The following is a 1065888-nucleotide window of genomic DNA, read 5'->3' as shown; positions in this document are numbered from 1 at the left end:
CCCTCCCCCCCATTGAGGTTAATTCCTTTTTTCTTGTGAAATATTTCCTTTTTTTTTTTTTTTTATGTAAATACCGATTTTTCCTCCCTGATTCCTCCCATCTGATGACTTATTTTAACATACTCTGCATTGCATCTTCAAGAGTGTAGATGGAGAAACTGGAGGAGAAAAAAAAAAAAGCTGTGAAAAGAACTTGTGAAAACTGTAATCCCAAACCTTCCCTTTTGAATGAACACAAGCTTGTTTCTGTGTAAAACTTAGAAAATCTGAAACAACACTGAACATTTTCACTCTGTTTCCCAGTTTAGAAATTATATGGAAAATAATTTCTCATTTAGTCCTTTGCAGCAGCTCACAAAAGCAGTCCCTCAAATCCTAATGATCAACAAAGACTGAGATCAGCCCACAGTTTAGCTCAAGGCCCACAGGACCATTGTTTATGTACATCCCTCCCATCTATGTCTAAATGGGAAGCTATGACCTTGCACTAACACTGTTATTACCAGATTGGGCCATTACTGTAAACTACTTTGGTGTTTCAGTAGAACAGAGACAGTAGCAACAGTTTATGCGCATGTGATGGATGGAAACTTAAGTTTAAATAGAAAAACACAGCCATCACTCTCCAGCTTATGTTTGAAACTAGAGCAGAAAAGTGAGGGAGCAAAGAAAAAAAGAATTCTTTTTAAACCACAAAAGGCCCACAAACCTTACTGAAATGGAGGAGCAGAAGAAGTGAGAATATTTAGCTTTACTATTTCACACAAAAAATAGTTTGCTACATTTTGGTTTTATAATTTTAAACTTGAAATACCCCCCCCATTCTTTCAGCAAAACTATGCTTAGCCACTGTTTTTCTCCCCTTTGAAGAGATATCAGCATTAGGATACTGAAAAGACCTTCCAGCCCTTAACGGAATGGACAGGTGGAGCTGAGGCTAATTTGTAGCCAGCATGTTGCAATGAAGAGAGGTAGCAAGAAAGGACTAAAGTCTACTCATCTTCCCATTTCAGTCCACCCACACCAATGTCCTGTATTCAGATTGGCACCTGACCTTGTTTCTGCCTGCTCTTGCAACTCTACCAGCTCTCCAATCTTCCTTCCACTCTGATTAGGCCTTATAACTTATCACTCCGCTGAATAAAGTCCACTTTTAGCATCACCAACTCATGAAAGGTGGATAAAAGCTACTCACCACTAAGCCACTTGCATCAAAACCCCATCACTATTGGGGCTATCCTCAACTCAGTTAGGTGAGAGACGGATCCTTTACGAGCTTTTTTTACTAACATTTTTCTTCGTGAACCTCCCTGTACTGATCAGAAACGATCGACCAATCCAGCACACAAAAATTACTCCAACAGCATTTCCATCCAGAACTGGATGCAGCCATTCTGCAGCACTCACAAGACCTTTCCTTACTCAGATCAGACTACACATCCTCTTAGCCAGAGTAGTCCCTAAACACGTCTTGTTCAGCTAAAATCTCTTACACATCCTGAAAAGCATTTACTTCACCAGCTTAACTCTTAAATATATGACATCACTGGAAATAAATGTACTGCAGACAGACCCACTGTTGAGGTGATGTTACACAAGGAGGTGTAAACACAATGATGTTTGTGCACAATGTTATTGTGATCATTTTCTGTTTGTTTTCCTCATCTTCCCCAGCTGATGTCATCAAGAGCCTTCTCAGAAGTGAACAACAGTGATAGAGGTGAGTAGATGATGAACATCATTAAAATATTCATGACAGACTCACAGTCTGTCCTGATAAAGTCTTTTTCTGCTCCATCATAAGAAATGATAATCTTTAAAAAAAAAAAAAAAAGATTTGCAGTTATACACAAAGAAATAAATGGTACTGATTGAAATACGACAGACAACTGGAACACACTTGGAACCAAAGTGTGATTTAAGTGCTCACCACAGTCCCTGTTTGGGTGGGGTGTGTGTGTTCATGTGTGTGTGTGGTTCAGGTTTTGTTTTAAACATATCTTCCTTTACTAAACATTAAATTATCTCCTAAGAAATAAAAAGCTATGTACATCGTAATTATCTACAGTAGGCCTTCGGCATCCTTGCTATTCACATGCATGGCGTTTGAGCTGCATTCATAAACTCAAGCATGTTTCTTCATTGCTTGTGGTGCTGTCCCCTCCAGCCAATCCACAGTCCAAGGAATACTGATGTGCATGCTCTGAATTTATTTTTCCCCTTTCTCAGCAGTCAACAATGCCAGAGGGTGACTGAAATTAAAAGCAATTACAAAAAGGCAGGATCCTGCAAAAAGCTGAGACATGCACGTCACTGGAATGTGAGGGCTGTTGGCAGGTTGCAGACTGTGGTCCAACAGCCCAGCCTAAGCCTTCTGGCAGGATGAATCAGATGATTCATGACTCACAAAAAGATCAGAAAAGGGATCATTTACCTACATTTACCTTGCCTAAGGTACCATATCTTCCTACCGTATTTGAATACTTAATTCCTATTCTGTATTTAAGAGGAGTCGAGCATTCAAATCCCATTGCACACTTCTCTCATTCTTTGCTTTTTATTTCTGATCCAATGGGCATTTCCCAAGTATGAAGAAACCTGCTATTTATGAATGCAGCCCTGGTAAACAGAAAAAGCCCACCCCCAACCCCTCCCAAATGATAATAATGACATATAACTCTCTTTTTTCATAATAATAATAATAATTATAACAATAATAATTACAAATAAAAAGTCAGAAATTTTGTAGACCAAGAGGATTCTCAGTATTAAACACTAGTGCAGTTGGGGATTTCCTTTGTGCTTTCACTGTTGGCAATAGTTGAGATACTTCCTGTGGAGGAGAAAATGGAGAAGAAAAGAGAGTCAGTGCAGCAGCTTCAACAGTTGGGTCTATACTGCATCTTACTTCTTAGGATGTGATTGTGTAAGTGTTGAGACAGAAAAGGTGCTTAAAAGTAACACATTCTGCTTTGCACTTGCAGTAAGCACAGAACATGCAGAAAATCTGTTATTAGAGTTCCGTTGGCTACCAGTAAACTTGTTAAGCCATTAGCGACATATTCATCTGTAAAGACAGCACATCAACAGTGTAAGCTTGGCTCAGTTGATTCTTCTGAGGCTTCAGTGAATTTGGGAGCCCTCCACAGGAGAGAAAGGGTCATGAACAGACCTAAGTGTGAGTCACAGCTGTTACTTCTTTATATCTACTACTATTGCCAGTTTCCTGCTTTAGTCATAGAACAACAGGAAAAAGGCTGGAAAACTGTAGGAAAAAACTCCCTTTTACTATGCTATTGATAGAATTTTTCCCTGTCTCAGTGTCTCAGCATCTGCTTGTACATGGGATCACAGTCAGTGCCTCACTTAACACCCACATCCTCACCCAATATACAGAGAAAAAGTTTCAGCCAAGGGCTGTGTCTCACCCATCACTCGCGTATCCAGCTCTTTGTCCATCAGCTCTTCAGGGTCTGTGAACTCACTCAGAGTGATTTTGGGTGCATTTTCACTTTGGCTGACAGAACCAATCATTTCCTGCTCCTTGTCATGCTGAACTTGGGCATAGATATTAATCCAAGGGATTTTCCTACACAGAAAGAAAAATAGGTTATATTTTGCCAAGGGATCCTTGGTACGTCACTGATTAATCAGACCAGTTAAACTGAGACCAGTCTCAAAAACACAGCAGTGGCAGTGATGCAGAACATCATCTATCAGATGGTGATGGCACCAGAGTGATATTCAGCCCTAAGCATGCCATTAGCATCCACTAATAACTACACCAACCTAAAGCTGCCCCAAGTCTCAGGCCACTGCCTCCCTACTCTGCCCAGAGGCTCTTCCAGCAGTAAACCAGATGTTCTGGTGCTGCCCTTCTAAACAAGGTGTGTGCACAGTGGACACTGCACACCCAGCTCAGACAGCAGCAGTCAACTCAGTATAATCAGTTGCAATTGCCAACTCCCTCAGTATTTATTATATGATCAGTGGTGCATTGGAAACCAAAAGTAAAAATCAATTGAAGCACTACTATTAACTGAGAAAAAATTGCTAGGTTTGTTTCTATTGACAGGCCCACAGTGACACAGTAGAAAATGCCACTTCAGAAAGAGTTATAAAGAATTGATCCTGCATCAGAGAACGACAAGGACTTGAACCTCATAAAACTTACCCAAAGCCTATTTGTTACCATTTCATTGCAAAACATGGTTTGTCATGCTAAGGATCGTGACAGTTTGCAGGGACTGCTTGGGGAACTGAGAAAGCGAAAGCATTGTTTCTTCTTCCTAACTCCAAGAGAAGTTAATTTGGACTATTGGAATAATATCCCTGAAAATCAGATATCAGATAGACAGATGGAAAGGCCCCCAGGCACAGTTCCGGGGGGAATATTTAAAATAAGAGAAGTGACAAGTAATGTCTTAAGCATCCTAGGGGTCACTAGGATTATTTGTGTGCAGTGGACTGTTGAAAGGTGACCAATTGTTTTTTCTACCTGCTGAGCCTATGGCTTGATGGACTCAATAATAAGGAGCCTGTGTGCAAACCAGCAAGGCACTGATTCTATAAATCTGTGGAATTAAAAATTCATGCAGGCCCATGCTCTTCCCAGAACATTTTCCTGTTAGCAACAGTTCTGTATTCAGGCCAGGACCACTGTTAATCAGAAAAGTACATATTGCTAATGGACCTCTGCATCACTAACAGCTAGAGGAAAGCTTTTGTTTTCAACTCCTTTTAGCTTTCCATTCATAACTGTTGCCTGCTCTCACTGAGATCAAGCATTTGCTTTCTGTTCCAAAAAAATCAAGCTGAAGTAACTCTGGGTATCTAACTTCTAAATTTTGGCAGTTCCACATGCTTGGAACAAAGCAGATTAAGAACTGGTAAGTTGAAGAGCTTTGGACTAAGCAAAATTCACACTTTCAGCCATCTATTCTCTCTTCCTCCCTCCCTATCCAATTTCTAATACATTACATTCTCAGATATGTTTTAAAAGGACAGGGTTTTTTCAGCCCTGGAGCACAGCACGAGGCAGATGGATGCTACACTCAAGGTTTCATTAAGGCTCAGGATCCTCAGGTAGTATGAGAGTTTGTTTTATGAGATGTAGAAGCATAACATGATGTGGACTCTGGCAGTCAAAATATGCAGATCCTTCTTCTTGACTGATCCCAGACCATAGATCCAAAGATGTTAGCACAAACGTAAGAAACTGGCTCACCAAGATGAAAAGGAAAACTCACCTTACTCTGGCCCATAGAAAAGATAGCAGAGGGAACAAAGTAGTTGAAATTCGGACAGGAAAAGATGTAATTCCCCAGTTTGGAGTTTTACAAACTATTAATGCCCAGATTTTTATTTTTAAGATTCTAATATGATGTTTTGTCACTAGGCAGGTCATGAGTACATAGACCATTTAATGCAGTAAGTTGTGTATTGAACACAAAGTTCTTGACAAGAAGCTCCATCTGCCTAAAACATACTCTCATAAGGTAGTCCCTCGGCTAACAGGTTGTTCTTATCCCACATTTTGTTTGATAGCTTGCAGCAGCAGAGCATCATAGGCCAGCACATGTCCTGTTTACTGTTGAAGCAAAAGGTATATTTTAATATCTGGTGAAGTACATCTCAGCAAAGAATCCCAGACATTTTGATGCATAACACAAACTTTTCTGGCATCAGGTCTCCTTCTCTTAATATAATGACACCTGCTTCTTTGCTCTTGCAAAAGCTATTCACTTTGCAAGATACAAATTAGATCCTACGGCACTAAGGGAGCTGGCAAGACGGATGTAGACTCTATGAAGACATCAGTCATGTTTTTGACTAGGTGAGCACACAGGCTTCCCTCATTTTCTGGTCTCTGGTTCAAACAAATCTGCTGAAGCAGGAAACAGCTCGACTTCTGAGCTCTTGGTGATGTGGAAGAGCAAGAGGTGGATTTCTGTCTGTACTCAAGAACTACGGAGTTATACCTGTCTAAGCCTTAGGCCAGTACAACTTATTCTAAGCACTGCTCTGCCTAAATTTCCTGTAAACCACCCAGCATCTCCTCCTATCCTCCAGTTTTTCAACTTACCTCTTAAACTTGTAGATTAAAAAAACAGCCAAGCCTACAAACACCACAGACAACAACATCAGCATCGCCGAACTGCTGTGACCTGTGCTGGAATCAACAAGGGGTGCTGCAGGAGGAAAGGCAGAGCATTACATTTGCAAGATATTAGCAAACACATAACTGCCAGAGAATTGAGCTCACTTCTGTCTTTGTCACATCTGCTTTATTATCACCACTGCATGGTGCATGCTGTTTCCATTAAGGCCAATCAGGAGAAAATTAATTGACTCTCTTATCCTTTGAAAGCCACATTCCTTTTTCAAGGCAACGCAGTCTAACATCTCCTAGCGAAAAGGCACAGCAAGCCATGCTCAGCTGAATGGCTGATCATTCCTGCATTAACACTGAGCTATTTCTTTTTAGGTTTGTCCAGGGACAGAAGTGGAAATGAAATTTATGAAGTTTGACTTAATACACATCTTGGAGAAGTAATCTCAGAGTGGTTCCTGTCTTCCAGTGACATGTCTGCCTCACGTGTGAAAGAGTCCTGGTCTTTTGAGAAGCCCCAGGGCTCATCTTTCTAACAAGACCTAAACACTATCTTTTAATTTCAGTCATTTTTGTTTTGTAAAGGAGCTCAAATCAATAAAACTGGACCCAAGCAGTCACTACACTTTGAATCTTTGATCCACCCATCCTTGGCATTTTTGGTAGGGCAAATAAAGTGTATTATAAAACCTTGTTTGTGCAGCTATTTCCACAGCTCATTGGAACACACTGTCTTAATGGACTGAGAGCTATTAAAGTCTGATGAGAACACTCTAACAATGTGCAAATGATTGTAAGTAGCATCTGAACATTTCTCACTGCATAAATGTTATTTGGTACTTCTTTTTCCTTCTTTTTCTTTTTTTTTTTTTTTCTCTATTATTCTCTGTTCTTATTCTGTCACTTAAGATAATGGGGACAAATTCTCTGCAAATAATCCTCTGGTTCCAGTTGCAACTTTGCACATTTAGGAGCCTGATCCTACTAGTATTCTGCTTCCACCTCTTCTATGAACTCTTTCTTGGAAAATAGCTGACTCTTATTTCACTCAACACACAAAAAACCCCAACCCTACAGGAATACTCATGAAAAAAAAGCAGATGCAGCACTCCCACTTATGGTGCTTACTAGAACATACCCAGAAACAAACCTGAAGACTGCAGAAATTTGGATCTCATTCTGTTTCATAAATTAATTCCTTTCAGACTAAGGCCTGACTCTCACCTCCAAACAACAATCAGAAAGCAAAGGTACAAAGGCGTTATCTGCTGGACAGAATATGAGCCTTGGTTTTGCCCAAGTCTTGGCTCTCTGAGAGTCTCTAGTAAAAGGAAGCTAACATGCTTTATCCCAGGACATGAACCTCACTTTTTCAGAGAGGCTATCACCCATAAAAAGCAAAGGCAAAATAAATCCTTCATCTCCTCCACAGCCATCACTGTCTCGGCAATAACCAAGAGCTTCATTCTAGGCTGGCCAAAATTCTCAGCTGTAGCTGACAGCTTCAAACCAGGGCAGTCTAAAGCAACTGCGATGATGAATTTTAAAGCAACTACTTGCTATTATGTGAAAATGTAGATAGGCAAGAGTGAAACAGTGATTTGTGTAAGTTAATATTTGGATATAGATCTTTTCATGACTGTTGCATACATAAAACTTCTTGGCTAGTCATAACATTAACAAACCCTCTACAACAATGATACAATCTATGAAAGTTAGTAAGAATACTCCCACTTCATTCTACAGGTGCCCCGTGAAAGTTTAATAGAAGATCATTAACCTGATGTTCTATAACAACTGATAAGCATCAACACACAAGTTAATTACACCACAAATGACTCTTAAATGATACTTTTAATACTTGTACAAACTGGTGCATGAAGACATCACTGCTCGACTCTGCTTGCAATACTTCCTTCTTCTGTCTCAGAATGACAAGCCCTAAGTAACCCAGTAACATACACCAAACTATCGAGCACTACAGTTTAAGCCCATTCACCTGCAGCTGTATGAATCCTAAAAAGAACCGCAGTTGTGCCTTTTACTCCACACTCACCTAATGTTAACTGAGTGACATACACAATGACTTCAACACCAGGTTTCAGTTCAAACTGGACCAGGTTCTGATTGAGAGCGTTGAAAAGGATTTCAACAACCTGAGAAAATAGTAACAAATACAGTTACAATACAGAAGAGAACCAGCTGAGGAGACTGATTAGGAATGTTAGTCACCATTTGTAGGCTACATATATCTCTTACTGTCTTCAGGAAGAGAAGGAAGAAAGCAGGGAAGAGAAAGGGATGCAAAAAAACTGAGGAAGTGAAGAGAGATATGCACATGCTTCAGAGGGAACTGAGTGTTACTGAATTCAAGTCTCCCTAGAGGACAGATGCTTTTGAAGCTCAGAGTGCTATTATAATTCTCCTGGGAATACAAGGCAAAAAATGGGAATGTGGTGTGGAAGAGAAATTAAGGATCTCCTCATCCTCTACTACATCCTGTGAGTTTGATCTAACTCGCTAATTACTGAGATATTCTCATTAGTTGATGATGGAACTGAACTAGGCAGTCCAGCCTAGTAACAACTCATTGTTCCCTTTGATCCAGGACAAGCCTAGTCACATAGCTCCTGTTCAAATACAATGTTGGTATGTTGCTATACAGTGATATCAAACTTGCTATATTTCTCCTTCATTTAGATGAGGGGCCTTGAAATGCAGGCTATTCACAACTCAGCAAGCCAGTTAGGATGTATTATTTGACTGCCTCACAGCATACATTTTTCATGTCAACTGGAGCCTGAGCTTGTTAGTGCCTGGTCTCCACCTAGTAATTCTGATGGTAGGGGAAGACTTCCACAAGTAGGAGACGTTAACAGCTTCCAAAGTACAACTGAATATACTGTCAAATAAAGTTAGACCACTAGACCTACAGCTCATGGACAACTAGGTGCCTCTCCTTTGCACACAATTAGAAGTGTTAAGAGTTCTGCTTTCTACAAAAACATACCACCCCGAATGGGCTAACATTGCTCAGCGGGTGAAAACAACTTCCACGGAATTTAGGAATCCTTTGAGTGATTCAGTGTTTGATCACAGAAGAGTTTCTCCCTTTGGCGCTTTCAGATGGACTCACCCATAGCTCCCACAGTGGGAATGGTACATACAGTAATATTAGCTAAAGCAAAGCAGCTTTTTCAGCACTACTTCACTCCTTTGCTTTCATTTCTTTTGCTTGATGTAATCACTTGGTAATTCCAGCAAAAATAAAAAGCTTCAGCAGACTAGTGCTCTTGTTCCTAGCTCTTCCCTTGCCTGTATATCACTTCAGCTATTCATCACTGTAATTACCTATTTATCTAAATGGATGGATATTGTAACTTTCAAATACAGTTTGCACACACCATGTGCTGCTTCAGAATAAAGAGATCTTGTATCTGTGATATATGAGCTGAAGAGCTTGATTTATTTTTAGTAAACCTAAGTATATTATGTTGCTGCTTTGGCCTTTGTCTATTAGCATTTCTCCAAGGAGTGGAGGGAGTACATATTCAAGGTTCCTTTGGCCATAACTACTGTAATGAGGGCACACTACTGATCTAGGTTGAACCACTGCTGGTCAACTGTGACACACCTCGGTGAGGAGCGTGGGAAGCCAATTTTCCCTGTGAAAGTCATTCTCTTTAACAGCATAAACTATACTTCCACAGTTCAAAGTGCATCCAGTTACATCACACTTATTGCAAGCCATTTCCAGTACTGAAAAGGTTAAGGGATACAACTGTGAATGTTACAATGAGAATAAATGATGTGTAAATCCTTTTTTCCTTACCTGCTCCAGATCAGCTTCGCTGCTTTTCCTCCTCTCTGTTGAGTTTTTACGGGGTAGCACAAAGAGCTCAGCAGAAGTAGGCAACCCAGGAAATACAGCTACCAAGATTTGTTCATCAGGAATACCAGTCACCTTAAAAAAGGTAGAAAGGTGGTCTCTAGTTGCTCTTCTACTGCTGATGTTTCCATTCACTATGGGATACTACACTCCCATCAAACTGTAATTTGTCAGTTCTGCTATAGCTGTTGAAGCCCTCATGAACTGTTGTACCCACTGAGTGAGTCTTTAAGTAGAGGTTCTGATAATGATGCACTCTGTCATTTTTAGAAGTAAATGTAGTGTTGACAACATTAATGTGCCTGAAGATCACAACCCAGTGTTCAAAGTAAAAACCTATGATCTGTTCATATCTGAATTTTCCATGTAGTCCCTCGCTACAAAAGAATAATCCAAAGTCAGATCCAGAGAGTCAAGGAGACAGATAAGCATGCAGCTAATGGAGATATAAGATGAAAATTACTTGCTAAATATAAAGCAAACGAAACACATCAATGGGGCAGCCTATTCCTAGTGGTTTGTCCTATAAGAACAGATTGTAAGTTGCAGCCAAACAGTCAAAAAGCACTATATAAACAAGCATTTCTATGTGCTTTCTATTGTTTAGGCTACTGTTATTACAATATAACTCATTTATTCTTTCTGCAAACTTGACTTGAATGCATTACAAGAGAAGACCAGCTAAAACAAATGAAGTAAGTGTTTTCTCAGGGTGGGAAAACAATCAAGGAAACTCTCATAAACTGTGAATTTCGAGTAGGCTGCAGATGAGGAAAGCTGAGCAGGAATGCACTTTCCTCATAAAAATAATCAGTCACCATTTCTAAGAGCAGATGTAGCTAAAGAAAAAAAACAAAACAAAAAAGAAAGATATATTTTTGGTATAAAGTAAAAAACACAAAGGCTTGCTCAAATCTATTTCTTGGTTTCACACAAAATCCCTGGCTATTTGATACCATAAATTATTCTGTCCGCTTTCCTGCAAGAATTCGAGAACTAGTTTACATATTCTAATTAATCCCAAAGGAAGATTCAGTATCTTCCACCCCTGGCAGCTTCTCTTTGCCCTGTGTTTTTAAGAGGTAATTTTTTTTTCCTTCTGAATCTTCATTTTCTGCCCCAGTTGGAAAGGGAATAGACCTTTATAACATTCACTGGTTGCTACACTTAGTTCCGCTGGAAGACTGAGTATTAGGAATAGATAAAAATATCCTCACACACCTAACATTACTACATCTGTCTGTCTTCTGGGATGGAGTGGATCACCTGTCAACCTGCACACAGAAACACTACCCAAATGTTTGCAGCAAAACCAGTGCAACTTGTAACATCGGTTTTGGCAAAATAAGAATAATAGCAATGCTATTATAATCAGGAATTTTTAAAGTCCTCGGGGATATTAAAAGCTGAAAAATGCCATAGAAACATTAATAAAAGTAATTACAATATTTCCACAGAACTCCCAATATAGTTTGCCTCTATAAAAAGATTCAGCATATTAAGAAGCAGTCTATTTAAAATGATAGCTTCATTACTGCGTTCTTCCCACTCTTTTAAGCTAGTATGTTGAAAAAGTCTGCATACTTTACCAGCCTAGTCTACATCAAGCAGAAGAGGTGGAAACAGAAACGCACCTGTGCTAAAGCTCTCCTGATGACTTTGCCAATATCTTGTCTCCACTCAGGGATGTCAGGGTTGTGGTAGTCCAAGTTAGGAGAAAATGAGAGGAGCTGAGATTGGAAATACTCTGGAATAGAAGAACAGTACGGATGAGAAGATTAAATGGGTAGCACTTAGGATAAAGCCAAAAGTGGGGATTCGGTAATGTCCTCTATTTATTTCCATGGAAACTACAACAGATACAAAGAGCCCAGTAACACTATTTGATATAGCAAATTCTCAGCTACAAAACACTGTATTTCAACACAGTCATGATGATTAGCTGGACATTTTTATCAGCAATGAACAAGAGTCTGAATGCTGTGCTCATAGAAAATCTGCACAGTGGATGTGACCCACTGTCACTGTTTTCACTGCTGAAACACTGCACCCACTCCCTCACCATTCTCACATTCACTGTTTGGTCCCAATAAATGTCCAGCAAGCATTGGTAAATGCCAGTGGGTGCTTATTTTGATGCACGGAGGAATTCAGTAACACGCCGTTACTTCTTAAGCACTTGCACGTCAGACACCATTCTCTGTCCTTCCACTGCCATCACATACCAACACGTAACAGAACATTGATGGAAGGTTCAACCCCTGTGGGTGTACCACCAATATCCACATCTGACACTACAGGCCAACAAAATGAAATAGAAGGCATTACTTTTAGAGCAGTCCTTGTATTAAAGTGACTTAAAACAGAAGAGAGATGAAAGAGTGACGGAAGAGCCAGGCTAACACCAAGCAGGACAGAAAACTTGCAAATAACTTAAAAAGGAAATCTTGTTCTAATGCCAGCTTGTGGCTTTTCCCAGAAGAAACTGAAGTAAAATACAAGGGAAATAGGATGATGCCTTCCTTTCATGTCAGCTTTAGGCCACCCAAGCCCAAGTAATTTTGCCACTCAATTTTCTGTTCTGCTTACAAGAAAGTTAGCTAGTAAATAAGACAGCATCTGCCTGAAATTTAGAAAGTCTATGTAATTACATGCACTATGGTCTGCAGAGAAAACACATACTGTAAGTAATATGTTTTCAAAAGCAGGCATTATCTGTTTGCTCTCCTGGAGGGAAGCCACGAACGGTTAATTCCCCAACAAATCAGAGCCCAGTGGTGCTAATGACAGGGTAATCAAGCGACGGCTATTCATGAAATGCTTTGAAATTACTTCCTAATTGACTGATTGCAGGAGGAAGAAAAACTTCCTAGACTTCAAATTTAGACCAATTTAAAATCTTTTCCTACTCCATCTCACCCCTCTGGTGTCACTACAGTCCATGCCTAACATTTATGACAAACACACACAATGAATTTAGGAGAGTGGGAGACACAAGTTCAGGATGGGAATCACACTCAGATATGGATTCTCAGGGAAGAAGACTGTCCTTCCTGTTTCTAGAGATGTGCTACGTCACACCTTGAAGCACCTGATCTTCCAGCCACTTAAATAAGTACCATTAATCATTTTAAGAAGGTATCAGTTTTAGATCAAGCTAAACCAGCAAGTGTATAAATGAGAAATCCACAGAATAGAAGGGATGTGCCAGCACAGCATTTGTTTGCATCTTTTGCAAATTCTGTTCTTCTTTTTAGACACTGCAATGTATTTTTTAATAACACAAGCATAGAAGAGTAGGCAATCTCTCTCATGTTCTTTCTGAAGGCATAATCCAGAGCTTGATGTATAAAGCTTTTGATATTTGAACGTAGTAAAACATCCAATTTATTAGTATTATTTTACTAAATTCTGCACTCTTAGCTACAATTGTTGAAAACCCTCAATAAATCTCCTCCACTGCTAACACCACAAAGAGTGAACTCACACTTAGAGCCATAATAATTAAACAAAGGGCACAGATTAGCACTGGTAATGTAACTTTACCAGAGCACATGTTTACCAAAGATGTCTCTTGTTTACATATTTGGACTTGCACCAATCACCAGATTTGGGTTCAGGAAGGACACCTTCCTTCAGACAGCTCAGTTTACAACATAGCCTTGTGTACAGAACTGTTTGGATGTTCCAACTGCAGGAATTACTCTGTGATAAAGTCCAAAGTTTTGAGTATTTTACAGAGTGCAGCAAAATTTCTTACAGGGCATTTTGAAATAGAGTGAGAAACACATTATGGATCTTCTGGGACCTTCTCAATAAAACTTGCTGCCTAGAGAGAAGCTTGTCCTTGAATGCTGGATGCCAAAAACTAGGTAAGTAGAATGAAGGCTAGCCTAGGAGAAAATTCTTCTATGTACAGGTACAGCACAAACATACCAAATGTGATGCATAGAGAAGCCCAGTGAACACACAGTGAAAGTCCCACTGTGGTATGGAATATGGGCAGAAATACCAACAAGAGAGCCATTTCTGTCCCATTTCTTCCAAACTCTTCACCTTTATACAACAACTATGTGAAAAGAAATCCTGGCTGTATACAGCCCACTTCACAAATTATAATAAATCTGATCCACTTTGTTCAGAGTTAACAAACATTTTACTTTGTAGGTCCCTCCAGGCAACAGGGAGTTCAGAGTTCATTTTGGCTCAATGACAACTGCCTGTTCTTCACTTCTATATGCTCCCTGATCTTATTGTAAGTGGATGAAGTTACCGTGTACTGCGATCTCCTTGGTGTCTTGAATGAGGGTGTTGCCTGCAGCAACCTGCACAGTGACAGTGTTCATCCCCTCCTCACTGAAGATGTAGGAGATGCTGCTCTCCAGAGTGATGAGGGGCTGCAAAGGGGAAACAATGACAACAATATCAAAATCAGGATGCAATTAACTCAAGTACAACAGTCAGCTGAATAATCCACCAGGCCAAAGTATCCTTTCACCCCTGGCTGATACGGGGTGCACAGCTCTGCATGTTCTGCTAAGTTCAAAAAGCATGTGATCCAAGCACCACCCACTGAGACCAATCCACAGGCTAAGCTTACTCTCACTTCACTAAATTCCTCCTGAAAATTATTTCCACTGAACTGCAACTCATTACGGTATGAATACCTCAGCAGAACACAGTCAGTGACTGCAGAATTAATGCTGCAGAATGCAGAGCTGTAAACATGCAAGCATGAACACTCAGCATAGTTGCTTTCTCTGCTGTCCAAAACAGAAGGTCCAACTCAAATCAGTATTCGACTGTAATCCAGAGACAGAATACTTTTTCAAACAACTCCTATTTGTCAGATTCAGGACCAACCCCACTCTTTAGAATCACAGAATCATATAAAGCTTTTGTCCTCTAAAATCATGTCCAACCATCAACCTGTCAGCACTATGACCACTCAGATAATTGTAGTATTACTAAGAATGGAAAAAAACCCCAAGATCATAAAGTCCTGCCATCAACTCATCACCACTTTGTCCACTGAACCATGTCCCCTAAATGCCAATTCTCCACAGTTCCTAAACACCTCCAGGGATGGGGACTCCACCACTTCCCTGAGCTTCCTGTTCCAATGCCTTAACACTCTTTCTGATGAGAGAACTGTCCTAATATTCAACTCTTGCTAGTCCCACTACACCTGCTTAGGAAAATAACTGGACAGGGAGACCACACCACTGTGGTTTGGAGGTGCCACCATGCAGTCACTTGAGGTGAGGATGCGGCCAGTAACCCTGTCCGAAGCCATCTTTGGATGCATGAGGGGCTCCCCAAAACCTCAAGGTCTCAAGCAGCTCAGCAAGGTTTGCTCTCACTTATAAGTGCAAATCCATGCATCTATCTCATAGCAGCTTTGATCAGGACAGTACAATGACAACAAATATTGTCTTGCCCATGTTTCAAGTCTGTAAGGCAAAAGTCAGCTTCAGTTATAAAACTAGCAAGTTATGTTAAGACCTGGCATAACTCCTATAGACACTACTATCTGAACACAGCTGGATGGCTTCCAGAATAAAGTTGAGCAGCATTTGGCTAGTTCCAAATTGTGGCTGAGAAGTCTGACTTTATCTACATCTTCTCAAATACATTCCTGATAGCATTACAGCTCTCCCCTTTGCACAGGAAATTCTTACACTGATTCACACCTAGAGGAGAAAAGTGCACCACATTTAGGAAAGAGATTCATTTATTGAAAATCAAAGGTCTTGCCCTAATAGTTCCTTTGAGCTGACAGCTGGTCTATTGACAAGTCTCTTGGTTTGGATTAAACCATTACAATAGAAACAGTGATACATTCTCCTTTGCAAAAGCACTTAGAGGTCTAAGAGCACAGATAAAACAATTGTGCCATTACAGCTGTTCCCTCTCCAAACTGATAGTTTGTTTCCAAAGAAAAATATCCTAAACATTCACTTTCCAGCTCTAACACTTAATCCCATCAGACTGATAATTTGCCTGCATTTCAAAACAATGGCTATACATGCCATTTTCATAGACATATCAGTTTTCACTGGCATAAGCCCAGGCTGGCAAAGAGATTTTTCACCTGTAGAATGCCACCTACTTTTGACCCTCTCATTCATTACCTAAAAAAGCAACGAAAGAAAAGCCTGTCTGATATCTGGGAACTCAAGGATGGCAGCCTGGGATAGCCCTGGAGTTGCAGCTAACATATACTAAGATGCACATCCTGGGCAAGCAGAATAGTCCTAAATTAAAATGCAGTGATATTAGCAATATACTTGGAGGTTACAGGGTATGATTATGTGCAAAGGCAGATAAGAGGAACCAATCTGGTCTTTAAAATTACTATTTCCCTTTTGTGTGCGTGTGCATGCAGGACATTCCATTATCATGGCTGATTTCACCTCCATCATGGAGTTTTAACATTCAGCCAACTCCTTAATTTTAATTCAGGCACCAAGACCTGGAAATCAACTCTAAATTAAATCAAGTAGTTTAAGGTTCATTTGCTCAACCTATTAGACAGCTGGACACATTTATTAAACTGGACCTGTGTTAATCCAAGCAAATTGCCCTTTGGGTATACTGCAAAAATTAGTACAGTAGAAATTCAGTACAATGATTCCAGCAAGATGTTGAGGGCAACAGAAGGATCTCAGCCAGGCTATTGGAGTGTAAGACAACATTTTCCTGTGTAGGAGCACAGAATACCTCTGTGAGAATGTGCAGTGACACGAGACACATGGTTCTGCTTGGGATGCCTATGGGCTGATCAGACATAGAAGTTGCTATCAGGGTGTAACAATGCCAGATAGTTACTGTGCACAATATTACACACCACATCCCACAGTTCACAAACAAATCAGTGTGCCCAGATTTGACCAGTACTAAAAGTGCCACAGTTTGTCCATGAGACATATATCAAACATCCCAGAAGGAGTTTTGATTTGATTCAGACTACTGTTCTGGGGGCAGAAAAATATATCAAAAAGCAGCTACTGCTGTATCTACACATATTGCTATACACTGTCAGTGGCTAAGCAGCACAATGAAATACATGAGGTTGCTGGAGAGAACAGTAAGAATGAATGGTGCTCTGGATCTTTGATTATCTGCAGATAAGAGGAACCATCTCATCTGATCTCTAACTCAGTGTAATTCAATAACAATAAAACCACTCCAAGGAATTAAAATTTTAGCTGCTCCACATACAGCAACGTCCAAATCGTTGACACATCTACACCTGTCTATATTCTACTGAAATTTGAACTAGATGATAGTTTAAGTAACAGATCCTATTTACAAGACAGATCCAAACACCACGACAGATGGATGAAAATCTTTAGCAAACAAAACTGTTTTTCTCTCTCTATACTAATTTCTATTTCAAAAACTCTTCTACATTAAGGACAAAAGTTGTGGCAGAATAACTATGACACTTAGATTGCTTTCAATATAGTGGAAAATGGCATGACTTAATCTGCTTTTCGTAAGTAAAAGCAGATACTAAATTGAAAAATAGGGGTGGTACAATTCAGTGCTGCCACTGTTTTTCATGGAGGATAGTGCCTGTGTCAGCTGTCTCACACCTGAAGCCTGCATCAAAATCTGTCACTAATAAGCAGTTCTGCTCTCTCCACAATCGCAACTTGTAGATTCACGTGCTTTAATTATTGATAGAAAAAGTATTTCTTGGTAACTTTTTGCCAGCAACTTCAACATTCTCTATAAAAAAGTCTCCTCTCTATCTATCTATTCCAGTATATATCCAGCCTATGAACAATAGTCACAAACAGAGCTTCTTGAGCTTCTCACTTGAAATTCTAGATGCAACTGGTTATTTCTGTGATTCTGTTTGAACACCAACAGCTTTAAAGTATTGTGTTGGAATGCAGTGTTATATACAGCATTCTGGTACATAATGGAAACACCCATGGTTATTTGAACACTGGCAGTTTTTAAACAGTGTTGAAAGCCAGTGTTATCCTATACATAGAGATATAATTCAGTTACATTGCAAGCCAACTCTGGTAATAACAGTGGTCTTCATAGCTCAGTGGGGCAGATAACAGCCAGATGTAAAAAAAAAGTAACTACTTCTAAGAGCAATATGAGTGAGGGGGAAAAAGATACACAGAGCTGAAGTTTAAAGTAATGACAACCTATTTTTTAGAAAGTAAAAAGAAGAAAATGACACAAAATAAGCAATGACATGAAGTTTTCATTGGGGTTAAGGGAGTTCCCTGCCTGGTACAAGCTTAGCAAATAAATGTGAATCAAAGGGCAACCGTACCTTGGTGCTGTTACCAAACCACCAGAAGTAGGTAAGTGTGCCTGCTTGACTGGGCCAAACTACTGCAGTAATGTTGACATCCTTATTCCTGATTGCAACAAAAGGGACACTCAGATGGACATGCTCCACTGGACCTGAGGGAAGAGACAGATGATTATTAAAGGCTCAGAGTTAAATCTTCCCAGCTTAGTTGTAAACAGCAAGGATTTTTCCCTTAAACAAATCAAATTACTGTCAGCAGTGAGTCCCTGTTATAGACATACAAGAGAATTTCTGAAGCCAGTAAGTGAAAGATACTAAATACAGGCTAAGGGAGAACAATGAACTTGCTTCTCACAGGATAGGGCAGGCTGCTATTGAAGTCTTGATGGAGTTGGAGATGTCCCTGTTCACTGCAGGGGCACTGGACCAAATGACCTTTAAATGTCCGTTCCAACTCAAAAGATTCTACGATTCTATAACAGGACACTAGAGAGAAAGAAATTGTTTCATTGAAAATCTATCCAGAGAGCTAATATTAGTGGGCAAAACACGTTAACTAAGTTGACTTAAAGCTGATTATGTAAGAGGTATTTATGGCTTGAATAAATATGCCCTCCAAGTTCCTCTTTAGAAAGTATTTTAAAAAAAGTTTTATGATTTTGAGCAATAGTAAATCTTAGTATTATTTTGACTTTGGCCTTACTTCGAATAGCTGATGGGAAGCCTGTTAACACCAGCAAAGAAAGGCAGGAACAGATTAAAAGGTATGTGCATTGACATATAGAGGTTTTTTTTTACAGGGTCATACAAATTTGCTTTCAAAAACATCAACGTAAATTATATCTAATAAGATCAAACGTCCACAGTGAGTCCAGTGCAAGAAGTCCAGAATTAAGAAGAAAATTCCTCTTGCCAACCCCAACAAAAAGTGTAAATAATTCTAAGGTTTTTGGTTTTTTTTCCTCCTATCTCAATTTCTTCCTTCTCATAAAATATGCCAGTTTTGCTTATACTGAATTCCAGCTGGTAACTGGTGCATTACTGAGCCCTTATTGAATGGTACCTTTTAATACAGAGCAAACTGATAGATTATCACTATGAAAAGGAAAGAATGAGTAAGAAAGGAAGAAAGGAGGTTTTTTGTTTTTTTTTTTAATGTAAAATATTAAGTTGAGGAAGCACAAAATTGCTGATTTTAACTGAGATTATCTTGTTACATTGCCTCTCAGCTTTTCAAATACGAAATGGGGACATTAATTAATTCACCTACTTGGATGACAAGAATTCTGCAAAGCAAGAGCTGTTCTTTTACCACCAGAACACAGAGCTCCAAAGACAGAACCATATTCTAGGTTTTGGCTCTCAGTTTATTTCCCCTTTTCCTAATGGGTCTACCAGCAAGTCATTTCTGAAATGTGCCCATAGGAAGAACACAGGATTCCCATGAAGAGCAGGTTCCCCCAAATATTTCCTGACAGGGAAGGAAGAAGAAAAATCTTCCCTTCCTTTAAATGAGGGGATGAGTAGATTCCACAAAGGTGAAAAGGTGAATGCTCTCTGTTAAGGCTGACATAGAGAAACCTACTGTTGCTTGAAGCTCAGGAGCTCCTACCTCTCTCTTTTTTTTTTTTTTTCTTTTTTTTTTTTTTTCTTTTTTTTTTTCTTTTTTTTTTTTTCTTTTTTTTTTTTTTCTTTCTTTAAAGCAAAAAGTTCCAGCACCAGACAAACATTAACCTGAAGGTGATTAATGTAACTGCTATTTTGTCCATACAGTTGAGCTTCAAGGGCAAACCTCCAATATTGATAAGCACATCAAAACATACTAAAAATCTAGTACTAAGATGTGGATTTTAATTTCTTTATTCCCACTGTTAGTGTGAATGTAAATGTCTGGAAAATACTTCTCTAGAGATAATAGTAACAAGCTGGCCATCTAAGAAGTCTAAAAAAGTCAATGGAGAGAGATCTAAGAAGCTGAGGGAGAAGTGGACACAAATAAGCCAAGCAATTGCCCCTCTTTTGCATTCTGTTCCAAAATCCTCAGCATGGAACAGCAGTTCCTGGGAGAAAAATCAGATAATCCTTACAAAGTTCATTGTTATTACCAGGTAACCATCACTTTTGTCAGCTAATGGCCCAAGGTGAAGGAAAAAACAGTTAATGCTCTAATAACAGGTTGTAAAATGCAGCCATGATTGACTTTGAGGGAATTATGAGCATAATAAAAGCTTCAAGGAACATTTATTCTTTCAAACGGGGAGCTTGAGATTTAAAAGAAGAAAATAGTTCTTGCATTTTGGAATTATCTGACTTGTTTCCAGTGGAAAAGCTCAAGCACAAGACTGGCAGAATAGAATACTTTCTGACAGGCTATGGAAAAAGATGGACATGGCTGAGTGCACCATTAGGACCACAACCAAAGAAGTACATATGAACACAGACTCAATTGCCTTTTCAAGAGAATAACAGAACAAAGAACCAAGACCCTCCTGGTCTCATCCTGGGTTCTCTCCTCCCTTTTGAGTGCTTTGAAAAGGTCAGTCAGGGGCTCTACAATTCTGCTTGTGTGTCAGGTGGAAAGAAATTGGACCCATCTCTGTAACAGCAATAAAAAGTCAGGAGTGTGTGTCAAATGCATGAAGCATGAACAAATAGCACAGCAGTTCTCAGTACATCCATATACCAGGAAATACACTTATCACAATGATTTCTGTCTTATTTAATATCTGTGTTGAAAACATCTAAATACTGAGTAAAAACGCACTAGATTAATCTAAACCTCTTGGTATCAGAAGCTAAAAATACATATCTGGATTTTGTTTCATATGCTGTTTCACCTCTGAACTTTTCAAAATCCTTCTTAAGCTTTTCTCTGCATGTGCAGACTGTAAATACACTATCATTAAAAGATGCTTCCTCTTTATTAAATAAGCCACAAATTGCATATATGTGTGTGGTTGTATGCATTCCTAGGCCCCACTGAAGCTGCAGGGATTTTCAATGAGGCTAGGATTTCACCCAAGGAATCTAGCAGGAGGAAGTACTTACAAACCACGTGCAGGAAGAGGACAGCAGTGTCAGAGCCCAGGCTGTTTTCTGCATATGCTGTCACCTGGAAGATTCCAGCACTCTTATATACATGCCGGATGCCATCCTCAACAGGGCTGAAATTTGCATAGGATACCGCGATGCCATCCCCAAAATCAAGTTGAATATTAGTCCTCTGGAGATCACCCTGCAACAAATAAAGTTGGATTAGGGAACTGGGCTGATAAGAGTGATTTATATTACCCTCTATCCCACTGCTCAGCTCCACTTCGTCAGTGTGGACACAAACTCATGACTTTACTTAAAAAGTCAAGCTTCATCCTGCCAGATCCAAAAGGGGCCAGATTCAAATCAGTGCCAGCTAACTACTTAATATTAATGCTTGGAGTATCTGAACATTTGCAGCTGTTATTCTGTCATCTTGGATTTAGAGATTTTGAGAAAGTAGAATGTCAAAGATGTATATATCAAGGGGATCATATTTGATTCTTCTGGTACAATGCATGGTTGGGGATTATGTGTCACTGCAAAGGGCAAGGACTTTGCACAGCCCTTTGCTAAATGGGTGACATCCAACAAGCACTTTTGGCAGAAGCAGCAAGATGGGAGGCACTACAGTGATGGGAGGCTATATGTTAATTGCTAGATGCAATTCCCAGGAGTAAATGGAAGCCTTGGGAACATTTTAGAGACAGGTTAATAATTGATGATACTGACATACTCAGGTCCAGCCTAACCTAGTTTTCAGGCTTCCTGAATAGTCTATGGAAAAGGAAAAAAAAAAAAAAGGAAAAAAAAAAAAAAAAGAAAGAGACCAATACATTCTATTCTAAGATAACCAAGACAGGTGACACAAACTACCTTCTGCAAATATCCATCTCTGTACCCTTATGATAAAAAGCCTAGATAACTAATTTCAGCTAGACACCTAAGGTCTGGATGGAAGAATTTATAAAGGTTGAGTTCCACACAGATGACTGACAGCTGTTATCTAATGCCAGAGATCAGGCCTGGCGATACGCAGGAGAATGCAATAGATGATGAGAAAATCCCTACTAAGATTATTGTCAATGACAGCTATTAAATGAAGGAGGGAACAGCAGACAAGAGATTCCAGCATTGCAGGTATTGTCTAGAAGAAGCAGCTGCACTGTTTTAGTTTAAATTACTTTTTAAACCACTGTAGTTGAACTATAGAAGTGTCTGTTATTTCAGCTTCTTGGAGTCTTGCTATGTATTTGTTCTCAGCTGACTAAAAGTAACACAAAACAAGTCTAATTTAAATAGATCTAAAGCCCACCACAGTGATTTACTAAAGTGAAATAAAATTACACCCTGATAATACCTGTGCAGCTTTCTGTATATATGTAAGCTGTATTAGTTCAAATCATTTATCGGGAAAAGGGTACCACTGTATTTACCACGGGTGAAAAAGATGCCGCTACCTTTTAGAGATGATCCCAGCTGTACTGACGATGAGTTCTCACTCATCAGCTACAGAGTAACAGGTCAGGTCAGACCCTGCACAGTCCTCCATTTGCTGGAAAAGACCACTGAACTCAAAATTCACAAAAGTCTCAGGGCCAGTTGCACAAAAGAAAGCACGGCTTCATAGAATCACAGAATGGCTGAACTGGAAGGGACCCCAAGTATCATGATGTTCCAACCCTCCTGTCACAGGCAGGGCCACCAACCTCCAGATCTGGTACTAGACCAGGCTGCCTGGGGCCCCATCCAACCTGGGTTGAACACCTCCAGGGATGGAGTATCCACAGCCTCTCTGGGCAGCCTGTGCCAGCACTTCACTTTCCAAGTAAAGAACTTCCCTCATACAACCAACCTAAATCTTCCCTCCTTCAGCTTAAAACCATTCCCCTGTGTCCTATCACTATCTTCCCAAGTAGGCTTCCTACAAAACTGTACAGATTAGATGAAGTGAAGATACTGACAAGGACAATCACATTGTGACAGTCCCCAAGAGTTTTAGATCTGACAGTACCAGATTTCTACTAAGTGGTACTTTTCAAGTACCTGGGTATGGAAAAACACATAGTTTTCAGTCTAGATTCAGACTGTGAATCCCTCTGTCATAAATGATTTTTTCTATAGAAACAGTAATGGCAGCCCTGGCAGAAGCAGGATGCAGTGCTTTACTACTGATTCCAGTTTCAAAAGTGCACCTGATCTTATACTCTGGAACCTGCATTGGCAGGCAGGTTGGACTCGATGATCTCTAGAAGTCCCTTCCAACCCCTACAATGCTGTGATTTTGTGATTCTGTGAACACAGACTATAGACCAGACTACACTGCAGTAGGTCTTTGAGATCACAGCGTGCCCCACAAACTTTGTCTTGCCTGCATTAACAAATCAGGCTGGAGAAATGATATTTTCAGGGATGGTTCTGCCTTGAGAGTATATCTGGATTTCTCAAGCACACATCCATAAAGTCTAGCTTATTATGTAGGTTACAAAATATGGGCATTTGATTACAGGTGCTAGATATCTCTTCTTTCTTTCTCCATCACTCCCATTTCACACAGGTTAGGGCAATATTGCTATTGACTTTGTTAGGAACCATATATTTTCACCTCTGTCCTATTAGGACACTGAAGTTATAGTAGAAAACTAAAAGAAAAAAAAAAAACAAACCAACAGAAATAGAGCAGAAATAACAGCAAAACCTATATCTATAATACTGAGTAGCCAATAACGTTGTTTCAATAGAGAGGTTTCTTTTTAAGTCATTCAACAGAAGTCTCTAACAGGGACAAAATTACACTCTTGGGATATGCAGTTATTTGATAGAAATGCTCACACAGCTTGTTAAGCCCTTCAAAACTACTTCTCAAGGGAATGTACTAAGACCACAAGCTCATCTCATATGGAAGACACTGAACAGAAGATAAAAGTCAGATCTGGGCTGGATTCATCACTGGTGACCTCGGGCTGTCACTCCTGTACCTATCACAGGAGCTCTCCTCTCTTGCTTTACAATTCTATTTTCTCCTTGCTTCTCCAATTTGATTCTGTTTGAAAGGAGAAGGTTTGAAGCAGAGAAATAGGAAGAGACTTCTTGTGGCTAAGAACCACCTAATTATGAGTGTTTGGCCTTCAATGAAAAGCCAGCCCATCACACTAATCTTTTCTTTCTCTTTTCCACACCTCTGTATCCAGTATATAAAATAATAAAAGAAGTGTTAGCCCCTCATACAATGTCAGACATTCTAGAATTTATAAATTTAAATTAAAATAGAAGATGCTGGAGACATTTCAAATGGATAAAGTTAATTGCTTTCTATATATAATCAAGAGGCACGTTTTATTGCTTTAAGCCCTGTAAGCTACCAAAAGCTCTGAGCTAAGGGCTGTCACAAAGACTGGAGCTCTGCATGCAGGCATCAGTGGGCAGGCAAATGGCAGTGAAATAGGTGGAGAAGAGTATTACCATGTAATGGCCTTTCAAAGTTATCACCCCAACATGACCACCCTGGAGAAGTTTTCACATCTGTGTACATATATATTTTGATCATGAAACCTCAAATAACCCACATAAAGGAAAAGCTCAGGGAATAGCAGGCAGAGTACTGGAATCAGAAACAAAGCAAAGCAGGCAGAGAAGAGGCTTGGGAGGAAACTTTTTTTCCCATTGCATTCAGAAGCACACAATCTCATTTCTGCAGAACCTAAAGGTGTTTCTCTAATGAAGCTCAAACAGTGTAAAAAATATGGCACAGCTGTGACTATCTTTTTCTATAAACATGGTTCAGTAAACTACTAATAGATGTTCAGAGCTCTAATACTTGCTCAGACTTGTACTTTGAATAGTCACTGCCTGCTTTCTCAGCTCACTTGCATTTACAAACCTGTTATCAAGCTTTGCCATCAGCTTGTAATTACTGAAAGAGGGAAGCTGTGTGATGGCATAAACAGAAGACAATAGAATCACACAGTTCACTATTTGGAGCTGCCACCTAAACAATCATTTAAGCTTGAGAGGCAGGCTTTCAGAGAGAAGCTGAGGATATACAGGAAAGATCAAGTACAAAAATAAATTCACTGATCTGGTCAAGAACACAACTCCTTAACAGCATACTGGCAGTCTCAACTCTTTGTGCTGAAGCTCAAAAAGCAGAAAAAGCTCTTATTTCCTCATGTTTCTTTGCATATACATGCAACTCAAGTCCCCACACCTCTAAAAACAAAGCAAGATCATCTGTCAGTGCATCTTTGTCACTGCCACACATATCCTGAATTAACACTGTGAACAATACTAAGATTGAATCTGCAAATCCTGTGAAATATCATTTTCCAGTAACTATAGTAAAACATTATTTTATCACTGGATGATGTTAAGGTCAGTCACTCACACCAGTATACTGTGGGTGCATGTCTTTCTAGGAGATAGAAAGGAACTGATGGCTAAACACAAAGTTGTTGGTCAGGATTAGTCAGGAGGAGTAGAAGGGCTGAACAGAGGTCACAGAGAAAGACTCAGCAGCAACAAAACCCACAGCAGACTGAGCAGAGGAAGTGAAGCGAGGAAGGAATTAACCTGCATGACAGTAAGGTTTGCAATAATAAATATTTCAATTAATAAAGAAATCATAAAAATTATTTCTTCCAATTACTGAGGGATAGTTTGATGACAACTCATTTGTTTTGCTGATTTTTCTTTCATTCTCAGGTTGACACTGAAAGACTGAAATACTTCTCCCCAAAATGTCAGGCTGTTTTATATCTCCCCCTTTTAAAATGACCTTTTATTTTAAGAAACAAACTCAACATAACAGCTCTCTGTGGAGTAAGCTGTTCACCCACAGAAACATGTTCTTGCAAATACCCTTTCCTTAGGATAAAAATTGTTCCATTGAAATATTTTTCAACAAAGGACAGAGTCAACACCCTCACATATTTATTCAGCAGCCTCTTCATTCTCTGAAGCCTTGTAAAGGCTCCACTTTTCAGCTACTTTGACTGCTGCCTTATTCCCCATCTGTTTATCATTCTTTGTACACAACAGTTCCGCTTGAGTTGCTTAATAAATTACTACTAGATTCCTAATTTTTAGATTATGTCTGTTCGTTTCTGAACTCCCACTCACTAGTGTCTATACAAATCATCTTACCATGTCAAGTCTGCAGAATATAAAGGAACCAGCCATGTAGACAAGAAATTCCCTTTCTGTAAAACCAGAGCAAGCATGAATCTCTGAGGAAGTACGTAAAGAAGCCCTGTCAGATTAGCATGGTTCCAATGTAACATCTAGTTACTGGACAAGTCTTTAAATAAATAGAAGTGTACACATTTAAAAAAAAAATAATAATAAGCTATCACAAGAAAAAATATTTCTCCATGGCAGCATGCTCAGACTTAAGAGTACATTATATTCTTGAAGGCATAAGTGGCCCAATGTAGCCTACTCTCCTCCCTGTAGGGGAGTGCAGTAGCTGCAAAGAGCCACCACATGTGCCCCTAAACATTAAATTACAGACCAAAAAAGGCGAAAATAGTTTGAAGAAAACAGCCCAAAGGCATACAAACTGTTTTAGCTATCTGTCCACTGGGCCACAAGACTTCAGTGGCAAGGGTTGTAATGTATGTGTTCACCAAGCAGAGGGATACCTGATTCAGACCTCTGGAACTACCTCAGTATTTTGATGCTTCAATATAGCATGGCACTGTACTGTTTATGCTACTGTTAGCTAAAGAGGGAATCCTACCGCATTAAAAATAAAACAAATATACACCGGGGAACTCAGAGGTGGGTTGAGGAGGCTCCGTTCCTACTGCAAAAGCAATAATGTTTGAACATCCCTCACTGCTTCCCATGAGCCTGAAAACACTTCCCAGCATTCTTAACCTTTCCTAATTATGCTTCAGCTAAGATGGAACTAAAGGTTAGCAACCCAGAAACTGGGAAATGGTAAGCATAAAGACTTCATCTCTGACTCACAGACTCCCTAAACCACAGCTCGCTAGAAGCACCAAGAACCTTCTGGGGAAATATGATTTTGACCAGATCTCCTGTCATTCTTCAGCAGCATCCTTCACTGGTAGGCAAGATAACCAGGCAAACACATATATGAATTGACATAATATTACTTGCTTCTACGTTTCACGTGCAACTCGCTCTCATGAATTCCCCCCAGATCACAGTAACATTCAACATTTTGTAACCTTGCCTGATTGCTCTTTTCCTCTTAGCTGCCTGATAGATGAAGGGAAAAGAGTACCAGTCCTGCCATGATGTGAAAGACTTGCCGAGTCTGGAAACGCACCTCTTCCATAAGGATGATGAAGGTGGCATTGTGCCCCAGCTCTGTGACCAACTTTCCATCACTGGTGAGGATATGCAGTCCTCGCGGTGCTTTTCCAGGGCACTTCTCCACCTTGGCCTTATACTTCTCCCGCAAGCCATCTGTGCAGTTGTTGGACACAATCCTTCGGTATCTGGGGTACAGAAATGAAAAGAAATTGGGCTCAGGCAATGGGTGGAAAGGTTTCTATTTTTGTTTTTGTTTTATTTGCCCATAATATTGCACACATTTTCTCAAAGGCTAACTGTCAGTGTGACTCCCTGACTGAAAGGAATAATCACATTACCTTATTAAACCAGAGAAAACCAAACAAATCACAATCCAGCCTTCTCCAGAGATTCTCAGCAGCACCACTGAGAACAGACACTCATTATGGAGGTCAATTAGTCTGTGTTTCTAGAAGGCCGAGAATTCCCCCAATTTCATGACTGCAGAATTTACGCCCCACATCCCAGCTTTTTATTATGCTTTTTATTACATTGTGCCTGCATCCATTCTGCCAGTAAGCACTTGGAAGGATCTGGTAATGGCTTTGTCCAGTTCAATTTTAAAATTATTCATGGAAAAAATCTGCTTGGAAGATATTGGCAAATTTGCAAGATGCCTGACTATTTCCATTGCTGTTGATTGGGATTAACACTTTCTGGTAATTCCAAACTAAAACACAAGGTTGGCTAAGAATGTCCAGATTCCAGCAATTTTCTTGCCCTCTGTCAAGAAGGCTGCAAACAGTCACACTGGCCAGGGCTGTCATTACATCCCGTACATGTCGCAACCTTTGAGATGAAAGAGGATAAGAGGAATGTTGTCTCTGAAGCAAAATGACTCCAGACTCGCAGCGGCCACATTTTCTTCAGCTACTCCCAACTATCAACCTCAAATGACCCTGTCCATAATAAACAGGCATGCAGAATCCATGATTTAGAAGCAGCCCTGTGAAGTCTTCAGGGCCTGCAGTGCCTGAGAAGGAACACCACAATTTTGCATCAAGTGCAACCAGCATTTAGAGTATCACCCACACAACAGAATAGCATTTTCAAATGATACTACTATAATAGACCAACATTTGCTGTATGTTCTGGGTATAACCAAGAGAAACCAGCATGTGTCTTATCTGAAATTTCACTGCACTGAGTACACAACATGAAAATGGCAGGAGAAAAAAATAAAATAAAATCACAAGGTGAAAATTGTCCATTTTAGCCTTACCAGAAGCTATAATAAGAGCTTTAAAAAAAGAAAGAGGTTCAATGAAAAACAGGGTTAAATACCATGAATCTGTTCTGTTAAATGTTCAGCTTTCTCTCAGATTCACCTTCTTGATTCGTGTTTTAATTTTGCAGCAAAGAGGAGCTTCAAGTCTAAGCTCCAGAGATTACACATCACTTGATAGCAATACGATATCTACATGTCACTTATGTTAATGTGCTTCTCCCTGTCTCTGAAGAATGAGGCAATGTTCCATACAGATGTGGCTGCAAACATTACCACACGAATGAGATTGGACAATAGCCAAGCAGGATGTGGAGGAAAAGGTCAGAGCAGGTTCTCTTGTCTACCAAAATCAGGGAGCTGTCAATGTTCACTTACCCAGTGCTGTTCAGATAGCTTTGACCAATGTTGCACTCCTTGGACAGGGAGGACGGACTGAACCAGAAGGCTGGGATACACTGGTTGTTGTTGTGCCTCTCATAGCCGTAGTCACTATGGAGACAGTAAGTCGTGAGTGTATTTCTGTTCCTATTCACTGGATTTAGCTCACCTTTAAGCAATGCTTTTGCTCCCCAATGTGTGTGTTGGCAGCTCTTGATGGCATGGCATTGTGGATTAGGATCATTCTGAGACAAAGTGCCTGCTTAGTCTGTGAAACCTGACAACACCAGAACTACCAACCCTGCAGAACACCAGAGAACTCCTGTTTCATTTGACAACAAAACATGGACAAAGATTCAGAAGAAAAATAATATTGTTAATTTCTTTTTTTTCCTATTAATTAATAATCACTGTATTTGTTGGGTTCTTTTGGCTCACATCCCTTTTACAAGCTTTACTTTTAGAATAGTTCAGACAACAATTCCACAATAATTATACTTTTTCAGAAGGAAGTGCTTTGGAATATGAAATGGTAGGAACACTTCTTGAACAACTAGCTTAGGTATGTCTATAAACATGTAGGTTAATGGCTCTTTGACCAAGCTAAGGCTGACCTATAAAAAAACAGCCTATGCTTTTCCAACCCTAAACTAAAGCAGCACAGTCAATGTGGTATCAAAAGATTACACAGTACTGAGTAAAGTGAAAAAGGTAATCCAGAGTACTGATGCTTCCGTAGATCACCAAAGAGTAGAAGTACACGTAATTGCATTTAAGACTATTTTTACAGTTTCCTTTGCATGCCAATACAGTGATGAAGCAATAGGATTAATCCAAAGCTTTCCACATTTTTTGTATGCATACTCTTTATTGGCAGGCTAGATTTGAGGGGTAAATAAAAATGGAATCTGGATTTTTGCCTGAAGCAGGTTAACAAATGCCAACAAATTAAACCTATGTGGAAACGCAGACATTGCAGAAGTTACTGCCTTGAAAACACTCTATGCCCTTTAGGACACACTGGGCTTTATCCTTTCCCCTGTTCAGAGCCTGAATTGCCAGCAGAATGTCTCCAGGAGGAGCTTTGGTGAGACAAAATTGTGTTATGTCTCCAGTGACCCCAGATGCTACTTTCTTTTTCGGAGGGCAAAAATTCTGCAAGCTACTTTAAAAGGTTCAGAAATTCCCTAATGTTATTTCCCTCAACATTCAATTTAATCATTCTCAGTGGGTTCGACCTGCACAGTCAAAAACGCCTGGCAGTGACTTGGTAATTAAAAATATTCAGGAGGAGCTGTACTTTGCCCCAAAGAAGAAAAGGACTGCATAAATATTTAATAAAATTAAAGACAACATTGCTGTATGCCCTTAAGGTTCTGCGCTTGTTCATTAACTTCTGGTAAATGTATATTAAAACCTTGCGTGCTGCCCACCTTCCTTCTCATGAGCCCCAGGGTTTGCATAAGTTAAAGAAATAATCAAGTCCAGCTGCTGTGCTGTCGTTCTCAGGAAAACTATCTTGACAGAGTAAATAAAGAAGCAGGAAGAGGGAAAAGAAAGATCAGTAAGCATTTTAATAACACTTCTGAGCTCATTCTGCCATTCTCTCTGTAACGAAATGACCAAGGTTTTCTTTTTAAAATGACTGCGAGGGTTGGAAGAAATCACCCTTGACCTTGACTTGTGAGTATTTGTTGAATTGTGACCCTGGATTACAGTTAATGCCCCTGAAATTCAAATTAGACTCATATCTAACAGCAGCAAACTGATATCACTGCAAGATGAGGCAGACAGGGGCAAAGGCTCCATGACCAAATGCGAAGGAGAACAGTTGTCACAGTTTGTGCTGTAGGGCTCTTACAGACATTCGTTCCTTCCTCACAGCTCTCAAAAACAGGTGTGATCAAACCTTGTAGCATGGGATGCTCTGAAAACAGAACAAGCCTACAAAATTACTTACTGGAGAAGACTGGTGTCAGTCTTTTAAGACCTGCTGGTCACTGTACTCACAAAAACAAAGGCTGCCAGCTCCTTAATTTCTCTGGCTCTCCATGGATGTGCTCAGTTCACAAATAAGAGAGACCAGCTGGTGTTTCCAAGAACAACTGATGATTGCAAACCTAGCCAGACAAGTTTAGTAGATATCTTCCTTTTCAAAAGCACCAAATGAAAGAGTAGGGGTGGTATCTCCAACTGCAGGTATGTACATACAGTGAAGGCATATCTCAATCAGATCCCCCATATAGAGCCACCTTCTAGTCAGCAAAGAGAAGAGGTGTTCCTCAGTACCTCTTATTCACATGTGAACATCCAAAAGAAGACTGATGAATCATATCCTAGAACAACATGTATCTTGCCATGTACTAAAGGACTATGCCTTCCTTTTGAAGTCAAAAGTCAGAGCAGACAAGTATGGCTCTCCTCTTCGAAAATCACCTTTAAGATAAACTGAGTTTAACACTCCATTAACAACACTGTTAGCAGTTTTGGGTTGATTTTTTTCACTTTTATTTTTTAATTATAGTTGCTCCATACCTTCTCCCAGTCAGCCCTGAAAACTAGCATCAAACCTTACCCTTAATGTGAAGCTAGTCCTTCTGATTCTCCATTAGCAATGGAGACAAGTCCATTAGCAAATGAAGAAGTTAGTCCGCAGTGCAAAGCCTGAAACAAAAAGCAGCTTGCTGTCCTCTAACTGCATCTCCTCTGCACGACTGGCAAGGTTAACAGCAATATTCTCTCATGTTAGTAGGAAAATTAAGCAAAAATGATACCAAACGCATGCAAGGAGCAGGTCAATTAAAAGAAAAGGGGCATTCTGATGCAAACACTTTTTGAGGCAGAACAGCATTTAAGGCCAATTTAGCTATTGCAGTTTTACACTTATGGCTTAGAAAATACAAGCTTCACTGTGAAATTATAAAGCTGGTGAGGCACAAAGCAAAGAGCAAACTCATAAGCCTCTCCAGAGATTAGGCCTTGGTGCAGCTCAGAGGCATATGCCAGTGTCAAGGGCAGATACTGCAGAGCAAGATACTTTGTTCATCCTGTATGTCCTCATGATGAGAACAAAGAGAAAGATCTCCTGAGTCAAGCTAAGGAGTCTCAGATGTAATTTTGGCATTAGGAACAAATTAAGCATCCATCCAGATAAGATGAAAATCTCTGCTCTATTTCCCTGAACATCTTACAGTGACAAACTACTCCAATATTCAATAAATCACTCTTGTCTATATTTTTATTCATTTTTTTCTGTATTTCACTGTGCTCACAATCTGAAAAGAATGGAGTCTCAGCTAGCCTAGGTTTAAATAAGTGTGCAGATGTTGTGCCTCACATTTCTTCAGGCTGAATTCAAAGATAAGTGAAGTTTTCATGAATCACACTGATATTAAATCAGACACTGATCCTGATAAACTGCTATAAAAATGAAAATCAGTTTTCTCAGGGTTATTTTCAACCTCATTTAAATGATGTTCTGATCACGCAGGCTCAAACATCACAGCTACTGACAGTCTTAAATCCTTCAAGTATTGCCTATCATGGGTTCCCCATAGGATATCCTTGTGCAGAAATCGTGGACTGTTATATATTTCTCTAACTCTTGTCCCTGAGCATACAAGCAATATCAAAGAGCTGTTCATTCTTTCTGTTTATATTTTTAAGCCGCTTTCAAAATGACCTTACAGCAGTTCAGAAATAAAAGCCCCATTAAATTAGAAATACCAGTATTTATGCAAAACAAGAGGCTACATTTAACAAGAGTGTCCTGCACAGTCCCATCACTGAGGCATTTTCTGAGAGTTATCAATAAAACACTGCTAAAAAATCAACTAATGGTTCCCCGGAACTCAATGAAATAATAATCTAAAATGTTTAAGTTTTGCTAGCTTGCTCCCAAGGTATTCAATGACCTTTGAAGTGAATATAGAGAAAATTCCCTTTTCCTACTGTAAAGGACATGCTTTGGACCAAAGAGAATAGTCCTGTCTGTCACTCTTTTAAAAACGATGGATGTGAGAATGTCAGTCAGCACTTGCATTTTTCTACTAATTCCAGGCTTGGATTTCTCACAGAGATTAACAGAACTCCCCTGCAAACAATAAGGACACACCTCTCACATGGCAGATATGAGAATCACATTTATGCTACGTGGTACAGTCAAATTCACAAAGCTGCATGAGACCCAGTTTCCCCATAGGTTCTTTGTCCAAGCAGTAGTTCAAACACTGCCAGTGCTACAAGAAGAGGCTCTGCATAATTTACCAAAATCACACACTCACCATTCAAAGTCCCCTTGACCACAGACGCATGGTTCAGATACCACAGTTCGGGAATAGTCTCGACCCAGGGAACACTGAGATCCAGGCTTGCGTTTTTTATAGATCTTCCTCTCTCCCATGACACAAGGTTCCCCCTTTGGCAAAAATAAGGGGGAGAAAGAAAAACAGAGAGTTGTAGTAGCACCTGAGTCCCAAACCATGCATTTTAACAAGGAAACAAAAGACAACAAAAGCATATTTCCCACAGGGAGAGTTGAGAGCTTAGAGTCCAGATGCCTTTTGTGACTCTGCAAACTCCAAAAGAATCTTGGCAGTACCCACAAGTACACTGTGTTCAGTAATTGAGTCAGAATGCTGGCCACAGTGTGTCCATAATGCTTGAATATGCAAGCCATCACCTGGCCATGTCATATTTTAGAAGACACCCACTATGGTTCTAGTCCTATGAATTATCCTGAGAAGACAATGAGGAACAAACCTCTAGGTTTCTTCTACATGTCAGACAACACTGATAATGGGAAGAACTGCTTGAGCCTGAAAACAAAAATCAAGTTGTCAGTCCCAGGAGTCCTGGCTCCCCTCTTCTTTCTCTGATAGAACTGGCTTCACTACAGGCTTCAAATAATTTTGATGGCACGTTACATTTGGCTTTGTGCACAGAAAGTTTTTCAAGAGCACTACTGTGAGTAGCTTATCTAAAAGAAACGTTTGACATTTTGGTGAGTTGTTATAAGCAGAATTTTCTCTGAGGCAGAAATAATTTATCTACATAAAAGTAAGAATGAAAAGACAGCATCTAATTGAAATATTTCTCTTTCCCATTAATAGTGATTCCCAAGATGGCTGCCTGGCCTCACACATCCTCCCTGTTCTTTCATTTAAATTTCTTTCATGTATTCCCTTCTATAACTTTAGTCATCTGATACATCCTTGCCTTATTAACGTTCATTTCTAATTCATGGGTTTCATACAGGAAAATCACAGTGCCAATAGTTCTGGCTCCCATTTTGTTCCCCTGCAGGGAGTGGGACTTCATACTGGTGGCCCATAACCTATAACTAATCTACAGAGAGTATTGAACTCCTTCAGTTCTAGTGGCTTCAGGATCTAAGTATAACAAGGATGAAAATAAGCCAGAATGTATGAAAAGAAAAGTATGTATTGTTGAATAAAATAAAATAATTTGGTTTTCTCTAGTGGCTTTTATTCAAGGACTCCCCAGAGTTTTACAGACACCTGCAGGACCTGAAAGATGAATAAATGTTTTTATTTTCATTTTTGTGCATGGAAAATAGAGGCAAAGTGAAAGAAAAGATTTTTTCTGAGTCACTGATAGAGCTACAAAGAGTTCAGTGTCTCCTACAATTCAATCACAAGGTGAGGTTTTACATTGCTGTGAGCACCAAGGGCAGAAAGATTCATCTGGTAAAATGGAATATTTTCATACAAAGAGAAGTTAACAATTTCCCCAACTTGCCTGGAGAAGACAGACCCCATATTTGTTTCTATGTATATTTCAGGGGAAATAAAGCATCAACAGGTTAGAATGGTGACTCAACGTATGTAAAAAACACGCTCTGCAGAAAAGAATATATATATTCCTACCAGGAAATACAGAGTATCAGAAAAGGACTCCCCCTCATCTCCTCCCTGTACAGTCAGAATACCTGATTGTGCAAATGCCAGGTTTGGTAATCATCTTTGTTACACCTTCGGTTGAAGATAGGCTTGTAGTCCACCTTGACCAGCTGCCATTCAGAACGGAGACTGAAGTGCCCAAAAATTCTGAGCAAGAGAGAGGGGAAAAGAAAGAACCAGAATCAGGCTGGGATATTCATCCACTAAGCACAATGAGCTCTGAGTCTAATGCAAACATCTAGGTATTGCTCGGAACTGTAAAGAACCAAACTAGAAAGTTATGCATCTAAAAACAAGGGAAGTTCTCTGATGAATATATCAATTTTGTCCGAGTCAAAATTAAGCCTTTCCTTAGTGTAATCAGTCTCTTCACTGCTCAGCTGCCTGGTTGCACAATCTTATTACTTCAGAACTGTAAAAGATACACCTGAAATAACATTTAGGACATGGACTGTAGGCAAACAACCTGCAAAGATGGCAGTCTCCCTTATAACTTGGAAAAGCTGACTGCAACTAGTAGGAGTGAGATTATAAAGTGTCACCACTGTAAGGTTACCAGCTGAGTTTCTTCTTAATTCTTCTGAGTAGGTCACACATCATCAGCAGTCACTGATCACAGTCTACAGTTCAACAAAGTAAGTAATAAGTTTATTTTCAGGATGAAAATAACATCTTCCTCAGACAACTCCAGGAGACCTCAAGGCTCGTACTGAGTAAAGCTGTTGGGAGCTGAAATGTCAGCACTCAGAAACAAAGGGGAAAGGACTCACTGTAATTTGTAACCAAAGCACAGACCAGTTACAAATAGGATCATGACAGTGACCATATAAAATTCAATAGCACCAGAGGCTTCTGCCCAAGCTTGGATCTTGCTTGCATGTTGTCAGTAGAGACAGTTATCAAACACAGATTGCCCTAAATCCCTTCCTACCCATACAATCCTCCTTCATCTGCAGGGGAAACTATACCTATTTTAAGTATCTAGAAAAGTATCTTGAGTATCTAGAAAAGAAGGATCAAAGCAATGATGAGCACTGGTGGAACACATCACCAAACCACCACCATCCCAAAGACCATGGGAATTTTCCTACTCCCTTGCTCAGCCATGCTTTTCTCAGTAAGCAGTAGTTTTTCAGTCAGCTGCAGCTGTATTTCCAGAGAAGTGTGTAACAGGAGGATATCAGGGCAGGGATGCAGGCGACCAGATTTTAAAAGTCATATACAATAGTACACACACTCATGGGGGAGCACATTAAGAAAAGAACAACAACAATGACAAAATCCCCACAACAACGATGTTGATTTGTCATTAAAACAAAGCTTCTTGTTCATGTCCAGTGAATACATAAAAGAACCTAAAAACTCATTGTCATTATTTATCCAAAATATGAATTCCAGATTAAAAGATTCCGTATGTAATGAAACTGAAATCTTTTCTGATAGTCATTCAGCAATGGCATCATATCACTCTTACAGCAAAATTCAGAAGGCAGAGAAAAAGCATTTTTTTTCATTACATATATTCCCACGTGTTATTTCATATATCTTCCACTAATCTATGTTTTCAACAGAGCCACTTATGAGAATTAAAGTTTATATTATTTTGATTATTCCAGGCTAGAAAAGAAAGATCGAGAGATACAGATTATTTATGAAATTCCCTATGAAAGTAAAGCAAAGGAAAAAATTTATCTTGAGTTTCCTGATCTGCTATCCAGATCCTGCTTTGACCCCAGTTTTACACTACTTACCCTCAGTTTTCACTGTAATCACTCAGTGTTGCTGCCTTTGCTATCATCTCTCTACCCAGACTACTACCGTCAGGCCAGATCATGACTTTGTCTTGCCACTGGTTAAATCCCACCTTACAGGTTGCTCATCTGGTCATGGTATTATTGCACAACTGGGCAGCTCTGCCATGAATCTTGTTTGTCCTGGATTTGAGGCATGACTAAAATGTCATTCCTGCAAAGCAACAACTCAGCAAACAGAAATCATCTAGTCCAGCAGATTTATATCAGTTCAGGATTTGACCTATGTGTATGTAACACAGAAGGCAGAACAAGAGGAAGGGAGGACACACACACAAACACTTGCCAACCCAAAAGATAATAGGGTTAGAGAAAACCAATGCTTTGTCAGCATCTGAAGGACAATGTTGTTCCTCAGAGTGAACATTAACTAAGTGTTCAAGAAAGAGAGCAAAATGCTTCTTTGTGCTACAAAAATGAAGCTACCAAAATCACCGGAACCCTTGCTTTTTAAATCTGTTAGTGCAAGCTAAAAAGCCTCTGCCACTGAAATTTCTCCATGATAACAATAATTAATGATAAAAAAACAAGGATTCCTGAGTGGAAGGCTATATATTAGCATTCCAAAAGCACAGAGCATTAGCTACTCTTTAATTAAATGATTTCAAAGAAGATCTTTGTATATAATTGCTATAATTTAGATGGAAACAATACTACTCTAAATGTAATTAGAGGAGTGTGAACAGAGAAGGATGTTTTTCTCTGTGCTGCAGAGATGGTTCTGGGTCACTTGATTCCTGAAGTGGCAACTTTTTCCTCTCCTGCTAATAACAAGCTTTTTAAGCCCGATCTATCACTGCAGTGCAGCCTTCAGAGTGAAAAGCTGCACATATACAGAGCACCTAGCAAGCAGCTGTACTCTGTGAACACGGCTCACTGGTCAAACACAACCCAGATGTCTAGAGTACTTCTGGGTTGGAGAGATGAGCCAATGACAAAGGTTACATCATATTTCAAAACTGAAATTAAGAAAGTTTGAAACTTCCATAAAAGTAAGCAAATTTAACAAATGGAAGGGAGATCTGTGTTATCTGTGGAGCTCCACTGAACTCCCAATCAGCTTTTTCAGGGAAGCGATGAAAACTTTCATCTTTTTTTGGCATTAGAACTAAGATAAACAAACCATCAAAGGGAACAAATTCTGACTGCATATTACAGCAGTCTACAGTCTACTTTTATCAGTTTGGTGAACTATATCATTAGATATTTTACCACAGTGACTCAAGGTGCATCCACCTGTTCCCCTCCACAATTTCTGTTTTGAGGTCACCAAGCCCATCCAAGAAGTCTGGGTAGATAGCAGAGAGCTCAAACATCTTAAACTGCCTGTGTTAACATGTCAAAAATGCTCAGCTTTAAGTGTTTTGGTAAGTAGATTTGGATTTCTTTATGCAGCACAGATGATTCAGGAAGAACTGTAAAAGACAGGACAGAAGACAGCATACTTCTCATTAGCCACTTCTCATTGGCTGAGGAAAGAAAAATCTTACACACTCATTACCTCAGCAGTGTGGTGTGTTTTTTCTCATTTTTGAACCTCTTGCTTTTAGAAAGAGTCACTCAAGGACAGTGACTGAAAAAGGGGCTGCTAGGAATTTATCCTTCCCCCCCGCCCCCCCAGTGGTAAATCATCACATTGCTTTGAAGATAGAATTTCATTTATATTACCCAATTCCTTATGTATCTTAGTTTCTCATTTGCTTTGTTTACTAAATTAGGTTGTTTTTGGCTTTTTTTGTGGCTTTTTTTTTCTTTTTTTTTTTTTTTTTCCCTTAAAAATAACCAAACTATCAGGATGACAAACAGGAAGAGCAGACATAATGTACTATGATTTTTGCCTCAATAACCTTGCCTACTATGGTCTGATTGGAAGCTCTTAAAAGCCCATTGCAAGAGCAGAAGACAAAAGAAAGGAGCTGGGTTTTCAAGGTCTTACACTGCAAAGCCAACACAAAGATAATGGCTTGACTTTTTCCAGTATTTGTAGTCTGATCTGGAAGCCCTTGAGAAGCAGCAAATACAAGAACCCAGATGGTATTTAGACAGTCAGTTTTCTGAGTAAGCTCAGTTTAAAAAAGGTTCTCCAAATTAAGCCATAGAATGGCAGTTTACTGACATTAGGGAGGGTAGGTTTTGTTCTGTCCCTCAGAGTAAGCAGTTAAAACCCCACATAAAATCTCAGCTAACAGGACAGGCATCTTCTCAACTGGATCTATGCAACTGCTTGCAGTGGAGCCATTGCTAGGAGACCAGAAAATTCTTCCCAATCTCTTCTTTTGAGAAACAAGGCAAAGCTTTTATTGCCAGAGCTTGATGTCATTCATTTGCAGCAAAATTACTAAGAACATGAAAAACAATTCTGAAATGCTTACAGATTCATGATGGAGTCATTTTGGAAAAGGTCACTGGTAACACTGTTATAATTATATCTTTCATTAATTTTTTAAACACACAGTAACTTACAAGTGTGGAATATAGTAACTGGATAACCTCGAACAGAAACTATTCAAGAGGGTTTTATATTTATATAGTATACTATTGATGAACTGTAATGCTTCTGCTTTATTATTCCCTGCATCGTTGACAGCTTTTTATGTCATTGAATATTGCTCATTCCTGACAGGTCAATGGGAAAATTGGATGATCTGAGGGTCACAAGATAACAACTCGCCCACCTCAAGACCATAGACTCCATCCCTGTCCCTGCCTAGATATAAGAAATATATCTTCTCACTTAATAGTTTCTGCATCGATCTCAGGAGAACTGTCACCTGTATCCATCTGGATCTGTTCCTTCTGGCAGTGTCAGATGAGCTGTCCAAGCACAGAAACAAAAATATCTTTTCATGGCTAAACCAAGTTGTCTTCTACCATTTTCACAGTAAATTGGTAAGGCATTATGTGAGGCATGCATTAAAGCTGTCTATGTTTGGCTGGTCTAGATATAGAGGTCGGACTTTTCAGTAGTCAGCTCTAATTCCTTCACATGTAATGGGAGACAACTGTCAGGATTCCCTGCTAGTGCCTTCTGTTCTCAGTTGTACCCATCTGTGAGATGACTGAAGATACAAACCGAGGAAGCAATTGCTAAGGTCATCTTCACTACACAAAACATCAAATGTATATTACTTTCTGGAGCGTTCTTCCTTCACTGGATATCACCAGTGTGAGAGGGATCAAAAGGTACCTCATTATGCTTCTCACAAAGTACCCTGGCAGCCTCTGAAGTCAAGTTTTAACAAGATTAGCCTCCGCAGAATAGGCTGCTTATGTTTTAAGCATTTCAAATATCTAAAAATAAAATGAAAGCAAAAAACACTCTCAGTAGATAGCACATTTGTAGATAACCCACACAAAGAGACAGAAGGATCAACAGAAGACTAGATAGAGAGCAAGCCAAATATACACTTTAATTAATAATAGTGAAGGAAAAGCTGATTGCAGTGTCAACACAAATAATTTAGGACAACCTGAAATCAAGCTTGTTGCTTCTTTTTAAATAACTAATATTGTAAAAGAAAAAAATGGTTGAGAATGAAGCACCCTAGCAAGCAAAAGAAAACTGTAAAATTACCTGGAATAGTAAATGTTTCAGCTGACCAGAAATTGTGCTTTCACTGTGGGAAACGGGAAAGGGAGAAAACAAAGCAAGACTGTTCTCTGGTTCCAGTTAAAATTTCTTTTTAGTTACATCTGTGCCTCTAATGGGTAATTACTAGAACAATACTGGAATGGGAGAATCCAAGAAATGTTACTATGCACAAACTGGAAGAACCACCTCCTGGAACTGAAATGTGATTGTTCCAGTTCCCTGGAGGGAATGAAGCTCTCTCAAACCACAGTGAGACCCAGATCTAAGCAGTCTGAACTGCAGGAGCACTGAGTGGTGAATCCATCACAACTGAAGCTGCTCACATTCTTTGTTGACCAGCAAGTGCAAGCATGCCCTGCTGTTGATGGATTTCTAAGAGCTAGCCAGGCACAGAAGACCACCCTCACCTTCCAGCAAGCATCAACAGTGTGGTTTCACAAGCAGGAAATGAGGGGACACTCGATAAACTGTCAGCCTTGGTATAGGGAACACCAACCAACCACAAGGGGTGGACTAGCATAAAAAGCCAAGATCCAGTCAGATATATGAGCTCTAGCTGAGAGGTGACTGTGTCTCTGCATAAGGTCCTCTCAGTCCCATACTGCCTAGATTTGGTTTCCATTTCTGTCCCCATTAACCAGGCTGCACTCATACTACACTACCTGAGAGACAAGGGTGAGCCTGCTTTCTTATTGCACACACATATAGACTCAGTAAATAAACACACTTCAATCACTAACTGAAATTTGTAGTTTTCAAGACAATAGAAAAATATGTTAACAATTTTGCACACAGATGAGAGCCCATTATGAAGTCTGGACCTGAAGCATCTATGTGCAAGAAAGTAGTAGGAAAGCAAGACTAGCTCTTGTGTGCAGGCTGTGCTGCTAGGGCTCAAAACACACAAACAGCCACAGAACAATTGCAAATAATGCTGGAGGGGTTAGATTTTATGAATGGGGAGTAAGAGATGAGCCATTTCCCCATGAATTAAACATAAATCATGACTTTAGAGAAATCCAAATGGGCTGTGTAACCTCCTGATTGTATTTTATTAAGGTTTGGATGGAATTAGCATTAAAGGAGGTCACTAGTTATGTGGAAATTGAATGGAGAGGGACTGAGACAAGGAAGTAGAATCTAATTGAGAGAGACACAGATCAGCAATTAGGGACAGTGGAAGAGGAGCCAGAGTTATACTGTCTCACGACTGGCAAGATGATGCAGGGACCAAGAGACTGGAAATGAAGGAAACATAAAAGATGAAATATGGCACTGGAAAGGCATGCAATTGCCAGCAAAAAACACTTTTTTCCTAAACAATAAATACAGTCTTTAAGAGCCACTTTGGAGCTTTTAATTCAGTTGCTTTTGGCTGACCTGTTAACTACGAGCAGCAGCCCGAGGGCAACTGGGTGTTAATTCAGGGTTGCTATACTTCTGCCTGGGAATGGGAAACAGAATAAGAAAAATTTCAGACCTTTTAGAAAATCAAGATTAGTTTTCTTCCAATCAAAATATACTGACTATTTAGATCTAGATTTTCAGCTGGTGCAAATCAGTGTATCTTCTATAGAGGATTACAGATATAAGGCCCTATTCTACTGCTGCTAATCAGAGGAGAAAAATTTGCTCTAAGAAACTTCTAAGAATATATTAAAATCTGACAGAGGCTCCCATGATGACAAGTTTGGAAATAAATATGCTCAATAAAATCTTGGTCTGTATTCTATTTCCCAAAGGAAAAGGTCAAACAAAATTTTCACAGAATTGCTCACATAGACAAAATTTGAAGGAAATGGTCTATTTCCAGATCCAAGTGACAGTGATTGCCACGACATGGAGATTTTCTGCAGAGGAGAAATTCTAAATGTTGGCCAGATTCACTGACTAGCAATCCATATCAATGCAATCATGCTCGTGGAAAGCTGAAACACCGCCAGATTCCAGGTCAGGAGAGAGAGGATGGTACAAGGGAAGAGTTTCTACAAATACAAAGAAAAACAAAATCCTCCCCATAAAAATCCTGCATGGTAGACCCTTTTCTCTCAGCTCTGGAAAACAGTTCTGGGATTATTCATCACCCTGATGGGCACTTCCTTTAAAGCACAAGAGGAAAACTACTGCAAATGATATGGTACAACACAGTCAGCAAGTAATGCCAAGTATTATTAGCAAGTAATCTGCAGAACATATAATTATGAAGCAAGCCTACTGCTTGGGCTCGATTTCTCCATTAGCTGCACAAATACTGTGCAAGGCAATAGGAGATGAAGGGAACTTTTTTAATTTTTATTTTCTAATACAAACTGCTATCAAAATAAGAGCTCACAGTATGACAAACCAAACCTTTTGAAATCTGGTCTCTAAGAAAATTATTGCCAGTGCACCCAATACACTTTACATGACAATTGCTTCAAAAGAAATCCCAGCAACATGAAAGGGAGTGTAAGACACTTAGAAAGGGGGATAGGAAAGCATGTTAATTTTTAATGCTGTTTTTTGGGTTTTTTTTTGTTTTTTGTTTTTTTTTTAAAATAGTGTTATCTCTCTTCTTCAAAGTAGTCATGAAAGGCAACCAGTTTCTGACAGCTATGAAACTTGAAGATGCTGCCTCCTCTTCTAGAAAAGATACAGGCAACTATCAGTGATCTGAGCATTTCCTAATAGGTCTGTGGTCCCAACAGAAGCTGGATAACAGAACATGTTCAGTCAGTTCAATCAGCCATCCTATGAAACTGCAGATTTCCAACTAGAGATGCTCAACGCATGTGGAAGACAATGCTCAGAACACAAAAGACCCAAATACATAAAGTAGGTACTTCTTGTGGTGCGTCAGGATTACAAGCTTTTCCTGGCATAGACTATCAGAGAACAGGACACAGAATGACTCAGAAGAGGAGATCACAGAATAATTAGCGTTGGAAGGGACATTTAAAGGGCATCCAGTCCAACTCCCCTGCACCGAACACATACAGATCCATCAGGTGCTCAGAGCCTGATCAGTGGTCCAGCTCGACCTTGGGTATCTCTGGGGATGGGGTATCCACCACCTCGATGGACAACTTGTGCCAGCACCTCACCACCCTTATGGTAAAAAATATTTTCCTTACATCCAATCTAGTTCTATCCTCTTTTAGTTTGAAAGTAGGATGAGAGCTGTACATAGCCAAGAGACAGTGTGAGGTGGTCGATCAGCTATAGAGGGAGAAGTTTCACAGGTATGAATCAAGGGGATCATTAAACAGGGAAACCATGTACAGTGAACATTAGAGGACAGGCTCTCCTTGGTAACAGGCTTGTAGCACCACCAGAGTGATGTGAAATACCTCAAAGTATAGCACTGCTGCTCTGGAAAGCGGTTTTCAACCACTCACTGCAGACAAACAGTGAAAAATCTGTTAGAGTGAACTCTGCAGCCAAGACAGGGCTGAGCTTGTCCAGCTGCCAGAGAAGCTGTGAGCTGTACCACCCTCTGCCCCATATGGGATCGGGGTCAGGCTGAGCAGAATGGTGTTGAGGCCATACAGTTTCTCAATCCGCCTGAGGCTGCTGGGATATTTTGGAATATTTTATGGCTTGCCCTAACAGAAAGGTGAAAGAATCTCAGGAAAAAGCATGTGCACGGCACCTCATCCCTGACTGTGCACCCCAGGGTTAGTATGGGTAGTTAGTACAGATCATCCTGCCTGCCTGCAGAAGGACATCACAAGATCTATAATCCATCCATCATTTTTTGAAAATACAAGAAGTGTGTTCCATCCCTTGGACTGTTTTTATGGCCTTCCTCAGGGCATGCTTTAACAGGTCCACGCCTCTCCTGTATGGAGGACTCCAGATCTGGACACAGCACTCCAAGCAAGGTCTCACAGACCTCGCAGAGCAGAGCAGTGGGATCACCTCTCTCACCCTGCTGGCCATGATGCTTTGAGTGCAGCCCAGGATACAGTTGACTTTTTGGGCTGCAAGGAAACATTGCTGGCTTATGTCCAGCTACCATCCACCAGTATGTCCCAAGTCCTCGGCAGACTTGTGCTCTATCCTCTCATCCCCCAGCTTGTACTGATAGCAGGGACTGCCAGAACAATACGTGCCCAAGAGCCTTCTATGCATATCATGGCTTCTATCAGGAATCTTCTGAGTACATGGTGCAGCTGCTGGGAACTGATCTCAGGTCACAGCCATCCTTCTCCTAAGGCCCTATAAATCACATGATTCTGTCTGAGAAACATTTCTCTGAACAGTTGCTCTCTTCAGCTGATTTGTCAGTTCAGGTACCACCATAACACCTCAGCTCACGCTGCAGCTATCAGCAGTATAATCAATACTGTGTCTCTGCAAGCTGCTTAGGTGAATTCATGCAGCAATTCAACAGCTAATGAATGTAGCACTCCTTTGGCAGGGAGATGGGAGAAGGAAGCGACACTGATTAATCTGTGATCACTAATAATGTTTTTAAGTCTTGCAAACGAAGATAATGATATGGGTAATCAACTGTCTTTCTTCAGGGTATAAACTGATCATCTACTAGGATAAAATGAGAATTCCTATAATACACGTTTTCTTGTCCATTGTAAAATCGCTTGATGGCATTAGCAGATTGATCATCTTCTCTCTAAGTTCCAACTATTCATCACTTCCAGATGGTTTTGAAATTAGATTAGCTGATCCAGGAGTGCAGCTCACTATAGCAAATGCCAATATCCTCTCAATCATTTTGCTTTCCTAACTTAATAACCACACCTGCAATTTTTCTTTGAATATCAAATTTTAAATTTCCCATTTCTGTGTGCAGAGTTCTCATCAGAGCCTTTCTAATTTCATGGATCCTATTCTAAAGAACATATATACAGGTTTTCACACTGCAGTCTGAGCAGCCCCATGAGTGAGGAAAGTACAACAAACTCACAGGGCCACATCAAAGTCCTGCAATAAAATTCACAGCCAAAAATAAAGCCAGCTGCACCACAAATGGTTAATGCAATATTCATTAAAAGACACAAAGAAAAAACATACAAGAATGAAAGTCTGCAATGCAAATAATAATTTCAAAATCACAGTCCTCTCTAAGGTGCCTAGCCAATACAGATAAATTAAATCTTGAAATCTTCCCCTTGATTTCTCTTAAAAACTCCTATTCTGGTAGACCTTAGAGTATGCTCAGGCTGGATATTCTATATTCAAGCCCTGTTTTGCAAAATCAGAGAAGATTTTGAAGGATAGAGCTGGGCATCCTTAATCACAATAGCCCCTATGCAAGATCCTTTCAGGAATCTCTTCCCAATGGAAACAGCATGTCAGACTTAATTTTTTACAGAACTCATGAAATCTTCCCTCCAGTTTCCCTCCTAATCAAATCCTCTGTTCAGCCCAGTAGCAACAGTAAAGGTTACAAAAATAAATAAATAAATAAATAAATAAATAAATAAATAAATAAATAAAGTCTGGGTTTTCTCAGATCACTTCTTATCCATTTTTTCAAGCAGAGTGCACCTAACATACCTGACTGATAGTCTCTGTCCTCTGCAGGGCCACAGGAACTGAGCTACAACCTGTGTCTTTTCTTTGAGAATGTTAGGAAAAAACCTCAGTTACATCCATGAAGAGTGATCTCTCAGTGCTTCTGCCATCCACTCATCTCTTCTCTCATCTGCTGAGATGGCAAACAAGGGTTCCGGCTCTGAAGGGAATCAACTCTGTGGGGTGACAGCTTACCCAGAAAGAAAGCTGTCTCCTCCAACTGTATCCCAGCAAAGGCACTATTTTCTACCATGTCTTTTTTCACCTTACTTTTCTCAGCAAAACCACACAGAGGTGGCAGATCCACAACTCCCTACCCCTAAGCAAGGGGCAGAATCATTCAAGGACATTGTGTCAGCTTGTAATTTTCTTTTCCATACCAGCTTTTAAATGTGACAGAAAGACTTGAGCAGAAGGCAATGAATGTTGCCCTGCTTAAAGAGGAAAGATGATAATCACCTTATCAGAAAGTGACAGAAAAATGACTCTTGACTCCTATGTAATTTTGAACTCAGTAGGAGCTTGGTCCTTGGAGCTGTTGTCCCCCTCATATTCAATCTGCTGGACTTCTGCCAAGTGCTAATCAAGATCTGACCACATTGCCTTAGTACCTACACATACTTCATTGATATATTCCATAAGTCAGTCTGCTCTTCACAATAAGAGTTAACTCATAGAATTCCCAGCTGTGATGTGACTGCTAAACTTTTTAAAGGATTTAGGGAAAAAGATGCTCAAAACTTAGAAAAAGAAATCCTGACAGTCTTTGAAATACATAGGATACTGTGTCTGGCAAAGAAAGACTCTTATTTGCAAATATCTGTTTATTGGCAAAGTGTACAAGGGAATTTTTTTATTTTTAAATACTTTCAACATCCTCTGCTTGCTGTTGTTGGAAAAGGCAACTGAGCAAGAAGGACTTCTGGATTCATTCAATACTTCCCATGCTCTTAATATTCTCTTTCTCATCTCAGAAGTCTCCTAGCCTCCACCTCACCTTTTCCAGTGTTTTACAACTTAGTTATTCTGCCCTACTCTCCTGCCACCCTGTGATGGGTTGCCAGTAAAAAGTGCTCCCACTTCACCCTCTGGTAAAGCTGTATAGCCAGGTAAATGAGAAGGTGTTGGAAAGAGCCAGGGCTCATAAACTATTCATTTACAATTGGGAACTTTTTCACATGTACACATAGCAACAGTAAAGAAAAACAGCTACACTGGACTGGCTTATATCAAAACCTCCCAATGAAAATGTTAATACTCAATCTTGCATACACAGGTATATATGGATCATTAAGTATATGTACCTAGAAACCCATACATATTTATGTACACATACATAGGTGTGTCTACATAAATATATATTGATCAGCAGAGACAAAATTAATGAACCCCATCTATATATGTGTCTTCACCCACGCATGTATAATGAGTCTATTAAAATAATAGCAAAACTTTGCAAGGCTATGAAGTAAAAAGGTTATTTCTGTTTATGCAGGTCTTCAGAGATGCTTAGCTCAGTAGATGAAGTGGTAGAGATTATAATTAATAGTAAGAGCTGGAACAGCATAAAGAACTTCACTAGATACAGAAAAATCTCTTCTTTGATTTAAATGAGAACACTGTTTCTTTTTTGATATCACAACCCACTAGAACAGGAATACAGCTGAATTCCTTTCCATTTTGTAGACTACCTCAGACAAGTAACATCTTGCACCTCTGACTTGTCAACATGGAAAAGTTAGACCCAACCTACAAGAACAAAAAAAATCATGAAAAGACATACAGTTCACCAGTGAGGGATACATTCATTGGGTCACCTGAAAATGCACCAAACCCACTGCCCTTATCCATCCCAGTTATTTTCCTAAAAGATCCTTTGTACAGTTGCTTTCCTCACAGCTAAACCAAACAAATTCACATATTTTAGCATACTGCTAAGTTCTGCAGGACTGTTTTAGGACAAATATACAGAGTACAAAGCACAGGATCCCAAAGCCTAGGATGGTCCTACAACACAATTACTGCAATTGCTCACATAACATCCATGAAGTGACACAAAATTATTGGATAAAACTATTACTGCTTCCTATAACCCAGAAAGCTCACTCACAGTATGTGCCACAAAATTAAAGTTGGGAATAATAGTCATCCTACTGATATACTGATTTTAATAAAATAGCATTATGGTAACATTGTTAATAATGCAACATGGTAATAATAGAATCATAGGCTCTTTTGAGTTGGAAGGGACCTTTAAATATCATCTAGTCCAATTTCCCTCTAGAGACACCTGGAGCTCCATCAGGTGCTCTAAGCCCCATCCAGCTTGACCTTGGGTATCTCCAGAGATGGGGTAACCCCTCCCCACCCCCCTCTGGGCAATTTATGCCAGTGCCTCACTGTCCTCATCATTAAAACTATATTCAGTCAAAAATTTCCCTCTTTATTTTGAAACCATTCCCCCTTGTCCTATCACCCTGCTAAAGAGTCTGTACCCTTCTTCTTGCAGCCCCTCTTCAGATACTGAAAGGCCACAATCAGGTTTCCCCAGAGCCTTCTCTTCTCCAGGCTGAACAGCCTTCTCAGCCTGTCTTCATAGGACAGGTTATTATAACAACTGGGCTATAATTATTATTTAGTGCACATCCTCCAAAGAATATATTTATTTTTTTCAGTAGTAGTTGACTGTAAACCACTTTGATGCAAATGAATGGCAGAAATTTTCTTTCACAGGAATCAGTCAAGACCTGTAAATTGAGAATCTCACCTATTCCAGGATGAGAGACAAATCTTTAAAAGCTCCCTATTCAGTTTGGCAGTACTCTAATATGACCACAGTCGTCACCTATATGTCCACTCTGCTTCTACTTTAAGAGTTCACAACGATCCTGTCCTCAATTAGAGGACACTGATCACAAACCATAGTGCTGTACCCATCAGTTTCTTGAAATCACTGTAATCTCTACCTGCAAACGCGAATTACACGCATCTGCAAACACCAGAGGTTGCGTAGAATATTCTGACATAGAAAATGGCCAGTAGCAATAGTAGCAATCACTGTGGTAAATACTTAAGCAAATGGAATGGAAGTGACTTTAAGATAAACTTTAAAAATGGACTGTTTTCGAAGTGCATTCCTTGAACACTGCAGACTGGAATTATTTTAAGTATTTGTGGCAGTTTTAATGGGAAATTACTTTTTCTGACTTTTATGGATTCTTATGAATTATTTTTAAAGTTTTTAATGATGGCTAATCATAATAATAAAATGACAGCATAGATCTCAGAAGTCAGAAGCCAATGCAATATTTAGCAAGATAACACATAATCTACATTCCCCATCAGAAGACTATGAACATACAAGAAACAATAACATTAGATATAAAATACATCTTCCACTTCAAAATAAAACTACACTGATTTACAAAGTAAATGAGCTAAATCCATAGCTAGTCAAAACTGATTAGCTCCATTGATTTCAGCGAAGTTGCTGATGCGCAGATTTATTTGAGCTCAGATCTGGCTGCATGCACAGTTGGAAAGTGACACCTGCAGCGCATGAAGAATGTCATGGAAAACCATCACATTAGCCAGCACAGAAGGCTGAACATTATCACTGCATTTGGAGAAAAACATGTAGACTGAACAGAATGCAGGCTCTTATCTTTAGTCAGGGATTGGCATGCATTTTCCCAATAAGATGCTTCAAAGCTGCCTTGCAAAGAAGTTCACAGGTATTTGATGCATTGTTCTGTTTTGTTCTTGGTAGTGTTTGCCACTGAGAAGCAGCAGATGTACAAGTATATCGTCTTCTATGTTAACAGGTACTCCAGTGAAGAAAAAGCTGAAGCTGAGGCATGGTTTTGGAGGAAAGAAAAAAACTAGCATCCCTACCAAAAATGATACAACCTTTATGCCAGTAATAAACTCAGTAACTCTCAGCAACAGAAGCATGGAGGCTGCATTGTGCTGCCCCAGCACTGTTTGTAAACAAACTCCATATCCCTTAAGAGTGCCACTCCTATGCTTTACAGGCACAAATTGTAACCACAATTACTTACTCCAGCTTCCCTAGGACAGTTTAGAGCAGAAGATGGCCTAGAGTTAGCTACAACTTCCCAATCCTCTAGCTATCTAGAAATACAGCACCATGACATGTCACTGGTCTTGGCACAGAGAGCCAAAAAAAAGCCAGTTCAAACGAACCTTTGCTATTAGACGTTTTCTCCCAGTCACCTTTAGCTAAAGTGGCTCCATGATTCCATGTAAATAAACTGTTAAACCATTCACAGTCACTTCTGTTCTTGTAAGGCTGATATATGTCAAATTTTAGAAATGCATACAACACAAATCACGCAATCTAGTTGGAACAAATTCAATTCACTAGCAGAAATGCCCAAGACAACTGTTATCTTAACCAAGCTTTCTCAAGAAACTGCTGACAAGCATACACAGCAGTCTACTCTCAGTCTGTCACTACCTGTGACAACAGCAATGAGATCCACCTACACTTTCCTTCCACGTATAGTAAGCAGATGGACTGAAGCCTAGAAGAAAACATACCAGGTCTGCTCCTCTTTCCTGTGGCAACTATTGAAAATCTGGAGCACTTTGCAGGGTAGGGTGCAGAAAGCACGGTGAGCAAAAGGTGAAATTTATCCTACATTTCCTATCCCTGAATTGGGGCAGGAATGACACATTATCAGATGTGCAACAATGTCTGATGTGAATAACCAAAGGCACCACTTCTTGACACAGCAGATATGCTTTGCAGGCATGTCTCAGTTTAAGTACAGCCTTGTAGCCAACTTGCTTTCTGATTCTTTTCAGAAATCTGTTCCAGTCAGACCAGATAAAACACAGGTAAAGTAGGCATCTCTGTAAGAAAGGCAGCACATCTAGTCCTTGATTTGTTAGGAATCCCAGAGCTGAGTGCTCTGATCAGCTTTGCAAGAGAAGTCGGGTGACTCTTTGGGGTGCCTTTGAATTTTAAAAGTTCCCCCTCTTCCTTCACTGTTAAATTCAGAACCTTGCCTGCTCTTGGGGCCAGGATCTCTTCACCCTTATCTAGAGCTACAGCACTGTTGGGAGGAGGAAGGTCCAAGCACCTTTGCTACCAGCCCAGGCTCCTCTTTCCAAAGCATGGGTAAATTATAACTCCATTCAGGAAGGCTATTCCAAGTTCAGCTTTGCATCTGCACAGTAAGAATGCCTTTACCTTGATTTAAAACCAGATATAAAACCCACAACGTAAATAGTAAGCAACAAAGCTAAGGAATATTCATATCCAGCAGCAAACTTAAACAACAGTGAAGCAGCACATCTGGAGTAAGCACAGAACTGACATTAGGTGCAACCACCTACACTGCTGGCCTCCAAAGAGCATTCACAGTCCCTGGGACATCAAATCTAAGGAACAGCGTCAAACTAGTCTTTATGAGAAGGGACAGCTGAATGTAAGTAGTTCAACTCCATACTCCAAGTCTGCCACTATCTACATATCAGGGCAGATGCATCTTCATCTAAGTCAAGGCCTGAAAACATCCAGAGTTGATAACGCAAATTCTCAGCAACCTGACCATAGCTTGCCACCCTAATGAGAAGAAGATTTTCCTTCTGTCCCATCTGAACCCACAAGTCACAGCCTGGGATCAGGGACCACCTCTCCTTGTCATACCTCTCTGTTCCAACTGGGAAGAGTTTCAGTGCATCATCTGTTTACCACATGAGATAAATGGACACTTCACCCAAGTCTGTGGTCATCAAAATAAAACACAAATCAACACCACGCATTCACGCAATACTACATGTGCAGCTACACAATGCTACACTGCACAGCAGAGAGGCTCACCATGCACTGCAGGATCTCCATACATTCCTTCTTGCACCACATTTTAAGAAAGTTAAGAGCTGCTATACTTACGTCATTATCTGAGTCTCTATGCCAGGATCTACAAGGGATCCATCCACAAAAAGTGGGGTTGATGTGAAACTGTATTTACTCCAGGATCTTCCCTCATCAAAACTCACCCTGGAATAGATGCAGACAAGATTCATACACATAAAAAGACTTACTCTAGAGCAGCCATTTCAAATGAATATTGGCTGAGGTCTGCAAGACCCAGCAGCTAGATTTATAGACAGGCACCAATCTTTGCCATCTCCTAGCCACCTAATTCACATTCTTGGTGTGTTCTGAATGAAAACTTATAAACACAGGCAATAGGGTATGGTTTTTCTTGATCCAGCTGTACATCAGACCTCAGAGGATAAAGGAGGCATTTCAGAGTCCTGTTTCTGGATCTACAAGAGTACCTGGCATGGGGCAGGGCTCAGAGCATAAGCAGCCCTTGCCTGAATGCATGAAAATTGTTGTCAATACCATAGGATTTTTCAGCCCATGTGTGTAGCAATGCCATGCATTAGCTACAATCTCTCTATCCCTACTTGCAGTTACCCCTGTTCCAAGAAAGGTGCCCAGTACCCAGGGCTAATTAATGGGAACAAGGTCCCAGTTCACAGGTCCTGTCCCATTATCCCCTTTGTTCCTGTCTTCCTGGTCTTAGGAGAGCTGCCAGCCTTCATGTCACCCTGTTTCAGAGAGTGCAAAAAGCAGCCAGAGGAAGGTACGCATACCCCCTGTGGTATCTGACTGTTAGCCTGGCAGTCAGCATCCAGCTCCCACAGCTGCCACACAGCAACTCTGAGATCTGTGAGGTTTCCCTCTGCCCAAGGCTTCCTACAATTGCTTCTGTAAATATCTGCCCAGAATTTTATCCCCAAGTTCTACTGGTAAAGGGAGAATAAACAGAGAAACACAGAGGTTTATTGGCTCTGAAATTATTTGATCTCTCCCAGAAGGGTCATTTAAGAGTTCTCTGTAATATTCCAAAGTACCTGAGCTACGAAAACTGACAGATTACCTTAAAAGGACATTACCAGAGAGACAGTCATGGTCTAAACATCTTCTCCAAGCAACAGGAAATACTTTCCATTTTAAAGTGAGTATAAAAGAGAATTTTGTCTTATTTTCCAGGCAAGGAAAGTTTATGGGTGCATGTAGGTGTGAATGTACCTGAGTAGGTGGATTTGCATTAGAGGGTCCTACTGGAAACTGAGCCTTATTCACTCCAAGTAGGCAGCATCAGGGACACAAAGATACCACCTGAGGACTGGGAGGCCAGTGCAAACAGCAAGTTACACTAACCTGAGCTAAGTAATGTAGAAAGGCAAAGTCTTTTTTGCAGTGTTGTCATCATTCCCTAAATAACTGCCTCTAGCAGCACTTAGTAAAACCTTCACCCAATTCACAACGCACATCTGCCAGAAAGGGAAGCCGACTATACACCAAAGACAGAAAGCTGGAAGAACAGTAGCATACAAAAAGCTTATCTGTCCTAAATCTATTTATTTAAATGTATGTATCTTCCTCTACACCTGTGCATTTGTATGCTGTTCTGCCTGTATGCTTATCTGTCTAAATAGTATTTCAATTTCAGGGGAACAGCACACTTCATTAGGTTAGCTAAAGTTCTCTCAGCTTTTCAATTATCTGCACCTCTTTTCTCTGGGATGAAACTTATTGTACAATGTCTCAGTCTGAGAACTAATAGATATACATATACCCTTTAATTTATTCCGCTCCTGTTCATAAAATGGGTGCCTACTGAGGTAATATAAGGCAAATTCCAAATCCCTTAAAGGCACAGTTTTGGAAGAAATCTATTGGAGCTTACTGGTAACAGCTCTAAATCACTCCTTATTTAATAGATTGGTTGAGGCGCTCATAGTACAGCACACAGCATTTCACAGGATTAGGTAGAGAGGAAGAATATCTAAAAGGAAACTTTCCAAGGCAGACAAAGGTAAACTGGGTTCTCAGCTTCTGTACAAATTTAACCTGTGACCAAATCTTTCCTGAAATCTAAGCACTTGACCATATATATAGTGCACTTGTAGATCCAAAGAGCCTCCACAAGGACAGTCAATTAAACCAGTCACACTTTGGTTGAAGAATTTAGCTATAAATGGTTAACACATGACTCAGAACTCTTTCAAAAATTGGCTCACCTTTCACTTTTCCAGAGCTCAACTTGCCACAGCCTACTGCACCTACTGCTGGTGACTCCTAACCTTGACTAACACATAAGTCTCCTGCCTTGGTTCCTGCTTGACTTGGTTTAAGGGCTTGCACATGGTCTTCATGTCCTCTTTCCTGAAGGAACTTCAAGTATGACCATGATTATCGAATTACCTATCATAGGCAAATGCTTCTAGTCACACAAAAACACACACTAACCACAGACAGAAAGATCCTGAGCAGAAAATAGCTGGAGTCTGCTGAGAGCATCATTAGATACCTGCTCTGCTACTATTCTCCTGTATATATTCCAGTTATGGAGGCTGTTGGCAAGGGGTCGGTGGCCTAGACTGACTAGTTTAGTGGTCCTGACTCAGAATGGTTATTCCTACATTATGACTGCTGCAAGTTTGCTAATGATAAAACAGTTGTGACATACTTTAGGGATCAGTAACATTTAGCAACACTATATAAAGCACAATAATCATAGTATTAAGTAATAAAGGCAAAGAAATATTAGAGCACTTATAAGAATGATCTCATTTTCTCATTTTGTAGGCACCAGAAGACACTGACCAAGAGATCATAGCACCACTATCATCTCAGTCCCATCAGAAAAACTTGTCAAAGTAACAAGCTTCCTTACCACAAGTGTCGGACGGGCATTGATGTGTGTTTCAGGGCCACTAGTGCCCCTCCCCAGTCCAGAAACCACACGTTATACTCCTCCTCAAAGATCTGCAAGCAAAGCAAATACTGCATGAGTGTTCCTCTCCACTGAAAAAGAAAGACTAAGAAGAGAAAGAATAACAAAAGTCTCTATTCTATCCATCTCTCTGCAAATCATACCTGTCTCCAGGAATTCCCACCGTCAGAAGAGATGAACATGCCAACATCAGTGTAGGAAAGCTCAGAGCCAATATTGCCTGCAAAACAGGCAATAATGTTAGAAATTCTTGTGTGGATGAACACAAAACTGCATATGAAATCACATACACATTTGGTGCGTGTAAATTGGAGCAGTGGCCCAATAGTGGCTAAAGATCCTGGCTACCAGATATTCCACTGCACATACATTTTTCCATGAACTTTTCATCTCTGCACTCTGGCTAGCAAGTTGGATCTCTGTAATATGCCAGTCTTCATCATGCATAATGAAATCACATCTGTCTCTCTCCCCTTCTTGTGTAAAGGACAGAATCCAAAGGGAAGTTACTTACACAACTGAGTTTAAAGGTGAAAAATAGGTCCCCACTGAAGTTCACAATTACGGGGCTAGGAAGCCCATTTGAAATTCTGTTAAAATGCTTAAAAACTTAATGAATCTCAGAACCTGCAGTTAAACAAGCAAAGCTTCTTTCTAAGTCTGTTGATGGTTTGTGATTAATGAGGACTGGGGTGTAATGAAATATCAGTTCTCTTAAAAAGAAATATTGATTGTTTAAGTCTGAGGCTCAGCCACGGACAGAAGCACTGCAAGGAACTATGTTGGGTCAAAATAAATTAGCAGAGATAGAGACCAGGCTAAGCACCATTCTAGGTAATACTGACCATTCTCATTGACCTAACAAATTGTAGGGTTTTTAATTTTAATCTTGTAATTTCCATTATGATGGAGCATTCTGCAAACAGTTTTATAGAGTGAAATGTGCCTTCACCACGTGTTAGGGAATGGATATGCCACATATCAAAGTAATGCGAAGTTCAAACATCAGCCTGAACTGTCTACACAGCCCAGCAAAATGTCATTTGGGGATGCCATCTCAGAGCTTGAAACAGATTTTTTCAAAGGTTCATCATACAAGATGGCAGACAGAACCCCATCTCTCACAGTGATACATCTTAATGCAGAGTACATAATGAATTTGTACTAAATCCTCAGCACTCTAGAATTTTGAGCATCATCTGAAAGTACCACAAGTGATGTCCAATAGCTGAAAAACTTGCAAATGGTCTGAACAAACCTCATTCACTTACCCCACATTACCCTGAGGTGAGCCTCTTGGTTCTGTTTCCAGAATTAAACTGTCTACAAGCAGTAGGGTTCACCAAACAATGAACACAGGCCTGTACTAAGTTAGTTCGCTCAGATATCCCTGCTTCCCAAAGCACCCAATGGTTAACAGAAAAGCTAGCACAGTCACCATGTTTTTCCTGACAGCCTGTAAACAACATATTCTGTCAGTGCTAGGTGTGATTCTGATTATATGAAAACCTGTCCCACAGTAAGCAGGCAGATGAAGCACTGACACACTCTACCAGAAAGTCTCCCAGTCATAAGAGCCAACAGTTATAAGACTGTGGTCAAACCCATAATTCTTTCCAACACTGAGCCACTCAAACACCTTCCAAGAAAGACTGGTTTTACAACAATTGTGATTTCAATGAAAGGAAGGGAAGACTAATATTTTTTCCTCAAAAACAGCAAAGGGAGAGGTGGCACTGCAACATCACATCTGTAGCATCGACAAGAGCATAATAAAAGCACCCTAATGAAAATGTTAATTGAATTTCTGACATTTAATGCTGGAAAATGAGAAATTAAAACCCAGATGTGGGTTGATGCATTCCCAGCAGCATCATGGATTCCAGCTAGCTCTATTGTTGCGACAACAATATTTCCAAAAATGAAACTTCTAGCTCTGGGAGGAAGGGTAATTCAAAAATGACTTTTCTATTAGTGCTCATGATACAGAAAATGAAACGTTGCCCACCTACCTAATCTTCCCTCTGTGACACCAGCAAGAATAATAAACTATTGTAGATGAAGGTACTAGAAAACTCTACCATGAGAAAGCATATAAAAGGTTAGTCTTTAGGGACATCCAGGTTAACAAGAACAAATCTACAGTAGTTCAAAGGTATCTTTAGCCCAGTGTATTATCATGACTGGAAGTTATCAAGAATTACCTGCTGGCTTAAACAGAAAAGTGTAAATTTTGTACAGTGATCTTTTAAATATTAAAACTGGAAGATGAACATTCCAAAAAGGGATTTCCCAATTGTGGCAGGAAAAGAGTAACATGGTGAGGCTCTGCTGATGCCATTTCTCTCTCTCTCTCTCTCTCTTTTTTTGGTGTGCATGTAAAGCTTTTCCATACTTTTCTTCATTCTTTCCATCTAGCTTCATTCATTTATATGGATTCAAACCTTACAAAACATATCTGATTCCCAGACAAGTGAAGGGGATTTGGCAGCTGTAGAATTAGATATTAAAACATAATTCTTCCTTCTGCAATAATCTAAACTCTGTATGACTTTCCCATCATTGTTGGCAATGCACCATTGTAATTCAAATAGTAAGACATTGCTTAACAGAGAGTTTGAGCAGTGCTTATTCTGGAACATACTTGCTAACACAGTGATACATTGTTGTTATTGTGAAACTAGTTTGTGGACACAGATGTGTATATTTCCAACTGGTTAAAGTTCTTTATTATACAAAACAGTAAGGCAGAAATTATATTCTGCCTCTTAAAGGTTAACTGTTAGACTGGGAAAGCATTAATCCTACCTACTATCAGCTTGAAAAGAACTGCATTTACTAACAATATTGACCAATACCAAGAATCTCACTGTCCAACTTCCTCTATTTGCTTCCTTCATGGCTAAAGAAAACTAAGTCTGTAATCACAGTATTGTGAGTCCTATGCATCTATCTAGCAAGTGTGGTCTTCCAGGAGTGATGACTCCACTTGGTTAAGCATAAGAAGATCTGGAGGTTTAAACCAAATTATCTCGCCCTGTTTGGCCTGGATCAGTGAACTGGAAATCACACAGTATTTCCCTTGTGGAGCTATAAATGCCATGAAGGGAACCTGTCTTTTAGGTTCTGGCTTAGTCCAGCAGACACGTGGAAGTACAAAAGAACTGGTGAAGGGAAATGGCTGTAAGAAACAATGTAAATTCATACAGGCAGTATGCTAAAATGACAGAATTGCAAGTCACTGATGGGCTGAACAGGACAAATGAGATACAGTGACAAAGAAATCAAGTTAAAATGAGCCATGGAAAGAACAGTTAAGTTACTTAAATATATTCAAACTGACAAAGGAACCTCCCTGAGAAAAGGTAGGACAGCCTGCCTGCTTCAGAAGCCAGTTTTCAATAGCAACAGCCACTTAGAGAGTACTTTGTTACCCTAGTAAATAAGGTAACAAACTAATTAACTAGCAACTACCCTGTTACCTGTGGGAGCTCTGAGCATGGCTGAGATTAACCTGATTAGGGTGGACACTGTATGCAAGCAATAGAGGACAAAAGCGCCCATGATAGTTGTCAGATTAATTACAGTGGGTCAGCCATTATCACTGTTCAAGCAATGTAGCAGATTGTCATTAAAACACCATTTTGCAGAATGACACACAACAACAATGACCCATGAAGTGCCGATGAAATGCTGCCAGTCTTGGGTCAACACCACATAAAAAAACAGCTGCCACACAAAAGACAGGCATTCATGAAGGCCAGGCTTCACCCAACAGGCTTTGGAGACCACTCTGTGCTTGTTGCTCAACAGGTGGAACTTGTTGGTAGCCCTAAGTTCTCACTCATAGTTAACTTCAGCCCTGTTCTCATTCACAGTTAACTTCAGTAAATGAGTATAACTACAATAGTGAATGTAAGGTAGTCAAGTCAGAGGAGTTAATCATGACAATTGGTAATGATCACACAAAGATTTAGGCTTAGACCTGCATAAGGGTTCTTGCACAGCAACAAAGCTATGACACCAAGCTGAGTGGTGCAGTCGATACGGTGGAGGGAACAGATGCCATTCAGAGGGACCTTGACAGGCTGGAAAGCTGGGCTCGGGTGAACCTAATGAGGTTCAACACGGCAAAGTGCAAGGTTTTGCACTTGGGCCGGAAGAACCCCAGGCACCTGTACAGGCTGGGAGGAGTTGTCCTTGAGAGCAGCTCGGCTGAAAAAGACCTAGGGGTCCTGATAGATGAGAAACTTAACATGAGCCAGCAGTGCGCTCTGGCAGCCCGGAAAGCAAATGGGATCCTGGGCTCCATCAGGAGAGGGGTGGTCAGCAGGGATAGGGAGGTGATCGTCCCTCTCTACTCTGCTCTTGTGAGGCCCCATCTGGAGTACTGTGTCCAGGTGTGGAGCCCTCAGTACAAAAAAGATATGGAGATTTTGGAAAGGGTCCAGAGGAGGGCCACAAAGATGATCAGGGGGCTGGAGCACCTCCCCTATGAGGACAGGCTGAGGGAGCTGGGTTTGTTCAGCCTGGAGAAGAGAAGGTTGCGGGGTGACCTCATTGCAGCCTTTCAGTACCTGAAGGGAACTTACTCCCAGGAGGGGAGTAAACTCTTCGAAAGGGCTGATAATAGCAGGACTAGGGGAAATGGTTTTAAGTTGAAGGAGGGAAGATTTAGGTTGGATGTTAGGGGAAAGTTCTTTACTAGAAGGGTGGTTAGGTCCTGGAACAGGCTGCCCAGTGAGGTTGTGGATGCCCCGTCCTTGGAGGTGTTCAAGACCAGGTTGGACAGGGCCCTGGGCAACCTGATCTAGTAAATGTGTATTTTTGGTGGCCCTGCTAGGCAGGGGGGTTGGAACTACATGATCCTTGAGGTCCCTTCCAACCCGGGTAATTCTGTGATTCTGTGATTCTGTGAAATACCTGTCAAATATTACGCTTTTATTGAAGGGGCCACCTGTCCTCTCCTAGTCCACAGCAGGTAGGAGTTGATCTGAAATAGCTTAAGCACTACCTGAAACAGAGCTAAAAACTTACACCAACACCAAACATCTCAAAACACATTCAGACTCCCAAGTAAACATGTGTAAGCATTGAGAAGCACAGAAATTCTTACCTGCTGCCACCATCAGCCCAGGAGCTGTCTCCTTACTGGAAATACTTCCTGAAGTATATGGATTCTCTGAGAGTTGCAGATGCAAGTGCAATGAGCAAAAGGGCTGTTGACAGAAAACAAACAAAAGGCAGAAGTTTCAGTATTCAGCAAGTCAAATAACAGAGGAACCCTTGTTGACTGCAGACAGATGCTCCAGTCCTCCTGAAAATGACCCCTCTACTCTTAGCCCTGTCACAAGTATACATTCATTTTCTGAATAAGCACCACAGAAGCAGCTGAGAGCACGAAGCAGAAATGAGCATATGATACCTGCATTTGTTTGTACCATCAATCTGATCTACAGCACTAATATTTCCACTAAAAACTTTTTTATTCTAATTTAAGTTCCATTAAAAAACGTGAAGCAAGACGGTGAAAATTTTCAATTTGGATAGCTTCACAGAATTTAAGGCAAATATACTTAAGGGAACTCTCTTAACATCTAGCAAATCAGGAGGAAAACACACAGAAAAAGTCATCAGTAAAACACTACTCCTTCGAAACAAGGGGGCTACAGTCTACAGTAAAATTGCTGTTCACTGAATGTTGATGAACTATGTTGTGAATTCAACCTAAAGTTATCATCTGTAAACTGTGCCCCACTGCAGAGCCCCTGACTCTGCACTTCTCTGGCAGGCAAGAATCTCTCCTACCCCACTTCATTTGAAGCTTTTTAAACCCAGTGACTTATGTAAAAAGCTCAAAAGGAGTCATCTGTTCTTTGAAAAGGTCTGTCACTCACCAGTTGGCAGACTACAGGATCGCCTCTCAGATTGGTGTCTGGTGCCTTCAGCAGACGCCAGTCTCTGCCCTTGTTGTAGGTAATGAATGTCTTGACTTGGTCATCTATTTTTTTGTTAGCCAGAAATATGCCTTTGATCCCTGCTACCTAGGAAAAATGGAGAGAGATGAAAAAAATACATCGGAAGATCAGGCCAATGGAAAGGCCCATCTGAGCACTCTCAGCAGCCAAAGATCTATGCAAAAGCAATAAAGCTATCTCAGTCCAGCCTTAGAAGATTGTGAATGACATTACAAGTACACCTTGATCCTTCCTACACAGTTGAAAGTACCTTGTGCCACTCCTCTCTCTTTAAGAAAAAGACAAGTGTGTTCATAAAGCAAATCCCTATCAAACAGCCCACTTACATATTTCCCTAAGTAGCTGTGGGCTACTTGGGATGTGGTCCACTTCACTCCCTCATCAGATTTCTGTGCCACGGAAGGCAGGTCACACCAGAAGCAGATGGAATCTGTTTGTTTGGGTTTTTTTCTTTTTTTCTTTTTAACAGAAAAGATGGAAAACGGGAATATATCTAAACACTGATGTTTTGCAAACTCAATGTTTCCCCATTCACAAATTCTGTCAAAATCAACCCAGTTGTTCCAAATGTTTTGATTTTTGTCAGCAGAACCAATTCCAACAGAAAACAGTCCTGCCAATATGTTCCCAAGCACATTTCATGCTCAGTTTGGTCTCTGCTGCACAGCTCTGAAAGTGAGACAGGAAGCAGGATCTTGCTGCAAATCTGGAACTTCCTGGCAAAAGCCAAGATGCAAATCCTTCTAGTTCTAAAGGCCTTTGAGTGACACTACCCTTGGAAAGACACCATGAAAATCTCCTTTGTCACTTATCAATAAAGAATAGTACACATGTGGAGAGTACTGACTTTGCTCAGGAATAGGAGATAATGCATGTTTACTTCATCTGGCTCATCACAATACAGAAGTACATCTTTTTTAAAAGGCAGAAAAACATATTTAAGTAAGCAAGAATAAAATGTAAAGCCTGTCCTTTGTATTGATCCATGTGTTACCTGTGAGATTTTCCTCACTGCCTTAAACCAATTGGATTTTTATAAATGAATTAATGATGTTGTTAAACTGGCATTATTCTGGCTGAAATAAATTCTTACATAACCCTGACTTATATGTAAACCTGGAAACATATTTCTCAGTGTTATAGTAAAACTTTCTCAAGTTAGTATGCAACCACTATTAATATTACCAGTAACTTAATATTACTGTTTCTTGCTGCCAGAGCACTGAGCTCTGAATCTCAGCAGATCTTTCAGCCAGTAAGATAAAACCACCAAAGCCAGGATGCTTTGACTAAACCACTATCTGGAGTAACTACTTCGAATGGACTGTTCTTGGCCATGGCTGAAAGGCCTAGCAAGAGAATGTGAACAGAAGATAACTAAGAGTAAACATTATAATAAACATTATTTCTTTGTTATCTCTAAACAAACGACACCTGTAAGCTTTGTCCTACAATTCATGAACTGATCAGTGCTTACAAGGGTGGAATTTATATTTCCTGCCTGTGACCATATGTCTTTTGCTATCCAAGGAGAGCACCTGTATTTCTAGACCTTCTCTAGACATCTAGGTTAGGATGAAAGGGGATAACAAGTTTTCCCTTTTGGAAATGTCACAGAGCATAACTAGACAATGACTTGGAAAAAAACAAAAAAACAAAAAACAAAAAAAAAAAAACAACCAAAAAACAACAACAAAAAGAAAAAAAAAAAAAAAAAAGAAAAAAAAGAAAAAAAATGAAAAAAACCCACAACAATTATTATCCTCATAGCAGAACACTCTGCATCTATTCCCACGTGAGTAAGCTCAACATCAAATTCAGTAAGTGCCTCTGGGCTGATTTCAAAACAAATGAAGATCTTGGAAATATGGTAAGCGATTTACACTTGCCTGAATGGTTGTAGTTCTTGTAGGATGACCTTTACTACATACCTCATAAAGGTCAATCATGACATTCCCCTCCAGTCCTCTACTGCTTTTCACATTTTCCAAGGCCAGAGTGAAATAAATCCCTCGGGTGTCTGAAACATACAGGTTGTATGTATCATTCTGGTTCCACTCTTGGACAGCTGCAAACACCTGATTCTCAGCTGTGCTGATAATATGCATGTCCTGTTAAAAGAAGAAAAAAGGTCTATTACTAGGACCTCTATATTTCTTTGCCCTATGGAACATGTAGTAATTATCATGACTTATGGAAGAATGAAGATGGAGCATGAATTATAGGTATGCTAAACAATTTTCTGTTAAAGGAAGTCAATAAATTATCACCACTGCAACTTTTCTGCATTCTTTTTTTAAAGACCACCAGCTGGGCAAAGGGTTTTTGCTTTCTGCATTTTTGGTAGCTTCAAGGAATTTCATCCAGCTTCATTTTTTATTTATAAATTTGAAAGCGAGTTTTAACATTCATGGAAGATTCACAGTCTTGGAGCCAGGAGTTCTCGCATAGGCAGTAGATTCACTGTAGCTAAATCAGTGACGATTTCCATCCATGTGCTTACCTAACAGACTTCGTTTCCAACAGGAAAATAATTAGTTGCAAAAAATAATAACAATTAAAAAGAAGAGACTACCAAGCCACCAGACCACCCACCAACCTTCACTGTATTCCTGTCAGTGATGGAGACATGGTCTGACAATATTTTAAAATCACAGAATTGTTTGAGTTGAAAGGGACTGTTAAAGGCCATCTGGTCCAACTGCCCTGCAGTGAATAGGGACAACTACAGCTCCATCAGGTGCTCAGAGCCCCTCAAGCCTGACCTTGGGTGTCTGCAAGGACAGGGCATCCACCACCTCTCTGGGCAGCCTGTTTTAAGTGCTCCACTAGAAACTTTTTCTATTTAGTTTTAATATCAAAGATTTGACAGCATGTTTCCTTAATATTTCCTTAAAGCAAGTTCAAAACATGTGTAGTGAAGAGTACTGAAACACTTCATCCCTGCCATCCTTGTTGAATGAACTAACATTGGATCCACTAGAATCAGAAGCACAACAGCTATGTGTGTCTTCATTTATCAATCCATTCAAAATTTTCCCAGGATGCCAAGGAGCCCTCATTAATATTTGCCTCTTGCACAACAGTTCTGATTTCTTGAAGACTAAACACATACATAACCTAGTCTAGCAGCATGAAAATAAAGCAAATTTCTCAATGACTTCAATCTGTTTTGGTCAGTTGCAGTGGAAATATTGCATTACCCCATTACCAGCCACACAAATGCACAACTCAGACAGAACTCACTAATGTACAACCAATAGGAGAATTATTACTGTACAGCAAAAGTTTCCTGACAACGAACAGAAAGATAAAGAAGCTTCTTTTACATGGCTAAATGACTTTGCCATGAAATCTTGCTTAAAACTAGTTTTGATTTTTGAATAACAAAAACAATCTGTATTTTTTCCTAAGCATCTGTTACAAACCAGGGCCACCAAAAAAAATAAAACATTTCATAGCAGGCTGGCAACCTATGACATCAGTCAGACCAGGCACAGGGCACTCATTCTCTCCATTCACTTGTCTTCTTTTTAATGAGCTGCTTTCAATACTCAGTAAGTTGGAAGCATAAATACCACTTTTCACCTGAAAAAGGCAGCGGTGTTTTCAAAAGTGGTCGGACATTTGACAATAGTGCAGAAGGACAAAGAAAATAAACTATTTCTGTGCTATGCAGGTGTCAAAACATCACTATCATCAACCCAAACGTGAAGAAGTCATGGTACAGTACTAGGAGCTCAGTATACAAATTTCTCACAACTAGTAAAAGTTCACAGCTACAAGTTGAAGCAAGAATCCAATATATGCTAGACTGAACATACATTACTGGCAATATCCAATGCACCATTCAACTCTTTGCAAGAATTTCAGAATTACCCCACAAAAATTTTCACTTATGGAAAAAAAGGGAAGGTCATTACTGCAGTACCAGCCCTATAGGACAGTAGTCTCAGTAGCCATTCTGCACTTACAAAGAGCAGGAATGGTCTGAGCTGCCCAGTAACTTGTATCAGTCAAGGCAGTGTAAAGATTGGTCCCTTCTATTCTGCACAACCCTAAGCAAGGACTGCACTAGGGAATTTGAGTATCATTTCATGGATGTGTTCTCACTGAGGTTTGACACATTCCATCTGGTAGATAGCTAAACCCTAAGTGAGGAAAGACAGCACAGCTGTATGAGAAATGCTAGCTTCCCTCCTTCCCAGCTTTGCCAGTAACTGCTCATCTTAGGCACTGCCATCCAAGTCATCTCATAAGCAGCATCACAAAGTGCTTTTATGCATCCAAAGTATCACTAAGACACAACTTTTAAGGGAGTCAAGTTTTCTCCATGTTTTATTGACAATTTCCAAACATTGATGGGGACAGTGGGTCTGCTGTGCCTTGTGCTGAATGGAGCACATTACAGAGACTGCAGTAATTTTAAGCATCCTAAGTATTTTCCAGTACCCCCAGTGCTTTGGAAAGGCTTACCAGAGAAATCTTTAGTAGAAAGTAAGACAAGACTGGGAAAAACAGTTCACAGCAAATCTGTCCAGGAGGAGTCGGTTCAACCTGTTTATTTTCTGAGGTATTTGTTCATTCCCATTTGCTCTTTACAGTGGAAAAAAGGAATCCACTTTTTCTGAAACATTCACTGATCAAAGGCAGATAAAGATCCTAACTTTGTATTTAAGAAAGATCATTCAGGAAGCACAACAAATGTAGTTCCCCAGAGAGGAACTCCACTGAGATGCTTCACCATTGGGCAGGCTATGCTATTAAAGGTATTATTTGCTTGTGTTCATAAATGGTGCACTCACCTTAGGAAGAGAGTATTTGGGCAATTTAATCTGTGCAAAAGGCTCCCGTCTGTATGACACATAGTAATTTGCTCTTCCACCAGCTGTCACCTGTGGAAACATCAAAGAAAGTGAGTGATGGCTCTTGCAAGACACCCTACGCTGACACCTGTAAGAGGGTTTAACAACTATTTTTTTCAGGTATCTTTTCTATGACCTGCACAGCTGTCCTTGAAAGCCTCTGTATAATTCCATCAAAGAAATCCCAGACTTGGGAGGGTTGGACAATTATTACTTAAAATGGAAAGTACAATGGCACAGCTTATCTCTTATGCTTCAGTTCCAGCATGACTTCAATATTAGGTATCTCACAAAAAAGTGAAAAGTGTGAAGCTTAAGGTCTTGTGTGGAAGAAGGAAAATGACCTGGTTTTTATCACATGGTTTGCTAAGCAATTTAAGTTCTCTCCATTTGTCTTCCAACAATCATTTGCAGTGACTAATATGAGAGCTGAACACAAGCACTATTTAATACAAACAGTAAATGCAGTGTTCTCATAGAAAGCTGGAGCTAAGCTCTTAGATGCTCTCTGTCCCTATAAAACTAGTTTCTCTGAAATCATATCATCCCTGAATGAGACTGTGAGGGAAACTAATAGATGTCCAAGTCTGTGGTATTATGGAATGGATGAGGTGCAAAGACTGCATACAAATGCCACACATCAATGAAATCTGGCTCTGATAATGTGCAATATATGGGATTTTGAACTTGTCACTAGTCCTTTACTCTTGTCAGGGGTGTTTTTTGGCATCATTTCAGATCTCACTACAATAAGGTTTACACTGGCGAGCTTTCTATATCCTGCTGTTCTGGCAAGCTTGTAGTTTTTGAGAAAGAACAATACCACAAAGCATTTATTATATGCACTTGTTGGCTTTTATGGTTTCCAATAAAGCTAACAAAGGTCCAAGATTCTTTTCTAGATATACTCCTTTTTGTCTGATAGTTATATTTCAGAATGAGCTAACGTGGAATATTTCTATAGCATCAATTATGTTCTCAGTAACAATATCACATCTAGATAGCAGCATTCTTCCCTAGAGAAGTTGTCATTTGAAGGACGCTGTCAGTGGTCATGAAATTTGGTACCTAATCAACTCAAGATAAGGTTTTTCTATTAACAGCTGGAAGAACTGTAAAGAAAATAAGGTTCAGTAATAGGATAGGCTGTACACAGAGAGATTTCTCCTTCTGCCTGTTTGCCATTCTTACTAGTAATATTATTACAGTCACATTTATTGCTCCCAAAATAACAAATAAAACATAAAAAAACAATCATTATGCCATATACCACATATGAAGCCAGGAAAAAAAGCCCATATCATAGTGAACTGAAACTACAGACAACATATAGCTAAAACCAAGGTGAGACAAATGAAAGTGAAAAGCAATTTGCCTGTAATGTCAAAACAAGCCAGAAACAGAGAGAGAAGTGTCATTTGATGCTCACTGTGGGTAGAGTGCACTGTGGACTGGCACAGCCACATCTGTGGGCTCTGCCCTCCAGGTGTGAAGATGGTAAAAGGGCTCTAAGTGTCATTTGAAAGGAAATCTTTCCCATCTAGTATTACCACATCAAAATCAAGTTCTCATAGCAAAGAAGAGACAAAGCAGTTGATACACACTCAGTACAACTTAGAGGATAGAACTCATATTTGCAGTAACTGTATCTCTCTAACAACCGTAAATACATTGCACAAAGTATCCCTCGCTTCTAGGTGATTCTATGTAAACAGCACAAGGAATATTTCAATATCCCCTATTATCTCGGGAGTATTTCTGACCTCCAGAGGAAGACCCACATTCCCAAGTGAGATAACTGTGCAACATCAACTCATTTTACAGTTCTCGTGATTTCAGTTCCAGCTCAGTGTATCTAACAGAGTAAAGACTGGAATTAATTTGTCCTATGACTACTTGGCTAGGTCCTTGTACTCAGTATCTACCTCTTCTGATGGACTGCAACATAGGCTTTGATTCTGCTTTAAGATACAGATAAGAATGTTTACATACTTCACCAGGATGCTATAATGATTAATTAACATAGGGAACAACCCACGATCCAAGATCAAGGGGAGATCAGATTCCTCAAGCTCTGCGCCAAAAGCAGGTTCTATTCCAAACCTGCCACATCCATTACATAGTTAAGTGTTTTATACTACTGCAAGCATATGCTATTTGATTCACTTTAAGGCAGAAACTTTAGGATTCAAACACCATTCACATTCACTGTAGATCAGATGCACTCTCTTTCAACACTCTACCTAGCAATAAGGTCACCTTGACAAAGGTTTAGAAGTAAAAATCTTTGTGGTCTGTGATCTTTCTGAGCCAGTTAATAGGAAGCCACCCACAAATTCTATTGGCAGGAGTTGCATGAAGATTATCTCAGCCAAGACTTCATCTTTGCATGATTTACATCCAGGGTTATAACTGTTCCCAAAAAAAAAAAAAAAGAAAAAAAAGAAAAAAAAAGATCAAGCCTTCAATAAAACTTTGGCAAGCATTCTGGTAGAAAATGAATTTTGGAAGGACCAACTTAATTTATTTTGATGAACTTTTCCTATGAGCAAAATCTCAGGCATTGTAAATCCCAGAGATTATGATAGTGTTATCCCCTCTAATGCCTCCTCTTAGTTTACATTTGATGAATGTCACTGAATTATTTGCTGTGAGCTCATCTGTCATGTTCTGTACAGAATTAGCTGGGTTTGTCTTTTTCCTTCTCCTTTGCTAATGACTGGTTAATCTGTTTTTCTGGATTTCTACTTTATGTGTTTAATTGGCTTCTGGTCAGTGGAAAATATTCCTTTGGACAAACATGTTTGCCATTAAACACATTTGTCTTTCCTAACCCATGTTCTTCCTTCTTCCTTCCCTCTTTCACAATCTACTAATTCTTTTTTAATACTTGCATGTTTTGTTACAAGATGAAAGGCTGGTCTCACATTAGTTGTCACCTAAGAGAAACATGAGAAGTTTCTCTTTAGGAGACTCTTTAAGATACACCAGATCATCATCCACCCCGATCTGCAAAAGACAGTACATTAAACACAGAAGAAAACAGAAGTGTGTTCACAAGACTCCAGAAGAGTAAAAAATATGTCACAGAATCCATTCATCTCTATAATTTCTGAGACATACTTAGAAACATTGTTATGGTTCTTTAAAAGTAGATTTGGATTTTATCTAATGAAAAAATATATCATTTAAAAAAGTTAGGAAGGCAAGTGGAATGAGTTATAAGGAGGTTAAATAACATGAAGACACCCAAAATGATGTCAGAAAAATGAATGCAGCCCAGTGAGCTTCATTCTTATCTTCCTGGCTTCCAGTATAAGACAAGTATCGCTGTAACCAGCGTGGAACAACTAGATCTCTAAAATGACTCTGGGCTCAGCAAGACTACATTTTCTTCCTGCTGCTCAAAGAACTCATAGAAAGGATTAATGTCTGTGTACTGATGTAGATGCACACATACTACATGTCAGAGGTACAGTCTTGTCATGAAACATTTACAGCGTACAGCTAGCACAGAAGAAGACAACAGAGAACTCTTCTCTATATACTTTATATGCTTGAGTAGTTTATGAGGAAAACAATCACTTGCCCTGCACAGTCATTGTAACAGGACATCTATTTTATTTTTTTGCATTGTTGATAATGTTCATATGAAAAGAGAATTGGTAATAGCACAGTTCAACCTACAATCATTAAACATGTTTAGACATTTGTAATTCCTGTAATTTTCCTCCCACATCAACTATAGTAAATAGCAACTCAGTCGATTACAGAACCAAATTTTAAACTTCCATGCTGACAGTAGTTCTTTGGATGTTATTTCCAATACATTTCTCAGATGATGAAACATCTATGTTGGCTTGTAGAGTTCTCTCCTTCCCAGTAACATAAAATAAGTTGGTAGAAATTAAAATATGAGAAATGATGTATCAAAATTGTAATGGAATCCTTGATCTGTGCTCTTCACCTGCACAGGGTGCCCAGGCATCTCTTCTTACTGTTTTACTATTAGTTACCTTTTCTCCTTCTTGCAGGCATAAAATCTCCTAAATCAATTTGAGGATTAAAGTATGGAAGAGTTATGACAAGTAGATTTGTTCCTTAGCAAACAATTTTGGTTGTTTCAGAGTCAGAACCAGTCACAACAGATTCAGAGGATACAGAGAAATCAACACCTGAATGAGCCCCAAGTAACAGTCTTCTTTCTTGACTAGTCATCATGGCCAGGACTAATCATCTTCCAGATGTTTCTGTGTGCTGAGCTTACCCACTGCCATACATAAGCCACACTGTGATAGGTACAATCTAGCCTAAAATATCTCCCTGCTTTTCATTAGCATCCTACCTTTTGTGCAGTCATCAAGGCAACACACAATGACCTGAGTGTGAGAAGATAGAGCTCCATGCTGTAGAAATACTACTGTACTAATGCATCTCTGGGTAAGCACACTCAAGCTGCCCAGTAGATTTGGCAGGCTTTTAACACATGCCACACTTAAGAGTGTCAGACTCATCAGCAAACTTTTGTTAAGACAAAGCCGTATTAATTATATTGGCCCCGTACCCATTCATTCATGTCCCTCTCCCATTAGAGCTGTGATGGCTCATGATAGAATGAAAACAGTCTTTAGTGAAAATACTGGAATAATTTTAAAAGCAACTCCTGCAGGAAACATGCACAACTATACAAAGTAAAAGCCAAATTAGAGCTGCAAACGTACACTACCCACACAGTAACCAACTTAAGAGAGGTGAATAATTCTACACATTCAATCTCCTGAGGGATTTCAGAGGAAACATGAGTCTGCCATGGTAATCCTTTACACCTCCAGCTGCAGACACTGCTGATAAATCATATAAGATGTGAGGAGGGTAGAGAGTGATAAAAAGTACAGCTCAAAAAGCCGGAGAAAGAAAATATACTGAAGTAAATAAATAAATACGGAAAGAAGAATGCTAATCTACTATTTCAACAGATGTTCAGCTTCACGTTCCAAATCCAGTAACATTTGGCACAGCAAAGATGAAACAGTGCAAGAAATGGATGAAAAATACCCAGAAGTGAATAGGAAAGTAGCTAACTCCTCAGCGCCTATCTTGCCTTAAGAAGAGCTTTTAACTAGCACCTGGCATGCACTTTCTTTTGTCTGTATGGATTAATTTCCCCCACTGGAGCGATGTTCAGCATTTTAAATAGGGGCAAGAGAAGATCAGCTGTGGCAGGCATTATTCACCAGTAAAACAGGTGTAATCATGTTCATCATTTAAACATCTTCATCCTATTAGTTTCATAATAAGCTTTTAATGATTTCTTCAATAAAAGACTCAATGACCAAACCCTACAAGTTGGAGAGTGCTCCATTGTCCCGTCAAGCCATTCCCTCCGCCATCGATCGCAAAGATAAAAATCAATCAGAACTAAGCAGGCTGAAGTTAAAAATAAATTGCACTGATTGATTTCTGTTAAGACCTTTGGCTCCTAGTTAAAAAATTGAGGAAAGAAAGATATATTTGAACGTGGTGCATTTAGCTTCTATGAAAATAATGAGAAGGCTTCAGACCAGGAAATCAAAGTTTAATTTCTCCTCTTCTATCCCATTTCACTAGAGGTGAACAACAAAAAAAAGTCCTACTTAAGTTATTAAATTGACAGCTCAAGAGCTGAAGTTGGGTATCCATATGAATTAATACTGTCTTAGCTGTGGCTGGTGATCAACATCTACTCACCTACGATTTGATTCAAAGCATGATCATTCAGCCCAGCTCTAAATACTTCATAAACCTGAAACATACACTCATGTCTTACTACTCAATTTTTCTAAATAACCATAGCTAGAAGCAGTATTAGTAATAAACTATTTATCTGAGCTAAGCTTAAAACAGAACCATGGAATTATTATGGTTGGAAAAAACACTAAGATTATCTACAGTCCAACTGCCAAACCACTAAATCCTGTCACTCAGTGTAGCATTTATGCTTTTCTTGAGCATCTCCAGAGACGGTGACTCTACCACCTCCTCGGGCAGCCTATTCCAATGCATCACCACTATTTCTTTGAAGTTTTTCGTAATATCCAACCTGAACCTCCCCTGGCACAACTTAAATCCATTACATCTCATCCTATGTTGTTTTCCTATGAGGTACATGTAGCTTATACAATAATTATGAACTTCTTCTACACTATGAAATCTTAAAGAGAAATTTTCCCCCATCTAAGATCTTAAGCTAGAAACGATCAATATTTTTCTTTCTCTTAAGAGCAGGGAAAAAAGAAGAAAAAAAAAAAAGTACTCATAAAGATATCAGTTTGGATTAAAATAGAATTTGATTCAGCTATGATTTTTGGGCACACACAGATGAGATGCCAAGCATTCAGAAAACATTATATCATTGATAGGTGCCATAAGAAGCTACCAGTAATTATGGGCAAATGCTGACATCTGTGTGTTCTAAGGAGACTTTCTGATGAGAAAGAACACTGATTTGCTTCAACAGCTTTTGGCAGAAATGTTCGCTCCTGTGAGCCAGAGGAATTATTTGGATCTGTATTATGAGAGTTGCACTAAGCTGCATCACATAGGAACATCTGGGGAAATTCTGGGTTTGCTTGTTCTTACTCATCTGAGTGAGCAGACTGAGACACTGCTCTGCTGTACATTTCTCTGAATTAAGCAAAAAACTTCCAAGTACAAAATTATTTCAGAGGGTGAATAAGAACCTTATAACTTAAACTCTTCACATGGAATTCTTGCTGCATATGTAAGCTGTGAGTGACCACCATCCTCTGGCTCCTAAACGTTCATGCTGCCATCCCATCCCATTCAGGAGAGTTATTAATACTAGCCAAGACACCTCTTCCATGCTACCTAACTCTTCTGCCTTTATCGTATCTCTCTCAAAAGAAAGGACAACCACAGGAGTAGCTTGGCCTTATGGAATGAAACCTTCATGTATCTCAGGACAAACTAAACCAGAGGAATCAAGAGTCAAGAGACAGCTGTGGCACCTGGGATTCCCAGAAGGCCAAATCACAGATGAAATAGCACAAAAAGCTGCCAAGTAATCATTCCAAGAGAAAGGGCCAGGAAAGAGACAATAGCAGTGATTAATATGGGAATGCCTTGCAAGTACATGGAAACCAGGCACATAAGACCCTCTTATGAATTTCAGCCTACAGTTAAACACCTTGATAAATTATGCTATGGGAGTAGGAAAGGAAAGAGGCTCCCATGTTCTCACTCTAAAAAGGCCTTGGAAAGTGATAATGTAGTGCCTCTCAGCATGCCTCTCTGGTTAATGGTGCAAGGAACTTCTCATCTAAACTGGAAATGGAGCAGAGCCTGATGTACACAAGAGGTCCATTTCAACCAGTGCTTGCAGATGCCATTCCTTGTTCTTACAAGGTGAGGCCACCAGCCTCTAGCCCTAAAGGCAGATTTGAGTGTCCATCTCTGTCCTGGATTCAGCTGGGACAGATCTGACTGTGGCTGGTATGATGCCATGTTTTGGCTTTAGAAGAAAAACAATGTTGATAACACACTGATGATGTTAGTTGTTGCTGAGCAGTGATGTATAGAATCAAGGATGTTTCAGCTTTTCAGTTTCTCATACTGTTCCACCAGTGAGGGGAGTTGGGGGGCATGAAGACCTGGGAAAAGACAGAACCAGGACAACTGACCTAAACTGGCCAAAGGTATACTCCATGCCATATGATATAATGTGAAAAAGGTATAAATCTTGAGAGTTGGCCAGTGCAGGGGCAGCTGCTGCTCAGGGACTGGCTGAGCATCAGTTGGTGATGAGCAATTGCTTTGTGCATCACTTGTTTTTTATATATAGTTATCATTACTGTTATTTCTCTCTTCCTTTTCTGTCTCAGTAAATAGTTTTTATCTCAACCTACAAGTTCTACCTTTTTTTCCTATTTTCTCCCCCATTCAGCTGGGAGGTGGGTAAACAAAACACTGTGTGGCATTTTGCTGATAGCTGGGTTAAACCACAACAATCTCCAAAACTATTTGTTTAGACTTCCAGAGAAAGCTGGCAAATTCAAACCAGATATAAGATTCTTCTAAAACTCGCAAGACAGAAGCAGTGAAAGTCTGAGCTATGCTTCAAATGGACTTCAGCAAAGGTGGTACAGATTTCCTATACCAACCCAGAGGAAAATAAAGACATAAAAAACAGTTGTGATGGATATTGATTGCCCATCTGCACATCTCCGCACTGACCTACAGCCAGCTCAAATCAAACAGGCCAAAGTTACCTTGAGGGTCTCTAAGCACTCACAGAGACAAAAACCTAAGGGAGAAATGGGGACTGAATTAACTGGCATAACCTCTGGGATGAAAGCCACACACTGATGAGTTTACACAGGGGGAACACAAAAAGATTAATAGGGAGGAGAAGCATGTTCTATGAGACTGACATCTATAGCTGAGGGGTGGGAGTTGGGGGGAGATATTTTTCACATACCAAATCCTTCCTCAAGTCTCTTAAGATCTCAGGAGTATGCCCAATAGTTTATCTGTGCATTTTCTACCTCCATCAATTCTGATCTCATAAAAAATATTGCCTATCTCTGTAAACCTCATCTCACTCGCATCCTCAGGCCACCAGCACTGTAACGTCAGTACTGCCATCAACCTTCACGCTACACATCGTGGAGAGTTTCATCTTTATTACTGTCCCTCACCTGACACCTAGGGATCTGTGGGAAAATCCAGTCCTCAGTGAGTTCTGCACTGAGTTGGGAAGTGTTCTCAAACATTGACAGTCAGACCTGTCCAGCGCAGGACTCCATGCAACCACTGACATATCACACTTGAGATAACTACATTACCCTTATGTAATTGTGAGTGACTTGGCAATAATTAGCTCCCTCTGCCAGCTTTAGGTCTGCCCACATAAATATTGCTTTCTAAAAAAGAGCTTTAAAGCACAGTTGATTCCTAGCAATTGCAATGCCATTTCTAATACCTCCATTTCTCAGACCATCACAAATAAGCAACACCATACTTAAAAGTTTTTCATCCCAGACTTTTCCACTCCCTGCAATAAGTGAGGACATTTCTCATGTTTTCTTGCATTTTCGGTGGAAATTTTTCATTTGTTGGCAAGGAAACTTACACAGAATGTTTCTGCTCTTCCTTTTCATAGCTACTCTAAAAAGCTATGACACTGACATTATTTTCTTACTTAGAGAAAAATAAGTTTTCCCTCCAAACAACGCTTCTCATTCAAAATACAATTTTCTGCAAAATAATCCCCATTTTCATTAAAGCATATTGCATTCTAGTTTCTTTTCAGCAACTTGAGCATTTCCTTTAGAAACCCTGATACGTGACTTGGATGAAAAATCTTTTCCCCACAACAATACTCATTTATTTTTACTGTAGAAATTCTATAAGCCATCAATAAACTAGGTACATACATAAAACGAAAGCCAATCCCTGACCCCTGAGTCCTGTAACATAGGCTGTGCATGTGAGAATACCATAGCAGTTCAGGTAATTGTCAGGAAGTCAACTCTTACAGACAGTTCTCAGGTTGTCTCTGTGCCTGAGTTTAGGAAGTGATACAAATTCTGCAGCAACTATACAACAACACTTATAAGGAAAGGCATGGCACAATCATGGAGAAATTACTGGCTCCTCTATCACACAGCTATATAATTGAACATCACTGATGTTGCCCTTAATGGCAAAGTTGCAGCTAATATTTCCTTTACTTTCACGACATTGACTCCTTTTTGGTACTGTAAACAAATTCACACTTTATATCATGTTCCAAGGTTTTCTTACAACTACACAATTCACACTGCAAGCTCTATGAATTTTAAGTACTACCTATGAAAAAAGGAGCTGATAGTGGCTCTGGCGGAACCAGAGCAATTCTGGGAACAGAAAAATCTCAACACATAACAGAGGGCACAATTTTCTCTTAATGGATCAACTTATACAGAATTACCCAATCTTAGAGCTGTGCTGGGCATCCTTCAACAACTATTGATCAATCCAATAGAAAGTCAGTCAATAAGAGTAATCGTTTACCTCTCTATTCATAAGGATTCTTCCTACTCTCTCCTCATAGATATCTCTTTGCTCTTTCTTCATTCCTTTTTACATTTTTCATCATGTACTATGTTATTTACCTACGTTATATGCCCAGTAAGTAAGCCTGAGTTTTTTCAGCTTCTCTTTAAAAGCAAGTTTCTTTCAAGCATTCTCATTTTCTTTCTTTGCACTGTGATTCTGGACGATCCTTGTAGAAGTGCTACACAACAACACTTCACATACAGTAATCATTTATTTTTAAGGGCTCTATAACATTTTCCATATTCTTCCTTCCCTGTGCATTATGCATCATAATATTTTACTTGCTTTGGGTATAAAGTTATACAGGTTCACGACACCCAGGAATCTACAGGCTTGCTTATCAATTTGATTAGAAGGGATATGTTCTAGTGAATAAATGCATACAGATAATCTAAAATGATATAAATAGCTGGGATACACCTGCCTTAATTTTAGCTGTTGAAAAGTTGGGGTCTCTAAGCTATAATTAGGCATTTTCTACCATTGATGAGAAAAGCACATTCAGAGAGAGATCTTTTGCATTCTGCAGTAAGTCTCTGGGAGAAAATCAATTGCTTCTGATGGTTTTCATCTGTCTATTCAACTTTAGAGGAACACAGACTACCAGTTTAGACTGAAATGGAATGCTTTCAAGATGAACATTACAAGAAATGTTCTACTCTCTATTTTAAGACGTTTCTTCTGATTTGCTCCAGCACAGACAGGTTGAAACTCATACACCTACAATTTATGCAGCTCTTAAGCCTCACCAGGTTCTTAATACTTAAACTGATATTTATTTATTCACCTGTCTAATATTTGAAATTCAGAAGAGATGGCCCCCATATTCCTGTTCAAGATTATCCAGACAGAATGACACACATGAGATACTGTGTACAGCAAATCTAACACATCCCATAATAGGCAGCAATCTCACACAGTTTGTGAGACTAATACATCCAGGACACATCGCTCCTACATATGTACCAGGCAAAGACTGCATAGCCCATTGACCACATGCTGAACATAATGGATTTAACACACCTTTAGTACAGCAAGCTGTGTGCAGCTAATCTGAAGTGTTAGTAGAGTACTCCACAGACTCAATCAGCATCCAGTTTCTACAGCCAGTACAGGCTGACAGATGGCTGGAAATCCCACAAGTGGGATGTAGAACAGGAAGGAAAAGCGATAGAAAACCTGTGAAAGGGAAAGCCTTTTCCCCAAACCTGCAGAAATATTCAGTTTGTGCATTTAAAAATTTTGAGAAGTGTTGGTATATGATTTTCACTTTGAATATCCACTATGCTGAACTAAAACAGTGATAAAGATATTCAAGGTACTTGAAGTATTATATATATATACACATGCATGATTGTTTACAAACATGCTTATTTATGTTTTTAACTTGAAGCAATTAGCAGCTATTAGTGAGCCTGGAGGACTGTTTCCATCCTTGTTAACTTGAGGCAGAGGCATGCACACACCAGGCATATATCCTTACTATGAGCCCAGGCTTCTGAACAGATCAGCCTTCTTTTAACACAGGTGAGAGCTATGAAATGAGAGACACCTGTGAGGCCTTGTGCTCACCATAAAGGATTGGATATTATGCAACACCCGCAGCCAAGGGTATAAAATGCCAGATAAATCCAATCTCTCAAAAATACTCCTTGGAGAGTATGTCCAATTGGAAAGACATTGCCTTTAGTGAAACTGTGACTTGCTAAGTTGCAGCAGCTACATTCCCAGTATATTCTAACAGTAATCAGTTTTTTCCAGGACAGCTTGCTCCTCTGCACACAAGGAGGAGATCCCCAGTGCTATTCATATGCATGCAGTTTCCATACTGAAGTCTTCCCAGATCATATGGATGCAATCCTCCACCTAATCCCACCACAGAATTTATCAGCCATCCCAGTAAACTCACAATTTCACAATAAGTGGAGCAGAACTTCCAATTTGGATGCATTCAAGAAAAATGCTCCCTCAAGAATGAGGAACAGGAGCTTAGTTTAAGCCAGTCTTAGTCAAAAAGGAAATATGTATCTTTCCTTTACTACCTGGCTCAAAGGTTCATCTCATTTCATTTACCCTATTCAGGAAGGGGGACAGCTGGTTACCATCAGCACACGTATAATCCCTGTCTCCAGAGTTTTCTATATCCTAGAATTACTGCAACATAGAGTACAGTCTTCACTTTCAGCACATCTTCGGGAATTACTCTTTCATATCATATGATTCATTTTCACAACTGCATAGGTAAGAAATAGGGAAAGATGGCCACATTCCATTCAGCCCACGTTTTTTTTTTCAGAAAATCTCATAAACAGGCAGTTTCTCATTTAAGTTCTGTCACTTTCTCCTCGTCTACAAAACTATCATCAACTGGCTGGCAAATTTACAGCCATCTTCTACTTTGAAGGTGCCCTGTAACATCTTTTTCCAATCTCTCTGCTGTTTACCTCCCACAGCAAATCTTTGTTCAATCCATTAGCATTACTTGTCTGTCAAATTAGCATAAAACTTTCCATTTGTTAAAATGATCACTCACTCCTATCCTTTGCTCTTCTCTGTTCTTTTCAGTTCATCAATAGCTTATTTGCATTTTCCAAGTAGACACAACAATAGCAAGTCAGAGTTTCTGTGACACACATGGGCCCTCATGATTATTGATGAGTGAACTTTCAAAATATATCAGATTCAACATGAGACAAGTGAGTAACAGAGACATCAATTGTTTTGCTTCACACCGCACAGTCAATCTGCAGCAGGCAGGTACACACTCACTCCCTGCTCTCGTGATTTGTGATCACACGCACTTGTCCTAAAAATATGCCTCCTCTCTTGCACAGAACAAATATCTTGTGCAGGCAGAATTCATGTCATGTTTTTACCAAGTCAACGTACCTGGATGAAGATATATTCATCCTGAACAACAAGGGAGTTGATGTCAATGGAGCGTGAAAATGGCCCACTCCTTTTGGTCTCTGAGCATTCCTGGATCCGACAGGTCAAATAGTGGGTGTCTGTAATAGGAGAATATGAACACATGAGAAATGGCCATATAAGAGCCTGCTGTCTGAAAATGTCATCAGCAGTTCAGAAGGAAGTCTCTAATGGGAAGTCTCAATCTCATCTCCAGCTCCCTAAACATTAGCATAAGTTCTACTTACATCTTTTAAAACCATAGGTGCTCACTGGAAACAGGAATTTATTACAATTCCACACCCACTGTTCTCCTCCCCATTATGCAGACATTCCTGAGGCAAGTAGATTTCGAACTAAAAATGGTGGATACAAATAATTAATGCAGCAGAAAACTGATGAATGCTTCTGTCTGGAGAGAAGACAGGAAGACCCTCACAGTAATGGCATGCCCTGACAGTCCTTGGCACTGCTTGAGAGAAGGAATGAGACTGGAAGTAGAATATGAAGGAAAAAAAAAGACATAAGGAAGACAAGGTGCTACAAGAAAGAGGCCTGTGTAAGAAGGAAGTCATATAGCCAGATGCTCAGTGGTTAAGCAGAGACAGGATCACCTCCAACAGTTTGGCAGGGGTTAGAGGGGATTAAGCACTGTTTCACTCAAGCTAAGAAAAAAAACCTGTGAAACAGAACAATCACAGCACAGCACTGTGTCTCTGGATGTATGTAATCTAAATATGTCATCTCTGCCTTTCAACTGTTTTTCTGAGAAGTGCAAATTAGGAAGAAAATGAAAATACAACTAAAATGATGGCTGCAGTGATAAAAGGGTCATATCTTTTACACTGCAGCACTTTTACAGACTTCTTAGCTTCAAGCACTTGTTGACTTTTCTACAAAGGGTGAGAACATACCATCCAGGAAGAAAACTGAGCTTATAATGGCTGAGGTGAGATTGATGCAGCGCTTTTAGTTCCCATGATGGCACCTATTAGTAAGGATCTTGCTGAACTGTGCCCAAAAAGATAAAAGAGAACTTCAAAAGAGGAGTAGCCTAGCAAAGCTGCTTACAGGATTCTCCATCCCATAAAACTTGTTATTGTTCTTTGTCTGTGTCTCTGGAAACAGCAAAATGTGTTTAACTGAAAAGCAGTGGGGGGCACAACTGAGATTCTCTGACACTCCTAACTACCTTCTTGGGTTCAAAAACAAAATTGTCCATGTTTGGCAGTTTTGCTTTCCACTGACAAGTCCCACCTACTGATTCGAAGAATGCAAGGCAAAAAACAAAGCAAGTCAAAGGCATTGACTGTAAAAAAACCACCACAGCCATTAAGCTTTAATCTAATTAAGGTTCACGCCTAGCTTCAAGCACTGAAGCTCCATGGTTCAAAGCTGCAGACCTGTTAGAGGCATTGGGAATTCCAGGTTAATAAAGGCTACACAGCTGATTTAAAGCAGTTGCATACATCTGGTGCTGAAATGAAAGGTGGTCCCACTGATGATGCTGAAGCAGCAGCAATGGTTGCCAGTTCCAGCTCAGACTATCTAGGGATAATTAATGCATATGGCAAACACTAGAATATTTCTGACCTAGAGACAGTGTCAAATAACTGGAGTATCAGAGGTGTTGTGCTTTTTTCCAACACAAAACTCCAGCAGCAGCAGAGAAGTCAGATTTTCAGATGGGATAAATTGAAGCTCTTCATCAACTGACATGTACAGACTTAGTCTGGAGTTGCAGTTTATGTCCTGCATGTAGAATCTAAGGCGTTGAAGCAACTTCTCAGAAAACAAGAGGGTTCCCCAAATCTCCATTCAACCCAAAGAGCTCAGCAGCCCTGATTTGTTCTTTGAGGTAGCACTAAAATTAGGCAGAACAAGGAGGAAAGGTCAGGAGCTGTATTTTTAGAAGCTCATTCCCTCCAGTGTGTTCTCCCACACAGTCGCCTGGATATTCTTATCCCACTGGAAAAGAGGATAATTTGCTGCTGCTGAGTGACAGAATGGGAGGAGGAATAAAAACCTGTCACAAATAAATGCAAATAAACCACAAGTGTTGACATGACAACTAGCTTCCTGCCTACTGAGAAATGTGTCATTTTGAGTGTGCTACACCAGCAATCAAATACACTCAAAAAATGGCACCTGATTAATATTCATGGGAATCTGGTGGTGGAGAAGGTGAGTTGTGCCCTACCCATTTTCTGCTTAGTCTCTTCTTTAATTATTTTCATGTATTTTACAACACAAAACCTGCAAAAGAAAACAAGAGCACAAAGAATTGTCTTAAAACCTGTCTGCCTTTTGCTTCAAAATTAAGCTCAGTCTTGAGATTCTTCCTGATGTCCCACAGTAAATGAAAAATGATTCCTTTAAAAGCACCTCAAAAATCAGGTAAAAATATGTCAGAGTATAACAAATAGTAACTTCTGGGCAAGAAAAAAAAGTCATCCAGCATAATGAATATCCAAGTGGACATTTTACAAGGCCAGAGGATCAAACTAGAGAAAAAATCCAAACCAATAACTCAGAAAATGCAAAGGCAAAAATTTCCAGGCCAGGAAGACTGGTTTTCTCAAGTGAACAGAAACTGAGGAGCCAAATTCCGATGCAGTAATGTCAGAAGATGAACAACAAAAAAGAAAGGAACATCCTACTATCAAAGCTGTTATGCCCCTCTTCTCTGAAGTAAGCTCATTTTTCATCCCTATTTTGCAGAGCCACAAGGAAGAAGTATGGCACATGCCAAAGCTAGGCACTAACCACGTACGTATGCCTTATAAAAAGTTGGCTTTGATTTGAGGGTTATTTCCATTTTGTATAATGTTCCAGACAATGCCAGAATTAGATACTTTTTTTTTGTCCCCACCTTTTCAGGGCATAAAGAGTTGAGACTTCCTAACTGGCCTCAACAGCTTCTTTTGCTTATAACCCAATATCCAGTCACTTTCTCAGCCCATCTGCTAATGAGGCAACATGAACAGACGTTTTGCTGCAGCTCCAATCCCAACATCCCCACCTCTGCACAACCCTTCCTGCAAACTTATCACACTCCAGATTAGGGAATAGTTTTTCAGAGGTAAATCCATTTCCCAGTTAAGGAGCTCAAAACACTCCCTCCTTGCAAATTAATATAGTCCCCCATCTTAAGACTTCAGAGTGTATTTATACTGGTTTTGGAAGTGATAAAGCTGAAGTATATTCTTGAAATTTGCAGTGAAATGTGCAAGTTGAGACAGCCGTAAAGTCTCTTCTTTGCCCACCAGCCATGACTGGGTAACTCCAGGGGGAAGCAGGTGCCCATGAGGCTCTGTTGTGGGTGAAACCCAAGGATGTGATCCCTTAAGGGAGACACTGGAAGTCAAATCTGCCACTGTGATGAAGGCTTGTTAAGGGTAGGTCTGTGTGGCAGGTTACTGTGACTTGTGGTGACACGGGGCAGCGCAGGCTCATAGCAGGGACTGCTCCTCCAGGCAGCATTAACAAGGAAACTGGAGCAGGCATGGCTAGACAGCATGGCTAATGGGAAGAAGGGTAGCTGAAGGAAACAAGTTGTTCTGGCAGACTGGCTCAGAATAAAATCAATCTGACAGGGAAGCTTACCAAAGAAAGGGTGAAAAAATGACTGGAAAAGAGGATGTGGAAATGTAGACAATAATGGAAATTATTCCCTAGGAATTAGTTACCACTGCCTTCTTTAATTTTTCAAGGGTTTTTGTTGTTGTTTATTTGTTTTTTCCCAAATTAACTCTTTTCCCTTTAATTGAAATATTGTTTTTTGCATCTTACCTGTGAGCAGAGAAATTATCACAGCGCACATCAGGAAGTTTAACTGAACTTTCCTCAGGAGCACCAGTGGGTGACTGTGTCCCTGTATCTGTGATAGTTCCCTTGCTTTCAGCCCTGACCTTCCTGCTATTACACCCAGACCAAAGGTACAGTATCCAAGGCTCCTACTCATTATTACAATTGTCAGGGATAGGAATGGGAATTCTAGTAACCATTTTGAGCTGAGCAATGGGAATAATCAAATCTGCATCTCTTAATGCATCAAATAAGTGACTGAACCACAGACCAACTTGAGAGGAATTAAAAGAAGCCTCATCTTCCTTCTGCCAACCACAGAGGAAAACTTTATTCACAAACTTTTTGATCAAGAGGAGATAATTGCAGAGACCCATTTTCCAGCAGGTGTAAGTGCCTCAGCCACTTCACTGAGAGTGTGAAGTACCACTTTTGTTACAGAGCCAGCTAGGAGAAAAGCTCAGCCTGCAGTTCCTAAGCACGCAGAGCTGCACCATATCACACCAGGTGAGACCATAGCTCTGAGGCAGTCAGTGTTTTCTAACACAAGCTAATATTGTTTTAAGCCTTAAAAACTCTAATTAGAGCAACATAGTTCTTTTGTGCTACGCCTGGCTGGGAGAGAAGCTTTTTTGCTGCTGTCCCACAGCAGGACACACCAGCAGGGCAAGCACAGCCCACTGGTGCCCTCCTAAAGGGACAATGCCTTGCTATGGGCCTATATTGCTGACACTACTGTTCACGTCTGACTCTCAGGGAAACCCTCCATGCCATCAACTGCCAATTTCAAAATGCTGAATTTATACATTAAAACAAGAACAAACAGCACGCCCCAAGCAAACAAGGCCCGAAGGAAGAGAGCTGTCTGGGAACTGGGGAAGCATCTTTCAAATGAAGCACGTTCAGCCTTGACGCATCCAGTATTCAAATAGCTGGCTGAGCTAGTTTAAACTTAGTTTGAAAACAGACTTCATCAGCATTTTGTTTACTTACTTGCTTACTTTTTCACTCGCTTTATGCCACTTCTCCTAGCATCTCTACAACAACATATGCAGCAGCAAAAGCACTGAAGAAGCCTCCCTACCTTGCCCACCCACCTGCAAGCTTGTTTTGCTCTTTCCCCATACTCAACAAACAGCTGTCACCCCTAAGCTTTATTGCCTGGTTATTTATTCAGCTGCCATCACTAAATAGCAGTGGGAGGTCCATGAATGATTTTGGAAGATCCACAGCCTCAGAGAAGTCACCCTGACAGACAGGAGCTTGTTCTCACAGCATCTAGCCTATGCAGTGTTCAACTAAGACAGAAAATTTGTAACCAACAAAAATGAAACCCTTTTCCTCTTAGAAACAGACAACCTCAGTCCTATGCTTCTTTTCTACACTGTCCCTGTAGCATAAAAGGGACGCATCCCATAGCTGGAGAGCACTGAGCTGGAATATCACTGGCTCTGCTACAGGAGATGCATTACCATGCTAAAATTCCTGCATGAAATGCCTAAAACGCTGTAAACAGTGGTGGAAAAATTCAACTTCAATACACATTTTATTTGCTGGAGGTTTGTTCATCAGGAATCTACAGCTATATTCATTTCAGCAAGGGTTTATGATTTGTTTTGTTTTCACGTTCATTATTTCAAATACAGGCATTTGTTCTGGTCAGGTTTCCAATACGAAGGACCTGTTCACACATCCTACGCAAAACTAACAGGTTCTTTCAAAATGAGTCAAAGGGTACCTGGGACATAGGGAGATCCTAGGTAGATTCTAGTCTGACTGTAAGCAATTTTTCAGATTCCTTGATAAAACCAAGCTGTTGTGAACACTTCTGGAAACACACAGTGGCTGTACTGCATAGCACTGGCAGCACAGCTGTTTATGAATTCATATGTGTATCACATAAAATATGTGATACTGAAAACAGCTAAATAGTGAACAGCACAGACTGCTCCTCAGCCCAACAGATTGTGCTTCCACCCGGGTTCTCCACAGACACACACCCTGCAGCCTCTGAATTCCCCCCAGGTTTGAAGGATAAGAATAAGCCTCACATCAAACCCCATGATACACATTTTTCCTATCAATTAAAATGTAAATGGAAAGACAAAATGAGCAAAGTGAATTTCAATTCCCACTCCTTTCTTGACTCAAAGTACAATTTTTCAACATCAACTGCAGGCACTCACGTCCATCAGCTGTCCGGGCTTCCATATGTACAAGGTCTGGTTCTTTATCCAAACCCATCACAGACCTGGGAGAAAAACAGAAAAAAAGAAGTAAAGAGGTGAGCTAAAAGGCTGTAATCAGATGGACCAGAGAGAAAGGGATAGCAGAACCAATTCAACTTTGTGATACCAGGCACGTAGATCCCTGCCTTCTGCCCTCTTTGTAGTCTCCTCTGTTTCTATGTAACCCACTCTCAGAAGCCAACTGCTAATCTTAACCTACCTTCCCAGAATGAATAAGCCCACCTGTCCCTTGCCTACAAGATCAAGACTACAGCAGCCGTTACTGTGGTGGCAAAGCTAGATAGCACGAGATTCAGTAAAGAGAAAGCTCTATTTTCATACTGCAAGAAAGATGAAGACACAGCAGACAAACACTTATAGACAGCAAATTAAAAAGGGGTTTTACTGAGTTGGGTAGTGTGATGAGATCTGTCCCTTGTTTGCTGGGCAATCTTGCAACTGTTTGTCTCAGTTTACCCATCTTCAAATCAGGTGCACATGCATGGTGAAGTTCAGCCAACAAATTGCAAGACAGTATTCATTACTCACTCCAAGTCATAGCCCCTGATAATCATGAAATAAGGCATGAGTTTCTCTAAACCTTAGGGGCTGAGCACCTCAAGTCAAAACTTCAAGTGCATTTTTCTTTTACTCCCTAAAAACGTTTCACAAGACACACTAAAAAGACAGTTTTACTCTTGGCAAAGGGAAAGTCAAGCCCAGAACAGAAATGTTATTCTTAGTGTTCTGGCTGATAAGAATCACTAGGAGATGAACATTTAGTCCTAGCAATGGCTGGCAGGGGAAAAGAAATCCATAGATGTCCACGTGATTTATAGAGCTGCTTCTCCTGAGTTAACCAAGAGGTTAGATTAAAAAGGGACAATGACAAAAATCAGTTTCTAATTTGGTGGAAGCTGAATTTGATACAGTAGATTGTAAATAATAGATTCCCTCCGAGCCAACCAACATTCACAATTCCCCAATGCTATGAAGCACTTCCATCACAGTCTTTTGCTGCTGAAGTATTGGGGTGGGGGGTTGGGGAGCATCAACAGCTAAAACATTTTGAAAGAAAAAAAATTAAAAATGGGCATACAAAATACAGATGCTCTGATGAATTTTTGTGGAGCTGAAAAAACAAAGCAATTAAAACAACAAGCATACATACGTCCCAGAATTTGGCTAAGATCAGCCAGTGCTGCAAATGCCAAAGCAACTGCACTGTGACCCAGAGTGGAGATAACTCAAAGTGGCTTATCTCGTTAACCAGAGCTTCATGTTAACAGTTAACCCACTCTCAGCACACTGTGAACTATAGCAAAAACCAGCAACAGAAAAACAAAACCACACAGGCACAGGCAGAGTTTTCATCACTGCACTCCCAGTGAGAAATAGCCTGTTCCTTAATCACGTCCATCAGTTTCAAGGTGGTGCCACAAGGAAGAAAATGCTGTTCATTATCAGTAAGAATGTCAGAAAAGGCCAGAGTCCCTATGACCACATAATTGTTGAGGTCAAATCTTCTGAAAGATTTGGTGCACAGTTAAAAGTGGCAGTAGGACAGGTAGGACATTCCTTAAAATGTCAATGAAAAATGTTACAGGATACAGCAAAATACATTACCAATGCACAGAAGAGCACATCTTTGCGGTCCACAGAAAAATTCTTCTGCCTTTTTGCCTTAAGTACCTATAAATGCTATAATCTCAGTTGTTCATCAATCACAACTCTCATTTATGGCATGCCAAATGGGATGGAGGTATATGCTCACCAGTGTATCTGTGCATCACAACTTCATCAAAGGGGCCAGTAATTTCAGCACTTTTTGATACAGGCTGAGAGCACATCAAGAATCAACCCAATAGTCCTTCCTAGAAGGCTTTCTAGTAAATTTAGCCATCACCCTAGAGGCTACACACTACAGTGTTTTTTTTCTGGAAGCCAGATGCCAGCCTTTTACAGAGAACCACTGGCCATGTCAGCAATGCCAAGCTGTCACCATTCCCCCTTGGCACCTCCTGGGTTCCTCCCACTCCTGGCCCAGAAAAAAAGCATCAATATGAGGCCACCAGATTGTTATCCATTTTAGAAGTGACTGGAAGTAGGGGAACCTAAAGATTTCTGAATATAAGCCAAAATTCTTATTACCATTGCATGTTTGTAAACCCACACTCTGTGGATTCCCTGCACTTAAAATTCCTATTATGAAAGCACCAAGGGAGGATAGGAATCTCTTGAAGTATGTCAGTCTAGCTTGAATTTCCTTCCCAATGCCATCTACTTCTTTTTCCTTAATTAGTTTTGACAAGCCCAATGGTTCTTTTCAGAGCCACAACAAAGAGACCAGCATAAAGCACCTCCCAGTATTTCTCTGCTCACTGAACACTGTACTTCGAGTGGAAAAGCTCACAAACCAATCTCTTGCTATCCAAAAGCAAAACAATCTCCTGTTATCTGTGGGTAGATAACAAGCCTGTAAAGTAATGCTTCAGTTGTCCTTTCTTATCCCAAACCAAGTATCTCCCTTCCATTCAAAGCTTCTGACTGCAAAGCGAATCCACTATCAATGCCATTTAGTTATGTCTGCTACCACCTGCAATGAGGATGGCTGTGCTTTGCAGTGCATCTACCTTCAGAACACAAGTGTTTTCAGTAAACATCCTCAAGTCCTTTCTGTCTGGAAAAGCTTTATGTGAAGAATGCAAAAGAAGTCAGGTAATGGAAAAAGCAAGATGTGAACATAGGTCTTAGAGCAACTGTAAAGCTATTCCTCATCCCGTGCGGTAACTCTGCTGGTCTTGAGATCACACTGCAACAACCACTCAGGTGTAGCAATACAAGAAGGAAACCAGACACCTTTACAGTTGTATATTTTCTCATGCCTTCTGTCTTTCAAGGACATTTGGAGAATGCACTTTGCAAAACAACTTAGCAACGTAAACATGATGACAAGGATGTCAGCATTCTGTGACTTACAGTTTCCTTGCGTGTTCTGTACAATCAAGTGGAGCTCACAAAGCAGACTTCTTGGGAAGGAGTTTCATTGCTCTCTGACTTATGAACACCTCTATTTTAGAGGGTTACAAAGGAAAGAGTATTTAACAATCCTCAGATTCCCTAGCCATAGCTTGAAAACATTTTTCCTGCTACGTGGTCATACCTCAGGCTCTAGGAACAGCTCAGCTCTGTTTGGGATGTGCACAAGCTTCAATGGCACAAACCAAACCAAGTTCCACAAATATAACATGTATGCTGCTGCCCTGGATGGCCCTGTGCTGAATAAATAAATAAATAGGTGGCAGTTGCACTGTGACAAACAATGCTAAATCAACACCCTTCACCATCTCTATTCATTTATCACTACTCGGATGAAAAAGCGCTGAGAAAAGAGGATGCAGCCAGAAGTGACAGGAAAGGTCATTTTTTCCTGCTGACATGTTCCCTGACTGCTGCAAAGGCAGTTTTTGTAATGGGGAGCCTGCAGCTAATGTTGCAGCTGACACGGGATCATTGGCCAATTAAGAATTCAAACTACCTCTGAATGCCATTAGGAAGGATGCAGTGGTTACACAGTCCCTATCTTCTGCTGCTTTTCTTTTCTTGCTTTCACAGTAATTCTTCATTTTCACAAGATCTTTACTCCCTTCATTTCAGGAGAACACTCTGTGATCTTGAAAGGTGAAGGACAGAAAAGAGCCTCACAATATCTTTATCTTTAGGGGAAAGCATTGTGCATGGATGCATATTTATTATGCTGTTCTGATAATATTTCATGTCTGACCTGGAGGAAGAGCAAGCAAGAAGAGCAAGGAAAGCACAGTACTTTGCATTGTAAGTAGATATTCCTATAAGACACTGCATAGTTCAAAATTAAATATGCAAAGAAAAGGAAAAAGAAATACACAGACTCTCACCCTGGGCTCCATGCCCTACTGAACATCACAGCTCACTGATACTACCAACTCCATTGCCTCTCCTCGGAACAAGCCACATTTTTCTACCCATTTTCCAGACATCAGGCTTTAATGATGAAGAACAGCACTGAGATTTAACTACTCTCATATCTTAGACCAAAAATGCTGAGGAATTCAGACTGCCTGCCATAGATCCCAGTTTCCTAAACCATAAGCAGAGAATAAGAGATACTCTCCTCCTCCATCTCCTGGACCCATTCATATAGGGGGTGGAAAGGAGTTACCACTAGAACTCAGGAACATTAAGAGTCAAGGGTTTATAATAAGGTCAAAAAACAGATCACGGGGTTCAGGTTTTCAAACTTGGTCTGGAAACTGCTACACTGAGCATGTGGCACAGGAGCATGCATTGTTCTGAACCAGCCAAGACAGCATTCAGCAACTCTGGCTTTGAAAACAACAACAAAACTTTTAAAATGAATTGAAACTTCCCCAAGACGACAACTTGGTGACACTCTTGGAGTCTGGGATTTCACATGAAATGCACCTGTGACCGCTCATATCCAGAGAAGGAGGAAACAGATGGAGACTGCTTAGCAGGATATTGTGCATCAGGACTGGAAATAGGAAGGAACAAAGTGCATTTATTCTGTAATAATATGTAAAGTGGGAAAAACACATCCTTTTGCTTTAGGCAAATGCAGTCAAATAAGTGGATGCTGCCAATTAGCCTGCTTCAGTTTTAATTGTATCCTGCTCCAGAAGGGAGTAAACTACTGGGAGGTGCCAGGCAAGCAGCACTTGTGACCACCTCACCCAAGCAATAAAAAGGACAGGAGGGAGCAGAAACTGATGCAGACCATTCCTGTTCAGCTGATGCAAATCTTCTAACATATAGTGCCATTGGTGAATTATAAATGCTGTTTCAACATGGCTCAATTGATTACCTTCTCCACCATGTTGTCAAGGTATCGATAAGTGACATCAGATTTTCCTCAGCATCAATAACTGGGGTTGTCTTCAGATGATCAAGGAGATTCTGTCTGTTTCCCTGCTACTTACTGGAGTCAAGCCTAGAACTAGATCCAACAAGTACTGACTGTGCACAAGTAACAGCCAATGCACACAAAAGCTACATACACTCAGGCTAACAACATGAAATAAACAAATACAGTTGGGGAAACCATACATACAGTTGAAGAAAGAATGCATTCATTAAACACAAAAATACAGCATTAATCTCTGCGGCTGAACAGGGGAGACACTGCTGAATGGGGTAGAATGTGAAAAGGCTCTGAAGAGTTGTGGATAAAGTATCTCCTTGCGTAGCATATTTGAAACAAAACTTAGAAAAAGAGCTTGGCAGGAAGATACCATAAGAAAATGTCTGATCCGGGTCCTTGGAGCTTCCTACGTCTTTTCCATTGCTAATTTCTGTAATGCTACAGTTCTGGACATTGGTAAAACTAGTTGTTGTGAGACTTAGCTCATCTTGAGAAGGCGTTCTGTCTGCTATATCAAAGGAAACAAACTTGAGTATTCACAGTTTTGCTTGTGTGTCCATACATGCATACACGCACCTGACAACCTGCATTCCACCCCCACTACCTGCTGGACATCTAAACCAGTTTTTTACCAACACAAAATCTATTAGAGGTCCTAAAACTAAGAAGTTGCTACAAGTTCTACAGACATAACAGTGCAGCAATAGGAAAGAGGACTGTGTCAATCTGTTCACTGAGGAACAGGCTGATATTTAAACTCAGACCCCTTGCAGATCAGTGGAGAAACCACACAAGACAGAAGGCTTTGTTACACACAAACTATTTTCCCCCTCCTCTCATAGCATAAAGAAGGTGACTCTTTATGTCACAGAAATTAACAGAAACTCAAAAGACATGTCACTGAACCTGAGAATGCCTTTAAAGGATATTAATCAACCGAACAAAGCCACTGCTGGATTACATTCTTCTTTATTCTGTATGCTAATACCAAAACCTAAGGAAGTGCAAATATTCCTCTCTAATTCTCATCTAGCTAATAGGTCTTAGCTCTTTCAAATCCCCTGGCATTTCTTACCTTGCCTACACTATGAATCCCAATAAACATAACTGAAGTTTGTGATAAAATCATGAAAAAGTGTGTGGGCAGGAGGGTGAAGAACCTTACCAGAAGCCTTGTCAATGTTTGAAAGCTCCAGCAGCACCGGCAGAACATATGCCGGAGGTGGCATCTTAATTTCCCAGCGGTGCCAGAAATAACTTCTCCTGGGGTCTGAGGCTCACACGGGGAGCTGATCTGTCAGCTATGTCAAGGCAGCACTCGTAGCGGGTGTGCTCCCAGGTGTAGTCACAGTCCTGCTGCTAACTTACAAACTAAATAAGCTGCTTCCATGAAGCTTGCTGCTTCTCTGCTTGGACCCATCAGCATACACCTGAACCAGGATATGTAAAAGCAGATATGGTGGAAGTAAAGCAGCAGCAGCTCACTGATTTAAGATGTTGTCTTTGTGAAGATCTCAAAGCTCCAGCACACAGTATACTATCCTGCTCTAGGTGCATCTAATACAGACAGCAAAGCTCTGAGAAAAGTGTCTGTAGAAAGTAGAGAGGGGATTCACCTGGGATTAGACGTCTGTAAAATTAACAGTATACAAGTTTGAAACACTTTCCAACAAAAGGATGTGGTGATTTGATTCAGTTTTGCATGCAAAATGATGGGACGCCCCCAGTATTTCAGATTTCAAGTCTTTTGAGGAGACAAGAATAAAATTTGATTTTTGAAACATTAAAAAAGGACATATTTTCAGCTTTGTCTTCATTCTGCCCGTCCTTTTTGTTTTGGAATAGAATAGCATAGGAAGGGGAAAATGAAAATACAGAAAACACCTTGAAAAATATCACAAAATACAGAAAAAAAGCCATTTCAGCAATCAAAGTCTAAATTTGGGGGGGATGTTGTAGTTTGCAGCTTCTGGGGGAAAGAAAAACATACACACACACACACATCTATAAATCAGGGAAATCCCATTTCCTAGCCAGCTGTGCTTTGGACAAGTTTGTGAAACTCAATCAGAGTTTTTGTTTCTGTTCTCAGACTGATCATTGATATTGAGTGACTTTCAGCTCTCCCTCTGCATTTGGTTTAAAATGAGGTTAGTGCCTACTACATTATGAAGTCCAGTTAATTAATGTTTGCTCAGTGCTTGGCTGTCTTCCTTTGAAAGTCATGCAGGTTGGGAATCACTATAGATTATGGCTTTGGTTTTTCAGGAAACATGAATCAACCATGTTTACATTCAATTTAGAAAAGCAAAACACATGATCAACAAAACCATCAGCCAGTCCTACAGACAGGATTTTGCTGAAGTTATTGTTTCCCTCCATGGAAGTGAATGCTTAGAAGACTCCTTGCTCTCAGTTTGTCTCCAATCAAATGTATCCTAAATGCGATCTGCTCAAGCAAGGTTTAACACCAGAATAAGGATTCTCAATTTACTGTGTGTTTAATTCCCCTCATTTGTATGAACATTTTCTAACTGCAAATAAAACATGCCTGAAATGCTAAGGCTCAGTGATTCTGCTATTAACAGAGTCCAAGGCAGAACACAGTGCTTCTGAAATGCTTCAGTGTGAGCGCATCATTTAATAAATGAATGCAGCATTAGATGAATAAAAATAAAACTTAAATTGTCCAAAGAGGGGATGCCAGTATGAAACTTGGCACAGGCAGAATGTATAAGTTATGCTGATGAGTGCCATATGCCTATGGGCATTGTACGTTGTATTAATTAAGGAAGGATGAATCTTCACATTCCCTGTTGCAGAATATTGCAAAGAATCACCATGGGATAACGTCTAACATTTCAGAAATAATTTTGTTGTTCAGTTCATGCATTTTGAAAAAAGGCATAGTGGAAAAACAGATTTGCACAGCAAACCTTTTCTGACCATTATTGTGCTGTATTTCAAACACAAGCCTGAAGAGAACAAATGTCTTATTTCATTCTTTGACTTTTACAAATCAGCCAGGAAAGGCAGAGAAGAGGGAGAGGTGGGGCAGGAGGAGAAAGACAAAGGAGGAGAATAAAATACTCGTTCAGAACCAGCAAGCATAACTGCATCAATGCACTTCCTTGCCCCAAAAATCACACTCAATTAGCTGCTGAGAGTGAGATACGCATTTGTCCCAACATCAACAACAGGGGAAGACAAGACAAAAAAGGAGGAAGCAAAAAGCATTCTGGCAGCAGTCAGATGTGCAAAGACAGGCTCTTTCTATAGAAACAATATGCCTATGTGGCTATGATGGGTAAAAGAAAGCATGACGGGAAGTCTGTAGACAATCCAGTATCTCATGACAAGATTGGTATGCATTTAAGATACAGGCATCCTCACATATGGCATGGAGAGAAGAAGAATGAAAAGGACTGGGCTATTTGCACGTCTGTCCATCAATGGTAGAATGACATTGTAGTAGGAGAGATCTGTGAAATCATGGAGCTTTTGTGGGTTCCTTTACTTCAGGCTGGACTGATGTCCAGCATCCTGGCAGTTTGAGTACAAAATACACTCCCAGCTCCTCTGAACAGTATAGTTCCAAAGTGTCACCATTCCCAAAGCATTCTCCCCTTTACAAGGAAGAAAGCACACTGCAAAGTGCTACAACAGGAGTATGCGCTGCCAACGTGACAAGAAGTGAAGATATATGGCCAAACTGTAGGTGGACAAAGAGCTTCTCTTTGTCAAGTTCTTAATCTGTTGTTATCGATGAGCAATAAGAGGAAAGAAAAGTACAAGGCCAAATGAAGTTTAATACTCTGCTGTTTTCTAGCTTTAGGGCAAATTCTGAAGTGTCAACGCATTGCTCAAATCTAATGATTTGGAGAAAGAAAAAGAATTCTGGAGAAAAGATGGCAGATCTAGAAATGGCTTTAGGGAGACACTATTACATATTGTCCCTAGAATCAATATTATAATGGAACATGTCTCTTTTCCTCAATGATTTTCAATCAAAACCTGAAAACCAAAAATATTGTGAGTAAAACCCAAGAATCTTTCCATACTTTTTGGCTAAAGACTTGGCAGGGTTTCTGGTTTGTTTTACTTCACCTTTTTCTCCCCAGTAAAAAACAAGATGTCATCCTGTGGGAGAAAACACAGATCTACTGCAATCAGCTCTGAAGACTGCTGGTATTATTTATTATTTCCTCAAGTTTTTTCCAGTAGTCACAATTTAGTACCTTCCTCTGAGACTCAGCCACAGAAATTCTGATGTTTCACTAAACATGAAGATGTATCTACAATCTGATTTTATTTCCTTCTGCCCAATGGAGAACAATTACCCATAAGATAATTACAGAGCTACGATAACCACTGCTATCTCCTATTCCAATTAGCTTGCTACAAATATGCAAGTAAAACAGCCTCACTCACTGCCTTCTCATCCTTGTTCTATATATGATCAGCAAGAGACAAGTTGCTGGATCAACATTATTTAAAAGAACCTGTGGCGTAGCTAATAAGATACTCCTTCCTGCTCTTACGTTCTGATGTAGCTTTTGTGCTTGTTACACTGAACAATAGCAAAATTAAACTCATCTCATTCTACAGAGGAGACTCGGGGGAATGCCGAGGATCGAAAGGATGGGAGTTTCAATTTCTTCTCTTGCCGAGAATGAATTCAGCCTCATATAACTGCTGATGAATTGTCGTTTTAAGAGGGTTTGTTAATTTCCAACAGGCAGAAGGCATAAAGAGGGACCTCCTTATCTTTAATGGATGTTATTGAGCAACACAAATGGCTCACATTTAAATGAATGCAGAAGCATCTTGTCTGTTTTGCCACGATAAGACTGTTCTTCTTGCACAGCATGGGTTCAGCTCCTTCTGTTAAATAAAACAACTGTTTTTGTTCAACTTAATGGCAGGCAAACTTCCAAAGGTTGAGAGGCTGAAGTCAGTTCAGATAAATGAACTGGAATTTATCTCGGTCTTTTCTGATTCTTTTTGAGAAAATTACCTGAGAAGTTGAGATATGACTGAAATTCAAGTTTCAAGCAAAAATGGCCTATATGAGTGTGAAACACTTACTAAGAATAAGTTCTCCATTAGAATGCATCCTTCTCCAATGCAAAAATGCTTCCAGACTCAGCTGCTGCAAAGAGGCAGGAGTTGTAAGGATTCACACCAAAGCATATCTCTGGAAATCCAAGTGGGACACCTGGGATGAGGCCTAGGGCAGTGAGGAGGCTATGCCTGGGAAAGCTGCTTGGCTCTTTGCTGTCGGCAGATGTTTTGCTGCTGAATTAAATGCCTGAGAATTTATGTCCATAATCAAAGCACGTAAAAAGATCATTCCAAATCTTCTCAGAACTGTAGTGGTTTTAAAAACAAATCCCACGGGTTTCTCTGTCAGTCATCTGAAAGCAGAAGCACACGCTCCCTCCCACAGTGGAAACCAGCCCATTTACCCAAAAACAAAGAGATTAGCATGGTATGAGCCAAAGGCCAAAACCTAAGCCAAATTGCACATGAAAAACTAGGAGGATATTCCTCGCTAGCCAAAGAGCACAAAATATGATAATACCATCAGTCTGGCAGCCTAGCTTTCAATTTGCTTTGCCAAGCCATGACAGTATGGGAGATCCCCATATGCCTGAGGGAAATGCATTATTCAATATATTAATTAGAGGGAGCTGGCTTTCATCATTACTTCCTACAAAGTATCAAACAGAATTACTCTGGGACTCTTACTGACAGGCTGAAATTAACTTATGTTTGAGTTCACATGCATTAGGGAGAGGCAGAATAAAGTCAGCCCATGCAAGCCACTCTAATCTACTTCACAACTTTTAGGCTTCCAATGCTGATCATGAGGTTCTTATCACATCTTATTTGGTGTCCTGTTGCATGAGAAGGAAATAGATCCTTCCACCACAAGCTGTCTGGAATGACATTGTCCTGGGATCCAGCCCAGATATCAGCCTTAACTGGGAGAGGCTCTGAACCACCTCCTCAGACTTTTCTTGCAGGGTGGTTTATCTGGTCTGCTCCAATCTTGGACAGTTAGTCCTGAGAGAGTGGGGGATTACAAATAGATCCAAGATTTACAATTCAGAAATAAGAGAAGATACTGGCCCCGGGGACATGGAGAAACCTGATGGATAAGAGGCTGAATCATGAGGCTTTTAGACAGCAGAAAGCTTGAACTCCAAAACAAAGTGTGACAAAGTGTGCCCCGGTGGTGCAAGTGGTAGGAATGCCGCCTTGCAACACCGGAGGCCCTGGGTTCGAATCCCCGCTGTGGCGCAAGTGGTAGAAGTGCCGCTCTGCTACACAGGAGGCTCGAATCCCGGAGGTTGGACTCGATGATCTCTAAGGTCCCTTCCAACCCGCACAAGACTATGATACTATGATACTATGATGACACTTTATAATAGGCAGCAAATACAAAACCAATGAACACAAATATTTCAGCCTTTCCTTTTAGAGTCTTAAAGTAAAATAGGACACTGCAAGATGTTTTATATTAATGCAAAAAATATATATATAAATATATTTAAAAAATCATAAATTATACTAAAACTACAAGTCACAAACTTTAAAAGCCAAATCAAGTTCATGTAAGGGCATCCTCGGTTGCATTAGTGGAGAACGGTAGTCCCTCCTTTTCCAGTTTGTGCCATCTCTCTAAAGAAAATGGAAATTAAGAATAAAAAGCTTTTTCAAAAGCAATGTATTCTTAAAAAATGTCTCTCCTAGAGATTACTGCATCACCTTTGAAAGAACTCACTCTGGCTGCATTCTATCAGAGCCAGAATTCCAGAGGTGCTACATAGACTTCTAAGCCTGCTGTCACCTGATCTCTTATTTTGCTTCATTTGTTACGTAATTCATGGGATTTAAAAGTATTTCACATTATTTCCCCTCATGATTACAGACATTCCTTACAGCCAGTATGCTTTTCTCTAGAATAGCTTTGAGCCCAGGGAGCCTGGCAGCATAGCAACCACAAGATTTCATCCAAAAGTCAAATGCTTGTTTTCCACAGAAAGCAAGCAGCAAGGAGAGGAACGCCACCAAATAAATAAGTAAATAAATAAAAATGAATAATTAAAAAAGGCAATGAATATACTTCACAAGTTCCTCCAAAGTATCAGACACTGTTTAGAGCTACAATTCACAATGTAAGAGACTAATTGTACCAAATGGCTTTTGTTAGCTTAAGTCATTAGAACCAGTGGGGTTCATGGGATCTCTGTAGAACAGTCCTGAGGGAATTTCCAAAAACAGAATCCACACAATTTTCATTTTCTTAGGGCCATTTAGGAATTAAGGCTCTCTTAACTCTCCATGAAATCTATCACAGGGTCCCTGGAAGAACACTAAGCAATCTATAGTGAAAGAAAGGGGGGGGAGGGGGGGGGGAAATACATTCATAGAAAAAAGCAACTTACAAAACTTTCAAAGGTTTCCAAAACCTTGCTAGTCACTCCTTTAAGCTAACAATCATAATGATGAAGTACTTTCTGAGTGTGCTGACCATTTAGTTTGGATATCAGGAACCAATATCTGCTTTGCATCACAAAAAAAAAAACAAACACAGGTGCTGAAATAAGATTGTATTTCAAATTTAAAAATCACATAAAAAAAAAAAAAACAAACAAAAAACACCACTCAAAAAGTCAACAACTCAAAGAGGATTCTTTTTGTTGGTGTTTGTTTTTGACAAATATTTTACACAGATTGCTAAAATATTGGTATTTGAAACTTAAAACAAACAAACAAAAAGCCACAACATGCTTCAGCCAATAAAATGTATCCAACTCCAAGTTTCTTTTCTATCTGTGCCACTGACATACTGGGTAATCACAAGCCAGTCAGCTGCTATGTAATATTTGGAAACATTGAATATCTATATTGCCAACTGCACTAACTGTAGCACACAGAATGAAAAGAAAATCACATAGTTTCCCCATTTATTCATCTTTTGAATGAAGGTGAAAATAAAATTGCTCTTATTATCACCACAATGTTGTGATCTTTAATTAAGTAATGTGTCCTTGCAAGAAATCTTTCAATATATGCCAAGACCTTTTAAGAAGGTCTGTCTCCTCAACCCTAATTATAGAGCTTGAGACAAGAATTTTAAAATTATCCTACCTAGTGAAGTTAGCGGTCACGATGGCTTGAAAAGCACATTCTGAATTTATGTTAGCATCACCCTCTGGGATGAAAACCTTTCCCAGGTGTTCCCACCTACAGGACATGGTAAATGAGTCCCTTAACACAGGCAAATGAGTCATCAACCCACAGCAGCTTACAGAAGTGATAGGTCCCTGTTCAGTCCTCAAAGCATGATGTATGTGAAAAAGCACTCTGTGTATGCCTCCATGAGGTTACAGGTAGTGTTAGCTGTGTCTGCAAAACTGGAATTATTTTGTTCACAGCTCCAAGTCCAGTATAGTTTTAACTACAAAAAAACACTAATGCAGGATCACTTCATAATCAATTTGACATCTACAAAACTGTCCTTTCTTACCACTAAATTTGGCTGTAAAAACTTCTGAGATGTTTCCCAAGCACTATGCAATGACGCCATCTGATAGTTAATGATTAGTGGGATTTACAGAAGAGACAGGCACATGTTTGACTAACCATTTAATCACTGGCAAAAAAGTGAAGTAAAGCTAACCTTAGCTGTATCCAAAGATCTGGAACTGCCCCTGAAACTTTCCAGTTAGACCCAAATTGGCACTGAGATTAGGAAATATTTGTGCTCCAACAGAGTTGAGGAATAAAAATAAACCTCTGCCCATCTGCAGATCTGTAACCTTTTGAAACATGGATACAACTTCCTTATCTCCTGCTACTTTGCTCTCAGATAACCACGTCAGCCTCTGCCACAATCTTCACAAAATTCAAGCTGCAAACACATAAAAATACACAATCTAACTTTATCACTGTTTCTATCCAAAGCATAATGAAAAGGACTGAAAACATTGCCTTCAAGCTTGCTGGCCTGTAACCTGACCAACTATGACAGAAAACTCACAAGTCCAAAACATGATCCAAGGTGAAACACAATCTCTTTCCTTCTCCTTGTTTCTAATCCCGGTGTTCAAAACAACTGAGACTGGCACTCACAGGTACAAAACATCCAGAGACTTCATTTGTTAGCACATAGAATGGCAGGACAGGATGACATCCAAACAGGCTGGTGGCCACTGCATCTGCTCAGCAAACATATGCAGGGACTCAAAAGACAGATGCAACAGCATATGATATTGACAGCCATTTAGCTGATCAGCCAGAAAACACAGCTCACCTTGTTGAACTCTGCATTTTAGAGAATAACATAATAGGACAATAAAATGACTTTATAAGACACTGAAGTATCTTTTAAATCTCTAGTGTCACTGAGTATTTATGATTAATGCATGGATATGCAATGATGCAGCACTTGATATGACAGTACTTGAATACTTCAACCATTACAGCCAGCAAGGAAAAGACATGCTCTCTGATCTTGATCTTACCTAAGGGATAAGAAGGCAAAGGTATCTCGAGTCACCCAACAGGATATGGAAAAGCCATGGTCCAGCTAAGTACTCAACAAGGCTTGGCAAACGCTCCATTAATCAAGTTATCTTGCCATCGGGTTAGTTCTACTGTCCCACCCAAAGGGAGAGACAGAGGTGGCAAAGCAGCTTAAGAACTCAAAGGACTTGACTGTCCTTATCTGAACAGATACAGAATTAGTCAGTACAGAACCAATGCGTTTTTCAGTCAGGGAACTTCCCCAGAGTTCCTACAGTACAAAATATGGACTCCACTTTTATAATGTTCCACACATCAGCACAAGTGTCTACATTACAGTGAGAGGAAAAAAAGCCCAGAGGCAACTGAAGGAATAAGTATTGAAAAAATAACACTGAGTATGCCTCTAACTGGAATCAGCATGAGTGCAAAGTTCTTTAACTTGAGTCATTTAATTGCGTGATAAAAGATTTTGGAATTTCTGTATCACATTAACGTAAGCTCCTATTTCCAGCCTTACAGAATCCTAAATTATTAAAATATCCAAGGCCAAGGCACACAGGAACCAAATTTGGATTGTTGTGATCATATCAAGTAACACATTCTGTTCAAGCTGTGCCATTGCCATCAGTGGGTGTAGCTAACAAATGAATCATTACTACAGAAGTAGAGAACTCAAATCTTAGTTTTTATAGCTACAAGTGGCCCAGATAAGAATTTCAGCATATGGACAAACTCAGAGCTGGGTGCAGGAAGTGGTGGGAAATGTCCCACAAGCTGCAGTACATGTGATATCCATATGGAATGAGAACACAGTGATCAGCACCGAAATCTGAGACTAAGGAGAGAGAAAAAAAAGTCAAAAGTAAGTGCGCCAGGATAAAACGCCACAGGCCACTATTGCTTTTGACCAGCATGGAGCCATTGCAAGTGCAGCCTTATAGAACTACAGCAAAATGCACAGGATGACTTGTGTGTCCGTGACTACCGAAGAGCACTTGCTCACTAGACTGAGTGAAAATTCACATTCCATCTTCAACAGTTCTGATACAATTGTAATTTCCTCCTGGCCTTAAAGTCTCTCTATTTGAGTTCTTTCAGGGAAGGTATAATTATTTGGAGAGGTCTTAGAGAGAAAAATAAGACCTCTTCCCGTCAGGTTGACTGATCCTATGAACCAGGTAAGGATTACAGCCTTCACAAAATTATTCTTACAGTCTGACAGATGAAAAACACGTTTTGAGGGGGAAAAAAACAATAGTAGACAGAAGACGCCTTAGACAAGACCAACTGCATTTACATCTGATGATTAACACATTTGATGGAGGAGGTTCACATGAGGCTCTGATAATAAGTAAACACATAGCACCACAAGTAAGCAAATAACCACTGATTTTGCTATCTTCCCATCATTAGTTAACCTTTCCTGGAAAATTTAATTAACAGGTTTGATAATGAGTAGTTTACAGGCTGATGGAGGCCACTGACTAGTGGCTGTGAAACTTCTAACATCTCCTTTCTCTTTCTTGCACAATCTAATAAAAGAGCAAAAGTGCTCTTGCATTTCTTTTTTGGTACACTTATATGTCAGAGCTTGCAAGTCATCACAGTTTGCAGTTTTAAAAAGAAAGGACAAAAGAAAGAAAAATAAAAAATAAAAAAAAATCAGACAGCTAAAGGGAGTTATTATGTTCCAAAGTTTCAACATTTCTGACCCCTGTACTATGAACTGGTTCAAATCTGTATCACTCTGGGAAAAACCTAATTCACTCTCTTGGAAAGTATATCGTCAGTGGGATTCTATTGTTTCTGTGTGGAATAAAGATTTCTAGATCTATGCTATATCAGCTTTAGCAACAGAAGACCTTTATGTTTTCTAAAAGAAGGAGATAATTGAAACAGAGGCTTTTTTTCCATGCAGTGATAAAAAAGAGCATTTAAACTACACATTGATGAGACTGCATGAAAACCAAAGTAAATTGTAGAAAAATCTACATTTTTAGGATATAGGAGGACAGAGGTAATCCATTAACCATTATTATTAAGGACAAACAGCAACAACAACAAAACACACACAACACACACACACACAAATAAAACCACAACATCACAGAATCACCTTTAGAAAGAGATTGTTTTGTTCACAGGTCAGGTCAGCCCTTGTGTGTTGTCTTCCACGAAAGTCACTCCTCTAAGATCAGTTGTGTTATTTGAAGGGTATGGTACATTTATTCCATAGGACCAGCTTATCCTATTCCACAGAAGCATATACCTGAGAGGTTCTACGCTCAGCTATATTAAGTGCCCCTAAGCATGAATGATGAAATCAAAAGATTTTTGATAGGTCACCTGTCACCAGAATCAGGAGAATATAACCACCTTTCCTTCGCTATCAAAATACCAATGGTGACATGGCCAGAAAAGAGCATAGGTATCTGATATATTTTGCAGGTCTGTGAGACTTACGATCCTTACAAATTCCTTTCCCACATGGTCAAACATCTCCTTTCACTGTCCAAAATCCAAAGGCACACTGAGGTAAATCAGATATGGTATGAAAAAGCCATCTTTCAAATGTGGGAAACTAGAGCTGTTTAAAGGAACTAGCAGAAGGACCTAAACAATTTGAAAAACCTGAGAGACATTATCCTCCATTGCAAGGTGCAGAAATACTGCAGATTCCATCTGTAGACATTTTGGCATGGATTCCAGGCAAGAATGCAGATTTGACTTGAAAATATTTACATTTTTCTTTGCAATAAGGAGTCAATACCTAAATCATACAAGTCCTTTTTAATTACTGACTCTTCAAAATAAAGGCCTCTGGTTCCTTAATAATCACATCTTTCCAGCTTTAAGTACAAGGCACTTATTTAACTGTTCATAGATTAAGTAAATCAGCACTTTCACACTCACACACACTGCATTACCTATCATGTAGTACAATATTAAGACTGATATAAGCTCCAAATCTTAGATTCAACTACAGAAGAATACTACTGGTTTCTTTTCTTTCTCCAGAGTCAATTATTGAGCCTTCAACTGCCGGAGAAGTTTGGAAAAGCAGCGTGAGAAATAGAGGAGCCTGGAGATAGGATCTAAGTATATTTCATCTACTGCTTTTAAGACATTCTTCCAATTTTGGATACGAACAGTTGGGAAGAGGAAAGAAAGATAGTCACAAAGCAATTTTTTAGCAAGCACTTTGCACATCCTGGGTTCTCACTAGTCAGTAGAAAGAAACTGGCTCCTCAGAGGGAGTGATTCAAAGCAGAGTCTGAGTCATTCTCCCAAAGGTTTGCATAAGGAGACTGGTCAGAGTGCCTGGTTCTGTGCAAAGATTGTGTTACAGGATAAAGGAGCTCTCATAAGAATGGAAAAAGAAATGGATCATGGATTTGCCACTGAAGTACTGGGACAGTTTTTCTGTTAGTGTAAGAAGCTATACGAAAGAAGAAGTAGGAGTTCTACAACTACCAAAAGACTTGTGTTAACCTCCAGAAGACACCAGCTGATCCTGGGCAAGAAAGAAATAAAAACATGGAGACATTCACCTATAGCTGCACAAGATGCATACTGTGGAATGAGCATATAATGTTAGTCACAACCAAAATCAAGAACATATTTAGTGTTCTGGTAAAAAAAAAAAAAAAATCTCTTCAAATTAAATATGCTTCACCTCTCTATGATATGCTGAAAGAAAGCAAATTCAGAAGGCAATACTCACCAGTAAAATCTGCTTGGAGTGACTCTCTCATGCATGAGCTGCCATTTTCTTCCAAAGTCAGTAGAGCTGTACAGCTGAAAGACAGACAAAGAGAGAGAGAAGTATAAACTTTGAGCAAGAAGAGGAAGAGCTGCTGCTTCATAAAGGATTAAAATCTGTTCAGGTTAAAGAATAGGAAAGGACTCTCCTGCATAGTTATCTACCAACCTTACTCCTAGGGATGGCTAATAAGACAATATCCTCCTCTCATATTTAACCTAAACTGCACTACTGAGACTAAAAACAGGTTGGCTCTTCCAAAACATTTTCAAACAATTTTGTGTCAACATGTTCGCTTTGGCTGCCATTTGAGAAAGCTGGCAGCCCCCCAGCTTTTTCATCCCAACAGGAAGCAGGTGATGGATGACATGTAAATTCCTATCATTGGTTAGAATGAAAGATAAATGAGATTAGTTAACATTCTTATGATGAGGTAGATAGTGACTCTATACTCAGCACCATGCTGTGATTTGTTTTTATGGTGAGGATTACATCCCTCTCCAGAGTAAGAAAGAATAATTTACAGCTTCTATGTACAGAACAAGCGAAGTCTACATTTTGAGGCAGGCTAGGAATCAATCTGCTCAAGTAGTTAAACATTCAGAACAGTGAAGTAGAAACTTCCTGAAAGCCAGATTTTCCATCTAATAATTGTTCTGCGTCTTTCTGGCTAGCAAAAGGTGCAGCAATCAAATTCTAATGTAATTCCATACTGTCTCAGACATAGGTTTACTTCACATGTACTCTGCTTAACATTACAAACACCATCCTCCACAATTTATAAACCTCAATTGATTCACTCGTAATCAATTCACATGTAAGCTGTATACCTGCAACTTTGAGATTTTTTTTTTCTTTTTAGAAATAAATTACACTTTCAGAGATACCTGCTCTGCTTTACAACCACAGAGAAATTATAGTACTTTGAGCTTCAAATAAATTCCATTTGAAATAAATTCTTGTTTAATAGAATAAGGGTTGATTTCAGGCTAAGCAGGTAGATAACAGAGACAAGAAATGTATATGTTTGTAACATTTAAACTTTAAGTTCTTAATAGCAAAATGATAACATCTGAGTTAAGGTTATGCATTTGATTTGCAGTAACTGAATTTACAAATAGGAGGCAGGACCATGTTCAGATTAAAAGGGCTCACGACCTCACGATTTGAACTATGGTTATGCTATGATGGATGACTTAGCGTATCTGGGGAGATAAACTACACGTGCTTGCACTGAACATTGAAATTTCCTGAATGATCAATATCTTTGACCACAAGGATCCAGCAGACACATCAGAGTAGGTCCCTAAAACAATTTACCAAAGGAGATAGGGAAGGACTGTTAAAGGAGTGTCTGCACCTTGAGGCAACTAATTCTTACTGTTTTCACATGACCACATAATCAAGCCTCTGCACGGTATAACTAGCAAAAGAAAACTCAAAAAGAGACCCCATCAAACATCTAATACAACTAGTTCTGCAAAGACAAAATAATCAGATATTTGCTTTTTTTGCAAATGGAGAAAATTTCTGGCACTGACATCTCAAGCTGCCAGTGAATAAAGCATGTCAGGGAGAAGGGTAGAAGCAGGTGTCCTCCAATCTTCATGTCAGGATGAGCTCCACTTCTGTAGACTTCAGCCAATGTTGTTGGGCTTGCGGTAAAAATTATTAAGAAAGATTTTCTGATTTCTGTTCTACAGGAGATCAGACTTCCTATCTGGCTTTATTTCTTTGGCACTGTCACCAGATAAGATACAGCACTATATAACTACTCTTATCTGGACCTCCTCTCCTTTTCTGGTCACCCATCACAGTGATTGTTTAAAAAATAAAATAAAAAAAAATTTTTAAATGTGTGGAAAAACCTCTTCTCCCAAAATAATAATCCTTAGACACAAAATAAAGCACTGCTTATCTGTTTTTGTTTTCCTTCTTTTTTTTTTTTTTTAATTAAAGGAACCAGGAAAAGAAAATTCCTTATCTGAACCCAATAACAGACTTACGAATTCAACTTCGTTATTAAGATAAGTACCTTCTAAGGGAACACCCTGATTGAGATTGTCCTTATAGAGAATTATTGAAAATCCACACTTCAGAAGAAGATTGGACAGTGCTATAACTCTGTCTCAGCATTAGTCTGGTACTGGCCAGTAATATTCCTTGAGTCATTTAACATGGTTTCACATATACAAGGACTTGTACACAAAGACTTGGTCACATCAATCACATGAAACAACTTCTTCTCCCTATCTTGACTGCATGTACAATTTGCAAACTGATCCATAATGCTTTACAAATCATTGCCTCACTATCTCCTGTTCATAAGTGGGACCAGCAACCTTATTGTATTCCGCAACAGATTAACCATTCTCACCAGGATCACAAAGGATTAGCAAACTATATCCATTTCCTCAGATTCTCTTTTATCTTTTGCCCCTAGCATTTCTTTTTCTTTCACAGCTCCTTAACAGCAGTAGTTACAGACAGCTCAGTGGCAGGAGGCACAAACTCTTTCTAGCTACTCTTCTCTCCCACTGTGCCTCATTCAGGAAACATCGTTCTCTTTATCAAGCTAAAAACCAGAGACCAACTACTGAGTATTTTTTCTCTTCTTTCTATTAAATCTCAGACAGACTGATGGTAGAGAGATTAAATTGAACCTGCAGCCTTTAGGTGATTTTGGACAGAGAGATAAGGAGGATACTTATTCATTGAACCTTCTAGTACCTGGCATGGCCTTTATGTCCACCCACCACATCCACTCTGCCCCTAGGTACCCCTTCCTGCTTCATGGATCTCCTTTCTCATATTCTGTCCGTTTGCCTTGGAAAAAGTCTTTGACCAGATACCCTTAAAGAAGCAGACACTCTCCTTCTATGTATTATTATACTATTAATTTGAATAACTTGTATTTATCTACTTATTTTAGGCTTCCACTTTGAATTCTCACCAGATGACTGAGTCTCAAAGCTGTTTGTTGTATGACAACAAACTCCTGAAGGGTATACCCAGACCAGTTCACTTGCGTAGTATTAGATACATATGCAAAAGTTAATATTGAATAAATACTCACTGAGTATTTAATACAATACTGAATAAAACTCACAATAAAGACCTTTCTGGTTTGCATCAAAATTTATTGTATATATACTTTCCATTCTTCTCCTTTCATGGGAGAAAAGATACATTTTAGATGAGACAACAAATTTAGTGGCTAGTACAGCAGATTCCAATAGAGATTAATTTGACCTAAGGCTGAATACCAAGTGATGGAAGGAAATGAGGTTTGCATGGTGCCAAGATTTTCATTTTTTAAAGCTCTGCCCTGGCTCCTCAGTGATAAATAACTTTTGGCATTTCCACCTCCCAGACTATTCCAACACATCAACTCACAAGACAGATGGATTTCAGCATACCATGAGCGTATACCCTTTTGCAACTATCTTGTATTATTTGACCTGTGCTGATTAATGGAAAATTAAGCCAATTACAGGTCATAATGTTTGGATGGTCTGATCCTCATTAAAACTTGGTTCTTATGCCTTGGCACAGTTGAAGAGGGCCATGAAAAGGCCTTGACTAAGGAGCAATTCAGAAGGAGAACGCAAAGCAGAAGGATTAGGTCTTGGTCTATGGCAAGTGTGACAAAATTGAATTTTTAACGCAAAGGTAAACTCACCATCCTACACCTACTGCAGATGAACCTCAGTAACCACCACTACAGCACTTGGCCCATCCCAGCAACTGCTATTTGAATAAGCAGCTGCCAAAAGCAGACTCCTTCAAATTCCAGTAACTCTCACAACATTTCATTTAATAGAGACATTATTTCTTTTTCCTGAGATAAGCAGCAAGACCCTTAATAAGGGAGTTTTATCCCTGATGTCCCGTTCTAGTCCATAAACGCATACAACATGCCAGAAACAGTCAGAACAACTCAGCTGGAAAGATTTATACATGCACACAGTGTTGCATATGAAAAGAGTTTCCACATTCTAGTTCCCCAGTAGAAACTCTCAGGGCGGAACACAACTTTTGCTTACACGATCTACTTTGAGGCTGGGATCATTTGTTTTGGGTGTTTTCTTTTCTCGGTAATAGCTAGAAAAAGTATATAATTTTGCTCAAGCCTAGCTTCTCAAAACTGAAGCAGTGTGAGCAAACGGCTGATTTAACCACCACTTGAAGAGAAGGGGAAAAAATGAGCAAAGAAAGAAAAGCCTGCAAATAAACGGAGGAGATATATCCCCTGAAAGTAGATGCCCATATGCTAGTCATCCATGAACTAGTCATCAAGGGTCATTTTGAGACAAAAAACAGATACAACCAAAGCTCAATTCCTAAGCCAAGATGGCTGCCTTAGAAACCCTCATTTCTCTCCACAGACACTAAAAGTAGTCCACACTGACTAGTGGAGACAGAGGTACCCCCACTGCAGATTGCATATTAGGTTTCTTGTGCCCATGTTGACTTGCCTGGTACTCAGTGAGGAAGCATGCAGAAGACTGAAGAGTAAGTAGAAGGTAGGGAAGGGCCTCTTACCACAATAAAAACACTGACAACATCACGTCTATTGCCTTCTCAATTAACAAATTTAGTCAAAGACTAAATCCATAGAAATTTGATATTGATATGCTTTCTTGCTCAAACATAGAAGAATTAGGGCATCAGGAACATATATAAAAAGCAAATATCCAAATAAAATCACTGTGTTACTATGAAATGAGGACTACTGACCTGAGCAAGCATCTGGAAAGAATCTCCATAGCTCCATGCCTGCCAGCCAACCATGGAGTGCATTTGGAGCTTGCAAATAATGGTGCCAGATAGAGTGAGCAAGAACAGCTGGACTATATGTACTTACAAGAATAATTCATTTACTATGCACAAAATGATGCTTCCTCAAGACAATACATCCAGCTGATGATGGCATGTTATATTCATATATTCACCCTGAATCCAGCAGGGTGAATGTCAGCCTAGGGGTAATTACTGGGCAGCAGCTGACATGCGGTAACATGATGAAAGAGAAGGGGAAGACCAGACAGGCCAGCCATGTGCATGATCCCGAACAGTAGCTTGGGTTGCTTTGTGAAAAGATGGCTCTGACACCAGAATAGCACAAAAGCAAGCTAACACCTCCTCAGCCAGAGCTGGCGGGAAATATCTACAGAATGTGTGGAGGATTCCTGCCAAAAAATCAAACTGGGACAGATGAAAAATAAAATCAGGTCAACATTTCTGTAGGAAATTGGACTGCGTGCAAGTGATCTACAAAAATGAACTCAGAAAACTAAGTCTGTGGCAGGGTCTTAAATTCTCACACCAGAAAGAAAAAGATCACATTTACTGGCAAAGATTTAAAGGCTCAGAAATAGAGAGAAAAAAAAAATAAAAAATGTTAACTACTCAGAAAATTGCAAGACCTGTTTTCTGTCTACGCAGTGTTAGATATTAAATTACAAAAGGGGAAGAAGGGACTATCATTAATATGTCAGGAAGCTCATTTCTAGAAGGAAAATGAGCTTTTTGCAAGAAAAAGTCACAGTACTTTTCAGCTTTTGTAGTATAGAACAGAAAAGCTCTGCCTAAAAGCAGCCAAAGACTCACCATGTGGGCAAATGTACATAATAAACTCAAACTGTTCAGTACTAGGTACTTCAGGAGGAGAAACATTTTGAAACACCTTGGGATAATATTCTGTATATGATAGATGGATGATTCTCACTTCATCCACTGCAAAGGTGTTTTTTTTTCACCCCTAAAATTAGACATAGAAATTAACTAATATGGCTGCCCTTACTTGGGAAAAGTAAATGAATGAAGGGGTCTGTACTGTCAGAGGTAACTGCTCCAGCAAGTAAAAGGAGATGAGGTATAGTTACAGTTCCACTACCTCTTATTTCTTTCATCTTTAAAATTATGCCCAACTCTAGTCACCAAATGTAAGACTGCTCTTGAAGATCAAATCCATATAGACAACATGCTATGTTGGATTTACCACTGACTCTCCAAGCTGACAAAATATTATTTCTTTCTTGTTTCATCATTTGAAAATGGTGTCCTTTTCATTCAGTTCCAGCTGAATCCCTGAGACAATCTCTATTACTTCTCATTCATGACCTTTCATGAGGCACCTCCACAAAATCAAGAAGAAACCATAATGAGATATGAAGGATTCTGTCACGTTTGAGCTGATGTCCAACTGAAGAATAATACCTGTTCCATAACACCTGGTTTTGATAGGGCTGCAGAGAAGATCTAAAAAGCTGGGAAGTTCTTCAGGACCTTCAGAGAAGGTAAATGAAAGCTTCTCATTCTCTTCTCTTGGCACAAGCTTTCCAGCAAAACATCCTTGTCAGCTCCACACTAAAAAAATGCAATAAATATATCCTGCATTCCTGAGCCAAAACATTCATGTAGCAGTTGGAGGAACTGAGTTTAGGTGAAAGAAATCTACCAGCACCATATTTATGGACTTTGTTTATGTAGAATTGTAAAAACTAGTAATTGTAATAAAAACAAATGGACCAGTTTATCTCTACTCTTTGATTTCTTTTCCAGGTGATTAGGGGTTGCATGAAGACAACTCATTAGAGCCCGAGGCTTCACTCTAGCACAGAGCAATCAGACTTTGTAAGGCATGGATGAAGAATACATCCACAGAGTGCTGTGTGCACAAGACCCACCCAGCGCTGCTCATTTTGCTATAGATGTTATACAGGAAAAGGGGCAATGCAAACAGGCTCTTTTCATGAAAATGTGGTCTAGAGGGAAATTAAATATTAGATGCATTTGTATCATCTCTCTCATACAGAAAAAGTATCAGAATATGGGTAATTTTCTTCACACTTAAAATCTTTCACTGATATATTTCATGATCTGACTGGCAAAAGTGGCTCTTAGGGAAAAAAAAAGCAACAACCTTCAGACTACACCAGTATAAAAAATTGGTCAAGGATCTTCTGTGCAAAGCCACAAAACTTTGGAAATCATAGAATCACTCAGGTTGGAAAAGACCTTAAGTATCATCCAGCCCAACCGTAGTGTTTAACTTCACATTGTAATTGTACTGCTCAATCCAGACCTGGCTTATAAAGCAACCAGGTCTTGCACCAGCATTAAATTTTGTAGTTTTACAGGTAAATAAACAAGTGCTTTTGTCTAATGGGTCCACTCACAGTAGTTGAATTTGCTCAAAGCAATACCTCCCTCTCTGCTTCTCCCCTTCACTTCCAAGATAAAGTGGAAGAAAAAAAAAATGTCTCCTCAAAAGCCTTCCCACTGCAATTTCTCTTAAGCCTAATTGATACTGAGTACGCTCAGCCAAATAAATAAATAAATAAAATAAATGCAATTTCTGCTGAGAGCACAGCATATCTTGTGCTTTTACACTGCATGACTGGTTTGCAGTGGAACAAGTAGACCAGATACAGCTTCAAGAGGAGTGATGAAGTAAGTGTGTGTTACTAAAGACATTAAGGCATGCTTCAGTCCTGGGTGAAAAGAACCTCTTCTTTCCTCTCATTGCTCTCCCAGCCCCAAAAATGCTGGACTTGTCCAGAACCAAGATGAAAAGCATACTTTCAGATTTCTTCTCTAACTGAAGAACTGGATGAAAAATTGGTCACTCAAAGTACATTTCAATCATGTATAAATAATTTAGTTTTAACAACGTGCAAACGGTACTATAAATAGAATTACCATTTTGAATGAAAGTTCACTTTTTTGACCGCTTTACTATTCCTTAATTCCTGTCATTTCAAATACTCCAGAATTAATTCTACAGTCCAGGGGAGGGCAAAGGCTGAATAAGTTGCTGCCAACAATCCCTTTGTGATTAAAGTTTAGTTAATAAACGTTATTGCAAACTACAGATATTAAAGGGGGGTGGATGGAGGGGGAACCCCGAAACTGATAAAGAACCCTATCAGAATATGAGAGCAGGGATAAACCTAGTAGATGAAGCAAGCAAGGTGTGATGTGTGGGAACATGATTTCCCACATCAGTGATACAGAGTGCAAGACTAGACAGTGAAGGGGCAGGGATGCAAGGGAAGGGAAGGACAATACTGAGACTATGAGATCATAATGGAATGGAGGTGACAGAGGGGCCACCTGCTGCCAGGGTCCACATCTAGTGACCTAGATGATGTTTTTGCTAGTATTTCTTCTACTGGCATCCAGAGGCAGAGAAAGGCCTGTTCCAGCTGCTGCTTCACTCCCTTTTTCCCTATGATCAGCTCTTCAATAGTGGCAAAAGACTGAGTCAGCTCTCTGGCTACGGACTTTTCTCCCCCTGAGCTGAGCTGGTCCCTCTGAATACCAGTTTATACTCAGCTTAAAAACCATCATCAAGAAGATACCAGACTGAGGTCTGTGATAACCAGATCCACCAGCTGTTCCACAAGGGAGCTCTGTGCTCTTCCTATCCTGGAAAATCTTATTTGCTCCAGGGGCATTCACACTGTACCTCTTTAGGAGCTCATTCAGTCCTTATATTCCAAAAGTTTAACAATAAGAGGAACTGAATGGGAGCCGCATGTCCAATGGGAAGATTTTTCTTTTAAATGTGCTCTATTGCATGATGTATGCCTTTAATTAAAATGCAAGCATCTGGGTACATTCATTGCTATTACAGACCAATCTTTCATGTTTATTAAATGTAATACTACAGCAGGAAAGCAGTTGAGGCTCAGACATTAGCCTGAGCAAGACATAAAAGCTACAATCACACACTTGATCCTTCCTTTCCTGCTTTCTTCTCAACCCCTGCAGCACTTTCTGTAGAGTAACCTCCATATTATGCAAAACAAGGTTTAATGAAAAGCTTTTGTTGTTGTTGTTGTTTTTTTTCCCCAGGATAGTGAGGTAGATTTCACACCACCAAAATACCTTCCAAATTCTTAAGATTTTGCTGAGTTATTTCTTTTAGTGGAAGAAAAACCTATAATTTCTTGGTGTTAAGGAAAAGGGTTTGAATGGATTTTTGTTCTGAGATGTAACTGTTGTTCACATAAAAAAAGTTCACACGGCTAGAAAGAAAGAAACATTAATCTGAGCTCAATCAAAAAGTGCCATTTTAGCAAAATTAGAGCTATGCATTTTGCTTGGGGTTAAACTGTGTGTTATTTAACACACATCCTGCCAGACAACTCAGCTTCAGTTTTCCTTCCATTTGCATTTTCACATGTCAGAGAGGCTACTCTGAGTGGGGCTCATCACCCCACAGTCACTGAGCCGAGATGCACCCGACACAGCCTAACTCACACACACACACAGAATGAGTTAAATAAGACCGTTCTCCTTGCTGAGGCTATCACCTCCTTGGCAGCAATCACACAGAACAGAAAATAAAGTTCTCCTATTTGAAAGCTCTAGTTAATCCTGCTCTGATCCCACATTTCTCCACTGCCAGAGATCACTGCAGCCTCTCTGCAAGCAAAAGTGATACCAAAGTTGAGAAGCTTGAGGGGTTTACTGTGCTCAGCAACATTAAAACATCAGCCCAAATGCGTATTCATAACAGTAAGCACTTTGCTCTCCTTGGCATGGGTTTCACTCTCTCTGAGGCGAAGTAGCATGCACCAAGAAATGCATGGCAAGTACAGGTGTCAAACAACTTGGAGAGAAGTCGGACAAAGGTAATAAAAAGTGACCCAAGAAGATAGATTCTGAGAGTTGAATGCACAGTTTCTCCAGAGAATGTAAAAAGAAAGCGCAGAATTGCCTATCCACATGTAAATAGCATAACACCAAGCAAATGGGAAATTAACAGGATTTAAACTGGATGACTCACAAAAAGAGGTAAAATTAAGAAGTTAGTACAAAGAAGAGGCTGGTATGAGTGAAAGGCAACGACTGTTATTACCAACCCTTAGAGAACATTCTTAGATAGAGTTCCAAGAATTGCGAATACTAATTTTTAATAATTTCCAGTTTGCAGCTAGTCTTACTATTTCAAATGGCAATACAGTCTGCAAAGGAACAAGAGAGACATATTCTCCCCTCTTCCAATTAAAAGACCCATAAGCCAGGAAGGGTGGCACAACTGGTGTCTCCCTGCACTCCCCTCCAGCTGCATTCTGCTGGTTGGGCCTCATAGCACACATCTACAGACGCCCACAACACACTGTGCTATGCCTTTTGGTCATAGATATGCCCCAAATGCAATTCAAGAAGGTTTCTAGAAAACTATAAAGAATGAATGGGCATTACATAGGAGGTGGACAGGTCCTGCACTAGGACCTTACTTTTATGGAAAATTCTGGTCCCCACACAAACCTTGACCTTGATCCCATGCAGCATAGTGAGCAGAGCAAAGTCCACTATAGCCAATGGGAGTCTGGTGCCCCTCAAAACTGAACACAAATGCTGCCTGTAGGACAACTGTGTCTGTGAAATCACTTCTGTCAGTAAGAAGGCTACAAAAGATAGAAAACTTCAGCTTCTGATCATGCTGAAGGTGCAAGTTTAGTCCAGCAACTACCATCTCCTACTCAAACATCCCAGCTCTTGCACCAACTTCTACAGTTCCTCTAGGCCATCTTTGTTACCTCTTGTTATATCCCATCCTACAATAAATCAGGAGAACTAAAATTTAAGATGAATTGGCCCATTAAGACTTGCTTTGTTGAATGCATCAAGTGCCAAAGAAAACTTTCTTCATTATGTAAGTTATTCAAACTCATAGAAGCAACAGTTCCTCAACTTCACCCTCCTTCTACTCAATCAGCTCCGGTCTCTGCCAGATGATCTGCTGGCTTGGAAATGCTCTTAAGTGTTCTTAATGTAACCGTCTTAAAATGTGGTGGAGAAATTCTTACACCCTGAACATCAAATGGTCTCATAGAATACAACAGACAGTCCCTGGGCCTCACAGTGCATCAGTTCATCCTCATCCAAACATGCAGAGATGGATAAATACCACCCATGCACAAGCATGAAGGACAGCATATAGATGTTTAAAGGAGGAACCCAAATGAACAGCATCATTGCAAATGCCAACCACCGTCAGGAAAAATTTAGCTTGACAGCTGTAGCTGAAACTGTCACTGCACTGAGGCATCACTGCCAGAAAAATCACCAAATGAGAAACTTGCATGTTTCAGGGATCTCCTAGGGCTATTGGGCATACACCATTTACACTGTCATCTCTGATTCATCCATCATCCAGTTCCTGCAGTCAAACAGTGGAAAATTGTACCTTTGGAATAAGTGAATCTGCAATGGCAAATCATGCAACAAAAAGGACGTTCCTACCTAACCTCTGTCTGTATTTTATGTGATGACTATACTTAAACTCAACCCCATTTAATTCAAACTCTAGGTACCTTCAATACACTTCAAAGAGCAGGGGCAATGAGGGAGCATAGAAAGCAAGCCTGATCCAAGCCAACAAGCATAGTCTACAATGAGTTAATCAATATAAAGCAACATTAACTCCTGAAGGTAGCCGGACATTTCAGTGATTATACAGCATAATTCTTAGGATAAGGGAAAGCTACAGAAGAAGAACAAAGCAGCCTTGTCTGTGCTGTCAGTGGAGAAAAACACAGGTCAGCTGGATAGGGAACAACAGACTTGATTTTGCAGCAGGCCTCTTTCAGGTTTGTAACATCCATGCCGCTGGGTATGCATGCATAGCTCTCATGGACTTATGCTGAGATCTAAGGAAATCAACTGGCCTGCAGCTAGAGCTGTGTTTTTAAGAGGACAAAAATAGAGCCCTGATTTGACAGCAAAACTTTTGATGACACTGTTGTGCTACTACTATATGGCAGGAAAGCCCCCTTGGGTACACTGTATTCTGCTAATGTATTATTTGTACGTGCTGTTTACTCTTCAATGCTACAAATATAAAGTGCTACCAGATTTAGATGGTTTATGATGACTGAATCTCTGGCAAAAAATGAGATGCCCAAGTTAGGAGGTGGTGGGAAGAATCAGGTTTTCTTCCTTTGCTGTAAAGAAACTGAAGGATTTTCTATAAAGTTTTGAGTTTTATTGCTTGTTTCATTGTTTGTTTTTTTCCACTTGTCCTTTTCTCAAAAATTTCATTCCTCATCTTGGTCCCCCAGCTCCTCCTTTTATCACACCCACTACACTTTGGACGTACCAAAATATTACTGCAACATGTCCTAACTTTCCTTTTATAGCCACCCATGGTCCTATAAAAATCAATTGAACACAAACCCACAGGATTTTATGACAGTGGAAGAACATCTTGTAAGTGCCACAAAAATGCTGTGGGGCTTCTACTGCAGGAGTCCAAACTTGCACATAGATATGCACACCTGCTAATAAGCAATCCATTAGTCTTCTCCCAGACAGACTATATGAAAGACCAGGTTCAAATGCAGACCAAAATGGAACTGAAAGCAAACAGTATTTGGAATGATGAATAAAGAGCTCTCTTGAAAGAATAAATGGACCACAGCAGAATAATGCTGGAATCAATTTATGGAAATCTTGGCCTTTTCTTGTTTATTTGTTTTTCTTTGGAGATAGAACTTCCAGCCTTCATAACTGTGAGGAAGCATTTGAAAAATATCATTTCCAACCTGTCCTTAGTCACAGAAGCATCAGAAGAAATCTAAGAGAGAACAACCAATTACTCAAACACATTCCAGTTATTCTTTCTGCCCAACTCATTACCAGTTCATGACTTCTAAGATCATGATATTAGTAACCGAACAGTGCTAGACCAGAAGCTGAAACCCACACTGAATTACCAAAGGCAGCACGAGACTTTGAAACAACCCTGCTTACCGAGGGTCAAAAGACTTCAGGCTGTGCCCCTGGTAAGTTTATGCTCCAGAATAGCATTGGTTACATGCAGCTACTATCAGAAGGAAAAAAAACAAATAGCTGAGGTAAATTTCCATGTGTCAAGCTTCAGCAATGGAAACAGTCACCTTTGCATAAGCAGCAACTTAACACACAGGCAGATGAGCCCACCAGAGATTCTGTATGTCTCAGCAGGAAGATTTTTGGAAGAAAAAAGAGAAATGAAAAAAAAAACATTGCACACTGGAAGGAGTAAACTACATTCATCTTGTTTTCTCAAGGGAACAAAATACGATGCAAGTTTTCAGGCCAGATCTTCCAGACTTAAATCAGCATTTTCCTGCTAAAATCAATGGACCCACATTCAATTTCAGCTGCTACATATGTGACTGCATGCGTCTTTTGTAAACCAGCTCAGGTGTGCTATTAGATCAGGTCATGGTCCATTTACCTGCTGAAACCAAACACTGGAGGCAGAGATGTTTTGGAGTGATTCACTACGAGGAGAGAGATAGAGAAACCTATTTGTGCAGAAAAATCTGAAACAGAACTGGGGCCACATACCAGCTTTCTGTATTACAGAGATGTGCTTCACACAATAGCAACTAAATTATTTGAAATGAAATGTGTGAGCTCTTCAGTATACCCTTTCTGCCCTGTCGTACATTTATACTTACAGCATGCTGGCATGAAATTCCCACACAGAGTTCTTACCTCAACTGCGTTGGAAATTCTGCCAGTGTATGAAGCCTGGGGAGAAATGAAGTTGCAAGAGGGACTCCTATAACTTTTCTACAGGGTCATCCATGCCAGTGGAAAGGAAAACAACATGATTTAAGAAGCCTGGGTAAACTGACAGCTCTGCTACTGGTTAGCTGGCTAAGTTTACACAACTCACTACACCTTTCTGTGCTTTATTATCCCTCTAAATTTCTCACTGCCTTACCTACTATGCCTCTGTATTGGCAGTGATAAGGCCGTGCATCCTGAGCCATTCAGGCTTCCATCTCCTGACAGTGGAAGGCAACATTACATACGCAGGACAGTGATAACACAGGCAACTCCTGGATAAACCAGATGATTCCTTCTGGTCATGGAATGAAGGGAGCTGTTAAGGACTGTGTGGTGCAATGCTCACCAGGGCATCTCAGGGTTTAGTAATTCCAGTTGCATTTCAGAGAAGAGCGGTCAAGAGGAAATGTCAGCTCCTGTCTGTAAACTTTTTGCTGAGTTTGTTTTGTTGTCTGTCAGATATGCATGTTCCAGCTGTATAAACAGACTTACAGAAGATAGTGATACAGATAAGGTACAGTAAGAGTTGTGTGTTAAATGGATGTGCCATGCCCAGCAGCAAAGCACTAGGCAGGTACTACCATTATAGCAATAGACTCCCAAAAGAAATAAAATCAGAGATTTCTGTGTGCTCTATGGTGAACTTGTAAGATCTGGTGGCTAGGCTGGGTCCTGTGCAACCTTACCGGCTTTCAAATCAATTGTGACTTAAAGGTACTATAGCAGCTAGAAGCAACATAGTAGTAAGGACTTTGGTTCTCAGTACTGCTGACTACAGTCAAGGTTCTGCATTGGGCTCAAGACTGTATATATACTAATGGTTCCCATCATTGGACAGTTCACTTAACTGTTTTCCCCGGTGCTAACACTGTTTTTATGTTCTACAAATATGTCAAGGGTTTAGCAGTTGTTATTAAGAAGCTGAAACAGCTCTGAGTTAGACAAAATTGAGAGCAAAGGAAAGCCTGCTATTCCCACTCCTGACTGAAAGTTCCTAGTCTGGCACATAGAAATGCACCCTAACAGACTGCTCCATTTCTTGGTCACTAATCATGTAGAAAATAACAATGTGCAGGTACATGCATGGTGGGGAAGGACACCATCTTCTCCCCACAGCATTATTCATCCAGTAACCACCCAAGGGCACTGGTCTATCCTATCCCAGTCATCTATCTTGTGTAAAATTAAAAATGAAAGTATTGTCTTTATTAAGTGGCCCACTGACATCCTAATGCACAGTACTTCTAAAATAGAGAGGTCTTGTATTGTCAAGGCAATGTGCAAATACTAATTAATGCCACCATTATCCAGACAGAAAGAATTGGCCCTGTTGGGCAGACTTCCCATAGTTCTCAGACATCTGAATCACTGACAGTAATGGGAGCTTCTGGGCCCCTGATCCTTCTGGGTAACACATGACCCTTTCCTGTTTAACAAACCATAACAGCTTTCCAACTGTCACCTTCAAAAAAGCATGCTTGGTTGGAGGGAATTAAATAGTGTCCCTGTGTATACAATTCTACATGCCTCCAGTCATACTTTCAGTTGCTCCCGGACACATCTTCCCCCAGGCTATGGCTTTAATGTCCTGAACTGTTAAAGAAACATGAGAGTATAGCAAAATCCATGAAAGAGAAACTACTTAAAATGCCAACAGTAAAAGCCCTTATGCCCACCTTACTTCTGTGCCTTTGCAGGCTCTTCGCAGTAGTGGAAGACTGTCTTTATAACCACTTTACACCCTGATTTGTAAAGGCTGCCTCATTTACTGGCATTAATCCAGGAAAGCACTTATGCAAACTTCTTAAATGTAGGTCCAAGCTAAAGCATTTGACTGCTCTGACATCAGGCAGGATCACCTTTTTTAATACTAAATTCTACATTTTATAGGTAGTGCTATTCAAAGTGAAATTTTGATGACAATTCACAGAAGTCTATGTTCATTCTCATGAGCACATTTCTATTGCTTTATTTGCAGTATTTTTGGTAAAATTAATCTTCTTGTTCCTGGGCCTGGAACAGTCAATAGCATTTCTAAACTCAAGCATCACATTGAGCCAATTCAGTGACAGAAAAGGATACCAGACTAAAGGTTCCCATGGTCAGCATCAGCAGACATTTAAGTGCAGTTGACAGTTGAATTGTGCTCTTTCTGCAGCTGGAAGTAATATCCCTAATTGTGCTCACTGAGTTTTAGAGGAGACTTATTGGTGCCACCAGACCAGGCAAAAATAGGAAAATAGGAAGAAATAAAGAAATAATAGGAAAAATACAAAGGTCGGGGAAATCTGACTGAATTAATCTCATTCCATTGAAGCAATCTAGTAGGCAATCTATACCTACACAAATTAATCCCAGTACAGAGGAATAAAATTTGAAAGATTTTCATAATTATTTCCATATCTTGTTTACTTTCTCTTCCAAGGAAGGACATCAGCATATCCTATAAGCACAATAGAAGGAAATGGAAAACTCGATTTTTTGTTGCTTTGTTTGTATTAGAATCATATTCCATGTAACCCAGACATCTGGGTTGGTTTCATATCCCTTAATCTCAGGTATCTATATGGCAAATATTTCCATCTCAGCAATATGGAGTTACCTCCTTAACAGTCGGTTGAATTCTAGCCAATACAATTTGGCCTAAGGTACCATATTCTACAATAGTCACCTACATTTGGTCCCAGAAATCAGTGAACACCATGCAGTAGATCACCAACTATTACACACAGCCCTGACACCCAATTCAGGTGTACGCTGCTACATTTTAGATCTCTACAGTAAGGTAAAAATATGTCATATCCTGATGTTCTTATTCTTCTACCTACTCCATTACCTCATATTTATTCCCATCTTCTGTATTTATAGCCACCCTTGCCACACTTAGGCTTCAGATAAAATCAATATACAGTTATGATTTAGCATTGTCCAGGAATAAAACATTGGATCCTTCTCTTTTATACAATAAACTGGGTTCCTTCAGCAGCAGAGCACATTTAAGCATCGAATGTGTCTCACTCCATTTATCTCTATATTTTCCTTTCCAAAGTAAAACCTGTTCGTGAAGTATCTATAACATAAATAAAAAGCAATAAGAAAGTCTGCTCTAGCTAAATCAAGTTTCACGAGCAGTTACTTTCTTTTTGCCACCACAAATCATCACAAGCCCAAAGTTCACTATTTTGCTAGGACAAAATTCATCGAGCATTTCTGAAGTGGAGCCAACGTTGCATAATTTAATTTCTCATCTCCTATTAAAACTGCCAGGCCTACCATAATCAGAGAGATAAATGAAGACTCATACATCTTCTTTCTGACAGTAATGCCCATCAATGCTTCAAACGCAAACAATTGTAACATTTGACTTTATAAAAATTACCTGGTGCACCAACATCACTTAATTAAATCATTTAAAAACTACTTTTGTTACATTTAATGAATGATATATTATACTGCAATGAAACACGCAGCAATACAAATACTTCACAATGCTAACAATTAAGGCTCACTTCACTTATGGCAATTGACAACACAAGTGCTCCTCATTTCATTCAGTTTGTGCATTCCAAATGAACTGGTTAGCGAAAAGGGTGCTTCTTTGCTAATGAGTTTTGTAATCAAGGCATCTATTTTAATTTCAAATTGGCTAGATTGGGGGAAATTGCTGAACTAAATGGTTGGTTCTAATTAGGATTATAAAAATATTCATCATGCAGTAGAATTAGTGCGAGGTCTTGATTTCCCTAAATTTGCATATAGCTTTGGTTTAAGAGTGAAGAAAAAAACTCCTGATAAATTGTCTTCCTTCTAATGAATTGAACAAACACTATATCTGTTTTAGTCGTCCTTTCATTTAAAGGCACTGATACATATTCATGATTTGTAAATGAAGTTAAGTGATTTCAATTCTTCAGTTCATTACCATATTGAAGAAGAGACTTCTGCAAATTGCCTTTAAATATTCCCAATCTCAAGGGTTTCGTGCCTTTAAAAAAAAAAAAAAAAAAAAAAAAAAAAAAAAAAAAGAAGAAAAAAGAAAAAGAAAAAAAAATAGAAAAAAAAAAGAAAGAAAGAGAAAAAAGAAAAAGAACAAAACTTGGCTAACATTTCAGTTTATCTGTTTGATGGAGTTCTGCCTGCCTGGGAGAGCTGCTGGCAGGTGTCTTGTCCAGCGAAGGACACACGATGCGTTTGTAGAACCTGATGTTCTCAGAAGAGCATTCAAAAGGCAAAGAGATGAAAGGCGTATTTGTGGTTAAGTCATGGGAACAGGACTCAATCTGGATTCAATCTCTGACTTTGTTATAACCCTCGGTAGTAGTTAGGCAATGAAACACTTTAATGACCTGTGCCTGAATACACTATAGATACTCTGGGGACAATGCTTTGTCTGTCAGCTTTATGTTTAATTGCAAGTTCTCTGGGGCAGGGATTGCTTTACTCCGAGTGTGTAATACAATGGATCAGTCAGCACAGTAGGAATTTCTAAGAGCAGTAACTGTAACGCGACTTGTATTAACTATGTAATACTAACTGTTACTTGACAGAAGAGCCACATACATTATTTCACTCCTCAGTAACTAGGCCTGTAGGAGTAATTGTTATTATGGCAGTTTCCTCAATGCCTTTCCCCTTTGGGTGAAGAGAAGAATGTGGTAGGTGTGCCTCCAGCTTCACTCTGCAGGATGCTCAAATGCCAGTGTGATTGGTACAATATAAATTGGAAAGCAGAGTATTGTATCCAAAGGACTGGAACCACAGTCATCATGCTCTTCAGTTGTCAATGAGCCATGATGAGAAATTAGCCCCAGTGTGTTCTCTCACATCATATAGTGAAATGGTGATTCTAACGAGAGTTCATGCAAGAGCAGAGAGAGTTTATTTTCCTTGTTAAATATAATGTTCACATCTTGCTAAGAAAAACTGAGTTATACCCAAGAGAATCAGTCTCGAGACATTGCTGATAAAAAGAGAGATAGTTCACACCTCTGACAACTGCAGTTACATCTACATTTCAGTTCTGGTATTGCTGCTGAGGACCCAGTGACAGTTGTGGGTGCCTGCTGATTTAAATCACAATGACATGTGGTACAGCCACCAATCCAGATTTCTTCATCATCTCCACACCTCAGTTCCCAAGGAAAGAAAACGTGAAGGGTTTGATCTGGAGCTGCATCTGATTTTGGACATGCAGCAGCACAGACAGCTCAATCTCAGTGTGCAGCTGTTAGCCTAGAAACACACTTCAGCTTCAAGTGCAATACTCTCCCCTGAACACAACCCTGAGGCCTCCTGGGGCAAGGAGTCAGGGCACCCTCTGGAAATAAAGCAGGATACAGCACCCAAACCTCTGTGCTTGTGAAGCTGAGCTGAGCAGGTGGATTGGGAGATAACCCCCAAACCCTGCAATGCAGGCAGGGAGAGGGGCTTAGGGTCCTTTAATGGGACTGAGTGCTCTTTATATGTACCAGCTCAGTGATCTACTGTAACAGGGAAAGAGGAGATGAGAAATTGTCTCACAGTGTGGGCATACTTATAAAAATATGTATATATTTCTTTATAGGACTCCACAAAGCAGAATACCTGGAATAAGGTGCCTAAATTTTGGGAAGTATGTAATTGCAGCCAAACCTTCCTCTCAGCAAGTTGCATTGGATTTCTGGCAAAAACAAAGAGACAAACAAATAAAAACCCCTTACCTGTCCCATGTTTTTTCTGGAGTCTGGGCTCAAACTCCAGGGGAGAATTTCACCTGGCAGCAGGGAGGTGCTGCCTTAGTGGCCCTGGGGCTGTGTGGGTAATTAAAACTCTCCCACATAGTGCCAGCATTATCTGTGATTCTTTTTGATAGATTCAGCACCATCTGATCAAGATAGTCAGAGCTCTAACATGCACCACATCTAATTTTTTAGATCATAACTTGCCAGATGTCAAATACTGAAGACGTCTCCCCAGCCAGACTGATATTGTCTGCCAGGTGCAATTCGTTGATACAGCAGAGCGTTATCTTACCCGTGTTATTTATCATCTCATTCAAAGTGATATAAAGACACCCACTTTCTTTCACTCACTTCCTCCTGAAGATTAAACACTATGGAGCAATAAGTCATTGCTTGCCTAACTCCTTGCTTATCCAGTTCTCTCAAACAGGGAATTTCAGATGACGTGGCATTGAACTTGGCAGTCTCCCACCTATTCCCAATAGATTGTCAATCACACTTTGGCATTTTAGTCTGCATGAGACAGAGAAAGGTCTATCTCTTTGCAGTTTTCTTCTCTTAACAATACTGATTTGAAACATTTTTAATTTCCCTCTAAATCCCTGGTATTATTTCTTTCTCTTTAAAAAATTCCTTTCACACATATTTATGCATGCGGGCTGTGAAGGCCACTCTGAAAGAAGTGTCAGAGTAATTCTGAGTTTGATTTCCTGAAACTGGAAACTCCTCTGCCTGTTACCACCTCCAGATTCATTCCCCAGAAGGGAATGCGTGAGGTTAGAAAGTTGATGTTACTGAGCATTAATTGATTCCATGAGTAAGTGAAACAAACTGTGAGACATCTGAAATCCTAATGTTAGAAATGTAAATTGCTTTTCATCAAGAAATGATGCAAACAGGACAACATGGCCTGAACAAATTATTAAAAAGCAAGGTAAAGGAGTAACCAGATTCCACACAACATGGGGCAAACATATAACAACCCTTCTAAAGGGACACAAAGTTCTTTATTATTCCACATATTCACTGGTATCTTAGACTAGTGAATACACTTTCAAAACTGACAGAAAACATCAGTTTGGAAGGGACAGTACATCTGTTAGAGAATTGAATTCAAAATGTGTTGGGGTTTATTTGGTTGATTGGGTTTTATCAACTAGAGAAATAGTCTAATATTGTTGTCAAATATGCAGAGGGTTAGCTGAAACTAGGGAGGTCTGCTTAGGACAAAGAACTAAAAAAGCGGCTTGAATTGTTTTGATAGAGCTGTAGGTGAGAAAATGTTGGGAAAATCTTCTAACAGGAAAGCGCAAAATATTGAGCAATTTTACTTCACACAGAAGCAATGTTTTCTATTTTAATACACAATTTTAAAATCTAATCTAAACAGTGACCGAACAGATTGTAGGGCACCAGCTGTAGATTTTTCATTGTATTATATATAGAATAAGTTACTAGGGAAAATGTATTTTCAGATCCATTCTGTTGAATTTATGAGTTGATCAGAGCTTTCTTACAACACCACATTACTTTAAATTGAAAGAAAATAAAAATAATATTAATTTCAAAGTTATCTCTAAGCTGAGAAGTGAAATGAAATTTGCAAACTTGTTTAAACAGTCACTAGAGGATGGATTAGTTCCTCCCTTAGTGATTCCTAATGTTGGGAGTCAAATTGTTTTTGGTGTGTTTTCAGATTTATTTGGTGTGTTTTAATTCTGCCTCCAAAGCAATCATTATAAATAGACTTTTAAAGGTCAAGCACGCTTCTAAAGCTGAGAGGGGGGAGGATTCTGTAGGAGTGCCTACAACAGTGAACTTAAAGCAATCCAATGACTTTCGTTAGCATCTTCCTGATCACACTATCTGTGGATGAGCATTAGCTGCAGGTTCTAGGCTAATGATAAGCTTCGTATTTTTTAATTCCTTGCACATATTTAAATCAAAAGTTATCTATGGCTTTCTCAGCAAAGGGCTGCCCCTGGAAGTAAGAGGTATGCTTTAGAGCAGTTGTATTCACACCAGCTGAGTTCACAAAGTAAGAAACCAAGCAGAACCTAGTCTGCCAGGAAGCAATCCAGTCTCTATCAGGCAACTTCAATCTGCCTCATTTGATGCATCTTCCTGAACACCTAGGAAAAGTATCACAAATTGGGTCAGCATCATGTGTGACTGGTAGGTCAATGGACATTATTCTCTCCCTCTAATCTACCCTGGAGAGGCCATGTCTGGAGTACTGTGTCCTGGTCTGTACTCCTGTTTGAGAAAGACAAGCAACTTCCACAGATAGTCCAGCAGAGGGCCACAAAGATGACGTGAGGGACTTGGAGCATCTCCCTTATGATGAAAGATTGAGATATGTGGGACTGTTCAGTCTGGAGAAGACAAGGCTGAAGGGGGATCTTACCAATGCTTATAAATCTCTATTGGACAGGAGCCAAGTAGATGGGATCAGGCTCTTTCCACTGGTGCCCAGTGAGAAGATAAGAGGTAACAGGCACAAACCGGAACGTAAGAAGTTCCATACAATCATGAGAAAAAACTTTTTTTACTTTGAGGGTGATAGAGTGCTGGAACAAAGTGCTCAGAGAGGTTTTAGAATCTCCTTCCCTGGAGATATTCAAAATCCATCTGCACACCTTCCTGTGTAGGGAACCTGCTTCAGCAAAAGGCAAGACTAGATGATTTCAAGAGGTCCCTTCCAACCCCCTGTATGAATATCAATGAATACAAAGACAAACATAAAGACTAAGTCTGAACTTCATGCTGCTTCATTTCACTTTGACCACTTCCACCACCTTTGTGCTTTTACATTGTGAACAAACTTCTTCAGTCCCCAGCATAAAACACAAGCAACCTTGGGGACATTCTAACTTGCACTTGATTTTTCTTCTCTCTCTTCTGAGCGTATGAGAACAACTGAGGTGAACTACACTCTCCAGACATGAGTTACTTTGAAGGAGCAGGACCAAAATGCTCTCAGGCCATTAGTGCAGTAATTAACACCTCAGAGGAAAGCATGTGTATTCAAACACACATGCTTTGTATTTTGATTTATTTTTCCAGTGGATAATATGGAGGGAGAAAAAAAAAAACCACCAAAAACACAGAGCACTGGAAATAGAAGTACAGTGTTAAAACCAAGGAACAGATGCTTCTCATTCGCTACAGCTGGATCTCTTTGCAAACACATACTCAGCATGTCATATCTGGCTTCTCACATCCGTGTGCGCCTCACCAGCTGTCTGTTTCTTTCAGCACAAACAACCATACCATTTAAAATCTTTACATCCAGTTTAAAAATGGCATCAAATCATTCCATGACATCAAACAAATAGAATGGTCATTCTAGCTTCCTTCAAAATCCCAGCTCCACTGAACATCTGAATGCAGAAAACTATTTGACATTTGACTAACTCCTTCTTATAGTTAGCATTTGATAGTATGAAAGGAGTCTATTTACAATAGCTTTGTGTTTGCAAATGTCACTCAAGCATCATCAGTAGCCCAGCAGCAAACCACCTGCTGCCTGCCACAGCATTCTGTTTACAAGGGGATGGAAAGGTTACATTGGGAAGTACGGCACCAGTACATGATTTGATTGTACTCTCAATCTTCAGTAAAGATTTGTGGTAAGTAGCCTTTCAAAGGAAGTACTACCAAATACAGGAGGCACAAAAATTCAGGAGTTTTGCTCTATACCAGGGATGCGAGATTGGCTATTGAAAAAGCCTCACAAATAGCTGTAAGAATTGAAGATCCCATCCAAAACATGCACACATACTTGGCAGATTAATGCAAAAAACTTAAATAGGCTCCTCAGCATGTTTTTACTTCTTTCCACAGCTTAAAGATAACAGAAACTGAAGAGAGAAAAGAAAAACTTGACAGGTTTAAGCCTTCTAAAACTTATAGTTTGGTAATCTGGCCTATGCTGTAGCGGGGACTAGTGTTCTAGAAGTAGAGCCACATATACAAGTCACACTGCACTCACATTGCTCAGCATCTTTCAAGACAGTTGAGTACCATATAAGTACAGTCTAAGGTTGAAGTAGCAGACATAAGAGTTGTCTCCCTAACACAGCACTGTAAAGTGACCTAAGAGGCACAGCAGAATACTTCATCTGTTGCTGCTCACTGATTTCCAGATAAACCAACTTCAGCATGTAAGCAGAATAAGCATCCCTTCATACACAACAGAATCTGACCATTAACACTACTGAAGTTTTCATACCCATTGTGATTGCCATACAGTTCCTTTTAGCAAGCTGATTTTGTCACTGGGTGACTTTTGAACATATCTAAAACTGCAAGGTGAGTGCGCCAAAGAACATTATTTCTTCACAATCTCTGGAAACGTGGTTCTAGACACTATTCCTTTAAGTGTCTGGCTCAAGTATTACTGAAATATTAAATCAATTGCTCACCTTTTGATCCAGACTGTAGGCCAGGATCCACTCCTCCTGCTTGGGATGAAAGAGCAGACTTTGGATATAGAAGTTCAGACGGTACTTCTGGTATGTAGCTCCTTCATCAGAGCTGATGAGAATGCTGCTCTCAATGTCTGGATCACTGAGAAGCATGATCTAAAGAGGAAAATAGAAGGAAAAATATGTGAGTGGAAAAGCAAAGCTGAAGGTCATTTGACAGCTCTAATCCCTGTTACTCATATTCAGAACATTACATTGTTCAGTGGTGTCAAAGACCTACAGGATTTCACAAATAACTTATGTTTTCTAAGTGTTTGGTTTCTATCCTGTTTGGTGATTCATTCACTGGTGATACTCTAATTTCAATTTTTGTCCAAAAAAAAATCAGAAAATCCAAGAATGAAAATGCCATGACATTAGTTGGGCAGAGCAACTTCAGAGAGTCACATCTGGCTCTTCCTGGACCCTTTTTTAGTCCATTGCTTCCCTTCAGAAATGTGGAAATCTCTCCTCAAAAGTAGACAACAGGGAACTCCTGAGGCTTCAGGCTCATTATTCAGCAGTTTGCAGAGCTACAAATGAGAATATCACTTCACTGGAAATAGAATGGCTATGTGGATCATCTGCTGACACCTAAAATTAGTCCACAGGTGTGTGTGCAAACACTGATGCATGATCTTATACATCACATTTACAATCCATACAGTAGGAGAATTATATTTATTCATAAAACATATAATTTCCCCCAAGTACAGCAAAGTGTATGACCTCAATTTGTACAAGGAGAAAAACACTTTTGAGCGTTTGATTTTAATTAGAAAATTATTAGCGATATTTTAAAATGGGTTGATTCCACATTATCAGATGCCACGCTCTATGTAAATGTTACCAAGAAAAATGTCGTGGATACATTAACACCATCTTATTAACATCTGGAGAAAACAGCATCACATTAAAGCAAATGCCAACACCATAAAATAAAGGCAAACAGCGGGAAATAAATTAGAGCCATGCTAACCACAGCAGGTCATTGATACACTAGCTGAAACAAATAAAGAAACTGCTTTTCAACAGAAAAGCAGATTCAGGAGCAGCCATTTCTAGCTAGCTGTGAAATGATCAGCTAAATGCAATCCAACTCTTCTCATTCAACTTCAAGACAATGTTTTGTAGATGCATGAATTTTGACAGCAATTATTTAATTACAGGAAGTTAGTTAAAAGGAATGTTAACATCTTTGTCTGTTAGATCCTTCAGCACCTCACATATTGACAATTAGCAGCCTCACAAAGCAATCCACACTTGCTCCCAGAGAAGAGAGAACTGTAATGTACTTTAGTGGCAATTGCTTTCACCTACAGAATGAAAGAACATAAGACTGCCAGCACAAGTAGTAAAAAGTTATTCTAGAGAGATTCTGCATTTGAGGAGAAGATAGCTTGGGAATAAAGATTTTTCCACCTGATATCACAAAAGGTTACAAGGTTAATAACAAAGATTAAAAGGTCACTGTTAGCTGTCCTATGCTCCATATCTGAGGACAGAACTCTTAGCACAAACCTCATTTAGTAGAGATGCAAAACATCCAATCTGCCCTTTCATACACGACCCTCAAGACACAGTTGGGAAATTCAAGAAATTGGTCAGATGAAGTGAAAAAAGCAAGTTTTCCATTAGATGGAACAAACTGTTGGACTTTGTTAAACTTGGAAGCATAATAGTGGTTGCAAGATCATGTAATAAAACCACTAAGTTAGGAAAATTAACAATCAACCATACTAGAAGATTGAAGTAAAAGCTAGAATAGATTAACAGATCTTGTTGCAGGTGCCATCACATTAGTCACAAACCATCCCTCAGATAGTGCTTGATATCAACACTGCAAAAATACTCCTCCAATGTTTTCAAATGGAAAGACAACGTGCACAACAACTCTGCTAGCACTCATTCTTCCAGGCAAGGCTAATTCAACACAAAGCAGGAGGTTCAAAGTGAGAAATAAAAGGCCACTGGTTGTGAAGCCAGAACTGGCTCACAGTTTTGTTCTTCTGGCTGAAGCAAGGGAGTTGTGGCAAACAAGATTTGCCTTTATATTACTATTGCTCCTCTGTGCTGAAAGTAGGGGGGGATGGGAAAACTTCTGGAAGGGGAAATAGCAGATATTTGTCAAAGGCCCAAAACTGTCACTTCTTATTATGGAAACAAGGTGAAGGATCCACCCCATGTGAGATTTAGATTAATTGCATTTCATTAAGAACCAATAAACAAACTCCGGTCAGAATGAGCATTTCTGCCAGCACCCTGTGTTGCCATTTATAATTGCCATAAGGAACAGCAAAGGAGCACCAGAGAGTTGTCAAATGTAATTTATAGGTTTCTAAGACCTAATTATTTTTTATAGTATTAAATTAAATTGCAGCCTTTATTAAAAAGGAAATTACATTTCAACTTGCCATGTTATAGAATATATGCATATGCACATATTAAAAGTATTTTAATACATAAATAATAATATTAGCATTACCTTCAGATACTGTCTTCTCTGGTTTTAGCAGAGAGGAGATGGCGAGGCAGAAAGGGGTGAAGGGGAAGTCCTTGAAAACATATTTGAGATGAGAGGGTTCATACTACATAGGTTTTTCTCTGCAGCCTATAGTTTGGCCTCCGAAACTCAGTGAGCAATGGCAAGCACCACAGACAAAACAAACCAGACCAAAAATCAGGCTACACCTCAAGTAGTTCCCACCTCAAGTAGTTCCCATAGGACGTGAAAGCCAAGGAAGAGAGCTGCCTGGCGGGTGGTATGTCTCTGTTTAAAGCAGGAGCTTAAAGGACATAAGGAGCTGTTCTGAACGAACTCCAAAACAACAGACACTGGTGGAGGAAGTGCAAAAAAAAGTGATATTCTTCAGGTAAATCACCTTGCCTGAACAACAAAACCTACAATAAGACTTTCAGCACGTGATTAGGAGAAACATCTACTCTGAATTTGCCATGTTATATTTGATACTGAAATTACAGAAGGAACTAAGAGCCACTGGCATTCACCAGAGAGCACATAAGACTCTCAAAGAAGCTGTGAATGAATTCCAAAGTGAATATGAAGTAAAGTGAAACCACACCACAAATCCACTATGTGGGAATGTCCCATTAATGGACCTGATACAATAAAAACTAAGGCAAAATTTGTAACTAGAAGTTCCCGCTACTCTGATTAAAATTCCAGCTGTATCACTTAGTTAACACAAATGTCTTCCTCAGGCCTGGTTTCACATAGATGGTATCACAGTCCTCTCCCTCTGCTCCAACCTCACCAGGCACAAAACAGCTGTGACATGGAATACTGAACCACACTATTAATGAGCTAGCACATTTCTCATGGGTACAACACTGCAATGAGCCCAGACTACTGGCTTGGAGTTATAAGTAACAGAGCTTGTATCTGCCTAAATCTGTCTAACATAGCTATACTTAGCACTTCCCTATAGCATGGCATTAAGTTCTCCCAGCACCGTTCATTGCTCTGCCCTCACTCTGAAGTACTGCTTGGCACATCAACTCTATCCTTCTCCTATACACAAAGCACAAGAATAACCACCCCAACCCTTCATCTTGTTACATATTATAGGCAAATATCAGCAGCAATAGTGTCAATGGGTTACATTAGCAGGAAGCCTCCCAGCAAGTGAACAAAGAAGACAGGTTCAAGATGAATGACTTTTGTTCCCAGAAATAAGTAGAAATCATTAAAACATGATGTACTGCCTCCTGATTTTCCTCTGCATTTTCAATGTGCTTTTGTGGCTCTTTTCACAGTTTCTAGTCAAATTCTCATCTCCCTACAGAAAGTGCTATTTTGAAAAGAAATAAACAAAACTGACCAAAAAAACACCCCAAGAATTGGGGGGTTGTTGTATTTTTGGACTTATGATGTCTATTGCACTTCTTGAAATTAAAAAATAAATATGAAATTACATTTAAGGGTGCAAAGACATTTTATTCCTACAGAACATCAGTTCACCACACATACACAGTATGAACGATTTGGAAACTTCTTATGGGAAAACTAATGTAAAATGCTTCAGTAGCAACACTGAAGTCTGACCATATGAAAAGTCTCACTGGAAAACATTTGTTGCCCATTCTTCTCTTATCCTTTCTACCTCCTACATTATTACTTCAATCTACTTGTGCCAACGCTAAATTATGCCCACAGAGAGATATATATATACACAACTATCTTTAGAACATAGCTACAAACTATACCAAGTGCCCTTCTATGCCAATGCCATGGATAACAGGTGAAACCCACCCTGTTACCATTCTATTGAAAAACTTCAGTTTAATTTAGTTAGCCTAAATGTCTCCAAGGCAAAAATATATGCAAATACCCATTTCTTACCAGAAAATGTGGCACACGCTATCTTTACACAAAGCTGTATACAGGTTGCTCAGAGAGTTCTAGATCCCTGCTCACTGCTCTATAGTTAAATCAAGTCCTGTAACAACCTAAAGAAAAGGCAGCCAACCTCTACTTTCCAAAGCTAAGACAAGGATTATCAGGAAAAATAGAAGATGTCAGTGATAAAAATCTGCCCTCAAGAGAAGCCCTGTTTAGACAACATGCAAATAGAGCAAAGAAAGCTTCCCTCAGGCTTTAGTGTAATACATCAGTACTGTTTGGAGGACAGTATGTGCATGGATGAGAAGGTTGCCAGCTTTCATACACCCAACCCATTTCTTAGTCATCAATAGCTGTGATAAGAGGGACTGTGGTACTCTAGGAAGCCAAACAAGACAGCCATGAGAGGGGTGATAAGCTTTAATATCATCACTATTGCTGAGTCCCAAGAAAAGTCTTTGCAACCCCTTGTGTTATATGCTAGATTTGGATTTCAAGCTCATACTTGCTTCATGTGGCTCAAAAACTTCTTTAGTTTTAAGGGAAACCTGTAGGCATCAAAGCAGGCAAGTAAGATGCACTGAGCTTTCATGACAGATAAACTGCCTGGACCTAACCCCCTTCAACTTCTTGTAACTTAACTTCTTATTACCTGAAATCTAACATTAATAACAGATTTAATTAATGAATATAGCATCAGATTACCATCTCTCAGAACCATAACACTGTAATCTTAAAGGATGAAGTGCACTGCACTCACTTTATAAGGGTTTATGAAGCATGTGTTATAAAAGTACCTCAACCATAAGGCTTTTATACCTTGGCATTCACTTCAATACAATCCCATAAAATTCAAGCAATCTGTAAGTGTTAAAGGTGACTTTCACTACTGTATTTATTATTGGATAATGAAAAATGAGTCAGACAACCATAGAAAATGAGCAATGAAATAGAGTTTCCTGAGACTTTTATGCTGGATATGCATTACATGAACCATGACCAAATAACCAAATAGCCCTCTTAAGACCAAAAGGCACTTGATGCTTGCCTCTCTACAGAACTTCCTTTCCATGAGGATTTCTATATAATCACAAACCAGTATCTACTCAGCAGAATTACGTTGCTCATCACTGAACCTTCCGGATCTCAGCAGCTGTTTGGGAGCATCTAACACCTGAGAAGATGGCACAGATCTGCAACTTAAGGTAGGGAGGGCCCATCATAGAGTTCCCCACCTTAACAACACTGAGAGAAAAAAATGAGAGCAAATTCTGCAGTTTGGCTACATGCAGGTCCCATGCTTTCTCTGCAGGACATTTTCCATTTAGCAGAAGGTACATGAAAGATGAGCACAATGACACAAGAGAATAATAATCAATGAATATATGTATATTTTAACCTAAGAGAGTATGGTGGTCTTGCAATATGGCAACACAAAACAGGGCACAACTTGGAGGCTTATTCATAACTTTATACATATACATAACTTTTCTGTTCTATCTTTGCTATATATGCATTTAGACAAACCATCTGCGGAAGTAAGAGTTAGCAAGTTTCATTGTAAGTTTCCTACATTATTCTGCCTAAGTATCAGTAGCATTTTGTCAATCAGGAACTTGAGCATATAACTCCTGTTCAAACAGTACACCAGGATCAAATTCGCTTCTAACTTGAACAGGAATCCTGTTATCATCAGAAATAAAACTATGAATTATGACTACAATCAACCTAACTTAAGATTTGATTTGACGCAACTTGGGACAGTAGTTCAAGGGAATTTAAGTTTAGTCCACGAGGATGAATAACATATGTGTCTGAATGTAATAGCAGCATCTCATACACTGCATATGAAACACGAATGTGCAGTCCTAGCTTATGCTACATACAGTTTGGCTAAGTCAAGTAGGACTGTACATTCAAGCATTTCATAAATTCTTTCATTTCCTTCTCATGAAGACTAAAAAGAAGAAATGCCAAAATACTTTGGGGAAAGTCTGAGATTGAGCATTTTTGTGGTAAAAGAATAATTATCTATCACCCTCCTGTCTGAAGATCCACAGGAATTATATCAGCCCAGAGCTTACATGATTAACTTTGAAGAAAAAGATTAGTAAAAACATGTACACAAAACAAGGTTCAGCATCACCTTACCTTTCCAAAAGAGGGACACAACAGCCTACAAAGTTTGTTTACAGTGAAGAGCACTGGTTGATATTTCTGACCTCTGTCGTTTTTCATATCTAATTATATCTAGATTACAAGTAATTCATGTTTGTACAAAAACTAAACAATCTCTTGGAATTGCAGCCATACCTGCCTTAAATTGCCAAATCAAAACAAAGCACTTGAACAGAATGCCAAACTCATACACTCCAATCCCTATGGAAAGAAAACTTCATTTAATTACCATCTCCAGCAGCTGTGCAAGAGCACAGATGCACCTTGCAAGGATGCCCTGAGGATCAGGAGCAAATCAAGGTTAAATTGGATACAGAGAAAGAACCCCTGAAGGAAAACCACTCTACCATCCTCCTTGGCAGGTGTGAAAATGAAAATATATCATGACTCCAATGCTTAGGCCAAGTCAGAGTTGAGAATAGAACACTAAGACTGCTGTCCTAATCCACCCGTAATACCAGTCCTAGGCTGGACCGAATTTGCATGCAGGATAAGCTATCACAGTAGACCCAATAAAGCAGAATATCTCAAATTTGTTTTACTGCTAAGCAGGTCAGAACAACATGTCTCTCTGCTTTCTCTTGTATTTTTGGCACTGGACACATGTACTTTTCACTTTTAATTACAAGGCACAGAGAGCATTTGCTTGTTAAATTCCAGGTGCCAGTAGGGATGGAAACCATCCAAAAAGCATGTGTTTGACCTGGTGAAGAGTGACTGATTGGCAACAGCTATGTGCTTGGTTGTAAAACCTTTTCATTGTCACAGCAAGGCAGAGTTTATTCAAAGTTAGTTTATCTCATTATTCTCTTGTTATAGCTGCACATCCATGGGCTCCCCACAGCTCATCAGGGCAAAGTCCTCTGACACAATAACCCCACCTTTCTGTTGCTATTTTAGTGTTACATGCTGTTCACAGAGAGTTCCCGTTCAGCTGTTTTGCCAAAGGCATTTCCATATCGCAGCATGTTTAAGCACAGTGCCCCTCTGTGAACTGCCAAATGATTATAAGCATCACCACTTAAAGCCAGGTTTATACGGATTCAGTTTGGCCACTGTTTCCATATTTGGACCTAGATAAGAAGTCACCTGGTGGGTGACTTGAGGCAAGAACCCACTCCACTTTTCCCAGTGCTTCCATTGTTAAAAGCGGACATTGTATCAGGAGGTAGACGTAAAGCTACGGATCTATGTGTGCTTTGCTCTCAAGTCTGATTTTCTTCATACCATAGCTATGTATGATGCCTTTTTGCTCTTCTCAGTTTTGCATAGGAAACTGTTGCAACATCCAACACACTGCTTTGTGGTCACCAGCTTTTTCTAGTAGCACAGAACAGCTCTGATCCCAAACTATATAAAGAGAAAAAGCAAAAGTGGTATTTACTGTTATAATTATATGCTATTTGAGTAAATGCATGGTTGTACTATTCTCCACAGAACTACAAAGTAATTTTCACCATTATGATAACTTACTGTGTAAGCAAAAATAGTTACAGAAAATAACGTTATCAGTGGGGAGAGGCTGTGTACACCAAAACTGCTGAAAATGAGAATATCGTTTATATAAAAACACTCCACTGATTATAGGCCTAACCTGGGAGAACACTTCACATGTGGGAATAAGTTTACTCACAATGGTTGCCACATTACAGAAAACAAAGAGATGTGCATGGATAGTTCCTCATGGGGTAAACTTTTGTAGCCCATATACAGCAGTCTGTTTTGTTTGAGGACAATAGAGTGTTTTCTGAATCTTTACAAAATAAAAACTGTGTTATCTATCTCCCTTGAGGCCATTAAACCTGAATGCAATTTTAAATGCATCATTGCTTCCATACTGCTTACACATTTAATTTTTCTGCTTTTTAGTCAGATTGCAGAGAGAACATAGACAACAGCCAGATTTATCAATGTTCACATCCAGATGCTAATTATCTATCTCAATTTACTTACCTTGTATAACTGTGCTATTCTAAATGCACTTATTTTCCTAACTTTCCCTCACTGTTTTAAGTCAAAGAGGTGTGAAAAGGTCTGTTTTCTGGATAGAAAGTTGATGAAAACAAAAAATTAAGGCTTAAAATTACAAAACATGATGGCATTGCACTGCTCTGCACAGTAGCATTCAGTTTACTAACATCTAGGAAGATTCAGAACAAAGGAACAGGATTTATAACTGCCAGCTCACTGGCTTTCACATTTCTCATTGTATTTGCAAAAGTAATTCCCAATGATACAGTTCCAGCATGTTTATTCTGAAAGTCTTGGCTCTGATTACACACTGAGAAAGAGAGGGGCTGCCTCAGTGAGTGAAAACTGTGGCCATTATGTCTTGTTCCAACATGGTCACTGATACTTTGCAGTCTTGGGAAAAATCACACACTTTGCTTTCAACATACTTTTCCACACACATACACAATCCCTGGACTAGTTCTCAAAAGCAGAAGAGGAGAGGTAGCTGGTAAAAGAAATACAGCTTTTACTTCAACACAACCTTAGTACTTTGGTTTAAAAATGTACTGGCAAAGATTGTAAAATTACTGAGTTGACTCCATCTTTCCATCCATTCCCAAGTCCCAAGATCTGTGTTCATCACCTCCGCCTTATCGGTGTATCTCTGGACATTAACACTAAAGATTTGCTGCTTCATTGCAATCACTTTTAAGGATCACACTGCCTGCCATTGTATGGTTCCAAAGGAGCCAACAAATGTCAGATAAGACCTTTTGTTTGAAAAAAGTAGAATTGGTTTTTGTTACAACAGAGAACTAAAAAATTATGGAACCCACTGCAAAGGAGCACCAGCCTATCCTCAGACAGAAATGTAAGGCTTAACAAAGTGTTGATTTCCCAAACTTACTGAAAAACAACAGTTCGATTTTCCTCCCACTGCCTCTGTGCTCCACTTAGGAAATCTCTGTCATTACTCTGAGTTCACCAACATCTGCCTGTGTTCAAAGACATGGGGCATTTGAGGATGGGTAGGGCCAAGGGCAAGGAACCCTGGCTAGTGCAAAAAGAAACCTCAAACATTCTGAGATGTGCTGAAATGTTTCTCTGAAATCCAGTCCAGCTAAGCTCCATGAAGAAAAACTGTTCCTAAAGCATCCAGGATTCACTGCTTCTTGAGGTAACAGATTATAATGGAGCCTTGCTGAGCTGAAGTTAGTTATTACCCTTACACTGTAAGAGGAAATGTGGATATCTGGGGAGCACAGGTGTGTAAGGGGAGTAACAGACAGTGATGCCAAAGATCTGGACTCACTGCTTAACTTGCAGAGGCCACGGCACTGTGGAGCTCAGGTGAAAGCATGGTGCTGAAATAGTAAGATACTCTCCTCGGGAAGTCCCATTTAACAAGCTTAATCTCATTTTATGATGAGGTTACCTATCAAGTTGACTAAGGGAAGCCAGTAGAAGCAATCTTCTTGAATTTTAGGAAACATTTTGATGCTGTTTTTCACAGCGTACTTCTAGACCAAAAAGTCCAAAATACAGCTTGACAGACACACAATACAATGAGTAAACAATTGATGGGTTGGGCTCAAAAGGGCATAGTAAATGGTATTATATCATACCAGCAGCCAGTCACTAGTGGAGTTCCCTGGGCTCCATTTAATAGTAAGTTCTCTTCTATAAATGATCTTGATTCAGGACTTGAATCTATATTAAGTTTGCAGAAGACAATAAATTAGGAGGAGATTTGATTCCCTCAAGGATGGAGAGGCCCTTGACAATTTAGAAAGTTGAGCAACCTATTGTATGCAATTTAACAAGAACAAGTGTTAGATCCTGCACCTAGGGCAGAACCCTGGATATATCTGCAGACAGGGTTACAAGTGGCAGGAGTGCAAAATCTCAGAAAGGGATCTGGAGTTCTGGCTAACAGCAGAAGCTGAATCTGAGTTGGCAATGTACTCTGGCAACTAAAAAGGCCAGCCTGGGGTACTCTAGGGTGCATCGATTCCAGCATTGCAGGCTGGTTGAAGGAAGGGATTGTTCCACTCTGCTCTGAATGAGTGCTTTCTCATTGAGTGCAGTTTAGGGCACACAATTGTAAGGACATAAACGATTAAAGTGTCCAGAGGAGGGCAACAAAGATAGCAAGGGGTCCAAAGAGCAATATGTAAGAGGAATGGCTGAAATCACTGGGTTCACTCAGCCTAGAGGAGACTAAGGGGAGGCCCCGTGGGCTAGTGGTAGGACCTAAGGGAACAGAATGGAATTACACCACGGGAGGGGAAGGTGTTCTTCACTATGAAGGTGTGAGCAGGCATCCCAGTGCAGAGATCACAACACCAGGCTGATAGAGCTCAGGAAGAGTTGGGCAATGCTCTCAGAATTATGGTTCAAATTTTGGGCATCTCAGCAGAGTCAAGAGGTGGATTCAATGATCCTTGTGAGTCTCTCCCAGCTCAGGATATTCTATGATTTTGTGATCCTTCTAATCTGCTCACTGAAAAATCACTCAATGAGAAGTACTGATTTTTTATATTCATTACTTTGGAAAAATTGAAATAAAAAGATATTTTACCGTGGATTGTCAGGTTTTAGGGTTATGGCTTTGAAGGGTTGGACTTGTTTGTTGTTTTGTTTATCTCAAAGAAAAATAACTGTCTCCCAGTGAACCAGATCTAATCACTAACAACTGAGGTCACAATATTATTGTGTCTCACAAGGACCTAGATGCCCCTTTTCCAAGGGCTTCTCTCCACTCATTCTGTTATTTCTCTTTGTTTTTTAATAACAGAGCATGCTGACTCATTATTATTGATTGATTATCATGCTGTCTGTGAAGCACTATTTCCCTCCTCGTTAATTCAAAACTACCTCATTTTTCATACTTCATAAATTAATATATTATTGGAGCTGCAGCTGTAAAGGAGATGGCAGTGTTTCATAGAGAGGCAGGGAGGGTGGTGAAAGGGTGGAGGTCTCAGAAACCAGCCTCATGTCAGGATCTGCAGCTCAGCCTGCCCTGCTGAAAGGTTGGATACAGGCAGCCCCTACAAGGTGATGCATCCTGACAGTCCCACTTTGTACCTGTAACCAAGGCAGGACACTCAAACTCCTACAAGTCTGCTCTGCTTCGCTTCACAAAAGCAATGACTGTGCTAAGTGACAAAACCGCAGCTTTATTTTAGTGGATATTATAACTTCTGATCCGTCCTTTAACGCTTGCTGGGTAAATTAGAACAAACTGCCTCTACTAAATACTGTCAGCCAACTCTGGAAAGTCCATATCTAAATGTGGATATGACCTTTCCAGTTTTACCCCATCTTTACAACCATCCCTAAGGCTCTGCAGCAGCCTGACTCTAGCAATATGAGGTGAAGTAGGCAGAAAGTAGCACGAGAAACCATCTGACTGCTAAGCAGCCAGACAAGGCAGCCCTGTCATAGATCTGCACCACAAGCCAAGCCTTACCTGAAAACCGGCCCTTTCTTCTCCCTGAAAAATCAGCTTGGCTTTCTCCCGTTCTTCTGTTTTCTCCCCCCACAGCCTGACTCACCACCAACTCCAGTAGACAACAAGGTACAGTAACACCCTCCTTAACCACTTTCAGGGTTTTTTCATTCATCATCTGAGGACAACAGGAAAGCAAACTGCATGTTTAAAGCTGCAGATAGCTACATTTACTGTCCACAAGCTTTGCCAAAGGAACACTATTCCTTCATTTGGTTCTTGCGCATAAAACAAACTCAGGAAAGCACGTACAGTAAGTCAGGTCTAAAGCATTTAAGTTCTGTTTTGCTTTTCCATTAAATCTGTATCTGCTTTCGTTCAGATAGTCAGTTTTTTCTATTATTCAGAAGTATCCCTCATAGCAAAAGCTCCAGACAGCAGCTAAGCTGAGATTTCAAGATCACAATTCCCATCCTTGGTAGACAAAAGATACAGCAGGTGTCTGGCTACTTTTTTCTTATTTTCCTTAAACATCTCATGTTGATGCAGTTACTTTTATCAGCTGGACTTGCTACATCTGTGAAGACTAAAATGATACTTATTTAACAAGATACCTTCCATAAAGCCAACATAGGCCCCATTTTACTCTCTGTCTTTATTAGCTGAATCTTATATTAGGTTCCCATTTGCTTTCAATACCTAAATCAGCACTACTCAAATACATATTAAATGAGTTCAGATACCTATAAAAAAGTGAGTAAAAGTTATTGTAATGGATAAGCACAAAGCTGTGAAATACAGATACATAAAAGTATATACAGGCAACTCAGATTATGTGGTTTCATAATATATGGGTTTTTTTCCTCTTCCTGAGCACCTAAACAATAACTTTCAATGCAGTATCATTAAGATACGTATGAACAGACACACACCCATCTCTCTTCTAATCCTTTTATCTCCATTCCCATTAAATAATGCTGTATGTAACTATTTTGTGAATTATCTCAACTGTGTTTATTTTTAGAAACAGCTGACATTTTAACGCACCTCTTTTTTTCCAGAGAAATGACTGTTAAAGACCCAGTTTTCATGTTCATATACACTGAAGGGAAGTCTTTTTCAAGTACAACTATCAGATTGCCTCTATTTAAGAAAGAGGAAAGCTTTCAACAAGACATCTCATAAGCTTGGGTCTCTTTGATACCTGTGCTGACAAATGGTTGCATCTTAGACAACAGTCGCTATAAGAACTCCATTTATCTCTGTGATTTATGTTAGGTCAGAGAAAGCAAAATTAAATTCTGCATGCAAACCGAGCAGTTTCTTCCTTCTTGAAGTACCAAAGCCTACAGGTCAGGCCAGGTCCTAATAGGGAATTCAACAAGCCAGGCCCTACAGTTCAGACTGCAGCAGAACAAGGCACTCAGAAATTCTGACAGGATCCCCTTGGCTATTAGGGCTCACAAGGAGGCACAAGAAAACAACAACAAAACAATACAGGTTTGGGGCTACTGAAAAAGACCTACCCAGACACTTTCCTCTGCTATCTACTGCTCTAGCAGGGAGACGAACTAGATCATTTCCAGAGGTCCCTTCCAATCCCTATGATTTTGTGACCCTTTATTTTAAGAGTATCCTACTAACATTTGTATTTTGCTTTTATTCATCAATATTTTTCATTCTCCTATACTCTCAAGAAGAAGAAACTACTCTCTGTTTGTATGCAGATTTTAATTCTGAACCACATATAAAACAGTAATAAATTAAGTCTAATAGCATAGGGAAACTATATTTCTTACTTAGGAAAGGTCAGAGAAAGCTACAGAGAAAATGAGTCTTCTCTGAATTCAAAAGAGACAGTAAAAATCCTTTTAAAAGGAAAAACTCTTCAAGTCCTCTTCTCCAAGTATTACAACATCTGTAACTCAAATGAGCTCTTTTACAGTTTCAGGTCATGGTTCTGCAAACATTTACAAAAATTTTCTCTCCTCCTAGGTGACAAATTCAAGCTGAATTAATCAGACAAGTAGAGAGAAGCCCGTTCAGAAGAGCTCACAAGACTGAACCTCGTAGGTAAAACACACCATGTCACACATTCTCTGACTCTGCCACAGAAATTATGTGTGACCTTGAGGAAATCATCCTTGCTTCATCAATAAGTAAAGGGAAATAATATTACTTCATTCCCTATTTAAATCGTCGTAACTGGCAACCGATGGCAACTGCCCCTGAAGTATATTTACCAGACAGAATGTACTGCAATGTTAATGAGATCAGTCACATTTGTGCAGCCCACTGGTAAAATCAGAGAAGACTGAGTTCATCTGATCCAGATGCTGGATCTTTTCCTGCACAGCAATGGGCAGCTTCTTACCACAAAGGCTCCTGGCTAGGTACCATGTGCTTTGAAGCACTGAGAACACCCTAGACTGCTCAGTGGGTCTGGAGAAGGGTGCAGAAAAAGATAACTGCAACTCAGTTTGCAGCTCAGGTAGATAGCCCTGTTAATGGCAGCTGCAAAGCCAAGAGCTATTTAGTAACTGTATTTCACTGGACTGAGAAAAAGATTAGGGATAAAAGACTGTAGAAAACCTGTTCTATCACTCTTGCCCTGTGGCTCTAACTAAGAGCCTGTATGCATCATAAATACGTCCTGTAAGACTACACCAGCAAGTGCCAATTTGCAGTACATGCTGTTTATCACAGTATCAGAATAATAAAGGGGTACCAAGAACCCTTTCATTTGCCATATGACTTTAGAGTACTCCAGAGTGCAAGAGTACACACTAATATCCTCAGGGATATCCTGATATTCCTCACTGATAGCCAGGGATTCAATCTTAGGGGAGAAAAAACAAAACAAAAACAACAGCAAATGATTAATGGGAGCTGTGGCAAAGGATAGCAGCTCAGTTGAAGATGGCTTAGTAAGCACCAGGTGCATGCTGGAACCACTGCTTCATCAGCCTATCACACATTCGATGAGTAGAAAAAAAATAAATGCTGAGCAATTCCCTTTGGGACAAATTGGGCAGAAAACTCAAGACAAAATCAAAGTGACTTCAGATCATGGGTCTGCCCCGAGGTTCCATCAAAGCTCAGGAATTCCCCTAGGAGATGCGTGAGGCCAGCACAGGGTTTGCTCTCAATTACTCTCCAAGTGAGAAGGAAGAAATAAAAAGGAGGTCAGTATGACTCACACTCACTTAGGATCTCCAACTCCTACACAAGGCAATGTCACTCCCAACACACTCTCTAGTTTCCAGTCAGGTAGGTACATTCCTCTGTGATTCCAATATAACAGTCACAATTTACTTCTTCCTTCATTAACCTAAACTGCAACACAGCAGTTTAGTTGCTCTCTTCCAGCTCATAAACAGTTGCCTCACTTCACCCCCCAGTAGCAGCACAGAAACAAACCGACCTAATTAGATTTAGCTTTTAGAGCTTTTAACTCTGCAAATATATCTAAGCATTTCTCATTCCGATGGGCCAAGTCCAGAGGCACTAATAGGTATGAGAGGTGTCACACATCCTTGGCTTTTATAGTTTCAGTCATTTGGCCCTTCCATTTTGACTATATGACAACTGGGAAGCTGGCCTGTAAAACCATTTACTCAAGGCTCTTTAGCTGAGCACTGTGAATTGATTCCTTTTTTATGCTGCTTGCAACTACAGTTCAAATTCCTTAGCTAGAAGGTCTACCTATAAATAAAATCCCAAATGTTTCAGTTCTGCTATGAGGAAAGAACTAGGGAATCCTCATTTCAGTCACTGTAGCTGAGTGATATTTATATGCTGACTTTCTGCACAGATAGAAAGACTACAGACCTTTTAATTTTTCAAGCTATCGCCTACAACAGTGATGGTAAGAGCACAGGAAAAAAGCTAAAGATGACTGATTCCAATTGAATTGCAAAGCAAATTCAAAGAAAGGTATTTCTAAGACATCAGAACTGTCATCACAGATCTTAAATGCAATCAGGGCTTTACATTTATCCATGTCTCATCTCAGCAATGCAATGCTATATACAGGCAAGTACATTTTGGTTTGATTTTGTCAGTTAAAGTTGTCATTCTCTTCCTTTTTTTCCCCTCTTTTTCTTCTTTTTTTTTTTTTTTTTTTTTTTCTTTAATGCTTTTTAACTTCATCCTCTCAACCTCCACAAGGATCCCAAGGGTAGAGATAAAATTTTCTCAGTGGAAACTGGGTTTTCAGCTAAAAACCTTCACCAATAATATTCACTTTACAGAACATTTCATGGAGGAAAAAAAAAATATATATATATATATATATATATAAGAAATCTGTAGATCAACAACAGTTCCTCAGGATTCAAAATGGTACCTTGGTGCCCAAAAGGAGCAGTGTTTCAGATGCATAGCAGTTCTATTCTCATCTTCCTTATGCACCCTTTGGAAAGAGTCTGTGTCCACCTGTGACAGATCACTTTCAAAATCACAAGAAGAAAGGAGATGTTCACGAGATTAAGTGATCTTACTCAACAGAAGAACCCAAGATGGAGAAGAGGGACTTGGAGCACTTTAGCTCCAAGATGTGCCATTTCAAAGTGTACATATATAAGGAACCTAAGGCTCAGCTATGGAACTTATCCATTTTTCTAACAGAAAACTTTCAAGAATAATTTTAAAAGGACAGGAAAAAAAAACCCTGAAATTAAAATTCAAGGGAAATATTCTTATTAAAGAGTGTTTTCCCCCTCTGGTGCTTTGGAAGACAAACTCTGCTGTGAAAATCTGCCTCTAGTAAAATGTAACTAACGCCCAAACTACAGCATTAAATTAAAGGTCAGCGGAGAACTGAGATCTCTGCCCAGCCAACAGCAAGGAGCATTTTGTCATATCCCTTAAAGACAGAAAAGAGGCTGTGGGGTAAAATAGCCAAAGCTGTGCATTTTGCAAGCCCCAGCTTTTCAGGGCACACAGCCACCTGACCTTCAAACTGCAAGGAAAGTATATTGCCAAACATACACGAACATTTCCCCTTTCTGAAGTTCACAGCAGAATTACCGGGCTTGTTAAAATGTGTATGTCAGCTGGGCCAAAGCAGATGCTTTTTCATGCAGCCTTTGAGGCAAACAACTGGGGGGTGGATGCACTGAGGGAAAAGATGCGTCCTGGAATACACTCTGCCAATTAGAGCATCTTCATGGGTGTGGAAGTGTCACAAATACAGACAACCTGACTTCTCATCAGGGCTCAAAGCAGCAATTCATAAGAAAGCCTCAGTCTTCATGACTACAGAGACTGCTAGGTCTGACAGTCACCTGGAAATCAAGGTAATTTTTCTTCATCTATGGAAAATTCCTTTTCACTTCCCCAACAAGGAGGAACAAACAAAGCAAACATCTCCCAGAAGAGCAGGTACAAATCTTGCACTTTTGGTCACCAACATGGGCACACTGGCCAGCTGCAAAGAGGTCTGAACCCTGAGCTCCTTCATTCTCAGAAGGAAATTAACAGTACAAACAATCTATAGGAGATGAAGTCATCCTTGTTGGGAGCAAGAAGCATTTCTGCTCTGCTAAAGCCAGTGGTTACAGATTCACATGGGCAGCAGCCCAGCCTGCCTCCTTATGTCAGTGCTTCAGAATGATCCCATTTGTAATGGTGGGTCAGGTCAGATCAACAGGCTGGCTCTGATTACTAACAATGGTATGTGAGAGGCAAATGAAATTGTAGCTGGGAAGTGTTCTCAACAGCTTAACTTCTGGTTAGCCCTTAATTATAACTGCAAAGCCTCAAATTACACAATGGAAAAGTCCATTTTCCAAATATCTTCATGTGGTTTCTGGGAAGTAACTTGCATGGACATCACCACCCCAGATTCAAACCAGTCATCAAGTAAGAGCTGGGATCCAGTGCTGCCAGTGCCCAGCACCACACAAGGATGCAGTGAAAGCTCTTGGCTATGATGCTCTGTGCACTGATTAATTCTGAGCCTGGGAAGGGTTGATATCTCCCAGCGGCAACATGTAAAACCAAGGAACATCAACATACTCAGCCTGGCCTCTAAGTGCAACAAGCCAGCAGAGCTAGGTAATGCCCAGCAAGAACTAAGGCCATCTCAATTTATCACTGTGATATAACTACAGAGTGTGTTTCTTCACCTTTTCCCCCCCATCTACTGCATCTTTCCTCTTCAGACACAAACACATCATCTCTCCACTGTGATTTTTCCCACGGATAAACAACAGTGGCTGATATGTTTCACAGATGATCAAAGGGCAGGATGGAGAGGACCGTCTGCTTTCAGGCTGCTCCAGCATTTTTCAGTCTTCTGTGCCAGGAAAGATGTTTCAGAACATGACAGGACACCAAATATTGACAGAGGTAATATTCAACAACATCCTGAGGCTATCTAGTATGAAGATGGGAGAAATACACAGGAGCAGCCTAGAAGAAAGTTCCAAAATGAACATGAAATGAATAAATTTGACTAAAGAGATAAACTAAACTGAAACAAACTTTTAGACTAGAAGATAAAGGCCAAATACACATGAAGCTAACTGAGGACATGTTTTTGCCATTGGTGTTACGTAGCACATGGTCAGATACAGTCTTTGTGGGGGACAGAATAAAACCCACAGTGAATTAAATATTTTGAGGCCAGAGGTGCCTTTAGGTCATCAAGTCGGATCTCCCTGTGCAATGTGTTCCAGAATTTGGCCAAATCATTCCTGCTTTAAGCTTGGTATTTCCTCCAGAAAGGAATCTATTTTGTAGGAAAAGCATAAATGCTTGAAGTATTATAATTCAAAATAAATCCTGAGGACTTTATGCCCTCCCATATGGGTAAGGCAAGCATCAGATGTGGCTTTCTGGAAGCCAAGAGAAGGGGAATGATACCAGCTCTCAGCCCACAGGCTGTAACTGTACCTCATTCATCTCCTCCACCCCGCATTTCAACTCCAGCCCCAATTGATCTCCCAGTACTGCAATAATAGTGATGTTGGTACTGAGAAATTGGTGTTCCACCATCATTTGGCAGCACAAAGCAGTGAAATACAGCAGGAGCTGCCAAAAATAATTACCATGTTCCCACCAAAAACTAAAAAAAAGCTTTTATTTTAAAAGAAGAAGAAAGAAAAAAAGCTAGTCTTTAAATCCTCTTTCCTCACACTTTAATTGAGCCCAGGGTTATGCCACAATTCAGGTAAATGATGTTTATATAACTGGCATTTGGCTGAATGCATAATTCCTATTTAACAGCTGAAGAGAGGCATTTTGGGGCTTCAAAGAAATCTGACAGGTAATTCCCACTGTTGTTCTGCAGGGTAGCTGAGAGGTAATTATCCTTCTCACTAGTAAATCAATTAGGAATGAATGTATAGAAAGCTCTCCCCCTCCTCCAAGTAACTGCTAATCCTCTAAGCGCTAATGAGCAGACACTGCTAGCAACCCATCAAAAATCGACAGGAGCTGTGAGGGACACAGGGTCCTATCAGTATGTGAAAGCTAACGCCTAATGAGAGAACATCTTGCGTGGAAAGGGTCTTTTCAGATCCCTGTATACACGTCTGATGCTTTTGGTATCCTTTTCCCTACTATTTATTGCCTCAAAGTGTTATTTTTGAGGCTCACAACAAATCACTGCATCGCATTCAACTCAGCAGCACTGTGCTCTTACGGGTGAAACACAAGGGATCTAGATATTCTCTACTGGGGTACCACTGCTTTTCAAACTGCTCTCCGATTCATTATTGATGGTCATCCTCAGGAGCTCAATAAAAATGTGATACTTACTCTTCAAGCCATTTATGGATGAACAATATTTACCCAGATACATTTGGAGGAGATTACAACCTAAGTGTATTTTCTGCAGCACACAACCTTGTGAATCTGTAAGGGGTAGGTACACAGTAAGCCTGATAATGAATTCGACAAATCCTGATGCTCAAATCCATTGACATCTTCTCCAAGCATTTTTCAGATTCTGAATCAATGCTTGGGATTGCTTTGCTGGTCAACAAGGTAGAGACAGCTCCAGACTAGGACAAACCACCTGTTTAATCATGCACAGTAAATATATTTAGCAGAGGTAGAAAGAATGAAAACAAGCTGTTCCCACAGCAACCACACTAAAGCTGGTTTCCTAAGGCTTTTCCTTACAGTTTGTCTCTACATTTCAAAAGATTTTTTTTTTTTGGAAGGGAAGAGAGGAGGGAAGACAGACAGACAGATGAAAAAGAAGATGGAGAAAAAAAGATCACTAATCTGTAAAGCCCAATAGCTTGAAAAATTGCTGGAAGATAATCATATATCCTAGTACTGTGATTTATGAAGGAGACTTTACATCAGTGATGTAGATTTGTAACTGAGCATATTGCCTCCAATTTTGGGTGGGCAGTTGCTTTGGAAACAGAATGAAGAAGCATTAACTCTTCAGTGCCCACCGTGTTCGTTCTGGCAGAGGGTGTGAAGGCCAGGAGAGCTTATTAGGAAACATCTTCTTTTCATTTTGCTCAAAACAAAGAAGTCAAAGAAGTTTTAATCTTTTGCACTGGAAAATATATAAGCTTCACCCTGTCCATCATCTTTTCCTTCCCTTCTTAAAACTCAAAGGCATACATTTTCTCCTATAATAATCAGAGCTATGACTGCCTTAAGGTTGCACACACTGAAATAAGCATCAATCTTGAAACCTCTGTGGATTGACCAGTGATGGAAAAAACAATAGCAGTAATAATGATACTAGGAGCAGCAGAATACAAATTTGGAAATCTACTGAGGGAGACAAGAGCTATGCAGTTTGGATGTGATGAGACAGAATTTACCACACCCCATTCTAACCACTTCAACTACTGCCAGCATTTTGCTATGAGCTACAGCCCTCCCACATTGATTTCTGTGGGCAGCTAAGTGTACCTTTGTCACATTACCACCCTTGAATCCACATAGGACATAATTTTAAACCAAGAATGCATTGAATAGCAACTCCCAGGCCAAGAAACAACTCAGACAGCCAGAGCCCTTATAGCATCACATGGAAAGCATGAACAGGTGAGTGAAAGTCATGACTTCATCTTCTCTTCTACACCTCCGAATTACATCTTAGGTTCCCCACCCACTTGCTTGAGCATACTCTCCTTTTGGCTCCTTGATGTGACATAACCAATCAAAATGTCAATTACATTTCTACCTCCAACTTTGTCACAAAGCCAGGAAATATATAAACACTGAATGCAAGAAGAAATGCCCTTTACCTTGCTATTTCTACTAATAAAGAGACAGAGAAGGCAAACAGAGGTGTATTAGCTAAAGTCAGGGTGAGCAAGAAGCATTTGTGTGCATTCGGCTTCTTTAAAGGTGTAAAGTCAAAAGCAAATAAAAGCAACCCTTTCACTCCTTTAATTTATTCAGCAGGAGATTAAGGACTCCATCCCCACAGCGAGCAAAACAGGCATAATTCTACTGAAATCCAGGGAATTACACTAGTGTAACTTAGACAGCAAAATCAAGCTCCCGTGAATTGCCAGTGGATTTCACTTCAGGATCATAATTTCTCTCAGAAGGAACTAAAAGTCATTATTTTGTTTCTACATCTACCAGCTTGATGACTCTCCCTTACCTTCCTCTTGTTAGTGGGACACACATAAAAGTAGCTCAGCACAGTCTTCAGGCCTACTTTGTCATTTAGCTTTTCATAGGTAGTGCCATAGTCTGTTGACCTGGAGAAAAGAGGAGACAAAAAGAGTGTATGTGGTTATTATGGGAAGGAAAATGACTGTGTGAACAGACACTTGGGGTTGTAGCTTGAACGCTGTTAACCTTAAAATAGAAGCTTTTGAGTTTCATTCAGGATTGCAAGTGGAAAAGAAGATACGTGGGTCCTTTGGGACAGGGTCTGTCGCTGCATCAGTTCATCCTACAGCACGTGGGGAATTGCAATGTACCCACAAAGATTTTTGTGGACTCTGGTCTAACATGCTAGTGTGGAGTTGTAAATGACACCTATGTTAAGACTCTGATCTCAGCAGCATCCTTAGCACAAATTCCCTTTTCAGACAAATCCAGCAGAAGAATCCAAATTAAACTCATCAACAACAATTTTAAGTAGGCTGATTTTTGACTTTGAGATGGGGATACAAATGTGGCTCATAATTATAAGAGCTGAATTCGTGTCTAGATAAAAATGTATCTAAACCAGCATCTTGAGTCTTTAGTCACCCCCATCCTACTCTGTGCCAGGAACTGAGTTTTTCTGGGTTGCAGAGACAGATTCAGGCCTTTACACTAGCAAACCCCACTCAGAAGAGCAGATGATCTGGGGGTGGCATTTCTTGTTCGTGACTGGGGAAAAAAAGAAAAAAAAAAAAAAAAGAGTTGCTTAGTCACAGAGGGTTTTCTGTAGTTTCCTCCTCCTCATTTGTGGGCATGTTTGAAACCTCACTTTGCCCTGCTTGTTTCTTTTCTGCTTTCACACACTGCTTTTCCTAACAAACAAGATTTTTCCCACCAGAACAAATTGACAACTATGTAAGGCCAGGATCCTACACCTGAACAGAGGCCAACACCAGGTGCTTTAGAAGGGTATAAAAATGCACAAACAGCCAACTTATCACACTTGAACTGTGCACAGAGCCCAGCTCCTGACCCTATGCAGCTTCTATTGTATAGACAGAGCAAATACAAATCTCACAGGGTGAACAAGAAAAGCTTCATTGGAAGACTGCCTGGATCTATCTATGATGTTATTAGGACCAGAATTCAGAGCCCCTACTCTCCTTTCCCCACTCACTCTTTCTATTTACTAAACAAGTTATTAGAGAACATCCAGTACCTTACCTAACAACTAGCTTCTGCTGGCCTGCAGTGTTTTGTTCTTCCTGAAACCAGTCCCATGCTTTTTGTCTGGCAGAGCAATGGCCTGTATTACACTTCTGGCATCCATATGAACAGTGCCACAGTGCCCAGGAGCTTCACATTCCCATTCTGGTGGCTGCAGAACTGAGTGTTACCTGGACCCTCACCTGGCTCCGTCAGTCTCCTGGTCGCTGCTGCAGGCCAGAACGGCACCAAAATACTAAAACAGAGCCACTACAACATTAATGCTTAATATTCTTTTATGTTAATGTATAGTGTTGATATTCACTGGGTCCACATAAGTATCTTAAAGGTAATCACAATAACATACTGCATTTCTGTAGAAGTTTCCTACAGAAAGCACTGGAAGCTTCTGTCTCACTAGGTGTCAATACAACACAGATTACATAGAAGATTTCCCCCTCCAAAAAGACTTCAAACTGAAGCAACTTGATTAATAAAACAAAATAATCCAAGCCAATCAATTCCACTACACAAGGCCCACATTACACATTAATTCAACAGGTCAGGAATCTTTAAGCAACAGCAGGCCCAAATCAGTGTGTAACAGACAGAGAGCGCATACTAAGTTTTCTCTCTCGTTGCACTCTTCCAACTGCTCTGAAGCTCCAATTAAGCCACATCTGTGGCCACACATGTACAAGGCACCATTCAGAGAAAGAGATCACTGGTTTCAATCATCATTCAAAGAAAATACAAATAATAAATTAATATTTTCACAGAGCTGCTTTGGTTTTGTTCTCCTAGTCTTTCTCAGATCTCCCAAAATGCCTTGCACTTCTAAAGATGCAGGCTGGATGCCCTAATGACTCTTTCTCATTAAACCATTATCACTCGTTGCATTTGCCCTTTGAAAGAATAGATAGAAAGGAAGTAGGATCATTATTTCATTAGCTTCTCTAAGGTTTTCTTTATTATCATGACAGTCACCACTGGCTTCATAGAAATGTCTCGAAGGATATCACAATTAATATACTGTATTTTCATAGCTCTTTCCCATCCTAAGAAGCTGAAGCTTTTGTTTTGTATTAATCCATTCAAACTAACAAAATCCCAAAGGGCCATACTGGGAAATATCATCTCCGTTCTAGAGATGAAGGAACTGAAAGCCTGCATAGGTAATGGTGCATTTTTTCAAAGGCAGGCATCTACAAATAGCCTTTTCAGGTTCTTTAATCACCAGGTACAGAACTTGATAAACAAACCTGCTAACTCCTAACACTACCTAATTCTCTAATATGAAAACAAGTATTTATCAAGGCAACAAACAAACAAACAAATAAATAAAAAGAAACTTGGAAACTCAGCTGTTTAAACAACCCAGGCCTGAACACTTCAGGAGGTGTGACCCACAGGTGGAACTGAATAGCCTGGGCTCTGACAGACAGACCTGAGCCAGCCAACTCAAGTATCATTATAAGTGTTAATCACAGCCATAGGGATGTGAAGCAGAGGTGTGGAATCCTCTCCTCAGATGGGTTCTATCTCAGAGCTCTGTCAGGCCGAGCAAAGGAGACAGTTTGTTTTCAGCCTTAGCTATTAAGTGATAAAGACAAGCTATAAAATACGTAATCAATCTCCTAGAAGCAAAAGAGCTACAAATGCTGGGAGGGACAAGCCATCCTCCTGGAGCACATTTGACTGTCCTGTGAGGGGGCTTCTCTGTGCCTGTGACTTTGCTGTATGTGAAGAAAGAACAGCCACAGTATTGCCTTCAGATTATCAGTGTTTTACGTATAGTAAAAAACCTTATGCATCCTCTTCCAGATCAGATTCCCAGCATGCACACACTGAAGCCCCACACTGAGAACCATGTGGATGCACAGCTCCATGCACCTCACACAGCACCAGGAGCATACACAGCCCAGATTAACATTTTCTTCCCACCACCTGTGCCTGCAAACTACCTGCCGGCAGTTGCCTTTCTCCCAATGCCCCCTTCTTGTTTTCACCCATTGGCCAATTTTCTCCCAGTCAGACAGAGAAACAGAAACCCTGGAGTAATGAAATTTCTACAAATCCCATGAAAAAAGCAAACATCAAAAAGAGAGCAAACATATTCACACTCAGAAAGAAGCGGTAGAATGAAACCAAATCCCATGAGACACAAGAGCAGGCACAGATCCGAACATCCAGCTGCAGGAAAACATTCAAACACAGCTCACATATTAATGCACTACAAAGAATCCATCAGCACAACACAAAGAGACAGGCTGCTGAGCTTCCATTGCTTTCGAAAATTTGTTTCTTTCTCTGTCTTGCCTGTCCTCTCCCTCAAGCTACCCTCCCTGAGATAAAGGCCTTCCTCAAATCAAGGTCCAGGTGGCCCATCCCCTGGGGCAGCCCCTTTCAGCATGTCTTCGGGTGGCTTAGAACTCACACAAAAGCCAATTTAGCACTAACTCCATTACCCCACTTTACACCACAGTAGCAGAAGGGTTGCAGAGTCCTAAATCAGGAATAAGGCTGCCTACACAACAATTTTTAATACTGACAGGGCAGAGGACTGCTCCTCAAGAAGCTACCAGTCACCTAGCAGCAAACATGGAGATTTTCCTGGGGACCGTAGGTTCATTTACTGTAAAACAAGGGTGGAAGAATGAGATGCTGGTCAAACAGCAGTCCTTAGGAATGGGTACTCGCTGCTTGAGAGAGCAGTGCTGCCATGTTCTGTCTCTGCCTTGCTGAAGCTTTTGAAATAAAATGAAATTATTTCTTTTCCCTCTTGTTTAAGGTTTTTGACTTGTTCCTGTCTTTAGGTGACAGTGACCACTTACAGCTGAGCATCCTTCACTCCCAAAGACTTTTTCATATTTAGAAACAACAGAGATAAGTAATCTTTCCTCTCCTAGGGTTGCGTATGAGCCTACACAAAGTCAGAGTTGGGGCAGTCAGAGACTCAGGCAACCAAAGTCCTGGAACAGAAACATGAGGTTAACTCCCGAATAGACCTATTTTTTTCTTTATTAGGTCACAAAAATGGCTCTACCAGGTCAGCTCAAAAGATCATCTAACCCCATGGGCAGGATGCTATGAGTCCTATTACTTAATACTATCAAAATCAGCTGTGATGGAGCTAACCATCAGAATTCAGTCCTTTGCCCTTCCCTCTCTGCAGCTGATGAATCTGGATCTGGACACTGTACAATGAAAGTACCCACAGAAGCCCTGTTGGTTTACACTTGATACTTAACAGACAAAAATCCATGTATCAGTACTCTGTGAATCTTTCCTTTTTCAGAGCTTCTCCTTTACCCAGACTTGATTACCGAGTGGCTGTAATAAATGTCATATTGCAATACTGTACATCTACAAAAAGAAACTACTATCTCTTTTTGTCTCCATCCCACTAAAGAAAACAAAAGACAGTAATGAATGTCTGTAAAAAAGAACAGAAAAGCAAGAAGATGGTGCTGCTTCCTGATGTAGGTTCTCAGCCTATAGCAAACTGTAGATCACAGATTTCCTAAATTGAAGATGATGCCTTTGTGTGCAAAAGCCATCAGTGGGCTTTTAGTTCCATAAATCTGTCTAACCTCCCACAGGGAAACTTTTGGCAACTTCACTATCCTGTGGTAATAAACGCCCACAATGTACCCACATGCATTATATTAAGGGATGATCTCCCTTGTTTTAACTTGATAACATAATTCAAAGCCCACCGGCACAGCTTAATGAGAATGAAACCATGGAACCACATCTGCCATTTGTGATTTCACCGAATCTTGTCACATTCCCTGCAGATTCAGCAGTCTGGAAACTCCCCATTCATTTAGCCACTCCTGGCAGAAATTATTTCTCCCTCTAATCATCCTGTAACTATTCTTTCTAGTCCAATTACATCTTTTGTTATGAAGTCCTTGGAGAGCAAGCTCTGTGATTTTTTTATCTTGGTAGAAAGAAAATAAAAATAAAAAAGCTATTCATATATATCAACAAAAATGAAGCGTGTTTAAAAACATCCTAAATCAATTCACTTTCCACCTTTATACCAAAGGTGGCTTCCCTTATAGTTCTAGAACCCAGCAATTCTGGTCTCTTACTTTCAAAAAGTAACTTATCAGTTTCATAACTACCTACAACCACAGGTGTTAGTGGGGAGAAAAGTTCAAGGAGATCATAGTTTTGGTGTTTCCTCTTGGAAATATATTTTTTTCCCTTTTCATGCCATTCAATTACTCCTTCCTCAATTTTTTTAATTAATGAACTATTTCTATCAACAAACTTCTGAATGACTTGAAGATGACCTTTGTTGATAAATTTCTATTTATAATGTATGGTAAAGATTGGCAAGGCAAAATGATCTTTCATGATGCTTTAGTCATCCTGATTCACAGCTCTAAATAAAGGAGATAAGATACTCCCAAGTAGCAACAATGGCCTCCTCCTTTTTTTTTTCCCCCTCCAGATTCTTCCTTTTTTTCCCTTACTCTTTTCCAGTTCTCACTTTAACTCTCACAGGGAAACGTTTACACCAAACAGTCATTCCTTTGTAGAAATGACTGCTCAGAATGGCATTGACCCAATCTTTGGAGATGCCATGAGCATGGCATGCAGGCTCTTGTTCCTCAGTGGTGAAAATGCATTTTAAGTGGTGGTGACTATGTTGAAAAACAGTGCTCTGTAACTAAGAATTTGCTCTATCAAATAGTGTTAGTGTGGTCGTTGCATCTGTTGTAGCTTCCATGGAAATAAACAGGAGGTTTTACTTTCAGAGATACCTACATATATTAGAGGCACTACACTTTTACTGCGGGACACAGATTTGTTTAAAGGCAGCTCTAAAGTTCCCACCATTTTGCTTCAACTAAAAATGGCATTATTTTTTTTTCCTGAAGTTGAGAAAACTAACCAAACTAATGGATCCTTATAACTCATGGCAGGCAAGCATCTGAACTATAACACCCAGATCAGTCTAAAAGCCTGCTGCAAAGTATGCTCTGCATTTAGCAAAACTCAGATTCTGATCAAAGCAAGCAGGCCGCTTCAGGTTTGCAGTGGTTCCTAAGCATTGCTTTATATTCTGCTGCAGAATAACCCACAATAAGGAAGCAGAAAAGAAACAAAGACTGGTGTCTCCTACTGTGATGCTAAAATAAGTACTTCCACAGCAAGAATCCAAATTTCCTTTACCTTAGATGTTTGCCTGAACATCTTAGCTGCCTATGAGCTGGTTATTTAACCCTAGCTCCCAAAACTATCCATATGTATTGGGTTAACATGGCAGGGTTTTGGTAGCTGGGGTTTGCTGGGGTGGTAAGTTAAGAGCCAGCTCCACCTGCTCTGAAAGAGATCAGCCACTGACCAGAGATGAGTCACAAGCAACACTGATTGTACCTGTTGGAGAGCGGATTTAAGAAAGGGAAAAAAAGCCTGCTGTTCAACAGTAGCTGGGAGTGAGAATCATCTGTTTGTCAAGTCTGACCTGAGACAAGGACATCACATCCTTGCAAACACCACCCAGAAAGTTCAATTCCCAGGAAATGAATGACTGGAACTAAGGTATTCTAGCTTCACAAAGTTCTCTTTTTCTTGTCACGCTGATCACTTTAGTACTGTGAAATGTATGGAAAAGCATTACTGTTATACAGCTCTAAAGTACCTCATCATTACTCACTTCCCATTTGTTCTAAAAAATCTGACATATTTATCATGTTCTTCATTCCAGTGTATTCTAATTTTCCAAAGAAGTGTCACTTCTGACATAACGAGGTGTGTTAACTTTTCCAAACTGTGAATCATTCAAAAACTGAAGTAGTTGAAAAGAGAGCAGCATGGAGGTGGTACAGTCCAGTGCTTCACTCATAGATATTAGAAGTTCAGTCATAGATATTAGAAGTCAGACAACTTCCAAACAACATACACAGTCAGCCTGCAACACTTTCCACTTCCTACCTCAGCCAACCGCACAAGCCTGACACTTCACTGCAGCTCTCAGCACCGCGCCCACACAGCCAGAACGGAACTACAGGATCCTATTTGACCTGAGGCAGGGCTCCTTAGTCCTACAGTTTTTCTCCCATTTAATTAACTTAGCTCCATGGGACAAGATTGTTTCTTACTGTATCTAAAACAATAAGAACTAAAAAGGAAAAAAATGTTCAAGAGATACAACTACCTGAGGTAATAGTGGGCTGATAGACAATGCAAGAAGATCCTCCTGGTTGTAAGAACATGTTTACCTTCAGTCACAACACAAGTGAGAGTCCCTACTTAGTACTGTTTTACAAGTAGTATGACAGATTCTCAGCTAAATCATCACAACTCTAGAAGACTCAGGTTAATGGCAGATCTGCACTAATCTAGCACTGACAGGCCTACGCTAATTTACACAATAGAGGTCAGTATACCTGAGTTTCTAAAGAGGTATGTTTGCTGTTTACATCAATGTTGATAAATGATTGTGATCCATAAGGTAGATTCTCAACATGGAAACCTACCCAACTCAACTGCTTGTGAGTTTGAGGCAGCTCAGATCGCGCACACCTGAACATTCCTGTACTCTTGTGCCTTAAGTCCCCACTGTTCAAAATATTTTCAAGCCACAGTTGGCTCAAGCTAAATTTTGCCCCAGAAAAGCCTCCTTTTTCTGCCATCCTTCTTTCTCAGCACTCAGACGCTTATCTAACGCAAAACGCTTCGCCTTGGGAGAATAAAGCAGTTGAATTTTTTTTCAGACAGAAGATCAATAAAGTGGAAACAGCTTGAAAAGTCAATCTGCTCCAGCAGTCCCCCAGGAGATGACTTGATGATTGTCATTTTAATGAAGGAATAGTAAACGGAGCACAAGGAAATGCACATCCCCTCCAAATTCACAAGGGGGGATACCTTAGGCTGAAAAGCAGGGAAAGAAGAAGCACACTAAGAGACCAGACATCTCTCCAGCTTGATAGGCCACATCAAACAGCAGTTGGGCTAGTAAGAGCTAACAAATTTCCTAAAACCGAGAATACAACTCTAGTAATACACTGCAGAGTGATATTTCCTCTAGGTATTAGATGAGAAATATTTTTGTTCAGGCCCTGAAGCACAAAGATTAATAGCCCTGATGCTGTTGCTCCTAAGTAGTGTGCTAGAAATGTGTTTCTTACTCATGCTGAAGTCACAACTTGTATCTAAATGGGTTTCTGGGGAGCTAAGCATCCTGCATATCATCAAAGCAAATAGAAAGGGAAACCTGACTGTGATGCTAGATGCCACGATCCTTTTTTTTCTAGGCATGCCATGGAGTTTCTTTGTCTTTGCTTTTAGTCATCATTCATGGAAAGAATCAAGTTCACAAGCAGGTAGAATGCAGACTGTGAGAGTCACTGAATTAAAAATTATGTTGTACTAAGTATACTGGACGACTTGGAGATCTGCAAGCTTCTGACTCCACCAGACTTCCAACATGATTGTGATCTTTCTTCCAGAGTCACACACAGTGACATATTTTGCTGTGACAACTACACAGGTTGGATGATGGCAGTTACCTCAAAGATTCGCACAGATGTGGACAGTTCAGCTATAAACTGAGATCAACACTTCGCTAGCCATGACAGGTGAACTGGAATTACTGTGTGAAGTCCCATGCCCTGTGCCATGCCAGAGGTCAGAATACATCAACATAACTGCCTATTCCAGCTTTCAAGTCAATGACTCAGTATGTCTGGGGCCTTTGGCCATGCTTTCTACTTGAAATTGTGCTGTAGTTCCACTCAGAATTTCTGTCTGTTTATGGACCATTACTCACATTTCTGCTTCCACAGATCCATGCTTTCAAGTAAATCAGAGCAAAAGCACAATACAACGTGTCTCTAATTGCATTTTCTCTCTGCATAGTTCCTTCAGAACTCTTGGACAGCTTTAAAGCAGTGGCACTGAAGTTCTTTCAGTCATGTTACATAGTATAGGAGAGAAACTGCTTTATTCCTTCATTCCCGCTGATGCTCTATTTAACACAGTGCTTCAAAAGGCAATGAGAAAATGAATCATGATGCTACATTCCTGAAGGGCACCATTAAGACCCCAGGGATAATGTCAGCATAAAGGGTCACTCATCTTTCCGCAGGTAGATTGCAATAGCCTGTGATTAATTAGGAAGTAGTGGCAGCTCATCATTAGCCATTTCCTAATCCTTTTTAGTTGCCTTACGAGAAAGCACGTGGTTTGTTTTAACATCAGCTTTAACATTCTGGGAATGAACCTTCCTGCAGGCTGAACAATCCTAGTCCTAATCAACCACCCATAGCAGGGGCAGTTTGCAGGCTGGTCTCTGCACATCTCTAAAGGTTTTATTCTGCAGACAGTTAGGAAAATAAAATATGGGTACTATAGAGGAAGGTACACACAATGCCACAATTATTTTTAACCTTTGTCACAACTGATATCAGTGCAGGAGCATGCTGAGCATGCAAAGATGTAAGGAAAACAGTGCATCTCTGTGACTTATTGCAAAGAGTCATGTCAGTGATGGGTGGCCATAAATCCAGGGTGGATGAAATTCCTTCCAGTGCTTCATCCCTACAGGAGGTCTCTGGGAGTAGGTTCAGACAAGAAATCTACTGGATTCATACAGTCATCTGAAATCCAGGAACTTCTATCAACACCACTGCCTTGAGTACACTCCTTGACTGCGCATGCTTTAGCATTAGAAACTACCCATCACATTCAAAACTGGAAGCTTCAGTACATTACAGTATGCTCCTCACAGCCTTCACTACATGTATATCACCCACTCTTAACTAAGTTCCAGAGCGGACCTACATCATTTAGCTAAATGAAAATAAAAATAAATAGATAAGTAGTATCATCTTCCACTAAAGAATAAAGGCCAAGAGTCAACAAAACTTTCCCCAACCCATTCCTTCTCTTTCCTTCATACTTCTCTAACTACTCTGGTTTGTGTTTACCTTAACCTTTGTTCATGCAGTCAGGAAGTGCCTTTTCCCAGACTCCATAGACTTGCTTATTTATTTGTTCTTGACTCAGAGGTAAAGGATTGTTTCCATGTTAATGAGCTAAAATCATGGATCAATACAGTTCACACTGAGACTTAAGTGCTGTGATTATTGAAAGCGGGAACACAGAAAGCGATGCTACATCATGTACAAGTGCATCTATTACACAGTTGCTAAGCTTTAAACAATGCATTTGTAACAATCCGACCAGCATGGTAAAATAACAGCTGTCTCTTCAAGACAACAGTAAATGCATTGGGGTGTGCTATCTGAAAGAGTTATTTCTTTGACCATACTTTCTTATACAACTGATGCCAAAGATGGAGCAAGTAAATAATGATGAGTTTTTCCTACAAGTAATTATTTTGCAGAGATTACACTCTAATAGCTCTAGTACACAAAATATTTACAGGAATTAATCTCCCTTCCTCACGGATAAGGGCAAATGACAAACACAGACTTCTTTGCCCACCCAACCTCTCCTCCCTCCCCCCGATCTTTTTATTTTTAAACCATATTCTGCCACCACTTATCAGGGTCCCTGCAGCAAAAATGGGAAAAAATGTTAAATGCACTGCTGGGAATGGGATCTCATCCTTAATGACACCATCAATAATTGCTGTCACCAGCTAATATCAGAGTTGCAACCTTACAGGGAAGATAAAGAGGCAGGGTTTTTCAGACTGTGCTTTCTAGACAGACTCTAAATGTGATTTTGCTACATGCTCTTAAATGCTGCCTGAATAGCTCATAGGAAAGCAAAAGCTAAAAGCAGATTGAAACTATACAGTGAGTAATAAAACTAGGATTGTCCTGTGGATGTCCCGGAACTGTGTTGGTCTCAGTAAACAGGAAGAAAACACAGTAAAGGCTGTTCTACAGCAAAGCTTACACCTTTGATGGCACTTCCTTGGCACTAAGGGCATCCCCAGACAGCTGCTTCTTCATGCAAACATATTCCTGTAATTCCCCAGCCATCAGGGCCCAGATGTCCCTTATGACTTTTCTAAATTGAGGCTACATTGTAAACCACTGAAAAGTTACTTAGAAACTCAGACCTTGTCATCGCAATCCAGACACCATTAAGAAAAGGTGCACTACAAGATTCTTTTAAGAAGAGGCTGAACAGTTCCTGGTTATAGCCTGAGGCTGGAGACTCGAAATCAGTGCCTCTACAAATACCTGCATCTTGGGAGCCTTGACACTACCTGCAATGAGCACAGACCTTCCCTCACACCAAGCTGTAGACCAGAACACTGCTCCCATTCTGTAAGATACACTGGAGGACAGATACTGACAATCTCCATGCTTTTGTACAACAAACCAAGAACAGACCAGTTGTTTGAATGCTTCTCTGTTCCTTCCCAGTGCAACCAAACATGCTCTTCAGATGAACAGAGGAGGAGACTGGCATACCCTGCCAGCCCTGGTTTCAGCTGGGAAGTAGCAGCTCCTCAAGCCCAGATGTATGGAGTCACAGTGTCTTCCCAGGTGATTCAATGATTAAGTCCCAGTCAGAATTAATATTTTAATCAACAGATAACAACTGAGAGATAAGCAGCATGCTGGGAAATCACCCTGAATTTCAGATTTTAGAGTCTCCACATAATAAATATTCAACACATCACAAATTTGTTTCTCCAAACCTTGCACCTTCTCCTTTTACTGCTCATGTCTTTCCACAAAAACACAATGTTTTGGCTCATTTTTTTTTAAAAGGTATGTATGTGACCTAAGAGGCAAAAGATCAGTGTTCAATTGATGGCAATCTAAACTACATGTCTCTTTAGTTACATGCATGAAACCTAAGAACACATTTTCATTGGTGAAAATGCTCATCGTTCTGGAACTATTTGGACCCCATCACCTGACAGTTTGGTCCATGCTCATGTCAGAATAGTCAATTCCAAGACTCTAAGCAAGAGCACGTCACAGAAACGAGGTGTAATGTGCCCCTTGCATGTAGCTGGGAGATGTGATCTGCTCCCAGCTCTGCCCTATGGCTCATCTCCGCACTCCTTACAATCATTGCAATCTCTGTTCACAAACACCACATAAACATGATAAATAATAGAACAAGAAAGACTTCTGCTGTGCTGCGAGCAGTGGTTCTCTTCAGCCACTTCTCTTCAAAAACAAAGACACACAGTATTTGATGTGTCATGCAGCTCTCCACTGATGGTTCCAAGACCATCACACGGATGAACAGTACCTTCTCCAGTCTCATTGTCTCACTGAGCGAGACAGGCAGAGCAGATTCTATCATCTTAACAAATAAGGGAATGGAAAAGTACAATGGTTTCATCCCTAATAACAATTGCTTTGGTTGTGCAAGCTAAACCTTTTGGACTGCATTAGCCCTACACCACAGCCATGCATACCCAATGCAAATCGAGATCTGTATTTATACTGTAGTAATAACTTGGAAGAACTTGTTTAATATCGGAAGACTTAGCGGAGCAGATGAATGGCTCTGACATGATATCCATGGGATAGAAATTCAATTAAAAACTGCAAGTGGCACGGAAGTAGTAGTTATTGTTCAACATGTATCGTGGGGCCTTTGTTGAAATACAGCTATTAGCTGTGCTGGTTGAGAAATTCTGTTTTCCTTTATGGCAATCTGTTAGCTTGTAGAAAATTAAATTAATAAAAACACAGAATTACTCTCACACTATTAGAACATAGCAAAGCCAAGGGCTAGTTATGTATTTTATAATTATGGATTAAGTACATTATGCCAAGAAAATTAAAGGGATGCCAGAATTATAATAAAAATGAAAGATTACTTGCTTCTAAAGGCTGACAATGTGACTATCACATGTAGTACATGCTGGTTTGTCAGCCGTTATCTTTCCCCATCACAGCTCTCCAGAATGTTAACAATTAATCCTAATGCTACAGCTACAGATGTGTTTAGCCCATAGTGGATGCACACTTGCATAGGAAGGCTACCTTATGCAAGCAGCATCTCAAATCCATCTTCTATCTTGGAAAATTAACTTTACTTCCTGAGAACAATGAAAAGGAGAATGGAGGAAGAATTATTTTCAGGTAGATGGAAGACAGAGCTCACTAGGAAAGAACTCCCCAGTCCACACCAACCTTTACCAAGTTCCAAAGACAGAAGAAACAGGAACAACTGGGATCTCACTGATTTTGAAATGCTGCATCATGATGAAACTATTTCAATTTTCTCCTCCACTCACAGGGTTTCCTGACCTCATTTCTAGGAGTAGATAGCTATATTCACATTGTAAGACTCCAGATGGAACTAGGGATCTCATGCTAGTCATTTGGGCCTATCCAGCTTTAGAAAACTAGTTCAAGACACCAGTCTCTGACCGAACACATCTCAGCTAGAGCAGATATGAGCACAGTGCATGGCAAAGTAGCAAGCAGCATAGGTACTCTACAAGCTCTTCTGCCTCCAGGTCAGAATTAAGGGGTTATTTTACTAGATTGTTGTATGTTTTTTGCTGTTGTTGTTTTGTTTTGGTTTTTTTTGGTGGTTTTTTTTTTTTCCGTTGTTGCTGAGTTGAGGATTTTAGCAACCAGTCTCCAAACAGTGATTTCTGTTGCTTCCAAGAGCTGTATTTATTACCTATGCTGTGTAAACACAACACTCTCTGCTCTAGGGAATGACCTAGCAGAAGATACCATGTTTCTCCAGTACAAGAACTCCAAGTCTAACACCTTAATAAATGTTTTACAGGTCAGACAGAGAGAGGTTAGTGACAGTTAAGGGCTCTCTGCTCCCTCTCCTTCCACATAGCTCAGCAGATGGACTGTGCTGAGTGGGCAAGGGGAAGCAGGTTACCACTGGCAAGCTTTCAGAGGTGTCAGCTCTACAGGTACAGAGGTACAGGTTGAGGACATGGCAAAAGGCTGCACTGTGCTGAGTTGGAGAACTATGAAATTATCAGGGTAATATAAAGAGCACACTGTTCTGCCAGCAGCCATTAAGTGGGCCACAAGCACCTGTACTTCTCTTTCCCCACCCCTCAAGAGTTATCATCTCTGGCTAGAAGCACTCACTAGGATCATGAAAATGTTTTGTTGTCAACTCCTCTGCTTCACTTTCCCCACTGAAAAGAAGAGATGAGCACACTGGATGACTTCCATCTTGTCTTTTTTAAAGGCATCTTCTGAGTATTTTTTCCATGAACAAAATACCTAGTGTGACCAACATGATTAAATAAGCATAGAGAAAAAAAAAAAAAAAAGAACAGCAAAATTCAGTTAATTTCTTGGGTTACATTCAAAAAACATCCAATACAGGTTCTTAGCTGAAAAATCATAACCTTAACTTAAATAGCATGAAGAGATATTGACCACCTGCTGCCAAAGTATGCCAAGGCATCGCTCTCTTCATAGGCCAAAAATTGAAACCATAGCATTTCCACTGCAGACAACTAACAGCATAATCACCAGTATGCCTGTGAATCTCCAGTGTCCTCCACATTTGCTGCAGCCCCAGGCTAGCAAAAGCAGGAGATTCTGCACAAGCTGTCTGTTTGCAGCATTGCCTGGGCTGCCTTTATACAGTGGGATGAACAAAAAAAAGACATCAGCCACGTTTGCTATTATCTGTGCTCACCAGCACCCACACTCTGTATCTGCCATATCAGCTGGGCAGCATCCTAACAAAGGGAGAAGAGAGAGAAATCTTCCCCTTGTTCCTGCCACATGCTCACCTCACCTTCAATTCCCAAACATTGATAGAAAGGATTAAAGAGAGTGCTACTTAAAACAAAATGGATATAGGATTCAAAAACCAATTACCAAAGTATAATCTTGCTCAGATGAGCGTGCTAAGAATAATTACTATCCACAAGATGAATGTTTGTTGAAGATGCATTACAGAAGACTGTGTAATTAAACATCACAACCAATCCTAATTTATTTACCAAACAATTCACATTTCAAAGCTCACCTGAACGCATTCAGGCAAAAGCTACTTGGGAATTTTTGTAGTCAAAAGTTTGGGAAACAGCAAAAGCAGGAAAATAAAAAGTAACAGGAGAAGTAACCAACTTATCACCACTAAAAAGGAGAAGGGTCAATATTGTCCTGCTCCTGACATCATTTATCCTTTAAAAAACATCATTTGGTAGAATAGAAAGAATCTCTGATATCAGCACATGCTTGGTCCAAGCAAGTCATTTCTAGGAAGGATCAAACTGATGCAGAACAAGACGGGGCACTGTGCCAGGTAAAGATTTTTGAAAGGCTGTTTGTAGAATCTGTGGGGTGGAGGAAGACAGCAAATGTAGCCTCTGTCAGTATCCCCCTAAAGTCCTTTCACTTCCCTTATTCTCACAGCTGAGGGAGAGCTTACATCAAAGATACGTGTGACAGGGCTATTATCAACCCACACATAACTTTATTCTTCTGCATCCATACTGTTCCCATCTCAGGTTGAAGCTGTTTTCAGAAAGAAAAAAAAAAAAAATGAAAGGCATCCTTATCTTGGCTCCTCTACAGTCTGGAGGACAACATAACACCCTACCTCCCAAGCAATCCAAGAGGCCCACAACCAGGTTCCAAGTGCCACAAGCCCTGAAGCCCAAGTCCTGAAGCAACAACACTAAGGTCTCCCCTTACCACATATCCCTCCAGCACTACTTACACCCTGACTCTCCACAGCTGCCCTTTGACAGCTTTGAGGTTTTCATGGAAGCATGCTGCCGATTCTTGAGTATTATCACACTGCTGAGCAAGTGATTTAGAATCCAGAGAAGGACCTCTAACAACCGCTAACAGCAAAATAAGATGCAGAACCCTACCTTCCTACTGACTGCATTCCCAGGCAACAACACATGTATTTCTGGAGAAACTCTAAGCCTCCGATAAGAACAACTCTTCTCTGTCTCGTTACTCTCTCATAAACACACATTCTGTCTCCAGCAGTCATTTTTCAGGTATTTGCAAGATGTGAGTATGAAAGCTTGGAAGGGAGATAATATTACTGTTAATCAAATATTCCCACGCAAGAAATGTAGTGTCCCAGAATGAGAATATCAGAACCACAATGTTCATTTTATTAACTGATTTATAAAAATGCAATTAACAGCTGAATAGGGTAAAGATCTACTCTATTCTATAAATAAAGTTTTTATCTGCCTTCTTCCTTATTTAAAAAAAAAAAAAAAAAAAGTTTTAAAATGTATAGGCCAGGTGTATTTCAAAGAATATTCTCTGTGCATACTAGAAATGGTTGTATGCAAATGGAAAGATTTTCAAAGCTACCTACCTAATACAGATGCCCAATTAAACTTAATGAGAGTTGGTCTTCTGCTTAAGTACACAACTTCACCAATCTCAAAACAGCCTAAGATTTCTCATATCTAGCTTTGCCCTGAAGCATTTTTCTTCTTTAAGTACATTTAACTTGCCTCCAGGTCATTCTCTCAGCATCATCTTCCCTCCAGCCATCGAATCTCATGACAGAAGCTATCCTATGTGGTCTCTCCAGCCAACCACACAACTTGAACAATAAACTCTGAATACTAAATATGCAAAGAGCTCTTACTGTTGATAATCTGTGAAAGAATCATAGGCCATCCCTTCATACCTGAGAGAGCAAAAAAGCATGAAAACCTTGCAGATATTAACTGAAAGAATAACGCTTTACTGGCCCTAACTTGGAATTTGAAGAGCAAGTTTGGGGCTTTTTATAACAAATGCTTTTGATGAGCCCATGTCTAATATTGTATTGAGGGAAAAAAAAAAAAAAAGTCATGGATAAAATTTGTCCATTAGAGATCTGTAACTTGCAGAATCACCAGCAGTCCTGACTGCAAATTCTTCATTGAGATATCTTGATGGACAAAAAGAAAAGTTGGAACATCACACTCCTGCCAAACAGAACATATCTAGATAGAACAATTTTGGATCTACTCTGGCATTTCAGCCACTGAAACGTCTCCCAGGTAAGGTGACAGAAATGTCATAGCTCAACAGAAAACCTTTCAGGGCATGCAGCACCTATGCAGCAAAAGGAGAGCATAAGTATGCAAAGAAGGCCATTACCTGCAGAGTAATTTGTCATAGTGGCCTCTCATTTGAGCCCTCCCTTAGCAGACAGCAGCAGACACATAAGCCCCAGGCTCACTTGTATGCCACAGCAATCAGCTACAGCCGCCGCACCATCATTTATGTTATTTCAGAGTGAATGGAAGTGAGGGATATCTCACAATTTGCTGCATAAAAAGACTCTGGCAGAATAAAGCCGTATTTGCAGAACATAAACAGGGATTTCACAGTGCCAAGTCTTCATTTTTATCACATCAGATAGCTCTTCTTCTAAAGGGAACTCTGAGGAAGGATAACTAAAGGTTGTTAAAACTTGCTGCAGCTTTGAGTTTATGACGGCAAACCATTTATTTTTTTTCCCCTCAACTACTTGCAACAAATGTTGCTAGGCAGAAAAAGCCAATATAAACACTTGTAAATGCTCTACTGAGAGGCAGAAGGGAAAGAGGTACACCATGCTGAAAGGGCTAGATGAGGTTTTGATTTTAAGACCCTATATACAACATAACAAGTATTTAATGGCAGTGAAACAGAGGCAGCTTTCTTTCAGTACTGCATAAGGATCTACAGTCCAATACAAATATAGTCCATGTCTTATTTTGTGCAACGCACATCCTACCACTGCTCCTGAAAATGTTCAAACTCTTTTTGCACTGCAGCAAATTTCCCAGTAACTAGAGAACCGATTTTTGAGAGGGAGAGGGGAAATGATCATGTTACATACGTTTAAAGGGCTGCTGTAAGAACCTTTTTGTTCCTTTAGCTGAACAAATGCAACCTGGCACCTCTTTACAAAAACTAGCTCCAAATACAAGACATTACCACGTTATTCAGTGCACCCCTCGTAGGTACAAGATATAATTTACCTGCAGAGGAGGCATGCAGCAGCACCTCATAGATATCAACCAGTCCTGAGACTTGCACATTTGCTCAAGTGTACCTCTAGAAAAGCTCACACAGTTTATGTGCTATTGGAGGAAGAAAAATCCCTGCCTGAGCTTTGTAGTGCAGCATCTGCATCCAGAAGCCTTGGCACCAATCCATACAACCTCTCTTACCAGCTTCTCCTGAGGCCCAGACTTCCACTAGTCTGTTCCAGGAGCTGTTTTTTTACAGGCTAACCATTTGATACAGAACAGAGTGCTTCCTTTTGTTACTTTTACAAAGCCTGATGGTAAATCTGGAAAAGTGTTTTGAAAAGCTCAGCCTTATTCAAATTTGGATCCTATGTTAACAGCCTATGTCTAAATACATATTTCCTCTCTTTAAGGTTGTATATTCACTGTGCAATCACCAACAGTTCACAGTTTTTTGACAGCTCTTCTAAGTTTCCCTGAGAAGTATTTGCAGATCAAGTAAACCTTAGTCCTTCGTTTTGCAATAATCTTTAAATTTAAAGATTATTTTGCAATAATCTTTAAAAAACATTAACATAGTAACAATTTATGAGCCTTTTCCCAATACATGTGCACTTCAGAACAACCCTTCTTTGAACTTTAAGAAGTATATATACAAAACATACCTACTATTCATAAGCAACCAAAGTGAAGACAAGGACTGAGACAGCCCTTTCCCAAACTAGACGTCTGTCCTGCTATTAGCCCAGATATCTGGGATATTCCACCGGGGCAAGCAGCGCTTTGTAGAGTTTTAGAAACAAACTTCATAGAAGGCAGACATGTTATGATCCTGGGTGGCTTATTCCTGCCCCCACTTCTTACTGCTTCTGGAATCAGAGGGATGGGAAAGTAGTTTTTTTGCACTAGTCACACAACTAGAGCTTTCTGACAAGATTTTTTTTGTGTGTTCACCTTCTCTCAAGACCCCTCACAGATTTTCTCTAAGAGCAGAGGCAAAAGTTCTGACATACAGAAAAAATTCAACGTACTTCTGACTTCAGGCAGCCCCAAAGTGCGCTCTCAGATTCCTGTTCCACAAAATCACAAAGCATCCAGCCTTTAAGATTATAACCAGATTTTTTTTTTCTGGATCATTTGCCCACAGTGAAGAATCACAGACAAAATGCAGCAAGAGAAAGATAGAGGTTAAAAACACAATCCAGAACAGTCACAACAATACATTTTTCCTTATCCTAAAGAGACAAAGGCCCTGGGTCTAATTCCAAAGGAGAAATTAAGCACAACTCCCCATTCCTGGCCCTTTAACCTTCACAAGTTTCTCACAGAAACACATATCGGGTATTTTCTCACAGAATCCTGAACTAACATTGCATTCCAATATGTTGTTGATAATATTCCCACTCTATCTAGATGTAGGCAACACTGTGTGAACTTACATGTATTACAGATAGTATCTTGAACATTTTAAAGACAGAACTGTGGTAGCAAAGCAATAAAGAGTAGAGAACAACACCCCAACATTTATCCTCTCTACGCATTTTCCAAACAGAGATCTGGAAAATCTTCATACACTGGGCTACAGACACCATCCTTACCTTGTGTGGGCCACACATCACTGCACACCTTTCTGACCAGGCACAAACAACAGATGGTTTTCATAAGAGATGCATGCACTGCACACACTCAAGTTGGGAAGAGCGACTGGCTAGAATCCCATAATCATTCTACACCGCAGTCATGCCTGCACCCTCTGTGCCTTAAGCCGGCACAAAAAGCAGAGACTCCACACTTCTGAGTTTCTGAGAGAGCACAAGGCACACGATGTTTAGATTAATTCATTGATTATGACCATTTTATGCAACACTCCTAAAGGGAAATCCCATGTCTCACAGTCTTGTTCACATTTTCCTTAACTTAAGAATTATTCATCGCATAAACGAAGAGGAAAACAAGGGGAGGGGGGGGGGGAGAAAAGTACACAGCAGCAGTTTTCCAGGAAACTTCAAAGTCATCACATTAAAGTAAATTCACTAAACCACTAAAAACTTTTCTCCCCAAATCAGCTTTCTCCCATGACTCCCCCAGTATTTCAAATGGCGGGCAGAGTCAACCAGGCCATGAATTACAGCTACACAAGGAGATGATGCCCTCTTTCTTAAGTTTGATAGCAGTTTTGCACTACCTGGATGGGCATCTGTCTACCCCAAACAGGTACGCAACTCTGGTCACTCAAACCATACCTTCCCAGCAGCCTGACCATTGTACTGTAGTCAGATCCCCTTCTTGCTCTCACAAAGGCACCTTATGCAAACTTTAGAGAAGTACTTTCCGAGATCAATGATAATTGACTGATTAAGTATGCCTAGTGCTGCCAGAATGTGAGCTGATTGTGTAATAGTGCTAATTAGTAACTGCCAGAGCTCATTCCAATTATTAACCTTTATGAATGTCATTTTTAAAGATAAGAGTTTGCAACACAGCCTACTGCAGCATTTGTAATGATTTTTGTCACTTGGATGAGAGAAAACCGTGACCACTGATGCTGGGATAAAGGTAACACAAGAAAAAAGCCCTAGGAATAAAGGATTTTACCCTTGCTTCCTGGAAACTGTACAGAGACTTCACAACAGAAATGTGGATTGTCTGTACTAACCATGTTACACAGTGAGCCACAAGGCAAGACATGAACTTCTCATGTGTTGTGAATAACACTCCTCTGACCCAACACGAGATGGTGTTGATACAAACCACCCTGTACTTCCTCAGAGAGTCACATGGACCAGCACAGACTCCTCTACAATGCACTCTTCTCAAAAACAACAAAGTTGATCTTGGTTTGTTTCCTGTGCCTTGCACAAAATAGAAAACAGGCTCTTGTGGGTACAAAGCTAAATGTGCCGTGTTAACTCTGCAGTCCTTATAGATGTCTCTTTCACTTTTATTGGTTACAGATAATAGAACCAATGGGATTTTAATCTTCCATGGGACATTTATTCTCTACTCTGCTAGAGGCACACTGAACGATGTACCACGGTCCACTGATTACTCTGTATTTTTAACTACTCCATGGCAGTAAAAGATTATATCTGAAACTGTGTGTTTTAATGGATGATCTTCCTGCCTTGGCTCTTAGCCATGCTTACAGCTACAAGTAGCCCAAGGAAAGTACATGCCCTCTCATATGCTGGCTTTACGAAGAACTGTACCTGGGGCACATCAAGGTCTACAGCTTGCCTTTGATCCCTGAAATAATTGTCTGAGACTCATGGATATATCGTGGCTTGCTGAAGTCATCAGGAAATTTATGCATGCTCTGCACCTGAGTTGTGTGACCACTACACGGTTGTCCTGCTCCCACACCAGGCCCCACGGCCTAAACTCTGTGTGCAGAAAACTCTTCCTCATGCTCTTCTGAAGAATCTGATGCTCTTCTCACTCCAGGACCAACAGACAATCAAAAACAACAAACAATGTTCCTTCTTTAGAGCAAAGCACTGTTATTTCTAGCATTTCTGAGAAAGAGAAACAAGAGGTTAAACACTAAGTGCATTTTTCTTTCTATGGGACTAATTACTCGTTGAGAACTTCAGACTTGAAGTCTTGACCCCATGTTCTAGTCATGGATTGCTCTTCCCTTCTCTGTAGCTCTTCAGGTACCTTTTGAACTTCTCAGGGCTTATATTAACTTGTACCACCAGACTCTCCATTGGAAATAAGATAGTGGCTAAGAGCCAAGGTGCTAGTCTTGCCCTATTTAGACAACAGTGACTTAGCTCAGGCCACCTCCAGGTTTGTGAGTTGCTGTCAAGACCCTGGGCAGCAAAGGGGCACAGCTGAGCTCCTCCAAAACAACTCTGCTGTCAAGCACCTCATCCCTGGCTGCGTGTACAAAGAGCTGCAAATATTCACATAATAAACACACCAAATCTCACTCAGGAAAGTACACAGCACCCATCTCACCCCCACAAACAACTATGTCATGGTTTTGTAATTTTGTAATTTTGCTATCAGTATTCCACATCATAACATCATGTCAAGTATGGATACTTCTGTTGAATGTGCAGTCCACAGAAGAAGACTACATATCCCAGAGAACAACAGGAGTAACAATAAGTCACGGGACCAGGACTCTATATAATCTCGTTCCCAGGCTGGAGTGCCCTCCTTCTTCTCTCGAACTGCTCGGAGAGTGGGAAGCGTTCCAGCCGTGTCGCCTAGAGTTCACAGTAGGCCTCTCGGTTTTCGGAGACTCTCTCTCTCTGTTTCGTTCGATTTGTTAGCCTTAATTATATTATATTGTGTTATCTTGTATTTCGATATCATATTTAGTAAAATAAGTTTTTCCTCCTTAGATTGTCGCTGTTTTATCCCACTCCCCTTTTCCCCCTCCTTTCCGGGCCCCGGGGGGGGGCGTGGGGTGGCTTCCCCTGTCACGGGCATAGGTAAATCTAACTAACCCGTGACAAACTACTACCTGATTTGGGGTAAGACTTGGCAGTAATGGCATTAACAACAGCCCAACCTCTTCCCTTTAACCAGTCTCTTATTATCATTTTCCTCACAGATCTCTGAGCTAGACTGCAAGATACATACAAGAAAATTAAACGCCCCTTTACAGAGCTCAAGATTTATGGGGCTATGCCCCTGAACTATTACAATGCAGCACCATATCTTCATCTTTGATCAGACTTGCAGGATGCTGAACAACCAGTTCCTGCAGACAGCTTGTTGTTGGACTCGGGCACCTGAGCAATAAGTTCTGGGATAACTGGAAACAAGCAACTTCTAATATTTACAGATAACTGGTCCTAATAATCCATTTATAGAGTTGTTTCAAATATTTTACAGTTTTTATTCTGAAGCAGAAAAACAGCATGTAAAAATGAACCAGAATCCTATGATCTAGCATTTTACAGGAGCTTTTTAAAGGAACTTCCATTTTTACTTCTTGTTCAGGCTAATACTGTTAAAAGGTCAACTAACAGATTGTTACAGATGAAGAAAATATAATAAATACATAAATCAAAGGCTACCTTCTAGGCTGGGAAAATGCAGCCCTTTGTAAATATTGCTTGGAGAAGTGACTGCTTGATATTGTGTACTTATTAACTTCATTAGAATCCTAATGAGTGTAACATGGAGATAATGAGAGACAGACCAGATTAAAAGAAAGATGGAAATATTTCTTGAACCTTTTGTTTTTTTAAACAGTGTTTCTCTATCCTTCATATTATTTATAGCCATTATAAAATGGCAGTACATTAGGGGGAAAAAGAATAACATAATAAAACACCAATATAAACAGACACAACCCATGTTAAAGCACTAAATTCTACCAGCCACTGTACAAAGCATCAAAGATTTATATGACTTGGTTCAAAGCCTAATTGGAAGGAAGAGTCAGGGGAGGAAAGAAAGGGGAAGAGAAAGGAAAAGAACAGCTCAGTCACAGAGAAATAAATCACGTACACTGATGTACAGCTTGGGCTTAACATGGGGGAACTGCATCCCCCAGCCACCATGAGGTGGCATCAACACAGAAAGTACACTGTGAGTACCTGCTGGGTCCTGATCTAGCCCTGAGTGTCTGAAGAGCAAGGGAAAGCATATCTGTGACTCAGAAAGTTCCCTGAAGTGTTTGCATGTACTACAATTCTTGACAGATTTTTGCTTCTAGCAACCTGTCTAGACGCCACTTGAACCCATGTGAACTTTAGCTTCCAAATTATCCTCCAGCAAGGAGATCCATAGATCAAGTACATGTTGCTGTAACATTAAGTCTTCCACTTGTCCTGAAGCTCACTCTGATGCTCCTTTATTCTTCACACAGACACAGAATGCCTGAGATTGGAAGGGATGTCTAGAGCTCAGCTGATCCAACCATTCCCAGCTCAAGTAGTGCTACCTAGCAGACTTCCAATTGCCATGTCCAGACAGCTTTGGAATATCTCTAAGGATGGAGGCTCCATAATCCCTCTGGACAACCTCTGACACTTAATCACAGTCACCCCTACACTAAGAAGGATCTCCTGATGTTCAGACAGGACCTCTTGTGTTTTAGTTCATGCTCACTGTCTCTTGTCCTGCTACTGGAAGCAAACGAAAAGAGGCTATTCCTCCATTTATACTGTACACTCCCCCATCATGCTTTTGCACACAAGATGAGATCCCCCTGAGCCTCCTCTTTTCCAGAGTGAACAGTCCTAGGTTGCTCAGCCTTTCCTCAAGTAAGAGATGCTTCCTCCCTTGCTTTACTATCCGCACAATCTAATTTTATAAGATTTGTATCATTTTCTTTTCCAGGCATCACTTTTCAAGTTTTCCAACTCCTACCAGATCTGATCTAATATGAACATTCTTATATGATTTATTACGGAAGTCTTTATTTTGCAATTATCTATTTGGTTATAAGTGAATTCAATGTGCAGTTTTCATTAATAATGGCACACATCTATGTTAAAAGTATCTGCTACTATCTGTGCCAATGAAAATCCTCAGCATGGTAAAAAGTGATCACAAAAAGACGTTAGTAAGGTCCAAACAAATTCATCTTCAAGTGAGGCTTCCTGCAAAAAAAAAGTTTTGCAGTTGGCATCCAAATCTAATTAGAATGTAAGATGAGATAACTCAACAAAGGAGCTGCTTTCTAATGAGAGCAATGGAATTGCTGTTCCAAATGATAAAGAAGAGATGGAATAGCCAATTCCTGTTAACAGATGTAGCTCTGCTGATGCAGCAACAGTCACAACACCCACAGGATCTGCAACAGCAGGTTCTTGGCTACAAAATCCCTCCTGATTGCTGCCTTGCTACTTTTCCAAACAAGTAGGCAAAGCACTACAAACACATTTAACCTGTCAGAGACAAGATCCTAACAATATGACTGCATGCCAGCTGCAGTACTTTGAGAACACACTCAGTTTTGGCATAGTTTCCTCTGGCCTTCCCCACCAAAACTGCAGAACTGGGTGCCCAGGAAGATTACCTAAACCCAAAAATACATTTCTGACGAGACAAGACATCTCTATTCTTGAAGAAATCATTATCAGAGAATTTCACTAACAAAGGCAGAAAAGATACATTATATAGATCATATGAAAACAGCAAAATCAGGGGCAACCATATGGTTTGAACACTTACCCAGACTCCAGACTCAAATTTCATTAAAACAGAGACCTTCAGATTTGTAGGAAAATTAATGTCAAAAGTTATTCCTAGTGTTGATACATCTGCTATACCACCACCTAGCTATTTGGAATTGAAAGATACGAGATGTGCACAGAATCTGACTGAAAGGACTGTCTAGAAAATTAAGTTACATCAAAGTCACCAGCTGGGTAATGGACGGAGAATTTACCCATGATGTGGAAGATTCAAATCCCTTGGTTACTTGAGACAGCCACAGTAAGTCAAATAAAAAATGTGTACTGGCCACTAACCTGTCACACAGAATGTTCTGGGAAATTACAAGAAATAGCCAAGAGAGCACGATTCCTCTCAACACAATCTCCATCATCTCTCTTGATTTGGAGAGTCAAACCACTAATCCCTTAAAATGCCACAGCATAACATGTATACGGTACAATCTTAGGCTGCTCCATCAGAAGCATGAATAGCTCTTGCTGAAGAACAGATAACAAAGAAGGGATAACAGTTTTGCAACGCTGATCCAAAGGCTGCAGACCCGTCTGTTCCCTGAATGCCATATCATAAAATAATTACTGTAAGCCAGAGGCTACAGCCACACTATCAGGTTTAATAGCCACCAGCAGAAATATCCTCCATTAATTCACTAAGTTCCTCTCTGAAATCCATTTATGCTTTTATTATTCTGCCTCACAACATCCTGTAGCAATGAGTTACACAATTTAATTACTTGTGGAATAAAAAAGCACTTCCTTTTATGCTCATTCAGAGCAAGGGCTTGAACTTGGATCTTCCATGTGTAAGATTAGTATCACTCTTCTCCCTGGAGAGATTCATAGCTTCTCCTGATGGAGCTCTCTTGTGGAATATTAATAATTCAATAGTTACAAAGGAGAGAGGAAAAGAAAGATGGCTGCTCACCTAAAGAGTAAGAAAGTGAAATCAAAACAAAACCCACTTTTGCCCTCTTCATCATTTAACCTGGAATTGTCTTCGCCCTAAGAATATTCCTTCAAAAAGTTTGGAATTTTGATAAAATCTTTTCCTCTTGACCCCTCTGTTTCTACCCAGAAAATCAAAGGTAACCTCAAACTACCAAGCCTACCTATTAACAGGAACAAACTAATAACCCAGTAGTCTACAAGAGCAAAACTAATACACAATGAAGTGACCTTCCTAGATCTATTTAACCAAAAATGTTCCTCACACAAAGATACCTGAAACATTCACAATTTCTGACAAGCACATACAATCCCAGAGGCCCATATTTGGAGGTTAATGAGTTCAGCAAAGCAGCCCTGCTTTGAAACTGCAGCAGAGATGAAACAGTCTAGAAGGTTGTAGAAATGCATGGAAGATAAATCCCTGACACGGCTAGTAAGAGAGCCTACCAGGGAAGGTGCTCCACTAGATCTGCTGCTTAAAAACCAGGCTGCTGGGCAATGCAGTGGTTAGATGCCATTTTGGGCACAATCACTATGAAATAGAGTTCTCAAAATTCAGTACTGAGACCAGTCCTGTTTAATATCTTTATTGATGACTTGGACAAGGGGATTGAGGGCACCCTCAGTAAGTTTGCAGATGACATCAAGCTGGGAGGAAGTGTTGATCTGCTTGAAGGTAACAAGGACCTACAGAGGGATTGGGATAGGCTGGATCAATGGGATGAGGTTCAACAAGACCGAGCTGCCAAGTCCCGCACTTCACTCACACAATCCCATGTCATGCTACAGGCTTGGGGCAGTACCTAAAAAACTAAACAGTGGGAAAGGATCTGAGAGTGCTGAACACAAGCCAGCAGTGTGCCCAGGTGGCCAAGATGATTGGTGGTATCCTGGTTTGTATCAGAAATACTGTAGACACCGGGACCAGGGAGATGATTGTCCCTCTGCACTCAGCTCTGGTGAGGTTGCACCTCAAGTATTGTGTTCAGTGTTGGACCCCTCACTACAAGACAGACACTGAAGCCCTGGAGCTTATCCAGAGAAAGACAACAAAGCTGTGAAGGATCTGGAGCACAAATCTTGTGAGGAGCAGCTAAGGGAATTGGGATTGTTTAGTCTGGAGAAAAGCAAACCTGGGAGATATTTTCACACTCTCTACAACTACTGCAGAGGTGGGACTTGGTTCAGGTAACAAGCAATAGGATGGAATGACCTTAATATGAACTAGGGTAAGCTCAGGTTGGGTACTAGAAAAATATTCTCTAAAAGACTGGTAATGCATTGAAACAGTCAGCCCAGGGAAGTGGTACAGTCCCTGCCCCAGAGGTGTTCAAGAAACATGTAATTGTGGTATCTGATCATATTAGAGGTCTTTTCCAACCTTAATGATAGATTCTATTCTAGTCTATGATTTGTGAATGAAAGAGAAAACATGTTTTGTACTCCATGAGCCACTCACACACGTAACTGTGAACCTCTGTGCTATCATTGCTGACATATATGTAACACCCTTACCAAACCTGAGATTCCATGGCAGAAAGTTGTCAAAGCCAAGACTTACCTGTGTCTTCAGAGAATCAGAGATATTAATAAAACACTCTGAATATTACTAAAAGTTTTTAATTAAGAGCCTTGCTAAAACACCATTACAATCTGCAGTTTTGTTTTTATTAATTCTCTCTGATTCAGCAGGAATCCCACCAAGGAATAGGGATGAGCAGATGCAGGGAGAAGCACATTAATAAATCATAAGTGTCATTAAAATTTGTAAACTAATATCTTCTGGGAAGTCTTGACAATTAGACTCGGAGCTTTTTTGACAAACAAAAGATTAACAAATCCAGAAGGTCCCATGCCTGATGAAATTACCACCCCACAGAAAGGTCATTGATGGAGCAATTAAGAGAAACAACAAATGGGCCATCCAGAAGACTGGTTCACAGCAGGTAAGCTCCATAAAGTAGGACAACTAAGGCATTTTAATAAACAAAAGTGGGACTTGCACCTGTACACCACCCAAAGAAAGGCTTTTAGACTCAAATGTTGGGCTACTGCTTTTTGCATGACCTTGCAGCGTCCCCTTAGTTCCCTACATCTCTGAGGCAATATTTTTATTACTTATAAAAAAAATAAGAAAATAAAAAATAAAGAGACAAATGAAACTTCCCCCCAGCAGTCTAAGAATGAAATAACACATCATTTCTTATTACCTATTACTAAGAATGCCTAACTCCATAACATCTTAAATTTCATACTATTAATTTTCATTATTGGTTCCCACAGCAAATGTTTAAAACAGTCTTAGAGCAGGTTTAACTGATTTTTATCCACTTGTTGCAATGCCAGAAATTATTTAAATTATGAACTACAAGGAACATATGCTCTGAACAATCCCTGGAGTATTCAAGGAGGAAGAAATCTGCAGTTTCCTCCATTTCACTCTTTGAATTTTATTCTCTCCTTTCCCCTCCCTTTTTTTTATCCCATGTATGCATATATCCATACAACATCATATACTCATTTCCAGAAGTCCATTTAAGTAAGAGATCTGTTTAAGTCTCCCAGATACCACAACTGGAATGATAATGAATCACCAGAAGATCTGAAATAGGTCATAATCAGTTACTTCAAATGGCTTCAATTGTACAATGGGATACAGAGGTGAATGGCTATCACTATCTAATGATCTGCAATTTGTAACCCTCTCATCACAGATGCCCTCTAAAGGAGGGAACACAGGAAGGCTAAGCCACCCCTTCATCATTGTTAACAGTTACTAAAAGAGCACTGAAAAGCCTTTATATGCAGTCTTTCATGAACATTTAGTATCCCCACAGCATTCCTATGGCAATGCCCTTTACCCATTAATTTCTCTCTTGGCTGATACTCAACAACTCTTTCCAGCTGCCAAAGCTTTCTCTCTGAGCTAGGACCCACTTTCTGATGCTTGTTACAACACATGTGCAGCTGGACAAACAGATGTCACGTGTCTCTGCCAAGCCTGATAAGACAGCTTAAGCAATAGAATTACTATTGCTTAATATAAATATTTTTATATTATATATATAATATAATATTATAATATTATATATATATAATATATATATATTATAATATTATATATATAATATAATATTTTTTATATTATTTATATAAATAGAAGACCTGAATCTGCAAAATAAGCAAGCACTTAACCATGAGAGCAAAGAAAAAATTTCCTGCTTGGTTCAGGAACACTGTGTTCTTCTGTTCTTCACAGGTAGTAACTACATAGCTATTTGGGCCAAGGAATTTTCTACATTCAACAGAAATGATCTACACAGGGCTGTGGAAAAGGAGGATGAGGGGAGACCTTGTTGCTCTCTTCCAACATCCGAAATGTGCTTACAGTGAGAGCGGGGCTGGTCTCTTCTCACTGGTGACAGGACAGGGGGAAATGGCCTCAAGTTGCATGAAGGTAAGTTTAGGTTGGACAAAAGGAATAACTTCTTTACAGAAAGGGTTGTTAAGCACGGGAATAGGCTCCCCAGAGAGATGGTTGAGTCACCATCCCTGGATGTGTTTAAAAACCCGTAGGATATGGTGCTCAGGGACATGATTTAGTGGAGGGTTGTTAGTTAGGGTAGTTTGATTAAGTCATGGTTGGACTCGATGATCTTTAAGGTCTTTTCCAGCCTAAGCAATTCCATGATTCATTTTGTAGCAGCTAGCTCAGCAACAGACCAACACACAGCTACTGTGCACCTCCCCAGTAGCTCAAGCATGGCTCCCATGCGTGCCATAGTTTCCAACAACTCACAGAGAAGCTGCACTGAGCCAAGGTAACCTAAATCATTCACTGCAGGCAAAGTATAAGTCAGCAGGAGTACCAGAGATAAAGAACTGAATTATCCAGGGATACTGCTCTATTTCTACACTAATCTCAACTCAAGGTGCTGAGAAGCCTGTTGAACAGCCCTTATCACATTGCATCTCCTCCAGTTTCCCATTCCAGTAAACAGCCTGAACCTAGCAGCTTGCAACCCCTGAAATGACAAGTGGCTCTTACAGTCTGAGAAAAGTAACAACACACACACACCAGAAACAACAACAAAAAAGTTTTTGGACACCCTGCTTTTCTGTATCCAAGAGAGGTCATGGATGTGCCTGAATATCCAAGCCAGCTCCTTCCCTCCTTGCATAGACAGTTGATTGCAGATACAATGAAACCTTTCTTTTAATCAGCAGTTTAATTCTTCACTTTGCTACTTTGTTAAAAATCTCAAATAAGATGCAGCAATGGGTAGCATTATTACTCTGAAAACCAGCTCTATTAATTTTATGCCTCAATACAGTGCTCCAAAAAACAGCAAATACCTGAGATGCATATTATCAGCTTAATACTGAAAAACAATAGATACAATCATACTGAAAAACAATAGATACAATCAAATCCGACAATACTGCAGGGAGATGCCAGCTGGCCGTAGTGGCTGTTTGGAGAATATTTCACTACAGAAAATATCAGTGAAATCACACTGCCCCATTTCAAGACGTGTGACATTGAGTAAGAGGTGGTGGCAAAAGATGGGAATTGCCTATCTCAGCTCTGCAGTCTAAATAACGCATCACCTGTGAGGAAGAATCCCTTTCAATGAAGTTCTCATCCATGACCTGGTTCAAGATTAGCTTCTTTGCAGAGGATGGCATGGAAATTTCAGACATGTTCATTGAATCTCCCAAGTTCTGCCTTCATCCTCACCTGTCTTGTAGAAAGGTAAATTTGGAGCAGGGATATTAAACCCCAGCTCTTAAAGGCAAGCCAAAGCTTATCACTCTATTTCACACCTGCAGGGCAGAGCTATCTGAAGCCAGCTCCACTTGTACACTTAAGGCACAGAAAGCAGCGTGAACAAATGCTAGACGTACACCAAAAGATGCCGATGGTCTCTGAAGACAGAGTGGGAGAGTAAAATGCAAGGATATAATATGAAATACCATATAAGCTTGTGGTAATTCAAATGGAATTGAATGAGAGAACAGTGCAAGATATGAGACAGCTTGCAACCAAGTTGAGTGGTTTTATTTCTCTCAGCTCCAAGCTTGGAGTTGTAGCTGATCTGTTTTGCAGCTGTCTCTCATAAAAAGCTGAAAGTTTGTTCTAACTCTACACAGCTCTAAGATGACAGAACAATCCCTTGGGGAACAGCCACAAGAGTAAAAAATAAACAAAAAAAATCCACAAAGTGGGGATTTTTATTGCCATGGAAACACAATTTCTTAGTTAATAAGCAAGAAAACAAAAATAAATATATGTAAGATATCTTTAGTAACATTTTAGAATCACAAGAAAAAGTCAGTTATGATTTTCAGTATGGGTTAATGTATGGGCCAGCATTATATGCCATCAGATGATTTAGCCTGGGACCACAGCCAGAGGATGGAAACTCCAGGGAACTCATCAAAGGTGGGTAAAATGGCAGCAGGGACTCAGAGCTGACACATGCAAGTGCTCATACTTTGGAAGAAAATCTGAACTACTCCCCACTGCCTAATTAGCTGATGTGCTGCATTCATGGCTATCACATTGAGCATAAATAACTCCCTGGTAACTTGGGCTTTTTGTCTGTTGTATCACCCTGTTGTCTCTTCGCCTTCATCTGAGATTGAAAGTTCCCTTGGGACAAACTGCCTTTTTAGCTACCACAAGCAGAACAATTAGAAGTTCTAATAATTAGAGCTCCTGGATGCTAAATAAGGTGACAACAAAAGAAAAATAACAAAAACAAAGAAAGTAACAAAAACAAACAAAAAACCAACACATTTATTCCAGTTAACTTACAAGAAAAACTGTTCATCGTACACTGGCAAAAACAGATGATAACACTTTATATGATACAATAACTTTAAGTACCTTAAACAGAAAGTCTTGTTTGTGCACCTCAGAACCGTATAGACTAAATAGGAGTCAGGATTAGCAGCACGCAAGGAAATTTTCATAAGACTCCTCCTTTGCTTGTAAAAAATTCTGAATTCTAGAAGTCCACAGAATAAGAAAAGGACCTCAATACATTCCTGATCATTCATACTCATAAAACGAAAAGGAAATAACTGGATAGCAATAAGATTAACTAATGAAAGGACTTTATGCCTTGTGTCTAACCTACAGAGCACCCCATATATTACATCTGAGCACAGCATTCATTTGAAAGCATACACAATCTATCACAGTCACAACACCTGGAAGCATTGTGAACATGCATTTGAAGAAATAAACCACTGCACAGACTTTTTCTTTCCTAATGAAATTTGTTTGAAATTTTCCACAGAAAAACAAGCTAAAAACTCAGCCTTAAACTTTTGGTTGTAAATTGTATTTTGCATATCTAAACCCCTGGGTTTGACAGACGCATTCTGAGACCACAGTTCCATGAAGGAGCCTGATTGCTACTCTTTGCAGACAGTTCATATTTCATGACTGATGAGTGTTGCATGATCACATTCATTGTGGGAGCTGAAGTTGAGCGCAGGGATCCTGGCCGACAAAGGGTTTGGGAACTGGAGGTTCTCCAATAGCACTTCAAATGAAAATCATTCTAGATTATAGATTAAGAGGGAGGACTGTTTTCCACTTATTAATAATGAAGCATTCACTAAAAAGAAAATGTCGCAGAAAACATAGTTCTATTTCTTAATACAACTTTTAAATAAAAGCAGACTGATAGCTGATTCTCAAAAAGACCAGCAGTGTAGGTGTTTTTGTTTTTTGTTTTTTTAGAGAAGCAATGAAATGTTGCTATACCTTAAAAGCTTACCTAATTTTTACAACTATATATCCTGCTCTACAAAAAGATCTCTCAGTAAATTTTAATGTCTCACACTGTCACAAGTATAATCACAATAAGGTAGCTTTATTTCATTGGAGAAAAAAAAAGAAAAAAAAAAAAGAAAAAAAAATCTCCTCTACTCTTTCAGTGAGAAAAACAAAACTACAAACCACAACTGACAGATATTCCTTGTTACCAAGAAGAGATGCAACATTCACAATATGGAAGGATGTGTGCTTTTCCTTGAAACTGACTGCCTCAAGGCTGGCTGTTTCAGGAGCAACTGAGGCTTTTTCTGTGATATTTTCGGGCCTCAGAAACATGGATTTACTTACTAGAGCCACATCCGTGCTCCTGCATTCAAATGCTGACTATCATTTCCTGTGCCTAAATTCTTATCAGCCTGATAGAGGAGCAGTATCCAATATAACTTTTATTCTTTCCTGCTCTGGCTCTCTTTTTTAATTACATTCAGGATGTTTTCATATCGATTTACTTGTCCTTATATTTAAATGCAGGGATTAGAAATTTCTCTTATATAGCATTTTCCATTAAAAGAAGTGTCTCACGCTATAACCCAGGGGGAAAAACAGAGCAAAAGCTTTTGATGCATGAAGCAGGCAGAGGCATGATGGTATTTGAAGATTGCATTCCACTGTGCACTATCTTCACATCCTTTGAAGCACTGCTGTGCAATTCTTTTCTTTCTGCCACAAAAGCCACTCCTTTCTTATGGCATCAACTGTTTGCCAAGTGCTTAAACCATGCATCACAGCACTACTGTTCAGCTGGTCAGGGTACTTGGTTAGTAGAAAAAACAAGCAATAGTCCCAGAAAATAGGAAGAGGAAAAAAGAATTTTAAAAATGGAAATTTTACAACCTCTTGCTGAAGACAACATGTTTTATGATATGGGTTGATAGTGATAGGACCAAGGGGAATGGTTTAAACTAAGACAGGGGAGATTTAGATTAGATATGAGGAGGAAGTTTTTTATATAGAGGGTGGTCGTGAACTGGAACTGGATGCCCAAGGATGTTGTGGATGCCCCATCCCCGGAGGCACTCAAGGTCATGCTGGATGTGGCTCTGGGCAGACTGGTCTATTGGTTGGTGATCCTGCCCACGGCAGGGGGGTTGAAGCTGGATGATCGTTGAGGTCCTTTTCAACCCAGGCTGTTATATGTGTCTATGCTATTTGCATTCAATGGAGCATACCATGCTCCTGAGGCTTAAAGATGGTTTTGAAGGAGTCTACAGAAAAGTAAATACTGAAAGCAATTATATGGTCAGAAGACTAAAATTTTCTCCAAGACAAATCCTCCTTGTGAAATTTTCAGGTTCTCAGAAATTGAGAAAGCATTAAAAAGCATCTTCTTAAATAATACAAAGTTTCAGACACCTTAATGCATAAATGGAACAGAATATCCTGAATGAAAAGTCCTCTCAGCTTATTGCATCCACATAGTATCTGCTTCTATTGCTACAGTATCCTTTCTAGAGGAAGTCCAAGCTGTTCTTTAAGAACCCACCCTTCCCTCTGAGGTGTTCAATGGTTTCATCCTGAATTTTCCAGGATGTTGCAGATGTTACCTTTGTGCAGAGATCAGGTGCTGTCGTAAGATCAGCATTAGGACAGAATTTGTCTGCTCGTTACATTATTTATGCAGAGCAGATTGCTAAGCAATTACATTTAAAGTACAATCACAGCACCATTTGTACTTGTTAGGTAAAGAGGCAAAAGTTTTTTAAGGCTTAAATATCTTGAAAAGTACCAGAGTAAGTGGAAATTACTGTGTTCTCTTTCATTAGATGCATGGTTATTTATACCTTTGCAGATTACCATGGTACAGTGCAATTAGGCTTTGGAATAGCTGCGCAAACTGAGAGGTTTCAAGAGCTCTACTGAACAATTAACCCTTCAGTGTATTAATGGAGACAATCCCACAACTTACTCCCAAAGCAGGGGCTTTTAAATTCACTTGGAAGAAAGGACAGTAGACCACCTGGCCAGAAGCTGCATGCTTACACCTGGAGCAATGGTTACAACACAACAACAGCTTTCGCCAACAACAATTTCTAGAGGTTGAGTAACATCCATAATAGAAAAGGTAAATCTAATACAAAGTGCCTGTGATTCCTCCAATGCCTCCGCCCCCTTCCTCCTCCTCTCCTTTTTTGTTCTTACAGTGAAAACCACCTAATAACAATTCTACTAAAGCTGTACCCCTTCTACACCACAGGTGGGCAATTAGAAGGAAAAGCAAATCCCAGCAGATAGAAACTATTGCTGATTTGGAGAGATTAAGGAATTGGTCTGTTTGGTTTGGGTTTTTTTTTGTTTGGTTGGCTGTTGTTGTCTTTTAACAGGGGTGTTCTGTGTGTTTGGGCTTTTTTTCTTTCTTTTAACACATATACACTCTGTCCAGCAGTGAGCTTTCCCAAGTCAGGACATTCCATCTCCTGCACACGATCAGAAACACGATAACAGATGACAGGTATGTGACAATATCTGAGTTTATCCACAGTGTGGGAGATGCCAGTACCTCACTGTGATCTTTGTAGTAATTTGATGACTACTGCCCTCAGACATCACCAATTCACTGCTAAGGTGATTTTCTCAGCTCACAAGCCTGAGGAACGTGGCTGAGAATAGCTAAGCTCATACCAGAAAATCAGTTGTAAATCATCTTGGACATTTGCTCCAGCAAGTACAGTGCCATCTACAGAGAACACTCTCATTACCATCATGGTAGCAGAGGTTCTGAGAAATGAAAAAGGACACCTGTAAGGACTGCATGAAACCAGTCTCCACTGGGAATCAAGGAAATGCCTTACATAAAGAAAGCCTCACATATGCAGACCTCACTCTGTTAAATCAATGTTTTCTCAATCATGTGTCCACTTTCAAAAAGCAACTTCACATTTACCTCATATTCCCTTCCCTCTCCTCCCCAGATAAGCTCCAATCCCCTTCGCTCACCCACCAGTTTTACAAGGGGCAAAGTGCACACACCCACACCAGTAACGTGTTCTGCATGATCTGCTTACCTCCACAGTGAGCTCTCAGTTACACTTCCCAAGTTGAAGTCATAGAGCTTTGTCAGAATGAGTATCACCTAGAAGAGAAGGGGAAAAGAAAAAAGTTTCCTTTAGACTGTGTAACAATATATAAGGAATCTGAAACCACCCAAAGGAGAGCTTAGCACTTATCCATTAAAGTTGCAGTATTATGAGAATCATTCCCTTAATGCATCACGTAACCAGTAACATTTATTCTAATCCTAGAGACGTTTTCCATTTGAAATAAAACCTGACAACAGGAATTAACTGAACATTGTGAGTTGCCCTCTCTACATCTATGTTATTCAAGGTCAGGAATGGAATTGGGTGTACCCTTGTTAATCCAGCAGCCCAATCAGAAATCACATTTGACATTTTCCCTTTTCTCTCAAGATGCTGATTTGAACTACCTAGTCACCACAGATAGTAATGACAAGTTTGTTTATGAAGATCCCTATCCAGCAAAGCAGTCCATTTTGCCCAAAAATACCTTTGCTACAACAAGGACCTTTCTACCTCCTTTTTTTAAAAGACTTGTTCTCCCTCCCTTTTCCTCCTCCCACAGCAGTGGGACTTGTCGCTCATATTGTTTGAGTTTCCCAGCCTAAAGGCTGCTGGGTGAAGACTGGGTGAGGAGTTTTAAAGCTCTGCAGAAAGGAAAAATACTGAAGAATTAATCAATATCACAAAGGCTGCAGCAGTCTGTTACTGTCAGCACAATACCAGGAAGAGACCTGTTCAAATTGTAAGGACCTTGATACGTGACTATGCAGTCAGTGCCCAACTTAATGGCTTTCAAAAAGATGCTCTGAGCATCCATCTCTCTACTGGATTCACAGCCCCCACCCCGATTGCATTTTTCCCTTTATTTCCCCACGCAGAGACCTTTAGGAGGGAGATAAAAGCCAAGCTGCTTCCAGCAGGGTGTGAAGAGAAAACTGCCAGGAAGATTTGAGTCAGCATATGCAAGTCCATGTCAGCCTAAACTGTTTCTGTGCAGTGGAGAAATAAGGACAATGTCTTTTCTTATTTGAACTTAAACCCTGAACACACTTTCCCATACAAATGGAGAAGAACCAGCTGCCAGTCACAGTCATCGAGGCACATACACACAGCATCCCCTTACACCAACTAATGGAAGCAGTACAGCCTGCAACTAACCTGACAAATTATGTTTTTTAGGATGCAACCCCACAGAAATTCTCTTAAGAAGCTCTCAAAAGTCATGCTCCACAGCACAAGCACAGCCTTGCCAGAAGTGACTCCCTTCTTATTGCTCACAGCTCCGGAGAAGTTTCACAAAGGTAGTTTCCCTCTTTTGACAACTAATCACTATGAAACCAGAAGGACTTCCAATGAAGCCAGCAGATATTGGATCCCTGAACTTCTTAAATGAAGCCTTTCTTCCCTATCCTGTTGAAGTTTGATCAGGATAATTCTTCCTGAAGTTGCAGTTCCAAATGGAGGTAGCAAACATAATCCTCCAGCATCCTGTATGCCTCTCCTCACATCCACTATGCTCTGAATTTTTGAAGATGTCAGTGGTCTGCTGTAAACCCTGCAAATAGCAGGATAATGCCAGCTCTGCAGGAGGAGGTTGAATCCTACTCAGCTTCTAGGTATAAATCCAAAGTAAAGGCATGTTCTTGGAATTTCCACCCAGGATGCCTAACAAATCCAGCTCTACCTGTCGTCAAGGTGTGGAGAACAAAAAAAAAAACATAATAATCCCTTTGCACTTTAATCTCACAGGGGTTACCAGGAAGCAACAGGAGTTTCTTGAGGCCCTGGTAACACAGGGCAGCCGCAGGCAGCACACTGCCCATAGAACTACTCACCTCATGGGCCCCAAAAGCCTCTATCCCATCTCACTGGCTTTTGAGATAATATCGTTCAAATTCAATACATGCAATGTTCACAAAACCAGAGAAGACTGGAGAGGCTTTAATACAGCCTACCTGACAAATACTGCAAGGGCACATTTTCTACAGCCTCACAGTGGGAGACTGCAGGCACAAATGGTACTACTAGAGAGGCAGCTCACATGAGATTAAGGCACAAACCAGAGCCCAGTTATATCTGCTTACTGACCTGTTTTCACAGGGTGCTTTTGACACAGCCTTGAAAAGGAAACCAACCTCAAAGCATTTCAAGAAGCTGTTCTGAGACCTCCATGCTATGCTGGAGACAGCCACGCTGGTAAGTGGCTACCAGCATGGTCAGGCTGCAGGGGCTTCAAGCATCTGATGGAGCTGGATGTGTTCCTGTTCATTGCAGGGGAGTTAGACTGGGTGACCTTCAAGGGTCCCCTCCTGCAAACATTCTATGATGGTGCAATTCTAAGGGTGAAGTGGGCAGCTCAAAGCAAATACCCAGTTTCCTAGCACGTTTATATACATGACTATTTTAGCAGAAACAGAATGGAGGAAAATTATATATTTTTTCTTAAATCCAAAATTGAATTCTGACAGTCGAAAGAAGGAAGAAAAGCCCTCAATGGTTCAAGTAAAGACATTTGATTCCAATGTTCACTCTCTAAAGAAGCTTGGCCTGTTTTTGTCAGTGCTAACAAATAACCATGGCTTTTCTGTGTCATAGTAATTTTGTATTAAAATCTTGACAGTTTTCATTTTAAAAGCTGAATTCAATTGAAAATTGGGGTTTTCACATTTAACGTACTGCTTAAAAAATACATATATATTTCGTTCTCCCCTTGAAGTGTGGGAAATCTAGTATTTCCACCCCACAGCCCAGGTTTCCACTTAAATTAAGATGAAAACATCTTGCTCTGGGGAAAAGAAATAAAAAAGTTTCAAGTGATATTGATTCGGAAACAACAAAAACTTTCACTTAAGCAATTTTTTTAATAAAAATGAAGAAAACACCTTTATAGCCCCAAATGAAACTGTCTTGTCTGTTCATGAAATCAACCCCCCAAAAATTAATTTCAAGTCAGTTGAATGCTGAACTGCGTTTTTCTCCAGGCTTATAATGCTGGCTCCAGGGAGCATAGCTCAGATGGGAAGAGTCCCTCCCTCCTCCCACAGGGCAGGCTGCAGCACTTCCCTGGACACCCCAGAGGCAGGTATCCCTGGGGGCACCAAGTAGCTCAGCTGGCAGAAAAAGAAAACAGGAGGACCAGGCTGCAGGAAAGCTGGGAAATAGGTCAGGCTGAATTACAGCTCCCTCAAGGCAACACAAACCCTCTGGAAAATGCAATTTAAAGCTGAGCTTACACAAAACTAAATGACCTGAAAATTCAATAAACTGTTTCAGTTTTCAAGACAGAAGTGGAGATGGGAGAAAGATAATCAGAAAAATTATTCTTTTTCCTTCGGAAATAAATGACATCCTAGTCCTGCAATAACTTTCTTTGTGCACTGTGTTTTACACACACATCCCATATGGCTTTTTTTTTTTGTTCTTTTATTCACAGAAACTTCACTGTTGGCTGAATATCCTGCTATAACATCTCTGTCTAATTGACAGGAGTTGGCATTTTTCTTAACCTAAGTGACTTATTCACTAATACAGGTTAAGATTCTCTGGTATTTTCAAATGCAGACTTTCCACTGTAAAAGTGTATTAACCCACTGAATTTAGGTCTGATGTGATGCACCTCTTTTCTATACTGCAGCCAGCAGGTCTTCAAGACTGCCCAATCCAGCAACCTCAATCTTGACACAGTTTGACTGATGTAAAAGTAGAGAAAAATATAAACAGAAAGGGGAAGAGAAGTCTCTTTCCATGTTGAAAACAGGTCCCTGAAGGGGCTCCTATTGTTCAGAAAATTATTAGAAATCTCTGAGCCCATAAATCACAAGAGTGCTCTGCAGCTCTCCGGAGTATTTGTCGGTATAGCAATCTTTTGTGCTGATAAAATTTTACTACAAAGGAAATTTACTTTAGTTCATTAAACCCTCCTCCAGATCTTGCCAATTCCAAGGTGGCAGAGTGCTTTGCACATACCCTCCAGTAGACAAGTTACTCTGTTATCCACAAATTAAAGTGAAAAGGCATTGCAGTTTCTTCAGTAGGTTGACGGTGAACTTCAGAACAAGCGAGAAACACCAAGTCAGTGACAGTCATGCTCCTCTATCAGGAGATATCCAGATTGGAGAAGAGGAGCAGCGGCCAGAGAAAACAGTGATCATTTCAAATAGATGTCTGAAAGGCTAGCACTGATCCATTTCATGCAATTCATCTCCCCTCTAAGTGATCCTGCTTTATCAGCACAGAGATTTACACAGCTCATCAGCAGCCCTGTCCACATATTTACAGAAAGTAATTAATAACCAGCAAAGGGATGAGCACCGGGCAGCACACAGCAGAACAAAAGAAAAACCAACAAAAAAAAAAACACCTGTGGACAGATTTACACATGAAAAATGAGAGCTCTCTGCTAGCTTCTGCTGGTATGCTGGGGTCACAGACTCCATTTCCTGCATACAAACCTAAATCCACAATCTTTGAAACCTTTTCTGTCCCACTCACCAACCATAGGAAGCTTGCCCACAATTTTCAGCCACCTTTCCCCAAGCCAAAGAGACCAATACATACATTAAAAATGGGAACAAACATCTCCTGGGAACCAGTATCAGGGAATTGCTCACAGATGAAGGGAAATTGGCTTAAAATGCTTGAGGACTTGCGCTGTGCTATTGGAGGTCCCTAGCTGCTTGTTCTTTTCTTCTCTTTATTTATTAATTTTGACCCTTTAAAAAATGAGCTAACCAACAAGCTAATGGAATTACTCAGGGTGGTGAATTTGCTAAGTAAAATCTTTCTTCCATTCTCTGCATTTAAAACCAGTTCAGGCAAAAGACACCAATATCTGTCTTCCTCTAAACAAATGTGGAAACATATCTGTGTTCAATATATGTTAGTGCTGATGTGTGGGGTGGCTTGAATTCAGGCAGCAGCTGAGCACCCACCCAGACCGTCACTCACACCCTACTTCAGTGCACTGAGGATGAGAATCATAAGAACAAAAGGAAGAAAGGTTTCCAATTGAGAGAAAGATAGCTGAATAAGTGGGGGGATGAAGAAAAAAAAGCAATCACTGACTACCTGCCATAGCCAGACCAACATCCAGCAAGCCTCTCACAAGTGGATACTTTGGAAAGACTACTCTCTGATTTTCATCACTGCACACAATACTAAATGGGATGAAATACCCCTTTTGACAGCTTGGATCAGGTGTCCTCATTGCATCCCTTCCCCACGCCCTGAGAGCAGAATAAAAAACAGAAAACCTTGACACTATGCAATGACTGTTCAGCAACAGCTAAAACTCTATTGTGTGAACACTGCTTTAGTCAAAAATTCAAGCTGATATGTGAAAAAGATTATATATATAAACTCCATCCCATATTAAGAAAAAGCATTTTTCTACATCAAGGACTAGCAATTCTCAAAAATTATCACTGCATAATCCTGATCCCACCAGAATTCCCCCCAACACGTGCATGTGCACACATGATCACCCACATCACCATCCTCATTTAACCTGGAGGACTAAATGCTAAATTGCTAATACCTGGGAGTGCAAGAAGCTTACAGCACCATTACAAAGCTCCCATGTGAAGAACATAAATTTCACAGGTGTTAACACATTCAGCAATCACCACAATTATGAGAAAAGGCCAGTAATGTCATCTTCGTTTTACCAGTGAAGAAGCAGAGGCAGGGAGAAATTGTTTCTCTACATAGAAACACTCAGGAAGAGGAATCCAAATCAATGTTTTGAGTTTGCTTCAATTCTTTTTTCAAGTTCAATGGAAAAAATCAAATTAAAGACTATTTCATTCTAAAGAAGGATTTCCATCCAGAAATTTTACATGGTTGAAATAAATAATCCACCTAAAAAGATTTAGTTAACTAACTAACAAGCATCTCCTGAAAGACAGAGCTGCAATCTGAGCTCATACAAAGGAACAGCAATTAGTGAAAGACCATCTACACCTTCAACACTGAACTTTTCCCCAGCCTGCTACATGCAGCTGAAGGAAACAACTCCAGATACTAAAACGTGCAAGCAATAGCATATCCTAAGACACAAGAGAAAAGCAACAAAGGTGCTAACAACAAATGCAGGCCAAATTCCGCTCTCTGGAAATCAGAGCAACATTTCTGCATGAACAAAGTGATGTCATCTTAAGCAAAGGACATTTGGAAAAAAAAAAAAAAGTCTCTAGAGAAGAGATAAATGATCTGTGGGTGGCTTCAGGCAGTGCTGGCAAAAGAGCCCTTTGAAATTGAAAGAGACAAATCCCCAAGATCACACACAAAAGCAAAACATGTTCCAGTGAACCTATGATCTCCGAATGGCTGAGGCTGTCAAATTTGTCCTCAGAACAAGAACTAGTAACTAAAAGAATGATATTTTTCCTTAATCCCTCCCTCGCCTGTGTCGCTTTTCACTTTCTAGTATGAAAGGTGCCAGAGTACACTCTTTCTTCCCCTGTACTTCTCCCTTTCCATACAAAGCAGACAGCAGAATAAGCTGGAGCCAGACCTCAAGAACTCTTCCACTGGATTCCCCCAAAGACACCAGCAGCAAATCACGTTACCTACATAAAAAATGCACTCTGGATGAAAGCAGCAGCCTGAAATTCCTATTTCTAGACATTCGGGTAAATGAACAGAATCCGCAGAAAAGCACCACTGCAGCACTTCATAGAAAAAGACAGGAAAACACAACTCCCTCCTCCTGCATGATTCCCAGTGGCAGCAGGACAGGATCCAAGCACACTGGGTCCCTGCTTTGGCAACTCAGTTGTGAGCACAGCCTATCAGAGAAGAAGAACCTGTTGGCTCTAGAAGAGGCAGATGCCTCCCCAGTGCCATGTGTTTCCCTATTAAGAAAGGATTCTGAATTGAACGTGGTAGGCCCTCATGGTTTTGGATTTAAGCATCAGGAAATTATTCAGATTTCCCTCCCAAAGCATAGATCCCAGTGTTTAGTCAAATGAGAGGTATCTGTAGCCACTAGCAGTATAATGGTCTGCTAGTCAGCCACACTGCTCTTCTATCTCTCTAGCGCATGTTAAAACATGCACAGTATCCCCCATATAAATATATATGGGGAATATATTATTCACCCACCCCCAAGAAACATTAAAAACCCACACTGGTAAATCCTAAGTTTCAGCAAATACCTTCTGCCTACTACCTACTTACACTTAGCATGCACGCACAAAGTATAATCACTTTCTTAATATCTCCTTCCTAAAGAAATAAAAGAAAGACCTCCAGCATGGTTTATCAGCCCTTAGAGAGAAGCTGGATTCTGTCCCAGAGGCTGCAGTGCAGCCCTAAACATAGCTACCAGGTCAGATCGTAAAGCATTTGTCCTCTTTGTAGGGGAAAAGTACTCCATAAAAGCTAAGTATTGGTAGATTTATTAGCCCCCCAGGAGAGAGCCTCTGAGAAAGGCATGGTGAATTAGCTGCCTTTTTAAGGACAGCAATAAAACACAGGAGACATTTAAGAATTCCAGACTATCATGAATAAACACACCAACACTATTAGCAGCTTACAAGTAGCACCAGTTGTTGAAGGCAGATGAAAAAGCCTCCTCTGAATTACACAATCCACACCTCTGATGAGACGCAGTTGTGCTCCACAAAAATTATTCCCAGCTCCTCTGGATGGCCTTGCTGCACACAAACACACGTTCCCACCAGAAAAGACATCTAGATTGCTTAAAATAACAGAAGCCTGAGCTTTATCTCTGTGTAAGTCAGTTAGACATAAATATAATCTCTCCTGGCAGGAGGTGATATGATTTAAGGTCCCCCTATCATACATTATAAGAGCTGATAGCAAAGAAGTCATAATTTATTTTTATTGATTCAGCAACCTATGCTGGATCATATCTCCCAATTCTTCCCCTTTGCTAAGAAACTTCCACTGAAGCCTTGGGAAATTTAATTTATCTTTTTTTCACTTTCTTCTTCTTCTTCCTTTTAAAGTTGCTGTGTGCACACCTCTGTTTAAGTTCAAGAAGAAAATGAAAAAAGGCCCCAGTTACTTTGCCAGCTCTGTTCTCCTTCCAATTATCTTCTGATACCATCTGTGAGCCAGCAGATTTTGCGCAGCATTTTAACTGTGTGGAGTCACATACGTACTGAAGGGCAATTTAAAGCTTCTGACAGGGGGATCTCGAAAGGAAGAATGACTTGAACTCTGGGCATATTACCTTCAGAGGACAGCTCACAATTAAAGAAAAAAAAGTACTAAAAAGTTGACAGAAGTTAAGACAGAGCAGCCCTTTGAGACATTATAAACTGCCAGGACAGGTGAAGGTTTTCCTTGAGGACTGAAGACTGACTGATTTCATAAAGAAAACTAAACTAGGTGAGGAATTTTATCTGAGGCATTTCTAAAAGCAAGAGAGAAAAACAGCTCCTATAAAGATGATTTCTTTCCCCTAAAAAAAAAAAAAAAAATAAATTCTCTTTGTTCTTTCATTTCAGGCTTCAGGCTCTACCCTAGAACTCCTACTCTGTGCATATATAGAAAGATCACTGATTGTCCTTAGTTAGACTTCAATGAACCATTCTGACTGATGCTGGATGGAACACAAGCAGGACTTTCTCTCTCCCTCAGAACAGTGATGATTTAACCTCTTGAAGCCCTTTCCAGACTGACCCATAGATTTACTTGTTTGTGTGAAAATGCTTCACTGCTAGATAAGGAGAATTAGCTACTATGCCAAAGAACAGAAAGTCACACCTGTTGTGCTCCCAAAGGGCAGAGCCTTGCTTCTGACATGACAGCAAGAGATGGACAAGTCACCAGATCTGCAGCGTGGGCTGCTCACAGATCCAGCAGTCAAGAGAGGCAATGGGTGTTGCAGCCTCCCTGCTCCATTTCCAGCTCCGATGCCAGGCTGCTTTGCTTGAGCTCCGTCAGGGTGATGACAATATTACTGTTCAGAATTGAATACTATTGTCTCAGAACATAACTCTGAGAAAACATTCTTCTCCCTCCAGGAGAACTAGTCCAGAAGTTCAGTGCCATGGATGCTACCATGAAGCGGAAGGACATACCTGTTGGAAAAAAGCCCTCGTTTCTGCTTTTAATGGCCAATTAGAAGAGCCTCCATGCCCACTGCATGATCATTGTTAGCATCAAATCTAAGCACCTTTGACTTTTGCATATTCCCTTGCTTGCAACAGACCAGGGATTGCTGCGTTTTCCAGATAAAAACTATGAGCATAGAGGAGATATTGGTAAAACACACAGATTGTTCTGTCATGGTAAATTCTGCATTTAGATTTTCCCATGTTTACTGCCTGACCTTGTATGCATGTATCATTATTAGTACAAAAATGTTAATTACAATTCTTTAAATAAGTCTAGGTAAAGCATTCATAAGTGTAATTAAAACAAGGTATGAGAATCATTACAGAAAAAAAAGAAACAAAAATAAAAGTGATAGCTTAGAATATATGAGTGACTACCACAGTCAACGTGGGTCAGTCAAGACTAACAAGGACATGGGATCAGAAAGAGCTGGAGGTAAAATAAAAGCACAAGCCAGAGCTCTCCATAGATAAAAGGTCAGAAGCAACAGTTTGAGTGCTAACCAGCCAATTAACATATTTTTTACATTATTACAGATTCAACAAAGATGAAACGATCTGATTATCTTATATATTAAGGTAATAAAAAAGCATTCTGTCAAATTGACAGCACTCTTCTGACCTTGAACCTATGTTTATACTGCAGTTCTTCTCTGCAGATGCCCACAGCTGCTTTGAAACTTACTGGCTCAACTGCGGTAAGGTCAAATTCTGCCTTAGCAACTCCCGTTTCTACTTGCATTTCTTGCACATCAAGAGTGAAGATCAGTTCAGCCATCTTTATTACATTATGTTTGATTTCATTGTAATTCTGAACTCAAGTATCTGTCACACACATACATTTCATGATCACTACAATACTCCAGACCCATTCACCACAGCTACATTGTTTGGGTTGTGGTTTTTTTCTTATTCTTTGTGATGAATAATTAGGTAGATAAGCAAAAATGTTTTCATCCATTGCTGTGAAAGCACTCGCCCTGCACAATTTCCTTTCTTTGTTACAGTGCAAAGCAGATTGTCACTCAAGCCAAACACCCCTGGATCTCTAGCACTATCTCCTCCAAAGGTCTCAAGCAAGTAGACTTTCATGAAATCTGCTTCTTGAGATTTTTCCAGAATCCATGCTGGAACACCAATCACACTGAGATAGCTGTTTGCAATGTCAGCAGCACAAAGCACCACAGTGCCAAAGCTGTTTGCATTTTGCCCGATAAACCTAACAACTGTAGGAGCTGGTTGGTGGATATTCACATTAGGCATATGCTGTGGAGCTTGGCTCTTGGATATTTCAGTATTTCAGACTGCAGCTACACCATCCATACCACCACAGCTTATAAATAGCCTCACCTAGAGATCAAGCAGCCTTCTAAGCATATTGAAAAGGAAACGTGAGCAAATAGTGCACTACCTGGCTAACACAGGGAACACAGCACGATTGTTGCTTCATCGTGCTTGGCCACAGGAAGGTTTAAGTGGTGAATTCAAGGGTTTGATGGGTTGCCTGTTTCCCCAGCAAACTAAATGAGTGAGCCTCTAAGATGTCCTGCCAGGGGAACCTAACCTGAGGCTAAGGATTATAAGGCACCAAAAGGATGGTGTACCCCCACAGCACTGCCCTAGCCCAGGGGATACAATCCACAACAGAGTGATGGCAGTGCAGGTTTGAACCTGCAGTTCACACAACTCATCCTCCACAGCAGCTATTCACCAGCTCTCTGCCTACCAAAAAACATAAAAATTTGGAAGAAAAGCATAGATAATACAGAGTGAACAGTTTTCCCCAGATGAGTATTTCCTAAAGAAAGTAAAATATACTGACATAAAACCTGACCCCAAAGGAAGGAAAAGAAAAAAAATGCACCTTTCTCCCAAAGAAGTCCATCATTTGAAGGACTGACACCAGCTTTGCAGTGGGGGAAAGAATGAAAGAGTATGTAAAGAACCTCAGTAAAAATCTTCTGGCATCAGCCAGTATTAAATCTGGGGGGCTTAAAAAATATATTCATCTGTTTCTGAGCTCTGAAAGATATAAAGAAAAAATATATATATTTTTCCCACTTTAGAAATATCTTGTGCTAATGTCTACATGGGGAGATGTGGAACAACGCAGTTAAAGCTGTCAAGGGCAATTTTTCTTGCAGACTTAAGTGTTCCATTACTTTAAAAAAAAAAAAAAGAGAGAGAGAGAGAGAGAAAATAGAGGAACTTGAATCCAGATATCCTTTAATTCAGATCTCCTTTAATGCAACATTATGGCTAAGAATTTCAAAGCCATAAAAGTTAGGGAGTTAAGAAGCACAGATTCTACACTGTGCACATGGATAGTATAAAAGCAGCAGCAAGACAGAATTGCAGAAATCCAAAGCACCACCAGCTTCTGCAGCTGGTAGTTGGTTGGGGTTCAGGGGCAGCTGATCAGATAAAAATATCTACTTGCCCTTTATTACAACCTCTCTGCAGCAGAAAACTTTCAGAAAGGTCTGAACACGAGATCATTCTCCTCTTACACAATGGATCCAAAGATCTGGAAAAATTCTTTCCTGCTGGCCGTGGGAGAAATTGAATCATAGTCTTCGTTTCAAACCATTGCCTATATCCCTCTTCACAGAGAAAATAGGAATCATGGACAAACTGAGGCTGATCGTCATTTGAACTGGGATCACTATTAAAAAATTGGATATAGGATACTGTAACCTAAGGGTAAGAACCCTTTCAAGTCTCTCATAGCAAACATTAGATTTAAGCAGAAGAGTCATTAATTTGCCCTCCAAGAACCACAAGAGTTGTCTTGTACCTTACACTGAAAAACCAAGAATCACCCACCACCAAGGGTTCTAAACAGCAGTAACAGTCCCACTGACTATCCCAGCACTGCTACATGCTCAGCATATGAAATTCCTCAAAACTCATGAAAATCCTTCCGCCTTTGGGGAACATAAGAGGGAATGGCTAAGATACAAAGAAACAGTACAGATTGACCAAATGTAATGGCCATTACAGGTCTGGTAAGATCTGACAGCTTTGTTCTCCTCTTTGCTGTTTCAAGAGCCCTAGATTTCTGTGGGAATAATCTCTTCTCTCTGTAATCAATCACACCACAGCATCCTGCCCCCTTAAACACCATGAAGTCCCAAGAGAAGAACTGCACACTGACCTGCCACCCTACAGTCTCTCTAGCATCATCCACACAATAAAACAAGATTGACGCTTGCTGTGAAATGAAGACATGGATTGGAGAATGGCCAGGCACACCAGACACATCATTCTGTTTTATTAGAGCCTAGATTAGAAAGAATCAATAGTGTCCAGATGTCTACAGATGGCAGTAAGGACAGATGGGTAACAAAGTTTAACTGAAGGCAAAATCCAATCCTATTGATACATGATATGTGAGTACAAAACCCTAAAGAATGTACTAAGGAATAAAATTGCCAGTTCCTCATCAGGTAAAGCAGGGTCACCTCCAGAAGTTATAGTGCAAGCTCTGTGTGCTCTGTTCCTTCAGTGAACCACCCCAAACTCCTAAAGCTCACGTATCAGCTGCAAACCCATTGTTCAGAGTAACTGAAATAATCACAACACCCCACAAGACAAAGGACAAGCAAGCTAGATCCAAAAGTGATGATCAAGCTTTTTAAGAAGCAGTAGTCAAGAACAAGTCCAAAGATCAACCTTCCCTTTAATTTTTTATGAGTGCCCCTTTCATAAGGGTTATCATCACCAACTACTTCTTACTAAGCATTTTCCAAACCAGAAGCATTTCTCTAAGCCCCTTTACAGCAGGACCAAATGCTCCAAAGATCATCATCAGCATCCCCAGTTGCTGCAACAAAGGTATTCTCCACACCATCCTTTCAACAAGTAATTGATATGATTCTCTGCATCAACTATACCAGCACAAGACCAATTCCATCAGCTCACACAAAAACATAAAGACCCCAGCAATAACAGCTGCTCCCAATAGGAATATGTTGCTACAACGAACATCAGGGGCTCAGCTTTGAACCAAACTGTCAGAGCAGCATACTGCCATCCACTGCACAGCTCAAGTCATCTCTCTTGGACTGCTGCACTTCATTTCTTTGTAGAGCCCTGGCTCTTGGACACCAGTGAAGATTCAAAACAAAAATTCAACAACAACACAATAACCAAACTGCCCTCAGTTCCCACTTCTCTGAATTCAGGAGATAAGTTGTAAAATATGCTCAGAAGTCCATTTAAAGTCTGTAATTTCTCCCTTATAGAGCACCACATACTTCCCAGAACATCTCATACTTTTTCTCCCCACACACGCGTACAAAAAGTTGGTTTTAACTGTAAATACAGCTACATAATGTCTCTAAACTACACTGCATTGCTTTTTTTCTCCAAACATAAAAGAGGTGAGAAAATTGACACAGGATGTTTTGAATGCCTCAAATTAGCAATACTGAAGTCAGAATAGCACAGAGCAGTCTTGAACAGTTATTGCTAATACTTGCAGGTGCCACGAGCCCTTCACATTCAAGAATATTGAATTTACATTCAAACATAAATGAGAAATAAAACCAACTTGATTCAAGCACTCTTACATCAAGAGAACAACGGGTAATTTTAGAGTAACAGCTTAGCATTCACATCACACATTACATTCTTGATTAAACAAGAGATCCGCATAAACATAATAAACCTGTAATTTTATTGGTCAAGCACTGTGGAAACAATTTAGAATACATGGGTTGCAATGTTAAGCAAACTGCAGCCCATGCGTAACACCCATAAATTACAGCAGTTCAGCAATAAGCTGACCGGTTGCTTCTCACGGCCTTTAATAACAATCATCCACATCTTCACAGTGCAACAGAAATTAGAGATTCAAGAGACCTATTAGCTCATCCAGAAAATAGAGGATTGTTCCCTATGGGATAATTGCTAATTCTCTGTCCAGTGCAGATTTAAAGCTGTAAAGCAAGGTAGCCACTTTAGTAAGATTACAGAGAGTGGCTGAAAATTCTGTTCCACACAGCTTTTTTCTAAACATTAAATTTCAACATTTCCTGTCTTTAAAAAGGTTAAAGCAAATCTAAGGAGTGTGGTCTTCACTGAATTCCACTCTGCTCAGTCTCTTTTTGTTTCCTGTAAATCAGCAGCACATAGAGACTGACCCTAGGCTAGCAGCCTTCACCAACAGTCTTCCCCATTACCCAGCTCATCCGTGCCAACTCTTGCTTACCATAATGCCTTCACCACTTACTCCTACTCTTACTCTCAATACAAGATTATTTGCTGTTTGCCTAGCTGTTGCTATTATTGGTTATATTCTTCTTGTTTTATATGAACATTTATGGTGTGCTTTTCTAAAACAAGCCCTGACCTCTACTGCCTTTGATATCCAGATACATTTGCCAAGTACTTCTGCAAGCAGGATTTCCATCAGTCACCTGTGGACACTGACTCCATGAACTTACTGCACTTAGGAAAGCAGGACTAGAAGGGACAGCATTTAGTCTACAGCAATTGACAGAACATCACGTGTCCCCAGAATACTTCCCAACCCCACTGAACAATCTTCAGACCTTCACTTCAAAAGACAAACCAATAAAAACAACACACTGTAATGTACCACAATAAGACATGGAAAGTCAAGGGCACTGCCAGTGTCCTCCATCCTCCAGTAAAAGGAATCTAAGAAATGCCAAGATGAGTGTCTGAAGTGGACCACAGAGAGGAATAAACCATGTGAGATACACAGCAACTCTATACTTCTCGAAGGAGAAGACACTTACTAAATATTCTCTTACTGTAATATTTTTCAAAGTCTATTTTTGAATGAGAATTGTGAAATATCTGGCTTGTATTAGCACTTTGTGGTAAAGATCACAGCATCTAAAGAAATAACGCATACAGTGAACAAGAGCAGCACAATTCTCTATTATAAAATTCCCCCATTCCATCTGAAAAGTGACGACATTACAGTGAAGAGCGATGTTTATGTATCTAATACAGTAATTCAGAATCCTTCAGAGTGAAGAAAATCACAAAGAAACAGCAAGTGATTATTTCTGCCACAAGAGAGGGGAATAAAAAAGGGAAATAAAACTGTTTGAGGATGTAAGATAAAGTTCTTTTCAACCTGAAGAATTACCTTCCTTTTGGGAAAGACAAACCACCCATAATGACAGAGGAAAATCTTTAGAAATAGTAGCAGAAAGACATTAGAGGTGGCAATCATCATGTCAGACACACTACACTACAGGGAAAGGGAAGAATGACCAGATAATGAAATTACAGAGCATTGAAAATGTCAAAGAGCGACAGTGCACTACCATCATTCATGGGTTATATGAGGCATTAACATGCTGATATCCCATTCCAATGACAAAGATGGCGACAAGAACAGTAAATAGTCCAAAATGAATCTGTTGCCAAGACCAGGAATTTAATGAAACAGGGAGACTGGCAGAAAATGAATCTTACTTTCACTGTGAAGCTTTTGAATGGGAAACTGCCAGCTCTGTTCAGAAATAGGTATAGATCAGAGGTTCCTAATTTGACCTTCCTTATTTATGATCCACCTCACTTATGGGACATTGCCACAAAAAGATGTACCAGGTCTCACTAGCAAACACTAACCTTACTGGCAAGCAACAACAGAAGCTTCACCAAGGAAATTTCCAGTGAAATATATGAGATCACATTTTCAAGGTAGACATCCTTCATGACAAAGGAGATCAAATCTTCACCAGGAACCTAAGGAGTCTGAGTTTTCTGTTCTTGAAGGTATTCAGAACACGGTTTTGAGCAACTTTACCTAACCTCACAGCTGGACACAACATTGAAGCTGAACTGTGCAAAAACTGGACCAGACAATCTGCAGAATTCTGCCCTCAAACCCAAACAATTCTGTAATTTAACAGGTTCTGATGCCTTATAATAGAAACTCAATTTACGCAATGTGAGTTTGAGTAAGGAAACCCTGTCTCTATGATGTAATATCCTTTTTAATGTTAGGATAGCTCTAAGTGTATACATATGTATACAAACACATACGTATGTGCATACACACACCCATTTATGACCATTCTTCCTAAAAGAAGACAACTTGAGGTGGCTTAAAACATACAGTTTATGTGTATATGCTATACAAGCCACTCTTGGAGACTAGAGGGCTGTTACACAGCCTGGGACACTTCTGAATCAGATCTCAAACTGCTCCACATGGAGCCAATGCGTACCTTTTCAAGCCCTCTCCAGATGGAGCAGCAGCCCAGCAGAGTAAGGTAACACACCCATCAGTATCACACAAGGCAGCCAAGGTTTTGCTAGGACCATTTCATTTGCATTGTAAAATTGGAGTGGGAATTCTGCACTGTAACCCAAAACTCCAAATTCTGAGGTTTTTCCTAGGTCTGGTATGGGCCTGCTTACTTTCAGCTCAGCCCAGCAACCACTCCTGTCAAAAGGGTGAGAGCAAGATGATTTCCAAAGGCACTGCAGTATTCAGCCAAGGTTTGATAAGATCAGAACAGAACAGTTGTTGATAAGGCTATCCAGCCTCCACACTGGTTTCTTACAGAGCCTAGATTTTCTGTTTCTAAATAGTATTTGAAAATCAAGTTCACCTAAAAAGCAAAATGAACAAAAATAATGTTCACTTAATTTAATCTGGAAAACGTAAATAAAGTGGTTCCCTCATTTCATCATGCAAATGCAAATTCAATTTCAGATAGCTTACAGGAAAAAAGAAGATCTAACAAAAAATCAGGCACAGAAAATTTTCGAAAACAATACCTTTTATCACATGCATTGTGCAACCCTTCCTTCTCCCTGGCTAAAGGTGTGCAAAAAACAAAGCTTTGCAAAGTGCATATATGTTCAACAAGCCCTGGTGTCTGGACAAAAGACTCTCATTTTTATCGGGTTGGAAGGACAGGTTGTCTCCAGAGTTCATTGTCAGCTGTTCTACCAGAAAACTATCATAACCAGCCTGTGAATCTAAAGACTTTTCACCCACAAGTCCATCCTTCTCTGCTAGACAAGTGAGTTTTGTACTATGCCCAGAAAATTCAGTTGCTGCCCAATTGAGGTATGAATAAGATCTATCACATCTGGTCATTCTTGAATATGACAACAATATTTGTTACAAGGGCATAATGTTCTTCTGCCTCTACTGAGCAGTATCAGTGGATCACAATATGTGAAAAGAGGCAGCCTTGGAGGTAGGCAGATGGATGTTCCACTGTTGTAAGCTTCATGGTCGTATAACCAACACCTCATGGAGATCTATGGATGGATAGTACAGACCTTGGCAATGTCTCTGTGACTCAAAGCCCATCTGCCCCAGCAGCAGAACAAATGAACGACAGCAGGCTTTGAACTGTTGCCTACGCTCTTAATTCTTGAGGCGTCTCCTGGAAGCATCTGAGAGTGATGGAGAGTGCACTGCCTTGTCAAAACACATCAGAAATAGCAAGTTGCAACTTCGGAATTCAGAAGCACTTTCATATTCCACCTAACAGGTGAAACGACTCTGCTGCACTTAAAGGAGTTGCTTCTAAGCCCTTGGCAACACGTGGGTTGGTCTGTATCTTGCATTTCTAGAGCTAGTGAATCAACTGTCCAACACAGACACTGCTACACGGGAAGAGGAAACTGTTCTGAGATGGAGTAAAGCAAGTTTGTTTTAAAGTCAGATTGTACCTTCTTTGCCACCCTGTACTCAAAGACAGCAGGATGCTGTACAACTCAGGATTACTCCAGGGTTATCATATAAGGTTATCTATACTTCCATAATCTAAAAGTGCAGAGTCTGAATGGTCCAAGAACATGTGAAGACAATACATTGACAATTTCAGTCTATTTCTAATAGTTATCATGACAAGGCAAATACAAAATCTTCCCTGTCATATAATCTCGATCATCTTCTAAATGAGATGCAGCATGGTTCTCCTGCTAGTTAGTTGTACTGTCACACTTTGGGATGTCCAGCTCACCAGTGGCTGGCTGACATCACAGGAATGTCATAACAATAATGCAACCTGGACAACATGGAATAATAACCCTAAGACAGAATGCAGCATGGACAGACAAAAGAAGTCACAGAGAAAGGGAGGATTTCGTGGTACGCTATCACTGATCCAACTTAATTACATCTGGATGTCAGGAGTGGGTATTGGCGACAAGCTCCTGAGCAAAACTGAGTCTGTCAGCTTAGAGAGTTACCTCCAACCAGCTACACTGTTACAGTTAAGACACTTATTACTTGCAATTACCTTTTACCAATCCCAACTGCATGACAATAAAATGAGTTAGCCTTTATCACTAAGCCTGGACTACAGTATTGTTCTCCTGAAGTGGAGATACTTGAAAACGACCAGTCGTCTAGTAGTTACCTGCTCTAAACAGAAGCACCGCTGGGAGGGCAGGAAGCAGAATCCCACTTTAGTCCATCTCCGAGCTGTGGTCCACTAAGGTCAACTGAAGTCCTGCACTGCTCTCCCACCTACAGCTGGCTCAACACTGCCCAGCTTTCTACCCCAATTGGAAGCTGCCTCCTGCCTCTGCCGCACCACAGTCCCTGTTGCCACCTTCAGTGCAGCAGGAGAAAAGTTTCCATTTCTGCCCTTGCTGTACAAAGCTTAATCCTATCCTCACTGCAGCTTGTCCTGCACAGCCTACTTGTGCTTGTATTTCTTATCGTTCTTCCTGCACACTCAAGTTAAGATGTAATCACCACAGTTGCAGTGTTATCCTTCAGAAATTACTTTGTCACAGGAAAAAGAGCAAAAATACAATTACGTGCTCTAGCTACACTAGCTTAGAGGGATCCAACTATTTTTCAGGGTAAGACTGAAAGCTGGTATCTGTATGTACAGAAGGAGGTATGTGCTTGAACATTTCCTTAAAGAAAACCCAGGAAAATGATAGTACGGTTTATCTGCCGGAATTATACAGCATTTCCATCTCAAAAGCCTACAGGTAGCTATGTTGGAGAGGGAGAAAAAAAGAAGGAAAAAAAAATAAAGTGAAGCATGAAGTCACTTCAAAAGCTCATGTTATAAGCCTGAAGAAGAGGCCAAGACAACACCTGTACACCAATTATGGTAAACCAAGATGCCATCAACATTGTTGGAGGAATTCAACTGGAATTTAAGCCCACTTCCACTACCATAACCAGTGGCAAACCTGAAGGACAGGGTTGGAAACACAGAAAACTTAAGCTAATAACACCTGGAGAGGTCATCCAGTCAATCCCCATCCACTGTCTTCTCTGAATCACTCCTAAGAGGCATTTGTCTAGTCTGTTCTTACCACAGTATCCAAGGGATCTGTACCAGGTTTTATTCACTTTACCATTATAAACCTCATATATAAACTAATCTCATCTTACCTGCTGCATTAGAAGCATATCATTTCTCACCCAACCCTCCAGGGGGAAAATATCATTACGTTTAACAACTGCTTCTTACATTTATATTAATTTCTCTCTTCAGGATCCCGTTTATGCTAAGCAGTCACTGTTCATTCATGCTTTTCTTACAAGCCTGATTTCCTTGTGGTTCAGCATCTTCACTGTTTGATCACAGGTTCTTTCCTAATGATCTTCATCTTTTCATGAGCTTAGGCTGCCTACACAGCTGACACCAAGATCTTACTGAGTGTACTTGGATTATTTCACGTATCTTGCAGGCTATAATCCTGCTCACTGGAGTGTGAAGGGATTTGCCTCCTGGAAACACTTTCCGCCTGCAAGACCTGTCCTCAGCATGCCTTGTTACAGCAGAAGCTGTCATGAGTGAGAGCAAGCCAGGAAAGAGAGCTCATAAGTTGCCTGTCTGTGAGCAAGAATCCAGTCCAGCCCAACTTTGTAAACTAAGGACAGAGAAGGAACAAATCAGCTAAGACACCATGTCACAAGGAAACCCTCTAAGGAAAAGGAAAATCAAGCATGTTGCATACTGAAAAAGGGCCTGGAGCCACCAGCTTCAAAGCTGGAAGTTCATGGTTACAGTCAGGGTATTAAATAGGGTCCTAATACTGAGCCTCTTCTAAAACAAGAAGGTTGGATTACTCTCTGACTTGCTTTGGTTCAGATAAAAAAAAAAAAAAAAAAAAGTTACATGTTAAAATCTGTCCAGAACAGAAGGAAAAAAAGGAAGCAAAGAAGCTTTCAGATTCCCATGCAGGTAATTGAGAGCTCAGTCTAGACTTTACTTCTTTCCTCCTTCCTGCAGCTCAGCCCATCCAATGCTCAAGAAAATATTTCAGTAAATGTATCCAGAGCTACACAGTTGTACAGCTGGCTCAGCAATGGGATGAAAGCCATCCCTGACAAATTTGGCAGTTTTCAAGAATCACTGTCACCCTGTTCTCATAATGAAAGAGAAAAGAAGCAAGAAGGCAGGAAGTGTCAGAAAAACACAGCAACTGGGCAGACAAAGCAACCCAAGACAAAACACCCATGTTACAGAAAGAGTAGAAAGAGGAGAGTATAATCCAATATGCCAAGCACTGGTAAAGCCAAAGTAATGTTGTCAGTAGGAGAGGAGACAGTGCTTTCTGATATACAGCCCTAACAAATTTGTGTGGTGTAAATGCAATTTATGTGGGCTATAATGTAGTTAATCTATCCCCATAACGGAAGGCAACATTGTAACTCACCAGACAGGTTCTGGTTCCTACTGTCATTTGTGGTGATAAATTTAACAATATAGCACAAGCTTCTGTACACGATTTTTCAGTTCTAGGTAGCTTAAGCTAGTTAGACACAAACTCAAATGTGAATGTCTCAATACGAATCCCGAAACCACACATAACTGAGCCACATTTTTAATTATTTTTGTCATTTTTGCTTTTTTTTTTTTTTTTTTTTTTTTTTTTCCCCTTTTGCTGCTATCACAACACAGTGCTCCCTAGAGGTCAGACTGGCAGGACTGGAGACTGAGTCATTTAGTTGCCATCACAACTGACAAGCAACACAAAGCAAGTTACCTATGTGTTGTTCGTTTTGCAGAACACATCCGCCCTGGCTGAGGAGAGCACATCTCCAAAAAATAAGAGCATAAATTAGTCTTCCATGATTGTTCAGAGATGGCTGTTCTGGTGATATCAACCATTTCTACCAATAGTGCAGGTAGGTTCTGGCACAGGAATGTCTACCTACAAGAAAAATGCACTCCTCACGTATTTCCTTATTTCAGCTGGTCTAAGAAAGTCCTTTATTTCCATCCACACAACAAGTGTTTGAGGTTTTTTTTCCTTCTGCATGACCCCCCAGACTGCAGTGACCCAGAGAACACAAGTACAGAGAATATGAGTCCTTTCAGCAACAGAGGTACACAAGAACAGCACTTGTATTAACTTCTATGCACACATCAGGGGATTTACAATTTGGGGGTGTTTTAATTGGGTTTTGTGTCTGTTTTTTTTATTGTTATTTGTTTTGTTGTTGTTTTTATTTTAAACAATTTGTTATATCAATAATATTTCTACTGTAGCTACACATCCATCTAGTAGAAGAGCCCAGGGTTACACAGCTCAAGAACAGTAGTTTCAGGGTTTTTTAATAGATTTACTTATATATCTGCCAAATAAGGCTGTTAAGGAAAGCAGAAAAGCCATATTAGTAAATTTAAAGAAGAGCAGAAAGGAAAGTAATGTAAGAAAGAGATTCAAATGAATAGTTTCTAGTTATCTTTTCCCAGGCTTTATGGCGTATTCAAGCTTCAGTGCAGGTATTTCTTTTTTCTTGACAAAAGCTAGAAAAATGGAACCACATAAATCCAAAACATTAACAAGCCTGAAAATTGATATCATTACAATATTCTCATTACCTATTTAAGAGTTTAATTCCACAAGATATTTCCTGAATGTTCTTTCTCTCCCTATGCTGCAACTTTCCCAAAGGCACAAGATAGCATAGCTGACAGCTTCTCAAAAGCTCCTGTTTTTCTGAGCTATCAGAATCCCACCTCACACATAAAGCTATCACACATAAAAACATGTGGATAAACTACCATTTCCATCACGTGAATGTATGCATCTTCATGCCAAAGTAAACTGGGATTTTTTAAGCAAAGGGCTGCTGTAAGTAGATTATGAAAAAGAAAATGCCTCATTTTTTAACTTCTGGCTTTGCACAGACATGGAGAACAGATCTACCAACAGTTCAAGCTGCTCAAAACCCCAAGGTTCTGACTCCACATCTATGCACTAAATTCAGCATATATATGGCATGTGTTTGATGCCTGGGTCGGTAAGAAATAGAAGCTGTTTGCAGAACAGGCTGGTGGGCAGCAGGCAGCAATAAGAAGTATTTGCAACAGCTGTGCCATAATGCCTACAAACATAACAGCAGGGTTACAGAAACTAGATAAGTCCCTGATCATTAGCTATCTTACTCCTTTTTCGCTTTTCCTATCTCACACTGCTTCTATTATACCTAGGCTATGAGCCACTGGAAACAACAATCATCCTCTCAGTCCCTGTGCTGTCTATCAATTGTTCAGGCAAAAAATATCCTATCTATGACTTCTAAGGTGTACAAGAAGGAACCCTTAAATGCCATCTAGCCCAGCTCCCCTGCAATGGACAAGGACACCTACAGCTCAGTCAGGACACTTAGAGCCTGGCCTAGCCTGACCTTGCATGTGTTCAGGAACGGAGCATCCACTACCTCTCTAGGCAAGATGGAAAAACAAACTAAGAGACACACTGCATCACCATAAATCCAAGTAGTGAGATGTCAGACATTTTTTTGCAGGTGTTTTATGCTATTGGCACATGCCAGCCAATGGAAGGTGCAGATTTTGCATGAGTTTGTAGCCACTTCCTTCATAGGCACCATCACTGTGGGTGGCAAAGACAGTACAATTACCACTGGAGAGAAGGTGAAGAGACAACCAAGCATTTGTTCTGCTGAGTAAGGGATGAGCCCAATTTCTTTACTCATAAGGGATTGAAAGGTCATGGATATCAGGTATGTCAGTCTTACTGTAAATATCCTGTTTCTTTTTGCCTTCAGAGGAAAAAAAAAAAAAAAAAAAAACAACAAAAAAAAAACAAAAAACATTTTCAAATAGCTACTTGCAGCACTTGACCAGAATAACTCCTCTCCATTCTGATACAAAAGGATAAACTCACGTTCCACCTTAAAACATTAAGAGTTAATTTCCTGCCTAAAATGTCTGGCTGTGCCTCAGGTCACTAGTCAAACACATACCTAGAACAAGGAGGGGACTGCCAGCATGACTCATAGCCACTAAGTTCGTGGCTGTTTTTTTTCTGTGCTCTCTCACATTATCTGCAGACTCTTAGCTTATGCATCCATTTCATTTTTTCTGTACTTTCTTTTTGGCAGTTAAAATAACCTGTCTAGGGGAAAGCTTTAAAATTAACCGTCATAATTTGGTAAATAGGTCTTGAGTTACCCCGTCAAGAGATTTTCTCATAAGCCTGGAAATACTACAGGTTCTTGCATGCAGCCTTGGCTCCTTAAGTCAAAAGATTCCATAGAAAAATTCTTTTCTTGGATTTCAGTTGTTTCTTTAAGTGAACGTGCCAACTCTTTACCAGTACAAAACAAAAACAGATAGGTAGAACTTAAGTCAGATAAATGTTTAAAATATCAAACAAATAATTTATAAGATGTTGCAACTGAGTGCTTGATGCCAATAATAATGGATTCATCCCATTCACCTCAATTTCCCCTCTCTTCACAGCACTGTATCTTCCCACTGTTCTCATAAAGCTGGAGAGATACCACAGCACAGCCCAGAGTCACACAGTGCCTCTCCTGTGCCCAGCCATGTGGCCCACTGAGACTGCCCAGCCTCACCATTTGTGTGTCATTCCATCCCCACTTATGCCTAATGCAAAGAGAAGGACAACAAAGAAAGAGATACAGAAGTGTTGGACAGAGGCAACCACAAAAATCTTCCCATTCCAGATGCTGTTCACAAATTGATCAAAGCCTGCTTAGTGGCAACAGCCTCAGCTCCTCACAGTTTTGATCTTATGGAGACATGTCACAGAATAAAGAAACCCAGTTCCAGATGGTCCAAGGCAGACACCACTAGCAGTTCTGCAACTACAATGGGCAGAAGTAGCAGCACAACAGTCCTCCTCATCCATTCTCAAGAAAACAGATTTTCCAGTCCCACAAAACAGAAACAGCAAAACACAACTGTGTAAATCTATCAGCCAGGCCTGAATTAGGTTTTTATCATAGCCACAGCTAGCCCTGCTCCAATATACTTTAAACAAAGGTGGGGACAAGGCTGATTCACAATCAAGTGGCCACACACATAACCAAGACAAGTCCATCCCTAGGTAGACAATTCAGAGCAAAGATACAATAATACAGAAGATTATTTCACACCCCACAGCAAGATAAACCAATGCTCTCTGACAAAAGCCCTGGAATTTTTCATGCATCATCCAATTAATTTAATTTACCTAATTAGTTGGGATTTAAGACCATGAATGATCATCATCATTTATATTCACAGTACGTTCTAAATAGGCTTCTTTTTTCCCCCTAAATGTTCTGTTTTCACTGTGCCAAATATACATGCAAAGATGGGAAAGAGATATCTAAAGACAACTTTCATGTCATGCTGCACAGGGCTCACAACAGGACAAGTTTTCTACCAGACAAGTTAAATGGGTGTTTTCACTGAAACCATCTCTTGTGAATCATATTGGGTGTTAACTGGTCAACTGCAAATTCCACAAAGTTAACACCTCATTTAATGAGCTAAGATGTTAAAACCTCTGAAAATTATTCCTCCTGGCTGCCTGAACTCCTGGGGAGACAGCTAATACTTCAGTTCACATTCTGACATTTCCAGCCTAACCACAAAGGCAAGGGAGACATATTTATGTGTGTGGGCAGGTGAATAAAAACGCATATAAAATGATGAAGAGAACACAAGCACACACGCAACACAAGTTGGGTGGCAAGTGATGCCTGCATAGGACCTTGGCTGTGAAGCAAACACTTTAGCTGAGGTAATGCACTTCTTGTCAGAATTTCTCCCCCAGAAGTATCATTTGGGCATGAACTTTGAGACGTGTCTGCCACAGGTACAACTGCCTGAACTCCAGACAGTGTGATATCAGCATCCCCAGCTTAATAACAAGAGTAGCTCTATTGCCAGCATAGCTAATAATCTTAGTATTTGCTTTCCATAAGCCGGATATTTCATAAGCAGGGCTGATTTCTCACCTAATCCAGGCTTGCTGCCGTACCGAAAAATGTATTTTTGCCATTATTTTTTTCTCCCCTCCCTCCTTTAGGTATTTTACTTTCTTCTTAGGAAAGTCAGCTCTGTTCTTACACTCTTCTTTCAGAAAAGGTCACCATTTGGAGAACAGAAAGCTTCAAATAATGAATCAGGAGCTGACAGGTAGATTGAAACCCCAAAAGAAATGAATAGATCAGGCAGTGGAAATAGCATCAAATGCAGAGCTCATCAGCAAGTTCCTAACCTGCTCTAGTCACAATAGTCCAATCCCCCTAAGCAGAGGCAGCACTGCTCTAGCTATTAACACACAGTGTGCCATAAGGTGTTGTGGAAGAAGAAAAAAAAGAAAAAAAGGGGAGAAAAAAAAAAAAAGCCTAGCTGTTCTTCAACCACATTGTGAAGGATTACTTAAAAAAAAAAAAAAAAAAAAAAAAGAAAAAAAAATGCATCTCAGGTCCTGCAGGATATCTCAAAGGAAACCAGTTCTACCTGCAACACTAGATGCCTTGAAGTCTTCAGTTTGCTTCCACCTCATCTCTGAAATTAACCCAGTGGTTTAACATAGTCCTGTGCTCTAGGAAGCACCTGACACAGGGATACTATGGTCAGCAGAAGGAACTCTAAGCAATTCTAAAGTTTGAGAAAGCCACAGTTAGTGTCTTGCAATGTGATGAACACATGCAACGTGCGCTAAGGATGGACTGCTGGTTCCTAATTACAAGGAAGGGATATAATAGCAAGGACGGATGCTGCCCTGGAGCATACAAAGGAAGAGTGCACAAGAGATAGGTTAGGTGCCCTTCCATTGTTGCCAGCTGGTGTTATATACAGTCAGCACCTTGAGAGCCAGATCTTTTAGCACATGTGATCACCTCATAAACAAAATCTTAAGTGCAAACAAAGTATCACAGCCAAATCACACTACACACGTACCTGATATTACAATGATTTGCCACTAGGAGAAAAATGTAGTCCCAATTACAGGTAGTGGTAGGGAAGATGAAACGAGTGGTTCCCTTGAGTATATTCCTTTCTCTCTTCCCCTAGATCTCAGATTGACCTTTGCAATTCAAGACACACTGTGGTCATTAAAGTAATCAAGTGCATTTTATTACTTCTGTTCCTACTTGTAGTAAACTCAGCCTGAACTTCACACCTTAATGTCCAGTTCTCCTTGATGTCACAAATCTTACTAGATCTCTAAGCAATCTTCCTGCTGACCAATCCCCACCCTTTCTCCTGCAAGAAAACAGTAGCTTGAATGAGGTTAATATACCTGTCAAACTTTGCTGTGATGAATGATGTGTTAATGATGTGCATGGAGTTAAATAATTCACTATCCTAACAATAAGGTCACTCAGCTCTTGCACCATTTATTTTTGCTTTTCAATGAAGGAACTTCCTGTTCCCGAACACGATCTTGTCTAGGTCAAGAGTGTGTGTGCCCAGGGAAGAGGCAGAAGACAATATGTTTTCCCAGCAAAAATTTCAAATGCAAAGTGCTGCATAAATGCAAAAATCACCTCATAGAAAGATCAAGTTAGGCATCTTGAACATCATACTGTTAAGGCCGACACTACAGGCATTTCATGCACACATGTAAATTCAGCAGCTGCTCCAGCAAACTCTTTGTCCTATATACAGTTACCTGTCAACTCATATAAACCAGTATTACTCCAGCAAAATAAAAACAAAGAGACTTACAGCTAGCTACTACAGATCAGTGACAGCCAATATTCTAAAGTTCGCTGGCCTGAAGGAACAAACAATTGGTAATCTGACATCAACCAACAGAATTGCAAGTTCAAAATGACTGCAACTATGGAGGCAATGTCTCTGCAAAACAAAATCAGGGTCTGGAGAAACAGACCATCCACTTTAACTGTGCTACAAGAGGTGGAAATGAAATGTACAGCCGGAACAGTGAACAGCTTCTCCTGACTTCATTCACAGTCTTCCAGCAAACAGGAGAGGGGATAACATTAGCTGAAACAGGAGGATCTTTCCTTGGAAGTCTCAATGAATAAAAACCCCATACAGGACACAAACAGGGACTGCTTCTTCTTGCACAGGGCTGCACTGCACCTCAGCACCTTAGATTAGGCAGCATTACCTGTCCCAGATCTTTGTCCATAGCCACGAGATAGCATAGTTCAGTAGCTGACTGTCACAACCATTTGTTCCACCACACTGTTTCTTGCCTACCTGCAATACAACTTTACATCCAGCCCTGGAGACAACATTGCTGTAGAAGGCTGACATCACTAAAATCATGTTTTAAATGGACATCCAACATGTAGCAAGAAAGTTCCATGCAGAAAGTGCTGTCTTCGTTTACGCAGAAAAGGGCCTAATTTCACTCTCCTCTAAGAAACAACTGGTGTATTTCACACCTAGACACAAATATCTGTCCTCCTTCCACCCCCCACCTTGGGAAAGAGGAAAGGGCTTATTAATATCAAAAAGCCAGAGCAAGAACTGGTCTGAGTCTGCATTGTTTGCTAGCATCAAGAGACATGAAAAATTTACATCCTTGGAAATTGGGTCACATATTGCACTGCTACAATGAAAATTAGCTCATCAGTCCAAAAGACGTATAACACTCATGAAGTCTGAACTTGTTTTTTCCTGCTCCAAGGGAAAACTAAGGCCTCAGTTCCCCTGTGATGAAGGCTATAAAGTCATCTCCAGTGTGGTTTTAATATATGGACTATTATAACACAGGGCTTATGACCATTTGCTTTTTTGCCTTCCAGTGATCACTGTAGAGCAAATCTGGTCCCCAGGGAACAGTATGACTGATACAACATGGCAGTGGGTCAGCAGCAGCAAGACAGAAAGCACTGTAAATGACTCTGCACAACCCCTTGCAAAAATCTTACACAGCCCATAGTAAGCAGGTTGCGTTTTTTCCATAAAGTCAGTTTTATCCCATTTAATGGAACAAGAAATCCTGTCACAGAAGAGAATGCTAGCTACTCTAAAAGCCTCATCATGGTCTTCAGATGCCTTTACCCTTCCAATTCACAGAAGATAACTAAGTTTCAAAGTCTCCAGGAAGTCTAAGACACCCAACAATGCTGTTAGACACCAGTCCCATCCTCAGAACTGGAAGCTTCACCAAACCTAACCAAAAGGCAAAAAAAACAGCCTTCATTTTTTCTCCCAGACCTTGTGGGATGGCTGTTTAACAGAGGTAGTGCATAGCAGTCACTGTTTTCAAACAAGAGACAGCCAATTCCTCAGCTGGACTGAAAAAATTGTTATTCCTCACACCACATAGGAAACACAGACTCAGCCACATCAGAGAGACAGTCTCCAAAAGGGTCAAAGTAAGTTACTGTATGATAATAATTACTTCATCAATAATTAAATGATAATAATCACATCTGGGATGAGCCAAAAGACTACTTCAAACAGCATCAGTGCATTAGGCATAAGAAGGGATTATACAAAGCAGAAAAAATGCAGACCTAAGATGACTTATCCCAGCCTCAACTTTTCTTTGGGTTCAGAATAAAAGCAGCAATGAGGTTTTTTTTTGTTGCTGTTTTTTTTAAAAGGAGGAAGAAGCCCTTCTGTAAGTCTACAACTCCACTGAAGATACTCTGGTACTTGAAGCATTCAAGGTTATAGATCTTTGTGAAATACTCTTCTCAGGTGTGGACTTGCCATAGACATCATATAGGCCATGCAGAGATGCTTCTCATCATGCTACACAGAAGAGAAAGAAAAACAGCCTTTTTTTTCCCCACCTCTAGAATGCTGTAATATGTCACTTTAAGGACTGATCTACAAAGCTTCTACAGCCCTGAATCATCAGGATATAGAGATTATCAGCCACAAAATATTTAATGGCACCTGTCAGTACAAGTGATTCTGCACAGTTTTGCCAATGGAGAGACAGTGGTCAGGTGCTGGCAGGCAAAACCTGAGACCATGTTGAAGTTTGTGGTGTTGGGGGAAAAAAAAGAAAAAAGACTTGAAAATATTTTCTTATTGTTATTTTAAGCAACAGAAAACTATTAAGATAAAACAGATAACAAGGTAAGAAGCATTAAATGCTAATATCCCACAAATCTGATATGCTTCAGCTGATATGACATCCAAAGGCCAGAAAACGATAACCAGGTGTTGTTGCCTTTAGAGAAGAGTTTATCAGCTCAAAACTAGACCCACTTGTGCAGATAAATATTTGCTCAAGCTATATTCTGTTTACAGCTGTGTACAGTTTCACACATGCTTTCTCAGGAGATGGTGCCTAATGCTTGAAACTCTGTAGATATTTCTATTCTGATTCAAGAACGAATGCTTGCCCTTGCTGACAACACAGAGTTGAGTATTTCTATGAGTGTTTATCATCATATCTATACTCCTTTTATATTCATGCATTTGTTCTCAACTGTTCCAAGCATCCTGAAAGATATGATCTTTTTAGTTCCTCACTGGTAAGAAAAAACACAGCATTTAGAGACCATAGGACAGAGACACAGGGGACTGGAATTGTCACCTGGTGCTCAGATCTGCAAATGTCAGACCCCTTTTGAACACCTGCCCAAAGTCGCACGGAAAGCTTCTGCCCAAACAAGATTTAACCTAACATCTCCTATATACCACAGGAAAACTGAATAGTGCTCAAGCACACGCCACATTTCTGATCACTTGGATTTCACCTCCCATATCTCTGTCTCTCTTCAACATGCATCTGCCATTCATTAAGCCCTCACCCTTCCCAGACACATGCACTGTAGCCAATACTACTGCCTACTGTTGGTACCAGCCCTCCTGGATCAAGGTGGGAGAAGCACTTCTGTGCCATGTCAGATCATCTTTTTTTATTATTATTATTTACAGTGAAAAAAAGTTCTGCAGTAGAGGCCACTTGGGACACAAGAGAAAGCTCATGAAGTAGCAGGAGGTGAGCATTTCCCAGTTACCTGCAAAATGCGACCAGAAAAAGGCATTTGTGTACTCCCTCAGGAACTTCCTCCCCCATTGCTAATCTGCAGCTCATACACTTTGTGCCACGGCCCAAATGTAGCATCAAGCTCTCCACTATCAAAGCAAGCTTCTACCAGCTGTAGCTCAGTAATCTAGCAGCAGTTTCTTCACTTTGTATTTCTGTAGTCTAAAGAATAACACTGCCTCTGGAAACAAAAAACAGCTCGGAAAAATTAAGACCTGCTCTCAGCTTCCAGGGCTCACTTTAATTGGTTCCAGTGAGCCATCCCTCAGAGAATCTTATGCAAGGAAAAAGTATTAGTAGTTCCATTCAATCTGCAACAGTTTGGCTGAGGAGATCTAGAATGATAGTTACAACAGGTTCTCAGAAGATTTAATACTCAGTGGCAAATTGAAAGACAGTTAAGTTTAAAGCCTCGAAGTATCCAAGTGCTTGATTTGGCCATAACCAAGTGTACAGACCAATGATCCATAGCACAAGAGGGGCTAAAGGACGGTGCTTTAGCATAATTGGCTCCCCTTATGCTGAGCAGCTCAGTGCAAGGGGACAGACAGATGCTGTACTGCACCACTGCAATTAATTACCCACATATAAAACACTTTTAAGTTCCAAACAGAACAAAGCCTATGTATTGTCAAATCTTTCATAGGAACACTGCCAAACTCTGCCCTCAAGAAGATCACACCACTTGAGGGGGGGAAAAAAAATGGTGGGTAATATCTCTATTCTAAAGGTGGATAATTAAGCTGCAGAGAGACCAAGGGCTGCTGTAAAGAGACACATAAATGCAAGAAACTGAAATAGGTGTGACAACATCCCACAGGAATGAGTTCATTCTGAAACTGTTAGATCCACTGAAAACAATTTCCCTTTGCACAACACCTCTGCTTTTGCTGAGCAACTTTCCCAGGGCCTATGACACTGATTTCATACAGTTCCAACTCCCCTGCAAGCACTTGGCAGCCTCTGTAATTAAGCTGGCATCAGAGACCTTCCTCTCCTTGAGGATTTGAGATCTGTGCCTTGCACTGTAACACAAAGGAAGTCCTGGCAAAGCCGGGATTTAAAGGAAAATCATCTTCATCTTCTCTTAATGAAATCAGTCCTGCAACCCAATAAAACATTGATCCTTCTTCTTCACCACCTGTATTGGAGTTCCTTCCCAAGTCACAGCACTCAGACAGTAGATCCTGCCCTCTACAGAAATCCTTAGCAGCCAAGCACATCCTTCTGACATCTGGTATTAGCAATATATACCTAAAGCACCCTGCAACCCAGACTGCACAGCCTACAGCAACCTCAGACTGACTCACTCTCTGGACAGTTTGAAACTATATTCAAGCTCACCCACCAACGTGAGAAATCAGAATTGAGTTGTCCTCCAAGTACTCCTCTTGAGGTAGAGCTGAGCAATTTTATAAAGCTTCAATGCTTTACAGAACACAGATGACCTTGCTATCCAATGAAATAAGCTGTATTGATTCAATATGGTACAAGCTGCTGTCCACAGTGAAGTCTGATCAGTATGAAGCACCCACTGTTAATGGCCAAAGAATGTCTTGTATATACTAGGTTAAATTCACTAAATTCAAGGAATTAAAACTGAGCAACTCTACAACCACATAGAGAAAGCCAAGTGCATGATTAAATGCACCTATCTGTGTCTTGTGGGTTACTGTCTCGTTCAAATCATCCACTCAGCCACTTTTGCTCTCAACAGCAGTGTGTGTACAAAGAAGTGCTGTTTTGGGAAAACCATGTCAGAGAGAAGATATCAGCAGAAATGCAACCCTCTATTCCAACCCCCACTTGGATGCCACTGTATCACTAATCAGTGGAAGGTGATCCTTCCACTTTCACTTCCACTTCCAAATTAATGATTAATTTAATCATTAAATTAATGATAGATAAATTCAGAACAAGTCTAGGCTTAAAAATAAATAAATAAAAATAAAAAGCTGGTTAATTTTATTGTCAATAACAACTGCAGAGGTAAAGATAATAGTAATCAAATCTCATGCTCCAGAATGTGTGTTAACTGCCTTATGGCCCAGAAAGGTACCAGTGATGCCCCAGGATATCACTGAAGAACTAACATAGAAGATATGACACAAAAAAATAACACCCATTTCTTGCTCAGTGCCATAGGCAGAGTACCATATTTAGTGGGTAGAATAAACTTGTGCAGTCAAATCTTTGCTACAAGTTAACATGAAATTTTACTTCCCACTCAGTAACATGGCTGTGTTCTGCAGAAGGTCAAATTTTGTTTTCTTAGCCGCTCTGCAACAAACTCACACAGAATTACCTAAGGGCACTTCAAACACGCTTTGATAATTTTTGTTTTAATTGGGCCAGCTATCTATTATCAACATTAACACTAAGAGAATTTTGAAAACTACAGCTAAAACACTGATTAGCTGCTGTTCAGGTCCTTAATTCCTTAGAAATAGCCAATAGAGCAAGCATTTCCTCTGCTCACAGCATCCCTGCTGCGCCCCAGTGCAACAGAAGAGACAGGCAAAGGGAAATTAAGCAATTAATTGGTTCTTAAAAAAAAAAAAAAAATTAAATCATTTACTACATAGGAAAATTAATAGCAGCAACAAAAGACAGGCACAAGGGAAGTATCCTGAAGCTGTCTGTTGCCCTCTACTGTTCCTCTATAGCTCCCTACACAACTCCCTCAAAATCTTCTGCTTCCACCCACCACCAACCTTGAACTCCACAGCAGTTCATCCAGGACCCTACAGGTTATCCTCCCACTCACCCAGAGAATAAACGCAGCCTTTTTTCTAGGGTCTTTTTGGTTGAGCCATTGGTCAACTGTGAACAACACGTCCTGCCTTACACAACTGATGGGAATTGTTAGTTTGTGGAGTACTTTCATGCTGCCAGAAAAGAGCCAGGCAACTACTGGTAACTATCACAAGTGTCACCAACTTCATGGGCATAAACATGAAATTCAGACAGCTCATACTACACTGGACAGAAGTCATGCATCATTAGCTTGTTTTCCCATATGGGGGACACTATGTTGTCCTGGTATCATGTTAATTAGCAGCAACATATGCTATTGGGAAGTCTGCTTCCAAACACAGAATGAGCAGCGCACAGGTTGCAACACAGGTATGAGGATGAGCACAGCTGCGCTCATCCCTTGCTGTGCCCTCCTGCTTAAAGCAGTAACCAAGCTAAAGTGCTCAGTGACAATCCCTGTAAGTCAGGCTTCATGAAATCATCATTATGCATAGGAGCCACTGAAGCACTGACAGTGTACCTTGAAAGAACACACACACCAGTGGAAGAATGTAAATGAGATGTTCACCTGACAGAGTATAAGGAAAAACCGAGTACAAATGAACAGACCCACTCCCTAGTGCTGCTTTCCATAGTTTTTAGACAACAAAATCTGGCAGCTTGCCTCATTTTCAACCTTTTACTGATCTGTAAACATTCCAGGAAGAAAAGATCTTTCTGTCACGATCTCCTTGTCTGTAATACAATGATCATGATGCCTACCAGCCATTTTTTGGACACTCGTAGAGTTAAAAAGCATAATGCAGGAGCCAGCCCATAGAATTTTTCTGCTGATGGGGTTATAGAGATACTGGTAGTTATTTTAAGAAAATCTTGACATAAGAATGAGGACAATAATGAATGACTCACAGCACCTTCCTTTGTGGAGAGAAATTTTTGGTTCCAGCTCAGTCCAACCTCAGACAAGTCACTAAATGTGAATCTGTTGGCAGACAAATGGGATACCATTCCTGACACAACTGATACACTGAAAGGGCAAACACCTGCTGTGAGGTTCCCAAAAGGGCTGCGTAGTCACCAAGTTAAAACAACCACTCAGAGCAATATACTGCAGCCAGAATGTGAGCAAAAGCTCAGGGAGGGGAGCTGATTGACGAGGTCCACATTTGTGCCACAGTCTCTCAAGGTCAAGGAGCTGCCCACACCATCTTCCTTTCACCATTACCACTGAGGGACATTGGTGTCATGCAGCTCATTTCTCCACTAATAATGTGTGGAAACAATTGGAAAGGTGGGAAGGAGGAAAGAACAGGGCAGTCAAACCAGCTGTCATGACTACAAAGGACAGCAGTGTGAGGCTGCTCTAACCTTACTAAAGCTTTCACGATCCTGTTTGAATAGTGACATTAAAACAGCTGCACTCCCACTACTGTGTTGCCTCCCTCCCTCTCCCATTTTTACCACAAACACCCAGCAGTATCTGCAGAGGTTTCCATGTGTTCACAGATCAGACACTGCCACAAGCACAAAATAATGTACAGCATTTCTAATTATGTAAAGAATATAGACATTGAAACTTCCCTTAGAAGACATCAGAGGATGGATCTGAATCAAGATTGTTTCTGTTGCTTAATAACAATGACTAAGCCATCTTGCCCCTTAGGAACACATTTAGTTGAATACATAAAGGAATGCAAGGAGAAGGAATCTAACATCATCCTCCTTACAGTGTTTTCTGGACTTTCTTGAAGCAATGACCTTTCAGTGATAAAGAAATAGACATCAGCAACAAAAAACCTCTCAGCTACCAGCAGTGCTACTTGGCTCTTCATGCATAAATGAAAACTGTACCAAGGATGAGGATTAGACAAATAAAGACGTAGGTTTTGTTTCTGTGGGAAGGACTGGTTTCTTGTACTAAAAGTGTATGCGAATGTCACTCCTTCTGAGGACGGGCTAGGAGCATGCATTAGAGGCCAGCTTTCCTACCACTTTCTTGCTATAACAGCTCTCAAAAGCAACATGCTGAAGTTCACCTGCACCTCGACTCCAAGCTTACAAAAGCCCACTGAAAGTATTCTTTATGCTGCTTAACCAGCAAATGCAGGCACTCTTTATGTGCTGCTAGGAAAGTGTGACACCAAGACACAACAGCAAGAGCCAGCTCACCTGCAAAGCACCACTCAGGTCAAAGGCAAGATTCAACATGACCAGATAGGACACCACCTGAGTGCTTCCTCCTGCAGTTCTTTATCTTCTGCCCCCCCCCTTGAACAAGACCACTCAAAAGAAAAAGCAGAAGCAACTCAGCCCAGCAGATCCAGGTGGAGTGAGTTCATCACCTCGTTCTCATGCTTTTGGCTAGAGTGACCCTCAATCTGACACACTTCCTTGCTGTGTTCCCTCTTGTACACAGCGTTGCATCTCAGGAGTGCATACCCAGTGTATCCATTCCTGCTGCTTGCTACCAGCAAAAGCTGGAACATGGAACAGTACTTATCCGCACTGCAGTGCTAACAAGTACCCTGACGAGTTGCAGCCAATATTGCTCGCAGCCAATACCACTGAAGTTATTTTTTTTCCTCCCATATCTTTATCATTTCTACTTATTAGTGTTGGTATCAACATTTCACTTTTTAGGTTGCAAACCAGAGAACGAAGTGGATAGGTAAAGTGATAGTCATCCTTTCAGAAAATTATGTAGAAAAACACTCATCAAAGGAATGCAATGCTAACCAAGCTCTGAAGCCAGCAGACACAATACTTCATTTTTCTATTGTTGCTGGAATAGAGCTCCCCCTGAAATAATGGCACTACAGAAGTAGCTTGTTAGGCTGGTTCGATGGGCCAAGGTTAACTGTATGAGTTTCAATAGGGCCAAGTGTCAGGTCCTTCATTTTGGTCACAACCACCCCAGGCAACCCCACAGGTTTGGGTAAGAGTGGCTGGAAAACTGCCTGATGGAAAGGGACCTTGGTGTACTGATGGACAGTCAGCTGAATATGAGCCAGCAGTGTGCCCAGGTGGCCAAGGCCAATAGCATCCTGGCTTGTATCAGGAATGATGTGGTGAGCAGGAGTAGAGAAGTAATTCTGCCCCCGCATTCAGCATCGGTGAGGCCTCACCTCAAGTACTGTGTTCAGTTTTGGGCACCTCAGTACAGAAAGGACATTGAGGTGCTGGACCATGTCCAGCAAAGGGCAAAGAGGCTTGTGAAGGGCTTGGAGGATATGCCCTATGAGGAGAGGCTGAAGGAACTGGGGCTGTTTAGCCTGGGGAAAAGGAGGATGAGTGGAGACCTTAATTCTCTATTCCAATATCTAAAAGGTGCTTACAGCAAGAGCAGGGTTGGTCTCTTCTCACTGACAAAATGAGAGGAAACAGCCTAAGTTGCAACAGGGTAAGTTTAGGTTGGATATCAGGAAACATTTCTTTACAGAAAGGGTTGTTTAACACTGGAATAGGCTCCCCGGGGAGGTGGTTGAGTCACCACCCCTGAATGTGTTGTAAAACCATTTGGATGTGGTGTTCAAGGACATGATTTAGTGGAGGGTTGTTAGAGTCAGGGTAGTTTGGTTAGGTTGTGGTTGGACTTGACAATCATTGAGGTCATTTCCAAGCTGAGCAATTCTATGGAAACCAAGCAGAACTCAAAGCTGGGTGGTATGTGTCTCACCTAAGTTACACCACCTCTTCTCTAAACTACACCAAATTCCAGGCTCCAAAAAGCTCAAATAAATCTCAGCTTTATAAACAAAACTATAGAAGAACTAGTTTGCACACACATTGACAAGAGTAAGAGCAAGCTTCATTCAAGTGGGTTCAAAAGCTGTAAGGATTCAGGCCCCTGCATCCCCATTCTGAAATCTCACACTTAGCATGGCAGCTGGAAGCCTCTCACAGCATTAATAACCAAGAACTTTTAAATTCCTTTACATTTTAATATGTACATATTTATATACAATATATATATTACAAATATATATATGTTATAAATAATGCAATTAATGCACAATTTTTACTACAAAAATATTTTCTATTCAGTTACCATAGACCATTAAAATTCTTCCTTTTCAGAAGTGAAAACAAGCTAAAGCATTTCCCAATACCTCCATATTCCACTTACTTTTAAAATGGATTTTCCCAGTACTTTTCAGAGATAGAAGCTGAAACCACTTTCACAAAACATTTGAGCTTTGGTAAAAACATGTTTATCCTCCTCTCTACCCCACATCAAAATACTTCATCCCAGTTTATCATCTGAATGCAGTAGAACACAGATACAATTGATTGCCATTTAGAAACAGCCTTCTTTGGACCCAAGTTATTCATTATGCTGCTGGTTTCTCTGCCTCACCTTCCGTAGATTCATTCCATTCTTCCACTTTATCCTTTAACAGTATTCAAGAACTCTTTCTGAGGCCAGGCTACAGCAACAGCATTAGTTGCTGAGATTCACTCTCAGCAGAGCAGGCTGGCCTTTCCAGTATGCTGAATTGCTGACACTTTGCAAATGTCACCTCTAGTGCTGCAGTACAACATGGCACAGGCAGGAATGATGGAGCATTACTCAAGAGCACCCACACAAGAAGAAAAAAATAAAAAATAAAAAATAAATCAATCATTTGAAAAGACTAATAAGGGAGGTGAGATCATAGAATGCCAGAAATCCTAAGAGCTGAAGTGCTGAGGAGTATCTGACAGCTTCTGTGAATCCTGCCTATGATCTTTTCCTTGACACATTCACCAGCAGGAGCCTAGCATCTGATGCCAATCATACTCTGCTCTGTTTTCCTACACAGTAAAGTACACACGCTACACAACCAGAGATTGGAAAGTTTGCCAAATACAGTACTGCCTTAACAATGCACTCTTCCTTTACTCATTCTATTCCCACTCTATCCTTAGTTTTATCACCAAATATTAAAATTTCCATGTTTCGTGGTCTCCTATTATGCAGCAGAGCATGGCAATGTGTGGGTGGGTTACTGAATCCTCTAGAGAACATTAATAATGCCAGAAGAGAGTTAGCTTTTATGAGGTCAAGCAACAATGGGACAAAGAATCATATTTTTAAAGTGAAAGGTTAGACTCAGATTAGATATAAAAAAAGAAATTCTTCACTACAAGAACAGTGAGGCAATAGCACAGACTGCCCAGGGGAGTTGGAGATGTCCCATCCCTAGAGGCATACAAAGTCATTTTGACAGTGGCTTCTAGTGGAATGTGACCCTGTCTATAGCTTGGGGATTGGAACTGGATAGTCCTTAAGGTCCCTTCCAACCAAAACCATAATATGGTTCTATGAACACCACTTGAGAGCAAACACTGTGACATTCCATCACAGCAGGACGAGGCTCAAGAGGAGAATGAGGACAATACATCAAAAGCAGCACCTCTGTAATGCAGGGGACAATACATACCTGGACTCAGGGAGACTAAAAGGCAAATGGTGCCTTAAAGTTCTGTGCTCCAGCCAGCTCAAGAGCAGCTCTGCACTGGATGCTGTTACTAGAAGTTACTCGTCTCCAGCTCACAAGTCAAGTGCTGACAAATTTTCCAGCCACCTGAAGATTAATCAGCACCAGAGATCTGCAAGTCTCTACAGCTTTCTTGCAGATATCAGTAGCAGTGACAAAAAGTAAGACCAAAGTGCTCCTTGGCCTACCCACCCCACTGACAGTACCATGGCTATAGTGCCAGCTCTGCACCAATTTACCACACCCCACGCTCTCTGTTATGGGGCTTACCTATAGAGAGACTTGCAATAATGAGGAGACCTGGAGGCACAAGTCTCTGTCAATAACAGGAGCAGCAGGACACAGTACATAGAGAAGCAAGTATCCACCAGCAGAGCAGCATGATCTCGTGCTCGCTCTTCACATTTAACCAGTCAATTACTGTGAACTTGGAACAGCAGGATCTTGAATTAATGTCAGTCAAGGGCTGGAACAGAGAAGGGCCTAAAGGGAAAACAGCAGGAAGGTAGACAGAGTCCTTTGTTCCAAGTCACTGGAAATCCCTCCAAAAGATAAGCACAGGCCTCAGAGAGGGAATGGGCACATAGCATCTGTGAAGCAATCTGGGTGCTCCTCCTGATTACAGATCTATGGGTTTATACAGAGAGGCAGAGTTCCCCCTTTGGGTATAACCATCTGTAAAAGCTCTACTGTTGTAGCATTCATTTTCTCCGGCAGTGGTCCTTCAAGAAACTGGGAAGGGAAGGAGCCATGAGGTTTTCCTTCAATACCTTATTTTGTCCTCAAGCAGGAGAGAGAGCACTGTAGAAGAGTGAGGTTAAAGAGAGATAAAGTTAAGAGACTATGGAGAAGTTGTTCCCCAGACAAATGGACTGAATCCTAGGTGTGAAAATTAGTGGGTTTTTTTTTGTTGTTGTTGTTTGTTTTTTTCAAATGTAGATAAAATAAAACTTGTTTATCACTCCAAAAAAGGTCAGTGTTGCCTCTTAGGCAAAGCTTTAGGTGCCATTTCTGTATGCTTCATGGACCCTGAACTCTAGATCTGGAAGTTTTCAACCTTTTGTATGAGAGCAAAGACAAAACATGAATATTTCATGTGTTGCTTTCGCTTACTTGTGAATTCTCTGGAAACTATTAAAGTACAAGCATAATAATGTCATCATTTACTTGTCATCTTCCACCTGCTCTTTGCAAAGAAAAGAGGAAATGAATATCTGGGCTCCCATTCAAAGTCAGTGCCAACACCATGCCCTATGCCTTAAGAAACAAATTGAAGGTTCTTCTGCAGAGAGATGGTCTAATAATGCAAATAGCCTAGATCACCTTCTCAACATCCAAAATTAACTTTCTCTTCTGGAGGAAAGATAATTTTACGCTGTAGGCAAGAAAACTGTTTCATTCTTCATTTCTGTCTTTGCCAGCAAGCATCTTCTCCCCATTTTCAGCAGTACCATTCAGTCCTCAACACCTTAAAATCAAGGCTGATACACAGAATTATCTGCAAAAACTACATGCACCTTCAATAGGTTTACATCTTCTGGACTGAAACGCAGCAGCCAACTACTCACAAGAGCTGCAAGTGCAGACAAAGTCTTCCAATAGTATTATTAACAACTACCCCTCAGTAATAAAATACTCCATTTCCTTCATGGTACCCCTGAGAAAGTCATCGTACATCCTCACTACCTCTGTACAGTATTGTCTTCTGTTTTACCTTCAGTTTCTTCACTATAATTAACACCTGCCAGTTTCCAAGCCAACGCTGCCCTCTATTTTCGATAGCTCTTCTCCCCACCTAGTAATTTGTGACATTAATGCACTTGCAGAGAACAAACACTCCCCATCTCTGGCTCCCTTCTCACCAGCTTTACAAGCTTTTAGCCTCCTCTCATGAAAGATCTTTTTTCCCAAGTCATCTTAGAATTCCATCTTTGCCTACCCTGTTCCATTTTCAACATCATCGTTGAAGATAACTGACAAGAATCAAACATTTTCTAGATGAGATCTTCCCAGTGCTTCTAAATTGACAGGGCTTAGTTTTGCATAAGGCACAAATGCAAACAGACTTGCTCAAGCACTGAATTCCAGTAATTTACCTCCCTATCTGTGCTGAACACTCATACAAGATTTGGGAGATGAAGATAATTATATGAGACTGGTAAGCAGACAGTGACAGTAGCACAGGACTGTCCCGGGCACAGAACTTTTTGCATTAACCTGGCTAAGGACAACTGAATACAGAAATAAATAATCAAAACTAAAAATAGCAAGGCATCTCCTTCCTCAAGCCACAGCCATGTTGAACATCACAAGACAACTTCAGTTCCCAGACAAGATTTTCTAAACACAAAGATACCTAAACAGGAAGGGACTGGGCCAGACCTTGAATGAAGCCATGTGCCTATGCCTCCGGGTTTCAATGGGAAGCAAGTCTTGCCAAACTGAATGCTACAGTTTGCTACCACACTCCTCAGTCAGTCAAGATTTATCACTGATCTCAGGGAGATGCAGAACACCCTGTGTTCCTACAGAAGCATAGCCCCTTTACCCCAACACACACAGCACACTTTGTGGTCTTCCCATCTCACTGACTTTGATTCCAACTGACTGTTCCTAACAAGAGGCAAAACTGTTTTTCTGAGTGCTGTCACAGCCTGACAACCCAACTTCATGTGCTTTGGGAATAAACAAAAGACAGGCCCAACTAAGTGGATGTAATAAAGAACTAACGTAACTTTAAGCACAGATGCTTCTTCCTGCAAGCCAGACAACAACATCAATATTCAGCAAGGAAAATTCAATAGACAGGGGACTCCGAGGCACTCAGAGATTTGTCCCAAGATTCAGACTTCTCAGAGAGATGATTGCGGCGACTTTCCAGTTTAAGACAAGGGAAATTTCTTAAAAAAATAAAAAGTAAAAATATGCCTTGTGCCCTGTCCCTTCCACCTGGCCTCCCTTTCCAGACACTCTCCAAAGTGGGGAAAAAAAATAAATAAGAGGAAGTCTTATTCTGAAAGAATAAGCCATTAAAAAGCCATTAAAAAGGAGTGGTAGAAGCACTTCTCCAAAGAAAACCAGTGTTTGACAAGGGAGTTGCATAATTTGAGGTGCAACATCACACAGGTGCCAAGTATATCTCTGAGCATCTGGTACTTGTCACAAGGCATGGTACTGCATACTTCACTCTCCTGATGCCCCACCACGGTCTCTGTCTAAGCATTCTATACTCTGAACCATGCATCACTATAAGATGACAGGGGATGCTCAGAGCACAGCTTCCTTCCAAGACAGCACACCAGCAGCGTATCCTTACCAGCCAGGATATCTGCAATAAAGGGCAGCACATCAGAGTGACAATGTTGATGATGATAGATGAGCTGAGTAGAATCCATCATCTTGGTTTTGCAGAGCTTGTGGGGGCAAGCAGTACATTTTCACAGCATGTGACACAGACTGAAGGGCAAAGCTAGGAAAGTGTGCCTATTGATTATGAGAATGGTGTGGGCACTTCAGAATTCTGCTGCAGACAAGCCAAACTAAATGTAGACACAGAGCAAAATTCAGTATATTCCAATGAAAAAGGCATCTGGTAACCTGGACACTTGGATTTAAAACTCCCACCTGCCATCACTGACATGAAGATATTAATTCACTTTCCTGTGAATTTATTATTCTTATCTATAGATTGTGCTCATTTTATTGTATGAGCCTCAGATCCAGTGATTTCTGTGAATAGAAAGGAAGTCCAAAAATGCAGCTACAGAACTCAATTTGCTCTGTTCACACCACTTTTGTCCCTGTCGCTCCAGAACCAGGATGTGACATTAGATCCAAGTCTTCAGGTTGATCCCAAATGGCAGTTCTCACATTCAGCCCTTGTCAGTCAACCCACTGTGAATGGGTCTCTTGTAACGACAAGCAGCAAAACATGGAAGAAATTCTTATAATCTAACTTGCCATTCCTTGAAAATGATACTATCTGGTCCTCTCCCAAGAAGTGGTGGGAAAAGAAGCATGTTACCTCCAAACCATCTCTCTTAAGCAGCCTGATGCTTGGATTGGCCAAGGTATATCAGGCACTGCATCTAATTGGAATTAAGCCAGTTAACAAACAGTACTGCAGAGAGTTACCTCTGCACAAGTGCCTCATTACTACATAGAGCTTAATGAAGTTTCAAAAGACCTAAAGCCCTCGTTACTATAAATTAGGAACTGGATTTGTTATTCTGCCACCATGATTCAATTAGAAGGTGTTCTCTTCAGGTGCCTTCAAGTCTCACCACTGCATGCTAAAGAACATTCTATTGATTTGCATCTGTGCTGCTGTTAGAAAGAAAGCACTGCTAGATCACCACCATGATCCTATCCCCACACTGTCGGCTGTTTGCTACAAGAAGCTTTAATATCATGCTGCAGATCTCTTTTCCGCTTTTACAAAGAAACCAGATGTCTCCCAAAATAATTAAAATCAATACTGGCAGCCACAAGGACCAGCAATGGTATCAGCTTCTCCAGTTGTGCCCTACCTGTACGTCCAATACCAAACCTACAGAAGCAATTCATAGTGGTTAGAGGGCTATTCTGTGCTAAGCCTGATTTTTCCTTCCCTTCACTGAACATGTTCATGATCTTTGAGATCTTTTCCAACCTTAATGAGTCTATGTCAACTGCTAGTTTTGGGTCTCTTTTTCTCCTTTTTTTTTAAAGGCTCCTGACTACTGGGATGAAGATATTCAAATTGATGCATCATTTGCTCAACTTGGCAGCTCTCTTTATCTACCTACAATGATAACAGCACCTGTTTGCAATGTCATAGATTCCTTCCTGCTGCTCCTGCTGCAAAGCCCCCTCCTCACCTTGCCAAGAGTTTATACTTAGCTTTTGCCAAAGCCCAGAATGTAAGCCTTCAGAACAGCAATGTGAACAGGTTGTTTAGGTTTTTGTTGTTGTTGCTCTTTAAATTATTATTATTTTCTAAAAGATTATTCATTGCTATGCAGTCCTATTACAGAAGCTGCAGTGGTAGAAAAGGCAAAGATACAGGATCTGATTGTGCCATTTACATTTCTACAACTCTCACTCAGCTCTCATTAGGAGAAAGAGCCCAGCAGTTAGCTAACAATGTGGACTGATGCATTCAATAACTGATGAAAATCCCCAAGCAAGTAAAGGTCTGCATTTTTCAGTTCTCTTGACAGCATAGCACATGCTTATTTAGATTGAATCAGGTATGATTTGTTCAATACACAATTTCAGATCACATTGTAGGCTTGTTTCCCTTTTGCCTATTGCCCATCATATTTAAGACATAGGGGACTTGACGCACTAAAGTTTTCAGGAGACAGGGGTTTCCCTTTAACATTTCCTTACATTTCCTTTCATTCCACAGTAAGCTGCATTTTATTTGTGTTATGTGTTCACCTCAGATATAGAACAACTAAGTGGTTAATTTGCCCACAGAAATTATACAGGAAACCTGACAAAAAGGTGAAGAAAATAATAAGAAAGAAAAGAAGAAAAAGAAAAAATCCCTGCAGTCTTTTGTGAAATAGGACCAAAAAAAATTAGTAGGAAAAGAAACGTAATTCACAAACCTCTGGGGGGTATATTGCAAAGAGCAAGAAAGAAATTAAAAGCAATAAATAAATAGTTGACAATGTCCATTTAAAAGACAAAAAGCAGTTTTACTATGTCCCATGTGAACATTAACTACTGCTATGTTATCTCAATAGCCATAAAAAGAGTCAGCCTCTGTGAAACGAAATCTCACATTATTAGGCTTCCCCCCAACCCAACAAAAAAGTCCATTTGTGAACTAGTTACATACCATGGCAATAGAGGAATCTGGCAGAAGCAGATCACAGACTTATATTTTCAGGTTCCCTACTGGTCAATTATGAATCATGCAACATGCTGTTAGTATTCTAAAGATTGAAACTAAAAGCCAAAAGCTACTCTTTAGCAGTAGAGCAAGTCACTAGGTAGACAAAACACACACCCCACTGTAAGTTGGACTATGTTGCTCTTCAAAGCACAGAGCGCTCCTACTTCAGTCTTGTGCCAGTATTTCAAACTATCGGTAACCTAGCAATGGGTGCTTCTTGGGGCTAGCACTTGCACCCTCTGCTGCTTAACTCTCCCACCCAGACTGAAGGACATCTTTTATTGCAAACCACTTCCTCCATCACAGATTTGCTGCATGACACTTGCACATGTGTTTGAGGCCGCTACTTCCTACTCATTGGATAAACCCTTTTACTATGGGTGTAGAGCTGGTAGTCATCTCTGGGAATGTGCCAAACAGGCTAAAACTCAAGTAACAGCAGGCCCTTCCCTGGCTTCTACATAGTACTTACAGGACGTAGACAGTATGACCTTGTTGTCACGCTGAGGACAGTAGACCATCCTAAGGAAGTTCATGCCCTAGTCCAACCATTCACTATGTTGAAGCAGGCAAACAGAGGTTTATTTTGCAGCTAAATCAGTAGAGCCTTTGTCAGTCAAAAACCTCTGGCACCAGAACACAGGTCTCAGAAGGCAGGATCCAGCCATTTACATGCATACTCAGCACCAACTGCAGTTCGAGTCACCTTAATGCAGCAAGCAGCAATATATACCAGCAACAGCCTCCTCTGTTCCAGTATGTTATATGCAGGGGTAATATATTAAATCTACCAGAAGAATGTCCCCAGAAGGCGAGCAGATTTACCATTGCTCAAATATGAGTTGTAGGCAGTTTTAGCAGTAGGCAGAGAAAAATTGGTTCAAGGGTCTTTAAGTTTCCCCCAGGAAACCTGAACAGACCAAGCAAACCCCAGAATGAAGGAAGCAGTTCTGCTGGGATGCTGAAGGTAAGGGATCATAAACAAGCAGATGTAAAGGATTTGTGGACAGTTCTGTTTTCCAATAGCATCACGCTGACATTAAATGGATTTCCCACTCATCAGCTTTTCACACGAGCTCTTAATAATTGAGAGCTGAAAGGTTGGTCATCATGCACAAATACCTTCCAAAATTAGGACACTGAAGTTCAGAAAGCCAAAACGTTGACCAGACTATTTATACTGTTGTAAAGCACATTCCCAACAATCTACCCCTTAGCATAAGCAAGGATCTCAGCGTGTGACCGAAACAAACACGCGTTCCCATGTGACAGCGGCCCTGATAAAACCATACACTGTCACTGGTTTGTACTACAAATAAAACCTAACAAGATGCTATAGGTACAGAGACCTGTGAAGTCCTCTTGCTTCCACAAAGGAAATCAGGATTGACAATCCTGAAAATGTCTCTGCCTTTGAGATCTGAAGAGACAGGCTAGTTCAAATATGTGTTCTCAAAACGCGTCTTCCTTTTCCTCTCAACAGGCTGCAGAGAGCATTGTGGGAATTCCACCTAAAAGCAAACAGCAGGCTCTTAGGCTAATTAAACTGCAGGGTGCAATTCCAAAGACCTTTACCCAATAGACAGCCACTGGAGATTTCCTAGGGCTTCTCTCAAATTGCCCATTACTTTGCCATCATTCCATTAATGAAAACAAACAGAGATGCAACAGAAAATACACTTTTTTTTTTTTTTTAAAAGAGCTGCCCTTCCACCACCCTTCGCACAATTAGGCAGAAAAAAATACTGGCACATATTTATCCATAGTTTTAGTTTATTTTTAAATCAGAGTTGAACAATGTTCATTTCACCTTTTTCTTCCCCCCATTCCCTTCCCCCTTTTTGTGGGGTGAGGGGAGGGGGAAGAAGTTGTGGTAGTGAGCATAGCAAGGACAGGCCCAGCCATTAAGTTCAGGACACTGCTGCATCCTTTCAGATGTTGCTGAGAAACTCCATGACTGCCTTCCAGCTGCCCAGTACATGAACAGGATACAAACTCACATACCAAAAGTACCCGGACTACAGCAGGCGCAGTGTGCCAAAAAAAACTCCCTACAGCTTCACTATGACCTCTCTACACCAGCACCAACACAGCTTGCAGCTACCAGTTCCTCCTTCCAGAACTAGCTCCCTGAATACAACATGTATGCCCAGAAATACATTCAGCCTTTGTAGAAGCCAGAAGAATTTTACAGAGAGGAAGAAGAAAGATCAAAGCTCTATTAGTTAAATAACAGCAAACTACAGCTATACTGCAAATCCAGCTTCTGCACAGCAGGCAAACAAGGCTCTCTAATCTTTCTTAATTTCTTCAGCTGTTCTTCCTCTCTGGAAGAAAGGCTGATCTACTTACAGACCTATGATTACATAACCACACTGAAGTGGTAGTGAATGTTATTGGTGTATTTATTATTAACCAGGTGGACTAGAGAAACCTTCAGTTAGAAAGCACTTTTCTAGGATGAGGATGCATCAGCAGAACTGAATTTATGCAAGCAGTATTGGTTAAAAGAGAAGAGGAAGGATATATTGAGTCACCAGCAACAGCTATATGGAATTAAGTTTCTGCTAGACCTCTACATCAGGTTTTTACTTTTCCTTCCCCTAATCCGTTGAGTTAATCAAGACCAGACAGGCTACTGAGGGTATGGAACACCCCCCTTTTGGATCTAGCAGAAGATGTAGTTTACATCCCGCTCCAAGCAGACTGCCAGGAACAGAAAACAAGACAAGTAATCTTAGTCTCCCGGTCTGCTGGTTTGGCCCTAGCTCTGTTCACAGCAGTAATGGGCTCACATACCCTTTTCTTGGACTAGCAGCCACCAGTAAACATCAGAGTGAGAAGAAAAAAAGTCACCTCCAGCAGGATACTCCAGACAACACCTCTGGTAAGTACAGTTGAAGCTTCAGACTTTTCAGCTACCCTTTATCCCACTACAATCACATCACTGAGACTATGTATTATCATAGAACCACAGGATGATTAGATTGGAAGGGACCTTAAGGATCATCAAGTTCCACCTTCCCCAACACACACAGGGTCGCCAGCTGCTAGATCACATAAGTAACAGATCAGATTGCCAGGGCTCCATCCAACCTGGCCTTAAACACCTCCAGGGGCAGAATATATACAACCTCTCCAGGCAACCTGTTTCAGCATTTCACCAGTCTCTCAGTAAAAAGAATTACTGGAACACACCCTAATTCTGCATGACACCAGAGCAGGGCTCCCTCCTTTGGGGCTTCTTTTTTTTGTTTTTATTTTTTAAACACAAGGTCCAGCTGTGTGGTACCCTCCCCTCCAACCATGTCACACTCCAGTCCCATGCAGGGCCCATAGAACCAGGATTAAAGAGAGATGACATCACTAAGCAGAAGAGAAGTTTCTGAACCACAAACTTTTTAGGCCCACATTAGAAGTTTTAACCAGGCAGAAAATAGTAAAGAAAAGTCACCTGAATGAGGAAGAGTGTGAAACCATGAACCAGACTGGACACCCAGAAAAGTTTCTTTACTGTGAGAAAAGACAAACACTGGAACAAGCTTCCTAGAGGGAAGGTTGATGCCCCATCAAAAGGTGCTTACATAATGCCCTCAATAACATGCTTCAACTTTTGATTAGCACTCAAACTCTAACAGTTTCTTCCAACTAAACTACTCTATTGCATGCTAGCCCTCATCAGGAAATAACACTCAAATGCATCTCTTCATGACTTCCCCCTCTTATCAACAAGCAACATTTTGATTGTCTCATTTTAAAGCTGAACTTTTAAAACAAGTTATAACAAAGCTTGCATGAGTCTAATCACTCCCTGATTCCTTTGGCATTCATTGTAATAGCACTAATTACAATAAACACATTTAAAATTAACGTGCATGCCATATGCATATATCAATTGCATTCTAATTTACTATTGATTAACGTTCACAGGATGAACGTGCATTCAATAATAAAGAGCTCAAACCACCTCTCCCAGCCAGACTGCTCACACAGCCAAGCAGGTGAGATGGAAGAGAAAGCATCCAAGCCACCAGCAGCAAATTACTATCCAGGCTCTGACACATGGTAATAGCAGCTCTTCTGTCTACAGTAAAGCATCCCTAATAACTGGCACTTCTGAAAGTGATCAAGGAAGCACATTTAAGTTGGATCTCTAAATCTTCAGGTAGGAGCAGCCTATCCCACACTCAGTTCGTGCATCAGCTAAAGGAGACCTTTGCCGCTCTGTTTCAATCACAGAAAAGTTGAGAAAGGGGTTGTAAAGAAGAGCTTGAACAGATTTTGCAACTTTAAGACAGTTTCTTGTCCAAGATGCTCTTTCTGCCCCTCTGACAGAGGACAAACATTACAGCAAAACTCCAAAACCAAAAATCCAAAACTAGAGCCACACAGAGCTATCTATAAAGCAAAATCAGTTTTATATTAACACGCCATATGAGGCGCCACAGGGCTACATTTGCAGCTGACAGCACATGCCACATCTTTCAGAGCACATCATCAACCTAGACTGAGTGAAGTGCAGCTGAGGATGATGACACATTTCTGCCCTCTCAGCACAACTCTCTGCTGAAGGATGGTGCAGAAGTTACCAGCTTCAGCTGACATGGTGCTCTCATCTCCAAAGTTTAGCTGTAGCAGACTAAAAGGATGAACATCAATCAGCATTAAAGGCTCAGATGTGAGGTGAGCAAGTGATTGCTGCAGTGTAACTTGACAGCATCCAGTTCCATGCACATACCTACAGTTAGACTTGCTTGGCAGCAAAGCAGAAGATTGAATGAGCTATTTCTAAATAACAGTTTTTACAGATCTTCACGTATCCATACCACAACAGGCTGCCAAAGTTTAGCCCAATAGCATTCACCTTTCTCAGGCAGCCTGAAAGATCTGGTCCAGATCCTGTGACAGCTTTTATTTTTTTTTTTTTTAAATGTAATCTTTCCTCAGATACTTCCAGTGAGCACATTCCAATTTAGAAGATCATAGGAGGAACACATTTCACATGAGTATTTACAGATGTGCACAAATGGATCAAAATCATTCTAAGGCTCTAAACTTGATGTTTGGATATGTTCACTCAGACACTGAACCAATTTTAATGACCTACAAAGATAATTCAAATTAATCAGCATGTCAAATGCTTGTATGAAAGATCTCATGAGTCATCTATGGACAAAGAATGAGTCATAGGAGATACATAAGAGATAATTTTGAAGAATGAGTAAACCTGAGAAAATCCCAAATTGCCAATGAACTACAAGCAAGTAGAAAAACATTTTCAATTTACCAAGTAAGTTAATTGCTATGAATTAGTCAGATGGCTCTAGATACATCAACATATCTATCATGGGCTGCTGTTGTATTCTATGTCACAGGTAAGCAACTTCAATCCATTAAAGATGACTCTGAATTTAATGAGTTACTGCAATGTGCATCAGCAACATATTCCGAAGACGCATTCCAAAGTAAAGCCTAGGGACACAGAAATAAAGCTACACTGATTTCTCCTATGGAGGACATTTTCTGAGCACTCTTAGCTCACAGATTTGTTCCACTAAAGTTTGGGGAGACCAGACATTTACACACACCCTTCCAGCAGAAAATTAACTGCTGATACCTCTTAGCCACTACCCACAGACTCATCAAAAACTAAAGAAAAGAGCCAAGAAGAGCAAAGGCACTTGCTAGCACAGAATACACGAGCTATCTCTTCCCTCATTCCTACAGATGCTGAAGTACCCTGAGTCCATAGAGGTACCTCACAACACCAAAATAAAACCACCATGAGACTCATCCTTTAATCCACTAATCATCAGCTTTTAAATTAGAAATGAGTACCAAAGACAGCTAGCTGAATCCTCCTACGATTCACAGGCAGGGAACGTATTCAGCATTCAACAGCCTACATCTGCTAAAGGATAAAACCAAATGGATCAGTTTTCACGGCACTGCTTGAAAGGCAAAACACTCAGTCTGCAAAGGACTTCATAGTTACCAACACACAGGAGGAAAGAGTTAAAACATTTTTGGACTAGGTGCTCCAACTCTCCTACGTGATCACCGTATTGCTCCAGAAGGACCAGGCCTCCATTCAGAGCCAAGCTAAAATTTAGGCATCCTGTCCCCCCTTGCTGCCCCAGCACAGTCTGGATGTAGACCTTATTGAGGGTGGGAAACCTAGAAAATGCAAAAAGTATTTTGGCTAAAAAGCCAAAGAAAAGCAAGGAAAACTCACCACCCCCATCACAGACACCAAAGAAGAAGTAGATCCACAATCAGCAAGTGCTCATTTAAGTGCAGAGCAACAATTACTAAGTCAGAAGAGCCAATCTGCACTTAAACAGCTCAGAATCAGGCTGGAAGTAAAGCATAGCTGCTAAATTATTACCCTTAAACTCCCAAGCTCTCTACTTCATTTCCTCACAGCATGCTGAGTCACGACAGGCAGGGTAACAAAAACCACCTGTGGTGGACAGAGCTCCAATAAATGACTTCCAAATTACTTGTAACTATTTCTTGAGAGTGCAAAGCTTCAAATAAGACATTCTTATAAGCATAAATTCAAACAAGCATGAATTCAAATAAGCACACACAATGCAGCAGTGCTGTTTCAACTGGAAAGACCTGGATCCTCCCAGCCAATGCTGCAACTCAGATGAATAGAAACAGCAGGAAACGCTTGCTTTTTGATTTCTTCCCACATTCTGATCAACTCTCAGCTAGTTGTGAGTTTACCTAATAATCTCTGAGAAAGAAGCAGTTTTGTTTCAAATTCTCTGAGAAGAATGCTACCTTTTGAGAGATGTCATGAGACACAGAACACATCCCATCATTGGGGAACACCAGGGCAACTTCATCCTGAGATGCTTCCATAGGAAAGATATAAGTGAAACATCTGTACACGTAAACACGGTAGATTGAGCTTAAGCTAAAAGTAACACCTTGAAACATAACTAAACAGCACACTTGTCAGATCAGCATAGAAAGGTCTTAATTATGCAGCCATTTTGATGCAACATAAGCACATGATATCACTGGAAGCAACAGCTGTTACTCACCCTGTTATTCATCCCCACTGAAGCCCTTGTACCCAGCCTGGTTAAGAGGGATGACAGATTCATAGGGAGGAAAACTTAACAGAAAACTGAACAAAGAAGTTTGGGGGTTTTGAGTCCATCACACAAGGGATCAACTCCCGAGCCAGGCTGACCCCACAGCAGCACTGTCCCAAGGGGAGCATGGGAACAGAACTGCAGCAGAATCCAGAGCCACAGCCTCTGCTGGCAGTAATCCGATGGCATTAGATGGAAAACCTCCATAGCCACAGTCAGTCTTTGCCATTTCCACTCGAGAGGTGTTCCTGTTACAGAGCCTTTGATTAGCATTCATTTCTGAAAGCACAATTCTGCAAGACAGCAAATGCTAATACTGCTGTGCCACTGGCATGCAATCAACAGCACTAAAATTTGCCCCACATAGAAAAAAATACCAAAACAAATGAACAACAACAAAAAACAACACCACAAATGGGTAAACAATTGTGGGTAAACAATGAATTCAGATAATCTGAGTTTTGCTGAAGTTCAGTAAATAAGTGACTTCGACTCCCTGGTAAAAAAAATAAATAAATAATGGAGTGATAAAGGACAACATTATTCATTCCAGTTTCAGGTCCTTCACCAAAATGCTTTATTGCATTCACCCAAATCTAAGATGTTTTATGCAATCTATTTTTAAAGAGGATATACATGTAACGTACCACTGAAGGAGCTGCTGGAAGGTCCAAGGTTAGAGAAAGTTTAAATGATCAATAAATATGAGGAGTTAAAGCACAAAAAAAAAAAAAAAAAAAAGCCACAAAAACATTTCAGTACCAAAATACTGTCAATAATTTTCCTTACAAACATCTAATAGCTTATGTATCTAACCAAAAGCAAGTATTTCTCTGACCTCTTGATATAAAAAATTGTCCTTTTCCCAACTACAATAAAAAGTGAAGTGGTTTCTCCCTAGCTTAATAAAAAAAGATACTCTTGTGAAGCATTATTAAGTAGGAAAAAAACAAAAGATAGCAAAACAGCATTTTGAGCAAACTTTTGCCTCCTTCAACTTTCTTTCCCAAACTAACTTCAGTAGAACTGGTCAAAGAAGTTAAGGAAGAGATTTAGGAAGAAGCAAATAACTAACTCATGGGAATAACCAACAGCTTGTGAAACAAGCATGGGAGGGGGGTGGGGGGCTGGAGGGGAAACACCAAAAAACCTCAATGGAATTTCCTGTGCCTGACTTTTTAAAAGAAAAAGAAAACAATCACTAGAAAGCAAAAGCAGTTAAAAAGAGCCCCACAGTCAAATACTCATGAGGATTACAAAGCAAAAGGCTTCCTCCATAAGTCATTGGGCACCTTGGAATGTGTCTTGAAAAAAAAAAAATCAAAGTCATACGTGGCTGATACCTAACAATCAAAGTATACAGCTTCCCAGAGCAGCAAGATGACAAAATTCATTTGTTTTCTTCCTCCTTTCAAAAGGGGAAGATGAGTAGGAAGTGGCAAAACCTGCACCTGACTGCATGACAGGACAACAGCAATAAGCAAAATAAATGAATATTCACAAGCCTTCAAGAAAACAGTTCATATTCCTGGCTGCTCCCATTCTAGGTCACTACACAGGGCCTCATACAAAGTTACCTCCACAGACAAGAGCATCAATTCCCTCAAAGCTTTCAACACCAAGACTCCAGGTGGCCTTACAAAGCTTCCTGGGAGAAGACAATCTTTCTAAGGCAGAAAACTGATTTGTTTCCATTATACCTTACCATCTTTTTCCAAGGCTTGTGGTGCTCAGTGGGGAAAATGCATAAAAGGCTGAGGTTGAAAGGAAAAGGGCAGGAAATAATCATCCTCTCTAGCTCATTTTCTGCTGTCACTCCATTAGGCAAGGATGATTTAGGCCTGTAACCCTACCTCTGCTCTAAAAAAAAAAATATAGCTCTGCTGGATAAAAAGAGCCAGGTAATGGAAGACCATTAGTTTTAGCCTCCAAGTAGCGTACAGCCAGGAACACGCGCACAGCAAGTCACTGCCATGTCCTCAAGAATCTGCTGCCTCATGCATGGACAAAGAGCAGGAATCCAGCTGTTTCTTTAACTTTGCTTCCACCAACCATAACCAAGGGAGAGAATACGAAAAGCACAAGGTATGGTTAGGTGCCACCTAGTGGGGGCTCAAATATTTCTTTTCACCTGGGGGCTTTGATATCTGAACCCATGATCTGCTTAAATGTGAATTTAGAATCCTAGCTTTCAGCAGTTAATTGATCCAGAACCATCTGTTTCTGGGGACAAGAATCTCCTACTTGCCTCATGGTTCAAGCCTTCCTCCAAAGCTCACCCTGAAGACAAACCAACCTCTACTTTTCTCCATGTAGTAAAAGCTGTCCCACAACAAGCTGCCATTTCTACACACACAAAACCAGCAAGATTAGGCAGAAATTGCTGAGAGCTCCCAGAAAACATTTTAATCCATTTTCCATGCAATGCAAAGCATATGTGTTATTCAGCATGGAACCATAATAGAGAAAACAGCACCGACTCAAGAGCACTGGAGCAAGCAAAGAAGAAAAGATATAAATAAAGATATATAGAGATATTTATATATGTATTTATATCAGAGATGCCTGAGCCCAAAAGGAGACAGACAGTAGAATTGCTGCAATCTCCAGTCATCTGTATCGGTCACATAGAACAATCATCTCATTGTTTTCTACAAATCGCCAGTTCTACAATGCACTGAGGTTAACAAGACTCCTGCCGATACCAGCAGTTTCACATATAGGAATTCAATGCTATGAGAATCAATGTCCATCAGTATTATCCAGAGGAAAAAAAAAAAAAAAAAGAAAAAAAAAGAAAAAAAACAAACAGGAGTGGCTTTTGTTCCTTCAACTCCTACCACCAGGAAATCTCTAATCCTAATTGCAAGCTGCAACTACAGCTGCTCAGAAGCTTGCAACAATCTCCTTCCACCAACTCAGCAAGGTTTGCAGAACTACATCCATCTCTGTGCACCTCTGCTGAAACATAAGCTTCCCCCTAGTCCCCAGTCAACTGCCAGGGTAAGGTGATTGTCATATGGCAAGCGTGCAAAGTGCAAAGCAAAACTTAGAATGGAGCTAAGTCCTTGGAGGTTAAACTATTTGGGTTTCCAACAATCAAAGCTCCAAGACAGCACTGTTATGCACTTTGCAAAACCCCAGCATGTTAAAGGCTTGGGAGATTCACATATTCCAGCCCCTTAACCCTTGGAAGCCTGGGCAGGTAAGAAGTTATGCCAGTCCTCACAGAATTACATGGCAAGGCTTTCCATTTTTTCCTTTTTTTTCCCCTGTGAAATTAACACCAACATTATCACAAAACAAAGTACAATCCAGGGCTGTTCTGAAGTCTGTTAATTCACTAACAGTTGCACCTACTTGTCAAGATAATCCCAAAATTGGGAGCTGGTTTAAAGAAACACTCAGTCATCTTCATGTAGCCACATCCAATAGACACAGTCATTCAGCTGATCAGCTGGGTTTCATGGGGTTAAGTTAGCATTTCTTGGAGACATAGTGTTAGCTACTACTGTTAGCATTGTTTGGAAGACAGAAAGAAAAGTCAGCTAAGAACAACATCAAATTTACTTAGCAAACACAAGAACCTGTTCAACCTCACACTGAGGTGAGGTAAGGCAAGGTTTTTCCAACAACAATCATTTGTGTTGTTAAAGCTCTCTTAATCATTAAAATCTGTTCGTAAGACCACAACTTACAAACCTTCTGCATTCAATAACCCAGTCCTTTACACAAAGATCAGAAAAACTGAACATCATAATGAATCAGCAAGAACCATCTTCTGGAGTAGAGGAATTCAGAACTATTTGACCACTGTCACTGAGACTCCCTTTTATGCTAAACATCTTCTCACAGCTGTTTGATCCCTGTGGGCACACTGGAATCAAAACTGTCATAGAGAACAAGATAATGACAGTAGTAGGCAGCCATCAATTTGAGGTAGCATTCATGTCCCAAAACCCTTGTTACCAGCAAAGAGACAAAAGGAAAGCAGCATTCAGTACTATAGAGAAGTTGCCTGGTTTGAGGTATTGCTTTTCCTTTTTTGTTTGTTTTTTAATTGAATAAGAGTGCTATGTTGCTACAGCCACCAGTGTTCAGGAGAGCAACAGAACTTGGCTCATCAGAAACATCTCAAACAGATATTAAGAAACATTTTGAAAAAGAAAACAGAAAGAAAAAAAAAGAAAAAAAAAAGAAATAACATTAGCACCTCCAGGAATCCGGGGTATGAACAGGCCACTTACAAGCAATTATGCTGCAGCAAAAAAAAAGAATTGCTGCTTCTCAGCTGACCACACTCTTAGCTTATTCCCAAAGGCCAAGCAAATTGGTTGGCTGAATTCTGTGAGAATGCATTTTGCTACCTCTCTGCAAGGGGGTAATGAACAACCAGTCAGCTACTACAGTTCAGGGAACCTGTAGGTATCTTCAGATAACAACGGGCAATCAGTCCACTCTCATGATGTTGTCTTTAGAGTTGCTCAGTTTTACCTCAGAAGAAAAAAGTAAGCCACAAAAAAAATCCACCTCATTCTTAAGAGCAAAACAGGTTTTGCTTCCGGACAAAAGATTTTGTTATGTATTTAGAGAAGGGAGAAATGCAGCAGGAAAAGAAATAAAACACAGAAGTACTTGCTAATTATTCCTTCTCCAGATAATTAACCAAGACACATACTTGCAGGTTTGCATTTTCCTTTCAAAGACATAGAAACTGAGTAAATGAATACTTTAGTATTATGCCAAGTGGTTTACAGCCTCCCTTGCTTCCATTGAATTATTGGAGGAAAAAAAACCCTGCTGCTGAGGAAAATAACCATAAAAAAAATGCACACTGCTTGGTTAAGAGAGCAAATGGATGGGAGCAAGGAAAAACATCCACAAAAATATCAAATTTGCATTACTTTAGGGTAGGCTCTAATCCTAGGAGGGCGAATGGGACACAGTAGTGTATGAGAAGTTCAGACTCTACAAAATTCATCACTTGATCACATCCAGCCTTTGGTACACTACAATTGGGATGCAATGAGAGATGTGGAAGAGGCCAACATTCACATGTGGTTGCTATGGAGTTAAAGGCTTGAAGGGGATGCAAAGAATCAGCACAACTGTCTAGATGAAGGAATAGAATTAAAGTTTAAAGTGCCTCAGCACCTCCCTAACCATCCAAATTCATGAACACCTATAGCAAGATAATCCCTTTCAATACCCAATCGACCGTCAGAGGAATTAAACCCTCTGAGACTCCAAGGTCTATGGGATGCTTAGCTGGCTGCGGGTCTTAACTCTTTGCCCCCATGCTCACAGAACAGATTTAATTTTGAGTGCTAACAATGACAAAGTTTTGCTAAACTGAAAGCTATTTCTGAAAACTCCAAGCACATACAGCACTTAGTGAGGCCTTGAAGATCTCAGCACTTTGCTGAGCACTTCATCAAAACCCAAACCCACCAACTGCCCTCTCTTTATCCCACAGATGCTTCCCAGTATTATCTGGGGAGTCCTGTCTGACCATAGCACCAAGACTGAACTCCCTGACACATATCTTACCCTTTAGCTCCTGAGCAGAGTATGATGCTGGTAACTGCTGATTTTTGCCAGTCCCCAACAAATGACATCATACGAGGACAACCAAGTTAGGGTTACATTGTTTGTTTTGTTGGTTTTAAGTCCTTTTCCAGAATCCATACATCAGAATTTCAGATTGGCTGGTGGGAGCTGGCAGTATCTGCTTGGGATGAGATTTATCAGTTTGCCAAGTAATGAGTAAAGCAAGAAGGGAGTGGAGATGTGCCATGCAGACAGACAGCCAAGACTAACAAACAACAGCCAGCTGCTAAGGAAGGTAAATGAGAACTGAAGGTATTAGAGGATGGAAGTGGACATGGGTGAAGGTTCATACATTGCAGCATATAATCTCCACAAACTGTACTTACAGCTCAGTATTCTGCCAGGTACCCAGGAGAAAAAGCAGTTGATAAAGATCCATTAAGAAGTTTATGACAAATAGGGTCAGTCAACAAAGAATTTTAACATGTGAACAGCAGACATTTCATCTGAAACATTTAAAATTTGAAAAGCACACCGAAATCCTAAGAATCCCAAGTACAACCCTTCCTCAATGCCACACATCTTCTGACTTCTGTCCAATAGCATCATTAAATAGCCATCACACTTGATGCAAGAACACTAGACTCATTTAGGTAAGGACAGGGATGAGGTTGGCACAGGACATGCTACTCGGTTTGCTTCCAAGACTAGACAAGGAACAGCTTCTTGGAAAAGGATCTCCAGAAGTAAAGACTTTAAAGGTGGGAAAAGGTTCTGGCAGAGCAGACGGATGGGGGTGGGGACAAACAAACAAACTACGGAAGACTGAGCCAGACATACTGGGGATGATGACTGAAGTTGTAAAGCACATTTCACAGACCAACCCACCAGTACTTTGAGGGGATCACCAAAGGCTGATGCATTTTTCAACTCTCTGCAGAGTTTCCCAGCATCATTTGTGCATGTGTAGATAATCAACAAAGTTTCTATTTTCTCCTGCCTACCTAAGGCAGACTTTCAGCATGAATCCTCCTACACTGATATTTTTACCTACTTCTAATCAGTGTGTTCTCAAACATCTAGGCTCAGAGAAGAGCAGTTCAACTCCTTCACAGTACAGCCCACAACATGCTGAGTAACACCTCAACAATAGTTCTTCTCCCAACACCCAAAGCATCATGCCTCACAGAGTACTAGTGAGATAGAGGAGACAAGCCTGGGGGATTCCATCCTTAGGATGCTGACCTTAAACTCTTTGTGCAAAGATTATTAGGTCCATACAGGAGTCAAGCAACAAAAGCTCTCAGTGGGCATTAACCTGTGGGCAAAAGCCCCAAAAGAGTAAGATGCCTCAGTATTTGTGGGCAGCCCCCATTTCCATCCTATTGGTATCCCAGCTTTGCAGTAGGAACCTTCAGTGTGTATTATTTTGCAGCCTGAATTAAGGAAGGACTTGTTGCAGACATTGATTAATAAATATATCTAAATACAAGAAAAGCTAAGGAAGGAAAACAAACCAAACTCACTAAGGATTAACAGGCTGGAGATTTGGCTCACACAGTACAGATTTGTCCCAGAAGTTATGAACTGTGGTCCATAAGAGGAATATTCCAAGATCTGCCTCAAAATTATTCAAACAATTACGTTTTTTCAGGAGCCACTTGAAAAAGAGAGGATTTCCAGTCTCTCTAGGAAAGCACAGACTAAGAGCTGTGTTATCCCTCAGTCTCGTTCAAAGCCCTGGCTAGCATTTTAAACACACTGGTGGCAGCCTGGAGCCAGGTGTCCCCCAACCTTCCCATCATCATCACCAGCTGCATGAGTCTGAGCTCAGATGCTTCACCGTGGGCCATGGGAAAAAAAAAAAAATAAATCCTACTGCAGTTTGGTCAAGTTAGGCCACAGAGGCTGAGAAATCAGCATGACAGCAGTTTGCTTTTAAGTTCAAGATCAGAGCCTGGAAGATCCTGCAGAGCTTTCCAATCCCATGTTTCACCACTGTGCACCCTTGCTCTGAAAGCACATTAAATTCCTTTCCAATTTTTCAAGGCTAGACAGAACTTCACTTGAAATAGTCATCACTTCACCTGATTTTGCAAACTCTCTCTTCTCTTTCATCAGCATAAAAGAAAATAATTTCCATTGTACTGAGGCCCAAAGCATCCAGCAGATGCATTAGTAACAAAAAATTGGCTCCAGTGCTCCACACCCAACCATGCTGAAGTCTTTGAAGACAGCTCTAAATACCTTAAGAGATGCTGCCAGCAAGGACCAGGTATCAGATTTGCCACACGCATCACACTTGAGGAAAGTGGCATCTGTGTCTGTGTATGAATGCTCTGAGCAAATCACAGCTTCCTGTCAACACACACTATTCAAACCTCTGACATTTTCAAAGTTGACCCTACAGATTGATTGCAAGCAGTTCAGTATAAACATTCAGCACATGATACTTGATATTTAAACTTCCTAGCTCAGATTATAGAAGTTGACAGATTTATTTATGGCTGTAGGAGACTGGTAAGTATTTTGTGCTTCCATTTAAAGTTTCAACACTTCCCCTATTTTTAAAAACACAATTTTAAGAAGTGCTCAAAATATTTGAAACATCTTCCAGTAGTGAGCAATCAAAAGCCAAACCAATTTCCTAAGAAAACGCCACAAAGAATTCTGCTATAAACTGAGACTTTCCAAGAAATTTTGTATTTTCTTAGAAAACCAACCATGGTGAGAAATACATCAATAGGAATTCTGTAATCACTCTCCAAAAGACTTGCAGCTTTGGTTCCAGTTCTAGTTTTGAAATGAGAATAGGTATGGCTTAACTGTTTAAATAAAAAATCTCTCATTTAATATTTGCCATAAAAACTATTAAACAGTAATGTGAACTTTTTCATAGGACTAATATTTTTTTAATATTTTTCCAGTGATGCCACCTAAAAATGAAAAATACCAGAAGTGCAGTCACTTTAGATTATATATTAATAAAACATTTTAATATCTTTTCATTGCACCTTCCTTCTTTTTTCTTCCTCTGTCTAGCTGCAGAAAGAATGAAGCAATTTGGGGAAGATACTTCAGCATGAATTTTTCATATGTAGTTTCCTAACAAAATACCCATTCCCCTTACTGCTATTTGCTTCTGTATGAACACCAACATCAGAGCAAAGGAACATGCCCCCAGATCATTCCAGAAATTCATTCTGCTTTATTCAGCTTCTGCCTTGCCCAAAATCCAGACCAACACTTGACTTTCCCCAAGGAAGGCTGAAATCTCCCAGTGCTTTCTTGAGAGCCAAAACAAAGACTCGTCAGGTTGCGTACTTCTAACTCTTTACAGACAGCATTAAAATAGAATTTACTTAAGTAACATCAGGATAACACCACTAAAGGACAATGCTTAACTTGCAGAACAACAGCTTAGAAGTAGCATGGATCACACTGCAGTTCCCACTCACCTTTTCATAGTTCCTTTCTGCACTTAGGGCTTGCTGGAGCTGTAACATCTGAAAGGAGTTGCACACTCCCAGCATCTGATGCAAATCAGACCCAGCTGGCTGCATCTCATTTAGGGGCAATCAGTAATCCATGCCTGGAAGCAGACTATTCCCTGCGTCCATAACTTTGTAGTGTAGAACAGGGAAAGACAACGAAGCATCGCTTGATTCCATCGTATTTTCAGTAACGTGAATATAAATACATATAACTAGACATCTGGAAATTCAGAAGAGATGGGTAATATCTGTGCAGAGACAATCAGCCCATGAGAGCGTTTCACAGCCTAAGACTACAATGAAAGTGAAAGCTAAAGAAAGATGAGTCAACTCCCATTTATTTTTTCAGTAAGCAAAGCTTCATACCAAGCCTTGGGTGGTTGCAATTACATCATACCCTGTTGCAGCGATGAGCAAAATCTGTTTTATAGCAAGTGGAAGCAGGCTGCTAATGTCTGATGGCAAAACAGAAGCAGTAACCACCAGAAGCAGGCATTACAGATAAGCAACACAGAGGTGTCGCTACCAGGATAGATCTGCTACAAGTAGATAGACAGATCAGGATGGTGTATCCATTCAACATATCATCTGCTTATAGTCCATAACTGCCACAGACAACTTTCTACACCTGCGATCCAGTTCATCTATTTATTACCATCAGTTCTCTCTGATAAACCCCTACACACAAGTGAAAATTGTTTTATTGCCAAGCTTTACCTCTGTGCTGAAGTAGTTTTATTCACTCTGTGAAGCCAATGACAAAGCCAAGTATCCTCCCTATGTAGTCATTGTGGCAAGTTTGTTACCATCAGAGAAACATCTTTGTGGTTATAAAACAAGCTTCAAGACTTCTCCCACGGTAAATTCATTGTCAAAATAGTTCTCTGAGCTTCTCAGTGAACTCTAGTGCTTCAGTGTCAGCATAATCAATGGGAGCTTGGCACCTAACGAGTTTAGGGGACCACTGGCTCAGCATGAGGAAGCATTTAGCCATGCTGGCCTAAAATAAGTCACAAGTCCATACACCTCCCTCAAGCATGAGAAACAGATTGAAGTCAGCTCCAGCCCCACAGTGCCTGGTTCTTATGCAGGCTGTTCAAAGCTAACTGAATAATCAGCTGGCCCTGTGAAGCACCTGCCTCTCCTGCCCCCTGCAGCATACTACTAATTTCACTCAGACCTCCCTGTAACTTGAGGGACTGCTCCTACCATCAGCAAGGGAACCCAGTGAGACCTCTGATTTCCCCATACACTGCCCTGAGGCTGAAGAACTAATAAGGCTGTGAAAAGCCCCAGGGAAGCTAAGAGTTATCCCTGGAGAATGCTTGCCTTTTCCCCCTCACTGCTGGCTACCCACAGGCATAGACAACTCAACAGAAACAGAGAAGGGGCCTAGATTAAAGAGGATGTAGGGATGGACAGGAGCCACTGGATGCCACATATCTGTATATGTGTTGCTACACAGACCCCATTAGAGCTTTTACACTGCTTGATTATATGGCACATGCACTCGCTTGCTCCTACTTCAGCATTAGTCACCCCACTCCAGGTGACTTCAGACACGATCAAAGCTCTCTTTGCATCTTAGCTTTTCTGCTCTGAGATATCTGGCTAGGAGTTCATCCTCAAGCTTTGCACCCCATAAAGCACAGGATACTAACAGTTCTTTTCCCTTTCCTACTTGAATCTCCTTATCAAAGAGTTTCTAATTTATTATCAAACAGGGTATAGATGTGTATTATGCACATCTCCAGGTGCAGACTCATGAATTAAATCTTTCAAAGTGCCTCAAGAGAGGCACAAATATTCATCAAAGTCTTCCTTTAGACAGTTTCAGTTGGAAAATTAAATAAAATAGCAAAGATGCTGGAAGGATACTTGGAAGAAATCATGCAGATTGCCAGTAACAAAGAAGCATGCCTCAATCTTTTCCGAGTTGCAAGAGGCACCCCAGAGAGCAAGGGGGTAGTTGGACAAGTAGCTTAACTGGGTACTTCCAGAGCAGTAGTTTTAAGCAGATACAGGGAACCTTTGGTACATTCTCACATCTTTACTTCCCTTTACTGGTAATATCTGCCCTGTAGAAAACCCAGGAGACTTCAGACAACTTCTAATCTAACTAAAAGGATTCGTAGAAAAACAATTTCTGAGATGAAGAGAGACCTTTACCTTCATAACATATTTGCTCCATCCTTAAAACCAGGCTGGTTAGAGTCTGTCCTAGCTGAAGGAAATCTGGTCCACAGAGATTCAAGTGCCCTGAACAGATTTCTTTGACAAGGACCACCAAGCGATGAACAAAGAAAATTAAAAAGCCAGTTGCAATAAAGAAAATAGCAGCAAGACAAGGGTGCTTTGCTCAAGCAACAGTAGTCTAAGTCAGCCCTCTGCCTGGCTTTCCCACCAATCTTTCCCTTTAAATGCAATGTTTCCAATGCAAGGAATTTGTCTCTAAAGAAGAGAAATAACCTTTCATCCCTTTTCTAGGTGTGCTTCAATACAGAGAGGAGGAGTTGAGCTAAGCATGACAAGACCCTATCATCCTTCCTGCTTCCATTTTGTCCCTCAAATTAACAAAAATAATTTGAAAAGCTATCAAAAAGAGCAAAACAATGCCTCATGTCAATCTTCAGATAAAAATAAATTTGGAGTCTGACACATAGTTCTGCAGGCACAGCAGATATTAATAATTCAACAAAATATTGTAGTCACTACTATATTTTGCAATACCACAACAGCACACTTTAGCAGAATTCCTCTCCAAATCTCATTGTAACAGCCATCAATAAGTAAAATGTAATTCGCTACTCTAAATGTGTTGTTTAAGAGCTAAATATTTCATTTGAACTAATTCATTGCAAATAATCAGACTAGGACTCCCCTTGCAGCACCAGGACAAATGCAGTTCCATGCACTCCACATTGAGAAATGAAATTGTTTCAAAAAACAAATCAGAAATTGAATTCAACTGGAATATCTTTAGACTACAACCCCGTTTAGACTGATGGGACCACAACTACACAGGCGACTGGCACACAGCTTTCTTATGTTACTTATATCATATGGAAAGATTAAAATGCAACAGAACATGCAACAGAAAGGCTCAAATTTATTTTTCTGCCTGCCTTAAACAGTGGCCAAATCCTCAGCAGGAAGATGAAATAGAGAAAGAATCTCAGCCCAAACCTCAACTGCTATTATTTGTAAACAACATTGCTTCAGCCAGTTTTTCCACCAACCAGTCTCAGAAAGCTTTGTAGAGGGAGGTCAGTTCTCTCTCATGAACAGGGAAACTGAAGAACACCCAGAAACAGCTTATCAGTGGTTAATATAACAGAGAAGCTCAAATGTCTTCGTTTGTACAAGTGGAAATGAAAGCACCTGCCAAAATATTTTCTTGGATCCCAAAAATGGGACCAAGTCATCTAGACTTGACAAGTAACTCCTCTTCACTCTTGAACACAACACCTCCCAGCCCTGAAGTGGTGTGATTCCAACCAGACCTAAGAAGAGGAGGGACATTCTCTTTTTGCCAACAGCTATTATTAGTGAAAAATGCTACCAAATCCATGAAAAAAACAACAAAAAGCACACCATAACCACTGCCAAGTATAACTTATACACTGGGACCACCTTCAAAACCACAGGTAAGCATCTGCCCTGCTGCCTCATCAGCAAGTAATTCCTATAATTAAGTAAAGCAAGTCTTACTATGATGGCCTTCATCAGGTGATAATAATGCCAGTTTTTAATCCATGAAGCTCACTGCTTCCATCCAACAAGAGGCTACCTTCTTTTCACCAACTTCATACCAAAATACAGCATAATGCAGAAAATCAGAGTGGGTAGAGACAACTAGCATGACATTTTACATTAAAACAGCAGTAAAAAGGCCTGCATATCAATATCTCCACTGAATCGTACCAAATTTATTTCTATATGATTATATTTCATTTAAAACATTTAAATGAAACTTTTCTACACACAAAAAATACTTTAAATGATTATTTTTAAATAGGATGGCTTTAATTTGCATCAGAATGCAAATCTATGCTGAATCTGAGTCAGATTTGGGGAAGTCATCAGGATGGAGATGGGGGTTGGGGATTAAGCTCATGGTATTTGCCTTCTGTCAGCTACTTTGTGCACATTCAAAAGTACCAAGCTGAGCAGCAAGTTATTGGCAATGCGGAGTGCTGTAAGCAAGATTTCAAATGCTAGATGTGCTAGACAATTGAATGCCAGAAACAGCCATGCTACTGAGCAATGTTAGATACGACACTGGGAATAGATGGACTTTTGGTCTTGTCCAGCACATCTGATCTTATGTTCCTGGGCACGTATCCAAAGCCTATTAAACTTGACAGAAATGCAAAGAAACCTCTGGCTTTTAATCTGATCTTGTATGACAAGGGACAGAAATGTCTACAGATATTTAACCTGTCAAGGAGAAGAGTTAATGGGAACTCACTCTAATAAATAGACCACCTTCACCGCACTGCCGTTTTGCGCCATGAAGTCATTTGACCTTAAGAGCTACTTTCACCTTACTGCACAGCACAATTCTTAAGGATTTTTTTCTTGCTAACTTGTTACAAACTGTCCACTCCTTGGACTTCCATTCAGCAAGCTGGGTGGGACCGCCTCAAAACAGCAGCCCTCTGTGAGCAGTGAACTGGGAGCACACCATTGCCTGAAAGACTAGGCAGAATGCCATGCACAGTAGGAACTGACATGTATCTCAACATAGAACTATGGCCAGCATGCAGATGTTTAAAATCTATTTTCACATTTGGGTTTCCATTAGAAGTAGCCCAAAAAACACTGAGATTTGGCAAGATAACTCAATAGTTCTCATCTTACAGCACTCAAATCCCTGGTAGCCAGAGAATATCCATGTTTGCATTGCAAATATATGCAACACAGGTGCATGTCAATACACTCCAGATGACTTACACACGAACGTTCCACCAATCAATTTCCCACCAGCGCAACACAGGGAGAGCAAAACTAGTTCATCTTGTGGTAATATCTTGGTAACCCTCCCTCGAGCTACAGATGGAGTCATGGTTCTCACAGTCAAGCAACATATTTCCACTGTCCCAAGCTCAGGAGAACGGAAAACAAAACTCCAGAAGAATGAAAAATTAATGACAAGAAGCAAAAGACGTGCACAGAGACCTGCTTGGGCAAAACAAAGGCTGCATACGTAAATACTTGCATTAGAATCCTATTGGCACTAGCATAAATCAAGCTGTGTCAGTCCAACACCAGCATAAAATTGCCATGAGCATGAGCTGAACAGCATCTCTTGTATGTGTTTACTGACATCCTTTCTCTCCCTTCAACTAATGGCAGGGCAGACCATTTAAATAGTGGTCTAAAGCTTCAGCTTGTATGACAGCAATTTATACACCCTGGCAGGTGAGAGTGAACCATTCAACTATTTTGACCTAAGTAAGTCAGAGAACAGACTTCTGACAGCATTGCTCTGCCCAGCTCCTGTCTGAGACACCTCCAAACATCATTCAGCCATGGCACATCTAACCTGAATTGACCACATCCCAGCACTAACACAATGACTCCACATAATCTCTCTCCTCCCTTCTTTCCCAGAGGGGGTTTTGACTTAGCCACAAAGAAGCACAGCATCAAAATACTACATAGGCTGCCAGTAGTAGTGCCTGCCTCACTCAGGAGATTTTCCCCCCACACCACTTTCGGTGCTAATTCCTTCTGTGAGGTTTCTTCTTCTTCCCTGCCCAGGGCAAAAGCTGCCATAGCAGAAGGATGCACAAAGAAAACACATCCATACAAGTCAAGCACAAGGCTGACTCCAGAGGGAAAGCATTTAAATAAAGGATGAACCTGAAACAGCTACCAGCTCCCCTGTAGCCAAAACTGTCTGTCAGCACAAGTTCACCACAGGGACCATCATGCAGGAGCAAAACATCTGACTCCATGTTCAGGAATAAGCAAAGAAAACTGACCAGCACATCATTTGATATTATTCTTCAGTAGTAGATCTAGATCCACCTCCTTCTCTATTCTGCAGGTTTTCACTATAACACTTTCTCCCTCATCCAATTTATTTTCCATTTCACCAGCATTACAGGAAACCCAAATTAAATTGTGCACGTGCACAGCTAAAAGCTCAGTGCAACTCAGAAAGGCAGGCTTTGTCACTTTGTAGCATGTCAGGTAGGAACAAGTTACAAAGATAATCTTTAATTAATTAAAAGCAAGCAATGGCAGAATCCAGCTTGGAACAAAGAGATGCAATACAAGCAAACTGGAAAATGCTACACTGCCAGCAGTGTTGCCTTTTGATTAAAGGAACAGTTTCCAAGCAGGCTGGCAAAAAACAAGAGAGAACAATATTAATTAAGTAAATTAGAGCCTCCTCGGTGATGATCCTCTAGTTGTGTTTTAGGTTGCCTTCAAAAAGAAGCAAGGTTTCAGCTTTGGAAGCAACAGATCATGTCTGCCTGTTCACGTGTTAGCTAGGGAGGAATAATTTTTGGGACTTTTTGATAAATTTGAATGGAATTCAACAAATGGGGGGGGGGGGGGGGGGGGAAGTGTCACAGCACAGAATTCCTGTAAGTTCAATAAATATAAATCAGCTGAGTGGAGAAGCAGATCCCAAAATAGCATCTGGCCTGAACCATAAGGCACCCAGTGACTGTTCTCAGAGCTGGCAGAGCTCAGGCTGATTGCTGTGCAGACCACAGCTGCCTCAGCACACCTGTAACACTCATCCAAGCACACCAAGGGGCAGCTGTTCTCTCGTCCAATTGAGCAGCTGTGAGAGGGGGGTCTCAACAGACATTAAAGACAACACAGAGAAACAACTTCTTGAAGAGAAACTGGTTAGAAGTAATAGATTGCAAGTTTCTGATGTTTAATAAGATGACTGGGCATTTTGCATTTCATGTTTTCTGATGCTTTGGAGAGCAGGCAGCTACCACAGGCCAGGTAGGCAAACATTCACTGCAGCTAGTGGAGCAGAGCACCAAAAACCCTCAGCAGAAACCATAAGCCAGCAAGGTACCACAACCAGATCTTCCCCTTCTATGTCCCACACTTTTTAGAAGTTTTCTGTTTGAGGCTCAACTACCTAGACAAGACTTGCTGTAGAGCCACCAGCCCTGGTGCCTGTATCTATATAACACATGATCTGGACACTGCGATCCCACAGAGATTCCTCCTAACGTTGCTCCAATAGTTACTGGAACCAAGTTTCTCTCAAGAACAGCATGGCTATCACATCTGTTTTCAGCCTCAAGGTAAGCCATTTTTCAGGCCAGATGGTAAATCTGGTTTACAGAGACCTCCTGCCAATACAGGCTTGCTTGCCCCCTCCTCTCCTTGCTGTGAGTAAGGCTTCCTGTGCACAAGGTCACCGTGCTCCTTCACTCATAGGCTCATACTTGTGTTTTACATCAGCCTTTAGATACCCTGTCTCATTGCAAACACAGAGTTCATGTTGGTTCAGATAGCAGCCCTGACCAGATGCAGGGTCCCAGCCAACTCTCTGCACTCCCACCCACATTCCTACCATAGCATTAAGGGCTATCAGTGTTTAACAAGTTAGGAACAAAGTGAAAGCCGCTATGGGCACCATAACAAGGACATTATATATTGTTCCAGCTCTCCATCTTTCAAAAGAAGATTGGCACAGGAAAAACCCAGTCCAGGACCCATCCAAGGGTGCAAGAAGATTTAGTTTTAGGAATCCTTCACCATAGGCTGGGGCAGCAACTTTTCCATATGGGCTGGGAGATGTAGTAAAAGGAGTAGAAAATATCTCTGAAAGGTAACAAGACCCTTGAACCTTGAACTCTTAATACATTATCTCAGGGCAAAATGCAGAATTGAAGAGGTTCACAGACCTGTATATGTCCTGCAACTACCATCACTCCAAATCACAGAATGTTTAAACAATTAATGCCCCTCTTTAGGCTCTGTATTTCCAGTGGAAGCCCAAATTCATGGCTCTCACAGCCTCAACATATCACCTCTCTTCCAGCCTGAATGTACAACAATGAAGCACCTCAGCCTGTGAAGCCATACTGGTAAAGGGGTTAGAACTGCAGGGAAAGACACTCTTAAATCACTTTCAGCTAGAAATTCGCAGTGCTTTAACTTGATCTGTCTGTTAACGATTTTAGCTGAGTACATTCCACTTTGTTATTAATGAGAGTCCTGTTCTTTCCACTCTTAGCTGCTCTTCTCACCCATTTTTCCTTTCTTTCACACAAACTCTTCTAAACAAAAAAATAAATAATAAATAAATAAAAAAAATGCAGCCAGTATGTGAGTTGCATCACAACTGAAGTAAAGCAAAACCTTTATCCTTAAGAAGCCATATCAGTAAGGGAAAGGAATCAGAACTGTTGCCTTCTAGCTCTGGTTTTGACCAACAGCACAACCAGAAACAGGTTCCTCCTACCTCCCATGCCTTATTTCTCCAAATAAAATTAACAGCCAACACTACTTGCCATTCTTAGTAACCTTTGAAACACACAGTTAAAGGAGATAGCATAAGATCTTTACGTACACAGTCATCACTGTTATGCTATAAGCACAGGATTAGTTAGGCTTGACCATAAAATATATGAAAACTAGAGCACAGACTCACCTCATACAGAGAGATTTTTTTTCTCCATCTCCTAGTAGAAGCAGCATAGAACTACAGACAGGAGGCCCTGTTTATCCACATGGAGGTTACTGATCACAGATGTGGGGGATTTTCCAATCAGGCACAAACAGCAGGTAATGGCTAACAATCAATTAGAGCTCTCGTTCTTTCCTCTCTGCACACATGAGGTCCTTAAGCATCTTTGATAAGAGCTAAATAATCATGTTTTATGCATTCCTTTTCACCCAACACCTTTTTGCAAATCTCCATATCAAGCTTTATCAACAGACCTACATTTGAGTTAGCTCTTCTTTGTAGATGGGGGAGCCAAAGCATGGGCAAGTGTACAACTCCATTAGGTGCAAAGGCAAGTACACAAATCGTGACCTGTGCACACAGCCTGTTCTCCTCTGTCACTCTGAGGGAGCATGTCTGAGCTTAGCCCATTTCTTTCTCTCAGCCTATGAGGCCATAGGAGCTCTGCGCTCAAGTCCTCTGTTCTACTAACCTCAATGTACTCCTCCCCCAGATGATCACAGGGCAATCAGTGCCTTTCTGGAGCAAATCAGCATCATCACTGACCACTAAAAACATACCATCACCCCTCTGGGCAAAAATAACAACAACAAAAAAAACCAAACCAAACTTCTTCCTTATATCCAATCTAATTCTCCCCTCTTAGTTAGAAACCATTTCCCCTTCTATCACGACAGACCCCACTAAAGAATCTGTCCCCTTCTTTATCATAGACCCATTTAGATACTGTTCCATCCCTTGGATCATCTTTGTGGCCCTTCTCTGGATGTGCTCCAACAGGTCCATGTCTCTCCTGTACAGAGGACTCCACATCTGCATTTATAGTGGAGACACAGAGGAAAAAAACCCATCAGGATAAGCTGTAAATCAGGCATGGGGAAAGGGGCAATGAAAGCACCCAGCCCTCACCGACAGGCTCCACTGATACAGGAAAGGAAGCAGATCAGTAGCCATCTTTGGGGGCTACTCACAGATACAAAATGGATACATTGAGAAGGTGGTATGGACTCACTGCTGCTCACTGACGCAGATGAGGATAACACCACGTTTCTCCCAGCCCAGCATCACCACTGGCGCTTGCTGGGGAATGTCAGGGGCACTCACAGGACTCAGGGAGCCAAGCAGATGAGAGACCACCTCCAGGAAGAAGCCCAGCAGCAATTAGAGACAACACAAAAGGGAGATGGTGTCAGCTGCAAGGTAGGGAAAGATGCTTCACCACGGCTGAGTGCACACTAAGATTATTTTGCTGTCGCAGAGGGAACCCCAGACTGCAGGAGTTTCACAGAGTCAATGACTCCAAGCAGGTTTTCATATCAATATTTCAGCAGTGCCTGTCTTCCCAGTGCGGATTTCCCAGGCCGAGCTCCCCTCCCCACCTGCTGCAGTATTTTCCTTCCTTTAGCAAATGCCCACACTCCCTCTAGTGCCCAGCTCTGCTTCTCACACAGCAGCAACCCAGCACCTACAGCCTGCAACCCAGGGGGCCCAAATCGTGCAGAAGCTAATTAAAAGTGCTGCTATTTTGGGCACGGAGGCCATGTAGAGCTCTGCAGATCCACCTGGCCAGTATTTGTGTCGCATATCCAAATGCTAAGGGGAGAAAACAGCATGATGGACCCAGCATTAGAGACCCTGCATGAATAGGAGACAGCTTTGCCACTCATTCCAGTGGGAGAGCAATCAGCTCCCCTTCAAGACTGAGAGGTAGAAAAGAAAGAGTTCTGATTATTCAGCAGCAACCTTTTCTGATTTTCATTGTGTGCTGGAACTCAGTTGGCCACAAGGGCTGGGACTGACCTTAACATTTCTACAGCAGTTTATTGATCAAATACCTTTGAGACATACAGCCATCCTCTTCAAACACCCAGCAAATTATTTGCTTCCCTCAGTCTCACAATGCCCTAGAAATTCAGGAAAGGAAATACCACCACACCCTTCCTTTTCCATAGGAAATGATGCTGCAGTTTTCTCTGGATGTTAAGGGGAAGTAGGGATTTGGGAACCTATTTGCCTTGAGCTTATGCAGAGAGTTTAAACAAACCAAAAAGTTTGTAGGCACGGTGCTCATGTCAGCAAAGCAGTATTTTCTAGTGAAGGAGAAGGAAGCTCATTTTCCCATGACCCTGTAGCTGTAACCCAAGGAGCAATCTTACATCAGTTTACACAAAGGATCCAACCAAAGATGTTTTGCTGCTTTGGAGAACTTCAGCAGAACAGAATTCAATACTTCACAAGCAATACGTCATTTAATTTATGCTCTTGATTAGAGGCAGGCCAGACTCCACACCTTCAAACACAGATTCTCACTCTTGAACAGACCCCAGTGAAGCTCAAGTCCTAAATCCACAGCTGACGAGTCTTCTTGCCATTGCCCTGGCACCAATCCCAACCATGAGCTCAGGTTTAGCCTTCACTCTTGAAAAGAGATTATTGACTCAGGTAAGCACATATTGTTCTGTGTTCCATCTGCAGAGATTCGGGGAGTTGAAGGAGCATGATACTGTGGTATGACAAGTAAATTCTCGACTGTTTGCAATACCGGCTCCTAGTGTCTTTAGTACAACCAACACTAAAGATCTTTGCTATTTAAACTGTGTTTTACCCCTTAAACAACATTGCTTCCATATTTTATTCTAAAATCTCTACCACAAGTTCAGCTATAAAATTGGAAACTCTCAGGAAGTTTCATATTCCTGTAGCTTTGCATTTAAGGAAAATATTTGCCTTATTGCAACTCTTTTTTGGGAGAAGTTTCTCTGGACTACCATTAGTTCTCTGTTCAAACTCATTTTCAAAATACTCTATCATCTAATTGGATGAATGTTTTCCATTTGTAAATAAGTGAATAAAGGAATCACATAGCTGTGTCTGTTTGCACTCAAATAATTGTGAAAGCTTAGCCACCAATGTTAGACTTTATCTCTGAGTCCAAGTATTGAAAAAGGATACTGCTATGAGAATACCAACAACTTGCTTCTCTGGGCAGGAAAATGGTTAGGGGAATTGGCTGGCTTCACAGAGCTCACAAGCAAGAACATAGCTCAACTAGGCATCAACCTGACTTGACAATGAAACCAGCCTGGAAAGAAATAGCCCAAAGTGTCCTTTCCAGATGCCCTTCTTCTTCTCTTTTGACTCAACACAACCATAAAGCAATTGCCCCATGAGAGTTTCATTTCTATTTCTCCATCTTCCCCTCTAGAATGTTAATTTAAGCAGATTGGCAAAGTCCTGTAGAATAGCTTTAGTGGCAAACTTCATTACTGGAGAAATGGAAATGAATCAAGACACTGTGACACAGCTGGTGTCCCTCCAGGGTCAACAAGACCACAACATAAGCAAAAGCCATTAGAAGAAAAAGATCAGTCTAGAATAGCAGTAAAATATATACAAATGCATTGAAATTAATGATTGTTCTACCACTATCTTACAGTCCATGAGTAAACATTTTAGACTGGAATCCAACTGGACTGTTGGAGCAGTTACCCACGGCTGACAACTAGCTGCAGGATTCCTTGCTTGAAGACTCATTTTCTCCCCTTCATCCCTTCCAAGCGCAGCAGTACATTTGGAATTGCAAATGTTGCCCACCTTATTCTGCCCATTGTGCACTGCATTGTTAGGCATCTTAATGAAAAACTACCTGGCAGGCAGCAAGCCCATCAACCTCCACAGCTTGTAATTCACCATGGGTGTGAGTAATGTCTCAGCATCAAACCACCAGTACATTAGCAGATCACACCAGAACACTGCCAACAGCATTCAGAAGAATCATTCCCGGAAGAGACAGGCTTCACTTGGACAATTTGCTTTACACTGCCAGCCCTCAGAACTAGCATAAGGTAAAGCAAAAGGATCTCTGGTAGCAGGAGAAAAAGAAACACAGAAGCCTATTCAGAACAGGTCTATCACCCTCAGATCATGTCTATCTGAGCCTTAAAAGCCATTCTGGTGACTTGCAACACCACTTTCTTTGCTCTTTCTATGCTCTCCTATCAATAAGATAAGCTTCATCTTTCTAATTCTTCTTCTGGTAGCAGTTGGCTACTATAGTACCCATTAGCCACCTTTTCATCAAACTTTTCTGCCTAAGACTTCTCACATTCCCAGTCTTTGAGTGAATCTCATGATTGTGCTAACTCTAGGGATGACAACAGTAGGCTGGTATGATAAAACAAGGCCCTGTCCAGCCATTTACCAGCTCTTATCCTACCTTCCCCAACTTCCAGAGCCTCAATCATACTATAAGCATCAGTACAACTGCTACACGTGCATTATGCAAATGTCCTCTCTTTGTTGTGGCATTTTAGCACATCTTCTCATCTCTTAGTCTGAATTTTGGCCTGAAGTTGTTATTAGAAAGGAAACGCATACTGGGATGGGTGAAGCACACTGTTGTCATAAGCTGAGGCCCCTTGCTGGATAATGGACTGAAAATATCTGCTGGAAGTTAAAAGAAAACTAAAAATATCTTTGCTTCTTACACTGAACAGATCAAAACACTGAACTTGCAGGGCTTCCATCAAAAAAGCACAGAGTTAAATACTTCCTACAAACAGTTACATTCATAAGAGTGATAACTCTGAAACCTAATGACAGCTGGTGTCCCAGTGTACCATTTCACTGAGGATCACATCGACAGAGCAATCTGAGTGTTCTGTTGTTGTTGTTTTTTTTATCCTCTGCTTCTCACTGAAATCTCTTGAAAAAAAACTATTGTCAAGAAACAACATTTAAAGCTGTAACAACACTAAAAGTGATGCTGCTTATTTTTGTGGGTCCTTACTTGAGGTATATCTGAGGGGAAAAGAAAAAAAAAAAAGATAATCTGAGAATTCAGATTATCTTCACAGGAAGGTTGGAGAGAGCATCTGGCGAGCAGAGCAAGGAAAAATTTCATGCAATAACACAACCACCTAGAGAGAGGGGAATAAAGTGAAGAGGATACAACTGCTCACAGAACAGCACATTGGTACTGTGTGCAGAGTGGAACGCTTTTCAAACAGAATGGCTTGCAGATCTTTTGAGAATAATGCTAGCTTGCACTAAAAATTCTCCTTTTTCAGAAAGGCCACAACAAGAAAACATTTTATCTGATCTACAGAAGGTCCTCAAGAGCTTCAGCAACTGCTCTCAACAAACGTTTATAGGACAGATTGATTCTTAAATGTAAAGTCACCTTTTTCATATATCAGACCCAATGAATTAAGCCAAGTGCAGCTCCTGAGATAACAGACAGAGAACACAAACCTCATTTCTATGCTGAACATTATTTTTGCATTTTCCTAATAATTACCACCTGAAGATCATCGGGTTTTGTATTAAGCAAAATTCTGCTCCACAACACCACTTTGTGGAGGTAAGCAGTACTATTCTCATTTAACATGGAAGAGGAGATTCAGCTGGGTTAATTGTCTTTCCTAAGGTCACAGAGAAAGCTCGTGAACAGGACAAAGCAGAGAGCCCAGATTCCCCAATCTCACCAGGCATTTGCCTCTATTCTAATCCTGACCTCACTATCTGCAAATGGAGAACACAAAAGTTGGTTGCCTGGAAGGGATTATTTTTTTTTAATATGTTTAATATGTTAAATTGAGCTTTGAGCAAGAAGAGGCGGAGAGGAAAAAGAGGGGGAGTTGCTCTTAAAATAACAGTAAAATACTTGCAGGAGGTTCTAAATATTCTGGGTAACAGGACATACAGCAGCTACAAACATCTCCTTCTGTAGTGTCTGTACATATATATATCCCAGTTAAAAAAAAAATAAAACACCAAAAAGCAGAACTAATTTTTTATAACAATCATTCCCTCTTCTTTCTAAATCCATTCAGTCTTAGGAAACCCCCATTGCCACTGCTTGATATGAGATGTACTGCTTCATGGCACAAAATGTGATTGATCATGTTTTTAATAAATCATAAGCCAAAAAGCCTCAGTTCTGAAGTCTGTTCAAGTAACAGAAAACTGGTAAAAGCAATCCATTTGCATCTTTACTGTTTCGGTAGCCTAAAAGCAGTAGCAAGCAGATGTCCTACGTGTTCTACTTGATCATCAAGCACTGTCACGAGACATGAGTTAATCTTCTGGCCATTCTCACTCAAGCCAGCTTCATGCTGCTTTATGTCTTCTGTGAACAAGGAAAACATATGCTCCAGGGTGAGAGACTGGGAACAGAAGTGGCTGGAACAGAGGTCACACTAGTTCCCTGTGTGACCTTGGGCAAACTGATCGACCTCCCCATGCCACAGCCAACCCAACACTAAAACCAGGAAAAAACTGGGCTGCAGCAGAGTCAGACATCAGCATCAGCCTTCTCTGATAAGAAATGAAAGGGCTCAGCTTTGAGCATTTAACTGTCCCTCTGGAGACATATAATATACTGCTAAAAAAAATAAATCCAATTAATCACTGAATGCAGTGTGTGCTCTCCAAAAGACAGGAGTGAAAAGTCTCCCAGTGCCAAACTCAACTCTAGAAAAAAACCACGAGAAGCAACACTATTATTTCTTAACACGCATTTTCTTCCTTCCCACAGACAATACACTGGCAGCAAACACCAGTCATTTCCTTATGCTTTTGAGTCAGAAGCTTTCAGTGCGTGGTACCTTGAGGTGCAAAATCTTAATGGAAAGTCGTGAACAATCAAAAAGTTTTCCTTTATCACTTATGCCTTCTCTGTCATCTGGAGTTAAAGAACAAAATAAGCCAGTAATTAAAATGGCATATTTCTATGAAATAAGCAGAGGAAGGTGGGGGTATTTGGTGAAATCATTTTCTTGCACCTTAGAAAAAATAACCTTCCCAGCCACACACACACACACAGATGCCAATAGAATGAGTTTTTTTCTACTACTTTAATCAGAAATACTCTCAACTATCAGAATCCAGGCTGGGAGGGGATGGGGGATTTTAGCTTCTTTTGCTCAATGCCTTTGATTCAGCACTGAAATGAAACAAAAGAGAGGGCATGTAGGTTGTTTTCTTTATTACGTGCCACGTTATATTAAAAATAAATAATCCCAGAGACAAGTGTAGTGCTAAAATATACCATGAGGCTGTTTTCTCTTGGATGTTTGCTTTCATCTTTAATGAGAGTGGAATTCATGTCTGGCAAACACGACTGCCTTTAAAAATTGGTTAAATCAAAGTAACATCTACATTGCTGTCAGCATTATTGCCTCAGAAATAATAAATAGAGAAAAACTTCCAGTCAAAAAACGTAAGGAGGTGGTTGAATGGCACATTATTAAGCCATAGCTGATGCAGAGATAGATAGGCAGATAGGCAGATCATTTGCTTTTTAATGACTAACCAATCTCATGAGGGATATATCTGAATATCCAGCTGATCTGTTCTGTGCCTCTAATTGCTTTATGCACATTTCCAATAGCAGCAAAACAATAAAAGAGGCATTTTCAAGGCAGCAAGGAGCTACAGTAATCAGAATAATGGGAATATTGTCACCAGGCATAAAGGTTTCCAGGAGCCCTTTAGATTGTGCCTGCCCACAGACTTTGCAGTGGAGTGAAAACAGCATTTATGATACCAACTTAAAAGAAACTGTAAGTCCTGTCCCCATCCACCTGTCGTGTGTCACAGCTGAGGGTGTGAGGGAGGGCCCTGCACTACCAGGGCACCACTGCGGGTTTGGGGATGCCCCCCCACAGCCCCACAAACTTTCAAGGATGTTGCAGCTCCTCCTTACTACTGACTTCAGAGAAAAGGCGTGAGATGAAATGGATTTCCCACAAACTTTCCCCTGTGCTCACAACACTACCTGCCTCCTCTAGGAAGCCCTCAGCATGCTGTGGAGATTTCCACCCCTTAATGAATTAATGGGACCCGTCTTGTCACCAGCACGCAGAGTTGTAAACAGGAGGCCCTCTCCATCACCATTCCATCACTTGCCCCCCCGGGCACAGATGCAGCGAAGCATGCCAAGGTGTACACCACATAGGAAGAGACAGCACGGGGACCCGGCTGTGCAGCACACAGGACAGGGGCAAAGCTGGGGGTCTTCATGAGCCATGAAGGGAGTGGGCTCCAGCACCTGGGGGCGCTCAGACTGCCGTAACCCCGCAGAGCACAGCTGTGCAGGGTGGGGGTGCTTCTTGCTTTTTTTCCCCAGCAAAACTTTTCTCCTTCTGATGGGGCGATAGCTACGCATCCCATTCCCACTAACCCTAAGCACAAGACGCCTGCTGAGCTCCCTCCTCTCCCCCCACCCAAAGGAGCCAGCGCAGCCCCATCCTTCCCCTCCGATCCCACCCGAAGCGATGCGGCGGTACTCACGCTGCTGTTGTGCCCGGACCAGTGCACCATAGCTTGGTTGTGCGCAGCATCCCCGGTGAGCGCAAAGGTAGTGCTGCCCAGCCGGAGCTCCTCAGCCCCCCGTAGCCTCGCCGCTCTCCCCTCCTCCGGCGGTCCGCGGGGCTGAGCCCTGGCACCGCGCTGCCCCTCGGCCGCGGGCATCCCGCGACCGCCGCCCTCCGCCGGGCGCCCTTCGCTGCTCCTCTTGCTCCGTGGGGTCGCCGAATCCCGGCTCCCGGCCGCTCCGCCGCCCGCCCCAGCCGAGAGGGGCTCCTCGCCCCGCGGCCCCGTGCGGCCCCTCGGCTGCCCGCCCGGCAGCGGCTCCGCCGTCACCGTTGCCCCGGTGGAACCCCGCGCTCGGCCGCCCGGCCAGCTCCGTAATCCCCGCGGCGTCGGCGGCGGTGGCTGTCGCTGTTCCTGCCTAAGGCGAGACGAGGAGGACGGCCAGGAGGGCGATGGAGACGAGCAGGATCTGCAAGTTATTTCGGCGCCGGTACAACACCAGGAGAGAAGTAAGAGCCATGTCCAGGCGAGGAAAACGGTGTGGCAGGTCGGAAAGCAGTTAGTCCCCTTCTCCATGCCTTTGCGGAGCGAGTTGGGGGGCTCCGATAGGGAGGGGGGCGAGGCGCTGCGTTTAGGGCTTTTTAATTTTTTTTTAAAGGAGAAAGGGGCCGGCTTCTAATTATAATTATTATTATTTGCAAAAGGTTCTTCTTTCTTTCGCCCTCCTTCTTTCTCTTCCCCCTTTCTCAGCCTCTGAGACGGTGACCGGAGGAAATAAAGGGGAAAAAAAAATAAAATAAAAAGAAAGGAAAAAAATAGAAATGAAAGGAAAAGAAGGAAAAAAAGACCAAACAAATCCTCTCAGCCCGGTAGTTGGATGCTGTTCCGTAGTGTTGGTGGATTTTTTTTTTTTTAATTTTTTTTTTTTTTTTTTTCAAAAGTGCTTTTCAGTGAAACTGTTCACGTTCAAGGATTTGATCAAGTGAGAGGGTAACACCACACGGGGGGAGGAGCCCCGAGCCCTGCCAAGCGCCGCTGAAATCCAGCGCCGAGTCACAGCCGCGCCGCCCGGGGCCGGGAGCGGGGCCGGGGGCGGGAGCATCACCCAGCCCTGTCCTCCTGATTCGGTGCGTGTGCGGCTGCCGAGACAAAGCAGCTTCCTTCAATGTTTTTCTCCGAACGTCTATTTACACGCGAGCGTATTTACAGCATTGTAGGCATTCCTCACCCTGTGTTTATCTCTGTACGTGGGCGGAGGCTGGGATGAGTAACTCCTGGCTCACTCTCGCCGTGGAGCAGAGCGCTCAGCTCCGCGGCAGCCCCGCTCCACCGCCTGCTCCAGCAGCTCGGATGCGGCTGTCCCGAGCGGCGCTCCCCGGCCGTGTGCGTGGGCACCGGCGGGGCAGGGAGAGAGGCTGCGTGCGTCTGGAGTTTGGGGTCACAGAGAAAGGGTCGTATCTGCAGGCAGCTCACTGGAGCGTCGACTCGGGACTGTGTTGGGAAAAGGAAGGAGGATGATGGATCTCAGCTCGCGGCAGTGCAGCGCTGCCGCTCCCGGCGCAGCGTTTCTCCCATCAGGACTCGTGCGTTTTGCTGGCAGAGCCCGAGGAGCCTCCGCAGCCTCAGCCCCCGGACGAGGTGTGAGTAATCGCACGGTGAGCTGGGGCAGGCTGCCTCCTCCTACGGCTGCCGAGCGTTCCCCGCCTCCGGAGGTCACCTCGTCAGAGCCACCCGTGTCCATGCCATGTCTCCGTGGAGCGGTTCACTGCAGCAGCACGGCAGCGCTTTGCCTTCAGATCAAACCCACTATCGATCGACCTCCTACCCCTCCTTGCCTTATCCTTTCAAAAAGTGTCAATAACTTGCATTCTGTACAGCCTCCCACTCATCGCATCAGCCATCCTCACTGCTCAACAGTTTTCCCCCTCCTAACATGGGTCTCCCATCCAGGCAGGGAGTGAAGGGACAGAGCACGAATGGGTGATCACTGTGCCTGCCTTGGGGAGTGCCGGGGGGGTCCTTGCCAGCTAGTGCCCCACGTTAGCTGTACACCGAGAGGAGTGAGTGAAGAGGGCTTAGGGTGCCAGGTGGTTGGAAGAGCTTCAAATCCCAGTGTGGAGAGGGAAAAGTGGGAGGCAGGGGTTTTGAAGCAAATCACCCACTCCCAACTCAGTGGATGTTATTTCTAGCCTGGAATGGGCTTTTCAAACTGCACTGACAAAACATTAAGTAGTTGGCATTTTGTTTGTGTGGGAGCAGTGATGTGGGCCTGAGCCCATCCATGAACACCCACACAATTTGCACACACCAAGAGCTGGAGTTGTGCTGAGTGGCCCCCAAGGCTGCGCCCTGCCACTGCTGGCAAAGAAATGGCGTAGTACAGGGAGGTGAAAGGATGGCAGCACTGTTCCCAGGTTGACTGCTGTGAGAACAGTGTCTCTGGGCACATAGTATCCACCACCTGCATCCCAACTCTGGATCTTGCTGTCCCTGTCCCCTGCAAAGGGATTGCACTGCCCAGCAAATGCCATCCTCCCACAGTGAGCCTGCTGCTGTGACACACAGCCATTATCCCCAAGTTATGGTTAATGTTTCTCCAATCCCACTGAGCCCAGCAGCAGCACTGCTCCTGATCATCTCTGGATGGTGATCCAGAACCACTGCCACCACAGAGCTGCCATGGGGATAGTAACAGCACTGCTTAGCTACTCTGCAGCCCACTCAGTCATGTATGTCTTCTCAGCTTCTTTGGACACTGTTTAAGATGCAGTTTTTGTCCACACCTGGATCAGCCACTCATTTGTGCAGCAGCATTTCCATAATCCAAAGCTACCAATGCCAAAACAGGACTTGTGGATGCATCTCCTTTCCTAAATACTACCAACGCAAGTAATTACTATGTGTCCACCACATCGCTCTGTCACCATGAGAGCCCAGCAGTACAGAACATAGTGCAGAATGCCATGGGCATTCTTTGTGGTGTGCTCACCAGTGCTGACTTTAGGGAAGTGCTACTGCCAGCCCAACAGCAGCTCTCTCCTACCCTGCAGACTGCAGAACCGCTGCTTGCAGCTAATATCACCCTCTTCTCATACCCTATCAGCAAAATTACCCCAGCTCTCATTTCTCAGGTAGATACCTGGGCAGGTGTTTTTAAAGAAGATGCTGAGCCTGATTATTACTGTTCAATAGTGAGGCATGGCTGAAATCCCACTGATGATGTGGGACTGTCTATCAAAATCTGCTCCCTCCAGAACCTTTGGTCCTTGGCAGAGACCTCAGTGCCAAGGCAAGAAGCAGCACTGCTCTCTAATCCTTTTCCTACTCTGGAAGACAAAGGTAACGTGAGCAACACCCCCATCTCCTGCACGATCTGCGAACTGCGTGCCCATCACCAGCACACAGAAAAGAGGATTTTCCCATTTGTGCCAGAGTATGGGGTTTGCTTCCAAACCTGGCCTCTTGCATGGCTGGGTATCAGGGAGGAGGCTGTCTGACAACCCTCGATTTGCACAGTCTATCTCCGAGAACAGAAATGGATTTCTCCAACACAGTATCCATTACAGGCTGTTTTAATCCCTGCTCTAATCCATTACAATCTGCTTTAATCCCTACCCAGCTGCAAACATCCATTCAAAGAAGCAGGGGTCGGTGTTATATTTGGTTGGTCCATGTTGGTTTTTAATTGATGTAAGGCAACCATATGCCATAACATCCGGCAACGCATTAGATTTCCAAGTAAGCAAGAAATTAAATGTTCTGGAAGGCAAATTGTGGCACAAATGTAAAGTAGCAGAACATGCCTAAAACCAACTGGGAGCTGGGTTCAATTAAGGAGAGAGAGACAATTGGGAAAGTTATGTTTGTTCGGAGGAGATAATTTGGATGGAAGAAGTTTAATGACACTATCTAAAGTTAGAAGGAAATAGAGCCTAGCTATTATTTCACGCCAAACCCTCCTAATGCACCAATGATCATTTGGTGTTTTCACTGATTTTTTTTTTCTCCTCTTGTTTTGCAACTTTCACTTGAAGAAAAAAAAAAATAATGAAACCAAAGATTTAATTCCATCAACACATATCCAATAACCTCAGCATTGATACCTGCACTGCTGGCTATAGACCTACTCCCCAGCACCCCTGACCCTTCTGGCTCACCCAGCACTGCCCATCGCTGTTCCATGCCCCTCTCCTCCTGCAGGAGGGAACGTACCCTGTCACCATCACCCCATGAAAGTTCGGAATGGGAGCTGAAGCATTTCCTACTGCAACCAGAAAGAAAGGAGTGGGAAGAAGAGATCACGAGAGGAAAATTGAGAGACGGGAACGAGAAATAACGTCCCAACTATACTGCACTCTCCTAAATGTCTTCTGCACTACTCTATCTCTCCCAAGGAAGGAAATCCCACATGTACTAAGAGAAAAATCAGTGCTTGCTTCAGTTAACTTTAACCCATTTGTTATGTGTAAATCTGGCTGCCAGGAAACAAAGCAGCTCTATGATAATGCTCTCTTGTGTACTAAGAAAAGGCCTGAATCCACCTAAGCAAAAATCATTAAAAGCTGAAGTATCCCTATATCCTCAGACTGAAGATCACCTGCACACAGTGCCTCCACCATTTCATAGAATGGCTTAGGTTGGAGGGGACCTTAAATATCATCAAGCTCCAATAGGCAGGGTTGCCTGCCACCAGATCAGGGCCCCATCCAATCTGGTCTTGGATGTCTCCAGGGATGCACAACCTCTCTGGGCAATCTGTTCTACTGATACACAACTACTCTCAGTAGGGGATAGATTTTTCAGTCTAACAGGGTGTGCATCAGACAGTTTGCTTCCAAAGTACAGCAGGACCAAAGCAGAAAGCCTTTAGGACACCACATATATGTATGCGAGACAGAAGAGCTCCTTCAGAAATGCTCAGACAGCTCTCCACTGTCTTCACCCACTGTCAGCATTGCTCAAAAGCTGCTCAACCTGCAGAGCACAGACGAAGGGCTCAGCAAACCACAGAGAAAGGCAGAGTTGTTCTGGACTCCAGGGAGATTCTGCAGATTTTGGGTCATCTTCCTACTCAATGTTGAGTTCCGGTGTTGGTCCTAAAGCCAAGAAAAGAAAATCCCATTCTGCTGACAATTTTCAGTATCATCAGAAATGTCCACAAGCTGATAAAAGTAGGAAAAGTGCACAGATTTGCAGTATACACAAAGATCAGCTATGTACTACATAAGCTCACTACACTGAATGCACTGCATGCTGCAGGTCACATACGTTCCTGTGTCAGAAACCCCACTCAGAAGTACAAGATCCTGTCTCCCAGATTTCATATTACCCAAGTCCACAGTAAGATCCTACATTTTCAGAAGCATTTGCCAAGTTTTTGAAAGCATGCTCCTTGGTATCTCTTAGAAGGTATTATTAGGTCAGGACATTCAAACTTGCATTCTCTCTTCGTCTCCTGAATTCAAAGAGCCCCTCTGGAAAGCTGGGTCCAACTGTGCCATGTATAAAGAAGAGAGGCATAATCGTAGCTTAGGATGTTATAATATCCACAAACATACTGTGAGAAGTAAGATATCCCCTCTGGAGAAAATCTGATTAAAAACAGGGAATGTAACTAATATTGACCTGGTCATTGATTCAGAAGGCGTAAATGACTCTAATCTCCCTTCCTCTCCCAAGGAGTGCCTCTCATTTACAGGTTCCATGCAGAAGAGCAATCCTCTCTTCTATTAGCAGCTTTGTGCACCTCTCGTCAGCTTCTCATTTCTGGTTGTTAATGAAGCTTTGCGTCTGTGATTGTTTAGGGGTGGTTTTGCCTCCAAGAAGCACAGCACAAATGCTGCTTTGCTATGAAAGAAGATCTTAGTGAACCTGAAACCTTCTCTCTGTACTGCTCTTTCCCTAGGGAACAGTGGGACCTGGAAAGGTTCAGATCTTCTCTTCAAGACACTAACAGCAGGAAATGTGGCTGCTGTGACTACAGGTGCATGAGGCTCTTTGAAGACAGTTTTTACATAAATAAATCTTTGAAAGAAGAAAAGGAACCAGAATCAACCACACTCAAACCAAAGCAAAGTGCAACATGTGAATTACAGCTAAAACAGTAGGATAACAGTTGGTTAAAGGAAAAGGGAGGGATGTGAAACCAGCCAATGAAAAACAAACTGTGCTCTAGAATCAGGATGTCCCGTCCCACCCTGCATTGTGCTTGAAGTTCTGTTGCTAGAGTGGAGTTCCCTTTTAGGGGAGCCCAATGGCTGTCTTATTACTAAGATAACTGTTATAATCCAAAGAACACAACACTGACAACCCTAGCACACATTAAGGGTTAATGAGCCTTTCAAGTCTCCATGAAGATACAAAATTTACACAACACAAACCTCAGCTGAGGAATGCATCACTAACTGGAGATGATTGTGTCCTCTCTAAGCGTTTGCATGAAGAACAGTGCTGGCTCCCAGCCCAAGTAGATAAGGTTGCCCTTTGCAACCCCAGCTGATTTACTTCCTTCCCTTGTTCAGGGAAGAAGACTCAAAGAAAGACATTTACAGCTATGAAAACCAGGCCTGAACTACTAGAGCACAAGCAGAGAGTTGAGTTTGAAGGTTTCACAAGAGGATCACTCTATTATTTCCACTAATGCACCTGTGGCAAGCACCAATGCTGCTCAGATGGGGAAAGTTTAATCAAGGATTCCATCTGTCATTCAGCAGGGTTTAGCAGCCTCAAACAAGTAGGGGCAACAAACATCAGCCATATTCAGGACCCCACAGGCTACTATGAAAAGAAACAGGAAGAACCCATAAATCTACCTGGATGGAAACTTTCCAAGATAGATTCCAGCCAGACACTGCACAAGGAGGTGTTTTAAAAAGCAGTACTACTGAAATAAGAAATGAGAGAAAAATGACACAACTGCCTTTTCCCATCCTGAAGAGCTCATATTAGAAGAATGGATCTGGTCTGCTAGTGACACGGAAACTCTACAACTAAGACTTTGCTCTCACCCCAGGTATTTTTCCACTTTCTTTCTTCTTCCAAATAAATCTTTCCCTCTTTCTATCCCATAGAAAGCTTGAGATAGACTTAGAAAGGGAAGGAGCAGTTTCTGTTTCTTCTTCTCAAGTTAAATCCAAAGAGTTTTGTGTGTGCGCACACACAATGGCAGAATTTTCTTTGCTACCTAAAGAGAAACAAGTCTGGTATAAACCCCAGCTTTGATGGTGGGACTTCACAGGAGGATTTTCAACCTGCCACAGCTTGGTGCTGTCTTTTCCCCCACAGAAAAAAAAAAAAACCCAAAACCTTTTAAGATTTTTACCTATGGCTATTTTTCTCCCTCTCTCTCAAGAAACACCCCAAAAAAAGAGAAAAGTTCAACTAAATCACTGAGGAAAGACTTTATACTAATCAATATGAGTGGAAGGGAGTATAAATAAAAGGAAAACAAAGTCTCAGTATAGGGAGAATGCAACACAGATCTACAGCAACAAGCAGCTGGCAGTAGGCAGATGTTTCCTACCAAGACCTGGCAGTCCCCCAGATCTCCAGTGCACTGATTTAGCAACACCAGATCTCACACTTACTCCTAAAAGGAGCCAGGTTTAATGAAGTCTCATGGAAAGAAGAGGCTGAAATACTCTGAAAGGGCAAGCCTGAGGTGAGCGCATACTTCGAGTGCCTGCAATCCAGAGAGGACAAAACCAAGTGGCAGATTTTACAGCCTTTGCTAAAATGTCTTGGCTCCATAATTTGCACTCCATGAGGACTCACTGAAGTTTCACACAACCACAGGAAATTACCAAAAATAATATTGGCCCCACACAGTGTGTGATTGTAACCCACACACTGTGTGATGCATGCTCAGTACCAGGCAGGCAAATGCTGAGTATCACTACTGCATCCTCTTCTATGAAGCAAATGCCAATTGCTAAATTAATCATTTAAATTCTAGTGTTGCCAAGAGTTCCTACCAGGATCCAGGAAAAGGCCTTCAAATGCAGCAGAGAGACAATCCCTACTCTGAAGTCTTGATTATGCCTTTTGCAGATAACTCACTAGTTCACTGCTTTCAGACAGAGGGTGAGTGAGAACCTCTAAAGAAGATGATCTTCACAAAACAAAAATGCTGCTTGGGCATATCAGGGAGGAGGAGGGACCTACGTTCTGTACAAACCAAAACCAAACAGCAGGTCAAAGAATGCTCATGCAGAGAGGTAAAAACCTTTCCCTCCTTCCCTCAAATGAGCACCTGGCCACAACGTTAGTTGCTCCAGACACAAGATAAGCTTTCTTTGTGGACCTCTAAGCAACTTCACAGATGCCTTCTTTGGGTGATGGTTTAAATCTGTTCCTCAGCTTTGCTGCAGACATGCAGTTTCCATTGCAGCTTCCCAGAGACCACTCTTGTTGTGCTTCCATTTCTGAATCTGTCCAACACCTGGCGATATTAGTTGTAAGCTACAGCTGAAGAGCAACCTCAAAAGGGTTAAAATTCAGGGACACAAATGAAAGTGCAATTAATAAGTCTGCTACATAAAAGATCCTCATGCTTGTAATGCAATCGGCAAGGGTTGAACATTTTTCCTTGGGCTTACTCTACTCCATTACTGCAATAATGCATGGTAATGTAGTTAGCATTGATTTGCCGCAAGATACATGTACTACATCTGCAAGCTTACAGGGAAAAAGGAGGGAAGCTCTCTCCTTGAAAGGCTGGAATTACTTAATTATCTAAGGAAAAAGACATGCAGAGTTAATGGCACAGGGAAGGGCAAGGACTGAGTTCCCCTATTCCCAAAGAATACAGAATAGCATTTCTCTGCTACGTGACCTCCCTGCAAAACAAATCTTGGTTTGTTATTATTAATTACCCTGGCTCCTATCACTGGAATTCAGAGGTGTTGATACTTAGCATCACCCTCAACTATGGTTGCTATTCATAAATCATACTGAGAGGAGTTGCCAAGGGAGGAGAGGAAATACTAAAGGAAACTCGTAAGCATCTCTAAACAGGCAGCTGCTGTTCAGAGTGGCTGCAGCCCTCTGTACAGAGTGAGATGTAAGCCAGTATCAGTGTTACGAGACAGTAGGAGATGTATGCCAAAAGTAGGCAAGCAGGACAGGAAAATAATGCATTCAGACAGAAAAGGTAAAGGAAAGAAGATGGCCTGGGGAATTAACCACAGCAAGCAGGGCCTTTCATCTTCACATCCACAGGTCAGATGAGATGGCCTGATAAAAGCTGAAAGGCACTATTATGATTATTAATCTGAAAGGGGTTGACTGTAGCCCAAACAGAGATAGAGGTGAGAGTTCCAGTGGTCAAACCAGTACTGATTTCCCCTCCAGATCCTACAGCAAGTCATTTAACACTTCTTTCCATTTTCCATCTTTAAATTGAAGCAGAAATTGCCTCACTATTTTGAAGCTCTGAAGAGCGTTTCGGCCATCCCATCCTTCCTACTCCTTTATACAATTACATGTTCCTCAGAAAGCATTCACAGTCCTACTCTTCACAGTATTCATGATACTGAAGTGCTTCAACTATTGCTCCTTTTTAGAATGATGTTCTCAGTAAAGAAACGTTACACAGACATCTGAGGGATTTATCTCTGCACAGTTATTGGACAGATGGTGATACTTTCTGACCTACACCATTAATCTGCTACCTGGCTGGCAACAGTACGATAATGAATCAGATCTGGATTGAAAAGAGGGTGAGAGCATCTGGATCCCACTTTATCCGAAGATGGAACACATTTTCCTTTCACAGCTTTTTGCTGACTCTTTAAAAAAATATATTTCAAAGCTAGAAATAGCTGAGACTTTAAAGCAAGGTTTGTTGGAAAGGATCAGTTCTTAGATCATTCAAGGCACCATGAGAAATAGAAAAGCTTTCTGGCACTAACCCTTCATTTGGCCACGTGTTATTTGATTGCTTCAATTCTATTATTTTGGGTAAATGAAAGGTTCTTCCACCTTTTCTTCATTTCTAATGCAAAAAACCTGAAGATTTCAGAGGCCTTATTCTTTTTTTCAACCAAGGAGAGGAGATGTCTTCTATTTCCTTACATATCACCTTTTAATCATTTCCTCTCCCTGAAAACTTGATAGTGTGATAGAGGAAACAATGGAAGTAAAATAGATACAGAAGAACAAAATAGCTGGGAGTTCTTCATTCCAGGCTTTATCATAAATCTAAGAAAACAGTGACAAAATAGGGTTAAAATATGATCTTCAAGTACCACTCATCTGAAAACCTGGCCTCTGAAATCAGAGAGAAGAGACAAAAATCACAAAGACTTTCACAGATGAAGCTTTCCTTTAAGTCTTTAAAATTTTCTTTAATGAATTTTTAAACTGAAGTTTTTGATTAAATCAAGCAGATTAGTATTAGTGAATTGCTATGCAAATTTTATAAATAGCAAGTTCAGCCTGACATTGGACTTTGGACAAGTGAATTTCTCATTAATACCATAATAGCATTTTATGCTGCAGTTAACTTCCTCCAACCCAGAAGAACAAAATATTTCTTACTCCTCTCTCTAGACTTCCTCCTATGCTGCAATGCCAGCACAGGAGACTCAGGAGTACCTTAAACTGGAAACTAAAGAATCTTCTCAGCCGAGGTCTCTCACTGAGATTCACCTTTATCACACAAGTAGACACAGGAGGGAGCTCACACACCCCCATTCATATTGAGGTTACATCTCTCCCTGCAGCAACCAGAATGATTTAACATCTCAGCTTCTTAACTAAGAGTTCCTTAGGTCTTGGACTCAGATTTTCACGCCATCTAGAGTAGAGAGATGTGCTCCCCTCCACAACAGCAACAGAATGTCTGTAGCATGTTGGATAAATGGAGGGTGAAATCTCTGCTCATCAGATTTGGCAGTCCCAGATGAGGCTGCACAAACCTATAATGTGACACTGTACTTAATTCTGACAGTGGCTAAACTGTCTTTTGCCTTTTAACTTTGCTGCTTCCTCCTCAAGCCAGACCTGACAAAGGAAAATGTAGGATTTTCTCCTTACTGGCCTCTCCCATTGTGCCCAAACTGGATGTCGATGAGTGCGGCTAAAGACACCTGATGGGGAAAGTGCATGTCAAAGAGGACACCATTACATGTAAAGAAGATTACTGATCTTTAGCTCCTTTCTTCTTTTCCTAATTTCTACTGCTCATGACTGATGTACAGTGTAATTATTAGCAGTCTTTTTGCAAAGCAGTGCTGGGATGCTGCAGCTTGTTTTCCTCTTTCCAGTCAAACCCACATAGAAGCTCCCAAGCTTGTGAATTACCTTGCAGGCTTCTCTCTGTTTGCAACGTGAGACCAGTTTTCATTTGAGGAACAAAGCCTGGCTTCATTTAATTTTTCATTGTTCCATCTTTCTTGTTCCTACATGCACATTTTTTATCTAAAAAGACCGCCGTTTTTCAGGATTTTTTTTTCCTTTTCTTTTCATTTTTTTGTTTAAATCTGTCCTTTACACCCCTAGAGAGAACAAACATTCTCCATTACCTTCTGAGCAGACCCAGCAGGGTATCAGAGAGTGCAGTTTTCTCAGCGCTGCTCCTCTGCCTCATTCATTACTGAATGAATACCTCCAGAATGAAAGTGTGAGTCAGCAACCCCAACTGCTCTGAATATACCCTGTCACAGAGGAGCCAACAAAATACAAGTGTGACATTCTTATCCCCTGGTTCCAGCAGATCCCAGAGGATTTTGCAAATGATATTGCTCTTGAAGGCAAATGCAGGTCATACATTGATTTTCTGAATGATTTAAAGGATGTAAAAGATATATAAAGGATGATAGAACAGCTCAAGTGGGCAAATGAGAAAGTATTAATAGCAAAGATAAATAAAAAGCTCACAACTGTTGATACTGTTCTGCCTTCTGACACAGGTATGGTCAGGTTTTCTGAATGACTCTAGCACTTTTCATTCATTTCACTTGCTGCCCTGGAGGAAAGGTCTAAAACTTATATCCAATGGAGACTGCACTTCACCTCCAAGGGAAGTTTATTTATATAGTCTCTTTTCCAAGTCTACAGCCTCAAAGAGAAGTCCTTAGACATGAAATTTGGCTTTCAACGTATTCTGCAACCCTTTTCATCTTGCCTAGATCACTGATCTATCCCATGCTGAGACTGAAGGACATAGATGCTTGCAGGGTTAATATTAATATCATTTTGCATAACAACTAATTACAAGGATGTGTTCAGAGGAAGGATCGTTAGCAGTTTATTTCCAGTATCTCCCAGTATATGCAATTTAAAGCCTGAATCTTCACAGTTTGCTTATTAAAAGAGTACCCATCCTTGAAGATGCTGAGGATTTTTTTTAAAGATATCATTACCAATGCTTACATCAATGACAGTCAAGGCAACTAAGTATCTCAGCAGTCTGAATAGTATTCTCTATATGTCATCTTCCTTCTGGTGTCAGCGTAGAACCAAGTATTAATAGAAATCAGTATCGCTTGTTGCAGCAACAAAGACAAGTAGAAGGTCTATGAAAAGCAACGGAGCATGATTTTGTTTCATACCTTCATCATAATTTACATCAGCAGCAGGTTTGTACAAGCAGGTATTTTTTGAACATTCAGCCCTAACTTAATTGCACAAAATGCAGTTGAGCAGAAAACCTGCCCCCACAGAAATCCTAAGGGTGATGGACTCCTGGTCGGAAACACCTTCCTATGTGGGAATAGACATGCAGCTTACTCTTCTTCATATCCTGGCATCAGCAATGCTTTACTCAGAACTCTGCAGATAAAAATCCCTATCAGATAGAGAGAAGCATTCATTCTTTCTCCCTCAAAGCCTTGTGGATTCATTGTGTCTCCAGGCACACTCACACAACCCACTTCAGGTCTCAGAAACATTTTTTCCAGGCACAAATGCGCATAAGAGTGTATTTGTTTCAAGACCACAACTATACAGAAGCTCCAGTCCAAGTCTTGAGACACTGAATACTCAAATGCCCAGGAAGTAATGCAACAACCCAGCCTTTATAGCACTTACTAGCTTTGATGTAGTGCTGTAGAAGTGTAAACTTTCTCTGTCACATGCTTCCCTACCCAGAGATCTACCTCTCCAGCCCTTTGACATCCCTTCTTCACAGAGGGAAACTGAAGCAATCTCCAAGGATAACACATTCACACATGCAGACTACTTTGGATCTAGGTGTGCAAACCCACAAGAAACCCAGCAGGGACCAAAGTAGTCCATTTCCCTGGAGAATGATCACTGCATTTGCTTCTCTACACTTCAGATCTTTAGTGCAACCATTCCATCATAAGGGCAGTTACCGCACAGCTACAGCAGCACAGCTGTACCTACTGTTCTAGACTGGCTGCTTTCCTTCTTGTAGAAAAGAGATAATGCAGGAACGTCTGAGGATGGTCAAGAGGGGAGACTGTATTTTCACTCTGTTTTGCCATTTTACATTAGACAAGGTACAGAGAGAAGCTATGTCTTAAACATACCATACAACAATTTATCTTGTGCTCCTCTCTTTGTCCTTATCTTCCACAAGATTTTCTTTCAAAACACAGCAAGAGATTTTATTCCCAGGTGTCACATACGTTTTTTTTCAGCCATTTTTGGTTTGTGGTTTTTTATTCATTAGAAAAGGAAACACAACTGAATGTTTTCAGCTAAACTACATTTGTTGTTTTGTTTTGCATTGTTTTTAGGGGTCAGGCTGTTCATTAAAAAATGCATTTTTACAAAGGAGAGAAGTCATTTCCAGCTAGTTCTTGCTGTAAGAAAAGTGAAAGCTCTACATGGCTCAATGAGTCTGTAACTGTATCAGAAATGTAAAAGGTGCCAATTTAAGACCTAATCCCAAAGCCTTTGCATGAGTGGTCCAATTAAAAGGAGAACAAATTTAATCTTTGCCCTCATAGATTTATATCCATTGTCAATATAAGCAAATGAGAATGAAAGAAGCTTGTAGCCAAATCCTGCCCTAAGTTGCATCACTTCAAAGAAACTCTCTAGGCATCAGAGGATGAGCTTTTAATAAACATTGGCAACACGCAACTGAGATAGGCAGATATGGATTCTATGTTGACAAAGGTGGTATGATTTTATGCACTCCAATTTCTCTGAACACAAAACATTTCAAAGACAAAAGCTGACATATCTCCTTCATAATGTGCTGATAGTAACTACTACATCCAGATTCACCCTTCGCTTGTTGACGAGGTTTAATCAGAACACTTCTCTAGACATCTCTACCTGAACATAGCTGTTTGTAATTATCCCTGCATCTCAGTGATGTCTGTGTATAAGCATCAAGGCAATGATTGATCGATTCTCAATATTCCATCACTTATGATATTTTCAAAGTAAACAACTCCCTTCTCCATTGGGAAATAATATCTAGGCTAAATCAAATTGCAAAGTACTAAAAGAAAGCTAGCTGCTTCCATATTAATCTTAAACCATTTATGATAGATCAAGGCATTGAGTTTCCAGGTTTAATGAGACTCATGTGCTCTAAAGCAACTCTTAAACTGATAAGGCAGGAGATGAATGACCCAGTTTGTATTATAGAAAAAAAAAGAACACACAGAATCTTGTTTTCAGCCTTATTGGAGTGTGGAAGAATTCCTAACTCCTTTGAGTGTGAAAGGGAACCTACTCACTGCCTGAATACGTTTTAACACTCCTTGGGCACGTGGCTCAGAGAATTCTCTGTGTAATACATATTTGGAAAAGTAGAAGCAAGACATCAGTTTATCAGGTTCTCCTGTATTCTATAGCTTCTTTGATCCACTGTAAAGCTTCTTTAATATGGTTGTAAATTATATTTATATTATGACACCATGAGTAACAGACAGGAAAGTGGTCTACATAAAAATGAGACCAACTAAGTGATTATCTCTCATAAAAAATAAAAATAAAAATAAAGAGTATTGGTGAGAAGCAAAGACAGGAATGGGAGTGAAATGGTCTCTGAAGTTTAGAAAAGTTACTTGTGTGTCAGGGGACAACGCTGACAATATTTTATTTACATGCAATATAAACCTAGCTTCTGCCTAACACAATTCAGACCTGAAGTCTGTCATGTTAGAGGGCAGACTGTATCCCTACCTCCACTCAGGTTTGTTGCTAACTGATAAATAATTTCACTGAGATAAGACCAGTGAATTTCAGTAAAATGAGCACAGAGTTATGCTTTAAATAGACCAGCAACTCCACAAGAGATTAAGATCCCATTGACCACCTACTTTTTCCACAAGAACAAAAGTGAATTAAGCTTGGGATCAATCTGCCTGTTTGTCCTTACATTAATTCCAGACAACATACACTTTAGTTCCACAAATCAATTCATGCCTAAGTTTAGCATCACTCAGTTCAATTGACTGAAAATTGAGCTCCTTCCCTTCCCAAACTCACTACCCATTAACCACTGTGAGCATTTCCCGATTTCCTTTTTTTTCTTCCCCCCCATTTCCTGATTGGTCTCAATCCTGTATCACAAAATGGCAAAGCTCCTTTGGAGTTAGCCTCAGAAAACCGAGCTCTTGGCAACAGCCTAAATTCAGTTTCTTTGAGCAACAGTAAACATTTCCTCCAAGAGTGAAATCAGGTGTTTCAGATAACCCCACTTCAACTCTATAACAGAATTTTTCTCTGCATTGCATTTTGCAGTCCTCTGCACTACAGATGCCACATACGTTACAAATCATAGGCAGGCAAAAATTCTGCAGCATTTCTTTGACCCCTTTCTTTCCCCTGCCAATACATAAAGACAGCTGAACTGCACAAAGATGTTTATTCTCCCAGAAAGAGCAGCAGTGCTTTCTTTGACTAATGCTGGCTTGGCACATGAGCCCTGATTAACTCCTGTCATGTTAAGTCACATCGTTTGCAAACTGCCCTCATTTCCTTCCCTCAGCCCCTACACCAATCAACAAAAATGACAAAATCACAAATTCAAGGAAAATTAAGGGGGTTCTTTCTGATTTTCTGGAAGGCACATGTTCTTCAGACACAAAGATGACAAGGCTTTCAGAGTGTTTGCTGACCTGAAAAATATTTTATTTCCAGAAGTGAGAAGAAAATCCATCCTTTTAATTCATTCACGTTTTATTCCCCATAACATTAGGGACATAAACCCTTTCTGGCTCCTCCATTAGATGGCATTCCATATCAGAGCTAGGCTGAGGCACCTGTCACACCCCATGAAGCATTAGTTGACTTTCCTCAGTAGCTGAGGTATTTAAATACTCCCTAAAAAACATATTAATCAAACAGATCCATAGTTCTGTAAAATCAACGTTTTTAAATACACCATATTTAATAGGAAATGGACTGTCAAGTAGCTTCAACATGCCAAATTGGCATAGCTCATTGAATGTCCTGGCTTATGAATACTGTGGAGAAGCACAGCCCCTTTTTATACACTTATTACTTTTCCATATTTGTGTCTTTAAAAGAACTCAAAGCTGAAATCTAAATATAGAAGCAACAAACAAAATTTAGTACAGAAGGCAACCTGAGCAGGCTCATAAAGCTCACGTCAGAGCAGAACACAACTGATTCACTTGTGTGAGAATATTAATATACATATTCATATGCTCCATAAAATTTATAGCTCCCATTTTAAAACAAAGGTGACAAATACTTGTGCAATTTAGAAAATGGTCCACTTTTCCTGATCTTGCAAAGACACACACAGCATGCTGTGTTCCAATTACAAACTAAATAGCATGCATTCACTAACAAATGGGAAACAGAAAATGATTTGCTTTGAATGCTTTGCATCATGAAAGAGAATTTCAAGTGGCATAGTACAGAAAACATCTTCAGCATGCATTTAACCCACATAGATTAATGCTTGAGGCTTTGCACAATTAGCAACCAGCACAGTATCATCAAATAACACTACCCCACGCCACAATTATTGCACTTCCTGACCCTTCTATACAAATCATTAATTCATTCATTCATAATCCTCTCATTGCTCTGTGTTTTCTATTGCTAGAAGCTATAAGGAAAAGTTATGAACATGTGTGTGTAATATGCAGTGCATGGGCTCACATCTGATGTGGCTGGCTGCAGCCAGATTAAAAGTCATGGTAGAAACATGCCTATAAGGCTTCAGGCTCAACATAGTACAGAACTGCAGTGCCCAACTTCTCTTCTGTTTTTATTCTCACATGGAATCAGAGCAGTCCTCAGCAAGAGGCACCAGACAAAGCCAGGCTCTGATGTCTGCCATACAGAAGGTAAAAGAGATCTACTTAAGATGAATACCACAGGACAGACAGTGCGGCCAGCATTTGTTCCTGAAACATCAAGTGCTGCTAGAATGCTGTTCCCTGATTCCTTTCCACCTTCTTCCTTATATCCAATTTAAATTTCCCCTCTTTTACTCTGAAACAATTTCCCCTTCACAACTGACTGCTAAAGAGTGTGTCCCCTACTTTCTTACGGCTCCCCCCTTAAGACACTGAAAGGGTAAAATCAATTTGGTGAAATCAATAAATTACTGATCCTACAGATTGTGTTTCAAACACACAGTCAGGTGGACCTACCAGGAAGGGAACAGGCTAAGCCCAAAAGAAAATATATAAAAAAATAAATAAAAGGAAAATTTGCACAGAGGCATTTCTCCTAGAAGGATAAGAAGAAAAGCAGTACAGCTTTAAAAATCCCTGAAAAGCAAGGATGCCTGGAGACAAAAGGAAGGTGCTGGAACAACTCCACTGTCCTTTCTTATCTTCATTTGAACAAGTACAGAGAGGGCCTGAGGCAGAGCTATGAGACAGGAGCACAAGCTGACCAGCACGAAGCCAAGGAGAGATCCCGCAGAGCTACACAGCTTGTACAGAGATGTGGAGACCTCACCACAGCAGCAGTTCAGTGCAGCCCTTAGGAGTGAGAAACATTGCTCACTGGACTGATGAATTTGAGCACAGACATAGGAGAATTTGGAGGTGCTACATTGTTCCATGTCTCCTTTCATTGGCATCACTGGAGTATGGAGTTTGCCAAATGAAGTCAAGCTGCCAGGACTTCTACTCATTATTTTGCCCCTAAATAAAAACTAATATCATCTGCATCATAAAGAACTGATTTTCCTTCTATCCCTCCTAAGTGGAAGGACTGGATTGTTGCAGAGATGACAATCAAATAGTATTCATTGACAAAAGCCTTGCCAATTACACGCATTAAGGGTGAAGGTATGTATTCCTTTACAGCTCAGCTCTCCTCTGGGTTCTGAAAAAAAATTTCCAGCTCTGCAACAAAATACACACACACACAAGGAAACAAAATCAAGAGTATCAAAGGAGCAATGTTAGTTCAAACCTGAGAAATCCTCATCCTTAACTATTTTATAATCTGTTTTGCATTACAGTACAGTACAAGCTGTTGAGCCACAGGAACTCCTGAACATAAACATCTAAAATAACAAGGCTATGGTGTGACGGAACACAGTTCCACCCTTCTCATGTTCAGACAATCCTTGCTCTGTTCTGTGCAGATAAAGAAAGTGGTCCCTGAGCAGACCACGTCCTCCTGGTTAGATGAGCACATATCAGAGTGCCTTCCCCCTAATCCATTCCCTCTATTTTTATATAATTAAAAAGAACAACAGCATACAAAAGCTCAACTGTGAGCGCATCCTGAACTATCAACCACCTAGAAAAGCCCTTCTTTTATTCACTATTGTTAGGATCTTGGTTTTGTTTTGCTTTACTGCTGCCAGTTACACCTCACTGCTCTGGGATCAGTCACAAAATTTTCCTTTCTTTTAAGTCAAAAACAGTTCAGCATAAGGAAGGGGTCATTCTCTTTGTGACTGGATACACGTACCTGATGTCAGCATCAGCTTCAGGAAACAGAAAACCAGGTTAAGAGAGAAGAAGGAGAATGCCCTTATAATACAAACACATTCACATCCACACGATTTAGTGCCACACAGATCTGGCAAGATCTCATTAACCAGTCTCCTGTAAGAGCATTTAGGCAATGCAACCACATCTGGGACTTTCTGGTATTGGATGTGGTATAGATTGTCCCTGCCAAAAACTATTGGCATGCTAAATAAACAATATAAAGTGCAGGAGGAACAATGAATAACTTGCAGCCACAAAACCAGACAATTTTAGCAGAGCTGGAGGGCAAAAAGACCTGTATGCTGTGCACACTGCAGGAGCAGTGGGTATGGGATGCAGCACACACTACTTGGGAACCTGCATGTCTGACAGCACACCATGCCCAACAAAAATTACACTGCTTTGTTAGACCAAAAAGAGAGAAAAATCTCAACCACCCAAACACAAAATCTCACTCTAGCAGACTAGTTTCTGAGCCAGTTTCAACACTGTCAGAGGTCTGTGGTGGAAAGAGCAAACTTTGAAGGTTGACCCACAGAATCACACACCCCTTTGATTGTGACCAATGGAGAACAACCAGAGCAATCCAGCGGATGAAGACAGACACAGTGTAGAAGTAGAGTGTGTAAGGAGCTTTGCACATCCTTGGGAATTCTAGGGGTGCAGCTCCCATTGTCTTTGGTACTGAGGAGGCAAATTCTAGCTGAAGCTGGGAAGGCATGCTGGGCAAAGCAGTTTTCCAACATAGCAGCTGTTTCTCTAACAGAAACTTTCAAAAATTGTGTAACTTTGGAGGAGCTACACCTCCCTGCGAAAGGGATAGATAGAATAGAGCAAGAATTGCAGCACCCTACTCACATCTTGCACCTCTAGGAACTCCTGGCCTCCAGCTGCCTTCCTGTAGCTTGCAGTCAGATGTCAGCAAAGGCTGGAAACGTGCTGGATCTGCAAAGAAAGCAAGATGCTAGGACTGGGGCTCCTATATTTTTTCTCCCATTTGTGAGGACCAGCATTATAACATCCTGGTAGGTATAAAAGGGGGAAATGAATAATTTATGTACATAAAAATAGTACTTTGAATTCATTTTCCTATTAAATTTATTGATAAGCATTCATTGTGGATCAGTGCATAGGTAAGTGTATACAATTATCTGCAGCAGCTAGAGCCACTAGCTGAAGCTCTCAGTATCAGCTGCCTCAAATCCAGCCTGCTGCCAGGTTAAACCACAGCAGAAAGGAGACTGCATAAGGAGCACTTCCCATGCCTTGCCCTGGGAGCTGCTCAGATTTCAGGCTCTGCCTTGGCTTTCCACCTTCCATTGCAGGCTCAGTTGCTGCTTGAGGCTGGCTGCATTTCAGGCTTCTTGGTAGCTCATGATGTGCAATTTCAAGAAGCAAGAGATGACAGGCCACCTTGTTTTTTTCCTTTCTATTTCTGAGAAATTTTCATTAAAACAAAACAGAGAGCAAATTATTTTCCTTTCAAAATTTTACATAGAGTGCATTTTTTCCCCCAACTTCAAATTTGTAACTACAAATTTTTGTTTTTCCCATAGAGAAGACTGAAAACAAAGATAACCATGCTCAAAAATGATAATAATTTTACCACAAGTTTTTCTGACTGCTTCAGTTTTTTCCCACCTCTTGCAGTCTGTTCCTATTTACACAGAGAAAGGGGAGTAGGAAAGTTGCTCACTCCTTCCATCCCTCTCAGAAGCTTTAAAAAGCAAACAATTTTTTCAGAAGATAACAAGAATTTACTTAAAAGCTTAACAAAAAAAAAGTATTTTATTTACTCTTTTTCGAATCAAACACAGTTTTCTTTTCACAAGCTGATTCACAGGAAACAACTATACAGCACAAAGTTCTCCATCACTAGCTGCCATGCAAGTCAGGATGCCATGTGGACACAAACTTGTCTTAAAAATTAACATGACTTAAAAGCATGACTTTTTTCCCCCTCAGATGTCTTTACTGCTCTGCTATACAACGCTTCAAGAAGTTTGGTGCTGAGTCAGTTTGACAACACATACACACCTAGTTCAAAGGATTTTGAACTTACAAGGCATAGTAGGGGCTACTCAGTATTACACTGCAGCATCAATCTTCCTCAGAAATTGTCAGGAGAACTTTTTCTTTGCACTTTTGTTTACACTCTGAGAAACAACTCACTGCCTTGTTACTGGCTTCCCTGCAATAAAAGCCTTGTCTTTATGAACAAGTGATATAGAGCAAGATGCTGGCAGACAATGGTGGGAAGATTATGTTTAATTCAACTGCCGGAGTACTGAGATGGAATTTTTATGTCTGCCCAGAGCAAGATTTATGACTAAGATACCTTGTGATTGAAGATAACATGCAAAAATACAGCCAGATCTCTTGGGCATGATCTCTTGGGCATTTTCCAGCTACCAGAGTGGCTATAAGCAGAGGTCACCTGCTTGTAACATCTTGTTCTTGCATATTTCAGATTCTGTATTGTCTCACATTAATCAGTATTGTGGTTTTTCCTATGCTGAGATCAGACACCTTTGTCATATCTTCTCTGAATCTATGCTTTCACTTCACATCTCCAGTAGCTTCCTATTGCCTTTTATACTGCCTTTCCTTCTTCAGATAGCCAATACATTCACACAACTCCTGTCTCCTAAGGAGGACTCATACCCCAAGAAGTGTGGAAGGTCCTGACCCCTACTCAAATCTACAAGAGAGTGGTACTCACTTTCTTTTACAGCTAAGGCTTCAATCCATGTCTGAAGCCTATCTTTGTAGAATCATTAAGGTCAGAAAGACCAATAAGATCTTTGAGTCCAACCATCTACCCATGCCTGTGACCACTCTAGATCACGTCATTAAGTGCAACACCTACCCTCTTCTGGAAAACCTCCAGGGATGAAGACTCCACCACCTCTATGGACAGCCTGTTCCAATGACTCACAACTCTTTCTGAGAATAAATTTTTTTAAATAGCCAACCCAAACATCCTAAACTTTGCCGAGCACACTTTATATACTCAGAGACAGTGAGCACTGTCTCTGGATAGGCCTGCTTAGAGCAGACTGCGTACTCTTGCAGCCATAAACCCCATTGATCATGCTGGAAGTCATAGTGGGTGCTGACAGTACCTCACAGCTACATAACACATCAAATGCTCACATGCATGGCAGGATACAGCTAATCAGTTCCCATCCAGCAGTGGCTGTTGGGTATGCAAAGTAAACTCTGTACTGGATATATCAGGAGTCTATAACTAGTATTTGTTGAATGCTTCTGTTTCCCTAGTGTGAATTTTGCAATAAGCTGACAACAGTTGTGATGAAAAAGCCCAGCTCAGTTTTGCCAGCACAAGGGACAAACATAGAAGAGTTACAGTCTTGCTGCCACCTGTATCTTGACTGAAGGACTGGTGAGCAACACATGCTAGGCAAACAACCACAATGCTATCAATGACAGTAAATACCAGTTTTCATCAGTAAGCTTCAAAGTTCATTTCAAAGGAAAACATCTCAGCATTACTAGCTCCATTTTGTAGAAGGGAAGAGGGAAGGTGTGTAATGCTTTATACAAGGTCACCCACCAGCCTAGTGAGAAACTTGGACAAAAAAGCCTAACTAGCTCTGATATTCCCAGCCTCTGTCCAGTCACCAGGCTGCTAGGCTGCAGCCTTTCACATTTGGAGGAGGGCAGCAAAGGCAGAGTAGATTTACTGACAATATTCTGCTCAGCGCAACAGTGTAGATGAGTCCAGTGTTTCTTTTTTGTCCCTTCTCTTGGTCTCTCCTCAGTAAATACTGTCCACCAGACAGTAACAGAACTGTAAAAGCTGCAAGTAGAGAGAAGGTATCATCTGGAATAAAATGGAATGGAAGTGATCTAGGGAAAACTGCTGTCTTGGAGGGTCCTATAGAATGAGCAGGAATCCTATGTAATTTGAAGGCTCAGAGAACAGATGCAATAAAATTTTTTCCTAATAGCAGTCATATAGTGGAGAGAATCCCATCCTTAGAGGTGTTGTGGAGGATACACGTTGTCTCCAATAACTGGATGAATTCTAAAAGGGCTGCCTTAAGCACGGAGCACAGGAATATGTGGTAAAGGCTCCAACAAACACTGCACTTATTGGTTATTGCTTTGTGTTCTTTGTCTCAATAATACAGTCCAATTCTGTGAGCTGGTAGTGGATAATCCTTAATTTTGAGGAACCTCATCCTCCTCAGACTTGATTTGCAGCCCTGGGCACAAAAACCACACCACGATCCTCCTTCTGGAAGTAAATGGCACCGTGAGCAGACCAAATGAGTGGCTAAAAGATGTGTTCTCTGCTGAGCATCCTGTCTTTCAGAAACATTGAGCCAACATCCAAGGCTTTTGCCTGCTGAGCTGCCAATGAAGTGCAAACTCCCAAGCTGCCTGGACAGCACCAATTTCTCAGCTGGTCACTACTTATCATGAGTGGTGTGATCAATGGAGCCAGCTGGGAACTACTCCACAGGAAAGCCACTCTTAGCTAGTGACAAAAACATTGATAAACTAGGACGATGTGCAATTTACAGTTTAAAGGAGCTGAATTAGTGATGTTGTCAGTTCCTGGCTTCTCTTTGAAGGTGTCTACAGTCAATTCTGTTGAGCTAAGCTGATGGGCACTTAGAAGATTACAGCTACCTGATTTCTGAATCTACTTGCAAGAGGAGGGAAGGAGAGAAGAGTCCAGTGTGGTGGCTACACTGCACAGTTCATCTCATAGCAAAAGCAGTGCTGCTGTTCTATAAATTCATACCTTATCTAACCCCTGTGTGACTTGCTCAGACTGAGGGGAAGAGGAAGGAAGGAGGAAACTGATGGCACTGCAGCCAATTTCTAGTCTTTCCTTTCTTAAATCAAAATCAAATAATATTCTGTGCTAGCTCAGAGGCCACACAAGCAGCTTTATCAGCCAGGATAATACTCAGTGGGACTGCACTGTCACCATTTGCTACCCAAGGACAGTGTTTCAGCAGCTATGAAAAGTTTTGAAGTGAAAGCATCCTATGAGAAAAATGAAATTATATTCTGTGGCCACAAATCCCTGCCTTAGGCTGCTGGAATTCCCTATGCTGTTCCACACAGCATATTTTGTCTCTCTCCTCCCATGTTTACTTGAGAAACAAGACTGGACTATATGAGGCACTGTAGAGACAACAGGCAATAAGGCACCATTGCAATCTGAAACAAAAGACCACTCATTACACGTATGATAAGGTACAGGTACACCAGTAATGGAGAAAAAAAAAATGATGATTTGACTATTTCACATCAGTTTTCTTCTCAAATACTCTTTTGTTTAAATGGTCTGGCTACTCAGATTGTGAGGAAACAATGGAAACCACACTGTGTGTTTCTCCACTTTTTCAGTCCATAAGGAATGTGAATTTGCAACAGCTCCTCCCTAGAGGGATAATTCTTTACTCTTTATCTGTACTCTTTTCTGTGGAAAACCCCAGTATAAGTCCTCTTAATTTGGCAAATACAGCTTCATCATCCAATACGATCAAGTCAAACAGCCTTTCCCAACAAAGCCACTGGCACAGGTTTGGATTAGCCCTGGAAAACAGACAGAGATTAATGTTTCCATTCATTATACCCAGGATCATAGGTCAGCACAAAGTCCTTGACTTCAGCAAAAATCTCCGAGTTTATGTCAGCTGAGGATCCAGGGTACAGTCTGCTACCATGTCACAGAAGCAACCAAGGAGAACTCTTGCACGCAGAAAATAACGAACTGGTATTCCCTCCTTGTCCAGTATCTCCAAGTCAGGTGAATGAAAGGATTGATAAGACACAGTGATGACTATCACATTTCATTCTCAAAGGAAGATGCAACAGAAAAACTTCCCCAGCAGCCAGGCTGGCAGTGGAAGCTCTCAAGGAACCAAGACTTAAAATGATCCTGCTTCAGTGCTGCTAGGAAGCCCGCAGGGAAACTTACTGCGTTTTGCTGTATGCTCATCCTGTTGGACAGTTCACCTCTCTCCTCAAATATTTATCATCACCTTTCTAAGCACACAGAAGGTTTTTCTGGTTTAGAATTTTGCATAAATTTGTCTCCAGTGTCACTGGGTCTCACAAAAGACTTAGAAAATGAAATGAAAATCACAGGTTACTCAGGAAGAGTTTTTCCTTGTTTAGAAGGAAATAAAGGAAGAACTGAGTCGATAATGAACACGAGGTAAAGATTACAGTTACAGAGACAGGACCTCAAAATAGAATAAGTAGTCAAATTTGTATTTTCTTAAAGATGATGATTATAAAAATACAGTCAACAAGTTTAGAAAGAGATATACAGGAAATCACTAGTTCCAAACAGAAGAAGTGAAACTGCACTCATTCTGCTTGCACCTGTAGAAAAGATCCACACATGGATCCACTGATCTCAGTTCAAAGATTTATAACCAATTTCTTCTAACTGCTAGGAGACTTTAAAAATACTATCAGGATTCTACAGGCCAGTTACTCTCATCTTTCACATATGCAGGATTTAATTACAATATTTTCTGAAGAAAAAAGAAACTGAAAGCAGCCTTTCCCAGCTAGATCTAAAATATTACAACTATGTTTGGTAAGGACTGCTTCCTCTGCAAAAGAAATGGAGAAAAACTCATCTACCTGGACTCCAGTAGAGCAGCTGCTCTACTAACAACTGGAAATTGTTAGCAGAAGAGAAGGGAAGGGTCTGGGTGAGGAACTGCAACAACTAATTACATGGGAAATAATAAGCATGGATATACAAAGATGGAGGACAGTTACTAGTAGACTTCTATAGGAACCAGTCTTGCTCTGTGTTTCCCTTTATGAAATCACAACTAAAATGTAACAGAAATTGACCAATGGCAAGAATGCAAGAATCATTATTGAGTACCCTGGAGGATCACAGTCAAGCCAAGCAGCTAAGGACTAATAATAATAATGGTAGCTTTACGCCAGAAGCTGAGAAAAGGAAAGGATAGAGAATGTATTCGGTGCTCTGCACATGACACCAGCAAGATGCAGGAATGGGGGGAAAACGTGACACATGAGATCCCTTCTTTCCAGTAAGAGAAAGAGCTGTTAGATAACAAAAAGAACTCTCCCCTGGGATAAAGTCACCTATACTCAGTAAGTCTGTTAAGTCTCAAAAATGGTATAAAATAAGACTAACAGTAAAATCAAGGAAGACAAAAAACTTATCCCAGGAGTGAGACCTAGTTTAGTAATACAATAGAAAAAAGGTACATAATTGTTTTTCATAAAAATCTTAGGTGATTAACACTAAAGAAAGAACTAGCAAGCAATGACATTTCCGCTGGGTAATAAAGGAAGATTTCTATCTCTCACATGAGTGGAATTATAGAACAGTTTTTTGGTAATAACAATTTCTAGATTGTTTTAAAGTAAGTTCACTCAATAAAGGAATTAAAACCATTTGACAGCACAGAGTTGGACTCCTTGACACAAGAGATTCATTCCAGGCTTTTGCTTTCATGTTCCTAGACTCCTAAACAGCAGCGAATCCACATTTCCACCTGCTGGCTTGAAATGTTTGTTCAATAACGATATTCTTTGAACATTTATCATTGTCATCTGTTCATTAAGCACTGAATACATGATTACAGCTCCACTAAAGAAAAAAAAAAACATATTTAGGCACTTCTCATCTAAACAGAGTGCCCTTTCATCCTTTTATATAAGTTCTTTTCTCCCAGAAGTAATCTCAAAACACTTAAATGCCATGCGCTGTTTTAATTTAAAAAAAGATTTACCAATTATAGCATGCAGCTCCTCAGGGTGAAACATGTCAGCTGTTTTAACATTTCACAATAGAAATGTGTAACAGACAGGAGCATTCTCTACTGAACATGCAAAAGAGAATTTCTGCTAGACAGGCTGGGACAACACTTGGACTCTGTCCAAGAGTTCATGTATGACACCAACAAATAGTCCTGTAACATTTCTGAAGCACCAGGGAGCAATGATTTAGACTACATCCAAATAAGGCTCACTATTGTCCCAGATAGCAGGATAGTGCATGAATCATCTTTAAAAAAAAAAATCTGATAAATTATCATTAGGATCTCAGGTCAACTATGAGGCAGGACAAGGATGTTTTTCCATGTTTACAGATAATCTGAAGTTAATTGCATCTATGTGACTCCACCACAGCAGAAAAGGATGTTTGCTATGGATCAAACCCCAGTTTATACAGTGGTTGTTCCTCCTCTAGGTGTTCACGCAGCTATCCACAGAAGCGAAGAACAAATATGAGGTTTATCCATGAGATAAACATCCTGCACTTATGCTCTACAAAAAAGCCCAGTCTAACTGGGTTTTCAACAAAATCTATTTCACCATTTGTAGCACTTAAATAGCCTGTCCTTTCAAAACAAGCCGTCTCTATGCATTAGTTTCCATGTGAGCATTAAGACTCATTCGTGTAAGTACCACTGAACACAATGCGTTTCATTACAGTCCAAACTATATCAGCACAAATAACAATTAGATTTTGTACTGCAGAATAGATAAAGTGTTGCACTTTTATGACTTCACCCATCAGAAGAGCTCCAATTGCCTTGCAAACACTGATGCACCAGGGTGCATCCATCAATCAGATCCACTCCATAACATCAGTGACTGTAAAACCTCACCATGGTATCACAAGGAGAGCAGCCTTGGTTTAGAGCTAAAGTACGATATTTATGAAAAATCTACAAAAGAACAGGAAGTAGAACTTAGATTATTTAAATCACATGCAAAAACTAACTACTGAACCAGACTTCCTCTCACTGCAAAAGAAAGATCATTCTGTGCTCAAGCGAGACTTTTCTAAATCACATATTGCTTTAACTAAAAGCTACAGATTATTGGAAACAATGTTCCCCTCCACCCTTTCACAGTCCAACTCCTCCTCTCCCCCTCTCCTCCACTCCAAAGTCCCACTGCATTTAAAAATGTCATCGTTCATTTGGTGACACATCCCAGCCATGTGGGGTGGCAGCTGACTCATCTTCCTTCTGTGAACGAGGTGTGATGGTGACAAGCACCTTACAACTGCACAATCCTTTTTTGGGCACGCTGTGTTGGAGGATGCTCACCCCATTCTATACAAAGGAATGGGTGGGAGGAACAAATCAGGGTGGAAGAGGAGAATTAGAGGGGTTGGAGGTGGCCCTAGCAATCAAATTTCATCTTCAAGAACAGACAAAAACTAGAGGGCATAAAGACAAAAAATAAAAAATAAAAAAAAGAATGAGTCAGATCCATTTTAATTGAAATTCTGTTAATATCTACCATAGATACTGAATTCTTGAAGCATTTGTCTCTTCGTGGACTCTGGTAATATTACAGACTAGCCTTACATCTTTAATATTGACACAGGCTTACTACTCACAAACAGGCTTGTGTCTCCGAATGTCCTCACTCTCTTATTAGATAATGTTTTACAAAGCAGATAATTGTACAGAAACCAGGATGATTATTACAGCCTAAAGAGTAATGCAAGACCACAAATGAATCAGAATGTTTGGTCTATGCTGAACTTTCATAGGTAGAAACAAAGCTCTTCCAAACAGGTGACAGCAGGTTATCCATGCACCCTACTTCCACATATGACACATGTAAGATTTTGCTATGAAACCCTTAGTGCTATTGCATATGAAGGAACCTAAACCTACGTTACAAGCCCTGGAGCAAAACATCTGTTGCAATTTCTCACCTACAGCTTTCCTCCCCCGACATGATGGTCCAGTACAGCTGGAATAGGGAAAACCTGCCATGTGTTTCCACTCATTGGATCTTTTCAATTATCTCATTGATCAATTGACAGAAAAGCTCAGTGATGGAGCACTAAACCCATGCTCTAGTAAACCTAGACCTGCAAGAGTGGTTTCAAGACACATGCAGCCAAACTAAACCTGATTTAATGTACTCAGGAACAAGTGCTCCCAGCTCAAGTGCATGGCACTTAGATCATCATGGTAATACAATGCCACCTTCCCCATTCAGGTGTGCTCTGCGTTCACATTGCATCCACTCACTATCAGAACAAAGCAGTACAAACATAGCCCCTCATCCATACATCTCAAGAGACTTTTAATGAGAGTTTTCCATTGCTGATATGTTCATTTGCTGAGAGGATAAGACAAAAGCTAATGAATCTTGTCTTGAGAAGCAGAATTCTATTGCCTACTACAGCAGCAGCAGTCTGTGCTTTTGGGACCTGCAGGGCACTGCAGAAAATTCACTTGAGAGTTAAGTCACAACAAAATTTAATGCATGTACCCACACTACACCTATAGCTGAGAGTGGGCCCAGTTTGTGCTGCACAGAGAGCAGATAATAGCAGAAAATAGCAGAACACAACGATATCATTTCATGCATCTCTGAAAAGTACTTGTCAGCCGCCCAAAGACTTGCCACTTGGCTAAAAGACTTTCCTCAAATTCAGTGCTCTATCTTTTGGTTATGAGATCTTCCATAATAAGAGGAAAATATGGAATCCACCAAAACCCAGAAAATACTGTCTAGTTCCTCCATTGTCAACATCAAGGGTAGATTCGCTTGTGAATGTTGGCCTCTGTAGGACAGCAGATGCACATCCACTTCCTAATCCTCTAATCATTTCTTCATAGTGCTCAGAATTCTGACAGTTGTATTTCCTAGGTTCGAAAAGGTGTCTGCATGCTAAACATCATCCAGACAGTACAATACCTGGTTAGTCAAATAAACAAACCTGGAACATGGACACTGTATAAGAACCCTCTTGCAGATTTATTTGCAACTGTCTAATACTACTGACTTAGAAGGATAATAGATCCAGTTATCATTATAATATACCAAAAATAGTATTTCCTGAAATATTCTGAAAAAACTTTTGTTTTCTCTTCAGCCTGCACCAGGAAATATGTATTCCCCCCCATCAAGAAGTTCAACAAGTTACTGCACCTTTTATCAGTCTAAATCGTAATTATCTAAAAAGAAAGAGCAACTACAAGCAACATTAGAGAGTTGTTGAGAACTAAGGATGGGAGATGGTCTTGCTTTTGCTAGCATTTACCATGTAATTATAGGCCAACTCACTATGTTATGATGACCTTAAGACCCTTATCAGATAAAATTAAAAATCAGTTTATTCTCCTCTTGTTTGCCACATATCAGCTCAGAATCAATTTTAAATCCCCTTAAAGTGAGCCCCATACAGCAGCCTTTTATCATCACTGTCTTGTAATTTGTGTTGAACCACTCTTACTGCCAAGGCTGTACTAAATATCTGCAATGGGTCTGGCTTCACAAGATTACATCCCTCATGTAATCTTTGTCAAGTTCACTCTCCAGAAGAGAAGTATATATGTGTATATATGTATTCATGCACTGAATTTGCCTGTAAAGAGTACACTGGAGAGTGTTCTCCCTGGAGTAATTGCCTTGGCTGCACAAAAGCAGGAATCCTAGCTTGACAGTGGATTCTTTACCTATAGACTAGTTACAAAAGAAAGCTGCTCCATCATTCACATATCACTTCCTCACCTTTGGCCAAAGTAACTGGAAAAGGATCAGTGAGAAAGATAAAATATGAAAAATCAGACATGTATTCCCAGAAGGACTGGGAGTTATATTTTACTTGTTTTAAAAAGCATTGAGAAGTAACTGTGCATCAATACAGACACTGAACAAAAATACAGCTGGACTGCCCCTTGCTCTCAGGAGCAGGCGAGAGCACTGCTGGAGCAGTAAAAGGACATGCAGCAAAGCTAATGCCTCTTTCAAGCTTGCAATAGGCCACAGTGTAATTGTGAACACATTACACTGTGTGAGCACTGCAGCAGTCTGACTAAAAGCAGTCACTTAATTCTGCATGTATCTGTGTTTGGCACTGCTGAAATCAGAGCAAAGTAAAATCTTTCACTTTCCTACCAGCTGAAACAGAATCAGAGCAATGCAGTTCTTCAGCTTTACACTGCATCTCCTGAGAACGCGAGACTCTCCTGGAGCTTTGCAAGGTAACTTGGATACTGACCTCTACATGTAACAAAAGCAGGTTTTCTAGCAGCCCCACTGCTCTCGTACCACTCCGAAAAAAAGCGAGCCACTCCAGAGCGAGTGAATCTGCCTGAAGACAAAGAGCGCACAATGCTGCCTCCATTCCAGAGCCTTCATTCCATGGATGAAGCAGACGAATGGCACTGCTACAGTATCTAGTGTAACTCACTGGCCTCTTCACAGACTAGGCCCCTACCTGTGTTGGGAGAAGAAGGCACTATGATTTGTGGCACACTTGTATGGAAAAATATTGCAGAAGAATCAGCAGACCCCCAGCGGTGCCTGCTAAGAGGCCCAGATTCATTTCATTTCAGAACTCTAACTCATGTCACCCACAGACCATGGGAACCGGTCTTCAGGGATTACAGTCCTGTAGGCAACTCTCTTTAAAAAGGCTTATTAATTTTCTGCTTGTTTTGTGTCTAACCAAATCTGGTACATTTATTCTATAGTACTCCTCTGCACCCTCCCTCCTTCATCAAGCTAATTTTAAAATGAATTATTTTCAGCAACTGCTCCTCCCCATTTCTGTTTCCCTGCTGTAAACAGAATTCTTGTTCGTGACATCAAGAGAAGCAAAATAGGGCTGCGTAAGATAGTTTTCTGGCTGATTACACAGTAGTGCAATAGTCATAAGCAACAGATAAGTAGCTTTGGCACACTGCAGTTTCGCTTCTTTGGGCTGTAGAACATAAATATGTTAATACCGCCAGCTTTGCTCTGCTCCTTGCCCAGCACTGCTCCACAGCAGGTTCAACTCTCAGTTGCAAACACGAATGCTCACCTGGTAAGCATAGTTTAGTGGGCAGTACTGGTAGTAGTTGAACAGTTGGAGTAGATGATCCTAGAGGCGTTTTCCAACCTTAACGATTCTATGAATGTGACACAGCCATTCTACAGGGTCAGCTCAAAGAGGAGCACAGACATTGGGGGTGTGCTCAGCTGAAATAGGGTGAACAGATAGGTGGATGCTAAGTATATTAGCTGTGGGTTCCAGGTCGCATCTGCAGCCTCCTTTAGCATACAGCTCCTCATTCCAGCACTTTCTGCAGACAGCTGCAGTCTGACCATAGACGTGACAAAGTGGTGATAATCCACAACTGGCTTTCCTTGCTTTAAAATCCAAAAAAACAAAACTATGAAGGTGCATTTCCATCGATCAGCAAGCTGCTTTGGGATTCAGAACAGAACTGCTCATGGATCTCAAAGCAGAATTCCAGAACAGAACATAACCTGGCCCAGGTTACTGGGATTTTAAGACCAGGCTGTCTTTCTCAGCCATACTTTGCATTCCAATAGTGCTTCCTGGCTAGAATTTGCTTGACTCCGTCCTCAAACAAATCTCCTCAGTGATCCTTTTTTATTAAAATAAATAAATAAGAAGAGACTCTCTGGTGCTCCCTTGTGTTCATACCCAGGTAACAAGCAAGAAAGAAACTGGATGAAGTAGGTCAGGCCGAGAAGAAACTACTGAAAAGGACTTCAGGAAGGTGCCACTTGAGGAATAATTTCCTTAGCACAAAACATCTTCATTTACTAGCTGCACATAGGCCATAAATTTTACATATCTCAAATGTACACAGAATTATTGCCCCAGTCCAAAGAGTAAGGACAGATGGAAGGGTAAACGGAAAAAAATGGAGGAGGATGGGAAGGTGAAGACAGGATTAGTGGAAGCAGGTCTTGCTTTAGACCATTTTTGGCAGGTTAGAGAATCTACAATATTTCATACAGCAACACTGTGTATGTTTACATACAGATATGCATTTCTTTCCTATGCAACAGTTTTGGAATTGTCACAAAATATTGTGTTTGTCAATAAGTAATTGTTCTTCTGAAGAATAATTTACAGGTATGTGAATGAGTCATCTACTGAATTGCAGTGGCATATGGACTTCCATTTCCATTCTAGTTCATAAGATTTTCATGCAGTACCGCAATTTTGCTTGTATTCCTACAACTGCAGGCAAATGTTTAAATATTTTACAGATAGAAACCCATTTTCAATGAATTTTTTAAGCCAAGATGTAATGTTTCCACTCCTATTTGCTTTGAAGAGTTTCATACAGTCAAATAATGCCCAGTTGAGACTTTTAACTTTGAAAACAGTGGCCTCTTCAAAGAATATGGATACAGACTAAATCTGTATTGAATTTATGTGATTGCTTTTGAGATTGTGGTTACACCAGCAACATTTAATTACAAGAATGTTTTCATTTTGTGTTTCTTTGCTAGATCATTTTCAAGTTTACAGAATTTCCAGTACGCAATCACACAAATCTGTGCATTTAAGAAGTACAGACCATACCTGTATGAGAACTGGATCCTTAAAGACGTTCCTGAAAGGAAGGAGTAATCTGACAGACATTAAGCTATTTTCTGTGTGGATTTTGCATCCATTCCTTTCCCTTGATGAATCACTAGAAAAATCAGAATAAAGAGTTTCCTCAAAGACTTAACCCATAAGTAAGGAACTGGCAGGTAGTTTGAGAATGAAAAATACACTCTAGAGAATGGGCTAAGTTGCATGCTCTGCAAAGCATATGGGACATCAAGCAGGAGAACTGATAAGCCAGGCCTTGTCCAAGCAATGTCTGAAAAAAGAGATATTGGATCCTCACTGAAGTAACATAGATGGGAAGAGAAAGATTAAAAAATGGGAAGAGAAATATTAAAAAACAAAACAAACAGCTACTAGTTAATACAAGCTTAGCTCATTTTCCAGTCAAGCAAGTAAGGAATGGAAAAGCCCTGTGTGAAATGTGAGTCTGAAGAAACAGTTGTCAGAGAGTAAGACGTGTGAGAAGTCTCTTTCCACTTGAAAATCCCACAGAATGTTGTGAACTTTTTCCTGCTTTTTGTTTTGTTTTCCCTTGTTATTCCTTTTACAGTTCAGAACTCGATGACATACACAGCCTGGTACATCCTGAGTGTTGGCTGCAAGATAACTTTAAACAAATTAATAAGATAATAAATAAAGTTCTTATAATGACATCTGCTGCCAAAGCACAAGCGCTTCTTAAAAAATTAGTAAGACTAGCCGCTGCAACAGATTGGACCTCCCTTCCAATGTATCCACTGAACAATGGGAGTAGTCTATATATACCAAGCAAACCAGCTCTCCTGTCATCTGTGCAGCACCTTAGCTAGATTAATGGAATTCTCTCCAAGAGAAAGAACAGCAATACAGGCATAAGAGATAACAGAGTCAATAGCTGAGGAGGTTTCAGAGTCACTGCTTTGACCATAAGCAATAGTTTAAGGAGAAGATTCAATCATGTATATAACACACTCTCAATAACTTCTCACTTCTCACCATTTCCAGCAATACTGCTCACAAAAGCGGACTTATCTCTGTCTCCTCAGTCAGTCCAAGGCTAGAAGACTAAGTCTAGTGGCCTAATTAGGACCCTCAGGAGCAGGGCAGCCAGAACATTGCAGTTAAATTCTGTTCTGGCAAAGCAGAAGGTCTCTCAATTAATCAGCATTGAGAGCTAGCCTGTTTATTATTTCTGAAGTTACAGCCATGCTGCAATGTGTTCTACTTTTAGCAAAATGAACTGAATTGTAGTGCTTAATCCAAAGCAAGCCAGTAAGAGCATACAAGCAGACTCGCTTTCACCTAGATCTCCTGGGACAAGAGCCAGGGTTGACTGTCACGTCACTTCAGCAAGCAGTACCTCTCAGGGATTTGGTTTAATTTATTGTATTATCTCTGCAGCAAGTGCATTGCAGCAATCCAAGGAAAAGCAGCTATTGTAAACCTGAATACCTCAACTCTAAATGCAGAGTCCAAAACCAATATAGCTGGAAAGAAAATAATATCTGCAAGTATGTCTGACTCCATACAGTAACGGTTGATGGGTTAATGGTACTAACTCACCAACCTGTACAATCTCTGACATGCTCTTTACAGTTTGGAAATCTCCAAGGGAATGAAGAGTATTGAGCTGTGCTCTCCATGCAGGTAAGCAAGTTCACCTCCTTGCTGCAGAGTAGGCTCCTTTTCAGCAGGTCACACTCGCTACCTTTTCTGGCACAGCTACCTTCTAAAGTAGAAAGAACAATGAATGAATGAGATAGTGCTGAATGAATGAAAAAGTAAAAAGAACAATGAATGAGAAGCTTAAGTATTACATCTGTCTCTTTCTACTGACTGGTAGTTAGGAGTTTTCCAGGATAATTCCTCTGTGTTACAAGAAGTTGACAACTTGTGCATAACAGTGATTTAAAGTAGCAGGAGTACAGAGAGAAGTGACTGTGAGAAACCTAAAATTCATTAAGACTGCACAATATTTGCTAATGTTTTACATAAAATTGTATGCTAATCACCTTTAGTTTTCAACTAATGCTTTTCAAACACTTTATAAAGTGTTAATATAATTATTTCTGTGATGTAAATTATAGCATAGACAGGACTCCAATGATAGAACAGGGAACAGAAATGAGATTTTAGCTGGTACCTTTGCTATTGGCTTTTATGTGTAGCTGTGCCACAGATATCATAAGCATATTATGAACAGGAGTAGTGTGTTACAGCTGGCTACATGCAGCTCTGGAAAAGGTCCTAGTGACCCTCTGGAGAGGAGAATAACATTTTAATAATTGTTTAACTAAAATAAATTGTTTATAAATTGCTTGTAAATAGAAGTGTAACTTCACTAAAAATAATTGGAAGAAAATAACTTTCCAATTTAGGAGAAGAGAGACAGCTATAATAAATGTTACCAGCTAAAAAAAAAAAGTGTAAAATTTTAAATGGAAATCCAGCAAATATCACTTCACATCAATTAAAGTTGGGAGGAATTTATGACATTCTATTTGCACGTCACTTTTAATGGTTTAATATCTGTTAGATCACCTGAGATTTCTACAAACAAAATGATTTTTACAAAATGCAGATTATTTCTACAGCCTTCCAGGAGTAGCACAGCCTGTACTCACTTCCAGAATGCTGCCTACCCACTGATCATAGGTGTATCACATTAACCAGTCCAAATGTCATTCTCCATGAATGACTTTTCAAACTAATTGGAATATTTCTTCTGGGTATAACTGAAACAGATATGAATCTCAGGCAACAGAAAGAGTTTGTTTGTGCTGATTATGTATTTTGAGATCTCCAGAGAACCAAACCCATTAAACTCACTAGGCCATGCATAAAATTCAGTGCCTTTGCTGCACATGTAGTAAACAACAAAAGAGAGACCTAGGAAGCCAGCTTATTCAAGGATGTTTTACCCAGGTCTGTTTTACTTGGTGCTGTGGAGAACCAAGAGCAAGCAGAGCCCCAGCTGCAAAAAAAGCCCCTAACTAAAGGATGCTGAAGCCTTCATATAAGAGAAAATTTTAACCATTAGAAAGTGATGGAAAGAGTTCAGCACAGCAACATCTGAGGACTATTTTCACAGCAGCCCCAGAAAAAAGCATTCATTTCTATAGCATAAGCTGCCGGATTCTTTAGGCCAAGCACCAGCAAAGCCCATTGCAGCCAAAAGCAAAAGGGGTTCTTTATTGGCTGAACTAAAAACCTTTTGCTGGGGAGGAGACACGCAGAAACGTGACTAGTACCCTTTATAGTTTATTAAATTCAGTCAGTTTCATGGCCTATTTCTGTCACTCACACAGCCAAGTGTAACCTTCCCCTCAATTGGTGTCAAACAAATGGGAAAAATATTAGTTCTCTGTACCCACACCACTTCTTTTTTTCTTATCATAGATCTATTGAGCTAAAGGAAATACTGCACAACAAATACACAGCACATTCATCAACATTCTCCTCTCTCTCACATGCTTTTCATCACTGTCATTAAGGAAAAAAGGAAATCCTTGCTGAAAAATTCACCCTGGAAGCATTTAGCAATGAAGGAGAAATAACCATGTCAGCTCACAACAGAATGCTCATCCAAAAAGTGGGAAACTCTTGTGTTGTATCTTCCCTTCACAGTGGAACTACCTGATGTAACAACTTCCAATAGCAGCAGGGAATTTGCTGCTATAAATTGCTTTCTATGTGCTCCCACGGATTGTTCCTACACATGCTCAGCTGAACAAAGGTGAAACCTGTCCCAGGGGAAGGTAGCTCTAGCCTTGAAATAGAGCAATTATGCTGCAGAGTGAACAAATAGTTGCCTTTAGCAGAAGATTGAGTGAAGCTTCCCGAGAACACTACAGTCACTGCATTTATCAGGTCTGCCGTTTCAAGAAGGGACAATTTTGTTTTTAGAACATGACCTGCTCTCAAGAAGTAGTTTGTGGCCCACCATGTGAACTGGACAGGTTCTGAACATTCAACAGGCCAGAAACCTCATTTGAGGAGGGAGCAGGCTGGGTCTTCATGCAAGAAAGCAGACAGACCCAGTGGCGCCCAAGTAGTTACTGCAGCTTAGAACTAAGTCCCTGTAGGATGCTAGAGGCCACAGAAAGGCCAAAATCCTGCTAGCAGCAGGAAGGCAGAAGATCCCAGCATCTCTACTTCAAAGCTGTGGTTGCTGGCATTCAAATTCATAAGGGACCCTCCCTGTGAGGTTGGGATGTGCAGAACAAGGGAAACTCAGCCAAGCAGATCAGCTAAAATCAGATGGACATCTGGGGCAAGTATCTACCTCATAAACTGAACAACCTCATTTCACAATGATGTCTTCCGGCAACCATAACAGAATCACCCTCTCACAAAACAGAAAGGAAGGTAGGGATGAAGAGTTTAATATATCTCAATATATTTATTCCTTCCCTGAGCAAGCTGTCAGAAATCAATCAAGCAGTTGGCAATGGTTCTGTCTAATTTAATCTCAGGGCTCCTTCTCAGCTCATATGACAATAGGACTCTGTCCTGCATTCCGCTGGGGACCATGCATTATTCAGTGCATCCTGACAAAGAGCAGAGGCACCACAAAAGTGGCTGAGACAGTGTATTCTGAGCAGGGAAAAAAAGAAAATTCTGGATATGTTACCTTAGGAAGAACTTTACTTTCTGCATGCTCAAAGTCTGGCCAATTTCAGCCCAAATTTACAAGAGTCAAAAGGAGTCACAGAACAAGTCAACACAGCAGCAGTATGGGTAAGTCACTGAGTGGTTCAGGTCTCAGCCCTTGTGCTCCAAACAGCTTCTCCAGCTCACAGCTTGTAGAATGGGAAACAGTGAACAAACATCAAATTATCCTCCTTAAAATACTAAGGTCAGACACCAACCTTGATCCATACAGACACAGTGCAGGAGCACATCTTTCCACTACCAGAAACAAAGAAATACAGGCTCTAAAGGTGACAAAAATAAACTGGCCTTCAGAGAAGAAATCATTACACAATTAAAAAAAAATACACACAAGATATTGAGCTTTTTCTCCCCCTTTTTCTTTTAATTTCATCTGATATCTGGCCTTCAACATCAACACTTCAAGAAAAAAAATGTTTTCATATATCATTCATTCTTTCCCTACAACTGCATACATTAGAAGCATCTCATCAATTACTGAAGTGTGTTTCTGTCACCATTATCCTTTGCAAAAGTGGGAAGGGTGGGATGCTTTGGCAAACCTGTAAATACCCAAGAAAAAGAACCAAAACACCAAAGACTGTCTTAAACAGCACGCTGTTGAATCCTTTAAATGTCAGAAGAAACACAGTTTTAGCAACAGAAAAACATGCCATGCGCCACTAATTGAGTAAATCAATAAACAGAGAAAGCCACAAAGGAAATGAAATGTTTTTTGACGCATACAAACAGTTGTTTTTGATGTGCATTACTCTGCCCTTTATGCTTTAATTAAGGCAGCCTCAAAACCGCAGGGTGAAAGATTGTTTCCCCTGCACCCTCCACACCACTCTGCTCTTAACTCCCTGCTGTCTGACCATTAATAGCAGGCAAAAGTTCATGGACACAAACTGAGCACCCTGCCACATCTCAGAAAGCATTGAAGCACTGGATGGGTCCCCACTAAGCTCCACAAACAGCCTCAGGTATTCCTGGAGTGCAGGATACACTGTTGCCATAACAGAAGCTTGTTATTCACTGTATCTACAGAGTACAATTGAAGCCTTTATTTTTCATTTACAAATTTGTGTTTTCTTAAAGATTTTTAAATGCCTTTGTCTCCAAAAAGGCCTTTCAAGGTTACTCTAACATGTCTTTTTCAGCCAAATGACTTACAGATGCAGTAACCTATGCAGAAGTCTCTCTCCAGAACCTTTGTCTGGGCTGATGAATACCCATGAAATAGCCTGAGACAACTCACTTTGAAAACACTGTAAGGAGCTCCATAGAAGCACAGACTTTTGAAGCCACTGAGACATTTCTTTCCCAGAGCAGCTCTTGATACAGCACATTTCTGTCCTGTTTGTGTCTCTCTGGAGATCAGGCAGTAAAGGGCCATGCCTGTGAAATGCTGTGTTAGCAAACAGCAGGCTGCATGTATGATGCATTATGTGAATGGTGACTGGCTCCTCAGTTCCCAGAAGAGCTGTTTGCAGACATTCATATTCCCTAAGCAAAGCACTGGGTTAGATTAATCTAATATCTTGAAGCTCTCTGCCTGCTTTCCTCATGTGGCCTAATTTTCCTATTTATTTATTTACTTTGAGAGAGCCCAGTGGGGCCTGACAAAAAAAAGAAAAAAAAAAGTCATATCTGAGAACTTTCATCCTCACCCCTGATCTTAGGCTGATTGCCAGTTCTGGTATCACTAAGTTGAGATTGCAGGGGGAAGTAGTTTTGAGGAGAAAGTTTTATGAAAATTAATTATAGCAACTAGAGGCTGAGCCTAGAGAAGGCTTGCCTGACTGATCCTACAGCTACACAGATAAGAAACAAAATACAAGGGCTACTCCCAAAAGCAATGCCTCATGTTGGTCTGTGGTACTAGAGGAAGATGTTGGTGGCATGGCAGTAGAGGTAGAACCTTCCCACAAATATTCCATTACATTTTGTTGCTGTGCAACAGATGTCAGCAGAGGGGCAGTATGACAAAATGGAATTTGATATGGAAGTGAGTATGAAGCAGAAGTGTGTAATTGAATACCTTCATGTGGAAAAAATGGCACCCACTAACATTCATTAATGCTTGCTGAACATTTATGGAGACCAAGCATGAAATCCACTCCATATATCTACATCTATATATATAGATGTTTCAGAACTGTGCAAAACTTTTATCCATGAAGAGATTCAGGAAGTGAATCAAGTTTTCCTAATATAATCAAAGCTGCAAGAACAGATTAAGTTGCCATGAGAACTACAAAGACTTATTCCAGTTAATCTTTACAGTATCTATGAACTTTCATGTTTGTCTGCATCATTAATTAGTATTCAATATCTCCTTAGATCAATCTAAAATTCAAGATTTATTAAATCAGTCAAATTAAAATTTAGGCATAATTTCAACAATCTAAGTTGAGTGATTCGTACCCTATCTTCCATAGCTATTGACTAATTAAGGTATCAATGGGAAAAGTTCCAGTTCTTACTATTACCCTTGGAATAACTTGAGTGAAGAGAAGTCACTGAGAAGATCCAAAAAATTCAGTCTTCCCATCCTCCCAAGAAAACAGTATGAAGTGAGAAGTCAAAGTATTACAGAATATACAGCCAGAAGACCTTTTCTAATCTATTTCTACAGTCTCAGGAATGACTGCTTCGATTTAAATCAGTTCTATTAAATCTTTTTTTTTTTTTTATCTCAAATGTGTTAAAAACCCCACCCTCAAACATTCTAGAAATGCTTTTACAAAGCTCTTGGAAATGAAAAGTCAGACTAGAGTCCTTCAAAGAATGGACTCTTTGAGATCTCCAACATTTCACGCTTCTAATGAAGACTAGTGTCTTGAAATAAGAGCTTTCCTCACACCCAAGAGTCAGAATTCAGCACATTCAGTTCATTACCTTAAGAGTCTCTCATTCCAGCTTCCTTCTATTCTTATAGTGAACTGCTGAAACTGTTCTAGATTCAGAAATACTGGAAGATTTGTATGGAGAGTTTAAAAGAAAACCATTCTTATCACAACTAATATTTCTACCTATTTATTCAATGAGATTCATTGAGGAAACTCCCCTTGCATTATCTCTAGCTTCCCCAGATAAGCAGGGACAACAGACACTGAATACTTCATTTATACAATATCCTAAATACAAGACAGTAGCAGACTGCTGATCCTCACTGCAGTGCTATAGAAAAGAAGTGGACATCATTTTGTACCTTCCCAGAAAATAACATTTAATTTGTGAATTTTCTCAGTGTATTACAGATTCTTTTCTATTCTTACACTCTGGGAGGTGTCTTCTATACCATACACAAGAACAGAGGCAAAATTAATTTCACTTCTACTGGAGATCAAGTATTCTATGTCCTAATTGGACACAGTTCAAAGAGTTATAAAAAGGTTTCACAGTAAAACTTTCTCCTGCTACCTCCTGTCTGGTCCCATAAATCCATCACTCAGATCTTCCCCTTGCTTTTATTTCACTTGATAATAAAAACAAAAAACAGGGAGACTTCAGACTAAAAATTTTAAAGAATGAGTCTCTAACAAGACAGGGCTGAAACATCTCTGTAAGCCTCAAGAATTTAGGAGCTAGCAACCTGAGGACAGAGAGTAACTATGAACAATGACACTGTGTTTTGCATACTGAAGCATTCCAGACATCCTACTGAGAAGAAAATTAATTTCATTACCCAATCTTTTCTACATTTTAAGGCTTTCTCCTGACTGAGCACACTGATCAAGTCTTAAGCTAAGTTGCGTCAGAAATAGAGTAGGGCAAGAATTTCTGCATCAAACCTCATATTTCACCACGAGGTTGTCAATTTATTAAAACAAACTCCTCTTTTCTGAATAGACCTTACTTGACACGGCAAAAGATTTTAGTTTGTGTACAGAGATGGATGTGCATGGAACCTGAAACACTTTATAACCTGCCAGTGGAGGAATGTGTGGAAATCAAAGCTGAAATCTCGTTCACATCTGACTCAGGCCTATCTGCAGTCAAAGATTTCCATAGAAATAAAAATAATGAATTCTAGGTGGGATATTTATGTTAAAATAGATGAATATACATATATAAGGGAAACTAAAATGAAAATCACTTTTTAGAACAATTGCTTATCAAAACTGTTAGCATTTTCAAAACTTGAAATTTTTTAAGAAATCCAGTGCTTTTCATGTTACATTTTAATGTCTGGTTTTTCACTGGCTCTAGTTAGCATTTCCATCTGCAAAATGCCATAGAATTATTTGAGAGAAAAGCATATGAAATCATTTTTATGTACATACTTATTAAAGAGGCAAATTCTGAAGTCACTGCCAACACACATCAATTCTATTTCTTCTGAAGCATAAATTGATCTAATGTTAAAACACATATTTCCTATTCTATGACCAGGAATCAATTTGTGCGTTCAAACTTCATAAACACGTATATAGTTGACTTGAAATGTCACATTCAAACTTAATTATAAGCATCAAAAATAAAATTTTTAAAAGCTGCTCTAGGAAGGAATGTGTGAAGTGATTTGGAAAACAGAATCATCTCTTCCCACCCCTGTTAGCTGCTGTGATAGATGGAATTAGATCTATTTTCCCAAAACAGAAAGAGGCTTCAGTAAAACTTATGCTCTTTTTCTTGTTAACCATGAAGCATCTCTTCCAAACTGTTTTCGGCAGCAGGAGACATGTAAAGGTTGAGTAATACACTGCAAGCAAACAAGTAATCGCATTATGCAGCCAATTCCTTGGGGGAAAAAAAAAGAAAAAGCAAGGAACATGCTACAGATTATCAGGCACAAGCTTACGCCACTAGATTTGCAGAGGTTTGGAAACACCAAAGACAGTTAACCTGTTTCTACTGTCATTCCTTTATTTGCAAATTCCTAAATCATGAAGTTAATCGGAAACAAGTCTGGGTTTGGTTCCTGGTGTCTGTTTGATTCCTGCTTTGGCCAATTCTAGAAACACTGACAAATTTAGAGGAAAACTGTCTTCAGAGCAACTGTGGAAGATAGGCTCAGACATTTAAGTTATGACACTTCTGAACAACTGTAAACATCCATACAAACACCCTTATATCATAGAAAATATGGACCTGAACTATTGCCCTGTACATACCTCCAGGCTACCAACTTGAGCTCCCTGAGCAGAGGGACAGCCACAGAGCCTGGTATCAGTTCCGATTCCAGCTCACTCAGATCATCTGTGTAGAAACACAGCCCCTACAAAGTGGCTGGAGTTAAACCAGAATTAGTCTCCAAGCTACATGAATCTCACTGCTGTTCATAAAGCAACCAATCCCAGAGCAAGCAGTGAAAGGCTGCCTCCCAATACAAATAGCCATCACAGAATAAACAATTTACATAGCAGTGTTACTGCAAGAAGGTGAAGAGCATCCTTTCACTCTTCAGGCTTTCGCTGCTGGAAAATCATTCATTTGGAGTTTATCAGCTAATTATACATGTGCCTTGGCATTTGAAGACATAGGAATGCACTTTATTTAATGGCTAGTAATTATACAGGCCTCCTCTGATCCCTGTGCTCTAGCAAGGCAGCTTTTTTGTTTTCATCCTTATGCTGACAGCTCTAGAGGTTAAAGATCCCTGGATGACTGGTTGTTATCTTGTTGCACACAGAAGGCAGGCTTATGCTTCATGGGATGATCCAGAGCTCCCTAGTAGCTCTGCGTTAAGGCAACAAACTAGCTTGTTCAGAGCCAAATGCTGACCTTGGTTTGCTCAGAACATACGCAAAAGCAGCTTTTGTTTACAAGTTTATGTTAAAAAAATTATGAGGTATACAAAAGGCAATACAGAAACCAATTGACTGTTAATATTCTCCCTGGGAGCAACCCATACCTATACCATGCATTCAAGTTCAGTATCTCTGCAACTTGGTGTAGTTCTCAGTCTGGATATGCAGCATCACTACAAAGGGCACAAAGCTCAAAACACACCAGCGTGAGTGAGACACACAGATTTGGCAAGATACACAGTATCCTTCTTAATTTGACATAGATAATTGAGTAGAACATTTGGAGAATGAGACTTCAATCAGAAATACTTCCAGAGAGAGGAAACACAGACAACTCAGTTACAGCTGTGGAGATCAGGTTTTGAATTTGTTGCCATCAGTATTTGCAAAGGAAACCTAAGCCTTAGGATTATGCTCAGATAACTGAGTGATGAGACTCAACTGCTGCCCATATCATCATGGGAACGTTCAGAAAAAAATGAAAATCAGAAAAAGGCACAGAGGCATCACACAAATTAAGGTGCTTTAAATTCCCAAATTGACATTGTTGATCTGGAAGTTCTTCAAGCCCTGCCACTTGTTCCTCTCATCTAAGGCCACCTCATTTCTGAATGAGAGCGTTCAAGTGAGTTTATATGGTTAATTTATTCCACTGGTTGATACCACATGCTTCCTGGCTTATTTTTGTAGATGAACTCTGTCTCAGTTACTTATTACTAAAGAACCTTTAAAGTTTCCAGCCTCAGAACACTAGAGAGAGGTATTTACATATTTCTTAAACAAGTACAGACTTCAGAAACTGTGATATCCAAATCAAACAGTTTTATCTCAAATCCCTCCTCAGAGTAACACTACCAAACACCTCTGAACATCTGCTCTGATTTTGATTATGGATTAAATCTAGAGCAGAGTAGAAACTTAAACCTACCACTCATGGCCTACATGGCAGCCAAGCCACTGCCTACACAGCCCCGCAGGAGCTGCTGGGTGCATCAACCTGCACAAGTGGCAAAAGATTTGCTAAACTTTTTGTTGTTTCTTTCTGACTTCAGGCAACAACCATTCAGAGACCTTCCTGAATCAGCAACACTGCAACAGAAAGGTCTTGAGTTTAGACTCACCATGTAAGAATACCAGGAAAATCATAATGGTAGCTATTAAAAGTAATGGTCTCAGAAATAAATAGGTAATGTGATGACTTTTTAGTTACTCTGACTTTTGAACTTAGACTTCTTAATTTCAAGCTTCCCTGTGCATATGTGTTTGTTTTTTCTCCAAATGAAACAAAAGCCAAAACAAATAACCACGCTATTCTGGCTACTTTATGACTTACAATTAGACAATAAGAGACAGTAACTCAGGACCTATGAAAAAGGTTTCTTGTTTTAATTGTCCAAAATGAGCAAAACACCAAATTAAATGTTGAGCTATTAAGAAGACAGTACAATAAACAGTACCGCAATAATGTGTTTATGGCTTTGCATTGTGATTAAGATTATGAAATATGCAGAATGTTTAAATACCTAGAATTTTATTGTTATTGATTTTCTAACAGGGAAGGTCTGTAAATTCTCTTATTTGGAGCAAAGAGTGGAAAAAACATTCTTCCTTCTTTCTTCTAACTTACAAATTGAAGCAACTCTGGAGGGAAACCAGAAAGAAAACAAGAGTATAAAACTTTCAGACCTGAGTCTGAACTGCACTGTGAATTCCTTCCTGTAATTAGGAATATTTTTTAAAGTTATCTGAATCTCTAGAAAAGGGATTACAGCATTATCATTCAGTCCTAGACACAGATCAGTAGCAGGATATGGGACCACATTTAAGCACCTAATCTCTCAGTGTGTTAGTAAGGTGTACACGTGCCACTTTTTGTCAATAGTTCAGGGTAAGCTGCAGATGTTTCTTTCCCAGTAGCAAAAACTCCAGATGTTACATGACCACTCATGTCCTGTTCATGTGAATTCCTACCAAATAGCTAACAGGGGAAGAGACCAATGAGTCTCACTTAAGTCTCTAGGTTCCCAGAGCTTCCTGACCAAGTAACTGGAAAAACAAGCAGAAACAGAGGCTTCAAACAGCATGGTAAATGCACCCTTTGACACAACCTGTTAAGAATGGGAGGGGAAGACAGTGTTCAAAGCAAGGCTGTAATAAGCCAGCAATAGTCTACAAGCTTTTATATTGTTTCATAATAGCAAAGGATGACTCAGAAACAACCGGGTAAGTCTATCTGGGTAAATAGAAATATCACCTCTCTTGGAGGAGCTCAAAGTAATACAGCAAGACAGGGACTACATTCTTCGTGACAGTGACAAGTCTTTGTTTTAAAAGGTCAATAGAAACATAAGAAGCAGGGAGTCACTTTAGATATGATTCCAATAAGAAAGAATGACAAGGTAGAAGTGACCATGAGAAAATAGAAGAAGAGTAAGGCAACTAGGAGAAGGAGGACAATGGACTTCAAGTAAATGGTAAAAGCAGACTTCTTTATGTGCAGACCTGTGAGACATGGCCACCTGAGTAATGAATCTACAGTTAAGAGGAACTCAAGAGATCTACTGAAAGGAGCTCTACCAAAAGCAGAGTAACTGCACTGGGGTAGACAGTAAAACAGTGAAAAGATGCTGAACATAGCTTAAAAACTATATGGTTAACATTAGGAGCGCTCTAAAGGCTGAGCAGTCCAAAACTATATAAAGTGAGAACACGACAGGCAGCTAAGAATACAAAGGACTAGCATAAGCATATAGGGATGAATTACAAATAACAAGGATGTAGAGGCTACAAAGAAAGCTCTATAAATACATTAAAAAATACGAGGAGAGCAAAGGAAAGCATAAGCCTATCAGTTAATGGAGAAGAACAAATCTGATGATACTGTGAGTGCAGTATTATCCCTGCTACAGCCTCCAGGAAAAAAAAAAAAAAAAGATTAGTTGTGACCCAATATTTAATGCAATTAACTCTAACAAAGAGAAGAGAAAGCTGGACAGAGCAGGGAACAAGTGAAAGGCTGTTCAGAAGAGCTAGGGCTTGCTTGCCAGAGGATATAAAATGCAGTAAATTCATGTGTGAATTTACTCATGATCCCACCAGCCAGCATTTGCTTTAAAAACAATATATGTGCCTATATCCACAGAGAAAGCGGGCAAGGAACACTGTGCTGTTCCAGAAACTGGCTGGTGTTTGATCTCAACAAGGAAGAGCTGCTGAGAGATCCAGGACTTTGCTAGAGATAACAGAAGGAATACATTCACATCAGCACTTCTGCACTCTTCAAGGATATTTTCTTTGTATTTTGCTAACATCTTTGTATCCTCATTCAGTTAGAAGGTTTTCAGACAGCCCAGATTAGGACCCCAGAGCTACCACATCTGCACAAATGGACAGTGCTGACTTTGTCATATTCCATGTAGTCCAGCCCAGCAAAAAGTACAAGCAAAGGTTCCTGCAGTCAGAAGTCTCCTTTATGGTATGGGATGTGTCACTCAAAGATTTCCCTTGCTTGGTCATGATAAAGGCAACCTCTTCTGCTCCAAGACCTCATCAACTCTCGTGGCTGGACAGAATATGCCCCTGCCATCTTCCATATGTCACAAACCAGATGCAGTATCTGCTCCCAGACTTCAAGTTTTAACTGTCCCCTATTAATAACATTCTTTTCTGTGACATAAAGTGACTCCACAGCATTTTCTGCTAAGGGAAATTATAGCCTGGCATCTGTTCTTTTCACTGCCAGAATCAGATTGCTTATCTTATTATATCTTACAAAATTGCTTAAGACCTGCAAGGAGAAAATTGATTTTCAATATAACTTCTTTGTTGTTGTTGTTTTAATAGATACACTTAAAATTGCAAAAAGCACTGCAAAAGTTCCAAACACACCACAGCTTCTTGGTTTTTATTTTTTTTCTTTGCAGGTCCAGCACTCATAAGGGCATTTGGGAAATCAAAACTGAGGAGATCCAAAACAGACTATCCAATCACTGATGAATGTAAGGAAAATCTTGATCAAGACCATGCTGTCCCACTTCAGCTCCATTAGCTGAACCACCTAACCCTGAACAATGAATCAGCAAAGCACAGAATGTCCTTATAGCACAAGTGGAAGCCATTTAGTAGCATTCCTTTCTCCTCCCAATAAGTGCATTTACAAATGGACTAGCCCCTGACAAGAGGATTTCCAACTGAGACAGTATGGTAAAAGACACTAAAGAAGAGTCTTGAGACTTTAAAGCTTGGCACAACAGTACAGTATCAGAAGCAGCAGCATCCTGACAGGTAGAACTGACATTGCTGAACATACTCACCCATGCTAAGGGGTTGTAGGACCACAGAGCCAAGAAAAGCTGTATATCTGCAGTCAACTGTACTCTCTACTAAACAGAAGTTACATTAAATCAATAGAGAAGATCATTCTTGACTGCCATATCTCAGCAATAGAGGTGACAACCACCTGCTGTGTTATATACACACTTTTCCTAAGCATCACATTATGAATTGGCAATAGAAATAAAACTAAGCATAAGGATCCACAGAAAATAGCATTCCCTTGAAGGTAATGGGGCTTTTACAAGAAGCTCACAGTTCAAGTGGTTATCTCTGTTTCCAGAAGTCCCTTGAATTTCTTTTCAGGGAAGCCTAGCCATTGTGTCAGCCAATAGGCAGGCAGAAAATAGGTAGACTTTACCAGACATCATTAATAAATATAAGCTACCCAGACAGTATAGGCTTTGACCATGGTTGAGAGCACCAAAATGCAACTGCCAAGAAAAAGTGATCTGATTTCCAAATAAAACCGCCTCACCTCTCTCAGGCTTACAGCTGTGATTTAGACTCTTTATGTGTCTCCCTTCCTCCCCCTGCTCAGTTAGTTCATGCTGAGGCCTAAGCAAAACCCAGAAGGAAGATACAGAAATCCAATACAAAATTCTACAAGAAAACACTAACCACAAAATTGATACATCCACACCACCAGGGAATGAACAGCAATAAACCTGCCTAGAGAGACTTTGTTACCCCTTGACATCCCTCAGTTCAGCAAGTAGGTTGAGCTTGGTGACACCCATGATTAATATAGTTGCATCCTACTTGTTCCACAGCAGCTGAGCACAGAGAGATTTCCTCCTCCTGCTCAAGCATTGCAGCAGAACAGAGAATGCTTTCACCTTCAAAGGCAGGTGGGAGGAACAGCTAGAATAACCTCAGTAAAGCAGGTGGGTCAGGGCAAGAAGCACTTCAGCCTGTGGAGAAGCAGTCTCTATTCAACAGGCACAATGCGCAGTTTAGCTAGTTAATGTTACTGTGCTGGTTCAATACATAAATCATGCATTAGCTCTTTTGTTCTCTGTCTGGAGGGCACACATAACTAAATAACATAGCGCAGAATTTGCTTTGGCTCAATAGCAGAGCTGCTATTCTAAGGGCATTAATTAAGTGGAAGTGGCCAAGGAAAACAGACACAGCACAGTGGATACTTCCCTTTTGATTGCCAATGAATATCTGTTGAAAGCCTTCCTATTTTTTCCTCAGAGGTAGCAGCTGGAGAAAGGACTGCATATGGACACAAAATAACTCAGAATCTTTCCAGATTTATTAGACAAGCTTTTTTTTTTTTTTTTTTTTTTTAAATACCTCACCAGGCCCCTTTCTGTCCACATCAACTTTTCTCTCAGCTACTTGAAGATACAGTTGGTCAGCTGACCACTGATGCATACATACTCTTTTCCCCCAAGTGACTCTGGTCCAATTTTTATCTTATTGCCCAGAAGATCTTGTTGCATTGTCTTTCTAATCTTACAGCATCTGATACTAGCAGATCACCCATTCACTTATTTCATCTCTCTCTACTCCACTGGCTTAAAAACCCCATCACTGCCTCTTCTAGAAATCTCCAGGCCCCACACTTGCTCAAGTCTTCACACATGAAACCACATTGCTTCCCACACATGCATAAATGCTCAACACTGCACTGAACACGCCAGAGATGCAGTCTGCAGAAACCTCCTTTATGCTTAAAGTTTGTGCTTTACGTGCCAGTTACGTAACATTTAGCCTCAACCATGAGACAGCAGATAAGTGATCCTACTACACTGCATTTTCCAGGAAGTTTAGAGCTCTAAATAGCACATATGCACTGCAATAATAAGCAAAATATATGGGGAGCCATAGCAGGAGTCACTTCAAGAGCCATTTGCCAAGGTTGTATTGGCCAAGTTAAAAGTAGCAAGCTGAAACCTACTAAGAAGCTCCAAGGGATTAGAGCAGAAACCTTTAAGAGAATAGATAAAGACTTTGAGAACAGAAGACACTGAAAATAAGATAAGACAAGGGCTGGGCCTCACACACCCATAGAGTATCTTGGGACCAATCCCAAGCAGGCTGAGCATAAGTAAACCCCAAGGCTAGGAGGCTTAATTATGCTCAATAGTCTGCAGGATCCAGGTTTGAAGACTGAAAAGAAATCATGAAATCTAGAGACCACCTCCATGAAATGAAACAGCTTTCACTGAACTGCCCTGGGAACTCCTTGATTTAAACCTGAATAAAACCGAAGTGATTGAGCTGGCTTTAAAAAGTCAAATTTCAATTGCAGGAGGGCAATCTGGAACCAGTCTCTGAGTCTGAATTAGGACAAATCATGCATATTTTATTTTCTCCTTCAAATGCAAATGCATGTCTAATGTATTTAAAGTTTCATCTATTGCCAGGCTGCTTTACCAGCAGATGTACAAAGGGAAAAGGATGACAAGAAAACTACAGCAAGACAGTTTTCTCAGCACTTGAGATTTTGGGTACAGCAGCACAGTACATGTGGCAATGATCCATACATTCCAAGTGGTACAGAAATAAGAGAAAGAAAACAGTCAAGGCAAAAAGTAAGAAAAAGATGCCCTTCATAACTGGGATGAAGTGAGACAGAAGCAAGACTCAGCTGTATTTCACACAGAATCACAGAATGACCCGGGTTTCTTCTTCCTCGTCACTGTTACCTCCAACCACCTTGATGTGCTTTCACAGCAGGATAGGTTCTGGTTTCTTGAGCATCCTGAAGTTTCTTCAAACAGACAGAGAGCATTTTCCAGACACCAAGAAAACCAAGAAGACAATCCTCATGTCCTTCGTCTTACCCTGATCATGCCTTCTGCTCCTAGGTAGGGCATTTGGGAAATAAGGTACCTCCAGACACACAAATGGAAAATACAGGAGGATGGGGAAAAAAAAAAAAAATAATCACAGAGGTAATTTGTTTGGCCTATTCAGGCAGCCCAAGGCCATAAGTTCTGGTGTCAGAACAGTCCATATCAGAATTTGTGCTTCTAAAAAAAAAAAAACAAAAAACCATGAAAGCATGCAGGGACAGTAGATAAGCACAATCCAGACAATAGATGTAGGAATGACCGCAAAGCAGAGCTTTGTGGGAATAGCTTGCTTTGGACCAGGCATCAGAAGAGCATCTTGCCAGTCAGAGACAAAAACAACTCAAGGCATTACAAGGAAAGTAGAAAGCAAATTTCAGTTTTGGACTTTTGAAGACCCACAGCTACTTTAACTTCTAAAGCACCAAAGACTTTTGTGGCTAAGAGGTCTGGAGGAAGACCACATCACTTGAAGTAAACATTTCCACTAAGATTACACTTCTTTGCCCTACTCTTCTTCCTAATAAAAGAAGCTGCTGTTCACAGAACAGTAAGCATAAGAGGTGGAAGGAAACCAAAGGACCAATTAGGTCATTAATCCATCAAGTTGACAGATTACTCCTTAGAGTATATTTCTTACTGCTTCATCCAGTTTACTTTTTAAACAGTCCCAGCAATGGAGAGTCTATCACTTCCCTTGAGGAAATTACCTACACCTTGTTAAAGATCTCTCACCAGGACAATTTCAATTCTTTCCAGCCTACATCTTTCCCCTTCCCTTAATTTTATGCTATTGCTCTCAGCATCCTTTTGTGGCCTGCTTTGTAGGCCATTCCCCAGCACGCATTCTATAAGTATGCATGTGTCCTTCCTTGTCCTTTATCCATGTAAGCTATATTCAGCATTTTCATGTTTCCAAACACATCTTCATCTGGCCCTGTAGACTTAAAGGAATGTAGTAGCTTTTTCCATGGTGTTTTTTCTCTGAATTTCCCTCCCACCTGTCTACACTTTCGTGTCTTGCTGTACTTCAAAAGCTTGGACTGGTGCGCTCATCTGTTGAAAGCAATAGGACAAAAAGATAGAGCAGATAACCAAATTATATCATTTATACCACACTTCCCCTTGGGAAGACATTCAGCACTGATATACTTCTTCCCTTGTGAAACAAAAGGATGGGAGATCTCCTAGCTGTCCTGCCTGTAAGAACTGTCCTCTGACTGCACTTTCATTAGCCAGTTATTTGCCCATTGTAAGGTTCAGACTAGCCTCTTATATGGAGAGGAAAGGCAGCCATGAGCAAAGGAAAAACATCACAGAGCCCTTGAAAGAGTGAGCACTGCCTGCAAGAATCATTAAATTATTATTTAAGCAGAAAGTATAGTTATTTATTGACAGTATCTAATGCAGTTGATAACAGAATAGATTGAAACTTCTGTGCCTTTAATTACAAACAGAGAAAAACCACAGACAGCTCAACACAGCTCTGGAAATCCCCAGCCAGGGGCTCCAAAAGGAACCAGCTCTTCAAGAGAATTGTCTGCTGACTTGCAAGAGTAGAAACACTAAAAAAAAATAAATAAATAAACAAACACCTACCACAATACAAATGACTCCAGATTCACCGAATCCAGAATTCTGTGCAGATTTGTACCTGATGCAAGTCTGGCCAGAAGATAATCACATCCCATGAATTCACTGGCTTTAGAGGGGCTGGCTGGCAATGCTCAGAAAGGGCCCATGTTGATGTGTCATGTACTAAAAGCAAGTTTGTTCAACCAGAGATAAAAAGAAAACAGCTCTGTTTCACATAACTAGAGAGTCAGAAGCAACTGGAGAGTCAAACTACTAAGGCAGGAGGCCAGATGTGGCTCAGTCTCAGCTGGTAACTTTGGCTTCTACCAAAGGTAAATAACAGCTGCCTCCTCTGCTCTTAGCAAAGCAGAATTCAGTATCATGAGCAACAACCTGCAACAAACCTGCTCCTGTCTATACCACCTCTATCTCTTCCTCCAACAGATGGAAGGAAAAGCATTTAATGCACTCTTACACCACACTATCTTAATTGCTTTCAACTGCTTTGAGCTACAACCATACACCTTGAAGAGATGAGCTTTATGCATGCATAATAAACTCAACTTTAAACTGATTATTGAAATATACAAGCTGTTAATGTAATGACTGCCAGCTGAAGCCACACTCTCTTCACTGCTTAATCTTCACTTACAGTGTCAGAATTCATTTGTTCTTTACCACTGCATTCCCTGTTCCCAGTTGTGCTTTCCCAAACCCTCACACTCACTTCCCACCTCCAATGAGCACACTGCTTACAAGGTTTCTGGAAATGGATCATTTAAGGGAGAATTTACTTGTTTCAATCAATAAACCAAAGCAAGCAAAGGAACAACTCAATTACTGCTTACTTGAGGACAAAACTAGAGCATCCTGGATACCTTTGTGCAGCAGAATACGAATTCCCTATTTAACTGCTCTTCACTTCCCCTTCTGGATTCCTAAGCTATAATAAGAAGTAATTTGCACTGCACTCCGCCAGAGGCTATTGCATTTTAAAAGTAAGCTGTCCTAACAAAGGTTAAAGTAGAAAGAATAAGCATCATGATGCAGCTAACACTACTATGCCCCAGCAAGTGGATGAAGTTCTTTCCCACCTCATCATTACCTGTGGTTTCAAGCAACACATAGGCTTACCTGAGCCATAAGCCCAACAGCCGAGTGAGAACTCCCCACATCTCTGCTGTTCCAGACAAGCCCTTCTTCCAGGTTGCCTACAGCTCTCTACAACCTCAACCCAACCAGGAGGCAGTGGGAAAAGTAACTCAGCTCTCAGCCCAGCAGCATTCTCCCTTAACATCATTAGTCCATTGCTCCTCCTTTGTGGGTCTTTCCTCCTTTACATCTGTTTCCACCATCTCTTGAGGGCTGGGAAAGCCAGGGCAGACAGCTGAGGCTCTTCTGCAGAAAATGGCATTTGCTGCTTGCTTGCCAGCTGAGGGATGATGTCTGGCCCCTGAGGAAGGCAGATATTATCCCATCCATGTGGCATTTGCACAGTGCTTTGCAATGCAGCTATGTAAATGTAAGGCAACTGGGGGATATCATTCAAGTCTTGTCAACCCATCTGAAGTCAAGAGGACAATGTAGCTTACACCATCCTCTGTGCAACAACCATTTGGAGATAAAGCCCAGGTACTACATGCAGCAAGGTCATCATTACTCAAGGCTACAGCAAGTACAGGATCATACTCTCACTGGAAGAAATTCAAACCAGTTGAAGAGATCCCCTGACTCTGCCTTTGTCACTGTGATGGCAGTAAGTTTAGCCAACAAGCTGAACAGCCAGTGGGTCAGAAAAGCCCAAGGCACATAACAAACACAGCAGAGGTCAAACAGCACTACAGTGTGGCACCAGGGCCAGCAAAAGCTGGAAGCACATGTGGGGCTGAGGATGCAGCTTGGCAGCATGGACTTATGTATCTTGCCTCCACTGAAACCATGAGAACATTAACACTGCAACTCTCACCCCAGGCAAGCGCAGGCTAAAAGTTGTTGCAGTGGTGACTTAATCATCTCCTATGCTCAACATACAGCCAGAAAAACTCCAGATCCCAAACACTAGCTATTGTATCTGCCTTTGCTATTGCCTGACAGATTAAAGAGCTTCTTTGACATATTTTCTTTTATGCCATGAGATCCACTGGTCTAAGCCATTTCCCTTTATTCATAAATACTGCAACAATACACTGAGAGATACAGGTAAGAAGTGCTAGCACTCCACAGGGCAATGCATGTGAAATACTCCAGTACTTTTGTCCGGGGCCTTCCATGCAGCTCCCTCCTTAATGAGTCCATCACCAGGTTTAATGACCTGCCAGAGCTTTAGAAGCACTCTGCCCTCCTTATCAATGATTCATGTGCAGTCTTAAAACTGTGCACAGATTAAAGAGGCTGCGACTCCCCCATCTTGCTTCAAACCAAAGCACTTTTAAATATTTCATCTCACCACAGAGTTCTTCTGTACACATCCCAAAGGCTCTCTCCAGACCTCTCGCTGGGAGTTTGGCTCTACCTGACAGAGGCCTGCTGGCACCACAAGAAAGCTGTAACTGGCAGACCTACCCACATCCTTTATTTATGTTATTTAATGAGTGCTGCACGACCCCAGCTATCAGGTCTGAGGACAGGGATCACCAAGGTGGTTGGAGCCCTTGTGGGAAAAAGGAAAATGAAGCCTTAAGTGCAGGGATGGAGCTAAACACCACTTGACCTGCAGTTAGCAGGATGAGCAGCAGCCTTCCTCCTGCTACATGGGAGTCATGCTCCTCTTTTCCTGGTAGCTTCAATGGGATTCAAGGGAATCAAAAAATGCAGAAACATCAGCAGGATCTTGTAGTTGCCAGGTGAGCACATGGAGAACTACCACCCTGAGCTGGGACATGCATAACACTTTACAGCTCCCACTTTACAACTGCCTTGGAACAAGAAAGACCAGGCAGCAGAAGACTTAGAATCACAGAATCATTAAGGTTGGAAGGACCAACAGGATCACTTAGACATGGGTTAATGGCTGGACTAAGACCACTCTAGTTCATGTCACTCAGTGTAGCATCTGCCCTTTCCTGGAAAACCTTCAGGGATGGAGACTCCACTTTCCTGGTTTCAAAAGCTCATCATTCTGAGAAGAAATCCTTCCTGCACAAAGCAGGGCCATACCCTGTCAAACAGTTCACGTGAACTCATTTTGGTCACAAGGAAGGAGTACATGCAGACTCAGCTTTGCACCAATGGCAGGATGCTGCTAAGTCACTTGAGCCACCACTTTACCATCTTCCAGAGGGGAATGCTGACAGCACACCTAATCATCCAAGGTATCTTGTGATTTACAGAGCCCTTGTATGTTATGAGCTTTGAACATTACTCGAACAATGATACCTACATGATACCATTCCCATGCATAGCATACTCGTGCCCAGCATGCTGGGTTTTGTTATAGATCCAACTTCCCCACAGATGCTCTGAGCAGATGCCTACAGCTGTTTTGATTGGCAAAACAACTATGCAATTTTATGTTCTGAAAACAGCTCTGAAAATAGAAAGAGAAGGACAAATTCAGGGAAACAGACACACAGAGATAAATGCAGAGGCACAGAGATACAAAACTCCCTTTGTGGCTGCTCAGCTACTCTGGATTTCTGCCTTCCTTTTGGTGCATTTCTCACCTACAGGCTTTAGAAGAGGCAGGAACACACAGCCACCTCAGCACCTGCTCATATCTTTCCTTCCCATTACAGAAGCATCATTTTGATTTCATTCCCCATTGGAAGTAGCAGCCAGCCCACATTTTCCTGTCTTTTTCTAAAAGGAATTCAGTAGGAGGAGTCTGTACAAAGCATGGGGAATTAACCCCCATCCTATACCCCAATTAGGCAGAGAATCCAATTCCATACTGTAATTCACTCTGAAGAGTGAAGACCACTTCAGTTTCAATGCCCACTGAACCCCAAGAGTGTTTGGAAAGGAGACATTCATCTCAAGGAAATAAAGCAGAATCATACACACTGTAGGATAGCATTGAGTGATAGTGACTTCAATCCTGAAAGCATGGGAGCCAGCAGAACTCAGCCATACAGTCTATCTGCTCATCCCATTCAGACACTTCAGCTTCTCTGCTTTCAGCTAAAGTGTAATGGGAACAGGTAAGATCTCAACCTTCTGTGTTTCACACACCTGAATATTAATGAGCGACTCAGTTCCTAGTAGCCTAAATTCTCCAATGCCCATCTCAATCTATCTCCCCTCATTTCTGCATCCTCAGCAGTTCTGCTTCTGCCAAGCTGGTGGTCCAAAGCTAACAGCCATCTCCAGATTCTGCATATCGGTTGTCATCGACAGCATAGGAAGCACTCCTGAGCAGAATCATCTGAGGCAAAGAAAGATGAGCTCTGTGAGCCTGCAGAGGGCAGCTCTACCTGAGAAGGAATCCCTTTGCTTATTGCAAAAAGAAACAAAAGTGAGCAATAAAGCACTGCAGAAAGTGAGCAGGTAAGTATATGCATTTTATCTTCAGTTAATACTTTTTCAGCATGGCTGATCTCTGAAATCTGATTTTGTGCTGTACTGCAAATCCATGCCTCCTGGGAAGCTTACATACCTCTCGCTGAGCATCAACTCTCACTTCATTTGTCCAGTCTCTACACAGTTGTCATTCTGACAACCAAGCAAGCTTAAACAACAACAATCTTTCCATAAAGCACATCACTGTACTCAAATAAGTGCTGCTCCCTGGCATGATGCTCCATGAAATCCATCACCAAAACACTCCTCCTTCTTCAGTGAAAGCAGCTTTGTAGAGCAACAAAGCTTAAATTTACTGGGACTCACCACCTCTCTCTGCTCACTCCAGTCTTTTCTAGGGTGAGAGTACCATAAGTTCTTAGTTAAAGCCTCTGCACCAACTCTGGAAGGATCCATTAGATACCCTCATTGTAAGATGTAGTAAGAAAAAGGCCTTGATTAAAGGTCTGAGAGGTGACCAAACAGACTGTTAGTGGATGCAAAAGCCAGATGATGGATGTAATAAAACAGTCACTGCAACATCATCATTTCACTTCTGCTTTCTTGCTCATCTATTCATCTCTATTCATCAAGAAAATTCAAGAAAAGTGATCAATCCAATTCAGCTGCTGTTCAAGCCTGCATCCAGAAAACATACTATTTCCCCATCATTCTGTTAGCTCCTGCCAGCTTACTATGATTTGTGCAAGGTGAATGACCACCATTTCCATATAAATCTTGGCTATACATCCCTGCAATTTACCCTCAGCAGCGAAGTGTCATGCCAAAGGAAACGATGCAGGTGCTGAGGCTGTTTCTAAACCAATTTACACCTACCTGGTTCTAGTACTGCTCAGCAATGGAGCCATGAAGAAAGCCCTCTCCAGCAGCTCTCACTGGGAAAGGGGGCTGAAGTCTGGGTACTACACTAAACAACCAGTGGCTACATTAGCTATCTACCCTACTATTAAAAACTTTATGCACTAGGCCAGTTTGAATCATGCAAAAAGTCTTGCTTGACAACTTGCAGGAAACATTTCCATCCCTAACAGAAGCAGGCAGATCTTGAAGTCTCACTGGTGATGAGTTTCTTGCAGGTTATATAAAATATTGCAGCATTCTTAAGGCAGGGGGGAGACAGGTGAGTGCAATTACTTTGGTTAATCACATTGAGGAGTTAAGGTTAGTGGAACCAAACCCAAGCTGGTGTGAATCATTGTAGCTCCACTGAAGGGAACACTTGCATTATTTACTCCAGATGAAAATCTGCTTCAGTAAGTCGAACAGAACAAGAAAAGGCTATAAACAGAATCAGACTTATAAAATAGTAACACAATTTTCTGTCCTTAAAGTAAATCACTCTCTACACTGGATTTCAAACTCTTGGAACACACTGCATCTCTGCCATGTCCTGGAGGCTCTGCTTTCTGGCAAAGTAGCTCAATCTACTGCAAGGCATTTTACAGATGGGACAAGACTAGCAGCCAGAGGTTATCTCTAACATCAAGATGAGGTGTAGGGCAAAGGGAGCAGATAAGCCTCTGAGCACATTAGCCCTTATCACATCATTCCACCTGCAAAACAGCTCAGACCATCCCAACCATCATTCCAGAGTCTAGCTGCTATAACATGGCTGATGGAGAAGTGCAAAATGAAGATGAGCACTTTGACTTTACTGTGCCCTGTAACATCAACAACTCGCACTGACCTGAAACGGTGACTCACAGCAACATGCAGCATCTTGGAGACAAGGTAACACAAAGCTTCCCTTCAGTTTACATACCCTACAAGGACAGGCTTTGCACATTAGGGCATTAAAATCAGCAAATTCTACTTCTCTCATGCTGCCAAAGGATTCTATTTCTCATGGTTTCCCTGCCACAGGAGTCTGATTCACACTACTGTGCTCTTCAGGTATGGCTGCTGAGCTGATTTGCATATTAATCCAATAGCCCTTTGCAATTAAAAGGAAAAGGGAAAAATAAGAGAAAGATGAAGCCCTGTACAGATGTTGTTCTCACATATGGTCCTCCATATGGTTGTGCATCACTGATGCTTCACTTTATAAGATCTCTCTTCAGACAAGTAACTCCAGCCCCTTCCATACCACAATCAGGAGATTGATTAAGAAACAGGTAACACAGCAAGCCACTTTGTCATTGCTGATAAAAGTGCTGAACAGCCTCTGCTAAATTACAGCTATCAATCTCCTAGGCTGTACATGGGTACATTCATTATTTCTTCCATTCCCTACTGAGACAGATGCTTCCCATTTTCTTGACATAAGTTGTGTGGATCACTTGCCCATCTGGCTTCCCTATGTTGCTACAAAGGTATCTCTCCCTTAGATGTCATCTTTCAATTTCTAATAGCCTCCACATGGAGACAATAATATTATTTAATGTTTCTAAAAGACAGGTCTCTAATCCCCTGAAATCTGTTAATTGACCTTAACATTGTCATGTTGTTGGGATGTACTACTAGCCTAGATTTACAGGACTGGTATCAGTGACATGATATGGCACACATCACAGTGATGAGTAGTGACAAAGTAGACACATGAGCAGGGATTTTAAATCCAGATTCCCTTGTTCCCATCACTGTGTAAAGACTCCTTATCTGGACCAGCTGGTGCCGATGAATTTCCTCTTTTCTGTTCAGCTCCTGTCCCACACTAATGAAACCCATTCACAGAGGCATGAGATGAGAGGAAAGATTGTTGTTAAGAAAATCCACGTAATAATGCTGTAGACTGCTTTATGGAGACAATGGAACATCCAGAGTTAGCTTTTAATACAGTAAGAAAGGAGTAAATCCACCTTCTGCTGCCCCAGCAGATACAAACTCATGTTTGCCACTATTTGACTGAGACATTCAAGCTAGAATACTGAGCACACATCTTCTTGATGTGCCACGTGTTGAACATGCCTGACTAGGGGCAACATCTCTAACTGGAGCACCCTGACTAGCAAATAAAGAAAGGAGCTGCATCAGTGGATTTTCATTTCATATTCACACCTGGCCCATAATCCTTGAGGGGAAGACAGCCATAGATGTAATATGAGAGCAATCCTACAAACAATCTCTCCTAAGCATCACTTTCTTCAGGCAGAGAAACGGACATTTTGAAATAGCAGTTCATTTTTTTTTGTGACTCACTTCTATGTCATTATACCAATAAGATTCTGTCTCTCCAGGGTGTTTTTCTCCAGTGATTAAAGCTGTGAGCCTTCGACCTTCTGCCTTATCAACACTACACAACACACACTATAACCACCTAGAAACTTGCTGCCTTTCATCCCTTATTGCTTAATAAACTTGCCAGCAGACGTATTGCAACAGAATAATGAAGCTAAGCGACTGCACTCAGCCCAGTAAATCTAGGAGCAAAGCCCGTTAAAAAATAAATAAAATTAGATTTAAAAAACTAATTGCAGAAACATGGGGTATTATGAAGAGACATTGTCAGTTCAGCCAAAGTTCACAAACTACTCACTCTTGCCATTCCCACTGCTGAGACAAACAGCAGTGTGAAAAGGATTGAGGGTAGGAGGATGAATAAAGCCAGCAGAAGAACAGTAGGAAATGTCAGGACAGATTCAAGCACAGTTTGCACACATCAGGGAAGTACTGCAGGAGTTGTGGGCAGCATCACCTTCAACATGAGGTACTCAGAAGCAGGTGCTTTGGCAGAGTGACATGGAGAGAGCAGCCCAACACCTGGCTCCAATCACAAGCAGCTCCCCAAGTCTGAGATTCAGTAAAATTGCAGCCAGCTGAAATTAATAACCTGCAGTTTATTCTGCATTATCCCTGCTCTGAGGAAGAACATGAGCAAGACAATAGTAGGGCACGCAGTAAGCAACACATTTGCAGGAACATCCCACTGCTATACAGCACAGTCATACACTTGCTACCCAGAGCCAAATGTCTTGCCAAAGTGGCGAAGGTGGGGAAATACTTTAGTTCACAGGTGAACAGCTCTCCACTGCCTATGTATTGAGCTTACAGTGATCATATTTCTACCTCTGGATGCCTTGTTTAGGTGTTACAGACAGATCACACACAACCCACAGTGCCTATGACACTGCCTGTTACATACTGGTCAGACTGAGACTGTTAGGAAGCAAGACTAAAATGCACAGAATTCAGCCTCCAAAGGAGGAAAACAAAAGGAAGGGAGAGGGGAGGAAAGAGCTATGTTTACTCCATATCTACTCTCTCCAGCATCAGGGAGCACATTAAAGCTCATGCTAGGCCCCCTTCTATCCTATCTCTGCATATCCTTCTTTTCATCCTTCCTCTGACAATAGCACCACACTGTAAAGCACAATTAGTACTTTTCCACAACTGCAAAGGGATGTCAGGGTGGAAAGCGCCAGATTCACTACTCATGGAAAGGTCTTCCTGATCAGGTGGCAAATCAGGACCACGGGGACAGACAGGTGCTACGAGGAGACCACTTTATTACTTATATAGTACTCAGAACAGCCCCTGGAGTTGACCAACCCCAACAAAAAAGATGAGCGTTCTTCAAGTCCCATCACAACACTGGTGGTTCCCATCACCAGCACTCAGAAGTACTTTCACCACCTATTGATTCACTTGTATCCAAAATTTGAGCTGTGTTTGGTTTCCCAGAAGAAATTCCTGCTGCAGGTGTACGCTGCCAGTGGGCCTTCCCACCATACTGTGCAATACATCTCCCAGATAGACAGGGAACAAGGGGAGGGAGTTCCATCACTGCAGCACACTTCACAGTAAGCACAATTTATAGCACATAAATACTGTATATATACACTGCAGAGTTTCAGAGACAACATTATCATCTCAAAGGGTAAGTAGGAGGCGGGAGTAACAGCTTGTAACAACTGTAGCACAGACAGCTGCTTTCTTTGCTGTATCTAATGCTGCTTAGGGAGGTAAAATGCTGTACCAGCAGTGCCTCTGTTAGCATACACCACCAGCTCTGTGTGAGGCTTCTGCTGAATAATTATGTTTAAAAAAACAACAATGCAATCATGTAAACAATCTCATAGAGGCTTTCTGGGAGAAATTTCAGATAAAAATCATTCAAAACTCTGGGTGCATCCATCCCCCAGAAAACAGAGGAGCTGCCCTCACACTGGGCTAATGCACTGTGCTTGACACAGACTGTCCATTTTGATAGCTACAGCCACAAACTGCAGACAGGTTTACTCTTCTGTATTGCTAGCTGTCACTGCCAATAACCACACCTGAAAATTCAGTGCTAGTCCTCTTTCCTTTCTGCCTTCCTTTCCTCATCTTGATCATCATGTACATGGTCTCTCCCTCCCTTGACTTTGTATCAGACCCTACATCCCACCCAGATCACTAATTTGACAAAGACTGTTTTCTTTGCCTTGCCATGGAGGCAAAGTTTTGGCCATGTTGATCAATTTAATGAGTTGAATCATCCAGTCAGGAGCTAACTTGCAAAACCAAAACTGGCTACAGCTGCACCAATGAACACATGCAAAGAGAATGTAGAAACTATCAGGATCAGCAAGGCATTGGATCAGTGCAGCTGCATTTCTGAACTGCATCTTCTGTTAACCATGGAGCAACTCATGCTAGATTACCTTGATTAGATGAACAGCTGATTTCTCCCCTAAAGGATGCAAGAAAATGTATTCTCGTTGGCCTAGTTTGCTCTGGTTCCTGTATAGTTTGACTCCACTGGCCAAAAAACAGCTTTTTATTATTTCTGCTTGGAACTGAGGAACTTTAACAGGATGCAGCTATGGCATCTGTAATGGTAAGAAGCACAACAAAGGACTGTCAAGGTGAACTTGTTTTAACAAGTGGAATCACACCATACTTGTGCTGCCTTCAAAGACTCATCAACCAGCACAAGATTTTAGCAGACAAATAGATACATACAACATCCAACATCTAAGTTTCCGCATATTATCATCAGCCAGGACAGTCATGGGCTATCACACACAGAGATAGCAACTGGTTCTGAAAGCCTCTGAGACACCAAACACACAACACAGAGGTGAGGAGAGCAGATCATTATTTGCTCACCTTATTCTTGCATAGGTGTTTGCTGCTGGTCAGAGGACATCACAGATCTCTGCTCTGACCCACAGGAGAGGTCCTTATGCTCTCTAGCCCAGACATACTGCAACCACAAACAAACAGCAGCCAAGAGCCTTAATTCCTTCTCTTCTGCTTGGAGTTGTAAAAATCAAAACAAAACCACAGCTTTTCCTTTAAAGATATCAGATGGAAAGTCTTCCACACTCGTGGTTTGACTGAGCAGCAACAGAAGAGAACTGCCACAGCTACAGCCTCAGTAGAGAATTTGGAGAGAATGTCAGGACTTACAGAACCAAACTCAAACACTCATTCATATACCAACTGCCACAACTGCAGATGAGTCAGCATAAGAAAAAGTTGCCCCACTACACAAAATAGCAGATGGGATAGACAAAGCCCATCACTGCATCAGGACTTGAAGGCGAGCAGAATATCTTCCATTAAAAGGCTGAATGGATCTTTTAGCCATCAAAGCAGGGAGTCACAGTGCAGTGAACTTTCTCCTTGAGGGCAAAGTCTGATTATTCTTTTATAAGTGCAAGCTCCCTCCAGCAGTTTGGCTTACACTTGATTTTTCTCTAGCCAGATGGCTGCAAGGGCCCCACGTGCCTCTGGGCATCTCTGCCTGCAGCATCGCTGAGGGAGGCTGCAGGAGCTGAAGGCAGAGCCCAGTCAGGGACGTGCAGATGGCCTGTGCCAGCCTGCTGCCCTCAGGTATGACAGAGCATAGCCACAGCACACTTGGAGATAGAGTTCAAGGCAGGAAAGGCAGCCACATTCCCAGTCACAGAACTCTTTTTTGCGGTAACTCCGATTGTGATGCATTTGGTCTGCAAAACAGCTCAGCATGTACTCATGCACCAGCAGCACAGCACTGCCAAAGCTCCTTAGCACCAAATATCCCAAGAACAAAGCTCTTCCAGTGGCTTCTTGGTCAAAAAGCCTATGTTCTTGAGGGCAATACTAAAGCTACTGAAATGACACTGCAGTTCAGGGCCTTGAGTGATGTTCCTGACCAGGCTGAACAGCCTGCCCCTGTTTTGTGGGTCAACAGATATGCTGGAGTTGCCCTGTACAGCTGTGAGCTAAGTCCACAAAACACAATGCAAACTCCTGTATTTGCACTGGTACAGAAGTCACTCTCCATCACCAGGTGAAAAGCTAATTTTAGTCAGTCACATCCCTTAGAAAACATCTGGGAAAGCAACAGAAATCCACTGCACTGCCTTCTAGATGTGGCTGTCCACCCAGACTCATTTTTCAGACTCCCAGTACAAAGCAATGAGAAATGCCTCAGCCCTTAACATTGCACTGGACAGCTGAACAGTCTGAGCACATGGAAGAACGCAAAGACACCTGCATGTCATGCTAAAGATGCGATCAGCACAGCCCCTGTGAGACCTGCTTGACACCCACCGAAGCAGCATTGTAACATGTACAAGCTCAGTATGAACACTTCTGCTGGTGTAAATCCTCCCGGTTCCCAGGAAATCCGTGTATTTACAGCCTCAATTTAAACTGCAATGAGCACCATCTCACTATAAACATATTTGTATTACAATCACTGCACTATGTGGGTAATTGCTATACAAATATTTGCATTGCCCCCATTCATCACCAGTCTGCCTCTGCCTCAGGGTAAACTTGCTTGAAACCTGGCATGCTCTCCTAGGAGTGGAAATCTTAAAGTCATCACATCACATCTATTTTGCAAGCTGAAAAGCTTTGCACCCTTATCCAAATTCCCCTTCTACCAAAGTACTATGTGAAATCCAAAGCAAAAGGGGCTGTTGACTTCAGAAAGAGCCATTCTGGGGCAAGATGAGATCTAGACCTTCTGAGCTATACTTTTGGACCAAGACCCAAGGCTGAATTTACCTGCCCTCCTGTCAGTTTACTGTGATCTCTTTAGATTTATCACCAGCCTTTCCTGCTCCTTTTTCTTTTTTTAATTAGACCATTGAGGCCTTGTTTTCAAGAACCACGTGGATCCCAGAAGAAGCTTTTAAGTCTCTGACATCAAATGGCAGACAGTTTACTATAGTTAATTATGGTAATTTTAGCTCAGTAGTAGCTTTCCTCTGAAGAGTCAAGACTACTTAGAAAAAGCCCCAGCCTTAGGCATGAATTTCTAAGAACATATTTTTTGCCATTTATTATTTTACAAAGCTAAGTAGCAGCAGAAACTTAAAACCCAGAGGGGGAGAATAAACTGACAAAAAGAATAAGCTTTCAGGGGTTTTATGGCATCACATGATACACGATGCCTTTCATAGGCATCAGACACCGCTTCACTGAGCTGCACTGCAGGATCTGAGTCTTCCACAAGCACAACCAACCTACCACAGCCAAGCTCTGCAGCTGAGATTGATGTGAATTGCACAGCAATCCAGCAGATCCCCAGGTAGAGAAGGAGCAAAGGTCTCCTGAAAACACCAGGTGGGTTGTCACAGGAATCTGGCAGCCCCAAACAGCCAGCCCAGCATCCCTGGATGCAGAATGTGGGTGAGTCACTGTATTGACCCCCACTCACAGATCCACACTATCCCATAAATCTAGGAGTCAGCAAGATCATGAAATAACAGCAATCTGCACTCCCATATACTACCTGAAATCTCAGCATAAGCTTGTAACTGAACCAAACTGAGGTACTTGCAAGAAGAACTTAATTCAAATCAGTCTATGCCAAGAGGAGAGCTTTTTGCACGAGAGGTGTGTGCATCCTCCAAAACCACCAGGCTCAGTGAGGAAGAGCTGAGACTTTCTCTGTGTCTGAACAAACCCTGCTGCCTGTACCCTGAATACTCAGCCTTACACGAGTTACATAAATTTGCCTTCCTCTTTCCCTTCCTCCTCTCACCCCCAAACCCTTTCCTGTTCCAAATCAAGGTTATTAACCAGGCTTTCCTTGTGGGTTTCTGTGGAGATATTTCCCTGTTTGGGGAGAAGTTCACCAGCTAGAAAGAAAATAAAAACAGGGAATCTTAACAGTTTGCTTCTGATTTCTACAGCCATGAGTTTGCCTGGATAATCTGGGGGCTTTAAAACACAAAGTCTCTCTCCTACAAAGCATCTGAAAATACAGCTTTTGTCAATTACTGAAACAGGTAATCTTCCAGTCTACTTTCCACTGCAGAGTTTATTTCATCTTCAGGCTCCCCTTCCAGGCAATTTAGTGATTCACCTGGGACTCCAGAAAGCATTTGCAGTAGTTTAAGTCAAACCTCCAAATATTTATTGCAAGGTGAGTTTGAGGCAGACACAAGAATGTAAGGCAAGTTCAAAGTCTCCTGCAACTCCATCTCAGAGCTGCAGGAAAAGGAGGAGAAAGAAAATCCGTCTCATCTAATCTAATCAAAAGCAAATATCTCAGCAATTGCTACGGTCCTTTCCAGAAGTTCTCATTCTCTGGGTGATGTAGCTGTTTGTTTGCCAACAGGTTTGAACAGCTTAATCATTGTTTAGTGTAAGAGAAAGTAATTGGTTTTTGAAGTTGTACTATCTGGGACATTGCACAGCATTGAGAAAATCACCCACATTTTCCAGAACATCCTTTTAAATACAGTTTGCCTTTTTCAGAGAAGTAAATCTGGGTCTCTGCCTACTCTCAGACAATGAAGTTCTGGCTGTCAGCAAGCTTCTTTATCAGCAAATGTGACTTGTTTTAAGTTCAGGTGGAGGTGGTGCTTTAAATCAAACTAATCCTGCTCACACAAAAACAACAATCGCAACACTTAGACGACCCTGAAGGCCCTTTCCAGCTCCATTTTGTATTATTCAAGCATAGACATCATTCTTGTTCCTCCTATAGACACCCCATCCTGAACACTGTCGTCACTCTACAGAGCTGCCAAGTAGCACACAAGAATTTGAAGTTTGGTACCCACGGATCCACCAAAGCACTTCAGCACACACATGGCTTCACACCTTCGAGTCACATGGAGCTGTGTACCATCTTGAGCATGCAAGACAGTAACTAGAAACTATGAGACAATGTGTCTGGGGCTCTAAGGAGAAAAGGAACATTTGAAAAGATGCCAAAGCATATAAAACAAAAGAAAGAACTCCCACTTCACAGGCTATCCAGATCCAATGCCACAGCCAAGACCTTTATTTTCAGTAATCTTGGGCCATTCCATTTCCCTGACAGTGAGAGATACCAGCCAACCCCTCTAAGAAAACACAAGGGCAACTCCTGTGACAATGTCATAGCAGGATCAGCTGAGGCAGAGGGAAAATACTCATTTCTCCCTGCTGAACTGCGAAGTCCATTTCACTGCCAGGAGTGATGGCCAAGGATGGTACATCTGTGATCCCTTGTGCCTCAGAGACAGTTCTGCCTTTCTCATGCCAAGGCTGTCTCCTGTCAGACCCCTGACCACAAGTTTTTGGAGTCTTTTATCAGCTCCTCCTTCAAATTTGCATGGAAAAACAAAGATCATAAATGCAAGACAAGGCTCATCCTCACTGTTCAGATAATGCAGCGAATGAAGGAGTAATAGGAAAACCTCCAAGAGCCTTGAAGTTCCCCTTGGAGAAACCTACAGCGCTCAGCAACCCAGATTTTGCAGCCTGGGACACGTAGTGCCTAATTCCTGCAGTCACACTTCAATTCTTCCTCTTAATGACTAGAAGATTAGAGCAGGTAAAAGCAACTGAATCATGCTAACATCTAGCTCTGAGATAGTGTTTTTTTGCCACACATCAAGGCACCTTACACAGAATAACTCAAAGTTACAACAAGGCTCAGGACTGTACTAATAGCCAGAGAAGCTTTTAAGTGCTGTGCAGAGGAGCTTATGCTATGGGGCAGCATGCATTCTGGGTGGGTTCAGCTCCATTTCTTAGTTCCCATTTTTCAAATTCAACCACATGCACTCAAATGCAGGAGCAGCATCAGATGGAAAGTCTTCCCCAGCAGTCACCCTTCTCACACTCCAACCCATATCCACATAAATTTAACAACTAATGCATAAAAGATAACTGAATAAGCATTTGCCTTCTGGGCTGGCATCAAAAAGCACTGCTCTTTCATTAACAGGCCTTTCCCTGAAGAGAGAAGCTGCTATACTAGTGGTAAACTAGTGGCCTTTTGTTGGGTATGTTTTCCTGTTCCCATGTCTGGCAGCTCTGCAAGCCCCTTGCAGCTGCCACCTAGAAGTCAGTGGTCCAGCTGAAGTCACTGGTCCACAGAGCAAGAGAGCCCTCTGCAGAAAACAGAAAAAAGGGAAAAGGACTGAATGAAATACAGCAAACTACACAACTTAGCTCTATAATTTTGGTCAGGGGTGGACTCTCCCTGTTCCAGCCATTGGAAGCAAACCATAATACCTTTGCTTTTATGACCAGGCCTGAGCAATTGCTCATATACCAGCCCTAAGGGTACTGCGGTCAACCTGCAGACCTACCTGCCACAATGCCCTCCCTTTGCTTGTTAGAGACTTGAGTTCAAAAACATCTCCAGCTGCAAGAAATCAATTGCAGTGGTTGGAGGAAACAAGAGGGCAGGGCACAGGTGCTCTGTGCAGGCAGACATGCTGATTAAAGAGGTTTCCGCCCCAAGGCTGTGCTGCCACCTGCCAGCACAGCAGCCCACAGTTCTCCTTAGTCCAGTTTGTGGAAAAAATAAAATAAAATATAAAAAAGTCAGCCTGAGGATTGTCAAACATTTTGTGTCCATGTTTGCTCAGCCTGATGGGATTTCCAAGAACCAGGTCTCAACTGAGCCCTTATACCAGCAGGGCCAGCCCCATGGCTCCGAAGGGTACATAGGGTGGGTGGCATTAGCCACCTAGAGTAGTCTATTTAAAGGAAAGCATTTCTGTATCCATAGGGCACTATAGAGATAAGAACTCTTCAAGCAAGCCAGAGCATGGGCTGCAATGAAATCCAGACCCAGACACATAGTCTCTACCTCACATTTGCTTTCTTCTGCCAGCACCAGACCACCTCATAACCACAACCCTCTTTAGACCCTCACCATTAACTTGTATTCCCAAATCGTGTCTGCCAACTGTCACCTGAGGACACTTCATGCAATCTGATGTCAGAATACCCAAGCTGCTGGTGATAGCTAAGGACAAGGGCAGGGACCTAGCTAAGGCAGGGCTAACAACCATGCTCTGTCATGCCCTCCTCCCTGTTCTGGTCATCGATGGAGTTTTCCCTTTGGAAATGCCAGCTTCGCAGTGCCCCACTGTCCCCAAAAAACACCTCCTGCAATAGCTAAGTGAGCAGAGCAGCCAGTGCCCACACTCCTGCAAGCTACTTCCAAGGATATCCCTGCTCCTACCCAGCTTTTCAGCTGCCACAGAACCACCTGGCCACCAAACTGGGTCCATCTGCAAAAGCTTTGCAGCAGTGATTCAGGGCATTTTCACTGCAGCCCTGGCCCCAAGCGTGCTGCAAGAGCAGCTCCACACCCAGCAAAACACTTGAACTCTCCATGTCTCATTTAACAATCTGCCAGACGAGGTTAATGCCATCTCACTAGGCTGCACTGGCAATTTGTGTTTCTAATTCATTGGAGGATTTCTAGTTTGTTATATACACACACATACAACCAAAATACTGGTAGCATGCCAGCCCCATGAAAGAGCATAGCAAGAAGCTTTCAGCCCTCAAGACAGTTTCCTGTGTCAAAGCAGCAATGTGACACTCCTGCATGGCCAGAACTAACCAGCTACAACATGCAGCAGCACATTCCCTCTGGTGTTTGCATGTAAACAATTATTGCAAAATGGGTTCTAACTAGAGAGGCTTTCCGCTTTGTTTGGTTTTGGCCAGATTTATTGCCTATGAGGAGAAATCAGAAAGCTTTAGGCAGTTGTTATTGTTAAAAACACAGTTTGCAGAGACGCAAAAGTCTCATCTGAATAACAAAACCATTTCTGTTGATGTTGTCATTGTTTAAGAGCAGTTTAAGCCCTGGGGTAGGTAGAAAAGGGGAAATAAGAGGAATTTATCTGTCTAACATTTTAAAGCAGATACCATCAATGATTAAAAAAACATTTTGTGTTCGAGCACTAAGTAGAACATCATACAGTTTCCAGGAAAAAAAGTTCAGATAAAAAGAGGATTTTAAAAGTCATGAAAAAAAAAAAAAGGTAAAAAGTATATTTTAAAATAAATATAGCTAACATTTCTTCCCTCTTTAAACACTCAAGCTTTGTAGTATACTTAGCCAAGCTTGCCATCATCAATGTTAGAACAGACCATGAAACAAAAGGCCTTCAGCATTCTCCCTTTGAGTTCCCAGCGCAGAGCCTGAAGCACAAAGCATCCCCCCACCCCATACACCTCATCCTCTGTGGCTCAGAGTCTGTGGAGTGGGGCTGTACCAGAGATATGGAACCCAAGAAGCAGGGACAGGAGAATACAGAAAGCAAACAGGGCAGCATCTGCTGCACAGAACTGTAGTGACACCAGTCCCATTTTCCATCACTGGCTCCACACAAGCACAGTTTTAACAGCCCATTGCTCACAGCAGGGAACATAGTGGGCATCCAAAGGTCACCGGTATCAGATCTGAGCAGCTTCAGTATTAAACCCATTCTTTACAACCAACCAAGGGAGGAAGCAGAGCTGTTTGCATCACTCATTCATGCAGCCAGACATGGAAATCAGGAATAAAAATAAAAACCAAGAAACTCATGGATATGGTGGTATTTACCATATCCACACATGCACAAAAGCCTTCAGGTTTAAGGAGTTACTAAAACAGCACATCCCTTTCACACTCTTCTTTAAGCCTAACCAAAGCAAGACTTATTGCAGATGTTTCCCAGGGTACGTTCATACCATTTAAGTTACAAAAACCAATCAAATTTTGACAGGTGCCTTGACATATTTTGATTTAAAAATTGAAAAGGTACATTCTTTATCCAGAAAAAGGAAAAAAAAAAGCATATTTCTGGTAATTGCTTTGCAAGTAGTGACTTGTTATAAAAGGATCAGTGTTTTCCTCCAGAGAAACAACTAAAGATACTCCTAATTAGCAGTGAGCTAATAACTACCAAGCCTCCTGCACAACACAGTGACAAGTGAAATCACCCCTGCTTGCAACTGCTGGAGCTTCACTGAAGGCAAAAGTAGGAAGGAGGAGCAATCACTCTCTCCTTGCCTGGGGACTGACTGCAGCCACCACATTAAACCCCATAATAGACCCCTTAGCCCTACTAAGACAGATCCATCCCCTCTTTCTATGCTCAGAGCTCTTTTCTCCCATTTGTCCAACACAGTTCTGCCTGTCTTGGTTTGAGCCACTATAAGCATGGGCCTTTCCTACAGTCCAAGCTCACCGGAGCCTTTAAGGGAAGGCTTTCCCAACCTTGGTGAACAGACGATTTCCACAATGGGACCCCACTATTGTTTCTCAGGTGCAATTATGTGCATTTTTCCTAAAAATGAACAGAAGAACCCAAAGAAACAAACAGGGAACGAGTCCTTTTCGATTCCATTTCCAGAAGCACTGCAGGATTTCATTTAGTTTTCATTGCCTCTTCTCTAAACTTTGCCCTACATCCTGCTGCTGGGAGAGAGGAAACCAGGTGGAGAAAACAGGGAAATGAACCTAAAAGATCTGAGAATTCAAAATGTTTGAATTGTAACATTTGTCATTTGCAATAATTTGCCATTTAAATAGAACGAAACTGGCTTTGACTTTGTTAAAAACAGCCCTCTTTGCAGATTTTCCTCAGACTGAAACTCTTCACAAACAGGTTTTGCATACTTGTTCTGTCTGTGGGTCAGTCTGGCCCATCTGTCTGAACTCCTTTTCATTGAGTCTATGACCTTTTCAACCTGGTAGCCAGTTTAGAAAGAAATCTGCTGCTTTTACCTGAGCTGAGGTGATCCACAGCTGCAAATCCAAGCCCAAGGAACTGGGGCAAAGCTAAGTTCAACATCTTCATGCTCATCAAATCATCATACAATTGTTTGAGTTGGAAGGGACCATTAAAGGCCACATTGTCCCACTCTGAACAGGGACACTGAGAGCTCCATCCAGTGCTCAGAGTCCCATCTCCAGTCTGTCCTTTGGTGCCTCCAGGCATAGGGAACTCACCACATGACACCAAGAGACTTCAGTAAACCCAGATAGAAGCTGCATCACATTTTCCACCTTCTTACCTGAGAGGATCCTCTGCATTAAATCCTCTTGTTTTTAAACAGCTTTGCTTCTTTTGCGATGGATTGGAAGCATAAAGCAATCAGGAAAAGTGAATGTTTTGCAGATCAGACACTGCTCATCATAGAATGTTACAGCGCCTAAATTATTAACAGTAAAAAATGAGGTGTCCCAGAGCTGCTCATTTCTGGATGAGGGAGAGTAGGAGGGGGTAAGAAGAAAGGATTGTGCTATTACCGGTTATTTTTATCCAGTGTTTCTATGCTTCTGTCATTAGCTAATTGATGACACAGCCTGTTTAATATTATGTCTGCCTTTGGTATTTATAGCTCACCAATTACTGTGGTATCTAGGTGCTACTAACAAGCTGCTCTCAGATGAATTTGGATGCTCACAGCCAGATCTCTTGGTACAAGTAAGCACAACTCCCTTGCAGCCAACAGCGCACTGTTGTATGTCAGCCAAGGACTTATCAGCAAGCATTTAATCACATGTGATGATACTGGGTCCCAGCTCAGCCCACACTGAGGTGCAGTAACACTGAAAAAGGCACCATATGGCTCACTACAACAGCAGCAATCCCTTCAACACCTGTGATGTTTTTCCAGTACTTGCCACCAGAGGACCCAAGGCCAGCTCTAAGGACACCCTTACAGTCACCACAGCCTCCAGCGCGGTCACAAGCAACATGAGCTCAACTCTGAGCCATTTGACCCAAGAACCAATTTCCTGGCTAGATGGAGGGAGGGAAAAAGGGCCCACCTCCAGGCAAGCAGCCAGTCAGATGCCCCCAAATATCAGCAGTCTCTTTGCAGAGTTCTTTGCTCCCAGTAGCTACAACACCAGTTGGCTAAAGTCTCCCCGTGTCAGCACAGACCTTCAGACAGCACTGCTCAAACAGGTAAGCTGCACTACCTACATGAACATCAGCTTCTACACACCAAAACCACCCTTAAAGTTAAGGGAGGGACACCAGACAGATCAGTTAGACCCTGTCCGAACACCTCCCACTCCTATTGTATGTTACCATGAAAATAAGTCTCAGTGCATGCAAGAGCTTCCCACCACTTCCCCTACAGCTTCCATTTGATATAACAAACGTGCAGTCCCAATGACAGCATGCTTCCAAAGAGCAGATGACCAACAGTTCCAACTGATAACTCCAACAGGAGAAACTCAGGAGCATCCTCTGACAAAAGACTGTCTCTCCAAAGAGCAATAGGCAGCACAAACAGGAGTGCTCAACTACAATAAAAGGACCATTTTCTGCTAATTGTAAACAACCATGATGCCCATGTATTTCATTTATGCCTTTACTGAGTAAACCTGAGAAATAATGAAACCTGGAGAGAACATTTTAACTTTCATTGTGCTGGGTAAATGCTCTATAATATTAACAATTCAAAAAACATTACTTCCTGAATAGCAAAATGCCAGGCCATTTGGATTAGCCCTGCTCAGACCCCTATTGAGATAGGGGTGTAATTGTCCACCAGCAAGAATTAATCTCTCAAAATTAGTGCGTGCCACCGGCTCCATACTGCCTGGAGCAGAAATGAACTGGGTTTAGAGCTGAAATGCACCAAAATCTGCTTGTGACCTCGAATCAAAGATCAGGCTTTCTGGTGGCATTCTCCTTGCAGCAGCCTCCTGCCTATCTTTGCAAAATTATTTAGTTTGGCATGAAAAGTACTTTCCCATCAGAAATCTTGTTGAAAGAAGAACACCTTTGCAGAGTTTGCTTTAAAATTGGGCATATTCCACTAGAGAGCATTTAGACAGAACTCTCCCAGACAGCTGTCACAGAATTAAATGTCTCTACTGAATCTTCATTCGTAGAAATTTGCCTGTCCTTCTAAGTGAGGAAGTGGCAGGGAAGTCTGCCTCCTAGATCATTCTTCACAGCAACTCCTTCGAGGGACAAATAGCTTTAATTGTAAGAGGGGAGAGGAAGGCTGAAGAATCATCAATGTCAAACATCAGGTGGGTTGGGGAGGAAAGCAACCATGTTAGTCCACATTGGCAGACAGCGCTCTCTGTAGCATCACTGCCATTGGGCTGCTCAGAAGGAATATTTACCACTGCAGAAGCTTTTGCTAGCTTGTTTCAGTTCCCTGGTCTCTGCAAGCAGACAAGCACCTGGGGGGACTGTCCAGAAGCTTACAAGTCCCTTGTGAAGACAAGGGATAAACAAATCTCCAACAATTACAGGGAGGCATTCTGCCTCCTTCAGAGGCCTGCACAATTGCAAAGGGAAACAGACAAAGCACCGCCCTCCCTCTGCTCTCCTGCTACAGAAACAACAAGCATCAGCAGAAAGTTTGTCACCAGAGATCAAAACAGTGGTTCAAACAGCTGAGTAGCCTCTTCCAGTCTCATTTTTGGAGTAAGAAACCAAAGCAAGAAAACAAGGCCTTGCAGAAGTCATGAAATCACCTGCCTCAGCATCACAGACCTCATCTGTCAACACCTTCCTTACAAGGCACATAAAAGAATAAAGTTTGGACTGAACACAGTGCAAGTCAGCTTAGAGCACATTTGCTGTGCAGCAACAGGGAGCAGCTCCTGAGCTATATGGGAGGAAAAAAGCAGCCTCTGATCAGAGCAGAGCAGCTATTTTTCTTTCCCAGCACATTGCTTGCCTCAGCCATTCCTTTCTTGCAGTGCTTACAGTGCTCAGACTCCCTACAATTAGTCCTGTCTTACTCATCCACCAGTACTGCAGTGGTACTGATTTGCTAAGGTTTAAGTGAAAGTACCTTTAGCCAAGCTGGACACCTGGAAGAGCAGGGCAGGGCTGTGCTAACACCTCAGTGCCACTTAGCAGAGAAAAACCTGCCTATGGACTGCTCCCAACTATTGGCCCCAGCAGACATGGGGCACATCACCCACCTCTCAAACCCTCATTCCCAGCATCCTCCTTCACTAGAATTCCCATTGGTGTAGGTCAGTTGCAAAGCACAGACACCAGCAGCTCTGCCTGCAGTCACCCATACCATGCCTTACACAGCTCAGATATAAACTGGTTAGCAGCAGGCAGTGCACAGAGGGGGTACATCTCATGGAATGTGTGCCCAGCCCTGCATTCTGTTAAACACCACAGACACAGCCCAAAAGCAAGGATTTGACTTCTGCTCAAAAAGGGAGCAATAATTCTGCCCTTCCCTCCCACACAGGGACAGGGGAGGCTGCTGATAGCCACCCTTCCCTGCTGCATTGCATGAAAGCAAGGAAGATGCATTATTGAGTGAAAGCTGGTCAATGTTTATTATTAGCACAAATGGCAACTGCTGCAGGCCAGGTTTATCTCCCCATGCATCAGACATAATGACGGTACAGCAACTCCAAGCACCAAAGCATCCACTGGGGGCAGTGACACACCTGGCAGCAAGCACATCCCCCAGGCATGACCTGAGAAGAGACCTTTAGCTGAGCAGTGGGAGGAGAGACCAGCAGGAAGGCACTGCCACAGCAGCACCAGAACTTCTATTCTGAAAAAAGGACACAAAACCACTGGGGCAGGAATGCACTTTGAGCTGGGATTCAGGAAGCGCACCCACTCTGCTGGGCTCTCCTCATTGCTCCGGGTCCAGATAATGTAAATTCCACTAATGGATTAGGGAAGGAACACACTGAGCTCCCAGTGCTTAAACACACAAGAGAACTTGAAGCAAAAAGGTCACACCCTACACAGAGCTGGGAGCTAACAGGATGTTTCATGAACACACAGCATCCCTGAGCCCACTGTGAAGCCTGGGAGAAGAGGCAGCAGAGGACCCAGGGTCCTTCTGCACATGTTTTGTGGCTGCTGTTGTGTAGATCCCAGATATCCACCATTGCTCCTCCATGCTTCTGCACTTCTGTCTCTTCACCTAAACACACCACTCCTGGAGATATACCCACTCCACCTGTTACAGAGACAGCATTCAAGTAGTTCACCCATCTACCTCATACACAGTGCCAGGATGACCCTGGGCTGAACATTCAACTCGAGGCTGGAAGACCAGAGCCCTCCAAACCACTGCAAAACTTCACACAGGCTGCAGAGCATGACAAGCCCCACCATCCTGTCCTGTACATAGTCTGCCCACACATCCATCACCACCATTATAGGCTTGTAAACGTTTCACATTTGCTGCAGTTCTCCAAAAATAAGTCAGGCAGTAGTATCAACATCTGCTCATAAGGGAAGACTGTTTTGTACTGTAAAGTAGTGCTTTAAAACTGCTTATGGCCACTGCTTTAACAATAAAAATAAAATCCATAGTTCCAAAACAGTAACAAGTTTGTCTTTAAAAAACAAATTAGACACTAAACAAAATATGTAGCTCTAGTGGGAACGATTGCAAAAAATGTAACAAAATAAAATTAGATATGCAAAGGAACATAGCCACAGCTCTGCAAGTCAGAGCAGCTTTTCCACCTTGCACAGCATTTGAAGGATCAGCCTCCCCATTAGTACTCATCCCATAACACCTGCTTGTATGTTGGGCCACTCCTGATTGAAGGATGGACAGAGGACTCCCTAGGAGGGGATCACGGTATTTGCATATCAGTAATAAAGACCAGTGGTGCATATTGGCCAGTTTGAAAGATCCTGCAGATAGAGCAAATAGATGATCGCCTATTTCTCCTGCTCTAGAACAGCACAGCACTGTGGGAACACAAAGAGCGGCTGCAGTGCAAGGAGAGGATCAAGTTGCTATCACATCTATTATCATGAAGTCTCCAGAAGGCAGAACTCAGAGATTAGGGCTGAAGAAAGATGTTAAGATTATGCAAATCTTCCTCCCAGGTCTCCCAGGAGCACCTGGCTTTGCATCTCAAATTCTTTATGCTCTTCATTCATCCGTATCTATCCCCTGCTCACCAAGCAAACTAAAAACGTCATCGTGCTGTTGAAAGCAGCCACATATCAAACAAGAAACATATTTGCTCTCTCACTCACTCTGTTTCAGGAAGACTGACTGCACCTGTCCTCCTCATTTGTTATTTTAATTTCCCTGATTGACACCACTCAGATCTGGGGATTGTTCCCTCTCCACAGCCTGGCTGCGTACACTCCTCCCACCTACAAACGCACAGGGCCATCAGAAGCCTCCCTTGCAAAGCCACCCACAGACCTCTCCCACGTGGTAGTGGGAGGCCGCACAGAAGAGTCATAAATCCACTGCAGTGATTTACACCCAGCCTTGAGCTGCAGTTACAGCCCTGAGAGCCAACCAGCTGCTGCTCACACCACTGCTGAACTCAGCTGCAGTCTGGGAGAAGCTCATGCTTCTGAGATCATCACATCTTTGACATCTGGCTTTCTACCCTTTGTTTTGGGCTCCCTCCCCCTACTATTTTGTTACAAGGCTATCAAACTCGCACACCCCGATATTCACTCACACCCCCTCAGCCCTTCACACTTTCCATGCTGCTGTGCCCTGAATGGGGTCTTCAGTCTGTCCCCACTCTGAAATTCCCAAAGGAAATTACAGAGTAGTTGTATCCATCTGCCTCTGGAAATGGTCTTTGTGCTCCTATTATTTGCCAGTGACACTCCAACACCACTGTTACAGCCACTATTTTTCCCTCTCTGCCCACAATGCTGATGAGGGAGCAGCAGACTGCTGATGTTGAATCTGAACAAGTTACTTAAATACATTTGTAACCCTGGATCACAACGCACAGCATGAATCCAACCATCTATCATGTGCCCATTTGATGCAAATACACACCATGCTACCAGGCAAAGCAATCACTAGAAAAATGCAGAGTGATTTGAGCTGCAGCTGCCTGTGTGCCTTTAATGAGGGGATTAGATGAAAAGATTCCAGAAAGGGATGAAGTGCCTTACCTAGACTTGGCCTGTGCTGCACTGGCTCCACAGAGAAAGCAGTGATGTGAAAAACCTTTGGGTAAGTTTACAGCTATGCTTGTAGCATCTGTGTCCAACCAGGGATGGCCCGAGGCTCTATGTTACCAACCCAGGCTTGATGTGTGAGCAAAAGAGGAAAAAGGCCCAAGGGTGGGATGCTCAGTGTGGGACCCAGTGCAGGTTCTGATAGTGAAGCACCTTCCAGCTCTGCCCCACAAGGTTGGGAAGCCTTTGCCCAGTGCTGCTGAGCCACGTGGTGGACAACAATTGAGTGGTGCTTGGATCCTGGACAGAGACCCTGCCTTGAACACACATGTGAGGAACCCCATAATGGCCCTGGCTGCTGCCACCAGCTGGGTGGAGGCTCCTCTCCTGAGCAGGGACCTTACAAGTGGTCATTGCCTGCATCTGGGTGATGACAGAACTTCACCAGCCTCAATGTCTGGAACTACACACACCCTGCAAAACCCACTGAATCAGAGGACCATAGGATGCACAGGTTTCCCCAGGCATCCCAAAGGTCATATAAAGCTCAATTGGGCATTAGAGATATCTCCAAACTGAGTGTGGAAACATCACTCTTTGGGCTGCCCAAACACTCAGCAGCAACAGGGTGAACAACAGGGTGGCAGTGGGATGTTGTGGTCCTACACAGCAGCCATCCTCTGCACAACCAGCAAGGAGCAGGCCCTCAACATAACACCTCACAACCACCTCCCTTCTTCAGCTGCAGGATGAGCCCAGCTCAAGAGGGAAGATTTCAGCCCTGACCCAGAAGCCCACCATTATGGTGCATCATTGCCTTACTCTATCTCAAATGTGCTCAGGGACCCCTTGTTCACATCAGAGACACCATTCTAGCCCCTCATCCACCCTGCCCTCCACTTCCTGGCACCTTTAATCAAATTACACCAGGTGTTCAGCAAGCCTGAGGAAAAGGGCATCCCCTATGGAACATGGAATGGAGATAGATAAACTAGATCTGCCAATGCATTAAATAATAGAAGGCAAAGAAAGCAAGATCTGAGCTGCAGAACTTGGTCAAGGACCAGCAGAAATCTGCAAGCTGCCAGCAAATGAAAGAGGTGAAGAGATGTGCCAGGCAGCAGGAGGCTTAGGTAGTTTGCTGCCAGCTTGCACTAAAGTAGATAGGGGAAAAAAAATTCCCTCTGCCTGAATTATAAGACACATCCCCTGAGAGCACAAGGTGAAGCACTTGATCAGACAAGTGATGCTGGCATGTAATTTCCCTTGATAGCACCCTATTTGAATTTTAGTGCTTGTGAAGGGTGCATGACTGACAGCTCTGCAACTGCAGCATCTGCTCCCATTCAGCAGGCACAGAGCACCTGGCCCCAGGCACAAGCATCTCTGCATCAATGCTGCTGATCAGTGCTGCTGCTGGCCAGCATCATAGGGAGAGCCTGGGTGGGAGCTGAGCACATGGAGCCTTATGGGGACCAAAGTTGTACTGGAAGTATGAAGCCCGAGATATCTCTGGGGTTACAAGTCACAACACCATTTCCAAGTGCAGTCTGACACTTTATTCCACCAGTCTGTACCATGAGAGTACAGTAGCAGAGTGGGAGCTGTGGAGATGAAGGGCAATGTGTGTGTTGCAGCACTGTCTCAGTACCAATAAAACAGGCTGTCAGAGCACTTGTTCACTGCAGGATCCACCACAGGATCTACACAGCCAGACACCCACAGGAGCCTCCAGACTGCCATAATACAGAAGCATCCCATTTCTGAAGACTTGACCCAGTCACACCCATCCAGAGACTCGTATTACTGACCACAGGACAGCAATTGGCCTGGGAATGATTTGCATACTATCAGTATTCCGTATCAAGGCAGTTAAGGAAAAATAAAAACCAGGCTCAGATCCAGTAAGCACACATCATATTAAAAGTAAAGAAGGAATTGCACCTGATTAGATGCAAATGGGAATACGCTAAATCCTCAGCTAATGTACTCAAGCAGAGATCTGTTGACTTATATAACTGAAGTTCACTTAATTGCCCACTTCTCGCTGTTAATACTGGTGGCTCTAACGCCTCCACTGTGCTGCATACCAATTGAAATGCTCCTTCCTGCAACGAGATCCACTCCTGAAGCAAACCAAAATAGAGATTGCTTTAAGGAATTTGTAAGATAACTCCTGCAAGAAAAGCTCGCTGCTCAAACTGCTCCAAATGTAGGACTGATGCAAGCATTGGGATTTAATGAACAGCTCACAACTAAGCAAATAAAGCAGAGCAGGGCTATTAAGGAAGTCTCCTCTGAGACATTACATGTCATCCTCATCTTTTTCTCCTATAGCATCTGAATCAGTGAAGGACCTGGTAGCTTCTAGAAAATATTTGTATGCACTCAGATAAAACTCCAGTGATGAGTTTTCTTAACCTGCCAGAAGGGAACACCTCTGAACGACAGCACAGAAATTGCAGAGGATGAGACAGCTCAAACAGAAACTTGGAAATGAGAACTTTTATTACCCGGCCAGCCTCAGCACTCACCATTCAGCCACAGCACTAAGAGGACTGCAGGGAGGCACAGGTGTGCAGGGCAGAACTGGCTATCCTGAGGGACGGGACTGCCGTCCATAGAGATGCAGACAGGTTGAGCAGTGGGCACAGGAGAACCTCATGAGGCTAAACAAAGCCAAGTGCAATGTCTTGCACCTGGGTCGTGTCAACTCTCACTATCAGTGCAGGCTGGAGGATGAAAGTATAGAGCACAGCCCTGCCGAAAAGGACCTGGGGGTGCTAGTGGATAATGGCAGCTGGACACAAGCCAGCAATGAGCCCTCAGCCAACTGTACCCTGGGCTGCACCAAAAGCAGTGTGGCCAGCAGGTCAAGGGAGGTGATCCTACCCCTCTGCTCTGAGCTATGAGACCCTTTCAGGGAGAAACCGGATGTAGGTTACTTGCCCACATTTCAGCATCTATACCAAACATATCAATATTTTTGTTTTTATCACCCTACAGTGAGGCTGAGCTACCTGTGCTTTACCACTACACAAACAAACAGTTTCCTACAGGCAAACTCGGTTGAAATTAAAAGGGAGCAACAAAAGTTGCAAACACGTACTTAACTTGAAGTGCATTCAAACCCCATGTAGAGATTCTCATTTCAGATTAAAATGGCTTTAAATTACCGCTACTTAGTTTTCTGCCAAGAAAAAGCTCTGAAAAATGGTTCTTGCTGTGAAGAATTGGGAAGCTTAAATAGCCAAAACTGGCTGAAAGCTCCGTTGTTAACATCCACTTCACACCTGGGCGGATTAGTGCCCGGCAGAAGAAAGAAAGGCTCCCGGCAGCAGGGAGGGGAGCTCAGCTCTGCCAGGATCCAGCTTGCAGAACTAAGAGCCTTAATACATACCACAAACCCTGCCCTGCTCCTTCATACCCACTCTTACAAGCCTAGGGGGCCGTCACGTGGAATCATTAAGGTTGGAAAGAAGCTGTAAGATCATCCAGTCCGACCACCAACCGACCCCCATCGTGGCTGCTAAGCACGCCCATCGGTGCCACATCCACCCGGCACCGATGGTGGCATCTCCAGAGACGGTGACCCACCGCCTCCCAGGGGGGTTTAACACTCCAAGCGGTGCGAGCAGCCACGCTGAGCTGCACGGGGCTGCTTAAAACGTACCCGAGAAAAGAAAGAGCATCAGACTCATACTACTGCCTTTAGAAACAAACTAAAAACACGCTCTGCTGGTGGGGATAGCACAGCAGTGAAACCACCTGCCAAGGAGATAATACTCAACTGCTGAAGTGCCTAACTACAAATACAGATAATTTTGAGATTCTAATCTGAGTAAAGACGGTTGGGATGGCCCAGTTTTCAGACAGCATCGTTAATACCTCAAAAATAGCAGATCCTGGTTTTTTGCTGCCTGACTCCTCTTTTTGACCCTCCTGTTAACCTTACCTTCTGATACCATCATAAAGGGCGCAGGGCAATCAAAGACTATATTCTCTGCTTTTCCTTGCAGCTTATCGTTGCTCACGAGCACACCAAGCAGCTACTTGGGCACCTACAGGCAGTGCTAAGGGACATCCAGCCAAGCAGCCCCTCACCTCCAGCAAAGAAACTTCCCCCATCACTCACCTCCGCTTCGAGCACTTTAGGCCCCTTTTCTTCATCCTGCAGCAGCTCGCTCTTCTAAGACACAGCAGAGCTAACCCTAAAACCTGCTCCTCCGTCCTGATGCTGGAAGTAATCTGAGGGTGCTGGTGCTGTGAATGTTAAATAGCGGCCCTGGGCCCAGGTGGAGTTGATGAGGGCCGTTAAGGCCAATCAGTGCCTCAAGGCTCAGCACCTGCTGCTCTGCTCACTGCAAATGGTTTTCTACCCTTTTGGTAGAAGCTCTTGTTTCTGGGTGCGAACTCCTCGCAAATTTTCTTCTACCTTTCCACCCGAGTACAAACTTTGCTCGCTGCAAAAATGTCAGGATGGATCTACAGTGCGAGCTACTATACAGCTCCAATCCAAGCCAGTGGAGAGAGATTTCTTTTACCTTAGGGGTTGTAGATCACAGCCCTTTGTCTTCATCTTTTCACATAACTTCTTGCTCCTGTAAAGGCAAAGATATCCTTGCTGCATCCAGGCTTACATTTTGCATAGGCCAGAAGTCAATTAGTATTATTCTGCCACAAAACTTTGAGAAGAGCTTCAGAGCTGCTGCTCACAATGCAGAAGTGACCGAACAAATGATGCTCTTATTAATGCTCTGCCTTTCCCTGCTGTGCAAGACAAATCCTCCAATGCTAAAAGCACCTCAGTATCAGCTGGGTTCACTGACATGGAGAGATTTTTCAAGCTCCTTGACTTTTATAGACTGGGAGGATTTGGTGTGCTTTAATCCATTCTCTTACATAAACTCGGAAACAGCTTTGACTCCCTGGCAGTATCAATGAAGCTGCATTTATTCGATGCCTGATTGTGCTGAAAGTTAATGGTAATAATTTGATAACTTTATTTTTCTTGTCTGCATCTCTTCTACAAACTAACGTGTTAATTTAGTTTCTCTGACAATAAGCAAATAACGTAATGAAAATGTAGGTGGGAGCCAATGGGTTCAAATCTGGATGTCTGCAGTAAAGGTTGCTGCACTTTGCAGGTGGAATTTCATTGCAGTTCTTCTGCACTCCCCTGTGGGTTTTTGTTCTGTTTTTGTTTATTTTTCTAATTTAGAAGATTAAGCACTTTTTAGACAAAAGTGAATTCACCTTTGTAAGTCATTAGGCAAATACTATCCCGCCCATTTTAGATACCGGAAAACTCAGGTCAAGAATCACTGAGGGCTGGAGTGTCTTACCATAAAAACAGTCCAAATGTAGGCAATGCAAACTTCTGTGAAATACAATGGAGGATGGAAAGGAGCCTCTTTTGCTGAAGTACTCATAAAAATACAAACAATTAGCGAGCATATTCCATCTGCTTGGCTCCTCTTCCCTTGCTCTGAACAATGTAGCATCTTGTTAAGCACAATAACACCTCATATTATAAGCCCTGATACCAAACAGAGGGAAGAGATGTGCACAGACTCCAATGACTGCTGGATAAGTTAGGCTGTACAGTTCAGAGCATGATAAGTTGCTTCTCTGCAGTGCGACAATATGCTGTGAGGGTAACAGTGTCTCTTATTTGTGTGAACTAGTAAATGTGACTTCGCTTTACTTCAGTACAAACTTCTTCCCAGTATCAGTAAGCAGAGTGGAGTCCAGTTGCAGGCCGGATACTACTCAGGCTCCTAACAAACTCTGCTCTTAAATCCTTCTTGGGATCTCTTCAAACTGAAGCACCCATGTCAGCTATTCTCAGTTATTCTACCTATAAGGACGTGGTACACGAAAGACACGATTCAGACAGCATGACTGCCCTAAAACGATAACTTTAGCATAATGCACTCAGCAGAGAAAAAGCAATAATATCTATTTTGGGAACAAAAGAAAAATACAATGGATCTGATGACTAAGTGTTCTGGTCCCCAGTGTAAAAGCAAAGTAGATCCCTGTCGTATTTAACTTGATTCCTTTGAATTAAACACTTCCATTAAAAGTTTCCCACAGTAGCTTTAATATTTAATTATGTATTCCACCAAAGGAAAGAACAAAATCTTTGCAAAAGGCTTTTTTTTTTTCTTTCTTTCTTTCTTATTTTTTTTAAGTGCATGTGAAATATTTATCAGCATATCTCTTTGGACAAGTATTTTTATCCCCCAGGCTGAGAAAGAGCTTCCATGTACAAATCAGTTTGAAAACATTTTATTTTACAGCTTGAAAGTTTTCTATACTTCGGCACCTCAAGCAGTGACTTTGTTATTTCACTTGTTAATGAATGGTAATTAAATCTCTTTTGGCTGAAAAGGTTGGAGGGCTCCTGCTGCATTACAAAAACAATTTCTGAAAGTTACAAAAATGCCCAAGCCTAGAAATTAAAGAGTAAAGTTTCCCGTGTTTTGAATCCAAGTTTGACTTACTGGGAAGGATTTACGTGGGAGAACAGCATGTCCCAGCCAGTGTGCAGTCTCCCCAGTTGAATAGGCATAATTATGTCACTTTGTGTCTATCAGAGTAAACAGAATCACATTCTTAATAATGCACATTGCAGCCGCAAGCCTCCTTGATCTTACTAACAACTGCAGCAAACAGTGAATAAACCAAATTATATACCACCTGCACAAAGAACTGCTACATGTGTACATCTAAGAACAGAGTTGTTAATTTTGCATTTGCACAGCAGGGCTTGGAACATCAGCTTATTAATTTTTCTTTTCCGTTTTCACTTTTCTTTCAGGTGTTTTGATTCAGACGACAAATGGAGTGAGTGCTTACAACAGAGGTAGATAAAGGGGAAATCGCTCCACATATTAAGGCATTTTGTGGTGTTACTGTGCTGAATAAAGAGATACAGTATGGAAGAAATATCTGCACAGTCTCCACCACTCAGTTCTACAGTTTAGGTTTCTGCTGGCATCACACATGTAGGTTTAGTCCTTTGTTTCTGAACCAGAAGTAGGCTAGTTCTAACACAAAATGCTTTTATTTGTCCTGAAGGCAATACAGTGATTTCAGAGCAAAAGTTGATAAGGAATTTCTTTCTAAATTCTCAGTTGTCAAACAATCCAGCACAGGCAGAGTTTAGCAAGAGACTGGGAAAGCGATGAGTCCGCTCCTAAGCTGTGACTTTGGGAATGGGTCTGCTGAAAGCAAAGCCCCCTCCAGTGAAGCGAGGAACATCAGGTCCAAGGCGTGGGAACTCAGACTCCCTTCCAGCCAAGGATCGCTCCTTCTCCCTTGAAATAGAAACAAAGAAAAGGAAAATGCATTTTTCATTCTGCTGCCCAATGATGTTTACAAACTAAAGAAATTGTCATCCTCCAAAGTTTCTTTGCTGCAAACATGTATCAAGAGATCATTAAAAATCTGTTGATTAAAGCCTGTTTGGCTAAACAGCCATGACTGGGTGTCCGTTTGGATCTAATTACAAGACTAGTGATGTTTTTTTGGAATTATTTAAAACCAGAAACAAATGAGCTTAATGCCACTCCCCAGAATGGTCAGAGCACCTCATTAGAGCAAGTCTGTGCATGAGCTCCCAGATTTCTACTAATCAACCCATTCTAGCAAGTAGACATTTGTTTTAAAACAGCTACATTCATCAAAGGCGCAACGTGGAGATGCTTTTACTTTGTTGAATTTTAATGAATAAATAGTGTTATCTGTCTTCACGTCTTAAGAGAGTTCTAGTGATAATTACTCTGCCTGTGATGAAAAAAATAGCACTGTGGGTACACTGGCAGCCCCAGGAAGCTGCTTTGTCTGAGGATCCAGGTAGGCTTCAATTCGATGGCCTTAGGATGAGGGAACAAGGGTTACCTGGTTCCCTTCTAATGAGGTTTGTGAGGGAAACATGGCAGAACAAATACAAAGGGCAGTATTTCAGACTCACAGCGATACAACTGGATGTTTCAGAAATAGGTCCTGAGATATTTAAAGTTAACAAAGTTGAGCTTTATGATGAACTAGTTTATCACAACAGTAGTGGTCTCCAGGCTTTACAAAGAAGGTCAGTACCATTATTTCTATTTTACAGAGACAAAATCAGAGCAAAACCAGGCTTCTACATTACAACCCATTAGCACCCATATTCAGACCCCAGTAAAGGGAAAGAAAACACTTTCCGGAATTAATATTTTGTCCTTAAATATTACTGACTGCGTGGGGAGAGGAGGAAGTTCAGAGAAACCTTGTAGGAGGACTAGCTCTGCCTCTCTTTCCAAATTTAACTCATATGGAGGTGGGAGAATAGGCAAAAGATAGCTCAGATGAACTTAGCCACGAAAACTACTTGTACATATTTTTAGTTAGACCAGTCTAACTGTAATGGACATTACAGCTGACAGCACTAAGAGCTAACATGCTACATTTAGATGGTTCGTCCTATCTCACTATCAGGCTTCCAAATCTGGGGAGAGAAAATGATCCAGAGTCCATGCTTGCCCTGGCTTCACGCTCCCATGGAGACAGCCAACAGATGTGCTCATCAATATGGAACATTCTGTGCAGCAGAATACTGTAATATATTAATGCAGAATTAATGTGCAGGCAGCCACGTGAAAAAGCTCCCAGCTACCACTGACATTCCTCAGCATGGTTATTTACATAGGTAAGACTGCAGGATCAGGTCTTTGGTGTGGATATAAGCTTTGCATTTTCTCACTAGTCTTTACAAAGATAAAACTAGAACCCTGGTGCTAAAAGCAACTAGAAAAAGTAATGAAGCAGAAAGCATACAAGAAGGAGGTTAAAATGGAGTTAGGAAAAGAAAGCTTAAGACATCTAAGAAAGATAACATTCAGAATCAGAGAAAAGAAAAAGAGGATTTCAGATTCAAAAAATATGAAACTGATATTTTCAGCTGGAACATAAAGTGAAGATAAATTCCTATTGTCACTCTCTATATTCCTTCAGCATCACATGGAAAGCTGCGTTAGTTCAATATCAAGACTTTAAATCACAAACCAGAAGTGTCATGTGGAAATCAATAAAAGCTTTAGATGATACCTTTGAGTGAGTTTATCTGAGAGTATTAATTCTCTTTCATACCAGTGTAATCAATAATGCTGCTAATGCTATTGTCCTGACAGGATCCTCTTTTTATTAGCAAAAGCAGACACATTTATTTCAGACACGGTGTTAACATTAGCCAGTGAGATAAGAGATCAAGTCAGTGGTTTTCTGTCAGCTGGGATTTAGAGCAACCTGAGATTCTAAGAATCAACTGGCTCTGACTCTTTGGTTAGCATCTACACACCAGGCTGTGCCTGTACAGAGCAGTCTGAGGCAGCAATGATGTGGAATGGCTGAATGTCAGGGATGAAGGACTCCCTGGGGAAGCATCAGGCTGCAGAACAGGCTTTCTCCATTGCAGAAAGAAAAAGACGCGTCGTGCACAATTAGCAGTTCGAAGAAGGAAGGCAGCATCACAAGGTTGTTTCCTTTGCTGTTGGGCAACTCAGAAAGGAATCTAGAGATACAGAACCTGCAATTATCCATGGCTGATACATCCATTTATGCCTTTGGGTGTACATAACCTTCAAAGCAGCTTGTGGCCCAGAAGTTTCCTTCTGGGGAACAAAACAATGAGGGGCAGAGAAGAGCACAGGCCCAGCACCCTGCTACCTTTCAGCAACCACTACACAAGGAAGTGTGAGTCAGGGCTGACAGCACAATGTTGGTAGCTTCTGAGCCAGAGGTGGGAGGAATGAGACAGTTGTCCAGCTGAAGCACCACTAAACAGCATGTGACTGTACTTCCAAAACACAGATGTCATAAAGACACCGTGCTCACAGGACAATATCTGTACTCATCCACAAGAAAAACAACCTGACAAACTGCACTAATCGCAGATATCGTTGTCCTGAACCTATAAGCAGTGTAATGAGTCTGTCATTAATGGACCTACACCACAAAATACCATTTGCTGTGTACAGTTAATAAGTTCAGTCAACCTAACACAGTGTTTTTGTTTTCTTTAATGCAGTTCTGCCTCTAATAAATTGTTTTCTCAGTGGTCATAACAAAAATTAATTCTAGGTACAGCATAACAACAAAACATTGGTGAATTTCTTCTCATCTAATGATCAGAAAGAAACAGGATGCCAGGGTCCAAAATGGAAACATTAAAACTATTGTGAAGAGGATACTTAGCTGCTGAAAATGGATTATCAGGCATTATGGTAGCCTCACTTATTGATCCTAAAGCTCCAGGAAGGCCATTAGCACTGCACAATTGTTGTTAATTCCAAACACGAAGGTAACATTATGCAATTTGCAGATAGACTAAAGTCACTGTTTATCACTGCTAATTCAGTCATCAGAACTGTTTGCTGCCTGAAATATGATTTAGGAAGAAATAGATACTGCCAGCTTTGAATTATATTCAGCAATATAAAGTATTGTTGGCTATGATGTGTGAGGACGGGACAAGCTGAGGAAAGGGATGGAAAGATGAAAGACATACGTAGAAAGAATTGGTAACAGGTCATGTCACCTGACTGCAGAAATCTATGGAAGTTCTTTCTGAGTAGCTTATTTTTAAGAGGAAAAGTCCCATAACTAAATTTTCATAAGTGACTAATTGTTGTGCTCCAGCCTGGAGATTCATCATCAGAATGCCTCATCTCTCAGCCTCTGCAAATTGGGTGACTTTAATAGGCCTGAAAATGGGCAACTAAGATCCTAGTTGTTTTCTTTTGATTGGGAAGAGCAGACAAATGCTCAATTATGGACTGAGACTGGCAGGAAGGCAACCTCAAGCTGCTGCTGGTTATGGAGAGACAACAACTACTTACAAGAAAGTTCTTAGGCTCTCCCCTCAAAAGGGTAAGCCATCTGAAAAAGCCAGATTCTGAGCATTGCTTGCTTTCCTCCATTTCCATCATTTCCTTCCACTTTTTCTTCTTCATGTAAGAAGAAAACAATAAGTGGATGGGGAGTGCTCTTCTCTGCAACCATTGGCAATGATATTTGCTGCCAAAAGGGAATAGTCACAGCTGCCACATTTTGGTAGCAATAATGACATCACACTTATGTAGTTGTCACCCGAAGAAAGGTTGTCCTGCATATACAAGGCTGTTTCATTTAATTACAAGCAATGAAGTGCACTGAAGTCTCCATAATATTTGAGGATCTTACATTAAATGAGAAGGACAGAAACCAATCCACGTCTTCTGCGCATCATCTAATTGGCATGGATAATTAAACTGGACTGCAGAATGTATCAGCAGTATCACTACTGGATGTTCTTGATGTGACCACAGATCATAGCAAATCTAGACCAGACTAGTAATTCAGAGTAATATGAAGTAGTGTAAAAGAAAACATCAGGAAAGTTGGGCAACAAAACTCTATCACTTCAATCAAAATTGGACACATTCTGATCAAAAGGATAAAGCAGGGTCTTAAAAGAATGGAGGCTTATGCAAAACATTGTGTAGACAAAACTGTTATTTTCCATACTTGGCCTGATGCTCCTTGCGTTTCTGAGCCAGATATTTCTTTTTCACATTCAGAAGCTCGTTGGCAAGCCTTTCAATTTCATATTTGTATTCTTGGCTCTGTGATTCATACATATTCAGTTCTGAGGACAAAATCTAACAAACAAAAAGCAAAATACAGAAATGGGAGATGTTAGTTTTACTTACATGTATGTTAATAATTTTACAAGCACTTTTGCTTTTCATATTTGACAACATAAGAAATCACCATTATACACCACATTTCACTTTCCTTCAGTTTTCATTGAGTCACCTCTACCCACCTAAGGACAGTTTAGGAGATTAAGGATATGCAATTTTTAACTACAATAAGACATGTAAAATATGCCCCAGGCATTACAGGAATTGTATTAATACATATATTAGCATTTAACATTCTGGGACACAAATCTGGTTGAAAACCCAAAATGAAAAGCTTAAAAAAAAATCAAAGTGCAGGGCTTTATTTAATTATAATGTTTTTTTATTGAGAGAGATCCACTTTGTTGCATGCAGTAATAAAATCTGCACAAAGTAGCACCAGACAGTGTATATATGGATTAAATGATGCTTCCGTGTGAAACTGTAAACTTTAAAGAAAACATGAGCGTGCATAGTGTGTTTTCCTTCTTCAAGAAGGAGAATAACTTGACCTGGCTCCACAAAATGATATGCACACCAGAACATTACAGCATACTGTGCCTGCAATGCACAGTAGCAATTGGCTACATTAAGGACAAATGGGAACCGTAAGGAAAACTTCAAATCACATTCAGTTTAGCTAAACTTTGGCTTCTGTTTTACATTTTCTACATTGTTTTTCTTCTCCATGGAAAGCTAAGATTTGCATAACAGCCCTTTTGTTTCCTAAGGGCCCATCTGCTCCTGTATTTTTTTTTCTCATGGTTAGTACAGACATGATTATGATGCAGTGAAGAGGAGATGATGACTTCAACAGAGAAAGGAGCTGTAGGAGCAGACAAACTCCTGGGGAGACTGATCTTTCATGCAGGAAAGAACAAGGGAAGATCAGCTCATTCTTTCAAAGAATCACTTCTTAATACCATACTTTCAAACTCAAGTTTCCCTCAAGATTCCTTCTCAAATAAGAAATCTTCCCTTCTAGTGACAAAGGGTTAAGGTTACTCTAGTCATCGCTATAAAATGTGCAAGTCTAACACACGTGTGTGTATGCATTTTATGAGAAATTAGAACAGTTTGAGACATAATTTTCTATATACTCCCACTAGTTTGTTAAAAGAAAATGAAATGCTTTTGATTTGCTTATTAAAGATCTCAACATTTTAAGAAAAGGGAAAGAATAATCCTAACAGAAAACTGGTGGTGTCCCACAATGTGCACAGAAAGCATTTACAGCATTATGCTGTGCACATATATTCTAATTGTAATGAAATGAACAAATATAATGGGACAAAAACATATTCTATAGCTTCTGTTGAGGTGCAGAATTAATTTTATTTTCCTAACCAAATATACTACTACATGCACACTGAAAGTCTTCCTGAACTCTACATACATCTCCAGGAACAGCAGTGAAGCTGCCAAACCTGGTAGTCACTCATCCAGAGACAGAAAGCATCCCTTACTTTCAGCTGTTTGGTCTTCTCTCGGAGAGTGTGCCGGTAGAGCTGTAACTGTTCTGCAGCTTCAGGCCCTGGCTGCCGGGCCAGGACATGCTTCAATTCCACATATAGTTTCTCCTTTTCCTAAGAAAAAGATAGGAGGAAGAGCTGTTATAAAACTACTAAAGCTGCAGCAGCACAACCTGCAATGAAACACCAGTGAAAAATGCAACTATGTCAGAAAGATATTTGCAGAGATAAATCTGCCTGTGTGTCAGTCTTTCCTAACCAGCCATAAGGTATTTAAAGTTGTTGTGATAGCAGTGGGAGAGCTCATTAAGAAAAACATCCAGTTAGTTCAAACGATGAATGAAATACTCTTATGCACTGTCATCAGTGAGCATACTATACTACAAAGAACATATAACCATCTCTGGAAAAGTATTTAGGAGTGGGAAATTAATTACAAGTAACTGCTCTTATTCCAATTTCTTCTTATGAGCCACATCACCTTACATTATGGATCATAGCTTCACCCAACAGGAAGTGATAAAGCTATAGAAATGTCAGGCAAGGACTGTACAAAAACAGCAGCTTATTCCAGACAAAATCCTTCAGATACATATATACAGATCTACATACACACATACATAAAACACTCCAGCTTAACTGAGTGGGCCAAGGAACAGGAAAGGAAAGGATAAATAGGAACAACTATGACTCGCACAACTATCAGCAAGTAATTTTTCTTTATCATGTGTCTTCTCTGCTTTCCTGATGGAAAAGACTGGCTGGAATAGGGCACAACCATGCCTGAATGGATACAACATCACAGACCTACTTGGTGTGAACATCTCAAATTCCAGTATTTGAAAGTGTAAGGTGTTCAGAGCTTTCAGATCTTTGCACTTTCTGAAAACTATGCACTGTAATGGACCCAGAAATGGAAGCATCTTAAATAATAAATTAATTTCGCAAACATCAACCTTAAATTTTGAATATGACTGAGGAAGAGCTCCTTATAAATGAAGTTGTTCACAGCTCATCTCTAGAAAAATCAAAACCTACAGAGACTCAGAATGGAGTTTGCATAGTGGCAAAAATTAAAATAAGAATTCACTCTCGGTAGAGAGTTGTTTTGTCACTACAAGTGGCTGTCACTACTGCCTTTTCTTCCTGTGAGTGCAAGATTCTATTGCAACTTAAAAACAGCAGCCAAAAAAAAGCCTCCTTGTCAAAGCGCGGCTGGTCAGTATTAACATCCCACCCCTGAATGTATCACAGATTTGTATTTTGGAACAGTGAAACGGTAATTTGGATAAACATGAAGCAATTGATGGATTGAAGGTCTTCTATGCAATTGTTTTCCAATTTATTTCTCTCCTAACCCTCTACAAGGGCCAACCAAGCTCTTCAAACATTGTGCAATGGTGTGTATAATAACCCCATTTAGAGACAAAGCGTGCAATTCTATTATAAGGAGAATCTATCTTATGCAACAGAGACTCGTTAGCTTTCCGATGTATATTGTCTCCATAAGCCAAAAGAGGCAGAACCAGCTGTCTTATAATGCACGTCCTGTCCTTTCTTGCTAAGCACTGTCCATCTCTTTTACATCTAGTCAATTAATTTGTCACTGTGTTAAAAGCACCGTAAGTCAGCAAAACATAGGGAGAAAATCCGGAGTGATTCTTTATTCCTCAGCAAGTTTTTCATTCACACGTTGGCATTTCTGTATTTTCTGACATTTTAGCCCAGGATGAAAACCCAAACCAATTAATTCTATTAATTTTCAAACAGCGACCACCAGAGTAAATCTCACTTAATACAAGGTATGTGCAATACTGACACCAAAAATGTACTCCTTATGTGCTTTCCTTAAAATGTCAGGGAGGCCCCAGCGTGGCAGGATGAAAAGGAGGTATCCTGACACTGACAAGTAGATATTAAGTCAGTACTGAAGATCATTGGGGTGGCAGTAACTCAAAAACAAGAAGGTAGACAAACATCTTTGATGCCTACTGGATGTCAGTTAACGCCATTTTGTCTGGAGAAGACTCCATTTACTTCTGTTGGTGGCAAGTCAGATGAAGTTGGAGCTACAGCACAGGTAGGATGCATTTCTTTGTACTGTTCCAAACAGCCTCCCCTCTTGATCCCTTCTGTCTTCAGACTGGAACCACAACATACATCATGCCAGTTACATGTTCTCAAGGTCACAATTTAAAGTCATGAGGTAGTGAAAGAAGATCCATCAGACCTTTCTGTAACTCCAGACTCATCCTGTTACTCCTTCACTGGAAAGAACAATGCACATTTCTTCAAACCAAACCTAGACCAGTACCAAAGCTTTTTCTGTCATCCTTCCAATGGCAATATTCCCACTGACTTCAGCAGGTGCTTGAACATAGAACCAAGGCCTTAAGTTCAACCAGCTTCACTGGTTTATGATAAACTGCACCAAGTCGATAGTGAGAGATAAAGATACATTCATTGTGTGATGTAGGACACGCTGAGAGAATCAGATTAAGTATTACTGTCAAATTTCAGGCATTCCAAAGAGAATTTCAGCACCTCAGCAAATACCTGCTGAATAAGTTGTGCAAATAAAACTCCACATTATTTTTAGAACAGCCCTCCCTATCTTAGATTTGTTTTCCAGGGGAGCTCAGAGCAGCCCACAAGATGTGCCTTCAGGCTAGGCCACAACAATATATTTCTGCATCTCTCAGTCTCTAGCACAGCAACTCTTCGGGGGAGGCAGACAAGTCGCTCTCCCCTAAATTCAACTAGTTGCTAACTCAGCCAGAAACCAGCGTTCTCTTGGCCTGATTTCTCCATGGAGAGTTGAGGAAAAAGTTTCCTTTCGCAGAGGACTGGCTGGTGCTTGGGAGATTTCAGTTGATCCTTCAGCACTCTGTGGTCACAAATTAGCTCAGACTGCAGCAAGAAGAATCACCTTTGCAACTGAAAGCCTACTTCAAAAGAAGCAATTTCTGCTGATCTGCACAACCTGGTGTTCTTGCTGTTCCCCGTCAGAGGGACTGCTAGTCCCATCAGACATACTCCCAGCAGGACAGTAAGGCTCTCACTACCCTGACAAGCAGTGGGGAGCAGTCATCAATGCTAGGTTAGACTAATGCGCCAGACTCATTTTATGTCATCATCTCCCTCACCAAGAAAGGAGGAAACTTGTGATACCAGCCTTCGTGTTAGATCGCCCAGGGTACCATTCTGAGCAAAGGACGATGGATGACCATATATTTAATGAAGATACATTCACAACAGAAATAGGCCGCAAAGCCACAGCTCTCACTCTTTCACCAACTTGTCTTCCCAAGCAGATAGTTCAACAAATTCACCTGGTATGTTGCATACCAACAGCCTTCTCTACCATTAATCAATCAAGAGCCTTCTATTACACAAAAACTCAAAGTCTCAAACCCTTTGTGTCACAGTGTTCCTTTTGTGTTAGCTCCCATCTCCAGTAACTGAAGCTCAGCAACCTTCAGCCAGAGAAAAAAAAAGAGAAGCAAGATAAAGATCAAGATGCAGAGCAAAAATGTGCAATGTCATATATGGTGGCGAGCCCTCAAATATTTGATCTACCTAAAAATCCTCATCTTTATTAATAAGGTGGAAAAAGGAACACAGTAACTCTGCAAGCACACTGCAGTTCTTCACAGCTTAGCTGAGGAAAACAAGTCAGTCAATATGCCATGGGGGGTTTCTTGTTTATTGGCATTACATCCAAAATACCTGAGCTATGCTGAGCTCCAGAGCCATTTTGTTTATGATGCCACGAAGCAGCAGAGGGCCCTTAAGGGGTTGTGATCCCTATTTGTAAGCGTTAAACAGAACACCAGACTCTGGATTAAATATATACACCTAGCTACAGTTATCTTTATAAGCTGTGTGCTTATTTGCGTATATGCATATAGATACTACAGTAGCTGTCAGCTTGGGACATCTACAATTAAGAGTTTTATGAGGCGTGGAAAAATTAACATATGGTAACCTTCACAAATTTTGTAACAACAGAAGAAAGTTGCCTCCAGCAATGTGAGAAATGTGCAGTATAAACTTTCTTAATAAACACTTTTCAAAAGCTCCTTTTCTTTGTCTGTCCCACATCCATCAACAAACACATTTGCAAGTGCAGTTTCACCATCTAGGCTGTCCTTTAACTGTCCAATGTGAGATTTTATTGAGTAAATTAATTCAGGTTTGGAAGAGGACACTGAAGAAGTCCTTTCACAGTGTGGCAACGCTAATACCGTATGAGGTGCTCAGGGGTCTCTCATTAAAATGCTGCCACAGACTTGAAGGAAAGGCAAAGATCATTTCCCCGTCTTTGGTGAAACTTGCTCCACTCTAGATGGAGTTAAATTAAACCCATCTGAGCTGACTTATCCCTCCAGTTGATAATAATGCTTCTCAGGAGCAAATTTGTTTCCTTTAGCGCAGACTGCACCAAAGTGACTGGCATTTTCAAAACAACTTAATGAGAGAGGAAAAAAATACCTTGAAGCATCTTTTAAAGTCTTCACCCTTGACTCTTTTTTCCCTTTTTTTTTTTTTTTTTTTTTTTGTAACAATAAAAGCTGGATGCTACATTATTACCATCTTCCAGAAAGAGCACAGTACAAACATTTCTAGCTAAAGTGCAATTGCAACTTATTATTATTTTTATTGTAGCGGTACTATTGCAGCCCTCTTAGGAAGCGTGTGGGAAATAGATTTATTTATTTATTTTCCAAAGGACAAACAAATACATTATATATACTCCTCTCCTTTCAAGACTTCTGAACTCAGACACAAGAATAATAAGCTACAAGAAGGAGAAAATGGCATGGATGCCTCTTGCAGAAATAATAGCAGCAATTCTCTTTCTACTATTGACCCTACACTAGAGTTTATAAAATCATTAATCAGAGTAGCTCATTTAAACTCAGAGTCTATCCTTAGATGATCAAATAATTATTTGCTCTTCTTCTATGTGTGTGTGCGCAGTATCAAGCATGCATATATATACACATAAAAGGAGAGTGATGTGGTGAGCTGTTCCTTGAAGCTGAGGATTACTGATGACACTGCATGGATTGATGTGAATTTTCCAGCTTCTTCCACAGTGCCTGCACCCTGCCAGTTAGCTGAGAGAGCTCTCAACAAACCTTTGTTCCACAGTCTTGCTGTGGCTTGTCTTAAAGTGTCCTGGGGGAGATTCAGAGGTTGATACAGATCCTATTAATAAGGAATCTAAATCATCTAAGTGAATATGACTACAAGGCAAACAGTAGGAAATATTGAACTAGTTAATAATTATTATATACAGAGCTAAAATATTTATCTTCAAATGTAATGATCTAACTTGAACTTCTGTATTTTCACAACATGTATCTTAACAACTCAATAGCCACTAAGATTTTTAAAATAACAGATGTCTCAAATGACTTCTCAGATAGCCTTGATAAAGGCTATGCTGCTAATGATCTGCTGTTCCTATAGACGGTGGGTTGGGATGGGGATTCCCAGCAGACGTAGCTTCTGCTCACACTTCTGACTCACCTGAAAAAATGACCCCAAATGGTGATCAAGGAAACTACTGAACTGCTTCTACAAATACCTCTCTGTAATTCAGGTGCCTACATGCCATTAATCACCTGCTTGACTTAGATCCTTAGACTTCTCTGAAAGATGAGAGCACTCAGCTTCCACTCCTTTGGTGTTCTAGAATCACTGCCTCCAAACAGCTGTCTCAAAGTCAAGCCACCACTTAAACCTACAAATACCTGTCTAACAAGGCAGCAAAGCCTGCATACATCTTTCTGACAGTACAGCAGCACTTTCCTGCATATGCCAAGTACCTCAGGGAAGAAAAATTGGTCTCCTGTTACACTTTGGAATCTATTAAGAGATAACTACATCTACGAAATACACATGGCAATTCTGAAATCATGAATGCTTTAATATATGGCTCCCTTTAGCCTCACTGTAATTATAGCTGACCACTGGAATACTCTGAAGAAGCTTTTTTCAGCTCCTCCTGCTCAATTTAATAAAATTCAGAAAAATAGGACTAAAGAAGAGAGAAAAAGAGTGTGCATGTAAGGACAGCTGCTGTGCCCAAGTACACCATCCTCTGTTAAAGATTACAACTATACACACTAGGATGGGTATGGGAAGGCTCAGAGTCAGGAGGAAGTGGAGCTGCTGCTGGCTGAGCGAAGCACCCTACCTGGCAGACTCTCCCTGTGTGAGCTTCACACCTTCAATACATTTGGCAGCTCATGTCTGGCTCTCTCATGTGAAGGATGGAGAAAAAGTTTTTTATATAACCATGTCCTCATCTCTCTAATGATGAGCTATGTCCTCAAAAAAACAAAAACACATCTCTCGTCCCCCTCTACTTGGCTCTTGTAAGGCTCCATCTGGAGTACTGCGTCCAGGCCTGGATCCCCCAGTACAAGAAAGACCTGGAACAAGTTCTGAGAAGGACCACTAAGATGATCAGAGGGTTGGAGCACCTCTCCTATAAAGAAAAGTTGTTTAGCTTAGAGAAGAGAAGGCTCTAGAGAGACCTCATTGTGGCCTTGCAATACTTGAAGGAAGCATATAAGCAGGAGGGTGAAAGGCTGTTTAAGAGTGGATAGTGATAGGACAAGGGGAATGGTTTTAAACTAAGACAGGAGAGGTTTAGGTTAAATATTAGGAGGTCTGCATCATTCTGTACATTTTCCAGTCAACATTCACACTCCCATATGAATGAAAATAAGTGATCTGAAATAAATCAATAACATAGCCTGTCCTTATGGAATATTTTTTGTTTGTTTTTAATATCACACAAAATAGTTATCCTTAATGGAACAGGATGCCCATATCCTGCTGCTCAGGCAGAATCAGGATACACTTGCCTCAGTGGAAGAATGTCCACAAACTGTACTTCTGAAAAATATAGATTCATAACTGGCTCTAGGTCACAACAGATATTTGGGCTTGTGAATGTTTAGCTGTACTGCTGCTGAACTGCTCCAGTATTTTAATTTCTTTGGCAGCTTTGGGATGGCTAACAGTCAGTATTGGATTGCTAACAGCACTGCTAGCTTTGTGCATAGCAATGTATTCAGTCAGCACAGCAAGTCATTTACTTTCCCTTAACAAGATAACTAGTTGATTAATACACTTTACCCTGAGGTGCACAGCAGATTTATTCCCTTCCCAGATACAGAAACATGCTGAATATAGGAATGAGGAGTAAACAAGTTCTGTTTCAGTTGTTTGTCATTTACTGGAACAATTCCTGAGCTTTTTATTCAAGAGTTATTTTGGAGGACTATTACTGAAGCTAATGGTAATTTTGTCTGAGTCAGAACTTTAGAATTGGTCATTTTACAAAATATTTTTAGCTTAACAGCACAGCATGTCCATGCTCGGGATTTCTAGGTCCAAACTAAATACAAAGCATTTGAAGAAAACACTGTGCTGATTACTGTTTTTACTTTCCTGATGCAGATTACAGATAACCGTGATGTTTGGTTTATTTCGCCTTCAGTGTTTACATGGCCTTCTCTTTTCAGTCTCTGAAAGCTGGTCAATCTTTAATGCACTTAAGCTGCAGTACTACTTCCAGATAGGCAACAATCCTCTTATCCTACAAAAGGGTCTGGACACACAGTGCTGACACAAATTGCCAAAATCTACTAAAACTCCTGGAAGATACACAGAAATGAATCTCAGACTTCTGGGAGCATCATGCCAGGTTAGCCAACTCATCTGCTCCTTGCTTGTTAGAAACACTGAATCTGGACTACAGAAGCATGTTAACAGTAAGGGGAAAAGCACAACCATAAACCACAAGAATACTTCAAAACAGTAATTTCTCCCACACATGCCAAAACGCATGTACCAGTGTATAAATATTAAAATGCAGGAAACAAATATATACTTGACATTCATCTATCAAGGATGGTATTTCTGTAATTAAACCAATCTTGCACGTTGTAGAGGAATGGCATTTTATGACCCACTACAGTTCTCTTCCAAGTTCAAACACAAGGAAATACATCATTTTTCCTAAAAACCTTTAGAAACAGGTTCATGTACATACCCTCATCCATAAACTGAGACTTACTTCACTTGTAACATACTCATGTCTGTAAATAACATCTGAAATATTTCTGGATAAAACACCAGTAGAACAGATAAAAATGGCACAGATTCCCAGAACTTTTTGTATTTTGACCTGTTTTCTTCTTATTTTTTAAGTCAGTTTGCAACTAATTTTTGCCCAAAACCTTTTATCACGGGAAATGTGTGTTGTTTATGAAAGCAATGAGGCTTCACAAAGATTCAGAATGAATTAAGCCCATCCACTAAGATAATTCTTCACCAAAACTGGTTTTTCAGTATTAGGTAATCTGCTTTACTTCCCATTTGCCAGAGTCAGATACATCTGCCCTATTCTTTTTACTGGAAAACAGTATTCTTAATGTAAAGAGCAGCTGACTAACTTTACCTGATGTCATTAAACTGGTTATCACCTTTTCTGCCTCATGTTCAAATGTCCTCTTTAAACAACAAACCCTGAACAAAACAGGCTATTTTAACATGAGGACTTTATTCTCCTCCATTTGAACTGCAAAGTACGTGGGAGGAGGAAACAAATATAGATGTCAGTATGTTTTTAGAGCAGTTTATCACACTGTAAGTTTCTATAGCATAGAACACCTTCTAATTCTAGATGGACTGAGATTAGAAAGGCTAAAATAAACCCTAATTTACCAAGGATTATATTCAAAATATGTAGGAATAGAAATAGACTCCCTTGTGAGGAGAGCTAGCGTAAGAGTTGAATGCCTAGTTAATTCTTAAAGCTCACACAAAATTTTTTGTCGTATTCAGACCCTCAACAGATCTTCACACAAGTGAGACTTAACTGTCTCATTTATGAAATGTGATTACTTGTTACATCATTACAGAATTGCATCTGAACTCAGGTACACTGCATAGAGAAATAACACAATGGTCCTACAATTATGCTCAGCGTGAATCATTCCACACTGCTCACAGAACACTGCTGGATACACAGGCTACATCTAAGGCAAATGAGAATGTTAATACATTAACTAGTAATAATAAGAAAATCAGTGACAAACTAAAAGACACCAGACAAATCCTAATTGTATGGAGGCACAGAATCACAGAAAGATACTCTAATTGTTCTGGTTTCCCTTAGAGGCAGAGTAAAAGTCCAAAACCAAACACCTAGCTGAACAACGAACATTTCAAGCAAAACAAAAGGATGGCAAAAGGAAGAAATAACTTGGAAATTATTCCTGAAGAATGACAGTGTACGAAGTACCTCCATGTGCCACCTCATATTGTCTTTGAGACTCCAGTTCAAAGCAAATTCAAGGTATCAGGTTGAAATTAATTTGAAGGCACTAACTCAGTAGACTACTGCCCACCAAAATACTGCACTAATAATTAGATATTTGTAGTTCTCACTGGTTAGAACTGGGCTACAGCCAGAGTTCATGGGAAAACATATTTTTTTTAATTTGAAAGAAGAAAAGATTCTCTTCAGAGTCCAGTTTCCAAATCAATCCCTTTGATGCACCAGTGATTCCAACTTGTCAGCACACAGCATCATGCAAATAATTTCTTTTTTCTTCAATTCATACTCATCTGAAAACTCATGAGTATATCTTGGGCCAGAGTCCATGCAGTATTTCTCATTTCTACATAGCAGTATAAATCCCCCGTAATTCCAGCCACAAACTGAAACTGGAGTCAAAATCAAAAGCTACACTCACAGGGTACTACTATACTCATTCTTTTCAAGATACATAACAACCCTTCCATTTTTTATAAGGAAAGGACATTTTTTAAATGTCAAGAACCATTTGATCAATGGCTAAACGTTTTGCCAGCTTAGCTTTCTCAGTTAGCAGTGTGATTTCTTTGTGCTGATGCGGCTATGCCACAGTCACTATGTGGCTAAGCAATTAGATGCAATTGCAACTGGCAAGACAATCTTCTGCTATTCAAGAGTTGGTACAAGCTGAATAAGAGAAAAAAAAAAAAAAACAAAAAACCATCATTTTTATTATTTTTTTCCTGCCAGTAGGAATGGTACCTTGAAGCAAAGGAAGGGTCAATATACTTCAATATACTCACTGCTTTAATTGAGGGATGAGGGAACTACTAGCTTCAGCCTTAAGATAGGACATTAATCCAGTGCTTCCAGACAAATTCAAATCCTTCAGAAAAAGAGAGATAGAGAAGAGCCAAGCTCCAGCGAAGTACAAAAAGTCAAAAAGAAATTTTCCCTTTTCATTTTTGGATGGAAAAATCCCTTCAAAAAGCTGACTTTGTATATAAATGATAAAAAGAGAAGTAAAAAAACCGATTGTATTTTGGTAGTGGATTTTGCAGTTCACCTGGAAGTTTCAGGGCATACAAAGCACTCTCTCAGACTACCTCCACTAAAAACTCTCTAAAGGTAAGATGACAGAGAAACAATAAGGAGTAGGTCAAAAATGACTCTTTGGGATTCTACAGTTATTAGTTTCCTGAAGTGAATTGCAGTTATTTTTAAGAAAATAGACAATTCTGCCAAAAAATACTCAACACAGACAATATACGCCAGATGTAACATACAAGTAGGCTGTGCTCTCAAATTTAAGTAGAATCTCTACTCAGCAACCAAAAATATATAAATACCAGTTTTGAGGGGGTGAAGTAAATCTCAACCATTTTGAAGACGTACAGATAATAACCAAAATAAAACTGAACAATCAGAATACCAAAATAAAGGCAGGCACAATGGGGGCGAATACCACTTTCCCTAGCAGGCTGTCCAATGAGAAAATTTCTTACTCAACATTTGAGCACTCTTTTTTTGCATGGCACACTGTATAATGGGAGCTTTATGGAGCACTGGGAGATCAGTGAAGAATCTAACTGCAGCATGATTTCACAGAACTGCCAGGCTAAGGAAAGTAATGGTTTTCAAGAGGATGGGGCTTTTGTGAAGTAGACTGAAAAGAAATGACACAAGATCAAAAAAAAATCGATATTTTATATGATAAATGGTCAGAAGTTTTGTATAACAAAGATAAGAAAGCAAATCCTAGAGCTCCTCCTTTAGCTGGAATAAAACCTGCCTGCACAAACCACTATAGTAGCAGCTCTGAGAAAAGATGGTTATGTTTCTGTTTAAACAGCATAGCAACAAGCACCTCAAACTGGATACAACAGGTCTACTACCAAATTAGCACAAAAGAAATAAAACATCTGCCTATTTTGAGTGTTTAGCTAGCTTTTGTTACTACTGAATTGAGTCATGTCTCTAATATATTCATTCACACACCACTATTAGCATAGAAATGATTTTATTCCATTTTTAGTTGAAGTGAGGTGTGCAAAAGCTCAGTAACCTGCCCAAGGTCACAGAGAAAAATCTCGTTTGCTCTCCTTTCCCTGGATCTTTCAATATCTGAAATGAAACTGTTAATTTATACCCAAGACAGTAATGCCCCCTCTGCACCTCCTACTCTCTGTCAGTGGTACCATCAGTTCTTTGGAGGGTTTGGCTAAAATCTTGGCTCAGCACAAGGACATGTGGGTGTTTTCTAACTTTAATATGAGTCAGATATATGAGCTAATCACGCCTTTTGCCCTCACACTCTTTGAAACTATGATCTCAAGATGCTAATGGCCTGGAAGTATCACATCCTACCTATTCAGTCCTTGACTGTTGAGAAATAAAGATACTCAGAGCTTAAGAACTTAAAATAATATTGATTATATGTGCGGGCATGTATACACACGCATCTAGTAGAACAATATACACACATAGAACAACTCTCCCAGTACTACAGACTTAGGTAGTAAGATGTTGTATTTATCTCTATAAAATGTACACACACATATATATATATATGTATGTATATAGCTATATATATATATATATATATATATGTATGTATATAGCTATATATATGCTTCCCCCCATGCCTCCTCCCTCCACAAATAAGATTGGTTGCGCATTTCTCTTTTACATTTATGACCAATCTTCTGAGGAGATTGACAACCGAGGTAGCTGACATATATTGTGAATCTTCCCACTGTTATCCATTCTGAGACGTGCAGCTGAATAAAATTCCACTCTGTCAGACATGAAATCAAATTAGAAGAGTTCACTCTGAAGAGAAAGAACTAAATTTGAAACAAATAAAGCAGTGCATAATTTACTTGCAGTGGGATAAGTTCCTACAACCAAGTAAATCCTAGTGGTAAACCAGGTAATACAAATATATTACATGTTTACCACACACCACAATTCATTATGCAGTTGTGCTTTAGTCACATGGGGGATTTGGGGATGTCCCATACATGCAAAGTAAGCAAGTTTGTATTTATTTTTTTCTCTCATTCAGACCCCATCAACAGAGCGCTTCTGTTAATAATAATCACAGACTATGGCTACACAAAGCATTTTCTTTATACCATGTGTTCAGAAAGACCTTCACCCAAGGCTGGAATTCCATGTTTAACACACGTTTCTTCACAAAGCACTGCAGTATTATTCAACAGTTCAGAAAGGAATAATAAAAAGAAGCTGTATCTTTTAACTGCAAAATTCAGGTGGAAGGTAATGAGTCAAACATGGAAGCCAGCTAACCCTGAAGTAACATTTCTTACATTTGGAAAGAAAGTCGTTGGATTTTTATTGACCGTAAGTATTTAAGACCTTGGTTTTGGATCTGATTTTTAAGACAGCATTTTTCACCAGCGCTGCAGCTCACAGGTGTGATAATACCTTGAGTATGGTATAGGGTACAAGGAGAAAGTATGGCCACTGACTGCTTTGCATCTATTTTTCAAAGTCTCAGGATATCCACTTCTATTTGCTGATAGGTTAGAAGCTAATTAATTCAGAAATTTCTTAAATATGGAAAATATTTCAACATCATATTAAAGTATTTGATTCTTGACGAGTCATTGCACAAAAACATTCATCATGTTGCATATTCAATGTTTCTCAGTAAAAGTCTGATGATAGGTTACAGAAGATTTTTAATGAGATTTTTCAAGTCAAGCTGCATTTTACCTGGACAAGAGAGCTGTCGGCTACCCAAATTTTCTGACTGAAATATAGCAAATCATTCTTTTAATCACATAGCACAGATAGTAAGGTCTTACTTTAGAGCTGCATCTAGCAGGTGAGAAAGATTGAAAAAGCTAACTAAAAAGGATATCATCAAATACACAGCGGGAACAGGTTAGATAAGCAGATGTTTTTCTATATGATTCCATGTAATGCAATTCTTCCTTAGCAAAATTTCCATTCTTATGTCCGTGTTCCCTATATAAACTTGCTTTTATTTACAAAGGAACAGTCAGAAGACAAAAGTATATTGCATATAACACAAATGGAATTATTTTTTCTTACACAAGCATTATGGCTCTGCATGAGGATGCAGCGAATTGAATAGCCTACAAATCAAACTGCAGGTTGCTGACACTGAGCTCAATCACTCTATGTTATTTCTAGATTCTAAAGGTGTTTTTAACATTCAATATCCAATCCACATAGCTTTTTCCACACCATTTTATTACAACACTTTGATGTAAGTGAATATAAGCTATGTCATATGCACACACAGAAATCAAAGACAGAGGTGCTCACAAGTTTTACTTATTAAAAATATCCTATTTTCCACATACCTAAAAAACTATTACATATAGCAAAAGATTGAAATTATTTTAAAGCAGATGCATGTAATGGCTATGCCCTTGCACAGGATAAAATATGGATGAGGACAACTTTGAGAGAGAAGTATGATTTATGCAAGCAAAGACAACCTCATAAGTTTGTACCCCTAAGCTCTTGCAGTCTCTGACTCTGAATACAGGTGTGGATGACCTAACTAGGAAGAGCACCAGTCTTTAGTAGTTCCCCCATCCCTGAATGTGGGCAGAGACTGAACTGTACTGACTACCTGGAAAGAAAATCCCTTCCACTTTGAGGCACAGATGTGGCCAACAACCATTGCAGCTATAGTGCAAATGGATGCCTGGGGCTGTTAGACCATGTTAACCGTATACAGGATAACTAGTTCAAAGAGCACTAAAATGACTTGTCCAGCATTATCCAGCCACTTAGTAGAAGCAGCTCAAATAGTACACTCAACTAAAGAGCCCTACACCCAAAAGCCTACCCAGTTGGACCTATTGCCCTTACAGGAAATCATCAGTGATGTCCTCATTATATCTCCTCACCCACCCCCTGCTATGAAAGAATTGTTTCAGATTTAGTGTTTGACTAAAATACAATGTGGCAAACCAGAAAAAATACACAGAAATGTTGACAGTAAAGCCCTAATTATAATGTAGAGCATGGTATTTTTGGCCTTTTCTTTACAATCAGTCTCACTAAAGGAGATCTTCATTTCAGCATTCTTGCACAGGAAAATGATGCATGAATTAAGACACAAAGGATCTCAGCAATACTTCCAGATACAATACTTAAGTATGTAAGTCCAACTCTGACGCAGATCTAGGAAAATAAATAAGCATTGTTGTAGGAGGGACTGCTGCACAGAAAGATTGTGCCAATGGCTACTATAGTAACTTAGGCTCAAATACCTATTTAAAATATTTTCCTGGGTGAGTAATTCAGCATTTCTATACCACAGCTCTTCACTTTTTACTAAGGATTATAGTTAAATGGGAGCACACTAGGGATAAAGCAAGATAAGCAACAGAGTCTATAATAAAAATCACACAGGTAGAACTGGGTTTGTGTATGGGTACAGCACAGCAAATTTGAAGCTCTATTTTACTACATTTGTTTACGTTAACAAAAGGACATCTGGATGTGGCTCTTGAGGACATTAGTAATGTAGGGGGTTGGATGTATTTGATGATCTAAAGAATCTTTCCCAATTTTAACAATTCTGTGATTTCATGATTCTAATTCTTACAAACTCCATATGGATTCTGTCCACCAAAAAGACAACCTAACCACAGATGAAATCAAACAGGTTTTCCTTCATGTCTTGGTTGTAACAGACATGGCTGAAGTGGAAATTAAAAAAAAAAAAAGCCGTGCAAAAAATATAATACTGACTTAAGACTAATCTAAAATATGAATATACTAAGGCAAACCTTTAATTTTATTTTCCAGAGTTATCCAGGTATCAGATGCTATTTGTTCCCTTTCAGTGAGTCAGTGCTGCCATCTAAAGCTCTATAAGGAGCATGAAAAAGAAATTCAAGAATGCATCTAGGAAACATTCTGGAAACACATCTGAGCAGACAGAGAATGCAGGCTAAGTCAAATACATTAACAAGATAGAACAGTCTACCAATGTTGCAGTACCTGTAGGAGCAGTTCTTTTTCTATCACTTCACCTGTCTTGCTGATAAGCTGCTTCTGTAGCCTGTGTATTTTCTGGATCAGTTCATAGGTACTTGGGTCACTGGCCTAGACAAAAGCAAAGCAGTCTCAAAAATTGTGTTGTAACTTGTGTTTCTCTCTTGCAAATTAAAAACACAATATCTAAGTGTCAAAAAGTAACAAACACAAAATTAGACGCAGAGAGGAAGGATGAACTGTATTAGTTGTTTCCTAGGGTAAGTATTTCAGATTCAGAACTGCTTGAATCTCTGCCTCTTGAAGAACAGTCAGAATATGCTCATGTTTAGCACTACTAAACTTCTAAATACTTATCAAAGCATCTAGTATAAGTAGGAGTCCTTCAGAATGTAACCCCCAAACCAACACACTGGCAGAACCACGTGACAAGGAAGAAAAAGGCAGTTATAGTGTCATTCATTTTAGCAGAACCTGAAATTGCCTCTTAATATACAGAGAGCAGTGTAAGCACTTCCCACCGTTTTAAAAACCTCAAAGAGCAACAAATGATATTTTAGGATATCATTAGGATATTTTATTGTTTTATTTGTTTAAAAACAATTTATTTTTGTTTCCTCTCTTGAACAAAAATCATAATATAGTTTTTGAAACTGGTTGAAAAGTTCAGATAAATTATTGGACTACACTGACATTATTATAAGGCTTTAAAATGTCTGCATTTGTGGAATCTCATTCATCAATGAGACTGAACACAGCAAATACCTCAGAAAAGATCTACTCTGCTTATTTGCTTGAATGTATGAGAACCTTGATATCCCATGGCTCTTTACCCTTTATCAGATTTTACCTAAATCAACTTATCAATTCAAGTGTAACTGAGACACGATAACACAGATATACGTACAGTACTCGCAATGCATCATTTACTGAGAAACCAAGCTAAAAAGTAATTTAGGCCCAAGAACCACTCAGACTGTGACTGTTCCATAACACTGCCCAAAAATGGTGCCAATCTGAGACAACAGTAGTGATGTGAGGGTGTTTGTTCATTAGGAATTGAACCAAAACCCCATCAGGATTATTTCATATGAATTCAGCCATCTGGTGGTTTTTCCTGTGTTTCACTGACCTAGAATGGAAAGAAATCATTTCCCATTATCAGCCTCATAAATTCATTCTCCCAACACAGGATGTTTCCACTGGCCTGACTTGCCTTTGTTCTATGGCACTACTAGAGACTGTGCCTAGATGTCTTTGAGGACAGCATCCTTCACTTATCTTCCTTCCATGAGAAAAGCTAATCACACTATTCAAACTTTAAGCTCAGCATGGAAAGGACAGAAATTAACTACTATGCTAGTAAGCATAATCAGCTCTACTCTGGAGGGACTAATGTGTTAACACTCATTATTAGAGCAGCTAAGCTACTCAGGCTGGCATCAGATTGGAGATTCATGCAACAAAGAAATCTCAGCTGGCTGTCACTTACTTTGAAAATACGCAGTGATGCCAACCAAAGCTCATGTATTTGGTCTATGCTTGACAGATTTATTATTTTTCCACTTCATTTGGTAGGTTCAAGTAGTGTGAAAATCTAGATTTGCTATTTATGTAACAGCTGACCTCACATTACCCAGAATGACAACCTTTGGAAGCCCACCAATGCTTATGTGTATTTTTTTTTCACAGATTTGGTGAAAAATGTGACAGGTGATTTCAGGTCTGTCTGTTTCCCAGTCCATATGCCCTATCAGCCCTAGTAATTCTTTCTTGCCATTTAAATCTAATCAGTAAGAGCAGGATTATACCTTTCCCCCATCATCCTCTTTCACCTCATCCATGTTAGGGAACCACCTCCTTCTAAATCCACCTTGTGCATTCTTACTCACTTTAGCATTCTACTGGCTCTTTACAATTCCCTCTGCAATTTTTCATTGAGAAAATGACACAAAAATAACACTGATTGCATTGTGCACGGAAGCCATTCAGCAGTTAACTACTCCTTTGGTACTATGGAAATTTCAGTCTGCCTGCCCTTCCACATAATTTGCATAACAGTAAAGTAAATAGGCTTTATGCTGTGTCACTGATTTGGAAATACGGGTTTTAGTAACCCAATACTGAGACATTACCTCCAGTTTTCTCCATCTGTGAACATTCAAGGGATTCTCCAGTTCTTCTTCCAAAACTTTGCACCGAGTCTGTTCTCTTAATAGGTCCTTCCTCATGTGATGAACTTCCAGTCTTCAGATCAGAATAAAACAAAAAGGAGAAAAAGAAGCAAAATAACTGCACAGTGAAACAAACATTAACATGAACAAACCATTCTTCCACTCATTACAACAATGGTGAAGTGATGCCCAAAATTATCAGCTTAGAACACTATATAGGAGCTCCTATAGGATTACACAGGTAACACTTCATTCACTTAAATAAGAATGAATCAAAAATGGGACTATTCATCAGTTCTCAGGAAACCTTGTTCACAACTCATTTTTTTCTGTGTACATTACAGCCAGTTAATTCATCTCCAGTAACCTACAAATCAGAGTTACAGAATTGCCTCTGTATTAAATCTGACACTTTGTGCTTGGAAGAAGGTTTTAAAACAACATGGCTCACACCATCCTGTAAAGAAAACACATTGTAAGACCTAATTACAAAGAACACAGTCCTTTGGAGAACCCAACTTTGGTTTCTTTTGCTTCCTCTCCTCAAGAGACTCCATACGCTATTTGTTGCTGAGTTTAAAATTAATCGAGTGGTCCAAAGATACTTTGACAACTAAGATTCAAATAATGGGGTCAAGGAGTTAAGAAGAAGGAAACAAAAAGTCATATTCTGCAAGGATCCAACCCTTATCATTTTGGTAGGTGGATCATGTAAGTACTTGAAGGGGAAAGGAAGTGGAGAATCACCATATCCTTAACTACACTGAATGTTTTCGTGCCAACTTCAGCATTGAATTTAGCTTGTTAGACAAAAAAAAAGTCTTTTTTTTTTTTTTTAAACTGTGAGGTTGGACAAGGTTATGGAAAAGGAAAAAAAGAACATCTCCAATTGGCAAATCAAGAAAGCTAATTAGCAGCACAGCTGATAAATGGTCTCTTTCAACAGACAGTTCTCATGATAGTTTTGGACTTCACTGAATTATGTGATTGCTGCTGTAGTTAGCAAGAATTGATCCACCCATCATGGCATGTATAGCACTATACCTCAATGCCTTTACTGAGTTTCAGTGCAGCAACAGGCTTTCAGCTGAATGCATTTGGGCAAAGAATTCAAATCCTATTCCAGTCTGCAGTCAGTCAATGAAAACTGCAGTTGCTAGCGTTTTGTGCCCAGTTCTTTTCCTTATCTCACACCAAATCAAGCTGGCATAATTTCACTGGAGTCAATGGACTGACCACAGACTGAAGTAAATTTGCTCCAGTGAAGGCCATGGAATTATACTCATATAGTTAACCTAAATGACTCACTCAAAACTGTGATATCTATACAAAAGAGTACAATGGTTCTCTGCTGACAACATACTTACTGCTTCTTACAAACCAAGTCTGATTCTACAGGAAATCACAATAGCTTCATGTCAGTAAAGAATATACCTTAAGCTTGGGAGGGTTAAAAAAAAGAAGGCAAGCATTAAGCCAGAACAGGAGGAAATAAATCAGGCCAGGGCTATTAAAATCCCGCTTTAAAGAAACACAGCCTTCAATGAAAATTTAACTAAATCTTTCTCTCAGAGCAAGCCTATATATAAATCTGGAACTAAAAAGCTCTGAAAATGAGTAGGAGTTTGTTATAAATATGTCAATTGCTCCCCATCCTCTGCAGATTGCCTAATAAAAAGCAGTTCCACTAATTTGGGCCCTAGGTACTACTAAGTAGCTCACTGAACTATGAACATCATCTTTGCTGCTCTCTGTCAAGTTTATTCTGCGGGCAGTAACTCAAAGTACAAGGTGAAATCTGGAAACTACTTCAGCTTAGGACAGGATGTTTTTCCCCCCCTTTTATCTATCTTATATTTTAATTTTCACTGATTAGCTCCTTTGTGATCTTAATCCAGAGTCTATGAGGTCAAAACAAATAATCCCCTTCTCCAAGGTATGTTTCTTGATACAAATCTTTATCACACATGAAAATAATTCTGTCTAAAATGCAGAATTATGTATGCAGTTGCTACAAAAACGTATTCAATCAGATTTTCTACCTGAGCTCCTCTACGTTTGCCACAGTTTTACCAAGTATTCCCTTCTCACGACGAAGTTTTCTGATCTCCATCTTGAGAAGCCGGATGTCTTCCATTCTCTGCCTGTACTGACTCTCACCCTTGTTTAAGATGGATTGCTGGATTTTGATCTTTTCGTAGAGAAGAGCCACTTCATCATTGCGTCGAACAAGTTGGGACCCAAGGACATCTCTCTCATTGATAACCTAAGGATACAGGCCAAAGCAATAATCTCAGTTACAGCTCCTCAGCACAGCTTCAAAGCATCATTATTATATTTTCATCAATGAAAATCACATGCATTAAGACGTTTCACTGTTATTAATGAAAACAAACAAACAAAAACACAAATAGCAATGGCCTAGCAGCTTCTTCAATTAGTGTCCTGAAAAATGCATAAAGTATATCATTCCACTCACTTCACTATCTTAAAATATTTCAATAGTACTATGAAGCTTTAGAAATACCACACATACAATAGGTGAGGATCTTGATCTTAAAAATGCACTGAACTGAGGGAACAGGACTCAGTGTGTTGGAAAGGTCAAATGTGAGATTCCTACCTGTTCGTATTCCTTCTTCTGCTTCAGTCTCTCAGCATCAGCCTCAGCAATTATATTTAGGAGCTTTCTTTCTTCTGCCTCCTGATTTTCTATGAATTTCTTGGTCTCCAGAGCTTGTTTTTTCATCTTCGACAGTTCAGTCTGGTGGAGTCATAACATAAGTAAACTGTGCTTAGTAACAAATTACCATTTTATACACCTGGGATTACAAGTATGAGTTTGTACTCCTTACATTAATTTCATTTCCTAACAAGTGCAATTTTGTTAGTCTTTGATAATAAATCACTAAGACAAGCAAGATGAAGACCCATAACCAAATGTTGCAAAAGGTATATTGTTATAAACAGTGTATTGTTATAAACAACATAAATTCAGAAGGATTTTTATCCATAATAATGGTTCAAGTCATAATTCAGAGAAGTTTCATTTAGTATTTTCTTAAAAGGTCATATATGGAGAGTTTATCAATTGAGTAGTTATTTTGTTAAATAATCTAGCAGATATAAGTTCAAAGCAAGGCTGGGTGGTGAGAAAGAATAGCACATCTTGATAGAAAGGGCAATGATCTACACTATACAAATTGTTATCTAGTCAGGATATGCTTCAGACTGGAATGAAAGAATACATGGAGAACAAGGCAGTTAGGCACAAAAGAGCAAAATTAAAGAGTATTAGCATTTTTAGTGGAAAGGTAGAAGACTGAAAAAAGAAAGACTGCCCCTAAGCAAAATTTAAGTAATGCGTTGTCACAGTGATCACACACCACTAACACAAATCTAGGAAATTATCCAGTAATTCTATGCTACTGTCATGAATTCTGTAATTCAAGACATCAGTAGAGGGAAAAAAAAAATTCTGAGATCTTCTTGGATTATTAGAATTTTTTAGCAGTAATGGGCAATTAACAACAGATAGAATGAAGCCAGGTGACTACAGTTTGTTTTCACAGAGGTGAAAACTTTCAAGCCTTGACTAGAACACACTTTCAGAGCTCTGACTCTTATAAAGGGTAACATTCATGCAGCCTTCTCAGAAACAAACAGCATCGTTGAATGCTGAAAGAATGAGGCTGTGATGAAGGCTGCACCTAAAACTATCGATTAAAGACAGAAAAACAGTTCCATCATCATAATAAAATAACATGTTCAATTCTTATTTTCTTTAATAAAATTCTCATTTTCCTATAAGTGCAACTTTCATCTCTCTCTTACTCAGTGTTGGATGTTTATTAGAATCCATCAGCTGAACAAAAATGCAAGCCACTTCATATTGAAATGCGATCAAGAGTGTGCAAAAGCTGTCTACAGATGTAAAACTGCTCATGCATTACACGCTGCTGGATAATATTTTTTTTAATATATCAAAATTCTACGTTCTCCTTATGTCACAAAAATTATGAGCTGTAAATAAGGAGTGGCAGCAGATGTTGGCAGCAAACGTTTATGTGAACAAATCTTGCTGAAATGTACAAAGTTAAAGTAGATCTCAACAACCTTGCACAGTGAAGAACATAAATACTTTAAGCCACACATGTGCCCCACAAACTAACAGGATTTTCTCTGAGGTTCAATATATTTAAGATCACAGCATCAGGATCTACATAAAGAGAAAAAGAAATGAATAAACACAGTAAGACCAGAATAAGTGTCAGTACTGAAACTGTTCTAAATGAGCATTTCTCATTTAAGGTTGGTTCAGAGAGTCCGCAAAAAACTGAAGGATAGTCAGCAAGAAGGAAAAATTTATACAAAACATTTATATGCTAACATCTCAAACTGAACTTAAACCAAATTCCTGTTTAGGTTCTGATGTACTGCAGTAAGTGAAAAGGCCTTTTTGTATTTGCTGTAAAGATGGGAGAAAAATACAGATTTTTAGAAGACATAAAATGAACTGCACAAAGAATGCTGAAATAACACCAACAGTAAATCAAAAGTCTCACATCCAGATTTCTAGAAAATGCTGAAAAAAAAATAAAGGGGCGTAAGATCTTGACAGCATCTCAAGCCTGGACAGCCATATTTCTTACAGCTTTCAGATATATATTTTCCAACAAGTAACTGAAACCAAAAGATGGCATTGTACTGGCTTTAATGGAGCTTGGATCAGATGTCCCATGATTCATTTGCCATGATCACACAGCTTTAAGACCTTTCTGACAGCAGAGCTAAACATAAGTCCGATGTCTCTATAATCTCATTCCTATGAATCTCACTCCTCCATGCTTTAGTGCATTCTTTAAACTGATTTCCTGGAAACAGCTTGCTTCCCTCACATCAGTGCAAGCGGGACAAATTGAAGCTGCCTTGCTACACAAATAATTGGGTACTTTTGTGCCAGTGTCAGTCAGCCTCCTCTCAGAATCCTCTGCTTTAGTATTCAGCAGACACACTCAGGTAGAAGACCGCAAAGCCCTAAAGCTATTCACTAATGTGATGTCAGTATGTGGACACACTTCCTGGTGAATAATTGAGGGGGGTAAACCATGTAGCAATCCTATGTTTGTCAAATGAATGGCAGACAATTCTGAGGTGATGAGACAGAATTGGCGACTAGTTAAGGCAGAAAGCTGCACGTGGAAAATGAGGCACTACTTGACTCTTTCATCACTGATAGAGCCACTCTGAGGCAGATCAGATAGAAAAAAACCAAATTCATCACTTTTTTTTACGAAACTTTATTGACATCTTGCCTTAACTGCAGCATTGCTGAGAGGGGCTGAAGACCTAAGAAGTCATTGCAGCACAGCAATAAGCTACCAAAAGAAAACATTGTGGAAATAACAGAGGTTTTGGAGGGGGTGTTTGATGTGTTTTTGTTTGTTGTTTGTGCCCAGTGAAGAGAAAAATAAGTTGCTCTGGACTCCTTCCATCTTTTGAGAGAGCAACAAATTGTACTGAGGTATCACCACATATTTAATAGTATATCTAAAAATGGGACGCAGTCAGGGCTGAGAAGAAAGAACAGAACTTCAAGGTCAGATTTCAAGATCAGGATTGTGAAGAATAATCTAATTGGGTTTGCACTTTAAAACCAACAGAGAGAGAGAAGTTTAAAGAAAGGACATATTGAATTACAAAGGTCTACATCATACAAGTTCAGAACAAACAGGTTAACCCCCAGATCCATGCTTATGCAATGCAACTTAGTAGTAAAAACATGGAGTCACCAAGAAATGTAAAACTTCTCAAGACAGTCTAGGACCTTTCTAGCTATAAGCACAAAGATGAATTTTGTCAGATACATGGAAGACTTGTATAAAAGATAGACCTGATAAACACTTCAACTGGTCTTCAGTTTTTATAGAATACAGCAAAATAACTCCCACAGACCAATGAAGTATCCAAAATCATGGGAGCAGTCCTTTGTAATAAGGTGTACATGTAAGGACTCTTACCTTCAATGATTCCTTCTCCCTCTCTAGTTGCTGATGTTCCAGATGTGCTTTTGCCAGAGCATCTGCTTTCTTTCCAATCTCTTCTTTCAGCTGATCCCCCTGATGTGTCTCAGTTTTCAGTCTTTTCTTCAATTCTGTTATCTCATCCTAATAGGACAGAAAGTGATTGCAAAAAGAACCAAAAAAGGGTAAGCTTTTGTGAAGGAGTTCAGGCCATTTTGATACTGGAAAATGAAATTACAGTACTTGAGAGATGTGTTGTACATACCACAAGACATTACTTTTGAATACAACAGAACAAAACAGTTTAATTAAATGATATTTTTTTTAGTTTATGCATGACATTACTAGAAAAAGGTCTCCATGGATAACAACAATGGTCATTAAAAATGAGTATAATAAGCCATTTCATTTGAACAAATGAACACATGAACAAATTGACACAAAACAAGAACTAGCAGGCAATCCAAATTAATAAGAAGATTTTGATTCTATTCATTTGTTTCCATGCTTCTAGCACTGTGTTTTTCAATAAAGTTGTAAACATCTGGGCACTAGTGTTTGGAGAGAAGTCTTTATGAAAATGAATACAGCTATGAAGAAGATACAAATACAGCTATGAGTATAGCTTATCTCCATTTTGCTTTTTTGTTAGCTTACAGAAACACAAGTACAAAAAGTGTGCTCAGAGATGAAAAATTCCCTGGTATGAGAATATTTGGCATAAATTTTAGGTTCAAAACAAAGCAATATGCCTGCTAGCACTGCAGAGACATGAGGCCACCCTGGCCACTCACAACACAAACTGCCTGTTCATGCTACACTAAGGAACTGTTTTATTGTCTGACTGCAGTGATGGTATATGCTGTGACATGAAGTCAGAGATAGTAAATCCAATGCATAGACAGACATGCTCTTATGAATCTAGCAAAAGTAGCTTTACGAGCTGTTTGACCTCTGCCAGAAGGTCACACCTCACAGAGAAGACAAAGTAACATTTCATGTGAATATATTTTTTCAGTACAAAACCATATCAAATTTAGAGCTCTTACAGCACAGCACGCCATATGCTTGGATTTACTTGACAGATGAGCAGCATTTTCTTTCATGATGTGTTTGACATAGTCAAGTAAGATCTTAAGTCATGACACTCTGCAAATGGTAGTGAGAAAGTACTGATTACCAGTCTGACAGGCCTTAAAACAAACAAACATGGACTCCACACTTACTTGGTGGTCCCAAAAGACAATCGAATGAGCCGGAAATAAATACAATAGTATGCCAGTAGGCTCACCTACCTGCACATTCAGACACTCCGGCAAATGTCCTGTTAACAGCAGGTTAATAGCCCATAAGTCTCTTAGCTAATACAAAGGATTTGATAGATTTAAAATGTACTGCCCAGATATACACCCAAATACAATCCTACTTCTCTATTTGATGAAGAACAGTAACACAACAATATTTTTTTATTTTTTTTTTTTTGTAAACAGGTTTCCTAATCAACTTGTGCAAACAAATGAGCTCCCGACAACAAAAGAAAAATATATTTGTATCATTCTGAATGCCTGCCAGCATGGAGATCATTAGCAAGATGGGGACCTTTCTGCATCAAGCAATCCCAAAATACCTTTATCTAGCTTTACCTGTACATGTTTGTGCAAATTTGTTTTACTTCACAAAAGGACTTGCTGAAAAATTATGGTAAGCTAAGTAAGCTGAAGTACAAATAATGGCCTCTAATAACTTGAAACTTGAATGGCATTGTTTATACCACCATGTAGCACTCAAATCCTGAAGAAACTGACTAGTTCATTGCTTCTTTTTATAACTGAACAATTCTTCCTAAGAGAATTTACACTGGATAGATATTTGTCAAAAATATTGAATTGCATTTATTTTTAACTATTATTTTTCCTAAGGGGGAGCAAAAACCGCAGCATCACTTCTAGAAGGTATGCTAATGGCAAGAGAGGGAGGTAGTGGACAAGCAAAGCATTTCACTCACTTGATAAAGTAGTTAATTCCCAATCAAATCAGTCATCAAATAGAGAGGGATTTGGACATTTTATTCCCATATGCTTCTCAAGCAAAACTCTTAGCTATTCATATCATAGCATAAAGTGTAATCTACTATGATTATATTATAAATACATTATTCTGAAATAACCAATCCTGTAAACAGGATACATTTATCCAAGGTCCCAGTCTCTGTCAGGCACAACAGGACTTGTATAGTATTGTAGATCTTGATATCAGAATAACAAAGTGTATTCTCAAGTGATCTGTTCTCTTCCTCTAGTATCATTAGTGAGATCCCCAAGGAAAAGTTATGAATGGAATGATTCATTATCTGAGGTAAATGACACCCACTGAAAGGAACAAGGTGGAAGCATCTTATTCTGCCATAAGATTCTCCTTCAGCTGAGAAAGTGTTCCGTCTGCTTTCTAAATTGCAATTCACACTACTGCTTACACGCACACAGGGCTAAGAAGGCAATCTTATTCCCATTACACTCTATTTCTCATGCAGACCATACAACTTCTAAAGGAATAGGATTGAGTGGATTCAAGAAGGAAAGGAAGAAGTTTCTTTCCTGATATATATACAAATCCATAGTTCCATTACATCGTGATTTTGTGCACAGTTTGAAGTTAGAGTATTGCCATACAACGACTCTGAATTCCTATTGCCTGCCCAAATCCATAATGTCCAGATAAACATGCAGGAACCAAAAACATTCATCCCCCCCAGAAGAGTTCAGAAATCATTTCTGCAATTAAGCCAGCAAGCTTTGCCTTTAACAAAATGAAAGTAGATCAGGGAACAACAACAACACCTGATATAAGCAGAGATGGAAACACAAGATAGAAGTATTTTACCTTTGCTTCAAGCAGATTTTTACTGTACAGGTTCCTCTCTGTTCTCACAGTTTCACAGATGTTTTGTTGCTGTTTTAATTTAAGCTCAGACTCTTCTATTTTCCTCTCACAGTCACAGATCTTCACTTCCCGTATTTCAACATCTTTCATGTGCTGGAGGACCTGAATCAGAAAGAAGGAAATGAATGTGATTAAATCATCATCTTAAGATTATTGGGATGGGGCAGAGTTTATGAGTTTAATCAAGGGTGACAACTCCAGACTTCAATGATAAGAAGCTGAAGCTACAGCTAAAATCACATGTAACCAAGTATAAATTTAATCTTTCCGGATTGCTTATGTGGGAAACATTTTATTTCAATCTGATACCTAGTGTGGTTATTTTCATGACTAAAACTTACAGATATGTACATATTTAACTTAAAAACAGTCTACTGGAAGCATTGCCACTGAGCTGGCTCAACAAAATCGACACATAAGCAGCTTTCATTAAGAATGGCCTTAGGTTATTTATGAAGCAAAGCTTGACTTTGAACATGCTTTTGGATGTCATTTGTATGATAGAATAGATAGAAACACAACATTTCCAAAGAAGCCCTGCATTTACCCCTCTGCTGTGAAATCCAGTTAAATTCTAAAACATCAACTTTAAAAAAAAAAGAAAAAAAAAAAAGAAAAAAAAGGAAAATATCTGATCACAAACTGTGGATCCCAAACTTGACCTGAATAAGCAGGTAATCACAATTATTTTTTTCCACTAAAGGAGGATAAATAATGATTCACTAAAGAGAGCAGAGTAGCTTAGACTGTAGATTGTAGAGAAGCGATCATATGAAAGATCAGTGAATGAAAATACAAAGGATGATAGACACCTTCATTAAATAGTTACCATCACAACAATGCATAAGAATTACTACACTGAAAGAGTAAAAATGCACATAATTGCTAATTATTACGATGGGCTTCCTAATGAACACTTTTTAGGTTTTTTTTTTTCAGAATAAGAACCTTCCTCTTGCCATACTAATACAGAAACCAAATATAAGTCAAATAGAATCCAATGCTTTCATTGATGGACAGAGAGGAAAAAAATAAAAATAAGCTAAGGAGTACATGTCAGGAACATTATTTTTTGTGCACCCTGCCTGAGGGAGAAAAGAACGCCATATTTAAAAGTCAGGAAAAGAGTCAAGCGTTAAGCAAAAAGCTAAGGAACCTTATGGACAAAATCCAGGAAAGAAGTCCACTTACAACAGCATTTCATAGCTACTTCACCAGACTGGTTTTGAAAGCAGCCATTTGAGCTCTGATTTACATTTGATGCAGAAGCATATAAAAATTGTTTACATCAGATAGTCAATAACTGCTAAGTTTGCAGTCGGCAAAGTTGCCCCTTCCTTAGCAGTTAAGTCTTGTGAGGTCTAACTACAGGACAGGAGCTTAATTAATTGATTATTCTATCACAGTCCACTCTGAAGATCGGAGATTACTAAATATAGAAAATTTTATTATGGCACAGGAATACAATTCTAGCACATTTGTAGCTGACTACAGAGGATCCTAGGAACTGCTTACAGTGCAATACAAAAACATAGTCTCTGCTTATAACCCACTCTTGCCTTTTCCCTTTCTGTTAAAACAACCTGCCAATAGTAATAGCAGGGAGCAGAAATCAATAAGGCATGCATTCAGTTAGCAACACAGCGACCATAGGCAGGAGCAAGGTTTGAAAGTAGGTCACTTCATCTGTAAACCTTTTGCTTGGTTTTGATGCAGTCTAAGTGCAATAAGCTCATGGACCAAGCTTTTTAGTGTGGTGCTCATAGTCAGGATGATGACTCTGCTTTTTCAGGAGTATCTAAACTCAAACAGTTCCTCTCCCTCCCTTTTAAATTCAGAAAAATACATGCAATGTCTCTCGATAGAGCAGCCATGTATCCTCAATTATGAATGAACTGATTGTACAACACACCTCTCAGATTTGGTAATGAGAAATCTAAGCTAAGCAGAAAGAATTCAAAATTGACAGTTTTTCTTCTGTACCTTCTCATTTTTCACTTGCTTATTTCATGCATTTGGTGTTGGTTACCTGTTCAGCTCAGTGAACCTACTCAAGAACTCAGCTCTGGTACCATCCTTATTTGCTTACCTTTGTTTAGTAACTATAAGAAGTCCCTCCCTTGTAATAATGATGCCTATGCTTTACATGAACTTTAAAGAGTTACTTCACTACTTGCTTTCTAACAGCTTAAATCTGCCACTGGAAAACCAAGATTTCATAATCTGGGTATTTCAAGCCAAAATAGAAATATTTTACTAATGTTGCTAAGGAACCCAATCTATACAACAAAGAGCAAATAAACAGATTTTTTCTTATCTGTACTGGTTAACTGAGAAGTAACACTCCTTAGCAAGTAATGCTAGCTTAAAATGGTACAAATGACCAGTCAGCCAGGCCAATAATTACAAGAGCAAGACTAATTTGAATTCCCACCATTAAAATATTTCACTGCTGTGGATGTAACTTTGACTCTGTTCATCAGTTACTACCTAGTAAAACATGATTTTGAAAGAGCAGCTCTGCAACTACTAATTCAGTCCTGCTGTAAATAACAAGGCAGCTTCTAGAGGGAGTGTGGCTCTGTCAGCCTTTGTAGGATTTCAAAAAACTCTTTGGACTTAGATGGGTTTGGCTCTTTACAAACTCTTCCACAGTTCAGAAGGAGTAAAGAATGATCTTTTAGAGACCTCTTGGTGGTAAAATATGAGTGTTGATCAGTGGTGAAATGGCTCCTATATTATGTATGTTTTGACACATTTTCCTGCTGCATCTCACCTGCAAGTTGAATCAGGAATTGCCCCTTTACTGAACCAGCAAAGCATCAAAACCCTTTGAAAACTTGAAGTCACAATACAGGCATCATTATACAAACAGCTCAAGTGTCATAACCTATTTACTCTGCCTTGTAAGCGATGGAAAATTTGCACCCAAAATGACAGGAAAAAGAAAACTATTTTTCAATTCAACCTTCAAAATATTGTGAGTAATCTTAATCAAAAGTGAAAGCAAAAGCCTTGTAGTTCTGAATGTTATGCATTACTCCCTGGCCATAGTTTACAACATTCTTAATTCATATCTATTCTGTTAGAAAGACACTACGAGAAAAAGATGCAAAATGTAACTTTGCAATCAAGATATATCTCACTTCCACAGTATATCATTCATAGGTAATGACAAAAGGTAACCCAGAGAAGAGAGCATGTATCATCCAAAAAACAATTTTAAAGCCACTCATCACATTTAGCTGTAAAGGATAATTTTAAAAGTGAAAAGGTATCTTGTGAGTTTAAATACCTTGAAAGCTAATCCCAATAAATCAATTATATTCTTGGGGAGGGCCTTCAGTGTGATCTTCAGCAGCTAATGGAATGTGTCACAACCATGTTCCTGACTATACTTTCAGGAATGAAGCCATATAGAATAATGGGTACAATACAGCACAAATTCTATGCTGGGTATCTCTGCAGTTGGTACTGGAAAATCCATTTTGTAGATGAGATTGAACACGATCAGATGTTTTACTCACACTGACATTAATCTTACAAGATGCTGAGTCTCTAACAAAGATGTTATGCACTGTCATCTCGCTTGCCTCAACAGAATTTGAGGATGTCAGTAGTATCAAAATAAGATCATTTGCAGATAAAACAGAAAAATCAAAGAGTAATTTCCAACTGCAAGCAAGAGTTGCAGTTGTGAAATTGAGATTTGACAAGCCACAGGCTTTGGTTCAAACTCCCAGTCTACTTTCACTTCCCAGACAATTGATAAACAGAACTACATGGCTATAACCCCAAGCTTATCATAGAATAAGCAGTCATTTCTGAGGTTACCCCAGAGAGACTTGAAACACAGGAGTGGGCAACACACATTCCAAAGAAGAGATCTTCGTAAACTGCCTGAAGACCATTTATCAGAGATCTCTCCAATTGGAACATGGGGAGATAAATGTATGATCTTTACAGCTTTGAGAGTTAAAAAAGCAAAGAACAACTTGCATAAAAAGCTGTTCAACCTTCTGTTTGAGATCACTGGCTTCACTGATGAAACAATCTCTCTCCTTCTCCAACTGGTAAATAATCTTCCTTTGTTTCTGAGCTTCGATCTTATAATTTTGAATTTCGTCTTCTAAGCTTTTCTTGGACTGCTCGTGGAGCTTCACCAAATCTATCTGCTTCTGAACGGCATTGGTGGCCCTGTTCAAGTTCTGCAGGAGAAACCACAAAATAATGATTCTTGAGCTGAAAAAAGCAACACTGCCACCACACTGGCAAAAAATAAATAAAATAAATGCCATTATCTAAGTGGATTGTGAACTTCCTAATGCTATTATCTTGTATCTAATTTGCTCAGTTGAAATACTTGAGCCTCAAATCTGATTTTAAAAAGAAAAGGCAATCTCTCATAGAGTTGCCAAGTAGTACTTATTCTGATTTGAAGGTAAAACACTAATATCTGCATTACAGAAAAAGAAAATGGGATAGGATTGTTTACAAGCAGTATAATTAATGACTGAAAAAGCCTTGCCAACTTCAAGGCATTTAGACTGTAAAGTATGCCAATAGCCAATAGAATAAATTCCTTCTCATTTACTAAGTAGCAACTTCAAATTCACCAAGCGTGGTTTGAAATTATACACAGGGATTAAATAGAAAACCCCAAGATAACACAATAAATAAATTAATTAATTAAAAAAAAATAAATCTGCCTTCCAGTCCTCCTTTAGAATTTCTTTCCCAAATTCAAAACAAGTATTTACCATCTGTGAAATCTTCATCTGTGCTAGAGTCAAGGCACAAGATGGTAAATCCATATCAAGAAAAGCATCTCAGCCAAAATAATCTTTTAGCATTGAATTTACTAGACTACACTTCAGGAATGATGATAACATGAGATGCTATCTTGCAGTACAAAAACTTTGGGCTTATGGAAAATGATTAGTAAGAGAAATGGGCTGAAAAAGCAAAGATCAGTATTAGCATAGTCTGCCAAGCTGCTACATGGTGCACCAACATCTTGGTTTGTTCTTTTGCTACCACAGAATTAATGTGCCTAGATTAATACTAACTTTGGTATGTTACAGAGTGTAAAAGCACATCAAACAATGGTTTACAATATGAAAAAAAGTCACTTTTTTTGTTTATCTCCATGATGGTTTATATGTTAAAGCTTAGTAATATTTCATGTGCTTATGTGTATTGGTACTACTTCAGCACACACTACAGAAGAAGTACAAGCACCTGCTTAAGGATCTGACTGTTTGACTCATTATTTATCCTATAGTATTTATGCCTCTCTGTGAGAGTTTAAACTATAGACATTACACTCTCAAGTGACAAAATTTGTTTCAGTATTACAAATGCAAGCTCACCTGACCAAGCGTGTCCCTTTCTCTCACAAGACCATCTATAGCTTTCTTGTCAATCTCTGCTTGCTTTTTGGCAGCCTCCAACTCTAAAGAAAAAGAGGAAAGAGTATAAAAATGGATTCAAACTGAACAGCAGTAAACACACAGAACTTGCTCGACTTAGTAAAAACCCTTAGCATTACATGAACAGTTCAATTACCTGTGACTCTATTTTACAGCCCTTAAGTATTAACATCCTTACCTGATACCTATTTCAGTATTTAGAAGAACTCATGTACAATAACAAATGTGGTACAAGGACTCATTATTTGGTTCTTCAAACCAAGATACCACAAAGAATCAGATTTTAAGAACTTAAGGAGCGCACTAAAAATCAGACACTTTTAACAAATTTCAAAGTGAGAATCCAAAAATTGAAGCACTTTGAAAAACAGGGACTTTGAGTCAATCTAATCCATTTAAGTAAAATCCAGTTCTCCTTTGAAGCAGTGATATTCTATTGGCTTCAGTGGAACTAAAACTACTTGCCATGGCTTAAGATTAACATGGTAAACATACTAATAAAAATCCATGTATATTAACTAATGGGCACATGTTTTCACTTCATTTTAAAATTAATTACAAACTTGCACTACGGCTCAGAAAATGCAGTACACTGGATTACTAAGACATGTCCAATATTGCAAGAGGACACGCCATCAGTAGGCACTCTCAGGCATTCTGGTATTGTTCTGATTATATATATATATATATAATATATATATAATATATTATATACCTGATTACCCTCTCTCTAGTATCAAGCACAGCCTTGAGCTGTATAAGCAGAATGCTTGTGGGAAAGCTTTTCTACCCTTGCAGAGATGCACAGAAGACAGATGTGATTTTGCATCAACACAGCCATGTAGAGGCATTAACATCTCATATATGCTGTTTCTTCAGGACACAAGCTGGAAGCAAGGGAGAGCAGGAAGACATACCTATGATTGTATCAACTTGAACCAGATCAGGTTTCTAGCTAAGGTCTTGTTTTTTCCCATAAAAAGAAAAAAAAAAAAAAGGTATCATTGTCTCAAATGTTTTTGGTGAAGTATTATTACGAAGTTGTCAAAACATCTTCAATATTTTATCTGAAAAATCACTTTGAAAATGTGTTTGTTTATTTCAAAACACTTCACTCTGAAATTTTGTTGCACTTTAAAGACACATTTTACTAAACCCAAGGTATTTTCTTCCAAAATTTCTGTTTGAAAGATCTTTCTCAAAACACTGCACATCTACTAGCAAATAAAAGACACTACCTGTACAGCTTTAGAACATCTGCTGATGAACTGAAGCCCCAGATATACCAGAAATAAATTTACCTGGTTGCTCACAAACTTTTTCAGCAGAAACAGAGAAGAAAAACATTGTCTTATCCATGTCTGTTTTCAGTAATCTCTGACACATACCTCTCTCTAGACTAGATATATGACTTTTTAGGGTCTCTCTCTCATGTCCTGCAGCAACTTTCTTTTCTTCTGCAGCACGTAGCTTACTCTGGAGAGCAACACTTAATTTGTTCAACTTTGAAATTTCAAGTCGCACTTGAGACAGTTCATTGTTTTTGACCTATAGAAAGCAACAAGGAGGGAGAATGAGAGCATCCATAGAAAATAAATCTATTTCTGTACTCGGTACATACTTGTTCCACGAAATCCAGTGTCCCAGCAAGCAAAGGTTTAAGTGCTGTGGGTCACCTAGAAGAAGATTAACTAATTGAACAATATAAACAAACAAACAAACAAACAAAAAACAAAAAAACAAAAAACAAAAAAACCCACTATTTGAAGGGAAGGAAAACAATCATCAGATCTCATGCTTTAAGGCTGAAGATAATCCACAAGAAAATCCCGAGACACAAACCTCAAGCAGTACTACACAATCTTGCAGACTAAATATGGGCAGCTCTGATTTCCCTTGAAGTATTAAAGGCAGTGATTGTGAAGAGTAAGATCTCTAGTGAGGTTCAATGGTATGGCAGGTATTTGATACCCCCATTCTTTCTAAAATCCATGGCTTTTAGAGAAAAACAAAATGTAGAGTTTACCTCATTTGCTGTACAATCAGAAGAGAAAATAATCAAAACACTGCTGCACAAAAATTAAGGAACCAGTCACCAGGAATGAAAACCAATTACCATAACAAAAATCTGTCTGTTTTCTTCTAAGAATTAAATACAATTTCTCCATACAATTTCACTGTTAAGTTTTTACAGCCACTACAGACTGTGTTCCATACAGAACCTCAGATATTCATCATGTAAGATGATGAATCCTGGTTGGTGAGTGTCTCATGGCAGGATATGAACCTTCTCAGTTCTTCCAGACAATCAAGAGAATTATGAATTCTTTCAGAGTTCACACACACAGTATCACAGTCTCATGTGGGTTGGAAGGGACCTTAGAGATCATCAAGTCGAACCCCCCAGGATTCGAGCCTCCTGTGTAGCAGAGCGGCACTCTTACCACTTGCGCCACAGGGGGATTCAAACCTGGGCCTCCGGTGTTGCAAGCGGCACTTCTACCACTGCGCCACCAGGGCACACAAGTTCAGGTTGCTCAACACCATATTAGAGGCGCTTAGTGTTCCTACGTTCAATATTTTGACCCTAGTGACAATACGAAATGCAAGGTATGGTAGACAAAGTAATATCATCTAATACATAGACATTACCCTACCCCACAAATGCTCTCAACATAGCCCAAAAATCACATGCAGGAATCATCTAATCTTTCCTCTTTTGAATCTCATCTGCTTCTGAGTGGAAACAACTTTTTAACAATGTAAAGTTCCAGGTGGCATGACTACAGTCAGAGAGATATACAAGGACTGCTCTTAAAGCAATGCCTCCTATTTTACTGTGTTGGCCCATGACATCAGAAGCAGATGTTGGTTGTATGGCAATAGAGGCTGAACCTTCCCACCAGTATTCCATTACATTTTGCTGCCATGTTACAGATGGCAGCAGAAGGGCAGTCTGAAAAAAGTGGGTCTGACACGAAAGTGCAGATGAAGCAAAGGTGTGTCACTGAATTCCACCATGTGGAAAAGAATGGGACCCAGTGACACTCATCAGTGCTTGCTGAAGGTTTATGGAAATCAAACAGTAGATGTGAAAACAGTAAGATAGTGGGTGGTACATCTCAGTAGTGGTGACAGTGAGTCATCTCCACTGGTACAGACATTTACAAGAGGGGCATGCAAGCTTTTGACTACACTGAAAAATATCATTCTGTAGCTGACAATTTGCTATATCAAATTGTGTTACTGTGATCTTTGTATCTGTTGTAGCTTCCATGGAAATAAATAGGAGACATTACTTTCTGAACAAGGTACATCAGTGATAGGATGCACACATCTTTTGGTACTTACTTTCAGTTCTGCTGTCTTTTTGTGAAGATCCTGCATTACTCCTTGAAACATCACGCTGTGCTGCTCACTCTCTTGCATAAGCTTAGTATTTCTCATCTGAAATTGCTCAAGTTCCTTACCAGTTTTTTCATTCAACATCTGTTAGATTAAGGAACAATTCTATTAGTTCTTTTTAATCTGATTACAATATCTACATATACATGAAGACAGAACATTCCATCTCCCCAGGAGATAAAAGCTGCTGCAGATTGTTGTCTGCTTAAAATCCACTCCTCATTGCTGATGAAACTACTAATGTGGAATATGAGAAATGTTCATATTGACTAGGGGAAATGATCATTTCTAATGAATAACACAACCAGTGTCATTTTTCCTGGAAGCTTAGCAGGTCTCTCTCAGGTGGTAGATAAATATTTTAATTCATATTAGGCATTTGGCAAGCATTGTGCAGCACAGTCACTTGCTACATATAATTACAGAAAATCAGTATGAGATTCAAATGACTTCAATCAGTGGAGGGAAAAGTAGCTCTGTCTCTTAGTGAGCAAGTTCTACATTAATATGCCAATAGCATTTATCTGGGTACATGATTCGCTGAAACCAGGACCCAACCACTTTCTTCTCTAATTTGTCTTCAGTCAAAAGCTCAGAACAGCAGTTACATGGTTTGTATGGGGTACACATAAATCAGTACTGGATCCACCAGTGGTTTTTTTCTGGTTGATGAGACTTCCTCTAGCAATCATTACTCCATAAGTGAGGAAAGAATGACCATCACATTTCACACTTCAAGCGTTAATGTGCAGTAAACCGATGAAGTCAATACGTACTATTCTCTTAAAAAAAATTAAAAGAGGAACAGAATACCACTCTTCCACATGAATGTGAAAGAAAAGACAACATAAAAACAGCTTCTTATGTTATGAGTGTCAGAATTACGCTGTTTCTGGGTATTCTTTGTTCAGACTTGGGCACTGGTAGGGTGAAGCCTACAGCTGCTGTACCAAACCAACTTTACTGTCATTCAAGCAATAATATTAAACTATAAATCTGAGCAGAGAAAGAGCAGGCGTCATAGACAACTACAATTCAGTAGATAAAAAATAACCTTATTGTGTGGCAGTAGTTCAGTCACCTCCTCTTACAGATCTCTAACTCAAGAGTAGCCTATATTCGAACAGATTTTTTTATTTTTTTTTTAAGTGAAGTACAATGCAGTGATTCCACAGACAACTTCAAGCTGTGACAGGCAATCAAAACAGCGCAGCAGCCTTGTTAATTAGCCTAGACACAGAACTTCATGGGAGCTACCAGTTTCCAGAACACTTTGGATAATTCAAAGCTCCTAAAATAAGCACAAAAGGAGCTATAGAAAGGAAAACAAAGAATACCACAAAACCAGCAATTGCAGACATCCTGAATAAAAGCAGTATGTCTAGGCAGATCACGAAGTTGCTCTCATAAACTACTCAGTGATACCTGCAGTCATAAAGTAATTTAGATTGGAAAAGATCGAGATCATCAAGTCCAACCACCAACATGAAACACCAAATTCACCTCTCAACTACATCCCTTATTGCTGCTTTCACATCTCTCTTAAATACTGCTAGTGAGGGGACTCTACCACTTCCCTGGACAGCCTGTTCCACTTGACCTGATTCTCCATGGATAAATTATTCCTAGTGTCCAGCCTAAACCTTTCCACGCAAAGCTTGAATATGCTTCTCTGCATCCTGCCACTTGTCACCTGAGAAAAGATGTCAACCTCCTTAGTGCAATCTCCTCTTTAACAGTTGTAGAGAGTGATGAGGTCTCCCCTCAGCATCCTTACCTCAGAAATAAACAACCCTATTTTCCTCAGCTGCTTCCCATAGCACTTGTTTTCTCATTATTTCATCAGCTTTGTTGCTCTTGTCTCTGCACACACTTCTTGAGCAACTCACTATCATTCTTGCAAGGAGGAGAAATTCAGACAAACAGGGAAGTGTATTCTGAGAAGTAATCATGTTCTCCTTATACTCTTAGTAAAAATACTTTAAAAAAAGGTATGTTGAAAAAAAAAAAATTCACATGCTTCTACCCTCACCAATTCAGGGACCCAAAGGGAAGATAAAGCTATAAAAGCCATAAATTTCCTAGATAAAGACAACTCCCAAGAAAGTTTCCCTTGAGGTAGGACTGTTATACAGTGATGAGATCTCTCCTGCCATTTACTGAAATTGCTTCTCTGAGAGTTTCTCTAAGCCAGGGGAAATTGAATGAAAACCTGAAAATTCAAACGCTTCCAGAACACTGTGTTAGTACATTTCCAGATAAAGTTTTTGGAAACAGAAAGGGGAATATCAATCAAAAAGGTTTACGAAGACAATTCCCTGCCCTTTGACAGAAACACTTTCACAAGCTTGAGAGGTAGGTGAAAATTATTGTGACACAGAAGAAAAAGGGAACAGACTTAAAATGGCTTCACCCACACCACTACACTCAATCAGTGGCAAAACTGGCAATATACACCAGAAGTCCAACTTGGCAATCTCCTGTTACTATCATTAGTTCATCCACGCTTCACAGACTTTGTCTCATTCACAATCATCTTTTCAGGATGAGATGATCTCTAATTATATCATTGTGCTTCATTGCTGATTTTTATCTGAAATTTGTCATCTGTCTTCAAATATTTATTAAGTTTTTAAAACTACATAAAAATAAATATGTAATAAAATTTATTGACTTAAAATAATCTCCCTCCATGAAAATCAGATTTCTTCTTACTTTGAAATGACTCTAGCTTTAGACCAGATGAAAAGCATTCCAACACCCCACCTTCTGCTCTTTTAGATTTTGTTCCAGTTTCTGTTGTTCTTCTTTGTTCTTCTGTATACGTTGCTGTAAATTCTTGATCTCAGTCTGCTTATTAGCTATTTCAGCTTGAAGATTTTTCAGCTCCTTGTCCATTTTTTCTTTTTTCCGAGCTTCTCGTGATATCTCATTGTTACGCAGTTGGATTTCTTGCTGAAGCTGTAATAATAAAGAAAACAAACATTTAAGTTACATTGCATTTTATTTAGGAATAAAAGGCCTCTCATGCTTAATGTTAAGAACAATGGCTTCTATTCTACCACACAGACCATTCTGCTACACAGATCTCATAAGTAACTATGTTATCTGATGACCAGACTAAAAAGCCTGTATTTGGTAACCTATTTATTGATCACGAGAATTTGTTAAGCACTGGTCAGCTCATCCATGCAGGAAGGTTTGATAGAGTTCAGACACACAGAGCATTCTTCTGGAGATGCAGTGGTACAAATGTACTTTCTGTTACAAGTTATTTGTAAAGTGGTACTTTCTGAAGGCAGGGTTAAAGCCAACTTGGACTTAATGTTATATTGCAAGAATTTTTACCTTTTTTTCTATCCCACCAGCAGAAACACTTATACTAATAGAGAAAAGACAGAGGTGTCCAAGCAGATATTCACAATTACTTTCAATATTTCTGCTCTCAAAATTCCTCAGCAGAAATTTTGAAAGAAATTCTCTCTCTCATTTGATAACTTTCTTGTGACTTCTGCTCTCTCCCTGTCCTCAGAAATATGATGGAGCAGAATCACCAGAGAATATCTATAGGAGGTTGATCCACATGGAAAAACCCAGTTCAGACAGGGAACAGCAGTTGAAATATGCTCTTCACATAATGATTCTTCTCCCCATCAGTCCACAGATGAGAAGTTGCCAGAACTGCCAGATTCTTCAATGGGCTTTTCAAAAAAATATTGTTATTTAAGCAGTCTGAAATGGAAAGTAATTTTGTTTCAGGAGAACAGAAGGTGGATCTATGCACTGTAACAATCCTGGAAACTAAAAGATGAAGTAGCTATCAGAAGATTAAAGTTGGCAAGATTCAGTAAGATTTGATGGGAGCTTCACTTTTCTCACATACCTGCAATGCTGACAGAAAAATGAATATTTACATTCTCTTGTATTACATTCCCAATTAAATGCTTTAGAAACATAAACAAATATTGTGTAAGGAACACAGGCTCATTGACCCTTTCCTATTTGTGAGTAATATAACCTGCAAACTAAAGGCTGCTTCCTTCTTCATTCTTTAAGTGTTCTTCTATCTTGCTCCATTCCCTATTTACGTTTTTCTTTGCATTCCTTTATTCTTCATTGTTGTATTTCTGTTGATGCAACAGTTTTCTGATCTACTTTCACTCCATCCAGTGGGTATCCTATTGATCCTCTATTCTCTGTATCACTAGCTGCTATATGCATTTAAAGAAAGCTATATAGACTGCTCAGTAAAGAGGCCTGTCTACTTAGATGTTCAGAGAAACTGAAAGCCTAATTTAAAGAGCAGACAGTAGAGCAGAGGTAGAATGTGACTGCTCTGTTCACACACCAGTGAAGCAAACAATTAGTTAAGCTCAAGCACAAGGATTTACAGTGCAGAAAAGAAACAAACAAACCAAAGAAGAATCACCAGTATGAAGGATAACCGTGACACTGGCAGAGGAACTCTGGCTTAAGTCAGGTTACTGTGGAGCTGTGGAAGTAGCTGCTACGTGACAATACATTTTTCTGAAGACATAGTCAAGAAATAGAGAAAAGTACAAAAATTCACAACATATTCTTCTCTGAGCATTCCTGAAAATGTTCTACATGTGAAAGAATAGGCAGTAATATTAGTCAATGTAGATCAATTGCAGAAGTGGAGAATCGTTTAGGACAGAGACTAAAGTCGTCACCTGGTGAGCTGTACAGACCTGCATAATGGCTTCATCTGCCTCATTCTTTGCCCTCTCTGCATCCTGCTGCTGCTCTGTGGCTTGAGCCAGACTTTGACGTAACTCCACGACTTCTGACAAGAGTTCGTCTCGCTCCTTTGTTATCTCTTCTTTGTATTTTATCAAATCACTGATACTGGAAGTAAGGAAACAATGGTTAAGCAGTGGCAGAGGCCCTTCCTGTTCTTCCTCCTACAACAGAACAAGAACTTCAGTGAGAAAAAGTAGCTTAAAAGTTTATTTTATTTTAAACTCTTCTTGGATTAAGAATCTTTTGACCTATTAAATTATAGGCTTTACTTATTGCACAATCATTTAAGATTCACCATCAACACCGGTCCAACAAATCCCTCTCTTGTTTTATCCCATCCTCACATTTAGAAGAGTTGGAAACATCCAAAAATGAGAATGCCCCATACATATCCAAAACACGTAATACAAAAACCTTTGCATGGTGTGAATATAGCAATTCAGAATTAGCTTATTCAGCCATCAACAGTCTCAGCAGAAAGCACACAGGTCCTATGGGCTGATATACTCTGTCTCACCTTTGAGTTTGTAGTTAATGTTAAAGCATAAGAGCAACCTGGTGACCTGACTATAAAGAGAGCTTTTGGAGGGCATTCAAAAAATCAACAGGTCCTCAGAATCAACATTATTTGTCTGTTGTAGCAGCTATAGGCTCCACCTGAGACCTGATTCTTGACAGAATCCCACTCTGAAAGACACAGTATATTGAAATGCTTGTTTGATAAAGCACTGGGCCTATAACTGAGAAAGTGCACAATACTGCTTTTTGTTTTCTCAGCTTAATTCAATGCTAAATGAACTCACTAACAGAATGACTCTGTACTTGTTCACTGCATAAACACATGGACAAATAGATGTGCACACGTGAGAAAAGTAAAATAGAGAAAAGATCTCTGACTCTGATTTCTAGAGACCTTCTAGAGTATAAGTGGCTAAACAAGGTGTAGCATAATAAAACATCAGATCAGGCACTTGCTCTTTTAGGGGAAAATTTACTTGTACTCCTGACTGGAAGACAGTCCAGATCCCTGCTCCACTGAACTAGACAGGCGTGCTATTTCCTCCTGTAGTGAATTAATTGTTTCCTTTGCTTTCTGTTCCTTTTCAAAGGCTGCATCCACCATTTTCCAGGCTTTTTCAATCTCCTTGAAAAATAAAACAGAAAACATTTACAGAAATTGGGTTAAAAGGGAACAACAAATTTCAATTTCTAATTTGTATTGTATGAAAATGAACCAGTGAAAAAAAATTAATAAAATAAAATACCTCCACAAATAATAGTAGGAGATATTGGTTGCCTCATCTCTGGAGGTGTTCAGGGCCAGGCCTGATGGGCTCCTGCTCAGTCTGATCTAATGGCTGGCAACCATGCCCACAGCAATGGGACTGGAACTAGTTTAACTTTAAGGCCCCTTCCAACCCAAACCACTTTACGACAACTTGATGATTAATAATTTATATATGTGTGTGTGTGTGTATATGATGATTAATAATTTATATACATATTTAATAGCAATTCCTTATCTGAATTAACATCTCTGGTTCTAAAAATAAACCTATTTAACATTAAGTTAGAAATAATGACAAGCTATCTTACTGTATACAGTTAATGGATAGAGCTCTTTCAAATTGAATAAACATAGTGCTGAGCGGTCCATGGCATCAATTAAAAACTTCAAGTCAACAAAGCAGCAGAAGTAGCAGACTACCAGAGTGTGCTGAAAACCAAATACAGAGTACAACATCTGTAGCCTCTTCAAGCTAGAGGGAGAACACATTTTCATGTTAGCTGTTCAATTAGTTTGGCACATCCAAATTTGAGAAACCAGAGAACCCAGACAGAGCATAAAGATCAGAAATGTTTGTCCTATAGTTTTTCTTAATTTCCAGACTAATAATAAAGAATTACTCGTTCTGAAATTCTGTAGATTACAAGCAACAAACCATATTTTCATCGCTTAGTAAATTACTTTAGTTCAAAATCTAATTTGAAAAATGCCTTTTGGTTACATATCAAGCATATTTAGAACGGTTTTAAATACTGAAGTCAACTTTTGTTTCACACATTTAGAGTTCTAATTTCCATTTAGATGCAGCCATGATCACCCATAAACTATTCGATGTAATCTAATAGGTGATAAATTTTGCACTCATTATTCTCTTGCATAAATACATTAAATTATGAAACTTAAATAAATGCATTTTAGGCTAAAATAATGGTATAAAGACTCTGTACATCATCTTGCCTAGCACAAACAAAAAACAACATAAAATATAGCTGCAGATACAGTTTCAGATGTGGCGACGAATAAGAGACAATCAATGTTTCTCTAGAAAAGTGCAAATGGAAAATAATAAGATTAAAGCTGATTACTAAAATCAAAGCATCCCACTAGTTGATTAAAGTGCAATTAAAATTGGGTAATTAAATCATTATGACTGGAGTTCTGGGGGGACAGAACTGGTGAATAATACCAATAAGCCCTTTGAGAGGTCTTAATGGCATGAGTGAGCCCTGAGGTTCATAACTGCACTTTGTTTTGGTAAGAGTCCACAGAAGGGATCACCTAAAGTCAGAGAGGCCATTCAGATGGGCTGTGATTGCAGGAAACCCAGTGCTGAGCTTCTCGAACTGTATCTTACTCTTCATGTATACGGAAACAACTTTTATCAATAGGGTTAGCATGTACAGAGGGCGGCATCATTAAAAGGCAAAACCTTAATTAAAAAAAGTTACAGACTCCAGCAAAACTGGCCTCTATTAGGATGATTTCCCTCCATGGTTTATTTTACTTTGAATAATCTCTTCTTTAAAATTCAATATTAGAGAGGAGGAAATTTCTGAAGGTGGATGCTTCAATTGGAAAAAAAGAATCACATTATTACTCAGTGGAGAGGGGAACTGAAAGAAGGCAGAATGCATCAGAATCACTGAGTAATTGCAGTACAAATGTAGGTACACGCAGTTTGTTGTATGGAAGAAAGCCAGATGTTTGCATTTAGAATAAGTACTCTGGAAAATGCAAAGCAGAATTCATAAAATGTGACTGTTTTATTTTATTTTTCATAAATAGACCCAAAGATCACATCAGTGATCTGAGAACTGATGAAATGCTTTCTTAGTACACTGGGTTGATATCCTTGAAAACTGAAAACTTGGTAACTCAGAGCAGAGCAGTACAAGCTCCTATAAATTCCCATTCTGGTGTTCTTCCAGTGCAGCCCTACAGATCAGTTTCCCTAATAGTGAAAGAGAGAATTGTACTTCCCCAGAGTTCAGCTCAGCCCTTATTTTCTCTGACATGACAATAAACAGCAGACTATTATGTCCAGTTTATTAAAACTACAAAACAAAGCACTAAACTGCCAACAGACAGTAACAGCTATTGATTATTATTGACCTGGGCCCTACCAGCAATTGATCTGTGCAGTTAACCCCTGACCCAAAACAAATCCTACAGATTACAACCAGACTCCACATAGAGAAAATTTCTGCCTCTGCAGCCCAGCTGAAACCTTTATTTGTATACAAACTAACAACCCACAAAAGCAAACCTATGAACCTGTTACCCTGATGACCCATCAAGTCACCAAGATTGAGGGCCTTAATTTGAAGCAGATATACCATTCTTACAGAAGCAGCCCCACTGGGATTCTCTTATCACTTGTAAATAACAAAACACTGGAACAGATTATTTGTCTAACTCAGTGATGCAGAACATCATGTTTGCTATTTGAGCACTTGAACCTCCCTCAACACCAGCATTAAGCACACATGGAAGATTTTTTTTGAGTGTTACTAAAACTGCAGTAAGATACTACAGCTGTAGCGGACCTTCATGTTTCATGTTATTCTTCTATTTGAAGGATAAAGCCAGTCAAATTCACATTATTTTGTGGGATATCTTAAATGCATCCAAATAATTCTTGAACATTTAAGAGAAAGTCTAGTTCTCACATGTAAACTGAAAAGTATTTGTGCTGTTTACATGGTCCATAGCACACAACTGGAATTTAAATGTCACATGTTGTGTTTTGCACATTGTTTCTAATATGATCAATATTGTCAAGCAGCCTTTTCGCTACAAAAATCACTTAGCTGCTCCAATAGTAGGTGATATTGTAAAGGCATAACTTGCCTTCACTCCAAATCATCTGTTGACATTGCAAAGGCTCTCATTTCTTCCCTACTCTTTCACCCTTCAGTTTTATGACGTTACCAAGATGATATTGCCTCAGCTTGGGAACATTTTGAAGGGCTATCTTTACTTCTGCAGCCACATAATAGAAAGTGTTAAGGACCATTGCAATTCCTGACTGCCACCTACCAGATTTTCATTAGCAGCAGCGAAAGTAAGATTTCATATGAGGTTTTCCCCCCTCCTGAGGGTGTTCTGAGCAGTGCCACAGGCGAGCAAGCTGCAGCCACAGGATGACAGCACTGTTAGTTGAATTATTCTGAGTGTTTATTTTCTTCATAATTCTACGCATAAGAAAATTCATGTTAAATAACTTCTATTTCTACAGTGCTAATGGAATATGTCCTATTGTTACACTGAATTTATTTTGCTGTAGCAAAAGAAGTCTATAAAGAACTTTAATCACTATTTTGAAGCATTTAACAGCAAATGCAGCCTCTCCTATTCTCAAGAAATAACACTTTATTGCAAGGCACGTAGGTGTCTCAACTAAGTGTTACATTAACACCAATCTAGGTACCACAACTTAAGCTTTTAAACAACCAGGAGGGAAAAAAAGCTCAAAATACTGTTTTCTGATCATTTGGCAGATTTAGGTTCATGGCAGTCAAACCTCAGTAGAAGACTAAAAACATTGATTATCCCTTAGCAAGTCAAGCACCTTGACTGCATTCAAATCAATAATAACAAAGAACACATTAGAGTAAATTGGTGAAGCGACACTGAAGCACAATATAGGATTCCTTGTCAGAAACAACACGAAGCATCCACAATCCATATTTCAGCATGTAAGTGGATTTTCCATATTCTGCCAACAATTAACATCCAAGCAGCACTTTGAAAATAATAATAATGATTTGAGTTCCAAAAACTGTACAAGTTGGAAACATAGATATGCTGTTTTACAGATATGGAAGTACTTGTACTATTGAGTAATAGAAAGCCAATGAGGTCAGCTTAATTCTAGACCTATGCAAATAAATACAGAATTTGACTGAGTTGAGTAAAAATACCAGGCCAAGGAAATAAAGCAAATAGCAGCAAAGCAGAGGTTGAGGAGCTGGAGATGTTAGCTCTACTTTTGGTCCCTCATTTAGATCTCTATACAAAATAAAGTGTTCCTATAGATAGTTTTATTACCAAGTTTCTCATTAACAATTTCACGCCATACTTAGTTCTATTCAAAACTTTACCGCCTTCATTGATGATATAGTCCCCCGATCATCCTTCGAAAGCTTTGTGAGAGCAGCTACTTTAGAGGAGTTGACCACAAGTTCAGCGTTCAGCTGCCTGCATTTTTCCATGAGTCTCTTCTCATTTTCATGTGACTTCTTCAAAACAGCATAGAGCTTCTCATATTCCGTTCGAAATTTTTCCAGAGTGTTATCTCCCTTAAGAAGATTGATGACTTCTTGGAAGTCTTTTTCCAGTGCTTCAAAAGCACTTTCTTCTAGATTCAACTTTGCAGACTTTTCCTGAATGAAATGAGATAATCAGTTAATGGGAGGAACCAAACATTCAGCTTCTGACCTCAAAATATGAAGAAGCAATATACAGAGCATGTAATATCTAAGAAATCCAGTCAAAAGTTTCTGTAATTACAGTTCTCTCGCTGCTATGTAATAGGCACATTTCAGCCTGTTCTTCAAATAGATCTCCCTTAATTTTACTGAAGTAACATGCTTTAACACTCACAGCTCCTGTAATTGAGTACCCTAGATATATGAAAGATGGGTCTAGAAAACACCATTGCGACTGTGTTTAAATAACCCACTTGCTATTCAGGCAAGCCAGCTTTTTAGCCTCGATTCTTCCCAGTTCCCTACACTGTTCAGCTGTCCTGCCAAACTGTCCTTCCAAACAGAAAGCTGAACATTTTCAAAACAAAATGGTAAATAAATCCAAGAGCAAGTATTTGTTTTGTTTGGTGCTACAGAGCTCGACCATCCCAAAGCCAGGCGGGGGTCTCACCTCCTCCATGTTGCCGGGGGGGACCAGGCTGGGAGCGCCCTGCCCGGGGCTGGAGCCGAGGCTGGGCCGTCTCGTAGCAACGGCGGCGGGCGGGCCGTCATGGCCGCCGGGGGAGGGATTCTGCCCCCCCATCTCCTCGCAGAGGTTCGGCAGAGAGAAGTTAAGCAGGGTTTGTGGGAGCACAGGCCGTGCCCCTCTCCCATTAGGCACTACCCAAGCGCCATACCCTTGTCCCCCTCAAGGACATTAGTGATTTGGCACACAAGTAGGGTACATGACAAAGGGTACCCCATACAGTACAGGGGGGGAAAAATCACAAATTCTGCAACCTGATAGCTTTTAGGACAAGGAGCATCACATTCCATGCACACATCCCCAGCAGAATGGACACCACGTCCGACCTTTAAGTTCCACATCAAGCTAATAGCAACAACAGAAAATTCCGCCTGGTTTAATGAAGCCTGAATTGCAGCACTTCATTTTACTGATTGCATGGCAAAAAAAAAATGCGTAATTTCAAAGGGAGGCTTTGAAATGGTCTGATGCAACCATTAAGGATGGAGAATAATGCACATTTCATAATGTATTCTGTATACGTATCACTTAATTACAAAACATTCTATTTGCTGAAAGAGTTCCAGTCGTATCAGAGCACACTTCTCATAATAAATCAATAAAGTACCTCTTCTTGGTTTTCCACTCTTCTTTATCTTCATTTTCCTCTGTGGTAATGCTTTCTACATAACAAAAGCACCAGGAAGATGATAGTGATAATTCCTTGATTCCAGGATTTGGAGAAGTACCAGAAGACTTTTTTTCCCCTGTTGTTGCTTTCTTAGGAAATTTTGCTGAAGGAAAAGTTAAAGAGTTCATACAGTATAAAAGTGTACAAGCTGGGTATTTCTGATACCTTTTGTTATTGAGGGATAAAAACAAAAAACAAGAATGGAAACTTACAAACTAACACACTCACCTTTCCATTTTAGGGTTATGTGCGCACTTACAGGTAACAGCATCCAAAAGTTACAGCCAAATACTGAGGCATGGTCAAGGCCTTATGTTTTGCAAAGCCATGGTGATTTGTGCACTGAGAGACTCACTGATGGTAACGTTATAGGCTGGTCTTCATGACAAGTGTCCCTTGAGCTAAATTCATTCCAGTTTGACAAGTTCATCCCCACAGTGGCTGCATATATAGCAGCTCTGCAGACATAACAGGGTGATCACATCAGAAGTCTGTGATAGTTTGCATTGAAGCCTGTTTTTAATAGGACAACCATCATGAGTTAAAAACACTGAACAGATTTACATGCAAACAGAGGATAAATCTGGGACAAAATGTCAGTATTCACTAAAGATTTGTTCTGCAAAAATCCTGCAAAACACAACAGGTTCATGATCAAGGAACAGGACAGACATTTGAGGATATCTAGGTTTGTGACCATAGCCTCCTATAGCTTAAGACCAGCTGCTCAGCATCCCCCATGCTTTATATTTCTTGGTAAGATGTAAATGACCACAGCTGCCATCCTGCAAGAGTGCTGTGACTGTCATAGCTATGAATTATATACTCATGTAATACAGTAAAGCTCTAAGCAGGATGAAACTCTTCAAGAGGGATGACTTTAACTCTTGCTTGTAGAATAAGCCGATGTTCTGAGCTCTATGAAAACCTTTCTGCTAGCAAGACCTAAAAAAAAAAAATCACTGCCACAGGAGAAATAATCTCCTACTATACTATAATAATTTATTTAATGTAGTACAGTACTACTACACTACAATAAAATCGTAGTTTCACTAGCAGCAGAGACAAGATGAACTCTGGAAGCTTCAGTTCATTCAAAGGATTGTTATGAAGTTCCTTGAATACCTGAATTTGTTCAGAAGACATCAGTATATTTTGATAAAAAGCAGATTCAGCCACATAGAGCCTGCATTAGCAGCACATGTTTCTGTGGGAACATAAAGGATTACTAATGGTTTAAATACTTGCTTACTGATTTATTTGAGGCCACAACCCTCAGGCAGTTAATTTAATGCATGCTTTAAACCATAGTGGCATGAAAATGATAAGCCATCACTTACTGAATGTAAGAATTTACGGTCTGCTGCAGAGATATAAATAACTAGAGTAAAATCTCATCATATCATCCAGGAGGATGTAAGCAATTTGGGGCGGGGGCCAGGACAGCACACGTCTCCTGGACAGTGCAAGATGAACCTTTTGGATTCAAGATTATAACTCTGGATGTAAAGTAATAATATAGGAAAATCAGACAGTAGGGTAGGAAACGCATTTCCTTTTGCACCATCCTGTAGTAAGACAGACAATCACTGGGTGGCACTGCACCACCACAGTGCTCTGCGGAACTGCCCCTAACAGCAGCTATTTTCAGCCCGGACATGTTCTGTTTCAGAAACGCGTTCTGAATAACAATTATCACACGCAGACATAATGGTGGGGTGAAAGTGTATGAAAAGCTTGGATCTCACCCATGAATAAGCCTTTGTTATATTATCTGGGTAAAATGAAAGAGTGGGAATTCAACAGTAAGGAAAGAAAAATTTGTCTAACCAGTTGCTTAGAGTACTTAAAATATTAGTTTTATATATATTAAAAACTTTATCTATATAGTTTCTTTGCATGCAAGTATTGTGATTTCTCTGGAAAAATGAAAAATCAATTGCAATCTCATGGTCTCCAGCAGCAGTGATACTGCAGATGCTGTCAGTGGGCTGATGGTCTGCCTGGGATGTACCCTAAAATCCAGTTTGTCTTCTCAGAGTTAAATCAGTTTGGCAGAATTAAAAGGGATAAGAAGGTACAAAAACATGCTATGGTTTCTCCAGTCACAGAGAGACGCTAAGAAGTCCTTGATTAGTTAATCATCCAGTTGATTTTTTACTTTGCTCTTTCTGAAATCTTCTCTTGTTATTTCTAAATTACATGCTAGTTCTGTAGTGTGAACACTTGTTCCAATAAATTGGATTGAGGCGCTCTACTTTGCTCATAAAGATCATGCAGCAAATCACAAATAGCAGCAACCCTTGATCATGTTTGGCACTGGAGTTGAGCCAACAATCCCAAGAGGCAGAAACATACCATACCTCATTATCATTTTCCTAAAAAGTTAAATCGTGGACACATTTTAATAGACAAACCCCTAATAAAGAGTTTGGTTAGCTCTGAGATGAGCTGAAGCTGACAAATGTGCTGTGTATAATGTGCAATTACATGCTCTACATTATAAAATAAAATGGATTAGAATGATAGAAAGCAACAGAAATTAGGTCAATAATCTTGGATCCATGCTGAACTCGCCCTTCACCAGCACCATCTGAAACTGAAGAACAGTTTCCAGCCCCAGGTCTTCCTCTCAGTTCTACAACAAGGATTATGATGGACTGTCACACCTACTAGAAATTACCTTCTCAGAGCCAAACCCAGCAGACCTCCCCAAGCCTTAGAGAAAAGCAGAGTGCTACTTTGGTTCATGATCATGCATGATCATTTGTTTTCATTTAAGAAAATAATTTGAAACATATCTAGATTCATTATGTGCTTATTAGCAGAATCAGCTCCTCCCACTATGCTTTCCAGCATAGTGTTCCAGCCTTTCTGTTCCAGAAGCAGAATTCACACCCCTTATCTTTGAGTCCTGTACCCCTCACTCATATTTCATTATTCAATCTTTTAATTCCCAATCTCCAAATCTTCCCCTAACTGAAAACTTATCTGTAATCTCCCACCACTTGAGACCTGAGTCCTCTGGGAGGAAGAGTCTATAAAAACCCTCCTCTCATAATACTTAAGAGAGACTACAGGAGTTGCAGAGATTTAAGGTGTTTATAAGGTCACGTGTAAGATAAGGACACCATCTGGCAAGCTGCGAGAGAGTGATCCCCACCTCCCTGTGCCTTTCCTTGCATGGTAGCTGGGAGCTGTGAAACATTCCCAGGTAAAAGGGAATTCCCTGGTCCTTTCTCTCCTTGGGCTGCTTCTGCTCTGCTGGGGCACACCAAGCTGCGCCTTCAAAAAATGCTGTGTCTCCTAGAATCCCATCCTGATGCAGTCTCCCACAAGCTTACAGTCACGTGCAGTATAAAAGATACGGCCATAGCAGGCATCATTCAAGCATGAATCTCTCTTCTGCTTCACCTGTAAAAATGTGAATCCCTGTGTGTGCTCCCTGCAGGTAACTCAGTGTCCTTTGCTCCTTGTGAAAGTGACAGTTAGACACTGTACTGTTTCATCATTTCCATATCCACAACTCTTTGTCATATCCCTATTCTCTCTTTGCAGGCCTTGCAAGAACTTCCTTTTTATTCTTGCAACAGTTTGAAGAAATGGCATTTGTTTTTAACAGATTAGAAATACTAACAGAAAGAAGACAGAGGAATTATACTGCTTCAGCATGTCCAAAAGCCAGCAGAAAAATTATCTACAGTTTAACACTAAACGCAAACCTTACTCTTGTTCTACACCTGCTGATAAGATCTTAGAGCCTGCTGCAGAAATAGCATTATCACATCTAATTTCTGCTGCAGTAGCATCCATGTGACAGAGCCACAGGCTACATCCCAGTGTGCTGCAGTGCTGCTACTCCACAGCTTACAGCTTCAGGTCCTACCCAACATCTGAGTAACGCTAGTGGAGCTTGGCTCATTATCAAATAAATTACTACCTTCAGCAAGATAATGATCTTCAGTCCTCTGTGGTGCAACAATATTCAAACAATGAATCACGTACTGGAGCTGGAGTTGTCAAGAGATGTGATCCCAACTTTCCAGTCTCTTCCAAACTGCTGAGTTGCATTTAAAAAAAAAAAAAAAGTCAAATTAATACACCTTGGTTTGACTTTCCTATTTACACACCTAATGCTACCATCATCTTACATCACCTTAGAAACAGAAAGGGGATCCTGAATGGGATGATGAACATGTAACATCATCTGTTGAGATACACAATACTGTAATGCAATGGAAAGCACAGCAACAACAGCAGAAAAGTCAAGTCCCAGGCTACAGCAAGGAAGGATACACTCAATACATCAACCTTAGACACAGAAACAAAAGGGGGGGGGAGGGGGGGGAAGCTGATTACCCAAGAAAGGCCTCGAGTACACAAGGATCTCTAGCAAAACACCCTCCCTTAAATGAGGTCTGGGAAGGGTCAGATCCTGGTTCCACCCCTTCCAGTCACTAAGGGGAATTACTTGCACCTGTTGCTTGCACCTGCAGTCCCCTGGGTTGACTTTGCCCTCCCACCAGCACCCAATCAGTTCTTCAAGCTGTGACAGCATTTCTGCTACAAGATGTGAGTCTTTCTTTTTGAAAAGTGTTCAAATCTTTTCTCTGGGTGCATTGCTTGTCTGTTGTAGCCCAGGAAAATTTAGATGAATGTAAATCACAGCTCCTTAACCTTTAGCGATTTGTATTGTTTAACGTGTGTTGTGTATGTATACGTGTGCACACGTGTGGTCAGAATTGCTAATTACTACCTTATCAGGCTTTCTGCAGGTGGTATTTAATAGATGTTTTCTTTTGGCTTAGGTGATGGATACTTGCAATCTTGGAGTAGGATCTGCTTTCTCTCCTGCTGCTGCATAGTTCCCAGGGGAAACAAATGCTGCTCTGAGACAGGCCAAGTCCTGCAGCAAAAATGGGGAGATGCCACGCTGCTCCTGTGAGAGATGACTTTCTTACGCTATAGCATAACAGGAAAGGAATGTGCTAACAATTTGCTAGCCAGGTTGCTAACAAACCTGAATGAATTTGATTCAGGCACTGAAGAAACCATACCCATCCACACACATTTACGAACATAAACCCTCTGAATAACATTAGAACTGTTCATTAATTATGCAAGGACTTCAGGAAACTCAAAGAGACCAACATAACAGCCTGTTACAACTTACAAAGCAGCTGCCTTCGGTGCAAAGCTGTGCCTTGTATTTGATACTGTAGAGGCAACAGTGACTCCCACTGCGTGCAGTCCCTCTGCCAACTGAACTCAGATCAAGGCAGCAGCACAAGAGAACAAGTAACATCCATCCCAGTGTAAGAGTCACTGCAACGCTGTGGGAAAAGGAAGGGTATAGTAAAGTTCCCACCACTCAGGCAGGTATTACTAAGCTGTTGCTCAAGTCTGTTTCCCTTGGGCTGTGATAGGAGTTGAGCAAACTTGCTGGGTCTGTAAGGAGCCATTTAAGCACAGCAGTGCTTTAGCACGGTAACACTGTAAACCACCTTTTTTAACATCTGTGACGGTGGCCTTTCTCTGTTGTAGGCTCAGTGAAGGGGGCTGTGCCCCAGCTCCCCACCCGTCTAAGGCAGCACCTCGGGCAGACAGATGCACGATGTGCCAGCTTTGAGCCGTGCCAACAGCACAGTGGCTCCGGGATCCCCTCGTTCCGCTCCGTCAGAGCCGGTAGGAGCGAGGTCGCTGCTCCGCACTCTCAGCGCAACCACCAGGAGGTCACAATACATCCGAGAAGCAAAATGAGCGCATTTCCTTTTTGTCCCCGGTGCCCTCTGCGCAAAACCATCCGGGAAGCTGATTTGGGAGCTGGCGGGGAGTTCGGGGGGCAAACTGCGGCGTGCGGGAGGACGGCGCGGCTCCTGGGGCTGGCGGGGCTGCCTTGAATGAGGGGAAGGAGGAAAAAAAAAAAAAAGAGAGAGAGAAAGAAAACCCGTTCTGGGAAGTCTGGGCGGGTCTCCCTGCATCTCAGCGCACCTCAGCGAGCGGGGAACGGCAGCGGGACACGGTGGGGGCTGCCCGGCACGAGTCGGCGCGCTGCGGTGAGTGTGCGGGGCTGGGGGCAGCGGGCCCGGGGCTGGGAGCCGGAGGGGGAAGCGAAGGAAACGGTGCTGCTCTGCACAGGAAGGGCGTCTTGCCCTTGTTGGTTTGGGGAGAAAAGCCGTTGAAAGAAGAGTGGCGTGTTGGTGGGGTTTCTTCCGTGTTTCTTCGTGGGGTAAGTCGCTTGCTGATAGTGCTCGCAGTGCTCGCCCTGCGGGCATCAGGAAGAATCAGGTCCCCGGGGCAGGTTTTCCCCAGGATGCGATCGATGTAGCAGCCCGGCTACCCGGGCAGGAGCAGCGGCCGGCGGTGCTGGGGCTGCCTGCAGCAGGGCAGGGCTGTGGAACAGAGACCCCACGGCCACCTCTGTCTGGTTGTACCTACAGAAGTGGGACGTCATGCCGTGATGGTCTCTGGAGTGATCAGTAGGTGCAAGATGCAGCACTGCACTTCGTGTGACATGGCTTGTGAGTGGTTCATCGTGTTAGAAAACTTTTCTGCCTTTCCTCTGAGGTTCCACATCCCTCTCCTATGGGCACGGAGAGATGGAGCAATGTTCTGTCTGAGTTGCTGTTCCTGCATACAGGTATTTCTTTTGAAGATGGTCGGTTGGTATTTGCAGCTCTATGGGAGCAGGTCAGGACTGGGGTACTAGAAGTCCTGGGTGGTAGAACTGATTCAAAGAGCCATAGCTTTTGTAGCTTCTACATCTTTAGCTTGCAGTGACAGAAGCAACCTGCCACAGGATGGAGGGTAATGACTTGAAGTTGCACCAGGCGTGGTTCAGTTTGGATATTATGAAATTTTCTTCTCAGAGGGTGGTGAGGTGCAGGCACAGACTGCCCAGAGTCACCATCCATCACAAAAAACAGAGAGATGCAGCACTGAGGGACACGGTTAGTGAGTGCAGTGGGAGTGGGTCAGTAGTTGAGTTAAATGGTCTTCCGAGATCTTTTCCAACCTTGATAATTCTGTAATGCTATGGAGCAGTTCTCTTAGGAGCTGCCATGTTAAAATCTTCAGAAAAGTAGGCTGTGTTGCTATTGGAGTCTGTTACATGGCCAAAGATGTGCACCAGCATTGTCTTTAAGAGAGTATTTCTGTTAACATGGTTTTAATGAGTGTATAGGCCCTAAACCATACCCAGTGCATCTCCTTTGGGTGCAGCTCTTTGGTGTGAACTGCCAAGCAAGGACTGGGCAGGGAGTGATGGGACAGGATTACAAAAGCATTGCTGCTTTTGCGAGGCTTTGAGTTTGCTTTGGTGGAGATAATAATGTTCTTTTACAGCTCTGACTGAAGTTACTCAGTTTACCTTCATAGACATCTAGTTTAAAAACCTAGTGCTCCCAGTTCTCCTTAATACATTTGAAAGGGTTTTTTTTTTTGGTCCTTGGGGAAAAGCAGAGAATGAAAATCAGGCATGGAAACTGGAAAGCCTTGTTTTCAGCACAATAGATGCTTCATACTGCTCCCATGTGAGAAAAATATGTTAAGTGTGATTGCCACAGTAGTAGTAAGAGGTCAGAGAGACAATGTCAGTAGTAATGAAGCTCTGAGGACTCAGCTCCCTGTTGTATTTGCTGCATGACTGGGGTGTGCACATACCAGCATTTGGTGTTTGCACCAGCAGTGTGCACAAGGGAAGCTGGGTACCTGTGTCTGCCCAGGGAGGCGTCCTTGTTTTTGTAGAGCTACCAACAGCAGCCCCTCCCTGCCTAACTGTCTTCCTCTTTTTGTTGCTTGGAGCATTACAATATATGAACTAAAAACTGTTTTTTCCCCTTCCGTACAAGTCAGACTGAAGAAGTCTGGTCAGAACCAGAGGAGTTTGCTCTTCCTGAGTGATTGCTTCAGGCCAAGTGACAGACAGTAACTCTGAACTCTGTGTCATGCTCTCATTTCATGCTGTGTTGGTTCTCTCCATGACAGTAAGGGCTCCTGTGTGCCTCTGCAGTCTCTGAGGTATGTCTGTGCTTGCAACCCTCCTTACGTGGCAGTGAGTAAGAGAGAGAGGATATCTGACCCATGGACACTGATGTTCAGCATGCTGATCTAACTCCTTTCTGAGTTTGTTTTTTATGCAAAAACTATGGTTTTCATGAGGACGTTTTTAGTCAGGCTTCTGCAATAGGCTGCTGGTTGAATGTTGGTTCAGTATCTTGGGGCTTGCCTGCAAAGAAGTTCATATTGTGGCGTACTTTTTTCCCCCAATAAGTTGTCAGTTCCCTGAGTACAAAGAGTATATCAGCAAAAAGGGTGGTTTAATTTTCAAGCTTTATTGCTCCTTCCTTCCACAACTGCATCCTTCCTTAAACAAGATTTCTCATGTCAGAATTCAAGCTAAATTCATCCCCTGTTAACAAGGTGAACATTCAGAAAAGTATTGCTCTGAGAAGCACTGATAAAGTCTGTGAACTACATAAGCAGTAAGATAAGTCATCCTGCTGTCCCGTGCTGTTCTGTCCTGCATTCCTTGCTCCATAGAATTGCAATTGCAATCCATAGCAATAGTGCAATGGAGAAAAGAGCTGTGGAGGGGAAAAAAAAAAAAAAAAAAAAGCTTAGATCCCCTTTAAAGTAGGCTGTTGGGTGGGCCAGCTTCTTCTCTCCCAAGTGCTTTTATAATCCACTTATGCTGAGAAAAAGCAGCTTTGCTGCCAGAGCATGTACTTTCCATCCTGACACATAATTGCTGGGTGGGGGAGAGAGGTAGAGGCTGGCTGTGCAGTTGGAGGCAGGGAGGGAGCTTGGCCAGGAGTGCCATCTGCCCAGCCATGAAATCCAGGTTTAGCAAGGATGCTCAGCTGTGTAAGCAAAGTCTTCTGCCCATTCACCCCTCAGTGTTAGGAAGAAGAAAGGAGGCAGGTAGCCAAAGATCTGAGTAGGCTGAGGGAAGGAGAGCCAGCCCAGCAGTGCAGTTATGGCAGGGTTCTTTTTTTAGCTTGTTTTGGTTTCCACACGTGTGGGTCATGCAAGGCTGGCTGAGCTAGTCTTGAATGTGAGAGCCTTGGAGCTGGGCTCTCTGGCCCGTTAGCATCGTTTTCCTGCTCTTCTTCCTGTCCAGCAGCACTGCGCTCCTCAGCTTTTTCCGTCCCAGCAGAATTCCTTGCTGTACCCAACTGGCTTTGAGCCACCACTGGACCAGGCTTTGTGGGCCCCAAGGGCTAACAAACAGCCACTGCAATATTACAGTGTGGATCCAGCTCTTCTGGGGTTGGATTGCCTGGCTCAGAAGCCTCAGTAGTGTTGTGGTGGAGAGGCACAGGAAGTCAGGGCTGAGCCTGTTTGTCCAATTTGACCTAAGAGTTCAAAGATGGAAATGGAGAAGTGAGACTGTAGATGATCTGCTCAGACCAGGTACGTGGGAGGAGGGAGAGTTGATCAACCCTGACCCAAGAGCTGCCAACGTGAAGCAATTTGGGACAGCAAGGGTGCATCAGCTCAACACTAACCCCCCAAGGTCCCAACTCCAAAGCTCAGTCTGCAGGCAAGATGCTGCTTTCATCAGGTTTGGATCAGAGTTTGATGTGGCTGTGATGGCAGCTGGGCAGGAGGGAGGTGCTGCCTGTTCCCTTGCTGTCTGCACACAGCTGGGTGACCTCAGCTTGTTGTACCAATCGACCACTTCTGCTCAAGGACTTTGCTTTGTTTCCTGTTGCATCTAAAATTTCATAGATTCTCTCTCCTCCCAAAATGTGGTAGTTTATCTTGTGGTTCTGCGCTGTGTATCTTCCTGCACGCCCTCAGACTGTTTCCTGCACCTTCTCCTTCATTTTCTGTTTCTCACATTAGCTCTCTGAGCCCAGCTCCCCTAGCAAGTATTTCTACCTCACAGGCTGCTTAAAGGAGCTGGATGACTTTTCTGATACAAACCAATCCCAGACAGAGCTGTCCCAGCCCTTACACTTAACGCAGCTGCTAATTCAACCCTAATCCATTTTAAAGGAGAGAGCTGGTCGGTGAGGATGGAGCTGGAGGAGGGAGGTTCTCGTCTGCCCATGTGTCTGCAAGCTGACAGACCCACAGTGCCATTCTCGTCCCTTCTCATGGGAGGAATTTTAACTCTTTTCTGATCGCTTCAAAGCTGATTAATTCAGATCTCGAGTTTCTCTAATCATTTTACTGGGTAAAGAGGGGGGAGTTAACTAAATTAGGGATTGATTAAAATAGTTATTAGCTGTGTTATGTACCCATCTTCTGTCTGAACTTCCTCATTCATTCTCTTTGTGTTTTGCAGACTTCCTGGCTGTGCTTCAGCAGTGAATGACTGAACAGTGTTCTCTGCATTGTGGTGATCATAGTAATGTGAGGTTTAACGAGCACCTGCAAAATCGTGTAGCAGGTAAGTGCTCCAGGGGTCATTCTTCTTTCCAGCATTCACATAATTTGGGAGAGTCTCTTGATGGGTTCTTGCTAGGGGATCTTGCAGGAGAAATGCTGTAAGGGGAGTGGTGTGGTTCATGTTTAGTAAACTGTGTGTTGTTCCCAGCAGTAAAGGTCAGACAAAGACAACGTGATGTAGCACTACTGAGTAGGTTTCATTGGTAAATAGCTTTAGTTTGGAAATTCAGTGTTAGGAAGCTCTCACTTCTGGCATTCAGTGTAAAATTCCTCTTATCTGGCTGTTTGGTACTGTAGGTGTCTAGTCAGAGGGAAGGCGGGCAGGAACTAAGAGGTACAAGCTTTGCTGTCAGCTGCCACGCAGGAGAAATTGACAAAAATACTTTAACTATACGGGGAGAACTGTAGATCCCCTCCCTATTGCAAGTGTCAAAGCTGGGGAGAAAGGCCTGGAGGTGCCTCCTGATGGTCAGGGGTGACAGACATCAGAGACAGCCGTATTGAAGAGAAACAGCAGCTTTTACAAGGCAGCAGTGCACAGTTCCACTGGTCCAGACTATGTTTGTATGAAAATCTCTGAGAAACCCGCAGAATGCAGAACTGCCCAGTGAAACCCAGAAGTCTGGTGGTACCACACTGCAAGTGTGACTTGAGATAGAGTGGTGGGAAAGCAGGGAACAGAGCTGGTGACACAGGCAGACACCAGAACAGCAGTTCTGGCTGCCGCAATGTCCTGCTGCAGCTCTGAGTACCTGTTACTTCACGTACTCCATGTGATTTAATTTCTTTTCTTATTTATTCTGGAGTTGTGTCTGTTCCCTTTTTCCCATCTCTGTTCAGACAGCTGCTCTGCTCTAGGAAAGCTCAGCTCTCAGTGTTCCCTGGCTGGCTTCTTGAACCAGCCTGGATCAAAGCTGTGAGAGCTGGCTCATTGCCACTGCCTGTGTGTAAATGAGTTTTTTTGTCTCTTTTTCTTTTCCCTCCACCACATCTCATTATTATTCCTCTTCCTAAGGCAGGTTTTTCTGGCTGATCCAGCATGTTATTTATATCAGCGATATGTGCTCCAGGGCAGAGATGCTTTTTCAGCATTTACATGGCAAATATCTGATGCACCCCACTGCCATGAATGTGGCTTGGAAAAACCAAGCATGGTATTGGCAAGGATGAAAGCCACTGAGGCCAACTGTTGCAGAATTTAAGCCCTGTTAGACATGGTCTCTGATTCATATGGTTACTTCAGTTGCCTGGCAAAAGAAAATGTTCTGTTCCTTCATTTTCAAAACCAGAGGAAAGAGCATACAGAGAATGTGCTGTTGTCAGAGTAGGAAAGTGATATATTAATTCTAAAGAGTCAGTTGAGCCACCTGTGTGACTATTGGGTACATCTTTGTTTGGGTTCACCCAAGGGGTGGTGAGTGCCATCAGCTGAAAAGACACGGTCTGCTGCCAAAAGCAAATGAAAACAATGAAACTCAACTTCAGAGCGCCTTGCTGTCAGTTCTGAATTGCAGAGGATTTGGCAGTGCTCAGGGAAAACATGATGGTGAGTGGGAGCAAAAAGTTCCCACACTGTCTTCAGGAAGAGAAGTAACTCCCTAAGACAAGATAGCATCTGTATGTGCCAGAACCCATGCAGGGCCTACACCTTCCTTTACCTTCCTTTGGAGAATGCACACACAGTGATAAGGAGGAATTCCTACAGATACAGGTAGTTAAGCCCTAGTCTAGACTGTCTTGTGATGCGGAAATGAAGATTTGCTGGAAGCTTTTCAGAGCAAAGCAGACTTGCCAAAAACCATGCAAGCAGTGTAGGTGATGACTGTAGGCAGGAGAGACTGTATTGCTTCTTCAGAACTCTTTTATCTCTATTTTTCTATCCCTAAGCTCTTGGAGAATGTTGATAAATACTAGAGGTGGAGCTAAGGAGATGCTCTCAAGCATAAACTGAGACGCTTAATCCGCATGATGCAGACACATGTTTGTGTTTATATCTGGATTCAAAATACTTAGCTCCTAAATCATTTCCCCCTCGAATGCTCAGGTACCTGACTGCCTCTGGTTTAAGATGAGACTTAAATTTCTAACTGTCTCTGGAGATTTAGTAACAAAATATCTCAGGACTGCTGAAAATGTAAGAAAGAGCACTTGGATTTTCTGCATTGCAGCCAGTCTTAAGCTGCGGATGGCAAGCCACTGGTGGTAACTGGAGAAGACTTTTATCTTCTCCGAGGCTAGGAGAGGCAAGGATTGATATACATCTCTGTATTTTGGGTAGCTGTAATCAATCAGCTGATCCTCCCTTACCATGACCCACCATGGCCTAAGTTACTTGGCAATACAGGTAACTTAAGGATATAGAGCTCTGCTACAGTCCTACCTGGATAGCTAGCTCTGCTCAAATTAAGCATCAAGGCCACACACCTTTGCAGCCAAATACAAAAGTCAGTATGAAGGTGCTTGTTGAGCCAAAGCTGCTTGATGCTGTTGGAATGAGCACAGGTTATAATCTCAAGTTCTGAAGGAGTTACGAGAGGAAATGTCAACTGAAAAAGACGTATCTGCATAGTAAGTCATCCCCAGCACGTTTTCTTAGCTCAGCCCCATGTTTGCTGTTAGTCCTAGATGCTTTCAGTCTCCCATGCAGGGCTGGAAGCTCTTTGCTCCAAAGCTAAATTCTGCTTCAGCAGAGGGGATTTTTGTGCCCATGATAAGAGGCCCAGCAGTTATGACTCACAGTTCCCATTACATTACAAGCCAGCCTTTAAGTGTGCAGAGAGCCAGCCCCTTGGCTTTCAAACAAAGTATTCCTTTGTTGTGCTTATGTTATAAAGGAAGCAAGCATCTGTGTTCACCCCACACATCCCAAATGAAAACCACGTGGCCCTCACATGTGTGTTTGGTACTTTTGCTAACAGCACTGCATGTTACATCACTCTTAACCCCATTAAATCTTTCCAGAGTTTTTCTTCCCAGCAGTCACTTTACAAACTGTTCAGGGAAGGAAAAAACTGAAAGGTCTTTAGTTGGTGAGTAGAGGGGACTGAGCAAAAAAGCATGTGAAAATTATTACATACAGTTGCATGTAGCAATAGTCTGGTCTCTGAGTCACTCCCTTGGGTGGAAACAGCTCTGAGGTAGTGGAAACATGGTACAAAGGTGGGATGATTTGTTTTCTTATAAGGGTTTATTTTTCTCTTCTGGATGTTTTTGTTTTTTATTGATTCAAACTGTTTTGAAAAGCAGGGATAGCTAGCAGTGCTCTGCAGCCAACATATTTGTGTGTGTACGTGTCTCTTGGCAGTTTTTAGGTTTATGACTAGCAAGCCAAGAATGAGCTTATTGATTCCCAGAGTATTTGTGTTGTTTCTGCTGTTCATTTCTAGAGCCGCTGTGTAATGTAGTTAGAGGGCCTGATTCTTCCTGCAAATGCAGACCTTCTGCTTCTGCTTCTGCTTAGACTGGGGGGTTATCCTACGGGAAGCAGAGGAAGCAGTTGTGAGAGTAGCAAGTTTCCTAGTGAGAACAGAGGAAGCCTTGCAGTTAAAGTGCTCTTTATTCCTCTTTTTTTCCACTTTTTTTTTTTTTTTTGAGGAAAAGCTTCCTAATGGCAAAGTTAATGAATGACTGGAAGACATGCAAGAGGCTCCTCAGCCTTCCCAAGTGCAAGTTGGGCACTCCTCTGCTTGAAGTGGTGCTAGCAAAGTCACTGCTTGCTTGGAGCTTTGTAGATCCTTCCTGTGCAGCCCATAATGTGTCTACTGGTCTTGAGGCCAGTACAGGCCACACAGTAGTGTCTGCCTCCAGAGCAATGTCAGTGCTGCTCATGTGCTTATCCACTTCAGATCTCCCCATCTTTGGGAAGGGAGGGTTCCCTAGTCCTGTACACAGGATGAGCATCAGCATTTCCTTGGAAATAACTGATCTGTTGACCTCACAGGAAAATATTGCTTCCGAATGTCCACAGCAGACCTGTTGGGCAGGATGTCCGACTGGAGCTGTGCAACTGACCCCGTTGGCACCACAACAGGCCTGGGACAGGATGTTCACGGATGTTGAGAAAGCTGATGTTCTCAATCAAGCAGCAAAACAATGGTTATTGGACAAGTGGCCTTGTCCAACTGCTGTCCTGTGGCCTCACAGCTAACCTGGTGTGGGGCTTCCTAAACATGTTTGGGAAGGCAGTCACGTTGTCATACGTATCTTGTGCAGTCCTGAGCAGGCCAGCTGGCTAGGTCTGCTTTTAGATGTGGTTATGGTCTCGCCATCCAGACCTCTGTATCTCATGCACTGGTGTATTCAGTCATTTCCACAGGTTGCTTTAGTAGAGAGGCAAAGACAAAACCTATCCCCAGTAGTCCACGCTTTCAACCAGCTGTGAAGGTAACTCATTTCATGAATGTTCTGCACACCTCTCATAAGCTTAATCTATAGAGGGTGAAACAACAGCACAGTTTTGTGCTGCTCAAACTCTGTATTGCTTTTTGTGGCTGCTGTTTTTTTGTGGCTGGGCTGCATGTGCTGCAGGTGACTGCATGCTCCAGAGAAGGGAAGGCAGGAGCCTTTGCCAGTGCTCCATCTGAAATTGGGCTTTGCTGGCTGCTGCCAAAGCAATGTGTAGAAGCTCACAATGGAGTAGAAAGTGGAGTATCTCCATTGCTGTATACTTGTCTGGAGATGTTTTCTCATGGCAGCGGTGGAATCTGGGCGGACAGAAATCAGCTGAAGATTCCTGTCTGAACCCCTAAAGCTCTTGCTGTCTATGTCAGGAGCCATCCCCACATGAAAACTAGACATGATTAATACTTATGCAGCCAAATAGGAAATGTAGACTGGTGCGATTTGCCCTTGGTCACCTTCAGGCTTTGTTTCATTGTGTTGGCTTCTTTGTGTTTGCCTCAGCTGCGGGGCTGCTCCAATGCCCCCCCCAAGGGTTGCCTTGCCAGCCACACTTGGCTGACTCCAGTGGACCTGGAAACTCTTGTTTCAAGATAAAATGCTTGGGTGTGATGCCTCCCAGGAGTAACTCTGCTGGCAGTGTCCATCCCATCAGGTAACCTTCAGGCCCCCCAACAAATGCAGTGCTGGCATAAGGAGGCCTCACTTGATTCTAATCTGAAATCCATCACCAGAATGGCAATCAGCTTCTGCCCACCCCAGAAAATGCTTCTTCAGTAAAAATGGTCTCAAGATCTAGGCAGGTTTGACTGAAGTCCTGTCAATATTAATTCCTCAGTTCTTGGGAAAGCACAGATCAAAGCTGAAGAGCACCGTGTTGACATGAAAGCATCCAGATGATGACTGCAGTTGCCCCATCTTTCCCAGGAGCTGGGAAAGAGACTAAAACTTAAATTACTTCTGCCTCTTCTGAATTTGGAGGAGGGTCTTTAGGGAGAAGTTTGTCATCAGACTACAAGGGTATTGATGTACTCTCTGTTATTGAATATGTACAAATAAAATCACACCCTGAATCACTTTTTTATTGTTGATATTCTTAGCACAAAACAGGCAAAATTTGAGCAACAAATTCTCTGCAGCTAATGGCAAAGACCATTCTAATACATTTACCATTGTACTGCCCTCTCTAGAAATACCTTTGCCCTTTTCCATGGATATTGACTCAGCATATGTCTATCCCTAAAGCTTTATCTGTAAGCTGGAAGAAAAACTGCCTTTGCTATCTGTCCTGAGTCAGCAAAGGACTTTTGATTGCGCTGTAAATATTGATAGGAAGATGATAGAAAAACAGCAGCGTCAGGGTGAGGTTGACTAATTAAAGTGTATCTTTCCAAGTTTTTGCCAGGAAAAATAATACTGACATGCATCTCTACAATTTCCATTTCTCTTTCAATTTTTGTGCTTCTTACAGTTCAGAGCTTGAAGTCCTCAAGTAGCAAGTCCTTGAAGTAAAAGGAAACTTGATTTCTCTCTGCAGCTGCCAAGTATATACCTGCAGAGTCAGCAGTGTTTGCAAACTGGAGAAGAATATACTGTATCACAAAGGGCTTTCAGCAAACTTAATTCTGGAATGTTTTTTAAACTGAAGATGTTCATTTTTGTCTTGACTAGGTCTTTGTACACAAGCATTTCCAGGACAGAAGGCAACTTGTTTTCTGTTGCAGCAGGGAGGGAATCGTGGAGCTCCCAGAAGCTCAGCAATGAGGGAATACGGCTGGGCAGGCCTGAAATTTGTTTCTTTCCAGCAAGAAAGTGCAAGTGTAGGTTGGTGGCTGTTTTGCCTCTTTCTCTCTCTCGTCAAAAAATGCAGCAGAGTCCTTTGTAGACCTTGAGGACCTTGTAAAAAATTCTGTTTGTTTCCCTGAAAACTCTGGTTTCAAAAACTTGTCACCTTTTGAAAGAGAAAGCTCCTATCCAGGTGTAGTTACTATCACTTTTTCAAATAGCTGCTTTTCTTGCTGCCTACCAAAGTGAAACACAATGTGGAGCCACCTATTCACTGCCTTTTGTGTCAGCCAAATTGCAGGAAGTAACTGAGTATGTCATAAATGACATCTCAGCCTATTTCACTGCATTACTGAACCACATTCAGTACCCTGACTTGGGTTTTTCTAATTTAAGAATCAAAGCTTCAGCTTACTCCTATCTCCTTTATTGCCTAACACCAGCCAGAGCATGCTTTGCTTCCCATGATTGAAAATTTAAGGGGAAAATAACTCTGTGGGAGAAGCTTTTGGGGAAAGAAAGGAGCTGAAATATTCTCCATGTCTTCAGCAAAGATGGCAGTTCCCTTTTGCCTTCCCTCTTAGGCCTCCCTGCATCATTCAGGACCTGTTGTGGGGCTGGTTGTGATGCTGTAGCAAAGAGGCTCCTTCAGGCTTGGAAGGATGAGGTGTGACTTGCCCAGGAGCAGAGAAGGGAGAGCCACATGTGCTCCTGGGGAAGACTTTGAACATGCAACTTGCTGTTGGATGGTGTTAATGGTTGTTTTCAATGACAACAGAACTATCAGCTGTTTTTATCTTCCTGAGTCCTCATTCCCACCTGGAGCAGGGATGGTACCTGCCCCCTCATTTCTCATGCCCATTCAGAGATGTCACTAACCTTAGCATTCACCGAGTGCCAGTCATTGATGCAGTGAGTGCCAAAAATGTCCAGGAGAAAACAAATCATTCTGGGGTTGGCGGTGGGTTCGGAGGGATCTTTGGAGCTCTGTGACTATGGCAAGAGAGAGTGCAACAGGTTGTGAGATGTAAGCCTGTTGCTGTGTATAGACATTGATTGTATTTTGAATGGAAAAAAGAATGGTGTGCCCAGAAAATTGAAAAAGGTTGAAGCCTGCTTTGGGAACTTGCCTTCTTAAAACCTCATGAATATTTTTATTTTGTTTTTCATGCATGAAATGTCGCTAAATTTGATGTGTAGATGAAACAATGGTGTTTCTTTTTGTTAGTCCTCAGCTTGGAAACATTTGCACTCCCTCCCTCTTCCCCACACAAAACTGTCTCAGTCAGAGCAGACATAAATATTTTTATCAAGCTTAAATTGCTTGGACTGAAGTTGAAAGCAAGTGAAGAGAACAGCTTTTGTTATATGGGGAAGACTGGACTGCCTTGGCAGGCAGTGCTACTGGTTTCACCTGTATAAATTAGTCTTCCCATGTTAGCCAGGAAAGCTGTCTCTGATGAGACGTGGGAATGCTCTGCCTGTGCCACCCTTGGAGCTGACAAGGGCAGGTTCCACTGACCTTGGCCACTGAGCATCATTAACCTTCTGCCCAAACTGGATTTCATGTTAGCCTTCATTTTCCAGTGTAAACTGCTACAGCAGTAAAAGGGCAGCTACAGCAGTAAAAGGTTGTGATCAGAACTTCCTCAGTTTTAAGGCTGAAAACAGATGTCTCTTGCAAATTCATGCTAACCTGAAGATGTTCTCATTTCCAGTTTTCACCCTGATTTGCCTCCAGATGTTGATGCCTGTGCAGCTTACTGGGGAATGAAGTCACACACGTGCTTCCTAGTCTAGTCCTACAAAATCAGCAGGGGTATCCTAGAGTTTTCAGTGCAATCTAAAATGAATTCAGTTGAGCTGGCTAGCACTGGGCTGGAGAACTGCTGGCCTGGTTCAATCTGCTTTGGAATAGGTAGCCTCTGGAAGCAGTGTGGCCATGTTCAGCTGAGCACGAGAGAGTTTTAAAGGGTACAGGAACATGAAGAGGAAGCCAGCTTCTTCCAGCTGCATGCACTTGAGAAGTATTATAGCAGCATAAAACACCTAAACAGGGTTGGGGCAAGGCAAAGAAGCAATGTTGCCCTGGTCAAGACTGCTGCAATGGCCCCTTACTTCTGGGCATGTTATTTTTAGGCTTGGAAAGCTCACATAGCCTGCAAGAGCTTAGCACTAAGAAAAGGATCTCACCAGGGCTTCCTGCCCTGCCCCGACAAACCGATAAAGCCTTTTGCAATGCAGGGTGAGCCTGGTTTATTTTTAAAATGTGACCAGGCATGGAGCTCACAGAATAACTGGAACATCCAGCTTTGGGCATCAGTTCAGCTTTAATTCACTGCCTGATGATTTGAAGAGTTAATATAAATGTAAAAGGGACAAGAAAGGCCAGCAAACCATCTTCAATGCAAAGTCTATGTAAGGGCGTGCATCTGTGTATGTACAGAGGATCTAAAAAAAGGATTGTTAGTAAATGTTCCACTGGGAGGGGCACTTTGCGTTATCCTGAGCACCGTGTGAATTTTCTTTCTGCTTGGACAATGGTACTCAATCCAGTTCCTTTGCCTTGTTATTTGAGTCCCAGCCCTCTTATAAGCAAAGATAATCACATGCCAAAGAATACAGTTCCTATGCATAGTGAGTGCTCACATTATGGGTGCTGAGATTTCTGCCACTCGGACCTGAAGTTTGTTATGCACTAACAATAACAAAGCCCACTGGAATAGAGCTGAGTTTGTTGCATGCTCTGTGAGGACATGAATGAGACTGTCATAGATGTTCTCCTCCTTGCCCAGAGTCTGGGAAAGCAGGATTAATAGTGATTAATAGTAAACAACAAAAGTAAACAACCTGATGCTTTTAAAACCACCAGGTTAAAGGAAATCCTTTCCAGTTTAAAAATGTTTTTCCAGGAACCACAGTCATGAGGCATTTTGGGGGCTGGGAGGATTTGCCACAAGCTGATCCTGATTCTGTTTGTAGAATTTGCTTGGAAGCACAAAACCATGCTGGCTTGTTCCCACCCAGGTGCACACAGCCAGAAGTGGTCGTGAAGATTGCTCTGACTCAGCTGTCTGCGTGAGTCCCCAGATGTGATTCATGTGGAAGGTAGCCAGAATAGTCTGCCTATGCCATTGCCACAGCTGCCTTACTTCAACTCTAGCCTTATGGTGAGGGCAAGTAGTAATCATCTCCAGCCCTGGTGTTTTTTTCATGTCTGGGGAGGTCCTACTGCTACAGTACCACAGCAGATTTGCAGTGGGTTGACAGTATCAACTGGCTTCATTGTTGGGTTTTTCAAAGCTGATATAATGAGAAGGATCCTTTCATCCTTACCATCCACAGATAAAGTATGATAAAACCTCTTTGAGAAGCTTAGTTTCTAACCCGTAGAAACAGGAATGGGCTTAGGAATTCAAGCACTTTGTGTAGAGCTAGAATGGATGCTGTATATTTTATTCAAGTGGAGATTTTAAAATTTTTCTTCCTGAGAGAATATACTCTGAATCGTGCATCGTTCTGCCTTTTTTTCTTTCAGTAAAACTGAAACTGCCATGCCCATGGGAATCTTCCGAGTGTGCCTAGTGGTGATTACAGCTATTGTCAACCACCCACTCCTCTTCCCTAAAGAGAATGGCACTGTCCTCGAGAATACAGAAGAAATCATCCAGAAGATGAAGGAGCGGGAGGAGATCCTTCGGCTAGAGAAGCTGCGCTTAGAACAGGAAATTGAAAGTCAGGAAGCTGCACAGAAGGTTCTGGAAAAAGCAGCAAAAGTAGTGGAAGATGTCAAAGAGGATAAGGTCCAATGGGATATGTGGACTGCTCTTTCCATGGTTATCTTCCTATTGATCGAGCTCTGGAGGCAGGATTTCCAGGAGGGGAATTGGCAGGACACAGGGGCAGATGAGGATGACATAGCTGTCCTGGGGAAAGCATTTAAAGGGGTGGCATTCCCTGATAAGGCCATCTTAGCCAGCTTCTATGAGAAGCGCATCCTGGGTACCACTGGAGACATGGCCAGGATGCGGGAGATGGTGGAAGGCTTTGCAGATGACCTGTTGGAGGCCTTGAGGAGTGTTTGTAACCGGGATGCTGACATGGAAGTGGAGGACTGCATGGGTGTGGGGAGCATGTATGAGAATTGGAGAGTACGTAAACCTTTTGTCTGCGATCTGATAGTGCCTTTTGCACCCCCAGAGCCGTATTGTTTCCGGTCCCAGATATGGTGCTCTGGTGACTCTTTTCCCCCAGATGAACAAGGTTACGGCACTATCAAGGTATGCAGGGCAGATGAGGATGAGACAGGTTGCATCTGTGACAAGACTAAACTAGGAGAAGATATGCTGTGCCTCCTCCATAGCCAAGGCAACACTACCAGACTCAGCAGTGAAATGGAAGACCTCCTGTGCTTCAAAAATACACAATATCTCGATGCTGACCAAGTCATGAAGTGGTTCCAGATTGCAGTCACCAAGGCCTGGAACAAAATTTCCCACAAGTATGAATTTGACCTGTCTTTTAGCCTCTTGGACTCCCCAGGAGCCCTGAAGATAAAATTTAGATCAGGGAAATCAATTGCCTTCAACCTCACCCCTGTGGTGCAGTACGAGAACTCTGATGTTTACTTCATCTCTCATTTCCCTCGGAACTGCCTGGCAGCAGACGTCCCCTCCAGCACTCACTGGTTTCTTACCTTTGCAGTGTATGAGAGGAGGTTCATCCAGATGGTCTCCAAAATGCTGCCTGCCAATGCCTGCCATGTCAGCTGCCTTCAGATCCTCACCTTCCTCCATGGGAAGCAGTGCAGCCTCACAGGTCCAAGTGGGCTCACCAACTACCACCTGAAGACAGTGTTGCTGCATCTGCTGCAGACGCGTCCAAGTCAGGACTGGGCCCCAGAGAAGTTGGAGGCCCGTCTGCAGGACATGCTGAAATTCTTGGAGAAATGTTTGCATGAAAAGAAACTCTACCACTTCTTCATTGGCAATGGGAAGGTACCAGCAGAGCTGGGCTTCCCCATCATATTCCAGAGGGCTGAGCCTCTCAACCTTTTCCGTCCCTTTGTTTTACACAGGGCTGTTTACAAAAAGACAATTGACACATTCCATGAGATGCTCAGGAACACATCTGCACTGATAAATGAGTACATGGTGCACATTCCCCATGTACACACCAATGGGATCCAAAAGGAATCTGTTTAACCAAAGCCAGCAGGAAAACACTCATTCCTCTAAGCACAAATCCAGAGTGCAGCTTTCCAAAGCCTTACGGAGACAACTGACTTTGCCAGCGCAGCTTGTTGTCTGCAGCTGAAGCATGTCTGTGTCATGGTTTCTGCAGTAAGGAAGAAGGGATGGGGGGAGAATAGAGAGAAACTTGGAAGAGATGGTGTAAAAGTAAGTTTCTGCTCCACAGTTGGGCTGGCAGGGTTTTATGCAGCTAAGAATATATTTTTCTGTTGTGCCTCAGTCATGCTACAGCGGTGATGACCAATGAACATGACTAATTTATTCTGGTGCCTTCAAAATGGTGGCGGTCTGCTTGCAGACAGGACAGCAGGAGCTCTGAGACCTATGGGAGGTGCAACATGAGCTTCAGCTGGGAAGGAGAGTCACTGAGATCACGCACAATTCCAGACTGGATGGAGATCTTTAAATCCAACACAGCTCTTTAATTGAAAGGGAACGGTGGGTTTAAAAAGTGCATTTTGATAGGACTTACAGCACTAATTTCAACAGTCCTGTCCATCAAAACCACTCCTGTGCTCCAAACACTTTTTTTCCCTGGGAAGAGTATAACAGAGCAGTCAGCAAGATCAGTGTCTTGAGACCATTTCATTTGTGTTTTCCATTTTCTTCATAGTAGCACAATGAGTGGATTTTATTCTTGGCCATTTTCCACGGATGAATGGCCAGGAGCCTTATTTAGGTCATATAAGAAAGAAATGCTGTTATTGGGTTCTGGCTTTTTGGTTTATTTGTTTGCTTTCCTTATCTCCAGGCAGCAAGTCTGAAAACTAGCAAAGAGAGAAATGACTGCTGCAGGGTTTGCAGGAAACTCCTCAAAATTATTCTGTAATAAGCCCACTCTTAGGAGCCTGATACCAGGAGGGAACTCAATATCCAGATGAGAGAGCATAGCCTTCTCAGCATGGTTTTAGTGAGGCCATGACAGCAAGATGGCTCTGAATTAGGAGGAGAGTTGCAGGAGATGCACACACAGCAGAGCATGGCATTGCTATCTCTGCAGCTGACATGGTGTGTCATTCCTTTCTGCTGCCAGGTACCTGAGTAGAAGCTACCTGTTTGACTCATTATCAGGTCTCCTCAATGCATCTCAAGGCTGCTGCTTTGCAGATGTTTACTCTTGGGAACCACAGGTAGCAAACTATAAGTGTCCTCTCTTCCTTTTTCCTTTTACAAACCATTTCTCCACATCCTCCTTGTCTGCTTATGTCTGTCCCCCCACCACTGAGGGACATTTTCTACACCAAAGCAAAGCAAACTGCAACACCCATTTCCACAGCTGGTTCACAAGAAAGCACTGGTGGGGACAGGGAGTTCTTGGCTCAAACTACAGTTTTCCTTGGCTTTTGTCATCACAGCTATGGGATACTCAAGTCATATTTCTGAGTTGATAAAGGAGTAGGAAGCAAAAGAGGAGAGAAGAGGCTGGTTGCTACTGCCAGTAGGAAAGTTTCAGATCGCCAGTGCCTGGGGGACTGCCAGGGCTGGCAGTGCAACAGGACAGGACTAATTGCTAACACTGAGTGCTGGAGGCCACTGGCTTTCATCAGTTAAGTAAGTCTTCACTAGTGGAAAACAGAGTAGGAGCAATTACAGGGGACGGGACAAACAGGTAGTGACAAGCAGAGGTGTGTGGCCGGGGGAGAGGGTGGGTGGGTGAATACTGGAGCCTTGAGGCTCCTTTTAGAAGCCACAGAAGTTGTTTGCAAACCCAAGCAATCTGCTGCTTCTGTCTGCTATGTTAACTGTGCAGTACCAGTAGTAGATCCAGCTTTGCCTGGGATGCCTGCAGGGAGGTCATGCTCAAGTAGTTGTGGTCTGAGTTGCTTCTAAAATTGTCCCTAACTGAGTGAGAGAGAAATGAGTATTTCTATGTCATTTCCTGTCAGGCATCTAAATTTAGCCTGTCCAAAGAACAGAAACAAATTTGTGACCTTGGTCTCTGAGGAAATGACACACAAGGTTGAAAAATAGATTTTATGTAAGGTTGAGCAGGGGAAAGTTGAGGAGAAAAGTCTATTTTACAGGATAATCAAATTTCTCTCTTAAAATGGAGGAACAAAGCTGTGTAACACCAGCTGCACAGGCATGCAAACAGGCCAAATCTGGCCTTTACACACCTCAGAGCATTGCTGCTTAGACTCGCCTAAACTGATAAGTGCACTGAATCTTTCGTCCTTCATTTTCTGCATGTGTGTGCATGTTTGCTTCTAAACTCTATCTCACCCTGAAGTGTTCCCATGGGGTTTGCTTGAACCCGGGCTGGAGATGAACAGAGGTATTTATTGATTTGACTCCCCTGGAAGCAAATCGCTGGGCACAATTTGCCTATGCATATGCAATATGCTCATTTTGCCCTGAGCATCTTTTACAAGATTTGGTCTGTGCATTCAGTCAAGGAAATAAGCTATGCTACAGTAAGCCTCAGGGCAGAGGTCTTCACCAGCCATATATCTATACTAGATATATCAGCCATATATATATACTAGAGTTAGATACTTGTTCCAGCTGGGTTGATGTGGGCAAACAATGTTTCTCTTGAACACATCTGTGCTGTGCCACGTGGTGAAGAACATAATTTCGTGGCCTGCCTCATTTCTCCTGTATTAAATCTATTGCATACCAGGTACAAGGCCTTTCAGTAAAAGGCCAAATTCAAATTTCATTAAAGAGGTTTATAAGACAGTTCAGCTCCATCAGCTGTCAGCCAGTAAAGTGTCCTAAGATCTTTTAGTGCCACCCACATTTAGTGCAGCCTTGACTGACATCTTGCTGGGCATCCATAAGGAAGCAGCTTTAAAGGGAGAGGGTGGAGGTGAGGTTTTGTGATTTTAAGTGAGAAACTTTCTTTTAAAACAGTGTACAACACAAGTAATGAGTGCACATCACTAGCAATACCCTGATCTCTGTGAGAGATCCTAGAATAAACTGCCCTTCCCAGACCTCTTTCTTGTTTCTCAGTGCTGTTCTTGCTATTTGCTGACCAGAAGAATTATGCAACTGAATTCCTTAGTGCCTCTACTGGTTTCCAACCACTCCCTCCACCCTCAACTTGTGGTTTTAATACTTTATTATAGGTTTGTCAAAGCAAAGGAATTAGTAGCATCTTGATAGCAACCACTGATGTATAACATAGCCTCAGGAGACATTCACCTTTAGAAGTATCTTGGTCTAAATTATTGTTGCTGTTCAGGAGGTGAATGTCCTCTAAGGGGAGCTGTTAGTTCACTCTTTATTACGTGCCAACCACAGAACATGACTTTCTCCTTCTCTGGTTTGCTCTGTATACATGTCTTATAGGGCTATAAAGACAGATTTCAGCAAAGGAATCCAAAACTTATTGGTCATTCAAGTAAAAGGATTTGGTGTTTGTCCACCATATGTTTTTAATGTAAAGCCTTTGCAATGTTTTTTCAGTGGTGAAAAAATGAGAATTTACTCAATTTTAACAGCTTAGCTGCTGGTCACTGAGTTCTTCTCATGGGGTTCTATGTGATAAATGGCTTTATTTATTTCCTGTCTTTTTTGTAGGATTTTTGTTCTGGGGTGTAGTTCAGAAGTAAAATTGTAGTATGAATAACCATCTTGGCAATGCAGATGAGATGGGTAACAATAAATTCTTCCTTGATTCACGATGCTGTATTCAAACTGCTGCTTTTACAGCAGGACACTGTTGAATTTGTATAGATCTTCTCTTGCAGCCTTATTTATAATAAAGGAAGTCTTGTACAAATTCTAAGTAAGTGTGGCCTGTTTTATTTCTAGTTTCCCTACCCTCACTGTTTAAGCAGCTGAGAGCATGTAAAACATCTGACTCCTGCAGTGATTTTAAGAATTCTTTACAGAATAAAGACTAAAATCCTGATGAAGTTTTTGAGAGTTGTAGATCCACCGCAGGAAAAGGAGCACAAAACTATCTTCAAATCTACCATTAGGCCCCTAGTCACTTACAGTCTTGGTCCAACCACATTTAAGGAGTCAGAATTAAATAGGTCTGTGTTCTGCTCCTTTGCAGAAGTACCATAAAACTTAAAATGTCATTGGATTTCTAATCTAACATTCAGGATAAAACACAGTGCAATACAGGCCCAACAGGTACATCTGGGCTGAGCTGATCTCAGTAAACCATACTGTTAACAGCCTGCCTCATCTGTCACTTTACCTCCCGAGGTGCATCAAGGGAAGAATTCATTGTATTGCTCCTACCTCTCAGTCGTGCTGTCTAGGCCTGTGCTGGGAACCAAGCTGCACACAAATCCACAGAGAGACAGTACTTAACTTGCTAACATCTTCCAGATCTCCTCCCTGTCATCTTGCACCAGGCAGGGCAGAGTAGCCTTGGAACAATTCTTGTGCCTGTAAGCACAAATCCATTACAGCCTTATCTGGCTGCCGTTGCACAGGCACTCCCATGGGGCCGATGTATTCTGCACTGTCATTGTGATATTCCTGGTGATTCAGTTCACCTCTGGGGCCATGGGTGTTATTACATCATATCAGTAATACAAAGCTCCAGTAAAGCAAAGCTACTGCATGCAAAGATAATGAAAACTAAGGTGTGTCCACATGCACACCCCACAGTGACTTTCTCCTGCCTGAGTCACACCTGGAATAGCTTTGAAGGGAAAGTTTTGATCCAGAGCATGGACACACTAGCACAACACAGACAAGATATAAAAAGCCTACAAAGAGGAACTGAGAGGCATCAAGCCTGTGAGTTTGATATAACCTGAGCTATTTTCTTACAAGAACTAGCTGATTAATCTCCCTGCTTTAGCAATTATGAGTAGAGGAGACAGACTGTACTTTTGAACCTCAACAGATATGGAAAAGGTCTGTGGTGCATGTACAGGAAGCAACAGTCACATTACAGCTTGTGAATAGGCCCAGACTGTACTCTTGCAGAGAGCTTCCTTCTGATGATGAAGTGACAGTAGGAAAGGCACAAAAGCATCATTTGAGAAAATAGGACCATACACAGAGAACGACACAAAGGACAGTACTGAGCCATATTACCACATAGTTGGTTTTCATCAGTTCCTCAGGTGGCCCCAAGCAGACAGCTTTGTAATCCTTTTTCCCCAGCAGTCTTATGCCTTTGCTGGTGCAACCACATAAGTGAGTTGTGTAAGTGGCTTGCAGTTTACAGGAAGCACCATATCCTCTCTATTCAGCTTGAAGCTGTTCAGAGCTGCTTTTCTGGGCTCCATTTTCCCTGGAGAGATGGCTTTTTCCATCAGTGTTGCCAGTGTTCTAAGAAACAAACCTGTAGCATTCTGTCTCAGACTGTGGTCTTCGCATCATGAGATGGCTGTGAACAGTGCAGTAAATGTTCTGTACCTCAGTCCCTAAATACAAGCTGCTTTTTAACATACTCCTCAACTCAGATACAACAGTACTGCTCACTGCTAAGTAGCATTCACATTCCACCAGAGGCACAGCTAAATCTCACTGACAAATTTTTTAATCCCTTTTTTAAGCAAATCAGCAAAATTTGCTTTAGGAGAAAAAAAAGTCCGAGTAACATCACGCAGCATTAATTATTTACTCAGCTAAAAAAACCTAATGTCATCACTGCTGGCTTTGGACCAGCAGCAGAACGCACTCCTTCTAATATATTATAGGAACTGGGAATGATTTAATAAAGTGGCATCTGTTCTCATGACTGTAAAGAGACTGAATTTTCATCAGCCCTTCCAAGTGAAATCACTGTCCAAGGAACTGAGTGATGAAAAAGATAGAAAAGAAATTAAAAACAAAACCAAAACCAGAATAATAGTAGAGAAAGGAGAGAAGAAGAGAAACAGGCAGCTCTCAAATCTTAACAACACGGGAACATTACAAATGCCATGACAGTGGAAAATCGGGGAGAGCAGGTCCAGAGATGTACTAATGTGCCAACACATGCCTAGCGCATGCTCTCATACACAGCCAAGCACTTCTGATGAGCATGACAGCTATTGCAGCTATTGAATGAGGCATGACAAGAAACAGCCATTTCCTTTTCTCTTAATTTTTCTTCCCTTTTTCCCCCTCCCCCATTTATGAACTTTTCCTTTAAACTTGTGCTGAGAGCAATTATGTTTGGTGGCACAAGGAATGATAAAAAAAACCACACAGTTGTTTTGAAAAACAGAAGTACCACCAACAACCTTCAAGAGCAAACTATGAAGTAGGAGTTGAGTAAATACATTACTTGCCATACAAACTGATACAAAGAAGATTTGAAGGGGAGATCTAATCAAAGGGCAGAGCTATCAGTCTGCTTAATCATTTATTCACTGGCTTCATCTTCTTCCTCTGTTGACCAAAACTGACAATATGCTTTTTCTTCTTGGACTGTTTAAAGTACTAAATTCTATTCTTTACACCCATACACAGTGAAAGGAGAGAGCCAGTCCATTTCACATAACCTTTTTCTTTCCTTTGCAGGCTATGTCCAAGCGTTGCATATTCATTACTACATCAAAAACACTTTGCCTGAGGTCTGTATTTCCTGATGTGCTGTAATGGGTTCAGGACCCCAGCTGTCTGCCAGGAGATTTAGAGCACTGATATTTAATAGTAAATTATAAGGTAGAATAATTCATTTTACATTTTCTTGCTGAAGTAGCATATTTATAATGGTATACTCTAGAGCCACTAAACAAAGATGAGGAGAACACATCGTTTCTGTTTGCACAATACAGTCTCCTGGTTACTGTGGCCAACCCTTAGCCACTTATATATATGGATGCCAGGCTCTGTTCTTAACCCATCGATGGATCTCACTTAAGTCACATCTCCCACTATCTCTCAATAATACAGTGGAGCAAACTGCAGTATATTCCCAGCATGTTTATGGAAGCCAATTTTCAGCACACTTTACTATATTCACTAACTAAAGATTTGACAAGCTTTAAATAAAAGCAGAGCAACTAACAATACCAAGATATTCTGTAGTTAGCAATTCTTTAAAGTTTGCTGCTGAAATTTCACCATACCATTTTGGGGAAAATAGCTTCAAGCTCAAACCCTGCTATCATCTGATAAACCAGCTTATAGACCCATGGTCCAACACCTCACAGCTTTATGATTCCTCTGAGTTCACTAACGACAACTGACTGTACACACAGCTTCAGATCAGGACTAGGAAACTTTTAAAGCCTATCAGCATTCTGGAAGGAAATGGCAGATTAACTTGTTTTTCTCCTAGTAACAGCAGATGTGTTTAAAAGCCACAGGTAAAAACAAGTACAAAACCTGCACAGCGAATTAAAACTACCAAGAGTGCAAACAACCTCGTCCAATAGCTGCAAACTCACATGCTGTGTAGACCAGTAGGAAGCACATTTATTAGAGGAGCTCCTGCTGGTTCTTCAAATCCATCTTTCGTCTCTGCTTTCCTACTTGAGTTACACAATCACGCACCTCCTCAGAGTTACTATGTGGGAAGGCATGATACAAAAAGGAAAAAAGAATCACAGAGTGGCCTGGGACCATAAGGACCATATTGTTTCAACTCCCCTGCTATGGGCAGTGTTACCAACCACCAGACCAAGCTGCCCAGAGCCATATCCAGCCTGGCCTTGAATGCCTACAGGGATGGGGCATCCACAACCTCCTTGGGCAACCTGTTCCAGTGCTTCACCACCCTCTGACTGAAAAACTTCCTCCTAATATTAGTCCAACCTAAACAAGCCTCTACCCAGACATAAAACTGTTTACCACAACTCTTCGGCTGTGACCAGCTAGTTCAGACCAGACTGCTCTTCACAGTCTATCCACTCACTAACATAGAGGGCAACTCCCCTTACCCTCCTCCCCACCTACCCCTTCTGAAGAGCCTGTAGCCCTTAATCACAGCTCTCCAGTCGTAAGATTCATTCCACCATGTTTCCATGGTAGCACTTAAGTCATAGTTTTCCAGTTGCACCACAATATTTGTTTTTTGACAGTGCCTCACTTCTCTCTGCACAACCAGACCAATGCTTATGAAGAAGAAGAAACAACTGTGCTTAAAGGAAACATTTGCTTTTATTTTCAAGACATCAGCATTACAACTTTTATTCAAGTAAGAGAGCCAGTTTAAGGACCACCCAAAAGAAATACCAGCAAATAGGCTACAGATGACAGGTCACCTCTGAGTAAAACCACCATTTTCCTTCACACAAAATACATGATCAGCAAAGGCTTTCCACTTCCTCCTCCTCCTAACAAGAACGAAGTTTAACCATCTTTCCAGCATAGATTCACCCAAACAATAAGAAATGCAACCAGAAAAGACCCCACATCAAATTGCACTAGATCCTCAAAGCTCACACTGAAGAGAGGCACTGATACATCAGCAAGCATGTGCCCATTGACATCTCACAGTCCGTAATCACATGCCTCTGGACTGTTCTTCAAATAGAGCTGGAGGAAACCTCTGAGCATCTGTGTGTCAGTGATTGTATCTTTAACAGCCGGGTCCTTCCTCATGGCCTCCATCCAGCACTGGAGCTTTGGAGTATGAGTCAAAACACTATGGGAAAAGGAAAGAGTCTTAACACAAACAAGAAATCAGGAGGGCATCAAGGAAGGAAAACAGCTTTAGTTCTGTTTCACTACTTGTACTGCTTTCTCTCGCACAGACATTCACCTCAGAGCAAGTGCCAAATATGTAACAGATCACAGAAGACACACTGACATTTGGAAAGCCAGATAGTTCTTAACAGAGCTTGTTCACTCTGTAAAGTTGACAAAGAACAATTATTATGTAAGATATCAGTAAGTTACTGCTTGTGTTATTCCTTCTACAAAAGAGACCCTATCCATATCTCTAATCTGCTCTGAGTTGAGGTCAGAGGCCTGCACACCTCTGCCTCCCTCTTGAGCACTTTATTAGTGGCGATTCTTTAACAAACACTCTCACAACTCACAAGTTTCTCTCCTCTCTCTAGAAGACTGAGATAAGCTGTGTAGCTTCTACTAGTCTGCAACCCAGCCACTCAGAATGCAGAAACAGTCTATTGAGGAAACAAAATTAAGCCAACAAAATCCACAAATCCACTTGAACACAATTAAGTACATGGCAAGCTGAAAGCTTGACAGTGCAAACTTCTTTTTTGTTCTCTCCTGGTACGCTGACTTAAGGGTATTCTGCACTCCAGTCTCTAAGTCCCAAGTTCAGTTAATGTACAGTTTCTCTAGGTAGCTTGTAACTCTTATTCAGAAAGCATCTTAACAGACTGTGGTCCAGATACTTGATCATTCAGGTACCTTGGTAACTCTAGGCCTTTGGTCCTGTATAGCTTGTAATACTTCCCCTTCCAATAAAGGATCAGACAAAACAAAGCAGAGAAGCAGCCCATCAATGTTACAATAGTTTTAATTCATTTGAAGGATTCCTTGCATCTTCCTCATTCTTCAAGAACAATTTAGTCACCAAGATGCACTAAACTGCTCTATACTCATTGTCCTGGTTCCAGCTGGGATAGAATTAGGTTTCTTCCTAGCTGGTATGGTGCTGTACATCAGATTTAAGAGTGAGAATACTGCAGATAACATACTGATGTTTCAGTTGTTTCTTAGCAGTGCTGACACAAAGGACTTTTCAGTTTCTTGTGTCTTCTGCCAGCAAAGAGACTGGGGGTAGGACAGATGCTGACCCAGACCCACAGTGGCCAAAGGAATATTCCTCACCATAAGACAGTATGCTGAGCAATAAAACAAGATAATTGGCCAGGGGGGCCACTGCTGCTCAGGGACTGGCTGGACACTGGTTGGAGGGCAGCAAGCAATTGTTTTGTACATCACTTACTGTTTATTCTTTCACTGTTGTTTCTCTATCCCTTTTTTATTTCTTACTAAACTGTCTTTATCTCAGTACAAGAATTCTTCTCAATTTTCTTCCCCATCCCACTGAGCAAGCAAATATCTGCATGGTATTAGAACAACACTCATTTTTCCCTTTTATCAGCAATGTCCTCATACAAGCTGACTCTTTGGCCCCATGTTAAACCAGCTATAAAACAGTTCTCCACTGAGGCCAGTTTCTTGTCAACCCAAAACCATGGTAAATGTAAGCACGTATCTAACACTTATGTATTAAAAAAAAATTTTAAAAATCTATTACAAATGGGATATATCTTCTACCTATAGAAAGGCAGGACACAGTTCATTCTTCACAGAACAAAACCAGCCTCCTTTCTCAGAAATCCTGGGCTGAAGAGGAGATACCCATCTCAAGCCTAAGGTTTTAGATTAACAAATTCAAACCTCGGCCTCCATGCCTCTAATCTCTTCCAGTAAATGTCTTCCCCCCCATCCCCCCTTCTTGTAGGAATGGAAATAAAGACCTGAATTTTGACTACTACTTCCAGAACTGCCAGAATTTTACGAAAACAGCTCTGGTGAAAGGAAGTATTTTTCCCTATAAGATTCCTACTCTGATTTAGGATGTTTACACCTGCCTCAAAATCGTAAGGAAGCTCACAGCTTCTTCAGCCAGCCTTAAAAGCAGTCCTTTGCCACAACATATATTCTAATACACAATGAATACACAGCAGCATTTCAGTAACATGCTAGAAGCCAGGCAAGGTACTCACTCCTTCAGCTGGAAGGCTTCTAGGCGTTCAAACCAGGGCCAGATCAGGTAGTCAATCAGGGAGGTGGAGTCCCCACCATAAAACACAGTGTTGCGCTGAGAGAGAATCTGTGAGGGACAAGAGATAACAATTATCCTCAGAAGGAAGATTTCCACACCAGGAGACTACAGTAACAAAAAGCCCACCCTGAGGTGGAATACAGGTATCCTGCAGGAATCTGGCAGGAAATAATGCATGTACAGCACATTCCCTTTATGTGCGCAATATATGGGAAGTCAGAACTGGTAAGTAATGCAACTGTGATATCAAATTTAACTACTTCATACACTGTCAGTCCACTTCTTCTCCAGAGCTGGTTCAAAAACTGCCACAAAATATTAATTATTAGGGATCTATAGCTTCTGCACAAACAAAAAGGAATTCATCTCACAGAATTTGTTATTTAGTGATTTCTGACTTGTAAAAAAGATTGTAAAAAAAGAGATGAATCAAATATGCACATTTCTAGAACAACGCCAGGTAAATACAACGTCCAGCTAAAGTAGAAGCCAGTTTCAGCAGGGACTCTTTACCAATGGCACTTCAGTCCAGTTGTTGTCAGGAAAATACTCCTAACGCTGTATCTGGAACTGGATTCGATTCCAGGCACAGGAGGAACAGGAAATACAATGTTCACATGCAACAGAAAGAAACCTCCAGCGCTCAGCACATAAAGCAGCACGACAACAACAACAACAAGCATATTTGCAGCACGTTCTCCTTGTTATACTTAAGGCTTCTGATCTGTTTCAAGCGCCATAAAGATCAAGCAGAAGTCCCCTTCAAGGACTTCCCAGATCCACGCTTGCTCTTCAGAAGACTAGTCCCTGCCTTTCCAGGCTTTGGCATTTTTAAGATTGAACTCCTATAGCATTTACAATCTTCCCCTCAGACCCCATGGTCTAACAGAAACTTTAAGGCAGTCCCTCCAAAAACACCCCATGCTGTTTAAATCATCAAGTGTCAAGCAAAATGCAGCCTGACAGTTGCACAGTTCAGAGATAGAAACATAGCTCCCTCTATGGGATAGCAGCAGACACAATGCAGCAATGTTTAAAAACATGTGCCTTTCTGACTACAGCTCTAACAGCACCATTTAGCAGCAACTACAAACACTGGTGTGTTATCAAAGTTGTTTTTCTCCTAGAACGAAAACATAACATCATACCAAGCACTCTAAAGAAAAAAATCCATTCCAGCTGAAACTAAGACAACACATAATAAAGTAGACTGAGCAACATTTGCTCTGCCCCTTTCTGCCAACCTCAGTCAACCTACAGCTGCAAAATTACCCAGGGCAAAATTAACCAAAATTACAGCTGCAAAATTAACCATTACACTAAAACAGAGACACCAAAGGAGTAACAAATACTTTGCAGAGTTAATAAAGTAGCAGGAAGCTTAATTCCTTGTTAATATTCTACAGATTTGTATTTCAGAGCAGAGAAATACACTTTGTTTCTCCCAAGAACTGAAGTATCTGCACTACTTAAACATCAGCCTGATCAGACAGATGAGAATACTTGAAAGCAATTTAACTTTGGCTGCTTAGGGGAGCAGGAAACAGAACACACAGGAAAGTAGTGGAAAACTTTTGCAAGCTTTGCACCAGAAGAGATGTGCTGAAGCATCAGTTCTTGCTCGAGCCAAACAAGCATCAGCTGTAACTGTTAAAAATGTACAAGGAATGGATTTGTGATAAAGTTCAGCAGCTCTTCAGGCTATCCAAGAACCACTACTGACACTAAATAAGGATTATAAGGTTCCTAACACACACACAAAAAAACCCACCACCTGGCATTTCCTGGAGCTCAGCTGAAGTCACATTACACCATAGTAGCAGAACACAGCCCAGGGCTGGATTTCTGCAAAGGACAGATTACACTCTAGTGGTGCTACTGTACATCCCAGGCCAAGGGGATGAAATTGAAAGACTGTTCATTGCTATGGCTGTCACATAAATAATAAGAGATCTGCTCCAAATGCCAAAGCATGAGAGCAGAAAACAAACAAACAAAAAAAGAAACAGCCATACCAAAAAACCAGGGGAGTAGGTGAGAAGCACAAAACTGCTATGCTGCTTGCTATCATGAGATGTTCTTACCTTATCAAGTTTGCCAAACTTTTCAGCTAAATCTGCATTCAGCGTTGTGAGATCTTCTCCTGCTTTGAGTGCCTTGGAAATCACAGATGTTATCTGTAAAAAGGAGAAAGTTTTCAAAATGCCTCCTACAACAATGCAAGTCACTTGGAGCTTAAGATGTTGAGATATAATTTCCCCTCCCCTTGGACTTTTATATTTCTCCTTCATTCACATCTTTCTCTTTGTATCTTCCATTGCTCCCCCTCTTCACCTGCTTCATACCCAAGCTGACTTCTTTTGTTTTATAGTACAAGCATATACTTTGAAGGGTCTATCTACATACAGAACATTGGAAGCTTACTTCTAGTCAGCCAAAACACCAGCCTCCACCCCACAGTGAAAACCAAAACCAGCCTTATGCTAGTCCAGCTATCTCTTGACCTTGGCTGCAGGCTCTTTCAGTTAGTCACTTCATATTCTGCATTTATACAGCTCTAGTACTTCCTACAGAGAGACTCATTAACATACAGCAACTGTCACTGCCTGGATCTCAAGCATTCGGCTAGTTTGGCCTACTAATGTAGTCTCTGTTGCAGGATGCTCAAAATCCTGCCTCAGTCATGCACACCTTAACAAGCTTAGCTGTCTTCCTGAATCCATGTCTTCTTAATTCCCAGTGCAATTCAGATGCACAGTGATTTTTATGAGCTAATTGTAAGAAACTCCAAATTTCTCTGGTTATTTAAATGGTTTCCCTACACACAACACCTCTCAAGTGATGAAAGCAGCATTGGCAATACAGCTGCAGATTTTGAAGCTCTAGTAAATTAAGCAGCACAATCCCACTCTGATCATACAGTACCTTTGAGAAATGTTCCAGAAGCATCTTCTGAAAGGCTCGCTCATATGGGTCTGAAGGCATCAGCTTCCTTCCTGGAAATGCTTCATCCAAATACTCACAAGTGATTGGGGACTCATAAATTAGTTGGCCCTTGCTAGTCTCTAGAATGGGAACCAGCCCATCAGGGTTCTTCTCAAAGATCCAGTCCGGTTTGTTCTTCAGATTGATGTTAACTACTTCATGCCTAAAAGAATAAAGGAAACAAGACCCAAAGAGGTTCATCTCCATTGCAGTCTACTCCACATACAATCATAACACTTCAACAGTTACAGTACTTGAGAAGCTGAATCCTCATTCTCCTGCTCCCCCTTGTCTTCCCCAAAATCCTTTCTAGGATTAACCATTTGACTCTGAGAAATACTGCCAGGAAGCAGAAGCACTTTTCACCAGATAAAAAATGCACCGACTTGCACTGACTTGTTTTTTAAGCTAGTAAAACACAAACGCAGCCTGTAAGCAGCAGTCCTGCCAGTCATGCTAATAACAAAGGTCAACCTTGGCACACAGCATATGTTTATCACATGATAACTCTGGGACATACAAAGAAGAACTTGACTGTAAGTAAGCCACAGCTGAAATTAAGATCCACTTTAATCTGATTTTACATCAAAGACCAAATGACAGCATTCAGACTTCTCAACTTTGATTCCTATTGCCTTGCATAGAAAAGATATGCAGAATAAAAGCCAAACGGATACCAATTATATAAAAAATATAGTTCTGCAAAGGACTTGAGAGTACTGATGGATGAAAAGCTGGACACAAGCCAGCAGTGCTCACTTACAGCCCAGAAGGTCACCTGTTTCCTGGACCACATCAAAAGATGAATGGCAACAGGGTAAGGGAGGTGACTGTCCCCCCTCTACTCTGCCCTCATGAGGCCTTATCTGGAGTACTGTGTCCAGGCCTCAAGCCCCCAGCACAAGAAGGTCCAGAGGACCACAGAGACGATCAGAGGGCTGGAGCACTCCTCCTACAAAGAAAGGCTGTGGAAGTTGAGCTTATTGAGCTCAGGGAGACCTCATTGCAGCCTTCCAGTACTTGAGTGGAGATAGTAAGCAGGAGAGAGATCGACTATTTACAAGGTCTGATAGTGTTAGGACAAGAAGGAAGGGCATTAAAATAGACAAGGGGAGATTTAGGCTAGATGTTAAGAAGAAATTCTTTACTCAGAGGGTGGTGAGGCACTGGCATTGCTGCCTGGAGAGCTGTGGGTGCCCCATCCCTAGAGATGTTCAAGACCAAGTTGCATAGAATCCTAGACCCTGATGTGGTGGCTGGTAACCCTGTCCACAGAAAGGGGAATGGAACTGGATAGGTTTGAGGTCCTCTCCAACCTAAGCCATTGATTCTATGACAAAATGACATGGCTATCTTGAAAAAGAAACTACACAAGCAGTGACAACTATGGATTTATTACAAAAGAGGAATAAGACAGTGACACTTTTTCTGTCAAAAAGGTCAATTGCTTCCTGCTACACATTGCTAAGTGGCAGCACAAACACACACAGACTATTCCTATTGCTTCGTATCTGCTGCAGCTTACGTGGAAAACAAACAGCACGCTGCCAGGCTCCAGTCACACTTATTCAGAACAGGCTATGACGGCCAGGAACCCTCCCCAGAGGGACCACCAAGGAGCCAGCCTCACCTGATGCCCTTAGCACGGAGAACGAGGCGAGTCCTCTGAGCGAAGGGGCAGAACCGCATGCTGTACAGCCGGATCACCCCCTCGGGCACCGGGCCCGGAGCTGCGCTGCCTGAAGAGAGAACGGAGGCGAGTGTTACAGCTGTATTCCATCCCTCGAGAGCCGCCTGCCCGGCTGGTACTTACCCTTGCCCAGACTACGAGAGTGATCGCCCGCCATTCCGCCGTACTATGCCGTGATACACCACACAACTGCGCTGCAACGCAACGCCCCACACTTAACACCGCCCCCAGGGCGGCCTTTGGATGGGCAGGAACAGCGGCCACACGAAGACGCGAGGATTTGGGGCTTTTGTGTACTAAGTCCTCATTGTGTTTGGCTGCTGGAAAAGAAGAAAGTGATTTTTTTGTTGTTGTTGAGTCACCGCTGTTTGGTTTTATAACCATTAAGTAACGCAACGGTGGGAGGGTGTGGTAGTTTCCTGCACAAGCCTCAGGCAAACAGACGCCCTTTATCAACAAGATAATTTCTCCCACCTAAGAACTGCGTGAGGGGTCACGACCTACCGTTAGTATTGGCTTCAGCAATATTGTGGGTCATAAAAATGAATAAATACATAAATACAACAACTTGGACTTTCTAATAGTGGTTAAGGACTCGGGCAGTCTGCTGAACTGTAGCCCAGAGAAAGGAAGGTAGAAATCCAAACGTTGCAAGGTCTGTGTGCTGCAATAGGCAGATAACATGGAGCCAGATCTGCGGGATGGCAGAATAAAGCTTCCTCATGCTACCTTGGTTTTATATGGCATAGATCTATGGGGACAGGAGGCACAGTGCAGGGCTGTGCTGCAGCTCCAGTGCACCTCACTGTGAGAAGGGCAGCATGCCATTAGAGTGAGAGTAGCAATGGCGTGTATGGGGCAGGGGTGGCAGGGCAAGAGACTTGCAGCCTTCTCCCCAGCTCTAATTCAGATAGATCTGCAGCCATGATTACCCAGATTAAGAAACTCAGGGCAGGCAGAATTACCCACAGGTCAGCAATAGAGATAATTGCCCAGATCAAAGGTAGCCCCTCATGCAGAATTACCCTCGAGTCAGGAAGAAGAACTGATCATACTCCATGACCTTTTAATTACGATCATAAAGAGCAGATCAGCACACCCGTATGTACAAACTACATCCCTATAAGTGCGCAGGCCCTTTAAATCCTCCCCACTCTCTGGCTGGTTGGTTCCTGCAGGAGCTCGAGCCAGTTCTTGTTCCTAGGAGACGGTGTAATCAAATGGCGGCCGCCGGTGGAGGCCGCGGCTCCTCCTCTCCTAAGGAGAACACGCTGGAAGTGAGGTGGGGGCCGGCCGGTCCTTAAAGAATGTCCTTAACTAGGACCTGTCCTCGGTCCTTAAAGAATGTCCTTAACTAGGAGACCCCTGAGGTGGTAGTAAAGCCTGGTAGTTAAACTGTTGATCTCCTGTACTCTAATCTTAAGGCTGAATTCTGTTCTGGAAGGAGTGTAAAAATGCTATTTGCGGTTGCAAGGGGTAAAGGCATCTTTCAGCTTTATGCTGTTATCTGGAAGAGGGTAAAAGATGGAGAAAAATTAGAAGGGATGGTACTACAGCGGTGCTGTACACAGAGGATGCTGGATAAATGTTGCTTGTTTCTACCAGGCTAAGATGTGGCTCAGTCAGTCTTAACTTAGAGTGAAATGCAGGTTCCCGTGATAAGGGGATGCTGGTGTTGATTATATGTACTTTCTCAAAGGTAAAAAACCTCTTATAAATGTGTATATTTAACTGTTTTAATGCTTACTTGCTCTTTCTCAAGTTGGGTTCAGGGATTCCCAAACAAGAACTTTGGCTTTATCAACAATCAAACTGTCTGCTACCCCTGTGGCAATTACATCCTCTTCTTCAATACTGAAACAAAGAAGACAACAGCACTGCACTGTCAGACTGGCCAGGTGGGAGCCTTTGCAGTGAACCCCAAGTATGGAGTGCTGGCCTTTTCAGATCGGAAGCTGAATCCTGTCATATATATCTACAGTTTTCCAGAGCTGAATAAACTGTCAGAGTTAAAAGGTAGTGGTCCTCATCCTTGTCACCATTTCTTTAAAGCAAGACTTTAAGCAGCCTGTTTCTGAAGGGGTTTTGTTTCTGTAAGGCTTGAGAAACTGTGACAGGAAACTTTCTAATGACAAGAAGTGCAGAAAGTAATGTAAGAAATTTTCTGCTGCGTTATTTTTCATGAGACTTGAGCCAGGGAGGAATATGACAATATAAAATTGAACTGTTATAAGGAGAAAACAAATTGAATGAATTTAATTACAGGAAAGAACAGTCTGAATAACAAAAAGAAATCATATTGCACTAGGCTTCCAGGCAGGCTGCTGAGCTGGTCTGATATGGAGAGATCTGAGCTAAGAGTTGTGGTTCTTGTGGTTCAAGTTTGGGGTCTGTGGTCTAATGTTTCTGCCTGTTCTATGTTAGTGCCCTCATTGGTTAATTTGCTTATCATCTCCATGGTTCAGTTTCCTTGCTGTTTAAGTGAGGATCGTAATGCTTCCTCAACTCATGTAGATGAATGAGATTAACTGCAAAGGATTTCCAGGTAGTTGGGGGAAAAAGTGTTTTACAATTCAAAGTATTAGTGAAACAAATGGAAAAAATCCCCAACAGTGATATTTTCTGAATACTTTTAGAATCTATTCAAAACAATCTTGTGTAAGCAAAGGAATCACAGCAATAAAGAATGTCTTTGGAGAGGTGAAGTGAATATAAAAGAACTGACAGGAGAACTTCAATTCTTATAGTACACAGTGAAGGCTGCAGTCAGTAATTGATGTTCTTTATTTTTGTATCTTAGGTCACGTTCAGTTGGACTACAGCTTACTTGCATTTAGTTTCTTGGGCCCATATCTAGCCAGTTACTCTTCATTTCCTGACTTTGTTCTTTCTTTATGGTAAGAGCAAAATAACTATCTAATACCATTTGCATTTAATAATATTTTTGTATTTTGTATCTGTGCTCTTAGTATAAATTAAAGTGAATGTTAAACTCTCTTTTTTTCCCTGATGATCATTGCTTGCAAACTTCTGCCACATTTGCTGTTTTTTTCCTAATATTAGTAGTATATGGTCAGAATGACTGTTGCTTTGCCATAGCAGTCTTCTAGCTTCGTTAAAATGTTGTATTTTCACTACTTACAAAGTCTATAGCACCAAGAACTATCTGTTCTTCCTTGGTAGCTGGGTACCATGCTGCTTGTGAAAGAAAGCTGCCAGTTAAAAACAGAAGAATTCTAAAGCTGACTTCTACTTTTTTGTCTCATTCAGTATTTTTTTTTAATTACTTGTAATTATCTAGTTCTGTGTTATAGTTATGCTCAGTGATTACACTACCATGCATCGCTGGGTTGGATTATTATTATTATTGTTGCCATGAAAAGAAATATGGTGTGGTTGTGATACAGAAAATACTTGTTTTTTAATTGTTCTGTAAATAGTTGTCTCCATGGCCAGCAAGCTTCCACCTCCCATTCAGTCTGAGCATGTTTTCAAACAAATGGGGGGAGCAGAGTAAGAGGAAGTCAATTAAACACAAGAAAGAAGTACTCTGTATCGTATCAATGCAATGATGACCTTTTTATTTCTTGTAAAACAAGTAGAGAAAAAGCATCTTAACTTCAGAATGTTAGTTAATTGACATGGCTACTACTGTTGATGCCTCTTCCTCATTCCTTACAAGCAATAATGTTTGCTGTGAACTCTGTTCATACAATGTATGTGTGGAAAGGGGTCTGTTTATATCACAGTAGAAACCAAGAGAGAGACTCTGTCCTGAAGAGTGTGTGTGCTAGTCACCCACAGAAATAATATGTGTGGATCAATGTATTTAATGCATGCGTGAAAACAAAAATCCACGATCTTGAAAGACTATTCTAGATTACCCCTAAAATGGAAACACCTAGAAATGTTTTAATGCTTAAAAACAGGGCATTTTCCAGGACCAATTGCAACACATTTGAATGAGTGCAAATTTAACTCTCAGCACCTAGATGTCTTAAGAGAATTATCCTCAGTGCCAGTCAGAAAGAATTTAATAACAAAATAGAGTGGCTTTGCAATCTTAAACTTAGAATTTATAATAATTTGAACAGAGTTGAGTGAATTTACTGTGTGATTGGGACCTTACATTTTGCAGTTAGATTGTGTTGTGCATTCATCACAGATATTTGTACAGATGAAAGAGATCACTGTTTAGCATCATTCATGTGATTGCAATATGGTGATTATACAGCTCATGTATTTTAAGCATATAGTTTATAATAAGTTTAAGGTACTTATACTTTGAAAGTTAACTTAGTCTCAAAACAGGGAAAGCTTATGGAGAACTAAAATCAGCCTTTTGTGTGTGATTTTATCTCTAGATCTTTATTCTTTTCAGTTTGAAGGAGAGGCTCCATGCTGGATTCTTTTTCAGATACATGTACTACGCTTTTTTAGATCTTAATAACTTATCTGCTCTAAGAACATTGGCACTATCTGTTAGATATGAAATTAAAGTGTAGTGACATTGTGGAGAGAGCTCTTCCATTTCTGTTACAGTCAGAGCTGCAGCTTTTAGCTTTCTGTAGAGTTAATGACTTAGCGCTGATGCATGAAAACTAATTTTATTCATGTACTATCAATTTTAATGATTGTCTTTACACTCTAATCAGTATTTAAAAGTAAATTTCTTACAGACCAAAACAAGAGGATTATACTAAATCCATTTGCAGCACTGTATGCATTTTGGTTTTCTTCATCTCAGTGGTAATGACAAATACAAAAGCTATAAATGTTATTTAGATTAACAGTCAGATATGTTGCCTGAGCTAATAAACTCTTTTAATGATTTTCTTCAAATTACGTTAATCAGTTCTTGGACAGAACCTAAAAATGCAAATGGAGTCGAGAACCAATCTGGATAATGGAGGAATATGCAAACTAGGGCATGAGACTATAAAGTAGGCTACAGCAGACAAAAGGAAAGTCAGTGGAAAGAGTATTCCCAGGGTAATATCAGCTAACGTGCAACATCCCCATATTCTGCAGTTTTCTTCTCTGGTTAGTTAATGCAGCTGTAGCTGCTGTGCAGCATTCACAATACAGTTAGGATACAGCCTAAATAACTGTTAGATAATCAAGGGCTGACTGAGTTTCCTAATTATAAAAATTGTGATACCTTCCAACTGCAAGTATTATAATAATTACTTTATGGATTAGGAAAGCAAGACTGAGCTCTTGGGTGCTGAAGAGTTTCCTGTCCATTCAGTCAGTGACACAAGTAGGAGGAAAATGTGTGTCTCCTGTTTCTTGCTCTTTTCACAAAAGGAAATGCTTGGTAATGTTTCTACAGTGCCTGTATTCATAATTAGTTTACTATTCAATCTCTTTCTAGCAGTACTAATTTTATGTGTAGCTAATTAACCACATCATTCTAATTCTCAGGAGAACCTGGCTTATTTGACAGCGTTGTTGGTGATTTATTTTTTTTTCAGTGATGATGTATTTGTTTGCCTATCTTGCTCCTGAATATCAGTCAGAATCACATCCATATATTTATCTTGAATGTTTTTGATTTCTTTAATAAATTTGATTTTCTTTTTCTCTCCTTAATGAAGGAACTGGAAAGAAAACATCCTCCTGTGCAGTGAGTCTCAGCCAGGGGTAACAGCGACCTCCATAAGTTTTAATCCTATGAACTGGCAACAGCTGTGTTTTGTTACTGAGACCTCTGTTACTATCTGGTGTATTGAAAGGAATCATGACGAGCATTGTTTTATACGAAAGTAAGTGAAACACCTTTCAAGTTAAAAGACAAATTTGGAAGTGTATTTTAATGATCAAGACTAGCAACCTATATCTGTTTGCAAAGAACTTAATCCAGTTTAGTCTACCTAGCAATTATAATCAGTCATTGCTAAAGCACAACCAGTATGAATCTGTCCAAATAATCAGATGAACTTATGTATGATTCCATAGTACTCATAGAACTCACATATCCCAGTTGTGCATGCAATTGAAAATTCTATTAATCAGCATTTTTGGTAGCTGTCTCAATGAAGAGCTGCCCTATTGCATTATTATAGTGCTTAAATTGCTCTTCCATTCCTGTAAGTGTTAATGTTGAGAACTGAGTGGGAACGTGTATTGCTTTTGTGGCTATGGAACTGCCACATGTGGATCAAGTTACTTCCTAGTAAGCACAGTTAAGCAACATGTAGCTGTAATCACAGATTTTTTAAAAAGCAGCATGTTTTCAGTGTGATTTCCAGCTTGTGTGGCCAGCTTGCAGAGGGGGTGGCTCTGTCAGTGCAGGTCACTGAGTACAGCAAATCTAGATGTATTCTAAAATCATCTTTGAGGCTGATATAAGAGCAGATGGACTAATATGCATTGTTCAAGATGGAAACCACAAGGCATGACACATACTGTTGCAGTGGCACCTATTCCACAGTTCACAACAGCATATTTAATCTTACTAACTATGACTATAACCAATATGACTATGACCAATAACTGTCATGGTTATACTAGTAAAAGTATAGACAAGGCTTTAATCTGAGTTCTCAAAACAAATTTTTTACTACCTTTTGTCATTATAGAGAACACAGAAAAATACCTATATTCTAATTTTTCTGTTCTTTCTATTCCTTTGAGTAGAGGTTAAGCTTCCACTGATAATTATTTATATATAATTGCATAACGCTTTTACCAAATCATAAGTGAACATAATTTGTAAACTATAGAATCCTTACTTCCTGCTCATATGCTGATTATCAGAATGTAACAGGGAAATACTGCTATTACTTTTTTCATCGTTACTAAACTTTCTGCAGAAACATTAAGCTTGAATCCTCATAGTCTGTGCAAGTTAGGTGTGTAACATTGTTAATCTGACTTAAAACAGCAAGAATGGATAGTTATTTGTCTAAGGCAATAGGAAAAGACAATGAGAGTGTGGCAATCCAGTTCTGCTAATTAGGAGCCTCTTTTGTGGCAAAATTACTATTCCCTGATAGTGAAACAATATGTTTCATGTAGAATTATTCTGTACAACAGTTTTCCATTACTGTTGCTGAAGTAGAGATTGGTGTCGCTTTTTATAAAACGTGCTTCCCAGTTTTGTATCAACATACACTATTTGTAATATTTCTCCTCAGACGGTGTCTCTTGCTTTTTTTTTTACAGCCCTGTGAAACTCCCTGATGGGAAAGGTTCTCTGGATCATCATGAGAATTTGTTTTTCCCATATTCTTGTGATGAAAATCCCTACCATGGCCCCGTTATGCCAGTTTCAGCCATTGCTGGACTGGTAGGAGATGAAGCAGAAACATTCGTGGTAGCTACTCATTATTTTATCCATTTATTATTCCAAGCCATTATTCTTTTAATGCATTTAGACATTAATAAATTAATAATTGTAATATCTGTTTAAACAGGTACAACCCAGTAAATAGATTTGTTGTTTCAATTATGTATTTTAAATGCATTTTAACAGGAGATTCACAAGGCATGATACTGTTGCACAGTGCAGTAAAATACAGACATTTCTGGTGCAGCCATATATCTGTGCAGTAAAGGTCTCTGTCCCAAGAGCATTAACAGCATGTCAGCATTTAACCTTTCCTGAACTAATGAGAGCTGTTGAAACCTTGGAAACTTATTTCCATGCTAAACTGATAGTAACCTTCAGGTATTTTTACCTTTGGGGTTTGTTCTCTTCGTGACTCTGAAAGTGTCTCAAGCTGTGAAAATACTGAAGGCTTTATTCCAAACAGCAGCCTCTGCTTTTGAAATACATCCCCGCTCCATTGATGGTGCTGGATCTGCCCATTTGCTCTGCTGTATTTGATCATTTACTTGCTAGCCTCCCTAGAGATATGAAATGCTTCAAGAGTTGTCAGTTTGTTTGAAATTTACTTTTACCTGACTGTTAACTAGAAGCAACTGGCACTGTGAAAACATTTAATTTGCAACTCCGGGATTCCTTTTTAAGATTAAGAACATCATTTTCTGTTTGATGTTTGCCTCTTTTACGTGGCATTCACAGAGGTTTTTAACTGTGACTACAGATGTCCTTGGTTTTCAGACAGACCACAAATGTCCTCTACTGATTTTGATTACACATGAGCTACTTCTACTTCAAAACACTGGGAACGTGGAAAATAAAGATGAAATATGTTCATAAGCATCATTGCCTTTTTATTCTACTTTACTGCTTTGTATAATATGTTCAGCTCCTGAACTGCAAAAAAGCGCTTAGTTCTTTAGCCTGTAGTGTGAGCTATGAGAGGGAAAAAGAAACAATATATTAGGCCTGTAAGGATTAAAAGAATTTCTTTTTGTCCTTGTATGCGTACTATTCCATTCATCAAGATCAAATACTCCTCTGTGGGATACTGTAGACACAGTTCTAAGATTTCAGCAGAATCGTGTGAAGAATTAAGACCTTCTTGTGGTTCCCATCACCATTCTCATCCCTGTTATTTCCATCTCTGTTTTGGAATTTTTCACAGTCACTGATGAACTTTTATTTCCCTAGAAATGAGCATTCTCTGTACAGTCATAATTCCAGCTTTCTGTGAGAATTTTCTGCCTAGCATTTCAAATGTAGGAGACTTGTGCCATATTTATCATCTGTTCCTTGCAAGTTCTTGTACTTGAACTTGCAGATCTATATTATATATAGATCTGTATATTATATATACAGCTTTCTCACCTGGAAGAAAGCGTGCTTTGAACCACATTAGATACCATTATGGGGTCTTTGCATTCCCAAGTGCTTCCAGAAAAATCTATATTTCTTTTCACTGGCTTCAGTGTTATTATCTTCTCCTTAAATATGTAAATATTTCTGAAGGAAGAGCAGTTTGATCTAATTCTACAGGTTTTTGAGCAAGATCCTTTTCTTTCAAATTAGGTGGTATATATTTTGGTATTTATTTACTGTCCAAACACCCTAAGGAGATAGGTATTTTTTGGTTATGAAATGTTAACAAAGTCATGAACAAAAGATATTTTGGAATGATTTTTCAGAAATATGAACTTGCTCTTTTTGTTGTGGTGTATTTGTTTCCTGGGTACTAAACTGTGTAGAAGTAGCACCAGGAAACAGACTCAGAAACACTGATTGAATTTCTGCTGTGTTTTCACCTGGCTCCAGTCTGTGCCAGTTGAGTTGTATTTTTTTTTCTTTACAGGAATGTTATGATGTTGTACAACGCTAATTCTCTCCTCTATATACACTTCTGTGCATATGCTTCATCTCTAACCTAGCAGGAGTGCTGAGCTGCTACTAGATCTTGTAACCCAACCCCACTGGGTGGAATTGTGAAAATATGTCCTGTAGCTTAATGCATCCACTTCCAACATGGAGAGTGTGATTATAGCAAAGCAATTCCTGCTTGATTTGGTCTGAATACAGTTGATGTAGAAGGTGTTTTATCAAAATACAGTTTTATCAAGGTCTTTATGTTGAAAAGTAGTGAATGCAGAAACACTGAATGCAGAAACATTCAGTGAAAATGAAACTACTGAATTTGCTGAGTTCTTCAGATATCCAGATATCTTCAGGCTGCAGTTTCTTTAATGGACTTATTGGCAGTTACAGCAACTCAACTTTCTACAGTTTCTCACTCTTTATAAATTGACAGGCCCCTGCTGCAGTTGCATGAATGGGTACTGTAACTGATGATTTGTATACTGTTACAAATGTCCATGAACACTTATCTGATTCTGGCCTAAAATCTGCATCTCAACATTCGTTAAGCTTGGAATTACTGTCCTCACTATTTTTGTTTTAATCATTTTGTAACTGATAAGAGAAAGTATGCTCCTCCTTATTGTAGGGGGAACAGTATCGTAGCTTGATGAGCCTCCCTCCATTTTCCACAGAATTCAACAGAAGAATTTTTCTTTATGACTAAGTCCAAGTTGGCTGAGGTCAATGTTTTTCATATTCATATAAGCATCAAAATTGGAGAACCATTTATTTACACTAATAAGAAGAGGGATTACTCTCAATTCATAGTCCAGAGTTGCTTGGAGGCAGTAGTGTGCTCCTAAGGAGTGTGTGACAGCTGTGTAAGAAAAGCAAGTCTAATGCATGCACACTTGTTTGTGTCTTTGTTAGTGGCCCGTGCTCTGGAACAGGATATTGAGTCTAAGTGTGTACCAGAGTGTAACCACAGTGGGGCAGCAGAGTGAAAGGAATTGAGTTTTCTGAATTTACTTTGCAATGACCAGACTACTTGAATCCATTTCATCCCCAGTAATAATGTTATTCCATTGTTTTATTATAATTCCTTTTATGACAAGGATCCATCATGGAAGACCTGCTAATCTTAAAAGAGACAGAAGTTCAATAAAAGTCTGCATTATTATTATGCACCACTGTACTATTGCACGCTTGAAGAATCAATCTCATTTTGAATTTACATAATCTTACCCTTGGATTAACATATTTTACCTAGTATACGTAAAGGCAGTCATGACAGCAGGTATAAGGGAACATTACAGAAATTGTCTTTGCAGAGGAAGCTTCTGATTCATGGCAGTTCAGTTGCATCTTGCCAAAGATTTGTGCTATTCAAGCCAAGTAAAATCAGGGAAAATGCCTATATTAAATGTTTCACTGGGTGATCTATAGTCCCATCCTGCTGTAGATTTACTAGTTTGTCCTATTTTATTATTCAAAATGCTTTGTAGGCATAAATAAATAGCGAGTAGCCTGTCCAGAATTATATAGGAAGTCTTTGGCATATTTTACTAATGGAATCTAGATAACTATGAATCTCTCATGCTTTCATCACAGGTACATCCATATTTCTCTTTTGATAGAGCCTTCAGTGAGACAGCAAGAGAATTTACCAAATTATGGACTCTTATTTTATTTTATCCATCACATTCACTCTTCTCCACTTCTGCTCTTTGGATCTTTTCTTCTTAATGTTCTTACAAGCTGTTTTTGTTTGTTTGTTTTTAGTGAATTTGCTTCAATCTGATTCTTTCTATCATGGTATCTGTATAACTCCTAAGTCCTATTGCTGTTGTACCTGAACAGGTCACGGCCTTTAATAATATTTGCTGGAGGGGTACTGTTGTTCCTGTTTTATAGATGACAGATTTATGAGTTTTATTTTAGAGAAATGAAATTCCAGGTGTATGGTAGTCTGTAGCAAGGATATTTCTAGATCTAATTTGTACATAACGCAAAGATTAACAGAGCTTTATTCAGACTAATTTGGTTATAAGATAAACTGTGTTCTAAAATCCTGCTGTCAGACATTGTTTTTTCTAGAAGATGTTCGTGTTTCTCACATTTCTAGGCTGGATAGAAGGATGACTGAATAACATGAAGTCAGACTGCAATAATTTCTTGGCCTTGAAATGTACCTAACTATACAAATATTTGCCAATTGTTAATTGAACTTGTTTATTTTTGTGCTGAAGCCTAGAACTGATATTAAGCCTTCATTGCGTCCTACTGCCCACTGCTGGAATGCAGACTCTGACATTTACCTGGGCTGTAAAGAAGGTTATATTTTGGAAGTTGATACTATGAAATACACTGCTTCAATTATTCAACAAAAACCTCTGCCTGGTAAGAAACAACTGTTGTGTGTTTTAATCATGCAGGGAGGAAGACAGATAGAACTGTGATGAGGTTTTTTTTGCTTTTGTCAAAACCTTCACAGCTTTATTCTGTTGTGTAACCTACAGAAGTTGTAAAGCTGTATTGTAGAGCCATGTGAAAACCATTATTCTTTTATTAATAAAGTAAACATTTCAGAATTTCTGTTGGACTTCTAAGTCTTTAGCACCCTTTAAGTGGCAGTCATTTTTCTCAGCCAAAAATATATTTTTAAATATTTAAATACATTAAAACCATTTGATAGAATGAACAGTAATTCCAATAACCTATACCTTATTAATGGCTTTATTATACTACTAATATAGCAACTATACACAGTCCTTTTACAGCTAGTTAATTACAATAATTTATTTGGTTTTGCATGGCGTATTTTGGGTTCAGTCCATTTGGTATGTTAGATAATGTTAGAACATGTCTTTGAAGACTCATGCTTAGCATGATGTTGATTAATAACACAACTGAATTTAACACAGAGTTTCTTAATATAATTCTTTAAGGTCAGTAAGTATATAAACAATTTTCTAATGAAAAGAAGGTTGTAAATACAGCTAGACTATTGTAGAATGCATGAACCACAGAGAGTGAGCTGAAGATGCCTCTGGCTTAAAACAAAGCAATTTAAATTATTCTAGAATGCTTGGCATGTCTTGGATTGATTGCAACTTGCAAAGGTAATTTGTCTCCCTAATGTGTATTCCCATTTCTTTTTTCATGGGGACCTTTGGCATGCTGGTGAGTGAACTTTCCTGGCAACAGCAGCCCATTCCATGCTTTTTTTTGTAGGAACCCAGAAGTCTCATCCCAACTCCCTGCCATATGCTGTCTATTTTTGCTCATACCGAGGGCTTCCAAAATGGAGAACAGTTAGGTGTGACCATTATAAGCAGTTCTGGCAATGGCACCCTATACTCTGTTGTCCTTTGCAGGGATGGGGATGTCAGTCCTACTGTGCAAATGTAGTTCAGTGGTTCAGTCAGATGGTAAAAGAAGTAGAATGTGCTTCTTCTCAGACTAAAAGTGGGCAAAATGGTGTTGCACACCAACACTGAACATTTTTCTCTTATCAGCACTGACTTGGAGTTTGTAGAGAGGCGGACAATAATGCAGTATTGACATATAAACAAGGTTAGTGATATAAATTGTTTTCTTTTGTGCAGAACACCTGCTTAAAGTATCAGACATGCTGGACTACATTCGTAGAGAAGCACAGAGAAAGAAAGGTATTTCTATATTCCTTATAAACTTGTAGAGTTTTAGGCAGCGCCAGTAATGGCTGGGAGTAATAATATGTGAGTGTGGTTGGAAGTTTCTGCATAGATTAGCTCAGATCACTCTGGCCTCTATAGATTGCTGGCAATCATTTTTATGTGTATCTGATGAATAACTAATTGGCTTATATAGCCAAATAAATAGCCTCAGGAAAAACATTGGTAGTGAAATAATTTCTGTTCATTCTAATCTAGATTGGAATAACTGAAGTTAATTTCCCTATTGATTAATTTTAGTAACTGTAAGAACTTGTAATTTAGTTGAGTTAGGATTTAGGGGGTTGTTTCAAGCACTTTGAGTTCCATAATACAAAAGCATATATATTTATGTTGTAGAGGAAGTTCAGCACAAGGCCAAAAAGATTAGTGCAGAGTTTGAATGCCTGATATAGTAGGATGGGCAGAAAGTACATCATGAATAAAAGGGGGGATTTTGCTATTGTTTCAGCTACACATTGAAAGGTAGCAGAAAATATGGAACCAGATAGGTAAAGGATACAGCTGATGCCAGCAAAATCTCTGGGTAGATAAAAAGGAAAAAAATAATCAGACTGAAGGTGGTCAGATATTTGGACAGGTTGCCCAAAGAATTCATACAATTTCTTAGTAAGATTCAGACATCAGCTGGGTATTACTTGGAACAACATGATCTAACCTTGAAGTTGTGTCTCAGTTTGAGTTGGCCCTGTGCTGAATGGGAAGATGGGTGGATCAGAGGATTTGTAGGGTGTGTTCCAGCCTAAATGACTATACGATTCTCTTATTGACAAACTTAGTATATTCGTCTTTGTAGCTATTCTGCAGCATTTACAGAATTAAATGATTTTTCCAATCAGTTCCTAGTTCCTCAGGCCACAGTAGTATTGTCACTTCAAACTATGTATACCAACCTTCTCCTTGATTGTCATAGCAAAAAATTCAAGAATTATATAGACAATAATCTCAAATAATCCACTCTTCCAGATTTAATGCTGAGAAACATTGTTGCAATAAGTTAAACTGTATTTTGTGTTGCTCTTCTGCTTACAGGTGTCTTACCAAAGGCTCTGCAAAGAACAGTTGTGTTTACCATGGCATTTTGTAATGAGGGGCTGTACACAGGTGGAATAGTAAGGCATCCTTCATGGTCTTATTACTTATTATTATGATGTCAAAATCAAAGAATATTTATATTGAATACATTTGGAGAGTTTTCTTCAAAGACAAGCTAGAAAAAAAAATGTGGAGGGTTGCAGAGCTGTATCAATTCTCCCTGGCACAGTGTGTTCCTTTTTAAGGCTTGAGACAAGAAATCAGGAGGGGGAAGGATAGGAAGAGATTCCACTTTTGTAGTCAAAAAAGTGACGAAAGAGGATAACCTTTTTTCTAACAGAGAACAGCATTCTAGAGGAACAGAAAAGAAATAGGGACATAAATCAGGAACGTAGAGAAAAATGTCTGGGAGAATTGTCTGTTTATTTTGTGCAAAATCTACTTCACCTTTTAGCCCAAACTCATGATGCCATTGTTTGTTACTGCTTAGGAGTAAGACTGTTCTTATAGTGTCTCAAAAAAACCCCAGCAATATGAAATCTTAAGTGTTAACTGATCAGTCCATTCTTATCATATGTAAACAGTTACTAAGACTTGTGTTAAGGATCACCTCTGTGGATTTGTTACTCAAAGTAAGAATCCTCTGAATAGAGACGTACTGAAGGCAAACCAGATGATGTATAGTTGAAAACTTTACTTTAGAGGTTTTTAGTAGTTCTTGCTGTGAAGTTTGCCACTTAGAACTAATGTGGATTTATACATTTCTGCGCAGGAGGGTATTTTATACTTTTATGACATCAGTGATCTCCAGTATGAGATGAAAATCTGCGCTGACATCTCAGAACCCATATCCAACCTTGTATTCTCTCCTGATTACACAGTACTTCTGATTGTTACTGATCAGGTATAGTATATGAGATAACTGCAGAATGTATGAGATGTTCCTGTAATGTTATACATAAGTGTTGGTACTGCTAATGTGATTGTGTGAATCTGTGAAACTTCCATAACGCTATCTCACAAGTAAAATAACTTATACCAGCAGTAAACTGCGTCCATGCAGTGTTTCTAACGAAAGTTTAATGAAGCGTAGAACAACTGTCTTCTACAGATGGTGGATTATAAAGTACAGTTGATTCTTGTAGTAAGACAGAATAGGGTGTTTTGAATCATTTTATTAAAGAAATCTTGAAAAGAAGAATATCTAGAAAATCTGACTAGCAAGATTACTACCAGCAAATATAGGTTAATACAGTCTGTAAAAATCAGTTGAATTCTCCTGGGCACTTTGACACTAAATTTAGGAACAAATAAAAACCTCTAAAGAATTAAGCTCAGGAAGATGGGTATTCCTGCTGAAGTGTTCGAAATGTTTCATAGCCCTGTGATGGATTAGTACTTTTTATTTGTCAGGGGACAATCTATGCTTACAAACCTGCCCACGCTGGAGAAGCTGTCAAACTCTTGAATGCATTCAGCAGTTATTTGCTGGCTGCTGATTTTCTTACTCCAGGGGACAAGTACTATGTGGTAAGAAAAGGCATTTTTTTTTTGTATCTAACAGTGAGGTTTTTTAGGAAACTAATACATTGCTAAGGCATAAAACCAGCAGCCTTATGGAGACTGGGAATGTCTTAATTTTTGCTTCAGTGGTATAAATACCTATTAAAAGAAGTAAAGGGGGTCCACTCAGGTGTGGCCTACAAACAAGTTGGAACTTTCCTTTGACTGTAGGGTGGGTACAGATTGCTATAATATCATACTGTTTCTGCTGTTGATTTGTGTGACTTACAATTTGTCTTGCATATAGTTGCAGAAAGTGAATTCAAATTAGACAAAAGATTTTGGAACAAGGAGTTTCCTACTGATCCTTTCAGCCCTCGGCACAAATTGGAAACAGAAAGTGTTGCCTGTCCTGGGTTCAGAGACAAGGAAGACTTTACTAATTGATCTGTCCGTTCTGAAATTCTTGCTTTCATGCTGTCTTTGACTCCTGTAGGACATATATTTTTGTCAGTAAGTCTGATTTGTCCCCAGGCCATGAATTTTTCATGTAGGCAGTGTAGGAACATTGGAGATTTCAGTTTGTTGAATCTGTTTGTTTCCTAGTACAGGATTGATACATTTTATTTGCCCCAGGATAAGTAAAGTGAGGATTGATTGGCCTCTAGCAATACTTTACTGTGAAGTTATAAAATTGTCTGCATACAATCAGATCAAGCAGTTACATTATACGTCATTTTTTTCACATGAGAAAGTGAAGACCTCTCCTTTGGGACTTTCCTATGCAAAGCAAATTCCAAGTGTTTTTCTTACTGCTGACTGAATGTTGGGAGTGCTGATATAGATCCATTTTGCCCTGCATTGTCTTGTTCAGCTTAAAGATCTTTCCTATATTTGCAGCAATTCCCAAAAAATATTACACATTTTCTTTGCTATTTCGGTAGCTGTACTTACTGTAAAAGCCAGATAATTCCAATCGAAACTAGGAACCCTATTTGCTACACTGAGACAGTAACTAAGTTTATATGCTATAGAAAATCACTGGCTACTTTCAGATAATGTGGTTATTCTACACCCCTCTGATTATGTTTTTGTCTCTTCAAGTCCGTAATGATTTCAGGTGAAATACAAGTTTCTCTTCTGGAAAATGGGACTTACCTCAGCATGCTAAACCTTGATACTGAGGTATGCACTAACTAGAGGCTTATGTTGTAAGAAATGCTTAAAATTTTCATTTTAATGTTTTTGTTTTATAGCAAAATATCACTCAAAACCAAATCAACCAATTTTGAGAAAAACTAAGTAGAGTCTGTCAATAACAAATGAGAGATTTTAGGAAGATTATATTTGAGAACATTTCCTTGAACCAGACACAAATTTAATTTGGGCAGAAAGCAGAGAAGGCGTTTCAGCTTGATGTCTTAGTGTTCTGTCTGTAAGAATTCCTTTGTAAATAATTTGTATGGTATTACTTTACTAAATTTGTATTTTTAATGTGTGTCAGAATTGACAGGAAATGTTTCAAGTATATAAAAACTAAATGTCTTGACTGATCTAACTAACAAGTTTTAGGAAATGAGTTGATTTCAAACTGTTAATGTTTTGTCCTGACTTAGGATGTATTCAAGTACTGAAAAAGTCCGATATTTATCTATCTATCTATCTCTCTATCTATCTATCTATCTATCTATCTATTTATTGTTGAATAGATAATAGCTAATAGATAATAGATAATTTTTATAAGTAGATATAGAGCCTGAGGAAAATTGCTTGTGATGTCTATTAAAATCCTGCTTTATGATAAAAATGAAGAGTTAAAAGTAAATCACATTGATTTTGTTCTCCGAATTGTAAAGACTTGTAAATACTAAAATAAGTTGCAAACTAACTTATAGCATAACGTCATACAATATGATACAGAGCTGTTAAGTATCTTTTATTTCTCAATTAGGCAACCGCTATGGCTTGCTGTCCCTCTTCAAGCAGTGTTGCTGTAGGAACAGGAAGGGGTCAAATCTATTTTATTGACATTACCAAAGCTGAAGCTCCACGGGTTGTTCACAGGATTTCTCTTTCCAAATTTCCAATACTGTCTTTGCAGTAAGTATGCAGTAACAGGGGCAGGAATAGTGTCAAACTGTTGCTTGAATAATGCAGTTAGTTGAACAAAAATTGTGAAGGTTTTGTTCTAAAAATGTTAAGTATTCTAACAGTTTCAATATGCAATGTCATTTGTCTGGACTTAGAGGGTGATTTCTCAATGAATAAAAATTCAAGGTCTTGTGAAGTTAACTTTAAGCTTTTGATTTTTCCCTTCTTACACGTCAGTTCCTTTTGATGGAATCTCTTTTCATGTTTACCTAATGTAAACACAAGAAATAGATACAGAAACCAACTTTCTAAAAATTAAATCAACCTAAATACATGTTTAATCAAAATAATATGAAAATGTGTCCAGTGGTTTTATTTGAAATCATTGAACTTTGAAGCAAGTTGTTTAAATACTGCCTTGGAATATTCTTAGCTTTAGTTCAAACACCTGCTCAATTAGAAAGTGCACTAATAGCACTGGGATTTGTATCAGGCTCTGACTTTGTAAACCTGGAAGCTGAAATTTCAGTTGCATTTCTGCCCTCAAGGAAGTCAGCAGCTATGAGAATGGACTTGTGAACAAAATTTTACCCCTTTATTGCCTCTACTGAACAGGTTTTTGTATTTTCAGAACAGGATTTATACTTGGATTTTTGTTTTCTTTAGTTATGATCAGAGCGGCCAGTTCCTCATCGTTTCAGCTATGGAAGGATATATCTTTATTCTAGATGCTCGGCCTTCAAAATTATTCCAGGTTCTTGGATATGTAGGTAATACATGTAACAACATTGATTACATCATGTTTTTACAATTTGTTGCGTTTTAATTATATTTGCATGTCAGATTAAGCCTCCCTCCTTCATTCTGCTTATATTTTGATAGTACTAAACATAAAAATATCTTTCCTATCCATTTCCAGAACTAATTATGTGATTACATCCTGGTCAATCTCTTAAGATCTCTATGGCTGATGATGTGAGGAGCTGCACTAATTGTCTATAGGTCATGACATCTGAGTGCAATCTCCTGTTACAAATGCCCACTACTGACCTCTTTAACGTGGGGATTGCTGGAATTGTCAGGTTTGGTGGTTGAAAATGATGGAATTTTAACTCACGACAAAATTGCTCTGAAATTTGTAAATATATTTATGTAGTCTCTCAATTTCAGAAACATACTTATAACTCACATCTGTGCATACAGATTGTCTTCTTAATTTAAGTATAAAGGACATTATTTTATACATTTAGTAGATTTGACTTCCAGGATATTAATTGGAAAGTTTGTATGTTAAACTCTATTTAGAATTACCTCTCCTTAGATAATCGTAACGTGCCTGATAATGTTCTCATTTTCTGGATGATCTCTTAGAACCAGACATTTCTTTGCTTTATCTGGTGGCTATCAGCAAATTGCCACAAACTTGCTGAAATTCAGGCTAGATGTAAACTGAGATTTAAAAGTTCAGTGTAACCACAGGACTTAAGCGCTCATCAACACTTCTGAAATCAAGCAGTGGCTTGTCTAACATTTTAATGCAAATTCAAAGCAGTCTAGTTGTGCAAGCTACATTCTGAGAAGGGATCTCCATTTTGTTTCATAGAATATCTTAGTAAAAATAATGTTACCATTCTGTAGTAATTTGATGATGTTTCAGTGTTGGCAGGTGAGGTGCTGAGTCTTTCACTAGTTTCTGACTTCAAGAACAACTTAATTGAAGTGATGGTGCTTCTTAGTGTAGCAGAGAACCAACCAACAAGGATGGAAATGTTTTGCCTGTCATCAGCACTCAGGGAAGGTATGAATTGAAATGTATACTTCGTGATGCTTTTCTAAGACTAGAATGTACTACTGCCATTTGTTACACAAAATACTAGCAGTTTTAATCTCTTCATTCATCTGATCTGTATGTTCTTCTGCACCACCATGTCTCCTATGGCTGCCTGGAGACTTGAAGTCAGTTGAATTGTTTCAGCAGAAATACTGCGGTATTTTGAGCAAAATGCAAGGAAGGATGCACAGTGATGAAAAGGAAAGAAATAAAGAGAATTAAGAATGGTGCACTTCAATTAATCTGCTGAAAATCGTGGCCTGTGTGTCTGCAGTGTGCGATGTGCATATTGAAATATTAAAATTAGAATATCTATTTGTAATATGGGGAACAAAGTGAAGGGAATCTGTTAGGGTTTCACTGAATTGGGTATCCCACACTAAATTTTAGATGGTTATGCTTGATTTTATATGTGTAATTCTCAACTTTATAATGACTCAGTAATTTTCCTGTACACATCTATAGGATTATAACACTTCTAAATGAGTCTTTTTTTAAACTTCAAACAGACAAAAAATGGACTCAACTACTGTAAGTGATCATAGAATTTGTAATTATGTCTGATATTCTAAGAATGCATCAATTCAGGGCATTTTCTGGAGTTGGATGGAAAACTAAATCAGTAGTCATGGATGGACTTAAATGAATTCACCTTATTTGAGTTAATGTTGCACCTGGTGTCCTCATCACACAGCTAGTGCAGGACAGCATGCTGGCAGTGATTGTTCCATTTTTGTCTCCTCCATCCTTGAATTTCCAAGCCAGCAATACGGTCTGAGGCTTCTCTGATATTCCTGTCACATTAAAAATAAATACCGTATATCCATTATTTACATCATTCTACTTTTGTGTCATTTTACACTGGATGTAACTGGTAACTATCAAAGCCTTTTGTGGAGAAAAATGAACTTTAAGAAAGCATAATGCCAGATTTTCTAGTTATTTACAAGAAATTTTGAGAAGGCCTTACAATTTACAGTCTTTCTTAGAAGTAATTCTCAGTGATGTTAGTGTTTTCTCTAAATACACAACATTACACTAGTTTTTAGCCTAATCATAGTCAATTAAATTGCAGTATGATTTTTAAAGTTCCTGAGAATCTACATTTCTTGCATCAGTCTTAATGTCAAGTGTCTCTTGAAAGCTCAGATTAAATAACCAAAGAGAATAAAATGCTATTTTTAAAGCAATGATGTGAGCCTCAGTGCAGACTAATCTGCACTGTTCATGTAATACCTAAGAAACTGGTTAAATCAGACAGATTTTTGTGTCACTGTGGCTGAACTTTGATAGTACTTATTCAGAACTAATAGAACTCTCTTGATAAATCATTGCAGTGTTCTTTATTTGCAGTTAGTGTTTGAAGGTACAAATCTGAACTCACAGTCTCTTTGGAAACAGTTCATGGTTACTCTTTGCTGAGACTGGTTTGCATTAGTGGTGGTGATGTCTCTTCCTCTTTATTTCTTTTATAAATCTTTTAGGTACTGATAAGTATGTTAATGATCAAGGAATGCTAAATTCTAGTGCCATTGAAAAGAAGCAATATGATCTGCAGTACCCTTTGAGTTCAGCAGTCAGACTGAAGGATAACATTGTATATGGCTACTGTACCTGTGCACCTTTCATCTGTAGATACAATCTCTCTGAACAGGTAAATCCCCCTAAAGTTGTCTTATTTTGAGCCGCAATGAAGTAACAGCTAAGAAAGGTCATATATGAAGTGAATATATGGCAGGATATTAGCTAAAAAACTTCCTCTCTACACTTAAAGCATCTACTCCGTCCTTAAATGTCAGTTTTCAGTATACTACTCAGAAGCCTGGCATAACAAAGATTTTTGTTGTATGAAAGAAAAAGCTGAATTCCTGTATGTAAAACTCATGCAGCTTGCAGGAATGTGATAGACAACCCACAAAGCTATTGTTAGTCTCCTCAAAATGGCATGGATATTTCAATTATTCCAACTGCTGCTAACATTGTTTGGTTGACAGAGTGTTTTGGAAGATACACCAGTATGTTTATCAGAAAAGGTGATTCCTAGCAATCAGGTTGGATCAGGATTGGTCTGTTTGTCACCTAACAGCCGAATGCTGGCATCAGCAGCCAAGGATGGTGTTCTGCTCATCTATGATTCTTCTACTATGGTAGGTGGGCACCTAGGCACAGGCTCAGTTTGGTTTTCACCTGAAAGACTGGTGGGAACTACTTTATTTCACAGTAAATTTACATATAAAGGTGATTCAGAAAAATTATTGTGGAACACAGATTCACACAGCAATTGTTTTTATAGTGAATGTAAATATGATCACGTATGTTACTTATTTTCTTGTCTAGTAAGTTTTTGGGTTTAAACATGAGTTTACTGACTTTCTTTGTCTCCTATGAAAATCCATATTATGAACTCATAAACTCTTGTATTTTATGTACTTCATATTGACACTTCAGATATACCTTTATCTAGAAATAAAACAGTATAATTTACAGACACAATCCATTAGAAAATTATATTTGCTGAACTGTTTCTGTGACTTTTCTAGGAAATGCTTGCTCAAATCTATTGTCACTCATACGAAGGAGGGGGAATCAGATCCATGGTATTTTCACTAGATGGCAAATTCATCCTGGTTAATGGTGAAAATGATGGTGCCCTGGTGTGTCTGAAATGGAAGTACGTATAAAGTTGCAGAATAATATCAATGGTGTAAATTCTGGGGTCTGAGCAGACTAATTTTTGCATCTACTTGAGATTCTAGGCTTCCCTTTGGTTAGTCTCAAAATAAGGAGAAGAACTGGATTGAGTTGTTGGGTACAAAAGTTACTCCTTTCAAATGTAGAGATGGTCTCCCCAACTCATGACATTGTGGAGAATGTCTTGTAATTTGAGTATGGTGGCAGTACAAGATACGAGTATCCTCTGTTAAATACACGTATAACAGATAGTGGGCTTCTTGTCACTTCCAAGTGAGCCATCTGAAAATTTCTAGTTCTGTAGAAACTTCATTTAGTTATAGAAAACCAACAACACTGAATTATAAGTAAAAACTCTGTATATGCGTGTTTAAGAAAACTTAATAGACATGTTACAGAGAATATTTTAAAATTCCTCAATTTTCATAATAATAAAATTTCACTAAAAATATATTAATGTCTTTACTATTTACTAGGAAGATAAACGAAATTGAAGTTAAAGAAGCTGATTCTCACTGGCGATCTCTTCTTACTATACTGAAAAAGACTATTTCGAACGAAAATGCTGCTTTAAGTTGTATGGCAGAATGGCAGCCTGAGTCAGAATCCACATCGGAATCGCTTCCAGAACAGAAATCTGAGGTGTTTTCTTAATTTTGGTGGGAAGAAAACATATGGTTATTATCCTAAAATTTTATATAAGTATTGTCTTTAAAAAAAAGAAAAAAGAGAAAAAAAAGAAAAAAGAAAAAATAACTCTAATCTTATTGTGTTGGTAAAAGAATACCTGTGGCAGGTTGGCTATGGTTAATTATTAATTATTAATTATTAATTTATGCTCAGTATTACTGAGGAAAATGAAGTTTATGGGAAGACAACTTTCATATCTTTACTTTTACTTGTTATTTTTTCTCCTCGTTTGAAGTTATGTCACTCACTGTGTAATATTACTGCTATGCATTGTGAGCTTCTTGTTGTATGTTTTTCTGTTGATACAAAGCAGGGAATTGATTAGAGTTTAGTACAGTCATCCTGTTATAGTCAAAAGTCTTCGCATAATAGCATAGAATTGCAAGATCAAATCTAGGTAATGATCTAGGAAATAAACATATTAACATATTAACACCCTCTGTTGATGGTGTTGCTTCTAATGTGTGTGAATTATTAATTTTTGTTTCTTGTTCTCTTTCCTTCCATCTAAGTACTTGGGATGAATTTTTGTATCTTTGTTTCCAGAAGTCAACACCTGAACCTTCCAGTGCAGCAGGGACAGAAGACGGGAACTTTACAAGTCTGCATTCAGACAGTACTAGTGAAATGACCTGGTTAGGTCAGAAAATAGCGAAGGTATTTTCATACCAGAGTTCTTAAGAGCCAATAGCCATTTTAAGTGCTGCATTATATGCTGTAAATGAATGTAGTTTCTAAAACATTTAAAGGTATTTTAAAGGAATTTTAAGACAGGCACCCAGAGAAACAGGAGCTCTACAGACCAAAGGACCTTCACAGGGAGCAAACTTAATAACCAGAAAATTTGTCTCCCTTTAGAAGCTTATGAAGACATTTACTTCCAAATGTGTCAAAATGTTGCATAGAATATCAGTACCAGAAACCAGGAAGGTGTTCTCCTTAGGGGCATAGTAACAAATTCTTCATCACTATTGAACTAATAGTTGACAATATGGCATTAATTGCTAAAAATCTCTGGGATTTATTTCAGGTTAAGGGTGAGATAAAGCTGTTATGTAACCAAAGTAACAATCATACTCCACTTTCATGCAAGCAGGAACCATCATCTTACATAAAGCTGTAAAATTATTCTAGAAAGCCAATTCCAGAGCTGGATAGTAATTGTGTAATTTTCCCTAAGAGATGAGTCAGGATCACTGTAGCAGCAAACAAAATTTCTCTGCTTCGAAAACAGGTAGCAGGTGTTAATTTACTTCAGTTTTTATGTATTCCACTGAAAGTGCTTAGTGGTAATGAAAAATCTAAGGAATATATCACATCTAACAAGTTCTGGGAGTAGGCTTTACCCAGTTCAATGTGCTTGTAAGCATTTTACTTGTGATTACTTCCTTCTTATTTATTTTTAACTCTATTGCTATGCAACCAGTTTACAATGTAACCTGGTTGTACAGTTTTTTTCTAAGAGTCATCCTCTGAACTAGCATTATGTCTGTTTCAGTTATTTCCCTCTTTCTTCATCTTTTCTGTACAGATAATGTTCCTTTTCCTCTTTTTTGTCTTTCAACAATGTATTTGTATGTTAGATAATTAGAGAAGAGACTGAGAGGTTTGGCGACCAGAAGAAAGAGCTTCAAATGGGAATTGAGAAGCTGCATAAAACTGTGAGTTTTGTAAAAGGATGATGACTCCCTTACCAGTTTGTTGTTGATTTATTTTTATTTTTAAGACCATTTATTTTATGGCTACCAGCAGGCAGTGCTCTGTTAGATTCCTGACATTTTGATTATCTCCAAGAATGGAGACTCCATGAGCTCTCTCAGCAACCCATTGCAGTACTCCATCACCTTCATAGGAGAAAAAAAGAACTAAGAGGTTCAGCTAGAACCTCTTGTGTTTCAATTTGTGCCCATTGCCTCTTGTCCTGTCACTTGGTACCAATGAAAAGAGCCTATATTTATATTTATAATGTATTATATATACTGATAAGATCCATTCCTCCCACAAGTTTCCTGAGTCTATTTTTATCTAATAGTGACTGATGACTATGTTGATAAAGAGTGTTTTGTGAGAATTTGCTCTATCAAATAGTGTTATTGTGCTCTTTGCATCTGTTGTAGTTATTGCTTTAACTAAAATAATTTTCTCTGATATTAAGTTTTGCAGTTAAATATAGCATCTTGTCTATTCACATTCAATTAATTTTTGTTTCTTATGCTTATTTTATACATAAGATTCAGAAAATGATGCATGAAAATGAACAGGTGCCAGATATTGAGAAACTGGAACAGCATGAGTTCAACCTGGATACGGAAGAGCAGGAAAAAGCACAAGCAGAGGCTGAGCAAGAAGTGGCCAGGGTAAGATAGAAGTGTGCAGACAGGGTGCAGTGGAAGAATGCTTTAAAACCAGTAGTGAACACTGAAAAGAATAATTGAAAAGCAAAGAGAATAGTCTTAAAATTGCTGTTCACTGCTGAGAAGCGGGGGGGGGGGGAAAGTATTTAAAATCACTTACTGAGGTAGGTAAAGCTGTTTATCCAGGCACTGCTAGTTGGAATATGATCCATGTCAGTAACTGTAATTCTGATACTGTGTCCTTGGGTACACTGCTTAAGTTCTTAAAATTATTCCTGTCAGTGATACAAGTTTTTGGAAAAGGTAGCTGTGACAGTCCAATAGAATAAACTATGAGTAATTCTTTTGGCTTGTTATGTTTATTTCAGTAACTTGTTACAAATCACCTGTTTTGCACCACACATAAAGATTCTATGATCTTTATCCTGAAAGGTAAGGGAGAAGATTGAAATGGAGATTTTAGCTAACTGCTACTTGCAGGATATCATCAGACACGAGTGCTGGGATTCCATGTGCGTAAAAGGACGGGCAGTTAAGGTAACCTCTGGTCTCCATCTAACTTTCTGCACTAGTTTATTCATTCCTTTAGGTGAGAGACAAACAAAATAACTGTGTGTGATTTTTGTTATCACTTGCAAATAAGCAAATAAGTAACTCCTTAGTTCATTGATTTCAGAGAATATTCTTATTTAGTTTTGCTAAAGGTTTAGTAAATATTATTTTTCTCTGTGTAGTTGGTATGACTTCTACTATGCTGAAGATAACAGCAAAATTTAACACTGATTTTGTCTCTTTTGAGCAGAGGGACATTAATTTAATTGCACTGAATTATCAAAACAATGGTGAAAGGCCAAATCAATTTACAAAAATCTAATTCTGGTAAAATTCCCTGAGTAAAGAGGCTGTATCCGTAAATTATTAAAGGGAGGTAAGAAAAAAAGTTAAATTGAAGTCAAACATTTTCACTACCAAAAAGGGAAGTGATTTTTGTCTTTTTTTCTCTAGAATATCTATATTATTTTATTCCAGATTTTTAAAAAGTCATTGCAACTTTTTAGCATTCATGTATTGAACAAATTATTTATGGATACTTTAAGACCTTTTTACTATTTTTTTTTTGTCTTTGTTTTTATTTTGAACAGTGTTTCCATATAGATTGTGAAGTGAAGAATTATCCCCTGAAGAAACGTGATGAAGAAGAGCTGAGAACATTGGAGAAAGTTCTAAGCTTAAGGAAGATTGAAACAACTAATCTTAAGGTTACAGTCTCTTCATATAATCACAGAATTGCAGAGACCTCTGGAGATCTAGTCCAACCCCCCTGCTAAGGCAGGTTCCCTAGAGTAGATTACACAGGAAGGTGTCCAGGTGTGTTTTGAATATCTCCTTAGAAGATTACACAACCTCTCTGGGCAGCATTTCAGATCAGGATGTTCTGAATAGGTGTTTTAATTCTTCTTTATAGGGATACATTTCTAAGCGTGGTTTTCTTGCTGTAAAAATTGTCCAGATTAAAATAAAAAGATATGGAAAGATGAAATATGTTTTTACTCAGAACAAACATATCATTATTACAAAACATTTTTATTCAAGTACGACAGGATTGTGTGCAAAATAATACAGTTTTATTTTTGTGATATTCAGGTTCAGAAAAACGTTCCTGAGACTAAGCCTAAGACTGTATTATTTAAAGAAGAAGAGTGGACTGAAGAAGTCATGGTTGATGATACTGCATCTTGCCGCCTGGCTGGAAGTCTGAGTTCTCAGTATGGTGCAGACACATCTATACTTTACCACCAATTGGACTTGCACTCCAGGGAGCAGAAAGTCAATCAGATAGTATTACTGAAGGTGACTACTTTAATTTGTTTTACTGTTTTGTTTTGTTTTGTTTTTTTAATTTGTTTTTTGTTTTTAATTTTTTTTTTACTTTATTATCGTATTTATTTATTATCGTATTTATCATTATTACTTTATTATCATATTAGCAATCAATTATATTATCCTGGACACTAGTATTTATTAGGATACATATTGTAGACATCTAAGCAACTCAATGTATAAAGCTTGATTATTGAACTGAAATTCTTTTCGTGTTTCAGTTTAGTAAATTGATGTAGTAGGAGAGACACGTGATTTCCTCTTCCTTTATATTGTACCTTTCTTTGCTGAGATGATTTGTGTAGGGTAAAGGAAGGATTTGTCTGTTAAGGATATAAGCTTTTAAAAATCTTTTACTTACAGATATCAGGCAGAAAATCACATTAAAGTATATCAAAATTGCTACAATACTTAAAAATCAGGAAAGCTTCTTCATTCTGCTCCCTTCACCTGTGTTTTACAGTCTTTAGAATTGCGTAGTTTTTTACTTTTTCTTTGAAGGAAGTTCCTTCAGACAAAGACTGCAAAAAATAGCAAGAAAGTACCTAATGTTTTTTATTTTGTTTCTTTCAGAATCATTGTTAAAGATCCTCTATTCAGTAGAGAAAGAATAAAAAAAATCTGGGAAAAAATAAGAAAAAATGGTAATTTGCCCACTTAATAAAGCTTGAACTGTGCCCTTATAACAGGGAAGGATTAACAAGTTTCCTTGCCACACATACAAAGAACACGTCTATGATTCTGAAGTAGTATTAATTATGGAAGGATAGGACCTGTGCAGCATTACTGATTTGGGTTTTGTGGGTTTGTTTGTTTGTTTGTTTGTTTATTTTGGTATTTCAGGACATCATTTACAAAGTGCAAACTGCTTTTAATAAGGAATTTGATGTAGTTGCTCAACAAAAGGAGCAGGAGATAGCACGAATTAAAGAAAGAAATGTAAGGGTCCGAGAAATCTTGGCACAGCTTGAACTCCAAGTGGAAGTGTGGGAGCCAGGTCTTACAGGTGAAGAGGAACCAGAGCAGGCGCTCACTGTTCACGATTCAGAGGTATCTGAAAAATGAAACTTTTCACCTTTACCCACACGAATACAGTTCTCTGATTCTTTTTATTTCTAGCCATTGTTTGTACTGAAAAGCATTAAAACAGAATTGTGTCTGTGTACTTAAAATCACACCTCTGGCTCTTTTTCTTCCCTTTCCCTTCCTTCTATTTCCTAACTTTTTAAAGTGGAAAACAACTAAGTCACTCTGAAATCAACAAAATACTGAATTAAGTTTTAAATCATTCATAATTTATGGTAGAATTTATCCCTGTCAGGCTCTGAGCTAAGCATTTGGGCACTTCAGCACAGTTAGCAATGTATGTCTACATGAAACTGATAATATATAAATAATGCTCAAAACATGACTAACATCAGCTAAAATGATGTAGTTCATATTTTAGTGTTTTTGAATGTAGCTTTTGGAGCTGCTCTGGAGAACAGTTTTGTTCCTGATGTATATTATCATAAAAGAGGACTTAAAATGCATATATATTTTAAAAAATATTACACCATCTTAACAAATGTTCTTAGTCTATGTGTGATAATGTTCAAAGAAAATGTATGGAACTCTGATAAAGACATGATTTCCTACTTTCAGATTAAAGCTGAAAAATACTTGACTCCAGAAGAGAGAGAGAAAGCAGAATTGCTGCTCAGACTTGAAATGGAAAGACAGCTTGCTTCTCTGGTACTTAAAGTAGCATTCTTTGTACTGAGCAGGCCACTGTCACTCATTTGTCTTATTTAATACTGCACTGGAATATACCAGCAATGTACTTATTTACATTTGCTCTCAGATTACACAAACTGTCTGGGTGAAGAAAGATTTGGTGTTATACTCCCAGTTATTAAAAATTTGCTTAGTAGCAATGTAAAACACCATACTGGGAGACTTGGGGCTAGAAACATCTCTAAATGTATGCTGCTGTTTAGTTGAGAGCTTTGGGCTTAGTATAGCATGGCTGGGATTCTCTGATCATAATGCATTCCTCTGGCTTTAAAATACATCTGTGAAAAGCCTAAGATGGTTCCATCCCCCCAGAGAAATGGACATTAAGACAGTGGCGCTACAACTTCCTTCATCCTAGCCTGCCAACTGGGCAGGAGTAGTCTATGCATATGTACTATATCTAAAGCTGCCAAAACTGCAGTCTTAGTAAGTTATTTGGTATACTACGAGGAGAAAATCTGAGTTTTTTAGTGTATTTTACATACACCTTCAAAGAGCATTAATAGTGACTCATTTGAATCCAACTGATGTTCTAGAGGTAAACTGTACTATGAAAATTCTCTAAACTTACAGCTAATACACTTACTGTGCATTCATTAAGTATGTTATGTTTTTCATCTTTCCCAGGACAATGAAAGACAGCGTGCTCTTAATGACATGATGGGTGGAGTGCTGGAAGTCAAGCAAGAAGATATCTTGAAAATGGTAAGCTATGTTTCTGCCATATCATTTAGGCAGCTTGTCAATCTTGAAGTACACGTGAATTCCAACTAGCAAATATTTCCAATCTGAGTAATAAAAGAAGTTCAGAGAATTGTAGAATTTTGTTGTTGTGTTATGTATAGGTAAATTCCAGAAGAGATCTTATAGTGGCCTCAAGTATACTTGTCTTTACTGCCTGCATTTGGTCATCAACACCTGTTCCTTTCACAGTGGAACCCTGTAAGAATGTAATCTAGTATTGTCACTGTAACAACTGTTTTCTAGGGGGATGAGTCTATTCGTTACTAGATTAGCAAAGGAAGGAAAGGTTGTGAAGGAGTGTCACAGAAAACATAAAGGGCAGACTCCTGCTCTCTTCCTAAGATTGATCTCTTTCACAAAAGTAGAACTGTTCTTAGAGGTGGAGTTAGAATTGGGAATCTGTACAGAAAACATATATCTTGTTCTGACAAATAGTTTGAGTACACCACACTTGTATTGTACAAGATCCACCGGGAAATTCCTTTAAGTAACTAGTAAAAAACAGGATCATGTATATGCACTAAAAGCAACAGACCAGAGAAACAGAGCATTCGTATTGCACTTAGGACTTGAACTAACCAATACCACCTTTTGTTTAAGCTGATGTGTATTCTTCTTTCCTAGTGTGCTGATGGAGACTTAATAGTGGTTTTGAAGCGTATTTTTCTTTTATGCTTTCAGGATATTCCTCCACCTTCTTTTTTATCCAAGCCTGAAGATGAATGGAATGATCATGAAAAGAAAATATTCAGAAAATATGAGGAAGAAGTCAAAGAGCTGAATGAACAAAAAGAAAAGTATAGAATGGTAAATTAAAATTGGGAAACGAGTGGTTTTGTTAATGAACAAAGTTTCTGATTTTTGTCGGGATCTATTTCTAAAATGATACTCATAAATAGAACAAACGTAGAACAAGTGAATAACAAAGATCATGTGATGTATTATGTAAGTCATAGCTTAGACTGTAAAAAAAGGCAGTCTGTACTCACAATAACTTGTATGCACCAAAACTAGTGATATTTGACAAAAGGTACTTTTCATTTCCAAATATATCAGTATTCCCAAAATGTTTTTTTTCAGGCTGCATTTCTGGAGTTGGTGATGCCATACACTAATAATAATAATGTCATTTATCCTTTAAAGTGATATTTAGCAAGAAAAACAACACCCCAAAACTATGTAGCCTGGAACTAATCTCCATTCAAGATGGAAATGAATTCCCTGGGACAGCTTTCATTATTGTTGGGACAGATTTAAATAAATTTTACCACAGTCATCAAAATACTTCTTTCAGCATGTAGAAGTTGTTTTGATCAGATAAAATGTGGAATCTTAGCTTATTTTTAAATGGCTGTTCAGAATCATTAAGAGAAGTACAAACTTGTATTTTGATGAAAAATAAATAATTAAATTAATAACTTACACACCTTAGTTGTAATGGAAGGGAGGGAAAATATCTTTTTAACTCTTCTAAAAATGAAAACAGTTTTTTCAAATGGCCATACTGTAAAGGTAAATTAAAATGTATTGTAGCTCAATTCTGATTCTATTAATTTCAGATAGGGCTGTTCTGTTTACTGTTTATGCATTAGTGGTATTGGATGGCTCTGGAGCAGTGCAGAGCTATAAAAACTCCAAAGTTTTCTTTTCTTCCCCTACCTTGGAGAGATGTCATTCTATACTATGCATTCTCCAGCATCCCTCAGTATACTGTATCAGTTTGTTTGTTCTTACAGATAAAACATTTGTTCTTCTTCTGTCCTTCTCTTCCCCAGCAACTGAGAAATGAATTGGAGGAACTTGAAGCTTCCATCCAGGAAATAGCACAAAACTTTGATAAGTCTGTATGCAAACTCTTTGAAAGGAAAGTGGATTTAGAGAAGGTCATCTATCAGGTATGGCAGAGAACATTTATTTATTTTTTTTTTTCATCTCTACCTCTGTGCTGTAGAAATGTTAATAATTTTTATTGCAATCTTTCACAGGAAGAACTCAAAATTGTCAATCTCATTTATTCTTTACTGTTGGATGAGGAGTTGGACAGTAGAGAAGCTGGACTTCATCATTTCCTGGTAAAGAAGCAGAAAGAGAAAGTAAGTTATTGTTTGGAATGCTTATGAAAAATGTGTAATTGAAGTGCAGTTTCTTCTGAAAACTGTTCTTTCCAGATCAAAATTCTGCTATGAATGATTTTCTGACAATTTATGGAGCAGCTGACATTTTCTCAAGACGTACATAAGACGTAGATTATAGCTATGTATGGTTTTGAACAGACAGCTGTCCTGGTTCATCTGGCATTCTTTGGTAAAACTCCATGCACTAAAAAAGGTGTGCTGCTATTTGTTTGTTATGCACAGTATTTTTTAGTATCCAGTATCAAGACAATGGGATGAGTAATGATGCTATTTACGTTAGGAAAATGTACATGAAGAATACTTACAGGAATCACATTTTTAGCTGCCATTGTATAGGATGAATTGGTTTTAAAAGTGTCTGAAGCAAAACATACACCAGGTTACATTTTTCAAAATACATCTTGTGTTTTACCCTTTTCTAAATATCTCCATTACCATATCTTTTAGTTTATGCAAACTGTCAAATATAATGTACAAATATAAAGTACAAATGTTTAACAGCCTTGATTAAACAGGGGACCATTCAAACAGGGCAGTTGCATTCCAGAATGAAGAACCTTCCACTGAACAGTGTTTGAGAATTTTTGACCTATCTTAGCTGTGATGACGTGAAAGAAAAATAAAGTATCTGTACAAGTGAAAACAAACATCATCATTAGTGTTTATATTCAAAATATAAAAGAAAGACTTAGAATACACAATTTTCTTATTTGTGGAATATCTGAATTTAATACCTGCTCATCTTTAAGCTGTATCCACAAATAACCCTCTGAGGAAGGCATCAAATTTCTCTTAAAAATGGCTCTTAAGTCTTTCTCTAGAACTGAGAAGGTGTCAGTTTCATTGGTGCTTCTCCTGGCTGATTTTCATTCTTGAAATTCTCTGGTTTTCCTGCAGGTCAAGATTGCAGGAGCAGTGCAGACTACAAAAAAGAAAATAGAGTTTTACACAGAACAGTATTGTAATGTAATGGCTGAAGATAAGGTGAGTATCCAGATAAGCACAGGCAGATTCAGGAATAAAATGGTTATTGCTGTGTCTTGGTAATAAGAAGAATACGCTGTGTTTTAAGCATGGGATGAGTTCAGTTTTTTTTCTAAACATGCTTTTCCAGAGGAAATCTGGACCATTTCTGAAAGTTCTATATGCTTATATTCTCCATCACTTCTTTATTTCGGATATAAATAAAGTAAACTAAGATATGAGCAAGTTGCTGCTTTTTAAAAAGCCACATTGTGATGATGAGGAAGCTTTCTGTTTCCCCCCTAGAACCTGGAATATGGCTTTAGGAAGGAGTTTGCTGATGTTCCTGCTAATCTTCTTGATGAACTTTCGGAACTTTACAAATGTCGGCCAGAGTAAGATCACTCTGATTAAAATTGTTTAAATACCAGCATTTCCCATGTTTCAATAATAAGATTTGGATTATTGAACTAATTAGTAATTATTTTGATAATCAGTAGATTGCTTTCTTTTTATTAGATGGTTGACAATGTTTGATTTCCTATCATACTAACAATTGTTATTTTTGAAAACTTACATTTCCTGGTTTATGCCACCAAATATATTTTAAATGCAATCTAAATAATCATCAGTTCTCATAAACATCATATTGTGCAAGATGTAGTTTTACCTTTTTTGCTTGGCAAGAGATTAAGGGTATGAAATGTTCACAGTTGTATGTAAGCTTCTTTCAAGTAAGAATAAAAGTAAATACTGGATGTACTGTGTATGTACACTAGGTCTGTAATGACAGAAATAAACCTGAACACTGCAAGCAATCCTAGAAGTTGTTCAGTCTCAGCTGAAGATTTCAAAGATGCACTCACACGTTTAATGAGAGCCATGGATGAACTGGATAATCCTGAGCACATGCCTAATGGCTTAGACCCATCCATATGGGAAAAATTCTGTCTAGCTAGACGAAATAAATTGGAGAGTGAGCAGCAGGTATGTAAATGCTTTATTTTGCCACTATACTTCTCAAAGTACACACTACTTAAAATTTCTGTGGAGCTCAAAAATAACATTAGGCTGGTGGTAAAGTGAATAAGCAGCATAAATAAGCTGCATCTAATTGGGTAGGTTATGTCTGGCCACCTTCTGTTCAGAGTAACAAAAATGTCCATAAAATAAACCAGCTCTAGTTCATCACAACAAATATTAGCATACAAACATGAGAGGATTTGATAGAGATATTTGTGACCTTGGTATGATTTCATTTTAAAATACATATAAATTTTATGTATTTCTTTTCTCTCTTCATAGTAAAAAAACTATGAAGGTATTTCATTTTCATAATCCTTTGCAGTCTTTTTTTCATTAGCATGCCACATCTGCACCAATGCATAACCACTTCTATAGCACCTGGAGCAATTCTTATTAGAGAATGTTTCTGGAAAGCTCCAGTGGAATATTTCTTTAGCTTAAAAGCATGAAGATGGGAATCTGAAATCTCCAGAGACAAATACAGCTGACTAAGACAGAATAAATCATTTTCTGTTCAGAATGTGAGAACTTTGTGAGGCAGCATATTTATAGATACACGTGTCTTCTTCAGATCTTCTCTCTTCTTGCTTATTTTGACAAACATATGAAGTTGGAAAATTTTAGGATGTCATGATGTTGCTTGTTCAGGTGAAATGGATGGCTCAGATTCTGGAAGAAATTGAGTTCTTTCTCCGAAGAAGAAAGGGTGACGATATGGAGATGACCTCAAAAGTAGAAAGAATTTACCAGGAACTCACTTGGTAATTTTGTTTCTTTTCTATATTCAGCTACATTTCAATATTCCAGCGTCACAGTCATATGAGACTTACACAGCTGTGTTCTTTTATCTAGAATTCATATAAAAGAGTTAAGATATTTGAGAAGTGTGGTGGGATTGCAGCATGTTTGAGCAGGCTGAAGCCAGTTTAAACTTAGCATTTTAAATGTCAGTAAGGATGGCAGTGTGGTCTTCAGTGCAAACTCACTACCCCAAGAGCTGTATCATACAGTGATTACCAAAAAGCCTTTAAGTTGACCTAGCCGGTCTAGTTAATTTTTCCTCATGTGGGCCCAATGATCATTCCTGTTTGCAGTGTGGTCCCCAGTCACATGGCACCTGATTTCAATAAAATGATTTCCATTTTATATATATATGACATTTTTCCTGTTCATCATCATTCAGGAGAAAACCTCAGGAAAAAATACATTAAAAAAAAAAAAAAAAAGAGAGAGAGAGAGAAGAGGAAAAGAGGTGCTGGCTGGAAATCTCCTTCATTTCCTTGGAAATCATTATTAAGATTATTGTTCAGTAAGGGCATTTTCTCTCAGAATATCTGCTAGAGTGTGTTAAACTGAATCTAGGTGTGGACAACTTTATATATCGACATAAGTTGTCAACTCTGACGCATTTGGGGAGTGAATAAAAGACAAGGTGTCAGAGAGTAAGCCCCGTTTGAGCACAGCATAAACATTTTGAAAATCATGTGAGGATTTATCTCTTCAAGATGAAATCACTAAGCATTACTTTTGTTTTCTGCCATTTTAGGCTGCGGGAGGAGAAGATAAAACTTCAACTGAACTTGACTTTCCAGTTTTTGCTAAAACAAGGACAGGTAGAATTGGAAAGTAATGGGATCCCAGATTACGCTGATGCCATTTTCATTAAGAAAAACGTTGTTGAAGAACTGAATTGCGATATCATGGTAATTTATGAGGGAGGAAATTTAAGTTTCTTAAATAAGCATATTGTCTTTCAGAGGCTGTTTTTTTCTGTAGTTTCAAAGCAGTAAGGTCAGTTATAAACTAAAAGATGGCGAGAATTTTGTAATGTCTCTTATTATGATATATAGATTGCAATATGGACTGCTTTCTTTATGTTTGAACAATACAATTCAGATGAATGATATGACAACAGTTTTTAGGTATAATATCAGTTACATGCTGTAAACAGAAAATATTAATATTATGGGCACAAGTCCTAAAATTCCCTCAAGCCAAACATATGGTCATGGTGAACATTAAGTTACAGTCAGATTGAAAAAACAAACAACTTTTAATGAAAGGTGAAAGTGATACTTACACCTGAAACAGCTTTTCATACTCAGTAATGTTTTTCTTAGGCATTCTACCTGTAAGTTGGTTTTTTTTTTTACTGCTCCTGCACAAAAAATTCAGTAATAACTACAGAATCCCTTGAGTGTGTATTTTGTAGAGGTGAAAAGCCTTAATGTTTGTGTAAAATATAAGAAGATGAGTGTGATGTTGTTTATAATTTTCTTCATTTCCTTCTGTGATCCAAGGCTGTGGCATGGGTTATGAAAGGGAATAAAATTCCACAAAAGTTTGTCATCTAGAGCATCTGGAATTCATGTATGCTATGGCATATTTTCCTTACTACTCCAGTGACTTTGGAACCTTGCCCTTCTTGTTGCAAATAATTATTCCATAATCCATAAAATCATAAAATCTCCTTTTTTTTCAGGAACAAGTAGAAAAAAAAATCGCTAGCATGGTGGAATACAAAGAATCCTCTAAGGGGATATTTAAACTCAAATGGGAACACAAGAAAATGAGTATGCAAATAGAAGATCTGAATCAGAAGGCTCAGGATATTGTGGCTTTACCTATTACAAAAGATCGCCAGCTAGTGAGTTATTTTCTCTGATTTACTTTTTGACCACAGTGAATTTTGCTGCACAAAACTTTTATCTGTTAATTTGGGTGTACTTTAGAAGGATGAATGTTGTGTCTGCTGCCTGCTTTTGTCTGCCTCCTATGCTTAGACTACCTTATAAATGAAATAATAGCTTGTGGAAAAATCACAATTTGTTTAGTCTTTGTTTGCATTAAATTATATTAGCTTTTTAACAGCTGGATGGTCTAGTATTCCTGCAGCATCAAAGACTATTTTAAAATGTCCATTTATGATGACTAGTAAGGTTTACCACTGTAGAAAACTACACTGTTTTTCTTTTGTTTTTCTGCCTTTTGTTTTTAAATTTCACGTAGTATGATTACCTTTACAGAAAGGTGAAATTTGAGAACAAAACAGGCTTGACAAGCTGGTTTATTTGTTTTTAATGCTCAGTTCCTAACCATGCTGAACTACGATAGCCACATTGCCCACCGCATCACAGCGATGGAGGAGACTCTTGACGTCATGGATAAGGTAAGTCCCTGAAGAGGGGACCGCAGAGGGGCGGTCCAGCAGGTTGGCACCTGTCAGGGAAGTGTGTATGAAGCAAAGGTGTGTCTCTGAATTCCTTCATGTGGGAAAAATGGCACCCACTGACTTTCATCAATGGATGCTTACCGAATGTTGATGGAAACCAAACGGTGGATGTGAGCACACTGAGGTGGTGGGTGGTGTATTTCAGCGGTGGCAGCAGCAACAGTGGGTCGCCTCTGCTGCAGATTTTTATGAGCATGAGCATGGCATGCAGACTCTGTTCATCACTGGTGAAAATGCATGACTAATGGAGGTGAGTATGTTGAAGAAGTGTGTTTGGCAGCTGAGAATTTGTTCTATCAAATAGTGTTGTTATGCCCTCTGCATCTTTTGAATATTCATGGAAATAAATAGGAGGCATTGCTTTTGGAACAACCAATGTGCATAGCTATGTGTTTATTCAGTTGACTTTCAATAGTTTCAGCTTGTCCTGAGCTACTGCAGCCAACAGCCAGCTAGAAAACTCTGAACTCTTTGGAAGCAGTTTGACCTAAACATACTTTGTTCCTGGAATTAAATGTCTTCCTCCTTGAAAATCTGAATGCAGATCTGATTATCACTTCTTTGCTGTCTATAGAAATCACTATTCTGTTTCTCATGAAGTCTTGCTTGAAATCTTCACTGCTTAATGTTTCTCTCTAGCAGCAAGTCTGTTCATAATATCGCTGCCTTCCTATATTCAAAATAACAGACACAATAACCTGATTTGCTTGTTTCCTTCCCTATTTTTACATTTAAATAATGGTTATCCTCGTTTTCAAGGGATTTCACTGGATTTTCTGCAGTTTACTGTAAATGACATCAGCTGCCATTTTCTCCAAGTTCCTCTTCAATCTTCAGTATTTACTTTATCCCTTTGCAGCCTTTCAGGCAGTGTCAGCACAACAGCCCTACCTTCTGCAGCACCTGGCAGCCGAAGAGAACTTTCAATGCCCCCTGGTTTCATTAACTTCCTTTTCCCACTTTGCCTGTTCTATATTTCATCTATCTCCTTGACCCATGCATTTTTCTTGTCTGCTACTTCCATTTGAATGCCATAAAGTACGCTAAAATACAGCGTGTCAGAGTAAAGCTAGAATATGCTACTGGTCAGATCTAAATACATAAATAAATTGAGCTAATATGCAGCGTTGAAGATTATGGGTTTCCATCAAAAGTTTGAACAGCTTTCATATGAACTCATGTATTTGTTTTATTTGTTTGGAAATGCACAGCTGCACAAGAAGACTATGAGGAAACATCAGAAGAAAATTAAAGAGTTGGAGAAGTGCATCAGTTTAAAAGAGCAAGCAAACTATGAGCTGAGCATCAAGCTGAAGGAAATGCTCGTGTCTGTTTCAGAGAGGAGGCATCTCTCTCAGGCAGCTGGTGAGTCCCAGTAATGCACTTTAAGTCACTAACAAAGAACATTCATTAAGTATCTCCAGCATTAGATAGTCCCATTCTCCATCAGCATCCACTAAAGGGCAAGAAACGTTTATTCATTACTGGTGTGCATAATTAGCAGAACCTTTTCTACCATGACAATTTTAACATTGTTTACATAAGAACATTCCTACAGATTGGTATTCGTGTAACTGAAGTTGATCTAATTACTGAAAGTCAAAATATTATAGCCATTAATATCTGCATTATACAACAGACCTTTATTTGTAAGACTGTACAACACACTTCTTTTCACGCTCATGGGAACAGATGAATGAGAAGCTAAGACAGATATCCCTTGCTGGGAAAGCTGTATAGTTCTTTCCAATGGTCATATCGTTAGTTTCGCAGCATTGGGTATTTGTGAAAAAATAAAGGAACTGCACCCAGTACCTTTTAAACATTTTTTGCTTTAAGCAATATTATGAAGACCCTGAAATCCAACTGTGAGCCTTTTGGAAAAATGTGTGCTTATTTTATAAGAAACTGGAACGAAACCAAAGAGAGTCCAATATATTTATAGACTATGTATCCCCTCCTATGTCCAGTCTGACTCATATATTTTTTTATGCAGACATGCAGCATATTAATGAAAGGATTGCAAAGCGGCGTTACCAGGAGATTCTGAAGCAGAAACATCTACGAAGTCTCATAGGAAAACAGGAAGAACACGTTGAAATTCTTCAAGCAAAAGCTGAAAGATTAAGATCAAAAACATTCCCTATTCTTTAAAATTCCCAATCCTGGTAGATGAATTTGGACATGCACCTTTTCTCTCTGGACTTGTCTTTCAGAAAAACATTTTCTTCTGTTAACATCTACTGCTGTTCTTCTATTTCTTCTAAAATAACATCACATTGAAAGATACATCTGTTTCATACGTTTTGTACCTCAGCTTACCTACATTGTTTTTTCTTTTGCATTTCTGCTCTTTTGATTATACAAGCCATATAGCTTATTTCAGGAAATAAGTGAAAGATTAACTTGTAGAATGATAGAAATATACCTGTTCTATTTCCTTAGTATGTGGTTGTAGGATATTGTGAAGTACTGAAAGAAAGCAGTAAATTTGCATCTGCAAATTACCACCTCCCCATTCCATGCTTCATGTCAGATTTTCCTCTACCTTTCATAAACTCCCATAAAATGGAGTTTTGAATGGATTGAATGAAAGAGGCAGAAGAAATAGTTATTAATACCCAAAATGTGATCAGTAATAAAGGTTGTTGGCAGTGCTACTCAGTATATTCCTAAAAGTAAACTGTGGCTGCAAACTTCAATTTAATGATCCCTAAAAACATTAAAGTAAACTACTTCATCTGTGACTTGCTTTTCACTTCCCTTGGGGTAAGTACAAAATTACATCCTTATTAATGAGTAATTGCCACATATAAACAAAACTGTTAAGCTACAGCAAATAAGGAGTGGGGTTGCATTAAAAAAATATATATTTACAGCAGGAAGCAGGGTAGAGCAAGTACAGACCTATACACTGTTACAGTGGGTAAGGGAAGGAAAATAAAAGCAGGCAAGTCACCACAATATATGCACAGAAGTGAGAAAGTAAGCAATTTTGGGTTGAAATAATAAGAGTAAAACATTTTGAAAAGACAATGTTTATTGGAGAATAAATGAAATGCTGAAGTTTTATTTAGTGTTACTGCAGAAAGGTAAATGATGCTGTAATTGAAGAACCTCAGAGAAAATGTCTCAGCTCTTAAATGATCTAGTACAGCAGACAGACAGCAGTTGCAATTTTCTTGCTCTCACTTCTATTACCAAAAGCTGTGGGAGATCCCCTAGAAATGACTGTCTGGACAAGGATCAGTGCCATTATGGCATATTTCCTTTAGCAATCATTAAAGCTATTAAGAACATCTAATTGCAGTTCCAGAATATTAACATGAAAATTAAGCTATCTTTACCTGACTTGCAAAATGCTGTCATTAACTGACAGGCAGCAGGAACAAATGTGGAAGACAAACAAAGAACTGAACCCTTCTCCCCATCTGACCATCAACAGAAATGATAATTGATTTGAACTTGCACTCTGTCTTAAAACCATGAAGACTAATCAAACAACTGTCTGCCTTCTACCTGTTAAAGTATTACTTGATTTCATTTCACTTTAAGTAATTCACTGACCTGCCTCTCTAGCCAGTCTTCCAGAACAGTCTGCATAAGTTCAGTTTTTACTATAAAGTAATGGTTTTTACAGTGCCTACCATATCTAAATACCAAGTTTTACCATGAGAAAACCTCTTACCAAAACAAAGTTCATTGTCTGATCAACACTTGTTAGTTTATCAGTTCATTCAGTCTTTTTTGTTTATGCACGCGTGTAACTGAAAGCTTTGCACCAGTAGATTATGTGTCTACGAAATCTTCTTCTGTTCTGCTGTAGTGCAATAAGTGGTCTTCCAATCCAAAAGTATCTATCAGCTGACTGAGACTCACTTTCTTGCCATCTGCAGAAAAGGCCGACTGCAGCTCATACAGCATCAGCTGGGTACTGCTTCTCCACTTCACTATCAGAGCCTGCAGGTCAGACAGGTTGTTCTGGAATTGGGATTTAAAAAAAAAAAAAACAAAAAAAAACAGGAAGAAAGAACAGCAACATTTCTGCAAATGAAAAATGATTTTAGTACCCCGCAGAACTATTTAAATTAAATGCTTTAAACTGAGCTAATATACAAACACCACTCAATTTCACTTCAAAGAGTGATGTAGAAGTGCTTTCTAGAGATTGTCCTTACCTTAGATCGGTACATCTTGACCAGTTTGAGCCTTCGAAGTAGTTCTTCCTTCTCTTGCACTTGTTTCATCAGCCTTACTTTTTCTTCTATGGACTGCTGCTGACTAAGATCAACCCCTACCACATTCTCTGCTGATTCACAGAGATTGTTTTCCTGTAATGGATTTCTGAAATAAGTATTTCCAGTGCAGTTTCTTTCCAGGCATCCAGAACTATCTTGTGATGTGGAACAATCCATGTTTATCTTTGGCGGACACTGACTGTCAACATCTGCACAGTCTTTTTCTTCAGTGTCTACCTTGAGCTGCTTTGCCGCTGATAAATTAGCATTAAACGAACGTCTTGTTTTCCTTAATCGTTCCTTTAGAGTTGCACTCATTGGCTAAAGAAAATGAAGAACAAAGAAAAAATCAACCGCTTGTCTTTGATCAAATTTCAGAGAACTTTTCATCCATGCAGAACATGTCCTAAGTAATGACAACTGTAAAACAGACTTCTGAATTGTTGCTGTCTTTTGCGATCTTCCTTTCAGGTGGAAAGGAAAATCCATGGATGAATCCTAAAGCACAGGATAGTTAAGGGGCATTTGCAACCAAGCCTTATCCAGCATAGCTCCAGTTTTTAATGATACACACTATGGCAAGTTTGAGTGCATCGCTATAGTGCATGGGAGGAGAAACACCAAAGCAGAGTGTAGCATTTTCAAATACAAGTCACAGGAGGTCACTTTACATATATGGGAACGAAGAAAACAAGGACTTGTAAGTTTTTATACCTGTTTTCCTGAACTAGTCCTCTGTGGAGCTGCTGTCCCAGAAGCCTTTGGTGTATGGCATAAAGATGTCAGTTTATCACACGCTGCTTCCTCCATCTCAAGGCAGATAGTAGTTCCTGTTGAAAAACAACAAATTGTGTGTTGCTGTTCTCACCTGATTATATTGAGCCGCATGGCTGCAGGAATGAGTAAAAAGCTCTAGTAAGAAATACTAGGCTTTATTTTCTAACGGTTACAAATTGTTACAGGGGAGCAAGAGAACTTATGAACCACTTGGACTAACATGCCTGTAAATCAAAGGTCAGATCCCACAACATCAAACTCATCAAAAAACCCTTAGTCCAAAGAAACTGTATTTTCTTAACCTCAAAACAGAAGCCCCTTTATAAACCCTGCGAGCAATCGGGCTCCTCAGTACTGTGTTTAGTACTGTGTAGTACGCCAGACCGGCCCCTGGCGCTGCGTGCCTGCCCTCCCACTAACAGCCCCCAGCTGCTTTCCCCGAGAGACCTTCCACCCCCCATAGAGAAACAGGATTAAGGCCGGGGTGCAGCGGCCCGAATAGAAGAGCAACCCGCCGGAACCACCCATCGATGCGCCCCACAACAAGCAAAACAACACTCACAACCCCTCAGCCGCCACAACGACCCGCCGCCTGCGCTTCAATTTCCCGCTTCCGGGCCAGTGGGCGGGGCGGGTTAGTGAGGCTTTTAAGGTCGTGTTGTGATCAGGCGGGCTGATGCTGGGTGCTCTTGTTGTAGAGCCGGATTTGTGGAATACCCAGTGCAGGATATTTATGTGGATCCCATACACGCTTCTGCTGCAGATTAGCTTGTTGCACCTTCTATGCCAGCATTGGCAAGCTGCCTTCTGGCTGAGGCCTTGCTTGAGCTGGCCGCCATCTTGCTGTGCGTACTCCTACCTCAGGGAGAGGACCCGAAATCAACATGGTGTGCTCCATGGTGCAGGCTGTAGGATGAAGTGGGGCCTGGTACTTCAGCACTGCCAAGGGAGACACAGCTCTGCCTCCAACAAAACACTTTTTCTACCTCCAGCAAAGCACCTTCTGCATCAGATGCTGTCTCCTCATAAAAAGGGAAAAGCTGTATGTTTCCCCACAGACTTTAATCCCACTTCTGATCTACATAAGATTTGTTTGCTTTTATGTAGTATAGCTGTGCTAGGACTGAGAAAATGATTAAAAAAATGGCTGTAATGATGATTACTACCACATGCCGTATCAGTCCTTCCTGCTGCATTGGCTGCACGTGGAGCAGAAACACCTGCACAGACTTTGTAGATCATGTCCCTAATTTCTGTAGCAGAATGACAGGAATTTGATGTCAGATTACTCCATGCAGCCATAGAGGAGGATGCTGGACTTCCAGCTAGATGGAGGCAAGATGCAGTATTGCATTGAGGTGAGTAAGCTCATTGTAGGTAACATTAGCAGTTTGACCCTAGCTGTGCTTATTTGTTTTCAATAGAATTTTGCAGTGCCAGTAAAACCTTTTTCTCTCATAACATCAACAGTAAAGATATCAAAGCATTCACAACCCTATTGTAAGTTGGGCCAGGAGACTAGAATGCTATGAGGTTGTTTGTGTGTGAAACAAATGTTTAGCTGTGTGAAGTATTAGTGTTAGTTTGACGTTAGGTTGTGTGTTTAAACCATATGATCAATTGTAACTGTGCAGAAAATATACAATGTAATATCTCCCCTGTTGCTTGAGGCAACTGTGCTGTGAGGCATTTTTAAACCCTAGTGTGACCTGGCACTTTTGATGGTCTATTCCGGCTAAATTCATGTCATGTGTTTATATTTTAAAGTATGTATTAAAAAAAAGAAAGAAAGGGGGCAGGGGAGGACTTTTCAAGTAAAACAGTGAGATTGCTTAAGGAACTTCTTCTGCGAATGGATCAGTTCAGATGGATTTCAAATGCACTGGAGCTTTGAGAAAACACGTCCCCAACTTCACAACATGTTTCCTTCTGTCTCAGGGATGGTCCCAGCTTTAAATTACTCATGCTCTGTTGTACAGACACGCTAACAGTTGAGTTGCACAAGAACAACAGAAAGCTTAAGATTTTAGATCATTTGCCAGCTGAGATTCCAGTAAGATTTTACAAGAACATAACGCATGAAAAAGTCATCCTGTGCATTATCATTATCATTGCTGCCTTATTAGAGCAACGCCCGTGTGCCCCACCCCAGCTGAGGATTCCAGTGAGGTGGAGACTGGGTATAGAAGGATGGCTCCACATGTAAGGTTCATGTGTTTAATTTAATGCACGAAGGAAAGAAAAGGAAATGTTATTCTTAGTGTTCACTGATGGGTATTCACTCTAGGAGGAGGTTCTGCTTCGAGTTAGTGTTAAGTGTTCAGCTGCGTGTACCAGGTGTGTGTAGGGGTTTACTTTGTGCTTACATGTGTGAGCAGTCCTGCAAAAGCATGTGAGTGGTTGAGGATTGGGCAGGAGGCCTGTGACTGAGCTGGGAGCTGGAGTCGAGTCACTGTCCAGAACCTATATTGCAGAAATGCCGTAGTGTTTGATATTGTGTTATCCACATCTTAGCAATGGCAAACAGAAGTGAGAAACAGTGTATTTGCTGAGCATACTGCTGCCCTTCACAAAAACTTGGTTCCATGAAGGACCTCTATGAAGGCTTCTTAGTTTTCCTTTATTTGGTTTTCTAGTGATGAGGCTTTCTTGATTGGGCTTTTTCAGTTTACACCAGTTGAATGGCAGACGACTCACCAGCACAAGTGAAGGATGTTCTCTTTTTAAGGTCTCTTTCATTAACATTACATTTCTGGAGAAGCTGTAGGGCTTAAACATCAGTGCTGACATGACAAGAACACGTTACGGTCCCCCATGGCATTATCTGTTGTAGCACATCCAAAGTGGAGGGTAACAATAAAAGATACCAACTGAGGGGTTGACCTTTACAGATTCTTCTCTTTCAAGGCACTAGGAATGTTTTCAGAGTGCCAGAACTTCCATTTAACAGCTTGTTGGGCACAAGAGCTGGGCCTTTTTTTTTCCCCTAAGCATTGCCAATGAGTAATTGAGATGTTAGTCAACATACAAAGTCTCGAGGCACTTATGCATTGTCCCTATTTCTTAGTTTTTGAAATCTATTGATCTTGCTTAAAGCCAAATGATGTATCCTGACGCATGAAGTACTCTGCGCTGTCTGCATGTTTTCTCTTGCTTGGGGCAGCAGGGTGGAGTGTTTTTGAGCATCCAACCACCAACTGCTGCAGAAATGTTTCAGTTCCTACCCACTTCAGCACAAGCCTTGGGCTGTGTTTTTACTGGCTGCAATTCATTCCTCAACAATGTTCTGACTTGTTTATAGCTGTGTAAATATTTTAAAGGAACGGCTGCGTAGATTTCCAGAGTAAAACCAGTTTAGACTACAACAGAATTTGACCTCAAGACACAGTTTCTGTGTTTGTAATGGTGCAAATGTCCAGTAGTTACACTGGAGTCCCTAGAATGACATCAGCATAAAGCTAAAGCAAGAGTAGAATTGTGCTGCTCTTTTTGCTGTGCATTTTGGTGCTTGCTTGGGCAGCCCCTTTTTTCCTTCAGTTTTCAAGGTACCTGTCTTGAAAAGGAAAACTGAATTAATTTATTGCAGCTGAGAGGTACTGCAATTTGCCAGTACAAATGATAATAATGTAAGAGCCAGCTGAGATGGCCTTCCTAGTTCTTGCTGCTGCATGTGAGAATAACCGAGTGGGTGAGGCACAGAGCTAATAAAAGGGAACGACATAAGAACGCCTTTTATTTTTGTGTCTGCTTGTGGGATTTTCTCTGACATAGTCATGCCAAAAATTACAGTGTTTGAAGTCTTTATGAGACGAGCAGGCAGCGAAAGGAAACAATAAACAGACCTTCAGTCTTTTTGTCTTTGGTGGGGAACCGAATGATCATTATTTTAAGTAAATTTAAGCCTTTTAAATCTAAACCCGTGCCCAGACTAGTACCTGGTACAGCCTTTTGTCATGCGTGATGGTCTAACCATATTTTCATGTTAAAGGTATTAGGTGTTGTTTTTCTTGAGGAACATGCATCTGTCTGCCCTGCAGTGCTCACTCAAGGCAGCTGTTAAATTGGGCTTGCTTGCATCCTGGTGTAAAAAGTCACTTTCAACTTCTAGAATGAGATTGGAGTGAAGAAGTTCTTGTAGAAATTGTGGGTGAAATCTGGCTTGGTCTTGGTGTCCTAATGTCCCGTGTTTTCAAGTAACAGAGGTTCTTGCAGCTTGCTCAGCTGTTACTGGGGAAAAGTAAACTCCTTGGTGTTTGTCTGAGCAGAGTCATTGGGAGCTTGGCTGAAGCAAAGTGAAGGCGGAATTTGAAGCTTGTGTTTCTCTCTTATTCTACTGCCTGGAATTGCGGTAGTTAAACTAAATTGACACAGGCTGTAGTGGAATTCGAAGAGTTGCTTCATTTTCTGACATCCTTGTACATAAGTTCATTTCATGCTGTACCTTGTAGACTGATAACATTTACCTGTGCTACTGTCTGGTGAAGCTAAAAGCGTGGTTATGGCTTGATTGCAAGTGTTGATGGAGGTAATTTGAGGTCAGTTACCTGTAGACTGCAGGACTATGGAAGGGTAGCATGCACTACGCAGTGAGTACCATGCTGGGGTGCAAATCAAATGCTGCAGCAAGCAGATAAGCACGTGTAAAGATGCACAGCTTACGTTCTTCCTGGATTCTTTGGGGTCTCACTGCGGCTCTGAATGTAGACATCAGTGATTCTTGTCTGTTAGCACTTCATCAACATCCATCATTAGGGTTTGTTTTAGGAAAGTATCCATAATACTGAGCCACACCTCCTTCCCTCCCAAACTGCTGTGTCAGCATGCAGGATTTGAAAATACACTTCCTCCAGGTTATTAAGAAACAAAAGAACTCATTTACCTGAGGCGAGAGAAACCCTTATGCAGTCCAAACTTAAAGGTGTTTTCCTAAGGTTGAAGTATTAATGTGGTGTACAGAGAATTTTCCATCTTTGGATACGGTTGACAGTAAAGTGCCATTTATTTAGCTGAGGTTTCAGAGTGGCTGTGCTGTCTAATACTGAGCTATGCTCATACTGCAGACCAGGCTCAGAATTCAAAATACTTGGGGGAGAGCTGGTTGAAAGGTTTTGTTTTGTTTTGTTTTCCCATTTTCCTGTTCATACAGTTAATAACTTACATGATAATTGCAGTGTTACTATTGTTGTAATTGATGGGGTATGGCTGCATGTTATTTGTGCAAACAAAATCCCTTCTGAGCACAGCTGAAACACAGTGTTTGTGAGCTAACTGGAATGTTTTGGTTCTGGTTATTTACAAAGTAATTTCCTTTCTGTGTATTTTTATCTGAAATAACTGTATGTTGAACCTTTATCCACGTAGGTGTACAGAAGGAGCTTTTCTAGAGAGTTATAGCAGTTACGCTAATTTCATACCACGTGAATGTGTTGGATTCAGTCCTTGTGACACTTGAAGTCACAGTGAGACCTCCTAGTGATTGGAAATGTATCTATAGGTGTCCCTGTTCATTGCAGGAGTTGGGTGAGCTGAACTTTAAAGGTCCCACCCAACTCAGACCATTCTGTGATTCTGTAAAGTGGAGCAGAACTGGCCTCATGTTGGATGTCTGCAGAAGTAAGTGGGTTTTTGCAAGGCCGTTTGTTGTCCTTGTGGAAGTTAGCACAAGTGTGTCAGGTGGGGTCAGCTAACAGTAATGTTTCATGTGGTGTTGAGATACTTCAACTGACTGATCGTATCAGCATAATGTAGAAGAGTGCAGCCAGTCCCCTCAGCACATTTGGGTGGAGAACATTTGTTCAGGAGTGCTGAAATGGCAGCAAGAATAGAAAGAAAATTGTTCAGTGAACCAGATTAGAAACTGCTATAGAAACTGCTATCCACTTCATCTGGGGACATTTTCATATCAGTCGACCACACAGCTTTGAAGTCCTGGCATCAGTAACATTAATCACACATCAGTAGTCATGGAAGAAGCTCTTTGTCAGCCTCTTTGACAGCAGTCATGCCAGTCCTGCAACTGGAAATCACCTTTTACAGCTGAAAGGAGCGTTACTTAGGTTTTAATGTTTTCAAGCTTAGTGCATTTTTCACCGAGTTATGATTACAAATATTGTATTGGATAACATATGCCTGAATATGGTATTTCATCATTTCATCAAATACTCGGTAGTAGCTCAGCACATGGGTATGCATTGACAGGTTTTCTCTTGAAAGACTCTGCTGGAGTGAGATCAACAGACAGATCACAGATAGATCATCGTGGAGCATTACCTAACGTGTACCCTGCCTCTTGAGTCTGTGAAACTGAGCAGGACTAACCCTCCTTGAGTGCTTGATACAGAAATGTTCTGGGATTAATTCACATGTAGACAATATACAACAAACAGTTCTCTTGTATTTGATGATATGCTTGTTTATTAATAAGCTGCTTATAAGTTGGGAGCTGTACATCCTCATATTACACCGTACACTTCTTTGCTCCTCAGTGCTTATCTTTTTTTACTAGTTTGTTCAGTTGTCTGAGCTTCCACTCATGCTGACAACAGCTACTGTAAGCTAAAGAATAGGAGTAGGAATGTGTCATTCTGGTAGTCCCTATAAACTCCAATCCTGTCTGTAGTTCATTAACCTCCTCCACATGAGCTGACTACTCTTGTCTCTGGCATTTGCTCAATCTCTGTTTCCATTGCATTTTTTCCCACTTGATCTCTGTTTTTCTACAGCTTCATTTTAATATTTTATGTACATGTGTTGGCTTGTTGATTTCTTTGTTTGATTGTGTATTCCTGGCATGCATTGGCTGTTACAGATGTTCTTCTCTCTTCCACATTTTCTTTACTGTGATTGAGGGATATCAAACCTATTGATGAGTCGGGGCATATATGTATGTATCAGCATTTCAGTGAGCCTTAGGTATTGGATACAACTGTTTGTTGGCAAAATAATTTGCTTCTGGAAACACTAAGATCAGTTTCCAGTGTACAGTGTTCATGCCTGCACTGTTTAAGTAAATACCTAATGAAACTGAAAGTTAAACATTGCCTGTTGGTCAGGTATATGAGCTTCACCAGTTTGGCACTGGTTGTCGTTTACCAGCAAAATGTGGTAGTTTTTACCTGTAGTTACAGGTTTAAAGACATCTGCAAAACTGCCAGATTGTTATTATCGAAACAGCAATTAACTGAAGTGTGCAATTAAACTGGACCAGCATGTGTTAAACAGCCTTGGGCAATGCTGGGAATGAAGTCCCCAGTTCAGCAAGATATTTAAATACACATTTTACTTTAAGCATGTGGGTAGTCCCCGTGGAGGCTAGTGATTATGGGGAAAGCTGCTGGAGCAGGGAAAGCATAGTCTGCTGTTCAGACCCCTACTGGCTTCTATGACTGTTATTCCAACACATAAAAGGATGGTTGTGAGAAGAAAGTGTTACGTTCTGCTGTGAGTGGAGGAGGGAAAGTGATCCTCAGACGAAGCAAAAGAGGCTTGTTTTGAAACTCCCCAGACATTTTGTAACAGCCACCATAGCAGGGTGCAGGCCCGATTGCCTTGGGAGGCTCTGAAACCTCTCTTGTTCTTGAAGTCTTTCACAGACTTTCAAATCTGTCAGGTTAATCTGGAGCTGGATCCTGGGGCAGAAGGATGGAATGAATACCTACTTGAAGGCTTTTTAAGTCTTATTTTTCTATAGCTGTACAATGTTGTACGCTTCAAATTACACTTATACCTCAGACCAAGTGTGTAAAGACTCTCACAATGTCCTTACTGGCTTAGGTAAGTGTCATTATGTCAGAAGGGGGAGCAGTGAAAGGGAGATGTCACTGAGTTTCTCGTCAGTAGGTTGTTTTTGCAAGAGAAACAAGATTTGGTGAACACAGTGAGGAAACTCCAGTCATACACACACTTCATTGTTTGTGAGGGTTCTTCGTGTCATATCACCACTGCATTTGATCCACGACTTTTTAATTTTTCCATCATACTTAACAAAAGCTATTTTGTTCTGGACTCCTTATGCTGGAAACTGAAAATGTTTTTAGGTACAGAGATTACAAAACCTTCAGCTGACATCTTGAACCATGGAAGTTAATAAAGTAGGAGTAAAAGGGCGTTTCCTTTGCAGATGCAGGGTAAGTAAAGCAGCTACCATAACATGCATCTGGCAACCCTGCAAGATCACTAAACATACCCAAAAGATCCATCCCAGCAGTTACATCTGAAATCCATTAAGTAAAGATAAGCCCAAGGTGCCTTGATTTTGATGAGGGAAGACTGCATGTTTTCACAGGTCTCGTGAGTCACTTTGAAATGAAGAGTCTGAATGACAGCTAAGTTTCCAGCCAGTCATCTCGCTGACGCACAAAAGCCTCAGCTTTTGTTAGAGGCAGTAGTTCTGCACTTTGGGTAAGAAAAGGGACTTTTCAATCAGAGACATGGAAATAGAAGTGGGCATAGCTGGAAGGCTCAGAGCGAGGTCTGAGAATCTGCCACAAACTGGAAATAAAGGCTACATAAGTATTTTGGATCTAAGTTTTGAATGTTCACTTGCAAATGATTTAGAACTATTTCAAAAATGATCTGGTAGCCTGAAGTTCAAGTCCTGGTGCAAAATATAGGCATTCTTTTCCCCCAGGGTTTTCCCATGCCAGCTGAATAGCGCAGTGTACTGGTCATCATGCTGCCACTTCTCTGTTTGCTTGTGATTCTGAAGGTTCTTAGCACTTGAGGAAATCTGGTTTGTAAAATGAGATGCTCTTAGAGGCAATGTTGTATGAATGATAGAATCACTGAATGGCCATTACTGGGGAGGTCAAGAAGCAGAACATTATCTATGGCGAGCCTAGCAGCCAGATTACATTGAGAAGCTCTTGTAGTAAAGTGAGCTACTGCTTGTTGTCTTCTCTGTATATTCCTTGTTTATTGATTCATTGTAACTGAAATTCTAGCACCTTTTACCATAACTCTGAGCTATTCCAGGAAAAGCCCCACTGTGCAAGGCAGTGTGACCTCAGAAAATCTAGGATCTTCTTGTTTATGTAACCATCATGAGGACTGCATGAAGAAGTCAGCAGTTAAAAATAAAGATGTGTTCTTGCCTCCAGAGACAAGGAGTCCTGCAGAAAATAAAACTATCCCAATCAAATCTGATATATTGGAGAGCTGCCCTACAGTTGTTGTCTTGACGTTGTCATTTTGATTGTAGAAATGAGTTACAGGTTAGTTAGATGAGTTGTGGTAAATGCAGCAGTTCAGATATCAGAATTCTAACTCTGCATGAACGAGTCCAGCCCATGCTACAGGGTTGGTTCCCTGACTTCTGCAGGTATTGTTGTTACTGCTGCACAATAAACATGGGTAGATGTTACAAAGATTGAATTGTTCCACTGTGCTTTTTTGAAGCAGGGATAGTTCGGGTGGAAGTACCACAGCCTGGCACTGATCTGTTCTGATCTCTGCTGGGCCACAGATTTTCTTGTAGTTTATCCTTCATTGAACAGACCTTGGTTGGAATTAGTGTATCGCTTCTGGATTGTATGGGAAAGGTGTGTCTGGCTAGAGCGAGTGAGATCATGCTGGCAGTAGCATGATCTCTAAGAAAAGGTGGGAAGCTTGGAGGCTGGGGGGAATGGAAGCAGAAAGAAAATTAGTATGAATGATCCCAAATACTGTTGTTAACCCACGTAAGAAGAAAGCTACAAACTGAAAAATGTTCTACGTTAAAGAGCAGTAAGGAATCCTAAAACTGATTGAAAAACACTTGATATTGAACTGCTAGCTGTGAATTTCAACTTCTACAGTGCTGATCAAATATTTGTTTTCCTTGCTATTGATAAATGGTGTGACTCCAGCTATTCTGCAGCCTTAGCCATAGTTTCCAGCTTTTACTTCTGTTCATAGTTAACTCAGAGGTAAAATATATAATACTTACACTAAAACTATACAAATCCTCATATAACAATAGAAATTGAGAAAGACCTTGTACTTTTTAGCCAAGATCTTAGAGAAAGTTCCCTGTGTGGCAGGAAGCTGGATCACAGTTTCAGTCTGTGCCAGCTTTCTCATTATCAGAGCAAAGGCCAGTATCATGACTGGGACAACCAACAGCAGAACAAAGAGCTCACTATAGACAGGTTCCTCTGTCTAGATGCTCCCAATTACAAGGCTGAAGAAAGACTATTGGGCTTTCTGCAAAGCTGATACAAGTGAGACTTTTTATAAGCAATACTTCCGATTTTTAATATGAATTGACGTTCTGTACAGAGTCACCTGTAATGTCTGTCATCCTCTGCTGAAAGAGACAGACTGACTCAGCCACGAGCGGAAGCTCAACAGTGTGACTCCTTTAGTGCCTGTTCCTGATGTGTTCTTAGGGAGTCAAGGACTGCTGATAATGTCCTGTGATGGCACTGATGAAAGCTTAAAACATGTTGGCTTTGTTTGCTCTGTATGGTATTTATTGAAAGAGTCATATATTTTATGGAGTCATTCAGTCCATCCACCCTGTTCTATTTCCTAGGAAATTAGCTGATGATTTTGAAATTGCTTAATACTGGAGGTTATCGTGTGAATTAATGCCATAATAAGGAGGAGAAAGACATTGTACTGGTGCACAAGTGATGTAGAAACTGTTACAAAATCTACCATGAGGCTCCTTTTTAGTTTGAGTAAGAAAAATTGTGCATAGTAGCTTATGAAAAACGTATTGAAAATGTTGCTTTTATTATGGTCTTTCTGTGTGATACTGTGTGATACATGTTACTTCTAAAGGAATAACATTGTATTGAAGGCGTTGTGCACTACATACTAAATAGATCTGCTGCTGTACTTGCTTGCCTTATGGAGGTTGTCTATTCAGAAGAACTAGCGAGCTTTCATTGGGGGGGGGAAGGCAAAAAGACTAGAAGTCATTGCACTTGTAATTTAAATTTAAGAGAAATTTTAAGTGAAAATTTTTAGGTATTAAATCAAGGAGTAGAAACAATGTGCTGCAAGTTAAATCATAGAGTGGCTTTGTCTGGAGGGACCCTTAAAGCCGTCTGGTTCCAGCTTGGGCAGGGTTGCCAGTCACTAGATCAGGCTGCCCTGGATCCCATCTAGCCTGGACTTGCTCCTCTGGCATTGGGCATCCACGCCTTCTCTGAGCAGCCTGTGCCTCACCACCCTCTGAGTAAACCATTTCTTCCTAATGGCTAACCTAAATCTCTCCCTTCTTTTAGTTTAAAGCCACTTCTTCTTGTCCATACTTTTAACTCCTGTTAGACTGTGTAAAAAGTCAGTCCCCCTTCTGCTTGTAAGCTCCCTTCAAGTACTGGAAGGCCACATTGAGGTCTCCTTGGAATCTTCTATTCTCCAAGCTAAATAAGACCAGCTCTGAATCTTTCTTCACAGGAGAGGTGCTCCAGGCCTTTAATCATCTTTGTGGCACTACTCTGGACTTGCTCCAACAGCTCTACATCCTATGGTGCACATTTGTGTCCAAGAGGTTGCTCAGCAGTTCCTGGGGAAAAAAAGTGGCAGTCATGATTTCTTTAACAGTGTTTCCAAGGAGAGGGCAGCTCTGAAGAAATGTTACTGGCTGTGCATGAGATTAACACATTTAATTCAGTGCTTTTTACAGTGTAAAAGAGAAGGGTCTTCAGCCTCAGTACTGAAAACATGTGCTTCCAGCTGCCATGTGTGGTGTGTTCTGGAGACTGATAACTACCAAAAGCCTCATGTTCTGTCTTGTGCTTCCAGTCCTGCAGGAGATCAGCAGTCTTCTGGCCATGTGTATTGGATAATAATATTTTATGCCTCTGGAATGTATTTTCTAATAAAGGAGTGCCATTTAAATTAAGGCTTTGCAAGCCTGTACATGGCAGGTGAGGCTTTGTGCCCCAGGAAAAGCAGGTGCAGAAAGATAGAAGCCAGAATGAAGGATTCAAGTCTTTACTGGGGACCAGTGCAACAAATAAATAGAAGCAGAAATTGGAATTAGTTTCACATGACTGCTTGCCCCAGGCAGTTATAGTAAGTGCTGTGATATTACCTTTTGTAGCAAATAAAGGTGTAGAGTTGTTCCATATGTGTGGTGTTAAACCAGATCTAAGCAAATGCAACAGAAACAAGTGTAATTCAGCTTTATGTTTATGGAAAACAGTCTCTTCCCTATTCAAAACTCTTACCCAATGGTCAGATAACCATGTGTTTGGAAGCTAAATGATTTACCGTTCTGAAGCACTCCAGAAAATAAGCTGATTATATGGAATCCCTTCTCATCGTTGGCAATAAACGTGGCTCAAAATACAGCACGTTCTCCTTGCAGGGAGCAACTTAGTGGCCCATCAAGGACTTTCCATTCTGTTTAGTTTGGCAGTGAAAAGTGTGCTCCACCCTGAAATGCTTGAGAGCCAAATCACAGATAGCACCTTGCTAGCAAGGAAGAGGAAGGAACGTGTTGCTATACAACAGAGATGACCTCTGGGACAGAAATGTTGTATTTTTGATCTTCCTTTCAAAGTGTGAGTCAGGAAATGTGCTGAGTAGCCTCAGCCTTCATCATGCATGGGCTCGAGAGGAATAATCAGAAATTCTCAGGATATGCAGAGCACAGACGTTGTAACATGCTTATACAGAAACACTTTTAATTCAGAAATGTGGCCTCAAAAGCTTGACACATCTCCTAGAAATCTTATGAAGGAAGTATTTTCTGAAAGCCTTTGCAGCCCAGAGCAGACCATCTGATCAGAGGATTAGAGAGAACAATGTGAAAATCCCAGTTTTAAATCACAGTACGGGTGTATCAGAGAAAAGACTTGTGCCAGATCTTGCATATTCCAAGTGCGTGTATTCTCCACGGGGATGGAATTTTCTAGTTTCTTCATAAAAAAATATAATGCCATGATTTCAATTTGATCTAGATTTAAGCAAAGGGGACGCTCTTAGCCCTTCAATATTAGATGTTAGTATTAATTAGCAAACCTACTGCCACGACTGCATGAATAGGAGCACATCTACAGACTCAGCATGCAGCACAGCTAGAATTCATCTGAATTTTGTAGGTTGTTATTTTTCATCTTCCTCCCCAGATTTTGCCAACCTTGTGCTTATGGTAACAATTATCTTCCATTATTTTTGATGGCAGGAAAAATGCACTTAGGAAGTGACACTGTAGTAACACTAAGAACATCCAATACTTACAATATAAGTAGTGCTAGACAGTATCTACTGTGTGATTTGGTTCCCAGAGTTCAAATAGGAAGACTGAAACTCAGAAATATGAGTTATTTCTTTTAAATCTCAGTTATGTAAGTACAAGAAGAAACCTAGTCTAGCAACAATCAGTTCTGCTGCTTACTGCCCTAATGAGTCTGCAGTTATCTTCAGTCCAAGAGGACTGGACATAAGCTATGGACTTTTTGCACAACCTTGTGTATGTCCTAGTGTTTAACTTCATTGCCTGTGCCTAAATATATTCAAATTGGATTGTGCACAAACTCAGATGAGTGCTGGAGCATTTGTTCCTTGGGCCTCCCTAAAATCCTGTCTGGTCTGTGAAATAATCACTGATCAGAAGTGACCCTTTGAAACTTATCCGGGATAAAGACATGAAGGGCAGAAATGTAAAGGGCTGCAGAAAGGAATCAAAAAAGAAGAAGAAGAAGAAAGCAACCCTTCCAATCAACCTCCCATGCATTTCCAACTGTGCTAATGAGAATCTTTTTCCTTAGGTAGGAAGGAGGTGAGTTGCTGCAAGTTGTTGTTGAGCTTGGCAGACATTTTCTGCCAGGGTTTCTTAGCCAATGGGAATTGCAAGTCTTCTGTCAAGATGGCAGATAAAAATCATTCTTTTTCAACAGTGACGTGTATTTTCTGAGTCAGATCTATACGATAACTGTCTGAAGCTTTGCTTTTGGCCCATCTATACTGTTGCATTGAATGTTCTTCCTGTGTTGCTTTTTGTGATAGTGCTGAAAAATTGCAAGCTACCAACTGGCAGCTGGTAGAACTGGTTGAAATGTTTGCTTGAAATACTAATTGCTTGGAATTAGACCATGGGTACAGCTGGGGAGCAATTCACAAATCAACCTTCCTTTTTGGGGGCTGCCAGAAAGTTTTTTTTCTGTGCTGCCAGTTCTTTGTAAACAGTTTGCTTTGTCTTTCCTCCATTATTTGTATTGGCAGCACCGCAGCCAGGTCATCTGGAATTGGTTTTGCTCTTTGCTGCTTGGCTGACTGAAATATTTGATATGCAAAGGCAGCAAATAATGCATTTTCTGGTGCATATTTTTGGACTAAGAGGCACTAGTGCTAAAATTCAGAGTTCACAGGTGAACTAACAACCAGGTAGTAGTTTTTTAAACACTAAAGGAGAGGAAATTAATTGATCCTGTGAATCAGACCGTGAACTCTCTTGAATAAAATACTCAGTGAATGGTTTCCTTTCTCACTGACCAAGCATTCTGAGCAGTGGTGTGACTGCAGGTAACTATTAGGTAGTTGTATTCGGAGCACCAAGACAGAACCACAGCCCCACTGTCTGTGTGTACAGGCCTGTCTCTGGGCAGAGGCAGACAGCTGCCTACAGCTGCCAAGCGCTGCTCCCATCTGCATAGTGATACTGCGAGCAACAAGACCGAGTCTTCAACCAGCTCCTCCTGTTCTCTGTCACCCACCAGAATAGCCTGGCCCTTCCTCTTTGGATCATTACAGTTGAGTTTATCCTATACTGTTAAGATCAGCATTTTTTAATGATCCATATGCAGCCAGGACTTCTGTCTATCACTGGACTCTCTTGAGACCTGGGAGATTGTGTTAGCAATGTTTTCTTTGCATCTTGACATTACTCATCTCTCGGGACCTCAAAAGAAATGATCAGATCCGCACAAGGCTTTTATTCATGCCTGAGGTTACTCATGATGAGTTTCTCAAGTGATGTGCAAACTGTGGGTTCAGGATGTTGAGTGAAGGAGTGACTCAGGATGCTCTGGTTGGTTCTGTTGCTGCTTGGCCTTAGCATACTAAACCAAGGCACATAGGGAACTGCAGTTGCTACCTGGAAATGGGTGTTGTGTCTTCTTCCCTGTGTCTGCCATCTTTCTGTTGACCTGAAGTATTCTAACCAGATTCATGGCTGATTCACTAGCAATGTAATTTCTGTGTTAATAGTCAGCAGTTTATTCTGTGCTAAGCAGATTGCTCTGAAGTATAGATACCGAATACTCATCACTTGGCTGTTTCTAAACCATAGACATACTTCAAGGTGCTAGAATATGACTGTGACTTCAACTTCTAGGCTCTTTATCTTTGGACTTGACTTGCAGAGGGAGAAGTGGTTCAGATTTTGCCATAGCACAACATACTTCCAAGTGCAGAGAATGCAGCATGATCTCCCTTAACTTCTTACCCTGCCCATGGCAGGGGGAGTAGAACTTGATGATCTTTCAGGTCCCTACCAACCTGGGTCACTCAATGATTCTGTGATTCTCACCCTTTTTAGTGCCAGCATCAGCTGCTGCTTTTGGAGCATCATAGGTCTTAAACCAGTTCTAACCAAGGGCTTTATAATTAAGCAGTCATCTCCAAATTAGTTCACAAGGCTTTTTACTGCTGATGTCCTTATTAATTGGTTTTGTTTCACTACAGAAGCAGTTTTGCCCAAAGGGTGGATCCCTGTTGTCTCTGCACTTTCCCTACACCAGAAGTATCTGGAAGACTAGAGGTTTCTCCTAGTCACTGTCCAAGGGAATCTCTCTGTGAGTGTGAGACCTTCACGTTGGCTTCCAGGTCAGACTTTTCCAGCACCTACCAGGAACTTACAAGCTCCTGAAGGGTAAAAGAAAGCACCAGAGAATGTGGTGCCATCTGTGATTTGATGTTCTAGTTACAAGATGGAACAATCAAAGTCTGTGTGACTTGTACTGCTGGGAACAGGGACAGAAGCAAATTCTGCCTCTGGGAGAACGTTCCCAGGTACACCCAGCAGCAGTGTGACTCCACATCTGCAGACTGCACCATCTACAATCTAAAGCAGGATGGATGTGGAAACAGATGGATGGTGTCTTCCACAGCTCTAACCACCACACCACAAACTGCCACTGCTGAAGTGACAGTTGACCTCATGGCCTGAAGAGAGCTCAGCTGCAGTTCATTGCAGTGAGCCAGGTAGATAAGCACTTGGCTTTCAGTGGCAGTTTACCTGAGGCAATTGCTGACCAGCATAAGCTGTGGCAGCTCATTACCTCTCTATATTATGTCCTTGATGTTGATACTTGCCAAATCAGTGTGCTTCATCAGGCAGATTTTACCAGCATCCTCCTGAACTTCATATTTTTCTGCATTTCTACTTCTAAATGCAGTGCCAATATTTTTGAAGGATGGTTTATTTCTCCTTTCCTTTTAAGACACCTGTATGTCATGCCTCCTCCTCCTTTTTCTTTCTACTAATAAGCTGGCAAAATAACTCATAAAGAGCAACTCCATTAGTGCGTTGTTGTCAAGAAGCCTTACACCAGTACCTTAGTCACCAATTGCATTTCAGGACTGAAAATACTGTAAGTTACTTATTTACCCAAAATTGCTGCATTCACTTTTTTTTCTTCATGCATTCTTCATTCCAAGGAGCAGTGAAGGTCATAAAGCTAAAGATATTTTTATATTTCCTGTCAAGTCATGAGCCATGAGCAGTTTGATAAGGTCTTAGACTGAGCTCTGCACCTCTTAATGACTTAATGACCACACGCAGCTTGTTTAGACATCTAAATATCCTTTGATTAGTGTTTAGAATGCAGTCATGGATGCTTCCTCCATGCAAAGAAGAAATTTTGTTTTATAAGCATACATCTAAAGATAAGGATGAAAACAAGATATGCATTGATGAATTCTGATGAAATTTGGATCTCCATCAACAAAGGGCCAACCCTTTGTGTAGTGCTGTATATCAACTGTTTCCCTGAAAGCCTTTGAAAATTTCCAGTGAAAACAGAGTATGATCTTGACTGTACACAGCCACTGTTTCTCAAAAGGTCAGAGCAAAAATATTTTATAAGCCTGAAGTTATATGAAGAGAGGCAGTTGCCTTAAGTTGCACCAGGGGAGGTTCAGGTTGGATTTGAGGAAGAATTTCTTCTCATAGAGTGGATGCTGCACTGAAGGTCATGGTTCGGTGGGCGCAGTGGTGATGCATTGATGGTTGGACTAGATGATTTTTGGATCCAATCTTAATAATTCTGTGATCCTAAGTTCTCTTCCATTCAGTGGCGTAAGTCTGACAGAGTCTGTGTAAAGTAAGTGAAGCTATGGCAAATTCTGATTTTTATAACAAAGCACCAAACGATGATATTTTGTTTAGGAGGAGGAGGAAAATTCTTCCTGCGAGGTATATCTAAACTGTGAAAATGGGTGCTGTAAGACACTGGGTATGCTAAATTGTTGCACAGATTGCAAAACTAATTGGACAAATTAATGGAAAAAGTTCCACCAAGGAATGATTGCAAAACTTCTGCTTTTGAATCAAGAAGTCTCCAGCAAACACTAGGAACGTATCTGCACATGTTTCTTTAACTGCTCTGGTTGCCCATTTGCAAGTGGTAAATACAGAAGAAATTGTATTACTTACTTAGTTTTGTATATTTGGGTATGAGATTTAATGATAATGCTGCTTCTTGAATAGAGAGTATTCTGTGGGGGTTTGTGATCCAGTTCAGGGTACTGATTCCAGTGGTTTTCAGCCTATTTCTGCTAGCTGGGGGAGTTCAGTCCATCGTATGCAAGTGGTTAAAATGTGATTATCCCATCATCAGGTTTGCAGTAATATCAGCAGGTGCTGCACAACCTTCTGTGAGAAAATGCCAGAACAGGTGTAATTCATGAGTTAAATGCTCAGTGTTTCAGAAAGCATGGTGATAATACTTCATTTTCCCTGACTTAAGCCTTCCCAGCTGTGCCCATCTGGGATCTACATAGTTAATCTACCTGAGCAAATAAGTAGGAGCGTTCAAGCTTTCAGTGAAGTTTGACTCCTGGAGGCAGACTTTTTTTTTCCAGTGAGTGTCAGGTAATTGGAAGGGTAGGGTGAGGCAGGAAACCACGACACACCTTTGTCAGGACTTGTTTAAGAGCAGGGGAATAGAAAAGCATAAGAACGGTGAGAGTAAAACAGGTTAAACTAAGAAGAGCTGAACATTTTTGGATGATCACTCAGATTCCACACATCTTTGGAGGGACATGATAGTATAGGTGGCAGAATATATAGGAAACGGTTGAGGAGAAAATCAGATTTTCAGTTCAGTTACCAAAGCATACGAGGTAAGTTACTTTGCTGAAAAACAAAACAAAACAGAATAAAAGGCTGTCTTGTATTTCTGCTCTTCCTGATTCCTTGCAGGGTTCTGTATTCTCAGGCAAAATAGTGGAGGTTTCTTCTATGGGGGAATACAGTGTAAAATTAAGACTGTGGTAGAGCTGGGTCTTTTTGGATTTTGGCTTTGTCTGTGAACTTGGCTTTTAAAACTGATTATCGAGCTAAAGGGGCGTTTCTGCTGGTAGATAAGAAATGTGAAGCCAAGTTCATTGTAGAGTTTTATTATGTTTTGTGAAACTACCATGCAAATAGATAAAGTCAACTGTGAATATTCTCCATCCTATAAAGGGAGCAGTGTGGTGAATTGTGCATCATCTGTTTGCTATTGTTATAACTGAGAGGATTTGAAATATGATGGAAAAATAATGTTTGCATGGTGGCTTCAGAATGTAAGATGAAGGAATAATTCCTGAAAGTGCCAGGAGGTACTTTTGAGTCTAAGTCTGTTTTGCTGTGGACAGGCTTTGCATTGTGCCATACAGCTGTATTTATTTATCAGCCATGAGTCATTCATTATGGACTTTGGGCAATATTTTGTCACAGAAAGTTAAGAGGCCTTGAAAAGTGTTTTTGAAGCTTCATTGCAGTAAGTCAGAAGAGTCTGATTTAGGAACTGTTTTGTTTCTCTCTCTCTCTTTGGTTTAGCAATTTGAACACTGTGAAAAGATGGTAAAACATCTGTCTTCTTTTGCAGCCTTTGGGCTGATTGACCAACTTGGTGCATGGCTTTGAGGCTGTGAGTTGTCCTGCAGCACATCTAAGCTTTGCATTTATCTTGCTTCCCTGGCATTGGAGTCATTTGAGGGAACCTACCAAATGAGCAGTTTTTGGAAGCTTCTATAAGGAAGAAAAATCTATGTTGCTTCTTGTTGAGTAACTGGAAGTGAAAGAAATAGCTTTTAATGCTGAATGAGATGGTCAGGTTCCTAGACTGTGAGGTGGAAGAATTAACCAATCCTATGAATTCCAGGACAGTGGCATTTGCTGTTAATGCTATCAATGACATTGGAGGTATCTACTGTTTCACATTATTTATGATCAAAAGGTTCCTCTGACATTAAGTTTAGTTCATCTTAGCAGCTGCAGGTGCCTCTTTCTCCTGAAGGAGTGTCTCACTACGTGAGCTGTGTTGATGGAGGGAGGAGAGAGCTGAAAGGATGTGCTGCGAGAGTGAAGCAGCATTCAGACATGAGAACTGGAGGGACATTGTGAAGGAATAAAAGGATCTGAAATGTACCTGCTTTTGTTTTTATATTATAGTTTTCTTGGCTATAAAGTAGCTTTTCCCCTTCCCTTTGAAAAATGCTTGTAATAAATTTTATTGCCATTGCACGCACGTAATATGTAGCTTATAAAATAATCAAAGAAGTCGGAGTGTTCCATCTCAGACTGCTTTAGCATCCTCAATAGTGTCCTGCATTGCAGGCAATGGGAACGGGAGGTGCAGGAAGTTATCTGACAGTGTTGGTCTTATGTGGAAAGTGGAAATTAAACATGCATTGTAAAGTTGGGCTGTTCTCACCATCCTGCTTTTCAGTGCTGCACAGAGGAGAAGCAATGTGCACAACTGTGGTCTCATAAGAGCTCTCCTGATTCCTTGTGCAAGTTCTCTGTTTTTATGAGGGCCACTAGCACACTTCAGCCCCAGCTTAAGTTAAACCAGCTTTAGGGTCTTCTTGCCTTGGGCACCTCCACTATTTGTGAGTGATCGCAGTTCATGAGCTCCTGTTAATCGCTCTGGAATAACTGCTGGAGACTTCTCTGATTCTACAGTGCTATTGCTTTACCTACAGCTACATGTAGCCTACAGCTACATCTTTGTGAATCCAGGTAGGAGGAGCTGGTGAAGTGAGTCAGTCCTGGCAGATAATGGAAATCAAGCTTAGTCAGCCTAAGGAACCTGGGCTGGCTTTTGCATTCACGCGGCAAAAACATGTGCAAGATCAGAATGCACTGTGTGCCAGGGCTGGGCTGAGCTGTGGGATGTGTGGCTTCAAAGATGTTGTTTAATCTCATTTATTTATTTTTTTCTGATTGGTATCAGAGCATGATGTTCCCCTCTCTCAAGGGGAGGAAGGACACAGATGTGTTCACTCAGTGGTGGTACTGGCCTATGGTACAGCATCCATAACCAGCACAGTTTCTCAATAGCAAAAGGGAAATTCTGGAGCTACGAAGTGGTAGAGAAATAGTTTCTGAATATAAAGCTGTGTTCCTTGTCAAGATGCTGGCAAAGCCAGAATTGCTGACATCCAAACAGCAACTTTCAGCATGTGCTTTTAGAATAGCAGAGGTACTGCCTTTGCCTTCCTGGAGTGCATGACCAGGAGGCGTTCCAGTGCAGGAGAGTGGAATCCTGCTTAAGGAGGAGCTCCCCTGACATATGTACCTCTAATCTTGCGTGTGCCTTGGAATCAGTTTTCTGGAGAATCCCTTGAAAATCCCCAGTGTTTGCAAATGCTTTAAGGGTTGGGTATTGTCCTGCTGCCAGTGTTGTGTAAGGACCTGGCACTGTGTGCCAGGCTGCTTAGCCGTGCTGCAGGGCTGAGGGCTCTGGGCCCTGCTGAGTGTTCACTGTAAAGTTCAGTGTGGTCTGTGGTAGGTGTGAGCTAAAGTAGCTTGCCTGATGGCGTACCTCCTGCATTCAGCTTGTTCTTCTCCAGCTCTGGAAACGCTGGGTGCTATTCAAAGGCAGATCTGAATCTGTACTTCATATGTTCCTCCATATTCTCAGTTGCTTCCTGCCTTGTGTCATCATCTATGTGTGGGCTATACAAACATAGCATCATGGGAAGTGCAGAAGAGTAAGTGGAGTCATGAGGACCAGGTCTGAATGGTAGTTGGAGGGACAGTTTTGTGTTCTTCCTCAAGCCAGACTTTCGTAGCTTGGAAGGAGTTTTGCCCCAAACCTTTTAGACTCAGCCTGTGAAAACTACACTTAGTGCTGTTTTCTGTTCCATTGAGTTTTCGGTTTGGAGTCATCGAATGCAGTGGGGAACTTTTACTTATTATCACTTTCTATGCAAATTAAAATCTCTGAATCATTTGCAGCTGTGCAAGATGAAATGTTCTCTTAAAATAGGAGTGAGCAACTGTATATTTCCTTCTGACAGGAGTGTTTTCTCTTGAGTTTCTGTTGTTTCTTTTCCACAGACATAGTGTTTCTTTGTTTTTTTCTCCTGCTTTGGCGGACAGTCATTCCTCTGCCATAGACATAAGTATGACTTGAGGGGGATCCAAGCATGAATCATATACATGGCATTCACAGCAGCAACTCCAAAACTGTATAGACTGACCCGAGCTGGCATTAAATTAGTTCAGATTCCATAGCTGCAGACATGGGTTTGTAAAACAAGATAAAGCACTTCCTACCTTAAGTTCCTTGTTGCTGAAAATAGCTGGTTTAAAGGTACCTCCCATTGTGTTTGTTTGTTTTTCCACTCAAGTCAGTTCTATGGCTTTAGCATCAATATAACTTGAGAATGCCCAGTAGTACTGTCGAAGTGCTATGATATTTCTGTTTATGCTTTTCTCGTAGTGCTGTGTATAGGTAAGAGAGGCAGAACTCACGAACATGTCTGCATTTCTAATCCTATGTTGTTGATTTCTGTACAGAACAGCTGTGTAGGACTAATGTTTCAATCCTGTGGTTTTGTTATATTTTTATAGAGATCCGACTAAAGGCCGCGGCAACAAAGTCCACATGAATATCCAGATCTAAACTTGTCCACTTCTAGTTGAATTTGCTGTGGTTACCCTTAGCTCACCTGCTGGCTTCACAGCCCCTCCTGCTGTTTCAGCCTTTATGCATTGTGTAGCTTCTAGTTTTGCAGGGACATGTTGCTGTTCTGTTAGTAGTACTCAGATGGTTCTGGAAAGATACTTCAAACTCTCTGACATTAATGAATTTCAGGCAGTTCTGCTGAAGAGAGAAAATTGATGGGACTTGTACCAATTTGTTGTCATCTTCTCTTCACAAAGCTCTGAGTGCTGTGTTTATGGTTTCCCTGCAGGTGGAGATGATATGGATTCTGTAACGAAGAAAACGAGGCAAGATGGATCAGAAGTTACAGAGAGACGTAAGGACAATGTTGTTTATTTTCATATCCTGAGATTGGATCACACTCTAAAAATGTGGCAACCATATTGACACTTTGTGAGGGGTTGAATGCTGACCAGGCATCCAGAACTAAATTCTGCACCTGTCCTTGCTATTTCAGTCAAAGTCAAAAGAAAGGATAGAACAGGGCAAGAAAAGGCATTTAGAGACTTGTACAATGACCTGATTGTTTAACCAGAAATTATTGCCCTGTGGTAACATTTTTGGCCAGTAGTGCAGACACTTGGATTCTCCTGCTTCAGAGACAAATGCCACACATAGTCTACAAACTGTTTATTACATATCTTTCTTGTCTTGGTGTGAAAATAGGGTAAAACAGGATTCTGCTGACAGAATTAGCTAGTTGGTATCATAGAATTGTAGGGGTTGGAAGGGACCTCTGGAGATTGTCTGGTCCTACCCCTCTGCTAAAGCAGTTTCTAAGGAGAAAGCTACTAAGGAGTCTGACCTGGGCTTCACTTGTAGAGCAATTGCTGCGGCTCAGGAGTGCCCTGAAATAATACCACTTTCTTGTTTCCAGGAATTTTTTAAAGAAAAAAGTCTTTCATGGCAGTGATGCATTAGTTACTGTAATATGACAGAAGTCTGAAAACACACAGTCCCCAGGCAACATAGTCTAAAGGGACTTATCTTTAAATGAGTTAATCTTATTTGAATAATTCATGCTCTTCCATGGAATGAAGTGGAACGTTGATCTTGTCTGGCTAGATGAATTTGCAGTAACTTTCTGAATAATAACTTTTCTTTCCTCAGTTATTACAGAGACAGTAACTACAAGACTGACATCTTTACCACCCAGTAAGTAACTAATCCACTGCATTACTTCTGCTTTGTCACTGTTGCCCTTCTGTGTTATTTGGCTTCAATACTTTCATAAGTCCCTGGGTGCAGCAGGTTATCAGTGCAGAAATGCTAACACTTAAGCTATTCTGAGAAATACTTTTCCCAGAATCCTTGTTGATGTAGAGAAGGAGCAGTATCAAAGCCACAATCTGCTAAGACTGGTAGACCTGGCTGTTCAAGAGTGTGCACCCAGAAATAGAGTGGTATGGTAGTGGTGACTATTTCTTGAAACAAGCATCAGAAGTGATGAGTCTCTGGCCTACATCTTACCCTGCTTGCAAACGCAAGCGAATCCCTTTGCATAGTATCAAATGTCACAGGTTATTTCTGCCTCTGTGTATCAAATAGGGCAGAATTGTCTATTCCATGGTAGGGTTGAAAAGTGATTGCACTATCTCATTTATTATAAGAGTTAACAGGAGCATCTTCGAGCCCATGCCTGAATCAGAACTTGACTACATAGCTGCATCTTGAATGCTTATCTGCTCTGCTGAGATACTTCTCTGCAGTTCTCATGTATTTTCAGACATGAAGCTGTCCTTGGAACTGAGTTCTGGGTACCTTCTGCTTTGTCTTGTAGTGTTTTTGTTCTTCTCATTATTAATCCTGACAGAATATCTCATTTTGTCCTGTCTATTTCAGAAGGAGGGAGCAGTAGTGGACTCAAGACATCGTCCCACACTGGAGGAAGTGGAGTAGAAAAGAGGTCTTACACCCATAGCAGCAGCTATGTGACTTCAAGTAAGGAGTGAAAATATCAGTAACAAAAAGCAAAAACAGCATCAATGGGCTGAGGAGAGATTCAGGTCAGGGGTGAGAAAAATGGGGTTTCTTAAAGTAGAGAAGGCAAATACTCAAAGCAAAGGTATTCCTTCCTTAAAGCTGGTGATGGGTGAGTGAATGGCAAAGTTCTCATTTTCTGCAGGGAAAACTTGATTTCAGGGTAGTTTTCAGTAACCTTTGAAAAACTTTTCCAGCTGTCCTCGAGCCATTTGGAAATCAAATTTCTCTTCATTCAAGTTTTCCAAATCACAGTCTTTCTGAGCACTTTTGTTCAGAAGATGGCTTTATTTAATGTTTGTTGATCTTGCTGATGTTAGAATACAATATGATAGTAGAGTAGAATAAAATAATTTCATAAGTGTATCTTCTTGTCAGGGTATCCATGGACTTAGCACTTTGAGTGGCCTGTGTGTTTTCTGAATATGGTAAACCGGTACTTATCTACTCCATAAAGACAATTCCTCTCTAGCAACAGAATCACAGAATCACAGAATGACCCGGGTTGGAAGGGACCTCAAGGATCATGTAGTTCCAACCCCCCTGCCTAGCAGGGCCACCAAACATACACCTTTACTAGATCAAGTTGCCCAGGGCCCCGTCCAACCTGGCCTTGAACACCTCCAAGGACGGGGCATCCACAACCTCACTGGGCAAGCAACATTAATTGCTGAGCTGTCAGATTGTCACGGTGAAGGTTTCTGAAGAATAATCTTTCTACCCAGCATTCTGGCACACCTCTCTCACGCTGGGACAGGCTGGATAACAATCCTTACAGGGATCATTCTCCATTTTCCAGAAAAGGTGGCAAGTCAAAGGGAGGAAAGTGCAGTATGGAAGCTCAAATGGAGGATTAGGCATACCCTATAGACCTGACATACACTCAGCTCCTTCATTAAAGGCCAGAGTGTGGAATCACCTCCCCTCTGGACAAATATGACATAACTCTGGTGCAGATATCAATCTAATAGTCTAGACTGGCACCATTGTAACTGAAAACTGTGTCCATCTCTCAAAGCTCTAACTTAAATGACTCTGTGGGATTGCATCTTTTTTTGTTAGTTATTTTCACTGTGTGGAAGAAGAGAAAAGAATCTGAACTTCTTAAAGTTTTGCAGAACATTTGATTATCTTTGCTTTCCCACTCTGCTGGCAGAGTGTCTCCAACAGTCCACTTGCAACCGTAGTTGTTTTTGCTCAATTAAGTGGAAAAGGCGCAAAACAAAATAGATCCCTGTAGAAGTGAAAATGAGTTAGAAAACACTTTGGGATCACAAGGGTGTTCTCTTTTTACAATGATAGTTAAACAGTAACCAGTTTGATCAGTCTGATCCTGCTGATAGGCATGCATATATTGCCCTCAACACAGAGCTACCCTTGTCCTGCCACTCTGATCATACTTCATGTTAGATTCCATAGAAGAGTCCAATCAAGAGTCTGATCCTTCCACAAACTGCGCGTTCTTTATGGCTGCCCAGTTCTTTTCCCGCAGCAGTGATATGAACTAGGAAGGGAAACTTTCCTCTGTCTATACACAACAGCTGCTAATAATCTCCAAACAGCCTTGGGCCTGACTCATGTCTCTGTCACATTTCCTGGAAATGGACTGACTAAGGCATGACTAAGTGAGACTGGGGCTAGTAGTTGCTTTGGAAAGGAAGCTTGCTCATCTCTTCTTTCCCTCACCTTGTTAATGGTATCCTCCAGTACTACCACATTTTGTTTAAACATCTTGAAGATTTTGTAGACTGTCATTTAACGCTGGATTTTATGGGTGGTTCTATATCCAAACCAAAATTCAGGCCAATTTAGAGCCAGGTGTCCTCCTGCTCAGCGCAAATGTCTCATTTATCCCCCTAAGCCAAAAGCCACTGTTATTGAAATCATTGACAAGTCATTTTTAAGCCACGTAGATAAATTCCTCTTTGCAGAGAATGCTGACGACAGTCAGAGTTAAATTCAAATATGGTTTGTTTTGCCCACCTCTAGTTCTGAGATATTAATGGAGATCTGTCTAGCTCAGACACCAACATAAAGTACTCAGGACATACAGGGTGTACGTGCAGGTCATATCTTCAGTTTGCTGAGAGTGTTTTGTTTTGCCAATAGGTGGAAGTGGTAGATTGAATTCATCATCGTCTGGCTACAGACAAACACAGTCTCCTAGCTCAACTCTCACCAAATCACCTGGCTCAACATTTGAAAGAAAAACCTATGTCAACCGCCATGCAACATATGAAGGTATCACAGAATGTGCCATAGAAAAGAGGCACTATGTTGTGCAGTCTGAGGTCGCTTGGGACTTTTAGCACATTAATTCAGAATTGTCCTGAATAGCACAAGAGTCCCATCTATAGTGGTCTTGCTGGGAAATAAGCCACAAGGGATTTTAATGATTGAGTCTTATTTATATTAACCATAATTTATAAGAGGAGTTGTGGCATATATTTGTTGATAGACATTAGCAATTATTTCATATAATCCTGAATAGCTCTTTTTGAATGGAGATGTTTGTTACTCAGTGGAATTAGTCAGGTACCAGGAATATGTTTGGAAAGCTCTTGATGATCTTCTATGAAGTATTAATGACACATTTGTGTTATTTGCAGGGAGCTCCAGTGCTAACTCTTCTCCAGAGTTCCCCAGGAAAGAATTTGGTATGTTTTTTTCAGAACTGTCTCTCTGAACATTATGACGAGGTCATGTGAGTTGGTGACTATGGTGGCTTTCTGCATGTTGCCTCTATGTTGGACAGCCAGTGCAACTCTGTGACTTCAGAGGAGTTACTGGAAATTATATTAATGCAGCTGACAGCAGAGTCTCAAACTAGTACAGATTCCAACAGAGGCTGTATAATGCAACATATCTACTACCTTCAGCTACTCTTTAGATGGTCCTAATATAGTACAGAGCATGATCAGAAGAACATAAGACACTTGACAACATCTGCTGACCCCATACCTGGAGGAATAGCTCCAAGCAAGAAAGTGCAGTCCCTTAAGATTTCGAACCATTGCTGGATATACTCCACCACTTATTCTTTTCTAGACTTCAACATATTCATGTGGTGTAATTGGAAAGATGAACTGGCTATCAAGTGTTGTATTTATACTGAATATTGTCAGCAGGTAGGAGTTTGCCCTGTCTAAACTCTGGGATGCTTCTTATATTCGGTTCAAGTAGAGAAGCAATATGATGTGGATGTCTTTTCGGCTTAGGGAATAAAGGCAGGGTTTCATAGTGCCTGACCCTGGCTGATGGTGTGAACAGGCCTATTATCTTCCTACTGGCTTATTGAAATGCAAGATCATTATCTCTGAATAACATTTATGTGAGCAAGCAAAAACAGCAATTAGTACAGGAATACTAAGGTGGTGCACACTCCTTGAGATATCTCATGGTCTAAAGAAGTCCTGACAAAAAAACTGAGGTTTCAGTGCCTCCCAGCTGTGCCTCAAGTAAAGAAGTTTACTGCCTGAGTTTCTGCATCCAGACTAAGATCCAAAGATCGATGTATTCATTTTCAGAGGTGTCAAAGGCAGTAAAAACCTAATATAGCTTTTCTTACTCTTATATTCACAGCATCTGCATCCACACGAGGGCGAAGCCAAAGCCGAGGTGAGTGGTACTCTTCTTTTAGAAGTTTAATCTGTTTTTTTTTCTGATGTGATTCAGGGTGTGTCAGATGGACCTACTCATTATCTAGAATCAGAGTGGTTTAAGTCTTGAGTATGATGAAGTACCTGGATTTACACCACTGCAGTTGTGAACCATTTTATGTGTGAACAGTTGCTTAAACAAGCTCAGCGTAAGGACTCCAGTGAAAGTCATGGTGGTTAGTTAGCACTGTGTCAGAAAGTAGGGTCTGCTTGGGGACTTGGAACTCTGGAGGCGTAGAACATAGTTTATCATCTTAACTGTTCGCTACCATGAACTGAGTCCAGCCATTCTCTATGACCCTCACTCTGGTATTTTTACAATAATCATATGCTTGTTTTTCCCCGAGATTTATTTTGGAAACCATAAGGGCTTTCCCTGAAATGATCTTATGCTGGTGGTAAGGAGAGGCTGAAGAAATTATGGACTTGCTGCGATCTACTTAGTGAGCTCACTGTGAAACTGTGTCATTTAAATCATTTAGCTTTTCTGGTAATTTATTAACAGCATTGGGGAAAGGAGGATTATATTACTGCTAAGAGTTTAATATCTGTTCCCAGTTGCTTGAGGAAAAACTACAATGTCATTTTATCCAAGTTAATTTTGACAGTGGATATAAATCAAAGTATGCTCTTGCACTCTCCTTTTGGAGAATGCCACAATTACCAATTATTCTACCTCAGATCTTCACAGTCTCCTCTAGCACAGTACATCCCTCCCAGCAGAACTAGGCCATATGTGATAAAACAAGATACCAGAGAAACAGCTTCAGCATCTCATGTAACTTCAGAAAATTGTCTCAATCTATCAATCAGCTTCTCCGGCTGAATGACAAAGCCAGTGTTTCTTTTAGAGTGTGTGCACTGTCAGATTTCATCTCAAGGAGCACGAGTCACATGTCCTTGCTCGTAGGTAGTAAGCTCAAAGGCTTTTCCCAACAAATCAGATTAATGCTGTAATCTCTTGTGGTGAATGATAAAAGTCAGTAAGTAATAAGCTGGAGTACCTGGAAAGATTGTTGGATTAATAAATGTCTGATTGTGACCTGAGAGTTTTATTCAATGCAAATTTGGTAAAGTAAGGTGTTACATTGAAGGACTATTGACTTCAACAGAAGCATTCACAGGATAAAATGCAGCTCTCTGGAATTAAAACCATTAAAATATAATCCTAAAACAAAGTCACCGAGGCCAATTTAGAAGAAATTAATAGGTGCCATGAGTGCTACTTAGATCGAGCAGCAAGGTAGCACAGACATCAGGAAGGGAGGAATTCACTTCAGCTAAAAAGATTCATTCTCAGTTCAGGGCATAAATATATTGCATTCCATATTCATGATCTGCTTCTTTCTCTTCACAGAGAGTGAAATACGAGTACGGCTGCAGAGCGCATCTCCCTCTGGCAGATGTAAGTGCCATAGTTTATACTCTGGGGAATCAGGTACTGCTCTAGATATGCCTGCAGTGTCTTGTGAATCCAGTCTTCATAATGATGGGTAGCAGCATGTCATTCTTTATTCCTTCTGTAAGAACTTTCATTTATCACTTCATACTGAACAAGGAAACATGCTGTGGGTTAGATGGTGGTCTTGCTGGAGTAGAGTTGAGCTTAGTCCCTGAAATGCAACCTATGAAGTTTTGTTATGTCAGTGTCACTCCGGAAAAATACAGCTTCTGAGATGTTCCTGAGTAAATTCCACTGAATGGCTTATCCTCAGGGCAGGATTACACTTCAGTGAAACAAGGACTTTTGGATAAATCTGGATGCTTTTTTTTCATGCCAGGGACGGAGTTGGATGATGTAAAACGTTTACTGAAAGGAAGTCGATCAGCCAGCTGCAGCCCTACTCGATCATCATCAAGTACCCTCCCAATACCAAAAAAAGCTGTGGTGGAGACAAAAATGGTTACTGAGAGCTCTCAGTCAGGTATGTGTCAGAGGATAGTTAGCAATGCTGGAGTCTTCCAAACATTTTTTACCATAAAAATTCTCAGCTGTTAAGAACATCAGAGTATGAATGCATGGTCTCTGTCCCAGATACAGAAAAAGGATCAAAATGCCAAAGGATTGTCCAGGGCCATCTTTGGGTGGTGAATTGTGTACTTCCATAAAATTAAGACATATCCTGCTGACACTGTTCAGAGGTGCTTCTGGCAGAGACAAGAGCTCTATGTAAATGTCTTAGAGCAGTATGGTTTCTTATTGCGGAGCAAAATGAAAATAGCACTGATGACAACATTTGGTTCTGTGTTCAATTTATTGTCCATACTGGTGGTTCAGAGATCAGTAGAACTTGATAGTAATATAATTAACTAGCTTTCATTAATTATAAGCCTCACTGTGATGCTTGAGGCAGTGGTGTTTGTATTCACTCCACTGTTCTCCACCAGAATCTAGGAACAAACAATGCCTTTTTACCTTCTGATGGCTAAAATTTTGTCTAAAACTGGGAATTTTGATCCAGAGCCATGCATGTGGGAAGCAAAATTTCAAGGTCTCCTCATCCAGGACTAACAGAATTGTGGACCGAAGTACATTAAATGTTTTATTGCAGTATCATAGTGTCTGTAAACAATGAAATCTTCTTGAAGTGTTTTGTGAATGGTCATGCTATCTAGTTAGTCTTTATCCCATTTTTTAAAATTCAAGTGGGCTGTAATCAGCTGGCATTTGAGATCAGTTATACTACATTAACCTGGAGTTGTTGCGTGGACTCTACAAAAGTAATTGAAATTTAAGGCAAATTAAGTTCTCTGCCATGTAAACCTACAGTGCATACTAAGTCTTAAGACTACTCCCTACTGTTTATTGTTTTTTTAATTTTATTTTATTTTTTACAGTGTCGGGGACATATGATACAACTATACTAAATACAGCCCTCCCTCCATACACATGGTCCTCAACTCTGCCTGCTGGGTCTTCCCTTGGAGGATACCATAACAGCATGGGCCAGAGCTCCTCCTTGATCAATGCTATGTCTCACTCTACAGGATCAGGTAAGCTACCTGGACCTCTGAGTCTATAAGGACAAAACTCCACACTGAAACTGGGTTAATAGCAGTGCTCTTATCTGTACATTTAGAAGAATTAAAATGAGGCAAGAACTGAGGTGGCAGAGAGGATAGGCTTGTTTATTCTCTGCTTTTCTGCAATTCTGTGCCTTTTCTTCTATGCTGTTTGTACTTGAAAGTCCTTTGTTGTGAGGATCAGCTGTCCTGACTGCCTGATTAGTCTCTGAAATGTAAAGATAACTTTATTATTTACTTAAATGAGGCCAGACTATCTATCAAAACTAGTTTTAGACTAGTGAAATTTGAATTATCTTGGCCAATTGTAAGAAAAACTAGTCCTAACTGTGCAAACCTCTAACATTAAAATCTAATCAATCAGTGTTGGCAGTGATTATAACTTGTAAGACCCACTTCCAAATGCCAGGGATGCAGTTACAGTAAAAAAAAAGAAAGCACGAGAAACTTTATAATAGCATACTAGTAAAACTTTGCTTTCTCACATTATCTCATGATTGCAATTTGTCCGATATAGGTTTTTCTCAACTTAGTGAGTTCAGTAAAGGAGTGGTTTTGGTCACAATTTTCAATATCTTTCCTCTGTGCAATTATACAGAACTGTACTAACTACTTCTTCAGGTGGTCCTTATTCTTAATTTCCATGGGTTGTAGAGGTGATAATGTTCCATTTCCTCTTTTTACAGTTTTTGGTGTTCCAAATAACCTGGCTCCTAGCAGTCATGCTCTGAACACAGGCCTGAGCACTTCCTCAACAGGTCAGATTTTTCTCTTCTTCCCTTCACACTTTCACAGTGCCACAGTCCTTCCAGACATGCGCAATGAAATATTGCCCATATTATTTTATTTCTCCTCTTTCCTCATCTGTATGTCAGCAGCTTGTCGGCATACCACAATTATTCTCTGGTTACAGAGGATTTATTCTGGTATATGCTGTATAGCTGACATTAGGTCCTAACTACTTTTATTTAGGTAGTGAGTTTAGAAATTTGTCTTTTGAAACAACCTGTTTTATCCCCAGCACAACTCAAGGTAACCCCCTAGAAGTTAAACTAATGTGTCATAATCCATTAAGGCCCATTGCTGTCAGTTTTCCCTATAATCACTCTTAAATTCACTTGACTTACTACTTTTGGTTGACACTGTTCCATGTCACAAGAGTACTTCTCTTTCTTACACAGTCACATTTTTCTTACTCAGTGTAATGCCATCATGCAGGTTCTCTGAATTGGTGGAGAACAGGGTGTATAAAAGCAGTCTGTAAACTACAATTGGCATTGCCACGCTGATTCTGGTACTGAAGGCACCACTTTCAAGTGTTGGCTTCTTTCCGGACAGTACTTTGATGCACAGTGTGTGCAGTTGTCTCATTAAACTTCCTCCACACCATACAGGTTTCCAAAATGTACTTGCTTTCCCAGGTCCCATACCTTTGGAATTGTCCACGCAGCCATGGGAATGGATTTCCAATCTAACCTGAGATGATATTTTAAAATAGTCACTGTTAATTGGCCTGGACCAATAATATTTTATACAGCAAGGTGATCTAAGGAAAAATGTTTTGTAAGGAAGGTACTGAACAGGACTGCTTAGAATTGTGATGCCTCCAGCTAGCTGACACAATTTCTTGGAAGCTCTAAGGGTGATTTCTAACCAACAGGATTCTCTGAGGTCATCATTACTATCACTGATTTTATTTTGTTTTCAGCCAGAGCACTACCTGCACTGCAGAACTTCTCTAACTCCCATTGCATTATTTTTCTTTGCAGTGTTTGGAGTTCAAAACAATCTGTCACCAAGCTCTTCAGCCCTGAATGCCACTGCAGCTTCTGCAGGTCAGAAACCATTTGAGCATAAAGCAAATAAGGGAGTCACTAATGAGTACTAAGTTCTCCCACCTTTTTTGTGGTGGCTATAATGTTCATATTGACAGAGGTTCCTTTATTGGCATCTTCTGGTGTGGAGCAATGTGATGTGAGGAGATTTTGAGGAACATCTGAGGAATATTTTGCACATACAAGAGTGGCTTCCAGTGCCTGTGTAAGCACTATAAACTTGCTTGCTGGGAAGGCAAGCTCATTTGAGTTTCACTAGGTGCCCCAAATGAGAAAAGGTTAATGAATGGTATATAGCCCGAGGCTGGTGTGTGTAGGTACCTTGTTATCCTCCATCTTTTTCATTCTGGGATTTCTTCATTGCAGCATATGGGGTGAAGAACACTTCTCAGACAAACACCATGAATAGTACTGGTGTCTCTGCCTCAGCAGGTGAGTGTATTGTTCACAGTTGCTTAGATATAGCTCTGTACAATCATTTCATGATAAAAGTGAATTAGAGATTCATCCACATGGTGCTAACATGTGGTTCCTCAGGAGCATGACTTGTCACCAGCCATCTCCCTTACCAGTGTGTTCTGAAAAGGAGGTAAATGAGCCAGAATGAGAAATCAGCTGGCCTGATTCACATCTCTCCTGCTTTATGGTAGCTTGGAGAATTTTACTGTAACTACTTCTGTTCAACAGACAAGTAACTGGATAGAAGACACACGACACTGTGTTTCATTTGAAACCAAAATATTTGCAAGGTTACACCTAAATATTGTTTTTCAGATGTATCACGCTTGGCCACTTGAAAATCAAGAACTCACTTATGCATAATCAGATTGTTGGCTTTTTGATGTTTGATTGTTTTATTTTATGAGAGAAACTGAGGTCTTTCTACTGGCCTGCGATCTCTGAATGGCTGGGGTTCATCTTTTCCAGGTGTATTTGATACTGCTTAATGGCAAAAAGGTGGTCACGTTAATACTTTTAGCCTTATTTGTACTGAGCTCAACCTCTGCAAGCCGCAGTTCAAAGCCTCATAACCGTGCCTGGCTCCCGTGTATATAAAGTGCTTTGTGCTTCATGGAATATCTCTGCTAAAAGTGCTCTTTAGCTTGAGATGTGATGGCTTTTATGACCTTTGGATGTCTCTCTTAAGACTGAATTTCTATGATTATGTAATGGACGTGTTTGAAAAGAGAGGAGGTCATTGAGACATGTTTCAGTATGTAAACTGAGTGGTGTACACTCTTCATGTCCTGTTGAAGTTGTTTCCATGCTAGTGAAATATACATCTCTAAAGTTTAACAAGACACACAGTTCTTCTTATCTTCAAGTGACTGATGCGTATCTTGCTGTCTCCTCATAGAAGTGGCAAACCCAGTCATAATGGGACTCCCTGTTTTGATGAACAGAAGTGTGTTGTACCTTGTAGTTAAAACTCTTAATACACACCCATCTCCTCTTCTTTCCCATCCTCACCAATATTCCAGGTGGGACCATCTTGAGCACCCAGGGAGATGACTTCCTGCGCAAAGACTGCAAGTTCTTGCTGCTAGAGAAGGAGAATGCCCCAGCAAAGAAGGATATGGAGCTCTTAGTCATGTCAAAGGATAGTGGCAAAGTCTTTAGTGCCTCTTCCACTGGGCTTAATGGAGGTAATTTCTCTTCTTTGGGATGTGTGACTTACATATATGTCTGCTGAGAGCAGAAAAATGGAGAGGGGGGATATGAATCAGAAACATCTCTGCAAGACATATTCTGGAGACAGTAAACTTTGATGCAGCTGAAGTGAGAGTAGTGTGGCTGGAGTATGATAAGAACAGACCAATGCATGCACCCTGATGAACTATCTGTGGAGCTGAGAGTTCAGGGCACTACACCTATATGCCACCCATGAATCTCTGGCAGGCATTTAGCCTTTAACCACATCAGAAGCATCTAGGTCTAACATTTTTTGCCTTTAAAGCTCCGGAGTGTGCCTTGGGACATTTCTCAAAGCTCGGGAGTTCAAGAACTTCAAAAGCCACAGATAGATCAGCAGCTGACTTAAACTGGTAGAGCTGTTGTTGCTACCTAATAAGAACCGTGCCTTTCAACTCTGAGAAAAGGACTGGCCCGATTGAACTCCAGTTGTAATGTTTTCGGTTGCATTTTGTTCCCATTTAGGATCCTTTGCAGAAGACACCTTGAAGAAAGAAAAGCAGGGGCTTTCCTCTTTCACAGCAGATACTGGCCTGAAATCAGATGCAAATGGTATGAGTTTTTCCTTGTGGCAATACAAGAGAGCTACCTCCTTCTGCTTCCGTTAGCACCTTCACCCTGCAAACTCATGCTCCAACTTTGGTGGTGTATGGAAAGACTTAAATTTTCTTTTGTTATATTATGACAGGAGGACTGAAATCAGCATCGACAAGGGACAAAGAAACATATGCAGGTAAATGGTGCTATTTATACTTTCATTGGAGGGAGCATCAGAGCACAGCATACGAAAAGCTGTTATCCTTGAGCATGTTGAATGATCTATGTGTGATGACATCAGAGGTAGGGCATGTTTAGAAGGCTACTCCATCTGTAACGAGCAAAACACATGCCACAGAAAGTGTTACCTGTGATTTTATTGTGGATGAATGGGCAGTAGTGGCATTTCCTAACTGCTAGAGAGAATCAGCTAGCTGACAGCAGAGTGCATCCTGCTATCAGGACAGATTTGTGGGGAGGAGAGGGATCAAACCATTCTGGCTATTGCTGTTACTTGCAGCTCAAAACTGTAGAACAAACTGACTCCAGAGCAATTGTGTTTTTGCAGCAGTTATTTTAAAAAGTGCTGTCTGTTATACCCTGTTGGAATTCCATTGGGAAGTTGTCTACAGCTTCCACATGGATTAGAGTAACACCCAGTGTTCACAGAGTGAAATGTAAAGATTTTTCTCCATTGCCCTTTGTGTAATCTGACCTTGGAGTCCTTATTCTCAAGGTATTATTTACTCTGAAGTTAAGGATCTATTTACCATGAAATTGCCTCTTCCAGAAATAAGGAATGGTGATGCAGGGGGTGCAGTTGGATCAGCACCATCCTGGTGTCCCTGTGGTTCCTGCTGTAGCTGGTGGAAATGGCTCCTGGGTTTGCTTCTGGCATGGCTGCTTCTCCTTGGATTACTCTTTGGACTCATTGCTCTGGGTAAGAAATGGCTGCTAAAGCTGGTCTGGGTCACTGGCCTCTGTGTATTTAAATTTGCAACTGAACAGAATCTCACCTCTGTGTATCCTTGTTGATGAGAAAGAATGCTGCTAAGGTGAGAAGAGGGAAGGGAAAGATATAGAGATAGGGTCTTCCTTCTGCTTGCAGGAACAAGTTTTATATATGGAGGAGCAAAATGTTCTATGGGGCAGAAAGAAGCCAAGTGAATTGTAACTCACTACCAGAGGAGCACATTCAGTACTCAGAATTGTGACCACCACCAAAATATTAAAATTGGACAGAAAGAATGAATAAGGAATATAAACCTTCTATAAGGGATTGTATAGTCCTGGGGAGAGGAGTGTAGGGAAACTCCTGAGGTCTTTCTTCTCTTCAGAGACTGCCACATTCTAAAGCTGTCATTGAAACTCCAGATTTCCCTGTTAAAAAAAAAAAAAAAAAGGAGTTGCACAAATAATCCTGCTAAATCCACTGTCCATAGCTGTTGTGGTGTTGCCTTGTCACTGCTATTAGAAATTGGTATTTCAGGCACATGCCTACATCAGCATTTTTACTAGTGTTTTACTTTAACCTTCCAGCGGAAGAAGTGAGAAAACTGAAATCTCGTGTGGATAACCTGGAAAAAATAAATCACAGCTTCCTGACAGTCAACCAAGGAAATCCGTATTTAGAAAAAGATGCATCTAAAGCGGAGTTTGTTCGTGGTGCAGCACCATCTTCAGCTTTCTCTTTTGAAAATGAAGAATCAGTTTGGTTGATGGTGAAGAGCAGACTGAACAAGGAAATAGAACGAGGTGAGCAGAGTAAATACCTGTGATGGTGCATTGGACCAGATTACTTAAAGGGAAGCAAGTGAATTTTATTTCCCAAGGGCCAATGCAATCTCTCAAAAGCAGAGCCCTCACATGTCCTCACAGATAAGCTTTGCTGGGGCACAGGGTGCTGCCACTGACACTGGTGGTGCATCCACCAAAGCTAGCAGGATGAGAAGGTAAGCCGTGGGCATGCCATCCTGCACCATGTGTTGTTTATTGTAGCAGGATGTGTTGTTTATTGTAGCAAGTGAATTTTTCAACTTGAAAGAACTGCATGAAAAATTGAATCCACAGCTTATTTCTTGTGCTACTTTTAGTAGCAAGGGAAATATTATTTACTTTTGATTTGATGGAAGCAGCCTAAGAAGTGAGTAGTCTACATTTTTCCAGCTTCAGAAGTTTCATGTAACTCCAAGCGGTTCAAGGGCTGGCAAAGGGCAGACTTTTTGATGAAACTCTACTCCCGCTGTGTTTGACAGCCTGTGCTGTCTGCAGCCTCAAAATCCAATTAGTGGAATCTTTGTATGCAAAGCAATTAGCTGTTTTGTTGTGTAATACAGTCTATCAACACCTTCGCTTCCTGTTGCAGGCTACTTCCGAGGAGAGAGAGGAGAACCTGGTATGAAAGGTACAGCCTTACAGTCTTTCTCTTCCCTAGTCCTTTTACTTGGTTCTGGCAGTGCTCAAGTTCGGAATGGATGTTGCCACTAGGTGTAGTTGGCAGCGAGAAAATTGGTGCTGGTTTGTGCTTAAAGAACATGAAGCTGGTTTGCCATTTAAACTGTAGAGGGCCCTGTTTCACACAGTATTAATACTGAAAATCCAATCACACAATGCATTATAGAGTGCTGAAAGGCCAGATCCTGTATGTCACTGCTGTGGTGGGTCTGGTCCTGCACTGTGCAGTTGTGAAGTGTCTGTATTCATCCAAAACTTGTTCATGTTTTATTGAAGGCTAGAAAGGAACAAGAAAACAACATCAAAAGGAGAAATATCTCCAGGATTTATCCTGATTTTATTTTTATTTTTCTCTTTTTCTCAGGTGACATGGGTCCCAAAGGTGAGTTTCTTGCTGTCTCAGGTTCTGTGGAAGTTAGACAGGGAAACTGATGCATCCAGTGTTTCATGTTTTCTTGTGATTATCTTCACTTTTCCTGGCAAAAGCAATTTTAGAGGTCACAGTAGGAGAGAGATCAGTACTCATTTTGAACCTTGGAACTTCCTTTACCTGGTTGACAGTCATTCCTGGAATGAAACCATACCTGGCTTAATCACAGTGTGCTTGAGAGGATTTCATGCAGTGTGAATAATTCAATCTATTGCATAAATATGAAGGATGCAATGTGGCATTGGTGGGAAGGCAGAACCTCTAAACACACCAAGAACATTAGCTCTTTTTTACATGGGGTTGAAGATTAGTCACTGTGAAAAATGGTGAAAACTTTTTCCTAATTGACTGTCGCTTTCTCCCTGTAGGAGATCGAGGACTTCCCGGTGTCCCAGGTGAGCAATAGTACAATTCCCCTTTGAGGAAGACTCTTAGTGATGTTACCATTGACAAGAACAGGTTTTGCACTACAAATCTAGTTCCAAGTGGTTTTTTGAAGAGTCAATACATAGTGAATAGATTTAGTCCTTTGATTAATACCTCGATGCTGAACTACAGATACTTGGTTATAAGCAAAGTCTCAGCCTGACTTCTGTATGGTTGAACATGTCTAATTTGTGAGTGTGAAGATGCCAGGCTGTGTTTGAAAGAGTTCCACATCTATGTGAATACTTGGCATGATGTCCTTGTGCTCTTCTATGTACTGTGTTCTTCTAAAGAGATCCCTGTTCAAGTACCCACATTGCAAGAAGTATATCCTTTACCAGCTGCTGAATCCCTTAAGGTTTCAGGTTCTGTTACACTAACTTGCAGGCTATTCATTTGCAGTACACAGATAAGGATTGTGAACATTTTTTGCTTTTTTTCTTTCCAGGCATTCCTGGTCCAGCGGGGCACCAAGGACCAGAAGGACCGAAAGGACAGAAGGGCAGCATGGGTAAGCATCTCCATCAATGCTGAGTCTCTCAAAGCAGACTGATAGTTGATGTGGGACTTACAGACATTAGCTTGGTGTGATCATTGCCTTCCACCATGGAGGTAGGCATGGATCCTCCTTGGCCAGTGTCTGCTGTAAAGACAACTATCCTAACAAGGCTTTTGTTTTCTGTAGGTGATCCTGGCATGGAAGGTCCCATAGGACAAAGAGGTCGAGAAGGGCTGCCAGGGCCTCGAGGAGAGCCTGGACCACCTGGATTTGGAGAAAAAGGAGACAGAGGTGGGAATTAGGTTTCCGATTTTTTGGTAAAGCAGAGATAGACAAAAGCTTTCAGGAATTTGATTTTGATTATTCAAATCTAAATTTCATATTTGATGTGTCCCAGAATGGACAAATTTGGCAAAAAGGGTTTTTGTGTCAAGCTTGCAAAGGGCAAGTAAGGCTTTTTGTTTGTTTCCTTTGCTACAATGCACAGTCAAATCTTAAGTTTGAAAGAACCAAAAACACTTAGAATCAAGGTCATCACCTCCCCAAAGCTTCAAAATTTGTCTTGTTCATCCTAAATTCCAATAAGATGAGATTTTTTTTTTTCTTGTACGGTTCATGTTTGTGTGTTTTTATCTGACCTGCAGATTACCCAGAAAATTATTAGTGACTCTTGTCAGAACAGAGAATAATGGAAGATAAGGGAATGGAAAAAATGATATTACAGTTATATTCTATGGGATTCATATATGTTCTTATTCTGCAGGTGCTGCAGGTCCTCCAGGGCCGCCTGGTCCCCCAGGTTCTGCTGGCCTTAAAGGTAAGTATCAAGATAGACAGTGAGAGCCTAGCGGATTGACTAGATGCTCTGTGAGGAGGAAATGAACACTCTAAAATTCTTGCTTCATTTGTGTTGCACTGCAATAATACGAAAAGTGAATCAATAGTCCTCATTTTAACTAAAATTGACTTTCATAACTACACATAGCGTTTAGAGCAATAAACTGGAGATTTTTAGTGAGAGTGGGGGGTCAGCAGAGAAGTTTCCCAAAACATCAATCTCTAAGATGTGTTATGTTTCCAGCTGTTCTTATTCTGTTTTCAGAAATAATAAATTTCATATCGCTAATGGGGTGCTAATAACATTACACCTTTACAGTCCATGTGACTGGGATCAAAAGAATTAATTGTAGCTGAAACATAGATCCCAGCAAAGATGGAAGGTTTTAATCTTTTACCTTACTTTAAGGAAAACCATTTTGTAAGTGTTAAAAGAATTAAGCTGTATAGATTCAATATCCTGATTTTCAAGAGGTTGTAATACCAGTTATAGTGGCTGGGGAGATTCTGTTCTGCTAAACACCTACTTGATTGTGGATGCTGTTGGGCAAAACGAAAGTGATTTGTTCATTTTCTGATTGCGGTGTTACTGAAAGAAAATTCATGTTCTGTATTCACAGGTCCAATGGGTTCTCCAGGCCCTCAAGGTCCTCCAGGTGAGTGCTGCCTTTATTTGCTACGACATCTTATGGAGTAGAGAGAAAAGGAGCAATAGCTTTTCATAGTTTGCCTTCTGTAGTGTTGAGTAGGATGAATTAACTCCCTCATCTCATTTTTCTTCAGGTCCTCCTGGCCTTCAAGGATTTAGAGGAGAAGCAGGTCTCCCAGGTGCTAAAGGTAAACTCCTCTGTGCAGTCACAGTGGTACTGGCTGATGTTCTTCTCTAGCAGTACTTTGAACAACAGACTTAACCTGAACGTGGCACACTGGGATGTGAGAGGCAGAGAAAAACATAAGGGAAGGGAAAGGGGAAGAGTATCAGACTTGGTGATTACAAGCAAAGATTGAGAAACAGAAGAGACAGGTAATAGAAAAGCCTGAATGAGGACTGGATGAGGTCTGGGTGCTATAATGATGGATGGAGCTATGATGAAGGAAAGGAAGTTGGAGTTTAAGTTTCTTGGATGCAGAGTTCCTGTATTTCCCTGTGGATTTCCTTGGTGCCTGAAATTCCTTTCCCTTCTGGCTTGCTACTACCTATTGTTTAATAATCTGTATATCTTTCAGGTGAGAAAGGAGCTACTGGATCCCCAGGACCCAAAGGTATATCGCTTTTATTTAGGTTCCTTCAGATATGGATATTGTTCATGAGAGTTATCTGTATTTTTCATTGTCTTGTTAATTTGTGCTCTGATCAGAGAGCATACTTGTTCTCTGATGGAAACGTTTTACAATGAAATAATCTCACAGACTCCTTCCTTTTCTGTACTGCAGGTGATCAGGGTGAGAAAGGAGCTCGTGGAATGACAGGTTGGTAGATTGTATTCTTGAAGTATCAGCTTGTACAGTATACATAGGTATTGTTTTAATTTAAAAAAAAAATAAATATATATATATATATATATATATATAGTCCTACGAATGATAGTTAGCTTCCAGAAAAAATATTAAATGTTACTGGTTATAGGAGTTTTATTTTTGTACCCATGTTTTTATCAAAAAGATCCTCTCCTTGGTAGCAATCTTATTTTTGGTGGGTGGAAATTCTCCCTCATGTCCCATGCATTCACTTCTTTCAAGCATTTCTAATGCCCAGAGAAATTCACAAGTCATAAAGCTTGAACATCCTATCAGTGCTGTTTGGTTTTTTTTTTCAATTGCAAGGCACCATGTATTACTGACAGTCATAAATTATATCTTCACCGAGATTTGATTAATTTTTATGTCATCTAATTACAGGTGAACAAGGCTCAAGAGGCATACCTGGTCCTCCAGGAGAGCCAGGGCCTAAAGGACCTGCAGGTGTGTAACAGAAAATAGCTGGTTTTTTGTCACCGTAATTTCTACTAAGCATCTGTTTCTATGAGTTCAGACAAGGGAAGAACTTGGGAGTGGAATCATTGATTGTGATCACCAACCTTCTCTCTAGATAGCTAAAATGAGTCTGTGTGCTCAAAAAGTTGTCCTTACACTTTCAAGTGAACTTTTTCAGGATCTTCATTAACTACAGCTAAGGTTTTATTCAGAGGCAATGCAACTTACTGTGTTTTCCAAGGCTGTAGTCTGCATAGTAGAAGGACAGGGCAACTGTGCTAATATTTCAACAGTCCCTAACAATCTGTTTTCTTTTATCAGGACAAGCTGGTCGTGATGGACAGCCAGGTGAAAAAGGTAAGAGATTCCTCTGAGATAGAAAAGCAAATACTTTCTGATGTGGCTGGCGACTGATTTGTAAAAGGAGTGGAAGAAGATGGCAATAGATTTATGCTGCAGGATATGTCTCACTGTCTTGGAAAAACTATATGAAGTCAACCTTGTAAGCATGGAACTACAACATATAATGGAACTGGCTGTAAATATTCTCACTACACAACTCTTTTCTGTTCATCTCCAAGTATGTAATGCTGATAGTTAACCACTCAGCTATGAGGATATGATAGGTTTAGTGCTGCAGGATGCCTGGTGACCAAGTCTGAATGAATTGATAGATTATAAATCAGTGAATTACAGGTTGTTAACATGATTGTACTCCTAGGTGAACCAGGTCTCATGGGAATGCCAGGAGCCCGAGGCCCTCCAGGTCCTTCTGGAGATGCAGGAGAGCCAGGTAAAACCATACAGAGAACAAAAACAATGTTTTCTTGGTCAGGGATACATCTCTGTCAAAAATTTCTGGTCTTTTTTTGAAGTTAATATTGTCAGAGGATCTCTGTAGTGTGAGAAAGCAATGAAAGTAAAATGTAAAGGGAATCTAGACCATTTGTGATCTCAGGATTGTGCACAATACAAACAAGAATTTCAGCTCCTAGAAGCCAAAATTCGGTTTATATACCAGGTGCTAAGTTGACTTGCACCACTAGTGTGCTGTAATTTTAAGCAAATGTAATCCTGCCTTTTCTTCCTTCTGCCCAAAGTTTGTTTGAAAAATTGTTTAATAATCTTTGATTTTTTGCCTTTTTTTTCCCACCTAGGTCTCACAGGACCCCAAGGACCACCAGGTAGGTTTTCTCACCATGTTCCATTTTATTAGTGATGCAGTTTTGGTATGGGCTCAAAAAAACAAACTTTCTAATTTTCCCTCTCCACAGCATAGGGGCTGTTAAAGTAATATTCCAAGATTTCTGCATCTCCCTTGGTTTTGAGACACATGCTATGGTTGGTGCATAAGTTTTGAGGAATGCAGAGCCTAGGAGCACGTTTAGTTTCCTGTGTATCACTGAAAAATCCTTGAAGTTGGCAGCAGAAACAGTGGGGAGGGGTGAGGTTGTAGTAGAGATGGAAAAAAGGATGTGATGTTTCACAGGCAGTAGTCTCGGGGGGGCAAATCAGCAGGGAGTTTATCCAGGAGCCTCTGAAAAGGGAGCAGTATCTGTGAGATACAGGCAAACTTAGGGAGCAGGGAAAGATAGGAAGCCCCTATCTCTGCCCAAGGACACTCCCACCTCAGTCCACCATTAATTCCTCCACCTTGTGAAGCAGACACAACCTGCTTGTAAATGCTGAAAGCCTGGTTCTGGAGTAGGAAATGCCTTCTATAAATCTATTAGTGAAACTCACTGGATTATATGGATAAAACCAAACAAACAATGTTTCTACTAATTATTTCAAATTGTTCTTCTTCCTCACTGTAGGACTTCCAGGCAACCCAGGCAGACCAGGGGCTAAAGGTGAGTTTTGTTTTTTCCTTAATACTTGATTTCTCTCTACGCACTTCGTTTTAGGGAGGTCTGTTGACCAGTCTCTGAATCAACAGTGGCATCTAGTGGCTTTAGGAAAGGAAGGTTTGTGGAACAAGCAATAGCCAGAACCTCCTGACCAAACACAAAATGCGGTGTGTCTGCTGAGGCACTTGGCACAGTTGGTTCTCTGGAAGAGAAGACCTTAACAAAATCTGTTCTACTCTGGATGTGCGAGTATGATGTCTGGTAACTGCAGTAGAAATTGTGCACTTGCCTCTGATGGGCGCCTGCCTTTGAAGGCCCTGTTGTCTATTCTGGCAGATATGGTGCTTGGAAAGATCAGAGAGAATATGAATGATCTCTGATTTAAGTGGGCTCTTTTGCTTCCTCCATGACATTCTAATAATACAGTTTCATAGATGAGAGATCAAGGGCAAAGAGAATAGAAATCACATGTTTAGTAAGAGGGTAAGACCATGTAATTGAGCTAGTGACAGATCTTTCCCATAAATGAAGTTCATATTTATCTCTTTCTTTTCTCCAGGAGAACCTGGAGCTCCAGGCAAAGTCATAAGTGCTGGTATGTACTGCTGTGAGAGTTCAGACACTTCCACTTTTGGACAACTTTCTGGTTTTTTTGTTATCCCTTCCAAATTAATCTTGATTGTGTGCCAGACCTATACTGGCAGCTCTCGGTGTTGGGAGAATACATATGCTACAGATGGTCATATAATTCTTTGAGAACAGATTTGTTATATGTTTGCTGCATCTTCGTGTATTTGTATGTGTACAAGTGTCTGTGTTTGCATTTCAGAGGGTTCATCAACTATTGCTCTACCAGGTCCACCAGGTCCTCCAGGACCAATGGGCCCCACTGGACCCCCTGGTGTTCCAGGTAAGGAAGCTGCTTCTTTACAGAGTTTTTTCATGCTACCCTGTCTGGGAGGCAAGATTGCTCAAGCAGTCTAGAAGTTCTCACCCTTCCTTGCAGAAAGATCAAGATCTCAGGTAGAATTAGGGAGGTAGTGGCCCAAAGGGAGAAAAGAGTTACAGTCACAAGGAAGTGGGATGAAGGGAGGGCTGAAAGATGAAAAAACAGGGAACCATTGTTTTTTCTGATCCGATGAGTACAAGCCAGAGAGAGATCAAATTCAGCAACTCAACTCAAACTTCATTGCTTCTCAGGAAAACAAGCTTATGTCTGATTTCTTTCCTTACATTACAGTTGAAGTCAGCCTGTATTTTCCAGTCTTACCTTTCATCTCAAGACAACAGAAATCCCACCAGGCTTTGATTTCCATGGCATTTCTGTGCCTCTCCCAGCTGTATGGCTGGAGCTAATCCTGGACCTGGTTTGATAGATCAAGACTTTGCAGCAGACAATACAAGAAGAGGGTTCAGTCTGTTGCATGTCAGAGGATGGAAAATAAGCCTCTTTTCTAGAGCTTCAAGTAGCGCATGGGACACTGATGAGTTCATATCCCCATAGCAATACTATTAATTGAGCAAACAGATTATAGCTTTTTATAAACGACATATTGATTCTCTCCTGCTACTATAAAATACAGCCGGGAAAATTTAATGCAATCTTTTATTATTATTATTTTTTAATCTTTGAAACAGGTCCTGTTGGGCCAGCTGGTCTCCCTGGACAACAAGGTACAATTCTCTATCAGCCCTGATTCTGCTCCTTATGGAAATAGAATTCATCGGTTTTCTTTTGTTTCTAGTCTCTAAGCCCTTGGCATAATCTCACTCCCATTTGTTTGCGGATTTCATCCTTTCAGTTCATTTTACTGCATTATGGGGCTAAATTAATCTTTTAAAGAATTTCCACTCTTCCTTTTTTTTTTTTTTTTTTTCCCCCTCCATATTTCTAGGTGTGATGTGAAAGCTGAAACTGTTTGGATTTTTTCCTCTTGTTATTTTTCTGGTGGCTGGCATTTCTGTTGCACTTCTCAGCTGCAGTTGCCTTCCTGCAGTAGGTGGTATAGCTTGGCTGGATGCTTCCTGCTATTTTGATAAGTACAAGAACAAGCAAGAGCCAAATGGGTAATAATGTCATTGAAACCACTGTCAATTAGACAGACATCTGTTTGAAAAGTCCTGAGCAAAGCTGGCTCTCCTAAGAACTCTTCCTAGCTATTTTTCTTTGATCCTGTTAGGGCAAATTGTGCAGTCATTTCCACATTTGAGTCCAGTGTCCCACAGAGCCAGGGACTGAGTTTAGGCTCCCAGTTCACATAAGCAAAGTTTGAACCCATTGTCAGGGAGAGGAGGAGTGGGTACCAAGTGTCAGCCTCTCTCTGTTGACTAATTTGCTTTCCTCTTTTCCCGTAAAAAGGTCCACGGGGTGAGAAGGGATCTGCAGGTGAAGCTGTGATAGAAACCATAAAGACTGAAGTCTCACAAATGGCATCTCAGAGTAAGTGGGCCTGGCTTTCTACTCCTTTTGTTGGACAGGTGCTTGGACACCCTGGGGCCTTCTTACAGCTAACAGGAGGTGCCTCTGCCTCATTCCCCTCAGCAGGCCATAGGGCAAGTGTGTATGCATGTGTTTGGTGGTGGGATGCTACCAAATGCATACTTCCTCTTCTGCCCTGCTTCTCATCTGTGCATCCCACAGTACTTTCAAAACTCACTAGGTGGTTCTGGGCCCATCCCACAAATAGAAAATCATTGGGGCCTCAGTTTAGCCTTTCGGTCACTGTGTTTGCATAGGGCATTTCCCTATGTTGGATGAACACAGAGCCATCTGTAAGTGGAGAACCAGTTTAAAAGGGCATGTTAATCTGAAGAATAGTGAAAGAAGGAAATAAAAATACCTCAGCAAGTAAGAAGCTGAATTCACAGGAGAGCAAATGATTTTTCAAGATGGAAATTAGTAGAGCAGAACAGAATGGTTTAGCAGTGTCCTGAGCAAAGTGTCAGCTTGCTCTGTGCAGTACTAGATATGTGATGCGCGTAAAATCAGTATTCCTAGTGTCTGGGACCTCCGTAAGTGTGCAAAAGAGGCAGGGCAGGGGAGGGCATAAAACCATAAATGATACTTGCTGTATCACTATCTTTGTGCACCAGAATGAGGTTATGTAGATCCCAGACTGTGCTTCCAGTATTGCCCCATGCCTCATGTTTTGGACCTCTGCATCCCTGAGCTTTAAGTTTGTGCCTCCACTTAATGGTGAACATCTATTTTCAATTAAGATAACATGGTGCAGATACTTGTTACATGATGGCTGTATAATACTCTCCTCTCTCCTCTCCTTGAAAGTTCTTTCTCTCTTTCTTTATCCTTTGAGTTCTCTGCTCTCTCCCTCAGCACGTGTTGCTCTCTAGAGAGATTACCTCCCATTTTTTCAATATGCTGCCAGGCTGCTCAGCACTGTATTTTGCTTCCTGTCTTAAGCCCCATCCTGGCAACCAAACATCCCTCCTTTACTCTTGCTGCCTCAGCTTCGGCTTAGGTCACGCAGGTCCCACCTTTGTCCACTGTTGACTGTAAGAATTTCTATCAGCAACATAACAACTGTCTCCATAACAGCAATAGCTTCACAGCACCAGTTTTTCCTTTTTTTGTGTTTCACTTGTACAGTGCTGTCAGATCTACAAGGGCGAGCAGGACCACCAGGTCCCCCTGGACCACCAGGTATGTACTACAGCAGAGATCAGTATGTAAGCAGGGACACACAGACACCTAAGCACACTTCTAGGCAGTGCATTTGGCTCTGTAAATACCCTATAACAATCATGTTTATTTCATTGTCAGGTGAATCTGTGCAGGGACTCCCTGGGCCTCGTGGTCCCCCAGGTAAGAGCTTGTTTCTCTGAAAAGTGGGTGGTTTTTTCAGTGCCTCTGTCCTGTGCTTTACAGAATGTCATGTAACTATCTTGGACATATTGGTAATTGTTAGGACTGACTATACTGGAAGTGGAATCTCTCATAGTGATGGGTCCCTACTAATGCAGTTTCACAGCATTAAGATGCTGCCCAAGGGATGAGATTTGTTTTGGACAAGATTTTCTAGACAGACAAGTGAGTTGTAAAGGGAAGATACTCAATGTTTCATATCCCCATAGAACACAAAGAAATAATTCTGTATTTAACTCTTGTATGGCCTTAACTTCTAGCTGGAGACAGTTGTAGCAGCGCTGATCGTGAGGAATGTATCCCCACACCACCTTCTGTATCAAAATGGCAATTTTACCTTAGAAACCTAGAAGAGAATACCACAGGAGAGCATGAGATAGGAGCATAACCCCATTCCTTGCTCTCTGGTCAGTAGCACAGGGGAACGGGTGAGGCTATGAACTTTCCCTCTCAGTGCAGCAGAGGCCATTTGGGATAGGCACACTGCACCACAGAGAAGCAAGTTTCTCTGTCCTTCATTTGGTGATAGTGGACGGTAATGAGAAAAGCCTAACAGGGATAGATAGGTGTGCATGGAAAAAGCAGTGATACTATTCTATACCTGGAAATATTGGAGTTATGTCCCTGTCTGGAGATGGAGCAGCACTGATGTACTTAGTCATGTTACTGAGGCTTGTTCTTCCTGAAATTTATTTGTGTCTCTATTGCATAGGATTGCCAGGACCTTCAGGCCCACCAGGGAGACCAGGATCTTCCGTGTCCACCTCAGGTAGGCTCTTTAGATTCATTCCTTCCCTTGTGCCCTGAGAATGTCCTGTTTGTTTTGGTTCCAGTCTGCCCTTGGTTATGAACAGATGGAGCCAAAGGAGACTTGTATCCTTTCCTGCTGGATGTCATTAAAAAATGTTTTTGTTTTAATTACAGAAGCATTTGTCTCTGGACCACCTGGACCACCAGGTCCACCAGGCCCCAAGGGAGACCAAGGTGAGTCCCACTGCCTCACCAAAGATACTGGGTGGGTGACAACGCCACAGACTGAAAAGAAGGAAGGAAGGAAGGAAGGGTTTGGAGGCAGAAACTCTCCTACTTTTTTGTGGTTATAAGAGCGATCACTAAGTAGGACTTCTGTCTGCTTCCATTAAAAAAGTCATTTTCAAAGAAACCTGTTAGTCTGTAGTGCTGGTAGCAAGGCAGTTGCACTGTTCACATCCCAACCTTGCAACGTGCAAGAGCATTTATAACTTCAGATTTGCCTTTAAAGGGGATCAATGGGGAATAATCTTTTTGTAAAATGCAACATGGACTTGGTAAGTCAGTGTAACGAGGTGGCCCTGTTAAGCATTGCTAAGCTCTCGCCTGGCAGGAAGAAATAGGATCTACTCTCCTTACCCACTTTTACCTTGCAAATAGAAGGCCATGAGAGTATTTTAGAGTGTGGGCTGAGATGCTGTTAGAAATCAGAGCGAAAAAAATGCTTACAATGCACCTCTGCATCCCTGTTCACAGGTGAACCAGGTCCACGAGGATTCACAGGTAAGGAGGTTTGCAGGGGTTGTTGTTGAGGTGCAGTGTAGTTTGTGTATATGACACCTGTTCCTTTTTTGTATCCCATGAAGGTGAACCAGGTGAACCTGGCCTTCCAGGATTCTCTTCCCATGGTCAGTCTGTACCCTTTTTCTTCATTTGAATATATTGTCCATAAGCTGAAGTCAGGGGACTCAGCTTTAGTGGAGCCAGAATTTTGTCCATGTGGTTTATACCTTTGAATTTCTGACTTTCCTTTGCACTTGGCAGGTGGTACAGTCACCATGCAGGGACCTCCAGGCCCACCAGGCCCACCAGGACCTAAAGGTGAAGTTAAAATCTACCTTCTTTCTGTGTTAGTGGCCTCGAACAGCCATGTCTGGTTAAAACAACCTAGTCTTTAGAGAACTAGAGCTGCTTCCACCCTTGCCTTTTCAAGCACAGCAGAAGCATTTCAAAGTACATGGCTCTGGGTGGCTGCTGTGGCCTCTTCTGCTTTTCCCCATCAAGCTGTTAATCCAATTTAGCCATTGGTCATTGCAAGGACTAGGTGGTTGCCTGTCTGGTGACATAAAGCTTAGCCGTTTTACAAACCAGGTCTACAGGATGCAGCGATACTTAGAAATAATTGTCTGTCTCCCTCACTCTGGTTTCCAGGTGATGCAGGTGTCCCAGGCGCTCCTGGCATCCCAGGAACATCTAGAGGTAAGAGGCTGTCATTGCTCTGACACTATCAGGAAATGCTGACGTTGCTGGTAGAGATTCACAAAAAAAATCCTTTGAGCTTTATGGAAATATGGATGCCAATTTAATGCTGATTGGATTTGTGTACAAAAATTTAAAGAACATGAGGTGTCTCTATGCTGTGGTGACAGGAGTCCTGCAGGGCCCACTTTACACCTTGCAGTGGAGACCAGTTAGGGGTCCATAAGCGGGCCAGATGGGATTAGGAGTAGTGGGGTTAGCCTAATGCGTTTGAGTGCTTTTTGGATCTCTATCCATATTTCTGTAGAGCATTGCATTTAGTGTACAAAATGAGTTGATCTATGTGTCTGAAACCAGGAAGATTTCTGGGTTCAGCTCTGCAAAGTTGAATAGGCTGAATGATAATGTGCCAAATGAACTGAAAATATTAGACTCCTTAATAGTCCATGATTAGACTGTGTTTGGAGATAGAAGGGGAGAAAGGCACTCTATAGTTCATTCCCAGAACTTCTCCCAGAAGAGGGAAGGGCTCATTGCAAGCACCCACTAATATTTCTTGGTCTAATGCAGACATGCTAAAAACTTTCCTTACAATATTTACTGTAGGTGGATCCAGACAAATTCAGGGACCCCCAGGTCCTCCTGGGCCTCCTGGGCCTCCTGGTCCAGGGGGAAGTTCCTCTCAAGAGATTCAGCAGTATGTCACTGATTACCTGAAAAGTGAGTATAACCAGGATTTGCACAGGTTGGGTGATGCACACCTGTCTTCCTTTTGCTCCTTGAGCCCCTTGTTACTCTACTATTAGAAGCAGCACCCCTACTGCTCTGGCTTTCATTTCTGTCTTTCATTGGCCCATTTTCCGAAAAGAGTTGAGTAGTTGTGTATCTGGCCATCATCTTCACCTAGTGATGTGGGTGTATCTTGGGCTTCCTTCCTAGGTGATAATGTACGGCATTATTTGGCTGGTGTCCAAGGTCCTCCAGGTCCTCCAGGCCCACCTGGAATCCTCACCACTGCAGATGGAAAGACCTTTGATTTTGCAGAGCTGGCTACCCGTGTTATGAGCTATATGACAAGTAAGTATCATTTTCCTGTGCTGATAAGCATTTTGAGTATCAGGTCACACTCTCTGCTGAGCTTGTACAAGGAGACAGAACATGAGGACAGACAACAGTCTTTAAGTTGCAGCCCCTCAGGCCTGTCTTTTGCATGTCTTGGCCCAAGACTTCACACAACTGAAGCAACCTCTGAGCCTTATCTTATTTTAATGGTTAGACTAAATAATAGTTGCTGTTGAAGTTGTCTCACATTAAACGTTAGCTGTTAGAATCTTTAATGTCCCCTTGACCCATGCACAAATGGCAGTGTTTGGTTTTATATGTGGTGTCAGATTTCTAGGGCTGTCTTTTATTTTCTTGGAACCCTCCTAAAGCAGATGAAATTCCTAGTGCTTTTGGAAGCAGCTTAGAATCTTGGAGCAGAGACCACACTGCTGTGGAAATGACCATGCTATGTGAAACTGCAGCTGATTTGTGTTGTCCTGCATGGGAAGCCCATTTTACCAGCTAAACTGGATTAATTCAGCTTTCCTTTGTCCCTCCTTCACCCCTCTTCACCTTCTGTCTTCTCTTGATCTTGTCTAAAGTAAAATCTTTTCATTCCCCCAGGCTCTTCAGATCATTATGAATCATTTGCCAGTTCAGTATCAACTACATCTGTTTTGTACCGAGAACTTTTGGACATGCTGCAGAGTAAGTGACTGTGAAGAGAAATGTGAAGGTGTGGATAAAGCATCCCAGCAGTGGTCTGCCCTTTCCTTCTTGTCTCCTGCCTCCCATTGGGATTACCAGCAGCTACTTTGGAGGGCAAAAGCCTACCATAGGTGCTGCTCAGTGAACTGCAACGTCTCCTTCCAAGTGCTTTGGAGACACATTTATGTGTCTTATGTTATTGAGTTTGCATGCTTTCCGGAAGTTGTACTTGTACACTTGACATACCTTTCACACCCACTGCTATAACCGTGGTTTCATACTCTCCTTGACTCTCTAGGTGGCACCTGTCTACATCCCTCCTCTGAAGGAATTCCTAATGATTTTCCCCAGTCTCCCACTAAAGCCTGGGGTTTTATTTTCTGACTCCCCCAGTCTCTAAAGTTTCCCCGTCTCTTCTTGCCCACCCCAAAGCCTTACTATGTCTTTGTTTTTTAAGATGGGCAGTATACCCAGCCCTGTATTCTTTCCTGCACACTTTGCAGTTATGGGCTTATACCAAATGGAGGGCAGATGACACTCAGAAAGGGAGGGGCAGGGTGAAGGGAGCTTTGCATGTAAAGGTTCTGGTAGTTTCTGTTGTGTGGGGTCTCAGCTCACAGGCCAGGATCTCCTCGCACTTGGCTTTTTTTAAGCAGCTGGATCATCTTAAAATATCTCTTTTATTTGCAGGAGAAGAAATTCGTCAGTATCTAGTTGGACCTCGGGGCCCACCAGGACCTCCTGGACCAGGAGTAGATGGAATGTCTCTGTCACTGGATTATGATGAGTTGACCAGACGGTTTATTAGCTACTTGACAAGTAATTGTCTTTATTAGTGTGCTTTTGTCTCTGTTCCTATAGAAACTGACCAAAAAGCTCATGAAGTCAGTAAAGATCTTTTAAGTGTTGACTAATCCCTAAGTATAGAGACCTCCTTACAGGGGTTGTGATAGACTTGTGAGAGAACAAAGATGTCCCATATCTAAGATATTATACACAGACACTAGAAGTGAGTTTTGCTTTGCTAAAATCTGATCTTAGGTACATCACTTCACCTTAGCCAACTTAGAAGTCCCGTCAATGCCTTTTTAACTTTGAGAAGTTAACTTGAAAGTGAAACAAATTCTGCCTCTGTGCTTCACTTTCTTTCTTTCATCCCTTGTAAAAGTCTCCCTGAACCACCCTAGGAGACTGGATTCCATCAATGAGCTGCTCCAAAGATGATGAGCATTTGCCTTCTGACTCTGAAAGAAGGAAAACACTGTTTAACAGCAGCACCCCAGAAGCTTAAGCAGAAAATCTGCATTTCATCAACAAGGACATTTCATAGAATCAAATCACAAAGATGCAAAATTTTGCAACAGAGCCGCTTGCAGATAGGCAGGCACAGGGAAAGCAACACATATGTCTTGTTAGTGGGCTCCACAGATGAGCTGCATGTCCTGGCAAGATTAATGTTGGAGGTTCGTGAAACATGCTGAGCTCTTGCTAAGAATAGAGGTGGAAGCCTGATGCCTGCCTGTCTGTATCTTTGTATTTGGATTAAGGGGAAGCTTTAAACTCCCATCAAGAAAATGGCTTAATCCCTGCTTCTTAGCACAGAGGCTGGTGGGAATGAACCACAATGCAGAAAGCTCTCCTGCATTACCTGCAAGCAAGCCCCCTCAACCTGTCTGTCCACACTACAACACAGCCTGTTGTGATAACATGGTACTGTTGGATATGTTTGATTTTGCAGGTTCTGGTATGAGCATTGGGCTCCCTGGACCACCTGGGCCTCCAGGATCACCAGGAATATCTTACAGTGAACTGACAGCATACCTGAGAAGTAAGCCTTCTTCTTGATCCCTGATACAGGTTCCTATATACCCACAGGATCTTTATACAGGCTTATCCACACTAACAAAATTCAGTAAGTGAAGGCACTGCAACAGAGGTCCCTGCCACCACCATCCCTTATCTGCAAATGATTCATTTCTAAGTGCAGAACTTCCCCCTTGAGCTTTCACCACAGATAACCCTCTATAAGTCTCCACAGTGACTGCCTCTGCCTTAGCAGCACTGTGCTCTGGCAGGACCACAGTGAGTGGCTGCAGACAGATCCTGAGATCTTGTGGAGTGTGATAGCATACAAGAACTTCTTATGTCACTTCTAAAAAGTAGGTCCATATTTGAAAATATGGACTTTGACACATTTTGGGGTCTTCTGACTCCTATGTTATGACATCTCCATTCAAGGAAGTGAGGCGTGCTAGGAAGGCTGTGCTGGGCACTGGGGAGTAAAACGTATCTCATGCTTGGTTTTAGTTGGCATTGTCTGTATTGTCAGGGAAAGTTCATCAGGATTGCAGTGGTTTGAGTAATATCTTTCCTTGTGTCTTGCAGACTCTGAATTCAGTGGTCTTGTTGGACCCCCTGGGCCTGCAGGGCCCCCAGGACCCCCAGGGATCCCTGGATCATCTGGCACCTCTCTGGAGGACATCTCTGCTTACCTACAAAGTAAAGCACCTACTTTTCTCACAGCTGGCAAGGAGATTTTGATAGAAGGGACTGGGCCTGAGATTTAGCTTACTAGGGCCTGTGACTGCCCTGTGAATAAGGTCACTTTAAAATCTCATCAACATCAGCTGGAAAGGACTGGGAGTTGGGGTTGGAGCGTTTAAACTTTTAACCATGTGTCCTGCTTTTATCAGTATTCCGTATCATGACATCGTGACATTTTCCTTCTTCCCAGTGAAAGGGGTCTTTCCTCCCCCATCCCTTTCCTTTTCTCTCACTGTCAAAATCATTCTTTTCTCTTCATCTCTCAAGGTGTTGGATATTCTTCTATCTCTGGCATCCAGGGCCCACCTGGCCCTCCTGGCCCTCCAGGACCACCAGGCTTCTCAGGAACTGGCCTCCTGTCCTATGCTGACATCACCCACAGTGACGAGTTCAGGAGTGAGCTGATCCAGTACCTGAAAAGTAAGGGGACACTGTCCATCCCTTCTGCACATGTCCCTAGCCATGCTCTGCCTTGTGTAGGCTGCTGGATCTGCTGCAGCTGAGACAGCCTTCCCTGAAGGAATGATGGAGCAACACTTCATTCCTACAGGCTTATTGCTTATCCCAGTACTTGCCTTGCAGGCCGTAGAGAGACAACAGTTCACTCTGTAGGCAGGTCTCCTCTCAGTCCAACTGCAAGACCAAAGTCCATGTTGTGAGCCTAAAGGAACATGCACTGTGCAGTTAAAAATGACCTGTACTGAACAGTGAGTTGTTAGCAAGGTCATTTGCAGACCTTTTCTATTGGGAAAGTGTTCTCTTTGGTGAACATCTTCCTGCAGAGCAAAGGATGATGTGAAATTTGGAGGGAAGCAATGAGCCAATTGTGAGCGGCATTGGTGTGGGCTCTCGTGTTGGCAAGTCATCCAGGGGGGTCTCTCAGCAACAAGAGAATGGCCTGTTTTTGGGAGAGTGGTCACAGAATGCTGTTCAGAAGAGGTGCTGTGCTTGGCCTGAGAGGAGTGCACCCCCCTCTGCAATCACTGTGCAGGTTTCCACGGTGAGGTATCAAAAACTGTGGGAGAGATGGGGGTAGAGAAGTATGTCAGGCCTGTTTTCCCATCTGTAGAGATTCAGGTCGGTATATGTGCCTGCTGCCTGAAGCATGGCAGTGGATGAGGGTTACTGCAGTGATTGTCAGTAGAGCTTCACACTCCAGTCTTCATTCAGATTGTAGCACATGACATCTGTGAAGCATGGGAGCTCTGGTATCCCAGAGTCCCTGATCTCAGTGTCTCTTCTATTTTGCAGGTGATGAGGTTCGAAGCTACATCTCAGGGCCTCCTGGGCCACGGGGACCACCAGGACCCAAAGGAGATAGTGGTTTGGTGGCTGGGTCTATGTCTTCGTTATACCATGATTCACTGGCTTCTGAGAGGTTGCATGGAGGATCAGTTGGTGCTGAGGGATCCCTTGGAGGATCACTTGGAGCAGGCAGCTCTTACGGCAGCTCCATGAGCAGCAGCATGTCATCATACAGTGCCTCCATGGGCAGTGATGGGTCATTTGATGGGCTGCTGACAGCTGAGGAGTCATACAGGCGATCAGCAGGTCCAGGCAGATCTTATAGCAGCTCCTTTACTGGATCTCTGGATTACAACGAACTGGCTCGACATGTGTCAGAGAACCTACAAAGTGAGTGTGATAGCTTCTTCTTCTTTTTTTTTTTTTTTCCTGAGCCTTCCTGTTTTGGCACTCAACTCCCAGCTCCCTATGCACGCTGTTACCTGTTCCCTTCCCTTACCCTTCGTGCTTCCTGTAGCTAACCCTTACACTTTCTTGCCCTACCATCCAGTATCAGCTGCTTTCAGATGTCTTTATTTCTTCAGGCCGAGGTATTCTCCAGGACTTAATGTCTTACACTGGACAGGGGCCTCCAGGCCCCCCAGGACCTCCTGGCCCTCCTGGAGTAAGCAGAGTCTTTGCAGCCTATGGTAATGTCACTGAGGACCTCATGGACTTCTTCAGAAGTAAGTGACAAGTTGACTTGGTGTTTCTGCCTCATGCACATGAGGTCTCTCCAGCCTCTTGTGGAGCCAGTGATCCTTTCACTTTTGCATGCTGCAGAAACACAGTCAAAATGCAAAGTTGGAGGCAGATCCTACTTCCTCCTTTGCTGGGAATGTGCAGTCTCATCATTAGGAAGGACATCAAATTTTCCCACTACATGTAGAAAATTAGCCCCCAAGCCCCCAAAAGGCCACTGAGCTTACAGCCCATGTGGCCCACTTTAAACTGGTTGGACTGGCATGTGCACCGCAGAAAAAGAGAGCTGCTCACTGCTCTCAAAGTCCCCTCTAAGCAGGGACCAGCTCCAGCACAGGTGACAGGCGGGACTCTTGGGCTGGGTGGCAGAGCAGTGCTCATGAAATGAGATCCCAGCCTGCATTTGGTCTATTGAGAATGTATTTGAAAAAACTGCACCTGCTGAGACTAATCCTATTTAACCTAGAGAAATGTCCTTCTGGTGTGACTCACTGCTTCTCTAAGTGAACACACAGTCCTTTGCAGGTGGTTTATCCTACTCACTCATGCTCTCTGTTTTCCTCTCCAGCACACGGTACTGTCCGGGGACCTCCTGGTGAGAAAGGAGAGCGGGGTTATCCCGGCCCCAAAGGTAAAGCTTGCCATCCTTTCCCTTTCAAGCTCTATAATGCCAGTAACTTCTTGCTGCCCAGGAAGTGGCACTGTGACCAAAGGGATGTTGGAACCAGGCTGCTCTTTTGGTCAGAGCCTCCATAAGGCAGTACTTTTTCAATCTCAGCCCAAGCAGCAGCCTAATTTGCTCTTCCTTACTCTGACCTATCCCAATCATGCTTGTGGACAAACTTGGTTTTCTCATTCCTTCAGGTGACCCTGGGCCGATGGGCCCACCAGGACGCCATGGGCAGAGGGGACCAAAAGGAGAGAAAGGCGAGAAAGGTATGGACATCTGCCATCCCCAGGGGATGGGGAGTGGGAAATGCTGACACAGCATGGGTTGGTTTTCTTGGTTGCTTCATGGTGTAGTGTTTTTTGTCTTTTTTTTTCCTACATGAGTTCTTCAAATAACCCTCCTTTTGACTTTCTCCTTGTCCCCAGGTGAACAAGTGTATGGTGGCAGAAGGAAAAGAAGAAGTGTTGGAGTTTAAGGAAAGAGCAAAGTCAGTTCTGCACCGGGCAGCATCCCTAGCAGCTCAGAGATTTCATGTGGATCTTCACTGCCTTACTGCTAAAATGTCCTTGCCAGCCAGCTAAGTACTTAGACTTGATAGTTCAGTGTTTCTGCTGAGATCTGAATGGCTCTTTTACATGTGTCCAGAGTTGATCTAGTGTGGATGTTTCCTCCTGCTGTGAATGTGTGGCTTAGAGCTGCTGAGCCCATCCAGGTTTGTGTTTTTGTGCTGACAAGGGCTTCCTGCTCCCCTCAATCCAATCTTGTATTATTCCCAGCTACATAAAAGCTTGTTTTAAACAACTAGCCACGTATCCAGCAAAAAAAAAAAGAAAAGAAACCCTCCCCATACCAAACAAGTGGTAAGAGTCAGACCAAAAGCCATGCAGGAAGTGCCAGGACTGAGCTTCCTGAGCACATCCTTGTGCTGGCTGTTGTGGGGGGTACCTGGTGCATCAGGTGCTGGTGGCACTGAGCAGGGTCCTGGCTGGAGCTGGGAGTGCTTTCAGATCTCTGGGGTCAGCACCTGTTGTCTCCCCACTTGTGACCCACTTAGGAAAGCGGTTCCTTTCCAGCTCTTCAGTTTTTCAGTGCTCTGGCATTCAACACGTATTAACCTCACTCCCAATTCTGCTTCCATTGACAAAGTCCTGTTACAGAGCAGGCTGTGGCAGCACACAGGGCACAGCACATGCAAAGACTTTGCAGGGAGTGTGGGCCTCTTGTGCTGTGCAGCACGGCCTGCTGTGACGTGCACAGGTACAGAACTGAAGCACTTTTCTCAAATGTAATTTGTTGACTTTTAAAGAACGTTTTTGCATTCTATTTTTGAAACATTCAGAAAAACTTGAAAATGTAAACATTCCCAATTAAAGTGTGTTTTATATTTCAAGTTTGCCTATCAGTATTACATGGCGTGGTCTGTACCAGAGTCACTGTGACTGTGGGCAGATATGCTGTGGTGTTTGAGTGGTCAATGGTGCCAGTTTTGCTTCATTCTCATCACCAGTATGATACCAAGCAGCCAGCAAGTTGTTTCTTGGGATCTCTGCTTTGCAGTCTTCAGGAGAGTTTGGAACAAGGTTCCATACAAACCAGGTCAGTCTTCAGAGCATACAGCAGCTTGCAGCATTGGCCCATTAAACCTGTGTCCTTCTGGGTCATACTCTTCACCTGGCTCTGCTGAGATGTTTCCTTTCTAATCTATCTTACAAACAACCACAGAAGAAACTCTCTTATGGTCGTGCTTAAGTGCAGCATCTGTGCTCTCATGTCTCAAGCAATGCCAGAGCTACTCAGCCAGCTGTGATGTGCAAGCCAGGCTGTCATGCAGAACAAGGTTTGTGTTCAATCTCTACTCACACACTGGGCTATTCCAGCCAGGGCCCATGCAACCACACAAGGTTAAAGTATTTTTTATCCTCACTTAATAACAAATCATCCCACTCACTCACTGATCACTGAAGTTTATACAAGTTTCTGAAAAGAAAACAGAGACCCCCTCAGCAAACTGTGATTTTTATTGTATTTACAGCAGAATTATTACAATATTCTACAGAAAGCCATGAAATCAAATTACTTTTAAAAACAACAACAAAAAAAAACCAACAACCAAAACTGTTGTATGGCTGCTACTGCAAGCTCATTTCCATGAGCTAAACATACAGAGATCCTTTGCCAATTATTCATCCATCTCATGTTATTTGGTTGCTTCCTGTAAGGCAAAACGACTTGGTTTGTTAACACAAAACATTCATCAAACTTCTGGGACAACGTGAGCTTGGAGATGCCCTGGAGTACGAGGTTTTATTACACAACAGCGCTCTGCTTGGCTTTCTTACAGAGACTGGGGGTATGACAGTTCAGCAGCTTTCTCCTTCTGGTTTCTGTTCTTTCCACCATTCTCAGCCTATCTGATAATCTTTAAGAAAGAGGCTTTACCTAGCATGGAAACTGGAAAAGATTTTGGGAATTGAGAGCATCTTAGGGCTCAGTACCTCCTGTCTGCTTTTAGCACAGTTGAAATAGGTGGGCCTATTGCTCATTAGCTGGTTTTAAGCACATTTTAATTAAGAGTTCTTCTGCTTTCTCCAGAGCCCCCAACTGCTCTTATGCAGGAAGTGCAGCAGTTACAGAAAAGATGAGGACTAAAGTGAGAGGAAGGGAATAGAGAACTAAAAGGTCTGCAAACAACATCCCCTTTCTAGCAAGAGAAATGCTAAGAAGTTTCTTTTTCCCTCCTTTTACCTGTTCTCATTTTTTGTAAGACTAAGAAATGTGCCAGGGCAGCCTCAGCTTGTCTGGGAATTAAGGTTAATTCTCCCCAAGAATTAACCAATTCATTATTCTGAATCTGCTATGAAGCTCCTGTTAGAAGTCAGGGAACAGGAACATGTGTGGACACATCAACACAAGGAAGGTTTTCTGAGATCCAGAAGTACAGATCGTGAAGTAAAATATGGGATTGTAAATGCTAATGGCTGCATTGGTGGAGAATTACAGGATGCCACAAACGGCAGAGCTCCAGTAAATGAGGAGACTGCACAAATCTGCATTGGGCAGCAGAGGGGCAGTCTGAGAGAATGGGTCTGACATGGAAGTGTGGGCGAAGCAAAGGTGTGTTGGTGAGTTCCTCCTTACAGAAAAAAATGGCACCCAGTGACATTCATGGAGACCAAACAGCGGCTGTGGGCACAGTGAGGTGGGGGGTGGGGTGTTTCAGCAGTGGCAGCAGCAACAGGGAAGACAAGCCCTGTTGTGGGCAGCCATGTGGAATTTTATAAGCATGGCCTACAGGCTCTTGGTCATTGCTGGTATAAATGACAGCTGATGGTGGTGACTATACTGAGAATCGGTACATTGCATCTGAGAGCTTGCTCTATCAAAGAGCTGTATCTGTTGTAGTTTCCATGGAAATAAATGAGAGGCATTACTTTCAGAACAGCCAGATGTAGTAAAACAAAGGTGATCACAATATTTGCTCGTCTTCTGAAGGGTTTGTAGGAAATACAAGATCTGCCAAGAACTCAGCAAGCAAGTACATTGTTCTGGCTAAGGAAAATACACCCAATTTCCTTTGACACTGAACTTCTAACAGTTACTAAAGGGATTATGCGATAAAATAGTAGAGAGATTGGATTTTATATCTCAGAAGAGCTCTTCCGGGCCTACGTGGGTCTAAATTCACTTAAACTGGATTTTCTGGCATTGACATAATAGCATACACCTCCTCTTTCACATTGCCCAATACTGGCAACGACAGTTTTATCGGTTTAAATGTGTGAGTACCTATGTTAGCTCCTGCTATCCCAGAACAAATGTATTTTCACACCAGACATCAAATCCCAGCACAGTTCACATGACTGCAGCTGCTCACCAGCACCCTACAACTCCAGCCCTGGCCAAGGACTCAATAGGACTGCAATCACTACATTCAGTCCCTTCCTCCAACACAGAACTGTTACTTGTCTGTACAATTTACACTTGAGATCAGATTGCAAGAGCATGTGTGAAAAGGATCTTCGAGTTAAAGATTTAGACAGAGGTAACTGCTAAGTGATCACTGGGACTGCCAGCAATGTAAGAAGATAAACATTTATCTGAGAATTTAATGTGGATAAAGGCAGAGGGTACCCAGAATGGGAGACCTGCTGCTTGCCACGTCTACCCCCCAGATAAGTCACAGAGCCTACTGCGTACAAAACTGCAAACAAGTTTTTAAATACAGAGATGAGGATTACCTGCTGATTTTAGTGAGTCAATTTATGATGGTGGAGCTTAGAAAGTAAAGGCCAGAGCCATATTTCACCCTACTGAAGAAACAACTTAAAGAACTCTGTGTTTTGCAACGGATAACATTCCAGATATATGGTTTGTGAATTTACAACCGTACACGATACGCTTTTATCTAATAAAATGCCAGAAATTAGGGCTAGCTAATAAAGTAATTACGCTATCAAAAAGTTACAAAATTTAAATTAAAACATGCATTTTCCAACTGTTGATACTGTGCTGTAAATTTTAAGTGTCTTCAATGACAAAGCAGAGCTTCAGCATCCAGACATTTCAGCATCCAAGTTTTCAACCGCATCTGATTCAATTCCTATGTCAAGAGTTCATTCACATGCATCAGTTCTGTTCCCATGAAATGAACACCGTATGACGTTCACCAGCCGTGCATTTAATGCGAGCCAGCAAAACAAATGTTGCAGATGATGCCCCAAGAGAATCGGAAGTTAGGCCTCAAATAACAGGAAATACTATTTTACAAATACAAAGTACAGTTTACAGTACTGTCTCGCTATGACTGCCACCAAAAGGAGTGCAGTAAAAGTGACCCAATACACTTTTATTTCCCTACCAACTATATAAGAAACATTTCAGACTTTTTTTCCACTGCAGACCAGTCAGGTAAATAACTTATTGTACATCTATCAACTTGAAAAATAAAAACCATCTATGTTAGTACATGGCAACACAAAAGCCAAAAAAAAAAAAAACAACAACCCAACAACAAAGAAAAACAGCTTCATTAAGAATTCTGTCTATATATTTAACTTAAATCTTTCTATAAAATAAAAGGACTAAAACAACAACAACAAAACAACCAACTCCGACACTTGTCATCAAATCAGACTCCGCCATGGTTACCTGTGAATATGACCAACCACCTCCATGCTCTGATGGAGTTTAAACAAACAGGCTTTGGTGAGAACAGAAAGATGGCTCTACCCTTTCCAGGTACGGTTAGAGAGAACACGTGCATTGTGCACACTGCTTTCTAAAAAATACATTCTACAGGTTTTCCATTTGTAGAAATAACCACCTGTAATAGCTAAGGAAATTAATAAACCGTGTATTTTAAAGTTAGCATTTCTTTCACCTTTACATATTTTAGTGCAAAATATTTTAGGGTGAGGATTTACAACAAAAATGGCAGTAGCAGCAAGAAATCTTCTGTTTTGTACAGTAACAGCGATGCAATGGAGTATTTGCTTTGTTTTTAGATGACAAAACACCCTGTGACCAGGATTAGCATACCAAAGTGTTTCAGGCACTGTCTTAATTAAACTAGCACCCCGTTTCATTATTCATGTCCAGAACTGATGGACAAAACACATAATGGAGATCAGCTCAGTTTAATTTACACCGGAGGTTTCTCTTTTAAAGAAGCTGCAAAGGCTTTTACTGTTACCTGTACTGTGGTGTAAGCACAGGGGATCGTTTTTTTGGTTATTGGCATGCTCTGAGTCATCAGCTTCAGTCCTTGCTCTGAGAGCATTGCTCAAGACTGTAACGTTTTAAACCCCTCAGGGCAGTTTCAGTTATGGAACTCATCTTGTGTAGAAATGAGACACTTAAGAACACAGTAGCGTAACTAATATTACACTGTTTAAAAATTCACATAAACATTTTTTTTTATGATGAGAAATATTACAATTCCTGTTCTAGACTTTCTTTAAGTCAAAACCACGGATAACTTACTTTGAGACCGAGATAAAAAAAACAACAACGTGTTCTTGAAACATCTGAAGGACGTCACATTACCGCTATGCAGCAACTCCTTTTCTCCTTTCTTCCATTCAAAGAAATAATAATAATAAAAAAAAAGTGATCGTGACACTGATTGCCTCCACCGAAAACAAAAAGCGCCAGGTCCTTTAGCGCTGCAATTAGATCGTGTTAGATGACAGGGATGAAGAAACAAACAATTCCAGATATGAAAAACCTGCAGCAGTTCCCAGAGTTATGACCCAGTCGAGTGAAGGCTGGGGATTGGATAGAATTTGGAAATGCGGCTTTGTGTGGAAGGGTTAAGGCATTCGGATTCTCCAGTCATTTTAAAGAAAACTTCCTGTTCCTGCAGTTTTCTGGCAAATTCTTCTTCCAGAGTCTAAGAACAAAATCAGATTGTCAAAGGGGGGTAAAAGCAAAACACAACAAGACTATTAAACCGCTGCCACTCTGATGTGATGTAACTGCATGCACCACTGTAAAAAGTTACCTACAATTATCAGATTGCAAAAGCACCACGTCCTGGCAATGTAAGGACAAACATCATCTGCCTGTAGGTTATTCTTGAAGTTGTAGGAAACTCTGGTGCTTCCCAGTTTGAAAATCAACTACCACAACCACTCTGTTTGTTACTGAGCACTCAGTTGTTGTAACGTTCTAATGGCTGCTGAGATACATTCCTAACCCAGATTTACTTCAGCCATTTCATGTGGAAATACATACTCATGCCCTGCAAGAGGGACGCAGTAAGGCCTGATAACATGCATGCCTTTCTCACTGCACGTATTTTATCTTCTTTCATTACACATTGAACTGTGGCAGTTTTGCACAGTACCTTGGTTTTCCTCTGCGTTATTTTTTGTAATGTCTGCATTTGCAAGATTGAACACTTCCTTATTTTCTGACTCAGGACTGCTGCAATTTACCTTTTTTCTCGGTCTCAGTTTCTCTCTCCATTCCTTCAGTTCTTGGCTGTGCTCTTCATCCAGTTCTTTGAGCTTCTGAGTCTCGTGTTCAACCAGTAGATGGCATTTTTCATTCTTAAAACAAGATAAAGATAATCCTTGTAAAACTAATTCAGATTAGACAACTCAGTGTTGGTACAGTGACATATGTTGTCCTAATTCCTTTTAATTAGCTTATTCTGTGTAAACACTGACGTACATAATTACAAGATAGAAGTATGTTACAAGGTTGCATTATCAAAAGCTGATCTTTCCATCAGAACCAATTGAGATAAGAAATAGTCGTAAATCCACACTGTTGACTGCCACTAAGGGAGCAGCTGACAGCGTCAGTCAGAACTGCCTAATACTAATAGTGCTATTTGAGGTCATGCAGCATTTCTGCTTTGCTTTCTGAAGGAAGATTTTATAATTTATAAAAACTGATAACATTAGAAAGGAAGCAGGGTTTGCAGCATAGGAGCTGAGTATTTCAATTGTCAGTGCTAAGGAGCTGAACCTAACAAACAGGGTCTAAAGCGTGGGAGGTGCTTGCACTGAAACAGCTTCAGAATCACCCTGTAATGAGAAAGGAAATCAAATCACACCAGCTTCCCATTGTATAAGTTGTACAGGCACTTGCTTAACTTTCAAACTTTGAAGCTTGGCAAAAATACAGTTAAGTATTTGGCTGCATGGAATCTTTGTATTAAGAGCGGTTGGCAGCCCTTAAAGCCCTTCTTGTTTCCTTGTTTCTAGAGTTACAAGCCTAACTGGGTCTGAAAAAAAAAGGAAGAAAAAAGAAAAACCAGGAATAAAAAGCAGTTGGCTACTCCTGAGTGCAGCTAAGGGCCAACTTCTCTTGGTTGGAGGCTCAGAGCAGCCCTAATCTGCTCAATTTTACTTGAGCTGATTCTCACACAGGTTCCCACAGTACTTGGGGTTTTACTGAGCCGTATTAGTAGCACATCCAGGGGCTGCATTTGCAGGAGGCAAGAAAAGTGATCAGTAAATTTAGCTTCCTTGGCCACTGAAACATTTCTTTATGCCAAGGTTATCAGCAGGTGATCAATTAATACGTTAAAACTGCCTTGAGTCCTTGAATGGAACAGAAGGCCTTAGCCTTTAGTATACAGTAGCTGCTTCTACCAAAAGCATACCAGAACTGACATCAAATTCCTTGCTGTAAGGAGAGCATTCCTTCTAAATACCTTCCACAAGCTCAAGCATAAATGGCACCCTGCACTTTGTAAAGACAATTTACTTTGAATGCCTTGTGGGCAGTGCCTGGTGCTGCCTACTGCTGTTGTGATTACTGACATTTGAGCAAGAGCAGGTTAAAAGGAGATGCTGCCTACACAGAACAGCACTAGGATCTCGGTAAATACTCTGAGAGTGATCATTTGCTTATGGCTCATGCACTTCTGAGGTATAAAATGATTTCTTAGTAATGCAAGCTTCTGAGTCTGGTTGAATATTATGCTGCAGGCCTTTGAAAGCAAAACTGAAAGAATTCACATCAAGAAAAATGCAGGAAAAACCGTTTCAGGTTAGTAACAGACACAGGCAAAGCAGAATCTTCCCACTGGATGTCCATCTACTATCATCTGTTTTTACCTGTAGCTGATGCAGTTCTCTGATGTTTGCTTCACACTGCAACTGAAGGTCCCGCATTTGATTTTCATGTTTCTGATGCTGTGCCAGTCTTTCATTTTTCTGCCTCTTTTCTTCTTGGATTGCAAACTACAATCGAAAAGACAATTTAGATTATGTCCCTAGAGAGAACAATTTATCTGAATGGAACAACTGTACATGACAGGACAAATACGTGTGGCATACAGTATTACTGAACTGAATGATTCTACTATATTTAAATATTTTAATGGCCCTGAGGTGCAGGACTTTGTTGAACTTCATGAGGACCATGTCTGCCCCCTTCTCCAGCCTGACTGAATGGCAGCAGAGATCCATACATCAACCTAGTTTTGTACCATCTATGAACTTACAGAGTGCGTTCTGTCCCATGATCACTTTTGTGTTTATGTCACATCAAGCATTTACACCATTAAGATCATTTGTATTAATTACCTGCTTAATTTTTTCACGATCTTGATCTGGAGAGGCTAATGAATTAATTCTTAAACTTTTCTTAAACATAGCCATTCGAGTCTTTGCTTCACTTCGCTGGATCTTAGGCAGCCTGGCTCTTTCCTGAGTTTGCTTGTTCTTTAACTCTTCAATAAGGCGTTGGTTGTATCTCTGCATTTGTTCCGTTTCCTAAAACATTAACCACATGGAAATGTTGCTGAATACCTCTTACATTAGAGCATTCACATCTCATCAATGCACATGTTGTCTGAGTCTTTCTTTCAGGAGAAATGAGACTCAGCCCTTGTGATACCAGAGGGGCAGATGAGGTCTTCCTTGAATTCTGGAGAGCTCTGGATCATGCTCAGCCCATATAAAATTCTTTAATGTTCTAAGAAAGACACTTTACAATGGTTGCTCAGCTCCTGAATTATATTTTCAAGGTGTCTGTGCTATTCAAGGAGAAGCTTCAGTGGAACAGAACTTCCAAATGAAAGCAGCAGCCATAATGGGGATTAAAATACCAATGCCCAAGTATATACATGTCAGTTTTCAGTGGAGGCCAACTCTGATCTAATGAACAAGGAAATCCTATTGTCTTGCTCTTCATTGGGTTAAGTTTCCAAGAATTGTATTCCTTTATTTACTATATATTATATTAAAAAATAAAAAGTTAAATGCCCCGTAGAAAATGTGTTGCCTTCTGGGCTTTTACAGGATTTAGCTACACAAAGGTAGATTTCAGTACTTGCCCAAAGCTCATCTAGTTTCTTGTACTGCTCATTGAATTCCAAGGTGATTTACTAGTGAGTGATTTATTTAACCACAAGCCAAAACTCTACTAAATTTTAGGCACAAGCGCTATTTGTTATTTAGAATAGCAAAAGGGTGGCGGTGGTTTTGTTGCCATTTTGTGGATTTCTTTTTTAAAGGAATCAAATGGTAAAAATAAGACCCCTCATACTTCAGTTTACCCCTGTTAGTGCAGCAAGATCATGGTTTATCCTTATTCCAACAGAAGGTACAGGATCTATGCAGCAATACCCACGTGGGTATCGCCTTAAGCAAACAGCTACCACAGAGACTGATTAAAATACATAAAGGAGATGATTATACACAACAGAAAGTGTCAAAGTCAACACTGACCTTTTCATGCCTCTTAAGCAGCTGATGCCTCTGCATGAAGTACTGATCCTTGAGTTGCTGTTTGAGGAGTTGGTGTTTCTCTTGTAGATGTCGTTCCTCCAGCTCCCAAATCGCAGCTTCACGAGCTGAGGGGAGAAGGCAGGTTCAGAAAGTGCAGCACAATCCTTTCTAACCCACCTGCAAGTGTATGTTCAAAAGTGGCCTACAATCACATTTTAAGAGTGATGCTATTCCTTAAGCACATGTTTTTGGTACTGTTCCATATCAGTGTTTTATTGAAATGCAGCACAATAACTGCCTTTAAGGAGAGCCTCACCTCTCATGAGCTGCTGTTTGCTGTTGAGGCAATCTCGTTCAATGGTGGCTAGTTCTGTCTTTTGCTGCTGAATGATTTTCTTCAGAGATGCATCCAGTTCTTGTTGCTGCTTCTGCACAAACTCCTGCTCCTGGTGGAAAGCAATGAATTAAATACTGTACTTCCAGCTACATGGCATTTCAATGAAATTCCCAGTTCTCTCAGAATGAGCTATACACAAAAACAAGTTCAGCTACAGAGATCTGAGCTAACATGCCTCAGATACAGAGCTACCAGTTGAATTTTCTACACGCAGAGAAGGCAAGAGAATACTTAATATTTAAATAATACTTTCAGAAATAAGACCAAGGACAGCAGACTAACCAATACTCTACAATTCATTCTGCCTCTCCTCTAAAAAAGCTGCAGTTTAAAGGTAGCAAAGACAAGCATGCTCGATACATAGTTGATCTCAGTTGTATCAACAGTCATGGATTCTTGGATGCAAGAAAACAGAAGCATCAATGATTATTTTTTTTGCTTTGGATTATTAGGTAAAGCTGAGTTATTTATGTGTTAGTTTCAGAATTGTGTCTCAACCTCAAGTGGTTCATCACTTCATTAATGCAAAGATACTGACTGAGGTTTGGGATCCTGTGAGACTGCAAAGAAGACACCCAATGGCTTCTGTGGGAATTGCACTCTGCAGCACTACTGAGCTCAGCATGCCAGAGCTGACCTGGCTCCTCACAAATGATTTGCCATCTGTGTGATGCAGTCTGCATATCATTTGCACCTTCCATTATCCAAGGTACCTTAGGCACTGCACCACGTCATGAGAACTGAGAGTAGTAAGAGTCCCCGTCCACATCACAAGAGCACACCGTTGTATTTCTTCTTTGCAACTATCACGAAAACCCAACCTCAGACTACATCTACTGGCACACAGGCATGCGCACACACACACACCGCAAGACATTAATGCAGATATTTCTAACAGGACATAGAGGTTAAAAAAAAACCACAACAATGGCAGTGTCCTTCCGAGGCAAAACAGGCAGCTGAAGCATTTGCTGTTACACACAGTGAAGTTAAAGATGGCCTGCTGAGTGGGAGATGGTGTGAGGCTGAAAATACCACAGGTGATCACTGCAAGGGCCTCCTGAGCTAGCGATCTGTTTTCTTTTTACTGAACCTTGCTAAGAGCCATCAGCAACATGCAGAACTGCATGTTAATTAAAAATACTTTATATTATGACCAGGAGAATCTTGGTCTTCATTTTCATGCAACGTTACAGAAAAATAGTCAAGTTTTTCATGTTTCTCAGTGGGCAGCAGAGTTAAGCTTACATGGGTAACAGAAAACCAGAGGTGGAATAAGGATCGGGGCTGAGGGTACAAAACAGACTGGGAGGCCAGGTGTGTGAATGACATCAGGCATTCAAATAATCAAATATGTGAGCTGATGGAAAAATACTGCTGTTTCCCTTCCTAGTTGGAAAAGGAGAAAACTAAAAGTTTATTTTGAGCAAGCAGGCATATAATTAATAGCATGTTTAATCTCCTAGTAATCTTTTTATCTGGAAAGTGCAGAGGGACAGCTGCTCTAGTGTAGTCACAGCCAAGAAAAGTTATGCTGGAGATTTACTGTCAATCATTGAAACATCGTTGCTTCCATATCTACTTACAACACATTAAAAAAAACCCCAAAGCACACACAGAAAAAACCCCTCACTAAGTGTTAGCACTGAGGTAAAACCAGCAGTCTCAGAAAGCAGCCATGCAACAAAGATCGTAGACCTTACTCAGGAACATGCTGGATGGTGCAAAAGGCAGGTCTGCCTCTTTAAAATCACCACTTGGTTCTGCCCAGGTTCTTAAACCAATATCTTCACAACCCATAATTTGACTGCACACACAGCATTCAAGTCACACAAGTGTTTCTCACATGTGCTGAACAAACAAACAGCCGAGAACGTTACTGTATCTCGTTTGTGAGAATCTTCAGCGCTCTGCCCAGAGTTAGCGATGCTGTCCTTTTATATATATAGGAATAGATAGATAGATAATGTAGTTATCCACATTTCTGCTAACTCGTTTGGAGGCAGCAGTGAAACTGATCAGCACATATGAGCAGAAAGAGAAGAGAAAACATCTGGGACATGATATAGGGAAATAAAACTTCTTGGTTTGTATTCGGGGACTTACATCCTGCATTTGTGCGTTGAAAAGCGTACATGAAGACAACTGAAAAGACTGAATCATAACCTGAGCAACGCCCTGTGGGACACAATGTACTTCCTATGTCAGAATACAATGAAATATAGTGCTGGTCTTAAAGAAAAGAAGAAATGAGACTCTGCAGTGTGTCAATAATAAACATTTAAAACCTCAGGGTGAATGGAACAAAGTAGGCACAGAGAATTTCTGGATATTTAAGTGGAACATTTGCACTTTGTCTATTACTGCACCATTCCAAGTAAGGATCTTCCACCTTTAAAACTCTTTCTTCAACAAACTGAAACCAGCGAAGGAAACAAAGTCTTCACAAACACTGCAAACATTCAGTTCCTGAATTGTTTCCTTAACAACATCAGAGACACAAATCACCAGCGTGGAGAGCGCTGCAACTCGATCAAATTCTATGCTGGGAAATCCCCTCCTGAGCAGGCCATGTAATCAAACAATATTGCTGTTGTTTTCTGCCAGGTCACTCACATGAACATTTAATCTAAGTTACTCGATCCAAAACTACTCCGTTGTGGGCAAATTTGCTCTTGTACAGGCTACAGCCATCACAAAAGCAGACAGCTCATGTAAAGGCAGAAAGTCTGAAGGCATGAAGCTATGACGTCTCCTAGTTTCCATTCATCTGTGTTTAGGCATTACGTAAATTCATTTGACCTAATCTTTTAGAAGAAGGGGACTTTTCACAAGGGCATGGACACAAGGACTAACAAAAGAAGGGAAGATTTAGATCAAATCTGTTCTTCCCCACAGGGAGGTGAGGCGCTGGCTCTGCCACCCAGAGAGCGGTGGGTTCCCCATTGCTGGAGCAGCCCAAGGTTGGGTTAGATGGCACTCCAGGCCCTGATCTGGTGGGGGCACCCAGCTCACAGCAGGGGCTGGAACTGGACAGCCCTTAAGGTCCCCTTTATCCCAACCATCCCTGATTCTGTGATAATCTGTTGTGCTGCTAGGAATGACGCCTTGTGCTTACAGATTCAATGTATTTTCCACCTCTGTGATTATATTACTCAAAAAATAACTTCTGACTCAAACTTTAACAATTTGATGGACTTCGGGTACTCAGCTCATAAAAGCACTGCAGTGGAACTTGTCATAGTAAAATACAGTTTTTTGGCACACTATACATAACGTTAAGCTTAACAGCACAAACCTGGAACTCACTGCTCCTGCATTTCTACCTGTACTGTATAAGAAGTGAAAGGGAGTATTTGAAGAAAGAGCACACATAGAGTTAGTCTGAGTTAAGTTTCATATTCATTCAACAACAACAAGTGAAATCATGGAGCTGTGTGAATACTGCTGCCTTTTGTATTTTAGTAGCTTGAAGCTGCCGCTGTTACCTGAGCATGCTGGCTTTGTGAAAGCTCCTCTTTCCTGCGTTTCAGGAGCTCTTTTCTCAGCTCTTTTGGTGCTTTCTCCACTTCACAAAAAACCTACAGTGTATATAAGCATGCAGAAGGTGGCGAAAAGAACATTCTCCACAGCAAGCATTATGAACGTAGGACATGCAGATCAAGCACTAGAGGTATACTGGAAAGCAATACTTCAGTGGTAGGGATGTTAGTTTAGTGAAAGGAGCTTAGTGAAAAGAGACAGAGAAATGCATGCTTGAGGTATGCCAGCACAAGAAGGAGATATTTACCAGCTTCTTTTTGCATGCAAATGCTATCCAGTGCTCTCAGAAATGGCAGTCGCTTGCTTTTTCATGCAGCAGCTACAATAGGCGATAGCTGAGAAAACCACCACTTGTAAAAGTGGTATTTTCTTGAAGCACTACTCTAAAAGGGACTGCAGAGTATGATTACTTCACAGTAAGGCTGTGAAAAACTGTTGGAAGCTTAAATAAATCCTCAGTAAAAAGAGCCATTGCTGAAACTATATTAAATATGAATGTATAAGATGCTCTTGTTAAGCGTCACAAACATAGACAACATCTATGCAGGGCAAGTCTTAAAAACAATCACAGAAAAAATATTAAATGGTTGTAAATGTTCAGAAGAATTTAAAAGCGAGAAATACCAACGACTTATTGTTTTTAAGGAAGTTTTCATTCTACGTGCTGGAGTGGAACATTTGTTTCAGTTTGAGACGAATGAGATCGGAATAGAAGAAATCTTCCAAATACAACCTGGCTAATCAGGCTGATGTGCACCTGAATCTCTTAGTTTTCTGATAGTCATTTTGTTGTGGGTTTTGTTTGTTTGTTTTTAAAAGAAACTTTGAAGAATTCCAAAAATGAACACTGCACACACCTCAATAAAGCACGGGTAGCTTAGAGCACCAGCTGCATTTTCCTTCAGACTTTAGTTCGCCCTCTTAAGCTGCAAATACAAAGCCCTACAGCCAGAAACAAATGTCTGTTTGTTTAATGCTGGAAGCATCATCAGAAAAGAGTCCAAATCACCACATGCTATTCCTGTTTCCGTGAAAGAACTGCTTTTAGCTCAGAGCAATATTTAACGTCCTTCCCGCTTTCCCATGTAGGACCCAATCACCAGAAAACAGAAGGAGACTCAAAAATGCAAGAGGTTCCACAAAAAGAAGAAAATGGTTATTTATGAGCATACAGTTCACACTGAGCGCAACATTTTTTTTCTATACACTTTTATACTACGGGATCATTCTATGCAAAAGCATGGACAGTACAGGGTTCTTTTTAAAGAACTCTCTGGAAGTCTAAGAGCAAAGACTGGAGACATTTACGTACAAACAAGCACAACAAAACTGATTCAAGAGTGAAATAAAGCAACTTTTAGGATGCTAAACACACAGAGTTACACTACTCTTATTCAAATCTAAATGAATTAACAGCATAAGGTGTCTGTGTCAAAGGTTACTCACTTTGCCTTAGCACTACTAAATGCTGTTATTAACTGGACAATATTTTAGGCCATCAGATTTTCTCTTAGCTCTCCTTTTGGAGGTAAAGAACAAAACCAACAAAACTGACACTTCAGATAACAGCACACAGGGCTTGGGGAGACCTAAACTCAACCTCTTACCTCCTTCTTCTTGTTCTTCAGCATGTTCTGGAATTTGGACAGCTCTTTTTCCTGCTCAGCTTTGATGCGCTTCGCTTCATCCCGTAACCGATTCGTGTGCTCCTGCTCTAAGCGCTCTATTGTCTGCTTCTGCTGCTTCTCCAGGTTCTCTATTTCCTGGTCGTATTGCCGCTTCTTACCCTATTAAGAAAACAGAAAAGCACAGCTGGCAGGCAGGTTTTAGCATACAAGCTACGTGCCGCATAATGCAGAAACATAACTGTTATAAGCAAGAATGAAAACTGAACCACAGCCATCACAGAAGGAAACGCCTGTATTGTTGCTACTAGCATTCTGCCAACTCCGTCACGATGGCACACTGTAAGGGCACCAAAATTCAAATACTCACTGTCATCTCCTGCTCAAAACGCCTGTACATCTGCTCCCGCTGCTGCAGGAGCTTGTTGCTGAGCTGCTGCTGAGCTCTCTGCTCCTCTTTCTGAAGAAGCCTCAGCTCTCTCAGCTCCTGACGCCTACAAATAAAAAGGAGCAATTCATATTGATGGGAGAACAAAAGAAAATTACGAAAGAGAAAGCACTGGCTGCTTAGATCCAGTAAAGCTAGTTTGGATCCTCTCACTGGGAAACTGTTTGCATTTATTTCTATGGACAGAAAAAAACCCCAACAACTTAGTCCCCAAATATGACCAAAACCAACCGCTGTGTTCAAGACATCGGAATCTCTTGCCAAATTTCCTTTTGGAAAAGCTTACCGCAGAAATCTCATTTCTTCACTCTTGGAGTCATTTTCGGTCACTATTTTGGATGTGGTTACACTCACTTCTACTCCGTCAACAACAAACTTCCGAGTTTTCTTTAAAGTTTTCTTCTGTCTCCTGGTCTCCTGAATGAAGCATAGGGAAATGGGTCTGTATTCAAGCTGTGTTCACTCTTCCTTTTTTCTTCCTTGGTTTAAATTATCTTAATATTAAATTACTGAAGTGCCTGTATGGAGATGTACTGCACAGCAATCAGGGCATCTCCTTATCAAGTACCTAATTTACTCACTGGGAACTTGAAAAATTGTCATGAGATAAAACATTCTTTACTCAAAGGAAAACTGATTATTGGTCATCCAAATTGCCATTCAGAGGAAAAACAACTGGTGAGCCCTGACCAAAACAGACTCAGTTTGATTTTCAAGAGCTGAAGAGTCGCAATTACTGACTGCTTTTGCCTATAATTTTCCCCAGCCAGCAATAAAGGTGCCTAATTGGGAAAAATCAGTGCTGAAAGCCAGCGATGTTTAACTCATCTGCTCAACCGTGCTATGGAAATGAATTTAACTACCAACGCGCTGTAATTTTGGTTGCTTTTGATTTTAATTCTTACATGACAGCAGCCAATACTCACATGATGATGACCTTGCTGACAGAATGGGAGTAATTCCCACTTCTCAGAGCAGCTTTTGTTTTATTACTGGACAAGAGACCCCAGCTGAAACTTTGCCTCCATTGTGTTAAGGCTACCACAAATACATTGAAGTCACGATAGCGCAGCTATTTCAAGTCATCCTTTGTTTGTTTGTTCTTGTGTTTTTTTTCCTACACAGTTACTATCTTAGTGTGGCAACAATCATATCAGTATAAAGATAAAAGTGAAGTTCATATTCAGGAATGTGCTTTATCCAAATAAGCTCATTCATCCCAGCGTTACTGCTGCAGTACAGCACAAAGGAGTAGTGTCTGGCATACACAAACTCGAGACAGTCTGCCTTAGATCTTTTAAATCTAAACATAAACATAAGATGACAGTGACAGGAATTCAACGGGAGATTCAGGCAGCAAAAGAGATTTGTCCTGGTAAAGCAGGGATTCTGAGCAGGGTAAGGCACCAAACCACCCTTCTTGAATATTAGCTCTGAACTACAACTGTGCACAAAACTTTGTGTTTAATAGTTAAACTTTGTTATATATACTTTACTGTATTAGAATATAACCATGAAACAAACTAAGATAATCAGCAATTCTGCAGCTACTTGCTTGGCTGCATAAAACCCAGACAAGTACTGAATGCACAATGCAAAACATCCCCATTCACACACGTTCCTATACTCTACACAGTCATACACATTTTTCAGTCTGTTTTCTTACTTACAAATGTCAAACTTGGAGATGGCTTTAGTATTGCATTTGTATAGGACTCATGTGGGATTTTATATTAAAAATGTTATTGCTTGTACTTACCTGTAAAGATATTGATCCTGTCTCCTTGTTTTTACTAAGGAAACTAGAAATTGACAAGTTCAAATCAATGCTGCTGTTATCAGCTGTAGAACCTGTGCCTGAATCTGCATCATTTTCCTTCAGGTTCTCAGATTCCAGCTGCTGTAACATTTCAGTACTGTCTTGATTATCCATTTTGACCTTTTCATTACTTTCTTCAGTGCTAATACTAATACTGGGGACTGGCGTGAGTTCAGAATCATCAGCTTGTTCATCGGTAGCGCCTTGAAGCTTATTCTTCATTACTTCATCAGGAGAAACTTCTGGTTGCTCTTTTTCTGTTTGAATATTGTTTTCCTGGATATTCTCAGCTCTGCGTTCTGGATTCTGGTCCATCTCAGTCTGTTCATCCACCATTTTATTAGAAATACCCTCAGGTTTGTCCTGTATTGCCTTCTGGCCTATGTCATCTTCTCCAGAGTCTTTGCTCTCCATTTCCTCCGTGCTACTTATTTTACAGATATTCTCATTTTCACTTTCTGCCAGCTTCTTCTCTACTTTGATCTCTTTATCTTGGCTTTCTGATGGAGTTTCTTCAGAGCTGATTATCTCAAGGACCTGCTTAGCCTGACTTTCCACTGGCTTATCCGACGTCTCAGGTATTTTATCCCCATCGCTGATCTGTGTTTCAGCAATACCACCTATCTCCTTAATGTTTTCAATTCCATGCTTTATGAGTTCCTTTTCTTCATCTGACACTTTATCCTCAGCACTAGGCACAGTGTCTGTAGTGACGTCTATTATTGCCTCTTTTTGAGCTTCCTCTTCATCTTCCTTTTGCTCTATGATATTTTCTGCACTGACCTTTTCATTCTCACTCTCTGAGAGATCTGTTCTGATTTCCTCTTCTTTTTCACCTGTTTCCCCAGAAACAGCTTCTCCAGTTTCCACACCATCATCAACTCTAGGTACAACTTGCAGTTCATCTTCCTCTCTTTGTTCATTTCCTATGGCATTTCCTATGGCATTTTCTTCCTCTGTTTTTAAGTTGTGTTCATCCTTTATTTCTGATTTTGTTACAGCATTAAGTTCTTTCCTTCCTTTCTGAGGTTCTGTGTCTTCAGCTGTTTCTTCCAGCCTTTCTGTATTCTTTTCAATTAGCAATATTTTGCCTTGTTCAACTTCACCTGTCGGCACAGAACCATTCTGCACTTTGATATCACCGCCAACACCATCAGGTATGCTTTCAGCTGTTTTCCTAATTTTAATGTCCTGAGAGTCATCTTCAATTGTTTTATCATCTGGAAAGATGGCGTTGCTTTTCTCCTCAATTGCATTACTTTCTGTTTTCTCAGAAAGAGATTCCAGAACAGAGGCATTCTGTGAAAGCTTATCCTCTTCAGAGCTGGCAATGCTAAGGTCAGAAGATGCACGCTTGTCTGCAGGTAGCTGCTGAAAAATTAAAGAAAGACAAATATTTAATCACTTTCAGATTTACTTAAAGCACGGTCAGGCAGTGACAGGCATTCCACAGAATCCTCAGGAGTCTTTATGCAACCCCATTGCTCCTTATTGTATTAGTTTATTTTCCCTGGTAGTCCCATCTACATCCAGATTGGAAAAACGTGTCTTTGTGTCAGTTCAATAGGAAGGATTAATGCGATTTTAATTAGTACTGATAGAATTGTATAGTTCTAGCAATTAGAACTGATAGAATTCAATACTAAGAACCCCTTCAGCTTCATCAAATCTCTCCTTTTGTTCTTCGATAGAAACTTTTCTTTTAAATCACTGTGAAGCTCCATTAAAATGGTGAAAACTTCCAGCGCAGCAAAGTAGTAATACTGAACTGGAATAGAAACAGTTACATAACTGTAGAAACTGCTGTTGCTGAAATCTGAATGATTATCAGATTACATACAGATGTAAAAAAGAATATACCAGTGAAGAATCATTTTAACCATAATTGCTCTTCCAGTGTTCCAGGTGATTACGGTACCTCTGGCTGTACTTACTGCCAGAACCCTGTAATTTGCAGATCAGGCTTTTGATTTGCCAGTGGGAACATACTAGATTAGCTATTGTACCAAGCGTGGCTACAATCACATGTATCCTACACCTGAAGGCTTCCCTAAGCAGGTAGGAAACAGACTTTTAATCTGAAAGTGCATGTAATAGACGTTTCTGTTTGTGTTATTCCAGAAGCTTTGTGTTCTCCAAGCAGTTTTTAAAAGAAATGCAGAACAGTAAATGTATCTACATCACAGCTCCCTACGCTGGGACAGGAATCACCCCCAGCAGTTCACAGCACCGAGGCACAATTGCTTAAGTTACTGTGCAACTCAATGGAGTTGTGGGGTGACCTTCACCCCCAACTCACCCGGAGATTGATAACTTAGCTGCTAATCAGCTGATGGAAATGGTGGGTGATGCTGTCGGGGACTGAGAATGAGTCCCAGAGAAATCCAGTGAGAACACACACTTGTGGAGATCTGCTTGGGGTGGAAAGCAGTACAGAAGCCAGGGAACACAAATGGTTCAGTGAGGTATGAGGAGAAAAATTGAGGTGTGCTTCTTGTGTTGGTAATAGCAGCCACAAGCAGTACCAGTCACTGACTGTGCTTGAGTTATGCCAGAGAGACAACTACACATACACTGCAGCCTAACCACATAACTGAACATCAGGGCTTTGCCCTCCAACCAAAGAGTCCCTGCTGTGGGACTCTTAAACATTTTTAAAGTCATAAATACAATCTCCTCTACGTAAAATTTGTTTTCCTGACTCTGGATTATGTTCTTTTGACAGTCACACCTAGTCTGCTGTATAACACTCTCACACTTTCCTTCTTGGTTTAAGCATAATGAAATACACAAATATGTTTTTATTCATCTAGTCATTTAGACTTAAACCTTTTATACATAAACATTCTACACTGCATATACATGTGAAAACAAATGAAGACAATGGACTTCATTATTAGCTCTTAATGAGTTTAAGAGCAGGCTAATTTTGAAAGCACCAACTATTTATAATACGGTTATCATATGTTTATGCTGTAATGCTCAGATAACTTGAAGTGAAAGTTGGGTGAAATACCAGAAAAAATGAGAAATCTATAGAAAATTGTGATTGAAATTATTTGCTCATTTTAACAACTGAATTTCAAACTGACCAGAGAATTGTCTGTTTCCTCTTCTTCATCCTCATCTTTACCGTCTTCCACTTCTTCTGTAACTTCTGCCTTAGCTTCTGCAATCAATTCTCTTATCGGTTTATTGGAAGTAACAGTAACAAATGGATGCTTGTGAAAATAAAGAAAAGCACATCATTAAGGGCAAACCTCACTGCACACAACTGGAAAAACATATCTTAAAAGAAATATCAGCTTCCAAGAAACATTGCCTGGATTCTCTCAAACTCTCAAACTCATTTTAACATTAATTGTAACTGTTTCACCTCTTTCTGCTCAAGTTTTAAATTCAAAACATTTGCAATCAAACAGACTGTGCAAGAAGTCTAACAAATACGATTAAAACGCACGTTATTCATTTCTACTAACCTTTGTCATAGTCCAAAGAATAAAAGTAGAAAGATTTTTTAAAAGGTTATTTTTCCTGGAAATGGTTTTCATTCCTTTTCAGTTCCACAGTAAAACTATTTCCTGGGAAGTTTTATCTAGAAATATTCTCTCTAGAAAAAAAAAGTGTCTTTTTTCTTTGTAATGTTTTTTCCTAACAAGAACAAAGAATTCTGCATTTTTCTTTAAGGGAAAGCAGATACACGCTCTCCTCCTGCTCCTACCACCTTAATCTTCTTTCTCTGATTGGCCCTTCTGCTTAAACCTATTCAACATGTCAGATGTATTCCGGATAAAGTAAATGTGTGCTGACGTTAAATAGAGTCCAGTGCACCTGGTCACATCTACTTCTGTTTAGCTGTTCTGCAGTGACAGCATTATAGGAGGCAGCCGAGCACTAAAGCTTTGAGAACACCCGTCAGCAATTGTCTCCTTACGTAAGGATGAGCTCCACCCACTACAAGCATCAAAGTATAATTTAACTACTTGTGCAAAATAATTAATGACAGCTCATCAAAACATGTAAACAAAGAGTCTGATCTGCACCTTGTATTATTTGTCAGTTTCTACTGCAGAAAGATCTTCCAACAACATTAAGAGCATCGTGTACAAACCACCTCAAGGTATTCAAATAGTTACTTTTAATAGAATAGAAAACAGTTCTGAAGATTGAATTCCTCATACCTGTAGGAGTTGGGTTGCACTCCACCTTGCATCGACATTCTTTTCCAAACATTTCTTCAGAAAGTCTTTAAAATCCGATGACCTGCACACAAAGCAAACCAGCAGAGTCTTTTCTTTAGTCTTGACATGAGTTGGTCTTTTTTGCTTTCATATGCATCTATGAAGCTACAACTTCAGGTCCTTCTACTGATTTAGGCAAAGATAACGACTGGATAGAAAGACCAACGTGACTCATGTCATCTTTAATACATTCTTCTATTTATAGAAGAGTTTACTTTTGGCTCAGAATTTACAGTACAGCCCATCTGCTATACCATTAACTGAATCTCACAAGGATATCACAGTGATCGAGTAGATAACAGCTTTTTTATGTCTTCTTGGTGTAAAAATACTTAACACTCTTGTTTCCCAGTGTTGAGATAATATATTTTAATGCAAAACCTGGAAAGCCCTCAAATTCTGTAATATTTCAGTATTAAGACTTCTATACTGAACTACAACAAAAACACCACAGTCTCTGCTATATCAGAGTATATATAGAAAACATACCTGGCTTTATGCATAAAACCAAGACCATTAAGTTCAGCAATGCTGTGCCTCTGAACAGAAGTTAAGTCACACATTGCCTTATGGTCAAATTCTACAAACGAGGATGGGAAAGTTATCAATGAAATACAAACCATTTTGAAGGCTGTGCTAATGTAGGTGGATCAGATTTTGCTATTTTCAGGAGCACTCGCATTGGATTCAATTCATGGTGAGGTGGCTCTATTTGAGCCATTTCAATTAAAGTAATGCCAAGAGACCAAATGTCAGCCTTATAATCGTAAGGCCTGTCTTTAGATGTCTCACACATTACTACTTCTGGAGCCATCCTGCAAACAGAGGAATGAAGTACCAGGTTAGAAAATGCACTCTGGTCTTATGGAAAAGGTTCTAAACAATCTGAATTTATTGCAGCATTTTTAAGAAGCACATTCTACTCTTGAAATATTTATGCTTTCTCAAGCTTACAGCATTGCAGTATTAACAAAGGTAATGTCAGGATATTGGTTCTAACGCAAATGCAGCAGAACAGTGCACTTACCAATACGGTGTGCCGATAAAAGAATCCCTTCTTTGTATGGTTCTTGTGTTTTTAGCTGATACTCCAAAATCCGCTTTAAGTGAATGAGAAAATACTGTTAACTTGAAGGTAGAAAACACATTGTATTTTTATATCTTATGGCTGTTTTTCAGATGTTTTATATTCCAAAGCAGGCATTCTGCTGCATTAAAAATTCAAGTGAAATAGAAGGATTTGCATTCTGATAGCTGCCTACTCAGGCATTAGGGTTTCATAGTATTTCTAGTAAAAGATACTGAGCAACTCTGCTGCTAAAAAAAGTAATGCCAACGTTGAGCTGTGTGTGACAAGACAGAGGTATGTATTTGCAACAGGAATAAGTAGATTAAGTTATTTTAATTAGAAAATGACTTTAGTGTAGGAAGGCTGTAATGCTCAGATACAGCTTATTATTTATCTTATTAATTCAAATCATCATTCAATTTTTGTTTTCGGTATTTAAATTCTCCAAAAGTGAGGCTTTATGTTTCACTTTTTCCTCTGTGTCATTTGTCTTTAAAGCACTGTGTTCTACAGGGAAAAAAAAAAAAGGAGATGACACTTAAATCTAAATGTTAGGCTTATTATGGGTGGGACTTTCCTTAATGAAAATACAGAGATTATAGAAAAGGAACAAAATAGCCATATGCTGCTGTCCTTAATCGGTACCAATTGAGTCGATGGGCTCAATGCTTGAGAAGCCCAATTTTCCTCTGTGAGGGGGAGAAAAAAGGATTAAGGGAGCTATTTGGTCAAATGCAAAGCCTGAAACACTGAGGGGACGACAGATACTGAAATAGTAAAGCACACATGGAATAGGAAGAATCATTTCCCATTCAAGTATTTATAAAGCAAAGAATGATCCACTTCTGTGTGTACATGAAACAAGTACAGAGAACTTAAAAGAGCTAAAACAATTTTTCAAGGGATGCTGTACACCTCGGAAGAGGGAAGTAAAACAGATTTGAAAAAGGTTTAAAATGCCTTATATGTATGTTAATTAGCGAGCCTGAATACATCACTAAATGTATATAAGTGGGAAAACTCTCTCTGGTCTGAACTGTGAAGTAGTATCTTGACAGCCTGCACAGAGCTGTGTTACAGCCAAGTTTGACAAAAGCTTAAAATAGTTACAGTCCATATGAGGAAGAACCAGCTTATAATTAAAAAGAACAGAAGCAAATTCATGTCTCCCTCACCATGAGGCTTACTATGATTTTTATTTTCCCTTATACAGTAATACTTAGAAATTAAGGGGGTGATTCCATTATATTTATAAACGTGCCCCATGAGAATGAGTACATGACTAAAGTCTTCAGGCTTCCAAGAAAAAGCAAAAGATCAACATTTGTGGATGAAGAGAGAGGCACGTGTTAAATATTAGAGCTACAAATAATAACCTTATGCAAGGAAATCATTCCATGCTATAGTTACAAAGATTAACTTTGTACAAGGAAATCCATGCAAAAGCACAGCTACACGAACCAATAATCTGGCCAGGAAGGTTCTTAATTAGCCGTCATCTTAATAGCTTATACCCATCTGCCTGTGTGAAGCCCTGAATCTAACGGATCCAGACAACTCCTATCTTTTTTTTGGACTGGAAAAACTGAGGTAGTTAAATTTATTCTCTTGGTATAAGTAAAAATAACAGAAAGCAGTACCAGGTCCCCCTCCTCAGTCATGGCAAAGAATGTTTGTTTTCAAAACCTAAAACTACAAAAAGGAAGTTACCACAGTAAGGTAAATTAATGTATAATTAAGCATGCTGCATTCTAGGGAAGTTTTGCATGTAATGCGCTCACCCAGTTTAATGTCTCCATCCAATGTGAAAAGAATATTGCCAGCTTTTAGATCTCTGTGGATGATCTTATTTTCATGCAAGTAGTTCAACGCTTCCAGTGTCTGCCTGCACACCACTTTGATCTGCGGCTCCGTTAATGGCCTTTCCAGCTCTGAAAGAGAAGAAGGCAGAAATAAGCACACACAGTTTTTGCATTTTTATGTTATTTGTTCATAGCAAACACTATATATGATTTAAAAAACCCCCATCAATATGTCAGATTCAGAACTTAATATTGCTCCATTTGGGTTAACACATACATTTCCCATTATTTCAGTGAAACAAAAGTTTCACCTATCTGAACAATGAAAAAACCACAGAGTGCAGAGATTGGGTACCTGGTCTGTGATAGACATAAATGTTGTTAAACAGATCCCTTACTTACTGGTATTAGCATGCACTAATTGGAGGAGTATAAGACTGATTCACAATAAAAAGTTATCACAATGTAAATGGGAGGATGACTGGAGAAGGGGAAGAGCGGGATCCTGAAAAAGGATCAGTATAGAGCACGTTAAAACAAAAGGAGAGCTCCATGGGGGTATGAAAACAGCTCATTACATTCACTTCAAGGATCGAGACATTAAAACGGGTTTTGAGAATAAATAAACACTTTAAAAATGAGAGAAAACTCATCATATCCACAGATACTGTTGTAAATACTTTCTTAAGGACCCCAACATTCAACACACGTACCACACCTATTACACGTACATTTGTATTTCAAAACAATCTGTGTTTAAAATATTTTATCAGTGTAAAGATGTTAAGAAATTAAATATTGGAAACAACTTATTTACCCAACATTACTGCATCTACTGCTCCACCTGCACAAAATTCGATCAGGATCTGTATACAAACAAAAGAATACATCAATTACAAATTAAGTAGTTCTGCTGGGCTGAACCTTTGATTAAGGGAGCATTACTGGGAGACTACAGCTTCAGACTATTTGACCTTGAAGATGTTTGCACCAACCTCTACAAGGTATTGATACCACTAACAAGCAAACAGCAGGGCTGTGAAACAGACATAAATTATTTGAAAAATGCTTGGAGATCCTCAGAGTGTTAATCCAAAGATAAAATTCCACAGTACAAAGTATTAAGGTCAGCTTGAATCCCACCAGTAGCGTGATTTACAATGATCTCTGTGTACTCATCTCTTAGCTATTGTACTGCACTTTTATACGATAATCTCTGATTGAATGGTCCAAGTAGAAGAGATAAAAATATGAACGAATAATCTTTAAAATGATGGAAAAATGAATAATTTCAATTTTCCTCCATTTTCATTGTTCTCTATAACACACCAACACTTTTATCCCAGAATCTAACAATCCCACAGCAACTCAACCGTCAGTTCTCAGCTTATGTGTGAAACAGAAATCAGCTGCACTGCCACTGCTCGGGGGCACAAACTCTGCTGACAAGTAGGACAGAAAGAACATAAACAAGGGAGAAAAAGGGCAGACAAAGGGAATGAGGAGAGCAGGGACGTGAGGAGAGGCCATCCAGAAGTGCCACCCCAACCTTCACTGGGTGTTTTTCATTCTTAATTTGAACTCTGAACATTAAACTGTAGTTTTCATTCTGAGGAGTATTTTGGTCAGAAATCAAATGAAGCTCTGGGAAGTCTTTTGCTTTAGAGTGCTTTTAGAATCAGAGTGTAACTGCTCAGAGAGTAAGAAACTTCAAATTACAGCTTACACAATAACTCTCTTACCACTTGTGACCACCTAAAATTACTGTTTGAATTAATATGCCACTAACACACGTACTATGTAATGTAACTCTCTGAGTTCTTCACACCATTCTCTCACTTAGTGCTTCTGAACACCTTCTGCCAAGTAACTGAAGAGTAGGAAATTCTATATGAATAATTCTTCTCTGTACAATCTTAAGTTTTGTCTGACAATCTGACAAAGGTCCCTTCGGTACAGAAATGGTGTTTCTAAAGCTGGAAAGCAAAACCATACTCTTCATGTTCCAATCTCCTTTGTTTTCTCTTTTCCCCCTCCACTAACTTCCATTTATGTACCACATCAGAGTGGTGAGCAAACCACTCTGAGCCTTCCCTCTCTCTCACTTTCACATCTCTATCTTCTCTGTGATTACAGATGTATCATTTCATTTTACAACTGTTCATTTCCCTTCTGACCTTAATCTGCCAGTAAGCCTGTTTTAACTCAGTTTGCCATTCTGCTTCTATGTAGAGTTGCTTTCATGCTCACCTTCTCTGAGTGGAAATTTGTTCATAATTCCAATTGTTCCATTCCATTACTCCACTGTATGACACAATATCACTCTACTCCACATTTGGGTTACACAAACTCTTCACAGAGTTAATCAGAATCATCAGGAAACATGGTATTACAATTCAATTGTTTCCATGCTTAAAAGAAAAAGCACAGTTAAAAGAAAATTTCCGTGGAGTTTTACATTTCTTTTAGGGTATCTTTTAGGATTACAAACTCCTTATAAGGAGACACGTGTTCTTAGTATAATCCCCAAAGCACTTAAAATATTGCATCGATCCATTCAGAAGAAAAGAATTCTTTTCATAGCTCAAGTGAGTCGGTGCATAGGACACAGCAGAAAACTGAGGTACAGTCATATTTACACCCACTGCACTTCCATCTGCTAATATCAGTAAAATAATAACTGTTGAAGTCCTGGTGAACTCTCCTTGCTGGAAGCACCAACTCGCATGTATCTAAAATACTTACTTCCCAAGCTGACCTTTTCAGCCTATTATTTATTACACAGCTGCAAATCCTGAGTCTCATTCTAAACTGTGCAAATGTAATTAACATTTGAATCCTGCTGTAACAATTTGGCACCAAGAACTCTCCCCATGCACCAAAATGAACTGCTCATTATTCAAACTGCTGACTCAGAGTAGTTCATTTTGGCAGTGATGGTTTCCTAAGTCACACCTATGATTTATCAATTGGTTTTGAACGTGTAGAGTTATCTCAACAGAGACAACCAGAAGAAATGTGATTGATAAGCAGGACCTCAAGAAAACCAGGAAAATATATAATGTCAATATTCTTTTGAAAGAAATGCAAGTATTTAGAGAAGAAAAATACCTACCCACAGATTGTTTTCATAGTAGAAAGCATCTAGGAGCTTAACAATGTTCGGATGATCACAGGATGCCAAAATATCAATCTCTACCATGTAATCTTCAAGTTCTTCTTCAGATTTTGTATCGATCACCTTTGCAGCAGCCAGCACCTTCGTTTCTTTGTTCTGAGCCTGTTAAAAAAAGTCACAGCGGATATTTAGATGTGGATTTCAGCAGACAGTTGTCACCAGCAAAAAACCAAACTCGTCCCTCTTGATAAGTCTGTGCTGGGTTTCTACCTTTAGTTTGCCTTTTCCACAAGAGAGAATAGCTTTACTACAAAGAGTAGATAAATGCCAGCAGAAAAACAAAGGCTCTGCAATTTCTCTCAAGGTTGAGACTCAGTGTAAGACAGAGACATGGAAATACTCGGTTCCAGCTGCATTTCTGAAGCCACGGAGCAGTCAGTAGCTTATGGCCATTGCTATTTGTGTGCCTTGGATGAAGTTCTGTGCTACTCCTCAAATAACCATTTACCAACACTTGGCAAGGAGTATCAGGCAGCTCCACCCTCCCCTTCTGACACTGCCCGCATTGTGGCAGCACAGCTGTCTGTAGAGCCACACAAAACCCATCTTCTACCAGAAAACAGGAGGTGATGCTCTTCTCGAACCAGGGGCTGCATGGAAGCACCTGTGTTAAAAAGATGCTATCAGTTTGTGGGGACACCTTACTGTGATTGTTCCGCAATAAGCACCACGTGTCTGTGTATTATACACGCCTCATAATCCTCCTGCAAGTTCTTTGAAGGAATAACTTGGAATCTCTCAAGCTTTAAAGAAGATGGGCACAATTCTACAGCCGTGAAGAGTTCTCTCAACGAAACAAAACAGAAGATCTAAACCAGATGTTTATGGAAGCGTTCCATAAAACAGCCATAACAGCAAAAACAACTGCAAGATGAATCCGCTGCAACTAAAACTACTGAGAAATTTCCTACGCTCAGTCTACTAATATGAAGGGGGGGAAAATTAATGCTTTATACTATGAGAAATTATTTGGTTTGGTTTCATGCTTTATAGCAGGAATGTAAGACCAACGTTCCAACTCAGAGCTCCATTAGAAATGAAACCCAGAGCTTTACAGATGTCTCACAGCACAACAGAGATAGACCTGGTGGGTTCACATGCCCAGAAAACAAGTTGTGAAAGTGCCTTCTAAAACAACAAAATCTCAATTACACCTTTATGTTTTGGAACTAAGTATGGCAACGCACTCTCTGCAGTACTGTGTGATTGATTAGGATACTTCACAAGAACATGAGAAGACCACAAATGTTCATTTTCACACAAATTTACACATAACTTTGCCATAATCGTATTTTTTAAATTGAACAACATTTCCACTTCTACGTCGGTTGCCACTAAGAGATAATGCTGCTTTCAGATTCAATTTCATCTCTGCTGGAAAGGAAGAAGCAGCAATACATTATGATACACAGCTTCACTCCAGGGGCTGCCTGCATTTCCAGCACACGCTGCCTTTTTTCCTCTGGTCAGATTTACTTTGATTCCCCCCAGATCCTTTTGCTTGAAGCCCTCAGTAATCTGCTTTGAATGAAATTTCTATTTCCTCCTTGTAGTTCTATTAAAGCATCTCATTAAAAAGCAGAAGCAATGATAGAGACTGTAGGATTATCTTTATGGGCATCTTAATTATAAACAAAGCCAATGTACCCTCTCAGTCTGACTTCCAATAGTAACAAGAGTAATTGTATGCCTACATCTAGAGCCTTTTTTTTCCCTTCTCAAAAGAAATAAGCTTTAAAATCAACATGTTTCCACTGAATTTCTGAGGGCAGACAAAACATTTCAAGTGCACATCAAGTTACACCTGAAAATAAAGAACATCTGAACATGTGTTGTGATTTTAAAGGTTCATTTTGAGTAAGGTGTTATCAGTTTCCATCATACAATGCACACCCCACTCTGCTGTAAGCATCGATTTATGTGAATGGCTGTAAGAAATACTGTGCACTTTGGAACTGAGAAATAAACCCAGACCTGTGTGACTGAGCAGTATTAACTGCTCAAATATCCCTTAAAAATACAAAAGGTGTTCTCTCTGTGAAAGATTTTCCCCAAAAACTCATTAGGCAACTAAGGGGAAGCCTTTATTCTAGCGGCCTTGTGTGGTACTGCATTTCCCAGCCCAGAGACAAAGAGGAACAAAGAGCACTCAGAGCCTTGTGGGGGCACGTTTGTTTCTTCTAGGCTTTGGCTGATGCTTTTCTTTCACCACATAACAGTCCCCAAAGGTCAGAGCAGGAGCAAAACTGTTATTGTAGCTGCGGCCCTGATTTGCATGTACTCATTTGGGCACGTTCTCATTTTAAATCAAACAGTCATTAACGCTTCTCAGAGGTTGCACGCGCTCAGAATGAGTTCCTTTGACTGCACTTCTGTAACAGCGGATTTAAGCTTCAATCCTACACTGAGACATCTGAACTGCTGCCTTTTATGATTATGGTTCGATCCTGCCTCGTGGAAACAGGGAAGGAAGGGAGACTGAGAGACTGGCACTAAGAACATTTCCTCCCAAATGATATACAGACATGGTTCAAAGCTGAACTGGAACAGCGCTCCTTCACAAGCTGACTAACACAACGAGACAATGAAAATACATCAGGGACATTATTGACTATTACTATACTACTACGTATTGACAGTACATAAACACTGTAATCCTTCTACCCAACAAACCACTATTTGGATTAAATATTTAATGCTACTGCAGCAAATGTTAACTTACAGAGAGATGGTATGCACAGGGGAATAGCAAACTATATGTTACACCATTGCAATGCAAGGGGCAGCCTTGCTGGCAAAGAACACAAAAATCTCTTTCTTCTCCAAGCTCTGTTTTGAGAACGACAGCGAGCAGGGCTGTACAGAATAAATACCGCTTTGTAAATCACAACTTGAAAATGGCTTCTCTGAACTTACATCCCTTGCTCTAAAATGGAAATGACATCTACTGTACAAGAACATTGGAAACAGTTAGAAACATTATCAGTACCAGAGAAAGGAATAACTACTTTACATGAACTGGGATCCATGAGTGCATGAAACTGGTGAGCCCTCCTTCTTCCTTCTGGATGTTTGTACAGTGTCACATATCCACACAAGCTCCAGGTCTGAAAGCTTTGCAAAGAGACTGATAGCAGAATATTAAGAGACAGATTTACTGTCCGGGCGCCCAGCCAAGCAGTTACATATTCCCTGCATGGACAACAGGGAGGGCAGAGCCCCTGTTCCACACTAACAGGATTACAGCTCAGAGATAACTGTCTTCATCTTTACGTGACCCCCATGAAGTTTTTGGCCCTGGCTGGGAGGACCTGTTTCACTTACCTACCACCAACAAATGCTCCCTACCCAACAGTGCAGCTTCCTGCCTGTGATGCAGCACGTAGGCAGCTCAGCATTAAACCACTGTTTACAACTGAGAGATGTACGGCCTTTACCTGCTGCTCAGTCAGCTGGAGTCACTGCTGAGATGAGAGATAAAACATTTGTCACTTTTCATCCCTAAGCCCATGTTACATAACCACACAGAATGTGTTGCAAGCAGCAAGACCAGCCAGATGAGAAGTTCTTCCTCTGTGAGTCATTCTTCATGACAAAACTACAGTCACACTCACAGCACCTCAGACTTGCCGGGAAGTGGAAAACACACAACCCTATCCAGCAAAAAAAAGCTTTCAGTGTAAAATGCTGCACTTCTGCCTAACATCCAGCTCCCTGTGTGTGTCCTGATGGCGCCTGATCTGAGCAGTCAGAACCAAAAACCTTCCTCGTGCAGCAAGGCAGGAGCTGATTGTTACAGCTGTCAGAAGGCAGCAGATCTCCGGCTTCCCTGACCGCACCAATCAAGGAGAAACAGCTGCCATGATTGCAGATTATAACAGTCTGATCAAAGAAATGTGCACGCAGCAGCTGGGCCCACTGGAGAAACTACACTGGGCTTTCGTGTATAAATTCCCTGCAGCTTAGCTAATAACGTTCTGTGCTTTCTGAGATTAAAAACCTGTGTGACTGATCAGCATTAATTGTTCAATAGCTTTCAAACACGGCGAGGCATTCTTGGCTAATAGAAGTAGATCCTTCTCTATCATCTGTTAATCAAACAAAAGGAAGCCTTAATTCTAACATCAGATCTTGAGATAATTAAGAGCACCCATTCAAATTTAACAGCAATGTTAAACCACTGGTTTCATAATAAATCAGAAGTTAAGCCAAGGAAGGAAATGGCAGCTTCTGAAAATGAAGGAAGAAGAGACAACTGACACAAAGAAGTGACATTATTTCACATCTGTTCTCACTGAACAACGTTTGAGTATCTGACACGAGGAAATAAAATGGCAATCCAAGGTCCATAGTTTAAGCAGACAAGTTTGTACCAAGGAATTCAAGGGCAGCCAAGCACAGCTGTACCTGCTCCAACACACTGAGCTGATGGCTACAGAGCTGCTGAGGAGCTATTGAAGGGCAGCATCCACCACAGAAGGCCAGAGAAGAAACAACACTGCCTGCACAGCGTGCTGTAGCTGCCTGCTACACCATTTCTTCCTTAGGTAAGTAAATGCTTAACACCAGGGGAAACATACTGCAATAGCAGTGTAGATAGTAGATAGAAGGGTCCCTCCTTCAACAAGTTCTGCTGCCAGCTCCATGCCCAGCACTCAGTGCACACTCATGGCACTGTGGGGTGGTGCTGCCTTTGTGGCCATACTGTTTTCAGAGCTGTTTCCTTGGCAACTTTATTATTTTAACATTATCCTTGTATGTTGTATTTATTGTGGTTCTTCTGCTTCCCCCACAGTTGGTTTCTGAGGATTCCAGAAGTTATTTCTGCAAGTGGTGTGCGATATGATTTTTATATTTAACTTCATGATTTCCCCTGTGTGTTCCCATTAACTCCGTGGTATTTCACATATGAGCTAAATAGAGTTTGCAGCCTGGTCCACGTATCGTTTCCCTGAAAGTGTACCTTTATTTCAGATGACAAATTAATGAAGGTTCCAATAGTATTGTTACATATTTTTTTTAATCAATCACAATTATTAGGGGTTCATTAGAGCTGCCTTTAAGACTTTAGCTTACAAGTCAGCATTGAAGCCATCTTCAGCTGTGGTTGTTTGCTGGCTTTTCCCCAGACAAATCCCACAGTGCCGGGCTGCTGGGTGGGATCCGTCATTCACTCCCCACGATTTCATGTTGGTTCAGAAATCCGACTCCTTTACCTGGGAGTCCCTGTGTTACATTCTTGCTTCTGGCATCAGCCCGAGGCTGCAGTTCGCTGGAGATTGGGTTACTTTCAATGAGAATATGGCTCCGAGAGACATTGTTACTTTCCCAGCCAGACATCTGGAGCTGTAAGTGGTAACTCAGTAGCTCTCTGCCAACAAATACACCCCTACGAGCCCTGGCTTCCTGCAGCTCCGCCGATGTGTTTACCAGCACTTCACTGCGTACTGTACACTCAGCGAGGTATACATATTAACCCAGAATTCATTAATTTAAATACAGCAGCTGGGTCAGGCCTCAGTTCCTCCTCGCCCTGTTGCTTTGGGTTGGGTTACAGACAGAAATTGGGATCTCCTCTGCCCAGACAAGAGGTGGGATGACAAGAAGCTTCTTCCAACCCAGCACAGCAATTGATGCCCCAAAGCAGAAAAACACATCTGACTGCAGCACAGCAAGTGGGTTCTTCTCTACACTAAGAAACCAGTCAACAGAATCACAAATAAAGAACAAATGACAATTTCTTTGGACTTTAAGAACCCTTCAACAAAGGCCTTCTGATAGGTTACTAGGGAAACGACAGTCGCTGAAGCAAAATGTGGTACAGTCATTAAGTTAAAAACATTTGCTGTCAAAGTAAAGAATACGATCAAATGTTCTACGTTTTAGGCTGCAGAAAGAAAACATTTGAGGATCTGTACTGAAACAGGTTATGTATTTGTTGAAGAAAATGATGGAATACAACAGAGCTGCAGTTAACATTTACAGTTCAGGAATAGGGGAGTTTGGGAAAGAGCGCTTTATAATTTGATACTGCGGTGTCAGCCACATTGTGGAGTGCAGTGAGCACAGCTGAACTGAAACAACCAAGACAAAGCACCATCACCTCCTCTCCCTCTGTCTTTTTAAGATGAAGAATACACATCAAGCGTACTTCATATATGAAGGGGGGAAAAAAATACAGGCTATTAGAAGCAGCTGAAGAGCTCACATGTACAAAAAGTCACTTGATGCTCTTTGTGCTCCAAGTGTCACAGCTCAAGAGATGAGGAAGAGCCATCCAAACAGCCAGTTGGTACTACCTACCAACTGGCTGTTCAGGTGCCGCAAAAGCAGCATATTGGCTTCTGCATGTAAACCATCCATACTCATTGCAGTAGTGAGGCACATCGCTTCTGATGTTCCTACTTTTGAGCCAGCGCCTCCACTGTCCTGTCCTCTCCCCCCTGCATTAATGCTGTCCCTTGTCTGGCTGCCCTGTGAGAAGGTTCAGGGAGCCAAGCCAGAAGACAGGAATTAACTCCATGAAGAATCACTTTTGGAATGGGCTCAGTCCCTTGACCCAGACCATGACAAGGTCAGCGAGCACTGAACTGCCCCAAATAGGAGGTGAGAAAAGGAAGGCAGCGCCAGAGCTGGCTGTGGTGAGCTGCGCTGCCATACACCGTGATGGAAAGCAATCACAGTGAAGAACCAGAAATTCCAGAAGTCATTTCTGTGCTTATGCTAAAGCTATTGGAAAGCATCTTTGATAAAGTGTTTTATTGGCTGTTACACTTGTTACTGCAGTTCCGTACAGTTTTAATGCCCTTCCGAGATTCAAAAGAACCTTTTGAAAGTTGAATATGACAGTTTGAAAAGTTTTCATGTCATCAGCTATTCAACATCCATTTCCTAAGTGCCAGGATCTCTCAAGTGCTTCAAGTTTTGCTCTCTGATTTTCTCCTGATCCACTGCAGCACCTTGAATTATTTAACACCTCTATTGTTTGACCTGTATTAACACTCACAGAAATCAGCTCTATTCATAGCACAATACAGATAAAGACTAAACTCAATTTTCTTTATATTGTGCTGACCCAAAGGTTAAAGGACCCATCGAGGGCAACAAGACCTAAGAATTAACATCACTGTCAAAGACCAAAAACTTGTGTCACTGAAACAGAGGACCTGTCATGTCTGTGCACCAGCTCATTTTAATGCTTTACTTCTAAATACCAGGTTTTGTTGTCAATTTTTGTTCTTATTTCAAGCCTAATGTGCTAAATGAACAACTCCCAGGGTCATTAAGCTAAGCAGTACATCTAGGTTTGCTATTAAAGACCAACTTAAAGCTCCTGCTACAGCAAAGGAGGCATTTTCAGGTAACCCAGCTCTCCTTATCTATACAAAACATTTGACTGTGTTCTTGTTTAAGTCTTCAGACTTTGCACTCGAAGTGAAAAATAGCAGACCGCTTCCTTTTGGGTCACTTCTAACCTCTGTGCATCTTCCCTAGTGGTAAAAACCACTTGGAAGGGCTGCACAAACAAAAACCAATATGGGCTGAACTCTAAGAGTACCCATTCATCTGTACTTTGTAATAATGCATTTGCTTTGGGGATCTGACCACATTTCCCAGCAATGATCTGAGGCCCAGTATTTGCAGCAGTGCAGCCCACTGGCTCTGACCCATAACTGCCCAGCAGTGACAGCAGCACACTGTACCTGGGTATTGAATTGAAAGAACCCCGGTATCTGTGAAGTCAAGCAACTAAAATCAAACTAAAGGTGGGACAAGAACACGACCAAGCTTTACAAAATGAGAAAGGCAGTGTATGAACTGAAGGAGATGTGAATTTAGTGCAACATGTTAATTCTTACTGAGGAGGTTTCACCTCTTCATTATGAAGTATTAACTCTCTGCTAAAGTATTGCTTTGAAATGCAAGTGAAAAGTCATCTTCTATGCAGTGAAATCCAGACAATTGCTGGAGGAAAGCTTGGATTAGCAACAGAAATCATCTGTGCTCAGAGGAGCATGGCCTACAAGAGAAAGGATAAATTCCAATGCAGCTTCACTCAGAACGGTTTTCTGAATCACAGTTATGACCAACTATTTCTAGGGACAAGGCTCAGCTTCTTAAAATCCTCCTTAAACAAATCCCACGTATAAAATGCTATTCAATTAGCATATCAAAAAAATAAAGGGACAAGTCTCCTGTAATGCATTACCAAGCTGGATGGATTCAGGATTCACTCTGGCACAGTGCAATTCATTACTGCTGTCACACCCAGTAAAGCCGCTCTGATGCACAGCTTCAGTTCTAGGGTAGTGGTTCTACCAAACCATAGAGGAGCACACGGTTCCAATTCCAGCCTCAGTTCACCTCCTCATTTTAAATTACTGCATTGAGACAACCCCAGCAAGTAATCTTCATAAAGAACACTGCCGTCCCTTTATTTTGCCTGGTCTCCATCAGTTGCACATACAAAGATTGTGTGACAAGGGTACCTCAGGTCACTCTACTGAAGGGAAAAGTCACTCAAGTTATCTGTTCTAAGGAGAGAATTAGCAAATTCTAAATGCTAATCAAGAAATTGATTTAGCTGTTCTGGCACAATTCTACTTTTTCACTTTCCCATAGAAAAGTCAGTAAAAATTAACAGTGTTGTAATGGGATGATTCAGGTAGAAATGCTTCTTTAAAGCTTTTATTGCTTCTTTGGCCTGGCTCCAGCACAAAGCTGTTCTTGAGCAATTTATTTCCCCAGGCTGTGGGTAATTAGAACAAACAAAAAGTGGCTCCGAAATACAAACATAGGCATATGAAGGGGAAAAAGTCTTTCTCCTGACCATTCACACTCAGCTGTTTTACATTACTCTTTCCATACAAAAATACGCAATCCCGCAGAACATTGCAATGCAGTCTTCATCCAGAAGAGTGAAATTGAAGGAGTGCTGTGGCTAATATTGTAGCCTGCATTTACATTTAGAGGCACTGTAAAAAGAAATGCCCTCCTAAAACCAAACACAACATACCTAAAGCATTAAACAGAATTAAAAAGCTTAGTGCTTATTCAACACAAAATTCAAAGTGTCATTGAAAAAGTCACCTTTGCTGTAAGGCCTTGGGCTGCTGCTCAGGTATCAATAGCACCGAGGAGCAGCTGAAGGCAGCCCAACAGATTTTATTCAGCATTACCTACAGTCAAACTTACTCTCCAAGTGCTGGATCTGCATCTGCAAGGAGGCACTTTTCCATTTCTGAGTGGGAAAAAAAAGCGTGTTGCCATATAACAGATCTAGAAATGTATTTGGCAGTTAAATATTTATTTTAAGCATTCCGAGCTGTAATCACATTATAAAGCCATTAAATGTTAATTGGGCAGAGGCAGATAAAAATCCCCCCTTTAATAGTGGTTTGGAGAAAAATACTAAAATCAAACTCATCCTTTCTTCTTCCCTGGCAAACCCAGCCAGGTCTGTGGTCTGACTGCAGAGTTCATGGCTTTTCCATCATTAAGCATTGAGAACTGGAACAACGTGACCAGTATCAAAAGTAAAGACAGCACAAGCCTGGAAAGTGAGTAGTTTAGCAGTTACTGTAAAGTAAAGCTATCGGCAGAAGAGGTGACACTACAGCTTTGGCAACTGAGATTATAATCTGAATATAATGAAAGGTTATTGGGGGGAGCACAAAGAAGCAAAGACCAAAAAAAATTCCACAAATTACACTTCAGTCACTGAGGTCTCAATGCATTCAAGATCACAAACCAGAGGACTTAATTACACACTGCCTCTTCTACGGCAACACAGCTGTCATTAAAGGAGAGCGATGTCTGTAATCTTACAGGATTCTCAGAACATGGGTCACAGTCTATGGAACACATAAGGACCACTCACAGCTGCATTCAGTACTGGTGGTAATTAGGATAAAGTGGTAATCAGCTCCAGAGCTGTTACCCATCGTGCAGAAGAGCAAAGTAAATGTTGTATTGGTACCGTGTGAGTGTCTCAGATGTATGATGAGCATCTACATACAGCAAAGCAGGATTTTGAACCCAGATCTGGGAGTCATTAAACCATACATACAGCCTGTAAGTATGCTCATAATTCACACTCAAGTGAACTAATGTGGATGGCCAAACTAGGAACCGTGGCAATCCCAAATACCAACTCAGTACTTTATTCCTTAAGTACTGTTTATGGGGTGGTCAAATTCAGAGTCTGGGTGAGCACCAGAAGAAAGTCATGAGCTCCTCCTGCTCTGCAGCGTGGCACACACACATGGGTGCTCACAAGGCTGCACCATTGCAGGACATTTCCCCGCCCAAGACTAAGCTGAGAAGCTTAAACCAATTTGTTCTAAGAACTGTTAAACAAATGGTATCGTGGGTTTTTCAGCTCCTGCATCAGAATTATTTAATTAGACAACACAGCACTCAGACATGAAGGCATGAAAAGTTCTTTCCCCAAGCTTGAAGAATCACCTTTGGCTTAAGCCTGAAATCCAAAGACAGTCTTATGGCCAGGCAACAGACCAAGCACACAAACAGCCAGCTAAGAAATGCAAAGCATCAAATGACACAGAAAAGGTATCAACTTTCATAAACGTAGTTTAAATTTAAAAAATAATCATCAGGATTTCCTACTTAGTTGGAATTTTAAACAGTTTATAGAACTGTGCTCCCACCTTGGAAAAGATGAGTGCATTACTGAGCAGTGACCAGGAGTGATTTACATTGCTCCTCCACAAATCTGCCTGCAGCTCTAACTCCCGATGCAACAGACAGACAACAGATTACTCATAAGTTGAGTATTGGGATGCCGATTCCATGCCAAGTTACTATAAGATGTCCAAAAAGTGAGGCACTTAACGTGTGGGATGCTTCTTCCTTACTTCTTTGGAGTATCTACATGCAAACATGCACTCCAAACAAGAACGCTGTCCCGGTTTACAGCCCACAGATAACTCCAACACTCCCCATTTCCTCAGAAAGCTCAGTAATAGTGACAACGCATTTACAGAGATCTGCAAAGCTTTTCCATGCCGCACTTCCCAGTGTTTAACCAGTAGTTTTGCTTTTTCCTTATCTGCTATCTCCAACGAGCTCAAAGTGCAATCGTGTGAAAGTGCCGATAAGGCAGCGGAGCAGCAGGCACAGCACGCAGAGCACAGGGAAGGTTGGTTACCTGCGAGCAGTGCTGCAGCCACTCACCTTCTATGGACAGCCCCGGATCTGCTTCCCATCTGCAGCACACACAGCAGTCCCAAAGCAGCCAGGCTGCTCTCGTGGCAATGACTGATCTCAGCGAGCAGCTTTAAGTAAAGCTTCAGCTCTATTTTATATGGACTAAATATTTAAAAATCAAACACTATCATGGTATGCATTACTCCCTTGAGAGTACAGCGGCTCCTCTTCCTTTCTCTCCTCTATCTACTGATGCCTCTATGGAGAAACAAAGCAACGTGGCGTTTAAGGGAACATTATTAATTCACGTCTCTGGAGGACAACTGAACTATTTTACTGCTCCAGTTTAATCAGAGGTCAACTCACAGCACCAGTCATGAATGAAAATAGATTGGAACAAACGTATAGCAAACAACTTTAATCAAGATGGGTGGAAGTTCACAACTGATTCATTCTTATGTATAAGAATTTAATGTAGGACATTTCCACCTGCTACTCTTTCATTTCTAGCCTCACTGCAGTCACACACAAAGCCTCAGGTTCCTATAACAGTATTACCTCTAAACGTGCAAGATTTCAGACAAACTCAAGCAGTGCCCTTCCATGTGGAACTGCACCTTTAATGCTCATGAGATCCAACAGCTCTAAGATTCTAAGCAATCACCATCCAGTTCCATGACACCACCTAAACCAAAAGGTAGGAACAGATGCAGAAAAGCCCAGTGCTTCATCTCACATATTAGGTCATCAGTAAAACCTGCTCTTATGAGTGCTACGTTACACATGTTACAAATATCCACTCGAGCAAACAGCACAAGACATTGTTATCAGAAAGATAACTTCAAGCAGCAATATCCAACTGCAGCAGTGATTTAGATAAACATGCCTGTAAGGTCACTGAGATTAGAAAAATGTAAGTTGTCCCTGCTCTGCCCTCAATCTGTTTTCAGGCCAGACTCATTGATTTCTAATATTCAAAAATATCTTAAGTTCTAATGTAGACAAGAAGTATTTGTAAGCAGCCAGCACTTGTCAGCTCATTTTTGAAGCATTAAAAGGAGTTAAGGCTCCTTAAAGGAGGCAGCCAAACCAGCACACATTTATTAAACCATGGTTCAAAAACTGAATATTTCTGGGTGCTGCAGAAGACAGTAAGGCAAAAACTAGCTCTCACAAAGCCATATAGTTCAATTATAGTAAGATAGTTTTAAATACAGAAACAAAAGCTTAAATGAACCTACATCATTAGTTTATTTCATTTAAAGGAAACAATTACCAAAACTTCTCTTTCATTGGCCAGAGCTGAGTTTGTATTGGCTGGTTTTGGATGTACAGTACATAAGAATACTTAACGTAGCTGTAATTTTCATAAGGTAATTCATTTGCTCGTGCTGTTCATCTTGACTATAGCTGCCAGCTTCTAAACATTGCAGCTGCAGCCTAAAGAGGAAGCAGAGGCAGCTCTTAACCAAGTACTGTTTAACGGCTGAGAGCCGAGGATCTGCCTCTGTAACTTCAGATGAAATACAGATACAGAGATAGCTGGCTACCCAAATCCCTATAGGAACCCAGCACACACGATGCTCCCACATTCAACGTTCAGGATGATAAATGTGAGATTAAACAAGCAGAATATTCCAACTCAAAACCATTAGTGTGAGTGCAATTCAAAACCAGGCAAGTAGGAAGAGCCCTCCCATACAAACCTAAGAATATCCATCAAAGTGTGTATCTACACTGTGTATCTTCCCTATAAACATATAGATACTTTGTATCTTATACTGTGTACTCTCATGTATGTTCTGCCACTGTGTAATCCCACAGAAGACCTGAAATCAGTGTATTGGTACAGATGGTACCTATAATAATCATAACAGCCAGAAGACCGCAGATTTCTTGGAGGAGTATCTTCAGAGAAAGGCTCAGAGCTCACACCAACTAAACACAACCAATGTCTCTGTGCAATGCAAGTGCTCTTTCACTGGGGTGTACAGCGCTCATAGCACTAAAAAACCCACCAGCAGATCTCACTGAAATGCAGACCAAGCATTTTATTTTACTTGGAACGTTAACTCGGGAAGATATCTCCATTCTAATTAGTTATGTGTGACTCTATGATAAAGATTCTCAGCCAGGAGCTTCAGCAAGAACGCTGCTGAGCACAGTGGGCATTTTAAAGGGCTGTTCTTGCACCACCAGAACATTAACTTCTGTCTGAGAGAGCAGCTGAACACCAACGAGACTCCACGTGGCTACTTGGAACGACTACACTTCAACAGTTACTTATGCAACCTTTACTACACACACTGAACTGGTGTTTGATACATACAGGCCAATATAAAGCACAGTAATGTAACATGGTATTAATAACGTAACTCATCTCTACAGCAAGCTGGTTACCATTAATTTGAACAGCAGAAGCCTAAACTTGCCCTTGCCTCCCCAAACTTTATCAAATAAGATGTCCTAGTCATTTGATAGAGTCATTTGGTAGATACATAACTCCCAAAACAAACTGAAATCTCTGCTGCTCCAATGGCTTTCAGAACCCCAAAAGTCCATTCAAGAACACTAAATAATTCACAACCTCACTCAAAAAGAGAAGTCCAGAATCAGTAACCTCAACACTGAAGAGCTGCAATAGCACAGAAAACGAAGGATGAAAAATACCCCATCATTCATTAACTGAGACCAAAAAAGAAAACAGCCTGAAAACCTCCAAAGAGGCTGAGAAGGGCCAGGTGCTGTGTGCTGTACTGCAGGGAGCCTCTAACACTGGCAGTCTGCGGTGAGGTGGCTCCTCTGATCACAAGAAGGGCATGCGATGAGAGTTGAAAAGCTTTGGAGTAAGTAACAGAACTTCTAAACATCACTGAGAAGTTGGTGAACACAAATGCATGGAGCTGCAAGAGCTAAACAAGCCTCAGAAAATGAAAACGACTTCAGGAGAAATAAGTTCTTCTTGTAATTTAGCTATTAATAAAGCCAGCATGATTCTCCCTGCTTGATTGGGAAGAAGGAAACAAACCACAAGTCTTCAATGCCCTTTAAGGCTTGTGCATACAACCCCAGTCTCACAAGGCACAGCGTGCCTAATGTCAACAACACAATCAGGCAGGTTCCAGGAGAGTGTTGGGGCAACTTAAAAGTTGGTTTGGAGTTTTTATTTAAAGATTATCACACAGTGACTCCTACATCTTAACTGCAAAGATGTTTTCACCTCTGCAAATCCTATCTACAGAATTACAACAAAGAACACAGCACAGCTTTCTGTACCAGCAGACAGACTGGTTTCCATTCATTCTCCTGTTCAGGAGTAGCAAGAACAAAAACTCTCTGCCGAGCAGCTAAACCCGATTGCTCTTCTAAAAGAGAGGTGGCAGCGTGCTCAAATGTCTTCTGACATCCAGGACCCAGTCACTGTTTGGCTGGTGACTACAGTGTCCTCTTGACCCACACCTCCCCTCGTGGGGCTGCAGCTCAAAGTGCTCCCATGTATTTTGGCAGGAGTCATTCATACCCTATTAACCACTTACAGGAATGGGAAATGGAGATGATTAAGCTACTGAGGTTCATGAAGCACGTTTTAGTGAATGTTTCCATTCTTCGTAATACACAAAGGGATTTACTTTTGTCAGATGCAGCTGGCACCAGTATTGTCTTTTTGCTTTATTTAAGCACAAACTCTTCCCAAGTTCACAGCTCTGTTCCGGGTAACAGTTTGGATTCCGAGATTTGAAAAGGCATCAAACAGGTTCTGAGAGCAGCTTCTCGACAGAGGTGGATATCCAAGAAAGAACACGGTAACACACCCCTGCTTTCGAAACAGTCCCTCACCAAGCATGCTCAGATGCAGGAAAACAAGTACAGTTAGTGCCTGCCTGCAATCCTTTGTCCTCACACTGGATGGAAGCAAAACAAATGCAGGAGGACTCCTTTTCTGAAGGGGAACGTTTTGTAGGAGCACTCATAGCTGTCAGCACTCACACGTGCTGCATTCACCAAGTTTAGCTACGTAACCCCATGAGTAATTCTTCCTATCACAAAAGGGGTTTAATTTCAAGAAATCCAAGGCGACCACTCAACACCGCGTCATTTCACAGTCAGGTGCAAGACCTCACATTGAAAACCCTGAAGGCAAAAGCTCTTTCTTGCTCAGGCACCTTCACTCACAGCCAGGTACCCAGACTGACAGGCCTACAAACACCCAGAGAGAAAAGGGGTGTAGGGGAGAACACACTCAGTGCTGCTTTTCTAAGGCTCTATAGTTGTCTCTATAGGACAGAGCGGGAATCAAAACTCCATGTCAAGTTTCAAGAAGAACTCGAGTGCTCTGCAAATGCTCTTAGAGACAATGTCATGCTTTTAAAGTCACTGAGTGTTAGAGCAGCTTCAGCCTTATTTCCTACTCATTTTAGTAACGAAATCTTTGATCTTCCACTCTGACACCCAGACTAAGCCTTACACAGGCATCAAAATAAACTAGATGCTCTTAATACACAATACAGACAGAAACTACTAAGGGGGGAAAAAACCACCCAGCACTCCGAATACTCAGTGCCAACACAGTCTTCTGCCCAAATTTACAAGCAGGTGACACTACGATACAATAATACTTCAAATAAATACCCAAAAACTAGCACAAGTTTTCCAAGTGCAGGCTGTGCACCCAGATTTCACGAGATCTCAAGTGCAGGACTAAAAATAAACGTTTCTTGACCAAATTAGCCCTCAGAAGCACTGCAAGTGCTGTACACTCATGCCAGTTTTTCCACCCTCAAGAACCTGCTCTGGGGTCTCAATCCCTGTCAGCTCCCTGGCTCTCTCCTGCTCACCCTCTATGACACTTATTCCACGCTATCTCTAAGCCCAACGTGGAGCAGCAACTCCATTCAGAGAGAATAATTAGCTGCAGCCTTGTCTGGAAGCTTTGGTCTTGCCAATCACTTGCAGCATCGAATCTATTTTCATTATACGCTGCCTAATTTGAGAATTTCCCCATGACAAACTTTGGAAATACCCCTTTAATGATGAAACAAAGGAAAAAAAGCAGTAAGGAAACACAGAAATTCTGCCACATAAGGACACCGGGGTAACACGACCTTTTAACTCTGTTCCATAAGGAACAAGATAGGATAAGGCCCATTAGGAGCAACATGAGCTTGGCTCTATATGCAATACACAGGGGCACAAACCGCTTTTACTTCCCATATAGAAACAAACAAACAGCACAAAAAGCCGCCACCAACTTCACAGTGGGAAAGCCTCCATCCGCACAGCAGTAACCAACACAGCACAGCACGACTCGCTGAGGGCGGGGTGCAGCGGGACGGGACGATGAGCTCACGGGGCCTTTCCTTTCTATCTTTAGTCTCCGGGTGTTGCGGAACGTCCGTCCCGTCCCAGCCCGACACCGGGCACGACACGCACCTGCGGGAACTCAGCGCATCCCCCGAGCCGCTCATCTCCCAACCCGCCCTTACCTTGAACACTTTACCGAAAGCCCCATCGCCCAGCTCTCCTATTATCTCCCAGAACTCCTCCGGGTTCAGGTCCCTCTTGACGTGTTCGTACTGTTTCTTCTTCTTCTCGCCGCCCAGCTTAAAGATCTTCCGAAAGTTAAAGAAAGACATCTTTCCTCCCGCCGCGGGGCCGGGCCTGCAGGCGGCGGTGGGGGGCGGCCGGCGGGGTCCCTCAGCGCGGTCCCTCAGCGCGCCTCTCCCGGCCGGGGCCGCCTGGAGCCGCGGGCGCTGCCTTCACCTTCACAGCCGCTCCGTGGGATGAGCCGAGCCCAACAGAGCCCAGCAGAGCCGAGGCGATGGGGGAGGGCCGCGCTAATGAGCGGCGACGGCCGGGCTCCCGGCACACATCGCGTCGGCAACAAGTGCCGGGCTGGGCGCTCGGCACGAAGCGTGAGAAGAGGCCGCCGAGAGAAGAGCGATCGAAGAAGAGGAGGATGAGCAGCAGGGCTGCCCCGCTGCCGCTCCGGCGCTTAGTAGAACCGAGAGGCCCACGGCGTCCGGGAGTGACGGCGAGGAAGAAGACAGCGATCCGATCCGATCCGATCCGATTTGATCCGCTCGGTGTCCGTCCCGCCCGGCCGCCCCTCCCGCCTCTCCCGGAGCGCAGCCCGGGCGGCGCCGTTTCCTGCGGGGCGGTGCCGGTCCCAGCTCCTCCCCCTCGTCCCGCAGCCGGATCATGCGCACCCCGCGCTCCCGGAACCTCCTCGCCCTGCCCGCCCCGCCACGGCTCCTCCGGCTCATGCGCAGACACCGCCCGGCCGTACCAACACCCCGTAACGGCGGGGAGAGGGGCGGGTTCGTCCCCTCCATGTGACGAGCCGCCAATAGCGGCGCAACCAGGAGTGCGGCGGGTAAGTTGGTGTCTGGCCATAAGATGGAGGAAGGGGCCGACTCTTCTTCCTTCTCGTCTCTCACGGTCCAGCATGTAGTGCTGGAGGAGGCTCTTCTCCTTTCTTCTTTGTATCTCGGTTACCAGCCTCACTCGCAGCTGTGGAATGGAGCGGGGCTCCTTGTTCTCTGAGGAGCCCCAGAGGGAGGGGCTGGTGGGATGGGGGCCTTTCCCCGTTATCTTTTCCTGCCTGCCTCCCCTATGAGGACAGGCTGAGGGAGTTGGGTTTGTTCAGCCTAGAGAAGAGAAGGTTGCGGGGTGACCTCATTGCAGCCTTTCAGTACCTGAAGGGAACTTACTCCCAGGAGGGGAGTAAACTCTTGGAAAGGGCTGACAATAGCAGGACACGGGGAAATGGTTTTAAGTTAAAAGAGGGAAGATTTAGGTTGGATGTTAGGGGGAAGTTCTTCACTAGGAGAGTGGTTAGGCCCTGGAACAGGCTGCCCAGTGAGGTTGTGGATGCCCCGTCCTTGGAGGTGTTGACCAGGTTGGACAGGGCCCTGGGCAACCTGATCTAGTAAGTGTGGATGTTTGGTGGCCCTGCCAGGCAGGGGGTTGGAACTACATGATCCTTGAGGTCCCTTCCAACCCGGGTCATTCTGTGTGATTCTCTCCTGCTTATGTTCCCTGCACACGGGGCAGCTGTGGCCCCCTTCGATGGGAGCCCCCCTGTCAACACGGCCAGCTCGTCCAGGTGGTTTTGCAGTCAAGGCAATGATTTGAGACTTAAGAGACTTAGTGATGAGACATACAGCGCCTAAGAATCATGTAACACCTTAACCTCCTCCGAACCCCAGTGCCTCTGGTTACCATTAATTTAAACAGCGCATTAAAAGCTTCTAAAGATCAGGCCTCAGGTGCTTCTCATTCCTCAGCCCATTTTATTAGCATGATAATAGTTTGCTATCTGAGGAAGGTAGTCTGTGTGTAATAACAATGGAGCACTGAGATACAGTTATGGGACTGTGGAAGCGTAGGCAGTGTCAATGAAAGAAGCATGGCTGAAAGGACTAGGAAAGGCTGGAACAAGGGCAGGTTTGAGGAAAGGAATTGTACAGGTAATTGTGCTAACAAATAAAGGTTGTTCAGGAGGAAATAAGAGCATAACAGTGGCCCAGTACTGAACTTTCAGTCATGTCTTTAGCACTGGCTTTGGTGTTTGAATGATGCTGGAGTAGAAGTGTTTTAAGAATATGCTGGTATTGTGAACAAATGGTGGTGCTGTATCTGTGATGCACAGGAAGGTGCTGTGCATTGTCCCCTCCACAGAACAAGGTGGCCATGAAGTGACTGCTTTGTGTCAAATGCCCTTGCTAACCTGATAGCAGCCCTGGTTTGGCGTAGCTATCAGCATTATTGGTGTTGTGCTTTGTGTGAAGCCATGGGAGGCCAGGTTGGATGGAGCCCTGGGCAACTTGATTAAACAGCTAGCAACCCTGCTTGCAACAGGGGCTGGAGCTTGAAGATCCTTGAGGTCCCTTCCAACCCAAGTCATTCTGTGATTCTATGGTGTTCAAGACCAGTCTGTCCACATGTGTAAAGCTAATGCCAAGAATTAACTGCAGTGCAGATGAGCTGTTTTCTTTTCACCTTGATGATGTGGCTGGCTTGCTGCCCGTATGAACTTCATTTAGAAGTTTCATGCAAATAGTTTGACTACAATAAGGAAGGAGGAAGTAACTGATAAGGTTTTTTCAGTGTTGCTGGAGCCAATTTAGCTCGTGGAATCTCTGTTTATAAAATGCAGTTTCCTTTTCCTCCCTCTGATAACTGTTTTCTTGGTACTCATTCAGGTGGGATGAGAGCTTTGATTTGGATGCTAAAAATAATAAATTTAATAGCATACGGGTTTTTTATTTTAAACTACTCTTGGATAAAAAGTGCTTTGGGGTGAATCCAGTGCATCTGGTTACTTGAAGTAATTGACAAGGACAGGGGGAAAAGGGGAATCTTAATGGCCATAGTATGAAATCCTGGTGTGGAGGCAGGATCAGCCTTTCTTTAGCTTTAGGGGCAGTGTCTCTGGGCAGCAGGAGGTTCACGTCTGTGTGATGTCAGGGTTTGTAATAGTAACAGGACGCGGATGCCAAACTAAGAAAAGCTCTTGAGCCGTATTTGAACAAACATCAAGTTTGCTCTCTTAAGAAGCTGGCAGTGAGGTGGCTGAAGGATCAGTCCTAACAACAAGTAAATGTTAGATGTGATGTTTTAGACTTTCCTAAGGATGGAGTCCATGAAGCACAGCTTTTAACTGGTATAACATAAAAAAATAAGGTGAAAGGCTGACACAACAAATGGACAATTAATCTGATGATAAAGTTTTGCTTTTAACTTCTTTTTTTTTCTGAGTATTTCAAGGTTTAAACATTAGAACTGCAAATGGGAATGAGCCACAGTTTATTTTCCCCTTCTCCTTGTGTTCTACAGCTACTACAGCTTGCCACTCAATCCTACAATAAGCTCTCCCAGGTGAAGGTTAAATGCTGGTAGCAAATCATTCCCGATTTGCATTGCCTTCCTGCTATGGAGGAGGCTGGATATGAAACCTGCTTGCTTTTTTCCCCCCTGTTTTGCTTTCTCTCCTCTTTTCTCCTGGTAGCAGTAGTTTTTAATAGCCATAACTGTTTCCAGATGGCAGGGATAAAAAGGTAAAAGTGAATTATAAGTACATTAGAATTTCTCCTTCAGGAATTTAATACAATATGTTTTGAAAATTCGGCTCTCCCTTAAAATGTCAGAGTGGGCTGATGTTGAATAACTGTGTTAGCTGTGCATCAAACCAAGGGGCTTAAAAATAGCTGTAACTCTTTGCTGCAATCCTTCTTAAGATTTAGAAGTCTCCTACCTACTTTCTGCTGCTAAATGTCACCATCCTTTCCTCTTAACAGCAAATGTAAGCAATAAAGTCGTTTGTAGCCCCCCCTTAAGTTCTACCTCTGTCTTGTATGAACTACTTTTGTTCCTTTTCCTTGGAAATCCATACTTGTTTCAGGAATCTAATTAGAAATGTGTTCTTCACAGCATAAGCTGCCCTTTAACTGCAGTCCTACATCCTGTTCTCAGTTCTTTCAAAATATTTAATGGTGTATTTTTATCCTGTCTTGAGCTCATGTCCACCCACACTTTCACTGATCTCTGATCTTCCTTCTGATGTTTGAGTTCACTGAACTGCTCAGAGGTCACAGGTGATTTGTTTGTGGCTTAATCCCAGACGTGCTTCTTGTTTTGGATGTTCTGCTCTGTCTGCCACCCTTGGCACTCAGTGCATCTCTTCTGTTTTATTTTCTTGATGTATGTGCCCTTTTTGTTGCTACTTTCCAATCGCACGGAGGTGTTTTCCTGTAGACTGTGTCTTCTACTCTCTTCTGTTCCTGGTTATAGTGATGTCTCTTATGTAAGATACTCGTTTCAATTGTAAGCTCTTTGGTGTTAAGTTCTAGATCTTCCTATGTAATGCTTGACATTCCTTTCTAACCTCCTTTTTTTTTTTTTTGTATTGATTTTTTTGCCAAGATCTCATCTGTCCAGCGTCTGTCTCTGAAGTCATTCCCAAAGTCTGCTTTGCTTCCTGCTGAATCTGCTGCCTGTCCCTTGGAGTTGGGGATTTCATGGAATGAAGTTCTGATGCTTCACCTGGTACTGCCTGTAGTTTTATTAACTGTATGATGACAATTAGCTTATGGAAATGTTCTGGTGACTTATCCATACCTGATTTTTCTCTCATTTCATTGATCATTTACCTTTCCTACTGTACCTGATTCCCATGTCCTAATCTAATTAGTGATGGCCAAGTATAGAGGAACCATCATTAGTATAATTAGTTAATAACCCGTGTTTATGTGTAGGTAAGGAAGTAAGTACAAAAGATAACTGTGTCCAGTTTGGGGCCCCTCACAGCAGGAAAGACATTGAGGCCCTGGAGTGTGTTCAGAGGAGGGCTACAAAGCTGGTGAGGGGTCTGGAGCACAGGCCTTATGAGGAGCGGCTGAGAGAGCTGGGATTGTTCAGTCTGGAGAAGAGGAGGCTCAGGGGAGACGTTATTGCTCTCTATGACTACCTGAAGGGAGGTTGTAGTGAACTGGGGGTCAGCATCTTCTCTCGTGTAACTGGTGATAGGACTAGGGGGAACAGCTTCAAACTGCACCAGGGGAGGTTCAGGCTGGACATTAGGAAACACTACTTCTCTGAAAGAGTGGTCAGGCAGTGGAATGGGCTGCACAGGGAGGTGGTGAAGTCACTGACCCTGGAGGTGTTCAAGAAGTGTTTGGATGCTGTGTTGAAGGACGTGGTTTAGTGAGACCTATTGGTGATGGGTGGATGGTTGGACTGGATGATCTTGTAGGTCTTCTCCAACCTTGTTAATTCTGTACTAAAATATTCTTCACTGCAGAGAAATACTTCTTTTAAAGTACAGTTATTATTCTAAATTTGTTTCCATGTTGGTGACTATAATGACCTCACAGAACCACACAAATGAGTCTATCTGAAGCATTGATTTAAAGATATATATATATATATATGCTGTTAAACTACTGCTGCCACTACACTCTTAGCTGCATTGGTGTCTTTCTAAGCATTTTAATCACTGCTATTTGACAGTTGTAGATGAGAACAAGGCAAAGTATTTAAAACTTGCAGAGCCTGGTTGGTCTGATGGCTGTTAGAAGCTTTGGTTAAGTCACATGAAAGCATGCATTACAAATGCTTCACCGTGTTTGCCTTTCCTCCAGATGGTAATGAGCCCTTCGCCTCTTGCATGGCAGTCACGAGCTGATTTGTTCTTTTTTGCTTGTGGCTTTCAAATTTGCATTGGTTCACATAGCAGCTAGGATTAGAAATTTATTAAGGGATAAAGATAGCTTTGCATCTCAGTCACTACTGGCACGAAAATGTCTGAACAAGAAATCCACACGTATTGCTGCTTTTCTTTCTGCAAATCCTGAGTTTTGTCCTCTGTTTCCCAGGAGTCGCTTTCCAGAGCAGACATTGTGTTCTTTCGTGATCCTGATCACCTCTGGAATCTTAGGATGGAATGACTTGTTCTGTAATAGGAGTTATTGTATTTTTTTTTTTAATTGATATTATGGCCAGCCTGCAAATCCAGCCCTGGTTACATGGTAAGCAAAGGCAGGATGTTTCTTTTTGCCTTCTTCTTATATTATTAAAAATACACCTCACTGAAAGGAGGGAGTGTTTTGCAAAATCTGACCCAAATAAAGGACTGAAAGGCACTGTCTGTTCAGTAGCATCCTGGGGAGACATTGCCATGTGGTAATATTGGAAACTTGTAAGTACTTGTCTGTTACCAACAAGATGTCAGATCGTTGTGCCTGTGGACAGAGTCAGCACCAACGTCAGGCATCAACTTAAAGAAGTGCATTTATCTTTACTGAAGTTTAAAGCAATGGAATAATAAGTGAAACAGTACAGCAAGACTAATATGGAACAAAGCAATGCAGCAAACTGTTACTACATGAGGACCATGATAGTGATTAAGGAAGGTGCATCAGCAACTGCCCTCATACTTTGCCATCATCCAGATCTGCAGTCACTGGGGTGCCCTGTTTGCAGTGTGGATTTGGGGAGCCTTCCTCAGCCATTGGGAGGTCCTGTGCAGTGCATCTGCTCAACTGTGAGGTCTCCAGCTTCACTGCAAGAGGGTCCAGCTTCCATATTGTTGAATAAACCAGTTCAAGTGATTATTAGGTGGGAACATCTCCTTTCATTCTCCCTTTGGATTCCACCTCCAGCCTGGCCAAGGCTTGAGGGGGATCCAAGGAAGTTTGTGTACAAATAGGCCTTGACACTGTGCTTTTAAACAGGGAAAGGTTAATACACTCTCATAACACTTTATCTAAGCTACTTCTCTTGCTAATGAGATGTTTTGTCCAAGATACATACTTTGCTAATGATCGGATGCTGATGGTGGATAACATGGGGTTGTGATACTCACTGAGGGTTCAGCTTGGTGTGAAGCCTGCTGCTCAGGCCTTAGATCTGCAGTGATATCAGCTGCTCAAAGCTTGACTTGGAAGTGATTTTACTGAGGAAATAGTATAGCTTTACACTGAGAAATGATGTCATTTTTATGTTGCATTCATGTTTAAAGCATTTTCTTCTTGTATTAGGTTCTGGTCCTTAAGCAAGATTTCTACTAACTCCTGTGTCATTCTGATTTTTTTGAAGCAAAAAAAAAACCAACCTCACTAAGTTGAAGAATAGAATTTGGCTTTTTGTAGCAATTCTGCTCCATACTTCGGTTGAGTATGCTGTAGCTGTAATGTGTGGATTGTTAAGGCATACAGCAGCTATTGTATGTTTCATAATAGCATACATGAACTTTGGACACTGGGACCTGATTAGGAGAAAATGGAGTGTTGTGATGTTTTATCTCAAGTGCCCCAGAACCTTTTTTTAATATATATTTTTTAATATGGTAAAATGGATCTTTAATCTCCCATCTGCAGAACTGTGTTTTATGATACACCACACCACATCTGTGTATTAAACCATACAATCCCATTACATGAGTTTGAACTGAATTTCTTGTAGCAGAGACCCGTAAAATTAACAACAGAAAAAAGAATTTCTATGGCTTCTGGCTCAGCTGCAATATAATGTTTTGGATGCTGTGTGCAGGAGTGACTGGCTTTCAGAAGCATGAGTGGCATCTATTGAAATGCAATTAAGGAAATGCTTTAATCTGTTTATAAGAGGATGTTTTGCTTGTGTTTTTTTCCACATGCCAAGGGGTCAGAAATAGTAATAAGTGCATCGTCGAGTAGCTGTGACAGTGATTCACGCAGGGAATGTGAGCAGTTTCAGATGCAGGAGTCAATGAGGCATTTTCTTTCAAGCTGTGTTAATGGTTTGTTGCCTTTCTACTGGGTTCAGATCTTATTAAAGGTGGGCAAAAATAGTTCCTAGCAGAGTTGTTTGGCCTTCTTTGAATATAGAGAGGAAAGCTGTTAAGAATATGTTCCTATTGCAGAGCAGGTGTTCCAGTCTGGGTTTGTTCTGCACAGGGCTGATGTTCTGTATCAATTCAGTGATGGTGTTTAGAAAGCTCTCACAGGGAGCATTTGTACAATGTTATTTCAAACCATCGTTTGAGTTCTAGAAATTTATAACCCAAAATTTGATAGAGGGCAAAGTCTCTGGGTTTTTAATAGCTCCTGATGGGATTCAGCAGCTGGAGCTAAGGGATGGTGAGCTGGGTTTTCTTAGTGGGGAAGGAACCACTCTTCATATCATTCCGAGTTCAGTGAACACAATTTAAGAGATTATGCAGAGTAATTTGTTGTTAAGTTATCAATAATTATGCACCGTTGGCATTTCTGACTGCATCTCTGTCTAATTTGAGCATCCAGAGAACAAGAGGAAATCTATTTGATTTCTTTATCTTGGTTTCGTAGGTCAGAGCAGCCTGGTCCTGAATAGGAAAACCTGTCCTTGATTTCAAGTATGGAAGTTCTGAAAGAAATTCAGGCTATAGTGCTGGGAATTGCAGCATTTTAAGATAGAAAACCACCCTTTTGATACTTTTCCTAGATGGTAGCTGGGAGGGCAAGTGACTTGTTCAGGGAGCATTAAAAAAGTATTAACGAAAACTTGGTTCTTACATGGGTTAATAGTTTGAACTTCCCACAGTAAGAAAACGCAGGAAGCATTACGAGTCATTACTGGGTGGAGAAAAGTTGCCTGCAAGACAATAAAAAGATACAAAAATACTGTAGCCAATTTAGAAATAAAGTCAGCATCCATCTAGTTTTATTATTGCTTGTAAGCAGAATAGCAGACATCCGTCTTCCAAAAGAGCTCCAAAAGAGTAATCTCACTGCGTAGTTTTGCTCACAGGTTGTACCACGGTCCTGTTTGTACCTGAGACTTTAGCATTCTTTTGGCTTAATTTCTTTTGTGTGTCCCAATAGCCGTGTTATTTGGAGACCATGGTTCAAGCACAGCTTTGTGTTATTCTGATATAGTTAAATGTCCATTTGTGTAGTACAGAAGAATTTAAAGTGCTTTCAGAACTTTAAATAGATGTGCCATAACCGAGTGCTTTGTTGGGTACTGGAAATGTTTGGAAAACATTTGAACACGTTGTGCAACTCAACCGAAGCCCAAGTTAATAATGTTGAAGTCTTTGGTTGTAGTAGAATGCTCTGTGTGAAGAATATTCACGTCAATTCTGATCCTAATGCAGTGGCTGTTTGAATTTACACCTGATACATAAACTGATATGGACTGTCTGTAGGCTTTTTTTTGACATTCACTTGCTGTGAGACTTGGGAATTCTTTTCTATCAAAGCTTCTATGCTTTATTTTCAGCCATATAACAGTATTCATACTAAAAACACCCCACATTTTTTTTTGTTTTTTTTTTACTTGACACCAGCAGCTGAGAATTGTCTTTCCCAGTGAAAGAATGTCTTTTCAGCAGCTCAGCTCGTTCTAGCAGCACCAAGGGAGATTAAGAGCTTTCAGAGAGAATTAATCGCCTTCATAGACTTCCTCTTGCCCTCACTCCAGACAGGTTAGAGAATTAGGTGAGGAGGGTGCTTCAGCATGATTATCTCATAGCTTTAAAATACAAATAGCAAGTGAGGCTTACGACTATCAGTAGCGACCACTACTGCTGTATTTGTTTCAAGATTACAGCTGTCTGTGAGCAGCAGGAGGTAGTTTGTTTGCAAGGACTGGAAGCGCTCTGCCTGCTTTTTTTGAGTGATTTAGTTTGGTGGCAGTGCATTGTTTTTGTATTGAGAATATACTTTAATTGTGTATTTTCTTTAGAAGTCTGTGGGGGAGCTTCAGTTTTAGAATCTTTATTTGATATTATCTGCAACGAAAGTTTTTACTTTCAAGCTTACTTGAATCTGGCTGTATAATACAGTGTTGGTTTTCTTTGCTTGTTTTTAATTTAAAATGTTGTATGCGGCTTTGGATAATGCAAACCATTTTTAACTGCATTGTGCTGGAAGTGCCTCTGCTGTTCATGAAGAATTGAATAATACTCTTTTGTCCCGTAGGGTGTTGAGTCAAGCACAGACGAGTTCAATTCAGATGACTGAGGTGGTTACGAAACCCAGCTGTCCTGCTCTCCACAATTTGCTTTCTCTGTGGCAGTGATGGCTGACCCATGAAGCAATCCACTCACAGCCAGTTTGTAGCCTGTCCTAGTCAAGTAACAGCTCATCTCTGACTAAGGAAAGTTCCTTCAAGAGCTTTGTTTCTTAATCACATCTGGAAAAGACTCCGTAAGATGAATTAAAATAGACATTTCTCTTGTGGTTCCTGTTTCACTGGGATTGGAAGAAGAGCAATTCTGTTATTTGTTTTGAACAAGGTACATAGTGAACACAGGATTTGGAGCCAAGACATTCATTGGCCCCTACTGGTTCTTTTGAACTAATAGTTTGGGCGGTTTAATTGGGAGCTATTCTGACAAGCCGAGGCCATCCTCCCAGCTGGGTCACTTGGGAGGGAATGGTTTGAAATGGTGGCAACTGATGGAAGACTGCCAGCTTTCCATGGTTTCTCTCCCCCTTTTAGGATAACACCTTGCTGAGTGCATAAGAAGTCTGAGGATTACAGTCTTGTTTGAGTTCTCACTGCAGTCAGGAAAGCTAACATTGATAGAAGGAAGTCAAGGAAATGCCTTTATTTGGATAGAGCGCTGCCTAAAGTAGTATCAAATTCAGACCATTTTTGTTTATTTGTACTTAGGTAACTGCCATATCAACTTTGTTTTTGCCTTTGGAATAGAACTCTTTCCCAGAGGAGTATTTCAGATAGTAAGATTTAATTCCACTGTCTTTTGTTTTACTGTGGTTTTTATTCCCCTTCTTCAGAGATGTTTTACAGTGGCAAAAGGGATATTTCACCCTACTAAGGCTGATGCCTCTCTTGCCTTTTGCACTGCTAGCAGCACTGAATTCCTTGTACCACTACAATTGTAAAGTCATTCCATGACATTTAAAACGAAACATAGAATGACGTGTTTTTCTATGACGCTGCATTGTTTGTATTGATAAACGCTGTCATGATGCTTTGGCAGAAGTCATTTTAATCCTTAAACATTTGTACATCTCCTGTCTGTTTGGAATTGTTTATTGTGAGCTGCTCATAGCCACAATGCCTGCGATTCACCCCTTGGATCTCCATTGTACAAAGTCACTGTTATCTTCCTTGGTGATAGCGTATCACCAACAGTACCAGTGCGGAGCTGAGAGCTCTCCTAACATAATGGCAAGTCTCACTTTTGCCAGGATGAGTCACTAGTTAATTAACCCCTGGGATGGAGAGTCTTCCTGTGCCAATTCAGGAACAGCTTACAGGAAGATCCCATTCTATGGCAAAATAGAAATTGGTTCAGTATTTTTGTCAGCGTTTTAAGCACTGTATTTACTAATACTATAAATCTGCATGAAACATGTTTATAACCAAACACAAAAATAGATACATTGGATAGAGTTGGTTGACATGTCTTTGTTGCAGGAGAAAAGAACTGCTAACACCGTGGGCTGGGTTTAAGTGCTCAGTACAGAGTTATGTGGCTTCCACCCTAGTAGGGATTTGTAGTGAATGTGTTGGAGGCAAACAACCCAGGTAATAGCAAAGGTGGACCACTGGGCAGGGAAGGAAGTGAGTGGACTTGGCTTTGGGGTGTGGCGGTGATTGGGGGGGGGCTGCCAGAACCAAGAAAGGGCAAGGGAAGGCTGCTCTGTGGGATGATCCTCGTGTGCTTGCCAGCCAGAGTGGCTGGAATGCAGTTTCTCTCTCCCAGCCTCTAGTGGATGGACTGTCTTACCTTGGGACTTCGTAGGATTTATTCTGTGGCCTTAAAAACAGATGAAGAAACAAGAAGTTGTGCTTTTATAACACTAGAGAAGAGCCTTACTTTTTCTCAAGGAATCTGAAGGTCTGTAAGGTAGAACTTTAGATGTGTAAAGCAGCTCGAAGCAGGCAGAGTGTGGTACATGAAGGGTGTGAGCTTCTTTGGAGAAGAGCTGTCATGAGGTGTGTGAGTTAGGGGGAAAATGCAGAATTTCAGCTTCAATTCCCAGTAGTTTCTGAAATTGAGAGAAAGAGCTTTTGCTGCAGAAACGAATGCTGCTTTGTATAAAGGATCATGATACCCAACATGAACTGTGTGTGTACCATGGGATACATGTCAGAGAGAAGTGCTACTCAGAGTGAATTGTTGGACAACTATAGCAACAAAAGGACAGAATTTTATTGTAATATGTCCTGTTTGGGAATGGGAAACTGAATAGAAGTGCTTCTCCTTATTCCCATGTATTGCACATTAATTCTGATATGTGTTTATTGTTTGGTATGTGATCTCTTTCTATGAGCCATGAGCATTTATTGGACTAATCTTTTGAGTTTGCTATTTCTATACTGTATACTGGGTATAAGGCAGGCATCAGTGTACATGGGGCTATAAGAGAAAAGAGGGACTGGAAAGACTAAATGTGTTGTAGAACACATTAAAATAGAGGTTCAAGCTGTATGGTTGCTTGGAAAAGTTCATGGTCTAAATTTTCTATAGATTGTTTAGGAAGAAGCTGGAGAACTGCCATATGGAGTGATACCAGCCTTGCATTAATAAGATCATGCAGTCAATAGCTTAGTTAAGAAATGTCTTCTGATGAATGACTGCAATACAGCAGGAGGACAAGTGTGTTTCTTGGGGAGATTTGAGCCAGAAAAGGAGAGTGAGAAGTTTTTTTTTAATAGACTTTGCATATGTAAAAGGGGTGGGTTGGGAAAACCTTCCTGTGTGGGGGGAAGATACGTAAAGGCAGGTGCCAACAAAAATCCTCAGTTTCCTACTAAAAAGTGAAGTGCCAGGTGGAACTCAGGGGTTTGAATACATCCACTGTCTCACAAGTTGAATGACCAGTCTAGGGAAGGTCAAAATATCACTAATCTTTAATAAAAAATGGAGATAAGCATCATTGTCATCTGCACAGAACAGCTTCTCTTCACCTGTGTAGACAATAACTACATTTTTTTTTCTTGCATTCCCAGGTTTCGAATGCAGTCTGAGTCCAAGAAGTATGAAGAAGAGACACCTTCCCTGCTCTGGGGGTTAGATCCTGTATTTTCTGCTTTTGCAAGACTCTATATTAAAGATATAAAAGAAATGAGAGAATCTAAACAAGTGCCAGGTATGTTCTTATATGCACTGATTATGAAACACAGAGAATTTTATTTGATTTGTGTTTTGCTTTTCATTGAGAGATTGCAGATCCCAGTACAGTTATTTTTCAGTACCTTGAAACTACGTGGCAGTAGTACCTTTAGTAGTCCTAAGAAAAACAGATTGTATACCTTGCTTGAAGAAATACAGGTGAAAAAATAAAATGTTAGTTCTGTATATACACACACACACACACACACACACAAGCTAGCTTACATTAAGGTGGGGTACTTGCACTATGTGGTAGTGCTTGTTGTACTCTGACAGTTCTAAAAACGCTGGTCCTTTCTGGCCATATCTGTTATATCTTGCCACTCTGCTCACAATACTTGAGGAGGGTTTTATGCCTCTTCTTTTCATTATAACATAATATCAATTAGTTGATGCGATATTAATGTACTGTAAAAAATGGATATAGGTTTCGTTTGCTTAATTTCTAGTTATGAAGGATAGGACATCTTAAATGTATTTGAAAGACTTGTTTGTGAATTCTGGCACCTGGGCGTCTTGTACCACGCCTTTTATTTCTTAACCATTACTGGCAGTTGTGTGCTTTACAGTCTGGTTCTGCTGATCTTCAGCCAGTATCCCCCCATGCATGTACATTGTGTAGAGCACTGTGGCTCTGACCTTTTAGTTTCTGTTTTCACTATAAAGAATCTAAACAGGCTGCAGTGTGATCTCTTCTGTGGAGGTGTTTGTTACTTCAAACTGGAATGTGTCAAGGTACAGAAGAAGTTGGGGAGGAATCCCAAGAAACTTAGAATTGATGGTGACAAGCAGGAAACCCCAAGCAGAGCGTGTTTTCCATTTGGTTTGCTGGGGCTGTTTTTTTGTTTATTTTTTCTCCACAGGGGAAAAAGTGCATCTGATTGGCCCTTTGAATAAGTTCTGTCCTGTAGGTTTTATGATTCTCATTTATTTCTTTACCAACAAGGATAACAACAGTACTACTCATGTAGAAGTGAAGGATGGGTGGTTTTCTTCAGTTTTAAAACCACTCTTATGTTCATCAGGACTTCACAGACTGTTTTTTTTCTCAAATCTTTTTCAGGAATGGGGCTACATTCTATTGTTGATACTTGGACCAGAGCTAGCAGTGCCTCAAGGCTTCCCAAAACTGCAGTCTTATTGTAGTACTGGTATAACAAGTGCATCCGATAAAGGTTCTTCCTTTAGTCAGAGATGTTTTAATTGTTATTGAATGAATGAAATACAAAACAATTCATGCATGCACATATACAAAAATACTAAGAAGAATTAAATCTGTGAACATCAGTAAATGTGCTTCAAGAGAACATGACTGGCCTCTGAAGGCACAATCCTGTATGCTCTTCTGTTCACCTCTACATAGCTTAAGTTTTTCCTTCTCCCTTCCCTTTCTTTTACTTGTGTGAGTTGTTTTCTGCCTCATAACTATTTCAGTTTTTATTTATTTATTTAAGATAGTCCTAAGGAAGTGGTATCTGTCATATCAAGATATCAGTCTTGAAAATTGGTGCATGTGAGCTTTCTTCACTTCCTGTGTGTCTGGCATCCTGCACAACTAAGCTTGTTTGCAATCCCGTGTCATTTTCTAACCAAACTTAAAAGAATAAAATGAAATTTCATAGAGAAACATCTTTAGTCTTGTTCAGTGTCCTGTTGCTGTGTGTGTACCACAGAAGATGTCCGTTAGTATATCTCACCCATTGGCTCAATGGAAACTTCTTCTAAATAAAGAAAGTGTATCTTTTGGGGAAGGAGGAAGGTAGATGTTCGCTGCCAATGTTCCCTGAATTTAATGGGTTTGTTGAAGACCAGCTGGAGCTGTTTACTAATGAATCAGTCATTAAGTAAGGGTAATTAAGAATGAATGAGTGCAAAAGAGAGTCATACCTAGGAGGAAAAAAAAGAAAGGCGGGCTAAATGTTAGCAGATATTGAAAGGGTACTTTTCCTAAATTATGGAGCAGCCTCCCCAGGAAAAAGGTGGGATCCCATTCACCGGGACTGTTTATATCCTGACTGTACAAATTGCCAGGAATTTACTGTATGGAACAATTTTGCAGTGGCTCTGAGGAAATGAACTGAATGACCTAATAAGTTTTTTCTTTCCATTTTTAAGCATTAGGATTTGATGCAACAATGGCTAATCACTTAAAAGAACACAGAGGAAAGCAGTAAACATGTCCAATTACTCTCCTGCTAGAAATGGTGACATGAAGGCTGGAAAACCACCCAGATAAACACAGCAGTTGTGTTGACTTAGAGGCCTTGAAATGAGAGTGGGTGTCAAACTCAATTGTAACACTTAATCACACCATGGAAGTGTGTGCAGAGCTATCAGGCAGTACAGCATTGTGACAGCTTATCAACAAGCAAGGGAAGCTGCAAATAACACAAGGAGGTAATAAGAATTAAAGTGATGGCAAACACCTCGTTACTCGGTGATGGTAACGATAGGACCAGAACTTGCCTTCTCTGTAACCATTGTCCCCCTAAAGTGTGGCTGTGGTTTCCTGCTGTGGTAACAGCATGTTAATACATGTGTTATTTACTAAGTTACTGGGGCTAGATTGAATGCATCTATACATGGCTTCAAATGTGTGCTGTGTTCTTATTGCTACTGATGTGAACATAGTTAAACAGATAATTTGGGAGGAGAAAAGCTCCCTCTTTACACCTTCAAGTCATCCAGTTCAATAGCTTCTGATTGATAATGTAAATATAGTGTCATCTTTCATATGAATTCAGGTAATTTCTCAGAGTAAGGGTGGAGTACTGTGTAAGCTTATAGGGATATAGAGAACCAGTTCTATCTGGTCACTGTCATTTGCCAAAACTCAGCTTACTAACTGTGAAATGATTATAATAACATGTTGCTTGTTCGCACATGAAGAGGTGGGTGCCTCTGCCCCATAGATTTGCCCTGAAAGTGACCCAGACCTTCTGATGTGTCTGTTTTGTAAGATTTAATGAATGTTTATATACGCTGGGAGCACCTTCATTGAGAGATTCTCCAGCAGTGTTTATTTGTGTCCTGATAGATGGAATGAGAAAAGTAGACAAACCTGCTAAACATTCTTTATACTACACCTGACCAGTGACTGCATGGTTTTAAGATGACTGCAGTAGATGCATCCCTGAAATACTGCAGTGGATTTGTGTCAGCAAAAACTCCTGTTCGTGTCCTGCTTGGCTGATCACCTTTGACTATTTCTGAAACTGTTGTTTTTGTTTCGTATGTGAGGAAAAATAATTCCAGGCCTACTGAGGGCTGCTGGTGTGTGGGACAAGTTATTTTGGGATTTCACATTGGGTTTTTCTTTTTAATACGGAATGCTTTTGTGATTCCCTTGCTGCAGAGTTTCTTTTACCCTTTGTAAGATTTGTCACAGTGCTTTGAGATGAATATTCCTTTTCAAGATGCTTGAGTTATGCAGTTATTGAATGTCCCAGATAGCATCGTATTTCAGTAAAACAACACTATTCCCAAACTGAAGAAAACACATGGACTGAAAATCAGACCAGGATCTAACTAGAGCTTGTTTCCTGGTTATTCTCCTGCTAGTGGACTGTGAAGCTTCAGTATCTGTTTACATCAGGGTTTGTTAAAAACATTTATCACACTCTTGAAAGAAATCACTCCATGTGGCAACCTCAGTATTGTGGAAGTCCCCTGGGCTCTGACTCCTCACCATTTCCTGAACTTACTTTTGTATTATTCTTTTCCAAGTCATCTTTATAGATGTGCAAAAATAGCTTTGAAGGGATGTTTTTAGAACATGTTATTTCAGAAACTGTAGCTCGGGATACCAGCCATGGTGACTGCACAGTGTGCTCTGCAGTGTGAGAGTGTTGTTTAACCCCCACCCACCTCCATGCCCTACCCCACGCCATGGCTCCTGTTCTAGAAATAAAAGACAGAACTGTGTTAGTTTTCCTTTTGGAGGCAATGCCTTAATCAGGAACAGCTGTGCTGTGAGAAGCTCTAAGTGCTTCCATTGTATTCACTTATTTATTCTGAAGACTGCTGAAGTTGTAAAAACAAAAAACAAACAAACAAAAAAGCCCCAAAAAACAACCAAAGATAAAACCTCCTAAAGCCCACAGTAAACACTTCTGCCAATCCAAACATAGAAGAAAGCAAGAGACTACAATAGCACAAGTTTTGTGTCCTATGTGGAGCTGATCCTTTCTTCTTGTGTTCCCAGCACATGTTGATTGAGGGGATTTTTCATGTAAGCAAGCATTAATTAGCTTTAAGGCACATTAAGTGTGCAAGGAAGTCACATTTGTCAGTCAAACCTATCTAGAGCAGGATGCTGAAGAAAAAGTAGTTATTCTTATCAAGGGTGTTGTGTGTCTAGGTGTATTCTTCTATAATGGACATCCAGTGAGACAGGTGGATGTTGTCGGGATGGTGGTTCAGACAAAAGAGCGAGAGGCTTTTCACAGTTATGGAGGTAAGAAAAGTTTCCATCTTTGTTTTTGCATTTATCAGCCTTCTAGTCTTAGTTACTGTTAGGAATTAAAAGTTGCCTTATTTGATTGTTCTTGAAACAAATCTCCTTCTTTGTTGTTGTTGTTGTTATATGATGTATACGCCCAGCTCAGAATTACTGAGCAAGCTACTGTTTCTCTTCACTTTTACAATAGAGGAAATAAATGGCTCGAGCTGAGTAACTGATTTGGGGTCATCTGCAAGGACATAAGTTTTATTATTGCCTTGCCACTGTACTCCGCTGTTTTTCTTTCACATATATGCTGTTTCTCTGGTCACTTATGAATGGTTTTAATGATTTCTGTAAGTGAGAAGTCACATCTTCCTTTTTTGAGCTTTAGAAACCCCTTCTGACTCTGTGTGTTTTATTGTGTGTTAGAGCCAGGTTTTAGTGTCTGTCAGGCTTGTTTATACTTAGGTGCCAAAGTGTCTTAGCAAATCCAGCCCAACCATTGCAGTACACACCAAACCTCACCACCACCAACTCAGAGTCAGCTCCTCGCTCTTGCTTTTCCCTGTTACATTCAGACTGTTTCATTAACTTGGAACCATCTGGTTGTCTGCTGAAAAAGCAAACTGGAGCACTGGCAGCAAGTTTCAGGAGGTGGGGGAGGGTCATCTCACAGTAGGAAGGGGAGCCAAATGCATAGATCATTACTCTGCAGGCATTTGAAGAACCTGTGTCTGGTGTCTCTACCACCACAAATTTCCGACTGATAGAGCAAGTTATAGAGTGTCACTTTGTACCCAGTTCTTCCGCTTTTAAGATGGAGGCAGCAGTAATTCCCCCACTGAGAGCAGTGCTGAGAAGATAGAGTTGACAGCTTAGAACCAGGTTCCAGCTTCCATAACACCTGCAGTTGCACCACAGCACTGCATGGTAGCACTGTCTGTCAGTGCACTAAACTTAGCCTGAGCAGAGTGTAGCTACTTAAAGCTGAGTCTGCTCTGCCTAAGTGTCCCTGCAAGTTTATTAAATTGGATATCTGCTGTGTTTTTCTTCCCTTCTGTTTTCTGTATATTACTACCCTGCAATTACACCAAATAACAAGTCTATGTATTTTAAAACATAAGTTGCTCAGTCAGTTGAAGCAGAACACACTGAACAAGTGCCTAAGTTAAGAAATGATGATGGAATGAAGTGTTGAAATAAATTGAACGTCGGCAATTATTCTGTTATTGCACTAGTGTACAAATGGAGACAGAATCACAATGACCCAGGCAAAAGCAATTTAATGGGTAATTCTTTCCCATGTTAGCCTCAGTGTTACATAAAGCTTGTTGGAAATGTTTGATTGGAACAGAAAATGGAAGAGTAGAAATAAAAAGAAACCAGAAACAAAAAGAACTTAGTGTTAGATCAGCCAACCTTTAAGTACAGCTCTCAGCCTGCCTTCCTGCTGTCCTTTCACATCTAACTCTGCTCTTTGTTCCAGCAGTTCCTGGTTTGAATTCTCAGGCTACCTGCCAGGGTGCCTCTACCCAGCCGGCCCTCTCTTTCAGGCAGGCTGGTTCCAGAAGCACAGGATTGTAACTTCTTAGACAGTTTCCTGCTTGTAACTTCTTGCATCTCTCAGTTCGGCAGACTCTGGTTAGTGAGTCACAGAGCAGGTGTTGCTTCAATTGGAGCACTGTTTCAGTATTTGTTCACTTTCCATCTGCTTAAAAGTGACTTACAAAGCAATTGCCCCTTTGTAGTTTTTCTGTGATAGAGAACTGAAATGCCTTTGTGTCGCTGCCACCATCTCTCCCACTTGTTTCCTGTCTACTTCAGAACATATACCTCTTGTTCTAAGAGAGTCTTAGGTGTTCTCTTTGCTTCAAATCCATACAGCCAGAGCTGGTGGCAAAGTAATTATTAGAAGAGAGTGAATTAACTCTTTCCTGGCTAATAATAACTTTATATGCCAAGTAAAACAGCAGATAAATTTTGTTGTTTTGATTTGTTTCTTAATTGCTCTTATGATCAGTTAGGAAAAGAATATCTAATTAAAGCCTAGCTTTCAACAAGCTTCTGTTTTTAGCTAATGCACCTTTCTGACCTTTTCTTTCCTTTTTAAGAGAACCAAACAATACCAGATGTGGCTTTTCTTACTCTGAGTCCATACTGAAGGGCTGAACACTTGCATTAATAACAAACAAAAATCTTGCTGGAGTCTCAGTGGACTCACATAAGCCCTACATAAAACAAGTGCTTCTTGTCATGAAGAAATCAACACAGTTACTAATTTACCAGGAAACTTTGAGTGGACTCTAACAGTTAACATAAGTGTCAAGGTGGGTGAGGTAGCCAGTGTAAGAGTTAACAATAAAATGAAATGCAAGGAGGTGAGGAAGGACAACGCAGGGAGTCCAGGAAGTTTTTATAAGCTCGTAGATGCTCTGAGTGCATTTAAAATAGATTAACATTCTCCTGTCTAATTAGAATACAATTGCAATAGTTTTCATTCACCTGCGGTTCAGGAGTTATTTTTGCTCAAAGGTTTATTTCTGAGCTTTATTTCAGGGCCTGGCTCTGCAACCCAAGTTCAGCTTTGTGGTCAAAAATAGGTCGGTCTCTCTAGAACTCAATTTAACAGTCACGTTGATGAGGAATGGTCTGGCTTCCTAATCCTTCAGTCATGTTTGTTTGGCTTCTAAGCTATTCTTAGGAAGCATGTCTGTTGGACTCTGAAGGAACGTCTACATAGTGCAGTAAAATAATGGTGAAATGTTGTTTTCCCTGTTTCTTATTGTCACTGCTGGCTTGCATCAGTGGATTGATATGGTGTGTGATGGCTCTTCCTCCTACCAAAATAGTTGCATTTCATCTGTACCAAAGAGTGGAAACCCTGTTAATTGGATCGTTGTCTACACTAGTGCTGAACTAAATCTGTTGAAATTGCTTATAGGCGCAGGAGCTCAGAAGGGGGATAGCAATGAAACAGCCATACTTTTAGTGATGGAATTTGGGATTGCCTGCACCTTATAAATGTTGTTCACTATTAAGAATGTGTCTGTGCCGAGTAGTTCAGCACACCTACTGGGAAACAGGAAGACAAGGCAATGGCTTGAGATCGGACCCTCAAATAGGGAGATTGTTTCAAAACATATGAGACAATGCACAGGCATTTTGCTTTGATGCTACAGTTCCCAGAGGAAGCGACTGCAGGTACCAATCAGTACCTTCCTGGTAAACACTGCTGGTACTTTTGTAGTACCTGGTTTGAAGGGTGTTTTGTTTTGTTTTTTTATAGTATCTGGTTTGAGGAGCAGCAGAAAATTGTGGATTCTTATTTATGAAGAGCGGAAGGTCAGTGTTGGAGGCAGTTATGCCCAGGGAGAAGCGTGCTTGGAGTTTCAGCTGGACTGAAAATGTGATCCTTGCCATGTTTTGACAGACACCTGGTACCTTCTTATTTAGAGGATGTTTGCTGGGCAAGCTGCCCATAGAAAGTCTCTTGATCTGTAGAACAATTGATTCTCCTCCTGATAGCTTTATAGTTTTCTGTTCCTTTTTTTTCTCTTTTCCTTTTCTGGTGTCTTGAACAATACAGTGCCTAGGGCAGGAATCAGAACTTCTTTTGCTTAGGTACTAGTAAGACAGGAAAATCCAGATAGCTGCCATGCTCAGGAGAGGGTAGGTATTAAGCTTTTTAATACGGAAGTGGCTTGCATGCCACTAGTGGAACCTTAAATTAGGAATCCTTGGCCTAGGGCAGATCCATAGGCATGTCCTCTGTCCTTTCTGGATATGTAGCTGCCTTTCTAAGCTCTTAAATAGGAAATACCAGCGGACTTTGCTTGCAATATTAGAGTAAAAAGTGGTGTAGCTGGAGATAAAACTCTTAATTTGTTATGTTACTCTACCTCCCTCCTCACTCCCCACTAGCCCTGATGTGTCATTCTCTGATTTTGGTATTAATGTTTCTGTGCATTGTGCTTCATTTCTAATTGTAATTTGTTTAGCTTCAACTTTCAGCACCGGTTTATCTTCTGACTTTATCAATTAAATTAGAAACCTCCAGTACCCAATATATGCAGTGAATCATTGTCATTTGTCACTATTTGATTTTCTTTATTTTAGTTTTTGAGGAACCAGCTGCTGTTTTGCTTGCCGTGCATGTAGTCATGTTGTCTAGCACTGATCTATTCTGCAAACAAGTTTGGAGACTGTTTCAAAACTGAAAACAGGAGATGAGCCCCCACTTTCTGTCCCCCTGGTTAGAACGAGAGATGCAGGGAGATGATTGCTAAGAGTATCTGCGTATTTTCATTTCTTGGAACATCACTACCTGCTTTCTTATTCCCTGTAGTTCTTATATTTATTTCTTTATGTTTACAGTGGATGATAGTACTGGGGTTATAAACTGTATCTGCTGGAAAAATCCCATGGTAGCAGAAAGGTCTTTCTCAGGTAACTTATTAAGCAATTCCTCTTTGTTGCTGTACTTTTTGTTTGTATCTTAAATTATTTAGTAAATGATCTCACTTGCATATCCTACAGCCTGGACCATCTTGGGAGCTTCATATTACTTTTTGTGTTGTTGCCAGTGACGGTGCCAATAATAACAGCATTATGGCTTGTTGTGCTTTTTCCTTATTAGCATAATGTGTTTCAATTCCATGCTGTGAAATTTCAGAGAATCCTCTTCTTACAGTTTACAAAGCCAGTCAGTTGACCACCAACTTGATCTGCGTTTTCCACCCTTGAGATAAAATGGTTTCAGAATTCCTCGTTTGCATTCATGTTTTCCTTCTGTTTAAGTGTATGCTGTCAGTGATGAACTCAAAAGTAGATTTAAAAGGGATTGAAGATAATCAAACCCATTGAAATAAATGCCATTAGTGTAATCTTCCAGTACTATATATGCATAGAAAAGGCAATGGAAAGCTCGATGTAGGAGTTAACAAGTGTTGATATCTGTGGAACAAGTACATGTATACACACAGATAATTCATACTAACTTACACTTCACATTTTCCAAATAAGGAACAGGGACTCACAGAATACTTTTTTTTTTCTGTGAGGAACATAAATTTATGGCAGGAATTGCATGAAATAGTGGTTGACACAGAGTGAGGACTCCAAATGTTATTATTTCCACATGTACAATAGTGCTGACTGGATGAGTGTTATTTTATTAATGAGAATTAATTTGTGTCAGGTATAGAAAACAGCTCCCAAGAGGCACAGGAAATTTTCTTCCACGTTGGTAATGATGATCAGAGGTTCTTAGATCGTTATTTGGGTTTTTAATTATGAAGAAATTACTCTCCTGCAAAAGTGTATTACATAAAAATGAAGTTCTGTCATGTTGCATTCATCTCACTGCGTTGCATCACATGAATGGTTTGGCCTCACCTCAGGTGATTCATGCTTCTTTTATACAAACATTCAGCTGACCTTTTTCTTTCCTTTTTAGATCCTCTCCTTCTTAGTATGACAAAATCAGTTTTGGCAATTTCCGATTCACGTTTCAGTTTTTCAGTCTATCTGTGGCATCTCTTCCCTTTCATCCCTTCCTCAGGTGAACTGCTTAAATAATGTAATACTATAAGCTAACATCATCATCCAAAAGTTTTACTACCCAGGACAAATGTAGCCTGGGACCTTTCCCCTTTCTAGCAATATGACTGCAGTGATGTTTAGGCATCTGGCCTCCATGCCTGATTTGCTTTTCCATCACTTCTTACAGACAGCCCAGGCACCCCCAGCAGTCTTAAAGTGCTTGAACAGATGAAGAAATTCCAGGAAATGGTGAGCCAGAAAACCAAGCTGCAGATTGGAGATGTCATCAGGGTCAGAGGCCATGTCCGGACCTTCAGGCAACAAAGAGAAATTCAGTCTTCATGTTTTTGTGAGTGTTGGGGATCAGTGCCATGTAATGTAGTTGTCTGAGGACCCAAACTCTGTGTAGTTTATTGAATGATTTCCGCTTTATTTTCTGGCATCTCTTTAGAAAAAATGAGATTTGCATTCGTATGCCTTTAATTTAGTTTTAGCAATTGTGAGGTTAGAAAACAGACCAATTAATGTGTGGGACTAGAATACCTGTAGAAAAGGTATTCCTGGAAGGTTTATAAAAGATGATTAGAATGTATACAAGAATATTATTCAGATATATTGGATATCTGTGAATGCTCTTCACTTTTTTTTTTTTTTGTATTGAAATAGAACAGCCAAAACTCATAGGAAAGAAAATTATTAACATCTATGTCACACTTAACCAAGGGTATTAACTGCTTTGAAGGAACAGTTGTTGTTTACAGCCCACATCATCCATTCCAAGGACAGACTGCAGTTTATTGCCATGTTTTTACATTAAAGCCCATTTTCCTAAACTTTCTGTCTCTACGGAATACCTGAAAATGATTCCCTCTTTTGAGTTGCTTAGTCAGAGATCAATGGTTGCTGACCCTGTGTCTCGCAGCTCTTTGGGCAGCAATCAATTATTTATATCCTAGGACATTCCAGTTGGATAACATATTTTCTCCTTAGTGTCTGTGCTATTGTGTAATTGGGGAAGCCTGTCTTTTAAAAACCTTGTGTAGTTCAGATTTAAAAAAAAAAAAAGAAAATATTAGTTTTTTCAGCCCTTGAAAAATCTGAAAGGCTGTTATGCTCTCCTTTCCAAACAGAAGTTTTATTCATAAACAAACCATTGAAGGGCTGGTAGTAACACCATTGTTTCGTTGAAGGAGGTCCATAAAATTAGTGTGGCTTCTAAATTGCTTTAAAGCCAGCAAAAATAAAGTTCCTTACTATGTGCTAATTTCATCTATTTCAGGTAATCAGATCATTTACCTCCTTTTAGACTGTAGAAGTGGGAGTGACCTTTGTGGTTTTGTTTTGTTTTTATAACAACAGCAGGAAACAAAATCTGTCAATTTAATACTGATATGTGATATTGTTCCACATGAGGTTTGCCTGTTTAAAAGCCAGCTACATCTGTTCTTTTTTGCTGCTTCAGATAAGGTGGATGATCCTGTGTGTGATGTTCAGATTTCAAGAATGTTGGAGCTCCCCTGCTTGTACAGAGAAGTTTATGATAAACCTTTCCAAAGCCCAGGGGCAGGACAGAGGTAAGTGTGGTGACCAGTTACTTTTCATTGCTTATTTGTTAATGTAGTAACTGTGGTAGAAGGTAGAACAGGGTCCCACTGCAATCTGTACTCTGCACAAGCCTACAATCACAGCCTTCTTTTCTTCTGAACAATTAATGATCCGTGCAGATAAGATGCCTGTCCATAATCTGAGAATGGAATTAAAAAGCACTGAACAGATTATTAGTAAGGTATTAAAAAACTAAGCATAGACAGACCTCTTGCATCTCTTGCAGAAAGGGAATCTGGACAAGGGAATCTTAACCTACATGTTCAGTGCATTTTAAAATGGTTTGCTTTAGTTAAGAGTTTAGATTCAAACTCTTCACTGCCTAAGGACAGTAAAATACCTTCTGATCTTTTGAAACCAGTCTATCCAGCTACACTTAAGACATTTGTTTTTAAAAACAGTGTATTTCTCAACTTTTGATCTGTTCTCTGTAGTGGCCCAGAAGGTTTGGATTTCTTAGTCCAAACACTGCATGAGAAGGTGAGAGACTTCCTACTAGAAAACAAAATTCAGACCTTTTACCAGCAGGAGTTGGAAACAATTCATTCTCTGGTATCCCTAGCTGATGGGCCTAAATCTAGTTCCAGCTGTCAGGTGAGTGAAAGTAATTGTTTCTAGTTCTTTATTGGGGAAAACAGTGTTGTTTTTGCAAGTCTAAGCAACCAGCTAAGAAACTAATGCCTTCAATGGATTCAGAAACTACAAATGCCTATTCCTGATTCAGCTTTCTGCATGAATTATTTCCAGGGTTTGAGAAGCCTTGTCACTTGGGATATTTAAAACTGGAGTGAAGAAAGTTCCAAGATAATTCTGTTCTTAAGGGTAAACTTGTATGTGAGCTGAGTAACCTTACAGTCTAACTTACCTAAATCTGTGAGTAATGTCACAGATCCTTTTAAGGCACTTGGGCTCTTTGGAGCAGATGTTCCCAACAGGAGAAGGGAGGACAACTTATTTGTCTTACTTCTCATTTGAAGTGCTGTGTATTAATATAGATGTTGCTTTCAAAAAGAGATTATAACGAGTGAATGAAAAATGCTTCCTGTTAAATGTATATGGCCTTGTGGAATGCCATGACTGAAAGGATCAAAAGGTGGGTTTTAAATGAAAACTGGTTACATGCAACTGCATGTAACTAAATTGTTAAGAAGCTTTCCAGCGAGATAGTGTAGTCTTGATGAACTGCAAAGTGATAGAACAGAAAACATTTTGTAAAATGGCTTCATATTATTCTTTGTTATTTGGATAAATTGCAAGCCAGGCTCTCTACTGGAATAGAGTGACAAACTTCTGCAGGAGTAACAGTCATGAATTTAACCTTGTTACCAATGGCAACTTCAACATTTAAACCAGAGTACTGTGACTCACTTGTTTACTTTCTGGTTTTCTGCAGAAAAATAAGTCCATGGCATTCACTTTCAGTGCCTGATTTTGACATACACTGTAAAGATAAAAGTGCTGTTATGTTAATAGATAGTTTGTTTAATTCTTACAAATAAACAACACAGGCCAGTCCATTGCAGATGAGGCTAAATAATAATGAAAACATTCTCTGTTCTTGTTTGCCTCAATGAACTGTTTCTGATAACTGCTTCTTGATAACTGTTTCTTTTGTTTTTGTTAAGGGCATTTTTGCTGTTTGCTTTAAAGCAGTTGTGGATGTAAACAAGGACAGGAATTTGTATGATTTGTGACAGGAAAAATTTGTTACTAAAATATCCAGAATGGGACAGGGTATTTTTCTAAACCAGCTGGAACAATATTAAGAGTTCCCAGACCTTTTACATAAAAGGAAGTAGTGCTCATTGTAAGTGATGCTGGAAATGTCCATCTCTGAAGTTTTAGCATTTATAGACAGATTAAGATGAATGACTTGCAAAGCTATTGTAAGAACTGGTGCAGAGCAAACAAAGGCGCAACCCTCCTCCTCCTGCATCAGCATTGCTAATAGTCATGAGGAGCTGTCATAATAATTAATAGCTGTTGCTCCTGACCCTGATGCAGAAGTGTGAGTGTATGTCCCAGGAATTTGGGCACACAGATGCTTATTTAGAAATTGCAGTTCTCCCCATTGCCCTTTGGTATTAATTCCTTGCAAAGAGGCTTATATCTCTTTGCATAAGAAACAACATTCAGTTGTCAAGTGACCTGAACGCCTTAGGAGTGCTCCTAGTAATGCTCTTGATATGTATTTTGTTGTTCCTCTGCTCAGCCTCTTGAAAGTGTTGCTTCCCACAGTTGGAAAAGGGTCAAGTACCCAGTTTGATTTGCAGAGAGGAGGGAAATCTGATCTCTCCTCCTCCCTTCCTTTCCCTCTGTAGTCTTCAGTTTTGCACAAACCAAGTGGATAAAAGGGAACCTCTGGTGTAGAATGAACTTATGTTACACCATTTTGTCAAGGCACAAGCTAGATGAGTGGGCCAAACTGTAAGCCTTAAGCTACAGTGCAAAATATGTACTTGTTTGCTTCTTGTACTTTTACTGGCTTTGAAGGGATGGGGTGGTTTGATAATTAGGCTTTTATATTTTATCCTCTTTCTAGTGTTGTAGCACAGTTGTGCTTTAAACTCTTTTCTTTCTCTCATCCTTTCTGTGCGGTCCTTAGTGCACCTTCTTCATCTTTTTTACCCTCTCGTTGTGACAAACAATGTGCAGGTACTTTAATTTTCTTATGGAATATTTCTTTCATTGAGGCATTGAGCTGCTATGGAATCACTGGCAGCAGAGCAGAACAAGGCATGAGGATGGGAGGAAGTAGCTGGGGGTGACTTGATGTAGGCAGCACCTCTCTATTCCTTTTCAGTATTACTGTATCTGGACCCTGTCTGTGTCCCACAAAGTTGTGTGTCCTACAGTACTGAGTTCCAGTCCTAATGGCTCTGCAGCAGTGCGGTCTTCTGGCCCTCCAGAATAAATTTCTCTCCAGCAGATGCGTACAGCTGAACTCTAATCATGTCCTCTGCTTAAACACATACTAGTTACTTAATTTTATCGTTAGAGAGGATAACTAAGAACTAGTAGCTTGGTGTTTTTAAAAATGATTATAAATGATGAGATCTGTTACTGTTTTTGAAAGTAGTAAAGCTTTATTTCACAGAACCAGTACCCCTTCTATTTCTCAGTGTTAACCTGTTCATGTGAGCTTCATCCATGCAGTTTCTGAGTGGGAATAGATTCAATTTGCAACCAGCCAGTCTTGATTAACGTATCTTTCTTACTTCGTCCATGTATAAGCTATAGTGTGAGCTGTGTTAGTACTGTCATTCCACTTCATGCATGTCCCTAACTTCAGCTTGGTTGTGTTTTCCAGACACTGATCTTTGCACTTCTTTTGGTTTGAGTGTGATCTCAAGGTCAGCAGTGACAGGTAGTTGAACCAAAGAGCTTTACTGCATTATTCATTCTTAGTATGGCCATGCACATTGTATATGCTATAGGTATAACACAATGCCTTGTTTTATATGTTCTTGATGTCAGCGCTTGTCTTTCTGCTTCTGGAGGAAGCTTCACTGCTACTTTGAATATAGCAAAGCCTATTCATTATAGGACTTCAGTACTGACACATCCGAAATTCCTATCATCACTGTCACTAAAATTGTCACCTGTCTAAACTAAGGCTTAATGAGAAATTGCAAGGCACAGTTTCTATTAGTAGTATCACATGGGAGGTTATACCAGGAAACTTGAACTCAATCAGGGTGTGTCGTGATTCATGAAGAGCCAATTATATACTTTCAGCGTTCAACCTAACTCCTGTACCACTTCATTCTTTGACCAATTATTGATTGTACAGGAAGTTTACTTTGCTATAAAGAGACTATTTGGTTGCACAGCACCAGTCCACTAAGCTAAGTAAAGACTCCAGCTAGAATATGTTGGTTGAAATACCAGTTTTAATTCTGGAGACGTGTGTTCTATAGGCTTCGCTACATATTTCCTGGCCTGCCCTGGGAGGGAAGCTGTGGATGGTAGAATCATCATTCAGTAGCTGGGGGATAAAGGGAGGAAGGTGTGCTTTATGGAAGCAATGAATGATTTTAGGGTGCTCCTGTGTTTGAATGTACAGCTTCATTTTTAAAAAGAATCTGATTTGGGAGAGTTGGGGGGAACTGTCAGCACTTCAGGGAGCCTGGAGCTGTGCTCTCTGAAACTTAAGGTTTGCCAAAGGGGAGATGTTTTGAAAGATGATGTGTGAACATTGCGAGGGGTTAATTCAGAATCCAGGTTTGATCTTGCTATTGCTTTGGATCAGCAACTAAACTACTTAATACCTGAAAATGCTTTGAATTTCTTGGATGAAAAGATTCATAAAAATAAAGCGATAGTTAACAAGCTGTGACTCAGAAGGAACTACTTTAACAGCAACAGACACGTTTTTATAACTGTTGAAATGCAAGCGTTTTTCAATCTCCTGAAATAAAAGCAGGAATGTGAAATCGGGTAGGATTTCATCGTCTCAGATTTCTTTTGTCTGTGTATAGCCTTGTGTCCAACCTCCTCTAGACCTCTGCTCTGCAGTCAAGCATCAGTGTACGTTGCCTCTCAGGGGACAGTGGAAGCTTAGAAGAAATGAGGGCCTGGTTTGGTATAAAGGAAAGTGACAAGGAATTAAGGAGACACATTGCTGACTTTTGAATGGGCAGGATGAGAAGTTAGAGATACTTGGGGTGAATAAAAGAACAGACTAAGGAATTATAGGTTGTGTGTGCAAAGAAACTTTTAAATGGTTAATTTACTCAGAGGGTTAAGAAGTAGAAGTGCGTTCTAGAGCATGCTAAAGAAATATAACTTCTTCCATTACTCAGGATACTGTTAAAGCCCCTAAAGAGGGCAGGAGCCCTCGTCTGTTCTTTGGCAGCAGTTCTTCTCCCCTTGAGCTCGTTCCCTTGGACTCTGTGTGTTTGAGGGGATGCTGAGATGTAGCAGCTGCTTTACTTATTTCCTCACTCTCAAGAATTCCTCTGTGCCTTCTCTCTGTCAATCTCTTGACTTCTGTTCTTAGTGATTCTGTTTCAGTATCCATCCAGGCAGAGCTGTGTGTCAGTTCACACAGAGCCTGCTTTTAATTATCTCCTTTTTCTGACGGGATCTCACTGTTAAGCCAAACTGAATAATTATCGCGCTTCTTTGGAGATATTTTTATCTTTTTTTTTTCCTTCTCAAATGTTTGCTTTCACATTAAAAATTGATCAGTCTTGAGGTGGTTGCTTTGCAGGCAGTTTCTTGAATTTTTGAGGATTTATTCCTGCATCTGTTAGAGGCACAGTCTGTCCATTTTAGGTGTGGCTATGTGTGCTTTTCCATGAGAAAATGTTCACTCTTCATTTATAAAACAAGCAAACAAAACCCCTTCTTACCACATTTTATGTTTATTTCTTCAGTTCATTGAAGGAGGCATTATGAATGGGAAATATTGCAGCAGTACTAATGACGTGATTGGAATGATGTCCAAACGTAAGGTCAAGTTTGTCATTGAAAGCAGTGTCTGTTGTTGCATAAACTGGTATAGCTGTGGTGCCTAGGGGGACAAACATTCAGACACTGAATTCTGTAACGGGAGAAAACTTGAAGCCAATAAAGACTGGGAATAATAGCCATTGTTCTGTGGTAAATATCTTAAACTGTTAGGTAATTATTTTTGGAATAAGTTTTGGAACTTGAGAGGAAAAAAGATAGTTAGCTGTTGTGGGGCACAGAGAGAGGAAGGAAAAAAGAGAGCTGTGATTATGGCCTATTGAAACACTGAGGGGAAGGGCATAGAGAAAAATGTGCAGTGTGCTAATGCTAATGCATGCTAATGCATCTCCAAACAGTTCCTGGCTTGATGCATTGGCTCCCAAGCTTAGAGGTAGTCTGAATTTCAGTCAAGACTTATAAATGCGTGGAAGTAATGTTTTGTGAAGACGTTCTTAGGTTACTAATGTGTATGCTACTGTGTGCCCATGTGAATTCATACTGGTGCGTGATGGTTGCCTGTTTCACTCCCGAGATTTCTTTGAGTTGCCCTGATGAATGAAGTAGGATACATGGTATCTGATACTTTTCTTTAGGACACAATGGAAGCGTTTATAGTGATAGCTGAAAACATGGCTCGGCAAATCTTGCTTTGGTTGCTCTGGTGTGGTCTGGTTCCATTCATCCCGTGGTTGTTTGTGGGAAACACTTTAGCTGCTGTCTTGAAGGAAATCACAGGGAGCACAGTGTGTTCCCAACAGATGTGGAAACAACAAAAGGAGAATTGAAGCAGTCTTCGTAGATAATGTGAGGTTGAAAGATACCGTAGGGCTGATAGAGATGGAAAAGAGTAAACTTGTGGTCTTAATCTTATCTACCTCTACAGTCTCTTCTCCACAGTTGATTCATTTTCTTCCGGTTCCCTTTCTGTCATCCCACTCTTTTTGCTCTGCTTTCAAACAAACCCTGCTCTTTCCTATTTTTTTTCCCCTCATTTCTTCCTACCCTTTTAGCACTATACTGAACCCTTTCTTCTAATAGCCTCCCCAGTTACAGGCTTTCAGGCACATTATTCTTCTTTAACAAGAAGCTCGTCTTCTCTCTCGTCTTCTGAACTGATACCTTTCATTCCTTATCTTATATACGTGTTAAAATTTTTTGATTTCTCCTTTCATTTCATTGGAACTGTGGAGAAATTCTTAAAAGCATGGCCAGAATATGAGTAAAAACAAACAAACAAACAAAAAGTTGGAAGCCAAGGGACAAGAAATAAATATTGCCATTGCCAGTTTCCTTGTTTTCATTGGACACTGCCACGTTTTCAAATCAGGACATGGGGATTGAATCTTCAGCACTTGGATTCCTCCTGGAATCACTTTACAAAGTTCTAGTCTTCCTCGCTTCCTCCCATATATCCCTTATTACAGGAGAAGTCTTAATATCATCAAAGCTGATCAGCTTTACAGTCGAACTCTCTGTAAGCATTACGGGTCTATTCTAAAAGAAAAGAACTCTCGGTATGTGATTAAATAGCTGCTAAATACAAAGAAGGCTGTTAGAAGATCTCTGGTTTCTTTGCAATAGTACAGCTTCTGGGTTGTCTTTTTTTAGCCCTGGGGTGTTGGTTGGTTCATATGGAACAGATAAGATTTCTGAATTTTCAAATGAATAAAAATGCATAACAGAATCACATGAAGTTCTTTTATCTCTTGAAGTCTTGAGAAGCTATTACTGTCAGCTTCAGTAGGGCTCAGATTTCTCACCATCTGCTTCACCCTTATCTTCCCATCCAGGTGAATTCAGGAAGTGAATCCAGCTCTAAAAGGATTCACAGTGTTTTCAAGGAAGCAATAAAGAAACTACAAGAGAAAGGAGTGGTTTTCCAGAAACCTGGTACCTCCAAGGACTTGTACTATCATGTAAGGAATTGAGCTGTGATTGCAAGCTTTTTCAATGATATCACTATTTTATAGCTTTAAGATAGAAATATTTCAGAAAGAGAAGCTGTGTGTATATCCATCAGGCTCTTCTGCAGCTTTCCTCACTGTTGCTTTTACGCTATATTGCTCACTGAGCTGGTTTTTGTTGGGTTTCTTTTGTGTGTAGCTCAATACCATTCTTCAGCTTGCCTGCTATTCGAGGTGTAGTTGGTGTTTACTGGGTTACTGAACGGTGTGCTGATGCAGTAGAGCACAGTGAATATTGGAACAGGTTTTTTTATTAGGGTTAGGTTGAGCACAGTGAAGACTGGAACAGGTCTTTTTATTGGGGTTAGGTTGAAACTTGGGATTCTGTTGTGAATTAACTCCCTCTTTTGGGAGGTAACACATTTCTAGTATCATTTTCTTCTCTTAACTCTTGAATGCTGCTAACATTGCTAAAAAGAAAAAGAAAGGTAATTAAAAATTGAACATTCATTATTCATCTTGGAGGCTGTGTGTCATGCAGACTGTAGTTAAGATGATGTAAGCTTTTATAATACATCAGAACCTTGGATTCCTTTTTAACATTGATGCCATCTACTGTGAAATAAACTGACAATTTATAGCAGTCTATTTTTTTTCTCCAGGTGACCGACCATGATAAGGAGCTGCTTAAAGTGACCCTTGATGTGATCAAAGAAGACTGTCGAAAACCCAGGCGTAAGTACTTGTGCGTTCAGGTCTCTGATGAGCAGTTGCTGATATGCTGACGACAAAATCTTCTGATGCAAGATTTGGTGTGCTTCTTGTCTTTAGCCTTGAACATGAAGCTAATTTGCTCCTGTATCTCATCTGAGTGGCTAAAAGAAGTGCAGCTGCAGCTTCCTTTAAGCACAGTGAGAGAGCATGTGCCTAGAAGGAAGCAAACTTGTCGCAACTAAAATAAGCAGCCATTATCTTAAATCTCTATTTTTTTGAAAATATATAGATTTGGGGAGGAAACATATATAAGGAAGTTAGGTCAGCACCTTGCAGTTGCTTTGAACTTTGGAGAGGTAGCATATCTTGCTGCTTCATTTATTATATGGGAGTTGACATAAAATTGGCCATGTAGACAGTCTCCATTAAGTCAACAATAAAATTCACTTATGTCAGAAGGACGTTCTCTGTAAGTTTCTAGGCAAGTGCAAGAGCTCAGGTAGTTGTTTGTACAGGTACGTATTTCAATGTTAAAAGAAAGAAAGAAAATCCACTTCTTTTCATGTCATGTACCTTGTCTATTTTCAGAGTTATCCGTGTTCCTTATTGTGTCTTATTGCCATAGCAATAACTTGTCCTTGGCTTGATTATCTGCTAATTACAGAGATAGGTTGATAGTTTGTCTCAATTCATTGGGTAGAATGTGCCAGCAGGAATCTGGCTGCTAAGTGTAGCTATTTGTGGGTGAGAATGTACGAAAGACTAAATGACTAGAACATAAGATGTATAATATTAAATTGCCATCATAGTTACTATAGTTATTGTAGGATCTGATTGATGATGGTTATCCTGTAGAGAAAAAAGGGTAAGCAAAGTGAAATGACATTTTTGTTTTCAGCCTGCTGCATTGAGCAGTGGTGTGGTTGTAATGTTGTTTATAGATGGAAGTAAAAGTTTTGTATCTTTGGGGGATGATGGAAGCAGATGACACTGGGCAAGCAGGTGAAGATGGGTCTCATTTGCCTGAGGATATTTCATTGCAACAGATTACCATATCATATTGGCCTGTTGTCTTTTATCCGATTAACAATTACCTTCTCTGTAAAAGGCAAATCATTCTTCCATCCATTTTACCTATCAGGTAGTTCTCTTGGAAACTTGTGGTTATTTTTTCATAATTGGCCCACTATGTAGAGGCCAGAACATCTGTACAGGTGACACAGGGCAATGGGTGACTGCTGGGTATGTGTTATCACAGTGGTAAAGTACTCTCAGTTCTCTGTCATAGATGGAAAAGTTATTTCAGCCAGCCAACAGCAGACAGAAACTGGTAGGTGGGTCACAGAAAAGAAACTTTGCAGAGCCTTTAGTTCTGAAAGTCATCTTTCATACTGAGCAGTAAAAGAACAGCAAATGCTTTGCAGAGCCTCTTGTTTTCCTTGAAGCTTTCCATCTGTTTAGTTTCCTGTTGTAGAGAGCACAGTTCCCAAGTCAGACTCTTTTTCTCTGCTGATTTTCAGAAGGACCATTTCAGTGTTTTGGTTTCTGGTAACAAAGGATTTCAAGAATGGAAACCAAAAAGCTTCAGGCAAAACCAAGGGGGTCCTCTGGGCATTTTATTGTCACTGGATGCTGCAGCAGTGCAGAACTCAATCTGAATGTTGGGCCCCCTCTGCTGGGTGGTTGTCAGGCATAATGAGCAGGCTCATAGCGAGTGAATATGAATGTGATGATGCCTCCTTGTTTGCTGAAGGAAATTCTAACCCATTTTTCACCAAGAAATACTAACCTTTCATGACAACAGAACTGTTTTGTGTATGATAAGTCAAAGTTGTCTGTCCAGGTCAATGAATTCTCTGCTTGCTTTCAAGGCACTGCTTCAACCCCAATAATATATATATTTTTAATGATACATTTTTCAGAACCAACCCAGCTACCTGGAACTGCTGCACAAATAAAAAGTCCTCAGTGTGATTAGTATGAGCTGCACAAACCCTGATGTTTGTGTATACGCCATCATATCATGTATATGATATATGCCAGCATGGTAGTCCTTGGTTGTAATTTTAATTCCAAACAGCCTAATTTGATGTTCACTTATGTGAGTCCACTCTAGTCTATCTAGAATCTTAAAGACAGTCAGAAGAAGGTGACAGCACAATTCGGACTTCAGACTGAACTGCGGAATGGTAGACTTAATCCAAATTGGTAGACTTAATTCAGACTTGTTTCTTTCCTTGATTCCTTTACTCTGTTTTTAGGTTTAAATGAAGCAAGTGAAAGTTCCTCTCTAACTCTATCCCTTCTGATTCTGGTAGGCAAGATAGTTAATTGTAGCCTGAAGTACCTGGACAAAAGATAAACTCTTTGTCAATGCAAGAGGAACAACATCACACCATTGCAAAGTGTGTATTTCATCCAATTTCATTTGTAGTCTAGGCATGTGTCCGGGCTACTTTAATTATTGTACGTACCTGCAAGTACCCTGAAATGCCATTTTCTGCCAGTATTTAGAACAAAAGATGTATTATACTGTTGGGTAATACCTGAGTCACTAATTCATCGAGACTGAAATTAATGTACTGTAGATCAGGGATGGGTGTGCTGACTTTCTTATGACAAACCTGTGACTAATGCAGAATACAGGTACCCACTTTGTTTGCATCAGCAGTCACTAAGAGCGGGTAGGTGCGTTGTTCTGTTCTCTGTCCTTATCCATCCTAGGGTGGTGAGTGTGTTTTTGGCTGCCAGCAGCAAAGGTCTTTCATCTTGCTGTGCCACAGGCTTCTAAAGAAATATCCTTGCTTGAACCATAGTCTAATAGGAGTTGGGCTGAACTGTGTATTTATCTGTACTGAGCAGCTCCTCCTATTTACCAGTGACTTTTCTAGGCAACTTCTAAGGCAGTTTTGGGGCTTAGCCAATTCTCAGGTAGGGACTGGCTAAGATAGAAACAAAAGCAGCAAAAATAAAGTACAGGAATCTCCCTGGTCCCAGACCTCCATGCAGATTTCTCAGTGTCTTTGTCCAGTTTACCTTATGTCTGAGATGAGGAATGAGTTGAAGGAAAGTCACTTGTTCTAATATGCTTCATTTTTGCTAGCTTTCCATTGTTAGCCACAGAGGAGAAAAATCTCTTGTTGTTTTGAAGACTTAAGGGAGACCCATATCCTGCAGTGCTGATGTTTAGTAAGTGTGCAGGATTTCTTGGTTGAAACTGTTGGTAGGGACAGATGGGCTTCAAGTCATGGCTTCATCAGATACACTATAGCTGCATGCTGTACTGCAGCCATTGAGGACATTTGTCTCTGGCTTGCTCACTAGTAAAACAGACTATTTTATGTACTTCTGTTCTCATGTGCATTTTCAGGGCTTGTTCCTCATTTTAAGAGATGAAGCTTGATACTGAAATTCTGTGTCTTTCTACTTCAGTAATTGTTTGAGAAGCGTGAAGTGTGTGAATGGGATTGGATCTCTAGGTGAATGAAGGTTGCATTGTGACAGTTCTTCCACAAGATGCCAGCATTGGGCAAGCAGTCACATCTGGCCATAGGCCTGCCTTCTGTTCTCAGTGTTTTAAATACTGGATATGGGCAGAAGAATTTTCTATTTGGTTTCTTCTTTTCATAATCTAGCTGTCAGTGTCCCTATTGGCTGTAGGGGAGTCGGACTAGATGGTCTTTAAAGGTCCGTTCCAACTCAAACAATTCTATGATTCTGATGAACTGCAGTTGCAGAAAGTAGATGGTTTGCATAGAAGGGTTGTGGAGGAAGTGCTCCTGAAGTTATCTTCGCTGTCAGGTTGTATTATATGAGCTTTATATATTAGCTGATAAAGCTATAATTCACACTCGTGTCACTGCCCTGACACCTCCTAGTGAAATCAGTAGGGACTTTTGGATTGGGGAACTGCTGGCACAGACTAGATCTCTTTCTTCTGAATACATGCATCTCATGCCATTTGTTTTGTTTCCTTGTTTTCCCAACTAATTTGGATTATAACATTGAAAAGGAGGCAGTAAGGCTGAGGTCTCTCCTTCATGCTTAGCTACATTTTTTCTCTCTTTTTTTTCCTACAGATGCTGAAAAAGGCTGCCATTTTCTTCACATCCTGAGTTGTGTTCGGCAGACCTACAATCCCAATCTGGCTGAAGTGGTGATGCAACGTGTTTTGGAAGTGCTAGAGAGCAACAGTGATATTGTCAGCACTATGGAAGGATATTATATGGCATTTTAAAGAGGGAAGATAAGATGCGTTAGTTCTTGTCCCATCAGGGTAAAGTATAAAGAATAAGGAATGTCTGAAACAGAACTCTGGCACTGAAAACCTTTTAAGTACTGTGCTTTCAGTGGGGGCAAAAAAGAGCTTTCTGTTTCTGTAACAGCTATTTTCATCTGGCTTCTGAGAAGTGGTCCCAATATTTGTTTTAATATTCTTGCTGACTTCCTCATTATTAATGGGGAACGTTGTATCTAACTAATTCTGGACACGCTACTATAGCAGGGGAGCTGGAAGAGACCATGGGTTTTCTGCTTATATGTGCTTCCCTGATTAGCAATGAGATGTGACATGGCCTTTCTCACAACTACATCCAGTGAGCCCTAAAGAGAAGTCACTGCTAAGGAGTTCCGTTCTCAGCAGTGGTTACATCGGGACTCGTCCTTCTGGCTTAAAGACTGATGTTGTGATCCTTCCTTATGGTGATAGCTGTTCTTTTTATATATATTTACAATAGGGAAAGCACATGCAAGCAAATAATCTAAAGGTTACCTGTTCTTCCTGGTAGTGTTGGCACACCCATGTGTGTGTATGTATACGTCTGTGTGTATTCCTGAATGTCTACAGCTTTGTCACTACTAAAACAGACCCCACCTTCCTCTGAAAAGTAATTTTCAGGAATGAGGAACTGCATCCCTTCCCCATTCTGCAGCCTCCCCCACTGCTTGTAAAGCTTGTCTGGACTCCCCTGGCTGCCATGTGCACTATTGATGCATGTTTTGGATTCTGTACAGACCAGAAGTTTCAAAATCAGCTAATGTCTTTGTTTATTTCTACATTGCTTTGTATGTCACAAAATATAAGCCAAAAACCAAGTGCTTTAGAACAGAAAATATCAAAACAAGCAAGGCGCTCTCTGTGATCTCCAAGCTTCCCATTGCCTTTTGTCTTCTCCTTCCTTATCACTTTCAGGGAAAATGCTGTCCATATCCTTGCTTGCAGCAGAACAAAAGATGTTAATGAAGTAACAGTGGCCTGAAAAAGGTTCCTATGCAAGACATTTGACCTGGAATAATCAGAACTCTGCTGCGTGCCACTATTCAAAGCCTAGAGCTGTTCATCTGTGCTTGGAGGACTTCCTGCTGCAGGGGATCATCTGAGTAATCTGCTTAATAGTGTGGAGGTGATACCATTAATTTGAGAAGAGTAGGATGGCAAGAATATATTCCTTCTCTCTGCTCAGCGCCTTCCCTGTAACAGTTGAAACAGTAGGCTTCCAGGAAGCAGATGTAGTTGTGAAGCCCTATAAGGATTGACATAGCAGGGAAAAATAAACTGAATGCATGAGGAAAGCCAGTGAGTAGCCTCATGTGTGCCAGGTTTCTGCTTTGTTTTTAGATTATATGCCTCATTCCAAGCAGTGACTGCAGTGAGATATAGACTAAGAGAATGGAGTGATTAAATATTTGGCATTTGCACTCAGAGACCTGTGGAAAACCCCAGCCTTGGAGAGATGGTATGTGTTCTTAGTGGGAAACTGTGAGTTATTTCACTGTCATTTTCCTACTTGCTGCAGAGCTTAATAACTGGCTTCCCTACAAGCTGCCGCTACTCCTAGCATTAGCAGCTGTACTTAGAGTTAGGTATCTTCTAGTCAGATCTTAATATGGGCATGAATGTATTTCTGTATGTGAAGTCTGCCTAGAACTCATGGCCTTCTATTTTCTAAGCATCCGAAATTGATGCAGACAAAAGGTGTGCCCTGTTTGGTCTGTCCCTACAGTGATTTAAAAGCACTGATAACTGTGAAGCCTTAGAGACGAGGAAAGACAGATCAGTCACTCTGTAAAGAACCTTTCCTTTGAAGTTTTTAAGCTGGTCCTTGCTGGCAACACTCAGCTCTTGGAAGGGTGTATTCTGTTGGAGATTGTTCCTCAAGAGCTGGAAGAAGGGATTTTTCTCACTTGGATTAGGGAAATAATATGAATGAACACAAGGGAGCCTACTGTTTTTCTACAAGGCTGAAAAGGTCAAGGTAAAAATTAACATTGTGGCCTAGATTTAAGTTATGCAGATTGCAATTATGATGAGTAGTGTGGAGTAATTGTGCCTTAATTTTGTGTGCCTTATTTCTTCCTCAGTAGCCACCCAGCACTTACTCTGATACAGTTCATTCCCCCTCCTGCACTTAGAGGGAACATCATATACATACGCCTGCACAGAAGTACCCCAGCATGCTGTGGGAGCACAGAGCTCACATTAGGCTGATTTACCTGTTTACTCAGCATCTCTACAGTATGCTTCTGTGACAGCAGTCTAGACATACCCATACTGGTATAAGTCACCTTTATGTAAGTCAAACTACACACACTAGGGCTTTTACTGCTAATAAACTGTCTCTCTGTTTACAGATCATATCCTTAACCAAAGTCATATCATGCACACTGTTAAAAAACTTCTTAGATTGAGACCACACCTACAAAATATTGTGTGGAACATTCAGTGAAAGCGTGCTTTCTCATTCTGTTTAGTTTGAACACTCTTCAGGCAATGCAGCCATTACTGGTTTATTAAAGGACTTTGAAGGTGGCACTTAAAGGTAAAACTGACAAGTGAGAATTCATGTTGGGCTGCTTTGTGGCCAGTTCTGGTTTCCATAGAAACAGTTAAAAGGCAGGTAAGTAAAACGGAGGTTTTAAAAGCAGTCAGCATTTTTACATTACCTTAAAAATGTGTGTTTCCATAGAAATGCAATACCTTAGAATGAAAATTACCATAGAATCTTAATATTTTGTACCTCAGTATTCTGGCAAAATGCAAGCTAAATGTTTGTCTGGAGAGGAAAGAAAGGCCGGAATAACTTTACCTTCAGTTTCTCAGATCTGCTCAGATGAGAGGAAAGATAGTTAACTTCATGCCTCAGTTTCCTCTTTGTAAATTGTGGATAATATGGTTCCCTATGATGTAGGACACAAGGCCTGTTTTTTGATAACACCAACCATTACAAACTCCTGACATCTGCAAGTGAGAGCTGTGAGAGAACTCTGAGTGGTAACGTGTGAATGAATGGCCAGAGGCTGGAGCAGGATTTAGCTCTAATCCTACCTCGCTTTTACTATCAGCTTTATCTTTCTCATGTTGCTTTGCCTGTCATGTCTTTTTGATCTCTGTATCCTATGAGTCAGTTATGGTGTCCTGATTCATATTTGTATAGAATACTTTTTGTGGAATCCTGTTCCCTTATTAAGTCATTAGGGATCCTCTGATTCAAATGACGGCTTCCTGAAAGTAGAAATCCAGACACATGATTTCTGTACTTTCTTGTTATCAATTTGTTGGACAATATGTTTGTACCCATGAGGACATGTATACAAACTACCTGAGAAATGAAGCTTTTCTTTGAAAGTAATAAATGAAAGAAAATGATTTGCTGTATGACCCTGAGCTGTTACTTTGGTGGATCTGTCTATACTTGCTTATTTCAGCAATGAATGTTGTACGCAGAAGTTGCTAATTCATTATTCAGAATGAGAGCTCATAAATGAGCAGCCAGTAAGGCACAGAGCTGTGTGGAGAATGAGATAAAGCACTGAAAATCTGCTTGTCAAATAAAGGCTATTTGCTTTATTTTGGGAGTAAGCTGAGCCTAGGCTTACTGGAGAAAAGATGTACCTAGCAAAGATCGTATCTTTATACTTCTAAATGAAGGGGGGAGCAAGTTCATACATCACAGGCAACCTGAATTTTGAAACATCCTTTTTCAGTGCAGCACTATGTTCATTATTGTTCTTTCAACAGTCTCCATCCCTCATGTCCCAACTCTGCAGACCAGTGAGCAAACAGAAGTTCAGCTGCAGGAGATATAAGAATAGGTATAATAATTAGTTACTGTCTTCTTGGAGGAGCCTCAACACTACAGAAATGTTTTTGTGAATGCTGGTTGACAGCAGGGAAAAATGTTGAGTCAGGAAGCCTGGGTTTAATTCCCAGCAATGTGCCCTCTCAGGCACAGAGGGTTTCTCCCTAATTTCTTGCACCTATTTCTGCCCTCCACTCTCGCCTTTAATTGTCATTTCTCAGGCCTTTCATTTCGTTCATAGTCTCATCATTCAGCTCTGTACCATGGGTTGTGGTCAAACCCCCTTCCTTCCTCTTTTGTTCCCTTTATCTTTCCTAACTCAGATATGTTTGTCAAGCTGTTGGCAACTGAAAATATCAGCTTAATTCTCCACCTAACCAACCTGATGTTGTTCACAGCCCATTCAGTTTCCAGCAGGCTGTGCTTTGTCCGGGCACCAGAAGAGGCAGACATCATTGCTTCAGCCTTTATCTTTCCTTTACCACATAGACTGCAACAGGAATGAGATGCAGTTTCAGGAAAACCCTGAACGTTTCTAGATGTGAGTTTTTGCTTATATCCAGGTGTGAAATAAATAGAACTAAAAATTAAAACACTTGTATCTTGCCCAAACTGGAGCAAGTACAAGTTGTTCTTGCAGATGGCAGAAGCCATCTGCCTCCCCCTGGCACTTTCAAGTCCTTCTGTAGATTTTTGTCACATAGGTATTCTGTCAAGTTGATGTAGACTTGTAGTTTGTGCATCTCTTAGGTAATGTCTCCTCTCAGGCTGATATATTTTTTCAATGAGAAGCTGTCATTCTGTTCTGTGTTTGATGTAATTGTGCTGTATGTCTGGGTATTTGTCAGACTCTTCTGTCTCACTGTCCCAAGTGATTTTGTACTCTTTTGGCTTGTTAACAGGGGCAGAAGACCTGAAGATCTTTTAGTCTCGCATGTTTTGAGAAAGTGGAGGCACTGATAGAACAGGGAAGCCCAAATGAGTGCCAACAGTAAGGGGAAGGAAGAAATCGTCATACGATGCTAAAGAAATTGCACACAAGATGATCACAAGGAACCAATTCTTGCTACTTCTGCAGTGAGAACTACTTGTTTACTTGTTCTGCAGTGCTCTTTGAAGGACTGAATGGACTGTTACTTCCTGAAGTTTGCTGACAGAGGTCTCCCCAATGCAGATGAGCATGATAGGAAACTGCAGCATCTTTATCAAGGTAGAGAGTTGTGTAATGGATTGTTAGGGACGCCACCAGCCCATTCCCACTAATGTGTTTTAAATGCACTGTGGAGAATATACTGTTTTAGTCGCAGTAACTTACAAGTTGAAATCGGCCCAGATTAACAAAATTGCCCGAATGTAACCTGGAATTTGCCAGTGAGAGAAATAACCTTAAGGAACAGTTTTCAACAAGTAGCAGTGTGGTGCCAATTAACCTGGCACAGCATGTCCTACAGCACTTGTTTTAGCTCGCTTTTTGTTATTGATTGGAAGAATGAACACTCCTTTCGTGCCAGCCAGAACTGGAGCTGTGTGCCAGCTTAGCCTGGGATGAGCAAGCTGTGAATGTGTGAGCATGTACGGGCCCAAACATCTGCTTGTCTTTGTTGACAACGGGAGGAATAGCTGCTTGGATAGGTTGAGACATCTACTTTCTTTATTAATCTCTTTAATTTCCCCAGATTAAAGTAAAGCAGAGTGGAAAGTAGTCCTGTCTCTGCTAGGAGAATGGTAAGAGAAACCTCAAATACATGTCATTGCATAACAGTCAGTGTGATTAAATGAAGCATGTGCCAAGTCTGTTATGAACTGGACGTTTGTGGTTCCTCCCAGTAGTGGGGACCTCATCCAAATATTATGGTGATACGTGGAACCAAGAGAGAGGAGTTGGTTCCCACAAATGTGTTCCCCAACAATAGTCAGCACAGAAAGCCCTACAGGCCTACCCAATTTTAAAATGTGCTTTCTTGCCAGTGTACAAGGTGGTAAGGAAATGAAAAAGGGTGCTGGGAGTTCGTTTTCTCTCCTTCTGCCAAAACTTAACTCATTCACATTGAGACTGTAGGAGTTGTTCTTGCATGTGTGTGAAACTTCTTTGCTGTAATGTCCACAAAGCCTGAGCCATACCAAGCCAGCTGGTGTTCTCAAACTGCTGCCTCCACTGCTGACTAATACTCCTTTATTGTTTTCTTCCCTCACCTTGTCTTTTTTGTGTTCTCCAATAATGTCACTTGAACTTAATTCCTGGTTCACAGTAGTTATAGTCTCTTTGTTCGTCTGTGGTTACAATGATCCAGAACAAACAGAACAGGAGCAAACTGATACAGAGAGGAATTTTTCTTGGACCTCTGAATGTAGGAAAAGATGAGAAATGGAGAGGAAGCAGAGGGAGGAGGATTTCACAAAAAGATGTTTGAAATTAGTCCCACTGAAAAAGGCTGGGCAATAATCGCCTAATGATGCTTCAGACATCTGTTTCAGAACAGGCAGCAGGTGCTGCGTGTAATTGAAAGCAAGGACCTGTACTATTTTATTTTCTGTAAATAGAAAGGAAGGGAGGAAATGAAGGCATGAAAAAACTGGAGTAAGGGAACGTTTATCATAAACAGCTGCACAAATTTATCTGGAGCACAGCAATATGTATCTGCTCTTCCTCTGCATTCCTGTCACTGTCCTTTAGCAGTTTGTGTGTTCTGCAGGTCTTTTCTAAAAGACGAATCCTTTTGATGCTTGAAACAAGATGGTAGCATAGGAGTTGGCTGCTAAAGTGATCCAAATGTTCAGGACCCAGATGCTGTTACAACCTGATGGATCCAAACAGATGACTGAAGTCACCTGGATAGCATAGCAGGTAGTGGCACTGCTCCATGCTCCGCAGCAGAAAAGAATGCTTATGGCAGGTCCTGCTTTCCTGTTCTCTGGTTTTGGACAATGTCGTTCTTAGTTCTCCAAGCAATAAACATCCTACATAGTGTTTGGTTTTCTAGACATTACTGCCTTACAAAGCCAAATGACTGGGGAAGAAAAAACCTGCTTGTATCTGCCCACGATGCTCAGGAGATCCAAAAACACACCTCCTAAAGAAGTCACTATGTGATGGGAAAACTACTTTGCTTTCACATGGAAGTGACTTTAAATAAAACAGAACTATTAATGCACTGCACTACGGCAGGAGTTTGTAGTGTTAAGATTGTGTTTTTGTCATCTGTGGTCTAACTGCAGTTCTAAACTAACTTTCCATAAGATTTTATCCACGCTTTTGCACAATTCACAGTCTACCTATCAAACATTCTCATTTGGATATTGGCAGTTAAGCTTTTCTACATTTTCTAGTGGGTGTGCAGCCAAATAAAATTACCTTTTGGCTTTAGGAGTTGAGTGAGTAAAAATAGCGAACAGGGAAATTGAAGTCTAAATGGGACTTGGTGGAAATTTTATATCTTAATATTGAGGACGCATTGTCCATGCGTATACTTAGAACTAACATGGGAAGAAAACGCAAATGAAAACTACTGCTTCCTAGATTAATTCATTAGTAACAAGCCTGTATTTTCAACAAATGATTGTCAAGAGGTTTTTTTTGCAGAGGATGAGGCTGAAGCCAGTATTGAGGTGTCCTTTGGGAACAGTGATGGAAACTGAAGTCAGGGACAGCATCTGGGAATTAGCCTGGGGAATCCCAATCCAAACCTGTGATCAGTTTGATAAACTTCAGCTGTCACAAATGTAAGCCTGATGTTTATACAGTACATAAGAAAAGTGTGGTTTGGGCTTGTTTTATTTTATGTTTTTAAACTATGTCATCAGATATCTACAAAACCTTCATAACAACGGAAAAGTACAAGGTGTACGTGGATGAAAAACAGTTTGCAGTGTGCTGCTGCTACCCTAAACAGAGCGTGAGATGCACCTACTGCTGTTTCAAGTCTTTAATCCCCATCTTTGGTAAGAGAGGACTGAAAAATAATGTTAGTCATGAAAAGGTTAAATTCTGAGATAGCTGGATCAAGGAAAGGCTAATCTATAATTTAAGTAAAGAGAATAAAGCAGCTCTTTTATAGTGCGACTGAAAGCTGTTACACCGTTGGGAAAGCACGTTCACTGCTAGCAGGGAGAATGGTTATTTAAGTTTTCCCATTGTACGAGGCTGCACTTGGGTTGATAAACCAGCGTGCTGGTGGAGGAGGCTGAGAGGCAAAGGGGTACACTGCTGATCTTGTGGGGCTGCAGCTGGTTTCTTCAGCTCCTTTCTACTACATTAGCTGAGCCTATTTATCCCAAGAGTGAATTCCATTTGAAAAGCAGTAATCTCCCAAGGAGATGGGATGCAATTCACTTTTTTGAAAAATAGGGGGGGAAAAAAGATTGTATTGTGCTTTGTGTTTCAGAGTCTGAGATCTGAATGCCAGACGGGCTCTATTATTCTTGTCACTTATATCAAAAGGCATGTGTTGAAAACCTGAAGTGGAAGAACAGCATGGAAAGCAGCCCTCTTAAGAACTGAGGTTTTCTAAGTACAGAAGTTGAGATGGGAGTGTAACAAAGCCTCTGTGTTGTGCTGTTGCAGCACATCAGAGCCAAGAAAACGCTAAGGGGCACATCTCTAGTACCATGTCTAGCAGATTATGCATGCAACTGGAGTTGCCGGTAATGAGTTGTGTGGCTAATTTGTCATGCACAGCACTGAAACACTCCCCACCGGCGGCTGAACTCAGGAGGCGCTTTGCTTCCCCCCAAGGTGATGAGCACCGTTAGAGCTGCTCATTGTAAATGGGACAAGAAAATATCGGTGTGTTGCAAGGGCAGACCTCAGCAAATGGAAAATCAAAAGCGGGAAGGAAACATTGTCTTTAAACAGCAACTCAAGGCACTCAGAAGGGGTCGTTATGCTACAGTATGTTGAATGATATTTACCGAGTCTTACTTATCTTTAGTGATACGCCATGAATTAATAAGAGGTATTACAAATGGCTTTAATGAAGCACAGAAAAATCAGACCCTTGTTTTATTTTCTTGCTGACTTTATGATCCAAGTGTTCTCAATTTACAACTCAAATGCTTATCTGCAAAAATTAGCCAGCATGACCAAGTCCTCCTGCAATATGAAAATATGAGTCATGCTGCAGCTCTGAGACCATCATATGCATATTCCTATCACATCGGCTTTTGTGGAATTAGAATAAAATTGAGGTTGCTGGGTTGAAGCTGTATTGCATCTGAGAGGCTGATGTGGTTACCTGTTTGGCCAGGAAAGAAAGAAAAAGAAAGCTCCTTTTGCAGCTTTTCAAATTGCTCTTCAGAAGTCTGAATCCTTCATCCTGCTCCTCAGGTGGATTTTACTGGACCACGAGTCTGTAAAGGTGAACTATTAAATCAGCTGTTGATATGAATAAACATATTAAGTTTATTGCTAATAACAGTGATGTTATTTGTCATGGCAGGAATTCAGTAACGGAGACTTAAAGAAATATGAATTCTAGGAGACTTAAGATTAGAATTTCTAGAGTTAGTAACTTTGCTATGAAACTGCAGTGCCTCAGTCTGTGCTTTCATGGTCCCACTCGAGTACAACAGGCTCTTCAATGCACGAAGCCCAAGGAGCCTGCTGTGCTTTGCCCTCCTTGCTGCTTTCCTCTCCTTGAGACCCGGGGCAGCCAATCCTGCCTCTCCAGCAGAAGGGGCTGAGCAGGTGCTGTCAGCTCCCTTTTCTCAGCTGCTGCTGCTGAAGAGAGGAGCAGATTTTCTGAAGCCCGCAGCATAATAAGTGGTTTCAGTTATTTTCTGCCAGTCTTGCAGTGGTGCGGGATCAGACTCCCACTAGACTGGGCGTTGTACATACTTTAAAAGAACAATCCATGCCCCTAGCAACATACATTTTTTCCTATGGAAATGGATGTCTGCAGCAGACAAACAAGGGGAGCAGAAGGTGAAAATGAGAGTAAAAGCAGCAGATGGAGGAGACGAGAAGCTTGTATATACACAAGGGCTGGGCAGGCTTTGCAGCTGCAGAAGATTGGCTGGAGCAGTGAACAATTAAGCTGCCTTGTGCAGAAAGAAGGTGAACAGTGAACCAGATGATGTGCAAGTACAGGGTTGTCACCAAGGGGGGCACGAACCTCCAAGCACCATTAGGGTTTGACTGAAAATAGCAGCTCCTTGCAAAACTAGATGAGAGAGAGTACCCGTATGGACATGCCAGTTAGTAAGAATGTCAGGAAGGATGGGGGCAAAGTGTTTGGAGAGTGATGTATGTTTTCTTTTTTCCCTCACAATGAAATGTTTTGAAAGCTGATTTAAAACAAACCCCGAGTGTTTAAAGCGATGTGGGAAGCCCTTTATTCTTTTCTGGACAGAGTGATAGAAGAGGATGGAATGTGTAATGTATATTGATAATGGCTCACGGGAAAGAGGCATCCAAGACCCCAAAGACCGGCCATGCTGAGTATATTTTTATCAATGGGTTATTTGAATATTTACATTTGCAGGGAAGAATTTTCTTTGTTTGCTCTGCACACCGGGGACTTCTTGGCCAGTCTAAACAGTAAAGGTTTCTAATATAAATAATTGCTCTACTGCCTTGTGTCATGCAAGCAGATTAGAGGTGGGGTGTCCTGCGAAGAAGAGCAGGGCAGGGAGTGCATTGAAGGAAAAAAGCGATGGTGAAGGCGAGAACATCTCCCCTCTGCCGGCCACCCGGTTACCAGAAGGCAATCTAGTGTTAGCACGCATCTCAGCATGGGGTGCCAGGATGTGAGCATCTGTCAGCTCTCTAGTTCTGGTAACTGTGTGTGGTAGGAGGAGGAGGCCAGGTCAGAGCATCTCCTGCTGTGTGCTGGAAGGGCAGCGTTATGCAGCAGGTAGCTGTGCTATGGCCTTGCTCCCGTTTTATTTTGTGTCCACTTCTGAAGCTGCCAGTGGCAACCAGCTGCCAACTTCTCACTTTCAGACATCAGCCTTCAAGCTCAGTTGTTGGTGGCTTTGTGATTTCAGTGCACGCTTTGCAATGCATGTCAGAGAGCTAATAACAGCTGTAGTGAAAATACTGAGCCATGAGGCACTGATTGAACACCTGGTGGGAGGGCAGGACCAACCCAGGGGAGTGCAGGTGCAAGCAGCAGGTGCAGGCAATGCCCCTGAGTGACTGCAAGGGGTGGAGCCAGGATCCAACCCATCCCAGACCTTATTTAAGGGCTGTCAGTTGGAAGTGAGGGGATTTTGCTGGATCCCTGCATACCTGAGGTCTTCCAAAGGTCAGTAGATTCTCTCCTTTGTTTTTGTGTCTATAGTTGTTGCTTTTGAGCGTGTTTTCACTCGCTGCAGCCGAAGACCTTGCTGCTAAGATGTCATTGCTGCACTTTCTGTTGTGTTACAGCAGCACAAAAGCTGTGATTCTGAAAATACACTTATAGGGTGTGTGTTGAAACCCCACTGAAGCTGACCGTTCTTTCCCTGTAAATAGGGAATATCCTTTTGCCAGGAGCTGGGGCCTTTCTGCCCTGCTAGGCTTGCAGGTCTGCAGATGTAAGCAGTGCTGTGGGAACTTATTGGGAAATGTGGAGGAAAAAGAGGTTTTGGTGACTTCATTTAGTTAGTTTGGTGAATGTCTCTTAATGAAATGAGCTGCTGGCTGGGAGATCGCACCCGAGTCCTCTTTTCCATAATAAAAACATCCAGAATAATCACACACAAAGTCACGGTGACTCGTGAAGCACATGAAATATCTGGCGCTAGCTCTGCTTTAAGTGTGACCAGGGAAAGACGAGGCTCCTTTCACAGCTGTGTAGAAAGAGTTGGTCTATCACCAGCAGCCCACCTGGCGGATAGTTTGCACAGCTCCGCCCCCCTTGCTTCCTTACCCCCCCCCCCATGGGGCACCGGCCCCCGCTGTGCCAAATTTCGGCCACTTGTTTTAGTGTCTGAGTGCCCCGAGCACCCCGCTCAGCCTTAGGGGACGGCTCCGGGACATAGCGGGGTCCCTCTACCGCCGGCTGCTCGCGAGGCACCGCCATCTCAGGGCAGGCCGCGCCCCCCGGTGCCGCCTCGAGGCGGGGTCGGGCCGTTCCCTGTGGCTGCGGGCCGGGCTCGGACAGGGGCAGGGCCGCCTCCGGGAGCGGGGAGAAGCCGCCGCCGCGGACGGGGCGGAGCCGGCATCGGGGCGTCCTCCCTCGCTCCCGCCCGCCGTGCCGGCCGGCATCGCCGCGGCGGGCAGCGCGGCGGAGGGTGCTGCCAGCGTAGGGAGGGAACCGCGGGGTGAGCGAAGATGCTGTCGTACAGCGTGCTGGATGCCAACGTGGTGGACGTGGAGAAGAGAAGGAACCCCTCGAAGCACTACGTGAGTGGCGGCGGGGCCCGACGGGGGGGCGATGCACGTGTGCGGCGGGAGATCACGGCAAACAGAGGAGTAGATTTTGCCCGTGGTTAGAAAATACATCTTTTCTTCATTCCCTGCCTCTGGTTCTTCTGGGTTTTAGCTGCACACGGTCCTTTAAGTTTCTTCTCCAAATACAACCTGTGTTTAGATACACAGGAGTTTGGATTTTCTGTGTACGGGAGGTAAACCATCCCGCTTTGGTAAGGAATTGCCCAGGGGTGCTGCTGCCTGCGGTGTCAAACTGCTCTGAGCTGCTGTGCTTCCTGGCACTGCGTGTCTGCCAGAATCCTTTGAACTGGTGGCATTTGTATGGGCTGCATGAAAGATAACGCTGGAGATCGGATGTAAAGTTTTGTATTAGTATTTCACATCGCTGAGCGTTTTCCTCTGAGGCTTAAGCTGCAACCCAGGTCAAGGCTAGAGGGCACTATGTTGCTGAGAGATGCTGAGCTGCGGATGCACAGCGCGTCAGAGCTTCAGCTTTACAATTAAACGTCTTGTGCCCCATTCATAAGAGTGGGAGCTCCAGGTCTGCTCCCACTGTGCCAGCTGGACCGGTGTCTTCAGTCTGCTGCTCATTTACTGCTTCCCAGGCAGGAAAGGCTGCTTTTGCAGATTGTCACTGAGCAGTGGCTGACGCCACTGTTATCTCACCTGAAAGGTGACTGCGATTTGGCATCAGAGGTTGTGAAGCCTCTGTGGAGATGTATGACTGCCAAGCAGCAAGGTAGACAAAAGGGCTGGGAACGATACCTTCCCGAGCACTGGGAGAAATGAAAGTTGATTTTTTTCTTTGTTGGAAAATAACTGGAGAAAAGGGATTTATGTCTAATATTGTCTTTTTCTCTACATTTCCATGTTCTTGTCTGTTCAATTCTTGACCAAAAGAAAAAAAGGTAAATTAAATGGTTTGTTGTATAAATGGTGTCGCATCTGCCTTTCGTCTGAGTAACCCGTGGTCTCTGGCTGAACAGCATTCAGCACAATGAATCTTGTTTCACGAACAAGCTCTGGAATAATTCAATTAAAAATTATCCATGTCCTTGTGAATCTCTTTACTTGAGATGAATGAATTAACCCATAGGTCCAAAAGTCTTGGCAGCTGCTTTGTTTCCTAGATTGCAGTTTGCTGCAGATGAATGTACTGCAGCCGTTCGTCTGGCTTTGGCTGGAGTACTTCACTCAGGGTGAACTTGGACTGTCAAAGAATTTAACTCCCTGGATCCAATCCATTGGTCACTACTGGTTTGGTTCTGTGCTCTTTCAGCATGAAACCACTATTTTCTTCCAAAATGAACATAAACGTGGCTTGGGATTCTGTCCATTGCCTGTGTATACTTTGGACAGTGCAAAGCTTGCTGCTCTTTGCTGTATTTTGGTTCTGTAATATCAGAAAGCCCTTTTGCTTCCAACATCCCTAAGCACTTTCATTCTGTGCCTTAAGGCCACGTGAAGCATTTGGCATCAGATGAATGATGCGTTTCTCTGGTGGAAGGTGATGTCGGTATTTCAGGCATTTTTAGCTTGAACTCCTTTCCTTTTAATTGTGATCTCTCAGGGCCATAGTGGATCCTGGAGAGATGAAGACAGGTTTTTAGGCATTGAGGGCATATGGAGAGGGCTAAATGTGAATGGCATATAAGCCCCTGTATCCTGCATGCTTGGCCTAGAAGGAATCATGCCCTGGAGCAGGTGTCTATCTTGATAGCACAGCTTTTGTGGCCTTGACTCAGGAAATAAAACTAGAAGTGGCTTTGTATATCCTTTGCTGTTGTCCCTCTGTGTGAAACTTCTGAAGAGATTAACCTTGCTGGAAGATTTGTAGGGCCCTGTGCATGGGAAGAGATTAAAATCTTAGATCCAGTGCTATTTGATATGAACCCAGCCACTCACACCCATAGGAAATGACTGCTGGGGAAGGAGTCTACCATGCTTCCCTCTGCATTCTTGTCAGCAGTGGAGGAACACAAAGATACCTGCTCAGCTGGTGGCCCTGGAGGGCAGCATGTAGAAGGATAAAGAGAGGGCTGGGTGAATAAATTGTATGTCTCCTGTATGGAACATCCCAATATAAGCCACTACTGCTCTTAGAACTTCTGGTTTTCTGAATTCATTTCCTATTCTTTGTACTAGTGGTCTTTTAAGAATTAATTTGCACTTGATGTTAATATTGTAAAAATGCTACATCTCTGTGCTTTCCCCTTGTCCTTTTACAAGAACAATGTCAGGAAGATCAAGTCTGGGTCTGCTGGAAAGACCCTTGGTGCTGCAGGGGTCATCTATTGGCTGAGCTATGCTGTGCTGAAGCTGGGTTAATTAGGACATTTGTGAATGGCTGATTATGTCAGTTGGAGATTCTGAAGCAAAAAAAGCTGGTAACAAAATCCAAATCCCTTTCCTGTTCTTTGCTACGCTGCAAGCAATCTAAAAGTCTCTTCTCTCAGTTGCAGAAGTTCAGTCTGTCTGTGGGGTTGCTTCACTAGTTTATAATCTGTATTAAACATGCAGTGATCCCAAAACAACAATGGTTTCTCTAAAGAGATCCACTATTGATTCTTCCCTCCTTAAACCATTCATAGAAAAACTTAAAGAAGACATGATCCCCTCTCTGCTTCCAGGTTATCTCCAGCCAGTTAGCTTACCAGTTACCCATCTGTCTGCCTCCTTAGGGAGTCCTGCAGGGAGGTTCTGCCTAGCAGATGTGCTTGATCCTGCACTCAGCAAAGTGAGAACAGCTTAACACCTTCACCTGTTCACATTTTCACAGCATCTGGGTAATGGTAATGTTCATTAGAAGGCAAGCGAATAGGGTTCACCCCTCCCCATCCCAACAATTTGCTCTTCCCTGAGTAGTTACTGATGTGTGTGTCTCACTAGACATTTATATGCCTGAGGTCAGTTCTGAGGTCCCTAAGTGTGCCTGTGTTATTCCGAGGGCAGGGATATGTTCATCAGCACGGATTTCCTCTTTCAACACTGCTCTTCTCCTGTTGCAACTGGGCTTTGTGTGTTTTTCAGGTTTGTAAAGCATAGAGGGAAGGCTTAAGAAAAACAAGAAACAATGCTCTTGCTTTAGAAGTAGCCTCATTGTCTCTTTCCAGTGAGGTGCATTGCTGATTTTAGTCATCTGCATTTGCCTGCATGTAGTCCCCATTCTCAGCAGTGTTATTATTTCTTAATGCCACTTCTGAATGGCTCGTGATGGGCTCTGATAGGAGTCCTGCTGTATGGATGTGGATACTAAATTCTGTGGGCATTGCTGAGCTGTAAAGGGTTGTATTCTGCTGCATTGGGCTTCACTGCTGCTCCCAGGAAACCATGTGTGCACTTGTCACAAGTGCTCTGTTGTAAAATGTCAGTGAAGTCTGAAGGAAAAACATGTGCTGTTAGGGTCTGACTCTTCCCTATGTCTTGTTTGTTCCTGCTGACCGCTTACACTCAGGAGTGGCTCAGACTTTTCCTTGCCTTCATCTATCTTTGCTGCAGGCCACTGGTTATGTGACAACTAGTGCTGATGAGGAAGATCCAGATGTGTTATGGCTGCTAGGACTTTTGTATTAGCCCTTCATGGCTCCATGGGAGAAAGAGCTGGATTTCCCCTGTGTTGGGTCAGTGTGAGCCAGATCTCTTCTGGAATGAAGAGAACATGGCTTACCTGGAGCTCTTGTGACCTATAGATCATGGCCCACAGGGGCAGTGTTGTGAGAGATCTGATGTGAAGCAGAAGGCAGTGTTCTGTGAGCAGATGGAGCACCTACTGAGGTCCTGTGATCCATCTTTCTGCCCTTCCTTTCCTTGACTGGAAACACTGTGTGGTTTTCCTCCAAGGGCCAATGATCCATCTTGACTCAGTGGTGTGAATGATGACCATTTCTAGTATTGTTGGTTGAGGTGCTGGGAGGAAACCGGAGGATTGCTTGTTTCCTTTGTGACTTCATCATTCCTCAGAATTGGGTCTAAGGGTTACACTGAAAATGTCTGTCATCTCCTGTGTGCAGAGCCTGGGAGAGCTTGGGAGAAAAAGCCACTCAGGGTCAAACATTCCCTCACTCTGTGCCACCATCCTGCTGGGGGGGGGGAGATTTATGTCTGCATGGATGATTTCTGTTACTTTGCATGTTTCAGATGCAAATGTTATGACTTTGCAGGCTACGGAGTTGTTTTTGCTTTTAATGTCTGATAAGACATACTGAGAAAATAAAGAGTCACTTCTAAAGAAGTCTGGACAATGTGGGTGAGTTATTCAACCAAGTGAGTGGAGGTAGCAGGAGGTGGAGATCAGACCTCATCAGTCCAAAGCTGCCTGCACTTAGTAGCACCCAGTGAGCATCTCTCTATTATCACTGTAGCTACTTGTTGATGGAAGAGTTGCTTGTAAAAATGAGGTTATCTTTAACATCAGAGATTGTGTCCTGTTGGTTTTTAGTTTTTAAGGCACCTTTGTTTTATGAGGTCAGTGTTATATGCAATTTTTTTCCTATTTGCTGTCTTGAAACATTGACTTTCTGCCCACTCTCAGCATTTCGTAGTCTCCCAGTGTCATGTCTGTGATTCTGCCTCTTAAAGGCCTTTTTCTTATTGCCTTACTTTAGGGAGTATTCAAGAGATGTGCAGTCCTTTGAGCTGTTCAAGGCATGTTTGCAAAGTAGCTGAGAAATACTTTAGGCACCTACCTGCTTTTCATCATATCCTGCCTGGCAATTACTTCTATAACACGAGGCTTCTTTAGAGGATGGTAAGGTAGCCCAACTGATTAAGGGGCACTCACAGTCCTCTCTTCTGGTCGAGCTGGGGGTGAGTAGTGTTTGGTTAAGAGGCAGCGATGCCTAAATTCAGTGGCTTGCAGAGTAAATGGCTGCCCTCAGCCTTAGATATAGGTTAAAAACCAATAGAGATGCAAGGTTGCTGTCCTGGTTTGTTGTGCTTAGGGCAGGATGAAATAACGCAGGAGGCTTGAAGTCCTTGCAAGTGTCTGTATTGGCTCTCTTGTGGCTGAGCCTGCAGTGTGCTGGGAGGGCAGCCAAAAGGAAAGTCAGGGAAAAGCTTTTAGCAAGGCCACAAGCTGGGGATAAAACCTCCCAGTGCCTCCAAGTTCCATTTCAAAAGTGATTAAGATGCCCCTACTGACTTGCCCTGGTAGCTGTGTTCCAGTTAAGTTTTTGACCTAAGACGTGGCCCAAATGTCTCAGCTTCCACAAACTGTGGTGTGAACTGAGGAGCTTCTAGAGAGCCTTGGGTGGGGTGGGTGCTGGAGCCCATTTATGTAATCAGAATTACCCCAGTTTGACTGCTTTGTGCCAAAAGGGAGTGGGATTGAGGGACCTGATCGTGCCCTTTGACCAGACAGTCAGTCTGAAGTGCAAGATGAGCAGACATCTGAAGAAAACAACCTATGAAATAGGAAACAGAGCCCAGACTTCCTGCCTTCCAGAGCAGCCTGGTGGCTGATCCCCTGCACTGCCTGGCTCTGTCTGTGGGCATCTCTCATGTACTGCCCTCCCCCTGCAGGGCTGGTACATGTCAGTAGCCTCCTTAGGAAGATGGGGCAAAGAAAGATGAAGTGATTGGACTGTGGCCACTTGTGAAGTATGGTTGCAGCATATTCTTGTTTTCTCTTTGGCCATTGAAGCAATCTTGCAATTTATTTGAGCCAGAAAAAATACTGCTCTCTTATTCTGCCATTGTCTTCCTCAAAAAAAAACATTTCCCATTTAACACGGGTTAAACAGGAAGAGGGATTCAATGTGACCCTACCTGAGACAGGAGGTGACGTACGAGCTCTCTAATTTAGTCAACTGGCAGGAAACAGCTGGACCTTCAAATGTGAGATTTATTATTATTTTTTTATTTTCCTTTTTCATGCCGTGCCCTCTTAATGAGCTCCTGATTCCACAAAGGAACTTGGTTCCTGGTAGCCATGCAGGAGTGCACAACTATTAGAGGAGGCTGACAGCAGCTATGCTGGTTGGCATTGTGCAGCTGAATGCTTTCTTGTAGCTACAAGTGACACTTTCTCGCCTGGAGCGTGCTGTGTAAATACTGCATGAAAAAGGCAGGCAGCTGCACAGTAGCGCAGTGTTTGAAGCTGGAGGTGTCTGCTGCTTGATCAGGTACAAATCAAGACCAAAATATAGTTGTGTCAATGGAAAAACTCCCAGTGACTTCCCTGGGCCTTGGCTCTGGCCTTCAGAGAGAGGCTTTAGTGAAAATTTTATCTAGAAGTTGGTAAATTTATTTTATTTACTGATATTTTTACATAGCGCGTCTCCTTTTCTCTTTGCTATGAAAACAAAGCCGCACTGCAGTTACTCTGTTACTCTGTCTGCTACTTTTCTAGGCAGAGAACTCATTGCCATGTTAGGGATGGGAACAGTGTGACTCAAACTACTGGTTGTGTTAGACATCTTAGCAAAGGATGGGCTTAGGATAGATAGGAAGAAGGATAATGTAATTACACCTTAAACTGCTCCAGGGTGAAGGCAGAGCAGCGGGATTTTCTATTCATTGTAGTACTTGTAATGCTCGAATGTGATGGTGCTTAGGATGACCTTTGTGACAGCTGTAAAGATTCCCCTCTTGAATTCACTGAGCTATTGATTTTTGCAAAGCTACTCCACACTCTGGTTTTTTAGACCAGGAGATAACTGTTTAATTAACTCTAGACTTCTTTTGTGAGCAAGGTATACACCCTCAGATCTCTGTCTTCATCTTAATTTTACATGCTGCACTAGGAAAGCGGAGGTATGTTCCTATTTGGGCTTAGTAATCACTGACAGCTCTAGCACAGGATCAGGCTGTGCAGTGTTCCACAGTAAGGCTGTAATTCTGTAGCTGTGTTCTCTGTTATAATGCATCGTCTTTAGTTTGTGGTGATTGAACTAATAGACTTTAAGTGTCCATGAATATGCATATGGTCCTCAACATACTGTATTTGAAATCTAACTGGCAGTTTATTGTGTTTTGGCATTTTGCTGTCATTTTTCCCTTGACCGGTGTGGTGTGTCCTACTCCTTAGCTCAGGCTGTTCTATGATTGTTTATAACTTAGCCTAGGCATGTATTTTTGGTGTGTTGTTCCTCTGCGAACCCTCTGTCACCTCAAGCAAAATACTCCAAAAATCAATGCTAAGTCTTCTGTTCCTCTGTCTGTAACTGCTTTGTGACACAGTCAGTGGGCTCACAGCATTTCCACTGCCTGGGTGCTGGCACTGACACCTGCTTCCTCTTGGGAGAAGATCTGCTCATGGGACAGATGCTGCAGGAGGCAGCTGGGCTCCCAGTCCTCAGCAGAAGTTGGGCTGCTGGCACAGCCCCTGCTCATGCGTAAGCTGGAGGCCTGCAGTTTCCCAGGGCTGTCGCTCCAGCAGCTTTCACCAGTACTAAAATCACTTAGAATTTGAAAACAAACAAGGATATGTGAAGTATTTTCCTGGAAGAAGGCCACAGAGAGCAGATTAAGTGCATCTCCCTCCTCCAGTCTCCTGAGAGTGCCACGGGAAGAGAGACTGGACTTTAGTGTTTTCCTAAGTGGGATTAAGACGAACTCTGGGACTGATCTGTGGGACAAGGAGGACAGACAGAAGCAGGAGGGTGGCTCTGTGCATGTGTGTGGATTTGATATTTATAAAACATTATATATGTATGTATATATATCTGTCAGCGACAGATGAAACTGTTGGAATCCTTGAACCAACCTTGTTCCTATTATCTCTTTCTAGTAATGAAAGGACTGCTTGCTTTTTGTTAGTAAAGGGAGATTAGAGCTGTTGGCTGAAGTAGAGAAGAATAAAAAGCGCCTGAATACGTGAGGAGCATCCACTCTGGTTTTCCATGTACTGAAAGTTAGTAATCCTATGTCTTTTGCTTTGTGCTACTCTGGGACAACCTTTAAAAGTTCTTTGTTTCCCCTTAATCCCATTTAGTTTTCCTCTCGTGCTTCAGCAGAAGGTGTTTTATAAAGACAACACAGTCTTTTACTTCAAGGGAATCTGGAGCAGTAGCCAGCCTCCAAAGTGCTTTCCCTTGAGGTGCATGGATGAGTCTTCAGCTGTTATTGCTCAAGAAGAAATCTTTCTGTTTAATATTTTGCTGCTGCCTTTGAGATTGTAACAGTCTGTGTCAAAACTCCGGGCTGTTTTGAGGAAGCAGCTTTCCACCTGCTTCTGTGCTGGGCACGTAGCTTTCGTTGCATGCTTTAATGCAGATAGCTGTGATTTGTAAAGGTAACTAACTATAAATAGGTTGTTTTTGACTAAAAATATTTTAAGTGTATTTGTCCTGGGTGACAACCTTTGAAGACTGCGGTATCTGTGATCAGGGGAAGAAGAGTCTACTGTTCTGTCTTGTAGCTTCTTGGCATAAGGACCAGTGGTGGCAATTTGGAGGAGGCACTGTGTGCTGGTATGCAAGTCTCACTGCAAACCTCCTCTTTTTTTGTGGGTGTGCATGTTCTTTGCTTCTGTTCTAACATCTGTATTGCTCTGTGTTTGCGCTGGAAGGGGACTTGGCTAAAGAAAGCACATGTTTGCAGTGAATCATTATGTCTTGTTAGAGCTGATGCCACAGTCCTGGTCGGACCCTAAGAATACTCTTTTACTCTCATTTTTTCCTCCTTCATCTAAGAAGTTTCAGTCTCTCCATGCTGTTATTTCCTGATATCTTAATTCTGTACTTCTAGCTGACCTTCTAAATATGATAGTGTTGGACTGAAGAGCACCTTGTAAGCAAACACCAAGGACTTCCACTGTATGTGAGTGTCTGTAGAAGAACAGGTACAGCACTGATGTGCTTTCAGTAGCCTTTGCACCTGAGGTGACACCAAAGCTTTTCCTGGGTGCTGAGGTCATTTTGGGGCCCTTCCCACCATGTTGTCACATGGTGATGCTAAGCTATCAGGATTCCAACTCATCTGATGAATAGAGGGATCATTTGCCAACAGGCACTAGCATTCGTAGGAGTTTAGGTGACCTTGGGCTTGAGTTGGATCTTAATGGTGGAGAGCTGGAAATTCTTGGCTGCTGTCTTGCTGTGTGTGTAAGAGGTGTTGACTGGGTTATGGTGAAGACGTTGACTGAGATGAAGTCAAGTTTATAACTGTTTTTATAACAGTTTGAATCTCAGGGAACTTGAAAACATCCTATGTAATCAAATGAGGAAATGATACCTGCTGTTTGTGTTCAAAGAAGGAGACTCTTGTTAGTACTAACACAGGACTTAATGGTCCAAACCTGGTTGAACATGTATTTTATCTGCCAGCATCCTCTTCTGCTTGATTCTTTATTATTTTTTGTATCTGGTTAACATGAGCTGTGACATGTTTGAGTCAACCCCCTATTGCTGAAAAGCTGACATGTTTTTAGTTTATACTGTGATAGAAGGGGTTAAACCAAAGGTGGTGGTGGCTGATAGCTTGGTTTAGGCAGTACAGCAGCAGTGAATGCTGAGATGACATGGGAACACTCCTCAGCTGACGTCCTGGAGGGCCTTTCACTGACATCAAACTTCTGGCCCTTTTCCAGCCAGATTTGGCCTTGCCCCAGTGACAATAGATGTTAATCTGGCTTGTCAGAGAACCCTGTTAGTGGCTTTTTTACAGACCCATTTCCAACCCTTATATTTCCCTGCTAGTAAACATGGTGTTGTGTCACTGTTTTACCAGAAGCCAAGCACCAAAGCCAACTTCACAGTGCTGTCGTCAGCGAGTGTCCATTCACTTTGAGTCTTTATCTGAGTTCCCAGGCTCTTTCTTTCCACTGTTGCCTGTGTCTCTGTGTCCATCCAAAGCCTACACAAGTTTTATGGGAAATGTGTTGGTTCTGGAAGTTGTGGCTAACGTTTCCAGAACTGCTTCTGGAAGCATTAGTGTGATGCGGCTTCTGTATCTGTTTAGCAAAGATGCCTGCTTGTAAGGCTTCATTTTCCACTGACTGTAGCCAGAGAGATCTGCTGGGGTCACCACTTTAGTGGTGCAAGACAAGGTGAAGGGATTTGCGGCTTTTCCCCCAAGCCCAGCCTTTCTCCAAAGTGATCATAGCCAGGGGCAATGCTCCTGCTCCGCCTGCTCCCTCTTGTTTCCAAACACAATAGCTGAGTTCCTGTTAAGAATGCTGGTTGTCAAATTGCTAACATTAGAAATTAACTAACTTAGTTTTCAGAAACAGCACTCACCACAGATGAAATAAGCCATTTATCCCATTCTTTTAACTATTGTTCCTTGTTTTGCTTCTAGACTTATTTCCAGCTGTCTTTGCAAAGGATATGAAATTAAAGATTTATAAAGTTACCTTCAGCGGCTGGAAGCTAATCTGCTTAAAGCAAACAAGCCTTCTGTCTCTAGCTCTAGTTTGTGGGGCTGGCAATGGTCCAACCCTTTTCATACTGAGATCTGTCTGAAATTACATCCCAGTTGAGGTACTTTGGAAGCAGAGGAATGAGGAGTGAGAGATGCTCGTTTGAATGCAGATCCTGAGTTCTTCTGGTACAGGTGGAGAGGTACAGGTTCAACTTCTTGGCTGTACTTGGAGAATTGTAGCATGTTTGAGTATTACATAGCTTTAAAGTAATAATAAAAATTAAACTGTGGAATACCATACTGAAAATTGATATGAAGACCAAAAGTATGCATAGTTCTAGAAAAGAATAAATGAATTCCTGGGGACAGGAATGATGAGAAAGTCAGTGATCTATTGATTATTAAAGGCTAAGTAAGCACACTGTCCTCTCTTTTATGCAATTATTATCTGGCTTCATTGAAAACAAGAGTGCTGAGCTGAGATTCAACTTCACATTGGCCCAGCATGAGTCTTCTGATGCTTTCCCCAGACTCCTTCTTTCTGATAAAAGCATCTTTCTGATGCTTTCCTGGGTCCCTTAATTGTGTGGCACCAGCTCAGGCTTCTGAGGCTCCCTGCACGCTGTTAATATTAGTGAGAGCTGTTGAGTCTCAGCCAGCTGAAGTTAGGAAGAGCAGTGTGTGCATTAAGGAAGTGAGCCTCCCATCATCGCCGTCAGTTCCCTCCTGTGCTCCATTCACTCCCCTGTTGGGCTGTTGTGCTTTTATGGGCTGATGTCACACATCTGGGTCTTGGCAGATCGGTTTCTGCTTCCCAGCCCTGGGTCAAGTGGCAATTTATTTTTGTAGAGGTATCATATCTGGTATTGCTATTAATATATACTCAGGCTTTGAACTTATCTAATGCATTTCATGAAAGGATCCCCAAACACTCTGTGTATTGGCACCTCTTTGCGAGGTAGACAGATTAGACAGGGAGAGCTGTGTGTGCACAGTAATATACCTCGTGGCAGAAGTGCCTTTTCAGAGCCCTAGATAACTTGAGCTGATGGAAAAGTTTTCATTTATGTCTGAAAGTGCTGTGAGTGGGTTCTGGGACTGCAGAAGATAGGCTTACAGCAGACCTAGGTCATTAATGGTATATAAGTATGGTGCATTCCTGCATATGAACCTTCAAGGTGATTGAGTTGGCTTGATTGGAAGCCTTAGTACCGGTGTAGACATTTTTTTGTTCACAGTATTTTGATTCCAGTCTTGCATTTCTTCATAAACAGGTCTCTGTCCTCTTAGTTTGGTTTGACCTACTGTCCCACTTTTCTGCTTCATAGTGATAGTGTCCCTTCCTTGCTCTCATTCTGCTGAGCTGCTCTGACATCCTCATGTAGAAGAGGCCACTTTCAAAGGTGTGCAGCAAGCAAGTGTGGTATACAGTAAGCAGGTGTGGTATACAGTAAGCAGGTGTCACAGCCCCACGCTTCTTGGGCACATCTGGCTGAATAGAAGTGAGCTGTTCAGCTCAGGTGCAGGTCTCAGCTCAGTGTGACTTCAGACATGCAGTGGGCGCGTGTACAATAATGTGCACAGCCTTGTGTTGGGAGCCAGATGCAGCTGCTTGGAAACAGGTTGGCCTCAGTGGAGTGGTTTGCCAGATGGAGCAGAAGTGATTTGGAGGACATGGGTTCTTAGGGCTGCCCCATGCCTGAGCAGAGCACTGTGCTGGCACGAAGGAGAGTGTTTGTTAGGAAGTACCTTGCAGTTCTGTCATGGTTTCATTTTCTTGTCTTCAGGGAGTCTCAAAGGAAATAGTGCCAGTCTTGCAAGTGACATTCCTTTGCAAGAGCAGAGAAGAGAAGCAGTGTCTGATTATGTTCCCACGTTAGCTTTAATGAGGGTAATCTTAAGCAGATGGTGTCCATTGAATGTTCAGAAAACACGGATAAAGTAGCTTGCAGTGTTTGGCAGAGTTCCTGAGCTCCTGGTGAGTCCTGTCTGGGCATCCTCTGTCCTGGGGGAACACACAGCAAGCCCATCCCCTTTGGGATGAGCCGAGGTGGCCTGTGGTTTCTGTCTGAGCTTCAGCAACAGTGAATAATTCCAGATCAACGTTGTGGCAGCGTGCTGATTTTGTGAAGAGAGGACAAGGGGGGAGCCAAATAAAACAATTATTGAGTTTCTCAGGGCTTGGGGAAGGGAGCCAGGGTCATGTTCAGAGCTTGTAGTGCTGGCAGGCATGGGGATGACGTGCCACATCACACGTGTGTTGGCGGAGATAACCAGGGCGATTATCAGCAAGCTGCTCTGGAGGTTGGTTTGTGATGCTGATGATCCAAAACTGATGCTGAGATGTTTGAGAAGAACATTTTCTTTTTAACTTCCATATCTGCCTTTTTTAATATTCTTGGCTTTTGCCTTTGGGGTGAAGGAGAGGCCATAGCAACCCATGAGATTTCAGTCCCCATGAGTCCAAATTTTGCAGTTACAGATCTGCTGTCATTGAAATCGACTTCACTTGAAGTTGTCCCCTTTACAAAGCTGGGTGCTGGTTTTGTTCCAGAGGAGTTGGATCATACTCTTCTGGCAGAGCTGTGGTGGCCCTGGCCAGCCACCCTCCTGTCTGCTGTTTCTCCATCCTTTTTTGCTGGGAAGCATTCCCAGGACCTGACACCAGCATTGAAAAATGTTTTTGCTTTTACACTCGGTGCCAGTTTTTACACATCTTGTAGATCTTAGTTCTTATCAGTTGAGCTAAGAACACTTTTGCGATGGGTGCAATGCACTTTGATCGAAACAACCTGAGAGGCCCATGTACCCTTCAGGTGTTTGATTCATTTCTTTAGTAGACTCGAGGGGGGGGTCACAGTATCCTGTATTTCAAAGCAATAGTTTTTACATTGAAACTGTAGCCTGTTTCAAAAGCAGCTGCAGAAGGAACAACTGGTGGTAGTTTTGCCTTTCTTAGGCTTAAATTCACTGTTCTTTTGAGCAAAAATGAGCAGAGGCCATTTGGTATTGTTATATTTGGTATCTTTGCTGTATTTGTGCTACTCCACCAGCATCAGTGAAACTACAAAAGCACCTTGGAGCACGTGTTTACTGTGTCAGCAGCAGGTAGCAGTGTACAGGATGCTTTCAAAGTCTAACGTAATTTGCTAAGGGTAAAACAGAAGGTAGCAAACTATCCTTCTGGCTGGAGGGAGATGTTTGTGTTGGGATAGTCACAGCTACTCAGTGGCAGCTCCTTTGTAAAGCTTCTGTGTAGAGGACACCTCTGTAGAGGCTAAAAATGTGTGGTGAGGACTCAGGACTGGCTGCTAACAAGAACACAGTGATGCTGTAAACTGCTGCTCCGGGACTATATAAGCCTCGTACACAGCTGGTTAATTCTCAGCCCTGCAAGGAGGATGCTGCAGATCTTCTTTAACACATTTTTGTCTGTGAGATGAGAAACCTGGCACAACTTGCCTCTCATTGCTCAGTGTTGGCGTTAGGGAACAGTGACCACAAGAGATTGGTGTTGGGGCCTCTGTGGGGTTTTGGGAGGCCTTCGTGTTGGAAGCTGGATTGCTCTTGGGAGTTCTTGAGCTGCCTGTTCTCAAATCCCTTTTGCTAGTCTTGGCCAGGGTCTGGGGATGGACAACCAGAGTCACGTCGTCTAACTGCTGGAATGTGCTCTGTGGTGAGGACAAGGGTTATCACTTGGTGCTTTCTCAGCTGATTGTTGAACATTCAAGGAGCAGATCATTTTAGCTGCCAGTCAGAGGGACTGGAGCTGGTTCTGCCAGCTGTGAGCAGGCAGTGGGTGAGAAAAGCCATCTCCTGGGAGCCCCATGGCTATAGGACCTCTGAGTGTAAAATCAGCCATGTGCTATCAAGTGCTGGTTGTAAGCATGCAGGTCCCACGGCTGACACCTGGCTCCCTCTGCAGCCCCCTGGGTTGTGCCCACGAAGGCATGGAAACAAAGCAGAAGGCTGTAGAGTGGGACAGTATTAGTGAGATATGTTTGAGATACCCGGCCATGTCTTGAGGCTGTTACCTATTTGGCAGTTGGGAATTAGCAGGAGGAGCTGCAGAGATTACCAACAGCTGTCACTTATTTTGGGAAAAGAGTGGCTAACATTCAGCAGTGCAGCTCCGGCTATAAAATACTTTGTAGGCTTGTTACTGTAATACTTAAAAAAGATTATTCAAAGGAGGTCAAAATGAAGAACATTTGTTACAAAACTGTTTCCTCTGCGGTCTTTTCTTCCAGGTGGTTTTTCAGTAATTGGTTCACTCTCTTGCACTGGGAGCAGGCAGCTGAGGGAAAAAGCAATTGACTCTTGCCAATTAACTCTGCTGCACCTGGAATCCTGCCTGTGGCCACGGGGGGTTGCTGGGCAGAGGAACGGTGAGGTTCTTCATGCTTGAGCAGTGAGCTGTAGTAGCAAGTCTGATTCGAGACACTCAGAACAGAGTTGCTATTGCCCAAATAACAGGAGTGGGATTAGTCTCCCTTTGATCTCAGGCTGAATCGCATGGGCAGTTTACTGCATCTTAGTAAGTAACAGTGCATGGGTAGTGGGGTGAACAAGCTTACAAGCTCACTGTGTGCTCAAGTCCATTGCAGCACAAACGTTCTTTACAGATGAACTGACCTAAATTGTCTTGCAAGAGTTGAAGTTGATGAATAATTACAGGTGTTAGTTAATTCACGGTAATAAAGTTAATCACAGACAGCTCTTTGGTAATGCATCAGATCAGTTCATTGCATGCTTTGGTGAGCAGTCTGAAGTGGCTTCAGGGAATGGCAGCTTTTGGTTGTAACTCTTCAGTGGGGTTTAGTGTTTGTTCAACATGAAGTGACTCACCTGGTGAACTGAGGGTGAATCAAAGGCCTCTTCTGCAATTCCTACTGCTTCACTGGGTTTCCCCAGGAGGGTCTTTTAATTTCTGCCCTGGTTTATTTGGTCTTCATAAAGAAACATGCTGATAATGGTTCTTGCAGACTGCTATGGATCTGCCAGCAGAAGACGGGGTTATCAGAACTCAGGATGCCTCCCTCTCTTAAATTACAACTCCTAATGTGATATAATACATTTGAATTTCAGCAGTGTGGTTTTATTATCCTGTGATAATTGCTGTCCTCTTACACTGTAAGAGCTTCCCTACATGCTGGAAGAAGGTGCAGCTCCTCTAGTGAAATATCTTGTAGCTTCTTACTACAAATTTTCTAATACAGCTTTTTCTTTTAAACATGATTCAGCTGCACGTTTAGCATTCTGCAGGTAGCACGGACTGATGCTGACAAAAATGACATGTTTTCTTTTGGCAAATGTTCCTGGCATTGAGGAAGAGGTGTCTCTGATCAGGGAATAAGAAACTCAACTCACTGGAGCAACTGTTGCACCGATCGTGCAGAACCCACAGCTCGGTTTCTCTGGGCTTTCAGCTGTCCCTGCAGCTGTGTTGGCTCCTGGGGCACATCGAGACCCTCAGCTGTCCGGGAGCAGCAGTAGGGCAGAGCAAAGCCACTCACTGGCTCAGTGTGCTGGGGGCAGAGGAGCAAAGCTTCCCTGTCTCAGCAACAAAATTCAGTTTATTTTTAGAGGTTGGCTGGGTAGAGCTTTGCTCCACGTGGTGCTAAATTAGGGGAAGAAACTGTACCCAGGGCTGTGTGTGTGTGTGTCCAGCTCCCTCTGAGGATGACTACAGATGGTAGTAGATTCTCCTTCCTACCTTTTCTCCAAAGGCAGAATGAGCACTGCTCACAGCCAGTCGGTGCATTAGTGCTGCTCCCAGCCTCCTTCAGTTCCTGGAGCTCATTAGAGGAGGGATGAGTGGGGCATGGGGTACTGGTGCCACCAGTGAAGGAACCTGGCTGGGTCTGCATCTGTGTCCTGAGTGGGATGGCAAAATTGATGGAAGTGGGAAAGCTCAGGAAACTGCTCAGCACTGGGGCAAGGAAGAAGATATAAAATGCCTGTGGGAAGAATTTGGTTCCAAATTGTGCAGGTAGAGCTGTAGTCATAGGCATTTCTAGGCTTGTCAAGAGCTTGCTGGTGGCTGGCACAGCTCAGGTGGGCTCTTGAACAGAGTGCAGAAGGAAGGATCTCAGTCTGAGCCATGAAACCAAATCTGCCTTGCTTCCCGTAGTAACACACCCAGAGAGGTTCTTCAACTAGCAGCATTGAAACAAGTACTGCAGAAGGCCTGAGTTGCTGTTCAGAGGCTGTGGGGGCTGGCACTCATAGGCAGTCAGGCTCCTGATGTGTACTACTGTAACGGAGCCAGATCAGGAGCAGCTGCAATGAAAAACCGCCCTGGTCCTCTTCCCTGCATTTGCTTTGTCTTGGCACATCTCTGTGACTGCGGTTAGCCAATTCAGAGAGCAAAAAAGTCCCAGATTACTTCCTTTGTTGGAAGAAAAGCTTTTCTGTCAGTTGCTGGAAGCCCTGGGCTGCGGTCAGGGATGCTATCCTGTGCCTGGAGTAAAATGTCATCACTTCCAGCTACTCCTGGCCAGAGGTCACATCCTCCCACAGTCCTGATCCTCCCTTCTCCCAGACCAATGGAGATTAACTGCAGCCCATTTCCTACTAGGATTTACCTCATCTGTATCTTCAAGGGGTGCAGCACACCTGGTCCTTCTGGCAGATGCAGCACCAAGTACTGGAAGGAATAGGCAGTGTCGCTGTGACCAGCTGCCTCCACATCTGCCCAGCTGCAGCCTGGAGCACATCTGACCTCAGCCAGGCGTGGCTGTGCCTCTGGTTTGCCAGCCTCCATGACACAGATCATGTTCAAAGTGCCTCTGCGTATAGGAAGTAGTTTAACCATGGTTTTGTTTCAGCAAATCCAACCAGCCTCTGCATTGTTAAGTGTAAATGTCATACACCAAGGTAATAACATCTGGTTTAAAGCAAAAATAGCAAGGAAATGGGTGTTATGGTTAGAATGAGGTCTGCATCCTGAAGTCACTCCTCTGTAGCCAGGTTTTGTGTAGACAAATTGAATGTAACGTATTAGATCAGGACTCAACTTGTAGTGGAGAAATAGAGTAAAAGTTGATTGTTTGCAATGGCCCTGGTCAAAAGTATTCGGGAGGTGTTTTTCCTGCCTCTGAAGGAGTTCTCCAAAATACACTGCCCCTTTTTTTCTGTTGTGCAGCCCAATAGGGATATCCTGATTGACTGCAGGTTGGGTTCTGCAATAATTTACACTTAGGGTAAATCAAATCACAGCCCACCTTGAATGGAGCCTCTGTTTATCAAGAGAACAGCAACTAACTGCAGACAGCTGAATGGAGTTGGCCTCTCAATGCATGGTCAGCTGCCTCTTGGGGAATTTGATGCCACATATATGTAGCTGGGCCATTGTGCTTTTTCTGGTATTACAGACCAGTGCAAAGGAGCACATATCTGTAAATGCAAATATACTTTCCGTGACTCACTGCAACACTCATGAAACACCATCCCATTCTATACCATCCCATTCTCAGCAGCTTTCAAAGCTGTGCAATTTCTCCAGATTTTTGGCTGTTTCTGGTGTCATTGGGAAGCAGAATTTTCGATTTTTCTGTTGTACGACATTAGATATGCTGCCATGTTATGCAAATGCTCAACATCATTTTCATATGGCCTAGAAATTTTAGCTTTTAAAGCTGAAATGGCAAACGAGTCATCTTCCCTTTTATGCCTGTAGGACAGGAAAGTTTGGGGTGCTTGTATTTTTCCAATTAGACCGCATTTGATATTGCTTTAAAGGATGCTAGACACGTACACTGATTACATATTTATCATTCAGATACAAGTCTTGCACTCCCCTGCAGGCCTCTTTGAAAGTCAGCCTTAGCTGGAAAACACAGTATTTAAAGCCCTATCAATGCAGCCTATCAGGGTAACTAAATATTATGCATGGAGCAAAATATTTCCCTTTCATTATGAAAATAAGTGTTCTCACAGTGTTAAGCATGAAGCGTGTTGTTCAAAAGATGTGATCAAGACATCAAAGAGAGGGAAATTATTAAGATAGCGTGAACTGAACCAGCTGCCTTTCCTTTGGTAATTAAGAGACAATCTCATGCATTTGCCTGCTGAAAACACAAACTTTCTTCTTTCCCCTGAGAGCGATGTTCTGAAGTAGGAGTCATTTTAACACTTATAAATGAGCTGTTTAATTTTACAGTCATAATAAGGCTTAGCAAGAGGCAGCAGTCAATGTGAGCACTGTGCTGTAACACGGCTCGTTAGTCTTTAGAGCACTGAAAAGGATCAGCACCATTTTCTCCCCTGTTCTGGGTATGAGGAGACGATGTGTTGATAGGGGTCCTCACTCTATCTGACCTGGCCAAAATGTGTGCCCAAATGTGTCACATCGGATGGGCCTGAGGGGAAGTTTCCCTGGTGCTTAAAATTGCATCTATTGTACAAGCATCCTCCCAGGCTCCCTAACGAGGAGTGTGAAAGCAGTTAGTCTCTGGATTTCCCTGTGTTTGTGCACTGCACAAAGTTGTCTGCTTTGGAGCTGCCCTTTGTGAATTGGCCTCTGTGTTGTTCCTGCTACATGCTCTAGAGCCATGGTCCAGAAGACAAGGTATGAAAGATATTACTTGGGTGTCATGGCCTTTGTCTCTCTGGGATCTACCTGCACAAGTTCTGTGCCCTAAGCCTGCAGCTGGACAGGCTACTCAAAGCACAACGGTTTGTCCTTCTCTGGGGCCTGGGGATGAATTATATGGAAAGGCCCAACTCCTTTGAAACCTCAGCCTCTTAAAGTAAGGGAGTATTTGAACTGTGGCTTCCATGGGAGCAGTTTGAGGACAGAACACTATGGCGATCCATTTTATGGAGCACCATAAGTGTCAGCAGGCACGGCTGCTGTTCTTATCTTCACCACCTGCCATGTGAATGTCGACAAATCACTTGTGGTCTGTTACTTTTTCTTCTGTTTTCTTATTTCTTTTAATCAGTGTGGCAAAATTACCTTCGTGAAGGCTCTAGTAGCTGCTCTTGTTTATTTGCATGAAGCAAACTGCCTTTTCCTTGTCTCTTCCTTCCTTTCCTTAGTTTTTCAGGGATATGGTAGAGTTCTTTCATTTCTTGCCTGATGCTTTCAGCTTAGCAAGTAGGAGGTTCCTTCACAGATCATACAAGGGACATTTGTGGTCAGAAGGGATGGTACTGGCAAATTTCATCCCTACCCGTCCTGAGTGGGCATGCGGCAGTGGTGATGCTGAGTTTCTGCAGTCATGTTGGGGGTTATTAGATATAAAGCATGTGCTGGGATGAGACTGAATCTCCTGGTTGTACTATGCTTTTGTATCCCATGGTGAGGCTTTGTTCTCCCTGCTGATAGCAGCTGAAGTTTCAGGTAAGAGGGAAGGTCAAAATTACCTCATTAAAGCTACTTCTTTTTTTCCCTGTTTCTCCATCAGACAGTTCTGTAGCTGGAAATAGTGGAGAAACTATTGTGTGTGCACTTTGTGACAGGTTGTTAGTTTGTTCCTGAAGAAGTTTCCCTTGTGCTTTCTTCCCTAAAGTTACTTTCTGTTTTTGTGCAAACGCGTGCTATAACTCCATCAACTTCTGCGGACGTGTGTTGCTTCGTATGTGGCGTAATATTGTGTGATGTGCTTGAAACTGTCCTCGCCAAACCCTGTGGGCTGAGAGATGTCAGGAAGGGGAGAAGAAAACACCACGGCTGCTTAAAATTCTGACTGAGAGGAGAGATGGATCAAAAGAAAAACCCAGTGGAAGCTGAGGCTGCTCAGGGAAGCTAAAAATTTTGCTCCTTTAATCAGAATTAGAGCTTGCCAACGGCAGAGTCTGTCAGTGATGCTTAATACCATCTCCCTGTGTTCTGGGAGATGAGCTGCTGCCTCAGATCCACTGAGACCTGACTTCAGATCAGGCTGTGCCACTTGTGGAGGCTCAGAGCCCTGCTACAGCTCATGGGTCACAGCAGCATCTGTTTGTCAAAAGCCCCATTGTGCGTAACGTGGTCCCCAAATTGTACGTTATTCCTGCTGCGGGAGAGCTCCTGTCTGTAGTTAAAACCACTGAGGCTGAGAAACACTCATTTTTAACTCCAGTTTTGTGGGAATAATGGAAGCAAAGGAATTGTGGTTTAGATATTGTCATGGTTTTGTAATTTTTGCTATATAATCATCTCATATCTTTAAAAAAAGAAAAAGGCTGTGTTTTTTTTTCCCCTTCTGAAGAGCAGGTTGAAAAGGGTTCTTATATGAAGCTGTACCCTCTGAAATCAAATGGAATGTCTTCTGCAGAAACTAAAAGCAGTGCTGAAAAATACTGAATGCAGCAAATAAGTCATTTTAATTTGTTGGGGGGGAAAGAAAGTTTGGAAGGAAGTCACTCCCAGTTCTGATCAGCCCTAACATACAAAAGAAGAGATTATCTCTATGTGTAACATAAAAAGGAGCTCAACCAAAGGCCAAAATAACCAAGCGAAGGGAACATCAAGTGTTTAAAACAAACACCCCGAGCTTTAAGCTTCTCTCTGATCTCTGCCATTAAAATTCTCTCTTTCAGCCTATTTGATAGAGAAGCCGCCTGTCCCTTGGATAAAAGAGAAATTCAGCTTGAAGTGAAATCTGCATTGGGCACCCTGGTGCTGCAGCTGTGCAGAAGGGAACTGCAATGGCAGGAGGCAGCACTGCCTCCCCCCATCCCTCTCCCCATCTCATGTGCCCATAACTGCTTCATCCTGCCTTATTGAGATGAATAGGACAGAGGCACGCAGCCCTGATACCTGCAGTGTGAGAAGGTGTCTGTATTGAGTTCTAAATGCAGATGTTTTAGTTTGGAGCTACTGCACACTTGTGCTCTGGGCTATGGTGTTGTCAGCAAGCAGCATCTCAGCCGTGTGACAGTCCTATCACTCACTGGTGGCTTTTCTTCCCATCTTTCTTACACAGTTCTTGTAGGGCTCCATCCTGTCAATGTGTCGTACATGGGGCAGCATGCAACACAGGGGTGGTGCTGGAGGTAGGGGTCCAAAATAACAATGAGGGAAGAGCTGAGCAGCTGGATCTCAGGCTCTGTGCTCCCCTGGGCTATATACGTGACTTGAGGCAGCTGCAGGCTCTGCTGGCACTTAATGGTGATGAAGGCTTATAGATTTTGCACAAAATCCTTCTCACCACAATGGGCTGAAGGAGGAATCTGGCACCTGGGTTTCATGTGTGACTCCTCTCTGTGTGAAAAACAAATGTGTTTTCAGGGCCTGTGATCAGAGGATCCTGGCCAGACCTGGCAATCACGCTATTTGTTTCAGCCTGGTTACTAATCCCAGTGCTAAGTTTGACCCTTAAGCTTTTTGTTTTTATCGTGTGCTTTGATATGGTTGTAAAAATACTGACTGGCTGGCAGAGCTCCAGGGCTTTGCTTTATATTCTAGCAACTGTGAAACAAATGCGTTTAAAGTGCTTTTATACTCCAGGATATTGTCTTTTTGTGTTTCCCCTGTAAGTGTTTTCTCCTGTTCTTGGAATATCTCTGTTGTCCTCTGCGCATCATGCAGAGCAGGTTCTCCCCAGGACTGTCTTTGCCCTGGGCATCAAACTGAGTGTGTGGAAACTCAGGCTTTTGGTGGAAGGTGCTGTCTGTAGTAGAGGTGACATTGCACACCTGAAGAGGGTGCTTGCCTGTGTCAAAGTGAATAGATAGGCCTTGCTTCTCCTTGAAGGCAGGTACTCAAAGAGGGCATCTTCTCTGGGTCAAGTTAAGGCATAGGAGAGTTGAGCTGTATGTTTTCCCCACTTGGGTAGGCTTCGTGCCTTGTGGTAGGCAGCCATGCAGCATACTGATAGGAGTCTTGTGAATATCCTGCTGCAGCCTCAGCTTGGGGAGCTGAGCTCAGTGCTGGTCTTGGGCTTGTGTGTGAGGAGCTGCTGGGAGTGTCTGGAAACCACGAGATTCTGCCCATGGTGTCTAACTTGTTCCAAGCACTGCTAATAATTAGACAAATAAAATGATTAGCCAGAAAATGAATTCTGTTCATTGGAAGTGTGTTCCGGAGGAGTTTTATAGGGCTGAAATAATATCTCGCCAGTCAACTAAGTATTGTGAAGAGGAGCACAGAAGCTTGGTCAGCAGTTAGTAGGAGGGAGCAGCCCAAGGCTCAAAATAAATTTGGTATGAAAATGCTCTCTTTTAAATAGCCCTATTTCTTTATTTCCTTGGGATTAAAAATCTTGCCCCCCAAATGTTCTTTCTGTGTTTTGAGCCTGGCCATCTCATATTTATGTGTCTCAACTGTGTGTGCCAATGCTGGCATTCCCAAGGGACGATGGTTTGTAAATTCTCTCAGCATTTCACTATGTTGCTTCATGGCTCTTTAAGACTTAAATGCAAAGTTATCCTGAGGTGTTTTGCTTCACTTATTGGTCAAATTGTGGTAATTAGGAATATGGTTTACTGGGCAATAGTAGTAGGAGGTGGACGGTTGAACTATAGATAATCTTAGAGGTCTTTTCCAACCTTAATGATTCTATGATTCTGTGAAGTTGTATCCCTCTCACCACACCCATGGATGCCCCCCAGCTTCGAGGCAGTACCCGGTGCAGCGCTTCCAACATCTTTAGGATGGTGATACTGTTTCTGGGGTGTCACTTCAATTGAATTTTCTTTCGGAAATGTGATGGTTCTTTTCAAGGCTGTGCCCTGATGTTTGCCAAACAACTCTGTAATGTTTACAGTTAGAGTTCAAAAGGGGCCTCTCACACCCTCCACCCCTGCATCCATCCCCCAGCACCAGTGGCTAATGTGTGCTCACTTGAGGTAAGAGTTAAAGTCAAGATTGTCTGGCTTTCTCTGCGCCCTGCCTGCTTCTGTGGAGAGGAGATCGGTACTTGAGATACACAGCCAAGCCCATTTCCATGGTTTCTTTTGGGGGAAAGATGGTTTCTTGGCAGTTGGTAAAATCACACGAACACAAAACCGGTGGAGAATCTCAGCTCGTGTCAGCAAAAACCAAGGGAGGGCACTCAGATACTTCTTGATATTACCATATTTGTTGCACACAACAAAGGCAGGGAGAATAAGAACTACATTGTTGGTACTGTGCAACTGAAGTCAGCATTTGCTTCACTGGAATGGTCTCAAAGTAGCCCTTCAGAAAGGATCACAAAAGTGGGTGCAAAAGCACTGACACAGTAGAAACTGCTTGAGTTGGGTTTAGGAACAGATCTAGAGGCTGTTTGCACAGATAGAGATTTACAGATTGAGACTGGAGAGGTTTTTTTTATGTGAGGTGGGAGGGATGGTTTTGCCTTCCTGAAGGAGGTCATGGGTGCATTGCAGTCAATCTCTGTCAGCTGCTGAACAGTGGCATTTCTTTCCAGGCTGGATGCAGTAACTGTGTTTCTGCAGAGGAAAGATGAGAAGGAGATGGGAGTGCAGCTGGCTGGAAAAATGTTTGCAGTCGTGCATGAACTGACTGCATCCCTTCCCATTCCCTGCTTAGGAAACAGCGATCATTGGAAAATGTTGCTGCTGGTTTCTGTGGGATGAGGGAAAACCCAAGCCTCACATGCCAGATGTCCTTTCAAGGGGGGAAAAAAATAGAGTGACATGGCTGGGATAATATTGAGATTGTTTTTTAATGTCACACCTCGGTGGAGTCTGAGGTTATTAACTGGGGGGGGATTGACACTCAGTATTGTGGCCAGATGCAGTGGTTGGCTGAGCTCCCTACCTTTGGAGCTTGCTTTTAAATCATACTTGGATAATCTTCCCTGCCAAGGAGCTTTGCAGTTGAGCAGTGTGCTGGAGCTGAGGAGGGCTCCATGTCAGCAAGCAGCGAGGCCCCTGAGTGGCATTTCCAAGCAAACCATGGGCTTGTTGAGCTGCCAGCTCTGCAGGCAGGAATTTGGGCCTCTCCGATAGTTGGGGTTTCTCTGAACTCCTGAAAAACCCTTTAGACTCCTACAAATGGTATTTTCTCCATCTTGCTTCTTAAATCAGTGGGGCAGAAATGGGGCTAGTTAGCTGGAAGGGGTGTGCCTTTCTTCCATTTTCCGTGTTTTTCCTGTCACAGTTTCTCATTGTGCTCGTGGTTTATATTTGAAGAGCATCCATCTAATGGTATTGAAGCCTTAAAAAAAGGCACAGTGGGCCAAGCCCTGCTGGTTTTACTCATGTCTCACAGGGTGAGATTTGATCCTCTTTGGATATATCTCTACCCAAAAGATGGCTGTGGAGGAGAAAAAGGAGGCAGGGGAATTAAAAGACTGAAAGAAAATCCCAGCTCTGCCCTGGGCCATTTTGCAATAAGATGCTTTAGAGCATGAGTTACGATGCCGTAAGTCGCACCTCATGCGTTTCGTGGCACTCAGCCGACTGCTTCGTGCCCTGCACACATAGCATGGAGAATTTTGGCTCAGCTTGCCCCTGGCCAGCTCAGCCCTCAGGCAGGGATATCTGGATGGAGGTAGCTGCAGTGTTTGGCTCTCTCCCCACTGCTTTCTATTCCATTTCTCCCTTTGGCTGTCAAAACTGTGGTTGTTTGGGACAGGCCTGGCATCACCCTAATCCACTTAAATTTTGGTGTGTCCTTGTCTGATAAGCAGAACTTTGGTCTTAGTGAAAGTCACAGTTGCGTTAAGTAACTATGGAAGTTTCATGTTGCTCAATGAGTTACCCTACTGGGAATGTTTAGGGCAGTAAGGGTTGGTGTTTGGGAGTGGCAAGCAAAATTGAAGCCTGAGATGGATTAAGCAGTTATTGAGCGTATCTATGTTTTATCTTCTTCCCAGGCACTGTGAGCACGTTACTGCCTGCCCAGGGTCACTGAATGCCCAAGCTGGCTTAGTGCCGCTGGTGTGTGGACAGTTGGGCCTGGCCTGCTGTCAGGATGTTGTTTCTTATTATTATCTTTGCATATCTGCTTAATGGTAAGTTATAGTAGTGCCTCCAGCTCCTTCCTGTGTTAGCACTTCATAAATTGGGATTTAAAATGCCTCTGGGGACCCAGGTTAAAAACTCTGAATCCTGAACGAGGATTGCAGTCAAATCTTCATTTTTAAAAGGGTCTGGCACTTGGTAGCATTACGTTGTGGGTAGTTGGGCCCAATGACTGGAGCTGAGATGTGCAGCAGGGATGAGTTCTCAAAGGTCCTACCAAGCAGAGTAGCTGCATTTAGGTGATGCTGTGCTGGGGCTAAGTGCACCCTGCCAAGTGTGGAGCTTAAGACTATGAGTGGGACTGACCCCACTGCATGACCCAGGGTGGATGACTGGTGCTGTGTCCTCTCAGCACCCATATGGGCATCTCTGCACTGTGTAGGTATCTCCTACAGTGTATCTACCTTAATTTCAGCATTGTGGACATCAGGTATTTGTCTGCCATAGGTTCCTCCATTCAGCAGAGAGACTTCCAGAGACCTCCACTCCACTTTAGCCATGTACCTGGAGAAAGATCTGAGATGAGTGGCTTTGACCCTTTTGAGATCCTAACTTCAGGTTAACATCAAATTTCCCCAAAACTTGAGTAGTAAATTCTTGCTGTTACCAGGTGCTGTATGTGCTGGGTACAGCTGAATTAGTTCTTGAAAGCTTGCTGTTACAGACAGTAATTTTGCTGGGCTTTGGGTGGTCACTTAAACAGATTTAATAAAGCTTCCTTCTGTGGAACGTTAATAATTCCCTTAAAGTGGCTAAGAGTGGGAGAGCGTTCATGTTTGAAGATTGGAAGGAAGAGGTTTATTTATTGTTCCAAGGCTCTGTAAACCCTGAATTTGACAGAAGTGTAAACGTGTATGGTCGCTCTGCTGATTCACATTTTATTACAGGTTTCAGCAGAACTTATAATAGAGGCATGGCTCTAAAAGGCCAGTTTCTAAGGTGACATGTGCTGACTTGCAGCCACACGCTCTCATTCCAAAAATGAGTAACTCCCTGAGTATGTATGTGTGGGCTGTGATAGGTAAATGAGAAGGAACTGATGTGGTTGGTGGTTGCTGCCACTATCACCCTGACAAAGAGAAACTGGGCGAGGGATGGAGTCCAGCATGGGTGCCTAACAATGACACATGATCTCCTGCTGTAAGGTTCCTATATTTGCAGGCTTTAAAGGGGGAGAACTGTGCAGGGCAGCAATGTGTGAAGCTGCCCCAGACTGAGGAAGTGCATCCTTTGTGTCCCCGATCCACCCGTGCACAGCTTGCCCATCCGCAGAGCCCACAGCCTGATGTGCTGAATGAATACAGCCTGGAAACCTGCAAGAAGGGCTGTGTGTGCATCTGCATGTGTGTGGCCTGGGCTGCAAATTGCAGAGTTGGAATGGGATGTGTTGAGGCTGTCTGGGATAGTCCTGCACATCTGGGGTGGGAGGGTGTTCCTGCGAGTCAGAAGGCAGGAAGCCAAGCGTGGGAAAGGAGGGAAAAGGATTGTGAGAAGAGGAGGAAAGGAAAGGATAGAGACAGTGGTTTGTCTTAGCAAAGAGGCAGAGGGATGGAGGGTGAGAGGATTTGGCAGTGTCTTCCTGAAAACCCTCAAGTTCCACAGGAAGAAGGTAATTTTGAGTTTTAATTCAGTGTCACGCCATCACTGTTGAGAATCTGTCCTGTTCAGGACTCTTCCATCAGTTCTCTTGCTTTGGCCAGAAGCACAGGAAGAAATAAGCAGAGTTTCCCACCTTTGCTTTTTCTGTAGCGTTTCACAGTGAAATTTGGGTGTTCTCTGAGTGACTTGGAACAAAATCATCTACTTTCACAGTTCTCACAAGAAACTTGGATTTCACTGAAGCCTGAAGTGAAAGGTCACCACAATGAAATAATTTTTTCCCAGTAGTTTCACCATTGCATCTTTCTGAGGTTGCGTAGCTTCATATTCTCTTTTTAATTTGATGTTTTAACACTCTCAGTATTGTTCTGTAAAGGAAAAAGTGCAGCCAGAGCTACATGCATACAGTCGTGCAGACTGTATAATAGAGGAACTGCATATATCGCTTACTTGTTGAACTGTATTTACAGATTGAGGATAAGTCTCTTAATCCATCACTTAATTAATCTTAATCCAGACTACAGAGACTGGAGTTTTCCAGAGTTGTTTTTTTCATGGTTACTGCAGTACTGTACCTCTCAGATCCGGCTTTTTGAGTCTGAGGGTCCTTTGGTTTACGTGAACTCTTTGTTTCTCTTTACTGAAAAATAAGAAGAAAAAGAAATCCCACTATTCTATGGCAGAATCCCTGGAGAATTTCCATTATTTGGACTAAGAATGTCCCAGAGCTTTGTCATTGTTCTAAAAGGGCCTGGAGCAGTTCTGCTCCCTTTCCCAGGCACTCGCTTTGCTTTTCCAGCACTATGTTTGGGGGTCAGATGTAGAGGAAAAATCATAGCTGCAAGATTTGCATGCAAGTGTTGGTGCAGTGCAGGAATCCCTAATGCAAGAAATCTAAAGGAAGGCTGGATTTTGGGATAACTGGAAGTTTTTGGGATTTGAGTAATTGGTTGTGTATTTACAGAGCACAAGCCTGTCCCGTGTTCAGGTGTTGGGAAAACACCTCTGTGCAATGGTACAACCAGCGCAGTCCATAGATGTTGCCCTCCCCTCCACCTCACTTCTACATTTAGCACTTAGTACCTCTATGCTGAGCCGTGCTCTTTAGGGCTGATCTGTGTTTCTTTTCAGAACAAGTTCATCTACAAACCAGTTTCTAAAACCAGTCTAATGAGAGAAAGGTAGATTTTTGAGTTCAAGCAAAATCTTACAGTTAAATTTACACAAAAGACCTGAAATCCAAGTCAAAGGCAGTCATTTTAGCTAGGCTGATATTTTTCTCAGATCTCTTTTTTAAAAGGAGTTTCTATTCTTTTACTAGAAAACTCTCGTACTTTGGGGTTCTCATGAAACAGTGATCACCTGCTGAGAAGAATGACACAAGCACTGAATTAAAATAGTTCATAATTCTACAGGGGTTTCAGATCTGAGAGGCAATAAGCCAAAGGCTTTTTACCTTCAAATGCAGTTGTATTCTTTTTGCTTGCTTGCCTTAGAGAGCCTCTTTCTGACCCAGCTGGGATATACAGGAAGTCTACGAAGAACCCAGGTTTCACAGAGAGCCTCTAAATTCTTCCATTGTGGTTGCTCTGTATTGTGTTTTAATGGTTTATCAATTCATAAAATGGCAGAAACTCGGTCTCAAGTTTATTCTGCTTCACAGATTGTCCACCTGCATTTACTACTTCCACATGCAATGGAACTGAAATGGAATGGAAGCAGAAATATGATTCTGTTGTACTCTGCACAGATGGCTCTGTCTCCCTTGTGCACGTGCGTGGCTTTAGAGGATGTTTTCCTCTTCCCATGCAGGGAGGCTGCTGTTCCGTTTCCTGAAGCTGTGAGGTGATAACCAGGGTAGCAGTGGGGCTTTACTGGTCCTGTTTCTTCTTCTTCCGCATGCTCCAGTTACTGGATGTCTTAGAGAAAAGACAGGAGCCTTGACAGGTCTTTTATGTGATGCTGAATATCAGTTAAAAAACAAAGCCCTTCTAATACAGCTCATACCTTGTGCCTGTGAGAACTAGTCATGTCATACTCAGCTATAACACACCTAAGAGTGAGGTTAAATGAAGTAATCAGGGTACCAAGCAAGTCCAGGTCTGTGGCCCTCTAAGTTACTGTAACTGATTGTGGGGGGAATTTCTACATTTTACCTTTTTGTGCCTCTCAGGGCCATGCAAATGGCCAAAGAAATACAGTGGAGAGAATTTTATCCCTTTGGCTTAGGGCTCTGACAGCATGTGGGACTTGTTTAGCATCTTTGTAGCAGGAAGGTGCTGGTGAAGGCCTGGTGAAGTCAGAGCTTAAGAATCCAGACTGGCAAAAGCCAAAAAAAAATCCTGAAATGTAAAGATGAGGCTAAAGAGAAGTTGGAACCATGGACTTGGAAACCTCATCCATTTACTAAAAATAATAATAAAAACAGGAGGCTAAATATGCTATTACTCTGCCTATGCAAACACAGTGAGCTGGATTCATCATTCCACCTCAGCCCTGGTCTTTGTCTGATCCATACCCATGAAGCTGGGAAAACAATAAAATAACTCTCTCTGTGGGTCTCTGTAGTCCGTGCATCCTCAGGGATGTCTGCTGGCTGCCTGAAGGCAGTTGTTTGCTCTTCTTGTGTTTAGTTGTCAGGATTTGGGTAAGAAAGCAGGCTTTCAGCCTGGGTAATTCTTTCCTGAGAGAAAGGCCCGTGCCCATGGAGGTGAATGCAGCAGTGATAGGATTTTCTGAACTGGAAAGGACCCAGCTAGATTCCAGAGTGTGGCAGGATTCACAGCTAGAAGTGAGTTTATTTTCTTTGTATATAGAGTAGATCTGATGTGATAGAGCTGAATAGGCAAGCAGCATTAATCTGGCATTAATCCTGTTGTGTTGCCACTCACAGCTGTAACAAGATCCTCCAAGAAAAGTAGTGGAGGAAGGAAAACGCTCCTCTCCCTTTGTTGTTTTTTCTCTCTGTATGTTTAATTAGACTGCCTCATTTCTTCCTTCCCAGTATCTTGCAGCTCTGCTTTGCTTCCAGCCCTTAGGTACGTGCAACATCTGCCTGCTAGACTCGTGGGTTGTTCTGGCTTTTTCTCAGATACACTTCCCCTGTCGGTAATGGAAAGGTGAGCCCTGCTGAGGGATGTCTGTGAAACCACATCTGCTCTGGAGGAGCCAGACGCCCACAGCTGCACCAGTCCTGCATTCAGGGCTGCTGTGCACCTACCACTAGAGCAGCTCTCCCATTTCCTAGTGTTGTGTGTTTCTACCGAGCACCGTCTCACATTCCCAGGGTGAGAACAGCTCTGGCTCTGAGACTAGCCCTCCCTTGGCCCTGGCCTGGCTTAGCTGCAGTTCCCCAGAGGCCGTTGTGCTGAAAGGTGACATCATGGTATGGCTCCGGTGGTGGACACACCGCGGGTGAAAGGTCTGACTTCATCTCTGTGGGAATTTCTCAGGTCTCACTGAGCTTTTTAGGGTCTCTTGGATGCTGGCAGGCTGGGCAAGGAGCCTGAGCTGTGCTTGCTGGATCTGGAATCAAATACAAACTTTCCAAAAGCTTGAACCTGATCTGAGCCAAGCGCAGGCACAGGTGGTGTGTGTGGGATGAGGCTCTGTGCTCTGATGCTGACCTCTGGGCTTTTTCCTGGCCATGATCTGTATAGAGCAGTAACTGGAGACCCTCACCCTATGTATTCAGGTATGGAAACCTTGGTACATGTGTCTTTTTTTTACATAAAACAATGTACCCGACATCAGCCATGATGCTTCTGGGGCACATGTAGCCTTGCTGATTTAGCCTCGTGGGTGCAGCAAGTGTTCGCTCTGGGCTGTTATCCCTCCAAATTTGTGTCTGGGCCAGCTCTGATTTCCACTCACTGGAGGCTCTTTGGCATTAAAATAATTATGCAAATGGTGAATTGGTGCAGTGCCTGCGCTCCTGTAATTTAGGACACAACCATATGTTGACTTTGTGGATGGCTGCCGTAGTTTGTGCTGTTTCAGTATAAACTCCAGCAGCTAAATGAAGCAGCTGAAATTGCCACCAGCTTTGCAGGAGCTGTGTTGATTCTGACTGAAGTGGAGCAGGGAGTGTTCACATGTTGAGCTCTTCTAGTGGGAAGTTTCCAGCCTGCAAGCTGCGATAGCATCTGAACATGAGGGAGAAGGGGGATCTTTTCCAACTTGTGATTCACTGGAGTACAAACATCCAGTGCTTTAATACAGGGCTTTGAAGACACTGCCATTCTCCAGGATGAAAGGGGCTATCATGATGGTATCTGCATACAAATTGCACCATATTGTTGTTTGTTGCATTCATAAAACTTTTAAGAAAGTATTTACTGTAATTACTTATTAGAAACTAACAGTGCCCTCTGTTATGGGTACAGACTTGTTTCTAGTCAATGCTCTGGGATCTCTGCCAACCGCCTGCCTCTTTGTAGAGGTTCTTATCTTGCTCTCATCGCACTGCTCATTTCAGGCATTTATCTTCCACTCAGCTCATCTGATTATAGGAAACCAAGCATTACCTTCTAAAAAGCCAATTGAAAACTCAGTCACATGAGAGCAACCTGAATTCCCTACCTCTGGGTTTTGTGCCAGCTGGAACTGGATATTTTCCATTGAAAATGAGACATTTGGTGATAAAGTCATGCACGACGATATTTGAATTAATTTGATTGGTTTTGTCTTTGTAGTAGTAGGAAGTTATCTCTTGTTTTGTGCAGGCTGTAAAAAGAGAGCTGTAACTTTAGTTTGCAATAAATTTTCTGCTCTCTGATGTTTAAAATGGAAGTTTCCCAGAGCAAGAATTAAACGATAATTAGCAGCTGATAAAACCCCCTTGACATCCTGCACCTTCCTTCACGCAGCATGAATATTAAGAGCTGCTTGTTGAGCCCAGTTCCTGATTAATATTCTCCAGTTTGTGCAGGAGCTGCAATTTGTTTCCTGCAGGAAGGATTTATTTGAAAATACTTAGTAAGCTGAAAAAAACCCTGCATTTATGAAATGAAAAATTGAACTTCCTTCATAGCTGGAACATCCCAGGGCTGTGCAGTGAGTTCTTTGTAACATCAATGTCAATTACTGTATGTTGTTGATGGCTTGTTTTAAACGTTTTTGGGATGAAGTTTTTGAGTGTCAGCTTCATTTTGTCCCCTTTGAGGTCCGAAACAGGTGTAAATCAGATTATATGTAGCACTTATTTATGGCATTTACTCACAATTTCTGATTGTGATTACAGTGAAATTCTGTAAAGAACTGTAGGAAAACATTCTTACTTGGCAGAGCTTGATCTTGACCCTCTGGTGGGCAGGACAAGCACTGAGGACCGAGATCCTCCCTTTAGTGCTGAGGAACATCTCTGCTTTGTCTGAGCTGTGTCCACATCAGGGACATCTCTCTTTACCAGGGTCTTCTGCCCTGTGCCTGGTCTCTGAGCCGTGCCTTGGGGGATCTCAGTTTTGGGGTGCCATCAAATGCCACGAGAAGCCCAGCCCTGGCTCTGCCAGCACTGAGCGTGGGACAGCTCTGTATTTATCTGATATTTCCTGCTGCCTCCCTACCCCATGCATTTGTGTGACCTCAGGCTCCCACAGGACTGCTGTGTTCCTCCTCCCATGGGATGCTGCTGATCGTTTTGGCAGAGACCCGTTACAAGATCTGAGCATTAAAAAAAAAAAATAAGGCAAAGTAAGCTGATGCAATGTTTGCTCCTTGTGAGAAAGCTGCCGGTCTGGTTCAGGCAGCAGCAGGCAATAACCCCCAAACCCTGATCTCTAAAGGAGGGAAATGTGATAGCTAAGGCTTTTGAGACCTCTGGACCTTGCTTTCAATACTATGCATTTTACAGATCTTTTCTGAGTTCTTGCTAGCCCCTATTCCCTGTTATTTGAAGCGGTGGCTTCCCAGAAGCAATTTGATTTATGCAAATGTGCAAAGAAAATCAATGGCCATTTCAGCCTGTGCACCTGCGTCCCAGTGTGCAGGTTTTGAGCCCATGCATCTCTTGCTTTGCAGAACTCCAGGTTATGATTAAAGGCTTTTCTCGCTCCTGCTGTGATCTTCCTATGAAATAGAAGTCAATGCATCAGTATGCTATCCAATTTATCTTTTGCTGAGCTTGAGGAGAGCTAAGGCTCAAAGAGATTTACTTCCTGCTTTAAATGTGCAACAAAATCCTGACTTGACTGCTAGTCAGTGACAGTTTCCTTCTTGCAGAGCCTGGAGGTCAGGGTTGGGACCATGTCTGCCCAAATGCATTGGCTGGTCCTGAATGTCCCCTTGTACTCAGGGCATTTCTATTGGGATGGATGTGCAGTGCTGACTGCTTACAGTGAGGTCTGCTCCTGTCCAGTCCAGCGCTCAGTTGAGCAGATTTTGAGGATGTGGGTTCTGAAGGGGTAAGACAACGAAGAACCCTCAGATTCAAAATGCCTGGATGGCAGTGGCATGGTTTGTTTCTGGCTTCTGGAGAAAAGATGTGTAAGTAAACAGAAAGCATCAACTCCATTTATACATGAAATATGTTCTCCTATCCTTGTCTCATTCCCTTTGTGAGAACTCAGGGCCAGAATTACAGTATCTGAAGTTGCTTTTGGATCGCAGTCAGCTCCCATCTGTCATGATCTGTTTTTAATCGAATGGGTTTTCCATCTGAAAGTAGCTGTTGGACAGAGAACCAGCAGAAATATTTGTGTTGTGAATTAGCCCGGAGTGAAGCTGCAGCCTGGTTGGTTTTTGTTGTTGTTGCTTTTTTTTTGTTTTTGTATATCAAACACATGGAAAAATATTCTTCAGTGCTGTGTGGCTGATCTGAAGGTTGGCCTCAACAGCTTCCTTCCCAGGCTCTGACCTTTGGCTGTCTGCTTAGGTAAGGTCTTTAAAGGGGACCTGAGATCTTCTGTTACTTGTTCTGGTTACCTCTAATGGAGCAGATCAGCCCTGTTGTCACTGTATAACAAGCAGAGAGGAAAGTGAGACTGCAGGATCTTCATGCTTTCTAGGACATGAGATTGTGCCTTCCTTTCCTGGTAGGAGAAGAGGGGTAAAAACCCCCCAGTGATTCTGATCCTTCAGCATCACTCCAGGAGGTTTTGTGTGACACATCTCATCTTTAGCAATTGCCCAGTATCTGCACCCTGGGAGATGTGCTGGGGTCCTGAGGGAAATGGAGAAGAGGATGATGCTTGTCTGTTCCCAATTGGTGGGGGCAGAGCCCTTCACTCCTGGCAAGAGGGAGAGCTCCCACTGCAGCACAGGGGCTGAGGGAGGAGGGATGCTTTCCTGTTTCCTCTGCCAGATCCTTATCTCACTCCATATGTGAAATGTGGAAATTGCTTTAAAGACCCAGGAGCTGGGCTGGCTGGGATTTCCATTACGCTGGATTCAGGCAGTCACCCTCAGTGGCTCCATCCCATGTTTACTCAAGGCTTGTGGTGTGTCTGTCATCAGGGCAGCAGGACATGCACCTGGCCCCAAGGACAGTGTGTCTGAGCACAGCACTTAGCTCTTGGATTTTCTTTTATATATATATTTAAATTGGAGGTACTAGGGTCAAAAGGAAACATTTGTGCAGAGTATATACATATATTTATGTATGTGTCTGTGTGTGCACTTGTGAATAATTTTTTTATCATGTCTTCTGATGAGTGTTTCCATAAGTTGATTGTACTGGGGCAGTACAAGGGAAATCCTGGGCTTATTCTGGACTTGCACTGCTTTTTCCATGGATGTAAGAGAACTACCTCCCCCTCTCTGGCCTGCTTTACATCACCTCTGAATCAGTCTGATAGGTAGCAGAGGTGCTGAGCTGATATGTGTCATCAGGGTCAGGCTGCTGTAGTGTCTGGATGCATGACAGTGCCTGTGTTATAGATCTGTAATCCCTCAACCCCTTTGAGTTTCCTTTGAATGTCTTGTATGAACCAGAGCCTTGGGAAGGGCCAAGATCACATCTCCAGAAGAGAAGGAAATACTGAAGTCATGGGGTGGGAGATTGGAAGCTCACATTGCGTTGTTGCCTCAGGGCTGGAATAGCTCTGCTGGTTGTGAAGTGGGAAACCACCATGAGCTCTCCTGAGACCTCTGCTGAAAGCTGCAGCAGGGAAATAGCTTTAATTCAGGCTAGTCCTGCACCCAGAGCTGTATTCTTCTCTGTGAACAGGAGTGGCCAGAGAGATGCTGAGTTTACCTGTTCTGATTGATCAGCCTTTGGACATACCCTGCTCTTCAGAACTCATGTCGACTTGTGTTTTCTTTTTCTAGGTCTATATCATCAATGTAACATGGTCAGACCTGACCTCCCAGATCATCTACCGAAGATACAGCAAGTTCTTTGACCTACAGGTAAGTCTGTCTTTTCTTACATAAAATATGATTTCTACTCATGTTTCTAGTCATGTTTCCAGCTGGGATGCTCATACATTTATGTAAAGCTTTGTTCTTGTTTGGACTATTACATGTCATGATCCTTCAGACTTTTCAGACTCCGTCCTTGTAGGATACAAGATGAGTGGGTAGTATGCCCACTTGCATTGTAAAGGCATTTAAAGCTGACATTTTCATGAATAGTTCCTATTGAGGAAGAAATCTAATTTTAAATACTTGAGATGCATTTTAGAGAGGGAGCTACATTTGGGGTCCCCAGAAACTACTTCTCCTGAATTGCTGAAAACAATGGAGCTTTTGCACGCACCCACAGCAATTCAGTAATGGAGATGATGGTGGTAACCTTCTGTTCCTCCTTCTAACCACCTACTCAGCCAGACAGTGTCCTGGCTCCTCTAGTCTGTTCTAAATACCCATTGTGGCTCCCTCGCTTTACATCATGCCTGTGTATTTAGGTTTCATCAAAAACTTTTTGCCACGCAGCTGCTGTGTGAAGTCTCAGGCCAGGAAACCTGGAAATGTAAATTACAAAGTTTCTCTGTGGGCATCAACTGCTTCATTTCTGGTGCCAAGCTGCTGCCATGCACCTGCAGGAGTAGAGAGGGAGAGCTTTCTGGCTGGTGTCCTATTTAGCCATAGCCCAGATCCACTGGTACCTTTGTGTAGGTACCGATAGGCTATAATTGTATAATTTCCTGGGGTTGTAAAAACGTCTGTTTGGGAACAAGTGAAAGCAGAAGCTGGGTTTGACAGATTCCTTAATGTTGGGGGAAATGCAGATTTTGAGCTGCTGCTTGTGATTGGAGCTGAGCTGTGATTAGAATATCAAGCAGCTCCTTACAGCCAGCATTAAGGTTGTACAGAACTTGCTGGGCTGCAGCCTGGGAAGTAACACTGACATAATTTGCTATGACAAATCAGTAAAGAAACAGTTTCTCCCTTGGGTGCCTGGTCACAGATACCTTGGGGAGCACTCGTTTCATCACTCTTCATTGTTGTACTTGGACATCTGAAGTCTCTAGCCAGTCTTAAAAACAATATTATGTTCTTCTGGCTTTTCTAGTGGAAGACTGGATCACTTTTATGGCTGGTCTTGATGTCCAGGTTTGCTGTGTGACTGGAAGGCCAAAGAAGGATGCTCTTAAGCCCCTTTCTACTTATTACTGACCTGAAGCACCAGGCCTGCCAGTATTGCTTTGATGAATCATATGTCTTATGTACAGTGTGCCTGATGTGCTTGATGCACTTCCTAAAGATGATCACAAACATTTGTTATCAACACGTGGCTTGTGCCCAGAACCATTTCTTTCTCTTTTATTTTTCTTTTTGCCCCAGTTCTGTTTTCGTGTGTATGTTCTTCTGGGTCTCCTGGCCTTTCCTGGTAGGTTTGAAAAGTTCCCATCAAGTGTGGAGTTATCAATGGGGTTAGTGTGTTGGACAGGAAATGATGTCTCAATCAGGGAGTGAGCCCTGAAAGGTCCCATTGATAAGTGCAAGGGGGCCTAGCGCCAGTGGAAAACTCCTGCTTGCACAACGCTTCTCCCCCCACGAGAAAATACGACAAGAAAGTAACAAAAATCCCTTTCTTAACCCTTTTCTTTCCTGGAGATGCCTGGCATGGCCACCACTGCATGAGCAGTGACAGCCCTCTGCAGCAGCCTCTTCTTCCCTGGTGGAATGAGGCACTGCAAATTACTGAGACAAGACTTCACCTGGGGTTTCTGTAGTCCTGTCTGCAATCTGTAGGCATGCCACTGTGCCTATCTGTGCCTCAGTTTCCCAACTGTAGTATGGGGACAAAGCCCTTTATTCTCATGGTGCCATAACGTGATTTTAAACTCCCAGAGGTTATTCTTCTTTTTCCTTGCTATTATTTCTTTCCTAAGCTCTTCATGCTGCCAGAGCATCTTCTAGGTGAGGCTATGGAAGCGGGCTGTGGATCTTGAATTGCAGCTTGTATTCACGATTCTAATTTGCAAGTCTGCAGTGGAGGCTAGAAAAATAACTGAAAGATCAGGGCATTTTGGTAAACACTTGTATTTTGAGGTACTGTTGGCTTCTCATGCAGTGGTTCTTGCTCTTTAATAGCTGCTGCTTTAGCACAGCGTATGTGTAAGCAGGCACTGAAAGGCTCAGACAGGAGCTCTGCAACCCTTCTTGCTCCCCGTGCCTAATATTTGGTTAATGACACCCCTCATCTGGTAGACCTGCTTCTGCTGGCCCTTGCTTCAAGCATCTGCAGCAGGGACACTTTCATAGCATTTACAGGAAAGCCCTTCTGGTGTTGTAAAGCAACCATATCAGGGTTTTGCAGCTGAGGATTCCCCGTGTTTGCTGTCTGAAACGTCTGGCCTGTAGTGGTGATCTCCACTGGGCTGCATCTTCCAAACTGATTCCCAGTTGTCTTAAGAGTTGCTGAATGAAGAGTGATGTTTGCAATAGAAAGCCCAGATCAGAACTCTTCATCATGGAAGCAGCTTGAAAGTACTGGACCCGTTCCCAAGGCTTGTGAGGGGCTGAACCTGGCTCTTGGTCATAGGCTGTGCAACTGATGCTGTTGCCATGTGTTTATTGGTGATGAAGTGATCCCTCCAGGTAAGGAGGTGACATAGGATTTGCACGTTCTTGATGGAAGCCTGAACTTCTAGCACTGTGTGCCTAGTTGGACCTTGGTTGTGCAGCTTGGTACCATGCATGGCAGTATGGCCTTGGCAAGCGGTGCTATCACCCTTCTCATGCTGTGGCCCTTCCAGCAAATGCTCAGCCAATTCACAGGCACAGCTCGTATGCAAAACTGCTGGAGGCTGCAGCTTCACTCCCACTGTGCTCATCCCAGAGCTGCACTTCTGTGCTTCCTAAGCCTGCATGTGTCTCATTTTCCCTCAGCTAAAGTGGAGGAACAAGGGCTAACTTGTAATCACGGCTGCAATGCCTGATGTTGGCAGTGACACTGGATAGGACCCATGGGAAAATGTAGGGGGCTGCCTAGGGGCAAAGAGAAGGAATATAAACAATTAATTTCACTATGGTAATTTCAGCATAGCCCACCCTTCACTGAGTGGTTGTCTCTGCAGCAAATGGCTCAGAGCTTTTTGAGAACCTTTCTATTACATTCATTTTTAAATGCAACTTAGTAAATCTTCTTAGGCAGTGTGGGCATCTGCAGGTTGCCCTGTCCCAAGGATTCAAATCCCAGAAACATTTTGTCATGCCATTTCAGCAGTGTATATGTGTGAATTGGTTTTCAAGATAAGTAATAGGGCAGTCAGTGTGGACATATCATGGGATTTTGATGCCATGAAGATGTGGGATGTGCAGAAGCCAAAGCAATGAGCCAAACACCAGCTCTGTGCTCCTCTAATGAGGCCTGGATATCTAAACGTGGAGTTAAATTAGATCATGGTGTTGCTGCACCATTTGATTGTGCAACCCAGGCACATCTACTGTTGAGTGTGGGTCAGATCACAGCAGCTGACTCTGTGGATGCTGGTGTTTCAGTAAATAGGATTGAAAGTATTGAATTAACTCTGTATAGATGAAAGCAGTATGATAAATTGCTTGTCAAGTCCAATTTTCTGTTGTCCTTCACCCTGGGGAGGCATTTGCACCTGAGCATCACGTGGGGGTCAAAACTACCTCTTAATGTAATATATTAAGTGCTGCTTTTTCTTGCATTCTGCTTGGGTTCATGGCTCTCAGCTGTTGTACAGAACAAGGAGTTGTGAGCTGCTCATTGCTGGGAGAGCCACGTGAGCATCTGCCTGTAGAGAGTACTGACCCTTGTGGCACGCTGGTGGGCTCGTTCAAGCACATTCCATGGGCATCAAACAAGGCCTCCCACCATCACTGGCAGCAGAATCCTATTCTGAGCTGGTAGTTCTGGTAGGCAGTGTTCTTATTGTCCCCAAAGGAGCTGAGAAAGGACACTGTTTTCCTGGCATTTCCATCTACAGGTGCAAGGCCTATGTTGTTCTTGCTGGGAAGTGCTTTTGGAGGCTATTAGCAGGATGGGGATTTGCAGTTGTTTGTGTGCATAAATAATTACCCAAAGCACAAGGTGGAAAAGGGTGAGGATGCAGCCATCTCACACTCCCATTGATCATGCTAAGGTGGGAAGCAGCAGCAGGGTTAGCCACTGGCAAACATGCAGAGTGGCTCCTTCCCTGGTCCCTGTCTTTCTCTGCCAGCTGCTCAGTGTCACTTTGGACATTTTGTAGGTAGTGTGACTCCAGCTGAATGCTGCCCCTCTGCTGAGGTTCCAGCAAAGTAAGCAGAGTAAATGTTGCCATACTTCAGAGCCTGGTATCTTAGCTCAAATCCCCAGCAGTGCATCTTGTGTGTTTTATCCAGCAACTCTATACATTGTGGTCTGATTCTGTGCTGTTACTTGCTGCCTGGACTGGATCATCAGCAGAGAAACCAAGCTCTGTGCTCAGATGATTGTGTCTCTGTTGCTCCTGTCAGGATGACTGCATCTTTATGCACTGAGCTGGGAAGGGAGCTTTTCTTACCATAGCAAAATGCAGCTTTCTCCAGGGCAAAACACTGCAGCTGGCTTCAGCGGCATGCACTAACTCCATGCCGTGTTTTTGGCTGTTTGAGAGGCAAACAACAGCCCTGCTGGAGAATGAAAGTCAGGTGGGCAGATAGCAGCCTCTCCACACAATGACCCACACAGATGTTTTGGCTGCAAGGAGACGTCTGAAATGTCACAATTCTGAAAAGGCAAATAAACAGAGCTCTTTTCAAGTATTCGCTTTGTGCATCAGTTAGCAAAAAATTATCTGCCCGATGCCGACTGCTGATCTAAGCAGGTTTCTTCAAAGTGGTGAAGAAAGAGGAACTCACTAGCAGCCAATTAGAGCATTAAAAAAAAGAAATGAAGAATATCAAGAATTTTATTAGGGAGCGGAAAGAGATGTAAGTTGTTTCCAGGCTGACGATAAAACATCAAGAGCTTCATTTGTTATTGCTAGGGCTATCCTGATTGTTTATAGTGCTGTAATGGAGTAACTGAGCTCTGAAGAGCACATTAAACAAAAAAAGTCACTGCATTCTATAATGGTGCTGTTCTTATTCAGGCTGGAGTTCATCTGACTGCTGCTGCTATTGATCCTTCTTCTGTAACGTGTTTTGTACAGACGTGCCTTTTTCTCTTACCTCAAGCTGTATCGAATATTGTAATGTCCACCCAGTTTGTGGCTGGAGTTGTGCCCTTGTCTCACAGGTTACTGTGATTCAAACAGGACCCAGCAGCTTCAGTGAATGGGCAGAGCAAAGGGGGAGTCATCACAGAGCGCTTGTAGATCGATGTCTGCTGTAACCCTGATGGAAATGTTCTCAGCATTAGCTGATTTGGGTTAATTGCCCAAGTGGAGGCCCACAGTTACTAAATCTGCTTGTTCAATTACATCTGCTTTGGTAGGATACATGGCATTTTGCTTTATGATGTTCCTGCTTCTAGCTCTATAGAAGCTGTGGATCGGCAAGCTCAAGCATGTACCAAATCTATCGGTGATGATGAGTACGGGTGAGAACACAGTGGGGCAAGTGAGCGCCGAGTCTGCAAAAGGAGCCTGGCTTGGGCTTGCTGCAGTGCGTGAGGGCACTCAGTGCCATGGGAGGGGAATGAAGGCTGCTCCCTGCATGATACAGCTTGCCCCTTTCATGTGGGAGGGTTGTGTTAGGAAGATTCCCAACCTACTGACAAGTTTTGGGGAGTGTTTGTGTGCGTATGAGGGTGCGTATGGAAACAGGCAGAAAAGCTGGAGGAAAAGGTGGGGTCAAATAGAGCAGAGTAGGAGGTGGGGAGAAGCAGAGTGACAGAGGGTTGGATATAGCTGTGGTGTGAGTGCTTGGTGAAACATAAGGCATAGGGAAAGAAAGGGAACTCCTTGCTCAATGGCATTGCTCCTGCTGGGCTGCAGTCACAGCAGGGAATCCAGGCCCTCTAGTCTCAGTGTGGACCTCCCTCTGCTCTGGGCTATGCTGGTGTTAGACAGGACAGCATGGCCTCAGGATCACTGCTCTCCTGCTCTTAGTGTGGCAGCCTCAGCATCTTAGTCTTGCTGTGGGATCCTCCTGTGGAGCAGGCACCTGGCAGCCATGAGGTTCAGAGCCAGGGTTTGGTTTCAAGGCCCTTCCTGATGGTCTCACAAGGATCACAGAATGGCCTGGGTTGGAAGGGACCTCGAGGATAATGATTTTTCAGCCCCCTGCCACAAGGAAGGGCCATCAATGTCCACATTTAATACTAGACCAGGCTGCCCTGGGCCCTATCCAACCTGGCTTTGAACACCTCCAGGGATGGGGCATATCCACAGCATCATTGGGTTGAGAAATGGAGTTACTCCAGCAGTTGGGATGGATTTGTTTTGACAACAGCTTCCTTAAGGACAGGACTGAAACTGAACCTGCCCTGGGAAAATTCAGAGGAAATCAGAATGTGGCTCTGTCAACATGTCTGGTCCCAAAGGTCAGCGGCAGCTCCTTGGGGAGAAATGGCACATCCTTTTTCCTGGGTTAACACGAGCTGTCCATCTGCTGCTGCTGTCCTTAGTGAGATGTTGGAAGCAGTGAGGCCTGAAGGTGGTACAGAACACCAGGCTGCCAGGATAAACCCCAAACCATTGCTGTTAGTGCTGGTGGTGCGTGCCAGAAGCTGTACTGGTGAGACCAGTTCGGCTCCTGGTAGCAGAGACTCCAGCTGCTCTCCTCAGAAAAAAATAGCCCAGGGGCAAGGTTCCCTTGGAGAAAGAATAAATAAAATGTAGCTGATGTGGTTGTTGAGCTGGGAATGATTGTCTTAGCAGGTTTGAAGGCTGTTTAAATACCGTTTTTTCTTCTAGGGCTCAGCCAATGCCTTAGGATACCAGCTGGCTTGGGGCAGTATCTTTGTCTTCAGTGAATGAATGGAACTGTTTATACTTCTTATTTCCATCATTATTTAAATGTTTGCCTGGCTAAACAATCTGCTCAGCTTCCAGTATTTGTTTCTGAAAAGACGTTTCACGTCAGACAAAGATGAGGGCCATGATGGGAAATGGCAAAGTGCCTGCTGAGCTACAATTGAGGCCACATTCAAAAAACCCACAACAGATAACCTGCAGAGCAGGAGACCAGGTCTGTAGGAATCCTCCCCTTCCAAACTTCTGTACCTGAGTGCTGTTAAGATGTAAACCTGATCCTTTAATGCTGCCCATACTCCATACCCCAGCAGGAGAGGCTAGTCCCTGTAGTACCACCTCAGCCTTCCTCTGTGCACAAAAGAGATCATAAAACCAGGAGCATTCACATGACTGCTATTTACTATGGAGAAGGTCTTGGAGCTGCTGTGTGGGGGTTGTCCTGGACTCTGTGTGGGATGAAGGTTCCTGGAAGCTGCATCTCTGAGGGTTGTGCCTTCTTCCATTCCTTTGCAGCACAAGACCAGGATCCTGGATCCCACCATGGCATCCGTGTCCCTGATGGATGTTGTCTGGGGTCATTGTATCATGTGGGAGTTGTTCCATATGATGCTGATAGTCTCCTAGATGTTTATGTGTGCTTATTTCCCTGGTGTTTTTATCCTATTTGTAGAACCAACAGTATTGAAACATTTCACTATAACATCAAAAAGCTTTTACCTTATCCAACCCAATTAAGTACTAATTTGCTTCTAAAATCTTGTAGGAACATGACATCAAGTCGCACACTGCTCTGAAGAGGTTTTTTTTTCACTCCATCCTTGTCATCTTCTTACATGCTGTGCTCTGCCACCCTGAGTCTCTCTAGAGGGGCTGCGTAATTAGTGAGTGCTCTGATTGCTGAAGGTGATGCGTCACATCTGCTGATTCCCTGCTTTTTGCAGCCTCTGAGCAGAGGTTCAACACTGGCAGGTCTTCGTTAACATTCAGTTTGTAGTTCTTCTTTAGTCAGGCCCCCAACTTGAACCTCCCCTGGCACAGCTTGAGGCCATTACCTCTTGTTGTTGACTTTTTTACTGCATCCTTTTAAATATGCGGTGTGCTACTAGTGATCCCTCCTCTTTCTTAGGGGACATTTTCCAGTTGGCCCACATGCTGTGTGTCTGGCACTGCAGTTAGGCACTTCATAAAGCCTGCTGGTATTTTAAGGCAAAGCATGAAACTGCAGTGAGTTGAGCACTTGACTGTGAAGGGGATGCGTGTGTGTGGATGTATACCAACATATCGCCGATTCCTACTGGCATTACTCAGAATTACTCAACTGTGTGCTGTTAGCCAGCAGGTAAATGTTACTTGTCAGAGAAAAGCCTGGGCCTCTGGGGCTAACAGCAGTGTGGGTTTCAGCCTGGTGGCTCTCTGATGTGTTGAGCAGCTGCAGAGTGATGCACGTGGCTGGTGTGTGATCTGAGGTGGGAGATGGGTTGGGAATTGCTTCTTAGCAATGCTAATATCAGAGATGAGAAAACTGACAGAGCTCAGAAGTGATGTACTCTCTCTGCTTAGCGAGAGCTCAGTGAGATGTGGTTTGTAAAAGGTGTATTGTCTGTGTGTTAGAGAAATGTTCACTGAAGGCTTGTGGCCCAAAGCAGTGTAAGCACTGGGGAAAGATGTGGGAAAATGCAGCTGTGATGATGCCAGCTCCTGCTTCAGTGTGTCCCTCTCCAGTGTGGATCTGACGGCTGTGAAGTGGTGCCACGTTACCAGATGCTCACATATTCATGGGACAGTATTTTTAGAACTGGGCAAACATTGAAGAAATCTCTGTGAGTGTTATTTGCAAGCTATAGATGAATTGTTTTACCTGCTTTCTAGGTCACTTTGCTGTGCTGCTTTTTTTTGATCCAAACTAAGAACCTCAGGGAAGCACTGCAGAATGGTAATGGATAGATTTCCCTGTGTATGATTTTTCACTGTCTGGAATGGAACCTGGTTGATAAAGGATTAAAATAGCCCTGCTGGGGAGCAGATGGGGTAGCTGGCACACTAGTGTGCTCAGTATCCATCTGAGCTGCAAGCTTGTTCCCTGTAAAGGTCCTTCAAGGAATACCTTAAGAATATCACTCTGTGGACCTCCAGGAAGAAGAGAAAGTGAAAGCAGTCAAAAGGATTTATGTTAATGATTTGCTTGTCTTTTGAAGTTTGGTTTGTGCAAGTTGTTATCAGCACCTGTGCCCCATTGCTGACACAATGTCTGTGAGGATGGTGAGACTCTTCTGGAGGAAACGCAACAGGTTTTCCCAAATTAATCGAGTTGATTTACATCAACTGAGGAGGATTCAGACCGATTTTCCTCATTGTTGGTTGCTTTTCATGTTAAAGATGTAAACGCATCTGGAACGTGAGTTTTGGCTGGTAGTGGAAGCGTCAAAACTTGCCTGAAATTACCAAAAATTCAGAACCGAGCAGTCAAAATTTTACTATTGGTCCTGTAGCAGCTGGCTTTGTTCCTGGCCCACGTCTTGTATGTGAGATTATGTGGAACTGTGGTAGAATGGGGCTGGGTGCCACTCTTCAGCAGAGTGTGTCAAGGCTTCCAGCGTGTTCCCATGATATCCCACCTCTGTCACTGTGCTGCTGGAAGCTCTTGCCTGGCCGGCTGGGTATCCCCAGCACGATTTAAGTGCAGCCCTGGGAGGAGCCCACTTGTTTGTTAACCTCATTCCAGGTTTTGTTTGCTGGAACAATAAAACGCTGGCGGGCAGTTGGGCTGCCCCAGCCAGAGCTGCGGCCCCAGGGTTTCTCTCCCTCCAAGTGCTGCTTTATGAGCATATTTCCTTTTTCTACCAGAGATAAAGATTAGCCTTTTTCTGCAGTTTCTGTGGGAAAAATTAGATTCCTAGTTGGGATTATTTTTCTTTGGCCTTTTTTCCCTGAAGCACTCCAAGCCCAAAGAGTTTGGGCAATGACAGTCCTCCCCCTCCTTGCCGCTTTGCCACTCGTAATCGCTCTCAGCTTTCCATTATTTATACTGCCGGAAAATCGCATGGAGTTCACACTCCCAGCCCTTCTGCACAATTCCACTTTTGTGCGCAGAACACAATCCTTCACTTTCATTAAGTGTGTGCAGACCGAGATGAGAAGTGCCTGTTGTGTTAGCATCCCTTGGCTCGTGATGAGAGGAGCCGGTTGTTTCCACAAATGTCCAAAATAGCCCAGCAAGGGTTATGGGGAGTTTATTTACATTAATGCATTTAAGTGCAAGTAGAAAATCACCCAGCCAAAATGGAAAGGTTATGCAGGGCTCTGCCAGGGCTCTTGTCCCTGCCACCTCGCCCCTGCCGGCCTTCTGCTCCCAGGGCTCTGATGTGGGAAGGCTGTGTCTGGAAGGGGCTGTAGCTCTTGATACTGGCACTCCAGAGTTTGCTTGCAGGACAAACAAAACCATCAGCAGCTTATCTAACACCATGTGCTATTCACAGCACTGCCTGCCATAGGTACACCTTACTCGGGTACTCCTGCTAGGTACATCCCAGCCTGGTTTTTGAGAACTGGTGGCTGTGTGCTTCTTTCCATAGTGCTTAAGAGCTGATTTTCTCTGCAGAAGTGCTGAATGGAGTGGGAAGTTGGGAGTTTGTTTCCCACCTTATTGCCTTCCTGCCTACAGACAGTCATGGCACGTTTCTCCTTTTCTGGAGCCAGAGCGGTTTTGTTTCTCATGCAAATACAAGTATCCTACTGCAGAACTGTCTTTTGCAATTTCCCCTTTCCCTCCTTCAGGGGAAGTATCAATGAGTCTTCAGTGGTTACCAAACGCACAGAGGAGCTGTACCACTGAGCAGATGAGTATTGCAGAAAGCAAAAATACCCATATTCTGCAAAGCCACAGCTTTTCACACACTTGTTCCTGGGTGCTCTGTTTGAAGAACACCCTGCAAGCCAGGAAGCTCTGCTCTCTGCCTTTTGCTTTTGAGTTAAAAAGAGAGACCTGTTTGATAGAATTTGTGCAGGAAAGGGAAGGCTTGATCTCTCATAGCACGCCAGATCCTTTGGTGGCGTCTGGATGGAAATCTGCTTCCTCCCATAGCTGGGCAGTGAGTGCCTCCAACCTCACTTTTCTGGTGCTGCCCCATTCAGCTGCTGGGTTAGCATTCACTCTTCCCTGCCCATTTGTGTGAGTTGCTGACAAATTCATGATTGGCAGAATCTGTGAACACGCTCACCCAGGTCTGAGCAGAGGCCCAGGAAAGCACCAGGTTATTTGGTACAGCTTATGTAGATCTGCAATGCAAACAGGTCTCTGTGTAAGAGCTGTTGGTGAAGCATTGGTGACCGTGCAGGGATGTCTGATTCAGCAGGTGCACTCAGGCGGGTACTAATGGGTTTAGCAGCGTCTGTGTGCACTGAGTTGACATAAGAGCCCTGCATGTGGGTCTTGGTGCATCTGTGTTTTTCAAGGGTGTGTTAAGAAAACCAGTGTGACTTGCTGAGCCGCTACCTTCAGCCAGGTGTTCTGAGAGAAGTGACCACAAAAACATGTGAGAGGGAGGGGAAAATACCAAATGAGAAGGAATTAGAAAGCAAAACAGAAAAGGACTAACTGAAATGGTAACAGGTAAAAATTCTTTTGGAAGACTAATGTGGGTGTAGCAATTAAAGTTTTGTCTTGCGGGAAGTGTGTGTTACTCACCTGGAACAAATAATTGTACAGGCTCTTCATTTTTTCTGGTTAATCTTTGGCTTTGGACAGCCCAGATAGTGGTACGTTTTGGCCTTTGTGTGCTCTGGAGAGCCTTGAAATCTAAACTTAGGCTTGTCTTTGTCACAGCTGTGCTGCTGCTGTCTCATCAAAACCAGTACTTATGTCATCCACATAAAAGCTTTTGGGAGGGATGGTGGGATGTCGCGTGGTGACATCCATCCCTGTACCAAATCCAGGTCACTGTGCAGGTTTTGATGTGTTGGTGGCTGTTTGAGCAGCTTTGTGAAAACACTGGAGTTGTGTGTGATGCTCATGTTGTCATGCTGAGGGTTAGAGGGTGCTGGTCTCTGACGTGTCTCATTTGCAAATAAGGATAGGATTTAGTATTTGGTGTCTCAGGAGATTCGGATACCACTGGGATCTGGAAATAAGGAAGGCAGAGCAGTGCAGAGTGTTGTGTTCCACACTGATAGTCCCTGGCTGCCCTTACACAAAGGGAGAAGTTTGCAGTAAGTTTCCAATTTGGAGAGAAACCCTTCAAAATTCGACTTTGTCCTGGGTATGGGACAGCCCTGGGTTATGAGGCTGAGCATGGGATGCTGTGAGCTTACGGGAGTATCAGTGCTATATAGTATTAGGTTATGCCTGTTGTTGTTAGGAAACCTCATGCCAAATCCTGTTCCACTTTGAGGTCAGAAGAGATTCATTGCTTTAGTATGAGAGTGTTTTTGTATCGTTAGGAGCTGAGAGTCTTCAGTGTGGGACAGGGAGTGGGGAACTGCTGGTGTGGCATGGCAGGGAGGTTATCTTCCCATAAATGGGGGCTATAATCATCCTTCCTGGAGAAAGTTTATTCATTAATGTTTATAAAGCACTTTGAAGTCTTTGGCTTTTTAACAGAGCTAAACATCAGTTGTATTACAGTAGCTAAGCCAGACCTTAATGACCACGTTCCTTTTCCTCCCCCCAAAACCCAGCCATTTCTAACAGGATTTGGTGAAGAAGTGAAAAGTCAGCAGAGTGACCAAAGAAAAGCGAACTGCTCAGCAGAAATGTAAATAGTGTTTTTCTTTCTTGAAATGATTTCTTGGGCAGATGGCCTTTCACTGCCAGAAGAGGAATTTGTAGAAGGGATGAGAGGCTGATTTCCAGGCACCATGCTATACCAGTGGGTCACTGGTATAGGATGTCTGGTCAGGAAGCCCCTGTATGGGTACCTCACTCAGCTTAGTCCTCCTCTTGCATGTGTTGGCCAGAGCTTCCTCCTGCCTCCAGTGTGGGTCAGGGCTGCTGGGGATAAATGCCACGGACTGATCCTGAGGGCTTGTGGGTGGGATTGGAGCAGTCTTGTGTGAGGAGTCAGACTTTATAGGGGAAATAGCACTAAGTTGCTACTTGTGGTGGGGTCAGACTCTGCAGATGGACTTTGCACAGGGAGAATAGGCAACAAAATGGTAGTGCCTTGATATCATACAGATGTGTGATGTTGCGTATTGCCTTTAGATATTACAAGGGTAAACAGTGATAGGTTAAGGAAGAACGGTTTTAAGCTCAAGAAGGAAAGGTTTAGATTGGATGTCAGGAGGAAACTCTCTATAGAGAGAACAGTGAGGTGCTGGAACAGGCTGCCCAGAGAGGCTGTGGATGCTTCATCTCTGGAGGTGTTCAAGACCAGGTTGGATGGTCACCAACCAGATCTGGAGGTTGGTAGCCCTGCCTGTGGCAGGGGGGTGGATCTTGATGATCCTTGAGGTCCCTTCTAACCCAAGCCATTCTATGAGGATCTAAAAGCATATGAGAAATTTCAGTCACATGTGTAGGGGCAAAGTATGGGGTGTTTCATACAGGCTGGAGCAGCTCTATTAATCAAGGGGTTAATTGATGGAGCAGTGAGCTTGGAATCAGTGTGAGGACACATCCCAGCGATTGAGATGTACCCACCCTGGGTCTAAAGCGCGTGAGAAAAGAGGCTGGGGTTTGGCCAGCCCCACAGCAGAGCATAATGTGTTATGGATTGTGGGGAAAGGTGGCTTTCAAAGCAGAGAGCAGCCAACATCCTCCCCAGAACTGTGCTATCTCTAGCAGCCTATCCTTCGAAAGCACGCTCCGATTGCAGCCAAAGCTCGACCCATCCCTTGCTATCATCTCATCTTTCCTCTCCCAGCTCAGTCCCCAGAAGGATGCTGCTCTCCAAGAAGACATTCCAGGGGGGTTTCATCACAGCGCTCACTGCCACTGTGCTGAGCTTGTGGTTCAAGCACCTGCTGGTTCATTTAATTAGCAACAAATGGGAGGCGTGGGATGGGGGAAGAGAGAGCAGCACCCTGGTGAAGTATTTGCTGGGCTGTGATGTGTTTTATTTTGGGCTCGGAAGACAGGCTGTGAAGAACGTTTTCTGGAGGGCTCCATAAACCGCCTCTGCTCATGGGGTGATTATTTGAGTAGGGAGGTGGGTGTGGGTTTAAATAGGTGCTACTAATTTTCTGCAAACAGCTACATTATTTTTGATTCATACTTCAGGCTTCCCCCACCCATGCCTTAATGTTAGGAGCTGTGAATTTTCCACATCGTAATGAAGTCCCTCTATAGCCCTTTAAGTATGTTTTTAGAAATGGATTTCAGATACGTCAGGCTCGCAAGTAAGTTGGTCTTTAGGGTGGGAAACTAACTCTTTCCTTCCCTCATGGTGACCTGCATTTATTTGTATTGCAGGAGCACAAACCAGCTCCGAGCAGACATTTGGTCTCTTTGGTGTCTGGGCTGGAAAATGCATGAGAAGCTTCAAGCCCCTATGAATACAAATTGAAATAAATAATCCCTTCATACAGCATCATTAAATGAGCTCAAGCGCTGTCTGTGATAAAGGCATTCTATGGCTCACTGTTTTATTGAAGAAGGGAAGGGAGATGGGGACAACTGGAGTAAGACTTCAGGGCTGAACCATGTGTGCTGGATGCTTGCTGTGCTCCTGCCCTTGAGAGAATCAGTCTTAAATTCAGTCCTGGCACTGGGTTCTGGTCCAAGGACCCAATTCTCATCTTGTGAGACTGTCATCATCTTGGACATCAGAAATACTGTAACAGCCATTTTCTTGCTCTATACCCATTTTGCAGGCCTGCCATATTCTTCAAGAATAAGCTACTGTATGTATTGCCAACATGATATCCGGTGTGCTCACTGCTGTCAATGAAACAATAACAGTTCCTGGAGACTGCCCAGTTCAAAAGGCCACTGGAATAGAGGCTTCCCTAGGAAGGGAATTTGGTTATATATGAAAATATGCTCGCATCATGGTGAAATGAACTGCCCTGGTGTGAGGGGCTGAGCATGGAAAGTGGTACTTCTGCAACCTTAAGTCCTTAATTATTGGGCTGAATTCAAGAAATGCATCTCAGCTCTTCCTGCTGCTTTCCTGAGTAATTTTCTTTTTTTTCTTTTCTTCTTTTTTTTTTTTTTTTCTTTTTTCTCCCCTACCTGTTTGCAGGCACATAAAGCATCTGCATATCTCCTGGACAGCCCCATAGCCCCTCAGCAGTATATTTTCCTCCTATTAGTTTTACGTCCTTTCTCCATATTCAGATCTGATGTTAGATTTTCACTGTTTGGATCAGATGTGGAAGCAAGACCTTGAGGGACACATTCAGACTCAGGATAAGTTGGAATTCTTTTTCCACCTTCTTCTTTGACATCTGAGAGCTGCTTTTAAGTAGACGAGATGCTATTACTGTGACAGCCTGTCTGCCTTTGAAAGCCGTGATGCTTGAATCATATTCTTCAGCTCAGTTTTAACAGGAAAGCAAGAGAAGCAGTATTCTGGCAGCTTGCCTTGTTGCATGCCTCAATATGGCTAGTAAGGGAAATTTGTTTTCCTTTTGAAGCCTCTGTTGTATTTTCACTGATAATCTTGTTCAGTCCCACATCGAGGCAAGGGGTGATCGCCTGCCCAGCCTGCTGTTGCTGACTGTAATGGAGAACTACCCCTTTGCTTGCCCCTTCACCTGCTAGTGCTTGCTTTCGAAATATGAGCATCTTCCTCCGAGTTCAAATCCTTCTCCATGTTGATACTAATCTGCAAGGTTCAAAGCAGGGGTGAGATTTCAAAGCCTCCTTAACTGTGTTAGATCTGCAGTTGGGGATTCAGTCTGTGTTGAAAGCCCATGTGTGGAACCACACAGAATCACATCTCCACACCTGTTAGAGAAGGAAATTTTCTTCGAAGCTTGGGTTCTGTTTTTCTTGCGCCATTCTTAGGTTTTTCTCCATTTGTGGCCAGCACAAGGTTCTTCTGCATCTGACCTCATGGAGAAATGTGCATCAGCCCCAGATGACAGGCTGGGAACAATCGTCTGCACCTGGCTTAATAAAATAGGTTACTTGTGCCTATATGTGTGTGCCTGCTATGTAATTTATTTGTTCAGTTACTTAAGCCAGAGTTTCCCCCAAAAAGGAAGACCTAATTAAGCGAGATAACTTTGCATCTGGGTTGCTGGCAAAGAGCAACTGAACATGTTTGCATGCAGTGCTGGCCACAGGTGTGCAGCTGCTGCCCTTCCATAGCCTTTTCTCTCCCTGTCTGATAATGGAGGTCAGCAGGAGCTGTAAGCTGCTGATGTATTGCTTTATGGTGGATAAGTGGCCAATCTCTGCTCAGCAGTACTGTGCCTTGTCCTCAGCAGGATCCACGCATGGAACTTAACTTTCAGATTTGCTTGTGTTCTGGTAGATAGCAGTTGGTGTTGATCTTCCCACCTCCTCCTCACTTTGCTTCTTTTTTGGGATTTATTTTTTTTTAAATTGAAGTTTTAGGGTTAGGTTCTGCAGATGGCTGAAGATTCAGTTCCTTCGACAAGCTGTACCCTGATCCCTTACAGCTCCGATGCTGAGGTGCTAAAAGCTGATCTAAAATACACTGAAGATAATAAGGAACTTTGTTGTGGAGGTTTTTTCTAAGCCTCAAATCAGGCTGCTGAAATTCAGATACATCACCCTACAAATTCTGTTGGGGCCAGGAGGATCCCCAGAACAGCAACTGGTTCTGGATACCACCCTGCTGTTGTCCAGTTTGATTTGGATGTGGTCCTGAGTGGTGAATTTTGTTGGTTCAAGTTACCATGTTCTTGGATGCCTGCTCTGACAAAGCATCATTGAGCTGTTTTGGAGGGAGGTCTGTGAAATGTGAATTCCCTGCCCCAGTCCAGGGGCAGCAGGAGAGCTGTGTGGTACCTGCAGGCTAGTGGCTAGACATGGGACTTCCAGCACATCCGTGGGGATATTTCCACAGACTAGATGTTCTTTCCACTTCTCTTTATTGTGGTTTTGTGTGGTGGGGAGGAAGACAGAAAAGAGACTTGAAATAGTCCTAGGTGCTCGCCCAGTGCCTAGTGAGGTCCGTGCAAGGTGACTGTAATGCTTGCCTGTCCTGCCTGTTTGTCCCATCCAGCTTCTAAAGCTGGTCACAAAGCACAGACAGACAGACACTTGCTTCCTTGCTGGTCCTGCCTTGATGGGCATCAGCCTGGCCACCAAAGCAGCCTGTAGGTCTCCTCCTTCCCTTGAAAGTCTATCATAAGATTTTGGGAATGGGTAGTTGGATGGGGTGAGTTGTGGTTGCCTGTTCTCTGCAGCTTTTTCTCCCTGGTACCCTTCTGTCACCCAAGTGCATTTGCATCACCTAATGAACGTGCATCCTTCACCTACCCTGCAGAAGACTGCATGCGTGGTCAGGCAGTCTGAAGAAAACTCAATTTTGGCTGTCAGGGATGGCAGAAATTTCACATAGGCACAGCAGTTCTGGTGTTAATGGCAGATAGCAGCATGGCCATCTCCCAGCCCTCAGCTCTTCCAGCCACCACCAGGGAACCAGACTGAAAACCTCCTGCTGTGAGGATAGGACTGGAAGGAGCCCCTCTCCTCCAGGATGCAGACATTGGTCTCCGTGTGTTCTTTGTCCCTCACAACTTGCAGCAGTTTTGTCATCTGTAAGTTTGGAGAAGTCACAGCCCCAACATCGTTTCTTGATAATGTGCCTGCATCGCTTAAAAGCTACTGAGATTTTAAAAAGACCCCAAAACAACAACAACAAAAACCAACATTGTCAAAGACCTCCATCAATGCTTTTAATGTTCTGCCAAATATTGCATATAATTAGTTGGTTTAATAGACAGAATACCATCTGGTGTATGAGCAGCGCGTCAGGGCTGAACGATTGTTATCTGAATGAAAGATGCTGGACTAACAAAAGAGCACACATGGTATAACATAGGGGCTGTAATGTCAGCGCCCACCCTTTTCCCAGCAACCTAACTACTTTTCCAGGGTTTACTTTCATTCTCAATTCAACTAACCTAGTTCCTAAAGCAGATTTGTACTTATGAAAACAAGGTTTTGGTCCTGGTCTCCCTTCTTTGGAAGCTAGGATGGGGTTGTCCTGTAGGATAGGATGTCACTCCCACCATACAGCCTTGTGACGCAATCTGGTCTGTTTTCAAGGTCCTTTGGGTTGTCCCGCTGGCTGTGTGGGTCCCCTGGGCTCCTGTGTCTGGGCACGGGCTGTAAGGGTTCAAGCACTGCCCTAATCCCTTTGTTTTTAAAACAGACCAATACTTGCATTGAGCCTTGTGGATTGTGACTGGAAGGGGAGTTCACGTGGGCTTGGGTGCGCAGCCAAGGCACCCGTGTATGTACTTGTGCTGGGGACAAGAGGTGTCCTTAAAAGCAGCTTCGTGAGATGTTGCCTGTGGACTTCACCAGAAGAGGTAGATGTGTGGATAAAAGCACATCTGTGAGATGCCAGCGTGATATTGGTAAGAATGACAGATTTTTGCAAACCTAGGTTTCTTATGTTCCACATCAGAAATCCTTCCTCTACTGCAAGCCCAAGAGAGTGACCCCAGCTTGGAATCTGTCCTTCCTGGGCACCAGGCAGTGGCACAAAGTGGGGCTGGGAATGTAAAGCCTTGCAGCTGGGTCTGACCTGTTTGAAAAGCCTGCCCCAGTGGCTGCTTGCTTACCTCCCTGAGGCCCAGAGCAGGATATCTGTTACATGCACAGCTTGGGTGATGGGATTCGTTGTCTGTGCTCCTTTCTAAATTACCCCCAAAGGCAGGAGACACATGTGCTTGGAACCAAATCAGCAGGCAAAACATCTCGAGGTTTGGAGGTAGGGAGAAAGAAGACAAAGGAGCCTCCTCGCAGTGTGTAGTTAAAACCTGCCGTTGTGTTTTGTTTGGCACTGGTTCTGTGTTGTACTGAGCCGTGCAGTCGGTCTCCCCAGAGCTATGAGCAGCGTCCTACGGAGATGACTAGATACCATTTCAGTTGGAGCTTCTAAAGTGAGATGTGCCATTGTGTTCAGAGCTATTGTTTCTGTTTTCAATATTAAAGTTACTTGTGGTTTCCAAGGGACAATATATCAAGCAGGGCTAACAGGCTGTAGAGAAGATGTAGATTATGAAAACAGAGGGATTAAATTTCATATGTTTGGAGCTAAAGTCTCATCACTCTCATAGCAGTGTAAGCAGGGGAATAGTCTTACAACTCATGTAATTCTGCAAAATGAACCAAGGGGTTGTTTTAAGCAGGTTTAAATCAAAGTAGTGGCCACTTGAGCATGAGAGCTGCAATTTCACTGAGGATGGACTCTGTGTTGCACAATCAGCTACAATCCAGTGTATAAATGGGGTCTGAGAGGCTTTGAGCTGGTTGCAACAAAATTGATTTGTGTAAATGGGTCTGTCTGGATGAGCAATACTATCTTAAAACGCGGGTGACGTCAGCTCTTACATCTTAATGAGAGAGCAGTAAGGGCAGAACAGGGCATTGCTGTCTGCTGCAGATACGATTCTCCAGCCCTATGGTGAAACCAGTGTGAGCTCAGCAGTGGAGTGGGGATGCTGCATCCCATCTGTTCGGTGTTTCTCTCCTGGGTGTTGCCACCTGTGCTGTTTCACTCTTGAACAAGAGGTCAGGAAAGTGCCCTACAGCTATGGTCAGCTCCTCTCTCCACTCTGGATTTTTGCTGTGACCTGCAATGTGCCTTTTAGGACTTGTCCAGATGGTGCGTCCTGAATACATGGGCTATCTCTGGATGTGCCAATGCCTGAAAAAAGGCTAAATGTTTGCAACCCCTCCTAAAGTTAGGAGCTTTCCTGAGAAGTTCAGCTAATTGACCTGCAGGGGTGTAGTATCAGCGTGTCTGACATCTCCATGTGACCTTGCTGTGCCATATAACTGCAGCATTCATCTCTTCTTTTCTCCCTATAAAACAGGCATTATGATATAGCCTTACTTTCGAGGGATGTCACCGGGGCAAATGCGCAGTGGATAGCAAAGTAACCAGGGGACATAGAACCACCATGGATGATGGAAAAGTATGAAGTAGCCTTTGTCTAAGCATCTTCCAGTGCAGTTAAGTCAGATGAGGCCAGACTAATTTAGTACTGGGGAAACAAAATGCTTCTGGCAAGATGCATCAATAGCTGCTCTGTGAAGGGACACTGGGGGCTTTCTGAGAAGCTCTTTAGAGATGCACCAAGAGCCTCTGTCATCCCAAACCAGCACCTCCGAATGTTTTGCCAGTCTGTGTTAGCCACAAACGCTGGGCTCATTTCGTGGAGCCCTTAGAGAAGGCTTTCTTTAAGGAAAATACCAAATGTCTCAGTTGGGAAATGGCGTTCCCTCTTTTGATGGATTATGTTGGGGAAATGCCCCCACTCCCTGCGTCCTCCCCTTCTCCTCCCTGGCTGTTTTAGTTGGATACTGAAGGGCTTGTAAGATTTCCAAGATTTCTGGTGGAAATTTTCAGACCTGAGAGAGGCATTTTCCCTTTGGGGATTACACCATGCTTTAAATGTCTGTTCTCTTTATTTTATATGCGTTTTCCTGCTTTTGTTTGACTTTCTCACGGATTGCACTATATTTAATTCAGAACATGTCCTATAATGCTGTAATTGTCAGGCATGTCAGCCTGTTATCCGCATGGATTTTGCTTTAATTTTTTCCCTTTTTGCTTTGAAAATAAAAGGGGAGCCAGTTGCTGCTGCTTCTCAGGGACTGAATTAATGCTCTTCTCTCACACGCTGTGGCATCATGTAACACCAGGAGAGAGACAGCATTGCTGACTGCCTGATGCAATTATTCCAGCTGCATTATGGACCTGGTTACTGCTTTTAGAAGAGATGGAGTTTCACCTCCTTCTGCTGCATAGGATATCAGTTATACATGAGAGTAGCTAGCAGATGGGCTGCGCCATTTCATGCGTTGTTCATGTAAGAAGGGGAAGCAGAAGAGGATGAAGAAAATGTTCTGTGTGACCCACATCCAGGGGAAACTCTCCAAGAGCTGTACTCTAGAGAAGACCTGTCCCCAATGTAGCAGTTTTATTCTCTGTCATGCACGTGCTTCTGTTGTTGATCTTGGCAGATATATCCTGAGCTGGGTAAATCTGGCCTTTCTACTTATATCATGGATGCTCCATCAATGAACCTTAGCAGAAAAGCTGTCCCAAAATCAGAACACTGAAGAAATGATCTTCTCTGATTAGGCAGATAGAAGGTGAATCTGGGACGCCAGGCTCACTTATTGTCCACATTCCTGCTTGTTTTCACCTACATACAGAGCTAGGGAGCCTTTAAATGCTGATATGTTACCTAATAGAATGAGATCCATTAGCTGGAACTGGTTGCTAACCATCTTTCTTAAGTCAGAGATGCCCTTGGTTGCTCTGGTTAACCAGAATTTGGAATATACTACAGATGGACGAGCCTGCAAGTGGGAGAATAAGCGTAACTGAAAACCATCGATAATAATTCTTCCATTAACTTTTGTCTAGCTGATTTTGAATGAATACAGTTCCTTTAGATGGGCCTCTGACTTCTGCTCTGCAAAATAAGGCTGAGTATTTGATGGCTCTTGATTAAATCTCCTGTTGCCTTCCTGAGATCTGTCTCATATTTTATAGCTGAAAAGGCAGGGACAGAGCCACAGAGAGGTTTATCCGTGAGAAAACTCTGGCAGATGGCAGGATTCAACACGGTTTCAGCTTTTCCCCTTCTTACAGATCACATCATATATAACTCAAAACGTAGCTGATGGAGTTGTAAACCATTGGTCATCAAGCAATATGGCTGGATTTCAAATTTCAGAAGGAAAGGAAATTTCTTCTCTGGGCTTAACTGATAATTTATTAAATTCTGGTATCTTACCCTCTCTTCTCATCCAAACTTTTGTTATCTACATCAGTTTCTTTCAAGCTTTTTTGGCTTGCTGATGCCCCAGTTCCATCTGAGTGAGGGTGTGAATTTCATTACCAGGGGTCTACAACTGGAGGTAGCAGCATTGCTTTTTTCCCTAGTTTCTTTTGTAGCCTTCTAACAGAAGGGCACACACAATGTCATTCTTGTACTGATGCCTCCTCTGCCCTTCCTTCCTTCTTGGGACTCTAATTGAGCTCAGATAAGCTGCATGAGAAGAGATCCCTGAGCGCTCATCGCAGGTGCCTGGTGCCTACTTATCCTCATGTGCTTTATCTTTCAAGTCAAACAGTGATAAAGTTAAAACTATTGTTGGCTTGCTTGATTTTTAATGAAAAACACATTTTCTTGTGAGCACTTTGGAGATGGGAAGCTGATACAACTCTTCACATGAAGTGTAGGAAGAGTTATAACCGTGGGACCACTCAAGTGCCTGTGAGTAAGGTGGTAAACTCAATGGAGTTTTTGGGCTGCCTTGCCAGAAGTGTGCTGTTCTCAGTCTCATGGTTGTGGTTTGCTTGTCATCAGCTGGCAGTTTCTCTGTGTGGGACAAAAGTAAATTAGACACTGTGGAGAGAGAGAGGTCCTGCATCTCTTGCAAAAGGTTGGAGTTCTACATCTGTTTGCAGCTCTGGATGTTGTTTCACTTGCCAAAGTAACGGGTTCAGATGAAAGTCATTCTCGGGGTCTCTCTGTGTTAAAATAAATCTCCTGTGATTGCAGCACTGACCCCCTGGAGGACTTTGATTTTATCTGTGCACAAGGCAATCCTACATCCACTTGAAAGGAATCAGCAAAGTATGCGTTCTGATAAGAGATTATGTGGGTGTCCAGTTTGCTCATGTTAAGAGGTGTGGAGAACTTCACTTTTTAACTGGAGTTAAAACTCCTGCAGGGAAGGAAGGGGAGGAATTAACAGCCCAGCAGGAAACTTCATCTTGAGTCCATAGCATATGGCATGTATGGAGATCAGGTAGCCATCCTAATGGATTAGCTTCAGGGAGATGGAGTCATTCTCAAGCTTTCAAAACCTGATAATCAAATCAGGAACAAAGGTCCCACTGGCAAATATTACAGGATCAGGCCATTAAACAGTTGATATTTTCATGTCCCCCACACTGTCTGACTTACAGCAGAGTGAAAATCAAATCTTGTGTAGAAGAGGCATCACCCCTTAGACTCAGGTGCTTTTAGTCTTTGTATCTAAAAGGGAAGGAAATGCTGTTTTGTGAAAGTTTAATCAAGGTAAATAACAAGTGGTAAGTAAATAATTGTCAGGAAGTCACTTGGCTTCTCATCCTCAGAGATCTTACTTTTAGCATCTCAAAAGGATGTTTGTTTTTCTTTGTTGGATTTCTAATCATGAGGCAGACAGGGAGCTGAATCTAATTTTCACAGGGGAACTGGATGGGAGGTGATCACAGATGCTGTCAGCTGGTGACTACTGGGATAAGTAAAGTCCTTGTTGGCAGAAGCATCTCTTTCTTTGCTGCAAATTCACCTTCTTTGGCAGAGGTGATCTGAGGCAGAAGAGATGAACAGCTTAGCTGTGAGTTAGGACACTGGTTGCATCTCTCTTGTTTCCCATACAAATAAAATGTATTTGCTGTCTTTCAGTTTCTGGGCCTTTAAGGATGAATTTGGATGATGTTTGCAAATTTATGCTTGGCGGAGTAAAAGCTAGTTGGTTTTGGTTGTCTTTTTACAATGAACAGTGATTCTCAAACAATTGCTGACTTCCAGGAGCTGGGACTTACACAAAAAGGCTGTTTCTTATGTGAGCTGAAATCACTGAAATCTTTTTCTGTTCTTGCAAGTCAAATGATTTCACAGTTCTGCACAAGTAGTAAGGAGTAGGGTAGGACAGTGCTCTCATTATAATGAGTAGCAGCTCACACAAGTGATTCCCTTGATTTTTAATATCATTAATTGCATTATCATTTACTGTAAGTAAGTAATAATCTGGACCATAAGCTTTACAGATGATCTGCTAAAAGTTTAGAGCAGAAGCAAGAACAAAGCTGCTCAGAGCACAAGGCAGGACTCAGCAGAGAACTAACTCAGGAAAGCTGTTGGCAAACCCAGAGTAATTTGGGGACAGAAAGCCTGGGGACGTGGTTTTGGTGATGAATTATTTGTGGACACACATCTGTTGTGCCAGAAGCAGGAATGGGGTGTGTTTGTTCAGCCTGACTCCAGACATACTGCCTGAATGGGTGGGAAGCTCATTTCCCGCTTTCCATATACCCTCCCTGTTTCCAAACGAATCCCCCACCCTGTGACATAGGGATGTGCTAACAGATTTCTTTATGCTCATCACACTGGTTGTACAATTGGAGGCTCCCTCATGGTATAGTTCATGTACTAATCCTTGTAAGCAAACTGAGTATAAGTTCACACAGGCTTGCTGAAAATGCATTGCCCACTTGTGTTTTCTTGTCTGCCCAAACCCAGCTGCAGCCCTAACTGCACCATTTGGGAAGCCTCCACATCCAGACTGCCGTTCTTCCCTTCACTATGGGTTGGTTTTAGTCTGAGGGACAGGGTGACTTTCTTATACAGTGAATCCTGTATCCTAAGTTAAATGTTATGTATCAAACATGCAAGTGACATTTTGTGGAAATTGCCTGTATCTGAGCACAGCAGCCCTGGGCATTAAGTGAAGGAGCTTTAGACTAGATCTAAGGAAAAAGTGTTTTCCAATACGGGCGGTGAGGCACTGGCACAGACTGCCCAGAATGGTGGTGACTGCCCATCCCTGGACACACAAAAGGTCAGGCTGGATGGGGCTCTGAGCACTTGATGGAGCTGCAGGTGTCCATGTTCACTGCAGGGGAGTTAGACCAGATGGCCTTTAAGGGTCCCTTCCAACTCAAACAATTCTGTGATTAAGTGAAGGATATGGTTTTTTTAAATTAATTGTATGTATATTTGCAATAATAATAATAATTTCCTTTCATGGGAGATGATTTTTCATGAAGAGTTTTCAACTTTCAGATGCTCTGCAGGCATTGAACTTAGCGAATTGAAAATCTGTTTATTGGTCTTTGGCTGTTAGTCATCCAGATGGGGAAAGTGCTGTGATTATCAGGAGGAGTTTCTATGGCTCAGTCAAGTTAATTGCAGGAGAGTTGGGCTAGATGACCTTGAAGGGTCCCTTTCAACTCAAATGATTCTAAGGTTTGGGGTGTTTCATTCAGGCCTATTGCTGATTTTTTTTCCCCCTAAGCCCATCTCTGTGTTTTCTTCTGCTTTGCAGCCTTGCCAAGGGTGAAAGGGCTCTTGATGGGGTGTTGCAAATGCCTGACCCAGCTGACTGGTCCAGGATCAACAAGCCAGTAGCACATGTTGTCTGGGGTCAGGGACTTGGAAAGGGACTGTCATTTTCCTCCATGGGTGCCCAACTGTGCAGCTTTACCCCTTGTCTTTGGTTTCGCATGAAAGTGTGTGTTGCCCATTGAGACACTGTTTCATATATGAAAGAAGATAAGAAATCTGCCATGGTTTTAGAGGACTTTACCTTTCGGACAGGCCATGTCCCTGTGATTTGTACTGGTGACCTCCTAAGCACCTCTGGCACTCCAAGCTCTCTGCCATCCTCACCTTCCCTGTGGAAGCAAGAGCTGGGGCGGAAAGTCTAGGAAGGTTTATCCAGACTCTACCAGCTGTAGTTTATTGTATCTATTTTGCTGATATCCACCCTTTAGATAAATAGCGCTAAGTTATACACGTTGTGACTCTCTTGATGTGGTTAACAAGGCTTGTATGAGCCAAGCTAATCTAACTCCAAGAATAACCATGGGAATTTGACTGTATCGGTTCCAGCTTGAATCAGACTCTGTAGTAAAGTGAGAATCGCCTTCCTGGCTAAAAGTGCAGGAGCGGTGAAGCTTCAAGTCAGTCAGTGGGGATTTCCCCCCTCCCTTTTCTTCTCTTTGAACAGAACTCCTGACCTCAGACACCCGGAGCTCCATCTACAAGAAAACAAAATTTCCCATTTTCAATAAAAATCATGTCTCCGTAGGCAGAAAAGTGAGCGAGTTAGCAATCCACAAAGCTACGGTCTATTTATTTACCAGGCTGATTCCCTGATGGGGAAACATGTGGGATCTTTTAACTTTTTCTCCCGCACAGATGTTCCTTCTACTCCCGAGTTTCCTCTTGATCTCTGGTTTGCTGCACCATATGGTGAAAATGGTGGAGATGTTGTGTGTGGTGGAAGAGAAGACTGGTTCTGTGTGCTTTTGTGTTAGCAAAAAAAGTATTTTTTAAAGGAAGCCTGTTGAGCAAAAGGGTTGTTTAGCTGGCAGAGCCTCACTGCTGGACACGTAATGCTGCTTCAGTTAAATGCTGAATGAAGTGTCCCCAAACAGAGACCAAGAGGGTCATTTAGGAACACAGGGTCAGCATACTGCTTGCCTAGGCACAGGTGGGGTTGGTCTCTCCACCATGTAAGTTGGCCGTGGCCATCAATGCTTCTTTGAGCTCCCTCAGACTAGAGACTGGTTGCCTCCAACGGGGCTTTGTGCTCAGTAGACCCCTAGGGATGTGTTAGAAACAAGTGGTTGTGGTGGACAGTGTTTGGGAGCTGTTGGGGCCAAATTGAGCTGGGTGAGATGCTGGCTTGGGTGGTCCATAACCATGTATTCAGGGGTGCTTGACACCAATCTGTTTCTTTGTGGGAAAGATGGAATGCTCTGAATGGACCAGGGCAGTGGGCAGTGCCTTTACCAGCAAGAAGACAGATAAAGTGTTTTATTAAAAAGCCTTTAATCCTTGTTGCCTGAGCTGCATTTTTAGCCAGGCGGGTGGTCTGTCGTGGGGACAGGTAAAAAACTGTCTCCACCAACCTGGGCAGACTGGGGATTAGAGACGAGGCGTGTGTCTGTAATGAAGGATGAGAGCCTAATTTTAGAAGCACAGCAAGGCCAGGCTCAGATGTCTGCCTGGGCCCCATCCCAGCTCCTGTGCGCTGCCAGAAACTTGCCCTCCCTTTCTTGGAGGGAGCTGTATCGTACCTTTTTATGTACATACTCCCCTGCAAGTAGGCTGAGGGATTCCTGCAGTTGCTTTGCTTTGCTAATCCTTTCAAACCACACACAGACCAAGAAATCCTCCGTCCCTAAGCAGCCAGTCTGTACCTTCCCCCTAAGACATTTGTTCTGTTTCCTTTGCAGATGCAGCTTCTGGACAAGTTCCCCATTGAAGGAGGCCAGAAAGACCCCAAGCAAAGAATCATCCCTTTTCTACCAGGTAATGTTATGGTAAAGGCCCTAAGCAAGATGAATGAGAGCATTTGGGACTTGCAACTCCCCAGCCATGGTCTTTTGTACTTTATTTGACTGGTCTTACAAATACCTTTTCCCTGGGAGCTTGTAATGCTGCCCTGTGATACCAGGCCTGCTCTTCCTCCTAAAATAAGTGGCATGGTCTTTAGGGCTCCCAAGGGGGTCTTATATATCAGCTGTTCGGGTTCAGGCTGGCTCATGCCCTCTTGCACAAAGGGTTTTGGTGGCTGTGGAACTGTACCTGCAAACTGCAACTGCACAGCCTGAAACAGGGAGGCCACTGGAAACCAAAGACACCACTGTCTTCATTTCTGTGTGTTACAGCTCTGCATTCACCGTTACTGTATAATAAAGGATGAACAGTTAGAGTTGCCACTGAGATATAAGGAAAACTGTGAGAAGACTAAATGCAAACAGGGTTTACTGCAATACCAAAAATAAATAAATATCACTTTGGCCTGAGCCACTGTCTCTCTGACAGCTTTCAGAGTGGGGCTGGACATGATAGATGCCCTCTCCTTAGGGGAAGCACACACGCTTCCAGCAGCGATGGCAGCACTGGCATGGCGGCAATGAGCCAGACCGCAGCATGCTCTTGGAAATTCAGACTCAGGCCAGCTCTCTATTGTTTGGCTGCACGATTCTAGCTGTTGGCTTAAAGTCTGGCTCGCTGCACTGAGTGTTAGGATAAATAGAGTAATTTCAGCCTGTTTAAAGGTCCGTTCTGCCTTTAACTATGAAAAGGAGATCCCAGCTCTTCCCCAAAAAAAGAAGCTGTGATGGGAGAGCTTAGCCCTCTCCTGGAGCATGCTGTGGTCTGTGACACTGTTTCAGGCAGAGAATCTGGTGCTGATGTGTGCTGAGCACAGCTCCAGAGCTAGCAGGGAAGCAGGGAACTGTACGCTACCAGTGCAAATACATGACGCAAGCATTGAAGCCACCATAGGGCAGCAAGGCAGCCTGGCAGCCTCCATGGGCCTTCTAGAAGACAGCCCCAGGGATCAGAATTTGCACTCTGCAGATCTCTGTACTACATCCAGACCCTATGCAGCCAGGGGGAGGTGGTGTTGCCCTTTATTTCTAGTAAGTGGGATGAGAGGAGTCCAGGATCAACCTCTATTTCCAATTGAGCCACCAACAAACTCATAGATGAACCACTTTGTGAAATCCCTGTATAATGAGAATGGGTACTGCCTGCCTGCCTGCCTTTCTTGCTGGAAATCAGCTTGATATCCGTGAAAAGCACCATATTGATGTGTAAATGACTTTAGGTGAGGTGTTATAGGAAAATCTCAGTCTGTGGGTAACAGTTTTTCCTTCTGCACTGACCGTCCCTGACCAATTTCTTATACTTTGTCCTAGAAAAATGTTGGCTGAATCCAGGACACAGATGCTCGGTCTGCGTGCAGTTCTTAGTGATGTATGCCCTGATACATGGGTGGGTGATTTTTGCGGAGAATGAGATACATCCCATATGTCTGTGATAACACTTCCCACCCTCCAAGAACATGAGGGAGATGTGTGTCCTTGAGAGGAAGAGTTATATCTGGGAAACATTTGGGTTGACTTAATGTCCCAAAGAGAGGAGCTGCTGGAGTGGAATAGACTTCAGCTGTATTCAATTTAAAATATCTGTGATACACGTTCTACTTTTGATACAGAATCTCTGCCTTTTTCTTGTTGAACTGCTGAAAAGCGTTTGCTGCTTTATCCAGCAACAAGGTGACTCAGCTAATGTAAAACAATGTCAAACTGTTAAATAAACTAGCTGCCTTAATTAGAATATGCATGGCATTTCTGCTGCCAGAGCTGTGGATCACTGAAAGGAATAGATGTAAACTGTCTTAATTAAAAAACAGCAAGGCAGATGTTTGCACTTAAATCCTACTTTATGAAGATGTTATGATCATGGTTGCTTATTACTGGCTTGATTCAGCCAAGCTGTAGTGACTCTGCTTGCCAGGTGCTGAGTGCCCTTCGCTCTCCTGTGCAGCTTGTGGGCTTTGATGGCTTCCTCCCATTGGGTCTGTTGTTGAAAGCTGACATAGTGGCTACTGGGTATCAGCGCTCCTCCTTGTCAGTGATGCCATGATGATCTCTTGAGATAAAGGCATGGTCCGAGCTTGGAGAATTAAGGACAAGGTTGCTTTGCCAAAGGAGAAGGTGTGTGGGACTGGCTGACAGGTCATACGTAGTGCAGTGGAGCCACAGCAGCCTGTGCAGACATGGTCTGTATGCAGAAGTTGGATAGTGGCAATACCCAAACCAAGTGCTGCAGTGGGAGGCAGAGGAACATGGAGCCAGTGTGTTTTCATCCCTATTTGGACATGATGGAGCTCTTGCAGGTGGCTGTGATTTTTGCTTTACACACAGTTGATAGCCCCCTTTGCACTCACTACTGTTGTTTTGTTGTGCTTATATTGCTGCAAATTACTAGGCAAGGTGTCTTCCTGTTGGGGCATTATTATTTGACACTGCTTGTGAAAGAGTTAAATTTGCTGCAAAAACCCTTTCTAGACTGAAGGTTGTAAGAAGACAGAGATGAAAAGCATAAATATAAATGACAGTCAGAGTGATGCAGCCCCAACATTAACAGTTTTGCAGTGGCTGACCCTGAGACTGCATGGCTGGCATTGTTTTTCATTTCTCTTGGCACTAAACAGCAGAGCTGTCTGGAGACAAAGCTGAAGCTTGAGCGATGTCAGCTCCTCTTGTTCCATGGCGTCTTCCAAAGTGTGGCCTTGGGGAAAACACAGTGCACAGTGGGAAACCATCCCCTCATGCTGGCTACTGGGCTGCGGATCCCTGCAAGGGAGGGAGGAAGGGATGGGAGCTTGGGCTCCATGCTGTGGAGGTCTGCGCACAGACAAGGGTGGGCTCCTGATGCTTTGTGCCCATGTAGCAGTGTGGTTTGAGTCTAGACTTCAAACAGGACTTTAGCTATAATAAAAGTTTGGGGTTTTTGCGTAGGCTTCATTGGAAATTCCTTCCAGCAGCTTCTCTGGAAGGAAGGGAGATGGGCTGCTCTATTTGCCTCATTTTCCCTAGCACTGGGAAGCCGGGGTCTATTCCTTGTGTCATGGGAAGCCCTACCAGGTCAGCCTGGCGGCAGCAGAGTCCCTGCCAGCACAGCATGGCATCTCAAGAAAGGCTCCTTCCCGCTTCCCTTGTTTCCCACTCAGATCTTCTCCCTCTCTTGGTTAGGGTGAGAATAGCAGAAAGAAACCCTTTCGGGGTGTGCACTCCCGGCAGAGCTCATTGCCTGATGCACTTCCCTGGGGGACGCGTGGGTTGGAGATAAAGGAGCTGCCATGCAAAGCCAACCAGGTCATCCAGTATGGGCTCTGCTGCCCAGCTCCCCAGTCCCAACACCAAACAAGCGCTGGGGGCACCAGCCCCATCCGAGGGCAGCCACAGCCCCACCTGTGTGCATGCGTGCGTCAGGACGGGCGCGGCGGCCCCGGGCGCAGGAGGCGATGGCAGCACCGCCCAGGCAGCTGGGCCAGCTGGGGAGCACAGCAGGAGCCTCCCCGTTTTGCACAATGCGGGAGGCTGGGGAGTAACATCCAGCGACCGCCAGCCGGGACCATCCTCACCCCCATCCCTGCTGCTCACGGGCCGCAGCAGAGAGGATAGAGCTGCTGCCGATGAACTGCATCCCAGGTGGCTATGTCTGCTTCTCTGTCTGTTGGGTGCTGTGCTTTTTTTCCCCTCCTCCTCCCTTACAAATGCTGTCTTTTCCTTGGGGAAGAAGAAGCGTGGATAGAGGCTGGAGCAGGTTGACAACAAGTTTTCATTGGTTGTTTTCCTCTCGGTTGTGTGCATTTCAAGTCGTCTCGTCGTCTCTTCTAGTTTTTCCTCGGGCTGCAGAGAAACTGCATCTGTTCAGAGATTTGTTTGGAGGTTGTTCTGTGCTGCAGCAGAGTCAATGGGCTCAGCCCATAACCAGGGCTGTGGTGGCCTTGGGATCCTGTGGTTCCTGTTCCACCTGTGAAAATCCAGGCCAGGATGAGCAAAATGAGGATGTGGCCGTGTGTAATTTTGTCAAAGAGACTGAATTTCAGAGGTGGTTTGTGCATGCAGGGCAGTTCTACTTTGCTCCCCACTGTGTGGTGGGTGCAACACATGGGGATTTGGGGGATGCACCAGCTGAGGAGGGACTTAGGAATCAGAGATGTTCCTCTTGGCAGCTCCTTTCTCCCTTGGAGTAGTTATTGATGGGTGGGCATTTAAAAGGAAATGTCCTAATTCTTAGTGGGATTTGGACAGGACGATCTTATTGGTCTTTTCCAATCTTAATGATGCTATGATTTCATGAGCAGAAAGATATTTATTTAACTGAAGGCTTGTTTCTCACTTTTACTTATCCATTCCTGCAGCTCTCTGGGCCTTGGGAGCAAGGTATTAGTAGGTTATTTCAACCTCTCCTTAGCATTGTTTTCAATCCCTGACCCGCTTTAAAGGATCGATGTTTCTGCAGTTCAGAACCTGTCAAAAAGAAACATAAAGGTTAATAAATAAATAAATAAATAAAAGGCAGATAAAGTTATCTTGGATGCAATTATAGCCGACTTTTTAGATTAAAATACAAAGCAGATCATCCTGAACAGTGTTCCTTTTGTGTGCGGGTGTAGTCTCTGCAGGTCTGATGGGCGCACACAGACACGTCTCAGATGTCTGTCTTGCTGCGTAATATAAGAGTAATACGAATGACAAGAAACTGGCAGAATACAAGTTGAGATATTCTGCCATGGCTTCTTGAACATGAGGCAGCAAGCATTCCCCCAGATAAGATCTGCACTACAAGAGCAGGTTCATCCAGCAACATCTGCAAAGATCCTGGTGCCCTCTCCGCGTGCTTACTGCATGGGTCTGGCCTCTTGCAACCTGTAAAGGGGTACTGGAATTGGGGCTCACAGGCTGTGCGCAGCTTGGGTGGAGAATGGGGGCCCTTACTCCTCCATCTCTTTCTACCCACCTGCAGTTTGTCAGCACTGCAGTCCACCCCAGAGGAGCTGCTAGAGAATGGGCCCAAAGTGCAGGAGGTTGGGGGTTGAGCTCTGTGGGAGCTGTGCCATAGTGCAATATAATTTCCTTTTAATATAGATTTTGTCAGTTTTCATTCCCGTTCTTTGAAAGGGGAGGATGCCTCCAGCTTTAAAATGACCTTATATTTGGGCCAAGACAGCTAACAGGTTCTTGGCTACTTTCCACTCAGGCTTATTTAGGACTGGCAGATAAATGGGTGATGCTGTGCTTCTGGTGAGCTGTTCTTCAGAAGCTCCTATTGTTTGAGAAAGCAGTTTCTATTGTTTCTTTCTATTTTCTGCTTTGCTAGGAGAGCTATTGCGGAAAATTCATCTCCTGTCTCTTACAAGAGGAGAATGGATTTCCTGTCAGCTCCAGGCTTGAAGGGAAAGCAAGGACTGCCGGGAGGAAGCGGCTGTTCCTGAGCCGAGCAGCGGGAGGATTGATGGTTTGAGGGGGGGGCACAGGCAAGAGGATTATATTCTTCAGATTCTGTGGGGATATTTTTAGGGTTTAAGTCTTTACGGCTGTCAAGCATGAGGTCATAGGATGCCCTAAGGCTGCTTCCTATTGAAGAACCTGCAAAAAGAGGCCAGCCACCAACAACTGCCGGCTTTTAGAGCAATCACTCTGCTCAGAGGAAGGAGCTGCTGGACTTGTAATGAGCCCCACATAACTGGATGCAGGGGGGCCAATGGGCTTTGCAATACTGAGTCTCTTTCAAAGGCATTGTAAGGTCTCCAGGAGGTCTTTGGGTATTAATAAGGCTTGAGCCAAGGGCCTGAGTTTGTTAAAAAGGGAAGGAAAAAGAAGGTGAAGTAGATGAGTGGGGTTGTTCTAAGTGCTTTTTATTGTTGTCTTGTTGTTCTAGTAAAGCTGGGCACTGACCTGTTGCTTGCTGCAGGCATCTGTTGCAAGTACTGTTCTACCAGGTCTCTGGGTTTAGCCTCCGCTGAGTAGAGCCCAGCATGCAATGTGGCTGAAGGTCTGGGTTTGGTTTCTTGCCTACCCAAAATTTAGCAGGGAAGCAGTGGTGACTTCTGTGCGAGTACCTGATTCTCATCTGTCTCTTTCAGTCTTTCCCAAGTCCTTTCTCAGTGTAGAGATCCAAAATCTACAAGGCAGCAAAAGAAATGAAGAACAATACCCATTCTTGAGTAGCAAAACCCTATAGAATACTTTTCCCTCACGCATTAAGAGCTCACACTGAAACCACCTCTGGGCAGAGATCAGCATATGCAGAACATGGTGTGCCTCTGTTAGACCATCTGAGTCTCCTGATGAGCTTTGTAATTACCAAGCCACAGTTTCAAGGGCAGACAAAGAATGGAAAAGATTTTGGTTTGGATTTGCTGGAAGCCAGAGCTAATGGGAATTGTTTTTAATGCTCAGTGCTCAACCATAAAGGTTGTTAGCGCAGTATAGCTGCCTGCAACCAGGGCAGAGCTTCAGTGCAGTACAACCGCCTGCATTCCTTGGGGAAATAAACAAACGATTTTGCTCAGAAATTAGTTGGATTTTGATTCTTGTTTTTAAAGGCAATAAATAAACACGATTATAGACTTTTAAAGCAGTTTGAGCTGCGCTGGACTCGCCGTTTCCTCGGGCAGCCGTTCCAGATGAGTGTGCTCTCTACTACTGTAATTACTTTTTAAAAATAACTCTGTGAGTCTGTAATCTAAAGTGGGTGGTACATAGCAAGTCTGAGAGCATTCTGCATTCAACCCACAGGCTGGAGAGAAGGTGGCTTTATATAAGGGTTTGCTTGTCTTCGTCTTTAGGTTGAAATCTGACTTTTCCCACAATCCATCAACAAATGACCCATATAATGAAAGTACTTTTTAATGCAGGAGTCAGGCTTGCCAGGGACTATGGTGCCTTTACAGTCCCACAGGCAATAGAGATTCCCTCTGGATGTTTCTCTTCTGCCGCATCTTGTTTCTCGTATGCAGAGTTAAGCTGCCTGGGCAATATAGGAGGGCAGAGCCCAGCTGAGGTTCACAGGCTAAGTAATAGTCTAGACCTCTGTTTGCATCTGTTTTCATCCCACTCTGTCCTTAGGCTGGGCCAGCTGATTTATTTATGTACTCATGTGCTTAAAATAGGCTGTGATTATTTTTTTCCTGAGTATTTGGAAACAATGAACCTGGGAATTTGCTGTTTGATCACAAGTGATTTCTGCTACTCTATTTTCATTATTGATTAAGCTTTTTGGGTGCTGATGTCCTTAAATACAGCATGTTTGCAGACCTTCCTGTTCCACAGTGTGGCTATTTTCAGGCTCTTGTGAGTATGTTTGTTCTCACTCATAAGGGGATCTTTATATTTAGGAGCAGAGTGAGGGAATACTGCAGGCTGGGACTTGCCATACTGAATCTGCTCCCATTATAATGAAATAACCCATTGCAATCTCTATCCACCTGCAGCTTTTTCAGAGTTGTAGCCCTGTTTAAAGGGAAAACTGAAGCAGAGAGAGCGAAATAACTTGGGAATTAGAAAGAGGAAACCAAGGGGGCAGGTAGGTGAGGAAAAGAAAGTGAGTCTTGAGAGTGGGAAACTTAATCTTCTTGAGCTTCTCCCATTTGCAGAGGTGCTAATGCAGGCCCCAGGCTTGTGCTTGGGATGGAGGTAATTAATGTTTGCTCTCAGATTTCCTTGGGTCTGAAGTTAAGCGCTTTCACCATGTCATTTTCTATCAGGGTTTTGCCACCTCGAAATAAAGAGTAGAAAATTGCATTCCTGCTGATTTTACATGCCAACCATCAGCAAGTTCAGACTTGCATGTTCCTTCTCATACAGCGAGTGGCACGGGGCTGACCCAGAACGAGCAGCACTTTGGCTATCTGGTTTGACACCCAATGCGTTCTTATGGCAGGCACTGGGGCTGGCAGGCAGACTTCACTTCTTCATTATGGGCACTGTCACAGCGAGGGATGCAGTTGAATGTCATTCTTCCCACTGAATGCAGAAATGCTCTTGGGTAAGCAGTAAGACTGCTGGAGCAGAGTACAAGGAAAAGGCATTTGCTGCCTGTTCCTACCAGGCAGTGTCGTCATCGCTGATCTATTTAAGTCATTAGCTTTCAAGTTCCTGAGAGCAGAAGGAAGAATATTTCTAGCAAACACAGAAAACGCCAAATTGTGTTTAGCAGATTTCCTCTTGGGAGGAGAAGTCACCTATAGATAATAAGCCATTTAGCAACCTCTCCAATGGACGAAACTCCATACGAAGAACAAAGAAAAAATTGCAAGCTTGAAATATGCCTGAATTTCCTGAGGGGCATACAGGCAGGAAGCTGTGCTATTCTGTTGTGGATGTTTATTCCCAAGTGGCATAAACAGAGCACCGGGTCTCCTAGGATCCTAGGCTGACCCACAGGTGATGGGGTTCCTCAGTACCACAAAGATTGCTGAGTCGTGCTGCTTTGTGCCTGCTTCCCTGGCCCTGTCCTATCTCCCTTCTGGCCAAAGCCATCCCCTGCAGATACCGAGTGGATGTGGGAGCAGACAGCAGTGATGCAGCCTCAGTGCATGAGGGTGTTAAGCTGCCAGCCAGCAGGAAACTTATTTCCTGCACCATTATGAAAACAGCTGATCTGTGGTACTTTAAGAAAGGGGAGAAAATAAAGGACAGGGGAAGGAAGGCCCCAGCTACATAAATATTTACTTTTGCACAATGCCTTAGCCACCTCCTTCTCCTGGGGGCTGAGAGAAGAAGGGGCTCCTTGCTGCTGGGTCTGTTATGTGGTGACAGGGGATGGGAGAACTACCAGTGGGCAGCCAGCAGCTGCAAAGCCAAGAAGCAGCTTCCTAGCCTGATACTGCCCTGCTTGGCACCCCATCTCACTGCAGCATGGGGATGTGCTGCTGCTGCTCTGGAAGCTTGTTTGAGCAACCTGCCTGGGCTTCTTTTCACTCCATGGTCTTTCTCACATGAAACCAACCAGCTGAGATATCCCTGCCAGCAGATGCCCCCAGGAGTGACTTGTATATAAGGAGGTTGAGTGAGGAACATTAACAGTGACACTGACCCATTGGTGGGCCTTGGCTTTATTGTGATGTCTGATGCCAGAAGATGTAAAATAGGATTTAGATATCTGTTTCATGTAAGTGGTTGATGTGGTAACAGAAGTACATCAAGCCTGTTCCCCCAACCTGTTTAAACATGGAAATGTTGGCTAATCTCGCTTCTCAGGATATGCACCACCATTCAGTGAATAAACATAAGGGATTTCATGTTGTGGGTTAATTCTGCTGCTTGAAATCAAGCCCCATCTGTGGCCAGATGACATCTCTTTTCTTGGAAAGGGATCAAGGTTAAGAAGACAAGGAAGGCAGGATAGTTAAAATATGTCAGTCTTTTGGGTCTAAGTAAAGACTGTAAGTAAGATTTTTTTAACTTGAAAAAGAGCTTTGGAATGATATGATCAGCTTCAATTTACTCCAAATACTGCTCTATGCCATTAAGCTGTTATCAAGTTTTGGTTCAATTGCAGTAGTTTTATGGATTTAGAGTAGTGGGAACAGTCATAGCCTTTATACGACTAGAACATTTTCCCCTGAAATGTTTGCTGTGAAGACTGCAGTGTTGTGCAGGAACCTGAGGTGAAACTGCATGGCAGCAAATAACGGTGGAAATGACCTTTCCTAGCTCTTTTCATTGTCTGTTCTGAAGTAACTTCTAAATCTAAGGATTCATTTCATGAACAATGCAGGGATTTAAATCAGATTTAGTTTTACATTCTCATTAATACATCCTTAAACTTAGTAATAAAAGTTAAACTTTTTTTACCTATTTCATTTTAAGCTGCAAGCATGTCTGATTCAGCAATGTCTTAGGATGATTTGTCAGGAAGAGAAAATAAGTCACATCCTTCTTCCTTTTGGCATTAATAGGGAACCAGAGTAATCCCGTACCCACAATATTATTCCAGTCGTACTTGCATCATAGCCTGGAAATGTTTGTAGTCAATGCAATGCTTTGTAATGTTTCATCCTTTGAAGTTAGATTAATTCGTGTCACATATTCAGATCTGCACAGCTATAATAAAATACATATTTTATTTGCCTGTGTTTCTTAACTAGCCCTCATTTTCTGATCCTAGTTTTGCTGCGGTCAATGAGAAATGAATGGATTTTAGTGCTTTTTATCTGAATGTACAGCACCAGCTCAGCCATAGAAGCACCATCTCACAATTGGTGCCAGAGTGACTGTGTTTACAGACATCCTGGTGCACCTAAGGAGTGTTGTTGTGTGTGTGCAGCAGCAGTCCTTCAGAGCTCAAGCAACTTCATCCTAATTGCTGTAGCTGACACCCTCTGTGAGCTAAGGCTTTCCACAACCATGTGAACCCTTATTCCTGGCTTACATTAGAGAAATCAGCTCCCCCATAATTACTGTCAAGCTGCAAGGTAGGCAGATATGTAAATATTTTCAGGGTCACGGCTCAGCTCTTTACTTTTAATATACTTTGTTATTAGTAATCATATTTGAAGAGATTGCAAATCCCACCCATAAGTTTCTGTACTGCCAAGGCTGCTCAGCCTTGACCCTCTGCTCCCAGCAGAATCATTGGATTTACTGTTGACTTCAGCAGAGGTGGTTACAGCGGGTGTGAGTGCTTTTGAAAAGCCTTTCCCTATGTTTTTCTATACAAAGCCCATTGCTGGGGCTGCCAGATTATATGACACTAGGTTTTAAAAAGACTTAAGAATGAAATCAAACTGATAAGGAGGCTAAGATGGAGTAAAGCTAAGCAAAGCCAATTTGCTTTCCTTCTGAAGTGAGGTGGCCTTCGCAAGGTTTTAATTTTCTCTCACCCAAGTGGAAAAATAATCGATTTGGGTTCATTCCATGCTTGCATGTTGGGTGTGTGGAGATGCTGCTCCCATGAAACCCCTGGGACAACTTCCCTGCTGTGTGTGGGTCAGCTCTGGAAGCACAGGGATGGCTGGAGCCTGCACAGGTGCTTGGATTCGATTTCTTTCCCTCTGTCATCTGTAGGGTGTGATCTTGAAAAGCATCATTTATCCCAAGGTTAGTCAGCAATCCTCCTCACCGCTCACCTCCAGTTTTTCCCACTGCCACAAGTGGCTTCCAAGGCAGAAACAGAAGGTGGGTGGGATATAGGAGATCAGGATCTACCCCAAGTCTCACTGCACTGACTTTTGGGGCAAAAAAAAAAAAAAAAAAGAGGCAAGTGAGAATTTCCACATCTCCCCATGGTGTTAAAAGAATAAATCTATAAAGTATCACGTAGCATTCAAGTAATGCAGCAGTAAATCCCTTCTGTAATTACCTACAACAAAACAATGCCTTTATCACCATGCTTACAAGCCGTGTTCACATCTGTCTGCAGATGTCCCCTGGAGCAGGGTGGTCTGTTGCTGTAACAGCGCTGATAAATGCTTTACTCTTGCGGATTAGATTATTCCTTGTTGAGTTGTTCTTCATTCCACTTGAGGTCAGCTATATTCATCATCTGACAAGATTTTCTCCCGCTTGCACCCCTTTCTTTCACAATTAGACCAGATCTAGGAATGTTACTAGGGGAGCCGTGAAGACGAGCCGTGCTGATGGGGTTGGTGTAATGAAGGCTGCATTCTGCTCCTACCACCCATTCCCAGGGGCAATGCTCACTCCATGCAGATTTGCCCTCTCTACTCCCCTGAGAAGAAGGGCAAGGTGTTGTAATCCTCTGGTAAGCCCTAACACCGGCAGGATTTTTGTGTTTGTTTCCCTCCTCGTGCTTTATTCTCACAAGCCTATAGATTGGCTGTATTTCTCTTAAAAGTTTCTCGGCTGCTATTCATCCGCTCTTAATTAAAGCAATATAGGGAATTAGGGCTTTCATGGGGGTGTTTCTGGTGATGGCTATATGGTGTTTTTGTTGGTTTTCTTCCCTTCTGAGTAAATGTGTGGAAGTGCAAGTTTGAGCTTAGACTTTTTAATTACTGGGATGTTAAATTACTACATTATGGTGAATTGATTTCTTTGCAAAGGAAAGGAATGTTCTTGGCTGCTTGCCGTGTGTAGTAGGCCATGTAGGAGTGAAGGGTCCAACGCTTCCTCCTTGGAGGACAGGAGGGTGTCAAGGACCGATATAAACATGAGCATCAAAGGGCTGTGGGTTGGCATGGAGATGCAGTGTGGCTTTCACGGGACAGCATGAAGGGGACCGGGGCACCCCAGTCCCAGCTGTTTTCCAACAGCAGCTTTTGCTCTGCAGGAGGCTGCTGGAAATGTGATTTCTTGTGGTGCTGGGACCATGGTAAAAGTGCACAGGTACAGAGCTGGATGTATGGCAGAGAGAACCACTCACTTTTTATGTGATGAAGGCTCATGAAACACGGCCTTGTGCAAACAGAGGTTGGTATGGGCAGGCTGTAGGAACCTCCCACTGGCATATAGGGGACACAGTCTGGGCTTTTTCTAGGCTCCAGATGTTGAGGAAGCCAATGAAAGCCTCCTTCCCATTCTATTGGGTGGACAAGTGAAGGATCACAGGAGCAGGTCTCAGGCTGACCTAGAGAAGCAGCTGGCTTTTCCACCTGGACTGTTTGGATTACTTCAGAATAGTTTTACAGAGTGAAAGACTCGAGCAGGAAATTTTCAGAAGAGCCCGAGTGCCATCTGACCCCTGCTCCTCTTTCTGAAGTGTCAGTGTGCTCCTGCTGCGCTTGTGTATTTGGAAATTCGACTTTTGTTTCAATTTGGTTAGTTATTTTAATACAATGGAAGGAAAGCAGTTATCCCGAGCATCAAGAGCATCGGTGTGCTGGCAGGAAAATCTGTATTTACTAGTGGTTCCGCAGGGAGGATGGATAATCCTTTTGAGTCCCATTAACTTCTGTCTCTTACTTCTGTCATTCTTGCACATTGCTTCTTTCCAGCACATGGGCACAGCTTCTCTTTGTTTCCTCACCCCCATGCAGGGCCTTGTGGTGCTGCAGAGTACGCAGTGTGGGTGCTTGTGTTCTTTCTGAAGTCCTTTTTGTGCTGCTCAGTGCTGGTGAAGGGCTGTCCCCTCAAGGCTCCTCTCATTTCTCCTCTCCTTAGCAGCCTGAAGCTGGCTGATGTCTGCCACAGGATCACAGATGCTGCATATGTTCCTAATCTGCATGTATCTGAGCTGTGTTCTCACTCCCGGCAATGAGACATCATTTCTGATGTCAGTCAGTTTAGTTTGCTTTGCAGTCATACTGCTGCTGGGGCCAGACTCAGCTCTCATTCATGCCTTTTTCATTTGGAGACGTGCAGTTCCCATTCTGCAGTGTTCCCCTACTGCAGTGCCTCTAAAGGGCCAGGAAAGAGTTTTTCTTTGCAGCTTTTTTTTGGTGCCTGTGATTCCTCAGGGTATTTCAGGAGCTGTGTGTTTGTTACCAACATAGGTTTCCTGGGGGTTATGGAGAAAGAATGGAAGAGTCCCTTTAATCCTCCTGTGCTCTGGATCCCATCTGAAAACTGAGCTGAGGCTCACAGCACAAAGCCTTTGTCCACTGCTGATCTGCTCATCACCACGTCCCTCCCTCACCATGTCACTCACCTTGGAGAGCAAAGCCTTTGGAACTGACCATTACTGAAGTGTGTGCAAAGGCAGATTTATTGTTCAAGAGCTGCAGTAAATCTGACTATTGCGACTGTGGATGAATTAATGTTGGGCTGTCCCGTGTTTGTACAGTATCTGGGATGGTGGGTTCTACTGGATTTTGGATAACATCTTCAGGTTCCCTGCAGAAGGCCTGTTCCTCTCCATCCTGTCCCCTCTGCCCTCACACCACTGGTGGACTGTGACATTTCCCCTCTCCCTTTCCACTCTGCTGATCCTGAGAAGGGCCCTGCTTCTGTCCTGCCCAGGGAAAATGTGAGGGCTTTTTCTGCTCGAATCGCCATGGAAAAATGTTATGCGGGGTGAGGCTGAATTCTGTCCAAACATAAATAGAGTAGCATACCCCAGAATATCTTTTAGTCTAAACCCTGCTCGGTAGTTGAAAGTCCCAAGTCCCAATAAAGTCACTGACTAATGAACATTACTCAGTTCCTTTGGGTGCTTGGCTAGGGGCACTCATAGTTTCCAGTCATACGATTACTTCTTTTTACATTAAGCCGTCCTGTTTTCTTTTAGTCTTTCAGACTTAAAGGAACATTGAGTAACTTCATTCTGCTTCTTAATGGCAAAGTCAAGGGATTCCAGAGGCATACATCTTGTTGATGTCCCTTCCTTCTCCCTGGAAATACCTTCTTTATCTGTGGTGCCAGTTAACTAACTGTTAATTATCTATCTTCTTTTCTCTCACTCTTCTGGTTTTCTTTTTCTCACCCCTTTTCTATCAGAACTGAAAACAGAATTGGTTTTTTTTCAAGCTGAAGTGTTTCTCAGTGATACGCAGTAGAGATGAGTCGGCACCAAGACATTCGCTCTGCATCCTGCAGAAAAGAGGAAGGGATTAAAATTCCTTTTGCAAATGATCTGAGTAAAGATCTTGGGGAAAGTCAGCTGCAATTTCTGGATAGTTTAGTATTGAGTCTGTGTGGAGAATTAAGAACAGCTAACCTCCAGATTTATCATTGGCCATGCCCATGGAGAACCTCATATTCAGTTCCTTATGGTGTCTTGCAGGAGTTTACCTTCAGGACTCTGTGTGTCAGTTAACCAGGTGGTCTGTGTAGGTGCACTGATGGAGGAGATGTGTTGCCTGCTTCTGAAATCTGAGTATTTCTCTACTGAGGAAGTAATGGCACTGAACTATACACAATCTGTAATTGAAATGTACTGGGGTGTAGTTTCTGAAACAACTGTGTACAATAGCTGATGTGTGCCGCAGTCCAACTTTAGGGCCATGCCACGTTGAAATATTTACCTTAACTCATTGTGGGCCAATGAGCATTCAGTAGAAGTATTGTCAATTAATGAATTACCTCCATCTGCGGAGTCTAAAAGCAAATTTTGGATGACAGCACTACACCTCGGATTATAACTAAGGATAAAGGAGAATCCCATGTCCAATTGACCATGGCAAATCCAATTGAAACTGCAAAGGGATATTTTCCCTCCCATTAGGCAGAATGTGATTAATTTCCCATGTGGAAAATTGTTCAAGACAGACGTGCTCGTAAATCATGGCATAAGAGATCCTATTACTGCAAGCTCCATCAAAACCTACTGTGCCTCCCAAAATAGCAATAAGAAGATAATTATATTAGCAGCCTTTCTTGTTATTTGATGTATGACTGACATAGGCTGTAAGCTTATTTTCTGCCAGATCAGAGTTTCTGTTTAAGGCTGGATGCTTTGATGGTTGTGGACATTAACAATAATCCTTGGTTTCTGACACTTGAAATTAAAAGTATTACAGGAAACTTTTTAAAATGGATGATTGAAAGCCAATAGGTGCAAATGAGCCCACAGTTTAAAGTGATGCACTCTCCTGGAATGAAGACTTTAAAACTTCATACCCAAAAAGAAACTCATTTTTACCAGCAAAGATTCTTGAAGGAGCTGTTCTGGGATCAACCCAGGATCTGCAAAAGGGGATGTTAGAGTTATAACTAACTTAGTCACAGGATTACTGAGGGTATTCAAAGCGGGAGTTGACTGCTAAAAGCTGCAGGAGGGTCTCATGGTTCTGATGTCAAAAATACAGTTCAGTGCTGGTAAGTCAAAGCAGTGCAATAGATGAAGAAAAAGACTTGTTGCAATCCAGCAATGAAGTTTCAGTAGGTTTGAGGCTGTTCCCACAAAAGCTACAGCTCAGTAGTCAGCAGCAGCTGGAAGGCCAAACGTGGCGTTTGAAGGAACTAGGCAGAGAGTGGAGAACAAAACACAGAGCTTCAGCAGTGGAAATCCTTGATTTCCCCACACTGTGGGCACTCTGTGTTGCCTCTCAAGAAAGGTGTAATAAGGTGCTGAGAAGGATGAAATAGAGGATTAGAGAGAGTGAATTTTCTTCTGCATGAGGAGAATAAATAGATGAGAAGTTTTCTGTCTGGCACAGAATTTTATGGCATCATGAAGGATTTGAGAAAATGACAAGGACATGATTATTTTTGATTCTCAGAATGCAAAAAACAGGTACAGCTTCTGAAATTCGGAAAGCGAGCTTAAAGTGAAAAGGGAGTATGTAATTACGTGACATATGATTAAATGATGAAATTTGTTTCCAGAGATCTCCGCAGGGAATGCACCATCTGCGAATTCAAGAAAGCACTCGTGCAATTTTTGGAGGATGGAGTCAACAGTGGTTATTATAAACAATTTTTAATTCAGAAAAAGTCTGAGACCTGATGTGCAGGAATGGGGAATATGTGTCAGGAGATGGATCCTATTGCATGAATCTTATTCTTTGAATTTCTTCCTTGTTTTTTTTTTCTGACCATTCATGTGGACAGGGAGCAGGATTACAGATAGATCTTTGACCCAGCTGAATGCAACAGTCTTACGTTGTTGCAGCAGAGTGGATTAAATCATCTGTCCTTTGTCAGTGTGTGATAACAACTGGTGAAACTGCTGTCTCAAACTGTAGACACATGGCTGGTTATTCTCCATCTAGAAATGGAGGAGATGGCGTCTGACCACTCTCAACCCAGTACTTGGAGACCACAAGTCTGCAGGCTGGACCACCCCAGTGGGGTTATCCAAGGTACCCAATAGTGGGACTTTATAACTCAGGCCAGACCTGCATAGCACTGCACACCAGGACACAAAGGCAAACAGCACTTGGGGAGCTGCCATTCCAGTGTGGTGGCACAGAGGGAGAAAGACCAGCTTGTTTGGTCATGTATATTTTGTTAGTAGTCAGTCCCGTTTGGCTGCTCCATGTCTCCTTGGCTTCAAATGCAATTAATCAGGGCCCGAAAGGGTAATTATCAGATCACATTCCTAATTCAGATTTCTGTGCCTATTCATTTTACTGTTTTTTCTTTAGTTTAGCAATAAATTTGGGGTTATTTTTATGTTTTTATGCTGCTCGGCCCAGTGATCCTTATTAAAAATAAAAAATAACAAAATATTAGTTTCCAGTCTGCCCTTTTTTCCTTTTCCCTGGGCAGTAAAAAGGCCATATTAACCATGAAAGGGAAACGAAAGCATGCATTGGGTCCTGCTGTCACCTCGGCTGAGAGCACATTTCCTTTCAAGGGGCAAGTAATTGGTGAGAGCATTAATCCCTGAAAAGGGCTTTTTATTCTGCATCTTCCAGTGGGGGAAGCTTCTGATACCTGACAGCTCTGTTTTCTCCTGACATCAGATGCAGGCTCTTTGCATTACCCAGGAGAGGTTCTATCTAGGACATCAGCTCTGTCTTTCTGAGATGCTCTTGCGTATGTAAGCAGTGAATTTACTTGTGGAGGAATCTGGAAAAAGAGCTTGATATTTCAGGGAATGAGTCTCGGCTCTCACACGGTTTTAGCAGGCAGGACTGGTGCTGAGATGTGTGTATTTTGTGTTAAATGGCGTGAGCTGGAAATGGCTGAAATGATCCCATCTGGGAGAGGTAAGTGCAACAGAGGCCAGTCATTGTGCTGTGAGCACAGGGGAGGCAGGGAAAGAGCCGTCAGAGTCAGCACAGAGAGGGGTAGGCCTGGTCAGACCTGAATGTGAGCTGATAGTCAGAATGCCCTTCTCATCTATGTACTGTCAGCAATCAAATGTGCCACTGCACCTTTGAAATCAACAGCGCTTTTATCAGGGATAGGAGCAGCCGGAGAAGAAATCCCTACATTAGACTGTCTTAGTGGCGCATTAAAAAGATGTCTGGAACCAGAGAATGATGCCCTTGAGATGGTGGCATTGCCTGCAGACGAGCTTCCCATCTCAGGCTGGCCAGCAGTGATCTGGTTGTTGTTCAGTGCTTTGCTTCCATGCCTTAGCCTGCTAAAAATTCAGCTTAAAACTGGTTTGAGGTTTAGCTTGAAGGACTCTGGGAGAGCATTTCCATTTGGAAAGAAAGAACAGCTCTCTGTTTTCTAAGCACAGGGAAGTTTGTTTCTGAATACTGCTCTCTGAAACCCTAGCTGTTGATTTCCAGCCTCTGACAAGCACTGGCACCTAGTTACATTTGCCGCCAAGCTGTTTGTTTGTTTAATTTCTGTGTTAATTGGTGCCTTCCAAATACCACAGCTGCTGTGAGGAGCAGTGTCCCTGCCAATCTGAGTGCTGAATTTCACCTCCTGTAATGTGGTACATGTGTACCTGGCAGCTGACTTAGTTGAGGTCTTCCATAGGACAGAATTTTGCCTCTTTTGTGGCAGATTGAGGATTTGTTTTTCATTAGAATAAATGTTTAAGACGCATTTTCTGGCCATGAATGCTAACTTAGATGTAGTTTCCTTCTATGACCTTCTGTAGCACAGGGACTGGCTTTATTGCTGCTATTACTGTGTGCACATTTTGTCATCTTTGTTTCCCTACCCCTCAATTTCTACCTGCAGCATTCCTATAGGAGCATATGCCATAGTACTGAGTTATTGCAAGACCCACCTCCTAATAATAATAATGAAAGACTTTGATCTACGTGGTGTGAGTGCAAATATTATTTTATTTGCAGCTCCAACCAGCATTAAGGGTGGAGTCTCCCAAGCGGTGTTATTGCCAGTCATGCCAGAGGATGTGGCCGGGGCCTTACTGTGCTTTTCCAGTGTTGTTTGGCAAGGGTGTGGTGCAAACCCACCTCCCTGCAGTGACCTTGCTGCAAGGTCTCCGACCCCAGTGGATGTACGAGAGATATTCTGTCAGTGGGTCCAATATCTCTGGCTAAGTGTCACTTGTATTGATGGCAATCTCATAAAAGCTTATAAGACAGTGGAAATGTTTTAATATGCACAGTTAATTAAGGCCTGTGCTTTAAAAGGCTGAGCAGGGACCGTGCGGTCTTTCCATAACACAGCCAGTGTCAGCAGATAGAAGTCTATTGACTTCAACAGACCATGGCAAGGCAGGTGCTACATAGCTTGTTTTCTTAAAGAGCAAATAAAGAGTTGGTGTAGCAGCAGGGGCAAAGTCCAGAGCGTTTTGGTTAAGAAACATGGTACAAATGCATTTGACACTCATTTTTCCACTCTATGAGGCAGGAGATGTTGTAGCTCAGATGATATGAGCATGTTGAGTATCAAACAACCAGAGCAAAACTGGGGCTGCTGGTTCTCAAACTTGTTGTTCCAATGAATAGTGATCCCTGCAGAGTGCCTGTGGACCACTGGTGATTTGGAGATCACAGGTTAGGAGCCACTAACTACCTGTGTGAAAGCAGGCAACTGGTGTCAGCTGTTACAAAAAATAAGCCAAGTGTTTCAGCACAAGTGGTGAGATGTGGTTGATGTTTTACTCATCTATTTGGCATGATGTCTTGATAACTTGAGTGATAATTAAGTCCTCATGCTTTCATATTTTAGATGACTTGGTCCTGAAGGTTTGGACGTGGATCTTTTTAGAGAATGTTCAGAGAAACAGAGGGTGCAGCCAATGTCTGAATATTCAGGCTCCTACCTTAGGGAAGAAGTACATATAGGCAAGGCAGATGCTTGTTTGGATCTGCATAAGCTTTGCTGTTTTCCTGTGCCTTTTGTTCATGGTGTGGCAAACTTGTATGCAAAGAGGAGGATATTCCTGCATCCTCTGTGTAATGAAACCCTGCCTCTTTCCTTAGGTAGTGTTTCTCATGTTTTGAAAATGTGACCCTATTGTGGCTCCTCACTCTGTGAGGCTCTGGCTTGCCCTCAGGTGGGTTCCTCCAGGTGAGGGAGTTCTCAGTGATCGTTGGCTGCAGGTGTAAATACTATTCTCTTTCTGCTCTCTGACAAACTGACTGCTTTCTGCAATTCAAAGCGGTGAACTCTTTGCATTCTAATCTGACAGCTGCAGCCAGTAATTATGAGAGTTCACTTTCCATATTGGAGAAGCTGAGTTGTGCAGTTCTGGGAGGCAGCAGTTTCACCATAGAAGCTGAAGGCTTCACTCACACCCCAGCACTCTCCAACCAAAGAGATTTGGAGTCTTGTGCTCCAGTTGAGTTCTTCTTGTGTGAGGTAGTTGTTTTACTCTGTTGTACTTTGACACTTTGCTGTCAATAAGGTGGTGGGTCTCTGTGGTTATCTGGTATGTACAGATCAGTGTAAAGGAAGCCATCCCACTGTAAGAAAACAGCAAAGAGAATTTTTTAGCACTTTTACCTGCTCATCCCAGACCGAATGTTGTAAAATTTGCCTGCACCATGATTCCTACCTTGCTTTAGAGCACTGGGAGATTTGCAGCTGGTGCAACTGAAGAGGAGATTACAGAAGCAGCAGGATGTTTGGGTGATAGCAGCAGGACGTGGAGTGGCAAAAAGTAGCTCTTGGCTTATGCAGAACACTGTACAAACAGTAACAGAGCTGTTAGCTTGAGATTTGCACCCTGTGGCCACCATCTGTCACTCCTGAATTTCAGCATCAGTGTTCATGGCTTTTATCCTTCTTCCAGCTGTGCCAAGTGCTTGAATTCCCATAGTCTGTTCTGGCTAAGCTGCTCTAGAGTTGGCACTGTTAGCTTAAGAGGATAAGCACTACAGTCAGTGGAAGGCAGGCAGGTTCAGAGGTGGTAGGAGCTCTTTGCTGATGGGCAGTCAGCCTTGTCTTTTGCCTGTCTTTGGTTTCACCTTGTAATAATTCATGTATTCTGCTATCAGTTCTAATGGAGGAATATTTCTCTTCCTAGTGATGTTATAGTCAAGCCATGTTATTTCCCACGCTTTATTTCTTTTCAGTGGCTTTATTTAACATTTCATCTTTTGCACATTAAAAGCAGGATCCAAGTACAGAAGGACACCCTCTGTCCCCCATGTCTCAGAGCTATGTTATTATTGCATGTGTTGGCTTTCCTGGCAGTCCCATCTGTCTCCATCACCTCTTGTCACCTTCTATAGTAATTTCTGCTGATTAGCAAAGCCTTTATCAACTGAGGCCCTTTGGCAGCCACATTCAGCCAGCAGTTCTGACTGTCACGAGTTTCTACTTAAGTCCTTCCCCCTCCCACCAGTGGAAACAGCATGAATCATTTCCCTCCCCTTTCTTTGTCAAGTGCAAATGGCATCAGTGTTAGGACCTGGCACTGGCTCCCTGACTCCAGGAAATCATGGATGAAACAATCCATGGAAACTGGGATCCCCATGTGAAAGCGAAGCATTATTTTATAAGGAACACACCTCTGTTTTGGCCACTGTCAGATTGCCATCTGGTTGACAGTCACACGTACGTCCATGAGTAACATAAAGTTGTTCTTCTATCCCATAGTCTTGGGTTGTTGTTTTACATTGCAAGGTGGCAGTGCGTATTTAAATACACCATTTGGGAGTTGCATTGCATGACAGGTGCCTGAGAGCTTTCTTGTGGGACTCTGGGATGCATCTCATGGCATAAGCAGGTTGAGGAGTCATATCAGATTGCACATTTATGCTTCTTCAGTGTATAAAAGTAAGAACAGCTATGCGTAAGGAGAAGAAGCCTTCATAAAAATACTTTAGCCACTAAATGGTGTTAGTTGCACTGGGGGAGGCTGATTAGCCCAAAAGGAGAAGCTGTAACTGCGCCTTGTAAGTAGACTCTCTAGGAATTCAGTCTTACATTGAATACATTGCTTGGCAATTTGTATACAGACCTGGTACCTCTCCAGTTCTTGGGTAAAAAGAGGAGAGAACCAACAGCACAGTAATGGAAAGATCAAGAGGCAGAAACAAGAGCCCTTTCCGGCTTTTAGGAGACAGCTGACTGATGGAGCCTCCACAGCTGTAGTTTCTATAGTTGGAGGCAGCAGATGTCTTTATAAACATAAATCAGATGAGATATTATAGTATTTTTAACAGGCCTATTTGTATTCAGGCTGTCCATTGTTGAGTATTCATCATATGGTTCGCTTCTCTTAGAGCCCTTGAAGTGCAGTGACTGTGCTCGAGGTGCAAGATTGAATGTGAACATGCATTTGTTTGTCCATTGCCCCTTTTACATTGTGTTTGGGCTCTTCCTAACCTCTGACAGAGAGACGGGCAATGTTCAGAGGATACTCTCAAGCTTGCAGAATCAGCAGCTGCTGCATTGGCGGTCTCTGGGACTGCTTTCTTCTTCCTACTTTGTGTACCCGCTGTGTGTATGGGAGGAAACCGGGTCCTATGGGAGAAGAGGTGTGTGGTCATGGAATTAAAAGCTGCACCTCTATACACACAGAGAGATGAAGGGATGACTTAAGATGTCCCCTACAACGTTAAACCTGATACTTTGCCTCTTATCCACATTAATTTCCTAGGAATAATATTTTCTTTGAAGAAAAAAGGATAAAAATAAATATTGTCATCCTGCATTAGCAGCAGGACTGGAGCCCTATTTCTTCCCCATGTCTCTCTTTCCCAGTGCTTCTGTCTGCTGAGTCCTTCCTACACAGGTTCTCTTCATCCTTGGCCTGGCCTGTTCCTGACGTGTGGGTGAATGAAAGGGCTATGTGAGGTAGTGCTGTCTTACAGCCCACAGCTTCCAAGTCGAGCCTGAGGTAGTGCCTGAGAAAGGTTAGAAGAGCTGAAGTAAAACTCATTTTGTCACTGAGGGAGGAAGCAGCTCTGGATGTGCTAGCATATAAGCAGGCCCCTTCCTTAGAGATGTGGAAACTACCCAGAGGAAAAGCCAAGCAGCACTCCGCCCTTGCAAGGAAATTACCCATTTACAGCCACCACAGGACTTCCCGCTTCACCTCAGTGCTGCTCAATGTGCTCCCATCCGCTGCCTCCACAAGATTTCCTTTCTGGGGGCTCTTAGAAGCCATATTCTGCTCTCTGCCTGCTGCTCGTTGCTTTATCTCACTTACAGGGTGATCCTAGCTACCTTGTTAATCAGTGCTTTCCCATGCCAGGGGTCTGCATCCAGCTGCACCCACTGAGAAAGCATAGAGGAGCATACAGCCCTGAAGAGATGGGAGAACTTGAGGGAGCAGTAGGAACTCATACATGGTCTGTTGTGCTTCCTGCTGTGTGGTCATGGTGGATTCAGCCAAACTTCTGCTGGCACAGCCTTTCTTCCTAGAGAAGGGGAGAAGCTGGGCATTTGGAAAGCCTTCCCTCCTTAGTGATGTGCCCATACCCCAACAAGGAGGCTTCTCTGCCCAAGCATCCCCATATCTGCCTGGTCAGGGTCCATCCCTGCTGCCCATCAGAACAGGATGTGCTTTCTGACCATCCTGGTTTCTTTCTTGCCTTTTATTTCCTGGCAATGCTGATCTGAGATATTTGGCCTTCCCCAGATCTCACTTCTCAAAGCCATGGATTGGGCAGCCACACATCTGCCCCACAGCCCCTGCACAGCTCTTTCTAGCTTTCAGTAGCAGAGTGAAAATTCCCTTTTTTCTGAGGGATAAAAATGGAAGCACCTCCTGGACTTTGCTTCATCCGAACACCACAGACATCCTGATATTTTCCATATCCATTTAAGGACTGAATAGAGACTTATCATATCCTGGGGTCTTTTTTGTACTCTGTGTTTAATATAACGTTCTTTATTATATTTATCTTGTTTCTTATGTCTGAGACTTTCATTTATTATGTTACTTTGAAGACTGGGCCTCCCTGTAAACTGTCTTTTTAGGAAAGTTGAGTCTCATTTGCAGTAGATCTTTAATGTGTTTAAGTCTTGGGATCTCATGTTTTTATATGGTCACCAGTTCTACTTTTGACACGTGGCTTGAACTGAAAACAGAAAAGCCAAAAAGTGCAAATGTTTCCAAAATGCCCCTTTTTCTTTGCAGTACATTTATAAAAGTTGCAAAAAAATGCAAAAATCTCCCACAGCAGCATTTCTGGAGGAGAGAAACAGTCTGTTCTCTACAGTTACCCCATGCCCCCTCCCAGGAAAAGAGCCTTACTGCAGTTATGCAGTGCAAGTACTTTGTGACCCTGGAGAAACTAAGAAATGTTTTGTAAGTAGAGATGATTCTCCACATTTCCTGGGGGTAGCAGCAAGAAAGCAGCAAGATTTTGATGTGTCCAACATCAGTGCAGGAGATGGACATGTAGCAACCATTGTTTAAATCATATGAATGCCTTGGATATGTATGGAAGGATTCCCATGTGCTCTGTGCTGTTACCTCCAGGCATTGCATCCTACAGGGATGGCTCAGCACCAGCCTTGTGGTGAGATAACTGCATGGAACCAGAGAGATTGGTGGCACTCTGAAATGATGACTTTACTTCAGAGGACAAACCTACTGATGAGTTTGATCCTGAAATCAACTCTGATAAGGCACTTTCTCCTGTATGAGGGAAAAGACTTTAACAGTTTACAGAGTAGCAACCAGGAGGAGGAAAGGCAAACAAAAGGGGCTGAGCCTGGGAGGGTGCAGAGCCTTTGTTGCTGGGCTCTTGTAGGCAATGATGTCATTAACCTCTCAACTTTTGTAACCATGACAAAATCAAAGCCACATATTCAGATTTGGGGTCTGATTTCACTTCATAGCTCATTTTCTTATCCCACCATCTATGGATTAGTATCTCACTTGCCTGCTGGCAGAAGAAGTTTGGATCAGGAGGTGGTATATATGCCAGCAGTTTTTACTGCATAGACATTTCATGGATTGAATAATGCTGGCAGATACTGTTTCTGCACCACAAGGATAACGTATAATTTATTCTTGTCTCAATACATTAAAAGAAATACAGCACAAAAGAAAAAGGGAAGAAAACCACCAAAAAAGGATATGAAAATAAAATCCCTTCGAGCCAAAAAAATACCAACTCCATGACATCCTTGTGTGTGGGGAAACTCAGCTCCTCGATTATTTTGATAAACTTTGTTACAAGTAGTATAACACAAAACCCAGCTATTTGTTTAATCTTAGCTGACTTGCAGAAATGTCATACATTAAGGACACTGAGGTTATTATTTTTTCACTTTAAAGAGGAAAAGAAAAACAAACAAGTTTTTTTTTTATTATTTGCTTTCCCTCTGTAGATTTATGAGGTATCTGTCACCCAAACCTCCTCTTTCCTTGTGCACTGCTGCTCTGTGTGCAAGGCTGGGAGCACTGCGTTGGGAGGGGACTGGGTGGGCAGTGATGGGGTTGTGATGGAGCACTGATCCCAACATGCCAGAGCAGCACCATGGTGGAAGTGACTCATAACTTAGTATCTGTTTGTTCCGGCGTAACACCAGCACTGAACAGTAACCAAATTTTGTTTACATTATTTGTAAAGTAATGTAAAAATGTACAGCTACTTGCTATCCAAAGTGGAGATAATGTTCCTAACCTCCCCCTGTTCTCTGTTTCCTCCTCAGGTAAGATCCTGTTCCGGAGGAGCCACGTCCGAGATGTAGCTGTGAAGAGGCTGAAGCCCATTGACGAATACTGCAGGGTAAGGAGCTCCAGGGGAGGGTGTAGAAGAGCTTTTAGGTGTCTCACAGCCGTCAGCTGCACCATGCCTTTCTCCATATTTACTACCAAGAGTTTCATCTATGTTGAGCACATCACAAGGGGGGGTGTTCTTTAGGAAAAGATGGTCCATCCCAAACACGAACATGGATTAATGAAGCAGCTGTACTGCCCATCTGAAGCACCATGTTGGTGCCTTATTTAATCAGAAAAGTCCATAAGCACAGTCCACCCTGCTACGGCTCTTCACATAGAAAGTGGTTATATTTCTACTTCAGTCTTGATGAATGCAAGAGTTCAGTGTGCAAAGAGGCACAACAAAGATGGCATTTTCTTCTCTCCCTGCCCGTCTGTGCTGCAGGAGGGAAATCTGAGGTATGCACAGCACTGGAGATGGACTGGCGGCTTCCAGGGGTGTTTTCTTGTAAGAAGTGAAAGCCTGGAAATTTATGGCAGGGCAGAAAATCCTGCTGTGTGGAAAAGAGGGTTAAGTGACCTGGTCTTTCCTTTCCAGCTTAGACTTCATGATTCAATCATAATTGATCCTCTGACAGTAGATTAAAAGTTATTTCTATGTAGGACTGATACCTGACTTTTGGGGAGGTTTTGAGCACGTCAGCAAATAATTTAAACCCCATACTTCCTCTTTTCATTCCCATGGGGTTTGTTTCCATTTTTAGAAAGTCAGAGGACCGGGTGGAGGGGAAAAACTCCATTCCCAGTCAATTTGCTCATCCACAATGGTGAGCAGATCACTGCAGTGCCTGGGGCACACTGCAGGCAGCAATGACATGGCCCCAGCAAACTCCTGCCTTCTGCATCACCCGGGCAAGAAAGCTGTAAGCAAAGTCTTATCTCATGAGATCAGGCTTTCTATATGACAATTAACACGCTGTCTTCCTGCTGACGGCCAAGTGGCTGATTTAAAATGGTCCCACCGCATTGCCAGCCTCCCTCCTTCAGACAGGAACTGCCGGCGACGCAAACAGTCAGGACGAATGTCAGGGTTCACCCAGCAGATGCATGGCAGAGAAAGCAGTGATTTACTTGGTGGGGAGCCCCCGCCCCAGGCTGGAAACTGCTTATCAGGGACCCCATTGTCTGCACCCAGACAGCCCCAGCCCAGCACTGCCCTGCCACTCACCTCCAAGGAGTGTGGCGTCACCATTTGTGGTAGTTCTTTTTGCCAGATGAGGACTCTCTATCCATTTCACCTGAAAAGATGAAGCACAAATGTGCCCTGGGAAAACATGGGGCAAATGCTCGACCATTTGTTGTTTTGTTGCAGGCTGTCTCTGACAGAGCACAGCAATTTGCATGGTTGAGAAGCAGGTCTGACTTCTGGTTTGATGTGTTGTGGTTCCTGCTGGGGGAATGGGACCAGGGACAGGCAGGCAAAAGCTGTCTTAGAGTTTGTGAGACACTGGCAATATGGGGAGCCCTGCAAAAAGTATTGGCCAACAGCATGGGTCTTGTGGCCCTGTTGAGTTCTTTGCAGCTGTGCCAGCTGAGGGCATGGCATCACAGAGACACCCAGGCCACTGCTTTTGCTAAAGCCTCAGGAAGCTTTAATGTTGTGATGAAAAGTGGAGTGGGACATACAGGGTAAGATGTCCAGGGCATTGCTCTGTGAACATGTGAAAGTGAAGGTCTGGATGTCTGATGTGTAACCTGAGTGAGTTATCAAACAAGTTCAGTTTTGCCTGTAAACATGTGCTGCCCACTGGAATTGATGTCTCTGGATGATTTCCCTCCTAACTCTAGGCTTGGAATTAGCCTAGTGAGATTCAAGGTCTTCTGGGCTCCATAGGCCTGGTTTTCTTAGTGTTTTTGTTTTGGAGTTTTTGATGATGTGAAAGCAACACCAACTTCACAGCCTTGTCTTGCTGGGGACATTTTATTTAGTAAGCTTCTGATCTCCCAAACACACCTCCTGGGTGTGCCTGCCCACTATGCATCACCCCATATGGAAGAAAGACCAAAACACCACGTTCTCCTTCCTCAGCCCTCTGGGAAGACCCAGAGCAGTATTGCAGGCTGGCACCTTTGTGTCAGTGCTGACTGAGGGAAGCGTCTCTATGCTGGGGAGCTTTGAAGAGATGAGTCACTTGGTCATAAATGCTTCAGTTTGTCGCATACTTTTATGCTGTCCCAGCTGGAGGTGGATTTATCTTGAAACTTATGGGCTTTTCCAGGGTGCCCAAATGCACACAAGCTAAACAAAAATTAAATGAGCAGATCACATCAACTCCAGGAAACATAGTTATTCTTTTATAAAAATGTACAAGTTTACTTGAAGAGTAAGGAAAAAAACGTAATTGCCTCCCTCTTGGTCTCTCAGTTCGAGCTCTTTCAAGATTTTACCTTTCTCTAAGCTAGGGTAGAATTAAAATGGAATAGCTGTTAGTCCTGGTCAAGAATGAAGGGTTTAAGTGGAAATCTTTTGAACTTCATCATTCATTTTTACCCTACCTTTCAGAATCCTGATGTGTTTAGACCAGCTGCAGTAGCAAGAGTTAATTATTTGCAACATCTCTTTTGGTACCTGGTGTAGAACTTACTTTCCAGCTTCTTATGGCCCTTTCATGTCAGAGCCCTTTCTATGTGTCAGTCATTTCCAAATTTGCACCTTTTATCCACCTCACCTCAATGCTTTATTTATTCTCACATCTCTCTATTTCTCCAGTCCGAGTCACTGCCATGCACCCTTCACCCAAGTCTGTAGCATCGTAGAATGGAATCACAGAGTCATTTGAGCTGGAAAGGACCTTTATAGGTCATCTAGTCCAACTCCTCTCCAGTGAACAGGAACACCTACAGCTCTGACTGTCAGTCTGTCAGTGTTTGCTATTTGGCCTCCATAGTTCATTTCTGGGGGGTTTAAGCTTGGGGGAAATGGGAGGCTCTCAACGAAACAGATGCAAAAAGTATTTTCAGATAAGTAAAACTATTTCTCTCTCTTCTGAGAAGTGAACTATGGTAATTGCACTTTCCCTCTTGGTGAACTCATGACCATTCCTAAACATCTGCCACAACCAATTATCGTTAATTAGGATGATAAGCAGTTGAGAACAGGATACGTAATATGAAAAGTCAGGGAGCTGTAATCATGCAGTAGTCAGCTGTCTGTGTGTGCGGAGCTGGGACTGACCCCACTGAGCATAGGGAAGCTGGGTGCCTGAACCCCCTCAGTGTGCTGCTGGGAGGGCCTGTGCGTGTCTGCAACGGGGCACATAGATTCTCCCCAGGAGTGCTGGCCCTCCTCCAATGGTTGTACAAATGGTTATGCAAGTGTGGCCAGTCTCCAGTTTTAGACACAAAAGTTTCAGCAGGGTTAATATCCATGTATGCATATCCACACACCTCCTGTGTATCTCCAGTGCATCTGCTTTTTATAAATGTATCTGTGTTAAATGCAACACACAGCACTCAAGGCTTGCTTAAATGCTGTGTGTTTCCTTACCCACGTGCATGCAGTTTAATGTAATAAGTTCCCACCGAGCGGTTTGCAGTCCATGTGACCCACAGCACCGAGCTCTGGCCTGCACCCTGTGCTGTGCTTTGCTGTGGGTGCTGTGTGAGGCAGCCAGCCGGTCGTGCTGGGTGCCAGGGGCTGATTGTTAACGCCCTACCTGACATGACAGCTTTTCTAATAGCTTTTCCAATCACCTGCGTCTCCATGAGACTGTCTGAAACCTGTAATATAGAGAGACAGGCATCATTACAGGCTGAAATAGCACATAAAAGCATATCTTCTAAGGAGTGTGTGAGGTCTAAGCAGCTCGTGTCCGCCAAAGAAGGAGCCTCACTGATAACACTTGGCAGTGGTGCAAGGATGAATTCTGCTCACTGGCACTTTTTATCTCTCACCTTTCCTGAGCAAGTTCCTTGCTGTTTCTGGATGTGTGCTGTTTGCAACTGCATGTATTTACCTCTGTTTTCTGCTTACCAGTAAGAATGTCACATCCCTATCCTTTCCATCCTTTCACCATCTGTTTTCCTCTTCTCTCCTTGACCTTGCAGTCCTGCCTTCATCCTCCTGCAGCTCTGCCATGGAGCCATTTTGCTGGAATGTGTATTTGCCCAAATGTGTATTTCCCCCTTGCAGAGGAGCAGAGGTGCTGCATATCTCCTCAATGCATTTTTTGTTCACTCTGAAGTCACATTGCACGTGGCTTCCTCATAGGCAGACTGTGTTTTTCCTAAATCAGCATTGAGTCTCCACTGTCCATAATCAACCAGCTCAACCTGGTTTTACTCCTTTATTTGCACTTTCTTACCCTTTCTTAGCGTTCTTTCCTCTTTCTCTGTGTTTTGTTCTTTAGAAACAAATACAAATTGATTGGCTGCAGAATTAACACCTAAGCTCCTCCCAAAACATGCCACTGCAGGTTATAATCAGGTGGTTTTCATTTCACCTCAGTGCACTGGGCTGAAAATGGCAGTGCTCCCGGAGGCAGGAGAGCCAGCCCTGCCTCAGGGGCACTGGGTGCCCAAGGTATGTGAGCTGTTAGCTGTGTGTGGAACAGCTTCAGCTCTTTGCTTCTTGTCCATTGCTCTCTGCCTGGGGAAGAGAAGAGCCAGTTCTGACATCTGAAGCCTGTTTCTTAGGCAGGGCAAATATCTGCAACATGTAGGGAAGTGATGTTTCTTTGAGAAGGTGTCTGATGTCCAGGACCCCCTGTGATACTTTTAACTTGGATATTTATGTTTCTCTAGTAATGATACGTATCATTTGCTGTTGGCCCATTGACTGCACAAGATCAAACCCTTAGAGATTTCAAAACACACTGTAGATATTAAATATCTGAGCCTCGTAACCTTTCAGCAGATTAGGTAAGTGTTATTGCTTAGCATTTTAAATGGGTAACAGAAGATGTATCTCTGCTGAATTTCATGGAATGAGGTTAAGTAACCTGCCCGAACCAAGAAGGGTATTAGTAATGGAGCCAGCAATGGATCGTGGCTCCATACCCTGCTCCTCAGACAGCAGTGCTGCTCTGCATAAGTCTTATCTCCTGCTTGGGATTCAGCTGAATAAAATGTGCTTTAGTGTCTGAGGTGGTGCAGCATTTCTCTTCAGCATGCCATAATCTTTATTGTTCCTGGGCAGTTGCTGGTTTCTCAGTATTATTCCTGTTTATATGCACCAGGAATAAGGGCAGAGAGCTCACACCTTTGTTGCATCGTTGAGCAAAAGAGCAGGATTGAGTGGGTAGCAATGGAGGCTGAGGTGTCTTTCAATCAAAGCAGAGGATTTCAGTTTTCCATCTGTTAGTCTTGATCCTGCATTAGCTATGCAGTCTTACCCCAGCTAGTGCCAGGCTTCTGCCACTGATGCTGCTTCTTTGTAACAAGGTGTTTTTTCTGCTCTGTAGCACAGTTGCTTGTAGCCGTAAGTCAGCTTCTCTTTTGTAGTCTTGCTGATATCACTTGAATTTTCCTTGCATTTGTATGATGTCCCTCAAGCAGGGAAAGGTAAGCTGTAGATCTGGAAGCACTCATCCTGTAGTTTCAGGCCACCTCAAACAGGATCAGGTTGCCTAATACTAGAAGCTGCTGCTTCAGATAAGGGTTTTTACTTTGGGGGGCTGTTTTCCTTGATGTCCCCAAGCAGGAATAGTCTTGGAAACAAATTTGTTCTCTTCTGAAGTTTGCCTAGAAGCAGACACATTAGCAGACTGCCCATCCTACCTTCACACTTTGGCTGGGCTTCTTTGGCTGTCTGAGCAAGATAAAACAGATGTCTCACAGGTTAGTATAACCAGTTTGCCCTAATGCACCTTCATTTAGCTCTGCTGTAGTTTTTCATCCATCTCTCAAGATTGTTTGTCCTACTTCCAACCAGCAGATGAGCCAGGCAATCTCATTTTGTCAAATGGATTTACAGCACTTCTAAGAAGTTTGGTCTATATTTAACCTGTGGCCTGTTTTCACCATAACTTAGCACAGGAGAAGGTTAATTCCAGCTTCTTCTCCTCTCCTAATGGTCACTTCTGCAGTAAATCTCAGAATTATGACATGTGAAGCTGCTGTTTGTGGGCTGGGGATGGCTGTGTGGTTTCCTTGGGCCCTGTCTGGCTCTAGAGCTTGGGAAGCAAATTCACAGCATGATTCTGCCTTGTGTGCTTGCCTCACCAGTTTCCAGTCCACTTCCACGTAGTGTGGTTCGTCCTAAATTATACTCACTATTGCTGAGTGTGACGAGTGCTGCATATCTGTATCTTGCAAAGCGCATGGACATTGTTAGCCGGGATGCACTGCAGTGAAGCTGCCTTTGTGTAGAAATAGCCTCTGGGCTTTTTTTTTTTTTTTTTGCCTTTTTTTTTCAGGTAATTAATCAAATTCCTTTCCTATTAATTTAGGAACAAATTGTGTGCTTTTGTTTGTTTGTTTTCTAGCAAACTCTGCTAAAACAGAAAAATGTTGACAGTGCTAAACAGAAAGCTTGATGGGGAACATTAATCCATTGTATGAGTGGGTGTTGAGTCTGCAGATTTTCATTGCTTGCATTTCTGTGCATTGGGTTAAGAGCTTCAAAGCACTTGCCACGCTGCCTTGTGGTACCGTGCAAACCTGTCACAGAATCCCTGCCACAGAGCACTTCATCATTTCAGTGTAATGCTTTTACTGACGTGGTCCAAATTCTGCTCTTGGACACACAGCAAAAAGTGACACTGGCCAACTCTAGGTACCATCCCTTATCAGAATTCATTTCCCACTTGACATTTGCAGTCAGGTTTGCAATTCCCTTTTTTCTCAGATAAGTAGCTGGGCCTGATGCTTTGCTTTTCGATTTCCTTCCCCCTTGCCAAGACTGTTTTGCCGCTTCTTGCTTGTTAGTTTAGATACTTGAGGCCATGTTTTTAAGTTGTTTCTTTCTTAATGCTTGTCCCTCCCTCTTGATTCCCTTTCCAGGCACTGGTTCGACTTCCCCCTCACATTTCACAGTGTGATGAAGTCTTCAGGTTCTTTGAGGCTCGCCCAGAAGACCTCAACCCTCCAAAAGAGTAAGTGCTGCATGCATTTCCAGTTCTTCTTGGTTGGCTGGAAGAAAAATGAAGGTCATTCACTTAAATACTACTGTGAGCGTGGGAACAGATTTTGTAGCTTTCAAGCACTACCTTAGAAAATGCCCAGCAATTACGTATAACCACTTGGGTGTGTGGAGGACAGAGAAGTCGAGCAGCCCTCAAACACATTTTTCAGCCATCCCCCGCCCACTTTTGCATTGTTTCTTGCTGATGCTTCTAATGAGGGAACCTCCCCTTGCTTGTGAGTTTTACCTGATAATTATCACCAAGGACTCATTTAGTTGGCACAGCAGCAGGGGGAAATCCTGCCAGTAAGTACTCAGCTAATAATTACCAGCTGCTTCTTTAAATGTACTCCTGCCCACAGATATTTAGTTATCTGAAGGGAGCAAGATTGTGGTCCAAAATTGTCTCCGGAGAGCCTATTCTTTCTAAGCAGGAAGCTAAGAAAAAAGGCTGGGAAAAGAGTTTCCATTGAACACAAAACAGAATCATAGCCTTTACCTTGGAATAGACAGGCTGATTCATGGCGATATTGTCACAGTTGAGAGAACTAGTTTATCCAGGGAAAGCACTGGCAAGAGAGTATTTACGAGCAACTGTGCTACCTTGCATGATATTCCCTTTTCTCTTGTATAACAAGCAGGATGTATTTTGTTGTGCTCCTCAGTATTATGTTTTGACTTGGTCCCATTGTGTTTTGTGCAGCTTTGTGGCACGATTTGAAACCTGATGGCAGGCAGTGTTTCTGTAATTTGGTTTCACCTGAGCACAGACCAGTAGCAATCTCAGAATCATGGAATCGTTAAGGTTGAAAAGACATTTAAGATCATCCAGTCCAGCCCCAGCTCATCCCCAGTGTGCTCACTGACCACATCCCTCAGCACCACACTGTCACATTTCTTGAACAACCCCAAGGATGGTGACCCCACCTCCTCCTTGGGCAGCCTGTGCCAATGCCTCATCATTCTTTCTGAGAAGTGATTTTCCGCAACACACAACTTAAGGCCATTATCTGTCATCCTATTGCTGTTACCTGGGAGAAGAGACCAACCTCCATCTCTTTACAACTTCCTATAGACTCACAGAATTGTTGAGGTTGGACACGACCTCTGAGGTCGTCTAGTTCGATAGAAAATGGATATAAAATTGGAGAGGGTTGTTTGCCACTTTGGTGCCTGCAGTACCTGTAGACAGCAGAAAGCTTTGCATTGACTTCAGCTGTCTTATGTTAGACCTGTAGCTGTGATGTTAGTGTAGAGGAGGGGACGTTTGCATCTTGATTTCCAAACTTTCTCTGTTGCGTACGTATGGCTTTGATCATATTGGCATTTGTACTGAAGCAAGTACTGCTAGTGCAGCTGAGAACAAAGTCTTTTTGTTTGTGAAATGAGAAAAGGAGCAGCTTTAAAATGAAAAGTCTGCAAAAAAGAGCTGCTCTTTTTTTCTTTCTAGACAGGCTTGGTTTGGAGAAATTTCTGGAGTGAGCAGAGAAAATGAAGTGGTGTGTTCATTGTTAAACGTGCTGCAAACTCAGAAGGTATTGCAGCAGGGTATGTCTACACTCTGGAACCTACAGACCATCATGATTTTCATTTAAGTCTGATAAAGAAGGTTTGCAGATGTTGTTTAATTCCACAGTTTCTGTCTGATGCAAGGAGACACCCACATATTCCAGACAGAAACAGACCCCAGAGAAGGAGTAGGCTCTCCAGGGTTACAGGAGAGGTTGCCTGGAGGATCCAACATGGATCTCAGGAATCTGCATTTAATGCTGTTAAATACTCAGGCATTAGGCCTGAGTAAAACAGTGTTGGGACTGGACCCTGCAAGCAGGGCACTAGCAATTATGCCTTTCTTTCTCTTTTCCTTCCTATGTTTTGTTGAGGGCCTTTTGCTGAGCTCCCAGTTCAATGGCATTGAAGCAGTTTTCAAGTTACCCATTTGCACCCCGTAGGAAAAACAAAAAAGCCTAAATTTTCTCAGCTCAGGCTTTGCAACTTATTCCAGCCTAGTAATAAGTGTGATTTATTTCCCTGGAAAATGTAGAGCAATAACCTGATTAAATCTCACTTCACTAATGTCTGCAAGACATTAATCTAGCTGGGTTTAAACAAATCCTACCTCGTCTTCTGTAAGCAAACAGATCTTAGGGAAGGTGTCTAAGGTTTCTGCTGGGAGCGCTTCACAAAAGATGTATTGTTGAAACTGAAGATTATTCTCTACAAAAAGATGATGTAAAAGCCAATGGAAACATCTTAGTGTTTTTCTTCTGTGGACTGAGAAGGGAGGGAGGAGGTGTGGGGCTCACTGGACCGCTGCGTAGGGTCCGGGAGAAGGACACCTCCAGGGAGAATCTCAGCCTCTGCACAAAGGGTTGCGGTCCAATAGAGAAATCCCTGATTCATTCCCTTGTTTTGTACCCTGCCAAGTGCCTCCAGAAGGAGTGAGCCAGCACTGCCTGAGCCCTGTGAAATCAGCCCTCCCTGGACCTCACTCACAGCCCCATTATCTCACTGGGGGTGGTAGAGAGGGTAGCCTGAGGGCAGCATCTAGGCTACCAGAATTATTTTCTCTTTATTCAGCTGCTTCTTTTAGCACTCATTGCAGTGATTGTTCGTGCAGTGACGATGTAGCATACACATGGCACCCAACTGGCTATGTTAAAGGAGAGCAAATGTCACCAAGTGAGGGATTCAGCCACTGAAGGTCAGCAGAATGGAGTTGCTCGTGCTGCTTTTGTGTCTTCTTTCTGTGCACAGCAAGAAGGGCTTTAGTTTCAGGATCACCTGCTCTGTCTTTCTGCAGAAGCTCATCTTCGTAAGACAAAGCCCGACCTGGAGTTCAATTAGCTGACCTCCAGGAGTGAATCCTTCACTGCCCCCACACACTTTCCTCTCTGGGCTGTGACTGTTTGGCTTGCAGGCTGCTCCCTGCAGGGTTGTTTCCTACTACTGCTGTGCTCTGTGCTCTGGTCTCCCCTAGTGCTGAGCAACACGCAATCCAGCTAAAATAAAAGGTGGGGGTTTCAACACAGTTATAAACTGTCCAGTTTGTTGGGTTGGATTTGCTGCTTAGGTTTTCTGTTTCCTGTTTTGGTGATGGTCCAAGCTTTCGAGTTCTGTGACAAAGGCAGAAGGTATTCCATTCAGCACCACTAAACCTCTTCCTTGTCCAGCAGCTTGCAGGCAGAGTTGGAGAGGTATCCCCAGAGAGCACGACTGGGCTGTGCCTACAGTGGTGCTGCAACTGGGCCAGGTAGCTCACAACAGCAGATTCCTTTTGTGCAGCATGGGGTAGACCTTCAGAGGACACTAAATCCTCTGTGGCACAGTCTGGGAGCTCTTTTGGACCACTCATGATGAAAGTATGTCCTTTGTAAGAGAGCTATGGGAAAGGTTACTGTAAAGAAAGAAAAAAGGGCTTTTTTTAATTATTTTTCCAGTATTCTCCATTAAAACACCATGTCATTGAAAGCCATTCATTTACTGGATGCTTCTGTTAATAATTATAATTACTAATAACTAAGCCAGAGGTAGATTAATTTCAGACTTCTACTGGGGATTTGGGTTTGAGGCTAAGGTCAGGCCAGGGCTCATGGTCAACAAACAGAATCTCAGAAACTATTTTTTTAATTATTCTTTTTTTACAAAAAATAACAGAAATACCCAAAGAGGAGTATTAATCAATTCGACATTGCATACGGTCTACTGCTTTTAGGGCATTTGTGCTGTTTGATTCAAAATATCACAGCCAGACTGGTCATGTGAGTGTTCATTTTCCTTTTTGGTCTCACTCCAGTACCAAAAGCAGACCGAGATCCATCAGTGCATTTCTGCAGTTCTCCTCCTGCAGAAATTCAGGCAGGCTCAAACAAGATTTCTGTTTAAACCACCAATAATAACCTTAACAACTGAGTTTAAAGCAGACAATATGCAAATTCAGACAAAGTGGGGCACTTACTAAGTACACAACATAATATTCTGTGGGTTGATGCAGAAAATGCACTTACTAATGACAGTTCCTTTACTGAAGTACAGAAATGTATTGCATAGCCCTGGGCTTTGTCCATCATATGTCTATCACATAAATCCTAGTGTCCCATTCCAGGTCGCAGATGCTGGGCAGTAACTGTGAATGCAAGTTGGATTCTCCCTTTGTTCTTCACCTGTTACAAAATTCTTGTAAGGAATCTGAAAAGGAGCTGCCATGGTAATGCATGAACCATGTAGTGTGTGAGTTTGGAAGTGCTAAAGTACTTCTAAACAATAGACTTGTTTCCTATCCATTAACTTGACTGTGTTACATACGACTGTAACGATCTGCCTTGCAGTATCTAATGAAAGAGGAGGCAAGTTTTTCATCTATAGAACATCTATCTTTATTCTCAGTTGTTTGATATTAAGTTAATCATTTTTCTTGTGTGCCATTCATTTAGAACAGTGTTTCATGACATGTTTGAGTGTGGAGTCTCTGAGTAGATGTGCTGTAAGGAAGACTGCTGTTCTTTGTTTTGGGATTGATTTTTCTTACAGGACTTAGAGCAGAGAGAATTTTCCCATTTAGGAATGCAGTCAGCACCATCTCACAACAATATTTCAGTCCCTACTTGGTGGTAGAATTGGGATCTCTTGATGAATGCAGGTTTTTTTTTCAGGCAAATCCATTCCACTTGAGAGATGCAGAATGGAAGTTAATTTCCCTAAGAAATGCAAAATGAGCAAGTTTTAGTCTGGTGTGATTCACCATCTGGGAAGTAAGTCATAGTACACAGAACATGGAAAAAGAAAGACGTGTATCTGGTAGTTGTCTGAAAATGTTGACATGAAGACAAGGCAGTTCAGATCCATTGTTCTGATGGGGAGAAGTATTTCATATTTTCAAAAGATTGCTCAGTCACCTTTGCTGAGATTTGGGTAGGTAAGGATGTAACAACCTGTGAAGGCTGTTTGCCAAACACCTTGCTTGGCTGCCCCTCCCCAGCCATCCAGTGTCATGGATTGCCATGGGAATGAGCTGCCACAGGTCTCTGAACATCTGGGCTCAGTAGAGCACCAAATGTGCCTTTTTTAGAAGTGCATTTACTGTGAAATGTTTATCCTATGCACCTAAATCTGCTGTGAAAATGGCTTTGTGGAAGTGCTTCACAGCTTCACTCTGCTGCCCATAGTGGGATGGCAGAAATCTGTGGCTGTGGTGAGCCTGCTGCCCCAGGAGCACTACTGGGTCCCATCAGTGTTAGGTCACCATCAAACAGTCTCCAGATACCCCTGTTGGCTGCTGGCCTCCATCACTGCCTGCTGCCAGGATCCTTGGGAAGGTCTTACTCAGAGGTGGTTATCTTAAAGCCAACATGTGGACAAAGCACTCTAGGTATGGGGGGAAAAAAAAAGAAATAACACGTGCGCGACTCATTCTCTTCTTTAGTTTCACATGGGAATTTCCCCTTCTGTTTGCAACAAATGAATGATTTGGGCTGCAATATCTAATGAAAGGTATTGAAACTCACTACTGGCTGCAGCCTCAGTGGCAGCAGGAGTAGCGCAGCCTGCCCAAGGGAGGATTTGAATCTTTTCACTGCTTGGCCAAAAAAGTAAAAGAAAAATTGCATGTAGATAAATATCACACAATAAATGCTGGGGGAAAACAGAATGCATGTTAAATGCAATAGGTTCAGCAACCACAAAAAAAAAGCAACAAAACCACCAAAAACCCAACAACAAAAAGAAGAGAGGCAGTTGGAACAGCATACAGCACTGCTGTTACTGTACAGCAAGAGCTTGTATTCCTTGCCTTCAGTATCACATTTGGATTTGTGCTTGCTTAGTAGATCTGTCTGTGAAAGGACACAGGGCTGAGATGAGCAAAGATATCTCAGTGAATGCCACTTGGCACTGACTGCCCAGCACACAGAAATAGCTTTTGCCTGGATTGGGTATGACCATTCTGCAGGGTTTTAAAGTGGTGTGCTGTCACAGGCACAGGATGGATTTAAAATAACCAGACTTATCCTGAATGCATCCGAATGTAACCGAAATCAGAGCGTTGCCAACAGGCTTTGCTGATGCTGGGAATTGGTTTGTCTGGACCAAGCATAGCAGTAGTGTCAGAGTTAGTAAAGGTTTACAAATCTGAGACAGGTCTTTTTCTTTCTCTACAGAAAAGATTTCGGACTAAAGGGGTATTTTGAAAGGCTGACGTTGCCTTTAGAAAACCTAAATGCCAGGGCTGTTGGCTTGAGGGCTTTTTTCCTCTCCAGTAATTTTTCCTCATATCCTAAAGGAACAATCACTGCTGATAATTTGCCGATGCCTGTTTTGTAGATTAGAAAGTATTAGTTCAGTTAATGTTTAAATTAACCCATGAAATCCCTTCCTCTCAGAGAAATGAATGTTAGTGGCTAATGGAGGGGATTTGGAAGTCTGCTCTTTTTTGCCTCCTTTACTTATTTTGTGATATTGGAAAGGCCTCTTCCACCTCTTGGCTGTAGAGGAGCTGGGACATCTGTTATCCTTGAGCCAGTGAAATGGGATCTTCTAAAGCCTGTGTGTAGGGGCTGGTGATGTTTGCTTTGACACCCCAGAATGGGGCAGTCCCTTGGCCTGCATTACCAGTGTGGCCTGGATTACCACTGTGGCTAAGCACAGTGAAAATATTTAGGTCTGTGTAAGGAGCAAAGCGTCTGACATTGCTGTGCTTGGTGAATGAACCTGAGACTGAGGAGAGGAAGAGGGATGGGAACTTCCTCATCTTATCTCCATTCCTTGCTCCCAGCGAGCCCCTGCCAGCAGGTTAATTGCAACACTGGCTTTCTGTCACCGCTGACTCACTGCAGGAGGGATGGGCTGGGGACTGCTTTGCACTGACACAACAGAGTGGATTAGGGCCCCTCTTATCCCCCCCATGTGTCACGTCTGTGAAAAACAAGAATAGGCAGCTCATGCTATAAACGTAATTTACACGTAATTATGTAACGGAAAAGAATCCAGCTTGTCATTGCCATGTCTATATTTAATATTGCTCAGCTATTGTTTAATACAGATCTTTTTCCACTCCAAGGAGGAGAGCGCTGGGGACAGACGTGCTCAATGGGGCGTTTGCTGCCAGGGTGATAAATTATCCCCTGTTGGCGCCTGGGGTCAGATGGGACTTCTTGCTGCCCTGTGCTTCCTATTGTTGATTGCTGTGTAATTCTGATGCTGCTTATCTGGAGGCTCCCTTTATTTTCCATGCTGTTGCAGATGAGTGGCCTCTCAGATTATAAAAAGAGAGTTCTTTTCTTGTACCAGAGCCTAGTGTAACTATATATGCAGTTCTGAACTGGTTGGGGGCAATATAAGATGTCCCATTAAATTTGATAAGGTTTAATCATGCTATGCATGCAGTCCTATATATAACAAAGGAAGGCATTGCTTAAAGTGTGTTTTAGTGCTGTGTAATACAGGCCAGATGGATATAACATCTCAAATTTATTTAAGGTGGAGCATTTCAAGCAGAAGTGACATTCTTTGTAAACAGGACTTTAAACTCTGACATCTTCTGAACAGCCCTTTGCATCCAGTAGATGCCATTGGACAGGAGGATAGGGCTTGGTTTTTTCATGTTCACAGCATCCTGCATTCAGCTCTCAATGCCGTTGCTGGTTAAAACCTTGTTTGTAGCAAGTCCAAAAAGAAAAGATATTGTGGCAGTAGGGGACCATGCCCTGGAGGGTTGTACACATCTGAGATGCTCTGCTTTGCGATGTGCTTCTCTCAACTGCGGTAGTGGGGATCCCTCTTTAGGACTGAGATTGTATAAAAACACCAGATTTTGAGTGGCTCTGGCCATGTAAGACACAATGATCTATTGGTAGATCCATTTCCACCCTTTCCATCTTCGTGACTGGTGTGCAGCTGACTGTCTTTCAAGCTGGCTGTGCCCAGAAACACAAGCAGGGGATCAAATAACAACATGTTTTGACTCCAAACTCTGGAGTGACTTATCATGTTATCAAAGCTTTTGATTTAATTGAAATTTCACAGATAACCCTAGACCTGCTTTTAAGTGCAGACTCAAGAGCTAGTGGGAATTCACTTAAAGCCCTCCCCTTGCCCCTTTTAGTGCTTGCATTTTTGTTTAGGAGGTTTATGGAAGGGATTTGCTACTGCTTATCTCCAGCTAGAGCAGTGTGTCTGGGTTCAAAGATACCCTTTGTGTTTGGGCCACCTTCTTTTTCCGGTTATGCCAGAGTTTGATTGGAACGACCCTGTCGACAGTAATAGACTTTCTGAGATTTACACTGATGTAAGGTTGCAGAATTTGTTGTGTTAAAAGTAGAATTATTCCCTTCTTTCCATTCACGGCTCTTAAAACAATTGGCCTAAGCTAGGAAAGCTGTTCGTTTAAACAGACCTCAGATGTATTCTGAATAGGGGATTGACTGTGGCTTTGCAATGCTTTAGTCTAATCTAATAAATGCTGGTTATTTGCTAGATTCTTGCAAGCTGTATTTGCTTCCCAGCTCCAAGAAGTTTTAATAGCCACTCCAGTAATGCTGACTGCAATGCACTGTGGTGAACCTCAGAACATTGTATATGTCTGATTACATTTGCTTTCAATTACAGTTTTGTGGTCTTGAAAAATCAGAGCAGTTCAGGCTCATTTGGGAACCATCACAAAAAATCACTGGTAACCTGAGATACCCAGTGCTTGAAAATACAGAAGAAAAAAATGTTGGGGGACAAAATGCTTTATGAGAAGAAACCCATCAGCTGTGGGGTTAGGATGGCAGGGCTGAAGGGCACCATATCTAACAGATAAAGCTTTTCCTTTCCCATCCAAGCGTGCAGAGAATGAAGTGAGTGTGACTTATACCAGAGACAGATTTTGTCAGAGACTTGAACCAGTCATGATTCAGCAGAGGATCAGCAACGCTGCCATAGATTTTGCTCTTTTTCTAGTGAGTAGATCAGCATCAACATTGTTCTCTCTTGGCTAGACCTGGTTGGAGCTGTGGAGATAAGGAGGATATTAAGATGAAATTCGTCTTTCATCAGAATACAAGATCTTGTGGAGTTGTCAATTATCCTCCAACTCTGGGTAGGAGTGGATTTTTCATTAAAAAGTTTTATCAAAAGTGAGTATTTGGCTTCCATTTGACACAAATTTGGGTAACTTTCATCATCTCTGCAAGTAGCAGAATGGCTGCTTAGTGGACAGACTCTTTGGGGCATTATGAATATTTGCTAAATAAAAGAGCAGGGAGGGTTTCACAGTGAGACAGCCCAGCCACAGCCCTGGCACCAGGAGTGGCACAGCAAGATTCTTACCCCACGTGTGGAGAATGATTTCAGATATAACAAATGGAGGAGCTTTTAATCTGTAGTGGGGACTAGTGCGTGTTACCAGTGATCCACATTGCTTTCTATAAGATAGGACTTCTCAACAATATATCTCCCTCCCAAATTTGGGTAAATGTGGGTAGTAGAACTGAGCACTTTCCTTTCTGCAACCCCAATAGTGAGTTTCTTCAGGTCGTACTTAACCTCTGTGATCCCTGTATCAGTAACCTGGATGCTGAGGCATCCTGATGAGCCTGGTTCAAATCCTTCACCTTCTCGTCCATTTTATAGTGAAGCTAAGGGCTGTGGTGCAGATCGAGAAAGCTGCAAGTTTCATTCACATCCCTGCAAACAGCTTTAAATTCTTCCAGCAAGAGGTCAGGAGAAAAGTATCCTATTGTTAGCTGGGTTGCCTCAGTGCACAAAGCCAGGCTCTGTTGGACAGGCACTAACAATGTTAGTAATGCTGGTGATACAGCAGTGTCATCCCCTGGGGGAGGAGGAACCCGGCTGAGCTGCTCCCCAGCTAATGGGTTCCTCTGCTGACAAATGAGCTTCTGTTCATCTTCACTGTTATCGGGTTTGTGCTCATCTGTATCTGCTGTCTGTGTGCTGGGGAGGCTCTGGAGGTGAGCCGGGACTTTGGGCAGAGCAGCAGTTGGGGAGAAGGCCTTGAATGCCTTTGGTAAAGCAGTATGTTGGAGTGAGCAGCTGGAAGGAGTAGGAGTTCTGCAGAGGAGAGGAGATAAAAGGAGGCTTTCAGGCAGGAGAGAGGATTCCTGCCTTTTCCAGATGTAGCATTTGCATGTGGAGCAGGAGAGCTGCCAAAAGGCTGTGCTGATGAAGGATGCTTTGTGATGCTTCCAGCATATGAAAAATGCAGTGCTTTGAAATGTAGGTGGGTTTGGGCTATTAGGCGAGGGATGAAACAAGCACCGTAAGATGAGTCCCTTTCTCCCTCTTCTTTTGGAAAGCTACTCTCCAGTGCATTATTATTACCTTTTTTTCCTTCCTTTTTTTAATCATCCTTCTCCTAAAGCATTTTTGTACACCTGCCTTGGTCATTCAGCATCCTCATAAATTAGAAACTTTTGGCTACGTGCACTTGTGACAAGTGGTTTTTATTTATTTGGTTGTTTTTTTTGTTGTTGACAGGCATATAAAATACTGAGCCCTGGTTTACTGCCCAATAAACCCCGGTCCCTGGCAGTGTAACTAGTGTTTGTGAGAGAAGATTGTGTTAATATCAGTAAGCAGAGAATTTCTGGCTTCAAGAAACAAATGTTGCTTTCTGACACAATCTTCTCTGTCTCAATATGCACTATGAAAGACCTTATTTGCATTTCAGAGATGTTCAGTTCAGATGCACTCACATGATGTGGAGCTATATAGGCAGATGTGACTATCAGTTTAAGAGGGCATTTGCCCAGAACAGAGCATTTAACACTCAGGGGCTGTGAGGGTCCCTTGCAGGTTCCTTGGAGAAGTTATCTGATGCTTCTTCTAACGCTTCCATTTGAAACACCAAAGCAAATTCCACATTTTGGAAGAAGTAGGACATGACCCTACAGAGACACGTGTCAAAAACATTTCAGCTGCAGAGTAATGCAGCAAGATAAGATTAAACTTGCTGGCAGCCTCGTCCTGAGAGCAGCCCTGCTGCTCAGACGTTTATGCGTGTGGGTACTTTCTGCACAGTGAATAACTGTATTGAATTCAGCAGGAGTACACGTGCTCCCAAAGTTATTTGTGTGTTTGTGTATTCATCTGTGTGTTTGTTTGATGGGAATGAAAAATTCTGGAGAGGGCTGGGATACAAAGGAGGCTCATTCATCAGTAATCTCCTCTGAGTAATGTTAACTCTTCTCTCCTTTCTTGCCTGGAGGTTGACATGTGTGTGGGTACCTGCACATGAGCTCTAGGGCCAACACAACGAGTTTAACTTGAATTAAGTCACTACTTTTTGTGTGATGAAGGTAGATGACAGCTGTTCTTGGAGGTTCCTAAACACAGCATAACCAGCAAGAGGCTCAACTGGCCTGAACACTTAAAGGACTTACATAGCAAACTATTTCTGCCCTAAACACTCTTTTATAAGAATTTGCTTTTAATAATATTTCCTAAAGAAAACCAAAAATAGTCTGGAAAGCAATTAGGTGTGTATCTCTAACTGTATCTTTGAAAGGACCTTTTAACTGTGTAGCAGTAAAATGTAGGGAGCACCAATACAGCATCTTTGATCCTTTTCCATAAGCAAGCTGTGCAGAGTTCCTTCCCTTGGCTGTATTTGCTGCAAGATTCCATCAGTGGCTCATTTGCTTTGGCTAGTGCTTGCTCATGTTCAAAGGGAACACAGTGACCAAACAGCCACACTTTGGGGACATCAGAAGGAAAGATGAAGCAGCCTTTGCTGGGTTCAAGAGCTTCTGGAGGTTTTCAGGCAATGGGAAATCTTAACTGATAACCTGGATGTGCTTATCCCCTTTCTTTCCATCTCAGCCTCTGGGATTCACATACTGACATGGGGAAAAGTCCCTGGGCTTCCCACTGGTTGCTGTTGGTATAAAGGACTAGGTTGTCCTAGGCTGTGTAGTTTGTGTTGTAAGCAGTTGACTTTTTCTCTCCTCTTGTATGTACATAGATAAGTCTCTTATTTTGATGCCCTTTTTTATTGTACTTTGTCCTTATCTCTTGTTTTGCTTCTTTCTTATGATCCCTGACTATATCAACTTCTCTGCCTCACACTGACATATTTTTTCTTGTGCCGTGTCTGTCTTTTTAGTTTTTTCATTCTTCTTATATCCTGTGGATACTGTTTTAATCTCTCTCGATGCATTCTGCCTTTCTGCCAGCATTTCTACTCTCTTTTTTGTTCCTTCCACCAGCAGTCTCTATGTTGGGTTTATTTGCTGCCTGATATCTTTCTTCCGTCACTTTCTCTCTACCATATTCTTTCATCCCCAATCCCATTTAACAGATAACGGGGAGGAAAGGGGTGTCCTGGACACAGACAGAGTCACAAGGCTGAGGCTGACTTGCAGAGGTTGCCCAAGTGCAGGGTTTGCTGACTACAGCCCTGGGGTGGTATAAGGAGACTGGGGCAAACCCAGTGCCATGCAGACATTGCACTCAGGACATGGTCTGCCTCATCTCCATTAGTGGCTTCAGTAATTTGCCCCATAGCAGTATGAGGCAGCTCCTTCCAGGAGAAGTGATGGGAACCTGACGTGGGGGAAATAAAGTCATCAAGGTCCTGTGCTAGTTTGTAACTTGTAATTTCTATACAAGTTGTCTCTGCGGTCTGTCAAGCAGAAATTCGTCATATCTGGCCTGAAGTTGCTGGGTAATTAATCATCCCTGGCAGGTAATGCGGGCTGGGTTTTAGGTCTGCAAGCACGGATTGCTATGAGCGAACCCGCAGCACCGCTGAACCTTTTCTCTCTCCCCTACTTCTTCATTTTCCCATGACCTTAGGAAAAAAAAAACTGCACTTCACAGGTCTTTTTTTAAAAAAAAATAAAAATAAAAAAAAAATCACACTTTATGGAACACAGTTTTAATACTGTACGGTACGTGTTTAATGATGTCCATATGGGTTTGTGGGTACAGGAATTAAATACATAACGGTTCACGATGACATAACACGGAAATGCAACTCCCGCAGTGCTGGTGTGTAGGCTGTAAAGGGTTATTAATAAAAACGAAGGTTTTAAATAGAAAACAAGCTCAGCAGCACCGTTTTGGCCTTGGGCCCATCTCTGAGTGATGGAAAAAAAAAAGAGGCTGGAATCTGTGGTCTTTCCTCAATACATGAAAATAAATACATTTTACCACAATCCCCTGTTAAGAGTTTCAGAGAGAAAGCTCCAGGCCTGATGCGTGGCATCTCTCTTCAGTAATAGCATGAGCACAGGGAGGTCTGCAGGGGATGTTTCAGCAGGGCGCAGAACACATCAAACAAACACTAAGGGGGAGATTGATGCCTTAGATTATTGAAACAGGGTAAGGCCACAATGTTTTGATTGGCAAAGGCTTTCAACAGTTGGACATTAGTGTTTCAGAAGAGCAAACTGCTCTGTTTGTGGGTGAGCCAGGAAAATAACAACTCACACAGTTTGGGGGAATGACCTCAAGGAAATCCCATCCCATCTTGTAACCAGAGTTGCCCCATCAGTAAGGCAAGGAAATTACATAATGCACCTATTAATAATATAGACAGACAAAAGCAAGCTTACTCTTCTGCGTTCAGCCTTGTCCTGTCTTTCCCTTCATTTTAAGTCTTTAGAATAAATGAGACAGCAGTGGGTGAGTTGCTGAACATCCCTCTGAGGGTGCTGCTGTGTGTGACACCTCTCACTGTGTCTGCATGGTCTGTGAGCTCCCAGCAGCTTCCCTCAGCTCTTCCAGCTGTCAGCTCACATCCTTTGGCTCCAGCATTCAACCTTGCGTCCCAGCACCCAGTGCTGTGCTGCTGTGCTGACCCTTCAACCCCATAGCTTGGAACCAAGATCCTCATCTAAAAACTGTTAGAGAACCTGCTCCCTGCTCATGTTCTGGAGTGATCGCCGTGCTCTGTTGTAGAGTGCGCTTCTGCCCTGTGCTCCCATATTTTGGCTCACTTCAGGCATACGTAAAGATTTTGGAAAATGATATTACGTCTGTTTTTCTAAATTTCTTTGTGCTGAAAGATGGCATCTTTTTGTCTTCTGAAACCAGAGAGCTGGACTTTCCAAAAATAGGTGTCGTGTCCTTCTAAATAGCCCTAAACACATGGGAATGGGGTTATTTTTGTCCCTGGCTGCCTATAATCCGACTTATTTTAGTCAAACCCAAATCTTCCCAGGGATCGTTCCAAAGAATAATGCTGAAGTGTTGTGTGAATCGCGCAGTGGGGATACTGGCCTTGCTACGGCATTGCCCTTCTGCTGAGCTTCCCACCACTGACCTCAAGGTACGGCCCGAGCATGGAGCAGCTCTGTCTGACTGTGAAGCACTGCCATTATTTTAGAACTGGGGAAATAGAAGTATGAAAGTGGTTTGTAAAGGTCACCGGCCCTGAGACAGAGGCCAGGAGGCCGCGCTTTTTGGTTCACTTTGTGATGCTCAGCATACTTGCTTGTCCCATCAGCACTCCTGCTGGTTGAGCTGGTGATCTGCAGCTCCCTGGGTCTGCAGGAATGGATCAGTTTCCATGTCAGCTTTTTGGAAGTGCTGTATGTGAAGATAACAGGGCAAAGGGACTTTGAGAAATGAAGTTACAAGGGAACTGGGATTCGGGGTGCTATGAAATGTCTCCAAATGAAAACACTCTTTCCTTGCGTGTGAGGGTGTGAAGACAGATCTTTAGCTCAAGACTCAACCTATCATCTGCATACACCAAACTGGTGCAAATTATCTCATTAAAGGTCAGTCCCCTGCAATGAACAGCAGATAGCCATGCAGTAGAGAAACAAAGACCAGTCCATACTGCTCCATACATCAGGATGTTAACTGGAGAGGGCCCTGCTCCTTAGTCCCAGATTCCTACTTTCTGGCCAGATTATTCCATCTGCAAACCCTTGTGCAGAAGCAGCCCTATGCATCTCATGATGCTCCCTGTGTTGGCTGCCTCCTCTGCCATTGCTACCTCTGCCCTTTGCAGCTGTGTTTGCTGATGGTGGCTGTGCTGGACATGCCCTCCAGATTCAGGCTTCCATCTGTGGGGCTGTTGGCAGGGGGAGGCTTGGCTGAGCCATATGAGTACTTGGGCAGCAAGTCACCATCCTAGGCAGGTGGAAAAGGGATGCTTCAGAAATGTGCTGGTATTGTTTTGCCTCTGCCTGTTGGTGTTTTGCAGCCATAACCCTTGTGATGCCTGCTGGCTGCTGAGCTAACACAAGCGCATCTCCCTCGGATAGATCCTTTGCTGCCTGACTACCCCCCCCGTGCCAGTGGGTGAGGGAATGTGCCTGTGCATGTAGCCTTTGTCCTCAGCTGCAGGGCACTGCCCACCTCCCTGCGTGGCTGATGAGCACAAACAGCCTTGTTGTCTGTGATAACCAGCAAAGGGAGCAGTGCTTCTGAGCCAGTTCCTTAATAGCAAGGGGCATCTTTACATCCTCAGCCTCATGTAAGTAAATCTGTCGTCATGCTTTGGTCTTCCTTTTGTATAACTTAATGTAGCAGCTCGTCTTAAACTTGTAAATACATTTTCTGGGAAGTTGTGTGTGGGAGGTGGGCAGCTCCTTCCATCTTTTGCCAGCTAATGCTTAATGCTCTCCTTTATCATAACAAATGAAGCAGATTTCTCTAAAGCAGTATCGCCGTTCTTTTATCTCTTTCCTTTTGCTGTAAGGCTGAGGTTGTGCCCCAGCTGCATTTTATTGCACGAGACACAGAGCCAGGACTTCTGTCCTGAGCACGGGACACTCACATCTGTGTTAACTTCTGTAGTTCTATGAACTCCTGCTTGTGCAGAGTCTCCACGAGCTGACAGAAACTCTAAGTGTGCAGAATACTGTGTTTAGCTTTAAATGTAATTATATGTAGAAGAAAATGAGTCCAAAAACACCCAACATATCAGTAAATTAAAATTCTTTCAACTGTTTCACTGGAAATTAGAGGAGCTTTTACATTCCAGCTCTGCTCTCCCTCTCTCTCAAGATGCTTTGGGATTCTTGGGACAAATGCTATTGGTTTATAGCCCTTAAGATCCGTCATCACTTCACACCTCTTCCCTTCTGCTGAGCCATCATCCCTTCTCCTCCAGCCTGGTAGGTGGCACAGGAGGTATCGCATCATCCCTGTGGAGGAGAATTAGCATAGAATTTGGCAAAGCAAAGCCCTCTTTCTGCAGAAAGGCTCGTCTTCCCTTTAATGGAAATTAAGTGTCTAAATCTTTTCGTCTTTCCCTCTTTCTCAATTTTACTGTGTGTTCTGGGATGAAGTTTTGTCATGCTACGTCAACTGCTCCTTGCCAAGACCTTCTTTATGGCCTTGATTTAAACTAATCCCACTCAGTAACAGTGGAAGACCGTGAGATTCCAGTGCTGGAGATGGGCTTTGGGGGCTACTTATCTTTCTTAGGGGATAACAGCACACTGATGTGTGCTTGTGTGTGTTGTGTGTACATCTTGTGCTTACACAAAACGTCAGGATCTGATTCTGGTGGGTCATGCTGGCAGGTATCCAAGCCCCGTAAATCTGGTCACTGCACTTTTCTAAATGTTTATTGTGCTGTTTAAGCTTTTATGGGCTCTTGTGTGTATTACATATGGTCTGAATAAATGTAACGCAGTATTACTGTGCTTAGCTGAGATGCAGAAGAGCCTTCAAGGGGATCGTTAGAACTGGGGCAGCCATTGCTGCGCTTGAGATGAGTTTCTGGGTTCAGCTTTCTGGGGTTGTTGGCTTCAGTTCTGTTTGGTTGGCTGTTCAGTGCTGCTTGATCTGAGGTCACAGGGGTAGAATTGAGAAGGAGCCTCAGCTGCCTTCCTTTGAGAGCCATTCACAGCCACTGCAGTGTGTAAGGAGTGGGTGTGCTGCTGGGAGAGTGCCATGGACCCACGGCTCGGTGTCCTTGCTCTCTTCTGTCCCAGATGGCCCAAGGAAAGAGAAAGGGAAAGCCAGCCAGGCTGTAGCTGGTGCTAACAGCTGTAAAAGCAGCCGGGCCAAGACCTTGGAACCTTCAGGGAACTTCCTGCCATTCAGTCATTGGCTTTCCTTTGCATGGCATCCTCTTCCTCCTGTATCTCCTAGCACTGTCCCTTCACTTTTTACCACTAATCACTCTCACCCCAGAAGAACACAGCCTTACTGCTGTGCTCTCTGCCAGCACTGAGTTTGTTCCATTTGGGCATTCTGCTCCCTCTTCCCTGCACATCTGGATACTCAGATAGTGAGTTTCAGGGCAGAAACAATCAGTTTTGAGTTTCTGCCACAGATAAGCAGGCCCCCAGTTGGGTCGGCCATTAGGCTCGATGTAACATATAGCATCAATAATGTATAACTGCTGGGGGCGTGCTGAAATAGCAGAGGCTTCACAGAGACACAGGAGGGGGAAGGAGAAGGCAGAAGGGGATAGAGCTGGGAGGGAGGGGTCAGTGCAGAAGCAGCAGGAATCTGACACTGCAAAGTCTGTGCTGGTCATTGTTCATTTCTTAGTTTGCTACACACTCAGACACTGCTGAGAGCGAGCTTGTTTTTTATTGGGAATAGAATCTGGATGTTCTCTCTTTATCAGCCCAAATGTTTCACTTGGGGGAAAACAGCTAAAAAAGAAGGGAAGAAAATGTGCATTTAAAAGCAGAGCTGGATTGCTCATGGCTATAAAAATGGATGTTTTTCTCTTCCTTCCCTATCGCTTCAGACTAAGGGTTAAACTGTGGGTTACTGCTGTGCTATGATAGGAGTGAAACCTATTACAGTGTTCAGAGAATTCTCCTGCTCAGAGCCCAGTGCTGGATGCTGCACATGTGAAGAATGCATGACAGCACCTACTGCAAGCCTTTTGGGGATGGAAGTATTCAAGTTTTAGGCCCAGCTCCTCAGGAACGTGGGGACATTGAAAGATACTGTGGTGTTCTATCATCCAAGATAAGCAGGGGGAGGAAAAGGGCATCTGCTGGGCTGACAGCACCTTCTACGATGGTTTTCTCCAGATGGAGGTTTTTCCTATGGCCTGTAAAACATAATGCATTTAGTAGAAGGTCATTTAAGGAAGAAATCCCTTTTGCTGCACTCTCCTCTCTTTGACCTTGAGGCTATTGACATCCCTTGGGTCAAACAGAGACATTGGGAGGAGAAATGTAAACATTGGGCAGCACCAGCACTCTGCAATGGGCTGTAGCATTTGTAATGCCAAAGGGTTCACTTTGTCTTGGCTTAGGTTTTTGGAGGTATATGCAGCTCTGTGAACAGTACAGGGCTTACTCTGTCCCCTGCCACTGCGCTTTGGGTGTTGCCACTGCTCTGACCTTTGAGAAGAGCTTGAACCTGTGTACAGCTCACAGAAAGCATCAGGTGCTGACACTAACAGCCAGAGAGCTGCTTCCACCTCCCAGATGTGAGGGTGACCCTTCCTGTTCTTCTGGAGGGGTGTGGTAATGGTGGCAATGGGCAAAGAGTTTAAAAAGAAGGCTCTGGGGAGACCTCATTGTGGCCTTCCAAAACGTTAGAGGATCGTATGAACAGATGGTGGACTGACTTTTTACCAGGTGTGATAGTGATAGGACAATGGGGAATGGTTTTAGACTAAAAGAGGGGAGATTTAGGTGAGATGTTAGGTGGAATTTATCACTCAGAAGGAGGTGAGGTGCTGGTGCTGCTGCCCAGAGCTGTGGGTGCTGCATCCCTGGAGGTGATCAAGATGAGCTTAGCGGTCCTTTCCAGTCTTTATGATTCTATGAGACTATGATTTATTCTTTTATTACTGTTTGAAAAGGTTCATCCTCAACCACTAATTTCTGTCTTCTTCTAATCACTGCTGGAGTTTGTCCCTTAAGGCTTTGCTCCTTGAAGCGCTGTGCTGGGGTCCTACCGCAGGCACTGGGGCCACTGGGAAGAGGGTGGCAGCTCCTCAGTGCCTCCTTCCTGTGCTGTGACCTTCCCAGCCTGCAGGGAGAGGGGAGGAAGGTGGGAAATGAGGCGATGGGAACAAACTTCCTGCAATGGAGCTGAGAGCTGGGGCTGGATCTTATCACAAGCAAACAGCCCTGGTGGGGGCAGCCAAAGAGGAGCCCGTCCCACTTTTCCTGCCCCTGAAACAAGAGCCTTGACCCCGTGCCAGCTTTGCCTGCAGATACCTGAGCATGCTGTGGGCTGGCAGCACGGAGGGAAACGCTGCCCAAGCTGCGTGAGATGCAGAGGCAAGTCAGCACCTGGTGCCTATAGAGCAGCCCCACTGCTGCAGGGTTGGGGAGGCTGAGCAGGGAGCTCATTGGGCTCCATGCAGAGCTTACTCGTCTTCATCTACCCCATAATATTTTGTTCCCTTCTGTGTGCTTGTATATATACTTGTACCTGTGTACAGCGTTGCTAGCACAGCTGCAGCTCACTGTCATTCTATCTGGCTTTAGGTTTTAAAATGAGTGTCAATGCTAAAATTTCACAGATGACTACAGATCAGTCTGGCCAAAAGAAAAACACAAGATGACTTTTAAGGTTTGCACTCGGTGATTTTTGCAGAACTCTCCTACCTTTAGCAAAGCTGCTTTTGTTGCATTGTTTAAAATGACCAGTCTGTCGGGGCATTCCTTTGCTGTACAGTCATAGAATTGTAGAATCATTAAGGTTGGAAAAAGACCTCTAAGATAATTCAGTTTGGCTGTTCATCTAGTATCAATATTACCCACTAAACCATGTCCCTCTGTTCTACATCTTCACGTTTCTTGAACACCTTCAGGGGCAGTGACTGTGCCCAACCACTCTTTTGGAGTACAGACATGCACAAGGAAGCTCTGGATTATGAGCTTTACAGGCAGCTGCTGCCACACTGTGGGGTGATGGTGCTTTGCATGCACTGCTTCTGTGCAGCAGAAGGCACTGAGTTGGAGTTAGAGCCTTTGGTATGTGCATGTTGGGCATGTGTTGGTGTGCATTCTGCACATCATGTGCCATGGATATGCCATGCTTCAAACCCTTGCCATGCTCATCTGGTGATGCTGGCTTGCTCTTGGCTCCGTTCTCCCAGAGAGCAGGAATTCCTCCAGACAGCAGTGGGAAAGCTGTGGCATGTTGCTATGAACAGATATGAAATAGCTTTTCCACCTGGCTTCTTATTAGGTGTTATAGCTCTATCTTTTTCCATCTGACTTATGATAGACTTTTTCATTTTTTGGGTGGATTTTTTTGTTGGTTTTTTTTTTTGTTGTTTGTTTGTTTTTGTTTTTTTGGTATTTGATAACTTTGCATCTAAGACTTGAGAAGGCAACAGTGAGGAAGCAGACTTACAGTCTTGGACATTAATACTAACAACTCCAGAACCACACCTGGATCAGACATTTGTAAGCATATGGAAGAGACTGAAGAGGATCTGATTGTCTCTTCAGCAGTCAGTGCTGGACTGAATCTTCTCCCCAGGCCTGGGGAGTGTGCTGATCACAAGACTATCCTTGCTCCATCCGTGCGATGCTATAGAGCTGACATGGAAAAGGAAACCTTTCCCATCCCCAGCACTGGCTGTACTGTGGCACTCTGGTGAGCTTCAGAGTGGAAGGTGTCACTGGCTTTCTTGGATTTTTGGTTGTGAAATCATTGAGACAGCTCTTCCCTCAGCCAGATTTCATGCGTGATCCTGTTAGGGGAGTTGTCAGCACCTAATTTGGGTATTTGCTTTCATCCAAGTAGTATTGCCAGTGTGTTGCATGTGCAGCCTGACACACTAACTCTATATTAATCCTCTTTTTGGCCTGCTTGGTTGACCCAGCAAGGATTAAACTCCACCCCACATCTGCTGAGGCTCTCCTGGGCTGCTTCTTATTCACATTGATGTTCCTCAGCAAATCTCAGAGGAGATATTTCTCACCCGACTTCTCAAGCACAGCTCTTCCCTATGTGGCAGGACTGCACTCACTTGTCCTGTATGATTCCCATCCATCCGTCATCTATCCATCCGTCTGTTATCCATCCATCATCCATCCATCCATCTGCTGTCTGTTCCTCCATCCATCTACTGCCAGTCCGTCCATCCATCCATCCATCCATCCATCCATCCATCCATCCATCCATCCAACCCCAGCAGTGTGGTGTTTGCAGCTCTCACACTGTCCTTATGGGAATCAGGCCATCAGCAGTTGATCCCTTTTCACTGTGCTGAGCTGATCTCTGCCAGACCCTTCCAGACAAACAGCTCTCCAAGTTGCTCCCTTTAACCAGAGTGAGGAGCAGACTGGAACTGTAAAGCCTTTGAAAAATGATGGAACAGGGACAAATTTCCGATTAAATCCCTCCAAATGCTGCTCTGAAGGAAAATTGCTCTTCATTTGCGGGTAAAATAGAAAGCTCACTGCAAGGCTGCAAGTGTTGCAGAATGAAGATTTAAGTGGTCAAGTAAAGGAAAGAATGAGAGCTCCCAGGGGAAGGGTAGTGGGGTTTGGGCCTCTTTAGCCTGACTGAATCGTGTGACTTCTGCAGTTGTGCGAGACCATCCGACCCAGAGCCGGGCAGTTCACAAGCCACAGAGTTATGAACTGCTGGTAAAACAATCTGAAGAGGAAAAACACATTTGCGACTATGAACTGAAAGCCTGAACAGCTTTTGAGGTTTCGGAGCCGTGTCCAGCTGCTGCTGGGAGTCCTGGGGTCACTGCCCTTCCCACCACCTCGTGCTGCTCGGCAGCGCCTGGAGCAGCTCCCATCCCCACTGGGCAGCAGGTGCCTACCCACAGCACTGCCTCCTGGCAACAGAGGAGCCAGAGCTCACAGCCCAGGTAAGGTACTGCTGTCCCATGAGCAGGTGGCTGGGACCTGGAAAGAGGAGGATGTGGGAGCAGCTTCCAGTGATGGAAACACTGAGCCAGGTTGTGCCATGGGCTGGTTTCAGCCAGATGCTTTTGGTCTCCTAGGTCTGGGAAGGCAAATGTCTTTGAAGTTCCTGAGAAGTGGCTCCAAACTCAGCCCAGTTACTTGAATCCATTTTGTTTTTATCAACGGGTTGGTTCCCAGAAGTGCTGAGCATTCCCAGCTCCTCTGCCGGCGGTAGCACGGGCTGCCCTTGTTGCAGTGCCAGCCTGTCCTGGGATGTGCCTGTGATTGTTTCTGGGTTTGGCCAAGTGGGCTTTTCTGTCTTCTGGGAAACCAGCTGGTTTTGTGCCCATGGTATTTGCAGAGTGCTGACAAACCCCTTTCCTTCACAATCGCGGCTGTCTGCTTAAGGTGCTGCTCCCTGCCTTTTTCCTTTCAAGGCTTTTGATGTGTTTTCCCATGTTAGAAGATTCAAAAAGGCAGCATGTGGGGCTGGCTGGGCCGGCAGCTTTGATCCTCAGTGGGCGTTTTGCAATAAACTCCATCATGAATTTTTCATCCTTTGCTATGAGCGTGTGTGTGCCTTGCATGCGGGACAGGCTCTGGTTCTGGAGCTGCATCCAGCACAGGGTGAGAACCACCCATGGCTCCAAATCTCTGCGTCCACGGGCCAGCCTTGCCTCAAGTTACCCTGTATGAAATGTGATCACATCTTTAATCTGTCTGGTAGTGCCAAGTCCCTGCTTTCTGAAGCATTCTCCGAGTCTGAAACATAAGTTTTCTTTATCTGAAGTCATGTATTGCTATCTGACCTATTTACTTGGAAGCCTGTGAGCAAGGCTTGGGTTGGAAAAGAGCTGTGTTTGTGATCCAAGTGTAAGCCTTTCACTGTTAATTGTATTAGCATTACTAATTGTATGCACATTTCTAAGCTGCTGTGATTGCCACATCCTTTTAAAACATGGACCAAGACATCAAAAGGGCTGTGTCTACTTAGAGATCAGCAGAGAAGCAAGAAATTAAATTGCCTGATGCTGTAAAAGATATGTGGGCTGCTTTGCCCCCATTATATCAAAAGTGACACAGGAAAAATAAGTCTGCAGGTAGACTTTTAAAGCTTGTTAGCCTTCAAGATTTACTCAGCAGGAAGCTGTTTGATGGAGGTGCCAGCTGCCCTGGGCCCACTGGTGCCGTCAGTGGGCAGGGTTCAGCAGGAACCTTGCTGGATGGGGCTGCATGTGCACAGGGCCTGTGGGGTGAAAGGGAGGAGGGTGCTCGAAGTCCTGAATTTAGGTTTTCTCTCTGCTGCAGAGAATGAATCGATGTTACTGCTCTTTGTGAGCTGCTCTGTGTCTGTGCATGGCTCACTGTACTGTAGCTCTCAGATCAGCTGCTGTTGGGGTGCCTGTGGCTGATGGGTAACAGCAATTTTGAGCTTTCTGATTCTGAATTTCTGAAGTATTGCTGGTGATAGAGTAATGCCATCAAAATTACGCTTTGGAAATACCTATTTCCTAATACCTAGGCAAGTGGTGCCTGTAACAGAACTGTGTTTTTGTTTCTGGAGCAGTTCCCCTCCCCAGCCCAGCATGTCCTCTGTGTGCCTGGTGCACTGTGATGGATTGCATTTCATGGAGGCAGCAGCAGGGGCTTCTTGGTTCCAGCTGGAGGTTGCTCCTTTGCAGCTCTGTGCCATGCCTCATCTTTCACACAGGGCTGTCACCTTTATTCCTTACCTGCATAAATCCTGGCAGAGCAGGTCTTACTTCACAGGCGATGCCTGCACAGATGTTGGCACAGCTCACAGAGGGATTCATGGCACCTCCAGCAGAGCACGAAGCATCCCAGAGCACCTGGATGATGCTGAATGCTGTGACTGCAACCAGCAGAGGGAGCACAGAGCATTGCACGCTGCCTGCTGCTATCTCACGGAATGCAGCGTGATAACGGGTTGTTTATGATGGAATCATGCCACTTGTACATTTACAAGCAGCTTTGTTCAGCTCCCGATCGCTCTGCACTTTTGCATTTAGCCTGTTACTCATTCTGAGGCATTGTTGGTGTATGTCTGACCATGGCAGTGAAAGGCTCTAGCAGAGACATGATGGGGCTGAAGCATTGCAGATGGAAAGCAGCTGTCAGGTGGCATTTCTCCCCGAGGTCTGAGCAGTACCAGCAGGATGTGTCAGCCTGGCAGGACCTGCTGCTCAGCCACTGGCTGCAGTCAGACTGTTCTGTAGCTCCTTCAAGGCTCCACAGTGCAGTGACTGCACAGATGGTTGAGTTGCATTCAGAGCAAAGCGAAATAACACCGGTTCTTTCCATCCTTCACCGCCTCACCCCAAGAAGTTTGCTGCCTCTTTAGGGAGCTAGTAGTCTAAATCCCAGACCTGCACACCTCCACGCTTTCAGCAAAGTTTGAAACCAGTTCAGGATCTGAATTTCAAGTCTGCTTTTCCTGTGCCAAAACCCCCAGAGCTGAATACCTGGGAACTATGGAGGTGGGACCAAATAACCCCTGAGCTTTTCATTGTCTACTTCTAATGAATCAGCTCCCCTAAAATAATGTGTCTAGCATGGTTCATACCGCAGTCTCTGCTGTAATCACCACTGAAACCTGGAGAGGTTAGAAATCCATATGTGGATCTGTGTCTGGGTGAATTTGGCAGGCACAAAGCAGTCCCCAAAAGGCTACTTCTTCCTATCAAATCATCTGCCAATTTTTACAGTCTTGATTTATGTTTTATAAGGTTATTGAGCTTTTTGCTGAAAAGGGTGAAGGCCATCTTCCTTGGCGTTCTTATTGAATGAGCCATCTCAGGAGCAGGACTGGCTTGCAGATCACAGCATAGCTGGGAGCTTATATCTTTTACATATGAGATTTTCTCTGCCTGTCTCATTGGTCTCCTACACTGCCTTAACTACAAGTGCTTCCAATTACAGCAAAGTATATGGGACATACATACATCAATCATGCTCAAGTCTCATGTGCGATAGTTTTCAGAGGTACAGGATACCCCTTGTTGCACATGTGCCTGCACTTTTTAGCTGCATCCTCAAGTACAGGAGAAATGTGTGTCTGTAAACCTCCTTGATTCTCTAAAGACACTTTACTTTTGTTCTTTTTTTTTCCTCTTTGTATTTACATGCACCTGATAGAGAAAATAGATTAGGCCAGTCAGAAGTACACGAGGGCTGTTCGGTGCAGGGAAAAGCAAGGCTGGGGAGCAGCTCTTGGAGCTGTTTGGTTGGAAGAGGAGCCCATGAAATAAAAGACCGGTGAGAAGGTTGTTAGCAAGGCTGGCTGACCAAAGTGTAAGGTGAGCACCGTGGTCTGGAAAGTAGATCATCTTCCTGAAAGGCACAAAGAAGAAAAATAATGGCTTCAGATTCTTCCCTTGTGTAAATCTTTTGAAGTCGGTGGCTTGCACTAGCATGATTTAACCCTGTTAATTTGAATGGGTCACTGCGGTGTCCCAAGAGTTGCTTTTTGCCGTGCTTCATTCTGAGACAGAGACAAAGCAGAGCCTCGGTGTCTGGGCTTGGGCCCAAGCTTGATGTCCCTGTGGGCCTGGCTCAAGTCCATCTGTGTTGTGACTGACTCTATTTGGAAAGGGGAAAGGATGCAAGAGATGATGATGTGTCTGAGCCCTGTCCCACAATGGCTAGGTGCCGCCAGGCCTAGGTGATGAGCCACAACCTGCCTGAAAAATGATCCCTGGACTGGGAACCATGGCCAGCCAGGCTATGAGTGCTCAGTGGAGATATCACCAGCCCCTGCCCCTCTGTAGGTCTGGCAATCCAGAGTGACTCACACACAGGGAGATGAGGAGGTGTGTGGTAGTGCATCAAGGAAAGGAGCCTGGAATGGAGCAGGAACCAGGGCCAAATGAGCCACAATGGGACTCAGTGGGCAGAGAGCAGAGGTCAGCAAACGTGGCACAAAACTGACTTTTGCCAGGGCCCAGGGATTGAGCGTGTCCCCCATGCTTGTTGATTCATGCAGGCCCCATTACAGGAGTCAGCCACACGCTGCTGAGCAGCCTGTGTACCACAGAATCCATTGCCAGGAGGGGACACGTGTTTGTCTCCGGTTGTTGAACAGCTGAGAATGCAGAGGCAGGCGCAGCTGGGGAGCTTGGGCAGGAATGGCAACCAGGAGCCAGCAAGCATGTGGGCCTTGGTAAGGCTGTGTCTGCTGGTCACCCCAGTGGAGCTGCCTCCCAGCACGTAGCTAATATCCACATGCCGATGCACACTGTGTATGTCTCTATCTTTCTTGGGGAGAAGTGTCAAACAATGAAGAGTGAAACTGCCAAAGCCCAAAATATGATTGCAATGTGTCCCAGGGGCTGGAACAGGAGCTGCTGCTGCTGCTGCTGTTCTTCAGTGCCCAGTGGGGGAATTTTGGCAATGCCCATGTAAAGACAGGTGGTAGAGTCCCAGCAAAACCTCATTTGTCTTTCAGGTTATTTTAAGGAACTGCAGCAGTTCCCTTCCCATCACATAGGGCTGCTTGCACCATCTCTGTGCAGACCATATGGGTAGCATGAGTTGGTAGTGTGGAGGTGGAGGGACAAGTGCCTCTGTTCCCAGAGAAATACAGCCTTGTCCAGAGCAAATGAAGTGACCAAGGTGTGCAGGTGCTGCTGAGATCTTGCTGGTGTCACCCAACTGTAATTTGTTGTACATTGCCTGATTGTGTTGGTGCAATGTGCTCCATGCTGCTGAGCTCCTGGGATCACACCCTCAGAGCACCTATTGAGCTTCATTTCTCCAGACTGGATTGCCAATAATTTTAAGTAACGGGGAATTCTGAAAAAACAGAGAACTTTGCTGAGCAAAGGAGACACTAAATACAGTGAGAGAAGTATTTGTTACTGCTCACACGCTCTGTTCAATGTTAAATGTGAACAGACTGCAGCAGGTGTGAAGGGATGTGATACAGGCTTGGAAACCCTGGAGTGTGCTGAGGGAAGGGCTTTGAGATGAGGAGAAAAATGCAACATGATGATGAAACACAAATATTTCCGCAAATGTGTTTAAGTGCAGGATCCGGGGCAATCCAGCTGTCCGTTGGCTGCTTTCAGCCAAAAGACAACAGGAGGCAGTGGATGATCTCACCCCACTCCTCTTAAATTGACGAATCTTCCTCACGGTTGTTTAAGAATCAGTTTTTCTAGGGCTATTCTTCACCAGCTGCTTGGCAAGCCCCGATGTGGGCTGAAGGTTTTCTTCCCTTCTCTCGCTGCTTCTTTGTAAAGCAGGAAACAGCTCGGGTGTGCAGGATGGAGGCGGACAGAAGGTAGGGCAGCCCAAAAGGATTTCAGAAAGTGTGTCGGCAGAAACCCCTCAGTATGAGGCCGGCTTTTGGGAGGATGGTGCTAACGTACGGCTTGCGGGGATCAAAGCCTGGGAGAAGCTCAAACAGGGCTGTCTTTGAAAGGCTGGATCCTACCGATAGAACGTGGTCATTTTATCTGACCTGTGAACATCTCTGACAAGGCATCAGGTCATTAGTCTTGCGCTTGTTATTGTAACATTTGCTGGAATGAATCAATGGCATTTTTAAGTCGCGGCTATCAAAGCGTGTCATAAATTGTAAGCGGTTTCTTTTCCTTTGTTTGAGTATATCCCCACTCCAAGTCACTCAATGCTTGTATCTTCTAAATTGGGCATGACATTACCAGTGAAAACCTGGGATTAAGCGTAAAATAATTACGTCTATAAAACCCACAAAAAAAAAAATAAAATCTTTATCCTAAAAACTGAATTGAAAGTGACCCCTCTCTCTTAAAATGGTTCTGCTTCCAGCCTATGATAATAACTGCGTTTAGTATCTGAAGTGCTGAAAAATCTGCTTTCCTAAGAGTGGAATTTAGGACTGTCACTCAGAATTTTATATGAATATACTGTGAGGTTACTCCCACCCACCCACAACCTGCTTTTCCTATTCCTGAGCACTGACATATTTTTCTGAGGTGCGGTGTATTTTTAAATTCCCAATATGGCATAAGATGAAGGTCACCCAGCTGAATCAGAATTGGTGAGAGACCAAGAAATGGAAACCTAGGCCAGGTGCTCCATTAGGTTACATGTTAGGAAGATTTTTTTTTTAACTCAGAGGGTGTTGAGGTCCTGGCCTGGCACTGCTGCCCAGAGGGGTTGTAGACGCCCCATCCCTGGTGACATTCAAGGCCAGGCTGGTTGGGATCCTGAGCAGCCTGATCTGGTGTGTGGCACCCAGCCCATGGCAGAGCGTTGGAACTACATGATCTTTAAAGTCCCCTCCAACCTAAGCCATTCTATGATTCGGTGAGTCATTGCCCAGCTGCCTTTTGATGAGTTGGACTTTAGACCATGAGGGCAAAGAAGTGGCCCCAAATGCTTCTTCCCTTCCCTTCCCTTCCCTTCCCTTCCCTTCCCTTCCCTTCCCTTCCCTTCCCTTCCCTTCCCTTCCCTTCCCTTCCCTTCCCTTCCCTTCCCTTCCCTTCCCTTCCCTTCCCTTCCCTTCCCTTCCCTTCCCTTCCCTTCCCTTCCCTTCCCTTCCCTTCCCTTCCCTTCCCTATCACCCTCCCAGGGCTGTTTTGGTACACACAGGGCTCTACACTAATATTTTCACAACATTGTTTTTGAAGTTTTTCTTCTTTGGTAAAACTGGAGCACTTTGTCTTTTCTGTGTCTTTACTGAGAGAAGTATCTCAGTGTAATTATCATGGCATAGAAATGAAGCAAGTCATTACCTACCAAAACACCTTCACTGTAAAACAACGGCACATAAATAACTAGCATCAGGGATGTGTCTGACCTCTTATGTATGTGGAGTTCACTGTTCCAGAGCCTTGATTTCTTCTGGACAGTGATTTAAAAGGAAAAGCTTTTATCTAATTGTGAGCTAGGTCTCAGCACAGCTCCCCAGGCTCTGCTAATGGATGGGATGCATTGCAGAGCTTGAAGGATTTTTATTTTAGCTGCATGAAATAAAGAGCTGAGTTTTTGGTGTTGCACATGATATTGCTAGTTAGATAAGGACATGCCTCAGAGGTGACCTGGCAGATCCCTTCTGCCCCACAGTGCAGGACAAGCAGGGTTTGACCATTTACCCCTGTATAAATCCTGGAGGACAGGATGGCTGCTGCTGGAGAGGCAGTTGGTGGAACACAGAACTGCCCCATTGCAGGAATTAGCTTCTGTCCCAGGGGATGAGTGGGGAAGAAATTGTTAATAAGTAGATTATTGACCACGGAACGTAGTTGCATGTTCTGATTCGTAATCACTGCCACTTCATCTCATGCTGATGTGCCTGGATTCTAGTTTGGATGTCATGCTAATTTACAGCAATGAGAAGTTATTCAAAATAGCACTGAATTCAGAGGCAGTACTGGGAACTGAGAGCAAAAGACACACACCCTCTTTGGAGGTGTATAAGGTGAATTAAAAGTTAATGTCTGGATTGAGAATTGGAAAGGAGTTACATAAAAGGAACAAAGAGAAATTGGCTGCTTTTGTGTGAGCTGGTCTGAACAGCATCCAAATTTGTATGTAAACTGGACTGCAAAATTTGTGCCCTGTTCAAAGGTTGCACTGTTTCATAGTGTGTGATGTTCTTCTGTACTCAGGGTGCCTTGACACCATTTACATAACACACAATGCACTTTTTAATGCCTGTAAGGGAATGATCCTCCCTTATTTTTTTCCAGAAGTACTAAATATTAAATTCTGGTCACCTTAGAAAGCCAGTTGGAATGATGAGGGCTGTTTTTGTGTGAGTTGATAGGCTTGTATTTGAGGTCAGTATGATCTTTTGATTTGCCCTTTTAATAGCGGCACTGTTTTCCTTTGTTTCCTTCTCAGAACGAAGCAAGCACTGACACTGAGACAAACTCTCATGCTGTCTGGGAGTCAAGGTCTTTTTTTTATTATTTCATGCCCACAGTACCAAAAAAGGCATTGCCATTCACTCATAGGATGCTCAGTCCTTGAATCATAGAATGGCTTAGGTCGGAAGGGACCTTAAAGATTGAGTTCCAGCCTCCCTGACAACCTCCAGATCAGGGCCCAGAGCCCCATCCAACCTGGCGTTGGGCACCTCCAGCGATGGGGCACCCACTGCTCTCTGGACAGCAGTGGCAGCACTTCACCTCCCTCTGAATAAAGAATTTCTTCCTAACATCTAACCTGAATCTTCCCTCTTTAGTTTACAGCTGTTCCCCCTTGTCCTATCACTTTCTGCCCGTGTACAGTTGGTCCCCTTCTGCTTTTAAGCTTCAAGAACTGAAAGGCTGCAATGAGGTCTCAGGAGCCTTCTCTTCTCCAAACTAAACAAGCTCAACTTCCTCAACCTTTCTTCACAGGAGAGGTGCTCCAGCTCTCTGAGCATCCTTGTGGCCCTTCTCTGGACTCAGGTCTGATTCTCCCAAGGTTAAGGTATTTAGGAAATGGTCCTGATGCTGCTTTGCAGACATCTCCTAATTCAGCTCTGTAATCTCCCAGAGGGCAGAAAAGAGTGGGACTTGTTATCAAAATTGGATATATGAAATAAATTATGTTAATTACCTTGAAAGTAACCTCAGATTTGGAAAGGTTTTATCTTTGGGAAGTTGTCTCTGTTTTTCTGGCATGCCCGTGAATGGTAATTTAAAATCTTTTAATGAATCTGAACAGCTATACCAGGCAAGACAAGATCAAGACATCTTTTTTTCTTTCATGTTTTAGTGTACGAATCCCAGAATATGTTGTAAGTCTGCCTAATGCTGGTAGGTAATCAGGGGAGACAAGTCTGGTTTTAGTAGTTGCCAATCAAGCAAATTTACGAGATGCACGTACTAGATATGTTTTGGAGTCTTACAGTGTCTGAAAAAGCTCAGTTCAAAGGACACCGATTAGAAAAAATGCCTGGAGTTCATGAACTCGCAGATCTTACATGCTGTGATTTATGTCTCTGACAAGTAAATTAAGAAAAACAATGACATGAAAGATATTTCCACGCGCCGCCTTGTAGGAACAGGCAGAAAACAATTCCAAGGTATATGAAGTTGGTGTCTTGTAGGGAGCTACATTTTAGTACCCTGGAAAGATATTTGATGTCGCAAGACTTCTAGCTGAGGACATACTGCTGCGGCAGATTTGGGAAATGGCTGTTTTAATCTTGCTGATATAACTGAAAGAAAGGTAATGAAGGGAGGCAAGGCTACAGTCACCAGATGAAGAAGGTGGAGTTCAAGCTGTGGGCTTGTTCTTCTCTTCCCACATGTGTAGGAAGTTTTTTGCCTCTCCTGGAAAAATTATTTACAGTTCTGAGGGCCATATGTACAGCAGATGACTTTTAAAAATCAGGAGAGATCTACCACTAAAAGGGGATATAAAACCAGCTAGGGCAATGGGGTATTTAGCAGTGCAAAGTAAGTACAGATGCAACAGCCATCTGCTGTCTATGCACACTACTGTCTTAATCTTTCAGGTTCCACTTCCCTTGGAGCAGGAGTAGCAAGACCAAAAGGTCCAAGCAGCACATTACTAAAAAGCCAAATGAGTAAGCAGAAGTGCTGGACACCATAAGAACAGCACCAGAAAGGAACAAAAATACTGTTTAAAACAAGCATCTGGCACTCTCTCCTTTGTACTGGGAACTTGGAGATCTCACAGGGCCTGGGCCATGTCTGGAAATGCTTGCAACTCATTTCTTGCTCTGTTCATTTAGAGCCTTTAAAATTTCAAAAATGCCATTGGCAGCCGGAATTCCCTGCAAGAGACTCCAGCATGTGGGCTGGTGCCAGCTGTGTGCCGGGATGGCTGTGGGGAATCCCTGTCAGCGATACCAAGATACAGGGCATGTCATGGGGTGGCCTAAGGTCTGGGACAGCTGGGGGCCAAAGTGGGAGGTCTGAGAGGAGGCTGCAGGGTCCTGTATCCAAAGCGTGGCCATGAGACTACAGTAGCTGGGGGCTCTTCTGCTCTGCCCTCTTGGTGGCTCCCCAGGGCTCCTCCAAGATCTGGAGAAATGGGAGAAAAAGTACTTTGGTCTTTTTGTTGCCTTTTTGTTCCCTTTTTGTTGCCTTTTTGTTGCCTTTCTGCTGCTTTTCTGGCAATCCACTAGCAATCTACAGCCTCTTGCAGGGGAATTGAAGAAATCTCAGAATCATTAAGATAGGAAAGATCACTAAGAATATCTAGTCCAGCCATCAACCCATCACCACCACACTACTAAACCATGTCCTTAGGTGCCACATCTCTACATATCTTGAACACCTCAAGGGATGGTGACTCTACAGCCTTCCTGTGCCAACACCTCACCGTTCTTTGAGAAAATTCTTTTCCTGAAATCAAGCCTGAACTTCGCTTGGTGCAACTTGAGGCCATTCCCTCTAGTCTTCTCTAGTCTTAGTTTGAGATCCTTTACTTCAAGGACTCACCAGTTTGGGGGTAGTTCTTTGCTTAGCTGTGCTGTAAGCAAAGCAGCAACAGCACTGTAGCACCTACCACCACTGGCAATACACTGTAGCCTGCCCTGCATGCACTTTGCAATGGTTTCTGTCCTTCTGCTGCCATCTGCCCCTGGTGTGAACCTGTACTTGGGGCTGGCTGGCTGGATCAGGCCACCAAACTTCTGGGTTCCTGTTGCTCTGCTGCTTCCTTTGGGAGTTTGTGTGGTCACCACTTGTATGTCCCTTTCACCTCTGAAATTGTGATGAGATGACTCGCTGTCATTGAATACATGCTTAGTTTTATTAGATAGGCATCAACAAGTTTCTTGTGCTTGCTGTTGAAGAATTGCATGTTTCTTTCACTGCTCGTATTCTGGAAATAAGGTAAACAGCTTAGACAGGAAGTTCAATACCATTTACAAAAGAAAAAATACAGTAATAATTCTTTAGGTTGCCTCTGGTCAAGTGCTGGATGAGTCATATGGGAGAATTAGGAATGATGAAGTATTTATCCATATTGCTGGTTTCCGCTGCACTGAAATCAGAGAGGCTGAAGGCACTGCGGCATTTATAACTGATTTCCTAAGCAGTGTAAAAAATGGAGTCGAGGGCTCTTTTCTTGTAATTCACGTGTGCAGTAAAAATCACTTAGCTAACATGAATCAGGATTAAATTGCTTTTAAAGGCCCTCAAAACATTTCTGAAAGAGACAGGATGAGGAAACCATTTTGCCACTGCAGAGGATGTCCCCATGATGAGTCCTAGTAAAGCTTGATCAAAGAGCCTTATTGGCTTTTCATTATAGCCCTGTTATGTGTAGTTGAAATTCGGCAGTGGTTTCAACAGAACAGGCACAGAAATATGCACAGAGGGCAGATTTAAGCAGGAATCTAGAGCATCAAAGTATGTGATTAAGGACAATTTAATGTGCTGAGTAATGCAGCATGATTTGGATGTAATTTATCCTAATCCAGTCTGATCTTTTACAGGAGAATATATTATAAGGCCACAATTAGGTGAGAGCAGGGCCCCATCTGGCCTCTTGTCTCCAGCAGTGGCTCAAAGCCAATACAAGAAACAAAGAAAACACAGAGCGAGCTTCCCTTGTGTATCCTCCCTGCTTCTGGCATTCAGCAGTTATGGGACTTCTTGGGTCAGAGCATCCAGAGCATGGAACACAATGGCCACCATTTATTTCTTCCTGAATTTATCTCATTGCTCTTTGGACCCTCGCCTAGTTTTGGTGATTAGAGCATATGATGCCAGTGAGCACCATGATTCATCCATGCCATATGCAGTTCTTCTCTATGATTTAAACTGGTGGCTTGTTAATTCTGCAGGTATTTTAGGGAGGAAGAATATTTTCTCTCTGTGGGTCAGTCGTGGCTTTAAAGGTTTCAAGCACAATTCCTGCTCGCTTGCATCTTTTCTACTTGAGGATCTTCATCTGTTTATTCTTTTCCTCTAAGGAGGCTAATCCAATTTCAGGGCAAATCATACTTTTTCAAGGAGATCAAGAAGCCCCATACAGTTCCCCAGGGAAACATTTTTTGTTTCCCTTTCTACTCCTCCAGCACCTGTGTGCTCCCAGTATTCCTCCTAGTGTGGTGATTCAGTGTCCTTTTCAAACAACTTACATCTGGGCCTCAGATAGAAGCCTGGAGATCTCTCACTTTGCACATTCTATTCCCTTCCTTCCCTTGCTCTTCTTCCAGGAGCTCCCTTGATTTGGAAGGGACCTTTAAAGGCCATCTGATTCAACTCTCCTGCACTGAACAGGGACACCTACAGCTCCATCAGGTGCACAGTGCCCCATCCAGCCTGACCTTGGGTGTCACTAGGGACAGGGAATCTACTATGAAGGGTCTCTGCCTCTTAGAATTGCCATTAGGGCCACAGTTTAGGAGCCTCAGTGGATCATATGGTTGCCAACTAGAGGTTGGACACAGCTTTCTTAATTGAACATGAGCAGCCCACCCTCAAACAAGGAATTGCTCAGAAGACATGAAAAAAAAATTCAAAACCCATGCTATCTTCTTAAGCTCTTAGCCAGATCAGTGTGATATATGTAAGAGCTCATTAGCCTGACCAGTTTGTAAGCTACATGTGAATTTATGGTTCTACTATTTAGTACTTAATTTGAAACTGAGACTGGCTGCATCTTTTAAATATATACCGTATGCACATGTATATTTGTATAGCACAATCCCAAAGTGAAGAGCGCGACTCGAAAAGCTACACATGAAAGTGATTAATTTTTATTGCCTCATTTTTATCACTCAGCATTTATGCTATAAATACTATAATAAAGTGACACATGTTTGGTCATTGGAAGGCAGAGATAAATGTGGCCTCCCCACAGGGGACAGCCAAGGTCAGTTTATAGGAGGCAAAGAGCACCTCAACCCAGAGTTCTTGCTAAGGTAAATACATTTTCCTGTCCTGCAAAGAAATTTGCAATCTTAGGGGATAAACAGGGTAAAGCAAAACCAGATGAGGATGTGACTCTTAGGCAAGATCTTGTTTTTATCCTTCTTTCCAGGAAGAAGCCTGTTCTCAACACTCATGCTGTCTTTTTCAAGGCCACCAAAGCCTCGCAATGGAGGATCACATGGAGTTAGCTCATTGCCCCAGTGTCCCACAGCTTCCAAGTTGCATTGAGCCATCTCTCCCTGGTGCCAGAGCGGCCTGGCTTTGCTGTCAGATCAGCGTGCTCGCTATCTCACAGCCTGGTGAAATGCTGAATGTACAATTCCAGAGCCCTGTCTTCTTCCAGGAGAATAATTTCATCATAACAAAAAGTAATTGTGAAAAATTGAAGGAGCTAATTCTGCATTTCATCAGCCCAAGCCAAATACTGAAAATGTGTGCTGAAGCCAAATGATCAGCTTCACTGCTGAGGAATCTTGGGACACAGATCCATGACATTTCCCAATCACTTGGGAATGGGTGGGATGCCTTGAACCCATCTCCATTCCTTCTATACCCTTTATACACCCAAAAGAAAAGCAAGCTGCCCCTTGAGTACTCTGGGTCTGCATGAGGCTGGAAGGTCCATGGGGAACATAGAATCATAGAATGGCTTAGGTTGGAGGAGACCAGACCAAGGCCCAGGATTTCATTCCACCTGGCCTTGAACACTTCCAGGGATGGAGCATCCAAAGCCTCTGTGGGCAGCTTCACACTGTGCCAGGTCCTCACTGCCCTCTGAGTAAAGAATTTCTTCCTAACATCTCACCTAAATCTCTCCTCTTTCAGTTTAAAGCCATTCCCATTTGTTCTATCACTCTTAGACCATGTAAAAAGTCAGTTGCCTTCCCTGTAAGGTCTCTTCAAGTACTGGGAGGACACCATGGGATGTTGTTTGTCTCAGGGCTGTCTGCTCCCTGCTTCACACCTGGTGGCAGAGATCAAGCTGTTCTCTGTCAGCTTATCTTCAGGCTCATGTACATCCCCTCTGGGATATAAATTCATGGATTTGTGTGTGAAGCATTGCTGGGGAGGAGGCAGTGCCATCTCCTTCCAGCCATGGCTTTTCTGTGCAAGTTAGGGTTTCCTGGGCAGGGAAGATCTCATCTGCACATATGGAAGAGTTTCCAGTGCTGCACTTGGAGTTTCCAAAGGGGAACTTGGATTGATTTTTGTTTTGTTGGCTTGAAAGAAGCTGTTGGAAGGCAGCACTAAGTGAGGACCTCCAGCTGGGTCCTGGTGGGCCAAACTGGGCTGCTGGTGTTCTATCGTACTGAGAACATCACCGCAGCCTAACCAGAAACAGATAATATATGAAGCTGTGTTGGTTGTCTGTGCCAGTGCTACAGCCACACCGTGCAAAGAACAGGAAAGTGGCAGGAAGACAAAACTCTCTTTTGCAGTGTCTTCTTTCCTTAAGGAGCTGATTGCACAACATTGGCTTACCCTCCTCAGCAGCAGCAGCAAGTAGAGACTGCTTCCAGCCAGCAAGAAACATTCATTTTCAAAGCCAGGTCGACAGTTTTCCTTCTTGCCCCCCAACTCCCGTTTGCCCCCGGCAAGGAATTTCAAAATCTCAGGGCTGCCACAATGGGTGCCTTTCTGACATGGCTGAAAAGCTCGACCTCTGTTCAGAAAGGACAGATTCATGTTCGAAAGGGTTCCACAATGCAACGATTTATGTCAGGAAATGAACAGAATATTTTCTGATTTAGGGAAAAAAAAAAAAAAAAAAGGCTTCATCTGTTTATTTGGCTTGGGGAAGAGATCAGCTGTGCTTTTATGATCGCTGGAGTGCTGGAGGAGAAAAATGTATAGCTGTAGTATGCCTGTGTGTGCCTGAGTTTGTGTTCCTGATGCATAGCATATAGAGCTAATTTTGTTAGTATGTGTCACATGGGGCTCAGAGCTCAGGGAATGGAGATCCCCTGGTGCACATGGTTAAACTTTTGCACTTCTAGTATCATGGATCTGAGTGTTAACCCTGCACTCTCCATATCAGTCCTGTCTTTGCTTGCTGTTAGTATGTTTGGGAGCTCCCTCCTCCAGCTTGGTAACAGCCAAGGAACCAGCACTGGTTCTCGGTCACACCTGGTTGGGTGTCTCAAACTGAAGACATCAGTCTGGCAGTTGAGTGAAATCAGGAGAATTTCAAGAGAATATTTTAAAGGCTCAAATTTCTGTATGTGTAAAGAGCAGTAGCAAAGTGTTTTGGCATAGGTTTACTTTGAAAACACTGTCCCAGAATCTGATAGCGGTGTTAAGAAAAACAGTTGCTGAGAAAGGCAGCAGTCCTCATTACTGACTGCAAACCATGTGGATGCTGGGTTGGAGAGCACAGACTCTTGCTAAAACATTTCTGTGCTTTTAATCTGCCTGGCAAATCATTGGTGATTAAATTATAATCTGAGTTGTTTGTTTGAAATGTCATACATCTCCACCGCAACCTCTCCGCACCACCGGAGAGTTTTAGGAATTAAGGAGCATGGGAACATAAACGCCTGCAATGTTTAACTAACATGAGTTAGTTAAAGCCAACAAATACAGAAATATTTCAACTGATGTATTAAAACGCTCCAGAGGATACAGATTAACCTCTATTACTCAGAGTTTGTCGCTGTCTCATCTCTTTTGGACAGCAAACTCTGAGAAGCGGACAGCAGGAAGATTTACTTTCCCTTCAGCTTCTGTCTCGCCTGATGACATGTCTGCAGCTCCCCCGGCCGCACTCCTCCCTGAGCTCTGGCAGCTCCCCCTGCTTTGCAGGCACTGCTTTCTCTCACAGTCGAGAATCTCTTGTCTGAAATCTCTGCTAGATGAATTGAAGCCAAGCCTTGCTTGCATGCAGAGGCCCTGAGCTTCAAGGTGATATATTGCGGTGGGACGAATCCCACAGGATAAGCTTGCTTGGGTCTGCTGTCCTATGGTGAAGGGGAGCCTTTACACACCAGGAGTAGCAGGGAAGGGATTTCCCAACTCAGTCCATCACATCTGAAGGGGCAGCTTTGCAGGACAAAGTTGCAGCTCTGCAGCCCCACCCCAGCTGTTAGAGTGCTGCTCTGCAAACTTTTCTGGTTCCTTCAGAGGGTTTCTGCATGGGAAGCTTTGAATCTCCATGGGGATGCAGGAGGAACCCTCCAGGTCACATACATGAATTAGAAATACCACTAAAGAGATTAACTCAGTCCATTACAGACATGCCTGTGCACAGCCAGTCTTCTCTTCCATGTGAAACAGTCCTTGGGCTTTTCTGTGTCAGGATGCTCCTCATTTATTAAGCAACTTTCCAATTGTGTCACTGCATCTTTGTATGTATTTTATATATTTAGATAGATTAAAGCACACATCATTGTTTTTATCATGAACTCTTGCTGAGAGCAGCAGCAAAATTAGTCCAAAATAAAGGATGCACCAAAAATAATGTATTGTTATTAATATAATCACCTCAGTTAAAGTAGATTGCAAGTGGCAAACAAATTCATAGATGTAATATAACATATTTTGGTCTTACACAAAATCCTTGACTAGCTGTGGATGTCTTAATGCGATAACAAGGCAGTCAGCTCTGTGGCAGTACTTGTGTTCCTCCTTTCACATTCGTTGGTAGAAGCCAAATGAGTAGCATTATCCTGGTGTAACACTGATGAAAAAGGAGATCCAGCCTCTCTCTCGTTGTCAATAAAGCAAGAAGAGCATGTTCAGCCTTTGTGATGTACTTGGCACCAGTGATATTTTAATATCATTAGCAGCGGGAAATGCTTTCCTTGCCAGTAATGAGGTTCAGTGTCAAATAAAGGTGATACCCCATGGGAAGACTTTAGAAAGAATTGCTATATTCTAATAATAATAATAAAAAAAAAAGAAAACAGATAGAAATACAGTATTTTTGTGAAAGGCATTTGTTCAAGTATGGAGTGATGTTGGCTAATGAAGAAGGGCCCTGCTGGTGCTATTCTTAGTTCTACCCGCTGCTTTCACTGCTTTTCTTGTAGATAGAGCTTAAAGTGAAATTAGGATGGTGGTGTCTGCTCTCACACAGAAATAAAGTCAGAATGGAAATATGTGTGTATGTAAAAAGATAAAAAGAAGAGAAAAAGAGCCAGAGCTTAAGGGAAAGTAAGCTTCTCCATATAGCTGCAGTGACCTTGTGCCTTCACTTGGAAGGGCTTTTCTTTCTGCAAGCCAGGCTTCTTGTCTGTTGTAAGGGCTAGCAGGGTGCCTGGTGCAGCCCATATTGCAGGAGATCAGGATTTCTGCTTTGAAGTTGTTACTGTTAAGATAAACTATTAAAGAATTTCCATTACTGTGTTGGACATGATCTGATACTTCAACCTCACAATAGCATTCCTCTGGAAACAGTGAGGCTTAGAGGTATTCACCTATAGAGCATTGCTTGAGAGGAAAGATATTAATGAACTACTGAATAATAGGGCATAAAAATAAATATGGAGTCAGGCAGGGCTCTCTGCTGCTGCTATTGCAAAGCAGCAGCCTGGACTTCCTTAATTAGCAGAAAAGAGTATGTTTACAAGGAGTACTTTACCCAGCCAGAGAAATTATTTGCTATGCTACATTGGCTTTCTATTTCAGCAATGATATTTTTCCCATCCTTGCTGGAAGAAACAAGTTTTGGCTTTCAGAGATTCACTGAGGAAATGTGGATTTTATTTTAAGCTCCATTTTATTTGATACTGCTTTGTCCTGACTTTGTGATTTAAATGTGGGTCTACAGAGCCCTACGAGACAGGGAGGCATGAGGTTCAGGGACTTCAGGAACTCCCAAGTCAGAATGTGATAAAACATGACTTGAAAATCTGGAGAAGGAATGAAGGGTGAAGACCTGTCCTTCAGGTTGGCTGTTGGCTTTGTTTTTGAGTGAACCTCATAGTTGGAAGGTGGTAGTGATTGAAACAAATATTTTGCAATGATAATCTAATTTCTTATGGAAGGATGATCCTGTGCTTCAGACTGGAAATTAAGACCAGCAGGTGCAGGTTCAACAGCCTTTTTTTTTTCTTTTTTTTTTTAATGATTCCTCATCAATGTAATGTGTGTAATATACTTCCCCCACCCCACCCCACCCCCCATCATTTAGTTTTCTTTGTCACGTTGGGACAGCAGCCATTTCTTTTTGCAAAGTACTTAATTGAGTGAGGTTCCCACCTTCATTTTGGTCTACACATCTGAGAAGGACACTAGAGAAGAATAAAAAACTGTGGCACATAGGAGGGCGTCGTGAGTGCAGTGCAGGAGCCTGTGGGGTTGGTATGCAGAAGACCCATAGGGGAGGACCAGTGTGCATTGGCTGAGTATGAGGCAGAAAGACCAAGTCTGTTTCCATGGCATGGGCCAAGAGAAACAGTGTTGGGATTTGCTGGGCCAAAGCTGCTGGCTCACTTCAGCAGTTATGCCTCTGTTGGCACCATGTTTTCTTTTGACCAGAACTTGTGGTGTCACGTCCTATGGAGTACAGTGCTTTGTGATGGCAGTAGTGGTGCAGTGTGGAGTGTGGCAGCCCACCACTGGGCTCATGGGACTCAATTTTAGGGCAAGAATGCTGCCATAAATGATGTGCTTTTGCTATGGAAGAAATGCCAGCTGGATGAGGAATAAGGCAGGAACAAAGATAAGCATGGAAAAGCTCTTTACAGAGTAACATCTCTTGAACTCCCATGATCTGCATGTAGAAAGCGGAAAACAGTTTCAAAATGTTGCCTTTTTAAAGCTCTGCCTTCTCGAAATTGTATGGGTGAGTCATCCTTTAGAATTAAAAGAAAAGGCCTCATTTAAAAGCTTCCTGCAGCCTCTCACACAAGCCCTGAGAAACAGCTTGAGATTGGGCTGCAAACTGTGGGAGGATATCTGGGATGGAGGGCTGAATTCAGAGCATTCCATGGTGGTTGATGCTGGAGCAGAGCGAGGGTGCAGACAAACCGCCTTCTTGCACTGTGCTTTCCAGACCCAAGTACTGATTTTAGCTTAATGTGGTGGGATGCTGGGAACATTTTTATCTGTTCTTGGTTGCTTGCTAACTCTAACCATCCACCAGCAGCCCATTTCCACTCACCTGAATTGAATGATATATACAAGTGGCAGGCACAGGTTGGCTAGGAATGGAAAAGTGGCCATGCCTCTCTTGTAGGGACTGTTACAGGGTGCTCTGATGTGCTGGTGTGAGCAAAGCTGGGGCTGGTGATTGCATTCCAGGAGCCATCCCTTCCCCAGGTCTTTTTTTGCACACCACACAGCAAGCATTACTTCTGGATATATAATATCACCTCTGCAGAAGAAGCAACAGCAGTAGCAACTTCATATCAAACACAAGGAGTGGCTGAGAAAACAACCCTTTAATTGAAATAGGAACCGGAAAATCCAAAGAGGGTGAGAAAAACTCCCAAGGAGTTTTTACTCACCAGGAGCAAATCCTACCCATTCCAGGCATGGAGGCTGTGGGCACTGTGCCTGCACAGTGATGCCCCCTTCTGCCCCATCTCCCCACGGAGGGAGCTCAGGGCACCAAGGGGAAGTGCAGCCACCACAAAGTGTTTCTGTCCTCACTTCTGCTGATCCCAGATCAATTATTGAAGCTGTGTTCTGTAGTTTCAGCCCACTCTTGCAGCAGCTTTCTGAGATTTCTTTCAGCTGTTCCATAGCGAGCAGAGGGTCCTGAAATCAGTGTAGGAAAGTCAGGGTACATTCCCCATCCCAGGAGAAAGAATGTTTGGGACATTTGGGTTTTTTTCCTCGTGTTTGACAGAGATGCCCGGAAGGGATCTGGAGGTTATGCAGCAATTAATTGGGAGGAGGGGTTGGCACGTAGTGCCAGCCCAGCCCACAGCAGCCGCACCCCCACAGCAAGCAGTTACCGTTCCCTCTCCCCTCCAGGGGAACGGCAGGGGTTAATCCAGTAGCCATGCATTTAATAGCTCGATTTAAAGGGGAAAAAATGACACCCTTCTCCCCTGCCTTGCTGCTGGAGGATGGTTGGCTCTGTCTCAGTGATCACATGCTCCCCCAGCCCTCGGTGCTGCAGAAGCCCAGCTGCTGCCGATGAGCCGGTGCTGCTCAGGACCTGTCCCAGCCCCAGCCCCTGCCTGTCAATGCCTTACAGCCCTGAGCTCCTCTTTAAAGAGGGGAGCGGGCAGAATGAGCCCTTGAGCCTATGGGTGGAAATTTGGGACGCATCCATTCTCTCACCACTGTTTCCAGCTCTAACCATGTCTATTTGTTGTTGTCTTTTTTTCAGGGACTATGGATCTTCAAAGAGAAAATCAGGTAAGAGACTGAGCTTTTTATTGCATGATCATAGAGGGGACTGGGTTGTTTGTTGTTTGGTTTTTTTTACTCCTTTTTAAACCTTTCCTTTATCCTGTGTTGCATGAAATTGCATAGCAGTTTAACTTTTCATTGCTGAAACCTGCTGTAGTCAGGCATCAAATTCTTTCTGCTCCACTGAAGAGGAGAAGGAACTCATCTTACATAGTATTGCAATTAAAATGATGGTGTTTATAGAGCTTTCTCTCTCCAATCTAAGAGGCTAATGTGGTTACATATCTTTTTACTTTTGTTTTCTTAAGTCTATCTCTACCTGAGTCAAAATGTTGTCTGAGATGAGTTGGGAGTCTGTTTTTGGGGAGGGAAAGGTAGGGAATGTTTTTCTGTTCAGAATCTTATTTTTGCCTTGCCAAAAGGAGTTGGTGAGGCTTTCAATGCAAAATGTTCTCAGTGCCTGTATCTGGGTTTGGGCTGACTCAATGGCTGAGCTCCTTGTTTTGTTTTTAAGTCCTGGATTCAAATGTCCTATAAAATCCTGACCTGAAACTACATAAAACCATTACCCCCCCCCCTTCCTTTATAGCTCTTAGTGATTTATACAGATATGTTTTCAACAGGGACACATGATTATGGGCCTCTGCATTTGGCTGTTCTGAGCTGGATGTGATGGGGCTTTTTTTCCCCTTTTATTTTTCCCCTCTCCCAGGCAGCACTGAGCACCTGCAACTCTCATTGACTTTGTTTGTAGTCTTGAGTGCTCCAAATCACATCCAGGGCATCCAAAGAGGCCTCTCAAACCCTTTGTAACCCCTGGAAAACTCTGGTCTATGTGCAGGGGAGGGGAAGATTTTTTTTCTCTTGTATTTTGAGCTGATGAGAAAGAAATGCTGCAGAGGCTGAATCTCTGGGAAAGATGAATGTAACTTAATGAATGTCACTGCCTAGATTGATTTGTTAATTATGAGAGCTTTTATGCTGCAGTCCTGTAATAAGCTAAGTGGTACATTAATGCAGAGCTGTTGCTTGACCCTGCCATCCTGTGCATTAATGGCTGCTCCCTTTGCAGGCCAGTGCTTATGGTGCTTTCTTCCTGAATTCCTTTAGATTTACCATAAGTGCAAGTGGGTGATGGTAATCAGAGGCAGGTGCAGCACTGGGTGCTGATACTGGAAACTGGAGGGCATCAAACTTCCTTGTTTCCTACAGAGCTTCTTTCTGGGTTGCAGTTCTAGGCAGGTCCATCCACAGAGAGGCGGTTGCGCTTCTAGCAGGTAATATTAAATAAACTTTGAGCTGTTTGGGCACATTGGACAGTGAATTAAAGGGGCGGCAGAGGGTCAGGTTGTAAGCTGTGAAAGAGTATGCAGAAGGCAGAGCTGAGGGCAGAAACTCCTGGCTCACAGTGCCCTGAGCAGAGCACTGGGTTTTTCAGGCCATGCAGACTGCTGAAATGTGTTGTTAGAGTCTCTGGGGCAACCTGATTTAGCACTGACCTAGAACATCAGGAGGAAACTGAGTGCTTTGGGGACTGTGCACAAGTTGACATACGCAGGAGCTACAATGCTACTCTTGTCAGATATGTGAGGGATTACTTTAGAAGGATGAGAAGCTGATTTTCCTCCATTCCAGCAGTTCTGGATAGTAGCTGGAGCTGATATAATGTGACACTAAGGGAAGAGGGACTAAGTTGAATCAGTGCAGCTGGGATGCCGTCTGTGGATGGTGCTCCTCTTGAAGCATCCCAAACAGCATGCTCATCAATCCCTAGAGCTGCTTCCCTCGATCCCCTGCTCTGTTTTCCCACCATCACATGCTGCTGGGTCTCCTTTTAGGAGTTATTTCTTCTCTGCCCCGTGGTGGCTAGCTATAAAGCCAGGGCTTGGATACAGTGGAGTTTGGGGATGCTCTTTCTCCACTTATGCTATAAGAGGAATGCGAAGCAGCAGTCTGACCAAAGTGAATTATATAAAGGGACTCTGTTCTCAACCGTCTTCTTGCTTGTCTTTAGAGTGGCGGGGGAAGGCTTCATTCTGCTTGGAGCTGGATATCGTGGGAGTGTGCATACAACAAGCCAAGGAATATGCCAAGGGAGTTGGTGGTTACAGCCTCTAACAAAGAGCAGCTTTATGACACTGGGTCTAGTGATAGAATGAACACTGCTTCCCATGCTGTGTTGTAAAGAGCCTTTAAAGATAACTAACAACTTTGAAATGCAGCTTCCTCTGTAGGTGCAAGCACTACTCCATCTTTAAATGGGACAAATGGACACTTGAATGCCCATGCTTCCCAACAGATCAGACCTGAGAACAGGTTTTTTTGTGTCTTGACCAAAGACATGTTGTGAAGAGACTCAGAGGTGTGAGCAGCAGGAATCTCACAGCTGCTGCATCTCGGGCAGGCAGGGTATGAGTGTGACTGATGGCAGAAACATTTGGGGAATGCCTCTGATAGCCACTGTCACCCCTACTCTGACCTCTGCCTTGCCATTGAGTGCATTTCTAGCTAGTTCTGCACTGAACCTTTAAAGCAGGGAGAAACTGGGGAAGTTCAGAGTTTAATGGGAGTTAGGGAAACGTTTATCACTGCAGCTGATAGCAGTTGTAAACATCTGGGGATCTTCTGAACAAAGTGCAGTAGCATGGTCCTAACTTAGCTAAACAGAGGAGTCTTATGCTCATCTGGGGCATCTCTGCATGCCAGCCTTGAGCCAGGGCTTCCTGTTGTGCAAAGTACTGTATAAATACAACCCTTTCCTTGGCTATGACCTAATTATAAATGCTTTAACCTGCAGACGGCTTGGAGCTCTGCTGAAGTAGCTGGGACTCTGTGTAGGCATGGCCATTTGCTCTGGCGTGAGCAGCCACGTGGGCTGTTGCTTTGGATTTGCAGGGCTTTATGTGACGTGCTGCAGAGCTGCCTTCTTATTTTCAGTCAATTGAATTGTTGCTCTAGGTTCATCCCTCATGGCTGAGGAGGCCTCAGTACAACTGTGTTAAGGCTGACACATTCTGCCTACTCATAGCAAGTGATCTTGTCTGGGTTCATCCAATGTCCCTCTGTAGCAAAAAGGGAAGAGATTACTTTTCAGACTGATTTGTCATTGCCATTAACCAAGTGAACAGCAACTCATTTGTCACTCAGAATAGGTATTACTTCTATGCAAGCATCCAATGTGTGGTTTTCTCTCCTCAAATCAAAATACGGGCAGAATTACTCTCAAGTCTGGTAATGGATATTTGCATGGTACATTACAAACCACAAATTAGGTTAATCCACTCTCCAAACCCTACCAGCTACCATCTGTGCATGGTGAACTAATTAACCCTTGAGACATCTGCCAATCCTGATGTGGCTTGTGAAACCAGTTCCAGGATGTTTATCTTCAAAGATGTCCCAGTCTCCTTTACATGTGACTGACTACAACAGGTTTTATACTCATGAAGTATGATGACCTGACCCTCTGCCCTTGCTGAGAACTTTTCTTTGGTAGTTCACTGCCAAAATTGTTAGATCTTTGGTCAGAAAGCTGGAGCAAACAGCTGGAACCAGGCATTTGATGGTAATTAGGGAGGTGACATGACTTCCATAGGCTTTCCACACTTGGTCTTCATGCTCCTCCATTACTGAGAGAGTTCCCCTTGCTGCTTACAGCGGGGTTACGGATAGCAGAAGATGCTGCTTCACCTTAGTTTTTAGTGCAAAGTAATCTCTCTGCCACCTGCCTCACAGACAGCCAAGCCCTTGTGCCTGCTTTAGTGTTTGCTTGCAAAAGCCTTTCTGACCACCCCCCTTCTGAAAGCATAACAGAAACCCCACTGCTTACTTGTTCCCCCTGTCCTGACCGCCTTGGCCCCGAGCTGCTGCTTCATGGCTTTCTCTTACTCCCTGCTTCTGTGAGATAGGATGTCCCTACAGCGAGGGGAAATAAACTTGAAGTTTATGGCTCCATCAGCACTGCAGTGTCTCCATTCCCTAATTGATCAGATCCTGTCTGCATTGAGCTGGCTGTGCTCTGGCTGAGCCTGCCAGCTGTAGTCTGTTTAAACAGCCCCTGTAATTGAGCACTCAGAGCATTAGCTTAGCAGCTTGCTCCAAGCCAGTGGTGCCTCGGTGGGGCTGTTGATGAGGCTTGGCTTCCTCAGCAGAGAGAAGCATCCTTCAGCGCGGTTCCCACATCCAGTTATTGGACTAGCAGAATACTGCAGCACCCTGGCAGCAATCTGCTTCTTTTCCTTTCTGTAGCCTAAAATGAGGAAGGATGTAAATAAAAACTTCAGAGTCTGTTTGAAGCCACTCGGACTGTCTTTTTATTGACATCTCTTTAATATTCCCTCAATGGGAGGATTAAGTAGAGTTGAGGAAGTGGGGCCTCCAGGGAAAAGATGAGCAGATTGCTATAATAGTACCACGGTCCTCACGGCTTGTCACGTTGTGGAGCAGCTCCTTGGGCTGCAAGCAGGAGTTGGTTCTTTATCCTAATTTCTTTTTGCTAAGGAGAACTTGCTCATTGTTCAGCTTTAGGGAGGTGCCTTAATTGCTATTTATTTGAGTTATCAGGGATGGGTTTTGTCCACTTTCTTTGTAGTTATGAAGAGAAGTGGCTGATCTCTTGGTTTTTGTTTTCTTTTCCTGGGTTAACAGCTGAGCAATGCTCATCCCTCCAGAGCTTAACTGCTTTGGTTCTGTCACATCACGCATCCAGCCTGTGCTTACAGCTCCATGCCATGTCTTGCATGCTTTTTTTATTTCTGTAAATGAGTTTTATTTTCTTAACTTTGGTTTGAACTGCTCCTTTGAGGTAATATGGAGAAAATAAGTGGTGTGTGCTCGCCCTTCTGTACTTACTCATTCAGCAGGGCTGCAAATGTGTGAGCCGTTACCTGGACCAGTGTAGCTGGAGCTATTTCTGCCTGTCCCCAGAGCTGACCCAAGAGGTAGAGCTTGATCTTATAAATGTCACTTCTGAAGGGCCCAATCTGTGAGCATGGTACTAAAGATGTCAAAGAGTGCATCCAGTAAAGCAAAGTGGTAAATCCTGGTTTGAGGGAATGCTCTTCCTCCTGTGGTGGTAACTGCAGCAGATTTCTTGTGGCTACCGGTACAAGCGTGCTTGTGTGTGCAGGCAGTGAGGCAAGCAGTTGGGTACTGCTGGATGAATCCAAGCCCAGGTGTTAAAATGAATCCAAGCACAGCAAAGCTACTAACTCCCTCCTGAAAAGCTTAAGCTAAGGAGGTTTTTGTTTGCTTTTGAGGTGACAAATGGGGATCTAAGTTTGTCCAAACTGATATCAGGGTCCCAGGAACATCTTAAAGCACATAGCTTGGCCTTGGTATTCTAATCCTTGCAAGAGATCTGTACTGCGACATGGTCCCTGCAGACAAAGACACGTGCTCTTGTTTGTGTGCTGATGAATCACATGTGCGTGCTGTGTTCTTGCAGTGTGGCAGCAGCCGTGGTGGAGCAGCTCTGTTGCTGTTCCCCTGCTGATGGGGATGGCTGGAGCAGGTGGCTTGTCTGCCACTGTTCTGCACCCTCACACACAAGTACTGACAGGATTGTTCCTGATCCAACCTGGGATCTCTTCTCCCATCATACGATTAACCTTCCTGGCTGTATGTACTAATTACTATGTGGAATTTAAAAACAGCAGATTCTGGCAGAACATCTTGGTTCTCACACAGTGTTTTTCTTTCGTTTTTTTTTTTTTTCTTTTTTCTTTTTTTTAAAGGAGGATGAGGGGATTTAGTAGTAAAAGATGGATAGAGTAAGCAGAAGCATAGCAACAAAGGACCAAACAAAGCTTAGTTTGTAATTACTGGGTATGTACATCCTGGGTCTGAGCCTAGTAGTAAATGATGTTAATGTGTATCCTCAGTTCAGCTCTTGATGGTGGAGTTACCTCTTCTCATGATGAATAACTTCAGAATTTGCTGAACTGTAACTGCTGTTCAGTTTACTGGCTTTTGCCTAATGTAATAATTCCAAAAGCAGCTTAGTTTCTTTCCTGATTTTTTTTTTTTTTTAAATTTAATTTACTTTTTAACTAGTTAATGCGCTAACACGTAGCTGAAGCGACATCCATTTGCTCTTTCCCAAAGCAAGGCTGATGCTCTCTGCTCATATGTCTCTAAGGAAGAGCTTTGGCTATGCCAGGCATCCTTCATCTCCTCACATCACACATGATGCTGTTCTGCATTGCTGGGCAGTATGTGACCCAGTCCAGCCTAATCCCCTCTCCAATTCTGTAGTATTCTGGCAGAAGGAAACTGATTTCTCCATTTACTCTCCTTGTGCACCACATTTTTGAAGTCTCTGTTTAAACCAGAATGCTTTGGACTTATGCCTGCAACTACTGAAGAGAAGAGCAGATAGATAGGAACCCTTATTCTTTCTGCATTGCTTCAGTTTTCTGCTGACAAGCTGTGTAGCCTGCTGGATGTATGGGCCTGCTGTCCTTTTCTGAATGGCCCATGTACAGAGGGCGGAAGATGGGGTAAGAGAAGAACAGTTGTTTGTGTGTTGTGTGGTTTGGCTGTGTGGCTTTTAAACTGAAGTGTGGGGACAGGGCACGGGATTAGGGAGAGGAATGCTTGTGCTCTCTGAGCTTTCCAGTTCAGGGCAGGGATGGGCTGCAAGGATGAGGTGTGGTCTGCATGGATAGCCTGAACTCTGTGAGTGCCTCTTGGGGCAGAATAGCTCTTCTGGTTTTAGGGAGCTCCATCTGCTCCTGTCCTGCCTCCCTCTTCTGTCTGTCAAGTGGCAGATGGTGTTAGCACTGCTTGCGTGGGTTTTTCCTCTCTCATGCCTGGGGAACCATGTGATGTGAGGCTTTGGTCTTGGCACGTTAGGTAAGGCAGGTGAGATGCACACTCGAGCTGCAGTGGAAGCTGATGAGTCTTGGTACTGGCAGGGTGGTGACTGTGGGTCTTGGCTGCCTGAAGAGCAAAGCTTGGGCACCTCAGGCTGGCGTGACTTTCACCATCACATTTGTGCTAGCTACATGACATGCAAAATCCATTCTGGATGGAGTGGCTCTTCTCCTGGAGATGGCCAAAAGCATTACTGCAGGGTGAACAGCAGGGGCCGTGACGTGCAGCTTATCCTGCTGCCAGTTCAGGCAGGCTGCCTGGCCAGGCCCATGCTGCAGCGTGCTCTGCTTGGCAGCGGGGCTGCTCTGCAGCAGGGGCTGACTCTGGCTGGGGCTTCTCTGGGATCTCCTACAGAACTGTATGTGCAAGGACCATGACAATTATAGGGGAAGCGGTCCTAAGATTTAATGCAAGCTATGGCTGCCAATATAAGTACTGCGCAGCCCTGTATACTTCTGGGTTCACAAATGGGATTAGGATGGGCTTTTCCAGAAGTAAACAGAGTAGAAAATTGGAACTCGTTTTTCTGTAAGCGGGTGCTTTTAGGAAGGATAAGGCGCTGTGTGAGGCTGCTGGAGTGCAGCTGGTGAGCGCGGAGCTGTGCTGTGCGCAGAGCAGGCGGTTCTCTCATCCTGCAGCTCAGAAAAGGACTCTCTGGATGCGGATTCCTTCCCTGTAGGAGCAAGTTATCCAGATGATGAATTTCTGAAGCACACTCGAGTCACGTGAGGGCCAGATGGGAACATTTTCTAAGCAGTGTGTGTGGGTCCAGCATGCGCCAGGCTGCTCTGCTTACGTGGCAAGTGGGAGCAGGCTGACGTTGGTTTGCAGCATTGAGCTGGGCAGGCGAGGAGCCTCACTGCAGCCTGGCCCTCTGCCCCCCTGCATGCAGCCCCTTTTCCTGAGGTATCAGCACTGTATTGGGAGGGAAGGAGAGAGGGCTGGGCTTGGGGAGCTGGACAGAAATTAAAGGTCTTATTTACTGCCTGCTGTCAAATCATCTTACTCCTGCACTTCAGCTGAATTTGCATGTTGGAAGATATCACGGGTTATCAACTAATCAAATATTTAAGTGTAGCTCTTTAAGGTACTGCCTCATCTACAGATAATGTGCAGAATAGAGGTGATGATCTGCTTCAGGCGTATAGGAAAGGCATTCTGTAGGGATGAGAGATTTATTTCAAACTGAGACTTCTTGCATTCTAGAGAAAGAAAAACTTAAATCTCCTTATCTGTTCAAATACTATCTATATTCAAAAAAAACAAAAAAAACCACAAAAAAACCCACAACAAAACAACCTTGCTTTGAAGACACTGCATCAGTGTCCTGTAGTCATAAGAACAAGGGAAGCTTTTTTAAGCCACTGTGGTAAAGGGGTGGTTACCAGCCCCTTTCTGGATCAGGCACTGGGCACAAATGTTGGTTTTGTTGTGGGTCCCTCTGGGGCCCACAGGGAGAAACATCAATGGCACAGTTAAACAATATGCCTTGGGCAGTGGTGATTGAAATAATAGGTCAAAACACTTGTAGCCTTTCTGTGCTATTCTTCTGTTTCTCTGGTTATCTGTTGTTTTTTGCCTAATTGAATGAGTTAATTGTGTGAGCTAGGGATGTGTGCAAATGGTACCAATTCAGGCTGAGGTTTATCTGCATATTGTTTTTCTTTCCAAGCTGTCTTATGCTTCTGTTGTAGGCCTACGTGTGGCCAATGCAGAATTAGTGTTAAAAGTAGGTACTTCTATTCTTTAGGACATTATTACTTCCTCATTTAAACAGTGTCAGGCTGCAGACAGAGGAGAAGGGGCTGATGGAGAGAAATCTGGCAACAGGCTGACAGGGATGGCCAATGGATGTGATGCATCAGAAGTTTCAAGGAGATTCAAGAGTATGGGGAAACAGTGAACAGAACATGGTGCTCTGGATGTAGATGGAAGCAGGAACAAACTCTATGGTTTTGGGGGGTCCTCACTGAACTTCCTGCTCCTGCAGGTAGAGCTGGTGGCCTGGCATGGAGGAGAAAGTTGTCCCCAGGCTTGGTTGGCAGGGCAAGAAGGAAATGGTGAGACAAGTGAAAGCCAAACTGCAGCAAGCAGCTTGGAAGGAGTCAGGACTGAGCCTGGCCCTCTGTGGTTCCTTACCTGCTCTGGGTGGTAAGGTTTTTTCCATTCTGCCGTATGTGGGGAACACTACAGTGAACAAGGCTCTAGGCCAGTTCAGAGAATTGGACAACTTCTAAGAAACAGCCCACTCTAACTCTTTCTTGCTGATTTGTCAAATATCACTGATGAGTTCACAACACCCCTGTTTGTCTCTTAATGCCTTTTTCTTGATGGAGATGAAAAAGCATTGACTTCCCCCAGCTCCAGTTTGGGGAATCTCTGCCAGCTACTGGACCACCAGTGAAGTTCTCTGAAGAGGAGTGCAGCACTGATTGTTGACTACCCAGGAAGTCAGTGTAATTTGAGGTCACTGTAAGACTGTACTGCTTACTCTTTTCATCTTTCCGAGAAAGTTAGGAAGGGTGAATGCCTGTAAAGTGAATTTGCAAAATGCTCAGCTGCAGCCTCACCACTGCAGTCTGTGGCAAATTGAGCTCTTCCTCATGAGGGGCAATATTGCCCTATGGCATTGATCTGTGTTGGAAAGGGACAGTCACCATCAGTTGTCAGCATCTTGTCAGCACAGCAGCTTGTTCTGGTATTCATTTTCCCAGTGTTTTATGCTGCACCATAGAGCTGCACAGCTTTCCAGAGATTTCACCATTCCCTAAATGATGTTTGGGGTAAGGCTTCAAGGAAAGCCACTTCTGTAGAACAGATCATACCTATGCGATTAAACTTTTTACACTCCAAAGCAAGGTAGGCCACATCCACGTTCTCCAGTGCGAATGTCTTTGGCTTAGGATAGCTCCTCAGCTACACAGAGAAATGGGTTGGTGCAAGGGCTACATGGCCAGTGCTATAACCAGGCTGAGCCTTAGGACCTGTATGATCCAGCTAACCCTCTGGGAATTACTGCAGCAATATTGCTGGCCAGTATTTCCCTTAACAAGATAGAAAGCTATACATGTACTAGTCTAAAGAAAGCTGATAGCCCCAGCTGCATGCAACCTTTGAATCTTTAGTTGTATGTTGCTTCTAGCCTATACAGCAGTATTAAATAGTGGATGCTGTAGTCAATGTTGAACTGAACGTTTTGACAGTTGAACATTTTGCTGGCAAAAAATAAAGTAAAATGAATCTGGTATCAGTAACTGCTGCTGAGGGAGCAGCAGAGGAGAAGGAGCTGCTTTGCACCTGCTGGACCAGGACCTAGATGTGCAGGACTGATGTGAACCGTGGAGGTGGCAGCTCCTGGGTTGTGGTAGGGCTGAACTCATGCAATCAGCTCCAGACTGACTCTGGCATTTGTGGGTTTTCCTGAAGTCCTCTCTGCTCTAGCTGCATGCGAGACAAATAGCCTGCTACTAACAGGAGATGAGTGGGGCTGTATCACAAGCGTAAAGTGTTAGTCCCCAGCAGTCTGGCGCCTGTTCTCTTGCCAGCAGTGGGAGGAGCAGCAAACAAACTGGTCTCAATGGCAGCAGAAAAGCTTCTGGTGAAATCTAAATGCAATCATCTGTTTCTTGTGTTTAGTTCACCACGGCAACTGGCTTAATGAATCCCTCAAAGCCTTTCCCCCTCTAATTCCTTCCTTCCCTCCTCACCTGAGGCTCAAACTGACCTATCCCCAGGTTCCCACCTCTGGGGGCAGCTCCAGGGGGAGGGCGTCCAGTGGACACTGCCAAAGCTCTCAGTGCTGCTATTTCTGGGTGGTGTGGTGGCTCCAAGGGCATCCTTGGTACTCTGCACAGTGCCTTGGCTCCTGGCTGAGCTGTAATTTATGAAGCCGCATTTCTTTTGAGCTTTTAAAAATAATTCCAAGTGGAGGGGTTTGTTCTGGCTTCAGCTGAAGCTGACAGCAAGGACTGTGGGGGTTGGTGTTAGGAGCAGAATTGAAATGCCGTTACCTTAGGAGTGGCTTGCTTTGAGCAGGCAGTTCTAATTTCCCTTCCAAATACTGAGATTTCCACCCCCCCTAAGTCATCTGAGACCAGCCGGCGTTTGGCTGTGCGACAGAGGGGGAGAGGAGAGGCAGGAAGCAAGGGTTTGTTCGTTTACCGTTACCAATCCCATTGGAAACCGGCTCCAAGCCCCGTGCAGAATTCCAGAAAAACTCCTGGAGGGAAACCTGGGGCCGTTCAAAGTTTGCGTGTTGCTGGCATGGATGCAGCGCACTTCTAGGGCCCTTGACCTCCTCCCTGTGTCTTCGATTCCCCCCACGGCTCTTCATTTGAGCCCTTTGTGAAGTGGAATCCATCGCTAATGTCTGATATTTTTATTATTTGTAGGAGGAACTCCTAGAAGCTGGTAGCAATTAGAGCTTAAACGGCTTGGAATAAAAAAAAAAATAAAAAAATAAAAAAATCCCCCAAGAAGGAAGTTTAATGCTAAGCAGATGTGCAGGAGCAGCTGAAGTATGCTCGCTGCCTTCTGCTTCAGGAGCAGCCCCATCTCCGTCTCGCTGCTGTCAGGCTGGGGCAGCTGAGAAGTGCTGCAGCTTGTGTGCTGCTCCTCAGGCTGGGGAGCTATCCTGGGGTTCTTCCCAGTTACTGCTCTAGATTACTTTGTTATTCTGATTTAGGTGAATTATAATTCTGATAAGGGAAGAAAACCACTTTTGTTTTTTTCTTGAAATAGTTAGGAGCTAAGATTTTTATTATGTTGTTGTTGTACGTTGTTCTGTGTCAGTTGTGAGAGAACACATGGGTGTCTATAGATGAGGTTGCTGTGGATCTGGGGCTGAGCTCCCTCCCTTCTTGGACAGGCAGATCCAGGGAAGCCCTAAGCTTGTGTGAAACACAGTTTATTCTTTCTCTGTTTTAAATTGGTGGCTGTTTCAGCCTTTTTCTGCCAGCTTGTACTGGGGCAAACTGGAATCATCGTGGTTGTTTCTACATTGCATCTGCATTACTTATCTCTGCAATATTCAGGTTCTTCTGTCTGGAAAAAGATCTGACAGCTGACTGACGTTCATAATCCCCTTCCTGAATGCAGTGGAAGCTTATTCAAAAGCTCATAGACAAGTTGCTGACAACAGCTCCTTCACACCCTTTCCCGTTTGTGCCCTGAGTCTGTAATAGAAACATGCTGTATATTCCCTCTGTAAGCTAGAGCATGAGTTACTCTTGCCAGATGATTTCCTGTTGCACTTTACCAGTGTAGAACCCCCACCCCCCTTTTTTAATGGTAATCCAAAATAAATTAGTGTAAGTTATCATGGTGTGTTTTGTATTGGAACATGACAGTGCAGTGCATGAATTGGGGGCCAGGTGGCTGGAGTTTTCAGGTTGTTTTTTCCAGTGGTCACTACTGAGAACTTATTAGAAAACAAAGGCCAAATCCAGCTGACCTCTGGTATTGCTCTAACATGGTGAAGATTGCTATAAAGGAAGAATTGGAAGACCTTGCTATTCCAATAGTGCTGTGGAAATGCAGTAAAGTGTTTCTTGCAGCTCTGGTTTCCAGTGGGGATATCTGAAAGCTCTTTCTCTTGCTTTATATTGTAACTGAGAGATTGCTAGCATGTATGTACTAGGAATCTGTTACTAGTTGGTTGGGCTTTTTGGCTGCCTTAATGATATTTTGTGGATCAGAAGACAGTAGCAAGTGAAATAAATAAGGGTGTCAGTATGGATTGATTCTCTCTCCTGGTAACTGTAGGGTGCATCTTCCCTGCTGTTAAACTGACTATTCCAGAGTTGTGTTCGTTATTGTGAGTGAGCTTTAAAAATCAATTTTTGGAGTTGCTTGTCAGAATTCAGGAAGTTCTTAGGCTGTCATATAAGCACCTTCCCTTGCATCTCCTCCCAGCCAATGTTAAGAGTAACGGGTCTGCCTGTGTTCCCACATCCCACAGAATGGAAGTGTTTGCTGGCTCTTATTGTGAAATGGGGGCAAACCTGATAACTTTAGAAACACGCTTCCAGTGTATTCAAACAAAACAAAACAAAAATACATGTGCAAATTATTCCCAGAATCCCAAGCCAAGCATTTACACCTAATTTCATGGAGGGGGAGGGAAAACTTCTGACCTAGTTGATAACAATTGTATCAGCTTTTCCTTTAGCCAGGTTTCTGCCTCATATTTGCTGGCTAAAAATGTTATTTCTATTTGTGCTTTGGTTATACCTTTGTATGAGTTCTGCACTCTTCCATGGAGCTTTATTTGTCTTTTATTACTTTTCTTAATGCAATTTCACGGTAACAAAATGCTTGCATGTATTGAAGTTCCATCCCTGTGAGTTGCCTGTTGGTCTTATGGGGATCATTAACAGCTGCAAAGCTAAATACTTTTGCAGGTCTGAGGCTTAATGAGTCAAACTGTCTCTTGGTATGCATTTCCTGTCCTACTGGGAATAAGCTCAGAGCATATCTTACTCAGATTTCAGATTTGAAGAACTACATGTAAGTTTCATAAGTTCACTAGCATTTATTATCACCAGTTAAGGGTAGCTCTTATGACTTGACCTTTACACAGTCCCCATCATGCTGACCCAACTCTAAAGAAAAAAGTTGACGTTCCTTTCAAATCTGCTTTAACCAACTTTCAAACTTACTGACGTGATTTTCTTCTTTCTCTAATTGCTTCCTCTTATGGCTGCCCTTTTCTTGGATTTCCAGTTTGGATGTCCAGTTTGTCTGAGACTCCAAAAAAGAGTGCCGCTCCAGGTAACTTCTTGTGCCTTGCTGTTCTGCATGCTACTGGGAAGAGAAGTCTGCAGTTCAGATCATGTGTGGTTTTGGAATTGTGTGGAGTGTGGGTCTGTGATTGTGAATTCACTGTCTCTAGCAGTGAATATCCAGGATCTGTTGTGTACCTGTGTGTTGTTATTTTTGTGATGCATGATTTTTTATGAGAGTGCTGCATTTCTGGCTTCTGACGCACCTTGGTGCTTCCAAAAGCAATAGATGGTGTTTTGCTGTGTGACATCTCCCTTGCCCAACTCCAGCTCTACAGCTCAAAGCAGTTTCTTGTTTTGTTGTCCAGCAGCAACAGACCTGCACAGCCCCTTGCCCGTGCTGAGGGATAAAGGAGAAAAGACAGCTTTTCCACAGTATGTAGAAAGGGTGTTTTATAGAACACAGATGGGGATGAAGAAGGTGCAAAAACTGCAAAAATGGTTATGGGCACACAAGGAATCAGGAGGGTGGAGGGGTCAGAGACCAGACTTCTAGGTGAGGCTGGGTTAGCTCAGTATGAAGCAAAAGGTAAGTGTCAGAGTAAAAAGAATTAGGTTGTCTCCTGAGCAACCAGTGGACTTCTCTGCCAGAGAAGATTCTTTCATCCTTCTCAGACTTGAAATTCATGGCTTGTGGTACTTCCTTCTATGTGAAGGGTACAGGCAGTAAGACCACATGTAAGTATCAAGTCAAGGAAGAATGGAAATGCCCCCACTGTTTTCCATGCCCAAGTTGGTGAATATCCAAGCTGCTACCCTTTTCAAACCCTGTGAGCAAAATCTTACTGTCCTCAGTGGGTGAGTACTTGCTAGTTAGAGGCTCTTAGTAAGTAACACTGCAGTGATTTCAGAAATGCTGGCCTAGAAAGAAGTTCAGAACACCCCTGGGGGATGTTCTCTTCACTCTGAGCAGAACAGGTCTGATTTCAGGATGATATTTGGACATAACTGCACAAAAATATCTGAACTATTTGGTCACAGAAGCATGGTGGTTAATAGGTCATCTGCGAGTTCAGGCAAACAATGAGACTGAGAAGGAGGGCAGCATATTGAGGAGAGATGATATTGCTTTGAGAGAGTGGCAAGGAGCCCTCAAATGGCCTGGTTTGGAGTTAAGGGAGATACAGGGTTGGTTGGTTGGTTGGTTTTCTCTGGCTTTCTGTACTTTTTGGAACTACTTTATGTTGTGGTCTAGAATACTGAAGCTTTCTGAAGAAAGATAAGGTGAAATTTTAATCAATACGAATTTCTTCTCTTCTGTTAGCTAAATGCATGTTGCTAGTTTGGCTTCAAAAGCTGTGCATGATGAAAGGGTAAATATAAGTGATTAATTCCACTGTGTAGTGCTCAAAAAGGGAAATGCTGATACATAGTTCTGCTGAGAAGTCTTCTGGTGTACCTGCCCAGGTCTCTAGCTCTCCAAGCTGTTCCAGTTTGTGTGGTCATTCAGTTGATGTTTTGTTCAAATGAATCCACATTTCCAGTGCTGGTACTCTTCAGACCAGGCCTGCTGAGGGCTGTATTATTATATGGCAGTTAAAGACTCAAGCTTGGATTCTTTATCCTTGTGGTATCAGTCTGTGTCTTAAAAGTGCGGAAGACTGGAAGAGAAGCTAGTTCAGTGCTTCCCTGTCTCTAGGATGTGAACCTGCTCCATTAAATGCAGGCTCCGGCCAAGTGGTTTAATGTCTTACTTTGGGATAAGATGGGTGCCGTAGTGCCAGACTGTGAGAAGTGCCATGGTGGGATTTAGTGGGTGTCTCTGACTGTAGGCCATCAAGAATGCTGAGCTTCACACAGCTAAGCAGCCTGCCTCCCCTTCCCATCACTGCAACCCATGTGCCAGGAGGATGGTTGGGGACGACCCAACTACTGCTACATTCCTTGGCTAGTTGGCTCTTTGCAGTGTGGAGTAATGTGGATCTGTTGCCATGCTGAGCATGACTGGGGTGAGTGCCAAAGTACATAGGTGACTTCAGCCTGGTGGAGGACCCTGTCTAGCAGCTGTGTGAAAATCTACAAATGGTTTAACAGATCTGTGTGCAGAATACTTCAGTTTTCTTAACTGTTGCTACCTGTAACCTAGTTGGTTGGAATTGCTGTTTAGGAAGCCAACTTTCCAAGGAGTGGAAAGAGGACTCAACATTTTGATTTTATTTTTTTCCTTTCACCCTCCTGCCTCTGATTTTTCTTGGCTCTACCTTAAAACTCAGCAGATCAAAAATTAAAAATCCTAACAAGCTCCAGTTGGCAAAGGTCAGCACTGAGTTTCTCCGTTCATCAGGATTCTGTTGGAAACACTGCTGAGGTCTCTGAAGAAGGAAGAAATTGGAGTGCTCACTTGAGAGAGTGCCGGGCATTTAGCAAGGGCCAAGCTGCTCCTGGTGCTCTGTCTGTGGGATTGGTGCTGGTTTAGCTGAGCTTGAGACGTATCCAGTACTGGAAGCCAGTCTGCCTTAAAGCTGCCACTTGTCCCATGGTCTTGAAGGCTCAGTCAGATTTTGTCTCTTGGAAAAGCTACAAAATATTGTGCATCCCTTTCACTGGGAGATGACCCCAGAAGAGAGGCTGTTTTCTGCTGCTGTGATAGCAAGGCATATTCCCTTCCTGGTGACTGCATGTGCTGTTGGCTTGGGCTCCCTATAGCTGTTTGTAGCAGCAACCCTTTGGGCCAGGAGGGACTCTACATGGCTCATAGAGCTGCCATCTGTGCCCAGTGTCTGCATGTGTAGCTAGAATTGTAGTGACTGAAGTTGTAGCTGTTCTGCAAGCAAGATACTGCCCCATGCACTGAAAGTGTGCATGCTTTGATGTGGACTTGAAGAAAGCATGTGTATAAATACTCACTCATGGAGAAACTCCTTATGGCCCCTAATGTGGATTGAGGGGGTTTGTGTACTGACTTGGCCATCCCTGAAGGGGTGGTGCTCAACCTTGTGTTACTCTCAGGCATTGATATTTTGGGTGTTGGACAAGATTTTAGGCCAAACTTCTTTGGCTTTAAGTTATTTAATGAACAGATCCAAGTTCTCCCATCCTGCATTCAGTTTTCTCTGTGGTGTCACCTGTTGCTGAAACTCTTCTCAGAAAACACAATCAAATGGCTTTGTCGTTAGTAAAAGAACTACCTAGCTGATCTCAGACCATGAGCTGCAGAAACAATGGAGTATTAATAACCCATTTGATATCCTTCTACAAATATTTGTTTTCCTCTGTAATGAGACAAAAGGAATTTTGCCAGTAAAGTTTTATTGCTGAGACCCAGTGGCTGGAATGGAGCTGTATAATAACTATAAGAATTCAGTACGTGGTAGCAAAGTTATGTTTCTTCCCACTAAAGTTTCACAGCTCAGCTCTGTTATGCTGAGTGCTGAAGTTAAGCGCTGTTAGAACTAGGGGAACCCCCTGCCTATCAGAAAGGATAGATTCCCCTTTTTATTGACACAAGCTGTGAGTGTCCTCTGTGAATCACTGGCATGCAATTAGAGCCTGCATTTTGGGAAGGGGCTGAGGAAGGAGTGTAGGAGCGTGCAGGACTATCCAGGAGATGAGTCAAGGACTGATTCTTCGGAGCATATATAGAAAACTTGCTAGGACTAGGACCTACTTTTGATCTGAATCCGTATTTTCCCCAAGGAGATCTGTAGGAAGCTCTGTCAGTCTCATTCCACTGCGTACTCTAGGAGTTAGTTATTTTAGGAACTGCTTTTGAGTTTGCTCTGGGATCCTGAGCTCTTCTGTAACCTCGTGTGCTTTTCATATTAAAGTATTCAAATTTGCTTAGCCCAGTTTTTAGGCTTGAATTACTTGGGGATGTATCATTGGCAGAAGGCTCAAAGAAAACACGCAGATACAACGTGTTTATTTACCACAGAGGCATAGAACTTCTGATAAGGGGAAAAAATAAAAGGTAAGGGTTTTAGTTAGACAAAGAAAATCCACATGTTTAAAGTTGAGGATGTGATCGTTGAGAGAGGATAGTCTGATTGGAGGATTTTAAATGGGATTGCTGCTGTTCTGGATACTCTTTCTTTTCTTCCCTGCCTGCTCTCAACTTTCTTGAAAGGAATTGTGAAGGGTTACCCTTGAAGGACTGGCTTTAAGAAGGAACTGTAGCTCTGGATATAACCCACCACAGTTCCTTCTGGAAAGTATACAGCTCTGATGTGCTGCTGCGTGGTGAGCCGTGACACTGGGGTGCCTTCTGCCAAGTGCCCCCGTGCAAACCCTGTGTGTGCCTATGGGAAATGTGCCCACTGCAGCCCAGGTCTGGGAAGGAGGACTACCTGCCAGCTGGTTACTCAGCTGTGATTCATGTTCGTGGCCTTCACTGAACGTTTGTGGTTTTGGCTCTTTTCAGAACTTCCACTGACCAGCCCAGTCCTACTTCATTTAGTCTGAATCTGTAAACACTTGATTGATAATCATAAAAGGGCAACATAAAGTCCAGCACGCTGTATGGATTAAAAGAGCAGACATGTTTATAGCCTGATAACAACGGAGTGCTCTGGCAAAGATCAGGAGTCTCAAATTTCCATATCCAGATGATTTTATTTTTGGAGTCCACTTGGTGGTTTTAATTTTTGGCTATTGCAAAACCATCATAGGTCTTAGCTGTTGCAACACAGAGGAGGAAGGAGCCGCTTGGAACGGGAGCCCTGTGCTCTTATTTAGGAGGCTGTCCCACAGTCGCTGGGCTCTGAGTACCGCGGAAGGAACGATGCTCTCTCCTTGCTGCCTGGAGAGGGGGTCAGGGCGCAACAGTGTCACTTCGTAGTGCCAGCTCTGGGGGCATGGACAAGCTCCGATGACATTTCTGCCCAGCCCTGGGAAAGTAATCGCAGAGGTGAGGAGCGGGAGGATTGTAAAGTGGAGCCCTATGGAGAGGAGGAGGGCTATCCTCAAGACTTTAACCAGGAAACGGACTCGAGGCAAAAATAAACGGAGAGGCAAGCAAACTCTTATTTCAGCCAGCAATCTGTCGTGCACTCTGCTCTTGGGAGGGCTTGCAAGTTGGAACCAAACTGTAATACTAATTCTGCTTTTTTGGGGGAGGGTTGGATGGGGGCTTTACCTGGCACATTAGCCTTATCCCTATTCTACTCTCTACTCTCCTTTCCTCCTGCCTGTACTGAAGAGGCTTTCCAAAAGTGGAGCTGTGATATCCATGGGGCACTGCAGTGTAAATGTGAGCTTGCTGGGAATCCTGCCCTTCTCTGTGGGGCTCACATTCTACAGGCGTGATCCTGGGGATCCTGAGCCTCACTGAGGAATCATTTATTTAAAGATGCCTGTCAGGGGTGGAGGACTGAAGAGGGCTGGAATTTGTACCCTGCTGGCTGTGTCTGAAGGAAGTAACAGAACAGCTGAAACCAGGCTTTACAGATAACATTCGAGGCTTCGGATTACTGGGAGAAGCTGTTCCCATCTCTTCCAGCTCTCCTCCTTCCTTTACTGTTGAAGCTTTTCCCGCTGTACAGGGCCTGATCCTGGGAGGGCATCACTTGGAGTGCTGCAGGGCTACCTTCCACATGGCCATTTGCAGCACTCCAGATTTAAAGCAGGGTGGGATGACCTGTTGTAGCTGTAAAATGAACAGGCTTATTGGACTTCGATTACTTGTTAGACCAAGGTGTTGGAGTTTTTGTTGTTGTTTTTGTTGGGATTTTTTTTTTATTTTATTTTTTTTATTTTTTTTGCCTTAACAGAAGACTTGTAACTCTTAAACCAGCTTCTGTTAAAACAGTCTCTTAATTTTAAGTGTTGCACCAGATACTGCAGTGACAAAGAAATCCTCCTGTGCAGAATGCCTTATCTAAGCCAGGGCAGGGTAGGCTGCTGAGTTTCAGATATGTGAATATGGATCAGATGTATCTTGCTTTTTTTATATTCATATATTTTTATTTTTAGAGAGAGAATTGCGGAAGTGGGCTGGCAGTGCTCCTTCTCTGGGTTTGCTGGCCGGGGCACTCCCCTGGCACATGGTCCCTGGCTCAGCATGGGTGGCTGGTGTGGGATGTCTGCCAGCCTGCACTCTGGCCATGGCCCCGCTTTGTTCCCAGCAGGGACACGTGTACCACACGAGCACTGCTCCTGCCACCGAGGCACTGCTGTCTGGTGGTTTTTGTCCTATGAGTGCTGCCTAGGAGATAGAAAAGACATCTGATGTGCGTGTGCTGCAAATAGCTTTGTGAGTGTCCTTTTCTCCCCTTGCAACTGCTCGGTCCCTCCTTCTGTCTTTCTAAGCTCATGGAATTATTTGCATGTGCATAAATGCATTGCCACGATAGCTTTTGGTTTTGGTTAGAGAATCTTAGGGCAAAAATGAAATGGGGGCTGTCCGCATTGCTTGCTTAAATAAGGTGAAGGAAGGTGATGCTGCTGTTCCCCCTTCCCAGGCTGGAGAAGGGACTGTGTGGGAAGCAGGGAAAATGGGGGAAGGCATCTCCTCACACTCCTGATAACCCAATTAGCACTGGTTTAAACCAGAGCACATGAATCAGGCTGATTCATTGTGAACAGAAATATGATGCTTCTTTAGAGTGAACAGCTATGGTGAAAAATTGTATAATAAATCTTAATGTTGTCAGTTCACTGCTTTCTTTCCCTATCCTTACTGCTGGCTGTGGTTCAGCCATCCACGGAAGAGCTAAATCTCTTAAACACAAGCTTCTGGAGGAGATGACTCCTCTTTAAAGAAAATTAACCTATGGAACATGAGAGCAGTCAGAGGCAGGCTTAGGGAGCATGGAAGTAGTCTAATTTTCTGGCTTTCTTAAGACAGGTCCAAAGGGAGGCATTGTGACAGTGTTTCCTTTCAGGCAAATGTTGAATTGCTTTTGTTTAAGGATTTTCATTGCACAGGATGCTGTTCTAATGACTGATGCGCTCTTTATCTCTCTTTTGGCAGGGATGCTAATTATTTGTCTGCAGAATTAGTTTGCATCTGCAGTTCAAATACATACGTGTGTGCTGCTTTTGGAACTGCAATGCAACAGTGAGCATCCTGTGCTTAGCTATTAGTCCCCCGACTTGTCCGGTGGACAGCTTCAGACCATGCTGCTTCCTTCCTGTCTCTTGTAGCCAATTTGTCTTCAGAGATTGAGGAGACCTGGAGCCTGCTCCTGGCTCTGCCCCTGTCACGTGAAATGGGACTTTCAGCAGGTCATACATCTGCTGCTGTCTCCCCTCTCCATCTGCATCTTAATCTAGGGAGACAGGAACTGCCTTTTACTGTGTAAAACGTATGATATACTGTTGGTCCAGACAGCTCTGCCTTTATAGACAGTGCTGCAGTTCAAGAAACCTGTGAAATTATTTTGCATGAAGGCATGTGTCTGGTGGCTCTTAGCACAGAAATCCAAGGTGCTTTTTGTTCTGCTCTGACGCTTTGAAGGATGTGTTTGAGAGGGAAAATAAAGAAACTTGGAGGCTTCCATGACCTTTCAAGGCAGTTTCCAGGCAGAAGCAGTGCCGTAGTGCCCGTGTTTGGAGGAGCTGAGTATGTGCTGTTTATGTTGCATCAGAGCCGAGCCACATCCCGTGCAGTGGTGGCAGCACTGGGATCCCCCCCCTGCCTGGTGCAGCAGTGTGCCTGCCCTGTGACTCCTCCCAGAGTGCACGGTTTTGATTTCGGGGTAGAAAAAAAAAAAAATAAAAATAAAAAAAAAAAAAAAGCAACCAAAAAAGAAGAAAAAAGAAGAACAAAAACATTCAGGAAAAGTTTGAGGGCAGGAGGGGAACGGAGAACAGTTATTTTGCAGCTTTTCTTTTCATCTGTGTTGGTATGAGAGCCTGCAGTCATTCATAAATGGCTCTGACAGCCACGAACCTTCAGTACGAAGGAGAAGCAAACAGGGAGGACTGGCTCTAAGAGCTCCCAAAAGGCACCGGAGGGAGATGGAGAGGGAAGTGGGACGCACCGTGCCCAGCCTGGGACGCAGCAGCTTCTGCACTGGGGAATGCGGAACCGCGGAGGTGGCGGGGGGCAGGCAGGGGGTGGCTGTGTTTTAGCGAGGATCTGGCACTATAACTTTTTTTTTTTCTTCTTCTGTTTCAAGTAAACACTCCTCCCCGCCCTCCCCTCTCTCCCTCCACCCCACCTCCCTCTCTTTCAATCCCGCTCATGTGTTTCTATTTAAGGGCTGCAGTGCAGACGAATATGATTGGCATCTGCAGCCCCCTTTTGACTTTCAGCTCGAGCCTTTAGAGTGGAGAAGGAGCTGAGACGCCAAGGGGAGAGCTGTTTTTCTTTTGGTTTACTGGGGGGATGGCTCAGCTGTGGATTTATGCTGCTTCTGCCCAGGATTTTTCTCTCTGAATGGGAGCAAGGATTGTGGAAACCATGTTGGGAAGAGGTTTATTTTCAGAATCCATCATGAAACTTTGCGACTAAATCACTTTATTTTCGACTCCTTTTCAAAAAACAAAAAAAAAAACAATTTTTTTTTTTTCCTCCCCTTTTTCTTCTTCTTCTCTCCAATGTCCCTCTGTGCTGCTGGGTTGTGGGCCAGAGGAGGCTATTTCTATATGGCCAGCCATTTGGGGATATGCTGCGAGCCAAGGTTGTTTGCTGATTCGCTTGGCTCTGGTGACAACTTGGCCTGTCGTGACTCGGATGGACGGAGGTCGCTCTCGAGGAGCCATGGCTGGAAGCTGGCTCACAGCTTGCTTTTTCCCTTCCCCAGGTGCTGATGCTAGCTCTGAACCCATGATCCTGGAGCAATATGTGGTGGTGTCCAACTATGAGAAGCAGGAGAACTCTGAAATCAGCCTCCAGGCTGGAGAGGTCGTGGATGTCATAGAGAAAAACGAAAGCGGTAAGGCAACTTTGTTGCTCGTCCTTCTTCCAATAGTCAGTTTTTTTTTCCTTGTGTTCCTGTTCTTTCAGTTTCTTCACAGCCGCTTGTAGCCGTACTTAGCTCCATCTGCTACAGTTACTATGTCTGGCTGAGGATGTTGAAGTTTCTCAATGTTGATTTGGGCTGGGGGCCAAATGTTGCCTTCTACTGTAAGAATGTTTCGTGGGTTTTGTGTGTTAATTAGCCCAAGTACACTAATGGAAAATGAAGGTGAAGGAGAGAAGGGTCTGCAGCTAATGAAGCTGATGTATAGTAGATGATCTAGTTGCCCTGCTGTCTCTTTGAGTCTCCGTCAGCATTTCCATTACGAACTCCCCTTTTTGGAGGATTTATAGGATGAGTGTTTAAAAATTGCTTGGGATGAAACTTGGCTTGACAGCTTAGCCTGTGGCCCAGAGCTCAGTAGGGAGGGAAGGGAATGTGCGTAGATAAATACATGGCCATGCACAGCTTTGAAACTTCTTGCAGAAGTGTTAATCGGGAAATTTAGAGGCAAGGAGGCAGAGCCTGTAATGCAAAAGCAAGATGAAATCCCTTCTTCTGCATCTGTGCAGTAACCAGCTTGTACTTGGAAAATGAGATTCCTGGCAAGTGTTTGTATAGATGTCTTTTTTGTGCTTTAACTCTTGAATGCCTGCTAGCTTCAAGTCAGCCTAAACAAATGTATGAGGCTGTGTACATGGTGGAGCAGGTTAGCAGCTGGTTTAAATAACTGCCTGTCTTCAGCAGCTCCCCTCCTCCCTCCAGCACTCCTTGTGCATTAATCCAGAGCAGTTGTCCAGGGCTATTCTCCAGCCCACTCGTGACTTGTGTGTCCTCATCCAGAGGAGCTGCTGGCATTTGGAGCAATGCTTGCGAGGCTCGTGCTGTGGGAGCTCTGCACGCAGGCTTTCCCAGCCGGCTGGCTCCAGAGTGCGCTGGCAGGGGAACCGGGACACCCTGGTCAAGGGCTTAAGTCTGCTTCTCAGAGCTCTGAGTCAGTTTGTCCATAATGATGATCACGTATTGTATTTATGTATTTCTTTAATGGAGTGGTAATTTCTCTGCTGTGTGAAAGCCTGATGTTGGCTTGGCTGTGTGAAGCAGTTGCTGGCCAGTGACTTATTGTGGTGTCCAAAGGGATAGTGTGTGGGAATGCACTCGGGTGAACAGAAATGTCTGTCCTCTGGATACTGACTGTATCACTTGCAAAGGTAGTAAAGCCCAAAATGCTAATTTGCCCCACTTCAAAGCTCTTGCTGTGATTGTAAGGGAAAAAGAAGTCAATTGCTTCAGCTCTCAGGACTAATGGACAAGCCTATTCCCTTCTGAGTCTGAGGGCTCCTCATTGTCAGTAGTGGGTGTTACTGCTGTCAGAACAAGCTGGGTTATTGTGGCAGCTTGTGTTCATATCCATGATATCCCTGGTTTGGATAATGGCTTATGGTCCCAGGGGAATTGGGATGTTAAATAATGCAAGAAGTGTCTCTGAATTTCAAATTACAGTCCCCTTGTGTTTTGTTTTAATATGGCCTCTCTGCCTTGCATAGTTCACAGTGTATTGTACTGAGCCACATGGTATGTGGAGATGCAAGAGGATTCAGTTTTAAGTAGTGAGTCCAGAAATATGACTCTAAGAAAACATCCTTGAACTTGGGTTACAGTCCTTGAGACTGTATTATGATGCTTAGCACCTAGGCCTCATGATGCTCGTATAAATAGGAAGGTATATGAGGCACTGGGATCAGTGATCATGCCCGTACAAGAAAACATGGCACCAGTCAATGAGGTACAAAGCATCGCTTGCTTTGGATGCTTCTCTGAACTGTTCTGGCAAGGAAATAATATTTTAGTTTCTCCATGAACAGGACTCCAAACATGCACTCTAACTCTCCCCTGGGTTAGGGATACCACAGGAATGACTTCAATACTTTGAATTCTTGTCCCTTCAACTGAAACTGGAAATGGCATGTAATGGAACAAGCTGAAGTTTTCTGAAGCCTAAGCTTTTTAAGCTTGCAACCTGGTTTCAATGAGGAATCTGTTTAGTGTGGGCAAGCATGTCTAGAATGTGTGGTTATAACTTCTAAGAACATGGGGATACACTTTTTAAAGAACATAAGATCATTTGGGTTATGTATGTGGGTGGCAATTCACCTTACTGTACGGTTGTACTGTCTTCAAAAGTGTTGTGAAACTAGAGCTGTGGTTGTACAAGTTAAGCCTGTTCTTCTCCTGTACCCAGAAAGCAGCGATGAAGTAAGGTGTTGAATATGGCACTGTGACAGGGACAGTGTCAGCAATGAACTTCTGCCATGCGTAACTCCTCAGTTTTGTTTTCCAGAGTTGGAGAAACCTTAGGTTGGTTCTATTGCACAGTTTTGTTTGGGAAGAAACACTGTGGTTTTACTGGCCAGATGGCCCTTACACAGTGATATTCAGAAGCAGTTTCCAAATGACGATGCCCGTTCCATGTCCTACTGAAGGTTTTCTTCTGAATGCTTCTAGGGCCTGAGCTAATTATCATCTCCCTGTTTGCCTCCAAACTGTGCATCCCCCTAGAAGGAATTACACCATTCTTTCCAAGGTTGATGTATAAGGTAGAAGCAGGGAAGAAATAAAAACCTTCCAGTGTATCATATATTGAATTCTTACCTGATTATTATCAATTAGGTTGACTTAACATTAAGTGTTGAGTTTACCATGCAGAGTTATTCGGTGCCACATAAGCAATGGGATTTGAGGCATCTTGCAGTAAGACCTATTTGATAGAGTTGTATGAAGTTGTCTTCATTACTGAGCCAATGGAAGCTATGACTTGGACATCATTTCAAGTAGAAACTTCTGTTTGATATTAGGACTTTAAAAGCAAGGTCAGTGTAGCATGTGTGGTGAATAAATCCTGAAACCTTTCATCTCTGTTCTGAAGCCCATGGGTCACTGTAACCTGACTGTTGCTGTGATTGCCATGGAAGCAAATCTTGCTGGACTGGAAGAAGTCTGTAGGATTTCAGTGCTTCAGAACAAATTACTCAGTCATGTACCAACTCTCCATCTCTGAAATGTATTTTCTGGGGGGAAAAAAAGAAAAAGAAAAGAAAAATCTTGGCTTAATGAAAGTTGTCACTCAGACCTTCCTCTGAATTCTAATTGCATGAGTGGATGGTGTGCTGATACTATCATTTCCTTAAACTCAACTGGGGAGGCAAAAACTGTATGTAGCAATGGTCTCAAATGCATCAAGACTGAAGCGAAGGTTTACATTCTCTCCAGCTGGTGTCTGGGAGCAGGCTGCAGATGCAGGGCTGTGTCTGACGGGTTTGTTTAAATGTGCTGTGTAGCCAACCTGCACCGGCCAGCTCTATCTAAACATCTCTGTGCAGCTTCAGGATAGCAATGTAAATAACTGACTCGAGTGTTGTCTGTCAAGTGCATTTGCTTCTCTTACACCTTAACTAGAAAAGCCTTGAGGGATGATCTGAAGATATGTATTTTTGCTGCAGCAGTGAAATGTGACTTTAAAGCAGGAATCTGATGCAGATTTCTTTGAGGTAGAAGGGGGAGGGACTCGGCTCGAGCAGCTCCCTCCTTGCCAAGTTCTGTGTGGATGTGGCTTGAAACGGTCAAATTATAAACTGTAGCAGCAGTGTTTGCAATGGAAAACCTGACAGACAGGGAAGCATAAGCACATTCCGAGCACCTCTGCTGCTTGGCTGTGTGGTGGGATGGGGCTTTTCCCTCACGGCCCCTGTGAGCTGCTTCTGTGATAGGAGAATAGAGGGATGGCTCTTCAGTGGGGTTGAGCGGAATGTAGCTGTTTCCTTTGCAATTACATAACTGCAGATGGATTTCCAATATGATGTTACTACACGTCAAACAAAGCTATTGCAGCTAGTATAGCTTCCTCAGGAATTAGAAGGCCTCTGCTTGTTAGGGTGCCCTGGCTTTGGGGTCCGCAGTGTCAGATCTCTCTTCATGCTTTCTCCTTTGTACGTGATAGGAGCATGGCACTGTGTGCAATGGTAGCAAATGTTTCCGAGCATTAGATTTTTTTTGCAGAAGTTGGCCAAAGTCCAGTGGAGTTCAATTTATTCTAACAGGTAAGGGATACTTCGGCCATTTCCTAGGCTCCTAATGTTGATGGAGCTCTACACCAAATCATAAACACAATTACTGTATTTACTTATGAAGCGTCAATAGTTGAACATCTCCCAGTTGGAAGTGTTGCCAGATGCTGCATACTTAATTGCCAGCATCGTGCTTTATTTCAGGTGCAGTTGTGCATTCTGGCTTTCCCTGGAAATGTGAGTTTTTCTTACAAAGCATTTCAAGGGAGCATCGTCCAGCAGACGTGACTCATATCTTAATTCCTATTTGTACGTCTAGCCCTGACCTGCTCTTTGCTCTGAGAAAACTATCTCTTTGCATTTCCATTTCTTCCCAGTGTGGCTGTGTATTTGAATTGCAAACCTTGAAAGAAACCATGGTTGTGATTCAAACAGTAAATACTGCCTCGTATAGCAGGCCATCCTTGAGCTGTGCCTGGAATTTTAGGAGAAGAAACAAACACTTAGGTCAAATACTTCTCCTCTAACGCTGGTGACTTCATCCAAGAAGACAGGTTTAGGTAAGCAGCCAATGCTAAATACTTAGAGCAGCCTGTGTGACTGCTCTTGTGTGCAGCAGTGTTCGTCATTTTCTAATGAATGGAGCTGAATTTAAGAATTTAAGGAATGATCATCCCAAATTCTTTCTTTTTTTTTTTTTTTTTTTGAAAAGTAAGAGCTGTCCTCAGGCTGCAACAGTGACACCCAGCATCCTATTCTGAGCTCACTGCTGCCTTACTGTGTTCCCTGCCTTTCTGCAGGGAGCCCTGCAGTGAAGGATACTTGATCTACATATGAATCAGTTCCTGTCTTGCAGTGGTTTTCTGCCCAGCAAATGTACTAAGGCAGTGTATGTACTAAGACAGACAAACACAGGCCGTTTAAGGAGGCAGGGTGGGTGATGAGGAATGTTTGGCTAGAAGTTACTGGAAAGTTGTTTAATATCCTAAGAAACAGTCTTTGTAGAAGTTTTTCCTCCAAACAAGGACAATACTGGCAAAGCATAGATGCTTTTCTCCTTCAGATACTTGCAGTTCCATGGCTGGAGAAAGGCTTCTCCATGTTGGCAGAGTTTCAGAGCCCTCTGTGTTAAGGGTAGCGATGCTCGATGGTGAGCACATGCCTGTCTCGATTGCAGCTGTGTCTTTGACTGTGTCTTCAGGCTTTTTGGAGTTGGTGATCAAGGCTGGTTGTTCTCATGTTTTGTTTTGCAGCAGTATAAGCAAAGCAAATTCTGCTGGTGTGTCTGGTGGGATTTATTTTAAGCTTTAGCTGTCTGGAAGCTGGCGTCTGTGGAGGGAGCTGGGATGCCTTGTTTTAAACTAGTCAATGGAAAAGGGGTCACTGGGGTCAACGGAGTATTGGTAGGATGAACTGGGACATTTAAACTAATCCAGGCTCTGTGCTGACTCCAGATGAAGCCCGAGACAAGCCTAGAGCAGAGATAGAAGTGGATGGGATGATTTACTGTAGCCAAGTCATCACTGGATATCAGTCCTTTTTGGGAACAGAGTGACTGACCAACCCTGCGAAACAGGCACCTCTCTATTCCAGTGGCCTGTTTGCAAAATATTGAATGGATGGAGAGAACTCAACACTCACACCAGAAACAGCCAGGTCAGCAGGAGATGAGGAGGAGCCCTTCTTTCTTTGCTCTTGCCCCTGGGACCCCAAGGGTGGGGTGACACTGTCTAATGACTTTAGCAGCTGTACTAAGCTGGAAGCAGCCCTTGACAGCCTACCCTGACATCTGGTGATTCTGTTTTGTAAGCATATTCTAATCTACATTTTGTTGCCTTCATTTTATTTTATTTATTTGTATTGCCTAAGCTAGTTGGATTTTTAAATTTGTCTCTGCAAGGGTAAGTAAGTGGTGTCTGCTTTCCTTTTCTGACTGTTAAACTGCTAGTCAGAGGATCCTGATGTGGCTGAAGCCCTTATTCAGGCTTTGAGAGTTTAGCTTGGATTCTGTATTCACCAAGAAAGCATGCAGCAGTGTTTGTGATGCAGTTGCTGCAGAGCTGTGGTTTGAGGCTGCCCTGTACATGTGCTTTGATAAGTTATTTGAGGCTAATGTATCTAAACCGGCCTATTGCTTGAGCAAAACAGTACCAACATCTCAGCTGAGGTTGCTGTATAAAATTCTTAAATTATGAATGTGTTGTAATATTCATGCTGCTATCTTGCGGTGTCTAAAAACTTTTCTTCTGCTCTACTTAGTAACTTACATGGCAAGCATTGTGTGTTTCTGTGTTCAGGACTTGGAAGGGAATTCACCAAGCTGGAACCAAAGCAGGGCTGTTAAAGCTCTGGTTTCATAGGTATCTTCCCTCACTGTGGAAAATGAGATTTTCCTCCATTGCTGCCTCTGAAGTGCCTGTGTCTCTGTGGCTCTGCAAAGGAATTGAGTGGGCTTCTGCTTTTCTGCTCAAATTAATCAAACTAATCAATGTTAACTAGTAGTACTGCTTCCTCAGGTCTGTCATAGAAACTTCTGATGTTGTGAGGGGTTAATGACTGTTTTCCAGGCACTGCTACCCTATTTCATTTTTCCTGTAGAGAGAAACAGTTATGATCAACATGAGGTGTCATGAGGTTGTACTACTATAAAGCATCTCCTCTTGAATTGAGCTTCACATCCCATCTGTGTAGAATTTTGCTTTCAAACTGTCTTTTCTGGTACTTCTCTCCTGATGGAGACACACCAAAAAAATGAACTTTCAATCTGAAATCAGCCTTGTGGCATTTGTTTTCCTGAAATGCCTTGGGCTTTATTTTCATGTTTTTGTCCAGTTCCCATTGCTTCTCTTAACCCTGGGCAACAGGCATTCTGGCAGGGCTGACTTAGTTATGCATTTTTTTTCTTCTTTACATAGTCATCTTAAGTCCAACCACTTCAACTTCTGTGTTCATTTGCCTTTTCTTTAGCTGATGTCATGTCTCTGTGGGACAGTTCTCTTCTGATCCCACACCACCCCCAAATTTCTTTCAGTTAAAGGAAGGGTTATTGCTGCAAATAGGAAGTCTTCAGATTTATTAAATATGCATCTACTGATTTGGGGTTTTCCCCTCTGCTGTCTTCTAAGCATCCTGTTGAAGTAAGTGGGTTCCCTTTTAAACTTCCATCCATTTAACTAGATGGAGAACAAAATACTACTGGTTTTGAGTTCCGTATTTATCTCATTTCTCCAGAGAGTGGATTTCCCCTATTTGAAAAACCAGCAGTGCAGCCCCACTTGCAGGGGTATAGCCTTCATGCAGCCAGGCTTAAAAGCGATCCCGCAAGGTTGCCAGGTCAGTGAACGCTCTTCTTGTTCCCATGCAATTTTGAGGGTAGTTTGAAGGGAAGGGGGAAGTCAGCGTCAGCCCTTACAAAGACTGTTCTTGTCTGCAGCTGCTCTGACTTCCCTGTATTCCAGGGGATGAGTTCTTTAAGACACTATCTAGGAGCAAAGAGGGAACATGTATGTCTGGACTTCACATTTGGTAGGTGTGTGTGTGAAATATATGTCAGCACTTCTAAAGCTGCCCTGTTGATCTAGTTGTTCTGGGAGAAGATGGGAAATGATTACTGAAACCGTAGACTTGATATTTTATTTCTTTACAAAGGCAATTTAGCTTTGGAGGAACTGAGCGTTGTCTCTAAGTGTGGAGAAGCCAATACCAAAAGCAAAACTACCTTTCAGTCTGCTGTAGAACACAGCCAGGAACTGCTGAGCAGCAGACTCTCTCACAGAGCTCTGAAAACTTCAATTCTGAAATTTCCAGCTGCTTACAGATTCACTCCTTTTTCCCTTCTCGTCTAATCCTGCTGCACTGAGCCTTTATACTCAGGCAGAATAGTTAAAGCTGTTCTGTTTCCACTGCATACCCTGTTTGGAGCCCAGGATGGCAGGCTGAGAAGGAAAAAATTTTACACATCATCCCTCGTTGGAGCCTTTATTCATTACCTCCTCTGTTTGTGCAGTCGCTGCCAGTTTTGGGACCCTGAAACCTGCCCCAGGAAAACGTTTCCAAGGAAAATCTGCTTTTCGTATTAGGATACATACACTTTCTAATGATTGGGTTTCCTATATCAGCCAAATAGGTCACAGGCACAGCGTTGCTGCAAGGAATTACCTGGGGCCAAGAAGATGCAGGGCTGCTATGGAGATAGTCTCATAAGTCCCATAGTTGCCTTGTGGTCTTAAAAATATGCATGTGTATGTATATGTTAAGAAAACAACGTATATATATTTATGTTTCAGGTCTCTGTAACATCAGAGTTTCTTAAGAATGCAAGTCACAGGGAGATAGCTTTAAATAAGTCCCCAGAACACTTAACTTAATGCATAGTGACTGACGTCTTCTGCCCTTTGCTCTAGTTAATCAAGAGAGCAATTATACACAAAGGCTTTGGCTCTTGTGGTGACTTTCAAGCCTGTTTTTTTTTCCAAAGTAAGCAAAAGACTGATAGTGCATTTTTATTGTGTCAGATGAGGACGAGATTAATAGAGGATGGAGTAGATTTTTTTTTTCCCCCAAGCTGCACAGCAAATAAGCAGTTCTAATAATACTTTGGCAGTAAAATGGAAGCTGTAATCATTAGCAGACCCGTTTCGGTTACAACCAGTAACATAACTCCTTACTTTTGGTTTTCATGTTAAAAAGAGTTCAGCTTCCCCGCAGACCAATTTTTTGTCCATCTTCAGATTAAGCAAAATCTATAAAAGTAATTGCCTTGCTTTGGAGTTTCGTAATGCAATCAGATTTAGGGGGGTGGCTTGAAAGAGGGGCATATGTCTTCCCTTCTGCCCCTCAGGCAAGGACATCAGACTTTCCAGCATTCTTGATGGAGACTAATTATTTTTTTGGTAGAAAGATGTTGGCTCATGGCTGGATTAACTGAAGTAGTTCTGGAAGACGCAGGGGATGAGAGGGGCTCTCTGGGATCTCTGTTTTACTGGCTGGCTTCTCTTTACTATTTTTATTGGCAGGTTTGTTTTTTTGTATCTTGATACTGTGTGACTTCATCTGAAAGTTTCACATGCAATGGGACATCACTTTATTATTTCAAATGAAACTGAACTGCAGTTATATTGGCAACATAGTTGAACTTCAACTTGGTAATAATGCCAAGTATTTTCCAGACTGTACTTGAATCCACTTCTGTTTCTCCCCACAATGCAAACGTGTGCTGGAGAGACCCAGTCTCTTGCTCTTGAAAGTTGTTTCAATTCTGTTTGCAGAATCACCTCCTGCTGCTCTTTTCCTCTTGTGTTGTGTGTGCACACACCCTTTCTGGTAAGCAGCACATGGGATGGGCTTTAATGAAAGCATATTTTGCAGCAGCTGGTGGGGCAAGGCAGTGCTGGATGCACTCATGCTACAGACCTAACCTTGCTCCTGTATGACACAGCTGCCACGTGTTTGCTTAAGAATCCTGGGCTGGTTTGGTGCATGGATCAAAGAGAAAATAAGCTGCTGTGTTTTCTTGATTAGCAGAAACTTGACTAGCTGGCCTAACACTGGCAGGCACGTGCACTGTCTGACGAGTGTAAGCAAACACCTTCATGAATTGATGCTTGGGTCTTGAGGCATTGTGCTGGCTCTGGAATGATGAACATAAGTGCAGATGAAATCTGTCCTCCTTAAAGGACAGTGCATCTTAAGAATTCTAGCGGAATACAGAACAAAATACAAAGTTGGAATAGCAAGTACCGGTGTACTGAAACACTGTGTCGACAGAGTGATGGTGGCAGCAGGGTGAGTCTCCATGCAGAAGTGAGACTGGGTCTGGAACAGCATTTAATATCAAATCTGAATCATGTGCCTTAACTTTGGTTAGTTCCTATGTAGCATTTTAATCTTCTATGTGGCCTTTTGCATCATCTGTATGTTCTGGGAAGCTTTTGTCTTAGCTGAGCATACCTGCAGATTCAGGATGGATGAAAATGAACTGTCATTGACCACTTGAAACCCTAGGTTCAAACTCATGGCCATCTTCTTCAGTGCCCTATAAGTCACTTTGAAGTCTGTGTTTGAGTATATGCAGGGTGAAGACTGCATGAACTGACTTGAAAGAGTGAAGGTGAAGTTCTTTCTTTTAGAGGCAGAAATTATCTGTCTGAAAACAGAATCAGAAACTTGAGAGGCAGTTTGATTGATCTTTTTTTTTTTGTCTAAAATTTTTGCCCTTACCAAGAAGGAAACTATGCAGAAGAACCAAAATTACAGGATGGCTGCACGTTCAAGATGTTATTGCAAATGATTCTTCTTTCGTATAGACCTTTCTTAACCAAAACCTCTTTGAACAAAAGTAGAATGACCAGAAATGGTCACTTCTGTCACTGGGAAATTGGGATAACTGAGCTTTACAGAAGATGCTATTTGCTCTTCCTGAGCACAGCAAGTAGAGCTGGTTCCTGAACCAGCTACAAATTAAATTATAAACTTAGTCATTCCAGACATCTTTGGTGTATTTTAGGAGCAGACTATGCATTTCCTTGGCTTTTAGCCTATTAATTTTAAAATAAGAAATGAGCGTCTGGATGTTGGTATGTGAGCCCTTACACTGAGCTGAGAACTGGGAAGTTAAGCCCGTCTTTCTGAAAAGTATCAAGGTTTGAGAATTAGCCACATGAAAGGGTGTGGGTTTTTCCATCGTGTTCCAAAGATTCTCCCTTGCAAACAATCGTAAGTAGAAACCACCACCCAGTAACGAGGTGGTGGTCTTCAGAATGTGCATGTGGGAATTTGGAGACAGGACAGTCCTGGGGATGGTTGGTGAGTTGCTTACTGTCACTGGTTTAAATTTGGTTCATGTTAATAGGAACTTTGGTGGTATTTGAAAGAAGGTGATACTGGTTTCAGGGAAATTTCCATCACAGATGAGATGTGTACCCTTTGTAGTGCTGTAATAGAGGCCGTCATTGAGGCCTCCTTGCGTCTTGCACTTGAGTGGCACAAGGGCCTTTTTTCCTGTTATTACGCTTGGAGACAAAGTGCCTGGTCATGCATATGTGTGTTTTAAGGGCAGTGCAACATCAGAAATAGAAATAGTCACTGGACCAGACCTATCCACATCTCTAAGTGAAGGCTATGGGCTTCCAGGTGAGCTGCTCTTGCTTCTGTAAATGTACATCAGGTCTTTGAATCTGTAATGCTGGCTGCTTCAGCTGTCTAACTAGTAATTCTTTTGCTGTATCCCCAGATCATATCAATCTTCCTTTTTTATTTATTTCTTCTTTGCCTCTTGTTTAACCAGACTCATGAGTAGCCAGACTGGCCCCAAGCGAATTTGGTAGAAAATTTGGTAGTAATTTAGTGAGCACAGGAGGGAAGGCCTGAAGCAAGTATAGCTGAGTGTGGATGGGGATTAGTGACTTCTTGTTCCTTTTCTTCTTCATCTTTTGCAGGAAAAACTTTATGGTTAATGCTTTTTGATCCTTTTTGAACAGCAAAAAGCCTCTGTTAATTTTCTCCTGTCAAGATGTTTTGATCTGAGGAAAATGTAATGCAGTGCATTCCTCATTTAGGAAAACAGAAATCCCATGTTTCAGCAAGACTGATGTTTTACCTTAGTCAACCTTACAGTATGATGATGCTGAGGCCTTTTTCTGTGGCACTCCAAGCTGTGCCTTCATCAGGTTTTTGTGGATGGACCAAAATTGCACTTATAAGGTAGAGCTCTAAAGTCAGACTATCCGTTGGTACTTAACATTTTTCTTGCAAGCAAGCTGGAAGGGAAGAGCTTAGAAAGCTGTAGCTGAGCACTAAGCTAGACTGGTAAATGCCATCTCTTAAGAAAGCAGATTTCACAACTATAGTTATTCAACTGGAACCATGATGGAGTTTGGAACTGTTTATCTTTGATTTCTGAAGCAGAACAGTAACTCTTACAGGGAGAAAGATGACTTGTAAAGGCTGGAAACAGCAAATTTCTGTAAAAGTTCTGTAAAAGCGGGTAATCATCTTAATAAATACAGCTGCTTTTATTTCTGTGGTGCGTACTCTACAACGTATCTGTAGCCTCAGCAATGTCCAGTCTTGTAACAGGATCACTTGTCTTTGGGGACTAGCATATCTTTGGGAACAACTTTCTGCTTTGACTTTCTTCTGAGGTTTTTAAAGTGGGATAGAAAGGAGTGATTCATTCCATAAACTATACTGTAAATTCAACAAGGTTGATGAGCAGTGTGTGGCCACTGTCTCTGGAAATGTGCATTCTTTACCTTATGGAAGGTAACCTTATGGAAGGTGGAAGACCTTTAAAATTGCTCAGATGTATTTCTTATGTACCCTTTTCTAGTTAGTTTTTGCCACCCCTGCTCTACAGTAACTATGCTGACTTTTCCTGTGGGGATCACAGTGGAGTCTTTTAACTCGTTTTTTCACCCAACTTTCTCTGCCTTTGTTGCTGCTTTACATTCTGAGAAGTCAACGTTGAGGTTGATCAAGATTTGCAAAATGGTCATATGGTGTGAATAACAGCATTGCGCAAGTCAACAAGTAGTTTCTGATCATCCCAGTTCTCATCACTGGGTACCCAACTAAGGTTGGTATTTGTGTGCTTGTTTCCACTAGACCAGGTTTTCCCAAACTCCATCTACTTAGCCCTGAACACTTCTAGGTATGTGACAAGCTTCTGTTCCTTTGCTGGATGTGTACAGCATCATAATCTTCCCTGAAGTGAGAGAGCTGTGCCTCCTGTCACCAACTTGTGACAGGCTATTGCATTGGAATGGCACATGGGACCACAAGCTGCGTGATTCAAAACCAGTGGGCATAGGACTGGCTTTGTTCAGTGACAGCTCATGAAATTCATAATGCAGCAGTAGCCTGGAAGCTTCTGAGTGTGTAGGAGGTTGACTGCCGTTACGCAGCTCTCCTGTTTTGTTTCTCTGCTATCTGGGGCTGGAGGACTTGGAAGTGGATACTGGCAGAAACAGAGCTTTTTCACAAGACTCTTACTTGGAGAACTGAAGTCACGTTGTGAAGTCTAAATCTGTAGTGGAATTTGTTGGTGTTGATTTAAGAGGCCTCAGAATGGTGCCAAAAGTGCTTTTTTAAAAATAAAATTGCAAGGTGTTGACTAGTCAAGAAATGTTGAGACACTGGTGGAGCTTTTGAGCAAGTGCTTTCAATTTGTATTTGGATGTTTGTCTGTCCTCTTCTGCTTCGCTGGTATCTTGTTGGTGGAATTTTGCCCAGAAACATTTAGAAATCACCATCTGAAAGATAGTGCAAGGCTGTTGGGGCAGAGGACTTCAGGGTGTGATCGAATATGGGCTGAAGAACAGGCAGCAGTGAGAACTTGCCATTTCTGCTTGAAACTGGTTTCTGAATAGGTGGCAGACACTCTGGAAAATCCAAGTGGAGTTTCTTATGGAAATCAGAAGTTGGCTTGGGGTGGAATATGAGGCCAGTACTCAGCCTCCCCTTATACACATGGAGTTTTGCAGGCTTGTCACTGCCATTTTTTTCCCAACAGTTCTCTTCTCTGCAGTGGAAGGTACTTGGTGGGCAGCAGTACAATCAGTGTTCGCTTTGATTTGCGTTGCATTTTGTAGTACATCTTGCTGAAGATTCTCACTCTTTTATTAGCTTTCTCTAGTGTTCACAGGAATAAGTTGTTAATGTCACGCGGCTCCTGAACTGCGCTTCAGCAGATACACATGGGTTCAAGATGAGGGAATAGGTTTCCAATCCAGACTTTCCCAAAATAGGAGGAATGCGAGTTGTGTTCTGTCTAGCATTTTTATTTTGGATAGGAGGCTTTTGGTTAATGTCAGTCCTGGAGGAGGGGAAAGCTGTCAAACGCTCCAGAATCCCAAATGCTCTTTGTATACTGGCTACAGCCAAAGACAGTCAAGTGTTGGGTTTTTGTTGAGATTAGTGAGTGGCTTCTTAATCATATGACAACAGCATCAGGCTTTCCTGCTAAAAAACAAACAACAAAAAAGAGTAAGCAAAAACTAGCAAGTTTTAGTAGGAATGTACACAAATGTCAGGAAGCTGACTTGTGACTGCCTTTCTGCTTCTCCCTGAATTCCTACCAAAAGCTTGACTTTCCCTTGAAATTCAAGGCATACATCAATGTTCTTTCCCACTGCATCTGTCTTTCTTTGATTTTGAAAGGTTTATGCTACTTTAGCCCATGGTTGTCTATTGTGAACATACCATCGTGGATTCACTGCCTGCTTGTGGAGCATGGCAAACTCCCTTCCCTGTGCACTTTGTCCTGCAGGTTGATTGAACAGCCTGATGCTGTTTGTGCAGGACGAGCTGACTTGCAGATGTGGTCCCACTGTTGCAAAGGGAAGTAGCTGTGACCTGAAGTGTGATTTTCCTCATGGATGGGAGCTTAATATTAAGTGGTTTCACTTACTGTGGCACATATCCAAGCCATTGTGGAAGACTTGGGCACTTTTACTGATGGCTTTGGCATGAGAGAATGAAATTCTTGGAGTTCAGAACTCTTCAGGAGCAAAAAAATCCAACAAAACAAAACAAAAAAAGCACAACAGTAACAAAACACCCTGATCTGAGATGGGAGTTTCCTGTAGTTCAGATGTCCAGCATTCTGAAAACAAAATAGAGCTGTTTCTCCTTGTGTCCATGTGATACCTCTCTATGCCTCGAAAGCCTGAATGTTTGACATGAAGGATTCTGGCTGCTGAAATGTCCCTTATAAGACAAGTGTATAATCACTTTTCAAAGCTTCCCTGAAGAGAGTGAGTAGCTGCAGGCAGGTAGGCAGACCTCTTTGCTGCAGTGATTGAGCAGAGGTTCAGCTGCAGAGCTTCAGTCCACTCTCGGCAAGGAAAGCTCAAGTAACCGTTTCCCATCTCCAGCCTTGAGGGGCCATAGTTATGCTGTTGGGCTACATAGCCAGGGAAAACCAAGATCCTAATGGAAAACTTCTTGGAAGACTTAAGCTGCTCCTGCACATCTGTCCTCCTTTGGAAAAGGTATTATGTGTTGAAGTTATGAAATATTATAGGAGAGGAAAGAGCTCTCTGCTCTCCAAAGATCCAAGAGCATCTAAGTGAATGTACATGGTTCAGCAGTGAATTGAAGGCTTGGAGAGCCAAAAACTGTACTCTCCATTTACGCAGAGAACAGAAGTGTGACCGTGCCAAAGACAGTTAAGTTGATACCTACTGGCCAGGAGTTGATATCTCTGCCCAACTTCATCTAATTTCACATTAATGTGAAAAACAAAGATTTTCACAGACCCTGTGCTACTGGCCTCACATACTGAAGTGACACATGAAGATGTGATAAGGTTCTGTTTGATTCAGCATTTACCTCTCTGTAGCCCAGGTTTCTGTGCAGTTCCAGTTTGTTATTGTAAATGCTATGCACCCATTTGGAATCCTCTTCTGTTCATATTTAAAACTTGATTGTATTGTTAAAGCAATGAGAACGTCTTCATGGTGAGGGTTTTTGTACTGACTATTTTTGCTTTGATGTGCTTGCCAAACATCTGTGTGCTTTCTATATATTTTTCCCCTTGCCTTCAGGAAAAAAAAAGGCTGGTTACGTTTATTTGTGGATGAAATACTTTGCTAGGAATGGTTGTAAATCTGAAGGGCTGAAAATTGTCAAGTGAACTCATAGACAATAGTAACAGAGAATAAAGAATTAAGCCTGGTATGCAATCTGGAAAATAATTAAAATCTTCAGGTTTTTTTTCCTTGCTGGCATAGGGATATCTAGAAATTGGAAATCCAGCAATGCTTCTGATTTGGGAACTCTAAATCTTTGCAAAATGTGAATGCTGGGGTGAGACTACTGGGGGTCGGGCGGGGGGGGGGCTTGAAAGTGTTGGAGTCCTTGTTGGCCAGGCTGTGCTGCATGGGCAAGAGCTCACTGCGGATGGACATGTCTGCTGTCTTTCTAAGTCTTCTGGTGCCCCACCAAAGTATCTCTGATTTAGATGAGCAGTCATTTTACTGGTACTTGCTGATGTACTGTTGAATTTGTGTACTGCTAAATCTACGGGGGGTGGCGGCTGGGGTAACAAGAAAATAACACTGTGTATAAACCCAAAAGAAAGCCTGGTACAGTTGGTTTGGGTTTGATGCACCTAAACTCCAGTTCAGCATGGGTTTTTTGTTGTTGTTGTTGTTTTTTATGCTATTTATTTTTTTAACTTTCTTGATGTCCAGGTTATAAAGTAGCTGCAGAAGTGCTGATGTTTAAAGAAATGGCTAATGAAGAGCTTTGTGTTTCACTTTCCTGATTTATTTCTTTCGTGAGGTGGTAGCATCACTGTAAGGGCAGTATCTAATATATTTTTTTCTAATATTAAAAACAACCTGAGAAACATGGCTGTGTGCAGCCCTGTGTTTCTATGTGATCCAGAATCTCCAGAGGAAGAGCTTGAAGGGGCAATGGCTTGATTTTTAGAGGTGCATGAATGAAGCTGGACTTTACAAGTAAAAGTCCCATATACAGTCATGTTGTGAGTTGGCCTCAGGACACAAAGGTGACACTGATGACCAAGAGCTGCCTTTGCTTGCAGCTGGCTTTCAGGAAGCCCAGCCTCTTACTGAGCACTTCGTTATGATTCAAAGTACGGATGTTTTTGGCAAGTTTTCCTTGTTGGACTTCAGATGCTGAGAGAGAATATAAACTCTTTTGGGGCTTTTCACAACACTCATTCCCAAGAATCCCCATCTGCCAGCTTGGGGAGTTGCTGGAAGTTCTGTATCAGTTCTACAGAGATAATCATCAGTGGTGTCTGCAGAGGTGCTCAACAGCTTTTGGCTCAGCAAAGGAATGTGCCCTTAACATAGCCAGGGTGCCCCAGATGTACTTGTTGTATCGGTATAGAAAAGAGCTGTTGAATCTGCTGCAAGGCTCTCTAGCCACGCTTGTGTTTGGCTTGGACACTGTCATCCCATGCTTGGAGCTGGAGTGTGTGTTGGCAGCAGGGAATCGTTGTCACAGAGTAATTCTGAGCACAGAGGAGTCAAGCTAAAGTTCATTTTGTTCTCTCTTCAAACTTACAGCAGGCTCAAGTGGGCAGAGGGTGCTTTAGCTGCTTTTCTTTCTTTGTTTTATTTTTAATTAATAACTCCTCTCTATAGTAAGTCTTTTGCTATATGTGAATTAAACCTTGTGCTCCGGTGACTTGATCCTGGTTAGAGATAGGTGTCTTGCTTGCAAAATAAGTCTCTGTGTCAATACAATTTAAAATGGTGTAGCTATAGGCATAAAAATAATAGTGTTGGATCACACTTAGACATGTACATAACAGAGAGAACTGCTTTTAAAGAATAAATTAAAAATCATTCAGGTAATAAAGTAGCAATGCTTCCTGAAAGCTAAAAAGCAAGAATAGTCTGAAGACTCAGATGCAGCTTGTGTAGCTGTGAGACACATATGCTGAGGTTTGACAGCAGTGACAGAAGGCAGGGCTTTTGGGTGCCCTGCCTTCTCTCACTTCCGTTGCTCCTTGCTACCTTTGCTTAGATGAAATGTTGGTTATCATATCTAGTTGCAGTAGTGGTTTTAAGCAGCAAATGAGAGAGCCCCTGAGCTCCAACCTGAAACCTGATCTTATCCTAAGGTGTTTTATAGGCAGGAAAGTCATGTTTTGGGTTTCTTTAACAATAAATCTTTAGACTAGCAATATTGGTGCATGGCTTGTTTTTATTTGTGTTGTTGTGTTTTTGGTTTGCTTTGTTTTTTTTTAGCTTCTCCTCTTTTTCCCCAGTTGCAAATCTTTACCTGGCTTTTTCTATTGCCAGCTTAACAATACCTGTGTCTGTTGCAAATCCTGGTTGAGTTTGGAGAGCAAGCATGTGCAGGACTCTTCCTCTGTAGGACTGAGATCTTTGTAGCTAATTTCCAGGACCTCATCTGGAGAAGCTGTTTTGCTTCCATGGCTTTGTTGTGGAATTGGAAAACTGAGCTGTGAATAAATAAGCATAGATCATCCAAAGGGCCTGAGTTGTGCATCTAATTAGGACATGTGGTCTGGGGACATTTTACTTTCTTGCTATATACCTTTACTGAACAGGATAGCAGAGCTGCTTGGATAATTCAGGTCAAAATCAAACACATCCTACTTTCATAAATAAACTACAGTGTGAACCTTGTTAGAGCTCTAAAAATAGAGGTGAAAATGGCATGAAATGTGTAGCTCCATTCCTTTGTGGTGATGGGCAGTAACTGCTGGCAAGCAGTAGAGAAAACAGGCCAGGAGCAGAGAGATTGCTTCTGCTTAAAGATAGTCAGCTCACTGACTTGCGTGTAACAGGCTGCCCAGGAAAAAGTCAAAACTAGTAAGAAAGTGTGAATGTGATTAGTTAATGGTGTTGTTTATTGTGTTTTCTATGGAGAGCAAGGAAGAAAGAGGAGGATATCTGCATCTCCTGGTGGAAAAGACAGGGAAAGACAGCACCTGGAAATAAGCCATAGCCATGGTGACATCTTTAAGTCACATCAGCAAATGTCATACAGAGCTCTGAATTTTAATAAGAATGATCTTCTCCATAGAGAGCAGGACTTAAAGAAACAAATGTGAGCAGAGTTGACTAAATGCTTCTTGGAGCAGTAAGGTGACAAGGTTCTCTTGAGATCCCTTCCTTCTGTCACATATCATTTGTTGCATCCAAATAGAAGCAAATCAATTTGCTAGTCAACCTAAAGGGTACAAACAGCTCAGTTGCTCTTGCTGGAGGTGCCCTGTTGCTTAACTTCAATTTTATTGCAGTGAACTTTAGTTTACCCCTCCAAATGCTCACATCGTTACTAAATGGGATGTTTTGACATAAATTTTTAGGGTATGTAAGTTTTTGTTAAACTGTGGCATTCCAGCATCATAATTAGTATGGCAACTAACAGACCTACCCAAAGACTTATTTACTATCCAGACTGGTTTACATTGCCAGAGCCATGCCTCTGTGATCTGTGTTTTTTATGGCAGTGCCTAAGGCCCAGCTGAGATCAGGGTCCTGTTGTGCTAGACATTTAGGCCTTGTCTCCAGAGAATGGTTGTCTACAGAAGTGTTAGACAAAGGGAACACTGTTCAAATTTGGATGGTGGGGGAGGGGAAGGGAAGTAAGTGAGACTTTGGGGAGGGAAAATCTTCCCCCTTCAAAAGAATTGGTTTGGTTCTCAATTCTTGTGCAGAGAGCTCCCCAGAAGTAGTCCGGCTTCCAGTAGCAAGGCAGTCTTCTTTGTCCTAATGGGATACTGCTTCTCAAAGGCTTCCCAAAATACATCAGATGCCACTCAGATTTAAGCCCAAACCAACTAAACTTGGGCTTGGTGTACTCCATCAGTATTTGGATGTGTCCATGGTGCCCCTGCCTTCTAGGCAGCTGTTAGTCGGAGTTAAAAACACCTCAAGATCTGCAGAAAGTGAGATCCTGAAAAGCAGAGATCTGCAGCATGCCAGAATTTCAGTTTTCTATGATGTTGGCATTGGAGTGATTCCAGAGAAGTAGTTGCCTAAGCAAAGAAAGTGTGATGCACTGGCAGCAGGGTGTCCAGGCAGTCTAGCGTGTCCTCTTTTGGTAGCATTGGTCTGAGGAGAGGGAAAGACTTCATGTTGCAGGCACTCACAGGGTAAGCTTAAGTGGCTGCCTGTTGAAAAGATAAACTCTGTGCCTCTGTCATCCAGCTAACAGGTTTAGGTAATGCCTTACTGTGCTGCTTATTTATTTTAAGTGGTTCGGTATTGTGTAATGCATGTGTATTCCTAGTAGAGGGTCTGCAAATCTCTGCTTTTCACCCAGGGACAGCATTACTCCTACCCTTATTTCACGGCTGATCTGTTCTTAATGGAAAGGAATAAGCCTCACAGTGTTTTATTTGTCTTGTTTCAGCTCTGTGAAATGCATGGAGATTGACAGTTTTTCTGTATCTCGCTCCATTAGTTTGCCTAGCTGACCCTTACTTAGTATCAGATCCCTTCAGTTATTACTGCCAGCAAATGTGTTTTGTTTGATTAAGCTTGAAGAGACAGGTAGGAGGGTCAGAGTATGAGAATATTTAAATATTGGAATATTTTATTGGAAATATTTTCTGTGGCATAGGAATTCTTTTCTGTAGAGACAGAAGATGAGCATCTTATCAGAAGTTTGTCTCAGCAGCTTCTGTGTATTCACCTTCTCTTCTTACACTGCTGATGCACCTTTTTGTTTGAGCTAATGGAACCAGAAACCCCACTAACTCCTGTTTGGTTTTCAATTCTGCATGGGTAAGCTCAGGTTTCCCCTTCCTAAAGGTGAATGTCCTCTTCTGTTTCCACCTGCATAGTCTGTTCCCATAGCATGGATCTTCATATCACAGTTGAAGGTAAAAGGTGAATCTTTCCTTGTTTCCTCCACCCCCCACACCCCCACCTCTATTTTTTTTTTCCTTTCGGTTTTCCTTTAGTAGCTCAAAATGGGTCAGTCCAGCTGAGCAAAACATAGTAACGTGCCTATACGTCTCTAAAGTTCCGAGAAGTTTGGAAAAAAACTTCTGAAAATACTGCAGTGGGTTTGTAATCTCTTCTGAGGAGTGTGGGTGATACTACTTGCCGTGTATGTCCTTGTCCAATGCAATGCAGCTCATTAATTGGCAGCCCGCTAGCTCAGAGAGCTCTGTAGCCTGTTGTTCATCACTCTGGTGCTCATTTCCAAGGCTGTCATTTCCTGCTGCCCTGTGCAGGCAGCTATTTGAGGCTCAGCTCCCAGGTTCACTGCAGTAACATGGCTTTGAATGGAGCTCAGGAGAAAAGCGATGAAATGGTGTCCGAGCGGAGCATTCAGCTTCTTACATCAGTATTTGTGATAATGTACCATCTGGGCTACGGTCTTGCCAGATCTAATAAACAGAGCTGGACACAAGCAGTATTTGGAAAGCAGAGCTTCAAGGAACAACTGGGATATGGAAATGGCCATTTCTGAGGTGGCTGAGTGCTGTGCAGTGCTGCTCTGCACACTCAGCTGGGCACCAGGAGACCCGAGTGTCTGCCTTTCTTTAGCAGGAGGAGCTTTATGGCTCAGAAGGATTCCATAGAGCTGTTTGAAAAAGGCAGTGTCTTTAGCTAGGTAGCTCAGCTGTGCTTCGGACTGAGCCAATATCACTGCCTGCTTTATCTCCTGACTTCTGCTGGATATAGTATGGTCTTTGTTCCTTGCTTCAAGCTCTTGTCCAGTGCTGCTGGATTCTGCCTTGAGGTTACTGAAGTCTGTCTCAAGGTGGCTGTTGTGTTTTAGACTGAAATATGGGATTGCTATGTGACCCTAGCACCTGGAGTGCTGTTTTGTACTCTGCTAGGAGCACTCCTTGTCCACGGAGCCTCTTTTTCCTGAATCGGTGTGGCTTTGAGGATTTCCCAGTAACCAAATGACATCGCATTCTCTGAAGACTTCAGAGAAAGAAATTAAAAGGAAAACAGCTTGTCAGTCTGTGTGGGATGTGAATACTGGCTATTTTCTGCTGCCTGTTAAGGCTGTCGCCTATCTGCTGGGTCTGGGGGTCTGTAACTTTTTAAACCACTAGGAAGTAATTTGTAATCTTTGGACAGGATTACTGTGAGGCCCATTTGAAAGCTTATTCATGTTTTCCTAGAGAAAGCTTGGACACAAAATATGTTTGCTTTAAGATTAAGTCCTGTGAAGGTAAAGGAAATTACATGTGAGTTTGACTATTGCACCCTGTTGGCTGACCACGGAAAACACAACCCCACAACTGGTAATGAGAGAGTTTCCATTGGTTCCTGGGGCTGAGATGCTCCTATGGGGTGGAAAGTCATCTGTTTGCGTGCTTTCACTGTAACCCTTAGCTCTGGGAAATTTGCTGCAGGCATAACTTTTCTGAAGGCAGTGGGCTGCTCTTTTGCTGCCATGGAGAGACAACCTGGATCTGCATGTTCTGCATTGTTTGCCTCAATCTTTCTCTATCCACACCTCAACAAACCCACTTGGAGCTGGAAATTCTTTAAGTTGCTGATGGCTACAGACATGGAGTCCATGATCAGTTTGGCAGGTTCACTGAACCCTTGCTCAGATCTATAAAGTAGATGTAAATGTTGAAATGATTTGCTGCTGGAGAGGAGATGGCTGAACAGGCCTTGAGTAGGGAAAGGGAAGACTTATTGCTTGGTTTCCCTACTTGGTCTGGATCTTCCTAACAGTAAAAGCACTAAATAGATAAAGAACAGAAGCCCTGTTGGAAGTAGAGATGAAAGTCTGTGGGCTGTAATCAAGGAAAGTGGCCCATGAATGACCTGAATGATCAGAGAAACTGTACTGGAAGAGATGGGCTGCAGTTGGCATCCTCACTGGTCAACTTCTGAGAGCTTATGTAACAAGAGAGGAAGGCACTGTACAGGTACCACATGATGCCTGTACAGGCCCCACACACAGCTTTTTGTACTGACTATAAAGTCAGTGTGCTCTCCAGCAATCTTACCTTATGGTTACTACAATCAAAGATTTCTTTGCTGAGGAGAACATGTAGATCTCTCACTTTACAAGGGAAAGAAGACCGAGGGAAAGAAAGAAAAAAACTGATCTGTATTGCAATCAGACTTGAGTGCCAGGCAGGAAATCCTGTTTCCAAGACAATTAGATGAAAAAAGGAAAATCTGAAGTATTTTCTGGAATACGTACATTGATTCTGCAGGTCACTTAACAAGATCAGGATGGCCAACATACCAGTGCAAGTCAGTAGCCTTCTGAAAGCTGTTTGGCAATGGTGGATCTTGTTTTGCTCAGTTACTTAGCAATGCTTGGCATTCACTGGCTGACAGCTGCAGCCAGGCTGCCTATGCAGTACAGTATGCCCACCAAAAGATAGCTTTGTTCCTTGTTGTGATAGATAGTTCCACTGCATAAAGCGCTCCTCTCTTAGCTCCTTTTGTTTCTGTATTGAACCAAGGCTGTGAACCACAAACTGCTTGGCTTATGTGGAATACGCTGTAGACAGTTTCACCATGATGTGTTTGTGAAACTAAGAAAAGCAAGAAGAGAAAGGTTGAGAGAGAAATTTATTTTCAGAAGGCATTAGTATACTTGAAACTCGAAATAGCTTTTTCTTTTTGCAACTTGCAACCTCCTGCCTTTTTCATTGCTCCATTCTCCTTCAGCCTCAGTAGCCTGTGATGCTGGCCAATGTTTGGGCAAAGCCAGTGGTGCTTTCTTCAGCTTCTCTCTTGGGAGCCCAGGGTACCTGATAATTTGGGGAAAGCTGGTCACATAGAGCTTGGTGGGACTTTGCCTGCGATTTGTAGACAATTTCCAAGACTTTTGCATAGTTGTTAATGTAATAGTGTATTTGTTTCCTTGCTTTAACGATACGAGTGGTGTAATTTGTACTGGATTATACAATGGCCTCGTGGATGTTCGTGCCAATTTTTGAGAACGTGTTTGGCAGATTCCTTCATTCCAGCTGTGTCAATACATGAGCTTGAGGTCTTTTTCTTTTCTTAAAACAAACAAAAAATAAAGAAAACAGGGAGGGGAAGCCCTTAGGTATCTATTGAGCCATCGCAAATAGCTGCAGATCCAGCACATGGGGAGATTAACATTATGAGAATACTAAGATAAACTGTGCATTTTACACTTACGTGTATGTGCATAAATTCACTATTATAATAAGAGATAAGTATGTAAGTATTTTTCTGAAAGTGTAGCTCTGGAAGACTTACCACCTACTAGTACATAAGAATTGAACAAATACAGTAATGTGGTATTTCCTCGTTGTCTAATACTCCGAATATCCATCGTCTCCACTAGTGATGTAACCCATAAAGTATTAGAGCTGATTTGTATATTATCCAGTTTTTGCTTTTCCCATGATTTTTTCCCATGTTCTAAACATTTCTGCTTATTCCAGAAGTACAAGAAAATGTAGTTCCAGTCCCAATAGTAGACTAGAATGATACTTGTTTGAATGCAGAGGTCAGGGTGTGAATTTCTACATATGTTTGTGCATATAATGCAATGTGAAAGCAATCCAGGCAAGCTAGATGCTTAAGCCAGAATCTGAGATTCACTTGGGGGCTCTCAACTGAGCACTTATGTACACACCTAGTCAGCTCAGATACTCTTGGTCCAGGAAAAACTTGTGTGGCAGCAGTAATTAAGATATTTTATTCACATGTGGTGCATCCTCTATGCCAGCTAGCTCTGCAGCCAAAGGAACTGAGTATAGCAGCAAGGGGGAGAGGTACTAAAGGCACAGCTGAAGATCTTCCATCTGCCAACCTCATGTAATTGGTAGTAGGGGAGGAGGAAGATGATTAACTGGAAGGATGGGAATAGCAAGTCTGTAACCACATGAACTGGAAGCAACTAGTTACCTTAACAGGTAGTTACTGCAATGAAAAAAACTATTTCAGTTATAACACCACACAATCTTTGGGATTTGTTTCTGATTTCTCTGAATTCAGTAATAACTAAAGCAGTGCAAGGAATTCAGTTCCCTGTGCTGCTTCTTAGCCCTAAATATGAGCTTGAGTATTTTCTTTGAGAAGAGAGGGAAAATGCTCACATTCCTTAAAAAAAAGAAAAAAAGAAAAAAGAAAAAAAAATGAAGCAGTAGTACTAGAGTTTCTAGACTACTAGAGTTATTTGTAGTTCTCCATTCAGCTTTTAGTGGTCTGATAGAAAAACTGTTTCATGGTTCATATAGAAATTGTAATTCCCCTGGCAGCTGACAGGTTTTCTCCTATGCTGGATTACCAGAGGAGGAACTGCAGGCCAAGATACCTTTCTCTTTTCTCTCACATGAGAAATCTAGCAGCTCAGCTGCCCAGCCAGAGCAATGTGAGGTTCTTGGGATATTTCCTCAGCAAATATGAAAACCTCTTAGAGAGGAGTAATAATATAGACTATAGCATGTTTGTTTTTTTGTTTACTTCCAAAGTTGTACCTGGAGGTCAACCGCAGTAGTTGCAAGCAAGACTGGAACCCTTATACTCTTGACTTGTATGCTTTTGCAGACATCTAGGGTTACAGTGCTTTTCATAATGAGGCTTCCATTTTGAAGTGGGTTTGCCCCTGGGAATGCATAGATTCTGTGCTGCTGGGATGTAGCTCTAGGACTTGAGTCAGTTGGAGGGATTGTGACACACAGTTGAGCTGAAATCCTAACATGTGGCTCAGTCTGGTTTGGTATGGCACATAAAAGGCTGTGGATCTGTGCTCTGAATCTTCATTATGTTCCAGTGGGATGTCTGGCACAAGTACATCTTTCTTCCTTTAGCGTATCCTTTGTTTGAGCCCTGCTTCCATCTTTAAAGGGAGGTAAGCCTTGCTTATGGCTGAATGGTGGCTGCAGTGAAATCTGTGGTGCATGCAGGCAGAGAAACCCTGTGTTTGAAGATGAAAGCTGCCTTTAATATTTCACTGACTTTAATAATTCACCCAGAGATGACAGCCTCAGTCTGCTGTGCAGTGACTCACATATGGACCTCTATACCCTACACCACAGTAAGGACCACGTGAGGAAGGCCTCTTGTGTGTATGCCCATATATAACAGAAAGGTGCTTCTTTGTGAATCACTAGCATGTAAAATGCTCTGAAATCAGGCACTGGCCTTATTTCATGTGATTTCAGTGCTGTCAACCAGGTACTTTTGCCAAATGTGTGGGAATAAGCAGGCCTGTGCAGAGAGAAGAGCCAGCATGTGCAGTGGTAATATCTAACAGTATATGGACACTGCAGTGAAACTGTAGGAAGTGGGTGTGAGAATACATTTACTGCAGAAAATCCCTCATGCAAAATGCTACTTCTGATGTCTGTCTTCTGTGTGTTCTTTGGAGGTCTGTCCAAAGCAATTATAGCTGGCTTCTCTATGTGTCTCAAATATACATGCACTGTGTGGGAAATAAGAGCTCTAGAGGGGAGGAAGAAGCAAGTGCCTGCATCTGTACAGCAATACTTGCACCTGAGCTGTTCTTTAAAGAGGCAGATAGCAACTCTGAATGAAAATAGTAAGATGTTGGTGTGAAAACGCCTGTGTGCCATATTTGAAGAGGCCTGATGGCATCTAGTACTGCTTTGCAGGACAACTCAAGTTGTTGGAACTGTCTTTTGAGATTTCTTGATCTAAGGCAAAAGGACTTAAAAGGTAGCAGCTCTCTGAAGCACAAAGAGCGCATGTCAGATGTGCCAGACTGCTGCTTGAGTGTGGTTTTTCCAAGGCTCTTGAGAGGTGGAGTGTTACTTAAGTGTTTGTTTAGAAGAATGCGTTGTCCACTCATGCAGGAGAGATTCCTATTCCCTTTTTACAGCATTGCTACCCTTGTTTACTTTGGTTAATCTAAAAGTTGACAGTAAAAATCTACAGAGAACTTAATGGTTGAGAGGAGAACTAGAGACCAGTATTCAGCAAGAGCACACTATCTTTTTAATAAAGATTTTTGTGGCTCCTCACAAGCTACTTTTGTTCAAGCCCTGAATTTTCCTGTCTGTGTGGAGAAACAGACAGTATGGAAGCAAAGATGGATGAGGGTCAACATAAGCAAAACTTTCACAAAATATGGTCCTTTAACTGTTTTCTAGTGGTTTCCCATATGGCTGGTTGGTGATGACCCTTGCTTCCTTAACTCTACGTCTTTGAAGGCTTTTTGGAGAGAGAACTAGCAATATAATTAAAAGCAAGTTTATGATTTTTAGAGTGTTTTTTGGGGGGTCATTTATTCTTAAACGTCACTAATCTGTTTCACAGTCACCGTTAATAGTGTGTAGGGCAAGTAGAACCTTTCATCTCTTAATAGCTGATGTAGATCCATACCAAAATCCGAATTATCAGAAACTAGATGGACCCCATGAGCACTGAGGTATCTTGGCTATTGCAGTGAAGGATGCTGACATATGCCAACCAATCAGCCAACTCATACAGGGAGAATGTTGCATGCTTACCTTAGAAATTCATATTCATGGATTAATATTTAGGCAGTTTTCAGTAATGCAGCAAAACTTAAGCTGAGCTTGGTTCCCTGGCTGCAGTCCTCTATGTGCCTCCTCTGGGACTGAAACTCCCTTTGAATCCTTACCAGGGCTGAGGGCTGGGTAATGATCTCCATCTAGACATCCGTGCCACATCAGCTTTTGAGCTGCGTTTTGATGTCTGAAAGTCAGAGGCATCTGTAAGGGTTAACTTGAGCTACAAGTCACTGCCTAATTTTTACAGATGGTGTGAGTGCAAGAGCGAACCTCAGACTGGCTTGGCAGCGCACACAGATAACTTTACATAATTCCATGCAGATGTTGCTGTAGAATGGTTTTAATAATGAATTGTGAAGTTGAGCTAAACTCCAGCACAGAGAGAAAACTCAAAATAAATGCAATGTTTTGTTCTGTTTCAAAAGTAAATTTTCTAACGGCGTTTCTGCAGTACTGTGATGGTTTTGGAAAGATGGCAGGGGAGGGATGAGCAGTAGTAGGCTTATTTTAGTCCTGACTTTCTGCAAACAAAGGCCAATCTGGTGAAGTTGCCTGTAGACCAGGAGCTCTGTAAATTTACCAATAAGTAGGTGGTGCTGGTGGGGCCGAATGGCAACTGCCATCATATATTTGATGGATTGGTAGTGCAGTGTAAGCTACGGCATTAGCAGTTGGGCAGATTTGCTTTATGCAAGTTGTGGGTCTCATGCACAAGCTGCATTGTGACACTCACCTGCCCTTCAGCCACTTTCTTCTAGTAGTCTCTTAGTTCTTGCCCTATGCTGGTTATTTCCTTTCAGTAAAGGGAATGGCTTAGATGTGCCATCATAATTCAGATTTCTTACCTTGTAAAGTATGAGCTACTTCAGCAATGCCGCCTTGGCCACTCTAAAACTCCACATTTTTCTTGTGAGCATCCATTTGGACTTTTCTTCTTTTTGTGCTTAGTTGCCAGCATGTACTAAACAGTGTTTGCTATCCCTGTTGATACATTACTGGTGAAATGAGGAACAAACCATGAAGATGCATTTTTGAAAGTGTCTGGCCGATTCCAAGTGTTTGCTGCCTGTGGCCTTCATGGCAGGAGACTCCACCTCCTGCTGAGGAGGAATAACTAAATTTAAACTTTCCAACCATGAGCTTTGTGAAGCAAAGTTTCCAACCCTCTGCTGGGCCAGAAAATGGAAAGCCGTGTCTGAGCTTGGAGGGTAAATAAATAGAGCAACCTAGCAGCTGTGCTGTGGCAAGTGAGAGGGTTTGTTCCTTGGGGCACGTTTCCCTGCAGCAGGCTCCAGGAATGAGAATGAGGAATTCTAACTCATGTCTTCCAGTAGAATCTTCCCTAACAAATTTCAGTACGAATATGGGAGGAGCAGATTTGCAGAAGGGCTGCATGGCCACCACGTGAGTCTGTGATTTGTCAGAAATTCATTAAGTTTGTGCCCCATCTATTTCCAAACCAGTCCAGCTTGTCTCTGTCTTAGCTCATCACAGGCAGGTTCAGGCTCCTGTGAAATTTCTTAGTTTTTATGATGGCCTTTAAAGTATGTAAACTGTTTTGAAGCGCTTGTGCAGAAATAACTGCTTTCTCATAGCCCTTTGAGGAGGCTCTGAAACTGGTGTTGAACAACAGCTTGTCCTATTCTGACAAATCAGCTTGCATATCTGGGGAAATATTAAAGAAAGTAAAGCACTTCCATTGTCTTCTTCACTTTTTATTGTCCTGTATCTTAGCCCTGTCCTTACCTGACAGGAGCAGAATGTAGTTCTGCTTAGAACTGAGAGCCATGCTTTGTTGGGTGAGCAGCTCTACGCTGAACTTAACACAAGAGTCTATAACTTAATGTAGCCAAGGAAGAAAAGAGGCAAGGATAGTTATGACAGGGATGCGCTTAACTGAAAGTTGGTTGACTAAGATTGTAGGTGAACCATCCATAGCTGTGATCTTAACGCTGTCTTAGTAGAGTTCATTGCCGTTCATGTTTTCGTAAGCAGTGATGGAAACATGGAGGTTCAGATGTTGAGGCAAATAGCTTGTGCTTACAGCCTGAAGTCGTGTTTCAGTTGTGTTTTTCTCCTCATTTCTATTCTGTTCAGTACTTCCTGGGGTGTTAAATTCTGGTCATGATTGTTGAATAACAGCCACGGTGACAAGTGCACTAGAAGCACGTATATCCTAGCCTGAAATCTGTGCCCTTCTGTTACTTTCTAACTCCTATTTTTAGTTTTATTTTGGTGATGCACTATATCAGCATTTGTGCTACCTCCTTCGTTTTCCCTGTGCTGAGGATGTGTTTCAATTCTGTAGATGTACACACTGCAAAAACTTTGAGAGACTGAACTGGGTAACTAAAATCAGAGTTGTCGTGGATTGATTTCAGAATTCTTAAAAGAAACTGTTCCTTTACAACTTATTTCTTAATTTTTGTGACCTGCTTGTGTTCTCATCTGGCACAGTGAGAGTGTCTGATTGAAACAGCCTCTTTCTAGGAGGCTGCAGAGTGATTTAAACCTACTGTAAATGTTCTGATTCTGTACCTGCTTCTTAGTAGCATCTCTCATTATTCTTGCTCTTACTGAGCAACTTTTTTTTTTGCTTCTTTTTGTAGGATGGTGGTTTGTGAGCACTGCAGAGGAGCAGGGCTGGGTCCCTGCTACATACTTGGAATCCCAAAACGGAACCAGAGATGACTCTGACATCAACACATCCAAAACTGGGGAAGGTATGGAAAGCTTTTTGTTATTAAGGGGAAACTGGTACTTGCTTTACTTTGTGCTTTTCCACCTGTAGAAAACAACTTTGAAGATTCTTACCACTGTTTGTGGCTGCTAATCCACTGCAGTACTCTTCTGATTTTTTGTACTGGTACATAAATTGTTGCAGAAGAAACTGGGGAAAAGTACCTGCCTGTAATCCCTTTGTGACTTGGATTGTCACTGTAACAAAAACTTCTAAAGCTGAAATGATGCTCTTTTTAACGCTGTTAAATGGTATGAAAACAATTTTTGTGCAAGTCCAAGGAGTGTGTCCTAGTAGAGATCTTGGGCTGTGTTGGCTGCTGAAGGAGCCATGCTGAACTTGCACGGCTTATCTGCAGAAGTTACACAAGTGAGAGCTGTTAATGGGAAGATGCTGCTTTTTGAAGCCACAGGTTTTTTTGAAGAAAGAGGTTCAACTTCAATGGTGGCTTCTCATTACACTTTTTAAATTAATACTTGAAACTGCTGCTTATGTGGTCTGTGAGCATGCGGAGGTCTTATTCTGCTAAATGTGGGACATCATTTGTCATGTATATGTGTTCAGCAGTGCTGGATTTTGGCTAAAGATGCTTATTCAGGTTCCAGAAATGGACTAGTCCAGCCTCATGTGTTCCCCTTTTCCATTATGAAAGACTAACCACATCTTAATGGACTTTTCATGTAGTAACTGTGTACAAAGGACACTTTTATTATTTGCTCATTCTAACAAATCGCTAAATTTGTAGGTGTTTTTGACATGATGCTTATTCTACAATTATGTGGAAAATGAACAGTCCTTTCTGTCATACAGATGGGTTTTGGGATGTGTTGGGATGACTCTGCCCATTAAGATAGATAACAGCCAAAACATTACTTTGTGCTGGACATCAAGAGCCATATCTGTAGCTTATTGAAATCTTTGGCTCTAACTCTTCTTTCCCTGCTCAAAGCTACCCATATCCTGGGTCACTTAAGATTTAGAGTTCTACTGGTAGACAGAGAACCAATATGCGATGTTGTAATGTCTTAGCAAATGCAAAAGCAGTTAGTGAGGTTTCTGGTGGTAAAGAATGACCAACTTACTGCTGTTTTCTCAAAGAGTTGAAGAATGTCTTGTCTATTGATCTGTAGCTGCCTCCCTTTTCCTGACTCTTAAATATGGCGCATGCTTGACAACCTTATTGCTTTAACTGCTTTCATTTTAAGATCTCTTCCTTTCATGTTGCCCTCTGGAGTGTACTCTGCACAGGGTTGTTGCTGCATGGCAGTCCGTCTTGGTAATGGAAATTCCATCAAATATTTCTTATCTTCCTCTCGGCCCTCTTTAATCTGCTGTATTGCTCTCCTCAGCTATGGTCAGCAGTCACATTCCCTGTCTTACTGCAAATCCAGATACACTGAAACCTGAGACCATTCTTCCCATGTTCAGTTCCATCCCAGTGACAAATCTAATTGCATTGCCTCCACAGCTGCTTTGATGTGCCCAGCTTTTCTTTGCTTTTCAGTAACTTTGTTCTATGTTATTAACCACAAGCTGAGGCTTCTTTTGTTCTTTTTTTCCCTCCATTGTTTTTTCTTTACTTGAGCTATTTTCCTTGCCGCATAGTGAAATGTCCTCCTAATATTTCTTAGTAGAAAGTAAAGGCTTTCTTCAAGAGTTGGTCTTTCCTTATCGTATGATTCTATGATAAGGGAAGACCAACTCTTGAAGGATCAGGGGAAATGGCCTCAGGTTGTGCCAGGGTAAGTTTAGGTTGGATATCAGGAAAAACTTACTTACAGAAAGGGTTGTTAAGCACTGGAATAGGCTCCCCAGGGAGGTGGTTGAGTCACCATCCCTGAAAGTGTTTAAAAACCATTTCGATGTGGTGTTCAGGAATGTGATTTAACAGAGGGTAGTTAGAGTTAGGGTCGTATGGTTAGGTCACGGTTGGACTCAATGATCTTTAAGGTCTTTTCCAACCTGAGTGATTCTATGGTTCTAGGAGCATGTAAATACTTTCACAGACAACTGGCCAACTCTCAGTAAGCAGGTGAAGGGGTTCTAATAAAACTGATCGAGTTGCATTAACTGCCCTGGTCTGTGTGTGCAGAGTGTATATGACAAAATTGTTTCCTTATTTGAGCCTGCACAACATTTTTCTTTAGGATGAGGGCAGTCAGCTGCTACCTGGGCTTGTGTTTAGAGCAACAGCTGCTTACAAAGTTTGAAAAACATTTGGAAAGCAATACAGAGAAACATTTGCAGCCACAGAAGCTGTTAAAGTAAGCATCCTGAAGTAGTCCCCTTAATTAGATGCTTTTTGATAAATAATGCTTCTAGTGGCTAAGTATGGGATGATGGGGGGGGAGAGGGCAGGGGCATCAGCTTCTTGTTTAGGGAAGGTAATTAATGTTTTTCTTACTTGAGCAGCCAGTCCTTCCCCTGATCAAATCATTTTACTGTTCCTGGTTGCCTATGGAGCGCATATCTAGAATCCCATGGAGCCTGCTCTCACAAGCCTGAGAGTATATTCCCAAAATGACTTCAGAGTCAACATAAAGGAATTAGTATATGAACAGCTTTTGCATTAATCTGATAGCACCAAGCATGCTTCCAATAGAAATGAAGGTCTTTCATTGGAAGCATGGAAAAAGGAAAGTGTCTGGTTCTGTGCCAATCTGAATGTTCTGTGTTCACGTCTTCACAAGTAGACAAAGGAGCTGAAGTTCAGTTCCATGTATGCAATCTGGAAAACAAGTGGTGTCCTCTGTGCACAGCTGCTCTCACAATGTCATTTCCATAAATCTTTCATCTTTGTTTATAGTTTAAGCGTAAATTATTGTTTGAGTGTGGAACTGATTCACAGTTCTAGCTTGTTAGCTTCTTGAGCCTGCTCAAAAATGGGTTACTTATCACAATAAGTTTTTATTTCCTTATATTTTTAATCAGTATGTTAGAAGCCAAGGTTTGAATCATGAACGCTATCTGTGGCAGTACTTATGAGTCCTGTGTTGCAGTCAAGGAGACGTCAGTCTCCTGAATGCTGTTAAAAATCTGCTCACATATGAGAAATCATTCTTTGTTTTTCTACTTGGATTTTTTTAAAAAACATGATAATTTGCTTAAGAGAGAATTGAAGCTCAGTTGGTTTTGACTGTTACATGGAATGGACTGAATTCTTCAAAGACCCTTCAGCTTGACTAGCAGATGCAAAAGCAATGATAATGATCTGAACTGCCACTGCAGTCACCACAGGCAAGTCTTCCTTTGTTGTACAGCTTGATTTGGGGTATATGTGTGTTTTTTTCATATTATTCTTAAAGCCAATAGCAACAGTAGCAATTTTTGACAGTTCTAAGCGATTTACATTTCTCAGGCTCAAGAGTCTAACTTGTTTCACTGTACTGTATCAACTAAACAGAAGTTTCTGCCTCCCATCTAACCTGTTCCTTTAACAAGACTGGTGCTTGTAAATGCCATGTTTTGTTTTTATTTCTCACCCTCCCACCATTATTATTTTTTTTTCCCTTTTATGTTTCCATCCGTGTTCCAAACTAGTTTCTAAGCGACGCAAGGCTCACCTGAGGCGCCTGGACCGGCGATGGACGCTGGGCGGGATAGTCAACAGGCAGCAGAGTCGAGGTGAATGAATAGCTTTGTATGGCAGCAGCCCTAGGGGCACACCAAAACTTAGTGCACTTTAATGCACTTGAATGCTCCCTGGGGTCTCTCTCCTCAGTACACTTTTAGAGGAAAGTTGAAGCTTCAGAGTTCTGATGTGTATGTCATATATGACAGATTGAGGGTGTCTTGGAGCCAAGGTTAGGCACCCCAAAAACTGGATTTCTGTGTAATTATGTAGCATGACTGCTTGTGCAGACTGGCAATGTTCACGTCTGTTGCGTTTTAACTTGGGGCACATCTGTACTCAGTCTTTCCTACCTATGCAAGTACAAGGGCTATTAAGAGCCAAAAAAGAATTCCAGAGAGATCAGAGATGATCAAAGATATCAGAGATGTGTGCTGGAAAAGTGCTTGGTGTAGTAAGATAAGAACCATTCTGGTTGTGTCCTCTCTCCCCTGTAAACAGGGCTTAGTACTGGAGAAAGACTTCTAGGGAAGTTCTCAGAGCTTCTGGATGTCAGTCCTAGTTCTTCAAAATGCCACTAATTAGCAGCATCTGTTTAGTTTTGGTCTGGTAGGAGCATGGCGGGGGAAAAATCAACTTCACCTCATGTTTTGAAGTTGCATTTGGAATCTGCTGAGGAATCTTCCAAACCAAGCACTTCTTTAGAGCATGCAACTCATGTTTTTTGGAGTAAAATACCACTTTCTCTTCTGTTCCCCACTTCCTTGCGGGATCATCCAGGTATTCAGTGCACTTTATAAAGGAAGGGGGAGAGGGAACCCACCACTTGTACTTCTGTGTGAGTTTTACATAACCTTTCTGAGAGAATGGAACCAGATGCAAGCAAAACAGAAGCTTAGCAGCTCCCAGTAAAGGGAGAATGTATTTCTAAAGTTTCAGACTCAGCTTGTCCTGTCTTTGGTGGTAATCCTGTGTGCAGACCCCTGAAGATTCCAAGCAACAAGTAACTTCAGTGACCTTTTACTTGTGCCTCAAAGTATCTTTGAGGGAACCACAACAAAAAGAGGGGTTGCCTTTCCCAGGGTAGCTTCACCCTGTATTAACTACTACTACCTTCCTGAGGCAAGATCCTGCTTCTTAGCCACCAGACAGCACACGGAACGTGTCAAAGATGAAAAACAACAATAAGCACACATGCTGGTGTGGAGGTGGGAGAAACAGCTTATGTACCCAAAGAATTTGGGAGATACTTGTTTTTTCATATCAAACTCTGCCAGATACTTCCTGACCATTTAACTAGGAGAACTTTGGGGAATCAGTTTTCTAAGCACTCTGTTTACCAGTTTATACATATGTATATATTTTTTTCCTTTCCTATTCATACTATATCAGAAACAAAACTGTAAAAATGTAGAGGCTGCAGGGCCAGCCCTATAGTGCAAAGTGCTGGTGATACTCAAGGATCCAAGTTGCATTCCCCTCTTTTCCCTCTTCTACTCATCGTCTGTGCATACATCTTTTCCAGCCCTGCCCTCTGGCTGGTGTCACACTGTCTTCCCTGGCAGTCTTCCTCACCACACAGTCTCTTCTATCCCAGCCTTTGTCTCGCTCTGTAAAAATTTCTTCCCTTTTAGTCCCAAACAGTGCTGGGTTTCCAACTGTCTTGGGACAATGTGCTTTATCTCAAACTAGATAATGGCAGCAGCTTCTCAAGGACTGAGCATCTTCCAAAGAGGATCTGCTTGTATCAGTTCCCTCCAATGCATTTTAGCTATAACTGGCCACATTAGCTAGAACTGAGGTGTACAGTGTCATTTGAGATGGGAAACTAGGGAGTTCTTACAGGAGCAGGTTGACAGGAAGTAAAGCAAGTGATCTGAGGACTTGGGGACACAATGGAGGCAGTATGTATCTGGTATAGCTACAGATTGTACAGGTGTCCATCCCTTCCAAACTGCAGTTGTAGAAGTATGAGTCTTTTTGGATGTCCAGCCCACTGCTCTCAAACAGATCACAGTTTATGTGAGGTCTGGAGAGACTTATTTCTTGCTTTTTTTCCCTCCCATTCCAGCCCAAAAGGCTTCTAACAAGGCCAAATTTGGGTGGGTTTGCACAGAAATGACAGAATACTTGAACTGTGCATATGCTGTTGCTAGCCTTCGAGCCTGTGCTCCAAAGCACAGAAGAACATGAGGCTGCTCAAATATGAGGCTGCCAAAACTGCTTAATGCAGGGAAAACAGCTTCCCCTCCCCCACTTGGCTTCTTTCTTGGAAATAAATTCAATTAAACATTTTGGCTGAAATTCTTCCCACCCAGCGATATTCTGCTTGAGATGGTCCCAGCTTTTTGAGTGGTTAGCTCTGAGAGTTCACTGGAGTTCAAGGCAAGCTGAAAAGGATGCTTCCCTTCATTAGTGGTACTCAAGCATAAATAGAAACTTTATAACCAAGACTAGTTTTGAGATCAAACTGCTTAAGCCCTAAGTAAAGGAATTAAGATGGGTCTGAAGGCCAGGAGTTTAGAGGCAACTTGAGGCTCACTTTGTCTCTTTCCAGAGACCTTCAAAGAGGATGAGCATTCCCAAATCTCAGATATCAGGGAGTAATGTTGCTGGGTCTGCAAAGAAGATAGATGAAAGGCAAATTATTGAATATCATAGTATTGCTCCTTTTATAAAGCTGGAAAAAAATCTGCAAAGGGAACAGCTGTAGTCTGTTTTTACAAAGAGAAACAGATGACATTTGTTGCTGAAGTTTTCTCTTTAAAACCATCTGTGGTGTGCCCAGATCTAAGAGATTGTGTTGGTTTATGTTTCTCGTGTTGTTGCAGAGCTTTATTGTTGTGTTTTTCTTTTTCCTAAAGTTGAATATTTCTAAATATGGTATATTTTCTACATTTTGGCCTGTAGTTTTGAGACCCAGCCTAATACAAATGCTGACTGTGAGGAGAAGTTTCAACATTTGTAGTTTTCCTCAGACAGACCGTTGTTGGACTCACAAGCTTCAGAGTTCACATTTACTTGCACCGGGTGAAATGCTGTTTCTACAAATGCACTTACTTGGAACTTCCCCTAGAAGAGGGCTTGGGATTGTTTATGAGCTTATTTCACAAGAACTCATTTGTGCTATTAGGGTATGATTGGGAAAAATGGGGGTTTACATGCTGTTTTATATGCCAGATATTTGCTGTAAGTTACTGCTTCTCTGGGTTTGTGCCCAACACTCTCATTGGAGCTGGTACAAAGCAGGGGAGTACTTTACATTTATTTGTGCCAACAGTGTAGCAACACACAGACCATATTTCTGCCAAATGAACCTATTACGTAAGAGTAGCTGCCATCACAAGAAATAAGCTATTGATTGAAAGAGTTAAATTCTAGCTTGAAAAGTATAGGTCTTCCTAATGCTTGCCTAACTTGTTGGGAAAGTGATGGAGCAGCGGGGAGACAGCTCAGAAACCTCCAAATTGCTCTTGAGGCTTGAAGCCACCTCCTCGCCCGATTGCATCGTTCTGTAGCCTGTTTGCCAGCTGTGGCAGCCTGACTGCCACTTTCGAGTGCTAAATCAAATTGGCATAGAACATTACATGTAGGTTAGTCTCTTCCTTTTCTTCTACCCTCCCACCCCCAGCCTTGTACTCCAAGGAAAGTAGTAAATGTTTATTACCTCTTGCTGGTTGAAGATCAAGCATGTGTAATTTAGAACTGTATAGAAGAAATGTCATTATTCTGTGTGTGTGTGTGTGTGTGTGTGTGTGTGTGTGAAAAAGAAGAGGGGACAGGAAGGAATGGGAGAGAGACAAAAGCTGAAGAGCTCCTGTCTGCAGATGGTCACATTTGATAGCTGTGGCTAGTTCGTTTCTCTGCAGAATATTTAGACAAGGAAAGCACAGCCGGTGTTGAGTCGCCGCGTCTCTCTCTGGAGCAAGGAGACTTTTTCCAGAAGCAGGTCTGACAAAGGGGGGGAGGGTGAGCAGAGACTGCTGACTGAGGGGAAAGTATTTTGAAAGAAAATTCTTCTGTGGTTTGGAAGATGTAGGGTTGGGGCTGTTGCGTTTTGCTGAGGAATGGTTAATTGGTTAATTTCTAGCTCAGCTCCCCTCTATCCTCCCCCTAACATTTCCAACCAGGCTGGGGTCACAGAAAGTTAGGGGCATGTCCAAGCACCAGCTGAGCAAAGGAAATCGCTCCCTTACTTGGCTCCTGCAGTACTGTGGGTAGCTTGCACGCTTGTTTATGGAGAGAGAAGAGAGCAAACTTCTAAAATCTAGGTGAAGGAGGGGTGTGCAGAGCAGGGCGTTCAGAACTTGGAAACAGGAATGTCTGAGCGCTGGCCATTTGCCTGGGAGAGTTGAGACTGATTGTGCAGGGCTGGAAATGTGCGTGGTATTTTCACTGCCATAAATGCAAGGTTCCAGTCCCAAATACTTTACAGCCTAAACAAAGAGAAGGAGAGCTCATGCATCAAAGGAGCCTGGGCAAGTGGCAATTTGGCATGCATCTTATTACGACCAAAAGGTTTTTCACAGTGGAAAGTGATACTTATTTGGTATTTTTAAAAGCTTTTAGAGAAGGGCTAAAACTAAGCTTGTTTGGCAAGGCAGGAAGCTGGGGTAGGTGAAGCTTATTTTAGTAAGGATTTGAGAGTTTTGGGGTTATTTGATATCACGGGGGAGGGAGCTTACTCAGGTTGATGAGGCATCATGGGAAAGGCATGGGGCTGAGCAGGGAAAGATGAAAGGATTTGGAGGAGTGGGAAATGCAAAGGGAACGGAACACTTGTGTGTAGTAGGATATTAAAGCAAGATGGTAGCACTAAGGCTTAAAAACTCAAGGTGGGGCAATTCAATTGGGTGCCACACCTGATAGAAAAGTGGCTGAAGAGCCAGAGTGTTGCTGGGGAAGAGCTGTGCGCTGGGAAGGGAGCAAAAGAGAAGAGGTGGCTGTGCAAAAGAGTTGGAAGAGCCCGAGGTCTAGCTGAGGGGAGCAGCAGTGATAGAAGATTTTGAAGATGTTGGGGAAAGGAGCTGTTACCTTGGTGATAGACTAGAAGGAATCTGAAATAACCAGTGCCAGGGGAATTGGGAAGATTGAATAAGGAAGATTTGGAAACTGCTACTGAAGTTCTATGTTACAGCTCTAGCAGTAAAACCATAGGTCTGCTTTCCTTGACCTGAGTAAGTATAAATCCAGACAGCCAGAGAAGGGACCAAGTTCCTTTCTCAAGACACCTCATAACTCCAGTGTGTGTGTGTGAGCACATGTGTAAAATCTGAAGTCTCGGTTTGACAGATGGGATTGGAAGGAACCTCTTAGGCTGTCAGCTTTAGTGCCTTGCTCTTTCTGACAATTAAATAGTTTCTTCACTGATGTAGCTTCATCTTAGCTGTTCTGAGGTTTTTCCTCAGTCTTAATGGGGCACCTGGTATGGAAAATGCCATATCCAGTGTCTAAAACTTTTTTCAGATTCCATTTTCCCCTGCAGACATAAATGCAGCAGATGAAAACAAAAGGAAACCTGTTTGGGGGTTTGCTGATTAAAGGGAGGGTGATGGAATGAACGTCTCTGCTGGATCTTTAATGACAGGCTCTGGTTCTAGACCAAAAAATATTGTGAAGCATTATTGTCTTGGTCTGCCTTTATACAAGAATAAGTGTTGTTAGCATGAAGTCCTCCCAAATCATAATGTGACTTAAAAGCAATATTATAAGTACTTTTAAAGCAAAAAGTTGCATTTTGTTAAACTGCATCTGAAAATAGGTAGAAAGGGATGGATGGGCACTCTCAATTTGTCCTAACCTGGTTTTGGATTGCTTGATGTGAGCTACTTTCATGTTGCTTCCAGCAGTCTCAAACAGGACTCTGATCTCAAAGTTAGGGTAAGCTGCACCATCAGCAGACTCATTTGTGTATAGGAAAGGCCTCAGATCTCAACTTATGTAAATGTTGCTTCCAAGCCTCTACTGCCTTTCTTGAGGAGGCTTAAGGAAAAAACAGAGTAAAACAGAAGCCTGCTTTTGGGGAGAAGAGGAAGAAGGAAAAAGGCCGATAGGGATGTCAGGTTATGTAGTAGCAAGTGGACTCAGCACCGGGCTGCCAGAGGCTCTGGGAATACTCCAGGTAGGTGGTGTGGGTCTGCTAGTCCAGGCAAGGCAGAAATTCTTGTTGTTCACGTTTTAAATGTGTCAGCGTCTAGGAGGAAACAATGGCACGTACTAATCTTTGCCTTCCAAGCTAAGTGGGTTGCAGTTGGATAATGCATGATGTGACAGGCTTGTATTGTATCTCTCTGCCAAACAGGCATGCTTCTTCATGCGTGTTATGCTCAGATCTACAAGGGTAGCTGATTTTCCAGTAGAGGTATCTCCTTCAGTTCAGCTGGGGAAGATATCTTTGACCTGCACACTAGAAATATAGAAATATAAGGGAAATATTAAGATATAAGGGAATCTGTCTGGTTAAACTATTAACAGATATCCAAATGTCAGGTACTAAGAACAGATGTGCCCGTGTGCCATTTTCAGCTGATCCTGTAAGGGAGTCAGACTCTCATCTCTCTATTTCCAGAATGCAGCCCTGTTGCTGGTGTGTGTGTGTTTTGTATCACGTAATAAAGCTTATTCTGCCCACTTGACCTCAACGGTGAAGTTGATGTAATGGAAGCTGCAATTGGGGAATACAAATTATATTCTTGCTTGCTTTTTTCTTTTTTTCCTTTTTTTTTTTCTGGTAATTGTTAAGTCAAAACTTGATGAATCAGGATTAAACACTTGTGAGTTCTTAGCAGATCTGGGCACATAACTTTGTTGGTGTGTCTGGGATGGTTCACTGGTGTGTGTTCTGTACTGTTGCCTGTCACGGTATCTGAACAAAATCAGCATATTTCAGAATTGCCGGTGTAATTCAATGCAAGTGTCTTGCCACTGGCTGCTGCTGCTCTGCTGATTCTCTCATGAAGCCATTCATCTATGTTAAGTCTTTCCAGTAACTTTACGTATCAGTCATAAAGTGTCAAATATCTTCTCTTAAAGACTTGTGAATAGGATTCTGATATGTTGAATGCTACATCAATCCTCTTAAGTTGACGCATCTATTGAAAGCTCCACTGTTCCCTCCTGCAAATGTTGGTTTATGTATAACATCCTCTGGTTGGAGACAGTCTCTGAGAAACAAACTGGAATTACACTTGGGTTGCAAGGAGACCCATGTCTTCAGAGTACTGTTTAAGTTACAAACCTCCTGTGTGTTTGTGGTATCCTCTGCACCACTGACAGAAACCAAATGTATGTAAACTTGGAAATGACCATAATTTTTGCTTTGAAAGCACTTTGCAAGGGGAAATTTTAATGGTGCCTTCCTGTTTTTGATCTGTAAGCTTAAAAATAGAACTGCTAAAGACAAACGTTGTAGGACCCTCTTTTTTTTGAGTGGATTTTTACCCAGCTATGATTGTTTTGCTTCATGAGAGAACTTCTCACTCAGCCTTCTACTTCCATTCAGGCTCTTTTTAAATGTCTCCTTCCCTCCCTGCAGGGAGGAATCTCCTGAAGCCTCTCCTTGCAAAGAGTTAACAGCTATAATACTGAAGATCTGAGAATGAAGGTGCTCCTAGATAGAATAAGACAAACCATGGCAGCTCAGAAAGACCCACCAGTCTCACATGTGCATCCTACTGTTATGACCCCCTGGATGGGATTACACCCTCCCTAGCAATGCCTTGCTTTTTTCAGGAGTTGGCCAGTGTCTCTGGTCATTTAGAGCCACTGACAGGCAGTATTGAGTGTGATGCAAGGCGGCAAGATGAGAGCAGTAGACCATGCAGTAATGACAGTACTGGAGGCTGAGTGCTTCTTAGGAGCAGTCTCTCCCCATTAAACCTAAGCAGTAGTGGAAAGATCAGGAAAGGCTGCAGCTGTGCCAACAGAGGATGTGGCCTCCCCTTGGTATGGAAATAAATAGGAGGCGTTACTTTTGGAGCTGCATAGATTTGAAACTGTGTTTTCAGTAGGATAGGAAGAGATCAGATGGTGACTGCATCCTGGTTTGCAAAGGACCCTGTCCCCAGACTTTGATTTCACTTGCATTTTCAGACTCGGACATGCTGCTGTTGGAGCTGATGGGTGACCGCTGTGGCTGCTCCTCAGCCACAAGAGACTGTGCTGGAGCAGGAGTTTGGAAGGCTCTGTTGCAGGTGTGAATGCCTGAGTCATGACTTTCCCTGTCCTCCACAGAAGGAGGTAAAATGCATCCCTGGAGACAGTGGGACTGCTATGCCTGGCGAGAGGAGCTGGAATTGGCTGAGTAGCTGACTGTAGCTACAGCAGGTGCGCGTGAGGAAGAAAGTAAGGGAAACAGAGAGACTCCTGCTGTAGCTGTAGTGGCAAGGGGGAACTTTGACAACCTCAGTTACAGAGCAGCTTTGGTGTGGGGTAGACCAAGCAGATCCTTCTTCCAATTCTAAGCAAGCACATGACTTAGCTCTTTGTAGCTGTCCTAGAAATGTCCCTGGAAGCATCTGGTGCTGTGTTTTTCTGGACTGTGTAGCAGCTCTGTACCTGAATTTACTCTTGGCTCTCCTTGGCCCAGGGATTTTCCAGAGTTGACTTTAGTGCTTGGGGCTTTGTGCATGACAAAACTCAACCACAGCAATCACTTTAAAGTGATTAAGAACAAGTCTGCCTTTACTGTACAGAGCAGGAACACAGCAAGGAAGACTCTTCTGAGACTTTGAAGCCAGGTTTCATTAGCTGCCTCAGTACTCATTGTACCCCATCTTGTAGCAGAGTATGTCTGTGGGGAAGGTGCTGTATCTTGATGTTGATCACAGACTGGAATTCCTTAGCAGTAATAAAGTAATTGCATTAACAGGGAGTAGAAGAGAATATTTTCCTTTAGGAGGCAAAGGTTTTCACAGGTTCTACTCTGTCAGAATTAGGATCCAATGCATCCCATTGAAAGGAGTTGATTTCAGATGTCATTTTACTGAGTTTTCTGCCATTTGACAGCCTGCCAACTTTTTTCCCCACTTCTCAGGTGTTTCTTACTCTTTCTCAGTAAGGATTTACTTTCAATTTTCCATGCTTCACCCAGCAACAAAATGCAGTTGAACCACAAAACCCAACAGATGGCTGGGTCTGCTTCTCTCTCTCTGAAAGTGTTTTCCTCAACGTTCTCATAGCTCCACTGTTCTGCAGTGATCAGGAACTCTGGATTCACTTAATTTCCTGCCTGTACCTGTGCACAGACAACCATCCCTGTTTGTTCCTGGCTGTGCCTTGTGATTGCCAGCAGAAATTGCTGGGAAGGCCGTTGGTGTGTACTTCAGTGATGGCCTTCGCTGCTCTGATCTAGCCACAGAAACTCATACTGTTAAATACACTGTAGCTTGGGTTCAGGGCAGGAGTTTGGTAACTGTTTTTAATGCCAGCTGTGCTTTTTCAAGCTAATGGAGGAGAAGATTGACTAGAACATGATGGAGGTGCTTCAGGAGATGACTCCTTGTGGGTGGGTGAAGATGCTGAGATGGTGGCTGTTTGCTCTACCCTCTGGCTTGAGCTCACCTCTGCTGAGCCTGGAGAGATGATAGCTGTTGGAGATGAGTAGGTGTTTGGCTCAAAGACTATGCTTGAAATCTACTCTGTGCTTTTGAAGTATGTCTTGGCTTTCTTCTCCTTTTCCACTGCCCCTTGTGTACTTCTCTGGAGTGAGGTCTAGCAAAAGTATATTTGCAAACACTTCACAACCCATGACTGCAAGATGCTTTATGGTCTCCTATTAAACACAGAACCCTTCTATTCATAGGTCTCTTCTTTAAATGCTGGTTCAAGCTCATTCCTGCCACTTCATGCTGTTCTGGTGGTGCAGGGAGTGCAGTGTGATAGGCCAGCCCCTCTGTGCTGGGGAGCATCAGTCCCTATGGGGACCTGTGGCTCAGGTTTCAGTAACACAACGCTTCGTGCAGCCATGTACGTGTTCAAAAGAGCCAACTGGCTGGAGCTCCCGCAGTGACGCTCTGCTGATTTGGCAGCTGGGTTGATTCTGTCAAGTTACAGTATGGGAGTGAAGTCCAGCTACAAATCCTCTCTCTTACCCGCTTGAGGAACATGGGGAGGGGAGGGGGAAACTCTCAGGGGACTTTGTGTCATTATTGGCATGGAAATGCTTTGTGATTATCAGCAGCAGGGTAGTGGCAAGGGGCTGATTATCTGTCATGTCGTCAGCATAAATAATCAGTGGGCCCCTGAGCTGGGCTCCGCCTTTTGCAATGGCTCCACGTAATCACTGCATAACAGTTTAAAAGCAAGCAGAACAGAAAAACAGCTGGACTAATTCTGATCCTAACTGATGTTGCCTTTTCTCCCTTCACTAGAAGAGAAGTATGTCACTATCCAGCCATACGCCAGCCAGGGGAAGGATGAGATTGGGTTCGAAAAAGGGGTCACCGTGGAGGTCATCCAAAAGAACCTGGAAGGATGGTGGTACATAAGGTAAAGAAGCTTCACAGCCATGTTTCTGCAGGGCCTGTGGCAATGAACTTTTCTGATTGTTTACTTAATGTTAAGGCTTGACTAATTCTGTAGCTGGGCAAGGAAATCCAGATAATCCATATTGCATCTTGAAGAAACGTAAAGAAAAGGCAAAGACAGTGTGATGTTTGTTAGTGATACTACAGTGTATGCAAAGGCTGTAGACTGTTCCAGTGGGGAAATTCCTTAACCTGTGGAAAATTTTTCCTTCCTTCAAGTTAAAAACCCATATCTGAGTTGATACAACAGTCCTGACAAGGATTTCTGTTGTGTGTAATTTTAGTCAGTTCACAGTGTAAGTTTTTCTGCAGTGTGTTTGAATTGTTTATAGCAATGCTGAAAGACTGATTGTGGTCTGTCGAACTGTTTGGGGCAGACAGCACAGCTTTCAGGGACTAATTATCAATTTTCTGACTATTGCTCTTCGTAAAACTTAGTAACAATTCAGGTAATTCATCTGACTTCTGCTTATCCAGACTGGGCATTCAGGAATGTATTCCAGGGGCAGGTGAAGTTACCATCATATGTCTAACTATGTATTTGAAGTAACAGTCATAGAGGCTTAAGCACTTTAAAAGGAGATTTTTCTGGAAACAATGTATGTTAAGCATGTCTAAGACAGGGACATAAGGTGTCAGTACTTCGAAAGCTTTCTCCATCTACGCTTACATAGCACATAGGATTCTGCCTCTTCATAACAAATGCATTGCTCAGGTGTATGGATCTGGTGGTACTGTGACATCTCAGGTCCTTTTAAACAAGAAGTGGTATAACAGATAGCTTAAAAATGCTGGTTTATCTCTCAGGCAGTGCAACACAGCTCATGAAGTCATCTTTCTGTTCAGCATGTAATTGTAATGATCTGTTCCCTTTCCCTCCTTAAGCCATAAATTGCTTTTGTTTGAGTTCTGCTCGACTCATTAGTGATGAATGAGGGCTGTGAAACTGCTGACCAAAGCAATGGTGTTGTTTTTCTTATGTCCTGTAGTTATAAAATAGATATTTGTCTTCCATCTAATGCTCCCATCGAGGGAAGAGGCTAATAAAGATAGCGGTGGAGTCAGGGAGGTACTCTAGATAGGAGGCACTCAGAATTCATGGGTTTGGTCAGGTCACATTTTTTTCTCCTTTAATCATTCACGGGAGTGGAATCCAAAGCTGCAGATAGAGGAGCCAACAGCATGTAGGTTTTGTGAGGGAAGAAGCAATGTAAGACATCTCCCATTTATTTCAGTGTTCTTTGAAATACAGCTGCATTGCTACAGTAGGTTTCCCCTTGCCATGCCAACATCTCTACAATAAATAGAAGTCTCTTTTTTTCTTTTCCTTTGCACTCTCCTTTCAACTAGGCACACAGTTTTCTAGGAACTAAAGCACAAGTGTGTGCTTGGCAGGCTCTGCAGCAGAAGTGCAATCTGGCATACAGTGACACTTGAAGTGGCTCCTTCACATTCATCCACTTGAAGGCCAGTGGGTTCCCCACCCTCTCCATGATAGGCTGGGAATGCAGCATGCCTTTGGTTTTTCTTCTTGAAGAGATATTTTGGGTCGAGCAGCCTCTGTTTTGTTAAAAGGTGGGTTAGCTCTTCCCCACAGGAGTTTATTGGATGCTTTGATGCCAGTTGTCCTCCGCTTCTTTAGGGCACCATTCTGCCCTCTGGCTGGAGATTTAGTCAGCTCTTAGAAACTTATTATTCCACCAGCATCACTTTGAGTACTGTTGATGCAGGGATCCATCCCTGACAAGCTGCTCCTGTGTAGCCCAAACTGTCTTGAACTTCTTGTGCTATTTATTAGGCTTAAGTCCCCATGATTCTGTTTGGGACCACTCAGAAAGAAGTCCTCAACAGTTCTGCATTCTGAGCACTGAGTCCCTTATAGGCAGCAGCTCCCCCTCCTGCAGTGAGCATGCAGGGAAGCGGGAAGAGGCTGCAGCTGAATCCTGCCTTGTTGTCTGCTGAGCTGGATAGTAGTGCCGAACACATGCATAAACATCCAGAAATAAAAACAAAACCCAGCAAACAGAATCCACCTTAAAGACATCAGCGTGTTCCACCTTAAATATGTGATTTCCCCCAGTTCCTTGCCATGTGCTGATCCTCATTTCCTGTCCTCCTTTTTTCTTTTTTTTTTCCTTTTTGTTCTTCTTTTCTTTTTTTCCCTCCCCCAGTTTGCTTCCCTCTGGAGTAATTCCAGTGCTCTGGAGCTGGAAAGCAGATGTGACTCTCAGACTCACACAGACATTTCTGCCTTTTTTTTTTCTTTTTTTTTTTTTTTAAACATTCCTATGGTTTGAATCCATTTTTTCCTTCGTGTAATATAAACAGAGAGAAGTTTGGGATCACGGGGAACCAAATCACTGCACCTCATTCTATAGCCCTCCCATCTCTTTGCTGTAGAAGCTAGAGACAGTATTGTTTTTTTCCTTTATTTTGGACACTATGACTTTAAAAAGATTGTTTCAAAGGTGGAGAAGTAAAATAAATGCTGTGACGTGGATCCTTCGTACTGCTCCACTGAGCTCAATGGATCTGTGTGCATCCTGATGACATTAGCACCCATTATTTAAGTCTTGTTTTCCAACATTACCCTCACCTGGAGGTAACCTCACTGTGCCTGCTATCACTGAAATAACAACACACTAAGCAAAGGATTTGCAATCAGCCTGTTGCTTCAGTTTTGTTGTTTGTTCAGAGCCTGAGCCCAAGTGAATGAGGTGCGCTTGGGGTGATAAGTGGCTGCTCCAGAGCTGGGAGGGACCTAGGCTGGGGTTTGAGGTATTTCCAGTGAGTTGTGATTATAAATGGAGGGAAGGATGTTTGTGATTCAGCTCTTGGATGTGAAGGTCATTACTGGTTCAAGACTTCTCTGAAGCTGGTTGGCATTTGCCTTAGTTCTTGATCTCCCTATTTTATAGGTGAGAGTAGCCTTTGAGGTCATGTTTGCAAAAGGGGTTTGAAATTACCACGTTCAAGGACTAAGGTGTAAGCCCGTTTGATGTCTCATATAAGTATCATTTTATTTGTGGAGATGCAAAAATAATCTGGCAGTTGTTGGCAGCTACTGCTCAGCATTAACTTCAGATTGAATTTACTGACTCATAGGAAGGAGCAGCTAGCAACAGCCTCTGCCGTGAGGGTAAGTTGCCCAGAGTTACAAACTGTCCAGCTATTCCTGCTTCTATTCATTGGGAGAAACTGTGTGAGATCAGAGGTCTGAAGCAGCAGGGTTATATGGGCTGATCCAAACAGCCACACACAGTTGGCAGGAGAACTAACAAGCCAGCACAGAACCTGCCTGTTGCTGCTTTTCTGATCATAAACATGTTAAGTCACCCACAAACTAAGATGGATGTAGAATGTTTTTTCTTGCTGATTTTTTGCACAATCAAGCTCTGTTAAAAGCAATCTTTGCAGTGTTCAGTGCACTGGCCAGCACAGCTTTCTCTCTCAAGCTAAAATCTTTACATTTCCAAATCATGTAAAGTTCTGTGTCCTTCCAAAAATAACAACGACAAACTTACCTAATGCACTGGTCTGTAGCTGTGCAGAAGGGCCATCTACTGTAAAAGCAGATGGAGCAAAAAGTCTTTGGGACTGAGAAGCCTCCCCATACTGGGGGGTATGGAACATATGGAAGTCTTTCTTTTTTCTTTCAGCTTGGTTTGTGGTTTGTCTGAATATCCTCCAAGAGGACAAAATTGTGTAGATCGAAGTTGCATGTTGATACTGTATGAGTAGCTTGTTGTTGCGTATCTGTTAGAAGCCAAATCAAGTCATTATCACTTCATTACTTTTTATTAGTCCCCTTGCTGCAAACAAAGCTCAAAGCTCTTGGGGTGTTTTTCTTTGATACCAGAATCCTTGGAAAAACTCATAGCTGAACTCTCTGAACAGGGAAGATCCTTATCTTTGCCTTCATGCATGTCAGAGAGAAGCTGCTGTAGGGAACAGCAGCATCTCTGTTTTGTGTCCTTGTTGATCTAGATGAGAGGGGAGGAAAAAGCAAGCTTTTGAGCACAGAGACCCTTGTACATCTTGCTGTAAGTACAGCAACTGTACTTGCTTTTGTACAACAAGATACTAACAAAAAGTCTAAGGAAGACAACATACAGCACGTCTTCCTGTTCCATCCATAAAGTTCCGGTGCCTTTCATGAGTGTCCAAATGTGATGGATGAGCCCAGGATATGCCCTGGTGCAGTAATCTCACAGCGAATCACAGAATCCTTGCTTTGCATAATAGTTATGAATCTGATTAAAAACTATTTGATGATATTTCCCCACCCTCCCCCCTTAGCTTCCTCCTCTGCAGTCTGAATTTCTATTTTCATTGAAGAGCCTTAGAGTCCTACTGTTTTAGGCTTTGTATTTCCTGCAGATTTCCTGAGCACCAGGAATTTAATGGGGCCTGCTTTCCCACTTACAGTTCAAGCACCTGCCTTGGGTATCATGAGAGATTAAAGAGAAAAGGGTTTCAGTGACTCACTCTGTAGCAAGTTAAGGTTTCATTAGGGAAAGCAGAGTTCGTCCACATGGTCCTCCCTGGAGTCTGATTGTAATCTGAAATCCCTGCTGAGGTGTTAGGAATGGCAGGAGTTAGAAAAACCATCTTCCCGAAAGCCCAGTTGTGGAAGAATGACTTCAGTTTGAAGTGTAGCATGAGCAGCTCAGCCTGGTGCTTCAGGAACACGTACTGGATTCAAGTGTCTTTTCAGATTTCCCAGTTTATTTCTTCAAATAGCCCCCAGCTTGTTTAGGAAAATGAGTCTCCATCAAAGCTGGCTTTTTTTTTTTTTTTTATAACTTTCTAGTCACATTTTTTCTTAACCTTGCAGTGATGGAGGAAGCTACGCTGGTTTAACAGTCCCATATTCTCCATAAAAATAAAAGAGCTGATCAGACAGGACTGGGAGTTATGAGAGGAGGGGAAGTATTCGTTATTATAATTACAAGGAGATAGGATTGCACAAGGGCCTTTTATAGAGCACATGTAGTGACTCTGCTTGGGGATGAATTTCATTCTTATTTTAGCTCTTTTCCATTTTGAGTTGCTGCTTGGAAGGATTAAAATCTTTTTCTCACTAGGTTGCATTTTTTGCTGAATGGAAGAATACTGATTTATATATGTTTTAATACTGTCTAGATGGGGTGTAAAACAAAAGTGGTTGAGCTCCTTTGTCTTGTGAGTAACTGTATTCCTTACCCAGACAGAGGGTTTCTTTAGATAAGTGACTTCTAACAATAGTCTGCAGTTTGCTACTAGCTGAGCTGACTCTGAGATGACAATAGGTAATAAATTCAGTACTCAGACCAGCTTTTTTGGTCTCCAAGTTTTGTTTTATGTTATCATTCATTAATTTTACTTTTGTTATTGAACCTGAAATACATGAGAGAGCTGTGTTCAATGTGTTGATATTTCCTTTTGCACCTGCAGGTATCTGGGCAAAGAGGGCTGGGCCCCAGCTTCGTATCTGAAGAAGGCTAAAGATGATCTTCCATCTAGAAAAAAGAACTTAACTGGGCCAGTGGAAATTATAGGAAACATCATGGAGATCAGCAACCTGCTGAACAAGAAATCCACTGACAAAGAAACTCAAGCAGAAAATGAGACCTCAGAAACGCATATCACCAAGAAGGAAATCAGTTTGCCTATTCTTTGCAATGACTCTAATGGTAATGCCATGATGACACCGGACAAGCAGGCTTCCAGACTGGCCCAGGGATCTCCAGCCATAGCGAGGATAGCGCCACAAAGAGCTCAGATAAGTAAGTCAGTATAGTAGTGAGGGTTTCCACCTGCTTGCAATGAATTGTTTTCTATCTTTCAGGGTTGGTGTTACCTATGGTCAGCGTAGGTCCAACATGTGCTGCCCTTACAGCTGAGCCTGCTGTGTAGATCTTTTCACTTTTCCTGTGTAGATCTGCAGGGACTCCCAGATACTGTCATTATTTAATAGTGATAATAATTGACTTTATATATAAAGACTGGCTAGTGCTTGTTTATCTTAACCACTATGTGGTGACTTGGCATTTTATTGCAGGAAGAACACCATAAAATGTGCTGCCCCCAGCCCTGGTACTGCAGATGATGTGATGATGTGTTCAAATCAAGGAGACCGTGTACATCTTGCATTTGTTTTGCTTTTTTCCTGGGATCAAGTTGCTATAATGTTTGTACTACTTTATCTGCAAAATGCAGATGCTAACACTCATCTGGGCAGGGAATGTAAGATACTTTGAGAGAGGACAGTATAAATGTTACTAATACAGTGGATTATTTTTACTGCTGGGGGGAAAGCTAGATATTAGGCCAATTCTTTGCTGGCTTGTCTCCAATGGCCTGGTCAGTTCCAGCAGAACATACAATCCACTACTTTCTGGCAGTGATTTCCTTTTAAATTTGCTAGCCTAGCTGAGATGAATAGCAAAGTTGCCTTAGTATTTCTAATATATCCTTATGGTTTCCTGCCTTGTTTCACAGAGGTAGCTTAAATGTTTCAAGTATTGGTTTCTAATACTCTCATTATAACTGAGGAGAGCTGCTGATGAATGTGTGTAGCAGTACCTAACAAGTTAAATAAATTTTCCCCTCATCTTTCATGCTTAGGTTCTCCAAATTTAAGAACGAGGCCACCCCCTCGAAGAGAATCCAGTCTGGTTTGTATTGCTTTACAATATATAGTAGCAGTAGGGGTAGGTGTATGGGTGCTTTATTAGGCTTCCTACAATTGAACTAAGTGTGGGGCAGTGGGGCATATCAGAGACATCCTTTATTTTCATGACTGTTCATTTTATGGTTGAACAGATGTAGATATCCTAATGTTAACTGGGAAATTTCTGGAGTTCTGGGACTGTTATGGAAAGAAACTGGAATCTTTTGGTCCTTTAGTGAAGGTCTTCCCCTTCTGTCACTTCAGCTGAGCAAGGGTCTCGTTTCTTGTTGTAGCAGATGCACATTTGGCCATATCATTGAAGAATTAAAATCTAGCAGCGTATTAAGAGCAATAATTCATTAGGATTACATTTTTGTAGTAAGATATTTGGCAATAGGCAGAATCTATCAATGGCCTGTGGCAGTGCAGTTTTATGAAGTTGTGACAAGTCATCCAGAACAGAGTATTATTGGACAAAGTCCCAGAGTAGATTGGCCATTGTGACTGTGACTGGTGTGGCAGCTCACAGTTTATGCTCCATCATTTAAAATGTTTTACTGTTCAGGCAAAGATTATCTCAATTGTAATAGCTAGCAAAGCATCATGAATAGTGCATCTTTAGAAAGCCTTCTGTCTTGTTGCCCATCTCTTTAGGAAGCTGCACAGGAAGAAGGAAGAGTTCAGTGAATAGAACGTCTGAGAAGGCAAATGCATGTTCATATTGCTGTTCAGCCCACTGTTTCTATGGTTTAATTGAATAAAACTTCCTATTTGCCATAGGGTTTTCAGTTGCCCAAACCACCAGAGCCACCCTCTGTGGAAGTGGAATACTACACCATTGCAGAGTTCCAGTCATGTATCTCTGATGGGATAAGCTTTCGCGGTGGACAAAAGGCAGAGGTGAGCATTAACAGTGCAACTGGAGAAATAATGCTTGGCTGTTGTAGAGAACAGGACTGAAAGAGAAGGAGCAAAAATCAATCCACTGACAATTCTGTCTAAGTAATGTGTTCCTTGTCATCTCATAGGTTATAGAAAAGAATTCTGGTGGCTGGTGGTATGTGCAGATTGGAGAGAAGGAAGGATGGGCTCCAGCATCTTATATAGACAAGAGGAAGAAGCCAAATTTAAATAGAAGAACTAGTACTTTAACCCGCCCAAAAGTTCCTCCCCCAGCACCACCCAGTAAACCTAAAGACTCTGAAGAAGGAACGACTGGAATGGTTTCTTCAGGGGATACCCAGGACTCCCCCCACAAGCTCAAATATGAAGAACCTGAGTATGATGTGCCTACCTTTGGCTTTGATTCAGAGGGTGAAGTAAATGAAAGTCATCGTGAAGAGGGCACTCCTGAAAAACGACTATTTCAGCCTCTCAAACCCTCTCCTGTGTCATCACTTCAGAAAGCGAAGTTCAAAGTTGGAGAGTCTTCCGAGGATGTTGCTAATGAAGAAGAGACCATCTACGAGAATGAGGGATTCAGGCGTTATGTGGAAGATGCTTTGTCCAATAAGGAATCGAGTGGAGACTCTGATTCTCAGAAAAGCTCCTCTCTCTCTTTGATTCGAAGGAACTCTCCATGTTCCATCTCTCCTAAATCATCATTCATGAAGCCCCACATGGAAAAAGACATCCAGCCTGATATTGGAAAATGTCACTATTCTAGGAGTGAGGAGACAAAACCAAGATCAGCTTCAGATGTTGGCTTACGTAGCATGCCGAGAACAGGCATGAAGAAAGAGCCTGGGCAGAGTCCTTCCATTAGAGCAAAACCAATTGTTAGGCCCAAACCATTCCTGAACAAGGCAGATTCTCAGAGTCAAGAGAAGATGGATATCAGCACTTTAAGGCGTCAGCTGAGGCCAACTGGGCAACTCAGAGGTGGACTTAAAGGTTCAAGAAGTGAAGAGTCTGAAAGCCCACCACACACAGCTTCTGAAAACCACGATGATAATGTTAGGAGGGGCTCAGCTGACCTCATTACAGCTCCTTCCCGTGGCATTTTCTGCTCTAGTCATCCAGCCAAAACTGAGCAAGAAAATGATTCCAGGTGTTTCTATGTGACCACTGACTCATACCAGAAGGTACAGGATTCTGAAATTTGCTTCCCAGCAGGTGTAGAAGTGGAAGTGCTTGAAAAGCAAGCCAGTGGGTGGTGGTACCTGAAATATGGAGAGATGGAAGGCTGGGCTCCTTCCCATTACTTGGCTCTCCCTGATAACCAGCAAGAAACCACATCAGTGGAGACCGATGCCTCGTTTGCCAGGAACAGGAAAAATGAAAATAAATCAAATAGCTTAGAGAAGATAGAGAAGAGGGTTCAGGCTTTGAACACTATCAACCAGAGCAAACGTGCAACACCACCCATCCCAAGCAAACCTCCAGGTGGGTTTTCAAAAACATCGGGACCTGTAAAAATGAGGAATGGTGTGAGGCAGCTTGCTGTCCGGCCTCAGTCTGTGTTTGTGTCTCCACCACCTAAGGAGAACAACTTGTCATGCTCATTGCGCAGAAATGAGTCTTTAACAGCCACAGACCATCTTAGAAATGTACGTCGGAATTCCTCCTTCAGTAATGCACGGTCACAGCCAGGTGATGCAAAGGGGAAGCAGCCTGAGAGGTCGGGCTCTGAGGGTTCAGAGACCTCCTCCAACCTCTCAACCCAGAGGAATGGGATCCCCGTGTCCACTGTCAGGCCAAAGCCCATTGAAAAATCCCAGTTCATCCACAACAATCTCAAGGACATCTATGTCTCGATTGCAGACTATGAAGGGGATGAGGAGACTGCAGGGTTTCAAGAAGGTGTCTGCATGGAGGTCCTTGAAAGGAACCCAAATGGATGGTGGTACTGCCAGATCATGAATGGTGTGAAGCCATTCAAGGGCTGGGTGCCCTCAAATTATTTGGAGAAAAAGAACTAATATTGCAATATCTTTAACCTCCCTAATTTATACTCTTCCTGCTGTGTACATGTGGAAAAAAAACAAAAACAAAAACAACAAAAAACAACTGCTATACAAAAAAGACCTTTCCCATGTGCCCCAGTTTGTACAAAGGGACGAAAGGAGTCTTATGCTGAGGACAAATCTGCCACGTTCTGGAGAGGTTTGTGGGGTTAACATGTTGTAAGCAACTATGAGGAAGATGCAGCAGTCAACTGCCTTTTTGTGAAGTTGTTAATAATCTTGTATGTGTAACAGGGTATGCCATCCCATCTTTCCCGGTATTGATAGGAAACCAAATGTGTGCCTTTCATGAGAGAAATACACACGCATCTCAACTTGAGGAGTTCTGTGCCAAACTCTTTTACAATCTTGGCTCCCTGTTCTCCTCATTCTTGTCCATATGTGGAATACACAAGAGTTTTGGATGCATTTCTACAACTTGTAGTGAGAAGCAAATGGAATTTTCTGAAACACAGAGGGACTCTAATCCTTTGGAGAAGCTTTTTGTTGTTGTTGTTTGTTTCTTCTTCTCAACAGTTGGTTGGTCCAGAGTTGGAGCCTTTTCATCGTGGAGAGATTTGGGCTCTGACTTCAGCTGTGTTTTGTTGTTACTGCTAACTCACCCAACATGGCGATCAGGTGGTGTTGGTGAGGGGCTCCTTGTTTCCTTTCTTTCTGCCTCCTTCTTTGAGTTGATTTCAGGTGTTCTAAGGCAGCAATGCCTACTGGTGCTTGTAAAGACAAACCTAAAATCCCTACTCTTAAGCACGTCTATTACTTCGTAGGCTCCCTATTTAGTTCAGCTCCTGACTTCTGCCAGGAGATCCTGGTTGAGTCTCTCTTTACAGAACTGGGTTTCTCAAAACCAGACATAATATCAAAATGTACAAAAGTCCCTTGAGACACTGAAGATGTGGCTGTCAATTGTGTTGCTTCTGCTTTTCTTGCAGTCTGGTCCAAATCTAAGCATACTGTCTGCTAGCAGGGCCCACAAAGGTATTAGTTAGAAATAGCTGTAACCTTCTGCAACATCAGTGTTTACAATGAGGGGGGAAAAAAAGCCATCAAACTCGGTCTGCACATCCTTAATTTGTATATTTTTGGGGAATTGTTTTTCCATGTTTTGTTTCTTTTCTGTGCATTCTGGGTTCACTTTCTTTTTTTTCTTTTTTTCTTTTTTTTCTTTTCTTTTTTTTTCTTTTTCTTTTTTCTTTTTTTTTTTTTTTTTTTTTTGTCTTGGTTTACTAGAAGAGACTTAAAACTGAAGTAGGAGCCAAATATGTGTTTCTGTTCCCACTTGAATCCAAGAAGTACATTTGTACTGGAAAGTGTGCCTGGGCTTTTCAGGCTCAGAGATTTAATATCAAAGCAATTAAGTCTAAAACACATTAACCAGGAAGCTGCCTCTTCTAGTTCCATTTCTGTTTGCTTTTCTTTAACTCGTGCTTTGAAATGTGGCACCTGGTGAAGATAGTGTGGTGGGAAGTAGAAGAGGCATCCATTGGAGAAGGCTTTGGGATGTGAAGTTATTCTTGAGGTAACCAACTCTTGTACTGTAAACATCATTGGCCAAACCCCTACTTTACTTGAGAAAGCCTTGCTTGTTTGTTCTATTTTTCAAATGGTTCTGTTAATCACTCGAAATCAAGATCTAATTCTTTTAAATAATAGGCAGTCTTGTATGTCTGTTTTAAGGGGGAAGAGGCATACTATTTCACTGCTGGTTTACACAAGATGATACCTGCCCTTTTTTTCCACCAGAGCTTCATGCGATTTGGCTTGGAAGGTAAAGGTTACAAAGACTTAAAAATAGCTGGGATTGAGGGTCTGAGTAAAATAGCACAACAATATTGTGTGTTACCGGGGATGTTTCTCTGCCAAAAAAAAAATTATACAATTTATACGTTGTTCTTGTCTTTATTCTTAATTTTTTTGAGGGGAGGGGGGCGGTGGGGTTTTTGATTGCTATGGTAATATTGAGAGAGTTGCCTACAGTTTAACCTGTCTGATATCCTTTAGGTGGCTGAAACAACATTGAAGTGCCACAACAGGCTACAAGCAGTGCTGTGGTTTGAGCAGCTCTCAGAGTCCAGGCAGGGAGGGGGGGAGGGTATGTGGGATCCCTTTAAATTGTGGTGGCAGGAGAAGGAGGTGTATCTGCACAACAGCTCATATCAGTGTGCAGGGCCCTCTTTACACCCTACATCTTACTAGATAATATATATGTATGTATCCAGTTGGCTCCATCTTACTGGATGTCTATCTGAGGCATTGTGGCCCTGTCTCATACTTCTCCCCATTTTTAGTTGTACTAATATGGTCGCAGCCATAAAAGGCTGCTGGAGCTGTTGTGAGATTATAATAGAAGTATTATATTCTTCTGCTGGACAGTATTAAATAGAGCAATACATAGAGTTATCTGCTAGATTGCAGTACTAATAGTAGTGACTTAGTGACTTGTATTAATGTTATGATTTATTTTAACAATAATGATGCGGAAGTGGTTCATTATTTTGAATTAATGCACTTTAACAATAAAAGAAACCAAAATGGAAGCCAATGCAGAGAACTAAGTGCATTATTTAAAGGTGCAGTATATAATTATCATTTTCTTGAAGCACATATTTATTAAGAATTAACTTATTATTTAAAATATTCTAAAGTTGTTTAGAGACATTCCCACCAAGTCGTCTCTTTGGGGGGGATGTAGAAGCACAGCTCCCAGATCTTCTGCATTGAGCCACTGAATTCTTCAAGTATGGTGCAGAGTGATGTGAGCCCCCCACCCAGGGAGAGGAGAGCAGCATACGGTTCAGGTAGGAGAGCCCAGGCTGCAACAAATAGTCACACTTGCATCCAGCAAAACTGAGCCCAGAGTATCTCTGAGCTGCAGGAGTCCTTGTATGTTCTGAGAAGGAAAAGCTGCTTTTTGTGCCTATTTGTGATGCTTGTTGCCACATGCTGAATAGCACGATGCTGAATAACACAAATGGGTGGTGCCTGCATTATTATATCTCAAGCATCAGCCCAATGCACACGCTGGCCCAATTACTCCTTTATCCCATCCTGACAGCTTTGTGGGGGCTGAAGAATGCCAGAGCCTATAGATGAGGCTGCAAAACCAGTGCTGTTGTGGCTGCCCCCTGCCGTTCTTTTTCAACCTGCACCGACAGAAGGGATGGGTGCAAAATTAGCTGCTTGTTGTCAGCGGTGAGTGAGGCTTCACACCCAGTGGGAAGGCTGTGGTTTTGGCTTCCTTTTATTTGATGCTTGTACTTCAAAAGGTCACTTCTAAAGCAAAGCAAATACCATTACCCCAGCAGCCCCCAAAAATGCAGTTATTTTCTTTTCTTTGTCCTCTCTGCTCACTGCCATCACAGGTGACTTATTTTTGTTACTTTTTTTATTCTTTCAACTGGAAGATAGCAGGTCAATCTTCAATTATTACTATTTTTTTTTCCATTGGCAAGCAGCTAGTTCCCCAAAACTGCAAGCCATTTTCCTCGTTAGCTGTGAAACAGGGAAAGGCCCTAAAGTCCATCAGAGAAGCTGACTGCAGGGCAACCTGGAAGGGGGGGCTCAAAGGACAGTGCAGTGCTGGAAGCATTTTAGCTCTTCTCTGAAATGTTCATGTCGCCTTAAGCTTTATGTACTAAATTTGTCAGAACTGACACTGGATCAAGAGCAATATTTGAATATAACATACACCTCAGTGGGCGCTCAATGCAGAAATCAGTAGTACTGTTTAAATCTTCCTCTTTCTGTCTGTTCTTGAACCAGACAGAAAAGGAAGAGCTCCATGGGGCCCCAGCGATGCCAATTGCAGCAGAAGGGAGCCCTCATCTGGGGGAGAGGCGGCTGCTGTCCCCGCTGCCCCTGCTGTCCCAAAAGCCTTGAATTGGAACCAACAGAGAACCCCAAGCCCAACACCATAGAATAAAATTTGAGAATGTGAAAATTGCGTCTTGCTGTATACTGCAACTTTAATAATAATGAGCACTTCTGAGTTCGTTATTGAGGTTTATATAATGCCTGAAAGATTTAATTGCTGTTTTCCTCTGTCTCCCAGTTCATCCCACTTTCTTGTAACGGCAGTGATTCAGTTTTGCTGGCTGCCCTTCCCCGTGGGAGGCAGCTCCTGTTAATTTTTCTCTCTGACGCCTTGCAGCGGGTGGGTGCAGCCATATGTACCAGTCCTTTGCAAGCCAAACTTTCCGATATAAAAGATGCAATGGGCAAGTGCCAGGATCTCAAATCCCTGTACAAAAACAGCACATGCTCAGTAATTTTGCAGATTGAGATTGGCTCATGGTTTGACTCCTAAAAATGGATTTTCACATGCACTGGTACAGCTAAAACATGGATGTGGCCCTTGTGGATGCACTGCGAAGGCTCTTTCCATTGCGATGCTATAAAGTTTGACGAAGGCATTATATGACTGTTTCCATCACTTTCAGATCTTAATGAATCGTATTTTATTGTAATATATATTCATTGCTTTCCTCAGTTAAAAGAAAGTTACTGCTTTTATCTTATATGAAAAACAAGGGAATTTGGTAAAGCATTCATTATTTTCATATTCCTAGTATTAACAGAATAGAACTAGTACTATTTAATTTTAGATCTTCATAGCTAGCTTGTTAATAACTCATATTTTCCTGTGTTGTATCCTATTTTTTTCTATTTTTTTCCCAAATATTCTGCATTCTTGAGGAAAAAAAAAATCAAATCCAGTGAGTGGATAAGTGCAATATTCATAGAATAAACAGGCCCCTCATCCAGGACTTGGAGTGGAACGTGCAGTGTGAAATGTTTGCAATTCTATATTCATGCACTCTTATGGGAACGGGAGATGCAGGGGAGGGGGCAGGTGGATGAAAATGGGACCCTTGGGTCGGTAGGGATGGGTAGCTGGGGCTGTTGGCCTGGGAATGGCTGCTTGTTATAGAGAGCATCACCTGGTACTAAAAGTGTAAGGATTATGCAGCATGTTGCCAGGTTTGTGTATAGGCTGTGCATTAACGTCCTTATTAATACAGGACTTCTGAGCTATGCTTTAAGTATTCTGTATGTCATCCTTGCATGATACTGCCTTCTGGTTTGTCTCTGCTGGTGGTTGTCCTCTTTTGCTTCAGAATCAGTAACTTAAGAAGAGAAAATATTTCTGCTGGTGCTGTCCCAAGTTTTGATACTGTACTGTTATTTGTATTTATTCCAAGAGCTGTGGAAATGTTTTTCTACAGGTTCTTGTTCACGTTTTTTCTCCTTAGGTTAACAATAAGGAAAAAAGTCCCCATTTTATCTGGGTTATTCCTCACCTGTGGAATTTCACAACTGATTTGATTGTTGAAATCCTGGTTCCTGGCTTGCAAAGGATGATCTTTCAGTTCCAAAGTAAAGCTGAGCAGAAACTCTGCTCTTCAATAAATAAATAAAGTAAAAATTAAGTCCTGTTTGAATGGATGGAGAACTTCCACCTGTGCAAAGTAATGTGACCATCCTGGTAGCAGCAAAACCTCTCTTTGAAAAACTGGACTGTTTGCATGAGATCCAAAAATAATGTGAAAGATGGAGCATTGGGTTCTTTGGGCTCTGGGAGTGCGTCTCCTAAAGCTCTACTTCATGTCCCTGGAGGGCAGTTGTACCTCAGCCTTCTGCAAAATTCTTGTTCTGCTGCTCTTGTATTTGTGAGAAGGCCTGGCTATTACTACAGACCTTTGCATTCAAATAAGAACTGAGTTCTGCAGCTGTATTGAAATAGGTGGTTTTTCAAAATCACGTCATTGATACAAATGCCTTAAAGATGAATCTTGTTTTGGGGAACCAACCCAATTCTTTCACTTGCTCTTGTCCAAACCAGCTAGAAGTCCAGGAGCATCAGTTGGGTTACAATGGCAGAAACCCTCATGAGCGCTCACCACAGCCTCCTTAGAGGAGTGTGGGAGTGCTGAGCCTGGGGCTGCCTTGCACCATCTGCTCCATGCAAGTTGTGTGGCTTTGTAAGATCCACCAGAGCTTTGCTGCTGTCTTGCCGGTGTCTTTCCAACACCAGAAGCTCCTCCGGCAACTTCAGATGCTATTTATCCATGTAGCAAAGTGTTGCATGTAAATTCAGTGGTCAGTAGCTGCCGACAGCACTAATACAGTGGTTCAAGAGCAAATGCTTATTTTTTTTCCTGTTTGCTTTTAGTTGTTTGATAGAAGCAGGCACCACCAATGTGGCAGTGCGTAGGTAATGTGTCTGCATGCTTGAACTCTTCAATGGCCTCTGCTAGCTGTTCCCAGTGCTTCTGTTTCTCTTTCTGTCCCTCTGTGCTGCTCAGTGGCCACGTCTGTTGTTTGTCTGTAGCTTCAGATAAAGTACTGTATGTAGGGCCGCATCTGGAGTCCCCCGCAGACTTGGGGTTGCAATGTAGGTTGCTGTTGCTGCTTTTCTTCCTCATCTTAGAGCCAGTCAAAGCACCCAGAGTCCCCCAGAACTTCCCCTTGGATACCTTTCTTGGGGTGCCAGCTGTGTGGGGTGTCCTCACACTGTGGCTGGGGCTCTGCAGCCTGGGGTGAAAGCTGAGTGCAGAGCTGATGGCACAGGCAGAACAAAGTAGCTTCTCCCATTTTATAATGTCATGGCTGGGCTGGTCCCATCACCAACGTTCATTTGTTCTTGCATCGCGGTAGCGTTGATTCTAGTTGAAGAGTGCAATTTTGTTTTGTGTTTGGGTTTTTTTTTAAACTTTTTTATTTGTTTGTTTTCTTTAATAAATAAATTTGGTTTAAAGCTTCACACTGGCATTTTTACAGACCTGTTTTTGTCAGCGTAAACCACCGCTGTCCTGAGTTGAGACTCCTGTTTGTTACTGAATCAAACTAATGGGAACTGTATTAACGATTTGGAAAGAAATGGAAGGTAACTGTATTGGCAGGGGAGGGGTGGGAAAAGATAAAATATGAGGGGAAAAAATGTTTCTAATAAGGCCGTAAACTATTTGATCTGACACTGCAGGTGCTTTCTCTGTATAGATGGTTTTAATACATCACTGCTCTGTGTTAGGATTTTTCATTACTGAGAAATGTTGAGTTTTACTCTCCGTGACGATGGCAGTCTGTATCCTGAAGCCAGTGATCCCCCAAAGCAAGACAAACACATGCCATGTGATTGCTGTACCACAGGCACTTTGTACCTTTCTTTCTCAGTCCCTGTTTGCTGAAGGAAAGAAGCAGAGGGGAGGGAGAATGCATGGCATTACCAAAACCCCACTGTCATCCTTGTGGGGCATCAAATGGTGTTTTGGGTCTGGATCCCCTGAGCATTTAGGTTGGGTTTGTCTGTCCTATAGAAGCAGGACAGGAGAAAATACTGCAGTCACTGAAACTTAGCCTTTATCCATGAGCAAACTGAAGCAAATAAGAAGGGAATTGAAAACAAATCTTTAAGAATATGAGATATTTCAGTGAATAGCCAACGTTTATTGCCAGTCTTAGACTTTCATGATTGGGGAGATGTTATAATTGTTTCCAGTCTTTAGGATAAAGTGTTTTTTGCTCCTTGCTGAAGGGGCTTGCTCATTGCTCATTACTCATGGTGGGTTCAAACTTGGAGTATTGTGGAAGCAGAGTGCATGGAGCATTACAGTGTCTTTTCTGTACTGGGTATACAAGCTGACTGTTAGGGGGTCAACAGAGTAAGTGCATTTCTGTTGTCTGGCTCACATCACACTGTATCATTGCTGTTGCTGTACTCTAAGTTTAATTGCAGGCAGTGATATTGGTTACTTTGCTCCCAGTGTTTGGGGAGAATCAAGCCAATTAGATGTCTCAGTTGGGAGTTGGTATCACATTTTCACATGTGTCTTCACAGGAAGTTTTGCCTGCAGCTTGATTGCTGCTTCAGTCAAAGCTCAGATGCAGATATCTCTCTTGGGCACATATATCTGCGGCTGCTTCCAAAACTGTTAATTAGCTCAAATGATTTCTGGAAACAATAGATAATTAATGGGAGCTGAAATCTGTTGCTGAATGAAGGTTGGAATCAGTCTGAGTGGTTGTGCTCCCCTCTACTCGGAGAGCACATCTGGTCTGGAAAGCCTTATGGTTCTTACCATCCCAAATATGTGTTTGATGAAAAAATTCAATCTAGACCTGGTCCAAATGAGGTTTTGCAGTGGGTTTCCTGAGTTGATATTCTTAGTATTAGATGCTGTTGTCATTTTTGTGTTGGTGTAGCACTCCATTTTCTAGCAGATAGGTGGTGGGAATGTACTTGGTGGGGACTTGGGGAGAGCATGTTGGTGACCAGAAACAGAGAAACGTGTGGTTGGTTTTAGTGTGTGTGTGGTCAAGTTGGTGATGCTTTTTTGTTTGTTATTTTTGTTGTTGTTTTTAACATGGGAGCCATTTTGTGTGTTCTGCTTGCGAAAAGCGTCCAGAAGTTGTTGTGGTTTCTGTCGTGGTGTATATGGAAAAGGAATAAATGAGAACTGTTTTGTTTTCATATGGAGAGAGTTTATAGGCGGGAGTCTGTTCCGTTTGTTCTGGGATGTGAGTTAAGCCAAGAGGTAAAGAAAATGAGTTGGGGGAAGCCCTTCTTGTTGTAACAGCTTTGGACCATGTTTGCTTGTGGCCTGTGGTCCAGCTCTATTGAAGGCAGTGAATATTGGTCGTAGTGCATATGTTTGAGCTTTTTAACCAAATAGCGATTCTTTCAGAGCTGACATTCATAGCATCAACCATTGATGTACCTACAGCAAATGGGAAGCTATAAGCACAGATACATAAGTACTGCAGCCTTATGGAGTGCCCAGTTTTTGTTTAATGAACTTGAGCTGGTGACCAACATGACTTTGTACAGTGAACAGCTCCTGACTGATAGGGCCCAAATGTATTTGGCTCTTTTAGATGCTTTCCTAGGACTGCAGATCCGGTGTATGATAGAAAATAATGACCTTCTAGTCATCCCAATCAAAACTGAAAGCCAGAAAAAGACATTTTTCATGCAGCAGAATCTCTTGCCTTTGGTGGCATGAGTTATCATACAAAAGGCCCCTGTCTGAGCTGGCACAAAACAGAAGACCTCTTTGTGACCAGTCTCCAGGTCTGCATGTGAACTTGGCAGATTTGATGCAGGTCAGATTTGTAGGTAGAAAAGATGAGTAACTCCTTTACAGACTAATACGACATTGTAGTTCTCATTTTTTGCCAAGCAACCCTGTAGAAATATCCCCCAGGGTTCAACACAGGTCCTTTGGGGACCTGTGAGTCTCTAGCTGATATATACGGTACTGTGGGCCTGATCCTGTGACTGGGACAGGAGAAGCGCATCTCGTCAAAAGTGATGATGATCGTAGCACAGTGTTGCCATTGCTCTAGATCTGTCACTGGGGGGACAACTGTTGTGCAAAACATTACCTTCTCCCCTAATCCACAACTGCAGACTTCATTTTAGTGCCCAGTCCAGAAATGGTTTTGCATTTGCTTTTCCATGGCTACCCAACAGCCGCATGCTGTGGCCAAGTGCTCGCTCAGAGTACTGCAATACATTGTAAAGCAATTTACAATTTGGGTGTTTCTTGTAAAAGCAAATGTTTTGGCGTGAGATTTTAATAATGTCTTTGCATGTAGAACTGAGAACTGCATGGGCCACTCAACAGAGAATGAGCAATATATCTCAGGCAGTTGTGCATGTGAAGGTGCAGAGCAAGAACTTGAGGTTGCTGTGCCTGTGAGTAGATCTTGGCATCCCACTTTAGGCACTTATCGGAGCTTAGAGGTGATCAGCATCTAATATTGAGCAATCAGGACAGCTCACCTTCCCGCATGCTCAGGACTGGCGGAGGTTACGAGGGATGGAGTTTGGGGGCTGGGCTGTTCCCTCAGCGTTATTACAGGTTCTTGCAATGTGAACCTTTAACATCTTCAAAGACTCAGGCAGAAGGGATTTGCTAAACAGACTGTATCTGTCATCTCCCAGTTCACTGATTGCTTGGACCAAAGGTGGTGCTAAATCTGATCTTCGTCTGTAATATTTATATTTTTTTGGACTTTTTTTTTTTTTAATGTTTGATAAAACAGATGCAGTGTCCTTACATGAGAGATTTATTCCCAGCTTGGGACTTGGCAAAACTCACTGGACCTTCAGGGTCCAGAACGGTTGCTTGTTAACATTTGAGCAGGCTTGCAGTGTTCTGGGGGGAGGTGGGAAGGGTACTCTATCTTCAAATGTTTGCAGACTGTAAGAATTGACTTGTGATTATTTTTTTTTTTTTTAATGTTGTATTTTGTTTACATTGTCTCTTATGCCCTAAGGAAAAATAAATTTTGGACATTTTTAATTGTGATCCGGTTGGTTTATTTTATTTTCAACCTTTTGATAATGTATTTTTTCTACTCCCAGAGGATCTTATGACTTGGATGTGCGTGAAATTGCATATTTCAGCTCAGGCTTAAATGGATAAAGGAGTTCCATTTGTCCTCTGGCTCTGAATTGCTGCTGTAGTTGTATTTTGTAAAGCTTTATGGGCTGCTCACCTCTGTCCTCAAACACAAAGAGCCGCTGTCTGTGTTGAGCATGGTCTTAAGGCTTAACACACGTTTCAGTGTATTCTTTTGGGAGAGTGATGTGGTGTCGGACCCAAAACAAGAAGAGAAGCATTCTTTTGCATGGGTGGCCCTTTTATCACAGAAAGGGTTGCTGAACATTTTGGGATGAGTTCATATCGCCCCTGCATGGTACTCTGCAGAGCATGACCATGGCATTGTAAGGTCTGAGCACTGCAAGGTTGCCAAGTTGTGTTGACACCTTGCTGGCTTTAAGGGCTGGAAGCCCCAGATAACAAGCAGAAGTTTCCTGCTACATGTAGCAGATGCATAGGTGAAACTCAAGAGCTTTTTTACAGTAAGAGTGGTGGGTCACTGGCACAGGTTGCCTAGAGAGGGAGGGGATACCCTGTCCTTGGAGACACCCTCTCTCTGAGCACCTGATGGTGCTATAGATGTCCCTCTGGCCTTCATGTATCCCTTCCAACTCCACCAGTTTTAGGATTCTATGACATGATGTCACTGGAGATGGAGCAGCTCTCAGCAGAGGCACAGTGTTTGCTCACCATGTCACATAGGTAAGTGGTTGCCAAAGGCTCCTGCTGAGCCATCCCAGCTCTCTGAAGGCTATAAGAAATTAGGAATGAGGCTGCACACAGTCCCGGGCACTTCTAGGCACAAACCTTTGTGAGGAGTGTACCAGGGAACTGTCTTTTCTTCCCACGTGTGTAGAGTCAACCTTAGGGTTGAAAGGGTTCGGTTTTTTTCTAGCATGCAATCAACATATTACTGACGTACACCCATGCGTGTTATTAACACACTGTTAACTGTTCTCTTTCTCTCCACGCTCCACCATCAGAGCTACCCTGCACCCAGACGTGTGTGTTTGATAAATAATGATACTGCAGCCCGCTGGAGGCGGTGCGTGCCGTGCCGGAGCAGAAGCACCAGGTGGCGATGGAGGACCAGCTCTGCCCTCCTGGACCAATTTGGAACATCCCTCCCCTCTTCTTCATCCCTCCCCAGCGCGGGCCGTGGGCCAAGGCCGGCAGAGTACATACCTGCCTTGGTTACTCTCGCTGACACTGGGGATGGAGAAGGTTTGGGTTTCGCTTGCTTGTCCTAAGATGTAGCAGTGCTTGGGCTCAGTGCATCTGGCAGGGGCTGCGTGGCAAAGCCAGTGTTCCCAGTTCCAAGAGCAGTCTGTTGTGCAGCTCCCACCTTAAGGGGATGCTGGGGCCTCCTCCAGGGATCCTTCTGTCCCTGGGAAAGCAGGAGCTGAGCACAGTGCTTGGAGTTACAGCACAGGCATCCTCAGACTTAGCTTGCTGCACCAGGGAAGATGTTCAGGAGCATCACTTTGAGCTGCAGGAATACCCTTAGTCCTCACTTTTGTGTGTCTTCTTTTATCACTTAGGTGGATATTGAAGCCCATCAGGGGCTTGTTCAACATCATCATCCATCTCTATACACCATCTCATCCTTCAGCAGTGAAGGCTCACCCCAAGGGAGCAGCTTTCATTCCACCATTGCTTACCTCAACCTCTTGCTTCTGCCCTGCCTGTCGCCTTTTGCTGCACTTGTGGCAATGTCAAACACTCATCTGGTCGCGGTGCTGCAGGATACCTAAATCAGCTTTATTCACAATCACAGTTATCCAATTTTTTTTTTTTTTTCACAATGAGTTGTTATTCTCTTCAAACAGAACACAAAACATCTTAAAGTAAAGCAATGAAATGCAAATGACACAAGAACACAGAGGTACGAGGGAGCCTACACAATTCAAACAAAACAAAAGGTTAGGACTGTTGTTGTTACTGGTTTTGCTGTTTTTGCTCCCTGCAGAGAGCCTTGCTCTCCTCCCTGTTCACAACTGGAGCCAGCTGATGCTGGGAGCAGGACTGAACCCCAAATTTTGAGCTCGGATGCTGGGGGAGCTTTCAGTTTCTTCTAACTTCTAGACTTTGGTCCACAGTAAAACAAACACAGTTAGTTAGTTAATATATTAAAACACTCTGAATTCAAAAGGTGAAAAGGGAATTCACACCACTGCACTTGGTACCCATGGATGGAGATTCTTGAAAAATAAAGTGTACCCATTGGCTTGCCCTATGTGGGAGGGAACCGGTCCCACTGGCGTGGTGAAGGCCTGGGAAGCTGCTTATTGCACATTTCCCCACATCCACTGATTCACAGACACATTCCTACCTCTTGGGTTTCTCCTCTGACATTTTGGGGTGTGTTTAAGCACTGACACAGATTCCCCACCTCTGCTGGTCCTGGAGGCTGGCTCTGTGACCACACACTGGTCGTGCTCCTGGCATGGAGGCTGTGACCGCTTCCTCCCACCCCTGTCCAAGCAGGGCCCCTGGGTTAGGGGTGCACGTGAGAGATGTGCAAAGAAATGGCGTAAATCCCTGTAACCAGAAAATCAATGTTCAAGTTACGGAGTGCCCGCCAGGCAGGCTGGGGGTGGCTGCAGGCCCCTGCAGGAGGCTGCAGTGATGGCGGTGCCTTTAGAGAAAGGCTTTACAAAGCACTCTCCAGCTCTTTGCATTTCCTTTCATTTCCTTGAGGGATCAGGGTGTGGCCATATTTTCCAGAACCTTCACCCACCACACTTGTGGTGGCCATGATAGCAAAAGGCTCAGCAGGAAGAGCGCAGCTCCATGGCATTCCCTGTCATGGCAGCAACAAGGTGGGATGAAGACCACATCCCAGCCCTGACCTAGTGCTGCTTCTTCCTCCCAGAGGCATCAGGATGGGGCCACAGGACAGCTGGGAAGCACCTGCTGTAGCAGAGCAAGACCCAAGGCCCTGCAGCCCTGGGCCAGGCCAGCAGCTATGACAGTACCACGGTCATCATGGCACCCACTATAGAGATAGTGGGGTTCCCAGTGAGGGCAAGGGGGTTATTTAAATAAACCAAACCCCTCAAGCTATAATTATTTTCTTCTTCCCCCCTCTAATACGTAAGGACAGCCATGTCCTGCCGGCGGGCTGGCTGTAAAGGGCTAAAAGTACCACCTGGCTGTTTTTGCACAGTGATAAAGTTACCAGTAAATGAGACCCGCAGACATGTGGGTTTATACATTCTTCCCCAGTGGAGCTGGGTTTTTTTGTATTTTTGGGTTTGTTTGCTTTTTTTTCTTCATTTTTTTCTGTTCTCCCTCCGAAGTGCTGTCTGGATGACGAGGGGAGGAAAGGTGAGGGAGGTGCATCTTCCCCTCTTGCAGGCCATGGATGCTGCTGGATTCTTTGTGCTGTGTGAAGACCATTCAGGACAAGCCACAGCAACTCAGTGGTGGTGGGGTGTGAGAGATGCTCGTCATGCAGCAGGATGGTGCCAGGAGGTGGCTGGATGCTGCTGGGAGGGAGAGAGTCCAGTGTTCGCTGCCAAACCCATCATGAACACCTCTGATGAGGAACTGCAAGGAGGCAGCAGGATGGCCATGGTGCTGGCCCCCTGGAGGTGCTGCCATGGTGGACACAGAGAGGGTTAAAACTCTTTAAAAGTCCCAGTTGTTCCTGCATTTCCACTGCAGATGTACTCCCTGCATCTCCCTTGCTGGGTCCACGCTTGCCTCACACCATACCTTTTGAGGGGCTTCTTATGATCAGAATAGTTGTATATCAAAACACACTGCTTGTTTCTCCCCTTCCACCAAGGCATCCTTCGCACGCAGGGTGGCTCCAGAAGGAGAGGTGCAGCACTGAACCTTTTATCGCTTGTTGTCCATGCTAAACATTAGAGACTCCCCTCCTCTGTGCGTGATGTAGAAAAGGGATGGATGCTCCAGCTGTTTGTTTTTTTTTTAGAGAGAGAAAGTTTAAAATCCATAGGGGGGTGCAGTCCATGGTGATTTCCCTGATGCACTGGAGTTCAGCCCCTTGGAGAGCAGAAGAGTAGCATCTAAGCTGGTCTCATCTCTTGTCCATGGAAGTGGGGGATCACGAGTGGTGGTGGATGATGGTTTTCAAATCCCCAGGTGGTGAATAGAGACCAAGACCTGTGATACTTCACAGCCACCTCTCCACCTCCCTCGTCCCATCACAGCAGCTGCTGTCGCTCTTAAGTGCTGCGGTACGTTTTGATGATATCTTTGATGGCCCGTCTGCAAATGGGACAGCAAGCGTTGGCCATCTTCTTGAGCTTCAGCCCACATGAATAGCAGAGACACATGTGTCCACAGGAGTAAATGACTGTGTCTACCATGTTCTCATAGCAGATGGTACATTCATCTCCCCAAGGCCCTGAGACGGATGGGGAGATGGGCGACTCAGGCAAGCTGACGGGAGAGTTGGGAGCTGTGCCTGAAAGACAAAGAACACGGTCACTTGTGCTGCTTAAAAGGCTTCTTGACGTTCTGGAGTAATTGCCCTGGAGCCAGAAGCAGAGGGAGGAACTGTGCCCTAGCAGCATGTCATGCTTCAGCTGTCCTCCAGGATCAGGGCTCCTTCCTGCGATTTGCTGGTCACTGAGCCCTGGTTCACACACCAAGACTCAGTGCAGCAATGAGGCAGCATCTGTTGGGATCTGCCACACACAAACAACAAACCAAGAGACAGCCATTCCCGAGCATTTGGGACAAGGAGAAATTGCACATTTTCAAACCTCTGTTTAAACATTAACGAGGAAAAGATGAGAAGGGGTGGAATGAACCACCTGGTTTGAAAAGGAGGAGGTCAGGTGGCACATGGTGGCAGCAGCTCCCAAGACAAGCAGTGCTTCATCTCTAAGGCTGATCAAGGGATCTGGGTCTACACTGCCTGGTGATAAATCCCTCCATGTGGATCCTCCAGGACACAGGTGGGGTGGTGCTGGCATGGGCAGCACTGAGCTCATAGCAGGCACATTGCTGCAAGAGCCACAAAGGTTGCACTAATTATGCTCGCAGCATAAAAGTGGTGAAGACTCCCTGCAAAGCCAGATGAAATGGCAAGGTAATGAGAGAATTTCTGTCTGCCCCAGAACATTCGAACAGTACCATCAGAGAGAAGCGCCTTGGTTAAGACAACAGTGACCAAGACTTGATAAATCAGAGCCTTGGGATCATGCAGATCCCTGGCATTCTAGAAATGCTACAGAACATCCTATCGTTTGTATTTCATTTATCTAAATCTCATTGCAATATTAGAAATACTGATACTGCCTTTTTCTGAAGGTGGGTTTGTGGAGAAGGAAAGGGGGAAGTTAGGCAGATTTATTTGTAGCTCCAGCCTAAGTCAGTGTGCAACACCACTGCCACAGAGTGCTCCGCTGTGTGTCACAGGACCAGTGCACAAAACAGAAACTTTGCTGTGTCCTCTGGGACCTTTCGTGATGAAAAGGGTTGGAGAAATATTGCTGTCTAGGCAGCTGAGCAGCTTCCACGTAAGTCAGGCTGAAAATAGACTCTGCAGAGGCTCACCCTTCCTCCCCAAGGGAGCTGACAAGAGCCTCTGTTGGTTATTGTGTTTTTAAATCCATTCCGAGAGACAACCACAAGACTGTGAAGGGAGGCAAGAGGAGAGGAGATGGGAGAAATCTTGCCACACTTACCACTGATGGAGCTGCAGAGTGGGCCAGAACCACACGTAGATAGTATGGGGTCAGAAACACCACTGCAGAGGACGGTGGGGGAATTGGGCGTTGATGTGGGTGAGCTCGGTGTGGACGGCCCCAGCCGCTCGGCCAGTATGGTGGAACCTGCACCATGGGAAAACAAAGCCACAGTTAGTTACTTCTAAAAACTTGAGTCCAACGAGGCCCTGGGGATGAGTGGCAGGGATGCAACTCTCAGTGCTGACCAGCTCTCATGTCTCATCAGATTGAAATCTAGGGAGAAAAAAAAACAACACACAACAAAAAAAAGACCTTTTGCACCTTTCCAAATGCTATCAGCTGGCGTAAGACAAGAGGCTTCCACAGTCCCTGAAACTACCTGGTTGTTCCTTTAACCATCATAACCCTTTGCTTCTGCTCTTTGTCTCAAATCTTTAGTTCCCTTCCCCATGGTCTCAAGCTCCTGCTTATGCACAACACTATACCCAGCGATGGGCTTGTGGCCAGTAAAGGACAAAGCCTGCAGAAGGGTGGGCTGGACTCCAGCACAAGAATATATCACCTTGTCAAAGCACTCTGCGCTAACCCAGAGTAAAATATATCCCAGGCTCTCATAAATTCATGCTAAGTCACTCAAGGTCTTCCTAAAGACAGATTCAAGTGTTTGGTAATCAGGAAAACTGAACTCCATTCATTGCCCTGCCTTTTTTGTAGGGTGACTTAGAATAGCAGGAGGGGACAGCAGGTAAGGACAGAAATCTGGGTAGAAACTGTTTTAGGGCAATAGGAAAAAATGGGAATGCTTAAAATTCTGGTTGCTGCAAAGGTTTGGTTCATTGTTAATGACACAGCCTGGGCTTCAGTATGGCAGCAGTGAGGCGGTGGCACACATGTGAACCAAGGTAGGGTTTCTTGGTGGTAAGAATTAGTTTCCCTGCAGTTCTAAAGTTTCATGTTGTGGGCTGGGAATAAGAGCTAAAATGCAAAGACTTCTTCATGTTACCATATAAGGAGCCAAGAGAAACAGAGGGGGTTGGGATCTGCAGTGTCCTTGATGAGCTGGAGGCTATTCTCCAGAGTAAAGCAGCAGCAGGAGGCCAGGGACACCCTGTGAACCCCATGCAAAGCTACTTCAGTTCCTTGTTGCAGGGAACTATCAAAGCAATGAGGACCAAACTCAGGAAGCGGGGACTCCAGTTGTCAACTCTGGATTGTGCAAAAAAAACATGAGTGCAGCAGCAGCACATGACACATTCCCCTGTCCTTTGCAACAGATTAAGACTAAACAGTTCATATGTTGTAGGGGGAGCAGCGGGGTGCAAGTGTGGGTCAAAATCTGCTCTGAAGTCTGCATACAGGGAAATAAGCAACGTGCTTCAGCCTTCAGAACCTCAGTTTCACCCTTCTTCAAACAAGGAGCGCCTGCTTACAGGCACAATCAATTAACCTCTGTAAAAGGCTCTGGGGCTCTCCCACTTGAGATGCTGTAGAGAATCACTTCTGTTAATACTCAGATGGGAGCTGAGGCTGAAGCTCATCTCGGTAAATATGCAAAGAGAGTGATGCAGCCTCTAATGAGAGCCACTAGCAATGACTCTTCCCCGCCAATCCGACAGATGACCGTAGCAGAAAACTTGCCCTGTGGGTAACACACTGTAAACAGGCCCAGCAGGAGCACGGATTTCAGCTCCTTCACTGCACACGGAACAAACGCCAGCACTGAACAGCTGAACAATTTTTTCAAGCTTTCCCTCTTCTCCCTGCAGCCATTTCTTCCATTCAGCTGGCACATGGTACACTGCATCTCTAACACCAACGCGGTCATTTCACTAAGTGCAAAATAAAGGCTATTAAGAGCACTTTCTCCTGAGCTGATAGGAGAATTTGGAGGTGCCCCAAGTGTCATAGATAGGAACTGCTGGGGCGTGCTGGCAGAAGTGCAAATGGCCCTTCTGCAGGGTGAGGAGAGCTCATCAACACAGGAACTGCAGGCTGAGTGGCTGGTCTGAGTCCCAAAATGGCCCTGCCCAAGTCCCAGGGCCAGCACACACCTTCCCAGCTCTTTCTCCTAATGCAAGGCACAGTTCTTGACTTTTCTCCAGCATAACTATAGAGCTTTGTTTAAAACAATCCAAGTTCCCTACCAGACAAGACGCGCTTTTCCCTTGGTGACAGAATAATCAACATAAGACACGTTACTCACACTGTTAATATATTGCTGGATGGTGTGCAGACACCGTGACAAGGAGCACGGAATGACATCATGTGCCGGGTGGAATGAGCATGGCCAGCTTGGCTTAACTAAAACCAGATCTGTGCGCTCAAGGCCAAACAGGCTCATTGTGTGCTCAGAGCTCCCACCAAAAGCTTTCAAACCGTGATTAGAAGAAAAATAAATTGTAAATAAATCAGTTTAAATACTGATTTTAAAACCTTCTGCAAAGCTCCCAGATAACATTTCTCTGCTCCTTACTTGCCTCGTGCTTGATCCCAAACATGCTGAACAGGCTAGAATCACCTTCAAACAGGTTCTGAATCAGTTCCATTTGCTGTTTTATCTTTGCAGCACTAGCATTAGGAAAATCCAATGCAGCCTGACTCTTTCTCTGCAATCCATGAGAGATGTATTAAGTGAAGCTGTGTGTCCACCCATGAAAGGAAAGACAGTACCATATTTTTAGTGGGAGAGGATATGACCACAGAATACACAGCATTGTGCAGGGAAAGGCTGCTAGTATGTTAGCAGTTTGCAATGCAAAAAGGTCCTACCAACCAGAAGTAGGAACAGCAGCTAAAAGGGATGGTATTCAATTGGCTCAAATGCAAAACACAGCACTTAAGCAGAAACAATCAACTACCAAAACACAGGGCAGGGAACTGGACCGTTCAATTAGAAATGCAGCTGCCTTGCAGAAAAAGGCCTGGGGATTGCTGGAGGTCACCAGATAACAATAAATCAACAATACCATCTTGTTATGAAAAGGTCACATCAATCCAGGCTCATCCAAGGGTGGTTAAGTACTGGAGCAAGGGGCCTGAAGGCACAGTGCTACCTCTGTTCCTGGAAATACTCAAAACTCAATTGGTGAGTCTTGTGCTCACTTGGAAGTTAGCCCTGCTATGAGCAGGACGTTGGATTAGATAACTCCCAGGGGTCCCTTCCAACCTAAAACGTATGATTTCAAGACAATAGCAGTTTTCATAGGCTGCTAGAATGAGGGCAGAAACAATCTGTTTTCCCTGAAAGCTCACAAAAGACAAGAAATCATGGGTTTAGGATCCTAAGGCATTCAAGTTACACATAATATAGATAGCAAATCACTATAAAGCAATCAAACTTCCTAGAAAGATTATGGCATTTCCTTCACTAGAGCTCTTCAAGAACAGAAAGGTGAGGTAAGTAATCTCTTGGGATCCCATCCAGCATTTATGATTTTTGCGAGAGCAGTTATCTATATCCACAATTGCCCTTTTATAGGTCTTAACTGTGACCAAAACACAGCAGCTGCAGTCCTTAGAGTTGCTTTTGGCTCCTGCTGTCTATTGTGGTGAATAGGGTGGTTTCCCAGAACACTGCATTCCGCTCTCAGGGGATATCCCCTGGGGCTGTCACCACTTCTTACATGAGACATTTTTTTGCTCATCTCTTGAAGGCAGCTGTCTGGGGAAAGCTTTTAAGTTATTAAACAGGCCAGATACAATATTCTCTAAAAATACACGGAATTGTCGAACACACCCTCCTAAATTCATTTATAAAAACATTATTTCTATATTTTTTCCTCATAGCAAAGCAATTATGTTGACCTTCTTACTGTGTGGGCCCAGAGAGAACATCACACAACAACAACACGAGGTGGGTAGGAGCAATGAGCTGTCTGTATTCCCCTTCCGAATGTGCTTAGGGGCATTTACTCTGATGCAATTAAACCTTCACCTTTTTAAGGTGCTCATAACTCATTCCTTCATCTGGCATCCATCTCGTAGAGAAGCAACAGAAAGACAGGGCCTTCTATTCGTGTGACTCAAATAATGACAACATAGTGAACTCCATCCAATATCAGTCAGTGAACCAGTTATGAAAAGCATTTATCAGCCAGAGAAAGGTAAATGGCAACCTATCTAGACTCTTAATGACTATTTCAGAAGTGTATTGATTTCCAATGTTGTTTCATCCAGATACTGGTTCCAGTGCTTTCAGCACACAGAGGAAATTACTTGAATAGATGCTGAGATCTGTCTGCAGCCTTAGCTGGCACTTTGAGTGGTGCTCAAGAGAGATGTGCACTCCCCATAACACCTGTGCTCCTGCAGTGAGAGTTACCTGTCACCTTGCACAAGTTACTAGAGCGACTTTGTGAAGCGTCTCAGCTGCCCTTTATCTTATCATTTACCACAGATCTCTGGCTTCACAATGACCCCTTTTTACATGACCACCCTTACTAAATCATCACGTGCAAGACTCCAGTAGGACTGAGATCTCAGTTTCTCTCCTTAGTGCTATGGAAAATGGAAAATCTCATATTTTTTGCTCATGGATGTAGACTGCAAAGAACTTCCCCATTTTTATGCTCTATTCATCCTTCCATTACAGGGAAAAATGAAAAAAAATAAAATAAAATAAAATAAAATAAAATACAGGGAAAAAAAGGTAGATACATACTTTTATCTATCAGAGAGCACAAAATTTGGTGGAATTCCAAAGCCTATTCTGTGTATTACAGGAGAAAACAACAATACCAAAGATGCAGTGGGGCACCCAGAACTGTACACTAATGTGCCTTCTCCTGGCCTTGAGATCTATTGGCAAACGAAATGTCTTGGGATTCTTCTCCCACCTTTTCCCAGAAAGACAAAGTTTCTTTCTCTCAGTATTCACCAGGCAGACGTCAGACAAACACCTCTCACTTGACACCAATACCGGAATCCTTAGTACTTCCAGTGGTAAATCCATAAAGGGGTGAGTTTCAGCAAGCCAAGCTTTGCAATGACTAAATCCTTCTGCATTTTATCTCACTAACTGGCTTTCACTAATGCAAATGCTCTGTCAACTATAGAGAAAGCTGCAAATACCAAACACGGTTACAGTGTGATTGTCTCAATGCTACAATGACAGCTCTTGCCGCAGCACGCTCCTTTCCAAAGAGCAGCCATATAAATTTATACACATTATCACATTTTCTTGCCTCCTGCCAAGGCTGCAGGAGAGCTATTCTGTCTCATGGGGCCACCCAGGTCTTGCTCAAGAGGGACTTTTAAATACATCACACTGAAACAAAGGAACAAAGCACCTGCAGTTGCCTGGGCACATGCTAGTTAAAGATCAACAATAATGCTAGGGAAGGATGTAATCATATCCATCACTTTTGAATGCTATAAAACACGTATATTTACACAGCCAGTTGTTATGTTCCCACGGCGATGGGAACAATGCAGCATTTACCAGAAACCAGGGCTTCCTTCCCCTTGGGCTCAATGTTCATGGCCAGCCATGCTTTCAAAGCCTGGTCTCCATACTGCAGTGCATCTCTACCTCTCAGGTGACCAACCTCAGTTGATGATCCATGGTTGTTTTTGCATTCAGTATTGCCTGGGTGATTTTAATTCTGAACAGAACAATACTACATTTCTGAGCAGAACAATACTACAATTTGTTCTTTGCAAGCCCATGAAAACACAAGGAATTTTGCATCATGCTATGGAAATGTCCAGAAATAGGTCATAATGCAGCCTGGCAGATTCTGCATGCAAAACCCTAAGACCTGTGTTTACAAAAGGGTGTCAGACTCAACCACAGTTTGGGAAAGTAAAAGTTAGACCCAAATCATACAGAGAACAAGAGTTCAGACTTTCCTGTGGATCAGAAATGGAGTGTGCTTTATGGCTTCACTGGAACACCACTGTTGTTTGCTGCGTCCAGATGGGCAGCAGGGCACCAGCAAGTCTATTACCCACACTGCAGTTAAGAAAGAAAAATGAAAGCTCCAAACAGTACAGCCCAATGCACTGTCTGAAGGCAAAGAGCACATGGCAAACATACAAGCCAGATGGTGTCTTTTCTGACCCGAAGGATGAAGTTCAGCATTTACTCAGCACTTCATCCTGAAAAGTCCCCCAAGCGTGGGCACCGTGCAATGAGGATCTAGCTGAACTGAAGTGAAAGAGCCTCTAAGGGGCTCCATCTCACAGTCCAGCCCAGCAAAGCACCCAGAAAGATGCTTGAATCAACAAGAGGTCAAAAAAGGAACCTGGATTAAGCAGACAAGATGCATGAAAAAGGAGAATTGAAGCTTTCCCTTATCTTAAGTGAAAATCATAGAATCATAGAATTACCCAGGTTGGAAAAGACCTTGAAGATCATCAAGTCCAACCGCAGCCTAACCAGTACCCTAACTCTAAAAACCCTACACTAAATCATATCCCTGAGTACCACATCCAAACGGCTCTTAAACACAACCAGGGATGGCGATTCAACCACCTCTCTGGGGAGCCTATTCCAGTACCTAAAATCTCTAGTACCTAAATCTCTCTAAAAGAGCACAGGTATTAATCAGACCAGAAAGGTTCCTGTTTGTTCATAAAATGTGCCTTTTCTGCTCCATCTTACATAGGCCACTTGGCACAGGGTAGCTGGGAGACCACAGAAAAAGTGGTTCTGTGAGCAAAAGGGAAACCACTGCCTAATCCAACTTCTCCAATCTCTGTGCTCTGCCAGGAGGGACATGTCTAAATAGGGTGGCAGATACATGCAGGAGATAAATATTTCCACTTCCCTCAGCCAACACTGCTCTGAATTTCTATGGGACATGCAGTTGGATGAAAAGGCATTTGACAAAGAAGGAAAAGAAAGAGTTTAGTCTGCTGTGTCATTCTCTCGGTAGCCAGAATAACTAACCCTCGCCAGTGTTAGTTCAAAGAATAGGCAGATTTTATCTCCTGACATGAGCAGTAATTCAAAGAAGCTGGTATATGATCCTGTATCCTGCACATTCACTGCAGGCAGGCAAAGCCATTATGAGATAAGGGAGATCTACACATCACTTGTTATGAACACCTCATTGCATCAGGAACAGTTTACTACCCCAGTTGTGATAATCACCTTCCCTGTTACAGAGGGAAGCACGGACATGGTGAGGCATTCACAGGCCCTTTGGCTGTCACTTAGAGGAGGCCTGCCTGCTCTACCCAGCCTCTACCAGATGCTGGCTGATAGCTCAGTACACAGGGTAGTGTTCTCTGACTTGCCAAGAGTGGGTTTATGTACTAAATGGCACAAAGCTACAGACAGCTGTTAACTCTGACACTGCTGACACGGACCACAGAAGACAAATATTTCATGGCATACAACTCTCTGTGAGCATGCAGTTTTCCTAGAGACAAGCCATACAGTACCCTGGTCCACTCTAACACAACAGCTTCCCTTTGTGCTAATTCTCCTTCAAAACAACAAACAGAAAACTGGACAGGAATGGAGAGATCTACACAACACTTGAATCAAACCAAAAGCCGCTTGCGGGGAAAGATAAAACCACATGCAAGAAGAGAGTTTATGAAGAGGCATTAGTACAAGTGGACTGCTTTCCAGGAGGCATCAATTAGTAATTCTCTTTGCTCATTTTTCACACTACTCTACAGTGTCCTCCTGAGCCCCTTTACTCTTGTTTTGGTCCCTTGCCTATTGCTGCTGCAGGGAATCCTGAGGAACCAAGGATTCATAGTTGTTCCATCAGTAGTCCTTGGTCAGCTCTCTCTCCCTGCCCCTTCCGTTTTGATCCCACTAACCAAATTTTAGTTAGTCTGAAAAGAAGATGGAAACCTCAGCAGCAATTAGTTTCTAAATATCTTGCAATGAGCAGCTGTGTAGGAGCCCCATCTCAATGCCCACAGCACAGGAGGCAGGACTGCTTAGCCCATGCACTAGTGCATTTACCAGCACAGATGTAAGCCCAGATCTATGCACACCAAATACAGGCTCTCAGTTTGCACAAGGAGGCATCCATGGAGCTATAGTATTAGGCAGATGTGGTGGTGGGGCAGGAGTTATTGAGGCGCACAGACAGAAAGGACACAGATAAGGTGGCAACTCAGCTTTACCATTATGACTGCTGATGGAACATCTAATTTCATCGCTCAAAAGAGAACTTCCATATAACTGGAAAGGATGAAATTCACATGGGAAACCACACACAGACACACACAAAAGCAATACAAAGGAGATGAAGGATGGTTCATGTACTGGTGATTCACTCTGAGACGCAAGCAAATGAAAGAGTATCCCCAACCATTTGCCTCCCCAAATGCTAAATATATAAACTCGTTGCTGTGATAGCTCTGCCAGACGTGAGTCATACACTGTAAAACCTTATGGGGTCGATCAGTTTAACTTCATAAATTCATTACACCACCAAAACCAGACCAGTGTGTCCAGGCTGGTTCATTTCAGCTCTTCAAAGCTGTCGGTAAAACTGCATGAGAGCTGAAATGCTTACCAGCAAAAGCTAAAAACTGTAATTCAAATGTAATAGGCTGGCTTTGTCTATTGTATAGAAATGATGCCTGAAAAAAAAGAAAGAAAAAAAGAACCTAAATCAGAACAAATGGAATTCCTAAAGGATGTACAAAAGCTGCTTCATTTCTACTTGCCTAAAGTCCTGGGTTTTGGTTTGGGTACCTATATAATGGTTTGGGTATATATAACCCATAGAATTTCTGAAGCGTGGACAGCACTTTGCAAATGAAATATTTAGAAAGGTTTCCAATCCTGACAAAAAGATCTATTGCCTCCCTTAATTGTTGGTTCCTGTTGTTAATTACCCTCACTTATATCTAATTTAAATCTGTCTCTTCTTTTGCCAGGAGCATGATATTCCTTATACTATTATCTGCTGTCTTAAATGCCCTCCTCTTCCATTAATCTTCCCTCCATGTGGTCAAGCTGCCTTTTAACATTTTCTTTGCACCGAATCGACACCCTTCTACCTCCCACTACAGATGACTGTGGTCTCTCACTGTGTTACAGAAGCAGTTGGGTTTCATTTCTTTTCCCCATGGTAGGGTAACAAAAAGAAAAAAGACAGACAGAAAAAAACCCAAACACTGCAGGAGTGGTGGCGGTGGTGCTTTCCACCTTCTTCATCCTCCCCAGAAAAGCAGAAAAGACAGAGAGGAAGCAGAAACAGCAATTTTCATTTGCTGTATATTACACTGTTCTATGTCTGATGTTCATTTAACACTGCATAGCACTGCTTTGATTGCTCTAATAATGGCATGCCTCCAGAATGAGAATGACATCTGCTATTTCAGATAGGTTTGGTACAGTTATGCCTCTTGCAGTATTTCTGTCTCATCTCTTTCAAGGATATGGAACTTCACGTTTTCCATTAAAGCTAGAAAAGATGACTATAAACATGTCTTCTCCTTTGAGATAAAAATCAAACTACAAAAGATAGATCACACAAAATTACTCTTGTTTGCATTCTGGAGATGGAACTTGTCATTAGAAAGATGAATACTTTATATTCCTCTTGCATTTTCTAATATCATAATGACAGATATTACGGCAAATGCCATAATCTGTTCCACGGCAATGCAAACAGTGCACATCACCTCCCTAACAGCATTGCAAAAGCTAGAGATGGTAGCTCATTATTTTCTGCGCCTTTTCTCAGGATATTGATGATCTGCATAATTAATGCAGGTACAGATATGCAGTGTTGGGACAGCGTGAGTGCAGCAGCACTACACTGATACTGGCAAGGTACTGCTTCCAGCATTATTACACTGGAAAAACAGGCCTGAAAAACTTGATTTCTATTTTAACACTTGTTAAAGGTTATCGGTAAATCCCAATTCTATAGCTGTTAACTGGGAGACAACAACTTGCTGCCCAAGCTGATGTGGCCAGAGCCCCACAGGCTGTAGGGGTCCTATCCTTTCACAGAGCACAGTGAGGTCAACAAGTTTAGTTCTCTTCATTTATGTTCCACATAAGAACAATATCCTATTTTCAGCTTCTCCTCCTGTGACAGAGGTCAGGAAAAGCCTGTTATATGCATACAAAAACAGGTAGAAAGGATTTTTCCAGTTCAGCAGATTGTCAATGGAAAATGGATCACATTAGTGATCTCGTATGAAAGGAAGGACAGGTTGATTTCTAGTTTGACCAGCAGCTCAATGACCTGAGCAGGCTTTCCTTTTTGCACATACAGAAGCATTTAATCTTCCTACTTTGACTGGGGTCTGCTTGACTTCACCTACCATTATAACAATGACATGTTGGTGGAGAGCAGAGCCAGCCATGGATTACGTACTGTACCTGTAACAAATATCATCAGGTTGAATTATCAGGGATTGAGTCAAGGGCTCCTGGAAATAAACTGCATTATTACATTTGTCATCTGTGATCTTCTAATGGCCACAAAACGCTCACAGCATAGGCCTATGGTCAATTTCAAGCAAATCATTTAGGGCAGTTCAGACTGTGTTTTAGACTGTGAACTGAACCCTGCAGACATATGTGTGTGTTCATCATGATTTATCTTCAAAGACTGTCCATAAATCCTAAGAAAAGAGGTGCTGGTTATGTTTTGGTTGGTTGGTTTTTTCTTTTCTGTTTGGTAAAAGGGGCTTTAGAGGGCCTTTGAAACAAACAAAAAGAACATAAGTATATTTAAATTTATATGGATATAACAGTATAAACCATAAAGGATAATTTCCAGTTAGAGAAGATTCTCATTCTAAGAAACCATCATCTGCTTTCTGGCACTGACACCAGAAGATCCATATTATGTTCCAAATTCAAAGCCAAACACATCCTGTGCCTATGGCCCTGTGAAGATGCTTTTCCAGTATCTACACAGAAAGGGGATTAGTCAATTTGTTCCTAAACTAATGTTATTTCAAGGCCTTTCCCTCCACACTTTCAAAATGTGACCTTCAGCATTTAAATAAGAAGTGCTTTGGCTAACAGAGCTTAAGAGCAGAGTAAAAAATGTCAAGAGAAAGAGGCCAGCTTGAGATTTCCACCACACTGAGTGGACTATGCTGCCTTAATTAAATCTGGAGCACAAAATCCCTCCTCTGTAGCACTGTTCAGCGCCATGCTCTGCACACCTGTGGGACTGCAAAGCATGGGGTTCTCTCTCTGCTTTCCAGCCTACCTCTTACACATGAGCCTGGAGGAAGCAAGAGGATCATTCTTTTTGGAAATCAGTCATGTCAGAGAGCTAACATATAGAAAAGGGTATCTGTCATTTGGCTGGCTGACTATGCACTAGATTAGCTCAAAACAAAGCACCTCTCCTTTATCCTTGCTACAGGTAAGTCCACTTAGACTCATTTATACTCTATGGAGGTCTCTGAGGTTTAATTTATTATCTGAACCTAGCTTTGAGATCATCAGGTGAAAGATGCTACAGAAGTGCAAAAAGTCCTGTACGTCACAGCCATGTGCTACATACATGCCTTTACTATGTCTTCCCTAAATAAAACAATAACATTGTACCTGATCCTAGCATAGGAAAGGAGACATCAGCTTTTCCATTCCTTCCCCCTTTCCCCACAACAGACCTCACCTCGCAAGGTTTGAGAAAGGTGGGGATGAGACCTACCCAGCACACGGATCTGCATGACGGCACCATGTAAACCAAAGAACATCCAGAGGGGCTGCGAAGAGTCCACGCAGACTTGCATGCCGGTGCTGGCCCCGTTGTGACTCAGGTGCAGCTCGCCATCTGAATTCACCATAAATCCCAGGATGTCTCCACTCTGGAGGGGCACCAGGACTCGGCACACGGCCCAGAACTCCTTACGGTCAACCAAGGACTCAGGGTTATAGGGGAGATCGCTAGGCCTAAGGGTGCTGGGGTCGCAGGATGTCACCCCGTAGGACAGAGTCCCCGTGCGTGCAGCATTGGACTTGTTAATCTTGACGAAAATGGTCTCGTTGATCCGAAGGGGTCTGCTGGTGAAAACCAAAGTCCTCTCCTCCCGGGCATGCTCCAGGCGGGCCACAGTTTGGTCATCGAGGATTTTGACGTGGGCTCCTCGGAGGTGGTGGAAGCGGAGGTCGCTCTCGAGCTGGGAGGGGAGGAGGTGGGAGTGCTGGGAGTTGAGGGAGTTCTGAGGGATGGGGCAGGTTGTGGCTGTGACATGGAAGCTCTCCTCCTGCAGGTTGAGGTCACACAGGCTGACTGAGAGGCGCGTGTCCTCTGTCTCCCGCCGCAGTGATGGCCGGCGGATGGCGGTGAAGGAGCGGGGCCGCAGGCAGTCAGGAGGAATGATTTCACTGTCTGTGGGGAAGGACAAGAGAAAGCAAAATAGGTATCGCTTTGCAGAGATCAACAACATCCAGGACTCTGCAAAATGCTATCGGTTTGATGGAGATGTTCCAAAGGGAAAAGCAGAAACCTGCCACCATTAATAAATTTTCTGACTTTAAAACATGGAAGCAGGGTATCATAAAATGTATTTGCAATCGATGGCTGTTCTTGTGCTCTTTGCACCAGCATCATTTTCTGAGTAGGCAGACTCAAAATCAATGGGAAGAATTGACCCAGGGAAGATCTCCTTGGAGAGGGGAAGCAGAGGGTAAATGTATGAAACACACCCTGGACATACCAATCAATATTTACACAGGCTCTGAGGTTTCATGCCCTGTTCATCGTCTACAATAATTCTCATAGGTTTAGGAAATGAATTTCTAACTAGACATTTTTTTTGTTTTAAAACGAATGCGATGTTCAGTTTTAATTTATTTATCATCATGTGAAATTTAATTTGCATTCCCGAATATAATTAATCATTAGTGGTCTGGTCCTTACTGCAAATCAGTACAAATATGGATTTGGCACAGAGTAAAACTTGGGCTATGCAGTTTTCTATAAATAACGTACAATCATCTGTTATTGCCATGACAGACAATTAAAAATCAAACCCATAGATATATAACAAATATGATGCTTGCACATTCGTATCCATCGGTGGAAACAGAATTGCACTTTATCCTTTTTGCTCATTTCCCCTGCTGTTTCAAGAGCTAATCATCAATTTATTCAATTCTTTTTCTAAGGATCATAATGGCCTGCCTCTAATGCCTAAATTACTATTACTTAACATATTCTTAGCTACACCGTTGCCATAGAAATTTTAAAGAGCAGTATGCTGAGAAAAAAAACCACAAAACCCACAACATTATTTGAGGAGATTATAAAAGTAAGTGAGATGATGCAAAGGTTTATATATATGTTTAACTACCTGAACTTTAAGAAGCTGAAATGCATAAAGATACTGCGAGAAACTTGAGCGTGTGGGAAGCTCTCTGTAAAGGTTACAGTAAGCTGTGACCCATATTGACTGTTCTACAGGAGCTATGCCTGCACCAAGCAGGGCTATGATTCTATAACTGCATTGTGGCTTCAAGCCAGGCTCCAAACGTCACAAGATGGGACTACCCCTTACAACACAGACACCAGCCAGTGGCACAAAGCCATGCCACCACATCTCAGGCTGGGACCTGAAGCAAACAGGGCACAAGGTGGATCAGCAAGAAGAGAAAGAGGAGTGGAGACTCATTCCCAACCCGTGGGCAAGACGTTTGCACTGTGCATTTCTTCCAGCCATATGTCCTTGGGTTTTTTCTTTTATGGAAGCAAAAAGGCAGGAACACATGTTATGTAAGGATTTTCCCATTCGGATGCACCCTTCCCTGATACACCAGAGCACTGGTTCCATATTGGCATGCCAAGCAAAAATGCCAGCTACTGAATAACCAACATCTCCTGCAACATGCAAGGTCTGACTAACAGCCTTCTATGCCCTCCTCTTCTGGGACCCCTGACAACACACCCACACACAGTTTGGCTTCAGGAGAGATATCTGCTTTGCTTAAACTGGATAATTCCAGACTCCTCTTTAAGTAATCTGCTATTATAAGGGAAGCACAGTGTCAAAATAAAAAATAAAAATAATTAAAAAATAAAAAATAAAGCATTGTTTCCCCTATTTGATATTCCCTGCACTTATATTCTGGCTTTTTCTTTCCAGAGATTAATTAAAGAAAAAAGAGGAATAAATAAAATCAAAAATTAACCCAAGTGATATAGAAGCAGGTTGCCTTAATGCTTTGTAACATATGGGATAATATTTGCATTGCAAGTGTCCCTGCTGGATAGAACTAGACTTCCCTTGCCTGTAAACCCACATAGGAGAACAAATTAATACTGGCAGCTGACCACGATCCTTTGGTATAGGTGAATGGGTAGAGACCTTTCTGAATCGGAACAGAAGGCCCTCTCTATTTTATTCCCTGTAACCATGCATGTGCAGCCTGGCTGACAACTCTGATGTGTGGGTAGCTTGCAGCCAGGGTTTTGAAACAGCTTGTTTTCCACCAGGATGCTTGCATTTCCCTTTGGCTACTGGACAAAATATCTCTTTCCATCTGAAAAGAGGTTAAGAGAGATGAAGTTCTTCCACAGCCAAGACACATGGCAGTGATAGCAAGCCAGGGCTACGCTTCCAACTGTTCTACTCAGATCTATCAGTAGCTCAGATGCCTAACCATATAAGGGATAAGATGTCTCAAGCATATGGGACTGAATGTGAGAGTTAGTTCATTAATGTTTGCAAATATCCATGGAAAAAAGGGTTGCAGTTTACTGGCATTTGAAATGAGGATGTGAAAATTAAGAGACGAGTCTCTAAGAGATGCTGGCCTGCTCCAGGGCTCTATTTTTTTTTCCCCCTACAAATCTCAAAATATTCAGCTAAAGAAACAGAATCCCTCTGAACACAAAGTAAAAGAACAGTGGGATTCATCTTTTGGAGCGGTAGATAAGTTGGAAGAGATGTGGAAAGCCACTTATCTGGCGTAACTGATAACAGCCGAGGGCTATAAGAACAATTCTGGTGAACTGTGAAACAAATGAGGCAACGGAGCAGTTCCTTTCACTAGAAGAACTCAGAAACAAGTTGTTTTCTCCCACCAAGGCTTCATTTATCACCTTGCTAACACAGATCAAGCTGATTGTGCTGCAGCGGTCCACAGCACTGCCTTGTTCCTGCGCAACGTTTACAACCCATCTTTAATGCCTGCAAAGGCATTTGTAGTTGCAGAGGCAAAACTGCAACACACATCAAAAAGAGGGAATATTTTTATGTACGAGACAGTACAGTATGAAACGAGTTCAAGGGCCCATTGCTGAAGAGGTCAACCAATTCCAGACCAAAGAATTCAGTAATCATCGCTTTTTATGCAATGTTCAAGCTTAGAAGATTACTTGCATAAGAGAGCTGGGGAAGCATTTCTTTAGGAAAGGGCAGCTGGATCCTCTTGTGTGAGAATAGATGGACTTGTGAGTGAAGACTGCAGCTCTCACAAGCTGTCACAGGCAGCTTTGCCCAGCTGGTCATGGTACCAGCAGCAAGCTGGCCAGTTCCACACACAGCTCAACACAGGCTGGCTGCCCAGATGCCCTTCCAGAGAGCTTTGGCTGAGCTCTGCACCAGTGAAGTTCTGATGCCAGCGCTGGATTTATAGACTCCTGCTTTCCAGAAGCAATACAGACTTAGCCAAAGCAGAAAGGATTTCTACTAAACAATTTTTCTGCTCATCTGCTGACAAACCCGAGACACTGAATTTTTGCAAATGATGTCTAACTTCACAAATCCCTTTGTATCTTTATCTGGCTTTGTTTAAGAAAAAAAGTAAGTAGGAGTAATTTATTTAGTAAAGTAGAGATGAAGGGCACTTGAGCAGTTCAGCAGTCTTCTGTTTTCTCTCTCTCTTTAGCAGTGTTTATCTGCAAAATTTATATTCTCAGCAGCTGGTTCCTTGCATACAAAATTAACTTGAGGAATCTTCCTCAGACCAGCAGCTTCAAAGCTTTCTGTTTTCCTGCTCAGAGGGCATGGAAGAGCCTCCTGCTTTCTGCAGGCTCAAAGCAACTGCAGTAACACTTGAAAGCAGCAGTTACGAGGAGCTGGGGAGCAGCCAGATACAGGCAGAGTAGCTGCAGCCAGATCAGAAGTATGTCACTGCTGCCCTGTATTTGAACTGCAGCCAAGCATTGACTTCTTAAGAGTATTTCCTTACACATGCATAATAGTCACAGCACATATTAATTACAGATACCACATACATGCATGTTTATGACATCTACATGCACAAACACAAACGCATTTGTAGCCACCAGCACGCACAGATAATTCAGCCCTGTACAAACCCAGAGGGGAGGCTCTGCTGTCAGACTGTCAAATCATTATTTCCTTTCTCTTTTCATTTTCAGTTTTGTTTGCTGCTGCCTAAAGACTTGACTTTCCGAGGTCATGAGCATCCAGGATTCACACACCTGAACAGGATTTGAGCAGGCAGAGCAAGCTCGGTGCACACACACATACACCAGGAACTCCAGATTTAACTGCAAGCTCTAAGATCTCTCCATGAATATTCTGAGACTGGTCCCCTATTTTCTTACAGCTGCATTTCTCATCTTTCAATCCCTCATTTCATTGGGTAATGGTACTTTTAGCAAGTACTGGTGCTCGCTACACAGTTTCCATGACCAACTAACTTCACAGGTGCTGAGCTACCAAAAGACATCTTGTACAATACTCTATGCAAATATACAGCTGCAGAAAGATTTATAGCCCAATATTCCCACCATGCTGGAATGCACCATCTCCTCCACAGCCTACAGCAGACTCGTGCAGCTAACAGCCCATTTGGCAAAGCTTCACCACTGAAGGGCAATGTGTCTGAAATACGAGGCAGATGTACTGGGCTGTAAAATAGCATCACACTCCAAGGCAATTGGAAAAAGCAACCCATCATAAGACAAGAAGTAAACCCGAGCTCCTGGAAACCCTTGGTCACACACAGCCCCATACTCCCCATTGTAGGAGTGTGGGTTTTAATGCTACCCGTGCTCCAGCACAGCTGCCGGCCCTGCCAAGTCTGCCCGTGTGGTGATGAGGCAATCTATGCTCCCCTGCTGATTCAGTCCTACTGCGTGGAGGCATGCAGCTGGGGAACCACCACGTTTCAGCCCAGAAATAACCAGAGCAATTTCCATACATTGTTTACAGCTGCATTTATTGTGTACTTCTAGACGACTGAGGACTGAAAACTCACTGAAATGGAAACAAGCTGTATTCTCACTTATCCCTCATAAAAAAAAAAGAGGAAGATCATTGTGACCTGGAGGCAAGGAGCAATACCAGCTCCCAAATCCCCCTGGGTGCCAGCTTCCTTAGCATTTGTATGACAGCCAGCCCACAGCACCACCTCCACTGCAAAGAAGAGCAGCCCTGGCTGGCTCTGCAAAGAGAAGTGCCACCGTATGGCCCTGGGTTCAGAATTCACCCAAATTAAGTGACCATTGCAATCCAATCTGCACGCAGCCTGCTGAACTCAACAGTGTTCGAGATGTCCTCTCTACCACAGGATGCTCTGCTCTCAGCAGTGCTGGGCTCTGTCATGTGTATCTTAACTGTTTTACTGCACTGGGAGGAGCTAAGCAAACAGGAGAGTGAAAATCACCCTTACTTAAAATAAACACAAGAGAAAAACTAAGAAGAAGCAAGTTGATGCCACACTTGCAGTCACGAAGAGACAGAGCTCCTCTCACAGAGCATGTCCAGAGCGCTCCTCGCCTGCTGGCAACATGTCAGGGCAGACACTTGTAAAACTATTTGTTTTTCTGCAAGCTTGTACTCTCCATGTGAGGTCTGGAGGAGGCTGAGCTGCGCTGCACTCCGTAATACTGCAGAGCCCTGCTCTACCGGGCAGATGTTGTGCTGGGATGCTGCACGTGGGTCTCTCCCTCCCCACCCTGCCTGTTACTGTTAAATCCTGAATTTATATGATCCGAGACCACTCCATTGTGTTTACTTCTCATAAACCATCAGGCGCCAGAATGCAGCTTCTCCCATCGTGCAGCGAAGCCACTTTCAGAGAATTATTGTAGCATGTGGGAGGCAAATGTTTAAAATCTCTCAAAGGAATGATTCAGACTAAAAACCTCCTTTGCCATATACTTAGGAATTCACTTCTACAAAGTACATTTCCCTTTATGAACAACCAAGAAATCAAACTGCCCGATTTATTGCCTCAGATCAACCATTCCTTCTCCTTGCAAAACACCCACATAAAATCAAGGACATCAGTTAAATAAACACCTACTTAAACAGTACCTGCATATGTGCATGCCTCTATTTCATTGATAGTACAAACAGCACATTTCAAATAAAGGCCCTTCTGCTCTCGTTGCTCTGGCTCCTCTCTTTTTGCACACGCTTACAGGAATATATGCAAAATTACAGCCAACAGATGGTTTCACTTGTACCAGCTATATGTATAGGATGCACAGGCTGCTCTCTGAGAGTCAGCAAAATGTGCTCTGGAGCAAGCAGCATCTAGGATCAGGATCCAGCTGCCGGGCTCTGAAGCAGAAGATGCCCTTCACCACGTGAACAGAAGAGAGATACAAATGGGGAGTGGGCGGCAGGAAGAATTAGCGTTCTTGTTTTACAGATTGGAAGCCATAGGATGCAGTAAGCTGTCTAAGGGGACAGTCAATTCCTCTTAACTGAAACCTCTTGGGGTTGCCCAGTGCATGACAAACCCACCCCATTTCCCACAATACACCTTTTCATTTCCTACCCCTCCATTCAGTGCCTTATTCCCTACCTGCTGCTCCTCTGCTTCCATCTGCAGGTTTCTCTATCCACTTCCAAATTCAACCTCCTTGGGACCCATTTGTTCATCACAGGACCTCAACAGTCAGCATGGAAAACACTGCTCAAGAATTCCTCCTCTGCCAACATGTCAGCTTGGAATCACTTTGTGGCCAACGGAGGGCACGTGCTTTTCATGTGCATTCACATAATGTTGAAGCAGGAGTTAATGGCTACGTGTCAGTTTTGGCTTCTGGCTCATAGCAATTTGGAAGCCAAGATAACCAAAACAGCAGCCGTTTTCATTGCAGCAGTGACAGATACATCAATCATCCAAGTCAATTTATTTGCTTATGACCAACACAGCCCAAATTAGCTTACTGTTAAGATACTCAGGTATCTTGCCATCAGAGGGAATTACCCCTGTAACCAAGGAGCAGATGCCAAAGCCTGGACCAAGGGTTATAGAAAGCCTAAAGCTGGAGTTTATCTGTGGGAGAAATCGTTTATGATTACACCAAAAGCTGTCACCCAATTTTAAAACTGAGTTACAAAAGAAGCCAGACCACTGACTCAGTGGAACCAGTTACCAGGCTGTGACTCAGTGGAACTAGTTGCAAGGCAACAAACATCTTCCACTTCAACAGAAATAAGTGAAAATCAACAGTGCTTAATTAGCACCTTACTAAACTGGTCTTTGCTTCATACTTGTATTTGTTTGGATAGAAATCAACATTTCTCCCCAGACATTCTGGCAGAGATGGAGCACTGAAGTTTTTGGTTTGCATGATTCAGTTTTGGAGAGGTGATAAAAAAAATGGGGTGGAAGAGAAAAACTTATCCAATTAATTGTTACCAGCTGCTAGATGTTAGATACAATTCCTGTGCAAACCTGGTGGCTTCCTGAGGGTGTTTAGAAATAAATATTGCTCTTGAGGGAGTCATGCCTTCCTACCATTAGGTACACAGCACCTGATGTCCTGCCAGGTGAATCACAGGAAACACTTGGGATCTGTTCATAACACATTTCTGAGGATACAGATATCCTCCTATGGCTTAACAGGACTGTCACAGATTTCTTGTCATGGATGGTCAACACTGTGCTCACAGCACAGATGAAGCATCACAGCAAAACAAATGGGAAACAAACTAAAGAACAGACTCTAAAAGATGGGAAGGAATGTGTGCTCGTGTACTGCCAGCCTCCAAGCTGAAATATTCAGAAAGAAACAAACACAAACTGATGAGCTTAAGAAAACTGCAGGTGGGCTTTAAGCCACAGCGAACAATTGTGGCTTCCAGTTCAGCTTAGTAATTGATCATGTGCATATTTTTCAATAAAATCTATGGAATGAAAGCATGCAATTTCATACGTGGATAAGATTATAGTTGAATGTACAAAGGTTGAGTACTGACTAATAAATCATAGTTTTGGGACATGTGCTATATAACAAAATCCTCTAAACCAGTCTGGTTCATAACAAACATTCATGCAATTTTGCATGACATCTGTAAGCATGTCAAATTGATCTGAATGTATGAAATGGCACAAAGAGCATAACTAGCTTCATGGAATTAAAATAAATTACTGTTTTCCTTAGCAAATGTGAATGTTTTGAAAGGGCCTGACAGTACATTATGAAGAACAAACTTCCATATGCCTGTTATGGCTGGGGATATGTTTTCTTTTCTACAAAAGCTGATGCTCCAAGTCAGCAGGGTGCTGGCAACCTCTGTGTTATAAACAACACGTTTTGGTTCTCATTCAGGAAGGCTTCATTCTGGGTAAAGTCATCCCCCCAGTCACCCATCACGCAGATGGTGGATGTCCTTCAAAGTTAAAGCTATGCTTCACCACTGCCACACACACCTCTGGATGTCAGCACCTCCTTGTTTGATTCCCTTAAATGTGTCCATGAGTTTTTGCATTTGATGTTTCCTAATTCCCCAAGAAGTCATAGAAATAAGGTTTCAGCAGAAGTCATACGCCTTGGGTTTCATGGAGGCCACTTAATCATCCTCTCCTACATCTGTCTCCCACTCACACACATCGAAGTCTGAATTTTACTCCCACCCTTGATGTGATGATTTCCACCTCCATTCCCCTCAAGGCCTGCAAGGCTCCACGATCATCTACTATTATTTCTCTTACAAACTACAGAAAAACAACAAGCACTTTTAGGGTCACACTTAACATTATTTTTAATCTCAGTCTGTACAGCGTCTCACCTTTTCTTTACAGGTCCTCGTATTCTTTCTACCACTGAAAGTCTTTCCTTGTGTGCTTAATTACCTCTGCAAGACCTAATTCTTCCTGAAAACTAATAACTGTCACTTTATCTGAAGCTCCCTGGTCTTCAAGATGTAAATTCCTCCACAGAAAAGTTATTTTATTTTTTTTTTTTAATTTTCTTTCTCTTTGGGAAATTAAAGCAATTATAGCAATTCCTGGTTACCTAATAACTTTACTGAACCCTCTTTTCATTCTCACCAACACCGCTGGTTCCTCCCAGCACAATCTCTTTCATCTTCCTTTTATTAAAGAAGTGCTGACCCCCTTTTATCTTATCCATTGAGGCAAGACCCTGGGCAACCTGATCTTGTGCCTGATCTAGCAGCTGGCAGCCCTGCCCATGGCAGAGGGCTGGAACTAGATCATCTTTGAAGTCCCATCCAACCCAACCATTCTATGATTCTGCCATTCTCAGCAGGTCATCATTACATGTGGTGCTAACCCCACAGCTTTACCATTTGCTGTCTCGAAGATTGCTATGGGCCTTCCAACAGCTCTATTTGAAACTCTCTTTGCATACTGTGAGAATGTTTCCATAGCATCTCAGTACTCATAGTCAGTTTCCAAGCTACATCAGACAAATCCCTTCACCCTCTGAATCATCTGACAGAATTTTTCTTCAAAACAAGCATTTTCTCCCTCCTTCCCACCTATCATCCTCCCTTCTGTGGCATTTATGTATCCTGCATTTATCCTTTTTCACCTATTTTCATTTCCAGCTGTGCTTTTGTGCTAGCAGTTGAGATGACGACTCCATTTCCAGCTTCTCCCCATGCTGCTCTGTGAAAGGCTCCTATCATTACTGACAACTGCTCAGCAAGAAGTCCATCTACCAACAGCTTACCATGGCCCAGCACCCTGCACAGCATCACAGCTTATTAACCTGAAATACCCCTCTAGGTCTTCTCCACTCCCATAGGCAGCACAGAATCACTGCTGGAGATCACCCAAGCACATACAGCAATGAGCTTTTCTTGGGGCATGTTGCAGGTCCACTTGGTCTGCTAAAGTACTCATATGATAAATTGTGTGGGTAACACAAGGACTTTGCCTCCTCACAGTCTTTGAACAGGAGCTGAGAGTGCAGCATTTCTAATGAAGACACAACCTATGAAGGGCAATGATAACACATAATAATACTTCAGTCTACTGCCCAAAGAAAAAATAAATTGAGATTCAGGCTAACACAAAGCACTCTGTTTATCTTACTTCCTTTTATTAAAGCAAATGACTATTGAGTCAAGAGCTTCTCCAGCTGATTTCTGGGGCTTATTTGGAAATTGCTGTGGCAATTTTCATGATTAAAATGTTATTTCAAGACTCAAAGTTGAAATATATCATTTTGAAAATAATGAAGGAAAGCAGATACAGCGTGCCAAAATGGTTTCAATTTTTCAGATATGATATGACTAATTAAGTCTATAGTTTATTTTCCTTCCTCCAAGCCAGTTACTCACCTAAGGATCCAACAATTACATTTCTGGAAGAAAGCACATCGTGTTATTGGGGTAAAATATTTTTGTTTTAATACAGATTATTCAATTCTTGGAGAATTTCCACCCTAGAATCCTGTATGAAGGAGCTCTCAAAAAAAATTTCTGACTTATCTACTGCACAAAATGTCTCTGCAGCCATTGTACCCCATCCACTCCATTCTTATTCCAGAGTTGCTGCACTCTGCAAGAGCCACTCTGCCAGTGATGCACAGAAAGAGCAAATCAAGGTTTTGTGTGATGAGCTTGCTCTGAAATAGCACAGTTATTGCAGTCCGTACCAATTCAGAAAAGTTCAGCACATGTTTAGGTCTATTCCATTTTACAACAGCACTTAAACATTCACTTCATCTAAATAAGTATATCCCACTGAAGGCAACAAGACAGACATGTGAATGTTTCACTAATCCCAAATCAGTGTAATTTTCTGCACAGAAGCAACACAAAGTAGGATTTAAAAACTACATTCCACAACAATAAATAAAAGGCTCTTCTGGCCAGCTCCAGTCTCCACTATTGTCCCACTGCATCCAGCCAGCAGCGAAGGAGATTTCCTAAAATAGCAGCCCTAAAATCAATCATTCTATCTGTAACAGATGTATGAAATTATGAGAGAATCAAAGAGTCAGTTCTCAGTTCTGCCAAGGTATATGATTGAAAAGTTCATCTCTTCAAGACATTCAAACATAGCAAATGGCCATTAGACTAGTGATTGTCTTACAAATTATTTTGATGCCCTGAACTGAAGAAACTAAAGGGCTGCACCTTGTTACCAGAGCCTCAGCAAGCAAAGAGACAAATTCTGCTCTCACCCTTGGGAAAGATTCAACACCTTGGCTGTCAGTACAGCTGATTTAAATGCACAGATCATGACCTCAGAAGGCTCAGACAGAACAACAGGAGGCTTTCCCAAAGCTATGCTTTGAACATATAAAATAAGACAAATAAATAAATAAATAAGCCAGAGGGCTGCAGTCTGACTGTCAGTCACAGCAGTGTGACCTTGATGAAAATATGGGATTCACATGGAGAACAGGGTCCATCCAGAGTGCCATGCCTGATGCTGATCTCAGCTGCAGCCTTAAAGGCAAACCCTCCTCAGCCTCCCATGGAAGGGGACTTAGCTGCCAAAGGGTTCTCCTCTCCCCACATCCTACCTTCCCACTGCCTTTCTTCCTTCTCCTCCTCCCTTCCCCTCCTGGTGCTACAGGCATGTGATCTCTGATCCTGCTGGGACCCTGGGGCTGAAGCCAGACAAGCATGGCTCCAACAGCCCTGTGCTGAACAAGGCTGGACTGTCAGACTTGAGCCATTCACAGATTTAGGGGGAAAAGTCTCCCTGGGACCATCGCATGGCTTCCTCAGAAACATGCCCCACCAGCTAGAAATACAGCACCAGAGAACCCTGAATGATGACTGTTTTGTGTTATTACTGGTGCCTGGGACCTTTCAAGGAGAGGCTGGGGCGAGTAAGACACACATGCATCTAAAAATGCAGTGATTGATTTTTATTTTTTTTTTTGGTCAATCCCTCCTCCATTTCCACAGGGTGATTTTCCTTTCCTCTTTGATCTCTCATGAAATGCCCTTGGCAGGTATCTTCCTCTGTCATATCTCAGCAGCTGCCTTTTGCCACATGATGTCCCATTGTACTGTCAATGCATTTCCACTAGGATTTAACATTTCAGCTGATGCCAAAGGTCACTCTCCCACTCTCCATGACTGACGCACACTCTCAGCTTCTTCCTTACCTGCTGCTGATGCAGTTTTTGCAGCTGTTTGCCTGGGACTGGGTACTGGCGTTCATTCATCCACTTCCAAGTTTCAACCTCTTAAACTCCCACATCTTTATTTTTACTCTCTGTTACCCACGATGCCTCACTTTTCTAATGTGAGAAACCGATAATTAGCCCTCTACTTTCTAATGGTTTCCTGCTACGTAGTAATAAAAATTGCTCCTCTTACAATGACTGAAATATCACCCTCTCTCTACTCTGCTCTGTACAGCCCAACCACTCCTGGTGCTGTTAACAGCGCTGAGTTTTAAAATGCATGCTTCATTTTATTTCCAGCTGGGAAAGCATTCTTTGTTACCAAGAGCAGAGGTAGTCCTCATCAAAGCCAAGGTCTGGATCATTCAAATAATTTACATCTGCACCCCGTATTGCCTGTCAAAAGATGGTACAGGGAAGGTATACAGCTCAATCCCACACATTTCTAATAGCCTGGGGAGCAGATGATGTGCTCAAATCAAACATCACTATCTAAATTGGAGAAGAAAGGGTTACTACTGGCAGCATTTCTGCTCTAGGACTGTTTTTTGTATCAAAGTAAGCATTAAATAAAATCCCAAGCAGGGGCATAAGGACTTATTCTCAGGAGAAATCCTCGAGGCTCCGCCAAGCCATGCTTGCTCTGCTGTGATGCAGGCTGGAGCCACAGCACCGGGCCCTTCTGCTTTGTCAATAGGAGACAGAAAACACACAGACAGCCGTTACCATGGCTACCCCTTTACGTCCTCGTGTCAAGTTTCCCCGTGCACAGTAATATTATTTATAAGGTGGCTTAGGTGTGCCTTGTGCCTGGCAGTTAAAAATGGCAGGTCCTATCCCAGGGGAGCTCACAGCCCAAATTAGACATAACACAGTAAGAGGGTGTGATAAACACAGCACAGGGGCGGGGAGAGAGCGTGAGATGCTGCTTATTCACCGTGCCCGCTCCTTCCTCCTTGCCATCAAACACCACCATGGTTTTACAAGTGTCCTTCTGGCAGCCCCTTGATGATGCCCAGCCTGGGCTGGGACACTCTGCAGCCTCTGAGAGCCAACATGAGCTAAAGAAGCCCTCCAGTGCTGGAGCTGAGCAGCCCTTCAGTCATGTTGGTGCTGACCAGGCTCTGCACCTCTGAGGTGCCCGCAGCCCACTTAGATTTAAGTCTGGCACACCATCTGGGGGCCTGGAATGGCTGGGAAGGCATCATTTTGTCCTTAGAGCAATAAAACCTGGGGCTTGTTCTCACTTCTTGGATGCTTACCCTGCAGAAGATGAGCCCCAAAAGCTGCTGACCAGCTGGCTCAGAGGGCATCTTCCTGCTCTGTCCCCAACACATCACCCCCACATCCATGTCCTCCTGCTGACCCCAGTGCCCAGTTCTGAAAGATGAGTCCCAGAATGGTGTCAGCGGGGCCCTTCCCAGGGGCACTGGTGCTAGAAGATGTTTCACAGTCCATTAGAGATCAGATGTCCCAAGTAACCGTCAGAGCCTATTGCCTCCATCTCTCAGCCTCCGGGAAACCCAATTCTCTCCAGAAATCTGACATTTCTTCATCCCGGCTTGTTTTCCAGGTCAGCAGCCTCATTCCCCAGCAATCCTAATCGTTCAGCACGGGCATTTTCAATGCTGTCACTGTCTCTGTGCCTTTGCCAACCCATTTAGCGCTCCTGCTCCACGAGTGGTGGGAGGTAAAGCCCTGGGAGACTGCTTTTCTCCTGTAAAGAACCGAAGCACATCCCAGCGTCCAAACTGTATTTCATACCAGAAGCCCAGCCTAGGCTTCAGGCTAAGGCAAGGATGGCTTCTGTCTCACCACAATTTAGCAGCATCAGATTTCTCCTGTGCTCACAACTATTCAGAGCTGTGGTTTTACACCAAAAATATGTTGCTACAGAGAGCACAGGACAGGAATGTGGAGCCACTACAATGTGCTCTGGCAGAAGCAGTCACAGGTTCTGCTGATATTTGCAGTTCCTCTGCTGCTGTCCCCATCAAGGCTGAAAATAGATCTAGTGCTCAAATGAAGCATCCGTAACACTTCATTTCTTCCCGTTCCTCCCTGAGGCACAGAGTCTTTTCACAAAAGCCATACCCAACATCCCACGTGTGCTCTGACGTCACGTTGCTGATTTCTAATTCCTCACTGTGCGTGTGCCTTGAAAAAGAAATTCCTTACAGCTCCATTTTAATTCCGTGCCCTATTTTTGTCAGGAAAGCAGGTTTCCCTCCCGATTCACCCTTCTGCTATGAAGCATGGGTGCTGCTCAGTCCTCACCACCTTTAGCCATAACATAAAGCCTGTTCTTTGTACTTGTTCACTCTGCTGTCCTGCTGACTCCGAAGCATCTGATCTCCTTCCTTTAAAGCTGACCTTAGCAAAGGTCACTCAGCAGCAGCAAGTAACCCACAAATACATATTCAGCACAAGGGAAACCTCTCTGTACCACCAAGTCCCAGCCGCTGCAGTCTCCAAAATGCTTATTCTGGGTCCTGAATGATGCTGAGCATTCTCTGATCTGCCTGAATTGATGAGACTCAAGAGAGCTCAGCCACAGCAGTGCAGACTCCAGCCTGCAGCACCGTGAATCAAGAGCATCTTTGAGGTTTTCCTTTCCTCTGAATTTTAAAAGCCTCTGAAAACCTGTTTGTTTTCTTCCTCATATTCTGAAGGAACCGATAAATCCTCAACCACACACCATAAACAGCCAGCCATCAGCTCTTCATTTCTAAAAATGCATTTGTATTAAGCTACAAAATTATTTACAGCGGCCATAAACATCCTCCCAGCGTCTGGCAGTTAGAAGAGGGACTTGGAACTCACTAATTTACTTACATTGTAAACCACTTTCTAATAAATAAATAAGCTCTTAATATCTCACCCACAAAAAGAGGCGCGCTGTGTACAGCGCAATGTTTGGGGTCCTTCAGAGGTGAAGGATTCAATGGCTGAATTTCTCTGACAGGGCATGTTTATGCCCAAATGAATTGTGAGTGGAAAAACTGCATTTTGACATCAGCTACACATCCTCAGATTGGTCTGGATGCTGCAGAAGGGGCTGCTCCGTTCTTGCTTTGCCTGAACCAGTATCAAATTCTGATCAAAGGGGAATTTTAAAAAGCCAAATAAGTGAGTGCTGATCCTTTAGCAGTAACCCTCATGAGAGGGACTGCTGAGCTGCTGGGCTTACTTCTGGAGCGAGGGTACCACTGGTTGCCATGCCATGGATGAGCTGTGGGCCTGTAAGGGCCCATGATGGGAGCTGAGAGCATCTGAGGTGATTTTCAGCTTCTGTGAAATCCAGCACAGTGCCCTTAAGGATGAGCAGCTGCCTCTAAGCAAACCAAGACTAAAAACGATGCTGTCAGATCAAACTTGGTCCAAAATCCTGCTTCATAAAAAAATGGCAATAACCTTGTACAAAATCTAAGGTAAATGTTGACTGACCCCACATCCTTCACTCACATATAAATAAAAATGAAATGCCCTTAATTGTAAACCTTGATGATTAACTGAAAAGTTTAACCAGCAAACAGGTAAAAAAAAAAAAAAAAGTATTATGTTCATCTTCCCTGCCCCAGACACAGGAGTGAAGGACATGGAGGGAGGAATCAATCAATTATTAAAACCATATTGTTTTAACCATATTATGGTCATAGATAGATAAATCTCTAAATGTAGAACAGTAAAACAGGACTTCCACCTTAACCCACTGTATCACCAGTGCTCTGAAGACGAGATCCTGTGAGGGTTTTCCCCATTTACCAACAATTAAAAGTGGCCTCAGATCTCTGGGATGTTGCAGAACAAACAGGAAAAGACCAAAAAAGCTCCCTCAGTGTTCTCCTGTTCCTGTGAGTTGTCTCTCTAATGTGTTCCCCTGTGTGGTCAGTGCAGAAGTTCTGCACAAACCTTCCTCAAACACAGTCAGCTACATCCTGCTACATTTTTTTTCATGCAGTTATTAATTTCCAGACAGCAAAGGACTATTCCAGTAAAAATGAGCAGAATTGTTCTGTTATCTTAAGAAAGATAAACAAAAGACAAATGCTCACTGCTGTTTTTCAGCAGAATACAATGTGATTTTGCATGTAGTTATTGCCATCCTTGAAGGAGCCCAGACTGCTTGCTGTTGATTGGAGAGAATTGGGGTGGGGTTAATGAAAGAGCTGCTTTGTGCTTTAGGAGCAATGGTCTAAGTATGCCCCTGTTGTAACACTGCTCTACTCACCCCAAACATGAGTTTAGCCCTACAATTTTCAAAGCATGTAAGGACGGCATGAATAAATCTCATCACCGAGAGTTTCCTAACACTCCTGCTGAATATCCAGTCCTATTAGTCAATGTCAGCCCCTGGGCAACTTGAGAAATTGCAGAAATTCATCCTGGCTGTCACTGGAAATCGAAGGTCAGTCTCAAAACCCAAAACACTCCTTCGAGCTTTGGAAGGCATTCATGTCTCAAGAGTACAAAGTGCAATTGTCAAAGCTTTGCACGTACACGTGAAGCAGGAAGGAAAAATCAGACCCCAGCACCAATATGGGACAATGGGACCCCTGGAGGAATGGGGCTTATCCTGGAAAGCTATGTACCGACATGTTAAAATAGAATCTCTTTACAGAATACACTGGAAGTTGCTAACAGCCAAAACCATGTTAGAGGACAGGATTTCAAATGAAAAATACTGGCCTGGTTGCCCCATACATTTGAAAGTGATTTATGGATTCCCCTAACTGAGTAAAATGGAAGTTTTCTGTACTGACCTGTTTTGGAGGGGCTTCTCTTCTGTTTCTGCAGCTAAGGTTTTCTACATTCACTGCCATCTGCCTGATCCCTTTCTCTCACATCTCCCTCTATCTGCCACCAGCACTGCCCAGAGCTCCCCTCACATTGTTCTCCCACCACATCCATAGCCCCCATTTGCACAGCAGTATGTGTACAGGCTGTGCTTCACTGTGCTCAAGAATGAGAGATGGAAAGGCAGCCCAGCCAGTTTCCATTCCTTTCCCCACTCTTCCTGTGAAAGAATGTCATTTTATCTCCATCACTTAAGTCTTCCTCCCGCAAGCATCCCGTAATGCTCTGAATGGCCCTAGCAGATCTGCAGGAGGGAGGTCCCAGAACCTGCAGTTCCAACTCCAGCACTGCCACATTAAATGTTAAAACATTTTAAGTGTTAAAAAGAGGGAAAAGAGCCCTTTTCTAAGCATTTATTGGGTGAACAGATGGCCAGAAGCTGAACTTCTCTTGGAAAACCTGTGCAGTATTAAGTGGGAAACACAGCCCAAGAGACTGTAAATAAATCAGTTGTGTAAACACTATACATAAAAAAAAGCCCTGTAAATAAATCCACCCTGTCCTTGCTGTTACCACCACACATTTTAGCAGCCTCCTGTGTAGCTGAGACCCCAAGAGTAACCATTGAGGGACAATATGAAGTAGCTCTGCATTCTGTAATTCACCTAAAAGAACTGAATGCATCGAGAGGCATTCTGTTTTTTCCAGGGAATTGCCACACTTCCCCGACACAGAAGCTGCACATCAGACTTGTGCAACACAGAGAAGCGCACAGCCAGAACAACAGCCCCATGACAACAGGAACAACAACAAATCCACTACTCTCTTTCTTTTCTGACCATTCAACACTGTGAACACATAACCTGTAGGAGCTAGATTACCTCCTTTTCAATTTCACTCTGCATTCAGCTTGCATAACTTGATTCTTTTCAGACAGTGCAGAGACAAAGCTCATTCTCCTACACCAGAGAATGCAGACCCCATCTTGCCTCCCCTGGCAAAGCAACCAGCGCTCCTCAGGAACAAACAGCAGCAGTTATTAAATGCAAAAGAAAAAAAACCCAACAAAGTGTCACCTTCACCCCTCTGAACTCCATCCAGCCTCATCATTTTCTAACACACAAGAAAAAAAGATGACACCACAAAATGTCTTACACAAATTGTGCTGTCCCGGGAGCCTACTCAACCAACCCAGGGGGTCAAAAATTTATAGAAACCAGATAGATTTCCAGCTCCCTCTTCCAGATCTCGGCAGTTAAACTGAAGGCAGACAGCACCACCTCCAAGAGATCCCCACCCCTGCAGCAATCAAATGCCAGAGCCCCTCCCAGGAGCTCTCCAACATTTTGCATTGAAACCTGGATAAGGAAAAGCCCATCAGCAGCATGACACAACCCAGCCTTTTCTCTGAAAACAAAACACCCAATGCAAATTTAAAGCCACAAACAGCACAGAGGAAACTCAAATACCTGCAAGTTACTTGCCTGAATATGTGGCTGCATTGCAAACCATCAGCAGATTAAAAATGGTAAACATGTTATTTCTCGTCAGTGATACATGTAACTTTTAGCTGTCACACACAAGCAGCACAGATACACATTAGGATAATGGATAAACAGGTGAGGTGTTTGAAATGTTGCTGCTGCACTGCCTTTCTCCAGGCCTTCTGGTATGGGTGATGGTGGGAAAGTCAATGAAGACCTGGTGTAAAGACAGTGAAAAAATAGTTGGTGCAAGAGATGTGCAGGCAGGACGTACTTCCCAGCACACTGGGTCCAGGAAAAACAGGCTTTATGCACCTCAGCAGGTGAATGCTTTGCAAAGAAAAATAACAACAACAAAAAAAAAAATAATGCAGTTTGGGCACTTCAAGCAAGTAAAGTGGATTGTACATTTATGTGCAGAGTCAATCTTGATGCATGAAGAAAGCTGAGCCTAACTGGGCTATTTTCCTAAGCAAGCTACCACGGACTCCTTTCCAAGCCACATCCCTACAAGGAAGCCCGCATTAAAGAAAGAAAAAGAAAGAAGAAACCATATTCTGAGCTTAGCCAATGCTGTGCACACTTCACTTTATGCATACCAAAAAATATGGCTGTGGCTAAACCTGGCTGCAGGGGCAGAAGATCAGCAGTGATCCTTTGTGGCAACCCTGCATGGCTGTGGAGAAGATGTGCATGGTAGTTGCCACCAAAATAGCATGGGAAATGCTTGCTTCTATAACCACATCCATGTAAAACAATTTGCTACCATGTCCTGCCTCTGCTAACAGTCCAGCTTCCACATGCTCAATAAAAACTAACAAAATAATTGCAATTTTAAATGCTTAGAACGCTACAGTTCAGACAACCTGCCATTGTGTAATAGAAGGATACCAGCAGCACTGCCCACAGGTGATCCAGACATCAACTGAGAGCAAAGAGATGAGTGCCTTGTGTGGCCAAGTCACTGCAGGAAGAATTGTCAGCAACGTCTGCAGACATCCGATAGCTCTCAGCTCATGGCACGTGAGCAGTGACTCAGGTTTCACCTAGGGTTCACAGACGAGGCAATGATGTTTTAAACACTGCTTACTTTCCCCTATTTAACCTTTGCTGGCTGCATCAGGGCAATGCATGCCAGCTGATGGTATTCTGTGTGCCCCAGGGAAGCAAAGCCAGAGCACTGAGTGTTCACCAGGGTGCATTAGGAAATTCCAGTGCTTGCATCAAGCTGCACAGCATCCACAGAAAGGCTTTGGTATTGAGTGCCACGTTTGAGGATGAAGCTCCTCTCCCTCCTGCATAACAGGCTCCACACCTTGGGGACAGTCCTCAGAAGTCACAGGGGGCCATAAGAAACCACAGGTCAGATGTAGTGAGGAGGGAAGGAATTTCTTAGCTCTCCCTGCTCTGATTACTCACAGAATGGCTGCGAGGGTACCCCAGGGGCAACCCCACATCACAGCCCTTTGGGGCTCAGTGACAGCCAAGTGTGGAGCCTCATGTTCCTTGAAACAGGGCTCACTGAGGTCTGCAGGCAGAGAATGCGTATGAGGCCACTGAGTCAGTGACAGCCTCAGCCATCCCCAACCCCATCATGCTGAAGTTGACAGTGTTCAGCACAGGGATCATCTCTCAGCAGGCTGGCCAGGACCCAGCAACACAAGCATCACCCTGTCTGCCAAACACAGCACTGGATGCCGTGCACTTTTACCCTTAGCGTGTCGGGGCAGCATGCACAGGGACATGCTTCACTTGTCACTCCCAGGCTTAGGCTGTTTCTGTCTTCACCATTACCCAAAGGTGAGGAGGAGTTGAAAAACATTACACTGACAGTGCTGGAGGAGTTGCGGATATAGGGCTTTCCGCTCCGCGCCAAGCAAGCCCTCTGGAATGGTTTGGACACGATAGGTAAACAGTGTCGGGCTCACTCAGCGGGGAGACATTTGTATTTAGATGTTATAGATAAGTGGTGCATATTTGAGACATCTGAAAGTTATTACTCTAGGCAGTTTCTAAACAGAGAATCACAGTTGTGTAGCCCCTTAACTCCAAGCTGACAGGCAGGATAATGATTTAAATTATTGTTAAACACAAGCTCTGTTTTAAGTGGATGGAATTCAACAGCATGGTGGGTTTGGGAGAAGAGGGGCGTATTGCAAAACACAACATTTCCAATTGCTGCAATGCTGATCTGCAGGACCTTCTCCACCGACACCAAGCGTCATTTTGACACCACAAAAACAGTGTGAGCATCCTCAAAAGGCAACACCATCCAGCTACTTTGGGGCTTATTACTGCTCCATCTAATTGCAACAGCTTTGACTACAAGAAATGCCTCTCTCAAAGCAAAACATAAAGAGTTTTCACAGGCGGCGCTGATACAGCAGTGAACCGTAATAATTTTTATAATGCTTTTGAGTTACAAGTCATTTACGCTACCTTGAGTTTAATAAGGTTACGCTTATTATGGCATCGCTTTTTTTTAAATAAACTTATACCAACCTATTCTTCCTTATAAGCATTTAAAGCACAATTACTGCATTGCATTAGTAGATCAGTGCAGCATGTTTCACCAGTGTTTTCTGGTGTCAGGGCTGCATTAAAACATCTCAGCATCACGCACTCTCAGACCCCATCTGAGCTGCCAGCTGCACCCAGAGCAGGCGTTCTGCCCTGCCATGGGCTGCTCTCTGCCTAAGGTTAAGCGTGACAGCACACACTGGCTCCATACCACAGCCTGCATGCAGGCAAAGTTCCAGTAAAAACAAGCTGCTCTCTTATGTGGGAAGGAAGAATTAATTTCTTGCTTATTCAGCATCTGCCTGTCTGTGTCACAAGCATGCTCCCGGGCAGTATCTCCAGCCACAGCTCTCTCATCTCCCAAGTGGATAATTTGCAATAATATAAGCTAGAGGGTCTCGTCTCTGCTCAGTCTGAATCCAACAGGGCCTTAAAAAAAGCAATCACACCTTGTCATTTAGGGGAAATTACATGGATGATTAATAAAAGATGAAACTCAGAAGGGCCACCCATTCTGTTCAGCATACCATCATTTCCTAATTATCCTCATCAGTAACACCCAGAACTGCCTGGAAATTTTGGAGGAAATTGAGTTCACACATCTAAGTGTCAATAGCAGCAGTGCATAGCAGGGTAGGAGCATCACAGCAGCGCCTTTCACATACGTAATACAATACAAAATCAAGCCACAAAATAGTAACATGTCTCTGACAGAAGCAGTCTCTCAAGGCTGAAAGTCAAACAAAGACACAGCACTTCTGCTGGGCCAGTATCCCAACTGGGAGCCAAATCCTTTACCTCTAAAATGAAGGATGTTTTTTGTCCCTTCCTGTTAAAAACAGGTATCAATCTGATATACCACTGGGTAAAGGCGCTCATTTCCCTGCTGTTTGGTTGCTTTGCTTTTCCTGAACTGAATTCTAATAAACATTCATTCCTCATAAAAATAATGGTCCTGTCTCTGCAATTTTTTTCCCTCTTTTAACGTGGAAAAAAAAAACCTAGAGGTTGGTGGCAAACAAGCAAAAGACCCAACTGGGTATTAAAGCTACTACTAACCCATCTGGGGGACCCAAGAGAGCCACAAAAAGGAACTACTGCAATCAATAGAAAACAGAGAAGCAGTTCCTCAGCCCTCGGGCTGGCCACTGAATTTGTGCAGTGACAGCCCCCTGGTGCAGGCTCCAGGGTTTTGCCTCCTGGGACCTGAGGGAAGCAGTGAGAAGCTATGAGAAAAAATGCCTGCATCTCTCTGAAGCACCTTCAGCTGCTGCTCTGCAGGCAGGGAGCACAGGGAGAGCTACAGTGCAAGGAGGAGAAGGATTTCCTTGTGTCTGCCTACAGAGCACCTCCATGGAAGGAAAGGGGGCATCCAGCCACCAACTGGCATATTTAAGACAAACAAATGAGAGAAAATAAATGATCTGTAAAAGCCTTAAGGAGAGTATTTCCCACACCTTTTCCATTCTGGTTGACATCTACTAGCTGCATATAAGCTACTCATTTAACAAGTTGAACCCAGAAGGATTCAGAATCCATCCAGGGCATCCCAGCACATTTTCATCCCATCCTAAATGAACCCATCATTTTCATGTTCCGGCAAGAGCTGATAAAGAATGCTATGTTTCCTTCCCAATAGTGACCAATCGTTTTTAAGTCTCCAGAGAAATAAATCCTGCTGGTGTCTGTGCTCATCTTCATGCTGGTAAGCAAGCGTGGGCTCAACTACCCGATGATGGGAAGCTGCAACATCAAAACAGGTCAGGGATATTCTTTTGCATCACCCCTTTTTGCTGTTTTTGTTTTGTTTTTTAACCTGTGGCACTAAACATCAGAACACGCAGGTCTCAAAACAAAATCAATGTACCTTCAGCAACTCATCTCCATGGGAGTCAGAAAAAGGATATTAAATAAGGAGACAGGCTTGCAATCAGCCTTTCCGAGGAAATAATAACCTGGGAAATTCTGACTCATGCTGATTTGCGATCAAGGACTGTGACTGAGATACCAAAAAAAAAAAAAAAGGAATCGAATCAGATTTCCATGGCTGTGTCAGAATGAATTAATTCTCATCATGTAACTGGAAAAGATTTAACATCACAGAAGCATTTTTAGAATGACAGCAGGATATGGAGGCTGTGGTAAAGAAGAAAACACGATTATTGGGCTGGAGAGACTGACAGTGAGAAAAGATAAAAAGGAAATATATATACCATAAAATAATAGCTTGGTCAAACAGCCACTGACAGGAACATTTTGAGGAGGGGGCAACAGCAGTCCTGGGACTGCAGGCTGTGGGTATGCCACAGACAACACCTGTGTTGTAATAACTAAGACAAAAGTTGTCAGGGGCTGGTAAAGCTGGGACACTTTGAGAAGCTGCTGTCATTCAGTCCTGGCTTGTATCCTTCTGTTAAAGCCAGGCAGATATCACTGCCTGGGTTTGTTCAGCAAAGATCCCTGCCTGGCTTTGTCCAGACGCATCATTTACCCTTGTGCCAGCCCCGTAGATGGGATAGGCTTTTCCCCCCTCACTTCTGTGGTTGTCAGCAAAGCTTTTAAGTCAATCGAGTGTTGTCAGCTGAGATCACTGTGACTCTACTCACACCAGGTCAGGCTACTCAAGCTCCAAATGCTTGTCCATAGAAACGATGCTGGTAGGCATAACTAGTCCTTTCTAAATCCATGCTCACAACTAATTTACATTAATTGCTGCAGAGGGTTTAGTTAGAATGGACAGACAAAACACTGCACTCAATATACATCTCAAGTAAGTGCCATAGAGATGCTATTAAGTGGAAGATTAGACTTTAAAGTGCAGCTTGATAGACGGGAATTTATCTGGCAGCAAATTTCACAGACATGGCCTTAGAATGAAATCCCCACTGCAAACCACTGGCCAAGAGTATCTACTCCCTCCTCATAGAGTCTATTCACCCAATGTTCATCTTTAGCAGAAGACTTCTATAATAAGTTATCTATCTATATGATAAAGGCACAAAAAGAAATAGGTATTATCAAAGGAAGAACAGAAATACACCAATCTAATTTGGAATGTAAGAAACATCTGACTCATTTCACCAAGGGTTGTTTTTCTCCTCTCTTAGTGACCCCTTTCAAAAAGACCATCAGTAGTGCTTAGATGGCATGCTAGAAGAGCTGATTTATCTGTAAGGAACATACCAGGCATCTGAAATAACCCATGCAAAACTACTCGAAGACTCCTAACACCTCAGAACAAACAGCATCAAGGTGCTGCCCAGATCAAGGGAAAAAAATAAAAACAAAACAAAGCCTTTGTGCCATAAAATACCATCACAAAGTGAAAGCAAGACAGCAACTTACACATGTAACCTCGCTCTAGTGATGAAACCAGGCAAGATGGTATCTTGATCATGGGGTTGTTCTTCCCTTCCCTGTCAATATAACCAAACCTGCTCTGCCAAACCTGCTCTTTCACTGCTTTCAGCCAGCATGTCACCCTATTTCCATGCTTCTATATTCTTGCCCACCTCGTGCATCTGGATCCCATATAAACTAGCCAGGTTTTCCACAAAAAGCTGGCCCTGCTGGGAGGCAACCTCCCCTTTTCCCCTCCAGCTTCTGCAGCACATCCCAGCCTCCCCTACTTACACTCACCTTTCTCCTCTTGAAACAGCCTTTCTTTGCTTCTCAGGCCAGAAAAGCCATTAAGCACAGAGCCTGATCCCTGCATAGCCATTGATTACTGATTAACCACAGACCACTGGTTTCAACCTAGCAAACCCTGCACAGAATGCAATAACAAGCAGATGGTGAAGAAAAAGATCCAGCAGGGCACTTAAGCACATAGCTATCTTTAGGAATGTGAATTAACAGACTTACCCAACCATAAACCAGATTTCTGGCACACTGGACACAACCACAGATGTGTAAGAGGTGGGAAAGTATTTAACCATCCTGTTGGATTCAGACTTTGCAGCCTGTGCAGTCTTCTGACCAAATGAGAATGTGTGATCTGTATGGTTGGGAATTATATACCTTTAAAATCTGGTATTTTACTTCCCACTTGAATTTCTCCTCCACCAACTTGTGTCTATTGCCCTGCCTCAAAGAGCACTCTCTGCCTCACCATCAGATCATTACTTAGACCCTCTGGAGTTCATCTCTTTCCTATGGAACACTTATTGCAGCTCCACATCTTAAACCAAAGCACTAAAAATTATAGCATGAGTAGTCATGATAGTGATTGTGGCCTATGAGCAAATAACTTATGTATTTCTCTTGAGTGAGACAATAAAGCTGAGCTGAAACTGCCAGTCCCTGCAGCTCCGCAGTGAAATTCTCCATCAGTTCAGCTTTCTTTCCACCTGTTTTCAGCACTGACCTTCAGCATGAGGCCAATTTCCTTCCACCTGGCCAAGCAGCATTACAGTCAAGACCTGCAGACTTTATCGTGTTAGGAGCAGAGCAATAAAAAGTGTTTTGACAAATGCAGGCGGCGTTGAGGCTCTCTGCAGACAAGAGCATGCTCCAGTGTATATAGTCACTAGTCAGATCCAGTTAAAACCAAGCAGGTCTACAAAGAGGAACAGAAACCATCAGGACTGATGTTCTTGTCAAAAATATGCTTTCACTCAAACCACGCTGGGACAACAGAGTGGTCAGCTGGTTCCTGTGAAAGGATGGCCATGGCTGCTTCCTACAGACACCAAAGAGAGCAAGGAAGATCACCCAGGGAAACCCCACAGCAAAATGAGGAAATGCAGAAAAACACTGATTGAGTCATCAGCAGACTTCCAGATCAGGCAAATATTTACAAGGCTCTGACAGGGTGCTGGGGTCTTCTGGACTGAGTTGAGCAGAGAAAGGGAGAATATACCCTGCATTCAAGATTTCAATGGCTTTGGTTCTTTTCACATGAGACACACAGAGTCTATTGGCATGGCACCAGTACAGCAATAGGATTACTAGATTCTAAAGGCTTTGTCCCTGGAGTGGTCTTTATCCTCTTAAAAGAAGATAGAGCAATTAAACATTTGTTTTTTTCCTTAAGAGAATTAATTGTCTATGAAGGGTTCCACCAGTGGCCAGATGCACCACAACAGATTTTCATCTTCTTACACTCACTAGCACCAGCCAATGATATAAGGTTTGATTCAGTGGCCAACAATCGATTTATCAGACTTATATTCTTAGCTACAAACTAAAAATGTACCAATTCCAATTCAAAATCAAATAGGAGCAAACAGAATGGGAATTTCCTTTAAAATATTTTGGTAAAGTCCTCATGATTTACTGTGAGAGTGTCCCAGGCCAACTACTTGTAGTGGGCATCAGGCATACTCTCATGGCAGACAATAATGTTCTGACAAAAGAAAGCACCATAATTTAGCAATACTGGGGCGGTCTACCCTTGTCAGCAGTGACTGCTGATCCGAGCTGCTAATGGAAAATCTGGGCATTTTTGCCATCTTTCATCCACACGTGACCAGTTACACTCACATAGACCCCTAGAGGGTCATTTCTTCTGACAAGGGTACCTGGAAGAAGTCCTGGATCAGGAAAGATTCCTTCAGCCAAAACTACTATGTTTTCTTCAAGACAGGACAGGCAGGGTCTGGAAGAACTAATGTTGCTCGGTGTTTGGCCAAAGAGAAGTGGTGACTGAAAAAAGCCAGGCTGAGGTTCCATTCACTGTAAAACCAGAGCAACCCCACAGGTAGCTGCAAAGCTCAGACCGGTAAAGCACAGCAAGAGTAGTGCTATGGATAAGGGCTTTCAGACTGAGCCCAGCAACAGTTCTGTTTATGCAACGTGGGAGAACAAATGGAGACTTCAGAGTACGATACAATCTCATTTTTAGCTCAGCTGCTAATACAGATGGAAAAGGTAATTTAATTTTATTAAAGGTGTCAAACTTCTTTAATAATCTAGACAGCTAGAAGGATAACAGTCACATCCTCTGCATGGCGGATTGCATAATCAGAGGTTGTGATACCAATTAGATACTGAAATGGCAAAGTGCTACCTCACTCCAGTGAATACATACTGTACAGAGCCAGTGTCTAGTTTTATCCTATCAGCAATGTTTGGCCATCATCTGCCATATGGCCCTAGGGGAAAGGGCCTCTACAGCTGGAATTGCAATAGCACAATAAATTGATGTTCTCCTACCAGATCATCTACTCAGCTTACATCTATAACTCACCTCCAGCTGTCTTCACTGGAGTAAATGCACACTGACTCTGTCAAGCTACAGCTTTATAAACAAAGAGGAGTCAGCTTTCAGCTTTAAAAGATGAGGTATGTTGTGTTTAAACTATTTTGCTGAGTATTTTTGAGAAAGATATTAATAAAGCTGAAGAGATTAATTCCTTGTACCTGCGCAATCTCTGCCTTTCTTTCTGAGGACTTCTATTGCTTAAACAACTATAAAAGAAACCACATTAGACAAACCAAGGCAAATGCAATTATATGCTGCATAAGTACCAGTTGGAAGAACGTATTTGTAAAGAAAATAACAGCCTATCTTAGCCTAATGATTTAAATCAAAATACCAAAACCTCTGCTAACATAAGTAAGTAATTCTTCAGGGTCTTTCCCAAGAGAAAACCATTTGCAGCGTGTTCTTACTTTCCAGGGCCTTGCCCACACTGGAAACTTCTACAACTAACAAGAGCATGAGTGATAAATTCGGTATATTTTCAATTATTCCAGGAGTTTATAACTCTGGTAGATATAAGGTCAAAGCACTTCTAATTGGAATCGCTGTTTCCAGACTACTCTCATACTTAGACTAAGAAATAACACTTAGCAAAGGAAAGATAAACTTCTTAGTGAAAACCTGAGTATTTTCCTCCTTAAAGCAGCGGCCAAATCAATCATGAGAACAGATATTTAATGTGAAGATGTCATTTTTTATATTTATGCAGTGTCAGTACAACTACAGCATCCACGTACCCACTGTATAAACACCAGTTAGAGTTGTCAGAGATTTCACAGATCCTTGTGCTTTTATGGGTAATGTGGAAAATACTTTATAGCCTTTCTTACCTGTGTTAGGAACAATAATTCAGCTTACCAAAACTAAAAGAACTTGACAAAGCACAGGATTTATTTTCCACTGATTCTTCTGCCTTGTTGCCACCTTCATTTCTCTCAGCCTTGACAGCAATAGCCAAACAAAAACACGAACATGGATACAATTTGTGGTCATGCACCTATCGCCAACAGCCCCTTATGTGCCAGATTTTGTCCTCTCCATTCTCACTGAGTAAGATTTCAGCTCCCTGAGCTGTCCAGATAAGGAAGAGGTATTCAGGAGAAAGCAATGGTACACCTGTGAGCAACAGATGGAACACATTTTCCTAATCCAACACCCTATTGTGACCTTCAGTCAAGCCTGAAGGGCCAATCCCTCTGAGGCTGCCCCAGCAAAGAGAAGGAAAAATGGCACTGCATTGAAAGAGCTGAGATGAGCTTAGTTTTGTTTGGAAAGGCCATCCCAGCTGCCTTATCAGCATCAGCAGGTCAGACAGACAGACACTGGGCTGCAAGCTAACTTTTGGGTACCTAACACAGCTGGAAAAATACATCCCTCCAGAGATGCTAAGGCAAATCATGGATTGATTAGAACAGCACAAGATGAGTTATTTATTGGTCTGTTTTCACATTTTAAACCACGTCAGAGAGCTTCCCAAAGCTGCCATAGAGACAAGAGCTACAGACAGTAAGACTTTATGAGCAATTTAAATCCTCTTTCCCCTACAGAGATGCAGAAAAGTAATGACAACTGGCTGTTTGCAGGTTGTGTATATCCTGCCTTCATTAAGTAGAACTCTGTTTAAACACATATTATTCCTTTCCATCAGACAGTCACAGACTTCCACAGATAGTTTACAGCTTCCACTTTCAACAATGTACTGTAAAAATACACTGCAGTCATATTTGATTATCCAATTTCCTTTAGTGCGAGCCACTCTCAGCACATCAGCATGTTCATTTGCATGTGTCACAGTAGCAAAAGAAATGTATTTCCATGGGTAAGGGAAAGTAAGTTTTTCCACATGGAAAGTAAAATAGTAATAACCACATGGTAAAACTACAGATGCATGTGATACATCAGGTTTAGCATCAATCTTACACCATCCACACCTGAAATTTGTTCATAAATTCACCTCATTTGAGGCTTATTTACATGTTTCTTCCAAAGGTGCCCTGGAGCTAGAGATTCAGTTCACCTAAGAAGCAACACAGATAAAGAAAGAAAAACATGTCAACTGTGCACTAGCTTGAGTCCCAAGATGGGTAAATATCCATCTATAAATGGTTCAACCTTTTGACTTCTGATACTCAGCAAACACAAAGCAGTAAGAAGCTGGGAAGGGCATCTTGAGAAAGACAAGATTTCTTTATTTTTTAATATAATATGCAGCACTGCCTGTTAATTCTAATAGGATCTGTGTACATATTTGTGATTGAAGTCACATTCATACTGTTTCTACTTCAGGAAGACACGTACATTGAAAATCTTCCTGGTTTGCAAGGTCTTGCCAGTTGTTTTTTTTTACATATTTCATATTTACCAGAGGTTGTGAAGCTTTGCTTTCAACAGGCGCCTCTCAGCATGCTAATTTAAATAAAATGATCCTTAGTTTTCCTAGACATTGCTGGTAAAAGACCGAGACAACTTAGACATACTGAAAATATGGATGGGAGACGAGTGTGAAGGAAATAATAAACAGGAAAGGTGTTTGGTTGCTGACTATACTGGTGATGAATGAGACAAAGAGGAAAACCACCTGGCTGTTCCCTACTAGCCAACTACCTGGAAGAAGCAGACCAATGCTAGTCAACACCATTTGGTTTCTGTGAGCTGCCATCATTCTTCCAAGACTGAATACCCAAGAGTTAAACAGCTGGTCCCTTCCTTCTCCTTTTTATGCTTTATTATTGCAGCAAGGCAGTAGACTGCTTATACTCCATTTTTGCTCACATTCTATTTTAAAATGTGAAAGAGCGTGTGTGTATGCTGAAGTGATACCACATGGCTAAGGCACAATTCTACTGAATTTTACTTTAAGTTATCCTGGAATGTATAAGTGCACTTGTGCAAGACTAGCTGCCCAAAAAGGGAAGCAGAGCTGTAAACAATCTTGCCTGCACGTTGGGCATGTCAGCAGGAGAGTCACTGTATAAGGGTATGTTTACAGGTCACTTAAGCCTGCATCTGTGCTGAAACCCATGCTCTAAAATACTGATCCTTCATGCACCTCACTGCAGCAGCCTCTCCTATGTGAGCCCTTGAGACCTCGTGGTCATAGCAGCACTAGCTTTCTGGGTGAATTTAAGACCTTCCCTCTGTATAACTTGTGTAGAGGTGATGATAGCAAGGAGCAGCTTCCCAACTGTGTCTGGTTGGGAACAGTGAACCTCACTTCTGAAGCTGTCTGTAATGAAGATTAAGTTGGTCTCCCATTTACACTCACTCCCAGAAACAATACCCAAGACACAATGCTTATTCAGATCTTGAACCTCCCTTAGGCTGAGATGCAGTGGAACATACAAACCATTTTTACCTTTTTCAGAACAAAATCAAGAAAAGAAGCTGTTCATAGGACTCTGCTTCTGAGCCTACAGCAGGGGCATTCAAACCCAGGGACACACACAGCCACACGCGCCCATGTGCTGACAGCAGTAATTCAATGTGCAATTAGCAGCAGGGATGGAAGCTAAGTGTAAAGCCTAATTCTGCCTGTAAATCTCTAAGTAAGGAACAGCCTCACTGGACTTCGCCATTGCTTTTTTGGTCCCTAACTGCTGGGACTGCTACTGTAACACAGATAAGACAAATGCTAAGTTTGGAAGTTGATTCCTGGGGACATAAATGCACATAGCATTCCCTACAGGTTGGGATTTTGCAGTGACATGGAACTGACTGCTGCACATCTTCCCCCAGGACAAGCTTGATTTTGGAAAAGAAGTTACATATTGGGAGCAGGGAGGGAATAATTCTGCAATGAACAGAAAGACAACCACCACAAATGGTAAAGCTTTTGGTCAGATTCCTGGGTGAAGCACACATAAAATCAAATGGAGGCAATGCATGCAATTTGACACAGCAACCCTACGATCATTGGGAAAACAGCAAGGCTCAGGAGCAAGGAACACGTGAAGGGAGGAGGAAATAAATCACCTAACTGGAATCTGAAATTCTTCTGTTGAACATACCACTCCAGCATCCGCAGCCTCCATCAGATGCCCTGCATGCCGTGCTGGACTGAATGTGACCATATGTTCATAGCTAAGCTATGAAATCCATTTGTCAAGTCCCGGGAGTTTTTGGCAAGTTGTCCCATACTATATGTGTGGTCTACAGCACTAACACGCATGCAGAGCTTTGCAGTGGGTATGCCTATATGATCCAGAGACGACCGAGCCAAGGCTTTCAGCGCTCTGATTTTTTAGTGCTGTGTAATAATGAATAGAGATAAAGAGGACTCAAGCCTAAGATGTTTCAGCACAGTTGCTAGTATTAAAGCCTGCTGAAGGCTGCTGGAACATGCTATAAATATGTATCTGAGCTCCACGCCAACTGTGTAAACTCAGAAGCTGCCTGCTTCATTCAGAGAGTTTATACCCACCAGGGTTGCAGTGAGAGTTCAGAGCCTGTTAAATTAGAGGCAAATCAGTGGCTGGCAAGAGTCACATTTCCCTTGTGAAAAGGGATATGGAAGACACTAGGACAATGCAGGGGCGGATGACGGAGAGGAAACCATTTCTCGAGTGTTTTGAAAGGAAACACATAATCCAGAGTTATGGGCCCTCATTAATCAGGCAGAGGAGTCCCAAGGCGCCAAATCTCACAAGACCAGTCCAGAGGGTTCTGAGTCATTCGTAAGCTCTTCACTGAGCCCTTACTGTGACATTTGCCCAAATTCCAATACCTCAATTCAAATATCACCTTTCTTGGCCTAAGAATGGTTGCCCAGTGGCTCTGACTCAACCTGATTCACAACAAAAGATAAATCTTTCTACTCCTAAAGGAAAGTAAAAAGCTGCCGAGAAACCCCTTAATTCCTTTGCCTTGTGCAATCATGCAGCAAGAAGGGGTTGGTCCTATTTCTTCATATCCTGAACTCACATACCACTTCCATGCAACATAGGTTGCTACAGGCTGACCTGCTGCTGTGTTTCTTAGTGCAAAAAACAGTACAGAAAGGAGGCAAAACTATCAGAACATGGCTTGTTTAAGATGGAAAAACTCAAAAATCCCAAACTTTGCCAAGACCACACATCTGGGGCAAGCCTGAGTCCTCAGGAGCGCGAATAACCTCAATTTTAGCTGAGGATGGCTGAAGACATGGGCATTCACCTATCCCAGTCCTCCAGCTCCATCTGCATTTCCAATTCTTGGGCTCCAGAGCACAAATCTAACTCCTCTGTGACAGCAACACCTTAGCAAAACCAGCCACAGCTTCCCTCAGTAATCTGGATGAGATTCATACTTAAAGTCTGTTCACTAACCCAGCCAGAGAATCACAGCAGTGTCATTCAGGCAGGAATCATCCCTAAAATGTAAAGTTCATTTCCCCGCTTTGGCATGGGGAAAGCAAGTACAATATAAAGAAAGGTTTTACAAGGTATGTGCCACACTCCAGAAAATGCTTGGAAGTCAGCACAACACTTCCAAGCAGAAATCCACTTACAAATGGCTTCTAGCGATACACTGCAGTGGTTGGTCCCACCTCCCACTGGTACGGTATTTAAGTGCTATGTCTCAAACTAATCCAGGCCAGGGTGGCAAGATGCTATGGGAAGGGGTAGAGGGATGGCTCAGTGTCACCCAGCCACAAGCCCAGCTCACGCAGCACTCACCTAGGAGCTGCACCCCGCGGGTGAGCCCATAGACATCAATCAAAGCCCAGAGAGGCTCTGCCGTCCTCACTCCGCTGAAGAAGAGCATTGCAGCAGAGTCATTCACACGGTAGAAAACCCGACCCTTCTTGTCCACCCAGAAGGCAATGATGTTCCCCTCATTGGCAAACTCTTCTGGCAGAGCCTTGGCCCAGAAGCCGCTTTGGGAAACCAAGTCAGGGCACGCATACTTCGGCAGGGTGTCAGGGTTAATCCTTGAAGGATCCTTGGAAGTAAACCCAAGTCGAAGGGCCCCGCTCCAGCAACACTGCTTTTTGGTGATCTGTGAAGAGAACAGCAGCAATAACAGCATTTGGCACTCAAACAACTGCATTTATGCACACCACAGACTCTGCCATCAAATACCAAAAGCCACCACGCAAGTGAGCCCACCAAATTTAGGGATCATTTTACCCACCAAATACTGCTGTAGCTACCCCGTCTGCAAACATCAGTGCTGCATAGTTAGGATACAATGCACATATAAAAAAGAATCACATTAAATCCACAGGGAGAGATGAAATGTAATTACAGCTGCACGATGACTCAACTTCTATTTCTAGGGTAATTCCTTTTGCCCTACGAACAGTCCTCTCACAAAATGTGCCCAAAAAATGGCCATATGAGCTTGTATCTCAGCTGAGGCAGCACCTGCAGGAGCAGAGCTGTTTCTACACAGTGGCTGGATGATGGAGTTTCTCAAGACCTGAAGGAAAAGCACTGGCTTCAGAATCTCAGCCACCACCATGGGGGTTTTTAGGTTTCTCAGCTAAGAGGGAGACGATCTTACTCCTCTCTAGCTTGTCAGACTGGATGAAATAACATCTTTCAGCAGAGGACTTGCATGTGGAAAAGCAAAGTTCGAAGTATTTAACCATACTGAATAGACAGGGCACAAAGATAGATGTTATCTTTCTTTGGGGGAAAAGCCTATTAATTTTAGCTGTGTGTTGTGTTTTCCCAGATAATCATTAGGAGCATCTGTTAATAGATTCTGGAAATCTGCACATTTTATACACACCCTTCTGCTCTTCAAAGAGATCAGAAAAAAGGGCAGAGATGCCTTCAGAGCCACTGGCTTCTCCTCAACTGAACTGAACCTTGGTCTGAGGAGGACAGGAGGGGAGCGGGCAGTGGGTCCTAAACACACCCAAACACTCCCCTGGCACAAGGTCTTCATTCTCCTACAGAAGCAGGTGGTCTCCATGGTGTCAGCAGAACCCCAGGTGGAGATGATGCTCCTGGGGATTGGATTTCTGAATTCTCTCCTAATAACATCTGTAAACATTGCATTTTTCCTTCATGCGTTCCTCTCCAAGGTAAACCTGCCCCCGTGAGCACAACAAGCCCTGAGATTTCTGCTTTATTCATGTCTCAGCCAAAATACCTCAGGGCTTCAGAAAAGAGTTATCAACCATCAGACAGCTCCTCAGTTAAGCAAGTGCTGCTCTTTATCCCTCCTCAGCCCAGCCAAGCACCTCAACTGTTTACATGAAACACATCAAACACTTGAGAGCTGCCCTCAGCTCCTGGGAATCACGGGATGCTCCTTTATATCCCTGGTGGGGATGGGATGGGATCACATGCCCCCACTGATAAGGGTCGGATGAGGCATATGAGTGCCAAAACAGGGAATAAGCATGAACTCCAAGAAGCAGCCAGGATTATTTATTGTAGCAAATTTACTGCAAGCCCTAAAAGCTTTTGGGACTGAGATAAATATGGCCTCATTGTTATTCACACAATTTACTCTTTCACAGTCTCTTGCCAATACTTCACAGCAATCACAGGCTGCACAAGTAAATATTCATATGCTAATCTAGGCTGCACACTTTCCATGTATTAATCAGCACCTATAAACAGTTCTCAATACAATCTGACCACAAGCAAACTAATATTCAAATTAAAATCCAGTATAAAGCCTGCCAAGAATTAGACACAGCTGGACACAGGATACACAGCTTTGCTAAAAAAGGCAATGGTTAATGATGGACCAAATTCTCTCTTCAGCAACCACTGCTAATACAAAAGCTTGGGAGGTCCCCCGGGTACCAGAAGGGGAGAAAAAGATGCAATCCATACCCAAACTGCTCAGCTATGATTGCTCCCACAGAGAGTAGGCTCCTACTCTTTACTCCTGCAAAAGTCAACCCACTCCCTAGCAGAGCCCTGAATTACTCAGAAGAAACCATACTGGGGCATGTATCTTGGAAGTGAAGAAAGGAAATCTTCCTGAAGCCTATACAGCCTTGGTTGTTTGATGGGATACTCAAAGCTGCAAAGAAATCTCAGAATAAAACCTAGAGACAATATTTAATATGCAGAATCCATTCTCCCGATCTCCTTCTTCTGGTTTTCTGGAGGGAGTTTAGATTTTATAGGGCCTGAATGACTGGGTTCATGGCTGGTCTTCAGTTGGTAAGAAACAAAACCTCTAAGAGGCTGTTCTCCACAGGCACACATTAACAAGGTAACTGTGGGATGGACTTCATAGGAAAACAAAGGCATTTTCACATTTCCATCCACCCCCAGGGAACAAGTTCTGCTGCAGCCTGCTGTTTCCTGCTCCCACGAGACCTTCCAATAGATGCTCTGCTCCAAATCCTCATGTGCAGAGACAAAACATTTGCATGAATATTTTTCATATATGTTATGCAAGCTGAAGTCCTAAAATATACAGTGATAAACAAGCACGAATTTCCTGAGATATTTACATTGTTTCAGAATGAGAAAGAAATAATAGAGAACCTTTGCCTAAACCACTAAACCCACTCAAACCTTTGATAATGTTTTCAAAAATGAAATGTCGCTTTCATCTCTTCCCAGTCATTTTGTTGTTTTTGGTGGTTTTATTTTGTGGTTGTTTGCCCAAACTGCTGGCCAATGTGGAAAAAATCCCATTAGGCAACGTGAGCAAGTCCTGCTGGGTTTCCAGCCTGAGTGGAAGCAGTAAGAACTCTACAGAAAATGAAGCAAACCTGTAGGAGGGATTTTCTGCCTTTGGACCTGAGCCTGAAATCTCTGCAATCTCCCTGTGTTTTCAGAAGAAAGTGTCTTTCTCCTTCCTTTCCCTTCTTCTGGCTATCAGGGAAGGCTGATGTGCTGCCATCGGTCCCAGCACACTGGAGTCTCCAATGATGGGCAACAGCAGGATCATCCAGACTCAGTTGCTACGTGCAGATGGAAGCTCTGGAAAACTCGCTGAGCACAAATGAAGGATTTGTATGTTGATCTTCTTTGTATGCTATGAGCTAAATCTGCCAAAGATGATGAACCACGCTGTGCCAGTGGAAGGCACAGAATGAACAAGGAATGCAAAACAGTCCTGCAAGTAGGAAGGCATAAGGATAGGAAAAATCTCTAGATGAAGCGCAATGGGCTGCAAGCTCCTTAGGGTGTCTGAAAGATGCTTCATTTCCTAGGGGTAAGGATGAATTCCACTGGGAAGCAGCTCCCAGAGTATGTGGAGGAGCTGAACTCTTCATGTGAGCTGCAGCAGAAGGGCTATAACTCCATCCTCTTGGTTACAACAGACACAAAGGAAGAGAAATCAGTCTATGCCTGTGAGAAAAACGTGATGTCTGCAATGCTCTCTTCTCTGACATTACTGCTGTCAGTAGACTGACTCAACAAAGCAGTCAGCAGTCTGTCAGAAAGATCCTTTTCTCAGACAGCAGTTTTGACAGCAGTAACTGCTCCTTTCAGCCAAACCCTTTTATCACCCACACCAAGCTCTTTCACTTTTAGGTCCTCCTCACCTGCCTTTCCACCTCTCACCTCTTTGCCATGGAGAGGCTAACTCTCACCTCTAGACCAGACGACCCCCACTGCTGCCTTGTTTACAGGAAGAAAAGCTGTCATTGTGGAACCAAATACAGTAGCTAACTTCTCATCCTCTCTGTCTGCCCACTAAAGCTGCTTTGCATGATGCATGCAAAAACTGGGGTCCCTTAAAGGCCAAGATCTGATTACTGTGGATGAGATGAAGATCTGCTGCAAGCATCAAAGCCTGGTAGACCCCAACATGTTCCCAGCAGCTACCATGCCAACAAAGTAAGGTAGCAGTTACTCACCTTAAGCCTGACTTGCTCGTAAATAACAATGGGTCTGTTGCTGAAGGTGATTGCATTGCAGAAGCTAGCCTGGCGCTTCACTGCCTTCTGTGTTGTGTCCATGATGATCTGGGACCCCTTTGTGTGGGGGTGGAAAAGCAGAGGGGTGATGGACAGAGCTCCACACTGTGGGATGGGGAGACAATGCTTCTGCTTGTGGTGACATCGGTGGGAGGAGGCCGGGAATGAGCCACCTATGGAATCTGAAAGTAGAATGAAGGAACAAAGGTTTCAAATAATTCTTGAGCACCGCTCAACAATAACCCACCTGGATTCCTTCCCCAGCCAACAATCCCTTCTCCTCTCTCCTCTGCTGATGGGAAGCTCAGCTGAGATCCCACCTGCCATGAAGGCCCTTATCTGCACATTATGACATAGCGACTAAAGCAGAGAGGGAGCAAGGAGGAAATTACATCTTTCTCTAACCAAAGCCCTATACAAAGAGTCAACGCACAACCAACACAGTCACAACAGCAGCTTTGTTCATGAATGGAAGGACCCATGAGTTTATTTTCAACAGGGGGTCTGCAGCAGTTCAAGCACAGAACAATCGTTATACCAAACACAAGTCATCTGCTTCCTTTTCCTTGTGTGCACAAACAAACTGCATTGTGCACATACATTTGGGAGGAGATGCTCAGATTTAGAAACAGAGTACCAGCAAAATAATGAATTATTCCAGGATAAACTGAGGGATGCAATAAAAGCACACATGACCTTAGCAGTGCGTCAGTTTGCTTTTGCATGACTAACAGTATGCTTTAAAACTCTATTTCTCAAATGCACAAGCTACATAAACTAATTATACCCATTCTTCGTACAAATTCATTGCTGACAGTTATGTCTTTATACAGCTACCATAAAAACAATGATTACAACTCTAATGTAATTCTTGAGAGGTAGAAATATAAAGCCTGGACTTTATTTCTCCCAGTCTTTGGGGCAGTATTATTCTCTAGTTACATGAAATTGCAATGATTGAGGCTTACTGTGTTAATCAACAAGTACCAACAGAACATGGATTCCAATGAGAACATTTTGACTCAAATTCCACACCAGCCACTCCAGCTTTCTGCTGTCATCCCCCTGTTGTTCTGTCTCTCAGTGCTACCCCTTCAGAACAGAGCAGGGAACCCAAATGATTTACCTTTAAAAGCTCTCATCAATGCTTTAAATGAGAGATAAACCAGCTGGAAGTGATTTGATGCTAAGGATTACATGGAATATAAGTCATTTTCCTTCTCCTGTTCCTCACAAGAACCTAATAGCAAATATACATTCATGACACCTGTGCATTCAGATCTGAATTTTGTAACTGAAACTCCTAACAGCCATGTACCAAAACAAATTTGTGCAGCACAAAGGCACAGACATTTCAACTTCCTTGCCTCTGTGCTCTAATTTTACTGGATAGTCTGGCTGTGATTATAGCAATGCTGCATCTCTCCATAGGATGTGTTCTTACCCTCCCAAATGAGGAACACAGGCAGATAAGGATTGGAAAAGAACTTAATTTTTAAAAAAAAAAAAAAAAAAAAAAAAAAAAAAAACACTTATTTTTAAACAAAAAAAAAATTGCATTTTATTTTCATCTCACTAATTACTGGAGAAAAATAGAAAGCAATGGGCTGAATATGATATCTTTACTCAGTTCTTCAGGACAGTATGCCCACTCCAATAGGAGAACACACCATACAACCTCAAACTGCAACACAAACACCTAAGACTGGACTCAGACAAGGAAACTGTCACTTTGGAAACACAGTCTGGTGATACATTGCTGTGCTTTCTTGGCCAGCTAAAGCTAAAATAAATCATGAGCTTTAAGTCTTTGTTCAAACTGAGCTTGACTTGGACTCCAGCCTTCTCCCATTCACTTATTTAACTACACATTTTGACAACCTCAGCTTTTGCTACCAGCAATATTGGTACAGCACACCTAGGGCCCTTGCAAGTAGGCTTCAGTTATTTTTTTCTCTATATGAAGAGCTGAGTGAAGATCACAAACCTGGAGCTGCAGTTGGTAAACCAAGCAAAAGTCCATCTGACTTCACACAAACCAAAAGAGACTGCATTAACCAAAAGCCAGTTCCAGACTCCCTGTCTCCCACAAGCTGACTTATCAGTCATGTACAAAGGAGAAATAAAGTTATTGCTTCAAATAAAATTTGCAAACAAACAAGAAGGTTGAAATCTGAAAGCATGTTCAAGGTCACTGTAGGTTTCCCATGCTACAACCTGGTAGTAAAAGAGTCAGGCATAAATACTTCCTGCTGACAAATGGGACTTGTAGCAACAAGCCAGCACCATGCAAACAACTGGAATCTTGTGACAAAAGTCACAAGACCAAAATCACGTCAGAAAACCAGCTCTTGTGTCAAACTGCTGCAAACCTAGAGAAGGACCATGGGTCTCCATAGAGGTTTCATGCTGATGGTCACAAAGATCAGCATTTGCTTACTCTCATGGTTTTAAGGATGGGATAGGCTGCCGTTTCCAGTTCATGCTCAACAACAGATGCAATTTGTATCCTTTCATTTGGTAATGAAAACCACAGTGTGAAGCAGTCCAAGCCACTCTTCCTTCAGCATCCTAAGAGCTCTTTGCTGGAGCCCTGGCTGTTAAAAAAGCAGAATGTTGTCCCAAAGGTAACACAATTCTCCCTGCATGTCTGCTAAATGTCCCTGGGCTCCTGGATCTCAAGGCCTGAGGAAGACCCATTTGTTCTATAAAAGGCAGCCCCAGAGAACTGGATGTTCTCAGCTTAGAAAATGTGTCCCAAAGCCTGCTGCAGGTTTTCACCACAAGTATTCATGCTCTGCAAAATGAAAACCTTCAAGGCTTGGGATTTCTTAAATGCAGCAAAAGAATGACTGCAGTTTGTTTTTTAGAAATACATTTTTTCTCCAGTTGAAAATCTCTTGATAAGCCCTTACCAGAATCACGTCAAAACCCATTTCAGACTGAAAACTAACTGCAAAGTATTTAAGATAAACTTATTTAAGCATGTGAAATGAACAGCATTCAGAAATGAGGGACAGAGAAAAGACTTCAGACCAGAGCCCAGGGACTGACGTACAAAACAGGTGAGAATGTCCAATCCACCACACTATGAAAGAAGAAAAGGGTTCCAAAATCCTGACATTATCCAAAGAGAATGACAAAGGTGTTTTATCTGCCCACCAGTCTTACTGCACGTGCATTTAAAAGGAAGGATTTGGGAACATCATTGCAGGAGGAAAGGCTTAGCCCTGAAATAAAACCTGCACAGCTTCTCCAAAGCTACACGGTTACCAGCAGCACAGGGAGACAAAACAACCAAGTACAAGATGAATAATCATAATGCAGCCTGCTTTTTGAGATGGTTCCCTATTTTGGGAAATGATGGTATTGAAACAGAGCAGCTAGTTCCACTGATCCTTCACATTTATTATCGAAGTTCAAAAGGAGAAAAGCACAGCAAACTCCTTGTGCGAGGCTTTGCAAATGAATTTTTCTAAGCACGCTTCGAGATACGGTTTACTAAAAACAAATATTAGCTTAACACCATGGGAAACTGAAAGGGGTTGCAAACCTTGTTTCCTTCACATGCAGCCTGATCCTGGGCATTAGCACAGGAGAGAAGGAACCATAAATAAGTGCTAATGTAAAAACAAAGCATTTTTCAGTGCCTTTATAAATGTGTTTGCTTTTCTTGAAGAAATAATCGCTTATCTCCAGGCTACAACCAGCTCTCTCTGTGCCTGTTGTGGTGACAATGGTTCTATCAGATTGCTGTCGCTATGGTCAACTACTGATCTTGGCATTACAAGATGACCGGGAAACAAAGCTTTGCCCTTGCACAAGGACTGCAGCTTTGCAGGGGTTAGGGCACAGAAGGATAGAAATGCAAAGGGTTAATTCTGGAGCATTAAATACAGGCAACCTGAAATTATAGAGCATCTTGGGTTAAACTTTAGTGAATTAGGGACTTATCTACAAGGTGGATCTAAGCCAGCAGGTCAGATCTAGCACTCCCATCCAAGACTCCAAAACAAGTCAAAGCCAAAACGTAACTTATTTTCATCTGTGCTATTTTAGCAGTGATGAGATGTATCAAGAGAGCAGGTTAGCACATAGTGTAAGATTTTCCACTTAAACTGCAAACTAGGAGACAAGAGACAGGTGCAGACAGACAACATGTACATGAAAGGAGATAATACCAGCTCGGGTAAGGCTTAGAGTTATACTTTTTTTTTTTTTACTTCCTTTTTTTTTAAGACTGAAAAAAGCAAAGCAGTGTCTAAAGTAGCAGAGTTGTAAGACAAGCATGGTTTTGTAGATGCCTGTGAGATGCCCCTCCACTACAAAAAGCAGGCAACAAGAGCCAGAGCTCTTTGCAAGATGATCCACCATGGATCCATCTCTCAGAACTGACCGATGCGGAGTAGTCAGTGCTTGAGGAACATGCCAAGTGATTCCGTTTATTTTTCAAGCCACCGAGAATAATAAAACCAGTAGAAGTGGTACAAAAAAGTGGCAGTACGGACAGAACATAGAACCACTTACAGTTTGGAAAATGACTTCATTGAGCAGCAGTGATGGATCCTGTTTGGCCACTCCTCATGCTGAGCCAATAACCTCTGCAGGAGTGCCAGGCAATGACCTGGGTGTGGGGCTTTTTTAGCAGCCTCAGCAGAACCCATTGAACAGTACGTCCTTCGTTACAGCCCGGATGCAAGGCTTTCTGAGGGTGTGCTTGAAGATGATACGGAGGTTATGAGTATTAGCAAGGGTCAGGAGGGTGGCAGTTTGTACAGAGGTTGAAAAGGGAGACAAGAAAAGCTTAGGAGAGACGGGAGAAAAGCTCTGCTCTGATTAATTTATAGAAAGTCTGAGAGCAAAAATATGGTTGGCCAAAGGAGATATAAGAACCATAAAGGAGTAATGAATCTGTTTAATTATTTGTAGAAAGGTTATGTCTGAACTAATGTTTGTGGAAATTACTGAGAGATATATAACAAAAATGTTCCTGGACAGAGCCCAAAGATGTGGCACTGAGAAACATAGTTTGTGGTGATTTTGGTCATGGGTTGACAGTTGGATTAGATGATCTTAATGGTCTTTTCCAACCTTAATGATCCCACGATTGTGTGATCCTCTGTGCAAAGGAAGTTGAGGAAGACTCGAAATGCAGGAGACACAAAGGAAGAAGAGCAGGGTAAGACAGAGCTGGGGAGGTGACCCCAGGAAGGAAGAGCAACCCAGCTGCTGGCACTGTGTGCAGTCCAAAGTGCCAAGCAGCATGAGGATGGCTCTTTCTGGGTCAAAAAGATCATATCAGAAAAGAGTTGTAAGAATATAGAACCATTTCTATATGTTCTTAAGGCTTTTTAAAAGAAATCCCTTCCCCTTGTAAATTAATTTTTAAAGTCAGCACCTTCTGTAGTGATACCATGTAATGATTAACCACCTGTAGGCCCCTAATTAGGGGGTCGTCATTCAGCATCTCCCACAGACATCTGTAGCAATTCTGTCACCAGCGTTACCATGACCACCTTTGGTGCCACTGCCCTTTGCAGGATCACGCATTATAGTCTACCTGGGATAAGCCAGTGAAACCAAGCATAACTCCAGTTATCCATTTTCTCAGTATACAGCAGAGCTATGCACATGGAACACTTTACACCTGTATTCACAATAGAGTTCCTCCAAAGTTTCATCTACCCAGCCTAGAGTTTCCAAAATAGCACAAGGTGCATTTTCCATTTCCCTCCTGCAAGGTTAAGCACAAAACTACTGCCCAAAGGTAGCTGTGCTTCACTGCACAGCCTGCAAAGCAGCCACGCCAGGAGGGTTAATGACAGCTCACGCTGCAAAGAGGTAGCTACACAAAAACAGAGCCCAACTGCAAATATTTTATGGCCACGTAGTATTTCCATGGACTACAAATCAATGTAAAACATGTTTTCTTCAAGGGGCCTCATATAGACTGTGTTTTTAAAATGCATTCCCTCTGCTAAATATAAATCAGTAAGAGTTTTTGTTCTTCCAAAAGATTAACTAGCCTCAGTATTTTGGGATCTAATTCTGGAATACTTGAAGATGTGCCAGCTGTCTCTTCCAATTTAAATAGTTTAATGGAAAGTTTATCCTGGGCACATTTTCCATGTACGGTATAATAGCTTGGAAGTTTGAATATTAAGAGTTCACCACAAAAAGTAGTAATCTGTTAAGGTTCAACTTCACATATTTCTCAGGACAAGGAGGGAGGTGGGAACAGTGGACACCAGGCATAAGACAAACCTAAAAGCACTGCAACAACAACATGGAAATGGAACTGCAATCTAAGAGAGTAGAAAATGGAGAAATGCACCAAATGGTGCAAAGGAAATACAAGTCAGTGAAGCTTCTGTTCTGAACTCAGGCCCTGGAGTTACCTCTGAAGCGTACCTGTGAGAAATCAACGATGTGTTTCTAGACTTTGCATCTAAGCAGAGTTAAACCCATAACAGACCATTTGTATTGCATATTTATAATACAGTGAGCTATAGCAAAGTGCTTTTCTTAATTCAGTCCCTCTGTCACCAATGACAAGAGATAGGGTGTTAAGAGGGTAATGATGAACATCTCTGAATCATGGTTCTTGTCTGCATAGAGCACTGGGAAAGCATCTTCCAGCTGACTGCCTCTCATCTCTTAGCTCTGCTCCCTAACCAGAGAGCACTTCTCACTGCGAGACAGAAGTCTCAGACTGGCTACACCTTCCTACTATGCTCTCTACAAAAAATGAGGTTCTGCTGAGTATCTCCATAATAAAGCAAGCGAACAATACATTGGAATAGTACAGGCTCCCCAATACAGGGCAGAAAGTATGAATATCTCTGCAGAGATAGCATCATACTCCAGGACAGGGACAGCACCATTCACCTCCAAGGAAACACTTGCACTAAGTGGAATATTCCAAGGTTACAGTGATTTAACTCTCATACTACCTCAAAGCCACAATACGTTCAGAGACCAAAATGCTAGAGCTTAGATCACAGCAATCAGAAAAGAGCTCAGCTTGCAGCCTCAAGAGCACACAGGTTCAACCAGACCAGAGATTCACCACCTTAATATCCCTTGTGCCGCTCCAAACACCCATCCTTGGGCATAGCAGGGGTACACTCAGCACCAAGCTCATGTGCTCCTGCCTTAGAGCAGCATATATGAACAAGGGATTAACATTCCTTACAATTCATAAATGCTGACAACTTTGGATCGAAACAGTGAAATTTCCAGTGGCTTTGCTGTCTCTTCCGCATTTTGCTGCTTGAATTTATTGCAAACGTCGTGTGTGGATGGCTTCACTTTAATTTAGTATCTGGTTGGTCAGGATATATAACCCAGAGCCTGTTCTTTTACTTCTCTTCTTACCCAGCTGGACAGTGTAGATTATGTTTATCATTCACTACCACATACCATGAAGTTTTAAGCCGTAATGCTGTTTCTAAAGAATCTCAGGAAGCAGTTTTTCTTCTTATACATGACATTTACATTTAGAGTGTGCCATTTTTCCTAATATAAACCATCCATTTAGATTCACTTTGAGGTTGGGTCATTTTGCGTTAGTCTTCTTTAAAAATGCAGTGCTTTGGTCATATTTATTTCACGCTCTTCCTTCTAAAGTTCACTGCCACTGTTATTTGCAGGTGACAGCACACCTGCTGGAAGCAGCTCCTTACCCCCTCCACATTTAAAACTTAACAAGCTCTTCTAAAACGTTGTGATTGTTTTTCCAAACCCAAAGAATGCTTTGCAAAAGGCTCCCCTCTTACAGTTCTCAGATATCTAAGCTCATCTTCTTCTTTTACTGGGGGCTGCCTGCAAAGACATGTCCAAACCCAGAAGCAGTGGGTTTGCAGGGCTGCCAGGGTTGCACATAGCAAGGTGATGGCACAGCCAAAGGACAGTGCTCAGCTCTACAAGCTTTGAATCGTTAAGGTTGCAAAGAACACAGAGATCATCTTGTCCAACCACCAATCCATTCCCACCATCATGATCACTAACCACGTCCCTCTGTGCTACATCTCCATGTCTCTTGAACGCCTCCAGAGACTCCACCACCTCCCTGGGCAGCCTGTTTTGATACAATGGGGGAGATCTTCCACCCCAACAGATACACCAGCAATTTCCTGACTGCTCTCATGACTCTCCAAGCACAACAATGATCGCTGTATGAACCTTTTGCAAAACCCTTCTGGAGTTGATGTAATACTTAGATTTTTGCTTTCTGCACTGTAGATGTACTATCATTAAATATGTCTTCTGCTTTTTGGTATATTTTCACTTTTTTTTTTTTTTTTAAGCTCCCTTTTCAGTGCAAGAAATTTGCTCGCTTTGTGGTTAGTTGCTACAGTCTTTTAAAACTGTTTACATCCACAACCATTACCCTGATATCAAAGACTTTCATCCAAAATAAAGAGCCAAAGCAGTCCTAAAAAGGAAGCCCTTTAAACATGTAATTACTGAGGGTCTTCTGGTTTCTTCACTGACAAAGAGAAATTGCACTTTAATTTTTGGTTTTGATGTACACAGTCTAACTCAACCTAGAAGATACTAATCCCAGCGGCTTTTTTCCTGCTTACGTTTGGCAGCACGTAAACCCTTAAGGAATGGAGTTATTAGATCTAACAGCTTAGCAGGTGCACGAAAATGTGACTCTACTGTTTGGTCATGTTTAACCACCTCATAAATCCTTTAGAATGACAGTAGCAATGTACTTCCTTGAATTCCTCCTCCACCATTTCTCTACTGAAATCTTCATTTCTTCTCTCCTCTCTCTCCAGGAGAGCTCAGACCACACAAACTTTGCCTCTGCTTGCTTTGCCATCCTTTCTTCTCCAAAATCAGATGCACTAGCCAGCATATACAATTAAAATATTATTTTTCCAGCCAAATAATTTGAGTGCTGCTGCAGCAAAACAGAAGAAATAGCAACATTTCTCTGCTTACACAAGAATCTGGCCATCCGCTGGTGTATTCCTTCATTAATCTTCACTTTTTGTTCCAAAGGGAGAAGAGGAATCTAAATTACTGACTTCTCCAGTCCCATCTGGCTCTGCAGCTCATCACTTGCACCAGTTTAAACAGCCCTTCCAGTCATTAACTCTGTTTCTTTTGCATCTGAATCTGGCCCTATGAATTCAAACCTGAAACTTCAATGGCCAATCAGGGAATAAAGTTACCGTTTATTGTAACGAAGACAAACAGCATCCCTGGCACTAATTCCAAACAAAAAGCATGAACAGTATTCCATCGTCCTTCCAAGCCATTCCCATGCCAGGCCCACGAAGTTGTTACTTAACACTTTTCTATAAATAGGTGCTGGAGAAATCCATACAGGAACTTGTTTTTCTTAGCGCCTCCTGCAACAGGTCAGCCAGGAAATGACCAAGGGTGTTGAATCCATATTGCCTGAGGATAAGAGCATGTAGAGAGGCATCCTGTCTTTCAAAGCAACTCTACCTGCTATCTTTATGCTGAATCTCACACCAGAAGACAGCTTGGAGGTGACTCTAAGAGCACATGGAAGGGCTCCAATCCTCTCAGATTTTGTAGAGGCCAAAACATACTTCAGACTAAAAGCTCAAGGCCCAACAGTTATATATACAGCATACAGATAAAAACGCTATTTGACATCAAATTGAAGTTGCAAAAGTACAAAATTGCTACCCATCTCTATATTTTCCCAGACTGCACACTCTTAAAGTTACTCCTCTGATGTGTTGAAAGTATTCAAGGTAACTTGCCTGTACTTTCACTTGACTGCAGCTTCCTACACACTGCCATGCCTCCTCCTGCATCACACGAGTTGAAGAACCAGGCACACACGTCACAGAAATACTGATTTTGCTACATGCAAAAAGACCTATTAGATATGGTTTGTTCATGACAGTTCAATCACAGATTTACCAAAGTACAAGATTAGAAGATACAAAACTTGTATTGTCAAGGACAATACACAAAATGTGAGATACCCATTACGTGTGCTAAATAACTTTTCAATCTCCTTCAGGCAATTACCTGTGCACTGTTAAGTCAGAATTGCAATCAGAATGAGATGACCCTCTGAAGTCCCCAGAGAGCAGCTTTGCTGGATGTGGGTGCAGAGAGAGAAGGTCTCTGAAGTTGTGAGGTAACGGATAAGCAGGTAAAGAGAGAACAGGCAGTTGTTGCTTAGATAAAAGGGTAGAAACATCTTCCAGCCAAGTCACTGAGGTTACCTGACCTTTGGCAAAGAGCAGTTTTAAGAACTGCAGTCATCTCTTGCAGATAGGCTGAACGACTTTCACACCCTTTCACATTCATTTGGAGAACATTCAGATATCCCTCTGCATTTTATCCTTGCTACCATGGGAATGGATAGCCTGAATGCTTTATCCTTTGTATGATAAATGCCAATGCACCACTGCCAAAAAAGGACACAGGGAGCTGGAATCCCTGCGTCTCCATACCCACTTCTAACACCTTAAGCAGAGGCAGAGGGATCTGCAATCAGAGCTTGCAGATCTTTGTGTTGATCATCTTAATTCCTATATTTAACAGGAACTGCTCATTTCTTTGCATCAAGTGAGAATTCTAAGCCCAGATGAAAATCTCACAGTAGGATCAGATCTTTTGCAAGCAGAAGCACCCCAGATGTAGAGAATAAAAACATCTAAGTTCTGTTGTTCTGGCAGTACTTTGCTAGAGGTGGACCTGACAAACCAAGGGGTGGTCTGTCTTCTTTCCTCAAAACATGAGAGATTTCAGGAATTCATTTACAGCATAATACAAGATCTTCTAATGTATCCCAAAGTCAGCCTTGCCCATCTTCACACCTAAGCCTTCTAGAAGCCACGTTCAAAATGCAGTAAGTCAAGAAAAAGTAGATCTTTTGCAGCCAGTAACCACGCAAATTCCAAGCCACAGAATATAGACATGATATCTAGACACTGAATCAACTACCCTTGCTCAAGCACTGGGCTGGACAGAATTGAGTATGTCCAGAAACCCTGTCACAGCCATGACACTTGATCAAGGTCTCTTCAGCCAATTTAGCAGAGCCTCTGAGGAACAGAAGGATTGAAATTAGAAGAACAGCAACTCTCACCGTTTGAGAGGGACCATCATTCATCAGGATTCTCAGAACTGCATTCCCTCTAAGCATACAGCTTCACTTAGAATTGAAATAGAAGGAGACAGCCCCTTTCTGGGGTCTCTTTCCCTTTGGAATTGAAAACTCAGAGGGCAGTATTGAACTAGTTCAGGATGGGCAGAAAATAAATTGAGCAATTTTCCTTTTCCAAGCTGCATGGAATTTACAGCATCAATAATGTCTTTGTAAAAGCAATTAGATTCTTAAGGCTCTATTTTGTACTTCATAATATGAATCTGGTGTGCAAAGACATAAGTCGTTTTGATCTGGGATGTTTCAGTACATTATGGGCAGCCTTATATTTCTATCTTCCAGACTTTTTTTTCTTTTCCTTTTCTATTTTAATTTCAGTCTCCTTTTAACCTTTGAAAATATCAATTCTTAACAATCTCTGTGTGTCTCCTGTCAGTCACCCAAGAGAAAATTAAGTCACCCAAGAGAAAAGTAAGATTCCATTTCAAGTAATTTTAGTTGAGCGAGTGAATATTAGAGACATACAAAGTAGAGCTCAAGTTGTAGCTTCCAAAAATTTCCTCCCAAAAGCCTTTTCCCTTAAAGTCCAGGATTTATTTCTTTCCTAAACCGTATGCCCAATGCCTTTGTCACCAAGCTGCCATTTGGCCAGTTCTCTAACATTTAGCTTTTCCAAACAAAAAAAAATGTGAAGACTTTCTCTTTAGGCAAGAGATGTTTACCAGAAGAGATTTTCTTTACTTTAAGGATTCAACCAACCCGAAGCAGGCATCACATTTACGCCAGACCTGTGACAAATGCCTGTTGAGCTGCAGCACTTAAACCACTTGCATTTTAAACAGCAGTTTGTCAAGTGATGTTAATTATTTGGGAGGTCTATGCTCCTAGAAACATAAACATTTCTTTTTATACTGATCACATTTTTTTTCCATGTGGTGCTTCCAGCAGAGACTGAAATTAAAATGGTTTCTGTGTGCCATGGTGTGGTTTATGGCTCAATTTCCCTGCAAACAGAGGGTAGCATTGCACTGGGCTCTACACAACGCTTTCCCATCCTTCCTTGACTATTGGAAACCTCTCAGTAGGTGGGAGAGCTCTTCCAGGCTCAAACCCACTCCTCCTCCTCGAGGCCACGCAGCTTTCTCATTGCTGATAGAACAGGTCTGGAACTTGCAACAGCCTATGGAGCACTTGAACTTTGCAAAGCAAGCAAAGGGCCTGGTTAGCTGGGAAACACCGCAGGGAACAGAATAGGCTTTATGCTGGAGGCTTAGTCAAAGCAAGGCTTCACTCCTGCCAAGGTACAACTCAAACATGAGCACCTGATGCCCTCAAAACGCCAACTGAAGTGTGCTTCCCCCACACCGCACCAAGACTGACCTTAGTTTTGAGTGGTACCCACTGCCTTCATGCAGTCACAAGAAGAAAACCAGAGCAAAACATGCAGTCAGACTACAACTGATGCTCTCAGAAAGCACACCAAGCAGTCTGCATGTCAATGCTGGGAACTGCCCAGGGCTCTGTGTGCTTTGATCCATAATTATTTCTTTTCTAAAGTAGTCAAAGATGGGAACAGTTTTGGTTACCTTGTTGAAATTTATGAAGTGGCCCCTGAACATCTTTCTCATTTGGTCAAGTGCAGGGTCCTTTCTCTTCTCCAGACTTCATCAACAAAGCCTGCTGCTAGCAGTGTAGTGCCCCAGGGCTACAGCAGTGTGTTTGTAGGTCACATCACTCTGACCAGCCTCTGGGCAGGACTGCTGCATGAGGGACACTAAAATCTGCAAGGTAGGACAATTCAAACCCTAGGCACCCTGCATTACTTGACCTCTAATGCTTCCCCTCTGTATTAGCATATATCCTTTTCTGACTGCATGAGTAAATGCAAAACAAGACACACAAAAAAAGGGAGCTGATTTTTATAGCAAGGAGCCTTGGTTTATCCCAAGGGCTTGAGGAAAAGGGCAAGAACTCCAGATTTCTGCCAACACTGGCTGTTGCAGGGGAAGCAAGCAGGATTATACCATTTACATTCTGCATCACATTCATTATTGTATTATTATATATATTGCTTTATAATTATTATATATATTGCTTTTATTATGTCCAACTCCCCTTCTCCCCTCCCCCTTCTTTTTTTTATTACTATCATTTTTTCTTTAAGATAGAAGTGCTATCAACCTTTACAATGGGAAATATATACTGATCAATTACAGTGGCTCTGTCTGCATTCCTACTCCGTTGCTGGGCTGCCAGACCCAAAGTGAATCCCAAATAAACCAAAGGATTCTTCTTCCCAAACCCACCAATTGCAGTCATCTTGAATGTTATTTTTAATGCCAACAAAGTACAGCATCCCTTCAAGACACAATCAAGGACAGAGTCAAGGAACAGAAATACCACTGAAGCCATCTTGACAGGAGCTACAGAGGAGAAGGCTCTGACTCATCTCAGACCAGCTTCACTCAGATAAATATGTCTTCAAAGAAAAATACTGTAATTTAGAGAGGGATAGATGGGGAGAAAACCAAACAGACAGCAACACTAATAGGGATCAACCCTACAGCAAAATAGCGTCAGACACAGGACTGCAGCATATGCTCTGATCAGGGGCACATGGACCATGAGGCTGGCAGGCATGCTCCTTGTTCAGCCTCTGGGAGATGAGATCTCTCCTGACCTCCAGCTCCACTCCCTGCTGCGCCATCAGTAAATTCCTACTGATTCCCCAGGGCAATCCATCAGGATCAATTCCTTGCCCTGCCTTCACTTTTCAAGAAGCTCCCTATTTTTCTATGATTAATCTTTTTTAGACTGATCTCAATTCCACCCTCAGCATGTATGGATATTAATATAATATTCTTTAAGAAAAAGGAAGCAGGACTGTCAGTTTTGCAACTGCATGGCTAGAGACCACCTCTTCTCAACTCCTCCTAGATGCCAGCAGCGGTAACTGTGTTTGTTCCACAAACCTGTTTTATACCATCAACAGTATGTTTCTTCTGGTTCTGGGAACATTTGTTCTGATTAAGCACAAAGATGTTTCCTTGAGACTCAGAAGAGGATACAACAAACCCTTCTGAAGTGACACCTGCTACCTCTAAATTAATTGAAAGATAGCTAAACATACCATCCCTAATTCTCAACAAAAGAGGAATAAGGAACAAGTGGAGACAGATCAGATGTAAGAACAGCTCCCTGTAGAGGAGGGCGAGGACCATTCAAAGAGGGGACAAATAAGACAACCAAGTCTGAAAAACTACACAAAACATTCAGTCCCTCGGTCCCCTCAGCACCAAAGAGGATATGGGAAAAAAGAACAGGGATAATGCCAGGAAAGCAGAAGATTAAACTAGAACTGGGATGCTCTTTGCTCACAGCACTTACACCAAGACCCCTAGAGTCAAATAATGCCACAGCTAATGAAGAAGTCATCTGCCTTTCACAATAGAGTTTTCAAGTATAAATGTGATTACCCATAAAATCCCTGTATATGGAGGCAGTACCCATTTCACCTGAGAAGTTGTCAGCAGTCACTACTGTCAGCCACCTAAGGACATTCGAAAGTGACCCACAGGTCAGAGGCACAAACTGAAATAATCTCTGGGAGCCCCACTTTTAGCAAATGCCAGCAGTACTTTGGCACTCTGCCCGGGGTCTTCTGCACCAGTTAATCCAAGCCTGAGCAGGATTAACTTCCCATACACACACATACTCATTTGCTTTCAGAGCTAGATAGCAATCTTGCTGAAAGCAGAACGACCTTAGAAAGAGCCTCTTCTCCCCATCTCATCTTGGTTCTCAGTGAGTGACTGCCTGCAGAATATGGGAACTGTTAACCCCCTACTGAGGGTAAAGCGATTTTCAATCACTCCACATATGGAAGCTAAGTAAGATACCTCAGAATCCAGACAACAGTTTAGAAATGACAAAAAATGCAAAGTAAAATTGACTTGTAAAGAAACCTCACTACATTGGTGCTGTCAGATTGCTGCTAATGTTAAAACATCTCTTATTTCTTCTGGGATATTTTACAGTTTTAATCAGATCAAAGAAGTCAGAAATTCTTTAATCTGAAGGTGTGTACAATGGTGTGTGCTAGAGTACAATTCTCCTGGGCAGTATTAACTGCAAGGGTGAAATGCAGCATTTGGCAGAGTTGTTGCAGAATAGGCAAGGAACACACAAAGTAGGAAATAGAGCATGGGGCTGATTCAGCACTTGCCTATAGATATACCATTCACTACACTACAAAGCATTAAGAGAAAGCTAAAAATAGAGCTCCATTGTGCAAAGAAGGAATAAATGAAGTTGCACACCATGGCTATTTTTCACTCAGGAAACGACCTCCAGCTTCCACTGTTCCCCAGTGCCCTACAGCAGCAAATCAGCAGCTCATTGGGGCTGGAGGCTCCCAGCCAACCCCAAACCTCCCAGTGACACCTGTGAGTCAGTCCCACAGACTGCTCTACATGGGAACAAAATGCAGAGGAAGGACAGCACCAGCACTTCACACCTATTCTGCATGGAAATAAAACAGCAGCCAGGGGCAGGAAAAGGCTGTGGCGAACAAGATGCCAATGAAATTGGAAATGAACCCATGTAGCTGCCCGAAAGTCTTTACCACCATGTAGAGCAGATGGAGAGCTGTTATGCCACTACTCCTGCATCCTTCTGCCTCCTGCTACTCAACCACACAGCTGTGCAGCACACCAGGACTTACATAGGTAAGGGGAAATTCTGGCCATATGTAATGCTTACACCTGTATATACACCCCAAGATGGGAGCCATTATTTTTGTTGTATCCTCAGGCTGCAGAGCATCATCAGCTTAAGAAGCTTAAAAACTCAATTGTTCAAGCCAAAAGTTACATCTGTCAGTCACTGCTGCTTCCCAGGCTAAAAAACTGATGCGTTCTCACCAGGGACTCCTTTGCAATTAGGCTGATGCCATACAATTACAGTTCGGGAAATGTGACACAAGACACCTTTTTTCTGCTCCTTGTAAAAATTATTCTGCTGCAAATCACTGATGTGTGCCCAAGACACGAGAGTAATTAAAACAAAAATACGACAAAGCCCTGCAATGAGGGACTTATTAACAACTGTGACTTGTAGGAGGGAAGGTTATTCAGCAAACGTGCATGCAGCAGACACATCCCCTGCACATGAATTAATGCACTGTGTACACTCCAGCTAGTCAAAAGCCCTCTGAAGAGATACGGACACGTTCATCGCTAACCTCCGCACGTAGACACGCACTGAACCCTCTCCAGCACAGTGCAGCAGCTTCCTTGGCTGAAGCCTGACTTTTTGTCTGCTCTGTTCCAAGAGAATAATAAAAATATATTTAAAATAATAATTATAAAAAAACATACTCGAGATGTTTTTTCTCAGACAAAAATGGGATTTGATTCCCCCAAAAATGAATGCAAATAGCATCTCACTCACAGCCATCGAGAGGAATTAAAAACTAACGCAGCAGGTGACAGCTGAACCAACTGCGTAAGAAGAACGTACTTGTTCGGAGGTATGCGTCCATCAGAGATGTTTTATGCACGATTATTAACAAGTAGTTGAATATAAATATTTAGATAAGTCTGCCTATGTTGTAGGAACACTATAGCACACAGCCAGTCTTGAAGAAACTCGCCTCAGATGAACCACGAGCAATCATATTAACATTTCCTGTTTAAAATATTGCTAACGTAAACACCACATGTATAGATGTTCCCTTTTGCATGGACTGTAAACATCCTGTCCATCACAGCTACGTTACCACTGGACTTCCTACTTCAACTTTCCTCCTTTTTGCACAGAGAGAACTGGAAAGCACGCCAAGGACTTGCATGCATGGGGTGGGAAGGGGGAAGAGAAGCACAGACCATCACAGTGCCATGGGCACGTGGACAGAGATTGCACGAGAGCATTTGGGCAATGCACATCACGGAGAATAAGGAATGAATAGCACCTGTGTGCCAACACACACAAAAGCCATAAGACGTCTCCCTTCAAATGTCCCACAGCTGTTAAACACCACCATGCTGCTCTGATGCTTTTTGAAGGAGCACCACCCGCACAGCCCATCTTTCAATTCATCTTTTCCAACCTGACCAAAGTGAGAGAGGGCAACCAGGGGCAGGCAGACCCCTGTGCACCATGCCAGGCTTGGGAGCTGTGCCCATCCCAGCAGGAGTCTCCAGCAGCTGGGCAAGGCAGCTTCGCCCCATCCCAGATGATTTTCAGCTGAGTTTAATGACTCAGGTGCCCCTGAAAAGCCCAGCCCAGTCTTTCAGCACGGAGACAGAGCTGGAAACATCTGAAAGCAGCAGATTTGTACTTTACCCGTGGTTTCTATAAAAGCAAGGGGCATTAACCCCCAAGGCTGCTTACAGAGCTCCTTTCGGTATCATTACGTTCAGTTTCATTTATTCTTCCGAGAAACTGATATGTTTCGGTTCTCTTTCCCCAGCATATCTGAAAACAGAGGCGTTCAACAGAAAGATGGAACTGCAGGAATGGCAGCCACGGACAAACCACAAGCACAGATGTGGTCTATTTTCATTACATGTCCTTTGGTGGATGACTTCTTCCTATTTTTAAATATAAAGCACGCCCACGTTTCAAAAGACTTGCGCTACACTCAGCAGCGTATCACCTCTCATTGCAACGCTGCCTGTAGCCCCTCTGTCCACAGAGGGAAATTCAGCAGAGTTAATTACCCGTGTCTCCTCATTACTTTGCATCTCCCAAGGAAATATAAAAGGAGGAGAGCCGCGCTGGCAGGCGGAGCAGCACCGTAAGGCAGAAGTTGCAGGCTCAGTAGGCAGCAGAAAGCCCTGGCAGGAATGCCAGGTCCCTGGCACACACACAGAGCTGCTGCTCCTTCCCAGCCAGGTTTCTCAAGTTCATTCAAATGCCACTTCAAACGGGAAATGGAACCTACAACAGCCAGAGCTGTTTGTTTTGGGTTGGGCTTTTTTTGTTTGTTTGCTTGCTTTTTTGTAAGTGTTGACCCACCAGCACTCACATTCTGCACACGACGTGAACACTGCGACATTATAGAAGAAATAAGGTCAGACCGTGGGTGACACTTCAGAACAGATGATGAACAAATTCCAATCTCACTCGAGACGCGCCGTTAGGAAAGTCATCTGCTCCCTAACTCTGTCCATTTGTTCCTTAAGCTGCAGAGTTCGTGTTTTTCACCCAATCCAACAAGAATTGGGTCTGGGACGTGAATACTCACAGCCTCCTCATCTACCTCTCACACCTCTGGCTCAAAGGAAGCACACGAGCAGCTCCAAGCCCACACAACACGATCTGCGCGTTTCCCATCCCCTATTTACTATAGCAACCAGGAAGTTTCTCTGACAGCCCGCTCCCCCCGCACTGAACGTGCAGCACACCGGCTGTGTCCCGAGGTGAGCAGAACACTGCGGAGCGGTCGGCACGTTTAACGAGGGCAGGATTCTCACTGAAATATTTATGGCGTGAGATCTGCGCGGCCACGGCCCCACGTTGCCTATTGCTCCGGATTTTACTGTAGCATCGCGCCGGGCGCTCTGCCCCCCTCCCTGCACGGCTTCACGTTACCTAGCAAAGCAGGCAGGCTCCATAGCTCAGCAGAGCACAGGGAGTAGTTCAAACCAGCGTTCGTTCCACGCAATATAGAAATGAATGAATACTACGGAGCGGCTGACGGGAAGGAGACGCAAGGTGACCGCTTCCAAAGCCTCCGAGTTCCCCTTCGGCAACCTACATCCCCGCTGGAAACTGGCACACAGCACACGCATCTCCTTCATTGCACCCCCAGCCCCTCACCTTCCCCCTCGCAACGCTCACCGTGCAGCGGCCCGCGGGTCACCTGGCCCCCCATAGCCGCCCCTTTAGGCACCACCGGCGCTCATCGCTCCGTAGCCCCCGGCCCCGCTGCCCCTCGCCGGCTGCCTCCACCCACTCGCGGCCCTCCCGCACCGGCGCTGGGATCTGTCACGTTTATTTACATAAGAAGGAGGAGACTTCGCGTCTTCCTGAAATAGCTGCCGACGCTTCGGGGATGCGGCGTTCCCCCACCCCTCCCCGCTGTCCCCAGCATCTCATACTGCGCTCCCAAAAGCGGAGCCACGGAGGTGGCCGTGGTACCCGGCAGCGCTCAGAACAAAGCCCGAGGCGCTGCCAACTTCACTCACCGCGTTCAGAACTTATTTATAAACAGCCAACGGATTTGGGCATTGAAAACCACTTTAGGATCCCAGTGTGGAGCCTCGGAATGAATTGGGAGGGCAAAAATTAAAATTAAATAAAATAGGAGGAAAAAAAATTATTACCAGACATCACTGCACCAGAGTCTTCGAACGGCCTCTGCTGGTTAATTATTAGTTATTTAATAGCAAAGGAGTACTTGAAATGCAGACTGGTTCACCACGGACTGGAATAATAAAAACATTATCCCCATCAACTCCTTGGTGCCAGGTTTGCACGCTCAGCCCAGTGCCTGTGCTGCAGCCCATTACCTCTGCTGGCAGAAAGCAGCATTAGAAGCAGGGAATGGGGGGGTGCCAGGGCAGTGGTCCTGCTCCCCTTCCCCCATGCAGGAGCTGGCTCTCTCCTCTCCATCTCCAGCCCCACACGTGCACCATCTCCCTTGCATCTCTCCTGTCTGCTGCTCTAAGGGTACATGAGCACAGCGGGCACCATGCTGCCACAGCCGGCTATGGTGCATCCAAGCTGACTTATTTAAAAGTAATTCATGCAGCTTATTGCTATGCTACAGTCACTCCTCATTCTGCGAAGGAGCGGGGCTCAAACTTGCACAGCCACAAACCCAGCTCTGCCTCCCACCCCTTACCACAGTGCTGGGCAAAGCTTGCCACCCCACTGCCTTCATTCTCCCAACTGGGATAACGGGAAATTAGATTATTGCTTAGAATGGCTGGGTAAGAGAAATAAAAAAAAGAAAAAAAAAAAAAAAGCAATGCAAAAAAGCTCAAGCTGGAGAAGCACGGTCAGGGTGTTTGCACTAACGCCGCGTGCGTGAGGAAAGCTGTGCCAAGCATTTCCAACCTGCCAGAGGAGCATCCCCAGCAGCAGCAGGCACCGCCAGCACCCGGCTCCCTCTGCCCCGCCGAGGAGACTCGCACCCGGAGCCAAGCAGCAGCGTTCCCTGGGATGAGCAGCTCTCAGCTCCTCCCTGCCCAAACTCACACTCTGCAGAGCTTACAGCAGCTTCTTGGCAGAAGACTTGGGTGGTGTGGTTTTTTTTCCCCTCTTTTTATTCTTCCCTCCTGGACGATGCTGCATTTACAGCAGCAGTGGTGCAGCGCGAGGATGTATCCCCAGGAGCACTGCAGCGTGGCCCATGCATCCCAGCTGGCACAGGGCAGCACCCGGGTCACACTGACCCAGTGCCTCACACTGACAGCAAAGTGAACGATGAGTACTGACACCTCAAACCACTGCGTTTCACCCCAAGGAATTAAGGTTTACTCCAATCTCCAACCCCAAATTTTCTCCCTTGCTTGCTCAGTTCTGCTTTCCATCCTTACCTTAATCTTGCTGCAGCTCTGTGAATAATTGAGTTTTTGGTTCACTGCCTCAACCAAGAGATTGCTAAGAAAAAAAAAAATCATTTTGTGTTGGCCCAAAACTGAATGCTTTGTGCGTCTTACTGAACAAAATGTTTCTTTAACTCAAAAATGAAGCATTTTTAAGAGTTATTTTTACCTCTTCTTTTTTTTTTTTTTTTTTTTCTTCAAGTTACGGTCACTGAATCCAGCTCTGAAATAATGTCTTAAAAAAAAAAAACAAAACATTAAGCATTTTGTTCTACGTACACCAAAAGGAAAAATTTGAGCCATTATCATTTCAGATTATTTTAGTGTTTGTAACTTATTGACTTTATTTGTTTATATGGGATGGTGGGAGGGTGGGGAGGGCAGGATGCCAGAATGAGTCATCCTGCTTGGCAGAAAATTATAAACAATTTCAGTTGATTGAAAAATTGCCTTTTGCAAAAAAAATAAAATAAAACCAAAAAACCAACCCACATAGAATAGTACCCCTCCTCCCCAACATCCCAATAGCACCAAGGCAGTGCAGTGGTCTGCCCTTTGTGCGATGCTAACTCCTCAAGGATTATTTGCCATACAGCAAAGCTTTCTCCAGCAGCCATTGGCATCCTGATCCAATGCTTAGCAACCCTGCCCATGGCTGGAGCTCAAAGATCTTTAAGGTCCCCTTCCAGACTAAGCCATTCTATGATTCCACACCTCATACTGGAACTTCTCTGATCTGGGCCTATCACACCTCCATCTCCCTTTCAGACTTTGCCCTTTTCCTAATTTCTCTTCATTCTTCCACGTTTCTAACTCTTCTCTAGATGTTGGGGGGGAACAAAGCCAACTCTATCTACATCCCTATTCCCACTTTATAATTCTCCATGTTGATAACCTCCAGGTCCCTTTGGGTTATTTTTCTGCCCTTGCCCATTGTAACATCAAGTATTGAAATAATATATATATTATCACCACTTGAGCTCCCTTCTGACAAATTACCGATAGAGATACTAAGGTGTGACCCAACAGAAACCCAGCTCCCAAATCCACTCCTGTTCATAAACAGCATCCAGCAAGTTAAGTCCAAGCAGCATCACTGATCCAAGTAAGAATCTACTGCAGGAGTGTGCTTTGAGGCAGTACCTGACCTTGCTAAATATATTTATTAACTAGAAGATTAGAATGCTGAGGCTGCAAAGGATGCAGTCATCAGGATGCTTCTTTGGACTGAAGCCTTGGATGCTTCTGATTCAGCCTTAAGCAGACAGGAAGGCACCTCTCCCACAGTCCCAAGATACATCCTCAGCATATGGGCACTGGGCAGTGTTTTAGGGTATGGAAAATGAGACAGATCCATTGCTTTCTCAACAGCAAGGAGGAGGACATGATGGACCCATCAATGTCTGGGAAATGCATCCCAAGATAGTTGTGATGTCTGATGTCCTTTGCCTGTGTAAGCAAAAAAAAAACCCAAAACAGTGGGCAGACGTGGCACTGAGTGACATGGTTTAGTGGCCTTGATGGCTGGACTAGGTGATCTTTATGGTTTTTTTTCCAACTTTATTGGTTCTGTGAACTGCCTTCTTCTTCTGTGCTCATCACTTTCCTCAGCCTGTCCCTCTCTTAATAGGATTTTATCTACTTTAAAGCACTTCACCACAACATGGTCTGAATCTTCCCCAAAAATTACTGTAGGAGAAAGCAGGAAACTGGAAATCAATCAGATGTTTTCCAGGGGCAGAGACCCTTCTCTTTATGACTTTAGTGTTTAAGAAGCTGTCATCAATATTGCTACTACCACGTGCCTTCAGCTTCACAGTAACAAATCAATTGACTGAAAGTTGCCCTTTCTCACTCAATACAGAATCTCTCAACAAGCAGCTAGAGATTGAGGGAGATGGGAGGATTCAGAGGACCATTTTCTCAGGTCTTTTTTCAGCATAAGCTTCAGACTGCTGTTACAGCAGAGAGCTCACATGTACAGAAATCAGGCTTCCTTCAGAAACCTCAGCCACTGTAACTCAAGGAAAACTAATGCTCTCAACAGCAAGGCATCCAAGGGAAAATGTCTCACCAGCAAACATTAATGCACAAACAACAGTGACTAGAGCTGGGATATCTTACATTCTAATCACCCTTTTAACTAGAATTTATTGCTATTAGTAGAGGGATCTTAGAAAGCAGAGATGCATCTTCAGGCTATTCTTTGTGTGAAACACAATGAAACAGATACCGACCTAGCAAAAGGAATACTGATTAGCTGATGCTTACACACAGCCAGCTGAGAATGCAATGAGTTATGTAATTAAAGTATTACTCTGGATAAAAACCCCCAATCTCAATACTCAAGTCAAAGGAAATTCAAAATCCTAGCTGAAATCCTTAAAAATCAAGACCACCATTTCTAAATCCAGCACCACGACCACTAACCCAAGTGCTTGGGTACCCCGGGGCAGATTGCTGCAGCACAGCAGGATGGACAATTTAGGGGCAGGAAAGCTCCCTAACACTAGCATCCCTAGCATCTCCCTAACACTTGCACTCAGTGTAAGTAAGACGTCAGTGCCGTTTTCTTTGGTGACAGGAACCACTGTGGCACAGTGGTAAAGGCTGTCACTCAGGAAGGCAATGAAGACATCAGTGAGGTATCTGAGTGGAAGTCCAGGCTGTGGGCTGGCTCAGTGAAGGAGACACAGCAACAGGAGAGCTCAGCTGAGCCCTGCCTGCTCAGTGCTTTATCTCAGTCCCTGTGCAACCACCTACAGGAGCAGCAGAAGGGAAGATTGCTAGCAAGAAGCACAGGGCAGAGCAGCAAGAAGGATTTCCAAGGCAAGGAACTGAGCAAAACCCAGACTTGCTTGCACAGCATCTTTCCATCAGCATGCAAATGTTCTTAAGCTCCCACTGGATGCAGTTTTTCCTTTTCAAGGGCAGAAGTGTTCCCCTCCTTACTTAGTTCTGAGCTACCAAAAGATAATGTCGTACAGAAATTCTGACAGAATTACACCAGGTAGCAGAGGCTGGAAATGGTAAAACTCAGTGTAAGACACAATTTGCCATAAAGCACCATGATAGGCTAAGCAGCATTTCTGAGCAGAATTTCTAGACAGTATAAAAAAGCTGTCTGAGCTCCAGGGCAACATCACCTGGCACCCACCAAAAGCCCGCAATGAGGGACAACATCACAGCATATGTGTCAATGACTGCATTTTCAAACGTCCTCATGTCTATTTACATGAGAAATTAACATTAACACAACAGTTCACAATGAGAGCAGAGGCTCTCTCTTCATGCACAATGCTTTTTCAAGAGCATTTTAGACCTAAATGAAATAAGATAAAGCAAGCACCTCACCAGAAGAAGCACACTAAGAAAGCAAAGAGATACTGGTTTTGTACCATTCACCTAATGAAATTGACATTTGCTTTAAGATCAAGTGCAAGAAGCCTGTTTTCTTTTAGTTAAAAATCTTTGCTTGACAGTAGAACCAGAGTCCCACTTGAAAATCCTCCTTTTGACTCTGCCTGCAGGCAGCATAATGACAGCGAGGCAGGACTGAGAAGTGTTATTTCAGGCTCAGTTTTATGGCTATTAAACATTTGGAAACTCAGAGCAGCATCATTCCATGTGACATAGTACTGTAATAGTTTAGTGAAAAAAACAGTATTGTTCCACTCAGATCTACAGAGAACACTCATGCAGTATACATATATACACACACACCTTTGTATTATATAAAATAGCTCATTCATACTTTATTACAGACAACAGCCAAACCCTACGCTGAAAAATGAAATTACCAGCAAAAGTCATAGCGCTTTTATGGGGCACATTGAGCAAACAACACATTTGTTTTCACAACACACCTGGAAGAAGTGTTGCCTCTGTCCCAGCTAGAAAAGCACGTTCTGATTTTTACATACTGTAAAGAAATCAGAAAGCAACGGGGTGCAAATGAAGGTTAGACTGACTGTTCCCACGCAGCACGTGCTCACCTTTGAGAGCTCGACTTTCTAACTGTGATAACATTCCGTCAGTATCAAGGTGTAATTCCTAAAGATTTTCCTTAGCAAACACAATGACAGGAGAGAATAACCTCAGTGTTTTATGTCCCACCCTTTCTGAGAAAAGCCTCTCACTTGCACGCACGGGGATTTGTGACCAAGCCAAAGCACCATATGTTTGTGATGTAAATATTAGCCCAGCAGAGAAACACCTTTTTATTACCCGGAGTCCCTACCCTGTCAAAAGTCCTTCAGAAAGGGCAATGAAGGGCAGCAGGTCCCAAAGAAGCTGTGTGGGCTGGCCAGGCAGGTGAGTGGGGGCTACAACATATGTCCACAAACCAGCATCCCCACCACACATCCCAGGCTCTAAGTCTCAGGCTCTGGAAGGCTCCTGGAGTCACAGGGGAGAGCCCTGGATCGTCTCGCAGGACAGCCTCTGTTCTTACCAGAACCTCCCTGTCCCTGCTTCAGGGCTTATCCCATATGAAGTGGGATTTCTTTTCAAACCTTGCCCTTAGTTTGTTCAAATTTTTGCAGTACATTACAAGAAACGAAAGGAACTGAAGGTCAAATGCTCCAAGAGCAAAATACATGGCAAGGGTCAATCTTCCAAGGCCAGGCAAGATGAATCTTGCAGGTTTAAACTGGAAGCAAGTCACATAATGCCTCACATGTGCATTGGCCTTTCTCTCCCCATGTTCACCTCCTAGTCGCCTCTTCTGTGCTCTCCTCCCTCACCTGAAGATGCTGTCCAGTATCTCCCCATCCTATTCTCATCATAGATCTTAAAGTTTCATTTGAAATTTATCCTTACTCCCCTTTTCATTTGAAAAACAGAAAAAAGGAGTTAAACCACATTTCACATGTAATTCAATCTCACAAGTACCACAAAAGATCACAAACCAGATGCAGTAGACTGGGGGAAGGTAGCTATTATTGGAATGAGAAACGAGATTTGGTTTTCAGCTCAGGAAAATGGGATTCTGTCAGGACGAAATCAGAGCCTTAGCTTCATAAAATTCCACTTTCTTTAGAACCTAATTCAAAGCACAAAGCAGATTAACTTAAAATGTAAAACACTCTACTAAAGTAGAGCAATGGTCATGTTCCCATTCAGTCACTTCTCCCTCCATCCATCATCCCCATTTTCCAGCAGTGGGCACTGAAGTTAGTAGGATGCAAGCTTCATAAAATCACCAAATGCAGAAAAACATCTGTATGCTTTAGGATCAAAAACATGCTAATATATTCATCACTACAACTTCTAGACTGAGTGTCTCTGACCTACCACAGATTCTTCCGACCTGCTGCAAACTTTTGCAAACCAAAACACTCTGACTGCCATTACTTTCTCTTCCTCCCATGCACCATGCCTCCAGTCCAAAGGTCTTTTTCACTTCTTTCCTCCCTCCCCCGTTCTTTGTCTCAGCATCCTCTTCTGTGCCGCCCACACAGTTGGAGAGCAGAGAACAGACCAATCTGGCAGGCTCAAATAACAAAAAAAAAAAAAAAAAAAAAAACAAGGAAAGAAAAATAAGTTGTTTTCTGGCCTAGAAGGCTACACTTCTCAGTATTTTTATCTGGAGGGAGCCATCAAATCACTTTTCCTTTTACCAGGAACCAAATGGAATGGCAGTGGCTCCCAAGGTCTCATTCTCAGAGATCAGCCCAGAGACAAACAATGGGGGAAGGCTGGCATTTCTCCCTGACACACAGGCACCCTTTAACAAGAACATTAAGCTTATTTTTCATTGTGCCTCCTTCCAACATCGAGCAGCAGTTTTAAATATCCGTTTTTACAAGGTGGGGTTTGATTAGTCAGTTTGCTTTTCTTGAAAAGGGCTGAGGACAAACCCTGCTGCCTGGAGGCTCGTAACACAACCAGACATTTATGGGCACCTTGGGGAACACTGGGCTGGGCACATGGCAGAGGACTCTAGAAGGACACTCGCCTCCACTTGCAGCCCTGAAACCACACTGGCAGACTCAACCCAGTGCAGCCCCAATCTTGCAGTCTCATCAGCATACGCAAAAATCCACTCCGACATAAAGCATCTAATGACATTAATGGCACACAACACAGCAGTACAGTCCAGGCATGTGGAAATAATCACAGGCCCAGAACCCAGGATGACTGATTTCTTCCCATTCAACATATGTTTTACTTAGATGTCTGCATCTTCCCACCCTTCAGTCTTCCAAACTCATGATTTTGGTAGAGCACAAGAAAATTTCTTTAATACAAGAGTGTTATAGGTTAAATCATACCTATCTGAGAAAGGAAAAATGGATAGCCTACAGTATAAACGAGAGATTTTATGAAATTCACATATTCTTAGTAATAGCCAGAGCCTGACCCCAGTTCAGTTGGTCACTGAACAGACAAAATGCATCTGAAATCTGTTCAGCCTGAGGCTTTAAAAATAATAGTGATTTCTACATGAAATCAGAACAGTTTCAGTGAAGGCATAAATACTGTTTATTAGGAACGCAGCATGCATTCCACAGGATTCAAAAACTCTACAGCTATTCTACACAGTTATTAGTTTTCTTAAGGTGACCTGGAAGCCATACCCCAGGCTGATAAAAAAATCAACAGTGACCTCAGCACTTACACCATCAGTGCAAACACACCCTATCAAATCATCTTAACTGAGCTGTTCTTATATTCCATGAGTGTTGTACCTGCAAAAGAGTGTTTTATCTGCACAGTTATATGTCAGCTATGATGATTTTTGTTGCTTTGGGTCTTTTTGTAGGCACAAAGACCAAACATCCTTCAAAGACTCTATCAACAGTTAAAGCAAGAGGTTCCATAAGGTTTTTCACTACGCTCACACCAAGTGAGACTGCTCTGCTGGAATTAGATATTCTTGTGCTTCTTTAGGTTATCAGCCATGCTCTTTGTCAAGTTTTTATCCTGTCAAGGTACAAGCGAACACTTTCTCATCTCTTTCCACCTTGTAACTAATACCAATATTTTTGGTGACAACAGCACGTCCTTGTCCATAGAAGACTCTTGCTCTTCCCACAGGAATCCCAACTTGACTCATACTCAGCCTTCACCTCCAAGAAGCAGACATGGACAGTTGGTGCTCAGTGCTCCCCTCCTTCAACTGGATACCTACCAAGTTACATCATGACTCATTCCTGATTCATGTGCAGTTTCTAAGACATTTCCAAGATATCAGTCGATGTCTGGTGATGGGTCTCTCTCCCCCACTTTAGAGACTATTTCCCCTACTCGACAGAGTGCTTTTGGAGGATGGGAGAGGAGAACATCACCCATAAAAGTAGAGCAGTTTATGAGTACAATTCTTTTTCTGTCCTTCTAGATCAAGATAGGAACATTAGATGTGGGGCACGAAAAGATTACTATCTCTATGTGTGCAGTGTTAAAAGGAAGATCTGTGCATTACATGGACGTTACTTCAGGTAACAAGCCTTTCAGCAGTTAGAAGTCTCTTCAAGATCCACATATTATGAACTTTTATTTTCCCAGATTGCAGCTTTTCCTTCAAACAAATCCTGATACCACTGACCAAGGCAGAAGTTTATTTAACAGAATAGCTAAGAGATTTGAGCAAGCCATAAAACAGCAACGCCAGTGATTCCCCCATGAATGAGCTGCTTCATGCTTTTCTTGAGAATAGCATGAAGGGCAGCCTGTCTCCTGCATGAGCAGAGACCAAAGTCTCCTTTCTGTTCACTTCTGTAACTTGTACTATTTATCTCACAAACCCTACTGCACATCGCTGATTTTCAGGTCTGTAAAACACCAGACAGTCTGATCTCAAAACACAAGCAACACAAAAGCATCTTCTTCAGTACCTTGTTTAACCTTCTAGTCATAAGAAGTTCTCTGGTAACTGGGTCTCTGGGTAAGCCTGCAGTCTGGACCCAAACTTGTCTGGATTTAGACAACTTGAGTTGAGGAAGGAGATTTGGAAGACAATGACGTTTTAGTGGGATTGTTGTGCACAGACAAAAATATTTAAAGGAGATGAGCACAAAAAAAAGAGGAAAGACATTTTTACTGGCTTGTGGAAATGAAACATATGCAGGACTTAATCTGCCACCAGTGAAATCAATGAGAATTTTGCCAGCGAAGCAAAACAAAAGCAGAAATGGAAACAGCATCTGACAACTGCTATGTTAGACCCATACAAATTGCTGCCGATAATGGCCTGTGAGTTGAGTAAATACACCATAGGCAACGGCTGATTTTAAACCTCCATTTTCTAGTGTGTGTGCCATGATCTTGAGAGTTTGGAACTTTGTAAAAGCTGTTTCTGCTGAGTCATATTTAGAGAGATTTTCTATTTGGATAGTCATATTAAATACAAAACAACATGAAAGGAAGAAAATTAAAAATACAACAGATTAAGGTATAAGAATAGAATTTTGATAAAATCCATAGTAAATAATGTATTGCTCAAGTAGACCTCATAAACTTAAGTTCATTTAGGTTTTAAACCCAAGGAAAAATATTTCTGCAAATTATGAAGGTTTGGGAACTGATTATGTAAACCTCTGAGCCCTCATCTGGTATAAATCAGAGCATCTGGCTCTGTACATTGAAGATTATAATGAGATGGTCAGAATTGAGAGCATGGTATTGAGGAATTAATCTCTCTGCACACACAATGTATAAAAGATGATAAGAAGGCAGAACAGCCAAACAGCACTTGGAGTATCACGTCAGAACCCAGGGGCTCTCAGTGAACTGGTCATTCCAGCAGCAGATGCACACTCAGAGAAAGAAAAACAGCGTTAAGAACTACATAAAGAAACCTACACAGCAGCCCATCCACTGATGCTAAGATCCCCCAGCCAGGAGGAGGTAGATAAGCTTTAAAACACAGAAAGTGCTTTCCAGGATTCTCATAGTAAAGACATATCAACAGAAAAGAATAGCAGGAACAGTGTGCCATATCCCCAGCACATCCCTGATGCTGCCAGTGACATGCCACCTGATCGCCTTATCTATACCACCACCGCTCACAGCTCCATCACAGCAGGGTCCCTGCAGAGTCACAAAGACTGAATGGGCCGTGAAAGCCCAATTATGTAATTACGTTGCTAATTTCTCCACACCTGAACAATTAAAATCCCCGTCTGGCTGTCGGATCTGTGCTGCTGCCCACTTGCTGGCCTTGCAGATGTCCATAACACAGATGGACGGAGGCCTTCAAGGCCACATGTTCCTCAGCCGCATCACTGCCCATTAACCCCAGACAATTAGTACGTGCTAAATAGCAGAGCAGCATCAAGCCACTGCAGCTAGATCAGGGCTAGCATTTCAGGGCACACAAATCTGTTTTTAAGCCCCTTTCCAGGAACCACATGTATTATGGTTGTTCCCGCATTGTATAACCCTCAGAAAGCAACAGGTTCCAATATCATCATTTTCTAAATATTAACTGCATGGCAGATGTTTTGCGTGCACACAGTCCCTCAAGCCTCTGCCATCTGTTTCTTACCTAATAAGTCAGGTGTTCGGGTTTTTTTAGTCAAAGGAATAGAACACAGAGGTTTCTTCAGAATTATAAAACATAGAGGCTTATTCCTCTATTTGCTCTACACTTTCTTTCTCAGTACAAAACAGTTACAATTTCTGACAACATTTCTGAAGCATTAACCATAATGATTACCCTTTAGTCATGTGTTTTTTCAAGGGAGTGGACTGGCAGCAGGCACGACGCAGCCTGACACCACTTGGTTTTCTTTATTTCCCCCTTTTCAAATAAACAAAAATTAATACAAAGAGAGACCACAGAGACAGAGAGCCCGTTCATCAGGTGAAATGCAGAGAAGTGGGAATGCTGGGTGAATGCTGACACCTGAACATGGCCAGCAAGAGCCAGGGACATCACAGATAGGTTTGAACCCTTAAGTCCTCTGAGGACCTGGGACTTCATCCCCAGTCAGATGTGGGTCAGAGCTCAGATGAGATGGGAGAAGTTACCAGTGCCAGACCTATAGAATTAGGACCACAGTGCTCAAGAACTGCCTCCTGTTCTGCCCCTCTTTCCACAAGGGAACAGGGTACTGTCAAGCAGCAAATATTTTAATAGACCATAACTGGTGTCGGACCAGCTGTAATACTTGGAAATTGTCAGCCCTGGAGAAGTGGCAATCATGACAAGTCTCATATGGTTCAAGTTCTGCATCTTTTCTGATTGATTGTGCACAGAAAGCTTCTCTGATGAAGAAAACTGTTGCTATTTCCTCACATTCAGATAGTTTTTCTTTATAATATCTTTTAGAATGTCATTTTAAATTTATTTTAAAGATAAAAGATGCAGAACTAAGTGTTATGAATCCCTCCTCTCATTTATCCAAGCTTTACAGCACTGCCATGACATCCCAGTTCTCCATCAATCTGACCTCACGAAATAGCTTTGCAATGTTCTGATAAACACCAGTGGTAAATATAAACCCAGCATATGTATTATTCAAGATTGATAAATGCTCAGAAAAGTGAGACCAAACTAATCGGAATGTACCCATCCCAAGATAGAGAGCTACAATCACTCAACCAATAAATAGAAACCCTACCAAGAAGGGATCTGTCACAGGCTAAGGAGGTAAGTGAACAATAATTCATGATTAAAAGGTCAAAAGCAACTGATGGCGGAGCAGGCACCAAATTTCAGTTATAAATACAAACATCTCAGGTTCACTGCAGGCAACAAAGGAACAGGACAGCTCCAGCTGTTTATTGCATGTAGGGCATACAGTTGGAGAGCTCCATGGGGACCCTTCCTATGGGCTTCTCCCCTCTCAGTAAAGATACTGTTTCAACAGTGAATTTTCCTGCCTGTGATGTTAAAATGGAACTGGATCAAAAGCAAAACCTCTTTTCCCTGAGGTCACCCACACAGCAACTTTAGTCAGTATACACAATCTTCAGCATCCAGAGGGACTCTGGAGGATGACTGTCAACAGCAATGAAATCTTAAGAAAAACACAGCTGCAGCCCTTGCTGAAGTTCAGTCCACAGAAGGCAATACATCCACCACAGCACCAGCTCAGACAGCACCTCACTCATTTCACTGTGTTTTCCTCATCACTTGTTGGCAAAATACAACTGATGCACTTAGTTACCTCAAGACTTCAAACTAAAGGGTTTCTTAGAGGGCAGGAGAAGAATCAGGCCAAAGTCGTGCATGGAGACCAAGATCTCACTGGTCATTCATTGCTCCTCATGTGAGGCAGGATTCCCCCTCAAGCCCACCTTTCTCCCATCCTCAGAATAGCCTCTGCTCACTTCACTGTGGCTTCGAGGGTGGGGAAGATGAAGGCAGGTAGCACTGGGGTGGCAGCTACTGCCATAGTTCTTGCTGTTCATTACATGTTCCCTCTTCCCTGGAGTCAACAGTCACAATCCCGTTTGTAGAGAAGAGCTCTGTTTGCTAAGGGTGGGAGCAAGCTGCATTGGTCTATGCCACAGTTTGCTCTGAGCTCATAGGCAGCACTCTGTCACGGCTCAATAAATAACAGCAATAGATACTTCAGTCACCAATAAATAGAGGAAGATTGCTGTAACTGCACTAGAACTTCTCCCAGGGGCACAGGTCTGCTTGAGAGGGCAATACAAGTTGTTATTTATAGTTGTTGCTTCTGTAATTACTTAGAAAGGCAATGGTGTTGTGATGACTCTTCATCTTCTGGGCCACATCCTTAATAAGTTCATTAAAAAAATCCCAAGTAGCACGACTTCTCAAAGAGAAAAGCATGGACACAGAGACTACTGACCAGTGGGAAACCATGCATGGGATATACAGAGAGCACAGAGCAAGGAAGGGGAAATGTTATCCCAAAGTCCCCATAATCCCTGTGTTAGGCCAGGGATGCAGGGAGCTCCCAAAATACTGGGTGAAAGGGTGGGATTTCTGTGGGAACAGAAGTACGAAAATAACCACTGTACATACATTGCGCTTAGTCTACAGAGGCAAAAATGTGCAACTCTCTGGTATGTAAACATAAAGATCAAGTAGGCATTAGGGTGATTAACACCCTTCCTTTCACTGTTAACATTACAGCAATCGGACACCTCAGACTTCTGGAAGGAGCCTGAGACAGCAAGCTGACACTGCACAGCCAGCCAAGCAGTGGGGAGCATCTGCAAGCAGAGACTGCAGGAAACCCCATTACCTAAGCACACCTGCCCTGCTTCTTCTGCATCTAGAACAGACCCAAGCTGTCCTCTGAACTATTCCTTTCATATACTTCTATAGGAAAGAAGAAAATTTGCCAGAGAGAAAAACGGTGATGTGTTTTGTTAGATCCCACACATGCTTGATGTTTATAGCTTAAGGGACCATGGTACTCAGTACCATATAAATATATACATGTTTCTGCCAAAAGTTTATCAGGACAGCTGAAATCTGCAGCTACAGCACTGCATGATGTACGGCTTCGTTTTAGCTTTGTCCTAAACCTGTTCACTATTACTTACATCTGCCTTGAGCCAAGCTGGGCTGCTGAATTAAAATTCACCAAAATGTGTAATATATCAGTCCAGGAAGAATGTAAGTGAATGGACTGTCAGTGCTGTGATTACACCCTTAGCCACCTTACCCATCTACCAAAACCTCTGTTGAAGTATGCACCTACAAGATTTTTTCCCCCTCATGTCTTTTTAATCCCCCAGAGCCCACAAGATACCTGCACATCTACCAGGTGAGATGTCCTTCAACAGAACATAAGCAGAGTCCTCAAAGAGATGCTACTAATATGCTGTCAAACACCAAAGTTGGGATAATGAAGAGCATCCTTGATCATCCTAAAGTCCTTCAGCAGTCTGGTTGGTACAAAATGCCTTCATTTGATTTCCAGCAACTTTTAAGCTTTATGTATTAAAAGCCTTATGGAATATGAAATTTGGTCACAGTTGGTTTTTCTGCTGGAACGACCCCAGCAATCATCAAGTCTGTTCATAACGAGGATAATTAAAGGGAATTCAAGTAGTGTTTAATGTTTGAAGAAGAACCTGGTGTACCCACTGGATTTTGGAGTTCAATAAGTATTAACAAAAAAAGTTTCAGAGCATTCTACTTAAAAATCCTTCCTCCCATGCCATTTCATTTCAGCTCTTACTGTGTCCTGTACCAGTAGCCTCTCCTGAGCAGCAAAAAATGGAAAACCTGAAAGACCTGATGGTTACATGTCAAAGAGCAGAATAAAATCCTATCCTGACACAATAGGATGGCCAGCCCTTCTGCTAGCTGTCTTTAACACAAGCAGCCTGCTGGGACGTCTAGCAGCAATATCATCAACCTTTGCTGTGCTTTAGACTAACCAACCTTTCAGGAATTATCACCTCACTTCAGCAGCAGCAGTGTGCCCAAATTGTCATCAGCCTTCAATTACTTCCCATTTCAGAATTAGGAAAAAAAAACAAACACTCCCAGCGCTGCCACAGACAACAAGCAAGAAATAGGCTCTCTCTCAGAATGAATGCACCATTCCCTTGATATATGTTAATCCGAAGAGTTCTAAAGTTGCCTATTATGTCAGTGTGACTCAAGACTGTTCTGTAGCATTATTCCATTAAACCAGAAAACACCATCTCAAATCAGATCAGGGCACCCTCCATTTTAGAGATGACACAGCCACTTTAACAAAAGGATCCCATTAAGCTGCTGCTCCCAAACCTACAAAACAGCTACATGCTGGAGTGAACATGGAAGGGGAACGCTCTTTTGTACCATTATACAAATGTCTGTTAACAATAGCTAAAAAAGACTGAGAATTTAAATGACGTAGAATCTAAGTGAGTTCACTGGCAATACTTACAAAAAAGAAATTTAATAGGTAGCCTGAAGATATGCAGAGACGGAAAAGTGCATTCAAGATGTTGCATCTGATGTTGCTGTCTGTTTATGTCAGAGCAACTTCCAAATCAAAATACTAAAGAAAATGTTCTACCCCAGGGAACAGATGTTTGAACGCAGTGATGGGGATCAACTTAAAAACAGGAACAACTGAAACGTTGTCATTATTTTGAGGCTTCATCCACCTCTAGCAGAGATAAATTGTGATTCACAGAAAGGAGATGACTTCATCAGAGACAAGGATGAAAATTCCTCTTTTCTCCATTATTGGAAGGGTGGAATTTCAGAGACTGCCTTTCCCAGGGTGACGCTGCCAGCTGCATGCAGACGATAAAGTCTCTCCAACTCTTCTGAACAAAAACTATTTTTCTCTTATATGTGGTTCCAAATTGTGTTTGCAACTGCTTCCTTACTTCCTAACATAACAGCGAGCGAGACAGCTTGCACAAATAACTCAAGAAAACAGAAGACAACACTGTGGGCTCACTGCATGCTGCAGCATATGAAGATTTTGCACTTTTTCTTTTTTAGTCACATTTACTGCCTTTGCATCTTAAAGTAAGTTATTTGCTATTTACATTTCAGCAGCATCTTGGAGATCAAATTAGGCTGAAGGCATCATCTTGCCAGGCTCTGCACAGTCACTGGTAGGCAGTCCCCATCCCTTAGGGACCATCACTGCATTACAGGACAATGCTGGCCCAGGCAACCCAGCCCCTCCTAGAGCACCCACCAAAATTCTTAAGCTATGCAATGGTTTACTGCCACTGTGTGTAAAGCAATGTCTTAGTTTACACTGTACAAACAGCTTTATTTATCCAATGCAAGATAACAATATGAAGACTGCGGCAGCCTAGCAACTACACTTCAACAGAAGATAGCTTCAGAAGTAAATTAATAATTGTGGTTTTAAGAACTATTTTCCTTTCCACATTTGTGATCTAGCTCTTAGCAAGATCAGAAACCATGACTCAAAAGAGCTGAGATCTATTTCCAGCTCTGGCAATGGTTTTCTGACCTTGAGTGTCTGTCTGTTTCTAGTTGCTAAATTTACAAAATAGAGATGATAAATTTTCTCCGCTTTGGACAAATTTGGAGATCTTCAAATGACAAGTGCTATATAAAAGAGTATAAGTTTCTGCCAGCATACTAATTAACAGATGACCTCTTAGGCAGCAAAGCAGCAGCCAGAGTAAAGCAATGTTGAAGCAAATCATAATCCCTCTTCAAACAAGAACAAAGGAGAACTTATAGATGAAGTCAAAGAGCCCTGGACTCTTAGGAAAGGACTTTATCTATTCCAGCTTTTTTTAACCTAGAAGTCTTGGGGACTGGAGATCCATCAGTAAATAGTTTGTTGAGAGGTACTGATGGCTACTGTGCTATTACTGATGCTCTGGCTAAGCGCAGCCCTCGTATTTTCTCTGCTGTCATTCTAAAATTAAGACAGCAGCTAGATTGCCAGTAAGCTGTCTCTGCAACCAAGTCCTCATGGCCTTTCCAACAATACTGATTTAATTGCTGTGTCTATAGCAGAACATAAACGAAAGGGGACTGTAAACTGAAACTGGACACAAGGCTTTAAATTACATGTAAATTCTTACCAAGGTTATAAAAGGGCCACTTAAATATGAAACAGAGATAGTGAACAAATCCTGGAATAAGCTTTTAAAGAGAAAGGAATCCAGGCCAAATGGAAACACGCTAAGTATAATTTATAATGAGCAATGTGTAAAAAGCTATCCAAATCATGGAGCTCAAAATGAGAATAAACAGTCATCTTCCAATAGGGACAAGTACAGATAAGCTAAGTATCTGCTAAAAGGCTGAACTCTGAGTAACCCTTGTAGGATCAGTTAGTAACACCCAAAGTCACCACCATGTTTCAGTAATGGCTGAAACGGACTGTAGCAAAAACAGAGCGTACCTCATTATGGCTAACCTGGAATTCAGTACCTGTCATCACATACAACAGAAAATGATTGTTGAGACACACGAACTGCTTCTTGTTCACAGTGAGCACAGATGATCTTGCAAGATAACCAATTTTCCCAACAAGATGGAAAATTGCCTGGAGCCACTGAACTACCACAATAAAGAAGAAAACAAAAAAGCTGAGCCTCATGTTGATGAGTACACATCACAAGTACATGATGAGCACGCCTCATGTACTCATCCCCACCATGATCTGCACAGGCATTAGAGGAGTTCAGTATGATCACTCCAAAACATGGGATGCATAAGATGTTAATATCTTCAAGTGCTGCCTGAAGAGAAGACAATAGAGAATACCTTTTGCATGTATTTTTATATGCCTGAAAGTGTTTTCAGAGTTGTTAAGGCTCTTTGATAGGCCATTTCACTATTAGCTGTTGTAAATCAAGCGCAGGGCCAAGCTTTTCAGGTAGCTCAATGCTGAGCGCACAGAGACTTGGAGCACTGTCAAACACCAGTGGGGAGAACAGGCTGAGAGACTAGAAAAACATAACTTCAGGTCTAACTCTGGGTAAAGGGTGAGTTGTTCAACCAGCAGTTATTTTCAGAGTGATGATCACCATTCAGAAGCTGTTGCTTGGCCTTAGAGTACAATTAGCCTAGGACGCAAGCTTAGTTCTTAGCATCGTAGTCCCTCTAAATATAGCCAGGAAGTTGCAGCTTTCACATAGAGACCTTCCCCCTCAAAGCTCTGGCAACAGGAACCATCATCCCACATTTATACCTTCAGTGAAACAAGTCAGACATTCACCAAGCTGATGACAACATCTGACCAGCAACGGTTATCCACACCACAGGAACAAGGAAACCTACAGGCAAACCAGAAACGTGACCGTGTGTCATGCTGGCATCAGCCACCTCTCACCAATGGGAGCAGTCAGCAATACAGAGAGCAAAGCTTTCAGGGTAACAGGGCTCTTGCTGTGACCATTGCTCCAAGTTGACTTTTTCTCAAGCTTTCCAGCATAAAAACAAAAGGTAAACCTAAACAGCTGAAGAAACATGAGGTCACACAACTGCCCATTGCTATTACTAAGCACAACAGAACTTGGCCAGCTCAACAAGTATCTAGAGCAAAGCTTGCCAGGTACTTGAGTTTCCAACAGAGATGCTTCAGCTTCTTCCAAAAATGTTGTCTTCTTAAACAAACTGGACAGATTGTTGTGGAGATGCTAAGAGAACGTCAATCTGCTAAATGTCAGAAAGATTTTGACTAAACTAGGAAGAAAAATAGTCAGCAATCGCAGCTACATAATTAGTAACAAATCTTCAATTCTACATGTTTGGATAGCAAGGCTGATTTAGAATCAATTGCTTAAGTAGGGCAGCCAAGTGGTCAGATTCAGATTTCTTTTCATCAGTGGAAATGCAGAGTAGTACCACTGAAGCAAAAAATAAGAAAAGTACATAATGCCACAACAGAATCATGTCTTACCATTTGTTAAAAGCTAATTTGATGCAAACACTGCCTTAATTTTATTATTATTATTTTAATCCTGTTTTTACCTATTTATGAAGCCCAAGATGACTGAGACTTCTCCAAGGCAGAAGCTGAGCCAGGAGCAGGTCCAAGGCTGAGCAAACTTCTGAAGTTGATTGCTCACTTCAATATCTGAAACTCAGACCTCAGACTCCTTTCCCTCATATGGTTTCTTTATGTGAAGACAGGTTTCATTGGTGAAAGATACCGAATGGAGAAAAAGACCCTTAGAGAGCCGCTTGCTCCTGCTTGAATGATTGAATCATAAAGCTGTACTTCAGTGAATTGAATCACAAGGGCTAAATGATATCACTGCAGTGAAGCTGCTATGTTTAGTTGGTCTAAAATGCTGTCTTTCTGACCATCATTTTGTTATCACTAGCAACCCTGGAACCTGCTATTATCACTATTATTAACAAGGGCAATAATTTTTGCCTCCTTCCTAATATCAGGAAGGGTCTTTTTACAACATGTGAACTAGAATGGTGGAAGAATTAAAAAATAAACCAGAAAAGGTGGAAATAGAGCTAATACCAGCAGCCATCCTGGACACACAACAAACCCATTACAGGAATATACCACATATGGTCTCGGTCCTTTTCCATAATCTCTTTGTGATGACTTTAACATGGATGAATCAGTGGGATATTTGCCCAAGTATAAACCTCAAGATGTCTCCCTCCAAAATTATTTTCACCAAAATCCAGGGAACTTGGCAGCCTTGACATTATCCCACAGCACATTTTGTGTCATTCCAAAGATGAATTTTGGCTTACCAAAATTCTTTGACTAGTTAAAACATGAACAAAAATAGTGGTGTCTACCAAACTGAAAGGAAAACAACAACCTTAGAGCCATTTGTCCTTACAGTAATTTCTGTGTTATGCTATAAATATGAAGGTAGCATATGGGATTCATACATGGCCTTCACCACTCCTCATTGTAGTTAATAAGATGGGTTTGGAATGAATGTTCAAGATGCAGGTTGGTGGTTGAGTACAATACAAGGAGATAGGGAAGAGAAGAGCATGGCAGGCACTGAAGCAGAAAAGCAATGGGATGGAACTTGGGTTTTGACTTCTGTTGAGGGTATGAAATTCCAACCACAAAGTAGTAAATAGTAATACTTCCTTGAGGTTCCCTACCAGCTTGTGTAGGGAATATCAACTAAGGCAGGCAGAGGAACACACAGAATTGGAGCGCCTTACATGTTCTAGCATGAAGTACTTTCTCCAGGATCACACAACGCTTAGGGCAGAGAAGCAATCACAGGCATCCGACCACCACCCCATCCTTCACCACACGATTTTTAATCCAGCCATGTGGAAAAACCTTTTCTTGCAACTGCATAGCGTAAGTGAGAGATGCTGTTGTCCCAGTAGAAAGGCAGAGGGAGCTGCCAAGTGTACTTTATGTCAGGGCAGCTCACACCATATCAACTATTAAACTTTTCCCATATTATATCACTTGTCCCTTGCCCCACACTGCTATCCCTGTTTATTTTTTCACCCTGATTTATGTACATAACAGCTAGGAAGGGCACTCAGCATCACTCTACCACCCGTTCCAAAGTATCCAAGAACGTGGAAGCAAACAACCTCTTAGATACACTCAGAGGTCTGTCCATTAAGGCTAGTTGTCACCTGGCTCTTCCTGCACACCTGACAGCTCGGCTGTTTTTGTGGTGGCTTTTCACAGCAGCACAGAGAGTTTCTCAGAGAAAACCTGCTCATGGAGCTGGTGACAGAAGCTGAGGCCACCTGGCCCAGAATTATGCCTAATGTCACAAAGGGGATTTTACTGAGGCTGTCCTTAAGAGGATTAAGGAATCATCTACTTGCAGAGAACAGTCACACCTGCTGCTCCTGCAAGTCACTTTTATCTACTCTTGCAAAGCTTATTTCTGCCCAGTCCTGACTTGTTCCCATATTGCAATACAAACCAGATATTTGCAAAGAACAGGGACTGGATACAGGGGGAGGGTAAGCAACAAATCAGGTGCATTTAGGCAGCTTGGTAATCTGCTTCATCCACCATACCATACTTAAAATAGCATCACTCAGTAAACAAACATCTAGGCCTAATTCAGGGGCTGGATATTGGCAGGCTGAGGCTTCAGATGCGATTTACGAGGGTTGTGTTGTATTCAAAACTTGTGAATATTTGACTAATTATTTCAGCTTGAACAATGAGTTAAACATCAAAGCTCAGCTCTGAAGCAATATTCTTGAGCTACACCCTATGTCACAGACACAAAAATCATTGTATCATGCATACAGAGGCATAAAAAGGGTACCAAACTGGTATATCTAAGAGGAAAGTAAAACAAATTCACTAAGACAAGACCTGAAGCCTGTCTAACACTGAGATATGTGCAGCCCAGCCACCTTGGGTTTTCTTCCTTCCTTCTAGCAAGAGATGGGATCAGAAGATAACTCTAAGTTGGTGTTAGAACTTTCACAGATGAGCTTTCTCACTGCTTAGATTTACTGTTAGAGTTACAATATGGATTCCAGATATGATCTCTTGGAAGAAACCCAGAACTGCCCATCTATCCCAAACACAAACCAACCCTAATCCTATAACAGGATACTCTTCCATAGGATTGAGCCCCATTTGACCTCACAGTGGTCCTGCCAGGTCAGGACTACAGTCTTGTAGTGCCATTCACACTTCTGCAGCATACCAGGGCACAGATTAACAAAGGACTTTCTCTATCAAGTCCTAACGATACCTCTGCTTATCTGTAGAAGTTTCTCCTAAATATCTGACTGAAATACTCCACCAAAGGAGATTGCCCTTATCCAGCTCCTGAAGAAGGGCAGCAAATTGCTGTGCTCTGCTACAGCCCTCTCATAGGAAGGCTTTGCCTCCCCTCACCTCCCCATTTCTTGCAGCAGATTTTTCTTCTCCCCCATCCCTATTGCTCTTGTTTGTCTCCTCTGGGCTCTATTATGTGTTCCTACACCTTTCCCAGGCATTTTTCAGATGATATTTCCAAATTCAGCTACTGATACTGTTGCTTTTAATGGCACTCAAGAAATCAGTTTCTTGAAAAACTATCTCATAGATGCCCTCAGCAGTCACTCCCCATGTCTTTGCTTTGGAGCTCAGCTGTTCAGGGCAGGATCATTATCATGGGCAGAGAACCTCTGCATGCATCCAATCAATTGGGAGATTTTTGTGACCAACTCATTGCTTTTAAAATGATTTACTGTCCCTCAAAGCAGAGCAAATACTCCTTTAACATCACTCTTGACACTAATTCTAGCGGCTGTTCCTAGTTGCTTTCATAGATAGCCCCTAATGAAAAGTAGAAGCTTCTTGGACTCAACGGAGGTCTGGATCAGTGCATGGTTTCATAAAGGAATTAGGAATTGCTGTGCTAGGTCAGGTCATTGATCCAGTTAAAGGATTGAAGACATGGGCACATAGCCGGCTACTTAACTAATTATGCCCCAGAAAGAGAGCTGCAGTAATCCTTGATGTTCAAGCTCTCAGCCCACTGAAACATGCACTAAAGTGCTACAGCTTCCCTCCTCACAGAGGTAAATCTGATACTGGGAGAAGGCTTGTTAGCAGTATCCATTTTAGAGGCACTGCAGCATCAACACCCTGCCCTAAGAGGCAACTTAATTATCACACAAAAGATAATCAGTAAATGAGATCACAATGAGTAAGTTATTTCACTAAAGAACTCAAGAACTTGAAGACTCCCTAGGACAAGAGGTAGAGCACAAAACAGGTTATCCCTGACTACCTACGTCAGAGCTGCCCTAATGGTGTCAGATGCAACACTGTGCTTTCTTTAGCAGAGGGCTGTTAGAGTTAGGGTACTATGTGGTTGGACTTGATGATCTTCGAGGTCTTTTCCAACCTGGGTAATTCTATGATTCTGCACTTCTGGTGCAGCAGTGAGGATCTCAGATGCTATCAGCTTGGAAAATCATCTGGGGAGAAGGGAGAGCAAGTATTGGAGCAGCAGAGTTCAATGAGGACAACGGGCAGGCCCCCACAGGGGACACATGCCTGGCTGGCAGCTGCTTTGGGAAGATGGGAGCTGCAGCAGTGAGTGCACCTGACCTCGAAGTGCCATCGACAATAAGCTCCCACACACGTTTCATAAGACTCAAGTGCTTAATTGAGGCTAAGCAATTTGAACATTCACCTTCTGAGATGTACAGTAAGGGGAGAAATGCCATAGTAAATCTCATCCTTGCATGGAATAAGTGGTTAAAGAACAGTAGCAGCCAGGTGCTCCACTTCATCAACTTGATTGCATTCTGCATATGAAACATAAGTTCAATACAGTAATTACAGAATAATACAGATGATAGAAGACCCAAGTCCCAGAAGTGAAGGCAATTACAAGCAAAATTAGCTGGGAAAGAATTAATGAAAAAATATGACTGATGATGGAGATATTTTACCAGATGTCACAAAAGTGACAACTAAAGAAAAGAAATACTGCTTTTTAAAAGTTTTGATTCAGAAAATAAGTGAAATTGGTAAAAAAAACTCCAATTACATGAAAAAGTAGGTGAGAGGAATTTGATAGAACTAAGTAACTCACAAGCCAGGAACTGTCTTAAAGGCTGATGGAAAACACCACACATCCCATCAGCCAAGTCCATTAGCAACCATAAGTACCTGAGCCCATAAGGCAGCAGTGAGGGCACTCAGTGCTTGCCAATAATTGCATCGTACAGAGCAAACACCTCCATTTGGGAGAGTGCCCAGGTAGCTGTGTCAGCACTTGATGGACAGATGCATATCCAGCATGTCACCCAAAAAAGGACACAGCGCATTAAGTGTAATGGGAGAAGATGCTAATTAGGAAATTTAATCGCTAGGAAGACTAAATAAATAAGCAATAGGAGCTAGGAAGGCTGGCAGAAGGCAGAAGAGGGAAAGCAGACTCCAAGGTTGCAAACTTAGTGCATCCTACAGAAAATAATCCCTAATAAATAAGTTTCATGGGGAAGAGAAACCTGCCCATGTGAAAAATATTGTCAAGAAATGAAAAGTAAATTTGGTAGGGGTGTGAAAAAGGTCCGTGTGAACATCCAAGTCCAACAGAGAACTGAGATGATTGCAGCCTATGATTCTGCATTATATATGATGATTGCACCTGAAATACTACATGGTCAACACAGCAATTTCCAGTCCATTCCAGTGGAAGATACGTAAGAATAATTATGTAATAATGCAAAATTACTGTTGAAGTCAACTGAGGCAGTCTGAATTTGTTCCACCCAGCTGACCATCTCCCACCTGAGACTTAAGCCCTGCAGGGTCACATGTGGTATTTGTCACTGCAGTCATAGAATTATTATAATTGGGAAAGACCTCCAAGATCATCAAGTCCGACCATCAACCCATCACCACCAAATTAAACAGACATTTTTCAACACAGTGACTATTCCAGCTTTCCACTGGTCTTTGCTCTTGAAAATTACAGAAACACTTGTTAGAAAGCAGTATCGCTGCAGCTTGAGTTCACAGGCCATTAAACTGAAGCACTGTTCTCTGGCTGCACTCTAATAGCTAGACAGGAAACATTTCAGGGCGTAGATTTAAATATTAACAGTCTTTTAAAGTGTATTCAAACACTAAAATATTTACAAGCAAGTAACATTTTAGAGTGTGCTGCTCAGCATTAAGAGAAAACTCAGAGCCCTGATATAGAAATGACTGCAGCAGAGGGAAATGTAGCTTTAACTAGTAAGCAGTGACTTTGCCTTATCTCCTCTTTAGGGCTTAGTGTAATGATCTCAGGGCCAGCAGAACGTGCCATGTTGACAAAGCCACAACTGCTATTTACAAAGCTGCTCAAAATGCCTTAATCTTAAATACAGATAAACTTGAATCCAAAAGAAGCTTTTTGCACAATTTCTCGTGATGGTACAACTTCCCATTTTTCACCCATCCTTGATTGAGAAGTGCCCTGGGACAAAACTTAACTGACAGCTTCCCTACCCTTTAAACCAACACATGCTATCCTGAACCAACAATACAGATTAAGGTCACGTGGGTAAATTCCACTAGGAAGTGCCTGAGAACAGACTCATCATCCTCCACTTAACCATGACAGGATTTTGTGTTAAACCCTGACTGTGTCTCAGAATCATCCATCACTATCAGAGTGGTGAGGCACCAGAATAGCTGCCCAAAGAAACTGTGTGTGCCCCTTCCCTGGAGGTGCCCGAAGCTGAGTTGGATGAGACTCTGATCTGTTGGGAGCATTCAGCCCACAGCAGGGGGTGGAACTGGGTGAATTTAAGGTCCCCAAACTAAGCCATTCTGCCATTATTCAGAATGAGCAGCAAACAAGAACAAGCAACGAAAGCTACTTACATGTCTAATTTTCAGTGACAATGACAGCAGTATTTTATATTTGATCAAAAGGATAAAAATATCTACAAGAATGGGAGCCACCTGCAGACAGTTCATTGCTGCAGCCATCAGACAATCAGTCAATTAGGAAACAAGACAAGACAAAAAAAACTATAGCAAACCCATGAGAGAAACTTCATGCTAAGTATCTGTATTACATAATCAACAGAAGTGATTTCTGCGTCAGAAAGGCCCCTATTTACAGCAGCATCCCATTTCTGTAGGAGAGCTGCCCAGCTTGAAAAGGTTGTTCTGTCCCTTTACTTCCTGTCCTTTCCTTCCTGTGCTTTCACAGCCCAGATGTCTCGTGGTTAAACTACCCTGACAAACAGGGTACCAGCAGCAAAGAGCTGCATCAGACTGTGCCACGTCTCACTGCCCAGCTCCCTTGCCATTCATTCCTTGAGACTGTCGGATGAGCGTACTACATAGGAGAGAACAATTTTTCTTCTGCTTTATCAACTCCAAACAGCTGTAATACAATCTCACTAACTCCATTTGCCCTTCTGTTTATACTGTCTTGGCCTGTCATCATGCAGAAATTAATCAATTAATGATAAAACATATGAACTAAGTCTTGGCCGCCTTCTTTTGGGCAGAGGAGACCCACAGACACTCCAACAGCACAGGTCCTTTGCTCCTGCCCTACAGCAGAGCCAAAGGCAATGCAGAAACAACAGTCAAACACCTGAGAGATGCTGTTTGCTGCCTATTTTCTTTATACAAAATCTATTGAGGGTTCTAATGCAGAAGGATCTAGGAAAATATGTCAAACAATCATTTAGATGATGAAATATTTAATAAAACCTTCTTCTGAAAAAAAAAGTCATTTTATTGTGAAAGAAAAAAGAAAGCATTGTGTTACCACTGCAGTAAGCAGTGTTACAGATAACTCCGCTGCACTCAAGAAGATCTACCCAATTGCAGGCTATACAAAGGAAACCGTCATGGTTATACACAGCTCTTGATAACACCATGGCTCCCTGGCACACCCTGTCCCATGGATGGGTTTTGGAGGAGTGTTAGGACTCAGAACAAGGCTGGAAATGGTATCAGAAGCATTAAAACCTTCCTGCCATGTAATGAAGACCCATGCCACAGAAAGCATTCTCTGCTCAAGAATCGCTTATGTTCTTCACACCTCAGTGATGGCATCCGTGAATATCCTCAGAAGGTGCTTTGCATCAATCCAGCACCTAACCACGCTGAGACACATCATGCTCAGAAATATCTGGTCCTCCTAGCCCTGAGCATAGCAGGGAACACACATCAGTTAGAAGTGACACCAGCCCTTTGCAAATGAGACCTGACACGCCAACAAGGAGATAACTGATGGAAACATGCAAAGCCATGTTCCACTCAAGAAGCTGCGGAGCACTATCAGATCCGTTTCGTCTTCGCCTGCAGACAGCCCCAGGAGATAACACATCTCACGCAAGGGCAGCAGCAAGGGCTCAGCTCCATGTGTCCGTGCTCCCAGCCCCATCCAGCACATGCATGGCAGATAGCACACTCGCTATCATGCTCTAAGAATGCACCCTCTCTGCAGGACTGGCTGTTTTCAAGTAGGGTTGCTTTTCTGAAGACACTTTTACATACCAAAAAACATTTTTTGCATATGATTCAGAAACACGCTATAGTAATAGCAGGGAGACAGGGAGTCTGCCCAGCTCTGCTCAGTTTTTATCTCTACCAGCTGCTGCACAAAGCACAAGCAATTCAGGGATCATGGCAAAAACATTTTTCTAAGCAGTCCTATGGTCTATGGAGAGGGACGGAAGTTTATTACCATCCATGACTCACTCCCCGTTGAAGCTTTTTCCTGGATGAACTGCGTTCTGCACTATTATGTTCCAGTAACAATAAATTAATAATAGGCGAGGGAATTCATAGTTTGCCTCACAGAAATGTAACCAAAGCAAGAAAAATATGGAATATGCTATAGAGATTAAGAGAAATATTTTATTCCTTCCCTCTCCAATGCCTAAGAATTACAGCCTTTCATAACAGCTTTCAGTCTTTGTTTGTCACAAGACTTGTATGGACACGAAGCATTGAAAAGGAATTGTGTTTATACCAAACATAACTTTGAAATATTTTTTTCCTCAATCCATTGCTGTAGTCAGCACAGAAAATGTGAATCCCCCAGCACAGCCTAAAAGTCAAAATGGATCTCAGGATATCTGGTGTCAATTCCTGACCCTACAAAGCCTTCCTCTGTGATCCCTGACCTCACCTCCCTCCACCTGGATGTCAGCAACACTTCCACCTCAGCAACAAGCAGAACCTCTCTTAAAGACTTTAGGTCTACATTTAGTTATAGGGGAAAGGGAAATGCCACACTTAAACCCATTGGCACCAACTAATCAGGTTTTATTTATGGGTAAGAAGGTGACTTCACATTTGCATCAAAAAACACGGCCATTCATCTGGTCCTCGTGTCACTGCCTTTGAATTTTCCTCTATACACTAGAATTTCCTCACCATAAGGTTTTAGGCATTTTGTTTGCTTGTTTTATCTTAAACCATCCAGCAGAATATCTCCCAGTTTGGAAAAAAATGAAATCCATTTTAGCACCTGACTCACATTGATCTAACATGGAAACTAGAGATTTTCCTACTGCACTAAGAAGGAATTTCTGTTCACAGAAGAAAATAGCTTTTAAACCTGGAATAGATACTTTAAGTTTCAGGTTTATCCACATTTGAGTATCAAAAACAAGGCTTCCTCCAGAACCGACTTGTTCCATCTTTTCTTTCAGGTTGAATACTGGGACAAATTCCTTCTCAGAAAGAGAAGTCAGGCAGTGGAACAGGCTGCCCAGAGATGTGTTCAAGAACTATGGAGATGTGGCACTGAGGGACGTGGTTAGTGGGCACGGAGAGCTGAGTTGGTGGTTGGACTAGATGATCTTAGAGGTCATTTCCAAACATAATGATTCTATGATTCCATCCACAGCATTCACTCATTTCATAATCTGTTCTAATAGAGCCCTAACACCACCCCTACATGGTCACGAGCACATCCATCCATGCACTTTCACTCCTCTTAAGTTCCTATTCCACAGGCTCAGCCCTAGGGGCATCCCTCCCCCCGACTGCACCCACCATGACTCCAAAGAGCATCTCCTGTTCAGTCCCTGCAGGAAGAGATCTATCTGCTTACTGCCACTGAGGTATGACACACAGCCTACTTACAGGAACAATCAAGATTCAATCAAAACTTCAAAACATGCCAGATGTCAGGCTGCGTGTTTACAGAGAGCAAAGCAATCCAAAGGAATCTGTAATTATTGCTCTCTGCAAGTGGGAGTGTTAAAGGAAAAGGTGGGTGGAAAAGGGGATTAAACTCGTGGTTCTGTCAGCTAGAGACTTTGTGGGGAAGGATTAAAAAAGGAGAAAATTTACAATAGCTCATCCCACCCCTCTGAGTAAGCAGGCAGAAGTGAAGAGTGTGGCTGCTCCAAAATGGGGTGGGAGTACGCAAATTGAACAGGACCAGGTGCTCCTGCTGCTACTGTTGGAACTCCATTTATTCAAGAAAAACCAGCATGGCAGAAGAGCTCCTAACTACAGCAAGAGAGGGGGATTCATCGGGTTCTCCTCCAGGCTCCTGCCACATGAACTTGGACCAACTCTCCACTAGTAGGTGGAATTCAAATATGCACTTAACCACTTTGCTAAACAAGGATGGATTGCTGAACTAGATCCAGAATTTATAGAGCACCCTGAGCAGGAATACAGGTTATTATACTGACTCCTTGGAAAAGAAATGCTGTGCTAAAAGGAAATATTTCTTCATGCCAATGCACATTTCCATCACCTTAGAATCATTGTTAGGACTTTGAAACAGTCTGCAAGAAATTTCAGATGGCAGGAAAATAATTTAGACAGAGCTTAGCCCTCCATTTATGGAAATTTGGTTAGATGACTATGAAATGATGGATATCTACCTACAAAAGCAGTTCTATGTTCCAGCTTTATGAACAAATTCAATAGAGACAGCTGCAACGAAACCAAGTCTATTGATACTGCAAGTGCTCTTGGGAGGACAGCACAGAATTTGGGATCTGGACTCGTCATTACTACTTTTGAACATACACACAAAAAAAATATTAGCTCCTTCAATGATGAATGCATATCCAAATATCATCATATCTCAAGCATGCTTAGCATCTGTCATATCAAATATTAGCTTGCAATGAAGCTCCAGCAAACCATTACAGGTGTTTTAGCACTGGAAGATGTGGGATAAAGCAGCACTGCCTCCAGCAGCTGCAGTGTAAAAAAGGGAAGGGAGCAACATTACAGAAGAGTGCAAAGAAATAGCTCAAAGATAACACATAACTTACAATTCAGATATAGAAATAAAATGCACACGTTTATTTCTGCCTTTATCAAAGGTAAATAGTGACCAGCCCTCCAACATCCAGAATGTGTTTCAGGTTGGATATTAGGAAAAATTTCTTCTCAGAAAGAGTGGTGAGGCATTGGCACAGGCTGCCTGGGTAGGTGGTGGGGTCACCATCCATGGGGTTGTTCTAAAACCATGGAGATGAGGCACTGAGATATGGTTAGCAGCCGCACTGGGGGTAGGCTGGTGGCTGGACTAGGTGATGATCCTAGAGGTCTTTTCCAATCTTAATGTTTCTGTGATTCTGTGTCATAGCTTAAGCCGAGCCCAGCTCACCAAAATCAAACTCCCAGCACAAGCTCAGAAAACAAATTCCCCTTTTTGCTGAGGACCAAAGGAATTCACTTCGGATCACAGAAACCTGTTAGTCTGAAAGGTTTACAAGGGTGCACCATCAGAAAACTGCTGAAAATCTGATGCCAGCAGAGAACAAGAGCACAAATTAAGGAAAATATCTTTCTTTTGCATTTCACATTTCCAGGCCCTTCACATCACAATCTGCTCCTGCCAACACATACAGCATAGGAGAGGACCTGGCCCCATGGCCATGCCTGCTCCAGGTGCCCAGCACAGCCCTGTGATGCAGCCTGACCCCCACCCGACCTGCAGGGCAATGAGGGTCCCCAGCAGCCACATCAATACAATGCCTGCTATTCCAAATAAGGGAACTTGTTGCAAACTCCCCTAGAGCTGCCTTGTTCTGGCTGGTTTATGTTAGGGAGACAAGACTAAACAGACCTTCATATTTGCAGAATTAACCACTAAAAATGAAAAATTGGTTGTTTGTTTTCAGAGTGCAGATGAAGGAGAGTCCTGAGGCCTCTTTTGGAAATGACACCATAGCAAACCCAGTATTGGGTTATCTCGTTTGTCTTAAAAGTCTTTGGGACAGATTCAGCAGGGAGTAACAGCGTGCAAGTACCAAGGAAGGGCCACCCCCCTGCCCCACTGCAGCATCACTGCATCAACCTGCTTTTTGATGGGCACCAAAGCTAACATATGGCCCCACTGTTCCACTTTCCTCCTATTTTTGAGTGCTGGACACTCAGTGTTGTGTTGAGTTCAGCCTAAGCAACACGCTTCTCAGCAAAGCTTACATACTCAGGTTCAGCCTAGGTGAGCTGAACTACACGTAGACATCTGCCTATATCCCAGCTGACAGCGCAGGGTGCCATGTGGCCGACCCTTCCTTTGCTTCTCCCATCTCTGAACAGCCACAGGCTGTTTACTCAAACCTGGTAAGCAAGATAAGCCTCAGCATGGCAAAGAAGCATGGAAAACAGAAACGTTGCCAGGGCTGCGACATTTATTTAGTAGCAGAATTTCCATATGGTGCTGGTGGTTAAACAAAAAGAGGTGGAGGTTAGAAGGGAAACAAGGAGAGGTCCTACGAGTCCGGCAGAACACAACCCCATCACTCACCAGCACTTGGAGAAACTCCATATCCTGTTACTCCTGTATAAAATCCCATCAACACCATTAATTGGGTATTCCATCAAAATTAGGCTATAGAGAAGCTTCCCAAAACCCTCAGCAAGTTTAATGGCATTAATGGCGCAGGCAAGACTGCAAGCACAGCTACTTAGCTGGCTGCCAACCAGACCCCTGTGCTGCCAAATTAGAATCAGAAACATAGATGGGAAAGATGTATTTTTCCCTCTTCCAGCTGTACAGGCACCTACCACAGATATGGGCTGTCTGACACAGGACTACAGAACAAAAGTGAAAAACATCTTAATTCTAACCAACCTCTCCCCAGGAAGTTTCCCATGCAGCTCAAATTAACATAAAATCATAGAATCATTAAGGTTACAAAAGAACATTAAGACCATCAAGTCCAACCATCAACCCATCACCAAGACCAAGTGGTGTCACAAACTCCTCTCTTTTGTTCTCCATGCTGCTCAGTCTGGTCAGGAATTGAGAAAACCATTGAAAAAATGAACACTCAGATTCACAAGAGTCAACTGACAAGAACACAGGTTTGAAAAGAGTTAACAGAAAGCACACGAGCACAAAGCAGGGGCTGGGATTACCCATCTGTCCCTGCCAGGAGCTCGTTTTCTCCTCTGAATTGTATTTGTATGAGGCAGGATCTAATCTAAATGCAGAGGTTAGACTAGATGGGTGCTTGCTTTTACTGAAATTAAATTTTAAAGGTCAGATGTAGCTGTAAGGCTAGAGAAGCACCACAAATGTATGGCATGAATTTAGTTGCACCTGCAGCAGGTCTCTGTCCAAAACAGAAGGAGATCTCATCTCCAAAGTACAGTCACACAAAATGTGGAATAGGGTCAGTTTGCATATTCTCTAAGGGGCACATGAATAGTTAATTCAAAGTAACACTATCCTGACTCGGTCTACTCAAGTGTCAGGCTGTAGGGCATCTGAATGCAAGCAAAACATGATTACAGTACTGATGACTGGTCTCCTAAAATATAGGTGAGCATCAGGTTGATCCCAGGTTCCTGTTGCTTTAGGCTGATCAATACCCACTGAATTTTGTGTTTGCTAGAGGAGATAAAAGTACAGTTCCTCAAAGGGATGCTGACTGCTTCTACGAGCACTGCAGAAGAACACTTCCTCGCTGAGCTGCCTCCCACTGGAGAAGCAAATCTCCAGCTCCTTCATTTCACAGGCATATACAGGTCTCACCTTATTCAAATGAGGAGCACTAACCATTAATAGGCTTTGCAAGGCAACAAAGTTGTAGCTTCAGGAACAGTTTAAGACAAAGCTAAATACTCTGAGTGTGAAGCACACCTCCCCTGGCTGATTGGAGCAGCAAACATCTTCCTACACATTTTGCAGCCTCTATCAGGATGCAGCCAGGGGGCCGCTTGCAGGGGGTGTCAGCGTTCACGGGAGCAAATGTAATCACCGCCAGACAACATGCACCCATGTGTGTGCAGCAACAGTGACAGCTGGCGGACATGAGGAGACAGCCCCACGTACCACCAGCCCTGCAGCATCCCCCCCTGCTCTGGATGGTCTCAGCTGAACCAGAGAGCCACAGCGCACACTGCACCCAGGAGCAGGAATTGGAGTTATCGCACAATCAACACGTTATTTACCACCTCTGTTTGTTTGCCACTCCTCCTGCTGCTCGTGAGTAATTTGCACATTTTCTTTGTGGGAAAGAGAATGGGATGTTTATGGCACAAAGTCTTGAGTTGTAAAATTGAAACTCCCAGCTCTGGCCTCATGCTGTAGAAGGGAAAGTGAGCGGTGAGCAGTAGGAGGGCATGGTGGTGGGATGATGGATGGTTGGACTACATGATCTTAGTGGTCTTTTCTAACCTTAACAATTCTATGGTTCTATGAGCAAGGTGACACCAAGGAAGTTACCAGCAGCACTGGACACAGGGGCTTGAGGTCTAGAAAAGTCCAGAGGCAAAAAGCATCTCTGGATGCAACCAGACCAGTAGGGCCCAAGGATTGCAGTCATCCCAAGTGGGACCTACAACATGCTTCTGCTGGTGAGGAAAGATTTTTCTGATGGTGTCCATTATTCCCTCTCTCACACCAAGCAGAGAACAGGCTGTACTTTTTGCCTCTGATTCACAAATATTAAAACCCCTCTTCCCACTATTGGTGACTCAGAAAAATGACTCATTCACCTCTACATAGTGCTATTTCCCCCACATTAGCAGCCGGAGGAAAACAGAAATATAGTAGCTTTTCCTCCCTATTCATCAATGCTTGCTTACAATACAGAGATTAAAACTATTCATCCCAACCTCCAGCTCACTGCTCTGGTTATTCCATAAAGTCAGCAGGATGCAGGAAAGAGGAGCTGTGCCTGGCTCCAGCTGTGTCATTCCCCTCTAGAGGCTGCTGAAGGGAAAGCAACTGCAGCTCTGCTGCATATAGGGTGGTCCTGAGCTCTTAGATGGATCTCGTGAAACTGGAGAAGAAAGAGGACAAGGAACGTTTGTAACACAGCAAGAGTAGACATGCTAAAAGCAGGGCAGCACATCAACTTCCTTGGATAACAATACAGGGCTTTTCTGTTACGAACCTCAATTTTTCAAACATTAGCCAGGAAAACTCAAATCCCTGCGTGGTTAGTATAAGTTCTGTCTTCAAACCACCACTGGGATCTCAGGGTGGTGAAAACTTACCATACATTAACTACAGCAAGCAGACTACAGGACCAGAGTAATCTCTTCTTTTCAAAGTCTGTTAATTTCTCTACTGTAGGACTCTTCCAAGACTAAAATCAGCAAGTTTGATGTTACAAGGCCTGTGGCTTCTCTAGCACAGTAATGTCTCAGAGTTAACCTGCTGAATACATCAAGACTTCCCTTTCCCCATCCTTGCCATATCCCCAGTGAACATAATGAGCCTTTCTCCTTCATGCTTGCACCTATCAAACACAATATAGGCAAATCTACTTAATCTTTGCTTCAGCTATTTTGATCTTAACTCTTTAAGACATCTCTTCAATCTCATAGACAACCATATACATTTATTTTTTTTCTGAATGCCTAAGTCAGTCTTCCCAGTAACCAGAAGCACAAAATTCAATGCAAGAGACTAAGTGCAATCAACTGCAAGAGAACATCAAATCACTGCACAACAGAGGATGTGCCAAGGACCTGAGCCACGTGCCACACAGCTCAAAGTAACAGAGAGCCAAAATATTGGCTGTTGGATAAGGAACACGAGAAAGCAGGAGGAATGATGATTCCAGCGGGAGACCAGTCTGCAGGGAATTAGAGCAATAGCTTGCAGTCAAAGATAGCTGTGAAGTCACCCCCCCTGAATGCACTTAACACAGCAATTCTTCAGGACATGCAGGAGAATAGATGAAGATGAACGGGGCCACGGCCCCAGACACAAAGCTGCAGCACATCTATACAGATCTTACTGCTATCTGAAAGAAACCAAAGCTCTCAGGGCCAACATCAACCACTGCTATTTCCAAGCACAGATTGCACCTGCGGTTTCATTATTCCAACCCACTTTTAAACTGTAGATTGCCAGCAGTAGTCCAGTTCCAGAACACTAAATATCAACAAGCTGTTGTATTGTGAGAAGCAATGAATGGGTGAAGTCTTTACACAGTAAGGAGGTACAAAGAAAATGAAGATATGTTTCCAACAACACGCATCTGATTAGTAGCAGCTCAGAGAAAAATATTCCCCCACTGAAAAACAGCTACCACTTTCCATGGTATCCTAAATTTAGATGCTGATTTTTATCACCCAGGACCATATGATTTATTAGCGAGTCGGTACAGTTGGTACCCAAGAGCAGGCCAGTTGGCACTCCAGGAAAATTCAGAGCTAGGTCCAAACTCAGAGGCTAAACCTCATCTCTGCTAGCAAACTTGGATGAAATCCCAGCCAAAGAGACAATATAGCAGCAGGCATCAGCAGAGAAGCTCCAAGCAAACTTAAACAGAAGAATTGGCCATTAAAGAGAGTCTGTAGAGTTCATCCTCTGTTATCATATGGAAGCATAAACCTCATTCCTAAGCTTGGGGAAAGAGAAAGAACAACATAATACTGAAAAGTCATTAAAACTAAGTATGCCCAGCAGCTTTCCTCTCCAGAAGATTGAGTCACAACTCAGATTTTCATGATTGCGGATTTCACAGACATAAGCCTGCGATACAAAGCTGGTTACTACCTTTTCACTTCCAGGTTCCAAAAGTGCTGCCAGAGAGCATTATTTTTAATGCACTCTCATACAGGGATAAAGTTTCCAAGGAAGCTGCCAAATATAGCAAAGGTTTGTGCTTTCCCTTTCCAACACTTTCTTAGAAAGCTGGAAATAACATTACCTTACTAAAGTGGCTATTCTAATTAATTCTCTTTTGATTTAAAAACAACAGCCAGAAAGAAAGAACAACAAACTTGAACTTCTGAGCACTTAAAGCTGCTTCTATTGATGCAGAGCAAAATAAAGCTTGACAGACCAGTCACACAACTATAGAGAAGACTTCTGCAAGACTGATGAACAACTTTGAAGGCAGAGCCTGTACTCCCCAAGCCCTCCTTACCGCATCAGAACATATAGACCGTAGCCTGCATAACTGGAACCTCCAGCTTACCATGAGATGAACTCCAACAACACCAGTTTTTAACACTTTGAAAGCCAGAAGATGATCCTGTCCAAATATCTTCTCACCCTCTGCTTTAAGACCAGCCAGAAAGGGTGAAAGAGAAGGGGGTGGCATTAATATGCAGATTGGAGGAGATGACTCAGCAGCCCCTTTCAGTCAATACCAATTAATTCCACCAAAAGCAAATTAACTCCAAGCTTTTAATGCCATAAAGTGAGCCAGGAGAAAAGCAGGAAAGCACCTCAACAAAGGCATCATTTCCCACCTGGGTAAATGCAAGACCTTTCAGTCAACACTTGATGCTTAATGAGGCTTCTCACCTGGTCTCTGACACCCCTTGATCATTAAGTAAGAAAAACACACAATCCACACTGCTGCCCTGGGCACTATAGGTCTCTTAGTACCAGCTGTTAAGGTTAAAGTAGGAAAAGAGAACCAGATTGCCTGGGTTGCTATTTAAGTCTTTCTTGAGAAAAACAATCCCCATGCTAGATGAGGGAAGGAGGCTGCTGCTTTCCATACAGTGGGTGAAATGCACCAAGAACAAAGATACAGGACATAGAAAAGGTATTTTAAGGGGGCTTAAATCAGACCCAAGGATGTGCAGATGTGTGTTAGACTCCGAGCCTGAATGTTACCCAATGACAGCACCTGCAAAGCTAGGAAATGGCAGAAAGAAAACTTCTCTGCTATTGTATTTTTCTCTTCAACACAGATGCTGTTTCTACGTTAGTCAAGCTAGCTGAATTGTCACAGCTATTTTTATTATTATTTACCAGAAGTGTTATCAGCCATATTTGTTCTGTTAAATTCCTGCTTCACAGAACTATTCCAATACCCAGGAAATGCACTATTAAGGAACGCTGGTATTCCCTACCTTGCCTTTGCTTATCTCTTCAACAAGGCTCCATCTGCACTGGCTGCCCTGCAGGACACTACAGAGGATAAGATCTACCCCAGGCTGGGGGCTGCTGGATCTCAACATCCAGCTCTCCTGAGCCAAGTTCCAGCCTTTCATAGAATCATTCAGGTTAGAAAAGACCTCTAAGATCATCTAGTCCAACCATCCATCAACCCATCCTCACCATGGCCACCAACCACGTACTTCAGTGCCACATCTGTTCCACAAACACATACAGGGACAGTAACCCCCTGTAGCCCCCAGTAACTAGTGCAAGTATGGTCATCCACAGGAGCATCCTGTTTGCAAAGAGCTGTAGAAGAGATGTCAGCAGGTGAACAGTGTCCACTGAATCTCACACAAGACCTAATCAGATCAATCTCATAAGCTGGTCAAATGACAAACCACAATTTTGAGTTCAAAGACACCTTCAGTTTTCTATACATCACTCCAGTTCAGCAAAGGCACATGGTACGATCCTTTCAAAAGAAATGGGGGATAGGAAATGGCGGCCTGCAGCTGACCCAACATCCATCAGCCCAAACTGCCTGGGGTCTCTCAGTGTAACTAAATTGGGTGTAAACGCCAGCAGCAGGAGTCAGGAGCTGCCTTCTCCTCCTTGCTGTTGGGTTCTGGCCAGAATTCAGCCACAACAACAGCAGTACAAGTCCATATCCCTCCTTCCTTTATCTCTGTACATAGGCACAGCAAGGTGAATGCCTTGGTGTCTGCGTGGGAGAGCTGGGAACATCAAGCAGAGGGATTTATCTCCACTAAGCCCTGCTGTGCCTAGTAGACTGTGTCATCTTCCATTAACAAGCAGATTTCTGCAGTGTTCAAATTACATTTTCCTACAGAGCCTGCTGCAAAGGAGATGATGAAAACAAAGTGCCTGGCCCTTCAGAACTGCCCTAGCACCACACACGTCTCAATTTGGTGTATGAAGCTGTGAGCCAGCTCCTCTTCCCCACCCTTCACCTGCACACAGTAGGTCTGGCTTCCCCCCAAAACACACATAAAAGCAGTAAGAAAACTGCCCAGGACAACACATTGCTGGCTATGGAAGCTTAGCTGTTAGCCAAAAGCATTGCTTAATTTAATATTTGTTTGCAGCCACTGGGGGTTTCCTGAGGTTGGATGCTGTTTAATGAAGCCATAGGTCAGCCAGCCATTCAGCTAATGCCCCACAAAGTTTTAAAGCTTTCTTAAATAATAATATATATATTTTTAAGAAGGCTCGTACCAAAGTAATACTGCAATCTGCACTTCCAATACACTTTCCTACAGCCATCTTTTTTCCCCCACCTCCTGGGACATCACCCATTACATGAGTACCAAAACCAGCAAGTAATCTTGGTTCCCAGCCATGCAATGCCAGCCCATTGCAGAAGCAATTCCAACACTTGTTCCGTAATGCAGTGAAATTTTCAATCCAGAGGTGTCAGTATTAGATTGACATCTCCACCCATCCCAAAGGCCCTCCAGCAGCAAATTCATGAAGTGCAACCAGAATCACAGAACCATAGAAACATTAATATTTGAAAGACCACTACAATCATGCAGTCCAACCATCAACCCAACCCCACCATGCCCACTAACCACATCCCTCAGCACCACGTTCTATAGGTTCTTTAACCCTCTCCCAGAGTCATTAGGAATTCTCGGCACCATGGGGACCGTTCCCACTATTTCTCCCCTTTCTCTGGAAGCTGCCACCAAGCTGTGGAAGAACACAAAAACAGAGCAGTTTCTGCTGAAAAATGAGCCCCTCTCCATCTGGTGCTATTCAGTTTGCCACCCAGTTAAGTACAGCCCACCCTGACCCAGCTTAAAGGTCACAGCACAACTGCCATGGCTGCAGATGCCTGTGGTATTGATTCAGAGTAACCTTGAACAGGGAGTGACCCAATGCAAGAGATTCTGATTTTTTAAAAGGATAATTCACTGTATCTGTTCAGCTAAACAGAGGGCCCTGTGTCATAATAAAGCTGTCATGATGTTCGGGAAATATGGTCTCACTGGAGGAACACATTGTAATTTTATACCCAGCTATTTAAGAAGATGAGGCCAAGCCCTGAGTGACAGACACTTTGATGAAACAACACATGAATTAAACACAATTATACTAGAAAAACAGTAAAACAGAACTAATCATCAAGGCCCCCATGTTGTGCTGCGAGCAGTGACATTTGCATTGGCACAGGGCACTGCCATCCAGAGAGCTCCAGATCCTCCATGAATACCACTAATCAAATTGTCGCCGTGCAGCCGGAGCAAGGAGCTGCTCTGCAGGATGAGAGGTCCACATCCCACCCGGTTCCCTCCTGCCCATGTAGACAGAGGTCTTCTCCACCCCTCCTTCCTGCTAAAGATGTATGAGCACATCTGCCAAAACCTCTCTCCATACATAATAGTCTCCCTGTGCATATTAAATCTAGAAAAGAGAATCCAGCTGGGTGTAGGAAATCTGCTTTTTTCTAGGTTTCTGCATGAGTTGGATCTTGAAGCGTTCTTTAGATCAGCAGCAGACAACTGTTTCATAGACTTCATCAGAGAGGGTTGATAGCTGACTTGAAAACGGCAGATGGAAGCGTTAAATATTTATTGGACCGGAGTGCATTGATTGCAGAAAATAACACTTTGCAAATTACTTCTGTGTAAACAGTAATTAAACAGTCAGGCACGGTCCAGTCCAGGTTCTGGGTAAGCTGCAACTCTTTGTGAAACGTATGCATGAGAAATGCTAACACGAGACAAACTAACATTTCTCTACTGATTTCCATCTGCATTCGCTAAAATTGCTCTGCAATCATGAATTCAAATTAATTAAAACTTTGGAATGATTTTCCACATCAAATTGGAATAGAGGGAGCTCTCATGGCTGGCACACGTGCTAAACTTGTGCTGAGTAGGTGATACATTGCTTTAAAAGACCGAGGGCTTCACTGTCCTGATGTTCCCACTGCTACTAAAGCTGAGACTGAACTGGGGATAAGAGCAGGTCTGAACTGGTGCTTGTAGCAGGGGGAAATGATAACATAAAGTACGATGCAGACACATCCCTTGCAGGCTCCACATTTCTTCCAGGAACTGCAATTGTAAATGGCATACAGCTGCTGCTTGCTGTTAAGCTCTCCAATTCTCCAGTGGGAACAAGTTTGCTCAAGAGATACTGCAGTTTTATTCCCTTAAGCAGAATGTTAATCTCCCAAGTGTGCTATTACATTAGCCAAAATGAGATTCATTACATCTTTTCTTCAACACATCTTTCCAAAAACAAAATGTTGTAATTTTGTCTTAAAAGTAGCTGCAGGGCCTCCCAGCCACTGCCCTCCAGCCCAGGCAACAGTGGGAGCACAAGAGGTAATGGCCTTAAGTTGCACACAGGGAAGTTCAGGTTCGATATTAAGAGAAATTTCATCTCAGAGCAGTGAGGTGTTGGAACAGGCTGCCCAGGAAGGCAGTAGGGTCACAGTCCCCATAGATGTTCAACACAAGGGTACATGTGGCATCCCTTCTGTACATACACACACTCAGGACCTCAGGAAGGGAAGCAATTCCTATTCAACAAAGCAGTCATTACAGCCTCACTCAGTACTGGTAAACAGGGAACTCTGGATGCCATTCTGCTACCTTTTCTCCTTCAGCACAGACAGCTATACATTGTGTTTTATCACCATTGCTGGATTTTTTCCATACTCAGATTAAATCACAGGTTTTTTACTTTCTCCCTTCCCCCAAAACATATGTACTTCACAACACAGCAGAAACGAGCACCTCCTACACCAGGACAGGGAGCATTTGAGTTTGACTATAGCTTTACAGCTGCAGAAGGGAATGCTGAGAGCAGAGGAGAGAGGCCCTAGATACAGTGGTCTGGGTGCTGCATCCTTGGAGGCGCCCAAGACCAGGCTGGATAGTGCCCCAATCCAGTGAGTGGCACTCAGCACAGAGCAAGAGTGGAACCGGATGGGCTTTAAGGTCCTTTCTAACTCAACCATTCCTTGTTTCTGTGGAACGTGGATGTGTTGGCAGTACTGAGCTTCTGGCAGAACTGAGCTCCTTTTATTATGTGTGCATGCACATGGGCTTATTCTGTTTGTTTTCTCCTTCTCCCATTACAAGGCACAGATTGGTTTCACATCCGTGAGAGCTCCTATAGCTCGTAACCGTGCAGAAGATGATGAAGAGAACAAGGCTGCCAGGGGACTTTAATGAGAACTGCTTCTGTAGTCCTGGTGCAGTTAAGAGTCACATAATGAAACAGGGGCCGATTTGTTTGTTTTTTAATGAGCTCTATTTATATTTGACTTTAACTATCCTCGTTCATTTTCCCTGAATCAAACCTCTACTGCTGAAGTCTTGTGCATCAGGTTAATAAAGGGCAGCTATAATCTGATTTACTGCATACTTCCCAACACTAACATACTCACAGGAGATGCTGACAGTTTACAGCAGCGATGCTCAAAGCTGAAGAATTGATAGTGAAATTGAACATAACTTCTCAGCTGCCTCACAGAAAGCTGAAATAATGCTGCAGAATTGTCTGGAGGCATTTTTTCTTCCATGTCGTTATAACACAGAGAGAATGAGGCTGCTGTTAAAGCTTGTTTTCTGTTTGGAAGCAGGTGCTTTACCCTGCAGACTTTGGCTGGTAGGGATACCTGAGTTTCAAGGTGTCACAGAGAGAAAAACCACTGAAATCACACATGAACAAACCCAAGGGATATGATATCCTTAAGGGACCCTTAAAGGCCATCTGGTCCAACTCCCCTGCAATGAACAGGGACACCTACAGTTCCACCAGTTGCTCAGAGCCCATTCAGCCTGACCTTTGGTGTCTCCATCTACTTCGTCCTATCCTTAAAACAGAGAAAAAACACTGTGAGAGAAATAGCTGGAAATCCCAAATGGAGGTTGTCTCCTTGGAAGAAGAAGTTTAGCCCCTATCTACATATTTAAGCTTTCAAACAAAACCAGCCTCCTTCAAGAGGAGCAGCTGTGTAATTAAGCCAATTTGGGGATGAACAGTGTGATTCAAGAACCAAATACTATCTTAATTATATACATTAATATTCCACTAAAAGATGCTTATCAAAGAGATAATTCATGTTATTGCACAAGGAAGGCCACTAAAAATATAAAAATAACAGACAAGGGTGCCAGCAGGAGACACTGCCGATGCCTGCACGGCCATAAGAGCAGCTCCAGCTGCAATGAAAGCATATACAAGAGCTAATAAACCCATCTGAGCAAACAGAGGGCTGCCAAAAGTCATCTCTTGTCAGAGGTGAATGCTGAATGAGAGATGTCTGCATCCAAGCCAGAGTCATTCTGCAGCGCCCTTGCTGCTCAGGAGAAAGTTTTGGTTGCAATCTCTTCTGGCTGGGTTTGGGGGAAGGACAAGAATGGATTCACAGAAATGGAGATAGTGATAGGACAAGGGGGAATGGCTTTCAACTAAGAGAGAGATTTAGGTTAGATGTTAGGAGGAAGTACTATACTCATAGAGGAGTGAGGACCTGGCATTGCTGCCCAGTGCTCTGGGTGTCCCAGCCCTGGAGGTGTTCAAGGCTGGGTTGGATGGGGCTCTGGACCCTGATCTAGTGGTCAGCAACCAGGGGGTTTAGAACCAGATGAACTTCAAGCTCAATTCCAACCCAAGCCTCTCTATGATTCTGTATGATTCTATGCTAAGTCAGGGCTGGGAGTCAGGAGGGGACTGATGGAAAAGGGTCTTGTGCTGGATAGGGCACTTATGTGCCCTTCTACAGCATACACATGGCTACTACACCACCTGCTCCTGGAAATTCAACAATTCTTCACTGCAAGACTGTGATCTACATCGTGGCTCTGTCTACCCCATCTATTTTTACTTGGAGACCCCAAAGCACCATGACCAAGACACGTGGCAGCAAGGCCATTCTGCTGCACAGAGACTACAGGAACAGCTTGCCTTAGGGCTGGAGCATCATCCCAGCATCCAAACAGCTCTCCAGTGCTGATTTAACCTCTGGGAGATTCAGGAAACTCTTCTCCCACCCAGCAGCTTCACTTGTTCGTGTATGATACCCTGAGGCACAGTGTTGCTTTAGTGCTTTGTCACGCACCAGGCTGACATCCCCAGCTCCACACTCTGGGAAAGGGGAGACCTGAGGGCCCCCCACCTCACAAACAAATGCTTTCTTGTTAATCATCTGAGGGCCAAGGTCCCATTAATTAGTGCTGACATTTAGAGTGGAGGCCACGAGATAAGGGTGATATGAAGATGGACGGATTCCAAGAGGATCTAGGAGAGAAAAAAAAAAAGGGCTGCGGGGGATGTGGTTTTTATTTTGAGTTCTCCTTATAAAGAGATGCTATTGACATTTGAATTCTCTTGTACATGAGAAGAGAAAAAATTGCAGTTAGCCTGATGGTATGTATCTAAGTTGCAAGGTGCTGCATGCTGTCAGCATGAAGAAGGGACATTGGACTGGCTGGTCTCAAGTCCCTGGGCTTGTTCATGGACCCAGAGGTCACAGTTATGGATGTGCATGGCTGCAAGGCTCTGGATTAGCTTTTGGAGAACCACTGAAACATTTGAGTTGGAAGAGACTCCTAAGGTCCATCTGGTTCAACCCCCCTGCACTGAGCAGGGACACCTACAGCCCCCATCAGGTGCTCAGAGCCCCTCCAGCTTGACCATGGATGTCCCTAGGGTCAGAGCAGCCACCACCTCTCTGGGCAACCTATGCCAGTGCCTCATCGCTCTTACTGTAAAAACTTCTTCCTTATATAAAATCTAAATCCCCCATGTTCTAATGTGAAACCATTTCCCTTTATCCTGCCACAACAAACTCTGCTAAACAGTATGTCTCCTTCAAAAAGAAAAGTGCAGAAGTCCACCAAACATCTGCCTCTGCTGAAGCAGGACAAGCTCATGATAAAATAAAACCATCTGCTGCTACAAGCTTCCATCCCTAACCAGAATCTTCTGATGCCCTCATGGACACGGTACCACTCACCACCCTATTTCATTGTACTCCAGCTGACATTACTATGCATTTGTACTCCTTGGACAAGATCCTCAGACATCAACCAGTGGGATTAAAACAAAGATCAATGTAGAACAAAAGCGTTGGCAGATATTTCATTGCTTCTTATTTTTGAGCCATTAAGGCCATGTTCCTTTTGTACCTTGCAGCTTCTGTATGTAAAAGAGAAGTACACAAAATTGGAGGGATGGTTCTTTCTATACAGCATTGTCAACAGCAGAAACAACTGCCCTGTCTCTGAGCACTAAGTAACCCCATTTGTCACCTTCAGTCCCTCCTGTGTTGCTGCTTCCCAAGAAAAGGTCTTCAAAACTCAAGAAAACAACCCAAATCTGCTTTTGAGGCAGCTCCTGTATGTGATCCCAGCCCTGAAGCACCACTAATCGTGATGTCTGGGGCTATAAAAAGGTACAGGACAAGAGCATGTCTATCCTTCTGATCTGCTTCCATGTTTGTAACCAGCACTTATCTAATGCCACTTAGGAAGTGTTACCAAGGAGACTATTTGCATCCTGCATGATGTTGCTAAAGCAACATTGCTAAATTAGATGCAGAGTTCCTAGCCTTCACCCAGTGTATTTGCATTGCTAAGAAAATTAAATAGTCATGGGCTTGAACTATATTTGGGTCATTCACTCAGCCAAGCACCTACAAATAGACCCATGGCAACAGCAATGGAGTTCCCCCTTCAATCCAGTATATCTAGGGCTCATCTTGTATGGGTATTTCTGCCTCGTGTGTCAATGTGACTTGGAGGCAAAGCAACCCATCTTTGTATTATAACCTTCCCACATAGGACATGCTTTGGCTTTTATTTGAATGCTTTTGGAGATTTTCACTGTCACAAATAATTACAGCATTGCGTTATTTGATGAAGCACAGCAGAAGGCAGTTTGTAAGGAGCAGATACGTATTAATATCTGAGGCACATGATGGCTTAGAGGCACTGGAAATGGGACAACTTGCATGGTGTTTATGGGTCAGATGTTCAGCCTCATCTTGAGTCTGGTTCAGCTGTAAACTGTCACCATTTATGGTTTAATAGTCAATACTGGTGGTAGGTGGATGGTTGGATTAGATGATTATAGAGGTTATTTCCAACCTGAATGATTGCACAAGGGTTTCAAGATGGCCCGTAGAAAGTTAGGAAGGCTAGATAATGGTCAAAATAAAGTAAGATATTTATTAAGGAGGTGATAATAATTTAAATTTAAAAAAAAAAAAATGAAAATATAAAGAATGATATGAAAGCTATAAACAAAATCAAAGGTCAGAATCTATTTTAGGTGAAGTTACAGAATAAATTAAACAAAAACCCACACTGCTGTCAACACTACAGGATAAATCAAATGGAGAAAGATCACTGGTTGGAGGGAGACTGAGCAAAAGGAACCAGAAGATGTGTTTGCAATGGTTTTCAAGGCAAATAACAGCTTCTCCAGAGTTTGGACATTTATCAACGTGCTAAATAACATACTTAAAATAATTCTCTACTTATTTCAACTGCCAAGAACCTTACAGCAGAAATTACAACTGTTTACTAATACGTGCAATTGTGCATGTACAATAAATATAACTTCCCCTGGTAGGTGGGTGATTGGACTGGGTGATCGTAGTGGTCTTTTCCAACTTCAATGATTTTATGATTCTATAATTGCATTATTCATGATTCCAAGCAGTGTCACAAAGAAAGACGTTGGGCTCTCTGAACTCAGCTCAAGTATTCTGGTGTAAATCTTGTGCAACGTGTTATCCTTGCAGCTTTCTATTCTGATGTTCTGAGTAATACACTTTGGACGAGCATCCATAAAAATAAAATACCATCCCACCAATACCTATCTGGAGCTCTCCATCACTATTTAATGCATTTATTCCCAAAATAACTCCAGCTTTTAACACTTTCTAATTTAACAGATAAACTCAGGCAAGGACATAAATACTTGGCATCTGTCAGTGAATTCAATCAGCTCCCTGGATCAAAGCAAAAGCACCCTGCTCTGCCTCAGCCATAATATGGTTTTTGGGTGCCTCTTGTTAATCAATCCTTAGCACCCAGAAGCACAACTAAAAGCACACCTGGGAGCATTTTACTATATATAAAACCTCTGTTCCTGCAGCAAATATGATCTGCTTGCAGAATCTAATCACGAGAAGGTAATTCTCCTTCCTGATGAACAGCTTGAGAGTGCCTATGCCCAGGAAGCTTCTGATCCAGAACTTCTGATTGCTTATGCCTGGGAATTTAAGCTGAAACGCCAGAATGTGGGATGAGAAGCTGGAAAAACTCAAATAATTTGCTACCAACATTGGGTCTCAGTTGAACCAGGCACAGTCAGGAACGTCCTCTGGCTCATTTGTTTTCAGCACTATTTAAGGATGCTTTTCAGAGGGCTGCAAGAGGCAGTGAGTCAGCAGAGCTGAATATGATTGCCTCAACTCAGCAGGATGCTGGGGGTGCTGTGAGTTAGGAATGTAAAGAACACCTGCTGGCTCCCTCCATGGGCTGGGGATGCAAGGGAAGTCCTCGAGACCCAGCATCTCTCTGGGAGGCAAAACTGGATGACATGGACTCTGTAGGAACTGATGGATGTAAGAGCAGATGAACACATTCTTCCTGCCACTCAGCTGTGCAAAATATAAATGAATCGTTTTACCTTGCTAGACATCAATCTATCTTAGGACATGGGAAAAAGAGGATGATCTGAGTCTCATGGGGCTAAGGTTTTACAATAGCCATACTCCCTCCCACCTCTTCCCATAGCCACAGCAAGGTTGCATTACTCAATAAAGGCTGAGGTAGCAGTCCTTTGTGGGAAGGGGTCATTTGGGTCCATGTACAAATACTGCAAAAGAGCATTTTTAACCCTTTCCCAGGACTCAACTCTCCTCACTGCCTACAGGTACCCTGACACAGGTGACACAGAGCTCCAATGAAGGGTCAGAACTGAGCGTTTACAACCCCAGTGGGCAGGGAGAGGGGAGAAGAGGTGACATCCCTTCCACCTGCACCCCCATCTTCATAATGTTCTGTATGTGAGCTAGCAGAGCTGGCATGAGGATGTTCTCACCACACCCTGAGAAACACTGCTGGGCTCTGACTTACTGCTTCCCTCCTCCCAGTTCCTACGTGGCCTTATCTAAACTATGTCATAAATCTTCTGGGTTTTATCTGAACTCTCCTCCTGCTAGTGACATGCTGTACTCGTGAATAATGTTGTCTCCATCTGAATTACAAGGGGCACAGCAATAAAGCTCCAGCAGAAGCCAGGGAAGCAGTGGGAAAATAGCTAAAAGCTACACAGCACTGTTTCCCTATTTGTAATCTTCTGTCATAGTCTGAGTTGGAAGATTAGATAACGAGATTATTTATAGTGGCATTGCCGGGTGTGTATCACAAAACCTTTACTGTAAGACCATGGCAAGAATGAAATTTTAATTTTGCCTGCCTCTTCCCTGTGCCACACTCTGTGTGCAGCAGTGCTTTTTTCTTTCACAGTGGGGTTATTAATAATGGATGTAACATTAACATTTCCAAATTGGGAGTTTACCCTCAGTCTCCATTCCCACTCATCACTCGGTAATTTTTCCTCCTGGGCTTCACACTGGGCTGACAACTGGAGGCCGATGATATCTTCTCAATGCAGAGCATGGACAACAGCAAGCACAGCTCACCTTATTCACTGCAACACATCCCACCTGCGGGACCTCTCTGCTTGAAACTGCAAACAGATTTTTACTCTCTGCTAAGCCCACCAACACAGTCAATCCAGGCTGAGAACAACTGCCCAAAGCAAACCACTGTGCATCAAATCATCCATACAGGCCATTAATCATTCAGAAGAGGTAAGAACTTCCTGACAAAATGAATGCAGGATGTAGAATCATACAAGTTAGAAAAGACCCCTAAGATGATCTAGTAAAAACATCCACCTGCCACCTCTAAGCCACATCCTAAAGTCTCAAGCAATGAGAGTGATGATGCACTGGCACAGGCTGCCCAGGGAGGTGATGGGGTCACCATCTCTGGGAGTGTTCAATAACAATGGAGATGTGGCACAGAGGGATGCAGTTAATGGCCATGGCAGGGATAGGTTGATGATTGAACTGGGTGATCTTAGAGGTCTTTTCCAATGTTAATGAAATAAATGAAATAAAATACATTCTCTGTGTGACTTCTACAGTTATTTGTACCCTATCCTCTAACGGGAATCAGGATTTCTGTGGGAAACCATCTCTTTCCTTCCTACCCAGTAAATACTTGCTAAGTACAGAAGATAAACATTTAGCGACCCTGTGATATATAAATACAGATATTTTAAAATGTGATTGCACCAGTTGCTCAAACAAGAAAAATTCAGAGTAACACTAATACAATTAAATACTCAATTACACAGACACCACTCAGGAAGGAGATCAGAACTGAACTTCTGATAAAAAGTTGTAATCTGGAAAGCAAATAAGCTCTGTCTCTACTGCTGCTCAGCTTATCTGTCCAGCAGCAAGAGTCCAATACTGTCTTTACATTAGCTGATGTTGATGAGCAGCAGAGCACAAAACAGTCACATCTCCATCCAAGTAGCAGTTAAAGGGAAATCAAGCAGAGCATATGCCTAACAGAGGATAAAAGATGATCAGTGGGGTATTTAAAATCATATGTTGACATATGGGGAGTCAATGTGAATTAGAATGAATCAAGCATAAGATGATCATGTTTCTTCTGATGAAATCAGGGTGTGATCTCCAGCATTCAAGTAAAATGAAGTCAGAGGGATGTCCAGACAGACACAGTTCACAAAGACATTCATGCTCTCATTCAGCTCCCCAGGTAAGAAACCACTACTTTAAATGTGCTCCTGATCAGTTCCTCTGGGATAAAGGATCCCACATTTCCACCTCTGCTCAGCGTCTAACTGAGCCTTGTCCCTTCAGAAGCCAGGCTCCTTACTTCATGCCTCAGTAGGATGAGACCTCTTCTCAAAGCAGAACCCAAAATGCTTATGCTGGCCTGCTAGAAAATTCTATCCTGAAATACTTTATTTGCCTTTTAGCAACTTCTCTGCACAAATACAGTATTTTCAATTACTATAAATATGTTTTTCAGATAAGAATTCTTCTGATTTGTGATAAAATGTAATGGATGTAAGCACTGAGACTTCTCTTATATAGAGGAACACAGTTTACCAAATCCAATTCTACTACCATGTAGAAAATGCCTTTTCAGGATAGGTGTGACTGTTGCTGAAAAGAAGAGCTCTTGTTGGCACCATCTTTCCCTCAGTTTCAGGAAATGGACCTATAACCTCTCCTGAATCCTCTATTTGAAAATGAATGGAAATACACCAAACCTGCCAAACCTGACACAGATTTTCAAAGCATTTTGTTTGAAAGCAAATACTACCTTTTCAATTATGCAAAATGATTTGTTTTTTTAAAAGCACACCAAGAGTAGAAACACTTCCACTAGGCCAATGGAACTTTTCATCAACTTTCTTTTTCTTCAATTCAACTGTTTGCACAGTCTTTCATCACCTTTCTCCCTCTTCAATCATTCACACAATTGCTTCCCAGCATACTCTCCTGGTCTGGCTGGCAAAACATGCAGCAGTGATTTCCCAAGTCAAATATAAAGCTTTAATTATACTTGATAGGTTGTCTCCAATTCCCCTTCATGAGACAAGCCACAGAGAGCACAACACAGAGTACAAGCAAGGCAAAGTCGTTTGAGACAAAGGCAGACCTACACTGGACAGAGAACCATTGCAGCCACCCCATGGCCAGCCCACAGACCTGTCCCATCAGCAACAGTTGGCCCTGGACAGTTACGGAGCTCCCCATCCACTGCTCTGCCAAAAGGACTGTAATGCAACTGGAAAATTACAAGCAAGTTGCCAGTCTTCTCTAGACCCAATGCTAGACAGCGTGTGTGTTCTGGCCATACCAGTCAAGTGATGAGTTCAACAGGCAGCAGGAAATCCCTGCCTATACCCGTGCACATGTGTGTAAGCCCACACATGCAGGAACAGCTGGAAGTGTCAGTGTTAGCAGCACGAAACCCAAATACCGAATAAGAACAAAGAGAGGAGGGAGGCTCTGCAAGAAATGCCAGGACTTTAGAATTTATTTTGTCTAAGATCTTAGTTTTCCAAAAAATGTTTACACAAAGAGTGAAGCATTGGGTTTTTTAAACCAACAAAAAAACTGCACAGTAGTTTATCTCAGATGCCAACTGAGAAGGACTAACATTGACTTTACAGATTTTTGCATAAAAAAGCTCTGAGGTTTGAGCCAGTGAGCTGAGAATCCTTCCCCATGCTTCAGCAAAGAGATGAACCGAGGCTTTCTATCAGTGTTGTATGCACATAATGCCACCAAGGCATCCTCAACTCTGTAATTTTAGAACACAATCCTATTTTAATTCCATCTCTAGAAGTCCAGATAACCAGTACTGCAAACATGAACTAGAATCTTATATACAACTTGCTTTTACCAGCTAGAGATGTCCAAGATTGACTGAAAACTTGCCCTGGCTCAGTTTTAACCACCAAGATGCATCAACCTAGGACCTTCAAATATGGCCCACCTGCCTACCTTCCTCCCCAGCTACACAACCAGCAGTACCCTATGTAGCCAGGTTACCAGGCAGATTAGGTTTGTGTACACACAATGCAGTCACAGCAGAAACTTTAACCATTGCAAGGCTGTAAATTTAAAATTCAGCTCCTGTCCCCAAAACTACTCTGGGATTTGTCAATTTGCAGCACAGCATTAACCACCTGCACAGTGCTGTGATTAAAGTCAGAAAGGACTTTGGGATTTGTCACTGATTGTATGCAGGGTGCCATCAATCAGGTTAATCTCAGATCAGACAGAGATGGAGACTGCAGGATGGAGGTGATATCGAAACAAGGGTGTTGCAGACCCCACTCCTCAGGACAGTCCAGAACTGCATTCCTCAGGTGTTATAAAATATCAAGGCAGCCTAAACCAGAGGACACATGGATCCACACTTTGAAACAAGTAACCACAGCAGAGTTACATACCGTAAACATAACAACATGTACTTGTGTACTTGCCATGGGCAACAATTTCAGTGATGCAGAAGTAGCTGTTTTCTGCAATTATCCTAGCAGCAGTAGGTAAGAACAGCTGCCAAATCTCAAATCTCCCAAGCCTGTGTTAAAAACCTTTCCCAGATCCAGAGTTCTCCCCAAAATCTGGCATTTTGGTAGTCTTAGAAACTAAACAAAGTGGGGACTACTTAGACACCTTGTCCCTTGGGGTGTCAGAGTAAGCCAAGAGAAACAGGGAAGCCCATAAGAGCTGGGTGAATGTGCAGTCTTTGTATGTAGCAAACTTAAAAAGAATTCCCCTTTCATGACCTCCTCCAATCTCCTGTAAAATTGGACCCATTTTTGCACTTATAACATCTACTATTAATGAGCTCTGAGAGCTACTAGCCACTGTAGATGGCTGCATCCTCTTTCTGTTCAAAGGGACCTGGAATCTACCAACTCTACTGTGTGTCCTCCTAGACCTTGTACTGGAAGAGACAGTGAAGAGTGGAGTTCTGCCTCTTTTCTGTGTGTCAGTCAGGACTTTATATCTCTGTCATTTACCACTCCTCTACATAAGAGGTTAGAGTTCAAGCTTATTCAATCATTCCCTACATTAAATTATCCCAGACCTTTGATTATCCATCCTTGTTGCCCTCCTATTTTTGGTTCTCCGTCATCTTTTTTTAAGACGGTAAAAGGTGAAGAAAGAAAACTAGACTCAGATTTATACAACAATTTGCTCGTGGCCTCTATTTCTGTTTGGCTTCCCTTATAATTTCTAATATTACATTTGCTTTTTTTACTGCTGCTGAGACTTGGACTAATATTTTCAGCTCAATAGCCTGTTTTGGTTTCTCTGTCTTCCCTTGGGAAACGCTGTTAACGAAGCCCCACATGACAAGCTGCACCATCACCTGCTTCACCAACAGGCTCCTGTACCTTACGAAAGGGAGAATTGAAAACAAAAGCAACATCAATAAATTGCTGTGTTTGGAACGCTGGGCAATTTTAAGCAGTTGAAATGCAATAAATCAAAGTTCAGCAACATGGGGAAAGAACAGAGTGCTTGAGAAAAGGTCGTATAAATCTGAGAACCAGAACCAAGCCAACCCTTCCACCTACAACCCAGGCACGCATGCCAGCGGTCAGAGGGACATGCTCAACCCAAGGCAGAATGAAAGCAGAAAGCTGAAGGCAACCTTCAAAGCCTGGAACAGCAAACCTTCTGACTTCCTAAGGCTGGAAGAAAAATGAAATGATACTTTGAAGAAGAATCAATTACAACAGCAATGGGAGCTGAGGTGAACCCATGGCATCACTACCGACATTCTCTCAGTGCTATGCTAGCACCCTGACCTCCAGTCCCCACATTCATCAGCTGCTCATGTCCTTTTACTCCCCATTTAGTTTTATCTTGCAAGTGAAAGAAACAGAGCTGGCAGTGCAATACTCTTTCCTGTCAACAACATATAATTATTGCAATGCGTACACCAGGCAGATTGCTATCTTCTACATTTACTTCAGAGACTCATAAAATACCAATGAAAGGAGGAAAATGTCCAACTTATTTATGTGTTAATGGGACATATAACATTCAGAAGAGCAAAAACAAAAGTGCAGGCAAAAACTACATAAACCCATAAGGCATATCATCATGACTGGCATCCCCACTAGCCAGGACTACCCCACTAAGGTACCAGCCTGCTTTGCAGGGCACTCCAGAGACACAAACCCCAGAGTGTCCTGCAGAGATCACCCAGGCACATGAGTTAGAGTTATCTGAGCAGCACATACAGAGCAGTTTTCTGTCAGGAACCACAGAAGCATCCAGCCCAGCATGACTCAGATCTCCATGGGAGCCTCCAGATGCTACTGCCATGCAAATAATAGAGCATAACCCATGAGTAATCAGCCAATTCTGAGAAGAGCGTCTCTGACTACCTCGGGCTGTCTCAACTGTAGTGCTTGCATTCCTTAGCATAAATATCACAGGTGCTTTAACCCATGAGAAAACTGATAGGAAGAAATCCCACAGGCTGTCACTCACCACAGAGTGCAGCCTTCTGAGGCAAGAGGAGGCTCAGGAAAGAGCGGCAAACCTGCCTGACAGGCTGGAGGGGAGGACCGAAGAGAGGAGACAGTAATGCTTCTTAGCTTCTACAATGTAATATTGATCTGCAGTCCACAGAACTGGCTAAGCCTTACAGCTGAGGACATGGAGGACAAGTGAGGATATAAAGCCATTTTCCCCATAGAGCTCAGGAGGTGAAATTGAGGTCCCACACCTCAACTCTAGCCTAAGAACCAGCAAAAAGGCATTCCTAGCATCCTGGAACAGCAACACCACAGCCCAGAGAGGGTACACAGTCCACACTGTGTTTCACACCAAACAGCTGCACACACCTTGTTTGGTGGCAGTCACAAACAATGCTTCAGGGAGGGTGGAGAGCAAATATTTGCTGGAGTTTATCAGCCTACATCATAAGGAGATCGTTATCAGGTAATCACCCTCTTTTGCTCATTAGGTAAGTACACAATGGATCACCTTCTATCACCCCAAGGAAACAGCTACATCTGCATTATGGGAAGTGAAGAATTCACAGGAATTCTGACAATAATCTCATTTTAGTCTCATACCATCAAATGACAACCTACTTTAAGGCACTGGCTGTTAACTTTAACACCTGATCAGGGCTGTGGCAATTGAACAGCTCAAGTCCTGGATGTCTGTTGTTCTGTCTGATGCTTGTTTTCACTGTCTCCACATTGGCCTCCCATCCCTGGAGCTGCCTAAGGCCACCTGGGGCCCTGAGCTGGTGGGGGACGCTCAGCCTATGGCAGGGGATTGGAACTAGGTGGGCTTTAGCTTTAAGGTCCCTTACAACCCAACCACTCTGCGATTGTCTGATTAAAGCCTGCAGGCACAACGGTGACACCAGCACTGACGGTGACTGAGTGCTTTGGAAAAGGTCCTAAAGCCCTTACATCTAGGGATTTCTATTGAACAGCAACTAAAAGCCCCTTCATATAGGGCTGGGCAGATCCCATGTTAAAGCACTGCTCAGCTCTGAAAGCAGCTCTAAAATAATCAGCCTAGAGTTCCAGACTTTATTTCTGTTATGCCTTCAGTACCACCAAAAGCATCACATGGCCTTCAGAAGACCTGCTCAACTAAAGAGAAACATTTTTTAAGCAGGACAAGCAGAAAAGGAAACATATAAAAACTTACAGTGCACTTGGGAAGCAGATCTACTCAGCATGAAGGTTGTCTTTTACAGCGCAGATGAGGCAGAAACTGACTTCACAGCCCCCACATCACCATAGTGTGGCTTCTTCAGCAAGAAGGAACCTATCAGCCCTGGCACAGAGTGGGAGAGTGCTCTGTGGTGGCTGCATTACAATGTGCTGTGCCCCCTGCCGAGCCAGGCACTCAGGGCAGAACCAGGGACCTTCAATTAAAATGCACATTACAAAATGTTAAATGGCAGATTTGTAACACCACCGTGTGACATTCGTACTTTCACTGCTCTGCCCTCCAGACCATTTTACAGGAACCTGTCAGATCCAATCAGACTTGTTTATTCTGCATTTAAATGTAGGACCTGAGGCAGTTTGGTTTCAAAAAGACAACAGAAAAGGCACATATTGTCCCTGGCAGTCGCTTCTTTTTTACAACAAAGGCATCTCACTCTTTACTCAAAACTAAAATGATTTCACTGTTCTGCTACATTACAGATATGGAATATTTCTACTTGCTGCCTTGGCACAGGTAGGAATTTAATTAAAGTGGAAATTAAAGGAAGAACAAGACAAACAAAAGTGCCATTAGTCCCCCCCCACCCACCCCTATTTGGGTGATCCATACAGAGCATCTCAGAAAGCTCACGTAAGCCACTGATAATGGATTAAGTGGCAGTGTCCCTTCTGGCTCCAGTTTATAAATTCTTATCTGCTTAAGGTTGCTCCAGAAAGACTTCCAGCTGACAGCACGATTCGTGGAGATAAATCCTCCCTGGCACTTTACAATTGCACACCAGCTACTACAGCATCGCATGTACCTTCCGGTTTGCATTGACAGGGGATGAAGACTTCAATACCCTCTCCTTGCAGGTTTAATTTTAAGCACAGCCACTGTCTGTGGCAGAACAGTAAGCATTCCTCGTACTTCCTTGCACAGCCATTAAGAAAGCTGTGGTATAATTACCCTCAGCTCATGCAACTGCTCTATACCACCCGGGCACAGAGGAAGGGAGCAGAGAGGTGGAAGGGAAGGATAACCAGAGAATCCCTCTGAGCTGGGTAACTGGTTGCCATACATCATTAACCCATTCCACTCCCCTCAAACATACCAAAGAAGCATCCAAAAGCTCAGTACAAACGAGGAAGGATAACAACATCCCTATTTCCCACACTGGTGGGTGCAAATTCCACAACGTCAGGGAAGATGCAACAAGTACTGACCATCTGAAACAGCTGTGGGAACAGCACCTGCCTTACTCCTTGCTTACAGAGGGACTCTGGATATCCTGTCCTCTCCCCATCATTCTGTGCCTCATTTGCATAAGTGTGCTTAACAAAAGGTCACATCAAACACACACACAGCATGCACTGCTGCACAAATCCCCTTCCAGAAGGACAGGTTATTTTCTGCTACAGCAAAAAAAAGGGGGCAAAAAAGGGCAGGGACAGAGAAGACCTCAGCAGTCACTCCCACTTGCTTGCCTTTCAGAAGTCAGCCTCATCCGACTCGGTCCTGACGGCGCTCCAGAATTACAGCAAAGAGATTTCAGCATAACCTCACATGCTGGGCAGGATGCCTCAAACACCCCTTGCCCTCCTGCAAACGCGACTGATAGCCCATAGCACACAGATAGATTTCTGAAGCACCCAGAAAAGATGCCAAAGCAAAGGAGTCATTTGCAGGGAAACACACGAGGACGCTTTGGTGGTCTGCCACCTCCAGCACGCTGACCCCATGCTGTCCGCACACGAAGGGGACCCGCACATGAAGTGCAAGGCGTACAGCATCCCACCCCGCAGCGCTCTGAGCGCTCATCCCAAACTGGGGTCTATGCACAGAGCAGGGTTTCCATCCTGCCCGGGTGCCCATCGCACCTCGGGGTGCCGGGGATGCCGTACCTTTGAGGTGGTGATGACGGGCGCGGTGCAGCCGGCCCTGCCCTCCGCGGGGCAGCGCGGGGATTCTGGAGAAGCGGCTGCCCATGGCCGCATTCGAACCGAACCGAGCCGAGCCGGGCGGCACCGCGCGGTGTCTCCTCCCGTGGAGCTGCGGTGGTACCGGGGAAGGGGCAGCTCTCCAGCCGCGCTCACAGCCCCGCTCCCATCCCCATCGCCCCGCGCTGCCGCTGCCCTCCGCGGGGCCGCGCCGGCTCGGTACGGCGGCTCGGTACGGCGGGGCGGGGCGGCGGCACCACCGAGCCCCCCCCGCCGCTGTACGTCGCTATGGAGACAGCTGTTCCGCTCCGGGAGGGATGGAGTGCGCAGCCCAGATGTGCCACCGCTGGTGCTACAGGTGGGGATGCGTACAGACAGCACCGGACTGGACGGGAGTGGTCCCAGGATCGGCGATGAAACACCCGTGTAGGATGTGAGCCTGCATATTTATATTCACTTCAAAGAGCACTGTAGGTTCTGGAGATGCTTTTGCAAGCTTTGCCTGGGATGTCAGTGGATGCTGAAGGAAAAGAACTGCTTCAGCTCAGCAGTATCAGGGCTCAAAGACATCTCACACCCCCATCCATTTGAACGACATTTCTACTGGTCAGCTGCTTTCCAAAAGGAGATTTTTGTCTGTTCATCTCCACTCTGCCTCCTCATAGGGAATATCAGAAAATCTCCTCCCGGTCAAAGGCTACAAGTGAATATTTACACAATAAAACTGTTACTGCCATGAAATCCCCACCCAAAAGACCAAAAAGCACTGCTCTTTGAAACCACTCAAATATAAAACTGAGGTTAACTGGTAAGATATAAGAAACACTGAAGATGTGAGACAAAAATTGATGTTGACATCAAGATAAGGACCCTTCCTCCATGCAATGGGATGGGCCAGCTGGAACCATGAGGCCCTGCTCTGCAATATGGGCAAGCTGTGGGACATGGTGTCGCATCCTTCCTCCTTCCTGGAGGGCTGACCACACCAGTCAGGTATTACCATGATCACACGGGGCCAGAGCTCCTTCTCAAACACTGCTCAATGATAGGTGCCATAGGAACGTTGGGTCCTGTTCTGGCCCCACAGTGAACCCACCAGCAGGAATCTCACGTGCAGAGGTGGGACAGTCACACTTTTTGTTTGTATTCATATTCCCTATGAACACTATTTTCAACCACAAACAAGACTGGAATTACCATTAGGCGAGCAGCTCCCTGTCACTTTGCCATACAACACCTTCTATCCTGCTGAGTCTAATTGTTGGCAACCAGCAGTCCCACCTCCTTCTCTGTAATCTCTCTGTGCCTGTCCTTGAAAGAGCACTTATACTTTTCTGGAGTCTTCTTCAGTTTTGGACTGTGGGCATTGGGTACATCCATATAATCGCACAGGGAGCATCCCTGTGCAGTCATCCATTAAACCACAGGCACTCACGCATGCATCATGCACACTGCTCACCATGGGAACCCACTGTGAGGATGGGCTCACTCCATAAGGACCATGCAGGGAGGAATACAAAACAGCACCACAAAACAGCACCAAGGTTCTGCTATGATCTGATTTTGGTTCACTTTGTCAAATAGCCCCTGAATTAGTGCATGCTCCCATTGGATAAGGAGCAAGAAGAAGAGGCTGCTTCTGTCCCTGACAACTTATGTCAGCTCTTCCTGCAGAAAATGTTGAGCAGGGTGAGAAATATGCTCTGTCACAGGGGCCCTTGATAGACAAAACAGGATCATCCTGATTCTAGGTTTTTGCTTCTTTCCTGTGCTTCAGCAACTGGGAACTTTTAATCAGCTTGCCAGAACTGCAGGACTTCCATGCCAGTAAGTGAGAATGTGGTTTCTTAGTATGAGCAGTACCAATGGAATTGAGTACAGACACATAATTTCTGGGCACCAATCCCATTCAAGGAGTGCAGATCTTGTGGAGAAGATGCAGGCTGGACCAGGCTCCAAGCATCTTGATCCAGCCATAGGTGTCCCTGCTCATGGCAGGGGAGTTGGATTAGATTGTCTTTAAAGGTCCTTTCCAACTCAAATGATTCTATGCTGTATGACAGAGCAAGGTATTATCATTCCCTTCTTGCATTTGTGCACAGGCAGCCGACCACTCATTTGCAATCTGTGCTGAGAGGTCAATCAAGATAATGCAGTCCACCCACAAATCTTATCTGAAATGAGCATCAGCTCCACAAAAGGAGCTAGCATCTTGATTATCACTATAAATGAATGTGAGGAGAAAGATGCTGCACAGTCACATCTGCTTGTGGACCATCTACTGTTTTAAGTCATGAGAATTTCCATGAATTCTCAAAAGTTACCCAAAAGCCAGGTGTAAGGATGAGCTTCAGCTGTTAGATCTGGCATATGGCAGAGAGCCTGGAGGAGGAGAAGCAGTGGGACAGCACAAGGGGAGCATCTACTGTCATGTGAGATCTTGCTGGAAAATGACCAGACCACGCTCTGTTCCACTGGGCCCTGCTAACTTCACACACACATTCATCTCCAATTCTTTGCCTTATATATTAAATAATCTGCAGAAGGTGGGTGTTGTTTAATTGGCCCAAACTATAAGCAGCCTAGCATCAGAATTTCTACAGATGTGGAAGAAAAAAGGCACACCTATCCATACAACATACACATCCACATACTGCAGGGAGAAAAAGATGATCTGGGTGATACTGTGCCTAGTTGAGATAATATCCTAGTTTGTTTGGCTACTTTTTTAATTACCTGAACGACAGCTGGGAACAAGCCTTCATGTGGCCCAGAACTCATTGCTCCTTCCTTCTTCTCACCCAAAACAGCACTACCAGTAGTCAGGTTTCATACTTATGTAAACTATTCCTCTTTTGACAATGGCTGGCTTCACTTGAAAAGATTTGTGCCCGTGCTGAAGGCAGGATTCTGCTCATGGCCAGATCAGATGATGCATCACCCCAAAACAAAACACAGTGCAGCAGCTGTGTTGGGTAAGTCTGTCCCCCATCACTGCCACCTCCGAAACTGAAGCAGTGCCAGGTAAAAGGATGAGATGGGGCACACACAAACTCAGCACTGTGAATCAAGATGGAACAGAATGACAAAAGGCTGCTCTCACTCACAGGTGACCAGCTTCTCGTCCATAGGTTTGTGTCCTAAAGGACAATAGATTTCATGGTAGCATCCAGCATCACTTTAGAAGATACAGCTAGAAATATTAGCTTAAAGTGCAGAGGCTGATGATACAAATCTTCACCAATGCTTATACAACACTCGGCCAGCAGCCAACAAAAGAAATCATAGCAGTTGATCTTTAAAGCTAACCCCTATGTCAGTTCATTCATAGGAAATGTTGATAGATGTTCTCTATGAGTGGGGAAGGAATGAAGTTTCCATCCTTCATGACAAACTAGTTCTATAGTATCAGCTCTAACCATTCATACATCACCCCAAACAGGTTTTTATGGGCCTAGATCAAGTTAGCTGTAGACATGCCTTTATTTCACCATTGTTTGATTTCTCCTGTTCTTTCACTTGTATGAAAAGCTTCATAACAAGTCCAATAACAGCACTATATGAAAGAGCAAGGAAAACAGCAAAAGTAAGAGAATCACTTCCTTTGCTTCATTTGGGATGTTCAATTTTAATGAACGAAGCTTGTCTACTTACAGGACAGAAGACATAGTAAGGATCTGAACCCTGCACTGATGAGCAGAACTTAGAGATCCTTCACGTTTCTATCAGCCATTTTACAAAGCACTGCTTATGTTTCCCACAAACTATGTTCAAAATTAATAGTATGAAGACAGCTATCAACAGGATAGAATAAATAAGGTTGTTAGACTTGCTGGTCACATTTTTTTGAGCTCTGGCATGCAAATCTCACCTAAAGCCCTTCAACTCTTAGGTGGGGAGGGATGAAGTTGCTTTTAACTCATACTTCATGTGCTCTCCACATTGGGGCTGAGCTCCATGTGCACATCAGAGCAAACCAAAGGGTGCCTCCTCCCTCTGAGAAAAACTCCAACCAGTAGAGAATAACCACATTTGTACCATATCCCAGCAGTCAGATCTTACCACTGACATGAAAGCCTTGTGCTGAGCAGGAGTTATTTCCAGGGGAATCAGCTCCTCCCTCTTTAAAGAGTCCTTTGATCTACCAGAGGAATCTAACAGGATTTTAGCACAGCTAATAATCATCTCTTTGATTTTCTCTTCAGAGTATCATTGCCTGTCAGGCAGACTGGACTCCTACTCCCAGAAGTACAACTCAGACTTTCCCCAGCACACTGAGATGCATCTACCACCTCCAAACATTTACAAGCATTGCAGTGGTCTTCATACCTATTCACTTTACTTTTGGGTCATTCCTCTCTCAAAACAATTCCTTCATCAATGGACTTTCCCTTCAGTTGTTTCAACATCATGGTCAAGATGGTGGACATTTCTACTGAAGTGGCAGACAGAACATCATGAAAGAACAAAATCTGAGGGATATTTCCCTTTCAAAGGAGATCCTGCAGTCTTTGTAGATCTAAATGGTTTTATGTTAAAGCAGGAACAAATCAGGACTAATGACAAATGCCAGTGCAAATCTCATATCCCATCCCCATTTCTGCATCCAAATATTTGCTTTTAATTAGATTTACTTCCCAAATTAACAGTGGAGGTGCCCAGATTACTAATTGGGTCATTGCTAGCCAACATTCTATCCTGCTGAGAAATCAGCCTCTTCAGGGAATACAGTGAAAAACAAACCTTCAGTAAACATGGCCAGTTAGAGAAGGGCGAATGTGTTAAGGGCTACTAGTCTGTGTGCCTAAATGTGCTTGACATGCCCAACATCTAGAAATATTCTTTAGATTGTCAAAGGAAGAATTCTTGCACAATACCCAGTAGTTAACTGTCAAAGTATTTGTTGCGTTGCCTACAGGTGAAATTACTTTATGGTTTTATTTCCCAGCCATATTGCATTTGAGGACTGGTGATGTTTTAACACCTTTTTGGTCCAGGTTGTTCCCCTCACAGCACATTTCTCACTGGATGGGCTGCTGGCAGCTCCTGACCCCAGACAGACCCATGCTTTGACTGACTTCTCAATTCCCTCCTGGTCTCCATGGGGATTCCTATCTGATTGCACTGAACTTGACTGGACCTGGAAATAACAGCAGTCGCCTTCTCATCCCAGTCTACATAGGCAGTGGATGTGCAGCTCACTGCTAGCATCTGAAGTCACAATTTTTCTTTACTCTTTGGCTCAAATGGTGGGTACCAGCCAAAACTTCAGAGATGTCAAGACTAGTATTGTGTAGCCCTGCTGATTCCCAAAGACAGCCAGTAGTGTGTTCACAATGGGAAGCATTTCTCACCAGGAAAATATCAGGGACTGCTGAATTCAGCAAAACAGGTGCAACTATTCTTTTTATTTTGTTTCCCCAGAGTGCAATCCTGCCCCAGCAGTGAAGACAAAACCCACAGGCAAACGTCAGCCTTAATTCTGTCTTGACAGCCAGCGTGCATTTCAAAACAGATCTCAAAATGCACAACCAAACCAGGGAAGAATAGAAGAGAAGCACAAGTCCCCAGCAGGGATTATTTGAATAATCTTGCTGACAGATCTGTTCTTTTCTCCAGATTTCCAGTCTGCACAAAGGATTACAATATGAAATCAGATGCCATCTCTGGGCTCTGATGAATGTGAACATAGGGACTAAACACTGCCTTCCCATAGGAATAAATACTCCAGTTCTAACTGCACCACTCTCATTGTTCATGCTGTCACTACAATCCTGCAGGCAGCATCACAGCCTCATGGCTGAGCATTGCCCATCGTTATTCACTACATCAACAAATAGAGATTTTCAGCTCTCATCTACTGATGAACATACTCCTGACATTATCAGCTCTTCTTAAAGACTCCACGAGAGTTTTACAAACTGGATTCAAAAGGCAAATTTGCTTCCCTGCCTAAGACTCAAAGCTGAGATTCTCACTGTCTGTAAGATGTTTGAAAAGCAAAATCCCCCTTAACTTTGAAGTTGCAAGTCTGCCCCCACTACTGAACTTCTTTTTTTTTTTAACAGTATTTCAGTGGCTGTCTATTAAAAACTTGCAGCTCCTTTCCAGTGTGAATTTGCTGAGATGCGAGTTCCATGCCAGTGGAGCTCATTAGATATTCTTATATTTGATGCAGCAGCCAAAATAGATGCTTACAAATTATGATTCCACCATTCAACCTTCTTCTCCATGAACTGAAAAGGTCAAAGTCCTAGTTACAGCATTGCTAGCAGTTACAGCCAACTGCCAAGATAGGTATTTTCATAGAATCATAATGGTTGGAAAGACCACAAAGATCATCAAATGCAACCATCAGCCCATTCCTGTGACTGCTCTAGACAATGTTATTCAGTGCCACATCTACACTTGTCCTGAAAAACTCCAGAGATGACAACCCCACCACCTTCCTGGGCAGCCTGTTCCAATGTCTGAGTTACTACCTTCACCTTCTCCATCTTTACAGTGGTTAGAACCCTTTGAGGTGGGACCTAACCTCATTTTGGGAAGGAATTTGAAAGCAAGAGAAGGGTTGAAATGCTTCTCTCTGCTTCCAGAGCTCAATTTAAGCTAACAAAACAGCGATTACACTAGACCCAGAGATTGAGAACTTGATAATCCGAAATAATCCAAAATACAACCCTTGCCTTGCACTTATATGGCTAATGGTTCTGCTCCACTGCTCAGGTCAGAAAACTGTGGTTTGGAGCCAACAAATATCAGAGCACAGTCAGCTCCTGGCAGCCAGCAGCAAAGCAAATTTGTTGTCATTTCATAGCCACTGTTTGCTAGCTTGTTCCCTCCCAAAAATCAGCCTAAACAACCCAGAGATTATTTACTCATAAGGAACAAGGGTAGCTCTCAGCAACAAATGCAGGAGACCAGATGGGAAGGAGAGGCTGTTAAAAATGTGGTAAATACCAGGAAGGCTGTGAGGAGAACTGAGCAGGCTGAAGATGCTGGAAGTGCTGGGACCCTGGCTGAAACCTCATATATTTTCTATAGTGTCACTTTAGCATGTTATTTTGCAGAGAAGGGCTGCCATCAGCTTAAAAATTAAAAAAATAAAAAATAAAAATGTAAATTTCATGAAGTTTAAAGACAAGAAGCATCTCAAAGGGACAAGCACCCACTGCACAGCAACAGGAGAAGAAACTAGAGTGTTTGCCAGCAGAGGGTCTTGATTTAAGCATGAAGGAGCAGAGGGTGGTAATTATGATGCCACAGGATCGTGTCAACCCACATACTGTGATGCTGGCTATTTGCTTCAAAAACACAGGAGTGGTTGGAGAGAGACAGGAGGTTGCAAAAGGGAAAGCAAGGAGATGAGTATTCTCTGCAAGACAGAAGGCACAGCAGGTAATTATGGCCGGCAGGACCACAAGGATTTGGCTTGACACAAAGCATACGGAAAATTACATGCCCTATAAGACCATTTCTCTGCTGTCTACAACAGTTAGTAGGGCTATTGATTGCAGTCCTTAATTTTGTCTTCCTAAGGTATTCTGTGCTGAGAATCAGAGGGCAGAGTTGCTTTGTGAAGAACCAAATGAAGATGGCACCATTTTGTCCCTAGTAGACTATAAGAACTTGCTGGGGTGAGGATGGCTGTTTGGTTTATAATCACACAGCAATTGGGATGAAATTTGTTGATGTCTTGGAATTGCTTCTTCTAAAAATGTGTGAATTCTCTCAGTCATGTACCGAGGTGAAGTCAAGAGAGACATGCCAAAGGTCAGCACTGCAGCCCCAAACCCACAGCAACACGCAGCCACCTCTCCCCTCCCATTAGCTGTTAATGTCACTTTGGAGAGTGAAAGAAAATTTCTACGTATTAGTCCAAGTATCCTGATCTTTCTAGGATGACTTGGTTTCTCATTTGTCATGACCAAGCATAGATGAAATCTGCCACAAGGATTACTTGCAACTCAGTGGTTATCACAGAGGAAATCAGCTGTTGGTGAAAGGAAGAGACCTCCTGAGAAGTTAAGGCAGGCTGCTGTTTTCCTTGGAGGAATGCAGAATTGCTACAGTCAGATTAACAGCACTTGCATTCTGCATGTTCTGAGTACATCCAGCACTCTATAAATCACATAAATACACACAGAGAAGACTATTAATGATGTAAGAAGGCATTTCTTGTCTACGAGGATGAGCAAGAGCTGGGTGACAAGACAACCTCATGAAAGAGGACTCTAATTTTGCCTGCAGATGAATTGCAGCTACTGTGAAGCAGCAGTTCCACATGCTCTGTGGATGTTTTAAAGTCCCAGCTCTACTGCACCGCACCCCACAGGAGTGACACTGGGTTGCTTCTTCATAACTCTGTGCCTGCCTCAAAAACACAGTCAGCTTTTCTGAAGGCCACAATTAAAGATACTTCCCTGTGGTGAGGGAGGGAGAGGAGGGGAAGTGAAATTTCCTGATAATTTGTTTTTAGAAACTCCTTCCCTTCTCAAAATATAAATTACAGACATATAGTATCATCCCTTACAAATGATCTGTCACTTTAACCGAGTAGTCTCTAGTGAACTCATATCATTTGTGCATCCCAGAGGCACTGAAGTCAAGCCCAACTACAACAAAAACAGGTGAATTCACATTATAGCAGCATATCTGTGGCCACATGAGAGCTTCAGGAAATCTGTGCTATGGTTCACACTTTGTAAATTCAAGAGGCTTCAGATGGTTACTACTTGAGTTGCTGGTGACAGGCAACAGAAAGTACTACTTCCATTACATGTCAACTTGACTAAGATAGAATCATAAAGGCTGGAAAAGACCTCTAAGACCACCTAGCCCAACCATCCACCCACCACCAAGTCACACCCCTAAGTAACATGTCCACATTCCTTGAAAAACCCCATGCACAGTAACTCCATCACCTTCCCGGGCATCTTGTGTCAGTGCCCAGCCACTCTTTTAAGCTGTTTTCCTAATATTCAACCCAAACCTTACCCAGCACAACCTGTCTGTAAGTACTGAAACATGACCAGGTTAAATTAAGTAAGATTAAAGCAGCCAGGAGAAGGATGACAGCAAACCAACCCAAACACTAGATATGAGTAGCCAAAGTTCACACATCAAGAGCTCTCACACTAAGAATTCCTCTGGAAGATGGCAAAAACTACAGTAGCAGACTGAGCTTTAGCCTTGACTTACCTAACAGTCTTTGATAAATTAACAACTGCACAGATACAACTGGTGGTGTAGGAGACACGAATCCAGTACTGAAGGCCTAGCATGAAGCAGTGACACCAGAGTAGGACTGTGCCAGCACCAAGGGCTGCCCAGCCCAGGGTAACCACACTGAGCTGGGCTTCCTCACCCAAGCCACACTCCCCTCTGAACACCTCAGCAGTTTCTGTGACACCTCTGCACACTGAAGACAAACTGCTGCATCAAGAATAGTTTGTTATCAGTGGTTTTCAGCCTGCAAACTGCAGACTCCCCAGGGCCAGAGCCTAATTTTAAGAGTCTGAGAAAAATAACAAGCCAAGCTAGTCAAATGCCAGCATCCTTAAATCTGCTATCAAGGTCTGCACCTGCCTTAAAAGATGTGCATGCATTAGCAGATCAGAACAGTCTGAAAATCACTGAGCCAGGATATTAAGGGATCAACCCGACTCCCTAATTCTCCACTCTATTCCCTATTTCACTCTCAAGATGGGAACAGAAACCATCTGAACTGATTTTGCTGTAGCATCAACTCAAAGCCAAGCAGATAAATGGCCTTGAAAAAAGCTTTCTTAGTCAGAAATGATGCAAATCAGGTCAAGGTTAGGATAATGCAGAGATCGGGAAAGAAGACTTTCACATAAGCCAAGAAGTTAAGCTTTAATGGCCAGGAGAGCAGTATACAACAAGTTCTTTAGAAGAACACAAAACTAAGTCATCTATTTCCTCACTGACTGTTAGCTGTTTGTTGATGCTTTAATGAAGTTACAAGGCAGAACACAGGAGCAACCAATCTCCAGAGAACAGTATTAGTGGAAACAAACTACATCTCACAATGCTGCCATTACTTTTGCTGGCATCTCATTAGTCATTTAGAGTCTGTTACTCATTATCTGCTTCACCTGTGGATGTGCTCAGCTCTGCAAAAACACTCAGATGTTCCCCACCCCATGGAGCAGAAGCACAGAAAGGAGCAGGGCAACAACTTGGGCTCATTTGTCAAAACTATAAGCTACTGCAAACAGCTGCTAATGAGGTAAACCAGGAGGTGGTGGCCATGATCTGGATCCAACAGACCACAAGTTGAGTGAAGTATCTGCTCCTGAGCACCAACTCTGGCCTGGAACAGCGCAGGGACTGCAAAGCAACCACCAAACTGACCCCATCCCACTAAGTTTGTCCTACTTAAAATTAGCAACACAAATTTAATCAGTGAAATCATCCTTTTGCCCAGAGCAAAAAGGTTACACCACACCAAAAGGGATCCCACCTACAGGGCAAGGACTTCTTGGGCCTATACCACCACTCTGACCATCATCTTAATTAAAGAAGCCATAAAACCATAAATGCTATTTTACACCCACAAAGGAATAAGGAAGGATGTCCCCATCCCTTTCCCAGAACTCTGATGATGTGTTGGGCAGCAATGCTACAGTGTGATGGAAAGTACAGCAATTGCAGCAGGGTGACAAAATCTTAGGCTACAGCAAATGATGACAAGCTCAAACACAGCAGCTATGAATACAGAAACAAAGGAAGAAAATTCACCTACCTTTGGAAGACCTCAAGTAGACAAAGATCTCCAGCAAAACCCTCTCCTTTCCACTGCCAGCCCTTAAATGAGGTGTGGTAAGGGTCGATCCTGGCTCCACCTCTTGCAGTCACTCCGGGGGGTATTGCTTGCACCTGCTGCTTGCACCTGTGCTCCCCTGGGTTGGCCCTGCTCTCCCACCAAGTGCTCAATTAGTGCCTCAAGGCTCAGCATTTTTGCTACATGGGCCAAAACCAAAGGTCTGTCCCACATGGGTCTGCAAAAGCATGCTGAGCAGTTCTGCATGTTGTCAGTTAAGCAGCAGTTGTCTAACTCAGAAGACAGTGCCTATGTCAAACAAGAGAAAGCTAAATAATCGCGTTTTTGGTTTTGAGAAGCATTTTGAACGTTTGCCCATGTTTAGCAATTCACTTCTCTCCAGGGTTCTTTCTCACTCCACCCTCTCTTACACCAGATGGTCTCCTTTGTCATTCACCTGCTTCAACACCAGCATCATTTATGGGAAATGTGAGCTGTCCCAGTGCAAAGGTCTCAGATGCTGATGTGCAAAGAATGTCTCTGCAGTACAAAGCCTTTGCCACAAGGTGCCGTTCTAGACTGGGAAAGCCATCAGTTCTCGCAGCCTCCGGACTCCAGGGTTGGTCCGTTCAGACAATTTTCATTTAGGGAAATCTGTTAGAGTGGTCATGGGGTGGGCTCAAAGCCAGCGCGCTCTTCTTGCCTCCTCCCTGTCCTCCTCCTGCTACACCAAAAAGAAACTGTGGCAGCAGTGGTGAAGAGCAGCAAATTGGTCTCTCTTCACCTGATCAGATACAGAAACTACTATCTGCCATACTAGAAGACAGCAAGGGGTGAAAGAAGGAGCTCTGAAAGCTGTGCATCCTCTTCCATTCTCTTCCTCCCCAAGGGAGCAGAAAGGGGAACGAGGGGAAACAGCTTCCTCGAAGGAGAATTGTCTAGAAGAGCACAATGGACCGCTTCCGGATGATCTTCCAGTACTTCCAGTCCAACTCGGAGTCTGTAATGAACGGGATCTGTGGGCTGTTAGCCCTGGCTACTGTAAAGATTTATACCTGCCTTGACTTCAGCTGTCCCTGCCTGCCCCACTACAATATGGCATATGGCTTGGGGATCATGTTCGTGCCTCCCATCGCCCTCTTCTTCTGCGGCTTCATCCTCAACAGACAATCTCTGGTGATGCTGGAGGAGTGGAGGCGGCCACAGGGACACAGGAGAAAGGACCAGGCTGTCATCAGGTGGGGTTAGCACCAGGAGCAGAGCCCTCCTTTCCACCTCTCCTCTATCCTGTTTTCTCTCTGTATCTTTCATCCTGGTAAGTTAACTCCTTTCCTAACACTTTGCCCCATGAGTGTGGGGTCTGGGGCACAGTCAGTACGTGTGTTCTGTTGCACATGAAGGATTTTCACCAGGGCTTAAATGTGTAAGAAGAGGAGATGCTTGTATGTGCAAAAAGAGTGCCATTACCATCATGGTCATTCTTTATCAACAGCATTGTGATTTCCTTCCCTTCAGCTCAGTTATTGCAGACAGACCAATAAAATGGTGAGGAGAACCAGCTTCACCCCGTTACAGACAAACCATTACCCAGAACACAGGTTGCACAGAGGGCACTGAGAATGGCCTTGAAGAAAGGGGTTTTCCCAGACAGAAGCTGAGCTCCTATCTCTCTTTTCCCTCAGGTATATGTGCTGCTCCATCATGCAGCGAGCCATGGTTGCCCCAGTCGTCTGGATTGTGGTCACCCTCCTGGATGGCAAATGCCTGATCTGCGCCTTCAGCGGCTCTGTGGATCCCAAGAAGTTCGTGGGCTTTGCCAATGCCAGCCTGGCACAGGCACAGGAGATGCTCACCAGGGTGCCCTGCAAGGAGGATGAGCTGATGAGGAACAGCACATCCCGCAGGGCAGTGTCCAGGTACCTGCGCTGCTGGTCCCAGGTGGGTGGCTGGGAGGTGCTCAGGGCACCCACTCTTCATTCAGCTCATTATTGCTGTGGTCTGGCTGGGATCAGGGCTGCTCTTTGATGCCTTATGCCCCAAAATGACATTGCCCTCAGTGACAATCTCCAAAGTCACCTGGGAAGAGAAAAATAAGGAAGGAAATAACTTTTTTTAATTAACAGGACTTTGCTTCTAAAAGAACCAGCACATTCTAAACCCATATAATAAAAAGCAGGTTGTGAGGAATATCAGGGCCTGCTAAGACTCTGCCTGTTTAGGGCCAAAGAAGCTTTCTAACTTGTCAGGTAGGAGCCACTGCTTTAAGGACAGTGAAAGCTGAGATGGTGAAATCAGTTTGCTTCTGAACGATATGAGAATGGGACACTTGGCCTCAGAGCCTGTGTAGGTAGCAGGTGGCTCTCAGTGGAAATAAATGTGTGCCAGCAGAAGAGTATCAAGTCCTCTTCATCTAAGGCACTCCCATGCTTAAAGTAAATGCTCCAGACTCCTTGCAAAGAGTTATTCTACTGAACTACTGATGCACAGATAAACGTCAAGTATTCCCTGGGAAGAGGTGACAGCCTCCCCAGCACTCTCAGCCTAAGTGCAGTTTCAGGAGCTGGATTTAAGGGACAGATTAAGACAGGAGTCCCAACACAACCACACAAAGCCCTTTCTCAGCAGTACAAGCAAACAGCTTGTGCCTGTCTTTTTGCTTATGTTGATGCTGTTCTTCTGCTTATTTCTTATCACCCAGGCCCTTGGCTGGAGCATTGTGTTGATCCTCATCATAGCCGTTTTCCTTGCCCGCTGGCTCACACCTTGCTTCAGCCAGGCTGCCCTCCTCCAGACACGTCACTGGAGTAACTACATTGACATCGAGCAGAAGATCTTTGAGGAAACCTGCTGTGAGCACAGCCGGCTCTTTGCTCACCAATGCATCCTTCACTTCTTTGAAAGCATGCGGAAAGAAATCAGACAGCACAGCTTCATCTTGCCTACAGAGAAAGAGGGAGAGGAAGATCTTCTCCGGGGCATCACAGACCATGATCAAGTGAACAAACTTCTGGAAATGTGGTACTATGAGAAACCTCCCTTGGATGTGAGCCGGGTGACCCACAGACATCCCCTGGGGCAAGAGAGATCTCCTCCACCATGGGCAGGTAGCTGCAATGCCAGGTCTAAATTCACCCAGCACACCCATGTGTGAAGGGGAGATTGTCCTGAAGTCAACACAGCTGTGACCAGCAGAGAAATGACCACAGTGTTCACCTTTTCCTCCAGGTCCAAAGGTTGGGCTCTGGGGCATCGAGCAGAACCTCTCGCAGAACTAGCAAGACTAGCATACAGCCATAGTATGGTTTTAAATGCTATTTCTATCCAGTATTGCTGCTTGGGTGCATTAAACTTCTTCTGTGCTTTCCTTCAAAATGAACACCGCACTTTGATTTTCAGCTCTGGTTTACTATCACCGGGTGTGACACCACAAATCTCAGCCTGAGTTTTGCTGCAAACTCACCACACCACACAAGTCAAATCAGCGATTTTCCTAGCCCTGCTCAGACCAGAGGTCCGCAGCTCTCCTTTGCATGCTGCTTTCCATGTTCTCAGGCCTTAAGTCATCTCAGGGTGGCCACAAAACAAATGCGAAGAAGGAGACATGCAATAGCTTTGTGAGCTGTGTCGGGAGGAATCAGGAGGATTTAAGGGCAGTGCCACAGATTTTTTGCAGGTACACAAAGGCTCACGTGGGAGGATCAGTTTAGTCACAGGGCAGCTTTGGTTGACTGGGGGGTGCTCAGGCACTCAGTCTTTTTGTGGCCTCTTGTCTCTGACCCTTCAGCCCCTGACCTCTGGCCCATAGATTTTTTGAGCCTTTGTTTGGGACTAGAGACAAGATCCACCCTTTAATCCATACCTTTTACATCATGCTCAGATGACACAGTTTCTACATCTCCTAATTACCGTCATCTGTTTTGCTTCTTGATACATACATAACATGCTCATAGCCAATGGACTGTCCACATACGATGCTGCTGATGTTCATTTAGTTCATAACTTTGAATTCAATATGTTATTACAATCCTTCAGTGCAGGTAGAATGACCTTTGAGCTATTGATCTTTGGCCCAGTGACCATTTAACCTAATACATATTGACTTTTGGCCTGGTTACCTTTGACCCACTGACCTTTGATCTATCGACATAATAGCTATTGATGTATTGACCTATTGATCAGTCACCAGCTGACCCAACAATCACAAAGTGACACAGCCCAGCTACATTCAAAGGGAGGCTGCTCCTAAACTAAACACAGCAGATCGAACTGCAGCAGAGCCACATAAACTTACTGCAGCAGGGCACAATTTCCTCGCTATTTCCATACATCTGATTTTCATACCTGGACACCTGCAAGTGCAAATTAGACATTTATGCTCATGCAAACTACCCACTTCTGGAGTTAGTAGCCACTAGTAGCACGGGATTGTTTTACTGCATAAGTACTATGACTGTTAGGCAGATGTGGAAATCTTGGAGAATAAGCACACAGTAGAGTCTGTTCCAGATATGTTCCTGAGAATGTTGGCTCAGTTGAAACCTGACTTGCTGTCTGTCTCCTACATCTCTACTCCTACAAAGCAGCGTTGAAGCATCAGTTTGCTCCTTCAAGCTGGCCAAAAGATGGGCAAATATTTGGATTCTAACTGGTCTTACAGTAGTGATGCCCAAAGGTCCCTTCCCACCAGCTCTGTTAGGAAACTGTGCTCTCATACAACACCAGGTGACCCAAGAGCTTCAGCATCTCTTTGTCTCTCAGGGCTGTCCTAATGCCCAGTGTGCAGATGTCCATGAAACAGTGATGCTGACACGCAAGGGTAGCTTTCCCCATCCCACCATCAATGTTCCCAGTGACACGGGAATTGTGACCGCCTTCCTGTCACTCCTCTCTGCCTCCTGTATTGACTGGGGCACACAGAGCCCTACACAACTCCTTGTTGTGGTGCCTGACCAGGCATCTAGGTGCCGAACTCCAGGCTGGGATGGACTTGGGCATGCACCACCCCTGCCAGGCCTGGTTCCCAAAGCACAAGCAGATGGGATCATAATGTTCCTGTACAGAAAATTTGTTGGAGTGAGCTTCCTGCTGGAAGTTCACCAAAAAAAGGCCCTCTCCCGTAAAAATGTGGGAAGAGAGACCAAGATCGATATATGAGCTCTGTTTTGAACCCCACTAACTTGCTATTGGCTTGCATGAGAACTGCTGGCTCTATACACCAGACTCAGGCTCCTCATTCATCTTTAACAAAAGATTTCCTAGAGATCAAAAGAAGTTCTGTGCATTTACAAGGCTGATTCATGGCAGCTTTGATGTAAACTGTCCTTTGGAAAGCCACGCACCAGGTGAACTGAGAAGCCAGCTGGCTCTCCTAGCCAGAGATACAATAATCTCATCCATATTCATGCAGGCAAATCTCTTTCCGTTTGAGGAGATCATGCAATTAACCTCCTTGCAGCAGGCAGAAACTGGACTCACTGTGCGTTACCAGTGAGCTTCGTGATCACCTCTATGGTGGTACCACTTTGACATTCGTGTCAGTAGCACAGCTGGTGACAGGCTGGAGGGAATGAATGCCTTGCTGGTGGTCAGCACTGGAGCAATATGTTTAAGGCCACTTATGGTCTAAATATACTTAGATCTTTTGGGCAGTTTGAAGGAGCAATGTAGTGCTCCAACACTGCTTTGTGAGATGGGAGTTGAGATGTAGGAGGGCAACAACAAAATCCACTTCTTTTTGTTTGTTCTGTAGAAGCTGAGCTCTGGGTGATGCAGATTTTGAGGGGGAGCCCCATTTTCCACCTGCGTTAGCAGAGCAGAGGTGGGGCATCCTGTCCAGTGTGGGAGGCACCCAGCTGCCCTGCTGCATTTGCAAGCAGGTTCACAGAGCCCAACCGGCAAGTCCCCTTCCTGCTGGGGCACAGATTGTTGTGGGCAGAACACAGCCAAGGCAGCACCTGTGCCCAGCAGCCAAGAGGAATGGTGACAGGGAGACTGCAGAAATGAGGATGTAGAGAAGAATGGAAACAGATTTAGCAAATGAGAAACAAGCCAGATCCCAGGGACGTGAGGAAGAGTGTGAGGATGTTCTGCAAGCAGCAAAATAAACAGAAAGAAAAAAAAAAGGTTATGTTTCCTGCAAATACTGGGGCTGTCAGAGCATGTAAGTGAGTTGTTGAACTGTACAGAGACTTGCTGATGTCCACCTTTCCAGAGAGGGTCTGAAAGAATGAAGTAAACCAAAGGACCGCAGTAGGGGAAGGAGAAGTTTCAGGAGGAAAATGGACAAGTTTCGGATGGTCTTCCAGTTCCTCCAGTCCAACCAGGAGTCCTTCATGAGCGGCATCTGTGGGATTATGGCCCTGGCCAGCGCCCAGCTGTACTCAGCCTTTGATTTCAACTGTCCCTGCCTGCCACGCTACAACCTGGCCTACGGGCTGGGCGTCCTCCTGGTGCCTCCCCTCATCCTGTTCCTGCTGGGCTTTGTGCTGAACAACAACGTGTCCATGCTGGCGGAGGAGTGGAGGAGGCCCCAAGGCCAGCGGGGAAAGGATGCGGCCGTCCTGCGCTACATGTTCTGCTCCATGGCGCAACGGGCCATGATCGCCCCGGCTGTCTGGGTGTCAGTGACACTGCTGGATGGGAAGTGCATCACATGTGCTTTCTGCACCGCACTGCCCGTGGAGGTCCTGGGCAATGCCAGCCACCATGACCTCCCCCAGGGAGAGGTGAAGCGGGTCCTTGCCCGCATCCCCTGCAAGGAGATCTACGATGGGCAGGAGCTCATTGCCAATGAAGTGGCCGTCAGGTACCTGCGGTGCATCTCACAGGTAAGAGGCATCACAGCTTGCCCTCTCTGAGGGTTTAGGATTAGGTGCTGACAGCCTTAGCTCTTCCTTAAAGGGGGCTTTTCATTTAATTAAAGCTGCAGGAGGAGGCAAGATGGTCAGTTCTGCAGGGGGACAAGTTGTACCCTTCATAGCAGCCTCTTGGACTCCTCTCTACCAAGCCTGGTTTAGGTGCTGACTTCCTGACCATGGGCACTTGTGTCCTGACCACTGATCCCACGTGGGCCAGGTTGAGCAGCCCGGGATGGTGATGCACAGCAGAGCTGTGTACCAAGAGTCATTTAGGGCAAGTTCAGAGGGAGTAGATGTAGTTGTTACTCCACAGCTGCCACCACCTCATGTAACCCACTATTAACCTGTGGCTGCTCTGGGTGCTAGCTATATAGCTCATGTAAGCAGTGGGCTGACAACCACCTAGGCCAGTCACCTCTGTTGCTTAAAAGGCAACAGCCAGCATGTGTTTATTAGCCACACCAGGTAACCACAGATGAAAAAGTGCCAATAACTCCTTGTCCTGTGCTTAATTCTTCTCAGTTCTCTGCTTCTGGCCACAGTTAGAATCAGGATGGTCCAATAGCCTCCCATCACTTGTATTCTCCTGTTTTATAGCTGCTCTCCCTGTGTTCGTTAGGACAGATAGGAATCGTATCTATTTTCAGAAGAGAAATGAAGCTTTGGAAGAAGGGTTATTATAGTCTGCCCAAGACAGATCTGGTATCCCCCGCTTATCCCCACAGGCTCTTGGCTGGTGCTTTGTGCTGTTGATGACCACGCTGGCATTCTTGGTCAGATCCCTCCGGCCCTGCTTCACCCAAGCTGTCTTCCTGAAGAGCAGGTATTGGTCCCATTACATCGACATCGAACGCAAGCTGTTTGATGAGACCTGTGCAGAGCATGCCAAGAGCTTTGCCAAAGTCTGCATCCAGCAGTTCTTCCAGGGCATGAGCAAGGACCTGGCAGCCACTCACTGCCACCCACCCAAAAAAAACCCCACAGATGCTGGGGAAGCTACAGAGAAACTTTTGGGTATCACCGACTGGAGCACCATGAACACGGCCCTGAAGAGCTGGCACAGATGCAAGCCCCCACTGCACCTGTATCCAGCTGTGTCCCACAGCAGCAATGGCTGGGCTGGGGATTGGCAGCCCCAAACAAAACCCCACACACAGCCCACTGCTCCCCGGCGGGAGGCTGTGGCCTACTACAGTGGGGTGTGAGCAATAGAACAGCCATGCTTTTGGGATAAGGACTGTGGGGCGATGAGCACCCAAAGGGCAGCACTGGCCCCCAGGTGATTCCATCTGCTCCCCATGTGCAGCCCTACAGCCTGCATAATGCAGGGAATGATCTCTGTGTTGAGCAAGGCACTGGCCAAGACCTCAATGTGATAGCTGAGCTCTGGGGATGCTGGGGTATGTTGTGCATCCTGTGGCACCATGCCACAGGTTTGTGTGAAAGCAGTCGCTGACGTAGATGTGCAAAACTTCCTTTCTTTCATCACATGCACTTCATGGCCTGTTACAGAGCTGCAGAGGGGAGAGCTCCCTGCAACACCAAGGAGTGCTGTGCATTTGGGCAGTACTGACATATCCCCAGTAAAGAATCAAACTGGGCTGTCTGTCTCCCCATCTCACGCACCAACCCCTACACACACATGCAGTTTCCAGACCATGAGAAGATTTAAAATAAAGGTGATGCAAAAAAAAAAAATAAACCAGTGTAGGGGTATTGCATGTTATAGTGGGAGTGGTGTGGTTAGTGTCACAGACACAGCTCAAGGGAAAGAGCCATAAAGACTGTTTATAAAACCATTGGGGCTTCTTTATTTCAGAGCAGGGATGAGGAGCTGGGGCAGCATGTGGGACGGGCACTGGGCCAGCTGCAGCCCACGGAGGAACAGCTGGGTCAGCCACATGGCTGCAGGGTGCAGCACCAACCTTGTGCAACAGCAGGCGGGCACTGATTTCTGTACAGCCCAGAGATGAGGGAACCCAGGGCCTCGAGGCAGCAATGGAAACTTCTCCATTCACTCCTGGCTTTCATTGCATTAGCAACGCACAGGAGATAAAAAGCTTTTTGAAACACAAATATTACCCCTGCTGCATCCCTTTCTAAATGCTCATCCCCTTGAAATTTCTCCTACCTCATTCTTGTTTAAACCAACCCATTATGGCTCACTGGTAACTGAGGTGACTGTTGTGAATATAAACCTTAATTACCGGTGTCTAACTCCACAGAGGCTGTGGGGAGAGAAGAACAAAGGACAAAATGACAGTGGAATTCTTTGGGCTGCTCTGCAGCATGAACCAGCTCATAGTCAAAGGCTGAACGTAGCTGACTCCCAGGAGAAAGGAGCATGACACAGATTTATCTCAATCTTCACACCCCAAACTGTAATTAAGGCACCTGCCCAGAAATTAATAGGCACAAAACCTGATTTACAAGCAAAGGAGATTAAAAGATAAAGGCGGTTTCCACTCCCATTATTTGCAGCTCATGGCTCACCCAGAAAGCTGTACCCCAAGTCCCACCACAGCTGTGATCATCCCGTGGGGCCCACTGGCTCCATCCACATACCAAGGAACCTACGTGCATTTGCAAAGAAAAGCTTTTGGAGTTTCAGTTTAGATTTTGGGATCAAAGCTCTGTTTCATGCAGCAATTTGGGGAAGTCCCTGCAGAGCAGGCAGGGTGATCTCCCTGTGCCTGCAATTTGTCCCAGCAGCTTTTCTGGATTTGGGGGATATATCTCATCACTGCAGACCCCTCACTCGGGGATGCAGTGTGGCTCCCACAGGCTGCGGTCCTGGCACAAAGCATGTTTGGAAGTGGGGTTCTTAGTGGAGATGTGGAACTGCCATGGAGTACAGTGCAATCCAGCATTGCACTGCTTCAAAAACCAGGGCCAGCACACAAGAATGGGTATGGCTGGACCCAAACCCAGGTAGAGCATGAGGAGTACTCAGGACAAAGATCTCTGCAAACCTGCCCTAAGCCAATGTCTGCGGTCCAGCTCTGGGCACAGGAGAACTTGGGTGTTACTTGAAGGTTTGCCTGTGCTGAAGAGATCATCACAAGAGCACTGAGCTTAACCCTGGGGACAAAGAGGCTGCAGAAAAGGGATGGAGCCTCTGGCCTCTTCAACATGCTGGAACTGGAGTCAAGGCAGAGAGCAGAAAGCAAGGTATCAGTCTACAGAGGAAGTGGAAATCAAAAAGACAGAGACAGACAGGAACATGCTGCGATCTCCAGCTCAAGGGCTGCACCCAGCTCAAAAACACAGCTTGATCTACATAAGCCACAGCACTGTATCACAGCCATTACACCCCTCTGCTCTATCCATGAGAGTGGGTCCATCCCAGAGGCAAGAAGCAAAACCTGACAGAGCTCGTGGTGCCGGGTTCCTGCTTCTCGCAAAAACCCAGCCAGACTGGCATCTTCCCCACTGGCTCAGCCAGCTCTCAGTCACGAAAGCAGCAGTTCCTGCCCCTCCACCAGGGATCAGGGAAGGGCTTCTCCCACAGTGCCCCAACCTGCTCAGCTCCAGTCCCAACCTCATACCCATGGGTTCCAGCCTCATTCCCTCGGTTCCAGCCTCAGTCCCACCAGCATCCCCTGGGGAGCATGGGGGTCATGTCCAGACCAGACTGGGGGCTGCAGAATTTCCCCATCATGTTCCATCGAGGCATCCATTGTCCCCATCATGCAGGCAAACCCCATCCTCTCCACGGCCAGGCTGTGCACAGCTGCATCGCAGATCTACAACATACCAACGTGCTTTTTCCACTGACTCATTCTCGGCTTTTCCTTCCTTTCTTTTTATTTTTTTTTCTTTTAAAGGCACAACCCTCAGCCTTGCACTCAGCAGAAGCCACGCGCCTGCTCATCGCCCCACCCAGGCACAGGCCCCAAGAACAGCCTCCTCCCTCCCTCCTCCCAAAAGCTGACAGCCCAGGGCACCCTGCAAAGGAAGCTGCCGAACTTGAATACTGCTTTACCCACTTTTGCTTCACCCACCCGCCTGGCCTCAGCCAGACCCTCCCTGCTGCTCATCCCCTTTGCTGCCACGAGAGCCCCACTGGAGCCTGAGCAAAACCAACAAGAGAAAACTCCAGAAGGACTTCAACCAACAGCTTTCCAAGTAAGTGACGGTATTTTTTCACTTGCTTTCAAAGATGTCTTAGGGAAAGACTAACACTGCCTGCTAAAAAAATCCTTTGCTGAAAGCGTCTTTTCCCTTCCCATTCCACCCACTCATCAATCCCATCGTAACCCAGCAGCAGAGTGAGGGTAACCCCTCTGCCAACACATCATGCTCCTTGCCAGCTCCTCTTTTTGCTTTGCCTGGTACCAGGATCTAGAAGAGAGGTTACAAAGTCTTACTTATCAGCTTGCTCTAATAACAGGGATTTGAACACCCCACACCAGGGCAAGTTTGGAGGCTTAGTGCTCTTGCTTGCATCACACAGTGCAGCAGCCAGAGCCGCAGGCCGGAGCTGCTGTCACGTGGCTGTGGGTTTTGGCTTTGAGGAGGGAGTTTTGTATGTGGAAACCTGGGAAGATGCAGGAAGGTATTAAAGGCACTGGGTGCTTCTGTTAGAGCAGGGTGAATTACATCGCCTTTCTCTCACCTGCACAAATGACCCCATAGCCTTTTCCTTGTAACTGAGGCTGGCACAGGGATATCTCACCCTGGTTTTTGGGACAGCTGTGCTGGGGGGACAGGTCTCCCCCAGAACTCCTGTGCAATGATACGCACAGATGCTGCCAGTGCTGCACAAACCACAAGGGACTGTTAGCCAGCTGCCCAGGTCCTTCCTGCCTCCAGCAAACTCTGAGGCCTGCAGACTTTGTCATACTTGAAGCTTCCTGAAATTAAACCACACAGGGGTGCAGGGCAGATACAAAGGAAACAAAGAAATTAGCTGAGCAATGCTCGCAAAGGGGCAGCAAGGCAACTGTGGGAGAGGATCATCCTACCACATCCCAACCTAGCAAGAACTCCTATGTAATTTCAGGCCCAGCTCTATTGGTATTTGGTGTTTGTACGTTGAATCACAATAAGCTTTGCTTTCCCAGAAAATAACATCGCTTGCTGGCACCAGCAGCCCCTCACCCAGTTGCAGAGACTCCCAGTGGGGGAACAGGACTGCATTAGTGCATGGGGCCAACTACCACTATGTGCAGTTAAAGGCAAGGCACATGCAGAGCAGTAGGACAGGTCAGGTCCTCAGCCCCTAGCTGCTGCTTTCCCATTCATGCGCCTGGTCCTCCCCCAAAGCATATACCTGCATCCAAACCTGCCAGGCAAACTTGCAGCACCCATGGGACTCATTTCCTGCTGTCTCCCTGGCATACTTCGGGCTTTTACTAAATATTAACTCATCAGATGTAAGGAGGGAAGGCTAGAGCGTGAGTCAGTGGCAGGGCTTGGGATGCATCCATACTCCAGTGCTCTGGTCCAGTTTCCCCAGTAACACAGCGTCCTCCTTCATTACAGGCCTGGAAGATCAATAAGTGTCCAGCAGCAACACCAGTGGTAATCACTTCTGTGGGATGTGACTAAAGACAAAAGAAAGACTATGAACGTGCTAATGACAAGAGTAGAAATGATCGTCCCCTCAGTAATCTTTGCTGCAGAAATGCTCTTGGACATTTTAGTGGAAAACTGAGGAGTCTGAAGTTTCCCTCATTGCTTAGGCTGGATCCCTCCTCAATCCATTCTAAGTATCCCTGGTAGCAGCAGCCAGCTACAGAGGCTGAGACACCAGCTCTAAGTGACTGCAGTGAAGGTGTTTGTGCTCCCTTTCATTTCAGTCGTCCCAGGGCCATTTCACTCCCTATCTCTGTGTCCCTCAGTGCTGAGACGTGGGCAGTAGGCACCTCCTCTCATCCCCCATCTCCAGAAGAAGATGGCTGCTCTTGTCGCTGAAAACTTCCGCTTCCTCTCCTTGTTCTTCAAGAGCAAAGATGTCATGATCTTTAATGGCCTGGTGGCCCTGGGCACAGTGGGCAGCGAGGAGCTCTTCTCAGTTGTTGCCTTCCATTGCCCATGCTCCCCAGCCCGTAACTACATCTATGGGCTGGCTGCCATCGGTGTCCCAGCCCTGGCACTATTCCTCATCGGTGTTATCTTGAACAACCACACCTGGAACGTAGTGGCTGAGTGCCACAAGCGTGGCACCAAGAACTTCTCCACTGCTGCTACCTTCCTCCTCTTCGGTTCCATCATGGGCCGGGCGGCTGTGGCACCCGTCACCTGGTCAGTCATCTCTTTGCTGCGTGGGGAAGCTTACATCTGTGCACTCAGCGAGTTTGTCAGGCCATCCACCCTGGACAAGTTCCCATCTGAGTTCGGGGCTGAAGTGCTGGCAAGGTTCCCCTGCAAAGATGTGCCGGCAAACCTCACCAAGTTCAGGGATGAGGTGACACGGAGGCTGAGATATGAGTCCCAGGTAGGCATGTTGGGGAGAGAGCTGCATGGAGTGGGTAAGATCATCTTGACGTGTCCTAACGCAAACTCTCTCTCTCAGCTCTTTGGCTGGCTGCTCATTGGGATTGTTGCTGTCCTGGTTTTCCTCACCAAGTGTCTGAAGCACTGCTGCTCACCACTGAGCTACCGGCAGGAGGCCTACTGGGCCCAGTACCGCTCCAACGAGGACAAGCTCTTCCGCCGCACAGCTGAAGTCCACTCCAGGATCCTGGCAGCAAATAATGTGAAGCAATTCTTTGGATTTGTGGCGCTTGACAAGGAGGAGAAGGAGCTGGTACAGGAGTTCCCAGTGGAGGGCGTCCAGCCAAGCCCCCAGTGGAACGCCATCACGGGTGTCTACATCTACCGGGAGAACAAGGGTTTCCCCCTCTACAGCCGGCTCCACAAATGGGCAAAAGGGGTGGAAGGGAACGGGCCAACCCCAGAGGGCCACGAAATGCTCTTCTTGGCTTCCTAAGACAGATGGGTGCTGGGAGCAGTTCCCCAGTCTGCCTGGCAGGCCTATCAGTATTGGTGTGCAGCTCATGGATTTGCTGGGAATATTCCTGCCAGCAGGATTACTACTCTCAGCAGGTAAAAAGGAATCAACAGCCTCAAGGTAGAGGCTGATAAGCAATGCACTGAGCTGAGGAACCCCTCCCTTGGAGACAACCATCTTGCTGGTGCTCCCAGAGTGATAAGGGGAGCAGAGCAGATGCACACCTTACCTCCAGGCTGCTGGTGAGCCCTGCTGTCTTAAGCACCATCAGAAACCTCAGGGAAAAAGAGCTGGGAACATTTCTAGCTCTGATTCTTGCAGTCCCACCTTTCTCCCCTGTGGAAGGGTTAGTCTCAGCCATTCTACGTATCCACCTTTTTATCAACACCAGTATCTTCTTATGCAGTTCTACAGCGCATGTTACACTGACAGGCCCTGGAGCACATTATGGACTTCAGAGGGAAAGAAGGAAACTGAGTACATTCCTATAGCAACAAGGATACAATAGCATCTGGGAAGGAGTTTGTCAGTACTACATCAGCACACCAAATAACTGAGAGACTAAGGCAAGAGGAATTGACGATATTGTAGGCATTCAGAAAGACACTCTGTAATTACCAAGTTGAAATTTGGGTAGGACACTAAACTCCCTTTGTTCTTATTGAAGCGTCTGGAAACCTCTAATGAGCCCAAATGGTCGCAGCCATGAGAATATAACCCTGGAAGGTGACACCATCAGCAGAATAGCTTTCAGGCGAGGTGGCATAGTGGAGGCTCAAAGGGAGAACAGCACTCACACTGAACCACAGTACTGTGTGCAGCTCATTGCATTGCTCATCCACCACTGGATGAGAGTCCTGCTTGTTTGTGTTGACAAGCTGGTACAAAACCCCAGCCAGAATTACATACATATAATTATATGTATATACATATATATATATAGTGTGTGTGTGTGTACACACATATGGTATGTATATACATATATATATTATATATATATCATATATATATATATATAATTATACTTTACTGTACTAACAGAGCATATTTCTTCCAGGGAAAGGGGGCAAGAAACTTGCCAGCCAAAATACCACGTTACATGCACTCATCTGCTCTATTGCTACTGCATCACAACAGACTTTGGGATTGGGATGAGGGGAGCAGCCCTCTCTCTACTCCTCTACCACTGAACTAAATTCTTACTGCTGCTTTAAACAGTCCCTGCAGCAAACCATCTGTTTTAGGGACTCAGCTTTACTGAGAGAGCAAGTCTAGAGTGGTGTTATACTTGCAATTGCTGACACTGTGCTGACTGTGGCTTCAAGGCTGTTCTGGCACTGTGCCCCTTTCTGCCTGAGAGTCAGACCTATATACCTAACACTTCAGAGGAGGCAGGACAATGGAGTTTGGTTTTCCTACTTGTACATTTCCTCTACAGACACAACTTCCACTTCCACTATGCCATTTACTGAAAAGCCTTGAACTGTTAAGAAACAAACTAAAAAAGCTCACTGAACTCAGAGAAGCTTAAACACAAGATTTGAAATAAACTATTAAATGAGGGTTTTTTTTGTTGCCTTTTGACATTTCTTAAGGGGGTCACAGAAGGCATGTTTTAATATTTCCTTTGAAGCCAAGACCTGGGAACTTATTTTTGCTTTCTATTGAATATTTACATCCTCTTGTGTTTAGGTAACACCAAAATACTGTGTTTAAAGTATCACCACGTATTATAAACTAGCAGAGGAAGTGTCCCAGGACTCATGATCAGCTCCGCCATAATTTGCCTTTCATTTATGGGAAGGCCCAGCCAGCAGCTGACCCAACATTCAGGAATGATCATATGCAAGTTAAATAAAAACAAAAAAATCTGCATTCACTTGAGATAAAAAAAAAAGTTAATTTGCATTTCTCCTCATAGGCCCTCAGGGGTGAACACGCACACATCCCTGCCACCCCCACATGCAAGTCAGCAGATGCGAGGTAACTTGCTGAAACAGTAGCATGAGCATATTCCTCTTACTTGCCTTCCTGACATACCTCATTCCTTTGAACCACCTCTACTTCCTCCTCCTCTCCCCTCCTTTTGAAGGAGAGGGGCAAGACACAATGCTTGCTAAAGGATTTGTTTATCCTAATAGCACAGCATGTGTACAGCCCAGCCTTTGCTTGTTTAGCTTCTCTCTTCTCCATCAACTCCAGCTGCTTTCTATGTGTAGGGATGGGCCGAAGACTTGTGCAGCTTGCCCATTTTCCCACCATCCTCCCGGAGAGGCAGATTTGGGCCAGCAGCTGACAGCAAGGAACAGAGCAAACCACTGCTGTTGGAAATACTGCGCTGTAGTATTTCTCTAATATGAAGCAAATCTCAATGCAATTATAAGGATTTTTTTTCCTGTTTTCCCTCCCTTCTTCCATAGCCCTGAGCATGGTCCCTGATAACGCAGTTCTGGGCTTCTGGCCCTTGTAGCCCATCACATCAGCACCCTTGTGAATCATAGAATCATTTGAGTTGGAAATGGCTGTTAATGGTCATCTCTTTCAACTCCCCTGCAATGAACAGGTTTATCTATAACCCTGCCAAGGTAGTCACTCATCCTTCCCCACTGAGGGTGAGGTGAGGTACTTACAAGGAAGAAAGTACCAAAGAAGGAAAGAAGTCAGGGTGAGAGCTGCCAATGTGTGGGAAATGCTGGGAGCAAAGAGACAAGGAAAAGCACTTGATTAACTTCTGCAAAAATACTCAAAGTAGGACATTAAGCTGCATAGCTTTTTAACTCAGTGTAAGCAAGCAAAATACCAAAAGGGAAGCCAAGGCGCCTGTCTTCCAGGCATGCTGGATCAGGAAGGCTGAGCTCACACACTCTATGCTCCTCCTGCAGAGGCTGAAAGCAATGCCATCACAGAGCAGCCTGCAGGCTCAGTTAGGGCACGCTTTCCAGCAGCGAGTCAGGCTTAAACCAGGCTCCAGTACACAGAATTACACACAGCTCTTACATTTTCCCTGCTGACTACTGTATAGACTATAATAATCCCTGTAATCATAAAGAAATAATACCTCAAAGGGATCTTGTTTTCAACTCAGATACTTATTTACATATTCTATTATGCTGTTTAAAAAAAAAAAAAGAAAAAAGGGAATCACAGCAGCTGCTATTGGATGTTTCAAGAAAGTTTCCTCCTTCTCTAGAAGAGCATTAAGCATGGGTCCAGCACCCTGCTGTCCCTGGGGATAAGCAGGGAAATAACTTGTTTTTAGATCCCATTGGATTTGGGAATTAACTGAATGCTTAATTACTCAGCCTTGCCCATGCTGGGCATTCAGAGAGGCAGAAGTGTTGAGTCCTGCAGAACTCTGGTTTCAAGTTCAGAGCACATTATGAATGAGGTTATTCAAGTTCATTGTTTTGAACTTGGGCATCCACTTGCTAGTGTCTACAGTGGATAATCACCTCTTTGCATTCCATGCTTTTTCCCCTCACTTTCAATTCTCTGTCTATAAAAAACCATCACATCACCCACATCTTATTGTAGAAATACTATCACTGAGTTTACCAGAGTGGAAGATGACAACAGGACTGGAGCATCCATCACACACAAAAGAGAAACAGAGCTGGAGCTTTCAGCCTGAAGAAAGGCTCAAGCCAGATCTTATCCATGTGTATAAATAATTGTCAGGAGAGTATAAAAAAGGTTGAACCAAACAATTCTTAGTGGTGTCCTGGGACAGCACAAGAGAAAATGGGCACATATTGAAGTGCAAGAAACTCCATTTGAATGTAAAATAAAGGTATTTTCTTCCTTTTTTTTTTTACTGTAAACATAGACAAACACCAGAATAGGTTGGCAGACAGTCTGTGGCATCTCCATCCTTGGAGATCAAAACCAAACTGGATGTGGCCCCAGGCAACCTACTCTATCTGACCCTGCTTTGAGCAGGGGTTTAAACAAGGTAATTCCCAACCTCATCTACATCACGATTTGGGGTTGCACTGTCAATCACTAGAAGCACAAAAGGACTTCAGGTTAATCTTTCTAAGTATCAAAAAAAAGTGAAAGGCAAGATTCTTCTCTGTCATGTTGCCAGAGAAATCAGTAACACATCACTGTACCTAAAGACAGTGAATTGCAACAGCACTATTTCCATAGGAAAGTAGACCAGGTAGGGGTGTGATGTTTACACTGATTATAAAACGATCTGTACTTAAAACTGTCTTTAGTCACCAACAGACAAAGGTTATCTGTAACATTCAGACAAAGCTGCAAATATTTATGAAATCTTTTCTTTAGATTGTTTGATCCTTCTACTTCAGTTTGGTCACAGACCAGTACTCTTCAGAAATACACTGTCCATAGAAACTCCATGCCTCTCAGTTCCCACTTCGCATGGAGAGTGGAGTCTCTGCTTTTGCTTGCGCTGTGTTTAGGTGTCAGCAAGGGAACTCTTGGCCTCTACATACTCCATTGCTGCTGTCTTAACAGCCATGACAGTTTCTGTTGTACCATATTTCTTCTCATAATCCAGGTAGCGCTTAAAGAAGAATTTCATCTTCTTTGGTGCTAAGTTCAGGTGTATGACCCTCTCAAAGATGTCCCTGCAAAAAAAAAAAAGTGATTCAGATTGCTATGTTGGTGACAGCAGTCAACACAAGCCCTGTACCTTGTCACTGAGCAAAGAGCAGAAACTCACAGGAGACTCACCATCTAATGCCTCAAGGAATAGATTCATGAGAACTGATGAAAGCCTCAGAGCAGAAGCCTTCTTCGTAACTCTAAAGTTGCAGGACAATTTACACTAAGATCCAGCCATTTTATTTGACCCAATGGTCATGAAATGCCTGCAGCTGGATCTATAGTGTGAGAAGCTGAACTTCTTTTTGTCATCGCAGCAAAAAAGAGACCATTCTCCTTAGTTTCATGTTACATGAGATAAAAGGGCTGAACCTTACTGAAAGCACTCTAGTTCTGCAGGTCACTCCTTACTATTAATTGCTAACTCTGCCATGCAGATCTCCTTGGAGTCTTCCCAGACCTGGGGAGAACAAGATTTTGTTCTTCTCTATGAGATACAAATTCTCCTTTGCTCTGGAAGGCACTCAGCAGTATCATGTTGCAGGGCACTTGTGCTCTTTTCGGGTGTTACTTCAAGCATTATACTGTCCCTTTCCCAGCTGCTTATAGCACAACTTACCGTATTTCCTTCTGGCTGCCCTGTTTGATCATGATGTCCATGTAGATGGACCAGATATCTGTTCGCTTTGGGTAGCTGCTGAGAGTACTTTCAAACAGGGCCTTGGCATGTTCTGCGTCACCAAAACGGAACTCCAACTGTGCAAACCTTGAAATGACATCCACATCTGGAACAAGAAATGACATATTAGGGGATCACAGCAGCCCTCATTCCTATGAAGAGAACAGAGACAGCATCATCTCTGTTCAGAGACTAGTGCATAAAGTGATTCTGGTCCAAGGTGGAGGGTCAGAGCGAAGAAGCTGCAATTTTTTTTTGTCTTACAAGAGTCTTTAGTATTGATATCCTGGCTGAAATTTCCCCTCCTCTTACACTCAAGGAAAGCAGATTCAACACTATCCGGCTGCAGTTTTCACTTAGTATAACCACTGTCACATGCAGAGATATCAGAAGGCAGACCATCTACTGGATACCCACAAATACATAGACCAAGTTACGATGAGCAACAAGTGCTTACGTTCTTTGGTGGGCAGAGCCTTGAGAGCACGCTCCAAAAGCCTGTGTGTAGCCTCAGTCTGGCCTTGCTTCAGGAGGAAAGAGGCGTATTTCAGCCACACTGATTTCTCCTGACGGAAACGCTTCAGCATTGTGTGGTACAATTCTTCTGCTTGCTGGAATGGCAAAGTTGGGTTAGATAACAACAGACTTGTAACAAAGCCCTGTAGCTCATTAGACTATTGCTCATTAAACTCTTGTTCCTGGACCAAGCATCTCTGAACATCTGTGAGAAGTAAGTATCAATAATTCTTCGTCTGATGCCAACCACAACTACTAATCCCGGTTAGGAACAGGACAGGGTTAACATCTGAGAGCCAGAAGCTTATGCAGCCAGGACTGGTGGTTTACTGACATGACAGAACAGGATACTTGCCTGGGAAGTGCTTGCACAATCTCACCTTGTACTTCTCAGAACTGGCGTAGATATCACACAGATGCTGGAAGACTTTCAGAGGTTCATTGTATTGAACAGCTCTCTCAAAGACCTTCATCAGTGTCTCCTCAGTGCCATACATGTTCTCCAAGTTTAGAAGAGCAACCCAGACATTCAGTTTCTCTTGTTCTTCCCTTAAAGCAGAAGAAGAACATACAGCCTTTTATCAGCCTACATCAGCTTTTTGCAAGCCACCTGAAGACTTGCTGACTCGTAGCCTGTTATCAAGACAAGTGAAAAACCACTTTTGGAATAAGCACAGCAGTTGTTTCATCCTACAACTTTTGATCACTGTCGTTTGTAATTAAAAACCACAAGGATAATTGAAGAAAACACAATGCACTTTACCATGCTGTGGAGATGCTTTAATACCCAAGGGTGTAGCCCTGTAGAATGGGCAATATGAGTTTCACAGTTTATTTCATTACTTCATTTAAGGACATCACTAACAGCATTACACTCTTCCAGACCCTTCCAACTGCTCAGAGGTATGTCTGTGTACTAAGTGATACCCTGGGGAGTTACTGTGTCCACAAGCTGCAGCAATCCAGCTGCAGGCCAAGCGCAGTGACTCACCTCATACCTTCAAAGGGCCAGCCGACAATTGCTACCATTTGATAATTGCTACCATTTAATTCTTCTGAGCTCCCTGAAACAGAACTTCCTACCTCACATGCACTCACACACTGATGGCACTACCAGTGTTCTTCTCCCATCACCATTAACCCACTATTATTTATTCTACGAGGCAAAGAAAGGCAAAGCCCCATTATTACCTGAAACAGATTGTTTTAAGTGCTCTCTCTGCCACAGCTCTAGCCTTCTCAATCTCAGTAGCCTGGAGGTGGAAAGCCATATACTGCAGCCAGAGGATGGAGCTGTTGGGACTACTCAGCACTAGTCGGTCAAAATCATCTGCTGACTGGGGCTGACGACTGGGGTCCATCAGGGCTGCCTCTAATTTGCATAGCTCTTTCTCCTTCTTCTGCTTCTCCAGCTCCTTCTCCTTCTTTGTCTGTTTCTTCTGATGAAGGATTGGGGAAGAACAGGTACTTTATGTCAGAACAGGCAAGCCCAGATAAAGCACAGTCAGACCCCAACATATCCAATGCTGGGGAGGTTTCTCAAGAGAAGGAGGACAATTTTTTCAGGGAACAGGAGAATGACACCCTTACCCTCCACATACACATACACACTTCACAACTCCAAAAAGAGAAAAACTACATGAAATCCAGTTTCTTCTAATGAAATACATCAAGGGCCATAAGTGCCTCATTAGTCTTGCATCCCAAATGCAGGATTCACACTTTCACATCCACCCTTGCTTTTATTCTTTAACCTCAACCCCCCCAGGCTGGCATTTGCCACCATCTTCCACTCTAAAAATCCAGGACACAAGGGGAGAAATTGTGCAAGACTGGGGTATGTTGCTGGATCACCAGGGTGACTCAGGTCTAAAATAGAAATAAACGACAGCATAGTTCTCAGCACAAGGTAACTACACCTTAGGCAAAGTATTTGCCATGTGTAGCCTCTAAAGAGGGAAGGTTTGAGGGACAGAAAAACCTGAAGAGTAAATATGAAAGCATTTCATGAGCTTGTTCCCAGTTTTTCTGGATTGCTCATACTGAAACACCCTCCTAAAAAGCAATAATTACAGTATAAAGAAGCACTTTTTTGTATTCTAAGAGAGCTGTAATTTGAAAACATTTTCCATCTCCATCTCTTCAAATTTAGAATAACAATTTTAAAAAATGAAAACCAGATGAAATCAAGAAGAAGTATTTTAACTTCATTAAACTGTTTGATCATAATTTTTTATCTTTTTATTTTTACATACCTATGTGAGAATTCCTATTTTTCTTCTCTGCTTCAGAGATTACCTGCTGCTAAACCCAGCACTCAGTCCCTTGGGTTACGAGGTTTTGCTCCGAGGCAATCAGACATGCAAGCATCAAGACAACATGTGATGGCCACCATGCGGTGTCTCCCATGCAGGTGATACTAGAACACAGTACCTTAGACTGCAGATTCTCCTCCTCCTCCTCACTCTCTGAGCTATCTTCCTTCTGATTCAGTACAGGCACTTCCACTGCATTCATGTCCTCATCCCATGTGAAGCCTGTGGAAACTTGCAGCCTGGGAACTTCACCACGTTTCCTTATCTGCTTGGAGGAAAACAGCATGTCCTAGGTTTTAACCTCAAGATTTTACACTGTAACTAGACACAGATGCTGTCTGTTTGGGATACGGCCTACTGTGACAACTACCATTGACTTCTCCCGCTTGCAAACAGTTCACCAGAAAAACATTTAACTCTGGTCACCTTTGCTGTAAATATAACCCAGTTCATCTTACACCATTTGCACCTGACAAACTGTGCCCTTGTACCTCTGGCAATGACAGTTACTGTCACTCCAGTTAGAACTGATACATCTCCATAGAGCTGCAAAGTTCTTTCCAAATTATGTACTCCTTTCAACTTCTCACCTTAGACTTCTTATCAGCTGCCTCTTCCTCCTGGTCTCCATCCTCTTCTTCCCGGTAATACACCTCAATTCCACTGTCATTTTCATCTGCTGGGGAGAACTTCCTTTTTTTTGGCTTTGTTTCCTGCGACAGGAGGGAATGAGCACTTGGTGAATGAAGACATCTGGACTGTCTTACTAACAGTTCTGAATGAAAAGTAATGAGTTTGGCGGCAGAGAAAGGGCAGTGCCCTGGCACAGCATTCCCCACTGTGCTCTTATATAACGAAGACAACAGAAAAAACCCATGCTCACCTACATCTGTTGGCAAAAATCAATAGAACAGCTCATATAAGCAACATAAATGGGCTGCTTATTCAGTAAACTCCAACCCAAAAGGATCTATTTCTCATCTCTAGAGATCTCCAATGAAATTCAATACTTTTTTTCCCTACCTGAATTCCCCAGCCTGATCCCAGAGGATCTTCCCAGTCAGCAGTCATTATTTGGGCCAAACAAGCCCCTTATTATGCCCTGAGCAATCACATCCATACCTGCTCACTCTCAGAGTTCACTCTTTTCTGTTTTCTCTTCATCTTAACCTTTTCTTTCTTCTCCTTATTATCTTCTTTTCTTTTCTCTTCCTCTGCGCAATAGCGTGGTAAGCCCAGGGATTCAGGCAAGACACTTGGCATCTCAGTGTCCTCAGGCAGGAGAGAGAGCTCAACGTGATTTTCTTTTTTATTGACACTTCAGAGCATTGCCAGAAGCAGTGAGAGAGAAGAAAATAATCATAAAAACATTTAAGATGACTGCAATGATCTGAACTAGTCCCAGAAATCTTCCAACCTTTTACTGTCTCTCTTTCCATTCCCACTTCCTACCTCCTCCTCTCCCTTCTGCTAATTGAGGGCCCTTTTTCAAGAACCTTGGACTTACTCAAGGACCTTGGCAGTGAGCAGCTTTCCCTCTGGCAGGTATTTCTCATATAAGGAGTGTTTCTGTACAAAGTAAGGGGAAACATTCTGGAACAGGATTCGGCCCAGAAGAGAAGCAGACAAGCTGAAAAGAAGAAAACATGTAAATAAATGGTCCATAACAGAAGAGGAAAAGCACAATGACTGTATGTATGCAAAACTACATCAGAGACTCCCTTAAAGACTCCAGAACCATACATAGAAAGTTTACCAAGAACCCCCATTTCCCAGTATAGTTTTTTCTTTTGCTGCTCACCCAAAGAATACCCCTGATGGAGTAACTGATCTGACATAGCCTCTTATTAGCTGGCCTTTTTTAACATCCTTAATGCATGTTATTTCAACATCCTCCACTTTGCTGCTGTTCCTTGGGTTTAATCTAAAAGAAAAGAGAGGTAAGAAAGTAAAGCACTCATTCATCTGAAAATACCACATTCTGCTCTAAACAAAGAAATTGATATTAAGATCAGCTAGTATGTTCTGGAAAACATATCAGCTCAGAGACACCCTTCACTTAATTCAAATGCTCTTATGGACTGTCTGCATCTTTGCTAAGTTACACATAGCATTAGAGAACAGATGGGGCGCTGTAAACAGAGCCAAATAAAACAGATTTGGAGCACCACAATTAAATGTCAGACTTTGCAGACTTGTTGATACACAGGAAACTCTCATCCTTTACAGAAACTAACTAAATAAATCTAGCTCTTGTCTTCTGAACATGTTACAATGAACTGTACAAAGCAACATCAACTGGATTTCACAATCTCTTTTTCTCACTGGTAGGAGATAGTTTGAGGGGAAAACACCAACCTGGACTGCCGAAGAGATAATTCGATTTTGCCATTCTCGTTGGAGAGGATGTAACATCTGCATAGCAAAATAAAGGGAGAAAACAAAGGGATTATTTTCTACCCTTATAGAATCATAGAATCATGAGGTTGGAAAGGACCTACAAGATCATCTAGTCCAACCTTAAATAAAGGCATACATAGAAACAGATATTTTCACCAGCACAATGAAGCTCTGAATGGAAAAAAAAACACTCTGTCCTTTGGAGTACTCATTGCCAAACACAAAACAGCATGACAAAAGTTCATGGCACCACCTGAAGGGCATTTTGAAACAAATCTGTTTGCTGTAGCTAGTCTCTATTAGAAACATAAAAGAACTGAAGATTGTTACAGCTGAATTACTTGACTGTTTTCACCCTCCAGCATTCCCAACAAGTTTGTGCAGTAGAGAAAGGCAATTACTCAAACATTATAAATGTAAAGGCAACTGGTTTGCCAAATTGCACACACAACTATAGCAGAGCTGGGATAACTGACCTCCCTCAGCCCCAACATCAGCTTAACTATGACATTATCTTCTCTCAAATGACAGTCCAAGAAAGCAGTCAAAGGGGGCTTTTTCATTCCTAAAAAACAATGTTTCAGCCAAACACATGAGGTTACAGCCTTCTCTTCTAAACAGGCAACCCAAAAAGTAAGCATTACTGCTTAGCAACAAGCTGAACCTTCCAGATCTAACATCATCTTATGGCAGTGAAAAAACTGTCACCAGATACGAATATATTTCTAAGCCTCATTGCTTGAAAGAACAAAGAACAACAAGAGTTACTGACCTGACAACCTTGCCAATTTTGAAGTCACTCAGAGGACTCTCTGTGTATTTATCGCTTAGGTGAAAGATACTGACTTTGCCAGTCTTCCCACCTGGCAAAGTGATGGTCAAACCAATGTGAGGAATCATTTTTGCTACCATGCCCACAGTGATGGTACCTGGTTCCAGTGACTGAATTCCTGCAAAAGACGAAAGAGGGAAAAGTCTTTATAATACTCAGGGCTACTGAGCCAGTGAGGCTGATTTTAGTCACAGTCACATACCAAACCCACTTGCTTCTGACAGGGTGCAGTCTGTGCTCTCTCAGTTTACAGCAACATGCGTGTTGTGAGAGCACAGATGAGATCCTTAACTGTAGTTACAACATTCAGAATAACTTACAGATATTGGCAGATGTACCACCTCATGTTTGAGGTCAGAAAGGAATACATTCATACGTGCTTCAGATAGGATTTCTGTTTGAGACAGTAGGTAAGCAGTTTCTTAAAGCAGTCCCTACCTCTGGGTCAGGGTCCAAGGGGTTAGTTCTCTTTTACAAGGAGCTACAGCTTGGCTCTCAAGTGTAATAGCTTCATTCACTGTGGAGGTCAGTGAAAATCCAATTCTGAGGAAAGCATTATATTTACTTGTATCCTGCTGTTAAGGCTCCACTATACCTGTGAGTGACAGGAAGAGGTTTGTTTCGGTAGCATCTGTTCCAGTCACTGTAGCAGACAATGCTTGGCCATTTTTGAAGTTCTTTTCTGGATGTTTTAAGACCTGAAAGGGAAAACAGATTTCCACCTATTCCCAGAAAAGGAGCTTTGCACAACATTGACTTGTGCACACACTCCTATGAAGCTTCGAAGTTTTTAAATGCATCTCTGATGTCTACCCATGACAGATAGCTCAGCTTTCCTCCAAAGGCTCAGTCAACCCAAACTGAACGAGCTACAGGCATCGGTGCTCATCACTGAGGAGCAGTTATGCCTAAAGGGCACATCACTAGACTGAGTTCACATGGATGTCAGAAGTATCAATGGCAGTAGCTTTTCAATTGTGTAGCTTACCTGTAATAGCTTCTTACCTTGGTGTTCACAGACAGCAGTAGACGAGGAACTCTTCCTCGAATATCAGGAGTGACTTCTACCTCCAGCCAATTTTTCAGGGTGTTATACTGAAAAGGCAATAAACAGAAAAAAACCTGCATGACACCCCTTCTTCAATAACTCACTAATTTTTAAGGCTAGAAAGGACTACTTCAGTCTTGGTGCCCACATCAAGCAAAAACTGTGATTTCAGATCTACTCTTAAGCACATAATGCTGTTGTAATTCACAGGCAAGCACACATAAAGGATCAGCAGTGAGCATACTCAGTGCTTACAGTGTAAATAATTTATCAAAGGCTGTTTTGCTAAAGTGCAGGGTGGGAAGCATCTGCTGGCAACAAACTGGCATGTTTAAGACCACCAGTCAACTCAACTCACTCAAATACAGAAAGTGCACCTTCTCTCTAGACTTCTCGTAAGACACTATGCTTTGTGTGGGCCACTCTCATAGTTATTTAAGGGTTTGGTATTGCCAGCTTGTTCACAGGTTTAAGCTACAGCCTCTGGAGTTACCTCCACCTGCTGTCTAAGAAGCAGGTGGAGGTAGCATTCTGTCCTAAGAAGCACACTTCTTAGGAAGACTCTGACCTCACCTTCCTCACAAAACAGATGACCATCTGTCCAACACTGTAGGGTCCAAGTTTCTCACAGGTGTTATCTCTCAGTGTTTCTACATCCCCTTCTATTTCACTGGTTACAAATAGAGAAAGAGGACATAAATTAGGAGGTTTGGTCCCAGCAATGCAGATAGGAATTAGAAAACCAACGTTACTGTGACAATGCCTTATGGCTTAAGAGAGGAAATCCTTTCAACATGATGGGACACACCATGATTCAGACGGGCAGTTCATTAAGGCAAAAGGACATCCAAAGGAAATGGTGTACATTTCACAGCACACAGAGATAGCAGAAAAGATGAGCAAGACGTTATGCTACACATGAAACTCCTTACTTCTGAATGGATTAACTCATTCCCAAAAGAAATGCAACAATACAGGGAAGCTGCATGGATATAAGATCTGTAAAGTGTGTATAGACAATACTGAGGCCAGCAGTTACCTTGGTCGAATGCTGAGCTCTGGAACAGATCGTGTGAAGTGTGGATGGCTGATGGGCAAGTACCTAAAGAACACAAACAGGATCAAAGTTTCTCATTACTTCACCACACTCATCACCCCTACTCCCTCTGTGCTGCTGAAAAACAACTGTAAGCTATTTAAAACTAGAAAAGCCTTTCTGTTTTAGCCCCTCCTAGTACTATTTCAGTGGCAACTTAGGTACCCAAGTATTTAAGTAAATTTAATCTCTGGAACCAAATTCTGCTTGAACTTCAGGTTTCCACTGGACCTTAAAAGATTAGGCATCCTTCTTGCAATCTACACTCAAGATAAATCCAGTGACAGAGGTAGAGAGAATTGATTCACTGCAACATGGACCTAAGATAGAATATAACCACAGATTTCCTCAGGTTCTCAACTACTCCAGAAAGGACAGCCACAACAGCATCTGGTAACAGAGAGAACAGCCTAGAGCATTTGAATTAAAGTAATTCTTTGACCTTTCACATTCCCCTAATGTCAGTGATATTAGGTGTGTATTTTCCCACCTGTGAGTGTTCACATCTCTGCCTCCAATGACCCGGGCAGTCACCTTCTGTCCAGCTTTCAGAGTGTATGTTGGAAATGAGTGTATGGGTACTTCATCCAGAATCCGGGATGCGTGAATTGAACCAGTACATTTGTCATCAATAGCAACTGTGACATGGGTTGGTTTGACAGATTTAACAGTACCAGTAACAATATCACCCAGAGAGAAAGAGTGTTTCACAGCAGCAGCAAGTGTCTCTTCTAATGCTGTCTCAGACTCTTTCCGGTTCCTTACAAAAACATTCTTCTTCGCTGGGTCTTGTACTGCTAACAGGACTCCAAGGTCATTTGCCTTCACCGTTTTCAAGGTTGCACAGATTTTCTGTCCCACCTTCAGTTTTTCTGAGTCAAAGCGGAAGGTATCATTGAAGTGAGAGGCTATGGGGATAGCTGCCAGCTGGCCTGAGTTCAATAGAGACACGATGGCAAACTCTTCTGCTATGTGCTGCACGATGGCAGGGTGCTGGGAGTTCTTTGTGAGCTGCTAAACAGAAATGGAGTTAATGACATCCCTTGCTGAGATTCTGATTCCCTTTACTCAATCTCCTGCAGCTCTAACAGAGGAAAAAGGCCTCCCCAACCACTCAAAATTCATTTTTCCCCTAGGATGTGACACAGGAACACTAAAACTGAACACATACTTGCTTGGCTCTCTTTTTTAAGAGCTCTTCTCGAAGAGAAACGTACACCTTGGATGTGACAGCATCCACATGAAGAACCAGTCCCTTTGCTTTCTCACCAGGAATGACATTTTTGCCTACAAACAAGAACAAATAGGTTATCTCCTAATGACAGAACTTTGAGTAATGGAGCTTGTGGCACAGGACAGGCAGGAAGGGTCACCTCTGAATTAGGTTTAATTCATAAAAACTGCAGTGATAAAAAGACTGCTTAGCTGCTAAGCGTAAATAAGTTACTCAAGCAAGATAGCAGAAAAGTAAACTATACTTTGAGTTGTCCCTGTTCTGGTTAGATCCCTCCCAGGTTGGTTCCTCACCTGAATAACTAATTTCAAGACGGAGACTTCATACTACATGAGTGAAACCTAAAACAAGTAAAGAAAGGATCCCCACCTCCCAAGTGGTAGCGAGTAGCTGTTACAGTCAAGCCTCTGACACAGCTGCCACTGAAGAGTGCTGAGCCATCCTCTGTCACATCCTGCACAACCAGCTGCAGCTCCTTCCCAGGCACCAGCTCACAAAGGCTTCGGGCCAAGCCAGACTCCTCTGGAAGAAGACAAAGATCAGCATGTTAATTTTACTTATGACGTTTCTCACTAAAGCAGTTTCACATTTGCTTAGATCAGCACGAACAAGCATTGATATATCCACCTCCACAGCAGAAAACATAGCTTAGGTTCCTGGATCTGTAAGGTAAGTAGAAATAAATACGGACACATAAACACTATGATCTAATGAAAGCAGACACAATTTATGACATTAAGGATCTGATAACTCTAGGGAAAAAAAAAACCACAACAAGTTTAGGCACTGTTTTCTTTCACTGGTACATTGCAGCATTGCCTGAGCAAATACTCAGGCACACAGAAAAACTCCTTCGGGGCTTTCAAGAATCAGTTCTTCCAAGAGTGATTTTTCCATTAAAAAAAAAGAAAAAGAAAAAAGGAAAAACCACATGCTTACAACTCCGCTTAAACATTAGAAAGGTTTCAGAGCTTAGCATAATATTCATATATCCATAAGCTCTTTGGAGTTTATCATCTGCTTACTGAGCGCAGAAATTGGGTCAGCAGGTTAAGAATCTTATAGCAAAAGAGCACACAGTGCAAAAAATTAAACATTGCCAGATTCAAAGAAAACAGTCAACTATTTGTGTGACACAACTGTGGAATTACTGCCACTAAGTTGCTTAACTTTCAGACTGATTCATAAATCAATTACAGATTTTCACACTAAAAAAAACCATCTCCGATGTTGGAAAAGGGCTTTGGTTCACAGAGAATCCTATCTCACTCTGGCCTGCCTCATTTTCACCTTCATAAACACTTTTGAGACACCCACCTACCAGATCCACCTCATCTTCAGTCCTCTCTTAGTATAGTGGCCTTAAGGTTTATCTGCTTATACCCTCACTTTTAATTTTTGAAGTTTCAACCTCAAACCAATGTAAGAAACCCAGCAGGTTCAAGTGAAAAGAGATTCTTGGTCCTGTTACAGCTCTAATTCCAAAAAGACTTCTAGTCAATGGAAGATGCTGCACATACATCCTTTGCCTAATAAGCTCCTCCTGAAAGCTAAATCTCTGTTTGAACTTCTTTCATTATAAAAAGTTTTCCTTTTTTGTTCATCCAAAGACTGTTTTTTAAGATAAGATCCTCTTTGGCAGAACACATGCAATCTTTTACCTTTTCTTCTCAACAAGTTCCTGATCTCCCCCATCTCCTTGAAACACTGATTCAGCAGCGAAAAACTCTCTGCAGCTGAATCACCAGAGCTGCACTCCGACACCTTCAGGTTGAGAAGCACACGCTGCTTCTCCTCATCGATGCTCATCACCTTTGCAATTACAGTCTGCCCCACCACGAAGTGGTCCTTGGTGTCTGTCACGAACTTGTCACACATGCTCTGTGCAGAGGAAACAAAGTGGCAAGGATTACTGGACACAGCCATTAACTGTCAGACATTGGCAGTGCTTTTCTGGAGAAGGGTTTGAGTTAAGACTTAATGAAAACACCAAGGGAAATTAGCCAAATCAATAAGAAGCTGTCAATTAAAATGAATTACAGAAGTCATGTAAAATCTCTGATTGAAAAATGACCTCTACTTCATTTGGGAAATGAATTAAAATGCAAGCATAAAAGCAGCATCTACCACATTGTAAGGAAGCTGTCCAAACATAGGACCCCCAGTCTGACTGCTCCCTCCAGCCTTGCTTAAAAATTGTGTTCCAGCCTTTCCTGACGATTGCAGCCATGCTGTTTTCCGGAGTCAAGTGAATGCATGACTTACCGTTTTAGGTGCCAGTCCTGTCACACCAAAAGGGAACTCCACAAACACTCCAAAGGGCATAACCTTCCTCACATAACCAACCAGCAGCACCCCAGGCTGGATTTCAGAGAAACTTCTCACAACCTGCTCTTCCTGAACGGCAGAAATCACTGCAGACTTCCTGCTCAAGATCTGAACAGACAGTCAGGAAAAATGGGAAGATGAATAAAAGGAGCCTGATGTCAATATCTTGATGTTGCCTGCCAGTGAGCTACAGCACTTTTCACACACTAAGCAGTTGGAAAGACCAAATTCCTGCAATTTCAGTTGTCACACTGATCTCCTTACACTAAAATCTACCAAATTCTATCTCCTAAATTACTCAGCATTAATGATGCATGCCTCATCCAGATGAACTGAGAACTTCCTAATATTTCAGTTCCTCCTTTTGGTATAAAAGCTGCAACGTTTTTGCTAAGGCTACAGTAAGATTAACACCGACGCCCTGTTCAGGAAGCTCAGCATTTTCACAGCCAAGTCCTCATCTCAATGGGATTCTAACAGCAGCAGAGCCTCACTCAACAAGCAAATTATAGTAGCTCTCTGAAGCATCAATAGCTTGACAGGCACTTCTGCTACAACACATTAACTAGCAAATATTTTGTTTGTTACAGATATTCCAGATTCCAAACAGATTTATTTTTCCTCTTGTCCTCCATCCCCCTCATTTGATTTGTTGATGTAACAAAGGATACATTACGGTCCCCCTTGTCAATCAGGCACATAACTCTGGGCAAGACATCTCCCTCTTGAAGGCAATGCCACAGGAGCTTAGAGTTAGCAACAAAGTCAGAGAGGTGCGCTGTAGGAAGCCAGGCAATCACATCACCTTCATCTTCTAAGATAGAAACCTCGAGCCCATTCTCATTCTTCTTCAAGACTTTTACATCAACCATCTGTGAAAAGAGAAGAAATAGAGTGATATGAAAATCAAAGTGCCTTTGAAGTATGCACAGGGTACCAAATGTTGGCTTGTGATATGGCCATGCAAGAGAGAACCTCACATCAGCAGGACTGAGCCTCAGAAGCACACCAGCTCTGGTAGTAAAACAACAGCAATTCTCAGTCCTGCAACAGTAACATCTGCAGGGTGCTGGAAACTGTTTGTTCCACAATACAATGGGCAAGCATTTAAGAAACATCTCTCTGAAGTTATTTTTCTCTGAAGTGCAAAATCAGCTGTTTTGGGAGTGAACCTCAACAACATCCAGAAGAAAAAGAACTTCATCAAGGTGCAAAAGTACCATCTGGTACCTCCTAGAAGACTGCCCCGGGTTTCTTTTATGCTGATCTCTGACAACACAGACCTTGTTTTTGATCTGACCACAAGACAAGAAATGCAGAGGTTCCTGACCTCCAGCACCTTTTTTTGAAGCAGAGTTGCTTAAAATGATTACAGATTTTTTAGAGAACACTTAAGAGGCAAAAAGAGGAACAGTCACAGAATTCAATACCTCTCCTATTTGATATTTCACTTGCTGTTTCCTCCTTGGAGTACACTCACTTCTGCCTTCAGGAACTGCACTGCTTGATAACCTGAAGGACAGCAAGAGCCTTCCCTGCTGGGGCTCACAATTTAAGACCATGACTTTAACAACCTGCAGCAAAAACAAAACAAAAACAAATTAAAAAACCACACACCTTGGGGAAAAAAAGAAAACAACTAGGGGACAGTCAGAGAAGAGCTGCCTCTTTCACATGCTCTATTTAAATAGATGAAGCTAACTACTACCCAAACTGAAAGGTGAGCACCTCTTGGTGTGCTTGTTTTCTCCAAGAAAAACTAAAATCAAAGCCAACTCACAGTTGCAGATTTCTCTTTTACATTCATTCACACAAGGCTTGACATAGGTAAATTAATTACCTGGCCGTCATGGAAGACTTTATCTGGACAAGATATGGGCTCTGAGCTCAGCTCGTTCACAGGTACCAGACCCTTGACATCATTGTAGAACTTCACAATGCAGCCAAATTCCCTTGCACACACTACAAAGCCATGTGTGATCAGACCTGGCTGTGCATCCTCATAACTGGAGAGAATTGGAAGCTTCGATTGCACAAGTGTTTTCTTCAAAGTGAGGAATAGCTTCTTTTCTTCGGGATTGCACTCTAACACCTACAAAAGCAGAGTAAAACAAGGTTCAAAAAGCATGTCTGCCATTCTCCAACCCACACAGCAGCAAAGTAGTCAGAATGAAGTAAAGCCATTTAAAGCAGCTGAAGATCCTTTCAAGCAGCTCTCACCCGACACTTGACTTCATCTCCAATGCTGTACTTCTTCTCAGGCTGCTTCAGGATCACGTCAGCAAGATGCATGGATGGCACAAGCCCTTTAATTCCATCAGTAACTTTCACATGCATCCCAATGGGTTTCAGAGACAATACTTTGCCCTAGAGACCAAAAGAAAGAAAACAATCAGTAAATTCAGCACAAAAAGTAGGCTATGCTTAGGTAAGAAGCAATTGGGACACCACACCACATACTATTACTAAATTTTACAAGCTCCATAGAATAAAATCTTAGTCTAATTCACACCAAATTAATAAGCATTTTACACATTGCATAACGCTGTTTTACAACCGAAGCACAGTCTCCTTCTGTAGAATTCCTATCAACTCTGGCAAACTGGAATTGTTTCCAGAGATACAACCAACAGAACCATTGCTCACGCATAAGAATGACCTGCTGTGATTGCCTTGTCACCATTAACAAAAAGCTGAATAAAACAGAAAGATGAGTATCACGCTTTGTTATTGAAGTTCTTAGAAGGAGAAGTTTTTCTTCTTACCTACCACAAGTTTGGATCAGAAGTTGAAAAGAATATACACATTAAGCAGAAAAAAAAACGTACACTATCTAGATAATTTCTAGAAGTACAACTGCTGAATGGCGTCAGTGCTACAGGAGCTCACCTGCACAACATCCCCCGTGTGAATATCCTGGTATCGCAGGAAACGAGCTTCAATAATTTGGCTGGGAAAGAGACAGAACAAGAGATGACCTGTCAGGCAACTTATTAAAACAAAAAAAAAGTCAGGATAAAAGGAAACCACCTCCTTTTCACCTTGTCTGAAGCATCCCTTATACCACATGTATCCAACACTACAACACCAGAGTTCTGTGCTTTACCCCAACTGACCCACCTTCCAAGACAGCACTTTGGATAAAGGTTAAGGAGGTTCACCATTTTCCATTCCTGATAACAACCATGAGGCATAGCTCCATGGAAAGAGAACCCATAACCTGCGCTGCCTAAAGCCACAGATGGAAATACTAAGAGGGAGGAGCAGAACGGGCCGGAACTTGGAAGACTGAAGTGCAGCTTCCTGTACAGTTACAGTCCTCTGACACAACCACAGCAGAAGTCATTTAGTCACCAGGCCTCAGCCCACCACACACACACACATATATATATAACTTCAAATGGTAAGTTCCAGTTCCACAAAGCAATGCAGCACCCTCCACATTCACAAAACCTTTCTGATCCTTCGACCAAATATATTAGAAGAGTCTGTAAAACTTACTACTTCAGAGATACGATGCACATCTCATCCATCAGGCTGTAGTCAATGATCCGACACTTATGCTTACATCCAGCCTTGAACGCTGCAGGTTTAACAGATTTTCTGTCTTTTGATAGATGTTTCAACTAGAAAAACCAAATGGGAATTCAGTGTTTGGAAAATGGAAACACTTATATAGCCCTCAGGTTGAAGCAGTAGCAGCTGACAAAAATCATTCTTCTAACATACCTTTTGTGCAGCAAGTTGTACTAGCTCTTGTGCAACAATTCACTTATGTCCCAAACCCAAACAGGGGAAGGCTGCATTTAGTTAACACCTTCCACATTATCTTGACTTTTTTATTTGCCTCACAAAGAACATTATGGCAGGAAATAAAAGTTAGTCTTAATTTCCCTCCCCAATAGGCTAAGAGATCTATGAAGGAGTTCACTACTCTGGTACTTACCCGTGCAAATGCAAGCATGCCATCGTCAAGCTCAAAGACAGCACCAAACTGCTTGTAGAAAGCCTTCACTGTAGACTGTTCCACTATTGCCCCTATGCGATCATTGGAGATCTGGTTTGGGGATCCTCCAGGGTGGAGGAATGCCTGCCGCAGAGTGAGCCGGACCACCTTGGAGGTGGGGTGGGTAGAAAGGATGCAAGCCTTCACCTAGAAGATAATGTTTGGTATCAGTATAACATCACTGCAGATACAAAATTGAAGGATGTCATATTGTTCATGGTTTTCAGACATTACATTTGACGCCTGAACTCTGCTCACATATGAGCACATCTTCTCAGCTTCAACATTTCCATAGATCAGGGTTTTTTTGCATTCATTTGTTGTTTATAGGCTAGTCTGGTATCAATGCAACAAGGGGAAGACAACCACAGAACTCATTTGCGACCATTCACAAGTCCCTCATACTTTCCTAACAAGTCTTCCATTGCCCCAGGAATGGATATGCTCTTTACAGCCCAAAACCAGCTTTGATTATAATTCAAATGAAAGATAAGAAGGATAGAAAAGATTCCACTGAATCCTCAAAATGCTCCTGGAGAATATAACAGACATCATAAGCAACGTAACTCCGGACAGGCTTTATCTTCTTCTTACCACTTGATTTGGGGAATAATTTGTGGATTTCTCTGGGTCCACATGCATGAAATCCACAATGCCAGTGAAGGAAGACAGAAAGGTCAGACTGATACCCAGTGGAGCCACCTAGAAAAGGGAAGAAAACTCATTAACTTTTAATTTTTATTTATTTAGAAGTCAATGAGTTTTCAGAAACAGAGAGCAAATCAAATGTTTCACAAAGTCCCCTTGCTCTAAACAAGCACATCAAAACAAACAACTGCTAACAAACCTGTTTTCTACATTGTTTTGTAAAAACAATCCTTCAGATTTTCTCCTAATGTTGTCCTTACTCTGAGGAGCGCTGCAACAGTGTAGAATATTTATGGCATAGACCATAGAAAAAAAAAACCACCCTGTTATTCTCCATGGTTTATTGCCATCTCCTGGTCAAAGCCTTTACACTCATAGTATCAGAAGCATGGCAAAGATCAGATCTAAGGTGAAACCACTGGCAGCACCTAGCTGAAAACATTATCTGCTATTTTCATGTAACTGAACCCAAATGGAGTTTTCCAGCTTGCCAATACCATGTCCATTTTACCTGTATTTCTTCAGGATGGCTCAAAAATGAACAATGAAAACAATACACAAACAAAAACATCACTTACCTTCTGCACTCGAGCTTTTACCACCAGCCCTGGCAATAGATTAGAAAGCGTCCAGTTCTGTTGCTCTGTTGCAATGGATGCAGAAACCTCTGATCGATCAGCAGACAAACGGACCACTCTTCCCTCATTCTTTACTTCATCAATGACACAGTTCAGGCTCTGCCCTATTTTCAAATCAGACCCTACAAAGGCAAGCCACAGCATAAATCCCCTTCCAGAAACACTAAGGGGTTCCCTTTTGTCTGTAGTTTTCTCCGAAGCTTTTTCAGAGTTCTATTTCAAGAAGCTAAAAGACCTCATCAAAGTAAGGTCTACTGACAGCCATGTTCAAGGGACTTGGAACAACAACATGGTCTGGTAGGAAACAGGAAACCTAGTGGCTTATGGTTATCAGCCAATGCTGTTTTCAGCAATTTGCAAAGACTCCATCATGACCCAACCCTTACTGAGGTGCACTAACACCTCAATGCAATGAGCTTCAACCCCTTTCATTCTCCACATCTATTTTAACCTCAGCAGCTCTCCTTGTAATACTACTTACCTCTCTTGACTGCTTTGATGTAATTTTGGGCTTTCTGATGAGGAAGGAAAGCATGAGTTCCACTGACTCCAATATCTATGAGGTAACCATGGTCTTCTACACTAGATACAAATCCAGAGAGCAGCTGTTGGGAAGGAAGCATTGCAGTTCAGTAATGCCAACTAACAGCTGAGTCTGCAGAGAACAGACCTCTGATGAGAGATTTACCACACAACTACTCACTTTTTTCATGAGGTCAGAGAACAGTTTTTGCAGAGCAAAGAATGAACACAACATTCTTCCTTACTAGACAGCAATCCTGACAGTGTGGGTCTGAACTCAGCCCTTGTCCAACTAATGGAGTTAATGGACAAGTAGGATAAGAATAAAAATGGAATGCTCAAATAGAGAGGGTGCTCTAATTGCAGACACGAGCCTGCAGTCATAAAGCTGGAAACACAAAAATTAAACTACCAAGCACCTCTATGAGACAGGCTGTTAAATATAAATTTGTGTAAACAACAAAACTTATGCAGAGAGAAGTAATTGCATAATTTACTCAAATTAAAAAAATACAACAAATCAGATGGATGAGTTTCATGGGTAACACCCTGTAGGAACATAACCAAGATCCAATATTGCTCTCCTCTCCCAGGTCTATTCCCCTTGTGGCAGCAGCTCCATGTTCTGTTCTGATAGTGTACAAGGAAAAACTGAGGTGTTCCACTCACACACTGCAAGAAGTACCTCATAGAGCCAGAAGGGCTGTGAACACATACCATGCCTGACGCAAGTGCTGATGCATTCAGACCTTTGTTGACGTTTTTAGGGTTGATGGACAGTTTGATACTCCGACGTCCATCAGCACTTTTCTCAACACTGGTCACAACGCATCTGACCAGCATCCCTGGAGAATACAGGTCTGAGAGAGAATTCGAGTCCTGCCCAGGAACATGAGCAAAAGTCAGCAAGCATATAAATATGACAATATTAAGTTATGCAATAAGGCCAGAAATAGTTACTGAAGGAGTTTTTGAAATAAAAAATCACTTAGGGAAGTCCTTGATCTCTGACAACGCTACAATAAAAGGCAGGAAATACCACAAACACTACAATCTCAATATAAAGGCAGAGACAACACTACGTACTGCAAAGTCTGCTAAGCTTTGCTTAAATAGAAATTCCAAGCAGGACAGAGCCAAGACGTTGCAGTTGAGGACCAAAGTGCATCTTCGGAGTAAGACACCAACCTCACCACCCTCTTTAACAAAGACAAAGATCACCACTAACTGGCTAGCATTCAGCACATTGTCTATTCCACAACAACTTAGGGAGAGCTGACAGATAGATGGAGCAGCAGACTACTCTATCCTCTTTCTTTCCAAGAAGCTGCATTATCAGGAAACTGAAAATACTGTTTGAAATAGCTGGGCTCAGAGAAAACATACATTAGCTCTAGGCAGAGAACACTGTATGCAGAAACACAACAAGACTATAAGGACCGTAATGTTCCCCCCCAAGCTCTCTGAGAGACACTAGCATCCTCACATCATCTTCCAACCATTTCATCAACTTCCTTACTTAACTGCCTATAGCCAAGAATCTGTATTTAGCTACTGCAGCAAAAAAAAAGCACAAACCTATCCAAGTTAAACAAGCCGTCCATAATGTTCATACAGTATTCAAACCAAGGCGAAGCTGGTTGCAGCCAAACAAACTTAAGCTACCTATGAGACACCAGAAACCAGGCTCCTAAGCAAGTCTTCAGGGTTGATGCTGAGTTAATTCTCCCTAGCTCCCTGACACAAATCACAGCCACACACACCCACAGTCTCACCTCCAGCGGCTCCCCTTGGGTCACTTGCTTGTTCAACAATTCACTATAGGCATCGCTGATCTGTGTGACTGGTACAAATCCTGTCAGTCCATTGGGCAAGCTGATGACAAGCTCAAAGACAGTGACCTCTTTTATACAACCAAGGAACAGCATCCCCTCACAGAGCTCCTGGGAAAGCAGAAAGAACAGCTTATCTTGGCAAGACAATGATAATAGTGCGGTAGACAGATTTTTGTCCTGAATTGTTGCTGTACATTATAGGTTTTAATGAGGGAAAACACAAGCCTTTTTACAAAGCTCACTAAGAGAGAGACACACAAAATAAAACACTTATCCACAAACCTGAATTGCGAGTGGTTCAAAACTAACAGCAATTTCTTTAGCAGGAGCCTTTTTGTCTGCCTTGAACTTCTTCTGCTTCCCATGATCGACTTCACTCCTTTTTCTTTTCTGTGTTTGCTCTTCATGATGAACCTAAATTAAATTATAAGCAGAGAGGGAAAGAATAAAAGCAGTTAACAAGATGAGCATCTTGCTATGGCAGAACTCAAGCAACAGGAATAAAGTCAGATGAAAACACAAGACTGGAGAAAAAGGGAAATATGCGCATTCATTTCTATACACCTTCATGGGACTCCTCTAAATATCACCATTTAAGCTGAGGCTGATGTTATATAACACTGTGAATTGTGGGAGCAGAGAGAAGCAGTAAAAGCAAACTGCACCATAATCCACAGAACAGAGAAAGACCAAACTTAGTTTGTCTGCATGCAACAACTGTGGTGGAACAATGCAACTATCTCAGCACCAGATGCTTCTGCAACATCTGCTGGTAATTCTCACTGAACTTCCCTGACATCCCATTCAACACGTATAAAATATCTGGGATCTTTAAGGGACCAGCAGCAAGGAGGATGCCAGCAGTTACCTCTTTATGGAAGATTTTTCTACAGGTGACTATAGAAATAAGGGATAGGAAGGACTTTAGATCATATTCTGACCACGGATAGAACTCTAAAGCTTAACCAACAGCACGTAAAGGACCTACATCAAACAAGTTATCCTGCTCAAACTTCGGCTTTGCTTTTTTCCCTGTTGTCTCTATGTGCTTCTTCTGGATTCCCCCTCGAGGGAAGCTTTCTTCTGTGGACACCATAGCAGCACTCCTATGGAACAAACAGCAGAACAGAAGCTGAACACGTAATTTATAACATTTAAAGCGGTCTGTCGAACACCTAACGCCTCTTTTACCCATAGGAGCGTACAATGAAAGCCCAACGAGGGGCAGTAAGTAACAAACGCCTTACACAGCCACTGGCACAGACCAGACCAGGCCAGGCCGAACCCCCGCAGTCCCCCACCAGGCCCAGCCTTAACCCCACCGCTCACCCCGCTCCGAACCTCACGTGTGCCGCTCTCCTCGCGGCCCAGGAAGCAGAACTACAGAAGGGCGAAGGTTAAAGGGCGGACGGAAGCGGCAGGCCATCCTGTAGGACGGGCCATCCTCCTTTAGGACGGGCGTGGGGCGGGGCGGAGGGAGCTCCGTGCTGTGGAGGAGCCGCCATCTTGTGGGGGGGGCTGGAGAAGGGCAGAGCCGGCGGTGAGGAAGGAGGTGACTGAGGTACTGAGCGGCCGTAGCGGGACGGGGTCGGTCTGGTTTGAGCGTGGGTCTCTGCTTCGTGCTCTTTCTGGGGGGCTTTGCTGCTGGGAGGGAGGATGGTTGTACGTAGTGTTGGGTTGTGGATGTTCTCAAGGGCGCCCGCGACCTTCAGCCGCTGTGCCTCCTCCCCAGCTCCGGCCGGTGGTGTGGCAGCATCTGTGTGGGCAGGGAGCTCTTCGGAAAGGAAAGATTGTGTCGTGCTGTCTGAGCTACGAGCCACACTCAGTCACCCACCAGTGACTCTTCCAGGGTTTTGCTTTGGTCTTTTGTAACTAAAAGGTGAGGGTGGGTTTCCATGTTGTCTACAGCACACGTATGGGGAGGTTTCTTTGAGGGTTTTTACTGTTTCACCATCAGCCGGGTGCAGGCAGGCAGCCCTGGCTACATGGTTGCAGGGTTGTGTTTGTGAATGAAGAACCAGCTACACTCATTCTCTGTATCTATTTTCCAGGGTGCCAGTGGCTACAGCATCTCTGCCAAGCTTGGTAGGTAACGTGCAGTACATGTGCTTCTTTTGAGCTGACATATAAAGTAAACAAGTATCTGTCCGAAGTGTGAAACTTCCTTAAGTGTAAGGGAAGGATACCCTTAGAAAAGGTATCACTAAACATTAAAACCTCTTGTGCTGTAAGGAAGGTCAGACACTGAAACTGACCCTCTGGGGTATTTGTGGAGCCTCCAGCTCTGGAGATGCTCAAAACCAAGTGGCAGGTTCATGAGTGACCCTGTTTGATCAGGTTGGGGTGGGACTTCATCATCTCCAGTGGTGCCAGCTCAATAACTGTCTTGTGTTGCTTGTTAGAATCAGCAGCCATGGCTGGCCACGACTCGGGATCTCAACACCAGTTCACTGGATTTCAGAAGTACTTCAATTCCTACACCATGATAGGCAGGAGGAATGTACGTATCATGACCATTTCTCTTAGCCTGCTAATAATGATGTTTTCTGAGTTTTAAACTGACAGTAAACTTTATTTTTTACAGTATGTAATAGCAACGTATGCAAGCGTTGCGATGCTCATCCTGTATTTCAAGTTTAGGCCGAAGAAGACGACTCCTGCCGTGGCAGATAAGTAAATGGTGAGCAACCAGTGTTCTAGAAAATGATTCCATTCCAACCCACAAAGAAAGAATGGCAAAGAAACTGCTAGTAACAAAACATAATTAGGAGGGGAAACCCAGGGATGTGATCTTTATGCAGTTTTAAACCTCAATTACAGTATAGTGTAATTTTGGGGGCAAGGGAGGGGGAAGATTCTGAACAAATGAAGTTGTTACTGGGGTCTGTATAACTCATGGGTTACTGCTATTCTTAATGTTCTTCAAACGTGCCAAGCAGGGTTAGGGATCTTCATACAGAGTAAGCAAGGAAGGAGGAATGGTGGATGGATGTTGCTTCTGGGTTTGGAGATTAATATGTGCCTGTGATTTATCCTTTTGCTGTTAAAATAACTATCGCTTTGAGTATTGAAATAATCAAGTAACAGTTAATGAGTTAGTTATTAATTGTATCTGATAATTCTTAGAGGAGAGTAGTGCTGCATCATTAGGATGCTGTTTTGAGCAGAGAAAAGGAGCATTATACACTAAAGCTGTGTGCATTCAGACCTAAGTAGGCAGGACCAGTGGGAAGTGGTTGAGCTTGTTTTTACATAGCAATAACCAAGTGTTACAAAACTCTATAGTCCACTTTCAAATGCATTTCAGAATGCCATTTCAGTGTAGGAAACCTATGGGTTGTTCTCACAAACTGCAGAATAGATAGAAAACAATGTGCTTCAGCTTATTGTCACTGTTGTATGATGAAGGGACGCTGCTTCCTTTGTTTAGTGTGTTGGGATTTGCCTGCTTTTATATGAAATTGTTTGGGCTGTGGGAAGAGATGATGCTCAAATCACAAGCCTTGTGCAGTGATAGTAATGTTTGCTCTCATCTCTTGGCAGGTTTCTGGCATGTCTGAAGCATCAATTTGTGTCAGTGTAAAGGAAGCTGATGTCCTGCGGTGGTTAATAAAATATAAACAATTATTTGCTGTATTGATAATATGACGTGGTGCAAAGAAGCAGAAGTGGGTGCTATTTCCTATTTTAAAGATAATTTGTAATGGAGATGGAGTAGCTGATTCTTTCCTGAGTATTTTATCTTCTCTGCTGTAACTCATCCTAAAATGACCTGAGCACTTAATAGTTGAGGAACGATCTCAGCAGCATGATCCCAACAAGCACAGAGCTTACAGCTGCTCAAAGCATCTCTATGTTGCCAAGTGTCATAGTGGACATCAGTAAACTTGCATGGCTTACAATTACTTGGTTGTGCTGATTACTCCCTTTTTTAACACTTCTGGCTATTAGCTTATGTGGAATCCATTCATTAATTAATGGTAATGCAATGCAGAATAGCAGTCAGCTGCAGTGTCTGTTGCATGTATTTTGCATAGAATCCTTTGGTTTTGAGTGAGAACATCCCACCATGGAGCGATTTTACTTTCTCAAAAACCCCAAACTTAATAGCAGCAGGTAAATGTGGGTGCTGGCAGAAAGAGTGTAGGTCAGGGGAAATTACATGAGGTTCTTGTGATCTCCCTCCATCCTTAATTTATTATTAAAGCCATCCTTCTGAGTAAATGTAGTCTTTCCATTCTGTTTACATCAGCCTCTGCCCTTTATGTCCTTCCAGAGGAACAATAGTTGTTGTAACTGTAATGCTTGGCAAAAATGTATCACATACAATTAGAACTAAATCTAAGTTAAATCATCAGCTGTTGAACTGAGTCCCTTGTTTCTCCAAGCAGAGCACTCGCTTTTAAAAGCACTGCTCTTGCATCCACTGCAGCTGTCAAGGAAAGAAAGCATCTTCTTCCACCATACAGTCTACAGACACAAGCTGTGTGGTTTTAGTATTTATTATACTATCAAAAGTATAAAACTGTACAAAATAAAAAGGCAGAATGCAGCAGTGTTTTCTTCAAGCTCTCAAAGCTGTACATGCTTTTAGGTAACTTGTTTGATTCACTACCATTTTAAGTCCAGCTGATCATATTGACTACTAGGAAGTTCCGATGTACCTTTACAGATCAAATCCATCATAGTTTAGTTTTAACCATTTCTCTTTAAAGAATGTTTCCGGATTAGCTTCCTTATGAATTTTCCACCTTTCCTTTGACATTTAATGCCCCGATGCCTCTTTACTCCAAGGCTTAGTCAGAAAAAGGATGAGACAGGAGGTAGTTCTTTGTTTACCTTGGAAACGTCAAGTCTTAGTTTTCTGCATCTTCAGTAGAGAGCCAGCAGATTTCTTTTTCTTGAATTCAGATTTCAGTTTCTTGATCCTTCACTAGCTTTAGTGTGATCTGTTAAACTGTTTTCTCAAAGGATGCAGGTTTTTGAAGCTCTTCAAATCTAATAGAACGTGTGGGGGCTTAAGAATATTGTTTTTAAGATTGGGTGATGCGTGTCTCCAAAGAATTCACATTGCAATCTGCGTTCCTTATCGCACAGCAGCAGCTTCTTGTCAGAACAGAATAACAAGATCTCCATTTCTAATACCTCAAAAGAGCACAAAGTTTGAAATCTTTTCAGGACTTGGTACTTAAAAACTACACGTAACTTCTCTGCAGTTCCCCACAAGCCTCTGCCTGTTGGGCTTATTCTTTCAATGCCCTATTTGTTGCTATAATATTCTCACCATTCCTGTTGCCCAGCCCAGGCTATAGTGAGTTAAACTACATTCTCCTTTTCTGAGTCTGAAGTTTTCACCTGTGTTTGAGACTGATTAAACATTAGCAAACCATATATTAAGTGCTTTAAAAAAAAAACTCATTTGAGAACACAGACCAGGGCTGTTAACTTTCCAGAAGTTTCAGCAGAGCTCAATACCATCTCTGAGAGGAGACAGCCGTTGTCATATATATACATGTATGTATGTATATATATACGTATGGATACATTTATCAAAAGCACCATGAAACAATTCCTTTAAATTCACACTGTCTTGTCAGTCTCCAGCATTTTCAAACTGTGAGAGCAAAAGATGTGAATTACGAGAGCAGAACAGAGATGTCACTTGAGTTAGTTTACAGTTTTGTTTTTCCTGCAATGGACTAACAAAGTCCACCCATACAAGACATTCCTCTTCATCTCACATTCTGAGGTCACTGCTGCAACAACTTGGCACAGCCAGTCTTACGTCTTCCTGATCTACTGTGAACTGTAGGCTCCTGCAGCCAGCAGCAAGTTCCTGCGTGTAAAATGAAGGTGTACAACTGGAGTTGATTTGGTCATGTATGTACCCAGTAACAAGTCCTGGGAGTTTTCAGGCAAGTTTATGTGTCCAGTGGCTGTAGTAAAGTCATCCGTTTCTAAGTCTTCAAATGCTTTCACTGCATCCCACAGCCGAACTGTGTTATCCATTGAACCTACAAGGGAAAAAAGGAAAGTAACATTTAAAAGTCTTTTCCTTGCTAGACAGCAAATTAACACAACAGGAATTAAAACTCACAAAGCAGAACAGCTCGTAACTGAATACTAAGCACTCATCCTGCAACAAAGCATTTTTAAACAAGCCTTTAACACAGTGAAAGCAGGAATAAAAGCCATCACCTGCCATCTAACAGGAATACACTGCGGATAAAGTGCAAAGAAGCACCTCTCAGAACAGCTGGGTTTCCATTCTATCAGCCAGCACTTGAAAAGGCAAAATGCCAACTCCACCAGATGTTTATGATTCTAAGTCACATAATGACTTTTTTCTTGACACTTGGATACTTCCTTTGATAGAGGGAAGAGCTCAGTATTTTGCAGGCCCAGTGGACTCTGCTTTCATTGGAGCGCTGGTCAGCTGAAGGAAACATTCACTCTTGTGGTAGCGGCTCACTCAGGATTTAGTGACTCTAATTAGTCTTACTCATCTTAAGGAATCCATTACATAATCCCACTTCAAATAGATGGAGCACAATGGAAACATGTTTGCTTCCAGTGACTTTTACCTGATGCTAAGATCTCCCCATCTCTACTGAATCGGAGCGCATAGATAGTGTCAGTGTGCCCTTTCAGTTCTCCAACCATCAAACCATGTCCAATATCCCACAGCAGAACTCTGCCATCTGTTGCTCCAGTAGCCAGGAATCGTCCATTAGGAGAAAATGCCAATGAATGAATCGGACCCTACAAAAGACATTTGCAGTGAGGAAAGCCAAACGAGCTAATTAGTCAATCTGTACTTGTTCTGAACGCTACTCTTCAGAATCCCACCACAGAAATTAAGTCACATTGGTGATGTGCCTTTACCTTATGTCCAGTGAATATTCTTACACAATTCCCATTTAAAACATCCCAGAGCCGTACAGTCCTGTCTGCTGAGCCAGTGGCAATATAGTTGGAGTTAGGGTGAAATCGAGTACACGTCACATCAGCAAGGTGGCCAGCAAATATCCGTAAAGGCTGGTAATGATCTGTTGCCCACAGTCTGAAAAGAAAAGCTTTGTTAATAAAGGGAGCACTAATGAAGTTCAGAATCTGTTGCACGGTAATAAAAGAAATAATTAATGAGTGGCTTCTTACTGGTAAATTTGTTGAATTAGAAGGATCAATTCTGGAAAACTATGCTTTTGGGAAGGGAGAAATAAAGGACATTCTGTCATGGTTATTAAACAACAGGAGAAAATATTTCTAACATGAAATGACCACATAGGAGGATGATGTCTCTGATGTGTGTTGAAAAGGAAAACAAAAATACATTAAAATAGTTGCTTAGTATTTTAATTCGTGTGTAATAAAATTTATTTCCAGTAATAGGTTATTAACTATATCAGCCAATAATCACTTTCTGAGTTAATTCACCACAAAACTGGTATGTAGAAAACTCATCTAATTTCTTACCTAGCCACTCTGTCATGTCCCCCCGACACAAAATAATACCCATAAGGAGAGAACTGCGTATCCCATACTGGATAGTTGTGTCCTTTATATCCCACCAGACAAGTGAATGTTTGGAGGCTCCACAATCTGACAGTACCATCCTCAGAACAGGACAACAGGTAGTTCCTGTCACAGGAGAAAGTATAGTACATTACATACCAAATTAACAGACCGTGTAGTCATTGCATAAGCTCTGTAACAATTCTATGATACATAGAACTCTCCACTGGGCAGCTACTATTTAGTATCTCCCATTAAAGTCAGCATTTTACTGAAGTAAACAACAATAAACTGTTCGGGAAGAATTGAACCCTTGGTTGTCAAGCATAAGAGACATTTGAATGTTGATGATTAATTCTGATGACACAGCAATACAGAGGGGCTGCAAAAAAGAACTAGTCTTCACTTAAGAATTACATTCACATGGGGGGGAAAAAGCAGTAGATTGCTACACTATATTACTTTAGAATAATCTTAATGCAACTCTAAACTATATGGTAAGATTCCCTGAATGTGAACTCGGTATGAAATCTTTTTCTTAATTATTAACAAATTATGAATAGACTCTCTATATAGACTATAGGCTGTATATAGATTCTATAATCATGTTCCACACAAAGCTTACTTCTCAGCTGTATTTCTGTGATGGTTGTCTCTTGTATAGCTTACATAATGTTTTCAAATCTCTTATTTTAAAGAAGATACAAGAGTTACTTTGATCTTCTGGTAAAAGCCGCATTATAAACACGTTCACATTCATAGCACACTATTAAGATTCAACACAAGCGAACTAATTAGCTTGTAAACTTTATTTTACCTATCAGGACTGAAGCTGGTGCCATAGACAGGTCCACTGTGACCGTATAAAATCTTCAACTCACTTGCAGTTTTCTCATCCATGATCCTCTCCAAGACATCGTCTGATTCTTTGTCAATTAGACTGAGGTCTGCAAGATTTCAAAGTTCACACATCATAACAACTGTCAGAGGTTCAACAAATGCCATGAAAACAAATAGCATTTTCCCCAAAAGCGATAAAAAAACTCATAAACAAAAACACCTTGAAATAGGTAATGGTGAAATATAAACAATGGCACTTAAAATACTTCTACCATTGTAAAAGGTGGCAATAATGCTTTATGTAAATAACCACTCTTTAACAAGTCTTCATAACAGATAAAACCTCATAAAAGATAAAATCCTGAGGGGTTTATTTTTTAGCCTCAGGACACACTTCTTCAGATGACAAATTTCCATGCCTTTTCCCAGGAAGTTAATACGGCACAAACACACTTTGCAGATGTTCTGTCAGCTTCCCACTACACACAACTTAAAACAGCTTTCAATCTGTAGGCTACTATTTGCTGAACACCACAAGCACTTTTTGATTCAGCACAATGACTAAGAACAGTTCACTCGTTTGTAGGCTGCCCAGCAGTAGGTGTACACAACCAGATGTCTCATTCCCTTAAAGATATGTATTTCTATTTGTAGTTACAAGACGCAATTATACAGCCGTGCTCAATGTTTCTTCAAAGTAACAAGATGCAGCTGCTCAAAACAACTCTCCCAATAGACATATTCTTCTGTTCACACAAAACACACATGACACAAACAACACACACTCACATTACATTTTTTTTACTTAATTACCTGCTGCTGCCTTCACACTACGTAGCTTTTTTGGAGTCACGGACCACACTCTGACGGTAGAGTCAGCAAAGCCTCCTACAATCATGCTGGAGTCATCTGTAATATCTACTGCAGTTAGACCCTATAGACAAAATAGCCATTGATGTTGTTTGTATTTTTCACAGTGTATTTCAAACACTACCAAACCCTAAACACTAAAAAGAGAATTAACTATGCTCATTTGATAAAAATAGAATAGTTTGGACAAACACTTGCTTGAAATAAACACACACATTCTTGCACCACAAAAAAGAAAGATATATAAATGAGGCGTAGTTAATGATGACAGAGCAGAACTGCTTCCCAGTATTTTGGTGCAAACTATCTAATGTATTCTGTAGAATAGGGTCACATAGGAAAAGTGAAAGAAAGAATTAAGGTAAAATCAGAGCAAACCCAAGGAACTTGGAAATTAGTTTAATGAAGTCTATAAATAAAATTTTGAATGTTCCAAATACTCTGATAACCAACATTAACTCTTCAGTCTTCTTTCTTTATTAAGAGTGAAGTTTATCATTTTGATTCCCTCTTTCATGTTGCCCAGAGTCTTCTTTTACCAACCTGATAAGCGTTAAGGAACGTGTAGAAGCAGATGGAAGGCAGACACTCTGGCCCAAGACGCACACGTCTGGCAGCTTCCTTCATGTTCATCACTTTATCCAGTTTATCTGAGTCTTTCAGTTCGGGCAGAGGAATTCTAGAAGCACACATTTTTACAAACTTTCCATATTGTCAATTTAAACAGAGAAAATAGAACCTTCCCATGCAACCCTACACCTCAATATTCAAATACCAAAATAAATTCACAAGAATTAAATACTGTGTAAAAGATTAATAAGAAAAAGAAGCAATAGCTTTATGAAATCCAGACAAGTAGTGAAACAAGGTAACTAATTAAGTATGGCTTGAAAAGATGAGACAGTAAGCAACTAAAATCAAGGGAAATCTAGATTGATGTGAAGGGCAAAGACAGAAGGTTATATGCTAAGCTTTGCATTATCCCCCTTGAAATCTTACAACTAAAGCTGTGTACAGCTGAAATGGACAAAGAGCTAAAAACATCATGTGACCGGCATTGCACATTTAACATGGTAATACTGGATTTAACAGAAGTTCCCTACACATCCTCCCTTTGTACCTGTTTTGAGGAGGAGCATTAGGGTCTTGTTTTTTACTTTTTGATCCTACACTGTCTCTTTTAGGTTTCTTCTTCTTTGGTTTTCCTTCCTCGTTTTCTCCTTCTTCATCTTCATCATCCAAAGGCACATCAAACTCTGGTTCTTTCAATAAGCCGAAGAAAACCTGCAAGCCAATAAAAGATGTATGACATAATGGTAATTTTTGCTCTTACTGAAAACTAATTTTTCATCAGACTCCAAACATTAGTCGGAAAGGGACAGTTCTACTAAGTTGAACATTACTGCATTCATTACTGATTAGCCTGGCACAAGTGTAAGACACGTTCTACTGTTTTAGCCAACAACTGACCTGGACAACTGTGAATTCTCCCACCACCTCTTAGTTCTTCCCTGAAGCAAAATCCCTACAACTTCCATAATTTATTTGTGTAGCATTGTGGTACTACGCTATTGAGATTTACCCAACAGCCTTTGCAGTAATAACTGGAAGTGAGAACTATTGCTGCTGTACTAGAGAGGAAGCCAAATGGGTCAATGTTAAAACTAGACAACAAAATCATGAGTTTAAATCTAGTTCAGCAAACAGAATATAGCATTGTCTCTCACAGTTCCTTCCACCAGTCAGTGACACGTTTTCATTTCTCTACTCCTGATAACATCTATTTGTACAGAACCTTTATTTAGTTCATGTTGTCTTTTAAGATATCAAGTAGCAATAATCAGTACTTCCTGAAAAACTACTCTGGAAACATTCAATAATAAAGAGCAACATCCTTTTCCTCCTACCTTTGCTTTATTTGCCTCTCGTTTTGCCTCCCCAGCCAAGCTTCCAACCATAGCATCTATCTGTTGTTTGCTACGGGGCATTCCATCAAATATATCAATGTAGAGATGTTCCTGAACAATGTTCCAGATCTGGTTGTTCTGCTTTTCCTGAAGATGCCTCTTCAAGAGCTGGTAAGAGTCACGGGAAATACGCAGAACGAATTTGCTTGTTCGGAAATCCAGCATGGTCTCATTACCTTTCATGTGTTCTTTTTTGGTTAAGCTGGATAATACACGGAGGTCATCTTGGTAATAACATTCCTGATCCCCATGAAATCTATTGAAACAATTTAACACATGGGAAGAGATTCATTAGGAAAATATTATCTCCTAAGTGCACACTTAACTACATAATTTTAACGTGAAACACAGTAGGTTCCAAAGGGTCCTCACAGAACTACATATGGAATGATCTTTCTGCTTAAATAAATTTTCTTCCCAAGGAATCAACAACTTACAGTACACAGTAAAATTAACCAAGAGTGCAAAAAAACAAGATGAAGAGAGGACACAGAAATGCATATGCACAAAGGGTTATTGCCTGCAGTAAATAGTTACACTAATCTATTTACATAAATGAAACTTCAATTTGTGGTACAATAAAGTACAAGGCATTTCTTATTATGTAAGACTACCTGGATGTATTTATAACTGATTCATCATATGAATAAGCACATTTAGCAATGGATACATTCTTCACTTTCCACCCACATTATCTAATAGCCAACATACATCTAGAGAAAATAAGTTCCCACTTTTAATTCAAATCATTTATAAGATACTTGTGGCAGGGAACATTTTAACTATTTAAAGAACTTCTTTTTCTGACCATATCTGAGGGATAAACATGGGTTGAAATGTTTCATAATTGGTCTGATCCCAGAATACAAATTAAACTTATCCTCAAATGATAAAGATGTGAAACACAGTAAGAGCACAGAAAAAATGTAGATTAATGATTAACCATTTCCTTTAGTCTTAGATGAATTTAAATACACACACTTTGATATTAGTAAGCATTTATAGACTGCACTGCTTTGGATCTCAGTGCAACTTCCAAGTGCTAGAAAATGAGCCCACAGTTTTTCCCTAACACAGCATCACCTCTTCATTGCAGCAAGGAACCCACCACCTCAGTATAAACACCATTAAAATCTGCATGTGTACTGTTCAAAAGCACGGAGTTTGCACTTCTTTCTAATACTGGAGGTTGGAAAAGGATTCACAATTACAGCAATCCACAGATTGTCCCCTCAGCACTACAAAAGAACACATCTGTGTATGTATATATGCACATACACACACACCTATGCCACCCACTACAGGTTACAGTCTCAATCAAAGTAGCAAACACCACACAATGGAATTACATGAATCAAAATCACTTACCTTTCAAAAAAAGACTTAGCTTCACTCTCATGTTGATTGTAGACCAACTCCAAGTACATGTGCACAAAGAGAGGATAAAACAGCTGAGACAGTTCGGCTCGATGACAGTCCAGGGAACACTCAATGAAGTTTTTTAAACCGCTGTAGTACTCCTCGTACAGCGTTGGGTCCCCCTGCTGATTGTAGGCAGACAGCACTGCGCTCACATCTGGCTGATCCTCCACAACAACACCTCCTCCAACTGCAAAAGCATCAGCATATAAGAACAGATTGTACAGCTGCCTCAAAGAGCAACACACGAATAACAAATATACAGTGGCCAACAACTCCTCTGCTAAGGTGAGATACTGAGAACAAAACAGAACATTGTCTTGTGTTTGCACCTTTAAGTGCTACAATAGAGAGGACAGTGGCCCAGCAACTGATACTTCAAGTACCATTTGTCATCTTTTGTGCCCTCCCTGCCAAAAGTTGCCTACCAGGTACGTGGAAAGAAGCTGATGTCAGCATCACAATCCTACACAGCAAGGGCTAAAAACTGTCAAATGAGGAGCAGAATATTTTTAAGCCCATAAGATGTAATCACTATAATTATTTTGCTTTTAATGAGCAAGCAAATTAAGTTAATCAAGTAAACAATTTACCAAGACCACTACACATCCATTCCAGGGCAGTGACTTTCTGTCACTTCCTAGAACTCTCACAGCAGTCATTAAAATCACTAATCTCCTATAAAGTGAACAAGCTGACCTCATATTGTACTCCTACTGCCATTCAGACATATAAGTTCCTGAAATGCTTCCAGTTTTAATGTAAAGCTACCCCACAGAATATCTTCACTAAAATTTACTACCCTCACATTGTTCGGGGAACATCTAAAGCTGCTGTCAGCTTGCATTAGAAATGCATGAAGCCTTCTCCACAAGTACCATATTGTTCTTTCTTCAAAACGCAGCAGCTTGTACATCGGGGCTCCGGCATCATCACCTCTAACTACAAAGAGAACTCTGACTACAAGAGCCATCACCTCTACAAAGAGAATCTTCAGCCTCTCGTGATGCTCTTGAGATGGTACCCACAGACAACAGGAAGCACCTCTCACCCCGACACTGGTCCCAGCAAGTAAAACAGACACCCTCCTCTAAGAAGGTGCACCCCAAAATCGCAATCTCTTCCAGAGCTGCACTGGGGACTGCTAGAACCGGTTATTTCCCCGAGGACTGGGGTGCAGCCTTATCTGTCCCCAGAGGAGCCTCAGCCCCGAGGCAGCGGGATGCGCACCGAGCGGGTCTCACCTTTCCCCGGAGGCACCGCGGCCGCTGCCGCCACCCCGGGGCTGGAAGAGGCGACGGGGGCGACGCCGCCTCCAATCGAGATGGCGGTGGCGGCGGTGACCCGGCTGAGCAGCGCCTCGCTGCTGCTGGCATCCCCCTCGCCCCCCGGGGCTCCCGGGAGCCCGGCACCGGCGGGGCTGAGGGCGGCGTTTCCGATGTCCTCTCCGAGCAGCCGGGCCTCACGCCGCAGGATCTCCTCGGACTCGCGGAGGTTGCTGCGCCGCAGGAACTGCAGCACGGCCACCAGAGTCTGCCGGTCCAGCGACGCCGGGGAGGCGGCCGGGCCCGGTGCCGAGGGCTTGGCGGACGACGCATCCCCAGCGCTCCCCGCCGCCTCCCCATCCGCCGCGGCGGCCGACGGAGCGGGGGGGGCTGCGGTGGCGGCGGGGGGAGCGGCGGGGGGCTGCGGTGGCGTCCCCGCCTCAGGGTCCGGCTTCACCGCGGCAACCTCCGCCGGCTCCTCAGGTACCGCCGCCATCTTGCATCGCCCCCCATTCGCCGGTTACGGGTGGCTGCCGCCAAGCGCGGATGTTGTTTTGCGACAGTCGGGGCGAAGGAAAGGCGCCGCCTCCTGTCACCGGCAGAGCGCTCGGAGCTTCATTTTGCGACGCTGCCGGGAGGGCTTTACGGCAGCCCGGCCTGCCTGCCTGCTGGTGCACGGTACCACAGGCAGCAGTTCAACCCTCGGCCCGAGCCATGGACGCGGACGGAGACGCGGGCTCGGTGGTTTCGGGGCTGTCGGGTGGAGATGGAGCCGGTGCGGGCCCTGCTGATGAGGAGCAGGAGATGGAGGGAGCCCCCAGCTGCTCCGGGTCGCGCTCTTTGCCCTTCGAGTTCGAGCGGAGCCGCTCGGAATCGAGCGGCGATGAGGACGATGAAGACGACGATGAGGAGGAGGAGATGGAGGAAGAAGAGCTGGAGGGGGACGCCGGGGGTCGCTTTGGTACAGATGATGGAGAGCTCGACTCGGACGACGACCGGGAGGTAAAGAGGAGGAGGGTGTAAAGGCGGGCAGCGCTGAGGTACCCGGGCCCGGCTCCCGGCGTGCAGGAGGGGGCGGCTGGTGCTGGGGGATTGGGGAGGATTCGGGGTGGGAATGGGGTGTTTTGGGAGCTGGAACTGGGTGACTTGGTGGCTTTGTATCTGTGTTTAAGTTCTTGTCCGCTGGTTTTGTTTGTAGCGTATGATAAACCTCGCGGAGCTGACCCCTTACATCCTGTGTTCCATCTGTAAAGGTTACTTTATTGATGCTACGACTATTACAGAGTGTCTGCACACCTGTAAGTACCACTGCTGCTATTCCAAGCACTTTAGCTGCGAGTGTGACCAAAAAACAGCTGTTCAGGTGTTCTGACTTCACAGAGATAGTCTGCTATTTAGAGCTAAATCATTCTTAAGGGAAACGTGTTGATGTTTATACCAAGTACCAGCAAATCATTAACTCAGTCAAGGATTAAGCCAACTTAGTTGGCTGGGTTAGGAGGGAGGTAGAGAAGGATATATAGGGAAGGGTGAAGCCCAGGTAAAATGAAAGTAGAATTGCTACATATGTTAAGCACGCATAGAATACAATGAGAATTGCATAATTATTTCCTACTTTAGTTCTTCGGAAATTGTAGGATGCTTTTCAGCAAACCTTTTATCTGTAGCAGTCTGTCTGTTGACTTAACTCTGCTTTTATCCTGGATGTTGCACTTAGAATATTAAACACCTACCTTTGTATCAGTAGGATTATAAACCTGTGTGTTGTATCCTGTGTGGTACAGGCTGTTTGTTCGTGCTGCTGGAATACTTTATTTTGTTTCTAATGAGCTGTTTGACAAGTCTGAATGTAATTGCTTCTCTTGCTTAAGCAGATGTCAAATGGACACGTGACTTATAAGATTTTGTTTATTCTTTTACAGTTTGTAAAAGCTGCATAGTGAGGCACTTCTACTATAGCAACAGATGTCCAAAATGCAATATAGTTGTACATCAGACACAGCCCCTTTATAATATCAGGTAACAAGTCTGTCCCACTTCTGTTGGCATAACATCACGTTTTGCTGTTTGCTTTTGGAAGTATGATTTTACAGCCTGTAGTGCTTTCCAGCTCCAAATGAAGGTACAGTCACAAGGAAGGCATTGTGTTCTTTGCTTTGTAAGCTTCACCTCGATAGTGACAATAAAATTATTCAGTTTCTTTTTTCTCTTTGCAGGGTTTGCTTACCCTTCCACTCTGGGCTATTTTGTGCACTTGCACAGTGTTGTAGATTATGTGAGAAAGATCTCAAGCTGTTTGAGTTGATAGACTTTTAGAACAATCTTTTTTGGTGTGGTATATTTACTAAGTCTGAAAATGGAGTTTCAGTTTATTGAACTGCTTTTATAGGGTGTTGTTTTGTTGTTATTTTTAATATGGCTTCTTCTATTGGAGCTCTGTTGGTAGGACATGAATTCAGGCAGGTGGAGTTGCTGCTGTGTCTCTTACATCATTTCAACAGTGTATTTAGCAGTTTTCATAGAATTTGGTGAAATAAAGAATTCTTTACATTAAAGACTTTTTTTTTTTCTCTTTGATAGACTGGACAGGCAACTACAAGACATAGTCTATAAATTAGTTGTCAATTTGGAGGAAAGTAAGTCCATTTCTTTATTTTATTGCCATCTAGAGATTGGGAAGAGTGAGCAGAAAGGACAGTAATTCTAAGTCCCGTTTTAACTCTGAGCTCCTTAAAAATAGTTTCACAACATTTGGTTATCGATCCTAATGAATTATCTGTGCCAACTGGCATTTTTCTGGCTTCTAAGTTTTTTTTATGCATGGCTGTATGTACCCTGGACAGGTCTATACGTGTAAAATGTAACATGATATACAACAGTGATCTGGAAGTTCTGTTTTTAATCACTATAATGAAGCAGTTGTGGTGCTTAAGTGAGCTTTGTTAATGGTTATAAATTCCTATTTCGGGCCTGGTTATATGCAAGGTAATGTGTGTTTTGTTTTTAAATGGCAAGTTTATTTTTTTGTGGGGGTTTTATTTCCCCTTAAAAACACCACAGCAGGAACAAGCCTCAATTCTGATAATGGACACCACAGCTGTGCTGAAGGTGTTTTTGTTTGTTTTCTATCACGTAAAGCAGGTGTTACTGTGTCTGGGAGCATATTCAGATCATCTTCCGTAGCCATGCTTCATGCTTTGCATAAGTAAAGAATACATCATTTCATCTATTTGTGAGTTCATTTGTCTCAAGAGGGGGAGGAAAATAAAAAACAAAACAGCTGCTGGGACTGACAGATTCTCTGAAATCTTGGTTTTTACTGTTTTTATTTTTCAATCTGCAATGCTGTTATGTTTTTTTTTCCTTCTGACTATGTACATTCATTGTCTCATATCCACTACCTTGTACTTCAGGAGCCATTGAATATATGCAGTCTGCTTGGGTAGACTGCATGTATAGACTGTGAATGGTGTAAGTTTAAGAGTAGAAACAGTCAAAAGGATACTGTTTTGTGCAGATAATTCAGTATGATTTTTGTCCAAGTTTTTTGCTATGTCTGGGTATTTTAAGCAGTTAAAGTTTGTATGGAATACTAATGATAGTGGAAATTTGTTGGCATTTGGAAAATTTTTCAGCTCTAACAGTTGGTAACTGTATGTTCTCAGCATCTGAAGTAACATTTCAATCTGTTCTGTGTGGGTTTTTTTCAGGAGAAAAAAAACAAATGCATGACTTCTATAAAGAGAGAGGATTAGAAGTGCCCAAACCAGGTGAGCTATTATCATTTAGAGGATGTTGCTAAGGAGTTACTTACCATCCCATTTATTTTTAGTAGTTTTCCTTCAGATTTTATTTCACAACTAAAGTAAGTATGTGGTGTTGGAAATGTGAGATTCTTGGTTGTCATAGTTCTCAAGTTACTAAAGCGGAACATGGAAACTAGCAACCCTTAAACTTAGGTTGCGTTTGGGTATTTTTACAGTTTATATTTTACTTTTGCTCAGGAAAATATGTGAAATATTTGCTCACTGTATTTTCTAACCCCTAATAAAAATTGTAAGTTGAGGAAGTCTAATAGGTAAGAACTTGAATGTCCATTGACAGATAAGGGGTTATCTTAGTTGTTTGCTTTATAGTAAGACAAAAACCAACTTTTTTGAGAGTTGCTATGCTGAAAGCTGACAAAATACTGGTTCAAATACACAGCAAGAAATGTATACAGGGCTGATTTAAAAAAAAAATAGGGTGAGTGTCACGGGTGCTTCTTCCCTTTGAGCTCATCCGTTTTGGTTGGCACGTTTTAGCATCTTACTCTGTTTTTATTTCAAGCTGTGTTTGCATTTTGGCTATTTGAATATTTTAGCTGTCCCACAGCCAGTTCCAGCGAGCAGAGGAAGACCTCGAAAGGTTCTGGGCTCTGTGTTTCGGATCCCACCAGAACTTGACATCTCAATACTGCTCGAATTCATTGGGTAAGTTGTGGACAAATGTCTGAGCAAACTGCTGCTGTGAGGGTTCTGCTCTCAGACTGCTTTTAACTCTTTGTTTTTATTGAGTATTTACTTCTTGCATCTCAAGTAGCAGACGGGAGGCTGTTTTCAGCTATTTTGCATATCTGGGTGATGCAGATAATATATTTAAGGTGTCTTTTTAAAGAAATAGATTTTTAAAAAGCTTAGAACGTTACAGTTTGCATTCATTTTATTCTTTTAAAGTAGTGCTGTCTCTGTAAATAGAACAAAATTCCTGTCTCTTATAGTTACTTCCACCCTGTAGGTGGCAGTACCGTTAGTAATGACTGTACTAGGTCTTGGTCGTGTAACTGGGCGACTGCAGTTGTACGTGACATTCTGTTATTAGCAACAAAAACCTGTTTTCTAAGGATGGCTCACCAGGAAAGATTGTAGCCCTTCTGAAATGGGGAAAGGGAAGCAAAGGAACATCTCTGAAATCGCTGTGGTTGCAGTGATAGTGTTTGGGGTAGTACATTTCCTTCAGGGTTATAGCATATGTGGATGAGTGACCAGAACACTTTAGTCATGGTTACAAATTGTAGTGTGACTCTGACATGTGCCTGGAGGAGTCTGTTACTGCTTTGCTGAGTAATATAGAGCTCATTGTAGACAGGCTTTACCGGTTCAGTATTTGCTAACAGTATGCTGTTTTCAGGAATGTGGGAAGCAGAAATTATATTTCTTTGCCTATCTGCAAATTTACAGGGCAGTGACTGAGAAATTATTATGTGTAGAGTAAAATCTTTAACTACTGAGAGCACTGCATGGTGCAGAATTGGTTGAATTGATGGAGGAAGTAACTTGATTCTTGTGCACCGCATGCTCCTCCATGCAGATTGCCTCTGCTTTTGACCTGCGTGTCTGCACAGTGCTCTGAGAGCTCACACACGTAAGTGTTTCAAAACTGTTACACGAATGAGGTGAAGTGTTCAGAACTTGGGAAACTAGCAGCAAAGTGTACCAACCTTGTCTGACTTCACTTTTTACAGAGATTGTCCTAGCCTTTTTGTTTCTTAGCTCCAATCTTCCTACTGTGTTTTCTTTAATTCAGAGTACAAATCTTTGATCATTTAGGTGGTGTGACTTGTTTATTTTTTGTTGCCCATTATGTGGATTTTTGTTATTTTTTCTTCATTTCTTTAGGCAGCTGAGACAGGAGAGTGTGGGATTAGAAGGTGTTTTTCTTGAGCTAAGTATCAACAGAAGAATCCCTGCCATGTTATAGAATATGCTTATGTCTCCACTCAATTGAATTCCGTGTTAGTTTTCCATGTTTGACTGTCAGGAGTACTTTGTGCTCACATATACATTGTAAAGCAGTCAGGGTCATGCCTAAGACTGTTCTATGAAGTGTTCTGCAGACAAATACAGTTTTAGCTGTCTCAGGTTGAACACATGCTGTCCTTTGTTTTTTTTCCTCTGTCTTAGATTCTTCTTTTTAAACAATGTATTACATTGCTGTCCTTCTGAGTAGGATGATGTTGGAGCACATCTCTGAGTTGGAAGAATTGAGATAAGGAGAAAACTAATGTTTTTTGTATTATGAGCAGGATCATTACAAGTAAAGCCAAGAGTCATGTATTGTACAAGGAGAGTGAAGCAAAGTTCAATGTGTATTGTACAGAAAACAGGGTGAGGGATGCTCATTCTGAGACCTGTCAGGTAGCAGCCAGTGTTGTGCTGGCCCACCAGGTGGCAGAAGGAACTTGCTCACCCCAACAGTGCCTTCTCTTTGAGTGCCCTATTGCCAGTTACGATGTCAAATGACTTCAAATAAGTGAAATTGGATTCCAGTTACGTCCCTTTCAGGTTGGAACACTGTTTCTTGATCCCTGTGTAGAAAGCTTTGTTATGTTATCTTGTCTGCAGGATCTTATACAGTTTGAATTAGTGGTGAAAGTACTGTGATTTAGAGCTCCACTCTCATGGTTCCTGGTTACTCCCACTGTGGCGCTGGGTGATTTTCAGCAGGTACATCTTTCTCTTTCCCAGAGTAAGAAATGGAAGGGCAATTTATACCTCAAAATGAATTAAACATGTACATGCCTGTGTGTGGAACAAGATGGCTTTTAAATCTATGTTGCATTTGTTCTTCTGGTAGCTTTAGTTCAAGTTTCTATTGTAGTCTAGCACCAGAGCAAGTGCAATTGTGCAAATACAATCTGCAGTATGCAGAAATGTCCTCTGCTTTCATTATTTAGGTGAGTGAAGATAAGAAAGATTCAAATTAAACAAGGATATTGACTTAATGTCTGTTTTGCAATTTATGTTAGGGTCTTTTTTTAATGTTTGATCTTATTTCTGTGTTAAGGTTTAATCTGTTTTCTTCCAAGGTCAAAATCAAAGTGCTTATCTTGGCAGTGGAATGTTAAGAAAGCTCTTTGGGGAAGGGAGACTTGGAGTAGGTGGAACAATCCAGCAATAATTGTTATTTTATAAGCTTTACATTCTGCTTTGTATTTAGATATATTGAACAATGTCTTGAAACAGTGGAACTGCATCAAAGTAAATAACAAGAGTGGAAAAGCTTGTCTGTTTGCTTCCTAGTAACTTTACATTTCAATTCAGTGGCAAAAATCGGTGATGGTGCTACTTAAATATGTTTGATAGCTAATTACACTAATCTGCAAGTGCCACGCTAGAGTGTGGTCTGAACAAGCATTGCTGTATTAAACAGTCAGTAGAAATATTGGCAGTTTGTAGTCATATTTCTCCTTGGCTCTCTCCAGAACAGTGAAATACTGTATTTTTACCTCTGTCATACATATGTGCTAGCCAAAGTAATGCAAAAGTAGTGAAATGTCATGTATTGGGCTTAATTCAGTGAGAAATGTGTACACTGTGCTATGGGATGGGAATGCTCTGTGTAGATAAGTGGGAGCTCACATGCTCAGGCCATCCAAACCAATGAACTTCCATTGAGACCAGCTGGGAATCTGGTCATTTGCCACCTCTTTGTTTGACCTTCCAGTGAAGTTCTTGCTGCTTTCCTGAGTTCCTAGACAGCATTACCATTAATCCTGTAATTATAGTCTGGAAAGCACTGAAAGCTTCTTAAGTGATTGGGCGTGTTCTGTCAGCAGCTTCTAGGAACTGTGTATTAAGATTCCAACTATCGAGGATGATGAAGTATGGATATTTAAACAGCACTGATATTACAACCTATTCCTAATAACTTATCTGATATTATATGTAAAATATGGCTTTAGTGTGTGTTGCTTTTTTCATTTCATATAGATAAAGTTTATCAAAGTCCTGAGTAACTGAATTCAAAAGAAAGAAATGGGGGTACCAAATAAAGGCTAGGGGAAGATGAATAACTTTCAACTAATGCTGTTTTGTATACTTGATTTTAATGAAAGGAATTTATTTTAAAAATAAGCTTGATATGCCAGGCTTACTAATTAAATAGTTCTTATAATAAAGAGCTTGAGGGTGTTGCTAATTGTTAACCTTAGCAATACTGATTGTGTTTACTCTTCTCTTGTTTTTCAGAGCTAACGAAGGCACAGGGAATTTTAAGGTGCAGAAGTGATTTGAACTTTTCTCTTATACGTATTTCTGAAGTAAATCATATAACCTGAATGTATTTAATTTAGTTTGTCTTTGTTTTTCTTACATCGAGGGCAGCCTGAACTTTTAGCAGCATAATGGAATGCAACAAATGTTCAAACCTGTCATCATATAGCATCACAGAGTAGGAAGTGAATACTTCCAAGGCTAGAGAATTAGATATGGTAGGAGAATGGAACTTATGTTGACGAAATTTCACCTAGGTTATTATTCTTATATCTCCCACCAAAAGGTGCATTAGTATGATTTTTCTTGGAATGCTAAGCAGAAGTGTGGTTCTGATGAGTGAGAAATAGCATTCCCTGTCCTCCTAAAGAATATATCTTCTGCTTTGCATTGTTACACTAAACTGAATTGGTTGAGATCTGTGGAAGCACTGCTCATTCTTTACTGCCTGTGTTATTTCATAGGCTGTAATTAGAGATTTGCAGAGTATGTTATTCCACTGTTTTGGTTAAACATCTAGAAAATAAATCACTGTTCAGGGCAAGGAAGGGGGATATAATTCAAAAGAACACAGTGAGTGTTGTGTTGCATTGTTTTGGGGATTGTAGGAATCAAAAGATGAAATGGCACAGAATAGCAATGAGATGTTTTGCTGCTAGCAGTAGCAGTAAAACTCCAATTTTGCTGTATAGTTGTATATATTACTAGGTTCCTTTGTTCTCAGCTGAGTTGATTTCTAATCAATATATTTTGCAAGCACAAATCTGAAATGTTGAATATGACAAAATTTATTCCTGGTATTTTTAAATACTAACAACATTCAGTATGAGAGAGCTTGGGAGGCAATCTGAAACTGTTAGATAAAGAAGATTTCATGTGTGCAAAGTGTGAAAATTGAAGTTCAGTTTCACAAGTAGAACTTTTTTCTGTAAAACAGAGGCAGTGATTCTGAAAATGTACCTGTTATTTTTATTCACCTGTTTCTCCCAAGCACCACCCAGCACTCTGTATGTTCTTTATGCTCCTTATCTATCACACTATTATTTTTCTTCCAGTGTTCTTGTTTTTATATCACTTCCAATCCTTCATGTCTCCTGTTTGCCCTTTTTTTTGTTTTTTTTTGTTTGATTTTTGTCTTTCATACTGGGTCCACCACAAATGGCTGTTGGGCAATTCAAACATTCTATTAACTTGTGTTTTCTAATTTTAAAATCTGTGTCAGGCATTTATTCCATCTGATATTACACAGAATCACACAGAATGATCCAGGTTGGAAGAGACCTCAAGGATCATGAAGCTTCAACCCCCCTGCATGGCAGGGCCACCAAACTTCCATGTTTACTAGTTTACTAGATCAGGTTGCCCAGGGCCCCATCCAGCCTGGCCTTGAACACCTCCAGAGACGCAGCATCCACAGTCTCCCTGTGGATATCTGTTCCAGGATATTGTTCATGCCGTTCAAGTAGAAATGGTTTGGCCTTTTAAAACATGTTTAGCTCTTAACATAATTTTTTAAAAAAATAAATAATGAGTGACTCAGAAAAGGGATTTTGTGTGTATTTTTCCCTTTTAAGTAATAAATAGTGCATTTCCAATCACTTTAGTTCTGGTTTTTGAGGATGTTGAAGGCCAAAGGCTGCCCACTGTAACTCTCAGGGAATCATTCTGTACTGCTTATAATGCAGTACATTAGACTCCATAGACTGAAGTGCCATTGATTTTTATAGAAATACCACATTTTTAACAGGTATTCTTCTACAGCATCTCCAATATTTTTTGCTGTGTATTACCTCCCTACTTCAATACATTTTCTCTTTCTTTATCTTCATGTGTTTTATTTCTGTTTCATGATTAACAGGTTTATTTGTCTACTTTCTAAGTCCATTTCTTATCTATTTCTCATAAAACATACTGTTATGCATAGTAGAGGATTTTAATGGATTCTGGTATTTTATGGACTATTAAGTTGATTCCAACCAAATCTGTGATACTTCTAACATGTTAAGCAAGTTAAGTTCCTTACGTTACAAAATGATAGCATTTAACTGTTTGAATTCACGTCTGATGTGCAAGCCCAGATTGGTGAAAAGCAAATCTTAGGGAATCGCTCACGCTTCTCAGTAAATGCTGTTTAGAAGCAGAGAGGGGTTGAAGGGAAGAGTTCTTGAAATGCTCTGTAATGCTAATTTATGTGCTGAATTAATAGGAAATCCCATTTTCTTTTACTTCATTAGTGAAATAAGACTGAAGTCAGTAGTTACTTTTAAATGTTGTTTCAATCAGCAGGAAGTTTGAATGCAGAGTCTGTTAATACGTAGTTAGTCCTTTGCCTATGAGGTAATCTGGAAATAGATCCAAAATTCCAAACCTTAAGCTGTCTTCTGTAGTTAGTGGGCCTTTAGTTGGGTTTGGGGATTGATAGAGATGATGGCTGAAAATGTACAGGGTCTTAAGGTCATATGTTTATTCTTTACAGCCTTTGGAAAAGAAGTTTGTGCGTGTTTCAGGGGAGGCAACAATTGGACACGTGGAGAAATTCCTCAGAAGGAAGATGGATCTGGATCCTGCTTGTCAGGTATGTCACTTACAGTGGCACTTTCTAGTTCACTGTGATCTAATGCCTCTGTTGTTCGTAGTTGCAGAAGTAGGAGCAGCTCTCCCAACTGATTTGCAATGTGTTTAAGTTCTCATTATTGTGTGTATGAAGCTTCTGTAGTGCCATGTAAGATTTCAGCAGGTGAAACTCATAACAAAGAATAACCTTTTGTTTCGAAGATAAAATTGAGTGGGTAGGTAGAGAAGTATATAAGCATGAGAGGATATGAAGGCAGAAACTGACAGAAGAGCAAAATGTTAGTAAAATGAAACTGTACGTTGAAAGAAGCAAACAAGGTTTGAAAGTTGTGAATGGATGTGTTGGAATTAAAAATATGAACGCAGATATAGGCAAATCTTTCAGGTTTTTCAATCTTGAGCTCATCTAATACACTAGACTTGAGATTTTTTTATTTTTTTTTTTCCCGTTCGTTACTTTAAGTTGGGAGAAAATGAGAAGATTTGCTTTAATGTGTGTTTTCCTTTGAACTCATCCTGCAGTAACGCTGTACTTCTTAGCATTCACACTGTAAGGACAGGAGAGACTCCAGAGAGACTTGCAGCTTAGCTGATCTCTACATTTTTATGTAGAAATAGGAATATTCTGCACTCAGATTTGCTTTTCTGCAGGTGTGTATGTGAACTGTAGCCTGTGGGGTAAGAGTGGAAGAAAGTCTGTTCTCGTACAGTGTCATTGCTGATACAGCCTCCTTATGCCAGTCTTAGCCCATGGAACAGATGTTTCTGGTACCTTAGAAAAAGCAAATCACAGTTTTTGAATAATTATCCTAAATATTCATGCTGACCTCCAAAACTGTTTTCCTTGTCCTCCCCTGGATTATATGGGTTGGCATAGAAACCATTGATTGAGATTTAATGCTTTCTAGGCCAGATTTTCTCTTGGGGTTTTCCCTTATATGGCCATTTTCCTTTTTAGCTTTGTCTTACTTGGTGAGTATAATTTGTGAGTGCCTGTTAACATGTTCTTTAGGGGGAGTAGCTCTTGAGTGCAGTAAGCACGTCACCTAACAAAAATAAATGCTGTAATGGAAAGGCTATTTTCTTTGTTTTAATCAGATTTTTTTCAAGCTGTGTTTGAGTTAAGTAGCTGCACATTCATTTTTCCTTCAAGCAAAAGGTCAAGCTGTATTCAGTGCTGTCTCACTTATCACTATTACTGTTAGCTGGCTACAATTTTACCAGCTAGTCAGGACTAGAGTAGATTCACATCGCTTGTGTTGCTGGTGCCCCTTTCATAACAGAATATAGTAATGTCTCTAAGGCACAAGGATTCCTTAGAGACATGGGTTTTGCAACTGATTTCCATGCTGGCCTGGGATTTTTTTTTTTTTGCAGCTTTTTTTCTTTTGTCATTACAGAATGAATTCTAGTATAACAATTAGCAGGCAGAAATTCTGCCTTTGGTGTTAGAGAGAAAGGAATAGGAAATAACATGAAGAGCATATGAGGAGGTGAATGTGGGGGAAAAGAACAATCTGTTAGAAGACACTGAATCTTTAATGACTGCTGTTTGAAACTGGGGCAACAAGAGGGTCTGCTATGGGGTATCTTGAATCAAGAATTCTCATTCTGTTTTGAAAGGCTGTCAGCAGTTGCCACTTTGTTTACATACTATACTGAGCAAATAGATGTTTATTTTCCTCTTTCTGCAGGAAAAATAAAGTGTGTGTATACATATTCATATCAGTGAGAACAAGATAGAATTTTTCTTTCCTTTTGGTATGAAAAATGTGAACATGGCTTTTAAAGGAGAAATCATTAAATTCATACATCACTGGAATACAAAGCAGGCAAATCTGTCTTCCTACAGTAAGAAATGTAGAGGCTCGAATGCCAGGGAAAGAGGAGAAACAACTGCAAACCACTTCAAAAACAAACAAAAAACAATCAAGATTTGAGGTGTTAAACAAATGTACCCAAGTGTTTATGTATTTTTTTTTTAATATATGATATCAGTGTTTGATGTTATGTCCTGTTTAATGTTTGCTTGCTGGCTTCTTTCTGCAAGATAAAAGCAGAAATAATACGAAGCAGTTTATATCATATGTGCTTTCTGGAACCAGTATTTAAAATATATTCCAATAGAAACTGAGTATTCCACATCATTCTCATAGTATATAAATGAATTTATCTCTAAGGATTAGGATTCTTTTGTTCCCAATGCTCAGAACAATACAGTCTACAAGCATCAGACACAAATGTTTCTAATTTTTTTCATGAAGAGTAGAAGAGATGTCAGTGTGCAAAGGAGCATACATAGAGATAAACTGAACAGCTGAAGCACAGAGCATAGTGTAAGTGACTGTATAACCGTGTAAGAGGACAGGTAACAATACTGCAGTATGTGCTCCCTGACCAGTGTAGTGGCAAAGCATAAACCTGTCCCTCCATGAAAGCTGCATAACAGCATGTTAGCAGTGCTTTTAATTTTGAGGTTTGATCATTGTAATATACAAATGAGAGCCCTCCTTAGGAATTGCTGAGAATGAGAATATAGTGAAGCTGCAGTTGTGAGAGAAACAGTGCTGGGTTAGTTGCCCTAATGAAGAAGCTTATCTTTTTGTAGTACTCGAGGCAAAAGGAGTTTGGAGTACCTCACTATGCATCTGGTTTTTTTCCCCCAAAGTAACACTTTGGATGCACAGCTACTTAACAAAAGTGCATTCTCTGGAATTGCAGACCCTGATGTAGTTTAGCTGCAGTCGAGGATGTTATTTAGAATTGCTGAATGTGCCTGTTATTTCCATCACTGAAATGTTGATTACATTTTGAAGGACTGTGTGAGAAATGCTAGCTGACAGTGGTATACAGTGAGCTTCATCCTTTTTATTCAGATCTTTCTTCCAAGCAGTCTTAAGCAAATTTACTCTTGTTTTCTTGCTCAGAATAGGAGTGAAGGTGGTACTGGCCCATTACTTGCTTGCCCTTTTTTTGCAGATAATGAATGATTGTAGGTGTTTGTGTGGTCATTCTAATATTTGATCTAAATTCCTATTTAATCCATCACACTATTCCCAAGCAGTTTGGGTTTGCTTATTTTTATTTTTTTTTCAGTGGGCTCTCCCAACTGGAAGTGAAGCAAATTCCTCTTCATTCCAGAAGTAAGCCCCAACCTGGGGAATGGAAGGGAGCTTTAGGGCAAAGCATTAGTGTTGTGCATGCTAAATGCATTTTGACAGCGAAGATAAAGATTTCTGTAGAGTCAGACGTGCTGTGATGGAATTCTAAGCAGCTTTAGTCTTACTTTATGAACTATCAAATTTAAATGGCTTAGACACTGTCTTGCTAGTTCAAAGCCAAGTTAAACTTGACAATGTTTGTGTTCTTCCACAGGTAGACATAATATGTGGTGATCACCTGTTAGAACACTACCAGACACTGAGAGAGATCCGGCAAGTCATAGGAGAAAGTGCTGTACAGGTATGTGTGACAACTGGGGCTTTGTGCTGTTTTAAAATAGGTTAAGAAATATTCTAACGGGTAACACAAACTTAACTGAACAAGTTACTTACAAAAACTTTCAGCTTATGCAAATTGTTCTTTATATTGTAAACGTAGTTGAAAAATATACCAGGTAATAGAAGTGTTGTCAACAGCTTGATGATGTTCTAGGTGCAGAATTGTTCTATTCTGAAAAGAGCTTGTGTCTAACTAATGATAAATTATACCAGCCATAGAAATCAGGAGGATGAAACCACTGGTAACAAACTTGCTTCTAATATAACGAGTTTATGGTAAGTACAACATGGAGTTGTAGCTGTGGAAATACTCTCTACTAAAAAGCTTCAGGAAATAGAAGAGGTATCATTAAATGTATGTAGTTTTTTACTTTGTCGTTGCACAAAGTCTTTTCATGTATGAAAGATGCTCTTGGGAAATGACTGTATTGAAAACTGCTTTGTTTTAATTTCTTGTCACAAGTGGATCTGACTGAAGTTCTGCGGTTTTCATATCAAAATAGGGTCTTCCTGATTAATGTTTAGTGCTAAGTAGCAGCCAGCAGCTTCACGAAGAGAACAGTTGTTTAAGGTTCTGTTCTCCAAGGGTATATCAAGTCTCATTATTACAAAATCATTGTGCTAGTGATGACTTCTAGCAAGCCTGCTCTCTTGGGAAGAGAAGAAATGTCTTTGCTTTTTGCAAAGTTTTGTGTTTTCACTAGACCTAAAATTCAATGGTTTTCTTGGTCCAGTGAGACTATGACGACACAGGAATGTCTGATAGGTATTTTTTACATTAAGCTCCAAGGGCATTTTGTGTCATCGTAACCTTCCTGCCTCGGCAAACAAGTATTGCTGAAATTGTTCCTAACAGCTCTCACTAGGATGTAGAAATGCTTTTCAAAACTGCCGTTGTCATTGTCTGTGTTCTCATGTTCACTGTAGATTATTCACACTGGGAAAATAGCTTCCATAGCTACTTAAGCAGTGTAGTCCTTTGAAGGAATAAGCTTTAGGTTTGATTTGTGTAAGTTCAGTCAATGTTAGAGGAGAAAAATAACTGTTCTGAGTCATTTGCATGTTCATGCATGTCAGCAGTTACTCTTTTTGCTGAGAAAAGGGGGTTTCAAAAATGCAGGTAAGTTTCACTTTGCCAAAGGCAGAAATTTGAACCTGTGTTCTTAGGCAGCCATCTGCATTGGAAGAGTTTCTTCAGATTGAGTGCAGCATAACTTGCATTGTGTGTTACAGTTAGCCTGTGATTGAGTTTGGTCAAGTAGTTGAGGAAAGAAGCTTGTTATTAATTACATGGCTGTGCAATTTCTCCCTTTTTTCCCCTTTGTTGCACGAATGCAATGTGATCCCAGCTGCAGGTTATTTTCACCTATCTGAAACTGCCCTTCTCAAAGCTCTGCGTCACTGAGGGATATAATGGACTCACACATGGGAAAAGCTAAAAACAGTAGCTTCCTTTATGTCCCCAGCCCTTGACACAGAGGTCTTGCAGATGATACTTTTCTCTTTGCAGCTCTCACCTTGTTGTAACCCAATCCTATTGTGTTTTTCCAGTGTTTCCTGAACTGGACAGTAAGAACTCTGATCTAAGTTAATTAGTGTGACCCTTTAGCACACATCTGCCATGGAAGTTTTTTTTTCACTCTTTTCTGTGGAAATGCTGAATTTGGAAAGTGGGGCACTTCTTGTTTCTGCTGCTTTTATAACATCAAAGGGTGCATGTGCCATGATGTTTCTGTCAGTCAGCTCACTCTAACGCTTACGTTTGGATTTAACAGGTGGGATTCTTTCCAATTTAGGTCAGGTTCACAAAGTCAGGTAGAAAAACCCTGAGGACAGAGCTGCTATGAGAAGAACTGATTATATGGTTTCTCTCTTCTCTCTAGGATGGTTTACTTGTGCTGCACTATGGCCTGGTTGTATCTCCGCTCACTGTACCTTAGAGTGCTACAGTATCAGGAGGTGAAAGAATCCGAAGTCATGAAGCTCCTTCACTGCTGTTTCTCACCAAAGAAAGCCATCGTATTTTCTGTGACAGGAAGCAAGTAAAAGAAACTACCACTGACTGCTGTATGCTTGTAACTTAACATCTGACTTTACCACTGTTTGTTTGTTTTTTTTACAGTGCTCTATATATACAGCTATTGAATTTCACTCAGCTCAGGGACTTTAAATGCTCAGAGTTGCTGCATTTCTTTAAATACTTCCTAAACCTGCAAGATCTCACAGGGTGAACAGCCTTTCTCCCTAAGTTATGGGATGTTGTTTACTTTCTAAGTGTCTAAGCTAGAACAGTATTCTCAGGGATGATCCTCAGTGGGCAGTACAGTATATTCTGGGGTGGAAACAGTCATTTGGTGTAAGAAAGCTAATAGTGATCATCTGTCTTCAGATGTGATTTGGGAGAGGAAGGCAACTCTTCAAATGGAGACCAAAATAGGTTGGAAATGATGTATCACAAACTTTACTCAGTTGTTTTTCTTGAAGAAAAACAATTTTGTTTGCACTTGAAAAATATTTGCTGGTAGTTTGACTTGCACCAAATTGTGGGTCACGCATCTCTAGTCTGAATGGAGATGAGCTGGCTGTAAGCTGGTTAAACTATGCATGGAGGGGGGGAAAAACAAGTAGCACCTCTTTCTACCTGCTTGCTGTGTTTAAAATCACCTAATTCTGCTGTCATGTAAAATCTGTCAAACTCAACTAGCAGGAGCTCAGGTTCCTTCATTTTTTAGCACTCATCTTTCTTGCAGCAGTGAAAAATGGTAGCTTTATCCACTCCTGCCAGTATGTGTTAATGAATTGTAGTGGAGAGCAGGTTTGGGGGGTTAAATAGCATAGCATGTGCCTGTTACTACCACCCTTATGCAAGATAGACAGTAGGCAATGTTTCTGTTCATATTCAATTACCAGGTTTTGTGACAGCTTTTCAGTTCTGTTCTGTTGAAGCCTTTCATCGTTGTGCAGCATTAAGGGACAGCTTTCTGTGCAACCCTCTTGCTGCACATTGTGTCTTATGTGTGGAGATACATGAAAGCTACTGTTCAGAACCAGGGTCCCTCCGTAGTCAGTGTAGTGAAGGGAAGAAGATTCTTTAGTGAGGCATTTCAGAGCACTTACATTAGCTCAAATGTTTGCTTACCGTCCTATCTGCTGCAGTGCTGTCAGCACAGGAGTCCTGGCATCTTTTGTCTAAAGAAAGCTTTCATGAATTGTTCTTCAGGTCTTTACAATAGTGTGAAGTTTTGCCTTTAAAGGCAACACTGCAAGAAAAAATCTCTTGATTTGAAGTAATTCTTGTGATGCTTCTAAAAATAAAACCCCAAACAAAGACTTGCCTAACTACAATTGCCTGTTTTCCCTTCAAGGTTTGTACAAAAGTAGTGTTTAAAATACGTTAGAAAACTGAATTATTTTGTAAAGACTTTGTGAGTTGTGTTGATAAGAGATTATATATTGTGATGGTAAAATAAAGTCTATTTTAGCCAATTTAAAATTGAACTCTCATTTCCATTTCGTCTTCCCTTTGTCAGCCTTGAGGTTGTAGCATTTCAACACTGAAACTGCTGGACGTGCTCTGGTGTTACTTGAATCATATATATCAATGAGAAGGTTTAACTATGGAAGTTGGTTTGATATTAAGGATGTCCCCCGGAGCTGACTGTAGCGTCATTGCCTGGAATGAAATGAAATCTCAGGTGAATTTTCAGCATAGATACAAGACAAATAATCCTGCATTGGGGACCTCATCAAGTCCATACAGAAGCTGGTAGTTGGTTCAAATCTTTACCTTGCCAGGATAATGCTGCCTTCTGCATGGCCACAGTGTTGCCTGTAGGTGTGATGTGAATGTCAGGCTTCCTAAATAAAAACTAATGGCAGAGAATGTAGCTAAAGTGCCTGCTACATTGTTCCACTCTGAAGCAGTAACTGTATCAGGGGCTTCTGCAACGTTGTTACAGAGTTTATCCATAGAGAAAACCGCAAAGCACTTAAAATGGAGAAGTCAAGGCTTCATTCTTCCAGTTACTTAATGATAGAAGAGCTACAGCTGGAGTGCATAGAACTGCATTCAAAACCAGAAACGCTGCATGGAATATTTTGTACGAGCCCTTGGTGGTTTTTTTTTTCCCCTATTTTCCCACTTCTTTCTTTTTCTCCCTCAGCTTCTTCCATGCAGCATGTTCTTAGCAAGGTTTTCTTGGCTGAACATTCTGCTCGCTTCTACCTTAAAGCGAACCCTCCAGGCGCTGGTGCTTTATCTGCTCTCCAGCTCCTGCTGCACCCCCTGGGGGTTGGGGGTGGTTGATGGGCTTGGCACATCATTGTGCACTGGGGGTGACCCTTGGCAATTGTCAGGGCTGAAATGTGGGCTGTGCAGTTTCCTGCATAATCAGCCCGCTTGCTTAAAAATGTGCCAATCTTCTTTCAGCTCCGCTGCTGCTGTTTTGTTTCTGTTGGTCTCCTTTTAACCTTGGCTTTCCTCCAGCTGCTTGTGGTTCCGATGATAGAATTGCTTCTGTAACAACAGGCCGCCTTTGGGATGGCGTCTCTGCCCTCATGGGAGATGAGCCAGCCTCATGCTCAGGAAGTGAGACAATGTGGGCATGGACTTGTTCATTGGTTTACAGACACTGTATCATTTCATTGCATGATAAAGTAATTCTGGTCTTATTTTATGGTTACTTATTTTGCAATGACATAGAACTGTAAGTTCAAAATTAGCCAACTCTGAGCAGGAGAAGACCATGAGTCGTTGTGTCAGGAGCTCATAAATGCAGAGTCAAGCTATGGTCAAGTCATGAGCATTGACCCATGTAGGTTAGATTCTGTTTTCCTTGCTTTTAATCTGGATTTAATGTAATCAGGAGATAAGTTTAGGGAGACTAATCAAATATGCAGCTGAGCTGTCTTTAACATGGAGATGCTCTGTGATAGTGATGTATAAATATTCAGGTGCCCACCTGAATGTTTAAGATGCTGTTGTTCTGTTGTGCTGGATACTTGCTGGGAGATGGAGGATGTTGCAGGCAGTACTTCCTCACCACCAGCTTTTTTTCTCTCTCTCTTTTTTTCTATGACCAATTCAGCACAAAGAGAAGAAAGGTGGTAAGAGTTCCCTGGGTGGGAATCCTAACACCTTCCATGCTCTGCTGGGTACATAAGAGCAGGCAGTTGGCAGGATGCTGCTTCATTCTTGCAGAATAACAGCTTTTTTTTTCCCCAGCCTCAAAATGGAGGTGTTTCCCTTTGGCAGGAATGCAAATGTTTGTTGGGTTTTCCTTTGGCTTAATCTTTAATGGATTCCAAACAAGTGTACCTGACAAAGCTGCTCCTTGTGCACAGTGGTTCTCCCAGCCTTTGAGGCACTGGACATCTCAGCACAGTTACTATAGAACCTCCAGTGGTGCTGAAGGGATCCTGAATCCACAGTGCTGAATCCACGGTCCTGATGGAAACTATCTCTTTCATCACTGGAGCAGCAGAAATATGACCCAGACCTACCCAGCTGTCCCATCTCATCCTCATGGAAATTAAATGAGCACAGACAGGAAGACACAGAGCACAGCTGCAGGACCAGTGTTTTGCAGTCACCCAGGTATATGGCCGGAGCTTGCACCCCTGAGTGGGGGCTGATGTTCTCCCCAGCACAAAGATGAAGCAAGGCAGCATGATGGAAGAGCAGCCATTCACTGCTGCTTCCCAGGCTGGTGGTGCAGTCAGTGTCTGCAGCCGCCTTTTACTGAGAGGCCATGGCTTTGCAGAGGTATAAATCTTTTAAGCAGCTGCAGCCTTCTTCCAGCAGCCTGAGTGTTTAACCTGGTAAGAAAGACTGAGCTACAGCAGAGGCCTTATTCCAGCACCACAGACTCCTTGGAGATCTGGAAATGCAGAAATCTCCACTGCAGCCCCTTTACAAAGAGCTGCATCTGGTTCCAAAGCAATGCCTTGTCCTCCCCCAGGCTCCTTTGTTCTCCTCCATGAATGCAGGCCCTCCACATCATTACTACCAAAGTAAATCCCAGCTTTGTTGGCAGCGTGTGGCCAGCTGAGCAGGCAGGGAGCTGGAGCAAGGCTTGGAATAAAGTACAGGTCAGGCCCTTCACACTCAAGGGACTGACACAAAGCCACACAGAAGGGCACGTGAGCTTCAGATTTGTATTATATCAGCTGCCCAGTCCCATCTGCCTTCTCTTCCCTGCTGCACCTGCTGGCCCATAGGGATGCTGGTGACCATTGGACTGTGTCTCTGTGGTGCTGGGGCAGGTTGTGGTGAGG

The 1065888-nt window shown here is 42.1% G+C and overlaps 18 protein-coding genes across 84 annotated transcripts; 10 read left to right on the top strand and 8 right to left on the bottom strand.

Moving 5' to 3' along the window:
- Positions 1-284: 284 nt before the first annotated feature.
- On the bottom strand, positions 285-265021 carry SORCS3 (sortilin related VPS10 domain containing receptor 3). Its single transcript, XM_015867276.3, has 27 exons — positions 261891-265021; positions 184337-184404; positions 148299-148398; positions 126717-126875; positions 102947-103020; positions 84720-84784; positions 78709-78827; positions 65662-65751; positions 62788-62967; positions 60776-60922; positions 59995-60097; positions 55022-55098; positions 54819-54910; positions 52016-52123; positions 35199-35316; positions 33532-33665; positions 29246-29359; positions 27617-27788; positions 21337-21523; positions 18307-18440; positions 14275-14398; positions 11636-11748; positions 9945-10076; positions 8169-8268; positions 6086-6191; positions 3429-3589; positions 285-2833 (listed from the first exon to the last, which is right to left on the bottom strand). Exons 1-27 carry the CDS (start codon positions 262485-262487, stop codon positions 2769-2771), a joined length of 3639 nt encoding a protein of 1212 aa, XP_015722762.2. The 5' UTR covers positions 262488-265021; the 3' UTR covers positions 285-2768.
- An 81069-nt stretch (positions 265022-346090) lies between these two features.
- Positions 346091-399503, bottom strand: CFAP58 (cilia and flagella associated protein 58). 4 transcript variants are annotated; one of them, XR_014948923.1, is made up of 19 exons: positions 399258-399503; positions 398480-398761; positions 394084-394232; positions 393037-393193; positions 391091-391285; positions 388271-388408; positions 386308-386467; positions 384860-384942; positions 383504-383695; positions 379428-379589; positions 377843-377871; positions 376545-376691; positions 373148-373288; positions 372567-372790; positions 370486-370597; positions 368357-368461; positions 352990-353109; positions 351366-351499; positions 346091-347137 (listed from the first exon to the last, which is right to left on the bottom strand). XR_014948923.1 is itself a non-coding variant. In XM_032445428.2 (18 exons), exons 1-18 carry the CDS (start codon positions 399387-399389, stop codon positions 347017-347019), a joined length of 2754 nt encoding a protein of 917 aa, XP_032301319.2. In that variant the 5' UTR covers positions 399390-399503; the 3' UTR covers positions 346091-347016. The 4 variants fall into 4 exon arrangements, 2 of the variants coding, with proteins under 2 accessions (XP_032301319.2, XP_032301321.2); XM_032445428.2 differs by lacking the exon at positions 377843-377871; XM_032445430.2 differs by lacking the exons at positions 377843-377871; positions 399258-399503 and adding an exon at positions 397416-397506 and having other exon boundaries at positions 398480-398615.
- Positions 399504-405737: 6234 nt separating this feature from the next.
- Positions 405738-425571, top strand: ITPRIP (inositol 1,4,5-trisphosphate receptor interacting protein). Of its 3 annotated transcripts, none has more exons than XM_015867223.3 (3): positions 405738-406058; positions 410297-410401; positions 420122-425571. In XM_015867223.3, the coding sequence occupies exon 3, from the start codon at positions 420138-420140 to the stop codon at positions 421785-421787; it is 1650 nt and encodes a 549-aa protein (XP_015722709.2). In that variant the 5' UTR covers positions 405738-406058; positions 410297-410401; positions 420122-420137; the 3' UTR covers positions 421788-425571. The 3 variants fall into 3 exon arrangements, with proteins under 3 accessions (XP_015722709.2, XP_015722710.2, XP_015722712.2); XM_015867224.3 differs by lacking the exon at positions 405738-406058 and adding an exon at positions 406092-406231 and having other exon boundaries at positions 420122-425480; XM_015867226.3 differs by lacking the exon at positions 405738-406058 and adding an exon at positions 407857-408021 and having other exon boundaries at positions 420122-425480.
- A 4258-nt stretch (positions 425572-429829) lies between these two features.
- Positions 429830-437314, bottom strand: GSTO1 (glutathione S-transferase omega 1). The gene is made up of 6 exons (XM_015867247.3): positions 437258-437314; positions 437075-437183; positions 435385-435607; positions 434544-434636; positions 432401-432507; positions 429830-430335 (listed from the first exon to the last, which is right to left on the bottom strand). Exons 1-6 carry the CDS (start codon positions 437289-437291, stop codon positions 430182-430184), a joined length of 720 nt encoding a protein of 239 aa, XP_015722733.2. The 5' UTR covers positions 437292-437314; the 3' UTR covers positions 429830-430181.
- Positions 437315-438159: 845 nt separating this feature from the next.
- Positions 438160-476726, top strand: CFAP43 (cilia and flagella associated protein 43). 2 transcript variants are annotated; one of them, XM_015867246.3, is made up of 39 exons: positions 438160-438416; positions 438897-439150; positions 439935-440031; positions 442735-442902; positions 444305-444455; positions 448568-448718; positions 449927-449989; positions 451067-451146; positions 451842-451973; positions 452483-452599; positions 453677-453757; positions 454524-454672; positions 455330-455433; positions 456321-456461; positions 457979-458148; positions 458489-458641; positions 459035-459165; positions 459662-459827; positions 460422-460532; positions 461459-461536; positions 462107-462232; positions 462662-462766; positions 463372-463488; positions 463874-464080; positions 464954-465160; positions 465755-465844; positions 466514-466591; positions 467312-467437; positions 468406-468525; positions 468616-468723; positions 469663-469749; positions 470035-470123; positions 470508-470715; positions 471403-471515; positions 472301-472457; positions 473237-473401; positions 473843-473923; positions 475198-475351; positions 475983-476726. In XM_015867246.3, the coding sequence occupies exons 1-39, from the start codon at positions 438238-438240 to the stop codon at positions 476138-476140; spliced, it is 5172 nt and encodes a 1723-aa protein (XP_015722732.2). In that variant the 5' UTR covers positions 438160-438237; the 3' UTR covers positions 476141-476726. The 2 variants fall into 2 exon arrangements, with proteins under 2 accessions (XP_015722732.2, XP_085411407.1); XM_085555281.1 differs by lacking the exons at positions 438160-438416; positions 438897-439150; positions 439935-440031; ... (9 more) ...; positions 455330-455433; positions 459662-459827 and having other exon boundaries at positions 456426-456461.
- Positions 476727-477008: 282 nt separating this feature from the next.
- On the bottom strand, positions 477009-479621 carry SFR1 (SWI5 dependent homologous recombination repair protein 1). Of its 2 annotated transcripts, none has more exons than XM_015867249.3 (4): positions 479564-479621; positions 478939-479054; positions 478165-478545; positions 477009-477967 (listed from the first exon to the last, which is right to left on the bottom strand). In XM_015867249.3, the coding sequence occupies exons 2-4, from the start codon at positions 479032-479034 to the stop codon at positions 477776-477778; spliced, it is 669 nt and encodes a 222-aa protein (XP_015722735.1). In that variant the 5' UTR covers positions 479035-479054; positions 479564-479621; the 3' UTR covers positions 477009-477775. The 2 variants fall into 2 exon arrangements, with proteins under 2 accessions (XP_015722735.1, XP_015722736.1); XM_015867250.3 differs by having other exon boundaries at positions 479567-479621.
- A 17361-nt stretch (positions 479622-496982) lies between these two features.
- On the top strand, positions 496983-536752 carry COL17A1 (collagen type XVII alpha 1 chain). Its single transcript, XM_015867033.3, has 57 exons — positions 496983-497283; positions 501352-501417; positions 502212-502256; positions 502944-503042; positions 505191-505322; positions 505691-505738; positions 506664-506699; positions 508098-508145; positions 508522-508665; positions 509579-509734; positions 510451-510522; positions 511534-511599; positions 511966-512031; positions 513081-513245; positions 513757-513843; positions 513980-514024; positions 514619-514768; positions 515368-515583; positions 516194-516232; positions 516647-516664; positions 517081-517107; positions 517587-517649; positions 517824-517928; positions 518401-518454; positions 519095-519130; positions 519258-519311; positions 519702-519737; positions 519909-519944; positions 520374-520436; positions 520770-520805; positions 521170-521241; positions 521606-521632; positions 522266-522301; positions 522858-522893; positions 523128-523208; positions 523937-523972; positions 524658-524738; positions 525906-525959; positions 526080-526121; positions 526894-526950; positions 527106-527165; positions 527688-527714; positions 527798-527839; positions 527976-528032; positions 528363-528410; positions 529017-529130; positions 529350-529487; positions 530079-530162; positions 530853-530981; positions 531901-531990; positions 532548-532661; positions 532974-533126; positions 533958-534341; positions 534536-534676; positions 535261-535323; positions 535557-535628; positions 535788-536752. The coding sequence occupies exons 2-57, from the start codon at positions 501363-501365 to the stop codon at positions 535835-535837; spliced, it is 4485 nt and encodes a 1494-aa protein (XP_015722519.2). The 5' UTR covers positions 496983-497283; positions 501352-501362; the 3' UTR covers positions 535838-536752.
- Positions 536753-537362: 610 nt separating this feature from the next.
- SLK (STE20 like kinase) lies at positions 537363-581050 on the bottom strand. Of its 5 annotated transcripts, none has more exons than XM_015867035.3 (19): positions 580327-581050; positions 563612-563776; positions 561314-561362; positions 560476-560625; positions 558653-558725; positions 558246-558440; positions 557566-557647; positions 556477-556605; positions 553325-554755; positions 551852-551982; positions 551488-551611; positions 551100-551279; positions 549438-549530; positions 545869-545998; positions 545553-545677; positions 544407-544595; positions 543936-544061; positions 542301-542414; positions 537363-541753 (listed from the first exon to the last, which is right to left on the bottom strand). In XM_015867035.3, exons 1-19 carry the CDS (start codon positions 580474-580476, stop codon positions 541607-541609), a joined length of 3783 nt encoding a protein of 1260 aa, XP_015722521.2. In that variant the 5' UTR covers positions 580477-581050; the 3' UTR covers positions 537363-541606. The 5 variants fall into 5 exon arrangements, with proteins under 5 accessions (XP_015722521.2, XP_015722522.2, XP_015722523.2 ...); XM_015867036.3 differs by having other exon boundaries at positions 553325-554752; XM_015867037.3 differs by lacking the exon at positions 549438-549530.
- On the top strand, positions 580662-626607 carry STN1 (STN1 subunit of CST complex). Of its 27 annotated transcripts, none has more exons than XR_014948919.1 (12): positions 581167-581216; positions 584768-584890; positions 593294-593433; positions 597817-597912; positions 602275-602346; positions 603629-603790; positions 604904-605015; positions 605481-605640; positions 612294-612419; positions 613070-613142; positions 617201-618856; positions 624780-626607. XR_014948919.1 is itself a non-coding variant. In XM_085555264.1 (12 exons), exons 3-11 carry the CDS (start codon positions 593301-593303, stop codon positions 617356-617358), a joined length of 1092 nt encoding a protein of 363 aa, XP_085411390.1. In that variant the 5' UTR covers positions 581167-581216; positions 584768-584890; positions 593294-593300; the 3' UTR covers positions 617359-617397; positions 622102-624165. The 27 variants fall into 27 exon arrangements, 23 of the variants coding, with proteins under 23 accessions (XP_085411390.1, XP_085411389.1, XP_085411391.1 ...); XM_085555264.1 differs by lacking the exon at positions 624780-626607 and adding an exon at positions 622102-624165 and having other exon boundaries at positions 617201-617397; XM_085555263.1 differs by lacking the exon at positions 624780-626607 and having other exon boundaries at positions 617201-617397; positions 618313-620766.
- Positions 626608-629277: 2670 nt separating this feature from the next.
- Positions 629278-844078, top strand: SH3PXD2A (SH3 and PX domains 2A). 13 transcript variants are annotated; one of them, XM_015867109.3, is made up of 15 exons: positions 629278-629525; positions 664623-664703; positions 691777-691852; positions 717196-717272; positions 724208-724299; positions 766226-766254; positions 779848-779895; positions 788594-788725; positions 818350-818463; positions 822021-822104; positions 832422-832539; positions 838014-838345; positions 839187-839236; positions 840013-840132; positions 840261-844078. In XM_015867109.3, exons 1-15 carry the CDS (start codon positions 629454-629456, stop codon positions 842151-842153), a joined length of 3318 nt encoding a protein of 1105 aa, XP_015722595.2. In that variant the 5' UTR covers positions 629278-629453; the 3' UTR covers positions 842154-844078. The 13 variants fall into 13 exon arrangements, with proteins under 13 accessions (XP_015722595.2, XP_015722597.2, XP_085411385.1 ...); XM_015867111.3 differs by lacking the exon at positions 822021-822104; XM_085555259.1 differs by lacking the exon at positions 839187-839236 and having other exon boundaries at positions 840261-842241.
- Positions 844079-854323: 10245 nt separating this feature from the next.
- Positions 854324-982595, bottom strand: NEURL1 (neuralized E3 ubiquitin protein ligase 1). 4 transcript variants are annotated; one of them, XM_085555260.1, is made up of 7 exons: positions 927494-927611; positions 926758-926858; positions 907255-907496; positions 903143-903464; positions 869859-870539; positions 858250-858396; positions 854324-857021 (listed from the first exon to the last, which is right to left on the bottom strand). In XM_085555260.1, the coding sequence occupies exons 2-7, from the start codon at positions 926762-926764 to the stop codon at positions 856780-856782; spliced, it is 1641 nt and encodes a 546-aa protein (XP_085411386.1). In that variant the 5' UTR covers positions 926765-926858; positions 927494-927611; the 3' UTR covers positions 854324-856779. The 4 variants fall into 4 exon arrangements, with proteins under 4 accessions (XP_085411386.1, XP_015722599.2, XP_015722601.1 ...); XM_015867113.3 differs by lacking the exons at positions 926758-926858; positions 927494-927611 and adding an exon at positions 982324-982595; XM_015867115.3 differs by lacking the exon at positions 927494-927611 and having other exon boundaries at positions 926758-927401.
- An 11145-nt stretch (positions 982596-993740) lies between these two features.
- On the top strand, positions 993741-996517 carry CALHM3 (calcium homeostasis modulator 3). The gene is made up of 3 exons (XM_015866910.3): positions 993741-994383; positions 994828-995083; positions 995844-996517. The coding sequence occupies exons 1-3, from the start codon at positions 994097-994099 to the stop codon at positions 996294-996296; spliced, it is 996 nt and encodes a 331-aa protein (XP_015722396.2). The 5' UTR covers positions 993741-994096; the 3' UTR covers positions 996297-996517.
- Positions 996518-998887: 2370 nt separating this feature from the next.
- On the top strand, positions 998888-1001671 carry CALHM1 (calcium homeostasis modulator 1). Its single transcript, XM_015866913.3, has 2 exons — positions 998888-999972; positions 1000728-1001671. Exons 1-2 carry the CDS (start codon positions 999424-999426, stop codon positions 1001205-1001207), a joined length of 1029 nt encoding a protein of 342 aa, XP_015722399.2. The 5' UTR covers positions 998888-999423; the 3' UTR covers positions 1001208-1001671.
- A 2234-nt stretch (positions 1001672-1003905) lies between these two features.
- On the top strand, positions 1003906-1008523 carry CALHM2 (calcium homeostasis modulator family member 2). The gene is made up of 3 exons (XM_015866929.3): positions 1003906-1004130; positions 1005490-1006444; positions 1006523-1008523. The coding sequence occupies exons 2-3, from the start codon at positions 1005902-1005904 to the stop codon at positions 1006937-1006939; spliced, it is 960 nt and encodes a 319-aa protein (XP_015722415.1). The 5' UTR covers positions 1003906-1004130; positions 1005490-1005901; the 3' UTR covers positions 1006940-1008523.
- A 1962-nt stretch (positions 1008524-1010485) lies between these two features.
- Positions 1010486-1033013, bottom strand: PDCD11 (programmed cell death 11). Of its 4 annotated transcripts, none has more exons than XM_015866915.3 (36): positions 1032959-1033013; positions 1032618-1032735; positions 1031912-1032043; positions 1031570-1031737; positions 1030512-1030673; positions 1029754-1029877; positions 1029213-1029394; positions 1028581-1028688; positions 1027927-1028133; positions 1027482-1027606; positions 1026870-1026930; positions 1026201-1026347; positions 1025821-1026072; positions 1025411-1025554; positions 1024652-1024852; positions 1023918-1024088; positions 1023314-1023533; positions 1022022-1022174; positions 1021590-1021705; positions 1020909-1021432; positions 1020362-1020424; positions 1019896-1019992; positions 1019280-1019369; positions 1018870-1018972; positions 1018215-1018392; positions 1017401-1017457; positions 1016844-1016966; positions 1016550-1016672; positions 1016165-1016360; positions 1015633-1015755; positions 1015161-1015307; positions 1013919-1014166; positions 1013108-1013276; positions 1012669-1012822; positions 1012152-1012317; positions 1010486-1011555 (listed from the first exon to the last, which is right to left on the bottom strand). In XM_015866915.3, exons 2-36 carry the CDS (start codon positions 1032723-1032725, stop codon positions 1011384-1011386), a joined length of 5514 nt encoding a protein of 1837 aa, XP_015722401.2. In that variant the 5' UTR covers positions 1032726-1032735; positions 1032959-1033013; the 3' UTR covers positions 1010486-1011383. The 4 variants fall into 4 exon arrangements, with proteins under 4 accessions (XP_015722401.2, XP_085410792.1, XP_015722400.2 ...); XM_085554666.1 differs by having other exon boundaries at positions 1020909-1021429; XM_015866914.2 differs by having other exon boundaries at positions 1032971-1033013.
- A 136-nt stretch (positions 1033014-1033149) lies between these two features.
- Positions 1033150-1035256, top strand: ATP5MK (ATP synthase membrane subunit k). 3 transcript variants are annotated; one of them, XM_085554686.1, is made up of 6 exons: positions 1033150-1033190; positions 1033362-1033508; positions 1033681-1033714; positions 1034032-1034129; positions 1034214-1034309; positions 1035173-1035256. In XM_085554686.1, exons 4-5 carry the CDS (start codon positions 1034043-1034045, stop codon positions 1034304-1034306), a joined length of 180 nt encoding a protein of 59 aa, XP_085410812.1. In that variant the 5' UTR covers positions 1033150-1033190; positions 1033362-1033508; positions 1033681-1033714; positions 1034032-1034042; the 3' UTR covers positions 1034307-1034309; positions 1035173-1035256. The 3 variants fall into 3 exon arrangements, with proteins under 3 accessions (XP_085410812.1, XP_015722416.2, XP_085410813.1); XM_015866930.2 differs by lacking the exon at positions 1033362-1033508; XM_085554687.1 differs by lacking the exon at positions 1033362-1033508 and having other exon boundaries at positions 1033150-1033216.
- An 859-nt stretch (positions 1035257-1036115) lies between these two features.
- TAF5 (TATA-box binding protein associated factor 5) lies at positions 1036116-1046055 on the bottom strand. Its single transcript, XM_015866922.3, has 11 exons — positions 1045485-1046055; positions 1044190-1044430; positions 1042762-1043077; positions 1041975-1042138; positions 1041398-1041533; positions 1040798-1040918; positions 1039962-1040091; positions 1039106-1039270; positions 1038515-1038692; positions 1038214-1038391; positions 1036116-1037643 (listed from the first exon to the last, which is right to left on the bottom strand). The coding sequence occupies exons 1-11, from the start codon at positions 1045999-1046001 to the stop codon at positions 1037426-1037428; spliced, it is 2364 nt and encodes a 787-aa protein (XP_015722408.2). The 5' UTR covers positions 1046002-1046055; the 3' UTR covers positions 1036116-1037425.
- A 94-nt stretch (positions 1046056-1046149) lies between these two features.
- Positions 1046150-1063105, top strand: PCGF6 (polycomb group ring finger 6). Of its 10 annotated transcripts, XM_085554682.1 has the most exons (11): positions 1046150-1046507; positions 1046704-1046803; positions 1047428-1047524; positions 1048086-1048141; positions 1049216-1049275; positions 1049869-1049977; positions 1050855-1050908; positions 1053515-1053542; positions 1056015-1056113; positions 1059488-1059574; positions 1061496-1063105. In XM_085554682.1, exons 1-11 carry the CDS (start codon positions 1046220-1046222, stop codon positions 1061550-1061552), a joined length of 1035 nt encoding a protein of 344 aa, XP_085410808.1. In that variant the 5' UTR covers positions 1046150-1046219; the 3' UTR covers positions 1061553-1063105. The 10 variants fall into 10 exon arrangements, 5 of the variants coding, with proteins under 5 accessions (XP_085410808.1, XP_032301471.2, XP_085410809.1 ...); XR_014948735.1 differs by lacking the exon at positions 1050855-1050908 and having other exon boundaries at positions 1048086-1048145; positions 1049219-1049275; XR_014948733.1 differs by lacking the exons at positions 1059488-1059574; positions 1061496-1063105 and adding an exon at positions 1051889-1051990 and having other exon boundaries at positions 1056015-1056112.
- The last annotated feature ends 2783 nt before the right edge of the window (positions 1063106-1065888 follow it).

This window comes from Coturnix japonica, chromosome 8 (assembly GCF_054131305.1).
Source record: "Coturnix japonica strain WE chromosome 8, WE-NBRP24, whole genome shotgun sequence".
Lineage (NCBI taxonomy): Eukaryota > Metazoa > Chordata > Aves > Galliformes > Phasianidae > Coturnix > Coturnix japonica.
This window is presented reverse-complemented; position numbering and strand designations above follow the sequence as displayed.

Bases quoted from the DNA above. Each gene is read 5' to 3' on its own strand.
- SORCS3 (XM_015867276.3), bottom strand. From the start codon at position 262,487: ATGGAGAAGGGGACTAACTGCTTTCCGACCTGCCACACCGTTTTCCTC. The intron at 103,021-126,716 runs GTGAGCAATTGA...TCTGTCTTTCAG, and splicing joins CCTACAGTCTGGATCAAAAG to CTGTACAGCTCTACTGACTT. The intron at 54,911-55,021 runs GTATGATTTGCA...CTTTGCTTGCAG, and splicing joins GTGGGAATTCCTGGAGACAG to ATCTTTGAGGAGGAGTATAA.
- CFAP58 (XM_032445428.2), bottom strand. From the start codon at position 399,389: ATGGGGGGGCAGAATCCCTCCCCCGGCGGCCATGACGGCCCGCCCGCC. The intron at 376,692-379,427 runs GTAAAATACTTC...CTGTCCTATTAG, and splicing joins AAAATCTGCTTGAAGCAAAG to GATGAGATAACAGAATTGAA. The intron at 351,500-352,989 runs GTAAGGGATGCT...TTTGTTTGTTAG, and splicing joins AGAAGACCAAACAGCTGAAA to ATTTTGTCCTCAGAACTGAA.
- ITPRIP (XM_015867223.3), top strand. From the start codon at position 420,138: ATGCCCATGGGAATCTTCCGAGTGTGCCTAGTGGTGATTACAGCTATT.
- GSTO1 (XM_015867247.3), bottom strand. From the start codon at position 437,291: ATGGCGGGCGATCACTCTCGTAGTCTGGGCAAGG. The intron at 437,184-437,257 runs GTAAGTACCAGC...TTCTCTCTTCAG, and splicing joins CTCTCGTAGTCTGGGCAAGG to GCAGCGCAGCTCCGGGCCCG. The intron at 430,336-432,400 runs GTGAGTACCTTG...CTTTTCCCATAG, and splicing joins GAAGCCTTCCAGCTGAAGGA to TGTTTTGACTCATACTCCAA.
- CFAP43 (XM_015867246.3), top strand. From the start codon at position 438,238: ATGTACAAACTACATCCCTATAAGTGCGCAGGCCCTTTAAATCCTCCC. The intron at 455,434-456,320 runs GTAATACATGTA...ATGATGTTTCAG, and splicing joins CCAGGTTCTTGGATATGTAG to TGTTGGCAGGTGAGGTGCTG. The intron at 468,724-469,662 runs GTAAGTTATTGT...GTTTTCCTGCAG, and splicing joins TAAAGAAGCAGAAAGAGAAA to GTCAAGATTGCAGGAGCAGT.
- SFR1 (XM_015867249.3), bottom strand. From the start codon at position 479,034: ATGGAGGAAGCAGCGTGTGATAAACTGACATCTTTATGCCATACACCA. The intron at 478,546-478,938 runs GTATAAAAACTT...CATTTTCTTTAG, and splicing joins GGACTAGTTCAGGAAAACAG to CCAATGAGTGCAACTCTAAA. The intron at 477,968-478,164 runs GTAAGGACAATC...TCCCAATTCCAG, and splicing joins TCAAGATGTACCGATCTAAG to AACAACCTGTCTGACCTGCA.
- COL17A1 (XM_015867033.3), top strand. From the start codon at position 501,363: ATGGATTCTGTAACGAAGAAAACGAGGCAAGATGGATCAGAAGTTACA. The intron at 511,600-511,965 runs GTCAGAAACCAT...TCTTCATTGCAG, and splicing joins TGCCACTGCAGCTTCTGCAG to CATATGGGGTGAAGAACACT. The intron at 514,769-515,367 runs GTAAGAAATGGC...TTAACCTTCCAG, and splicing joins CTTTGGACTCATTGCTCTGG to CGGAAGAAGTGAGAAAACTG.
- SLK (XM_015867035.3), bottom strand. From the start codon at position 580,476: ATGTCTTTCTTTAACTTTCGGAAGATCTTTAAGCTGGGCGGCGAGAAG. The intron at 561,363-563,611 runs GTAGGTATTTTT...GTTTGTATACAG, and splicing joins ACTATGAAAACAATCTGTGG to ATCCTGATCGAATTTTGTGC. The intron at 551,983-553,324 runs GTAAGTACAAGC...TGCTTCATTCAG, and splicing joins CAGGATCAATATCTTTACAG to GAGACCAGGAGACAGAAGAA.
- STN1 (XM_015867038.3), top strand. From the start codon at position 586,695: ATGGAACAAAGCAATGCAGCAAACTGTTACTACATGAGGACCATGATA. The intron at 602,347-603,628 runs GTAACTTATTAA...CACTTCTTACAG, and splicing joins AGCAGAAAGGTCTTTCTCAG to ACAGCCCAGGCACCCCCAGC. The intron at 613,143-617,200 runs GTAAGTACTTGT...TTTTTCCTACAG, and splicing joins AGACTGTCGAAAACCCAGGC to ATGCTGAAAAAGGCTGCCAT.
- SH3PXD2A (XM_015867109.3), top strand. From the start codon at position 629,454: ATGCTGTCGTACAGCGTGCTGGATGCCAACGTGGTGGACGTGGAGAAG. The intron at 664,704-691,776 runs GTAAGTCTGTCT...TTTCCTTTGCAG, and splicing joins GCAAGTTCTTTGACCTACAG to ATGCAGCTTCTGGACAAGTT. The intron at 691,853-717,195 runs GTAATGTTATGG...TTTCCTCCTCAG, and splicing joins AATCATCCCTTTTCTACCAG to GTAAGATCCTGTTCCGGAGG.
- NEURL1 (XM_015867113.3), bottom strand. From the start codon at position 982,408: ATGGGCAGCCGCTTCTCCAGAATCCCCGCGCTGCCCCGCGGAGGGCAG. The intron at 903,465-907,254 runs GTGAGTAACTGC...TTCTCTTCACAG, and splicing joins ACGAGCAAGTCAGGCTTAAG to ATCACCAAAAAGCAGTGTTG. The intron at 858,397-869,858 runs GTAGGTCTCATC...CCCATGGTGCAG, and splicing joins CATGCAGATCCGTGTGCTGG to GTTCCACCATACTGGCCGAG.
- CALHM3 (XM_015866910.3), top strand. From the start codon at position 994,097: ATGGACCGCTTCCGGATGATCTTCCAGTACTTCCAGTCCAACTCGGAG. The intron at 994,384-994,827 runs GTGGGGTTAGCA...CTTTTCCCTCAG, and splicing joins AAGGACCAGGCTGTCATCAG to GTATATGTGCTGCTCCATCA. The intron at 995,084-995,843 runs GTGGGTGGCTGG...CTTATCACCCAG, and splicing joins ACCTGCGCTGCTGGTCCCAG to GCCCTTGGCTGGAGCATTGT.
- CALHM1 (XM_015866913.3), top strand. From the start codon at position 999,424: ATGGACAAGTTTCGGATGGTCTTCCAGTTCCTCCAGTCCAACCAGGAG. The intron at 999,973-1,000,727 runs GTAAGAGGCATC...TTATCCCCACAG, and splicing joins ACCTGCGGTGCATCTCACAG to GCTCTTGGCTGGTGCTTTGT.
- CALHM2 (XM_015866929.3), top strand. From the start codon at position 1,005,902: ATGGCTGCTCTTGTCGCTGAAAACTTCCGCTTCCTCTCCTTGTTCTTC. The intron at 1,006,445-1,006,522 runs GTAGGCATGTTG...TCTCTCTCTCAG, and splicing joins GGCTGAGATATGAGTCCCAG to CTCTTTGGCTGGCTGCTCAT.
- PDCD11 (XM_015866915.3), bottom strand. From the start codon at position 1,032,725: ATGGTGTCCACAGAAGAAAGCTTCCCTCGAGGGGGAATCCAGAAGAAG. The intron at 1,029,878-1,030,511 runs GTATGTGTTCAC...CCTTCCCAACAG, and splicing joins CAGCACTTGCGTCAGGCATG to CTGCTCTCTGGATTTGTATC. The intron at 1,026,931-1,027,481 runs GTAAGTTTTACA...TCTCTTTCCCAG, and splicing joins TGCATCGTATCTCTGAAGTA to CCAAATTATTGAAGCTCGTT.
- ATP5MK (XM_015866930.2), top strand. From the start codon at position 1,034,043: ATGGCTGGCCACGACTCGGGATCTCAACACCAGTTCACTGGATTTCAG. The intron at 1,034,130-1,034,213 runs GTACGTATCATG...TATTTTTTACAG, and splicing joins CCATGATAGGCAGGAGGAAT to TATGTAATAGCAACGTATGC.
- TAF5 (XM_015866922.3), bottom strand. From the start codon at position 1,046,001: ATGGCGGCGGTACCTGAGGAGCCGGCGGAGGTTGCCGCGGTGAAGCCG. The intron at 1,042,139-1,042,761 runs GTAGGAGGAAAA...ATTGGCTTGCAG, and splicing joins GAGAGGCAAATAAAGCAAAG to GTTTTCTTCGGCTTATTGAA. The intron at 1,040,919-1,041,397 runs GTTGGTAAAAGA...TTTTGTCTATAG, and splicing joins CGTTCCTTAACGCTTATCAG to GGTCTAACTGCAGTAGATAT.
- PCGF6 (XM_085554682.1), top strand. From the start codon at position 1,046,220: ATGGACGCGGACGGAGACGCGGGCTCGGTGGTTTCGGGGCTGTCGGGT. The intron at 1,053,543-1,056,014 runs GTGCAGAAGTGA...TATTCTTTACAG, and splicing joins AAGGCACAGGGAATTTTAAG to CCTTTGGAAAAGAAGTTTGT. The intron at 1,056,114-1,059,487 runs GTATGTCACTTA...GTTCTTCCACAG, and splicing joins ATCTGGATCCTGCTTGTCAG to GTAGACATAATATGTGGTGA.